This window comes from Ahaetulla prasina, chromosome 17, assembly GCF_028640845.1.
Source record: "Ahaetulla prasina isolate Xishuangbanna chromosome 17, ASM2864084v1, whole genome shotgun sequence".
NCBI lineage: Eukaryota > Metazoa > Chordata > Lepidosauria > Squamata > Colubridae > Ahaetulla > Ahaetulla prasina.
In genome coordinates this window covers 1,890,889-2,985,000 of record NC_080555.1, presented here as the reverse complement: position 1 = coordinate 2,985,000, position 1,094,112 = coordinate 1,890,889, and the positions used below count along the sequence as shown (strand labels likewise).

The 1,094,112-nt window shown below is 46.2% G+C and overlaps 47 protein-coding genes, 8 long non-coding RNA genes and 1 other non-coding gene across 110 annotated transcripts; 27 read left to right on the top strand and 29 right to left on the bottom strand.

Annotated features, from left to right (window-relative positions):
• The first annotated feature begins 5,226 nt into the window (after positions 1-5,226).
• Positions 5,227-36,569, top strand: ADAR (adenosine deaminase RNA specific). Of its 4 annotated transcripts, none has more exons than XM_058160434.1 (15): positions 5,227-5,364; positions 18,108-19,578; positions 21,830-22,022; positions 22,769-22,926; positions 24,241-24,376; positions 24,478-24,689; positions 25,157-25,316; positions 26,859-27,030; positions 28,290-28,383; positions 28,650-28,769; positions 29,836-29,969; positions 30,634-30,816; positions 31,771-31,883; positions 32,974-33,101; positions 34,121-36,569. In XM_058160434.1, the coding sequence occupies exons 2-15, from the start codon at positions 18,167-18,169 to the stop codon at positions 34,380-34,382; spliced, it is 3,477 nt and encodes a 1,158-aa protein (XP_058016417.1). In that variant the 5' UTR covers positions 5,227-5,364; positions 18,108-18,166; the 3' UTR covers positions 34,383-36,569. The 4 variants fall into 4 exon arrangements, with proteins under 4 accessions (XP_058016417.1, XP_058016416.1, XP_058016419.1 ...); XM_058160433.1 differs by lacking the exon at positions 5,227-5,364 and adding an exon at positions 5,691-5,800; XM_058160436.1 differs by lacking the exon at positions 5,227-5,364 and adding an exon at positions 8,633-8,750.
• A 1,222-nt stretch (positions 36,570-37,791) lies between these two features.
• Positions 37,792-56,590, bottom strand: CHRNB2 (cholinergic receptor nicotinic beta 2 subunit). The gene is made up of 7 exons (XM_058160732.1): positions 56,484-56,590; positions 55,090-55,163; positions 44,176-44,339; positions 43,357-43,401; positions 42,658-42,767; positions 40,205-41,210; positions 37,792-39,254 (listed from the first exon to the last, which is right to left on the bottom strand). Exons 1-7 carry the CDS (start codon positions 56,588-56,590, stop codon positions 39,099-39,101), a joined length of 1,662 nt encoding a protein of 553 aa, XP_058016715.1. The 3' UTR covers positions 37,792-39,098.
• Positions 56,591-56,918: 328 nt separating this feature from the next.
• UBE2Q1 (ubiquitin conjugating enzyme E2 Q1) lies at positions 56,919-66,775 on the top strand. Its single transcript, XM_058160715.1, has 13 exons — positions 56,919-57,059; positions 58,537-58,641; positions 58,765-58,869; positions 59,268-59,318; positions 60,481-60,621; positions 61,044-61,128; positions 61,233-61,293; positions 61,923-62,013; positions 62,114-62,172; positions 63,177-63,225; positions 63,382-63,477; positions 64,571-64,637; positions 66,055-66,775. The coding sequence occupies exons 3-13, from the start codon at positions 58,840-58,842 to the stop codon at positions 66,084-66,086; spliced, it is 762 nt and encodes a 253-aa protein (XP_058016698.1). The 5' UTR covers positions 56,919-57,059; positions 58,537-58,641; positions 58,765-58,839; the 3' UTR covers positions 66,087-66,775.
• A 1,761-nt stretch (positions 66,776-68,536) lies between these two features.
• Positions 68,537-78,721, bottom strand: TDRD10 (tudor domain containing 10). The gene is made up of 13 exons (XM_058160731.1): positions 78,698-78,721; positions 78,536-78,594; positions 76,849-76,925; positions 75,734-75,789; positions 74,885-74,955; positions 74,033-74,183; positions 73,354-73,396; positions 73,068-73,128; positions 72,574-72,721; positions 71,577-71,722; positions 70,846-71,000; positions 70,389-70,459; positions 68,537-69,339 (listed from the first exon to the last, which is right to left on the bottom strand). The coding sequence occupies exons 1-13, from the start codon at positions 78,719-78,721 to the stop codon at positions 69,256-69,258; spliced, it is 1,146 nt and encodes a 381-aa protein (XP_058016714.1). The 3' UTR covers positions 68,537-69,255.
• A 2,687-nt stretch (positions 78,722-81,408) lies between these two features.
• SHE (Src homology 2 domain containing E) lies at positions 81,409-88,570 on the top strand. 4 transcript variants are annotated; one of them, XM_058160799.1, is made up of 6 exons: positions 81,409-82,052; positions 83,143-83,269; positions 84,769-85,023; positions 85,437-85,611; positions 86,434-86,553; positions 88,206-88,570. In XM_058160799.1, exons 1-6 carry the CDS (start codon positions 81,567-81,569, stop codon positions 88,396-88,398), a joined length of 1,356 nt encoding a protein of 451 aa, XP_058016782.1. In that variant the 5' UTR covers positions 81,409-81,566; the 3' UTR covers positions 88,399-88,570. The 4 variants fall into 4 exon arrangements, with proteins under 4 accessions (XP_058016782.1, XP_058016780.1, XP_058016781.1 ...); XM_058160797.1 differs by having other exon boundaries at positions 83,143-83,278; XM_058160798.1 differs by having other exon boundaries at positions 81,409-82,058.
• A 6,974-nt stretch (positions 88,571-95,544) lies between these two features.
• IL6R (interleukin 6 receptor) lies at positions 95,545-116,942 on the bottom strand. The gene is made up of 10 exons (XM_058160664.1): positions 116,758-116,942; positions 107,880-108,131; positions 106,348-106,468; positions 105,465-105,643; positions 104,205-104,365; positions 103,223-103,370; positions 102,709-102,752; positions 101,230-101,308; positions 100,118-100,214; positions 95,545-98,521 (listed from the first exon to the last, which is right to left on the bottom strand). Exons 1-10 carry the CDS (start codon positions 116,843-116,845, stop codon positions 98,296-98,298), a joined length of 1,395 nt encoding a protein of 464 aa, XP_058016647.1. The 5' UTR covers positions 116,846-116,942; the 3' UTR covers positions 95,545-98,295.
• A 2,274-nt stretch (positions 116,943-119,216) lies between these two features.
• Positions 119,217-159,645, bottom strand: ATP8B2 (ATPase phospholipid transporting 8B2). Of its 2 annotated transcripts, none has more exons than XM_058160479.1 (28): positions 159,457-159,645; positions 152,089-152,156; positions 149,183-149,241; positions 146,375-146,488; positions 144,923-145,021; positions 143,186-143,247; positions 142,361-142,433; positions 141,314-141,384; positions 140,089-140,168; positions 138,959-139,117; positions 137,320-137,408; positions 135,921-136,117; positions 134,066-134,274; positions 133,869-133,912; positions 132,673-132,838; positions 131,684-131,872; positions 130,666-130,781; positions 130,388-130,552; positions 129,707-129,818; positions 128,328-128,433; positions 126,804-126,948; positions 125,401-125,584; positions 124,303-124,526; positions 124,100-124,183; positions 122,734-122,964; positions 122,300-122,438; positions 121,788-121,918; positions 119,217-121,224 (listed from the first exon to the last, which is right to left on the bottom strand). In XM_058160479.1, the coding sequence occupies exons 2-28, from the start codon at positions 152,117-152,119 to the stop codon at positions 120,949-120,951; spliced, it is 3,555 nt and encodes a 1,184-aa protein (XP_058016462.1). In that variant the 5' UTR covers positions 152,120-152,156; positions 159,457-159,645; the 3' UTR covers positions 119,217-120,948. The 2 variants fall into 2 exon arrangements, with proteins under 2 accessions (XP_058016462.1, XP_058016463.1); XM_058160480.1 differs by lacking the exon at positions 159,457-159,645 and adding an exon at positions 155,339-155,474.
• Positions 159,646-164,904: 5,259 nt separating this feature from the next.
• AQP10 (aquaporin 10) lies at positions 164,905-174,443 on the bottom strand. The gene is made up of 6 exons (XM_058160630.1): positions 174,189-174,443; positions 170,944-171,070; positions 169,088-169,225; positions 168,624-168,742; positions 167,385-167,602; positions 164,905-165,759 (listed from the first exon to the last, which is right to left on the bottom strand). The coding sequence occupies exons 1-6, from the start codon at positions 174,291-174,293 to the stop codon at positions 165,504-165,506; spliced, it is 963 nt and encodes a 320-aa protein (XP_058016613.1). The 5' UTR covers positions 174,294-174,443; the 3' UTR covers positions 164,905-165,503.
• A 1,108-nt stretch (positions 174,444-175,551) lies between these two features.
• Positions 175,552-182,780, bottom strand: HAX1 (HCLS1 associated protein X-1). Of its 2 annotated transcripts, none has more exons than XM_058160631.1 (8): positions 182,629-182,780; positions 180,256-180,491; positions 179,562-179,728; positions 179,160-179,217; positions 177,097-177,206; positions 176,759-176,858; positions 176,432-176,549; positions 175,552-175,637 (listed from the first exon to the last, which is right to left on the bottom strand). In XM_058160631.1, exons 1-7 carry the CDS (start codon positions 182,670-182,672, stop codon positions 176,452-176,454), a joined length of 813 nt encoding a protein of 270 aa, XP_058016614.1. In that variant the 5' UTR covers positions 182,673-182,780; the 3' UTR covers positions 175,552-175,637; positions 176,432-176,451. The 2 variants fall into 2 exon arrangements, with proteins under 2 accessions (XP_058016614.1, XP_058016615.1); XM_058160632.1 differs by having other exon boundaries at positions 176,436-176,549.
• A 2,101-nt stretch (positions 182,781-184,881) lies between these two features.
• Positions 184,882-222,949, bottom strand: UBAP2L (ubiquitin associated protein 2 like). 7 transcript variants are annotated; one of them, XM_058160384.1, is made up of 28 exons: positions 222,798-222,949; positions 215,598-215,727; positions 214,320-214,397; positions 211,902-212,012; positions 210,689-210,860; positions 208,563-208,658; positions 207,584-207,629; positions 206,504-206,613; positions 204,952-205,011; positions 202,393-202,445; positions 202,197-202,282; positions 201,357-201,528; positions 199,678-199,900; positions 199,140-199,405; positions 196,978-197,150; positions 195,913-196,102; positions 194,819-194,873; positions 194,186-194,363; positions 193,223-193,295; positions 192,316-192,511; positions 191,385-191,473; positions 190,328-190,381; positions 189,510-189,591; positions 188,533-188,786; positions 188,304-188,409; positions 187,063-187,130; positions 185,994-186,191; positions 184,882-185,125 (listed from the first exon to the last, which is right to left on the bottom strand). In XM_058160384.1, the coding sequence occupies exons 2-28, from the start codon at positions 215,685-215,687 to the stop codon at positions 185,030-185,032; spliced, it is 3,375 nt and encodes a 1,124-aa protein (XP_058016367.1). In that variant the 5' UTR covers positions 215,688-215,727; positions 222,798-222,949; the 3' UTR covers positions 184,882-185,029. The 7 variants fall into 7 exon arrangements, with proteins under 7 accessions (XP_058016367.1, XP_058016371.1, XP_058016369.1 ...); XM_058160388.1 differs by having other exon boundaries at positions 188,533-188,750; positions 222,798-222,948; XM_058160386.1 differs by lacking the exon at positions 222,798-222,949 and adding an exon at positions 222,636-222,765.
• Positions 222,950-223,611: 662 nt separating this feature from the next.
• Positions 223,612-228,015, top strand: C17H1orf43 (chromosome 17 C1orf43 homolog). Its single transcript, XM_058160767.1, has 7 exons — positions 223,612-223,859; positions 224,656-224,757; positions 225,617-225,734; positions 225,829-225,882; positions 226,591-226,757; positions 227,469-227,527; positions 227,706-228,015. The coding sequence occupies exons 1-7, from the start codon at positions 223,698-223,700 to the stop codon at positions 227,899-227,901; spliced, it is 858 nt and encodes a 285-aa protein (XP_058016750.1). The 5' UTR covers positions 223,612-223,697; the 3' UTR covers positions 227,902-228,015.
• Positions 228,016-238,301: 10,286 nt separating this feature from the next.
• Positions 238,302-287,018, top strand: TPM3 (tropomyosin 3). 9 transcript variants are annotated; one of them, XM_058159803.1, is made up of 10 exons: positions 238,303-238,503; positions 243,222-243,347; positions 265,997-266,130; positions 266,718-266,835; positions 267,580-267,650; positions 269,318-269,393; positions 272,887-272,949; positions 274,419-274,488; positions 277,219-277,297; positions 278,650-279,179. In XM_058159803.1, the coding sequence occupies exons 1-10, from the start codon at positions 238,390-238,392 to the stop codon at positions 278,651-278,653; spliced, it is 855 nt and encodes a 284-aa protein (XP_058015786.1). In that variant the 5' UTR covers positions 238,303-238,389; the 3' UTR covers positions 278,654-279,179. The 9 variants fall into 9 exon arrangements, with proteins under 9 accessions (XP_058015787.1, XP_058015786.1, XP_058015788.1 ...); XM_058159805.1 differs by lacking the exons at positions 269,318-269,393; positions 278,650-279,179 and adding exons at positions 271,554-271,629; positions 285,444-287,018 and having other exon boundaries at positions 238,304-238,503; XM_058159801.1 differs by lacking the exon at positions 269,318-269,393 and adding an exon at positions 271,554-271,629 and having other exon boundaries at positions 238,305-238,503.
• Positions 287,019-292,451: 5,433 nt separating this feature from the next.
• NUP210L (nucleoporin 210 like) lies at positions 292,452-325,828 on the top strand. Its single transcript, XM_058159793.1, has 36 exons — positions 292,452-292,541; positions 293,078-293,228; positions 293,460-293,592; positions 294,838-294,996; positions 295,310-295,378; positions 295,730-295,836; positions 297,015-297,155; positions 297,649-297,786; positions 297,865-298,020; positions 298,475-298,673; positions 299,371-299,516; positions 300,504-300,725; positions 301,587-301,760; positions 302,472-302,664; positions 302,842-302,930; positions 303,850-303,954; positions 304,059-304,160; positions 304,804-304,932; positions 305,611-305,738; positions 306,816-306,948; positions 307,561-307,623; positions 307,816-307,995; positions 309,041-309,121; positions 310,314-310,445; positions 311,088-311,246; positions 312,862-312,953; positions 313,762-313,936; positions 314,495-314,670; positions 315,115-315,335; positions 316,758-316,894; positions 317,073-317,196; positions 317,937-318,086; positions 323,046-323,293; positions 324,476-324,683; positions 324,785-324,889; positions 325,497-325,828. Exons 1-36 carry the CDS (start codon positions 292,510-292,512, stop codon positions 325,640-325,642), a joined length of 5,103 nt encoding a protein of 1,700 aa, XP_058015776.1. The 5' UTR covers positions 292,452-292,509; the 3' UTR covers positions 325,643-325,828.
• On the bottom strand, positions 323,509-324,697 carry LOC131186363 (uncharacterized). Its single transcript, XR_009152366.1, has 2 exons — positions 324,574-324,697; positions 323,509-324,279 (listed from the first exon to the last, which is right to left on the bottom strand). It is a non-coding gene; the product is annotated as an uncharacterized LOC131186363 (long non-coding RNA).
• A 329-nt stretch (positions 325,829-326,157) lies between the features above and the next one.
• RPS27 (ribosomal protein S27) lies at positions 326,158-329,312 on the bottom strand. The gene is made up of 4 exons (XM_058159831.1): positions 329,188-329,312; positions 328,809-328,917; positions 327,430-327,540; positions 326,158-326,453 (listed from the first exon to the last, which is right to left on the bottom strand). Exons 1-4 carry the CDS (start codon positions 329,191-329,193, stop codon positions 326,425-326,427), a joined length of 255 nt encoding a protein of 84 aa, XP_058015814.1. The 5' UTR covers positions 329,194-329,312; the 3' UTR covers positions 326,158-326,424.
• Positions 329,313-333,243: 3,931 nt separating this feature from the next.
• Positions 333,244-339,812, top strand: RAB13 (RAB13, member RAS oncogene family). Its single transcript, XM_058159800.1, has 8 exons — positions 333,244-333,526; positions 334,370-334,430; positions 335,242-335,302; positions 336,177-336,254; positions 337,482-337,571; positions 337,698-337,763; positions 338,032-338,082; positions 339,033-339,812. The coding sequence occupies exons 1-8, from the start codon at positions 333,403-333,405 to the stop codon at positions 339,102-339,104; spliced, it is 603 nt and encodes a 200-aa protein (XP_058015783.1). The 5' UTR covers positions 333,244-333,402; the 3' UTR covers positions 339,105-339,812.
• Positions 339,813-341,139: 1,327 nt separating this feature from the next.
• On the top strand, positions 341,140-345,200 carry JTB (jumping translocation breakpoint). Its single transcript, XM_058159812.1, has 5 exons — positions 341,140-341,256; positions 342,340-342,380; positions 342,510-342,595; positions 343,593-343,672; positions 344,607-345,200. Exons 1-5 carry the CDS (start codon positions 341,195-341,197, stop codon positions 344,761-344,763), a joined length of 426 nt encoding a protein of 141 aa, XP_058015795.1. The 5' UTR covers positions 341,140-341,194; the 3' UTR covers positions 344,764-345,200.
• A 967-nt stretch (positions 345,201-346,167) lies between these two features.
• On the bottom strand, positions 346,168-348,363 carry CARTPT (CART prepropeptide). Its single transcript, XM_058159817.1, has 3 exons — positions 348,109-348,363; positions 347,186-347,269; positions 346,168-346,811 (listed from the first exon to the last, which is right to left on the bottom strand). The coding sequence occupies exons 1-3, from the start codon at positions 348,235-348,237 to the stop codon at positions 346,704-346,706; spliced, it is 321 nt and encodes a 106-aa protein (XP_058015800.1). The 5' UTR covers positions 348,238-348,363; the 3' UTR covers positions 346,168-346,703.
• A 699-nt stretch (positions 348,364-349,062) lies between these two features.
• CREB3L4 (cAMP responsive element binding protein 3 like 4) lies at positions 349,063-357,626 on the bottom strand. Its single transcript, XM_058159797.1, has 9 exons — positions 357,349-357,626; positions 357,010-357,220; positions 355,372-355,469; positions 354,775-354,882; positions 354,137-354,243; positions 353,685-353,753; positions 353,031-353,115; positions 352,857-352,953; positions 349,063-352,041 (listed from the first exon to the last, which is right to left on the bottom strand). The coding sequence occupies exons 1-9, from the start codon at positions 357,520-357,522 to the stop codon at positions 351,791-351,793; spliced, it is 1,200 nt and encodes a 399-aa protein (XP_058015780.1). The 5' UTR covers positions 357,523-357,626; the 3' UTR covers positions 349,063-351,790.
• Positions 357,627-359,984: 2,358 nt separating this feature from the next.
• On the top strand, positions 359,985-371,560 carry SLC39A1 (solute carrier family 39 member 1). Of its 2 annotated transcripts, none has more exons than XM_058159798.1 (4): positions 359,985-360,124; positions 365,411-365,775; positions 367,636-367,766; positions 369,003-371,560. In XM_058159798.1, the coding sequence occupies exons 2-4, from the start codon at positions 365,565-365,567 to the stop codon at positions 369,705-369,707; spliced, it is 1,047 nt and encodes a 348-aa protein (XP_058015781.1). In that variant the 5' UTR covers positions 359,985-360,124; positions 365,411-365,564; the 3' UTR covers positions 369,708-371,560. The 2 variants fall into 2 exon arrangements, with proteins under 2 accessions (XP_058015781.1, XP_058015782.1); XM_058159799.1 differs by lacking the exon at positions 359,985-360,124 and adding an exon at positions 361,748-361,859.
• A 2,929-nt stretch (positions 371,561-374,489) lies between these two features.
• On the top strand, positions 374,490-393,851 carry CRTC2 (CREB regulated transcription coactivator 2). 2 transcript variants are annotated; one of them, XM_058159794.1, is made up of 14 exons: positions 374,490-374,796; positions 380,742-380,843; positions 381,603-381,721; positions 381,974-382,033; positions 382,804-382,872; positions 384,842-384,945; positions 385,806-385,835; positions 386,872-386,954; positions 387,133-387,182; positions 388,173-388,417; positions 390,417-390,871; positions 391,793-392,038; positions 392,192-392,426; positions 392,633-393,851. In XM_058159794.1, the coding sequence occupies exons 1-14, from the start codon at positions 374,521-374,523 to the stop codon at positions 392,839-392,841; spliced, it is 2,283 nt and encodes a 760-aa protein (XP_058015777.1). In that variant the 5' UTR covers positions 374,490-374,520; the 3' UTR covers positions 392,842-393,851. The 2 variants fall into 2 exon arrangements, with proteins under 2 accessions (XP_058015777.1, XP_058015778.1); XM_058159795.1 differs by lacking the exon at positions 382,804-382,872.
• Positions 393,852-396,095: 2,244 nt separating this feature from the next.
• LOC131186358 (protein S100-A6-like) lies at positions 396,096-400,315 on the bottom strand. Its single transcript, XM_058159830.1, has 3 exons — positions 400,180-400,315; positions 396,757-396,922; positions 396,096-396,330 (listed from the first exon to the last, which is right to left on the bottom strand). The coding sequence occupies exons 2-3, from the start codon at positions 396,892-396,894 to the stop codon at positions 396,196-396,198; spliced, it is 273 nt and encodes a 90-aa protein (XP_058015813.1). The 5' UTR covers positions 396,895-396,922; positions 400,180-400,315; the 3' UTR covers positions 396,096-396,195.
• Positions 396,929-415,346, top strand: LOC131186361 (uncharacterized). Its single transcript, XR_009152365.1, has 4 exons — positions 396,929-398,478; positions 399,028-399,167; positions 404,353-404,516; positions 415,212-415,346. It is a non-coding gene; the product is annotated as an uncharacterized LOC131186361 (long non-coding RNA).
• On the bottom strand, positions 401,353-404,038 carry S100A5 (S100 calcium binding protein A5). The gene is made up of 2 exons (XM_058159816.1): positions 403,130-404,038; positions 401,353-402,398 (listed from the first exon to the last, which is right to left on the bottom strand). The coding sequence occupies exons 1-2, from the start codon at positions 403,322-403,324 to the stop codon at positions 402,255-402,257; spliced, it is 339 nt and encodes a 112-aa protein (XP_058015799.1). The 5' UTR covers positions 403,325-404,038; the 3' UTR covers positions 401,353-402,254.
• Positions 409,017-413,435, bottom strand: LOC131186352 (protein S100-A4-like). 2 transcript variants are annotated; one of them, XM_058159823.1, is made up of 3 exons: positions 413,279-413,435; positions 410,300-410,449; positions 409,017-409,417 (listed from the first exon to the last, which is right to left on the bottom strand). In XM_058159823.1, exons 2-3 carry the CDS (start codon positions 410,438-410,440, stop codon positions 409,253-409,255), a joined length of 306 nt encoding a protein of 101 aa, XP_058015806.1. In that variant the 5' UTR covers positions 410,441-410,449; positions 413,279-413,435; the 3' UTR covers positions 409,017-409,252. The 2 variants fall into 2 exon arrangements, with proteins under 2 accessions (XP_058015806.1, XP_058015807.1); XM_058159824.1 differs by having other exon boundaries at positions 409,017-409,414.
• Positions 415,169-422,967, bottom strand: LOC131186350 (protein S100-A2-like). 3 transcript variants are annotated; one of them, XM_058159820.1, is made up of 4 exons: positions 422,646-422,967; positions 421,428-421,576; positions 418,758-420,269; positions 416,757-416,920 (listed from the first exon to the last, which is right to left on the bottom strand). In XM_058159820.1, the coding sequence occupies exons 2-3, from the start codon at positions 421,566-421,568 to the stop codon at positions 420,105-420,107; spliced, it is 306 nt and encodes a 101-aa protein (XP_058015803.1). In that variant the 5' UTR covers positions 421,569-421,576; positions 422,646-422,967; the 3' UTR covers positions 416,757-416,920; positions 418,758-420,104. The 3 variants fall into 3 exon arrangements, with proteins under 3 accessions (XP_058015801.1, XP_058015802.1, XP_058015803.1); XM_058159818.1 differs by lacking the exons at positions 421,428-421,576; positions 422,646-422,967 and adding an exon at positions 415,169-415,505 and having other exon boundaries at positions 418,758-418,907; XM_058159819.1 differs by lacking the exons at positions 418,758-420,269; positions 421,428-421,576; positions 422,646-422,967 and adding exons at positions 415,169-415,505; positions 417,829-418,088.
• LOC131186354 (protein S100-A16-like) lies at positions 418,803-473,367 on the top strand. 7 transcript variants are annotated; one of them, XR_009152358.1, is made up of 5 exons: positions 418,803-418,942; positions 425,884-426,008; positions 430,775-430,869; positions 470,861-471,060; positions 473,106-473,367. XR_009152358.1 is itself a non-coding variant. In XM_058159827.1 (3 exons), the coding sequence occupies exons 1-3, from the start codon at positions 448,009-448,011 to the stop codon at positions 452,652-452,654; spliced, it is 297 nt and encodes a 98-aa protein (XP_058015810.1). In that variant the 5' UTR covers positions 446,989-448,008; the 3' UTR covers positions 452,655-453,186. The 7 variants fall into 7 exon arrangements, 2 of the variants coding, with proteins under 2 accessions (XP_058015810.1, XP_058015809.1); XR_009152357.1 differs by lacking the exon at positions 473,106-473,367 and adding an exon at positions 472,157-473,032; XR_009152356.1 differs by lacking the exons at positions 470,861-471,060; positions 473,106-473,367 and adding an exon at positions 449,749-449,887.
• On the bottom strand, positions 423,163-425,977 carry LOC131186360 (uncharacterized). 3 transcript variants are annotated; one of them, XR_009152362.1, is made up of 3 exons: positions 425,832-425,977; positions 424,439-424,723; positions 423,163-423,372 (listed from the first exon to the last, which is right to left on the bottom strand). It is a non-coding gene; the product is annotated as an uncharacterized LOC131186360 (long non-coding RNA). The 3 variants fall into 3 exon arrangements; XR_009152363.1 differs by having other exon boundaries at positions 423,164-423,372; positions 424,439-424,691; positions 425,832-425,966; XR_009152364.1 differs by having other exon boundaries at positions 423,169-423,372; positions 424,439-424,656; positions 425,832-425,966.
• Positions 432,357-435,888, bottom strand: LOC131186346 (protein S100-A16-like). Of its 2 annotated transcripts, none has more exons than XM_058159814.1 (3): positions 435,610-435,888; positions 433,813-433,988; positions 432,357-432,849 (listed from the first exon to the last, which is right to left on the bottom strand). In XM_058159814.1, the coding sequence occupies exons 1-3, from the start codon at positions 435,650-435,652 to the stop codon at positions 432,715-432,717; spliced, it is 354 nt and encodes a 117-aa protein (XP_058015797.1). In that variant the 5' UTR covers positions 435,653-435,888; the 3' UTR covers positions 432,357-432,714. The 2 variants fall into 2 exon arrangements, with proteins under 2 accessions (XP_058015797.1, XP_058015796.1); XM_058159813.1 differs by having other exon boundaries at positions 432,371-432,849; positions 433,813-433,991; positions 435,610-435,879.
• Positions 436,889-439,333, bottom strand: LOC131186353 (protein S100-A16-like). The gene is made up of 3 exons (XM_058159825.1): positions 439,135-439,333; positions 438,221-438,372; positions 436,889-437,442 (listed from the first exon to the last, which is right to left on the bottom strand). Exons 1-3 carry the CDS (start codon positions 439,139-439,141, stop codon positions 437,305-437,307), a joined length of 297 nt encoding a protein of 98 aa, XP_058015808.1. The 5' UTR covers positions 439,142-439,333; the 3' UTR covers positions 436,889-437,304.
• On the bottom strand, positions 458,752-468,396 carry LOC131186347 (protein S100-A16-like). The gene is made up of 3 exons (XM_058159815.1): positions 468,238-468,396; positions 460,218-460,396; positions 458,752-459,139 (listed from the first exon to the last, which is right to left on the bottom strand). Exons 1-3 carry the CDS (start codon positions 468,242-468,244, stop codon positions 458,975-458,977), a joined length of 351 nt encoding a protein of 116 aa, XP_058015798.1. The 5' UTR covers positions 468,245-468,396; the 3' UTR covers positions 458,752-458,974.
• Positions 473,368-475,391: 2,024 nt separating the features above from the next.
• LOC131186351 (protein S100-A14-like) lies at positions 475,392-483,494 on the bottom strand. Of its 2 annotated transcripts, XM_058159822.1 has the most exons (4): positions 483,374-483,494; positions 482,908-483,065; positions 477,417-477,563; positions 475,392-476,174 (listed from the first exon to the last, which is right to left on the bottom strand). In XM_058159822.1, exons 2-4 carry the CDS (start codon positions 482,935-482,937, stop codon positions 476,043-476,045), a joined length of 309 nt encoding a protein of 102 aa, XP_058015805.1. In that variant the 5' UTR covers positions 482,938-483,065; positions 483,374-483,494; the 3' UTR covers positions 475,392-476,042. The 2 variants fall into 2 exon arrangements, with proteins under 2 accessions (XP_058015805.1, XP_058015804.1); XM_058159821.1 differs by lacking the exon at positions 483,374-483,494 and having other exon boundaries at positions 482,908-483,274.
• A 3,468-nt stretch (positions 483,495-486,962) lies between these two features.
• S100A13 (S100 calcium binding protein A13) lies at positions 486,963-490,063 on the bottom strand. The gene is made up of 3 exons (XM_058159828.1): positions 489,888-490,063; positions 488,292-488,515; positions 486,963-487,255 (listed from the first exon to the last, which is right to left on the bottom strand). The coding sequence occupies exons 2-3, from the start codon at positions 488,442-488,444 to the stop codon at positions 487,118-487,120; spliced, it is 291 nt and encodes a 96-aa protein (XP_058015811.1). The 5' UTR covers positions 488,445-488,515; positions 489,888-490,063; the 3' UTR covers positions 486,963-487,117.
• Positions 490,064-496,831: 6,768 nt separating this feature from the next.
• On the top strand, positions 496,832-506,868 carry S100A1 (S100 calcium binding protein A1). The gene is made up of 3 exons (XM_058159829.1): positions 496,832-496,975; positions 504,757-504,905; positions 506,521-506,868. The coding sequence occupies exons 2-3, from the start codon at positions 504,765-504,767 to the stop codon at positions 506,662-506,664; spliced, it is 285 nt and encodes a 94-aa protein (XP_058015812.1). The 5' UTR covers positions 496,832-496,975; positions 504,757-504,764; the 3' UTR covers positions 506,665-506,868.
• A 1,106-nt stretch (positions 506,869-507,974) lies between these two features.
• CHTOP (chromatin target of PRMT1) lies at positions 507,975-516,564 on the top strand. Of its 2 annotated transcripts, none has more exons than XM_058159811.1 (6): positions 507,975-508,266; positions 509,806-509,886; positions 511,989-512,139; positions 514,663-514,846; positions 515,268-515,402; positions 515,523-516,564. In XM_058159811.1, exons 2-6 carry the CDS (start codon positions 509,822-509,824, stop codon positions 515,723-515,725), a joined length of 738 nt encoding a protein of 245 aa, XP_058015794.1. In that variant the 5' UTR covers positions 507,975-508,266; positions 509,806-509,821; the 3' UTR covers positions 515,726-516,564. The 2 variants fall into 2 exon arrangements, with proteins under 2 accessions (XP_058015794.1, XP_058015793.1); XM_058159810.1 differs by having other exon boundaries at positions 514,660-514,846.
• Positions 516,565-518,048: 1,484 nt separating this feature from the next.
• On the top strand, positions 518,049-521,759 carry SNAPIN (SNAP associated protein). The gene is made up of 4 exons (XM_058160484.1): positions 518,049-518,207; positions 519,657-519,703; positions 519,795-519,913; positions 521,301-521,759. Exons 1-4 carry the CDS (start codon positions 518,083-518,085, stop codon positions 521,403-521,405), a joined length of 396 nt encoding a protein of 131 aa, XP_058016467.1. The 5' UTR covers positions 518,049-518,082; the 3' UTR covers positions 521,406-521,759.
• A 266-nt stretch (positions 521,760-522,025) lies between these two features.
• On the bottom strand, positions 522,026-532,143 carry ILF2 (interleukin enhancer binding factor 2). Of its 2 annotated transcripts, XM_058160481.1 has the most exons (16): positions 531,958-532,143; positions 530,029-530,144; positions 529,603-529,662; positions 528,338-528,380; positions 528,088-528,192; positions 527,806-527,883; positions 526,934-527,036; positions 526,780-526,845; positions 526,544-526,660; positions 526,260-526,338; positions 525,056-525,143; positions 524,073-524,134; positions 523,688-523,802; positions 523,057-523,147; positions 522,746-522,920; positions 522,026-522,179 (listed from the first exon to the last, which is right to left on the bottom strand). In XM_058160481.1, exons 2-15 carry the CDS (start codon positions 530,052-530,054, stop codon positions 522,760-522,762), a joined length of 1,194 nt encoding a protein of 397 aa, XP_058016464.1. In that variant the 5' UTR covers positions 530,055-530,144; positions 531,958-532,143; the 3' UTR covers positions 522,026-522,179; positions 522,746-522,759. The 2 variants fall into 2 exon arrangements, with proteins under 2 accessions (XP_058016464.1, XP_058016466.1); XM_058160483.1 differs by lacking the exon at positions 530,029-530,144.
• Positions 532,144-532,522: 379 nt separating this feature from the next.
• TRNAM-CAU (transfer RNA methionine (anticodon CAU)) lies at positions 532,523-532,594 on the top strand. Its single transcript has one exon. It is a non-coding gene; the product is annotated as a tRNA-Met (tRNA).
• A 4,161-nt stretch (positions 532,595-536,755) lies between these two features.
• On the top strand, positions 536,756-567,109 carry NPR1 (natriuretic peptide receptor 1). The gene is made up of 22 exons (XM_058160532.1): positions 536,756-537,932; positions 544,757-544,956; positions 547,480-547,593; positions 548,201-548,336; positions 549,034-549,125; positions 549,634-549,769; positions 550,059-550,143; positions 551,312-551,432; positions 551,813-551,887; positions 552,032-552,109; positions 554,320-554,424; positions 558,601-558,672; positions 559,306-559,465; positions 559,702-559,857; positions 561,284-561,452; positions 561,694-561,840; positions 563,076-563,199; positions 563,415-563,483; positions 564,584-564,758; positions 565,830-565,928; positions 566,331-566,422; positions 566,543-567,109. Exons 1-22 carry the CDS (start codon positions 537,248-537,250, stop codon positions 566,603-566,605), a joined length of 3,153 nt encoding a protein of 1,050 aa, XP_058016515.1. The 5' UTR covers positions 536,756-537,247; the 3' UTR covers positions 566,606-567,109.
• A 6,224-nt stretch (positions 567,110-573,333) lies between these two features.
• Positions 573,334-603,558, top strand: INTS3 (integrator complex subunit 3). The gene is made up of 30 exons (XM_058160570.1): positions 573,334-573,627; positions 574,826-574,909; positions 575,080-575,163; positions 577,592-577,705; positions 578,805-578,889; positions 579,377-579,443; positions 581,751-581,895; positions 583,843-583,972; positions 584,840-584,937; positions 586,194-586,385; positions 586,707-586,794; positions 587,396-587,475; positions 587,580-587,671; positions 588,535-588,641; positions 589,354-589,473; positions 590,466-590,583; positions 592,164-592,218; positions 592,455-592,558; positions 592,989-593,033; positions 593,993-594,112; positions 594,242-594,395; positions 595,402-595,470; positions 595,804-595,879; positions 596,139-596,252; positions 597,049-597,097; positions 597,722-597,889; positions 599,756-599,856; positions 600,674-600,746; positions 600,886-601,045; positions 603,037-603,558. The coding sequence occupies exons 1-30, from the start codon at positions 573,502-573,504 to the stop codon at positions 603,112-603,114; spliced, it is 3,096 nt and encodes a 1,031-aa protein (XP_058016553.1). The 5' UTR covers positions 573,334-573,501; the 3' UTR covers positions 603,115-603,558.
• LOC131186707 (uncharacterized) lies at positions 579,450-581,732 on the bottom strand. The gene is made up of 2 exons (XM_058160571.1): positions 581,188-581,732; positions 579,450-580,999 (listed from the first exon to the last, which is right to left on the bottom strand). Exons 1-2 carry the CDS (start codon positions 581,548-581,550, stop codon positions 580,178-580,180), a joined length of 1,185 nt encoding a protein of 394 aa, XP_058016554.1. The 5' UTR covers positions 581,551-581,732; the 3' UTR covers positions 579,450-580,177.
• Positions 603,559-605,925: 2,367 nt separating the features above from the next.
• Positions 605,926-617,854, top strand: SLC27A3 (solute carrier family 27 member 3). The gene is made up of 10 exons (XM_058160567.1): positions 605,926-607,362; positions 608,337-608,546; positions 609,251-609,409; positions 609,729-609,853; positions 610,902-611,096; positions 612,073-612,166; positions 612,783-612,981; positions 614,649-614,746; positions 615,811-615,941; positions 616,053-617,854. Exons 1-10 carry the CDS (start codon positions 606,900-606,902, stop codon positions 616,227-616,229), a joined length of 1,851 nt encoding a protein of 616 aa, XP_058016550.1. The 5' UTR covers positions 605,926-606,899; the 3' UTR covers positions 616,230-617,854.
• Positions 617,855-628,038: 10,184 nt separating this feature from the next.
• Positions 628,039-639,536, top strand: LOC131186804 (immunoglobulin superfamily DCC subclass member 3-like). Its single transcript, XM_058160730.1, has 11 exons — positions 628,039-628,414; positions 629,947-630,091; positions 630,736-630,866; positions 631,115-631,252; positions 631,425-631,583; positions 634,392-634,557; positions 635,623-635,873; positions 637,280-637,444; positions 637,957-638,145; positions 639,116-639,226; positions 639,403-639,536. Exons 1-11 carry the CDS (start codon positions 628,039-628,041, stop codon positions 639,534-639,536), a joined length of 1,965 nt encoding a protein of 654 aa, XP_058016713.1.
• Positions 639,537-647,647: 8,111 nt separating this feature from the next.
• On the bottom strand, positions 647,648-679,458 carry GATAD2B (GATA zinc finger domain containing 2B). 4 transcript variants are annotated; one of them, XM_058160423.1, is made up of 11 exons: positions 679,316-679,458; positions 660,024-660,353; positions 654,959-655,091; positions 654,612-654,743; positions 654,127-654,258; positions 653,008-653,178; positions 652,220-652,535; positions 651,515-651,717; positions 651,270-651,383; positions 650,621-650,738; positions 647,648-649,746 (listed from the first exon to the last, which is right to left on the bottom strand). In XM_058160423.1, exons 2-11 carry the CDS (start codon positions 660,350-660,352, stop codon positions 649,613-649,615), a joined length of 1,782 nt encoding a protein of 593 aa, XP_058016406.1. In that variant the 5' UTR covers position 660,353; positions 679,316-679,458; the 3' UTR covers positions 647,648-649,612. The 4 variants fall into 4 exon arrangements, with proteins under 4 accessions (XP_058016406.1, XP_058016410.1, XP_058016407.1 ...); XM_058160427.1 differs by having other exon boundaries at positions 654,959-655,088; XM_058160424.1 differs by lacking the exon at positions 679,316-679,458 and adding an exon at positions 668,031-668,278.
• LOC131186636 (uncharacterized) lies at positions 668,427-670,567 on the top strand. Its single transcript, XR_009152399.1, has 3 exons — positions 668,427-668,666; positions 668,980-669,133; positions 670,104-670,567. It is a non-coding gene; the product is annotated as an uncharacterized LOC131186636 (long non-coding RNA).
• A 1,522-nt stretch (positions 679,459-680,980) lies between the features above and the next one.
• On the bottom strand, positions 680,981-710,906 carry DENND4B (DENN domain containing 4B). Of its 2 annotated transcripts, none has more exons than XM_058160455.1 (28): positions 710,787-710,906; positions 704,142-704,461; positions 703,553-703,805; positions 703,152-703,221; positions 700,838-701,007; positions 699,648-699,889; positions 698,983-699,049; positions 698,074-698,132; positions 697,846-697,990; positions 696,521-696,696; positions 695,318-695,418; positions 693,784-693,999; positions 693,132-693,277; positions 692,894-693,033; positions 691,287-691,410; positions 690,086-690,292; positions 688,549-688,677; positions 688,237-688,396; positions 687,740-687,904; positions 687,216-687,652; positions 687,027-687,131; positions 686,762-686,940; positions 685,666-685,855; positions 684,699-684,944; positions 684,155-684,260; positions 683,715-683,880; positions 682,880-682,944; positions 680,981-682,155 (listed from the first exon to the last, which is right to left on the bottom strand). In XM_058160455.1, exons 2-28 carry the CDS (start codon positions 704,438-704,440, stop codon positions 682,010-682,012), a joined length of 4,509 nt encoding a protein of 1,502 aa, XP_058016438.1. In that variant the 5' UTR covers positions 704,441-704,461; positions 710,787-710,906; the 3' UTR covers positions 680,981-682,009. The 2 variants fall into 2 exon arrangements, with proteins under 2 accessions (XP_058016438.1, XP_058016437.1); XM_058160454.1 differs by lacking the exon at positions 710,787-710,906 and adding an exon at positions 705,498-705,518.
• A 10,028-nt stretch (positions 710,907-720,934) lies between these two features.
• Positions 720,935-726,074, top strand: LOC131186888 (protein S100-A9-like). Its single transcript, XM_058160860.1, has 3 exons — positions 720,935-721,089; positions 722,443-722,609; positions 725,814-726,074. The coding sequence occupies exons 2-3, from the start codon at positions 722,466-722,468 to the stop codon at positions 725,952-725,954; spliced, it is 285 nt and encodes a 94-aa protein (XP_058016843.1). The 5' UTR covers positions 720,935-721,089; positions 722,443-722,465; the 3' UTR covers positions 725,955-726,074.
• A 2,240-nt stretch (positions 726,075-728,314) lies between these two features.
• On the top strand, positions 728,315-735,002 carry LOC131186694 (peptidoglycan recognition protein 3-like). 3 transcript variants are annotated; one of them, XM_058160538.1, is made up of 5 exons: positions 728,315-728,653; positions 730,181-730,258; positions 732,043-732,253; positions 733,021-733,139; positions 734,647-735,002. In XM_058160538.1, exons 2-5 carry the CDS (start codon positions 730,210-730,212, stop codon positions 734,853-734,855), a joined length of 588 nt encoding a protein of 195 aa, XP_058016521.1. In that variant the 5' UTR covers positions 728,315-728,653; positions 730,181-730,209; the 3' UTR covers positions 734,856-735,002. The 3 variants fall into 3 exon arrangements, with proteins under 3 accessions (XP_058016521.1, XP_058016520.1, XP_058016522.1); XM_058160537.1 differs by having other exon boundaries at positions 730,178-730,258; XM_058160539.1 differs by having other exon boundaries at positions 730,147-730,258.
• Positions 735,003-761,195: 26,193 nt separating this feature from the next.
• LOC131186667 (uncharacterized) lies at positions 761,196-764,118 on the top strand. Its single transcript, XR_009152403.1, has 2 exons — positions 761,196-761,252; positions 763,320-764,118. It is a non-coding gene; the product is annotated as an uncharacterized LOC131186667 (long non-coding RNA).
• A 9,733-nt stretch (positions 764,119-773,851) lies between these two features.
• LOC131186666 (uncharacterized) lies at positions 773,852-775,370 on the bottom strand. Its single transcript, XR_009152402.1, has 2 exons — positions 775,251-775,370; positions 773,852-774,330 (listed from the first exon to the last, which is right to left on the bottom strand). It is a non-coding gene; the product is annotated as an uncharacterized LOC131186666 (long non-coding RNA).
• On the top strand, positions 774,382-787,441 carry LOC131186668 (uncharacterized). Its single transcript, XR_009152404.1, has 4 exons — positions 774,382-774,694; positions 775,366-775,426; positions 782,143-782,264; positions 786,927-787,441. It is a non-coding gene; the product is annotated as an uncharacterized LOC131186668 (long non-coding RNA).
• Positions 787,442-801,752: 14,311 nt separating this feature from the next.
• On the bottom strand, positions 801,753-805,898 carry LOC131186664 (keratin-associated protein 5-1-like). The gene is made up of 2 exons (XM_058160491.1): positions 805,853-805,898; positions 801,753-803,589 (listed from the first exon to the last, which is right to left on the bottom strand). The coding sequence occupies exon 2, from the start codon at positions 803,576-803,578 to the stop codon at positions 802,958-802,960; it is 621 nt and encodes a 206-aa protein (XP_058016474.1). The 5' UTR covers positions 803,579-803,589; positions 805,853-805,898; the 3' UTR covers positions 801,753-802,957.
• Positions 805,899-840,996: 35,098 nt separating this feature from the next.
• On the top strand, positions 840,997-842,402 carry LOC131186596 (uncharacterized). The gene is made up of 2 exons (XR_009152393.1): positions 840,997-841,133; positions 841,582-842,402. It is a non-coding gene; the product is annotated as an uncharacterized LOC131186596 (long non-coding RNA).
• Positions 842,403-905,680: 63,278 nt separating this feature from the next.
• LOC131186523 (uncharacterized) lies at positions 905,681-908,409 on the bottom strand. Of its 3 annotated transcripts, none has more exons than XM_058160192.1 (2): positions 908,310-908,409; positions 905,681-907,265 (listed from the first exon to the last, which is right to left on the bottom strand). In XM_058160192.1, the coding sequence occupies exon 2, from the start codon at positions 907,223-907,225 to the stop codon at positions 905,954-905,956; it is 1,272 nt and encodes a 423-aa protein (XP_058016175.1). In that variant the 5' UTR covers positions 907,226-907,265; positions 908,310-908,409; the 3' UTR covers positions 905,681-905,953. The 3 variants fall into 3 exon arrangements, with proteins under 3 accessions (XP_058016175.1, XP_058016176.1, XP_058016177.1); XM_058160193.1 differs by lacking the exon at positions 908,310-908,409 and adding an exon at positions 907,439-907,895; XM_058160194.1 differs by lacking the exon at positions 908,310-908,409 and adding an exon at positions 907,478-907,895.
• A 22,769-nt stretch (positions 908,410-931,178) lies between these two features.
• On the bottom strand, positions 931,179-939,772 carry LOC131186752 (uncharacterized). Of its 7 annotated transcripts, none has more exons than XM_058160656.1 (2): positions 939,706-939,772; positions 931,179-934,536 (listed from the first exon to the last, which is right to left on the bottom strand). In XM_058160656.1, the coding sequence occupies exon 2, from the start codon at positions 934,516-934,518 to the stop codon at positions 933,391-933,393; it is 1,128 nt and encodes a 375-aa protein (XP_058016639.1). In that variant the 5' UTR covers positions 934,519-934,536; positions 939,706-939,772; the 3' UTR covers positions 931,179-933,390. The 7 variants fall into 7 exon arrangements, with proteins under 7 accessions (XP_058016639.1, XP_058016634.1, XP_058016636.1 ...); XM_058160651.1 differs by lacking the exon at positions 939,706-939,772 and adding an exon at positions 939,387-939,699; XM_058160653.1 differs by lacking the exon at positions 939,706-939,772 and adding an exon at positions 937,425-938,534.
• A 20,825-nt stretch (positions 939,773-960,597) lies between these two features.
• On the top strand, positions 960,598-963,373 carry LOC131186526 (uncharacterized). 2 transcript variants are annotated; one of them, XM_058160198.1, is made up of 3 exons: positions 960,598-960,685; positions 960,937-960,996; positions 961,560-963,373. In XM_058160198.1, the coding sequence occupies exon 3, from the start codon at positions 961,578-961,580 to the stop codon at positions 962,880-962,882; it is 1,305 nt and encodes a 434-aa protein (XP_058016181.1). In that variant the 5' UTR covers positions 960,598-960,685; positions 960,937-960,996; positions 961,560-961,577; the 3' UTR covers positions 962,883-963,373. The 2 variants fall into 2 exon arrangements, with proteins under 2 accessions (XP_058016181.1, XP_058016182.1); XM_058160199.1 differs by having other exon boundaries at positions 960,652-960,685; positions 960,940-960,996.
• Positions 963,374-1,094,112: the final 130,739 nt, after the last annotated feature.

Below are 1,094,112 nucleotides of genomic sequence, written 5' to 3'. Positions count from 1 at the left end.
TCCATGGTTTATTCTGTACGCAATAGAGGTAGGCCTCGGCTTACGACCATAACTGAGCCCAAAAATTTGTGACTCACTTAAAGACCGCCTTGATCAGCAATGGAAAATTCTGGCCCCAATTATAAGGGCTACCTGTATACGAAGTTCTACTGAAGGAGCAACGCGTCTCTACTGAGATGCTGTCCGTGGTCCTGAAACGTATTTCTTTGTAACCCAATTGAGCCACTGGTTTTCACGACGGCTTTCTTTCGATTCATTCAATTTCTCTTCCAGGCTGGTCCGGTTTCAAACCTGCCTTTAATTTGGGGGCTCCCTCTGGCTGAAAACAGGGTCCGTTCCAGCCACCCGAGATCTCTTCTGGAACATCCGCAACTTCCATGCAAGAGGCTTCGTTTGTTTGTTTCCTTCCTTCTCTTGAAACCCCAGCCGAGCGAGAGAACTGTTTCTTCTCTCTTCCTTGCGGTGGCTGAAAAGAGCAAGTGATGAATGGTGGCGGGATTTCCAGAGGGGGGGAAAGGGCAGGAACTCAAAGCAGGTGTTAGATCTATTCTTGACTAATATGTCACCAACAATTACTTGTCTCTGGGTGGAGAGACTGCAATGAAAAATGCGATGACTGCTCTCTCTTTTTCCCTCTTTTTTGGCTAGATTAGGATGTTTTCCCATGGATGGATGGATGGATGGATAGATAGATAGAGATAGATAGATAGATTAGATAGATAGATAGATAGATAGATAGATAGATAGATAGATAGATAGATAGATAGATAGATAGATAGATAGACAGACAGACAGACATAGATATAGAGAAATGTAGATGATTTAGATGATAGATTGAGATAAAGATATAGATGAGATATAGATATAGATTATATACGTTGATAGTTGATAAATGATAGATAGATAAATAGATGATATATTGAGATAGATATATAATATAAATAGAGGTGATAGAGAGAGAAAGATAAATGATAGATTGAGATAAAGATATAGGTGATATAGATGATATAGATGAGAAAGAGAGAGAGATGATAGATATATAAATAGATATAAAGATAGATGATAGATTGAGATAGAGATAGAAATGATAGAGATAGAGATGATAGATACAAAGATAGATGATAGATTGAGATAAAAATAGAGATTAGATATAGATAGATATAGATATACATAGATAGATAGTTAATATTATAGTATATATATAAAGATAGATGATAGATTGAGAAAGATAGAGATGAGAGAGAGAGATATAGATGAAAGAGATATATAGATGATAAAGACAGATGATAGATAGAGATAAAGATAGAGATGATATATAGATAATAGAGGTAGATATAGATGATAGATAGATACAAAGATAGATGATAGATTGAGATAAAGATATATATGATATAGAGATGAGATAGATAGAGATGATAGATAAATGATAGATATAAAGATAGATGATATATTGAGATATAGAGATGATATAGAGATGATAGAGGTAGATAGATACAAAGATAGATGATAGAGATAAAAAGATGATATAGATATGATATACATTGATAGATGATAGATTGATGATATATGGAGATAGATATATATGATATAGAGATTATAGAGAAAGATAGATGATAGATTGAGATAAAGATATATATGATAGAGATGAGAGATATAGATGAAAGATATATAGATAGATTGAGATAAAGATAGAGATGATAGAGATAGAGATGATAGAGATAGAGATAGATAGATACAAAGCTAGATGATAGATTCAAATAAAGATATATATGATATAGAGATGATAGATTGATAGATGATAGATATAAAGATAGATGATACTGAGATAAGAGATGATGGATAGATAGAAAGATATGCGATAGAAAGAGAGAGATATTTCAATGAATGTCTTGGAGTTTAGGAGGGTGCCGTGTTCAAAATGAACCACAGATTTGGGAAGTTCACTCGTTTTCATTGGATCCTTGTTGTGACCTTGAAGCCACAAAGATCCACCTTGAATCAGGCACCCCTCTAGCATCCATAACTCAGTGGCCCGGTGCAGGGTTCCCCCCCACCCCCAGTTATTCGTTTCTCTTCCCTCTTATACGTTCCTTTCTTGACGAAGGCCTCTGTTGCCCAGTTATCCTGACAGCCTTAAGAGCTCAATCTGCTGGAACGTAATGGCCCAGCTTGATGGCCTCTTAGCGTCTCAGGGCTCCGGTCCAAGCAGTTGCCGTTTAGCATCTTAGGAATTTGGCTATTGACCCGTCTAAATGGGTCCAAAGGAACAGTTTGTGTTTCAGAGCAGAATTTGAATTTCTGTCTGCCAAACGGCTACCATCCAGCGGACATAATTTAGAAGCAATGGGGGTGTGTGTGTGTGAAATTGCCTGGTGAAGGTTATTGCCAAGAGCAAGCTTTAATCATCAAGGCGAGCTTGATAACTCTCGATCCAAGAAACAAAACTGAAACAAAATAAAATTTATTTTGCTCCAAGCCGCTCGGTTTTCTGAAAGTCAGCGGACCGAGCAAGAAATCCGGCCCCGAGAATCGGAGGCTTCCCTCCAGAGGCAGCTTGGTTTTGAAAAAAGGCAGCACAGCTTCATAGCTGTTTTGCTGGCGGGAGGCAACATTCTAGTCCTCATGAAGGAGACGTGGAATACATAGCGGGGGGTGGTGGTGGAACGAGGGGCATGGAATGATACCCAAGTGGCTCGTCTCATTCAGAAATTCAAAAAGATTTGAGGTGGGAGGGGAAAAAAACCCAGCACGACGCAGAAATAAATATTGGGGACTAAAAAAAGTAAAATATTATTATTATTTTTAAATGCAAGATCTAATTTTAAAGACCTGAAAGGCGAAGCAAAGGGTCATTTCAACTCCTTTTTCCTCTAGGTCAGCAAATCAAAGGCAACCTCTTCAGGGAGAAATTTGAATACTGATGGGTTTAAAGTGGACGAAAGTAGGCCCTTTAGAGGGCATCTAGACTATTCAGTGAAATAGCTGCGATTTGAGGGAATCCTTCCTCCCGACCGTCCACTTTGTCGCCTTCCCTTAAACCAGGCTGGCTGGGGGATTCTGGGAGTTGAAGTCCGCCAGGGTTAAAGTTGACAGGGTTGGAGACCCCTGCCTTAAACCGTGATTATTGGGTGTCCTGTATGGCCATAAACCCCAGGATCAGGTATCAATTGTGGCTGTGCGAGAGTGCGATGTGTGTTTAAGGCATTTGTGTGGAATTGCACAAAAACCCTGCTAGGCATTTATATCAGCTGCGGGTATAAATTTAATAAAATAAAGAAACACACGATATATAGGCCCTCTTCTCCTGGCCTGAAGGCACAGTTGATGGGGGTTGGCCAATGCTGCCACCTGGTGGCCAAAAGAAGAAACGTACAGCCATCTAACAGATGGATGATCTTAAAATCGTGGAGACCCCCTCTTCCCCCCCCCACCTGTGCCCCCCTAAACCCCACTCAATTTTGCAGTGGTTGTACCATCCATTGGAGAGGGGGGGAAGACACCCAGCTAACCAGTGTTTTAACACCCCCGTTTACAATAATACAGTCCTCAATTTAAAACCATTTGTTTAGTGACCGTTTGAAGTTACAACTGCACTGAAAAAAAGCCTCTTACGACCGAGCCTCACACTTACGACCGTCACACAGCGTCGACACAGTGGGCTGCAGGCTAGAAACGGGCTAGAAAGGATCCAAGGGAACAGGGTCTACTAGGATACCCCACCCCCACCCCGCAAGCCATGATTGTAGGCTTGTGAGATCCAGGAGAGGCTTTTTAGCCTTAGAAGAGGAGCAACAAGCCACAATCAGCCTTCGGATTTTATGCACCAGATGGCAAATTACACGGTTATTTACCGGGGGAAAATGAGCCAACACGCCCCCATCTGTTTGTCGCCAGGCGTTTTCATGCTAATCGGATTAAGTTACTGTCAAGGTTTAGGAAGAAATCGAGTGCAAATGAATTGGGAGGGGACGAATTAAGCCCTTGGGGGTCGTTCTCTTCCCCCCCTCCCCTTCTTCTCATGTTTTAGATCAAAGGAAAAAGAGGAATTTAAATGAAGCATGGGTGGGATTAAACCCAGTGGGTTTGCAAAGGGAAAATGCCTTAAAACAAAGGATGCCTACCAAAGGATTAGATTTGGGAAGGCTGCTTTTAAGCTCCTGGGAAAATAACTTTTTTTTTGTTGTTGTTTCTGGGTAAAGGGAAAAGCGGGATGATGGGGAGGGAGGGGGATCCTCCCCCCAAATTTTGGGTGATGCCAAAAGGGAAGCTCTGATTAGTCCAAACAAGCCAGGTTGAGTCTCAAGAGTAGATTTGAATCAGGGTTTCTCAGATTTGGCTCCTTGAAGCTAGACGGACTTCAACTCCCAGAATCCCCCAGCCAGCATCCTTAAAAGTCTATACTTAAAGCATGCTGGCTGGGGAATTTTCGATTCAGAATAACAGAGTTGGAAGGGACCTTGTAGGTCATCTAGTCCAACCCCTCAACCAAGCAGCGGCTCAATTCTGGGAGTTGAAGTCCACTCATCTTAAAAAGGGGAACACTGGAAAAAAAAATGGAAGCAAAAAGGATGTTTTTAAGGAGCTGCTGATTTGGGCGGCTGGGTATGGACTACAGCTCCCATCATCCCTAGCTGATCTGCGAATTCAAGATCCGTCCTCGGTCCCTCTATGGTTTTTATATGCTTTTAATGTATTTTTTATAGTGCATTCTCTTTTTATATTATTATGAGCCACCCCGAGTTACGTCCGGGAGATGGTGGCCATATCATCCACCGATCAACGAAGATGTGACAGCTGTGGGATTGCAACTCCCATCATCCTCTGCCAGCCTAACCAGTAAAGTCTATTTATTCCTTTATTCTGCAAAGCGACTCTGGTCAACTTATAATTACACTTGTTACCCCTCTCAACCCCATCCAAGCCATTGGGTCCCTTCTCTCTTTTGGACCACAACACCCAGCATGCCCCAGGCTGAAGAGTGGAGGATGGATCTTGTAGTCCACGTTATCTAGACCACAGACGTATCAGTGGACCATCCCCGGGTTTAAAAATCCTCTTTTCCCGCCGGTTTCCAAGGTCTGAGGTAGACTTCTCCTAACCCTGGAGGCTCCATTTCTTCGGAGGAGCCCGCCAAGAGCGCTCTGCGGTTGCCATGGCGAGAGCGCCACGCCCCTTCTCTGACGTCAGAGTGGAGGGAGGAGGAGGAGGGAAGAACGAGGGGCATCGCGTGTGCCGCGCGCTCCGCGTGACGCAATCACTCTGCGCCGCCCCCCAGGCACGGCGGGGCTGAGGAAATAAAGAAGAAAGCGGGGCGGCCTCCTTTTCGATTGCCGCCACCACCGGGATTGGCTCCGGGCGGGAGAGGTGAGTCGGATCGCTGGCTGGTGCCGGGAGGGCTGCGGGGAAAGCGAGGCGGCGACGGTCGCGGGGTGGGGGGAAAAGGGGGGGGGAAAAAGGCGGACGGGGAGAAAAGCGGCGCGGATTGAGCGGGAACGCGTCGGCGCGAGGTACGCATGCGCGGGGGCCGGGAGAGCGGGCCGCGTCGCGCGTGCGCAGTAGCCCGCGAGGAAGATGGTTGGAATTTTTTTTTTTCCCGCTCTGGTGGACTCGGCGCTACCTGCGCCGCCCGCGCATGCGCGTTGCCGCCTCCCGCCGTTCTGCGTCCCGCAAGCCTCCAGGCGCGCGGTGGGCGAAGGGGCGGGGATGCGCCCGCCCCCCTCCGGCTGCCTTTCCCCAACCTGGCGCCCTCAAGAGGCGGGCGCCCCTGCTCCCATCCTCCGCAGCCTGCCTGCTGGCTGGGGTGAGGGTTGCAACCCAGCTCTTGGAGAGGGGAGGGGGCTGAGGCTGGGGGAGGAGGGGAGGCACTGCAAAGGATGGGGGGGTTATTTATATATATATATATATATATATATATATATATATATATATATATATATATATATATATATTGCATGCATATTGGAGGGAGGGGAAGATGGGAGTTGCAGACACACATTGTGGCATTGCAGGAACCGACCCTGGTTTTTTTTCCTGCAAATAAATACATATAAACAATAAGCAGACCCCCCCCCCAAAAAAATAAAGAGGGTGATGCAATTCCCCAAGTTAAAGGGGCTGCACCTGTCTGGCTTGATATTGTGCCGATGGCACAGAAAGAGGTCGGAAAAAGGCGATCAAAACGGCAGAGGAATAGTAAGTAAGTTCCTGGTAAAATAAAAAAAAACAAGTTCCTAGTCCTCGTGGAGGCAGTTATGGCAGAGGGATAGAAAACCGGGGCTTTCTCGTTGGATAAACTCGATGCATCGCTTCCTTTTCCTACCCACCCACCCACCCTCCCTCCTGGGGAAAAATCAACCCAACTCGGCCCTCCTTGCGATATTCCTTATGTTTGGGGCTCAACGGAGCTTTTGCAAGTTCAGGATGGTTTTGAAACCGATGGATAGTGTAGTACCATCGCTTTGTGCAAAATAAATGTTTAAGCGGTTTGCGTGAAGCGGAAATTCAATGTGGATTGCAGCTTTTATATACATATATACATAAATATATATAACAGGTCATCCTCGACTTAACAGCAGTTCACTCAAAGTTACGACTGAAAAAAAAGGGACTTTTTTTAAGGACCATTTTTCACTCTTACGGCGGCCGCTTGGCAACTGACTCATTTATGACGACCACGGCATCCCCTCTGGAGTCCCGTGATCCCCTTCGGTGACCTTCTGCTGGGGATTCACTTAACAACGGTGGCAAGAAAGGATGGTGAAATCGGGCGAAGGTCACTTAACAAACCTCTCGTTTAGCAACATCAATTCTTGGCTCAATTGTGGTCGTAAAGTCGAGGACTACCTGTATATATAACGGAGTCTGCTAATACCAGTACAGAGTGGCGAGAAGGATAAAATTTTAATTTGCCACCTTATTGTGTAAATGTTCAGTAGCATTTGCCACTGAAATACAATTACTCGGAGTTTCTGTTTCAAAGGAGGCTGCTAGGAAGGGGGTGTGTGTGCGTGTGTGTATCATGGTGTTCCTTGGAGTCAGTGTTGAGATTCCTGACAAATGGCTGGATAAATTCCTGTAGTTTCCCTGGCACAATTGCAGAAGTCGCTTGGCATGGATTTAGAAAGGATTTAATAATAGAAAGAAACCAAGGACCACCAGATTACCTACCCACCCATCCACCTTTGCTGCAGACAAGTTTACAAATCATTTAATTTTTATATATAATTTCCCCTCCTCTTTTTAAAAAAAAAATATATATAACCCTTTTGTTGTTGTTAGTTGTGAAGTCGTGTACAACCCCATTGTAACCACGTTCCTCCAGGCCTTCCTGTCCTCTACCATCCTCTGGAGTCCATTGAAGCTTATGCCGACTGCTTCAGTGACTCCATCCAGCCACCTCGTTCTCTGCCGTCCCCTTCTTCTTTTGCCCTCAATCTTTCCCAGCAATAGGTCTCTTCTCCAGGGAGTCCTTCTTTCTCCTTAGGTGGCCAAAGTATTTGAGTTTCCTCTTCAGGATCTGGCCTTCTAAAGAGCAGTCAGGGTTGATCTCCTCTAGGACCGACCGGTTGGATGGCCTTGCAGTCCAAGGGACTCGCAGGAGTCTTCTCCAGCACCAGAGTTCAAAGGCCTCCATTCTTTGGCACTCAGCCTTCCTTATAGTCCAACTTTCACAGCCTTATCTTGGATGATGTGTACAACAAATGGAAATCTGGAGAATTTCAGAAGAGATTATTTGCAGCTCAACGTTAGAATGAGGGGTCCTTGGTGGTCTCTGAGCTTGGTGGGGTTTTCTTGCAGACATTTCACGACCCAACTAGGTCACATCAGTGCTAGAAGGGAGTGTGGGGTTTGCTCTCTATTTAGTTATAGCAATCCCCTTTCTCTTCTAGCACTGATGATGTGACCTAGTTGGGTCGTGAAACGTCTGCAAACCCCACTTTTCTCTATGCTTACTCCCTATATCTGCCCCCATTCTGCTTGCAGCAAAATTTTACAAAATCAGGATGTGGTGGTGGTTGTTTTGTTTTTTTTTAAATAAAAAATGAGGGGAACCGAATTTATTCAACCCATCAAAATCCAAAGATCTTTTCTCAGGCGGATCTCCTTTCATTCAGGAACTTCTGGCGGGATTTGTAATGCCCCTTCTTGCTTTCCTCAACAACAGCCCTGCGAGGTTGGTTGGTCTTTAGAGATCTACCCCTTGCTTCTTTGCAACTTTTGAAGGATAATTAATAGTGTAGGATCCCCGGGCAGCACCAGCCCCCACAGAAGGAGAAGGGCGGGATATAAATGCAAAAAAAAAAAAAAAAAACAGGACATTTACGCAAATAGGTGTCAAATTCAAATTTAATCACGCATGGCAGGGAAGAAGAGAAAATGGGATTAGTGGATCTTTTTTTTAAAAAAAAAACAACCCAGGGGAGACTACCATCCCCATCATCCTCATCCAGCAGGGGATGGTGGAAAGTGTAGTCCAGCAGCGACAAAAGGCGCAAAATTGGAGGGCGGGGGAGGAGAAAGAGAACCCGATGCATTTGTTGCAAATCCAGCTTTAAAATATCGTCGCGTCTCTTTGGGAACGAGGAAGAGGTCAAGAGTTGCCCTTTTCAAAGATGGCGGCGCCGGCGCGGCCGGGAAGGCCGCGGGTCGCGCTCTCATAGGCGTCATCGCTGCTCGCCCGCGCTGGTCCCCGCACAATAGAGGCGGCTTCCTTCGGCGGCGCCAGGCGGACCGCCGAAAGGGGAGGGGAGGTAAGGCTGGGGCCGGGCCGGGGGCCGAACGAGGCAGGGGTGGGGGGCGGCGGGTGGAGAAGGCCCGCCTGGGAGGGACGGGAAGCCGCAGCAGGCCCTGGAGACCCCTGCCCGGCTGCCCCAGGCCTAAGTCCATTCAATGCAAGTCTAATGCGGGGCGATGCAATCAGTTCACAGATTTCATGTGCTTGGTTTTGATGGAATCATGTGGCTGGAAGGGACCCTGGAGATCTTCGAGTCTGACCCCCCCTTGCTCAGTGCAACACCATGCAGTTCATAGATTTTATGTGCTTGGTTTTGATAGGATCATGGGGCTGGAAGGGATCCTGGAGGTCTGCTAGTCTGACCCCCCTTGCTCAGTGCAACACCATGCAGTTCATAGATTTTATGTGCTTGGTTTTGATAGGATCATGGGGCTGGAAGGGATCCTGGAGGTCTGCTAGTCTGACCCCCTTGCTCAGTGCAACACCATGCAGTTCATAGATTTTATGTGCTTGGTTTTGATAGGATCATGGGGCTGGAAGGGATCCTGGAGGTCTGCTAGTCTGACCCCCTTGCTCAGTGCAACACCATGCAGTTCATAGATTTCGTGTGCTTGGTTTTGATAGAATCATGGGGCTGGAAGGGACCCTGGAGGTCTGCTAGTCTGACCCCCCCCCTTGCTCAGTGCAACACCATGCAGTCCATAGATTTCGTGTGCTTGGTTTTTATAGGATCATGGGGCTGGAAGGGACCCTGGAGGTCTTCTAGTCTGACCCCCTTGCTCAGTGCAACACCATGCAGTCCATAGATTTCATGTGCTTGGTTTTGATAGAATCATGGGGCTGGAAGGGACCTTGGAGGTCTTCAAGGCTGACCTGTTGCTTAATGCAACTCCATGCCGTACAATGCAGTGCAACATAGCATGGACCATCACGTAGCGAAGGAAAGGACATAGATTTTTTCCACCCCCCCAGGTCTATCAGCCCCTTTTCCCACCCATGCTTGCTTGGAAGTAAAGCCCACGTGTGGATTTTCCCCCTGATGGAACCTCCAGCTCTGGCAGCAGTCTATCTCAGGGATGTCCAAACTTGGCCCTTTGAAGAGTGGAGGACTTCAACTCCCAGAATTCCCTAGCCAGTGACTTGCTCATATTTATAGCTCATGCTGGCTGGGGAATTCTGGCAGTTGAAGTCCCCCACTCTTCAAGGGGCCAAGTTTGGACACCCCTGGTCTATCTGATTCTCCCGGAAGGTTGTCTATCGCAAAAGGGATGCATTGAACGTGGTAGACTTTTGTTGCTGTCTTCGGCTCTTTATCTTAGTTTACAGGCTGTATTTTCTGCAGATTGGATCCCAAATAGTTAACCCATTTTAAAGGTGGTTTTTTTTTAAAATTCCTTCCTAACCTATCTTCTTCCTAACCATTCCTGCTTATCTCTGCATCATCAGGATTTCTTGTAGATCCACTTTTGGTCTTGCTCAGACTCAATACTCCAGCCTTCTGTTTCTTGTAGCAACCAACTAATGACTTGTGGGAAGTGGCCTCTCTTTTAGAGGAGCTCCTAGTTTTTCAAGGTAGAGCACCTCTACAGCTGGAGGTTCCATTGAGCTAGTATGAATTGGATACACGCTTTGAGGATGGTGTAAAGTTGGAGTTGGTTATACTGTTGGACACTCTTTATATTATTTCGTTCTTATAGTTGTTACACTTGGGTAAATAAATAAGGCAGGGTGATTTATAGAGAGAAGGAGTGGTGTGGTGGCCTAGAAGTGGAGCTCTGGCTTCACAGTCAGGTGGCTGTGAGTTCAATCCTAGGTAGAGGCAAATATTTCTCTCTCAGGGCAAGTTGAGAATATATCTGCCGAACAAAACTCCGCATTGGCGACAGGAAGGGCATCCGGCCAGTAAAACACTCCGCTCCATTCAGTTGCCCAGACTACACCCCGCAAGGGATTATGGGATCGTTAACTGAGGATGATGATGATTTGTAGAGAGAGGAGTTCAACGTATTTCTCGCATTGGCACATTTATTCTAAAACAGATCCCAACATCCAGAAATGTTTACAAGAAACAAATTGGTGATTCGGATAAGTTAAAAATAAACCCTCAGAAAAATCGCTGTTGCCTTTTAAAGTCATATAATAGAAAAGAAATGGATGTATTAATTCAGTAGCAAGCTTACTCAAGGCTTTCTCTATGGACATCCGCACAGAATGTCTATATTTGCCTTACTAAAAAGCAGAGACATCACCCTGCCAACAAAAGCGCGTATAGTCAAGGCTCTGGTTTTCCCAGTTGCAATGGATGGCTGTGAAAGTTGGACCATAAGGAAGGCTGAGCGCCAAAGAATGGAGGCCTTTGAACTCTGGTGCTGGAGAAGACTCCTGCGAGTCCCTTGGACTGCAAGGCGAACAAACAAGTCAGTCCTAGAGGAGATCAACCCTGACTGCTCTTTAGAAGGCCAGATCCTGAAGAGGAAACTCAAATCCTTTGGCCACCTAATGAGAAGGAAGGACTCCCTGGAGAAGAGCCGAATGCTGGGAACGATGGAGGGCAAAAGAAGAAAGGAACGAGAGAGAACGAGGTGGATGGATGGAGTCACTGAAGCAGATTAAAAGGACTCCAGAGGATGGTAGAGGACAGGAAGGCCTGGAGGAACGTTGTCCATGGGGTCACGATGGGTCGGAAACTACTTCACAACTAACAACAACTATCAAAAAGCCTTACTAGACATACTGAATGGAAAAAAAAATCTCCTGATAATTATTGTGCTAAAATGTACTGGCCGGTCCTCTTTATATACAAAATAGGCTGAATGGACGTGTGGCCACGCTTGTGTCCTTTTAAATCTCATTTTATTCCTGATTTAGCCATGGCAAAGTGCCATTTAAGGCCTGCGAGTGGAAATCAGGTAGCCTTAACACCCCTTTAGAAGGTTTTTAAAAGGAATTGTAGAATTCCTCTTCAAGATAATGGAAGATCCTTTTCTTCTGACAAGAAAATGACGTGTTTGGTCTTGCCGATGACCCCCCCAACTCCTAAAAGTGTTTGGAAGTGCCAGTGAATAACTTCCCTCCCAGTTAGTTTCTCTCCCCCTCACATATCAAACAAGGAAGTGCGCTAAGAGTACCTGTCATGAAATTTCATCTGCCTGACTCAAATAACCGGCCAATTTAGACCAAGCGCAGAAGGTGTTCTCAGTTGGCCGAGTTAGACGGGTGCAGTGAACTGTAGCGGGGAGGTTTTCTGAGTGTGTTTGTGGGTGTGTTTGTGCACGCATGTGTGCGAGGCTTGAGAACGAGAGAGATGCATCTTGCCAATGGACTCATGAAAGTCGCGTTTGCCAAAAGAGGTAGTCCTCGACTTAAAAGAACCGCCATTGAGCCGTTGCTAAGTGAGACGGTTGTTAAGTGAGTTTTGCTCCCTTTTGCGACCTTTCACGGGGAAATCGCTGCCGGCGTTAAGTTAGGAACTTGGGTGGTTAAGCGAATCCGGTTTCCCCTCCTCGCTTGTCAGAAGGTCACAAAAGGGGAACCATGACCCTGGGGTCGCTGCGACCATCATAACTACAAGCCAAGCATCTAAATTTGGTCACATGATCATGAGGAATACTCCGGTGGTCGTAGGTGTGGAGAAACCGTCATAAGTCACTTTTGTCAGTGCCGCTGTTAACTTCAAGCCAATCCCGGTATATAACTTAAGGCAGGATTAGAACTCAACAGTCGCCTAGTTTTTAGCCTGACATCTTAGAATAGAATAGAATAGAATAGAATTTTATTGGCCAAGTGTGATTGGACACACAAGGAATTTGTCTTGGTGCAGATGCTCTCAGTGTACATAAAAGAAAAGATACGTTCATCAAGGTACAACTTAACCTTGTCAATCTCCCTCCCTCTCTCTTTTTGAGTTGCCTAGCGCTGTCTTCCTGCAACAACAACCCTGCAAGGTAGCTTGGGCTGGGCATGTTTCACCCAAAGTCCCCTCTGGGAATCTTCCCATTAAAAATATCGTAGGGAAAAGAATTGTGTTAATTTACACTAGGGGAAGATTGCCAGCCTATTGGAAGCCTCCCCCTCGAACCCGGAGGGAGGTGGGGTGAGGGTTGGACTAGAAGACCTCCAAGGGTCCCTCCCACCCTCCGTGAATCTTTTCCGAGAACAGATTTCACAAAGCTGTTACCTCTTTAATAAAATTTGTGAGACAAGAAAGTAGCTAGTATAAATTCTGGCAGTTTTCCATGGCTGAAGTTGGACTTATTAACCCTTGGGTTTTCTGTACAGGTGAGTATATAAAACCCAACACCTTGACACTCACCTGTACAGGTAGGAAGGCTGGCGGATGCCCTTAACTGAGGTTGTCCGGTTTGGTTGTGGCTTACGCAAGTCCCTGGCCATCAGCGAGGTCTTCATTTATCTTCCACATCTCTCGGTTTGCACCTGGACAGGTGAGCCTGTTATTTGAACTGGTTAACCAATACCGAGAAAGAAAGTTTATGCTCTCCTGTTTACAGCTGTCCGTCATGCGTTGTGATAATATCTCCGGATCAATTCAGGCTCCTTGGAGGCTGCGATCTTGAGATCACGGTCTGTGCTAAGAGAGTATTGTGAGGATGGGGGTTATATAAGGACCCTGAATGTCGGTTAGGGTTTTCTGAATTTCAGGACGGCCGAGAATCCAAGGAAGGGATTCCATTTTTACTTTTTAAACCTCAATCCCAGAATGTCATTTCATTTTCTTTTAATCCTAAATTCAAGGATTTAATTTTTTATCCAAAATCCAAGAATATGGTTTAAGTTTTTAAATCCTAAATCCAAGAATGTGACTTAATTTTTTTTAATCCTCAATCCTAAATTCAAGAATTTAATTTTTTATCCTAAATCCAAGAATATAATTTTAAGTTTTTAAATCCTATATCCAAGAATGTGATTTATTTTTTTTTTAAAAAATCCTAGACGCAGGTAGTCCTCAATTTACGGGCACAATTGAGCCCCAAATTTCTTTTGATAGGTGAAGCATTTGTTAAGTTAACATTGCCCCGTGTTATGGCAACCAACTCATATTTATGACGGATTACCGGTCACAGTGTCCCGCAGTTACGTGATCTCCCCCTTTTGCGACCGTCTGGCAAGCGAATCAGTGGAGAAACCAGATTCACTTAACAACTGTAGTGTAGTGAACAACTGCTGCAAGAAACTTCGTAAAATGGGGAAGATTCACTTACCTGTCTCGCTCAGCAACGAAAACCTTGCCCTCGATGATTGGTCATAAGTTGAAGACCATCGGTGCAAAGATAAGGGGTTTTCCCAGGCTGAAAGGAGTGTGTTATGTACGTGTTTGTGTGTCTTTTTGTCTTTTCTTGCACTTGCACCTCCACAAATCCTGTATCTAGTGTCGTTTTTTCAGTGCCCGCAAACAGCAGCCGTTAATTCGGACAGCCGTTAAATGGGGGGGGTCATCAAAAGGAGGACTGCCTCCCCGTTTCCCTGATCCCTAATTTATTTTTATTTTTATTTTTTTTTGCAAAACCAAGCAATCTGCTCTTCTTCCTTCCAATCTTTCCCAATTTCCCAACCTGTGGCCAGATTGGCAGGCTTAAAAAAATAAAAATAAAGACCTTTAAAAAAAAAAAAAAAGACAGCAGGCTGAGATGATGAAAGGGAACTGAAATTACAATTTTTTTTAAAAAAGGATGTGTTTTCTTTTTTTTTTTTCTGGCCACAAACCACACCCCTCTTGGAGGGGAAAAAGCCAGGAGGAGGAGAATAGAAAGTGAAACTTAATTATTTTTTCTTTTTGGCCTTTCTGAGCTATGTTAAATAGGGGAGGCAGGTTCTTTGATCCTTGGATTCTCGTTTGCCAAGGCTCCCGCCTTGCTGGGAGACCCCCTCCTCCCCTTGGGCCTGGCTTTGGTCTGAGTGCGAGTGCGTGTGTCGGTGTTCATGCACTCACAAATGTACATGTCAGTCCCTCCTTCCATGCTGCTGTGGGGACAGGAAGTTTCTCTTCCAGCCTCGGGCCTGAGCGATGCCAGGCACATACCTCATCACGGGAAAAAGCGAAGCGGTAAGCTTTTATTCAACTTCTATCGGGCCAGTAACTCTACCCCTTTTTCGTCTTCTCCCCACCTCCTCTGGGGAGGTGGGGGGGGGGAAGACATTCAGCTGTCTTGGGTTTTTTTACCCTCTTATCGAGGTACAAGCAAGACCCGGCTCGCTGGAAAAACCCACTCTGCCGTAAATCGCGGTAAATATTCACAACTTGGGGTGGGTGGCTTTTGCTTTGGGGGTTTGCAAGGGTGGGAAAACTCAGGTTACGTCCTCAGGACGATGGCAACCCCCCCATGTCCGTTGACTCAGGAGTAAACCTGTCAGTTTAGCATTTCAGCCTGATAAGCCAAGCAAAATTTGTTCCTGGGCTTATAAAGAAGATTTTTTTTTTTTCTTAATGGATACTTTTGAACCTAAAGGAATGTAGGTGTGAACGCTATTTCCGAGCAGTTTGCTGAGTCGGAAAGATTCAGGAAGGGGTCTGGTTAGAGATTGAGAACCAACTGGATCTTTCGTGCGTCGTCGGAAAATGTCGGTTTCGGAGTCCTAATAATTGAAGCACGGAGAGAAATCTTTAGGTGGGTTTGCTGGGATTTAATCCTGGTGTCTAGCATTTGAAATCCCCCACGCGAGGGGGTCCATTTATATATATATATAGAGAGAGATGATAGATGAGATAGAGGGGGGATAATAGAGATAGATAAAAGATGATAGAGAGATTAGATGGATAATAGAGAGATACGGATGGATGGATGGATGGATGGATGGATGGATGGATGGATGGATAGATAGATAGATAGATAGATAGATAGATAGATAGATAGATAGATAGATAGATAGATAGATAGATAGATAGATGGATAATAGAGAGATACAGATGGATGGATGGATGGATGGATGGAGAGAGAGAGAGAGATTAGATGGATAATAGAGAGATACAGATGGATGGATGGATGGATGGATGGATAGATAGATAGATAGACAGATAGATAGATAGGTATGATAGAGAGATTAGATGGATAATAGAGAGATACAGATGGATGGATGGATAGATAGTTAGATAGGTATGATAGAGAGATTAGATGGATAATAGAGAGATAAAAGATAGATATAGATATGATAGAGAGAGATGATTAGGTAGGTAGGTAGGTAGATGATAGATATAGATGAAAAGAGAGAGACAGAGATGATAGACAGACAGACAGACAGATAAAAGATTTTCCAAGTCTGCAGCTTTGTGTAAAACATCTGTTTTTGATTTCCGGAATTTTACATTGCGATTCGATTTTTTACGCTGCTGTTCATTTGGGCATGGGTTTGTATGCATGCATGCACTTGTGCGTGTGCACACATACACGCACACACACACACACACACACACACTCTTACCTTTAAGGGACCTCTGATGGTTTCGATTAAAGTAGGGAGAGGTACGGTTGTGGGTGAGAGAGGGGATTAACAATGATTTGGTCCCCTTGAATGAATAGGCATTTAGAAGCTGTTAGTATCGTTCCATGAAAATAACCCTCCTCGAGGCATTTGTAAAATAGGGGGTTTTTTTGGCGGCCAGGGGGGGGGGAGATTCTTTTGGCAACTATATCTAATTTTACAGGAGTTGAGGAAGAAAAGACGGCTATGATCGTAGGGTGAGGGTTTTTTTGATGATGATGATGCCGCCGACCGAGTGTTTTCTATTTGGTTTAAAATGGTGTCCCATCCTGCTTGTACAGATGAGTATTCTCGCCAAACAAAACAATTTTGTGGCAAAGTCCGCAAACGGTGGTGTAATTAGCAAGGCATAGGACGGCTAAGACATTGAGCTTGTCGGTCGGCAGTTCGGCGGTTCGAATCCCTAGCGCCACCTAACGGGGTGAGCTCCCGTTCCTTGTCCCGGCTTCTGCCAACCTAGCAGTTCGAAAGCCCGTAAAAAAATGCAAGTATAAAAAATAGGGGGACCACCTTTGGTGGGAAGGGAACAGCGTTCCGTGCACCTTTGGCGTTGAGTCATGCCAGCCACATGTCCACGGAGAGGTCTTCGGACAGCGCTGGCTCTTCGGCTTTGAAACGGAGATGAGCACCGCCCCCTAGAGTCGGGAACGACTAGCACATGTGTGCAAGGGGAACCTTTACCTTTAGGGCAATCTACCAGAGACCTATTAAAAGTTCTTAGATCCGGTTAGACCGGATCAACCTTCACTTCGGTCTGGCACAGCCTGCAAGCTGGAATGCCAGTTTGAGCCATAAGCTCAATTTCCCCCAAAAAATTTGCTTCCAGGTGAGCAAACATCAGCTCATTCCATTTGGGAGCAAAACTATTCTTTCTCTGTTCATCCCTAATTATTGCCCCCCAAAAAAGGGCACCTGATGCTAAAAACACAGCTAGAAAACAATTCTCAGGTCCTTAAAAAAATCTTTTTTTTTTTAAGCACAAATATTTGCAAGGGACGATTTGGGAAGCCCAAATCCAGCGAAACTTAATTCTTTTAAATTAGGGAGCAAAGCCGGCTGTGTTTGGGGCTGGTTTACCAATCCCTGATTCTGGTAGACGTTCATAAAATAGCTTCCCTTTGGTCCTGGAAAGCGGGCACCGACCCAGCTTGGCACTAAACCTCGGTTGCTTGAGGTCTGGAAGATTGAGAAGCCGATGGGAGCGGTGGCTGGGAGGATTATGCGCCATCAAGTCATCGTCGAATCCTCGAGAGGGCTTTTCTCCACAAAGCCAATGTGTTCTGACCCAGCTCCCCAAACACGACAAACCCTTTGCGTGAACTCAAAAGATTCCTTTATTAGGAACGCCCGCAGCCCCGACAAAATGTTTCTCTCGCAGGCTAACAAGCCTGTCCGTCCGGAAGATGAATAGTTGTCTGACGCATCTATTCCTCTCCACCCGCTGCCTTTTATCCCCAGAGCTAAGGTGGGGCCTCACTAGCAGCGGTGACTCTTCCGTCCCAAGGACCGGCCCATAGATTTCCACTGCTCTCCTCTCCTCTGCCTTCTGCGCATCCGTGCGTCAGGCACCGGACCCAGTTGTTCCTCCTCTTCCTCATCAGCCACCTCCAGACCTGGGGGTTGTTGACCCTCCATCTGAGGGCTGACGGATGGCCCAGGCTCTGCCTCCCTCTCTCTCTCTCTCTCTCTCTCTCTCTCTCTCTCTCTCTCTTGCCTTGATGCTGGCACGCCTGACTCCCACGCCACCTCCTCCTCCTCTGATTCGGCTGCCGGAGGGGCTGGCGGCCCGACAGGCCACAACCCAACGGGGGCGACCACAGGGGAGCCAGGAAGGTCTTCCCTACCTGGTTTGAAAGGTGCCTCCTTGTGTCTTTGCCAGGTTCTTCGACGTCGGCTGAGAATGTCTTCGCCCCTGCGTTTCTTCCCCACCAGCGTGCTATGAGCAGATGCCCAGCTGCTTCAGACCAGACCTTGCCCAGATCCGACGGACTCGAAGGTTTTCGTCAGAAGCAGGTACTTTTCCTCCGAGGAGAACGTTCCGAAGCTTCGCTGTGGAAGCCCGGTGTGCCGAGGTCCCAAGAGCCACGGACGTCCTTCCCGCTGCCTCGTTCGAATTTGTGGTACAGCTACAGAGAGACCCCGCAAAGACCTCCTCGTAAGGGAAGCTGGCAGGCCCCGAAGCAGCCGTTTCCTCCTCGACCGAGTTACTTCGCGGCTTGTCCGAAGGACAGCGCTGACCAGCTCATCTACAACTTTCAGGGCCTGACTCTGAGCAAGCAGGACGTTGAAGGGGATCTCCTGGAGATCCTGAGGGATCTGAAATCGGGGCAGACCGTCTCCGCTGGCCGCCTGGCCCACCAGCTGCGCATCGAGAAGAAAGTGGTCAACCATCATCTCTATAAGCTTCACCGCCGAGGGCAGCTGAGTCGGTCGGAGACAACCCCGCCATTGTGGAGGTTAGCCGACAGCCGCGACTTTGCCGAAGCAAGCCGAGTGGGGTGTCCGGCCGGCCGGGACAAAGACCGTGGTCCCCTCTTCGACTTGGGGATCGAAGAAGAAGAAGGAAATTCCGCTTCTGACTGGGAGGACTTGGTCGGTTCTCCTGACATGGCCGAAGTCAAGGAGAAGATCTGCAGCTTCCTATTCGGGGTGGTGGACTCCACCGCTCACAACCTGGCCAAGAACATCGGCCTGAGCAAAGCCCGAGATGTCAACGCCACCCTCCTGGCCTTAGAGAAGCTGGGCGAGGTCCACAAGGAGAACGTCAGCCCTCCCAAGTGGTCCCTGACGGACAACAAGCGGAAGCGGATGCAAGTCAAGGCGAAAGCCGAAGAAGTCCGGCAGGCGGTCCCGCCGGACCCCGAGCCCCCAGCCCCGTGCCTCGAACCGGAGGCCCCTGCCGACGTGCCCTCCCCTCGCCCTTCTCCCCCGCCGCCTCTCCCTCCGCCGGAGAACGAGGAGAAGAAAATCGAAAACGGGCAGCGGGCCGCCGAGCCGATGGAGCCGAGCGGCGGCTGCCCTCCCTGGGCGAGCCCGTCGTGCAAGCGTCCCCGCTACCGCCGCTTCTCGCCTTACGCCCCCTTCGAGGCCAGTAGCTGGGCCACCGACGACATCCCCGAGGACATGAACGCCATCAGCAACCAGGACGAGTCGCGGTACATCATGGAGTCCCCTCTGTACCCCAGCTACTCGGCCCAGCTGGACACCGCTTTCCAGTGCACCCCCTTGGAGAAGCTCATGGACTGCCAGAAGAAGAATCCCGTCAGCGGCTTGATCGAGTACACCCAGTACATGTACCAGCATTGCGAGTTCGTCTTGCTGAAGCAGAGCGGGCCTTCGCACGAGCCACGGTAAGGGATCTCCTGGCGGAGGGGAGAGGACGGGACACGGGACAATTGGAAGGGAGGGGGAGAAGAGGGTCCTGCAGGATGGGTGCGTGCGCGTGTGGAGATTCTCAGTCATTCCAGGTCAAGGTGGCCTTCGAAAGGTGCTTTTTTTTCTCCCCCAAAAAAGGCAATTGGGCTTTGCTTTCTTTGAAAACGGAATAACAGAGCAGGAAGGGGCCTTGGAGGTCTTCTAGTCCAACCAGACCCCTCCCCCACCCCGCCCTGCTCAAGCAGGAGACTCCGTAGCATTTCAGACGGGGGGGGGGGGGCTGTCCAGTTTCTTCTTAAAACCTTCCGGTGTTGCTGTACCCACAACTTCCGGAAGCAAAAGATTACAGAATAACAGAGCTGGAAGGGGCCTTGGAGGTCTTCTAGTCCAACCCCCTGCTCAGGCAGGAGACCCTAGACAAATGGTTGTCCAATCTCTTCTTAAAAACCAGGAAGGAAGGAAGGAAGGAAGGAAGGGGAAAGGGAAGGGAGGAAGGAGGGAAAGAAGGAAGGAAGGAAGGAAGGAAGGAAATAACAGAGTTAGAAGGGACCCTAGAGGTCTTCTAGTCCAACCCCCTGCTCAGGCAGGAGACCCTAGACTATTTCAGACAAATGGTTGTCCAATCTCTTCTTAAAAACCAGGAAGGAAGGAGGGAGGGAGGGAAGGAAGGAAAGAAGGAAGGAAATAAATAAAGAGTTGGAAAGGACCCTAGAGGTCTTCTAGTCCAACCCCCTGCTAAAGCAGGAGACCCTAGACTATTTCAGACAAATGGTTGTCCAATCTCTTCTTAAAAACCTTCAAGGAAGGAGGGAGGGAGGGAAGGAAGGAAAGAAGGAAATAAATAAGAGTTGGAAAGGACCCTAGAGGTCTTCTAGTCCAACCCCCTGCTAAAGCAGGAGACCTCTCCAATCCAATGCTACCTTAAACTTAACACAACTCTTTTCCTACAATATTTCTAATAGGAAAGTTCTCCGGTGAGTCTTGGAATGAATCGCTCTCAGCCCATTCTACCTTGTAGGGTGGTTGTTGTGGAGAAAACAGGAGGACAGTCCTCTGCAATTGGCATTTGGAGGAGGTTGTAATTCCAAAAAAGCCAGCTTGGGGTTAGTTAAGGCACCGGGGCTAGAAATTAGGTGATGGTGAGTTCTAGTTTCTCATCCAAGAAGCCTCTTCAGTTCCGAACTGAAGAGGCTTCTCGGATGAGAAGCAAAATATTTTCAAAGAAAACAACCAAGAAAGTCTGGAAAAAAAGCATTTTTGGGTTCTCCGGGGGGTGGGTGGGTGGATTTTTTTTGGGGGGGGGCTTAAGAATGACCATGTGAACTCAAGCAGGAGTTTTCTACAAGTTGGGGGCTGAAAGACCTCCGTGATGATGTGGTCTCCAGCCTCCAGCAGGTGGTTTTTCTTCTCCGCTAGCAAAAAGCTTGTGTGTAATTTCCTCCAAAATCTGGGAGTCTAATCGAAGCTTCCCCCACCCACCCCATCCCAATAAGTGTGGGTCACAACGGGTGGGGCGCTTGTTCCTTAACCACATTGGGAAATTTGTGCTGGAAATAAAAGGAGGAGGGGTCCCCCCAGTCAATCCCCGCCCCCCAGGTTCACGTTAAATGTGTGTGAAATGTGGTAGCCTATCTCTAAAAACAGAATTCTCCTCAATTTTTCTTATTTCTCGCATTCTGTCTCTTTTTGCTGTTGTTCTCTTTCGTGTTTTTTTCGCTCCCTTTTTCATTCTCTTTATCTTGTTCCTTTTTCCTCTCATTCTCTTTCATTCTTGCTCTTTGTCTTTCTCTTAATGTCTCTCATTTTCTTTCTCATTCTCTTTGTCTCTTATTTTCCCCCTTTCCCTTTCCCTCTCTCTTTCTCATTCTTTCTTTCTCTTAATTCTTTTTTCTCCCATTCTCTTTCATTCTTGTCTTTCTCTTAATATCTCTCATTTTCTTTCTCATTCTCTGTCTCTTATTTTCCCTCTTTCATTCTCTCTTTCTCATTCTCTTTATCTCATTCTTTTTCTTTCTCTCATTCTTTCATTCTTGCTCTCTGTGTCTCTTCCTATCTCTCATTTTCTTACTACCTCATTATTTCTCATTCTCATTTTCTCCCTCTTTCTCTCTTTTATTCCGTTTCTTATTCTTTTTCATTCTCATTCTCTTTCGCTTTCTATCTCTCATTCTCTTCCTTTCTCTTCTCTTTCTCTCTCTCTCTCTCTCTCTCTCTTCTCCCATCAAGGTTTAAATTCCAAGCCAAGATTGACACCCGCCACTTCCCTCCGGCCGAAGCAGGCAGCAAAAAACTAGCCAAGCAGGAAGCAGCCGCCATTGCCATGAAAATCCTTCTCCACGAAGCCCAGCACGAGGGGGAAGACAGCTTGGAGCCCGAGACCTTCCTGTACGAAGACACCTCGCTCAAGGAGGAGGAGACGGTGAGGAAGAGGAGGAGGATAGGCTGATGTTTTTAATCGAATGATATTAAAAAAAATATCGCTGAGAAATGTCAGCTGCTCCAAGACCAGCTGCCTTTCGCAATTGACCGATGGGGATTTTGTCAATGCCGATGGTGTTCGGTTGCTGTGATTGTGGTTTGTGGCGCAATCATCCAGAGGTTTCAACTGGATTGAGCACGTTTCTCCAGCACTTCCCAAGGACCTGGGATAGGCAGTTGTTTAATAATATTAAAGATAAATTTTGTGGGATTTAAGCTGCCCCAAGCCCAAGCTGCCTTTCACAATTGACCGATGGGGATTTTGTCAATGCTGACAGCCTTCAAGGGATGCTTCAGATGTTTTAGGGTTGCATTTAAGGCACCCATCACCCCCTGGTCCTACTTCTGCTTTCTTTTGTCACAATCCTTCTATTTTTATTTCCAGATCTTTGTTTTTTGGGATTATCTCCTCTTCTTTCTCTTCTGCACATCCACCGTCCATATTTTTTTTAATTTTATTATTATTATTATTATGTCTCTCTTATTCATTAAACATGAAACTCAGTCAACTGAGCATTTAAAATGTGTCACAAATAGGATTGACTGGTGCTAATGGTTGATATGGATTGCTGCCAGCTTCCTAGGTATCATAACCAAGTATCTCCTTAAAATATACGATGTTCCGAGTAGCACAGTTTTATGATTATTACTATTTATTTTAATTTTTTCTCCGTCCTTACTCTCCAGCCTGAGCAGGCAGAGCCAGAGGCCTCGTCCACCGCCCCACAGCTCAACCTCCTCTGTGGGAAGAACCCCATCAGCGCCTTGATGGAATACGCCCAGAAGCTGGGGAGCGTGTGCGAATTCAAGCTGCTCTCTCAGGAAGGACCGCCTCACGACCCAAAGTAAGCACAGAAGGAGGGGTTTGCTTTTACACCCAGTCCTCGACATACGACCACAGCTGAGCCCCAAATTTCTGTGACTGAAGCGGGACAGTTGGTTAAGGGAATTTTGCCCCATTGTGCGACCGTTCTTGCCACCGATGTTAAGTGAATCCCTGCAGTTAAGTTAGCAACTTATAGTTTGTTTAGTGACTGTGATCATGTGTTCAAAATTCAGAGATGCTTGGCAACTGACTCACATTTATGACGGTTGCAGTGTCCCGCGGCCACATGGTCAAAATTCAGAGATGCCTGCAAATTGACTCGTATATATGACGGTTGCAGTGTCCCCACCTGGGGTCACGTGAACCCATTTTGCGACCTTCTGACAACCAAAGTCAGTAGGGGAAGCCAGATTCGCTTAGTGACCGTGTAACTTAACATAACAACTGCACTGATTTAACTTAACAACTGGGTAAGGAAGGTGGTAAAACTTCACAAAAGTCTCACTTGGCAACAGAAATTTTGGGCTCAATTATCGTTAGTCGAGGACTACCTGTATGTATTTTTGGGTTTTTCTGTCCTTTCTAATTCATCCTTTTACAACCCTGACTCATTCTCTCACAGAGTCCTTTATGCTGATTTGTCTGAAGTTGAATCCAAATTAAAACACCGATCATTCCCAATGCAGTTCTAGGCTACATAAACAGAGGGATAGAAGCAAGATCATATGAAGTGTTAATACCACTTTATAAGGCCTTGGTAAGGCCACACTTGGAATATTGCATTCAGTTTTGGTCGCCACAATGTAAAGAAGAATGTGGAGACTCTAGAAAGAGTGCAGAGAAGAGCAACAAAGATGATTAGGGGACTGGAGGCTAGAACATATGAAGAACGGTTGCAGGAACTGGGTATGTCTAGTTTAATGAAAAGAAGGACTAGGGGAGACATGATAGCAGTCTTCCAATATCTCAGGGGTTGCCCCAAAGAAGAGGGAGTCAAACTATTCTCCAAAGCACCTGAAGGCAGGACAAGAAGCAACGGGTGGAAACTAATCAAGGAGAGAAGCAACTTAGAACTAAGGAGAAATTTCCTGACAGTTAGGACAATTCATCAGTGGAACTACCTGCCCCCAGAAGTTGTGGGTGCTCCATCACTGGAGGTTTTTAAGAAGAGATTGGATAGCCATTGGTCTGAAGTGGTATAGAGTTTCCTGGCTAAGCAGGGGGTTGGACTAGAAGACCTCCAAGGTCCCTCCAACTCGGCTATTCTATTCCATTCCATTCCTCCGGCGTCTGCTCCAATTTAGTTGCAAACCCAAATGCAATCTCCGTCCAGGTTTCAATACTGCGTCAAGGTGGGCGAACGCGTTTTCCCCGCCGTGGTCTCGAACAGCAAGAAGGGAGCGAAGCAAATGGCTGCCGAGGTCGCCATGAAAGGGTTGACGGGCGAGACCACCGGCTCACCTGCGCAGGTAAGACCTTCCCCTGTTTTTTTTTTTTCCTCCTTGCCATGGCAAGCTTCCTCAGCCTGGCTTCATTCACGGCCCAGTTTTCTGCGTTTCCCGGACCTCAGGTGGAAGCGCCGTCCGAGCCCGTGCTGGACGTACAAGGTAGCCAGCCGGCCAATCCCGAGGAATCCAAGACGGTCAGCGCCAAAGGCGTCGGCGAGTTGATCAAGTACCTGAATTCGAATCCGGTCAGCGGACTTCTGGAGTACGCCCGGGCCAACGGCTTCGCGGCCGAATTCAAACTCATCAATCAGACCGGTCCTCCCCACGACCCCAAGTAAGTCAGGGGTCTGCGGTTTATCCAGCTCACCCCACAAGTTTGCATCACTCTCTCTCGCGAAATCTGTTCCAGTCTGCGCCATCCCCGGGCTAAATGCAGGTAGTCCTCGAGTTACGACTACAGGTGAGGCCAAAATTTCCATTGTTAAATGAGGCAATTTGTTCAGCGATTCCCTCCCCCGCCCATTCCCCTCCCCCGGGATGCTGCGACAATTATAAATAGGAGTCTTGTCGCCAAGCATCTGAATTTTGATCGTGCCACCACAAAGGATGTCGCGACGGCCATGTGAGAAAAGCGGTCCTAGGTCCCTTTTTCCCTCCCCCCCCCGTGTCGTCGTAACTGCGAACGGTCGCTAAACAAATGTTTGTAAGTCGAGGACTACCTGTCATTTTCCAGAGCAGGGGGGCCGGTATGTCAGCACCCTAGCAATCCGAGGTGACTCCCGCCTGATTCTGTCCCCGCAGGTTCGTCTTCCAGGCGAAAGTGGGCGGCCGCTGGTTCCCGTCCGTCACGGCGCACAGCAAAAAGCAAGGGAAACAGGAAGCGGCTGACGCGGCGCTCCGTGTTCTCATCGGGGAGAACGAGAAGGCCGAGCACGCGGCCGAAGGGCTGGGCGTCACAGAGGTCAGGCCTTCTCTCGCCTCCGTAGCGGCTTCCTGGCCGACCCAATTCCCTACCCTGGACACCCTGTGGCTGGTTGGCTTGACCGATCGCATGGTTGGGCCGTACAGGGGATCCTTGACTTATGGGCAGGGTTTCCATCATAAATCATGACGGTCAGATATCCAGGCATCCCCATGACCGGCTATTTTGTTTTATTGCATTGTACTTTATTTTATTTTATTATTTTGTTGTATTGTATTTTATTATTTTTTTATTTTATTGTATTGTATTTTTTATTTTTTATTTTATTGTATTTATTTTATTTCAGTTTTTTATTTTATTATTTTATTGTATTTTATTTTGTATTTTGTTTCATTATATTGTTTTTTATTTTGTATTTTATTGTATTTATTTTACTTTATTATTTTATTGTATTTATTTTACTTTATTATTTTATTGTATTTTATTTTGTATTTTGTTTTATTATATTCTATTTTATTGTATTTTTTTTTCATTTTGTATTTTATTGTTTTTATTTTATTCTTTCAGTTTTTTCATTGTATTTTTTATTTTTTTATTTTGTTTGTATACTTTTTTTTATTTTTTATTTTTAATTTTTTTTTTTTTTTTGCATTTATATCCCGCCCTTCTCCAAAGACTCAGGGCGGCTTACACTATGTCAAGCAATAGTCTTCATCCATTTGTATATTTATATGCAAAGTCAACTTTTATTGCCCCCAACAATCTGGGTCCTCCTTTTACCTACCTTATAAAGGATGGAAGGCTGAGTCAACCTTGGGCCTAGTGGGGCTTGAACCTGCAGTAATTGCAAGCAGCTGCTGTTAATAACAGACTGTCTTACCAGTCTGAGCCACCAAAGGCCCTTTCTTTTATTGTACGTTTTATATTTTATTCTTCTATTTTATTCTTCTATTTTTATTTTGCTTTATATTTTATTTTTATCATTTTATTATTTTGTGGTGGCCATCAAGCAAATCCTGTGGACAAAACCTTCATCCCAGCTTGCTATAGTAGACCTCCGCTTACAATCCTAAGCGAACCCCAGATTTCTGCCGCTAGGCAAAACATTCATCAAGTGAGCTTCGCCCCCATGTTACGACCTTCCTCGCCACAGTCACTAAGCGAATCGCTGCAGTTTGATAATAAATTAGTGCCCGGGGGGGGGGGAATTAAGCGAATCTTGTCTTCCCCATGGACTCGGTTTGCCAGAAGGTCACAAAAAAGGAACGCTGCAGCCGTCATAAATACGAATCCATTGCCAAGCGTCCGAATTTTGATCACATAACCATGGGGATGTTGCAACTGACGTAAGAGTGAGAAAATGGCCTTAAGTCCCCCTTTTTTTTTTCAGTGCCGTGGTCACCGAACGGTCACTAAACAAATAGTCGTTAGTCGAGAACTACCTTTATTGAGGTTCCCCCTTGTTAACACCCCTCGCTTCTGGACTGTATTCTCCCCTGCCCCCAAGGAGATTTCATACACACACACACACACACCGAAGGCTGGAAGTCCATTGCTGACCTCTCCTCCGTCCCGTTGCAGCTACCGGTCAGCGGAAGCACCCTGCACGACCAGATCGCCATGTTAAGCCACCAGCGGTTCAACGCCCTGACCGCCCGCATCCAGCACAGCCTGCTGGGACGCAAGATCCTGGCCGCCATCATCATGAGGAAGGGGCAGGAGGGGTTGGGGGTCGTGGTCAGCATTGGGACAGGTAAGGGGTGTCGATTTTGGCTTGAAAAGGGCGAGCGGGGGGAAAGAGCCCGAAATTTGTGCTTCTGGGAGGTGACGCAGAATGGACACTGGATGGAAAAGGGTGTGGGTTTTGGTTTTTTTTGTAATCGCAGGGTAAGGGGGTCATATAACTGAACTTAGCAAATTTGTGAAGGAGACCAGCAGTTGGTTCTCTTACCTTTCTCTCCTGGTTTTCTGCTGTTTTTCTTTCTTTTCTTTTTCTTTCTTTTTTTCTTTGCTTTTAGCTTTGTCTTCCGTTTCCCCCAAAATAAGACATCCCCTGATAATAAGCCCAATCGGGCTTTTGAGCACATGGCAATTAAGGCCAAGCGCTTATTTCAGGGTTCAAAAAAAAAATATAAGACAGGGTCTTATTTTTGGGAAAACACAGCAGATGGATGGAAGGAGGGAAAAGAAGAAAGGAGGGAAGAGGAGGGAGGGAAGAGAGAGAGAAGGAAGGAAGGAATAAAGATAGATGGGTAGATAAATAAATGATGGAAGGAAGGAGGGAATGGGAAGGAAGATTGATAGATGATAGAGATAGACAGACAGACATGATGGATAGAAGAAAAGGAAGGAAGAGAAAAGGAGAAGGAGGGAAGAGAGAAGGAAAGGAAGGAAGAGTGAAGGAGAGGGAAGGAAGAAAGGGATTGAGATAGATGCGTAGATAAATAAAGGATGGAAGGAAAGGAAGGAGAGAAGGAGAGGAAGGGAAAGAAGGAAGGCATGGGTAGATAAAGGGAAGGAAGGAAAGAAGATGGATGGATGATAGAAGGAAAGGAAGGAAGGAGGGAATGGGAAGGAAGATTGATAGATGATAGAGATACATAGACAGACAGACATGATGGATAGAAGAAAAGGAAGGAAGAGAAAAAGAGAGGGAGGGAGAGAAGGAGGGAAGAGAGAGAAGGAAAGGAAGGAAGAGTGAAGGAGAGGGAAGGAAGGAAGGGATTGAGATAGATGCGTAGATAAATAAAGGATGGAAGGAAAGGAAGGAGAGAATGGGAAGGAAGATAGATAGATAGATGATGGATAGAAGGGAAGGAAGGAGGAGAAGGAGAGGGAGGGAAAGAAGAAAGGCATGGGTAGATAAAAGGAAGGAAGGAAGGAAGGAAGATGGATGGATGATAGCTAGAAGGAAAGGAAGGAAGAGACAATAGATAGGTAAAAAATGGAAGGGGAGGGAAGGAAGGAAGGAAGGAAAGAAGGGCTAACTAAGGTCTCCTCTTCCCCCGCCAGGGAACCGCTGCGTGAAAGGGGAGGAGCTGAGCTTGAAAGGGGAAACCGTGAATGACTGCCACGCGGAGATCATTTCCCGAAGGGGTTTCATCAGGTGAAGAGAGGCAGGCGGTTGGGTCCCTCAGCCCCGTTTGCTGGCGGGAAGGGGAAATCACTACGCCCCCTCCTTTTTTTGGGGGGGAGACACACACACATTCAATAAGTAGAGCTAGTTCCCGAATTAACAGCTACCCGTTTAGCGACCCTCAGTGGCAATGCGTCGCTTTAACTCCCCCCCCCACGTGGTCGTAAGTTGGGAACTTCCGGCATTCACGTCCTGGCAGCGTTGTCCTTCCTGCATCTTCTCCTCCTCGTTTCCAGGTTCTTGTACAACGAACTGATGACCTTTGACCCCTTGGCGCCGGAAGAGAGCATCTTCCAGCTGTCGGAAGATGGCAGGTTGAAGATCAAAGATGACATCAGTTTTCACCTGTACATCAGGTGAGTTGTAAGGACGCCACCTTTCCCCTGTACACCAGGTGAGCTCGAACGGCGTCACCTGTAACACCAGGTGAGTTGTGGGTTGTTTCGCCTTTCACCTGTACACCAGGTGAGCTGTAACGATGTCACATTTCACCTGTGCATCAGGTGAATGGCAATAATGTCAGCTTTCACCTGATGAGTTCCAATGATGTCACCTTTTTACCTGTACGCCAGGTGAGCATAAATGAAGCTCGGCTCGGAGCAGCCGGGGAAAATAGTAAGAGAGGCAAGATTTGACGTCGCTTAGGTGACCAGAATACAGGCAGTCCTCGATTTAACGACCGCAAGGGAGCCCCCAATAAATGTTGCTCAGTGAGAAATTCGTTAAGCGAGCTTTTGCCCCATTGTACGACTTTTCTCGCCGCGTTTGTTAAGTGAATCTGGCTTCCCACTGGACGTGGCTTGTCAGAAGGTTACAAAATGGGATCACGTGCCACCCACCCAAGACGCTACGACCGCCATAAATATGAGTCAGCGGCCAAGGGTCTGAATTTTGATCACGTGACGTAGGGATGCTGCAACGGTTATAAGTGTGAAAAACCTTTGTTTCAGCGCCGTTGTAACTTGGAACGGTCACAAAATGGAACCGTCGTAAGTCGAAGACCGGTGCTGATAAGTCCTTGACTTGCGACCAGTTCCTTACCATCCCTTTGAGTTTATGACCGACTTTAAAAAAGGGGGGGGGGCTTGCGACCGGTCACGTGACCAAACTTCAGACCCTCGGTAACCCAGCCAACCTTCTACGGCCATTCGCAATCTCCCCACGGAGACATGACTTGGTTTGCTTAATGACCGCGGCAGACCAAGTCATAAAACCATGAGCCATTTTTACGACCGTAGTGGGTAGGTTCCCTTAACCGTCATATGTCGAGGACTACCTGTTGGGAGCTGGGAGACATAGGTTGTGGGGGCAGGGGTCTCTTCTAACTTGGTTTGCTGGAGTTGGTCTCCAAACCAAGTTTGGATTCGGCTTCATTGGTTGCTCTGTGTGTGTATGTGGGTTTTGTGTGTTTGTGTTCTTTAGCACGGCGCCTTGTGGGGACGGCGCCCTCTTTGACAAGTCCTGCAGTGATCAGGCCAACACAGCCGGGGAAGACCAACACCAGCCCCTCTTCGAAAACCCCAAACAGGGGAAGCTACGCACCAAGGTGGAAAACGGTAATTTGCCCCATCTGGTGGTCGAAATCGCTCTTCTCGAAAATCACTCCGGTGTGGCTGGAGCTCAAAAGGTTCTAGTCCTTGTGACTTCCAGAAATGACAGGGTCGTCAATTGATTTGGCGAACAGGGGACGACAACTTTGAATAAAAGGGTCGAAGAGGATGAGCTGCCCAGAGAATTGAAGGACTGAGTGTTTTTTTTTTAATTGATTTACATCCTGCCTTTAATTATTATTTTTACAAATAACTCAAGACTCCTTCTTCCTCCTATTTTCCCACAACAACAACCCTGTGAGGTGGGTTGGGCTGAGAGAGAGGGACTGGCCCAAAGTCACCCATCCGGGTTTCATTGCTAAGGAGGGACTAGAACTCCCAGTCTCCCGGTGATTGCCCCAGTCACCCAGCCGGCTTTCATGCCATAGGCGGGACTAGAACTCACCGTCTCCTGGTGATTGGCCCAAAGTCACCCAGTTGGCTTTCATGCCTTAGGCGGGACTAGAACTCCCAGTTTCCCGGTGATTGCCCCAGTCACCCAGCCGGCTTTCATGCCTAAGGTGGGACTAGAACTCACTGTCTCCTGGTGATTGGCCCAAAGTCACCCAGCTGCCTTTCGTGTGCCTCCAAGCCAGCTTTTGAAATGTGCCTCCTTGGGACTCATCCACAGGAGAGGGCACCATCCCGGTAGAGTCGAGCGACATCGTGCCAACCTGGGACGGCATCCAGCACGGCGAACGGCTCCGCACCATGTCCTGCAGTGACAAAATCCTGCGCTGGAATGTGCTCGGCTTGCAAGGCGCCTTGTTGTCACACTTCATACATCCGGTCTACCTTCGCTCAGTCACGCTTGGTAAGTCATGCCTAAGACGGGACTAGATCACCAGGTGACCAATCGCCGTCACCTGGCGATTGGGCCAAAATCACCCAGCTGGTTTTCATGCCTAAGGCGGGACTAGAACTCCCAGTCTCCTGGCAATTGGCCCAGAATCACCCAGCTGGTTTTCATGCCTAAAGCGGGACTAGGACTCCCAGTCTCCTGGCGATTGGCTCAAAATCACCCAGCCGGCTTTCACCCCTAAGGCGGGACTAGAACTCCCAGTCTCCTGGCGATTGGCCCAAAATCACCCAGCTGGTTTTCATGCCTAAGGCGGGACTAGAACTCCCAGTCTCCTGGCGATTGGCCCAAAATCACCCAGCTGGTGTTCATGCCTAAGGCGGGACTAGAACTCCCAGTCTCCTGGCGATTGGCCCAGAATCACCCAGCTGGTTTTCATGCCTAAGGCGGGACTAGAACTCCCAGTCTCCTGGCGATTGGCTCAAAATCACCCAGCCGGCTTTCACCCCTAAGGCGGGACTAGAACTCCCAGTCTCCTGGCGATTGGCCCAAAATCACCCAGCTGGCTTTCACCCCTAAGGCGGGACTAGAACTCCCAGTCTCCTGGCGATTGGCCCAAAATCACCCAGCTGGCTTTCATACCAAAGGTGGAACTAGAACTCACCCCCATGGTCAAATGATTGAATTTTGGGCTTTTGGCAACCGATGTATATTTTACCACTGTTGCCTGTCCTCGGAGTCAAGACTTACCGCCGCTATTTTCTTTTACTTGTGGTCAAGTTTTATTATTATTATTATTATTATTATTTGTTCGAGTGATACTTTATTTATCCTGCTTCTAAGCCTCTCGGATGGGTTGCTATACAAACTGTATAAACCAGCAAACCAAGATGGATGTAAGGACTCTACTGGCAATCTTTTTTTTAAAAAAAACACCACCACCAACTCTGTCTTTTCTCGCTGTTGCAGGCTACTTGTACAGCCAAGGTCATTTGACCCGCGCCATTTGCTGCCGGATGTCCAGAGACGGCAACGCCTTCGGGTCGAGGCTTCCCGCGCCCTATTTGGTCAATCACCCCGAGGTATCCCTTGCGTTCCCCTCTCTGATTAAATTGATCGAAAAAGAGCGCTTAAGAGAGCAAAATACGCCTCGTGTCTTTCTCTTAAGAAATAATATAGGTCTCTTCCCCCGTTTTCTTCCCAACAACACAGTCAGAGCGCTAAGCTATACAGATTGTCCTCGTTTAGTGACCACAGCTGGAACTGTCAGTGGTTTAAAGCAGGGGTCTCCAACCTTGGCAACTTTAAGACTTGTGGACTTCTGGGAGTTGAAATCCACAAGTTGCCAAGGTTGGAGATTCCTGGCTTAAAGAGAGAACGATGCTTGGCTCCCAATTGCCAAGAACGGTATAGTTTATTAGAAGTTGCGTAATATTGCGTAGCCAGAACTGAGAATCGCAGGCCAAAAATCCCTCAGTTCTCCTTTCCCCTCCCTTAACTGTCCCTCGCTGCCCACCCTGAGATAACCTATCAAGTCCAAGCAAGACGGCTTCGTAACAAAGCACAGGTTAGCATGCGCCCCGCCCCTCCCTCCTTCCAGCTGAGTGACCTTGAGGCAGCTTCTCAGGGAGTGTCGGCAGCTAATTTCGGTTTCCCAAGCCTTCCTCCCTCTACACAGTTCATGGCAGTCTGCCATTTGCACACGCAGCAAATATAGCACACGCAACCATAAGGTGGCAGCTGACGGGGACCTGCAACACGGTCACTGAGTGAAACTTATTTCGGCTTACTTGGCTTGCGAAGGTCGGAAAGTTACATTTTTGTCGTCGCGGCGTGTCGTCGCGGTACAAAATTGTCACTAAATCAGGACGATCCATAGATGGTTTTTCATCCTTGTGGGTAGCAGCCCCCTGCTTTTTAGCTCCTTGCTGGCCAAGTTGAGTCAACCGAAACTGAGCAAGCCGTACCCGCACCGTGGAAACGCTAAACCATTTGCGATTACTAAGCATTTTTGAGAGAACGGGATCATCGCTCGGTTCTGTACGGGTGGGATAGGTATTTTTAGGTAATCGAGACGCTCCGGGCTTGAACCAGGACTGTTCGCGACTCGGGGTCCGGCAAAGAAATCCAGTCTCTCTCCCCGCGCCCCCCCCCTCCCCTTTGGCCCCGCAGGTCGGTCGGGTCAGCGTCTACGACTCCGCGAGGCAGACGGGGAAAACCAAGGAATCGAGCATCAATTGGTGTCTCCCGGATGGCACCAACGTCGAAGTCCTGGACGGGACAAAAGGCAAAGTGGACGGGTAAGACCGACGTGGGCCCGTTCTGAGATGGGAATGTTTTGGGATTTGTGTGGGGCGGGGGTTGGTGCAGAGATCCTGGAGCACTTTTTGTCGGGTGGGTTAGTCTACAGTGGGTCGCGGCTGATCCCAAATGGGAACAGCGTTGACGTCAGAATGAGAGTCTTCGTTGTCAGCAGAGCATGATTTTTGTCCGAAACGGAATACGATTTCCTGCCTGAGCAGTGGGGTTGGACTAGAAGGCCTCCAAGGTCCCGTCGAGCTCCGTTGGCGTTTTTTATCCACTTATGAAGTCCTTCCCAAGGACCTGGGGATGGGCAGAGGTTGGCCTTTGGTGGGATTAAAGGTCTCGTCGCAGGATTTAAGCTGCTCCCAAGTCCTGCTGCCTTTCGCAATTGACCGATGGTGATTTTGCACCAAAGAGAAATTCCTTGTGTGTCCAATCACACTTTTGTCCATTTCTATTTCTATTCTATTCCTTATTCTATTCTATTCTATTCTATTCTATTCTATCCTATTCTACTCTACTCTACTACTATTCTATTCCTATTCTATTCCTTCATTCTGTTATTCTATCCTATCCTATCCTATCCTGGCCTGTCCTATCCTATCCTATCCTATCCTACTCTACTCTACTCCTAATCTATTCCTTCATTCTGTTATTCTATTCTATTCTATTCCATTCCATTCTATTCTATTCTATTCTATTCTATTCTATCTTATTCTATTCAACTCAATTCTACTCCTATTCCTTCATTCTGTTATTCTATCCTATCCTATTCTATTCTATCCTATTCTACTCTATTCTACTATTCTATTCCTATTCTATTCCTTCATTCTGTTATTCTATTCTATTCTATTCTATTCAACTCAACTCAACTCAACTCAACTCAACTCTACTCCTATTCCTTCATTCCATTATTCTATTCTAATCTATTCCATTCCATTGTTATTATTGCCTTTCTTGAATGGTTTGGATTAAGAAAAGCCGCCTCCTTCTTCCTCCTCCTCCTCCTCCTCAGGCCCAAACTGGATATTTCGCGCGTCTCCAAGCAGAGCCTCTTCCAACTTTTCCGGCTGCTTTGCACCAAGATGGTTCGGGAAGACCTCAAGAAGTTCACCGTCTACTCGGAGGCCAAAGAGTCGGCCGTCGACTACCAGAGTGCCAAGCAGCAGTTCTTTTGGGGCCTGCAAGAAATGGGCTACGGGAGCTGGATCTGCAAACCCCAGGAAGAGAAGACCTTCGTCCTGCCGGAACCCGCTGCCCCTCCTCCGTCCCTGTGAGATATATATAGATAGATATATATATATATTTCCCACCCCACCCCCACCTCGTTTTTCAATTTTTATTTTCTGCAGAAGCTGAGGGAGGAAAAAAGAAAAGGAGGACTTAATTTTTTTAGATTTGGAGCTGGCCATTTGGGGTCGTTTTTAACGGAACAAAGGAATGTGTTTTCAGGCAGCGGTTTCAGAGCCGGACGTCCTGACCAATTTCGAGTGGCAAGGTGTTTTAATTTGGTTGGGCCAAGGGCCTTTCCTTCCTCTCCCTCCCTCCTCCTCCCCCTCCTCCTCTCTTTTAAATCCCTCCTCCCTTCGTTCAGCATGGATTTGCAGAGGCGTGATCCAAAAAGTTGGGCTCGAGGGAACAAGAAATCCACCAGCATTCCTCTTTTCCTCCTTCCTTCCCTTTTTCTCCTTCCTGCCTTCTCTATCTTCCTTCCTTCCTTATCTGTCTTCTTCCATCCATTCATTTTTCTCCGCCTTACTTCCTTTCCCTTTCTTTGTCTTCCTTCTTTCACGTCCCTTCCTTATCTTTCTCTGTCTTCCTTACTTCTTCCTTTCTTCCTTCCTTCCTTCTTTCCTCCCTTCCCTATCTCTTTCTCTGTCTTCCTTTTTGTGTTCCTTCCATCCTTCCTTCCTTATCTCTTTCTCTCTTCCTTCTTTCCTTCCTTCCTTCCTACCTACTTTTTTTTGGGGGGGTGGGGGGGTGGCGACCAAAAAAAATAAATAAAACACCCCCAAATCATTATTATCGGAACCTTTCTTTTCAAACTGTGAAGTTGGCACACTGGTAGCTTCTTTGCATTCATACATTTTTCGTTTCGTTCTTTTCCGTCCCGGGGTTTTTAGTTTTTTTTTTTCCCCCGAGTTTCTTTACCTTGGGAAATTGAAACTTTGAGGGAAATTTCCACTTAACCCTCCCACGTCCGAGTTTTTTGACCGAGGACTCGAACCTGTGGCCCAAGGGATGGTGTCAAGATCTGCCTGTCCTGGTGGATTTTTTTTTTTTTTTTAACCAACCACAGAGTCAGTGGTTGTGCGGTTGCCCTCTTTCCCCGTAGTTTCTCCTTTCTTTAGCCAGCAAATCCAAATTTTACAGAAATTTGGGGAGATTTCAAAACGGAGAAGCTGAAAACTCCAAACTTGAAATCTTCCTCGTAGATATCAACCCCCGGAGAGTAGTGTGTCTCCAGAGCGGGCAAAACCCAGCCCCACCCCCACCCCACTCCCCAGCTAATTTTTTTAAAAAAAATATTTTCCCCCCTTGTCCCCATCCTGCGGATATTGTCTTCGTGCGCAAAAGTCGGACAAAATTTTAGAGATTTCCTTCTCTTTTAATTCGTGGAACCAGGAGCGTTTTCAGAGCCTTGACATCCGGTGGGGCCGCTTGAAATGAGGGTCTGGGGTCTGTGATGGGACCAAATTGCATTTCCCCCCCCCCTTTTCAAATTCCCTGCAGGTAGCCACCGTGGGCCTCTCAAAATCCCCCCCGGATAATTGATAATTTACGTGTCCCTTTTAAATGTATTTATGCAAGTTTCCACTTTCTCCTTGGGTGCATCTACTTAAACTGTTGTTTCCTTAACACGGAGGAGGGGGGGGGTGTTTTCCGACGCACGGCCCCTTTAAGACTGGGGGAGAACTTCAACTCCCAATTGAATTCTGGGAGTTGAAGTCCCCCCCCCCAGTCTTAAAGGGGCCGCATCGGGAGACACCCACACACACCCCACTTTAAACGAAGAGAAAAATGGTTCTCTACCTTAATCCGTTTTTCTCTACCTTAAACGAAAACGAAGAGATATTTTCATAATCCTCCATCCCTTTTAACCACGATTGGGGTTCCCGTCGCCCCTACCTAGCGCTAAGCCAGCATTGCTGTAAATCTACTTTTCTTTTTTTTTAAAAAAAAAAATCAAAAACTGGAGCCTTCTCTTCCCAATGTTTCCCTTACCCCCATCGTCCCCCCCCCTTCTGTTGCGATACCGCCCCACCAGCAAGGAAACCTACTTCAGATTCTACCCTCCTCGTGTAATAATGGTTCGTTCCTCCCTTCCCTCATTCTTCCCCCACCCACTTTTTTTTTTTTTAATTGAACGAGTCCGTGTTGCGTTCCTTTTCCAGATCCTTTCATTTGGATGGACTGAAGTCATTGCATTCTGCCTGAAATAAAAGAGAATTTTTTTTTCTGTAGCGACTGTTTTTCCCCCATGTGTATGTGTGTGTTTTTTTTTTCAGACGAACGCAAGGAGGCTTAATCGTGGTTTATCGTTGAGAAAAGATCTCTGATTGGTAGCCGCAAAAGAGAGTTTTTACCAAATTTAAGCCAAGGGGCCAATTTTGTCCATGTTATGCCTCACTGGTTTTCTTGGGAGCACAATGTAAGGGAGTCCTCGACTTATAACCCGTTCATTTAACGACCGGCGTTACATGGGCGCTGAAAAAAACGGGACTTGGGCTTGTCTTTTCACACTTAACGACCGTTGTAGCATTTCCCCACAATCACGTGAACCAAATTCAGGACATCCCCTTTTGCGACCCGATTCACTCAAACAAACTTTTAACAATGGCAGTGAATCGAACATAAACTTTGGTCTTTAAGAGCAAAGTTCTCAACGTACTTTGTAAGATGTCCGGATTTCAACTCCCAGAATTCCCCAGCCAGCCATTGGCATTCTGGGAGTTGAAGTCCCACAAATGCGTGTGGGTTTTCTGGGAATTGGGAGTACACGTTTTAAATTGATATGGGAAAGCCTGGGAAAAAAAACTGAAAAAATTGGGGGGTGGGGAGGCTTAAGTTTTTTCCCCAAAACCTTTTGGGGGGGAAAAAAAACTTTCTTTTTCCCCAGGCCTTCCCATCTCTACTCATGCTGGCTGGGGAGTCTGGAAGTTGAAGTCCAAGCAATTTCAAAAGATCCCAAAGTTGAGAAACTCTGGTTTATCCTGAGCATCGCCACCCGGTTCTTTGCACTTTTTAACGGGGCCAAAATGACCCGATCGTTTGCAAAAAAAATAACCATTTCTGTGACTTCATTGCAAGCCAGATGATCAATTTCCCCCTCACCATCATCCTCTTTTAACGACCCGATAATCCCTTGCGGGGTGGAGTCTGGCCAACTGAATGGAACTAGCGGAGTGTTTTACTGGCCGGATGCTTTTCCTGTTGCCAGGGCGGAGTTTTGTTCAGCAGATAATATTCTTATTGTGCCCAGAGAGAAAAACATCTGCCTCTACCTAGGATTGAACTCACAGCCTCCTGATTGTGAGGAGAGAACTCCACTTCTAGGCCACCCCACCACTCAGTTTCCCTCTCTCCATGTGGCCCCCCTCCCCAAATACCCACCCCATAGCAGCCTCATCAAAAGACACACCTCCTGTCAGGTGATCTATTTTTATTGTTATTTCAACGCTAACATTGGTCGGAGAGGGTACGAGAACGGGAAGACAAGTCAAAAACTTTCACTTCTGCCCAAACCTATTTTTTTTTTCTCGCTCCGTCTCGGACATCCGTCCTCGCCGGCAGGTCACGAAATCTCACCCGCCAGTTCATCCTGCCCACCAGGATTTTAAAAATGGCAAACACAGGTAGTCCTCAACTTAACGACTGACCGTTCAAAGTTACGCCGCTGGAAAAAGGATTTTGAATGACCAATCCTCGCACTTAATGACTTAATGCGTGTATTTACGACAATCGACGTGTTCCCAGAGTCACGCGATCTCCCGTTTGCGACAGTCCTGACCAACGAAGTTAAAAGCGAAACCCGGATTTGCTTAACAATGGTGATTCAAAAATTGATTCCGATCGTAGTCGTATGTTTGAGGACTACCTGTCGATTGTTCGGCAGCAAAACCTTCCATGTGGTTGGAAACTCATCCCCCGCCTTCCCCCACCCCCGTCTTAAAGAGTTTTGCAGACCTAGTGGTCAACGCCTTTCATGGTTTGTCTTCCCTTCAACAAACAAGGATTGTCCAAGCTAACCAAACCTGTTGACCATTATTTGGCCGCTGCAAAGCCTGTTCTTCTTCTGCAGCTTCATGGAGAAATCCAGGAAAGATGGATATAAACATAAATATCTATATATATATATATATTTTTCCTGAGTTGGGAGCTAATACTCCAGAACTGGTCTAAGCCATGGGTTTGTTCAGGAGAGGAGAACTAATCTAAAATGCCCGACGGCAGTGAAACTGCAGAAGGTATCTCTACCATCTTTGGTCCATTGTCACCTTCTGCTCTGAAAGGGGAGGACTTCCCATCCTTGTTGGGGTCAAGTTTCTTCCTTAAAAGATTTGGGCTATCCTCCCAAGGGCCACCTCTTGGAAGGACCTCATGGCCGCAAGGAACATGGTTTGACCATCTCTTGGGTAGGAGAACTTCCTTTCTCAGCTGTTCCTTGCTACTGAAGATGGTCCCCGTCGGGCAGATGAACACTTGGTGCCAAGAAAGTCCACCAACCTGGTTGACCGGGTCATCCCATTGGTCCCTAGGGCTTCCCAAAGCAACGAACCCCTTCCAGAACTCGTTGAGGTTCTCCTCAAGTCGTCTTGTCTTCCTGGCCTTCAACCCAGGGCCAAGAGATGGATGGCTGAAAGGTCTTTGGTTACCTCTTGGTAGCCCCAGGAGATGGGTTGTCCCCTTCCTAGGAGACACGGTGGGTGTCCTTTTCTCTCTCCCTCCTGAGGGCAGGAGAAGTCCACCCTCGGCCACCATCCGAGGTGGGGCTAGTTATGGTTGATTTGCAAGAGGGAATTGGTGGTATAGTTCTGGAAGAGAGGCTGCAGGAACATGCCGATGGTACCAAAGACGCAGACAAAAATGAAGATCCACAGGAAGAGGCGGTCGATCACCATCGCCACGTATTTCCAGTCCTCGCTGACCTACAAAGGAGACAACAAATGGGGATTAGCGCCCTCTAGTGGATCTGGCTTGTAAACTGCCTCCTACCGCCCTCTAGTGGTGGCGACGGGTATTGTCTTGGCTTATTGGAGCCAAAAGTAAGACTAAAACTAATGCAATTTTTTTCCCCCACTACCGCACATCAAACATTTCTGCTTAGGGTGCTATTTTTCACGAATGTATTTTTTTTTAAAAAAGAAAGACAAGAAAATGATTTAAGGGTGACTGGATAAATTCCTGCAGGTTTCTTGGCAATATTTTCCGAAAGATTTGGCCACTGTTTTATGCCTAGGACAGGAAGAGAGAAATATCCAAGGTCACCCGGTTGGATTCACGCCTAAAGCAGAACTATAACTCTACCATCGCCCGGTTTCCAAGCCAGCACCTTCACCACGAGACAAACTGGCTCTATAGCTTTTATGCCGCTTACTGGAAACCTTGAATCTCCTAGAATACTGTTTTTCAACCATTGCAACTTTTAAGAGCTGTGAACTTCAGTTCCCAGAATTCCCCAGCCAGCATGCTTTATAATATTTGGACTTCAACTCCCAGAATTCCTCAGCCAGCATGATTTATAATATTTGGTCTCCCAGAATTCCCCAGCCAGCATGTTTTATAATATTTGGACTTCAACTCCCAGAATTCCTCATCCAGCATGCTTTATAATATTTGGACTCCCAGAATTCCCCAGCCAGCATGCTTTATAATCTGTGGACTTCAACTCCCAGAATTCCCCAGCCAGCAAATTTTATAATGTATGGACTTCAACTCCCAGAGTTCCATGCATGAATTGCATGTGGCCGAAGAACTCTGGGAGTTGAAGTCCATCACTCTTGGTAGAGAAACACAGTTCTAGCAGCCTCCGACAAACCCTCAAACGTTTCTCAGAGCAAATGTCCTCATTTTCTGACCTCTCCCTCGGCCGACTTACACTCTGGTCATTGTCTTCGCTCTTCATGTGGTCCGCGATGAAGCGCACCCCGTCGATTGCCTCCTCCAACCCGCAGCAGCAGGCTTCGTGCTCGGGCACCCCTTGGCCCATCCTCTCCCGAAAACCGTTGACCCCCCCATCTGAGCTTTCGGTGAAGGTCCGTCCGCTGCTGCTCCCTGTCCCGAACTTCTTGACGGTGGACGGATTGACGTAGCAGGTGCAGGAGTGGGTCCCTCCTTTCAGGAAGAAGCTGCCCAACGCCCGTTCCTGGCTCTGCCGTTTCTGCCGCAGCTGTTGACGGGCGCAGCTCTGGCGGGGCTGTTTGAGGAAGAGCAAGGTGGGCAGCTTCTCCAGGAAGACCACCTTGACCCAGGGAGGCATGGTGTGGGTGGTGGGAGAACGGTGGTGAACGTTGAGAACGCAGACGCTGGTGACGATGGAGAAGGTGACCAGCACCATGGTGAACATGAGATACTTGCCGACCAAGGGCACATCCAACGAGGTCGGGGGCACGATTTTGGAGATGAGGAGCAGGAAGACGGTGAGGGCCAGAAGAACCGAGATGCAGAGGGTCATCTTCTCGCCGCAGTCGGAGGGCAAGTAGAAGACCAAGATGGCCAAGGAAGTGATCAGAATGCAAGGAATGATGAGGTTGATGGTGTAGAACAGCGGCTTCCGGCGGATGATGAAGTCGTAGGTGATGTCCACGTAGGTCGAGTCGTTGGGGTTCTCGTTGCGGCGTCCCGGCAGAGCGATGATGTCCCACTCGCCGCTGGGAGTGAAGTCATCCAAGCTGGCCACTTCGCTCTTCAGCACCAGGTCGATCTCCGTCCGGTCGTACGTCCACGAGCGGAACTTCATGGTGCAGTTTTGCTGGTCGAAGGGGAAGTGTTTGACTTCGATCTTACAAGCGCTCTTGTAGATGGCCGGCGGGAGCCAGAAGATGCTTCCGTCGTAGGAGACCACCGCGTTGGAGTAGAAGGACACCTCGTACATTCCATCCGCGCTGGAGACGGGAAAGACCAGAAGACGTCAAATTGAGATCAAAGCTGAATTTTTCCACGCGCGCGGTCCTTGACTTAACGACCGTCACGGAGCCCAAAATTTCAACGGCTAAGCGAGATATTTGTTAATTTGAACATCGTCCCATTTTCACCACCGTTCCTGATGCGGTTGTTAAGTTAACCTGGCTTCCCCTTGACCTTTGCTAGAAGGTCGCCAAAGGGGATCACGTGACTCTGGGACACTGCGACCGTCATAAATATGAGTCGGTTGCCAAGCGTCCGGATTTTGATTGTGTGACCACGGGGACCCTACAACGGTCGTATGTGTGAAAAACAGTCACAAATCTTTTTCTTTTTTTTTCAGTGCTGTTACAACTTCGGCCAGTCACTGAATGAATGGTTATAAGTCAAGGACTAGCTGTAATCCAAACTGGAGGAGAAATGAATCCAGGGATCTTTCCTATTGATGCTGTGAAATTGACTAGAAGGCATTCTGAAATTGACTAAGATGGGCTGTAGAATTGACCAGAGGCTCAGGGAAGAATTGCCCCGAAACTCGGGGAAGAATTGCCCCAATCTCTGACAATCAGGGTTTTTTTCTTTAATTAGCACTATGAAATTGACTAGAAGGCATTCTGAAATTGACTCAATTGGGCTGTGGAATTGACCAGAGACTGAGGGAAGAATTGCCTCAATCTCTGACAATCAGAATTTTTTTTCTTTAATTAGCACTATGAAATTGACTAGAAGGCATTCTGAAATTGACTCAATTGGGCTGTGGAATTGACCAGAGACTGAGGGAAGAATTGCCCCAATCTCTGACAATCAGAATTTTTTTTCTTTAATTAGCACTATGAAATTAACTAGAAGGCATTCTGAAATTGACTCAATTGGGCTGTGGAATTGACCAGAGACTGAGGGAAGAATTGCCTCAATCTCTGACAATCAGTATTTTTTTTCTTTAATTAGCACTATGAAATTGACTAGAAGGCATTCTGAAATTGACTCAATTGGGCTGTGGAATTGACCAGAGACTGAGGGAAGAATTGCCTCAATCTCTGACAATCAGAATTTTTTTTCTTTAATTAGCACTATGAAATTAACTAGAAGGCATTCTGAAATTGACTCAATTGGGCTGTGGAATTGACCAGAGACTGAGGGAAGAATTGCCCCAATCTCTGACAATCAGTATTTTTTTTCTTTAATTAGCACTATGAAATTGACTAGGAGAGATTTGGAAATTGATTCATTTGGCCGTGGAATTGAAAATCCATTTTTTTCTCCTTCAAATAAGCGAGGATGATAGAGAGAGACACACCTCCCTCTTCTCACTGACTTGGCACACAACCCTTGTTGACCCAACACCGCCCCAGTTAGAAGGCTACTCCCGTGGGAAATCTGAGTTCCGAGCAACTCCCGGTTTAGGCGCGACCGTTCTGGGTTACCTACTTGTTGTAAAGCACCACATCCGGTAGCCAGATGTGTTTGGAAGGCAGCCGCACCTTCTTCATGTCATCAAACTCTTCGGGGTTCCACGTCAGGCGGTAATCTTCCCATTCCTGTTAGGGAGGGAGACCGGGAGAACCATATTCCGAGGACAATCACTCAAGTTAGCTATGGATCCCACCTACCAAAACCCATCTCGTTTTTCTTGGGTTTGGGGATCCCTTCCTTAAAATTGGCTCGGACGGCTTAGATGACCTAGAACAGGGGTCTCCAACCTTGGTCCCTTTTAAGACTTGTGGACTTCAACTCCCAGAGTCCCTCAGCCAGCAAAGCTGACTGAGCTGAGGAACTCTGGGAGTTGAAGTCCAACAAGTCTTCAAGGGACCAAGGTTGGAGACCCCTGACCTAGAAGACCTTCTGAACGTCCATGGAGGTTCAACAATGGAAGACGTGTCCTCTGGAGAGCCTCTCCTTCCTGGAGAAGAAGCTCCAACCGGAAAAGATCCCTCATTGGAATTCTGCCGCGTGGATCCCGCCATTAACCGAGGGGTTAGTCTAGATGGCCTCCAGATTCCTCCCTCCCCCCCCCTTCATGCCTCTCTGGCCCTTCAGCATCCTTGATCGTTCGGTGCAATCTGTTCACCCAACCCTTAGAGGTACGTCTGTCTGCACGAACCCGGAATAGGAGGAAACGCGGCTTACCTGGGTTAGCCATACATTCGTAGTCATGATCTGTTCTCGTTCGTGCTACAAGTAGAAATGGGAGGGAGGAGAGCAAAGAACCCCCCCCCCCAAAAAGAAAGCAAGAGTGAATAGACATGGTCTAGGCAGAATCCAAACCCCTGGTCAGTTTCCCCCCTCCCCAAACCCAGCAGGTATGAAAGGCAGCTGGGTGACTTTGGGCCAATCACTAGGAGACGGTGAGTTCTAGTCCCGCCTTAGGCATGAAAATCAGCTGGGTGACTTTGGACCAATCACTAGGAGACGGTGAGTTCTAGTCCCGCCTTAGGCATGAAAATCAGCTGGGTGACTTTGGACCAATCACTATGAGACGTTGAGTTCTAGTCCCGCCTTAGGCATGAAAGTCAACGATGACTTCGAGCCAATCACCAGGAGACAATGAGTTCTAGTCCCTCCTTAGGCGTGAAAGCCGGCTGGGTGGCTTTGCGCCAATCACTAGGAGACGTTGAGTTTTAGTCCCGTCTTAGGTGTGAAAGCCGGCTGGGTGACTTTGGGCCAATCACCAGGAGACAGCGAGTTCTAGTCCTGCCTTAGGCATGAAAGTCAACTTTGGGCCAATCACCAGGAGACGGCGAGTTCTAGTCCCGCCTTAGGCTTGAAACCCAGCTGGGTGACTTTGAGCCAGTTTCTCTCTCTCTCAGCCTAACCCACCTCACAGGGTTGTTGTCGTGAGGAAAATAGGGGGAGGAAGAACTCTTAGGCATGGTCGCAGCCTTGACTTCTTTATTAAAGATTAAAAAAAAAACCTGGGGTATTGAAGAAATAAACCAAATACAATACCACGCTGATCAGCTGAGCCAGCGAGACCATCAACTGCACCGTGACCAACTCGGAGCCGTTGGTGGCTGGACGGATGAGTTTGTTGTACCGCGACGGATCCAGGAGGTGTTCCACCAACCGTTCCTCCGTGTCAGTCCCCAGACCCCCTGGAAGAAAACGGGGGTCTTGTTAGAAGCCCGTTGAAATCTGCCGCCTTCTCGCGGATTGCGGCTCTCCAAAACCGGAGCACGCGGGCAGGATTAGAACTCGGCTTTTCGTATCAAATCTCTCCGGTTTTTTTTAATTTTTATTATATTTTTTTTGGCTTGGGGCCTCCTTGTTCCTTCTCTGCCCACTGTTGTGACACTCCCGGCCCAAGTAGGTAGTAGGAAACTCAGTCAGTGTAAAAACAAACAAACTTTATTAGCGCAGCTGAGAATTAACTCATTCTCAGTGTAGTCCAAACTAAATGAAAGCAAATTCCTCCCAACACAAATTCCTCAGTCCTATCACCAAACTTGCTCCAATTAGGCAAACTGCCAAAGGCCTTTCTTGGCAAACGTTCAAAAGACACCGAGACAAAACAAAGGCAACAAGATGAAACGATCAACGTTGTTTTCCAGCAAAGAGCCCAAATGCCATTGCTGGTCTTTTAAGCCTTATGGGAGGAGCCAATCATCTCTTGGTCTTACTCCCGAGTTGTCCTCTTTGCTTGAGCTGCTCTTGCCTTCTGGCAGCTCTTCTCATGCGGGCATTAGGAACAGGCTCCTCCTGTTCCTCTGCCTCACTACTGTCACAAAAATATGTACTCAGATGACACGCTGTCTAACGAAAGGTGAAAACGTTTGTATTAAAAGAAAATAAAAACTTTATAAACAAACAAACAAAAGAAAATGGTTGTCCGGTCCGTTTTTAAAAACCTCCCGGTTTTCCTCCCAGCACTAAACTTTGTGAACCGTGAATAAAGAAGAACAGAGCTGGAAGGGGCCTTAGAGGTCATCTAGTCCAACCCCCCCCCGGCCAACCATTTCAGACAATCTCATCCTGAAAACCTCCGGTATTTGGAGGACCTACGATTTCTGGTGGCAAGCTGTTCCACTGGTTTAATTGTCCTCACTGTCAGGAAATTTCTCCTTCATTCCAGGTTGCTTCTCTCCTTGATTGGTTTCCATCCGTCGCTTCTCGTCCTGCCTTCTGGTGCTTTGGCGAAGAGGTTGACCTCTGTTTTCTTTGGGGCAGCAGCCCCCTCAAATATTGGAAGACTGCCATCTTATACCCCCCCCCAGCCCTTCTCTTAGTTAGACGTGACATTTCAGAACAAATGACTGTCCAATCGCTTCTTAAAAAGCTCCAGTGATGCTACACCCTCAATTCTGGACCAAAAAAAATAGCATCCTGAATCTTTTAACGGTACAGAAGGTCCCCAAGAACACCTTTGTTCCTCCTTTCATTTCCAGCCTGGGAACTCTTTTTTTAATCCTTGATTTATTACCCATTAAATGTATAGGCGCTGCGGCTGCCCCGCCTCTGGCTGCCGGAGTGATCCTGGGCAGCTGTTGGAAGGTAGACTGCCTCGGAGGCTGGAGGCTTCATTAACCTTGTCAGTGAAGAGTCTTGACAGAATCAGGCCAGAGCCGAAATTCCCTTCCCCAAAAATAGCTGCCTGAAATACTACTGGGAAGCAAGAGGACGGTTCATTTAGATTCTCCGGCAATCCGATTGTGATCTCTTTGGTATTCCCCAATGGCCAGTGTGAGTAATCTCTCCGTCTCTCTCTCTCTTCCCCCCCCCCCGCCTTCCTCTCCTTCTCTTTTTCTTTCTTTCTGTCTCTCTCTCTTTCTGTCCCTCTCTTTTTCTCTGTCTTTGTCTTTCTCTTTCATTCTCTCTCTCCCTCTCTCCCTCCCTCCCTCTCTTTCTCTGTCTTTCTGTCTCTCTCCCTCTCCCTCTCCCTCTCTCTTTTTCTGTCCCTCTCTCTCTTTCTTTCTCTCTCTCTCTTCCTCTCTCTGTCTCTCTCTTTCTTTCTCTCTCTCCCTGTCTCCCTCCCACTCGCTCTCTTTTTCTGTCTTTCTTTCTGTCTTTCTCTTTCTCTTCCTCTCTTTCTGTTTCTTTCTCTTTCTCTCCCCTTCCTCTCCCTCTCTTTTCTGTCTTTCTTTCTGTCTCTGTCTCTCTCTCTCTTTCTGTCTTTCTCTTTCTGTCCCTCTCCTCTTTCTCTCTCTCTTTCTGCCTTTCTCTTCCTCTCTCTCTTTCTGCCTTTCTCTTTCTGTCTCTCTTTCTCTCTCCCTCTCTCTCTTTCTGTCTTTCTTTCTGTCTCTCTCTCTCTTTCTCTTCCTCTCTTTTTCTCTTTCTATTTCAGTTTCTTTCTCTCTTTCTCCCCGCTCCCTTCCCCCCTTCTTCCTTCTCCCTCCCTCCCTCTCTCTCTCTCTCTCTTTCTTTCTCTCGTGTTTGCCAAAAGAAAGTGGTCGGCTGGCGTCATTCGAATTTCAGGAAAGAATGCCGAGAAATCCATCCAAAATCTCCATTTTTGCCTATAGCCCTGAGGAGCCTCTTGGCCTGAAGAAATCTGCCTGCATAACAGCCGCAAAAACCAACAACTGAGTTTTTTGGTCTTTTCCAAGACAGGAAACATTAAAAAAAATCCACTGAAATGAAAACCTTGGGAGTGAATTTCTGGGTTGTGTGAAACCCACTGGAACCAAACCTGAGCATCTCTTTGGTCCTGTTTGGGTTGTATCAACGCAAAGGAGGAAACTGAGGAAAAGGGATGAGAAGGACAAGGAGAGAGAGAGAGAGAGTGAGGGGCTTGTGGGGGGCTTAGGAGGAAGAGTCTAAAAAAACTGGGCCTGTTTAGCTAAATGGAAGAAGAGGAACCAGTTTGAAGCAAGCGAGAAATAAGATTTTTTGTTACTGGGAGGGCTGGGAAGCCGCTGGACAACAAACTGGTTGCTGGGATTGTGCGACTCTATCCCTGAAGGGTTTTCAGCAACGGTTAGACAGCCGTTTGCCTGTGGATTGTCATTTGCGGGCTGGACTAGAAGACCTCCAGGGTCCCTTAAGGTTGTCGTGTCCGACTGTAAGGATTCTCCACGATTCTACGAAACATCAAAGAAAGGGGAATTCCTGTCTGAACTGGTTCAAATGATGCGGTTCTCTCTCTCTCTCTCTCTCTTTTTTAATCTTCTACATCATATATTTCTTTCCCCCCCCCAAAAAAAAATATTGTTTCCTGTCCTAGCCGAAGCTGTTTTCTTTTCTAACTCCACCGATTTGAAACAAGAAGAGAGATTACCTTTCCAGAAAGGGTGGTGCTACAAAGCCCATCGTTCACATCATGGACATCGGAGTCCAAGCTGCTCCCCCACCCACCCACCCCGTTGGATGAACTCTCGCCTGGGGCAGAAAGACGGCAGGGAGACCCCCCTCCCCAGGAACGAGGAGAAGACCTCAAGGGTCCCTTAAGGACTAGCAGTGTGATGGGATGGATGGCCAGAAAGCCAGAACGATCTCCGGGCAGCTAAAAAGATGCGATCTGTTTAAGGAAGATCCACGGGAGGGATTCCTACATTGCTGGGATCTGTTTTGGGGGAAGCTGACGACCAGAAGATGTTTTTCCTTGGATCCTTCTAGTTATTTTCCCTCTCAAAGAGACCGGTTTTCCCCCCCTCGTGCTGTCAATCTGCGGAACGCCTAATTCTGACCGTGCTGTCTAAGTCTATCTATCTATCTATCTATTTATTTATTTGTTTGTTTGTTTGTTTATTTATTTATTTATTTATTATTTTGTCACAATATTATATATAAACACATATAATGAAAGAAAACAATAGGACAGGAACGGTAAGCACTTTTGTGCACTTATGCACGCCCCTTATAGTCTTATTTACCCATGTAGTACGGCTGTAGTAATTCTATTCTATTCTATTCTATTCTATTCTATTCTATTCTATTCTATTCTATTCTATTCTCTATTCTATTCTCATAAATTGTAAATTCTACTCTATTACATTCCATTTTCTCTTCTCTTCCCTTCCCTTCCCCTCCTCTATTGTCTATTATTCTATTCTATTCCATTCAATTCTTTTCTATTTTCTATTTTATTCTATTCTCGTATTATCAATTCTACTTTATTCCATTCCATTTTCTCTTCTCTTCCCCTCTTCTATTGTCTACTACTCTACTCTATTCTATTATTCTATTCTATTCTATTCTATTCTATTCTATTCTATTCTATTCTATTCTATTCTATTCCTTCATTCCATTATTCTATTCTATTCTATTCTATTCTATTCTATTCCTTCATTCCATTATTCTATTCTATTTTATTCTATTCTATGATGAACGTATCTTTTCTTTTATGTAAGAGCATATGCACCAAGACAAATTCCTTGTGTGTCCAATCACACTTGGCCAATAAAATTCTATTCTATTCTATTCTATTCTATTCTATTCTATTCTATTCTATTCTATTCTATTCCTTCATTCTATTCTATTCTATTCTATTCTATTCTATGCTATTCCTTCATTCCATTATTCTATTCTATTCTATTCTATTCTAAAAAAAAAATTAGGAGTCCTGATATGGCCTTCCCATCTCAAACCCCAGGGAGAAGGGCCTAGTGGCCAGAATCCTATGCAACCTTGAGTTAATAGAGTCACTGGGAGCCCACTAACAATAGCCATTCTTTTCTCCACTGCTCGGAGGCGAGAACGACCAGGCCCTCATCCCATTTCAAACAAAGCCTTGGATTTACAGGGACGAAAGGTGTGGGGGTGGGTGGGTACCGAAAACCCGTGCACTTACTTCTCAGCATCCCCAGGAGGCAGAGGCAGGCGAGGAGAGACATGGACGCTGGGTTCATCGTCTACTTTCGGGAAGGAGCATTCCTTCCGCCCCGCTCCCACCAAACTTCCCTTTTTCACCCCTTGTGGGGCAGGGGGGAGCTCCTTCAGCAGCCAGGCTCCAGTAAAGCTGGGGGGGGGGGAGGTGGGTGGAAGGCAGGGAAAGGGGGCGTCTCCAAGTTGGGTGGCTGGGGGCGTCGCCCTTTGCAGTCTTTGCCCCCCTACCCGCTTCAAAAGATGGGCTCTTCCGGCCGCGCCGCTGTCCGTGGTGCTGAAATACAAGCGGCTCGCCTACTGCGCTCTCCGTGGTGCTGAAATAGCTCTGGGCCAGCTGCTCTTCCTCGTCCACCCCCTTCTCCTTTTCTTTTTCCTCCTCCTCCTCCTCCTCCTCTTCTTCTTCCTCCTTTTCTTCTTCCTCCTTTTCTTCTTCTTCCTCTTCTTCTTCCTCCTCCTCCTCCTTTTCTTCTTCTTCCTCCTTCTCCTTTTCTTCTTCCTCCTCCTCCTCCTCCTCCTTCTCCTCCTCCTTCACCCCAATGCACAGAAAAAAAAACGGGAGGCCGAGCCGCTGTTCCTTGGACCCGCCGGTGCTTCTGGCTCTCTACATTAAGTATCCTCCCCAAGGCCTTGGCATCACCGCCTCCGTTTGACGCAGCAAGGAAGATGCCATCCCATTGGCGCCGGAAAGGGGTGGGTGGGGGTGGGTAGGGTGGGGGAACAGCTCCTTCTGCTGGCTTGCGGCAGGCCCAGTTGGCTTCTCCCAAAGAGCTGGCTGTCCTCTCCTGCCATCGGGGTGGGGGGGTGGGGGGAGAGGGAATGCATCAGGGATCTGGGGGGGTGGGGGCTCCCTTGTGGATCCGGGATTGTGGGAGTGGAGTGTAATCTCAGGGGAGGAATGGGTGTCTTGAATCAGTCGGATAATTACATCCCATTTGTTCGAAGGCCGAAGGGCAAATCAGAAAGAAGACATCGGCGGTTCCGCCGTGATGCTTTATGTAGAAGTTTTGCTCTCTCTTTCTTGATGAGCGGCGGTCCTGGGTTCGAGAGAAGACAAAAGGAGCCAAACGAGGCTCTCAGAGGGAGGGAGGGAGGGAGGGAGGGAGGGAGGGAGGGAGGGAAGGGGAGGCACATCAGGCGCCCTCCATTTTAGTGTTTGGGACTACAGCTCTCACGATCCCTCATCGGCTGTGCTGTATAGGGTTGGAGGCACATCCTAAGCCTTTGGGGTGGGGGGACCCTAGGTAACTTTGAATGAATTGGGGTGTGTGTGTGTGAAAGGAAAGAGTCACACTGCCCACCTTTGGAGCTCTTTTGCTGATTATTTGGAGAGCTGATTTTTCATGCGCTGTTCGCCAATACCTAGAAATCTCAATGCAGACTTTTCTAGATATGTGCTAGTCGTTCCCGACTCTAGGGGGCGGTGCTCATCTCCGTTTCAAAGCCGAAGAGCCAGCGCTGTCCGAAGACCTCTCCGTGGACATGTGGCCGGCATGACTCAATGCCAAAGGCGCACGGAACGCTCTTCCCTTCCCACCAAAGGTGGTCCCTATTTTTCTACTTGCATTTTTTTACCTGCTTTCGAACTGCTAGGTTGGCAGAAGCTGGGACAAGTCATGGGAGCTCACCCCGTTACGCGGCACTTGGGATTCAAACTGCCGACCTTTCCATCGACAAGCTCAGCGCCTTAAGCCGCTGAGCCATTGCATCCCTTTCTAGATATAAGAAGCATCAAATAGATTTAAATGTCGGCACTGATGTGTAACTGTTTGTGTGCAGAGGAGCATGCCACGGGAAGGAAGGCAGCTGGCATTTTTGCTCTTCCTTTTTACACGGAAACCCCCAAAGGGTTGTGTTGTGTAACACACGGATCCTGTGGACATTCCTTCTTCTTGACTGTCCTATTTTAATTTTTGATCCATCAACGTTGGACGACCTTCAGAGATACCACCCTGCCAACAAAAGTGCGTCTAGTCAAGGCTATGGTTTTCCCAGTTGCAATGGATGGCTGTGAAAGTTGGACCATAAGGAAGGCTGAGTGCCAAAGAATGGAGGCCTTTGAACTCTGGTGCTGGAGAAGACTCCTGCGAGTCCCTTGGACTGCGAGGCCATCCAACCGGTCAGTCCTAGAGGAGATCAACCCTGACTGCTCTTTAGAAGGCCAGATCCTGAAGAGGAAACTCAAATCCTTTGGCCACCTAAGGAGAAGGAAGGACTCCCTGGAGAAGAGACCTATTGCTGGGAACGATGGAAGGCAAAAGAAGAAAGGAACGACAGAGAACGAGGTGGATGGATGGAGTCACTGAAGCAGTTGGTGTGAGATTAAAAGGACTCCACAGGATGGTAGAGGACAGGAAGGCCTGGAGGAATGTTGTCCAGGGGGTCACAATGGGTCGAACATGACTTTGCAACTAACAACAACAAACTCTTCCCACTTATGGCTATATCCATGTTGCCTGTATCTTTACAACTTATATTGTTTTTATTGTTTCCTGGTATGGTTTGATTGCTTATTAGTATCCTTGACTATCACTAAGTGTTGTATCTTATGATTCTCGATGAATATATTTTATTTTTTTATGTACACTGAAGAGCGTATGCACCAAAGACAAACTCCTTGTGTATCCAATCACACTTGGCCAATAAACTATACTATTCTATTCTATTCTATTCTATTCTATTCTATTCTATTCTATTCTATTCCATTCCATTCTATTCCATTCCATTCCATTCTATTTATTATATTCCACATTTTCCTTTCTGTTCTGTTCTGTTCTATTCATTCTTAATTCAATTCAATTCAATTCTATTCTATTCATTCTTAATTCTATTCTATTCTGTTCTATTCTGTTCTGTTCTGTTGTTCTATTCCATTCATTCATTCTCTATTCTATTCTATTCTATTCTATTCTATTCTATTCTATTCTATTCATTCTTAATGCTGTTCTGTTCTATTCTATTAATTTTTAATTCTGTTCTGTTCTATTCTATTCTTTTCTATTCTATTCTATTCATTCTTAATTCTATTCTATTCTATTCTATTAATTTTTAATTCTATTCTGTTCTGTTCTATTCTATTCTATTCTATACTATTCTATTCATTCTTAATTCTGTTCTGTTCTATTCTATTAATTTTTAATTCTATTCTGTTCTATTCTATTCTATTCATTCTTAATTCTATTCTATTCTATTAATTTTTAATTCTATTCTGTTCTGCTCTTTTCTATTCTATTCTATACTATTCTATTCATTCTTAATTCTATTCTGTTTTATTCTATGCTATTCCATTCTATTCATTCTTAATTCTGTTCTGTTCTGTTCTAAAAATTAAAATATGGCTGTTCCTTCTCATCGCTGCCTTTCATTTTCCTGGCAGAGAGTGTTCCGGGTCATCCCAGCAAGCCTTCGTCTTCCTGGGCAGATGGGTGAGGTTTTATTTTATTTTATTTTTCTAAATAAAACTTGGAGGCTGCCTCATAAAATGACTCCTGCTTTTCAAGAGCATCCCTGCGGTTGTGTGTCGGCGGAGCGAAGATATTCAATATAGGAAACGTGACTTGCTATGGCTTGTGCGAGGAGGATGCTCTTCAATCGCCCTTTGCCAGAAAGGTCTGGCCGATCGTGCGCAGATCTGGAGAGCATTGAAAATCCCCCCCCTCTCTTTTTTAAAAAAAATTTTCTCTTTTCCCCTGGAACCACATCGCCGGCAGACAAAACAGTTCAACTTAAAAGCATTTTTAGTCTCTCTAGTGAGAGGCAAAGCTGCTGAAGGGGAAAAGCCATTTACAGAGTGTCCTTAAAATGGTTCAAAAGAGAAGATTTTTTGCTGAATGCCCCTTTGTCTGAAGGGGTGTAGGGTTTCCTGCCTAAGCAGGGGGTTGGACTAGAAGACCTCCAAGGTCCCTTCCAACATTCTATTCTCTATTCTATTCTCTGTTCTATTTTCTGTTCTATTCTGTTCTATTCTATTCTATTCTATTCTATTCTCGTCAATTGTCAATCCTACTCTATTCCTATTCCATTTACTCTTCTCTTCTCTTCTCTTCTCTTCTCTTCCCCTCCCCTTCCCTCCCTCCTCTATCATTCTACTCTACTCTACTCTCTATTCTATTCTATTCTATTCTATTCTATTCTATTCTATTCTATTCTATTCCATTCCATTCCATTCCCTACCCTACCCTACCCTATCCTATCCTAACCTATTCTCTCTTCTCTTCTTGTAAATTGTCAATTCTACTCCATTCCATTCCATTTTCTCATCTCTTCCCCTCCGCTTCCCCTCCCCTCCTCTCCTCTATTGTCTATTATTCTACTCTACTCTACTCTTTATTCTATTCTGTTCTATTTTATTCTAATCTTTTTTTTTTTAAGCAGATGTGGTAGAATTAACCTTGAGGTTCAGGCCTCAGAGTTTTATTTTTGTTTTTCAAGATTTGTTTGTTTGTTTAGTCAAGCCTTCTCAAATCCAGGGGTGATTTGATTTGGGTGACCAAAGTGGTACAATCAATTACAATTAAACAATGACAGCTGGCCTTCAGAAATCGTGGGCACTCCATCACTGGAGATCGGGATCATATTATCCTATATGGTGGACATGTCCAGAAGGGAGAAATTATTGGGTAAAAATTCAAAGATGGCTAGAGAAAATGATACAACAACATATTGATTTAAAACCTGAACTTAAAACCTGTTCCTGTTGGGTATCTTACCGGAGAAATATAGTAAAGAAAACGTATCTTTGATTATACACGTAATAACTGCAGCGAGGATTGTATTTGCACAAAATCGGAAAGCAGAAAAAATCCCTACAGAAGGGAGAGGTTATTAAGAAAATATTGCAATGTGCAGAAATGAATAGATTTGACATTGGCAATGAAAGGAAAGGAAGAATCGGAGCACTGCAGGCTAGGGGGGCAATTTTATCAATGGACAGAGATCAGATACAAATAAAAAATCAATATAAATGTAAGAAAATTGGGGGAAATGTTGTAATAAATTAAATTAAAATGTGAAAGCAAGGTAGAAATGTAGCAAGAAAATGATGGTTAAATGAGGAATATGAGGGCAGAAAAATGTGTACTCCGATGACACACCGAAAAATGAATGGTGTATCGTTTGTTGAAAAAATATAAATAAAAAACTTTTTTAAAAAAATATATCTGTAAATATTAATATAACCAGGATAATCATGATCCTATCTACGTCTACGAGCATCATGGATTCCTCCATGTACTAAAAAAGCTGTCCATTTTAGATCTTACTTATCGCAAGATCTAAAATGGACAGCTAACATCAAAAGCATCATTAAAAAAGGACAACAAAGAATGTTCTTTCTGCGCCAACTCAGGAAGCTCAAACTGCCCAAGGAGCTGCTGATTCAGTTCTACAGAGGAATTATTGAGTCTGTCATTTGCACCTCTATAACTGTCTGGTTCGGTTCTGCAACCCAACAAGAAAAACACAGACTTCAGAGGATCATTAGAACTGCAGAAAAAACAATTGCTACCAACCTGCCTTCCACTGAGGACCTGTATACTGCACGAATCAAGAAGAGGGCCGTGAAAATATTTGCAGATCCCTCGCATCCTGGACATAAACTGTTTCAACTCCTACCCTCAAAACGACGCTATAGAGCACTGCACACCAGAACAACTAGACACAAGAACAGTTTTTCCCCGAAGGCCATCACTCTGCTAAACAAATAATTCCATCAACACTGCCAAACTATTTACTGAATCTGCACTACTATTAATCTTCTCATAGTTTCCATCACCAATCTCTTTCCACTTATGACTCTATGACTGTAACTTTGTTGCTGGCAATCCTTATGATTTATATTGATATATTGACCATCAATTGTGTTGTAAATGTTGTACCTTGATGAAGGTATCTTTTCCTTTATGTACACTGAGAGCATATGCAGCAAAGACAAATTCCTTGTGTGTCCAATCACACTTGGCCAATAAAAATTCTATTCTATTCTATTCTATTCTATTCTATTCTATTCTATTCTATTCTATTCTATTCTATTCTATTCTATTCTAAAAAGGAAGCCATTTATATTCAATTCAGACTTTAAGCTTTTCACACTTTTTCTTCTTTTACAGGCTTGCATCTGACAAGCTGGCTCAGAAAGGGCATTGCCCAGGAGAGTCGCTAAGAACTCGTCAAGATTAATACTTACAAAAAGCCCAAAGGGGGGATTGTTTGATGAGGTTTGGAGGTTTTTAAAAAAAGGTCCCCGGGGTGGGGTGAGGGGGGCTGAAGGGTTAGCCCCACCCCTCAAAAAAAAGGTGTCGCCCCCAGCTGTTGCAACACATTGTGTCCACCTGAAAAAGCCAAAGGTTGTAGTTTTCTCCGCACCCCCTCCCCTTTTTTTAAAAAAAGTAAGCTTTTTTTAATTTTTAAGTATGTGTAAATATTAAATACATGAACTGTGTGGCATCTGGGCGTCATTCGTTTTGGTCCCAAATAATAGTAATGTGATTAACAAATTTGATAGCTATAATTACATTAATTAGTTAGAACAATTAACCAGTGGAACTACTTGCCTCCAGAAGTTGTGAATGCTCCAACACTGGAAGTTTTAAAGAAGATGCTAGATAACCATTTGTCTGAAGTGGTGTAGGGTATCCTGCCTAAGCAGGGGGTTGGACTAGAAGACCTCCAAGGTCCCTTCCAACATTCTATTCTATTCTATTCTATTCTTTTTTATTTTATTTTCCATTCTGTATTCTATTTTATTTTTATATCTATTCTATTCTGTATTCTATTTTATTTTTATATATATTCTATCCTCTCCTATTATTCTATTTCATTCTATGTTCTATTCTGTATTCTATTTTATTTTTTATATATATTTTGTTGCATTTGGTATTCTATTTTATTTCTATATATATTCTATTCTATTCTGTATTCTATTTTATTTTTTATATATTTTGTTCCATTCTGTTTTCTTTTCTTTTCTTTTCTTTTCTTTTCTATTCTATTCTATTCTATTCTATTCTCCTTGCCACGCACAATTTGTCACGTTTATGCAACTGCCTGTCTGGGGCTCTGGAGCAGTGTCCCATAAAGCTAAAATACAGTTCGCTGCCACGTTGTGATCTTATGCGTTGTGTTATGTTTTGCATACTTGAATTTTAAAGAATGGGATTCCCTGGTTGCAGCCTACAATCCGTCCAACATCCGCTGCAAATTATTGGGCTCCTCCACCATCCATCCCCATCCCCACCAGTCTTAAATCTATAGGATGTAGAAAAATCCTGTTCCCAGTCAACACAATGTCTAATCTCAGCCCAATTATGCATTTTTTTAAAAAAATCTACAAATATTTCAGCAGTTCATGAGATAATAGAGCCACAGTTCCTCCTCCAAGCTGAACAAAATCCAGCTTTTTCCTCTCTCATCCGGCAGGGGCCGCTGAAATAAAACGAGCGAGGCCCTTCTTTCCTCGAGGAGAGCCAACTCTCTCTATGCGTCGGGCAACGCCGCTCTACCTTTCCGACGTTCCTAGACTTTTAAGGGGGAAAAGGGAGGTGGCCTCTATGGTCGACAAGATGGCGCCCGCTCTTCCGGAACCAGGACCGGAAGCGACGGTTTCCATGCCGACGGAGTCCGCGTTTGAGGCCTAGTCGGGGCTTTTCACTCCCACCGTCTTAATCCGGGGCTCCGCCTCTTCCTCCTCCTTCCTCGGGTCCGGGGCTGCGCGCGCCGCCCGGCTGTGGGCGCGGCGTGCGGCGTGGCGTCATTTCCGGCTGCGGGCCCTTCCCGGCCGCCATCTTGCGGTGTGGGGGGACGCGGGGGGCCCCGGCGGCGGCGGCGGCGGGCGGCCGCTCGATGGGACGATGCAGCGCGCGGGGCCGGGCGGGGCGGGGCCTGGCGGGGCGGGGCCGGGCGGGGCGGGGCGGGGCCGGGGCGCGCGCTGCTGAGGCGGGAGCTGCGGCTCCTCGAGTCCATCTTCCACCGCGGCCACGAGCGCTTCCGCATCGCCCGCGCCTGCCCGGACGAGCTGGGCTGCGAGTTCCTGCCCGGGCCGGCCGGGGAGGCCGGTCCGTATCCATGGCAACATCACGGTGAGGGGAGGGGAAGGAGCGGGGGCGACGGGGGCGGGGCGGGGCGGGGCGGACTCCTGGGGCGGGGCTTCGGGGGTGGGGGGGCGGGGCTTCGGGGAGGGACTCCAGGTCCCATCGTCCCCGGCCGAAGGAGGAGCCCTGCCAGGGAGTCCAGGAATTCAGCCAGGAGGAAAGTTTGGGTTTTTGGATGGGGGGGGGTGTCGTTTTGCTCCGCTCCTGCCTTGGAATGGACTACAGGTCCCATGCCTGCTTCCCCCCCCCTCCCCTCCCCCTTTCTCTCTCTCTCGGACTGCACCTCCCATCTCCAGTATCCTCTGCCCTTCCTCCTGGCACCCCCCCATCCCTCTCCTCTTGGACTACAGGTCCCATCCCTCCCTCTCTTGGAACTACACTTCCTGTCCCATCATCCCCTCCCTCTCCTCTCTTGGACTACAGGTCCCACCCCATCATCTTCCTCTCTTGGAACTATACTTCCCATCTTCAAATCCCCTCCCTCTTGTCCCTTAGACTACACTGCCCAAACCTGCCTCCCTCCCTCCCCATCCCTTCCCACTACCCTTCCCCTCCCTCATCTTCCCTTCGATTACATCCCAATATCCCCTCCCTCTCCTCTCTTGGACTATAGGTCCCATGCCGGTATCCCTCCTCTTCTCTCTTCGGCTATACCTCCCATCTTGAGACCTCCTCCCTTGGAGTACAGATCCCATCATCTCTTCTCTTCCTCGCTTGGACTACACTTCCCATCCCAGTATCTCCTCCTCCTCCTCCTCTCCTCTCTTGGACTACCCCTCCCATCTGGAAACCCCCTCCCTCTTGTCCCTTAGACTACACTTCCCATACCTGCATCCCTCTACCTCCCTACTACCTCTCCCATCCTGGCATCCTCATCTTCCTCTTCCTCCCTTGGAACTACACTTCCCATACCTGCGTCCCTTCCTCTCCCCTCGTACCACACCTCCCATCTTCAAATCCCCTCCCTCTTGTCCCTTAGACTACACTGCCCATACCTGCCTCCCTCCCTCCACCTCCCCTCCCTCTTCCTCCCTTCAATTACATCCCCAGTATCCTCCTCTCTTGGACTACCCCTCCCATCTGGAAACCCCCTCCCTCTTGTCCCTTAGACTACACTTCCCATACCTGCATCCCTCTACCTCCCTACTACCTCTCCCATCCTGGCATCCTCATCTTCCTCTTCCTCCCTTGGAACTACACTTCCCATACCTGCGTCCCTTCCTCTCCCCTCGTACCACACCTCCCATCTTCAAATCCCCTCCCTCTTGTCCCTTAGACTACACTGCCCATACCTGCCTCCCTCCCTCCACCTCCCCTCCCTCTTCCTCCCTTCAATTACATCCCCAGTATCCCCTCCCTCTCCCATCCCCCTGTAGCCCCCACCTCCCCATCCCTCACAACGGCCCCTCCCCACCCCCCCTCTTGGCCTGGGACCTGATCTCCCCCCCCTCTCTGCTCCCCCCAGGAGGCTTATCCGGCGGTCCCCCCCATCTGGTCGGTGGAATCGGACGACCCCAACTTGGCCGCGGTCTTGGAAAGGCTGGCCGACGTAAAGAAGGGCAACACGTTGGTGAGCGAGCGGGCAGCGGGGGGGGGGGGAAGGCATTTGGGGGAGGGGGCTAGTTGCAAATCCTGCAGGGAGCGGGGGGGGGTCTGGTCTGCCCTGACCCCCATCTCCCCTTCTGTCCGGCAGCTCCTGCAGCACCTAAAACGCATCATTTCCGACCTCTGCAAACTCTACAACCTTCCTCAGCATCCAGATGTGGAGATGTTGGACCAGCCGTTACCTGCTGAACAAGTGAGCTGGACTCGTATTTATGACAGTCGCAGTGTCGTAAATGGGTCACGTGATCCTCTTTTGCGACCTTCTGACAAGCAAAGTCAAGTCAGCCGGATTCGCTTAATGGCCGTGTCTCTAATAATTTAACTGCAGGGGTTCCCTTAACAACCGTGGCGAGAATGGTCGCAAAATGAAACCCCACGCAAAAATCCCTTTTAACGGTCTCGATTAGCGGTGGAAATGTTGGGCTCGATTGGGGCCGTAAGTCGGAGGACGGCCTGGCCAAGCTTCCCTTGGGGCCTTGAACTGGCTGGAAGATCCTGGCGGCTGAGCTTGGGAGACCAACTTCAAGAGATCTGATTGAAGGGGGATCCCCTCCTCCAGCTGCATCTCTTAAACTTTCTGTTTTTCCACAGAATACGCAGGAAGAAGTCTCCTCGGAAGAGGAAGATGAGGAAATGCCCGAGGTACCCTCTCCCTTTATGACCCCCCCCCCCCAAGATTCAAGGGTTGCCCCCAAATTTATTTGTATTTTATTGATTTGTTTGTTAAATTTATTAGCTGCCCTGTGTGTGTGTGTGTGTGTGTTTGTATAGCACATGTAGGGGTGTGGCATGTATATTTATGGCTATATATTTATTGTCTTTTGAGAGTAGTCCTAAGCATTTCATTTTTTTAATGTGTGCCAGAGTGTTTAGAGAAAAAAGTGATAATAAAGGTTAACCTATCATCCATCCATCCATCCATCCATCTACCTATCTACCTATCAATCAATCAATCATCTATCTATCGTCTATCTTCTCTGTCATATCTATCTATCATCTATCTATCATCTCTATTTTTCTATCATTCTTTCCTAATCTATAGCTATCTGTCTTTCTGTCTATCTACCTACCTGCCTATCAATCTGCCTATATCTGTCTGTCTACCATCTATGTATCTCTATCTTCTCTATCATTCTTTCCTAATCTATACTATCTAGTCTGTCTATCTAACGAATCAATCTATCTCTGTCTGTCTAGCATCTGTCTTTCCTAATCTATATCTATCTAGTCTGTCTGTGTGCCTATCTATCTAATCAATCTAATCAATCAATCAATCTGTATTTCTCTTTGTATCTATATCTATATTCTCTATTATTCTTTCCTAATCTATATCTAATCTGTCTATCTAATCCAATCAATCTATATCTCTCTGTGTGTCTATCATCTATATTTCTTAATCTATATCTATCTAATCTGTCTGTCTATCTATCTATCTATCTAATCAATCTATATCTCTCTTTGCCTCTTATCATCTATCTTCTCTATCATTCTTTCCTAATCTATATCTAATTGTCTATCTAATCAATCTATATCTCTCTATGTGCCTATCATCTATATCAGTCTGTCTATCATCTGTCTACCTATCAATCAGTCTTGCGCCAGGATGACTCTGTGGAGGCTTGCAGTATGTGTGTGTATATTTATAATATATATCTCTCTGTGTGTGTGTATAATGTATATATATGTATGTATGTATATATATATAAAGTCCTGCCTACTTTCAGCCAGTCTACCCACCGGAAGGGCTGACTCCCACCCTCTTCTTTTCTCTCTTTCTCTCCCCCCCTCCCGTCCTCGCACCCAGGACACGGAGGAGCTGGACCACTACGAAATGAAGGAGGAAGAGCCGGTGGAAGGGAAGAAGGCGGAGGATGACGGGATCGGCAAGGAGAACTTGGCTATTCTTGAGAAAATCAAAAAGAATCAGAGGCAAGATTACTTAAATGTACGTGTCGCCTGGGGGAGGCTGGGGGAACAGTGGGGGAGGAGGGAGTAGGCAGGACTCGGTCTTGGGCATTCCGCCTCTTCCCTATTGCCCCGTGGTGCGACTTAATGTCTACTTAATGTCCGTTCCAACAGAACTGAAATTGACTTAAAATTGGCCCACTTAACAACTAACCCTCGGATGCCACTAAATGACCTCTGGGGGCCCCGAACCGACCCATAAGTCTCCCTCCCTGCTCCTTCCTTGAACTGCCCTTGGGAGCCCCCTAAATGACCTCTGGGAGCTCCCTCCCCCAAATTCTCCCCACTCCTTCCTTGAGCTGCCCCTGGGAGGCCACTAAATGACCTCTGGGAGCCCCCCCAACCGACCCCATGGGGACAAACCACAGCCCCCTCTTCTTTCTCACCCCCACCCCCCCTCAGGGAGCAGTGTCGGGCTCTGTGCAGGCCACCGACCGGCTCATGAAGGAACTCAGGGATATTTACCGATCGGCAAGTTTCAAAGGCGGTGAGTATCGGGAGGGGATGGGGACCTCCTCGCTTTGGACTTTTTTTGGGGGGAGGGCATCTTCGGCTGCCCCTTGAGCTCTCTCTTCTTGGCCCCCTCCCCAGGAAACTATGCAGTTGAACTCATGAACGACAGCCTCTACGACTGGAATGTGAAACTCCTGAAGTAAGTTCTTATGTCCCTTCATTTATTCGCTTCATGTGCCCATCCGTCGCTCCGTGGAAGCGACTCCTGCCGAGCCATCAAACCGTGGCCGAAACCTCTGAAAATTTAAGTCCTCAACTGTAACAACGGTTCGTTTAGTGAGCGTTCGGAAAAAATTCAGAGTAAAGAAAGGTCACCGGTGGTTCTTGACTTGCAGCGGTTCACTTAGCGACCGTTTGTGAAAATTGAGAGAGTAAAATACCGCAGGTAGGTCTTCGACTTTGCAAGAGTTCATTTAGTTGGCTGGTCGAATTGACAACGGCCCTGAAAAAAAGGGACTTCGGCAAAACTGACTCAGATTTATGACGGCCACAGTGTCCCGGAGTCACGTGATCCCCTTTCGCGACCTTCTGGCGAGCCAAATATCAACGGGAAAGCTGGATTCATTTAACAACCGTGTTACCAATTTAATAACCGCCGCGATTCCCTTATCAACAAACGGGACAAACTCTCACTCCACAAACGTCTCTTGTAGCAACCGGAATGTGGGGCTTAATTCTGGTCGTAAGTCAAGGACGACCTGTAGATGACTTCAGTTGCTTCCCAGACCCCAGAATGAGTTTTTGTGTCTCTTCCCGCCCCCTCCGCAGGGTGGACGAGGACAGCGCCTTGCACAGCGACCTGCAGATCCTGAAAGAGAAAGAAGGGGTGGATTTTATTCTTCTCAACTTCACGTTTAAGGTCAGTCTGGACGGAGGGGAGGGGAGGGACGGCCCTGGGGCGCAGAGAGAAGCGGCAGCCCTTCTTGCTAAGTTCACCCCTCTCGCCTTTCTCTTTGCAGGATAACTTCCCCTTCGACCCCCCCTTCGTAAGAGTGGTGTCACCCGTGCTCTCCGGCGGGTGAGTCTCTCCTGTTGACTTTGAGCCAATTGCAAAGGAGCTGGGAGTTCTAGTCCTGTCTTAGGTAGGAAAGCCAACTGGGTGACTTTGGGCAAAGTCACCAGGAGACACAGGGAGTTCTAGGCCCACCTTAAAAGCAGGAAAGCCAACTTGGGGGACTTTGGGCCAATCACCAGGAGACGGGGAGTTCTAGTCCCACCTTAGGCATGAAAGCCAGCTGGGTAAGCTTGGGCCAGTTCCTCTCTCAGAGGTGGTTGTTTAGAAAATAGGCAGAGGTACGTTCTCCACCTTGAGTTACTTATAAACAAATACAAATAAATAAAAAATTCATAGGACTAGTGTTGTGCCTCGTCCTCCCTCCTCTCCTCAGCCGGGCCCCTCCCGTCTCCTCCCGGGCCTGCTATCAGATTCGGAGTCTGATAATGAAGGTGAACGGCCTGTCATGCCTCCAGCCCCCAGCCCTGGCCCCATGGCCGGACAGGAGGTCAGGAATGAACAAACAAACCTCACTCCTACAGCGTGTGAGCAGGGAGCCAGCCACGTGCTGGAATTACCGGCAGCAGATCCAGCGGAAGAGAATTCACAGTGGGAGGATCCCCGCTTCCGGAGATCTGAGAGGCGACGTCAGCAGAAGGAAGGGAGGGGCAGGCCTGGATAAGTGCTGAGTCATGGAGCCACACCCCACGGCCTATATATAAAGGACCAGCTTGAGTCAAGCAACTTTGAGTCAAGCAAAAGTCTCCTTTAGTTTGCTGAAGTCACAACTTGAGATTCCTGCCTGCCCTGCGAAATCTGAAAGGAATTTGGCAAAGCTGCAGAGGCTTCGTGGCCACGCTTGATACGGACTTCCTAGACCCGGTCGTCGGAGGGGGAGGGGGACACGACAACTAGTCTCTAATCTCATGTTTCTAAAACCAGTGTAGGAATAATAATAATAATAATTTCCCCGTAATATTTAAATCTCTCTTCCAAACTCTTCTCGCTCACTCACTCTCGTTCTCCAGGTACGTCTTGGGTGGAGGCGCCATCTGCATGGAGCTTCTGACCAAGCAGGTGAGCGGGTGGAGAGGGAGTCAGCTGTTGTGGGATGGGGGGACACACGACATCCACCCTTCTGGTTGAGGTCCTGGAGGGATCGGGGAGGGTGGGTGGGTGGGGAAGCGACCTGCTCCTGACCAAAATGACCCTCTTTGTCTTTCTCCTGGGCAGGGCTGGAGCAGCGCCTACTCGGTGGAATCGGTCATTATGCAGATCAGCGCCACTCTGGTCAAAGGCAAAGCCAGAGTCCAGTTTGGCGCAAACAAAGTGAGTGACAGGCAGGGAGGCCTTCCTTCCTTCCTCCCTTTCCTTCCCTTCTTCCTGCCTGCCTTCTCAATTTTCTTCCTTCCTTCCCAATTTCCTTCCTTCCTTAATTTCCTCCCTCCCTCTCCTTTCTTTCCTTCCTTCCTGTCTTTTCTCAATTTTCTTCCTTCCCCACTTCCTTTCCTCCCTCCCTTTCCTTCTTCCTGCCTGCCTTCTCAATTTTCTTCCTTCCCCTCTCCTTCCTTCCTGTCTTTTCTCAATTTTCTTCCTTCCTTCCCCCCTTCCTTTCCTCCCTCCCTTCCTTTCCTTCTTCCTGCCTGCCTTCTCAATTTTCTTCCTTCCCTTCCCCCCCTCTTCCCTTCCTTCCCAATTTCCTCCCTCCCTCCTGCCTTTTCTCAATTTTTTCCTTCCTTCTCCTTTCTTCCTTCCTTCCTGTCTTTTCTCAATTTTCTTCCTTCCTCTCCTTCCTTCCTGTCTTTTCTCAATTTTCTTCCTTCCTTCCTTCCTTTCCTCCCTCCCTTCCTTTCCTTCTTCCTGCCTGCCTTCTCAATTTTCTTCCTTCCCTTCCCCCCCTCTTCCCTTCCTTCCCAATTTCCTCCCTCCCTCCTGCCTTTTCTCAATTTTTTTCCTTCCTTCTCCTTTCTTTCCTTCCTTCCTTCTTTCCTTCCTCCCACCCTCCCTCGGTCCCTCTCTCCTTCCTTCCTGTCTTTTCTCAATTTTCTTCCTTTCCCCCCTTTCTTTCCGCCCTCCCTCCCCTTCCGCTGTCGAGTGGGAAAACCCCGAGGAAAAAAGCAAACACTTAAGCCACCATCCTGGATCTCAGCCAACCTGGCTTGTTTTCAGAATATAGGCATTAAACCTAGACACCCACACAATCAAATCCAGACCTGCTGGAATCATGCTCTTTGCTTTCGAAATTCTCTCGGCCTTAATTTTTTCCTTTTTACGAATAACTCAAGGCCTCGAACATCTTCCACTCGGCTTCCTCCTCCTCCTCCTCCTCCTCCTCCTCTTTTCCCCATCACAACAACCCTGCAAGGTGGGCTCTGTTGCCTGCCCCTCGGACTCATCCTCTTTGCCGTCTCTTTCCCCGCAGAATCAGTACAGCTTGACAAGAGCCCAGCAGTCCTACAAATCCCTGGTCCAGATCCACGAGAAGAACGGTAAGGCCTGCCTTTACAACTGTTCACGGGGGCGGTCGTACGTCGAGGACCTGCCTGCCTCCAAACTCCCCCTGCCCCCCCATTAGCGTCGTTGAATCTTCAAATTTGAATCAGAAATTTCCTGACAGAACAATAAATCTGCGGAACAATTTGCCTCCAGAATTTGTAAATGCACCAACTTCTGGAAGTTTTTAAGAAGGGATTTGTTTGAACTAGTGTAGGGTATCCTGCCTAAGCAGGGGGTTGGGCTAGAAGACCTCCAAGGTCCTCCTTTTGAACTCTGTTATTCTGCTTTCCTTCCTTCCTTCCTTCCTTCCTTCCTTCCTTCCTTCCTTCCTTCCTTCCTTCCTTCCTTCCTTCCTTCCTTCCTTCCTTCCTTCCCTCCTTCCTCTCTTCTCCGTCACTGGAGGTTTTTCAGGAAGAGCCTGAATAACCATTTGTCTGAAACGGTAGTTTCTTGCCTAAACCCTTCCAGCTGTTATTCTGCTATCCTTCCTTCCTTCCTTCCCCTCCCTCCTTCCTTCCTTCCTCCAAACCTATCCCTTCCTTCCTTCTCCCTCCCTCCCTCCTTCCTTCCTTAACTTCCTTCTTCCAACCTATCCCTTCCTTTCTTCCTTCCTCTCTTCTCCATCACAAAGAGATTGGACAACCATTTGTCTGAAACGGTATAGGTATAGGGGCTGCGATGGCGAACCTATGGCATGCATCCCGCAGGTGGCACGCGGATCCGTATCTGTGGACACGCGACCGTTGCCCTAGCTCAGCTCCAACATGCATGTGTGTGTGCCGGCCAGCTGATTTTCGGGCCTTCTGGGCCCACCAGAAGTCGAGAAACGGGCCGTTTCCTGCCTGCAGGGGATTGGGAGGCCATTATTGTTGTGGGGTTTAAAATTTTTAAATTTTAAATTTAAATTTTTAAATATCGGCCTTTTTGTAATATGCTTTATTTTAAATTTTGGTTTTAATTGTATATATATTGTGTTTTATTTTGGCTGTACACCGCCCTGAGTCCTTTGGGAGAAGGGCGGTATAAAAATTTAATAAATAAAAAAATAAAATAAATAAAATTTTCGCCCTCCCCGGGCTCCAAGAAAGGCTCCGGAGCCCAGGGACAGCGAAAAACAGGCCTACTGGGTCCAGCTGTAACCTTTTTGCCGTCACTTACCAAAAGCAGGGGGTGGGAGGCATTGAATTATGGGTGTGGGCACATGCGCGACACACACACACCCCATGCTCCCCCCCTCCCCTTTCAGCACACGACGGCAAAAAGGTTAGCCCTCACCAGTATAGGGTTTCCTGCCTGAGCAGCGGGTTGGACTAGAAGACCTCCGAGGTCCCTTCCCACTCTCGTTCTTCTGCTCTTCTATCTCTCGTTCTTTCCTGAAACCCTCTTTTTGTTTGCTCCCTCCCTCCCCAGGCTGGTACACGCCCCCCAAGGAAGACGGCTAGCCGCGGCGCCGACGGAACGGGACCCCTCCTCCCGACCCTCACCCCATCCCAACCCGGACTCCACCCCCTCCTCGCTGGACGCTGCGGAAGGACATGTTTTTTCCCCCCTTGGGACTCCTTCGCCAGCTCTTTGGAAGAGCCGCTCCGATCGCCCTCGGGTGGGCTTCTTATAAACACTCATCGTGAGCAGCCCCCCCTCTCGGACCCTCGCTGGCCGGCGATCGGCTCCCCTCCCCCTGCTCGCTCTTATTAAACGGGGAGGGGAGGGAAAGAATGAAAAAAAACACACACACACACTCACCTAAAATGAAAATTTCTCCTCTTCTTCTGGCCGGAAAATGTCTTCTGCTGCAGTTCTAAGAAACGCCCCCCCCCCCCGCCCCCCCACGAAAAAATACGGCCTCCTCTTTCAGCGCTGGATTTAATTTATTTTCTTATTTTCATGTACACGGCTTTCTCTCTCTCTCTCTCTCTCTCTCCCCCCGTCCTTCCTCCTCCTCTTCTTCCTCTTCTCCCCTTCCCCAACCCTCCTCCCCTTCCTTCCTTCCTTTCCTCCTTCCTTTTTTTTCTTTTTTTCCATTTCTTTTTTGGGGTTTTTTTTTTTTTTTTTTGGTTACAGTGTATGATGGATGTCTATGGGGGAAAAAAAATATGTATCTTTGGAGAACAATTACATTTGTTAATTTCAAGGGGGGGTCTGGCGGTACCTCTGTCCGGGGGGAAAGGGGTGGGTGGGTGAGGACGGCGGTCGGGCAGCGGGGTGTCGCACAAAAATAACCCGAGCGATAAATATCCTTCCGGCTCCCCAACCTACCAGTTTCTTAGCCCCCCCCCCCCCCCAAAAAAAGGAGAGAAAAAAATACAGCCCCCCCAAAATGTTAAGCTTCAAATCTCAGCAAAGAACTCTTGCATAACTCTTGCCAAAGGGTGGAATTGTTTCCCACCCACCCCTCTTCCCTGGGATGTTTTTCAAGAGTTCCTCGCTTAATGACTCCCAAGGGAGCCTTGGGCATTTTGGAGGGTGAGCCGTTGCGGTCCTTAAGTGGGACATCCGGTGGCCTGACTTCTATTTTGGGACTGTTTTTCCCCAGGGTCATAAAGTGAATCTTTGTAGTCACATATCGTGGTGGCCTAGTGCTGGAGTCATCTCTCAGTCGGGAGGCTGTGAGTTCGATCCTAGGTAGAGGCAGATCTTTCTCTCTGGATACAATGAGTATATATATATATATATCTTTGGTTATTCGGGTTTTCTCCCACGTAAAATTGGAAGTGTCTTGGCGACGTTTCGACGAAGCCTCATTCGTCATCTTCAGGCTTCAGCTTCGTGCTTCTGGGAGCAAATTGCAAATTGCTCCCAGAAGCACGAAGCTGAAGCCTGAAGATGACGAATGAGACTTCGTCGAAACGTCGCCAAGACACTTCCAATTTTACGCGGGAGAAAACCCGAATAACCAAAGATCTACATACAAACACCCGCGAAAACCTCAGAAAACATATATATATATATATCTGCTGAATGTAACTCCGCACTGGTGACATCAGGACAGTAAAACATTGCCTGCAAGGGATTATGGGGGTCGTTAAAAGAGGATGATAAAGTGAGCCTTTGCAGTTGTTAAGCAAACCACCGAGTTGTGAAGCCGATCGATTGTGACGGATAAGTGTTAAAAGTTGGCGAAAATAACGGTCGCTTGCCTGGAACGGCGAAAAATGGTGACGACTGGTGAAAAATGCAATTGTGACCAGCGAGGGAACAGATGTAACTTCAAGGACCGGGTTATAAGTAACTTTAGGGAAGGTTTTTGTTGTAATGTGGAACTGTCGTGAAACAGCCGGTCATTAAGTGAGGAATACGTGCACGCCCTTCTCAAGATAACGAAGAAATTAAAATTCCCAGCAATAAAAATTGGGAAGCAAAACCAAGCCAAAATTAACTCTGGGGTGCTTACGATTCCTTGCTTCCAATCCCCAGTCCGGCAATCTGAAAAGTAGGTGCAGATAAGAGACTAAGGAGAATCTCGTGGGTGCTCAAAAAAATCTTGTTTTCCAAAAAAAAAAAAAACAGACAGGGGAACCGGTCTGTTTCAACCATTCGCACAGAAGGTGTAACCGCATTTTCTCAGCCAAGAGTTTTGCGACTTTTTTGTGACATCCTAGCCTGCAGAAATGCTAGCGAAGACCTCGAGCCCTCAAAAAAAGGCAGATTAAATGCTGCCCAAAAAAACAAATAAATAGAGCCACATTAATCTGCAACAGCCCCCAAACAGGAAGGATCTGGGGGGAATCTCTCCAGATTTAATCCATTTTCTTAAAAAGGATCCGGTTTTGTTGAACCTTTCATCTTAGTTATGAAAGGTGTTGCTGCTCAGAGCATAATTTGAGATGGATAATAAGCCCCTTAACTACTTTCCTTGAGTCAAGGTTGACCTTGCACTCTTGAGGACTAGAAACTTAACCAACCCCCCCCCCCCAAATCTAGCTATTTCCAAAGACAGCAAAATAAGATTGATTGATTCTTCTCTAGCATTCTGCATTTCGCACCTATTCCAGATCTGAAGTTAGCCTAGTCTGCTCAGATGAGTGCAATTTTCTTTTTTAATAAGATTCAAAATACTCTTGATAGCATATATATCAGAATTAAAAATTAATCGGGCCTCGGAGCAGAGTAAAAAATGCGTTCAGTGTTTTTTTCCAAGTAAGAACTGAGCCTCCTAAAATAACCCCCATTTGCCGTAGGAGAAAACAGCAAAATGTTTTTTAAAAAACAGTTTTATTTTGCTTTTAATTTAGTCTGATTGCGTCTGCCGGAGTTAAGAGCTGAAAAGCATATTTTTATAATGCAAGGAAAAGGAAGAGCCAATTTCTGGGTCCAGTTAGCATTTTAATCCATTAAGTGCAATAAGGTTGCAACCGAACGACTCAGCCAAAATAAAGATTTGTGTAATTCCACCCCCACCCCCTCTGCTTATACATCCTGCACAATTCCAAGACATAAAATGCATTAGGAAAAACAACATTTTTTCTTCCTTTTCAAACACAAAGTTAGAAGGCCCCAGCGAAGCTACCAAATATCCCCCTCCCAAAAAAAATTTAAAGCAACTTTTAAACATCCTCAACAAAAACTCTTAATTTTTCGCAACTTTTTCCCCACAAGAAAATTTGATGTACTTCAAGCTTGCGGGGGGAGAGGAGGGGGCTTCACAACTCCACAACTTCGTAGTCTGTTTTGATGACAAAACTTTAAAATGTGTGGCTGTAAAACAAGGTTTAAAAAAAAAATCCTGTTAAACTGTTTACACGTTATGTGTTACATCACAGCATTGTGTGGCTGGTTTGCATCTAGCCGAGCGTCGTGCCCACCCAGCTAATATTTCATGAATAGAATATTTAACTCGGGGAGGAAAATTCAGCCGAATGTGGATTGTTACAGTACAGCTGTGCGTCTTGGGCAGTGACTTTCGACTTTTTAAAGTTTCTGGTCCTCATTGAGATTGGGGAAAAAATTTTTTAAGTTGATTGCACAACTGTATTATTTTTGCATAGGGCAATTTTTAAAGTTTTGCAGCTTTCTTTGCAGGTTGACCGTGAGAACAGCCCAACCTTTTGACACAGATAGACACACACACACACACAAAACAATCCACAATCGGCAAATTGTGTTTGCAGGCCCAAGAAACTATGGTTCGTACTTCTGAATTGCTGCAAAAATCTGCAAAACTGATTCAGCAAAATTCCCAACGAGGCTTGTCTGTAAAATTGCACAGGTTTTGATTTTGGATTTTTGGACCCAACAGAACTCCGATGGTGGGAGCGATAAACCAGGATTCCTGAAGGAAGCTGATCTGAGATTAAATTTTGGCTTCTTTGATACTGGCTGGCTGGGAGCAGAAATGTATTCCCCCCCCCCCCACTTCAACGCCGTTCTGGTTTGCTTCTTTAAAACAAGCCTGGATTTGTAATCTGAATATATATATATATATATACACACATATACACATATACACACATATATATATATATTTGTTTTTGTTTTCACCCTGAGATGAAAGCTAAACCTTGTTTAGAAGTTCTGATTTTGATGATCCAAGAAGTCATTTCTGGATTAAAAGAAATGGATGTACCTTTAAATAAATTGCTTCATTGTGTGTGACCTGAACCAAGCCAACTCTAGACTTGTTACGGCTCCATAAACCAGGATTGCAAATTTTCGGTTTGCAGATTACAAATCCTGGCTTGTTTTAAAGAAGCAAACCAGAACGGCGAAATATATATATATATATATATATTTCTTCCCCTGTTTACCTCCCATTGAGAAGGTCCTTTCACTGTTCCTTCTAGGATTTGCCTTCGGATGACTTGCGGGGGGAAAACTCCTGCAAAACCCAGGGGAAAAAACCAAAAACCTCTTTAAATTGATTCCCCAAAAAGGAACATTTTATCCCATTTCTCAAAGCTGCTAATAAGCACAATTAAAACATCCAAAGCAGAATTTCTCAAATCGTAGCGAATTGAAGATGGGTGGACTTCGACTCCCAGGATCTCCCAGGTAGCCTGCTTTAAGATGGGTGGACCTCAACTCCCAGAATCCTCCACTCTGCATGCTTTAAGATGGCTGGACCTCAACTCCCAGAATCCCCCACTCTGCATGCTTTAAGATGGCTGGACCTCAACTCCCAGAATCCCCCACTCTGCATGCTTTAAGATGGCTGGACCTCGACTCCCAGAATCCCCCAGGCAGCCAGGCATCTGCCAGCCTTACCTTCCTCCAGCATGAAGGGCTGAGCCAAAGGGCGAACTTCCCAGAACTGCTCCGCGTCCAGCTTCCGTAGCGAGTTCAAGGGGAGGCTGGCGCAGCGGCCGAAGTCCACAAAGAAGACCACGGCCAGGTCGCCCAGGGGGTCCAGCACCCAGCCCCTGGGGAGGGGGAGGGGGTAGAGAAAGAGAGCCAAACAAATGTCTCAGTTCCTTTCTTTCTTTCCTTCCTTCCTTCTTTTTTTCCTTTGCTTCCTTCCTCTTCTATTTTTTTCTTTCCTTGCTTGCTTGCTCCCTTCTTCCCTCTCCCTGCCTTCCCCTCCTTTTCCTTCCTTCCTCCTTTCCTTTTTTATTTTTCCTTCCTCCCTCTATTTTTTCCTTCGCTCCCTTCTTTCTTCTCCCTGCCTTTTTCTTCCTTCCTTCCCTCCTTTTCCTTCCTTCCTCCTTTCTTTTTCTATTTTTCCTCCCTTCCTCTATTTTTTCCTTCCATCCTCGCTCCTTTCTTTCCTCTCCCTGTCTCTTTTTCTTCCCTCCTTCCCTCCTTTTTCTTCCTTCCCCCTTTCCTTTTCTATCTTTCCTTCCTTCCTCTTTTTTCCTTCGCTCCCTTCTTTCTTCTCCCTGCCTTTTTTTCCTTCCTTCCCTCCTTTTCCTTCCTTCCCCCTTGCCTTTTCTACTTTTCCTTCCTTCCCTCCCTCCCTCCCTCCGGCTGATCCCCAAATAGGGCAGGGAGACCCTCACCTGTTCCAGGCGCTCCCCTCGTTCCCGATGTCGCACTGGGCCAGGCACCGGGTGCCCCTCCGCACCTCCTGTTTGGCCAGAAAGGGCAAGGTCGACTCGGCCTCAGCCAAAGCCTTGAAGAGCTTCTCCATGGATTTGTAGCATTCCTGCATGATCAAAAGACCCCCCCCACGCCCCACAAAGAATCATTGCAGCCTCTAAATCAGCAAACTGCTCCCCAGCGGCACGAATCAAGTTTCTAGCCCTCATGAGGCTTAGAAATACTGCCAGTGCTCCCCAGCAGCATGAATCAAGTTTCTAGCCCTCATGAGGCTTAGAAATACTGCCAGTGCTCCCCAGCGGCACGAATCAAGTTTCTAGCCCTCATGAGACTTAGAAATACTGCCAGTGCTCCCCAGCGGCACGAATCAAGTTTCTAGCCCTCATGAGGCTTAGAAATACTGCCAGTGCTCCCCAGTGGCACGAATCGAGTTTCTAGCCCCCATGAGGCTTAGAAATGGCGCCCCGGCGCCCCTGCTCCCCAGCGGCACGAATCGAGTTTCTAGCCCCCATGAGGCTTAGAAATGGCGCCCCTGCCCCCCAGCAGCATGAATCAAGTTTCTAGCCCTCATGAGGCTTAGAAATACTGCCAGTGCTCCCCAGCGGCACGAATCAAGTTTCTAGCCCTCATGAGACTTAGAAATACTGCCAGTGCTCCCCAGCAGCATGAATCAAGTTTCTAGCCCTCATGAGGCTTAGAAATACTGCCAGTGCTCCCCAGCGGCACGAATCGAGTTTCTAGCCCTCATGAGGCTTAGAAATGGCACCCCTGCTCCCCAGCAGCACGAATCAAGTTTCTAGCTCTCATGAGGCTTAGAAATACTGCCAGTGCTCCCCAGCGGCACGAATCAAGTTCCTAGCCCTCATGAGGCTTAGAAACAATGCCACTGTCACAATCTACAGAGGGGGAAGCCTTTAGCCTGGGAATTCGGGGGTCAAATCCCAGTTCACGGCAAACCTCGTTAAGGACGATGGCCCAGAAGTAGGGCATCAGCGGAAACGTGTCGGTCACCAGAAGTCCCACGTCCCCCGTCAAGCTGACCACGGAACGGAGCCACTTGGCGTCTCCAAAGCAGCCATTCAGCACGTGGAACAGAAACGAACTTCTAAAAGGAAATAAAACGAGAAGCCGAGGGAGAAGGAAAGAGACGGGTACCCCTCCAGGTCATCTAGAAGAACCCCACCCCACCCCACCCCGCCCCGCCCCGCCCGTGACTTGGGATGGCATAGAAGCTTTCGAAGGAGTCCGGAGCGAAAGGGATTTTATGAGAACCAGGAAAACGAGTCAGGGATGTGGCAAACAGGCTACTCAGTTGAATTCACGCAACAAATCCATCGGGCCGAAAAACCTGTCGCCAAATTCATCATTATCACTCCAACAACTAGTAGCATCCGAGGAGGAAACCCCCCCCCCACACACACACATTTTCTCCTCCTCGCATTTGCACATACCTCATTTCCATGGGGACAGCATAGCAGGGTCTCTGGTTTACAGGGGAGATGTGGGTGGCACCTTTAGGGGAGGTTAAAAAAGGAAAAAGGAAAAGAAAAAATAAGCAAATTTGAGCCTTGATGCCAGCAAGGCTAAACATCCACGTAAATCGCAATCAAGAAAATCAAGCTCCTTAAAACGGCAGAAAAATAAATTAATTAATTAAAAAAATGGGTACGAGGCTTCCTTCCTTTTACCAGGATCAAAATAATAAAAAAATAATAATAATAGAACAAGATTTTGTACCGTTAGTAACTCCACATTGTCTGGCAGGGATCACCTCCAAATCCTACAAAAGAAAAAGGGAAAAAAAAGACATTTGTAAAGGAATAAATCCAGATCTACAATCATCAATTGCACTAAAAGCTTAAACAGAATTATTGTTTAACACAGCAGGCCCCTCCATCATGATTGGTTCAGCAAACCACAATTAAACAAACCAACATTCCGTGCAAACAACTGAAACAAGCTGAATTAGCATCCGCTCCCCCAGAACTACAGCAGGGAACTGAGCCCAAAATTGCAAAGGAATTGTGCTGGGTTTATAAAGCAATTTAAATTTAAATACTTGAACCAAAACCTATAAAAAAAATATAACGGATCTATTATGGATTTCCCGCCCCCCCCTCTGTTAATATTAAAATTTAACGCTTCACTGTTTAAATTGTGGTCAACTTACAACCACAACGGAGCCCACAGTAAGTGTGAAAAACGACCCTAAGTTTCTCTTTTCAGGAAATTTGGTCACTAAATGAACTGTTGTAAGTCAAGGACTTTCTTTAAATCTGTTTTAAAAAGCCTCCGAGAATCAGCTGGGGGGGGAAGTGAGCTCTAAGGGTTTTTGTGAGTTTTGGGGGCGGGAGGGGGACATGCACTTCCCACGTAGCATGCGTGGGATATGGATAAACCATGAATCGTGGTTTACCGGCATCTGAGTGCTGGTTTTCAAAACTTCGTGATCTTTCCTGTTTTCCATAAACGCGACGGACATCTGTCGGCCTTTTATGAGGTATCCATTCAAAAGCTGGACTGCTAATTTTGCGGCTTCCGGGGACATCAACTCCAAAAATGCAAAACTACGAAGGAATAAAAAAAAAAAATGCAGAAATTTAAACAAAGACCCTTCCCCAACTGGGCGCCCCAGATAATAGCCATCATCCCCAATGCCCATCGTCCCCAGCCCTTCTTGAGCTACCAAAGGACATCTGAGAGAGATGGGCATGTTTCCTTGGAAAGCCATCTCGTTCTTTAGCTCCCTGGCCTACCTCCCAGGGCTGTTGTGACAAGAAGGGAAGGAAGATAAACTAAGACAGACCGTCCTCGATTTTATGACAGCAATAGGAATGGAATTTATGTTGCTAAGCAAGGGGGTTGTTAAAAAGAGCCGGGTCCAAATTTCGCCGCGATTGTTCAGCGAATGGCTGTGGTCTTTAAGCGAATCATGCGGTCGTGAAGCGAATCTAGCTTCTCCTCTTGTTCGAAGCCAGTTGGGAAGGTCATAAACTGGATCACGTCATTCCGGGACGCCGCAACCGTTATAAATACATGCCCAGTGTATGGATTTTGATCACGTGACCGTCGGAACGCCACAACGGTCGTAAGTGTGAGGATGGAATCTAAGTCACTTTTTTCTGGGCCCTTGTCGCTTCGAATGGTTGTCCAATCAGGCCCGATTCGCTCAACAACACATCTTGTTTAGCGACGGAAATTCTGGCCTCCCTCAAAAATTCAAATTTTGAGGTTTGTTTTTTTTTTTTAAATAGAAACGCCGGCCTACCTTTTAAAAGAATTACTGTTTTTCCTCAAAGATTTGATCCCAAAATCCTTGAATAAGAAGGCAATTTCTTCCTAATGAAGAAATAATAAAATAAACAAGAAATTCAGGAAACATAGATTTTTTTTAAAAATCCAATTGTTTGGGTCTGGGAAAAAATTAAAATTAAAGATTCCTCAATTGGAATTATTGGGCCGAAATGTTTCCAGGCGATCTGGGTTTTATAAAGAAGATTTTTTTGAGACAAAAATAGATGACAATCGTCCCAAACTGATCGTGTCGTATTTTATTTATCTATCTATTAAATTACTGTATTTGATTCCAATTTTATTTTAAACCGTATCTGATTCCAACTTCATTTGAAATCGTGTTTTATTCCAACTTCATTTCAAATCATGTTTTATTCCAATTCCATTTTAAATTGTTTTTATTAGATTCATAATTTGTGTCTGGAACTCTGCACTTTGATAAGGGCCAATAAACCCAAACCGATCCATTTTCAATGGGCTGCGCCGTTTTTATTGCACAGCTGCTACGGATATTTGATATGCAGCGAAATTTTATTTCTTTAGGTGCATATTTCATGTTACTAGTCCACATGAACCCTCTCAAGGAACGGCTCTGGATGGTGATTAAATTATTTGAGAGTTTGGGCTAAAAAAAACCCCAATAAAGCCCGGTCTCATTGTAATATCAAAAGTATTTTTATAAAGACTTTTTAATTTCACTTACAATTCTCTCTTGCTTAGCAACGGAGTTTCTGGCCTCTGTTGTGGCCATAAGTCAAGGACTAACTGTATCTATTGCGTTTGTGGTGTCTGGGCGTAAAATAAACAAATGGAGAAAACCCACCTCTTTGATATCCAGCGGGAGATTCCCAACGAATATTTCCTTCTGTTTTAAAAGCCCTGAAAAAGCAAATTTGGGTTAGGAACCAGTAAAATATGAAAAAAAGACAACAGAGCAGAAAAAGACCCTCCCTCCCTTTCTCTCCCTTCTCCTTCCTTCCTTCCTTCCCTCCCTTCTCCTTCCTTCCTCCCTCCTCCCTTTCACTTCTTCCTTTCTCCTCCATTCCTCCCTTCCTTTTCCCTCCCTTCTCTTTCCGTCCTTCCTCCTCCCTTCTTCCCACTTCCTTTCTCCTCCTTTCCATTCCTCCCTCCTCCTTCCTTCCTTTGCCCCTTCTTCCCACTTCCTCCTCCCTCCTTTCCACCCTTCTTTCTTCCTCTTCCCTTCTTTCCACTCCTTTCTTCCTTCCTTCTTCCCTTCTGCCCCCTCCCTCTCTTCCATTCCCTCCTACCTTCCTTCCTCTTCCCTCCTTTCCACCTCCTTTCCTCCTTCCTTCCACTTCTTCTTTCCTCCTCCCTTCCTCCCTCCTGCCTCCCTCTCTTCCATTCCCTCCTCCCCCCCTTCCCTCTCCTCTTCCTCCCTTCCTCCTCCCTTCTTTACTCCTCCCTCCCTCTCTCTTCCTTCCTCTTCTCTCCCTCCCTTCCCTCCCATTCCCTTCCTTCTTTCCTCCTCCCTCCCTTCCTTCTACCTCCTTCCCTCTCTTCCATTCCCTTCCTTCTCCCTCCCTCTCCTTCCTTCCTCGCCTCCCACTTCAGCCAATTTGTCTGGCTTTTCCATGCCTTTAAACAATTCTAAAATCAGCACCCGTAAAGTTAGGTGGTGGCTGTGAGTTCCTTAGGTCATCCTGCCAGGATAAGCAAGGACCACCACCACCCCTTGCATTTGGGACCACGGGAAGCATTCGGAGGAGGGGGGGTTTGCATCATAACAGGGGCCCCATCCTTTTCCTCGCCTGCTGTGACTTTCTGGCCGGAAAAGCCAATAAAAACATCCATAGGTCTTAATTTTTTTGGGGGGGGGGCATTGCTTGAAACCCATAAATGATAAAATTCTGGGCCGCCCCTTAATTCTCACGCCTTGTATCTCTTAATTGCACACCTTCGATCGACTCTTAAACTCACCTGAATGTTTCAAGGGATTCGCCTTAACCAGTTTCTTAGCGCCTGGCGAACAGGGATGTTCGTAGCCGAGTCTTAACCTACAAACCAGGTTAGGACAAACTAGGATTTAATAATTGCCACCTCTTGCAAATCTCGTTTTGCGTTTGCGTAAACCCTCAGCCTTGGCTAACTTGAGAAATTTCAACCTTAAAACCCGGTTAAAATCTGTCATTCGAAATCTAGCTCCAGGAGACTCCGCCTTCTTTCAGGCCCCACCCACCACCTGCTTAGCCCCGCCCACCGTAAGAAAAAAAAAACACAGAGGAAACGCAACTCCCGAACACAGAACCTTACACATTACACAATTCTTGCTTTGCGGCTCACAAGCCAGGAATCTGGGGGGGAAACGGTAAGAAACCCCTCAAAAAAATAAAATAAAATAGCGTATTAAGCACCCATGCGAGGTATTGCAGGGTTGTTGTTTTTAAGTAAAACTCCCAAGTGTGCAAGGAGAGCGTGCAAAACAGGTTAACTTGCAACTGAATCCTTAGCAAGGATTATTATTTAGAATATTTTGTCCTCCCTACTCACATCTTGCTCCGGTCACTGTGCAAGACTCAGCACGACACCCTAAAATAATAATATTAATATGATTAATATTTTTTTTTTAAAAAAACTGTTGACATCTCTTGACCATGACCTTAAAATATTCTTATAAAAATACCAAAAACTTCTGCTAAACTTCTGGGTGTCACCAACCACAATATTATTACTCATTCATCATAAATATAGCCTAAATTACTCATTCATCATAAACATATGGATATAAATAAATCATAAACATTCACGATTATTAGATGCTGCTGGAGTCCCTGTCGTTCCGTTTACATATACGCGAGGCCTGCGACTCGAAACAAAAAAGCAAACCATTTTAAAAATATTTACAAATACTTTGTAAATACAAAAAGTTTGAATACACAAAACACAGCAAACTTAAAGATACAAATCTAAGATACACCACAGAAATATTTACATTTAGGTTATTTATTTCTTTAGCTTATGGCACATCAGACGTGGACTAGCCATATCTATATCTATCTATCTATCTATCTATCTATCTATCTATCTATCTATCTATCTATCTATCTATCTATCTATGAGATAATTTTGTATTAATGGAATGACAAGAGTTGGAAGGGACCTTGGAGGTCAGTTAGTCCAACCCCCCCCCCTACTCAAGGATTAAAGACCTTAGTACGGTAATACTGCTTAATACACACCGAGGTGGAAATAAAAATGAGAAAGGGTCAAATCAGAGCAACTAAGATTGTATCACGATTCCCTGCAGGAAAGGCTAGCAGGAGGATGGGTATTGTAGTCTCCCGGCTTAGGGGAAGTGTGGTTAAGAATGAAGGGGGTAATAGCATTATTTCCATGGAGAATTTAACCACGCTGCAACAGCAAAATTGGGGCTATTTTTTTTTAACGTCTGGACGAGGACGTGTTTTTCTTCCCCCAAAACGCCTCTGCTATTATTATTAATATTATTATTTTGCATTTATTTTTAAAGGCAAAAAGTTTTTGTGGGTGGGTGGGTGGGTGGGTGGGAGAGAGGCATTTGGGGACGTTGGAAAAAGCAGAGAGGAAAACTCCGCGGTTGCAAAGGGGCGTCTGCAAAGAGGAAAGGGACTCACTTCGGATTGCTCACCTGGGGAGAAGACGAGAGGCGCGAATTCGGAGCAAACACAGGCGAAAACTCGCACGAGGCTATCCAGGCGCAGCGGCAGCGCGGGTTTTGCGCCGGCGCGCCTTCCTCTCCCCCGCCCCCACTCTGGCTCTCAATGGGGGGGGGAGGGAGAGGCATTATTACGGAGTGGATCCGGATTGGATGCATGGGCGAACGTCTTTATGCATTAGATAGGTAAGAAGGTGAAGTATACGTTTGTGTGTGTGTGCATTTTTAACAAGGTAGGTAGGTAGGTAGGTAGGTAGATAGATAGATAGATAGATAGATAGATGATAGATAGATAAATAAATAGATAGAGATAGATAGATAGATAGATAGATAGATAGATAGATAGATAGATAGATAGATAGATAGATAGATAGATAGATAGATAGATAGATAGATAGATAGATAGATAGATAGATAGATAGATAGATAGATAGATAGATAGATAGATAGATAGATAGATAGATAGATAGATAGATAGATAGATAGATAGATAGATAGATAGAGATAGATAGATAGATAGATAGATAGATAGATAGATAGATAGATAGATAGATAGATAGATAGATAGATGATTGATAGATAGGTAGATAGATATGACAGAGCAGATAGATAAAGAGAGAGAGAGAGAGAGATGGAGAGAGGTAGATAGATAGATATATGATAGATAGATAGATAGAGATATGGAGATAGATAGATAGATAGATAGATAGATAGATAGATAGATAGATAGATAGATAGATAGATAGATAGATAGATAGATAGATAGATAGATAGATAGATAGATAGATAGATAGATAGATAATAGATAGATAGATGATGGATGATTGATTGATGATAGTTAGATATGACAAAGAAGATAGATGATAGATAGATGATTGATTGATAGATATGACAGAGAAGATAAATTATGATTGATATAAATAGATAGATATAGATATATAATTGATATCATAGATAGATATAATTAGCAATAGATAGAAGCTAAATTATGATTGATATGATTGATATGAATAGATATAGATATATAATTGATATAGATAGATATAATTAGCAATAGATAGAAGATAATGATTGATATGAAGAGATAGATATATGATTGATATCATAGATATATATAGCAATAGATAGATGATAGATAGCAATAGATAGTAGATAGTTATAGTTAGCGATAGATTATGATTGATATGAATAGATAGATATAGATATATGATTATTATAGATAGATAGATATAATTAGCAATAGATAGAAGATAGATAATGATATGATTGATAGGAATAATTATAGAGAGAGACAGATATAGTTAGCAATATAGAAGATAGATAGATAGATAGATAGATAGATAGATAGATAGATAGATAGATAGATAGATAGATAGATAGATAGAGTTAGCAATAGATAGATAATGATTGGTATAATTGATATGAATAGCTAGAGATAGATATATGATTGATATGATAGGTAGGTAGGTTGGTAGATAGATTAGATCGATATAGTTAGCAAGAGAGAGAGAGAAGATACCCAGGAGCTGCCAGGGGGCAAAAAAAAAAAGCAACGCTTTACCGCCGCCTGGCGGCCGCCCGAAGCATCACAACCGAATTCTGCTTTCAACTCAAGCCGCGACCCACGAAAAGTCTTCAGCGAATAAATAAGAGTGCATAAAAACGCGTCCCGTGACCGGGGAAGTGGGGGGAAGCTTCCCCTTCCCACTCCTCTAATTTTCTCCCCTGCCCCTTTCACCATGTAGCTTCCAGCGCCCCCCTGCCGCGTTCCAAATAAAATGGCTTTTTTTTTTTAAAGAACGGGGGGGGGGAGTCAAAAATACCATTGAAATACTTGCATCCAATTTGATATCCTGGGAAGAAAAAAATGATAATTAATTTAGCTTTTCCCCCCCCTTATATTAGTTTGCAAAGTTTCTTATTTCAGCAGGCTGCGCGGGTCTGGCGCAGCCCCTGCGCGCGCCCGCGCTTCCCATCTGCGCGCCCCCGCCTCATCCAAGCCCCCCCCTCCTCTCCGGATCTGGGCGGGGGAGGCCGCCCCCTCCCTCCTTCCCTCCCTCCCTCCCTGCGCGAGCCAGAGCAAAGCTCGCAAAGTTGCGCGAAGCTCAAGCCAACTCTTCGCACAGGATTGCGCGCGTGGGGGGTAGGGGGCGGGGAATTGCAACTGGAGAAGAGGGAGGGGGGTCTTCCCCCACCCCTGGGCTGGGGAAAGAGGCTTTGGGGAGGGGGAGGATCTGGGAGGGACAGCCCCCCCATTTAGAGCCCTTCTCCCATCTCCTCCGCTTTGGAGACCCCCTGAGATTCGGGTGGGTGGGTGGGTGGGTTGTCCTGATGCATTTCTATTTTGGGTAGGTGGGGGGAAGCAACCCCCCCCCTTTGTTTGCCCTCTACACCCGGGGAGAAAAAAAGCCCACTCTCCAGCATTTAAAATCAGGGGCGCTCAGCCACCGAAACTGGCTCAGAAAAACGGGGTTCGATTTAGCTAGCCCCCTACTTCCCTCCCCTCCAGATCCTTCCATCTCTTCTTCCTATTTTTAAATGACAAAACCCCCCTCCCCTTGCTGGTTTATCCCACCCCCCCTCCCCTTTATTGCAGTTTCCAACTTCCCAAAACTCCGGAAAAAGTCCAGCCAAATGGATCTTCGTTTCGGCTGAACCGAGAGTGATGCTGAGATTTGGGGTACGCAAATAGTCTTGGGGTTATGAAGCATCGGAAAAGGGGTTTTTCCTCGCTCTTGATGCCGTTGTAGGGGGGGTCTGTAGGGGGGGGTCCATCGGAGGCAGGAGGTGCTGGGGGGGGAGGCAGAGAGCCCCGTTATTGGGGGGGTTCTTCCTGGGGTCCCAAATCCGGGGTATGCCTTGGGGACCTTCCTTCTGCTGGACTTGGCTTTCTCAGTTTGCAAGCGGGGTGCAGCTTCCCAGTTGGGGTGCTAGAGGGTGGACTGGGGACCCCAGGAAAAAAAATTGGGGTGGGGGGGCGCCTTCTTGACTTCGTCCGGGCACCATGGCTGCCAAGTGGTTCAAAGAATTCCCCGCCAACCTCAAAACCGTCTCGGATCGTCCAAAACCCAACAGCGGGCATCATGTGAGCAAATCCAGCGCCGGTGCCCGAAAAAACGTCGGATCGGCCGAAGCCGGACTGGCATCGCTGCCCGGGAAGAACCGGAAGAACTCGGCTACCGAGCTGGTTGGCACCAAGACTCCGTTGGCACCCGGGAAAGATGGAACAAGTAGCCGGTTATCCCGAGACAATCTCCAGGGACTTTTGCAAGCCGCCGCGGGGAAGATGCGCAAGAATTCGCGGGTGGAAGGGCCCCCCCCGGAGGATCCCGGCTGGGGGGCCCCCAAAGGAACCCCCAGTTGTGGGGGGTACATCAATCGTCTCATCAAAGTCAACGCCCAGGAGAAAAACGCGAAGAACTTTTCAGGAGCAGCCCCCAATCCCAATCCGGTCCCGCCGGCCGAACCGGAGAAGCCCAAGCAAGAAACGGTAAAGGTACCATTACGGTTTGCCACTTTCTGGGGGGTTTTGGAAGATGAAGGGGGTTTGGGTGTGTGTGTTGCCTTTGCCATCCGTTGGAGGTGTTTTTTTTTTTTAAATGGGGGTCCGGTTTGGAAGGAAGACGAGCAAATGGTAGGAATTTTTTTTTTTTTTTTAACCAAAAAAGTTTTGCCGTCAGTTGATTTTGTGGGCTTTGGTTTAAAAATTGGGATCCTCTGCTTCCCATTTGGGAAGACGGTGAAGAGATCTTACAAAATCCAGTTTTGGAGAAAAAGGATCCAACAATGTTTATGGCTGGTCTGAAGCCTCTTTCTAATTTTCTTCAGCCAGACTGCAAGCGAAGAAGTAGGGAAGGAAGGAAGGAAGGAAGGAAGAAAAAGAAGGAAGGAAGGAAGGAAGGAAGAAAAAGAAAAAAGGAAGGAAGGAAGAAGGGAGGGAAGGAAGAAAGAGAAAGAAAAGGGAGGTTGGTAGGGAAGGAAAGAAAGAGGGAAGAAAGAGAGGGAGTGGGAGGGAAGGAAGAAGGGAAGAAGGGAGGGAAGGAAAGAAAGAGAAAGAAAGAAAGAAAGAGCAAGAGGGAAGGAAGGAGGGAAAAAGGGAGGGAAGGAAGAAAAAAAGGAAAGAAAGAAAGAAAGAAAGAGAAGGGTGGTGGGTAGGGAAGGAAGGAAAGAGGGGAGAGAGAGAAGGGAGGGAGAGGGAAGGAAGGAAGGAAAAAGGAAAGAAGAAAAAGAAGGAAAGAAGAGAAATAAATAGATAGATAGATTGATAGATTGATGAGAAATGTAGTATTTCAAACAGGATTCTCAGCCCATGTTAACAGTTTGCACACTGAAAGAACCTGGATTGAAAGAATCTGAAAAGGGTTCAAAATTTATATTTTAAGGATTTAGGGGAGTTTAAATCTAGTAGATGCCCAAAGAGAAATTTCTTATGGGTCTTTATCAATGTTTTATATATATATATATATATATAAACTATTTTAAGCCTTCCAGAGTCGCTTGGATGGACAGTTGCGCGGCACGGAAGTTTAATCAATAAGCTATAAAATGATGGTTTTATTTTTAAATCCATTTTTGGGCAGGTTATCATTTTGGAAGATTACGCCGATCCTTACGATGCCAAACAGACTAAGGGCCAACGAGATGCTGAAAGACTGGAAGAGAATGACGGCTACATGGAGCCGTACGACGCGCAACAGATGATAACCGGTAATCATGGTTTGTTTCAGAAGAGATCAAGGTTGCTTTCGAACTCTGCTCCTTAACCTTCCCCCCACCCCACCCCTCACTGGATCAAATATTCGGGCAAAACGGCAGAAAAAAGTTACCGTCGTAACTTCGGTCACTAAATGGACGGTTGTAAGTCCAGGACAGCCCCTCCATGCTTAGTAGCCTCTTTGACACCCCCACCCCAAATTTTAACCTGGTTTTAAATCCCCCACCCAACCGCCTTCTGACGCTGAAGAGCGGGAGACGTAATTTTTCCAGATCATCGGACATTTGCAACGCGCGGCGGCGGCGAAAAGCGGCAACAATGCCAAATTCACACAAAATGAGCTGGAGTTTTGCCCGGTGTAACTAGAACTCCCCACCCAGAGCCGAGACAGCCTGTAGTGGAAAAACAGGAAATTTTAGCACCGGAAGTTGGAATAAAAACAGGCCATTATATCGGCAGGAGACACGGATGAGACGAGAAGCAATTGGGGGGAATTGATGTCCCCCCCGCCGGTCTTAAAATTTTCAGCCCATTTGTGCTCCTTTGGTTGAGCCTCCGGGTTTGGTTCGGTTTTTGAGTCCTCCTTGCAAACCGGGCTTGGTGGTGTGTGTAACCGGGGTTTCTGAGCCTATGCAGAGTGTCCCTTGTTTTGGTTGTTGAAAAGAGTCCTTCTTGTTTTTCACGAAAGGAAACGCCTTGCAAAGTAAACGGGGTGAGAAGGGATAAAGAAAGGGGCCCCGGCTTTGATCAGAGGAAAGGCGTGAGCTAAGGTTCATGAGGACTAGGAACGCTGTAGTGGGTTTGTTTCGCTCCTTTAAAAAAGGAGTTATTGTTTATGGTTTGGGTGAGCGGAGAACAAAAATGGGATTAGAGCAGAAAAGGAAAGACGTTAATTTATACATTTGGTTATACAACTGCGATAAAAACATCAGAATTTCTTTTTCTTTCTTTCCTTCCTTCCTTCCTTCCTTCCCTCCTTCCCTCACACTCACTCACTCCCTAAAAGTATATCATTTATCTATCGTTTTTTCTTTTTCTTTCTTTCTCTCTTCCTTTCTTTTTTTCTTTCCTTTTTGCTTGTTTTTTCCTTCCTTCCATCCTCTTTCTTTCTTTCTTTCTTTTTCTTTTTCTTTTCTTTTTCTTTTTCTCTCTCTCTCCCTCTTTCTTTCTTATTTCTTCTTCTTCCTTCTGTCAGGCCTGGAAGCTATATTTTAACCTAGTTTGATTTCATTGGGGGTGTTACTTGGAAACCTGACAACTTCCTTCCTTCCTTCCTTCCTTCCTCCCTTCCTTCCTCCTTCCTTCCTTCCTTCCTTCCTTCCTTCCTTCCTTCCTTCCTTCCTTCCTTCCTTCCTTCCTTCCTTCCTTCCTTTCTTTCTTTCTCTCTCTCTCTCTCTTCAACTTATATTAAATGAAAAAACCACACCCTCTTAGCACCCGATAAACATATTTCCACCCATGTCTTCACCCACCCCTCTGTCCTTCCTTGTAGAAATCCGACGACGGGGCTCGAAAGACCCCTTTGTGGGGAAAGCTGTCCAGCTTCTGGGTGAGCCAGGAGCTAAGGGAGACCCGGGGGTCAAAGCCCCAGCCTCCAAACCCCTGCAGCTTTACGACACCCCGTACGAACTGGCCGAGACGGGCTCCAAGTTCGAGATACGCCTCCCTTCGAGTGATGAACGGCCACCGGCCGAGTACGAGCAGCCCTGGGAATGGAAGAAAGACCAGATTGTAAAAGTTTTCTCCGGTAAGGAAAAGAGGGGTGCCAAAATTGGGCAGATCGTGTCTCACAAAAATATAGATTTTGGTCCAGTGGAGATTTTCCTGCAGGGGATCAGTTCGAACAGAGAGAAGTAAGAAAGATAAATTTGGAAGCACTTGGGCAATTCGTTTAAATTCTGGTTTACTTATCGTTTAAATTTGGCTAACGATTTTGCCCGAGTTTTCATTGGTCGGCAATGTGTTTGGGATCGAAACCACTTTCGCGTTTTTGCATCATTGGTGTCTAACCGGGGAATCTCGGCTTGTTCATATCCTGAGCCATCAACAAACCCGAACGTGGCTTCGCATCCTGGTTTGTTTGCAGAGGAGGTCAGCCGAGTCTGGCCGAGCCTGAAAAGGGGAGCCCTCTTTCACAATCTTTGCATCTCTCTCTTCCAGTGCAGTTTGAGGGTTCGGAGAAAGTCGTGACGGCCGCTGAGATGGTGGTCTCGCCACCCCAGCCTCAACCCTGCCCGAAAAACTGGCCCTCCAAGAAGGGGAAGCCTCCCACGGGAATCGAACCGGGGATGGATGGAGAACCGGTGGATTCTGCCCTCGTCTTGGAGAAACAGCCGTAAGACACCCGGGATCTGGTCTAGCGTCCTTCTTAAATCTTATCTATTTGTGTCCTCAAACTGTGTCTTAGTCTTGGCAACTTTAAGAGGGGTGGACTCTGACTCCCAGAATCCCCCAGATTGCATGCTTTAAAATGGGTGGACTCCAACTCCCAGAATACCCCAGTTTGCATGTTTTAAGAGGGGTGGACTTCAACTCCAAGAATTCCCCAGTTTGCATGCTTTAAGATGGATGGAATCCCAACTCCTAGAATTCCCAGCTTGCATGCTTTGATGGGTGGACTTCCACTCCCAGAATTCCCCAGCCAGCATGCTTTAAGAGGGGTGGACTTCAACTCCCAGAATCCCCCAGCTTGCATGCTTTGATGGGTGGACTTCAACTCCCAGAATTCCCCAGCCAGCCTGCTTTAAGATAGGTGGACTTCAACTCCCAGAATTCCCCAGCCAGCATGCTTTAAGAGGGGAGGACTTCCACTCCCAGAATTCCCCAGCCAGCCTGCTTTAAGATAGGTGGACTTCAACTCCCAGAATTCCCCAGCCAGCATGCTTTAAGAGGGGAGGACTTCCACTCCCAGAATTCCCCAGCCAGCCTGCTTTAAGATAGGTGGACTTCAACTCCCAGAATTCCCCAGCCAGCATGCTTTAAGAGGGGAGGACTTCCACTCCCAGAATTCCCCAGCCAGCATGCTTTAAGAGGGGTGGACTTCAACTCCCAGAATTCCCCAGTCAGCTGAGGATTGTGGGAATTACCTGCTCTGCATGACCTCCGCAAAAAAGAGCGTGGACCGGATGGGAAAATCCCATTTTCGCCTTCCTTGCAGATGGTTCCATGGCTCCATCACCCGAGCTGAGGCCGAGAGCCGGCTGCAGCCGTGTCCGGAGGCCGGCTACCTGGTCCGCACCAGCGAAATGGGCCCCACCAAATACTCCATCGCCCTCAAGTGAGTGACCGAAACCCTGCTCGGCTCAGGAACCGAGTCCAGACCCCTGCCAATATGTGCCTACAGGTAGTCCTCGACTTACGACGCTTCATTTAGTGACCGAAGTCACAACAGCCCTGAAAAAAAGTGACTTAGGACCATTTTTTAAAAACCCTTGCAATCATTGTAGCAGGGGAGGTTTCGAAATTCAGACGCTTGGCAACCGACTCGTATTTACGGCGGTCGCGTCCCGGGGTCCTCGGTTTTGCGACCGTCCGACCAGCCGAGTCGAGGGGGAAACACCGGATGCGTCGAACGACGAACTGCTCCTAACGTCACATCTGTGCTGATTCCCTTAACGACGATGGCCAGCCATGCAGCAAAATTCACTTAATTGTCTCACTTAGCAACGGATAGCTGGGGCTCGGTTGTAGTCGTAAGTCGAGGGTTCTCTGGGTTGGCCCTTCCATCCCTTTGGTGGTTTTTTTTAAAAAAATTATTATTATTATTATTATTTGTTTTAAATTCTGACTCCTCTCTCCCTGCGCCTGGCTCGAAACCGGGGCTGGGCGTGACCGAGTTTCCTTCCTCAGGACGCTGGACTTTGAAACAAATCAAGGAAAACAAGAGAGGGGACTTGTGTGTGTGCGATTGTGTGCGATTGTGTGTGAGAGTTGAGAACCCGGGAGCTCAGCTAAGTGGGAAGGAAGGCTGGGCAGCCCACTCAAAACAGATTCTCCCTTTCTGAGTCTCCCTCTTCCCTTTTCGGATATTTGTGGAGGTGGAGGGTGGGGTGGGGGCTTCTGGATCCATCCCCTCCCCCTTGGAGAATAAAAATTAAAAACATCCCATTTAAACATGCTTTTAACAAGAAAGGATCTCTTTTCCAAAAGAAAGGATTCCTTTAAAGAAAAGAAAGGAAGCGTTAAAGAGTAAGCATTTCTTTTCCAAAGAAAGGACGCTTTAAAAAGACGCAGAATTCTTAAACGGGGGTGGGTGGGGGTTGGACCCCCTCTTTCAAAAGCAGCCCCCCCCCAAAAAAAATATATAACCTGGACGGCTCGGTAACAGAAATACAACAGAATAAGGGAACAATAGAATAACAGAGTTGGAAGGGACCTCAGAGATCTTCTAGTCCAACCCCCTGCCCAAGCAGCAAACCGTCTCCCGTTTTGTCCAATCTCTTCTTAAAAACTTTCAACGATGGGGCACCCAAAACTTCAGGAGGGAGCTACTGATTAATTTGCCTGGGATTACAGAATAACATTAATAATATTAATATTATTATTAATAATAATAATAATTTGGCAATAGAATAAGTTTTTTAATCGTTGTTTTTTAATCTGTATTTATATGTATTTTAATTGCCTGTGAACCGCCCTGAGTCCTTAGGGAGATAGGGCGGTATATAAATATGAAAAATAAAAATAAATAAATAAATAATAAATAAATAAACAGAGTTGGAAGGGACCTTGGAGGTCTTCTAGTCTGACCCCCTTCCTCAAGCAAGAAACCCTATCCAGTTTCAGCCAAATGTTGTCCAATCTCTTTTTTAAAAAAAACCTCCAGTGTTTTTCACAAAGAAACCAGGGTCGTGTTAACTAATATTCTTTTTTTTTTTTGCGGGGGGTGTGTGCTCTCTCTCTCTCTCTCTCTCCATCTCCATCTCCCAGGACCAGCCAGGGTTGCGTCCACATCATCGTGGCCCAAACGAAGGACCATAAATATACTCTGGACCAAGCCGGCGGCCTCTTCGACACCGTCTCCGAAGTAGTTGGCTACTATTCAACCGAAAAGCTCCCCTTCAAAGGAGCCGAACACATGACTCTCCGTTATCCGGTCTCGATTCCAAGCAAGGTCCCTTAAATCTCCCATTTTAGACCAGTTTGGGAACGGCGGTACCGACTGGGGAAATGCAGTGGACAACCGGACAGTCGCTCCAGTCGACGGCGGCCTCGGCGAGCCTTCGCTTCGGCCGGAAATGTCGGTCCATCTTTTTCTTCCTTCTCCAGCAAATTTTATTCCCGATGCAGTAGGATTGGACTTTTGGGGAGGGGGATAGAGCAGAGGGGGCTGGGTTCCCCCCCCCACCGCCCTTTTGCTGGCCGCTGAATTGATAGCCGTGGAATTGGAACACCGTCGGTCCGTAGCTGCGTCAGACCTACCCGGTGTCTTTTTCGAGCCAAATTCTCGGAGTTTTCTTTAACGAGATTTATTGAGAAGAAAAGAAAAATCCCAGCAATTCCAGTCAATTGCTGTGAAAAGCAAAGTGGTTTTGCTTGGGCTAAACTGGGAGGTTTTGATTTATTATTATTATTATTTTTCTTAAAGGGTTTTCTTAGGGATCTGGTGTTCCTCCAGAAATCAAATTAAAAAAGCTCAAAATTTGAGTTTCGATTTCTTTTTGTAGCATCTTAGCTCCGCTCTACGATAAGCATCACGGACGGTTTTCCATTGACAATCGCTTGTTTAGTGACCATCCGGAGTTACAACGGTGCTGAAAAAAAAAGATTTGTATGACCCTTATTCGCACTTACGACCGTTGAAGCATTCTCGTAACAGAATCAAAAATTGGGACGCTTGTTAATCGGCAAATATTTATGATGGTTGCAGCAACTCGGGTGTGTGTGTGTGTGTGTGTGTCACCTGATCCCCGTTTGCGGCCTACGCACCCAGTTTTCCAACAAACAAAACGAATGGATTTGCTTAACGACCGTGTGATTCGCTTAGCAACTGCGGCAAAAGCGGAGTGGATTCCTAGGGACTTCGCAGCCCCGTTTGCGAGCAGCAATTCAGAAGTGCTTCGCCAGACGTTTTTCCGTGAGATCTCTTGGTGGTGTCCCATCCCCATTAAAAGCAGGCGTTTCAAGGGCTGGGCGGGGGGGGGGGAAGAAGGGGTTCAAGAGAGACGCAAAAAATAGAAGTAAAGTTTTCCAGCCAGACCTCCGCTTGATTTCAGGGACCCTTGAGAGCGACTTGGGTTTCCCCAAGAAACACTGATCTATCCTGGTTCCATCATGGTTTAAAAAAACGCAGGAGAAAAATCAGCTGCTTTCCGACAAAACCCCCTTTTTAAAAAAATAATAATAATAATTAGTTTGCTGGCTGCTTGGTGGCTTTGGCTAAAACTGGATTTGAGTCAATCTGAAAAACGGATCAGCCCTTTGCTCTGGGCACCCGCCCACCCGGTTTCCTCTCCTGGCAGGATCAAATCCCAGCATTGTTTCAACTTCCTTCCCTCCCAATCTAAAAGAGACGGGTTCGGTTTCTGGACAAAGCCCGTGGCGCCCGTCTGGCTTTCTGTGCAGGCTGACACTGATGGAGATCTTTATTTAGTTGTTTTGCGTGTTTTTTTTTCAGGGGCAAACTCTAAATCGTGGCTTAGCTGCTGCAGCGGTTGCCCACGGTGCTTCTGCTGGGGTTCCTGGGGCATTGTGGGAAAGTACCTCTGGGCATACGCGGGGTTTCTGGGTTGTGCAACATTGTCTTTGTTGGAGCAGGGGGTGGGGAGGATACTGGTTTCTGAAGTCAGAGAACAGGCGAAACGGATAATTCAGACTTTGGTGTCAAATGGATGAAAGGGGAGGGATTTGGGGCAGGAAAGAAAGAGAGGGAGAGAGAGAAAGGAAGAAGGAAGGGGAGGAAGAGAGGGATGAAAAAAGAAAGAAGGAAGGAAAGAGGAGAGGGAAGAAAATGAAAGGAAGAAGGAAGGGGAGGAAGAGAGGGAAGGAAGGATGAAAAAGAAAGAAGGAAGGAAAGAGGAGAGGGAAGAAAATGAAAGGAAGAAGGAAGGGGAGGAAGAGATGGAAGGAGGGATGAAAAAAGAAAGAGAAAGGGAAGGGAAGGAAGGAGGGAGGAAAGAAGGAAGGGGAGGAGGCGAGGGAAGGAAGAAAAAAAGGGAAGGAAAGGGAAGGAAAGGAAAGGAAAGGAAAGGAAAAATAAGAATAAATCAGATACAATGGAAAAATAATTCCATCCAGTCAGGTTTAAAAGACTAAATTTCTACATCTCCAAAGTGCCCTTTGTCTGGAATCTTTTTTTTTTCTTCTTTTTTTTAAAAGCTAAACATCTCACAAGCTAACTTTTCAGCACAAAACAGGAGTAATGGATCAAAAAGGAAAAAAAAACCTCTGTAAATTGAAGATTATAAAAACAAAGCGTTCTACTCTCAGATTTTTTCCCCCCCCAAGATCAAAATTGATCAAAAAAAAAAAGGAGGGGGAATGAAAATCTCTTTAAAATAGAGTGATGCTGCTGTCGTGTGGCCAAAAGGTAGACTACAGCTAGCATTTTTAAAAAAATCATTTTTGCATCTTTAAATGCGCTGCAAAAAAAAATTTTCTGATTAAAACAAAGTTAGATATAGATATAGATAAGATAGAAAGTATTTTGACTTTACATCCTTGTCCCGATCTTTGCCAAGCAGGATGGCAGTTTTATAAAATAAAAACAAATAAGTTTTCTTTTTGAAATTCAGTTAAGGGGTGGGTGGGAATTTGTAAAAAAAAAAAATCTTCGCATGTTCTTTTTTTTTTTCCTTTTAAATTAAATTAAATCTCCACACCAAACATCACACTTGGAAAACTTCAGCACCGATGGAATCGTTGTCTTTGCCTAGGCTGTAAAAAAAACCTCCCAACCATTTAAAAATAAAATAAAATTTTCGCAACCAATTTCCTTCCTCTTCTTTTTTCTCTTTCGTTTTCTCTCTTCTTTTTTTTCCTCCCCCTTCTCGTTTGCATTTTCTGCTCTTGAGTCTGACACCGTCAACTCTCTGGCTCTGGTGTTTGTGTGTGTGTGTGTGTGTGTGTTTGTGTGTCTTTTGTCAGAAATGTCACAAACGGGAACTTGGGGGAAGTTGAGAATTGTGACACGAGAGGGGAAGTTGCCATGTGTCTGCCTCCAGAGAGGAAGCAAGGAGTGAACGAACTCCGAAACCCGGTTTAGACAGGAAACCAACTGCAAAACAAACGAATAAACCCCAAAAAGAGTCAAATTGCAAAATTTTGAGCGTTTGGGGGACCCCTGAGGCCATCCAGACGGACCCTTTCTCTTTTCTCAGGGGGCGTCCCATTCCAAAGCGACTTCCACTCTGCCAAGTTTTGCTCTGGGGATCACCGAGAGATTCCGCTTTTTCTCTAAAATGTAGATTTTTCTGAAATGTACATTTTTCAGCTTCGAATGAAAATCGATCAGAAAAAAATTCTGCCTTCTAGGTTTCGTTTCCTTTTTCCCCCACCCCACAAAAAAAAAAAAAGGCTCAGCTTAAAAACCCAAAATTTTAACACCATCTTGGCGATGGTTTTCCGGTGGCGAGATAAACCCACGGCTCAAAATCTTGACTGAGAGCCAGGAGGGGAAAAAAAAGATTTTTTTCTTTAAAAAAAATTAATTAATTAATCGGGCCATTCTCTCTCCCCGGTTGGCCTCCAAACTGCTGCAAATTGTTTTGAAAATGTAGAGAAAAATCTGGGGGCCATCGACATTTAGGGGGAGAGGTCCAAACACCCAGAATTCTAGAGATTTGATTTTGAATTATTTGACGGCCTGGGGTAAAAAGGACCATTTTTAACTTAACAGCTTTGAATGCTAAACTCAACTTTTTTTTTTTTTTTTTTTACCAGGAGAGAAAAACAGAAAACAGAATAACAAGAGTTGGAAGGGACCTTGGAGGTCTTCTAGTCCAACCCCCACTTCAGACAAATGGTTGTCCAACATCTTCTTAAAAACTTCCAGTGTGGGAGCATTTACAACTTCTGGTGGCAAGTTGTTCCACTGGTTAATTGATCTAACTGTCAGGAAATTTCTTCTCAGTTCTAAGTTGCTTCTCTCCTTGATGAGTTTACACCCATTGCTTCATGTTCTACCCTCAGGTGCTTCGGAGAATAGTTTGACTCCCTCTTCTTTGGGGCAGCCCCTGAAAAAGAAGAGGGAGTCAAGCTATCCTTATTAGAAATAAGATTTCTAATTCTTATTTATAAGAAATTCTTATTTTTATTAGAAATAAGAGAAAGCTAAGGAATCCAGCTCTCTCTTGAGGTGGGAAAGAGGTAACTTATTTCAGCTACTGCTCAAAAGGATAAATTTTGCCACTGCTTTAATGTCCCTAGCCTAGAGAAGCTCCGAGCATTGTGGCGTTGTATTTTGTTCCTTTATAGGATTTGGCAAGGATTTTCAACTTGTGCTGATTGTTGGTAGATGACATCAGCTTGGAAGATTGGATTAGGATTTGAAAACCAAAACAAGCCCAACACAAACCCAACCCAACCCAAGAGAACACAACCCAAACACAACACAACCCAATACAAACCCAACACAACCCAACCCAAGAGAACACAACCCAAACACAACACAACCCAATACAAACCCAACCCAACCCAACCCAACCCAACCCAACCCAGCCCAACCCATCCCAACCCAACCCAACCAAAACCAACCACAACTACAACTCAATCCAATCCAATCCCAATCCCAATCCCAATCCCAACCACACCCCAACCCCAGCCCAATCCAACTCAACCCAACGCAACCCAACTCAATCCGACCCATCCCATCCCATCCCAACCCAACCCAACCAAAACCAACCACAACTACAACTCAATCCAATCCAATCCCAATCCCAATCCCAACCACACCCCAATCCCAGCCCAATCCAACTCAACCCAATGGAACCCAAGTCAATCCAACCCATCCCATCCCAACCCAACCCAACCAAAACCAACCACAACCACAACCACAACCACAATCCAATCCAATCCTAATCCCAACCACACCCCAACCCCAGCCCAATCCAACTCAATCCAATGCAGTGGGGAGGGAATGGAGATTTTGCAGTATCCTTCCCACACCCACCAAGCCACATCCACAGAATGGGTAGTAAAAAAAATTGGATTTCACCACTGTTTAAGACCCCCACCAAAAAAAAAAACCCCATGTTAGGCAAGGAAGAAGGTTTGCTCCACACGACCCCCCTACACACACACACACACACCCCACACCCTGCTTCCGTTCTCGCCAGGCATCACCCCAAATTCAAAACAAAACAAGAAAACAAAAACCCAGAGGACAACGGATGGCAGATTTCGCCACCTGCTGAGTTTTTTCATTCCGGTTGGTTGCTCCCGTTGCTCAACTGTTGGTCTTCCTCTTGAGATCCTTTTCTCACGCTTCAGGGGCAGCCCCTCCTCCCTCCCTCCCTCCCCCCCCCATAGGCCTTAAACCCCCAGAAGAAAACACCTCCTGTCAGGTGGGCCTGGAGGACCAGAACTTGTGCATTTTTGATTCCACCTTAATCTTGTCCCGTATCCAAGACTTAAACAAAACATTTGGCTCGTCCCTTGCTCAAAACTCTGCAAATAATTTCGCTTGTGTGTGTGTGTGTTTTAAATCTACAGGAGCCCCGAAAGGGTATAAACCCACTTTTTTGGGGCAGGGGGGGGCATCATTACAAAGAGCCCCCCCCCTCGATTCCCCTCCCCTCCGTTTGGCTCTCTTCACTCGCAAAGCAGTCGGGCTTAGTGGTGACAAGGCAACCTGTCCGGATTTTTGAGGATTTGGATGGATGCTGGGCGACAAAATTCCTCCTTGGAAGTGAGACACACACACACACATATTGGAGGGCTGGAATAAACAGAGTTTGTCCCCCCCCCCTTTTAAAAGCATCGGATGAACCGTGGTTGTTTTTGCTAGGATGCAGTGGGTCTTCGACTTGCAACCGTTCATTTAGGGACCGAAAGCACGGGGGGGGGGAAATAAGGACTTTTTCACACCAAGCCACAGTCGCAGCATCCATCCTCCGCATCAAAATTGGGACCCTTGGCAATGGACTCGTATTTATGACAGTCGCCACATGCCGGGGTCCCCTTTTTGCGCCCTTCAAGTCAAGAGGGAAAGCCGGATTCGTTTAGCAACCGTGTAGGATCGAAACTTTGGCCAACTCTTGTTTTCAAGCCCCCCCAGAGAGATGTGTGGTTTGTCTCCGGGAGGAGTTCGTCAGCCCTAGATTGCAAAACCTGATGATTTAGTCACTGTCTCGGGTGGAGGGAAGAGGGAAGCAAGAGCCCCAAGTCAGCCACGAGTTTAGACCCATTGCAGGGAGGTGGCCTCAGTTTCCAGCTTTGATTTGAAAACCACGTTTTAGAGCAGGGTTTCCCAACCTTAATAATTTTAAGTTGGTTGGGCTTCAAATCCCAGAACCCCCCCAGCAGCATGCTTTAAAAGCGGTGGACTTCAACTCCCAGAATTCTCCACTTAAGGGGGATGGGCTTCCACTCCCAGAATTCCCCAACCAGCATGATTTAAGATGGGTGGACTTCAACTCCCAGAATCCCCCAGCCAGCCTGCTTTAAGAGAAATGGACTTCAGCTCCCAGAATCCCCCATTTAAGATGGGTGGACTTCAACTCCCAGAATCCCCCAGCCAGCCTGCTTTAAGAGAAATGGACTTCAGCTCCCAGAATTCCCCATTTAAGAGGGGTGGACTTCAACTCTCAGAATCCCCCATTTAAGAGGGGTGGACTTCAACTCCCAGAATCCCCCAGCCAGCCTGCTTTAAGAGAAATGGACTTCAACTCCCAGAATCCCCCATTTAAGAGGGGTGGACTTCAACTCCCAGAATCCCCCAGCTAGCCTGCTTTAAGAGAAATGGACTTCAACTCCCAGAATCCCCCATTTAAGAGGGGTGGACTTCAACTCCCAGAATCCCCCAGCCAGCTTGCTTTAAGAGAAATGGACTTCAACTCCCAGAATTCCCCATTTAAGAGGGGTGGACTTCAACTCCCAGAATCCACCATTTAAGAGGGGTGGACTTCAACTCCCAGAATCCACCATTTAAGAGGGGTGGACTTCAACTCCCAGAATCCCCCAGCCAGCCTGCTTTAAGAGGGGTGGACTAACTCCCAGAATTCCATGCATGCTGGCTGGGGAATTCTGGGAGTTGAAGTCCACCCCTCTTAAAGTTCTGAGAAACACCCATTTTAGCCATTTTTATCAACAAAAGCACAAAAGTCCAAAGTAGCACCATATGCATTTATTCACTTGGGGAAAAAAATGCAGCTGAACGTTTAACTTGTAATTCCAAACTTAACATTTTTCGGTTGACTTTGCAATAAAAACACCAGCAAATTTTTGCAAATTCAGCCGTTTCAAACCAATCCTTTGTCAACTTGCTTCTCTTTTTCCCCACCAAGGAAAAAACTGATTGGATTGAATTTTCTCCGTTTCTGGATCCTCCCGTTCATCTCCTGTATAAGTAGTCCTCGACTTACAACGGTTCACTTAGTGACCGTTCAAATTTACCACGGGGCTGAAAAAAGGGGACTTGGGACTGTTTCTCACACTGAACGACCTCAGAAAAGTGATTTGTGACCATTTTTCACACTTAACGACCGTTAGAGCATTCCCCAGGGTCACCTAAACCCAATCCAGGCAAGCGGCAACTGACTCATATTTATGACGAGTGTCCCGGAGGGTCACGTGATCCCCTTTGCGACCTTCAGACGAACCAAGTCAAGTGGGGGAAGCTAGAGTCACATTTAACGACCGCTTTCCTAACTTAACCGACTGTAGTGATTCGCTTAACAGCTGTGTCTGGAAAGATAAACGTCAAAGGGGGCAGCACTCCCTTAACCAACGTCTCGCTTAGTGGCAGACACCTGAAGCTCCGTTGGGGGTCGCAAGTCGAGGACTAGCCTGCATTTCTGGGAGGTTTTCGTCCCCTGGGATACCCGAAGTCCCGAATTTATAACTGGCCCTCAAAACAAAAGAAAGAAAGAAAAAAAGCAGAATTGCCAAATAATGCCCACGCTTTGACCTCTGAAAAAAAACAACACAAAGGAAAAAACATCACACACACACACACAAAAAAACACAGCTGTTTTGCAGAACCAACAGCAGCAGCAAAAAAAACAAGCCCACAACTCCCCCCACCCCCCAAAAAATTAAAAAAATAAAAAGTGTTGTAATAAGGAAACCGGGATAGTTCTCTTGAGAATAGCTCGGCCTTGTGACCCAAAGTTTTTTGAAGGGGTCAATTCACCCCCACCCGCCCCCAAGTCTCTTGCTTGCAATAAAAAGTGGGAGGGGGGGACAGTTCACACACACACCCCCAAAATCCATGCACCGCAATGTTTCCTCGCCACGCACAAAAATGCACCCCGAATTCAAAACTCTCCGTTGGCACCAATAACAGAATAATAATAACAGAGAATCACAGAGTTGGGAGGGACCTTGTAGGTCATCTAGTCCAGCCCCACCCAAGCAGGAGGCATCTACACCATTTCTGACAGATGTCAATCCAGTCTCTTCTTGAAAGCTTCCCAGGGATGAAGCTCCCACAACTTCCGAAGGCAACTTCTGTCCCACTGAATATAGAATAGGCAGAGTTGGAAGGGACCTCGGAGGTCATCTAATCCAACCCCCGACCCAAGCAGGAGACCCTGCACCATATCTGACAGAGGGCAGTCCGGTCTCTTCTTGAAAGTCTCCAGTGGTGAAGCTCCCACAACTTCCAAAGGCAACTTGGGTTGATTGTTCCCAAATTATCGAATATTTTTAGGCGAACGTCCTGCCAATCAGACTCGAAAAATTGTACTCTTCCAAACCCCAAAGTTTAAGTTAAAGGGGGAAAAAGAATAAAATTTCTCCTTGGGTTAGATGGAAGACCAGTAAAGTCAACTAGAAGATTGGCCACTTTTGCTCATTCACATCGGGAAGCAACCCCAGATGGCTTTGGGTTGAATTTGAAGGCCGCTCGGGAACGGTTTCTTCCCAAAACTTCACATCTTGCAAAAGTGGGGTTTTTTTCCTTTCTTTTTCTTCCTTTCCCCGCTGAAAAAGGTATTAAAAAAACAGGCCGTTTTTGGAATTAGAGGATAAACTGAACGGCGTCTCCATCTCCCTGAAATGAGGGGAAAAATATCAGTCCAAAATGTGTATTTTAAGGCGAAAAGGAAAACTTAAAACTCCTGTTTTCGTGGTAGAAAAGCTATAAAGTTCCCAGACTGAGGTAGATGAGGGAATGTGTCCAGTTGGATAACTGCTTTTTAAAAAATGATTTTAGAGAATATATATATATTCTCATATATATATATATGTTTTCTGAGGTTTTCGCAGGTGTTTGTATGTAGGTCTTTGGTTATTCGGGTTTTCTCCCGCGTAAAATTGGAAGTGTCTTGGCGACGTTTCGACGAAGTCTCATTCGTCATCTTCAGGCTTCAGCTTCATGCTTCCCACATATATACATATCAGGTATTTTGATGCAGATTGATGCAAAAATGGAAGTTTTTGGGGAACAGCAAGTGGAAATTGACAAGATAAGTGAAGAGGGGAAAAAAAAACCTGACCAGGTAGGATAAAAAAGTGGTGAAACTGACCGGATCCGATGATCAGATTGAAAAAGATTTCCCACTCTAGCAAAAAAAACTTTCTTTAGATGTCCTGTTCTTTATTGCAAGCCATTGTGGGAGGCCTCCCGGGGCCTGCAAACCATCGTCCACGGCATCTTTCCCATCGTTGGCAGCCGGGAGGAAATCCGTCGTGGCTGGACCGACGTCTGACGTTGAACCACGTTCTCCATTTTCAAAGGCAGCCATCCGTGGTCCAGTTCTTGGGGAGGGAGGGGCAGGAAATCCTTGGCAAATGACTGCAAGGCTGCCCCAAAAGGCAGGTTTTGGGGTGCTGTGGGCCACCCCTGTCTTGAGGTCAACCACGGGGTATGTGGTGGGCCTCTCCCCAAGGAACTTCTCGCCATAGGGGGCCCCCCACTTCACTTGGGCAGCAAGAAGTAGTCCGCGTTGGAGACGTCGTAGGGACCCTGGTCAGGGGTCCTTGGGCTGTCGATGGAGCTCTCGCTGAAGGGCGAGGTGGGAGGGGAGAGGAGGGGAGAGGTACTCATGGGGGGCTCCGGAGATATTGGGGTCAACGCGTAGGAGGTGGGCACAGATTTGGGTTTCATCTCGCCGAAGGGCAGGAGGCCCCATTTCTTGCGGTACCTAGTGGAAGGCCAAGCGCACCTGTTAGATGGAAGGGCCGGGAGGGTGGGGCTGGGGCTGAGAGCCCCTCCCCAGTCTGGGTCCCAAGGGGGGAGAAGAAGGGAGGTCTGGAAGGGGAACCCCAAAGGTGTTTAGGGTCTGTGGGAAGTGGGGGGGGCAGCCCTCTAGGAAAGAATCTGCCTTTGGATGGGGAGGGGGAGGGAGGGACCGTGAAAAGAGGAGGGAGGGAGAGAAGAAAGAAGGGGAAGGAAGGAAGGAAGGAAGGAAGGAAGGAAGGAAGGAAGGAAGGAAGGAAGGAAGGAAGGAAGGAAGGAAGGAGTGGGAGAGAGGGAGAGAGAGAGAAAGAAGAAAGGAAGAAAAAGAAAGAAAGAAAGAAGAAAAATGAAGGAAGGAAGGAAAGAAAGAAAGAAGAAAAATGAAGGAAGGAAGGAAGGAAGGAAGGAAGGAAGGAAGGAAGGAAAGAAAAAAGAAAGAGGAAAAATGAAGGAAGGAAGGAGGGAAGGAAAGAAAGAAAGAAAGAAAGAGGAAAAATGAAGGAAGGAAGGATGGAAAGAAGGAAGGAAGGAAGGAAGGAAGGAAGGAAGGAAGGAAGGAAGGAAGGAAGAAGAAGGAAAGAAAGAGAAGAAAGAAAGAAAGAAAGAAAGAGAAGAAGGAAGGAAAGAAAAGGAAGGAAGAAAGAAGGAAGGAAGGAAGGAAGGAAGGAAGGAAGGAAGGAAGGAAAGAAGGAAGGAAGAAAGTAAGAGGAAAGAAGGAAGGAAGGAAGGAAAGAAAGAAGGAAGAAAGGAAGGAAGGAAGGAAAGAAAGAAAGAAAGAAGGAAGGAAGGAAGGAAGGAAGGAAGGAAGGAAGGAAGAAAGAAAGAAAGAAGAAAGAAAGAAAGAAAGAAAGAAAGAAAGAAAGAAAGAAAGAAAGAAGGGAAGGGAAGGGAAGGGAAAAGGGAAGGAAAGAAAGAAGGTGAGCGAGGAAGGAAGGAAGGAAAGTGGGAGGAAGGGAGAGAAGGGAGGGAGGAAAGAAAAAAGGAAGGAAGGAAGGAAAAAAGGAGGGAGTGATGAAGGGAGGGAAGGAGGGATGAAAAGAAGGAAAAAGGGAGGATTGGAGGGAGGGAAGAGGAGAAAAGGAGGAGGGGAGGAAGGAAGGAGGGAGGGAGGAAAGAAGCAAGAAAGGAAAGAAAGAAGGAAGGAAGGTGGGAGACAGAGAGGAAGGAAGGAAGGAAGGAAGGAAGGAAGGAAGGAAGGAAGGAAAATGAGAAGGAAGGTGGGAGAAGGAAGTAGAGGGGAAGGGAAAAAGAGAAAGATGGGAACGAGGGAGAGAGGGAAGGAAGGAAGGAAGGAAGGAAGGAAGGAAGGAAGGAAGGAAGGAAGGAAGGAAGGAAGGACGTGCTCAGATCCACTTGGCCTCCCCCCCCCCAGTGAATTCCCGACCCCTAAAACAAACCACGTTTCCTCCCCTCAGCCCACTTTAAACCCAGTTTGTTTGCCCTTCCCTCTCTGCTTCTCCAACCATGGTTTTTTTCCGCTCTTGAAACCCCCAAAAAGGACCCTCCCATCCCCCCTCCCTGCCCCCAAACCCCCCAAAAAGAGAGTGGCCCCCCTTCTCACCGGGTGAGGACGCCGACCGCCAAGGCCAGGCCCAGTGTGATGCTGACCGCCATGATGAGGAAGACGTGCAGCGGCACCCCGACAGCCTCTTCCACCACTGGAAGCAAAACAGCAGCCCCCCCAAAAGAAGACACACCTGGTTAGGGCCTGTTGGATGAGCCCTCCCCTCCCCTCCCCTCCCCTCCCCTCTGGTCCAGAGACCCCATCAGGGCTAGAACCAGATCTCCCATAATGCTTTGCGGCTTAGCCTGCCCGGTGGGGGGAATTCTGGGAAAAGAATCTAGGAAGATTTCGCAAATAGATCTGCTGCTGGCTCGCTCCAAAATATTTCTTTTGGTTTAGAACAGCAGAGTTGGAAGGACCCTCAGAGGTCTTCTAGTCCCACCCCCTGCTCAGAATACAGGATAACAGAGAGTTGGAAGGGACCTCGGAGGTCTTCTAGTCTGACCCCCTGCTCAGAATACAGAATAATGGGAGCTGGAAGGGACCTCGGAGGTCTTCTAGTCCACCCCCTGCTCAGAATACAGGATAACAGAGTTGAAAGGGACCTCGGAGGTCTTCTAGTCTGACCCCCTGCTCAGAATACAGGATAACAGAGAGTTGGAAGGGACCTCGGAGGTCTTCTAGTCTGACCCCCTGCTCAGAATACAGAATAATGGGAGCTGGAAGGGACCTCGGAGGTCTTCTAGTCCACCCCCTGCTCAGAATACAGGATAACAGAGTTGGAAGGGTCCTCAGAGGTCTTCTAGTCCACCCCCTGCTCAGAATACAGGATAAAAGAGTTGGAAGGGCCCTCGGAGGTCTTCTAGTCCACCCCCTGCTCAGAATACAGGATAACAGAGTTGGAAGGGACCTCAGAGGTCTTCTAGTCTGACCCCCTGCTCAGAATACAGGATAACAGAGAGTTGGAAGGGCCCTCTTAACCTTCTTAAAAACTTCCAGTGTTGGAGGATTCATGACTTCTGGTGGCAAGTTGTTCCACTGGTTAATTGTCCTCACTGTCAGGAAATGTCTCCTTTTGTGCCGGGCTTGCAAAATTGGGGGGGGGGGTTCCCGTCAGGGGGACCCCCCCTCCTCCCCCCAAGAAAGCCCCACCCCCTCCTCCCACTCACCGAGGGGCTTCTCGGTGTGGCTGGAGAAGGCGGAGATGGTGGAGGTGAAAGGGCCGGATAAATTCGGATCGGATGGGTCCTGCAAGAGAGAAAAGAAGAAATCGAATCGTGTTGGAAGACAGGCGGTCCTCGAGTTACGACGAGCGGTGGTGGTGGTGGTGGGGCCAACCTGAAGGTTTGCTTCACTTAGGCTGGTGGGGAAAAATAAAATCTAATTTTTCAGGCCGCTGCTTGCTTTCGCAAAGGGGGGGAAAAAAAGAAGAAGAAAGAAATTCAAATGAGTTTGAAAACGGAAGAAGTCCAAGGACGCGTCAACTGTTTTTTCTCTTTTAGGGAGAACCCCGAACATCTGCTCAGGCCCCAAAGAAATCCTCCTTCCGCTTTTGAGAAAAATAAAACACAGAACGATAAAAGAAAAGAAAAAAACCCATGAGGAGAGGGAAAGCTGGCAGCAGATTTGACGTTTTCCTTTTTTTTTTTTCTTTCTTTCTTTCTTTCTTTCTTTCTTTCCTGCCTGACTTCCTTTTCTTTCCAATTTCCTTCCTTCTCTTTCTCCTTTTTTCTTTCCTTCCTTACAGATTTTATGCCTCCTTTTTTCATTCTAGATATTTTTTTCTTCCTTCCTTCCTTCCTCCCTTCTTTCTCTTTCTAAATTTTTTTCTTCCTTCTTTCCTTCCTTCCATCCATCATTCATCCCTCCCTTCTTTCTCTTTCTAGTTTTTCCTTCCTTCCTTCCAACATTCATCCCTCCATTCTTTTTCTTTCTAGTTTTCCTTCCTTCCTTCCTTCCATCATTCATCCCTCCATTCTTTCTAGTTTTTCCTTCCTGCCTCCCTCCCTTCCTTCCTCCCTTCTTTCTCTTTCTAGTTTTTCCTTCCTTCCTTCCATCATTCATCCCTCCATTCTTTCTCTTTCTAGTTTTTCCTTCCTTCCTTCCAACGTTCATCCTTCTCTTCTTTCTCTTTCTAGTTTTCCTTCCTTCCTTCCTTCCATCCTTCCATCCATCAATCATTCATCCCTCCATTCTTTCTCTTTCTAGTTTTTCCTTCCTGCCTCCCTCCATTCCTTCCTTTCTTTTTTCTTTCTAGTTTTTCCTTCCTTCCTTCCATTATTCATCCTTCTCTTTTCTCTTTCTAGTTTTTCCTTCCTTCCTTCCAACATTTATCCTTCTCTTCTTTCTCTTTCTAGTTTTTCTTCCTTCCTTCCTTCCTTCCTTCCTTCCTTCCATCCATCCTTCCATCCATCAATCATTCATCCCTCCATTCTTTCTCTTTCTAGTTTTTCCTTCCTGCCTCCCTCCATTCCTTCCTTCCTTTTCTCTTTCTAGTTTTTCCTTCCTTCCTTCCATCATTCATCCTTCTCTTCTTTCTTTTTCTAGTTTTTCCTTCCTTCCTTCCTTCCTTCTTTTTTCTGGTCATTTTCCTCATGTTTAAAAAAAAACAAAAAAAAATTTTTTTTCTTTCCTTAGGACTGACTTACCTCTGAAGCGTAATGGGTTGTTTCCGGCTTGAAATCTTGAGACTCTGGAAAGCGAAGGAGTGAGAAAGGAAAGTGAACGGATGGATTGCCAATGGGGGAACCCGAAGGAAAATCTGAACGGGCATTCGAAAAGGGGGTCAGAAGACCCCCCCTCATTCTGGGGTTGCTGCCAATCCCTCCTGCAAAGACCTCAGCTCCTTTCCCTTCATACATTTTTTCCCCCAATTTTTAAGTGCAAAATTATTATTTTTTTTAAAAAAATGACTTCCTAAGAAAGTTAAGAAGTGATTCTCTTCCTTCTCTGATTTTTTCTGATTTTGCTAAAACCCATCCGGCATTTTGCAGAGGGGAGAAAAGACACAAAGAGGCTATTATTATTATTATTATTATTATTATTATTATTATTATTATTATTATTATTATTATTATTATTATTATTATTTCCATTTGCTTAATTTTTCCCATTATTTTCTGCATTGCTTGGAAGGGGTCCATGCTTTGCGAGGCCACTGACCTGACCATGGGATGGCCACGTTTTCCCGGCTCCACTCGCTCCAGTTTCCGTGGTCAAATTCTTCCCGTCCTCGGACCTGAACGATATGGGGTGAATTTTGAACGGCGTCTACAATGGTGTAGGAGGTGGCCCCGTAGTTGAGATGGACCTGGAGGGAGAGAAGCCACCTTGGAATGACGGAGGAGTTTCCTGACGGTCAGAGCAATGAACCAGTGGAACGGCTTGCCACCAGAGGTTCTGGGTGCTCCGTCAATGGAGGTTTTTAAGAAGAGATTGGACAGCCAGTAGGGTCTCCTGCATGAGCAGAGGGTTGGACTAGAAGACCTCCAAGGTCCCTTCCAACTCTATTCTGTTGTTCCTTCCTTTCTTTCTTCCTTCCTTCCTTCCTTCCTTCCTTCCTCCCTCCCTCCTTCCTTTTCTTCCTTACTTCCTCCTTCTCTCCTTTCCTTCCTTCCTTCCTTCCTTCCTCCTTTCCTTCCTTCCTTCCTTCCTTTTCTCCTCCTCCTTCCTCCTTCCTTTTCTCACTTCCTTCCTCCTCCCTCCTCCTCCTTCCTTCCTTCCTCCTCTCTCCTTCCTTCCTTCCTTCCTTCCTCCTCCATCCCTCCTTCCTTCCTCCCACCCACCTCCTTCCTCCCTCCCTCCCTCCCTTCCTCCTTCCTTCCTTCCTTTCCTTCCTTCCTCCCTCCTTCCTTCCTTCCTTTCCTTCCTTCCTCCCTCCTTCCTTCCTTCCTTTCCTTCCTCCCTCCCTTCTCCACCACTGGAGGTTTCCAAGAAGAGACTGGGCAGCCATTTCTCTTAGATGGTTTAGGAGCTTCTCCTTCTCCAGCAGGGGTTGGACTAGAAGACCTCCAAGGCCCCTTCCCACTCTCTTATTCTGCAGCCGCTTTTTCCCACCCCTGAGCCCCAAACAAGATGGATTTCCCCCCCCCACCTCCCACCCTCTTCCCATCTACGGGAAAAACAGAAAGAAAAGAAAACCTACCTCGGAGAAAGTTTTGGAGTTCTTCATCCGGTAGCGCAGCTGGAACTGGAGGTGATAATACTTGGAGCCCCAGGAATTGGGGTTCCTCCAGGTGACGTGCAGTTTGTGGGGTTCTTTCTCCACGGGGTGGACCTGCACGTTGGCCGGGGGATCTGGTTTGACTGCAAAGAGAGACGGGTGGGAAATCGGTTGGGAGGGGTCTCCTGGGTGGAGAGCAAGTGGGGCGGGGGGGGGGGCATCTGAACCTGCCTAGGTTGGGGGGCTGGATAGGAACGGAGCTTGGCTCGGCCTTCCATGACCCACCCGATCCTGGGGGATTCTTAAAGAAAGAGGCCCGGGTGGACGGATGGATTGGACTGGGTTGACAGATAGAAGATAGAGGAAGATGAAACAGACGGAGATAAATGGATAGATAGATTATAGACAGAGATGAAGATGAAAGACAGATAGATAGATGGGGAAGACACGAAGAGAGAGAGAGAGAGAGAGAGAGATAGAAAGATAGATAGATAGATAGATAGATAGATAGATAGATAGATAGATAGATAGATAGGAGGTAGATGAGAGATAGATGAGAGATTAGATAAAGAGAGAAAGATGATAAATAGATTAGATATATATATAAATAGATGATAGATAGATGATAGATAGATGATAGATAGATGATAGACATAGAGATAGATAGATAGATAGTTAGATAGATAGATAGACAGAGATAGATAGATAGATAGATAGATAGATAGATAGATAGATAGATAGATAGATAGATAGATAGATAGATAGATGGATGGATGGATGACAGAAAGAGAGAGAGAGATTAGCTAGATAGAGAGATGATAAATAGATATAGATAGATAGATTAGAGATATAGACAGATAGATGATAGATAGATGATAGACATAGAGATAAATAGATAGATAGATATAGATAGATGATAGAGAGATAGAGAGGGAGATGATAGAGAGAGAGAGATTAGATATATATAGAGATAGATAGATGAGAGATAGATAGATAGATAGATAGATAGATAGATAGATAGATAGATAGATAGATAGATAGATAGATAGATAGATAGATAGATAGATGAGAGAGAGTGAGATGGCAGAAAGAGAGAAGGAAGAAAGGAAGGAGGGAGGGAGGGAGACAATAGATACGACAGATAGATACAGAGATTGCAATTCTCCATTGGCCGAGGTAATCTTGTGGGGCCTTTGTCTTCTTTTCATGGCACATGCGTTGGGTGGAGACAAGCACACTCACGCAAAACATCGGTGTGGAAGGATTTCTGGCTCTGCGCCGTCCCTGCGAGGTTGGCCACGCAGACAGACACCAGCAGGAACCCGTCTTCCTCGTGGTTCAGCCCTTGAACGCGGCAGGTGAATTTCCGGGATCGGCTGTAATAGCGGCATGGCTGCTCCATGGGGTTCTCTCCCGTGAACCTGTCCAGGGAAGCATGGAAGCATGCGGTTGGCTGGGGGATGCTGGGAGTTGGAGTCCCACCAACCGCAACTCGGGTTTCCTGCGCCTGGCACGGGGGGGGGGCTGGGCTGGATGACCTCAAGGGGACCCACCACTTCTAGATTCCAGGCAGTGCAGAGAGGCTCACAATCAAAGGAAGAAATTGCGTCTGATCCTGAATCTTTAGCCTTCTGCGATCCCAGCTTGGGAGAGATTATTTTCGCACGACGGTCAAGTCCCTGTCGTACGACCACAACGGAGCCCCCGAATTTCCGTCGCCTAAGCGAGTTAAGTGAAGTTTGGCCCCGTCTTTACAAACCCTTCTTGCCATCTTTCTTCAGGGAAATCCCTGCGATCCTTAAACGGGTCACGCCGGTTGTTAAATAAATCCGGCGTCCGCATTGCCAGACGGTCGCAAAAGGAGGAATCGCCTGACCCTGGGTGGGTGGGGTGCGAAGGGGACACACTGCGACCGTCGTAACTACGAGTCGGCGGCCAAGCGCCTGGATTTTGATCAGGTGGCCATGGGGGATGCCTCAACGGTCGTTAAGTGCGAAAAACGAAATCACGAATTTTTTTTTAGGGCCGTCGTAACTTCGAACGGACACTCAAGTGAACGGTCGTAAGTCGGGGACTCCCGGTTTTTTTTAGCCAATCGACATCGCCCCCCTCCTCACAAACAGACCTTTGCATCCAGAGGGTGGCTTTGGTGCGCAGGGAGACCGGAGAAAAAGTTCTCCACTCGCAGAGAATATCCTTGACTAAACTCTTGCGGAAACAGGTTACGTCTGGGCTCTTGGGGGGCTCTGGAAAAAAGAGAGAGAGAGAGAGAGAGAGAGAGTGTTGCGATATTATGCCATATGAACCCCTTTATGAAACTGTTTATAAAATTACTTATGTGCAAATATAAGCATGAGCAAGAAATTGCTTATGTGCAAAAATATCAGCATAGGTAAGTCTGGCTAATTGTTATCATGTAAGCAGAAATCTGTTTGATGCCAAGGTTACAAAGATGTTTGCCAGTAAATGTAACAACACCTATGAGATAGCCACAGAACATTCCTTCTCTGATAAGGTCAACTTCACAGAGCTTCAAAAGAAGTTTGCTCCTACACACAATTATATGAGATTTATTAGTATGTAGTCAGGATGTTTCAAGATGTATTTCTGTTTGCTGTACCACGTAGGCAAAAAGCAGAGAACAAAGAATCACCTCATGGTAAAACTCCTCCCAAGAATTACGAGCTTTCTCCCAAAATCATAGGCTTGTGGATGTGCTTGTAGTCACGTGTTCACGTGTTGAATATATGCTAATATGTAACCACCCCTGCTTACCTTCTGTAACCCACCCCTAACCCCTAATCTTAATAAAAGGGTTGTTTCGAGCTAGCTCGGGGCTCGCTCACCCCGAGGAGAATTGGACTCTGCTTATTCATTTCTCACTCCGTCTGGCGCGGGGATTGCCCAGACCCTTTCGTGGCGAGCCCGCTGGCCGCGAGAAAAGCCACAAGAGAGAAGACATCAGGGTCTCGGGAAGCACTCTGCACATGCTCAGGAACCCCGGAGCAGTGAGTGTTGTGGTCCGCCAGCAGCCTACAGAGCTGGCAACAGAGTCAGACAGCGATGAGGCTGAGGAAGAATATGGGCCAGTCCTGGAGGCTGGGGAGGGCCCAGATGAGGGCTCTGCGTCAGAGGCAAAGGTGGGGCCAGGGCCATCGGAGAGTGAGGTGCGGACTCCAGAGCCTCCAGAGCCTGATAGTAGTGAGGCGGAGGAACAGGAGGAGCCTGTTCCTAATGCACGCATGAGAAGAGCTGCCAGAAGGCAAGAGCAGCTCAAGCAGAGAGGACAACTCAGGAGTAAGGCCAGGAGATGATTGGCCCCTCCCATAAGGCTTAAAACAGACCAGCAACAGTGTTTGAGCTTTGCCGGAAAACAACGTTGATAGCTTCGTCTTCTTGCATTTATTTTTGTATCGGTGTCTTCTGGATGTTTGCCTAATTGGGCCAAGGTTTGCGAGATAACTGAGGAATTTGTGTTGGGAGGAATTTGCTTTAATTTGAGTTGAACGAGACGCTGGGAATGAAGTAATTCCCAGCTGTTCGAATAAAGTTTGTTTGTTTGTTCACGGACTGAGTTTATTACTACCTACTTGGGCCTGGGTCACAACAGTAAGAGGGCAGAAAGAACCAAGGACGAATTTAAAAAAAACCGCCCACCTTCCACAATCAATCGGTGGGTACAAAGGATCCGGCTTTCTTCGGAGCAGCTGTAAGACCCCGAATGGTTGGGATGGACGAAGGGAAGGAAAAGATTGGCCCCCGAGGTGTCCCACACTACAGGGGGGGCGGAAGAGATAGGTTGCTTCTCAAACTTCCAATGCACCAGAGTCTGGTTGGCTTCCTCCGCCTCCGGGCAAAGCAGGGTTACGTTGGAACCTGGCAGGGCGACGATGGCACCAGCGGGTGGAGCTGCCAAATAAAAGGGAATTTAAAAAAAACATAGTGAAAAGGAAGATCAGGGAAGAGGGGAGGAGGAGATGGAGAAAACGGAGGGAGGGGGAGGGAGGGAGGGAGGGAGGAAGGAAGGAAGGAAGGAAGGAAGGAAGGAAGGAAGGAAGGAAGGAAGGAAGGAAGGAAGGAAGGAAGGAAGGAAGGAAGGAAGGGTATTTGAGAAAGAGGGAGGGGAAGGGGGAAGAAAGGAAGGAGTGGAGGAGGGAGGGTGGAAGGAAGAAAATGCAGGAAGGAAGGAAGGAATTTGTGTGAGAAAGAGGAAAAGAGGGAGAGGAAGGAAGGAAGGAAGGAAGGAAGGTAGGAAGGAAGGAAGGAAGGAAGGAAGGAAGGAAGGAAGGAAATTGCACAAAAGAAGGAAGGGAATTTGTGTGAGAAAGAGGAAGGAAGGAAGGAAGGAAGGAAGGAAGGAAGGAAGGAAGGAAGGAAGGAAGGAAGGAAGGAAGGAAGGAGTGGAGGAGGGAGGGTGGAAGGAAGGGAGGAAGGAAGAAAGGAAGAAGTAAAAGTGGAGGTGGGAGGGAGAGAAGGAAGGAAGGAAGGAGGAAATGAAGCAGGGAGGAGATGGAAATAAAAATAAAAATGGAAGCAAAGAAAAAAGAAAGGAAAGGAAAGAAGAAAAAGTGAAGGAAGAGGAGGAGAAGGAGAAGGAGAAGGAAAGCAAGAGGAAAAGGAGAAGGAAAAGGTTCACCAGGAGTTGGAGAAAGAAAAAGCAAAGAATGCCATGAAAGAGAAAAAGGGAAAATAACCTCGAACGCTTTTATAGGTGACGTGCAACATGATCGCGGACTCTCCATTATTATCTCTCCAGGGATAATATTCTAATATTCAGATATTAGAATATCATCTCTGAATAACAGATCGATGAGAAGGCCTAAAGCCAGGCGGAGGCGCACCAAGTTCAAACCATCGTAAAAAAAAACCCTCCCCAACCAGCTCTCAGCCCGAGGAGCAAAAGTGCAGAGATACCAGCCGAGAACTTTCCAAAGTCCTGACCTTGGGAATGCTGCACGAGAGAAGATAACCCTTTCGCTGATGTGGGAAAACTTCTCTGGGCGATCAATAGTTTTATCGGAGCTCGGTCAAAAGGCAAAGTTGGGAGGGGGGGAGGCCTTGGCCCTTTGATTTGAACCCGTCATCTGCTTCTCTTCAAGAGTCAACATTGCCGAGATGAAGAGAACATTAAGAAAATACTAGAATATTTTTGGCACCGGGTGCTGAAACGGCTCGCATTGAAAGAGCAGCCACCCAGTGCTCACGCGCACGCCGGGAAGATGATCTTCCGGTTTCCGACACACGCATGTGCCCCGGCCACCTGGTCTTCCAGTTTCTGGCGCATATGCACGCATGAAAACCAGTTGTTCCAGTATCCATGTGCCCACAGGAAACTGGAAGATTATCTTCCCGGCACACACATGCTTTTCCGGTTTACAGCGCTCCCGCAAGCGTGAAGACCAGCTAGCCAGTGCGCCGGAATCCGGGCAACAACTCGTGTGCCCGGAGGCATGTCTCCGCGTACCACTTCCAGCAGGCGTGCGTGCCATAGGTTCGCCATCATGGTATTAGACTGCGCAGAAATGGATAGCCTGGCATTGTGAAAATGGAGCAGAAATGAGCAATAAGAATGGGAATTTTGACTAACTGAAATCTAAGAGTATTGAATGTTGGTAAGGATAAAACACTGACTCTGTCAATATATAGGATGTTAAGTATAGATAACGAAATTGTATACAAGAATGCTCGATATGGTTATACAAGAATAAGGGATTATTTAGAAAGACCGGATTTAATAGCAAGGAAACTCAGTGCAGAAAGTTGTAATATATTAAATAATGTTGTATAATGATGAAGAAGAAGAAGAAGAAGAAGAAGAAGAAGAAGAAGAAGAAGAAGAAGAAGAAGAAGAAGAAGAAGAAGAAGAAGAGGAGGAGGAGGAGGAGGAGGAGGAGGAGGAGGAGGAGGAGGAGGAGGAGGAGGAGGAGGAGGAGGAGGAGGAGGAGAAGAAGAAGAAGAAGAAGAAGAAGAAGAAGAAGAAGAAGAAGAAGAAGAAGAAGAGGAAGAAGAAGAAGTGGAGAAGGAGAAGGAGAAGGAGAAGGAGAAGAGGAGGAGGAGGAGGAGGAGGAGGAGGAGGAGGAAGAAGAGGAAGAGGAGAAGAAGAAGAAGAAGAAGAAGAAGAAGAGGAAGAGGAAGAGGAAGAAGGAGAAGGAGAAGGAGAAGAGGAGGAGGAGGAGGAAGAAGAGGAAGAGGAGAGGAGAGAAGGAGGAGGAGAAGGAGAAGGAGGAGAAGAGGAGGAGGAAGAGGAAGAGGAGAGGAGAGGAGGAGGAGAAGAAGAAGAAGTAGTCAATGATATTTGTGACACATTTTTAATTGTTCGGTTGACTGAGTTTCACGTTTAATGAATAAAAGAGATAATAATAAGATAAAAAAACACCAGCTTAAAGCAGTTCTATCCACCACAGAATCGAAGCAAACAAAACAGAGCTTAGGCACCAAAAGGACAAAAAAAATATTTTAAAATAAATTTAAAAAAAAAGGAAGGAAGGGTATTTGGGAGACACGGAATGGAGCCGGTCCAAATGGGCACTGCCCACTGGCTGGCTCGAAGCCAAAAAGCTGGCCCTTTTCTCTCCAAAATTTTCCAACCAGAAGGCAGCGAAGGATTTAATAGATTGAATTAACGTTGGCCGGTTCATAACCTTCCTGTTTTCTGGTGTTTCAGCTTCGAAAAACAAATATTGACAAATTGTTGTGCGTGTGTTTTGTTTTTTTTTTAAAGTGTGTCTCCGTAGCAACGGGGGTGGGCTAAAGAGCTGGGTTCGAGGAGGCCGCCGGTGTAGAAAGACGTTCAAGGTCACGTTAAATAAGCAGTGCAAGCAATTCCTAGAATCGCCAGGAAATGAACACCGGTAAATGGTCATTTGTTAATGCGGTTATTGCTTCCTTTTAAAAAAAAACAGCAACACGTTGTTTAAACAGGGGGAGATTGCGGCCTGCGGAACTCCCTGCCACTTGCTCGACGAGGCATCCGAGCCGTGATTTGATTTTGGCACGCAAGGTGGCAAATGACTGCATCATTTGGTGCAATTTATATATTGACTTAACTTAAATTGACAGCGGCCACCTGTCTCGCTCTAAAAAGCGACACTCAATTTCACTGACGCTAAAAAAGAGACGCTTCAAGTGAATTTTTTAAAAAAGGCACATTTTTTTTTTGAGAATTCAGACCCGGATTGGCCCAGCCGAAATGACACGAAACCAGAATCTACTTTCTTATGCTTGCTTAAAATAATAAAAAAAAAAAGATTGCAAAGGGTTTTATGCAAAGATTTATAGCCGCGAGTCCTCGACGTACGGCCGCAATGGCGCTCAAGTTACGTTTCCCGTCACTAAGCGAGACAGCTGTGAAGTGAGCTATTGCCCTATTTTACAAACTTTTCTTGCTACGGTTGCAAAGTAAATCTGGTTTCTTTTGACTTTTGCTTGGCGGAAGGTCTCTAAAGGGGAGGGGTGGAAATTGCGTGACTCCGGGACACGGTCGTAAATACGAGTCTGTTGCGTCTGAATTTTGACCATGTGACGTTTGGCAAACTGACTCGTATTTATGACGGTCGGAGGATCCCGGAGTCACGCCATGCGGTTTCGCGAAGCAAAGATTCCCTGAACAACTTAAGTCTTCCTAACTGAACAATTGCAGGGATTCGCTTAGTGACGAGAAAGGTGACAAAACGAGGCGCAACGCATCTAAGGATCTGCCTCTCGGTCCACGGAGAGGCTACGACGGTCGTTAAGTGTGGAAAAAAGGGGCCCTAAGTCCCTTTCTCCCACTCTTCTCGTAACTTCGGATGGTCCCTAAACAAATGTTTGTAAGTCTGAGTCTGAGGGTGGAAACTGGCCTTTCGAGTGCTTTGCTATCACTATTTTTTCGCAAAGCCGGGCAGAATCCGAACTCGAACCAGATCAACTTTCAGGAAAAGCAATTAGCCCATCCTGATTGTATTAGATTCCCGGCAGCGGGGTATTAATCAATTTAGAAAAGAAAAAAAAAAAGATCAGCGGCGGAAGAGCAAGCAGTCGCGGCAGGAAAATAAGTGATTTTATTTTTATTTTTTTGCAAAAGCTGGCATTTGATTAAAGGTTAACAGGGCCCCCTCAGCCAGCCGTGCCAAGAATTAACTATCAGGAGAAGTTCACAGGCAGCTGCTAATCCCCTTGCTTGGGGGGGCGGCGTGGGGAGGGAGGGGGAATACTAGGGCTGGAAGGAACCTTGGAGGACTTCTAGTCCTTCCCTCTGGCCTGGGCAGGGGTCTTCTTCTCTTAAGGGAGCCTGCCTGAAGCTGGGCTGAAGCGTGGCTGGATTAAGGGGGTTTTTTTTGGGAGAGAATACCTGTAAGAGGAGGAGGAGGAGGAGGGAGAAGGAAAAGAAGGAAAAAGAGGAGGAGGAGAGGGAGAAGGAGAAAAAGAAGAGGGAGACAGAGGAGGAAGAGGAGAAGGGAGAAAGGAGGATGAAGGAGAAAGAAAAGAAGGAAAAAGAGGAGATGGAGGAGAGGAAGAAGATGGGGACAGAGGGGGAAGAGGGAGAAAGGAGGAGGGAGAAGGAGGAAAAAGAGGAGAAGGAGGAGAGAAGGAGAAAAGAAGGAAAAGAGGAGATGGAGGAGAGGAAGAAGATGGGGACAGAGGAGGAAGAGGGAGAAAGAGGAGGGAGAAGGAGGAAAAGAGGAGGAGGAGGAGGAGGGAGAAGGAAAAGAAGGAAAAGAGGAGGAGAGGAGAAGGAGAAAAGAAGAGGGAGACAGAGGAGGAAGAGGGAGACAGAGGAGGAGGAAGGAGGATGAAGGAGAAAGAAAAGAAGGAAAAGAGGAGATGGAGGAGAGGAAGAAGATGGGGACAGAGGAGGAAGAGGGAGAAAGGAGGAGGGAGAAGGAGGAAAAAGAGGAGAAGGAGGAGAGAGAGAAGGAGAAAGAAAAGAAGGAAAAAGAGGAGATGGAGGAGAGGAAGAAGATGGGGACAGAGGGGGAAGAGGGAGAAAGGAGGAGGGAGAAGGAGGAAAAAGAGGAGAAGGAGGAGAGAGAGAAGGAGAAAGAAAGGAGGAGAAGAGGAGAAGGAGGAGAGGAAGAAGATGGGGACAGAGGGGGAAGAGGGAGAAAGGAGGAGGGAGAAGGAGGAAAAAGAGGAGAAGGAGGAGAGAAGGAGAAAGAAAAGAAGGAAAAAGAGGAGATGGAGGAGAGGAAGAAGATGGGGACAGAGGAGGAAGAGGGAGAAGGAGGAGGAGAAGAGGAGAAGGAGGAGAGAGAGAAGGAGAAAGAAAAGAAGGAAAAAGAGGAGATGGAGGAGAGGAAGAAGATGGGGACAGAGGGGGAAGAGGGAGAAAAGAGGAGGGAGAGGGAGGAAAAAGAGAAGGAGGAGAGAGAGAAGGAGAAAGAAAAGGAAAAGAGGAAGAGGAGAAGGGAGAAAGGAGGATGAAGGAGAAAGAAAAGAAGGAAAAAGAGGAGTAGGAGAAGGGAGAAAGGAGGATGAAGGAGAAGGAGAAAGAGGAGGAGGAGAAGGGAGAAAGGAGGATGAAGGAGAAGGGGAAAAAGAGGAGAAGGAGGAGAGAGAAGAGAAGATGGAGACAGAGGAGGAAGAGGAGGAGGAGAAGAGAGAAAGGAGGATGAAGGAGAAAGAAAAGAAGGAAAAAGAGGAGGAGGAGAAGGGAGAAAGGAGGATGAAGGAGAAAGAAAAGAAGGAAAAAGAGGAGAAGGGAGAAAGGAGGATGAAGGAGAAGGGGAAAAAGAGGAGAAGGAGGAGAGAGAAGAGAAGATGGAGACAGAGGAGGAAGAGGAGGAGGAGAAGAGAGAAAGGAGGATGGAGAAAGAAAAGAAGGAGAAAGAGGAGGAGAAGATACGATAATTAAGACAACTTAGACCAAGCAGCACAATCATTAATGCCTGCCCCGCTCCCAGCTTGTCACCAAGGGGGGGAAAAAATAATATATTTCTCTCCAGAGATATTCCCAGAATCCCCTAAGAGTTGAGCTGGGAAGATTAGGTCATCTATAAAACTCTGCTCTTAATTCTCTCTCTCTTCCCCCCCCCACAAATCCTTGTTAATATTCACCAGAAGAAGAAAAACAAAATGTGAAAGAAAGAAAAAGAACATTTAACCTCTCTAAACGGGATTTTTTTCCCTCCCCCTCTCTTCCTTCTTCTGCTTCTCGGCTTCTCCTTCCTGTTGTTGTTTTTTTAAGTGGTGGGTTTTAAATCTGAAAAATCCAGACAGAGGAAGAGATTCTGGGGTGATTTTTATTTTTATTTCTTTTGGAGGAAATAAACCTTCCTCGGGAACTTTGGCCCCAAGCTACGAGTTAACCATGATTTTGGACGCAAGACGAGAACTCAAAATTTCAGGGACTTTTTCAATTTGAGGCCCAGGAAGAAGGTAGACTTGAAAGACGACTGGAGGCTTAGCTTGTACAGCTCCCTTTGTCGGGTCTTTAAGCTTCCCTCCTTATTGTGCACAATCCCCCCAACACAAACAAACACAATCACACACCACAAATCACACTTCAAAGGCTCACTTCCCAAAACACCAACTGCAAAATCTTTCTTTTTTTTTTTTGCAAAGTTCATTTTGCATTTGATCTTTTTTCAGGATATTAATTCTCTTTTTCCCCCTTCCCAATTCTCCCACGTTCCTTTCTTCCAAAAGACAAGCCCCCCCCCCCCACAACCTCCCCCCACAGTTGAAAAAAAAATGGGGGTCAGCCCCCCCCCATGAGGGGGAATGATAAAACCCCCCTCCCCGCTCCCGACAAATCTTGGATTAATGACCGCGTGATAAAGTCTTGTGCAACCCAGATGGATTGTTTGGAAAATTAAGATTTTTATTTAGCAGCTATGGGTCAACGGAACTGCTTTGATCAGAGGAAAAACACACAAACACACACACACACAAAATTACTTTTGTGTTACTGGATTTTGTGCTGCGGAAAAACAACGAAACTTTTGATTTTGGGGTTTTACCCATGAGATAGGGTTGTTGTTACGGAAACTGCGACTTTATACTATCGTTGTAAAAGTAAAAAAAATAAAATGAAATTGGAAGTTATTATCGTATTCCATTCTGCTGGAGAGATGCTTCGGTTCTCTCTTTCTTTTCGACGCTTCCACCTTCCTTTCTTCTTCCCGTCTCTCTCCTATTATTATTTGCTTTTGCGTTTTATATTATCCGCAAATTAAAAAGGAGACGGTATCAGGGGACGGGGAGGTGGAGGGAAAGAAAGAATGAAAATTATTTTTCCTCCGTGGGCCACAAAATATTTTCTTGTCCAGGGGGGGGCTCTGCTGAGACCCCTTTGGCACCCCCAAATGGGGGTCTTAGGAAGGAGCAGAGATGAGGGGAAGGAAAAAGGATGGTGAAATTATGGTGGCGCCGACATTTACAGTAGAAAAAAAAAGAGAGAGAAAAAGAAAACAGAAGTTCTCAATTATTCTCTTTTTTTTTTTTCCCTTCTTCCTCTGCTTCAACAGCTTTTCTCTGAAAACTCTTCCTGCCTCTCGGGTTCCTATCCCTTCTTTTCTACCTGCACAAAATAAACCAGGTTTTATTCTAGAGAAAGGGAGAAAACAGGGTTTGTTTGTTTGTCCCTTCCCGTCCCCACTTTTTGTATCTGGATTTCTTCTTTTCGAAACTTTCCCGCAAGCTAAAAAGGCGCCTTCGTTGGACCAGAAGTTACGGCTGGTACAAGATGGTGTTTCGTCTTGTTTTGATCGTTCACGACGGCCCTGCGGTGCGGGGCAGGTTAGCGATGACCCACCGTTTACGAATTTCTGTCTTTCCGTCTCTCTTTCTTTCCTTCCTTCCTTTTTCCTCCTTCATGGTTCTTTCCTTCCCTTCTCCTCTATTTACTTCCATGCCTTTCCTTCATTTACTTCCTTTCCTTTCTCATCCCTTCCTTTCCTTTTCTTCCCTTCTATTTACTTCCTTTCCCTTCCTCCTTTCCCTTTCCCGTCGCTTCCTTTCTTCTTTCCTCTTCTTTCTCCCCTCCCCTCCCCTTCTTTTCCTTTCTCCTCCTCCTTTCCTCCTTTCTCCCCCTTCCCTCCCATCCCATCCCATTCTTTCTTTCCCTTTCTCCTTCTTTTTCCCTTTTCTCTCTCCTTCCTTCCATACAGTTTTTCTTCTTCTCTCCTTCCCAACATTCTTTCCCTCCTTCCTTCGCATCTCTCTTTCCTTTCTTCCCTCTTTTCTTCCTTTCTCTCGCTCTTCCAGTCGTCCCACCATCACCCTTTTCTCAAAGACACCCGCAAACACACAAACCAGTTTTAAAAGGCTAACCTGCAGCAGAAGCGCCAAGAAACTCGAAAAATTGTGCTAGGCTGGCAGCTGAGGATGCCTTGAGTCCTTCGGGAGAAGGGCGGTATAAAAATCGAATAAATAATAAAAATAAAAACGGACCCACCTCCACCTCTCACCTTAACGACACAGCCCTAAACTCGGTGGAAAAACACACACCCAGGAAAAACACACACACACAAACTTAGACTTTGTTTTGGAAGCACTGCCACCCCCAGCATTCGTCCGTAGCCACCTGCCAGAGCGAAATTCCGAACCGTCTCACCTGGCTGCTCGCAGGGCAACGTGGAGGCCTTGAACCCGGCCGCGGCCGCCAGGATGTGGGCGATCAGGGTGGCACCAGCCAGCCACATGATGCCAAGGCGATGCCAGCGCACGGCCCCAGGGCTCCTGCCAGCTGCCTGGGTTGCAGAGAGACATTTGAGGAACTTCCAAGCCTCGGCTGTTGAAGTTAGCGACTGTCCCCTCTCTGGAGTTATGAAAGCAGGTGGGGAGGTTGAGCAATGGGGTGGAGCTGGAACTGGGGGGGGGGCACATGGGGCAGGAGAGGGGGGGGCGTGGGTGGGGGAAAATACACCAACATTATGCAGAAAGAAAATATGAGGCACCCTGGGTTTCCCCCCCCCAAATCTCCCAGCTCTTTCTCTTTCAAAATAAGGTTGTTTTCACGTGCACGCTCACCAAGAATTTGCAAAAAATAAATAAAACTAAAATCCATCTTGTCAGGAAGGCTCTCGATTTACGACCACAGCTGAGCCCCCGTCGCTAAGCAGGATGCTTGGAGAGTTTTGCCCAGTTTTCCTTGCCACTTTTAAGGGAGTCCCTGCCATTAAAGTGAAGCTGGCTATCCTGTTGACTTGGCTCGTTGGAAGGACGCAAAAGGGATCATGGGACCCGCCTCTCCCTCCCCCCCCGGGAGAACTACGACCGTCGTAAATCCGAGTTGGTTGCCCGGCGTCTGAAATTTGAGCATGTGACCAACGGGGAGGCTGCAAAGGTCGTAAGTAGGCGGAAACGGACTTTTTTTTCAGGGCCGTTGGTCACTAAACGGATGGTCGTTAAGTTGAGGACCGCGATAAATGGCTCGGAAAAAGGAGCTGGGATGATATTGACAAACAGCTCCACACCATCAAGGAAGAGGTTGCAGGTGCGTTTGGGGGGTGGGAGGCAAGCTTTTTGCGCCGCTCGAGTGAGCCAAGCCAGGCGGGGCGGAGCTTTCCCATGGCTTGGCCACGCCCACATGCCCATATTCGCGGTTTTCCAAAGTAAGTCAGATGCGTTTGTGGGTTTTCAAAAAACATACCCCAGATCTGACTTTCGACAAATATCTGAGGTTATCCCCTCCCAATTCTACTCTGATAGCGTCTTATAAAGGGGAACTCAAGTTTCTAGACCTCATGGTGATATGAAGACAAAAAATTGTATTAGAAGCTTTTTACTCTCCGTTCTTCAAATTCCTTCTTTAAAAATTAACAACGGCAGTAGGAATTGAAGGGAAAACACTCACTGCCAGCCCCCACACCCCAAGAATATACTGCACAAGTAGTCCTCGATTTACGACCACAACTGGGATTGGATTGTCTATCGTTAAGTTGGCAAGCTTGGACGCTGAGAAAATCATGTGCCCGGATGTGATTTTTTACGACCATTTTTACCACCGCCGTTAAGCGAGTCACAGGGTCATTGAATGAATCATGTGCTAATTGGCAAAACCCGCCTTCCGTTATTGATTTCACTTGTCAGAAGCCAGGTAAGGTAAAGGTTCCCCTCGCACTTATGTGCTAGTCGTTCCCGACTCTAGGGGGCGGTGCTCATCTCCGTTTCAAAGCCGAAGAGCCAGCGCTGTCCGAAGACGTCGCCGTGGTCATGTGGCCGGCACGACTCAACGCCAAAGTCGCACGGAACGGCTGTTCCCTTCCCACCAAAGGTGGTCCCTGTTTTTCTACTTGCATTTTTTTACCTGCTTTCGAACTGCTAGGTTGGCAGAAGCTGGGACAAGTCACGGGAGCTCACCCCCTTAAGCGACGCTAGGGATTCGAACCGCCGACCTTTCTGATCCACAAGCTCAGCGTCTTAGCCACTGAACCAATGTGTCAGGTAGGAAAGTCGCAAATTGCGATCTTGTGACCCCAGTGTGTGTGTGTGTGTGTGCGTTTGACAGTCATAATTGCAACAACAGGTCATGAATAACTTTTTCCATCACTTTGAACCATCGTTAAATGAACGGCCATCCACCATAGCCCATCCAACAAGATCGCTTAGATCAGTGGTCACCAACCACTGGTGGTCCGTGAGAAAATTTTGGTGGTCCGCAGAAGAATTATTTGCATTTTTTTATATTGCACTAAATACTATTTATCTTTTTAAAAAATTCATATCAGTGGTCCGCGGGATTTAAAATTGGGAATATAGTGGTCCCTGAAGTCCGAAAGCTTGGTGACCCCTGGCTGAGATCTTCAATAAAGGCACGAGGAAAAAAAAACACCCCACATTATTTTTTTTTAAAGAAAAGGCAATTTCTCTTTATAGTCATAAAACGATAACAATTCTGCCCAGTATAGAAATGTAAAATAAATTATACTGAATGTTCCTTAATCCCTGCTTGGCACAGCTGCGGTTTCGCCCCCCCCTCCCTCTTCTGCCCAAAATTGGAGAGGCTGTGCCCAAACTGGATTTATCCCGCGCCTCTCCCTCGTGGACAAAATATGTCCTCTTTGGTATCGAAGTCGAGAGAACCGGGCACCGTCCCCTTGCCCTTGGCGTTGTCCGTCCCAGATTGGTTCAATCTCTTCGGTGGTGTAAATTTGCAAGTGGAGTAACGGAACGATCCCAAACTTGCCAGCTTCCTCCTCCTTCCAAGGATCTCTTGGGACAGTCTATTTCTAACCAGGTTAGCTACTGTTCAAGGCATACCAGTTAAAACCGTTGATGCGGGTTGAAATTCTATGTTGGTACCGGTTGGTTGACGCGCTCAAACTACCCCTCTGTTTTTGGGGCTGCCCAGAAATTTGTCCCACGATATTTGACTACGGAGAAGACATCTTACTTCAAGGCAACAGGGTAGATTTGTAAAAGGGGTCCCCCCCCCTCAAAATAGTTAGATCTCAGTGCCCCCCTCCCCAATTCTGCGTTTGGACGAAGGAAAATAACTTTGGAGATTCAACAGAATCGGTTATCCTTTTGTCTCTAACGGTCGTGCCCATTTCTGGACAAATCGTCTACCCTGACAGGATAGCATGGCTTAAGGGATCTGGCGGGAATCTGTTCCATCGATCTGCAGTCGAGGATCTAGCAGGACATCTTTTCAGGTCTCTGCAGACCGAGAGGGATCCCAAGAAGTTGAATTGTTTCTTTGAAAGGAAGTGGAAGCTGTATGGATCTCAACGAGTTTGGCCGCGGGAAGAAACGAGGAATTTTTGCAACCGGGACTCTTCCCAACGTTACTCTTAGTTTACTCTGCCCTGATTCGGTGGTCCCTGTTTTCCACAAACTCCTGGGATACGGGAAATGAGTTGCAGGACCCTCAGAGTACGGGGCCCAGAAAGACAAGGAAGGAACTCTTTGCAATTGAAAAGTCCGACATGATAAAAAAATAAAATCTCTTTACTTTCTCCCCGGGAGAAAGCGAGATCCAAAGCCTCCGAGGGTCGCCCAGAAAGACGTGGTGCAAATCCTGAATTCTTCTTGGAAGATTTGGGGTGGGGCACCCCTCTTGTAAGTCCGAAAGCACTCGGTCCTCTTGTCTTTAAACCGAAAAGAGCCGTGTTTCCACGCGGTGCCGAGATTTGGCCGCCGCCGTGGAGCGAGTCTTTTCTTCAACCTGAGTATCAGACGCCAAATGCTTTCGTGGTAAGGCGGGCCTCGTGGCCGCTTCGGGGAGTTGGCAACCCTCAACGTTTGACCCCAGTTCCTTTTAAATGCCAAGCTGGAGTAGGAAAAATCCTCCCTCATTTGTAAACGAGATGCGTTTGCGAGATTATTTTTCCCCCCTCTCTCTTTATCCCAAGGCTAAAAAAATGGGTTGTAGTAGTAGGGGGTCCTACGTTTCCCCCCAGTCCCAGCCCCCATCTTACACCCCCAATTCTCTTGATTCATACATACTTTGGAGAAAACGTTACTCGAATGAGAAGCTATCCCTGGGTTCAAAAACAGAGCGTAAACGCTCAAAAGGTTTCCTGTCCAAGGAGAGGAACACTTAAACGTCCCACGTTCGCCGACCAGCTAGAGCGAGCTACCTCAAATACACGGGCAGCTTGAATTGGTGGTGGGGGTGCGGGCGGGCTATGTGGTTTGGTTACATGGCAATAGCTTTAGACTTCACGCCACGGTTTTGAGTTCTCGGCGACAGCCGATCTGCTCCCATTTGGTGAGCTCCCCTTCTCACATCCTCATGGCCGGAACGAGATCTTTAGCACATGGGTCCATCCACCGTCTACAATCCTGCCCTCGCGTTGTGTCATACTTTCAACATCTTTTCCGGCACGCTGGGCTCGCCCCCGCCGCTGTTTTTCTTCTTCCGCAGCGTCTCGATCCAGCTGGTGCTGGGGCGGCTGCTGAAACTGGAAAGGGCCAGCGAGCTGAGCCGCATGTTTTTGCCGGAAGTGATGAGTTCACCGAAACCTTCCTGGTGGGAGAAAGCGTAGCCAGAGCGTCGGGAACCCGTACGCCCCACGCGGCCCATGCAACGGTGTTGGGTTTTTTGTTTCTTGCGAACCAACTGGGTGTAACGGACCTGGGGAAGAAAGCAGAGCGAACGGACGTCAAAGCAAGAGGCGGATTGGCTCCTCGCCAAAACCTTCCCGCTTCTGCGCCTTCTTAATCGTGCCAGCATCCCTAACCCCCAACCCCAACCCCAGCTCTAACCCCAACCACAACCCAGTGGTGAAATTCTGCCGGTTCTCTACGGCTCGCGCGAGCCAGTAGCGCCGGTGGCGTGTGGTTCTGCGAACTTGTAGTGGCAGCACGTCCACCCGTACGTCGTTACTTCCTGGTTTTGACATTACACCCCCGCACCAAGCCACGCCCACAGAACCGGTAGTAACCAATTTTACCATTTCACCCCCGATCGCGCCATTCACACAATGATATGTATAAATTTAAAAAAAAAGAATAAGAATAAAAAGTTGATTCTAAAAAAAAAAAAAAACAACAGACACAGGGCAGTGAAAAAACAGACCACCGTAAGCTAAAACCGGTCAGCCCCGTCTGTCCACAGGGGGGGAATTTTTCCCGCAAGGAAGGAAGGGGGAAGGGAGAGAGGGAAGGGCTGGGTTCCGCAGGCCGGCCTTCACTCACCGTGTCCGAGAGTTCTGGCCGGAGATCCAACTTGAGGAACCGGAAGGCAATGACTGGCACGATGCAGACCACAGTGGTCAGGGCGATAGTGAGCCACACTGCAGGTTGGGCCAGCGTGTTCTGGGCATTGCCTGTGGCACAAAGTAGAAGAGCGGTTCATGGGAAGGAGCCAACAGGTGGGAATTAAGATGCCTTATTTGAAGAAAAAAAAAAAAAAACACCCAAGGAGGACTCCCAGAATGTATTGTTCCAGGCCAAGTACATACAGCCCTTGACTTACAACGGTTCGTTTAGTGACCGAAGCTATCTTGGCACGGGGAAAAAAGGGACTTAGGATCGTATGTTTTTCACACGATCTCCCCCCCCCTCAAAAAGGGAATTGCTAAATAAATATGATTTAACAGTGATTATTTAGGACTGTTTTTCACATTTAATGGCCGTCCCAGCATCTCCACGGTTCGTGTGATCAAACTCGAGACGCTTTTGGCCCCCGGCTCGTATTTATGACTCACCGACAAAACGGAACTGGTTGGGGAAGAGCTGGAAAAGGCCGTTGCTATGCATGACGAAGAGGATGGCAAAATAAACCGCCAGGCTGCCCCAGATGAAAAAATGGTTGATGGCCGTCCAGAATCCCGTATCCAAACCAATCTGTGGAAGGGAGAGGACGAGTGACCACCAGGAGATCTCCGGAATCGACCGTAGCGCTCAATTCCAAGGAGCCTTGGCTTTCTGCCGATCCTTAGTAAAAACCCGCGTCGCGTCTGCTCGGTGCCCCCAACTGCAAACTGAGTGGGGCGTTTGCCCCCCTCCCGCAAGAGCTTTGACCACCAATGGGTAAGGAGAAGACATCAACGAGGTTTCAGGCGCGCTTATTTTGGGAAAGCGGGGGGGGGAATCCCTCTCCCGCACCCTGCCAGGGATCGGAGAAGGGGGTACCACATACTTGGACGCTAACCACGATGACGAGAGACGTGGCCACCGTGACGGCAAAGGACTGGTAGTCGACCAGGTGGGCGTTGTCGCTGAAGACCCCGTAAGGGATGAAGAACATGAAGATGGAGGCGTAGATGCCCTGAGCGATGCAGATGAAGAACTCGCGCTTGTTGAAAAGGAGGTTCAGCTGCCCCGGTTCGTAGAGTTTGGGGTACTCCAGGCTGCGGTGTTCGGGCACATCCTGGGAGAGAGAGAGAGAGAGAGAGAGAGACGGAGGGGAAGGGTCAGCGGCTGCCCCGAGTTGGAGGCCTAGAGTAGCAGTTTGGTTGGGCAGATAGATCATTTCCTTCCTTCCTTCTTTCCTTCCTTCCTTCCTGCTGTCCGTCCTTCCTTCCTTGTCCATTCCCCTCTAATCCTCCCTTCCCTTCCCACTTCTTCCTTCCTTCCATACTCCCTCCCCTTCCTTCTTCTTTCCTCCTTTCTTCTGCCCCTCCCTTACCTCTCCTCTCCATTCCCCTCCCTCCCTTCCTCTCTTCCTTCCTTTCCTCCCTCCCTTTTCTTTCTCTTATCCTTCCTTCCATCTTTCCTTTCTTTCCTCCCACCCTTTCTTTCTCTTATCTTCCCTTCCTTCCTTCTCCTTTCTCTTATCCTTCCTTCCTCCCTCCCTTTCTTTCACTCTTATTCCTTCCTTCCTTCCTCCCTCCCTCCCTCCCGTATCTACCTACCAACCCATCTTCCTTCTCCTTTCTCTAATCCTTCCTTCCTTCCTTTCCTCTCTTTCTCTTATCTTTCCTCCCTCACTCCCTTTCTTTCACTCTTATTTCCTTCCTTTCTTCCTCTCTCCCTTTCTTTCACTATTATTCCTTCCTTCCTTCCTTCGTATCTACCTACCAACCCATCTTCCTTCTCCTTTCTCTTACCCTTCCTTCCTTCCTTTCCTCCCTTTCTCTTATCTTTCCTCCCTCACTCCTTTTCTTTCACTCTTATTCCTTCCTTCTTTCCTTCCTTCCTTCCTTCCTTCCTTCCTTCCTTCCTTCCTTCCTTCCATCTTTCCTTCTTTCTCTTCCTTCTCTTCCTTCTTCTTCCTTCTCCTTTCTTTCTCTTATCTTCCTCCTCCTCCTCCTTTCTTTCACTCTTATTCTTTCCTTCCTTCCTTCCTTCCTTCCTTCCTTCCTTCCTTCCTTCCTTCCTTCGTATCTACCTACCAATTTTGCAGTAACGTTCCCCTGCCATGCCCACCAACCCACACCCACCATGCCACGCCCACCAACCCACACCCACAGAAGCAGCAATAAAAAATTTTTTGAAACCCACCACTGCCTTACTCCCCCCCAGCTCACTGACGTGAAGCCCACCAGGAGAGGACACGGACTGACCTGATCAAAGACCCCCATTGCGAGGACGGGCAATGAGGTGTAAACAATGTTGTAGAGAGTGATGAAGTACTGATCGTACACGGTCTTTGTGGGGGGGGCGGGGTGGGGGGGGAGAAAGAAAAGATGAATTACTACGGGGCTGTTTGGATTGCCCGCATCCACAGGACCCCCACCCCACCCCACCCGCCAACTGGCGCCAGTACCTGGGCGGAGAAGCCGCAGAAGAAGCCGAACCAAAAATGCACCATGGTAAAGGCAAAGTTCTTGTAGAAGAAGTAACAGAGGAATTTACACATTCGGAGATACGACCAGCGGCCGTGAACGAGGAGCAGGCGCTGCAGGAACTTGAACTGGGAGAAGGAGTAGTCGGACGCCAACACGGCTTGGATGCCCTCCTGGCCGCTGATGCCCACGCCGATGTGGGCGGCTGCCAGAAATCCGGGAGGAAAGGCATGGAAGAGGTCAAGGCCGTCGTCTTCCGAACGCGGAAAACTACAATTCCCACCCACCCTGGTGGATGAGGCTGAGGAGTCTGGGATACCGTGTCCTGATCTGGAGACTTCAACACCCAGAATTCCCCAGTCCTTGTTCTTGCACAAAGCCGAGGATTCTGGGATGTCCCCTTCCCCACCTGAGGACTTCGATCCCCAGAATCCTCCACTCCTTGTGGACAAGACTGAAAATCCTAGCAAGCCATGGACTGATTGGAGGGTTTCCTTTCCCAGAATTCCCCAGCATTTGCGGACAAGGCTGAGAATTTTAGCGTGGCCCCTCCCAATCTGGGGACTTGTGTTTCCCAGAATTCTTGTGGACAAGGCTGATAATTCTGGAAACAGACCCTTCCAAGCTGAGGACTCCGATTCCCAGAATGCCACAGTCCTCCCAGGATACTCCCTCCCAACTTTCCCAGAATTCCCCAGTCCTTGTGGAAAAGTCTCAAAGTTCTGGGAACGGCCTCTCCCAACCGGAGGACTTAGATTCCCAGAATTCTCCAGAATTTGCAGACAAGGCTGAGGATTCTGGGACGCCTCCTTCCGACCTGGGGACTCCAATTCCCAGAATTCCACAGCCCTCCCGGGACACTCCCTCCCAACTTTCCCAGAATTCCCCAGTCCAAGCCTGAAAATTCTGGGGACGGCCTCTCCCGACCGGAGGACTTCGAGTCCCAGAATCCCCCAGTATTTTCAGACAAGGCTGAGAATGGCAAGGACTTCGTTTCCCAGAATTCCCCCGCTCCGAGAGACCGTTTCTCCGAGGCTTTGTGTGTTTCCGGATTTCACGCAACGCCCCGAAAGGCTCACCCTTGATCATGCTGACGTCGTTCGCCCCGTCTCCGATGGCTAACGTCACAGCCTTCTTGTACTTCTTGACCAGTTCTACCACTTGGGCCTTCTGCAGCGGAGTGACGCGGCAACAGATGACCGCCTTACAAGCGCAGGCCGTCTCCAGAAACTCCCTCTCCATGTCGGCCTCCAGCGCGTGGGCCTGGGAAGGAAACCAGGGGGAGATTCTGAGGGTGGCCGGGAAGCATTTGGGGGGTTTGGTTTTGTGGCTGGAAGTGTGTTTTTGTGTTTTAAATGGCACCTCCATGGCCGGCAGCAGTCTATCTTACATTAAGTTGCTCCTTCTACCTGTTGCTGCCTGGACTGACTACTCTCATTCCAAAAGGAAGGGAAGGAAGGAAGGAAGGGAGGGAGGGAGGGAGGGAGGAAGGGAGGGAAGGAAAAAGGATGGATGGAAGGAAGGAAGGAGATCAGAATGAGAGGAAGGAAGAAAGGAATGGAGGAGGAGGGTGGATTGAGGAAGGAAGGAAGGAAGGAAGGAAGGAAGGAAGGAAGGAAGGAAGGAAGGAAGGAAGGAAGGGAAGGGAGGGAGGGAGGAAGGGAGGGAAGGAAAAAGGATGGATGGAAGGAAGGAAGGAAGGAAGGAGATCAGAATGAGAGGAAGGAAGAAAGGAATGGAGGAGGAGGGTGGATTGAGGAAGGAAGGAAGGAAGGAGGAAGGAAGGAAGGAGAGAGAAGAAGAAAGGGGAGGGAGGGAGGTGAGGAGGAGGAAGGGAAGGGAAGAAGAAGAATGGACGGAAGGAAGGAAGGAGATAAGAATGAGAGGAAGGAAGCAAGGAAGGAAGGAAGGAGAGAGGAGAAAATGGAAAAAGGAAGGGAGGGAGTTGAGGAGGAAGGAAAGGAAGGAAAGAAGGAAAGAAGGAAAGGAAGGAAGAAGGATGGATGGATGGAAAGAAGGAAGGAGATCAGAATGAGAGGAAGGAAGAAAGGAATGGAGGAGGAGGGAGGAAGGAAGGAAGGAGAGAGAAGAAGATGGAGAAAAGGAAGGGAGGGAGGTGAGGAGGAAGGAAAGGGAGGAAGGAAAGAAGCAAGAAGGATGGATGGATGGATGGAAGGAAGGAAGGAGATAAGAATGAGAGGAAGGAAGGAAGGAAGGAAGGAAGGAAGGAAGGAGAGAGGAGAAGATGGAGAAAAGGAAGGGAGCGAGGTGAGGAGGAGGAAGGAAAGGGAAGAAGAAGGATGGAAGGAAGGAAGGAGATCAGAAGGAGAGGAAGGAAGGAGAGAGGGGAAGGTGGAGAACAGGAAGGGAGAGAGGGGAGGAGGAGGCTCTTGATGATCTCTAAAGACCCCCTTTGGAAATTCTAGAGGAGCGGGTCCCAGATCTGCGCTTCCTTTGGAAAGCAGCCGGCGTCCCTCCGTACCAGGCTGTGTCCGTTGATGACCAAGGCGTATTCTCCGGCCACGGCCTCCAGGACGGATGTGAGCTTGGAGGCGGAGAGCTTCTCCTGGAAGGCGAACCCGTTGCCCATCGACCGCGAGGCCTCCATCAACTTCTCTCGAGCCTTCCTGCCAGAGGAGGGGGAGGCCCAAAGGAACGGAGGGAGACCACCATTATCAAGGCTCAAGGGTTAAAAACCATATAGGGGGAGGGAGAAGGGATTTCCCCCACCACCAGCGGGGGGGGGGAAAAAACACCTTAACAACTTTTAACGTTTGAAAAAACCACTTAACATATATACGTTCATCTATCTATCTATCTATCTATCTATCTATCTATCTATCTATCTATCTATCTATCTATCTATCTATCTATCTATCTATCCTCTATATCTATCTATCTATCTATCTATCTATCTATCTATCTATCTATCTATCTATCTATCTATCTATCTATCTATCTATACATTCTCTCTCCATCTACTCGTTATATCTATCTATATCTACTCATTCTCCGTCTCTCTCAGCTTTCTATCTATCTCTATCTCTATCTATCTTCTCTATCTTTTTTCTCTCTCTCATATCATCTATCTACCTACCTACTCATTCTGTCTATCTACCTATCAATCATCTATCTATATCTACTCATTCTCTCTCTCTCTCAGCTTTCTATCTATCTCTATCTATCCATCTTCTCTATCTATCTTTTCTATCTATCTATCTATCTATCATCTCATCTATCTACTCATTCCCTCTCTCATCTTTCTGTCTGTCTGTCTATCTATCTATCTATCATCTATCGATCTACTGTCTTATCTACTCATTTTCTCTCTCTCTCATCTATATTCATTTTCTCTCTCTCTCTCATCTATCTATTCTATATGTGTGTGTGTGTATAACCTCATCTATCTATCTCTTTCTCATCTATCTATCTACTCATTCTTTCGTCTTTCTGTGTCTATCTCTATCTATCTATCTATCTATCTATCTATCTATCTATCTATCTATCTATCTATCTATCTATCATCTACTTGTTCTCTCTCTTTCTCTCTCTTCCTCCCTCTCATCTATCCATCATACCGCAGAATAACTGGCCGGCTTACAATCATATTCATAGATATATTCAAAGGGCCTCTGGTGGCTCAACAGGCTAATGCAGCCTGTTATTAACAGCAACTGCTTGCAATATTGCAGGTTCAAGTCCCACCAGGCCCAAGGTTGACTCAGCCTTCCATCCTTTATAAGGTAGGTAAAAGGAGGACCCAGATTGTTGGGGGGGCAATAAGTTGACTTTGTATATAGTATACAAAATGGATGAAGACTATTGCCTGACATAGTGTAAGCCGCCCTGAGTCTTCGGAGAAGGGCGGGATATAAATGCAAATAAAATAAATTTTAAAAAAATAGACAAACACACATCTATACATATAAACACACACCTATATGTGTATGTTTGTTAATGTGTGTGTGATAGAGCGATGGGGGGCCTTTGGGAAAAGCCCACTTACCGCAGCTCTTGCCGAACCTCGAAGACGGTGTGTCCAGAGATGAGAAAGACCTCCGTCATTTCATCCGTCAGCATCTTGCAGGAGTAGCCGATGTTGACGGCCGTCTCTGGGGAAAGGGAGGGAGAGGAGGGTCCCGAGTCAGGAGCCATCGAGCCCAACTCTCCTTCGGCTCCATTGGACTACAGGTCCCATGTTTATCTGTGCAACTGGGGACGGTGGAGGGTGCCCCCTTCCCTTCTTAGAAGGGTTATCAGCATCCTGGGAGGCGCCCGGGATTCGGAAGTGGGGGGGGGGAAAAACAAACCATGTTTCCCCGTCCCCACCACACAAAAAAAAGCCCACAAGCCTACAAAAAGTGAAATTGCAAAGCAAAGATTTGAAGAAAGAAGTCACAAAAACCAGAAAGACAAGACAAGACCAAAAAAAAAACCCGCAAAAAGAGAAAGGAACTACACAAAGAAAACCTAAAAGAAAATACACACACACACACACACACAAAGGAAAACATGAACAGGAGAAAAGAAACCCCGTTTAAAAATATGCATAAAAAGAATCAACAGAGGAAGGAAGGAAGAAAGGAAGGAAGGAAGGCAGGAAGGAAGAGGGAGGGAGGGAGGGGGAAAGAAAATTGGGAGTGAGGGAAGGAAGAAATGAAGAAAAGAAAGAGAGAAGAAAGAAAGAAAGAAAGAAAGAAAGAAAGAAAGAAAGAAAGAAAGAAAGAAAGAAAGAAAGAAAGAGAGGGAGGGAGGGAGGAGGGAGAGGAGGAGGAGGAGGAGAAAGAAAATTGGGGAAGGAAGGAAGAAATGAAGAAAGAAAGAGAGAAGAAAGAAAGAAAGAAAGAGAGGAGGGAGGGAGGGGAAAGAAAATTGGGGGAGGGAAGGAAGAAATGAAGAAAAGAAAGAGAGAAGAAAGAAAGAAAGAGAAAGAAAGAAATAAAGAAAGAAAGGGAGGGAGGGAGGGAGAGAGGGAGGGAGAAAGAAAATTGGGGGGAAGGGAAGGAAGGAAGAAATGAAGAAAAGAAAGAGAGAGAAGAAAGAAAGAAAGAGAGAGCGATGGAGGGAGGGGGAAAGAAAATTGGGGGAGGGAAGGAAGAAATGAAGGAAAGACAGAGAGAAAAGAAAGAAAAAAAGAATTTAAAAAAGCAGAAAGAGAAAAAGGAAACATGCGAAGAAAACTTTGAGAAAAACAACAAAACAAACAGAAAACGCAGAAGGAAACATGAAGAATGAAGAGAAACCACATTAAAAACAAACAAACAGGCCAACACAGGAAACACGAAGACATGAAGAAGAAGAAGAGAAACGAAACAAGGAAAACCTGAACAGAAAAAGAGAAAATAAAACCGAGCAAGCAAACAACCCAGAAACGAAAAATCTCACCTTGTTTGTCCCCCGTCAAGACCCAAATCTTAATGTTGGCCAAGCTGAGAAGAGCGAGGGTCTCTGGAACTCCCTGCTGCAGTTTATCCTCGATGGCCGTGGCTCCCAGCAGCTGCAGAGAGAGAGAGAAAAGGGGAAAAAAAATATTCTGTGTTATAGGTAGTCCTTGATTTGTGATGCTTCATTTAGTGACCCTTCCAAGTTGCAACTTAGGACCGTTTTTCACACTTTACGGCCTCCCCGGGGCCACGTGATCCAAATTCAGTCGCTCTCGGCCACGGACCCGTACTTACGACGGTTGCGGCCTTTCCCTTTTGCGACCTTCTGACCAGACGAGGCCAGATATCACTAACTTAACAACAGCAGAGCTTCCCTTAGTGACCGTGGCAGGCCAGCCCGTAAAAAACAGGACCGGGCAACACTTCGCAACCGTCTCCTCTTAGCGACGGAAATCTGGGGCTGGGTTGTGGCCGTACGTCGAGGAAAAGCTGCACCGGATTCCCACCGTTTGGGAAAAATCTCTTCGTTTAAAGGAATTCGATTAAAAGAAATTCAAAAGAGCGACAGGGCGAGATGGGGAAAAAACGGGTTGAAGGACCGGGAGAGAAAAAGGGGGAAATGCCTGAAATTTAAAAAAAAAAAAAAAAAAGGGGGGGGGGGAGAAAGGGTCTCAGCACCCACCACCAGGTCGTTTTCCACCTCCTCGTACAGCCGAGCGATACGCTCTTCGCGACCCTCGCCGTTAAGCGAGGCTTCCTCCAGCCGCTCGGCCCAGCCGGCGTAATATTTCTCTTCCAGGTCCCGATAGGCCAACACCAATGTCCGGAGACCCTCGCCCGCGTATTCCTAGGATCAGGAAGAAATGGGAGGATGGGAAGACACACACACACACCCCTCGGCTAGTTTTTTTTTTAGCCTGATTGGCACCCACGCAAATAAGAGGGTTGTGGGTCACCTACGTTGAGATGGTCGGTGGTGACGTTGTAAAGTTCTTGGTTGCCGGGAAAAAGCCGATCCAGAAGAATAATGTCGGCCCCTTTGGAGTATAGGCGGATCTGCCCCTCGGGATTCCTCACTGGGGAGGGTGGGAGGAGGGAGGGAAGGAGGGAGGAAGGAAGGAAGGAAAAAATTTAAGAAGGAAAGCAGGAGGGAGGGAGAAAGGAAGGAAGGAAAGAAGGAAGGAAGAGGCAATGAGAAGGACGGAGGAAGGGAAGGAAAAAGGATAGAAGAAAGGAAAAGGGAGGGAGGGAGGAAGGAGAGGAGAAGGAGGGGAGGGGAAAAGTAGAGGGGGAGGGAAAGGAAAGGAAAGGAAGGAAGGAAGGAAGGAAGGAAGAGGCAATGAGAAGGAGAGAGGAAGGAAGGAAGGAAGAAGGAAGGAAAGGAAGGAGGGAGGGAGGAGGAAGGAGGAGGAAAGAAGGAAGGAAGGAAAGAAAAGGAAAGGAAAGGAAGAAGGAAGGAAGGAAGGAAGGAAGGAAGGAAGGAAGGAAGGAAGGAAGAGGCAATGAGAAGGAAGGGAAGGAAAAAGGATAGGAGAAAGAAAAAGGGAGGGAGAGAGGAAGGAGGGGAGAAGGAGGGGAGGGGCAAAGTAGAGGGGGAGGGAAAAGAAAGGAAAGGAAGGAAGGAAGGAAGGAAGGAAGGAAGGAAGGAAGGAAGGAAGGAAGAGGCAATGAGAAGGAGGGAGGAAGGGAAGGTAAAAGGACAGAAGATAGAAAAAAGGGAGCGAGGGAGGAAGGAAGAAGGGAAGGGAGAAGGAGGGGAAGGGGAGGAGCAAAGTAGAGGGGGAGAGAAAGGAAGGGAAAAGAAAAGAAAAGGAAGGAAGGAAGGAAGGAAGGAGGAAGGAAGGAGAAGGGAGATATAAAATTTATTTACTCATAATCAGGTTCTACCCCACCAGTTCTCTCCCACAACAGCCCTGCAAGGCAGTCAAGTTTCCCAGGGCCACCGTGACCTCCCTGGCTGTCGCCTCCCCTTCCTCACCAATGACCGACATTCGTTTGCGCACGTTGTTGAAGTCCAAAATGGCCAGAAGTTGGTAAGTGACGGGCCGTCCCAGCTCCTGCACCGTGATCGTTTTCGGGGTGCGTCCACGGAAAACAAAGCCAAAATTGCGAGCGGCGGTCACCAAGGCTCCCTCATCAGGGGACTGGGCTTTGTAGTACAATTCTCCTGTTAAAGGGGAGGGAGGGAGGGAGGGAAGAGAGAGAGAGAAGGAGAATTGATGGAAGGGAGGGAGGGAGGGAGGGAGGGAGGGAGGAAGGAAGGAAGAAAGGAAGGAAAAAAGGGAGGTATTGGGAGGGAGGGAGGAAAGAAAGAAGAAATGGAAGGAAGGAAAGAAAGAAAAAAGAAAGGAGAAGAGATGGAAGGAAGGTAGGAAGGAAGGAAGAAGGAAGGGAGGGAGGGAGGAACAAAAGAAGAAGAGATAGAGGGAAGGAAGGAAGGAAGAAAAAAGAAAGGAAGGAAGGAAGGAAGGAAATTGGGAGGGAGGAAAGAAAGAAAAAATGGAAGGAAGGAAGGAAAGAAAAAAGAAAGGAGATGGATGGAAGGAAGGAAGGAAAGAAGGAAGGAAGGAGGATATTTTCAGGAGGGAGGAGGAAAGAAGGAGTAGAGAAGAGAGGAGGGAGGGAGGAAGGAAGAAGGAAGGAAAAAAGGGAAGGAGGGAGGATATTGGGAGGGAGGAAAGAAAGAAGAAATGGAAGGAAGGAAGGAAAGAAAAAAGAAAGAAAGGAGAAGAGATGGAAGGAAGGAAGAAAGGAAGGAGGGAGGGAGGATATTTGAAGGGAGGGAGGGAGGAAGGAAAGGAGTAAAGAAGAGATGGAGGGAAGGAAGAAAGGAAGGAAGGAAAAAGAAAGAAAGAAAGAATATATGACTCCTTCCAGGCAGATTCCCCGACACAATCCCTCATTTCTCAAAGGTCTTTTGTTTCTCAGTCTAAATTCAGAAGTTCAGTCTCTATTTCCCTTCCCAACCTGGGAGCTTTTCTTCAGACATGACGGTGTGGCAGAGGGAGAGGAGCCGGAAAAACTCATGGACGTGGAGGTCCCCCAGCTTGACCGCTTCCAAAAGTCCCGTGTCCCAGAAGGTGAACGAGGGATCGGCCAGCGAGTTGAAGGAAAAATCCACTGGATCCGTTTTCTTGGGGGGGGAGGGGGGCGAAAGGGGGGGGAGGAGGAAGAGGTGATTAGAACCAGGTTGGAATCCGCAAAAAATTATCAACAGATGAAAATGCACCAGCTATAACCTGGGGAGGGGCGAAGGGAGGAGGAAGAGGTGATTAGAACCAGGTTGGAATCTGCAAAAAAATTATCAACAGATGAAAATGCACCAGCTATAACCTGGGGGAGGGGGTAGATAAGGCAAAAAACCCCGAGGGCAGGTTAGGGGACCCCCCCCAAAAAAATGTCAATTCAGTTGAAATTTGTCATGTGACAGCAGGAATAAAGCAACTCTCTTAGCCGGGTTGAAGATGATGAGAACAAACAACAACCCTGTGAGGTGGGCTTGGGTGCGAGAGAGAGGGACTGGCCCAAAGTCACCCAGCTGGTTTTCATGCCTAAAGTGGGACTAGAACTCATTGTCTCCTAGTCATTGGTCCAAAATCACTAAGCCGTTTTTTGCGCCTAAAGCAGGACTAGAATTCCCAGTCTCCTGGTGACCAGCTCAAAGTCACCCAGTCAGCATTTCTGCCTAAGGTAAAACTAGAACTCTCAGTCTCCTGGTGATTGGTCCAAAGTCGTTCAACTGACTTTCATGCCTAAGGCCAAACTAGAACTCCCAGTGTCTGGGTGATTGGCCCAAAGTCACACAGCCGGCTTTGGTGCCTAAGACAGGACTAGAACTCCCCGTCTCCTGGTGATTGGCCCAAAGTCACCCAATGGCTTTCATGTCTAAGGTGGGACTAGAACTCACCGTCTCCTGGTGATTGGCCCAAAGTCACCCAATGGCTTTCATGTCTAAGGTGGGACTAGAACTCACCATCTCCTGGTGATTGGCCTAGTCACCCAATCAGCTTTGGTGCCTAAGGAGGGACTAGAACTCCCAGTCTCCTGGTGATTGGCCCAAAGTCACCCAGCCGGCTTTGGTGCCTAAGACAGGACTAGAACTCCCCGTCTCCTGTTTTCTAGCCAGGTGCCGTAACCGCTAGACCAAACTCCTGGCGTATTACCTTTCCGAGCTCAGCCTTGTATCCCAGATCATCCAGTGCATCTCCTACGAAAAAAAAAAAAAAACCAAGACTCAGAATTGGGCGAGAGCAGGAAGCAAACCGTCAGTCCTTCCAAATCGAGGCAGCAGTCCTCAAACTTATGACTGTAATTCGGCCAGAATTATGGAACAGAGACGCCGGAGGGACGGAAGGCTCACCGTAGCTGCGTCCATTGATGGAGCACTTGCTGAAGACCATGATGTTTTGGGTGAGGGTCCCCGTTTTGTCCGAAAATATATATTCCACCTGGCCTAACTCCTCGTTTAGCGTCGTGGTCCGGGCCTCGGCTGGCGTGCACCGTTTAGCGCAATACATTTTCTTGTCCCAGTTGATGAAGTAGCTGTGGCCCAAACGGATCACCTCCACGCTGCCAAAAAGAGAGCAGGGACGGTTGGGAACCCCAAAGCCCATGGGCCTTCGCCCACCGAAAGGCGGCCCAAAGTCCCGAAGGCAATTTTCTTTCTTTTTTCCCTTTATTAAATTTGTTTTTTATCTGTTTATTGACTTTCTATGCCGGCCCGCTCGCAGCTTACGGTCGTTGGATAAAAATACACCCTATCCAACATTAAAACGATAAAGAAAGACCACAGGTTTAAAATTCAGCTTTAAAAACTTCATGCTTTTGGATTACAGCTCCCATAAGCCCTTGCTGGGCAAGCCTCATGGGAGTTGAAATCCGATGGATGGATGGATGGATGGACATATACAGATGATAGGGACAGACAGACGAACAGATAGATATAGATAATAAATGGATCGATGGATGATGGATGGATGGATAGAAGGAAGGATGGATGGAGAGATGGACAGATATACAAATGATAGATGGATATATATATATATATATATATATATATGGACGGGTGATGGATGAATAGAAGGAAGAATGGATGGATAGACGAACATATACAGATGAGAGAGATGGATGGATGGATGGATGGACAGATATACAGTTGATAAGGACAGACAGACAATCAGACAGACAGACGGGTGGGTGGGTGGGTGGGTGGACAGATACACAGATGATAGATAGATAGATAGATAGATAGATAGATAGATAGATAGATAGATAGGTAGATAGACAGACAGACAGATGACAGATGGATGGGTGGGTGGATGGACAGATACACAGATGATAGATAGATAGATAGATAGATAGATAGATAGATAGATAGATAGATAGATTGATAGATAGATAGACAGACAGATGACAGATGGAGGGATGGATGGATGGACAGATATACAGATGATAGAGAGATGGATGGATGGATAGACAGACAGACAGAGAGAGGAACAGAGAGAAATAATGGATGATAGATAGATAAGAGAGAGGAAGAGGTGCACTCGGCTTCTAAGAAGGACTGCTCCAACCTATGAATGTTCCCTTCCTTTGGCTGATAGGCTTCAGGGGTCTCCTTATTTCTTTGTCCAGGGGGAGGGTCTGCTTCAGTGAATCCAGAGGAAATGAGCAATCCATAAAAGAAAATAGCCCAGGGGAGGAACAAAGGGAGCCGGAGGAATTGGAGGGAGGGGGGGCGTCACCGGGGCTCTGGTTCTGCTAGGGCCTTGGAAGGGGAGGGGGGTTGGGGGAGGGAGGCAGGAAATGCCACAACCCAACATCAAAGGGAGATTCGGTGCCCACCCAGAGCTTGGAAAAACACGGGAAGAAGGAGACCTCTTACCTGGGGGCTACGGAGCGAGAAAGAAACAGTCATGCAGGAAAAACCAAAAGAAAAAGAGATTTTAAAAAAGAAAGAAAGAAAGGAAAGGAGGGAGGGAGGGAAGGAGGAAAGAAAAGAGGAGAGAAATGAGGAGAGGAGGCAAGAAGAGGGAAGGGGAAGGATAGAAAGGGAAGGGAAGGGAAGGGAAGGGAAGGAAAGGAAAGAAGGAAAGGAAAGAAGGGAAGGGAAGGGAAGGAAAGGAAAGGAAAGGGAAGGGAAGGGAAGGGAAGGGGAAGGAAAGGAAAGGAAAGGAAAACTTTATCTCAAAAGGAGAAAAAAAAAGGAGACTCACCTGACGTAGAGAGAGATGGGAACGACGGTGTTGAGGATGATGATGTAAGACCAGAAGGCCAGGAACCCGGACAAGAAGGCATTGTCCACCACTTTGTCCCACGGCAAGTAAATCTGGAAGCAGACTCCCACTTCGTATTCCCAAATGGAGTTGCCGATGGCCAGGATCACCCCCATGCAGACCAGGAACCCGAAAATCTGCCGATGGAAAGACCACGGTTCGGTTTGGACAAAAGGAGGAGAAGGGGAGAAGCGGGACGGGGTCCCTCTTTGTCCTCTCTATCTCCTATGCCTTTTTTTATTGAGATGTGGTCAATTCCACATTTGAGGATGTCAATTTCAACAGCTCAGTTTGGGACAAAGGAGCAGAAAGGAAGAAGCCGCAAGACGGCGTCCCTCTTTTGTCCCTTCTTACGTGAACTCCCCTATTTTCTCTCCGTTTTCATCCAGCTGTGGTCAATTCCACATTTCAGGATGTCAATTTCAAGAGCCCCCGTTTGGATCAAAGCTCCAGAAAAGGAGAAGCAGGATGGCGTCCCTCTTTCTCCCCAACCACATGAGATCTTCTCTTATCTCCTGGCCTTTTTCATCCACATGTGGTCAATTCCCCATTTCAAGAGGTCAATTTCAATATTTCCCTTTGGACAAAGGAGCAGAAAGAGAGAAGCCTTTGTGCCCGCCTACGTGAGGTCCTCTTTTTTTCTCCTGGCCCTTTTCATTCACCTGTGGTCAATTCCCCACTTAAGGATGTCAATTTCCACAGCTCCATTTTGACAAAGCGGCAGAATGGGGAAAGCCGGATGCGTCTCTCTTTGTCCCCACTACCTGAGGTTCCTCTCTACCTCCCGGCCCTTTTCATCCACATGTGGTCAATTCCCCATTGCAGGATATCAATTTCAATACTTCCCTTTGGACAAAAGAGCAGAAAGGGAGAAGCTGCATGACATCCCTCTTTGTCCCCACAGACCCAAAGTCCCTTTTATCTGCTGTCCCTTTTCATCCACAGGTGGTCAATTCCACATTTCAAGCGGTCAATTTCAAGAGAGCCCGGATTAGAGCTCAGGTGTACTGCCATCGGGCAGCTTTGAGTAATCCAGAACGGTGGTGAAGAACAGAACTAATTTCCCCCGGGGTTGAGATGGAAGGAAGTGAATGAAGTCCAGCAAAAATCCGCTTTCCTACATTCTCCGGGAAGACCACCCTGCAGAGCGGGACAAGGGCTTGACTGCCCCGTGGTGGTACGTTCCCAGAAAATTCTCTGGCTCTGTTTCTCACCCCTGGAAACTAAAAGAGCATCCGGTGTCCACCCCACGCCCCAGAGCTGAGAAAAGGTCCCCCCAAAAGAGAGCGGAGAGCACTGGATTCGAAACACGGGCACGGAGCAGGAGGGGCTCACCTACCCAAAGCACCAAAGTGTTCATCAAACGGTCAATGCTGGTCCTCTTGAATTTCGTTCGGCCGCTGTTTTGCATTAATTTGGTGTCCGGCCCTGCCGAAGGAAAAGAACCGGAAAATCCTTTGGCAAAGTAAACTTTTGCCTCTCCCGATCCTGAATTAATTTTTTTATTTCATTATTTCTTGTATTGATCGGACGGTCAACTGGTTAACGCAACGATTCTGGGCGGAAGGGTCAAATTAGCGCTCAAAGTTTTTTCAAAGAAACAGCACCACGAACAAGTCATAGATAGATTGACAGAATTGGAAGGGACCTTGTAGGTCATCTAGTCCAACCCCCTTTCCCCCACGCCCAATCAGGAGACCCTATGCCATCCCCGACAAATGACTGAAGGCCAAGGAAAACATTTACAGGTAATCCTCAATTTACGGCCACAATTAAGCACGCCTAATTTTATGATGTTTTTTTTTTTGGGAGGGGGGGGTGTTATTTAGCGATCACTGCAGTTGTTAAACAAATCAGGTGGGTTGTTAAGCGAACCCCCCTTCCTCCGTTGACTTTGCTCGTTGGAAGCCGGCTGGGAAAGTCGCAATCACGTGACTCCAAGGCCGTCGTACATACACGCAAAAGGCCAAGTGCCATTAAGTGAGGAACACCGTCGTTAAGCGAATCCAGCTTCCTCCATTGACGCTGCCGGTCAGAAGGTCGCAGAAGGGGAGCACGTGAGCCCCACCCCCACCCCGGGATGCTGCCACCGTCATAAATACGAGTCAGTCACCAAAAGTCTGAATTTTGATCACGTGACCTCGGGGGGGGGGGAGAGAAACGCTGCAACGGTCGTAAGTGCGAGGCCTCGTTGTAAGTCGCCTTTTTCGTGGTCGTTTCAAACGGTCCCTGGACAAATGGCCGTCAGCCGAGAACTAACCGTACTTGGATTTGGTTAAAGACGATTCAGAATTTCTCCATAATTTCCCCAATAATTTTATCCCTCTTTTTTTCCCTCAAATTCAGTCCCTGATATTCAGATTATCTGCCGCAAACGGCTTTCAGTTTTTTGCCTCGTCTCACGTCCCAGCTTGGAAGACACACACACGGGGGCTCTCTGTGTTGTGTCTCGCCCAATCTCACCACAGCCGGGGCCTTCTTATCTGCTTCCGAACGCTGAGGAATGTCCTAGTATGCCTCCCGGCCCCAGCCCTGGCTCCATGCCCAGACAGGCTGAGGAGGAAGAAGTACCTCCAGCCCCCAGCTCTGGCTCTATGCCCAGGCAAACGGAGCAACTAGACCCCTCCCCCTCCTCCACAGCATGTGAGCCTGAGGGAGGTCAATTGCCAACAGCTGCAGACTGGAGTGACCCTCGCTTCAGGAGAATTGATAGGCGGAGGCAACAGAAGGAAGGGAGGGGCAGGCCTGGATAAGTGCTGAGTCATGGAGCCACACCCCATGGCCTATATAAAGGACCTGCTTTCTGGCAGTCTCTGAGTCAGGCAAAGTCTAAACATATCTTGCTGAAGTCACTTTCTGGTCTCCTGCCTGCCCTGAGGACTTTGCTAGGACTTTGGGCAGAGCTGCAGAGGCACGTCTGATTCGGATTTCCCTGACCCGGCCGTCAGCGGAGGAGTGGGACACGACACTCTGCATACCTGCGAAGATGACCAGGCCGAAGCACCACTCCGTATTACGAAGGACGCAACCTCGCAACAACATGTTTTGATTGCTGAGGGAATATTTGTTGTCTTTCCAGTACAGGGTCCCGCCGAATTTGTCGAGTTTATTATTAGGGGGTTCGCAAACAACCTCTCCTGAAATTTTAAAAAAATAAATAAAAAATTGCCGAGATCAGTTATGGGTAGTCCTCGTTTTCCGTCGCGAAGGGGTGCGGTTGTGACACACGACATCGCGCGGCTGCCCCTTTTAATGACAGCAGTTGTGGCATCGTTCAGGGAGGACCGCACAGGTCGTTAAGGGAGGATCTCGTGTGGCCACGACCAGAGTTGGTATTCAGACAGTTCAGGCGAACTGGTAGCGGCGACCCTGGTGTAATGCCGTCGTATTTAGCCACGTTTTTGAGGCTGGGCGCAATTACGGAAGGCACGCGCGCGAGCAAAACACCTGTGTGGAAGGCCAGGTGCATGGACGAAAGGTGCGTGTGTGCGCGAAGTGAGGGTGTGTGCGGTGACAAACCAGTGGTAAGAATATGTGAGACTTTCGACTTCCCGCAAGCTTCCCCAATGAAATTAACTCAGCAGGGAGAGTCACAAATTACAATCACAGCACTGGGACGGACAGAACTTTGAAGAGTGGTCATTAAGAGGCACTTTAGCAGAGTCACAAGTTTGAACAGACGCTGATTGAGCGGACGTGAGGACTGCCTCAGGGCTAAGCTCTTGTTGGAGATATATATATATATATATATTTGTTTTCTGAGGTTTTCGCGGGTGTTTGTATGTAGGTCTTTGGTTCGGGCTCCCACAATTGGAGTGTCTTGGCGGCGACGAAATCTCATTCGTCATCTTCAGGCTTCAGCCGTGCTTCATTGCTCCCAGAAGCACGAAGCTGAAGCCTGAAGATGACGAATGAGACTTTGTCAAACGCCGCCAAGACACTTCCAATTTTACGCGGAGAAAACCCAAATAACTAAAGACCTATATATATATATATATATATATATATATATATATATATATATATATATATATATATATATAGAAAGAACACGCAATCTTAGGAAGCTAAGAGGGCCACTAAATAGCATCATGATAATGAATTTTACCATCGAAGTGCGCGAGGTTGTTGGTGTTAATCAGCTCGGACGTGACCGGGATCGCCTGTCGGACTTTCATATTGCTCTCCCTGCGGAGAAAAGTAGTTTAATCATGGCCAGGAAGAGAGAAGAGGGTCTCCAAGGGGTTTCTTTAAAGTATGATTTCTCTTAACTTGGAAACTTTAAGAACTGTGGACTTCAACTCCCAGAATTCCCCAGGGGTTGAGAATGTCGAAGCCCACAGGTCTTAAAGCGACAGGTTTCAACAAGAGAGGGATTCTGGGAATTGAAGTCCACATGTGTTTCAGAAACTGGGGGATTCTGGGAGTTAAAGTTCACAGAACTCAAAGCTGCCAATTTTTAGAAACTGGGGGATTCTGGGAGTTGAAGTTCACAGAACTCAAAGCTGCCAATTTTTAGAAACTGGGAAATTCTGGGAGTTGAAATTCACAAGACTTAAAGTTGCCAATTTTCAGAAACTGGAGAATTCTGGGGGTTGAAGTCCATAGGTCTTAACATCCCCAAGTCTCAGAAACTGGAGAATTTTGGGAGTTGAAGTTCACAGAACTTAAAGCTGCCAATTTTTAGAAACTGGGGAAATCTGGAAGTTGAAGTTCACAGAAGCTGCCAATTTTTAGAAACTAGGGGATTCTGGGAGTTGAAGTTCACAAGACTTAAAGTTGCCAATTTTCAGAAACTGGAGAATTCTGGGAGTTGAAGTCCATAGGTCTTAACATCCCCAAGTCCCTGGGGAATTCTGGGAGTTGAAGTTCACAGAACTTAAAGTTGCCAATTTTCAGAAACTGGAGAATTCTGGGAGTTGAAGTCCATAGGTCTTAACATCCCCAAGTCCCTGGGGAATTCTGGGAGTTGAAGTTCACAGAACTTAAAGCTGCCAATTTTTAGAAACTGGGGAAATCTGGAAGTTGAAGTTCACAGAAGCTGCCAATTTTTAGAAACTAGGGGATTCTGGGAGTTGAAGTTCACAAGACTTAAAGTTGCCAATTTTTAGAAACTGGAGAATTCTGGGAGTTGAAATCCATAGGTCTTAACATCCCCAAGTCCTTGGGGAATTCTGGGAGTTGAAGTTCACAGAACTTAAAAGTTGCCAATTTTCAGAAACTGGGGGATTCTGGGAGTTGAAGTTCACAGAACCTAAAGCCGCCAATCTGAAAGTCACCAAGTTTCAGAGATATTGCTTTAAAAGAGCGAGTGTAGCTGGCATAACACTCACCCGTCCAACTCGGCTGTTTCGATGTAGCAAAGTCCGTGTGGTTCGCTGCTGGACAACAGAAGCAGATCAGCCTGGATTTGGGCAGGGAGAAGTGATCAAAATTTAAAAAAAATAACAAACAAACCACCGAATCTTGATTTTGGTCATTGGCTAGCAGAACAATAAACTCGCAACCCAATCTTAGATCGAAGCGTAGCCAGCAACGCCGGGCTCGAACACGCGTTTGAAACGGGCAAGAGAACATCATTTATTTTCACTTAAGATAATCCTAAAAACTAGAATTGTTGAGGTTCCTGTTAAGGCTCTCCCTATGCTGACCTAGGCTTCCCCAAACCACGAAGTACACTCCTGGTCCCGACAATTATTACGTGACTGTGAATTCTTCTCATTCACATCCGGCAAAGTCTTCCAAGGGAAGATTTACAGTCGCAGACCTTATCTGGCTTGGGGAGCTGCCAGGCCCGATATCTTCAAAACTTGGCAAGGAGTCACGAACCAATTAAGGGAACTAATTGTCTCCTGCAAACTCCAGTCCCCTTTCGCTCCTCTTTTATTCCCTCTGGGAGGGGCCCTTCATCGTCCACCTGTGGCTTTACTCCTGAGTTGACCCTTGTTCTTTAGCTGTTCCCTTCGTCTGGCAACTCAGTGCATGTGTGCACACACTGGGAACAGGCTCCAGCTGTTCTTCTGCCTCACTGATGTCCGACTCCGAAGGCAGCTGACGACTGTCAGACGGCCCTGGCCCCCACTCTGCCTCCGACGCAGAGCCATCGTCTGAGCCTTCCCCAGACTCCAGGACTGTCCCATGTTCTTCCCCAGATCCGCTGGCCACTGGCGGACCACAACACTCCCTCTCCTTCCGATTAAATCTAGATTTCTGAATCGATCAGGGCGAGACCGAAGATGTCTTAATTGAAATGTAATTGAATTGAAATGAAATGCAATTGAATTGAAATGAAATTTAAACGACAGCCTCTCTCCCCGTATTCTTCCCGCTTTCTGGCAGCTTCCGTACTTTCGCCCACCGTCCACGACACACGGACTTACCGCAACAAACTGGTTGTTTTCTAATTTTATGATGTCACCAACGCAAACATTCATCCATTGCTCCTTCTGGAGGCTGGCGGGTGAGAACGGGAGACCGAAAGGAGAAGAAAAGACGGGAAGGACTAATAAATAAATAAATAAAAACATTTAGGAGGATAAAAATCAGCCTGATTTTTTCGCTTCGGGGTTTTCAAATCTCCCCTGCCTGCGCCTGCGGAGCCTCCATGCTTCAGCGCAGTCTACCTTCGAACGCCAAGGAGCCACGAGGAACAGTTTTATACATAAGACAAGAGGTTTGGGCCAGAGAACGGCGAATTTAGCCTTTGGTGGAGAATATTTGAAACTTTTTTCCCAACGGTTTATTAAAAAAAAAAAAAGGTAGTCCTCAACTTACGACCTCAATCGAGCCCCAAATAATTTCTGTTGCTAAGCGAGGCTTAGTTTTGGCTTGTTTTACGAACCTTTCTTGCCCCGGTTTGTTAAGGGAAGAACCGGTTAAGTGAACAACCACTGCCGCGGTTAAAGTTTAATAACGCGGTCGTTAAATGAATCAGCCTTCCTCTCTTGACTTGGATTGTCGTAAAGGTCGCAAAAGGGAGAATCACGTGAGCCCCCCACCCCCACCGGGACGCTGCGACCGTCGTAAATGCGAGTCGGTCGCTGAGCGTCTGAATTTTGCAGCGGTCGTAAGAGTGGGAAACGGTCCTAGGTTTTTTTCAGTGCCGTCGAAGCTTCAAACGGTCACTAAACGAACGGTTGGAAGTCGAGGACTTCCTGCATCCCCACCACCACTCCAAAATATCTACACACACATCGCGTACTCACATCCCGTCGATGAGTACTTGGGAATGCCGGCTGTTCACCTGTTTATCACTCTTGTGGCGAAACTGTGGGCAGAAAGTCCCGTGTCAAAGCCAGGATTCGAACCCGAGACACTCCCCCCCAACTCCTCGCCCGAGATTTCAGGCTCAATTCACACACAGCCCTGCCCCCCCCCAAAGTGCGCCCCCTGAAGGTTTAAAACCGAACAAGCTTTGGTGCTTGGCAAGGATTGCAAATTTCCTAATCCTGGGTGAGCCCCGTTGTTAAGTGGAACCGCGGGATTTTGCTGGTTTGCAAGGCTCTGAGGGTCCCAGATGACACCCCCCCCTCCCCAAATAGAAGACTCACAAGGGGGCTTCGAGATCATTTATCCTTGACTTACGACGACTGCAATGCAATTTTGGTCGTTAAGTCATTGCGGTCGTACGTCGAGCGATCATGGGGCCAGACTCAATGTTGCAATCATTTTAGGACCATTTGGAAGCAAATTCCCCCGGTTGTAAAACAAATCACATTGTCATTAAGCGAATCGTGTGGCCGTTCAGGGAATCTACCCTTCCGAAGGGGCGTGTGGTTTGCCAGAAACTGGCCAAAAAAAAAAAAGGTCACAAATTGTGCAATTTAAAGGCTGCAACTGCTTTTTCGGCAACTCTGATATTCTGCTATTCTTTTTCCTTCCTTCCTTCCTTCCTTCCTTCCTTCCTTCCTTCCTTCCTTCCTTCTCCATCACTGGAGACGTTTAAGAAGAGACTGGACAACCATTTATCTGAAATGGTCAAAGACTCTAAAATTCTCCTGCCTGAACACAGGATTGGACTAGATGACCTCCAAGGTCCCTTCCAACACCTCTTCTGTTATTCTACTATCCTTCCTTCCTTTCTCTTCCTTCCTTCTTCTTTGTTTCCTTTATTCCCTTCCTTCCTTCCTCTTCTTTCCTTCCTTCCTTCCTTTTCCTTCCTTTTTCTTTGTTTCCTTTGCTTCCTTCCTTCCTTCTTTCCTTCCTTCGTTTCTTCCTTCCTTCCTTCCTCTTCCTTCCTTCTTCTGTTTCCTTTACTTCCTTCCTTCCTTCCTCTTCTTTCCTTCCTTCTTTCTTTCCTTCCTTCCTTCCTTTTCCTTCCTTCCTCTTCCTTCCTTCTTCGCTTCCTTTGCTTCCTTTGCTTCCTTCCGTCCTTCCTCTTCTTTCTTTCTTTCCTTCCTTCCTTCTTCCTTCCTTCCTTCCTTCCTTCCTTCCTTCTTTCCTTCCTTCCTCTTCCTTCCTTGCTCTTCTTTGCTTCCTTTACTCCTTCCTTCCTTTCTCTTGCTCTCTCTTTCTTTCTTCCTTTCCTTCCTTCCTTCCTTCTTCTTTCTTTCTTTCTCTCTCTCTTTCTTCCATTTTCCTTCCTTCCTTTCTCTCTCTTTCTTCTTCCTTCCTTCCTTCCTTCCTTCCTTCCTTCCTTCCTTCTTTCCTTCCTTCCTCTTCCTTCCTTGCTCTTCTTTGCTTCCTTTACTTCCTTCCTTCCTCTTCTTTCCTTCCTCTTCTTTCGTTCCTTCCTTCCTTCTCCATCACTAGGGTTTTTTAAGAAGAGACTGGGCAGCCATTTGTCTGGAATGGGATAGGGTTTCCTGCTTGAGCAGGGGGCTGGACTAGAAGATCTCCAAGGTCCCTTCCACCTCTGCTGTTCTGTTAACTCTCCCTTCAGCCCAGGTGCTAGAAGGGCTCCACGTCAGAAACCCACATCCCTTCCTCTTTCCGATACTCACGTAGTCGTCGGTAGCATCCTTGACCGCCGTGATGGTCAACACGAGGACTAAAGGCACGATGGTGGTGAACCAAGAGAGCGAGGAGATCTGGGGGATCAGCTGAGGGGAGGGAAAGCCGAGAGGGGGCAGTTTATTCATTTGGACCCCTGGCCGGGGGTGGGGGGGGGCGCCTTAAGAGCAGGGCTCAAGGACCAGGGCGGGGATAAGATCCTGGCAAGGATGCGATTAGGAACTGAACCCACGGACGGGAGAGGAAGTGACAGACAGAGGGAGGGAGGGAGGAAAGAAGGAAGGAACCAATGAAGGAAAGAAGGAAGGAAAAAGAAAGGAGAGGAGGAAGGAAGGAAGGAAGGAAGGAAGGAAGGAAGGAAGGAAGGAAGGAAGGAAGGAAAGAAAGGGGGAGGAAAGAAGAAAGGGGGAGGAAAGAAAGAAGAAAGGGAGGGAGGAGGAGGAGAAAGAAGGATGGACAGGATGTTGGGAGGAAAGAAAGAAGAAAAGGAGGGAGGGAGGAAGGAAGAAAGGAGGGAAAGAAGGAAGGGGAGGAGGAAAGAAAGAAAAAATGGATGTAGGGAGAGAGGGAGGGAGGGAGGAAGGAGAAAAGAAGGGTGGGCGGGATGTAAGGAGGAAAGAAAGAAGAAAGGGAGGGAGGAGGGGAGGAAGGAGAGAGGAGGGAGGGAGGGAGAAAAGAAGGAAGGAAGGAGGGAAAGAAGGAAGGGAAGAAGGAAGAAGGAAGGGGAGGAGGAAAGAAAAAAGAGAGGGAAGGAGAGAGGGAAGGAAGAAGGAAGAAAAGGAAAGAAAAAGAGAGAAAAGAAAGAAGAGAGATAAAAGGAAAGAGAGAAGTTAGAAAGAGAAAGAAGCAAAGAGAAAGAGAAGGAAGGAAGGCAGGAAGGAAGGAAGAAAAATATGAGAAAAAGGAAGGAAAGAGAGAACCTCAGAGCAAAAACCTTGGAGGGAGAGAGAGAAAAATAACAACAGCGAAACACAGAAGGAAAAACAAAAAAACGAGAAAGCAAGAAATGGAATATCCGTAAATGAAAGCAGGATACTTTCAGGATTTTTAAAAAATTTTCATTGGTGGCGGAGTGAACTGTGCCAAACTCTGGTTTCCCGTGACCCCCCCCCCTTGGCATCTGTACCAAAGCGGGAAGCTTAGAGGTTGGCACCCCATGCGAGAAAAAGGGCGAACCGGAGGCTTCCCTGAAGCCACCTGGGAGTGAAAAAGGGTCGCGGGGAGCCCCCCACAACCCATTTTGGGCCTAGGGGACCTTCCTGCACTTACCTGGGAGACAAAATTAGGTGCGTGGGAACTCCTGGAAGGGGCGGGGCTGGAAGGGGCGGGGCCAGCAGCAATTTAACTACCGGTTCATTTGAACCGGCCCAAACCAGGCTGAATCGCACCCCACCGAACCCCCAGATTTCCACACTCCCCCACAGGAAGAAAAAAAATCTCACCTGGAGAATGAGGAGGAAGAAAAAATAAGTATTTGCAACTTCCTGGAACTGTTCAAACAGGTTGATGGGCAAGAAAGTGAGCACGTTGTATTTTGACGTCTTGATGCAGTTACTCTGGGGAGAAGCAGGAGGGGGGGGGAAATTTTAAACCCCAAAAAGGAAAAAAAAAAAATAATGTATTTTTATGATGACTACGATCATGATTGATCACGTATAGCTTTGATGGACAATGAGAGCTAAGGCACCGAAGGCAAATTCCTTGGGGTGTCCAATCGCACTTTCTTCCAATAAAAATGAAAGAATTCTATAAGAGTCGGGGGGGGGGATATTAAGGGTTTTTTCCCAAGTGCCGTTATAACGCTGAACGGTCGCTAAATGAATGATTGGGTATGTCGAGGACTTCCTACATTAGCGTTCCGCAGTTTTCGGCTGAGTCCTGAATTTCTCTACCCTTGAACCTTTCCTCCTCCTGTTTCCAATTGTGGCCAGGGTGAGGGTGTGCAAGACTTCGATAAATAATATAAATAGAAATAGAATAAATAGAAATAGAAATAGAAATAGAAATATACTCTGTTTCCCCGAAAATAAGACCCAACCGAAAAAAGTCCTAGCATGGTTTTTTTTCAGGATGCTCCTAATATAAGTCGTACCCCCAAAATAAGCCCCAGTTAAGACTGTTAGCCAGAGGGGTGCATTTAGTACCGTATTTCCCCAAAACTAAGACCAAATACGTCTTTTAGAGCAAAAATTAATATAAGACCCGGTCTTATTTTGGGGAAAACATGGTAAATAGAATAGAATAGAATAGAATAGAATAGAATAGAATAGAATAGAATAGAATAGAATAGAATAGAATAGAATAGAATAGAATTTTTTTTATTGGCCAAGTGTGATTGGACACACAAGGAATTTGTCCTTGGTGCATAGGCTCTCGGTGTAAATAAAAGAAAAGATACCTTCATCAAATATAGAAATGAAATATATAAATAATATAGGAGAAATATAGAAATAGAATAGAATAGGATAATAGAATAGAATAGAATAATTGAATAGAATAGAATAGAATTTATTTTTATTGGCCAGGTGTGATTTAGACACACAAGGAATTTGTCTTTGGTGCATATGCTCTCAGTGTACATAAAAGAAAAGATACGTTCATCAAATATAGAAATAAAGAAATGAAATATAGAAATAATATAGGAGAAATATAGAAATAGAATTGAATAGAATAGAGTAATAGAATAGAATAATTGAATTGAGTTGAATAGTAGAATAGAATAGAATAGAATAGAATAGAATAGAATAGAATAGAATAGAATAGAATAGAATAGAATTCTTTATTGGCCAAGTGTGATTGGACACACAAGGAATTTGTCTTTGGTGCAGATGCTCTCAGTGTACATAAAAGAAAAGATATGTTCCTCTAATATAGAAATGAAATAAAGAAATAATATAGAAGAAATATAGAAATAGAAATAAAATAGACTAGACTAGACTAGACTAGACTAGACTAGACTAGACTAGACTAGACTAGACTAGACTAGAATAGAATAGAATAGAATAGAATAGAATAGAATAGAATTTTATTGGCCAAGTGTGATTGGACACACAAGGAATTTGTCTTGGTGCATATGCTCTCAGTGTACATAAAAGAAAAGATACCTTCATCAAGGTACAACATTTACAACACAATTGATGGTAAGTATATCAATATAAATCAATATATAAATCAATATAAATAATATAAATATAAAAAATATAAATATAAATCCGAAGCAAAATTTAAAGGACACAAAAAAATTGCAGAATTTGGAAAGCAGACAGATCAAAGAAAAGCGATCTGGAGGTTATGCCTGTGTTTTTCCGTGCTTTTGAGTCAATGGATGGAGAATTGCAGAAAAAGAGAGAATACAGTTACTCCTCGGACTTACAACCGTTCGTTTAGTGACTGTTGGAAGTTAGAACTGCCCTGAAAAAAAAAGCGACTTAGGGCCGTTTTTCACACTTACGACCAGTTTTTCACACACTCATGACCGTTGTATCAGACCCCTTGGTCACATGATTAAAATTTGGATGCTTGGCAACGGACTCATATTTACGACGGTCGAAGCGTCCCCCTGCGTTCACGCAATCCCCTTTTAATGACCTTCCGACAAGCCAAGTTCGCGGGGGAAGCCGGATTCGTTTAATGACCGTGTGACTAACTTATCGACTGCAGTGATTCCCTTAACAACCGTGGCAAGAAAGGTCCCTTTAGCCACGGAAATCTGGGGCTCCGTTGTGGTCGTGGGTTCGAGGACTAGTTACAAAACGGATCGTCTTAACTGGGTTTAACGCGGGTGAAGTCGCTTTTGCTGGCTCAGCCGGGATCGTGTGAGTCACTCGTTCGAGGACGGGGTTGGGTTCGCGCAACACGACAACGAGGACTTCGGGAAATTGGACAAAAGGACCCAAATGCAAGAGATCTTTTTTGGGGGAGGGGGGGGGGACTTCTCTCCAGCCCCCTCCCCCACCCCCCGAAATTTGGATTTTTTTTCTTTGTCTAAATGGAAAAATCTTGGCTCCATCCGCTGCAAAGTTTGCAGGAGTTTCTGGTTTAGGGGAATCCGGAAGGCTGCTCCCATTATCCCTTGCCGGGCTGGATGGATGGTGGAACTCCCCAGGCCTAAAATGCCAGATCGGGGACCCCCAGTTCGAAGAGAATCCCCCCCTCCCCGTTTCAGCCATGCAGAGAACGGCATAGGTGCCAAAGGTATTTTTTTTCCTTTTTTTTTTTTTTTTTGCACGGGATTTTCGGGCGCCACTCACCGCGTACTGAAATTTTTCGTTGTAGTCTCGAGAGTTGGCCTTCACTCGCCGTTCTTCCTCTGGAAGAGAAATCGATCCGGGTTAGCCCGGCTGAACTCGGACAACCGACAAAAAACAAGGTTACTTTTCTCCCCCCCCCCACCCCACCCTTTCATTTGATATTTCAATCGGTGTGTGTTCAAGTCGGAGACACACGGGAGCAGATTCGAGAGTTCCCGATGGAGCTGGGCTGGGTGAGGAGGTGGGCAGCCGTGCCCCATCCTTGGCTTCAGGTTTGCTGGCTGGTCCCTGGCTTTGCAAAGCCCACCCCCTCTCCATACACCCCAAAGAATGAATGAATGAATGAATGAAGAGGAGGAGGAGGAGGAAGAAGGAGGAGGAGGAGGAGGTGGAAGAAGAGAAAAAACTGGAGGAGGAAGGAAAGAAGAAGGAAGGAGGAGGAAAGGAAGAAAAAAGGAGAAGGAAAATAAGAGAAGGAAAAAAGAGAAGCAAGATAAAAAGAAAGGAAGGAAGGAAGGAAAATGGAAGAAAGAGAGAGAGAGAAAGAAAGAAAGAAGAAGGAAGGAGGAGGAGGAAAGGAAGAAAGAGAGAGAGAAAGAAAGAAAGAAGAAGGAAGGAAGGAAGGAAGGAAGGAAGGAAGGAAAAGGGAAGAAAGAAAGAGAGAGCAAGAGAAAGGAAGGAAGGAAGGAAGGAAGGAAGAAAGGAAGGGAAGAAAGAGAGAGAGAAAGAAAGAAAGAAAGAAAGAAAGAAAGAAAGAAAGAAAGAAAGAAAGAAAGAAAGACATTCCGAATTCTTTTAACGGAGAGAATGCCTCTCGGCAGCTGGACACAAGGTCACTTTTAGGAAAGGTGGAAAGAATTTGCTTTTCTTTCAGGAGGGAGGGTCGGGGAAACCAAGGCTCATCCCTCCCACCTCTCCTAATGCAAGGGAAGTGGGGAGGGAGGGAGGGAGGAGGGGGAAGCCGGGGAAGATGAGGTAATGGGTAAGAGTGCCGCAGCAAGTCCACCCTCCTGGAGAGACCCTTGCAGGACAAAAGCTGGGACAGCTGGCTTGACACGAGATCGCCCCCACCCCACCCCCATTTTTTCAAGGAGACCCCCCAACTCTGCTTTGCCCCCTTACCTCTCCCCCAAAGCTGCTGGCTGCGGGCATCCGTGGTCGCCACGGCGACCCAGGGCCATTTCTCGGGCATCTCTTTGGGGATCGTCATGGTTAGGGCTAAGAGGGGTGGTGGTGGTCTCCCTCTTCCCCCTGGCCCAGATAGATGGTCTCGGGGAGTCCCTTTTCTCTCCCCCCCCCCCGCCTCGACCGGCTGGCTGCAGAAGAGAAAGTCTACCCTGACATTGAGGGAGAAGGGGAGGGGGGGGCACCTCCCACTGCCGCACAGCAGCCAATCAGAGGCAGGGATGGCGTCACCAAGACAACCGCTTTATGGGGAAGGGGGGGGAGAGAGAGAGAAAGGGTCTTTTGTGGGTTGCTTCCCCTTTGCAGACCCTTCCTCAGAAAAGGAGGGGCGGATGGATCAGCAAAAAAAACACACACACACACCAAAAAAAAACCACAATTCAAATTAAAATTCTCCCTCCTTCTTAAGGATTTTTGCATTCTGTTCTTCCCTCGCATGGAATCGGGCAAATGGAACATCGGATCCTAGGGCTGGAAGGGACCCCCCGGAGGCCTTGTAGTCCAACCCCGTGCTCAACTTCATAGAATCATAGGCTGGAAGGGACCTCGGAGGCTTTCTAGCCCACCCCATCCCAGTCAAACCTCAGTTTGTGAGGTGGGCTGGGTTGAGAGAGAGGGACTGCTAGCCCAAAGTCACCCAGCTGGCTTTCCTGCCTAAGGAGGGACTAGAACTCCCAGTCTCCTGGTGATTAGCCCAAAGACACCCAGCTGGCTTTCCTGCCTAAGGTGGGACTAGAACTCCCAGATTCCTGGTGATTGGCCCAAAGTCACCCAGCTGGCTTTCCTGCCTAAAGAGGGACTAGAACTCCCAGTCTCCTGGCGATTGGCCCAAAATCACCCAGCTGGCTTTCCTGCCTAAAGAGGGACTAGAACTCCCTGTCTCCTAGTGATTGGCCCAAAATCACCCAGCTGGCTTTCCTGCCTAAGGTGAGACTAGAACTCCCAGTCTCCTAGTGATTAGCCCAAAGAAACCCAGCTGGCTTTCCTGCCTAAGGCGGGACTAGAACTCACCGTCTCCTAGTGATTGGCCCAAAGTCACCCAGCTGGCTTTCCTGCCTAAGGCAGGACTAGAATTCCCAGTCTCCTAGTGATTAGCCCAAAAACACCCAGCTGGCTTTCGTGCCTAAGGCAGGACTAGAACTCCCTGTCTCCTAGTGATTGGCCCAAAAACACCCAGCTGGCTTTCCTGCCTAAGGTGAGACTAGAACTCCCAGTCTCCTAGTGATTAGCCCAAAGAAACCCAGCTGGCTTTCCTGCCTAAGGCGGGACTAGAACTCCCAGATTCCTGGTGATTGGCCCAAAGTTACCCAGCTGGCTTTCCTGCCTAAGGCAGGACTAGAACTCCCAGTCTCCTGGCGATTGGCCCAAAATCACCCAGCTGGCTTTCCTGCCTAAGGCAGGACTAGAACTCCCAAACTCCTGGTGATTGGGTCAAAGTCACCCAGCTGGCTTTCGTGCCTAAGGTGGGACTAGAACTCCCAGTCTCCTGGCGATTGGTCCAAAGTCATCCAATCCATTTTCTAAAGCAGGACTAGAATTCTCCCACTTTCTAACCTAGTAACTTAACCACTAGACAAAACTTCCTCTTGGTTTTACACTTTTCCACCGAGCTTGCGTGCTAGGGCCTCGGATTCTCCCTCCCGCCAAGCTTCTCGACTAAGCACAGTCTACCTTAATCTAGTTTTCTCTCAGATAAAAGGTGCGGGGCGGGGTTGTCTTACCTGTGGGGTTTTTCTTAGCACAAAATTCCATGGCATTTGCTGGTCAGCGGTCAGGCCCATAAGAGACGCTGAAATGGGGAAAGGAGGAAGAAAAAAAAAATAACCAACCAGCATGCTAAACCTGGTTATCAAACTTAGCTTAGTTCTCGAATTCCCACAATCCCGTCCATTCAGAAACTAACCAGGCTGGAGGAATTCCCAAAACACACATGAATATTAACAATAATATTCAGATTCATAATTTATTCCATTTACAGGCTACCCAACTTGCAGCAATTCTGAGCCATTTACAAATGGGGGAAAAAAAAACATTTAAACACAAGGAAACGAAAGAAGAGCAAACAAACCCAAATGCGGACAAAGAAAAGGAAAAACGCGGCGCCTTCTCCCATTAACCCAAGTTAAGGCCAACTCGGTTTATATTCAACCTGGTTCATCAGAGGTCTGTTTAGTACACAACCTGGTGATGAAAACAAAAAATCCAGCGCTGAGGACTTCTAACTATCAGAATAATTTTAATTCCCCTGTTATTTTAAAACATTTCAAAAGCAAGTCAGGCTTGGCTCAGAAGTATAAATTATTTATTATTAGATTTTTTTTATTTAAATGAGGTCTAGTAGGGATTTGAGGAGGAAAAATGTGTCCCTCTCTCTCCAGATATTGCACCCAAGTGAAATTGAGGCGTTCTGGGCGAGATAAAAGCAAAGATACCTTCAAACGAAATTGAGCTGAGCTGCGGAACTCCCTGCCACAAGGAATAATAACGCGACCAATTTTAACGGAGATTTGTGAAGAACTGGCGACGGTGTTGGATGGTTGTTGCTCCCCAGTAACCCCTGCCTGGTTGGTTATAAAAAGCAGTGACATAGTTACGCCGCTAAACCACGATCAAACTAGGGCTTGACGCGCTGCCGTGAACGAGGCCAACGGCAGTGCGTCAAGCCAGCGTTTCGATCCTCGGCATCAAGGAGCCTAACGGCTTCCAAGAAACGACGTTTTTTTACCCGAATGGATGGAGAAAAAGCTGTTTTGTTCTGTTTTTAAAAAAAGGAGAGACTGACGCCCACACAGAAACACACAAACTGCACCTACACGGTTTCTTCCTCTTTCTGAAACGAAACACACAACTGCGGGCACACAAATAAGCAAAAGGCACGGAAACCGTCATTCCCTTTGGCCCGTCAAGACGCGGGTTCGAGGAGGTACCAGACAAGCCAACCTGTGCAGAATTGTGGTGATGGTGGCTAACGACAACGCCAGGAGAGATCAAACTGGGCCCTGCCAGTTCTTCTTTGGTGCCCCCGCCCCATCATCTCCCTTGCCACAACCGCACAACGCTTCCTTTTGCTGCGACACCCCGTGATACAAAAATTGTGGTTACTTTCCCCCACCCCCCACCCCCAATCCGGCTGGATGTGCGACGTGACACACACACACGGCAAACACAACGATCAAAAGATTTAAGATTGCAGCCGGGGATCGAAAAAAGCCCAGGTTCGTTTTTGTGACACAACAAACCATGGTTTGGTTTATCCCTAAGCTGTTGAGCGAGCCCAGCTGGCTCAGAGACTCGGTTTGAGAAAACCAGGATGGCAGGAGAGGAGAAAGAAGGGGTGGGTGGAGGGTGATGGGAGGTGTAGTACCCCTAGTGTGCTGCATGACAGAACGGAGAGGCGACCTGGCCCTCCTCCCAAAGGACGGGAATTGGCAGGAGTTCTTCAGAAGGCCCTGGATTCCAATGCCCATCAGCCACGGGTAGCTGGAAAGGCTGGGTTGTGGAGTCCAAGGAGGAACTGCCTTATGGGTCATTTCTGGGGAGAGGGGTGGCTATGTAAATTAGATTGATAGATTGGTAGATTGATAGAGGGAGGGAGGGAGGGAGGGAGGAAGGAAGGAAGGAAGGAAGGAAGAAAGAAAGAAGAAAGCAGGGAAGGAGTGGGTAGGGAAAGAAGGAAGGAAAATAGAGAGGATAGAGGGAAAGAAAGAAAGAAAGAAAGAAAGAAAGAAAGAAAGAAAGAAAGAAAGAAAGAAAGAAAGAAAGAAAGAAAGAAAGAAGAAAGCAGGGAAGGAGTGGGTAGGGAAAGAAAGAAAGAAAATAGAGAGGATAGAGGGAAAGAAAGAAAGAAAGAAAGAAAGAAAGAAAGAAAGAAAGAAAGAAGGAAGGAAGGAAGGAAAGAAAGAAAGGAAAGAAGGAAGGAAGGAAAAGAGAGAGAGAAAGGAAGAACCAAACTCATCCTCAACCATCTTTGAGCTGATCCCACCATTCAGCAGCAGGCAAAACTAAAACAATAAAACAAAACAGAAAAAGACTGGCAATTAAAAAAAAAAACAACCCAGGCCAGGAAGGAGTTCCTAGTCCTCAACGTTTCCTCCGGTGGCCTGGTTCGCACTCGTTGCAGGAGATCCGGCGGCGGGGGGGGGGGGATGGAAACATCCGCCATGTGGCCGAGAGACTCCAAGCCAAAGCTTCCCTCCTCTTTGTAAACCATCCCCAAAGCTATTTTAAAAAAACAACAACATAAAAAAGGGAGTTTTTTCTCAGCTCAACACTGGGGTGCTTTTTTGGGGGGGGGGATTGAAGCCCCCCACCACCCTCCCCTTTTTCTCTTCACACAAACCCCCAACTTTGTTTCTTAAGCAAATATTTAATTCCCCAAACCTCAAAAACGTGGAGCAGCAAAGGAAACGGACTCCGGGCTCGGACACGTTGGCTTCCCAAACTTTTGCAAACTCAACCTCCCTCCTTCCTTCCTTCCCTTCCCCTGGATTTTTTTTTTTGGGGGGGGGGAGAGAGTGGAAGCAGAGAGGGGTGGGCAGAGCTCCAGAAAAGCTCTTTTTTTGTGAGGTGGGGAGTTTAGGGGGTGCAAAATGAGGTTTGCACGGCTTCTGTTCGGGGACCAGTTCAAGTTTTAAAGGCCAGCAGCATCCAAGGTTTAAGGGTGTGCCGAGAAATAAAAACAACAACAACAACCCACTGAAGGCAGAGAAAATAAAACTATTGGTTTTAGGGGGGGGGAGAGGAAAAAAAGGGGGGGAAATTGAAGCCAAAAATAGCTTGGAAAATAAAAGTTTTCCAAACCCAACCAACCAGGGGAAAAAAACCAAAACCTTTAAAATAGCCCTTGGGTATCCATCCGAGGGTGCACAAATTTCGCTCGTTTTCAACTTCCAATTTTCCGAAAAATTTTGCGGCGATGCTGCAAAACCCAGCTTTAACTCTGGTTTGTTCAGCCCTCCCGTCTCCCCTCACCTGACATCCTGAAAACAAGCCGGGATTCGGGGTCCCAAACGGACAGCCCCGCGATTGGGGAATCCACCGAGCGGGGCCTGCTCGTTCTGTGAAGATGACACGAAAGCAAACAGCTCCAGGGTTTTGGTTTTTTGTGTTTCTTTTTTTTTCCCCTTCCAGGTTGGGAAAGAGGCCAAAATAAAACATCATTATTTTTTTTTAGGGGAAGAAAGAAAGAAAAAAAAAGAAAAAAGAAAAAAAAAACCCAGGCCAGCAGAGAATTCAGGGAAGGGATAACCGGGCAAGAGCCATGTAGAAGGTGGGGGTTTTCTTTGAATTTATTTTATTTATTCACCCTTGGGAAGGGCAACCTCAGCCAAGGTTGGTACGAGGTTTGCCAGCTTAGAGGGGGGAAAAAAAAAAAGGAGGCAGGAGATCTAGAGCGGGGATTTCTGCCAGCCGGGAGTTTGGGCCGAGCGCAGGAGCCCCAGGCGCCAAGAAAAATGCAAAATGGCTTGGCTAAATCCTGTTGGCTTTTTGCGTCAATCGATGAGAGGCGGCGACCAGGGACGGAGGGTCTCGGCCAAAAAGGTCGAGCGGGCGGGTGCGGGGGGGGGGGAGGGAGAGAACAACCTGCCTAAAAAAGCTGGCATTAGAGGGCAGGGGTGATCATTTATTGGGAATATTTGGCTACTTATTTTTCTTTGTATTTCTTTGCTGACTGGTGCTGTATTGGTCTTAGATAGATAGAAAGAGCTAGATAGAGAAGATAGATAGAGATAGAGATAGAGATAGACAGACAGAAAGCTGAGAGAGAGAGAGAGAATGAGTAGATAGATAGATTTAATGAGTAGATGGAGAGAGAATGGATGGATGGATGGATGGATGGATGGATGGATGGATAGATAGATAGATAGTAGATAAATAGATAGATAGATGGTAGATAAATAGATAGATAGATAGATAGATAGATAGATAGATAGATAGATAGATAGATAGATAGATAGATAGATTTATATGGTGTATTCTGTTCTGTCTTATTCTATTATTCTGTATTCTATTCTATTTTTTCTAATCTATTCTATTCTATTCTATTCTATTCTATTCTATTCTATTGTAGTCTCATCTGGTATATTTTCTATATTCGTTTTATTCTATCATCACTGGAGGTTTTTAAGAAGAGTCTGGAACAGCCATTTGTTTGGAATAGTATAAGGTCTCCTGCCGGAGCAAGGGATTGGACTAGATGACCTCCAAGGTCCCTTCCAACTCTATTATTCCATTACCGTCTCTGTCTTAATCCACACTAGACTATATTCTATTTTGTATTCTTTTATTTTATATTCTATCCTATTTTCTATTCTGCATATAGACACAGGCAGATCCTATCCTATCCTATCTCTATATTATTCTACATTCTATATTTTTCTATATTCTATATTATTCTATATTCTATATTACTCTATGTTCTATATTACTCTATGTTCTATATTCTATGTTCTATATTTTACATTCTATATTCTGTGGTCCATGGTCTGTTCCGCACTCTGCAACCTGTCTTGTTTTTAATTTAATTTCGTTTTCATTTTCTGTTAAGAAAATTTATTACGACCGCTCAACTCAACTTTTAGTGACTCTGGGTGCCTTACAAAAAATAAAAAAAAACCCAATATAAGAATAATTTTTTAAAAAGCAGCAACCCCTACATTCTCTCTTCTCCATTCTAGCCTATCCTAGCCAGGACACAAGATAAGTTTTTACAGGGAATTTTCAAACGCCAGAACTAACATGTACGGACTTCAATTCCCAGGCTCCCCCAGTTAGAGGGAGGGTCTGAGAACCTTCCTAGTTTATTTATTTATTTTCCTTTTAAAGGAAACCGCTTCCCTAACTTGAAAAGTTGAAAACTTCTCAGGCAGAGAAGCAAAAAGGAAGGAAGGTGACACCAGAGTGTATGTATGGGGGGGGGGGGGAGAGAGATAATCTCAGCATCTCAGGCAGATCCAGAAAAGAAGATAAGTGGGGAGGGGAGAGAAGAGGCTGGAAGAAAAATTAGGAAGCTTCAGCAGGAAAACACCAGGCCAGCCAAGGAACGGAATTTAAAAACATTAAAGATAGTTTGCAAGGAGGAATTGACTCTTAAGAACCGTAAAGATGGTTTGCAAGGAGGGTTTGACTCTTAAAAAATTAAAGATGGTTTGCAAGGAGAGTTTGACTCTTAAAAAAACATTAAAGATAGTTTGCAAGGAGGAATTGACTCTTAAGAACCATAAAGATGGTTTGCAAGGGGAGTTTGACTCTTAAAAAAACATTAAAGATAGTTTGCAAGGAGGGTTTGACTCTTAAAAAATTAAAGACGGTTTGCAAGGAGAGTTTGACTCTTAAGAAAACATTAAAGATGGTTTGCAAGGAGAATTTGACTCTTCGCAAATACGAGGGATTCAGGCCACTCCATTAAAGGCGGGGTACAAATACACAAAGAAATAAAAATCAAGACAGCCAATATTGGATATTTCCCTTTTTTTGGGAGTTTTTCTCTAGTTGCCTCTAAACCCTGGTGGTGCTAAGTTTGATAAACGGCTCCCCAAAATGTGGATCGAAGAGAATTGAAGTTACAAGGTTGCTTTTACTTGGGTTTTTAAGGTTTACAATGTAAATAGTATCTATTTTAAGTCATGGATGAGCACCAGCAATAAGAGGGAGGTGCGGGGAATCTAACCAGGCTCAAGACAAACAATCGTCGCTACTCAAAGTTTGTATAAATCAGAACAAACCTGTTTTTGGAGCAGAGTTAAAGGGAGGGAAGGAGTCAAAACAGCGATGCCAGAAGGGGGTTTGCGCCCCGCTATTTGGGGGCAAGGGGTCTCCCTCCCTCCCTCACACAGACACACACAGACAAACACAGAAGAAAATATGACAAGGACTCTGCTCTCTTCCTTGTCTGTCCCACCTGGGCTGGACTGCACCTCCCATCACTCTGGGCCCCTCTTCCCCAGTTCCCAGGAGTCCGATGCCCATGGGGCTGGGGATGATGGGAGCTGAGGAGGAGGAGGAGAAAAGCAGACATTTTTGTCAGGGGACAGGCCAATCGGATCCCCTCTGGAGTGCTGGGAGTGGGGGGAGAGCACCCCCTAACCTATAATCAATTAGCTAATCCATCTTTCTATCAATGCAAGGGGAAGGGGTGGGCGAGCTTAGCTGGGGGGGCAGCCGGGGGGGGGGCAGCCCCTGGGGGGCTGGAGGGGGGAGCATCCCCTAATAACCCCCATCTCCTAACCCCTTAACCCATCTGCCCATCAATCTCCTAATCAAACTCCCCAAGCGGCCCCTGACAATCCCCAAGCCAATTCTCTAGTCCATCTCCTAATCGATCACTAATCAGTCTCCTAACAAGCAATGCCCTTAATCGATCTCCTAATTAAGCCCCTTAATCGATCTCCTAATTAAATCCCTTAGCCGATCTCCTAATCAAAACCTTTAGTGGGTCTCCAATTCAGATCCCTTAATCGCTCTCCCAATCGACCCTTAATCGATCTCCTAATCAAACCCCTCCGTCGATCTCCTGATCAAAACCTTTAGTCGCTCTCCCAATCAGATCCCTTAATCGCTCTCCCAAACGATCCTTAACCGATCTCTTAATCAGATCCCTTAACCGATCTTCTAATCAAAACCCTTAGCCGATCCCCTAATCAAAACCCTTAATCGATCTCCTAATCGAAACCTTTCGTCGATCTCCCAATCAGATCCCTTAATCGCTCTCCCAATCGACCCTTCATCGATCTCCTACTCAAACCCCTTGGTCGATCCCCTAATCAAACCCCTTAGCTGATCTCCCAATCAGATCCCTTAATCGCTCTCCCAAACGATCCTTAATCGATCTCTTAATCAGATCCCTTAACCGATCTCCTAATCAAAACCCTTAGCCGATCTAATCAAACCCCTTGGTCGATCCCCTGATCAAAACCCTCAGCCGATCTCCCAATCAGATCCCTCGATCGATCTCCCAATCAAAGCCCCGAATCGCTCTCCCAAGCAATTCCGCGACCCCCCCAACCCCTCTCGGGGGCTCGAAGCCATCCCCGGGCGGCCGGGCGGCCGGAGGGAGGGAAGGAGGGCTGGCCAAGCCGGCGGCCGCCTACCTGAGCGCGGAGCCCCGGCGGGGAGGAGGCTCGCCCGCCGCCGCCTTCTTCCCGGCCGCCTCCGCTGGGCTCCATCCCGGCTGGTGGGTGGCGGGCGGTCCCCGCGGCCCCTCGGCCCGGCCAGCCCAGCCCAGCCCAGCCCAGCGCCGCCCAGCCCCGCTGCCCGGCTGGCTCGGCTGGAGGCGAGCAGGGAGGGGCGGAAGTGATGAAAGGGGCGGCCTTCCTCCTTCCCTCCTTCCCCCCTCCCGCAATCCGGCCCCCCGAGGGTCCCTCCGAGGTCATCCAGTCGGACCCCCGGCGGCCCCAGTCGCCGTCAGTCCCCCCCCACTCCGCCCCCGCAATCCAGCCTGGGAGGGTTCCTCCGCGGTCATGCAGTCGGACCCCCGGCTGCTCATTTCCCTCCCCTCCCCAAGTCTCCCTCCCTCAATCCGGCCCCGGAGGGTCCCTCCGAGGTCATCTAGTAGGACCCCTGGCTGCCCCAGTCGTCGTCAGTCTCTTCCCCCACGCAATCCAGGCCGGAAGGTCCCCTCTGAGGTCATCCAGTCGGACCCCCGCCTGCCCCATTTTCTCCCCTCCCCAAGTCTCCCTCCCGCAATCCAGCCGGGGAGGGTCCCTCCGAGGTCATGCAGTCGGACCTCTGGCTGCCCCACCCGTCGTTCCTCCCCCCCCCCCCCCAAGTCTCCCTCCCGCAATCCAGCCTGGAAGGGTTTCCCCCGAGGTCATCCAGTCGGGCCTTGGCTGCCCCGCCCTGCCTCGACCCACTCCCTTTGGCTTGCCCCATTTTCCCAGCCTTTTCATTTCATTCGTCTCCCGTGGGTGATCCTGGGCAGGATGGCCTGAAACTGGCAATTAAAACGACAGCCCTTCATCAAGCGAAGAGGAAGAGGTTCTATATATATATATGTCATGCAATAAATGACATATAACTGCAGGGCCTGCACCACCTCCCTTCCCTTCATCCGCTCCGCTGCCCCCCTCGCCTTAAATCTCTTCTCTGTTTGTAATGAGGGTCCTCGGCCTTCCCACGCCCCACCCAAGAGAGTTCTCCCCCCTTGCAAAGGGCCGTTTCAAGATAGACTGCTCCTTCTCCTGGAGGTTCTGCGGCTTCTTATCCGTATTTTATTGCAAAAGGAGGGGAGGGGATAAAGCAAATTTTCTCTTTTTTTTTTCCATTTTCCTTTTTCTCCCCCCTCCAAAAGGAGAAAAGATGGGCGTTTGTGATCCGAAAGGGCCATGCAGCTTGGATTCGCACTTACGACCGCGTGACTCGCACCGACGACCCCGTGACTCGACGTCGGGCGCGTGATTCAGCTTAGCAACCGTATTCAAAATGGTTTTCAAGTTGAGTCCTGGCTCAACATACGACGGCAGCGACCTTCCGCTCTCAAACATGGTCGTAATATGAGGACTTATGTTTTCTTTCCCCCTGGATTGCAACTCCTGCAAGCGTCAGCTTTTATATAGATTTAGTTCCTTTTTCTCTGCCAGTATTATTTTTATTCCCCCCTCCCCCCAACAAATAATCTGTTTTTATCCTGAGCTTTTTTTGTGTCTAATAGCTTGCCATAAACATTAAACTTTGCAAACAGCTCCCTCCCGACCGGATAAAGGACTAAAACACCCATCATCCCCAACTAATCTGGGTTGTTGGTTTTTTTTGCCCCACCTTTTTTAAAACATCCCAGGTTTTTTTTCCCAACTTTCCAAATCAACGTTTCATAAGCCGCTCAGAATCACTTAAAAAAAAGCAAGACGGGCGGTGAAGATGAGGTGATGAATGAATTAAATCGGTAAAATAAACGTATTTTTTTTAAAGGCGCTGCCGCCGTGCCTTCTTTTTTTAAAATAAAGTTTCCTTAACAAACATTCCAGAAAAACCACCTTGAGTTTAAATAGAGCATTTGAAAAGGTTCTTTGAAAAAAGGGTGAACCTTTCAAAAAAGAAGAAGAAGAAGAAGAAAATCCATGACACAGGAATGTTTCTTGCTTGGGAAGTGTAAAATAATTCCTTGCCGCTGGTCGAAAGTCCTGGAGTCCTTGGAGGCAAAACTTTTCCCTTTAAAATGCCCTTTTTTTTCCCCCCCCTGGAAAAATGAACCTTTGCCAATTTCTTTTTTTTTTTAATGTTTGGTTTTCGCTCCAAAACTCCTAAGAGGTGAAGATGTTTCCTTAACAGCTACTTCGGACGACAGTGGAGCCCAAAATTTAAGCCGCTAAGCCAGACATTTGCAAAGGGAGCTTGGCCCCATTTTACGAACCTTTCTGGTTGTTAAGTGAGTAACCCGGTTGTTAAGGGAATCAGACTTCCCCCTTGACTTCGCTCGTCGGAAGGTTGCCAAACAGGATCGTGTGACCCCAGGATGCTGCCACCGTCGTAAGTGTGAGTCATCCTGCCAGCTGTCTGGCTGTTGGTTATGTGACCATGGGGTTGCCGCCACCGTCGTAAGTGTGAAAAAACGATCCTCTTGTCACTTTTTATCCGGGATGCCGAAAAGTTTGAAAGTTCAGTAAATGAACTGTTGTTAAGGGATATCTGGAATACATAAAATCTGGGGGAAATGTCTATAAAGGGAAGGAGGAAGAAAAGAGAGTGAGAGAAAGAAAAAGAAAGAAAGAAAGAAAGAAAGAAAGAAAGAAAGAAAGAAAGAAAGAAGGAAGGAAGGAAGGAAGGAAGGAAGGAAGGAAGGAAGGAAGGAAGGAAAGAGGCAGGCAGGGAAGGAGGGAGGGAGGAAAGAAAGAAACAAAAAAAAAAGAAAGGAAAAGGAGGGAAGGAGGGTGGAAAATAGAAGGGAGGGAGGGAAGGAATTATATGCGCAGGACTGGACTAGATTTTAAAATTTAAATTGGTTTTAAATGGGTTTTATTATGTATATTGTTATTTTTAATTATTCGGCCATTTGTAATAAGTTTTTTAACTGATGTTTTATTTTGTATTTATATGTATATTTTTATTTGGCTGTGAACCGCCCTGAGTCCCTAGGGAGATAGGGCGGTATAAAAATATGAAAAATAAATAAATAAATAAAATAAGGAAGAAAAAAGGAAGGAAGGAAAGGAAGGAAGGAAGGAAGAAAGGAAGAAAATCAGGCAGGGAAGGAGGGAGGGAGAAAGAAAGGAAGGAAAGAAGGAAAATAGAGGGGAGGGAGGAAAGAAAAGGAAAGAGAAAAAAAAGAAAGGAAAGGAAAGAAAGAAAGAAAGAGAAAGAAAGAAAAAGAAAGAAGCAGGCAGGCAGGAAAAGAGGGAGGAAAAGAAAGGAAAACGAAAGAAAACGCAGCAAAGGAGGGAGAAAGGGAGGAAGGAAAATAAAGGGAAGGAAGGAAGGAAAATGAGAAGGGAGTAGAGGGGAAGGGAAACAGAGAAAGATGGGAGGGAGACAGAGAGAGGGAGGGAGGGAAGGAAGGAAGGAAGGAAAACTAGAGAGGCGAAGGAGCTTGTAAGCTTTGGAGAAGGACACATTTTTTGCAATTTTGCGGCTGTTGTGTATGCTGTTGCGGGAAGACACACCACCCCACAGACCAACAACCAACCAACCAACCAACCAACCAAAACTGGAAAATTAGCTTTTCAACGGGGAGATCTTCTTGGCCGTTTTTTTTGGGAATCTTTTCGATGCTGAGCACTGCAGGTCTCGATCTCGGCACCCAGACATGCCGGGCCTTGCCCGGGAGTCACTAGTCCACATTCCAAGGGCCTGTCTTGTGCTCACAAGCCCTCCCAAAAAAAAACAACACACACACACACCAAACCCCACAATTTAGGAGCCTCTAGTGGCAGGAATGGGGCACGGATCAATTTTTGGAGGTGGGCACGATGCCACGCTGCGTTTCGGGAACGTGGCAATGTGTGCCAGCTACTTTAAAAACAAAAATAAAAGCTTACCGCTCTGGATAATGTCCAACACTGAAAGGTTGTTGTTGTTGTTGTTGTTTTGGTTTTTTGGGCACTTTGGTGCATCTCTCTCTCTCTCACACACACACACACACACAATACAACCACACAAACACAGGGACACAAACACACAAACACTTTTCCTCCAGTGTAGAGTTTCCTGCCTAAGCAGGGGGTTGGACTAGATGACCTCCAAGGTCCCTTCCAACTCTGTTATTCTATTCTGTTCTTCTGTTTTAGGGCTTGGCTGATTTCCCAAAAAAAGCTGGCCCTTTTTCTTACGATGGCTCTTGAACTTACGACGGCCTTGGGGGTGAAAAAAAACCGTGTTTCACACTTACGACCGTGACAGCCTCCCCGCTTTATGTGATCCAAATACAGATGCTTGGCCAAACGGACTCGTATTTATGACGGTCACAGCGTCCCCCGGGATTGTCCGATCCCCCTTTTGCGACCTGAGCAAAATTCAACAGGGAAATCGGACTCACTGAACGACCGCATCACGAACGTAGCCAGGGCAGGGATCCGCTTAACGACGGTGGTGGCGGCGACGATGACAACAGCAACAAAAAACGTACGCAAACCTCACTTAAACAAAGGCCTCGCTCAGCCACATCAATCTGGGCCTCCGTTGTGGTTGTAAGTCGAGGACTTACCTGTATCCAATTTTTTTTTTTTTTAAAGATGGTTCGTTTCAGCCAATCGTCAGCCTGGATCCTCGGGAAGCCAATCAGAAACATCCTGAAAGCTCAGGAAATTTAAAAAGAAAAAAAAAACAGCTGGAGGGACTTATCCCACATATGTGATAGACTGCTCCTGGCTGAGGAGGCTTCCCTTAGGATTCCTGGCTCCTGAATATTGCTTTACCCAACCTAACCGGTTTGAGATTTATCTAACCCTGCATTCGTCTGCCAGCAATCGCCAACCAGGATGTTGACAATCAGGGTTAAAAGCTTTACCCTACATTTTATGTCCCTGTTACCCCGTATTTCTCTTCCTTAATTCCTTCCCGGAGGCTGTCGGATGCGACTTTTGTGCCTTGTGCGTTGCACAATCGTTGCGTAGCAGCCGCAGTTTAATTTCCAACTTTTGAGTTCCGAAATGTGTTGATTCAGCCCGGGAGTGAACGTTGCTTCCTCAGTTTCCCCGTTGGACTTCCCTTCTCAGATAAGTCTGCATCTTAAGGGCCAATACAGAGAGTTCTCGACTTATGACCACACTTGAGTTCAAAATTTCTGTCATTAAGTGGGACATAGGTGAGTTTTACGACCTTTCTTGCCACCGTCGTTAAGCGAATCACCGCCACTGATAAATGAATAACTCGGTTGTTAAGCGAATCGGGCTTCCCCATTGACTGGGCTGGTCGGAAGGTTGCAAAAGGGGATCACACAACCCCGGGGACACTACAACCGTCATAAATACGAGTCAATGGCCGAGCATCTAAATTTTGACCGCAACGGTCATAAGTGCGAGAAACGGTCCTTGGTCACTTTTTTTTCCCCGTGCCACTGTAAACTTCAAACGGTCACTAAAAGAGGACTACTTGTCGCCATGCCGAGGTGAAAATAAATAATTTATTTCTGACACACGCACGCTTTCGGAGACACACCCCCCCCCACCAAAGATCCTTAGCTCAGATCTCCGGCGTTCCTCTTAACGACGTGAAAAAGATGGTCTTAACCATCCCTGCAACCCGAGTGCGGAAGAGTTTGAAAACAGGCTGTCCAATTGTGGCCGTCTCGGCGCCGTTTTTCCCGGGAAGTGACCGCCGACGTAGTCGTTGGCCGGCGGAGTCTGGAGATGCTTGTTGGAGACTTGAAATAGACTTGGAGGGGGCTCAAATGCCCCTTTTTCCACACCAAAAACGGGACCAGAGAAATAATTCTTGCTGGTTTGTACACAGTGAAGGGGCCACTGCCGAAAAGGCCCCGCTTGTGCCAAACTCCAGCCTTGGCACGCAACGGAAGCACGATCTTCATTCGTAGGTCCTTCCTCGGATACCCAGCGCTCGTTTCCTCCACCGTCACAAACAACAGAATCTCCCTTTCCAGGTCTCGTTCAATACAAAATCCCAAATTTAGGAAGACGCCCCCCCCCTCAATACATCCAAAAGGGAACGAAGGAGGAAGCCGCCTCTCTTAGCGTCCTGCTCACAGGCCTCATTTTGGGGGTTCGCCGGACGAGCGGGACTCCGGACCGGCACCCGTCCACGATTCGGCGTAGGCGTTCACGACGTAAACAGGTAAATCCATCTCTTTCTCGCGTCCCAGCTCCAGTTTTTCCGGAATCGAGTTTTCCGGCTCTTTCGGATCCGCTGGGTGGTGAAACCCGACTCCGAATTGATAGACCACCGTCCCAACCACGGCCCCCAACATGGGGGCGGCGATGGGAACCCACCACCAACAGTGTCCGGCACTGGAAGCGCAAAAACGAGAGAGGAAGGGTAAAGTTAGACAGAGTTGAGAGACAAATAACCTTGAACAGAGCTGGAAGGGACCTTGTAGGTCATCTAGTCCAACCCCCACCCACCCAAGCAGGAGACTCTCGCTTTACGACCAGAACGGAGCACGACATTTCCGCTGCTAAGCGAGCCAGCGGTTAAGTGAGCTTTGGGCCGTTTTTACGACCTTTCTTGCCACATTCGTTAAGCGAATCGCCGCAGTTTTTTGTTTTTTTTAATTGGTTTTCGATGAAATACGTTTCTTAATGAACATCGTGTCGTCTGGGTAATTATTGCTGAATTTTACAAATTTACGTTCTTAATCGCCACCTCTTTTTTTCCAGCCACTGTTAAAAATCGATTCCACGTTTGATAATAATCTGGTGCCTTTTTTCCTGTTTACTTTTCAATGTCAATCTGTCCATTCCTGCTCAATCTAATATCTTCTTGACTTATCTCTTCATCTCGCGGGGTATATTCGTTTTTCCAGTAATGTGCGAAGATAATCTTTGCTACTATTAAAGCGTGTCATATAAAATACAGACTTTTTATCAATTTTTTTTCCTGATATTATACTTAATCAAAAAAGAGTTGAGGTTTAAAGTCTACATGCTTCCCTGTCATCTTTTTCTATCCACCTGTGTATCATCGTATTCTTTTAATGACCCCGTAATCCCTTGCGAGGTGGAGTCTGGGCAACCGAATGGAGCTAGCGGAGTGTTTTACTGGCCGGATGCCTTTCCTGTTGCAAGTGCGGAGTTTTGTTCAGCAGATAATATTCTCATTGTGGCCAGAAAGAGAAATATCTGCCTCTACCTAGGATCGAACTCACAGCCTCTTGACTGAGAGGCGAGAGGCTCCATCTCTAAGCCACCTGTGTATCTTTGCCCAATTTTTTATTTTTTTTTGCTTTGTCACAAGTCACCACATATGATAAAACATTTTTTTACGACCTTTCTTGCCATGGTTGTTAAGCGAATCGCCGCAATTCTTAAATTCGTAGCAGGGTTGTTCAGCGAACCCGCCTTCCCCGTGGATGTCGCAAAAGGAGATCACGTGACACCCCCCCCCCCGCCAGGATACTCTGATCAAAATTGAGACGCTCAGCGACCGACTCATATTTACGACGGTCGTAGCATTCCCCAGGGGTCACGTGATCCCATTTTTTTTTTTGCGACTTTCTGACCAGTCAAGTCTGCGGGGGGATCCGGATTGGCTTGAACCACCGTGGTACTAAGTTAACGCCGGGAATCCGCTTCGCGACTGTGGCAAGGAAGGTCGTAAAACGGGACAGAGCTCACTTCCCAGCGGTCTCGCTGAGCCACAGAAATCGGGGGCTCCATTTGCGGTCGTAAGTCCAGGACTACCTGTATAGAATATAGAGAAGTTAAAAAGAGAGAGAGAGAGAGAGGGTGTATAATGACTGAATTTTGAGCTTCGGGCGTCTTTGGCGAGAAAGGGGTTGATTTTCCGCAGCACGAAGATTTCGAATGGAATTGTAAAATTTAGCAGCCGCTAGTTATCATTTTCTGCGTTTGGGGATTAGCACACCTCACTTGGCTTCCTGAGTGGAAATTCGGGGAGGGGGGGAAACACCCACCTGAATACCTGGGGACCCCATCCGGCAACATAGGTGAACAGCCGTGGCCCCAAATCCCGAGCCGGGTTGATGGCGCAGCTGCAGTTGGCACCCATGGCTACGCTGAGGCTGAAGACCAGGAGACCCACGGCCAACGGATCCAATCCAGGCGGAATGCGTTTGTTCCTGGCATCGATAATGGCCAAGATGCCCACCACCAGAACTCCTGTGCCCAACACCTGGGAAATCAAAAACAGCCAGGAAGGAGACGCAGCAGGGGAAAACGAGGAAGGAGGGAAGAAGAAAAAAAGAAAGAGAAAAAAAAGGAGAAAGGAGGGAGGGAGGGAGGGAGATGGAAATGACAGAGGGAGGAAGGAATAGAGGGAAGGAAGGAAAGAAGGGAGAGGAGAAGGAAGGAATAGATGGAAGGAAGGAAGGAAGGAAGGAAGGGAGGGAGAAGAGAGGGTGGAAGGAAGGAATAGATGGAAGGAAGGAAAGAAGGGAGAGAGGAAGGAAGGAATAGAGGGAAAGAAGGAAGGAAGGGAGAGAGGAGGGAAGAAATAGATGGAAGGAAGGAAGGAAGGGAGAGAGGAGGGAAGGAATAGAGGGAAGGAAGGGAAGAAGGGAGAGGTGAAGGAAGGAATTGAGGGAAGGAAGGAAGGGAGAAGAGAGTGGAAGGAAGGAATAGATGGAAGGGAGGAAAGAGAGAGAGGAAGGAAAGGAGGAGGGAGGAGGAAGAAAAAATGAAGAGAAAAAGAGAGGAAAGGAGGGAGGGAGGCTATGGAACTGACAGAGGAAGGAAGGAAAGAAGGGAGAAGGGAGAGTGGAAGGGAGGGAGGAAAAAGGGATGGGAAGGGAGGGAGAGACAAAGAAAAAAGAGGAAGGAAAGTAGAGAGGGAGGGAGGAGATGGAAATGACAGAGGAAGGAATAGAGGGAGGGAAGGAAAGGAAGAAGAAGGGAGAAAGGTTGGGAAGGAAAGGAGGGAGGGAGGGAGCAAAGAAGGAAAAGAGGAAGGAAAAGAAAGGAATGGGAAAGGAAAGGAGGATGTTGGGAAGGATAGGGAAGGAAGGAAGGAAGGGAACGAGAGAAAGAGGGATAGGAAAGGGAGGGAAAGAGAGAGAGAGGGAAGAAGAAGGAAGGAAGGAAGGAAGGAAGGAAGGAAGGAAGGAAGGAAGGAAGGAAGGAAGGAAGGATCAGGGTGAGCACGCAAAGGAGAACCGATATCCCAGCAGCCTGCAGGAGGGGGCTGCTCATCTCACCTGGTCAAAAAATCCATTGGGTATGGACAGGTAAGGGGCCGGGTAGGTGGCAAAGATGGAGGCGGTTTCCCGGGGTCCCGTCACCCTCAGGGTCCCATTGCTGTAGCTGTGGATGGCGTCTGCAAGGAGAAGAGAGAGAGCGAGAGAGAAAAAACCACAACAAAAGAGCAGCATTAATCGTAGGTCCCCTTCCCAGTTGACCCTGGGGGGTGGGCTCCGAGGTCACGTGACCCAAGAGGGTCCCCTGATCCAAATGAAACAGGAAGGGCTGTATTGATCTTCAGAACAGCTTACTTAAGCGACTAGTCCTCAGCGTTCCTTCTGCCCCCAAGATCACCCAAGCCTTCTTGGCTTTGGCCTCTGCAGGATCAAGGGCGTCCGGCCGTCGTGACCCAGAAGTGGGAAGCTGGCCAAGACGAGATACCCTCCCACCCCCAACATCCTCACCGAGGCGATCTGGTTACCGTAATAAAGGACGTAGACTGTGCCAGCCCCCATGAAGGCCCCCAGGAGTTGGATGAGAAAATAAATGGGCAGCTTCCACCAGGGAAACTGAGCCAGGAGGCACAGGGTGAGTGAGAAGGCTGGGTTCAGGTGTCCTCCTAGGAGACAAACAGGCAGACAAAGAGAGAGAGACAGAGAGAGAGAGAGAGAGAGACAGAGAAAGAGAGAGACACACACAGAGAAAGACAGATAAAGAGAGAGAGAGAGAAAGAAAGAGAGAGAGACACACACAGAGAGAGAAAGAGAGAAAGAATGACAGAGAGAGAGAAAGACAGAGAGACAGAGACAGAGAGAGACACAGAGAGAGAGAGACACGGAGAAAGAGAGAGACACACAGAGAGAAAGACAGAGAAAGAGAGACACAGAGAGAGAAAAGGACAAAGAGAGAGAGAGAAAGAAAGAGAGAGAGACACACACAGAGAGAAAGAGAGAGAGAGACAGAGAGAGAGAGAAAGAAAGAGACACACACAGAGAAAGACAGAGAAAGAGAGAGACACACAGAAAGAGAGAGAGAAAAAGAGAGAGACAGAGAAAGAGAGAAAGAAAGAGAGAGAGACACACACACAGAGAGAGAAAGAGAGAGAGACAAAGAGAGAGAGAGAAAGAAAGAGAGAGAGAGACAGAGAGAAAGAGAGAAAGAGAAGAGAGACACACACAGAGAGAGAGAGAGAAACAGAGAGAAAGACAGAGAGACAGAGAGACAGAGAAAGAGAGAGACAGAGAGAGACAGAGAGACAGAGAAACAGAGAGAAACAGAGAGAAAGAGAGAGACAGAGAGACAGAGAAAGAGAGAGACAGAGACAGAGAAAGAGAGAGAAACAGAGAGAAAGAGAGAGAGACAGAGAGACAGAGAAAGAGAGAGACAGAGACAGAGAAAGAGAGAGAAACAGAGAGAAAGAGAAAAAGAGAGACACACAGAAAGAGAGAAAGAAAGAGAGAGACACACACACAGAGAGAGAGAAAGAGAGAGAGAAAAAGAGAGAGAGACAGAGAAAGAGAGAGACAGAGAGAGAGAGAAAGAAAGAGAGAGAGACACACACACAGAGAGAGAAAGAGAGAGAGAAAAAGAGAGAGAGACAGAGAAAGAGAGAGACAGAGAGAGAGAAAGAAAGACACACACACACACACACACACACAAAGAGAGGGAAAGAGAGACACACACAGAGAGAAAGAAAGACAGAGAGAGAGAGAGAGAGAGAGAGAAAGACAGAAAGAGACAAAGAGAAAGACAGAGAGAAAGAGAGAGACAGAAAGAGAGAGAAAGAAAGGCAGAGAGACAGAGAGAGAGAGACAGAGAGAGAGAAAGACACACACACACACACAAAGAGAGGGAAAGAGAGACACACACACAGAGAAAGAAAGACAGAGAGAAAGAGAGAGACAGAAAGAGAGAGAAAGAAAGAAAGACAGAGAGACAGAGGGAGAGATTCCTGTCAATCAACACCAACATCATTATTAACTATTATAATATTTCTCCACTTTGGTGACTTTAAGAGGGCTGGGCTTTGACTCCCAGAATCCCCCCCCCGCCCAGCCAGCCTGCTTTTAACAGGACTGGGATCGACAATCGTTTCCCACCGTTTTCTGATAGACAATAGCCCAAACCGCTCATTGGATAGGCTGGTTTTGCTTAAGGACCAGCCGGCGATTCACTTAACGGCGGGAAGAACCAAGCCCACTTCTCCTTCCAGCTACCATACATCGCCTGTTTTATTCGCTTTAAATGCATTGGCTTTAAATTACATATCTGGTGGCCTTGCAATGGGGTGGGTCGGGGTGGGGGGAGGGGACAGGGGTATGCAGGAGGGGGCCCCACCTGAGACGCCCCCCGAGACGTGGACGGCCACCATGACGGCAACCCCGCTGGCCAAGGAGGAACTTAAAAAATTGCCTTTGGTCCCTTCGCTGGTGACGTTTTGGGCCGAGGCGCTGAGGGTGATGACCTAGGAAAAGAAGGAAAATTGAAATTAATTTTCTGGCCTTTCTCCTCTCCTGACCCCTCCCCACCCTCATCAGACCTCCCTCCTTCCCTCCTTTCCTCCTCCTCCTCCTCTCTCCCTTCCTTCCTTCCTTCCCCTTATTCCTCCCTTCTTGTTCCCTCCCTCCCTACTTCCCTTCCTCTCTCCCTTCTTTCTATTCCTTCCTTCGTCATTTCCATCTCTTTCCTCCCTTTGTTTCTTTTCCTTTTTTTCTCTTCCTTTTCTCTTCCTTATCGCTCTCTCCTTTCCTTCCTCCCTTCCTCCCTTACCCTCCCTTCTTCTTCCTTCCCTCCCTTTCCTTTCTTTTTCCCTCCCTTCCCTCTTTCTATTCCTCCCTTTCGTCATTTCCACCTCCTTCCTCTCTCCTTTCCTTCCTTTTTCTCTTCTCTTTTTCTTCCTTCCTCCTTCCTTTTCTTCCCATCTTCTCTCCCTTCTTCTTTTCCTTCCTTCCCTTTTTCTATTCTTCCTCGGTCATCTCCAACTCCTCCCTCTCTCTTCCTTTTTCTTCCTCCCCTCCTTCCTTTCCTTCCCATCCTTCCTCCCTTCTTCCTCTTTTCCTCCCTTCCCTTGATCTATTCTTTCCTCTGTCATCTCCAACTCTTCCCTCCCTCTCTCCTTTCCTCCCTCTCTTTCTCTTCCTTTTCTCTTCCTCCCTCTCCCCCTCCCTTCTTTAGCTCTTTCTTCCTCCCTCCCTTCCCTTCTTTTGTCATTTCCACCTCCTCCCTCCCTCTCTCCCTTCCTCTCTTCTTCCTTTTTCTCCTCTTTTTCTTCCTCCCCTCCTTTTTTACCCATCCTCCCTCCCTCCCTTCCCTTTTTCTATTCCTCCCTTTGTCATCTCCACTTTCTTTCTCTTACTTTTTTCTTCCTCCCCTCCTTCCTTTCCTTTCCTTCCCTTCCTCTCTCCCTTCTCCTTTTTCCTTCCTTCCCTCTTTCTATTCCTTCCTTCCTCTGTCATCTCCGTCGCCTTCCTTCCTCCCTTTCTCCTTTCCTTCCTCTCTTTTTCTCTTCCTTTTTCCTTCCTCGTTCCCCCCACCCCCGCCCGCTTCTTCTTCTACTTCCTGCCTCTTTTTGGAATCTCTTCCCAGATTCCAAGGAGAACATTGTCGGCCAACCACGATGGTGCCAACTTGAAGGGAAAAGCCAAATATCCTTTGGTTTGCCAAATTGGCAGCGAAGAGGCAGAACCTGCTAGGCTGGCTTCGCCATTCTCGGTCGCGAGTGAGAGAGACGCGCGTTACCATTTTCGCTTCGCCCACTCCAGGGCTGGGGTGCAAATAAGCAGGAGAAACACTTTCCAAATTCAAAGATAATTTTTGTCCCGGGGTGACTGACAGCCGCAAAGAGGCTCCAGGCTCGGAAGAATGTGGATAGATACCGACAACTCCCCGCAGCGAGAAATCTAGGCCGTTAAGGACGATGATGCTTATAACCTACTTTTCCTTTAGCTGCGCGGATGGGCTTGCTGTTTGATCTCACTCCCTTGCAGGCAGAAATGACAGGTATTGCAACGATGCAGGGGCCCATTTAGGAGCACGACGGAGCCGCAGAATTTCTCTTGCTAAGCGGGACGGTCGTTAAGTGAGTTTTGCCCCCCCCATTTTACGACCTTTGTGAAGCGAATCCCTTGCAGTTCTTAAATTAGGAACACGGTTGCGCTAAGTGAATCAGAAGGTCACAAAAGGGGATCGCGTGACCCCGGGACACTGCGGCTGTCATAAAGTATGAGTTGCCAAGCGTCTGGATTTTAATCACGTGACGAGGGTCGCAAGTGTGAAAAACGGTCCTAAGTGCGGTTGTAACTTTGAACGGTCGCTAAATGAGGACTACCGGTAGTTGGGGATTTCCTGCATGGGCCATTCCTGCAGCCGTTTAAAAGACAACTGAATATTTGCACTTTTAGTTAAAAATGTACCAGGGAGAGCAAAATATCCCGGCCAAGCAAATAAATAACTTGACAGGTCACGATAGTCTGTCAGCGGTCGGTCCGCTGCGTGAAACTCCAGTTGTGTAAAAAAGAGGTTTACACATAAAAAAGCACCCAGGTTTGAACCCACAAGCCCTGGGTTTTGATAATTTTATGTTTTAGAGAAGAGATAGGAGGGAGGAGAGGAGGCTGCCGACAGAAGCTACTCAAAAGCGGAAGGAAGGAAGGAAGGAAGGAAGGAAGGAAGGAAGGAAGGAAGGAAGGAAGGAAGGAAGGAAGGAAGGAGAGTAGAGAAAGGGAAGGGAAGGGAGGAAAAAAACAAAGGAAAGGCAGAAAAGGGAGGGGAGGGGAGGGGAGGGAGAGAGGGGAGAGGAGAGGAGAGGAAAGAAGGAGAGGAGAGCTGGAAGAGGGAAGGAGAAGAAGGAAGGAAGGAAGGAAGGAAGGGAGGAAAAAGAAAAAGGAAGGAAGGAGAAGAAGGGAAGGGAAGAAAAAAGGAAGGGAAGGAAGAAAGGAAGGGAACAAGGGAGAGGAGGGAGGGAGAGGGAAGGATGAGAGAGGGTGGGAAGAGGAAGGGAAGGATGAGGAAAAGGAAGGGAGGAAAGAAAGGGAAGGGAAGGGAAGGGGAGAGGGAGGGTGGGAAAGAGGGATAGGGACGGAAGAAAGGAAGGGAACGAGGGAGAGAGAAAAGGAAGAAGGGAGGAAGGAAGGGAAAGGAAGGAAGGGAAAGAAATATTTCTCCATTGCCGTAACTTATATTATTTATTTTATGGATTTATTTCAGCAAGCGTGTATTTTATGACAGATACGAGTGTAAACGTAATTATAAATCCATGTCAAGGAGAGGAATAAAAGAAAGCATTAGGAGAGGGACAAACTCCTTTCGTGGGCAGGTTTGAAGACCCTCATCGAAGACCCTCCTTCAACCTTCAATTTTGTTTCCCCCCTCCCCAAAAATTAAGACACCCCACCCGCCCCCGACTCCCCCCACCGCCTCTCCCCAAACCTCTCCCAACCCACCTCCGAATTCTCCTTTCGCCTGCAGGGCAACCTCTCTTAAGCACTGCAGGTGGTGAAGCCCACCTGGACAAATTCTATGCATCCCCACCCACCAGCTGGAAAAAAAAAACCCTCCCGAAACCCACAACTGGGAAAACTCACAATTAAAACAAAGACGCCAAGGAATTCGGCTAGGCATTGCCGCAGGAGGTGGCTGCGAAGCCGGCAACGGGTTCGAAGTGTGTCCAGCCAGCGGGCGTAAGACATGGCAGGGCTGGCGCGAGGAGGGAAGAGAACGGAGCTGGCCCGCAAGGCGATATATGCCTCCTCCTCCTCCTTCTCCGGATGATAATAGGTAATTATTCAGGATTGATTAATTACCTGGCCATGCGGTTACGTAAGGGCAAAGGGCAGGAGAGGGGAAGGACCGGTCATGGGCCAGCAGGTGTGGGGGGGGGACACGGTGGGTGGGTGGCGAGGGAGGAGGAGGAGGAGGAGGAGGAGGAGGAGGAGGAGAGAAAGATAGACTTGCTCAAGTGGGGAAGCTCGTTCCGCCAGGGTTGGGGTATTCTGCACCCCGGTTGGCTCCGGAGGTTGGGCGTGAACGTTTTGGCATCTTGGCATTCTCCGCCGGCCTTGCCCTTTGGGATGTCAGAACGGTACAAACACACACACATAGACCGTGTGTATTGTGCACACACGGGCCTCTCTCGCACACAGGACGCGCCCAAGGATAGCCCTGCCAGGTCGGACGGGGGCCAAGGTTGAGGCCCCGAAGTCAAGTGGGGGGGGGAGAGGGTGGGCAAAGGAGCTGAGGTTGGTCCCAAGTGGTTTTGGGTTTGAATCTAGCGGGGGGGGGAAGTTCTAATATACGCAGGTTGTCCTCGACTTACAACCGTTTGCTTAGTGACCGAAGTGGCAACGGCTTATGGCCGTTGCAGCATTTCCGGGGGTGAGGGGTTGTCACGTGATCGAAATTTGGACGCTTAAGACAACTGACTCATATTTATGACGGTTGTGGGAGACACGGGATCGAAATTCAGACACTTAGGCAGCTGACTCGTACTTATGACGGTCGTGGGGGACAGGGGATCGAAATTCAAATGCTTAAGACAACCGACTCGTACTTATGACGGTCGCGGAGGTCACGCAATCCCCTTTTGGGACCTTCCGACGAGCGAAGTCAAGGGGGGCGTCGGATTTGCTTAACAACCGCGGAGGTTCACTGAGCGGCGGTGGCAAGGGGAGGTCGTAATGTGGGGCAAGGCTCGCGTTAGCAGCTGTCTGGCTGCTTAGCGACGGGCTCCACTGTGGTCGTGAGTCGTGGGTTACCTGCGATGCCTCTCCGTCGTCACTGGAGAACCTCCAGCTTCAGGAGCAATCTACCTCTCATATTCCCAGACTCGGGAACCAGAAAGGGTGGTTTCAACAGGGTCTTTTCTTAAGATTCTGCCTGGGCGATTTCTTTGCCCCCTCCCCAAATCTTCAAAAGGAGAAAAAAAAAAATAGCACGCAGACCAACCTCAAGCATAAATATATATTTTTTTTATTTGTCCTATTTTCAGGCTACGAAGAAGACGACCGAGCAGGAGGCAGGAAATGCATAGAAACCTGGGGGGAAATGACAATATATAGTACATATATACTTAAACATACATCATACATACATATACACATACACACATACATGTTTTTAACTGATATGTATTTTTTTTAAAATTTGCATTTATATCCCGCCCTTCTCCGAAGTCTCAGGGCGGCTTACATTGTGTTAAGCAAAAGTCTTCATCCTATTTGTATATTATATACAAAGTCAACTTTTATTTCCCCCAACAATCTGGGTCCTCAGATGTATGTATGTATGTATTTCTTCCTCCTCCTATTTTCCCAACAACAACCCTGTGAGGTGGGGTGAGAGGGAGGGACTCCGCTGCCCTCCATGCCTAAAGCAGGACTAGAACTCACTGTCACCTGGTGATTGGCACAATGGCACCCAGTCAACTTTCATGCCTAAGGCGGGACTAGAACTTACTGTCTCCTGGTGATTGGCCCAAAGACACCAAGTCGGCTTTCATGCCTAAATTGAAACTAGAACTCCCAATTTCCTGGTGATTCGGCCCAAAGTCACCCAGTCGACTTTCAGGCCTAAAGGGGGCTAGAACTCCCAATTTCCTGGTGATTGGCCCAAAGGTACCCAGTTGGCTTTCATGCCTAAAGCGGGACTAGAACTCACCATCCCCTGGTGATTGGTCCAAAGACATCGTGTCGGCTTTCACGCCCAAGGCGAAACTAGAACTCGCCGTCTCCTGGTTTATAACCTTCACTACTAGACCGAATTGAACCACATGCAGGGCAAGGCTCAAGACGGAGAAAAGGCCACCTGGGCACGGCTCTGTTCCCCCTACCTGCCTCTCTGCCAGCAGAATTATTGGCTCGGGAACCAGCGGCGGAAAAAGGTGTTGAGAATAGAACTTGTGTCACTCAGGTCTCCATCCAGCCCGGAGGTGAAAGAGGACGGATCTCCTGCAAAACACCGGGAAAAATTTTTCACCCCCCCTACTGACGTTTTATTCTCATTTCTCTAAAGCGATCCACGTTCCCGATTCTTTTCCTTGCCCAGTTTAAATCTACCGGTTGCCCTACGCAGCCATATGGACTAGAAACATGTGTTGGCGGCCTTTGGCCAAAAAAAAAAAAAGGGATGCCCTCCCCCAACACCCGGGAAAGCTTACGTGGGCCTCTCGGCAGGCCGTCGTCGGGCCCCAGGCTCCGAGTAACGACGGTCTCCTCGTGGCCCTGGCTGTCGCGCACCGTCCGGCGCTCTTCGACCGTCTAAAACCAGGAGACAAAAAAAAATAAAAAATGGCCAGAAATTCAGAGAAACGGTTTTTGGCTTTGAAAAGGGGGGGGGGAGGGAGTTTTCGAGGGAAACCTTGAGAGCTAGAAACTTGGTGGTTTTTTTTTTCTTTTTTCTGAAGCAGAAACCTTGAGGGCTAGAAACTTGGTGGGTTTTTTGAGCACCTGCAAACCCTGCTCCCCCTGGCCAAATAAGATCTTCCTTGGTACTCACCCCATCCGGTGCCATCACTTTTGTGACCGAGACGCTTTTGAAATACGACCGGGGCTGGGCCGGAGGCAGAATGGCTTGCAAACCTTTGGAAGTCACTTGAGAGTCGAGATCTGTCAGGAAAAACATAACGAGATTCAGACAAAGAGAGAGAGAGAAAAAATAACAAAAACAAAACCGATGGGACGTTATGGGTTTCGGAGTCCGAGCGGTGCGAGCCTCAGTCCCGCCAGCTTTCCGGGTCTTTCCAAGACCGTTAAGTCAAACGTAGCTAGTCCTCGAGTTACGGTGATAAGCAAGCCCGCCCCTTTAAATCGGGACGCTCACCAAGCATAACCGATCACATAACCGATTTTATGACCTGTTTTCCCTTGGTGGTCGTTAAAGTGAATCACCACAGTCGCTAAGTGAATTTGCAGGCGTTAAGCAAAACCCCAGGTGGGAAGGCCAGTCCTCTGGACTGTCAGAAAACCAGGTCGTTAAAGTATCTTTCCGAGGGGTTTCAAGGTACCTTTGTATGGTCACTAAAGGGAGCAATCCATCGTAAGTCGAGGACTCTCTCTTTAGTGCAAACGCACATTTGAATGCTTTCAAGTTATAATGCCGCTTGGCCAGGGGACAAAAATAAATAAATAAATAAAACAGCTTCTGTGTTTGTTCTGCAACAATGAGGACTAGAAACTTGGAGCGGAGCCGCCCGAAAACTCTTTGAAAAAGTCATAAATAAGAGTGTTTGCGTTGGAAGCGGTTCTAACTTTGGAGTTTATAATTTAGTTTTTAAAGCGTTATCTATCCCTCCGCGTGAGGTTAGGTGACAAAGGCCGGCTAATGATTAATCCGAAGTCATAAATGGGATTATTTAAAAGGTTTGGCTGCAGAAGATAAGGCTACGGCTGCCATCATTCCTTCCCTAGGTATTTCTCGGAGCTCCCGTGTAACTCGGTGGCCGCCAACGTATCTGGTGGCAGGTTGTTCCAGAGTCCAAAAAGTGTTTCCTTCGCGTAAGATGTACTGCAGCTTGGTAGGCCTGGCCAACGTTTTACCAATTTTGGTTGAGAAAGTTTTGAATTACGATCGGTTTCATCCTTCCTGAATTAGCTTTCTTTTTTTAAAAGAAAAAATACTATCATCCCTTGTGATGGGTTTTGTTTTTAGATTTTTGTTTTTAATCAATATATATTAAGATTTTTCCAATGTTTCTACCTTTATGTATTTATATGCATTGTATATCTATCTATTTATCTTTACCTCTCTCTCTCCCTCTTTCTATTTCTCCCTTTCTATCTTTCTCTCTCCCTCTCCCTTTCTAACTCCCTCTCCATTCTCTCTCTCTCTCTCACTAGATCTATCTCTACCTCTAACCCCCCTCTATCTCTATCTATCTATCTATCTATCTCTATCGCTAGATCTATCTCTATCTCTATCTACCTACCTACCTACCTATCATCTGTCTATCTATCTCTATCGCTAGATCTATCTATCTATCTATCTATCTATCTATCTATCTATCTATCTATCTATCTTTCTATCATCTGTCCATCTCTATCGCTAGATCTCTCTATCTACCTACCTATCATGTCTATCTCTCTATCGCTAGATCTATCTATATCTCTATCTCTATCTCTATCTCCCTACCTACCTACCTATCTACCTATCATCTGTCTATCTATCTATATCGCTAGATCTCTCTCTCTCTCCCTACCTACCTATCATCTATCTATCTCTATCGCTAGATCTAGCTCTATCTATCTATCTATCTATCTATCTATCTATCTATCTATCTAACTAACTGTCTGTCTGTCTGTCTATCAAAAGTTTTTTTTAATATTTTTACTTTGGGGATTTTTTTTTAGCTTTTAAAAGTTTGCATCTCTGTCTTCCGCCTTCTTATGCTGATCTGTGAGCAGAAATAAAGGACTTGATTGATTGGCTATCAAGATCTTTAAAAATAAAGGCCGCAAATATTTGGGACAAGCTCTCCATCTGAATCCTACGATGGTTGAAATGCTCCAAATTATTTGCCCCGGATTAGCGTGATATCTTTTCTCCAAAATTCAGCCTCTGACCTCCATCCTCTTTGCGGGAATCTTTCAAATCAGGAGCGTCCGGCTGGCTCTCTTGAAACTGCAAAGAAAAAAAGAAAAAAAGAAAAGAAAAAAAGAGAGAGGAAAAAAGATCATCGGATCGCTAAGGAAAAAAAAAAAAGAAATACCTTACAGCAGGGGTCTCCAACCTTGGTCCCTTTAAGACTTGTGGACTTCAACTCCCAGAGTCCCTCAACCAGCAGGCTGAGGGACTCTGGGAGTTGAAGTCCACAAGTCTTAAAGGGACCAAGTTTGGAGACCCCCGCCTTACAGTGTTTAGACAATTCAAGGAAAGTCGAATGGGGAATGTCAGTGGGGGTTACAGGAGCCAATTTCTCCCTCCCACCCACCCACCCATCCCCAGCCCATGACACCTTCACGCACCCCTCGGAAAGGGGCCCAGAGTCTCCCCCCCGGAATTGGGTGATTGGGACCCTCGTCTGCTCCGGGGCTTTGGCTGTCTGGGAATTTCAGCATCGAATCGCGGAGGGTCTGTCCCTTGTCAGCAGGAGGGCTGGCGGCCGGCGGGTGGCATTCCAAGCGAGGGAATTCTGGGGGGGAAAAAAAAGGAAAGTGGAACTTAGATTCAGGAGCAAATATGGGGGCGGGGGAGGAAGTGGGGGGTTGGACTGTAAAAAGAATGGAAGGGTGGGAGGGAGGAAGGAATAGAGGGAAAGAAGGAAAGAGAGAGGGAGGAAGGAATAAAGAGAAGAAGGGAGGGAGGGAGGGAGGAAGGAAAGAAAGAAAGAGGAAAGGAAGGGAGGAATAGACAAGAAGGAAGGAACAGAGGGAAGGAGGAAGGAAAGCAGGAAGGAAGGAAGGGAGAAGAAAGAAGGAAGCAAGGAGGAAGAGAGGAAGGAGGGAGGGAGGGAGGTAGGAAGGAAGGAAAGAGGAAAGGGAGGGAGGAATAGAGGGGAGGAAGGAAGGAGGGAGGGAAGAATAAAGAGAGGAAGGAAATGGAAGGAGGAAGGAAGAGACGGAAGGAAAGAAAGAAAGGAAGGAGGGAGAGAAGGAAAGGCTTCAAACCCACTGGATCAAAGCCCAGCTGACACCCCATTCCTCCAGGAAGGGCACCCACCAAAGGACGGGGGAGGAAGACTCCGGGTTCCAATGTCGTTGAAGAAGTTGTTAAAATCCCGGAAGAGCTCCTGGAAGCCAAACTGATCATGGAAGTGAATCCCGCCCGGCTCAAAGGTGAAGCCGAAAGTGAAGCCATCGGGGAAAAAGTGATTTTCCTGGAAGTCCAAATCGTCCTCATCGTCTTCATCGTCCTCGTCATCCCGGGTGAAAGCCCCCCAAAAGGGGTCAGGGGGCCTGAGAGAGAGAGAGGGAGAGAGAGAGAGAGAGAGAGGAGAGACGTAGATAGATATTTATATCTATCTATTATTCATGTGTATTTATATCCATTAATCTGTATAGTTATCTCTTTTTTACATTTTGTCTATCATTTATCTATTCATCTAATATATATTTGATATTCATCTTTCTGTTTGTCCATTTCTCTTATCCATCTCTTTCCTTCCCTTTATCTATTATCTTTCTTCCTTTTTTAGCATTATCTCTTCTGTATCTCTATCTTTCTGTCCATTCATCCATCCATCTCTTATCCATCTACTTCTTTCCTTCCTGCCTGCCTTCCTTCTCTCTTTATCTATTATCTTCCTTCCTTTCTTATTATCTATCTATCTGTCTGTCTGTCTATCTATCTATCCATCCACCTCTTCCTTCCTTCCTGCCTTCTGTATCTCTCTCTCTCTCCTTCTTTCCTTCCTGCCTGCCTTCCTTGTCTATTATCTTCCTTCCTTTACTTTTTTTATTATCTATCAGTGTCTGTCTGTCTATCCATCTATTTCTTACTTCTTTCCTGCCTTCTGTATCTATCTATCTATCTATCTATCTATCTATCTATCTATCTATCTATCTATCTATCTATCTATCTATCTATCTAATATCCAGTCTGTCTGTCTAGCTAATCTATCTATGAACTTCCCCACTGTATTATTTACAGTATTTAAACAAAAAACAAAAAACCAAGAAGAGGCCAAATGGATTCTTATTCCGAGTGGGTCTGTGTGTGCCAACTGAGAAAGGACCCAGGTTCAAAACCTGAAGCTCAGAAGTGTGTGTGTGTGTGTGTGTGTGTGTGTGTGATTAGTGTTGGCCCAATCTACCTCATAAAGTTGTTGTGAAGGTTAAAGGGAGGAATGACATTCATATTTTTATATACATACATACATAATATTCTCTCTCTCTCTGTGTATTATCATATATACATATAGATACACATACATACATACATGATATTCTGTCTGTGTGTGTGTGTATATTATCATATATATAGATAGATACATACATACATACATGATATTCTCTCTGTGTGTGTATTATCATATATATAGATAGATAGATATACATACATACCTGATATTCTGTGTGTGTGTATTATTATATATATAGATAGATATACATACATACATACATGATATTCTCTCTCTGTGTATTATCATATATAGATATACATACATACATACATGATATTCTCTCTGTGTGTGTATTATTATATATATAGATAGATAGACATACATACATACATGATATTCTCTCTGTGTGTGTGTATTATCATATATAGATAGATAGATAGATAGATAGATAGTTGTTTTCTGAGGTTTTCGCGGGTGTTTGTATGTAGGTCTTTGGTTATTCGGGTTTTCTCCCGCGTAAAATTGGAAGTGTCTTGGCGACGTTTCGACGAAGTCTCATGCGTCATCTTCAGGCTTCAGCTTCGTGCTTCTGGGAGCTCCCAGAAGCACGAAGCTGAAGCCTGAAGATGACGCATGAGCTCCCAGAAGCACGAAGCTGAAGCCTGAAGATGACGCATGAGACTTCGTCGAAACGTCGCCAAGACACTTCCAATTTTACGCGGGAGAAAACCCGAATAACCAAAGACCTACATAGATAGATAGATACATACATATATATTGTCTCTATACGTGTCTGTGTGTGTATTATCATAGCTATATAGATATATAGACACACACACACACACATATATATATGATATTCTCTATGTGTGTGTGCGTGTACATTATCATATATACACACAAATATATACACATATATACATACACACAAACATATATAATATATATGTGTGTGTTGGGGGGAATCCAAGAGGTACAGAAGGCTCTTTCCCAGGCAGGCAGGCAGGCAGGAGTCCAACCAGGGCTGCTTCCAGGTAGGGCCCCGTTTATGGATTGGGCCACAGCTCCCGCAGCCCTCCTGGGGCAGGGGATGATGGGGTCGGTGGTCCAACCCCCGCCCCCCCCCAACTACGGAAAGCGAGAGGCCAGCCACGGCGAGACTTCTGCCCTCTGCAGGCGCTCGGGAGGCTCCTGGGGCGGGGAAGGGGGAGCGGAGGGCCCGGCCTACCGAGGGGACCCCCGTATCTCACCTCCGGAAGCCGAAAAAGCCTCGGAAAAGGTCGAAGACGCTCATTCCGCCGAGCGGCCGTAAAGCGAGCGTCGCTCTCCCAGGCGCAGCAGCGCTCGCTTCCGCCACCCCGTCGCCTCTTGCCGTAAAGCAGGCCGCCGTTTTTTTCACGACGTCGCTCCCCCCAACACGTCACTCCCGAAGCGACGTTTCTCCATCCGGGAGACTTCAACTCCCAGAAATCCTTCAGCCGGAGAAGCTAAAGGAAAGCCGGCGGAGGAATTCTGGGAGTTGAAGTCCGAGCGCCTGTATTAAAGCGCAAATCCCTCTTTTCTGTATTTGCCTTTGATGAACTATAGTGTCAGAAAAAATAAAAACTTAAAAATAAAACTTTTTATTTTTTTAAAAAAAACCTTTTTTGGGCATTTCCTGGCTAGTCTCCAAGGGAGGGCCTCTGTTAAGCCTTGATTTCAGTTGTCAAGTCAGTGCAATATTCTGAATTTGGCTGCAGATCTATATATTTAAGATCCATCTATCGAAGTATTTTCTCCTTTTTTTGAGTTATTGCCAAAATAAAAGTACTGGGAATAAGCTTCTGCACAGCACCCACTCCCATTTGCTAAAGGCATCTCTTTAAAAAAAAAATACTATTATGAGAACCTCTATTAAAAAAGTGTTATTTGTTCAATACTTTTAGTTCCAACTTGAATTAGATATTCTTGTCTATTGCAAAAGTATTATTTGCTATCGGAACCTTTTTTTTTAAAAAAACTTATTTTATTGCAGAACTTCTGCAAAAACCAGTTATTGTTTGCAACCGGAGGGAGCCCTTTTAAAAAAAGAGGAATAAATAAATGACTTATTCTCGGCCCAGTTAAATTCACGTTAAAAAGTGCCGATTTTCTTTTGCTTTCCCCTTTTAATGGTCTTGTATTGTTAAAACCATTCAGAAAAAAAAAATCAGTAAAAAAATTATGTTCTATTCTACATGTGCCTCATCCACACAAGGTTGCCATAAAGTTCTGCCACGGATTGTGTTTAAAATTTAATTTAATTTCAAAGGTCTGTTTGGTTTTTAATTTTCTGTCCCGGGGGGGTGGGGGGGTGTCGTCGTTTCAATATTACAGCCCCAATTCCCATCTTGATCTCTTTTTTGTTGTTAAACACAATTTCTCACCAACCCTGGACAGGAAGTCCCCGACATACGACCAAACGGGAGCCAATCTTGTATATCGTGATGGTTGTAAAATCATGTGACTTAACTCGCTTTAGCCTGGCTAGGTGGCTCAGTGGCTAAGACACTGAGCTTGTTGATCAGAAAGGTCGGCAGTTCGAATCCCTACTGCAGATCTCCTGCGTGAGCAGCGGGGGTTGGACTCGATGACCTCCAAGGTCCCTTCCAACTCTGTTTCTGCTTTTACATTTCTTGCAGTGGTCTTTAAGTGCGAATTTGGGGGGACACAACCATTAGAGGACTTTCATCCAGGGATTTAAACACACACACACACCCCCCCCCCGGTTTTTCAAGTATGTGGCAAATTCAAACGGTCACTAATTCGAGGAAGACCTGAACGGATGTTTGTTTCAAGATCCAGAAGCTGGAACGTCTCGAGAAGGAAAGGGGGGGAAAGAAAGAAAAAAAACCACTACGCGTCCAGAAAAACAGAATGGGGTTTTCATTTTTATATACAAGACACATTTATCCATTAAATTTAGAACACAGTACAAAAAAAACCACTTCAACTAATTAATCTTACAACGCGGTTCAGATCAGTTACTGCTCTTATTCCTAATAATAAAGGAGGGGAGGGCATTGGGGAGGGAAGGGGAAGGAGGAGGGAGGGAGGGAGGGAGGGTAGGTGGGGGGGAATTCCAGGTGTTGCCTCCTTTAGATTCGCTGGGCAGTAATTTATTTTTTTTTGGGGGGTGGGCAAGACTCGGGAGGGGGCGAGAGGGAGAGTCAAGGAGTAGAAAACAAACAGAAGGGGAAAAAAAACAAAAAAACGAAAAAGGCCCCTAACGGCTGAACGGCTCTCTGAATGAACGCAGGAAGAGAGGGAAGAGAAAAAAAAAAGAGAGAGAAAGAGAGGAGGAGAAAAGAAGGAAAAAAAAAAGAAGAAAAGATGCAAATTCTATATTACATACGATAAAAGGAGATGATGGGGGAATGAAAGGAAGAGGAAGAGGGAAGGAGGAAGGTCCGTCCGGTCCGAGACTGACCGGCCGGGCGCCTCCCAAGGCTTTTGTTGGGCCGTGCCGGGGAAGGGCAGGGGAGGGGTGTCTCTCGTTCCTTTTTTTTTTTTTTTGGGATGGGTCTCTTGTCGTTCTTCTGCCGGGTCTCTTGGTTGAAGTGTCGCGCTGCTGCTGCTGCCGCCATGGGAAGGAGGAGAAGAAGAGAGTGTGTGTGTGTGTGTTGGGGGGGGTCAGTTGGCACCCCAGTTGTAGCTGTTGTAGGCCGACTTGTTAGCCTGCGATTTCTGCGGGATGGAACTGCCTTGGCTGCGCTGGCCGGTGCTGCTCTGCAGGGGGAGGGGGGGGGAGAAAAGAGGGGGAAAGAAATGGAGGGAAAAGGGTTGAGGGTCGGCCAAACGGCGCACCTCCGCCGCCACCCCCCCACACACACCGCCACCATCTCGGTTTAAGAGACGGGGCAGACTCGTCCCAAGCAGTTTGTGAATATCTCCCTCGACACGCTGCCAAAGACCTAATTTGCCAAATAGCTTTGCAAGGCCAAACGGAGCACAGAGTCCAAACGGAGCTTCAGAGTTTAAACCGACCAGACCGAACAATGTTGCTTCCTGCAAAGGCTCATCTCCCTTCGCCCCACCTTTATATCTTATGTCAAGAGTTGGCCCCTTTTGTCTGAACTGTTTTTGCCTCCTGGCAGCTCTGCGCATGCGCACACTGGGAACAGGCTTCCCCTGTTCCTTTGCCTCGCTGATGTCCGACTCTGGAGGCAGAGCGTAACTCCCAGATGGCCTTGGCCCCCCTCTCTGCCTCCGATGCAGAGCATTCCCCGGACTCCAGGACTGGCCCAGGTTCCTCCCCAGCCACCTCTACTGTCTGACTCTGCTGCCAGGTCTGCAGGCTGCCAGCGGACCACAATAGACAGACAGACAGACAGACAGAGAGAGACACACACACACACAGAAAGAGAGAGAGAGAGAGAGAGACAAGACAGATATAGATAGATAGATAGATAGATAGATAGATAGATAGATAGATAGATAGATAGATAGATAGATAGATGGATAATAGATAAGATACATAGATAATAGGTACGTAGGCAGGCAGGCAGACACATAGACAGATTATGGAGAGTTCTGGGTTCAGGGATGGGAGCCGGTGACGAGTCCGAGTCCATCTCAGGTGCAATTTCCTACTTACCTGCCCGTCTTGCTGCAAATGGTGATGCAAGATTTGGGAGTGAGGTTGTTGGTGGGGGGTCAGGATGTGCATGAAGGGAGCCGGGGGGTAGGCCGCGGCCGTGGCAGGGTTGATGGGGCCCCCGCTGCCCAACGCCGACGGCAAATTGAAGGAGGCCGCTGGCGTCCCAGTGTGAAATGCCTGCTTCTCAAAGGACTGCTGGGGAGGGAAGGAAAGGAAGGTCGGTTGACCCGCTCTCTGTGGTTCCAAACTTGGCAACTTTAAAGACTCGCGGACTTCAACTCCCAGAATGCCCCAGCCCAGAGTCACCCAGACGGCTTTCCTATAGCTAAGGAGGAATTAGAACTCACTGTCAGCTGGTGATTGGCCCAAAATCATCCAACTGACTTTCACGTCTAAGGCAGGACTAGAACTCTCCATCTCCTGGTGATTGGCCCAAAGTCACCCAGCTGTCTTTCACGTCTAAGGCGGGACTAGCACTCTTGGTCTCCTAGTGATTGGCCCAAAGTCACCCACCTAAATTCCATAGTTAAGGCGGGACTAGAACTCTCCGTCTCCTGGTGATTGGCCCAAAGTCACCCAGCTGTCTTTCACGTCTAAGGCGGGACTAGCACTCTTGGTCTCCTAGTGATTGGCCCAAAGTCACCCACCTAAATTCCATAGTTAAGGCGGGACTAGAACTCTCCATCTCCTGGTGATTGGCCCAAAGTCACCCAGCTGTCTTTCACGTCTAAGGCGGGACTAGCACTCTTGGTCTCCTAGTGATTGGCCCAAAGTCACCCACCTAAATTCCATAGTTAAGGCGGGACTAGAACTCTCCGTCTCCTGGTGATTGGCTCAGTCACCCAGCCGGCTTTCATGTCTAAGATAGGACTAGAACTCTTGGTCTCCTAGTGATTGGCTCAAAGTCACCCAGCCAAATCCATGCTTAAGGTAGAACTATAACTCAGAGTCTCCAGGTTGCTAGGCCAGAATCTTAAACTACTAGGCCAGACTGGCTCTTATCCCTATAAATCTTTTTATCCCTCGTCTCCCAGCGATAAATACACATTTTTCACGAACTACCAACCTGCGTTTTAGAATAAACAGACCCAGAGATATCAGGCACTCCTGTGTTACTGGATGTTACGGAAACTCCTGGAGGAAAGAAAAAAAAAGGGAGCGGGGAGAAGCAGAATTAGCAATCTTAATTAATCCATCAGTTAGAATTAGCATCTAAAACAGGTTTTGGGATTTGAATCTTGTGTAGCCAATACGAAATGTCTGTAAATCTCGAATTCTTAAGACTGTCTGGGAAACGTTGGTGGTCTTTTGGCGAGGTTTGTCCCCTGGTTTCAAAGGGTAGGCTGCCCCTGCAGCTGGAAGCTCCTTTGGGATTCAAGTTACTTACGAGACCGCCTGCTGTTACCTTATGCCTCCCACCGACCCGTACGCTCTCACAGAGAGGGCCTCCTCAGGGTGCCGTCTGCCAAACAGTGTCGGCTGGCGGCCCCCAGGAGCAGGGCCTTCTCTGTGGGGGCACCGACGCTCTGGAACGAACTTCCCCCTGGCTTACGTCAAGTGCCTGATCTTCGGACCTTCCGTCGTGAGCTCAAAACACACCTATTTATTCAAGCGGGACTGGCATAATAGTGTCAAATTTTAATTTGGGGTTTTATTAATATTTTTAAAATTTTAAAACTAAATTTTAATATTCAGCCTTTTTGTAATTTGCTAGGTTTTAAATATTTTAATTTGTATATATTTCGTGTTTTATCTCAGCTGTACACCGCCCTGAGTCCTTCGGGAGAAGGGCGGTATAAAAATTTAATAAATAATAATAAATAATAATAAAAATAAAGTCAGAGATCCTGACACCTCCGTTCGTTCGGTGACTGACGTTGCCACGGCACCGAAAAAATGGGGACTCGCGACTGTTTTTCACACTTATGACCACTGCAGCATCCGTCGGGGGATCCAAAAGATGGCTCGGCAACTGACTCGCGTTTACGACGGTTGCAGTGTCCCCAGGTCACGTGATCCCCTTTCTGGGACCTTCTGACGTGCCGAGTCAGATTCGCTTCACAGCCCCGTGACTAAATTGACGGCTCAAGCGATTCACTTAACAAACGGCGGCCAGGAAGGTCGTAAAACGGGGCCAAACCGCCCCTCGCTTTTCGCAAAGAGAAATTCTGGCCTTAAAAGTCACGACCGCCTCAGGGTACGAACTGAGGAAGCGGCCACCTGAACTCGGTTCTGCCCCTCCCCACTCCTTACAGATCGAAGCCCCCCACCCGCCCCTCCCACGCCGCCCGTTTACAATCCCCTTACCTGTGCTGTATCCGTGGGACCCATAACCACTGGCTTGCTGAAATGGGGCGGCCGAGGCATTCACGCTGACGTTGACGCTGTGCTGTTTGGAAGAAGTAGGGGCGACCTGGGGAAAGCGGAGAAGAGGGAGAATGAGCTGGGGAAGGGGGAGAGGGAAGGAGGAGAGGCAGGAAGGGGGTTCAACACCACCACCACCACCTTAATCCCACAGCAGGCTGGCAACGCTTACAGGAAAGACAGCGGGCCCGTACTGAAAGGTGCTGGGCAGCCCAGGAACCCCGGTGTAGTAGGGCAGGCTGGTATAGCTGTAGCCGGGCGGTAAGGCCGGGTTGAGGAACGTCTGTTGGGTGGTATGATGCGTTTGGGTCTGGTTCTGTTGAGGCTGGGCCAGCGTGGTCGCCGGCGCGGGCGAAGAGGCGTCGCCTCGGCCAAATTTCGTGAGATCACCTGGAAGAAATGGGGGGACGTGGGTAAAGCCGGGCCCTGTCCCCGCGTAGCGGTGTGATGACCCGGGTTGCAGCACGGTGATAACACAAACATCTGGCACTTCAAACCACCTCCAGCCCCAGAGCAAAGTGATGTCAACCTCCCACACACACCTCAAGCAGCCTCTGGCTTGCAAATAATCCAGCCCGGCGCTGCGTACGCTAAAGCTGCACAGCAATAAACCCAGGAGGGCAAATGAAGGAGTTCAGGAAGCAAAGGATCCAAAGTCATTAATCCGGAACGCCAGAAGGAATGCAAGGGCTCTTGGGAAGTCCAAACATCGGCACTCAACACTTCAGGAACTCAGCGTTCGTTCCCGACAAATTGCCCCTCCCCACAGCGTCTCCTTAAGCCTCATTCCCCAGGTGTGCCTTGTGAAAGAGGGCGGGGCGCTCTCCTCCCAAGCAATTGAGTCGGTCTGCGCTGTTCTCGGCTTCTCTCCACTCTCCATGCTCTCAGATCAAGAGGGTGCTTGCTCCTCGCCTGAGAACTGTCTCTCGTTCTGACCCTGTTCCTCCCTGTCTACAAACTGTCCTAATCCTGAAAGGGCCCCAGTCTGACTGGCTCCTCCCTCCCCCATTTTCCTCCAAAGCCAACGAAGCCGTCCCCTCAAATCTCTGCGGCGGGGAGGGGGGGAGGACAGGACATGAGCAGAATTGGGCGAAAGGTTTGATTTGCCATCTGTTCTCCCCAAAGGAATCTCTCCGCTTCTCCTCTTACCAGAATATGGGTTGCTGTTCAGGCTTGCATCTCTTCCGGTTAGAGGGGTGGTTGGTGTGGGAAATGGGATACTGTAGTAGTCCTGGAAGGAAGGGAGGAAGAGGAGAGAGGTGAGGAAGGTGACGCCCCAGGAATGGGAAATTACGTTTGCAGACTTTACAATAAGAAGTCGGGGAGGAGGGGAGGGGGAAAGATACCACAGCATCAAATTTAGTTTTTTTTTCTTTTTCTTTTTTTTAAAAAACAAGGTCGTTACAAGAGAAACCTGACAGTACAGGTAGTTCTTGACTTCCAACGGTTCATTTAGTGTCCGACCAAAGTGACGAAGAAGAAAGTGACTCAGGATCGGGGGGGTTTTTTCCACACGTATGACCACTGTAGCATCCCCACGGCCACGTGATCAAAAATTCAGACGCTCGGCATCTCGTATTTATGACGGTCGCAGCGTTTCCGAGGGGTGTGTGTGTCACGTGGTCCCTTTTTGCAACTTTCTGACCAGGGAAGTCGAGGGTGAATCCCTTCACAACCAAGCAACTAAAGTGCAGGGGTTCACTTAAACAATTGCCTGATTGGGGTAGATTGCAGGGGGTGATACAGAAATGTAATTTTATGTATTAAATTATTGTATCTTATCCTATAACTATTGCACTTTACCCTCTACTCCTCATTTTAAATTGTTTGTTTGGAAATTTCAACGGCGGCAAGAAAAGTTCGTAAAATGGGGGCAAAGCTCACGTAACCAATGTCTCCCTTAGCAACAGAAATTGTGGCCGTTAAGTCGAGGACTGCCTGTTGGGGAAGGCTGGGTTTTAACTCACCAATGGGAACCTTGTCTGGAGCATCTGTAAGTCATCGTAGCCGTAAACTTGCGGCTGCAACAGAAGCCAAGCGAGTTGCAAAGAAGTTGAGAGAGAGAGAGAGAAGAGAGACAGAAATTAGGAATTTTCCAAAATGTTTCAAAGATGATGATTATTATTATTGGATGCCCTTACTGGGATTTCAAAGAGACAGCTTTAGGGATCTGGGTGGCTTTAATTTACACCGAGATATTTGTACATTGGCCCATATGCGGTGAAGAAATGCCTGCCTTAAAAATAAAACTACAAGCCAAATGTGTTCTGCTAGACTGGCATAGTAAAGCTTAAATGTTATCGAGGAAAAACTTTTTCAAAATGTGTAAATTCCACAGGAAAATGCACAAGTGGAAAAAAAAAATTCATTTTACATCTTTTCCCACTCATTCCATTTGTCGACAACCGTGGAAGCCTCAAAGCGAGGGGCTGTGCATATGTGACAATTTTTATGGCTCGCTCTCCGACACACGCTCCGAATGTTTAATTTTATTGAATTGCAGAATAACACCGCTTTAAATAAAATAACATTCTTGGTGTTGTGTTGTTTACAGGTTAAGCAGAGGGATTCTGTAATCAGACCAGGAACCACCTCCAGTTTATCCAAGTGGAAAGAGGGGGGGGGGGGAAAGCAAGATATTTCGGGATGTTTACCCAGGATGTGCACGCCTTCCTCAAATCCCAGGGAGAACAGCTACTCTAACTGGTGCCCTGTGTTAACAAGGACAGGATTATCTGATTTACAGAGGGGTTGAGGAACAAACTAGCTTTTCTCTCCCCGATGAGGGAGAAGATCCTGCCCTCAACATTTGCAAATATTTTCTCCTTCTTGCCAACGGGTGTCCGAGACAGTTGTTGTGAGTTCAGGCAGTGTTTTGAGAGGGCTGCGTCAACCACATCCGGTACTGCTCGGGGTTGTTCTCCCATGCGCTGTCCCTCCTGCTCCTCTACTGGTTAAGAGTGGAGTAGGATCTACTGGCATGGGTTTGCCGAAGTGGAGGATGGCCCGGCGGGCCTGACTCACCGGGTAGGCGTGCAGCAGCCCTGGCGCCATGATGTACGGGTTCGGCAACAACGGTGGCACGCCGGGAGGCAGGTTGGGGGGAGCCTTTCCTATAAGGAGAAGATGATGGAGGAGGAGGGGGACAAGGAAAAGGAGGAGGAAGAAAAGGAGGAGGAGGAGAAGAAAGAGGAGGAAAAGGAAGAAGAGGAAGAAGAAAGAAGAAGAGGAGGAGGAGGAGGAAAAGAAAAGAAAAAGGAGGAGGAAAAGGAAGAACAAGGAGAGGGAGGAAGAAGAAGGGAGAAGAAGAGGAGGAGGAAGAATAAGAATGAGGAGAAAGAAAGAAGGAAGAAGGAGGTGGAGGAGAAGGAGGAGGAAGAAAAGAAGGAGAAGGAGAGGAAGAAAGAAGGGAAGAGAGAAGAAGAGGAGGAGGAGGAAAAGGAAGAGGAGGGGAAGAAAAGAAGAAAGAGAAGGAGGGAGGAGGAAGAAGGAAGAAGAAGAGGAGGGAGGAGGAAGAAGAAAGAAGGGAGGAGGAGGAGGAGGAGGAAGAAAGTTAAAGAGGAAATGGAAATTATGAAGTTGGAGGAGAAAAAAAAGGAGAAGGAAAGAGATGAGGAGGAGGAGGAGATGATGAAGATGAGATGGAGAAGGAAAAGGAGGAGAAGAAAAGAAGGTTATAATTCGATCCCGGGGAAGTGCAAAGGGTGAGAAAGAGACTCAAGACAGCCCCGACTTGATTCAGTGCGCTTGCAAGACGGAGCAGAGAGAAATTTCTCCCAGGCTTCACTGGTTCTGCTATAATACTCCACAATCCTAGAACCCCATATGGTCCCCCCTTTCTTTTTCGACCTGCCCTCTCTCCCGTCCATCTTGAAATCCTCTCCCAACCCAACGGTCATCACCAAGACTGACCCGACCCGACCCAACCCAACCTGGACCTTGAGGAGGCAGGCACCTGACGTCGTGGCTATGGAGTTGCGTGTGGTGGCCGTCACGGTGGAGTTATTACTGAGGCTCAGGCCCAGGCTGCTGACGCTGCTCAGGCTCGAGGGGGCGCTGACCACCGGCGGTGCAACCGAGACAGTACTGGAGGCGGTGGAGAAAGTGCTTGTCGAAGAGTGGAGCACGGCTTCGCTCTCCATGCTGGTGTGCTACAGGGGGAGGGGTGGGGGGGAAGGAGAAGGGAGAGAAAGCAAACGGGAGACGTGGTGGGCGTTGAGGCGGTCAGGAGGACCCTCAGAAATGGGCACCCAGAAGTGCAGTCCGCTGCGAGGTCCCGGGTGCTGTCTGAACTTGTTTTCTGGCCGACGTTCCACGACCCAACGAGGTTAAGGCCTCTCTGGCAAGACCCAGAGAAGCAGGGATTGACACCAGAGAAACCATCGAGCAGAAAATAATACTCCAGTCAGGGAGAAACCCACCCGGCCCCAACGCTGGCAGGGCAAGCTTGCCGTATATAAACCAAGAGCAAAACCGCATGTCATTACTGATGACGTTACCCAGCTGGGTCATGAAACGTCTGCAAGAGAACCACCCGGCTCAGAGAGCATCAAGGACCCCAGAGCCATCGTCCTCCTTTTCTTCCACCTCTTCCTCCCTCCTCTTTCTTCTCCTCATTCCCTTCCATTCCACAAACCCCCTCTCCCTTCTAGCGCTGATGACGTTAACCAAGCTGGGTCATGAAACGTCTTCAAGTTCGATCTCCAGCAACCAATATTTTTATTAGTTCAAATCCACCTTGGGCCGATCCTGAAGATCTACGGGGCTTCAGTTTTGGGATTTGATGGGCTTGGTGGCCCTGCCACTCCTGACTAGCTTCCTCAGGTGTTTCTCCCTGATCCCTCGTCCGGATCCCCACTCACCAAGAGAGTCGAAGTTGACGTGCGACCAGAGGAAGTTGAGGAAGAGAGGCTGCTCTGTTGGGCAGGTAAGGTACTGTGGAAAGAAACGGCAAGGCTGGTAAAGCAACCTTTAAGAATTCTCTTCCTTCCAATCAAAAGTCAACTCGGTTTTTTTCTCCCCCCCTACACGGATTCTCTGCTGAAATCAAATTAAAAGACTCTTCCCTTTTTCCCCCTTGTCGTTGCTGTGCTACAATTTGGAACTGTCTTTATGTCTTCGGAAATGCAGGCGTAAGTCCTCGGTTTAGGACGACAACTGAGCCCAAATTTTCTGTTGTTAAGGGAGGCACCTAAGGGAATTTCGCCTCGTTTGGGGACCATTTCCGGCCACCGTTGTTAAAACGGATCAATGGCCGGCTGTTATAGTCCCACAGCTGTGAACTTGAATCTGGCGTTTCCCCTACGGACTTTTGCCGGTCACAAAAGGGGACTGCACGACCGTCCCAAATACAGGTAGTCCTCAACTTACGACCGCAATTTATGTTGCTAAGCGAGACGTTTGTGAAGGGCTTAAGACTTTTCTTGCCTGCGTTTGTTAAGCGAATCGCGGCAGCGGCTAAATGAAGTGACCCGTTTTGTGAAATGAATCGGGCTTCCCCCCGGGGATGTTGCTGGTCAGGAGGTCACGAAAGGGGAATCATGTGATCCCGGGACCGTCGTAAATATGAATCAGTTGCCAAGTGTCTGAATTTTGATCCCGGGACCACGGGGGGGTGGGAGGTGGGTTGTGTCTGTCTTAAAGTTTACTCTTTCCAAGCGGACTTAATAGGTTTTTTTTTTTTGGCCTCCGTTTTGGGCTTCGATAGCTGGAGGATTTTGGGGGGCCTGAAGCCACGAAGACACAAAGTAAGAGAAGGGCTCAAGGCACGGAAGGTGAAGTGGGGGGGGAGGCTCTCTGGCTGCGCCCCCCAATCTCGACGGTACCTGCTGTGTTGCGTGGCGGCTGTATTCGAGAGCTCCTCCGCGTGATTCAGGCTGCTGAGCACCGAGGAATGCTGGGTGGCTGTGGTCAGTAGGGAGGCTGCCGACACGGCGTCGCTCAGAGGGGCTGTGATGCTGGGGGCCGAAGGGGAGTCGGATTTTACAGCAGATCCGGCGGAACCTGGTGGTGGGGTGGGGGTAGCGGGTGGAAGAGGCAGAGAGAGCCAGGAGAGAAAGGAGGGGAGGGGAGGGGGTGGAAGAGGGAAGATGGCTTAAGCAGCTGAACGGAACAAGAGCGGTCGAAGCAACACGGGAATAATTTTTTTTGGATTTGCTAAATGGCAAGAAATGGGAAGTTGACTTTTGGTTCCCCTGGATGCTGATGGGATTTTTGTTGGCGATGGGCTCTTCAGGGTGACCGTGTTAGTAGGCCACCGTTCCTCAGCCACCGCGGCTTTTAAGATGCGAGGACTTCAACTCCCAGAATTCCGCAAAGTCCACCCATCTTAAAATGGCCGAGGTTGAGAAACACCTAGGTAGATGCTTTCACAAACACCTGGGGTCCAACCTTGTTCAAGGGCGGGGGTGTACCATGCCGCCCGCCCACCCCTCACATGCCCAAGCAAGGGGGTTTACCTTCAGTTGCCTGAGTGGTTTGCAACTGTGTCGGTGGCACCGAGCTGAAGCCATTCTAGAGAAAAGGACAATATATATGTGTATGTGTGTGTGTGTATATATATATATATATATACACACACACACACACACACACACACACACACACACACACACACATATATATACATATATATATATACACACATATATGTTTTCTGAGGTTTTCACGGGTGTTTGTATATAGATCTTTGGTTGTTCGGGTTTTCTCCCGTGAGAAAACCCGAACAACCAAAGATCTATACACACATATATATATATACATATATATATATATATGTATATAGTTTTATCCCACTTTTAAAATTTTAAAGGTAACCTAAGGTGGTGAACATTATCTTTCTTTATTATCTAACATTATCTAATAGATGTAATAGATAATAGAAAATGTAATCGATAATGGAGCATTAACTAAAGAACTCTTTCTTCCTATTTTCCCCACAACCACCTTGCAAGGTGGGTTGGGCCGAGAAACAGGAACTGGTTGGAAAGCTCCCAATTGGCTTTCATGTCTAAGGCAGGACTAGAACTCACTGTCTCCTAGTGATTGGCCCAAAGTCACCCAACCAGCTTTCATGCCTAAGGTGGGACTAGAACTCCCATTCTCCTGGTGATTGGCCCAAAGTCACTCAACAGGCTTTCATGCCTAAGATGGGACTAGAACTCCCATTTTCCTAGTGATTGGCCCAAAATCACCCAACCAGCTTTCATGCCTAAGGTGGGACTAGAACTCCCATTCTCCTGGTGATTGGCCCAAAGTCACTCAACAGGCTTTCATGCCTAAGGCAGGACTAGAACTCTCCGTCTCCTGGTGATTGGCCCAAAGTCACCCAGCCAGCTTTCATGCCTAAGGTGGGACTAGAATTCTCCATCTCCTGGTGATTGGCCCAAACTCACTCATCCGGCTTTCATGCCTAAAAGCAGAACTAAAACTCACCGTCTCCTGGTTTCTAGACCAACTCCTTAACCACTACACCACTTGCCTTGCTCTGGAATTCTCCCTCCTTAGGATAAGCTTTTTGTGAGTCTGATGCCGCCCAAGAGCTCCAGCCTACCTTGGCTTGGCTTAAGTCTTTTTGGGGCGAGGACGAAATGGAGTTGGGGTACCGCCGGGTCTGAGTGGATCTCTGCTCGTACAGTGGTCCCTGAGCACTGTTCTGGGAGGTATACGTTGCTGTAGGCATGGTGCCACTCGGGAAGGCCGAATCCTGGCTCTTGTTGGAGGAAACCGCGGGCAGAGACTCGCTAGAAAGGGAGAACGAAAAAGAAGAAAGCCGATGAGATCAGGAGGAATCCCAGAAGGGGAGAGAACCAGGTCTGGCTAGATCACTAACCCAGAAAGATAAAGAGGACTTGGAGCGATCAACGCTATGGTGCTGATGGTGAATTTCACATCCGCTGAACCAGATGTTTCAGTGTTGGTTCTATTTTTTTCTCTAATTGTTTTGAGGTTTACCGTATTTTTCGGAATATGAAACACACTTTTCTCCCTCCTAAAAGAGGCTGAAAATTTGGGCGTGTCTTATACTCCAAATGTAGCTTTTTCGAAGCTTTTTTTCCAGCCCTAAGGAGGCGCTAGCGAGTGAAGCGACCTCCGTGCTTTGCCTGCTCTCTCCGTCTCCCAGCTGTGAAGCTTTTTTTCAGCCCTGAGGCGGCGCTAGCGAGTGAAGCGACTTCCCTCGCTTTGCCTGCTTTTCTCACTCCCTCTCTCTCCAAAGATCAGCTGGCCATTAGAAGCTGCTTTTTTATCCCCAAGCAGGGGATAAAAACCAGCAAACTAATGTGCTGAAGCTGACCAGACTAAGGACGCTAGCCAGATGAATACCTGGTAGGCAGATTTTTTCCCCCCCTATTTTCCTCACCAAAAACTAAGCTGCGTTTTATACTCCAAAAAAATACGGTATTTTCATTTTTCTTTCTTTTGGATTCTTTCTTTTTTTGGAGGGGTGGGGTAGTTCTGCCTTTTATACTTCAATCTCGTTTCAAATAAAATAAAAATATATTTAAAGAAAACAAAAAGGGGGAGGGGGAGGGCCATCTTCACCTGGACCTCGATCCTACCTAACCGATACCTACAGCGCCGCCGAGCCCCTCGCTGTGAGCGGTTTTGGGGGTTTCACCTGGCCGTGCTCGTGTAGAGGCTGTTGGGAGGCTGGCTGGCTGCGGTGCTCGTAGCAGGGGGAGCTTCGTACTCGGAGAGGACGGGCTCTGAACCAAATTGCAAGGCCCCGAATTGCAAGTTGAGTCCCGAAATGTCCGCCGAACCGGGCATCTCCACCGCCAGAGCTGGAATCTGAAGGACGAGACGGTTTGGTTTGAGACGGAAGGCTTGGTTTTCGGGCTTTTGGCTGATGAGGTCGGTTTGTGGTTCTAGAACTGGCTAGTAGATATTATTGTGCACAACTAAAAAAAGTCGAGGTTGTTATCTTATTACCTTATTCTACTGAGCCAAAGAGGAGGAAGTCAACCCTTTCATTTTTACTTTAAACTTTCTCCTCTTTCCCTTCAACTGTTTTCCTGTTATTCTGACTTGTCTTTGTATCTCTGTTATTTTATATTTGGATCAACTAATTAAAAAAAACCAAAAACCTTGTCATTGAAATGGAAGGCCTGAAGAGAACTGATATGGGTGGGAGGAGCATCCGTAAAACTTTCTTTACATGTAGAAATTTAGAGGAATATATTGGAGCTCCATGGGCTGCCGACTTACTTCCCGGGTTCAATTCAAGACACTGGTTGGCACCTTCAAGGCCTTCCCTGGCTTAAAAGGTAAGGTAAAGGTAAACATATGTGCTAGTCGTTCCTGACTCTAGGGGGCAGTACTCATCTCCGTTTCCAAGACGAAAAGCCAGCGCTGTCCGAAGACGTCTCCGTGGTCATGTGGCTGGCATGACTCAACGCCAAAGGCGCACAGAACGCTGTTCCCACCAAAGGTGGTCCCTATTTTTCTACTTTCATTTTTTTTTAACGTGCTTTCGAACTGCTAGGTTGGCAGAAGCTGGGGCAAGTAACGGGAGTTCACTCCATTACGCGGCACTCGGGATTCGAACCGCTGAAATGCCGACCTTTCGATCGACAAGCTTGGCGTCTTAAGCCACTGAGCCACCACGTTTCTTTCCCTGACTTCAGGTCAGGTTGTTTGAAGGTCGCTCTGTTCCCAGTCACCCGCCAGAGCGGGGAGGCAAGATGCCCGCTTGTTCAGGCATCATGGGGCAGCAGGGCAGCTGTGTAGCTGCAACAGCGAATTCGCCCATGACCCTGGCGATTGCTATGGCATGCGCCGTCCCCCCTTTAAGGCTATGTCCGAGCCCAAAAGGGTCTACTGGCATGCGGCCGGCCTAAGGCCGGATCGATCCAAACCACGCTTGCTGGGAGACATTCCTAAATCAAGCGTTTTCACCTTTGCAAAGACAAGAACTCCATTGGTTTCCCTTTAAAAGTGACTAAATTCACCTGCACTGTTCCCCCCCCCTCCCATTGTGTCTCGTCCGATCTCACCACAGCCGGGGCCTTCTTATCTGCTTCCGAACACGGAGGAATGTCCTAGTATGCCTCCCGGCCCCAGCCCTGGCTCCATGCCCAGACAGGCTGAGGAGGAGGGAGCACTCCCCGGCCCCAGCCCTGGCTCCATGCCCAGGCAAACGGAGCAACTAGACCCCTCCCCCTCCCCCACAGCATGTGAGCCTGAGGGAGGTCAATTGCCAACAGCTGCAGACTGGAGTGACCCTCGCGTCAGAAGACTTGATAGGCGGAGGCAACAGAAGGAAGGGAGGGGCAGGCCTGGATAAGTGCTGAGTCATGGAGCCACACCCCATGGCCTATATAAAGGATCTGCTTTCTGGCATTCTCTGAGTCAGGCAAAGTCTAAACATATCTTGCTGAAGTCACTTTCTGGTCTCCTGCCTGCCCTGAGGACTTTGCTAGGACTTTGGCAGAGCTGCAGAGGCAAGCCTGATTCGGATTTCCCTGACCCGGCCGTCAGCGGAGGAGTGGGACACGACACCCCCATTCAGCCGGGTAAAAGTTGTCACCTGTTAAAGGGCCGCAGGAGCCAAGCAGAGCTGTGGCCCTTGGATTTCAAGTAGCAGCCCCTTAGCCTAGAGAAGCATCTCTCAACCGCCTTAATTTAATTTAAATACTTTAATTTAGGATGTGTGTCCTAGTTAGCCAGCTTGAGACCAGGATTTCAGGGCCTGTGTCATCCCCGCACCCCCCCTCAAAAAAGGGGGACAACAGATGCAATGTGAAAGAGGTCGCCCCCACCCCTCTTCTGCTCTCTCACCTTTGATGTCAAGGAGGCCTTCTTCTTCTGTTGTTTTAATTTTTGCTGGGCCGGCTGAGGGCTGGAGGAATCCGGCGACATCTGGGAGACCGGGTTGGTTTTGGTGGCGAGGGGGGAGGACGGAGGCGGCGGAGCCGAAACGGAGGAGGCCGTGGCCACCGGCTGCTTTTCCTGGAGGAACACTTCCATCATGGCGGAGGTGGGGGCGAAGGCCTGCCGTTTGGTGAAGGGGCTGTGCACCGCCGGTTCCGAGGGGTTCTTTAGGTCTGCGGGCCCACCGGGAGAGCGGGAGAGGGAGAGGGAGAGAGAGTTGGCATGGGGGGGTGTCTCCCTTTGCAGAGAAGGCGAACAGGTTCCTTGGGCAAAACATCTAGATATTATGGGTGTGTGTGTGTGTGATACCCACAGAGGGCTCTGTGTGCCACCTCTGGCATGCATGCCATAGGTTTGCCATCACGGCCCTAGGCAGGGTCTCCTCGTCCCCTCCCACGTCTCATTATAGCTCCTCTCTTACGCCCCCCCAGCTGGAACTTCTTACCATACTGCACAAGGGAGGAGGATTGGCTCGTGCTGCCGATATCCCATGAGGAGGCCGCGTTGCTGCTTCCGGATGGCTGGGGATGTTGGGCCGCCAGCTGGGCCAGGGCCTGGGCGGTCTTGAACTGCTCCAGGAACTGAGAGCCGGTCGTGGTGGTGGTGGCGGTACTGCTGCTGCTCTTCCCCTCCCCCACTTCGCTGAAGCCCTTTCCAAGCACGCCAGCCTGAAGCGGGGGAAAAGGACGCACAGCCACAATCAACCCGGATTCTCAAAACAACAGGGGGAGGGGGGGGGGAAGAGTTCCCCATGAAGCCGGTGCTGTCCGAAGATATTTATGGTCACGTGGCCATCATGATGTCATGGAGTGCCGTTCGCTTCCCATCGAAATGGTACCTATTTATCTACTCGCCTCTGCATGCTTTTGAACTGCTAGGTTGGCAGAAGCTGAGGGGAGGACAGGAGCTCACCCTGTCGTCTGGCACCCGGGTCTCGAACCTGGGCTGCTGGCTTTCCAGCCAACAAGCCCAGCTGTATCTTTAAAAATATATTTATTTATTTAGAAGGTTTATATTGCCGCCTACTCGCAACATGGTGACTCAAGGCAGCTTAAAAGGTAAAGGTTCCCCTCGCACATATGTGCTAGTCGTTCCCGACTCTAGGGGGCGGTGTTCATCTCCGTTTCAAAGCCGAAGAGCCAGCGCTGTCCGAAGACGTCTCCGTGGTCATGTGGCCGGCATGACTTAAACGCCAAAGGCACACGGAATGCTGTTCCCTTCCCATCAAAGGTGGTCCCTATTTTTCTACTTGCATTTTTTATGTGCTTTCGAACTGCTAGGTTGGCAGAAGCTGGGAAAAAGAACAGGAGCTCACCCCATTACGCGGCGCTAGGGATTCGAACCGCTGAACTGCCGACCTTGCGATCGACAAGCTCAGCGTCTTAGCCACCACGTCCCTTCAAAGCGGCTTACAAGGATATAAAAACAGCATATAAAAGGAATAACAATAAGAAAAAAGAAAAATAATAAAATAACACCCACCCATCCCTGCAACAAGACACATCCATACTAGCCATTTATATACCAATGCAATTATATCTGCACCCCAGGGGCCAGCTCTAACCCAGGCTTAATGGACCAAATGCAAAAACAGGCACAGAGAATAAAATTTCTCAACTCAATTCAAATTCAGTTCAAACCTTTATTGTCAAGAGTCCAACATGTGTACAGCGAGACTGGCTGAGCCTCCCTTCCTGTACCCTCCTCCCCACAACCCAATACAACTCATGGTGAAAGACTGTAAAAGAAAAAAAAATATATCCCTAACCCAGTGAACAACTACTAACAAACTCAAGACACCATTCTTTCCTGGAAATCAAATTAAAAACACCCAACCAAGATCCTCTTGAGCGGGGCCGGGGTGTGTGTGTGTCTCCAATCTCAGCAACTTTTAAGACTTGTGGACTTCAGCTCCCAGAATTCCTCAGCCAGCAAAGCTGGGAGTCGAAGCCCACAAGTCTTAAAAGTTGCCGAGATTGGAGACCCCCACTGCTCTTGAGTTCCAGAGGTTGGGAATCCTCCCTAAACTATGGAGAAGGAGTTTGAAGTTCTGGAAGATTTTTTTTTTTTAAACTTTTAGCTTTATTGGGAAGGCTGGTTTCCTTACACGGGCCGTTTCCTTACCATGCCATGGTGGGAGAAGGTGTTGGCCGAACTCGACTGTGAGACGGTGCTTTGCTTCGAATTGCTGAACACCAGGGGCTGGTTGAGAGCCGGCGCTTGGGAGGAATCCAAGTTGGACGATTCGTTCTCCAGCGAGGAAGGTGTCTTTCCTAAGAGCACTGCAAGGTCGATTCTAGATGGGAGAAACACCAGGAGTCAAAACACCTTGAGATTGGGAGGCAGGGTGGGTGTTAATAAAAACCGACCAAATAAATAAATAAATGCCCAAATGTTAAGGGCAGAAGAGAGTATATTCGTAGCTCAGGGTTGAAATGTGGGGGTCTTGATTGCTCTCTCGAGCTGGAATGTTTTCTTGCAGACGTTTTGTGACCAAACTAGGGAACGTCATCAGTGCTTAGAGAGGGAATGGGGTTTGCACTCTTAACAGAGCGAAATTTAAAAAGAGAGTCATGAAAGGGCTGGAAGAAAACCATCAAGCTCAGAAAGTATCAAGGACATTATGGTCTCCTCCTCCTCCTCCTCCTCCTTTCCACAAGCCATACTTCACTCTGATGCTGATGATGTTACCTAGTTCGGTCATGAAAAGTCTGCAAGGAAACTACTCAGCTCAGAGAAGGATCCCGCAATCCTCCTCCTCCTCCTCCTCTCCACAAACCCCACTCCTTTCCAGCATGGATGGTATTACCTAATTGGGTCATGAAAGGTCTGGCAAGAAAGCAGCCAAGCTCAGAGAGCATCAAGGACTGCAGATAGATAGAGAGATAGAGAGATAGATAGAGAGATAGATTAGACAGACAGACAGACACACATAGAGAGAGAGAGTGAGACAAAAGGAACCACCTCTGTCCAGCTGTGATGGTCACATTTTCCACAGGCAGCGGCACCGAGGAGACATTGGAGGCAGTGAAGATCTTCGTTTCTGAAAGCTGGAGCAGAGAGAGAGAGAGAGAAAAGAAAAGAAAAGAATGCAATGAAAGCTGCCCAAGTTCATGAAGCATAAAATTAGAAGAAGGAATTGGGGAGGGGGTTTACCTACATCTTCATTCCAGTCCTCGGTCCCCCACTCCTCCGTTGCTGTCCTCCAGGCACCTGCAGAGGAAGAGCCAGAGATCAAAGGTGAGGGGGGGGAAGGGGGAGTCAGTTTAAGCACCGGTTACAAAACAAAGGAAGAGGAGGAGGAGGAGGAGGAGGAGGAGGAGGGAGTTTTCAAAGAGCAATGCAAAGAGCTAAGCAGGCTGGCAATCCTTGCCCAGACAGACAGAAGCTTTTTTGGGGGGGGGCAGGGGCACAGCAGCTCAACGTACAATCCCCCCCCTCACCCCACCCCGGCCACCACCAAAGCAAAGAGGCTGGAGCCTGGAACCCCCTCGGGAGAGAGGGACTTGGGGAGGGGGGGGATTTTATCCTGCCATGTAACTCACGCCCCTCTGGAGAGACTGAACCACCCCCAAGTTTAAGCTAGATCTAATCATCAAGATCTGATCGCCAGGATCTAACTATTCCCGAGTTTAAGCTAGATCTAATCAAGATCTAATCAAGATCTAACCATCCCCAAATCTTTGCTAGATCTAATCAAGATCTAACCATCCCCAATCTAAGTTAGATCCAGTCATCAAGTTCTAACCATTCCCAAATCTTTGCTAGATCTAATCAAGATCTAACCATCCCCAATCTTTGCTAGATCTAATCAAGATCTAACCATCCCCAATCTATACTAGATCTAATCAAGATCTAACCATTCCCAAATCTTTGCTAGATCTAATCAAGATCTAACCACCCCCAATCTAAGTTAGATCTAGTCATCAAGATCTAACCCAGAGGTCTTCAAACTGGGCAGCTTTAAGACTTGTGGACTTCAACTCCCAGAATTCTCCAGCCACCATAGCATAGCTGGCTGGAGAATTCTGGGAGTTGAAGTCCACAAATCTTAAAGCTGCCCAGTTTGAAGATCTCTGATCTAACCATTCCCAAATCTATGCTAGATCTAATCATCTAGATCTAATCAAGATCTAACCATCCCCCAATCTAAGCTAGGTCTAGTCATCAAAAATTAACCATTCCCAAATCTAAGCTAGATCTAACCATCAAGATCTAACCACCCGCAATTCTAAGGTCGATCCAACCACCTAGATCTTAATCATCACGATCAAACCATCCCCCAAGTCTAAGCTAGCTTCCAACTCTGATGGCTTCCCAGCCTTCCGAAATTATCTTTCTTTCGAATTTCGCCTGTGACCGGATGATTGGGGCGGCAGGCCACCGACCTCTGTCTTTGGACACAGATTTTAAGCTTAAGGACAAAAAATTGGTCGGTGTTTAACTTTAAGCATTTTGGACTGAAAACAGCACGGAGACCGCCCACCTCACCGGAATATCCCTAGATCCTTCCCACGGCTGACAGACTAACCCCTTTTTCCAGTAGATAAACTTTCAGAAGTTCATTTCAAGGTCTAGGAAAAGGCAGCAGGAAGGGAAATCAAACCACAGGGCTCTCGGTGGTTATAAAATATATATATCTATCTACCGTAGTTTCTGCCAGCTTCCTCCCCCCCCCAACACTGCCTAACCCCCCCAGATCAATTAACAGGGTCAGGCAGAAGAAGAGAATGTCTAAAGAGAGGCAGATTAACTTTTGGAAGGTTTTTTAATCGAGGAATTGATACCCAGAAGGTCTGTTGTTATCCTGACCCCTTTACTAAAATGCCAGTTTATTTGTTATTTTTTAATTGAGCGTTGATGTACTTGCAGGAAAGCTACGCGGCAGGCAGGAGCTCTCTGTAGCTCAGGCCCATGCTAAGTTTTCCAACTGGGCATTAACTGTAGGCAACACGAAGGCTTGCTTTAGAAAATTCAGACGTTTTCATGGTGGGAAAAAAACCCTATAGTCAGGTAGACTAGGAGAACACCAGAAAACAACTTAGTTGGTAAAAAAAGAATCCCTAACCATCGCAGCAGAAAACCCAACAGCCAAATTCCTTCAGACTGGTAGATAGCCAAGGTACTTAGCACAATGTGAATACAGTTTCAACCCAATGGAACACATCGGGATCCACTGGTGGAAATCTGGATCACCCCAATAGATCCAGAAAGAGTTCTTGACCGCACCCTGTCTAAACAAACCAATTTTTACAACTGTTTTTCCAACCCCAAACGGGAACTAATTGACATTTGAAAGCCGATGAGGTTGAGGAATGCTTGTCTTGTGTTCATCATTTTAAACCACACTATTTCCAAGCCATAACCATCATTAAATCGCCAATCCATCAATCAAGCTGGGAAATCAAAGCTAATTTTCACTTCAAAAAAATGGTAAAATTCCCCCACCCACCCTAAAAAAAACCCACGAACTTGGGGATGCAAGGAGTAAAAAGCATTAGTGGTAAAAAGCAACAGGCAAGTACGTTAAAAATATTAAAGTGAACAAAACAGAGCAAAAAAGATGGAGGAGGAAAGGGGGAGGGAAGACAAGACAATTAACATATCCACAGATAAATTCCAGCTTATTTTAAAAGATTGGTTTTTTTAAAAAAAGAAAAAAAAAGATAAAAAAAAAAGAGATCCGGAGGGCATTTAAGTGCCCCTGGATTTCTCGTACCAGGAGCAGTGTCAAATTTTCGGGGATAATTTGACCCCTCGCCCCTAATGTAATCAACTCCTGAAACAAAACAGAACAGGGAAAGAAAAAGAACAAAAAACAGGAAAAATGGTCAAAATACTTCGAAAGGCGAGACGAGGCGCCCCATTTTCTCCCGCCGCCACCCCAGCCCATACCTGTGGATATTGGTCAAATTAAAGAGGAAAGGGGGGGGGTTTACAAGCTTAAATGGTGCTAACTAATCAGGAGGGCGGGGGATGATGGGGTCTAAATCTTATGGAGAAAGAGTGGAGGAGGGAAGTGGGGGTTCTGCGGGGGGTGGGGGTGGGGGGAATAGACAGAGGGATATATGACCCCTTTCCTTAAATGTTGTTTTTCGTTTTGCTCTACTCTGATCCAAGCATTGGGTGGGTGGTTACAGAGTCTTTCTGCAAAGCACCCTAAAGCATCATCATCATCATCATTTAACGATCCCATAATCCCTTGCGGGGTGGAGTCAGGGCAACTGAATGGAGCTAGCAGAGTGTTTTACTGGCCGGATGCCCTTCCCTGTTGCCAGTGCGGAGTTTTGTTCAGCATACTGTATATATCGTCAGTGTGCCGAGAGAGAGAAATATCTGCCTCTACCTAGCATCGAACTGGTCAACCCACCAGGCAAGTGTTTTCTCACCACTTCGGTAAGTCCTCAACTTACAACCGCCCGTTGAGTGACCGTTTGAAGTTCCCACTGCCTTTTTTTTTTTTTTTTAAATTTTAAATGTGACTTAGGACCAGGTTTTTTTCTTCACCCTTTACGACCTTAGCGACATCCCCATCGGCCACACGATCAAAACTCCCGATGCTTGTCAACTGACTCATATTTATGACGGTGGGGGTGTCCCGGCAGTCAGGGGATGCGACCTGACGGGGAAGCCGGATTCTCTTAAACAACCACCCGACGGACTTAACCCGACTGCAGCGACTGACTTAAAAACGGTGGCAAGAGAAGTACAACCGGGAGGTGGGGGTTCGCTGAACCAATGTCTCGCTTAGCAACGTAATTCCGGGGCTCTGCTGTGGTTGTAAGTTGAGGACTACCTCTATTTAAAGAGTTCCCTCCCACATCCTTGTCCTAATCCCAGCAGATTCCACAGAAGGGGGGGGGAAGGGAGACTGGAAAAGCGTTTTGGACCATTCTACAAAATTAGCAGCTCCTTCCTGCTTCCAGACGTGACAAATTAAGATTATCCAGCAATTCCACTAACCTAAAAGCAGGCTTACAAGAATTAACCAGGTTCTTCTATCACATACATATATTTTTCAGGGGTATCTTGGAGATGTTAAATGCTTCTAAGTCCCAAGATTCTGGGACCCCATCCCCATCCCCTGGGATTTGAGAGGAAGGCTGTTGGAAGACCCCCATCAATTCTTAAAAACTGGAACTGCACATCGAAAGCAGCTGATGGGGCCCTCCAGGCCAAGGAGATTCTCCCCCCCCCCCGTTCGGTTTGGGAAGAGATCTAGCTGCCCCACCCCCACCTCACCAAGGCAGTACCAAACCCCGGTCACTCACTCGTCCCATCGTCCGGCTCGAAACTTCCCGTGCTGTTCCACGTGTTGCTGTTATTGCCATAACTTTCGTCCGTGCTGCTGGGTTCTGCATAGTCCGCGGGGTTGAAAGTCCTGGGGGGGTGGGGGAGGGAGGAAGCAAGGAAACGTCAGCGGGAGGCCGTTCCCTGAGATAAGTAGTTGAGCTAAGATGGGGTTACTAGTCCCTGGTGAGGAGACTTCAGGTGGATTCGTGAATCAGCCCTTCGTGAAGCCATCTGGAATCAAGCCTCCTCACCAGGAACCGGTAACCCCATCTTGTGCGCGGGACTGATCTTGCAACTCGCCTGGCGGGACCAGGAAGAAGGGCCTTCCGTGTGGCGGCCCCCTCTTTGCTATTGCCTTTGTCCCAATGACATCTATCCGGCCCACCTAGAATGGGGGAGGCAGGGTGTGTGTTATGGGACCCTCTCGTATATACCGAGGGTCCCGTAACACACACCCTGAAGGTGGGACCAGGAAGAAGGGCCACCTCCGTGGTGGCTTTCTCCTGGTGGAACATCATCCCTGCTCATTTGCAAAGCCCTGAAGATCTGGTTTGGGGCTTGGGGACCCCCCCGGGGTAATACAGAGCCCATCAAGTGGTTGGTGTGATTGTTGGGGAAGGGGAGGGGGAGTATTGTTACTTTTGTCTTGTTCTTGTAGCCCAGAGTCACTGAGTCAGGCTGGCATATCTTCTGAAATATACTAAACCAGCCTTCCACAGAACTAGGAGGAGTCCAGCGCAAACGGTTTGGAAGGGCATCATAATGGCTTTACTCTACTCAACCAACCAACCACTTCCTTTCTCAACCAACCACCCATTCCTTGGTGCTCGCCGAGCTTGGCTGCTAGTCACTAGCACGGATGCTGTTCCCTAGTTTGGGTCATGAAACGTCTGCAAGAAAACCACCAAGCTCGGAGAGCATCAAGGGCCCCTTATGTCAACCCCGAGCTGCAAATATCCTCCTTTATTGCAACCTCCGGCTGCCTGGAACACGGCTGGGGTTTTACAGCTACCGCAATCGGACACAGAACCAACTCACAAACCCGGAGGGAAGCTTACCCCATGCCTTGGGCAGAAAATCTTCCTCCCCGTCGTCCAGAGCCGCCTGAAGATAAAGAGTTACGGGTCTGTTAGAATGCCCTTCAACATTCATGGGTTACCCAGGATCTGCTTTTAAACAGGTTGTCAACGGATTATTGTCAATTATCAATGGATAGTTAGAACTGCAGAAAAAAACCATGGCTACCAACCTGCCTTCCCTTGAGGACTTGTATACTGCACGAGTCAAAAAGAGGGCTGTGAAAATATCTACAGACCCCTCACATCCTGGGCATAAACTGTTTCAACTTCTACCCTCAAAACGACTCTATAGAGCACTGCACACCAGAACAACTAGACACAAGAACAGTTTTTCCCCCTGAACACCATCACTCTGCTAAACAACTAATTCCCACAACACTGTCAAATAATTTACTGTATTACTATTCTTCTTCTGTTCCTTACTAGTATCTATCTCTTCCCACTTATTACTATAACCATGTTGCTTGTATGTTGTTTCAATTATATTATTTGATTCCTAGTACGATAGCTTATTAGTAACCTTGACTATCACTAAGTGTTGCATCTTTTTATTCTTGATGAATGTATTTTATTGTTCTTATGTACACTGAGAGCATATGCACCTAAGACAAGTTCCTTGTGTGTCCAATCACACTTGGCCAATAAAGAATTCTATTCTATTCTATTCTATTCTATTCCTATTCTATTCTATTCTATTCTTAATTCTATTCTATTCTATTCTCTATCCTATTCTAATAATTTTCTATTCCATTCCATTCCATTAAATTGTGCAACAAGAGATGGGATTTTTTTCCCTGTGGTCTTAGTAGCAAACTCAGGCAAACAAAAGGTGAAAAAGCTCCTGTTACAATTTCCTTCCTGGCAATTCCTTAAGGAGCCATTTTACGAGATCTGTTATGCTTAAATTTCTCAATAAATGATGATTTGTTGCAGGGCCAACCTGGGCTTCCTGGCTCACCTCTGCCTCGCCCACGTCCCCGCCGCCCTCTCTCCGTGCCTCTGCCGGAAGAGCCACTGGTCTTGCTGCCATCCAGTCCGTTCTCTTGACCCCGAACTGCAAAACACAACAAGGCGCTGGGAGATTTGCAAGCGAGGAATCCAGGACGGAGAGAGGGAAATATGGAAGGAAAAAACCAAAGGGGCTCGACGTGCGGATCGATATTGTTGCCTCTTGTAAACAGACTCGGTTGTGCCTCAAACGTGGCAACCACCAGAAAAACAAACAAACAGCCACACGGTTGTACGGTGTGGTATCCCCAAAACCGGAGAGAAGCCACAGTCCAGCGTGCAATTGTACCCGTTCACTGTATCCCGTTCTTTAAGCTGAACCTCAGAAGCACGAAGTTAAAACAATCTTCCTAGAGAATAAACTTGATAGGCAGGCCCTGACTTACGACAGCTCATTTAGTGGCCAGTCAAAGTTACAACTGCAATGGGGGGAAAAAAAAGGAATGAATGACCCGTTGTTTCTCACTTATGACCGTTGCAGCCCCCCCAGGGTCACGCGATTAAAAATCCAGACGCTTGGCAACTTTCACTCGTATTTATGACGGTTGACGGGTCACGCGATCCCCTTTTGTGGCCTCCTGACAAGCAAAATCCACAGGGAGGGCAGATTCACTTTAACAACCGTGGTCCTCACTTAACGACTGCAGTGTTTTGCTGAGCAACGGGGCCGAGGCAAGTCGTAAAAAACGGGGGCAAAACTCACTCCACAACCATCTCGCTTGGTGATATAAATTTGGGGGCTCAATTGGTGGTCGTACGTCAAGGACTACCTGCTGTGGAAGGCTGGGTTTACAATGGCTCAAGGGACTAATTATATCCAGGCATCTCCCCCACCCAACAAAAAACCCCATGACTTTCTCAGCCAGGATGCTGTATTTTTCGGACTATAAGATGCACTTTTTTGTCTCGCAAAAGACGCAGGCGTCTTTTGGACTGAATACTGCTGAAGCCCCGCCCACCCCCAAGCCTTTTTTTTTTGGCCTCCGCATGCCTTGTTTTCGGCCCATTTTTGAGGCTTTTTCTCTCTTTTTTTGGTCTTTTTCAGGCTTTTTTTCAGCCCATTTTCAAGGCTTTTTTTCGGCCCATTTGTCCCCCTGAAAAAAAAAATGGGCTGAAAAAAGCCTTGAAAACGGGCCAAAAAATGCCTGAAAAACGGCCCCTCAAAAATAGGCCTGAAAAAGCCTCGAAAATGGGCTGAAAAGCCCCCAAAACAGACCGAAAAAAGCCTCGAAAATGGGCTTAAAAAAGCCTCAGAAACAGGCCAAAAAAAAAAAAAAAAAAAAGGAAAAAGGCCCCAAAAAGGGAGGCCAAAAACATTTGTTGTTGTTGTTTTCCTCTTCTAAATTTAGGTGCGTCTTATAATCCGAAAAATACGGTAATTCCCCAGAGATTTACTTTCGGGTTCTTAAAAAAACAAAAGCCAACAAAAAAGAAAAGAAAAGAGGAAGAAACAAGTATCCAGAAATACAAAACCTCCCCTCTTTGATTTTCCATATCCAGCAATCCTTTCTCTCTGAACGGGGACACCAGGAACAGATTGACAGAGTCTGAAAGGGACCTTGCAGGTCATCTAGTCCAGCCCCCCCCCTGCCCAAGGCGTGGAAGCCTTCAACGGGACTGCTAGAAGGTTCTCCCAACTGCTGACTTCACTCTTATCAATCCCCCCTCCCCACCCACCACCACCCCCGGTGGGAGAGAGGAGAGCAACAGAGTCGGAAGGGACCTCGGAGGTCATCCAGTCCAACCCCCGACCCCCGCTCGCGCAGACGACCTCTACTAGGGATTCGAACCGCCGAACTTTCTGATCGTCGAAAGACGCTGAGCTTTTGACGATCAGAAGCGCCCCCCAGCCAGGGAACGGACCGACTTTCCTGCCAGGGGTGGATGGAAGCAAGCAGCCTGCCTGAAGGTCAAAGAGACCTCTGGGGAAGGGGCGGGGGGGGGGGTGTAGGGGGTGTGATGGAAGGGGACGGAGGAGAACGGGCCCTGATTTGGGAGTCACAAATGCCGCAAAGGAACCTTTAGCACCTCTCCTCTGGAGGGTCTTATTGCTTTGTATGCAGAATCAGGGCCTACATTCTCTCCCACGGCTGGCTCCGCGCCCTCTCCGAGGCAAGGCGCTCCCTCGTCGCCGGCTGAAGTCCCGCTCTTTTTCCCGGTTCTCTTTGCCTTCTTCGCTGGGTTCCGTCTGTCCGCCGTCTTTCTGTCCCGACACGCCTTTCTTCTTCCCCACCATTTCCCAGGAGTGCTAAAAGATGGAAGCAGGAACAGAAAAAAAAAGGAGATTCAGACCGTTATTATTGATGCACGGGACGAGGCAGGGAAGCCCTCCGTTCGTTTTAATGACCGTTTTCAACACTGAAAGGCGGGGGGGGGGGAAGACTCTAAAGAGCGTTTTTCAAACTTACGGCCGCGTCCCCCATGCTGGCGTGATCAAAATTTGGACGCTCGGCCGCTGGCTCGTATTTATGACGGCTGCAGGGCCACAAGATTCCCCCTTTGGGCGAGCGGAAGTCGACGGGGAAGCCAGATTCACTTAATGCAGACTTAACTGCGTTGCTTCACTTAACCACTGGGGCACGAAAGGTCGTAAAAGGGAGCAAAACTCACTGAGTTGGTGGCGAGGGGTCTGGATTTTGAGCACATGGACCATGCTGCAAGTCTCGTAAGGGTGAAAAACAGCCCCAAGCCATTTTTTGGGGGGGCAGTGCTGTTGTAACTCTGAACAATCATTAAATGAATTGTTGTCAGTGGAGAGCTAAAAGGTTCCCCTCGCATTTATGTGCCAGTCGTTCCCGACTCTACGGGGCGGTGCTCATCTCCGTTTCAAAGCCGAAGAGCCAGCGCTGTCCAAAGACGTCTCCGTGGTCATGTGGCCGGCGTGACTCAACGCCAAAGGCGCACGGAACGCTGTGACCTTCCCACCAAAGGTGGTCCCTATTTTTCCACTTGCATTTTATTTTTTAACGTGCTTTCGAACTGCTAGGTTGGCAGAAGCTGGGACAAGGAACGGGAGCTCACCCCGTTACGCGGCACTAGGGATTCGAACCACTGAACTGCCGACCTTTCAGTCGACGAGCTCAGCCTCTTAGCAACTAAGCCACCGCATCCCTAGCTACCTGTATATTAAAACCAACAATGAAAAGAGCCAAGGTATTTTCTGCAACAGCGCTGCTTCAATTGGGTTTGCACATCGCACGGAGTGGAACAGAATGTCTCTCTCCCCCCACCCTGCCCCGCCGGACTACCCAACCAATCAGCCTCAGCCCAGCTGAGCCCCACATCTAACCGTGTCTGGGTTCCCCTCCAACAGCACGTTGATGGCTCTGTTGACATCTCCGTTGCAGTCGTGCAGGGCGATCACACACTCGTCCTGATTCTTGCCTGTGATGTCGATCAGCTGCCGTGTAGAAGAAATAAATTATGAGAACGGGACTCCGGCAATAAAACAAATAGCCATAAAAGAGAATTATTTGCAGGTGAGGGTTGAATCCAAGCAGCTTCGCTTCCCTCTCGATCACGAACCACAAATATTCCTTTTTTTGAATGCCTTTAGAATAGGGCTCTCCAACCTTGGCAACTTTAAGCCTGGCGGACTTCAACTCCCAGAATTCCCTAGCCAGCTTTGCTGGAGGCTGGAGGATTCTGGGAATTGAAGTCCGCCAAGCTTAAAGTTGCCAAGGTTGGAGACCCCTGCCTTAGAAGGCACAAAAAGTTGTTCCCAGCTTGTTACTCCATTTTTATCTCAAATATCCTTCATCTTTTTCAGAAAGTGACTTTTGGTTTTCTGGTTTAATGTTTTTGTTGGTTGATAAAATAAAATACCGTTTCCCCCCAAAATAACACACCCCCAGGCGCTTATTTCAGGGTTCAAAAAAATATAAGACAGGGTCTTATTTTCGGGGAAACACAGATGGATGGATGGATGGATGGATGGATAGATAGATAGATAGATAGATAGATAGATAGATAGATAGATAGATAGATAGATAGATAGATACCCTGTTTCCCCCAAAATAAGGCAATAAGGCCAAGCGCTTATTTCAGGATTCAAAAAAATATAAGACAGGGACTTATTTTTGGAGAAACACGGGTAAGATACAAAATAGGAAAATAAATAGGAAAAAGGGGAGGATAAGAAAAAAAGAAAAAGGAACAATGACTTCCGACTCTCTCTGTTGCAGTAAAAGAAGCCATTAACATCAAATCACAGCTTTTTTTTTTTTTCCATAATAATATGAACAAGTCATTTCTATAAAGACTTATCAAGCGAATTGGTAAAACCCAAAATCAGAATTTCATTCTTTTCCACTTCAAGCACGAAGCTCAGAAGCCGTTTCCATGTGGAAATAAAAAGTACTTCTATTCTTTTCTTTAATCAAAATAAGTCAACGTTGCCATTTGAGCCAAACTCCATCAACTTCTGCAACCACTCATCCATGTTAGGAATAGAAGTATCCTTTCATTTTCGTGCCTACAATAATTTTGCCGCTGTCAAAGAGAACGATTTTGGCTTTTCACATCATAAATTATTTTAATGAGGAACGTATCATAAATTATTTTAATGAGGCAGCCGTTTTTCGCTCTGCTTTGAAAATGTTGAAAAAAGCTCCTTATTTTTCCTAACCTCCTCCCTTCGCTTAACCTAATAAAACTTGCGACAGCCAAAAAAAAACCAGTCCTAAATTTAAACCTGTTTTCCCCAGGAAACAAACAAGCCAAAAAAAAAAAAAAATGACTGGCAGGCAGAAGAGAGACTGGATGACCCAGCCAAAAATTCACCACTGTGACTTTATTAGCTGGAATTAGGGCAAAGAAACATTTCAAAGCTGCTCCTATTCTGGAACCAATTCGCTGGAGAGCTTACAAAGCAGAACCAAAAGTCAGGACGGTCATACAATTTGTTTGGAAGTGATAAAATACCTAAAAGGGAGCCGTTTTGGGTTATATTCCTGGAGGCCCCGACTCCAGAGAATAAGGCATGAATAAAAAGACAAGACTTTTAAGACATGAATGAAACAGAAAGCTCAGAAGGTAGTCCTGGATTTACGACCACAAGTCGAGTCCAAAAGTTATTTTGCCTCATTTCAGGACCTTTCGTGCCTCAGTTCTTAAGTGAAGCAATGCAGTTAAGCTAGGAACACGGTTAAGTCAATCTGTCTTCCCCCGTTGACTTGGCTCATCAAAAGGTCACAAAAGGGGATCACACGCTTCGGCCGTCATAAATATGAACCAACTGCCAAGCAGCTGAATTTTGATGGCATGGCCACGGGGATTTTGCAACGGTTGTTAAGTATGGAAAATTGTCCTTTCAACTTCGGTCACTAAATGGATGGTTGTAAGCTGAGGACCACACTTGTAGAAAGAAAACTATGCAATTGGTTTGAGGCCATGGTTGGGCCTCTCCCTCTCTTCCTCCAAAGCACCTGAAGGCAGGAGAAGCAGCAACGGATGGAAACTAATCAAGGAGAGAAGCAACTTAGAACTAAGGAGAAATTTCTTGACAGTGAGAACAACTAATCCGTGGAACAACTTGCCTCCAGAAGTTGTGAATGCTCCAACACTGGAGATTTTTAAGAAGAGATTGGCTAACCGTCTGTCTGAAATGGTATACGGGGTTTCCTGCCTGAGCAGCGGGTTGGACTAGAAGACCTCTAAGGTCCCGCTTCCAACTCCTATTCTAGTCTTCCGATGCCGAAGGACTCACTTGTTTCACTTTCTCCTCGAAGTCAGCATCGTTGTGGTCCGAGATCATCTGCGCAAGCCGAATTTGCTCTGCAGTGGCCTGGGAGGAAAGAGACCCAGAAAGAGAAAAATGAGAAGCTGTGCCCAAAACAGGAAGAAAAAAAAAAAAAGATGGCGAGACAGGTAAGTAAATTGTAACTGTTCTGGTGAGGTGTCCTGAATAATTGGGGGAGAGACAGAGGATTTGAGCTCCAATTAAAGCCAGCTCCCAACTCAGGATGTGGCCCGAAGGGGAGATGCGAAATCTGAAAAATTGTTCACCAATCGCATCCTCCCAGGAGGGAAGTCCTTGACTTATGACCATCGCTGAGAGCGGAATCTCCATCACCAGCTGCCGCAGTCAATCAAATGTGAATTTCATGAACAATTTTCACAGGGATTAAGTGACTCACCATGATCGTTAAGCAAGTCACACAGTCGTTAAAGTGAATCACGTGGATATTAAATCCATTAAGCTTAAATTTAACAGGCGAAGCCAAGCGGTTGCGGCTTCAAAGCAGTGTTGATTAAAAAAGGCATGAAATCTGGCTAGGTGACTTTGGGACAATCACCAGGAAACCATGAGTTCTGGTTCCTTCTTAAGCATGAAAGCCAGCTGGGTGACTTTGAGCCAATCACCGGGAGTTCTAGTTCCACCTTAGGCATGAAAGCCGGCTGGCTAACTTTGAGATAACCCTTCTCTCTCATGGCAACCCACCTCACAGGATTGTCATTACGGGCAAAAGAGGAGGAGGAAAGGAGCATTAGGTACGTTCATTGCTTTATTTCTAAAAAAAAAAGAAAGGTGGAGTAAAAATGTAGAATAATAATAATTCCCTCGAATGAACCTCGACAAGCCTAAGAACAGTTGGGAAGGCGGAAGACAAAAGACCTCACGATTCATGGGTGTGAACTGCAAGTAGTCAAACACCAGAGTTTTTACCCACCAGGCTGGAATCTGATTGCCCAGGTAACCGGATGCTTGAGTACAATTGGCTAAAAAAAGTGGAGGGGAGGAAGTGGGACTCTTCCTGGCCCCCCTCCCTGGCAGCTACCTATCCTTTACAAAAGCCAAACTCTGCCTTCCCTCCCCAGTTCAGCTTCCTGGCTGAGAACAAACAAAGGTGGAGAAAGTGCCCCTTTGTCTCCCAGGAAGACGTTAGGGCCAGGTGCCACCAAGGGTCACAACCGAAAGAGCTTCAAGGAAAGGCCGGGCGGCACACCTCCCGGTTTCCAAGGACGCCGCTAGCTCCACCCTCACCTGTGGCCTCTGCTTGTGCTGTGCCTGGGTCTGTGTTTGTGTCTGCTCCCAGCTTCCCCGGGCTCGGTTGGTGCCTACCGATGTCATCATTTACAGTATATACAAATAACAGTATTTACAAGGCAGAAATCTGTAAATAACAAAAAAAAAAGAGAGAGAGAGAGAGAGGTGTTAAATGTTAGTAGTTTTCTTCTGCTAGGCAAGGTAGCTGTTGGGGGTGGGGGGATTCTGCCCGTTTTACGACCTTTCTTGCCCTGGTTGTTAAGGGAATCAATGCAGTCGTTAAGTTGGGGAACAATGTTTGTTAAGTGAATCTGGCTTCCCCGTTGCCTCAGCTTGCCAGAAGGTCGCAAAAGGGGATCGGGTGAACCCCCTCCCCAAATATGAGTCGACCGCGATGGTCGTAAAGTATGGGAAAATGGGTCAGGAGTCACTTTTGCCGTGCCGTTGAAAGTTCAAACAGTTGCTGAACCAACGGTGGTTAAGTCAAGGACTATCTATATTTCGTTTTTATTTTCGGCTAATATCCGGCACTTGCTTCAGAACAATTGCCATTGTATCTGTTAAAGCAGGGGTGTCCAAACTTGGTCCCTTTAAGACTTGTGGATTTCAATTCCCAGAGTTCCTCAGCCAGCTTTGCTGGCTGAGGGACTCTGGGAGTTGAAGTCCACAAGTCTTAAAGGACCAAGTTTGACACCCCTGTGTTAAAGAATCACAAGGTTTCCCTCTCCCCCCCCCCAGTCCTATAGATCAGGGGTCTCCAACCTTGGCAACTTTAAGCCTGGCGGACTTTAACTCCCAGAATTCCCTAGCCAGCTTTGCTGGAGGCTGGAGGATTCTGGGAGTTGAAGTCCGCCAGGCTTAAAGTTGCCAAGGTTGGAGACCCCTGCTATAGATTGTGTAGCCTTCACTGCAGCAACCCTACAAACACATCCTGCTTCACTGGCTACGATTTCGACAAGATTTGAGGATGATCTGGCTTTTAATTTTTCCTTCATCCTCTCTGGCTTCACCCCAGCTCTGCATCATTGACTTCAATTCCTAGCAGTTGTTAAAACAAAACAAAACAAAACCTGATAAACTCTTTTCCTAAGCGAAGTTTCCATGACTAATGGAAAGTTATAGAGGTGTGTTGCAACACACCATCCAAAAAAAAAGATGGATCGCTTTCTATTTGAAAAGGAACAACTACTGTTCTCCACCGTAGCCGGACTTAAATTTCTCATTTTTAGCATCTCTTTGGAGCATCAGGTCCTGCATCGAAATCCATCCTTGGCTTCGGAGAACCGAAGGCGGCTTTATAAAAATCACAAATCAGGAAAGGGCGAAGTACTTCGAAAAGACCCCAAAATAGGTAGCTGGGGAACTAAGTGGAATGTTATGAGTTCGGATGGGGGAAATTTTGCAGAATTGTTCCAAATTTCCGAGCCTTGCATATGCATTTATTAACCCAGGACAGAGAGAGTGGTGGGCCAAGATACGGCAGCCGCCTTAGGAAACCAGTAAATCTGCCATCCAGGCTGCCAATGCGGGAGTTTGCTCACAAGATGGAAATAAGAAACCAAAATTTAGGGACGCCTTCAGGGTTTTATTAAGGACTGGACAATTATCCCTGGAGTTAGTGACCGAGTTTTACATCTCCCTTCCTGAGTAGAGAACGGAACATCCTCCTTTCCTTCCCTCTGAGAAATCACTCCACACATAAGCCCACTTAACAGCAAAATGATTCAACCCAACCTCGGTTTTCCAGGAATCCAGTCTGCCTTTTTTTTCTTCTTTTTAAAGAAACCCCCTGGCTGAAGCCTCATCAAAAACAAAAACAAAAACACCCAGGCAGCAAATGGCTCGTGAACGAAACATTTTCAGTTCACAGAACCAAGCAGCCTGTTGCTAAACAAATGTACTTACTTACTGGGCAGTTAAGCACACACATAACGCACGGGTGGAAGAAAAGGGATGCAAGAAGAATTGTGTGTTTTTGTCTCCTGGTTCAGAAATTGAGCCCTCATCTCTGGAGACAGGGGGAAAGAAAAGAGAACTGGGTTTTATTAAGCTAAAGGCACGTTTTTGTTTTTGAAGGGAACTGAGAGAAATGTATGCTTGGGAAGGAAAATCTTTCTCTGGTGTCCTTTATGGCGCACCTAGCATTCTTATAATTATAATATAGAGCAACGATTTCCAAAAGAGCCGCTTTTGAGCCCTTCGGAGAAGCCCTCCAGACCAGTGACAGCAGAGTGTATGCAACGGGAGCACAAAAAGGGACCCGAAGGGTGTTAAGGCAGAGGCACGAAACTGGGAAGAAGTAAACAAAGTCTTTTCCCAGGCCACGAAAACAGAGCAACCTTATTATATTAATATCTTCTGGATATTCCCAAAAGGAGCCATTTCTGGCTATAGCCAGCCAACAGGTGTTCGTGGATTCTGGATTCTTGACTTTTTTTTTTCTTTTTCACCTCTTCTTGACAAGCACGTGAAAATGGGGTGGTGGGCGTGGCTGTGATGGATGGACACACCTCCCTGGCTTACTCAGCAGGCTCCCCTTAAAAAGGAAGAGAGAGCAGGTGGGCTCTGATGGGGAAAAGACCCTAGAGCGAGCGGCTGGCAGCAGAGCCAGTACAGTTGGGCAGAAGGAACATCAACCTGACTTGGCATCCGGAGCGATTTGTGCTTGTGGGGATTTGTCCACGTCTCACAACTTCATCCTTAAAGAAGAGCGGCCGCTTCTCAGGAGCTGGTGACACCTTCCCGTTTGGACCCTGCCCTGGTAATGGCCTTGCCAGCGAAGTGAAACCTGGCTCCAAAGATGCTGGGGTCAAACAGCTGGAAGCGAACGATTGGGAAAGATATGTTGGAAAAGACAAGAATTATTTTTTTTTACTTCCAGATTTCAAAGCTCTCTTTGAAGTTTTCTTGTTTTTAAAAAAAGAAAGAAAATGAAGACAAGGGAAGATTCAATGTTTCCTGGAGAAGGGGCTTGTTAAATCTTTAATTTAATTTTCAAGGGCTAAGAAAACAAAGTGCCTGGTTGGAAACTTTTGGTCAGGGGAGATCCTGACAAATGGTGCTTCTTTACAAGAGTGAAAATCCACAATTGTGAGTTTGCAGAAGATGGAAGTCTAGGGAGCACTGGTGTTTCCCATTAACCCACGATCTACTCCGCTATTATTTCGCCAAATGTGTTTGGGTAGCGGGATTAAAGTAGTTTCTGGCTCTCTGTCTCACTCTCTGAGTGGCCTTCTGCTCCTGAACCCATCCGGCTGAAGATTGATAGACTTCTGTTTATCATCCCCATCCCTTTTATAAACCCAAACAAATGGCAATACATTCACTACCAGATAGCAGATGTTTCAAGAACTGGTGATAAAGATGGAAGTGGTTTAAAAAACAAAACAAAACAAAAAAGCAGCAATGATGATCAGGGATTTGGAGAAAAGATAGTTGATAAGTAAAAGTTCATGCTCTCAGATGAAGAAGGCCAAAAGGGTATATAAGAGTCATATATAAAAATGGGATGCACACTAGTCCAGGGGTTTCCAACCTTGGCAACTTTAAGACTTGTGGACTTCAACTCCCAGAAGTCCAGAACTCTGGAAGTCCACAAGTCTTAAAGTTGCCAAGGTTGGAGACCCCTGGACTAGTCTTTTCCAATCTAATTTCTAGAATAGTTTACTCCGTGTTCCAACCTATGTGATGGCAATATTACTCTTTCCCGTGTTATTCCAAAGAGAGGGTAATTCTTGGATCACAGCTTCCATCCAGGGACAGCAAGCTTCTAATCATCCATAGGCCGTTTTTCTGTCCAGAGATAATTGCTGATTTCTGAACTGAGGCCAAATTGCTAACTACTATCTTCAAACAGCAACGTGAAAGCAGGAACTTTCTCTGTTAACAAGTTTAGAAGGAAAAAACAAAAACCACCATGGCCAAGAAAGGCTGGGTTAACAGGACCTTTTCTTTTTTAAAAAAAATAAATAAATAAAGAGATAGCATTGTTTTCAACTTAAAGATTGTAGTTCCCTGCACGTCCATCTGGAAGTAAGACTGACTTACCTCAAAATAAACACAAAAGAAGAGCAGTCCCACTGAAAAACTAAGAACACAAAATGCAGATTACTGAAATAGGCAAGGAGGATTCAAGATTATTTTGTTAGGAAAAGTATACTGCTTACCACAAAAAAAAACAAAAAACAAAAAAAAACCAATCACCTCAAAAACCCCCACCCCTCCCAAATTCTTTTCATTTCTTTTGGGACATAAAGAAGCACCTAGAAGCTCCTAATAATTGAGAAGATTGGAGCGCCATTCCTGAGGGAGGGAAAAAATATGGTGCGATTTTGCTTGAAAGAATGTCCTTGAGGAAAGAATGATGCCAGGAAAAGTTAAGGAGCAAGAATGTCAACATTGGTTTTACGTCTTTTTTTTTTTTAAAGTGGGGGAGGAAAAGAAGAAAATGGCAGAGCTCATGGGATGAGTAGGAACAGGAGGAGCAGGGAACATTTCAGAAGGGTGAAAAGATGTCTCTACTATGGCTTTTTTTTTTTTTGTCCATCCACCAAGAAACGGTGCTGACTTGCAGCCATTGTGAAATTTCCACAATTGTGGCCTTCCTGGTTGGGAAGTGACCCAAGCTGTTTATTTGGAGGAGAAGCTATTTAAGAATATCACAAATAGTTTAGACTTAAAGAGAAGGAAACACAGCAGGCCTGTAAGTTTCTTACAGTTACAAAGTCCCAGGTGAAGTCACTCCCAGGTGACACAGAACCCAAGCACAAAAAAATGGTTTTGTTCATTTAAGGGAAACTGAAAGGAGAAGAAATCCAGGATACCGCAGAAGGAAGAAGAAAGGAGTATCGGGGTAAATTCCCAGGGCCTCAGGAATTACGGTGATCTGGGAAAGTGATGCCTTACACAGAATCCTAAGAAGAATGGCCGTTGCTAGCTTTGTTAGAAAAGAAATCAAATTATCTAAAACTTTGTCCTTCGAATCACTTTTTCTCTGCAAAAGCAGGCATTTAGAAACTCCCAAGCCTCCTGCGAGATTCAACAAAACTTCTGGCCCAGCTTCAGAATCCAAGGAGATAACTGGTGAACACATGGGCTTCCCTTAACTCAGCAGCCAGCCTGGCTTGGAGTCAAGCTGGATTTGAACCCCGCTCAGCTGCAAACAACATTGCCAGGGCACCAATCCTTCCTTTTTTTATGGTACGAGGATAACAAAGGAACACCCTCTTCCTGCCTGCTGAAAAAGGAGCTGGCATGCTTAGAAGGAGGAACCACACTCCCAAGATTTAAGAAGCCTTCCAAAAAAAATTTTTTTTAAAAAAAAAGAGGATTAAAAAGCAAAAATAAAGAGATGGTGATGATATGATGGAAGGGGAGGGAAGTGTAAGGGAAATGGAGACCCTGATCTTATGCAGAAGATCCCCCTGCACAGAAGAGAGAGGGAGAATGGATCATTTGAGAGCAATTTTAGGAAATCTCTGACTTTTTTGAGGGAAGTAAATGGAGACCACCATCTTATGCTGTGTACAAAGAGAGAGAAAGGATCACTTTTGATTTTAGGAGATTTTTTTTGGGGGGGGTGTCACTTTTTGAGGAGGCAAATCAAGACCCCCGTTTTATGCAACAGACCCCAGGTAGGGAAGGCGGGAGAAGGGATCGCTTTAGATTAGAATTTGAGGAGGTTTCTACCACTTTTTTGAAGGGGCAGATGGAAACTCTTGATCTCATGCAAAGGATCCCTGAACGGAAGAGGGAGAAGAGGGATCACTTTGGATCAGATTGTGGGAGGCTTCTGCCACTTTTTGAGGGGGCAAGTAAGAGACTGCGATGCTGTGCAAAGGATCCCGCCCCCCCCCAAAACGGAAAGTGGGAGAAGGGATCAGGTTTTAGGAGACTTCTGCCACTTTTTGGACGGGGCAAATAGAAACTCTGATCTTATGCAAAGGATCCTCCAAAGGGAAGGAGGAGAAGGGATCAGCTTTTAAGAGATTTCCGCCTCTTTTTGAAGAGACACAAACAAAACAAAACAATGATCTTAAGCAAAGGATTCCCCCCCCTCCCAAATGGAAGAGGGAGAAAGGGATCATTTGGGATCAGATTGTGGGAGGCTTCTGCCACTTTTGGACGGGGCAAATAGAAACTCTGATCTTATGCAAAGGATCCCCCGCTCCTCCGCATGCCAGAGGGAGGAGGAGGAGGAGGAGGAAGAGATCACGGTGGATCCTAGGAGATCCCTGCCACTTTTCCAGGACGGGATAAAAATGCCTCCCTCTCTCCAAGGCAGGAAAGGTGGTTTGAGGAGCCAAGAACCCAAGTTTATTCAAGCTCCCCCCCCCGCCCGCGCCCATCTTTAGCAATGCCCCTTCCCGAAAAAGGGAGGGGGGCGCCCCATTGCGGGGGGGGCAGGAAACTCGGTCAGGAGGGGGGGCGGAGGAGGAGGAGGAGGATGGGGGGGCTCCGTCCAGGGAGGCCTGATTGAGCCCCGCCTGGGGACAGCTCCACCCCTGGATATTGGGGTCCGGGGTCGCCCCTCCACGTGTGGGGAGACGAGGGGAGAAGGGGCTTCCAGCCCCGCGGCTCCTTTGGCCCCCGAGGGCCGAGGCGAGGCCGGCGGGCCCGGGAGGAAACAATGAAGCGGCGCAAGCGGCCTCACCCGGGCAGGAAGGCTGTTCGCGGAGGGGGTGGGGGGAAGGGAGGGGCCTGCCGGGGCTTCCCGCGCCTCGGGGTGGGTTGCTGGGAAAGGCCCGAGGAGCGACGATGGGACCCGGTTAAGGTTGGGGGAAAAAAAAAAATTTTTCCCCTCCTTTCCGGGGTCTTTCCGGGGGTCGAGGCCGACTTTGGCCTCGCCCGGCCCGGCTTGCCGCGCTACGCGAGTCCCCGGCTTCACCCCGGCCGACTAGGCCTCGGCGGAGGCGCTCCCGACCGGAACTTGCCCGCCTCCTCACGCCCCCTTCTTCCCCCTTCAGGCCGGCAGGAAAAAAGACCCTCCGGAGCCTCCCCACCCGCCCACGCCGCTCCGAAGCGCCAGATACCCGCCTTCCGCCGCTGCCGCCGCCGCCGCCGGTTCCCGGGAATCGCCTCATAAAACTAAAGCGGGGATTATCGGAGGGGGAGGGGGAAGGAGGAGGCGGGGCCGGCTCTTAAAGGGGCCGCGCGCCATTTTTTTTTCTCTCGCTCTCTCTTTTTTTTTTTTTTTACCTCAGCCGCCGCTGCCGCCGCCGCCGCCGCCACACACGCACACTGACAACTGAAGCCAGCGCGGGCGAGGCGCCGCCCCCTCGGCCACGTGACGCGCGGGAGGCGGGGCCGCGCGCGCGGAAAGGGGGTGTGTGGACGCCCCTGCGTCGGGTGGCCGCGGCACGCCCCCCTTCGCCCGCGGGACAGCGGCAGTGCGCCTGCGCGCGGGGAGGAGGAGGAAGGGGGGGCAGAGCAGAGGAGGAGGTGCGTTTCCCCCTCTCTCCCTCCCTGCCGTCCTGTGTTTGTTTTCCTCCCCCTTGGCTCCGCCTCCGAACACGTGACTCTGTTTGGCTCCCTTTTTTTTTTTTTCTCTCGTCTCCAGCATCCTAACCCAACCTTTCTCCTTTTTAATGTTAAGCCTTGGTGAAAGAGAAGATTTATAGATAGTTCCGGTTCCTGTTGCGACAAGGCCTTCCAAACAACAATGCGGGGTTTTGGCCACGCAGAAGTCTCTAACCGATTCTTGCTCCTGTTTCGTCTCCGCCCGGGTTCATTTTGGAACTTTTGGGGGTATTTTTTTTCCTTTAAAAAAAATATTTAATTTGGATGGAGCGTTTGGCTAACCCCGCCAACTCTACACCTTCCCTTGAGAACCGGAAGTGTCTAATGTACAGACCCTTTTCTCTTTGGGCTTTCCAATATGGCCGTCCTAGCGAGCCGCCTTTCTCTTCGTTGTTTTCCCCCCCCACACACAAACACCTCTGCTTCCGGTCAGCTGACCTCCCCAACTTCCTTAGCGTTTTGCCCATCTCGTAGGGCCTGGAGGCGTGGCCATGGCCACGTGATCGGCGCGCGGGTGGCTCCGGCGGCGGCCATGTTGTGCTGCCCTGAGGGCGGCCGGGCCAGGAGCCTCGCCCGGCCATGGCCGGCTCCGCTTCCTCCGCTGCCGCCGCCGCCGCCGTCTCGTCGTCGTCTTCCTCCTCCTCCTCTTCCTCCTCTTCTCCCTCCGCTTCTTCGCCGGTCCCGTCTAGCAACTGGCTCTCCGGGGTGAACGTGGTGCTGGTGATGGCCTACGGGAGCCTGGTGAGGCCAATCCGCACCCCTCGGACGCCTTCGCCCTTCCCTTATGTGTGTGTGTGGGGGTGGGGGGGAAGCTGGGACTACAGAGCCCATGGTCCCCAGCCGCTGCTGCTTTCGGGGATGGAGACTTAGCAGGGCAGGGAGGGGAAGAAACTGGGGAGGGAAGGGGGGGGGAGGTGCCCTGGACGATGGGCTTTGTAGTCCATGGGGAGGGGAGGTTTTTTGGCTTGGATGATGGGAGTTGGAGTCTGCAGCTTTCGAAAGCAGAGAGACGTCAGATCGTCCATTTGATTTATTATTACTAATATTATTACGAATATTGTGCATAATATATGCCTTACGTGTTTTATATATTCATTTTATATGTATATTATATATATATATTATATAATATAATATATACAGTATATATACATACACACACATACGTGTATATATGTATAATACGAAAACAAATATATATAATATATTATATACATATAAAACAACCATGTAGGCCCATTTTTCTCTCTCATATGGCTCCAGAGCCTTTCTAGGAGTCTGGGGAGGGCGAAAACGACCTCCCCCCCCACCGCATCCCCGAGGCCCTCCCCTCCGGAGGCAGGAAACAACCTGTTTCCCTACTTCTGGTGGGCCCAGAAGGCCTGAATATCAGCTGAACTTGCATGCCCAGTGATATGGCTATGCATGCCACCGATTCGCCGTCACGGGTGTAGGGTCTCCGGCTTGGGTGGGGTGGGGGTGGGTTGGACTAGATGACCTACAAGGTCCCTTCCAACTCTTTTCTGTATCTGTACAGGTCTTCGTCCTGCTCTTCATCTTCGTCAAGAGGCAGATCATGCGTTTCGCCATGAAGTCTCGCCGGGGGCCCCACGTGCCGGTGGGGCAGCACGCCCCCAAGGTTAGTGAACAAGCCGGGGTCTTGAGGGGGGACGGACGGACGGACGGACACGACTTCGTGAATTCCCCTAGAGCCGTCTGATTTCAGCCTTAAAAAACAAACAAACAAACAACCTTAAAAAACAAACAAACAACCTTACAAAACAAACAAACAATAAATAAATAAATAATAAATAAATAAATAAAATAAAACCAATGAAAAGCTTGGTGCACCTTTTACAGACAATTTAAATATTATCTAAGAAAACAAGACCGTAAGGATCAAAAATAACTCCAGAGGGGAAGGGTCCTGGCTGCTCTCTGAGCTTGGTGGTTTTCTTGCAGACGTTTCATGACCCAGCTAGGTATCATCATCAGTGCTAGAAGGGAAGGCGGTTTGCTCTTTATTTACAGTAGTTCTAGCAACCCACCTTCCCTTAAAGCACTGATGCTGTTCTCTAGTTGGGCCATGAAACCTCTGCAAGAAACCAACCCACCCACCCCCTCATTCCATCCCTGAGCTACAAATATTCTCCTTTATCGGCGATCCCAGAGCGAGCGCGTGTTCTAATCTGATCGGCCTGCAACCTCCGAAGCATCTTCCTAATTATAATTTTGCAAAATCTTGACCGCTTTGTAACAGAGGCCTGTAATGTTCGCGGTTCTCAAAGAGAGCCCAAATCCATGAGAAATTGCTCCCGCAGCCAGGAGTAATCTATCTTTAAGCACCAGGTGGCAGGAGTTCGAATTGGAGATTTGCCACGCACGAAGCTAATCTTATCTCCTCTCTCTTTCTCTCCTCTCTTCTATCTTCCCCTCTCTTTCTCTCTCTCTCTCTCTCTCTCTCTCTCTCTCTCCTTTCAATTTCTCACTCCGTTCAGGGACTCAAGGAGGAGATTGACATCAGACTGTCCCGGGTTCAGGACATCAGATACGAGCCTCGGCTGTTGCTGTACAGTGACACTCGGTTGCTACAACTCGAGTCGCCTAGAAACCCATGTACTGGACTCCGGGATCTGCGGGTGGGTAGGGACGAGGGTAGAAGCTCTGTGAGATCTGGCTCCCAACTCACCTTCCCCTGTTTCCCTTTCAGTCCCTTACGACTACGTGTATCGGATGAAGGCTTTGGACGCTATCAGAGACACAGGTAAAAGCGAAGAGGCCTTCGACGTCCTTCTGTTTCCAGGAACTCTTGATTTTAAAGATGTTTTTTAAGATGACTTCCTTAGATGTTGTCTTAGAGCCAGTTTGGTGTCAGTTAAAGGTATCAAGTTGGAAACCAGGAGATTGTGACTTCTAGTCCCGCCATAGGCAGGAAAGCCAGCTGGGTGACTTTGAGCCAATCACCAGGAGATTGTGAGTTCTAGTCCCGCCTTAGGCATGAAAGCCAGCTAGGTGACTTTGAGCCAATCATCAGGAGGTTTTGAGTTCTAGTCCCGCCTTGGCATGAAAGCCAACTGGGTGACTGAGCCAATCACCAGGAGACAGTGAGTTCTAATCCCGCCTCAGGCACGAAAGCCAGCTGGGTGATTGGGTGTTTGATCAATTTGGGGGAGGGGGAACCTTCTTTATCATAATTTTCATAAGTTCTTCATATCCAGACAACTTCTGAGAAATCGGACACCGTTGAACAGAAGAAGAAAACAAATTATGACGTTATTGATAAAAATATACATAATAATATATATATTAACCCGGAAGGGAAAATGACGTATTTGAACCGTCGCAGGATTCCACGAAGCGGGCCAATCTGGGGGCCCCGTGCAATCGTTGCAAAAAAAAACCCCAAAACCCCACAGCAAACCTTGCCATGCGGGCCGCGTGACCGTGTCCCTTTTTGCCCTTCCCTCCTCAGAGATCCCCTACTCCATGGAAGGCCGTTACCCCAAGTTGCTGATGGAGAAGAACTTCCAGGCTTACCTCTTGGATCTCCGCAACTCCAGCAGCCCTTTGAAAGGGCTCCGCAAGACACTGATCGATACCCTCCTGGACGGGTACGAGAACGCCCGCTACGGGACAGGGGTGAGTATCCCCCCCCCACTTTGCCTCCCAGGGCTAAAACGTGGTTGGGGGGACAGGGGAGCGGTGCCCGTCCCGCTTAAGGCAGCTTTAAAGATAGGGGTGGTTTCAGGAAATTGTTATTTGCCTAACTAGTTGGCCAGGCAATATATAAACTATGTATGTTTGTAAGAAAGGCATGATATTGTTTTAAGGCTGTGCTGCATCATTGCAAGCATCCTGATTGGTTGAGCTCTGTAGCCAATGTATAAAATGACTACTAAATTATGGCTTGTGGGGAATCTACAAGGATGCTACAGCATTGTCACCTGATGACATGCTGCAAAAACTGTATATTTGAGCTTTATGATGGTTGCTTGATCATGGCTAGTTACCGATTCCTCAAGATATTGACTGTTGCGAATTGAACTATGTCTTGCCGAACTGAAAGAAAACCTTGTTTGTTGTGCAAGTCTAACTTTGGTAAGAAGACTTTCGTAACATCCCTGACTGACTGACTTTATATGTGTATGACCTGGGATTGTTTTTGGACTGTGACCCTAAAAGTAAAGGAATATCAAACCCCAGTTTGTCTGCAAGTGACTGTTATTGTATACAACCGGTCTCAGTCGTTTTCATGCGTAGGGTGCTCTGCTCCACAGTCCACAACCTTGGTTGTGAACCCAGATTACCCTTAACAGGTGGGTTTGTTTTTCCTTCTCTTTCTGCCCACAGACCTTCGGCAAAGTGGAATTCCTCAGGTTCCAAGAGGCCTTGAACGAGCTGGCAACACTGTAAGTTGGCACAGGGACTGCGGAGGGGAGGGCGAGGGAAAAAAATAATTTTGAGTAGGCAGAGAGTCATGGGAACGCACAGACCCTCCCCATACTGGCTGCCGGGGTTTCTCCCCAAAATTTAATCTGCTTTTCATACCTGCGCGTTGACCTAAATGTCGCCCCCTTCTTCCCACAGCATCAAAGCCCGGGGCGAGAGCAGCCAGCGGCAACATCAGTCCGCGGCCAAGGACTTGACCCTCTCCTCCGATCCTTCCAGCCCCACCATCCAGGTCACCTACCTCCCTTCCAGCCAGAAAAGCAAGCGAGCCAAGCACTTCCTGGAACTCAAGAGTTTCAAAGACAACTACAACACTCTGGAAAGCACTCTGTGACATTCCCTTCTCTCTCTCTCTCTCTCTCTCTCTCTCTCTCTCTCTCTCTCTCTCTCTCTTCCCCCCCCCCCACCTGCTCAGGAGGGGCACCTATTCCCTCCCACCCCCTCCCCAAATCTGGACCGAAAGAACTGGGCTTGTCTCTATGACCCCTCGTGGCTGTGTTTTTGAACTTCCTGGGTGGAAGTTGGGTGGAGAAGTCCTCCCTCCCTTCCTTCCTTCCTTCCTTCCCGCCTCGGAGCCTGGATGGTTTTGTAAATAAGCCTCTTTTTCTTCCCACCCACCCCTTTATTCTTATTTTTTTTCTTATTTTTTTTCCCCTCCCACTTATTTATTGACAAAAGACTCGTTCTCCCAGCATGCCGAACAAATTCAAGATGAGGCCAAGTTTTACAAGACTTTTTGGCCCGCTCCGGGAAAACCTTTCTATCGGACTTTTCCTCTTCCGACGCCAACCCCGCTGACATTGGCCGGAAAGCGGCTTGGCTTTCCGTGGGGCGGCCAGCGGACGTCGTAATCTCCACTTAAAACACGAGAGAGGGAGGTTCCACGTAGCGTGGGACGTATCCAGCGAGGCCTTTCCACATTCCAGAGCAGGAGATCGAGCGAAAGGAATTTTTGTGTCCTCTTTTTTTTTTTTTTTTAACACTTCAGGGCAGGAAGCACTTACAAGAGCCACCCGCCGAGGCCGAGTGGCACCGTGCCACGTGTCCTTCAGGGGACGTGGCACCCTTCAGACCTCGCCCCTAAAACGGGCTCGCTCAACGTCCTCTCCGGAGTTGCGCTGTTTGAAATAAAACAGGGCACTTTGCCTCAACAAACACACCCTTCGTTTGTGGGGTTTCTGTTGTTTTGTTTTTGTTCAAAGATGGTTTAGTAAAGTCCCCTCCGGAATAAGGTTTGGGTGGGTAGGAAGGGGGTTAAAGAAAATAACCAGGTTGTGTCAGCAAGGAGTTTTATTTTTTCCATCTGTAATGATGGACAAAGGTGGTTTATTTGGGTGCCTCCGGGGAGCTGAATCCATCCTGGCCAGGAGGTGGCATTTCTCTCCAAGCGATGGGTGGATTTGGGGCTCAATTTTTAAGAGGGCAAAACTTGGATTTCACGAGGGGCGAGAAACGTTTTTTTGAAGCAAAGAATGCTGGGTTTTTGTTTTGTTTTTTAGTGTGTTTGATTTTTGGTAACGGTTTCTTGCCGATGGGGCAAAATTGCAACCCTCCTCCCGTTTGAAAATGGACCCTCGTTTATTGAAAAGTCGGCAGCGACCGAACAGTTTTTCCATCCCGAAATGCAGCCTTTTGAGTTGACGGCAAATAACTTTAAAGAGTCAAAAAGTTTGCAGTCCGCCTCCCGTTTTAAAATTAACCCCCGTTGCTTAAAAAAAAAAAAAAAGTTGAGAATTTTTCCAAGCACTGGAAATTCAGCACTTTTTGACTACAAATCCTCTATTTATTTATTTTTCCCTCACTGTTTAACGAAAGCAATGCCACGTAAAATGCTTGTATTGTATTTTTCTTTTTTTTTAAATGTTGCTGTTAAAATCTTCGGAGGCCTTTGAAACAGCTGTTGCTTAACCAACCAACTCAGCCACAATTTTTTAGCAACTCTTGAAAATCTTGTTTACTGGGGTCCCTCAAGGAGAAAAAGACCAGTATAAAAGCATCGTGGGCTGTCACCCAGCCGGTTTTCATGTCTAAGGTGGGACTAGAACTCCCCGTCTCCTGGTGATTGGCCCAAAGTCACCCAGCCGGTTTTCATGCCTTAGGCAGGACTAGAACTCCCCGTCTCCTGGTGATTGGCCCAAAGTCACCCAATGGCTTTCATGTCTAAGGCGGGACTAGAACTCCCCGTCTCCTGGTGATTGGCCCAAAGTCACCCAATGGCTTTCATGTCTAAGGTGGGACTAGAACTCCCCGTCTCCTGGTGATTGGCCCAAAGTCACCCAATGGCTTTCATGTCTAAGGTGGGACTAGAACTCCCCGTCTCCTGGTGATTGGCCCAAAGTCACCCAATGGCTTTCATGTCTAAGGCGGGACTAGAACTCCCCGTCTCCTGGTGATTGGCCCAAAGTCACCCAATGGCTTTCATGTCTGAGGTGGGACTAGAACTCCCCGTCTCCTGGTGATTGGCCCAAAGTCACCCAATGGCTTTCATGTCTAAGGCGGGACTAGAACTCCCCGTCTCCTGGTGATTGGCCCAAAGTCACCCAATGGCTTTCATGTCTAAGGTGGGACTAGAACTCCCCGTCTCCTGGTGATTGGCCCAAAGTCACCCAGCCGGCTTTCATACCCGAGTATGGACTAGAACTCCCAAATTTCTTTCTTTTTTTAAGCCTGGTGCCTCGAACCACTAGACCAAAATCGACTCTCAATTTACCATTTTATTCTTTTCTTCCCTTCGCCGATCCTTCAGTTCGCTTCCTTCATTTCATTTACGTAAATTTACGTAGCGCACCCATCCCGCCTTCGTTTAACTGACAGCAGAATTTGGAAGGGATGCAAGGCTCTTTGGAAGCTGGATGCACCGATCTTTTTTTTTTCCCCCTTAGTTAAAATTGTCTCGTTTTTATTCTCTTGTGTAGAAATCTCGGCTTTTCCCCCCGTTTTAAAAAAAACAAAAAACCAACAAATCGTTATCTCCAAATTAATCAGCTTACCAATTGGACCTCACACCGACTCTGTTAGATGGTTGTATGGAAGCCAGCTGAGACTCAGCTTGAGGGCTCATCAAACAAGAATACGGGGGTTGTTCCATTTTGTCGCTATCTTGTCACTAAGTGGAATCAGCCCTCCGTGTGATGTGTCGGGGGGGGGCGATATCCAAGCGCCAAGGTCAACAGCGAAGCTGGGAGGACCAGCTAAAAGCTTCACGGGAATAGTTGGGGACCTCTTGAGATCAACCAACCAAGAGGGATGGTCCTCTTGGTGTCTCCCCTTGAAAAGGGGAGACACCCCCGCAAAACAACGAATCCGGAGAAGAACTTTGAGAAGACCACCTTCTGCGAAAGAACCTCAAAATGGCCTCCTTCCAAACTCAGGCTGATCCATCTGTTCCATCGCTCAGAATGACAAGAAGGGACCCCTGGAGGTCTTCTAGTCCAACCCCCTGCTCAAGCAGGAGAGACCGTATCCCGTTTCTGACAAGTTTCTCCTTCATTCCAGGTTGCTTCTCCCCTGGATTAGTTTCCATCCGTTGCTTTATGTCTTTCCTTCTTAATGCTTTGGGAAATAAGCTGACGCCACCCCATTCCCTTCTTTGGGGCAACCCTTCAAATATTGGAAGATCCCTCAGTCTTTCTTTTCATTAAAGTAGACGTACCCAATTCCTGCAACCGTTCCTTCGCATATTTGATCTTCTAACCATCTTGGTTGCTCTTCTCTGCACTCTTTTGAACGTCTCAACTCGGGTTCTCCGCGGTGCCTTCCTGAATTTGGAAAATTGACCCCCCCACCACCCAAACCGGGGCCTGGGGTGGGAGGGGAACTTGATATGGTTCTTCCTGGCCAGAGCTGTCCTTTCCTTTGCCCAAGGTCAATGGGGCGTGCCCAACCAACCGTGTGCCCTCAAAACCGCCTTGGGGCGATCATGACCATCATCGGATGAAGGGAGAGATCAATAAACTAGCATTCTAGCTACATCTGGGATGGAACAAGGCCGGTGTGTGTGTGGGGAGATTGAGGAGAATTGGAGTCGCACTAATGTCTGAAGACACGTGACCATCATTAGCCGAGAGGAATCGAAGTTTGCGCGGAAATATACCCACCAAATTGGAAAATTTGATTTAGAAAGATGGGTGGCCATTGCTCCATCCTGGTTTATACTCGAAATAAACAGGTTTATTTCTCTCTCTCTGCAATGATTTCCGCATCCCTCTCTCCAAAGCTACATTTTTTTCCCCTCACAAATGCTTCTCAGTCATGGTTTTCCCGCAAGCCACGAATGTTAGTCCGGGCTAAACAAGATCAAACATCTTATGGTAGACGTGTGTAGAGGCAAAAATACCGGGCAAGATTTCGTAGGTGGTTGGAGAAGATGACGCAGCAACCTATTGACTTAAAACCTGAGATATCCTTGTTGGGGATTTTCCCAGGGAATTTATAGCAAAGAAATTTTATACTTGATTATTCAGGTAATAACTGCGGCTAGAATTGTATTTGCACAGAATTGAGAAGGCGAAGAGATTCCTGCGGATGAAAACGCGATTAAGAAAATATTGGCACGTGCAGAAATGAATAGATGAACACTTGCAATTAAGGGAAAGGAAGAATCTGATCGCTATAATATCTGGGATTTATTTTATCAATGGTTAGAGAATAAATACGAAAGTAATGTATAGTACAGTTAAAAAAGAAGAGAAATGTTACGATAATAGATAAGTATTAATATTAAACGAAGAGTAGATATAAATAATGAATATGGTGGTAAGCTTTCATTGTTATGACACGAAAAAAATGTGCCTAGGCAAGACACGCTGTTTAATGAATGATGGAATGTTTTGTATTAAAAGAAAATAAAGAATTTGGGGGGGGGGAGATCAAACATTTAGACAAGATTGCAGGAGGAGAACTCAAGTCTATAAGAGAAACTTTCCCTTCATGTTTGCTTCAGCAAGGAGGAACCGAACCCCCCTTTTTTTCCCCCCCAAAAAAAGGGAAAAAATAAAATGGCCAGGCATCTGAATTTAAACCTCCATCTATCTCTCGTGTTTTTGAGTTCAAGTATGGTCGCCATTCCAGGGCCCGGAAAGAGAGGGATGTTGATGGGCTATTGACGAAACTCTGAGATGGGAAAACCAACCCCCCCACCCCCCCCAAAAAAATCAATAGGGATATTGATCTCCGGGGCGTAAGGGGTGGGCAGCGAAAAAGGGGCGCCGCCATTTGCGCCTCTCGGGCGCCCGAGGGCAACCAGACATGGTTATAAAGGGGAGAGCCTGGCATAGCAGCGGAGGGATGCCAGGAAGGGATTACGGAAGGAATTACGGCTGGTAAGATGGAAAATTTAGCACAGGTGTGGGCCAAGGGCTGCTTTTGCAGGTGGGAAAGCCGGCAGGGAAAGGCAGAAGGGATGAAGAAAATCCAGTTTCTCCAAGTTTGGGTCGAATTTAAACTGGGGGGTGAGTTTGGGTCTGTACGGTACCCACCAGCGCAGCAATTTTGGGCTGAGCGACAGCATCTATTGCTCGCTTTATTGGTAGGGCGTTTTGTCAGGGGATTTTTTTTTCCCCCGTTTCCTTGGCTTGATCCAAAAATTAATTTAGGAGCCTGCAGAGGCTGGGAGAGGCTTATAAAATCTGCAGGTATATAGAGAGAGAGGTGCCCACCTTCCCACGATTGGTCTGGGTTGGATGTTTAAAATAGACTGTGCTGGCACGCAGAGGCTCTGTTTTGAGGGTGCGATTAATAAGTTTTCACCCCTGAGTGTTGCAGCCACTTTCTTAAGGCTGTCTAAGCTAACATATAAATCAAGTCGAGATCCTTCCTTCCTTATCCTTTTCTCCCTTTTTCCCTTCCTTCCTTCTTTCTTTCCTTCCTTATCCATCCATCTCTCCTTCCTTCCTTCCCTATCTATCCATCCATCTCACCCTTCCCTTTCTTCCTCTTCCCTTCCTTCCTTCTCTGTTTATCCATCCATTTCCTTCTTTCCCTAACTCCTGTCTCCTTCCTTCCCTCCCTCCTTCTTTACCTATCTATCCATCCATCCATCTCCTTTCCTTCCTTCCCTATCTATCCATCCGTCTCCTTCCTTCCTTCCTTCCCTACCTTCCTCTTCCCTTCCTTCCTTCCCTATCTATACATTCATTTCCTTTCTTCCCTAACTCCTGTCTCCTTCTTTTCTTGCTTCCTTCCTTCCCTACCTTCCTCTTCCCTTCCTTCCTTCCCTATCTATACATCCATTTCCTTCCTTCCCTAATTCATGTCTCCTTATTTCCCTCCCTCCCTCCCTTCTTCCTTCCTTCCTTCCTTCCCAATCTTATCATCCATCTTCCTTCCTTCCTTCCTTCCTTCCTTCCTTCCTTCCTTCCTTCCTTCCTTCCTTCCTTCCTTCCTTCCTCTGCCGAACCCTACCTTACATGCATGAAACCGATTCCGGTTATCTGATTTCCCCTAAAAATTGTGGCACAACAGGTTTATCTAAATCTCCAGGTTAAGTAATAGTGTGAAGTTTCTTCCAACAGGTGCAAAGTTTTCAAAAGGAAAGCAGCAAAGTTTTGTTCAAGGGCTTATAGGGACTCACAACCTTGTTCCTAACTGAACAGTGGTTGCCTTAACAACTGCGCCACGCAAGGTCATAAAACGAGGCAAAAACCCGCTAGACAACTGTCTCGCTTTAGCCACGGAATCGTTGGGTTCCATTGTGGTCATCCGTCATATGGAATTACCTGTAGAAGGACTCAAAACCTGATCGGTCATAAATCAGAGGAATTTAATCTGGAGGCTAAAACATACAAAGAACGGTTGCAGGAACTGGGTGTGTCTCGTTTAATGAAAAGAAGGACTAGAGGAGACATGATAGCTGTGTTCCAATATCTCAGGGGCTGCCACAAAGAAGAGGGAGTCAAGCTATTCTCCAAAGCATCTGAGGGTAGAACAAGAAGCAATGGGTGGAAACTGATCAAGGAGAGAAGCAACTTAGAACTAAGGAGAAATTTCCTGACATTTAGAACAATTAATCGGTGGAACAACTTGCCTCCAGAAGTTGTGAATGCTCCAACACTGGAAGTTTTTAAGAAGATGTTGGATAACCATTTGTCTGAAGTGGTATAGGATTTCCTGCCTAAGCAGGGGGTTGGACTAGAAGACCTCCAAGGTCCCTTCCAACTCTGTTATTCTATCATCCACGCAGACAACGTTTGTGGGTGCATCTACCCCAAATTGCTGTCATCTTTCTCTCTCTCTCTCTCTCTCTTTCTCTTTTTTTTTTTTTTTTACAGGTCCATCTTGGTCTGGAAAAGCCTCTGCGGTTTTGGGCGCCCGACTTCCCGCTTCCCAGCCGCTGTCTGATATGTTTGATATTAGGTTGTTCTACTACAAAATCCAACTAAATATCAAACATATTCTGATAGCGGCCGGGATCGTTCCACCGTCTTCCAGAGCAGCGGTCACCAACTGGTGGTCCATGAGAAAATTTGGGGAAAATTATTTGCATTTTTTGATATTGCACTAAATCAGGGGCCCTCAAACTACGGCCCCTGGGACGGATACGTGCAATGAATGTTTCTGTTGCTGCAGAGAATCTCCCCCTTCAGGGTCTTTTTGTGCGGGTCGGAGGGGGGCAGAAATTCTGACTTGGGGGGGGGTCTGCTTCAGCCTCCTGGTGTGGGGTTTTGGGCAAAGGCTGGACGGAAATGCCGCTGGTGGCGAAGAGCCGGAGGGCCTCGTTCCAGTGGGACTGCCTCATGGCCTGGAACCGGCTGATCGTCTCAGCCCGCTGAGCCTCCAGGCGCCGGTCCCTGGCCTTGCACTCCCGCAGGTCTTCCCTCTGCTTGGGAAGCCTATGCTCCTAGTCCTCAGTGAGGTGCTTCTGCTGAGCCTCCTTCTCAGTCAGATTTGAACTGAGCAGCTGTTTTGCCAACTCTTTCTCCTGGTGGCTGCTCAGCTCCAACAACTGCTTCTTGTTGGGGCCCTAAGGAGCCCGGTCGAGCAGGCGAGGAGGGGCTGGGAGGGGAGGGGCGAGTAGAGATTGGACAACCATTTGTCTGGAATGGGGTAGGGTTGGACTAGAAGACCTCTAAGGTCCCTTCCGACTCTGTTATTCTGTTAAAGGGGCCGGGATGATTTGGGAGGGCTTTTAACATTTTTATTTTATTTTATTTTATTTTATTTATTATTTTATTTTATTTATTTTATTTTATTTTTGTTTTTTATTTTACTTATTTTATTTTATTATTTATTTTATTTTATTTTATTTTATTTTTTGTTTATTTTATCTTCCGCCCATCTCGTTTCAAAACGACTCTGGTCGGCTTTACAACATTTTTACTTTTGTTTTATTTGGTTCCTCAAATGCCATCATTAAAAAAAACAACAGCTTTCCTGGCACCTCCTGCAGGGTTGGTTTTTTCTAACCGAGCCTACCTCGAAGGGCTGCTGGCAGGCACCAGCTCGAGATCCCAGCTCTGATTGCAGACTAAAAAAAAAAAAAAGCAAATTTCTGCAGCGGAACCGTCGCTAAACGAATTGAAGACGACCTACAGACCGCCGAAAATATATGCAATTTCTTTCCTTTGGCTGCCATTCCCGAAATGGCCACAAGAGGGCAGGCCATTGTTCCCATACAGTTTCTCTCAAGCTTGGAAAGCCACAATTTCTGTTCGATTTTAGGGGGTCTGCACCCACTTTTTGCCTCTAGAAGGAGGGGGGGCTCAGGGTACTCCCCGGTGTGAGATGCAACTGGATGTAGCCCCTAATTATTTTTATTTAGGCTCATTTTTGCAATTCCTTGTCTCCACTTGCCCTATTCAAAGTGGCCACTAGAGGACAGACTATTATTATCCTATATAATTGCAATTCCGCTTTTTTCTTAAAGAGCTGCTAGATTCCAAATTCGCCTTTCCTGGGGGAAAAAATTAAAACAGCTTTCTGATTCTTCGATGAAAGAAATATCTCGCTTGGTTTAAAACAACCATGGCATTGTTTCCCACACACACACACACGAAGGAAAAATTGACAATTGGAACAGTCGGTGATGAAATATGGTGTATGATTTGCTAATTTTAGAGGCATCTTTGAATCTGTTCCAAAGAGAGACTCGGAAGTTATTCCTTTTCAACCCTTTCCATTGTCATTTTTTGTTTGTTCATGTATCTCTCCTCCTAATCTTGATCCTTCCCGTTCTTCCTTTTCCCGTCTCTTTCTTTCGCTGTATTCTTAGGTTTAATTTTATCTTGCGGTTGAAACTTAAATAAAAGTTGCAAACAAAACCAAACAAAACAAACAATCCCCTTTCTCGCTAGATCCTACGAGAGGTGGGGTTTCAGCAGGTTCTGGCCAGTTCTGGAGAACCGGTAGCGGAAATTTTGAGTAGTTTGGAGAACTGGTAGTAAAAATTCTGACAGGCCCCTCCCCTATCTATTCTCTGCCTCCCAAGTCCCAGCTGATTGGGAGGAAATGGGGATTTTTTAAAAAAAATTTACATTTATATCCCGCCCTTCTCCGAAGACTCAGGGCGGCTTACGGTGTATAAGGCAATAGTCTCATTCTATTTGTATATTTACAAAGTCAACTTATTGCCCCCCCAACAATCTGGGTTTATTTTACCTACCTTATAAAGGATGGAAGGCTGAGTCAACCTTGGGCCTGGTGGGACTAGAACCTGCAGTAATTGCAGGCAGCTGTGTTTTAATAACAGGCTTCTTACAGCCTGAGCCACACCGTGGCCCTATATTTTGCAGTATCCTTCCCCTGGAGTGGGGCAGGAATGGGGATTTTGCAGTATCCTTCCCCCTGCAGCGGGGCAAGAATGGGGATTTTGCAGTATCCTTCCCCCTAGAGCGGGGCGGGAATGGAGATTTTGCAGTATCCTTCCCCCTGGAGCGGGGCGGGAATGGGGATTTTGCAGTATCCTTCCCCCTGGAGCGAGCCGGGAATGGGGATTTTGCAGTATCCTTCCCCCTGGAGCGGGTCGGGAATGGGGATTTTGCAGTATCCTTCCCCCTGGAGCGGGGCGGGAATGGGGATTTTGCAGTATCCTCCCCCTGCCATGCCCACCAAAGCCACACCCACCAAGCCATGGCACGCCCACAGAACGGGTAGTAGAAAATTTTTGAAACCCACCACTGGATCCTAGGGAACTGGACCGAATCTAAGATGCTAAGCCGTGGTTTGTGTTTCATCGCGGTTTAGGAAATCGACCCCAACCGGTTGGGTTGGAACCACGAGCGAGCTAAGCATCGCTGCCATTGTCCCTCCAAACGGGTCCTTCGACCAACAGTTGCCAAGCCGAGAGCCCTCTCTCTTGCAGCCGGAGGCATCCGGGAAGCTGCAGAACGGCGGGGCCCGGGAAGGACCCCCAAAGGTCATCTAGTCTACCCTGCTCCGAAATCCACCAGGGCTTGGCTTGAGGGAGACCATCTGCCCTGCCCTCTCTCTCTGGGAACAAAGTTTTCACCCCATATCCTTGGCCCACCCACCCCCTCGCCTATTTTTCCCACTTAGGGAAGTCTATTATTAGCAGCCAGCTGTCCCCCCATTGGGGGGGCCAAATATGGCCATTGTCCTCACCCTCCAAGCATCTCCCTGGGCCTCAGAGGACAATGGAGGAGGGCAGGAGGGAGATTTCGGGGTGGGTGGGTCACTGGAGAAAGATCTCACCCCTCCAGGGGTGGTCAGATCCCAGAAAGGGAAGGCTGGCGAGTCAGCTGGCAGGAGGGGCCCGCTATAAAAAGAGTCGAGGGTCAGTCGCCGGATTGCAATCGCCTCCCTCTGTGCCCGCTTGCCCCGTCGATCCCGTCTTCTCCGCCCGCCTGCCCACTGCCCCTCCGGCACCATGGAAGCCATCAAGAAAAAGATGCAGATGCTAAAACTGGACAAGGAAAACGCCTTGGACCGGGCGGAACAAGCCGAGACGGAACAGAAACACACAGAGGAGAGGAGCAAACAGGTGGGGGGGCCAGGATTAAACCCCGGTTTAGGGGCCCCAAAAAAAAGGCGGTTGGAGGCTTCTAGCGGCTGCCGGCTCCCCAAATCTAGAAAACCTCGGCTCGCCTGGATGAAAGCAATTCCCGCTTGGCTTGGATCTGTCCTACCTCGAAGGGCTGTTGGGTGGGTAGATGGACAGACGGGAGGAATGGTTCGGGTGGCAGTTTTGAGAGTTAGGCCACCTGTAGGTTTTTCTTCTTCTTTTCTGGCTTGGGACAAAGAGGTCAAAAATTCTCGCTTTGGGGTTCAGCCCACCAAATCCGGCTAAAATCCGTTGTTGTTATTGGTTTTTTTTTTCCTGAAGTCCTGATAAAAAAGCCCCCTCTAAAAGATTGGCTTAGGTTTCTAGGAATCTCTGGGATTTAGAATACAATAATTTCATGGTTCTCAATGCCAGAAATGTCCAATTTTTGAATAATTGCATTAATAGGGACCCTTAAAAGTCTTAAAAAATGACAGCAGGAATATCGGTTAAAATTCTTCCGGCGATTTGAAGCTGCACTGAGCTTCTTGGGAAAGGAAAAGCCACAAAGTTTTATTTTTCGACTTCAGAGGGCGGGAGAGAATATTGAAAAAGGACAAAGAAACTTTATTTTTCCACCTGTCCTTCCTAAAGCGATTGACAACAGGGTTAAATATAAACCGGATGGATAGAACCGTCTGTAAAATTGGCCAAGAAAAATGCCCACCACTGAATTACTGGTCAAACTGGGCAGAAGGGTAAACTTGAAAAGTTCAGTCTTCTTAATTTTCCAATTTTTTTTTCTTATTCATACGTTGAAGGGGGGAAAAAAGAGGAGAGCACGCCGATCGGATTGGAAGTCCCCCTCAATTTAGCCAGGCGAATGAAAAACTCTTGAAAAGTTTGATCGGCAAAATAAATTGAAAAGCCGGGCAAATTTATTTCACCGAAAACCTTCATATTTTTTTTTATAAAACAGAAACGAAAGGTTTAATTTCTTGGATGAGGGGCTTGGCTTGCTCTGGTGGAAAAGTGCACTACCGTTTGTCAGATGTGACTTCAGGAAATAATTTTTTTAAAAAGGCAATTTTTAAATGACGTATAAATAGAGGAGGCGACAAATCTATTTTCTCTTCGAGCCGCATCAACGAAAGGGTTAACCGAGGGAGGCAACGGATCTATTTGCTTTTACTTTGGGGTGCACCGAACCTTTTAAGGTTCGGACTTCCAGGCGGTTTAAAAAAAAAAATGAGGAAAAAAATTGGCATGCAGTCAGAGAAAGGAAAGGAAAGGCTGAACAGGAGATTAAGAATTAAGCTCTGAGCTGGAAAGGATGGAAAACGCTGGCAACTTTTAGCCTCGGGCAAAGACAATTAAGGGTAGATGCGATGGCATTTGCTGCTTAAATTTTTATTTCTGCATTAAAGAAATATTTCCGTGTTGCCCATGTCGCCACAAGGTCTTTGCAAAAAACAGCAGAAGGAAGATCAAGGCAAAGATTTCTTCTAATTCCTTCCAGAGGGCAGGAGAGAAAATTAGGGAGTTGAGTTAAGTTAAGTTAAGTTAAGTTAGTAAACTAATCTAAAATTTAAGTTGAATTAAATTAAGTTAGTAAACAAACCTAAAATTTAAGTTAAGTTAGTAAACTAACGTAAAATTAAAGTTGAGTTAAATTAGTAAACTAACCTAAAATTTAAATTGAGTTAAGTTGGTACACTAAACTAAAATTTAAGTTAAGTTAGTAAAGTAAAAAAAAACTAAGTTAGTAAAATAAGATTTAAGTTGAGTTAAGTTAGTAAAAATAAGTTAAATTAGTAAACTAAAGTAAAATTTAAGTTGAGTTAGTAAAGTAAAATACAATTAAGTTGCATTACCTTAAGTTGGTAAAGTAAAATTTAAGTTGAGTTGAGCTGAATTAAGTCACTAAAAGTAACATTAAGTCAGTGAACTAAGATAAACTAAAATGTAAGTTGAGTTGAGTTAGTAAGGTAAAATACAATTAAGTTGCACCGAGTTAAGTTAGTAAAGTAAAATCTAAGTTGAGTTGAGCTGAATTAAGTTAGTAAAAGTAAAATTAAGTTAAATCAGTAAACTAAGCTAAACTAAAATTTGAGTTAAGTTAGTAAAGTAAAATTCAAGTGCAGTTAAATTAGTAAAGTAAAATTAGTTAAGGTAGTGAAGTAAAATTAAATTAAGAAGTTAAGGCAATTTTTATGTTACAATTTTTTCCCCCTAAGACTAAAGAATGGCTGGGAGTGACAGGAATATCCCAGTAAGGCGATGGCCTCTGTCTTTGAATGTGGAGCCGGGCAGTCACTTGGCATGGATGCTGGAATTTGAAGACCAGCCTGAGCAAGGGTTAGACTAGGTGGCCTCAGGTAACCTGGCCAACTATGGGACATTAAATTAATTGATTGGGCTTAGCCACCAGACTAGGATGGGAGAAGAGAGGAAGAAGCTATGAGAGATAGGGAGGGAGCGAGGAACGGAGAGAGAGAATGAAAGAAAGAGAAAGAAAGAGAGAGAGAGAGAAAGAAAAGAAAAGAGAGAAAAAGGAAGAAAGAGAAAGAAGGGAGGGAAGCAGAGAGAGAGGAAGGGAGGGAGGGAGGGAGGAAAGGAGAGAGTGAAAGAAAGAAAAAGAGAAAGAAAGAGAAAGAGGAAGGAAGGAAGGAGGGAGGGAGGAAGGAAGGAGAGAGTGAAAGAAAGAAGGAAAGAAGTGAGGGAGGGAGAGAGAGAGAAAGGAAGGAAGGAAGGAAGGAAGGAAAAAATAGAGTGAAAAAAAAAGAAAGAGAGAACGACAGAGTTCCTGATCTACTGCAGAGTGCACTCAGCAAATCCGTTCCTTTAACTTAAGGGGCTGATTTATTCCTCCTCCTTCTCCCCTCCTTGGCACCTTCTGCACATGTTCAGAGGCTATCCCTGCTGTTCCTCCTTGGCAACGCCAGGGAGGGGCAGGAGTTTTCTCCTCTGAGGCGTGTTTAAGAAACACAGAAGCATTTTAATAATTTCAGCCACAGCTCTCAGGTGCCCTGAACCTGGGTGGCACTCAGCGTACGCTCAGAGGCTGTCCTGCCTCTCTGATCTTTGCTAGCGCATTCTGGGATTCGGTGGCATTGGGTGGGTTAACTTGGCATAAGCGTGGCGTGGCACCCAGTGGGCAGCGAGGAAGACTTTGCAAAGCTCGTATCCGGTTGCTTATTCAGTCTGGCTGAGCAACATTTGGCAGGGAAGAGACCCTGGAGGGGAGGAGGGGTTCATACTCTGCAAAGTTTTGGGGTGAGCACGCAGCTGACAATAGGCTGGTGGGGGGGGAGGGCAGGACTCTCCCCTCCCCGCCTGCTTTTTTATTTCCAGGAGAAGCTCAGGTTACACAATGACACAAAGACACACTCACACACAGAGAGAGGGACAGAGGAAGGCGATTAGCTGGCACAGATTGGATGGGGATGAAGGGCCCTCTGAGCTGGGCGTGCAAAGCTCGCCCAAAGGCTCTTGTTTCCCCCTCCTGGGACGGACGGTCTTAAGAACGAAGCACCTCCGGGGACTGCGATGTTTTAAGGAATAGTCGTTTTTAAATATTATTCATTGGTTTTCTGCTTCTGTTCTCGTGATCTGTAGGCTGCCCAGAGCCTCTTTAGAGGGGTGATGGGTGGCAGAGGATTTTAATGAATAGAATAGGATAGAATATAGAAAATAATAGAATAATAGAGAAGAGAATATAGAAGAGAAAAATAGAAGAGAAGAGGTGTAGAGTAGAGTAGAGTAGAATAGAATAGAATAGAATAGAATAATATAAATAGAATAGAATAGAAAAAATAGAAGAGAATAATATAAATAGAAGAGAATAATATAAATAGAAGAGAAGAGAAGAGAAGAGAGGAGAGGAGAGGAGAGGAGAAATAAAATAGAATAGAACAGAAAAATAGAATAGAATAGAATAGAAAAATAGAATAAATAGAATAAATAGAATAGAACAGAAAAAATAGAATAGAATAGAAAAAAATAGAATAGAATAGAATATAGAGAAACACAGAAATAGACAATAGAATAGAACAAAACAGAAAATGGAACAGAATGAATACAATACAATACAATACAATGATTTAGACAAACGCATGAAGAGATAAATTGTGCCAAAAGAAGAGAACCATGGTAGCTCAAGATTGAAATGAGGGATCCTTGGAGGTCTGTGAACTTGCTAGTTTCCCTCCCCCCCCAAATGTTTCCTGACAAAACTGGGTAAAAATCATCAGCAAACCCCACTGCTCCTAGCACGGATAATGCTATCTAGTTCGGTCAGGAAACGTCTGCAAGAAAACCACCAAGCTGAGAAGGAAGGAAGGAAGGAAGGAAGGAAGGAAGGAAGGAAGGAAGGAAGGAAGGAAGGAAGGAAGATGGGAGGGAGGAAGAATGGAAGGAGGGAGGGAGGAAGGCAGGGAAGGAAAGAAGGAAGGAAGGAAGGAAGAAAGAAAGAAAGAAAGGGAGGGAGGGAGAAAGGAAGGAAGGAAGCAAGGAAGGAAGAAAGAAAGGGAGGGAGGGAGGGAGAAAGGAAGGAAGGAAGGAAGGAAGGAAGGAAGGAAGGAAGAAAGAAAGGGAGGGAGGGAGAAAGGAAGGAAGGAAGGAAGAAAGAAAGGGAGGGAGGGAGAAAGGAAGGAAGGAAGGAAGGAAGGCAGGCTCATCTATAACTCCTTTCTCCTCTTCTTCCTCTCCTCCTGCAGCTGGAGGATGAACTGGCGGCCATGCAGAAGAAGCTGAAAGGGACGGAAGATGAGCTGGACAAATACTCTGAAGCCTTGAAAGATGCTCAGGAGAAGCTGGAAGTGGCTGAGAAGAAGGCGGCCGACGTACGTAGCCCAAAACGGGGGACGGGAGGGGTGTGCGCGCTCCCTAGTCGAAGCCTAAGGACCCGTCTGTGCAAGGCTGGGCTGGACTACACAACCCAAATGCCCCAGCCGAGTCCGGAGAGAGCGCGGTCCTCTTGATAGGTAGCCCAACAATTGGGGGGCAACTTCCCTCGCTAAACACGCACTTGTGAAGCGTCTCGTCGTAACGACCGCACCCAAATTTTATCCCTTTTACTTTTGTGTGCTTCGGTTGTTAAGTGAATCACATGGTCGTTAAGCAAATCTTTCTCCACCCCACCCCGTCGACTTTGCTTGTCGGAATCCGGCTGGGAAGGTCACAGAAGGGGGATTTTACGTGACCCCCGGGATGAGATGCTGCCCCGTCGTATAATGGGGGAAGAAGTCACTGAACCAATGTCTCACTTAGCGACATAAATCCCGGGCTCTGTTACGGTCATAAGTCGAGGACCGGCCGTATTCCTCAAGGATCTTGAAGTCCCCAGCAAGAAGGAGTAAAAATAACAATGTTCTTGGTGTTATTTTATATTAACAATAACGGTGTTCTCCGACATGTGGAAAGCGAAAATATATATATCTATATCTATATCTAAATACCTACAGTTAGGAAATTAACTGTCAAGAAACGGGCACCCTCGGCGCCTGAAAATAACCTTATCTGCCCCAAACACACGTTGTGGTAAAACCTACATGGGGTTGAGGAAGGCCTGCCCAGCAATGCTGCCCACGGTGCCATCTGTGGGGATCTCACTGGCACCCGCAGCTCCTCGCTCGGACCGGCAGACACATGGTGGCTGCCCATCAGGCCCTCCAGCTTCCTTCTCCATCTCCTGCTTGGAAAATGGTCCTTAATATTTGGACGCTGGGGAGGGGGCAGCCTGAAACCGGCAAACCCTTTAACACCAATAGGATCTATGGAATGTAGGATGTAGGGAATAAAATACAGAATACAGAATACAGAATAGAATAGAATAGAATAGAATAGAATAGAATAGAATGGAATAGGAAATAATAGGAAATAACAGGAATAGAATAGAATAGAATAGAATACAATACAATACAATACAATAGCAATAAGAGTAGAATAGAATAGAACAGAATAGAATACGAAATAATAGGAAATAACAGGAATAGAATAGAATAGAATAGAATAGAATAGGAAATAACAGGAATAGAATAGAATAGAATAGAATAGGAAATAACAGGAATAGAATAGAATAGGAAATAACAGGAATAGAATAGAATAGAATAGGAAATAACAGGAATAGAATAGAATAGAATAGAATAGGAAATAATAGGAAATAACAGGAATAGAATAGAATAAAATAGAATAGAATAGAATAGGAAATAATAGGAAATAACAGGAATAGAATAGAATAGAATAGAATAGAATAGAATAGAATAGAATAGAATAGAATAGGAAATAACAGGAATAGAATAGAATAGAATAGAATAGTAAATAATAGGAAATAACAGGAATAGAATAGAATAGAATAGAATAGGAAATAACAGGAATAGAATAGAATAGAATAGGAAATAATAGGAAATAACAGGAATAGAATAGAATAGAAGGATAGGATAGGATAAAAATTAGAATAGAATAAAGTTTGAATATAATAGAATAAGAATTAGAATACTATATAATCAGAATAGACTATAGAATAGAATAGAAAATAGTATATAGAGTAGAACATGGAATTGAATAGAATAGAGAACAGAGAACAGATCTGAATAGAATCACAGAGTTGGAAGGGACCTCGGGAGGTCATCTAATCCAACCCCCCCTCGCTCCAGCGAGAGACCCTTGTCCATTTCGGACCCAGTGGCTGCCCGGTCTCTTCTCTCAAGAGCCCCCAACCGTGCCCTCTTCCTCCTCCTCCTCCTCCTCCTTCCTTCGATTCTGGCCTTCAGGGAGCTTCTGCGCTTCTTCTCTATAAATAGAAGCCGGACGGAGGGAGGAGGTCACTCCGAGCGATGAGCAGGGAAGATACGATACGATATGCTGTCATACTCCCTGGGGGTGGGGTGGGGGGAACGAGGGGTGGGGGGCCCCCGAGCTCCTAGTTGTAAAAAGTTAGCGGGCATTTTTTTGGGCAAATGGCCAGCCTCGGTTTTTTTTAGTCCCAGAGGGGCAGCCAAGCCATCGGTCACGCACCGAAGGGCTGTCAGCGCCCCGGGGATGCAGCTGTTGTGTGACATTCAGAGGGGATCAGTTGTGGACAGATTTATCACCCCCAAACTATTCGGATGACCCCATAGGCTGTCATCGCCTCTAAGGTGGGGGGGATTCCTTCCCGCTTCCAGATTCTAGACCAGCTAGCTGCCGCACACGTGTGCGCCGGAAACCAGCGGGCAACAGCTCGCGTGCCCACACAGAGGGTTCTGCGTGCCACCTCTGGCACGCGTGTCGTAAGGTTCGCCCTCATGGCTCTCGATGAATGTTTCTCAACTTTCGGATGGTGGGGGGGGACTTCAACTCCCAGAATTCCCGGGCCTGGGGAATTCTGGGACTTGAAGTTTCTCTCCCCCCTCCCCATCTGGAAGTTGCCAGAAATTTGAGAAAAGATTGACCGAGAGACGTTGTTAGCTGGCGAAGAAAGAAGGAAGGCGAGGGCTTAGCGTGGGTTTCTCAGGCATCCCAGCCATGCAAGGAGGAGATACTTGAAGAGGGTGAGAAACGTCTCAAGAGATCAGCCTGGGAGGGCGAGAAATATTTGGCGCTTCTCGGACGCTAAGTGTAAAGCCGGGCTAAGGAGGGCTGTCAGGAATAGTGACGGCTGGGGGGGGGGGAGGTAGCGACAGGTCCAGAAAATGGTGCAGGGAAGACACGGGGAAGTCATTTTCCTGTGAAGCTCCCCTGCGGCTGACCCACCTCGTCAATTTTGCGGCGCGTCGAATTAGAAAAACGCAGCCGTTTAGAAAAAGTTGTATCTCTGTTTGTCTGTTTAATCTCTCCGTCCTCCTTTACTCCTTCCTTTCTCTCTCTCTTACCCATCCATCTATCCTTCCTTCCTTCCTTTTCTTCCTACCTTCCTTATTTTTCTTCCTTTTCTTCCTTCCTTCCTTCTTCCCTCCCTCTCTCCCATTTTTCCTTCCTCCTTCCCTCCTTCCCTCCCATTTTTCCTTCCTTCTTTCCTCCCATTCTTCCTTCCTTCCTCCCTGCCATCATTTTTCCTTCCTTCTTTCCTTTCCTTCCTTTCTTCCTCAGTCCGTTCCTTCCTTCCTTCTTTCCTCCCTCCCACCCATCATTTTTCCTTCCTTCCTTCCTTCCTTCCCATTTTTCCTTCCTTCTTTCCTCCCATTCTCCCTTCCTTCCTCCCTGCCATCATTTTTCCTTCCTTCCTTCCTCAATCCTTTCTTTCCTTTCTTCCTCTGTCCATTCTTTCCTTCCTTCTTTCCTCCCTCCCACCCATCATTTTTCCTTCCTTCCTTCCTTCCTTCCTTCCTTCCTTCCTTCCTTCCTTCCTTCCTTCCTTCCCTCCCTCCTTCCTTCCTTCCTTCCTTCCTTCCTTCCTTCCTTCCTTCCTCCCTCCCTCCCTCCCTCCCTCTCTCCCTTCTTCCCATTTTTCCTTCCTTCCTCCCTCTCTGTTTCCTCCCTCCCTTCCTCCCATTTTTCCTCCCTCCCTCCCTCCCTCCTTCTATCTGTCTATATCTCTCTATCATCTGTCTATTATCTATTTATCCCTCCCTCCCTGCTCTCTCATCTACTATTCTCTATTTATCTCTCTCTCTCTCTCTGTCTGTCTGTCTCTCTCTTTTACAGAGTGAGTTGTTATAATGGGTTATGGGCATCCTTCCCAAATTCTACTTTTGCAGTTTAGGGTGTCGTCCGAGCACAGCAATAGAACTCAGGCTAACCCCAGCCTTATTCAGGAGTAGTTTCACAACTGTCCATCCAGCAAGAGGATCATGGTCACCTATTTCTCATCGAGAGGGGGGGAAAAATCCTGCAATTTTTTCCTTTTTGCAAACCGTGATGTCACCCACACAGCAATGTTTCCACAGGGCACAACGTAGACACGAAAACATCCCTGACGCTTACCCAAAAAATAAATAAATGATTACAGCTAAGCTTTAATAGACCGCAAACCTGCTCGCCCTGGCTGCTGTTTTTTAAAACCTCCCACACACCCCACGTATAAATCATGCAGCGAAAAATAAACCAGTAGTAGGAAAGAGATTTTTGAGACCTTCCACCTCTCTTGTAAGGGGGAAAGAATTTGTGTGGTTGTGTCTGTGTGTTTCCTACAGCAGAAAAAAGCGCACACACACGCACACACACACACACACACACACACACAAAGCGCCAGGATCTCACCAGGAAGGAATGTTTCCCAACCCCATGGAAAAAAACCCCTCAGATGCTTAGATAATTCCACTTTCCATATATGCCCATATATGTCTAATCTGCCCATCTTGCAGTCTTCAAACCTCGCTTAGCCGGTTCTTTTCTTTTCGCCCTAGCTAGTTCCACTCGCTGACCAACCGTGTTGGAAAGAATTCAGCCGCTGATCAGAGCAATACTTCCCCCAAAGGGAGGGAGAGAGGGGTCAATTCAGGCGACACAGCCATATTGGCAAAGGGGTAGAGCAGATGTTGGGGGGGGGGGAAACGTGGATCTGGGGGCGAGGGGCATCCTAGGGAAGAATTGGTAAAGATCATGGCATTCCTTCCTGGGGTATTAAATGCAATGTTTCTCAACTTCAGCAGTTTGAAGATGGGTGGGCTTCAACTCCCAGAATTCCCCAGCCAGCATAGCTGGGAGTTGAAGTCCACACACCTTAAATTATGCCGCCTGGGGGATTCTGGGAGTGGAAGTCCACCCATCTCAAAGCATGCTAGCTGGGAAATTCTGGGAGTTGAAGTCCTCTTAAAGCATGCTGGCTGGGGGATTCTGGGAGTGGAAGTCCACCCATCTTATAGAATGGGGACACCGAAGAAAGTTTAGCCTATTATTATGGTCTGTAGCAGAGTCAGACAGATGTTTAGACTGGATTTGACTTTTTTGTTCAGCTCTCAAGGATCCAGGAGAGGCGGATATGGCTGTTTAATAATATTAAAATATTATTGAAGGATGTCAGCTCTTCCAAGTCGAACTGCCATTCGTAATTGACCGATGGGGATTTTGCCAAGTGCCGAAGGCGTCCAATTATTATGGTTTGTCGCCCAGATGTGTAGACCGGATTTAGCGTTTTTTATCCACTGATCAGGAATAGGCAGATGTCATTACGGCTTAATAATATCGAGGGTAACGGTTGCAAGGGTGTAAGGAGTTCCAAGCAAAGCTGCCTTTTGCGATTGACTAAACAGGGAGGTTGTCAACGCCGAGAGTGTTCAAGGGATGCTCCAGATGTTGCTGCATCAGGTTGGCATTGCAGGCAGGACTCCATTTAAATTCTGGGATGTCCAGTAGGGCTTTGCCATGCAAATGCCCTGGCACTTGATCTTGAGAGTCGTCACCACCCCTTAACTCCGGTTCATAAGTGGGGTGCGACCAGATCTTACAGAATCCAGAATTGGAAGGTAACCTCAGAGGTCATGTAGTCCAACCCGCTCCTGCTCAAGGCAGGAGTCCTTATATATACCAATGACGATCAACCTATGGAACAGAAGTTTCCTTGTAGAAATCGTGGGAGTTTCATCCCTGGTAGCTTTCAAGAAGAGATTCGGACTGCCACCTGTCAGAAACGGTGTAGGGTCTCCTGCTTGGGCAGGGAGGGGGTTGGACTAGATGATCTCCAAGGTCCCTTCCAGCTCCGTTAAATCTTGTTAAATCCGGGCTAAAGCTTTCAAGACGAGAGACTGGATTGACCTCTGTCAGAAATAGGGTAGGCAGGGTCTCCTGCCCCGGGCCGGGGGTTGGACTAGATGACCTCCAAGGTCCCTTCCAGCTCTGTCAAATCTGTTACTATATGGGGGCACGGCAGGAATGGCGTTTCTCCCCCTTCCAAGGGGGAGCCAGGCTGGCTTTTTTCAGGGGACTCCAAGGACTCCCTCTCCCATCCTTCCCAGCCTTTCCTACAGGCCCCACTCCCTCCCCAAAAAGGCGACTGGACTACAACTCCCAGGATGCTTAAGGGAAGGGAACCATAGAGTTGTGGATGGGTGGGTGGGTGGGTGGGGTTTAAGCACGCGTCTCCGTGGCAACGACGTCGCGGCGGCGGCGGCATCCTGGGCGCGTGGCGTCAGGATGGGGGCGGCGCCCCGTCTCCGAGGCAACGGCAGGGCAGGGGCGTCGCCGCCGCCGTCGTCGTCATCCGGGTCCCGCGGGGGGCGCGTGACGTCACGGGGCGGGGCGCGGCCCGGTATTTGAGGGCGGGGCGGGGCGGAGGCGGCAGCAGCATCGGCGCCGGGGCGGCCATGGCGGGCGCGACCACCATCGAGGCGGTGAAGCGCAAGATCCAGGTGCTGCAGCAGCACGCCGACGAGGCCGACGAGCGCGCCGAGCGGCTGCAGAGGGAGGCCGAGGCCGAGCGCCGCGCCCGAGAGCAGGTGGGTGGGGGGGGACCCAGAATCCCCCGCGCGGGGTCCTTGTGGGGGGGGAAGGAGGGCGCGAGGGAGAGGCTTGGCTGCCCCCCCCGTAAGAATCCCTTGGGAAGGGCTCTTTTCCCAGAATCCCCCGCTCCTCCAGGGTGGGAGGGGGCTTCCCAGAAGGCTTTGGGCTTCCCAAGCTGGGGAGGGGGGCTTTAAATGGGGAGGGGGCTTCCCAGAAGGCTTTGGGGCTCTAGAGGGGAGGGCTTCCCAGAAGGCTTTGGAGCTAGGAGAGGGCTTTAAATGGGGAGGGCTTCCCAGAAGGCTTGGTGGCTGGTGGGAGGGGCTTTAGAAGGAGGAGGGGCTTCCCAGAAGGCTTTGGGTTTTAGAGGGGAGGGCTTCCAGAAGCCTTTGGGGCTGGGGAGAGGGCTTTAGAAGTGAAGAGGGGCTTCCCAGAAGGCTTGGCGGCTGGTGGGGCTTTAGAAGGAGGAGGAGCTTCCCAGAGGCTTTGGGGCTCTAGAGGGGAGGGCTTCCCAGAAGGCTTTGGGTTTCTAGAGGGGAGGGCTTCCCAGAGGCTTTGGGGCTGGGGAGAGGCTTTAGAAGTGAAGAGGGGCTTCCCAGAAGGCTTGGCGGCTGGTGGGGCTTTAGAAGGAGGAGGAGCTTCCCAGAAGGCTTTGGGGCTCTAGAGGGGAGGGCTTCCCAGAAGGCTTTGGGGCTGGTGGGGGCTTTAGAAGGAGGAGGCTTCCCAGAAGGCTTTGGGGCTCTAGAGGGGAGGGCTTCCAGAAGGCTTTGGGGCTGGTGGGGGCTTTAGAAGGAGGAGGGGCTTCCCAGAAGGCTTTGGGGCAGGTGGAGGGCTTTAAATGGGAGAGGGCTTCCCAGAAGGCTTGGTGGCTGGTGGGGACTTTAGAAGGAGGAGGGGCCCGGTGGGGGCTTTAGAAGGAGGAGGGGCTTCCCAGAAGGCCTTGGGGCTGGTGGAGGGGAACTTTAGAAGGGAGGAATGCATTGAGGCCGGTGGGGGGGGCTTTAAATGGGGAGGGGCTTCCCAGAAGGTTTTGAAGCTGGTGGTGGGGCTTTAGAAGGAGGAGGGGCTTCCCAGAATGCATTGAGGCCGCCAAGCTGGTGATGGTGGGGTTTTAGAGGCAATGAAAGGGCTTCAATGAAAGGCTGTGGGGCTGGCCAAGCTGATGGGGTGACCTTTAAAAGGAGGGAGGGTTTCCTAGAAGGTTTTAAGGCTGGACTGAATTGATGGGGTGATCAATTAAGGGAGGGGACTTTCATCCAGAATCCCACGGTGGTGGAGAGTCTCAAAAGGTGATGGTGGGTGTTTCCCAGAATGCTTTGCAGCTGGCCAAGCTGAAAGGGAAGGCGGGATGGGTGAGATGTTACCCAGAATTCCCTGTTGGTGGAGAGGACGTTTCCCAGAATGCTTTTGGGGTTGGCCAAGCTGATAGGTGCAGCTCTGGAAAGGTGGGTGGGTGGGTGAGGCCGCTTCCCAGAATCCCCCGCTCCTCCAGGGTGGGAGGGGGCTTCCCAGAAGGCTTTGGGCTTCCCAAGCTGGGGAGGGGGGCTTTAAATGGGGAGGGGGCTTCCCAGAAGGCTTTGGGGCTCTAGAGGGGGGGAGGGGGCTTCCCAGAAGGCTTTGGAGCTAGGGAGAGGGCTTTAAATGGGGAGGGGGCTTCCCAGAAGGCTTGGTGGCTGGTGGGAGGGCTTTAGAAGGAGGAGGCTTCCCAGAAGGCTTTGGGTTTTAGAGGGGAGGGCTTCCAGAAGCCTTTGGGGCTGGGGAGAGGGCTTTAGAAGTGAAGAGGGCTTCCCAGAGGCTTGGCGGCTGGTGGGGCTTTAGAAGGAGGAGGAGCTTCCCAGAAGGCTTTGGGGCTCTAGAGGGGAGGGCTTCCCAGAAGGCTTTGGGTTTTTAGAGGGGGGAGGGGGCTTCCCAGAAGCCTTTGGGGCTGGGGAGAGGGCTTTAGAAGTGAAGAGGGGGCTTCCCAGAAGGCTTGGCGGCTGGTGGGGGCTTTAGAAGGGAGGAGCTTCCCAGAGGCTTTGGGGCTCTAGAGGGGAGGGGCTTCCCAGAAGGCTTTGGGTTTTTAGAGGGGGGGGGGGGCTCCCCAGAAGCCTTTGGGGCTGGGGAGAGGGCTTTAGAAGTGAAGAGGGGGCTTCCCAGAAGGCTTGGCGGCTGGTGGGGGCTTTAGAAGGGAGGAGGGAGCTTCCCAGAAGGCTTTGGGGCTCTAGAGGGGAGGGGCTTCCCAGAAGGCTTTGGGGCTGGTGGGGGCTTTAGAAGGAGGAGGGGCTTCCCAGAAGGCTTTGGGGCTCTAGAGGGGAGGGCTTCCAGAAGGCTTTGGGGCTGGTGGGGGCTTTAGAAGGAGGAGGGGCTTCCCAGAAGGCTTTGGGGCAGGTGGAGGGCTTTAAATGGGAGAGGGCTTCCAGAAGGCTTGGTGGCTGGTGGGGACTTTAGAAGGAGGAGGGGCCCGGTGGGGGCTTTAGAAGGAGGAGGGGCTTCCCAGAAGGCCTTGGGGCTGGTGGAGGAACTTTAGAAGGAGGAATGCATTGAGGCCGGTGGGGGCTTTAAATGGGGAGGGCTTCCCAGAAGGTTTTGAAGCTGGTGGTGGGCTTTAGAAGGGAGGAGGGGGCTTCCCAGAATGCATTGAGGCCGCCAAGCTGGTGATGGTGGGGTTTTAGAGGCAATGAAAGGGGCTTCAATGAAAGGCTGTGGGGCTGGCCAAGCTGATGGGGGTGACCTTTAAAAGGAGGGGAGGGGGTTTCCTAGAAGGTTTTAAGGCTGGACTGAATTGATGGGGTGATCAATTAAGGGAGGGGGGGACTTTCATCCAGAATCCCACGGTGGTGGAGAGTCTCGAAAAGGTGATGGTGGGGTGTTTCCCAGAATGCTTTGCAGCTGGCCAAGCTGAAAGGGGAAGGCGGGATGGGTGGGAGATGTTACCCAGAATTCCCTGTTGGTGGAGAGGACGTTTCCCAGAATGCTTTTGGGGTTGGCCAAGCTGATAGGTGCAGCTCTGGAAAGGTGGGTGGGTGGGTGAGGCCGCTTCCCAGAATCCCCTGCAGGTGGACTGGATTTGGAAAGAAGGAAGGAAGCCCAGAAGGCTTTGCGGCTGGCCCTGCAAAAGGGGACAGGGCCCATAATCCCCTGCCCGTGGCTGTTCTCCTGCCGAAGCGGTATGGAGACATCTCAAATGGATGGAGACCCAGATGGTGCGAGCTGTGAGTGAAGGGAACCTGTGTGTGTGTGTGTTTGCTACCCAGAATCCCCCACGGCTGACCTTGTGTTTAGAACCCGATGTGGCTGGCTGTGTGTTTGTGGGGGGGATTCTGGGAGTTGAAGTCCACCCCCCTCTGAAAGTGACCCGGCTTTTCATCCTGGAAGGTTTTCCTCTTAAATCGTAAGATTTTGTGGCTTCCCTTCAGGGCTCCCGGCCCTCTGCTAATGAAATGCTGTCGAGCAAGGTTGCCTCTGAGCATGGGAAGAGTGCCCAGCTCCTGAGATCATGGTGTGTGCAGGATGCAGTTCGAACAAGTGGAAAGGTTCGCTTGACCCGTCTACAGGGCTCTTTTCTCTAGACTTTCTGATGAATCTTTCTGTTGGAGATAGACCCTTCCTGTCCCTGGAGGTTCTCTTCCATCCATCTTTACCATTAGCAGAATCTAATCTGGGTCGAAATTTAACCCAGCGTTGCATTCCCACCCACCCCGCCCCAGGTAGCTGCCCGCCTTCAAATTACCACCTTGTCTTCTTCCTTGGCATCTGGTATACTGCTGCTGCACCTGGAGGCTCCATCAACCTCCCCAACCCACGCATGACTCAATATTGCTGGTTCGTCGGGAATAATTGACCCCTCCCTTGTGTTGTGGTCCCTGGCTGGTTGTAAAACTGGTTGCAATTGCTGGGTGAAGGAAGGGTTTTGGGCTGGGAAGATCTGAAGTCGTGCGTGGACGGATCCGTCCCGATCGAAATAAAAAAAAATTTTTTTAATATAAATTTAGGAAACCAATGGTTCCTTTGAAACAGCTGTCTTTTTCCACTGCTGCCCCACCCCAGCCCGTCCTCAGACCTCCAAAATATACATAACTTGAGTTTAATCATTATTAAACATTCCTATCCTTCACCTGCCTTTGGAAATCCCAGGGGTTGAGTACCGTAGATCCCTTCGTTTTAAACCTGAAAATCAGGTCTCTGCTTAAAATAATTTGATTTTACAGGATCCCCAGGGCCTGGATAAGCAGAGGAAAATAGGTCCCTTGCAGAAAAGAGAGAGAGCAGGAAGATTTCTCTCCAAAGGATCAGAATTCAGGTGGAGAAAACTTGAAGGAAAGGGTGGATGATGGGTACTCTTGCTTGTTCAAAAGGGATCAAGTAGACAGCGAGGCTGGGCTGCGGCAGGACGAGACGGGAGAGATTAAAGGTGTCCCACTGGTTAAGCCATCTCAACCCTGGCAGTAAAATAGAATCGGATTAAAGAAGAAGGAGGGGAAGAAAAAAGGGGGAATATTTTATCAGCAGTGCGCGGAAGGGAAGTTGACATTTTTATACCAAAAGAGATTTTACAATATGATGATCCTCTGTTTGTGCAAAATCGGAGTGTGTGCGTCCCCCCCCCTTCTTCCTTGGGCGTGCAAAGCCGGGGAGGAGTGTGTGCGTGCGAAGCCGAGATGGCCACCCTGCTGTAAAAAGCATCTTTAAAAAAAAACCAAAAAAAAAAAACCAGAATAAATTCAGAGAGGCGTTGGCTTTACCGATGGGAAGTGGGTCAGGTTCTTTTTCCCTATTTAGGAAATGGGGCAGCCCTCCAGGCCGTGCCCAGGGAAGTGGGGGGGGCGGGTTTTAAGAGGGGAGGAGTGACAGCATCTATGTGTGTGTGTGTGTGTGACTTCAATCTCTCCATTCTTTCTTTTGTCCACCCCAGATGGGGGTGGAGTTGTGTGTGTGTGTGTGTGTGTAAGACAAGCCTGCTGGCTCTTTGTAATTTGTGTGTGTGTGTGTGTTTTTGTGTTGTTTGCCCTTTTTCCCCCATCCTTCCAGCAGCCACTGTGGAGACGGGGGAAAAAAAAACACAACGCCACGCCTTTTGTATTAACTGCCAACTCAAAACCAAACTCTCTTTCTTTGGGCCCCCTCGATAAAGCCTTCGGGTGCACCCCAATTTTTTATTTTTATTTTTTTCTCTCTCTTTTTTTTTTTAATTAGGGAAGGGATTCTCCCCCCCCCCTTTTTTTTTTTTTAAAAATATTTTTTTGGTAGAATGGCAGATTTGGCCCAAGGGCAGGGGTGAAATGCTACCGGTTGGCACCGGTTCGGGCAAACTGGTAGCAGCCGCGGCAGGTGGTTCCGAGAACCAGTAGTGGCGGCAGCATGAGGCTCCGCCCACCCGCCCAGACGTCATTACTTCCTGGTTTTAACCAGGAAGTAACCGGTTTTTTACCCTCTGCGCATGCGCAGTAGGCTTTGTGCATGCGCAGAGCGTCCAAAACACGCACATACTTCCAAATCGGTAGGGAAGGCAAGTAGATTTCTCCCCTGATTCACGACCGATTGGAGAAAAGAAATTATAAACTTAAAAAACACTCTTTTTTTAATACTTTCCTAAAAAAAATAAGTGGATAGTGGGTTTGCTGGAGCAGAAGAGGGCTTTGGGTGCAGTTGATATCTATAGCTAGTCCTCGACGTACGTCCATTCGTTCAGCCGCTGTTCGAAATGACGACGGCCGTGAAAAAGAGGGACTCGCGACCAGTCCTCGTGCTTATGACCATTTGCAGCATTCCCAGCGGTCACGTGATCCAAATTGGAGCGTCACGTATTTATAAAAGTTTGCAACCCTGCCGGGGGTCAAACTATGCAACCGTCCCTGGGGGGCTTCTGACAAGTAAACTCGGGGGGAGCCAGATTCGCCTAACAACCACGTGAGTCGCTTAAGGACCGTTTGATTCACTTAACTGCAGCAATTTGCTGAACGCCCTAGCAGAAGAAGAAGAAGAAGAAAAGTGGTGAAATCGAGCGTTGGTTCGCTTAACAACCTCGCTCGGCCATGGAAATTCTGACAATGGTCATAAGTTGAGGACTACCTGGGATCGGTTTGTGAAGAACGTCGGAGAAAAATGCAGAGTTTTTCATTGCTTAGGTGTGAATGTGGGACAGCTGCCAGTTCTTGTTTTTTTTAAACCTTTGACTTCCTCGTCTGCAAGTTTTTATCATATTATTTATGCCCGAGTTTGTCCCTTGCCTGCTTTCTTATCGGCACATATATATATATATATATATATATAAAGGCAAATATTATAAATACTTGGCTTGAATTCAGGTTTCGGCTGATATGGGTTTTGTGGGAAAGGCACATGGGAAACAGGGACTTCCTCGTTAAGAAGCAAAAATAAAATAAAAAATTAACCAGGTTAAAATTCCTCGATCGTGGTTAAATGGGGACCCAGCACAAACCTTAGATACTGAGCTCCGTTCGTTTAGTGACCGTTCAAAGTTACGACATCACTGAAAAAAAAGTGTCTTAGAACTGCTTTTCACACTTCATGGCATCCCCCTTGGTCACGTGATCCAAATTCAGACGCTGACCGACTCACGTTTATGACAGTCGCTGTTGTCCTGGGAGTTCGCACTTTTGCGACCTTCTGACGAGCAACGGGGAACCCAGATTCGCTTAACGACCGTGTGGTTAAGCGATATTAAGCGATTCACTTAACAGCGAGCAGAAAGGTCGTAAAACGAGGCAAAGCTCCCTTAAAGGTCTCGCTGAACCACCGACATGTTTTGGGCTCAATTCTGGTCGTACATCGAGGAATACCTGCCTTGTAATAGAATAGAATAAGCATTGCATTGATTTGATTTGATTTGATTTGATTTGATTTGATTTGATTTGATTTGATTTGATTTTCTTATTGGCCAAGTGTGATTGGACACACAAGGAATTTGTCTTTGGTGCATAAGCTCTCAGTGTACATAAAAGAAAAGATAACGTTCATCAAGAATCATAAGGTACAACACTTAATGATAGTCATAGGGGACAAATAAGCAATCAGGAAACAATATCAATATAAATTTCCGATAACGTTTTTCGGATTTTGAGGGCGGGAAGGCAGGATTTGGGGCGTGGGGGACGGGAGAGCCGTTGTCAGGTCCTGCTGCAGTTGCGTTGCCTTAAAAGGAAGGAGGATGGAAGGAGGTGCATGGTTTTTAACCATGGTTTGTTTGCAAGCCAGGATTTGAGGGGCTGCCAGATGTGCCTGGCCCTTTGCAAAACATCTGGCTGCACAATCTGATTTCGACACTGCCTCTGTTTGCACGTTCGTTTGGGGGTGAGGTGGGTCTGGAAACAGACCTCCAGCTGCCCTTTGGCAGCTCCTGAGCTTGTGCGGACTTGCATTGACAATCAGTGCTGCAAAATTAGCCGAGATGCGATAAACCCCTGTGGAAGGTTATCAGGCCTGGCTGATCAAACTCGGCTTAAAGAGGCCGAAAGACAAAACAGATCCCTGTTCGGAATTTGAGGGCCGGGTCTTTTTGGGAGGGAGCTTGGCCGGATAAGAGGAAGAACCTCCTGGGGGTTCTGTCCCGCTGAGTTTTGGCTTCTGCTTGAGCAGGCTTCTAGTCCTCATGAGCGGCATTTGCATTTGCCGGCTTGGGGAATTTTGGGAGTTGTGGTCTAGACATCTGATAGGAGTGTTCCAATATTTGGGGGGGAGGGTCTGGAAAACGGCCCGTAAATGGGCAAAAAGCAGGCATGCGCGCGCCAGTCTTCAGATCTCTGGTGCGCGCAAAAGCATGCGTGTTCCAGTTTGGGCACTTGGTGGCCAAAAGGTTTCGGCGTCACTGGTCTAGGGTCTCCTGCTTGATCGGGGGTGGGGGGGGGCTGGACTAGAAGACCTCCAAGGTCCCTTCCGACTCCCGTTTATTCTATAAACCCTGACCAATTAATCTCATGGAACAGCTTGCCTCCAGAAATTGTTGAGTTGGGAGGGTTTTTAAAGAATTTGTCTGGAATGGCCTAGGCCTGGGGTCTCCTGCTTGAGCAGGGGGTTGGACTAGAGGATCTTCCGAGGTCCCTTCCGGCTCGTGTCCTGAATCGATGGGGTTTCCACTCCTCTCATTTAGCGGCCTCCTCCCTTTGCAGAGATGGGAAATTCAGGCAGGAGAAGGCTGGGGGATTAGCCTGTAAGGATGAATCAGTCAGTTCTGCCTTTTCTCCCTTCTCCTTTTGTCCGGCCCTTGCTTGCTTGGACAGAGGCCCTTCTGTTCTCTCCCCTTTTGCGGGTCCTTTAAACCTCCCCCCCTCCCTCCCTCCCTCCCCCCCCGAAAAAAAAGCCTTGTGGGGGGGGGGCCTTCCGTGCAAAGCTTTCCCAGCCAGCCGACAGATAGTCTGTTCTATTTTTTTTCCCCCCTTTCTTCCTCTGTCTCTCCTAAATTCCACTCCCCTTTTATTGTGATGGGGATGGGAAGCCCTTGCTGGTTGGCCTTTTTGGGAAAAGTGGGGAGGGGAGCGTTGTCAGCAGGCCTTTGGGGAGTGAGGTGGGGGGGGGAGAAAGAGGAAGATTTATAGCCAGGCTGGTCATCCACTGAAAAAATGGGGAGTCTGGGCTTGGAAGCGATCGGTCAATCTCTTTCCACCATCACTCTCTCCCCCACTTCCCAGCCTCCCCTCCCCAAATCCGTCCTTTCAGACTTGATGGGAGCCAAGTCTGATGCCTGGAAAGTGCTTCCTTTTACTTTGGGGTGGGGTGGGGCTCTGATTTGTTTGGGGAAACCAATCGCATCAGGACGCTGTCCAAGATCTGCTGGGCAACGCTGAGTCAGGGTCCCTTTTGTTCCGGGTTCAAATTCTGGGAGTGGAAGTCCGAATATCGTTAAAGCCTGCTGGCTGGGGAATTCTGGGAGTGGAAGCTTAAATATCTTAAAGCATGTTAGCTGGGGAATTCTGGGAATGGAAGTTCACCCAACTTAAAGCCTGCTGGCTGGGGAATTCTGGGAGTGGAAGTCCGCCTATTTAAAACATGCTGGCTGGGGAGTTCTGGGAGTGGAAGTCCAAATATCTTAAAGTCTGTTGGCTGGGGGATTCTGGGAGTGGAAGTCCAAATAACTTAGAGCTTGGTGGCTGGGGAATTCTGGGAGTGGCAGTTCACAAGTCTTAAAGTGGCCTAGTTTGGAGGCCCCTTCATCTGGCTGGTGGGTTTGGGCAAAGTTGTTTGACGGGACCTGGTTTGACGGAACCTGGACCTGGCCGGCCATCGAAATCTGCCTTTGGGGGCAGAAGATATCGCTGAGGAGACCCCGTCTCGTCTCGTAGCCTGTCTCTCGGCTCGAAGATCACCCACGTAGAGAGCCTGCAGATGTGGCTGGACCTTTGAAAAAACATCTGCTTGCCTCTCCCGGGGCAGCCTTTGATTTCGACACAAATCAAAACGTATCTTTTCTTTGATGTACACTGAGAGCCTATGCACCAAGACAAATTCCTTGTGTGTCCAATCACACTTGGCCAATAAAAAAAAAATTCTATTCTCTGTTGCAGAATAGAATTCTCTGGGGGTGATGTGGGTCTGGAAACAGACCCTCCAGCTGGCAGCTCCTGAGCTCGTACGGACTTGCACTATTAGTGCTGCAAAATTAGCCGAGATGCGATAAACCCCTATGGAAGGTTAATCAGGCCCGGCTGATCAAACTTGGCTTAAAGAGACCAAAATCTCTTTAAGATCCCTGTTCGGAATTTGAGGGCCGGGTCTTTTTGGGAAGGAGCTTGGCCGGATAAGAGGAAGAACTCCTGGGGGTTCTGTCCCGCTGAGTTTTGGCTTCTGCCTGAGCAGGCTTCTAGTCCTCAGGAGTGGCATTTGAATTTGCCGGCTTGGGGAATTCTGGGAGTTGTGGTCGAGACATCTGAGAGTGGCTAAAGTGACCGTGGCTTGGAACACTCTGTCCAGTTTTTCAGTCCACCACATTATACAAAAAAGAGGTTGGGACTTTGGGGAAAAAGTGCAGAGAAGAGCTAACTAGGAGGATTAAAGGCCTGGAGGCGAAAACATAGGAAGAACGGTGGCAGGAATTGGATATGACAGGTCTAGAGAAAAAAAGAAGGATTAGGGGGACATGATAGGCGTGTTCCAATATTTGGGGGGGCTGCCCCAAAGAAAACGGGTCAACTTCTTCTCCAAAGCACCAGAAGGCAGGACAAGAAACAACAGATGGAAATTAACCAAGGAGAGAAGCAACCTGGGATGAAGGAGGAGTTTCCTGACCGTGAGAATAATTAACCAGTGGAACAGCTTGCCACCAGAAGTTGTGAGTTGCTCCATCACTGGAGGTTTTTAAGAAGAGAACAGACAATCACATGTCTGAAATGGTCTAGACCAGGGTCTCCTGCCTGAGCCAGGGGGGTTGGACTAGAAGACCTCCAAGGTCCCTTCCAAGTCTGTCCTTCCTTCCTTCCTTCCTTCCTTCCTTCCTTCCTTCCTTCCTTTCCCCTTTCTTCCTTCCTTCACAAGGGGTTGGATAAGAAGACCTCTAAGGTTCCTTCCAACTCTTGTTATCCTTCCTTCCTTCCTTCCTTCCTTCCTTCCTTCCTTCCTTCCTTCCTTCCTTCCTTCCTTCCTTCCTTCCTTCCTTCCTTCCTTCCTCATCACTGGAGGTTTTTAAGAAGAGACTGGACAGCCACTTTTCTGAAATGATCCTGGGGTCTCCTTCTTGAGCAGGGGGCTGGTCTAGAAGATCTTCCTTCCAACTCCATTCTGATGGAAATTCTGTCCACAATCAACGGAATGACAGAGCGGGAAGGGACCTCGGAGGTCTTCTAGTCCAGCCCCCTGCTCAAGCGGGAGACCACCCCCCAGGACCATTTCAGACTCGATGTGGCTGATGTGATTTTGATCAGGAATAATAAATAGGATGAAACTGACACACAAACACACCCACCGGGGTGTAGAGCGGGCCTCTCGGCCCCAGTGGAGGCTCGCTGGATGGCGCCTGACGTTGGCACAGCTGCCTGTCGCCCGCTAACAGCCTGGCACAGAAGCCTTGCAGCGAGTGACCTGGTCAGAGCATCTGCAGATTTCCAAGCCAAGCTGCTTGTCAAAGCCCAGCCCGTCAGCTGCGACCTCGGCCCTGCGTATCGCATCTTTCCTGTCGCTTTGCTGGAGGGTTGGCGAAGACAAATGGTTGGGCCATCGGAAGGAGGGTTAGAAATCTCGTGTGGACATGCCTTTGGGTCACACCCCAGACGCCGTCCTAGCTTAGGGAGGTCCTTCCTTCCATCCATGTTCGTTTTTTTTTTAAGTTTGCATTTATATCCCGCCCTTCTCCGAAGACTCAGGGCGGCTTACACTATGTCAAGCAATAGTCTTCATCCATTTGTATATTGTATACAAAGTCAACTTTATTGCCCCCAACAATCTGGGTCCTCATTTTACCTACCTTATAAAGGGTGGAAGGCTGAGTCAACCTTGGGCCTGGTGGGACTAGAACCTGCAGTAATTGCAAGCAGCTGTGTTAATAACAGACAGACTTAGTCTGCTGAGCCACCATCTTCTCCTTTCCTTTCCTTTCTTTTTCTTTCCTTTCCTTTCCTTTCTTTTTCTTTTTTTCTTTTTTCCTTTCTTCCTTTTCTCTTTTCTTTTTAATTTGAATTTATATCCCGCCCTTCTCCGAAGACTCAGGGCGGCTTACACTATGTCAAGCAATAGTCTTCATCCATTTGTATATTTATATACAAAGTCAACTTTTATTGCCCCCAACAATCTGGGTCCTCATTTTACCTACCTTATAAAGGATGGAAGGCTGAGTCAACCTTGGGCCTGGTGGGGCTTGAACCTGCAGTAATTGCAAGCAGCTGTGTTTAATAACAGACTGTCTTAGCAGTCTGAGCCACCAGAGGCCCCGGTTAACGTCTTTTATTTCACCTTCAGTGAAACCGGGGCTGTCCTGGTTTTAAATGTTCCAAAATAGGAAAATTCTCCAGGGGGGGTTTGTGGTGGGACGGCCAATTAAAATCTTCTGAAACAAGATTTTCTAATTTTAACCGAAGGGACGTCGATGGTGGCTTTGGCCGCCTTTGCTGGACTCGGCGTTCCTCGGAATAAGTAGAGTTGGGAGGGACCTTGGAGGTCTTCTAGTCCAACCCCCAAAAACGGGACCAGGTCAAATGGTTGTCCAGTAACCTCCATTGATGGAGCACCCAACTCTTCTGCACTTTGTTAGGGTCGTAAGTCGAGGATTTTCAATACTAACCTGCCCCAAAATCGGGAAGCTGTTGATTTATCCCATGCTGAATCTGCCTCAGGGCCAGACATCCCAAGCCAAGCTAGCTCTCAATCAGTCCTCGACTTAACAGTTCATTTAGTGACCGTTCAGCGGCACTGAAAATAAAAAAAAACGACCTATGGCCGTTGTTCACACTTTATGACCGTCGTTGCAGCGTGTCCTCCCCACCTCCCCCACCCCTGTGGCCAGGTGATCAAAATCCAGATTCTTGGCAACCGACTCATCCTTAACGACGGTCGCAGCCTTCCCCCGGGCTCCTGCGATCTCCTTTTGCGACCTTCCCAAAAAAAGCGAACTCGGGAGGGGTGGGGGGAAGCCCAGTTCAGGAACGGTCGTAAAATGAGGCCAGAGCCCGCCCCCCCCAACGTAACAACTGTCTCGCTTAGCCATGGGAATTTTGAGCACGACGGCGGTTCGTAAGTCGAGGACCAGCGGTGCCGGGACAGCGCAGATCTCTAAACGGGGTCCGCTGTTTTTATGGGCCAGGGAGTTCCTCCTCAGTTCTAAAAGTTGCTTCTCTCCTCGGTTAGCGTCCATCCGTTGCTTCTCGTCCTGCCTTCAGGTGCTTTGGAGCAGGGGTCTCCAACCGTGGCCACTTTAAGCCTGGTGGACTTCAACTCCCAGAAAGCCCCAGCCAGCAAAGCTGGCTGGTGCATTCTGGGAGTTGAAGTCCACCAGGCTTAAAGTGGCCAAGGTTGGAGACCCCTGTTTTGGAGGATAGATGAACCCCCCTCTTCTTTGGGGCAGCAGCCCCTCAAATATTGAAAGACTGCTATTATATCACCCCCTAAGTCCTCCTTTTCATTAAACTAGACATCCCCAGTTCCTGAAAAACCGTTCTTGACATGTTTTATCCCTCGGGTCCTCAAACTCGGGGTGCCCCCCCCCACTTCCTTCTGGAGTTCTTCCCTGCAGACTTGGCTCTCTGGGGCAGAGCTGGCTCTGTTTCTGCGCCCCCCCCCCCACTTCCCGGCTGGCTCCCTCTCCCTCTCTCTCTCTCTCTTGCATTCCTCTGCCCCCCCCTCCCGTCCTGGTGGCTGCCTTCCTTTGTCTGCTTCTAAGGAGGCTCCTTGGGGATGGCGGCAGTGGGGGGGAGGCGGGGGTGGGGTGTGGGAGAGTCTTCTACCAAGCCTGGTGCACGAAGCAATTTTGCAAAGTGGGTGGGTGGGTGGGTGGGGGGAATGGAGTGGAGTTTCCCAAGTTTTCTTTGCTGGGTTCCCATAAGGAGGAGGGGGTAGGCTCTGGGTGCCAGGAGCTGCTTTCTTTCTTTCTTTCTTTCTTTCTTTCTTTCTTTCTTTCTTTCTTTCTTTTCTTCTTTCTTTCTTTCTCTTCCTTCCTTCTCTTTCTTTCCTTCCTTTCTTTCTTTCTTTCTTTCTTTCCTCCTCCTTTTTCCTTCCTTCCTTCCTTCCTTCTTTCCTAGGGATTAGAAGGCCTCCAAGGTTCCTTCCAATCTATTATTTGTTCCTTCCTTCCTTCCTTCTTTTCTTTTCTTTTCTTTTCTTTCTTTCTTTATCTTTCTTTTTTCTTTCTTGTCCTTTCCTTCCTTCCTTCTTTCTTTCTTCCTCCCTCTCTTTCTTTCTTTTCCTTCCTTCCTTCCTTATTTTTCTTTCTTTCTTTCTTTTCCTTCCTTCTCTTTCTTTCTTTCCTTTCCTTTCTTTCTTTTTCTTTCTTTCCTCCCTCCCTCCCTTCCTTCCTTCCTTCCTTCCTTCCTTCCTTCCTTCCTTCTTTCCTTGGGATTTGAAGGCCTCCAAGGTTCCTTCCAATCTATTATTTGTTCCTTCCTTCCTTCCTTCTTTTCTTTTCTTTTCTTTTCTTTCTTTTTTTTCTTGTCCTTTCCTTCCTTCCTTCTTTCTTTCTTCCTCCATCCCTCTCTTTCTTTCTTTTCCTTTCTTTCTTTCTTTCTTTCTTTCTTTCTCTCTCTTCCTTCCTTCCTTCCTCCCTCTCCTTCCTTCCTTCTTTCCGTTCCTTCCTTTCTTTCCCTCTCTCTCTCTCTCTCTCTCTGTCACACACACACACACACACACACACAGACACAAACACACACACACGACTTGCCCTCTTGAGGGGCAACATTCCCGGTGAGGGTGAAGTTCAGCAGGTTTTTCCTCCCTCCTCTCCAAAAAAGTTGTGAAGAGCTAGGGAAATCTTTCTATGGGGAAAAAAAACGATATATATATATATATATATATTTACCCCTGGGTGAACTTGCAAATGTCTTTTCCCTGTCTCGGTTTAGGATGGATGGACTTCCAACTCTCAGAATTCTCCAGCCAGCCTGCTTTAAGAGGGGTGGGCTGCCCAGAATCCTGCATGCTTTCGATCTTTGGACTTCAACTCCCATAATCCCCCAGTTTGCATTCTTTTAAGAGAGGTGGACTTCCAACTCCCAGACCTGGCTGGGGAATTCTGGGAGTTGAAGTCCACCGATCTTAAAATGATCTTTTAAAAGCTTAAGGAATCTCTGGATTTAGCTGCCAAAGCCAGCCCTGGGGTGGGGGTGGGGGGCAGGTATGGTTCTGAAGCAACGCCAGCCTTGCGAGGGAGACCCTTTCCCTCTCTTCTCCTGTCCACCAGCTGGCTAAGGTGGCGTTTCCTTCAAATCTGTCCCCGGGGTGAAGGGTGACGCAGATCAGAGGCTGAGACCTCTCCAGGACGCCCAGGACGCTCAGTCCAGGACACTCCGGCCAGGAAAAGTGCATGTGCTAAAACCCTACGAAGATTGATGGGGATTAAGCTTGGCAGCAGATGGTGGCCCTGATGGTGCCCGCAGCTCTGGGGAGGGGAGGAGGAGGAGGAGGAGGGGGGAAGAAGAGAGGGAAGGAAGGGGGAGGGGGAAGGAAGGAAAATTGGAGAGGGAAGGATAAGAGAAAGGAGGGAGGGAGGGAGGGAGGAGGAGATGGATGGATGGAAGGAAGAAGGAAGGAAGGAAAATTGGAGAGGGAAGGATAAGAGAAAGAAGGGAGGGAGGGAGGAGGAGATGGATGGATGGAAGGAAGAAGGAAGGAAGGAAGGAAAATTGGAGGAAGGATAAGAGAAAGGAGGAGGAGGAGGAGGAGGAGATGGATGGATGGAAGGAAGAAGGAAGGAAGGAAAATTGGACAGGGAAGGATAAGAGAAAGGAGGGAGGGAGGGAGGGAGGAGGAGATGGATGGATGGAAGGAAGGAAGAAGAAGGAAGGGGGAAGGAAGAAAGGAAGATTGGAGTGGAAGAGGATAAGAGAAAAAGGGAGGAGGAGATGAATGGATGGATGGAAGGAAGGAAGGGGAGGAGAAGGAAGGAAAAATGGGAGGAGAGAAGGAAGGAAGATTGGAGAGGGAAGGAAGGATAAGAGAAAGAATATAGGGAGGGAGGAGGAGGAGGAGATGGATGGAAGGAAGAAAGGAAGGGGGGATGGAAGGAAGGAAGATTGGAGGGGAAGAAAGGATAAGAAAAGAATGGAGGAGGAGATGAATGGATGGAAGGAAGGAAGGAAGGGGAGGAGAAGGAAGGGAAAACGGGAGGGGAGAGAAGGAAGGAAGATTGGAGGGGAAGGAAGGAAGGATAAGAGACAAAGAAGGAAGGGAGGGAGGGAGGAGATGGATGGATGAATGGAAGGAAGGGGGAGTGGAAGGAAAGAAGGAGAAATAGGAGATGGAGGGAAGGGAGGGAAGGAGGGAGGAGGCAAGGAAAGTTGGGGCAAAACTCACTTAACCGTCTCACTTAGCAACAGAGATTTTGGGCTCAGCGGTGGACGTAAGTCGAGGACTCCCTGGAAAAGCAATACCAAGAGGCCGGGGGGGGGGGGAGAGGGACCCCTGCCCTGCCCTGCTCTGATGGCCCCTGGAAGAGGGAATTTGCTCTGGTTGGGGGGGTTAATGTATGGTCTCTCTCTTTTCCTCTCCCCCCCCCCGGCCCCCCTCCCAGGCTGAAGCTGAGGTTGCGTCCTTGAACCGCCGCATCCAGCTGGTTGAGGAGGAGCTGGACCGGGCTCAGGAGCGCCTGGCCACGGCCTTGCAGAAGCTGGAGGAGGCCGAGAAGGCCGCCGATGAGAGCGAGAGGTGGGTGAGGGCGGCTGGGGGGGGGCCTGGGGCTTCTGAGTGGCTTTGACTTACGACCGTTATAGAGGTGGGTCGTAAGTCGGGACTGTCGTAAAGCAAGTATATCACCTGACTGTCCCGTCTCTTCCTTCCCTCCCTTCCTCTCTATTCCTTTCTTCCTTCTTTCCTCCCCACCCTCCCTTCATCTGTCTATTCCTTCCTTCCTTCCTTTCCTCCCTCCCTCCTTTATTCCTTCCCCTGTCCCTCCCTTCTTTCCTTCCATTCTTCCTTCCTTCTCTTCCCATCTATTCTTTCTTTCCCTTCCTTTCTCCCTTCGCCTGTCTATTCCTTCCTTCCTTTCCTCCTTTATTCTTTCCCCTGTCCCTCCCTCCATTCTTTCTTTCCATCTTTCCTTTCTCCCTTCCCTTCCTTTCCCTCCTTCCTTCCTTTTCTTCCCCTCTATTCTTTCTTCCCTTTCTCCCTTCGCCTGTCTATTCCTTCCTTCCTTTTTTCCTATTCCTTCCCCTGTCCCTCCCTCCTTCCTTCCTTCCTTCCTTATTCATTCATTCATTCATTCATTCATTCATTCATTCATTCATTCCCGACAGGGGCATGAAGGTCATTGAAAACAGAGCCCTGAAGGACGAGGAGAAGATGGAGCTACAGGAGATCCAACTGAAGGAGGCCAAGCACATTGCGGAGGAGGCCGACCGGAAGTACGAGGAGGTGGGTGGCCCTCCGCTCTGGCAGCAGGAGTCGCCCTGGATCACCTGGAATTTTGAGGAAGGGGGCAGACAGCCAAGGCACATGACTGACTCATTGTTCGGGCAGAGAGAATTTTGCCCCCCCAAGTCTGCAAAGCTTTAGTTTCTCAGTGTATAAGCAGATCCTCTTCCATGCAGCCTTTCTTTCGGCATCATGAGGACTAGAGCCGTTCATTTTAAGGGATGGGCTGCGGCTCCTCTGGTATTGGGTGAGAGAGACTTCCCCGAGGCCCCCCAGCCAGTTTTCATGCCTAAGGCGAGACTAAAACTCACTGTCGCCTGGTGATTGAGCCAAGGTCACCCAGTCACCTTTCATGGTTAAGTCAGGACTAGAACTCCCCGTCTCCTGGTGATTGGCCCAAAGTCACCTTGCTGGCTTTCATGGCTAAGGCAAGACTAGAATTCCCAGTCTCCTGGTGATCCACGGTCACCCAGCCAGCTTTCATGCCTAAAGTGGAACTAGAATTCACCGTTACCTGGTGATTGGCCCAAAGTCACCCAGTTGGCTTCCTTACTTAAGGCGGAACTAGAATTCTCCGTCTCCTGGCGATTGGCCCAAAGTCACATAGCCATCTTTCCGGCCTAAAACTGAACTAGAACTCCCGGTCTCCCGGTTTCTAGCCTTGGCGCCTTGACCCCTCAAACCCGCCTCCCCCCCCCTTTTCCCCTTCTAACCCTCTCTGCCACCCCCTCCTCTTCCTCCTAGGTTGCTCGTAAGCTGGTGATCATCGAAGGAGACCTGGAACGGACCGAGGAAAGAGCCGAGCTGGCCGAATCGTGAGTGTTCGTCCTCTGGCCAGCTCCTGTCGCATGTACACCCAACACCCCTTTCTGCCCTGCTCCGCATGTGTTGCTAACACCAGTCTTTGCCCCCCCACACCCGCCACACCCCACTTCCCGGTTAGACGAGGCCTGAAGCTGTGGGGCTGATAGTGGAAGGGGGAGAGCGTTGGACGTCGCTCCTTCCTGTCCCGTCTCGGCCTTTTCTCGGAAGGACAACCTGGGGGCTGACTGCTGGACGTCCCTCTTCAAAGGCTACAACTCCGGTGCCTTTGTCAGCCCAACATGGCAGGCCTCTCATTCCCCCCCACCCCACCCTTCACCACCACCACCACCCCGGGCACTTTGTCCCCAGCTCTTAAAGCAGGGGTCTCCCACCGTGGCAGCGTTAAGACTTGTGGACTTCAAGTCCCATTATATCTCAGCCAGCAAAGCGGGGAAGATGGCTGCACCAGCAATGGGTGGGTAGGAAGTGGTAGGAGGGAGGGAAGGAAGGAAGGAAAGAAGGAAGGAAGGAAGGAAGGAAGGAAGGAAGGAAGGAAGGAAGGAAGGAAGGGGGAAAGAAGGGAGAGGCAGGAGGAAGAGATGGATGGAAGGGAGGAGGAAGGAAGGACGAGATGGAAGGAAGGAGTAGGAGGAAGAGATGGATGGAAGGAGGAGGAAGGAAGGAAGGGGCAGGAGGAAGAGATGGATGGAAGGGAGGGAGGGACGGAAGGACGAGATGGAAGGAAGGAAGGGACAGGAGGAAGAGATGGATGGAAGGGAGGGAGGGAAGGAAGGAAGGACGAGATGGAAGGAAGGAAGGGGCAGGAGGAAGAGATGGATGGGAGGGAGGGAAGGAAGGAAGGACGGACGAGATGGAAGGAAGGAAGGGGCAGGAGGAAGAGATGGATGGAAGGAAGGAAGGAGTAGGAGGAAGAGATGGATGGGAGGGAGGGAGGAAGGAAGGTAGGAAGCAAGGGGTAGGAGGAAGAGATGGATGGAAGGAAGGAAGGGAGGGAAGGAAGGAAGGAGGGGGGAGGAGGAAGAGATGGATGGAAGGAAGGAAGGAGTAGGAGGAAGAGATGGATGGGAGGGAGGGAGGAAGGAAGGTAGGAAGCAAGGGGTAGGAGGAAGAGATGGATGGAAGGAAGGAAGGGAGGGAAGGAAGGACGGACGAGATGGAAGGAAGGAAGGGGCAGGAGGAATGGAGATGGAAGGAAGGAAGGAAGTTTGGAGACCTCCCATTCCTGCCCCAGACCACCGGTTGCATGTCTGAGTCGGCCTGGACGATAGTTGCGCCAATATGGGCTGCGTTGAATCACCTTCCACAAAAAGCAAACCTGGAGTTGCGGCTTTCGTTTTTCACCCCGTCGAGCTTCCTGGCCTCGTGTAATGCACCCTACCTCCACCCCCCTACCCAGCCCACCCCTGTGGCACGCCCACCCCCATACAGCCCCCCCCAAATCCTCTCCCTCCCGCCATGCATGTGTTGTGACCAATTTTTATTTTTCCCTTTTTTTCCCCCCCCGCCCTCCGCCTTTCCTTTCTCCCTCGTCCGTCCGTCCCTTTTACGGCTGCTTTGCCTCTCTTTCTGCTGTTGTTGTCGTTGCTGCCGCCATCGCCGCCGCGCCTCTCCGGCCCCCCTTCTTCCCCCCTCGAACCCGTGGCCGTCCTTAAACCAGCCGTTTACGAGAAACGAATGAGCAGAACCGCCTGATGGACCAAAACTTGAAATTCCTTTCTCAGGCTGAAGAAAAGGTACTAATCCTCTCTTTCTCTCGCTCGCCTCCCTTGGGCGCCGAGGCTCCGAAATTCTCATTTTTTCCTCCCTCTGTCTGCTCTTCCCGTGCACGTCGCTCTTTTTCTCCTCTCCTCGCTGCTTTCGATGATGCTTGATGGGCTCTGCTTTCCCTGACCTGGCCTTCTCCAATACCCCCCCTTTTTTCCCCCCTCTTCCCTTTTTTTTTAAAAAAAAAAACATTTTTGCTTTCTTTCAAACTGACAGCCGCTGTGGCTGCTGGTTTTAGCTAGGCAAGCTCCCACCCGATTCTGGCACGGACGGGTTGCTTGGTGGCCATCCTCGCACCTTGTAACCTATGCACCTTGGCCTTCTGGTGCCCCCGCCCCCCCATATACGATAGAGTAGGATAGAGGGAAGAGAAGAGAAGAGAGAATAGGATAGGAAATAATAGGAAATAACAGGAATAGAATAGAACAGAACAGAACAGAATGAATTAGGAATAGAATAGAATGAATTAGGAATAGAAATAGGATAGGATAGAATAGAATAGAATAGGAATAATAGGAAATAACAGGACTAGAATAGAATAGGAAATAACAGGAATAGAATAGAATAGAACAGAATAGAATGAATTAGGAATAGAAATAGGATAGGATAGAATAGAATAGAATAGGAATAATAGGAAATAACAGGACTAGAATAGAATAGGAAATAACAGGAATAGAATAGAATAGAACAGAACAGAACAGAATAGAATGAATTAGGAATAGAATAGAATGAATTAGGAATAGAAATAGGATAGAATAGAATAGAATAGAATAGAATAGAATAGAATAGAATAGAATAGAATGAATTAGGAATAGAATAGAATGAATTAGGAATAGAAATAGGATAGGATAGGATAGGATAAAAATTAGAATAGAATAAAGTTTGACTATAATAGAATAAGAATTAGAATACTATATAATCAGAATAGAATATAGAATAGAATAGAAAATAGTATATAGAGTAGAATATGGAATTGAATAGAATAGAGAACAGAGAACAGATTTGAATAGAATCGCAGAGTTGGAAGGGACCTTGGGAGGTCATCTAGTCCAACCCCCCTCTCGCTCCAGCGAGAGACCCTCGTCCATTTCGGACCCAGTGGCTGCCCGGATAGGATAGAATGAATTAGGAATAGAATAGAATGAATTAGGGATAGGATAGGATAGGATAGGATAGAGAATAGAATAGAATAGAATAGAATAGAATAGAATAGAAATAGATTAGAGTAGGGTAGAGTAGAGTAGAATTGAATTGAATTGAATTGAATTACTGTGTTTCCTCAAAAATAAGACCGGGTCTTATATTAATTTTTGCTCCAAAAGACGCATTAGGGCTTATTTTCTGGTTAGGTCTTATTTTTGGGGGAATACGGCTGATTATCTTAACTGGGGCTTATATTACTAGCATCCTGAAAAATCACGCTAGGACTTATTTTCCAATTGGGTCTTATTTTCAGGGAAACAGGGTAGAAAAGAGAATAGAATAGAATATAGAGAACAGAGAATAGAGAATGGAATGGAATAGAATAGAATAGAATAGAATATAGAAAATAGACGGAATGAAATAGAAAATAGGAATAAAATAGGAAATAATAGGAAATAGGAATAGAATAGAATAGTTTTATTGTCACTTTGAATGTACACTAATTGGCATACATTAAAAATGAAATTTCGTTGCATACAGCTCTTAAAGGGTCACCCCCTCCAATTTTACACCACATAGACATGACAAGATCAATAAATACAAAATTTTGTAGATACCCACATATGTTATAGGACACAGAGAAACCACACAGTCTCGTTCGGATATATACATGTTTATATATTTAGCTACTGTTTGGACCTTTGGCTACCCTAAAGCTGGCATCTCTAGAAGCTGCTGGAAAGTGATAGCAAATTTTTTTTTTTTTTGCGGCTCCAAGCAGGAAGTCCTAATTTTAGCATTAAAAGAACCGCCAAAGAGGGTTGTCCTCACATTTCATCACACCCGACCCCCTTCCCAGCTCAAAGATTCACTTCTCTTTCTTTCTGTCTCTTCTCTCCATCCCTCCCTCCGTGTCCTTTTCTTTCTTTCTTTTTTTCTTCTCCTCCCCCCATCCTTTCTTTTTCCGCCTTCCCCAACACGCGCAGTAAATGTTCAGAATTGGAAGAGGAGCTGAAGAACGTTACCAACAACCTCAAATCGCTTGAGGCTCAGGCGGAGAAGGTAGGGCGGTCCTCTCCACTCCCCTGCTTAGAAATGGAAAAAAATCCACCCCTTTATGATGATGATGGTTAGAAATGGAATCACAAAATCCCTCTGTGGTCTTTGGAGGTTGGGGTGTTGGTTTCTTGAGTCTGCTGAGAAAACAACCGTGAGGTCAGTTGGTTAGTTGTGTTAGTTGTGTAACCTGTATTTTGGCTGTCATAATTTTAACTCTCCATAGCTATTTTATATTTTATTTATTTTACTATTTATCTATCTGTCTCGTCTATCCTATCTATCTATCATCTATATCTCTGCCTCTAACTATATCTGTCTATCTATCTTTATATATCTATCTGTATCCTCTATATCATCTCTATCTATCTATCTATCTATCTATCTATCTATCTATCTATCTATCTATCTATCTATCTATCTATCTATCTATCTATCTATCTATCTATCTTATCTATCTATCTATCTATCTATCTATCTATCTATCTATCTATCTATCTATCTATCTATCTATCTATCTACTATATGTCTATCATCTCTCTCTCCCATCCCTCTGCCCCTCTCCCTCCCTATCATCCAAAGGTGTACCGTTCCATCCATCCAATCTATCATAACTATATCTATCTATCTATCTATCTATCTATCTATCTATCTATCTATCTATCTATCTATCTATCTATCTATCATCTCTCTCTCCCCATCCCTCTCTCTCCCTCCCTCCCTCCCTATCTTTTATTCTTTCTTTCTTTCTTTCTTTCTTTCTTTCTTTCTTTCTTTCTTTCTTTCTTTCTTTCTTTCTTTCTTTCTTTTTCTTACTTCCTTCTTTCCATGGGGTAACTGGACATTCTTACAATATTAAGAAGATAAAACTATATAAATAAAATTCCTAAGCATCTGTCTTTTTTTCCCTCCTTTTGAAGTACTTTTGACGGACAATGTTTAGAGGAGTTACAGGTAGTCCTGTAGTTATGACCCCAATGGATGTGGCTAAAGTTGCACCCAATTTTACGACCCTTTTTGCAGCGGTTGTTAAGTGAAACACGTGGTCATTAAGGGGGTCCTGCTTCCCTCATTGGGGGCTGAAAGAGAGCAGCTGAAATTTCCATATTTCTGTCTGGGAGGCCTAGAATAAAACCCCCAGATTAGCTGAGTGAGAGTCTCTACCCCGATCAGGGACCTGATTTTGGGGGATGAAGCTGTGCTTAATGTCCTCGCACACTCGGTTGCGGCTGGATTCTTGAGCGTGTCTTTTTTCTCCTCCAGTACTCTCAAAAAGAGGACAAATATGAAGAGGAGATCAAGATTTTGACTGACAAACTCAAAGAGGTGAGTGGCGCATGAGGCTGGGTGAGAACCAACCTAGATCTAAGGAGAAACTTCCTGACAGTTAAGAACCATTAACCAGTGGAACGGCTTGCCACTAGAAGTGGTGGCTGCTCCCTCCCTGGAGGTTTTTCAAGAAGAGATTGGACAGCCATTTGTCTGGAATGGGATAGATAATGAGATGCGATGACTTTTACTGTCAGTTTTGAATGAAATTATACACACACACACATATGGGTTGGAAACATGCAGAAGAGGCCTTCAACCTGCAGTGGATAAACAATGGCTAAAATGATGATGATATACATATATACATATATTAACTATACACCATTTAGGATACACAGCGGGGAAAAAGAATCTTGAGAGTTGAGAAGGTTGATACTATACACTGAGCAGGGGGTTGGGCTAGAGGACCTCCAAGGTCCCTTCCAAGTCTTGTTATTCTGTGTCGGAGACAGGATCTTAGTCTTGAATGGGAGAAGCACAGATGTGAGTTTGGAGGCAAACGCAACCAGCCTATTAATACCCTGTTTCCCCCCAAAATAAGACGTCCCCCGATAATGAGCCCAATTGGGCTTATTTCAGGGTTCAAAATAAATATAAGACAAGGTCTTATTTTCGGGAAAACATGGTAGATAGATAAAAAGAAAAAGAAAGAAAAAAAGATAGATAGATAGATAGATAGATAGATAGATAGATAGATAGATAGATAGATAGATAGATAGATAGATATGGATGGATAGATGATAGAGATATAGAAAGATAGTAGATAGATATAGAGATATAGATGATAGATAGAAGATAGATGGAAGAGATAAATAGGGATGTATGGATGGATAGATGAGATATAGAAAGATAGAAAGATAGTAGATTTAGATAGATAGATAGATAGATAGATAGATAGATAGATAGATAGATGGATGGATGGATGGATGGATGGATGGATAGATAGATAGATAGATAGATAGATAGATAGATAGATAGATAGATAGATAGATAGATAGATAGATGGAAGATAGATAGATAATGATAGATAGAAAGATAGATTATAGATAAATATACCCTGTTTCCCCCAAATTAAGACATTCCCCTGATAATAAGCCCAATCGGGCTTTTGAGCACATGGCAATAAGGCCAAGTGCTTATTTCAGGGTTCAAAAAAAATATATAAGACAGGGTCTTATTTTCGGGAAAACACGGTAAGCTAAATCCAAAATTAAAAAGCCCATGTTAGGTTTAGCGTGTTTGGTTATACGCTTCCGTACGATTCCAATTTTTCTTCAGCCTCTGATTTCACAGCCGTGTATTTTTTTTTGGGGTGTGTGTGTGTGTGTGTGGGGGGGGGGATTGGTCGACCTTCGAACTGTTTGGATCCCTTAAAACTTCTTTTCCACCTGCCCTGCTTTGAAACCGTCCCCATAATTCAGCCGGGAACGCCGACCGATTCATGTTTCTCCTCCTTTCCGCAGGCAGAGACCCGAGCCGAGTTTGCCGAGAGATCGGTAGCCAAATTGGAGAAGACCATCGATGACTTGGAAGGTAGGTTCCAGCGGAGAAGCAACTCTTGTGGAGATTTCTCAAGTCATCCGGGTCGCGGTTGTCCCCCCCCCAAGGTGCTTTTTCCAAAGCCGACGGGAGTTCGTTTTTCCTCGAAGAGGTTTCGCTTCTCATCCAAGAAGCTTCCTTCAGTTCTGAATGAAGAGTCCAGTGATGGGGATCCTCTTCGGCACCGATTGCCCGAACCGGAATGTGTGCGTGCCGGAAACCCGAAGACCAATTGGGCGGTGTGCACATGCCTGTTTTCAAGCTATTTTCAGGTCTGGTTTTTTTTTGGCCATTATCAGGCTATTTTTGGCTCAAAAAACATCCTGTTTTTTGCCGTTTTTTGCCGTTTTACAGAACAGCTGGCGACAGCGCACGTGTCCAGAGAGAGGCTCTGCGTGCCACAGGTTCGCCATCATCATGGGAATAGAGGCAGGATGGAAGGATCTGTGCTTCTTTGCAGTCATCTGGTCATTGGAACTCCCTCCCTCCCTTTGAGGCCATTTAGAGACCACAGATAAAACCTCCCAGCGGCTCAGCAAGAGCGCTAAGGACCGAATCACTGCAAGGCATATCCATCCTCCACCGTTCAGTCAGAACCGAAGAAGCTCCTTGGATGAGAAGCGAAACCTCTTCAAGGAAAAGTTGGCCTTTTGAAAGAAAAACAAGTTCGGGGCACGGGGCTTCGTGAAAAGCATATTGACAGCACGGAAGCTTCCGGCCTAATATGGCTAATATGGGAGTTCGGTTTTTTTCTGGAACGCTGACGCGTATATCGCCACTAGAATTTAGAACAAAGATGAGGAATGGATGGTTCTCCAGATATTTTCGAGCCTCAGGTCTTTAATATCTATCACCGGAGGTGCCTTTAAGCTGCCGGGAACGGTTAATATCCCAACATCTGGAGAACAGCAGCCTTCCCACGTCTGATCCAGACCAATGTGCACGGCACCACAGGCGAAAGGATAGATGAGCTCTCTGGGTTGGACCCAGATGTTAAGATGGGGAGGAGCCTCGAACCTTCGGCCAGCTGTTTACAGCCAAGCAAGATTCTCGCCGTTTTCCTTAAACCAGATTTATTGGGAAAGGACGCCGAGATTAGATTTCTGCAGTTCCTGGATATGTTTGAGTTTATTACGCATCTGATCTCTCTGTTTCTCTCTTGAGACTTCGTGCCAATCCCATCTCGGTGCGTTAGGGATTATATAGCTAATTGTTTTTCTCATGAAGGAAGAATATGCAAATCTATTACCCCACCCACTCACCCACCCACCCGGTCATATTTTTTGCAAATTGCAGACTCTGGAACATGATGGGTTCCTGATCTGATAGGCACGTTTTTATATGTAAAAGTCCTTTCCCTTTTTAGTATTAAACTGACAACGGGCCACACATTTTAATGGATTGTAATTTTAGGATCGTTAGACCGTGCATAATTGACAAAGACTGGATTTTATCCTAGATTTTAGTTGTTATTTATTATTTTATCCCAGAATGTTTAATTGTACATTTATCCTGAGCGTTATTATTCGTTCTGGTCTTCTGGTCTATGACTGTAATAAACTCAATGGAATATATGTAAAAGTTGTAAACAGCCCATCCCTGAGCCCAAAATTGTTTTCTCCAGCCATTCTGGGCCCACACAAAGCACCATTGTCTTCCCCCTACGGAATTCAAATTGAAGTGGGGCAGGGCGAAATCTTGAAAAGAAAGAAAATTCTATCTGCTGTGTGTTTTCCAGCACAAAATAACCGAGCTAGGCCACAGCTGGGTTTCAGTTTGTTCTGGACCCAGGACCCGATTTCCTTTTTAATTTTCATGGAGATAAAATAGATGTTTTTAAAACTTTAGTTTACTTTATTTTACTTTACTTTTACTTTACTACTTTACTTTTACTTTACTTTACTTTATTGTCTTTGCACCTCATACAACAAAATTAAATGCCACCTTCGGTGTACATTATAATTATAAAAATAAAACAAACACATCCTTCACATTCTATACAATTGAATTGAAAACCCCTGATATTGCATTAATATTGCACTATGCAATATTTGCACCGCAGCTTTTGAACAAATCTACGAAGTTTTTCCTTCCTTCTTTCTTTCTTTCTTTCTTTCTTTCTTTCTCTTTCTTTCTTTCGTTCTTTCTTTCTTTCTTTCCTTCTTCCTTCCTTCCTTCCTTTCTTTCTTTCTTTCTTCCTTCCTTCCTTCCTTTCCTTCTTCCTTCCTTCCTTCCTTCCTTCTTTCTTCCTTCCTTCCTTTTTTCTTTCTTTTTCTTTCCTTCCTTCCTTCCTTCCTTCTTTCTTTCCTTCTTCCTTCCTTCCTTCCTTCCCGTCTTTCTTTCTTTCTTTCTTTCTTTCTTTCCTTCTTTCCTTCCTTCCTTCCTTCCTTTCTTTCCTTCTTCCTTCCTTTCTTCCTTCCTTCCTTCCTTCCTTTCTTTCCTTCTTCCTTCCTTCCTTCCTTTCTTTCTTTCTTTCTTTCTTTCTCTCTCTCTCTTTCTCTCTCTCTCTCTCATCTCAAATCCTAGAAAACCGCAGTAAGGTTTCTTGCTGTTCCTTGCAAGGTTTGGTTTGCGGGTTCCCCTTCTAGCCTGTCTCTCTCTCTCTCTCTCTCTCTCTCTCTCTCTCTCTCTCTCTCGGAAAATCAACCTGGTTTGACTCTGACCCCACCCACTCTGTTCTCCCTTTTGATGATCTCCCCCCCCCCTTCCTCCAATCTGTTTTAGATGAACTCTATTCTCAGAAATTGAAATACAAAGCCATAAGCGAGGAACTGGACCATGCCCTCAATGATATGACTTCCATGTAAATATCGACGTTTGCAGTGTGCTGGAGGGTGGGTGGGTGGGCGGGCTTGTGTGTTGGCCTTGTGTTGGGCATGCTGTGTGTGTGTCGGGGTATGGGAAGGTGGAGAGGGGGGGGCGCAGGGTTTTGGGGTTAAGCGATGCTCGCAATACCTTGAGTGACCCTCTGCTATCTTAACTTGCTGTCCCGTGCACGATTCCCAGGCCGGTTGAAAGGATTACCCCGTTTCTTTGAAGGGGGGTTGCATGTCTGTCCTTTGACCCTCAGCTTTGGGGGAGATATTAACCCCTTACGCTAAAAGCCATACGCCTGCGGGTGTCTCACCGACACTGTTTGAAGCTTGGATGCTGCCCACCGGCCACCACGGAGGGTGCACCGAACGAATTGGGACTCCCCCACCCCACCCCTGTCCGATCCGATTAGGAAGTCGTTCTACAATGATCTTGAGTTGTGCCTGTCAAAGGCGACACGCAACATTTTACGGGGAAGGGGACACGCCAGCCTTCAGCAACACCAGGGGTGGGATTCAGCCGGTTCGAGCAAACCGGATGTTAATTTTAATTCGGTTCCACGTGGAGGCTCTGGGAGGGTGAAAACCGGGCCTACCGGAAGTACCAGAAGTCTGAAAAGGGGCCCATTTCTGGCCTCCAGAGCCCGGGGGAGGCTGTTTTCGTCCTCCCGGAGGCTTGAGAAAAGCCTCCGGAGCCTGGGGAGGGCGAACTCCCCCCCCCACGCTGTGGTGCAGGAAGCCGACCAGGCCATGGCCACGCCCACCCAGCAACTAGGCAGAGAACCGGTGGCTAAAATTTTTCAGTCCCACCCTTGAGTAACACCCAACAACTATGGGGTCAACCGCGGGAAGGAAAGGCCGTAAAATGGGGCCAATCTTGGCTTTAACAAATGTCTCGCTGAGCGACAGACATTTGGGGGGTCCTGTGCAGTCATACGTCGAGGACTGCCTGTAAAATGTGCGAGGGTGTATCGCCAGGTAGAGAAATCTTCTCCGGACAGCCCCTTGATCCGGTGGGGTGGTTGTCGCTTTGTCGAAATTGTGGTGCCGGTTGGTTGTGGCTCGCTCAAAACTTCTTTGGCGTCGGGCCAGAAACCTTACAGCAAAAAAATCTTTGACATTTCCACTGAGTTGTGGTTGGCATGGTTGTGTGATTTCGGGCTCCTTCTTGGACCCTCGGCTTCTCTTAACTGCACCCGTCCGTTTGTTGCTGCACGAGGGTTGCGTCCTTTTTCCTGCTCGCCTTGTCCCTTGCTTGCTGCCCCAACACGCACACACACACACACCAGTCCCCAAAAGCTAAAATCTTCGTTCTCTCTCTCTCTCTCTCTTTTGCAAACAGATAAAACTGGTGATTCCAAAGCTCCACTTAGTGGCTCAGCCTGCAGCTTTCGAAGTCTGCCTTTTATTAAAAAAACACCCTTCATCCGGCTCCTCGTCTTCTTTCCTTCCTTCCTTCCTTCCTTCCTTCCTCTTTCGCTCCCCTTTTAACTTCCTTCTTCCCTCTGCCCCTTTCTTTTTTCCTTCCTTCCTTCCTTCCTTCCTTCCTTCCTTCCTTCCTCCTTCTTTCCCTCCTTTAATTTTCTTCCTCCCTGTCCCTTCCTTCCTTCCTTCCTTCCTTTCCTTCCTTCCTTCCTTTCCACCTATTTATCTTATCTAACCTCCTTCCTTCCTTCCTTCCTTTCCACCTATTTATCTTATCTAACCTCCTTCCTTCCTTCCTTCCTTCCTTCCTTCCTTTCCACCTATTTATCTATCTAGCCATCTTCCCCTCTCCCTCCCTCCTTCCCTCCCTCCTATCCATTTATCTAGCCATCTATCTTCCTCCCTAATCCTACCTCTTCCCCCCCCCCCGCGCCCCCACTCCCCAAATCTCACATTTACCCCATTCCGGAGGGTGAGGCTCCTCATTCTTTGCACCAGTGTCCTCGGTCCGGCGGGGGGTGGACGGCTGTCCGGTCTTGCACGCCTCTCCGAAACAAAACCACCTTTGTGATCTGTGGCCTTAGTGGACTTTCCTTGGGTGACTTTACTCGGGGGTGGGTGGGTGGGGGCTGTTTCTTCTCTGCAGGGAGCCGCCCCCCTCCCTCTGCTCACTCGCTTGCAGCAGAAGGAGGCGAGCGACGCCGGATTGGGGCAGGGCTCGGAAGCGTTGCGGCTGTGTAGCTCCTGTTGTATCGCTGTCACTGGAAAAATAAGAAAAATGCACTCATGTTGGCTTGTGTATCGTTTGTTTCTTCGGGAACCCCTCCAACCACAATTTCCTGGTTAGATGGGGACGGCTGCTGTGGATTTACAGAAAGTCCTCAATTCACGACTGTTCAAAGTTACGACAGAGCCACTTAATGACCTGTTGTTGGTGCCCTTTCCTGTTGTCACATGATCGCAGTTTGGGAGTTTTCTCCCCTTGTTTCCGGCATTTATTTCCGGGTTTTGGTATCCAAACACCTGTTACAGAAAATGATCTTCACTTATCGAGCACACCATTCGCTTATACAAGTGAAACAAAAACGGCCGTAACTTTGAATCCGATCCCGTAATGCCTTCAGTTGCTTACGACCGTAGCTACGGGCTCGATTCCCGTCATAAATGAAGGACTATCTGTACCATTTTGAGTTTTGTGACACAAACACACACACACACCCCTTCCCCAAACTCTCCAAAATTTCAAAAGCTTTTCCATTTGACGCCCTAAATTTTTAAAAGATAAGAGGGGCGGAATCGTTTCAAAGGATTTGACGAAACAGAGAGTCTCAATTCCCTCTCAACGCTCCGAAGCTGCCCCGGTTTGCTCGCGGGTTGCATATTTTCTACGGACGCTAACCATGAATAAAATCCATCAAAACCCAAAGGTAAAACCTTCACACCCCTTGGGTAACGCTTATAAACACTCGCCATGTTTGAACAGGGAACCCAACCTATAAAAGGCCCACTTTTGGGGGTCCCATTCAAAGATACAGGTAGTCCTCGACTTACGACCCACAACGGAGCCCCCAAATTTCCGTTGCTAAGCCAGAACGCTTGTGAAATGAATTGTGCTCCGTTTTAAGACCTTTCTGGCCACGGTCGTTAAAACGAATCACTCTATAGTTGTGCACGGTTATTAAGTGAGCCTGGCAAAAGGGGGAAATCGCGTGACCGCCAGGCTATACGGCCACCGTCATAAATACGAGTCGGTCGCCAAGCGAGTCTGAGTTTCGAGCCAACGTGAATGCAGAGATGTCGCAACGGTGCGAAAGATGAAAAAACAAACAAACCCTGATCCTAAATCGCTTAAAAAAAAAAAAAGTGCTGTCGTAACTTGGGACGGTCACTAAAAAGAACAGCTGTAAGTCGAGAACTGCCTGGATATGCCAGTTATCAGGACACCCGACTTTGGATCAGGTGACTGGATGGCCAGATGGTCGTAAGTGCAAGGACCGGTCGGCCGGAAGTTCCTTTTTCCACGACTGCTGTGGCTTTTGTGATCGGCCCACTTAAAGGAAACTGAGGAAAGGGGGGAAAACGAGAAAAAAACCACGTTCAGAAATGGAAACTTTGGGCCACCAAACGTGGCACGCCTTGAGTGATGGCTGGGCTTCACGTAAGCACTTCCTCTTCTCCGTTTCCCCCTGCCCAACCCACTCCCATCCGTGGGGCGGTGGGGGAGTGAAATTTAGAGGGTGCCGAATAGGAGAAGCTCGGTGCCCCTTCTCGGCGGGGTGGGACGTTCATTCAGACAAAACGATGCAATTGTAGAGGGTGTGTGTGTGTGTGTCTTTGAACCCACTTTCTTGTGGGTATGCCCCCCCCCCCCACGGCATTTTGGGAAAAATTCCCACGCTCTAGACTGGCCGCTTCCAGGAAAACCTTAAACCGGAGTTTCCCAAACTTTCCTTGGTTAAAAGCTCTTTTCCATTCTATTTATTTGCATCCCGCTTATTATTTTTTTACAAATAACTCAAGGCAACGAACCTACCAAATACACCTCCTCTCTCTTTTTTCCCACCCACAATGACAACCCCTTGAGGTGGGTTGGGGTGAGAGGGAGGGACCGGCCCAAAGTCACCCAGTTGGCTTTTGTGTCTAAGGCAGGACTAGAACTCACTGTCTCCTGGTGATTGGCCCAAAGTCATTCAGCCAGCTTTCGTGCCTAAGGCGGGACTAGAACTCACCGTCTCCTAGTGATTGGCCTAAAGTCACCCAGCTGGCTTTTGTGTCTAGAACTCACCGTCTCCTGCTAATTGGCGCAAAGCCACCCAGTCTGCTTTCGTGTCTAAGGCGGGACTAGAACTCACTGTCTCCTGGTGATTGGCCCAAAGTCATTCAGCCAGCTTTCGTGCCTAAGGTGGGACTAGAACTCACCGTCTCCTGGTGATTGGCCTAAAGTCACCCAGCTAGAACTCCCATTTTCTTGCTTGGTGTTTTAACCATTAGAGGAAACTGGCTGTTACCAGAAATTATTACCAAACTTCAAGGACCGGTCACAGTAGCCTTCCTACAGCATCAGCTTCCAGCGGTCATAGCTTCCAGCGGTCACTGAATGAATGCTCGTAACTCAAGGACTTGCCTGTATTATAAAAAGGACATCGCTGGATGTGAGCTTGATGTCGCTTCCACAAACGGTCATGGGTCATTTCACTGGTTTTTCAAGATCCTAGGAAGACTTCGAGAAATTCAGAACTATATTTTGGTACAGGTGGCCATCTTGAAGTCCGTTTAAGCCTCCCTGTTGGTCATGGGCTTGTGTATTTTGTGAGCCCCCCAAAATTCATTTGACTCTTAAGTGGGTTGGACATGCCAGTAGGTGACGGCTGAAACCTGAATGGATATTGGGGTATGTCAGCTGTCGTTCCTGTCTCGCCATAAACCTGTTTCTTTGTGGATCCATTCATAAACGGAGGCAAGCTCCGTAATGGCTTGAAGCTCCACATTGGCTTGAAGCTCTGAATTATTGGCTTGAAGCTCCACACTGGCTTGCAAGCTCCGAATTGGCTTGAAGCTCCACATTGGTTGCAAGCTCCAAATTGGCTTGCAAACTCCGAATTGGCTTGAAGCTCCGAATTGGCTTGCAAACGGCAAATCCTGATTTATTTGGCAATTGTAGCATGCCTCGGTGGAGGAGGTGGGCTTCTTTCTGGGGCTACTAACCTTCCCTTTTCTTTCTTTTTTTCCTCCCCTCTTTCTCTCTTCTCATTCTCTTCCCCCGCCCCGCCCCACCCCGTTTTCTCCCCTAATCTCTTCCTTTCTGCGGGGCCACCTCCAGACCGCCTCTCCAGCCAACTTGAAAAAAACCAACTGCTGGCTAAGGAACTGAAGTCAACTCTGCATGATCTGTGCGATTGACCAAAAAAAACCCCCAAAAAACCAACAACCGTCCACCAATTTATTTTTTTTTATTTTTTGGGGGGGGAGACCCAGTTCCTGGGGTGGCTGCAGGCTAAACGGGGGCAGGGGAAGGGAACCCGCCTCTATGAAGGCAAAGCACCCCGTTTTTCTGTCAGGTTAAGGCCACTGAATGCTTTTCAGCCGTTGACGCTTCGGCTCTTAAATCGCCACGTTTTCTAAGCTTAAAACTGCGCCAATCGCACACAGTCCGTTGCCTTCTTGTAAACCGAATGCCAGGAAGCTTTAAAAAGCGTTTGCGCGTTTGAGAAATATTTTATTTTTGTTGCCTGGGGTGCTAGAGAGAGAGAGAGGCTAATTCAGGCCTTTTCGTGTGTCGTCCCCCCCCGCCCCCCGTCCCTTTATATTGCTGCCTTCAAATTCCCCACTTCTCCCCACTTTATAAAATCTCTTCCGCGTTTTTTCCCCCCCCGGTTTGTCCATCCGCTCGGTTTGCACGGGTCATCTCGCCCGCCGTTTTCCTAACACGTTTCCTGTGTTGCCAATAAAAAAAATTACTTGGCCCGCTTGTGATAACGCCTGAGGTCTCCTTATTTCTTCGACCGCCAATCATTTTTAAACCCGATGTCCGCGAAACCACACATACACACACACACAAAACCCCTTTTGGGTAGGTATCTCCAGCCCCTGGCATCGCTTCAGCTGACGGGCAAGGATGATCCGTGGCTACGGGAGCTCTATCCGGCCGGTGATAACGGAAGCTGGAAACGGCCAGAGGCATCTTTAAGTTTGTGTAGGAAGCATGTTTTATTTTTTTTAATTTGTATTTTTTTGCACTGGAAAATATCTATATCTATATCTATATATTGCTTTCATAAAAGGCTGTTTTCCCAGTTCTGGCTGTTCGTTGTTTGGCCTGGAACGGACTCTGAATCGCGTTTTCCCTTTTTCCTTGCCGCTACGGAGTTGGAAATACTGGGGAATATTTCCAATCTACCCACACCCCCCCGAAAAAATCCTAGCCATTTCTGCTTTGCACACAAGGCGGCAAGCTTTTCGGCTTTGGTCACCGGGGGGTGGGGGTGGGGACTTTGACCCAGAAATGGAAGATCTGAGTTCTAATCTTTTGTCGGCCGTTCACGCTTCCTCAAGCTCAGCTACTTTTGCAAGATCGACGTCCCTGCACCCCCCCCCCCCAAAATAAGCATTTAAATGAACAAGCCGCGATCTGGCCAGGCGTGACAAAGTGCCCTGCCTGATGTGGGCCTTCTTGCGGGGTGAGGTGGGGGGGTGTATGAACCTCGGTTTGCTTCCCCAGGGAAGGCCCTTGATGGTTTTGATTTGAGGGTCAGCTTTTAAAATGGATCCTTCGCCCTGCACGTTATCTTGAACTCCGAACTCTGCTGCATTTTTTTTTCATATTATTATTATTTTGCAAAGCTCACAATTCCCTTTGCCCCCAGACCTTCAAAAAAAAAACACCAACCCCCCCCCCTCCGTGCCTCTCTTCCACGCAAGGCAGGAAAACGCAAGCTGAAACCTCACAAGCTAAAATGTTGTTTTGTCGTCGGAGCTACGTGCGTGCTTGTGTGTCCTCCCAGCCCAGAAATGTGGTTTCAGTTGTGGTTCCAGATTTGGAACCGGGGTTCTGGAGTAATCTGTCCTTGAAACCAAGAACTGAAAATTTCAACATTGGCAAGCAAAACTGAAACGAGAGGGGGTCCTTGGAATTCTTCGAGCTTGGTGCTTTCCTTGCAGATGTTTCATGACCGGACTAGGTAACCTCATCAGTGCTGGTAGTGTTGACGTTACCTAGTCTGGGTGTTGTGTCTGCGCCGCCCGAGCCGGGCCTCCTGCCAGAAAGTGACTCGGAAAGTGAGGGGGAAGGGCCATCAGGACTTATCTCGGGAGCACCGGCTTCCCTAGCTCAGCTCCAGGAGCCAGAGGTAGGCCAGGTGGAGGAGATAACGAGGCCTCCATCCCTTGACTCTTTCCCCCCCCCAGGCCACCCCTCCAGACCCGGCTGATGGCAATCAGGCCTGGCTAGACCCTAGGTTTCGTAGGCAGGAGAGGCGGGAACAACAGAAGCAGGGATGGGGCAGGCCTAGGAAGTGCTGCGTCATGGAGCCACACCCCACAGGATATAAAGGCAGCAAGAGCTGCTGTGCCTCTTCGTAGCAGGCAAATTAACTGCTTAACTAAGAGCTGAAGTACTGTTTGTTCCTGGGTGACTCATCGGCGTCGAGGGAGATAACGGAGACACTTGGCAGACGCTCGCTAGTTTGCTGCCAGAGCTGATAGTGCCGGCTAATTAAGAACATCGGGTCATGAAATGCTTGCAAGAAAACAACCAAGCTCAGAGAGCACCAAAGACTCCTCATTTCTACCCGAGCTACAAATATTCTCCTTTACGGGTAAAAGATTGGAGTGACGAGCGCATTTTCTTAAACCTTGGTTCAGCCCGCTGCACAAAATTGGTGAAGGAAGGTTACGCGAGTTGCGTTTTGTGTGGGGGTTTTTTTTCCCCCCAAGCGCACAAAGTTCTGCTTATCTTTGGGCAAAACGGATGGCCAAGCGGGCACAACGGCCAACCCACAACCGCACGGGGTTATAGATGAACGAGAGAACCATTCCCGGTGGGAGCTGGCTGGGTGGGTGGAAACGCAGAAGCACAACCCGCGCCGATCGAAGCTTTGCGTGGCAGCATGGCAACGCCAGGGGTACACCTGTTTTTTGGGGGGTGGGGGGTGGGAGAAACAAAACGCAGCAAATCTCGGAGCCCCGTTTAACATTTTCTGTCCTTCCTTCCAGATAAGCTGAAATGCACCAAAGAGGAACATCTCTGCACGCAACGGATGCTGGACCAGACCTTGCTCGATCTGAACGACATGTAAAAAAGGGGGGAGGGCCCCGACAGCAGCCCCCTCCCACCCCTTCTCTCCACCCCGCGGCCCCTCCCGAGCAGCGATTCTCTGCCGAGTTCAGCTCTCTCTCTCTCTTTTTTTCAAGATGAAAAAAAATAATATACCAGAAAATTAACAAGTCAAAAAAATAATACCAGAAAGAAAGAAAAAAACAAGTCATATATAAATTACATTCCTGATGCTCGGGGCCAACTCAGTTCAAAAGCCTCTGCCCTGTTTTTATTTATTTTTTCTTCCTCGTCCGCCAGACATGCCCAAATTTTCCGCCAGAAGGAAGGAAGGAAGGAAGAAAAAAATAGGCAAACCCCCCCCCCCCCACTCTCCCTTCAAAGAATTTGAAGGGAGCGAACGACTGAAATGCACCCTTTTTTTAGGCATGAAATTATATGTGGCTGGTGCGTGTTTCGGGGTTAATGGCCCTCCCTTTCCGAACACGCATCGCGAAGGCTCTCCCCCCGCCCCCCCCGTGCACAATGTCGAAAGCACGCAGCTTTTTAATGGATGTGCTGTTTTGTTCGCCTCCCGAATTCGAATGGATGGATCGAATAATTTTAAATCCCATCGTTTGTCCGAACAACCAGCAAAGCTTTTGCGGCATCCGCTAACCCAGAAAAACATTCTGCAAGGAAAAGCCAGCCTTTCCCTCTTGTTTCTCTCCCCTTTCTCCCGTTTTTTTTGGAATATTTAATTTGGTTGTTTTTTTAGGATATAAATTGGGCTGAGGTGTGCTTTGTCCGTTGCTATTTTAATCCGTGTTTTTATAACCTTTTTTTCCCAGCTGGGGGAGAAAAAGAACTGTGTTTATAACAAAACAAAACAAAAACATAATCGGGGTTCGTGTGTGTGTGTGTGTGTGTGTGTTTTTTTCATTTAAAGTTTCCTTTTCTTTAAACCCACGTAAATCGTTCTTAAGCTCCTTCTACGCTCTTATTTTTTTCTGCACTATTTCTGACCGGGGAAAACACTATATCCGAGTAACCCGTTTTCTTCTCCACTTAGGTTTAAGTTTCTGGGTGCTTGGGTGTTCTGTGCGTTAGGGGTTTTTGTGAGGAAGAGGGGCTTGTAACTTTTGGGGTGCTCCTGAATACGAGGGGGAGTTTTTTTCTCCCCCCCTTCTCCTGTCCTGTTTCTAGCCGGTAGCTGATCGTTCTGTCTTGAAAAGAAACTTGGATGTATGGGGACACACCTCTTGTACTCTCAAAATTTGATCCCCTAAAAGTTGTGTTAATTATCCTTATTTTTTAAACGCATCTATCTCTGTATAGGCCTTTGGGGTGGCTTAGGAAGAATACTGTATACGCTGCCGTGGCTTTTCAGAGCCAGTGTGTGTATTTGGGGTGGGGAGGGGGGCGGAAGGGAGGAATAAGGAAATTATATCAAGCCTTTTGATACTAAAAAAAATAAAGCTTCGGTCTTTTATTGTCTTTTTTTTTTTGAATAATAAACAGAAACATTCCCTCTGCTCCTTTGTGATTTCTTTTACTAGGATTTTAGTGTCAGTTTCGTTTACTTAATTGTCATGGCACCTCGTACGACGAAATTAAACGCCATCTTCAGTGTACATTATAAAGAATGTAACAAAAACACACATCCTTCACATTCCGTACAATTCTTTTTCACTGGGGGTTGGCGGTGTTTACTATAATTAGTCCTTGGCTTACGACCACAGCTGAGCCCAAAATGTCTTTTGCGGAGACACTGAAGTGAGCTTTTCCCCCGTTTTGCGACCTTTCTTGAGACGGTTGATAAGTGGATCACCGCAGTTGTTAAAATAGTAAGACGGCTGCGAAGCGAAACTGGCTTTTCCCCATTGGGTTTGCTTGTCAGAAGGTCACAAAAGGGGATCACGTGACCTCGGGACACCCCAACGGTCATAAATATGAGTCGGTTGCCAAGCGTCTGAATTTTTTTTTTATCAGCTGCAATCATCATTTAACAACCCCATAATCCTTTGCGGGGTGGAGTCTGGGTACCCGAATGGAGCTAGCAGAGTGTTTTACTGGCCGGATGCCTTTCCCTGTTGCCAATGCGGAGTTTTGTTCAGCAGATATATTCAAGTTGCGCCAAGGGAGAGAAATATCTGCCTCTACCTAGGATTGAACTCACAGCCCTCTTGATCGTGAGGCCCACCTGTAAGTCACCGCATCACTCCGTCACGTGAGCTGCAATGGTTGTGTTTAAAATAGTCGGGTTTTTTTATATATATAATTCCAGTGATGTTAACTTTGAACAGTCACTAAATGCACTGTTAAGTCAAGGGCTACCAGGATTTGTGTTTAGCTGCATCTTCTGGCACAGGAGATCAAGGTAGCGGTGGCTGTTGTTGAATTAAGATTGAACTGGCTGCGTGGTGGGGTTTCCTTGAGGTGGTCCCACCTGTCCTGCCCTTTGTGTAGCATTCATAGAGTTTTGGGGTTCTGACGACCCAACTGTATGGGGTAAACTTGGTTTAGTTGTGGTTTGCTCATCCAATCAACGTTTAGGGTGAAGGCAGCTTGCGACAGCCCCCATCTGTTTATGAGAAATCTGGTGGGAAGGTCTCAAAATGATTGGGACGAAGCAGGTAATGAAATTGATTTTATTTGCCAATTTTCATTTTTTCTTTTCAGTCAACAACCAGACTGTCTTGTTAAATTCACACAACCATGCAGAAGCTCCCATCAAGTTAGGTCATTGGTGGTTCGGCAAACTTTTTATCAACCTAAAGTTTGGGTTTCGATGTGTTGAGGCAACCCAGCTAATTCAGGGACTACCAACGCTGCTGTTATGCCATTGGTTAGTTGCGAAGTCGTGTCCGGCCCATTGTGACCCCATGGACCACGTTCCTCCAGACCTTCCTGTCCTCTGCCATCATCTGGAGTCCATTCAAGCTCACACCGACTGCTTCAGTGACTCCATCCAGCCACCTCGTTCTCTGCTGTCCCCTCCTCCTTTTGCCTTCCATCGTTCCCAGCATTCGGCTCTTCTCCATGGAGTTCTTCCTTCTCATTAGGTGGTCATAATATTTGAGTTTCCTCTTCAGGATCCGGTCTTCTAAAGAGCAGTCAGGGTTTGATCTCCTCTAGGACCGACCGGTTGGATTGCCTTGCAGTCCAAGGGACTCGCATTACTCCATAACGGTAGGAATTAACCAACCCCCCCAAATTTGGGTTTCACCATCAAGACCACAATTTCTAGAATGGCCACATATTGCATTGAACTGGGGTTTTTTTTTTGTATTGCAAGTCTAGGCACCACCACCGGAGGGCAGCCAAGGCCAGGGTTTAGGATGTCCCCCAACTGCCCTCTCTTGGTCGTCTGCAGTATTGCAGCTCAGAGATAGCCGGTTTCTCTTTGCTGTTTCAATGTATAAAATCCCTGGAGTCCGCGCAGGCGCAAACGCGAGGAAGCGTGCGTCTTCTCCCACGTTTTAGAACAGCACGAGGCGGAGAAGGGCGACCGCGCACGCGCAAGGCAGAGGACAGAGAGCGCGAGGCTAAGAACGCGGTCGGGCGGCGCATGCGCACAAGGGCAACACGCGCTGTCGGGGAGCAACGCTTTAGGGCCGCCATTTTTGGAGCCGGCGCCGCCGCCGGCCTCCTTTCGAAGATGAGGGCGGTTTCCCGGCCGGGTCGGGCTCCGCCACCACCGCTTTTCCTCCTCGCCGTGGCCCTTCTGACGGGGCCCGCGGAGGCCTACAAGCTGAATGTGCCAAAAGTGCTGCTGCCCTTCAGCCGGGATAAACGGGTGCCCTTCATGCTGGGCGCTGAGGGCGGTTGTTATACTTGGTGAGGGGGCGGGGCCTCGCGGGGCGGGGCCGAAACGGGAGGAGTGGTGTGACGTCACGAAATGGGGCGGGGCGACAACCCGGAAGTAAGAGGACTGTTAAGCTATTGATAATAGAGCCGGAACTGGAGAAAAAAAGATTTTTTTTGCTAATTAATCCAAAATTGAACAAAAAAAATAATTCAAGAATTAAAAAAAAAATCTGCTATTATTAATGTATTCAGAATTGGAAAAATATCCAAGATTGAAAAAGTATTAATAATTCATCCAGAATTGGGGGGGGGGAGAGGGGGAAATTACTGCTAGGACTAATTCATCCAGAATTGGAAAAATAACTAAGATTGAAAAAAGTATTAATACTTCATCCATAATTTTTTTAAAAAATCAATGCATTCAAGATTGGAACAAGTTATTAATCCTAGATTGAAAAAATATTAATAATTCATCCAGAATTATTGGGGGTAGGGAGGGAAATTACTGCTATGCCAAATTCATCCAGAATTGGAAAAATATTGTTATTAATTATTCATCCAGAAAAGGGGGGGGGGAGAAATCCAGCCCTATTGCTGATTCATCCAGGATTGAAGAGACATTGTTATGAATAAGTCAGAGGTGGGTTTCAGCAGGTTCTGACTAGTTCTGGAGAACCCGTAGCGGAAATTTTGAGTAGTTCACAGAACTGGAAGTAAAAATTCTGATTGGCCCTGCCCCCCATCTATTCTCTGCCTCCCAAATCCCAGCTAATCAGGAGGAAATGGGGAGTTTATAGTATCCTTCCCCTGCCACAGAACCGATAGTAAGAAATTTTGAAACCCACCACTGGAATAAGTCATCCATAATTGGAAAAAAAATCCCAATCTACTGCTAGTGCTAAACCACTGAAGATGAGGGAAGATGCCTTCTAAAAAAGCACCTTTGGGAAATTGAAAAGGTGTGTGTGTGTGTAATCCATTGTTGTTACTAATTTATCCAAAATTGAAAGGAAAAAAAAAAACCTCTATTGCTAATTCATCCAAGATTTGAGGGGTGGGATTTCTATTGCCAAAATTTAGCAAGCCTAATAGCATTAGAATTAGTTGAGGTCGGTGGGTTTATTGCTAACCACGGAACATTATCTGGCCACGGAAGTGTCTTGGTTCCTTAAAATACTGTTTGAAGGAGCCTGATTTTATTTCATCCATAAATTTATCCTCTTTTATATAAGGGAGTAGTAGTAGAGAGGAGACATCGACTGGGTTTTGACTTTCATAGAGAAAAGTTTGCTGATGACGGGAATCAGCTCCCAGTCTCAGATACTGCTGTGTTCTGTCCCCCCACCTCACATAAGAAGACACATGAGCAAACGACGTCTACTAATAATTTATTTTTACAAGCCGACCTGAGTCCCTTTAGCAGATAAAAGTTCTGGCAGCTACTTTCCGAATGCCTACCAAGTTTCTTATCACCTCTAGAAACAGGAGTCAGTATATCTGTAGTCCGTTGCTGGGGCAACCAAGAGTTCAAAGAGTAGTCAGAAGTCATTCACAAAGTCCAAGCCTTAATTCCGAAAAATACCCCATCCGAAGCTCACGATATGCAGTTTTTGTCCGTCACAGAGCCTGCAGAACAACCCCACCCACTTTTATCCCCTGTGGGGCGTGGCTCATTGACTCAGTAATCTCTGGCCCTTCCACACCTCTTCCTTTGCTGCGCACGCCTCTCCCTCCGACGCTGCCTGGGATCAATCCAAGATTGATCGTCATCACTCTCTATTAGTGGGTGCTCCGACATGCCTTCCTCCTGGCCTTCAGCTGGAACCTGAGGCATTGCTAGAAAGGAGGGTCCTGGAGAGGGAGGCCTTGTCAGTTCCTCCCCATCACTTTCAGAGTCATCTTCCTCCGTGAGGAAGACGGAGTCACAACATGCTGCCTGAAGTCCAGTCGAGACCAGCAACTGCTGAGAAGAGAGGGAGGATGAGGAGTTACTGGTCGTAGCCAAGCTGGGTGTGGAAAGAGAAAAGTCTTAAGCATCTCCTGTTCTCCTCTGTAGGTATTCCACCCGCCATGACATGGTCACCATTGATCCAATCTACGAGAACGGGACTCTATGCTCGCAGAAAGCGCTGCTCACCACCCGCTCTCTGCAGGCCACAAAGCTAGCCAGTGTGATCATAGCAGAGGAGACAGGTAGGTGGACACAGGAAGCTGAAAGGGGAACGCTGCGGATCCCATTAGTTAAAAAATTCCGATTGGTGGGATTGTCCCTGCCCTTTGGAACGTTCTCCTCCAGAGGCAGGGCAGAGAAGAGAAATAGAAATAGATAGAAATAGAATCAAATCAAATAGAAATAGAATAGAATTCTTTATTGTCCAAATGTGATTGGACACACAAGGAATTTGTTTTTGGTCCATGTGCTCTCAGTGTACACAAAGAAAAATAAAATACATTCATCAAGAATCATAAGGTACAACACTTTGTGAGAGTTAAGGCATTTCAGACAAGGGACTGTCCAGCTCTGTCACAGACCGTTGGGGGCCTATCCACTTTCTCTCTAAATCCAAGATGAGATTTGAGGTGATTAAAGGCATGGTTTATCGGGTTGGCTGTTTCACCCTGTTTTTGCCGGCTGGCAGCCGAAAAAAAGGAGACGCAACCTTGTGGTTGGTTTTTTTCCCCAGTGACGGGCCACTTGCTCCGTTGTGACATCATCGTGGATCTGATCGAGCAGGTTGAAATCGTCTCCCGGACTCGAGAGATCTACGTGGAAGATTCTCCCTTGGAGCTGAGCGTCAGAGCTTTGGATGCCGAAGGTGCTTGATCGAGATCCTGCCCGGCCCAGAGAGGATCACCCAAACCCTTTTCCGTAATCCGCTTTCCCAGGCGTCTGAATCGGGCAAAGCTAGAGAAATAGGCCTTTTCAGCTGTGTCTTTTTTTCTCTTGGCTTTCAGGTCTCCCTGAAAGGCCATTTTACCTGCCTGGTCCCTTCATTGTGGTGCTTTGGGTACCAGGGGAAAAAAATCTACTCCACCTCTGGGAAGGGACATAAAGGTGTTTCTTAAACATTCAGCCACTCGGAATGAAGAATACCTGATGGTCATCACATCTATGATGGCCACAAGCCCTTAACTCGTCTTTGTCTCTCTGCAGGGAACACCTTCAGCAGCCTGGAAGGGCTGGAATTTGAGTGGAGCGTCGCCAAGGACGACGAAATGGAAAACTTGGAGCTCTCGAAGAAAATAAGGTCAGGCTTGAGGGCAAATCGACTCTGTGAGACTAGGTGGTGGTGGGATCCCCAGAAGCAGAATCGAGTTTAGAAAGTCTTGGTAATAATCTACGTAATAGATAGCAAAAATTAATTTTTTTTAAAAAAATAGATACACCTTTTGTTATGAGATGCCTGCGATCCTGGAAACAAAATGCCTGTTAAACCAGGTTAAGTTGTGGTCCCATTTGTGAGCAAACCATGTTGGAGGTACAGCAGATGAGCAGATGGGTGGGTGGGAAGGTAGGTAGGTAGGTAGATAGATACATAGATAGATGACGGATAGATTAGATAGATGTAGGTAGGTAGATATAGGTAGGTAGGTGGATGGATTCTAGATAAATAAATAGTAAATAGATGATAGATAGATAGATAGATAGATAGATAGATAGATAGATAGATAGATAGATAGATAGATATGATGGACAGATAGATGGACAAATGTTCAACTGATTGCAGGAACTGTGCCTTTTGTCCCCTCTGAAACCTGGGGTTTTTTTTTGGTTCTTCTCCAGGATTTTAAAATACTCAGAGGCGGAGTATTCCCCACCCGACTACATTGTCCAGATGGAAACGGAGGAGAAACAAGGCGACAGGATTTTGGTCTCGGGAATCAAAACCGGGGCAGCCGTCATCAAGGTCCGAATCCAGGAGCCTGTTTACAAGGTGGGTAAGACAGACGAGGGCTCCGGGGGTGGGGTGGGGGGGTCAGTGGCAAGGCAGGGTCAGCCAGGGACCGACCCCCTTGGTTAAACCGAGAGTGCCCTCAACAACTCTGCCCATTTTATTTATTTATTTTATTTATTTATTTATGCCCATTTCCCCCAAACCGGTGGGGGGGCAGGGCGGGAAGCCCCATCTCAAGTCTCTGCTTTGTTCCTCCCTCCTCTCGCCCAGAAAGTTGCCGCGGCTTTGGTGCGCCTCTTGGTTTTGGAGAATATTTTCCTTATGCCTTCCTACGATGTCTTCCTGCTAGTGGGAGCTTATATCAAATACAGAGTTGGCAAAATAGTTCAGGGAAAGTTCACAGGTAGGCCGTTGCGACTGCCCCATTCTCTTCGAACGTTGCTCAGGGCAGCAAAGCAGATGGGGTGGGGGGCTGGGGGTGTCTCCCACCCACCCACCCACCCACCCTGTCTGTTGCTTAGAATGTTTGGTGAACCGTGAAGCTCGTTCAGGGTGAGTGAGGAACATCTGGAATCCCCGGACTGCTTTCCTGGGGATTTGGAGGAGATTCTCCTCCAAAGCTGGTGTGGTCTTAACTCTGCTAGCCTTAGGCAGCTTCTAGCCAGGTGTGCTTTTTTGGTTAAGCCATGGTTAAATCCATCCTGGAAACCCAGAGTGCCTTTTGACGGGAGTACGTTGAACAGGAGTGTTTGACAGAGACTTTGAAGATCTCTGGACTTCAACTCCCAGAATTCCTTGGCCAGCAGAGCTCTGGGGAATACTGGGAGTTGAAATCCACAGATCTGGAAGCAACTCAAGTGAAGAACAATTGCCCTAGAGTAAAGTGACCAGATTTCAGCGATGGCAAAGCGGGACTTTTTGGAATTGCCGCGGGACGCGGGACAAATTATTAAAAAGCGGGACTGTCCCGCCAAAAGCGGGACGTCTGGTCACTATACCCTAGAGCAGTGATGGCTAAACCTTTTGGCCATCATGTGCCAGGAGCGGTGGCATGCGCGTGCCCACACCCATAATTCTATGCGCCCTGTCCCCGCACATGCGCGTACAACCCCCACCACCACGCTCCCAGCACGTGATGGCACGGTAGGCCCGTTTTTTGTTTTCCCCAGCCTCCAGAGCCTTTCTAGGAATCAGGGGAGGGCGAAAACAGCCTTCCCACACACACCCCCGCCAGAGGCTGGAAATGGACTGACCCGAAGTTGGCAAATGGGCCTCTGTGGGAGAGGAAAGCTGTTTTCACCCTCCCCAGACTCCTAGAAAGGCTCTGGAGGCTGGGGAGAGAGGAAAAACGGGGCCTTCCCCACCACCTCCCGAGGTCCCCCGGAGGCAGCGAACAGCCTGTTTCCCTAATTCTGGTGGGCCCAGAAGGCCTGAAAATCAGCTGAGCTCCGTGCCCACTGATATGGCTATGCGTGCCACCTGTGGCACGTGTGCCATAGGTTCACCATCACGGCCCTCAAGAATGTCTCTTGCAGCTGGAGGCTTGTTCGAGGCTGGGAATGGGTCAGATTTCTAACAAAACTGGCTTCGGGGAACAGCTCGTCTGTCAATGTTGCTAGAATGTTCTCCAACCCCTTTTTTCCTGCAGAGGTTGAGCTGCCTCTGGAGCACTACGAGCTGGAGCTGCAGGATGAAGTGAAGGCACCCAACGGGTTTCTTTTTCTCCCGGTGGCCCAACTGGACACGAGTACAGCCACCGTCACTGCCCTCCAGCTGGGCCAGGTGAATCTGGCCTTTGTCCATAAGAGTATCCTTTCTTAGTGGTCGCTGGAGGTAATTCTCGTGATCTCTGACCCTCCCTCCCTCCCTCCCTCCCTTCTCTCCCTCCCTCGTTCTCTTTCTTTCTTTCTTTCCTTTCTTTCTTTCTTTCCCTCCCTCCCTTCCTTCTTTCTCCATTGTGTCCCTTCATCCAAATCCCCCCTTCCTTTGCATTGAGCCTACCCTTCCACGGGGATCTGGAGATGCGTGGCTTAGCTGTGAAACTCCTCTGCCCTTCTGTTTCACCCCCTTTCATTTGGGGGCGGGGGGGAAAAAGCTGAGTTCCTTATGTGCACATTCAGACATCCACATGCGGGGATCGCTAGGCCTTCCGAATTGCACCATATATGTGGTAGAACCAGGATTTCTAGGTAAGAAGACTCAGCCTGATGTCTCAACAGCTCCATCAAGAATTGTGTTGCTCAACTGTGGCCATTTTAAGTGGACTTCCAACTCCCAGAATCCTCTAAGCCATCCTGCTTTGAGACCGGTGGACTTCAACTCCCAGAATTCCCCAGTCATCCTGCTTTAAGATGGGTAAACTTCAGCTCCCAGAATCCCCAAGCCAGACATGCTAATTCTGGGAATTAAAGCCCACCCATCTTAAAATGAGAAACCTTGGTCCTTGAAGGCACTTAATTAATTGTCGATTCTCTGCCCTGAATGGAGACTTTTGGATAGAAATGTGTCGTCTTCAGCTTCCCCTCGTACCATCCTTGCAGGCTTCACGGTCCAGCCAGGGAACCGATGGGTCTTAGAAGTGAGGCGGACATACACCATCACCGTCGAAGTTTTCGACAAGTCGAGCACCAAGGTCTATCCCTCCGATGTGAGTAGGTGTCGGCAGAAAACTCGCGTACAGCTAGACCTCAAATTTACCAAGCCAATTTTATGACCTTTGTGCAGCAGTCGTTAAGCAAATGCCGTGATCATTAAACAAACACTGTGGTCCTTAAGTGAACTCAGGCTGGAAGTCATAACTAGTATTCAGCAAAACAGTTGGAAAACAAAGTCATGTGATCACAGGATGCTGCAAAGGGTCATAACTGTGGCCTGGTTGCCAAGCCCCCAAAGTCCAGTCATGTCACCACGGGAGGGGACCCCACCGTCAAAATGTCAAATCCAGCTCCCCAGGTAGGCCCGTTGGAACGTCTCATGGTTGCTAAGTAACCAGTCGTAAGTCAAGGACTACCCGTAATCTTGCACTATGACTCTGTTTAAATGGACGGCCATTTAAATAGGAGCCAGCCATGTGCAGCAGCTGCCAATAAAGCCAACACAGTTCTGGGCTGCATCAACAGAGGGATAGTGTTAATACCAGTTTATAATGCCTTGGTAAGGCCACACTTGGAATATGGCATCCCGTTTTGGTCGCCACGATGTAAAAAAGATGTTGAGACTCTAGAAGGAGTGCAGAGAAGAGCAACAAAGATGATTAGGGGACTGGAGGGTAAAACATATGAAGAACGGTTGCGTGAATTGGGGATGTCTAGTTTAATGAAAAGGAGAACCAGGGGAGACATGATAGCAGTCTTCCAGTATTTGAGGGGCTGCCCCAAAGAAGAGGGAGTCAAGCTATTCTCCAAAGCACCTGAAGGCAGGATAAGAAGCAATGCGTGGAAACTAATCAAAGAGAGAAGCAACTTAGAACTAAGGAGAAAATTCCTGACAGTGAGAACAATGAATCAGTGGAACTACTTGCCTCCAGAAGTTGTAAATGCTCCAGCACTGGAAGTTTTTAAAGAAGAGATTCGACAACCACTTGTCTGAAGTGGTGTAGGGTTTCCTGCCTAAGGTCCCTTCCAACTCCGTTATTCTAACTCATTCTAAGGAACGCCATACAGATCTGCATATCCTCCACCCCGGCTTGCTAATAAGTTTTCCCTTTTCCTGCTAAGGTCTTTTTCAATTGTTGTTGTTGTTGTTGTTGTTGTTGTTGTTATTATTATTATTATTATTATTATTATTATTATTATTATTATTATTATTATTCTTTTGCCTTTCCAGAATCTCCGAATAACTCACCAGTTTCCCCAGGAATATTTCGAGGAGTTCACGTCTTCCGCGAACGGCTCCTATCACATCGTTCAGGTCCTGAAGGAAGGTGTGACGGTGATTAAAGCCATGTTGCTGTCTGTTCTTCTCCAGGTAGGAACCCCAAAAGGCTCTTCCCCACCTGAGGAATTTCCCCTCACCTGGTTTCTTGAGTTTGAAAGCCATCATTGTAATAACTTTAAAGAGGGACAACTCGGCACGTTTGATCTCCTACTGGTCCTAGGATTTAAAAAACAACAACAATGGGCAGGGCACAGGGTGATTTGGGAAGGGCTCAGCCCTGATATATTTAGCACAGTTAATTAAAATATTGAACCGAGTAAAAGAACTTGGGGCTGTTTAAATGATTTTGCCCAATTCAAAGATTATTTTGTGGGGTCCTTGGTGGTCTCTGAGCTTGGTGGTTTTCTTGCAGACGTTTCATGACCCAGATAGTTACCAATCTGAGTGCTAGAAGGGAATGAGGTTTGTGGAGGAGAAGGGGAGGAGAAAAAAAAGAAAAGGAAGGAAGGAGAGAGAGAAAGGAAGGAAAGGAAGGAAGGAAGAAATATATCTCACCCCACCTTTTAAAAAATTCTGCCTGCAGAGCGGCTTGGAAGATTATTTTGTCTCCCCCATCAGCCACGAGCAAGAAATGAAGATCTACCTTCCCATCACGCTGACCCCTTCCTTCTTAGCCTTCCCCTACCATTCTCTGGACCTCTTGTACCGCCATAAAGTCCAGGTCAGCTGCGGCATTTGACTCCATTTTGCGGGGAGGGCGTCCATTATTTCCTCTGAATCCTCGCCCGCCTTTCTGCAGGTGGACGGGGGCAGCGGCAACTTCACCTGGACCTCCTCCAACCAGTCGGTGGCCACCGTCACCGTCAAAGGCGTCGTGGCCGCGGGACTCACCGAGGGGCAAAGCGCGGTGCAGGCCAGAGACGTGCAGAATCCCTTCCACTTTGGAGAAATCCAGGCAAGCGAGCCAGGAAAGGTCACCACTCAGCGATGCACCCAGTAACTTAGAAGTTAGGCCTAATCGACAGGATTAGGGGAGGGCCATCTCAGATAAGCTGAACAAAATTTGGGCTTGGTGGGGGGGGAAAAAAGGGAACACTTGTAAGTCGCTGCCGCCCAATAAATGAGCTTGCCTAACAACCGTCTCGCTGGCTTAACAGCCACGGCGTCCGCTTAATGACCCGCTGCAAAAAAGACCAGAAAACTACTTTCCAGTCACATGAGTGTCTGGCCTTCCGACCATAACTCTGGGCTCAATTCCGGTCGTGAGTCGAGGACTACCTGTACGACCCAAATTCCATCCCCAAGGCGAGAGGACGAACTGTATAGTAGCAGCCCCCCCCTCCCCCCTCCCCCGTGGGAGGATGATGGGCCTTCCAGGTGCTTTCAACGTCTGCACTCCCCCCACCCAGGTGTATGTGCTGAAGCTGTCCAAGATGGAGCTCCTGCCCTTCCACGCCGACGCCGAGATCGGCCAGACCTTGGAGGTGCAACTCGCCATGTACCACGTGGAGAAGAAGACGGGGACGGCCACCGCTTTCACCGACTGCTCGCTTCTGGCTTTGGATGTCAGCATGGACAAGCAAGGGGTGTTCGCCTTGAGCGAAGAAGGTAATTAACCCCAGATTTACATTAGACCAGCTTTCCTGGTTTAATCGTGGCCGCCTTTGGGGGCAGGTTAGGCCAGAATTTGGCCCGGAGGCAGTTCTACGCAGGGAGGCACCTGCCTCCCATCAAACTCTTGTGCACATCAAATATTGGGCAGATTTCTGATTTGATGAAAGAAATAACAACAGAGCTGCTGATTTGTTTAATTTTGATCCTGCCTTTTATTTTATTTTTTTAACAAATAACTCAAGCTGGCGAACATGCCTAATATGTCAGAAACGCTGTAGGGTCGCTTGCTTGGGTGGGGAGGTCGGACTAGATGACCTACAAGGTCCCTTCCAACTCTGCGAATCTGTATCAGTAACTCCGTCCTCCCTTCTGTTCTTTTTTCCTATTACAACAACAACAACCCTGTGAGGGAGGTTGGGTTGAGAGGGAGGAAATGACCCAAAGTCACCCAGCCAGCTTTCGTGCCTAAGGCAGGACTGGAACTCCCAGTCTCCTGGTGATTGCGTCAAAGTCACCCAGCCGGCTTTCGTGCCTAAGGCAAGACTAGGATTCACGGTCTCCCACTTTCTAGCCTGGGGGATCGATACCTAAGGGCTTAGGAGATTGGAAAGGGTTGGATTATGGTCCTCGTAGTCCTCGGCCTCCCCCCATCGAAGCTCAAACCTGAATCAGCCACGATCTGGTTTTGCAGGGAAGCAGAAAATCGGCGCCACCTTCTGCTCCACCATCCAGCTCACGGCGAAGTCCCTGGGGCACACACTAGTGACGGCCAGCGTCACCGTCTTTGAGGAGTATTTCGAAACCAGCGCCACTTTCGCAGCTTACGAACCCCTCAAGGTGAGGAGGGAATCTCAGCCTGGCCTTGGGTTCAAGGTGGGAAGCTTGTGTGTGTGTATGTGTGTTTCCTCATTTCTGCAGTCATTAATTAATTGAGAGTTTCAGAGCCATCAAGGATGTTGGTTCTGGCTGCAGAAAACTTGAGCCCTCCATTTGAAAAACTGTCGGTCATTCTGGAAACCGAGTCTTTGTGGGCACCGTAAGCAATGATTCTGCCAGGGTTCCTCCACATTTTTAGGGGGGAGATTAGTTTTGGACTCTTGGTCAAGTCCCTGCAGTTTTCTTGGCGAGGTTTTTCCATTGCCTGCTTTCCAGGGCCAGGAGAGAGTGACTGGCCCCAAATCACCCAACCCGGCTTGTATATATATTGGGTGATCTATACATATGGATTGATTAAACTTATCTGCCACCCATCTCACTCTCACAAGGGACTTTTCAGCCTTGCGGGGTTGGCCAAGGGTGAAATCAGTGGTGGGATTCAGCCAGTTCGCACCCCTTCGGGAGAACCGGTTGTTAACTTTCTGAGCAGTTTGGTGAACTGGTTGTTGGAAGAAATCATTAGGGCAGAGAACCGGCTGTTAAATCATTCGAATCCCACCACTGGGTGAAATGCTCTGAAGTCTGCTACCGGTTTGCTTCGCTACTGGTTTGCTTCGCATGTGCGGTGCACGCCAAGCGCACGGTTCACGCGCATGCGCACCACATGTACTACGGCGCAGTGCTGAGCCTGAGCCTGCAAAGGTAAGAAGAACAGTAGGGGGGGTGGAACAGTTGTGCTGCGCGATTTCTGCTGGATTTCCTCCTTTCTAGCGAATATAAATCGCGCTGCGCAGCTGATAGTTGGAAATAACGGAACCAGTAGCATTTTTTTTCCTACCGGTTCGGGTGAACCAGTAGCATTTCACCCCTGAGGTTGATCTAACAGGCGTCTCTGCTCTAAACTGGAAAGTCCCGTTTTCCCACAATTTCTTTCCCCTTTTTCTCCAGGCTGTGAACCCCGTGCAGTTGGCCTTGATCACCTGGCATTCCCTAAAGGAGATGGTCTTTGAGGGGGGGCCCGGGCCCTGGGTGTTAGAGCCATCCCGTTTCTTCCTGGAGCTGAAAATGGACGATAAGAAGAAATTCCAGGTGGCGGAACTTCGGCTGCCGGCTCGGAGGAAGCAGAACCAGTACATTTACCGAGTCACCTGTCTGGAATTGGGGGAGCAGGTAAAAAGGAAGGGGGTGGATGATTTCTACCCGAAGGTGGACTTGATAGCCGAGGTTTTAGAGCAGCGTTTCTCGAAGTGGGAAACTTCCACTCCCAGAATTCTGCAGCTGGCAGGCTTTAAGGTATGTGGACTTCAACTCCCAGAATTCCACAGCCCGCCCTGCAGAAAGATTAGACCCCGGTTCCCAGAAGCCCTATTCAAATCCTGGCTCAAGTCAGTCTTGCTTGACCGATCAGCATGGACGGTTGGGACTTGAACATACGAAGAACAGGGCAACAAAAGAAGACCCAGCCAATCAGCTGAGACTCGGGAGGCAGAGAATAGATGAGGGGCAGGGCCAGCCAGAGGTGGTATTTGCCGGTTTTCCGAACTTCTCAAAATTTCTGCTACCAGTTCTCCGGAACTGGTCAGTACCTGCTGAATCCCAGCTCTGGTCCAAAGCCCCTGAAGGCAGGACAGGAAGCAATGGGTGGAAACTAACCAAGGAGAGAAGCAACCTGGAATTAAGGAGAAATTTATTGAAAGTGAGGCCAATTAACAGTGGAACGGCTTGCCACCCGAATTTGTGAATGCTCCAGCACTGGAGGCTTTTAAGAAGAGACTGGACAGCCACTTTTCTGATATAGTATAGGGTCTCCTGCTTGAGCAAGGGGTAGGACTAGAAGACCTCCAGGGTCCCTTCCAATCCTGTGATTCCCTCTTCATGTTTCCTGGGCTGAGAAACACCAACGTAGACTGTGTGTAGTGCTAGAACGCTTTGAGAGCTACTTCTGCTTCCTTCTCCTTTCGGTAGCGGGTACCTCAACTCTTGGCAAAGCTCAGACCAACGATCCCCCCACCTTTGCTTTGTTCCCCAAAGGTCTTCACCTTCCAGGTGGGCAACCACCCCGGAGTGCTGAACCCCAGCCCCGCCGTGGAGATGGTGCAAGTCAACTTCATATGTGCCCATCCAGCCAGCATGGCCGTTACGCCCGTGTACAAGCTGGCCACCGGCGCGCCGCCGTGTCCCTTGCCTCAACACCACAAGCAATTGGTACGTGTGGGTGGGGAAGCCTTCCGCTTGGAGGCGGCCTCTCGTCTGGGGGGGGGGGGAAATAGGGCCTTCAAAGGAACAGCTGCTCACCTTTTGAAGTTTGCTTTTCAAGTTTGTTTTATTGGCCGAGAAAAATTATAACCACTTAATGCAGCGAAACGTTAGCGATTTGGCTAGAAGGTCAGTTAGTGGCTGAGTGGAACGTCGGTGGCTAAATTCTTCAGCCCCACCAAAAATCAAAATGCCCAGATCCACCAATCTGAAATGCAGACCTCGGCCTGGCTAAATATCGCTGATCAACGTTTGCGTTCCTTCGTAGCAGCTTTTCAGTTGATGGAGTTAGGTTTCTTTTTAAAAAAAAAAATCGGTTATCTATCTTGATGAATCGCTTCTGAATCTTTTCCTTCTAATCCTCTAGTTAAGACATTTCAAGATGCCTTTCCTTTCCTTTGCAAAATTAACAATTAGCGTGGGACTCGTAGCTTTAAAAGAGAATATCTGTAGCTTTGTAGGGTTGAACTGTGTGTGTGGGGTCCTTGGTGCTCTCTGAGCTGGGTGGTTTTCTTGCAGACGTTTCATGACCCAACTAGGGAACAATATCAGTGCTGGTTTGGTAAGCAGAGAGCACCAAAAGGACCCCACAACTCATACCCTTCTCCAGGTGCCTCTAAAATGAAACGTTTTTTTAAAAATATTTTTTTATGCTTTCAGGTCCCTGTTTCCAGTCTTAGAAACACCATTCTGGAGCTAGCTCTGTTTGACCAACACCGGAGAAAGTTTGACAACTTTTCTTCCCTGATCCTGGAGTGGACCTCGGCCAATGAAAGCCTCGCTCGCTTCACTCACCCAAGATCCATGCAAATGGTGGACAAGGACGACGGGACCGGACAGACAAGGCTCCACGGTGTGCTTCACCATTCTCTCTTCCAGCAAAGCAACACGTCCCTCAGCCATTTTCTCTTAAGAGGACCCGCGTCTTCTCCAGATAGCATTCGCGAAGTTTTCTTCTGACGTCTCTCTCTTTTTCTTTTTTTTTTTGTCCCCCCCCTTTCTCCTGTCTTGTCCGTTGGGCTCCTCCCAGGACACCAGCTGTTAGAGGTCCATCAGATCAAAGGGACAGTTCTGATTGCGGTCAACTTTGTGAAATATTCCGAGAGAGGCAGCCCAAAAGTGAGTGCGAGGGGAAGGTCGGGTAGAAGATGGGGACGGGTGGGTGAGGATATTTTTAAGTTTGGAGAAGGGAAGACCCAACCGGGGTGCGATAGACCTCTCTGAAATATCTAAAGAGCTTTTACACAGAAGAAGATCAGGACCTGTTGTGTGTTGTCATCCCAGAAGGCAAGATGGAAAAAAATGGGCCGTTAGGCGACGCCACAAGGTTGCTGGGTGTTCTGACCTAGGCTCCCTTGAGAAGCAGGAATTGGTCCCAGCAAAACCTCTTTCATTTACACGACTGTGAATTCCTTTCATTCACAGTCAGCAAGGCTTGTCCAAACGGTTTTTCAAAGGAATATTTATCAACACAAACCTTATCTCGCTTGGCAAGCTGCCGCGTAACTTGTTTCCCAAACGCAGAGTAAGGCAAAACTTGGCACAGAGTCTCTTAGAGTCATGAACAGAACTTCGTTTCCACTCTTGAAACGACCAACCGACCGACCGAATTGTTTTTTGCAAAAGCCCCCTCCTCACTCGCTCCTCTTTTGTTTCTTATGGGAAGGGCCAATCATCTCCAAGGTGTGGCTTTACTCCTGAGTCGACCCTGCTTTCTGAGTTCTTGTCTTCCGGCAGCTCTGCACATGCGCACACTCTTAGAGCAGCATCCTTTTTCCTCTGCTGACCAGAAGTCCGCTTCCCCCACCATAGAGATGACTCCTAGCGTAGCATCCTTTTTCTTCTACCTCTCCTAACTGAAAGTCCTATCAATTGTGGAGCCGACCAGCAACAAGGAGCCGCAGCAGAGGGATGAAAGAGCCACATGCGGCTCCAGAGCCCCCAGGTTGCCAACCCCTGGTGTAGAAGGAACAATAAGCCTCCATACGGGCAGAACCTCCTGCCTAGACACTCGCTGTTGATTTTGTTGTGCATTTAGGAGGTCTCTAACTCTCCTGCTTCTGCAGCTGTGGAACTCTTGTTGGTTGAGGATGTGACGGTGGTCCCCGATAACGTCACCTTGTACAACCATCCCGATGTCAAGGTAGGACCAAGGATGGCTTCGGTCAGCTCTGGGATGCCGAAACAATGCTTCTCTTTGAGATTCAGAAGCCTTGACAACATTTCTGGTGCTTGTGTCCCACCTAGGAGGTCTTTGCTCTGGTGGAAGGCTCTGGGTACTTCCTCATCAACAGCAGCACACAGGACATGGCAAACATCACCTACCTGGAGACAGAGAGCGCCATCCAAGTGAGTGCCTAGGTGGCAGGTGATGCTTGGAGATCCTTCTGCGGGGAAGAGAGAGACCAGCATGTTAGATAGTCCTGTCTCCTTAATTTCATACGACCCTCACAACCATCTTGAAGCTCAGGAAGCTTAAGTTGGTTGTCATTTCAGTTGGTTGTTACAAGTTCAAAAGATGTTCTCTAGGAGACGTTGGAAATTCAGATGTTCTGTAAGACATGCTGGAACTTCAGAAGTTCTGTAGGACATGTTAGAGTTCACATGTTCTCTAGGACTCGTTGGAAGTTCACATGTTCTGTAGGACACGTTGGAAGTTCAGATGTTCTGTAGGACACGTTGGAAGTTCAGATATTCTGTAGGACACGTGGGAAGTTCACATGTTCTGTAGGACACGTTGGAAGTTCAGATGTTCCGTAACACGTGGGAAGTTCAGCTGTTGTTCTGCAGAAGATCTTCTGATCCACGAAATCAATATTTCCTTTTTTGGTTGTTAGCATCGTATTCATGCTAATCCTAGAAACCACAATGTTCCTAAAGTGAACTATTAGATTTGCCAGGGAATTATAACTGGATTAAAACACAACTACGAACACACAGCACAGCTCCGACTCTACCCTCCCAGTTTGGGTTCCTTGTGTCCTTTTTCCAGGTGGTTCCTGTCCTGCCTGGTTCTTTGGCCCTGGAGGTCTACGATCTCTGCCTCGCATTCTTAGGACCGGCTACAGCTTACCTGCGAGTATCAAACATGTACGAATTGGAGGTGGATCTCATTGACAAGGTGAGGAGGACGCCAGATAACCATGTCTGACCATCGTTTAGCCATGATCCGTTCTCCCTAAAGACCTTTCCTCCCTAAAGAAACAGCCGATCCAGGCTTGTCTCTCCCATGACCCCCACTGGCCTCAGAGCCTTCTTAGTTTCCCTGACCTTTGGCATGTAGTCCTCGACTTATGACGGATCCCTTCGTGGTTTATATCCATCGCCTTCTGTTTGCAGGTAGCCCTCAACAACGACCACAACTAAGCCGACGTTTATGTCATTAAGTGAAAAAAAATATTTCAGTGGATTTTATCCCCTTTTTCGTGAATCCCCGCCATTGTTAGAATTAGTCACATGGCTGTTAAGCGAATCTGGCTTGAACTTGGCTCATCAGACGGTCGCGAAAGGGCTCCTGAAGACTGCGACCGTCATAAATACGAGTCAGTTGCCAAGCGTCGGAATGTAAATCACGCAATTTGTGGGGATGCTGTGTGAAAAACGTGCCTCGGTCACTATTTCCGGCGCCGTTGTAACTTCGAACGGTCACTAAATGAACTGGAGCGACCCCCACCAAAAAAAAAAAAACCACCATCGAACCCGTTCATGACTGTAAGGGAAGGGCTCCGTTGACGGTCGTAACTCAAGGACTCTCTTTACAGTAAGGCAAAGAATAAAAATTTTTGTTCCTTCCTGCCAGGTTGAGATTGGCAAATCTCTGTTGGTCTCGGTGCGAGTGTTGGGGTCTCACCGTTCTGCTTTCCGCAGCAAATATTTCACCTACATGCACCTCCAGCTGAAAGCCGCCTCCCCAATTGTGAGCCTGACGTAAGTCTTCCCCTCCTGCAGAACCTTCGGCCTGGTCCCCCTTGCCTCCAGCTGCCCCCCGGGGGCAAGTGGGGAAGAATCCCTCCAGACTGGGGCATTGCTTGCGGCTGAGAAAGGGTTAATCAGGGGAACAGGTTGCCTCCAGAAATTGTGGGTGCTCCATCGCTGGAGGTTTTCAACTACTGGAACAGTATAAAGTAGGGGTATCAAACTCAAAAAAAAAGAAAAAGAAAAAGAAGAAAAGGGATGTGGTGGCTCAGTGGCTAAGACACCGAGCTTGTCGATCGAAGGTCGGCAGTTCACCGGTTCGAATCCCAAGTGCCGCTTAACGGGGTGAGCTCCCGTGACTTGTCCCAGCTTCTGCCAACCTAGCAGTTCGAAAGCAGATAAAAAATGCGAGTAGAAAAAATAGGGGCCACCTTTGGTGGGAAGGGAAGAGCGTTCCGTGCGCCTTTGGCGTTGAGTCGTGCCGGCCACATGACCGCGGAGACGTCTTCAGACAGCGCTGGCTCTTCGGCTTTGAAACGGAGATGAGCACCGCCCCCTAGAGTCGGGAACGATTAGCACGTATATGCGAGGGGAACCTTTACCTTATCAAACTCAAGGCCCGCAGACGGGATCCTGAAAATATCAAAGGACTGGCCCTTGATACCTGTGCCAGCTAAAATGTTTTCAGCCTGCATGGCCTGTTTTTGCCAGCAGAGTGCACAGGCGGTTTTTGGCCTGTTTTCAGCCCGTTTTGATCAGTAACATGCTGCAGGAGGCTGTTCAGGCCAAAAAACGGAGCAGAGGGGGCAGTGCGCAGTCCCCCCACACCCCATTTTAGCCGTCAGGGTGCTGTAGAAGGCATCTGTCTCATCTCCCCAGCCCCCGCCACCCCACTCCACCCCCCCCCACCCGACAGAGGAGAACTATAATGAAGAAGTCCAGTTTGACACCCCTGGTATAAAGTCTCAACAGTTTGACACCCCTGGTATAAAGTCTCCTGCTTGAGCAGAGGAGCGTAGGACTACAAGACCTCCAAGGTCCCTCCCAATTCTCTTTGTTATGTAAGTCTTTCGCCTCCGGTTCTCGCAGGCCAATGGAGGAACTCGGCGATTATTCCGAAGTCTACATGCTCCGAGCCGTGGCAGTTGGCCAGACGACGTTAGTGGCCACAGCTTGGGACAAAATGGGAGTCAAATTCATGTCCCCGCCACGGAAAGTGGAGGTAATGACGCGCAAGCCTAACCCTCAAAGCCCTGTTAGAAATCGCTTGGAAGAGACTTTGCCAACGTCTATAAAATCAGTGACAAACTTTCTATTGATTGATCAGTTGATTTTTCAGTTTTGAACCACTCTTCTTCCCCGGTGATCGATCCCTTAAAAGCGTTGTAAATTAAAAGATGTGCAAATTAAAAGACTTGCAAACGGAAATCATTATCAGTTTAAAGATTTGCAAATTAAAACGGGTGAAAATCGTTATGACTTTAAAGGTTTGCAAATTAAGGCAAATGAAAATTGCTATAAATTTAAGGAAATGAAAATCTTTATAAATTCAAAAGGTTTTCCAGCTAATTTTTTTTGGTCAGTTTAAAGATTTGCGAATCAAAAAAAGATTTGCAAGTGAAGACCTTCATACATTTGAAGACTTGCAAATTAAAACAGGTTTGCAAGTTAAAATCTTCCTCAGTTAAGAGATTTGTAAAATTAAAAGATTTGTCAATTTTTTTTTTACCACGTATTATTGTAGCTTGTTCCTCGGCAGATGTTGCCACATGCTTATCTTTTTATTTCTTTCCCTCTCCCAAGACTAACTTGATGCTGTTGGGTGTCTTGCCAGGTCTTCCCCCCCTTCAGGCTGTTCCCCGAAAAAACGAGCCTCATCCCCCACAACATGATGCAGGTGAGTCCAGGATCCCAAGCAGACAATGCCGGTTTATGGGTCGCGGCCTCTCTTCGAAGGTGGGTTGTCACCCCCAGATGAAGTCAGCTCACCGGAGTGGAGAATAGGGTCGAGTTTTGGGTTTTTTTTAAAGCAGACTCCCCGTGCAACAGTCTTCCTGACCCCCCCAATTTGTTTTGCCTCCAACCGCAGGTGATGTCGGAAGGGGGACCCCAGCCTCAATCCCTGATCCACTTTTCGATCAGCAACCAAACCGTGGCCGAGGTCAACGGGCTGGGACAGATCACTGCCAAGGCCGTGGGCACAGCCTTTATCCTGGGCACCATTCGGGCTGTCAACGAAGACACGGGAAAAGTCATTGTCTTCTCCCAAGTAGGTTTCTTGGCGGGGGGAGGGGATGGGAGGGGCTGGCAAATGGTGTTCTTTTACCTGGGACCCCTTGATTGTATCCCTTCCATGCCTCTCCCTCCCGGCCATTCAGTTTTGGTCACCACGATGTAAAAAAGATGTGGAGACTCTAGAAAAAATGCAGAGAAGAGCAACAAAGATGATTAGGGGCTGGAGGCTAAAACATATGAAGAACTGGTTGCAGGAATGTCTAGGTATGGACTAGGGGAGACATGATAGCAGTCTTCCAATATCTCAAGGGCTGCCCCAAAGAAGAGGGAGTCAGGCTATTCTCCAAAGCACCTGAGGGCAGGACAAGAAGCAATGGGTGGAATCTAATCAAGGAGAGATGCAGCTTAGAAATACGGAGAAATTTCCTGACAGTGAGAACAATCAATCAGTGGAAGAACTTGCCTCCAGAAGTTGTAAATGCTCCAACACTGGAAGTTTTTTAAGAAGAGGTTGGATAACCATGAAGTGGGGTAGGGTTTCCTGCCTAAGCAGGGGGTTGGACTAGAAGACCTCCAAGGTCCCTTCCAACTCTGTTATTCTATTCTATTCTTAAGAATAGAAATTAAACCTATTCTATTTCCGACGGTCACCAACTCCCAAACCCATCGCTTTCTGCTGCTTGTGGGGCCTTCCCCCTTCCTGGCAGCCGTGCAGGAAAATGGCCGTCCTTATCCACGTGGTCTCCCCCTGGTCTTCCTCGCCAGGAGTGGGGAGGGATGATGATGGGTTGAACCCAACCGATCTGGCGTGGCTCTGAGTTGGCAGGGGCAGATGCACGAATTAGGATTGTGAATCCGGAGGGCTGGGAATTGTTCTGTGTCACCTGAAAAGCAGGTACTCCTCGACTTATGGCCATTTACCGGCCTTTTAGAACTCACTGAAAACAAAGATGGGTGTGGCCCACCAACTGCCTTTCTTAGTCACAGAAATTCGGGCACCTCCTGTGGTCGTAAGTCAAGGGCTACCTACGCACGGAGGCTGGAGGAGGAAGGGGCTCCAAACCATCTTCCTTCCGCAGGATCAGGTCGAGCTGGAAGTGGTTGAGCTGCGGATGATTCGAATCCACGCCCCGGCCACCCGACTCGTCACCGGCACTCAGGTGGGTCCAGCGAGTGACCCTGTTGTGTCTCACACCCCATCCGTGAAAATCTGTGGGTCACTAAGGGAGGGTGTCATCCCCCGCCCCCATAATACTTTGAAACTTGGACGATCCATAGATTACACTCTCAGATTATATATATATTACACACACACACGTACATACCATTCACAGACCATTTAGAATAAATAGCACAAAAAAAGAGTGTGGAGAGTTAACAGGGTTAACTGAGCATATATATTGAGCAAGGGGTTGGACTAGAAGACCTCCAAAGCCCCTTCCAATGCTGTTATACTGTTATCCATCCTTCCTTCCTTCCTTCCTTCCTTCCTTCCTTCCTTCCTTCCTTCCTTCCTTCCTTCCTTCCTTCCTTCCCTCCCTTCACTTCCCTTCCCTTCCATCTACCTATTTATCTATCTACCCATCGATCTCTATTCCTCCTTTTATTTTATTTTTTATTTATTTTATTTTATTTGTCACAACAGTATATATAATCAGAAGCATGACATAACTGTATGATATATAGGCATAAATACAATCATAAGTATGTTAATAACTATATAAAATTGGATTCAATCAAAGGGAACATTAGGACAGGAACGGTAGGCACTTCAGTCCTTCCCTCCCTTTTCCATCACTGGAGGTTTTCAAGAAGAGACTGGACAGCCACTGGTTTGGAATGGCACTTGAGTGCCCAAACTGGAACACCCGTGCATGCCATGTGGCATGTGTTCACATCGCAGGGCCAGAGACCCGAAGACCGGCTGGCTGGTGCGCGCATGCCTGGTTTTTGGCTGTTTTTGGGGTTGTTTTCAGGCCATTTTGGGCTGTTTCCAGAGCCATTTCCCCCCCCCCCCGAAAAATGGCTTGAAACCGTTTGGAAAATGGTCTGTTTTTTAGCTGTTTTCAGGGCTGTTTTTTTGGCCAAAATCTCCCCAAAAAAACACCCTGAAAATGCCCCCCAAAAAGGCCCGAAAAATGGCATGCTTTTTTGGCCGTTTTTCCAGTACTCCAGTGCCCGCGAAGAGCAACCGGCGGGCACACATGCCTACAGGTAGGGCTTTGCGTGCCACCTCTGGCACACGTGCAACAGGTTCGCCATCACGGGCATGGGGGGGGATGTGATTGGTTGGACTAGAAGACCCCCCCCCCCAAGGTCCCTCCCAATTCGATTATTCTGTTCTCTTTCCAGATGCCTGTGTACGTTGTGGGGCTGAGCAGCACCCTGACTCCCTTCTCCTTCGGGAACTCTCGCCCACCCCTGACCTTCCACTGGGCAGTGAGCAAACGAGACATCCTGGATCTTCTCCCCAGGCACTCGGAGGTGTGAAAGACCCCCCCCCTCCCCTTCCTTTCAAACTCTCTGACCCCGTTTTAGCCCTCCCCCCCCCCAAAAAAAAATCTTCCGTGCAGCGTTTCTCAAGCAGGACATCTTTAAGTTGAGTGGACTTCAACTAGCTGGGGAATTCTGGGGGTCAGAATATAAACGCAAAGATATTGATATTTATTGATGTTTCAATAGACTTATTCTATGCATAAGGACACTGCCAGTCCCTTGACTTGATGTTATTATTCATTTAGTGACGGTTCTAAGTTACAACCGCAGTGGGGGGGAAAAAAGTGAGACGCGACCGTTTTTCACACTTGTGACCATTGCGGCATTTCCCCCCCCCCCCGTGGCCACGTGATCCAAATTCAGATGCTTGGCAACGGACTCGTATTTACGACGCTCGCAATCCCCTTTTGCGACCTTCTGACCTCTGCAAGTGCAAAAGTTAAGATTCACTTAACAGCCACGCGACATAACTTTGCCACTGCGGCGAATCTTTCAGCACTGTTGTAAGACAGGGCAAAACTTGCTGAGGAAATGTCTCCCGTAGCAACAGAAATTGCGGTCGTAAATCGAGGACTTGCCACCTGCAATCTGCGGCCCACCTCCTCACCCTCCAGGGGCTTTTCCCACCAGATTTCCCTGGCCCTTCCTCCGGAGAGCAATTTTGCCATGGTGGTCCAGACCAGAGCCGCAGGCAGGACCAGCATCAGGGTGGCGGTGCAGACTTCGGACGCCAAAGCCGGACAGTTCGAAGGAAACGTCACCGAACTCCTGGATGAGGTCCAGATCCTGGTAAGGAATGGTGAGAAGAGCTGATCGGCACGTCTTCCCTTCAGCTTGGTCTGCCTTCCTCAGCCTCGGCTGCTTCCAAGGAATCCCAAGGCTGGGAGGGATCTTGGATGTCACCTAGTCGAACCCCCGTTTTCCGAGGCTGGAGCTTGGTCTGCCTTCCTCAGCCTTGGCTGTTCCCAAGAAAGGAACTGAACATCGCTCAGTGGCTAAGACACTGAGCGATCAGAAAGGTTGGCAGTTCGGTGGTTCGAATCCCAAGACTGGAAGGGACCTTGGAGATTGTCTAGTCCAGGGGTCTCCAACCTTGGCAACTTTAAGACTTGTGGACTTCAACTCTCAGGGTTCCTCAGCCAGCTTTTCTGGCTGAGGGACTCTGGGGGTTGGAGTCCACAAGTCTTAAAGGGGCCAGCTTTGCTGGCTGAGGGACTCTGGGAGTTGAAGTCCACAAGTCTTAAAGGGACCAGCTTTGCTGGCTGAGGACTCTGGGAGTTGAACTCCACAAGTCTTAAAGGGACCAGCTTTGCTGGCTGAGGGACTCTGGGAGTTGAAGTCCACAAGTCTTAAAGGGACCAGCTTTGCTGGCTGAGGGACTCTGGGAGTTGAAGTCCACAAGTCTTAAAGGGACCAGCTTTGCTGGCTGAGGGACTCTGGGAGTTGAAGTCCACAAGTCTTAAAGGGACCAGCTTTGCTGGCTGAGGGACTCTGGGAGTTGAAGTCCACAAGTCTTAAAGGGACCAGCTTTTCTGGCTGAGGACTCTGGGAGTTGAAGTCCACAAGTCTTAAAGGGACCAGCTTTGCTGGCTGAGGACTCTGGGAGTTGAAGTCCACAAGTCTTAAAGGGACCAGCTTTGCTGGCTGAGGACTCTGGGAGTTGAAGTCCACAAGTCTTAAAGGGACCAGCTTTGCTGACTGAGGGACTCTGGGGGTTGAAGTCCACAAGTCTTAAAGGGACCAGCTTTGCTGGCTGAGGGACTCTGGGAGTTGAAGTCCACAAGTCTTAAAGGGACCAGCTTTGCTGACTGAGGGACTCTGGGGGTTGAAGTCCACAAGTCTTAAAGGGACCAGCTTTGCTGGCTGAGGGACTCTGGGAGTTGAAGTCCACAAGTCTTAAAGGGACCAGCTTTGCTGGCTGAGGGACTCTGGGAGTTGAAGTCCACAAGTCTTAAAAGGACCAGCTTTGCTGGCTGAGGGACTCTGGGAGTTGAAGTCCACAAGTCTTAAAGGGACCAGCTTTGCTGGCTGAGGGACTCTGGGAGTTGAAGTCCACAAGTCTTAAAAGAACCAGCTTTGCTGGCTGAGGGACTCTGGGAGTTGAAGTCCACAAGTCTTAAAGTTGCCAAGGTTGGAGACCCCTGGTCTAGTCCAACCCTCTGCTTAAGGCTGGAGCTTGGTCTTCCTCAGCCTTGGCTGTTCTCAAGGAATCCCAAGGCCGGAAGGGATCTTGGAAAACATCTAGTAGTCCAACCCTCTGCCCATCATGGTAGGAGTCCTGATACTATCCCGAGCAAACCTTTCCTGAAAACCTGCAGCCTTGAATGTTGAAATTGGAGGCACGGTCCTCTCCAGGGTGGAAGTCCCTTCAGCTCTCTCTCTCTCTCTCTCTCTCCCCTTACAGGTCTTTGACAAACTTCAGCTCTTTTCTCCGGAGTGTCCCATGGAGCAGATCCTGATGTCCATGAATTCGCAGCTCAAGTTACTTACAAACAGGTACCAGGGACGATTCTCTCAGACAGGTTCAATACTGTATTTCTCTGCAGAGGTGATCGGAAATCAGGTGCTCTACGTACACAGTTCTGCCTTCAGAGATGTCTCAGCTCCTGGTTGTTCCCAAAGGTGCTTTTTTGCAGGAGTCAACCAGACTTTCTGCTTTATCTTTGAAGACGTTTCTCTTCTCATCCAAGAAGCTTCTTCAGCTCTGACCGGACGGTGGAGAAATGGAAGGATTGATACACCTTGTAGACAGCTGGTCATGCATCCTGTTAGAGGGCCGTTGAGGCCACTTGGAGGTTTATCTGTGTCCTCAGGGCCACCTGAGTAGTGCAAAGGGGTGTGGAGCCTTCTTGGAACTGTTGAAAGGATTGTGTTGTAGACTGGAGACAGATGAGGTCGCATCCCTCCTTCTCCCTTGAGGGAAGGCCGTTCAATTTGGACATAGAATATGTCAGAGGCACATACCAGGCAAGCAGTCTTCAACTCTACGCAGAGAACTACAATGCAGATAGAACACAACGAGGAGAGTGATACACGAGGAGCGAGAGATACGCCCTCTAGTGGCCTCCCTTATATAGACAGCTTCTTAAAGCGGCAATAACCCTGCTGACTCATCCTGGTCCACAGCCTTACAGTGGCTGGTCAGCTTTAAATCATCATTACCCCGACACCCTACCTTACAGTATTTCAGCCAAATGGTTGTCCAGCCTTGTGTTGAAAAGCTCCAGCGATGGAGCCCCCATAATTTCCTCCCTTTCTTACCCAAAGTGGGGGCTTTGTTTTCTCTCTCCCTTCCTCTCTTTAGGGACGGAGCCGCCTTTGTCAGCACCCAGATCCTGCAGTGCTTCCCGAATTCCTCGGTCATCGAAGAGGACGGGCACGGCCTCTTGAAGGCTGGGGCCGTCACGGGGACAGCGGTCCTGGAGGTGACCTCTCTGGAGCTCTTCGGCGCCAACCAGACGGTCATCACCGGTGTGCGGGTAAGTGGGGGAGGAGGGGGCAGTGGTGAAACTCAAAAAAAGTTCCCCTACAGGTTCTGTGGGGGGGTGGCTTGGTGGTCATGTGACCAGGGAAACCAACTATCACAACTTTACACGAAAATAACACAAAAGCTACACAACTTGACTCACACACAATGCAAAAGCAGCTGGACGTCACACAGAACGGCCCCTGCAACAAGCAGGAACCTCACAGAGTCACAGAGAGCTCAAAAGCAAACTTACCACACTTTACGCAAAAATTCAGGCAATAGGTAGTAAAAAAAGGCTAAAAAAAAAAAAGTTAAAAAAAAAGTTCTGAAGATCAGCTTTGACAATCAGCTGTGCCTCTTGATTGTGGGAACTTTTTATTTTTATTTTTATTTTTTAAAGCCTTTTCTTACTACCAGTTCAGGGGAATCGGTAGCATTTTCACTACCAGTTCCGACAAACCATCCCAAACCGGTCGCATTTCACCCCTACGGAAGAGTCCTGCCTCGTCCCATGGGGCAGCCTCTTTAAACCCCAGTTGGAGTTGAGACTGCCCCGTTTTCTACCCAGGTGGCCCCAGTCTCTTACCTGCAGTTCAGCAGCACCCCAAAACTCTACACAGCCACTCGGGCTCCTCTGCTGGCGTTTCCCTTGGGCATGGCTCTGACTCTCACCGTTCGGTTCTTCGACAGCGCTGGGGTCAGGTTTCACGCACAGAACAACCACCTGCACCTGGCCTTGAACAGGTATGTGTCGTCTGCCCCCCACCCTCCGTGGGAGAGGCGGGTTCAAGGGGACGCTGCTCTGGAAAGCAGCTGGGGGTGGGTGGGAGGTTGGTTTAGTGACTGAAGTAAAACGGCACAAAAAAGAAATGGGCTTAGAACCGTTTTTCACACTTCCGACCGCCGCTCCATCCCCCCATGGTCATGTGAGCAAAATTCAGATGCTGGATGACTGGCTCATAGTTATGACGGTCGCAGCTGTTCCAGGGTCTTGTCATCCCCTTTTGTGACCTTTTGACGATGGGGAAGGCCAGATTCACTGGACCCCTGGGGAAAGAAAGGTGGTTCAGACGGGTCAGAACTCACTTCAGGCACGTGACAGAAATGTTGGGCTCCATTGGTCGTAATCCTCGGTCGTAAGCCAAGGATTCCCTGTTGTTCATTTCTCTCCACCGGCTTCATTTTTAGAGATGACCTCTTGCTGATCCGGCCCAGCAACCAGAATTACACCTACAGCGCTCAAGCCGTGAACCGAGGCGTGACCCTAGTGGGAGTTTGGGACGAGAGACACCCAGGCATGGCCGATTACATTTCTGTCCCTGTGGAGCACGCCATCGGGCCCCATCTCTCCGCCCCGCTGGCCGTGGGAGACGTGGTCTGCTTCAGCACACCCCTGGTTAACCAGGAAGGTCAGTGGAATAGCCTCTCCTGGGGGGCGGAGGGGGGTGGTGTTGTTCTCACCCTCCAAGGACAGGCCCCCTGCCTCCCTACTCCCAGTTACACTACAGAGGCTTCCTTTGAGTGGTGCGGTGGCCTAGAGGTGGAGCTCTCGCCTCATAATCGGGAGGCTGTGAGTTCGATCCTAGGTAGAGGCAGATATTTCTCTCTCTGAGCACACTGAGAATATTATCTGCTGAACAAAACTCCGCATTGGTGACATGAAAGGCATCCGGCCAGTAAAACACTCTGCTAGCTCCATTCAGTTGCCCTGACTCCACTCCGCAAGGGATTATGGGGTCGTTAAACGATGAACTACAGAGGCAGTCCTTGACTTATGACCACAAGTGAGCCAGTCGTCTCTGTTGCTAAGCAAGACAAGGATTAAGTGAGTTCTGCCCCGTTTTACCCCATGACTTGCCGCTGTTGTTCAGCGAACCCTTCGGTTGCTAAGTGTTGCAATCCTTATGATTTATATTGATATATTGATCATCAATTGTGTTGTAAATGTTGTACCTTGATGAACGTATCTTTTCTTTTATGTACACTGAGAGCATATGCACCAAGACAAATTCCTTGTGTGTCCAATCACACTTGGCCAATAAAAAATTCTATTCTATTCTATTCTATTCTATTCTATTCTATTCTATTCTATTCTATTCTATTCTATTCTATTCTAAGCGAGACATTGCTGTAAGTGGGTTTCGCCTCATTGTGTGACCTTTCTTGCCACGGTTGTTAAGCGAACCAGTGTCGTGAAGAGAATCTGGCTTTCCCCCCTGACTTTGCTGTGACCTCCGGGGCGGCGCTACATCATCATAAATATGAGCCGGGCGTCTGAATCTTGCTCGCGGGGAAAGCTGCAACGGACGTCCGTATGAAAAACGGCTCCATGTCACTTTTTTCCTGTGCCGACATAACTCCAAACGGTCGCTAAATGAACTAGTTGTAAGTTGGGGGCTACCCGTATGAGCTAATAAACCCTGAGAGATTCAGATGACCTTTTCAGGTTGCAAGTTAGAGGAAGAGCTTCCAAAGGCCGTCTCTGCTTTCTCCCAACTTTCCGGGAGATAAGCAAGCTCACTCGGAGCAGTGAGTTCATATCTCTCGCTGCTCCTCCAGTGGCTAGAAGACCTAAACCATGTTGCTCAGCCACCATCTGTTCTAGTCTGATGCCAGTCAGAGGCCTTATTTAGGCCCTTCTTCAAGTTTCGCTTTTCTTTTCCTCAAATGGTTCTAAATGCCCAGTATTTTGCGAACGACCCTCCAGGCCGTAATCTAGCCAAATGCATAATCCAGGAGTGTTTTTGCACTAAATGCTTTTAAAAGCCTGGAATCCCATCCTCGTCTCCCTTTCGCCCATCAAGAAAAGAACCTTCTCTTCTCTTTTATAGGAGAGCCTGGCACCTGGCAGATCAGCCCCGGCCACGTGCTGCAGATGGACGTAGTGAGCGGAGCGACGTTCGCAAAACACCCGGGAAAAGCCACCGTCTTCCACGAAATCCCAGGAATAGTCAAAACATACCGAGAGGTAGAAGCGTCTCGTGTGTGTGTGTGTGTGTGTGTTTTTGCGACGGGTATGAATAAACCCCTCATTTTAACGCGATACCATTTTGTTTCCGAGTTCGGAAACAGCTTCCGGAGACAAGTTTATTTATTTATTTATTTTTAACGTTTCTTCACAGTCTTCTCTCATCTGCCTTTCCCAGGTCGTCGTTCATAGCCCGTTGAGACTTAGCCTTCAACTCGGGCCCAAAAACTTCCTCACCAACGCCGCCAACGCCTCCGAATTCCGGGTTTTCATCTCTACGAGCGGCCCGACCACTCTTCAAGGTAGAAGACGCCCCTGTTCAAACCAAAATATGATGGTGGAGGACATGGGGTGGCCAGGGGGGACCCCTCAGAAGGGAAAAACAAACAAACCACGAGCCCAGTCTTGACTGTGTTTTTAAAACAGCCATCCTGTTTCTCTTTAGAGAGATTAGAAAATATACTTAGAGGAGTTAGAGGGGCACACAGAAATATTTCTTTCACGAGCAAAGAAGCCCCCCCCCCACTTTTGTCCCCCACAAAGACACACTCCTGGGAAAGACACAAACCAAATATGAAGAAATTGGGGGTTCCTCTTGTGTCTGCGTTTCTAATTTTATAAATTCTTTGGGCCAAAGGAAAATACTGTAAGGAGACGTTTCCTGACACAGTGAGAACAATGGATCAGTGGAACAACTTGCCACCAGAAGTTGTGGATGCTTCATCACTGGGGGGGTTTTAAGAAGACACTGGGCAGCCATTTGTCTAAAATGATATAGATCGGGTCTCCTACTTGAGCCCCCAGGGAGTTAGGCTAGAAAACCTCCAAGTCCCTTCTAGCTCCATTCCGATTGATTGATTGCAGTGATGATGAGTTGGCAGAGAGAGAGAGAGAGATGATAGATAGATAGATTTGATTTATTGATTCATGGATAGATCGATAGGTAGATTGATTCATGGATGATAGATAGATGGATGGATGGATGGATGGATGGATAGATCCTAAATTGCACAGCTTGAATATATCCTGTGTCTTGTTTTAGGTCCTTGTAGTTCTGAGCAAATTCGGGCCATTACCGACCTGCTTTCTCCAGAATCCCAGCTGATCTGCCAACTGAATTTCAACCCCAGCATCCTGGATATTCCAGCCAGCAAAATATTTCACATCCAGCCGGCATTTTACCCAGATAAAGGTGGGCCGAAAGACAACCCGTGGCATCTTTGCTTCCCAGTTGGGGAATTGGGAGGCCGCCTTCCACGCGTGGCTGCCTTCAACTCCTGTGACCAGGGAGTGGGGGGGGGTGTCTCCCATCTTTTTCGGAGAATATTTAAATGTGGTCTTGGAAACCATGAGAACCATTTCTCCTATATTGTAGGGGAACTTCCTTTCCTTTCTTGAGCTTAAAAGTAAAGGTAAAGATTCCCTTCGCACATATTGGCTAGTCGTTCCTGACTCTAGGGGGCGGTGCTCATCTCCATTTCCAAGCCGAAGAGCCAGCCCTCTCCGAAGACGTCTCTGTGGTCATGTGGCCGGCATGACTCAACGCCAAAGGCGCACAGAACGCTGTTCCCTTCCCACCAAAGGCGGTCCCTATTTTTCTATTTGCATTTTTACCTGCAGTTCAGCAGCACCCCAAAACTCTACACAGCCACTCGGGCTCCTCTGCTGGCGTTTCCCTTGGGCATGGCTCTGACTCTCACCGTTCGGTTCTTCGACAGCGCTGGGGTCAGGTTTCACGCACAGAACAACCACCTGCACCTGGCCTTGAACAGGTATGTGTCATCTGCTCCCCACCCTCCGTGGGAGAGGCGGGTTCAAGGGGATGCTGCTCTGGAAAGCAGCTGGGGGTGGGTGGGAGGTTGGTTTAGTGACTGAAGTTAAACGGCACAAAAAAGAAATGGGCTTAGAACCGTTTTTCCGCCGCTCCATCCCCCATGGTCATGTGAGCAAAATTCAGATGCTGGACGACTGGCTCATAGTTATGACGGTCGCAGCTGTTCCAGGGTCTTGTCATCCCCTTTTGTGACCTTTTGACGATGGGGAAGGCCAGATTCACTGAACCCCTGGGGAAAGAAAGGTGGTTCAGACGGGTCAGAACTCACTTCAGGCACGTGACAGAAATGTTGGGCTCCGTTGGTCGTAATCCTCGGTCGTAAGCCAAGGATTACCTGTCGTTCATTTCTCTCCACCGGCTTCATTTTTAGAGATGACCTCTTGCTGATCCGGCCCAGCAACCAGAATTACACCTACAGCGCTCAAGCCGTGAACCGAGGCGTGACCCTAGTGGGAGTTTGGGACGAGAGACACCCAGGCATGGCCGATTACATTTCTGTCCCTGTGGAGCACGCCATCGGGCCCCATCTCTCCGCCCCGCTGGCTGTGGGAGACGTGGTCTGCTTCAGCACACCCCTGGTTAACCAGGAAGGTCAGTGGAATAGCCTCTCCTGGGGGGCGGAGGGGGGTTGTGTTGTTCTCACCCTCCAAGGACAGGCCCCCTGCCTCCCTACTCCCAGTTACACTACAGAGGCTTCCTTTGAGTGGTGCGGTGGCCTAGAGGTGGAGCCTCTCGCCTCATAATCGGGAGGCTGTGAGTTCGATCCTAGGTAGAGGCAGATATTTCTCTCTCTGAGCACACTGAGAATATTATCTGCTGAACAAAACTCCGCATTGGTGACATGAAAGGCATCCGGCCAGTAAAACACTCTGCTAGCTCCATTCAGTTGCCCTGACTCCACTCCGCAAGGGATTATGGGGTCGTTAAACGATGAACTACAGAGGCAGTCCTTGACTTATGACCACAAGTGAGCCAGTCGTCTCTGTTGCTAAGCAAGACAAGGATTAAGGGAGTTCTGCCCCGTTTTACCCCATGACTTGCCGCTGTTGTTCAGCGAACCCTTCGGTTGCTAAGTGTTGCAATCCTTATGATTTATATTGATATATTGATCATCAATTGTGTTGTAAATGTTGTACCTTGATGAACGTATCTTTTCTTTTATGTACACTGAGAGCATATGCACCAAGACAAATTCCTTGTGTGTCCAATCACACTTGGCCAATAAAAATTCTATTCTATTCTATTCTATTCTATTCTATTCTATTCTATTCTATTCTATTCTATTCTATTCTAAGTGAGACATTGCTCTAAGTGGGTTTCGCCTCATTGTGTGACCTTTCTTGCCACGGTTGTTAAGCGAACCAGTGTCTTGAAGAGAATCTGGCTTTCCCCCCTGACTTTGCTGTGACCTCCGGGGGGGGGGGGCGGCGCTGCGACCGTCATAAATATGAGCCGGGCGTCTGAATCTTGCGGGGAAAGCTGCAACGGACGTCCGTATGAAAAACGGCTCCATGTCACTTTTTTCCTGTGCCGACATAACTCCAAACGGTCACTAAATGAATAGTTGTAAGTTGGGGGCTACCCGTATGAGCTAATAAACCCTGAGAGATTCAGATGACCTTTTCAGGTTGCAAGTTAGAGGAAGAGCTTCCAAAGGCCGTCTCTGCTTTCTCCCAACTTTCCGGGAGATAAGCAAGCTCACTCGGAGCAGTGAATTCGTATCTCTCGCTGCTCCTCCAGTGGCTAGAAGACCTAAACCATGTTGCTCAGCCACCATCTGTTCTAGTCTGATGCCAGTCAGAGGCCTTATTTAGGCCCTTCTTCAAGTTTCGCTTTTCTTTTCCTCAAATGGTTCTAAATGCCCAGTATTTTGCGAACGACCCTCCAGGCCGTAATCTAGCCAAATGCATAATCCAGGAGTGTTTTTGCACTAAATGCTTTTAAAAGCCTGGAATCCCATCCTCGTCTCCCTTTTGCCCATCAAGAAAAGAACCTTCTCTTCTCTTTTATAGGAGAGCCTGGCACCTGGCAGATCAGCCCCAGCGACGTGCTGGAGATGGACGTAGTGAGCGGAGCGACGTTCGCAAAACACCCGGGAAAAGCCACCGTCTTCCACGAAATCCCAGGAATAGTCAAAACATACCGAGAGGTAGAAGCGTCTCGTGTGTGTGTGTGTGTATGTGTTTTTGCGACGGGTATGAATAAACCCCTCATTTTAACGCGATACCATTTTGTTTCTGAGTTCGGAAACAGCTTCCGGAGACAAGTTTATTTATTTATTTATTTTTAACGTTTCTTCACAGTCTTCTCTCATCTGCCTTTCCCAGGTCGTCGTTCATAGCCCGTTGAGACTTAGCCTTCAACTCGGGCCCAAAAACTTCCTCACCAACGCCGCCAACGCCTCCGAATTCCGGGTTTTCATCTCTACGAGCGGCCCGACCACTCTTCAAGGTAGAAGACGCCCCTGTTCAAACCAAAATATGATAGTGGAGGACATGGGGTGGCCAGGGGGGACCCCTCAGAAGGGAAAAACAAACAAAATTGTCTTTATATCCAAAGTTTATTGAATGAAATGGGTAAGGCTACAAGGACAGTGTCAGAGCCACGAGGGAAGTGGGGTGTCCTCCCTTATCCAATAGCCACCGTTGGTGGCAAGTAACTCAACCCCTCAAAAAAATAACTCTCACATGTTCCCCCCAACTCCACTGCATAATATACTTCCATCGGTGCCCCAAAGAAAGCCAGGGTCGCAACCGGCAACTGTTCCCATAGTTCCCAAACCCATCCCGTGCCAAGTGTCCACTGTTTTAATGTTGCTTTCGCCGGAAAGAGCACCCTGCAAAGGAGGAAAAAAAATGCAAAAAAGTGAGCTATTATTATTGATCAGAAAGCTGGCTGCACTTAACCAGGATTATCCTGTTTGGTTTTCTCTTGGGGTGGGGTGTGTCTGGGAGACCCAGCCATTTTGATCTATCCCTTATGACCTCATCCATAAAAACTGAGTCAGATTCACAGTGAGAACAATGGATCAGTGGAACAACTTGCCACCAGAAGTTGTGGATGCTTCATCACTGGGGGGGTTTTAAGAAGACACTGGGCAGCCATTTGTCTAAAATGATATAGATCGGGTCTCCTACTTGAGCCCCCAGGGAGTTAGGCTAGAAAACCTCCAAGTCCCTTCTAGCTCCATTCCGATTGATTGATTGCAGTGATGATGAGTTGGCAGAGAGAGAGAGAGAGATGATAGATAGATAGATTTGATTTATTGATTCATGGATAGATCGATAGGTAGATTGATTCATGGATGATAGATGGATGGATGGATGGATGGATGGATGGATAGATCCTAAATTGCACAGCTTGAATATATCCTGTGTCTTGTTTTAGGTCCTTGTAGTTTTGAGCAAATTCGGGCCATTACCGACCTGCTTTCTCCAGAATCCCAGCTGATCTGCCAACTGAATTTCAACCCCAGCATCCTGGATATTCCAGCCAGCAAAATATTTCACATCCAGCCGGCATTTTACCCAGATAAAGGTGGGCCGAAAGAGAACCAGTGGCATCTTTGCTTCCCAGTTGGGGAATTGGGAGGCCGCCTTCCACGCGTGGCTGCCTTCAACTCCTGTGACCAGGGAGTGGGGGGGGGGGTCTCCCATCTTTTTCAGAGAATATTTAAATGTGGTCTTGGAAACCATGAGAACAATTTCTCCTATATTGTAGGGGAACTTCCTTTCCTTTCTTGAGCTTAAAGGTAAAGGTAAAGATTCCCTTCGCACATATTGGCTAGTCGTTCCTGACTCTAGGGGGCGGTGCTCATCTCCATTTCCAAGCCGAAGAGCCAGCCCTCTCCGAAGACGTCTCTGTGGTCATGTGGCCGGCATGACTCAACGCCAAAGGCGCACAGAACGCTGTTCCCTTCCCACCAAAGGCGGTCCCTATTTTTCTATTTGCATTTTTTTACGTGCTTTCGAATTGCTAGGTTGGCAGAAGCTGGGACAAGTCACGGGAGCTCACCCCATTAGGCGGCACTAGGGATTCCAACCGCTGAACTGCCGACCTTTCAATCAACAAAGCGTCTTAGCCACTGAGCCACCACGTTCTCAAGCTTAAGAAAGTCTTAATTTTCTTTTTGGAGCTTAGGAAAGTTTACATTTTAGCCCACCAGCTTTTCCACTTCCTAATTCAGAGGCACACACCTGTGAAACTCCCATTCCGGTGTCTCGTCCCGAGTGGCTTTTTTCCCCTGAATAGCACCTGGAATCCAGGCATTCCGAAGGCAGCTCCTAAAGAGTCTCTTTCTTCCTGGCTCCCCTCAAGGGCTCTACGCTTGCCTGGTAACGGTGAAAGACCACCCCGAGGAGGACCTGCTGGCCCTCAGCACGACTGAGGGCTTCGTGGACGTGTCCGCCGCTCTCCGCAGCGAGCAAACTCGGGAAACCCAACGGGTCACGGTTCCCTTTTTACCCGCCTTCTTCCTCAACCAGAGCGAAATTGTCCTGAGCAGTTCACAAATGACCAGTGAGATCTTGGTGTTGGGGGCCAGGAGAGTGACGGAAGCCATCGAGGTAGGTTGAAAAAGTGACACCCCCCCCCAACCCCCCAAACAACTTTGGATGTCTCTCCGGAGGGTGGGCCTGGGTCTCAGCAGAAGGGCCTCTGATTGTCCTTCAGGAGGGTTCCAGATGGATCTGCACCTCCAGGATCCAGGTAGATCCTAGAGGTGCAGGTGACCGGGTATAGGGGAGGTCCCTACACAAACTGAGACGCGGGAATCTCAGAATAGAATAGAATTTTTTTATTGGCCAAGTGTGATGGGACACACAAGGAATTTGTCCTCGGTGCATAAGCTCTCAGTGTACATAAAAGAAAAGATACGTTCCTCAAGAATCATAAGGTGCAACACTTAATGATAGTCATAGGGAACAAATAAGCAATCGAATCATACTAGGAAACAATCAATATAAATCATAAGGATACAGTCATACAGTCATAAGTGGGAGGAGACGGGTGATGGGAACGATGAGAAGATTAATAGTAGTGCAGATTCACTAAATAGTTTGACAGCGTTGAGGGAATTATTTGTTTAGCAGAGTGATGGCCTTTGGGAAAAAACTGTTCTTGTGTCTAGTTCTGGTGTGCAGTGCTCTATAGCATCATTTTGAGGGTAGGAGTTGAAACAGTTTATGTCCAGGATGCGAGGGGTCTGTAAGTCTTCAAGGAAAACGGCAGGGACTGGGAAGGACCGGAGGTGCCATCACCTGGGCCATGCGGAGAAAGTCAGTGGTTCACACCCGTGGCATTCTGGGAGCCGAAGTCCAGAGTGTTGACCTCTTGACGTAACGACCGAGTTATAATTCCCAGCATCATGGCTCAGGGCACCGATAAAAAGACTTGAAATCCAACATCTGGAGATGTTTCTTCACCCATCCCTGCTTCAATCTAACTCAACCTCGGGTGTCTTCTTAAGTTCTCAAAATGGATGGACTTCAGGCTCCCAGAATTCTCCAGCCAGATTTGCTGCCCTGGGGGATTCTGGGAACTGAAGCCCACTCTTTAAAAAAAAGTAGATGAGGTTGAGGAAGCCCTAAGCTAAATTTGTCCCCTTCTGAGGTCCACGAATCAGAAGACCTGAAGGTTTAGAACTTCGCTCCTGGTGGGCACCCAGTTTTGGGGGACTTCTCCTTTTTAAAGGCTGTTATTTTCTGGATCTTTTCCTCCCCCCAAACCCTTGTTTTTCTCCCGCCAAGGCCCATCCCAGTTCTCCGGTGGTACAAGTGGATCCCCCCCTCCTTCTCCCGGACATGCCTGGACTTGTCCTCTTCCCCATCCGCGTGGTCAACCTCACCTCCCTCCACCGGAGGGCAGCACCGGTCTTCGTCAACGTCTCTTGCGGACTCACCGGCCAGAGGGCGGCCGTCCTGGTGCGGCCCGAGCAGGAGCAACATCTCAGCTTTGGTGAGCTGGAAGGAAAACCACGGTTTACAATGTCTGGCAGAAGCTGGCTTGATTCTTGGGGGCCTAGAATGCCACCCAACCGTCTTTGTCCACATGCCTAGATCTATGCGCTGAAGCCAGCCTCGTCCGGCAGCTGGTGGGGTCCTACCAGGTCCTCCTCTTCACCATCTTTGCCGTCCTGGCGTCTACCATGGTCATCTTTCTCAGTAAGTCCCAGCACATTTGAGCCTAAAGAACGGCACAAACTCAAGCTCCCCCTAAGCCACCGGATGGGGCCCTCGATTCAAAGTCTACCCCAGTTTTGTAGAATTGCAGAGCCAGAAGAAGAGACCTCGGGAGGCCTTCTAGTCCAACCCGCTGCTCAAGCAGAGAACCCTAGACCAGGGTTTCAGACAAACCGTTTCTCCAATCTCTTCTTTTAAAACCTGCAGTGTTGGCATTACAGGCAATTCTCAAACCCAGAATTTATGTCGCCCAAGTGAGACACTTGTTAAAGTTGAGTTTTGTTCTTTTGCGACCTTCCTTGGCCGCGGTTGTTAAAAGTGAATCCCTGCAAGTTGTTCTCTTAGTCACAGACGGTTGTTAAGTGAATCCTCTGCTTTCCCTTTAACTTTTGCTTGTTGGAAGGTCGCAAAAGGAGATCATGTGACCCCCCAGACATTGCAACCGGGATATGTTCCAGTCGGTTGCCAAACGTTTTATGGATTTTGCTCAATGCTCACGTTGACCCTGGGGACTGCTGTTAACGGTTGTAAGTCAAGGCCTACCTGTATTCCCCCACCCAAAAAAGCCGCATTTTCCTCCTCTCCCCAGTTTACAATGCCTTCCTGAACAGAGTTCAGACAGTCCCAGTTGTCTACATCCCGTCGGCCTCAACCCAGGACGGTGAGTTTCCACAACCAGTCTGGGTCAAGAATAATATAATCCCAATTCACCTTTTGCGAATTTTTGAAAGCTAGACTGGTTGGTGGTGGGGATCCTGTCCTGAAAATTCCGTTTTCAGCCTTTCTAAAACTTTTATGAAGTTTTAAATGGGGGGAGGAGGGGGGGTTAGGGTTAGGGCTAGCCCCAGGAAGCAGTTTTCGCAGAAGAGGAGTTGGGGTTTTTTGGGGAGGGGTCGTTTCTCAAACCCTCCCCCCCCCACTCTTTCTATCTAGGCTACCTCTATCCTCCGCCGAGTGCCCAGCACCATCCTTCCAGCCTAAGGAACAGGACTCAGGCCTGGCTCTGGAGCGTGCGAAGATGACTTCTAGAAGGACGGGGGAAGAGTAAAAAAAAACTCATGGACTTTTTTTTATGTGACCCAGTGTCATCTTTAAAGGGGAAGTCCATGTAACAGCGAGCTGTTAAAACCTCCCTTTTACACCCGATTCCCAAAGGGCCAAATCGAATCCCGCGGAAAAGAGAGCGCCGAATTCAGAACCACCCCGTGGGCACAGCCGCAAAACACTCAACCCACAAAAACAAACAAAAATTGTCTTTATATCCAAAGTTTATTGAATGAAATGGGTAAGGCTACAAGGACAGTGTCAGAGCCACGAGGGGAAGTGGGGTGTCCTCCCTTATCCAATAGCCACCGTTGGTGGCAAGTAACTCAACCCCTCAAAAAAATAACTCTCACATGTTCCCCCCAACTCCACTGCATAATATACTTCCATCGGTGCCCCAAAGAAAGCCAGGGTCGCAACCGGCAACTGTTCCCATAGTTCCCAAACCCATCCCGTGCCAAGTGTCCACTGTTTTAATGTTGCTTTCGCCGGAAAGAGCACCCTGCAAAGGAGGAAAAAAAATGCAAAAAAGTGAGCTATTATTATTGATCAGAAAGCTGGCTGCACTTAACCAGGATTATCCTGTTTGGTTTTTCTCTTGGGGTGGGGTGTGTGTCTGGGAGACCCAGCCATTTTTGATCTATCCCTTATGACCTCATCCATAAAAACTGAGTCAGATTCACAGTGAGAAGAAATAAGCTTTTAAGCATCACTCTGCATTTAATGTTGTTAAAACACACAGCCATTCCTCCCTCCCTTCCTCCCGCTCAAGATCTATATAGCAGGGGTCTCCAACCTTGGCAACTTTAAGCCTGGAGGACTTCAACTCCCAGAATGCCCCAGCCAGCTTTGCTGGCTGGGGAATTCTGGGAGTTGAAGTCCGCCAGGCTTAAAGTTGCCAAGGTTGGAGACCCCTGCTATATACCACTTTACAGAATCAGCCTCTTGCCCCCAACAATCTGGGTCCTCATTTCACCCGCCTCGGAAGGACAGAAGGCTGAGTCAACCCTTGAGCCTGGTGGGATTCGAACTGCCAAATTGCAGGCAGCCGGCAATCAGCAAAAGTAGCCTGTAGTACTGGCACTCTAACCGCTGCGCCTCCAAGATTGAAAGAGGATCCTCTTTTAATGACCCCATCATCCCTTGCGGGGTGGAGTCTGGGCAACTGAACAGAGCTAGCAGAGCGTTTTACTGGCCAGATGCCCTTCCTGTTGCCAGTGCGGAGTTTTGTGCAGCAGATATATTCTCAACGTGCCCGGAGAGAGAAATATCAGCGTCTTCTACCTAGGATTGAACTCATAACCTCCTGATTGTGAGGCCACCGCCCCACTCGCCTAAAGATTGAAAGGCGACACTCCTAAAAAATCTTAACAAGGCCCCACAACAAACCCATCTCGGAGTCTGGCTACAATTGTGTGTCTGTGCGTTTCCTGTGATGTCCGATACCGAAGGACACACACGGGGGATTCCCGGCTTACCTTCTGTCAACCTCGCCTTTCCGCCAGTGGGCTGGCACAGCACAGTCGAGCAGCCGACGCACAACACAACTGTCTGGGCGTGACTGAAAACCGTGGTGATTTTGTAGCAACCTGGAGCAGGGAAGGCAAAGCAAATATTTGGTTGTGTTAAAAACATGGGTTGGTTTGTTGGTGGTTGTTCTTTTGCTGTTGCAGCCACAAATCCCCTCTAGCAACACCCCTTCCTTACTACACCAACTTGAAACACAAGATAGGTCTGAACTATTCTGCCATGTCAAGAACAGTAGGAACAATTTAGGTTCTTCTACCTCTCCAGATAGCGTGTGGTTCCCACGTGCAGCCCCAGGAAGCAGGGAGACGGGCTCAGTCTGGATGCATCCCTTGCATTGCATGCCTCGTTGATGCCACGGCTGTTGCAGAGAGCCCGCTTCTCCAGCAACAGGAACAGCAGCAGCCCATCACCTCTTTAAGGTGGTTCTGCCCAGTCCTTGGACCGACCCCCCCACCCTCCACAAACACCCCCTCCCCGAATCCCAGCCACCAGATTTATTGTGGATTTTGCTCCATTGCTGGAGACAAGATTGGAGAAGCAGCTGGCCGGGATGGTATGTGTATATATATATATATATATAGGGACTCCTGTTTTGGGCAGGTGGGGGGGGGCTGATGACAGGCAAGCCTGTTATTCTGTCCTTTTTTGAGCAGAGAGATTGACTGGGTGGCCTCAAGGGGGGGGTGTCCCTTCCCACCCTGTTATTCTAAAGCTGAGGGCGGACTAGATAAAATCTCCAAAGCCTCTTCCAAACTCTCTAATGGGGGCTCAGCTGGATGACCTCGACCCCTTGAGAGACACTTGGTATTCTGTCTTCTGAGCGGGTGGGACAGACTAGATGACCCTCAAGGTCCCTTCCAACTTATTTTCTCTCCGGAGGGGGTGGGGCTAGCTGGATGACCTCCCGAAGCCCCTTCCAACTCTTGCGATCCCATCTTTTGAAAGGGGGGGTTGGCTGGATGACCTCCGAGGACCCCTCCATCTCTATTATTGTCTTCTGAGGAAGGGAGGGGGGACTCGGCTGGATGACCTCCGAGGCCCCTTCCCACTCTACAGCTATTCCCTCTTCTGAGCAGGGGGTTCGACTAGATGACCTCCAAGACCCCTCGCAACTCTTCTGAGCTGTGGTGGGGGTGGAGTGGGGTGCAAGGCAAGACTAGACGACCACTCTTAGGTCCCTCCAAACTCTCTTATTGTCCTCTGGGGCGGGGGGGAAGGGGGTCAGACTAGACGACCTCCGAGAGGCCCCTTCCAACTCTCTCTGTTATTCCGGCCGTGTGCGCAGAGCGTGGGGCCCGGCTGGATGACCTCGGGAGGGGTCCCTCACCCGGGCACTTGACGTCCATGAAGTAGGAGTTGGGGCTCTGCACCAGGCGCTTCTTCTTGTGCTTCCGCTTCTCCTCCTCGGGGGAGGGGTGCAGGAGGTCCTTCGCGAGCTACGGGGGGGGAAGAGGCCCAAAATAATAATAAAAAAATATTTACACGTAAGAGGGTTCGGTTCGATTCCCGCTCTCTCTCTCTCCTCCCCCCCCCACCAACCACTTTCCCAGCCGCCATCTTGAGCCTGGACGGCGTGGCCAGCCCAGCGTGGCCCTTCGTGGAAGGCCGGGAAAAGCCCTCCAGGCGCCCCCGGAGGGCTTCCCCCGGGCGAGGAGAAAAGGCAGGCGGGCCCGCCAGGGGAAGGCCGCGGCCGGAGAGAGACGCACCGGCATGTTCGCGTGGAGGCAGCTGCGGACGAAAAGGAGGCCGGCCGGAAGGAGAGAACGCTATATCCGCTGCGGGGTTTCCCGCACGGGCGGAAGTCCTCGGACGGAGGGTGGGCGGGGTCAAACGGGAGCCATCGTGAGGAGGTCGAAGAAGAAGGGGGCGAGGGGGAGAGTGAGGGCGCCATCTTGGGAAGGGCAACCATTTTTTTTCTTCCTTTGGGCGCCATTTTGAGACGGAGGACAAAGGCTGCCCCGCCCCCCCTTCTTGTCCTCCTCACAGCCCTGCAGGGTAGGCTGGGCTGAGGAAGAGGTTTATTTATTCCGGTGCTCCCCCAACAGACACACACACACACACAATCACAATGTCCCATTGTGTTACTCAGCTCTTCCATTGTTCTGAAGGCTTACTAAGACTCTAATCCTCATGGAAGAGGGCTATTATTTTGGTGTTCCCCCAACAAACACACACACACACACACCCAAACACACACACCCCCAAACACACACACACACACATACATGCACACAATGTCCCATTGTCTTACTCAGCTCTTCCCTTGCTCTGAAGGCTTACTAAGGCTCTAGTCCTCATGGAAGAGGTTTATTCTTCTTGTGTTCCTCCAACATACACACACACACACACACACACAAACAAACGCTGTCCAACTGTCAAGAAATGTATGACTTATTTTTATAACCACCACCATTATGTACATAAAATTTAACCAGGACGCCAAATATTTCCATATTTTGCAAAAACATTTTTTAAAAAAATTAATTTACCCAGACTATAAAATAGGAAAGAGAATGAAAACAATGGGAAACTGTCCGGTATAATCCTTTATTGTCCAAAATAAATCTCGGCGTTTGGTCGTGGTGATTGGTTCCGCCAAAGCAGAAGAATCCTCGGATCTGGAGCTCTTCGGGTTACTGGAGGGAACTTAACCCTTCAAACCCCTTTTTTCTCAGGGGCTTTAGGGAAATTCAACCTCTGCCCTCAGCTCACCCCTTCTCCTTCTCCCGAAGAGGGGGTTTTCCGAACCGCTGGGCAGCAGATTTAAGCTGTCCTAGCGATTCCACATAATCCAGAGGTTGGTGATCGTAAAGATCACCGCCATCACCTACGGTACCAAACCGGAAGTCAACATAATTCAAAATTAGAAAATAAAATGGATGAATTTCAAAGTAAAATGGAAAAGACAGAGGATGAAATAGTTTTGATACAATACAGAAATATGGAATTTGCTCTTAGAATCCGAGGTTTGAAAGAAAATAAGGAAGAGAATTTAAGGGAAATTTTTTCTGAAGTATTTGCTGAGATATTAGCAGCTCGTCCAGCAGATGTGGCTTATCAAATTGAAAAAATATATCGTGTGAATTCTTGGATAGCAAGGCAAAAAAAGTTGCCAAGGGATGTTGTTATTTATTTTACAAACAGAATAGTGAGAAATCAGATTTTGCAAGCTTCATATAAGGGGGAGAAGATTCAGATTGCTGGTCAAGATATCTTGATATTAAAGGAAATTCCACCAAAAATGTTAAGGGCTAGGAAGGAATTTGCCTTCCTGGTGAATGAACTTAAAAAACATCAGATTGAATATAGATGGGATATTCCAACTGGTATAATAGTATATTATGCAGGGAAAGTACATCGTTTCAATACGGTTGGAAAAGCAAGAGAATTTTATGTTGAGGTATTAAAAGTTGGAAGTCTTCCCCCATTGGAAGCTAGAAGAAGGGAGGCTGAAGTGAAGGAAAGAGAAGTGAAGCAGGTACAAGAACAGATTGTGATGGAAGAAGATTTATTACAAGTGTTGGAAATACCTACGACGGGTTTAGATTCAAAAGAACAAAGGCTGACTAGAGCTGCTGCTAAACGCAAGGAACAAGAGATGAAGGCACAACAACAACTGGCAACTACTACAATGGAAACAGTGGGAGGAGCAAGGCCTAAAGTAAAATGTGATCTGCGGCTGGTGTTCCAAAAGTTTCCTTTGGCCGATAATGGCAATTAAACTATTATCTTGGAATGTTAATGGCCTGAATTCACCATGAAGAGAAGGAAAGTATTTCATTATTTGAAATAATTTAAAATGACATTATCTGTTTACAAGAATCACATATTAGATCTTGCTAAATGTTGGAGATGCGATTGTGAAGATGCTACTTATTACCATATATGGTGGACTTGTAAAAAAGTTAAAGTATTTTGGATTAAAGGCTGGTGGATCATGCAGAATATTTTGAAAAGAAGATTAAGTTTACTCCGCAGTTCTTTCTACTAGGAATAATTATGGACTATACAGCTATAGAGACTAAATTGATTTTGAACTTAATAACAGTCGCAAGACTTTTGATTGCTCAGTATTGGAAGAAAGAAGAATTACCTACAATCGAAGAATGGACAAAACAAAACAACAAAAGGAGACTCAAAGTATCAAATCTGGCAGAGATGACAAAATCTCCGCTTACTTGAAAGACTATATACTAGAAAAATATATTTTAGAATGGAAAATGTGGATTGATTATATTTAAAATAAGTATCAGATAAATATAAATATCGAATAGCATATGAGTAAATTTAGGAAATATTTTGTATTAGATATATTTTTGAAGGAGAGGGGAATTGAGAGTGTGACTAAGTGTGGTGTGACCAAAGATTATAATTTAGGAATTATTTTGGATTATGATTGTTAGTTTTGATACCCTGCATTTTGTTCTGGGAAGTCGGGGTGGGGGTGGGGGTAAGGGGAGGGAATTGGGGGTTTGGTAGAGATGGAGTGATGGTTAATGTACAGGGATTATTGAAGAAATATAATTAATGTAGGGTCGGGTCTGCATAGTTACCATTTTAGAACGGTGGGGAGGGAGAAAAGAGAGAGTAGGAGGTAGGAAAGAGGAGAAGAGGAAGGAAGAGGGATAGTAGAGGGAGAAGGAAGGTGTAGGGTGGAGGGAGGAGTGGATGTAGATAAGAGAAGGAGAGGAAGGTTTGGAAAGTAAAAGAAGGTAGAAGAGGGAAGAGTGTTAAAAAGGGTGGTGGTGACGGGGCAAGCCCGACTAATTGTATATAACTGTACATTGGATGAATTACTTGATATGATTGTAAAAATAAAACTTTTTTATAAAAAAAAAAAAAAAAAAAAGAAAACAATGGGAAACTAAAGGAAGAAAAATGGAAAAAGAGAAGAGTGTAAGGGAAAACAAAACAAAACAAAACAAAAAATTGCCTTCTAACTCTTTTCAGCCAGGTGGAAAATAATAAACATTACAGCTTAAAAAATAACTTTTGCATCATCATAATAATAATATTCGCCAGCAATTTCTATAACAACAACTCTAATCTAATCGGCAAAATCCAACGTCCAACTTTCATTTGATTCCTTATCTCAAGCACAACATCCAGACGCCAAGCGGAAACAGAATCAGAAGCCCTCCAAATAAAATAACCGTCATTTAAATAAAACAATAGTAATAAATAATATTTCAACCATTCCAGTTCCATCCTTTTTAAAAAAAAAAAAAATATCCTGCAATTTTGCATTTTTTGGTCCTCCAGGTTGCAAAGCAAGTGAAGCTGGCAAGGATGGGGAAAAAAAAAAACGGATGCTTTTGCGCAAGGCCGCTTCTTCCCTCCCTCCCTCCGCCAGAGGAAGGCACTCTGCCCATGCTCAGGGGCGCTCTTTTGCTCCTGCTCCTGGAGCTCTTCAACTCCTCTGCGAAAGGAAGGCCCCCCACGGGCCTTCGGAAGTTGTGGGAGCTTCATCCCTGGAAGCTTTCAAAAAAAGACTGTGTGGGTCTGCTTGGGCGAGTGGGTTGGACTAGATGACCTGCAAGGTCCCTTCCAACTCTTGTTAATCTGGATCTGGATCTATATGGAATGAATGAATTCCCAGCAGCTGGAGCAGGATGCTTCCTCCTCCTCCTCCTCCTCCCCCTGTGAGTCAGGGGTCAGCCCCTCCTGCCTTGAAATGGGGGAGGGCTGCTTCCCTGCCCATTTTGGGGAGGGGTCTGCGCCTCCTTCTTAGAGGAGGAGGAAGAGGAGGGGAGAGGACAACCCACAGCCCCTCCTTCGCCAAAGTTTCTTCCCGGCTGGATTCTCAGTTTTCTTTCTTTCTTTCTTCTTCTTCTTCTTTCTTTCTTTCCAGGGTGGGCCCACAGATTCCCCCTCCCAGGGAGGAGAGGGGGGACCCCCCCAGCCAGCTCCCCCTCCCCAAAATGGCCAAATCTTACGACCACCTTTTCAAACTGCTCCTGATCGGGGACAGCGGGGTGGGCAAGACCTGCCTCATCATCCGCTTCTCCGAGGACAGCTTCAGCGGCACCTACATCAGCACCATCGGTGAGGAGGGGGGGCTTCCTGCAGAGACCCCCCACCAAACCCCTTCCCCCCTTCCCCTCCCCTCCCCATCGCCCCCTAACCCAAATTGAGCAGGATGGCAGGGAGCAGGAGCCCCTGTTTGCATTTGGGTAGCTCTTCTCCGCTCAGTCTTGTGGGGGGTCTTCCTACCCCCAGATCGGACCCCCTGGACGTCCCCCATCCCGTGCTTGGGGCTGTGGATGATGGGAATCGGGAAAAGGAGGAGGAAATCTGCTGGAAAGGGAGTTGGGGGTTGATCCACAGTGTGTTCCTCCCCCCCCATCTCTTTGTAAGGATAGGGATGATGAGAAGTTGCTGCTTTTTTGGGGGGGTTGGGTCTTTTGGGGTACAGCTCCTCCATTCTCGGGGTTCCAGTTAGGGTCAGGAGAGGCTGGGAAGGGGTGCGAAACGCTACAGAGCCGACCCCCCCAAGAGAGTGGAATTAAGAACAGGAGTGCTTGGGAAAAGGTCAAAAGGAATTTCCCATTTGATTCCAATGGGCGCCCTCTCCTTTTTTGGGGGGGGGGTGGAGGAAAAAAAAATAAAGAAATCCAAACTCCATGAGGACTAGAATCTTGGCCAAGTTTGGCGAAGCTTTGATGAGGGAGCTCTGGGCACCCCCAACCCCCACCCCCAAAGTCGTGAGTTCAATCCATAGGCTGGGAAATGAAGCAACCCTCCCCAAAAAGGATTGGAGTCCCCAAATTTAACGTGGGGAGCGGGGGGGGGATAGGAATTAGAAGATCGCAGGCGAAGTAAACCTGGTGGAAACCGTGAGTAAGGACAAATTCTGGTTTTCTTCCCGACACCCCCCCACCCCCGCAGGCATCGATTTCAAAATCCGGACAGTGGAAGTGGAGGGTAAACGGATAAAATTGCAGGTTTGGTGAGTCCTTCTGAGAACTGCAAATTTTGTGTCTGTGTTTGTGTGTGTGTGTGTGTGGGGGGGGAATTGTGGAGAAGGAAGGTGGATTATGGAGTAGGGAGTCAAAAAAAAAAGGGGGGGGTTTACACTTCAGGGAGAAGGGAAGCAGGACTCTTGGTGACATTTGGAAAAATCCGTAAAAATGTTTATAAAAGAGAGGTAGGAGAAAAAGAAGAAGGAAAAAATATTATTATTTTGGAGAAGATCTGCAGCTGGATGAAAACGGGGGGGGGGGGAGAGGGAGCTGGTTTTAATTGCAGCAGCCCCCTCCGAGCAGAAGGGGTTGGGGGAGGCACATGGGTTAGGGAGTTAGCTGTGCATGACAGGGGTTGGAGTCCAACGTATCGGCAAAGCTCCAATGCGGGAAGATCCTGCAGTCTGCCAAATTTGTACTCAACTACTCCTCGGCGTACGACGGGAATCGGGAGCAGGATTTCCGTCGGTGAGCAAGGCGGCCGCTAAGCGAGTCGCGTCCGATTTGATGACGGCGTTTAAGCCTCTCGCTGACCGTTCTTCAGGGAACCCTCTGGCCGTTGAGCGAATCGGGCTTCTTCTCTCCGTTGATTTTGCTCGTTTGGGTAGTTTGCCGCGAAGGGCGATCGCATGATCCCGCCGTCGTAAATGCGTGTCGGTTGCCAAGCACCCCAATTTTGTCTGCGCGGGTGCTGCGACCGTCGTAAGTGCGAGGATCCGTGGGAAGACACTGTTTTAGTGATGAGGGAAACGGATTTCTTTCTTTCTTTTTTTTTTTAAAGAAAATAATTCTTTGCAGGGACACGGCTGGCCAGGAGAGGTTCAAGACCATTACAACCGCCTATTACCGAGGAGCCATGGTAAGGGGGCTGCCACCCCTTGGGGACTTTCCCCCCACCCCCCTTGGAAGAGTGAGGGGTACCACCCCAAAGGAGCCGCACCCGAGACATTTGGGGGCCCCAAGAAAGAAAGAAAAACTCAGAATTAGATGTCTTTCCCTACAATGAAAATAAAAGAATTCAGACAATTGTCTGAAACAGTATAGGGTTCCCTGTCTAAGCAGGGGGTTGGACTAGAAGACCTCCAAGGTCCCTTCCAACTCTGTTATTCTGCTATCCTCCCTCCTTCCTTCCTTCCTTCCTTCCTTCCTTTCTTCCTTCCTTCCTTCCATCCTGACAGGGGGTTGGACTAGAAGACCTCCAAGGTCCCTTCCAACTCTGTTATTCTGCTATCCTCCCTCCTTCCTTCCTTCCTTCCTTCCTTCCTTCCTTCCTTCCTTCCTTCCTTCCTTCACAGGGGGTTGGACTAGAAGACCTCCAAGGTCCCCTCCAACTATCTTATTTTATCCTAAACTGGATTCCTTGCATTGCCACGTTTTTTGCCAGATGCATAACGAGCACAGATCTGGGATTTTTCCCCCCCAAATATAGAATTTGCTCTCATTAAAAGGATTAATAATATATATATATATATATTTGCTCCCTACCACTCTTATCGTCCAAAATATCCTCCCGTGAAATAAGGACAGGATCTAAGACGATGATGGACACGAGAGGAAGAAGGGAGGAGAAGGGAGGAGGAAAAAATAGCAGACAAGATATTCATGTGCCATTTTTCAGTTCGGTCCCATGGGAGGGGGAGCAGGAAGGGGGGCGGAAACGCCCAAAGAACAGGGGTAGGTGGTCCCTCTGGAAGAGTGGCCCCCTCCCCACGGATCCCCCAATTCTGCCCTAGGGAATTATTCTCGTCTACGACATCACGGATGAGAAATCCTTCGAGAACATTCAAAATTGGATGAAGAGCATCAAAGAGGTGGGTTCGAAATGGGGCTGGGGGGGGCGGGGGTGAGGATTTGAGAAGGGGACAAGCTTGGGGGGAGACTGCCTGTAGCAAGTGGGGACACACACACACAAACAAACACACAAAAACTTTCATTCATCCCCATAGAATTGCACCCCCCCCCTCCACCTTCATCCTGTTTTCCATCCGTCCTTGATTCAAATCCGGGATGACAAGAAAGGGCAAACGATGGCCAACACTGCCATCTCGTGGCCAACATCTGGAACAGGCTCTGAACAGAGGAGGAAATTAAGCGGCCGTTCCCAAAGACTGGGACGTCTGCCCTCTAGTGGCTATATGAGGACATTGACACGCGCACAAACACACCCCAGTTTACAATTTTTGTAGTTTGTTATTAGGGAGTTTAATTTTTTTTTTTTTTTTAAAAATGATTTTGGGTGTTCTGTTCTTGATGGTTGGCTTCATTTGGGGCGAGTCTTTTAACTTCACGCCTTTAGTCCCATACGCAAGATGGGAATTGGATCAGTGAGTAAATATTTACCAGAGTAAGTTGATTGATTTAAGGGTGGTGGTGAAAATATCACTTCCCCAAAAGAGAGAAGGATGTCCATTTCTCAGATCCAGGCTAAATTCCTCCCTCCCTCCCTCTTTTCTTTCTTTCCTTCTTTCTCTCTTTCCCTTCCTTCCTTCCTTCCATCCATCCATCATTCCCTCCCTCCATCTTTTCTTTCCTTCCTTCTTTCTCTTTTCTTTCCTTCCATCCATCTATCTATCTTTCCCTCTCTCCATCTTTCCTTCCTTCTTTCTCTTTTCCTTCCTTCCTTCCATCCATCATTCCCTCCCCCTCCATCTTTTCTTTCCTTCTTTCTCTCTTTCCCTTCCATCCATCCATCCATCCATCCATCTATCATTCCCTCCCCCTCCATCTTTTCTTTCCTTCTTTCTCTTTCCTTCCTTCCTTCCATCCATCATTCCCTCCCCCTCCATCTTTTCTTTCCTTCTTTCTCTTTCCTTCCTTCCTTCCTTCCCTCCATCCATTATTCCCTCCTACCTGCCATCTTTTCTTTCTTTCCTTCCTTCTTTCTTTTCCTTCCTTCCATCCATCCATCATTCCCTCCCCCTCCATCTTTTCTTTCCTTCTTTCTCTTTTCCTTCCTTCCATCCATCCATCCATCCATCATTCCTTCCTTCTTTCTCTCTTTTCCTTCCTTCCTTCCCTCCTTCCTTCCTTTTTCCCAGAATGCCTCAGCTGGAGTGGAGCGCCTCCTGCTGGGGAACAAGTGTGACATGGAGACGAAGCGAAAAGTGTCCCGGGACCAAGCCGAAAAGGTATCGGGTGCAGGAATTGCGGGGGTGGAGGGGGCGGGCTGTGTGCATGTGCAGAGTGCAAGTGGTTGACTTTTGGGAATGGCCGTTGGCTTTGACTCTCCAACTTCGTGACTTCTTTCTCGGCAGCTGTGCAGGGAGCACGGGATCAAGTTCTTTGAGACCAGCGCCAAGTCCAGCTTGAACGTGGAGGAGGTGAGGGGGTCTGCTTGGCTTGTCCCCCCCCCGAAGAAAAACCACCCAGAGACACACAAGCCCACCCTTTGGGCTTCCAGACCCCCTCGGACATTGTCTCTTGGCTGCAGGGTTGGAGGACCCTGGGGAGACCCTCCTGGTTCCTGCCTTTTGGGGAAGGGTCAGCACGATCGGGGGGGGGGGGCTTCTCCAAGTAGCACAAGGGTCCAAAACAAAATTATGGACCTCCCGGTTTGTTTATTATTATTATTTTTCTCCTTCACTTCAGGCATTCAATACTTTGGCACGTGACATTCTGCTCAAATCGGTCAAGAAATCAGTAAGTGCCTTGTGGGGAGGAACGACGGGGGAGGGAACGGTGGGTAAAATGTGACCAAATCCCTCCACCTCCTCCTCCTTCCACTCCTCTTTCTTTCTTTCTTTCTTTCTTTCTTTCTTTCTTTCTTTCTTTCTTTCTTTTCTTTTTCGCCTCTTCCTCCTCCTCCTCTTTTTCCCTCTTCTTCTTTCTCCTTCCCCCTCTATTCTTTCTTCTCCCCATAACCTTCATCATTTTCTTCTTCCTCTTCCTTTTTCTCCTCCCCTTTTCCACTCTTTCTCTTCCTCCATAATCATTGTCTCTCTTCCTTCCTCTTTATCTCCTCTTTCTCTCTCTTCTTCTTCTCCTCCTCCTTTCCCCTCTCTTCTCCTTCTTTCTCGTTCCTTCTCCTTTCTTCTCCCCATAAACTTCATCATTTTTTTTCTTCCTCCTCTTCCTTTTTCTCCTCCTCTTCCCACTCCTTCTCTTCCTCCATAATCGTCATCTCTCCTCCTCCTTCCTCTTTATCTCCTCCTTCCTTCCTTTCTTCCCTCCTCCTCCTTCTTTCCCTCCCTCTCTCTCCTCCTCCTCTTCCTCCTCTTTTTCTTCCTTCGTAATCATCATTCCTCCTTCCTCTTTATCTCCTTCCTTCCTTCCCTCATCTCCTCTTCTTCCTCCTCTTTCTCTTCCTCCATCATCTCTCCTCCTCCTTCCTTCCTTCCCTCCCTGTCTCTTCTCTTCCTCCTCTTCCTCCATAATCGTCGTCTCTCCTCCTCCTTCCTCTTTATCTCCTCCTTCCTTCCTTCCCTCTCTTCTCCTCCTCTTCCTCCTCTTTCTCTTCCTCCATAATCATCATCTCTCTTCCTCATTCCTTCCTTCCTTCCTTTCCTCCCTCCCTCTTCTCCTCCTCTTCCTCCTCTTTCTTGCGCCACCCATGGTCAACCAGCTCCTGACTCTCCATCTCCTCTTTCCAGGCTCAGCTCCCCAAGAGACCTGTGGAATTGAAAGCCACGCCAAAAACCAGCTCAAAGTGCTCCTTGCTGTAACCGCCGGCCAGCCATTCCGGAAAGGCCCCGTGGCTCCTCTCCTATGCCGGCCATTCGGCTTGGGTGGGGCTGCTTCTCCTCCCTCGAGACCCCCAAGTTGTTTCAGGCTGGACCCTGGAAGGACTTGGGGACAGTTTCCCCCAATTTTCTTCTTTTTTGTCATTTGGGGGGGACTCTGCCTTTTAACTTTTGGACTTGCAGAAAGGGAAGGAGAGTTTGGGGAGGGAGGGGGTCCCAGAGCTGAGGCAGAGGTTGAAAAATTGGGGAGGGGGTGTTAATAACTGGGGATGCCACCCCCCCCCAAATCTCTGCATTCGCCAGACATTTTGGGACGACGTTTGTCGAAGTTTGCAACTTTTAAAGATAGGTGAACTTCAACTCGCAGCCTTGCTAGCTGGGGAACTCTGGGAATCGAAGTCCCACCCATCTTAAAAAGTTGTGACAATAGAAAAATGCCAAGCCCTGTAGCTCCGCAGTGCCTTTAAATGACCTAGGAAAGAATCAGATTAGAAATCTCTCAGCAGGAGGAGGAAAAAAAAATCTTAAAAAGTATATATATATATTTCTGCCTGCTGGGAACTGTCTGCACTTTGGATGGGTGGAAACCCAGAATCCAGCACCCAGGAGGAACCAGTCACAACGTTGGGGGACCAACTGCCTTTTGTAAATCTGTGAAGACAATTAAAATATTTGCAGTTTTTCCGAACATCCGATGTGTGTTGAAACGTCATTTTCTGGATTGGGGGGGGGCGGGAAAGGGAGGGAGAAACAGCCAGGGAGGGGTCTTCAGTCCTTCAAAATAGGAGCTCCTGTCCTGTCCTCTTGCACAGAAAGGGAGAGGCCACTCATATTCCAACTCACCTCACAGGGTTGTTGTTACGGGAAAATAGGAAGAGGGAGGAGTATTATGTATGTTTGATGACTTACTTACAAAAGTAATAGAGGCAGGAGAATAATAAAAAAATATCCATAGTCATCTCTCTCTACATGAGTTTTTAGTACATGCTTCTAGATAGATAGATAGATATAGATTGATAGACAGATATAGAGATAGATAGATAGAGAGGATAGATAGATAGAGAATAGATAGATAATGATAAAGAGATAGATAGATGAATAGATAGACAGAATGATAGAGATAAGAGATAGATATTGATAGATAAATGTAGAGAATGATAAAGATAGAAATAGATGATAGATATAGACAAATGATATAGATGATAGATATGAATGAAGTACATGCTTCTAAATAGAGATAGATAGATAGATAGATAGATAGATGGATAGATAGATATAGATTGATAGACGGATATAGAGATAGATAGATAGATATAGAGGATAGATAGAGAATAGATAGATAATGATAGATAGATAGATAGATAGATAGATAGATAGATAGATAGATAGATATAGAGATAGATATTGATAGATATAGATAGATAGATAGATAGATAGATAGATAGATAGATAGATAGATAGATAGATAGATGGATAGATAGATAGATAGATATGGAGAGATAGATATAGACGATAGAGATTGATGAATGGATAGATAAAAGATGTATCAGATAGAAAATAGTGCATAGATGATATAGATAATAGGGAGACATGATAGAAGTATCAGATAAAATAGATGGTTGATAGAAATTTGATGAACAGACAGAGGGATAGATGGATGGAGGAATAGATAGTATCATAGAATTATAGTGGATGAATGGATAGATAAGTAGATAGATGATAGAAATATCAGAGATGGACAGAGAGAGATAGAAATATAGATTTGGCAGCTGATAGATGCACATATTTATTTATGGCACACAACCAAGGAGGTTGCATAATGTGTACTGTATAATATATATTATATATATATATATATATATATATATATATCTCGTCCGTCCTCTTTCTCCCGGCTGCAACCGAAGACCAGAAGTGCCGCGTCGCAACCCAAACGGACTGAGCCCTTTGCAAGATTCTCCTCTTCTTCCCCCCCCCACCTCCTTCCTTTCCGCGCGTGCGCAGAGCGCCTCGGTTTCCCCCTTCTTCCCAGAAGGCAGCGCGCGAGTGAGGCGGAAGCAGCCCGGGCGAGGATGGGGCCAAGATGGCGGCTGGCGCTGGGGGCGCTTTTGGGGTCGCTGGTCGCCCCTTCGCGGTAAGGGGGCTCCTCGTGCCGTTGGGGGGGGGCAGGGGGTCGTTTTAGGAATGGGGAGCCTCTTTCTTGAGGGCCGATGCTCCCCAGCCAGCTGCTCCTGGGTTGGACTACAACTCCCATGGGGCTCAACCTCAGGGCCACGGGAAGTGGGTGGGGGAGGATGGGAGGTGTAGTACAACCCTTGGGGGTGGGGGGGGGAGGAAAAAAAAAGGGGGGATTGAACCCCTTTTCTAGGCCCTCTTTGCGTCTTTCCTTAGTGGCTGGGGATGATGGGTGGTGTAGTCCAGTCTACAACCCCCCCCCGGCCTGCCATGAAATTTAAATTGCATTTAATGCTGCTCAATTAAGGGGACACCCCCCCCAAAAAAGAAAAAAAAAGTCGTGGGGGGGGCCAAATTATGGGGGTGATAAGATTTTTTAAATTATTTTATTTTTAAATCATCCGCCAAGCGTGTAAAATCCACAGGGATGGGTGGTCCTCGACTTAACGACAGCAACGGAGGCCAAAATTGCTAAGGGGAGCCTTGAAGGAAGTGAGTTTTGGGCTCCTTTCGCCGTCTTTCTGGCCACCGTCGCTGAGTGAATCCCTCCCGTGGATAAGTTAGCAAACCCCCTCTCCCTCCCGGTCATTAAGCGAATTGGAGTCGTCCCCCCCATTGACTTTGCGGGTCAGAAGGTCGCAAAATGGGACCCCGGGGACACCTGCGACCGTCATAAATACCAAGTTGCCAAGTGTCTGAATTCTGATCATGTGACCGCGGGGTCGTAAGTGTGAAAAACGGTCGTTAAGTCCCTTTTTTCAGTGCTGTCGTAAGTTTGGACCGTCACTAAACGAGCTGCTGTAAGACGAGGACTCCCTCCTTTTATATTTATATTTGCATTTGCCTGCTTTGGAACTTCACTGGAGGCTTTCAAGAAGAGATTGGACTGCTATCTGTCAGAAATGGTGCAGGATCTCCTGCTTGGGCGGGAGGGTTGTTCTAGATGACCTCCAAGGTCCCTTCCAACTCTGTTCATCTGTAAATCTGCAAACTTCTTCCTTGCAAATGCAGCTGAGCGCTCTGTCTCTTCGCCCTCTCGCAGGTCAGCCGAGGGAATCGCCATGAACGATGCCAAAGCACCCGGTAAGCATTTCGCACTCGGTACCGCCCGGCCAGGAGGCGCGGAGTTCAGGGGGATGTCTCGGGGTACCTCCCCCCAAAAAAGGAGGGCAGCTGATTTCACCGTATTGTCCCGTTCGGCTTTTCCCGCAGTGAGTCTGACGGGCACAACGCCGTGTTGGCGGAGGGAGGATTTCGTGGTCACGACGGAATGCTCTCCCTGTACGAGTTTCCAGATTGTAAGTGGGGTTTGGGGAGGTGGGTGGGGGGGGGATGCCTTGGCAGGGGTTGTGGGGGGTGGCAGAGCGGGAAAAGAAAGAGAGAGCGAGAAGGCTGGACACGAAAGTGTGCGAGCTCTCGGGTGTGTCTGAATCGTGTTGCTTCCATTTGTCGCCGTTTCTGGGTGGCGGCAATCCGTGCATCACGAAAATTCATCCCATACAGAGAAGCAACAGGCTCCCCCTCCTGGGAATAACAATAGTCCTCGCCTTATGACCACAACCGAGCCCCAAAGTGAGTGAATTTTGCCCCAACGTTATGACCTTCCTTGCCACAGTTGTTAAGTGAAACACTGCCAGTGTTAAGTGAGCAACACGGGCATTAAGCGAATCCGGCTCCCCACCCCGTTGAATTTGCTTGGAAGGTTGCAAAAGGAGATCGCGTGACACCCCCCCGTCCCCGTCCCCGGGACGCTGTGACCGTCATAACTACATCCGAATTCTGATCACGGGGCCCTGGGCCATGCCGCAACGGTCGTAAGTATGGAAAAACCGTCGCTTTTTTTCACTGCCGTTGTAACTTCGGTCACAAAACAAAAACGCTTGTAAAATGAAGAGTATTTGGTTTTTTACAACGTGGGACGTAGTTAACCCGCCAAAAATCTAACAAAATCAAAAATGATTCTCTAAGATAGTCAAGAGGACAGGAAATCGATTGAGCAGCTTCCTCTGAGTGGAATACGTTGCTTTTCCGACCCTTTTAAACGCTGAAATCGCTTTCCTTTTTATTCTATTTTATTTTACAATAATAACTTAATTGATCGTGGCGTTTTCATCCGCCACTCTGTCAATTCTGAGTCGCTTCCTTGGCTCGCTTAAACTTAAAAAGACCCTTCCCCATCTCGGTTCGAAAGACGCCGGGAATGGGAAACTCCGCTAGATTAAAACGCTCAATGCAAAAGATGGCTGCTCAGCGGCCGTTCTCGGCCTTTAAACAGCCGTGTCTTCTTGCTCGTAGAAAACCATGTCGGAATGCGGCGTCACCGGGTTTGTCGAGCAGATCAACTGCGGGGTGTCCAAGAAGGGCGAATTCAAGAGGTGGGTGATCCGTTTAGGAAAAAATGGCAATTTTCTTTAAGAGGGGCAGACTTCCACTCCCAGAATTCCCCAGCCATCGGTCCATGTTTTGAAACGTGTTTAGCTGGGGGATTCTGGGAGTTGAAGTCCATCTCTCTTAAAACATGCTGGCTGGGGGATTCTGGCAGTTGAAGTCCACCCCTCTTAAAACATGTTAGCTGGGGGATTCTGGAAGTCCATCCCTCTTAAAACATGCTGGCTGGGAGATTCTGGGAGTTGAAGTCCACCCCGCTTAAAACATGCTGGCTGGGGGATTCTGGGAGTTGACGTCCACCCCTCTTAAAGCTGGCTGGCTGGGGGATTCTGGGAGTTGAAGTCCTCCCCTCTTAAAACATGCTGGCTGGGGGATTCTGGGAGTTGAAGTCCTCCCCTCTTAAAACATGCTGGCTGGGGGATTCTGGGAGTTGAAGTCCTCCCATCTTAAAACATGCTGGCTGGGGGAGTCTGGGAATTGAAGTCCTCCCATCTTAAAACATGGTGGCTGGGGGATTCTGGGAGTTGAAGTCCATCTCTCTTAAAACATGCTGGCTGGAGGATTCTGGGAGTTGAAGTCCACCCCTCTTAAAACTGGTTGGCTGAAGGATTCTGGGACTTGACATTCACCCCTCTTAAATGGGGGATTCTTGAAGTCCAGCCCACTTAAGCCTTCTGTCTGGCAATTCATTCCCCAGTAGGTGGATTTTGGGGGGGGGTGTCATCCCCTCCAATACACAAGATTGGATCGTCCCCCATGGCTGTGATGCAGATCTCACCAGCAACCTACAGCTGGGATCCCCCTTATGGTGGCGTCCTCGGCAGGGTCCTTCAAGGTCCTCTAGTCCAGCCCCCTGCTCTGGCTTTCCTTCCTCCCTGCCCTGGCGGAGCCGCTGTCACCATGGGCATTTTCTCCCCGCAGTTGCCGCTCTTTGGAAATGGAGACCCGGATCTTCTGGAAGTTTGAAGGCGCCATGCTGGGGGCCGCCGCCGTCTTCGCCCTTCTCGTGGTGTGTCGCCAGCGGGTGCTGGACGGAAAAGCCTTGGAGAAAGTGCGCAAGCAGATCGAATCGATTTAGCGTCCGTTAAAATTGGGACGGATCCAGACTTTGCCGCGGGGGAAGAGCAGCCCAGCATCGCCTCCCCCTCGTTCGAAATCCCCCTCCCGCTTTCAACTGCAAGGGAGAGGGGGGGTTGCACCCCCCACGGATCGGTGTCGCTTCCCTCTTCAGGGCTGGGGGTGGCAAAAGAAAACCCACGATGTCCCCCCCCCCCCACGATTCTTCATCTCTGGCAGCTTGAAATCACGCAATTCGAACTCTCTTCCCGGCTGGGAACTTCCGCCTGTCGCCGTCGTTTTGAGCCTCACGGCTGGAAGTGCGCCGTACGAATGGGGCACGAGCCTCTGATTTCACCCCTTGTACAAACCCTGAACCCCTTTTCTCCTCCTTGTGATTAAAGGTGCTCCCCTCGAGCGTCGCTCTGCGCCCCAGGGTTGGCAGTTGCGTTGAAGTTGCGGGTTGTGAAATTTTGTGTGTGTGTGTGGGGCGAAGCTTGTGGAGGGTTTCTTGTGGGTTGAGAATTGAGCGACGTTTAAAGCCATCTTGTGAGTTCGATCCTAGGTAGAGGCAGGTATTTCTCTTTCTGGGCACAATGAGAATATATCTGCTGAATATAATTCTGTACTGGCAACAGGAAAAGCATCCGGCCAGTAAAACACTCAGCTCCATTCAGTTGCCCAGACTCCACCCTGCAAGGGATTATGGGGTCATTCAAATATGATGATGATGATCTACAGGTAGTCCTTGACTTACAGTGGCTCATTTAGTGACCGTTTGGAGGAGTGTTTCGGTAGCCTATAGGTGAAGCTCTGGCCTCGCAATTGAAAGGCTGTGAGTTTGATCCTAGGTAGAGGCAGATATTTCTCTCTCTGGGCACAATGAGAATATTATCTGCTGGACAAAACTCCGCACTGGCAACAGGAAAGGCATCTGGCCAGTAAAACACTCTGTTAGCTCCATTCAGTTGTCCAGATTCCATCCCACAAGGGATTTATGGGGTCGTTAAAAGAGGATGATGATGATGAAAGTAATATTTCTCAGGGGAAGTTAGGTGGACTTCAACTCCCAGAATTCCTCAGCCTGCATAGCGCAGAATTCTGGGAGTTGAAATTCCACTTATTGTAAAGTTGCCACAGTTGAGAAACACGGATTTAAAAGCTCACTAAGGTTGGAATAAAGGAAGAAATCGAACTGCAAGGAAATGCGAGGCGTCAGAACCAACTACAGATCCTTCCATTATAAACCGAGTCTCTGCATTCTCACAGGGGGGGCTAACTGTGGTTAGTTTTATCCTGGGTTTTATCTTCTGCAGCTCGGAAGGTGCCAACTTGGTTGCGTTGATAGGTCGACGGCTTGGGGCCGACTCAGAAAATGTGTTTCTTCCTCAACCCAGATCAACGTTGGGGGGGGGGGTGTCTGTATGGATCCAGGTTATAATTTCTCTTTTATTTCAAACGTCGCTGGGTTCTTCGGAGCTGAACAGGCCTGGATTCGGACGACAAGCCAAGTTAGAATAGTTTTGGTTTGTGGGCGGCCTCATGGTTTAGGGGAGCCACAGAGCCCCAAGAGGGACAACTTAGTGGGCTGCGCGGTTTTAGTCAAAATTAAAAGCGTCCAGATTGAAACTCGTACCCAAAAAAAATCAAGATTTTAGGCTCGGGCCTCAGACAGGAACAAACTCAAAAAATAATAATAATCCAAATTTTACCACCTTCGGTTCCAAAAAGCCCCTCCCGGCAGAAGGAAAAAAAAACACTCTAGACATGCTCAGGTAGTCTCCTTTATTCCTCCCCAAAGCCCGGCTTCAGGATTCCAGCAAAGGGGGGGGGGCAAGGAGTGACTCAAGCTCTCCTCGTACCCCCCCACCCCACCCCAAAATCCCCCCACCCCAGAGCTAACCGATTGCAGAAAAGCAAAACACGAAAGTGCGCGGCGGGAGGCTGCCTATCGGGCGCATCTCACAAGCATTTGAGAAGGAAAGCGTTACAATTGGCTCTCCGGGGGCAGTCGCAGAGTTTCCCGATGCGAGGGCCTTTCCGGATGGCGCAGGGGTCTCCGAAGGAGCACTGGAAGAGAGGGGGAGAGGGTCATTCCTCCTTTCCCTTCCCCGGTCTGTGAAACCCACCCACCCCCTTTATTGAACCGGCAAGCCCTTTTTGCTCTTCACATGACCAGGAAGCTCCGTTCTCTTCCTTAAGCTCAAGCGGAACCGTTCGGGATAACGGCTAGGACCCGGGGCCGAACGGGGTCAGCCTAGATGACCTCTGGCGTCGGCCTGAGAGAATGAAGATTCTGGGATCCGGTTCAGCGGTGCTCAGACTTACCTCCCGGGATCGTGGGCACGGATAGCCTTCCCCGGAAAAGGGAAAAGTCACGTGGATGCCTTCCCCCACTGCCTCTTAAATTATGGGGTGCCCCCCCACCCCTTCCCCAAATATACCTTGGGCACTTGGTTGAATTTCTTCTCCCAAACCGAGACTTTCTTATGCTGCAGTTTTTCCAGCACCTCCTGCAGTTCGTCCAGCTGGAAGAAATCAAAACAGTTGCAAACATTTATTTTTTTAAAATGTCTTTTGTTTCCATCCTTCCCTCCCAATTCTTCGCCGCCTGAAAAGGGAGACCAGATACACTGCCTCTGAATCTGGAGGCTCCGCTCAGTCCCCCCCCCCCCGCCCGGCTGTGGAAAGGGCAACGAAATCCTTAAAACTGCAGCGCTCCTGAAACCAAACCAGGTTGGCAAACATGAATCACTTCCTTGCTGCGTACGGTGCTCGACTGGGATTAATGGGCTTTGGTGCCCCCCCACCCTTTCCCCCCCCTCCCGGGTCTTATTTTCTGAGTTTGGGGAGGGGGCTTCGCTGCCAAAAATCTCTCCGGGCATTTTGATTCAGAGTGTCTTGAAGTTTATCCCGGCTCAATTACTAACAAGAAAATGAAAATATTTTTCCATTGGGAAAAAAAAAACACACACACACCCTAATTGCTAAAACGGATTGGAATAATCAATCAACGCTACTCTGGGAATACTGGATTACAGCACCCATCATCCCCTACTTAGCCGCTACCCAGAGAGCAGAAGGCTTGACCTATCCCCTCTGGGTGAAATGTACAGCCCTGCCCTTTGACGCATGCTGGCTTAATGGCAGTCTGTTCCCTCTTTATCTTGTTTTTGGGGACTTTTTGGCATGTGAGAATGGGCACCTCTCGTTGGTGCTCATTTTCTTGGTCACCTCCCTGCTCTGTTTTCTTGCCCTTCATGGACTGATCCATGCCGTCACCAACCACCCTGTCGTTCTTTTTTGGGGCTCTTCCCCCGTAGCTCCCCCCGTGCTCCCGTCCCGCTACCGATCCTTGGTTACTCACCAGCTCCTTCTCGTGCGCCGGGTACGTGTGCTTGAGTGGCAATTCCGATGTTCCTTGGTCAGCCGGCTCTCCCCGGACCAGGAAAAAGAGGCAGAGAAGGGCCACGGTGCCCAAACGGACCCCAATCATGGTTGGCGGCTCCTCGGGGCAAATCCACAGGGAGAGAAAGAGAGAGCAACGTCTCAGCACCACCGGGAGCTGTCCACGGTGCTGAAACCAAGAATCTTCTTCGCCAGCTTCACGCGAGAAAGTGCCTACAGCACAGTTTCTCCGGCAGCCCACGCCAGCCTCCCTAGGGATGGAGAAAGAGGGAAGCGGGTGGGGGGGAAGGTTGTTTAAGTGTGGAAGACAAAGCACCCCTTAAACCTGGTTTCCTGGGGAATGGGCCCCTGGCAAGGACGGGAAGGAGCCGAACTAAGCCAAGGATCCTTGGGCGAGCAAGTGGCACAGCCGCGCCCTGGATTTCGAAGCTGGTGTGTCTGTGTGTGGGGGTTGTGGGGGGGTTGTTCCAGGCAGGGGCTGCCAATCAAGAAGTCCCTCTGGAGGGTTTTTAATGCATTTGCAATTTGGCAGCGTTGAAAAAAAAATTAAACCGTTGACTTTGATTCATCCATCTCTCTGGACGAGGCCCAGCGAGCAACATCCTGGCTAACTCATCCAATAAAGCTTCGGTTTTGATGGGCACCGCTAATATATCCCAAAACTATTTAGGGGGTTTATTATTAGCATTCATCAAAGCTGCGGAATTAATTGGCCGAACGAAGCCAACTCTGGGGTGGTTTTTTTCTTTCTTCTTCTTTTTTTTCTCGTTCTCGTCTTTCGCTTTTTTCCCCCCCTTTCATCTCTCGCCGTGAAAATTGCGTTCCCCAGGGAGGAGGAGGAGGAGGTGGGGGAAGGAAAGGCTGATCCCCAGATTAATAAAAACAAAAAAAAAAAGCCAAGCGGAGTGGAAAGGCAAGAGCGGTGTTTCGAGAGCGGTAGACTGCTCCTGGATAAGGAGGCTTGATTTGAACGCCGGTTAGGACGCGTTTTAAGATTAACGCTGGTCGACAAATCTGATAAAAGATTCGATTTGATCAGCTGGGATCTTGCCCTTCTGACCGTCGTAGCGTCCGTCCCCCCGCAGTCACGCGATCAAAAATTCGGATGCTCGGCAGGCAAACCGGCTCCTGTTTATACGACGGTTGCAGCCATCTTCTGACAGGCCAAGTCAACGGGAGAAAATCTGGCTTCGCTTCACGGCCGTGTTGACTCGCTGACCGGCCGCGGCGATTCACTGAACAACCGTAGTGAGAAAGGTAAAACGAGGCAAAAAAAACCCCCTCAATGTCTCGCTTAGGGACACTGAAAACGTGGAGGCTCCGTCGCAGTTGTACGTCGAGGACTATGGTTTTAGTTTATTCCAGAAAGCAAGCGGGGCGTTTGAAGCTGGCTTGATTTACGATTCCGCCTCCTGAACGGCGCCTGCTTGATTTTTTTTTGCCGTTGGCAAGAACTGCATCTGTTGAATGCATTTTGTCTTAACGCAGAGTAGGAAAAATACGCCGTGTTTATAATTCTAGACGTTGGTTGCAACAAGACTGGGGGAACAGAGAAGATGCCTCTTAACAGGAATTAATTTTTTTAAAAGCTTCGGAGTGGGAGAAGCATTGCCAGCCTTAAGGAAGACTTGATCTCGAATTCGAAGCCCTACCAGCCATCCTTGTCAATCTTAAAATTTTAATATTTCTCGTCTGGGCAGGCTTGAGATATAGAAACTTTCCTTCTGTGCCTCTTTCTTTTGAAATAAAAAATAAAAATTCAGACGGATACCAGCAGCGTCGAAATGTGGACTGGAGCAGGGGTGTTCCTTCTTTCCTTAAAAAAAAACAACCCACCAGAATATTATCAACTATGAACCAAATGGTATGAGTGATTGGAGAAGAGGAAAACTAAACAGAAATGAAGGATGGAGAAGAGAACGAATGTGTAAAATATTGTAAATATTTGAAACTAGATGTAAAAGGGACGATAAAGTCAAAGATAGTGAAGAAGAAGGGAAAAAGGGAATGTGTTAAGTGGAAGGGACGGAACCGTCATGTAAAAAGAAAACACAGATTATAATAATATTTTAATAATAATATTTTAATTTTTATACCGCCCTTCTCCCGAAGGACTCAGGGCGGTGAACAGCCAAGTAAAACAATAGAATATATTACAATAAAAACTATTTAAAAAACTTATTCCATATGGCCTAAATTTAAATATGATTATGTGTTTATGTTATGTATGTTTGTGTTGTGTCATAATAAAATCAATTAAAAAAAATTTAAAAGAACTTTTAATTTTAATTCCTCCCCATCCTCACAACTTTGGTTTTGCTCTAATTCCTCACTTTTGGGTTTTTTTTTTCCTCCAGTTCATTTAGGGACTGTTGGAAGTTACAGCGCCAATGAAAAAACCCTTGCTTCACACTTGCGACCGTTGCGGCCTGCCCGCGGTCACGTGACCAAAACCCAGACGCTTGGCAACGGATTCATATTTACGACGGTCGAGGTGTGATCTCCCTTTGGCGACCCTCGGCGACGTGGGAAGCCGGATTAAACTTAAACTACCGTGCGACTGACTGAAACAAGGTTGGCGAGGGAAGCAAAATTCACTTAACGGACGTCTGGCTTAGCAGCGGAAATTTTGGGGGCTCCGTTTATTATGGTCGTACGGCGAGGACTTCTTGTCCTCCGAAGCGCACTAAAAAGATCATTTGAAGCGGAAGGCACAAGGAAGGAAGGAAGGAAGGAAGGAAGGAAGGAAGGAAGGAAGGAGGCAGAAATTTTCAAGGCCTGTCTCTCAAAATCTTGTTGAACGAATCCACCAAGCGGTCCCGAAGGCAACGGGTTATAAAACTGAATTTTCCGAGGATGGAAAGTTTCTTGGCATGAAATTTCCCGGCAGGAGATCGGATGGAAGAGTCTCCTGCGAATTGCAGTTCTGCATAATGAGGGTTTTCATGGGGGAGGGAAAAAAAAAAAAAGACAACCTACACAGGCTCGAGAAAGGTTTGAAGCAGACGGAAGAAGCCTCCAGCGTCGCTCGGCTTATGTTAATTAAACTCCTTCGTTTCCAAGCAGGATAATTTGATTTCTGCTGGAGGGTGGTGGTGGTTGGAGGCGGGGGGGTGGGTGGGGGGACGACGACTGGAGAGAGAATCGGGGTGGGGGGGGCAGGCGAGAAGACAAAAGCCAGCGAAGAATGGAACGGAATTCATGAAAGAAAAATCGAAAACCCGTGAATTACATTAAAGCCAGGGACTACAAGTCCCAGCGTCCTTTACCCTGACCCTGCTGGGTATTATGGTCCGGCATGTTTTAACCGCTGAGCTCTACCCCTTGAGCCCCATGTCCGATGTCTGAGACGGTTTGGAGAAGGATAAAAGATTTGGAGAAGGGGGAATTCTTGCAAAGTCGTCATCTTTTTTTTTTCCCCCGGCTCAACAAATCTTGTTAAAGAAAACTCTGGCTTGGAATCGCTTTGGGTTTGAGGCAGCCGGCAAGGATCTGTCCCTTGGATTAGTTGCTGCTTGTTGACAAGGGGAAGGGGGGAAAGGCCCTTTGCACATGCTCTGGAGTACCCTTGGCAGTTTGTTTCAGAACGTAAAGCTTCCCAGTCCGCAAAAACTTTTGCAGTTAATATTTGCCGGGATGTCTCATATCTCATCGAGGTCAGGCCTCGTGGCCTTCCCTCGCCGACGATTCTTCGGTTGGGTCTGGGGTTCAGATGCTGCCTCCTGGGCCGCCTCTCCCACCACGGGGAACTTTTTCTCGTCCTCGGCGATGCGGGTGGCGGGGAGCCGCGGGGGCAATTCCGCTCCAGCGTGGGGCTCTTCTGGGTGACGGGCGGCGGATGGTGTCCCTGGCTCAGAGGATGCGTTTTGGGTCAAGATATTTCGGGAAAGGACTGGCGGAGGGAAAAGACGCAGAGTGTTAAAATGGGGAACCTTTCTCAATTCTCCTCAGTTCAATTCTGTATTCTTTCATGTTTTCTATTCTATATTCTACTCTGTTTTCAATTCTATAGAATAGTTTGTACTTTATATTCTACCCTATTCTATAATATTTTCTATTCTGCATACTATTGTATTTCTATCCTATCCTGTCCTGTCCTGTTTTCTATTCTATTGTACTTGTGTTGTATTGTTATTCTATTCTATTCTATTCTATTCTATTCTATTCTATTCTATTCTATTCTATTCTATTCTATTCTATTCTATTCTATTCTATTCTATTTCTATTCTATTTTGATTTCTATTCTATTCGATTTCGATTTGATTCGATTCTATTTCTATTCTATTTCTATTCTATTCTATTTCAATTTCTATTCTATTTCTATTCTATTCTATTCTATTTCAATTTCTATTCTATTCTTATTCTTATTCTATTCTATTCTATTCTATTCCAATTCCTATTCCTATTCCTATTCCTATTTCTATTCCACTCCTATTCCATTCCCATTTCCATTCCCATTCCCTATTCTATTCCATTCTGTTATATAGTATTAAATATATTCTACTCCGTATTCCATAGCATAATAGTCTATTCTACTCTAGCCACCTTGGGACAGGTGTGTGTGAACAGGAAAGGTCAATTTAAGACCAGCAAACTGGGCTTTCAGATGAGAACGAAGGGCTGTGGGCTCAGTGGAGCCTCCAATTCCAGAGGCACTCTATCTTTGAAAGGCAGGCGCCGGAAAGCAGTGGCGGTGATGGTACTCACCTCCTGACGGTTCGGGGTTCTCTCCGCCGACCTGAGACGCGCCGTAAAACGAGGCACGGGTGGGCCAGATGAAAAGGCCGAAGGAGACGAGGAGGATCTGGAGAGGGGAAGAGACGGGGATGATGGGAGAGGGAAGCCCGGAGACCCAGCGCTCGAAGAGTAAAGCCCACCTACCACAAGGCAGGTGCTGGTCTGGGTGGTCTTGCTGGATGTCTGGGTCAGGAGCCCCTGGAGTTTCCGTAGCTGCTCCAGAAGGGACCTGTAAGAAAAGTTGAAGGTTGGAGGGTCACCCTCCACAGGAGCCCAGCCAGGGAGTCCTGGACACTGACCGGGAGACAGCCACAGGCCAGGTCAGGAGAACGTGGGGTCTGGAGTTGGGGGTGCATCCTGAAATCCCAGCCTTCCTCTTCTGTCTTCTGGTCTCACTCAAAGGTTTCTGGAAGGGAGGAAGGAAGGAAGATCATAGAAGAAAGGAAAAAAGGAAGGAAGATGGAAAGGAAGGAAGGAAGGAAGGAAAATGATGGAAGGAAGGCAAGATAGATGATAGAGCGAACGAAGAAAGAACATGGAAGTTAAGAAAGAAGATGATGGAAGGAAGGAAGGAAGAACATAGAAAGAAGGAAAGAAGATGATGGAAGGAAGGAAAGAAGGAAGATAGATAATGGAAAGAAGGAAGGAAGATAGATGATGGAAGGAAAATAGATGATGGAAGGAAGGAAGGAAGATAGGAAGGAAGGAAAGAAGGAAGATGATAAAAGGAAAGGAGAAACACACTGCCACAAACCAAAAAGCGGGGGGGGGGGGGAAACCAGCCCCCCCCCAACTCACTCTTTATGCTTCTCCAACTGCTGGACTTTCTTCTTGAGATCTTGGTTCTGCGCCGAGCAGGCAGCCACCCTGTCGAGAAAACAGACAAGCCAACATCGCTTCTCCTTCCCAGCTTCCGAAATTTCCCGGACTACAGTTCCCATCACAACACCCTCGCTGCTGTGGCGGATGGGGAAAACGGGAGTTGTGTCCTCCCCCCCCCCTCGCTCCTCCGATTTCCGTGAGGTCTTTCGTTTCTTTCCTGAAGCTCCGACAACGACTCCCAAGAATGCCTGGCTAAGGGCCGTGGCTGATGGGAGTTGGAGTGGCACCGTCTCCCTGCGGCTGAGGGAATGGGGGATCCGGGATACTGAAGAGATCCTATTTCGGAGAGCCACAGATCCTCTCCTAACTACGATTGGGAAAGAAACAACAACAAACTAGCAAGCCTCCAAGCTTCCATCCCTTCTCACCGGCTCTCCAGATGGTCCAAATATTCCTTCTTGCGTCGACGGCTGTCCTGGGCAGAGTGCTTGTTTCGAATCTTCCTCCGTATTTTCTTGAGGATCCTCTCTTCCACCTGCGGGGAAGGGGCAGAGAGCGGGGCTGAAGGTCTCGTCTGACCCTCATGATTCACGCTCCGCAACCCACCCTCCCTCCCTCGACGAGCCCACGAGGGCCAGTTTCCACTCAACTGGACCCACCCGGCTAATTTCCAACGTCCAGAGGTCTGTGCCCAGCTTTCTCTCAAGGAGAAGGAGTCCCCACACAACCCCTTTTGGATGCAGGGCAGGCACAGAGGTTCGGAGAGGGCGAAAAATGGGCCTATTGGAAGTTCGAGAAGGCCGGGCCCATTTCCGATCTTCGGAGGGCCTCCAGAGCCTGGGAGAGACCATTTTCACCCTCCCGGAGGCTCAAAAAAAGCCTCTGGAGCCCGGGGAGGGCAAAAACGGCCATGGTGCAGGAGGCCAACTAGGCCACGCCTACCATGGCCACGCCCACCCAGCAACCAGGCAGAATACCCCTTGCTACAATTTTTGAAGCCCACCCCTGATCCGGGCAATGGGGAAGCTGTTGGGGGGTCTCCCCGTCTCTTCGCCCAGCTACCCACCTGGGAAAGGTGTACGACCTCGTGCAGCGAGACGCCCTCCTGGCTTAGCAGGTGTCTCTCCTCCTCCGTCAAGAACAGGGCAGGGGGCTGGAGGTGTGCATCGACACACTGCACAGTGAAAGAAGGAAGGATGGAATTTCGATATAAATATAGGCCTATTTCTGGACTTCCGGTAGGCCCGTTTTTCACTTTCCCTAGGCTCCAGAGGCTATCCTGGAGCCTCCAGGAGGGCGAAAACGGTCTCTCCCAGGCACTGGAGGCTCTCAGGAGGCCGGAAACAGGCCCTGTGCGTGCCCGGCACTTACCTGGCCTAGGACCCGCCCCCCACGTACACGGATTGGCTGCTGCGGGTTTTTTTTTTTTCTTCAGCTGAGGCATTCTGGGAGTTGAAGTCCACCTGCCTTAAAGTTGCCGAGTTGGACAGATGCTAAACTTTGGCAGGCGTTTTCCAGATGCAGACTTGTGTGTGTTATGTGTGTATCTCAAATAGCATCTGTTAACCCACTGGTGTGCCTTTTATAACGACTGGACTGGATCCGTGCTTTGAAATATCCCAGAATATTTTGAATTTACCCCATTTTTTTTTATCTATCTTACCTGCTCCGCGGGAACCTGGGCCGCCCCCTCCAAGCAACCGAGCGATGCTTGGCTCGCAATGCAGATGGGTGCGTGAGTTCCAGGGGGGCTCCAATTTCCTGGAAAAGAGCCCCCCCCCAAAAAATATCATCCACGTTGGTGAAGTGATAAAATCGAGACGAAAAAGATGGTTTGGCTGTAAAAATCCTGATTAAATTGGCTGCAATTTAACCTTAGTTCTAACGGCTGCTTCTACGACGCCCCTCCCCCTTCTGTTAATAATAATAATAATAATAATAATAATAATAATAATAATAATAATAATAATAATAGTAATTATTTTACAGGTAGTCCTCGACTTACAATGGTCCGTTTAGTGACCGTTCAAAGGGACAGCGCCACTGAAGAAAAGGGACTTATGAACGTGTTTCACACTTACGACCAAGGCGGCATCTCCCAAGGGATGGTCACCTGATCAAAATCCAGACACTTGGCAACTGGCTCATATTTATGATGGTCGCAGCGTCCCTGTGGCTGTGGGTGTGTGCCCTGCGATCCCCTTTCGCGACCTTCCGACATGCAAAGCCGGCCGGGTTCACTTAACAACCGTCGCTCCTCCCTGAACAACTGCCGCCGTTCGCTTAACGGCGGCGGCAAGCGAAGTCGTGAACGGGGAAGCGTTCACCAAACCGCTGCCTCGCTGAGCGGCGGAAATTTGGGGCTCGTGTAGCGGTCGTGAAGTCGAGGACTACCTGTCCCATGCTAGAAATCTTCTGAGCCCGGGACTTATCGATTGGAGGTCAATTCCAGAGGGAGGGGGGTCCCGACTTTTGGAGGAATTGCTTTAACTTTTCAGAAACGTGATTTAGATCCTGGCTCGATTCTTCTGGTCTAAATCGGATTAAACTTTCCAAATTGCAGTTTAGGGAAACCGAGGCAGGGTGTTGTGTTTTTTTCCCCCCCCTACGATCAGGGGTGGGATTGAAAAATGTCAGCAACCGGTTCGCTGCCTGGTTTTTTTTATTTATTTACATTTATATCCCGCCCTTCTCCGAAGACTCAGGGCGGCTTACAGTGTATAAGGCAATAGTCTCATTCTATTTGTATATTTACAAAGTCAACTTATTGCCCCACCAACAATCTGGGTCCTCATTTTACCTACCTTATAACGGATGGAAGGCTGAGTCAACCTCAGGCCGGGCTTGAACCTGCAGTAATTGCAGGCTGCTGTGTTCTAATAACAGGCTTCTAACAGCCTGAGCTATCACGGTTGCTGGGTGGGTGTGGCCATGGGGGCGTGGCCTACTCAGCCTCCTGCACCATGCTGGTGGGGCGTTTTCACCTTCCCCATGCTCTGGAGGTTTTCCTCCTGGAGGGTGAAAACGCCTCCCCTGGGCACTGGAGGCCCTCCGGAGGCTGAAAATGGGCCTAGTTCCGGATTTCCGGTAGGACTGTTATTCGCCCTCCCAGAGCCTCTGTGTACGCCCAGCACTTACCTGGCATCCAAAACGGGCTGTGTGGAAACTCCTGGGAAGGGTGGGTGGGATCAGCAAGTCTTTGGAACAACCGGTTCGGTGAACCGGATTAAAATTAAAATCTGGTTCGCCCAAATCGGTCCGAACCGGCTGAATCCAACCCCTGCCTACGATGGATGCTTACCAAGAGGGTTGGGTTCTTCCAAGGTTCCCGGCTCGCAGAGGACCTCCAGGACGATGGTGGGCGATGGGTCGTGAGGCAGGGGGTCTCGGCCGAGACTCGGGGACACGTCGCCGCTCTTCTCCGGAGACGCCGTTGAGCTCCTGGGACGGTAGACCTCGTTGGGGTTGATCCGAAGTTGTAAAAGTTCTTCTGGATCATCCTCAGGAAGACGCTGAAGGAGGGACACAAAACGGGCAAAGCAACAGATGAGTGTTTTTCGTTGCGTCGTAAGCGCGAGGACTTTGAACTCTGAACCGTTGCTAAACGAATGTTGTAAATCAAGTGGCTTCTGGGTCTTACCTGGAGCTGGCCAGCTGGGCAGTTCCCGGGTTTATTCGGAAGACAGCCGTACGGGTGGTCTTGAAGGAGGATATGGATGCCGGAGTTTCCGAAAGCGAGGCTGTGTCCGGCATCCAAACCCTCCTGCTGTCCATCGAAGAGAATTTCGAAAAGATTCGTGCTGTCAAAATCCATATTATAAAAAGAGTTGAACCTCTCCAAATTTCAGAATTAGAATCAGAATAGAGCCGGAAGGGACCTCGGAGGTCTTCTAGTCCAGCCCCCTGCTCGGGCAGGAGAACTTACACCATTTCAGATACACGACTGTCCAGTCTCTTCTTAAAAGCTTCTAGTGATGGAGAAGGGAAGGAGGGAGGAAAGGAAGGAAGGAAGGAAGGAAGGAAGGAAGGAAGGAAGGAAGGAAGGAAGGAAGGAAGGAAGATGGTTAGATAGATGAATAGGTGGATAGGAAGGAAGGAAGGAAGGAAGGAAGGAAGATGGTTAGATAGATGAATAGGTGGATGGGAAGGAAGGAAGGAAGGAAGATGGTTAGATGAATAGGTGGATGGGAAGGAAGGAAGGAAGGAAGGAAGGAAGGAAGGAAGGAAGGAAGGAAGGAAGGAAGGAAGATGGTTAGATAGATGAATAGGTGGATGGGAAGGAAGGAAGGAAGGAAGGAAGGAAGGAAGGAAGATGGTTAGATAGATGAATAGGTGGATGGGAAGGAAGGAAGGAAGGAAGGAAGGAAGGAAGGAAGGAAGGAAGGAAGGAAGGAAGGAAGGAAGGAAGGAAGGAGGTTAGATAGATGAATAGGTGGATGGGAAGGAAGGAAGGAAGGAAGGAAGGAAGGAAGGAAGGAAGGAAGGAAGATGGTTAGATAGATGAATAGGTGGATGGGAAGGAAGGAAGGAAGGAAGGAAGGAAGGAAGGAAGATGGTTAGATAGATGAATAGGTGGATGGGAAGGAAGGAAGGAAGGAAGGAAGAAAGGAAGGAAGGAAGGAAGGAAGGAAGGAAGGAAGGAAGGAAGGAAGGAAGGAGGTTAGATAGATGAATAGGTGGATGGGAAGGAAGGAAGGAAGGAAGGAAGATGGTTAGATAGATGAATAGGTGGATGGGAAGGAAGGAAGGAAGGAAGGAAGGAAGGAAGGAAGGAAGGAAGGAAGGAAGGAAGGAAGGAGGTTAGATAGATGAATAGGTGGATGGGAAGGAAGGAAGGAAGGAAGGAAGATGGTTAGATAGATGAATAGGTGGATGGGAAGGAAGGAAGGAAGGAAGGAAGGAAGGAAGGAAGGAAGGAAGATGGTTAGATAGATGAATAGGTGGATGGGAAGGAAGGAAGGAAGGAAGGAAGGAAGGAAGGAAGGAAGGAAGGAAGGAAGATGGTTAGATAGATGAATAGGTGGATGGGAAGGAAGGAAGGAAGGAAGGAAGATGGTTAGATAGATGAATAGGTGGATGGGAAGGAAGGAAGGAAGGAAGGAAGATGGTTAGATAGATGAATAGGTGGATGGGAAGGAAGGAAGGAAGGAAGGAAGGAAGGAAGGAAGGAAGGAAAGAAGGAAGGAAGGAAAAAGAATAGCAGAATAACAATAACAGCGCTGGAAGGGACCTTGGAGGTCTTCTAGTCCAGCCCCCTGCTCAAGCAGGAGACCCTGCCTAGACCATTTCAGACAATGTCTGGTCTCTTCTTAAAAACCTCCAACGATGGAGCACCCACAACTTCTGAAAGTTAAAAAAAAGAGTTTTTAGGTTAATCTTCACCTTGCCTCCAGCATTCAATCCGGCCAGCCGATTAGACCAGATACCGGCGTCTGGAATAACGTCAGATTAAACGATGCGACAACCTGAATCAAAGCCCTTATTCAGAATCCCCAAATTGCTCCCTTTTTCCAGGATGCCGGGCAGCCAAAAATTAAAAAAAAAATCAAAATCAATTTACAGGCCGTCACCGGAATGCAATATGCAAAAACTTTTTAAACTCTGCAAATATTTGCCAAGCAGAGAGATTTGTCTTCTGAGGAATCTCCCCCCCACCCCCCCAAAAAAATACATTTTCCTTTTTGGGGTGCAATCTGCAGCCCTGCAGGGGGAGGGAAAAAGTAAAAATAAAATTAACCCTTCATTCCCGGATCTTTGTCCTCCTCGTTTTGCAAAGCTGGGGAGGCGAAGGAGAACAATGTCCCCATTTGTCCTCCGACAAGGAAGTTTTGTCTCTTTTTTTAAAAATTTTAAAACCCGTTTCTCCACACAGGATCTTCAATATCCTGAAACTTGCCTTTCCGAGGACCAACCCACGAGACTTTGGCCAATGGAAAGGGCTAAAAAATAAAGGCCAGGCACCAATAAACTTTGCCCCGAGGCTCAGAATGGCTGTAAAAATTAAAAAAAAAAATCTTGCAAAGGAAGTGTGTTTGCACACTTATTCCACCCCCCGCCCCCACTTCCCACCCCCCAGGACACAATGGGCTGGAAGCAAATCCTGTTCGTTTGGCAATATAGTAAATTTCCAGAAAAAAATAAATAAATCAAATTCTCTCATGCGTCTTTGCTTTTTTTTTGTTTTGTTTGGGGGGGGGCTCTCTTATAATTTTGTGTATAAATATTCTGTATTGTTTAATATCATGAATTCCATTTCTATGTTACAGTAACTAACGGAGTCGGAAGGGACCTTGGAGCTCATCTAGTCCAACCCCCTCTTCACCCAAGAGACCTGGTACTAGGGATTCGAACCGTGCCAACGGCCGACCTTTTTGATTGACGAGCTCAGTGTCTTAGCCACTGAGCCATCTAGTCAGGTGAGTGTTTTCTAGGTGTCCAAAGTGTTAATGTATAATCATTATAATTTATTTTATTTATTAATTTATTAATTTAATTTATATACCGCCCTTCTCCTGAAGGACTCAGGGCGGTTTACAGCCAAATAAAACAGATTACACAAAAATTAAAAGCATTTTAAAAATCGAATTCAATTTAGCTGAAAAATTTAAAACTATAGTAAAACCATAATAAAACCCATGTTAAAATTACATCAAGGTAGCCCTGCGTGATAAAAATTAGATAATTAGATACATATAAACGTATGCACGATAATACCAATCGTTATTGAAAAGCACACTTATCTTTTCCATTATAGTATCGATTATATAACCATCAAAATATTTATTCATCAGTTTTACTTTCACTCTGCAGTCCGTATTTCACATAAATCCACTCCGCTAATCTCCGTATCAGTCAATTAACCATTTGTAGAATAGTTCCCATGTTATAAAAATATTCCGGATCTTCTTTTCCTTTGATTTTTTTAGAGTTAAATCTATCCATTTCTGCACATCCCAGAATTTTTTGGGATTATATTATCATCTGTAGGGTTTTTTTTTACATTCGCCTGACTCGGTGGCCCAGTGGCTAAGACGCTGAGCTAGTCGATCAGAAAAGTCGGCAGTTCCTCAGTTCAAATCCCTAGTACAGGTTTCCCAGGGGGTTGGACTAGATGACCTCGAAGGTCCCTTCCAACTCTTGTTACTGTTAATCTTGCAGGTGAATAATGTAATTTTAAATATAGCATTTCAACAAACGCACCCCTCCTAAGAAACTGAGAGGGGTGTTTAGGGTGAATTTGGGAGAAGGTGGGCATTTATTGACCGCCGACTCACATTTATGACGGGCACAGCGTCACGCGATCCCCTTTTACGACCGTCTTGACAAGCGAGCCAAGTCAACGGGGGTGGGGGTGAAGTAGATTCACTTAACGACCGGGTGACGACTAACTTCACACCTGGCACAGCGAGTCACTTTTAACAACGAAGGCAGAAAAGGTCGTAAAACGGGGCAAAAAAAAAAAGCAAACCGTCTCACTTAGCAACGTATGCATTGGGGGGGGGCATTCCAGTTGATTGCAGCCGGAGGGAAGAATCAGGGAATAAAGGGGTCAACACGGGTTGTCTGAATGCAGCCTTTGCACTTGTTAACCTGGGTTGTGTGTCTGTTGCATTTTAACTCCTGCAACTCCAGCTGATTGGTAAATGAGGGGGCAGGAATGGAGTTTTCTGGAAGGAAGGGGGGGGCTCTGATTTATCTTTCCCCCCCCCGCTGCATGCTGCAACACGCTTTGATCTCCCTGTTAGTTCCTTTCGCACGTGACGACCAGCCCAGCTGAGCCTCGCAGCTCAAAGCCCTTTTTTCCCGCATTGCGCCTTCCTCATTGGCTACGCCTGCTTTCCGTCTGGGCGTCCGCCAATCGGGACTGCGAAGGGGGACACCCGCCTCTTTCGAACCTGGCTTTTTTTTTTTTTTTCCCTCGCCGCTCCTCCCCTTTCGAACGCCCGAGCTTGAAAAAAGGACGCCTTCCCATTGGCCGAGCGAGAAACTTTTTTTTTTCTTTCCCGGCCGACACGCCCTTTCGAACGCCAGGCCCGAGAAGCCCATTGGCCGGTGCAACACTTGGGTTTTCCCTTCCTCTCCTTTGGGCCCGGCCACGCCCCTTTGGAACGTCCAGACACTTTTCGGTACTGCGCGGAGTTGGAGCCGGCGGTGAGTCGGGGGTCTCCCGCAGAGCGGCGGCGGGACGGGACGGGACGGGACAGGGTCTCTGACCCCCTTCCCCAAAAGTAGAGTCGGAAGGGAGCCTTAAATTCTTAATTACACCCCCCACCCCAAGCTGGGTTTGGACCCCAAGTCCCATGCTTCCCAGCCACAAAGGAGGATGGTCACGGTAGTCCTGGTTCAGTAAGTCCAAGGAGTTGGCTTGGGGGTCTCTCAACGCACCAATTGAACCCCTTTGAAGCAAGACCCGGGGGGGGGGAAGCCCTTCCTTCCCAAGGGTGTATCTGCTTGGTGTGCTGGACTACAGGGCCCATCATCCCCAGAAGGGAGGAAGAAGAGGGAGGTAGCCAGACTATCTCCACCAAGTGACATACCCTCCCCCCCACGCCCTGTTTGTCTTTGGAGAAAGAGCCTAGGGACCCTCTGTTTCAAGAGAGTGTCTCCTGGTGTGCTGGACTACAGGGCCCATCATCCCCAGAGGGGAGGAAGAGAGGGGTACCTAGAGTATCTCCATCAACTGACCCCCCCCCCCATCTCTGTTCGTCTTTGGAGAAAGACCCTAGGGACTCTCCATTTGTGTGTCTCCTGGTGTGCTGGACTACAGAGCCCATCATCCCCAGAGGGGAGGAGGTGGAGAGTTGTAGCCAAACTAAGTAACTTGGAGTAACTTCACTCTAGCAGGGATGAGGAGCTGAAGCAGTTTTGCTCCCTAGGTGTGTTTAAGGTTTGTTTTGCTGCTGAGGGTTGGTGGAACTCACGGCCACTGGATTTATTTTGGGTGGAGGGGGGCTCTAAACTTGAGCCTTGGGGATGGTTTCCTGAGGAGGGGTGGGGTGTTATGGAGACAACTTGCATAATTTGGAAAGCTGCTTTTTTTTTTTTTGCATCTCTGGTTCACGTACTTTGAGCCTCACTGAGTTTTTAATTCAAATTTAATACAGATGTGAATAAGCCAGGATTAATTTTAATTAGTTTCTTTCTCTTTGTAGAAATGGAAGACTTATCTTTTCTTTTTTCCCTCTCTCTCTCTCTCTCTTTGTCATGACTTAAGCTAGGAAAAAACAAAATGAGAGATTATAACCTTTCTTTTCCAACAGAACAGAATGTTATTTAGATTATCCCTGGGGTTTTTAATTCCACAGTCAGTTTGGGTGAAATGTGCAGCCTAGAAATGGAACTACAATTCTCATATCCCTTCCTGGATGTAAGTTAAAAGTCTACCTGCAGAACTCAGGTGACTTGGATGTTGCTGGTAGTTTTAACAGCCCCATGATTAATTCAGGTTTGGCTTGTCTTTGAATTGAAGGTCATCATTGTTTGTTTCGTAAGAGGAAAGGATGTGTGTGTGTAATTGATAATTAAATTAATTTTCCACTTATCAGAAAATTCTGCCCTTTTCGATTTCTCCTGAAGGTTTGCCAAGGTGTGTCTGAATAAATCCAAATTTAATAAATTTTCAAGATCGGGCTTCTCAAAAGACTGCGAGTTATTTACAAAAAAAACAACAACAAGCACCCCACGTTGATTTTATTTTTATTTATTTATAAAAATATATTGACCTCCCATATTTACCATACGGTAGCTGAATGGCTGACATCTAAGCTAAAACATAGAAAAGTTAAAAACCAACATTAAAATCAAATGATTGGCAGTATTTTAATCAGGGCTGGCCTTTGATTTTTACCTAACAAATTTATATAAGTGTAATTATATAATTTATATAAACTATATGCATCTGAATATGTATTTATAAATTATAATTATATATCATAAAAGCTCTGGAAATGAACTGCCTTTCAACACATTTGTTTCTAGCTTGGCGGGCTAGATTTTGGGTGAACATTTCAGTATTCCGGCTCCTGAAAAGGCCATTGGAATCGCGTTAAAATAAAATTTTTAAAAAATCAAAAATTGAATAGAGGAAGAAAAATTTCTCTTCGCAGCCAAATCCAAAGATAAACAGACAAACGTCCAGATGTTGAATTACGAATTTCAACCCGTTAGCCTCGATACTCAGGGATTGATGGAAAGTGGAATTTAAGCTGGAAAAGGATTCTTGAAGATACACTGCCTTGACCCAGGGGAGCTCTCTTAAAACCGGCCTGCTTTTTAAGCAAGCAAAGCCGGCCCGTTTATGAGCCTCTTTTTCCCAAAATATCTGCCCAATTCCGACCATTTTACGACTTGTTCTTTCTGCAAAACAAAAACAAACCTCGGTTTTTGTTTTTTTTAAAAAATATGCAACCTAAGCGGAAGTGACTGAAAACCTCAATTAAATTTAGTTCCCGCAACTTGGCAAAATTCCGCTGAGTTGTTGTTGTTTTTCCCCCCCCTCCTCTTGGAGGTCGAACTTGGCAGGAAATTAAATAACAAGAATTGAAATGTACCTTTTTTTTTATTTTAAAAATAAATAAATTAAAAGACTAGTTCTCGGATCCCAGACTCAGCTGGCTGGTTTCCCAGAATCTCTGCAGACTGTCCTAAAATCTTGTGTTGTTTTTTCCCCCCTTCCTCTGTTTGACCTTGGGTATAAATTAGGAGGGGTGAAATATGGGTTGGGGGGGATTTTAACAGCTGCTTGGAAATGGTAAATTACTGGAATCGGTCAATTGACGGTTTCCTTTCCCGGTTGCTGGCTTACATTTAAATATATATATATATATATATATATATATATATATATATATATATATATATATATATATATATATATATATATATATATATATATATATATGTATGTTTTCTGAGGTTTTCACGGGTGTTTGTATGTAGGTCTTTGGTTATTCGGGTTTTCTCCCGCGTAAAATTGGAAGTGTCTTGGCGACGAATGAGACTTCGTCATCTTCAGGCTTCGGCTTCCTGCTTCGAGGAGAAATGTGTGATTGCAGCTGTTTCTTCCTTTTAACTGCTAGTGGGAGTTTGAACTGATTGGGTGGGAGCTTGGCTGTGCTCTGATTGGATGGGGGTTTTTTGTGTGCTCTGATTGGCTAGGTGTGTGTCCTGTTTGGGTGGAGGCTTGGTTGTGCTCAGATTAGTCTGAGTTGCAGGGGACTGAATTGCAGGGGGATTGCAGGGGGATTGAGCAGCTCACCAGCTCAAATCCCCCTGCAACTCAGACTAATCTGAGCACAACCAAGCCCCAAATATTTGGTTATTCCCCAAATGTTTTAATAAATATTTTAATACATTAATAGCGTGCAGAGGCACCAATTTGTAGGACTGCTTGCCAGGTTGAGCTGGTTGCTGAGTGTCCAACAATAGTAACAGTCACAGAGTGGGAAGGGACCTTGGAGGTCATCTAGTCCGACCCCCTGCTCAGGCAGGAGACCCTATACTAGGGATTCGAACCGCCGACTTTTCTGATCGACAAGCTCAGCGTCTTAGCCGCTGAGCCACCTAGGGAGCCTTTGACTGAGGGTGTGTGTGTGTGTGACCATTGGAGCTTCAAAACGGTTGACTTTTTGAAAAGTTGGCCGTAACTTGGAACGGCCGCTAAGCGAGGACTGTCGTACAGTGCTCCCTGTTTCTTCCTCTAGGTTGTGACGGTCGGCGCGCGTCGAAACCAGCCGGGCATGGACAGAGCACCACGGATTTAAAACTAGGTGCGACGTTTGCGTGTGGGATCCGCTCGGCAAATTTTTGGAGACACCCCCCCCCCCCCACCAAATTGAAAAGTCTGTCGATTGGAGCATGTTCGGGATGGCTGGATCGTGGGACTCGGATACGAAACTGGACACCAAGCTGGTCTGGAACCCGTACGAGAGCACAGCGCGCTCTGTGCAAGCCCTGGAGCTAAAGCTGGGGTCCCTGGTACTGCTCCTGTTGGTGACTTTGCTTTGTGCATTTATCCCCCTCTGGCTGTTCCGGAGACCGGGGTCTGCCCTCAACACTGGAAGTTTTGGTATGTAGGTTGGGGGGGTGGGGGGGTTGCTGGGTCTAGGGGTCCAATCCGCAACCGGTTGAATCAGGATTGAATCAGAATCGGAATCGAAACAATCGGAACTGAATAAGAATCAGAACTGAATCAGGATCGGAGCTGAATCTGAATTGAATCAGAACTGAATCTGAATTGGAATTGAAACAAAAAGAATTGGATCAGAATCGGAGCTGAATTGAATCAGAACTGAATCTGAATTGAATCTGAATCGGAATTGAAACAATCGGAATTGAATCAGAATCAGAATCAGAGCTGAATCTGAATTGAATTGGAACTGAATCTGAATTGAATCCGAATCAGAACTAAATCAGAACTAAATCTGAGTTGAAACAGAATTGGAATTGAATCAAAATCAGAATCAGAATCGGAACTGAAACGATCAGAATTGAATCAGAACTAAATTGGAACTGAATCTAAATTGAAACAGAATTGGAATTGAATCAAAATCAGAACTGAACCTGAACTGAAACAGAATCTGAATTGAATCTGAACTGAATCAGAACTTATTTTAAAAAAAGAAAACTTTCTTGGTTTGAGTCCATTCCAAGAGAGGGAGTTAGAGGCTGTTTATCCCCCAGGCTGCATCCGAAGGGGCTAGTGGTGAGTTTACTTATCTGCTTTTATTTCAAAATCCTGCCTAAGTTTACCGTTTGAACATTTAATCTTTCCTGTGGCCTTGAGGGGGGAAAACCAGCAATGGATAAAAGGGGGGTGTTATTTGCAAGTTTTCAGGAACGCTTGTTTTTAAGAAGAGCATTTTTTAAAATGACGCAACGCAAGTGTGGGCTCTCTTGCTAAAATTTGGGGGCAGATACCGACGGATCGAAACTGCCTGGTTTAGCTTTCAGCCAGTTTTCTCTCTGTCTGCCCAAATAATAATAATAATAATAAAAAAAAAAACCCAGGAAGTTAAATAGTTATTGGAAATTCCTGATCTTGAGAAAAGGGCCCAGCAAAAACATGGTTTTGGGGTTCAGGGTGGAGAGGAGGGCGGTCGTCAGGATGTGTGCTTTCCGATTTAAATAATTTTTCCTTTTTTCTTGGGGTAGCCGGGGGGGGGGGGAGGGGAAACAAAGGAACTTGTGTTTGGGGAAAAAGAGGCAAAGAAGGGGAAAAAACGTAGCCGATAAGACTTTTTTTTTTTTAAAAAAATTCTTTTTAAAGGAGATGCGAAAGAATGGCTGAAAACAAACCGGATGCGGTTGAGAACGGTTTTTTTTTCCTTCTTTAAATGTTGTGTATTTGGCCTCGGATAGAATCCAATTTATATTATGGATATCTTTCTAGATCGGTCCCCCCCCCACCATCTCTCCCGGCCTTTTGCCACAAAAAATAAAAATCCCCTTGCAAAAAGGAAAAAAAAAAAAGTTATTTCGCAGCCGAATCAGGATTGTGCCGCTCCGATAGAGCCACACCTTAACAGTAACAAGAGTTAGAAGGGGACCTTGGAGGCCATCTAATCCAACCCCCTGCTCAAGCAGGATAAAAGAAGAATAGAAGAATAACCGGGAGGGAAGGGTACCTTGGAGGTCTTCTAGTCCAACCCCCTGCTCAAGCGGAATAAAAAAAAAATAACAGCAGAATAACAGAGAGGGAAGGGACCTTGGGAGGTCATCTAGTCCAGCCCCCTGCTCACGCAGGAGACCCTATACTAGGGATTTGAACCGCCGAGCTGCAATCGGCAAGCTCAGCATCTTAGCCACTGAGCCACGTAGCCAGGCCAAATACCAAAGTGCCGTTCCCCAGTAATTGCTGGCCAATTTTAATTTAATTTTTAAATTCCCCCTCCCCCCCCCCCGTCCTCCCGTTTTCTTCCGAACACAGGCCCTCAAAGGAAAACCCTGAGCCTGGTGAGCTGTTTTGCCGGCGGCATATTCTTGGGGACGTGCCTTCTCGATTTGCTTCCTAGTTATCTAGCCAGCATTAACGAAGCCCTGGATGACTTGCAGGTTACGGTGAGTTGAGTCTGGGGAATGGGCCACGATTGCGAAATCCCACGTTCTGTCTAGGTTTTAATTCCCTCTCAAAAGGAAAGAGAGAGAGCAAGAGAGAGAGAGAGAGAGTTTGGGTTTAGGAGAGTATCGGCATCCCGTTTTGGGCTTGCGTGATTGCACGAGGGGAGGGAGGGGAGAAGAGAAGCCGCTTGGCATCCCGTGTTTTCTTTGATGTGAACGTGTGCTAATTAATCCCTCTGCAATTAGAAGGCAGATTTCTGCAGGGGAGGCTTTAATAGAGACGGAGCAGAAATCCTGCATTTCTCCTGTATAAGGAGAAAGTATTCTCCTCGTGCCTTCGGTGGCTTAACCAAACGTTGTAAAATCTGCAAATTGGTACGTAGCTTCTGTGGTAGACTGCCTCTCCACATGCAGGTTCTCTTTTTAGAAGTCCTGAGTGCTCAAGGGAGGGCCTGCTTTGGCTCAGCCTCTGGCTTCCCTCCGATCGTTGCATTTTTTTTTATTTTTATTGTTGTCTTCCTTTTCTTTTTCCCCCCCTGTGTGAGATTAGTCATTCGCCGAATTAAGAACGGCAGTGCTTCAAGATATTCGGGGGTCCTGTTGTTGTGGCCAGTCAACAGAGTTGGCACCAGATTCAAACAGCGAGGCGATTGGGGAGGAACCTGGGCCAGTCCTGGAATCTGGGGAAGGCTCTGATGAGGGCTCTGCATTGGAGGCAGAGAGGGGGCCAGGGCCGTCTGACAGTCGTCAGCTGCCTTCGGAGTCAGACATCAGTGAGGCAGAAGAACAGCTGGAGCCTGTTCCCAGAGCTGCCAGGAGAAGGGAACAGCTAAAGAACAAGGGTCAACTCAGGAGTAAAGCCACAGGTGGACGATGAATGGCCCCTCCCAGAGGGAATAAAGAGGAACGAAAGGGGAGGGGAGTTTGCAGGAGACAATTAGTTCGCTTAATTGGTTCGTGACTCCTTGCCAAGTTTTGAAGATATCGGGCCTGGCAGCTCCCCAAGCCCGATAAGGTCTGCGACTGTAAATTCTCCCTTGAAAGACTTTGCTGGGTGTGAATGAGAGGAATTCACAGTAACTTAAGAAAAAGGGTTTTCTGTCGGGACAAGGAGTCTGCTTCATGCTCTTGGGAATGCCTAGGTCAGAACACCTGGCTAGCTGAAAGGGGAAGTCAGAATCTGGAACAAGGGGGCTCGAACTGATGTCGTCTTTTCTCTCTCTCTTCCCGGGACAGCTCCGTTTCCCTTTGCAGGAATTCATCCTGGCCATGGGCTTTTTCGTAGTCCTGGTATTGGAACAGATTGTGCTGGCTTACAAGGACCCGTCGGGATCCCTGGAAGAAACCGAGGCGCTCTTGAGCTCCGCTTCCCATCAGCATTCCTCCCTGCAGCAAGAACAGAGTTGGCCGGAAGGATCCCAGAGGCCCCTGGCTCGGGACCGCCTGGCCGGCGAGCGCACTCACGTCCACGTGGACTTCAACGCCCACTCGGCCATCCGCTTGGCGGTGCTTTTCCTGGCGCTCTCCCTCCACTCCATCTTCGAAGGGCTGGCCGTGGGCCTGCAGGAAGACGGCACCCAAGCCTTGGAGATCTGCTTGGCGCTTCTCATCCACAAAGGCGCCATCGCCTTCAGCCTGAGCCTCAAGCTGTTGCAAGGGAGGCTGCGTCCCCGAGTCGTGGCGATCTGCCTGGTTATCTTCTCCGCCATGTCCCCGTTCGGCATCGGGCTGGGGGTGGCTCTGACCGAGGTCCCCATGGCGGCTCTGTCCCGCCTCTCCCGCAGCGTCCTGGAAGGCTTAGCTACGGGAACCTTCGTCTACATCACATTTTTGGAGATCCTGCCCCACGAACTCGGCTCTTCCGAGCAACGTATCCTGAAGGTCATTGTTCTGCTGCTCGGATTCGCCCTGGTCACCAGCGTTTTGTTCGTGAAGATCTGAGCGGCGGCGCAAGGGCAGGGGGGGGAAAAAACAGCCCACTCCCGGACACAATATGCGGGAAACGTTCTCCGCCACGCCAGCAATTTCTCCTTACGGTAGTTTGCCAAAATATTTTTCCTCGGTGCCCCGTTGCCAAAAAAGCTTACTCCTTTTGTTCTTGCTTATCTCTGTCTTTAACGCGGCTGCCAGGCCTCGCCTCGAGATATTGAACTCCGCTGATATCGAAAGACATCCTTCGAAGCTGCAAATCCATCCCGGAAAGGACGAGAGGAAGATTCCCCCTCCCCCCCCGCGCGACGGAACTTCGGCTCCGTTGAAACTCGAAATATTTTCCACCGGGTCATTTCGGAGCTCTGCAGTGTTGGGGGTTAGGAGTTCAAATTTAGTGGAAAACAGGAGTGTTTAATAAATCGGATTGGGATGGGAGGGGGTGGGAAAAAGATATATTTTTGGTGCCGTTCAGCTTCGGAGTGGGAAAACCACAGTGCCTTCAATTTTTTTCCTCTAGTGCCTTAAATGTTTGACCGACGTGGGAAAGCAAATTAACCCAGATTTCAAGGTTGGTTGTAGTGTTGTTTTTTTCCCCATTTTTTGAGTTTAGGATTCTTTCCACATCTTTGACAAGAGTTTGAGGTTCTCCCATCCCTGGGCAATCCAAATTTGTTTCCATCCCAGCTCCTCGACTCGGCCGTCGTAGTTAAAAACTGGCTTGCTCCGATGCCTTAAGTTTAATTGTTTCCAAAAACAACAACGCCGGCTAAATATTGGGCCGATTCGAGCGCCGGATGGTGGCTTACAGAGAACCCGGTTAGGCAAAAGCTGCGGTAAGAACCGACACGATGAAGAAGTCACCGAGGGCAGCTCTAAGCCGAGTCAGAGGGCGCTGCCAAATCGTTGCCATTTATGGATTTGGTTGCTTGGGTCGGGAGGGCTGGAGAAACGAGGAAGCTAATCAGGTTGCTAGGAAAAGAACTAAATCTGGGTTAGTCTTAACCGGTTCGCACGGTGTATTAACAAAGCGTTTTAGGAAGTTGGGAATCTCGGTTAGCAGACGGTGGCCCTTTCCCCAAAATTGCAAAAAAAAAATGCAAAGGACGGTTACAAAAACGCCTGGAAGCTTTTCCGTTTTAAAAGACGGCCTCGGACGAACGGAGGCTGGCCTCATTATTATTTTTGTGTGTGTGTGGAAAGTTTCAAGAAAGCATCTTTTGTTCTTGCTTTTCGTGCGTCGTGAACGGGGTGGGGGTGGTGGGGCAAAGGCGCATGGGACGGTCACGTTTTTCTGCATTTTATTGAGTGGTGGGGAGGGGGAAAAATATTTAGGAGCGAAGGCCGCAAAGAAGTTCCCCTCCCTCCTTTTTACATTTTTAAAGTTTTGAAAAGTTTTTGGTTTTTTTGTTTTCGTAGTAGCAAAGACACCTTTTTTACTTTGCCCTCTGCCCAGGGGTGCCATTCAAAGAAGACCTTTCCAAATTAGGTTGGTTTTTTTCCCTAGAGGTCCCGGCATCACGACTTCCATTGTTCCCAGCCCGTTGGGGAAGATGGGAGATAGAATCCGATGCATCTAGGGAAAAAAAAAAGACCTGGGGGCTGTTTTCTTTTTTTTATAGAGAGAGATTTGCAAATTTTGTAGCGTTCCCAGTTTTGTAATTGGTGGTGGTGGGGAAACAGCTGTGTGCGCATGTCAGCGTGTTTGGGCGGGTTGCGAGGAGAGACGACAACTCTGTTTGCCAAAAAAGGGAATAAGGGTGTTGTGTGTTTGGGCGGGAATTGAACTGACAAACTGGGACTCGGCTTAGGTTAGAGCAATCAAATAAAAGCATTTTTTTAAATTGTTATTTTAACTACACGCAGTTTGGTTCCTGTGCTGTTTTTATTCCTGTCGTGATTTTGGGTGGGTGGGAATAGATCTCTGGTTGGGTTGTGGGTTCCCCCCCCCCCCCAGCGCTTTCCTTAACTTGGAGATCTGGGTTCAAATGGGAATCGTAAGCAATCTCTTTATCGTAGATCCGTGATGGCCAGCTGGTCTTCGCAAGCGCCAGAAAACGGCCTGAAAATGGCCAAAAACCAGGCTTTTTGGAGGCAGTTTCTGGGCCATTTTCCCAGCTGTTTTCAGGCCTTTTGGGGGCCGTTTTCCCAGCTGTTTTCAGGCCTTTTTGGGGCTGTTTTCCCAGCTGTTTTCAGGCCTTTTGGGGGCCGTTTCCCCAGCTGTTTTCAGGCTTTTTTTGGGCCGTTTCCCCAGCTGTTTTCAGGCCTTTTTGGGGCCGTTTCCCAGCTGTTTTCAGGCCTTTTGGGGGCCGTTTTCCCAGCTGTTTTCTGGCCTTTTGGGGGCCGTTTCCCAGCTGTTTTCAGGCCTTTTGGGGGCTGTTTTCCCAGCTGTTTTCAGGCCTTTTGGGGGCTGTTTTCCCAGCTGTTTTCAGGCCTTTTGGGGGCTGTTTTCCCAGCTGTTTTCAGGCCTTTTTTGGGCCATTTTCCCAGCTGTTTTCAGGCCTTTTTCGGGCTGTTTTCAGTCCATTTTGTGGGCTTTTTCGGGCCTGAAAAACGGCCAAAAAAACCAGGCATGCATATACCAGCCAGCTAGTCTTCAGGTTTCCAGTGCTCCGGTATATACCGGTATGTTTCCCCCTGTAAGTAACACAATAGCAGCAGTTATTGCCTAGCATCAAATCCCTGAAGGCTTTTATCGGCTAAATTAAAAATTGAGAATTGAGCCGGCTTGATCGCCCTCGTCTGCTCTAAATCTTAATTAACGCACAATGGCGGATGTGGGGTTCAATTTAGTGCGCTCTAATTGGCATTTTGTCTCTGTGTTTGTGTTTTGCCTAGCTCCGGCTTTGAAAGGTGCTGAATTTTATCCCGCAAAAGGCCCTTAATTTTTCTGGGGGGTTTTTTTTTCCCCCTTAAAAAAAAACAAACCATGCACACCGCACAAAACACACCCTCAATGCTGCTTTTAGTGCTGCAGAATTTAATTGCGCTTCTGTTAAGACTGCTGAGTTTTTTTTAATTTTATTTTAATGATTGCCTGCCTTCATTTGCAAAAATCTGCCCTGCAGTAGCTTCGGGCTACAAAAAAAAAAAAAAGAGTTCGTACGTCAATTAATTAAAGTATATTAGATTTATATAGAGCACTTCCTTTGAAGGAAGAACTAAACACTGTGAGGGTGTAAGATTTTAGTTTCCTTTGTGCAACGGGCAATCCTCGACTTATGACCGCAATTGGGGGGGGAAGCAGAATTTCCGTTGCTAAGCAAGGCGGTCCCTAAGCGAGTCACCTCCTGATTTTGCTGCTCCTTTTGCAGAGGCAGTTAAACAAATCATGCCGTTAAGTGAAGCGCACATGGCCCTTAAGCAAATCAGGCTTACCCCATTACTTTTGCTTGTGGGAACGTCGCAAACGGTGATCACACGACACTGGGAACCACCGTGAACACACAACTTGGTTGTCTAATGCCCAAATTTTGATCATGTGACCGTGGGAAATGTGGCAATAGTTGTAAATGCGAGGAGCTATTGTAAATCACTTCCCCCCCCCAGACTGGTCACTAAATGAATGGTTGTAAGTTGAGGACTATCTCTAATGCAAACTGTTGGTGTTTTGCATCCATTGAAAAAGTGACAGGTTGGTGAGGTTTTTAAGAACTCAATTGCTGCCCAAATATTGTTAAAAATGCAGAGAAGTGCAAGGCACGTTCGCTGCCAGATTTTTTTTAAAAAAATATTTTTAATGCATGTTTTAAGTGCAATACCTTGAAAGGCGGGGCCAAGATAAACAGAAAGTTAGTAAATAATACAATAGCAACTCGGTAAATAGCAGATTATTTTCATTTGCACAATATGTATTGTATTATGAGGACCTGGCTGGGGAGATTTTCTTTTAGGGAAGATTGAAAGAAATATATAAAAGAGGGAATAAAAAGCAAAAAGGAAAGGAGAATTAAGAAGGAGGAGAAACGGCACGGAGGTTGTAAGTCTCCAGTATAAGGTAGGTAACTAGGTAGGTAAAGGGATGGATGGATGGATGGATAGATGAGATTAGGTGTTGGAAGGGACCTTGTAGGTCATCTAGTCCAACCCCCGTCCAAGCAGGAAACCATACAGCATTTCAGATGGATGGATAGATATTAGATTAGATTAGATGTTAGAAGAGACCTTGTAGGTCATCTAGTCCAACCCCCAGGTGGACTAGATGGATCTAGTCCATCCAACAGATGGATGGATGGATGGATATAGATAGAAAGAAAGAAATGGAAGAACGAAATCGCTTTTTAACAGAAGAAAAAAAATATTAGATTGAACTGTAAACGGGGAACCAAAATGCTCAGCCCAGTATAAATAGCACCATTATCAATTTAATAATATTTATAGGTTGCCTGTCAAGTGTGCAGGAGAAAGCACTCTGTGCATGCCCAGAGACACAGCGGCCGGCCTTCTTAAAATAGCAGCTCAGAATTGGAAAGGGAGCGCCTCCTCTCCCCCGCCCCGCCCCTCGGGGGAAATTCCCCCCACCCCGAAAGCCGAGCGCGCGGTGCCCGCCGGGAACGGGAGTCCCCGCGGGCCCTGAGGGAAGGGCGTCTGCCTCGAGGGGGAACTCCATCTCCCGGCCTGCCCCGCGCGCGCGGGCCTCCGCCTCGGCCCGCGTCCGCGCGAGGCATGCCGGGAGCGGGAGTCCCGGCGCGGGGTTCCTCCCGGAGAGTTCGATAGGGCGGCGCACTCGTTTTCCCGGCGTGCCCCGCGCGGCGTTGCGCGCGAGGGGCGGGGAGGGAGCGGGGGGAGGAGGAGGAGGAGGCCGCTGAGGCGGCGGCGGAGCAAGATGGCGGCGGCAGCGGCGGCGGGGGGTTCCGGGGCCGCCGCGCCGGGCTCTTCGTCCTCAGGAGGCGGCGGCGGGGCCCCCCCGCCCTCACCCACCGCCTGCTCGTCCTCGTCTTCCCCGGCGGCCGCTTCTTCTTCTTCTGCGGCGGCGGCGGCGGCGGCGGCGGCGGCGTCCAACCCGCGCAAGTTCAGCGAGAAGATCGCCCTGCAGAAGCAGCGCCAGGCCGAGGAGACGGCGGCCTTCGAGGAGGTCATGATGGAGCTGGGCACCACCCGGGTGAGAGAGGGAGGGGAGGGGGGAGGGGGCGCTTCCGGTCGGGGCGCCACTTCCGGTTGGGGAGGGGGCTGCCTCTGAGTGGGGGGGGAGTTGGGGACCCATCTTCCTGCGCCAAGTCTGAGCTCAGGGCTCTGGGGAGAGGGATGGACTGTCCCACCCATCATCCTCTGCCTAGCCTTGGTTGGGGGATTCTGGGGAGATATGGACTATCCCACCCATCATCCTTTGCTTAGTCTTGGTTGGGGGGGTCTCTGGAGAGGGATGGACTGTCCCACCCATCATCCTCTGCCTAGTCTGAGTTGGGGGGTCTCTGGAGAGGGATGGACTATCCCACCCATCATCCTCTGCCTAGCCTGAGTTGGGGGTTTCTGGAAATGGATGGACTATCCCACCCATCATCCTCTGCCTAGCCTGAGTTGGGGGTTTCTGGAGAGGGATGGACTATCCCACCCATCATCCTCTGCCTGAGTTGGGGGTCTCTGGAGAGGGATGGACTGTCCCACCCATCATCCTCTGCCTGACTTGGGGGTCTCTGGGGAGATATGGACTATCCCACTCATCATCCTTTGCTTAGCCTTGGTTGGGGGGGCTCTCTGGAGAGGGATGGACTATCCCACCCATCATCCTCTGTTTAGCCTGAGTTGGGGGTCTCCGGAGGGGGCTGGACTACCCCACCTATCATCCTTTGCCTGCTCCCCCTCCCCATGGCTCATATCCCCTTTAGAGCCGATGGGGTTCCGCTCCCATCATCCTCGCCTTCTTCCCCCACTCCAGTTCCCATGCTTCCACTTCTGGCCCAGCTCTCCTCCCGGGGTTCTCCTGCCCATCCTCCCCTGCCCAAGGGGACCTGTGGGCCTTTACACCCACCCACTCATGGGGCTGTCCAGGTTGGAAGGCTGGACCGCTGGGGGGGGAAAGGGGGGGGTCAGTGCCCTTTGACCCCTTTGATGGGGGGGGGCCTTGGTGGGCTGCAAATGTCCTTCTTTGTGGGGAGTTCTTATGACTGTTCTTTGTACTTACGACCGTCGCAAGCCTCCCTGCGATCACGTGATCTAAATTCAGGCGCTTGGCAACCGACTTGTACTTACGCCGGTCTCAGCGTCCCCTTTTGCGACCTTTCCGACAAGCAAAAAGTCAGCGGGGGAAGCCAGACCCCCTACACAACCGTGTTACTAATTTATCGAGGACCGTGATTCAGCTTAACGACGGTGGCAAGAAACCCCCTACGACGGGGCAAAACGTAGCCCATCTTCTCACTTAGAAATTTGGGGGTTGGGGGGGCAGAGGTTGTGGCCGTAAGTTGAGGACTGGCCGTAAATTGTGGAGGGGGGAGCCATCTTTGGAAGTGCAAGGGGGGGGGTCAGACTTTCCCATCTCTCTCTCATTGCACCCCATTTACTGCTCTCTTCCCCCCCCCTCCCAATTTTACCATTTTTACAACTGGACCCTCAGGAATATTTTGGAGGATTTTTAGAAACTTGCAACTTGGAATTGTGTCGTAACAAAAGTTGTGATTGTGTGGCTTTGCCGATCCGGCCTCTCCTGGGAAAGCTGCTTCCCCGGAGACGGTTTAAAATTAGCCTGGACGGACGGACGGAGGACGAGAACTAAACACAACACGCAGACGGGACGCTGCCATCTTGGGGCATTGCGTAAGCGTTGGCATCGTCCCGCGACGGCCCCGGGGTTGCGTGTCGGCCGCCGTGGGGTTGCAGAGGAGGTGCCGATAGATGGGATGGCTGGGGGTGGGGGGTCATCAAGGGGTCTTCTGGGGGCTGACACGTCCTGGTCCAGGGGGGTTGTGGGTTGGAGGGAATTCCCGGGTTCTGACCACGGTTCCCTTGACCTGACGACTCTAACCAACATGGTTAGACATTGAACAGGGTTAATATTGCCTCTGGAGCCAGCAGGGTTATTTGTTTATTTTTTTTCCTTCCTCCTTTCCTCCCTCCCTTTATTTTTTCCCTCCCTCCATCCTTTCCTTTCTTCTTTCTTTTTCTTTCTATCCTTCCCTTCTTCCCTCTCTCCCTTTTTCTTTTCCCTTTCCTTCCTTCCATCTTTTCCTCTCTTCCCTTTCCTCCTTGCTTCCTTTATTTTTTTATTTCTATCTTTCCCTTTTTCCTCTCTCCCTTTCTCTCTTTTTCCTTCCTTACCTCCCTCCTTCCTTCCTTCCCTTTACTTTTCCTTCTATCCTTTCCTTGCTTCTCTTCCCTCCCTTTGCATCCTTCCTTTACTTTTTCTTTCTAGCCTTCCCTTCTCCCTCTCTTTCTTTCTCCTTCTTCCTTCCTCCCTCCCTCCCTTCCTTCCTTCCCTCCTTCCTTCCTGCTTTTCTTCTCTTCCCTTTGCTTCCTTCCTTTACATTTTATTTCTATTTCTCCCTTTCTCTTTTTCCTTCCCTCCTTCCTTCCTTCCTTTACTTTTTACTTCTCTTTCCCATTTCCCTCCCTTTCTCACTCTTTTTCCTTCCTTCCTTCTTTCCTTCCTTCCCTTTACTTTTTCCTTCCATCTTTTCTTCTCTTCCCTTTCCTCCTTTTGCTTCCTTCCTTTATTTTTTCTTTCTGTCCTTCCCTTCTCCCTTCCTCCTTCCTTTCCTTTCTCTCTCTCTCTCTCTCTCTCTCTCCCTTCCTTCCCTCCCTCCTCCTTTTCCTCTTTCCCTTCCTCCTTTCCTCCTTGATGGCTGCCCTATTTGTAAGAAACAAAAACTTACCACTGGCTTCTTTGCATCTTCCCAAAGAGCCCCCCCCCCCCATGAAAAACATCAAAGAAGGATCCTTATCTTGTTTCCCCAAATTTCAGATTTTGGGCCCCCGCGGAGTTTCTCCCCTTCCGAGCAGCAGTCTTGAGGCCCCGGGCAGGAATTGGCGGGATGGCCTCCGACATCCGTGGGGGGCATCGGGGTTGGTACCAGCAGCTGCGGTCCTTCGGGGTTTTCCTTCCTCCAAACCCCGGCAGACACTCAACTTTGAAAACCCAACAAAATTTTCCCGGCATCGGCGCTGGTTCCATGGCTCCCCTCTAATATTTGCGTGCACAACACCTGCGCAAAAGGGGAGAAAAAAAAATTCTGCATTCGATGCTCCAAAACGGAAATTTAAGTGTTTGGAACCCACGTCAAAACCTCCCTCTTGGTTTTGCTCTCTTTGCAACCCTTAAAATATTTCTTTTTTCCCCCCACCCTTTACGGAAAGAAAAAACAAAATAATCTTTCGGCTGGAAACCTGGATTTTAAAAAAATTGCGCAAACCACTCTTTGCAAGGACCGAACAGGAGATTCTTTGCAAACTTGGTTTGGTGTCCTTTTGTGTGTGTGCTTTTTTTGCAATGATAGTCGAGAAAGGAAGGAAGGAAGCAATGAATAATCTGAAATATTTATCATCTCGACATTAAGTGGCCCCAGAAAGTGGCAGATCCTAATCCATCATCCCGTTGGACACGTGACACTTTCTTTTTCCCCCCTTTTTTCTTTTTCAAATATTCAGTGTGTGAGGTTTCAGCTTTATGGGGAGGGGGGGGGGGTCCTGCTTGGGTGTGTGTGTGTGGGGTTGGACTAGATGACCTCCAAGGTCCCTCCCAACTCTCTTATTCTATATTCAGTGGGACGGAAGTTGCCTTCAAATAAATTGTGGGAGCTTCATCCCTGGAAGCTTTCAAGAGAGATTGGACTGCTGTCTGTCGGAAATGGTGCAGGGTCTCCTGTTTGGGCAGGGGGTGGGTTGGGCTAGATGACCTCAAAGGCACCTTCCAAGTCTGTTAATCTGTAAATCTGTAAATTTTCATAGACACGGCAGGCAGGTTCCGTAGCTGGAGGGGACAATGGTGAATATTTCCCCAACCAGTCCTTCCAGATAGATAAACAAGCAGAGATCCCAGTCCTCGGGGCGTCTTCCAGCGCTATCTCCAGGTAGTCCTCGACTTACGACCGTAGTTGAGCCCCAGAATTTCCATTGCAAAGCGAGGCAGTCGCGAGGCGAGCGTCGCCCCATTTTACGACCTTTCGTTTGAAGGGAATTGCCGCGTTGGTAGTACCACGGTTGTTAAGCGAATCTGGCGCCCTCACGGATGGTGCTGGTCAGAAGGGGATCGCCTGACACCCCCCCCCCCACCCTCCCTAGGGGGGGGGGACAACACACTGTGGCCGTCGTAAATGCGAACCACTCGCCAAGCGTCTGAATTTTGATCGCGTGACTCTGGGGATGCTGCCGCGGTCGTTAAGTGTGAAAAATGGACGTCAAGTCGCTTTTTTTCAGTGCCGTTGACACTTCGGTCACTAAGCGAGCTGTCGTAAGTTGAGGATAGCCTGTATTTTTTTTTTTTTACCTTCGTTCTGTCATGGTGAGGGGCAGTGAGACAGCTTAGCCCCCCCCCCCCCCAAAAAAAACTAGCAGTCTCATTTTCGAAGCTGGGATCTGTTTAGGATCCCTGGGAGGAGGGAGGCAGGGAGATTTATGGCCGTGTGGCCTTTTCAACAGGGCTCTTAAAATGGAGCATCTTTGGCGCTTATTTGGAAGGGACCTCCGAGGTCTTCTAGTCCAACCCCCTGGCTCGAGCAGGAGACTCTAATCTGTTGTGTCTTGCCCGCTCTCACAGCAGCCGGGGCCTTCTTATCTGCTCCCGAACACGGAGGAATGTATGCCTCCCGGCCCCAGTCCTGGCTCCATGCCCAGACAAGCTGAAGAGGAGGGGGCATCTCCCAGCCCTGGCTCCATGCCCAAGCAGGCTGCAGAGGAGGGAGCACCCCCCCCCCGGCCCCAGCCCTGGCTCCATGCCCAGACAAGCTGAAGAGGAGGGGGCATCTCCCAGCCCTGGCTCCATGCCCAAGCAGGCTGCAGAGGAGGGAGCACCCCCGGCCCCAGCCCTGGCTCCATGCCCAGACAAGCTGAGGAGGAGGGGCCACCCCCCACCCCTGGCCCCATGCCCAAGCAGGCTGCAGAGGAGGGAGCACCCCCCCCCGGCCCCAGCCCTGGCTCCATGCCCAGACAAGCTGAAGAGGAGGGGGCATCTCCCAGCCCTGGCTCCATGCCCAAGCAGGCTGCAGAGGAGGGAGCACCCCCGGCCCCAGCCCTGGCTCCATGCCCAGACAAGCTGAAGAGGAGGGGGCATCTCCCAGCCCTGGCTCCATGCCCAAGCAGGCTGCAGAGGAGGGAGCACCCCCCCCCCGGCCCCAGCCCCGACTCCATGCCCAGGCAAACAGAGCAGCTAGACCCCTCCCCCTCCTCCACAGCATGTGAGCCTGAGGAAGGTTTATTTCCAACAGCTGCTGATTGGAGTGACCCTCACATCAGAAGACTGGATAGGCGGAGGCAACAGAAGGAAGGGAGGGGCAGGCCTTAATGAGTGCTGAGTCATGGAGCCACACCCCATGGCCTATATAAAGGATCTGCTTTCTGGCAGTCTCCGAGTCAGGCAAAGTCGAACTTATCTTGCTGAAGTCACTTTCTGGTCTCCTGCCTGCTCTGAGGACTTTGCTAGGACTTTGGGCAGAGCTGCAGAGGCAAGCCTGATTCGGATTTCCCTGACCCGGCCGTCAGCGGAGGAGTGGGACACGACACTAATCCATTCTAGGCAGATGGTGGTCCCAGCCTCCTCTTAAAAAGCTCGCTTAGCAACAGTGACAAAACAAGGTTGTAAAACGGAGCACGACGGACCCAAAAGCTTCCCTGCTTAGCCCCGGAAAAATTTGGTCATCGTCGTAAGTCTGAGGCTACTTCGATGGGTCAGGGTGCCAGGAGAGACCTAGGTAGCCGCCTTTCAGCTCTCCCCTCGCTCCGTTAGCTTGAGCTTCTGTTGCAGGACTGTACGTTAAACACACACACACACTGAGATTATGGGATCTTGGAAAGAATGCTGTCCATCAGCTTCGCGAAACGACTGCCCGCCCAGGGCAGTGAAGTATCTGCGCGGGCTGCACAGATTAACCACCATTCTGCTTCTCTTCCCGCCTTCAGTTGCAGGCGCAGAAGTTACGACTGGCGCACAGCCGAGGACCCTACTATGGCGGATCGCTGCCCAACGTCAACCAGATCGGAAGCGGCGCAGCAGAGTTTCAGGTAACCCGTCATTGGAACAAGCCAACATCCCGGCATCTTCCTTGCCGTTTCTTCCATGATGGTTTTGCTCTTCTGCTCTGATTGGCAGGAAGGGGTTTAGCCCAGGCTGCCACCAAGCCCAGCTACAATCTTTCATTGGCGCTCAATTTATGGAAATGGACATACAAAGTACTGAAATTGACACGTAATTGTTGAAATGGACTGCACAATGTGTTGAAATTGACCGTGCATTGGAATTGATACGCAAATTATTGAGGTTGACAGAAAATGACTGAAATTGACACCGTGTATTGGAACTGACACACAATTTATTGAAATTGACACATAGTTGATACTGAAATTGATACGCAAATTATTGAGGTTGACAGAAAATGACTGGAATTGACACCGTGTATTGGAACTGACACACAGTTTATTGAAATTGACACATAGTTGATATTGAAATTGATGCATGATGTCTTGAATTTAGCAGAATAATTCAAAATTCACACACGAATTATTGAAATTGGCATGCAAATTATTAAAATGGACACATGAATTATTGAAATGGACACGTTGAAAGTGACACAAATTATTGAAATTGACATAAATTGTTGAAATTGATACACAGATTATTGGAATTGACACACAAGTTATTGAAATTGACACACAGGAACTGGAAATTCCTGTTCTCCCAATTTTGCAGCCCCTGCCTGATTTTCACACTTCCACAGACCCCCTCCTGTCCCAACCGCACTGCCTCTCTCTTTGCCCCTCCAGGGTCCCCTCCATTCTCCGCTGGACTCAGCCCGGGGCACGCGGCATCACGGCCTGGTGGAACGGGTGCAACGGGATCCCCGCCGGATGATCTCACCGCTGCGGCGTTACGTACGACAAATATCCTTTCGCCTGGAGATGGGTTGTTCTTTCCCTTTGCTTGCTACGCAACACAACTCCAGCCGCCGAGAGACCCCCATGGGGAGATGCGGGGGACGGGGACATATAAATTTGATACATAAACGCACACCGGCATTGGGCTGGAGGTTTTGCAGGGATTGGAGAGCAAAAGAATTCCACTTTGGGGTTCGGCCTACAACGAGGACTTGCCGCTGACACACAACGTTGTGTCTTCCTTAATTCCCCCATCACATCGACAGTTCTCCTTACAGTCCGGCGTACTTATCCCCTCCTGCTGAACCTAGCTGGAGAAGGTGAGTCTTTGTCGCACTTTACATACAGAGCAAGCCACTGCTATATAAAACGAGAGCGTACCTCATTCCCTACCAGCGCTGATGCTGTTATCTAGTTCGGTAATGAGACGTCTACACAAAAATCAAGTTTAGAGAGCACCAACCACCCCACAGTCTTCCTCCTGCTCCTCCTCCCCCTCCTCCTCTTTTTTCACCCTTTTTCCTCCTTCATTTCACAACACTCCCCCACTTCCACCTAGCGCTGATGACGTTACCTAGCTGGGTCACGAAACGTCTGCAAGGAAACTACGAAGCTCAGAGAGCACCAAGGACCCCACAGCTACCATCCATTGCCCTTTGCTTTTTCACCCCGCTGGTTTCATCCCACTCTCCTCCTTCCCATCCGTCATTTGTATCGTTGTCCTCGATTTATGACCATCCTCGAGCCTTGCAGCGACGGTCGTAAAGTCACAACAGTCGCAAAAAAGCACGTTGCCACCCCCACCCCCCATTTTACGGCCTCGCTGTTTTCTCCCGACGGGCCGTCCCATTTGCTTTTCCCAAGTTTGGCCAATTTCTCAAATCTCGCGGGACTATATTCGGGTTGTGGAAACGGAGACGGCCACTAGAGGGCGAGAAAGGGATTCGGGGGAAACCTCTTTGTCTGTGTTTGCTGCCCACTAATGGTAGCCTGTGGAACCGCAGCCCAGATTTGCAAAGTCAAGCTAACCATCGGAAGGCCCTTTTCCCACAACCTTGGAGTAACTCTGAGTGTTTTTTCCATTGCAAAGGATGATGCCTTGGGGCAACTTACCTGTGGAGAAAGAACGCTTGTTTAGACTGCCTGCTTCACTCAACAGGTGAGCCTTTCCCCCCATCTGGCGTTTACCCCCCTCTTTAAATCAACGGTTTGCCCCCACAAATTATGTCTGAGAGGGATGTGAATCTGACAAAAAGAGAAAAGTATTTCCTTTTCAATATCTCTCGGCGCATTCTTCCCCAACAGCTTATCTCTTTATATTTTCCCCTACTTTGCCCAGATTGGGTCTTAACTTTATATATATATATATTTTTCTTTTCTAAAATGCATTGCCGTTCTTCCCCCTAACACTTTTAAATTAAGTGTTTTATTTCCTTACCTGGTTTGTCTGTCTTTTAACGTACCGTATTTTCTGGACTATAAGAGCACTTTTTTGTCTCCCAAAAGGGAGTGGAAATGTCTGTGCATCTTATAGACTGAATGTTGCTGAAGTCCCGGCCACGTCCCATTTTCGAGGCCTTTTTTGGACCGTTTGGGGGGCTTTTTTCAGCCCATTTTCGAGGCTTTTCTGGCCCGTTTTTGAGTTTTTTTTAACATGTTTTTTTCAGGATTTTTTTTGGCCCATTTTTTCAGGCTTTTTGGTCTGTTTTCAAGTGTTTTTTTTCCCCGGCCAATTTTTTTTTGGAAAAAAGTGGCCTGAAAAAAGCCTTAAAAACAGCCAAAAAAAAAAGCCTCAAATATAGGCTGAGAAAAGCCTCGAAAATAGGCCGAAATAAGTCTTGAAAAAGGACGCCAAAAAAGCCTCGAAAACGGCCCAGGAAAAGCCTACGAGCTGCTTGTGTAAGGTTTGCTCCAGGTTGCAAGCCTCGAAAACTCTGGGTGTGTTTTTTTTTTAACAATCCGATTCAACGGCCCTTCTGCAATCTTAGAAAATTGGGGAAAACAAAGCTGTCCCCAGGCTCATTCTCCGTTCATCTGGTTTGCCTTCCCTTCTCTCTCATGTGGGCCTGCCTCTACACACACACCCCCACACACAAACACGGCTGCTTTCTTCAATGGACAAGGCCATGGAGGAGGAGGAGGAGGAGGAGACCAATGTGCTCGCAACCCAACAATGACCCCCATTATATTCCTTTGGAAGAACTGTAGCGGCCTAGCCCCCACCTCTCCCTCCTTTCCCCTCCGTTTTGCCCCCCCCCCCTCCAGACATTGTTAAAAAGATTAGGAAGGAAAGGGAGCGAAGAAAGAAAGAGAGAGAGAGAGACAGAAAAAGAAAAAGAAAGAAAAAAGAGAAAAAGGAGAGAGAAAAAGAAAGAAAGAGAAAGGGAGAGAGAAAGAGAAAATAAAAAGGAAAGAGAAAATGAAAAAGAAAGAAAAAGGAAAGAAAAAGAGAAAAAGGAAAGGGAGAGAGAAAGAAAGTAAAGAAAAGAGAGGAAAAAAAGAAAGAAAAAAAGAAAGAAAGAGAAAGGGAGAGAGAGAAAGAGAAAGAAAGAAGGAAGGAAAAAAATCGGCCATTGGCAGCTTCGTTAACACGCAGCCTCTCCTCCTCCCTCTTGGCTGCTTCTTGCTGCCGGGTTTCGAACTCGGCACCAGCTGGCGAGGCCGACGGGAGGAGGTACGTGCTGTGTGCATCCAAAGTTAACTTTGTCCGGCGACCCCTGCCGGGCCCAAACTCTCTGTCGCTAAAGGAGCCATTTCTTAGATGAACTGTTTTAGTTTCGCCCTCTTTTACGACCTCCCCCACCACCGCGGTTAAGCAAATCGTTGTCGTTAGTAACCTGGCCGTTAAGCGAATCTGGCTCCTTGACTTTGGGCTGGTCAGAAGGTCGCGAAAGGGGATGGTGTGACCCCCCTCCCGCCCCCCCGATGCTGCCACCGTCATAAGTCCCCTTTTTTTCAGTGCTGCCTCAAACTCCGAACAGTCACTAAGCGGGCTATTGTAAGCCAAGGACTAGCTGTATCAGGGTTTTTTTTTAACCTGTCCGCTAAGATGAAGCAAGAGTTTGGAATCTCTTAAACCTGTCCGCTTTTCCGTTTTTTAATTCCGCTTTCTCCTCTTCCGTAAGCAGAACAAATTCGGACTCCGCCCTACACACCAGCGTCATGAACCCCAACCCGCAAAACGCCTATCTGGGACCCTCCCAGGCGGCCCCCCCTCCCAATCGCAAGAGCGGTGAGTGGCTTACGGGGGTGGGATGGGGGGCTCTCACTCATCCCGGCATGGCGTGAGTCTCGCGAGAGGACGAGGTGGGTGGTGGGGGAACGGCCACACTCCGGCTAGGATTTGAGCTTTCTTTGCCGCGTGCATCTTTCTCCCCGTCGATTCGAAATGATGGTTTAATGATGGTTTAATGGTCCTGTCGGAAGGCGAAGCGGCTGCTTTCAGTAGCTTTGAAGAAGTTGAGCCGTTTGCCGACTCGTTCAACTCCAAGGCTTCAAGCTTTGCAGGGGCGATACAAGAAATATAATTCTAGGTCATTTTATTCTATTTCACATATTTATGTATTAAGTCACGGTGTTTTATCCTATAACTATTGTATTTTACCCTACTCTCATTTTAAGTTCTGTTATAATTTTATTGGTAATATATATTTGAACCTGTATGTTGAGAGAAAGAGAGAGAGAGAGAGAGAGAAAATAAAATAATAAAAATCAATAAAATAAGTCATAAACTAGTGGTGCAGTAGCCTAGAGGGGGAGCTTTGCCCTCACAATCAGGAGACTGTGAGTTCGATCCTAGGTAGAGGCAGATATTTCTCTCTCTGGACACAATGAGTATATATATATCTGCCGAATGTAACTCCGCACTGGTGACAGGAAAAGGCATCCGGCCAGTAAAACGCTCTGCTAGCTCCATTCAGTTGCCCAGACTCCACCCCCCAACCAAAGTTAGCTTTAAATTTATCCCTGGCAAAGGGGTCGCAACCTGAGCCAGGCCAAGGAGACGGGGAATGTCTGGAAGTTTGTAGTCATGCTGTCTTTTACATTTTCTTCCTTTTTTTCTCTCCCCCCCCCCCTTTTTTTTTTTTAAAGGTTACCTAGATACTGATATGGATAGCAAAGGTAAGGAAGACCCTTCCCTTGGCCCAGCCTACAACCTTTGCCTCGCTTGTTCGCATCTGCAATTTTAGGAGCTGAGCATTTGCTTCTGAAAGTTGGCATTGTTTTCTTAGCTTGACGAGTGGGAAAGAGCGAGAGGAGGCTGGTTATCACTCCTCTGGTCTCTTCTCTCTTCTCTTCTTTTTTTCTCTTCTCTCTTCTGATCTTTTCTATTTCACTTCTCTCTTCTGGTTTCTTCTCTTTTCTCTTCCCTTTTTTCTCTTCTTTTCTCTTTTCTCTTCTGTCTTCTTTCCTCCTCTCCTCTCTTCTTTCTTTTCCTTTCCTTTCCTTTCCTTTCCTTTCATTCTCTTCTCTTCTCTTTTCTTTTCTCTCCTTTCCTTTTCCTTCCCTTTCCTCCTTTCCTTTCCTTTCCTTTCCTTTCCTTCCCTTCCCTTCCCTTCCCTTCCCTTCCCTTCTTCTCTATCTCTATCTCTTTTCCTTTCCTTTCCTTTTTCTCTATTTTCTTTCTTTCTTCTCCCTTTCCATTCCCTTCTTTTTCCTTTCCATTCCCTTCTTTTTCCTTTCCTTTCCTTCCTTCCTTCCTTCCCTTCTTTTCCTTTCCATCTTTCCTTTACTCCTTCCCTTTCCTCCTTTCCTTTCCTTTCCTTTCCTCTTCCTTCCTTCCTTCCCTCCCTCCTTTGTTTTTCCTTCTTCTCTATCTCTATCTCTTTTCCTTTCCTTTCCTTTTTCTCTATTTTCTTTCTTTCTTCTCCTTTCCATTCCTTCTTTTCCTTTCCATTCCCTTCTTTTTCCTTTCCTTTCCTTCCCTTCCCTTCCCTTCCCTTCTTTCCTTTCCATCTTTCCTTTACTCCTTCCCTTCCCTTCCCTTCCCTTCCCTTTCCTTCTTCTCTATCTCTTTTCCTTTCCTTTCCTTCTTCTCTATTTTCTTTCTTTCTTCTCCCTTTCCCTTCCCTTCCCTTCCCTTCCCCTCCCCTCCTCTAAAACTCCCTTGTGGGAAGTGAGGCAGCATCCTGACCCTTCCACCTCTTCCTCCTTCCAGTCTTTCTTTTCCAAGTGCCTTCCATCGAAGAGAGCCTCTTGGACGACGGGAAGCAGTCGCTGAAACCTTGGGATACCAAGAAGGTGGGTGGCAGGGCGTCTCCGTGGCTTTTCTGGCGCTGCCCCATCGGTGCCAGAAGCCAGGCCTCGCCAGCTCCCTTGTGGCATCTCCCCAGCGTGCCAAACCCCCTTCCCCTTCTCCAGTCCCTCCTTTCCCCCCTATCCAGTAACGGGCTGTTGTTGTTGTTTTTTCCCCCCTCAGCTCTCCTCATCTTCCGCCCGTCCCCGTTCCTGCGAGGTGCCTGGAATCCAGTGAGTAGAAGCGGCGTCCTCCTCGTTTTCTCTGAGCACGTTAAATATCAAAACCCATCCAAGAGATACCCAGCCCAGCCCCGACTCAACTCTGCTTCTCCTCTTGAGCCAATGAGGGGAAGGGCTCGGAGACCGTCAGGGCGCAGCTGGTGAAAACAAGGCCCGTCTTTCGATCTTCCACCTTTGGTTAAAAAAAAAAAAAAATCAATCTCCCCGTCGGTAGAAAGGTAGCTATTCAGGCAAAGACGGGACGGATGGGTGAGATTTCTACCTGCGGGGAACAGAAGAAAAAGGTTTCGGAGATGGCTGTTGCAAAGTTCGCACCGATGAGCGTGCGGGCTGACACGTCTCCAGTTTTGGTCACCACACTATTAAAAAAGGAGGTTGAGACTCCAGAAAGAATGCAGAGAAGAGCAACTAGGATGATGAGGGGACTGGAGGCTAGAACGTATAAAGAACGGTTGCAGGAACTGGGCCTGGCTAGTCTAGTGAAGAGAAGGACCAGGGGAGACAGGAGAGCATCTTCCAATATTTGAGGGGCTGCCACAGAGAGGAGGAAGGGGGTCAAGCTATTTTCCAAAGTCCCCCGAAGGCCAGACAAGGAATAATGGATGGAAACTGATCAAGGAGAGATTCAACTTAGAAATAAGGAGGAATTTCCTGACAGTGAGAACAATCAACCCGTGGAACCAAAGTTGCCTTCGGAAGTTGTGGGAGCTTCATCACTGGCGGCTTTCAAGAAGAGACTGGACTGCTGTCTGTCAGAAATGGTGTAGGGTCTCCTGCTTGGGCGTGGGGGTTGGACTAGATCGGGGGTCTCCAACCTTGGCAACTTTAAGACTTGTGGACTTCAGCTGTGCTGGCTGAGGAACTCTGGGAGTTGAAGTCCACAAGTCTTAAAAGTTGGAGATGACCTACAAGGTCCCTTCCAACTCTGTTAATCTAATTCATCCTTTTTTTTCCCTCTTCTTCTTCCCCTCCTTCCTCCAGCATCTTCCCATCCCCCGACCAGCCTGCCAACTTGCCTCTCATCCCGTCTACCCTCAACACAGGAGGGTCCCTGCCGGATCTGACTAACCTGCACTTCCCTTCCCCGTTGCCTACGCCCCTCGACCCGGAAGAGTCGCCCTATCCCAGCCTGAGCGGCGGAAGCAGCACCAGCAACCTGGCCAACACCATGACGCATCTGGGTATCAGCGGCGGGATGGGCCTCGGCCACAGTTACGAACCTCCAGGTACCGGTCTGAGCGGGGGGGGGGCGCCTTATCCGACAATGTGTCGCCAGGCAGGGAAGGTGTGCTTGGAGATTTATTATAGATGAGCCTCGGTGGCGCAGTGGTCAGAGTGCGGTACTGCAGGCTCCTGCTGCTGCCTGCCGGCTGCCTGCCATTTGGCAGTTCGAATCTCACCAGGCTCCAGGTTGACTCGGCCTCCCGTCCTTCCGAGGTCGGTAAAAGGAGGACTCAAGATTGTTGTGGTGGGGGGGAGGGCAAGAGGCTGACTCTGTAAACCGCCGAGAGGGGGCTGTCAAGCACTGCAGAGCGGGATATAAGTCTTAAGTGCTGTTGCTATTGCTATGTAATATTATATATTTATTTATCTATCAGCCTATCGGCCCTATCGCCATACCGGTTCAAACGCATACTGCCAATAAAATTCTAAACGAACAATTTAAAATGGGATTAGGGTAAAATACAATAAGTTATAGGGTAAAATGCGATCATTTGATCCATAAACATGTAAAATAGAATAAAACGACATACAGTTACATTTCTGTGTCACCCCTGCAATCTACCCCACCCCCGAGGTATGTTGTTTTAATATGAGCCTCCCACTCGGCCAAACGTTTAATATGTGAACCGAGGTACTTAACTCTCGCCCCCTTATATAAACAGCAATTTATATATATCTTTTAAGCCTTATGGGAGGGGCCAATCATCTCCTGGCCTTACTCCTGAGTCGTCCTCTCTGCTTGAGCTGCTCTTCCCTTCTGGCAGCTCTTCTAACACGTGCATTAGAAACAGGCTCCTCCTGTTCCTCCGCCTCACTACTATCAGCCTCGGGAGGCTCCAGAGTCCGACCTCACTCCCTGATGGCCCTGGCCCCACCTCTGCCTCCAACGCAGAGCCCTCATCCGGGCCTTCCCCAGCCTCCAGGACTGGCCCATGTTCTTCCTCAGCCTCATCGCTGTCCGACTCCGTTGCCAGCTCCGCAGTCTGCTGGCGGACCACAACAATCCCACCACTGGCCTCTGGCGTTGTTTCGCGCAGGGAACCAGAGAACTCACGCTGTGGACCATCTTGTGCAATATAGCCAATCGTTTGCCTATCGATAGAAGAGAATATTTGTGGCTCAGGGAGGGTCCCTGGTGCTCTCTGAGCTTGGTGGTTTTTTCCTTGCGGACGTCTCACGACCCAACTAGGGAGCATCATCAGTGCTAGAAGGGAGTGGGGTTTGTGGAGAGGAGGAGGAGAGCTGCGGGGTCCTTGGCGTTCTCTGAACGTGGTTGGTAACATTATCGGGGCTAGAAGGGAGTGGGGTTTGCAGAACGGAAGAGGGGGAGAAGAGGAGGAAGGTGAAAAAGACGGGGCAGAGGAAGAGGACCATGCGGTGCTCTTGGAGCTTGGTTTTTTTCTTGCAGACGTTTCGCGACCCAACTAGGTCACATCATCAGTGCTAGCAGGGAGTGATGAACACTGATGATGTGACCTAGTTTGGTAAGGTCTGTGCCCCGATTTCAGTATCAGCTGAAGTCTGACCCTGTAGTTTTTTCAAATATTATTTCCCCTCCTCCCCCACGAAAAAAATACGCAAAATTTAATCAAGCAGGGCAGATTGTCGTCCCAACTGGTCTCGTTCGTCCGGACGACTTGTAGTTTGCTTGCACCTGGGGAGGCCGACCGGCAGGTGCCCCCTCCATCTTCTCATACGTCCTGGCAGATGTTTGGCATTTTATTCCATTTTGTGTGCGTGTGTGTGTTTGTGTGTTGTATACGTGTGTCAGATCGAACCGTTTCTCCATCCCGGAGGTAGCGAGGGTTTGCCGTTTCTGGGCGAGGAGAGCCTGCCGTTCTCTCGCTGCTCAGCCATCACCGCCGGAAGTCCCTGGAAGTTGCCATGCACCACAGTTGGCCATCTCGTGTGTGTGTGTGTGTGTGTGTGTGTGTGTCTTTTGGTTGTCTCATGGATTTCTGGTTCTTTTTGTTCTCATTTTTTTTTTTTGTGTCCACGCAGGGCTGTGTTCATCTATGCAGAGCTCCCTCAGTAACCCCTGCCTCCAGTCCTCGCTTAACGCCCCCGCCCTGCGCCCTACGCCCTCCCCCCTCGGCGGCCAATCCATGCCTTCCTCCCTCAGCAGCCCCTCGCTCTCCACCTCGCTCAGCAACCCCTCCCTCCCCACCTCGCTCAGTGCCCACGCGATGCCGCCGGTCCCGGCTAACCCCCGGCTGCCCCCGCCGCCTCATCCACACCACCAGCCTCCCCCCGGCTTTGGGGGCCCGTCCTCCTCTTCCTCCTCTTCCTCCTCCAACGCTTCGTCCCCGGCCGCCTCCTACACCCCTCTGAATGCTTCCCCCCGGCGGAGGGTCCCCCTCAGCCCCTTGACTCTCCCCATGGCCGGAGATGCGAGACGACAACACCCCAAACAGTTTTCGCCAACTATGTCACCCACATTGTCTTCCATCACCCAGGTACGACCCGGGAGTGGGGGGGGAGGGGGCTTGTGACGGGAGCATGTGTGACCCCCCCCTCCTCTTTGTGCTCCTCACCCCTCTTTTTCCTCCTTCCCTCCCTCCATTCTGTGTGCTTCACTTTTCTTTTCCCATCTCATTTCAACTTCAGCAAAAAAAAATAATAATAATTCTGTCCCTTCTAAGGATCGCTTCCAATTATTTCGTCCCCTTCTGGTCCTGATACTTCAAGGTGGGTAGTCCTCGACTTGCGGCCACGATGGAGTCCAATGCTTCTGTCGCTAAGGGAGACAGTGACGTGAGGTTTACGACCTTCCCGGCCACAGTTGTTGCGGGAACAGAAACTTGGAGCTCCGTTCTGCTCGTAAATTGAGGATTACCTGCGATGCCTTGGCGATTCGGGCAGGGGTTGAGGTGGTGCGGTCCAGCCACATCCATCTAAGACAGGGGTCGGCAACCTTAAATACTCAAAGAGCCATTTGGACCCGTTTTCCACAGAAAAGAAAACACCGGGAGCCCCAGAATTCTTCCCGTGCCTGACTATTTCCTGAGCGGGCCACAAAACTAGTATATATAGTTAAATTAAAGATTCTGTTTTCTTCTGAAACTTTTCTTTTCTTGGATTTATCCTAGATAACCGGGGGTGGGGGTGGGAGGTCGAAAAGCTTAATGAATTGTGCGTCGGTGGGTGTCGCACATTGGCAGTTGCGACGCCTATTTTGAGCGGCAGGGAGCCGCAGCAGAGGGGATCAAAGAGTCACATGCGGCTCCAGAGCTGCAGGTTGCTGACCCCTGATCTAAGAGCTACGATTCCCTACCCTGAGCACAGCAGGTGTGAAAAAACGCCTCCCGCCGCAAAGGGGCGTGTCGTACCCACCGGTGGGGCGTCGCCCCTTTCTGACTCTTCCCTCCCGCTTCCAGGGGGTTCCGTTGGACACCAGCAAGCTCCCTGCAGACCAGCGGCTTCCGCCCTACCCTTACAACCAGCCAGGTGTGCTCCTTCAGCACAGCCAGAAGTCCCAGCACCCGGTACCCGCAGGTGTCCCTACCTCTCCTCAAACCCGCCAGCCGTCTCAGCCGCCCTGTCCTTACCCGACGCATTACCAGCCTAATTCCATGCTCCAGCACCAGCTCAACCAGCCGTTGAGTGACTTTGGCTTCGGCAACGTGAGTTTCATCCCAATTGTTGATTTCCCAGGCTTGTAGCGGCAAACTGGGAGGGCGGGGGGTGTCAGGAGGCCACGTAGTCTCCCCCCGCCCCGCTCAATGCTGAAGACAGCCCTCCGATGATGGGACATGCGCACCTTCTCTTCCCCGCAGTTCGACCAGTACGGCTTTGTCGACAACATGGGAGGTTTTGCCTTCAACAGCAATGCTTTTGCGGAAGACATGGGTGCCTTAAATTACTCGCCGAGCGACAACATGGGACCGCCGGTGGGCGGAGGGGGCGGCCACAGTAGCAACAGCACCGCCATGAATGATCCCCACTTACTCGGTCGTCAGAACCTGAGTAATTGCAGCCGTCACGGTCCCATTCCTAACATCATTCTCACAGGTAACGGTCGCCGGCTGTTTTGCGGTGGGTGGGTTGAAAATTGGCAGCCTCGCGTTTTGAGACCTGGTTGCTTCCGCGAGATGGGATGAGTTCCTGTTCCTCACTCCAGCTCCTGCTAATCTTTCTGCCACCAAAATTGGCCCAATTTGGCCTTTTGTCCCACGTCCCGTTGTGTAGCTGTGAGTGTCTTGATTTTTCCTTCGTAGGGGATTCCCCGCCTGGCATCTCCAAAGAAATCGCCAGTGTCCTGGCGGGCATGCCGGGCTTCGAAATGGACGCAGCTTCCCTGGGTCTGGACGAGGATCTGAAGATTGAGCCGCTGAGCTTGGATGGACTCAATATGCTGAGCGACCCTTACGTCCTGCTGACCGATCCATCTGTCGAAGACTCCTTCCGCACCGACCGGCTCCAGTGAACAGAACGGGTGCCCAGAGCCCCCCGCACCACCACCCCGATCCCGGCAGGGATAGCGGGACCCTCGCGAGCCGTGGAGAATCAAACGGAGCTGGGCCGTGCTGCCAATCCTCGGGGACCCGATCGAGACAGAGCGGACAATTCGCGCTTTGTTTCATCCCCGTTTCCCAAACGCCGCGTTCCCCCCTCACACACACACACCTGGGGAGACCCCCGTAGCTTCAATAGCTTGAACCCTCTCCCACACTTGGCCAAGAGGCAGGGCCGGCCCCGGGTTCAAAGGACTCGAGGAGGGGCAACGAGACAGCGGGATAGCTCCTCCTTTTCAAAGCCACCCAGTGTCGGATGGACCGTGCGAGCGGAAGAAGCGAGGAGGGGAATCCCTTCCCAGACGTATCAGAGTTGGGTGAAATCAGTGGGGGGGGGTCGTCTTCTGAACCCCTCGAATCAAGGAACGGGGTGAAGTGAAAGCATCTCGGCCGTCTTTAGCCCCGTGTCTCCACCTGTGTATCGTTCCCGTACAAGGTGGCTCCCAGAGGGAGGAGAGAAAGAGAAAATGTCAAATCATTTTGTTAGCGTTTCCCCACCTCCTTAATTTTTCTCGCCGAAACGATTTCTTGCTCTCTTTTTTTTATTTTTAAAGAATTCTGTACATAACCCTTTCTCCGTTTCCTTTTCCTCCTTCTTCTCCTCCTCCTCTTCCTCCTCTTTCTCTCTCTGTCTCAAAACTGCCGTGTTTTTTTTCACCCTGGAGAGATGAAGGAGAATAGGTTCTAGTTAAGGCACTTCTAACTTTTGCATTCTTAAATCCGTCGAGATGTCGAAGACCAGCAGCCGAGGGCTGGGGAGCGAGGGGAGTGGGGGAGGCTGGTGGGAAGACCCTCCCCACCCCCAAGCCGGGTCAGCCACGGACCCAGCTTGTCGCCTCCCTCCACTTCCCTCCCCCTTCGAGGAGGAGATGAACCAGAATGATTTTATTATTATTTTTTAAATACATGTGAATTATCATGACATCCTGCTCTCGTGTGTGTGGTTCTCTCTCTCGCACCCTGATCTAAATCAAATCGATTGACAAGTTAAGGCCGTTGTTAACAGGCAACAACCTCTGGGGGCACAACCCGTCGTCTTCCGATTCGCAGTGATGTGTGTGTGTGTGTGTACAGAGCCAAGCTACCAAGGAGAGCGAGCGCTGTGGCGTTTTTGTGCCGGCCAGTCCACCTCGGGCCCCTTTGGAGGGCGACTCCGTTCCGTCCATCTCGTCTTCCCAGCCAGCTTTGAGGCAGGTCAGTGCTCACTTTTGAGGTGCGGTGGTGGCCGCTTCCCCCCTCCCCCCCCTCCCAAATGCCCCCCACGATGGTGACTCGGAAAATCTGGATTTGGCTCCGTCCCAAGACTGCCACGACGCGACGTGCAGAGAGCTCGGCCACGTAGCAGCGGCAAAAACATAGGATCTGCAGGCTTTCCTCTATTTACTCCGGAGGGCCGGAGGGATCGATTTCACTTATCATTCACTTCCCGATAAATCCAAAACGGGATTTCCAGCCATTTGGAATACTATCTACCCTACTCCGTTTTGTTTTGGTTTTTTTTTCCGCTTACGGGAAGAGGGGTGGATTCCTTCCCGGAGCGCTTCCCGAACTCACAACCGGTTGGTCATACCAGCCAGCTCTGGTGTGCTAAAGGAGGCGTAGCCTTGCACGAAACTGGTTTGTTCGATCGGAGTTTATTGAGAGCGCCCCACCTCCTCCCAGGCTCCAAAACGGGGATTTCCAGCAACTTTGGGGGGGGAAAAAAATACATCCCTAATTCTGGTTTTTCGTTCAGTGTTTCCTTTTCTCACGACAAAATTTGTCGTCCCAGGGGAAGAGGTTCCATGAAACTATGGTTTGTTGGATCAGAGTTTCATTGAGTCAACTTCCGTTGGATTCACACCACGGAGGGACTGAACCGCCTGATAAACCCCCAGCCTGGCCCATTTTAACCCCGATAAGTCTGGCCGGGGGTTTTGGGGGGGGAGTGATGGGTTCCAGAAGGCGTGATACAATGGAACAAACAGGACTTCAATGGGAGTTTTTCGGGAAAAACACAGCATCCTGCCAACATGCAGGCAACTGTTCATTTAGCGACCGTTCAAAGTTACAACGCGGTTGAAAAAAGGGACTTAGGGACTTAAAACCTTTGCAGCATTCCCCTGATCCTGCGGTCAAAATTCAGACCGATTCATACTTATGACCGCGGCTGTGTCCCGCGGAACCATCTCTTGCGACGTTCCGACCAGCAAATTCAAGGGGGGGTGTGTGTGTGTGGGGAGCCGGATTCACTTAACAACCGGATCGCTGACTCAAATCCGCTGCAGCGATCTGCTGAACGGCGGCGGCAAAGAAGGTCGTAAAATGGGGCGAAACTCGCTCAGCCCAGTCAGTAGCGTTGGGCTCCATTGCGGTCGTTAAGTCGAGGGCTACCTGCGTTCAGGTGAGTTTCGGCACTGGGGTCGCTGTCGAGTTTGATCGACGGGGCATCTCGTTTCGAAAGTCGGCGACATCGTTTTCATAACGATTTAATTTATATTAAATAATTGGGGACTGAGCCGTGGGAATTGAGAAAGGGAGGGGGGTGGCCAGCCCCAGAGGAGGCCCACAGCAGTTTTTCCCTGCCAGAAGCCATTTTTGCAGCTTGTCGAAGCACTGGTCCGAATCCTAAGGCCGGGAGGAACCCTAGAGGTCTTTTAGTCCAACCCCCTGGCTGAGCAGGAGATCCTATGCCTCCCCTAGCAAACCTCCACCCACCCACCGACATGGTTTGAAGCCCGATGTCCTCCTCCTCTTTCACTCCCTGATCTACTCGAATGGCTCCTCTCGGGCATATAGGTTGTCCTCGACTTAGCGACCGTTCCGCATCGGCGACGCTTACTGAAAAACGGTGTTCCCACAACCAAGGCAGTCGGAGTGGGATTCTCTTGACTGACTGAAACCCACCCACCCCCGCGATCTGAAGTCAACGCCCGTCGTGAACGGGGTGTGAGTCACTTAACGACAGAAGCTGCAGTCGTAAGTCGAGGACCTTCCCAAATCTAGATGGAAAACCGGGTTTTTTCCCCCCCATTTTTTTTTGAATACTTCACACCCAGGAGTAGGGATGGGAAGAGGGAGAATACAACTTCCTGGAACCATTTAATTCTTATTTTGGGGGGGTGGGGGAGCGACAAATCATCAATTTTCCGAACGAAGACGACAAAAAAGACAAAAGACCAGCCAGAAAGTTTGGAAAAAACTTTTCTTTCTTTTTTTTTATCTTCTTAAATTCTGACGAGGGCCTGGTTTTCTTTCAGTCCCCGTTTCCCGTCCGTCCGTCCAGGCTAGCTGGCCAAAGCTTCATTGTAAATCATGGCCAAAGCACCTATGAAGGTAACGTATTCCTGGAAATTGACCTCTTGATCCTTGTTGCGGTCCAAATCTTCCATCAGCCCTTGGATTTCGCTTTCGTGCAATTTCTGGAGCGAAAACAGAAGGAATAATAAGAAGAAGAGGAAGAAGGAGAAGGAGAGAAATGAGAAGGAGGAGGAGAAGGAGGAGAAGAGAAAGGAGAAGAAGAGAAATAAGAAAGGAGAAGAAGAAGGGAAAGGAGAAGAAAGAGAAGAGAAATAAAGGAGAAGAAGAGAAAGGAGAAGGGAAAGGAGGAGGAGGAGGAGGAGGAGAAGAAAAGGAGAAGAAGAGAAATGAGAAGGAGGAGAAGTAGAAGAGAAATAAGAAGAAGAAGAGAAAGGAGGAGAAGAAGGAGAAGAAAAATGAAGAGGAAAAGGAGAAGAAGACAGCTTTGCAGGTGGGGAAGGGGCTGGGAAGAGCCGGTGTTGTCCGAATCAAGAGGCTAGTCCTCATGGTTAGAAGAAACACCCCTTATTTTGCTTCTGTGGACTTACCGGGCCGATGGTCATCTCTTTCTGGATCAGTTCTTTCAGCTCGCTTTTGCTCAGGCTGTTCTTTTTGCCGTCCTTGCCGGCATATTTGTGGAAAACGGCAATCAAGGTGCAGAGGGCTGTGTCCACAGGGCAGGACATGATTCGAACTCGGAACCGGGAGAGGGATCTAGCCGGGAGGGAGAAAGACAGACAAAATCAAAGCTTTGCTTGTCTTCTTTTTCTCCGTCTGGGGTTTTTATTTTATTTTTTATTTTTGTTTTTTATCGTCCTCAAAGTTGTCCTCGCTTCGCATTCGTTACCCATCCCGAGAAACGGGCAGGAAAAGTTCTTCAATTTTTTTGCAACTTGGCTCATCCCTAAAGCAGCTTTTTAAAAAGTTTTTTTCTTCTTTCCCACCCAGGGGATGGGAGTTGACCAAAAAGGGATCTCTGGAGAGCAGGAATCTGAATAAGTGGATCGTCTTAAATATCTTCCTTTTTAAAATAATAATAATAATAATAATAATCCCTCGTCTTTGGGAGGGGCCCCGGCTCCAAAGAGGCTGTCATTTCAGCTAGGATTTCAATTTAATGACCACGTTCAAAGGATATCAAAAGTAATTCCTTCGGGCTGGGCTGGGCTCTCCATTCCTCACCCCAAAAAATTTGCTCCTCTTTTGTCTGGAGTTTCCTCCACTGCTTCTCCCTCTCTCTCTCTTTCCCCTGCGGAGCCTCTTCGGCTAGGAAGAGTCTACCTTCAAAAGTCCCCACCCGTCCTTTTCTATTCCACCGACAGTTAACCCTCACCCCACCCCGCCTCTTCCTAACCACAATTGAATCCTTGGATACTTCCTTCTTTCCTTCCTTCCTTCCTTCCCTGGGTCGAATATTCAGGCCAGCCATTTGAAGGGACACCAGGAGGTCATCTAGCCTGACCCCCCCCCGCTCCCTGGCACCGCTTCCTCGTCAGAGCGAAACCAGAAAACAACTCCTGCTTCTCTGGTATGCTCAATCCACTCTTGGTGTTTAAAAGTTTCCTTTTTAGCAGCTGGAACAGGCCACAGCATGGATTTATTTTTTTAAAATATTTTTTGATTGGCAGGCTAAGGGGTGGGGTGTGTGGGGCGGGGGGGGGGAGTGAGGGGAAACGATGGGGCCTTGAGGCTGCCCTGCCAAATCCTTGCAAGGTTTTTAAAAGGTTTCGAACCCTCTCCCCAAATGGCTCGAAAGAAAATTCCTTTTGCAGAAAAAGTTCATTAACCGTCGTTTTCCTTCCTTTCTTCCTTCGCTTTCATGCCTTTTCCTTTCTCCTGTCTTCCTCTTCTCCCCTCCCCTCTCCTCCTTTTCTCCATCCTTCCTTTTTCTCCTCCCCTTCCTTCCTCTCTCCTCCCGTCTCCTCTCCTTCCCTTCCTTCCCTCCTTCCTCTCCTCCCTTTCTCCATCCTTCCATTTTGTCTTCCTCTCCCTTCCGTCTCCTCCCCTTTTCTCCTGCCTTCTTTCTCCTTTCCCTTCCTTCCTTTCTTCCTCTCCTCTCCTCCCCTTTCCCTCCGTCTTTCCTCCCTTCTTTCTCCTTTATCTTTTTTTCTCCCTCCCTCCTTCCCTCTTCTTTCTCCTTTCTCCCTGTCCCGTCTTCCCTTCCCTTCCCTACCCTCCTCTCCTATTTCTCCTTTAACTTTAATTTAAGCCACGAGATTTCCTGGCAACGCCTCGGATGGCATTCAGGCTTCCTTGCCAGCTGTGACGTTGTGAGTTCACAACACATCTTGGGCCACAAAGCAAGGCCAGCGCTTCTAAATCTCCCAGGCAGCGCTGGAAAAAAAATGAATAGAAAATCCAATTTTCTTTCTCTGCTCGGCTATCACAACCACCCCTCCCCACCCTGGCTTTGGAAATGCCCAAAGGGGTCATTTTTCAACTTGGGGGGGGGGGAATTGAATTTTTTTGGCTTCCTTTCCTTTGGAGCTAACTCCTCGTCTTTTTCATCTTGCAAAAAATGACGCCAACAACCTGCAATTTTTTCCCTAATTCGGTGCTTTTCCTGCAAACAGACACACACACACACAAAAAATACCCCTTTCATCCCGGACAACTTGCGAGCCGTAAACAATATCATTTCCAAAAGTCTTAAAAACAGCCGGCCAAATCTCAGCCGCTGCTCCCTCATTTTTGTTTTTATTTTATTTTTTTAAAGGCAGAAGGGCCTTTCCCCCCCCCCCCAAAAAGGAAATAATATTTTTAAAAGGACCCCATTTGAGAGGGTTTTTTTTCTCTCTTCCCATCTCCATGTTGCAAAGATGGCCGAAAGAAACGAAAACTTCGGAGCAAAGCGGCGAAAGTTGGAAGAGCTGCGTTCGAATGGGGCACCCCGGCGGAAGAGCTGCGTTCGAATCGTGCGCCTGGATTTTTTTTCCCCACCCCCCGCTTTTCCAGACCGGTGAGTGGGTGGGGGGCCAAAGAGAAAAAGTTTCCAGGGTTTTTTAAGCACCCTCACCCCTAAAAAAAAAAAACAAAACCCTGCACCCCTTCCCCAAATTTTCCCAGCCATTTGCACGTTCCCAAATTTTTCCACCAGGGGGCATCAAAAATTGCGGAAACAAAAAAAAAGAAAAATTTGGGAAGTTAACTTGGCCAGATTGCCAGTTGTGCGGGGCGTGTCAGGGTGGCATCGGCCCTGCCCCGTTGCGTGTCTTTTATTCCTGCCGCCCCCGGGCCAAATTTTGGGTGGCACCCTGGCAAGATGGGGGGGGGGGGAGACAGAGAAAGTTTTTGGTGGGATTTGGGTTCAGTGGGGGTGGAGACGGCCGTCTGCTTGTCCCTCCCTCCAATGACCCACCCAAGATGGAAAAACCCCATGCTGGGCATGGCTGGCAGCCTTGAGAAGTTTTGCTTCCTTTTCCAGTTATTTCAAGAGAATCCCAGAGTTGGGAAGGGACCCTTGGAGGTCTTCTAGCCCAACCCCCCTGCTCCGGCAGGAAGCCCAGGGGTCTCCAACCTTGGCCACTTTTTAAGAGTCTTAAAAAGTGGCCAAGGTTGGAGACCCCTGCCCTATAGTATAACTCGATTATTCTTTACAAAGCTGCATTTATTGAAGAGTCTGGTGCCAGGGTGGTAGTTCGGTCCTCTGCACATGCTCCAGGGCACAAGGAGGCAGCAGCTGTGTGGGAAGGGCAATGGCCTCATTTCCCCCCCCCAAAAAAAAATTCCCCAAAATTACTTATTTTTCTTTCCTATTTTCCCAGAGTGGCTCAGATTTCTTTTGCAATTTTTTTACTTTTGCACCCGCCCCCCAAAAAAACTTTTCCTTTGGAGTAGATGAGTTTTGAGGGGGGGAGGAAGATCAGCTCCCCCCTCCTCCTCCTCCCCCCCGAGGTTCCCCAAAGTTTTCAGAAGGAGAACAGAGGGAAAAAACGGGAAGGAGAAAACGGGAAGAAAGGAGGAATACTTACGGCACGGAAAAAAGGAGGGTGTCACCGGACGGCTGGAGAAGAGAAAGTGGTAGACTCACCCAGGGGGGAGCCCAAATTTATCAGGAGGGGAGGGGCCTGGCCTGGCCAAGCCTGGCCCCCAAGAGACCTCTGGTTGGATGGGAGGGAAGAAGCCCCGCCCCATTACTTTGCATATCTGACACCCCACCTTAATTCGCGGCTATTAAATCCCCCGATGCAAGTTGAAACAGATCCCTCCTCTTTTTTCTTTCTTCTTCTTTTTTTTTTTTAAAGCAGGGGGAGGGGGAGGGGGAGAGATTTTGTTTCATCCTGAGGGCTAGAAACTTGATTCTGTTCCTTTGCTTCCATTTTCCCTGCCTCTCCTTTCTTTCTTTCTTCCTCCCTCCCTCTCCCTCTCTCTTTCTCTTTTTCATTCTTTCTTCTTTCACTCTCTCTCCCCCTTTCTTTTTTTCCTTTCTCCTTCCTTTCTCTTTCTCTCTCTCTCTCCCTCCCTTCCCTTTCTTTCTTTCTTTCTTTCTTTCTTTCTTTCTTTCTTTCTTTCTTTCTTTCCCTCTCTTCCTTTTCTTTCCTTCCTTCTTTCTTTCTTTCTCCTTCCTTCCTTCCTCTCTTTCTGGCATTCTCTCATCCACCTTTCCTTCCATCCTCACCCTCCCTCCCTTCTTCCTCTTTCTTTCTTTCTTTCTTTCTTTCTTTCTCTTTCCCTTTCTTTCCTCTTTCCTTTTCCTCCTTCCTTCCTTCCTTCCTTCCTCCTTCCTTCCTTCCTTCCTTCTTTCCTTCCTTCCTTCCTTCCTTCCTCTCTTTCTGTTTTTCTCTCTCCCGCCTTTCCTTCCACCCCTCCACCCTCTTTCTTTCTTTCTTTCTTTCTTTCTTTCTTTCTTTCTTTCTTTCTTTCTTTCTTTCTTCCTTCCTTCCTCCCTCTCTCCCTCCCTCCCTCCCTCCCTTTCTTTCTTTCTTTCTTTCTTTCTCCCACCCCCTTCCTTGCTTGCTTCCTTTTCTCCCTCTCCCTCCCTCCCTTCCTCTTTCTTTCCTTCTTCCTTCCTTCCTTCCTTCCTTCCTTCCTTCCTTCCTTCCTTCCTTCCTTCCTTCCTTTCTTTCTTTCTTTCTTTCTTTCTTTCTTTCTTTCTTTCTTTCTTTCTTTCTTTCTTTCTCAGTTCTCTTTCTGTCTTTCCAAATCGTAATTCCTCTGCCGACAACTGAGAAAATGAGGTTTTCCACACCAGACTGTTATATTTTAAATGGACACATAGGCACAGAATAAATCAATGTTCCTATTTCTTTGGCTTGGCCGACTTCAGGGCAAAGTCTTCCTGTAATTATCTGGAGAAAAGGGGAGAGTTTGTGGCTTCTCTCGCCTTGTTGTCTGTGCACATTTTTTCCCCCCTCCTGACCTCGAAGTGCGACCTTGGGGCAAGACTCTCTCACACACACACACACACAAAGTGTGAAGCCGAAACCTTTCTCATCTCACTTTTGGGAGTCGGTGAAAAGTTGTATACGAACCTGAACGGCTTGATTTTTTTCACACCTGCTTCCTTCTGTGGGTGGCTGGGAGGGATTTAGGCTGCAAAAAAACTACACAACCCAACCCAACCCAACGGTGCATGGTTGCGTTGTCGGCTTAAGCCCTTTTGGGAGATGCAAAAGGGTTGGTTTTTTAAAAAAATTTGGATTTCCTCGGCTGGGGGAGAAACTGAACTGAACCTGGGTTTCTCTTCTTGCAAATTCGCAAGCCCCGGTTTGTAAATTGACGTTTCTTGGATTGCCACGATTGCGGTGGGAGAAATATTTTTCTGCCCGGAAATTGAATCGAATCGAATTTATTGAATTTAACCCTTGCCTAAAAAGTCACCAACCAGTGGACACGACTTAACAGTCAAAAACGATCCCAGTTTTTTGCCACGCGTCCCCCCTTGTATTCCGCATTTCGTTTTTCTTCAAACTCGGGAAGACCTGCATTTTATTAATTTAGATATCGAGATACATTATGGGGAGATGCTTAAAGGAGGACTTGAGAGGAAGAGTGGGGGGGCTGTCTTTCCTTCTCTGCCAGCCCCTCCCTCTTCGATGGCCGCTTCTCATTTTGCACCTTGTTCGAAGAATTCGTTGTAGGACATGCAGAGGGCTGTGAGGAAGCCCGTATATTCCTTAAAATCGATCTCGTCGTTGCGATCCTTGTCCAGGGTCTCCATCAGCTTGTCGATCCCACGGTCCTTCATTTTCTGCAACATGGGAAGGGAAAGCTCTGGGTTCGAGGTCCGCCGTAATATTGACCCATCGGGCTATGGTTGGTGGGATGAGTTCCGGAGTCTTGTCATCCGGCTTTATTTGCTTCGGGGCACCAGGGGTGGGGGGGGGTGGATTCCCAGGGCTTAGCGCAAGTCCCAAACTCAACCTGGGGTTCTAGTCCTCAGGATTCCGAGACCCAGAAGGGTTTGGACGGTGCAACGCTCCTCGACGTACGACCGGCCGCTTAGCAAGCCCCCAAAACAGGACCACTTGTCCCAACATTTCCCACCCTCCTGCGAGCTCGTACGGCCACGTTTTTCATGGCTCGGCAACCGATCCGCCTTTACGACCGTTGGCACGCGACTGCGTTTTATGACGCGCTCTCTGCATGCCGGCGTTTTACCTCCAGTTTCCAGTGAAAACCCGAACCGTGGCTTCCCCTTAGTGACCGCCGCATCCGCTTAACGACCGCAGAAAAGAGCGCACAATCGTGGTGGTCAACCCCCTCCCTTTACAACCGAAATTGCGGGCTGGACGATGGTCGTAAGCCAAGGACAGAGGCAAAATCGACCTTTTTAGCCCTCGGAATCAAGAGGACTAGAAACCCAGGCTGAGTTTTTTGCGTTTTTTTTTTCCATGCATTTTTTTTTTTTTTAAAAATGTGCCCAGTTTAGCTTCGTCCGTTAAGCGAGGGGTGGGTTTGCCCCCTCCCCAGCCCGCTTACCTCTCCCAAGGCCAGCTCCTGTTTTACCAGCTCTTTCAATTCTTGTTTGCTCAAAGTCAATTTGTCGCCTTCTCTGCCCGAATATTTGTGGAAGGTACACACCAGGGTAGCTAAGGCTTTCTCCAGAGGGGTCTCCATGGGGTCAGGGGGCACTGAGGATGGTCTGGAAGAGGAGAAAAGTGGGGGGTTTCCCATCAATTACACGCGGAGATAGGGGACGGGGAGGGGGTGACGATCTGATTTTTGCATTCGCCGAGTATTATTTCCGCTCCTGCATTTAATTTCCGGCCTCTGTAATAACTCGGTTTTTTATCTTCGGCTTCTTCTACTTTTGTCATTTCTCCATTTGAGCAACTTTTTAAGATCTGTGGACTTCCAACTCCCAGGATTCCCCTGGCTGGGAAATGTCTTTCCCTAGCTGGGGAATTCTGGGAGTTGAAGTCCACGTATCTTAAAGAAGTTTCCGACCCGGTTTGTATATTCAGCTTTCTCCGCTTCGTCATTTCATCCCGTTTTAGCGACTTTTAAGATACGTGGACTATAACTCCCAGAATTCCCCTGGCTGGGAAATGTTTTCTCCTAGCTGGGGAATTCTGGGAGTTGAAGTCCACGTATCATAAGTTTCCATTTGAGAAACACTAGCTTTTTTTTTAAAAAATGCCAGTTTTTCTATTGGTTTGTAATTGTTGCCCGATATAAGCTGTATTTTTTTAACGTGCTTCAACGCCCCAGCCCCCAATGTAAGTTGTTTTATTTGGAATTTGTCCGATAAAATCTAAACTTTTGGGGTTTTTTCAATCTTCAATCTTAACTCTAAAATTTTGGTTTTAGGGAGAAGGGGTGTGTATTCTTTCCTTAAGAGGCATTTCATTTTTTTTCTATTCTATATTCTATTCTATTCTATTCTATTCTATTCTATTCTATTCTATTCTATTCTATTCTATTCTATTCTATTATTTCATTTTTTCACCCAATATGTGCTGATCCATCGATTAAATTTATAGCAATTTATCCGTTGATTCAATTGAGAGATATCACTCTATCGAGCGACTCGGCTTTAAGATGAAATTCTCTGTTTAAATATTTGATTAATGATTGATTAAATATTTCTTTAAATGTTTCTTCGTAGATGTATATATGTATCGGTCTATGCTTATGTATGTGTGTGTGTGTGTTTATATATGTATGTATTTATGTATATATGTATTTTTTTAAATCCCCAGAATCTCCCTGGAGAGCAGACTGCCTTAAAAGGCTAAAAAAAGACTCAAGAGCTTAAAATGGAGAACTTGCGCAAGTGAGCCAAGTTGCTTTTTTCTTCTTTTTCTTTTTTCTTTTTCTTTTTTGCAAAATCGCACTGGATTTGGACTGCCATCTCTCTTCTCAGGTGGGTAAGCGTTTCGCTTAACGTTCTGACGTGCAGAGGGGGAGAGTTTACTCGGCCGGCTGTGGCCGCTGGGAGTTGGAATCCAGCCCTCCTGCAGAAGGGCCTAGATTCCCGGAGCGAAGTTTGAAGTGGGTGTTTTGAAAAGCCAAGGAGGCCTTGCAAAGGAACGTGAGAAATGAAGATAACGTTTGTGCAACGTTAAGAAGAAAGCGAGTGTCAGCAGATACGTGCAATGCCCCACCACCCTCAACACACACACACAAACACACACACCGCCCACCCTAGAGTGGGAAAGCAAGCAGGGAGCGAAATTCAGAATATAGAAAAAGAGCGTTAATTCATCACACAGACACACCCTCTCGCCTATCGTCCATCCATCCATCTATCTATCTATCATCTATCTACATTTTTCTTCTAATTTTTCTGTCTTTCTAGCTTTTCTATCTGTGTCTGTCTGTCTTGCCTGTCTATCTGAAACTGTTATATTATCTATGTTTTCCTCCTTTCTCTTTCTATTTTTCTCCCCTCCCTCTCTCTTTTCTTCTTCTCATCTCCACAATTTCCTTCCTTCCTTCTCCCTTCCAGTCCTTCCTTCCTTCCTTCCTCCCTCTCTCCCTGCCCTCCTCTGCCTGCCTATCTTCTCGCTTTCTCTCTCTCCTTCTCCCACTTTCTCTCCCTCTCCTTCTTATCCCTCCATCCGTCTGTCCGTCCATCGGTCTCCTGAATCTACTTGTTATAAAACTCAGCCATCACCCTGATCTGTTGCCAGGGCTTCCGTGAACGCAGTAGACAAATCTTTGCAAGAGGGAGAGTTTGCAAAAATACAGTTTTTGCAGTTTCGATAAGAGGCCAGAAGGAAGTGGTGTAGGAAAAAAAAAATCTGCAAGGGCCCTGTATCTTTTAAATTCTCCTTCTTCTTCTTTTTTTTTTTATAAAGGGATGCGCTTAAAAACTTCACGCTTGGAAAAGAGTGACTCATATTAAGCTGAGCAAATAGGTACAAATTTGAAAAAAGCCAACGCCTTGTCCAAACATTAAGCAAGCTCAGACCACTGGAAAATTAAATAATGCCTCCTTATAATTCCAGCTAACTTGGTGGTTGGCTTATAAGCCTCTTGCTTAGCAACGGGTGTGGCTTTTTAGAGATGAAAAGATTTGCAAATTTAGAATATATTAGCGTAACGATCCACTAAATATTTATTGTGTATTATGTTCACAGCACTGGCTTTTTATCTCTAAAAGCCGGCTGAACAGGAAAACTTTAGTAGTTTACAGGCTCTGCCAGAAGTCCTGATTGCGATAAAATTTGAATTTAAAAAAAAAAAAAATCCCATCGTTTTTATTTCCAAGAATTTATTCAGATGCTTTTCATCCTGGAATCACTGAGACTCGGGCAGCTAAAATTTAATATTATTATTATTATTCATTATTATTAATTTTATTCATGAAGTATTAACTTTATTCATAAACATGAAACTCAGTCAACTGAACATTCAAAAAAGCATCACAAATACCGTTGACTGGTGCTATTGGTTGATACGGGTTGCTGCCAGCGTCCTAGGTATCAACTTCATGATGATGATGATGAAGATGATGATGGCTAACCTGGCATTACTGGGAAACCTACAAGCAAAATGCCAAGGGCAAAAACCCTTCCTTTACAGTCCAGTCTCCAGAAACTTGAATTCTGAGGTAGACTGCGCCTAAATCTGGAGGCTCGGCTGCCTTCTCCCAACCAAAAAGGAAAAGAAAAAAAAAAAGCGGGCAGATTTTCCCCTACACTTCTTAACCAAAGACCAACGCGTGGGAAATACAGCTAGGAAAGATAACTTCATTTAGAGCATCCAAGCACCCAATTTGAATCGTTTTAAAAACCAATACCAGATTAAAAAGCAACTCACCAAAGAAGGTGGACGATGGGCTTGAAGAGGCAAAGCAGGGAATTGGGTGTGGCGGCTTAAGTATCTTCTTATATGCGGTGTGGGGTCTCTAGGGAGTGTGATGCTAGCAGAAAGGAACATGGCAAAAGCCCCCAGAGACTCATTCTGTTCGTCCCTCTGGGCTAAACCTTGGTTTGATCTGAGATCAAAACACCCCAGTTCTGATGTGCCTTAAAACGCCCATTTAGAAGTTCAGACCTCCCTGGCAGGATTTTTTTTCCCAAAACCAGCCCACCCTCTGAGTCCCTTCTGCCTCCTTCCACTTTAACATGCATTTTCCTCTCCTGGTTTTTGTTCCTTTTTTAAAAAATATATATATAATAAATTTTATTAAAAGTTGGTGAGCAATCACGAGAACACACACCAACCGAAATAGGTCAGGGAAGGAAGGAAGGAAGGAAACAGGAAGACCAAAGGTGCGATCAGAAAAGAAAATAGAAGGAAGTAGAAGCGATACGAGGAAAGATATATAAGATAGAATTTGTATGTATAATTCCTAACTGGAAGCTTGAAGAGCGATAAGGAGAAGGAACACGAAGTAAAACGGAGCAGAGAAAGGACGAAAAGATAAGCGGACAAGGAGGAAGTAGAAAAGAGAGATAATGTTTTTTTGACATATAATTCTTATTGATAATTTTAAGAGCCAATAGTAATATAAAATAAAATGGAACAGGAAAGAGAAAGAAGGGAAAAGAAAGAAAGAGAGAAAGAAAGAAAGAAAAGGGAGAAAGAAAGAAGGAAGGCAGAAAGAGAAAGAAAAGGAAAGGGAAAGGAAGGAATAAAAAGGAAGCTGAAAAAGGATATAAAGATATAATGTTTTTTAATGTATAATTCTTATTGATATTTTTAAGAGCAACTAAACTAAAATGGAACAGGAAAGAAAAAGAAAAGGGAGGAAGGAAGGAAAGAAAAAGGAAGGAAGAGAAAAGAAAAGAAAAGAAGGAAAGGGAAAGGAAGGAATAAAAAGAAGGAAATAGAAAAAGGCTATCAAGATATGTGTTTTCTATGTATAATTCTTAGCAACTGTTTTAAGAGCAACTATAAGAACAAATGGAAATTAAAACTGAAAGAAGTAAACAAAAGGAAGAACCAAAAGATAAAAAGCAGAAAAAATGGTATAAAGAAAGATAAAATTCTTATTGACAGTTTTAAGGGCAAGCCCTAAAGAACTAATATAAATTAGAACCAAAGAAAGCAAAGAAATAAACAAAAAGAAAGAACTGAAAAATAAGGGGGAAAAAACTAGAAGGATGTAGGAGGCCAAATATACAAGAAAGGTTTATAAAGTTATAACTTAAAACAAAAACAGAACTTTCAAAGATTACATCGGTTTCGTAGCCCGGAGAAATGTAGCCGATCCTGTTTTCTTTCTTTCTTGTGTATTTTGTAAAGTCAGAGGAGGAGGGGCGGGGGGGGAGAAATCAAAATATAAAATCTGATCTTAGTCAAAAAGGCTGGCATTTAAAAAAAAACGAGAGAGAGAGAGAAAAAGAGGGCGGAAAAGGTACCATTCTCAGGACTTTAACTGCATCCGAAGCTTTAATCCCTCTGGACAGGACCAAAGGGATGCAGGAGGCAAGCCGTTGCCTAGCAACGGAGGAAGCCAGGGACCAGGCAGAGATGCTCCCTGCCAGCAGTTTTGAGTTTGCAAGAAATTAAAGTTCTCGGTGTATTTTTGTTTTTGTTTTGAAGAGTTGACCGGTCAGCTTCTTTGCTTTTGAGGCTTTTCTTTTTCTTTCTCCTTCCATTTTCCTTTAACCCTTTTCTTTTTCTTCCCCTTTCATTTCACTCCTTCCTTCCTCCGTTCCCTTGTTCTTTCATTCCTTCCCTCTATTCATTCCTTCCTTCCTTCCCTCCTGACTTCTCTCCATTCCCTTTGTCCCTCCTTCCTTCCCTCCTTCCTTCGCTCTTTCTATTCTTTCCTTCGTTCTTTCCTTCCCTTCCCTCCATCTCTCTATTCCTTCCTGCCTTCTTTCTTTTCTTCTCCCTCCTTCCCTCCCTTCTTGATTGTTTCCTTCCTCCCTTCTTTATTCCTTCCTTCCTTCCTTCCTTCTTTCTTTCTTTCCCTCCATTCTTACTTCCCTCCCTCTCTCCCTTCCTTCTTGTTTCCTTCCTTCCTTCCTTCCCTCCCTCCTTCCCTCCCCTCCTTGTTGCTTCTTTCCTTCTTTCCTTCTCTTTATTCCTTCCTGCCTTCTTTCTTTTCTTCTCACTCCCTCCTTCCCTCCCTTCTTGATTGTTTCCTTCCTTCCTTCTTTCTTTCCTTCCCTCCATCCCTCCTTTCCTTCTTGCTCCTTTCCTTCTTTCCCTCTCTATTCCTTCCTTCTTTCCTCCCCTCCCCTCCATTCCTCCTCCCCTTGCTTCTTTCCTTCCTTCCTTCTCTCTATTCCTTCCTGCCTTCTTTCTTTCCTTTGCTCCCTCCGTCCCTCCCTTCAACCCATTCACTTCAAACCCGTGGACAGTTGTCTGAGCCAGGCCTCCTCCCCATTCCAAACTCCGATGCCCATCGTCCCCAGCCCCTCAGGAGACAAGCAAAAGCACCAAAAGGCTTTTTTTGGAGTACTTTTTTTTTTTGAAAGCAAACTTTATTTTGTTGTCGGTGTGTGTGCGTGTTGTGTGTGTGTGAGAGAGAGAGAGACTGGCTATTCTCGCCAGACAGGCTCCCCCGTTCGAAGCTGTTGCACCAACCAAAGGCTACAAGGGGGGAAAAGCCACCTTACACACACCTGTGGACTCTGCCCGCCCGTCTTGCACGCCGGCCCGCTCCTGTTTTGCACGCCGCCGCCCCCCTCCCCGGCTTTATTTCTGCCGCGGCATCTTGTCCGGGAAGCTGTGGAAAAAATCGTTGCACGCCATGGCGATACAAGCCAGGAACGTGGCGTATTCTTGAAAATCCACCTGGTTGTCTTTGTTGGAGTCGAGGTTGCTCATGATTTTTTGAAACGTGGACTCGTCCTTTTTCTTCTGGGGAGAAAAAAAAAAAACACGGAGCGTTTAATTTTTTGGGGGCTGAAAACGGCCTTGAAAACAGCCCGAACAGCAGCCTGTTTTTTGGCATTTTTTGAGCCGTTTTTCAGGCTGTTTATTTGGCTGTTCTCAGGCCGTTTTTGGGCCGTGTTTTGCCTGAAAACCGCCCGAAAAGCAGCCTGTTTTTTGGTGTTTTTTTGAGCCGTTTTTCAGGCTGTTTATTTGGCTGTTCTCAGGCCGTTTTTGAGCCGTTTTTGTCCTAAAAACTACCTGAAAAGGAGCCTGTTTTTTGGCCGTTGGTGGGGGGCATATTTTGGGCCATTTTTCAGGGCAAAAAAAAGGCCTGAAAACAGCCCAAAAATGGCCTGGAAAAAGGCCCCCAAATCGCCTGTTTTTCGGCTGTTTTCAGGCCGTTTTTCCGGCGCTGAAGGTTCACCGTCATGGGCATAGGTGATCCCCCACTTACAACAGTTCATTTAGTGACCCTGTGAAGTTACAACGACACCACACACAAAAAAATGACCTTATGACCGTTTTTCACACTTTTCGACCGTTGCAGTAGGTAGCCATATCAAAATTCAGGCGCCTGGCGAGTGACTCGTATTTACGACGGCCTCAGCGTCCCCCTGGGAGGTCGTATAAATCCCCTTTTCTGCGACCTTCCGACAAGGTCAAGTCAAGGGGGGGGGGTTTAAGCCGGATTCGCTTAATGACCGTGCGACTGGCTTAACGGCGGCAGGGGTTCCCTTCACATCCGTGGCTGGAGAAAGTCGTAAGGCAGGACTAAAGCTCGCCTAGCGAAGGTTAGCGACGGACATTTCGGGGGCCTTAACTTTGGTCGTAAGTCGAGGACTACCCTTAACGGAGCGAGGCACTTACGCTAATGAATCCGGGCAGCTCCTGTTTCAGCAACTCCTTCAGTTCCATGTTGTTGAGTTTGAACTGGTCTCCTTCTTTTTGGGAATATTTGTGGAAGGTGACCACCATGGTGTCGAGGGCTTTTTCCAAGGGGGTGGCCATTTTTGGAATCTGTTGAAAGAGGATGGAGTTGCGGAATCGGACGGGAGGGTCGGTAGCATCTTGCACCAACGAAGCATTAAAACGGGGTGTGTTTTTTTTGTTGTTGTTTTTTTAAACCATGGCCACTTTAAAGGGGTGGACTTCAACTCCCAGAATGCCCCAGCCAGCACCGGTGGACTTCAACGCCCAGGATCCCTCAGCCAACAGGGAACTCTGGGAGTTGAAGTCCACCCATCTACTGGGGCCCAAGGTTGGGACACACTGCTCTGGCCAGGGAAAGGGTTTGTTTGTGGGTAGGTAGGTGGACAGCCAAGCCCCCCACCCACCCCCCAGCCTCGATTCGAGTGGAAAATTGAAAGGGACGCCAACTTGGGTGGATTTGTAAAATGGAATAAAGGAAATTTGCCCTCCGCCAAGGGAAGGGAAAAGGAAGGAACACGGAAGGAAGGAAGGAAAGGAAGAAAAGGCACGGAGAAGGAAGGGAGAGACAGAAAAGGAAGGAGGAGGTACAAGAGGAAGGAAGGAAGGAAGGGAGGGAGGGAGGGAGGGAGGGAGGGAGGGAGGGAGGAAGGAAGACGGGGAAGGAAGGGATGCAGAAGGTAACAAAGAGAAGGAGGAAAGGAATGGATCGAAGGAGGGAAGGGAAGGGAAGGAAGGAGAGGGAGGAAGGGAAAAGGAGAGAGGAAAGGAAGAAAGGGAAGAGAAGGGAAGGAAGGAAGGAGAGGAAGGAGAGGGATGAAAGGAAGGGTGGGAGGGATGAAGGGAAAAGGAAAAGCAGGAAAGGAAGGAAGGAGGGATGAAGGGAAGGGAGGAGAGGGATGAAGGGAAGGGAGGAAAGGAAGGAAGGAGGGATGAAGGGAAAAGGAGAGGGAGGAAAGGAAAGGAAGGAAGAAGGGAAGAGAAGGGAAGGAAGGAGAGGGAGGAAAGGAAGGAAAGGAAGGGATGGAAGGAAGGAAGGCGAGAATGAAGGGAAGGAAAGAGGTTGAAGAGAAAAGAGGGACGAAGGGAAGGAAGGAAGGAGGGATGAAGAAGGAAGGAGGGATGAAGGAAAGGAGAGAGGAAAGGAAGAAAGGGAAGAGAAGGGAAGGAAGGAAGGAGAGGAAGGAGAGGGAAGAAAGGAAGGGGGGGAGGGATGAAGGGAAAAGGAAAAGCAGGAAAGGAAGGAAGGAGGGATGAAGGGAAGGGAGGAGAGGGATGAAGGGAAGGGAGGAAAGGAAGGAAGGAGGGATGAAGGGAAAAGGAGAGGGAGGAAAGGAAAGGAAGGAAGAAGGGAAGAGAAGGGAAGGAAGGAGAGGGAGGAAAGGAAGGAAAGGAAGGGATGGAAGGAAGGAAGGAGAGAATGAAGGGAAGGAAAGAGGGTTGAAGAGAAAAGAGGGACGAAGGGAAGGAAGGAAGGAGGGATGAAGAAGGAAGGAGAGGGATGAAGGAAAGGGAGGGATGGAGAGAAGGAAAGGAAAGCAGGCATCTACACAATTGTGTGCCTGTGGTTTTTGTGGCTACGATGCACCCTAGCAGAGGGGGCCATAAACCGCCTCCTTTCCAAGCCCCTAACCTAGTTGTTGTTTTTTTCTCTCTTCCTCCCTGGCTCTGGGTCGCCCAAGCCAGCCCTCCCTGGTGTGTGTGTGTGGGGGAAGAATGGGTGGATCCAATCCCATTGGCAGAAGAGAGGAAAGGGTGACTCATTCGGGATGCCAGCCTGGCACCTTTGGGACGGCATCCGGGGCCAAAGGGAGCCAAAGCAGCGCTTTAAAAAGTCGGGAAAATTCAACCCACAGGGTGTGTGCAGATAGCCGTGCAAAAAAGCTAAGCAGGACGGAGCCCAGAGGATTAATTTGGAGGTGCTGATGTTTGTTTTAGGGTTCGGATCCGGTTCTCCTCCCATCACCCACCCTCCCCTTCCCCGCAGGTATTTTGAATGCCAAATGTTTTGGGAGGTTTGTAGTCTGCCCGGTCCCCAGGATGGCAGGAGAGCACTCTGCACACGCCCAGAGGCTGGTTTCACAGAGCGACCTGCCAGCCGCTGCAATTGAAAGGCGGGGTGTGGGGGGGGCGGTGTACACTTATTAGATTTTTGCCTCGCGCTATTCCTGGTTTTTCTGTTTTGGGGTGCCCCCCCCCCCATGGCTGAAGAAGAGGGGAATAAAATTGGGCTGTTTGGAAGAGGAGGCCGAGGGGCTAAACGGGGAGAGCAATTTTGGCAGCAGGATTTATCCACCGCAGGTAGAAAGGGAAGGGTTCTTTGTGAAGTCCTTCCTTCCTTCCTTCCTTCCTTCCTTCCTCCCTCCCTCCCTCCCTCCCTCCCTCCCTCCTCTCTATGACTCTCTTCGCTTCTCTTCTTCCTTCTTTCCATCATTCCTTCATTTGTTTTCTCCTTTTTTCCCATTTTTCTCATCTTCCCGTTCCCTTTCTGCCACTGCCTCTCCCCTCCTCTTGTCTTTCTTTGTCTTTCCTCTTCCTTTCCTTTCTCTCTCCTTTCTCTCTCTCTCTCTCTTTCCTTTCCTTTCCTTTCCATTCCATTCCTTTCCTTTCTCTCTCCTTTCTTTTCCTTTCTCTCTCCTTTCTCTCTCTTCCTTTCCTTTCCTTTCCTTCCCTTCCCTTCCCTTCCCTTCCCTTCCCTTCCCTTCCTTTCCTTTCCTTTCCTTTCCTTTCTTTTCCTTCTGTCAATCAATCCATCCTTCCAGATTTCATCTGAACACGAAGCCAACCAACCGGGCACTGATCCTGACTCTCAATCTCCTCTTTAAAGTGGAGGAGTCCTTTTGGGATCGGGGCAGATATTTTCTCTGCCCAAAGCCGAGACCTCTTTTTCCCCTGGCCCAGAGAAACTCCCCCACTTACCAGAGCGAGCCGGACCGGAAACTGAGGCTGGAGTTGAGCGGGCACAATGCAGAGCCCCTGTCCATCCGACCATTATTTGTAACCTTGGCTAATCTGGGCTTTTATTTGGGGCGTCCAGGGGTCCTCCCCCAGCTCTCGGAGAGGCCAATGGGAGCTGAGGTGGGATTTTCTGTTTCCCCTTCTCTAAGCCCTAAATTCCTCTACCCATTTTTTCCCCCAGTGGTTTGGCACCAAAAAGGCTGTGGCAGCCAAATGGCTCGGAAACTACAAAAGCAGCAGGAGAGAGAGAAAGGGAGAGAGAGAGAGAGAGAGAGGGAGAAAGAATGAGAGAGAGAGAAAGAATGAGAGACAGAGAGAATGAGAGAGAGAGAAAAAGAAAGAATGAGAGGGGGAGAGAGAGAGAGGGAGAAAATGAGAGAAAGAATGGAGAAAAAGTGGAAGGAAGAGAGAGAGAATGAGAGACAGAGAGGGAATGAGAGAGAAAGAAAAAAGTGAGTAAGAGAAAGAAACGGAAAGGGAGAAAGAGAAAATAGAATGAGAGGAAGAATAGAAAGAGGAAGGAAGGAAGAGAGAACGAGACAGAAAGAGAGAGAATGAGAAAGAAAAAGTGAGAAACAGAAAGAATGAGACTGAGAAAATAGAATGAGAGGAAGAATAGAAAGAGGAAGGAGGAAGAGAACGAGAGATAGAAAGAATGAGAAAAAGTGAGTGAGAGAAAGGGAGAAGAGAATGAGAAAATAGAATGAGAGGAAGAATAGAAAGAGGAAGGAGGAAGAGAGAACGAGAGACAGAATGAGAGAAAAAGAAAGAGAAAGGGAGAAAGAATGAGACAAAATAGAGAATGAGAGGAAGAAAATAGAATGAGAGAAATACTAGAAAGAGGAAGGGAGGGAAGAAAGAAGGAGACAGAATGAGAGAAAGAGAAAGAAGGAGAAAGAGAATAGAGAGAATGAGAGGAAGAGAGGGAGAAAATGAGAGAAAGAATGGAGAAAAAGTGGAAGGAAGAGAGAGAATGAGAGACAGAGAGGAATGAGAGAGAAAGAAAAAGTGAGTAAGAGAAAGAAACGGAAAGGGAGAAGAGAAAATAGAATGAGAGGAAGAATAGAAAGAGGAAGGAAGGAAGAGAGAACGAGACAGAAGAGAGAGAATGAGAAAGAAAAAAGTGAGAAACAGAAAGAATGAGACTGAGAAAATAGAATGAGAGGAAGAATAGAAAGAGGAAGGGAGGGAAGAGAGAACGAGAGATAGAAAGAATGAGAAAAAAGTGAGTGAGAGAGAAAGGGAGAAAGAGAATGAGAAAATAGAATGAGAGGAAGAATAGAAAGAGGAAGGGAGGGAAGAGAGAACGAGAGACAGAATGAGAGAAAAAGAAAGAGAAAGGGAGAAAGAATGAGACAAAATAGAGAATGAGAGGAAGAAAATAGAATGAGAGAAATACTAGAAAGAGGAAGGGAGGGAAGAAAGAAGGAGACAGAATGAGAGAGAAAGAGAAAGAAAGGGAGAAAGAGAATAGAGAGAATGAGAGGAAGAGAGGGGAGAGAAAATATGAGAGAGAGAGAGAGAGTCGGCCAAAAGTCTATGATTTGGGAGTGGATAAAAATCTAATAAAGCTACAGAAAAGAGAAATAAGCCATGAAAAGCCAGCTGGGTGACTTTGGGCCAATCCTTAAGTGATGGTGAGTTCTAGTCCTGCCTTAGCCATCAAAGCCAGCCGGGTGATTTTGGGGCCGGTCCCTCCTTTCTCATCCCAGAGTTGTTGCCGTGAGGAAAAATAGGAGTGGGATGAAGCACGAGGTACCTTCAGTATTACCACCTTTGTAAAAAAAAATTAATAATAATAATACAAAATTCAGGAAACAAACCAACGAAAACGAAGCGACGATCCAGGTGTTTTGTTTTTTTTATGAGATTTTTATTTTTGCTTCTTTGCTAGAACCTCCAGCGGTCTCTCGCGAGCCAGGACCCCCTGCCCTGAAATGCCCATCTGTCGGTCGGTCGGTCCGTCCGTCCAGGGCGCCGACCGCTCCGCAGCGACGCCATCCGCAATCACATCCCCACCCCCTCCTTAGACGCGGGGCTGGACCACGGGAGCATCGCGGAACTGCAGGTGGAAGAAGGTGAAGGCGGCCGCCACGAACCGGATGTATTCTTCGAAGGTGACCTCTCCATCGCGGTCGGTATCCAACAGGGTGAGCATCTCTTCCAAAGCCTGGCCTTTGATTTGCAGCTTTTGTTTTTAACAGACAAAACAAAACAAAACACGGAGATTTGCAATATGATGGGGCAGGAAAAGGGATGCCTTTTCCTCTCCTCCTTTCTCCTTAGAATGGAATAGAAGCTGGAAGGGACCTTGAAGGTCTTCTAGTCCAGCCCCATGCTTAAGCAGAATAAAAGAATAATAACTGAGAGGGAAGGGACCTTGGAGGTCATCTAGTCCAGCCCCCTGCTCAAGCAGAATAAAAGAATAATAGCAGAATAACCGAGAGGGAGGGGACCTTGAAGGTCTTCTAGTCCAGCCCCATGCTTAAGCAGAATAAAAGAATAATAACTGAGAGGGAAGGGACCTTGGAGGTCATCTAGTCCAGCCCCCTGCTGCAGCAGAATAAAAGAATAATAGCAGAATAACCGAGAGGGAGGGGACCTTGAAGGTCTTCTAGTCCAGCCCCATGCTTAAGCAGAATAAAAGAATAATAACTGAGAGGGAAGGGACCTTGGAGGTCATCTAGTCCAGCCCCCTGCTCAAGCAGAATAAAAGAATAATAGCAGAATAACCGAGAGGGAGGGGACCTTGAAGGTCTTCTAGTCCAGCCCCCTGCTCAAGCAGAATAAAAGAATAATAACTGAGAGGGAAGGGACCTTGGAGGTCATCTAGTCCAGCCCCCTGCTCAAGCAGAATAAAAGAATAACAACAGAATAACAGAGTTGGAAGCGACGCCAGGACGCTGCAACCGTCATAAATACGAGTCCGTTGGCGAGCGTCTGATTTTTGATCACATGACCAATGGGGGGGGGGCTGCCACGGTCGTTAAGCGTGAACGATGGTCCCAAGTCATTTTTTTTTCTTTAGTGTCGTTGGAACTTCGGTCACTAAATGACATGTTGTAAATTGAGGACTACCTGTATTTATTTAAGTGAAAAACTTTAAAACTTTTAAGACTTACTTAAGACTTACTTGAGACTTACTTAAGACTTACTAAAAACTTACTTAAAACTTTACAACTTTAAAACTTACCGGTAGTTAAAACTTCAAAACTTACCAGTAGTTAAAACTTTAAAACTACTTACTAAAAAACTTACTTAAAACTTACTTAAAACTACTTTAAAACTACTTTAAAACTTATCGATTAGAGATTATTCCCCAATGATTAGCACGGTTTGAAGCATTCCCCTCCCCTCCCGGCGCTCTGCCTCAAAGGACATTGGGAATTAATGTATCAATGTATTAAATCGATTTAATTCATATGGACGGGAGACCTACCGTTTGCAAGCTGGGGAGTTCGGTCTGCAGGAGGTTCCGTAGCTCATCTTTACTCAGGGTGTTGCGGTCTCCTTCTTTCCGGCAATAGCGTTGAAAAGTACACACCACCTCCCCGAGGGCCTGCTCCAACGTCTGGAATTGCGTCATCGCTGCGGCACGGGGTCCTGCAGGAACAAGGAAACAGTCCTCGATTTACGACCATTTTGTCTAGGGACCATCTGAAGTTACGACGGCGCTAAAAGCTGTGGCTTGGGTTCGGTTCTCGCACTTCTCGCACCATCCCTCCTCTCGTGTGATCAAAATTCAGATGCTGGGCATGTATTTATAATGGCTGCAGCGTCCCGGGGTCACATGATCGCCGTTTGCGGCCTTCCCTGGCAGCTTCCGACCAGCAAAGTCAGTGAGGGAAGCTGGATTTGTTTAACGACCGTATGATTCACTTAACAGCGGCAGTTCTTTGCTTAACAACCGTGGGGGAAAAAGGTCTTAAAATCAGGGGTGACTCACTTAACATCCACCTACAGCCAAAATTCTGCTCCCAATTGTCATAAGTCGAGGACTACCCCAAACTGTAAACAAACTATAAACTGCAGGCTGTAAACTTAAAATTTAAAACTTAAAACTACAAACTTAAAACTTACTTAAAATTTAAAACTATAAACCTAAAACTGCAAACTGTAAACTTAAAATCCAAAACTTAAAACCACAAGCTTAAAACTACAAACTTAAACTTAAAACTATAAACTGAAAACTACAAACTTAAAACTTAAAACCTAAAATTGCAAACTGTAAACTTAAAATCTAAAACTTAAAACTACGATCTTAAACTTAAACTTAGAACAACTTAAAACTTACTTAAAACTTAAAACCATAAACTTTAAAACTGTAAATGTAAAACTTAAAACCATAAACTTAAAACTGCAAACTTAAAACCTAAAACTTAAAGACTTACTTAAAACTATAAACTTCAAACTACAAGCTTACATGTTACAGCTTACTTAAAACTACGACTTAAACCATGCATCACACTTGATAAGCTAAATATCTGATAGCCAACCATAAGTTAACCAACCTGCTTAGCAACGGAAATTCTCATCCCAATTATGGTCATAAATTGAGGATTACTTATACTGGTTGTTGTCTTAGATTTGTTTCATTTTCTGCAGCAACTTGGCTTCGGTGAACACAATATTTTTTGTCCCTTGTTGTATTGTTCCAGTAAATAAATAAGGACAGCCAGTTCCTCGGTTTTGCCAGGAGGTTTAAAATCCACAAAAACTCTTGTGGTTTATTTATTTACTACGTTTTTATATCGTTCCTTCCTCCAAGGAATTGCCATCAAATCAAACAAGTCCAAACAGATCAGAAAACCCAACCCTGGGGGGGAAAAATCTTACTTTTAAAGATTGCAACGTTCCCCTTTTAAGGCGCATCGTGAATTTTCCTTTTGATTCCTGCCAATCCGCCCTTAGTCATTCGAAATAAAAATCAAATTTCTGCTTTTTTTTCTGCCAATCTTTAAGAGCTGTCCTTCGTGGAAAAAAAAGGATGTTGCTGAATCGACAACATGGATTTTTAAAGATCCTTTGCATTCTGGATCATCCCTTCCAGAACGGCGTCACCAAGAAAGACGTTTAAATTTATTTTATTTTGCAGTTTTCCTTTGAGTGCCACCCGACCGAATTTCAGGAAGAATCAAAACGTTTTGGACATTTCAAACATGAATACACAGGCGCTTTCCCGGTTGTACCGACGGCCAGATTGTGATTTCTGGAAAAGGACACAACGTTAAGGTTTTTCTGATTGTTTGTTTTTGGGCTTTCAAGGTGGCCTTGTTTATTTTGGATTCTTTTTTTTTCTTCTTTCCTCTCTGCGAAAAAATTAAAAATAAAAACTATAAATTTAGGGAATGAAAAATAACAAGGAGGTGACCTCGATTGGTTGAAACAAACAAGGCAGAGGGATCTTTTAAAATAACGAAATAAATTTATAGGCACGTACCAGCTGGGCTTGTCCGGTGTTTACTGCGGTGAATTCATCAGGAAAGACGGAACGAAAACAGGCAGAATTTCAACCGGCGGTGTTCCTCCAAGGAGGCTACCTGTTTCGTGGAGTGTGCAAGCAGGTTTGGCAAATATGCACAACGAGCTACTTATCGTTTTTGACACACCCTGTCTCGGAGACAGGTATTTATCTCGCACTCTGAAAATGCTAGAGTGGGCTGCACGGCGAGTCCTCGACTTAATGACGGGATTCGGGAACGGGATTTTGGTTGCTAAGCGAAGGGGTGGTTAAGGGATGGAGCCAATAGGGTGCCGGGCTGATTTTGTTAAGTGAATCATTGTGGTCATTAAGTGAATCACATGGTCATTAAATGAATCGGGCTTCCTTTCCCCTCATCCATCCCCTGTCAGAAACAGCCAATCAGTTGATGCTGCGGTGCTACAACTGTTGTCAGTTCGTGCAGTCGTTAAGCCAACCATGCAGTTGTTAAACGAATCTGGATTACCATTGATTTTGCTTGTCGGAAGCCGGTTCAGAAGGTTGCAAAATGGGGACCACGTGACCCTGAGATGCTGGAACCGTCATAAATACATGCTGGTTGTGAAGCACCCGAAATTTTAACCCTGCGAAGGCTGTAAGTGTGAGGAACGGGCGTAAATACCATTTTATCCTGGCGTTGTTTGCTCGTTTTGTTTTTAGAGGCCCAATTTTATCCATCATCACTTCATTTTCGTCCATCATCAATTTTTATCCATCATCAATTTATATCCATCATCAATTTTTACCCATGATCACTTTAATCCATGATCAATTTTTACCCATGATCACTTTAATCCATCAATTTTTATCCATCAATTTTATCCTTCATAAATTTTTTACCCATCATCAATTTTATCCGTCATCAATTTTTACCCATGATCACTTTAATCCATGATCAGTTTTTATCCATCATCAATTTTTACCCATGATCACTTTAATCCATGATCAGTTTTTATCCATCATCAATTTTTACCCATGATCACTTTAATCCATGATCAGTTTTTATCCATCGTCAATTTTTATCCATCATCAATTTTTATCCATCATCTTTACCCATCAATTTTATCCATCATCATTTTTATCCATGATCAGTTTTTACCCATCCTCAATTTTTATCCACAATCGCTACATTTTGCAAACCAGTCGTTCACCAAAAATGGGTTGCAATCGACAAGGGTTGTGTGTTTAAAAAAAACAATCTTTATTTGCTAGCAGAGTGAGACCCTCCCCTGGGGGTGGGGTCTTCACACAAGAAACATAACACCCCAAATTCCCTTCCACCCCCACATCCCCAAAGCCTGGACTTCATAGCTTCCGATTGCTCTCGTCTGCGCATTCCTGGAAGAATTCGTAGCAGAGAGACGCCGTCAGCGCCAGAAATACGGCGTATTCTTGGAAATCCAGTTCTTCATCTTCGTTGTCGTCCAATTTCTCCATCAAGAATTCAAAACCGCGTTCGTTGATCTTCCCCTGCAGAGAAAAGGAAAGAAAAGAAAAGAAGGGAAGCGACGTCGAAATCAAACTTGGAATATAACTTAAAATCAGAGACTCTCTGGATGCTGAATAACGGAATGGCAGAAGAACCGAATTGGAAGGGGCCTTGGAGGTCTTCTAGTCTAACCCCCTGCTCGGGTCGGAGACCCTAGACTATTTCAGATAAATGGCTGTCCAGTTTCTTCTTAAAAACCTCCAGTGATGGGGAAGGAAGGAAGGAAGGAAGGAAGAAGGAAGAAAGGTAGAATAACAAAATAAAAGTGTTGGAAGGGACCTTGGAGGTCTTCTAGTCTGACCCCCTGCTCAGGCAGGAGACCCTAGACCATTTCAGATAAATGGCTGCCAGTTTCTTCTTAAGAACCCCCAGCGATGGGGAAGGAAGGAAGATTAGAGGGGAAAGGAAGGAAGGAAGGGGAAAGGAAGGAAAGAAGATTGGAGGGGGAAGGAAGGAAGGAAGGAAGGAAGATTAGAGGGAATGAAGGAGGGACGGAGGGAAGGAAGGAATATTAGAGGTGGAAGGAAGGAAAGAAGGAAGGACGGAAGGAAGGAAGGAAGATTAGAGGGGAAAGGAAGGAAGGAAGGGGAAAGGAAGGAAAGAAGATTGGAGGGGGAATGAAGGAAGGAAGGAAGATTAGAGGGAATGAAGGAGGGACGGAGGGAAGGAAGGAAGATTAGAGGTAGAAGGAAGGAAAGAAGGAAGGATGGAAGGAAGGAAGGAAGATTAGAGGGGAAAGGAAGGAAGGAAGGAAGGGGAAAGGAAGGAAAGAAGATTGGAGGGGGAAGGAAGGAAGGAAGGAAGATTAGAGGGAATGAAGGAGGGACGGAGGGAAGGAAGGAAGATTAGAGGTGGAAGGAAGGAAAGAAGGAAGGACGGAAGGAAGATTAGAGAGGAAAGGAAGGAAGGAAGGGGAAAGGAAGGAAAGAAGATTGGAGGGGGAATGAAGGAAGGAAGGAAGATTAGAGGGAATGAAGGAGGGACGGAGGGAAGGAAGGAATATTAGAGGGGGAAGGGAGGAAGGAAGGAGGGAGGGAAAGGAAGGAAGGAAGGACATGGCATAAAACCCTTCCTGGTCTTGGATGCTTTGCCAGGCGGGCATCAAGACCAACCCAATAAATGCATAAAAGGAGCCTCACCTTGACAAAATTGGGCATTTCCGCCAGAAGCAGCTCCCTCATCTCTTTTCTGCTGAGTTTGTACCTGTCTCCTTCCTTGGCCGAATATTTGTAAAAGGTTTCCACCATCACGCCTAAAGCTTCTTCAAGCGGGGTCTCCATCTTGGATTCTGGGGGTGGGAGAAGCACAAGACTGAGCGACCCGCTTTCCGGCCAAGCGGAAGTCGGCGTCCCCGAAGAACGTCGCGCCTTTCGTAAACGGGCTTCCGTGGCGCGAATTCTGCCATCCTTTGACCTCTTCATACGAAACTTGCATCCCAATTGTCACAATTATCTCTTGTTAATGGGACTGGCGGTCCTCGACCTGCAATTGTTCGTTTAACGACCGTTGGAAGTTACTGAAAGCACTGAAAGAAAGCAACCTGGGGCCTGTCCTCACACTTACAACCGTCGTAGCCGCTGCAGCGTGATCAAAATTAGGGCCGGTTTGGTAACCGGTCTGTATTTTTGACAGTTGTGGCCTCGGGGGTCCCTTGATCACTGTTTGCGACCTACCGACGAGCAAAGTCCATGGAGCGAGCCGGATTAACGACCGCTGTGATTCGCTTAACAACCGTGGCAGAAAAACATCCGCCTTGCTTAGCAATGCAAATTCTTAACTCTGGTCGTAAGTCAGGAACGACCTATAGAGTTCACGGTTTAATTTTTTTAAAGAAAAATTAAAAAATCCGCCTTAAAGAGGAACATTTGCCAAAATTCCTGAATTACAGGAGGGAAAAAAATTAGGGAGAAAAAAAAAACAGATATATATATATATATATATTTTTAGAAGCAGTTGTCTTGGGCCAAGAATTTAGAAAAAGGGTGTTTCTTTATTGGGGAAAAATGAGAAACAGCAAAACGCAACTGGAACAAAACACTTTGATTAGGTACAGGTTTGTATTTTGAATTTCAAGGGTTTTGAAGGAGGGAGCTGAGCAGGGAAGAGCAGCCAGGATCCAGTTTTCTTTGCAGAGAAATTCTGCAAGGGAAATTATTCTGAATTTTTTTTTCTTTTAAAGAGTCCGGTGGCTTTGGGGACCCCGAGTGGGCGAAACGAACCTGGGTTTCAAATAACTTCACAAAGTATTTTGGGGTGAAGGAGGCTGGGCGCCTGCGCTTCCTTTTTGCAAAGAGATTTCGGGAAGGAATAATTTGCAGTGAGGAGGAAGAGGAGGAGGAAGATGGAAAATCACTTACCCGGTTGAGATGAAGAGGAGAAGGAGGGGGGTGGGAAAGAGCAGCAATGGAGATACGGATTCAGCCAGTCTTGGCTTATACTTTGATTCCCGAAATCAGATCCTTTGGATCCTTCCTCTCGCCTTTCCGGTCCTTCTTCCCTCCCAGCCGGTTCTGCGTTTCAAGCCTCACCTAGATTTTGTTCCTTTTGTCAAACCAGTTTGACGGGAGATCTTGGGAAACTGGAGAAGAATGGGTTCAGTGGATCTCCCAACAGCTGGCGGAGAGGAAGCGTTTGAGCTTTGAGTTCTGATTATGATGGAGACGGGGGGGGGGGATGAGGAAGGATAAAGGGGAAGGAAGGAAGGAAGAAAGGAAGGAAGGAAGGAAGGAAGAAAGGAGGAGATACGATAGAGGAGGAGAGATGATGAAGGATAAAGGAGAAGAAAGGGAGTGAGGGAAGGAAGGAAGGAGATGATGGATGGATTGATGGGAGGGAGGAAGGAAGGAAGGACATGGCATAAAACCCTTCCTGGTCTTGGATGCTTTGCCAGGCGGGCATCAAGACCAACCCAATAAATGCATAAAAGGAGCCTCACCTTGACAAAATTGGGCATTTCCGCCAGAAGCAGCTCCCTCATCTCTTTTCTGCTGAGTTTGTACCTGTCTCCTTCCTTGGCCGAATATTTGTAAAAGGTTTCCACCATCACGCCTAAAGCTTCTTCAAGCGGGGTCTCCATCTTGGATTCTGGGGGTGGGAGAAGCACAAGACTGAGCGACCCGCTTTCCGGCCAAGCGGAAGTCGGCGTCCCCGAAGAACGTCGCGCCTTTCAGAACGGGCTTCCGTGGCGCGAATTCTGCCATCCTTTGACCTCTTCATACGAAACTTGCATCCCAATTGTCACAATTATCTCTTGTTAATGGGACTGGCGGTCCTCGACCTGCAATTGTTCGTTTAACGACCGTTGGAAGTTACTGAAAGCACTGAAAGAAAGCAACCTGGGGCCTGTCCTCACACTTACAACCGTCGTAGCCGCTGCAGCGTGATCAAAATTAGGGCCGGTTTGGTAACCGGTCTGTATTTTTGACAGTTGTGGCCTCGGGGGTCCCTTGATCACTGTTTGCGACCTACCGACGAGCAAAGTCCATGGAGCGAGCCGGATTAACGACCGCTGTGATTCGCTTAACAACCGTGGCAGAAAAACATCCGCCTTGCTTAGCAATGCAAATTCTTAACTCTGGTCGTAAGTCAGGAACGACCTATAGAGTTCACGGTTTAATTTTTTTAAAGAAAAATTAAAAAATCCGCCTTAAAGAGGAACATTTGCCAAAATTCCTGAATTACAGGAGGGAAAAAAATTAGGGAGAAAAAAAAAACAGATATATATATATATATATTTTTAGAAGCAGTTGTCTTGGGCCAAGAATTTAGAAAAAGGGTGTTTCTTTATTGGGGAAAAATGAGAAACAGCAAAACGCAACTGGAACAAAACACTTTGATTAGGTACAGGTTTGTATTTTGAATTTCAAGGGTTTTGAAGGAGGGAGCTGAGCAGGGAAGAGCAGCCAGGATCCAGTTTTCTTTGCAGAGAAATTCTGCAAGGGAAATTATTCTGAATTTTTTTTTCTTTTAAAGAGTCCGGTGGCTTTGGGGACCCCGAGTGGGCGAAACGAACCTGGGTTTCAAATAACTTCACAAAGTATTTTGGGGTGAAGGAGGCTGGGCGCCTGCGCTTCCTTTTTGCAAAGAGATTTCGGGAAGGAATAATTTGCAGTGAGGAGGAAGAGGAGGAGGAAGATGGAAAATCACTTACCCGGTTGAGATGAAGAGGAGAAGGAGGGGGGTGGGAAAGAGCAGCAATGGAGATACGGATTCAGCCAGTCTTGGCTTATACTTTGATTCCAATCAGATCCTTTGGATCCTTCCTCTCGCCTTTCCGGTCCTTCTTCCCTCCCAGCCGGTTCTGCGTTTCAAGCCTCACCTAGATTTTGTTCCTTTTGTCAAACCAGTTTGACGGGAGATCTTGGGAAACTGGAGAAGAATGGGTTCAGTGGATCTCCCAACAGCTGGCGGAGAGGAAGCGTTTGAGCTTTGAGTTCTGATTATGATGGAGACGGGGGGGGGGGTGAGGAAGGATAAAGGGGAAGGAAGGAAGGAAGAAAGGAAGGAAGGAAGGAAGGAAGAAAGGAGGAGATACGATAGAGGAGGAGAGATGATGAAGGATAAAGGAGAAGAAAGGGAGTGAGGGAAGGAAGGAAGGAGATGATGGATGGATTGATGGGAGGGAGGGAGGAAAGAAGGAGAGAAAGATGGAGATACGATAGAGGAAGAAGATAAGGAGGAGATGGAGGAGGAGAGATGATGAAGGATAAAGGAGAAGAAAGGGAGGGAGGGAAGGAAGGAAGGAAGAAGGAAGGAGATGGATGGATTGATGGGAGGGAGGGAGGAAGGAAGGAGAGAAAGATGGAGAGATGATAGAGGAAAAAGATAAAGAGAAGATGCAGGAGGAGGAGAGATGATGAAGGAGAAGAAAGGGAGGGAAGGAAGGAAGGAGGGATGGATTGATGGGAGTGAGGGAGGAAGGAAGGAGAGAAAGATGGAGGAGATATGATAGAGGAAGAAGAGGAGGAGGAGGAGGAGAAGAGATGATGGATAAAGGAGAAGAAAGGGAGAGAAGGAAGGAAGGAAGGAAGGAGATAAAGGAGGAGGAGAGATGATGAAGGAGAAAGGAGAAAGGGAGGGAGGGAAGGAAGGAGATGGATGGATTGATGGGAGGGAGGGAAGAGAGAAAGATGGAGGAGAGATGATACAGGAAAAAGATAAAGAAAGGAGAGATGAAGGATAAAGGAGAAGGAAGGAGGGAAGAAAGAAAGCAAAGAAGGAGAGGAGGAAGGAAGGATAAGAAGGAGATACAATGAAAGAGAAGGAGAAGGTGGATGGATGGGAAGGAAGGAAGGTCAGAGGTGATGGGAGAAGATGGAAGGGAGGAATGAAGGAGAAAGATGAAGGAAATGGAGAAGGAGAGATGATAGGAAGAAGAGAAGGGAGGAGGAGGAGAAGAAGAGAAGGAAGAAGAAGAAAGAAAGAAAGATTATTAATCCTCGATTTTCAATTGCGTTCAGAACAGAAGGGCAGGTTTTTGGATATCCTATTTCTCCTCCCAGCATCCCTCACACCCCACCCTCTTAATTCTATTTTGGTCTCACATTCTGCTTCGGGATTAAAATTTGTTTTAATCTCCTCAACTCCTCCATCCAGTTCCTCTGGCTTTGGGCGCGCCGTTCCCGCAGCCTCTGATCGCGGCAGCCACCTTTGTCTCGCGCAAGCCCAGACCAGAACAGGAGCCAAGGCCTCGAGCCCATCTGTCGAGACCTGTCGGACAGGTAAGGCGAGGAAGCCCCACCCAGGGCCTTTGAAATTAAACACCCGGGATAACAAAAGGCTGCAAAATCCAGCCGGGTTCAAATTAATCACCGCCTCGTTTAGCAGCAGAAATTCTGGTTCCAACAAGTCGTAAGTCAAGGACTAACACTAAACTGTATAAACGATGAAAAGTGAATAAAAAGCCATCAGTTCACAAGCACCTTGCTTAGCAGATTCACAAGAGTTGGAAGGGACCTTGTAGGTCATCTAGCCCAACCCCCCTGACCCAAGAAGGAGATCCGACACCATTTTTGACAGATGGCAGCCCAGTCTCTTCTTGAACAGAAATTCTGGTCGTAAGTTCGAGGCCTGCCTGTAAATTGAATCCATTTGTAAACTAATCCTTCAATTCATATTATTGTTCTTTCTTCCTTCCTTCCTTTCTTCCTTCCTTCCTTCCTTCCTTTCTTCCTTCCTTCCTTCCTTCCTTCCTTCCTTCCTTCCTTCCTTCCTTCCTTTCTTTCTTTCTTTCTTTCTTTCTTTCTTTCTTTCTTCCTTCCTTCCTTCCTTCCTTCCTTCCTTTCTTTCTTTATTCTTTATTTTGATGGTGTCATTTCTTAGCCATACGTTTACATTTCTTTTTAAATAATTTTTTTTTGTTTTACTCTTGCAAGCGGCCCAGAGTAACCCCACAGCAAGAACGTTTAACCAATAAATAATAACTAAACTAAATTAAGCTAAGCTTGGCTAAACTTAAACCCTTAATTAAATTAAACTAAACATCAAACCTTCCTCAACTTAAATCTTAGACCTTAGACCTTAAACTTAAACTCACGCTTACATTTAAAGGTAAACCTGAACTCACACTTCAACTTCAACTCAGATTTTAGGTTTAAATGTGAGTTCAAGGAGTGTGTGAGTTAAAGTTATATTAGTAAACTCACACTTATATGAGTGAATTCACACTTACACTTAAACCTGAATCTGAATTAAACTAAACTGAACTAAACTGAAACTGATCTGAAACTTAAACTTAAACTTAAACTCACGGTTAAACTTGGACAAAGTTGAACACACACTTTTAAGTTAAACTCACACTTACACTTAAACCCTAAATTAAACTAAACTAGACCTTAGATCTTAAACTTAAACTCACACTTAAATTTAAAAACTTAAACTCACACTTATACATCTGACACTTACACACTTATACATCACACTTAAACATCTGGCGCACACAGCCACCTGATGTCTGCTGGAAACATTCCAGAAAAAGAGGACTTCTCACTTCAAGTGTCAACCTGTTCCGCTGTCTCCCCGCTGATATAATCAGGAATTCTTGGGAATGTTTAGCCTGACTCACACCCTTTGTCATCTCCAGCCTCCCAAGAGCTGGAAACGGGCCCTTCCTTCCCCTCGGGGGCCCCCCCCCCAAAGCCCCCCCCCCTTTTGCATGGAGCCAGACACCTTTTACGACACAATACGCCAAACTGCAAGAGAAGCCAAGGTTTCAACTTGACGCGGTTGTTTCACAGCCGGCATCAAAGATCAGAAAACTCGATCCAGTTGTTGGAGGCAACAACTTCACTTACAAATACACTTTTCCTCCCTCCCTTTAATGGATCGATCGATCGATGGATTCCTGTCCATCGGGGGTGGGGGTGTGTGTGTGGCAATTTTTTGACGGGACGAAAAAAAAAATGCGCTCGTTTTATTCATCCGTCCATTGATTCAATCGACATTTTGTTCCCCTGCCTTGCTGACGGAGGGATACATTTAATTTAATTTAGTAAATAAAGACACGAGTGGAGTTAAACCTAAATTCCTCAGCCGGTTTGGGTGAAACCTGTATCTCCGGAGCGGGAGGTGGGGGGGGGGGAAACAAAAGAAGATGGGCTTCACCGTTTGAACTCCGGCCTGCTCGTTGCGAGGCTCATCGTTGTGTGTCGTTTCCCCCCCTCCCCTGTTTTTGGAGCTTCAATCCCACAGATCAGCAGACTCTTTTGGGGGAGTGCGTGTGTGTGTGTGGGGGGCGCAGAGAGAGACATTTTGCAGCCCGGCTGGATTCGAACAATCCCCTTTTGAAGCGAGAATGCTGATGGAAGGTTTTGGATGGCTGCCTGCGTTCTCGTTTTCCCGGCTTGCAGAATGCATTCTCTGATTGTGCTGCTTTTGTGCGGGGTGTGTGTGCGTGTGTGTAGCCAGGCGTGGCCCGCTTTGTCCTCCCTTGCCGTGTGCCACGTCCTGAACCCTCCGTGGCTAAATGCACACCAATGCCCGGCATTGTTCCCAGGCACCGTCTCGGCACGGAGCGGAAATCCACTTAAGGGCACGCCGTCTCCCCTCCGGTAGGGCGGAAGCCCTGCTTGGACTGGATCCCAGCCGATCCACAGGGATCGTCTTCTTTCCTGGCTTCTGGGATCGGGAGGTAGACTGCTCTCCAGTGTGGAAGCTCCATGGGTCTGCTCCCTTTCTCTGCCCTTCCCCGCTCCCACTTTTCCGGCAGTGCCAGGTTGCGCCTGGCGGAATGGGGAAGGGGCGGGGTGGGCGAGCAATATTCTATGGATCTGTTATGTTGGTTATTATTTTTGCAAAGTACTCAAGGCGGCCAGCGTATCCAACGCACCTTCCTCTTCCTGTTTTCCATTGCAACAACGACCCTGCGAGGTAGACTGGACTGAGAGAAACTGTTTGGCACAGGCATCTAGCCAGCTTTTATATCTAAGGTGGAACTAGAACTCTCTGTCACCTGGTGATTGGCCCAAAGTCACCTGGCCAGCTTTCATGGCTAAGGCAGGACTAGAACTCCCAGTCTCTTAGCAATTGGCGCAAAATCACCCAGCTAGCTTTCATGGCTAAGGCGGGACTAGAACTCCCCAACTCCTGGTGATTGGCCCAGAATCACCCAATTGGCTTTCATGGCTAAGGTGGGGCTAGAACTCACCATCTCCTGGTGACTGGCCCAAAGTCACCTGGCCAGCTTTCATGGCTAAGGCAGGACTAGAACTCACGTCTCCTGGTGACTGGCCCAAAGTCACCCAGCTGGCTTTCATGGCTAAGGCGGGACTAGAACTCCCCTTCTCCTAGTGATTGGCCCAGAGTCACCCAATTGGCTTTCGTGCCTAAGGTGGGACTAGAACTCACAGTCACCTGGTTTCTAGGCCAGTATCAGGGACACCAAGCTGGCTTTTAAAAACTCAATTCTTTTTTTTCTTTTCTTTTCTTTTCTTTTCTTTTCTTTTTTTTTTGCATTAAGTCTGATTTAGAGCATAGCAACTAGAACTCCTGCCCCCAAAAGTCACCCAGCCAGCTTTCCCGCCTGAAGGCGGGACTAGAACTTTTTTTAAAATTAGTTTCTTATCTTGTATTATATTTGTATTTTTATCGGGCTGTAAACCACCCTGAGTCCTTCGGGAGATAGGGCGGTATAAAAATTTGATTAAATAAATAAATAAATAAATAGAACTCCCAGTCTCCCAATTTCCTGACAGTTAGAACAATTAATCAGTGGAACAACTTGCCTGCAGAAGTTGTGAATGCTCCAACATTGGAAATTTTTAAGAAAATGTTGGATAGCCATTTGTCTGAAATGGTGTAGGGTTTCCTGCCTGGGCAGGGGGTTGGACTAGAAGGCCTCCAAGGTCCCTTCCCACTCTGATATTATTATTATTATTATTACTTTCTATCCTGGTACCTTCCCCACTCGACCACACTGGCTCTTTTTTAAAAAATAAAAAAAACAGCCGAACTGTCTTTTAAACCCCATGGCTGCAAAAAAAAGAGAAGAGGGGAGGGAAAAATATAAATTGGCCCTTCCCCTCCCCCCCCCCCCCGCATCCCCCAAGTTGGGTTGTTCAGTTGCGCCATTCGGCCAACCAACACACACAAATATCCCATTTTCCCAGAAAAAGCCTGGAGCCGAGATGACTCCGCTGGATATTAATGGAATGAGTCATCCAACAGGCGTAGCTTTGAGGGAGTTGTTAGGATGAGCTCAGAAAAACGGCTTTCGCTCCGTCTGGCCGGCCTAAAATTCCCCTCTTGAGATATCAACCAGGCTTTGATTTAAACCTTTAAATTTAATTTAATGTCTGTGAATCGGTATAAATCGTGCCTATTTAAAATTAGAGATAGTCCTCCGCTTACGACCATTTGCTTAGCGGCCGCTCGAAGCTACGACGCCACTGGGGTGGGGGGGGGAGGAAAAAAGAGGAAGTTCTCCCCCAAATGCCCAGCTCCTGAGCATGCGCAGAGGGCATAGCATCCCCTCCCTCTCGACTAACCATCAGAGAGTGTGCAGTGTTCTTTTCATTGACAAAAAAGGCGTGGGAGGCGGAAGAATGAGTCTCGTTTCCCGTAATATTGCTCAACTGCTGTGTGCTGCCCTCTGCTGGCCGGCATGGCTCACTGCAGGGAAAGGGCGGGTCCCGCTGGTGTCTCCAAAGCTCTCGGTCGCCCTCTGGTGGTCAGAATGCGGAACTTGGCTTCCGTCCCACTCAAGTTTTTTTTTTTTTGGTTTTTTTTTTGCAAAACTTTTTAGCATAAAAAAAAGAAAAGGTGGCTGGGGAATTCTGGGAGTTGAAGTCCACCCATCGAGGTCGAGAAAGGCTGATAATTGACAGAGGCCTGTTTTTTTTTATTTATTATTATTATTATTTTGACATCATTTAGAGTCGCTTTAGCTGGACTTCAATTAGATTTCCTGATTATTTATTTATTTTGTGCCTCGCGTAAAGAAAACAACTGTGTAAGTTTTGTCTCCCCCCCCTTTTTTCCCCCCCTTCAGGAGAATCTCGGCCGGTGGGATTCGAAGCAGAGCAGAAACGCATTTGTTAACCTGTGGAACTCCCTGCCACAAGATGTAGCAGGGGACGGCGCAAGGTAAGTTTTTGTTTTTTAAAAAAAATCTGTTTTACTTAAAAATCCTCGAACGTAGAATTGGGGGTTAGAGTTAGGGTCCAACCCGTCCTCAATGAGGACTGGAAGCTTGTTTGAGGAGAAAGATTTTACGAAGAAGTTAAGGCATGTAAGGGGTCATGACGGTGGATTATTTCCCTTCGATTCAGCAGCCGTCTTTTCCTCGTGAAAATTTTCCTCACGTCTTTTCCTCCATTGCTATCATGCAGGAGACGGGCAAGGCGAGGAAAGAGAGACAGATAGATGATAGGGATGGAATGATAGATTAGATAGATAGATAGATAGATAGATAGATAGATAGATAGATAGATAGATAGATAGATAGATAGATAGATATGGAGAGAGATAGATAGGGAGGAAGGGAGGGAGGGCTAGATCGATAGATAGATTAGATAGATAGATAGATAGATAGATAGATAGATAGATAGATAGATAGATAGATAGATGATAAATAAATGATAGATAGATAGACAGATAGATAGATAGATAGACAGATAGATAGATAGATGATAAATAAATGATAGATAGATAGATAGATAGATAGTTATGGAGAGAGAGAGAGATAGGGAGGGAGGGAGGGAGGGAGGGCTAGATCGATAGATAGATTAGATAGATAGATAGATAGATAGATAGATAGATAGATAGATAGATAGATAGATAGATGATAAATAAATGATAGATAGATAGACAGATAGATAGATAGACAGATAGATAGATAGATGATAAATAAATGATAGATAGATAGATAGATAGATAGATAGATAGATAGATAGATGATAAATAAATGATAGATAGATAGACAGATAGATAGATAGATAGATAGATAGATAGATAGATAGATGATAAATAAATGATAGACAGATAGATAGATAGATGTGAATGGAGAGAGAGAGATAGGAAGGGATGGATGGATGGAAGATAGATAGAGAGAGAGTTATATATGGCAATGTTTCTCAATCTCAGCCCCTTTTAAGATGGGTCGACTTCAACTCCCAGAATTCCCCAGCCAGCCAGCTTTGCTTATAGCTTCGATGGCCGAGGAATTCTGGGAGTTGAAGTCCACCCATCTTAAAAGGGGCTGAGATTGAGAGCTATCGAAGATAAGTTCACGTTTGTGGGTTACGATCCCAGGATGATCTTGGTAGTCCCCTCTGAAATTCCCACCTGTTGGGAGCCCCAAATTCGAATGGGACCCGAGTTCAGGAGCCGCCCCGCTCACCGTCAAGATGTGGTTCAAATCCCTTTCGTGCATCTTTTTGAAGTTGGACTTTCTAACCCCCGCTTTTTCCGAACAGGAGGAATTCTTTGCTGGAGTTTTTCTTGTAATCCTCCACCGTGGTTCGGATAGCCGACTCAAGTCCCGCCTGGAACTTGGCTACTTGGTGGGGGAGAAAACTAGCTTTGATCACCTGTTGGTCCTCTTTCCTCTTCTGCATTGAACTTAAGTGCGGGACGTTGTATGTCGGGGGACGAGATGCGTTTTGTTGCAGAGAGACAACAGTTGGCCTCGTCCGTCCTCGATGAGGACCGGAAGCTTGTTGGAGGAGAAAGAGTTCACAAAGAAAGTAGAAGCAATTCTGGGTTTTGAGGCACCAAGCTTTATTGCAGTATAAATCACAGTTTGACAGCTCCCTTAATTTCTGAGGCTCCCCTGCCCCGAATTTCCCCTGCTCCACGTGGGGTATTCTTAAGACTAGCGGCTCCAAAATGCACGGAATTTAGGGGGATAGAAATGACGCCCGAGGGCTTTGGGGTCATTACAGTGGATTATTTTCCTTGGGTTCAGCGGCCGCCTTTAATTTCCACCTATTATTGTTTATCGCGGGCGATGGGCTTTGCAATGTTCCCGATCAGATCCCAATATTTGTCGAAATCGATCACCCCGTCCCCATCGCGATCCAGGTCCTTGAACAGTTTTTCCACCTCCTCCTTGTTGTCGGTGTTCTAGAGGGAGGGAGGAAGCAGAGGAAAACCGATCATGCAGAGGAGGAAAACGGAGTCCTACCCAATTCAGAGGCACCGTGGGGTATAACTCTTGTCTTTCATTCTTCAGTGGGACCCTTAGCCCCCCCCCTCTGCCTGGATTGCAGCCCCCATCGTCCTGAACAGATCACCGTCTCCCTGATGGGAGTCGGAGTCCCTAGAAATGGGGAGGGCATCAGGGTTTTGCCTTTCTTATTCCTGGACCCTCGGGACGCCAGCCCTTTGAGGTAGACCGGGTCAGAAACAAGTGGGAGTCTAAGAATGTATAGCTGGGTGGGGAGACAGAGAGAGAAATGAGAGAGAGAGAGAGAGAGAGAGAGAGAGAGAGAGAGATGATATGGATGGAGAGAAGGAAGGAAGGAAGGATGGATGGACAGACAGATAATATGGATGGAGAGATAGAGATAGAGAGATGGATGATTGATAGATAGATAGATGATAGATGGTTGGATATGGATGGAGAGATAGAGATAGAGAGATGGATGATTGATAGATAGATAGATAGATGATAGATAGATGGATATGGATGGAGAGATAGAGATAGAGAGATGGATGATAGAGAGAGAGAGAGACATGGATGGATGGATGGAGAGAGAGACACTGATCGATATAGATAGATGGCTAGAGATAGAGATAGTGATATATATCGCAGTGTTTCTCAATCTCGGCCCCTTTTAAGATGGATGGACTTCAACTCCCAGAATTCCCCAGCCAGCCAGCTTTGCTTATACCTTCAATGGCCGAGGAATTCTGGGAGTTGAAGTCCACCCATCTTCCAAGGGGCTAAGCTTGAGAGGTATCAAAGATAAGTTCATGTCTGTGGGTTACGATCCCAGGATTATCTTGGTAGTCCCCTCTGAAATTCCCGCCCGTTGAGAGCCCCAAATTCGAACGGGACCTGAGTTCAGGAGCCGCCCCGCTCACCGTCAAGATGTGGCTCAAATCCCTTTCGAGCATCTTTTTGAAGTTCGACTTTCTGATCCCCACTTTTCCGAACAGGAGGAATTCTTTGCTGGAGTATATGTTGTAATAGTCCACCACAGTTTGGATAGCTGACTCGAGTTTCGGAGTCTCACCCGTCTCCATCCCGCTGCCCTTGGCTTCTAAGTGGTGGGGGGGGAGAGAAATAGTTTTGATCACCTGTTGGTCCCCTTTCCTCTTCTGCATGAAAAGAACAAGTCAAGAGCTTTCTCAATGCAAGGGAGGGAGGCCTCCGTCCCTAACTAAGGCATTCAAATCAGGGTTTGAAACACAGAAAGTGAAATCAAAAGAAAAGCGTAGATGCAGAAAGGGAAAAACGGAAGGAAGGAATGAAAAAGGAAATGCGGGAAGAAAAACGGAACTAAAAAAGAAAATAAAATTAGGGAAAGCAGGAAGAACAAACTAGACCTCCAAGAGAGAGAAAGAGAGAGAGAGAGAGAGAGAGAGAGATGGAAAATATATTAAAAAAAAATGAAAACATCGTTTGAGAAAACAGGATGGGCGTCTAGACGTTTGATAAATCAGTACATAGAAATCAATATACATCAACACATCTAATCAGTGAAATCAAGTTAAATTCACACCTCTGCATAATAATCTCCCGAGTCTGAATTCAGAAACGTGATCTTTTCGAAACAGCTCCCCTGAGGCGCTTTAGCTACTGCATCTAGAACAGCCCCTTCTGCTTTCCTTCCTGAGGACTAGCAGCTCTGGGATTAAACTCAACCAGCCTGGCGAAGATTTTTATCGATTTCTTTTTGGGTCATTATAATAACTCGCCGAGCTTTGCGGCCCCCATCGCATGTTTTCCCAGAAGTGTATTTTAAAGCTTTGTTTATATACAAAAAAAGTGGGTTTTCAAAGTTTGTTTGCTGACCGCATGAAGTCACGGCGTCCCTGGGGGAAAAAAAAAATTGCCAATTTGATCAGGTTTCAAAGTTGTTTTTCTTATTTGATTGCCGTTCGGGTCTGTCCAGAGTTTTTGTGTCTTTGTGTTCTTCGTTGTCGGGGAGAACGAAGGGTTGTGGGTTTCCGTGCGGTTGCATTTTTTGCAAAATCTTACAAAAGTTGGTCTGGTTAGCTTTCAACGTTTGGTTCTTCGGCCGACCATGTTCCGGTTAAAATACGATCTGTCTATTACAGAAAGTCCTCGAATTACGGCCGCAACTGAAACACACACATCCCCGCCCCCAAATTCCTGTTGCCGAGCGAAACATTCGCTAAGCCAGCTTTCTCCCATTTTACGGCCTGCCTCACCCCCGTTGTTAAGTGAACCCCTGCGGTGGTTACGTTAGAAAGACGGCTCTTAGACGATCCCTCGACTTTGCTTCTTGAAGGTCACCAAAAAGGGACTCGCGTGACCTTGGGACACAGCGACGACGGTCATAAGTCTGAGTCAGTTTGCCATGCGCCTGAATTTTGACGGTGCCGCGGTTGTAAGTCTGAAAAAAATGCTCCCGATGTCCCTTCGGTTGCTAAACGGGCAGTTGCAAGTCGAGGACTGCCTGAATTGGGCTCGATCGCCCAGCGAGCCAGCCGTTCAAGAAGGATTTGGGCTTTTTGCCCAGTCCTTCCCGAAGATTTGGGGAATGGCAGAAGTGGTTGTGTGTTAAAAGGCCTGGTCGGAGACGCCAGCTGTGCCCCGTCAAGCTGCCTGTTTGCAATTCGGGGATTTTGTCACTGGTCTCTGGCTTGCTTTTAGGGTGGGCGTTTTAAGGGTCCCCTTGCCCACCCCCTTACCTTCCAAAGCCCCCCATGGTTCCTGACATTCCTTATCCTCCATGGTGGTTGTCTGGCTGGACTCCGGCGGCTTTCCTATCCTGGCCCCTCTGCCTGCCCGTCCGACTGGCCTCTCTTTAACCAAGCCGATTTCTTTTAAAGTCAGTTAGTCCTAAGAGAAGTTACGCCCGGCCCCTGAGTGACGAGACCAGGACGGGCTTCTGTTTAAAGAGAAAATGCCCTCCCCGTCTCCCTCTTTCTTCCATCGCACTCACCCCTCGCCCTCTTTGGGGTTTTGCTTTTAAATAACACACACAAACACACACACACACACACGATCCCACGTGGCACCATTGCCAAATCGCCAACTGGCTTGGCATCGCCTGTGCCAGCCTCTCCGATGGGACAAGGCAGGGCAGAGTGGGTTCCCCCTGGGCTCCAGGAGGGGAGGGACAAGGCCGAGGCTGGAAAAAAATTGTCCTTGCCCACCTGGGGAGGGTCTCCGAGGGAGGGCCAGGGTGGCATTCTCCCAGCCGTGCCCTCGGCGGCTGCTCTGAGCCACCTCCAAGCACGACAGCCTCCTCCTTAATCCCCAACTAGCAAGCGGTTAAATGCGGTTGGTTAATCAGTTATCAATGGGTCTCAATCGGAAGAGAGCTGGAAGGGACCCTGGAGGTCTTCTACTCTAATCTCCTGCTCAAATAAGAGACCCTGGACGATTCCAACCAGTCTTTCGCTTCAGTCTTTTCTTAACAACCTCCAGGGGATGGAGCACCCACAACTTCTGGTGGCAGGCTGTTCCCCTGGTTCATTGTTCTCACCGTGAGGAAGTTTCTCCTTAATTCCAGGTTCCTTCTCTCCTTGATTCGTTTCCAGCCGTTGTTTCTTCTCCTGCCTTTCTAGTGCTTTGGAGAATAATTGGACCCCCTCCTCTTTGGGGCAGCCCCCCAAATATTGGAACACTCCTATCATGTCCCCCCCCCCAGTCCTTCTTCTCTCTAAACTGGACAAACCCAATTCCTGCCACCGTTCTTCCTATGTTTGAGCCTCCAGTCCCCTAATCATCTTAGTTGCTCTTCTCTGCACCCTTTTTTTCCCAAAGTCTCAACCTCTTTTTTCTAATCTGGGGACCAAAACTGGACCAAGGCTTTATAGAGCGGCAGCAATACTTCCCACGACTTTGATTCTATCTATGCCTCTTGATTCTATCACCAAGGAGTCTATTGGCTTTTTTGGGGAAGGAAATGCAGTAGTTAGGCTCCGGAACTCCCTGCCACGAGATGTGGGCTGGGGGAGGCCACAAAAGTAAATGTTTAATCTATTTTATTTTAAAAAAATCTTCTGCTTAACTTAAGTGAGGGATGTTGTAAGTTGAGGGACGACGTGCGTTTTGTTGCAGAGAGACAACAGTTGGCCTCGTCCGTCCTCGATGAGGACCGGAAGCTTGTTGGAGGAGAAAGAGTTCACGAAGAAAGTAGAAGCAATTCTGGGTTTTGAGGCGCCAAGCTTTATTGCAGTATAAATCACAGTTTGACAGCTCCCTTAATTTCTGAGGCTCCCCTGCCCCGAATTTCCCCTGCCCCACGTGGGGTATTCTTAAGACTAGCGGCTCCAAAATGCAGGGAATTTAGGGGGATAGAAATGGCGGCCGAAGGGCTTTGGGGTCATTACAGTGGATTGTTTCCCTTGGGTTCAGCGGCCGCCTTTAATTTCCACCTATTCTTTCATATAGCGGGCGATGGGCTTCACAATGCTCCCGATCAGATCCCAATATTCGTCGAAATCGATCACCCCGTCCCCATCGCGATCCAGGTCCTTGAACACTTTTTCCACCTCCTTCTTGTTGTGGGTGTTCTAGAGGGAAGGAAGCAGAGGAAAACCGATCGTGCAGAGGAGGAAAACGGAGTCCTACCCAATTCAGAGGCGCCGTGGGGTATAACTCTTGTCTTTCATTCTTCAGTGGGACCCTTAGCCTCACCCTCTCTCTGCCTGGATTGCGGCCCCCATCGTCCTGAACGGATCACCGTCTCCCTGATGGGAGTCGGAGTCCCTAGAAATGTTGGAGGGACGTTGGCTTTTCTTATTCCTGGACCCTCGGTATGCCAGCCCTTTGAGGTAGACCAGGTCAGAAACAAGAGGGAGTCTAAGAATGCTATTTATATAGCATGAGAGAGAGAGAGAGGGAGGGAGGGAGGGAGGAAAGAGAGACAGATAGATGATATGGATGGAATGATAGATTAGATAGATAGATAGATAGATAGATAGATAGATAGATAGATAGATAGATAGATAGATAGAGAGCTATGGAGAGAGAGAGATAGGGAGGGATGGATGGATGGAAGATAGATAGAGAGAGAGTTATATATGGCAATGTTTCTCAATCTCAGCCCCTTTTAAGATGGGTGGACTTCAACTCCCAGAATTCCCCAGCCAGTCAGCTTTGCTTATAGCTTCGATGGCCGAGGAATTCTGGGAGTTGAAGTCCACCCATCTTAAAAGGGACTGAGATTGAGAGATATCGAAGATAAGTTCACGTTTGTGGGTTACGATCCCAGGATGATCTTGGCAATCCTCTCTGAAATTCCCGCCCCAAATTTGAACGGGACCCGAGTTCAGGAGCCACCCCACTCACCGTCAAGATGTGGTTCAGCTCATTTTGGAGCATCTTTTTGAACTCGGACTTTTTGATCCCCACTTTTCCGGCCACGATGTATTTTTTGCTGGAGTATTTGTTGTAACACTTCACTATGGTTTCGATAGCCTCCTCGAGTGCGCTGTTGGTGCCTGGGGGGGGGGGGGCAAATTGCTTTGATCATCTGTTGGTCTGGTCTGTCCAGAGTTTTTGTGTCTTTGTGGTTTTGTGTTCCTCGTTCTCAGGGAGAAGTGTGGGTTGTTCTGGTTAAAATACAATCTCTCTGTCTATTACAGAAAGTCCTCGACTTACGGCCGCAATTGACCCCCAAAGTTCTGTTGCCGAGCGAAACATTCGCTAAGCCAGCTTTGTCCCATTTTACGGCCTGCCTTACCGCCGTTGTTAAGTGAACCCCTGTGGTGGTTCCGTTAGAAAGACGGCTCTTAAACGAACCCTCGACTTTGCTTCTTGAAGGTCATAAATGGGGCTTCGGACACAGTGACGACGGTCATAAGTCCGAGTCAACTGCCAAGCGTCCGAAGTTGGATGACCCCCCCCCCGGGGAAGGTGTCACGGTCGTAAGTCTGAAAAAAAACACTCCGGAGTCTCTTCGGATGGTCGCTAAATGGATGGCTGCAAGTCGGGGACGGCTTGATTGCCCAGCCAGTTCAAGAAAGATTCGGACTTTTTGCCCAGTCCTTCCCGAAAATCTGGGGATGGGCAAATGTGATTGTGCAGTTGTGTTAAAACCATCGTTGGGGCCTGTGCCCCATCAAGCTGCCTGTTTGCAATTGGGGTTTTTGTCACTAATCTCTCGCTTGCTTTTGGGGTGTGGTGGGCGTCTTAAGGGTCCCCCTGCCCACCCCGTTACCCTCCAAAGCCCCCCCCCCCCCGTTGTGCCTGGCATTCCTTACCCTCCATGATGCTTGTCTGGCTTCAACTTCGGTGGCTTTCTTATCCTGGCTTGTCTGCCTGCCCGTCCGACTGGCCTCTCTTTACCAAGCTGGCTTCTTTCAAAGTCAGTTAGTCGAATCAGACGTTACGCCCGGTCTCTGGATTTTGAGAGCGGGACGGGCTCCTTTTTAAAGAGAAAATACCCTCCCCGTCTCCCTCTTCCCCCCCCCCACATCCCTCCTGTCCTCTTTGGACTTTTACACTGACTAACACCCCCACCCACCCACACCTGACTCCCACATGCCACCTTTGCCAAATCACTGGCCTTGGCATCATGCCAGCTTCTCCGAAGGGACAAGGCAGGGCAGAGAGGGTGCCCCTGGTCTCCAGGACGGGACAGTCAAGGCCCAGGCTAAAGAAGCCCAAAGACACAATAGAACCGTCCTTGTCCATTTGGGGAGGGTCTCCGAGGGAGGGGTCGGGGTGGCATTTTGGGGTGAGGACCTGGACGGTGGCACCTCCGTAGCGTTCTCCCAGCCGTGCCCTCGGCGGCTGCTCTTGAGCCACCTCCAAGCATGATAATGCTCCTGTTAATTCAAAACTGACCAGCGGCCGCACCTTAAAAGATTATCAATCGATCTCAGTCAGAATAGAGCTGGAAGGGACCTCGGAGGTCTTCTAGTCCAACCTCCTGCTTGAGCAAGAGACCCTAGGCCAGTGGTGGGATTCAAATAATTTAACAACCGGTTCTCTGCCCTAATGATTTCTTCCAACAACCGGTTCACCCAACTGCTCAGAAAGTCAACAACCATTTCCCCCAAAGTGGTGCGAACTGGCTGAATCCAGTCTCTCCTTTCAAAACCTCCAGGTATGGAGCATCTACAACTTCTGGAGGTGTCCCATGGACTCCTTGTTCTCATGACCATGAAATTTCTCCTTAAGTCTAGTAAACTTTTAACGAGTTGAGTTTTCTCTGGAAACCACTTATATCAAAACATCGTAAACGGCAGTCATTAAAAAATGGCCATAAATTCAAGGCTGGTTGCCAAGCCAAATATAATGCACTGATTCATCGTTTTTTCCCCATCAGGGAATTTCTCCTTCGTTCCAAATTGCTTCTCTCCTTGGTGAGTTTCCGCCCGTTGCTTCTCGTCCTGCCTTCAGGGGCTTTGGAGAACAAGTTGCGCCCTTCCTCTTCTTTGGGGCAGCCCCTCAAATGCTGGAAGATGCTATCCTGTCCCCCCTGGTCCTTCTTTTCATTAAACCAGACATCCCCAGTTCCTGCAACCGTTCTTCGTATGTCTCATCCTCCAGCCCCCTAATCCTCTTTTGTTGCTCTTCTCTGCACTCTTTCTAGAGTCTCAATGTCTTTTTTACATCGTGGCGACCAAAACTGGACGCCGTATTCCAAGTCTGGTCTCACCAAGGCATTATAATACCACTCGATAAAGCCTTAGTAAGGCCACATCTAGAATCCTGCATCCAGTTTTGGTCACCACATTCCAAATAGACCTTAAGATTTTAAGGACCTCTGTGGCTCAGACTGGTAAGACAGTCTGTTATTAACACAGCTGCTTGCAATTACTGCAGGTTCAAGCCCCACCAGGCCTAAGGTTGACTCAGCCTTCCATCCTTTATAAGGTAGGTAAAATGAGGACCCAGATTGTTGGGGGCAATAAAGTTGACTTTGTATATAAATATACAAATAGGATGAAGGCTATTGCTTGACATAGTGTAAGCCGCCCTGAGTCTTCAAAGAAGGGCGGGATATAAATGCAAATTTCTAAGTTCTATCATATTGCAAGATCTAAAATGGACAGTTAACATCAAAAACATCATGAAAAAAGGACAACAAAGAATGTTCTTTCTGCGCCAACTCAGTAAGCTCAAACTGCCCAAGGAGCTACTGATCCAATTCTACAGAGGAATTATTGAGTCTGTCATTTGCACCTCTATAACTGTCTGGTTCGGTTCTGCAACCCAACAAGAAAAACACAGACTTCAGAGGATCATTAGAACTGCAGAAAAAATAATTGCTACCAACTTGCCTTCCATTGAGGACCTGTATACTGCACGAATCAAGAAGAGGGCCGTGAAAATATTTACAGATCCCTCGCATCCTGGACATAAACTGTTTCCACTCCTACCCTCAAAACGACGCTATAGAGCACTGCACACCAGAACAACTAGATCCAAGAACCATTTTTTGCTGAAGGCCATCACTCTGCTAAACAAATAATTCCTTCAACAATGTCAAACTATTTACTAAATCTACACTACTATTAATCTTCTCATCGTTTTATCACCAATCTCTTTCCACTTATGACTGTATGACTGTAACTTTTTGTTGCTATCATTAAGAGTTAAATTGCAACCTATGACCATCATTTGTGTTGTAAATGTTGTACCTTTGACGTATTTTTTTCTTTTATGTACACTGAGAGCATATGCACCAAAACAGATTCCTTGTGTGTCCAATCACACTTGGCCAATAAAAATTCTATTCTATTCTATTCAAAGCACCAGAAGGCAGAACAAGAAGCAACGGATAGAACCTAATTAAGGAGAGAAGCAACCTGGAATTAAGGAGAAACTTCCTAACAGTGAGAACAATTAACTAGTGGAACAGCTTGCCACCAGAAGTTGTGGGCGCTTCAACACTGGAGGTTTTCAAGAAGAGACTGGACAGATGCTTGTCTGAAATGATCTAGGATAGTGGTGGGATTCAGCCAGTTCGCGCCACTTCGGGGGAAACGGTTGTTGACTTTCTGAGCAGTTCGGTGAACTGGTTGTTGGAAGAAATCATTAGGGCAGAGAACCGGTTGTTTAATTATTTGAGTCCCATCACTGGCCTAGGATCTCCTGCTCAAGCAGGGGGTTGGACTAAAAGACCTCCGAGGTCCCTTCCAGCTCTATTCTGACTGAGATCGATTGATAATCGTTTAAGGTGCGGCCGCTGGCTAGTTCTGAATTAACAGGAGCATTATCATGCTTGGAGGTAGCTCGAGGGCGCGGCTGGGAGAACGCTACGGAGGAGCCACCGTCCAGGTCCTCACCCCAAAATGCCACCCCGACCCCTCCCTCGGAGACCCTCCCCAAGTGGACAAGGACGGTTCTATTGTGTCTTTGGGCTTCTTTAGCCTGGGCCTTGACTGTCCCATCCTGGAGACCAGGGGCACCCTCTCTGCACTGGCTTGTCTCTTCGGAGAGGCTGGCATGATGCCAGGGCCAGCGATTTGGCAAAGGTGGCACATGGGAGTCAGGTGTGGGTGGGTGGGGGTGTTAGACAGTGTAAAAGTCCAAAGAGGACAGGAGGGATTGGGGATGCGGAAAGAGGAAGATGGGGAGGGCATTTTCTCTTTAAAAAGGAGCTCTCAAAATCCAGAGACCGGGCGTAACGTCTGATTCGACTAACTGACTTTGAAAGAAGCCAGCTTGGTAAAGAGAGGCCAATCGGACGGGCAGGCAGACAAGCCAGGATAAGAAAGCCGCCGAAGTTGAAGCCAGACAAGCATCATGGAGGGTAAGGAATGCCTGGAACATAACATAACATAACATAACATAACATAACATAACATAACATAACATAACATAACATAACATAACATAATAACAGAGTTGGAAGGGACCTTGGAGGTCTTCTAGTCCAACCCCCTGCCCAGGCAGGAAACCCTACACCACTTCAGGCAAATGGCTATCCAACATCTTCTTAAAAACTTCCAGTGTTGGAGCATTTACAACTTCTGCAGGAAAGTTGTTCCACTTATCGATTGTTCTAACTTTCAAGAAATTTCTCATTAGTTCGAAGTTGCTTCTCTCCTTGATTAGTTTCCACCCGTTGCTTCTTGTTCTACCCTCAGGTGCTTTGGAGAATAGCTTGACTCCCTCTTCTTTGTGGCAACCCTGAGATATTGGAACACTGCCGTCATGTCTCTCCTAGTCCTTCTTTTTATTAAACTAGACATACCCAGTTCCTGCAACCGTTCTTCATATGTTTTAGCCTCCAGTCCCCTAATCATCTTTGTTGCTCTTCTCTGCACTCTTTCTAGAGTCTCAGCATCTTTTTTACATCGTGGCGACCAAAACTGAATGCAATATTCCAAGTGTGGCCTTACCAAGGCATTATAAAGTGGTGTTAACACTTCATGTGATCTTGAGTCTCTCCCTCTGTTTATGTAGCCTAGAACTGTGTTGGCTTTTTTGGCAGCTGCTGCACACTGCTGGCTCATATCTAAATGGTTGTCCACTAGGACTCCAAGATCCCTCTCACAGGTACTACTATTGAGCAAGGTACCACATATACGGTACCTGTGCATTTTGGTTTTTTTGCCTAAATGTAGATTTGCACCAGTGAGGCTAAAACCAATTTCGTTGTATACATGATCTACAATGACAATAAAGGCTATACTATTGGATGTATTTTTTCTTAATGTGGGGACCAAAACTGGATGCAGGATTCCAAGTGTGGCCTTACTAAGGCTTTCTAAGGCGGTACTAATCCTTCACATAGTTTTGATTCTATGCCTCTGTTTATACAACCGAGTTCGAGTCGGTCAAGGTCTTTTTGGATCCTGAGCTTGTCTTCTGGGTTGTTGGCTCTTCCTGACAGCTTAAAGGTCATCTGGAAATTTTACAGACTGACTACAGATTAACAAGAGTTGGAAGGGACCTTGGAGGTCTTCTAGTCCAACAAGCAGGAGACCCTAGACCATGTCAGACAAATGGCTGTCCAGTATCTTCATAAACACCTCCAGTGATAAAGGAAGGAAGGAAGGAAGGAAGGAAGGAAGGAAGGAAGGAAGGAAGGAAGGAAGGAAGGGAGAAAAGAGAATAATAGAGTTGGAAGGAGCCTTGGAGATCTTCTAGTCCAACCCACATCTTTTTTTACAGTGTGGTGACCAAAACTGGATGCAGGATTCTAGATGTGGCCTTACTAAGGCTTTATCGAGTGGTATTATAATGCCTTGGTGAGACCAGACTTGGAATACGGCGTCCAGTTTTGGTCGCCACGATGTAAAAAAGATGTGGAGACTCTAGAAAGAGTGCAGAGAAGAGCAACAAAAGAGGATTAGGGGGCTGGAGGATGAGACATACAAAGAACGGTTGCAGGAACTGGGGATGTCTGGTTTAATGAAAAGAAGGACCAGAGGGGACAGGATAGCATCTTCCAGCATTTGAGGGGCTGCCCCAAAGAAGAGGAAGGGCGCAACTTGTTCTCCAAAGCCCCTGAAGGCAGGACGAGAAGCAACGGGTGGAAACTCACCAAGGAGAGAAGCAATTTGGAACGAAGGAGAAATTCCCTGATGGGGAAAAAAACGATGAATCAGTGCATTATATTTGGCTTGGCAACCAGCCTTGAATTTATGGCCATTTTTTAATGACTGCCGTTTACGATGTTTTGTTTTGTTTTTATTGAAAAAGTTTTACAAATAAATTTTTTTTTAACAATTATTCCTCACCTCCCACCTCCCCCACCCCGGAGACTTCCCAGAACAAAATACAGGGTATAAAATCTAACAATCATAAACTAAAATACAAAATTAATGGACCCTTAACTCCCCTTTCCCATTTAAACTAATACATTAATATAATACACCCACACATAAACACACCCAGACACACCCACACACGGTTTCCAGAGAAAACCTGACTCATAGTAAAGTACATAGTAAATTTCTTAAGGAGAAAGTCCCTGGGAATGAGAACACTAAATCAATGCAATGGCTCCCCTAACAGACATTGTTGGTGCTCTATCACTGAAGGTTTTTCTTTTTACAAGTTTTTTTTTAATTTTTTGACAAACATATCAATGCGTGAACCGAATGACAGTTTGGTGTCACACCCTCCAATACAAATAAAACTAGTAGAATTCATTATAGTTATTACATTCGATCAACCCAGCCAACCATTACCCTCCACCTAGAAACAAACAACCTACTCTCCAATAAACAATTTGGTTTCAGAAAAAAATTATCATGCAACTTACAACTTCTCCACTGCAAAAACACATGGACTACTAATCTTGATCAAGGCAAAGCAATAGATGCAATCTACACAGACTTCTGCAAAGCTTTTGACTCAGTAGTACACGATAAACTTCTCCTAAAACTAAAATCCTATGGCATTTCAGGACCCCTTCACAATTGGATAACTGCTTTCCTGTCAAACAGACAACAAGTGGTCAAAATTGGCAATGCTCTATCAAATCCTGTTCCTGTCAAGAGTGGCGTTCCTCAAGGCAGCGTCCTTGGACCAACACTCTTCATACTATACATAAATGATCTCTATGACCATATCTCAAGTTATTGTGTTCTCTTTGCTGATGATGTCAAACTATTTAACACCACCAACGATACTACTGCCCTTCAAAAAGACCTTGACTTTGTATCCGATTGGTCTAAAACTTGGCAACTCCAAGTCTCAACCAGCAAATGCTCAGTCTTACATATTGGAAAAAAGAACCCAAACACTAAGTACAAGCTTAATGGACATTACCTTACAGACGACCCCCATCCCGTTAAAGACCTTGGAGTTTTCATGTCAAATGATCTAAGTGCCAAAGCCCACTGCAACTACATAGCAAAAAAGGCTCTAAGAGTCGTAAACCTAATTCTGCGTAGCTTCTTTTCCAAAAACTCCACACTACTAACCAGAGCATTCAAAACTTTTGCCAGACCCATTCTTGAATACAGCTCATCTGTCTGGAACCCTCACCACATCTCAACATTAATACAATTGAACGAGTCCAGAAATATTTTACAAGAAGAGTTCTCCGCTCCTCTGTAAACAACAAAATACCTTATTCCACCAGACTTGAAATCCTAGGATTAGAAAATTTAGAACTCCGCCGACTCCGACAAGACCTATGTTTAACACACACAATCATCTATTGCAATGTCCTTCCTGTTAAAGACTACTTCAGCTTCAATTGCAATAATACAAAATCAAACAATAGATTCAAACTTAATGTTAACCGCTTCAATCTTGATTGCAGAAAATATGACTTTTGTAACAGAGTTGTTAATGCTTGGAATACACTACCTGACTCTGTGGTCTCCTCTCAAACTCCCAAAAGCTTTAACCAAAAACTGTCTACCATTGACCTCACCCCATTCCTAAGAGACTATAAGGGGTGTGCATAAGTGCACAAAAGTGCCTACCGTTCCTGTCCTATTGTTTCCTTTCAATATATGTGCTTGTATATAATGTTGTGACCTACACAATGTAAGCCGCTCTGAGTCTTCAGAGAAGGGCAGGATATAAATTCAAATATAAATAAATAAATAAATAAATAAATAAACCCGCTTACAACAACAAAACCAGCAGTCCCCACCTCCCCACCAGTATTTATAGAGAGACTGCAGCTCTGATCACACTTTGCTCGCACAAGCACGAAGCTGTAAGCACCAGCCTGAAGATGATGAGTGGGACCTTGTCGAAACGTCGCCTAGATACTCTCAACCTTATACGGGACAAGACCTGAAGACACCAAGACTTGCATATAGTAGGTCTTTGATTGTTCGGGTTTTCTCCCGTGTAAAATTGGAAGTGTCTTGGCGACGTTTCGACGAAGTCTCATTCATCATCTTCAGGCTGGTGTTTACTGCTTCGTGCTTCTAGGAGCATTGCTAGACTTGCATATATATAATGTGACATTATAAACATATAATGTCCCCACATTCCAAACAGAGGTTGAGATTTTGGAAAAAGTGCAGAGAAGAGCAACTAAGATGATTAAAGGAGACTAAAAACATACGAAAAAAGGGTTGCAGGATTTGGGTTTGGCCAGTCTAGCGGAAAGAAGGACTGGGGGGGAGGGCATGATAGCAGGGTTCTAATATTTGGGGGGCTGCCAGAGGAGAAGAGGGGGTCATCTTATTTTCCAAAGCACCGGAACGCAGAATAAGAAGCAACGGATAGAACCTAATTAAGGAGAGAAGCAACCTGGAATTAAGGAGAAACTTCCTAACAGTGAGAACAATTAACCAGTGGAACGGCTTGCCACCAGAAGTTGTGGGCGCTTCAACACTGGAGGTTTTCAAGAAGAGACTGGACAGACGCTTGTCTGAAATGATCTAGGATAGTGGTGGGATTCAGCCAGTTCGCGCCACTTCGGGGGAAACGGTTGTTGACTTTCTGAGCAGTTGGGTGAACTGGTTGTTGGAAGAAATCATTAGGGCAGAAAACCGGTTGTTTAATTATTTGAATCCCACCACTGGCCTAGGGTCTCCTGCTCAAGCAGGGGGTTGGACTAGAAGACCTCCGAGGTCCCTTCCAGCTCTATTCTGACTGAGATCGATTGATAACCGTTTAAGGTGCGGCCGCTGGTCAGTTCTGAATTTACAGGAGCATTATCTTGCTTGGAGGTGGCTCAAGGGCGCGGCCAGGAGAACGCTACGGAGGTGCCACCATCCAGGTCCTCACCCCAAAATGCCACCCCGACCCCTCCCTCGGAGACCCTCCCCAAGTGGAGAAGGACGGTTCTATTGTGTCTTTGGGCTTCTTTAGCCTGGGCCTTGACTGTCCCGTCCTGGAGACCAGGGGCACCCTCTCTGCGCTGGCTTGTCCCTTCGGAGAGGCTGGCATGATGCCAGGGCCAGTGATTTGGCAAAGGTGGCACGTGGTATCCAGGTACGTGTGTGGGGGGGGTGTTCGTCAGTGGAAAAGTACAGAGAGGACAGGAGGGATTGGGGGTGCGGAAAGAGGGAGACGGGGAGGGCATTTTCTCTTTAAAAAGGAGCCCGTCCCGCTCTCAAAATCCAGAGACCGGGCGTAACGTCTGATTCGACTAACTGACTTTGAAAGAAGCCAGCTTGGTAAAGAGAGGCCAGTCGGACGGGCAGGCAGACAAGCCAGGATAAGAAAGCCACCGAAGTTGAAGCCAGACAAGCATCATGGAAGGTAACGAATGCCAGGCACAACGGGGGGGGGGGCTTTGGAGGGTAACGGGGTGGGCAGGAGGACCCTTAAGTCGCCCACCACACCCCAAAAGCAAGCGAGAGATTAGTGACAAAACCCCCAATTGCAAACAGGCAGCTTGAGGGGGCACAGGCCCCAACGGCGGTTTTAACACAACTGCACAACCACATCTGCCCATCCCCAGATTTTCGGGAAGGACTGGGCAAAAAGTCCGAATCTTTCTTGAACAGCTGGCTGGCTGGGCAATCAAGCCAAATTCAAGCCGTCCCCGACTTGCAGCCATCCATTTAGTGATCATCGGAAGGGACTCCAGAGCGTTTTTTTCAGACTTACGACCGTGACACCATCCCCGGGGGTCATGAAACTGTGCATGCTTGGCTGTTGACTCGGACTTATGACTGTCGTCGCTGTGTCCCAAGCCCCATTTGTGACCTTCAAGAAGCAAAGTCGAGGGTTCGTTTAAGAGCCGTCTTTCTAACGGAACCACCGCAGGGGTTCACTTAACAACGGCGGTAAGGCAGGCCGTAAAATGCGACAAAGCTGGCTTAGCGAATGTTTCGCTCGGCAACAGAACTTTGGGGGTCAATTGCGGCCGTAAGTCGAGGACTTTCTGTAATAGACAGAGAGATTGTATTTTAACCAGAACAACCCACACTTCTCCCTGAGGACGAGGAACACAAAACCACAAAGACACAAAAACTCTGGACAGACCAGACCAACAGATGATCAAAGCAATTCCCCCCCCCCTCCCCAGGCACCAACAGCGCACTCGAGGAGGCTATCGAAACCATAGTGAAGTGTTACAACAAATACTCCAGCAAAAAACTCATCGTGGCCGGAAAAGTGGGGATCAAAAAGTCCGAGTTCAAAAAGATGCTCCAAAATGAGCTGAACCACATCTTGACGGTGAGTGGGGCGGCTCCTGAACTCGGGTCCCATTCAAATTTGGGGCTCCCAACGGGCGGGAATTTCAGAGAGGATTGCCAAGATCATCCTGGGATCGTAACCCACAAACGTGAACTTATCTTCGATATCTCTCAATCTCAGTCCCTTTTAAGATGGGTGGACTTCAACTCCCAGAATTCCTCGGCCATCGAAGCTATAAGCAAAGCTGACTGGCTGGGGAATTCTGGGAGTTGAAGTCCACCCATCTTAAAAGGGGCTGAGATTGAGAAACATTGCCATATATAACTCTCTCTCTATCTATCTTCCATCCATCCATCCCTCCCTATCTCTCTCTCTCCATAGCTCTCTATCTATCTATCTATCTATCTATCTATCTATCTATCTATCTATCTATCTATCTATCTATCTATCTATCTATCTATCTAATCTATCATTCCATCCATATCATCTATCTGTCTCTCTTTCCTCCCTCCCTCCCTCTCTCTCTCTCTCTCTCATGCTATATAAATAGCATTCTTAGACTCCCTCTTGTTTCTGACCTGGTCTACCTCAAAGGGCTGGCATACCGAGGGTCCAGGAATAAGAAAAGCCAACGTCCCTCCAACATTTCTAGGGACTCCGACTCCCATCAGGGAGACGGTGATCCGTTCAGGACGATGGGGGCCGCAATCCAGGCAGAGAGAGGGTGAGGCTAAGGGTCCCACTGAAGAATGAAAGACAAGAGTTATACCCCACGGCGCCTCTGAATTGGGTAGGACTCCGTTTTCCTCCTCTGCACGATCGGTTTTCCTCTGCTTCCTTCCCTCTAGAACACCCACAACAAGAAGGAGGTGGAAAAAGTGTTCAAGGACCTGGATCGCGATGGGGACGGGGTGATCGATTTCAACGAATATTGGGATCTGATCGGGAGCATTGTGAAGCCCATCGCCTGCTATATGAAAGAATAGGTGGAAATTAAAGGCGGCCGCTGAACCCAAGGAAAATAATCCACTGTAATGACCCCAAAGCCCTTCGGCTGCCATTTCTATCCCCCTAAATTCCCTGCATTTTGGAGCCGCTAGTCTTAAGAATGCCCCACGTGGGGCAGGGGAAATTCGGGGCAGGGGAGCCTCAGAAATTAAGGGAGCTGTCAAACTGTGATTTATACTGCAATAAAGCTTGGCGCCTCAAAACCCAGAATTGCTTCTACTTTCTTTGTGAACTCTTTCTCCTCCAACAAGCTTCCGGTCCTCATCGAGGACGGACGAGGCCAACTGTTGTCTCTCTGCAACAAAATATACGTCGTCCCCCGACTTACAACGTCCCCCACTGAAGTTAAGCAGAAGAGTTTTTTAAAATAAAATAGATTAAACATTTACTTTTGTGGCCTCCCCCAGCCCACATCTCGTGGCAGGGAGTTCCGGAGCCTAACTACTGCATTTCCTTCCCCAAAAAAGCCAATAGACTCCTTGGTGATAGAATCAAGAGGCATAGATAGAATCAAAGTCGTGGGAAGTATTGCTGCCGCTCTATAAAGCCTTGGCCCAGTTTTGGTCCCCAGATTAGAAAAAAGAGGTTGAGACTTTGGAAAAAAAAGTGCAGAGAAGAGCAACTAAGATGATTAGGGGACTGGAGGCTCAAACACAGGAAGAACATTGGCAGGAATTGGGTTTGTCCAGTTTAGAGAGAAGAAGGACTGGGGGGGGGGACATGATAGGAGTGTTCCAATATTTGGGGGGCTGCCCCAAAGAGGAGGGGGTCCAATTATTTTCCAAAGCACTAGAAAGGCAGGAGAAGAAACAACGGCTGGAAACTAATCAAGGAGAGAAGCAAACTGGAATTAAGGAGAAACTTCCTCACGGTGAGAACAATGAACCAGGGGAACCGCCTGCCACCAGAAGTTGTGGGTGCTCCATCCCCTGGAGGTTGTTAAGAAAAGACTGAAGCGAAAGACTGGTTGGAATCGTCCAGGGTCCCTTATTTGAGCAGGAGGTTAGAGTAGAAGACCTCCAGGGTCCCTTCCAGCTCTCTTCCAATTGAGACCCATTGATAACTGATTAACCAACCGCATTTAACCGCTTGCTGGTTCGGGATTAAGGAGGAGGCTGTCGTGCTTGGAGGTGGCTCAGAGCAGCCGCCGAGGGCACGGCTGGGAGAATGCCACCCTGGCCCTCCCTCGGAGACCCTCCCCAGGTGGGCAAGGACAATTTTTTTCCAGCCTCGCCCTTGTCCCTCCCTTCCTGGAGCCCAGGGGGAACCCACTCTGCCCTGCCTTGTCCCATCGGAGAGGCTGGCACAAGCGGTGCCAAGCCAGTTGGCGATTTGGCAATGGTGCCACGTGGGATCGTGTGTGTGTGTGTGTGTGTGTTATTTAAAAGGAAAACCCCAAAGAGGGCAGGGGGGCTGAGGGCGATGGAAGAAAGAAGGAGACGGGAGGCATTTTCTCTTTAAACAGAAGCCCGTCCTGGTCTCGTCACTCAGGGGCCGGGCGTAACCTTTGATAGGACTAACTGACTTTAAAAGAAATCGGCTTGGTTAAAGAGAGGCCATTCGGACGGGCAGGCAGAGGGGCCAGGATAGGAAAGCCGCCAGAGTCCAGCCAGACAACCATCATAGAGGGTAAGGAATGCCAGGCAAAACAGGGGGGGAGGGCTTTGGAAGGTAAGGGGGTGGGCAGGGGGACCCTTAAGGCGCCCACCCTAAAAGCAAGCCAGAGATCAGTGACAAAATCCCCAATTGCAAACAGGCAGCTTGACGGGGCATAGCTGGCGTCTCCGATCAGGCCTTTTAACACACAACCACATCGGCCATTCCCAAATCTTCAGGAAGGACTGGGCAAAAAGCCCAAATCCTTCTTGAACGGCTGGCTCGCTGGGCGATCGAGCCCAATTCAGGCAGTCCTCGACTTACAACTGCCCGTTTAGCAACCGAAGGGACATCGGGAGCATTTTTTTCAGACTTACAACCGTGGCACCGTCAAAATTCAGATGCATGGCAACTGACTTGAACTTATGACCGTCGTCGCTGTGTCCCAAGGTCACGCGAGTCCCTTTTTTGTGACCTTCAAGAAGCAAAGTCAAAGATTCATTTAACAGCTGTCTTTCTTTATCTATCTATGTCTCTATGTCTTTCTGTCTGTCTGTCTGTCTGTCTGTCTGTCTGTCTGTCTATCTATCTATCTATCTATCTATCTATCTATCTATCTATCTATCTAATCTATCATTCCATCCATATCATCTATCTGTCTCTCTTTCCTCCCTCCCTCCCTCTCTCTCTCTCTCTCTCATGCTATATAAATAGCATTCTTAGACTCCCTCTTGTTTCTGACCTGGTCTACCTCAAAGGGCTGGCATACCGAGGGTCCAGGAATAAGAAAAGCCAACGTCCCTCCAACATTTCTAGGGACTCCGACTCCCATCAGGGAGACGGTGATCCGTTCAGGACGATGGGGGCCGCAATCCAGGCAGAGAGAGGGTGAGGCTAAGGGTCCCACTGAAGAATGAAAGACAAGAGTTATACCCCACGGCGCCTCTGAATTGGGTAGGACTCCGTTTTCCTCCTCTGCACGATCGGTTTTCCTCTGCTTCCTTCCCTCTAGAACACCCACAACAAGAAGGAGGTGGAAAAAGTGTTCAAGGACCTGGATCGCGATGGGGACGGGGTGATCGATTTCGACGAATATTGGGATCTGATCGGGAGCATTGTGAAGCCCATCGCCTGCTATATGAAAGAATAGGTGGAAATTAAAGGCGGCCGCTGAACCCAAGGAAAATAATCCACTGTAATGACCCCAAAGCCCTTCGGCCGCCATTTCTATCCCCCTAAATTCCCTGCATTTTGGAGCCGCTAGTCTTAAGAATACCCCACGTGGGGCAGGGGAAATTCGGGGCAGGGGAGCCTCAGAAATTAAGGGAGCTGTCAAACTGTGATTTATACTGCAATAAAGCTTGGCGCCTCAAAACCCAGAATTGCTTCTACTTTCTTTGTGAACTCTTTCTCCTCCAACAAGCTTCCGGTCCTCATCGAGGACGGACGAGGCCAACTGTTGTCTCTCTGCAACAAAACGCACGTCGTCCCCCGACTTACAACGTCCCCCACTGAAGTTAAGCAGAAGAGTTTTTTAAAATAAAATAGATTAAACATTTACTTTTGTGGCCTCCCCCACCCCGCATCTGGTGGCAGGGAGTTCCGGAGCCTAACTACTGCATTTCCTTCCCCAAAAAAGCCAATAGACTCCTTGGTGATAGAATCAAGAGGCATAGATAGAATCAAAGTCGTGGGAAGTATTGCTGCCGCTCTATAAAGCCTTGGTCCAGTTTTGGTCCCCAGATTAGAAAAAAGAGGTTGAGACTTTGGAAAAAAAAGTGCAGAGAAGAGCAACTAAGATGATTAGGGGACTGGAGGCTCAAACACAGGAAGAACATTGGCAGGAATTGGGTTTGTCCAGTTTAGAGAGAAGAAGGACTGGGGGGGGGGACATGATAGGAGTGTTCCAATATTTGGGGGCTGCCCCAAAGAGGAGGGTCCAATTATTTTCCAAAGCACTAGAAAGGCAGGAGAAGAAACAACGGCTGGAAACTAATCAAGGAGAGAAGCAAACTGGAATTAAGGAGAAACTTCCTCACGGTGAGAACAATGAACCAGGGAACCGCCTGCCACCAGAAGTTGTGGGTGCTCCATCCCTGGAGGTTGTTAAGAAAAGACTGAAGCGAAGACTGGTTGGAATCGTCCAGGGTCCCTTATTTGAGCAGGAGGTTAGAGTAGAAGACCTCCAGGGTCCCTTCCAGCTCTCTTCCAATTGAGACCCATTGATAACTGATTAACCAACCGCATTTAACCGCTTGCTGGTTCGGGATTAAGGAGGAGGCTGTCGTGCTTGGAGGTGGCTCAGAGCAGCCGCCGAGGGCACGGCTGGGAGAATGCCACCCTGGCCCTCCCTCGGAGACCCTCCCCAGGTGGGCAAGGACAATTTTTTTCCAGCCTCGCCCTTGTCCCTCCCTTCCTGGAGCCCAGGGGGAACCCACTCTGCCCTGCCTTGTCCCATCGGAGAGGCTGGCACAAGCGGTGCCAAGCCAGTTGGCGATTTGGCAATGGTGCCACGTGGGATCGTGTGTGTGTGTGTGTGTGTGTTATTTAAAAGGAAAACCCCAAAGAGGGCAGGGGGGCTGAGGGCGATGGAAGAAAGAAGGAGACGGGGAGGGCATTTTCTCTTTAAACAGAAGCCCGTCCTGGTCTCGTCACTCAGGGGCCGGGCGTAACCTTTGATAGGACTAACTGACTTTAAAAGAAATCGGCTTGGTTAAAGAGAGGCCATTCGGACGGGCAGGCAGAGGGGCCAGGATAGGAAAGCCGCCAGAGTCCAGCCAGACAACCATCATAGAGGGTAAGGAATGCCAGGCAAAACAGGGGGGGAGGGCTTTGGAAGGTAAGGGGGTGGGCAGGGGGACCCTTAAGGCGCCCACCCTAAAAGCAAGCCAGAGATCAGTGACAAAATCCCCAATTGCAAACAGGCAGCTTGACGGGGCATAGCTGGCGTCTCCGATCAGGCCTTTTAACACACAACCACATCGGCCATTCCCCAAATCTTCAGGAAGGACTGGGCAAAAAGCCCAAATCCTTCTTGAACGGCTGGCTCGCTGGGCGATCGAGCCCAATTCAGGCAGTCCTCGACTTACAACTGCCCGTTTAGCAACCGAAGGGACATCGGGAGCATTTTTTTCAGACTTACAACCGTGGCACCGTCAAAATTCAGATGCATGGCAACTGACTTGAACTTATGACCGTCGTCGCTGTGTCCCAAGGTCACGCGAGTCCCTTTTTTGTGACCTTCAAGAAGCAAAGTCAAAGATTCATTTAACAGCTGTCTTTCTTTATCTATCTATGTCTCTATGTCTTTCTGTCTGTCTGTCTGTCTGTCTGTCTGTCTGTCTGTCTATCTATCTATCTATCTATCTATCTATCTATCTATCTATCTATCTAATCTGTCTATGACACAGTATCTATCTGTCTGTCTGTCTCCTCTCTCTCTCTCTGTATCTATCTATGTCTCTATCTATCTACCTATCTCTCTATCTATCTATCTGTTCCCTCTCTCTCTCTTTCTCACATTCTGCTTTTATAATTGATTTACAACTAAAATAACGACTGACTAGTGGCAATACTGAAATTTAAGTTGAGAGTCTCACCTGCTGACGAAAGGCAAAATTAGAATAGAATTGAATAGAATAGAAGTGCGATTAGACACACAAGGAATTTGTTTTGGTGCATATGCTCTCAGTGTACATAAAAGAAAAAGAAAAAAAAGAAAAAAGAAAAAAAATACGTCAAAGGTACAACATTTACAACACAAATGATAATTAGGTTGCAATTTAACCCTTAAGGATAGCAACAAAATGTTACAGTCATACAGTCATAAGTGGAAAGAGATTGGTGATGAAAACGATGAGAAGATTAATAGTAGTGTAGATTTAGTAAATAGTTTGACATTGTTGAGGGAATTATTTGTTTAGCAGAGTGATGGCCTTCAGGAAAAAACTGTTCTTGTGTCTAGTTGTTCTGGTGTGCAGTGCTCTGTAGCGTCGTTTTGAGGGTAGGAGTTGAAACAGTTTATGTCCAGGATGCGAGGGATCTGCAAATATTTTCACAGCCCTCTTCTGAATTCGTGCTGTATTTAGGTCCTCAATGGAAGGCAGGTTGGTAGCAATTATTTTTTCTGCAGTTCTAATTATCCTCTGAAGTCTGTGTCTGTCTTGTTGGGTTGCAGAACCGAACCAGACAGTTATAGAGGTGCAAATGACAGACTCAATAATTCCTCTGTAGACCTGAATCAGCAGCTCCTTGGGCAGTTTGAGCTTTCTGAGTTGGTGCACAAAGAACTGTGTCTGTGTTGTCCTTTTTTGATGATTTTTTTGATGTTAACTGTCCTTTTTAGATCTCGCGATATGATAGAACCTAGAAATTTGAAGGTTTCTACTGTTGATACTGTGTTGTCAAGTATTGTGAGAGGTGGAAGTATGGAAGGGTTTCTCCTAAAGTCTACCACCATTTCTACAGTTTTGAGTGTGTTCAGTTCCAGATTGTTACGGTCGCACCACAAGGCTAGTCGTTCAACCTCACGTCTATATGCGGATTCGTCATTGTCTAGAATGAGACCAATCACTGTTGTGTCATCTGCAAACTTCAGTAGTTTAACAGATGGATCGTTGGAGATGCAGTCATTGGTATACAGAGAGAAGAGAAGTGGGGAGAGCACACAGCCTTGGGGGGCCCCTGTGCTAATTGTACAGGTATTTGATGTGATCTTGCTTAGCTTCACCTGCTGCTTCCTGTTTGTTAGGAAGCTTGTGATCCACTTACAAGTCTGTTCAGGTACCTGTAGCTGGTTTAGCTTAGTTAGAAGAGTGTCTGGAATGATGGTATTGAATGCTGAACTAAAGTCTACAAAGAGGACCCTTACATAGGTCTTTGGAGATTCAAGATGTTGTAAGATGTAGTGCAGAGCCATATTAACAGCATCATCTGTTGATCTATTTGCTCGGTATGCAAATTGCAAGGGGTCTAACAGCGGATCCGTGATGGTTTTCTAGTAGAAAAGCACTAGCCTTTCAAAGGCTTTCATGGCTACAGATGTTAAAGCAACTGGTCTGTAGTCATTCAGTTCCTTGATGGTGGGCTTCTTCGGCACTGGGATGATGGTAGAGCGTTTGAAGCAAGAAGGAACATAGCACATCTCTAGTGATTTATTGAAGATATAGGTGAAGATGGGGGCCAATTGGTCAGCACAGACTTTTAAGCAAGAAGGAGTTATCTTGCCTGGGCCTGGAGCTTTTCCTGGCTTTTGTCTGTGAAATAGATCCTGCACTGCCTTTTCTGTGATCACTAGAGGTTGTGAACCCAATGGGATGAGGTCAGTTGTAGGAGGCTTGGCTGTTGTTGGTGTGTCTGAGATGGGGGTTGTGGAGATAGGTGGCTGTAGTTTCCTTTCACCTGCAGTAAAACACGTTCAGGTCATCCGCCAGTTGTTGATTTCCTTCAGCCTGGGAAGGAGGTTTGCCATAGCAGTGATATTTTTAAGAGTTTTCCACATGTTTGCTGGTTCATTTGCTGAAAACTGATTCTTTAGCTTTTCAGAGTAGCTTCTTTTTGCTGCTCTTATCTCCCTTGTTAGTACATTTCTGGCCTGATTGTACAGCATTTTATCACCTTTCCTGTAGGCTTCCTCTTTGGAATGACGTAGCTGCTTAAGTTTAGGTGTGAACCAAGGTTTGTTGTTACTGTATATTCGCAAGTTCTTTGTCGGTATACATAGGTCTTCACAGAAGCTGATATATGATGTTACAGTATCTGTGAGTTCATCCAGGTCTGCAGAGGTATCTTCAAAAATGTTCCAATCAGTGTAGTCAAAGCAGGCCTGCAGCTTTAATTTTGACTCCTCCATCCAGATCTTCACTGATTTAATTGTTGGTTTTGTGGTTTTAAGTCTTTGCCTGTAAGCAGGTACAAGGTGAATCATGCAATGATTAGAGTGTTAGGGAACACCTATATAAAGGACTGTGAAAATAATTACTGGATTAATCCTAATGACCCCACAACTACTGGAGACTCAAATATGAAAATAAGGAAGCTATTTAATTTAAGGGGCCCCTGAATGTTATGCTAGAAGATTGAACCTGTAAAGGGGACGCAAAGAGGCTTTTGATAACCTCGGGGACTATTTAAATGGAACTGATTGTTCATTTAGGGCAGGGATGGCTAACCTTTTCCGGATCAAGTGCCCAAAACACAAGATGTATACATGAATGTGTACGCCCGAACCCCGAAAATGCAATGCGTTCATGATCCCTGTGCATGTGCCCTGCTCCTTCCGCAATTCTAATGAATACTCCTGTCCCCAAGATCCTTTTAGCATTAAGAAGGATGTTCACCTACTTCGCTCCAGCAAACACTCCCCCACCCACCCCCGGATCAAACAGCTGCGACTCTCCGTAACCTCACAGGGCATCCTTCTTTACTTCACCACCCCTACAGGGCAGCTGTGGCTCCTCTCGGAGCCCACAAACAGGGAGAAGTCGGCACAGGGAATGTGGAGACCCGTTCCCTGTGTCTGATATAACCGCGACGTCAACTGGAAGTCCATCACTGGCGGTTTTGAAGAAGAGACTGGACAATCGTTTGTCTGGAATGGGATAGGGTCTCCTGCCTGAGCCAGGGGGTGGACTAGAAGACCTCTGAGGTCCCTTCCATGATTCTAATGAATACTCCCAACGCCGAGATCCTTTTAGCGTTCAGAAGGGCGGATTTTGAGAGCAGTTTCCTCTACAAAATAATCACAAGTTGGGTGGCTGGAACCGGGTTCAACAGCCCCCGTATTCCACACTCGCCCCTCTCCATAGGGAGCGGTGCCCAATTTGTGCCCGTTGTTGGCATGGTGCCCCGTCCCATGAGACAGGCCCGGCCTTAAAGCTCTTTAAAGAGCAAATTAATCAACCAGAGCATGACTTGATTAACCTAATCCAGAATTAATTTAAAGCCGTGATTATTCCATTTTATTATGACCGACGGGCTGGGTTTCAATCTGCGGAAAAGGACATTTTTATCTATGGTCATCCAAATCTGATTTAATAATCGAACAGGAGTTTGGGCGGGGGCCACAAGTTAAAAATGTTACCTATTTTACTAAAAAAAATCCTCTGATTAACATAGAAACGGGGGAGATTGTAAGTTGGGAACAACGTGTGCTTTGTTGCAGAGAGAGAACAGTTGGCCTCATCCCGCCTCAATGAGGACCGGAAGCCTGTTTGAGAAGAAAGATTTGACAAAGAAATTAGAAGCAGTTCTGGGTTTTGAGGCTCCAACTTTTATTGCAGTGTTATTCACAGTTTGACGGCTCCCTTAATTTCTGAGTACACCCCCCCTACCCTACCCCGAATTTCCCCTGCCCCGGATGGGATATTCTTAAGATTAGCCGGTCCAAAATGCAGGGAACTTGAAGGGTTAAAAACGGAGACGAAAGGGGTCATTACAGTAGATTATATCCCTTGGATTCAGCGGCCATCTTTATTTTTTGAATTTCTCGCTTTCTTCCTGCTGTCGGATCAGGCAGGAGATGGGGCTGGCGATGCCCCCAATCAAATTCCAATATTCGTCGAAGTTGATCTCCCCGTCTTGATTCTCATCCAGGTCGCAGATCAGTTTGTCGGCCGCCTGCCTGTTCTTGGTGTCCTGGAGGGTAAGGAAGCAAGAGGAAAACCAATCAGGTGGATGAAGAAAACTGATTACCTTCCATTATATATACATATGCTAGGTGTGTCTTACTCCCACCATATTTGTTTCCATATAGTAAGTCATCTGTGTACCAAGTTTGGTTGAAATTGCTTGAGGCGTTCCAGAGTTATGCTGGAACACACACACACCACACACCAGGGAATCATTGAGAGGGGCCTTTCTTGTTTCTTCCCGCTACTCCCATGCCCATCATCTCTGCCCTCTCCCTTCCCCCTCCCATGCGCTCCTCTCTCCTGCCCTGTCTAAGATCCTGGCACTTTGCTCCAAATCCACCAGGGGGTGCCTTCATCCAAGATAAGGGAACATAAAGCGCTTCCCCATTGGTCCGCTGGAGGGCGAATTTCACAGCTGGCTTTCCAGAGGAAACGGCGAAGGAACTGAAATCACCAACAATTGCCGCTCTAGGACACCGCACTCGCTCTCCTTAATGGTAGATACATTCCAGAATGATGCTGGAACACACACACACCACAGACACACACACCCCAGGGGTGTCTTACCCTCCCCCCCACCCAGTATTTATTTCCAGAGGGTAAATCATCTGTGTACCAAGTTTGGTTGAAATTACTTGAGGCATTCCAGAGTTATGCTGGAACATACATACATACATACAGCCTTTTATATATGTGTGTGTTTTTCAAGCTTAGCAACTTTTAAGATGGGTGGACTTCAACTCCCACAATTCCCTAGCCAGCTTTGCTTATAGCTTTGATACGATTCCTCCCAGTAATGCTAATTTGATGAGATAGGGCAGTGTTTGTTATCGTTGGCAACTTGAAGACGGGCGGACTTCAACTCCCAGAATTCCTCAGCCTGAGCAAAGCTGGATGGGGAATTCTGGGAGTTGAAGTCCGCCCATCTTAAAGTTGTCAAGGTTATAAGAAACATTCACTGAGACATGATAATTTTCATGCTGTGGGTTAGGATGCCAAAATCCTGAAATACCCATCTCAGAACCCTCTCTGTTGGAGCCCAAATTTGGCTGGGACCTGAGTTCAGGAGACGCCCCACTCACCGTCAACATGTGGTTCAGTTCGTGGCTGAGCATTTTTCTGAAATCGCATTTACTGATCCCTCGGCGTCTACGGCAACAACATCCTTTGCCGGAATATTTGTCGTAATTCTTCACCAGGGTCTGGATTGCCCACTCGAGCTCCGAAGAATCTCCTGTCACCCTCATGCTGCCCTTGGTTCCTGAGTTGGGGGGGAAGGAAATAGCTTTGATCACCTGTTGGTCCCCTTCCCACTTCGTGAAATGAATAAAATTAAGAGCTTGCTCAATGCACAGGGAGCTCCTGCCTGTAATTATTCAGAGAAATACAGCCTTACAGTTTGCAGCAAAGAGGAAGAAAGAATACCGAAAGGAAAAATAAAATAAGAACCTAAAAAGGAAAACGCATGAAGGAAACGAATGAATGAAAAAAAAAATAAAAGGAGGAAAGCAGGAAGAACAAAATAGGCATGAGAAAGAGAGAAAGGAGAGATACAACGAAAACGCCTCCTGAGAATATATGACAGGCACTCTAGACATTTGATAAATCAGTTTATATAAATAAACGAAATTAACTTTACACGTCTGGCTAGACACCTCCAATTCCGAATTCAGAAAACGGCTCATCCCAAATCGACGCATTGAATTTGAGCTACCGGCTCCCTCTGCTTTCCTTCCTGAGGACTAGCAGCTTGGATTAAACCCAACCAGCCCGCCAAAGACTTCCCCTGGCTGAACAACTGTGGCGAGGAAGCTCGTCCAACGAGGCTCAAAGTGCAGTTAACCAATATCTCGTTTAGCGGTGGAAATGCCGGGCTCAATGACGGTCGTAAATCGAGAACCCTACGACACAAATTGCGAACTAAAAAGTTGTTCACATGCCAGGCGTCCCTTCGGGGCAATATCTAATACCAAGCGGCTTTTTGCAAATTTTGCAAAAAAATAATAATAATTTTGGTATGGCTTCCATCTCAGGGCAGGGAAAAATTGCCAAGGGGAATATCTGAAAAAAAATAATAAAATAATTGTTGTCAAATCAAGTCCTGACTGGGTAAAAAAAAAATAAAAATTAAACCTCTGCATGTTAAAAAAAAAAAAAAAAACCACTAACCACAATTTCTTTTGCCTGTTTTGATGTGGATTTGATTCGGGCTTCTGATTGAGCCTGCAATTCTGGTCTGTCCGGAGTTTTTTGCGCTATTTGTCATTCGGGAGAGGTGTGGGTTTCCGCGGGGTTGCGTTTTTTGCAAAAACTTAAGAAAGCTTGGCGTTGCTTCTCTGGTGTGCTCGGTTTTGTTTTTTGCTAGCAACAGTGGGATTTATTTTTTTTTAAATTGAAAATGAATACAACAGCTAAAGGAACCTAGCTTTGAATGTTTGGGTATTCAGCCAACTTTGTGCTGGTTAAATATGATTGTGCGAGAATTAGAATTAGAATGAGTAGAATGGAAGAGAAGAGAAGAGACAAAATAATAGAATAATAGGGAATAGAATAGAATAATAGAGAAAATAATAGAGAATAGAATAGAATATTGAATGAAAGAATAGAATAAAAATAAAATAGAATATAATTAAGAATGATAGAATAGAATAGAATAGAATAGAATAGAATAGAATAGAATAGAATAGAATAGAATAGAATAGAATGGGACCTTGGAGGTCTTCTAGTCCAGCCCCCTGCTTCACAACTCTTCCTGCAGTTGTGAAGGTCAGTAACGCCGTTGTTAAGCCAGACTGTCTTCCCCCTTGACTTTGCTTGTCAGATCCCCACACAACCCCAGGACGCTTCGACCGTCATAAATATGAGTCGGTTGACCAACGTCTCCATTTTGATCACGTGGCCACGGGGAATCCCGCAACGGTCGTGCGTGTGAAAAAAAAACGGTCCTAAGTCCCCTTTTTTCCTCCTCAGTGCCGCTGTAACTTCAGCCACTTTAACAAAAAGTTGTATGCCAAGGACCAGCTGTGTTATTTACGGTTCTTTGCAAAGGCATCCAGATGTTCGGACTGGATTTGGCATTTTTATCCACTGAATTTGACTTCTTCACCACTGAATCGCTAGGCAGATGCGGTTCAGTGGTGGGCTGCTACAGGTTCGTCCCAGTTGGGGCGAACCGGTAGCAGCGGTGGGAGGCTCCGTCCACCTGCCCGGACTTCACCAGAAACGCTCTGCGCATGAGCAGAAGCGCCGCGCGCTCGCCAAGCACGCACCGCCGCGCTCCCAATAGCGAACCGGTAGCACCGGGGATTTGAAACCCACTACTGATGTGGTCGTGTGACGTTGTTCAAGGCCTCAGCGCAGGACATCAATTGTGCAACATGAAACAGAGCGACGAGGGATTTTGTCGTTGAAAATTTCGGGTGCTCCTTTCCACCCCCCCAAAAAAAATTCAGAGCCTGGGAAAGTGGGGGAGGGGGTTTGGATGCACCCCAAAGAATCCATCCCCCAAGGAGGAGGAGGAGGAACCGGATAATGTAGGAGGTGGGCCACCCCTACCCACCCTGTTGCGATAAAGGAGTTGCCGCCTTTTTTTTTTTTGCGTAACTCCGGTCAATCCCGTTTGTCTCGCTTCCTCCCAAGACGGCATATTTCGAGTTACAGCCTGCAATCCAAAACAGGGTGGTTGGATTCCCGACGGATTTCCCCAGAGTGGGGAGCTCCCTCGGTTTTCCCCATCTGTGAAATGGGTACATCCGTTCGCCGCTACTCAGGGCTCTGAAACAAAAAATGGTCTTTTCGCCTGATCTCTGGTTGGCGTTGAAAAAACACAAGGAACTACAGTAATTATTTAGCCCTGCGGATGTAAAACCTTGGCCCCTTTAAGATGGGGGGACTTCAACTCCCAGAATCCCCAGCCAGCATATTTTAAGATAGGTGGACTTCAACTCCCAGAATCCCCCAGCCAGCCTGCTTTAAGAGGGGTGGACTTCCACTCCCAGAATCCCCCAGCCAGCATGCTTTGAGATAGATGGACTTCAACTCCCAGAATCCCCCAGCCAACATGTTTTAAGATAGGTGGACTTCAACTCCCAGAATCCCCCAGCCAGCCTGCTTTAAGATAGATGGACTTTAACTCCCAGAATCCCCCAGCCAACATGTTTTAAGATAGGTGGACTTCAACTCCCAGAATCCCCAGCCAGCATGCTTTAAGATAGATGGACTTCAACTCCCAGAATCCCCAGCCAGCATCCTTTAAGATGGGTGGACTTCAACTCCCAGCATTCACCAGCCAGCGCCTCTTAAAGGGGCCAAGTTTGAGAAGGCTGATTCAACCCAACCGAATCATTATTTCATTATCATTTACCATCAAATTATGATCGCTGCCAAAAACAGGGCAAGTTAAGTGAGTCGATTTTACGGCCATTTTTGCCCCAGTCGTTAAGCGAACCACTGCAGTCGTTAAGTGAATCAGGCAGCCGTTAAGCAGATCCAAACTTCCTTCTTTAGCTTGCGGGAAGCCGGCCGGGAGGGCTGCAAGTGGGGATCCCATAACGGTCGTAGCTGCGAGGACCAACCAGTGTTTGCTAGGGATGACGTAATTTTTGAGCGGTTGCTAAACCAAATGGCCGTAACGCCGATTTGATATCTGCAGAATCGTCCCTGCTGTTGATCCAGATATTTAAATTTTATCCTTTAAATAAAAAATTTTTTTTAATCCTATGCCATTTAGTTGTATGGAACAACAAAATCCTATTTTTTCCCCATATAACTAAATGGCATAGGATCGTTTTCCTATTTTTTCAGGAAATCAATTTCTTATTTTTTCCTAATCCTATTTTTTCCCCCCCTTTCTTTCTTCCATTTTTTATTTATTTTATTTATTTATTTTATTTTGTCACAACAATATATGTAGGTATCATACAAAAGATTATATAGTATATAAACACATATATGAGTAAATATAAGGAGGTATAAGCATATATATAGGAAGAAGAAAAGAAAAAAAACAATAGGACAGGAACGGTAGGCACGTTTGTGCGCTTATACATGCCCCTTATGGTCCTCTTAGGAATGGGGTGAGGTCAATAGTAGAAAGTTTTTGGGTAAAACTTTTAGGATTATGGGAAGAGACCACAGAGTCAGGGAAAATATTCAAAGCACTGATGATTCTGTTACAGAAGTCATATTTTCTGCAATCTAGATTAAAGCGGTGGACATTAAGTTTAAATCTATTGGTTGCTCTTGTATTATTGCAATTAAAGCTGGAGTAGTCTTTGACAGGAAGGACATTACAATAGATGATTCTATGAGTTAAACTTAGGTCTTGTCGAAGGCGACGGAGTTCCAAGTTTTCTAAGCCTAGGATTTCAAGTCTGGTGGGATAAGGTATTTTGTTGTTTTCAGAGGAATGGAGAACTCTCCTTGTAAAATATTTCTGGACACGTTCAATTGTATTGATGTCAGAGATGTGGTGAGGGTTCCAAACAGGCGAGCTGTATTCTAGAATTGGTCTAGCAAATGTTTTATATGCTCTGGTTAGGCAGACAGTTCCCGTTGTCTTCTGTTGCCATGGACAGTTTTTGGGTGAGTGACTCATAAAAGCAACTCTTGAGAAAAAAAAATCAACGTTTTTGTTTGCAAGGTTGAAAAAAAACGTCGTTTCCTGCGTGAACTTTTTCAGAAGTGGAGCGTTTCTTTTCATTTGGCTGACTGATTTTGGTTCTTTTCCGAAAGGCTGGGATACTTTGTATTCCGCATTTGTTGCAAAAACAAACAAAATGCCAAATCGTTTCCTGCAGCAAAAACTTCACTTTTTAATTTAAATTAAAACCCTTCTCTGTGAAGATCTGATCGCTTCCTCCGTAAAAGACAAATATTCCAATTTTTGCATCTATTTCAGGAGGGGAAGGCCCGGCATTAAAATTTAGGTAGTCCTCGACATACGACCAATCCCGAGCCCAAAATTTTTGTGTTGCGAAGTGAAACGTGGAAATCAATTTTGTCCCGTTTTATGACCTTGAGCGCCACACGGTTGTTAAGTGAATCGTTGCAGTTTGTGAAGTGAGCCTCATGGCCGTTAAGCGAATCTAGCTTCCATGTGGACCTCGAAGGTCGCAAAAGGGGATCGCGTGACCTCCCCCCCCCCACCGTCATAAGGACGAGTCCGTTGCCAAGCGTCCGAATTCTGATTACGTGATCGCTGGGATGCTTCAGTGGTCGTAAGTGTGATAAATGGTCATTAAGTTGCTTTTTTTCAGTGCTGTTGTAACTTTGAATGTCATAAGTCGAGGACTACCTGTATAAATTCCAGCCATTTCTATAAAACGAATCCTCTTCGTTTCCTCCTGATGTCAACTGTAGCATTTCCCAACTCCAGACAGGCGGAATGAGCAATCCGGGCGTCTCCCCATTTTTAATTCCCCCCCCCCCAGTCTTTTAATTTTTAGGGTGTGATTGTTTTACTGCTGTTTTATTTGTCTTTAATATCCCTCTGTGGGGAGGGTCCATTTGCTGGTTGTTGTTTTTTTATTATTATTTCTCCGACTCTTTCTTGCTTTCCTTTCTTTCTTTCTTGTTTTTTTTTGACAAAGTTGATTTTCAGCCCGTTTATTTTAAGCAGAAAAGGGAATTTTCGTTCCCCGTTTTTAAAGAGAGATAATAGAGAGGTGGGATAGACAGACAGACAGACAGACAGAGATAAATATATAGACAGAGACAGACAGACAGACAAACAGACAGATAGATAGATAATAGGTGTGTGAGAGAGAGACAGACAGACAGATAAATGGACACAGACAAAGATAAGATGGATGGATGGATGGATGGATGGATGGATGGATGGATGGATGGATGGAGAGATAGAGAGACAGAAAGACAGACAGACAGACAGACAGACAGACAGACAGACAGACAGACAGACAGACAGACAGACAGATAGATAGATAGATAGATAATAGAGGTGGGATAGATAGAGACAGATAGACGGATGGACAGACACAGACATAAGTTGGATGGATGGACGGAGAGAGAGAGAGAGAGAGAGACGGACACAGACAAACAAAGATAAGATGGATGGATGGATGGATGGATGGATGGAGAGATAGAGAGACAGAAAGACAGATAGATAGATAGATAATAGAGGTGGGATAGATAAATAGAGGGGGACGGACACAGACAGAGATAAGATGGATGGATGGACAGATGGACAGAGAGAGGCAGATAGATAGATAGATAGATAGATAGATAGATAGATAGATAGATAGATAGATAGATAGCAATAGAATTGCTCATGGTTGCCCTGGTTCCTGTCAACAGGAAACCCTTCCTTTTGATAGAGCTTAATCTCACCTGCGGAACTCATGGCCACAAGGTGGGGAAAGGCACAGCCTGTCTTTAGCTTTGCCTTGTGGGCCCAACATGAGGATTCCTGCTCTAAGACTACAGTTACCATCATCCTTGCCTTGGGAGTAGCCCCGCCATAACTCTTGAATGGGGTGGGGGAACAGCGTCACATTAAGGCGAGGAAAGCAAGTTTATGCGGGAGAGGTTTATCGGGAGGCTCGGGCCCAAAAAAACCCGATGGAGCTTCCCTACTCAGGGGAAGTCTACCCCTGAGTGCCATTTGCTGGAACAACACTAGGAAAAGCCCTGGGGCCGTGTCTCCTTTCCCTTGCCATTTTCAAGAAAGCTTTGGATTAAATGACTTGAGGAGGGGTGGGTGGGGTCCTCCAGTTACGACCAGAATTTCCGTTGCTAAGCAAGTCGGTCGTTAAAGCGAGTCACGCCCGGCTTTTTATGGCCTCGTTTGCCCGATTACGAATCGAATCACTGCAGCGGAAAATGCACAACCATGCGGTCGTTAAACCCCTTCGAACGGTCGCTAAACAGAGAGTCGAGGATTCCCCGTCATCGTTGAATGGAGATCGATTTTTGGACTATCGATAAAATTTGGCTCGATCCGATGACATCGTCGTTCTCGCTGGGCCGTTTCGCTGAGTCTCCAATTCTTCCCTGCCTGGTTTTCTTAAAAACGGGCATAAAACGGGCAACCTTCGGAGGATGTCAGAAGGCTGTCAAATTAATAATCCCTCTTCCCTTAGTATTATGATGATTATTTTAAGAGAAGATTACACCCAGGACGTGACATTTTCGTATAATTGCTCCTGGAGGCAGCTTCCGCAATTTAAAAAAAAACCCCAAACCAACAGCCTGGGAAGCCACTTTGCAAATCAAACACCACATTAATTCAATATCTCCCCATCCTGGGAAAAGTCCGTCTGCGTCTGCAGGACTACAAACCCCAGCAGCCCCAAATCCAGGGAGTCTTTACAATAGGTAGCTTTTATCTGGCTGGAGAAAGTTTGCCCGAACAAGTCAAAAACTGTGGTGTTTTTTTTCCTCCCCTACCTCTCTTTCTTTCTCTTTTAAACTCCAGCCTGGGTGTTAAGCAAAACTTTGGACAAGTTTCAACTTGATTGGCCCTATTTCAACAGCCTCCGAAGTTTGGTAGGAGTCGGAGGGAAGAGGCCCTGAGGGGGCTGGGGAAATGAGAAAGGGGGTGCCAATTTTCCTCTGTTTTGTGAAAAACAAAACCAAGGTTCACAAGACCACCCCGAAACCCAGGTCAAACCAACGCTTCGCTTCCCAAACCGCCTTCAAATCCCAAAAGGAAAAAAATATATATCTAAATTCTGTTTTCTGCCCGTCGAGGAAAAAAAACACCTCATCTCGGTGCCCGACTGCCCAACCTGGGTCTTGAAGGGTTGTGAGAATCTATCCAAAGTTTTGACAAAACACAGCCTGCCCGCCTTCTGGGTTTCTCTAAATCACAGCCGAGAACCCCTTAAAAAACCCCTTTCCCCCAATTCTTCTTTTTCGACTTTGTGCGTCTTAAATCTGGTTTGGCTGTGGGAATTCATCCACGGGTCGATTTGATCGATCGATGCGCTGACAGGCAGACCCGACCCAACCACAAAAGATACCAAAAGTTGCTGTTTGCAAACCCGAAACTTCTCTGGCTTTTAGGGTGGTGGCTTAGAGACCTCTGCCCTCCCACCCACAATGCCACCATTGTGTGTGCCACAACCGCCTTGCGTTTCTTACCCTGCATGATGGTTATGTGACTGAGCTCCGGCCGCTTTCTTGTACCGGCTTGTCTGCCTGGCCCCCCCTGGTCCGACTCGCCTCTGTTTACCAAGCTGGTCTATTTGAGAGAGAGTCTGTAACTCCCATCTGAAGTTACGCCCGGCCCCTGAATCACGAGACCAGGATGGGGCTAGCTTTTAAAGAAATAATTCCTTTCTCATCTCCCTTTTTTTTTCTTCTTTCACAGCCACTCCTCCTGCCATTTTTGGGGTGTTCCTCTGACTAACTCCCCTGGATCCCACGTGGTGGCATCGTTGCCAAATCGCCTCCTGGCTTGGCCGGGGTTTGGCAACGCAGTGCCAGGCCCTCCGACGGGACAAGGCAGGGCAAAGAGAGAGAGAGGACACCCCTGGTCTCCAGGAGGGGACGGTCAAGGGCCAGGCAGAAGAAGTAACAAAACAAAAAAAAAGATAAAAAAATTAAAAATTATGCACATTTGGGAGAGATTTTCCGAGGGAGGGACGTGGGATATTTCGATGAAGATCTGGAGGGTTGGCACCGTCCCGCGCATTCTCCAAGCCGCACCCTCGGCTGCAGCTGCTGTGGAGACATCGCAAGCACAACGTTGTTCTTGTTAATCCAGAAATAGCAAGAGGCTGCACCTTAAAAGCTGTTGGTTAATCGGTTCAAGATGGAGAGGCCTCTTAATTTAAAACTTCAGTTTTCCTTCCTTCGTTCCTGTTTTAATTAGGATACATTGGATCTGTATATATCGCTCTCCTCTCTCTCTCTCATATCTATCTGTCTGTCTCTCTGTCTGTCCGTCTCTGTCTGTCTGTCTATCCATCCATCTAGCTATCATCTAGCTATCCATACATACAAACATACATCATCTAGCTATCATTCATCTATCTATCTATCCATCCATATCTATCTATCTATCTATCTATCTATCTATCTATCTATCTATCTATCTATCTATCTAATCTATCCATTCATATCTATCTATCTATCTATCTATCTATCTATCTATCTATCTATCTATCTATCTCTAGCATCTCTCTCTCTCTCTCTCTCTATCCATCCATCTATCATCTATCTATCATCTATCTCTCTATCTATTCATCCATCTATCATCTATCTATCTATCATCTGTCTCTCTATCTATTCATCCATCTATCATCTATCTATCTATCTATCTATCTATCTATCTATCTATCTATCTCTATCCATCCATCCATCCATCTATCATCTATCTATCATCTCCATCCATCCATCCATCCATCCATCCATCCATCCATCCATCCATCCATCTATCTATCTATCTATCTATCTATCTATCTATCCATCCATCTATCATCTATCATCTATCATCTATCCATCATCTATCTATCTATCTATCTATCTATCTATCTATCTATCTATCTATCTATCTATCTATCTATCTATCTATCTATGTCAGATTGCTCCAAATTGCACCTCCCCAAAAAATGCAGAGATGCACGCACAAAAATGCAAGGGATGTTAAAGAGTTTATTTACATGCAAATAGTGCTCGATTTATTGGCACCAAGCTAAGGAATTCCCTTTCAGTTTGTTTTTACAGCTGTTTCCCCCTTTTAAACGGGAGGGCTCTGGAGATTCAAAGCAGCCAAGCCAACTGGCTGAATTTGCAGCTGGTTGTAAGTGAAAAGAAAGCAGTTTCTATCTCGGCTGCAGTTAATGGGGACATCCACCAGGGGGCAGGAACGAGGCTAAACACCCCACCCCTTTGCTGCCCTCTAGAGCTCAGCTGGATTTTCACAGCCTGCAAATATTTTGAACGCATCTGGCCGTCCAAAAAAAAGGGGGAACCGTGAATTTAAAACCGATTACATTTTTATTTTTTATTTTGAAAAAATAAACTCTTTATTTAGGGCTCCATTTCTCGGCGCAGGGAGAGGAGTAGCTTTAATCGAAAATGTGGTTTTTGATTGATTCATTTCGCCTATCGACCCACCTTCGTAAACAATTCACACCTTGATGGGACAGGTGTCTCATTCGTTCTGGGTGGCTGGCAGGCAAGTTTTCGGTGTTTTAATCCGAGGGATTTTCGGTGGATTATGCGGGAGGTACGTTTTACTGGCAGAGCGAGGCGCAGCCCCCGGCCACCTGTGCAGCCGTCATGGGGTGTGTTTCTCACACCAAGTTTGACTTCTGATCTCTTTCTGAGCAGACAAGGGAGGTCTCACTTAGCAACGTAAGTTTTGGGCTCTTTTATGGCCATAACTTGAGCACTAACTATAGTGGATCCTTCCTTAATAAATGTCTCACTTAGTGATGTACATTTTGGGCTCCATTGTGGCCGATACTTGAACACAACCTGTAGTGAATCCTCCCTTAACCAATGTCTCACTTAGCAACGTACATTTTGGGCTCCTTTATGGCCATAACTTGAGCATTACCTATAGTGGAACCCTTCCTTAATCAATGTCTCACTTAGCGACGTACATTTTGGGCTCCTTTGTGGCTGTAACTTGAGCACTATCTATAGTGGATCCTTCCTTAATAAATGTCTCACTTAGCGATGTACATTTTGGCCATAACTTGAGCACTACTTCTAGTTCCCCTGAGAAATAAGCCCCCCCACCCTCCTCTCTCAGATCCCTTCCCAGATAACGTCCGAAGAGGCCGAATGTCATAAAACTGAGCAAGGATATCAACCTCCAACAAAACTCATTCTGTTGGATTCAGAAAAATCCAACCGTCGACCGGAAGCCTGAGGTGTGGGGGCGATCTGGCATGCCAGCCAGATCCTCTTGAAGGAAGCCGTGTGAGCCATCCCAAAGGTTTGCGCGATGAGGTAAGGTAAGGGTACGATTGCAATCTGCAAAACCGGTTGCCGAGCGGATGACGCCGAAAGAATGCTAAGCAGTTTATTGATTGAGATCTGGGGAGCCGGTTCCTTGGCATTCCAGCCTCCCGAAATCATTTGTTATCGTTCTTTTGGGAGGTCTGACCCGTCCCCGGCTGGCACGCTTCCCACTCGTTCTCATCCTGGGTTCTCGGCCTCGGCCCGAACATCCTGTGGCGAGGAGTTCCCCAGGTTAATTGCCGGGCCCTCATTTGAAAAGCATTTCCTTTCCGTCAGCCAGGAATGAGCCGCCGAGGTGACGTCAGTCTGGCTGGGGGTGGTGGGAGAGGTGAATTGTATTTTATTTTTATTTTTTTTAAAAAAAAGCAAAAGGAACAGAAAAGCAGGAGGATTGTAAAAGGTGGGAAAATTAGAATAGAATAATAGAATAATAAAATTAGGGGCTTGCAATGGTTCATTTATAAATTTATAAATTTATAAACCATTTATAAATGGCTCATTTATTGATATATTGATATATTGACCATCATTTGTGTTATAAATGTTATACCTTGATGAAGTTATCTTTTCCTTTATGTACACTGAGACCATAGGCACCAAAGACAAATTCCTTGTGTGTCCAATCACACTTGGCCAATAAAAACTATTCTATTCTATTCTATTCTATTCTATTATTTATTTATTTATTTATTTATTTATTGTTTAAATTTATATACCGCCCTATCTCCCAAAGGACTCAGGGCGGTTTACAGGCATTTAAAAAACAGGTAAATACAATCTAAAAACAGTTAAAAAACTTATTCTAAAAGCCTAAATTAAAATATGAAGATAAAACCCAATTTAAAAACCGTAAATTAAAATCTAGCTCAATCCTGCGCAATTAAATAAGTATGTTTTAAGCTCGCGGCGGAAGGTCCGAAGGTCCGGAAGCTGACGAAGTCCTGGGGGTAGTTCGTTCCAGAGGGTGGGAGCCCCCACAGAGAAGGCCCTTCCCCTGGGCGCCGCCAGACGACATTCTATTCTATTCTATTCTATTCTATTCTATTCTATTCTATTCTATTCTATTCTATTCTATTCTATTTAGTGATGGTTCGGAGTTACGACAGCCCTGAGAAAAAGGGGACTTTGGATCATTTTTCACACCGACAACTGGTGCGGTGACGGGATCAAAATTCAGGCCCTTGGCCACTGATTCACATTTACGACGATCCCCTTTTGTGACCTCCGGACAAGCAAAATCAACGGGGAAGCCGGGTTCACGGTGTCATTCCCAACAGCTGCAGGGGTCCACTTAACAGACTGTCGCAAGAACGGTCGTCAAACCTGAACGCTTAACGCGATGTATCCCTTAGCGACATAAACAGTGGGCTCCGTGGTGGTCGTCGTAACTCCGATTGGCCCGTTATGCAACGGTTGTAAGTGCGAGGACCCAGTCGCGCGAGACTCGTACGATCGAGCCCGACTCGCTCAACGGCCATTCCACGTCGTCCCAATCGTGGTTCTAAGTCGAGGAGGAACAGCAAACGCCCGTCACCGGCAACCTTAAGGAAAGCTAGCTTTGCTTAACGACCCTCTCATTCACCGCGGTTCATTTAACAGCCGCGGGAAAAAGTAAAATCATAACATCGACCGCCACTCACTCCTTAAAGCCGCCGCCTCGCTTCCAATGGAAATTCCGACGGTCGTAACTTGAGGATCTCCAGAGATTTAAGTGACTCAGCCTGGAGATCATCTCCCAGCGGATTATCTAATCTCCCCGAGGCGTTTTTCCAGGATCTCAGCACTGAGGTCACCCCGATAAAGCAGATTAGCACTGGGCAGCCCCCCAAAAAACCTCGTGCCTGAATCAGGCTGCCTGACTCACACGGATTGGATTTTGTCAAACCTCGAAACAACACACACACACACACACACAAAGAGGCACCCCACTTTCCAAGTTCGGAATGTGCGATTTTGCAATCCGTCCGTCATTCCTCATTCCGCTCCGAGTTTCTGCCGGCATCTCTGAGTCATCTTTTTTTTTTTTTTTTTAGATCCGAAAGCAAAACCTGGGCAACAGCACCAGGGCATGACAGACAGGTGACAGAAGCTTGTCAAGAGATTTTTTTGGGAGAGAAGAAGTTTCCTGTTTCTGATAGAGGGTTAATTACGGGCTTGGCGGATTCCAAGCATGGCGAGAAAAAACAACAACACCAACCCAGCTGTAATTTTTCTGGTTTTATCTGGAGAGGAAGTTGGGTTGATTTGGGCCAGGGAAGTAGTTCCGAAAATAAGATTGCAATTTCTTAAAATTGGATGCAATTGCTTAAAATTGAATGGAATTTCTTAAAATCAGATTTTATTTATTTTATTTATTTAATCAAATTTTTATACCGCCTCAGGGTGTATTTATTTACAGGACTCAGGGTGGTTTACAGCCCGATAAAAATACAAATATAATACAAGATAAAACACAAATTAAAAAACTTATTTAAATAGGCCAAAATTTAAAATTACAATTAAAATGATAAAAACCCATTAAAATTAAATTTAAAATTAAAATTCTAGTCCAGTCCTGCACAAATAAATAGATGTGTTTTAAGCTCGTGGCGGAAGGTTCGAAGGTCAGGAAGTTGGCAGAGTCCTGGGGGAAGTTCATTCCAGAGGGTGGGAGCCCCCACAGAGAAGGCCCTTCCCCTGGGTGTCGCCGATGCAGTTTCTTAAAATCAGATACATTAAAATTGGATGCAATTTCTTAAAATCAGATACATTAAAATTGGATGCAATTTTTTTTAAAATCAGGTGTATATCTTAAAAATCAGATGCAATTTCTTAAAACCGGATGCAATTTCTTAAAATCGGATACATTAAAATGGGATGCAATTTCTTAAAATCGAACACATTAAAATTGGATGCAATTTCTTAAAATCAGGTGTATATCAGATGCAATTTCTTAACACCGGATGCAATTTCTTAACATCGGATGCGTTTTTAAAAATCAGGTGCATTTCTTAAAATCAGATGCACTTTCTAAAATTGGATACACTTCCTAAGTATGCCAAAGGTTGTGTTATTGTCTATTTGTAATATAAATTCACAGGGGGAAATGTGGTTTTTTTTTTCATTGGGAGGGAGCAATAGCCCAAAACAGCTGTATTTGGAGAAAGGAAACTACTGGCTATTGCTATCCTGTGAATGATTAAATTCGCATATCGGAGCCCTTCGTTCATTCAAATAGCCTTATGTCCTATTCCATAGCTGGACTTCAACTCCCAGAATTCCCCAGCCAGCATGGGTGAATTTCAGCTCCCAGGATCCCCATGTCAATATGAGTGGATTCAAAGGTGCTTTTTCAAGAGGAAACTGGTCTCCATAGATGTTCAACAACATGAGTGGACTTCAACTCCCAGAATTCCCCTGTCAATATGAGTAGGTGCTTTTTCAAGAGGCAACTGGACTCCATGTAGAGACATTCAACAACACGAGTGGACTTCAGCTCCCAGAATCCCCCTGTCAACATAGCTGGACTTCAACTCCCAGAACTCCCCAGCCAGCATGGGTGAATTTCAGCTCCCAGAATTCCCATGTCAACATGAGTCGATCCAATGGCGCTTTTTCAAAAGGCAATAGGACCCCATGGATGTTCAACATGAGTGGACTTCAACTCCCAGAATTCCCCTGCCAACACACATGGGTGAACTTTAACATCTGGAGTTCTGCCAACTTAGGTGGACGTTCGGTTCCCAGAAGTTACCATCAACCCTGGGCTAGAAGAGACGTGCTATTCTGATTTCTCTCTCTGAGCCCTGAGGATATTTCAAAATATTCTCCACCCGGGACTGAAGGAAAGAGATTTTACCTGTCTGGCCATCCCCTCTTAATAGGATGAGAGAATTGGAAGGGACCTTGGAGGTCTTCTAGTCCAACCCACTGCTGAAGCAGGAAACCAAAAGAGAATCTAGAAATAACTAGATTGAAACTGGGGATTTGGTTTGTGTGTGTGTGTTGGGGACAAGCTTGCCTGGGCTTCAGGGACTCAGGGAGAGGCACTTGCATCAGGGGAGTGGAGTAGATGATCTTTGTGGGACCCTCCGACTTTCCAATTCTGCAGTTCTGAATTTTTCCCAACTGTAAAGTTACCCCACTTTCTAAGGGGACACCTAAACCAGGATTTCTATTTTTAAGGCGCTTCTATTGATGTGGTGTTTTGTTTTGTTTTAACTCTTTTTCGTGTCAAAATTCTGGGGTTTTAAATCTGCGATGACTTTACTTTCACGTGAAGGGGCGAAAACAGATTTTTCAAAAAGGCGCAACGAACAAAGGAATCAACCGACGAAATCTTGAGTTGTAAATTCAATTTATCACATTCCGGTTTTGGCAGCGATATATAAAATTCTATGTGCAACTTTTTATATAATATATATATATATATATATATATACTTTATATATATTTAACAGAACGTTTAAGGCATTTTTGAGGTACACATTTGAAAATGAGAGGTTTCGGGTTTTTTCAAAGCGAAATTCTCAGCCGCTATTTTTTTTTTTTTTTTAAATGTGCAGAATTGGAGCTTTAAACAGTCCCAGGATAAAACACTGCCAACATCAGAGCTGAAAACTAAAAAATATTCTGGATCTGGAGAAACTTTGGTGATTTTTTTCAGAGCTCGGCTTTAAAAAAAAACAAGCATCAAACTATAGGAAGATTTCTAAAGTTTGGCGTCGGGAGCTCTGAAAATTAAAATTTGAGAAGACTTTAATTTTTTATTTTTTTTTAAACCCTGAAATTTCTGTCTTCTGGTTCCAGGATTGCAAAATGTCTTGATCTCAAGACAAAGAAGAACATTGAATGGATCAAATGGAAAATCGAGTGGATCAAATGAGTCAACCCCCCCCCCCAAATAATTAACACTGCATGAAAATTGAGATATGCCCAGTTGCTTCTGCGCAATGGGTCCACGGTCGTCTTTCGAACTCGGCTCAGCCTCTTCACTTCTTCCCTTTCGGCACGCGGCAGCCCTTGGCGGCGTCTCCCATTATGTCCCAGTATTCTCCAAACTGGAGTTTCGCTTCTTCATTATCTCCCAGGCATTCGATCTTCTCATCCAAAGGTTCAACTCCCTGTTAGGGAGCGGGGAGAAAAACGAAAGACGGAAAACAAAAATGAAGTTTTTTTTTAAAAAAAGCTCCCCAGTTTTGAGGGTTTTTTGTTAAACGATCCGATTGGGTCTTTTTTTATTCAGATGCAAACCTTTTATGGATTTAATCCCTTGCTTACATTTTATTTTACGGTCCATTTGATGCATTGGGAATTAATGATAGAGTCATAAGAGCATCTATTTTCGGTAGGTGGTTTACAGTCAGTTATTAATTTCGTGCACGTTTCTGCAAGCAGTATATTTTTTGGGGATGTGCAGTTTTGGTCATTTTTATTATTTTTTTGCACACTTGTTTTTTAATGGATATTTTCTTGTGCATATTTTGACCGGTAAAATCTGTAAATATACTGCTTGCAGCCTCTTGTCAAACTGAGATTCAGTCTGTCCTTATTTTAAAGTCCTGAAATAAAACCTATCTATAATAATTACTACGAGTTGACATTAACTTGACATAATCCAAAATGTGGTTTAAACTCAACTCAACTCTAAATGCTAAATGCTAAACGTTAAGTTCTAAACACTAAACTCTAAACTCAAACTAAACTGAACTGAACTGAACTGAACTGAACTAAACTAAACTAAACTGAACTGAACTGAACTGAACTGAACTGAACTGAACTGAACTAAACTAAACTAAACTAAACTAAACTAAACTAAACTAAACTAAACTAAACTAAACTAAACTAAACTAAACCTAAACCTAAACCTAAACCTAAACCTAAACCTAAAACTAAAACTAAAACTAAAACTAAAACTAAAACTAAAACTAAAACTAAAAGTAAACTAGACCATTCCAGAATATAAAGAAATTTCGAAACGGAATACCTATCTTAATGCAGAAACTGTGTATTTACATTAAAATGCAGATTACTAGCCTTTATTCTCTTGAAATGCAACCTGGATTTTTGCATTGAAACACATTCTGGGGGTTTGCCCCAGCAGGAAAAAAAATAGAAAAAAACCAATTTCTTTTCATTTAAAAAAAAGGAAATCTTTGCAACCTGAAGAGAACACACGACGGGGCCTTTTCAGCGGTGGCCCCGAACATGGGAATTTCTGCCAAACGGAATTTAGAAACTCCGGAAGACTTTTCGAACAGGATTTCAACCAGCCAAAAAGGCTTCTAGGAGGGGTGTGTGTGTGGATTTATCGGTGCCCCCATCCCCATCTTCGAAACCGGGCATCCCGCCGATGGCGGTCTCACCTTGGCTAAGTGTGGTAGCCTCTGTCCAACCAGGTCTTTCAATTCATTGGGCGTCAGACATTCCTTGTGTCCTTTGACGGCGTAGCAGTGGAAGTTGTTGATGACAATTTCGATGGCCCGTTCCACATCGGTAAGTTCTTGGCTATCCTGCAAGCCGGCCAAGGAGCCAAGGTGGGAAGAGACGACAGACAGGTGAGATTCATCCCGGCTTTGCAATCTCTCCCAAAGTTGTCCAACCTGCCGAGCTCCTTCCTACACACAACTGCACCCTCCCCGAAACACATGGCTCATTAAGGCGTCCAAACTTTTTTTTTCACGCCAAAGTCTGGGACAAAGTTTCGCACTTGGCCTCTCCCCTCAGTCATTCATTAGCCTAAGAAAGCCCAGCAGGATCCCATAAATTTCAACGAACTAGGGTTTCCAAAAAAAGAAATCCAGAAAAAGAACAAAACGAACAGTGCAAAACAGGAGGTGTGGGATGGAAGAAAAGTGGAGCAGAACAATAGAGGGGAAAAAATTCCAATTTTCTTTAGTGGAGACACAGATCTAAAGCGCATTGGCTTCTTCCGCTCAAATCCCACAATAATGTGAAATGTTTTTGTTGCGATGTAGGGTTGTTGACCTGAGACCCAACACACCAAGTAAAAAAGCACATCAACCTGACAGGATGCTACCTGGGCAGGTAACTCATTCTGACGTTCGCTTGTCTCCTTTGAAGTTTTTGCCAGGAACCTGTGAAGCATCAAACAGGGAGGGAATTCGGGGCCAAAAATAAAACTAATAATTCCTAAATATTTTGAAAGTCTTTCAAAGCTTAGGAGCATCGATGGATTTTTTTGTGTGTGTGTGCCAAACGAGAGATATTTCATCTGAATCCCTCACCTGAAACCTTTTTTTAAAAAAATTACTTTAGCTTAATACCAGCCAGGACGCCTTTCAATGTTATGCTTAGGGGTTCTGCTATATTAGTGGAAAGTTTTTTTAAGAAGTTGGCACATAGTCCATCGGGTCCAATAGATAGCGATGGTTTTATGTTATGAAGAGCTTTTCCAACATTTTCTTCTGTGAAGTCTATATGAGTTAAGTCATCATGTTCATTGCTGGTATGTTTGTGGAATGTCGGATATGGTTGTCAAAGGAGTTTAGCCCAAACTAAAATCAAGGCTGAGTCTTTTATATCTCCTGATCCTCCTTATACCACCTGTTTCTGGTAGCATTTGAGGCACACCTGGTGTACAAATTTCATTAAAAAAACCAAAAACAAAACCGAGACGCATTGTGGAGATCTCAGCTAGGAGAAAAATTTTGCCCGTAGCCACAATATTTGCAAAATTAGCAGCCATTTTAATTTTCCCAGAATGCCCCGGTTGCAGCATCCATCGTAAAGGATTCTTGGGGAAAGATACATCCGCTGGACCAAAATGATGAAGAAGATGCATAGAAGAAAAAAAAATATCTGCAAAATAGATTTATTTTTTTCTGGGGGCAAAGAAGAGGAAGAAGGAAGAGAAAATCTGTGCTTCGAAGCATCTTCCACCCAAATTTTGATGGTTTTTTTTCCCCCACTTTTTTTTTCTTAGTTATCCCAAATAAAAATGCTTGCATTACTCATTTCTTTCAGGCCTCTCCAAAGCAACATAAATATTGCAGATTTCCCAGCCGAGGTGTGGTTTGTTTATCGCCATTTAATTGCAAAATCTGCCAAAATCGGATGATGGATTGAAACGATGAATTTGAGGCTGACAGATGAGAATTTCTTTTTTAAAAGGATGGGTTTCTTTTGAATGAATCTGACAGCAAACGTTTGTAACACAGGTTACAATCTTTTCTAGGATAGTTTGTAACACAGGTTGACGAATCTTTTCTAGGATTCAAAGCAAAGAATATAATAGACTTTCCGACAGAAATCAACCCTGATCAGCAATGACCGTGATTAGAAATTTCTCCTTCCCAATATTTGGAGCGCCAAGACATTTTTCTGATATTTAAGCAGAACGTTTTCATAGATTGCTTTGCTTGGGGGAAAAGAAAGAAATTTAAAAACTAAATGAATTAAAGTCAGAAGAAAGACAACATCTGGAGTTTCCCACCAGAAAGACACGGATTTTAGCAATCTGCAAGTTGACCCTTATTCTCACAAGCTGAAAATGTTAAATTTTGGGGCCATCTTTCATATGTCTTCACGCAAGGAAGAGTTTTTTAAAACAAGTCAGGTGGAAGAACCTGCTCGGATGCTAAAATGATGCAGAGGCAACGGGCGTTTCCTGGGATTCAATCTCACTTTGAGCCGTTTTATCTCGATAGATTGCAAAATTAAATTTACAGGCAGCAATTGGAACCGGAAGGGCAAAACCAAGAGAGAGTGGCTGGGATTATTGGTTAAGTCTTTCAAACCCAGAACGCCATCCAAATCGAATTCCAAAATATTCCTAATCCGGTGTCTTCAAAAGTTTCCAAAACCTGGTTTCCTTTTTTCTTAGTTATCCCAAATAAAAATGCTTGCATTACTCATTTCTTTCAGGCCTCTCCAAAGCAACATAAATATTGCAGATTTCCCAGCCAAGGTGTGGTTTGTTTATCGCCATTTAATTGCAAAATCTGCCAAAATCGGATGATGGATTGAAACGATGAATTTGAGGCTGACAGATGAGAATTTCTTTTTTAAAAGGATGGGTTTCTTTTGAATGAATCTGACAGCAAACGTTTGTAACACAGGTTACAATCTTTTCTAGGATTCAAAGCAAAGAATATAATAGACTTTCCGACAGAAATCAACCCTGATCAGCAATGACCGTGATTAGAAATTTCTCCTTCCCAATATTTGGAGCGCCAAGACATTTTTCTGATATTTAAGCAGAACGTTTTCATAGATTGCTTTGCTTGGGGGAAAAGAAAGAAATTTAAAAACTAAATGAATTAAAGTCAGAAGAAAGACAACATCTGGAGTTTCCCACCAGAAAGACACGGATTTTAGCAATCTGCAAGTTGACCCTTATTCTCACAAGCTGAAAATGTTAAATTTTGGGGCCATCTTTCATATGTCTTCACGCAAGGAAGAGTTTTTTAAAACAAGTCAGGTGGAAGAACCTGCTCGGATGCTAAAATGATGCAGAGGCAACGGGGCGTTTCCTGGGATTCAATCTCACTTTGAGCCGTTTTATCTCGATAGATTGCAAATTAAATTTACAGGCAGCAATTGGAACCGGAAGGGCAAAACCGAAGAGAGAGTGGCTGGGATTATTGGTTAAGTCTTTCAAACCCAGAACGCCAACCAAATCGAATTCCAAAATATTCCTAATCCGGTGTCTTCAAAAGTTTCCAAAACCTGGTTTCCTTTTTTTTCTTAGTTATCCCAAATAAAAATGCTTGCATTACTCATTTCTTTCAGGCCTCTCCAAAGCAACATAAATATTGCAGATTTCCCAGCCGAGGTGTGGTTTGTTTATCGCCATTTAATTGCAAAATCTGCCAAAATCGGATGATGGATTGAAACGATGGATTTGAGGCTGACAGATGAGAATTTCTTTTTTTAAAGGATGGGTTTCTTTTGAATGAATCTGACAGCAAACGTTTGTAACACAGGTCTGACGAATCTTTTCTAGGATTCAAAGCAAAGAATATAATAGACTTTCCGACAGAAATCAACCCTGATCAGCAATGACCGTGATTAGAAATTTCTCCTTCCCAATATTTGGAGCGCCAAGACATTTTTCTGATATTTAAGCAGAACGTTTTCATAGATTGCTTTGCTTGGGGGAAAAGAAAGAAATTTAAAAACTAAATGAATTAAAGTCAGAAGAAAGACAACATCTGGAGTTTCCCACCAGAAAGACACAGATTTTAGCAATCTGCAAGTTGACCCTTATTCTCACAAGCTGAAAATGTTAAATTTCGGGGCCATCTTTCATATGTCTTCACGCAAAGAAGAGTTTTTTAAAACAAGTCAGGTGGAAGAACCTGCTTGGATGCTAAAAAGATGCAGAGGCAACGGGGCGTTTCCTGGGATTCAATCTCACTTTGAGCCGTTTTATCTCGATAGATTGCAAATTAAATTTACAGGCAGCAATTGGAACCGGAAGGGCAAAACCGAAGAGAGAGTGGCTGGGATTATTGGTTAAGTCTTTCAAACCCAGAACGCCATCCGAATCGAATTCCAAAATATTCCTAATCCGGTGTCTTCAAAAGTTTCCAAAACCTGGTTTCCTTTTTTTTCTTTTTTCCCCAGTTGTGACTAAGTTGTGACTAGACTTGGCATTATTTTTAATTCCTGTGGGAAAAATTGAAATGGAAAAGTTGACCCTCTTGGCACGAAGTTGTGTTTTTTTTTCCTAGCGTGGTTTTTTGGAGACCAAAAATATGGTGGCATTTGATGGAGAAGATGGCTGAATTTGGCATAGGCCTCCCCTGTCAATATTCTGATTGATTGATTGATAGTTTGTTTATGTGCCACCATTTTTCAATTTCTAGCGGTCGCATAGATGTATTTTCTTCAGGCGCCCCTTATCCTACCAGAATATATTGGCTTGCTCCAATATATTCAATTATTGTAAAATGACAGCTAACCCAAAAGAGGTAGATTGCCTTGAATCCAATCCAATTTGCTGAAGTTTCCAAGAGAGATAAAATGCAAGATAGGGGGAAAAGAAGGAGAAGGAGAAGAAGAGAAAGGAGGAGGAGGAGGAAGAAGAGGAGGAGGAGGAGGAGGAGGAGGAGGAGGAGGAGGAGAAAGAGAAGAAGAAAATCTAAAGGAAAGAGGATCCAAAAAGAGGAAAAATTAAAAACAAACCAAGAAAAAAAATGAAATAAAGCAGATGGATTCCCAACTCTCTTCAGCACTGAATACAGATATATAGTAGTAGAATAACGTCTTGGTCTAAATTAAAACAGTGGAGTTTGAACGAGAATCGGAGTCAATTAAATGTGAACATCCCTACCAAAATTTCTGGTTGTTTTTTTTTGGGGGGCAAAGAAGGACCAAACCTCCAGGATCAAACCATCTTAAATCTATGGGTGATTTTTCTTAATTTTCACCCCTGGCATCGGTCTTCCTGCCGCCTTGAGTTTTTACAACCCTGCTCTGACTTAGGAACCACCGAGGTGGGGGGGGGAAATAGTGTTTTTTCTTTCGAAGCAATTCTCCACCAGTGTTTGGAAAGGTGTCACCACCTCTTTCCATCTTCCTCTTTAATTTTGAAAATTAAATTTCTTTTGAAAGGCTGTGAGTCCCCGGTCTGGAATTTGGGATCTAACTTGGGGGCAGGGGGGGCAACAGCCTCTTCAAATCTACCGTGGAGATCTTCTCCAAATTTCACCCCTCGCCGTCTTCCCACCCACCCCACACCTCCCCGTTGTCATCTCAAGGACCCCCAAATTAGGCCCATCTTCTTCCGTCTGTCTTTTGTTTCTCGACCCCCCCCCCTCAAAAAAACACCACCACAACAACGCAACCCACACCCACCCACCCACACACACCATCCCCCCCCCTTTTCACCTTTCGCTTCTTGCCACAATGACAACCCATCGCTCACTTCCCGACAGATCGGCTCCTCGCTGTCTTGTGCAAAATCCCCCGCTTTCGGAAGACAACGATAAGTCGGTTGGTTTTTCCGGCGCTTTGAGATAGCCTCTCCCAGGTTCAGGTGGGGTCTCCTATCAGAAGGGCAGGGGGGGAAAAGAAGAGCAGGATTTGTGTGTGTGTGTAGTGTGTTGAGTGTGTGAAATGCTCCTTTGGGTGTCTGCGTTGAAAACTGCACAATCGGTGCCGGGCTGCCGTAAGCAAGTTTGGAGAAGTGATGTGCCCCAACTTGTCCAACCGAGAAGATTCAGAGAAGAAGGGAAGAGAAGGAGGGAAGTTGCCAAGAAGATGGGGAAGGGGAGGGAAGGGGAGACCCTCCCTCGAATTGTCGTCTCTCGATTTTGGGGAAGGGGAGAGACCTCAAGACAGAAGGCCGACTTACCTGCTCCCTGGGGTTGGATGTGCTGCTCTCGGTTGTCTCCTTGCCACGGTTTTATACCTGGGGAAGGTGTGTCCGGGAGACACCTTATGGAGGGAGCTGCGAGTTGCAAGTGTGGTGCAACCTTCGCCTTGTGCTTACTGGCCCCTGGCCAGAAGACAAGGCTCAGACGCCACCCATTGCTCTGTCCTTACTCACAGCTCAAGGATGAGGCTTCTTCCTCCCTTCCCCCATTGCCCCAAGTTGGTCATCTCCTGGGTTGACTTCTAGCACTGTTGAGATGTTTAGGAGGACTCACCTCACACTGGCGTGGGGGAGCAGCAACCATGTTTGCTCCATGAAAAGTCCTGGGTGAAGATTTGGGGATGCTGTGCGGCTTTGGACTCTCTCCTCACTCTTGTGGGACTTATCTAGGAGAACTTGGTGGGCTCCTTGAGCGCTTGAGGTTGAAATGGACTCCAACTAGAGATATCTCCAGCTTTGAAGGTGGCAAAAGAGATCCCTCGGGAGAACAGACGGACAAGGAAGTGAGACCTAATTCCCGGGGAAAGAAGTCTCTGTCCAACCAACCAGCAGCCCTTTTGGGAAGTTCTCAAGAAGGTCCTACTTATAGAAGGACCATCTCCAGGTTCTTAGCAGTTGAGCCGAGAGCAAAATTTGGAGAGCCCAGCGTTGACAGCTCTCCACTCCTCCTTCCTTGAAGACCTCAATAATGTTTGTTTATCGGGTCTTGTTTGTCCAGCAGTCTTTATCAGGGTTGGAATTGGACTTTCGGACTCTGTCGTGACCCAACCAGACAATGCATCGTCTACTCTGGATAGTTGGTGTGTCTCCAATGTCCAAGGTGACCTCGTCTCTGGACCGTTTAGGGGTTGGGTCTGCTAAATTTCTGGAGTGGGACATTTCATCCCAAGATCTGAGCAGAGCCCTCTTATGAAGGCAGTAGAGGTCGTGCGCATTCTCATGATGACAAATTGTCCTGGATTTAACAACGCTCCATTTAGTGACCGTTCGGAATGACAACGGCGCTGAAGAAACGGACTTATGATCGTTTTTCGCACTTAAGGGCCATTGCAGCCTCCCTCGCGTGGTCACGTAAACAAAATTCAGATGCGTGTCAATGGACTCCCATTTATGACCATTGCAGAGTCCCCATTTGTGACCCTCTGATGGGGGGGGGCAGCCAGGTTCGTTTAATGACCATGTGACAAACTGAACGATGGCCGTGACTCACTTAAGCAGTGTGGCGAGAGAGGCCGTGGAACGGGGCGGAAGTCACTTAGCGACGGTCTCATTTAGCAATGGGAAATTGGGGCTCAACGGCGGTCGTATGTCGAGGACTATATGGTGGAAGTTCTGGGTTGGCGAACTTAGCAAACTCACCTCCCCCAGGTGCACAGAGCTTAAGCGTGTAAAAATATTGGCCACGTTGTGTGAAGTTTGTACGCAAATGTTTGCGCTATAGTGGCAGATTCCTGCAATGGGCAGGGGTTGGACTAGATGTCCTCCAGGGTGCCTCCCAACCCTGTTAACCCTCGGTTCTATCAGCCATAGAGTCTGAATTCAGAACAACAAGAGTTGGAAAGGGGCCTTGGAGGTCTTCTAGTCCAACCCCCTGTAAACCATTTCAGAGTCTCTATGCTAGGTCAGGGGTCTCCAACCTTGGCGACTTGGCGACTTGTGGACTTCAACTCCCAGAGTCCCTCAGCCAGCAAAGCTGGTCCTTTTAAGACTTGTGGACTTCAACTCCCAGAGTCCCTCAGCCAGCAAAGCTGGTCCTTTTAAGACTTGTGGACTTCAACTCCCAGAGTCCCTCAGCCAGCAAAGCTGGTCCCTTTAAGACTTGTGGACTTCAACTCCCAGAGTCCCTCAGCCAGCAAAGCTGGCTGAGGAACTCTGGGAGTTGAAGTCCACAAGTCTTAAAGTTGCCAAGGTTGGAGACCCCTGTGCTAGATCACCGTCAAAAACACTGACAAACTCCTTAAAAATCAATCTTCACCCTTGCGGGTCCTTTTTCCCACAGCTTTGTCTGACCTGTGAGGTCACCGCCCGAAGCGTTAAACCGTGGCTTGTGGTTTAGCATTGTTGCCTAACCCTGGTCTATCTGACACGCCATCATTCAAGACCACACAAATGAGGGACTTTGCAAGTTTTTTGCTCCAGGATTTGCGGCTTCGCTTTGTCTCTGGTCTCTCCCTCTCTTTCCCACACCTGGCGTTTGGGATCAGCTGCCCTGTCAACTGAGCAGCTAATCCCGTCTCCATGGTCACCGGCGGTGACAGATCAACGCCCCGCAGACTCAAATTCTTCGGCACCTACTTCACTCTGCCACAATCCGCTCCCCGTATCCGACGCGTGCTTGCAGGAACTCAAGATGCTTCATATCCGGTTTGAGTTGCGAAGACGGCTCTTAATTCCTCACGACTCGTCAAGCTGGTCTTGGTTCTCCGCCAAGGGTTGGTGGAGGCATCTCGGCAGCTTCCAGGAGTTGGTGGATGGGGAGTGTGTGGCCCTGCCTACTTGGCCTGGGTGGGTGGGCGGGGTTGCTATGTGTTGCCCAACTAGCATTGAGGAGAGACAATGCGGAGGACCAAGGAAGACTTGGGATGAAGTGAAGCTGAGGAGATATTTTCTCCTGGGGCATCTGGTTGGTCCTTCCCACCTTGTTCTACTAATAGTGGTTGGGATTATATCTTATGGGTCTCATCTAAGGATCTTCAAGATGGGGGGGGCTTCCCAGGAGAGGTCAGAGATCACTTTGAGGAGGTTGTGTTTCTAAAAATATGGAAGCAATCTTCAAATATCATGAGTTGTCTTGAAGGAAGATCTTGAAGAGCGACCTTATCTCACAACCATTCCTGGTGCCATCTGCCTGGGGTTGACCTACCTTGCTTGGCTCGTGGCCCAGGGATAGTTGTTTCAGGACCAGGGAGAGCTCCCAGAGAAGAAAATGACCATCTTAGTTCTTGGCTAAGTACAGTAGACCTTCTGGATGAACCAAGATCTGGAGGAAGACTTAGTAGGGTGATCACCAGGCCCAAAAGTCAAGACAGAAGAGTCTGGTGGAGATGGGACTCAACCTTCTAGACACTGGATGAGCCCATGGTGAAGAAGGTTGGTTAAGACAAGAAGGAGAGATGGATTGGGACCAAGGAGACCCTCAAAAGATGTTCCTGACTTGGCTTGAGCCCTAAATGGAACTAGCCGTGCCCAGTTCCTGCAACCGTTCTCCGTATGTTTGAGCCTCCAGCCCCCTCAATCCTCTTGGTTGCTCTTCTCTACCACCCTTTCCAGAATTCAACCTGGACATTGGCGTCTCTTCTGCGTGTTCACCCCAGATTTCTCTTCCTTCCTAATAAACTCTCGTTGGGCTGCTCCATCTTGTCTTATCTACTCAACGTTTAGTAAATTGCTGTTGTTCACCTAGCAACTATGTGTTATGGGACCTTGGAACAGGAGGCATGACATGTTCCCGGATCTGTTCTCCTCCTTCACCCCCCCCTCCCGTTTCTTTCAAACACACATACGTGTGAACATGTCAACCCGGACATATCTTTCTGGTCTGAAACATCCAACGCTGAAAAACCACCGGTTTGGAATTTATTTGATTTATTTGAATTTTAAAAAGCTGCGAAAGAGACTTGATGACTTTTGATGTCTTGTTGTCCTCCCGCCGACACGCAACTGGATGGTTTCCTGGTCCCGGTTGTTTCTCCTCTACGCACAAATCCACACTCCACAACTCCATCATTTCTTCTTCCCCACTTTTTCTTTCTTGATCTCCTTGGCCAGTTCGCCAATCAGCCGCCAGTATTCTCCGAATTTCAGCTCCTGGTCGCGGTTGACGTCCAAGGTTTTCATCTTCTCGTCCAGGTCCCCGACGTTCTTCAAAAGAAGAGAAATAAAATAAGAGGGGGAAAAAAATAGCTGACAATATATTGAATGGTTTAAATCAAGGCTCTCCAACCTTGGCAACTTTAAGACTTGTGGACTTCAACTCCCAGAACTCTGGGAGTTGAAGTCCACAAGTCTTAAAGTTGCCAAGGTTGGAGACCCCTGGTTTAAATATTAAGAATGGAATTTGAAAATATAAAATATAAATATTTTTATATAAATATTTATATAAAAAATATAAAAAGTCTTTTATAAAAAAAATTTTCTGTAAAACTTTTTGAATAAAAATATATATATATATAAAAAGTCTTTAATTGTAAGTATGGAATTCACTTAAAGCATTAGAAATGATATTATGTTATGAAGATCAACTAAGTTTCTTTTTTTTCTTTTTTGATTGTGGTTTATTATAAAGAGTTATAAATTTATAAACAGTTGAATGTTATATGAACGTTTGATAAGTAGTATATATAAAATTTTACAAATATCAATTTTGATAACGATTGATTTGGAAATAAACGGTTTAATTTTAGAAGGAATAATGAGAAAGGGAGAAAAAAAATGGGAAGTTGATAAATGGTTAGAACTCAGGGCGAATGCTTAAGATTAGATATACAACATAAATAAAGGAAAGAAAACAAAAATGAGAGAGAAAAGGAAAAAAAAATATTAATGTAAACATACAAAATGCGTTGGAAGAGAACTAAAAGTTGTATAAATCTGAAACCTGGCCAATATTCTGTTCAGAAAAAAATGTATGTTTGGGGTGTGTGTGTTAAAAAAAAATAAAAAACTTCTTACAAAAAAAAAAGAAGAAGAGAAATTCATTCAAATATATATTTATATCTAGTGAAGGTAAAAGGTTCCCCTCGCACGTATGAAGGAAAAAATAAGGACACAAAAAATTTATTTTTAAAAAAAGGGGGGGGGAAATGCCCCCTCCACCCCACCCACCCCCCCGCTTCTACTAAACCAGGTGCCCCCCCCTCCCCATTTCCCCCCCCTCCCTTCCCCTGGATGTGCCCACCTTCATAAGGTTGGGCAATTGGATGTTGACCAATTCTTTAAACTCGCCGGTGGTGAGCGTGGCTTGGTTGCCTTCACGGACGGAGTACGTGAAAAAGATGTCGACAATTTTGTCGATGGCCTTCTCCAGCTCGGTCAGTTCGCTGCTGGTCATGGCGAGCGGGTGTGCGGGTGTGTGTTTTTGCGTGTCCGTCTTCTGTCAGATGTGCGGGTGAGGCAGGCCGGCTGAGGAAGAGGAAGGTGGGGGGGGGAGAGAAACGGCGGGGGTGATGAAGAAGAAAGCTATGAGGATGCATTTCATGGAGACGGCGTTGAAAAGGGAGCGATCCCAGGAGGTGCAGGTACTACTCCTCGGCTTAACGACGGTGGTTGGAATCGGCCCCTACAGTCGCTAAGCAAGGAGGGTTGTTAAGAGATCCTAAATACATTTAATCTGAACTTCATCTTAAAATTTGTTTTGTAGTTTCCTTCCTTCCTGTTTGTTTGTTTCTTTTTCTTTCATCTTTAATCTATAATCCATCCATCCATTTACTAATCTTTTTAAACTCTTCCTTCCTTCCTCTCCTCTCTCCTCTCTCTTTCTTTCTTACTTTCTTTTTCTTTCTCTTCTCTCTCTTTTTCTTTTTCTTTCATCTTTAATCTATCTGCTAATCCATCCAACAATCCATTTATGAATCTTTTCTTCCTTCTCTTTCTTTCTTTCTTTTTCTCTTTCTCTTTCTCTCTCTCTCTCTTTCTTTCATCTTTAATCTAATCTACTAATCCATCCATCTATTTATGAATCTTCTCTTCCTTCTCTTTCTTTCTTTCTTTCTTTCTTTCTTTCTTTCTTTCTTTCTTTCTTTCTTTCTCTTTTGTCTCTCTTCTTTCTCTTCTTTCATCTTTAATCTAATCTACTAATCCATCCATCTATTTATGAATCTTCTCTTCTCTTTCTTTCTTTCTTTCTTTCTTTCTTTCTTTCTTTCTTTCTTTCTTTCTTTCTTTCTCTTTTGTCTCTTCTTCTCTTCTCTTTCTTTCTTTCTTTCTTTCTTTCTTTCTTTCTTTCTTTCTTTCTTTCTTTCTCTTTTGTCTCTCTTCTCTTTCTTTCATCTTTACTCTAATCTAATCTAATCTACTAATCCATCCATCCATCCATTTACGAATATTTTCTAACTGTTCCTTCCTCCCTCCCTCCCTCCCTCTGTATCTGTATATTCCTTCCATTTCTTCCTCTCCATCTGTTTATTCCTCCCTCCCTCTATATCTTCCTTCCTTCCTTCCTTCTTTTTTTCTTTTCCTTCCTTCCTTCCTTCCTTCTTTCTTTTTTCCTTCCTTCCTTCCTTCCTTCCTTCCTTCCTTCCTTCCTTCCTTCCTTCCTTCCTTCCTTCCTTCCTATCACACCTAGCTCCTGGCTCTGTCTGTCTGCCTTTCCAAAGATTAACTGACCCCCAAACATTCATTCATAGATTGGACAAAGCCAAACCCACCTCCTCCAGGCCCCACGCGCCCTCCAAGTGAAGGGAAATCCCAGCCTCTCCCCCTCCCTCCCCATCCGTTGTGTCCCATCCCCCCACCCCACCCCATGGCCGCTTCCCGCAGCCGCAGGACCCCTTACCTCAACCTTGGTCCCTTGCAATGAAAGCCTCCAAGTGGGAGGGTGGATGGGGAGCGTTTTATAGGGCCGGGGATCGGGAGGTGGGGAAGGGAAGATTACTTTGGAGTATTTGGTTTCTCTTTCCACAGCCAGTTGACTCTCCTCCCCTCTTGGCAAACCTTCTGCAAAGCTTTTTCACCCGTAAACAGAGTTTTCTTTGGAAACTCTGATTCCAAACCCGAGTGGCCGGGGTTTTAAAATAAACCACCCACCCCTGCACATCCCGCAGAACAAAACTGGACCTTGTGGGGCATCAAGAGGGCATTTGTGTGAGAGGTTTGCAAGGCTGGAACGAAGCGTCCCGTAGACTGGAAAACCCTGTTTTTTCCTCCCCAAAACAGATCGGAATTCTCCCTTGGTTTGGCACAGGAACCAGGAAAAGAGAGATGGGCGCTTGTTTAGCCTGATGGAGGAACAGGATGTGTCCCTGGTTGGTTGGGTTGGGTCGGGAAGGCCCTGTCCCCAAATTGTTTTGTTTCCCGAGGGGGTAAAAAGTTTCCCCAACTTTTCCTTGAGCAAAATTTAAGGATGCTTCTAGCCAGGGTTAAATGGGGCTTGAGAAGGGAAGGGAAGGGAAGGGAAGGACAAAGGGCAGGGAAGGAGGGAAGGAAAAAGGAGGAAAAATGGGAAGGAGAAAGAAGGAAGAAAGGAAGGGAAGGAGAAAGAAGGAAGAAGAGAAGGAGAAAGGGAAGGAAAAAGGAAGAAGGAAAGGGAAGGAGAAAGAAGAAAGAAGGGAAGGAGAAGGAGAAGGGGAAGGGGAAGGAAAAGAGGAAGGAGGGAAGGAGGAAGAAGGGAAGGGAATGAATGGAAAAGAAAGGAAAAAAGAGGAAAGAAGGAAAGGAGAAAGGAAAGGCAAAAAGGGAGAGGGGAGGGAAAGGACTCGAGGTGAAAAGAGAAGAAAGGAAATGAAAGGGGAACTATTGCGCCGGGCAACTCCAAATACGATACAAAAACACAGTCCATTTTTAGTATAAAATTCTTCCGATATAAACCTTTTCTGATATAAAACCTGGCTTGGAGGGTTCCCGGGGACCAGATCTGACTTAAGTTTGCCCTCTGCAGAAACTCAACTGAATTTAAACTTTTTCCGTTGCTCTCCAGCCAATTTGGGAAATCAGAAGATAGGGGTGGGAAAAAACCGGAAACCCATATCTTCTCAGATATAATGGAGGAGAAGAAAGAAAAGAAAAGAAAAAAGAAAGAAAGAAAGGAAGGAAGGAAGGAAGGAAGGAAGGAAGGAAGGAAGGAAGGAAGGAAGGAGTAGAAAGAGTAGAAAGAAAGAAAAAGATAAGGAAGGGAGAGAGAAAAAAAGGGAGAGAAAGAAAGAAAGGTAGAAAGAAAGAAAGAGGAGTAGAAAGAGTAGAAAGAAAAAAGATAAGGGAGAGAGGGGAAAAAGAAAGGGAGAGAAAGAAATAAAGAGAAAGAAAGTAGAAAGAAAGAAAGAAAGAAAGAAGAAAGAAAAGGAAGGAAGGGAGAGAGAGAGAGAGAAAGAAAGAAAGTAGAAAAAGAAAAAAGAGAAAGGGAGAGAGAAAGAAAGAAAAAAGAAAGGGAGGCAGGGAGGCAGGGAGGCAGGGAGGAGAAAGAAGAAACAGATAGATAGATAGATAGATAGACAGACAGACAGACAGACAGATAGATAGAGCGATCCTGGGTGAGTTATTCTCCCAAAAGAGGGAAGGGTCCTTCTGCCCACCATCAGATTAAAAAACAACAACTGCACAATTTCCCCTTTAAGAGTTGCGGTTTGAAGAGGTGAGTCACAGAAGCTGCTTTCTAAAAACAACAACACACAATTAGCATAAATTTCTTTTTTCTTTTTATTTTTAGTTGAAGGCTGAGAGTTGAAGAGCACCCGCCCCCCTTCGGGTGGAATCATTCCCCCAGAAAAAGCTGCCTGCTGTATATCTCAGGTTAGTGGCAGATCCGAGGAACCTCCAGCCTCAGTTGCAGTCTACCTCTGAATCCAGAATCTGGAACAATGAGGCTGTTTGCCTTGCGAGGGAGATTTTCTTTAAGAGTTCCCAGGCTATTCTGATGGGGGAATAAGAATCTGGTTGGCTCCGAATTAGTCTTGGGGATTCTGGGAGATGAAGTCCACTCATTTTAAAGCATGCTGACTAGGGAATTCTGGGAGTTGAAGTCCAGCCCTTTTAAAACAGGCTGGCTGGGGAATTCTGGGAGTTGAAGTCCAGCCCTCTTAAAACAGGCTGGCTGGGGAATTCTGGGAATTGAAGTCCACCCATCTTAAAGCAGGCTGACTGGGGGATTCTGGGAGTTGAAGTCCAAACATCTTAAAGCATGCTGGCTGGGGAATTCTGGGAGTTGAAGTCCACCCTTTTCTAAACTTTGCCAAGATTGAGAAAGACAGAGGTTTGGTTTTATTCGGCCCATTCAAGACACGCCTCCAAGAGGTAGAGAAGGGACATGCCTTCTGCCCATGCTCAGAGACACTCTTCTCCTCTTCTCCACTTCCTGGTGTGTAGCAATGCATTCGTTCCTTCCTGGACTTGCAAGAACGGCAGTGGGGCGATTGTGCAAATTGTCGTATCCTTGCCCAGCCGGGCCCCGACACGTTTCGGATGACGTGGAATTGTGGGTGCTGGTGAAGTAGCCCCACCAGCCGGGCCTGTTCTGTCTCTGCCTCCCCCCCACCCCCCACTCCCCACGCAAATATTTCTACCTAAATCACGCGCTCTTTAATTTTTCATTTCATTTTTCCCCCCCTCTTCTCTTCCACGGTGATGTCGGTTGAGTTGAGTCTCATTTTTTTCCCTGTCTCTCTCCAGTCCTTCCTCCTCCTCATTATGGCTGATGGAAGAGTGGGGTGCCCCCTCCACCGAACCCCCTTTTAACCCCCCTGCCTCAAATACGGGTAGGGGAGAAGAGAAGAGAAGAGAAGAGAAGATGGAATGGAATGGAATGGAATAGAATAGAAAGTAGAGTAGAGTAGAGTAGAGTAGAATAGAATAGAATAGAATAGAATAGAAAGTAGAGTAGAGTAGAATAGAATAGAATGATAGACAATAGGGGAGGGGAAGGGAAGAGGAAGAGAAAGAGAATAGAGTAGAGTAGATTAGAATAGAATAGAATAGAATAGAATAGAATAGAATAGAATAGAATAGAATAGAATAGAATAGAATAGAATAGAATAGAATAGAATAGAATAGAATAGAATAGAATAGAACAGAATAGAATAGAATAGGAATAGAATAGAATAGAGAATAGAATGGAATGGAATGGAATGGAATGGAATGGAATGGAATGGAATGGAATGGAATAGAAAGTAGAGTAGAGAGTAGAATGATGGACAATAGGGAGGGAAGGGAAGAGAAGAGAAGAGAGAAGAGAATAGAGTAGAATAGAATAGAATAGAGAATAGAATAGAATAGAATAGAATAGAATAGAATAGAATAGAATAGAATAGAATAGAATAGAATAGAAGTAGAGTAGAGTAGAGTAGAGAGTAGAATAATGGACAATAGGGAGGGAAGAGAGTAGAGTAGAATAGAATAGAGTAGATTAGAATAGAATAGAATAGAATAGAATAGAATAGAATAGAATAGAATAGAATAGAATAGAATAGAATAGAATAGAATAGAAAGTAGAGTAGAGTAGAGTAGAATGATGGACAATAGGGAGGGAAGGAAGAGAAGAGAAGAGAAGAAGAGAAGAGAAGAGAAGAGAAGAGAAGAGAAGAGAAGATGGAATAGAATAGAATAGAATAGAATAGAATAGAATAGAATAGAATAGAAAGTAGAGTAGAGTAGAGTAGAATGATGGACAATAGGGGAGGGGAAGGGAAGGGGAAGGGGAAGAGAATAGAGTAGAGTAGAATAGAATAGAATAGAATAGAATAGAATAGAATAGAATAGAATAGAACAGAATAGAATAGAGAATAGAATAGAGTAGAGTAGAATAGAATGGAATGGAATGAATGGAATGGAATGGAATAGAATGAATAGAATAGATAGAATAGAGTAGAATAGAATAGAATGATGGACAATAGGGAGGGAAGGAAGGGAAGAGAAGAGAATAGAGTAGAGTAGATTAGAATAGAATAGAGAATAGAATAGAATAGAATAGAACAGAATAGAATAGAATAGAATAGAATAGAATAGAATAGAATAGAAGTAGAGTAGAGTAGAGTAGAGAGTAGAATAATGGACAATAGGGAGGGAAGAGAGTAGATTAGAATAGAATAGAATAGAATAGAATAGAATAGAATAGAATAGAATAGAATAGAATAGAATAGAATAGAATAGAATAGAATAGAATAGAATAGAATAGAAAGTAGAGTAGAGTAGAGTAGAATGATGGACAATAGGGAGGGAAGGAAGAGAAGAGAAGAGAAGAAGAGAAGATGGAATGGAATGGAATGGAATGGAATGGAATAGAATAGAAAGTAGAGTAGAGTAGAGTAGAGTAGAATAGAATAGAATGATAGACAATAGGGGAGGGGAAGGGAAGGGGAAGGGAAGGGGAAGAGAAAGAGAATAGAGTAGAGTAGAATAGAATAGAATAGAATAGAATAGAATAGAATAGAATAGAATAGAATAGAATAGAATAGAATAGAATAGAATAGAATAGAATGGAATGGAATGGAATGGAATGGAATGGAATGGAATGGAATGGAATGGAATGGAATAGAAAGTAGAGTAGAGTAGAATAGAATAGAATGATAGACAATAGGGGAGGGGAAGGGAAGGGGAAGAGAAAGAGAATAGAGTAGAGTAGATTAGAATAGAATAGAATAGAATAGAATAGAATAGAATAGAATAGAATAGAATAGAATAGAATAGAAAGTAGAGTAGAGTAGAGTAGAGTAGAATAATGGACAATAGGGGAGGGGAAAGAGAGTAGAGTAGAGTAGAATAGAATAGAATAGAATTTTTTATTGGCCAAGTGTGATTGGACACACAAGGAATTTGTCTTGGTGCATATGCTCTCAGTGTACATAAAGGAAAAGATACCTTCATCAAGGTACAACACTTAGTTAGAATAGATAGATAGATACTGTAGATTGATAGATGTAATTGATAATATAAACTAGACAGAAGATAGATAGATGTAATTGATAATATAAATTAGAAAATATAATAGATAGATAGATAGATAGATAGATAGACAGACAGATAGATTATCTCACCAGATCCTACCAACTCCAATCACTCCCAAGCCCACCTTCTCTCCTCCCCAACTCTTCTCCCTCCCCTCATCAAAGCCCCCATCCCCCCCCCCCAAATCTCGCATTCTGCACCCAGTGAGCCCGGCCTCCCCATTTGCTCAGCGGCAGAGACCCAAGAGAGAGCGCCAGGCCAGCTTCTGCCCCACCCAACTCAGACTGGCGGGACCGACTGGTTTATCCTGGGCCGCAGCCAGCTGCTGCGAGGGGTGTGTGTCAGAGGGAGCCTCTCTCTGGGCTTCCAGATGTTGGGGCTTGGAGTCCCCTCCCAGAGGCGCCTGGTGCTCGCCCGGGCACGCCCGCTTGCCCTTGACACACCTGGGCTGCCCGCTGCTTGTTTTTCCCAGGCTGCCCGCCCGCCAGACAGAGGCTGCGAGCCGGGGCAGGTTTTCAGGAGGAAAGGCAGCCCGGATGACTTAAGAGGCAGCGCCGTGTAGTGCTTAGAGTCACGTCTATCTAGGAACGCCAGCTGATGGCCGGAGGATCCCAGCGGGGCATGGCAGAATAACAGGGTTGGAAGGGGCCTTGGAGGTCTTCTAGTCCAACCCCCCTGCTCAAGCAGGAGAATTTGGACCGTTTCAGACGAATGGTAGTGCAGTCTCTTCTTGAAAACCTCCAGTGAGAAGGAAGGAAGGAAGGAAGGAAGGAAGGAAGGAGATGAGAAAGGGAAGGAAGGAAGGAAGGAGATGAGAAAGGGAAGGAAGGAGATGATAGAAGGAAGGAAGGAAGGAAGGAAGGAAGGAAGGAAGGAAGGAAGGAGATGATAGAGGGAAGGAAGAAAAGGAAGAAAGGAAGAAAGGAAGGAAGGAAGGAAGGAGATGAGAAAGGGAAGGAAGGAAGGAGATGATAGAAAGAAGGAAGGAAGGAAGGAAGGAAGGAAGGAAGGAAGGAAGGAAGGAAGGAAGGAGATGATAGAGGGAAGGAAGAAAAGGAAGAAAGGAAGGAAGGAAGGAAGGAAGGAAGGAAGGAAGGAAGGAAGGAAGGAAGGAAGGAGATGAGAAAGGGAAGGAAGGAAGGAGATGATAGAGGGAAGGAAGGAAGATGATAGAGGGAAGGAAGGAAGGAAGAAAGGAGATGATAGAGGGAAGGAAGGAAGGAAGGAAGGAAGGAAGGAAGGAAGGAAGGACGGAAGGAAGGATAGTAGAATAACAGAATAAAAGCATTGGAAGAAACCTTGGAGGTCTTCTAGTCCACTCAGGCAGGAGACCCTAAACCATTTCAGACAAACAGCTGTCCAATCTCTTCTTAAAAACCTCCCGTTTTGGAGGCCCCGCCACTTCTGGAAGGCAAGCCAGGGGGCTCCCCAGAGGGCATCTGTCTGACCCCACGACGCTCTTCCTAGATTGTTTCCGGCTGCAACCGTCATAAACGCAAACCCAGTTGCCTAACGTCCGAATTTCTATCCCGGGACCACGGGGAATGCTTGCAACGGGGCGAGAAACGGGGTGGGGGGTGCCCTTCCCTGGTCCCTTCCCTTCTCCCCCCCCGCCCTGTGCCGTCATAACTTGGAACGGTCACTAAACGAAGCTTTTGCAAGTCAGCTCTGTGCCGGGCCAAAAGCAGCCCCCTCCCTCAGGGTTATATTTTAGGAAACAGGGTGGCCAGCTCCCTGCAGGGAGACTGCAACACAATCGGTCTTTGTTGACTGCAGGCGGCAAACAAGCCAGCATCTGTCTCCGGTGCCGGCTTGCCAGGCCTTCCCTATTGGTCGTCCCCGGTGGGGAGGGTCAGGGAGGGGTGGTCCGTGGCTTGGATTTTAGGGCAAAACTCACTCCCCACCCCCCCACCGTTCTTTCTTTCTTTCCTTCCTTCCTTCCTTCCATCCATCCAGCCATCCGTCCAGCCAATCCATCCACCCTCCTGTGCAGTAAGTCTTTCTCATTTCTGCAACCCTTGACGTGTTTCTATCTCCCCACCATCCCACCCCACCTCAAATCTCCCCACCACCCCTACCCCAGATTTCCCAGCTGCAAAAAAAAATTAAAAATTAAAAATATAAAATCTGCATTCGTGATGCTATTCACCAATGCAAAAACTTCACCGAAGATATTCAGAGGTGGGGAGGGTCTCCAGAGGTGGTGCGAGGTGGATCTTTGCGTCCCCCTCCCTTTCCCGAAAATGACACTTTTACTCTGAATTCATGAATTGCATTTTCAGTGGATTTTATTTTTCCCCCTTTCCCAAGATGAGTGGCAAAGGGAGGGAAGCGGGGAGGAGAAGGTGCGTTCGCAAAACCTTCGGGAAACCTGCTAGTTGAAGTACTAACCCAGTTTGGGGAGCCTAACGTCCCTCGATTAACCAACTAAGCCAATGTTAACTAAGTTTAGCATCCCACGCTCCCGAAGCAGAAACTGAAGCCTAATCTAGGTTTAAACTAACCAGGATTAGGGGGACCCAGTGCCTTGGTTTTTCACGGTAAACCTGGAAAAGCAAATGACATTTTTCTCCTATGCATGCAAACTTGACTTTGTGGGTTATTATTATTATTATTATTGTTGTTGTTGTTGTTAAAATCGTATTTTTCTCCCGTTCAGCTAGGTTGGGTGGTTTTAGGAGAGTGCCATGATGAGGAATAATGGGAATATTTTGATCATCCACTTGGCTGTAAATGGGAATTTCTTTCCTTATGTGAGGGGGGGAAGATTTCCTGCTTTGGCCGAAGAAAACGGGTGGGGAATATTTTTGCAAAAATTCACGGCTGGAGGAGATGAAGTTTAAAAATCTAAACCCGGTGAGAAATTTTTCCTAGGTCCCCAAATATTCACGATTTGGAGCTGGCCCAAGGAGTAAAATTTGCAAAAAAATAAATAAATAAATTATTGCAAAGGTTTCTGAGAGTCAGCGTAATAAAGGGGAAAAATATTAGAGAAATCGTTAAAAAAAACCTGTAAAATAATTCAAATATATGGTTGAAAAAGGAAGGGGATGGGGTAGGCTTGTGAAAATGTCATTTTCCCTAGAAAATGAGCGAAGCCCTCTGCGCATGGGCAGGAGCTGCCCTATGGAACTCAAAAGCTGAGAAATTCATCTCAATCGGTCCAGTTCGAAGCTTCTGCGAATAATTTGGGCGTTTGGGGTAGAAAAACTGGGGATTTCGAAGCTGAATGGATCTCTTATTGTCCCCTCCGCCAATCGTCATCACTGGCAGTAGACAAACTCCGAATTTCTTCGGCTGTTCGCAGGTAGTCCTCGACTTACGACAGTTGGTTCGTTTAGTGACCGGCACTGAAAAAAAGGGACTGAGGTCCCTTTTTGCAAACTTACGACCGTCCCAGCAGCCCTGCAGTCACGTGACCAAAATTCGGGTCGTGATATCCTGGGCTCACGTGACCTTTAGAAAAAAAAAAATCAAGGGGGAGGAGCCGGATTCGCTTAATGACCTTGCTAGTAACTACGGCCGTGATTCACTTAACCACCGTGGCAAGAAACGGTTGTTAAACGGAGCAAAATGTCACAGGAATTTGAGCCTCGCTTGTGTTAGCTGTAACACGATGAACAGCTTACCTATAGGAGTTGCCTGTATTTGCTGAACCGTTTCTTTTCTTTTTGGTTGTTATTGTTGTTTAAATGAGGGTTGCAAAAGCCCATTTCCCCATCCTCAAACACACGTGTGGCATGCGTGATTTATTTATCATGTATTTATCAGCTGATACGGGCAGGGATTTGAAGCTCTCTGCCGGCGTACGTGTCTTTCCTAGGAGCAATTAATAATAATAATAATAACACAGCCCCGTGTCTCCCCGACGCGCTTACAAAAACACGACAAGTATTTGGGCCAACACCCCAAAAGTATGTTACATATTCATTCCTTTCAGATTGGATGAAATGGAAATTCGAAATGAAAAGCGATAAGAATCAGAATTGCCAGTCCGCAGAATTGCCTGTGTCGTTTTTAGATCGACTCGCTGGGTTTTTAAAAATTTTATCTTATATCTAGGCTCGGCGAGCCTTAAAGAATAAAACTGCTAAAAATCTGGTCGGCGATGAAAAATAAATAAATAAAAAAATTAGAAATTCGGGCGAGGGGTTGGACTAGATGACCTGCAAGGTCCCTTCCGACTCGGTTAATCTGAATCTGTGACAACCACAGTTGAGCCCCCAAAGTTCCGTTGCTAAGCGAGACAGTTGTTAAGTGAATTTTGTGTTTATTTTTACGACCTTTCCTGTCCCGGTTGTTAAGTGAACCACTGCCGTCGTTGAGTTAGGAACACGGTTGTTAAGTGAATTTGGCTTCCCCATTGACTTTGCTCGTCAGGTCGCAAAAGGGGACCACATGACACCCCCCCCCACTACGACCGTCGTAAATAGGAGTCGATTGCCAAGCGTCTGAATTTAGATGATGTGACCACGGGGAGGCGGGGAGGGTCGTAAGTGTGAAAAATGGTCGTAACTCGCTTGTAATTTCAAACTGTCACTAAGTGAACTATTGTTAATTGTCGAGAACTACCTGTGTCAGGAAACTCTGGAGAGATACTTATTTTGGTCCGAAGGGAAGAGAGGAGGAACAGAAAAATAAAAAATAAATTAGGAATCAAATTAAAATCACCCAGACTCAGCCAGCCCGAGGGAACATGAATATACCAGGCAGAAAATGAAGAAGAAGAAGAAGAAGAAGAAGAGGAAGAGGAGGAGGAGGAGGAGGGGAAGGGGGAGGAGGAGGAGGAGGAGGAGAGGGGGAGGAAGGGGAAGAGGAAGAGGAAGAGGAAGAAGAGGAGGAGAGGAAGGAGAGGATGAGGAGGAAGGAAGAGGAAGAAGAAGGGGAGAGGAGGAGGAGAAGAGGAAGAGAAGAAGAGAAGGAAGAGGAAGGGAGGAGGAGAGGAAGAGGAAGGAGAAGAAGAGGAAGAAGAAGGGGAGAGGAGATGGAGATGGAGGAGGGGAAGAGAAGGAGGAAGAGGAAGAAGAAGAGGAAGGAGAAGGGGGAGAGGGAGAGGGAGAGGGAGGAGGAGGGAGGAGGAAGAGGAAGAGAAGAAGAAAAGGAGGAGGAGGAGGAGGAGGAGGAGGAGGAGGAGGAGGAGGAGGAGGAGGAGGAGAAGAAGAAGAAGAAGAAGAAGAAGAAGAAGAAGAAGAAGAAGAAGAAGAAGAAGAAGAAGAAGAAGAAGAAGAAGAAGAAGAAACCATGAAACTGAGGCCACCAAATGGCTGTTTTCAGGTGGCTTGTTAATGCCAGTTTGGGTGGGTTTCAATTTCTTTTTTGATTTGCAAAGTTGTGGAAAAGTTTGAAAATCCCCATCCTTTGCAATTTTGCCCGCTCCGCCCTCCAGCGAGAGAGCCTTTTTCTGATTTGGGGGATTTTAAATCCGTTTCTTGGGGGTTTTTTTGCCCTTCATTTGGTCCTCCCGGTCCCCCATATCCTCCCTGTTCGAAAGGGGCATTTTGTAGTCCAAAGACGGGGAAGGGCGAAGGCTGGCAGATCTGAATGGCTGCTTTGTTCGGGCAGAGAGCAAAACGTTGTAAACAGCTTTTGCGTGTATAGCTGTGTGTGTATATGTGTGTTGGTGTCTGTCTCGCCCTCCCTTTCTCCGCGTTGGGGCCCGGCGTGCCCAAAACAAAATGAAAGAACGAAAAAAAGGAAAGAATAAGTCGCTCGAGTCCGATATAAACGGCCGTTCCAGAAAGAAGAGAGAATAAAAAGAGTCGGACGGGACCTCGAGAGGTCTTCTAGCCCAACCCCCCTGTTCAAGCAGGAGATCCTGTACAAGCTTGACTTAACGACCCCATTCGTTTCCTGACGGTTCGAAGTTAACAACGGCATCGAAAGGCGTGACCGTTTTTCACACTTGCGACCGACGCAGCAACCCCAGGGGTCGCGTGATCAAAATCTAGACCCTTGGCAACTGACTTGTGTTTATGGCGGTCGCAACTGGAGGTCACGGGATCCCCTTTGGTGACCTTCCCCTGAGCAAAATCAGGGGGAAACCGGGTTCATTGAATGGCGGTCTTATTATATATATATGTTTTCTGAGGTTTCCGCGGGTGTTTGTATGTAGGTCTTTGGTTATTCGGGTTTTCTCCCACGTAAAATTGGAAGTGTCTTGGCGACGTTTCGTCGCCAGAGCCGAAGCACGAAACTGAAGCCTGAAGATGACGAATGAGACTTCATCGAAACGTCGCCAAGACACTTCCAATTTTACGCGGGAGAAAACCCGAATAACCAAAGACCTACATACAAACACCCGTGAAAACCTCAGAAAACAAATATATATATAATACTGCATATTGTGGCAACAGCAAGAATTGTATTTGCACAGCACTGGGAAAAAAATGAGGAAATACCACCACCCCGAAGAAAGTGTGATGAAAAAATAATACTAGATTGCGCAGAAATGAATATGTTGACGTTAAAGATAAAGGATAAAGAAGATAGAGAATATTTTTCCATATGGGATTTGTTTTTAGCAACGGCTAGACAATAGAGGTAGAAATTAGAAACTGGATATATATATTTTTTTACTATATATAAGCAAATAAACCCAAACAATACACTGTTCACGAAGCACTTGTGTATGTTAAAGAAAAATGTACAAATAAAATAGATACGAAAAGAATAATAATAATAAAAAAAATACAAGAATGATTAAAAATACCGGAAAATACCGGTCAAATTCAACCCCCCCAAAAAAGGGTATTATTTTGTAGGTCTGGAACCTCCCTTGCCTGTTTTGGGTTTGGGAAATAAATCAAAACTTTTGTGGCTTGGGTGGCTACGGGAACATTCCAGATGGAAATTGCAGCTGTCCTGGAACAAAAAACAACAAAAAACAGGACCGGAGCTGTTCCACAAGAACTCGGCCAGAGTTGCTCAACTCTTTTCGGGGACAGGAAATGAAAGAAATAGAAGAATGAAAAGCCAGCAGAATTCAGAGGGCTGGAATGAGGGCCCAACCCCGGCAAATAGCTGGGATTTGTCACTCTTCAACTCTTGCAAAATCAGATTTTTAACCTTTGCTGAGAAAGGAGAGGTTGGAAAGGCCGGGCGCCCTCTGGTGAGGGATGGCTGGCATTGCACGCGGGGGGTTCGTCCTCGGCTTACGACCGGAAGGGATCCCTCCTTTTTTTCTGTGGCTGAGCGGGACGCTGGTTAAAAGTGAGCTTCGCCCCATTTTTACGAACCTTTCCTGCCGCCAGTTGGGAAGTGAATCGCGGCAGTTGTCGAGCTAATTCCCACGGTCGTTAAACGAATTGGGCTTCCCCGTTGACGTATCAGAAGGTCCCAAAAGGCGATTGCCATAACCTCGGGACACTGTGACCCGTCGTAAATGTGAGTCGGTTGCCAAGCGTCTGAATTTCGTTAAGTGTGAAAAAAGTTAAGTGTCACTCTTTTGAGTGCCGTTGAAAGTTTGAGCGGTCACTAAATGAACGGTTGTAAGCCGAGGACTTGCCTGTCCGACAAAACGAACTTCTTTTACGAGCACGATTGCTTCACAAACACACTTTTGCCCAAACACAACCAAGGGGACAGATTTGTGCCGTGTTTGCGGAAGGTTCTCCGCCTTAATTTTCTTCATCTAGCGACGTTCGCGACTTGCAAAGGCTGCGCCCCCAACAGGGGGTCGTAAACCGAGGACGATCTGTACCTCTTCCCCCAAGAAGTCTTCCCGTTCATTGGCTCCGCCTCCTGAGCGGCCCGTTTGCTCCTGGCTCCGCCCCCCCATCCTGAGTTGGCGTTTCCTTTTGGCTCCGCCTCTTATCCCTTTCGGAATCTCCAAGCAACCAATCCGCAGATTGGCTTTATCCATCAGGGACTCGTATTCGAGATCCCGCGCCGGTAGTTGGACGTTGCTATCCAGCCTGGCCGCTGTTTAACCCGGGACAAAGTCAAGAGCCCAATTCAATAATTCATGCCATCTTCTTGCATGATTTATGCCGAAATAATTTAGACATCCTTCTGGTTCCCGGCCCGTAACACGAACTCGGATCCTTTGCTCGTCTCGGTATCTGGTTTCGCGGCTCCTCTGTTCTCATCTGATTTTGGTTCCACAAAAACCCTTTTCATGCCGGTCATCCGAGCGGCCTCTGGGGACGGTCCCCATTGTCCGAGCGGAGCTGGCCGGGGACACTCAATCCCTCGTCTCTTGTATCGGTTACTCCTTGGATGAGGGAGGCCGCGGCGGCAACCAAAGCCTCCCTGGACGTATAGGTAATCCTCGACTTACGACTAGAACGGCGTCCCGGATTTCCGTGGCTCGTGACGTTCGTGAAGCGAGTTTTGCCCTGTTTTGCGACCTTCCTTGCCGGAGTTGTTAAGTGAATCACTGCCGTTCATAAGTTAGTCACGCGGTGGGGAAATGAATCCGGCTTCGGACGGTCGCAAAAGGGGATCCCGGCGTCGCCATGACCGTCATAAATTGGAGACGGTTGCCAGCTATTCGATTTAGGGATGGTTGGAGAACAGATGGTGGATGTCAGTGATATTTCCCTGATATTTGGAAAATACGGATCTGCCCAACTGTGCAACACAGAGTGTCTACAGGGAAGGAAGGAAGGAAGGAAGGAAGGAAGGAAGGAAGGAAGGAAGGAAGGAAGGAAGGAAGATGGGAGGGAGAGAGGGAGGAAGGAATATAGATAGAAGGACAGATAAATAGGTAAATGGAAGGGAACGAAGGAAGGAAGGAGAGGGAGGGAGGGAGGAAAACAGGTGGGAGGGAGGAAGGAATATAGAAGGACAGATAAATAGGTAGATGGAAGGGAAAGAAGGAAGGAAGGAGAGGGAGGGAGGGAGGAAAACAGGTGGGAGGGAGGAAGGAATATAGAAGGACAGATAAATAGGTAGATGGAAGGAAAGAAGGAAGGAAGGAGAGGAGGAGGGAGGAAAACAGGTGGGAGGGAGGAAGGAATATAGATAGAAGGACAGATAAATAGGGAGATGGAAGGGAAAGAAGGAAGGAAGGAGAAGGAGGGAGGGAGGAAAACAGGTGGGAGGGAGGAAGGCATATAGAAGGACAGATAAATAGGTAGATGGAAGGGAAGGAAGGAAGGAAGGAGAGGGAGGGAGGGAGGAAAACAGGTGGGAGGGAGGAAGGAATAGAGAAGGACAGATAAATAGGTAGATGGAAGGGAAGGAAGGAAGGAAGGAGAGGAGGAGGGAGGAAAACAGGTGGGAGGGAGGAAGGAATAGAGAAGGACAGATAAATAGGTAGATGGAAGGGAAGGAAGGAAGGAAGGAGAGGGAGGGAGGAAAACAGGTGGGTGGAAGGGAGATAGATGGATATAGATAGATAAATAGATAAGATAGAAGGGAAGGAAGGTATGAAGGAAGGAAGGTAGATGGGTAGATAAATGGATGGAAGGGAATGGAGGAAGGAAGGGGAGGGAGGGAGGGAGGAAAACAGGTGGGAGGGAGGGAGGATTATAGATGGATAGATGAATAGGTGGATGGAAGGGAAGGAAGGAAGACAGGAAGGAAAAAGATGGGAGGGAGGGAGGAATATAGATGGATAGATAAATAGGTGAAGGGAAGGGAAGGGAAAGGAAAGGAAGTGGGAGAAAGGAATGGAAAGGAAAGGAAAGGAAAGGAAAGGGTTTTTTTTCCTCTCTCCCTCCCTCCCTCCTAGATGGTCTTTAGACAGACCATGCCAGGAGGTTTGCAATACAGGTGTCTGCCTTCAGCATCCTCCGTCTCTCTCTCTCTCCCCCCCCTCCCCCCCGTAGGCCCCAGGATGGCGTCGCAATTGGAGACCGCCGTGGAGACCCTCATCTCCGTCTTCCACAACTACTCCGGCAGAGAAGGCGACAAGTATAAGCTGAGCAAGAAGGAGCTGAAGGAGCTGCTGCAGAACGAGCTGGGCTGCCTCTTGGAGGTACCTCCGCGGTCCTTCTGTTTAAATTGGGTTTTTTCTGCCCACCCCCCACCCCGAAGGGACCTTGGAGGTCTTCTAGTCCAGGGGTCTCCAACCTTGGACCCCTTTAAGACTTGTGGACTTCAACTCCCAGAGTCCCTCAGCCAGCAAAGCTGGGAGTTGAAGTCCACAGGTCTTAAAGGGGTCCAAGGTTGGAGACCCTTGTTCTAGTCTAGAGGAGAGAAGGACCACGTGTGTGTGTGTGTGTGTGTGTGTGTGTGTGTGTGTGTGACAAGATAGCAGTAGTCTAGTATTTGAGGGGCTACCTCAAAGAAGAGGGGTTTTTTTTTCCTAGTCTCCAAAGCACCAGAAGGCAACGGATGGAAACTAACCAAGCAGAGAAACAATCTAGAACTAAGGAGGAATTTCCTAGCGGTGAAGACAATGAATCAGTGGGACCACTCGCCACCAGAAGTTGTGGGTACTCCCAACACTGGAGGTTTTTAAGAAGAGACTAGACAGCCATTTGTCTGGAATGGGTCTAGGCCTAGGGTCTCCTGCTTGAGCAGGGGGCTGGACTAGAAGACCTCCGGGGTCCCTTCCGGCTCTGTTCTGATTAGTGACCAACCACTGCTCAACTTCTAAGGTGGGACTAGAACTCCCAGTCTCCTGGCGATTGGCCCACAGTCACCCAGCTGGGCTTTCGTGCCTATGCGGGACTAGAACTCACAAGCCACCTGGTTTCTCGGCCAGCCCCTTAACAGGACAGCAAGCTGACTTTTAAAAACTCAAATTACTTTTCTTGTGCATTGGCTTTAATTTAGATAACAGGGGTTTTGGTGGACTGTTGACCATTCTCCAACTGGGTGGTCAGGGCTCAACTTCTAAGGTGGGACTAGAACTCACAGCCACCTGGTTTCTCGGCCAGCCCCTTAACAGGATACCAAGCTGACTTTTAAAAACTCAATTAAATTTATTTTATTTATTTCCTCTTGCATTGGCTTTAATTTAGATAACAAAGTTTTTGCTGGACCATTCTCCGACTGGGTGGACAGGGGAAAAAAAAAGAGATTTTTTTGCAGGGTCAGTTAAACACAAAAAGCCCAGCTTTTGTACAAGGGGAGCCTTCGGTGCGGTCACCTAGCGCCGTTGTTGGCTTCAAGCTTTAACCGAAGCCCTCACTGCAGGCCAAAGAAATTCTGGGAAATCCAGCTGGGGTCTCCCACGTGTCCCGTTCTTGCATTTTGTGAAAAGGAAAAAAATATTTTTTTAAAAAATTTGCATTTATATCCCGCCCTTCTCCGAAGACTCAGGGCGGCTTACACTATGTTAGCAATAGTCTTCATCCTATTTGTATATTTATATACAAAGTCAACTTATTGCCCCCCCAACAATCTGGGTCCTCATTTTACCTACCTTATAAAGGATGGAAGGCTGAGTCAACCTTGGGCCTGGTGGGACTTGAACCGGCAGTAATTGCAGGCAGCTGCTGTTAATAACAGACTGCATTAGCAGCCTGAGCCACACGTCTGGTTCTGGGAAAACGGAGGCGGACGAGGGACGGATGGACGGCCGACGGCCGGTATCCTTCGACTCGGGGATTGAACGGCACCCCAAATCCTTTCTTTTTTTCCAGACTCAGAGAGATCCGGAGATGGTGGACAAGATCATGCACGATCTGGATGAGAACGGCGATGGGGAAGTTGATTTCCAGGAGTATATGGTCCTGGTGGCCGCCTTAACCGTGGCCTGCAACCCTTTCTTTTCGGAGGAAACCTGAGCTCGCCGGAGGCCCTTCTGGCGGGAGTTTTTTTTTTTTTTTGGAGGGGGGGTTCAAGCCCAGCGGCCGTTTGCTATCCCCCTTCGCAATGGCTTCCCTCCCCCCTCTTTCTTGCGGCTTCTCTGCCCGGCTGGGAGCACCCCGAGGTGCCTTGTAAACCGCCTGCTGAGATAGCACTGCTGCTGATTAAAGTTGTTTAGTGTGCACTGCGTGTGGTCTGGTCTCTTGGGGGGACGGACGGACAGGGAGAGCAGGGGTGGGGGGCTTGGGGGTGTTGGGGAAGAGGTGTTATGGTTTGTCAGCTACCTACGGAGCTGGCAACTGAGTCGGACAGCGATGAGGCAGAGGTGGGGCCAGGGCCATAGGGGAGTGAGGTGCGGACTCCGGAGCCTCCAGAGACTGATAGTAGTGAGGCAGAGAAACAGGAGGAGCCTGTTCCTAATACACGCATGAGAAGAGCTGCCAGAAGGTAATAGCAGCTCAAGCAGAGAGGACGACTCAGGAGTAACGCCAAGAGATGATTGGCCCCTCCCATAAGGCTTAAAAGACCAGCAACAGCGTTTGAGCTTTGCCGGAAAACAATGTTGGTAGCTGTGTCTTCTGCTTCGTCTACGTCTTTGTTTTTGTGGCTTCTGGACATTTGCCAGGAAGGGCCTTCGGCAGTTTGTCTAGTTGGGCCAAGGTTTGCGAGATAACTGAGGAATTTGTGTTGGGAGGCATTTGGGAATGAAGTAATTTCCAGCTGTTCGAATAAAGTTTGTTTCTTTTTCCACGGACTGAGTTTATTACTACCTACTTGGGCCTGGGTTACAACAAGAGGGGTGGAAGGCAGTCTGGGAGCCTGGGGGAAACAGGGAGATGGACCCAGGGACACAGGGGGAGGCTGGAGTGTGGTTTTGCGGGCGCGCTCACAAAATGGCCCTGGGGTGGGTGGGTTTGGCCAGCTGAAATGCAAAAACTTTTTCCCCATACTGAGACAACTAGCCATGCTGGAAACAGACTCTTTGGGAAATCAACTCTAGGATTTAAAAGAAGGGGAAACAAATAAAAACTCTTTAAAAAGTTTTTTTTTTTTTTGAGGGAGGGGGAAAAAAAAGCTCCCATTCATAAAAACGTGGCGCCCCGCCCACAAGCCGCCAAGCCCCGCCCCCTCGAGGCCTGCCAGCCTCGTGATGGTGAATGGGAAGTCCGCGGAAGAAGTTGAAGCCCCGCCCCTTTCTCGCGCTGGCTCGGTCGCTCTTTTGCGCCTGCGCGCCTAGGGAGGTGGGTGGGAGGAGCCGTTTTTTTTTTGGTCCCTCGCCGGCGCATGCGCGAGCTGTGAAGAAAGAAAAGACTTGGGCGGCGCCATTTTGCCGGGGCTTTCTCTGAGGGGAGATTTCTAGAGACGCGGAGAAGCCGCGGCGGAGCAGCAGGAAGCAGCGGCGGCGGCGAGCGGGTCCCGCTGCTCCCGAGGGTCGGATAAGTGAAGGGGAGAACCACCACCGCCACCATCTTGGCGTTCAGGGCATCCGACGGGGCCGGCCGGGCGAGGCCTGAACGGAGCCTCCCGTCGCAGCCGCCGGCAGAGTCGCCAAACAAGCCGGGCGAACCTCGACCCCGACGGTGAGGAGACCCGCGGCGGTGGCCGGGTGGGATTTTGGAGGTGTGTGGGGGTGGGAAAAAGCTCGCCGGGACCGTTGGCCCACGTGACCGGCTCGAAACGCGGGCTACCGGAAGTGAGGGCGGGCACTTCCGGTGTAGAGGGGCGGGGCGGCCCCTTGCGCTCATTTCCCCCACCCCTCGAAGGTGTGAGGGGGGGGTCTTCTGGACTGCATGTCCCATCTGGGGCGACTGTGTGTTATGGGGTTTCTTGTCCTGGCGGATGATGGGAGTTGTAGTCCAGCTTTGCTAAGAGATGGGCTTATGGGGGTTGGGACCCCAGGCTGGGAGAGGCCTTCCTTGAGTGTTTGGCCTTTGCCCCCTCCCCAAGCCGTTGGGACACCGCCCCCCCCTTAAAAACCCATATTGGATTCTGCATCGAGGCTTCCTGAAGTTTTCCCTTACTATCACAACCACCCTGCAGGGTAGGCTGGCGGAGAGAGTGGTGGGGCCACAGGGGACAAAGGCCTGAGGAGCTTCTATGGCTGCTGGCTCCACAGCTGGGGATTCATATAATCTATGCCAGGGGTCCCCAACCTTGGCAGTTTTAAGACTCGTGACCTTCAACTCCCAGAATTCCTCTGGGAAGAAAGCTGGTTGAGGAATTCTGGGAGTTGAAGTCCACAAGTCTTAAAGTTGCTAAGAATAGAACAGAATAGAATTTTTTACTGGCCAAGTGTGATTGGACACACAAGGAATTTGTCTTTGGTGCATAAGCTCTCAGTATACATAAAAGAAAAGATACCTTCTCCAGGTTGGGGACCCCTGATCTAAGCGGTTATATACATAATTTTGTATTTGCTTGCTTGTTTGTTTATCTTGCCATGTTTTATGTAGTGTTATGTTGGAGGTGGCTGTACCCCACCTTTGAGAGCTGTACACAACGAAATTTCATTTTTAACGTGTTGCCAATTAGTGTGCATTCAAAGTCTATTCTGTTCCATTCTTCTGGTGGGCAGCTGGTCAGTTTCCGGTGGTCCCTAGGAGTCAATAATCAAGAATATTAAAAATAAAAATAAAAAATGGAGCCAGTTTGAGGTAGTCATTAAGACACTAGGCTAAGAAAGCACCCAATCACCAGCAGACTGTGAATTATAGTCCCGCCTTAGGTCAGAAAGCCATTTAGGTGACTTTGGGCCTATCACCAGGAGACTGGGAGTTCTAGTATCACCTTAGCCATGAAAGCCGTCTGGGTGACTTTGGGCCTATCTCCAGGAGCTGGTGAGTTCTAGTCCTGCCTTAGACATGAAAGCCATTACGTGACTTTGGGTCAATCACCAGGGGATGGGGAATTCTAGTCCTGCCTTAGGCATGAAACGTCTAGATGACTCCCTCTTGGCTGAACCTATCTCACAGAGTTGTTGCTGTGAGGAAAATAGAAGAAAGTGTCTTGGATATGTCTGTTGCCTGGAGTTATTTGAAATAATAATAATAATAATAATAAAGACAGGATATAAATAAATAAATCAGGCTCTTTTAGTAACGTCTTCCTTTTATGCGCAGGTTCTGGGCACCGGAGATGGCCGCGCAGTCAGCGCCGAAAGTCGTGCTTAAGAGCACCAGCAAGATGTCTCTTAACGAGCGGTGAGGAACTCAACGGCCACCTTCAGCTCATAAGATCTTTTTATTTTTTACGTTCTTTTTTTTTTTTTTTAGTTTTGTACACTCTGTTTGGTATCCAGAGCAAGAGCGGTCTTTGCGATGCTTGTAAATCTATCCAGAGGCACCCAAGAGCCGCGCGGGCAGCTCCCCGCTGCCCTTCGATCCCGCAGCCCGCCGTGGTACACCAGGTTGAAAAGGGCAAACGTGTCGGTCTTAACCGGCAAAAAAAAACCCGGTCGCATGGTGGGATGTGTCCTGAGGAAACGCCCTCCTCCTTTTTTTCTTCCACATGTGTTCATATTCTAGAGATGTGTGGTATGACACCTGCAGTGTGGTAGCATGTCACCGCAGCTGTGGGAGGCTTCCTGCTGTGCCCGAGGCAGACGCGCGCGAGCTCGTGTGGTCTGCGCTGTAAGAGGCAGGCAGCTGGCCGCTCTGACCAGCCCGAAGGCTCCTTGGGGGTCTTGTAAGAGGCAAGTGCTTGGCTCCATCACCTGCTGCTTCCTCTCCTCTGCACTCCTCCCTCCTCTTCCTCGTCCGTGTCTCTCTGAGTTCAAATGTCCGACTGTTGCCCGAAGCCTTTGCTTTTCATTCCCCTTCTGTGTTAAATTCTATAGTCCTAGATTAATCGGCCTCAATGTCCAGCAGGAGAGTATCGTAACTTCATCTGTAGTTTTAAAAAATCTACAGGTAGTAGATTTTTAGTAGTTTTAAAAATCTACAGGTGATATTTACCTGTATGAAGGCTGGGATGTTTTAACAGCATCCTTCCTTTCCTGGAAAAAATCATTACAGGTAGTCCTCGACTTGTGGCCGTTTGTTTAGTGACCATTCGAAGTTAGCAACAGCACTGAAAAAGTAGCTTAGGTCCATTTTTCACAGTTAACGACTGTTGCAGCATCCATCGAAATTCAGACACTTAGCAACCGACACGTATTCATGACGGTTGCAAGCAAAGTCCGTGGGGGGGGGCAGATTCACTTATCAGCTGTGTTCCCTGTTTAACAGCTGCGGTGTTTCACTTAACCATCGCAAGAAAGATCACAAAATGAGGCAAAAATGACTCGATGAATGTCTCACTTAACAACAGAAGTGCTGGGCTCAATTGTGGTCGTAAGCCGAGGACTATCGGTACTCTTTTTCTGGATGTAAATCGGCAACTTGATTGGCCCAAAAGCCCATCAGATTTAGTTGCCAAAGCTCATGGAACTCTTGTCCCATGTCGGCCAAGACTTAATTAATTTAGAGTTTTAAAATTTTATTATTCCTATCCTGAAGGGGAATAATAAATATTCGCTAATAAGTCTTGTGGGCCCTCCTGATTTCGGTTACTGTTCGAAAAACCCTCCGATTGGATCGCTGCTCCTAGAGGTTAGGTTGCAAGGTATACAAAATGTATACAAAATGTTTCTTGTCGAGTGTTATCCGATACACATTATGTTTATAAATCTTGTGGCATAGACAGCAATGGTGTCCATCCAATTCGGAGGGGGGAAAAGGGGGGTAAACTAGGTTTATGGTTTTGGGATACTTCTCTCAATGCCGGTTTCAGGATGCCAAGATGGTAGGTTTTGAGTGTTGCCGTGTTCACCATTCTTTCATTTTGATCTCTCTTATTTGTCCTAGTCTAGAGGGTTGTAGCTTTGGGAGTAACCTAGCAGTTCTATCTTTAACATCCTCGAAACCTCCCTCCCTCCCTTTGTCTACTTAGACCCCCCCCCTTCTCGTCTTTTCACCACCATTTCTGCTTCGCTCTGTCCGTTTCCCACCTTTGCTTGATTTTATTTGGACATCATCCGTCTCTGGTTTTCCATCCACGCCTTTCGAATGTTTGTGTGTGTGTCTCCCCCCTGCACGCTTTGTGGAAAAATGAGGAAAACCAAAAAAAAAAAAAAGTTCCCATTACGCTTTAAACGGGATCTTGAATGTGTGTAAACCACCTTATTACGTTTATAAAAAAAAAATAAATCGTGGGATGCCGCTGTGCACCCCCCTTCTGCTCTGAGAGGGCTGTGAAATGCCGCTTGAAATGGGTTTGTAATGAAACGTTTGCTTAAACACACCCGTTTTGTTCGACCTTGAAGCTTTACTAATATGCTGAAGAACAAACAGCCGATCCCGGTGAATATACGCGCCACAATGCAGCAGCAGCAATTAGCCAGTGCCCGAAACCGGAGGCTGGCCCAGCAGATGGAAAACAGGCCTTCCGTCCAGGCTGCCTTGAAACTCAAGCAGGTGAGGCCGGTGGTAGAGGAGACGCTCAGCGGCTGGAGGGGTGGGAAGGACCTGGAGGGTGAAGGTGAGGATGGGCTCCGGCACCCCAAGTCCGAAAGCTCGGAAGACAAAACCTCTGGTCCCCGTGACCCACCCCGATTGGATCCCGCGGGGCTTAACTTCGGGCCATGCTCCCACTCCTCTTTCAAATATAAGCGGGTGAATTATTAGCAATTTTTCTGTGTCGGAAATGTCAGCCAGGTGCAAATTCATGGCCAGAACGGTGCGGAGCAATTAGGGTTGTTTTTCTTAGGTTTTCACGGGTATATGTATGCAGGTTTTGGTATGTTCGGGTCTTTTCCCGTGTAAGATTGGAAGTATTTAGGCAACGTTTCGATGAGATCTCACTCATCATCTTCAGGCTTTGGCTTTGTTCTTATGTGAGCAAAAGAACAAAACCAAAGCCTGAAGATGATGAGTGAGATCTCATCGAAACATTGCCTCAGTACTTCCAATTTTACATGGGAAAAGATCCAAACATACCAAAACCTGGAAGTATCTTGGCGACGTTTCGACAAAGTCGCATTTGTCATCTTCAGGCTGGTGTTTACTGCTTCTAGAAGCATGAAGCAGTAAACACCAGCCTGAAGATGACGAATGAGTCTTTGTCGAAACGTCGCCAAGACACTTCCAGTTTTACACAGGAGAACTTCTCTGGCTGAGCTCTTTTGATTTAATTTTTGTTCCAACAATTCCTGCGACCCAGCAGAGCTGACCCCCCCCCTCTCTTGTTAAATTTAGTGACAAAGGGAGACTTGAATAGATCAATTTCAAGGTATTTAGCTCTCATCAGCTAGCCATACCCTTCTGGTCTTGGACTAGCCATACCCTTCTGGAACCTGGCCTTGCTTGCCTATCAGGCAGATGTATTAACCACTAAGCCACAGGTTCTCCTCTGTCAGCTGTACTGGGGGGAAGATTTAAGTGGGTTTTTTTCCCCTACCCAAATACAAAAATAGTTTGTCTTGTAAGCGACTGCCTGGAGGGCTCCTGGAATGGGGCTGAAAGGCGAAAAGGAGGCAGTATGCGCCCTCCTTTATTTGGGTAGACCAGGTTGCTTCGATAGGAAAAAAACAATATATGTAGAGAGAGAGGAGGGAGGGAGAAGGAAAGGAAAGGCCACTGTTCTAAGCTCTGCTGGGTCACTGGAATTGTTGGGACAAAAATCAAAAGAGCCCAGCCAGAGGGGTGGAATCCTGTCCCCAAAGAACGCTGGGTTTTATTCCCTTGGCATTTGAGACAGTTCTGTTTAAGTGGCACCTCCCTTGCTTGATAATCGTTGGGGGGAAAAAAAAGAATCCTGTACTGTTTTCATCTCTCTGGGCTTATAACATGGCAGTGACAAAATTCCATTACAGGGACACTCGAAGTCCGAGCACCCAAATGGTCGGGGAACAATAAGCTGACTCTGAAACAGCTTAGAGCGGGTTATAAAACCCTGTGAAGCGGGATAGAGGTGCTCTTGTTATTCTGGCCAAGAGACATTTGAAATGTGATTCTGATGGCTGAGGTTTCCCTCTTTCCCGCTCTCCTATCCTTTTTGGGGATGGGATCCTCTGTCCCAAAAATGCTGCCCCCCCCCCAAAAAAAAGGCATTTGGACTTCCTTGTTTTATTTTTCCCTTGGAAAACGTTTCGCTTCTCATCCAAGAAGCTGCTTCAGTTCTAACTGACCGGTGGGGAATGGAAGGATTTATTGGATTCAGAAGGAAAAAAACAACAGCCCACCAATGATGTCCAGTTACCTTTTGAAAAAAAGAAAAGGAAAAAAAAAACACCTTTGGGACAACTGTGACCTGGATGATTGACAGACGGGATGCTCTGAAGCTCAAGCCAGAAATTCCTGCCTGAGAAGCTCGTATCTTAAGGAGGAGGGGTGTTTGCTCTTCCCTTTGGCTTGCCCTCAAATTTAGATTAGATTAACAGAGTTGGAAGGGACCTTGTGGGTCATCTAGTCCAACCCCCGGCCCAAGCAAGAGACCCTACACCATTTCTGATCGATGGCAGCCCAGTCTCTTCTTGAAAGCCTCCAGGGATGGAGCTCCCACGACCTCCGAAGGCAACTTCTGTTCCATGGGTTTGATTGTTCTCACTGTCAGGAAATTCCTCCTTATTTCTAGGTTGAATCTCTCCTTGGTCAGTTTCCATCCATTGTTCCTTGTCTGGCCTTCGGGTGCTTTGGAGAATAGCCTGACCCCCTTCCTCCTCTCTGGGGCAGCCCCTCACACTGAATTAATTGACTCAAAACTGAATTAAGAGGTTGCCATTCAGCCACTGAGCTAAGGTTTCCAGAGCTGATGTCTTCCTGCGACAAAAACCCAGGAGTGTCGTTTTGTTTTTTCCCCCCCCACCCAGTGATGCCGCTAATTATGCAAATTTCTGCCTTATAGGTTATGTAAGGTAGCTCACACCTGGGGGTGCCCTTGCACACCCTGCTTGTCCCTGCTGCCTTTTCCCTTCTTCTAACCTTCCCTTCTTCCAGAAGAGCCTGAAACAACGTCTGGGCAAAAGTAACATCCAGGCACGCTTAGGCCGGCCGGCGGGAGCCCTGGCTCGTGGGGCCTTAGGAGGACGGGGGCTGCCGATGGGGCAGAGAGGACTGCCCCGGGGCGCCATGCGCGGGGGACGCGGAGCGCGGGGGCTGCTGCGCGGAGGAATCCCCCTGCGAGGTGAGTGCGCTGTGGGGGGGGGACTTGTTGCCCTTTGGCAACAAGATGAAAAATTCTGTTGTTGTGGTTTTTCTGCGCTTCTAATACATTGTTTGTGTGCGTGTTAAGAATTCAGGTAGTCCTTAACGATCACAGTTGTGACCAGAATTTCTGTTATTAAGCAAGGTGGTTAATATGTTTAATCCAGCAGCCTTTTTTGGTTTTTAAGCGAAACCCGGCAGTCGTTAAGCGATCTCCCATTGAATTTGCTTGTCGGGAGCCCACCGGAAAAGTCTCGAGTGGCGATCACATGATTCCTCCTCCCCCCCCCCCCAGGATGCTACACCTTTGATAAGCACACATCAGTTGTCAAGTGTGTGGATTTTGATCCTGTGACCGAGGGGCTTTAATCTCAAAAGAGAATTCCCTCCTTCTCTTACAGGACATAGTTTGCTTCGGGGAGGCCGGGGGCTCGGCCCCCGAATGGGACTGAGGAGAGGAGGCATGAGAGGCCGGGCAGGGCCCGGCAGGGGCGGCCTCGGCCGAGGAGCCATGGGACGGGGCGGCCTTGGCCGAGGTGAGTGAAATGAACCCGAAGGACAGATTGGGGATGGGGGGAATTATTGGGGTTGGGTATCTAATGTTTTTGGGGCCTTCTAACCGTTTCCTTCCCGGCTTCTTTTTTCCCCCTCCCAAGGTCGCGGCATGGCCGGGCGGGCCAGGGGCGGCTTCGGGGGCCGCGGAAGAGGCCGGGGCCGCGGAAGAGGCGCCACTCGCCCGGCGCTAACCAAGGAGCAGTTGGACAACCAACTGGACGCTTACATGTCAAAAACAAAAGGACACCTGGACGCTGAGCTGGATGCTTACATGGCTCAGACAGACCCGGAAACCAACGATTGAGACTGGGGAAGAAGTGGGGGGAGGGATGCTTGTTGGGGGTGGGTGGGCCCAGGGAGGGGGGCATCGATTGGTCTTCCCCCCCCCCCCCCACGACGACCACAAATGCCACCAGCTCATCCTGCCAGGGAGGGGCCTGTGAGGCAGAAACGTAGAGAGCCAGGAGCTTTTCCTTTTGAAATGTTTTTCTTCCCTTTTTATGTTTCGACGCTCCTGGTTGTGTGAACGCGTCTTGGGGAGGGGGGGGACCCCTTTTCTATCGGCCTCTAAAAGGGGGTGTCCGAGCAGCTCCTTCTGCTCCCCGTTTCTATTAGCAAAGCAGCATCCTCCCAAGACCCCCCCTCTTTGCCTTGTAGTGGAGCAACATCGCATGTCTCTCCCGCCCCCTTTCAGTCTTGCCCTTGCGGGAGGGGGAGGAAGGGGGCCATATCCCAGACCTTCCCCACACTTTCCTGTGTCCCAACAGGCCATGCTGTGACTCGGTGGCTGGGATCTCCAGGTGTCGGGACCTTCCTTCCCACCCTGAGCCCCCCAGGAGAAAAATAACTAAAATTAGGCCCCAAATTTGATTTTTTAAAAACCCAAATGCCCCCAGAAGAAGCCGAGAGGGGTTTTATTTTATTTTATTTTGGTTGTTTCTAATGATGACGAAACAAATGTGGGGTTTTTTTTGGGGGGGGGCGTATGTTGGTGGGTTTGGGTTGCCAAGGAGACGGTTGCTCTTCCTCTCTCTTCTCTCTCCCCTCCCCTCGCTATCTGCAGTTTTGTGAACTCCGTTCCGAACCAACATCCTGATTTTCTGTACGGAAACAATTGCAGGGAAAATGAAAACGTGGACTGTGGCTGTTTGTGGTTTTGTGTGTCTTTTTTTCTTCAAAGAGAAGTTGCCAGTTCCAAATGATGAATCCACGGTGGAGTTGGGGGGGGGGGGGGGCTGGCCACCATCTGCCGAGACATCCCCCTCCCAGTTTTTCCTTTACATTTCCTACATAGCTCCCTAAACTTCCCATATATCTCAACTTCCATAGGCAGCTAAAGAAACAAGTCTATAATTAAAATAAAATGAAAATTAAACCTAGCTCTCTAGTTTTCCTTGTCGCAGAGCAAAGTTTGGCTCCTCTGCTTTCTTGAGGTCTCCCCCTTTTCTGAAATGGTGCTCCAAGTTTGATTGACTTGCATTTCTTGTGGGGGGGGGAGTCTTGAGGGGGGGCTGACAAACTTGGGGGACCAACTAAGGAATGTCCTTCGTGCCCTATCATATAGCTTGTTGCCTTTGGGCGCCCTGCCAGCGCCTTCCGTTTTAAAATTTGGAAATAACAACACAAATATTCTTCTTGTGTCACTAAGCCCAAATCAGGGTTTGTGTACCTCACTAGCCGGGTAGTCGTTTTGTGCAAAATCAACAAATCCAAGATCTGGGGAAAACCGTAGATTTTCACAGGTATGGGTATGTAGGTCTTGGCATTTTCGGATCTTTTCCTGTGTAAGGTTGAGAGTATCTTGGTGACGTTTTGACAAGGTCTCACTCGTCATCTTCAGGCTGGTGTCTTCGGCTTCTGTGAGCAAAGCGTGGTCGGACCTGCCATCTCTATAAATACTGGTGGGGAGTGTTGCTGTGAGCACTGTAACAACACTCACAGCAACACTGTGAAGCACGAAGCCGAAAACACCAGCCTGAAGATGATGAGTGAGACCTCTCCAGACACAGATGGCGGCATGTTAAGGGTTGGTCGGAGGGAGGTGGGATCGGTTCCTAATAGATGATGGTTTGGTCTCCAGGTTTTCTAAGAGCTAGAAAGGAAAGTTTTGTTGGCTTGGTTGGAAGCTTCCTGGCTTAACGGGAGGAGGAATTGAATGCTGGTTTTGCTTTATGCACTTTCAAAATAAAAATTTTATAAGCGATAATCTGGATATGCGCAAGTGGACGCTCGATTCGAGGTTTATTATAAAATAAAACCCGGGGAGCCTTTCAAATTGAAGTTTTATTGGGGAGTTTCCCAACTCAATGCAGCTCATTCACAAGTGAGAAGAGCTTTCACAAGAAGAGACTGGATTGCCATCGGTTGGAAACGGGGGGTAGGGTCTCCTGCTTGGGCAGGGCGGGTTGGGCTAGATGATCTCCAAGGTGCCTCCGAGCTCTGTCATTCTATATTCAGCGGGGCAGAGCTTCAACGGAAGAGAAACTGGACCGCCGCCTGTTAGAAATAGCTTAGGGTCTCCTGTAGGACTCCATTTCCCAGCGGGCCTTTCGCCAAGCGGGGCCCTCGCGCGCCGGCGCGCTCCACCCACCCCGTCGAGCTGCGCGCAGGCGCAGATCTGTGTATTTTTTGTTTTTACTCCCGGCAGGCTTTGCGGCAGCAATGGCGGCCACGGCGGGCCTTTCCAGCCCGGCGGGACCGGCCGCCCGGGACGTCTTCGCCGAGGGGCTGCTGGAGTTCCTGCGGCCGGCCGTGGGGCAGCTGGACACCCACGTCCACGCCGTCCGGTAGGTGGGCGTCGGTCCGGTGCGCCTTGACAGCTCAGGTGGGGGTGTGGGGGGGGGCGGGGGTGTTAATCCGTCAGGTGCAGCTTCTTCTACCTGGACACGCCCCCAGGAGGGAGGGGCTTAGAGGCAAGCAGGTGGCCGTCCGTCAGGTGCAGCCGCCCGTTTCTAAGGGCGAGGCCAGGCAGGTGGGGGCGGAAAGGTTGGGGAGGGAGAGACGTTGAAGAGGAGGTGGGGGGATAGATGGGGAGATGTGGTGGGGAGAGAGGTTGGGGAGAGAGGTTGAGGAAGTTGGGGACTTGGGGAGAGGGGATAAATGGAGAGGTGGGCAGAGATTGGGGAGAGTACTGGGGGAGAGAGGTTGGGGAGAGGTGGAATAGATTGGGGAAAGGTGGGGGCGGAGAGGTGGGGTGGAGTTGGGGAGAGAGGTTGAAGAGGAGAGGTGGGGGGATAGATGGGGAGATGTGGTGGGGAGAGGTTGGGGAAGTTGGGGAGAGGTTGGGGAGAGGGGATAAATGGAGAGGTGGGGGCAGAGATTGGGGAGAGTACTGGGGGAGAGAGGTTGGGGAGAGAGGTGGGGTGGAGTTGGGGAGAGATGGGGAGAGAGGTTGAAGAGGAGAGGTGGGGGGATAGATGGGGAGAGGTTGGGGACTTGGGGAGAGAGGGGGATAGATGGAGAGGTGGGGGCAGAGAGATTGGGGAGAGTAGTGGGGGAGAGGTGGGAGAATAGATTGGGGAGGTGGGGGCGGAGAGGTTGGGGGGAGTTGGGGGAGAGAGATGGGGGAGGTGGGGGGGGAGAGGTGGGGGGTTTGAAATCCATCAGGTTTTCGATTCCAATTAAAGGTTTTAATTGAATTTGACACCACCTCATGGGAGGGAGGGAGGGAGGGAGGGGCTCAGAGACAGGCTGGTGTCCATCTGGTGTAGCTGCCCCCCCCCCTTTTGAAGGCCAGGGTGGGCTTCTGAGTTCAAAACCAGGCAGGTGGGGGTTGAAATCCGTCAGGTGCAGCTTCCTTTTCCTGGACACAGCCAGAGATAGGTGTGTGTGTGTGTGTAGACCGGTAGCTCAGAGATAGGCAGGTGGGTGTCTGTTCCTCATTTCGAAGGCTGGCTTCTGAGTTCAAAGCCAGGCAGGTGTGTGTGTGTGTTGGGTGTGTGAAATCCATCGGGTGCAGCTTCTTTTACCTGGAGGTGACATCAGGTAGGAGGGAGGCGCTCAGAGGAAGGCAGGCAGGTGGGTGTCCGTCCGGTGCAGCTTCCTCATTTCTTGAGGACAGGCAGGTGGGCTTTTGCATTCAAACCCAGGTGGACTGGACACCCCCACCCCCCAGGTGGAGGTGTGTGTGAAATCCGTCAGGTGCAGCTTCCTTTCAGCCTCTTTCTAGATTAAAAGGCCACTAAAAATGCCCCCAGACCCAATTCAGGCCGTCTCTCGTCTCTTCTCTCCAACAGGGAGAGCCAGGTGGAGCTGCGGGAGCACATCGACAGCCTGGCTGCAGGTAAGTCCGGACATTAACTCTGGGTCTCCCCTTGATCCCACCCCCTCCCCAGAAGCCCCACCACCACCATTTTCCCCTCTTTCCCTCCCAGAGCTCTGCCGGATCAATGAGGACCAGAAAGTTGCCCTGGATTTGGACCCCTATGTCAAGAAGCTGCTCAACGCCCGGCGTAGGGTCGTCTTGGTCAACAACATCCTGCAGAACGCCCAGGTGCCTTGAATGGGGCCAGCGTGCTGGTGGGGGACGATGGGGCTTGGAGTCCGGCAGAGGCCTAAAAACGCCTGGTTTATAGAGGCTGCAGGGAGGGAGGGCAGTTCCTGTAGTGCTTTGTGGGTATTTTTTTTTTTTCCAGCTCCCAAAATGATGGGAGTAAGAAGTCGAGTGACCCCCATTTTGGACCTTTTTCCCCTTGTAAAGGACTAGCAACTTAGTTGAGGGCTTTAAAATGTAAAAAGGTACTAAGTTCCTAGTCCTCTGTGAGATGAAGGAATTAAGTTCCGCCAGCCACAAGTAGCCCTTGAATTATGACCACTTAAGTCATCAATGGCATCTTTTTTTAAAAAAAAACAACCACCAGTCCATAGCAACCATTGTTTTGCTCAACGCAAAACTGTGAACATTGCAGTGTTCGCTTAACAACCAACACAAAATGTGTTATACAGGGTCTCCTGCTTGAGCAGGGGGCTGGACTAGGCGGCCTCCAAGGTCCCTTCCAACTGTTATTTTGTGGATCAGTGACATATAGGGTCCCTCGTGACTCACAATTACAATGAGCAAGCCTCGTTACGGTCGTTAAGTGGTTTTAAGCCTCCCAGAGTTACCTCTGAGGTTATGATGGGGGGGAGGCTACACATTTTATAAATAAATGAATAAAATGCAGGTAGTCCTCGACTTACGGCCACAATTGAGCCCAAAATTTGTCCCTAAGCGAGACAGTCATTAAGTGAATCACTGTTAATCAGTTAAGTGAATCTAGCTTCCCTGTTGACTCTTGTCAGGCTGCAAAAGGGGGAATCACATGACCCCCTGGGACACTGCAACGGTCATAAATATGAGTCAGTTGCCAAGCCCCTTGAGTTTTGTTCACATGATCATGCTGCAACCGTTATTAAGTGTGGAAAAACAAGTCGCCCTTTTCAGTTTCAACTGGTCACTAAATGAAGTGGTGTAAGTCGAGGACTACTGTTCTCAGCTAGGCTTCCCAAGAGCATGAAGCAGACTCCTTGTCCCGACAAAAAACCCTTTTTTACTCCTGAGTCGACCCTTGTTCCTTAGCTGTTCCCTTCTCCTGGCAGCTCTGCGCAGGCGCACGCTGGGAACAGGCTCCAGCTGTTCGTCTGCCTCACTGATGTCCGACTCCGAAGGCAGCTGATAACTGTCGGACGACCCTGGCCCTCTCTTTGCCTCCGACGCAGAGCCATCATCAGAGCCTTCCCCAGACTCCAGGACTGGCCCATGTTCCTCCCCAATTTCCTCACTGTCTGAGTCTGCCGCCAGATCCGCTGGCCAGCCACAACTACTACGTGCAAATGACATTTTACAAACAAAATTTATAAAATAAATAAATAAAAATGCCGCTTCACTGTTTTCCCCACAGGAACGCCTGAGAAGGCTGAACCACAGCGTGGGTAAAGAGACCGCCCGGAGAAAGGCCTTCCTGGATGCTAGCAGCAACTACCCCCATAGCTCTCCCAACAAGTGAGGAGGGGTCCAAAGGCAAAAAAAAAAAAAAGTAAAAAAAATCCAACCCACAAACTCCTGAACGAATCTGGAAAGTGACCGAAATGGGGGCTTTTGGGGTGCAGCCCAGAGAAAGGAATTCTGCTAGGCTTAAATTTTGCAACTCGCAACTTGAAGCGGAGAGGAAAAATGGAAGTATTTTGAGTCGCAGAAGCGTTTAAAATTATACTCCTAGAGCAGAAGGACGACTCCCTTAAATAGAAGCGGAATAATAATAAATAAACAATAACCTAAAAGTTGGGCTGTGATTTTCTCCCCCCACCCTAACCCCAACTTTCTGGGGGGGGAAAAATTAAAAAGTTTCAGTGAAAATGAACTCTTTGTCTTGCAGGCTGACTTTGAAAAGGAAAAAAAACCAGGGAGGGGAAAGGAAAGGAAAATATCCAGGAAGGGAGTGGCTGAATTTTACTTGTAAACCAAGGAGTTTAAAACATTAAGAACATTTTCTCCGTGGGCCAAACCAGGATTTAGCGTTCTTTCCAACTTTGCTAGTTAAATTTGCAGCTGGTTATTATTATTATTATTTGGTCAATGATAATGTGGAGGCTTCTTGGGTTCGACAGCAATGAAGAATGACAAAGGTTTTCTACGAAAGCCCACCTTTTATAAGGAACATCCCATTTTAATGGTAAAGAGTTATAAAAACGAAGACATTGAAGAAGTGAACAGAAACGAGGGCCGACCCGATCCCGTCACTGGCTCATCCAATCACGTTTCAAGACACGGCAGAAATCCCCTGGAAAGACAGAAACACGATTTGATTTCAAGTCTTCCGAAAGACAGAAACATCGTTTTTGTAAAAAAAAAAAAAAAAATCCCTTTATTTTTGCTTGGGACGATGCCAAGTTACAGTCAAGGCTGCGAAATATTTCACGAAGCCGCCCCAAGCCAGGCCCTTTTGAGGTCCTGGCTAGGAAGGGCCGCGAGCCTTTGGTGGATCTCTGATTTTTGGCAACATCTTGGGAAGACCAAGAACAGGCGGCGGTTCGGAAGGCCTAACCTGGCTGATCTCCCACCTGAGGCCGTTGGGAAGACCATTTTCCCCGCCTTCGGAACAGGGGAAGTATTCGCTTACTTTCCCTACTGGTTCGCAAATCCGATGGCACGCGCTTCGTCCACACATGTGCCTGGCCTTCCGCGCATTTGCCTGGACTCAAAAACATGTCTTAAATAGGATGGCATAGAGCCGGAGGGGGAGGGGGCAGGCCCACCCACAATTTCCGCTACCAGTTCGGACAAACCGGCTACCACCTCTGCTCCTGAGGGAGAACGGAGCAGCAGCAACGGGGTCCCAAAAAATACCTGAGGGCCCCAAATCACTCTTGAGTTTCCATGTTTTCCTCCTCTTCCCCAGCGGCTGGCTCTTCCTGGTTCTCTTCCTCCTCTTCCCCTTCCTTCTTTTCCGGCGGCTTCTCGTAAGCCTTCTCCGACGGGGTCACGATCACGCCTTCCCAGGTAGACATTTCCGTAGCGAGGTCTGCAAAGCGAGAGACTTCCGTGGTCCGGGAAGAGGGGCGCGCCAGCCCACCCCTTCACCCGCGTTTCTCTGCGGTGTTTCTTAACGGATTGGCAGCCCCTCCCTCCCTCGGGTCTCCAAATGCTTCCACACTTACAGTTGGCGTCTCCTTCCTGCCCGAGGATCTTCCGGTAGCCTCCGTGAGAGAGAATGCGGACGAGGGTTTGAGCTGTGTAGCAGACCATGTCCTAAGAAGGGGGGGAAAGGTGGAGGCTGTTGTGAGTAGGGGGCTTCAGACCTGGGAATTTTAAGCCCACTTTTCACGGCGCTCTCCACTCAACGCTGCCTCTCTTCCGCTTAAATCGAACCGCCTGGACAGTGAAGCTGGGCTTACTTACAAGGGAGCTGCTAACTCCAGCAAGCGACACAACTTTTACAAATCTGCACCAAAACTCTAGCAAGCGACGCAACTTAAAAATCTGCAACTGTGAATCACACAGCGAGGCTGTATTTAAGGGGGCGTCCAGGCTGAGCTAAGTGAGAGAACAATGCCTTGTGTTTCTAACCACACTTGGCCAAATCAATATAAAGAATTTCTAACACAGCTGCAAACGACACACCCAAACAAGCATACATTTAAAAATTTGCGACTATATCATCGCGTGATGAGGCTGTATCTTAAGTGGGACATCCAGGTGGGACAAGTGACTGGGATGGGTGAGTGGGTGGGCTCAGACTGACTTTTAGGGCGACCAAATGTAAGGCAGAAGACCGCAGAGGAGGCTAACCTGCTGCTCCAGGGTCATAACAGTGTGGACTCTGAAATTTCCGCTCTCGCATGGATCGGTGATGCCGACCGAGCCGGGAAGGAACAGCCCCGCAGCCAGGATCTGAAGACAGCGCCTGGGGAGGGGGGAGAGGAGGGAAAAAAACAGAAAGGGAAGTTTATCTAGGGCTTTTCTTGATTGGGAATTTGAACTGTTGCTGTTTGGATGCCCCCCCCCCAAAAAAAGTTAGCAGAAAGCCGGCAGCGTGGGGTTTATCTCCCCAATTCTCCGAAAACTGAAGCTTTAGGGCTTTAAGGATGACCAGAAGCAAGGAAACTGTTCCACCCTTTAAAAAATAAATAAATAAAGATATCCCAACTCTTGGGAGCGTGGCTTGCAGCCGTACCTGTAAGCTACGTTGAGGGCCAGTGGCTGTCGAGTCGGGTTGTTCATAACTGCGTAATGTCCCTGGAATTACAGAAAAAAAGATCTTGAATTCAGCAAGAGGAGAATTTTGACTTTCACTTCTCTCTGCCTGGGAGTGGAAATCTATCAAGTGTTAACTCAGAAATAGAAATCTCCCGGGCGATCAATGGGATTTAGAATAGAATAGAATAACGGAGTTGGAAGGGACCTTGGAGGTCTTCTAGTCCAACCCCCTGCTTAGGCAGAAAACCTTCCACCACCTCAGACAAATGGTTATGTAGCCTCTTCTTAAAAACTTCCAGTGTTGGAGGATTCACAACTTCTGGAGGCAGGTAGTTCCACTGATTCATAGTTCTAACTGTCAGGAAATTCCTCTTTAGTTCTAAGTTGCTTCTCTCCTTGATTAGTTTCCATCCATTGCTTCTTGTCCTGCCTTCAGGGGCTTTGGAGAATAGGTGGACCCCCTCTTTGGGGCAGCCCGAGACATTGGAAGATTGTTATCATGTCACCCCTAGTCCTTCTTTTCATTAAACTAGACATAATGAAAAGAAGGACCAAGGAGACCTCACAGCCCACGTTTCGCCTGATAGGACGGTGGCCAATTCTCTTTAGGGACAAATATTGACAGCTAAAACTAGGATCAATGACAAACGGCTGGCATTTTTTGCAACGAGTTCAAATCCAGGAGTGCCTGTCTGGGGGAAAAAAAGGGGCCTAAAATTAAATTATTAGGGCTGGGTTTTTGGACACCCAAGAATTTTGCTTCTCTGAACTTAACTCGGCTCTCAGATCTCAAGTGAGGCGCGAATTCAGATTTATATTCTACGCGGCGCAAAGGAGGCGAGGGAAGGCTTTGCGTGTGGAAGCCAGGTACCAAGAAAACTAGCAGTTGAAAGCGATTGGCTAATCTAAACTGGGAATTTAAAGTTCTCTTTAAACCTCCCCACTTGTTCCGAAACCTACGAGCAAATCAAGGATCCACGGCGTCAGAGGTTCGAAGCCTGGAAAACGCATCCTGAGGTCCTTTAAGAGCCGGATCAAAACTTTCACCCTGAAAGGAGAATCACAATCAGTTGTGTCCTCTCTGATGCAAGACTTTTGGGGCCAGGAAGTCGAGGGTTGGTCAGCCCACAAACGCCGCCTTCAAATAATGCACAAGAACGACAACGAACGCCAAGTTTGCAATGGGAGCGGAACAACGATCTTCTGTGAAAATATTGTGCTAACTTGGAGACTGAGAAACAGCTGGCTTATAGACAAAAATGAAAGCTGCCCTATTGAAACGACTTAACAAAAGGCAGCCCAAAACTAGGTTAAACAGAAGTTGAAAACAGCAGCTAAAATACAAAAAAAAAAATGCTGCTTTTTAGAAGTTCTGACCTAGGCTTCCTTAGAAAGCAAACAGCACAGACTTAGTCCTGGCAAACCTCTTTAATTCATACGGCTGTAAATTACTTTCATTCACAGTTCACAAGGCTTGATAAACTGTCTTTCAGAGCAGGGGTCTCCAACCTTGGCAACTTTTAAGACTTGTGGACTTCAACTCCCAGAAGTCCCAGAATTCTGGGAGTTCAGGTCCACAAGTCTTAAAGGTGCCAAGGTTGGAGACCCTTGTTTCAGAGGAAAGTTATCAACACCCACCGATCTCACGTGGGACGCTGCCAGAGAGCTAATTTCCAGGCGCAGGGCAAGGCCGAACTTGGCACAGAGTCACAAACAGAATTTCCAAATCTTGAATCCGCTGGATGAACTGATTGCTTCCAGCAAAAGCTCACGCCCCGTTCGCTTCTCTTTTATGTCTTATGGGAGGGGCCAAACATCTCCAAGCCTTACTCCCGAGTTGACCCTGTTTCCTTAATTGTTCCTGTCTCCTGGCAGCTCTGCACATGCGCACACTGGGAACAGGTTCACGCTGTTCTTCTGCCTCGCTGATGTCAGGCTCCGGAGGCAGCAAAGAACTACCAGACGGCCTTGGCCCCCTCTCTCCCTCTGACTCGGAGCCCTCGTCCGAGCCTTCCCCAGATTCCAGGACTGTCCCTTGTTCCTCCCCAACCTCCCCGCTGTCCGAATCTGCTGCCAGCTCCGCTGGCAGGCCACACAAACAGACAGAAGAAAGCAGCTCCCTGATCCAAAAAAGAAACCAAAAGGGAAAAAAATAAAAACTTACGTGGACTGCGAGGCGTTTTCTTCAAACCAGCGGGCGTGCCTGATGGCGGCCAAGGCGCTCTGCAGCACTTTGATATCCACTGGGGGAAGAAATATTCGATTATTCGCTTATTCTTCTTCGCTTTTAAACCACTGTTTTAAAAGATTCCCCAAAGCAGGCTGAAAATTTTGATTTGCCAAGCTTTGCCAACTGTGTGGGCCATCTCCTTTTTCCCCCCCGTACTCCATCCTAAGCCTAACCCACCCCTTCCTCTCCCAAGGGAGGAAGCGGCCCGCCATCCTTACGGTGAAGCTCAGGATCCAGTTTGCGAAGGTTGGGCGGCACGGTGGTGATGAGAATTTTCACTGTGGCGTCAGCCGAGCTGATTTCGAAGCCCGTCTCGTTAGTCAGCATGGTCAGCACTGAGAAGTGAAGGAGAAAGAAGCTAATTCGTGATCTTACGGATCCCATATTGGGGGTGGTGGTAAAGGAGAGATCTCCCAGCCAGATGGCGCGAAACTCGGCGGGATCTGCCGCTTACCTTCTGCGGGATCCTGGGTCCGGAGGCTCTCCACAACCTTGTTTCCCAAAGCAGCAACGGCTTCCACTGCGAGTTCAACACAATGAGTTCAACACATTAATACTGTGACCTTCCCGAAATCCCACCTCCCTACCTGCCCACCCCGAATACCTACACGTGGGCAAGATTTTGAGGATCACAACCAGATCCGCCACGTTGTGGCCAGTCATCATGGTGCCTTTTTTGTACGAGCCCACCTGGCGGACTTCTTCGATTTGCTGGGGAGGAGGGAAAAGAAAAAAGAGGGGAGGAAAAAATGTATAGGATTTTCAGGCAGGCAAGGGGTGACATTTTGGGGGTTTGGTTTTTGAGACCACAAGCCCCTTGCACTAATTGCTGGTCGGGAAATGCACGCTGTCAATCAAGGACCAAGGATCAAGGAAGCCGACTTTCGTATATGAAACAAGTTATTGAGTTTATTATTATTATTCTGGGTTTTGCAGCAACCACGCTGCACTTAAGCGGCAAAGATGAATCAAAACATAGGGTTTCCTGCCTGAGCAAGGGGCTGGACTAGAAGACCTCCAAGGTCCCCTCCAACTCTGTTCTTCTCTATTCTGACCAGGAGGTCCGACTAGAAGACCTCTGAAGTCCCTTCCAACTCTGTTCTTCTCTATTCTGACCAGGAGGTTGGACTAGAAGACCTCCAAGGTCCCTTCCAACTCTGTTATTCTGTACCCTAAGCAGGGGGCTGGACTAGAAGACCTCTGAAGTTCCTTCCAACTCTGCTATTCTATATTCTGAGCAGCGGGCTGGACTAGAAGACCTCCGAGGTCCCTTCCAACTCCGTTATTCTGTTAAACATGGCTACAATGTAACTGTAACTACAGCTGAAGTTATATCCTGGGACGCAAAGCAAGAAAACTCACTTCCAGCCCCATAAATGTATAATTACTTTAACGGAACCCTTGAGCCGGCTTGGTAACCGCACACGTATTCCCACCACCCATTCTCCACACCCTTCTTTAGGAAAAAAAATAACCTCACCACTTCGAATGTTCCCGGGGCCACAATCAAGTTGTCGATCACATTGTTGATCTTGGTGACCAGTGAAAGAATGGAGGCCTAATTTAAAAGAAGACGGAGGAGGAGGAGGAAGAATTATTAAAAGGCTTAATTCTTCATCCCTCTCAGCGTGTTCAAAACAGAGAAATTAGAGAGTTACGCTCCAGATTTTAAGCTCCTGTAGCCAAAATGTTTAACCAACATTTAAATAAAAATAATAATCTTGTGCTGGGAGGACGTGCGAGGGGGGAGGGAGACACACACCTGTTCAGCGGACGATGGCGCCAGATCCTGGTTTCTCTTCAACAAAGCTTCACTAAAGGCGGTTTCATCAGGAGCCGGCTTCACCCGGGGGAAAGCCATCTCGCACTGAAGGCAAGAAAGATCCTGTTTGAGGAAGGGGGGAGGGTTGGGATCACCCCCACCCCCACCCACATCTCCTGCTTTTTTTAGAAGGTCCCGTTTGATCATTTTTTCCCCCAAATCCCCCTGGAGGCAGCCAAGCCCATCTTACCACGTAGAAGTCGAAGGGGATGTGAGGGACAAAAGGTCGGAACCTGGAACAGAGGATAATAAAAGTACAATGGATGGAAGCTAACCAAGGAGAGAAGCAAGCTAGAACTAAGGAGAAATGTCCCGACAGTGAGAACGATTAACCCGTGGAACAGCTGGCCACTAGAAGTTGTGGGTGCTCCAACACACTGGGAAGTTTTTAAGAAAGAGATCAGATCGTCACTTGTCTGAAATGAGTCTCCTGCTTGAACAGGGGGTTGGACTAGAAGACCTCCAAGGTCCCTTCTGGCTCTAGTCTGATTTTGGATTTTTAAAAAAAGTTTGGCGCAGAAGGGTGGCATTCAAGTAAATTTGGTTCGAACTGGGCTATATATGACAAGCGGATAACTCCATCTATCAAGGTGCCACCAAATTGAAACTCTCGGTAAATATTATCGTGAATCAAAATGGGTCTACAATGCCAGAATAAAATCCAGCAGGTTATCTGTTCTTTTTTTTTTTTTGCATGCAACCACTGTTCACAACAGCCAACTTGTGAGCCTGGATGACCGATTCAGACGGCCCTTGAGAGAGAGAGAGAGAGAGAGAGAGAGAGAGAGAGAGAAATCTAACCATCCGAGGGGTTTACAGTACAATCTTAACGCTTCTCCAGGGTTGTTCGGTTTTGAAACCTCGCATAATTACGAAGCTGGGGTGCCTGATCGCTTTCACAATTGGCGAGGTGCAAACTAGATATTTTTTTTTGTGGGGAGGGGGGGAACCCCCCCTTTTTTTGGAACACATTAAAAAGCCACAGGAGTTTTCTTCCTGGCACCCAACAGGTTTCAACTTTGCTGGCAGAAGAGAAAGGATTTCTTAACTAGAAACCCCAGGCTAGGTTAAGACTTGCCAGGAATGGAGCATTAGGAGAATCGGGCCTTGAGCCCAGGTGAATGCACTCTGGGGGGCTGAGCAACACAGGTGAAAAATATTTAGTTCTATCTAAGAGTCTCTTTCCTTGCAAAACTTCACTGGGCATCAAGAAGCAAGAAAGTCATGGGGCCTCTGTCTCCCCCAAGGCCTACAACAGCCCCCCCTCCCCAGGAAACAGCAGAAAGGCAGGGCCAATTTTTACAGCCCGACAGGGTTAAATTTCCATAGCTGCAAAGCGTACCAATGTTTTTTTCTATTTTAAGTGTGAAAAAGCACCACAAAAGTTCTCAAGGCTTGCTGCTCTGGGTGTAGGCACCCCTTTGTTAAAAATACTCCCCCCCCAATAGGATTTACCCGCTGCCAGGGCCTCCCCGAGACCCAAAGCGTCCGCCGCGTCCACGGCCTCGGTCGCCCCTGAAAGAAACGAGGGGAAGAGAAAAAAAATTAGTGAAGATAGGTTGTGTTTTCTGCATGTCGTTCATTCACGTCAAGGGGAAGCATTGCTGGATGCGGGAGAGCTTGAAACTTAAAAAAATTGTGTAGCCCACTGAACGGGTCTTTTGATGGCACAGCTCAAAATAAATGTCTTTATTTTTGTTTTATTTTTTTTTCCTAATGGTTAACTCTCCCATCTGCTCAACCCCTTTTCGGGCTCCCACCTACCCACCTAAGCTTCCTGAGGCCTGGAAGTCAGCCAGAGCCATCCTTTCCCTCCTCTGGGCTCGTGAGACCCCTCCCCGGACCCGCCTCCCCCACACGCCTTTGCTTTTCGGACAGAACCTTGCAAAATCAGGCGGAGGATCCATTGCATTCAGCTAATCCAACACCTCTTCCAAGCATAAAACAGGGCAAGGAGACGAAGGTCGGCTTCTCTGGATGTATCAGGGTCCCAGCATCTGGCATTTTTAGAGGGGAGGGGGGGTCCGTCTTGTCTGCAGGGCTTCCATCCCCTGCCTGCTCCACACCAATAGACAGTCCCCCACTAGCCTCCCCTCCCCTCCCCTCCCCAGTTTGGAGGGGGAGACAGAGCCTCTGCAAGGACCCCAAAAGACCAAGTTTCCCTCCGTTTCCTCCCAAACGCCCCTGCCAGGCTGTGGAAGGAAAACAAGTAAAAGAAAGCCCCTCTTTGAAGGCTGGGTAGCCTACCTGTCAGGGGGGTTGTTGGGGGGAGGGGAGGAAGAGAGAGAATTCCCAGAGCCAAGGAAGAGAAAATTAGAGGAATTCAACAGGAAAGTTTTGGAAATTCAGAATTATGATCATAAGTATTATCATTATCAATATTAATGATATATTATCATTTTAGGAATCCAGAATTATAATCAATCATAATCATAACTATTATCATTGTCATTATCACTATTAATGATAATCATTTTGGGAATCCAGAATTATAATCATTAGTATTATCATTATTGTCATTATCAGTATTAATGATAGATTATCATTTTGGGAATCCAGAATCATATTCATAAGTAATCATTACCATTATTTATCACTATTAATGAGATAATCATTTTGGGAATCCAGAATTAAAATCATAATCATTAGTATTATTATCATTATTGTCATTATCGGTATTAATGGTAGATTATCATTATTATTATTATTTTTACATTTATACCCCGCCCTTCTCCGAAGACTCAGGGCGGCTTACAATGTATAAGGCAATAGTCTCATTCTATTTGTATATTTTTTGGGAATCCCGAATTACTTTAAGTATCATCATTATTATCATTTTGTTATTACTATTACCGCTGATAGATTATTGTTATAGTAATATAGTAACGTTACTATATTTAATATTAACACACACACACACATATATATATATTCGTGTGTGTGTGTGTGTGTCTGTCTCTCTATATATGTAGGTCTTTGGTTATTCGGGTTTTCTCCCCCGTAAAATTGGAAGTGTCTTGGCGATGTTTCGACAAAGTCCCATTCGTCATCTTCAGGCTGGTGTTTACTGCTTCGTGCTTCTATAACACTAGCCTGAAGATGACGAATGGGACTTTGTCGAAACATCGCCAAGACACTTCCAATTTTACGGGGGAGAAAACCCGAATAACCAAAGACCTACATACATACACATACATACATACATATGTATAATATATATACATACATACATACATACATACACATACATACATACATACATACATACATATATATACATACATACATACATACATACATATGTATAATATATAAATACACACACACACATGTACACATATATATGCATGTATACGAAAACATATGTGTTATGTATATGTATGTATACGAAAACGTGTTATGAAAACATGTATGTTACATACGTGTGCGTATGTATACACACATATACATATTAATATCATTATTACTATTATTACCATCATTATTATTCACTTGTTATGACGAACACGAAGAGGAAACCACCCTCAGAGCCTCAAAAACGCCTCTCCTGCGCCCCCTCCCCCTCCCCAGATAGACTGCTGCTATTTTTGGAGGCTCCACTTCCCCCCCCCCACAGGGACTACAACTCCCATCAAGAGTCTCTCGGGGGGCGATGGGAGTTGTAGTCCAAGGCGCCGAGGCCCGAGCAAGCCTTCCCCAGGCGAAAGCTACGGGGGTGAGGTGGGGACGATGGGAGTTGTAGTCCTTTCACGTGCTTTTGTGGAAGGAAGGCCTCGATTTTTTCCCCTCCCCCTCCTCCTCCGGCCTCACCTCATGTCTCTCCCGTAAGAGGAAGAACCGTCTCCGCTCCGGGCTGAGGCGGGGAAAACGATTCCCGGCGAGCCGAGCTCTGAAGAAGGGGAAGAAAAAGCGAGCGAGGAATCTGAAAGAAAAGCCACCCGACCCCCGCTCCGGCACTCGCCGCTTCGCCCACTTCGCAACAAGCCGCGCCGCGATTGGACGCGCGGCTGAGTAAGCGGGCTCGCTACGGGTTGTTCTGCCCCTTGGCCCGTTTTAGCCAATCGAGGCAGCGGACCTGGGGTTGTTTTTTTTCCCCGCCCTTCTCTTGAAAGCTATTGGTTTTTCTGTCTGTCTGTCCTCGATGAACGCCGCTTGTCCCAACAAGAGGAAAATGTAGCCAATGGGAAGGCGGCGAGCGGGAAGGCGGTTAACCAATCCCAAAGAGAGTAGTGGGCGGGAGAGTCCGACTGTTGACGCATGCGCGGAGCGGGAAACCTGTCCTTTCTATAAGACTCCATTCAAGGTTTATAAGATGTTTAGTGCGCATGTGCTTCGATTCTTCATAATAGGTCGAAAGAAGCCAAATTCTTCAAGAAGCAGAGTGGCGCAGCGGAAGCGTGCTGGGCCCATAACCCAGAGGTCGATGGATCGAAACCATCCTCTGCTAACCTTAATTTTTTTTTCTTCCCACTTCGTCCTAAATTGTCCAAAATAATTTTAAATTCTGAAAACCCGATGCACATTTTTTTTTAGTCCTTCAGTTTGGCGCTTGGCTTATTATTCGTGCGTTTAAGACTTTAACTTTTGCATTCTGGGTATCCCTAGGGATGAATGACTGGGAAAATTGTATCTCAGAAATTTTCTTTTTTTAAAAACAAAAACAACGGGGATCCCTTTCCTTTCCCCACTTCTGCATTTGGGTTTTGTTTTCCTGGGTCTTTCCGACAGCTCTGCCTTTTCCCACCCCTATCTGGGATTCATTCTTTTTAATTTTAAATTTGAATGACCTCTTCAGTTTTTCCTCTATATTGCATTATATGGTATGCAATTTCATGGGTAAAGTTAATTTATTGATTTATTTTTTGGGTGCTATCTGAGAATTTAGTTGTGTAGAATCCGGGTTTATTTTATTGATTTTTAAAAAAAAGAAAATTCTGCTTTCCATAATAGCTGGAGGTAGAAACCCAGAAGCTGGCTCAATTGATCCATTCAGATGGGCTGCTTCTCTTTGCAGGATCTCCTGTTGGTGCCTTGATCCCTAATCTGTTTTTTTTCTTCCTTTTTATATTTAATATTTTTTTCACCTTCTGGGTTAAAATTAGTGCAGAGCCAAACGACGTCCGGTAGAGGGCGCGCTTGTCCTTCCCAATCGTTTCTTAACCCGTTTCTGATTTGCTCTCACTTTTTGCAGGAGAAAATACGGTAAATAAATTTAGCCGCAACTGGGCCAAATAAATGCAAAACAAATCCTCGCAAAACAAAGTTTTCCCAGGGTTTTGACAGGGCAAATATAGGTGATATATGTGCCCTGTCAAAACCCTGGGAAAACTTGTTTGAGGAGGGATTTATTTTACATTTTTGCAGAAACTAAAGACGCCCAGTTGAAGAATTGTCTTTGCTAGCTAAACCTGCAGCCCATTCCTCGCTATCTCTTTTATCTGTCAGTCCTATCTACCGATCTACCCATCTATATTTCCATATTCCTACCTATCCATCCCTCCATCTATATCTATCTATCCATTCATCCATTCATCCATCCATCCATCTATATCCATCCATTCATCCATATATCTGTCCACCCACCCATCGATCTATGTTTCTCTCTCTTTCTCATCTATCTGCCTACCTACCTACCCATTTATATTTCTATATTCCTATCTATCCACCTATCTATATTTCTGTCTGTCTGTCTGTCCGTCCATCCATCCCTATCTATCTGTCTATCTATCTATCCATCCATCCATCTATATTTCTCTCTCATCTATGACTATCATTAAGTGTTGTACCTTATGATTCTTGATGAACGTATCTTTTCTTTTATGTACACTGAGAGCCTATGCACCAGAGACAAATTCCTTGTGTGTCCAATCACACTTGGCCAATAAAAAAATTCTATTCTATTCTATTCTATTCTATTCTATTCTATTCTATTCTATTCTATTCTATTCTATTCTATTCTATTCTATTCTATTCATCCATCCATCCATCTATCCATATTTCTATATTCCTATCTATATTCCTATCATCTATCCATCTATTTCTGTCCATCTTTTTATCTATCTATCTACCCACCCATCTATCTTCTATCTTTATATCTATCTGTATCTATCTCTATAATCAATCTACCTAATTTTTCTTCTAATCTGTCTCTCCATCCTATTTATCTATCTATCCATCTATCTTTATTTATTTATTTATTTATTAAATTTTTATACCGCCCTTCTCCCGAAGGACTCAGGGCAGTGTACAGCCAAAGATAAAACACAATACATATACAATTAAAACCAACAATTAAAACCTAGCAAATTACAAAAGGCTGATAATTAAAAATTTAAATTTAAAATTATAAAAAATTTAAAAAACCCAATAAAAAACCCAAATTTAAGATTAAAACTATTAAAACCATTATGCCATGGATCTCATCCATCCATCCTTATCTGTCTGTCATATCTATCTCTCATCTACCCACCTACCAACTTATTTATTTATTAGATTTATTTACCCCTCATCTCGTGTACAACGAGGGTGGATGATGGCTTCTTATAGCATAAAATCCGTGTTTTTCGGTCTCGGCAACGTGAGGGAACTTCACTCCCAGAATTCCCCAGCCAGGACGGATGGACTTCAACTCCCAAAATTCTGGCTAGGAAATTCCGAAAGTTTCCAACGCATCTTCCAGGCATCAAGGTTAAGAAACGGCAGTTTAAATGTGATGTACCTGATAGGATTAATCAATCCCTCTGCAAAACACCAACGGAGAATTCCTAAATTCTTTTATTTCAACTTGGTCCTTGAAGGAGTTTGTGGCATTTAAGAAAAGCAAAATGTGTACACGTTTGCTAGGAACGAGCGGCAACTCTTAGGAAATGTGCTTGCTACCCATCTGAGTCCATGGAAGTGCGCTGGAGGCTGCTGTGTATATTTACTCAGAAGTAAATTATTCATCACCTTCATTTCCGACTAGGGGTGCTTAGAATCCCATTTGAACTACAGCTAAAACTTGAAGATTTATAGCAAAATAAGGTGGGGAAAACCTGCTTTCGAATGGATTTATGGTCTGCAGGGGATGCTCAACTTAACCGCCACAACTGAGCCCAGAAGTTCTGTTGCTAAGTGAGACTATTGTTAAAGTTAAGTTAAACTGAATTTCGCTCCGTTTTACAACCTTCCTTGCCGCAGTTGTTAAGCGAATCGCTGCAGGGGTTAAGTCAGTAGCGCCGTTGTTGAGTGAATCTGACCTCCCCCCCCCGGGAGAAGGTGACCGTCATAAATATGGGTCCGAATTTGGGATGCAACGGTCGTAAGTGGTAATTCTGAACAGTCGCTAAATGAACTGTGCTTGTAAGCAGCCTCATCTTCTTTTAACGACCCCCATAATCCCTTGCGGGGTGAAGTCGGGGCCACTGAATGGAGCTGAGTGTTTTACTGGCCAGATGCCTTTCCTGTCGCCAATGCGGAGTTTTGTTCAGCAGATACATTCTCATTGTGCCCAGAGAGAGAGAAATAGGAGCCTCTACTTAGGATCGAACTCACAGCCTCATATCTCTCTCTAGCTGTCTGTCTGTCTATCTATCTATCATTATTTATCTACCATCTATCTTTTACCAACTATGATGGGGGGTTGGACTAGATGACCTGCAAGGTCCCTTCCAACTCTGTTCTTTTATTCTGTTCAATCTCTGTTCGTTCTATCTATCTATCTATCTATCTATCTATCTATCTATCTATCTATCTATCTATCTCTATCTATCTATCTATCTATCTATCTATCTATCTATCTATCTATCTATCTATCTACCTACCTACCTATCTATCTATCTATCTATCCATTCATTATCTATCTATCTATCTATCTATCTATCTATCTATCTATCTATCTATCTATCTATCTATCTACATATCTATCTATCTATCTATCTATCTATCTATCTATCTATCTATCTATCTATCTATCTGTCATTATTTCTTTCTCCCTCCCTCCCTCCCTCCATCTCTCTCTCTCTGTCTCTCATCTATCCATCTATCTATTTTTTGCAACCGATAGCTTTGGAAATGGGGGACAGTCGCAGAATCAATCAATTCATTGCCTCCGTAACCTTAACATTGCTTTTTTTTTTCCGCCCAAAAGAGCCAAATTGCTTGCAAACGAAACAAACTGGTGAGGGGGGGAGGGAGGGAAGGAAGGAGGGGGCGAGGAAGGAATTGACATTGTTTCCACCCTCCCACCCCCCCAAAAAAGTTAGAACCCTCTTGGTGCCTGGGAAACCCTCTTTCCGCCTGGCGCCCTGCCGCGCCTCTTCCCAAAATCAGCAAAGAACAGCAAAATTGAGTTTTTAATCTGTGCCTGAGATTGCAAAGGAAAGGAATTGGGCTTAATTTAGGGTCCCAAGGGTTTTTTTTTTTGTTTTTTTTAAAGGGGGGGGACAGGAAGATGTTATCTGGGGATAAGCCTTGCCCATCAAATTCCCCCCTTGTTTTTCTGCCAGGGTGGGGAGGAGGAGGAGGAGGAGGACAGGCTGCCTGGGCAGGAAGGGGTTAAGATGCTTGACTGGTGATAGCAAAGCCCTTTGCTCGGTTCAACCAGGAGGAGGGGAGAAAAAAAAACACAACACCACCAAGACTCCAACAATCTGGAGGTTTCACTCATTCCTGCCCCGTCTGAGCTTCGGGAAGGAAGGAGAGGCGGGCACCGCAGGACTTGCTGGGCTGGGGACCTCAGGAGACGGCCAGGCGTGCCCGCCACAGAGCTGGCAGGCTGGGGAAAGCAACTTGGGCTTGATGCCTGCCTGTGCCAGAGAGGCAGATTTCCAGGAGGGGAGTGAGTAGGGGGGGGAGTCTCCCCCACCCCCAAGGCAGGGGAGTGGGCAACTTTTGGCAGATGAGCGCAGGCTGCCTTGCTTGTGTTTGAACCCCGCCGACTGCATGCCACCGCTCTCGGTGGGCTGTTGTCGAGGAAGAAATTTGGGGCAGGGGAGGAATTAAGAGTCGGGGGGGTGGTCTCTCTCTGTGGCCAGCTTGGAGCAAGAACTAGAAATCCAGGGGGGGTGGTCTCTAGAGTCAGAGAAAGGAAGGAGGGTGGGGGGCGCAGGGGCACTGCCCCATGGAGGTTGTGATGCTGGCGTGGGCACTGCTGGCCGTCTTGAGGCAGTGGGATCGGGCAGACGGCGCCAACCTCACCCTGGCCGTCGTCCTGCCACGCCACAACACCACGTACCCGTGGGCCTGGCCACGGGTCGGCCCGGCTGTCGAGCTGGCCATCCAGAAGCTAAACGCCCAGCCTGACCTCTTGCCGGGCTACACGGTGCAGCTGGTATTTGCCAGCAGCGAGAACAGTCAAGGGGTCTGTTCGGACATCACGGCCCCGCTGGCCGCCGTGGACCTGAAGATGGCTGACAACCCCCACGCCTTCGTGGGACCGGGCTGCGTCTACACTACGGCGCCCGTGGCCCGCTACACTAGACATTGGGGCCTGCCCCTGGTGACAGCGGCGGCCGAGGCCGTGGGCTTCGGCCTGAAAGGAGACGAGTTCGCCTTGGTGACCCGCACGGGGGCCAGCCACAGCAAGCTGGGCGAGTTCGGGGTCAGCCTCAGCCGGCATTTCAACTGGAGCAGCCGGGCCATGTTGCTCTACTGGGAGAACAAGACCGACGACCGGCCGTGTTTCTTCGCCGTCGAGGGTCTCTACGTCCAACTGCCCTCCGTGCACAACATGACGATCGAAGACGTCCCCTTCATGTCCACCAATTATACCGACCTGATCCGGGACATCAAGCAGAAAGCTCGGAGTAAGTTCTCCGCCGACTTTGAGGCATCCTTCCGCGCTTGACCTCTGGGAAGGAGAAGGAGCAACACGGACCCCTTTCTCTTCTCTTTTAAGGGGGTGGGGGGTGGGGAGCAGGGAAAACACTCGGCGGGTTCTCAGAGGCACTCTTGCCCAAGGTTGGTTGAGCATCTAGAGAAGGAACTCCTTGTCCTGCGGAAGGTCAGCTTGGTCGGGTGGCACCTCAAGGGTCCTGCCTTCGGGGTCTTCCTTGGACCCACGAGCCTGTTTTCCAAGCTTGAGAGGAAAGGGAGGGTGCAAAGAGTTGCCTCTGAGCATGGGCAGAAAGCTTCTGTCCACCGGGGCGTCGATGGAGAGAAAGTCGATTCCCGTATCGTAACGGTCGTAAAGTGGTCAGGTGTGATTCCCTTAACAACTTCCTTGCTTAGGAACGGAAATTCTGCGCGACTTGCTTAATAACCTCCTCGCTTAGCAACGCAAATGCTGCGCGACTTGCTTAACAACCTCCTCACTTAGCAACGCAAATTCTGTGCGACTTGCTTACCAATCTCCTCGCTTAGTGACACAAATTCTGTGCGACTTGCTTACCAATCTCCTTGCTTAGCAATGCAAGTTCTGCGCGACTTGCTTAACAACCCCCTCGCTTAGCAATGAAAATTCTGGTCTCTATTATGGACATAAGTCGAGGACTTACCCATATCAGGGGGGGATTGAGCTAAAAAAAACCCTGTGGGCCAGCTAAATTTTCTGTGGCACTCATCACCCCAAGTCCTCCTCAAACTTCCTCTCTTTCGCCTGTGTGTGTGAGTTTTGTTGTCATCTGCAAAGATGTTATTTCAGGATCTGGCTTCTTTTCTTAGGAATGTTCCCAGACGCTCCAAGCCCCCTCCCCAAAAAGGGGCTTGCAAAACCCGTAAATCTTAACTTGCAGCCCGAACAGCTGGCCGGTTGATCCTCCTGGCACGAGAAGTCAGGAAATAAATATAAATCAATTTATTAGCCCGGCCAGCCCTTGACAGAATTGGACCCCGAGGCGTAGATGGTCTCTCTCTCTCTGCATGGGTCGATCCGAAGCCTCCGTGAAGACCTTGGGATGGAGAATCATCCCAGTGGAAGAACTGATAAAGAAATATCGGTCGCTTTGTTTGGCAGAAAAATCGACTTACCCAAAAAAAAAAAAAAGAAAAAAAAAGAAAAAATGAGAATTGGATTTTTGCAGCTGGAGCTGTCCGTTTGGACTTTTGCACGGGGCAGCTTGCTTGCAAATGAGGCTCCCAAGCCAGAATTCCACAATTGTGTGTGTGTGTGTGTGTGTGTGTGTGAATTGTGTTTCTGTGCACTTGCAGGCATGTTCCTGCGTAGCCAAAGGTCCCCTCCCATTCTCCAACTCCTGCCCTTCGCTTTCGCCTGTTTCCTGCTGATTTTGAAAACTGCCCCGATAAACCGGATTGTTTGCTAAGCAGGATCTTAAGGAAGGGCGGGTCCTTTGAGGTCATCTGTCCCATCCCTGTGCGATTCAAGGCGAGAAAGTCCGGGACGAGGACTTCTTGCCTCCGTTTCCTGACCGAATTACCCAGCCTCCGTTTCCTGATTTCCAAGGATGGATAAATAACACAATAATAGTGCTATAATAATAACAGAACTCCAACAACGTGAAATTTAATAGAAAAGCAAGATTTTACACCTGGGCAGGAAAAACCAAAGGTACAAGGACAGATTAGGTGAAACCTGGCTCAGAAATAGTTACTGTGAGAAGGACCTTGGAGTCCCAGTGGACGATCCCTTAAACACAAGCCAGAAGTGTGCGGCAGCCGCCAAAAAAAAAAAGCTAATACGATCCTTGGTGGTATAAACAGAGGCATAAAATCAAAGCTACGTGAAGGATTAGCACCGCTTTGTAAAGCCTTAGTAAGGCCACACCTGGGATCCTGGATCCAGTTTTGGTTTGAGTTTGAGACTTTGGGAAAAGTGCAGAGAAGAGCAACCAAGATGATTAAAGGCCTGGAAACTTAAAACCTACAAAGAACGGGTTGCAGGATTCGGGTGTGGCCAGTCTAGAGAAAAGAAGGATTTGGGGGGGGGGACATGATAGCAGTATTTGGGGGGCTGCCACAAACAAGAGGGGTGTGTGTGTCAAATTATTCTCCAAAGCACCAGAAGGCAGGACAAGAAGCAACGGGTGGAAACGAATGCAGGAGAGAAGCAACTTGGAATTAAGGAGAAACTTAATTTCAGAGAGGAGAATTAATCAGTGGAACAGCTTGCCACTAGAAGTTGTGGGTGTGCTCCATCACTGGAAGTTTTTTAAGAAGAGACTGGACAAGTCATTGGTCTGAAGGGGTTTAGGGTTTCCTGCTTGAGCAGGGGGTTGGACTAGAAGATCTCCAAGGTCCCTTCCCACTCTATTCTGATTAAGGATGTGGGATGGATGTGGGTCCCCTTGGCATTAAACGTCACCCTGACTGTGTGGCAGCTGACGTCTCTTGCAATATTCAGCCAAAATCCTATTAAACTAAACTCAGTTTAATTAAAACTAAATTAACTAAATTAAAGTTTAAAACTTTAATTTAAACTAAACTAGTTTAATTTAAATTAAATTAAACTCAGTCAACTACTTCTTCCTTCTCCTCCTCCTCCTCCTCCTCCTCCTCCTCCTCCTCCTCATTATTATTATTATTATTATTATTATTATTATTATTATTATTATTATTATTATTATTATTATTTTGCAACGTTCTCTCCTCGGTCCGAGCAAATTTGTTGTCTCGCTTCGCCTAATGGGAGGACGCGGACGGCCACACCTTCCTGGAAACGGTTTTAATCAATTGTTCCCCGTACAATTTAAGGTTTCTGGCAAGTTGTCCCTGGTTTATTTGCTGAGGAGATTTATAGACGGCCTGGATCTGCGATGATCCGGGTCAGCTGACAGTCATAAAGGCACTGGCTCTATTTGGGGGAAATTGCGGGGGAGGCGGGGCCGAATCAATGAAAGGCAAAATATTACATACGAATCTGGAGGTTTTGGGTGTGCGTGCACATGTGCCAGGAACAGTGCAAATCCATCCATATCTCCCTCTCCCTCCCTCCCCCCCTCTCTCTCTATATATAAAATCCGTCTGTCTTCATCTCTCTCTCATATCTATTTATCATCTCTCTCCATATCTATGTATCTATGTATGTATTTCTCTCTCTCTCTCTCTTTATTCTATCTATCTTTCTGTCTGTCTTCATCTCTCTCTGTCTGTCTGTTTTCATCCCTTTCTCTCTCTCTTCTATCTCTCTCCATATCTACCTACCTACCTACCTACCTACCTACCTACCTACCTACCTACCTACCTATCTATCTATCTATCTATCTATCTATCTATCTATCTATCTATCTCCATCTCTCTCTCTCTCTCTCTCTCTATCTATCTATCTATCTGCCTGCCTGCCTACCTACCTACCTATCTATCTATCTTCTATCTCTCTCCATATCTATCTATCTATCTATCTATCTATCTATCTATCTATCTATCTATCTATCTTCTATCTCTCTCCATATCTATCTATCTATCTATCTATCTATCTATCTATCTGCCTGCCTGCCTGCCTACCTACCTATCTATCTATCTTCTATCTCTCTCCATATCTATCTATCTATCTATCTATCTATCTATCTATCTATCTATCTATCTATCTATCTATCTATCTATCTAATCTATCATTCTCTCTCTCTCTCTCTTTCTATCTATCTCCATCTCTCTCTCTCTCTCTCTCTCTCTCTCTCTCATCTATCTCTCTCCATATCTCTATCTATCTATCTATCTATCTATCTATCTATCTATCTATCTATCTATCTATCTATCTATCTATCTATCTCCATCTCTCTCTCTCTCTCTCTCTCTCTCAAAAGACTGTAGCGTGCCAAATTTTGGAATTGGCAGCCCTGCTTGGAAATAGCCGAGCCCCGCTACCCAGATTGGGAGAAGGAGTGAAAATTGCTTTCCCCCTCTCTTGCAAGTCAGCAAAACAGGAAAAAGCTGGCTCGGGGCAGGGGGCTGCTGGCGTGTGCTGGGACCCCCCCCGGGGGACAGAACTTGTCCCTTGACCTTGGTTGCCGGTGGCGGGAAGGATGCCCGGCAGGAAAATAACAGGATGTGTCTCGGCCCGAGGCCCAGCGAGTGACTGCAAAGAGGGAACGAGAGCGAAAGTCCGGCCCACCTCGCTTTGCCAGGTGTGCAGTGGGTATAAAGGGGTGCCCACCTGCCCTGGCACCTCTCTTTGGGAACGGTGGTAATGCCAGCAGCGGTTGGGAGCAGTCCTGGGCTTGCAAGGATGCATCAAACCAACATGGTCCCTAAATCATGGTTAGTTGGTTACGTCTGGGGTGCCATGTTCATTGGTGGTTTTTCCTGCTTTTTCTGCCATGGAAGTTGCAGCGAGGTTCTGGATTCGAGACAGAGAGTGGAGATTCTTACTCCTAAGGGATCTTGTGGCAGGAGTTCCGGAGGAAAATTGGACATTGTCCAAAGAAGCTTTGAGGCCTCTCCCTCCCCCCCCGGTTATTTCTTGGGGTCCGTTTCATTAAACTCCAGTAGCTTCAGAGACGTCACATTGATTCAAACTCTGAATCGTGGTTATTTTTGTAATTTGGAAAAAGCTACTTTCCCGCTGGCATAAACAAGGAGTAAGCAGTGGACGACAAACCCTTAATGGTGGTTTCTTATCCCGAGTCTCCAGGGTGAAAGCTACCCCTGGGGAAAGCTGAGGGTCTCCTTCTACAGGGAAAAAAAGTGAATTTAATTTCATTTTGGGGTGTTTTTTTTTTTTGTGACTCGCAGCAGTAACCTTGCTCGGTGAAGCAAAACGGAGTTCGTTTGAATGTTCTTTTTGGCACCGTTTTTTCCTCCTCCGCCCCAGCTGGATTTTTTTTCTCCTTGCTGCCCAGGGTTTTGCCAAGCGGGGGGTCAGGCTCTGCCCGGGCGAGGAGGGCACGTTGCTAGGTTTTTATCGTGCCTGGCAGCTCGGCTGGCCGTCCCTCCCAACGGGGGAGTCAGGGGCTGCTTCCTTGGAAAGAGTCATCCAGAAATATTTGTCAAAGTTGACAAGCCCAGAGAAAGGAGAAAGGAGAAAAGAGGAAGGAGGAAAGGAGGAAAGGGGAAGGAGGAAGGAGGAAGGAGAAAGGAGGAAAGGAGAAAGGAGAAAAGAGAAAAGAGGAAGGAGGAAAGGAGGAAAGGGGAAAGGAAAAAGAAGGAGAAAGGAAAGGAAGTGAAAAAAGAGGCCTGGAAACTGACTCATACTTATGACGGTCACAGCTACCCAGGGTCACGTGATCTCCTTTTGCCACCTTCTGCCAAACAATCGTGTGACTCACTTAAGCAGGAATCCACTGAACATATATTATATATATATATATAATCTATCTAGCGCTCTCTCTCTCTCGCTCTCTCCATCTATCACCTATGTCTATTATTTGTATCTATCTATCTATCCTTCCATCTATCAAACTCTTATTATCTATTTAACATCTACATATCTATTATTATCTTCCCCCTTCTCTTTTTTATCACCTCTATCTTTCTATCCCTCCATCTCTGTCAAATTCTATCATCTGTGCATTTATCTGTCTTTGTCTATGTGTCTGTCTGTCTCCATCCATCCATCCATCCATCCATCCATCCATCCATCCATCCATCCATCCATCCATGTCTGTCTGTCTGTCTGTCTGTCTGTCTGTCTGTCTGTCTGTCTATCTATCTATCTATCTATCTATCTATCTATCTATCTATCTATCTATCTATCTATCTATCTACCGCCTATGTCTATTATTTATCATCTGTATCTATCTATCCTTCCATCTCTCTATCAAACTCTATCATCTATTTATCATCTATGTATCTATTATTCTTCCCCCTTTTCTTATTTATCACCTCTATCTAGCTGTCTGTCTATCTTTCTATCCCTACATCTCTATCAAACTCTATCATCTGTGCATTTATCTCTCTTTGTCTATGTGTCTGTCTCCATCCATCCATCCATCCATCCATCCATCCATCCATCCATCCATCCATCCATCCATCCATCCATCCATGTCTGTCTGTCTGTCTGTCTGTCTGTCTGTCTGTCTGTCTGTCTGTCTGTCTGTCTGTCTGTCTATCTATCTATCTATCTATTTATCATCTATGTATCTATTATTCTTCCCCTTCTCTTATTTATCACTTCTATCCAGCTGTCTGTCTATCTTTCTATCCCTCCATCTCTATCAAACTCTATCATCTATGCATTTATCTGTCTTTGTCTATGTATCTGTCTGTCTCCATCCATTCTCTCTCTCTCTCTGCCTGTCTGCCTACCTACCTTTCTATCTATCTATCTATCTATCTATCTATCTATCTATCTATCTATCTATCTATCTATCTATCTAACTATCAATCATCTATCCATCCATCCATCCATCCATCCATCCATCCATCCATCCATCCATCTATCTATCTATCTATCTATCTATCTATCTATCTATCTATCTATCTATCTATCTATCTATCTTTTCTTTTACGGCTGACAGAGCAGGGACCAAAGATTGCGAACTGGGCAGGGAGTCCCGAAACCGGATCAGATCCAAACCTCCCAACTCTTTAACGACATACCGGAAGGGCCGGGGACGATGGGCTTTGTCGTCCGATCTCTGACACCCTCGGGAGTGATGGTGGGGAGAGCATCCTCCTATGAACCGAACGCAAAGGATTTTAAAGACACCCCCCCTCGTCCCTCCAGCCCCTCGGCTCTTCCACCCCAGGGTCTCCCCTTGTGCCGATGTGTGAGTTCGTTGTGCTACTTCCTCCGCAGTTGTGTACGTCTGTTGCGCGCCGGACATCTTCCGCGCACTGATGCTCCAGGCGCACCGCGAAGGGCTGACCACGGGCGAATATGCCTTCTTCTACATCGATCTCTTCGGTACCAGCCTCCGGAGCTCCCAATTTCCCGACCGGACGCTTCCTTGGAGACGCGGCGATGGGAATGACGGGGCAGCCCGTGAGGCCTACAAGGTGAGTGCGGGGCAGCCACGCTTCTTCGGCCCATCCTGGTTCAGAACCGCATGTCCGAATGCGGCCGGGAGACGGAGAGTTTAGTTTCCAGGTGTAATTTTGGTGCCAGCCAGGGGGTTGAGTTTTGAACAGCCACAACGTTGGCTTAGATTCGGGGGTTGTTGCTAAGCAGGTTAGGGCATCGTTTCGGCTCCTTTGGTGGTGGTCCATGGTGCAGTAGCAAGGGTAGAGGGTCTCCTGCTTGAGCAGGGGGCTGGACTAGAAGACCTCCAAGGTCCCTTCCATCACTTTTATTCTGTTATTCTCCTTTCCTTTCCTTTCCTTTCCTTTCCTTTCCTTTCCTTTCCCTTTTTCTTTTCTTTTCCTTTCCTTTTTTCCTTTTTTCCTTTTTTCCTTTTTTCCTTTCTTCCTTTCTTCCTCTCCTTTCTTTTCTTTTCCTTTCCTTTCCTTTCCTTTCCTTTCCTTTCCTTTCCTTTCCTTTTTTCCTTTTTTCTTCTCCTTTCCTTTTTTCCTTTCTTCCTTTCTTCCTTTTTTCCTCTCCTTTCCTTTCCTTTCCTTTCCTTTCCTTTCCTTTTTCCCTTTCTTCCTTTCTTCCTTTCTTCCTTTTTTCCTCTCCTTTCCTTTCCTTTCCTTTCCTTTCCTTTCCTTTCCTTTCCTTTCCTTTCCTTTCCTTTCCATCCATCATCTCCTTCCTTCCTTCCTTCCTTCCTTCCTTCCTTCCTTCCTTCCTTCCTTCCTTCCTTCCACTATTTATTTATTTATTAGATTTTTATACCGCCCTTCTCCCGAAGGACTCAGGGCGGTGTACAGCCAAATAAAACCCACAATATACACATTAAAACAAGATTTAAACCGAACATATTACAGAGACAGCCAGAATTTAAAACAATTTAAAACCCTAAAATATAAATAGCCCCAATTAAAAATTTAATAAAACTTTTAAGCCAGTCCCGCTTGAATAAATAGATGCGTTTTCAGCTCACGGCGAAAGGTCCGAAGATCGGGCACTTGACGTAAACCAGGGGGAAGTTCGTTCCAAAGCGTAGGAGCTCCAACAGAGAAGGCCCTTCCCCTGGGGGCCGCCAGCCGACATTGCTTGGCGGACGGCACCCTGAGAAGGCCCTAGAGGTTTTCAAGAACAGACTGGACAACCATTTGTCTGGAATAGTTTAGGGCCTACTGCTTGAATGGGGCTGGACTAGAAGACCTCCAAGGTCCCTTCCAATACTTTTATTCTCTTATTCTGCTATACTTGTTTCTTTCTTTCTTTCTTCCTCCCTCCCTCCCTCCTTTCTTTCCTCCTTTCTTCCTTCCCCTGTCCCTCCCTCCCTCCCTTCTCCCTGGAGGATTTCAAGAAGGGACTGGACAGTTGTTTGTCTGATATGATCTAAAGTTCTCCTGCTTGACCAGGGGGCTGGATTAGAAGACCTTCAAGGTCCCTTCCAGCTCAATTCTATTCTAAAGATTCTGGAGCTTTCCCCCCCCCCTCCAACCCCCCCAAAAAAAACCCTGCAAGAAAACTTTGATGCAATTGAGCAGGGGTTTTGAATTCCGATTCTTGCTTTGGAGAGGAGGTCCCCAGGCCGGGGACGAGGGGTTGTGGAGTGACCGGAAGGGGCTTGCCCACCGCCAGCCTGGCCTGCTTTTCTCTCCTCTGGCCTTGTTTGAAAGAAAGGAAGGAAGTGAGATAAATTGCCCGGATGTTGAAGCCCGGCAGGTTTTGCAGCTATTAATAAACCCCCGTTGAGCTAAAAGTTGCTCTTTTAAACTTAAAAAGGAGATGATTTTGGAGTAGGGGGAGGCAGTTTGAGAAGCTGAAAAGAGTTTTAAAAGGTGACCAGACCGTTTCTGGAAAGGCTGATCCGTGGCCGTTTTTCCGTCCCTCGTTCCGTAGAACCTCCAGCCTCAGGGGCAGTATATCAGGCTGAGTTTTGCAAGCGATAAACGGAAGCCCAGAAACCCCACCTCCAAAGAAAACTAGTTCATCATCCCACCAAGGGGCAAAAGTCTTAATTTTGGATGATTTTTCCCCGGGCCATCTCGAAGTGACCATCCTGTGTTTTGTCTCCTGGTCGCTAAACAAACGGTTATAAAGTTGAGGACTACTACCCACAGCGAGGGGTTTCCCGGCCCAGACACGGGGTTGGATTGGACGACGTCTCTTAATTTCCATGCTTTCTGCGATTCTACGGAGGATCTCGCCTGCAAAACGGCTCCGTGGAGCCTCCATGGGTGGGGAAAGTCTACCTGACCCCATGGGATGGTGGGGCAATAGTGGGGAAACTTGGGGAAGTCACCGAGTGACATAAATCCAAAATCGGGGATGGGTGGGTTTGTGCCAAAGTTTTTGGGGGGTTCAAAACTCCCGCTGGTTCGGCTGTCGGGGAGGGATGATGGGAGTTGTAGTCTTGAAACAGGTTGGTGGGCTCGAGTTAATGATGCTAGATAATCTCTCCCCCCCAACACACAATATTGGGGTGAAGTCATTTTGTCCTGCCTCCCTCTTGACCCCCCCCCAACCAGGCTGTCATGCTCATCACCTACGCCGAACCCCAAAATCCTGAATACCGCCAGTTTCTCCAGCACGTCAAACGTACCTCCCAGGAGCAGTTTAACTTCACCGTGGAAGACGGACTGGTAAGGAGGAGACGAGGCAAAACGTAGAATAGTAGACTTGGAAGGGACCTTAGAGGTCTTCTAGTCCAGCCTCCTGCTGTAAGAGCAGGGGGGGGGAAAAAAACCAACCCCACATATTTTTCTTTCTTTCAATATTGGGGGCTGAAAAGTGGCGATCCTCGAACTCGGAACCTAACGCCGGGCTCGATTTCCAGCCTGGGTTTCTCCCACTCGGTCTTGAACCTCCAGGCAGGTTTTTAACCACCGTCGGTGGAGGAAACGATGCTGGCTTGTTCCCCTTGGCTCGGCCACGCATCCCAGGTGGAAATGAGGCCACCCAGCGATCCATCTCTTTTCGAGAGGAGCGCGAAGAAGGAACCCAAGTAGGCGAGGTTGGGCGTCGTGACTTCCTGCCACAATCTTGGGGCCGGTGCAAAGCCGTCATTTCTCCTTTTTTGTGCCCTTGGGAGTGGATTTTGGGGCGCACCGGGGTCTTGGAATCAAATCCCTCACACGCCTGACTTGGTGTTCCCCTTCCCTGCCCGGCTCTCGAAGCAGTGAGTTCGATCCCCCTCTTTCCCAGCTTTTTCCATCCCTGGATCCTGAAAAAAATCTCTACGTTTTCCAGGAAAATTTCATCGCGGGAGCGTTTCACGACGGAGTAATGCTTTACGCCCAGGCGGTAAACGAGACGTTGGCGCAGGGCGGCTCTCTCGCCAACGGCACGGCCATCACACTCCAGATGCGTAACCGGACTTTCTATGGTCAGTATCCCTGGATATTTTTTTAAAGGTGGGTGGGTGAGGAAGGGGACATTTTTTGGGGGGGGGGGGGAGGAGATTATAGAGACCCTTCAGAGGGGTCCAGGTTGGGTCTCCATCCTTAAGACGGGTGGAGGGGGGGAAATATTTTGGGGTGGCACCAATCCGCTGTCGGAGTCTATAATTTAGGGGTCGAAACATCCCTGCGTGTTGGGTGTATGTGTGTATGTGTGTCTCCAATGGCAAACAGGCTTAGAATCCGTCAGGAGGGGACCTCGAGAGGTCATCCAGCCTGACCCTCCGCTGATGGGTGCGACCCCCCCACCCCCAGTCCCCAGAATGGTGATTCTCATTTTGTCCTCTTGGCGTTCTTAAATCGATCAGTGTTTTACCTCATAAAATAAAAATGGAGACATTTTAAAAGGTTTATTGGAGGTTGAAGACCCTTTGGGGCGGGGGGGGTGTCTGTCTCTTTGCAGGTGGAAATTTCTGACATTTGAAGGTTTGGGGTTGTTGTTGTTATTATTATTATTATTATTATTACACAAAATGACAGTATACACAGCAAACGAGATAACTATGCTGGATTTCGTATCACAGCGCTAGTCGAACACTTTATTATTATTATTATTATTATTATTATTATTATTATTATTATTATTATTATTATTATTATTATTATTAAAAATCTGCTTTGCAGGGATCACGGGGCCCATGCGGATCGATCAGAATGGGGACCGGGAAATGGATCACTCCCTCTGGGATCTGGATCCAGCCAAGGGAGAGTTTGAGGTTAGTGGAATGGCGGGGAAAAAAAAAACTTGGCTTGGAGTTGCAGAGACCCACCCGGGATTTGGATCCAATCAAAGAAATGCCTACGCTGTTCTAGAAAAATCTTTCAACTCCCAGAATCCCCCAGCCAGCATGCTTTAAGAGGAATGGACTTTAATTCCCAGAATCCCCCAGCCAGCCTGCTTTATGATGGGTGGACTTCAACTCCCAGAATCCCCCAGCCAGCATGCTTTAAGATGGGTGGACTTCAACTCCCAGAATCCCCCCAGCCAGCATGCTTTAAGAAGGGTGGACTTCCACTCCCAGAATCCCCCAACCTGCCTGCTTTAGAGTGGACTTCCACTCCCAGAATCCCCCAGTCAAAGGACTGGCTGGGGAATTCTGGGAGTTGATGTCCACCCCTCTTAATACCATTGAGTTAAGGTTACCAAGTCCCAAATACTAATAATTAATAATAATAATAACCTCTTTTCCCTTCTGTTTTTTTTCTCTCTCTCTCTCTCTGCAGATCGTGGCCAATTACAACGGGACCACCAAAAAAATCGAAATGATCCCTGGGAAAAGGATCCACTGGCCAGGCAACGCCATACCGAGAGACGTGCCCTTCTGCGGTTTTGAGAATAACAACCCACTTTGTCAGAAAGGTGTGCAGCTTTGGAGATGCCCTGGAAAGAAACATGCACGAAATGGGTTTGAGCCGCTAGACTGCGGAACTCCCTTCCACTTGAATTGTGGAATGGGGCCAGGGACCAAGATATATCAAATATAGATGTAATATGTTTGGGTGGGGGGGATTTAAATCGTCTTGGTTGAGCCGTCTTGGAAGATTTGGGGTTTGTTTTTCATTGGTTTAAATTTTGATCACGGACGCCACCAAATTGGGATCGGCTTCCTCTGTTTTTGTTTTTATTTATTTTTCCTTCTCCCTCCCAGCTTCTTTTTCCTTGCTGGAGATCTTGTCGCTTGTGATGACGTTGTTTCTGTTCGGCATCATCGTCACGGCTTTCTTTGCCTACCGGTGAGTTTGCGGAGTTGATCCCACCCGGTGGAAAATGGATTATTATGCTTCGGGTCTGGGATCCACTTGATTTTCAGGCAGGATATTCATGACTGGTTGATCCCAGACAGGTCTTCTTCAGTTCCCCCAATGTTTGTTCATGCAAAGCTAATTCTAAGCGATGCATTTAAAATGAAGCCAATTCTGAGAAATGCAGTTTTAAAGCAAAGCCAATTTTGAATGAAGCCTTTAAAACAAAGCCAGTTCCGAGCGATGCATATTAAAGCAAAATCAATTCGGATCAATGCAGTTTTAAAGCAAAGTCAATTCTGAATGAAGCCTTTAAAATGAAGCCAATTCCGAGCAATGCAGATTAAAGCAAAATCAATTTGAATCAATGCAGTTTTAAAGCAAAGCCAATTCTGAATGAAGCCTTTAATAATAATAATAATAATAATAATAATAATAATAATAATAATAATAATAATAATAATAATAATAATAATATTTTAATTTGTATACCGCCCTTCTCCCGAAGGACTCAGGGCGGTGAACAGCCATATAAAAACAACAATCAAAACACACAATACAAATAAAACAATAGTTAAAAAACTTATTAAATTTGGCTATTATTGAATTTTTAAATTTCATTTAAAATGAAGCCAATTCTGAGCGATGCAGATTAAAGCAGAATCAATTCAGATCAATGCAGTTTAAAGCAAAGCCAATTCTGAATGAAGCCTTTAAAATGAAGCCAATTCTGATTAATGCAGGTTAAATCAAAGTCAATTCTGAGCGATGCATTGAAAACGAAGCCAATTCTAATTAATTCAGTTTAAAGTAAAGTCAATTCCGAGTGAAGCATTGAAAATGAAGCCAATTCTGAACAATGCAGTTTTAAGGAAAGTCCATTCCGAGGGAAGCATTTAAAACAAAGCCATTTCTGATTAATGCAGTTTAAAGCAAAGCCAGTTCTGAATGATGCATTTAAAACAAAGCCAGTCCCGAGCTGTTAATTAACGGGAAGATTTTATGAAATGGGTTGGGTAGCGATGGGGGGAAATCTGAAGTCACTGTCTGAACTGGTTGTGGCAGGATCACCTGTTTGCAAAATAAAAAAAAGGAAGAAAATTGAGGGACAGGCCAACCATACCTTCTGCCTTGGCGTGTTTCCCCGACGCCGTTATAGGAAAATGAAGTTGGAAAAGGAGCTGGCTTCCGAATTTTGGCGTGTCAGCTGGGAGGACGTGCAGTCGAGCAACCTGGAGAAAAATTTACGCAGCATGGGTAGCAAAGTCACACTCTCGCTGGTGCGTACCCCGCCTTTGTCGGTCTCCGACAGATTCTTTGCGGATTTCGAATTTCTTTTAAGATGTGATTTTTGGCTCCAGACTGGGCCTCCCCTGCCTGGCTGGATAGCTCTTTCCACATGTATTTCCTTGGTGCAATGCATACAACCACCCCTTTGAGGTAGGCCATCACATCCCTTGTCGGTTGCAAAACAGGTCTGGTTTGTGGCCAAACCCCCCCTCCCCCCCCAGATCAAACCCCCCAAAATTCAGAGGCTGGAATTTCTTCTCAAAAGCTCAGAAAGATGCAAAAGCTTGATAATTTTTGGGGTGGGGGGTTTATCTCCTGCAAAAAGGGGCTTGTCCTCATCGCTTCCCCCCCCCGCTCCTCTTTTCTTTAGAGAGGTTCAAATTATGGATCTTTGCTGACCACCGAAGGACAATTCCAGGTTTACGCCAAGACCGCTTATTACAAAGTAAGCTTCGTCTCCGATGGTTGTTGTCGGAAAATGGGGAAGGCCCTGGGTTTGAGGGCTACTCCTACATGGGGGGGGTCTTTGTGGGGGGGATCTCTTCTTTTTCCCCCAACACTGGGTCACCCACCTCTTTTTTTTCCCCAGGGGAACCTCGTGGCCGTGAAGCACATGAACCGGAAGCGCATCGATCTAACACGAGACGTTTTGTTTGAGCTGAAACACGTAATTATATTTTATTCTTCCTTCTCTCTCTTTTTTTCTCTATCCACCTGCCACTCTATCTCTCTCTGTCTCTCTCTGTCTCTCCTTCCTTCCTTCCTTCCTTCCTTCCTGTCTCTATTGTTATATCTTCTATCTATCTATCTATCTATCTATCTATCTATCTATCTATCTATCTATCTATCTATCTATCTATCCCTTCCTTCCTTCCTTCTTTCCGTCCTGTCTCTATTGTTATATATTCTTTCTTTCTTTCTTTCTTTCTTTCTTTCTTTCTATCTATCCATCCATCCATCCATCCATCCATCCCTTCCTTCCTTCCTTCTTTCTCTCTTTATTTATCTTTCTATCATCTACCTTTTCCTTCCTTCCTTCCTTCCTTCCTTCCTTCCTGCCTGCCTGCCTGCCTCTATTGTTATATCTTCTCTATCTCTATCTATCTATCTATCTATCTATCTATCTATCTATCTATCTATCTATCTATTTCTATCTATCTATCCCTTCCTTCCTTCTTTCCTTCCTGTCTCTATTGTTATATATTCTTTCTTTCTTTCTTTCTTTCTTTCTTTCTTTCTTTCTTTCTTTCTTTCTTTCTATCTATCCATCCATCCATCCCTTCCTTCCTTCCTTCTTTCTCTCTTTATTTATCTTTCTATCATCTACCTTTTCCTTCCTTCCTTCCTGCCTGCCTCTATTGTTATATCTTATCTATCTATCTATCTATCTATCTATCTATCTATCTATCTATCTATCTATCTATCTATCTCTTCCTTCCTTCCTGTCTGTATTGCTCTCTCTCTTCCACCCCTTCCTTCTTTTCCCCTCCCTTTTTCTTTCCTTCTTTTTCTTTCTTCATTCTACTTTTCCTCCCTCCTTCCCCCCACTTCCTCTTTCCCTCCCTCCTTTCCCCCCCTCTCCTTTTTTCCTCTCCTCCTTTCCTCCTCTCCCTTCCCAAGGATCATCCAGGAGGCAGCTGGGCAGCCTCAACCGGCTCCTTAGCAGGAAGGAAAGAGCAGTGGGGGAGGGGGCTAAAGGAGGTGGGGGGGCGCCTGGCACCCCCCCCTTGCACCAGGGCGCCTGACTCATTAGCGAGGAAGCAGGAGGCCGATAGCCATCTGCTCCCCCCTTAATGAACTGTGGGGTGTCTACGCTGGAGAAGGCGAGTCGCTCAGCCAGCGGTCCATCCGTCCGCAAGGAAGGAGATAAGCCAGGATGAGACCTGGACAGACACAATGGCTGGGGATTAGCAGCCGGGCGGAAGGGGAAGCGGAGTCTTGCACTAGTTGGTTTTGGGGGTGACCCGGAGCCCACCGGTGACGTGAGGGAGAAGGAGTCCAGCCCTTCCCCGGTCAGACGGTTGGCCTTCGCTTGGAGGGCATCCAAAACCCGTCTGTGCATTGGTGGCGAAGGTGCCCATTCTTCCAACCCTGCCACGGAAAACACCTCTGGATCCAACATCGATGATTTCATGCCACCAACAAGCCAACATGCCACAGCTTAAGTTTAAACACCAAGGGAAGGGCTCAGTTTCCCCCAGGGAACGCCGGGTTTGTAAACTGGGTTCCCTCCAGGCAAACCTGCAAACCTGAGTTTGAAAACTAGGTTTCCCCCAGGTGACGTGTAAAACTGGGTCTATAAACTAGGCTTCCTCCAGGCGACGTGCAAAACTGGGTTTGAAAACTAGGTTTCCTCCAGGCGACATGCAAACCTGGGTTTGAAAACTAAATTTCGTCCAGGCGACGTGGAAAGCTGGGTTTGAAAATTAGGTTTCCTCCAGGCGACGTGCAAAGCTGGGTTTGAAAACTAGGTTTCCCCCAGGTGACGTGTAAAATTGGGTTTATAAACTAGGTTTCCCCTAAGGTCCCTTCCAAGTTTATGATTCTCCTAACTATCCGATGGGGAGGAAGGGAAAGACGATCTTGGATTCAGTAACATCCCCTTTCGATAGAGCTATCCAATCCATTCTCTTCCTCCCCTGGCTTCTCACTTGTTGGGCTGAGGAGAAGTCCTCTGCCCATGTACCGAGTGCAAACCCACATTTCTTAGCGGGGCTTAAGTTCGTTAAGTTATTCTAAGTTTTCTAAGCGGACTCGCAATGTTCCAGAGAGGGATTTGCAAACGTGGCAAAGGTGGGTGTGTGTACACTACCAAAACCAAATTATTATTTTTTTCCCCTCTTCCCTCCTCTTCCTCCTCCTCCTCTTCCTCTCCAGATGAGGGATGTCCAGAACAAACATTTGACTCGTTTCATCGGCGTCTGCATCGACCCCCCGAATATCTGCGTCTTGACGGAGTATTGCACCCGGGGGAGCCTGCAGGTACCCTGGGGGTGGGAGGGCGAAAAAGGGGGATCAGGAAAAGAGGAAGGGTGAAGGAGGAGAGGAAAAAGGAGGGAAGGGGGGAGGAGCGTGCATGTTATGTCGGAGAAGGGGCCCCGAGGCGAAGCCTTCTGGCATTTTTCTCTTCCTCCTCTCCCTTATCCGCCCTTTTTAAAAATTATTTTCATTCCGAAGAAGAGGTAAACGAAGGGTCAAGAGGGATTCATTAAAAAAAAAAAACAACCCTAGACTCTAGCAATTTTTATTTTTTTATTTTTTTATTGGGGGAAGGACGGTTTATCTCTCTGGCTTGGAAGAATAACAGAATCACAGAGTCGGGAGGGAGGGAAGGAGCTCAGAGGTCTTCTAGTCTGACCCCCCCGCTCAGAATATAGAATAATAAGAGTTGGAAGGGACCTCGGAGGTCTTCTAGTCTGACCCATTGCTCACAATATAGAATAATACAGTTGGGAAGGGACCTTGGAGGTCTTCTAGTCTGACCCTCTGCCCAGAATACAGGATAACGGAGTTGGAAGGGACCTCGGAGGTCTTCTAGTCTGACCCGTTGCTCACAATATAGAATAATACAGTTGGGAAGGGACCTCGGAGGTCTTCTAGTCTGACCCTCTGCCCAGAATACAGGATAACGGAGTTGGAAGGGACCTTGGAGGTCTTCTAGTCTGACCCGTTGCTCATAATATAGAATAATGCAGTTGGGAAGGGACCTCGGAGGTCTTCTAGTCTGACCCCCTGCTCAGAATATAGAATAACAGAGTTGGGAAGGGACCTTGGAGGTCTTCTAGTCTGACCCGTTGCTCACAATATAGAATAATACAGTTGGGAAGGGACCTCGGAGGTCTTCTAGTCTGACCCGTTGCTCACAATATCCCACCCGTCCTATTTTCTCTCTGCTTTTAGTCTCTGGATTTAGGGACCAGCCTCCAGTGGCGTCTTTCCTCGGCTGAGGAATGGGCCATGCCATCTCGAGTCCTGCTGGGCACGGGGCCAAGGCGGGGGTGGGCGGGCAGGCAGGCGGGCGGGCGGAGGGGTGGGCAGGCGAGAATTTTTAATTAAAAAAGGACAGGGTGGGGGGGGGAAGCTTTAAAAAAAACAACCCACAAATTCTCCCCTGGCTGGTAGAGAGGAGCCAATTCTAGAGAAGTGATTTATGGCACGTGGGACGACTTGCATTTGTGTGTCAAAGGACAGCGATTTCTACATGCGGGAGGTTTCCGGCTGGCTGCTGCAGATAAATTGGGCAAAAGAAAGGCAGAGAAGAAATAAAACAAAACAAAAGGAGAAAAGGACACACAACTAACTGGGGGGGGGGGAACGAGGGAGAGGTTGTCAGAGAAAAGAGAATATTGGATTTTTAAAAAATTATTAGTGTTATTTTTTCCAGGCCCAAACGCAGAAGCTGGAAGGTTCATAATAACCCCCCAAGGCTCTTTGGAAATCCAGTTTGGAAGAGACAGTTTGGTTTTAACTCTTTACTGGAGTTTCTTGCGTGTAGAATGATAGATAGATAGATAGATAGATAGATAGATAGATAGATAGATAGATAGATAGATAGATAGATAGATAGATCTTTAGCATTTTACATTGCTATTTTCTCCGTTTATCTCCTTTTTTTTTTTTTAGGAGATAGGGGAAAAAGCAATGTAAAGTGCTTTTATCTATAAGTGCAATGTATCTGAATATATATCTTATCATCTATCTGTGTGTATATGTGTGTGTGTATCTATCTATCATCTATCTTCTATTTATCATCCATCTATCTACCTAGCAACCTACCTGCCTACCTACCTACGTATCTCTGTCAGTCTGTCTGTCTATCTATCTATCTTTCTATCTACCTACCTATCATCCATCCCTCCATCCCTCTGTCCATCTATCTATCTATCTATCTATCTATCTATCTATCTATCTATCTATCTATCTATCTATCTATCTATCTATCTATCTATCATCCATCTCTCTATCTCTATCTCTCCATCCATTGTCTGTCTGTCTGTCTGTCTATTTATCTACCTATCTATCTATCTATCTATCTATCTATCTATCTATCTATCATCCATCTCTATTTCTATTTCTCCATCCATATCTATCTGTCTCTATCTATCTATCTATCTATCTATCTATCTATCTATCTATCTATCTATCTATCTATCTATCTATCTATCTATCTATCATCCATCTCTCTCTCTATCTCTCCATCCATATCTATCTATCTATCTATCTATCTATCTATCTATCTGTCTGTCTGTCTGTCTGTCTGTCTGTCTGTCTGTCTGTCTGTCTGTCTATCTATCTATCTATCTATCTATCTATCTATCTATCTATCTATCATCCATCTCTCTATCTCTATCTCTACATCCATATCTATCTATCTATCTATCTATCATCCATCTCTCTATCTCTATCTCTACATCCATATCTATCTATCTATCTATCTATCTATCTATCTATCTATCTATCTATCTATCTATCTATCTATCTATCTATCCATCTTCCATCCATCCATCCATCTATCTGTCTTTCTATCTCTATCTATCTATCTATCTATCTATCTATCTATCTATCTATCTATCTATCTATCTATCTATCATCCATCTCTCTCTCTCTATCTCTCCATCCATATCTATCTATCTATCTATCTATCTATCTATCTATCTATCTATCTATCTATCTATCTATCTATCTATCTATCTTCCATCCATCTATCTGTCTGTCTGTCTGTCTGTCTATCTATCTATCTATCTATCTATCTATCTATCTATCTATCTATCTATCTATCTATCATCCATTTCTCTATCTCTATCTCTCCATCCATATCTATCTGTCTGTCTGTCTTTCTGTCTGTCTATCTATATCTATCTATCTATCTATCTATCTGTCTGTCTGTCTGTCTATCTATCATCCATCTCTATCTCTATCTCTCCATCCATATCTATCTATCTATCTAATCTATCTATCTATCTATCTATCTATCATCCATCTCTCTCTCTCTATCTCTCCATCCATATCTATCTATCTATCTATCTATCTATCTATCTATCTATCTATCTATCTATCTATCTATCTATCTATCTATCTATCTTCCATCCATCCATCCATCCATCTATCTGTCTTTCTATATCTATCTATCTATCTATCTATCTATCTATCTATCTATCTATCTATCTATCTATCTATCTATCTATCTATCATCCATCTCTCTATCTCTATCTCTACATCCATATCTATCTATCTGTCTATCTATCTATCTATCTATCTATCTATCTATCTATCTATCTATCTATCTATCTATCTATCTATCTATCTATCTATCTATCTATCCAAGCATCTTCAGTAATATATATACACACACACATATATATATATACACACATATGCAATGGGGATAAATGCATATATTTAGGGAATAACTGCACCATACCAAAAGGAGATAGAGACTAAAATCGGAGATAAAGGAAAAGAAAGCAATGTCAGATGCTAAAGACGAAAGAGAGGAATAGGGGGAAAAAAAGAATATTTAAATAGAATATTTTCTGTTTCTAATAGGAATAGAGGCAGTCCTTGACTTATGACCGCCATTGAGCCCAACTTTTCTGTGGCTAAGCGAAACATTGGTTACGTGGGTTTTGCTCCATTTTAAGACCTTTCTTGCCACAGCTGTTAAGTGAATCACTGCAGTGGTTAATTTAGTAATTTAAGTTGTTCAGCGAATCCGGGTTCCCCACTGTCGGGAAGTCCTAAATTGGGATCACGTGAACTCAGGGGATATGGCAACCGTCATAACTATGAGTCAGTTCCCAAGCGCCTAAATCTGACCACAGGGATGTTGAGCACAGGAATGCTGCAATGGTCAAAAGTGTGAAAAACGGTCATAAGTCCCCTTTTTTCGGCGCCGTCATAACTCTGAACAGTCACTAAACGAACTGTTGTAAGTCGAGGACTACCTGGAGAAGAAAGGATATTTAAAGAAGGCCCTTTTAATTTTCCTGCCACAGATACAAGCAAAGTAATATTTTCCCCACCCACAAGTAACTTCAAATGGTCATTTTAGAAAAGGGTCGTAAGTTGAGGACTGCCTCAAAATGGGTCGAAAAGAAGGGGAGAACTGCTTTGAAATGACTTGTAAACCCATGTTGCTCTCCCCCCCCATCCATTTAGGACATCCTGGAGAATGACAGCATCACCTTGGACTGGATGTTCCGCTATTCGCTCACCAACGATATCATCAAGGTAACCGAAGGATGAAAAAAGAGATTTTTAGACTTAAGACGGAAAGTCTCGCCATCCGTCCAACTCTTCTTCTGTCCTCTGATCATCATCATCATCATTGAACGATCCCATAATCCCTTGCGGGGTGGAATCTGGGCAACTGAATGGAGCTAGCAGAGTGTTTTACTGGCCGGATGCCTTTCCTGTCCCCAGGGCGGAGTTTTGTTCAGCAGATAATATTCTCAGTGTGCCGAGAGAGAGAGAGAGAGAAATAGCTGCCTCTACCTAGGATCGAACTCCTAGGTCTTTGGCGCTCTCTGAGTTTGGTGGTTTTCTTGAAGATGTTTCGTGACCTAGCTAAGAAATATCATCAGTTCTAGTAAGGAGCATTTGCAGCAAACCCCACTAGCGCTGATGCGGTTACCTAGTTGGGTCACGAAACATCTGCAAGAAAACCACCCAGCTCAGAACGCACCAAGGAGATCCCTCAAACCGTGCTTTGCCCTCAAGGACACAACTGCAGGAGTCGTGGTTGTCTAGGATTCATGAATTAACCCGGGAATTTGGCTCAGGATGATGGAGCGGGGAGTCTCGCCCTCCCTGATGGTCTCTCCTCTCCTCTCTTGCTCCTCTCCGTCTTCTCTCGGCTTCAAGGGGATGCTTTTCCTGCACAACAGTGTGATCGCCTACCACGGCAACCTGAAGTCGTCCAACTGTGTGGTCGACAGCCGTTTTGTGCTGAAGATCACCGATTATGGGCTGGAGAGCTTCCGCCAAGCACCTGAGACGGACGACTCCCACGCCCTCTTTGCCAGTGAGTTGCCCTTGGAGGGCGCAAGGCTTGTCAAAGGCCCAAATTTTGACCCCCTGGGGATGCTGCGACGGTCATATGTGGACCGACCGGCTGTAAGTCACTTTTTGTTGTGACTTCGGACGCTCACTAAGCAAGTGCTCGTAAATCGAGGACTTCCTGTGGATGATCTTCCTTCTTGCCTGCTAGATCGTAGGGTTTTTAGCCCCATCTGATTCCCAGTTCTCCGTTTGTTTTAGAGAAACTCTGGACGGCTCCCGAGCTCTTGAGATTGGGCGCAAACACCTGTCCAGGTACTCAGAAAGGGGACGTCTACAGCTTTGGCATCATTTTGCAAGAAATTGCCCTACGCAACAGCGTCTTCTATGTGGAAGGGGTGGATCTGAGCCCCAAAGGTGAGAAGGAAAAAAGGAAAATAGCACATTTCCTTGGATGAAATTTGATGATTTCGATCTCATCAATGTAATCTGTCCGCGTTTCTCGCAAGAAATCTAAAATCTGTCCGTATAATTTATCCTTCTTTCTATCCTCGTTTCTCGCGGGAAACCTAAAATCTGTCTGTATAATTTATCCTTGTTTCTATCATTTCTCGCAAGAAATCTAAAATCTGTCCATATAATTTATACTTGTTTCTATCATTTCTCGCAAGAAATCTAAAATCTGTCCGTATAATTTATCCTTCTTTCTATCCTCGTTTCTCGCAAGAAATCTAAAATCTGTCCATATAATTTATACTTGCTTCTATCATTTCTCGCAAGAAATCTAAAATCTGTCCGTATAATTTATCCTTCTTTCTATCCTCGTTTCTCGCGGGAAACCTAAAATCTGTCTGTATAATTTATCCTTGTTTCTATCATTTCTCGCAAGAAATCTAAAATCTGTCCGTATAATTTATCCTTGTTTCTATCCTCGTTTCTCGCAAGAAATCTAAAATCTGTCCATATAATTTATACTTGTTTCTATCATTTCTCGCAAGAAATCTAAAATCTGTCCGTATAATTTATACTTGTTTCTATCATTTCTCGCAAGAAATCTAAAATCTGTCTGTATAATTTATCCTTGTTTCTATCCTCGTTTCTCGCAAGAAATCTAAAATCTGTCCGTATAATTTATACTTGTTTCTATCATTTCTCGCAAGAAATCTAAAATCTGTCCATATAATTTATCCTTGTTTCTAGCCTCGTTTCTCGCAAGAAATCTAAAATCTGTCCGTATAATTTATCCTCGTTTCTAGCCTTGTTTCTCGCAGGAAATCTAAAATCTGTCCGTATAATTTATCCTTGTTTCTAGCCTTGTTTCTCGCGGGAAACCTAAAATCTGTCTGTATAATTTATCCTTGTTTCTATCATTTCTCGCAAGAAATCTAAAATCTGTCCGTATAATTTATCCTTGTTTCTAGCCTCGTTTCTCGCAGGAAATCTAAAATCTGTCTGTATAATTTATCCTTGTTTCTATCATTTCTCGCAAGAAATCTAAAACCTGTCTGTATAATTTATTTTTGTTTCTATCATTTCTCGCAAGAAATCTAAAATCTGTCCGTATAATTCATCCTTGTTCCTAGCCTCGTTTCTCGCAAGAAATCTAAAATCTGTCCACATAATCTATCTTCATTTTTATTCTCTTTTCTAAACTCTGTCCACGTAATCTGTCATCGTTTTTTAACAGGAAGCAACATCTGCTTTGGAATTCATGGCGGTGGACAAAACCCGTGCAATTTTCCCCCCCAAAAAATGTGGGGCAATGCCCCTGCATCCTTTTTCTCCTCCCCGTGGCCCCTCCCAGGCACCTCCTAACACCCCCCATTTTTTCGGCCCTTTCCAGAGATTATCAAGCGCGTCGCGAGCGGGGAACAGCCTCCCTTCCGCCCCTCGACCAATCTGCCCTCCAACCTGGAGGAGGTGGTCCATCTCATGCAGAGGTGCTGGGCTGAGGACCCACAGGAGCGGCCGGATTTTCAACACATCAAAGGCATGCTGCGGAAGTTCAACAGGTAGAGCACGGTTTAGGGGTGGGTGGGGACAGGATGGGCTGGGGTGGATTCTGTGGCAGGTTTTGAAGATCGTGAAGTCATCCGGGGAGATCTGGTGAGGCGAGAGGTGGAGTTGGCCCCAAACTTCCAGATTCTGGAACAGAGAGGACTAGAAACTTGAGTTTGGTTTTCAAACGAGAGCTGGAAAGGGCCAGCCCGGGAAGCAGATTGGATGCCTTCAACCTCTGAATGTCGATGGCAGGGAAAACAGCTGCAACCTCTTGGATACGCTGCTGTCGCGGATGGAGCAGTACGCCAACAACTTGGAGGAACTGGTGGAGGAACGGACACAGGCCTACCTGGAGGAGAAGCGCAAAGCTGAGGCCCTCCTGTACCAGATTTTACCTCAGTAAGTCCGCTTTTCCCCCTGCGATCTTCGCTGCCACCGCACGGTAGAGCCTTCCTGGACAGGAGCAGTCTATCTTTGCGCACCGGAGGTTGGGGCTATCGCCCCGGGGAAGGGAAGGGGCTTTGATTCCCACTTCGTGACCGAGCTCTGGAACGAGACAGATTTTTAGCTTTGACAAATGAAAATTTTTTAGGTAGGTGGGATGAGACCTCCGTTCCTTTGAGGGTTTTTTTTTTGGAAAAGAGAGATAAAGGAAAGACGTTCTTAAATTGGATAAGCGTCTTTTCTTCTCAGTCTGCCAGCTTGGATTCGCCCAACGAAGCCTAAAAGATTTAGAATAGAATAGATTAGAATTAGAATTAGAATGTAACATATACATCTAGCTGACAATCTTAACTGGGGCTTATTTTGGGGGTAGGGCTTATATTACGGGCATCCTGAAAAATCACGCTAGGACTTATTTTCTGGTTGGGTCTTATTTTCGGGGAAACAGGGTAGAAAAGAGAATAGAATAGAACAGAACAGAACAGAATAGAAAATATACAGAATGAAATGGAATGGAATGGAAAATAGGAATAAAATAGGAAATAATAGGAAATAGGAATAGAATAGAACAGAACAGAACAGAACAGAACAGAAAATATACGGAATGAAATGGAATGGAATGGAAAATAGGAATATAATAGGAAATAATAGGAAATAATAGAATAGAATAGAATAGAATAGAATAGAATAGAATAACAGAGTTGGAAGGGACCTTGGAGGTCTTCTAGTCCAACCCCCCCTGCTTAGACAGGAAACCCTACACCACTTCACACAAGTGGTTGTCCAATCTTTTCTTTTAAAACATTACAGCTTCTGGAGCCAAGCTGTTCCGCTGATTAAAATCTATTTGTTTGTTTTGTGAAAATGTATGTGCCGTCCATCTCGCGAGGAAGGTACCCTCTCTCTCCGCGCTTCTTTTATTTTTCACACTCAGCCGTGGAAAAACTCCCAACGTTCGGAATGGGAGGGGAGGAATAAAGAGGGGGAATGCCCAGAGAAGCCAAGACGGGTGGGGGGGGACGACAGGACCGAGTGGCTTGGCAGGGGGCAACGATTAGTCCACGCCGCCCCTTACGCCCCCAAGCCCTGTCCGCAGAGGCCAGAGCCAGGATGTTATGCCCTTCGGGTTTCATACTGGCCCCGGTCCGAATTAACTCGTGGCTGTGATATTGTACCTTTTCCCCTTCCAGCTCGGTGGCCGAGCAGCTGAAACGGGGGGAGACGGTGCAAGCGGAGGCCTTCGACAGCGTCACCATCTATTTCAGTGACATTGTGGGGTTCACCGCCTTGTCGGCAGAGAGCACCCCCATGCAGGTAAGCACGGGGGGGGGGTGTTGATGGTGGTGGTAGGGAGGACCGATGGGAGCCCGTCAAGTGTCCGTCCGGCCTCAAGTCGGTTTGAAACCATCCCGCAAATCTTGGGTCTTCCTTCGGGAAGGTGACAACGTCGTCCCGTTAAAGAGCCCTCTGGTCTGTTCCAGTACTTGGTCACTCCCTGGTGTCTTTTTTTCCCTGTTTTATTTTCCCAGGTGGTGGCTTTGCTGAATGACTTATACACCTGTTTTGATGCAATCATTGATAACTTTGATGTCTACAAGGTGAGGGCTGTCTCGGTACATTTCTCCTCTCTCTCTCTCTCTCCCTCCTATCAATTATAATCTCCATCCATCCTGCCTGTCTATCTTATTGATCACCTATGTTTTTCTTCCTTCCTTCCTTCCTTCCTTTTCTTTCCTTCCTTCCCTGTCTATCTCTGTCTATCATCTACCCATCCATCCATTTTTCTCCTTATCTATCAGTCACAATCTCCATCCATCCATCCATCCATCCATCCATCCATCCATCCATCCATCCATCCATCCATCCATCCATCCAGTCTCTTATCTCTTATCTATGTTTCCTCTCTCTCCCTCCCTCCCTCCTTTCCTTCCTTCCTTCCTTCTTTTTCTTTCCTTCCTTCCCTGTCTATCTCTGTCTATCATCTACCCATCCATCCATTTTTCTCCTTATCTATCAGTCACAATCTCCATCCATCCATCCATCCAGTCTCTTATCTCTTATCTATGTTTCCTCTCTCTCCCTCCCTCCCTCCTTTCCTTCCTTCCTTCCTACCTTCCTTCCTTCCTTCCTTTTCTTTCCTTCCTTCCCTGTCTATCTCTGCCTATCATCTACCCATCCATCCATTTTTCTCCTTATCTATCAGTCACAATCTCCATCCATCCATCCATCCATCCTCTCTTATCTCTTATCTATGTTTCCTCTCCCTCCCTCCCTCCCTCCTTCCTTCCTTCCTTCTATCCTTTCTCCCCCCCCTCTCTCTATCTCTATCTCATCTCTATCTCTATCATGTTTATCATCTCTATCTCTATCTCTCTATCTAATCTACCGATATCTATCTACCTATCTCCATCCATCCATCATGCCTGCCTTCTCTGTTAAACTTCCTGTCTTTTCTATTGATGGTTGAACCTCATCCTATCTTCTGGTTGATAAATATAAGAACTTTTTTTAAAAAAAAAATATTCATTTTGGCCGTGTTATGAACATCTTTAAGAAGCGTGGACTTCAACTCCCAGAATTCCCCAGCCCCAAAGTGTGGCGTTCAGTGCCCACAACTCTGGAATTCTGGGAGTTGAAGTCCACAAACCCTTAAAAGCCACCAAGGCCGAGAAGAACCATCGCTCTCTTCTTTGTCTAGGTGGAGACAATCGGGGACGCCTACATGGTGGTGTCCGGGTTACCAGTCCGCAACGGCCGATTGCACGCCCGCGAGATTTCCCGCATGTCTTTGGCGCTCCTGGAAGCCGTTCGCAACTTCAAAATTCACCACCGTCCTGAACAGCAACTCAAGCTGCGGATTGGCATCCATAGCGGTGAGGACCTTCTTTGTGTGCGTGTCGCAAACGCAGGGGTGGGTGTGCAAAGGAGTGTGTAAGAGACAGGAAGCCGAATCATGTAATTATGGTGCTTCAGAAGTCGGTAGATCTGACGTACACGGTCAACATGTTAACCTAGTTTCTTGTAGTGTCCAAATGTTGATGAGCTTTTGACCGACCATGGAGGTTGAACCATGAAATGACTGTGAACCACGGTTTCCGTGTTGTGATTTCTCTTGCGTTGACAAAGGAGACCTTGGGGATGTGACTTTGAACGGCGGTTCTCCAAAACACGTTCTAGGATTCTCAGGGAAGGGAGGAGAAAAGAAGAACTAGCCACCAATCAGGGTTTGATGGCTCCCCGGAGATCTAAATCATGGTCTAGAACAGGGGTCGGCAACCTCAAACACTCAGAGCCACAAAGGTCCTAACTGGAAGCCCCCATTCAATTCTGGAGCCAACCAGAAGTCCAGTTCCCCCACCATAGGGGGGAACCTTCATACCTTGATGAACGTATCTTTTCTTTTATGTACACTGAGAGCATATGCACCAAGACAAATTCCTTGTGTGTCCAATCACACTTGGCCAATAAAAATTCTATTCTATTCTATTCTATTCTATTCTATTCATAGTCTCCTCCTAGCACAGTGTCCTTTTTCCTCTGCCGACTGAAAGTTGGTTGCCCCACCATAGAGTCTCCTCCTAGCACGACATCCTTTTACCTGTCCTAACCAAAAGCCCTATCAATTGTGGAGCCGACCAGCAACAGGGAGCTGCAGCAGAGGGATGAAAGAGCCACATGCGGCTCCAGAGCTGCAGGTTGCCGACCCCTGGTTTAGAAGAATCAGCACTTGAATTCTCTCAAGCTCTCATTCGGTTCACCTGTGAAACCGACTTTTAGAACCAGATCCTTCACAAGCCAGGATAGGAAGAAAAAAAAATATTCCCTTATTATTCCTCGTTAGATCTGAATATTGTGGTTTCAAGATCGGTCCTTATAATCAGGTCAAGGAATAGTGGTTAGAAGCCATCTCGTTGACCTTGCTGATGATATTTTTCTCCCTCAAGGTCCAGTCTGCGCAGGAGTTGTAGGCTTGAAGATGCCTCGGTACTGTCTCTTTGGAGACACGGTCAACACAGCTTCGCGCATGGAATCCAACGGTGAAGGTAAGTGATTTGGGAGAAGAAGGAAGAAGGGGAGGCACGGAATAGATGGTTGGAGTGTCCCACACCAGCTGGATGCTTGTAGGTAGTTAAGGAGATGGCGGAATAACTGACCTAGGAGAAGACTTTGAGGCTACTTGGTTGAGGACAATTTCTATTGAGCCTATTGAAGCAAAGTGCTTCTACGACGACCATGTGAAGCGAGAACATCTTGAGAAGACCCAATTGAGGCCATCTCCTTCATGGTTGCATCCACGGAGCACAAGAGTGATCCTTCAGGACTTCTTTGACTTCCCAGTCTTGCTGGATGGCGTCCTAGACTCCATCTCTGCTCCCTTTCTCCAGTCCTTCTAAATCCAGATGTTCTGTACAGATGTTCTAATGTACCTCCTCTGGTCATTCCAGCGTTGAAGATCCACTTATCGGCGGCCACCAAAACCATCCTTGAGGAGTTTGGGTGCTTCGAACTGGACCTCCGAGGAGACATAGAGATGAAGGTGAGGGGGACGTGTGTTGGGTTGAAGGTTCTCCCTGCATCTGAGTTCTTGAGTCGCTCTGGAGGCACCTTCTTCCTGAACTCTTAGACCTTCTGTCCTCCATCTCTTTCCTACTCACAGGGCAAGGGGAAACTCCGGACGTACTGGTTGACGGGCGAAAGGGTCAGCAGTACCCGAGGGTGATGAGAAGATGGAGAAGACGTTTACTCCTGCTTCCTTCAAGGAGATCTTAGCTGAGGCATCTAACCGTCTTCAAAGAACCTATCGGCTTGGAGTTGAGGGCACCATGGATGGATCTCAGAGGACTATCCTTGCTCCCCTGCCCGATTTCCTTTCGCTTCTTCATCACCCCTCAAAACTGGTCCCCAGGTCCTGAGGTTGGGTAGATCAGGAGATGGTGATCAGGAAGAAACCTTCTCCTCTCCCTGCATGATAGGAAGTTCTGGAGAAGTTGGCTTAAGCTCCATCACTTTTACGGGCCACCTCCTCATCTTTTCTGGGGATGTTGGACAATTGGAACTTCTGTGGTTGAGTTGGCGTCGCAATTAAGGGAGGCCCGGACCCTACACAACTCTTGTGACAGTCGAGCCGTGTACACACACACACACACACACACACAAACAAACACAACCCCTGCGGGTTCCCGGAAGCTGCAGATTTTACAATAAACGGAATGTATCAAGTCAACTCCCTCTTTTATTTTTGGTTGGATGTGAGGCTCCAAGAAGAGGGTCACAGAGGGTCTTTTTCTTGTGTTGAGCTTTGAGAGCCCACTCCTCGTTTAGCTATTGTGGCAGTGGGCGGCGCTCTGCACATGCTCCAAAGCCCCGGTTGATGCTTTGCAAAACGATGAACGTTGAATCGGAGGAGCTAAAATGGAGGATGGTAGATTTCAAAGAACGGGGGAGGGGGAGGATGGGGAAACATGTATACTGGTAGTCCTTGACGTACAACAGCTTATTTAGTCGCTGTTCGAAGTTACCGTGGCGTTGAAAAAAGGGACTTATGACCGTTTTTTCACACTTAATGACCTTAATGACCAATCACGTGATCCTATTCGTATTTATGATGGTTGCATTGTCATCTCCCGGGGTCACACGATTCCTTTTTGCGACCTTCTGACGAGCCAAGTCCACGGGGAATCTCGATTCACTTAATGACTGCGTGACTAGCTGAACAGTTGTAGTGATTCCCTTAACAACAGTAGCAAGGCAGGTCATAAAATGTCTTAACAAAAATGCGTTAACAAAATGTCTCACTCGGCCACAGAAATTTGGAGCTTAACTGTGGTCGTAAGTCGAGAACGATTTGTATCGGCTGTTCTTTTCCTTTTTTTTTTTTTTTAAAAAAATATTCTTTTTATTATTTTTTAATACAAACCAACATAAAAACATCCTCCATTCAAATACGGTGTGCCGGTAGGTTGATTACAAATCTTTTGTGCAATTTCAACATATGCATAACATTAATTAGTTTGTCTAATCTTACATTTTATCGATCTAATATATCTCCAGAGGTTTTAATCAGTCGATCCTTTAATTAACTGTAGTATTTTATTCTCTCATTTCAGGTAAATTATTCTAAATTAATATTTTATCTTATTACATCGTTTATTCCATCATCTTAAATCAATCGCATCATTCAAACAATTCTTCCCTTGTAGAAATTACTCTCAAATCTTTTTTAACGTATTTTCCCTTCTAGCCGTTGGTAAAATAAACCCCATATCTTATAATATTGTTTATCTTCCTGTTCTCTAATTTCCATTATATCCTTAATGATTTCATCTTGCAATGGTCATTTCTCACTTTTCCAGTTCTTAGCAAATACAATCCTAGCTGCTGTTATTACATTCACAATCAAATATCTCAATTCTCTGTTATACGTTTCGGGTAAAATCCCCAATAGAAAAACTTTAAACCAGAAGTTTTTCTATTGGCTGTTCTTTGCCAATGTTCACAGCTTTGCGTGTTCATCTTTCCGTCCATCCGTCCGTCTGTCTGTCCTTCCTTCCCTCCCTCCCATTTCTCCGCGATACCTTCCTTAAAATTCCTCCCCTGTTGAGACACATCTAATTCAGCCGATTTTAAACCTGGGTTCATTCTTCCTCTTCTTTAAACCAACATATCACAAATCTGGAAGGGAAGTCCCAAATCCAACCGTCTCTCACTTAATTTGGCCGTGAGCGCCAAGTGTGCAAATCATGTTCGGATCTGAGCCAGCGGTGGGTTTCAGAAATGCTTACCACCGGTTCGCCACACATGCACGCTTGCTTCGTGTGTGTGCCCGGCCTTCTGCACACGCACTTTGCTCGCACGCCGGGTCTTCCGCGCATGCGCCCGGCCTCGAAAACATGGCTAAATAAGACGGCATTACATCCGGGCGAGCTACCGGTTTGCCGAAACCGGTAGGAACCGGCAAAATACCGCCTCTGATCTGAACGCTTGAAAAAGCGAGGTTATTAACCCTAATTCAGCTTGAATAAAGGCGGAAAGAAAATGTCATGTGTTTTTTTTAAATGTATTTCCAGTGCTCTGTGTTAAAAAAAAGAAGGATGGCTGTTTTGCATCCGAGAAAAAAGGATAATTAAATGATCTTTTCTTTTTTTTAATTTCATTTCCTCCGGACTGTTTGCAATTGCATTACTTTAGCCACTTCGAGATTTATTTCCCTGGTGTATGCAAACCTTCCGCAGTATTTTTGAACGGCTACAAATCACGCTTAAAAGAAGAAGAAGACGGAGAAAAAGAGCCAGGATAGAGATTTGTGGCTGCATTTTTAAGCGACAAAGGTTAATTATTGTCTTCTGACATATTCTCTGAAGGCACCATAATTTTACGAGCCTTCAAATCCTCATGTGATACTTTGGTTTGGCTGGAATTAAAAGGGCATAGTAACCCTCGTTTTGAACTTATTTCTTTTTCAGGAATTTAATATATTTTTCAGCCCAAAAACAGCCTGTTTTGAATTGGTTTCGTTCCTCGGTGGGAATAATTACTTTCAAGTTTCCTTTTTCTTTTTCGTCTTTTGGTTTTTCTTCAAGCATTTCCTAAAACACGTTTGTTCATTTGAAACATAAATCTAAATGTTCTTTTCAAGAAAATAAATGTTCTTTTTTTTAAAAAAAAAAAACTGACATCCAAGGCTATCGGAGATAAAAAAAGGCAGCGGGAAAGGAAAAAAAAGAAGATTAAAAGCTAAGAAAATAGCAAGAGTAATAATACAGCTGGCTTGAATTTTTAAAATTTTTAATTGATTTTATGGGTTTTAAATTTTACTAGTTTTACAGGGTTGATATTGTATTTTAAATCGGGCCAATTGAATAAGTTTTTTAACGTTTGTTTTTAGCATTGTATGTGTTGTTTTTGTATTTTACCGTGGCTGTAAACCACCCTGAGTCCTTCGGGAGAAGGGTGGTATACAAATTAAAATATTATTATTATTATTATTATTATTATTATTATTATTATTATTATTATTATTATTATTATTATTATTATTATTATTATTATTATTATTACAGCTGGTCCTGGACTTACGACCACAAGTGAGTGAACCAAAATTTCGGTTGCTAAGCAACACCGTTCAGTGAGTTTCGCCCCATTTAATGATCTTGTTTGCCACAGTTGTGAGGCAAGCCACTGCCGTTGTTAAGTTAGTCACACGGTCGTTAAACAAATCCAGCTTCCCCATTGACTTGGCTTGTCGGAACATTGCAAAAGAGGAACCACGTGACCTGGGGGGGGCGGGGGGGAGGAACTGCGTCCGTCGTAAATACAAGTCCATTGCCAAGGGTCCGAATTTTGATCCGGTGACCACGGGGATGTCGCAGTGGTCGTTAAGTGTGAAAAACGGTCATAAGTCGCTTTTTTCAGTGCCGTTGTAACCTCAGGCATTAAATGAAGTCCAGCTGATGGCCATAAATGTGGACATTTTTCTCCACTTCGTTTAAATATATGTGTTTGTGTATGTATATATGTACTACGTGTGTGTGTGTGTACGTACGTGTGTGTGTGTGTGTATAGCAGTGTTCCAATATCTCAGGGGTTGCCACAAAGAAGAGGGAATCAAGCTATTCTCCAAAGCACCTGAAGGCAGGACAAGAAGCAATGGGTGGAAACTAATCAAGGAAAGAAGCAACTTAGAACTAAGGAGAAATTTCCTGACAGTGAGAACAATTAATAAGTGGAACGACTTGCCTTCAGAAGTTGTGAATGCTCCAACACTGGAAATTTTTAAGAAAATGTTGGATAACCATAGGACTGAGATGGTGTAGGGTTTCCTGCCTGGGCAGGGGGTTGGACTAGAAGGCCTCCAAGGTCCCTTCCAACTCTGTTGTTATGTTATGTTATGTTATGTTATGTATATGTGATGTATACACACCCACACAAACACCCACACATATACACACATATACACACCCACATAGATTTGCATATATACATATAGAATACACACACACACACACACATATATATATCTCCATATAGACACACATTTGCATGTATACAAATTTCCTGATTGCTTATTTGTACCCCATGACTATCATTAAGTGTTGTACTTTATGATTCTTGATGAACGTATCTTTTCTTTTATGTACACTGAGAGCGTATGCACCGAGGACAAATTCCTTGTGTGTCTAATCACATTTGGCCAATAAAAATTCTATTCTATTCTGTTCTATTCTGTTCTATTCTATTTATCCATCCAATCATCTCTCCATATTTCTATATTCCTATCTATATCCCTATCATCTATCCATCTATTTCTATCCATTTTTATCTACCCAGCCAGCTATCTTCTATCTTTATATCTATCATCTATCTGTGTCTTATCTATAATCAATCTACCTATTTTTTCTTCTAATCTGTCTCTCCATCCTATTTATTTATCTATCCATCTATCTCATCCATCATCTTCTATCTTATCTGTCTCTTTGTATCTGGGCAATACAAAATTCTTTATATATATATTATATATATATAAAGAAACCTATTCTATTCCTGTATATATATATATATTCCTATTCTATTCTATTCTATTCTATTCTATTCTATTCTATTCTATTCTATTCTATTCTATTCTAATCTAATCTAATCTAATCTAATCTAATCTAATCTAATTCTATTCTACATATAGAATAGAATAGAATAGAATAGAATCAGGAATAGAAAAGAATAGAATAGAATAGAATAAGAGGATAGAGTAGAGTAGAATAGAATAGAATAGAATAGAATTCTTTATTGGCAAAGTGTGATTGGACACACAAGGAATTTGTCTTTGGTGCATACGCTCTCAGTGTACATAAAAGAAATGTTCATCACAAATGGTATAGAGAATAGAATAGAATAGGAATATATATACAGGAATAGAATAGTTTTATTGGCCAAGTGTGATTGGGCGCACAAGTTATTGGTCTTGGGTGCATAAACATTTACACACACACACATCCAAATTAATACCTATAAATTTTATTGCAAACCCCTCAGGGTCATTTATGCAGTGAGCTGAGCTGAGCTGAGCTGAGCGTGAATTGGATGAATAATTAATATGGGGAATTATTATTAAATATTGTCCCCCCCCCCCTTTGCATGAATTGCATGCACACGTGTTCTACTCGACCCTCATGAATTGTACAGCTTTAATGGTGGTTGTGAGAACATGCACATTTGGGGCCATGAGGGCAGGGTTTTTATTGCAACCCAACCCTGAAAAGGGGTGCAGGGGTGCTGCCTGCACCCCTTAGGCGGGCCAATTCAGAAGCGGGGTTCTTATTGCGGAATAACTGCGCCCCAAAGGAGGGGAACTTCTGAGGACGGAACGGCGCATGCGCGGTTAGGTGAGCTCTGGCTTGGAGGCGGCGGTCGAGGCGATCGCAAAAAAAACAACATAGTGCCTAAGGCGCATGCGCGACGGGGAGAAGTGGCGGAGTTCCACAGAGCTACGAAAAGTGAAGACAAACTCCACGTTCGTTCGTAGGCCAGCTAGGGGATGGGTTGCACTATCGTTGTTGTTACTGTATTGTTGTCCGCTGCGGATACCGCATATCAACCTGCAAGGCAGTGTGAGCTATGCCTCTATAAAGTGCATTTTTAGAATGAAATCTGAATTCTAAAGGCATGGGAAGAATAATGAACCCGGAAACGAGTTCACGGCAAGGAGGGTTGCTCCATTCCACATTTCCTAAGTCTAACCTCCTCCTCCGAGTGGAATTTTAGCTCCCTTCCCTTTTTTCCCCGCCCCGCTTCTTCCTCATTGGCCCGCCGGGAGGCCGCCTGTCACTCACCGCCACCCTCGAGCGGCGATAGGCCGGAGGAGGGCGAGGAGGCGGGCGCGTTGGGGGAAAGGCGGCCACTTCCGGCCGGGTTGTTTCCTTCGCCCGCTCCCTCACACACTCGCTCGTCTCCCAGCTCCGACTTCCGGTCTTGTGCCGCTGGGTGGGGGGCGAGGCGGCGCACGCTCCCCCCTCCCTTCTGGCCCCCCCACAGGCGTAGATCCCCCCCACTTTCCTGCAGACCCCTCGATCCCCTGGAAAAAGGAGCAGCGCCTCCCAGAGGCTCCCCGCGAGCCTCGCTGCTCAAGCCTGCCCCTGGGGCGGAAGCCCTGCCCTTAGGAGCCCCCAGCCCTTAAGCCCCGCCCCTTAGGAGCAGGACAGCCCCTCCCTTTGCCCCATCATCAGACCCTGGAAAGACCCCCAAAAAACTCAGTGGTTAAAACACAACCTAATATAGAGACCCCTCCCTATAATAGCTGGAGCCCTCCCAAATAGGAGCCTCTGTTGCCCCTCCCAGGCTGAAGAGGGCCTGCAGCCCCTCCCAATAGGAGGGTCCATATGGGAGGGGGATTAGACCAGCCCCTCTTCTCTGCAGCCCCCCACTGACTCCTCCCTCCAGGGGTGCTTTTATCCCCACCCCACCCAAGAGCCTGGGGGGGTGAGTGGGGGGCTCCCCTGTTTCTTGGGCCCCCCTCCTCTTCCTAGCCCCCCCCTCCTTCTTGGGGGGGGAGAGGGCAGAGGCAGGCTTGCTGAGGGGCAGGAAGGGGGGGTCGCCCACCCTCTAAGCCCCCTCCCCCCCCCAAAAATGGAGAAGGGCAAAGGGGTCCCTGCGGCTGCAGCTGGGGGGGCTGCAGGAGGAGGAGGAGGAGGAGGAGGAGGAGGGAAGCTGCTGATCTACACCAGCTTGGATGCCAAGGATGAGTTGGAAGAGGTGGGTGTTTTATTTTGGGGGGGGGGCTGGGGGGGGCGATGAGGAAGGGGCGAGCCTGTAGGGGCTTTGCTTTGCTATGGGGGTGCTGATTCCTTCTCCCTCCTACTCCTCCTCTTCTCCTCCTCCTCTTCTCTTATTCTTCTCTTCTTCTCCTCCTCTTTTTCTTCTCCTCTTTCTTCTCCTCCTCTTCTCCTCCTCCTCTACTTCTTTCTTCTCCTCCTCTTCTTCTTCTCTTCTTTTTCTTCTCCTCTTTCTTCTCCTCCTCCTCTTCTCCTCCTCCTCTTCTTCTCTTCTTCTTCTCTTCTCCTCCTCCTCTTTTTCTTCTCCTCTACTTCTCTTCTTTCTTCTCCTCCTCTTCTCTTCTTCTTCTCTTCTTTTTCTTCTCCTCTTTCTTCTCCTCCTCCTCTTCTTCTCTTCTTCTTCTCTTCTCCTCCTCCTCTTCTTCTTGTAGGCTGCTCCATCCCTGGAGGCTTTTCTGAAGAGGCTGGACTGCCCCTGGCTTGGCGATGGGATGGATATAGATATAGATAGATAGATTGATCAGCGATAGATAGATAGAGATAGATAGATAGATAATTAGATAGATAGATAGATAGATAGAGATAGATAGGTAGATAGAAAGATGATAGATAGAGAGATATTGGGATGGGATGGGAAGTGAGATAGAACGAAAGAAAAAAAAGGGCGGGAGGGAGAGAGTGGGAGGGAGAAAGAAAGAAAGAATGAAATAAAGAAAAAAAGGAGGATGGGAAGCGAGAAAGCTAGAGAAAGGAAGGAAAGAAAGAAAAAGAAAACCAAGAAAGGGGTGAGGCAGAAAGGAAGAAAAAACAACCAACCCTAAAGGTTCTATTTTGCTGCCCCTGAAATTCTTCTCGATGTCGACTAGGCCTTGGAGCCTGCCGGAGATGGAGGTTTCCCTTGGCCTCCAGCTCGTCTTTCTTTCTCGAGGCTGTTGGAGCTTCTGAAGGGTGGAAGCCTTGAGATGTCACCAGGACCTTCTCGACAGCCCCGAGGTTGCTCTCAGCATCTCCTCTTCGGCCGCCTGGCGAGCCCTCCTGGACTGACCCTCCCACCCACACCACTGAATTCCTCATCTCCCCCTTCCCCCAGAGGAGCTTTTGGGAGCTTTGACTTCTTGGTCCGTGAGTTGAACATCTCCAGGAGCTTTGACCCCACGTTGTCCTTCTTTCCCTTTCAGAAGCTGGAAAGATGCATGGGGACAGTGACCTCTCTGACCGGCGGGCTCTCGGAGAGGGAATCCAACGATGCCTTGAACGCCCACGTGAGTTTCTTCAGCGCCTTCGCTTCGGATCTCCTTCCTCCGACCTCTGGAGGTCCAGGATTTCACCCCGATGTAGAAATGAAACCGGTGGGAACGGAGCTTCCGTGCCTTTTTCCTCCTTCCCTCTCACCCTTACCAACTGGTGATACCTTCCTTTCTTGCGCCGCCAGGTGTGCAAAGGAGCCCCCCAGCACGAGGAAGTCTGCCTGGGTCTTTTCACCATGATCCTGACGGAGCCCGCTCAAGCCCAGAAGGTAACAAGAACTTTCGTTCTGGTTTGTCTAGGAGTAACACCCGTTTCTCCATTCCTCCTTTGGAAGGATTGCAAATTTGTCTAGAATTAACACACATTTCTCCATTCCTCCTTTGGAAGGATTGCAAATTTGTCTAGAATTAACACACATTTCTCCATTCCTCCTTTGGAAGGATTGCAAATTTGTCTAGAATTAACACACGTTTCTCCATTTCTCTTTTGGGAGAATTGCAAATTTTGTCTAGGAGTAATACCCGTTTCTCCTTTCCTCCTTTGGAACCATTGCAAATTTGTCTAGGAGTAACACATGTTTCTCCGTTTCTCCTTTGGAAGCATTGCATGTTTGTCTAGGAGTAACACACGTTTCTCCGTTTCTCCTTTGGAAGCATTGCAAATTTGTCTAGGAGTAATACCCATTTCTCCACTCCTCCTTTGGGGGAATTGCATATTTGTCTAGAATTAACACACGTTTCTCCATTTTTCTTTTGGGAGAATTGCAAATTTTGTCTAGGAGTAACACCCGTTTCTCCACTCCTCCTTTGGAAGCATTGCAAGTTTCCCATCACCGTTATATCTCAGACCAACAAGTCTGGGATGGGACATAGGGCTTCTCCCCCCACCTCCCCTTCTCTCTATCTGTCTATCCTCTGCCCCCCCCTCTTTTCCCGCCTTCTTTCAGCGGTTAAAGAAGCCGCTTGAACCTTTGGCGGTTCAAAGGGACGAGCGCTTTGCTCTGCAGGACCTGTTTAGAATTCGAAGCTGGGCTTTTAACATTTCCGCAGGCTGAGGCTCGGCTCTTTCCTGGTGGCCACCTGGGCTCCGCAGGGCAGGAATTTAATCAAAGGCTTCTTCCGGAAGCTCGTTAACCTCTTGAAAGGGAAGGTGGGTGGCTCAACCTGGCATTTTTTTTCCGGCGTGGAGTGACATTTAGTGACACAAATTAGCATTTATGGAGACGCAGGCCGGCCAGCCAGCCGGATTTTATATATACATTATTGTTTTTTTCTTTCTTTCCTGCATGCTGATATTTTCACTGGCATCAGAGCCAAAGCAAGGGCTGTCAATCACTTCTACGCCCTCTGGCCCCAAAATTTTCAGGCTCTGTCTTCCTGCTTATTGACGGCTGTCAATCTGTCAGTTTATATACCAATATAAAAAAGCTTAAATATTCTCTCCATCTCTCTAGCCATCCCTTCTTCTCTCCATCCCTCTTTCCCAACCAACACGTAATCCTGGATTTATAAACATTTATTTAGTGACTGTTTAAAGTTTGTTTAAAGACTGTTTAAAGGGCCGGATAGCTCAAGCTGGTAATAGCCTGTTATTAAGAACACCGAAGCCTGCAATTATTGCAGGTTCGAGCCCGGCCCAAGGTTGACTCAGCCTTCCATCCTTTATAAGGTAGGTAAAATGAGGACCCAGATTGTTGGGGGGGCAATAAGTTGACTTTGTAAAAATATACAAATAGAATGAGACTATTGCCTTATACACTGTAAGCCGCCCTGAGTCTTCGGAGAAGGGCGGGGTATAAATGTAAACAAAAAAAAAAAAAAAAGTTATGACACCTCCTCATCCTCCTCTTCCTCTTCCTCTTCCTCTTCCTCCTCTCCCTCTCTTCCCCCTCCCTCTCCTCCTCTTTCTCCTCTCCCTTTCTCCCTCCTCTTCCTCTTCCTCCTCTTCCTCTTTCTCCCTTCTCCTCCTCCACTTCTTTTCCTCCTCCTCTTCTCTTCCTTAGTCCCTCCTCCTCCTCCTCCTCCTCCTCCTCCTCTCTCCCTCTTCCTCCTCCTCCTCTTCCTCTTCCTTAGTCCCTCCTCCTCCTCCACTCCTCCACTCCTCCACCTCCTCTTCCTCCTCTTCTTCTCCCCCTCTTCCTCCTCCTCCTCCACTCCTCTTCTTTTCCCTTTCTGCTTCCTCCTCCACTCCTCTTCCTCCTCCCCCTCTCTCTTCCTGTCCTCCTCCTCCTCCACTCTTCCTCCTTCCTCCTCCTCTCTCCTCTTCCTCCTCCTCCTCTTCCTCTTCAGTCCCTCCTCCTCCTCCACTCCTCTTCCTCCTGCACCTCCTCTTCCTCCTCTTCTTCTCCCTCTTCCTCCTCCACTCCACCTCTTCCTTTCCTTTCTCCTTCCTCCTCCACTCCTCTTCCTCTCTCCTCTCTCCTCCTCCTCCTCTTCCTCTCCCTTCTCCCTCCTCATCTTCCTCTTCCTCCTCTTCCTCTCCCTTTCTCCCTCCTCCTCCTCCACTCCTCTCCCTCCTCCTCCTCCTCCTCCACTCCTCTTCTCCCTCTCTGCCTCCTCCTCTCCATCTCCCTTCCCTCTCATCTTCACCACTTGGGAGTCCTCTCAAAAGACCCCACTCGTTCCTTTGCATTCGGCTGCTAAAACAACGTTTCTCTCCCCACCACCCCCGTTTGTTTCCCCTCCCCCGTGCCGCAGAGTTACCGAGACCTGGCCTTGGTGAGCCGAGACGGGTTGACCAGCATATTGAGCAAGATGAACCAGATCCTCATGGAGAAATACCTGAAACTGCAAGACACTTGTCGCACTCAGGTGGGAAGCGGGGTTGTGCGTTTCTCTGAGCCCTTAAAAGTGTGTGCGTGTGTGGGTGAGAAAGGGTGGAGGGCAAATTAAGCCCAGAAGTGATTTTTGGACCCCAGGAACAGCTCGGGGGCCCTTGTGGGTATCTGAACCCAGGTGCTAACGAAAGAAAAGCCTTTGGTGGATGTGTTCCGACCTAGGCTTCCCCAGTAGCACGAAGCCGAGTCCTCGTCCCGATAAACTCCTTTTATTTAATTGACAGTGAATTTCTCTCCAGCAAAGTCTTTCCTCTCCCACAGTCTTTCGAGACAGTTCACCATTACCGACCTTTATCAGGCTTGGAGAGTGGCCAGGCCGATATCTTTCAGACGCCGCAATACTTGGCAAGAATGCGGGAACGAACTAAATTGCCTCCTGCAAACTCCACTCCCCTTTCGCTCCTCTTTTATTGCCTCTGGGAGGGGCCATTCACCGTCCACCTGTGGCCTTACTCCTGAGTTGACCCTTGTTCTTTAGCCGTTCCCTTCGTCTGGCAACTCTGCGCATGTACACACTGGGAACAGGCTCCAGCTGTTCGTCTGCCTCACTGATGTCTGACTCGAAAAGCAGCTGATAACTGTCAGACGGCCCTGGCCCCCTCTCTGCCTCCGACGCAGAGCCCTCGTCAGAGCCTTCCCCAGACTCCAGGACTGGCCCATGTTCCTCCCCAACCTCTTCGCAGTCCGAATCTGCTGCCAGCTCGGCTGGCCGCTGGCGAACCACAACAGGATGTCCCTTTTTTGTGATATCTCTCACTTTCCACCAACAACTGGCATTAAATCGTGGGAGAGACGAGCTCAGATTTAAGGAAGGAGATTGCAAACAGGCCTGGCAAAATTGGGAAAGGAGAACCAGGCGTTTGGGATCTCTAGCGCGGTCCCGAGAGACCTTTTGTGACCCAAAACCCAACTTTAAAAAAAAAAAAAACTTTTTCACACTGCGGTTTTAGTTTCAGAACGTGGTCTAGTTTTGGCCGAGGCCTCTGGAGCTGCGACCGGGCATCGACACGGCGCTCTGTAACTAGGCGCGCGTCCAGAGACCCCCATGGCAGAGTGATTTCTCTTCCTTTTAGCTGGTTTGGCTGCTGCGCGAGATGGTGAGGAATGGGGTTATCGGCATCGACGGGAATTGCATGACGTTCATGAAACAGATCGCAGGTGGGTGTCCTGAGGGGGAGAGGATGCTGAGTTCGTTCCGAAATTCCGCTACAGGGAGGTGAAGCTGACTTGATCCTCGCCTGTTCGCCTTGCTTCTTCTCAAAGCTGGTCTCCCTTTGGTAGCGGTGGGGAAATTATTTCTCTTAACTAAACTAAAGAGAAATAATGAACTGGGCACACAGGAGGGATTTTCAAACACGGCCAAAGCCAGAGAAAATAATAATATTTTATTCAGTTTATATGCTGCCCTGTTTCCAGAAAGTTTTAATCAAACAAGCAATGATTGCCCAGCTGTCGGATTCACTCAGCAAAGAGGTGAAACTGACTTGATCCTCACCTGTTCGCTTTTCTTCTTCTCAAACATCCCCACCTGGCGGGGGAGGAGGCTTCGAAATCCGATTTTCCTGCAAGTCCTCGACTTAACAAACGTTCGTTCAGCGACCAAAGTTTTCTCACTTTGTTTTTTCCCCCCCTCCTCTGCTGGCAGGGGGAGACGTCACCTCCAAGAACATCTGGTTGGCCGAAAACATCCTCGACATACTGACGGAACAGAGGTGGGGCTCAAGTCGCCTGGTCAGAATAACCAGCCTGACAAAAAAATCCACCGAGAGCCAAAGACTTGGAACCGGCCAAATCTTGCTTTCGTGGCGTGATTTTTTTTCTCCTTCCGCCTGGTTTTAACCGGCCCAAATCCTTCGTTTCCTGACGTGTGTTTTTTATTTTTCTGCTTCTCTGACCTCTCCTTATCCTGCCTGGATCTCCTCATTAGCACAGATCCTTTTTTTTTTCTCTCCAAATTAACAACTTGCGCGTAAAACCTGCGGCTGGGATCGGTTCCAGCCCAGGGTGCGTAATTTGAATTCTCTGCCCATAGCGGAGAGAAAGATCGAACGTTTAAACAATGGTCTGTTCTTGAAACCTTTTTTCCTTTTGGAAACTGCTCGGAAAACGGGCGCTCTAAACGCTAAATGTTTTTTTTTTTTAAACCCCTAGAAGCCATTTCTGTTTGGGAAATGGCTCGTTGCCGCGGCAATGCAATCCCATGGTTTAAGCAGCGAGGGGGGGGGCTGTTAAGAGCCCTCCGCTGTTTCTTCCCCCCCCCCTTGCAGAGGTTAAGCCGGGTTCCCCAACTATAAGCCCATAATGCCATCTAGTGCCAGCTGGCAGAAGGAGGGCATTTCGACTGACGAGCAGATGCAAAAAATATATATATTTTTTTTTAATCAGTAGGATGGCTGTTTCCAGTGGCTAATTTCAGTGCGGGACGTAAAATGTACCCTGGAAATTTTCATCTTAGGAAAGCAAAAGGAACACTTTGGTAAAAGTGGTAGATGAAGGAAAGGAAAGGGAAAAGGAAAGAAAAAGAAAGGAAAGAAAAGGGAAAGAAGGAAAGGAAGGGAAAGGGAAAGAAGGAAAGGAAGGGAAAGGGAAAGAAGGAAAGGAAAGAAAAGGGAAAGAAGGAAAGGAAAGGAAGTAAATGGAGAAAGGAAAGGAAGGATGTAAAGAAAACATAGATGAAGATAGAGAGGGATGGATAGATGGTAGGTAGATGGATGTATAGAGAGATGGATGGATGAATGGAAGGGAGGTGCATGGAAGGAAGAAAGGAAGGGAAGTATGTAAGTAAGGAAAAGATAGGATAGATAGATAGAGACAGACAGATAGACATAATACATGAAAGATACAGATTGGAAAAGAAAGGAAGGAATGAAGGGAAGGAAGGAAATAGATATGAAGGGAGGTAGGGTGGTACAGAGAAAAGGGAAGGAAAGAAGGAAGGAAGGAAATAGAGATAGCTATGAAGGGAGGTAGGGAGGTACAGGGAAAGCAAAGGAAAGGAAGGAAGGAAGGAAAGTATGTAAGTAAGGAAAAGATAGGATAGATAGATAGATAGATAGACAGACAGACAGACAGACATAATACCTGATAGATACAGATTGGGAAGAAAAGAGAAGGAAGGAAGGAAATAGAGATAGCTATGAAGGGAGGTAGGGAGGTACAGGGAAAGCAAAGGAAAGGAAGGAAGGAAGAAAAGTATGTAAGTAAGGAAAAGATAGATAGATAGATAGATAGACAGATAGACAGACAGACAGACAGACAGACATAATACCTGATAGATACAGATTGGGAAGAAAAGGGAAGGAAGGAAGGAAGGAAATAGAGATAGCTATGAAGGGAGGTAGGGAGGTACAGGGAAAGCAAAGGAAAGGAAAGGAAGGAAGGAAGGAAAGTATGTAAGTAAGGAAAAGATAGATAGATAGATAGATAGACAGATAGACAGACAGACAGACATAATACCTGATAGATACAGATTGGGAAGAAAAGAGAAGGAAGGAAGGAAATAGAGATAGCTATGAAGGAGGTAGGAGGTACAGGGAAAGCAAAGGAAAGGAAGGAAGGAAGAAAAGTATGTAAGTAAGGAAAAGATAGATAGATAGATAGATAGACAGATAGACAGACAGACAGACAGACAGACATAATACCTGATAGATACAGATTGGGAAGAAAAGAGAAGGAAGGAAGGAAATAGAGATAGCTATGAAGGGAGGTAGGGAGGTACAGGGAAAGCAAAGGAAAGGAAGGAAGGAAGAAAAGTATGTAAGTAAGGAAAAGATAGATAGATAGATAGATAGACAGATAGACAGACAGACAGACAGACATAATACCTGATAGATACAGATTGGGAAGAAAAGGGCAGGAAGGAAGGAAGGAAATAGAGATAGATATGGAGGGAGGGAGGTACAGGGAAAACGGAAGGGAGGGAGGGAGTTACTAGGGATGAAGTCCCAGCCTTGTCCAGCAAGGACGTTTGGGGTCCCGTGTGGGCATCGGGGCAACCCCCTCTTGGTCCTTCCCTCTAGGGAGTGGGTGCTCAAAAACGCCTTGCTGATCGCCATGTCGGTGTACACCTACCTCCGCCTCATCGTGGACCACCATGGCTCGCCTTCCCTGCAGGCCCTCCGTCAGAAAGAGGTGGACTTCTGCGTTTCGTTGCTCCGAGACCGGGTGAGGAGGCCCACGACGTCTGCAGGCCATCTTGGGTTAAAAGGGGGAGCGGGGTCTCGGGCTGGTCTGGTTGAGAAGCCGAATCCGGCGCCTTTCCCCCCCCCCATTCTTCCCAAATCCCCTTCCTGTTCGCGAGGGCTGGGTGGCTTTCATCTTTCAGTTGGAACTTTTGGCCTTCTGCTCCAGACAGAAATTGGGTGAGAAGAGGCAAAGGGCCGATTCTCAAGATCAGAAATGAAGGGAAGGGAAGAAGGAAGGAAGGGAGGAATAGAGAAGGGAGGGAGGGAAGGAAGGAAGGAGTAGAGAAAGAAGGGAAGGAAGGAATAGAGAAGGAAGGGAAGGAAAGGAAGGAAGGAATAGAGAAGGAAGGGAAGGAAGGAAGGAAAGAATAGAAAAGGAAGGGAAGGAAAGGAAGGAAGGAAGGAAGGAATAGAGAGGGAAGGGAAGGAAGGAAGGAATAGAGAAGGAAGGGAAGGAAAGGAAGGAAGGAATAGAGAAAGAAGGGAAGGAAGGAATAGAGAAGGAAGGGAAGGAGACGAAGGAAGGAATAGAGAAGGAAGGGAAGGGAAGGAAGGAAGGAAGGAAGGAAGGAAGAAAAGAATAGAAAGGAAGGAAGGAAGAAAAGGAAGGAAGGAAGGAATACAGAAGGAAGGGAAGGAAAGGAAGGAAGGAATAGAGAAAGAAGGGAAGGAAGGAATAGAGAAGGAAGGGAAGGAGACGAAGGAAGGAATAGAGAAGGAAGGGAAGGGAAGGAAGGAAGGAATAGAAAAGGAAGGGAAGGAAAGGAAGGAAGGAATAGAGAAGGAAGGGAGGGAAGGAATAGAGAAGGAATAGAGAAGGAAGGAAGGAATAGAGAAAGAAGGGAAGGAAGGGGAAAGGGTATTTTTATGATCTTGGGGTAGTCTATCTATATAGCTTTATTTTTTAATTTAGTAAGCTACCCAGCGTTACTCTGCAGTAGAATGGGCAGCCAATAAATTTGATTGATTGATTGATTGAGATAGAATAGATGATGGATGGTAGGTTGGTAGGTAGGTAGAGAGAGAGAGAAATAAAGTTGACTTTGTATATAATATACAAATGGATGAAGACTATTGCTTAACACACTGTAAGCCGCCCTGAATCTTCGGAGAAGGGCGGGATAGAAATTCAAATAAATAAATAAATAAATAAAAAGATAGATAGATAGATAGATAGATAGATAGATAGATAGATAGATAGATAGATAGATAGATAGATAGATAGATGGATGATGGTTGGATGATAGGCAGATAGACAAACAGACAAAATGAAGGGAAAGGAATGGAAGAAAAGGAATGGAGCAGAGGGAAGGGAAAGGGGGAAGAGAGGGAGGAAGGAAAGGAGGGAGGGAGGGAAGGAAGAAAGGGAAGGGAGAGGGGAGGAAGGGAAGGGAGAGAGGCGTAGAAGGGAAGAAAGGAAGGGAGGGCATGGCTGGTGGGGGAATTGTGGGGGTCCCCCCCCCACCCCGCATCCTCTCTCGCAGTTGCCCAGCCTGGGAGATTCTCTCCTTTACTGTCTCTCATTTGGGGGGGCATCCAATGACTTGGGGGGAGGGGGCAGACGGAGGGATTAAATTCGGCCGAAACCAAGTCCAGAGCCTTGAACTTCTGTCCCCCCCACTCCTCCTCCTCCTCCCCCCTCCCTCTCATGGCATCTCAGAATTGATGTCTTGTTTATGGATGGAGCCGGGCGTCCCGCCGGCCTCGGGCAGGGGGGGGCTTTTGATCTTCAGAGGGAAGCTTGGCATGCCAATGGGGGTGGGATTTGGGAGTGGGGAGAAAGCCAGGCTGGACACGGGGGCAGGGGCAGGCAAGGCATTGATCTTTTGACGGGCCAAAAGAAAAAAAAAAAGGGATTTGATTTTTATTTTGGTTCTCTTTTTTTTCTCTCCCCCCCCCTTTCCCCTCCCGTCCGTCCCCCCCCCAGTTTATGGATTGCTTCATGGTGGGCCGAGATTTGGTGCGGCTCTTGCAAAGCGTGGCTCGGATTCCGGAGTTCGAGCAACTTTGGAAGGACATCATCCATAATCCCCAGGCCTTAAGTCCTCAGTTCACAGGTGGGTGAAGGCACCGACCAACCGGGAGGGGGGTGAATGGGGTGGGCTTCCGAGCTCGGTGACTTGCTTAGGGACCGTTCCAAGTTACGACGGAGCTAGTGACGACCCCGGTTGTTTCCCGGGGGTCGGGGGGTCTCGCAGCCCCAGCACCCCCCCTCCCCTCATTTCTCAAAGCTTATCTCGGACCACTTTTGGGGTCCCAAAAGGAATCGAATAAAACGATAACGAGAGTCGGAAGGGGCCTCGGAGGCCATCTAGTCCAGCCCCCCCCTCCCCCCCGCTCGGGCAGGAGACCCAAAACTAAGGGGGGGGAGGGGCGTAACCTCTCTGTTCCGGCGGGATGGAACTACAACTCCCAGAATCCTGAGTTCAGTCTCGGCCTCTTCTGGTTCGTTTAGCGGCCGCCCCAAGTTGCGACGGCACTGAATAAAGGGGATTTGTGACCGTTTTTGCACCCTTGTGACCGTTGCAGCATCCCCCCCTCCCCCAGATTCGAACCGACTCACGTTTATGACGGTCGCAGTGTTCCCAGGGTCACGTGACACCCCCCCCCTTTTTGTGACCTTTTGAGCGGGCAAAATAAACCAGATTCGCTTAACGACCACCTGATTTAAGAACTGTAGCGGTTCGCTTAACAACCCCGGCGAGAAAGGTTGTAAAATGTCTCTTGCTGAAATGCCTCGCTTAACAACAGAAATCTTGGGCTGCGTTGCGGTCGTAAACCGAGGACCCGCCCGCGTTCAATTTTTGAAATTGGAGAGGGAAGCCGAGCCATTCCGCATAGTGGTTGTCTTAAGGTTTGTGGGTCCTTGTCGAATTTTCAGCTCTCTTTGTCGTGTGTGTGTTTTTTTTAAACCCCCCCAACAGGGATGTTGCAGCTTCTGCAGTCAAGGACGTCCCGGAAATTTCTGGCTTGTCGCCTCACCCCGGATATGGAGACCAAGTTGCTTTTCATGACCTCCCGGGTATCATATCTGGTTTTTATTTTATTTTTTCCTGGGATTATTTGCAGGGATTCACTTAAGAATCGGGGTGGGGGTGGGGGAGAAAAGCTTGTAAAATCTATCATCTCTCTCTCTCTCTAATCTATCTGTCTGTCAGTGTCTATAAATATATATCATCTCTATTTATTTATCGTCTCTCTCTCTCTCTACTGTATCTATCTGTAGCTATGTCTGTCTGTCTATCTATCTATCATCTCTCTCTCCTCTCTCTCTCTCTCTATATATATATCTACCTCTCTCTCTCTCTCTCTTTCCCTATCTATCTATCTATCTATCTATCTATCTATCTATCTATCTATCTATCATCTCTCTCTCCTCTCTCTCTCTCTATATATATATATCTACCTCTTTCTCTCTCTCTCTCTCTTTATCTATCTATCTATCTATCTATCTATCTATCTATCTATCTATCTATCTATCTATCTATCTATCTATCATCTCTCTCTCCTATCTCTCTCTCTATATATATATCTACCTCTTTCTCTCTCTCTCTCTTTCCCTATCTATCTATCTATCTATCTATCTATCTATCTATCTATCTATCATCTCTCTCTCCTATCTCTCTCTCTATATATATATCTACCTCTTTCTCTCTCTCTCTCTCTTTCCCTATCTATCTATCTATCTATCTATCTATCTATCTATCTATCTATCTATCTATCTATCTATCTATCTATCTCTATATGTATATCTATCATCTATATATAACCTCTTTTTATCTATCTTTATCATCTCTCTCTTCTATCAATCTCTCTCTGTATCTATCATCTGTATATAACCTATATTTATCTATTTATCATCTCTCTCTCTCTCTGTATGTATATATGTATATATGTACTGTATATATATATCATCTATCTATCTGTCTGTCTGTCTGTCTGTCTATCTACCTTATCTCTCTCTCTCTCTCTCTCTCTCTCTCTCTCTCTCTCTCTCTCTCTCTATCTATCTATCTATCTATATATATATATATATATATATATACCTCTCTCTTTCACTCTCTCTCTCTATATATAATCTATCATCTATATATAATCTCTATTTAGCTATCTATTTATCATCTCGCTCTCATCTATCGGATCTACTTATTTTTCATCTAAATATCATCTCGCTGTATCTATCTATCATCTCTCTATATCTGTCTGTCTGTCTGTCATCTCTCTCTCCTATCTATCTATCTGGTCATAAGTGGAGGACTACCTCTCTTCCCACCCCAGGTGCGTTTGGGTCAGCAGAAGCGGTACCAGGACTGGTTCCAGCGCCAGTATCTCTCTACCCCGGACAGCCAGTCCTTGCGTTGCGACCTCATCCGTTACATCTGCGGGGTGGTCCACCCGTCCAATGAGGTGCTCAGTTCCGACATCCTCCCGCGCTGGGCCATCATCGGCTGGCTGCTCACCACCTGCACGGTAAAGACCGCCCCCCCCTCAACTTCCGGTGGCGGGCAGCTCCGCTGGTTAAATGTCCTCACCGTCAGGACATTCCTTCCTCCTCAGTTTCCAGTTGCTCCTCTCCTTGGATTTTTATCCACCCTGGGAGGTTCTGTATGAGTCTGGGTTCTGTGGAGGGGAGGCTGTTTGACAATTTGGGGCGCAGTCCGGCCCGACCCCAAAAGGGGGAAGAACAGGGATGGGCTTAGCCAGAACAAGGACTCACACAGAGGCACATCAGGGAACCTCCCCTGCATTGGGGAACAGCTTCAAATCCGTCTTCCTTTTCCTCTCTTCCAGTCCAACGTGGCTGCTTCCAACGCCAAACTCGCCCTGTTTTACGACTGGCTGTTCTTCAACCCCGATAAGGACAGCATCATGAATATCGGTAGGGAGGTCTTCCCTTCTCCTAAATTGGGGATTCGTCCAAGATTTTTGACAAAGAAACTCCTGGAATGTCGCCCAGCCTTAACATCCGTTATTCCGGTCTCCTGTTCCTCAGCATAGTTTACAAGCTAGTCCTTGATTTACGACTGTCTGTTTAGTGACCGTTCGAAGTTACAATGGCACTAAGGGGGGGGGAGCGATTAAAACTTCACACTTAACGACTGTTGCGGTCCCCTGATCAAAATTCGGGATATGCTTGGCGGCTGACTCCCAGTTACGACAGTCCTGGGCTTCCCCGTTTGCGACCATTCCGACGAGCCAAGCCAACGGAGGGAAGCCGGATCCGCTTAATGGCCGTGTTCCTGACTTAACCGCCGCAGGGATTGACTCGGCCACGGTGGCCGAGAAACGTCGTAAAACAGGACAGAACTCCCTGACTCTTTGTCTCGCTTAGCCGGCAGAAATTTGGGGGCTCCGCGGAGGTCGCAACTGGAGGACTAAGCTGCAGTTGGGTGGGCCTGAGGGGATTCGAACAGGCGAAGTTGTGGTTTCTTGCTCAATTCCCCACAGTTTATTTATTTTTTTGCTTGACGTCTTAACAGAGCCCGCCATCTTCGTCATGTACCATTCCATGAAGCCTCACCCGGCCATCACAGCTACCTTACTGGACTTCATGTGTCGGGTAAGACCTCATTCCACCCCCCTCCAAGATGGCTCCATGTGTTGGGGCAGCCGGCGGCCCTCTTCCTCACCCGTAGCCCCCCTCCCCATTTATTCTTTATCCAGATCATTCCGAATTTTTATCCTGCTTTGGAGGCTCACGTCCGTCAAGGCGTCTTCAACTCCCTCACCCACATCGTGGAGAAGCGAGTCTTGGCGTAAGACCTTTGGTTTTGGGGCCAGGGGGTGGGGTGGGCAGGGGTGAAAGGCTTCACCGGTTCGCACCAGTTTGGGTGAACTGGTAGTAATAAAAGCTACCGGTTCCGACGATCAGCTGTGCCGCATGATTTATATTCGCTAAAAAGCAGGAAATCCTGGTTTCTGGCGAATCTAAATCATGAGGCACAGCCGTTCCCCCCCACCCTTGCTGTTCTACTTACCTTCAGACGGCTCCTTTTTCCACACAAAGCGTGCGTTTGGTGCACACCGCACAGGGGCAAGCGTGCAGCGTGCGCTTGGTGTGCATTATGCATGTTCACACACTCTGCAATTGGCGCGCATTGCATGCCCGCATGCAGGGCGCATTTGGCGCATGCCGCGCATGTGTGGACAGCGAACCGATGGCAAACTGCGGAGGATTTCACCACTGGGTGAAGCGGGGCTTCCCATCCTCAGGGAGTTGGGGCTGCAGATTTTCCCCCTCGGGAGTTGAAAGACCCACAGTCGTGGCCGGAGACCCTTCTCGGCCTCCCCAAATAAACAGACAACCTCCCCCTCCCCCCCAAATAAAGAGAAAATGGACTGAAACACACAGTTTTGAGACCAGTTTCGCCCCGCGGTGCCCTCTAAAGGTGCCCCATACCCCTCCTCCCCATCCCTGGCTGGGGACGATGGGAAGCGGAGTCCCAGAGGAGACCCCCCCCCGATGGGTTATATCGAGATCTCCTGGCCCTAAGACCTGCCACAAACACGGACCGTTGAGTGTCAAACATTTGGTGAGGCTTTGAAAATATATGTATTTTTTTTGTTCTTCGAGATGTCAATGTGTCCCCCCCACCCTGCCCCACTTCCTCCCCCACAGACACCTGGCTCCTCTTTTCGATAATCCGAAGCTGGACCGGGAACTCCGAGCTATGCTTAGGGAGAAGTTTCCAGAATTTTGCACTTCTCCTTCCCCGCCGGTCGAAGGTAAGATGGACAGAGCGGTGGGTAGGGGTGTCCATTGCCGTCCAGATACTTCCAGCGGGAGATCTTTTGGGGGGCTCAGCCCTAGGCCTCTGGCTTTCATCTTTCTTATTTAAAAGAGGCATCAGATCAGTCGGAATAAAGCTGGAAGGGACTTTGAAGGTCTTCTAGTCCAACCCCCTGCTGAGGCAGGAGACCCTATACCAGTGATGGCTAACCTTCACGGGGGGAGTGCGGGGAGGTCTTCTTTGTGGCAGCCCCTCAAATATTGGAATACTGCTAGCATGCCCCCCGCCCCCCGTCCTTCTTTCCTCTAAATTACCCCATCCCAAAACCTGCAGCTGTTCTTCATATGATTTAATGTCCAGGCCTTTGATCCTCTTAAGTTGTTCCTCTCTGCACTTTTTCCAAAGTCTCAACATCTTTTTTTTTGTAATGTGGGGACCAAAACTGGATGCAGCATTCCAGGTGTGGCCTTACTAAGGCTTTATGGTTCCCGTGTGGCTCCTGCTGGCAGCGGGTGAGGTGGGGTGGGGTCTCTGCTGGAGAAATTCGGCTGGGCTTTGCTCCCTTCCAGACTCTCCTCTCCGAGACCAGACTGGGCTGCCCATCATAGCTTTAGGGGGATCATGGGAAATTGAAGTTCCCTGCCGGAAATGACTGTTTCCCTTCCGCCTGTCTGCCTCTGTCTTGTGCTCCCCCCACCCCCCGCCAGTCAAAGTCGAGGAACCGACGGCCGCAGAGATGGACAACCACATGTCCGACCGAGACGACGGCTGCTACGACCACGCCGAAGCCGCCTTCAGCGACGATGAGGAAGATGTCAACAGCAAAGGTGGGGTAGATGTGGGGAGGGGGCCACTTGTTTTCTCCAGCTGCCCAACAGATCAGGGTTGCATGTGTGTATGAGTGAGTGAGTGAGAGAGAGAAGATAGAGAAATGACAGATAGATGATAGAGAGAAATGATAGAGGAGAGAGAGGTAAGATAGATAGGCAACAGATAGATGGGTAGATAGATAGATAGATAGATAGATAGATAGATAGATAGATAGATAGATAAATAGATAGATAAGAGAGTAGCTAGATAGATATAGATCAGGGGTAGTCAACCTTTTTATACCTACCGCCCACTTTTGTATCTCTGTTAGTATTAAAATTTTCAAACCGCCCACTGGTTCCATAGTAATGGTGATTTATAAAGTAGGGAAGTAACTTTACTTTATAAAATTTATAATTTGACAATTTGACAAAACCTGGAAGGTGGTAGGGACCAGGTTGGCTACCACTGATATAGATAGATAGCTAGAAGAGAGAAAATAGATAGCTAGATGAGAGAGAAGATAGATAATCGATAGATAATCTATAGAGAGAGAGATATGAGAGAGAGAAGATAGATGAGAGAGAAGATAGATAATCGATAATCTATAGAGAGAGGGAGATGAGAGATAGAGAAGATAGGTAGATGCAGAGAGAAGATAGACGAGAGAAGATAGATAGATAGATAGATAGATAGATAGATAGATAGATAGATAGATAGATAGATAGATAGATAATGGATAATAGATAGAGATAGATGAGAGAGAGAGGATAGAGAGAGATAGAGATGGATGATGGAAGGAAGGAAGGAAGAAAACAAGAAAGAAGGAAGGAAAGAAAGAAAAAGGGAAGGAAGGAAGAAAGAAAAAGAAAGAAAGAAAGAAAGAAAATCAGTCAGGGAGGATCCTGGGGGATCCTGGCAGGGCAGGAAGAAGGATCTTTTGCAAATAAAGCAGGTTTGCACGGGTGTTGAGTGCCGCTGACCGTTTCGCCCTTCCCTCCCTTGGCAGGAAAGAAGAGGGAATTCCGTTTTCACCCCATCAAAGAAGCCGCAGTGGACATCACTCCGTTCCTGGAGCAGCTGGACGAGTCCCTCAAAGATAAAATCCTGCTCTTACAGAAGGGGAGGTGGGTATCCCTCCCCCACCCCAATTCGTCCATTTGTCTGAAACGGGTACAGGACCCCCCCCAACACGTTTGAGCAGGGGGTTGGACTAGAGGACCTCCTGGGACCCTTCCCACTCTTGCCCTTCGGTTATTCCGGGAGTTCTTCTCCGGATGCTTTTCTTGACCGACCTTTAGCTCAGCCGACCCCGGGGGGGAGGGAGACGCTCCGTGGTTTGTGTGGGTGTGTTGCAGAACATTTTGCAAGAGGGTCTATAAACCACACTCCCAACAGCTAGAGCTGAGCCAAGCCAGCACGAGGCGGGAGTCTTATTCCAAGCCCCCTTGGGAGAAACGCACAACTTGTGTCTTGCTTTTTTTTAAACAACTGGATTTACAAGCCAGCCAGCCACGGGCCAAGGCCGAGATTCCTTTTACACACCCTTTTGTGGGTCCCTCTGGATTTCGCCACCGCCCTGGAAGGGCTGCAATGGAGGGAGGCGTTGCAAGGGGTCTGTGACCTCCCCCCCCACTCCCACAGGCTGGCCTCTGGTCTCATCCTACGCACAGTTCTTTGCAAACCTCTCTCTCTCTCTCTCTCTCTCTCTCTGGAATCCAGCCGTGCACAACTGGAGTTTTGCAACTTTCCCTGTTTTTGGGGAAGGGTGGGATGTGTGTGTGTGTGTGTATGGGCCTTTTGACCCAGTGCCTCCATTAATTCAGCCTGTCATGACTAAGAAATGGTTTAATAGGCTTGTTTTGCAAAGGCTCTGCAGAACGAGAATTTGGAGAAGGATGGGGGGGCGGGGAGATAGGAAACGCTTGATTCAATCAGGATTCTTGCGGTGAAACCTGGATTCCTGCCGTGAAGCCAGGATTCCTGCCGTGGAAACTAAGATTCCTGCAGTGAAACCAGGATTCCTGCAGTGGAAACCAGGATTCCTGCAATGAAACCAGGATCCCTGCAGTGAAACCAGGATTCCTGCAGTGGAAACCAGGATTCCTGCAATGAAACCAGGATTCCTGCTGTGAAACCAGGATACCTCTGTGGAAACCAGGATCCCTGCAGTGAAACCAGGATTCCTGCCGTGGAAACCAGGATTCCTGCCGTGGAAACCAGGATTCCTGCAATGAAACCAGGATTCCTGCAGTGGAAACCAGGATCCCTGCAATGAAACCAGGATCCCTGCAGTGTAACCAGGATTCCTGCAGTGAAACCAGGATTCCTGCAGTGGAAACTAAGATTCCTGCAGTGGAAACCAGGATTCCTGCAATGAAACCAGGATACCTCTGTGGAAACCAGGATCCCTGCAATGAAACCAGGATCCCTGCAGTGAAACCAGGATTCCTGCAGTGGAAACCAGGATACCTCTGTGGAAACCAGGATTCCTGCTGTGACTGGTTCTTGGCTAACCAAGCTGCTGGGTGTAACTTTCCCTAGTTAAAACACTTATAATAACTGCTTTTTTTCTACTTTATATATAATACTCACTCTCTCTCTCACACACACACGCACACAAACACACAACCTATTTCTTTTCTTCTCTTTAACTTGAATTTCCTTCTTTTTTTTCACCCCCCTCCCCCCCCCGGTCGGGCTGCAGCGATACCGAAGCGCAGTGTGAAGCCATGCAGGAAATTGTGGATCAAGTCTTGGAGGTAAACAGCTGGTTTCTGGATTTGCGTGGATTTTGTGTGTGGGTGTGTGAATTTGAGGCCGGAGGCCCCTGCATCAGCCCCGTCCTTAGAGAGCGCAAGCCGACCTCGAAGCAAACCTCCCTGCCTTGTGGCCTAGGATGTTCCTTTTGTGGTGTGTTTGCCAACCACGCGACACTGTCCTTCCCTCCCGTCCCGGATTCTCCAATCTCGTTGCACGCTCACATTCTCTTTTCCAGGAGGACTTTGATCAGGAGCAGCTCTCGGTCCTGGCGTCCTGCTTACAGGAGCTGTTCAAAGCTCATTTCCGCGGGGAGGTTTTGCCCGAAGAAATCACGGAAGAGTAAGCGCACGGGGAACCGGATAGTCGATCCTCCGTCTAACTGTTTGTATGGGATAATCGATCCTCTGTCTTCTCGTACGGGACAGTCGATCCTCCGTCTAACTGTTTGTATGGGATAGTCGATCCTCTGTCTTCTCGTACGGGACAGTCGATCCTCCGTCTAACTGTTTGTATGGGATAGTCGATCCTCTGTCTTCTCGTACGGGACAGTCGATCTTCCGTCTAACTGTTTGTATGGGATAGTCGATCCTCTGTCTTCTCGTACGGGACAGTCGATCCTCTGTCTCGCCACTCATGCTGTTGATTTTTGTGAGAATTAGCCAAGAGGAAACCTGGCTTGTATTAGTCCAAAAAACCCACACAGCTTGAAAGATGGTTCCGTGGCATGTGCGAATTTAGCGTTTCTCTTCTTTTTTATATTTTTGCACAGGTCTCTGGAAGAATCTGTAGGAAAGCCGCTTTACTTAATATTTAGGTAGGTCTCCTCCTGTTCCTTCCTTCATTAGATTGTTATCCTGTACTTCATAAGTAACTCAAGGCGGTGAACGGATCCAAACGCACCTCCCTCCTCCTATTTTCCCCACAACAACAACCCTGTGAGGTGGGCTGGGCTGGGCTGTGGGAGAAGGACTGGCCCAAAGTCACCCAGCTGGCTTTCGTGCCTAACGCAGGACTAGAACTCCCCGTCTCCTAGTGATTGGTTCAGAGTCACTGCTGGCTTTCGTGCCTAATATGGGACTAGACCTCCCCATCTCCTGGTAATTGGCCCAAAGTCACCCAGCTGGCTTTCATGCCTAAGGCAGGACTAGAACTCCCAGTCTCCTGGTGATTGACTCAAAGTCAAACAGCTGGCTTTCATGCCTAACTCGGGACTAGAACTCACCGTCTCCTGGTGATCGACCCAGAGTCCCCCAGCCAGCTTTTCGTTCCCAAGGCAGAACTAGAACACCCAGTCTCCTAGTGATTGGTTCAGAGTCACTGCTGGCTTTACGTGCCTAATATGGGACTAGAACTCTCCTTCTCCTGGTAATTGGCCCAAGGTCACCCAGCTGGCTTTCATGCCTAACGCAGGACTAGAACTCCCAGTCTCCTGGCGATCGACTCAAAGTCACCCACCTGGGTTTCACGCCTAACTCGGGACTAGAACTCACCGTCCCCTGGTGATCAACCCAGAGTCCCCCCAGCCAGCTTTTTTGTGCCTAAGGCAGAACTAGAACTCCCAGTCTCCTGGTTTCTCGGCCAGCACCTTAAACCACTACCCCAAAGCGGCTCTCCCTGTTCCTGAACCTTCTCTGCGTTCCTCCCATCCTCCTTCCTTCCTTCCTTCCTTCCGTGTCTGAACCTTGCGGGATGACATCCGTGCGGCCCCGGGGTTTCCACGCGTGTGCGACCCGGCGCCTGGTGCTTAACTCTCTCCCGTCCCCCCATTTTCAGGAACCTCTGCCAGATGCAGGAAGACAACAGCAGCTTCTCGGTCCTGCTGGATCTCCTCTCGGAGCTCTACCAGAAGCAGCCCAAGATCGGGTACCACCTGCTCTACTACTTAAAAGCCAGGTGAGGGGGCTGCGGGGCGGGTGGGTGAGGGGACCCTTAACCCTCCGAAGCGAGGGAGAGCGAGGGTCCAAGAGAGAGAGAGAGAGAGAGAGCGCCCCTCGAATGTCCACACTCACACACCCCCTTTAGCAAAGCGGCCGCCGGGAAGATGAACCTGTATGAGTCCTTCGCTCAGGCCACCCAGCTGGGCGACCTCCACACCTGCCTGATGATGGACATGAAGGCCTGCCAGGAGGACGACATCCGGCTCCTCTGCTACCTCACGCCTTCCATCTACACGGAGGTGAGGACGACACAGCCACTCACCTACTCCAAGGAGGGCAGAAGGGACCCCACTCCCCACCCCCCCGCTTTGGAAGGGAGGCAGGGGAAGGCTGTTTGGTGGGGTCTTTTTTATTCTTCCTTCCTTGCTTCCTTGCTTCCTCCTTCCTTTCTTCTTCCTTCCTTCCTTTCTCCTGCTCCTCCTCTTCTTTTCTTCTCTTCCTCCTCCCTTCTTCAATCTCCTTTTCGTTCTTCCTCTTCTTCCTCCTCCTTTCTTTTCTTCTTCCTTCCCTCTTCCTTCCTTCCTTTCTCCTGCTCCTCTTCTTCTTTTCTTCTCTTCCTCCTCCCTTCTTCAATCTCCTTTTCGTTCTTCCTCTTCTTCCTCCTCCTTTCTTTTCTTCTTCCTTCCCTCTTCCTTCCCTTCCTTCCTTTCTCCTCCTCCTCCTCTTCTTTTCTTCTCTTCCTCCTCCCTTCTTCAATCTCCTTTTCGTTCTTCCTCTTCTTCCTCCTCCTCCTTTCTTTTCTTCTTCCTTCCCTCTTCCATCCCTTCCTTCCTTCCTTTCTCCTCCTCCTCCTCCTCCTCCTCTTCTTTTCTCCTCCTCCTCCCTTCTTCCTTCTTCTGTCTCCTTTTCCCTCCTCTTCCTCCTCTTCCTTTCTTCTTCTCCTAGTCCTCGTCCTCCTCCTGCCCCTTCCTTCCTTCCTTCCTTCCTTCCTACCTTCCTTCCCTCCCTCTTTCCTCCTCTTACTTTCCCTGGCCATCTTCTTTCCCCAGCCGCCTCAGTTTTTGCCTTCCTCCTCCTCTTCTTTCATCTCCTCCTTCCTCCTCCTCCTTTTAAGAAAACAAACACCCTTTTGTCTCCAAAACCAGACAACAGCCGCCCTGTGTACCCTCCCCCCACACTTCCTTCTCTTCCTGCCCTCCCCCCCAAAAATACAGAATTTTCTACAATGGGAGGTTTATTTCTGGCCAGTCCTTCTCAGCTGCTGAGAACTGTCTCCGTTCTCATTCTCCCTTCCTTCCCTCCCAGTTCCCCGACGAGACCCTCCGAAGCGGGGAGCTGTTAAACATGATTGTCGCTGTCATCGACTCAGCGCAGGTAAGACCCACACAGACCCACAACCGGAAGAGAAGAGAGTGACGGCCCCCCCACCCCCCCCCAAGAGGAGACCTTCATCCCAAACTAGGCAGGGACAATGAAGCCCAGGGGTTGGAAAAAGCGGGCTGTTGATTTAAAAACTACAAAACCCATCCTTCCTTGTCACCCCTGCCTATTTTCTTTCTTTCTTTCTTTCTTTCTTTCTTTCTTTCTTTCTTTCTTTCTTTCTTTCTTTCTTTTTCTTTCCTTCCTTCCTTCCTTCCTTCCTTCCTTCCTTCCTTCCTTCCTTCCTTCCTTCCTTCTTCTCTTCTCTTCTCTTCTCTTTTCTTACAGCTCCAGGAACTGGTGTGTCACGTGATGATGGGGAATTTGGTGATGTTCCGGAAAGATTCGGTCCTTAATATTCTGAGTGAGTTGGCATCGCGGCCATCCGGAACGGCATTGCCTTTTTTTTTTGGCCGGGTGGCCGGCGGGAGCGTTGAGATTGAGGTCGCCCGTTTGGGCTTCCAATCCCCAGAATCCTCTGCGGTCCCTCCTCGGCCCATGGCAGCGTGGGCCAAGATCCCCCAGGGCGCCTGGGTCAGCGGATGGTGGTGTTCTGTGTTGAAGTATGTCTTTATCCTTTCTGGGTTTTGTGTTGTTGTGTGTTTTTTTTTTCTTCCCTCCAGTTCAGAGCTTGGAGTGGGAAACCTTTGAGCAATATTGCACCTGGCAGCTTTTTCTGGCTCACAACATTCCCCTGGAAACCATCATCCCCATCCTTCAGCACCTCAAGTACAAAGGTGAGCCTCCCTTAAGGATGCCCGACGGCCGCTAATCTCGGGCCCAGCAAAAGGGGGAGAAAAGAAAAAAAGAAAAATAGCAGCGAGATCCTTTAATACACAAAGTTGTCACTTTGACTTTTTTCAAAAAAACAACAACCCACTCCCTGTGAAGAAATGCAAGGCGGGTCTCGACCTACGACGGGGTCGCTTAAGGACCGTTGAAAGTTGCAACGAACCTCTCTAGGACTACCCTGTAATTAAAACCCAACAGGAAAATAAGTCCTAGGGTGATTTTTCAGGACACTCGTAATATAATATAAAGCGACGTTGCAAAATCCGGTCATTTGATGCCTTCCTCGACTTGCGACCGTCATCCGAAGCTCGGTTCCGGTCGTAAGGCGAGGATTGCCTCTTAATGCGTGTAGATAAACGAATCTCTCAAGGATTTAAATTCGGTCCCTCTTTCCTGACCTGGTGTTTTTCTGTACGCACGTTTATTTATATTGATTTATATTGATATATTGACCATCATTTGTGTTGTAAATGTTGTACCTTGATGAACGTATCTTTTCTTTTATGTACACTGAGAGCATCTGCACCAAGACAAATTCCTTGTGTGTCCAATCACACTTGGCCAATAAAAATTAAAATAAAATAATTTATTTATTTTTATTCATTCCCTTTCAAGCCAGGAAAAAAAAAAGGAAATATTTTCACAGCTTTGACTTGGCTGTGCTTGGATTAAAAATTAAGGGGGGGAAAAATTTGCTTTTTGCTAAATAAAAAAAATATATGCTATTTTTCCCCTTCACAGAACATCCCGAGGCTCTGTCCTGCCTACTTTTGCAACTGAGAAGGGAAAAGTACGTATTTAAAATGATTTACCTGTTAAAATTATTTACCTATATTATTTACCTTCCTGCAGCTGGAGAGAAACAGCAGCAAATGATCCGTTGTTGTTTTTTTCCTAGCGGAATTGAGACTTTTTTCTTGTCTAACTAGTGCTCGATTTACAATAGTTCACTTAGTGACCACTGGAAATGACAGCGTTACTGAAAAAGGGGATTTAGGGCCGCCTTTGATAGTTAACGGCCGTTGTAGCATCCCCAAGTGATCAAAATTCAGCCGCTTGGCAAACTGACTCGTATTTGTGACGGGAAATTCGGGGTCCGGTTGCGGTTAAGGACCACCTGCATGGTGGGCAGAGAGCGGGAAGACGCAGCTCAAGAGGGGAAGACAGGAGATTTAAAAACCGAGATTATTGTATCAAACTAACCGTGGTTAGTTTAAAACGTTTGGACTTCAACTCCCAGAATTCTCCAGGCGGCAGTAGTTGGCTGGGGGGGGGAATCCTGGGAGTTGAAGTCCAAATTGCCAAAGTCATTTTTTTTCTCTTTTCGCCCCAATTCGTCCCCCTTTTCTTGTCTCCTTTGGAGGGGGGGGTGCTGTCTGGAAACTGTCATTAAAAGCTGTGATTTTTGCCCCAGGCCGACGGAAGAAATGGTGAAGATGGTGCTGAGCCGGCCTTGTCATCCGGACGACCAGTTCACCACCAGTATCCTCCGCCACTGGTGCATCAAACATGAGAACCACCTAATCGAGCACATCAAATCCCTCCTGATCAAGAATAACAGCCTCCCCCGGAAACGGCAGAGGTGAGAAGGGGGCAGCCGAGGCGGAAGCTGGCATTTTTAAAAAAATGTATTTGTATATCTCTACCTCTGTTATAATATCTATCCATCGATCCCCTCTCTCTCTCTATCAGTAACATTTTAGAATCTGGCATTTTTAAATTTATATATCTTTATAGATCAATATCACTCTCTAGGTATCTACTATCATCTATCTATCTCATCTCTCGCTATATGTATGTATGTATATCATCTATCTATCTATCTATCTATCTATCTATCTATCTATCTATCTATCTATCTATCTATCTATCTATCTATCTATTTTCTACTCTCTCTCTCCTCTCCTCTACTTTCTTTCTCTCTCTCCTCTACTATATCTATCCTCTCCTCTCTCTCTCTCCTCTCTCTCTCTCTCTTCTCATCTATCTATCTATCTATCTATCTATCTATCTATCTATCTATCTATCTATCATCTATCTATCTATCTATCCTACTCTCTCTCTACTCTCCTCTACTTTCTTTCTCTCTCTCCTCTACTATATCTATCCTCTCCTCTCTCTCTCTCTCCTCTCCTCTCTCTCTTCTCATCTATCTATCTATCTATCTATCTATCTATCTATCTATCTATCTATCTATCTATCTATCTATCTATCTATCTATCTATCTATCTATCTATCTATCTATTCTCTACTCTCTCTCTCTCTCTCCTCTACTATCTATCTATCTATCTATCTATCTATCTATCTATCTATCTATCTATCTATCTATCTATCTATCTATCTATCTATCCTCTCTATCATCTATAAAATTTAAGAGTGGCATTTTTTTAATTTTTAAAGATTTAAAATTTTTAAAGAGCAGCAGGGACATCTAGTGGAAAGCGTTTATTTTCCAGTGGGAGGAGAAATTGCCTTTTTTTTCCTTCTCTGTTTCTTTCTAGTATTGTCACTTACTATTAGAAGCAATTTTATAACTTCCTCCCTTTTTGTTTTCCTCCTCTTCCCCTTCTTTCCTTCCTTCCTTCCTTCCTTCCTTCCTTCCTTCCTTCTTACCTACCTACCTTCTCTCCCTCCCTCCCTCTTTTTCTTTCTTTCTTTTTCTTCTCTTTTTTCTTCCTTCCTTCCTTCCTTCCTTCCTTCCTTCCTTCCTTCCTTTTGTTTTCCTCCTCTTTTTCTTCTTCCTCCTCCTTTCTTCTTTTTTTTCTTTCTTTCTTTCTTTCTTTCTTTCTTTCTTTCTTTCTTTCTTTCTTTCTTTCTTTCTATCTATCTATCTATCTGTCTATCTGTTATCGATCATCGATCATCTTATCTGTCTATCCTGCCCCTCATCATCTTATCTATATTTCATCTTTCTTTCTTTTTTTGTCCCTTTTTTCCTTACTTTTCTTTTCTTTTTCTTCCTTCCTTCCTTCCTTCCTTCCTTCCTTCCTTCCTTCCTTCCTTCCTTCCGCCTCTTTTTCTCTCTTTCTTTCTTTTTCTTCTTTCTTCTTTTTTCTTTCTTTTTCTTCTTTCTTTCTTTTCTTCTTTCTTCTTCTTTCTTTCTTTTCTTCTTCTTTCTTTCTATCTGTTATCGACCATCGATCATCTTATCTGTCTATCCTGCCCCTCATCATCTTATCTATATTTCATCTTTCTTTCTTTTTTTGTCCCTTTTTTCCTTACTTTTCTTTTCTTTTTTCTTCCCCAACTTCTCCTGCTTTTTAATTCCTTTCCAATTTTCTTCTTTCTTTCCTAAAATCACACCTCTCTCTAAACAAGAATCAAAAAGCCAGGAAGCAGGGAGGAGGGATGCAAAGGAGGGGATCAGTTTGAAAAGAGGGTGGGGAGGGGGGGGCGCTTCCCTGATCCCCCCCCCTTAACGCCCCCCCCTTTCTCCCTCTGCTCTCAGCCTCCGCAGCTCCAGCAGCAAACTGGCCCAGCTGACTTTGGAACAGATCTTGGAACATCTGGATAACCTCCGCCTGAATCTGACCAACACCAAGCAGAGCTGTAGGTCGAGGCCACGGGGAAGGGGGTGGGGGCTACAGACTTGTGGTTTTGGGGGGGCAGAGGGGGGAGTCTGCAATCCTATCCTTTCCCCTCCCCCCCGGGAGGAGGGAAGGAGGGAGGGAAGGAAGGAAGAGAGAAGCAAAGAAGGAATAGAGAAGAGATGGACAGAAAGAAGGAGGGAGAGAAGGAGGGAAGAAGGAAGGAGGGAGGGAAGGAAGGCAAGAAAAGGAATAGCAGAATAACAGAATAGCAATAATAACAAAATTAACAAAAAAGCAGAGTTGGAAGGGACCTCGGAGGTCTTCTAGTCCAACCTTCTACTCAAGCAGGAGACGACCCTCTACCGTTTCAGACAAATGGCTTGTCCAAATCTCCACTGATGGAGAGCCCACCACCTCTGGTGGCAGGCAGTTCCGCTGGTGAACCGTCCTCCCTGTCAGGCAATTCCTCCTCATTTCTAAGATGTTTCTCTCCTTGATTCGTTTCCATCCGTTGCTGCTGCTGCTGCTTCTTCTTCTGGCTTCAGTACCAGAAGACAAGAGAATCATAGATTGACCCCCTTCTTCTGTGGAGGTTGAACCCCCCCAATATTGGAACCCTGCCATCATCCCCCGGCCCCCCCCAAATTCCTTCTCTTGACTGGCCAAACCCAAATCCTGCAACCGTTGTTATGTTTTCGTCTCCAGGCCCTTCGTCATCCTAGTTGCTCTTCCAATGACCCCCCACCCCACTTTTTCTAATGACTCCCCCGCACTTTCCCCAAGGACCACATTCTAAGCCCCCTCACTTCTCACGACCCCCTCTTTTTTCCTTCCAGTTTTCAGCCAGCCCCCAATCCTCCAATCTTTGCAGCACGTCCAATGCAGCTGCGATGAAGCACACAAGATGAAGTGAGTAAGATCCGGGGGGGGGGGGGTTGGGAGGTGGGGGGGGCAGATTCCTAGCTGGACCCAGCCAGAAAGTCTGGGGAAGACCTGACCCCCCCCCCACGACCTTTTTTTCTCTCCCCTCCCACCTTCACCCCGAAAGGTTCAGTGACCTCTTTTCCCTGGCCGAAGAGTACGAAGACTCGTCCAGCAAACTGCCCAAGAGTCGAAGGAAGGCCGCCCTCTCCAGCCCCCGCAGCCGGAAGAACGCGGCCCAGCAGCCCCCCAACAACGAGGAGGAGTCGGCCTCCAGCAGCGCCTCGGTGAGTGGGGGGGGGATGAGTGGGGGGCAGCAGGGGCACACCCCCTGCCGGAAGAGCGCAGGGAGGAGGGGCGGGGGGTGGTGGAAGGGAAGGGGAAGCCTTTGGTGCTGGGAACTCAAAGGATTCTGGGGAAAAGAAGGGGAGGGGGACAGACAGCGGGGAGGGCAGGGGGGAGGTCGGTCTGGCCTCTTTGGGGTCTGGGAGATTGTGAGGGGTGGGCGGTTTCTTAAAAAGAGAGAGAGAGAGAGTACTGGAAGGAAGGAATAGAAGGATAGGAAGGGAGGGAGGGAAGGAAGGAAGGAAGGAAGGAGCAAAGAAGGAATAGAGAAAAGATGGACAGAAGGTAGGAAGGAAGGAAGAGAGAAGGAAGGAAAGAAGGAGAGAAGAGAGAGAAGGAAGGAAGAGAGAAGGAAGGAAGGGAGGGAGGGAGGGAGGAGCAAAGAAGGAATAGAGAAGAGATGGACAGAAGGAAGGAAGTAAGGGAGGAAAGAAGGGAGAGAAGAGAGAGAAGGAAGGAAGAGAGAAGGGAGGGAGGGAGGGAGGAGCAAAGAAGGAATAGAGGAGATGGACAGAAGGAAGGAAGGAAGGAAGAGAGAAGGAAGGAAGGAAAGAAGAGAGAAGGAAGGAGAGAAGGAAGGAAGGAAGGAGGAGGAGGAGGGCAAAGAAGGAATAGAGAAGAGATGGACAGAAGGAAGGAAGGAAGTAAGGGAGGAAAGAAGGGAGAGAAGAGAGAGAAGGAAGGAAGAGAAGGAGGAGGAGGAGGAGCAAGAAGGAATGAGGAGATGGACAGAAGGAAGAAAGAAGGAAGAGAAGAGAAGGAAGGAAGAGAGAAGGAAGGAGGAGGAGGACAAAGAAGGAATAGAGAAGAGATGGACAGAAGGAAGGAAGAGAAGGAAGGAAGGAAAGAAGGAGAGATGCGAGAGAAGGAAGGAAGAGAGAAGGAAGGAAGGAGGAGGAGGAGGGCAAAGAAGGAAGAGAAGGAAGAAGGAAGAAAGGAAGGAAAGAAGGAGAGAAGAGAGAAGGAAGGAAGAGAGAAGGAAGGAGGAGGAGGAGCAAGAAGGAATGAAGAGATGGACAGAAGGAAGGAGAGAAGGAAGGAAGGAAGGAAGAAGGAGAGAGAAGGAAGGAAGAGAAGAGAAGGAAGGAGGAGGAGGAGGAGGACAAAGAAGGAATGAGAGATGGACAGAAGGAAGGAAGGAAGAGGAAGGAAGAGGAGAGAGAGAGAAGGAAGGAAGAGAGAAGGGAGGGAGGGAGGGAGGAGCAAAGAAGGAATAGAGGAGATGGACAGAAGGAAGGAAGGAAGGAAGAGAGAAGGAAGGAAGGAAAGAAGGGAGAGAAGAGAGAAGGAAGGAAGAGAGAAGGAAGGAAGAGAGAAGGGAGAGAAGGAAGGAAGGAAGAGAGAAAGAAGGGAAGAGAGAAGGAAGGAAGGAAAGAAGGGAGAGAAGGAAGGAAGAGGGAGGGAAGGAAGGAAGGAAGGAAGCTGAAAACAGGGTTGATAATGAAAGTGAAAGAGGCAAGGAAGTAATGGAGGAGAAAGGAAGGAAGAAACAGAGAAGAGATGGAGGGAAGGAAGGAGGGAAGGTAGGTAGGTAGAAAAGGAAGAAAAGAAAGAAGGATTAGAGACGGAAGGAAGGGAGAGGGAAGAAAGGAAAGGAAGGAAGGAAGGAGAAAACAGGGTTGATAATGAAAGTGCAGGAGACAAGGAAGTAATGGAGGGGAAAGGAAAGAAGGAAGGAAGGAACAGAGAAGAGATGGAGGCACAGAAGGAAGGAGGGAAGGGAGGCAGATAGGAAAGGAAGAAAGGAAAGGAGGATTAGAGAAGGGAAGGAAGCAGGATAGGGGATTATTCCCTGCCTGTACAATTTGCCCTGTCATTCTTCTCGTTCTGAAGCTCAGATTTTGGGGAGGGGGGGTGCTACACCCACAGAGACCCCCCCCTTCCATCCAGGTTTATTTCCCCCTCCCTCCTTCTCTTCCCCCCCCCTCCCCAGGAAGAGGAAGACGCCAAACCGAAACCCACCAAGCGGAAGCGGAAAGGATCCTCGGCCGTTGGCTCAGACAGCGACTGAGCGGTGGGGGGGGGGCGCGTGGGGGTCCCGACGGCGGGGCCCACCTCTGCGCCATCTCCCCACACCCCCCTCAAAGCCGCCCTTTGGGGCAAGGGACTGCTCAGCCGCGCCCCCCCCCTCCCCAGATCGAATCAGATCCGGCCAGGCGGACACAACCGCCGGAGGACGGACGGACGAGGCCGCGGAAGGATGTTCTCCCCCCCCCCCCGGTGGTGGGTCCTCGGGCCGGGGGGGTGTTGCTCCGTCCCGTCCCCCCAGGAAAGTGGGTGTCACACCCTCGCTGTGCCCCCCTCCCTCCAGCTGTGGGGCAGCAGCAGCGGCGACGAAGGGAGGAGGCCAAAATCCAGAAACCAGATCAAGAAAGGAAGCTCCAATTTTCGGGATGTAAATAAACCTGTGAACTGCCGTGATCGCCAATTGGTGCTTCTCCCGAGGAAAACTTGGTGGGGGCCCTTCCTTCGGGAGGTGGGGGAAAGGAATACTGGGAGCTCTTCCCCCCAGGCCTAAGCCAGGCCCGACTTTATCTTGTGTTCGCTTCAAATAAAAGGCATTTTATTCTTGCGCTCGCTTGGTCCAGCAGCCGAATGGTCCCCCCCCAGGGGATTTCGCGCCCCCCCTCCCTATCGCAGCCTTGCAGGTACCAGTCGAGACCCCCTCCCCTCTCACAGCCTTCCTCCTCCTCCTCCTCGTTTCTCAGCCCCCCCATTTTTCCAAAATCCGTTGGGAGTTGGTGGGGGGATGCCGAGCGGAAGGACCAAATACTCCAGGAACAGATTTAAGAGTCACAGAGTTGGGAGGGGACCTTGGAGGTCATCTAATCCAACCCCCTGCTCGCGCAGGAGATCTCTCCTAGGGATTCGAACCAACGAACCCACCGAAATTTCTGATCGACAAGCTCCGCGTCTTAGCCACCAGAGATAAAACTCCTGTTTTGAAACCGTTTTCACCTCCTCCAGCAAAAAAAAACCCAACAACGATCCTTTTTAAGTGTTTTTTTTTGGGGGGGGAGAAGAGAATAAAAATGGCAATTTGGGGGTGTTGTTTTTTTTTGTGTGTGTGTAAAAGTCGCTGTTTTGTCTCGTTTTTTGGGGGGGGCGGGCTGGGCTCCATCAGGGGTTGCGATGTACTTTGTGTTTGTGGGTGGGGTCCCCCCCCCCAAATATCCGTTTGATTTTTGCTTGGTGGTATCAGAATTATTTTGTCATCTGCCTGTTTCTCTCTGTTTCTCTTTCCCTCTCTTTTTTCTTTCTTTCTCTCCTTTCACTCTTCTTTGTCTCTTTTTCTCTCCCTCTCATGCTTTCGCTTTCTCATTCTTTCACTCTTCTTCCCTTTCTCTTTCTCTCTCTGTCTTTTTCTCCCCCTTTCTCTTTCGCTCCCTTTCTCTTTCCCTCTTCTTTCTTTCTCTTTCCCTCTTTCATTCTTTCACTTTCTACCCTTTCTCTTGCTTTTTTCACTCTTCTCCTTCCCTTTCTTTCTCTGTCTTTTCTCCCTCTTTCTCTTTCAGTCCGTTTCTTTCTCTCTCTTCACTCTTCTCCTTTCCTCCTTCGTCTGTCTCTTTTTCTCCTTTTTTCTTCCCCTTCTGTCTCTCTCTTTCTCTTTCACTCTCTTTTTCTCTCTTCTTTCACTCTTCTACCCTCTTTTTTCTCCCTTTCTCTTTCCCTCTTTCTCTGTCTTTCCCCCCTTTCTCTTTCACTCTCCTTTCTCTTTTGCTTTCTCTTTTACTTTCTCCTTTCCTTTCTTTTTTTTCTCCCTCTTTCACTTTCTCTCCTCTTTCTCTTTCACTCTTCTTTCTGTCTGTCCCTCTCTTTCTTTTTTTCATTCTTTCTTTTTCTCTCCCTGTTTCTCTTTCACTCTTTCTCTCTCTTTCTCTTTCACTCTTCTTCCCTTTTTTCTTCTTCTCTGTATCTTACTAGCCGAGTTCACAACAGAGCCTCTTGCACCAGAAGCAGTCTACCCTTAAATTATCCACCCCTTCCAAATATTTCCCTCGCCAGATTTCTCTCCGGGGATCAATTTAGCTAACTTTTATAGAACATTTAGTCCTGTTGGAAGGCGGAACATTTCCTGGAAAGGAAGATTTATGAAATCCCAACTCCGGTCCAAAGCGCCTCTCCCTGCTCTGCCCCCACGAGTTAGGGAAGGATGCTGCTACGGTTGTAAGTGCGAGGACCAGTCGTAAGCCCCTTTCCTGGGGGTGGGAACCAATTTAGCTAACCAACCACCCCTTTCAAGCCTGTTCTTTAACCCAGATGCTGCCGCTGGCCTGTTTTTTTCCCCATCCAAATCTGAATTTCAAAACAAAACAAAACAAAACTTTGTGGAGTATTTTTCCCACCCACCCCAAACTTCGAAGGAAAAGTTGCCGTTCTTGTTTTCCAGGATTTCTGGCTCTTCCTCGTCTTGTAGCCGGAGGGCAAAAAAAAAAACACCAAGGGTGCTTTGTTGCCAACTCTCCTCCGTGTTTTATGTGTTTGTGTGCGTGTTTGCACATCTGCAACAACAACAACAACAATTCATAGGGGATTATTGGGGACCCTGCCAGGCTCTGCTTGGGGGAAGATCCGGGAAATTGGAATTTCAGCAGCGGCTGCTTGCTTGGCCCCTTTGCGAAATTAGGGGAAAGTTTAGGCCCGGAAACCACAGATTAATTCCTGACCTCTGGTTTTTTTTTTTGTTTTTTTGGCACGGCTTAAACAGGGATTAATGGGTTAATCGGGGGTTAATCGCGGTCAAATCTGAAATCATGTGTGCCTACCAATAGGGAACTGGCAAGTCCTTCGCTTTGTCTTTTTTTGGGGACTGGGGGGGCATCTCCTTGAGGATGGGGTGCAACTGAATCATTCCTTCCCTCCCTCTTTCTCCTCTTTCTCCTTTTCTCTCTCCCTCCTTCTCATTCTCCTTTCGTTCTTTATTCTCTCTCTCTCTCTTTCATTCATTCTTTCTTTTTGTCCCCTGTTTCTCTCATTCTCTCTTTCATTCTCTTCTTTCTCCTAGCCCTCTTTCCCATTCTTTCATTCTCTCTCTTTCCCCTTCATTCTTTCTCCCCTCCCTTTCTCATTCTTTCATTCCCTCTCCTTTCTTTCCCTTTCTCCTTTCCTCTTCCTCTCATTCTTTCCTTTTCTCCCTCATTCTTCCTTTTCCCTCCTGCCTTTTTCTCTCGTTCGCTGATTCTTTCCTTCTTCCTCCCTTCCTCTCTTTCATTCTTTCTCTCCTCCCTCCCTCTCCCTTTCATTCTTTCTCTTCTCTCGCCCTCATTCTCTCTCTCTTTCTCCCCTCTTCCTCTCATTCTCTTTCTCCTTTCCCCTCTTCTTCTTCCTTCCCTCCCTCTTCCTCTCATTCTTTCCTTTTCCCTCCGGCCTTTTTCTCTCATTCTCTCATTCTTTCCCTCTTCCTCCCTCTTTCTCATTCTCTTTCATCCTTTCATTTCTCCCCCTCCTTCCTCTTTCGTTCTTTCTCCTCTCTCTCTCTCTTGTTCCTGGCTTAGGGAAATTCTCCTCTCTGGAAAGGATGTGAAAAGTTTGCGTGCCAAGCTTCGAAAGAGGGGGTTGTGCGTGGGACAACCGACCCTCGCTCTTTACACACCCTCCCCTTTTACACACGCACACACACACACAGAGCCGGCCCCTTTGCGTGCTGGCTTGCGCACCCCCTCCTTCTCCCTCCCGCAGGCGGGCGTTCCTCGCAAGCGGCTCCTGCGGGCTTTGGGCTGAGCCCACGGAGGGGGCGTCCGCGGCTTCTCCCCCACCCACCCATTTGGGGGTCCCTCCTGCAGCCCCCGGGCAGCCATGGCGGTGGGGCTGGCTCTGCTGGGGCTGCTGCTGGGGCTCCTGGGGCTCCTGGGGCTGCTGCTGGGCGCCCACGGGCGGGCCGACCTGGCTTTCGTGGGCCGGGCGCTGGCGCTGGGCGGGCGGCTGGCACTGCTGAGCCGGGGCAGCGTGGCCCAGCGCTGGGGGCGGCTGGCAGCGGCGGCGGGGTCCGGCCGGCCCTTCCTGCGCTTCGAGGGCCGCAGCTTCAGCTACGGGCAGGCGGAGCGCGAGAGCAACCGGCTGGGCCAGGCGCTGCGGGCGGCGGGGCTGGGCGGGCGGACGGCGGCGCTGCTGGCGGGCAACGAGCCTTTCTTCATCTGGGCTTGGATCGGGCTGGCCAAGCTGGGCGCCCGGCCCGCCTTCCTGGGCACCGCGCTGCGCCCCGCCGCCCTCCTCCACTGCCTGCGCGCCTGCGGGGCCCGGGCTCTCCTGGCCACCCACGGTGAGAGAGCCAGAGCCTCGGGAGGCAGGGGAGGATGGGCTGGGGAGTCCCTCCCACGCGTGGCCCTGAGCGGAGGGTGCAGGGGAGGATGGGGCTGGGGATGAGAGGCCAGGGCCACGCGTGGAGGGAGGCAAGCAAGCAGGGGCCGCGGAGGATGGGCTGGGGCATCCCTCCCACGCGTGGCCCTCAGAGGGGAGGATGGGCTGGGGAGTCCCTCGCACGCGTGACCCTGAGCAGAGGAGGCCGGGGACGATGGGGCTGGGGATGAGAGGCCAGGGCCACGCCTGGGAGGGAGGCAAGCAAGCAGGGGAGGAGGGGGCTGCGGAGGAGGGGCTGCAGATTATAGCCCCGGGCGCCTGGAGGGAGGGAAGCGGGGAAGGATGGGCTTGGGAGTCGCTCCCACACGTGACCCTGAGCAGAGGAGGCAGGGGACGATGGGGCTGGGGATGAGAGGCCAGAGGCATTCCTCCCACGGCTCTGGAGGGAGGGAGGATGGGCTTGGGAGTCCCTCCCATGCGTGACCCCCTGAGCAGGGGAGGATGGGGCTGGGGAAGATGGGCTGGGGCATCCCTCCCATGCGGCTGGAAGAACGAAGCTGGGCAGGATGGGCCGGAGCGTTCCTTCCACGTGTGGCCTTCAGCAGAGTAGGCAGGGGATGATGGGGCTGGGGATGAGAGGCCTGGGCCACTCCTCCCACTTGATGGGGCTGGGGTCCCCAGGTTGGCATACGGGAGGGGAGAGAGAGAGAAAGAGGATGAGAGGCAGGGGGTGATGGGGCTGACCGAGCCATCCCGACCTTGGTGTCAGGAGGCACTTTTGTCTTCTCCTTCCTGCTCTTTCTTCTTCCCCTCTCATCACAACAACCCTGCAAAGTAGACCAGGCTCAGGAGAGAGAGAGAGAGAGAGAGAGAGAGAGGCCCCAAATCCCAGCTGGAGCTTAACCCCCCCCTCTCAATCTCCCTCCCTTTTTGCAGAACTCTTCGGAGCCGTGGAGCCCATCCTCCCCAGCCTGAAAGAGATGGGCATTGGGGTCTGGGTGATGGGGAAGGGGCCCTATCCACCGGGCGTGATCAGCCTGCAGGATCTCCTGGAGGAAGCCTCCGAAGAGCCCCTGCCTTACGAGCTCTCCACTCCCCGCCACCTGATGGACACCTGCCTCTACATCTTCACTTCCGGCACGACAGGTGGGGGGGGTGCAGAGGGGACGTGGGGGGGGCGTCGGGAGGGGGGAGGCGGAGGTTTTTGGGGGGAAGGGAGTCGGGGTGTGTGTGTGTGTCTGGAAGGCAGCAGGAAGTCTAAAGTAACATCTTTACGCAACAATTGTGACACCTTGTTTCCTTGCTTTGGTTTGCTACTGTAAGACAAAGTTGTGAATTCATAACACAAATAAAATGTAGCAATCGATGTTTTTAAAAATGTGACACTCTTTTGTTCCTTGTCTTCCTTTTTCTTCCCTTCCCTTTCCTCCCTCCCTCCATTCTTCTTTCCTTTCTTTCCCTCCTTTCCTCCTTTCCTTTCCTTTCTTTTCCTTTCCTTTTCATTTTTCCTTCCCCTCCCCTCCCATCCTATATCATCCCATCCCTTCCTCTCCTTATTTTTCCCTTCTTCCCTTCCCTTCTTTCGTTTCCTCTTTTCCTTTCCTTTTCCTTTCCTTTTCCTTTCTTTTTTCCTTCCTTCCTTCCTTCCTTCCATCCCTTTCCTTTCCTTTTCTTTTCCTTCCCTTTCCCTCCCATCCTATTTCATCCCATCCCTTCCTCTCCTCCTTTCCCTTCTTTTCTTTCCTTCTTCTCTTTCCTCTTTTCCTTTCCTTTCCTTTCCTTTCCTTTCCTTTCCTTTCCTTTCCTTTCCTTTCCTTTCCTTTCCTCCCTGTTTTCTTCCTTCTCTCCAGGCCTCCCCAAGGCCGCCCGTGTCAGCCACTTGAAGACCATCCTCTGCCTGGGATTTTACAAGCTGGTGGGGGCCTGCAGCTCCGATGTCATCTACCTGACCCTGCCCTTGTATCACATGTCTGGCAGCCTTTTGGGGATCCTGGGCACATTTGGGCTGGGTAGGTTCTATTTGAACCATCAGGCAAGGCAGAGAATCCTCTTCCCTCCCTTGCTCTTTCTCCCCTGGAGAATTCGGGGTAGATTGCTCTTGGCTTTGGAGGCTCCACGTTGCGTTCCCAGCTGGGGGATTCCCTTTCCGTCGCAAAGATCCGCACTCAATCCCGCTTAGAGTTGAAGCAGCCAAACCTCCCTGGCGGCTGAGGGCTGAGGGGGGGGGGGAAGAATGAAAAGAGGACTTTCTAAGCCATGAGGACTAGAAACTTTGCTTAGCTTTTTTGAGAAAAGGAAAAAAACAAAAGGCTTGCCGTTTCTTGCCAGGGGCCACCTGCGTACTGAAGAAAAAATTCTCAGCCAGCCAGTTTTGGCCGGACTGTCGGACTCATGGGGTGACCATCTTCCAATATATTGGAGAGCTTTGCCGCTACCTGGTCAACCAGCCACAGGTAAGTGCGGGGAAAAAGGTGGGCCTGTATATGTCTCCCTCTGGTGGCCACCCCTGGTATTACTGCTGGGAATTTCTGCCTTCTTCCTGCCTTTATTATTTGACTAAAAGTGAATTCGTTTGAATAAAAGTGAATGCTATTTATTATTCATTCATTCATTGTCATTCAGATTCACTTTTCCCTCTCTCCCTAAGCCACCAGTCAGATTTCTGCCTTAGTAACTTCCTGAATTAAACAAACCCCCCCGCCCCTCAAATTCCTGTCTCAATTTCTGAATAAAGTTGACAAGCTGAAAGGGGGTTCTTTCATATTGTGGAGTGCCAGGTTGCTGAGCAAAATGGTTCATTTTTATTTATTTTTTCATCTTTTAAAGATTTTATTGTAAGCCACTCCGGAGCCGCTTTATATTTATTTATTTTATTTATTTACATTTATATCCCGCCCTTCTCCGAAGACTCAGGGCGGCTTACAGTGTGTAAGGCAATGGTCTCATTCTATTTGTATATTTACAAAGTCAACTTATTGCCCCCCCAACAATCTGGCTCCTCATTTTACCTACCTTATAAAGGATGGAAGGCTGAGTCAACCTTGGGCCTGGTGGGACTCGAGCCTGCAGTAATTGCAGGCTGCTGTGTTTTAATAACAGGCTATCTTACAGCCTGAGCCACCACGGCCCTACGGCCCACGGCTTTGGATCGGGAGGCAGACGATTATTTAATAAATAAGTAAAAAAAGGCCGCTGTTGCAAACAACTTTTCTTCTGCATTGTGCTGAGCAGGGAGAGACGCTCCCTCCTCAGCATTGTCCCCCTCCCTTTTAAAAAAACCCTTCCAGATCCACCGGCAACCAAATTTGGAACAATTCCTGCCAACATTTGGCGACCACAAAGGGCCCCGTCGGATTTTCCAAAACGGGATAATTTCCCAGCGAAGCGAAGGTCTCCCTCTTCGCTGGCCAGTTGCAGCCCATTGTCGGTCATCCCCATTTCAAACTTGCAAAGAAGCCGGGCTCTGTTTTGTGCCACTGTGTTCCTTCTCCTTTCCCGCAGAGCCCGGCCGATCGGGAGCATTCCTTGCGCATGGCCATGGGCAGCGGGATGCGCCCGGATGTTTGGCGCGAATTCCTCCACCGATTCGGAAACATCAAAGTGGTAGAGACCTACGGCATGACCGAAGGGAACGTCACCCTCTTCAACTACACCAGCACTGTGGGAGCCGTGGGGCGCGGCTCCTGGATTTATAAGGTGGGCATCACAACATGCTGGAAAAGTGGGGGGGGCACGTTGGCAGGTTCGGGCTATCCCTCAGAGTTGCCTTACCACCATCTGATTTATATTTTCATCTCCTTTTAACGACCCCATGATCCCTTGCATTGGGGTGGAATCTGAACAACTGAATGGAGCTGAGTGTTTTACTGGCCGGATGCCTTTTCTGTCACCAGTACGGAGTTATATTCAGCAGATATATTCTCAACGTGCCCAGAGAGAGAAATATCTGCCTCTACCTAGGATCGAACTCACAGCCTCCTGATTGCGAGGCGAGAGCTCCGCCTCTAGGCCACCGCACCACTCACACTATCCGAATTATATGTACTGTATTTGCTAAACAAATAATTTAATACATTCCTAGTTATTAATTCACCCAGCCAGAGTCTCTTGACGGGGACATAGGCGGCATATAAGTTTAATAAGTAAATAAATAAATATCTAAATAATAATAGAAGGGAAAGGAAAAGCGAAGTGAAGCAAATTAAAGTGAAGCCAAGCGAAGTAAAGTAATTTATGTGGCCACTCGGTTCATACCCAGGTGAAGAAAAATATTGAGAAGAAACCTGGCGAATGTGCAAACTTTTATTTCTTTGTCGGTAAATATAAATTCAAGCCCGAAAGAAGTTGATCAAGGTTTGTTTGTTTTTTTAAATTATTGTTTAGGTTCCTATCTTTGCTTTCCCAGGTAGATTCAAGAGTCAAAGGGAAGCAATGAAATACATGAAGTGGAAACACGGCTGTCTGAAATAAACGACAGTCCTTCGTTATGAAGGACCCCTGGTTTTATTGGCCAAGTAAAAATGATTATAAAAGAGGGGTACTGGATAAAAATAAAATAAAAAGAAGCAGAAGAGCTAAAATATTTGTGCATGGCGCCAAATGTAGAATGAAAGACTGGACAGAGAAATCGTCCTTTTAAAATTGCACCATCCCGAATTCTTTCGCCCTTCAGTGCTTCAGTCCCTTCGAATTGGTTCGTTTCGACGCTGTCCAAGGCGGTCCACTAAGAGACGAAGCTGCCGGCCGGTGCCAGCGCGTGGACATAGGTGACCGAGGGAGCCTTTTTAGTGGGGGAGGGCATCTTCCGTCTCCCTTCCTCTCTGTCCCATTTCGCCTCGTTTTCCAGCGAGTTACAAGCAGTCCTCGGCTTAACGACCCGCAATTGGGAGCAGAATTCCCATGGCTAAGCCGCCTTGCTCCCGATTGCGGTCGTTGGGCATGAGTCACGTCCAATTTCACGATCCTCTTTTGCTGCGCTTGCTTAAACCAATCACTGCAGCGTTTAAGCCAACCGTGCGGACGTTAAACAAATCCGGCTTCCCCCATCAGTTTGGCTCGTCAAGAATCCGGTTGGAAGGGCGAAAATTTGTGATCACACAACGCCCCCTACCCCCCCCCCCGGGATGCCGCAACCTTCCCAAAATACACACCGGTTGTTAGGGTTTCTGAATTTGGATTGCCTGATACGGGGATGGTCATAATCACTTTTTCAGTGACATCGTAACGTCCGATGCTCGCTAAACCGTTTCATATCGTAAAGCCACCGGGAGTTACCTTGTGGGAAAATGGGCTTCCCAATAAATTTAACAATAAATATTTTTTTGAAAAAAGGAACGGTTGTAAGTCGGGGACTAAACTTTGCGGTTGTTTTTCTTCCTGCAGGGGAACCGGGACTCCTGATTTCTCCGGTGACGTTTCGTAACCCCTTCCTCGGATACGCAGGCGGACGCGAGCTGACCGAGGCGAAGATGCTCCGCGACGTCTTCTCCAAAGGGGACGTTTATTTTAACTCTGGGGACTTGATGGTGCAAGACGCCGAAGGGTTTATCAGCTTTTGGGACCGTACGGGAGACACCTACCGGTAGGCTGGTTTTCCGCTCGAGCCGGGTGCGAATCCTTGTCTCTGGCTCCCCCATTGCAAGGCTGGGCAACTGCTCACTGCAGGCGAAGGCGTAGCAACACCTCGGAGCGATTACAATTAGGGCAGGCGTGCGAATTTCCACCGCAGTCAGTCCTGCAGAGGTGGACCGTGACCCTACGACCAGAGTTGGTAGTCCTTGACTTACGACCACAGCCGAGCCCAATGTTGATGCTGTTTAAGCGAGGCATGGGTTGTGAGTTTTGCCCCGTTTTGTGACCTGTCTTGCTAAGTGAATTGCCACAGCTGTTAGGTGAATTCGACTTCCCCGTCAGCTTCGCTCGTCAGAAGGTCACAAAAGGGAATCACCTGATCGCCGCAAACCGTCAATTGAAAAAGCGTCTGAATTTTGATCATGTGACCTGTACTAGAATTGAGCTACTGAATTGGAAATTGGATGATTCAGACTCTATGGAAGACGGCGCAGGTTTCCCATGCTGGGCAGGGATGATGGGCTTTGCGATCTAGGGCCTACGGAGGGCACAAGATAGATAGGTAGATAGAGATACAGATAGATAGATATACAGATAGAGAGAGAGAGAGATACAGATAGACAGATATAGATAGATAGATAGATATTTATTATTTATTTATTTATTTATTCAATTTTTATACCGCCCTTCTCCCGAAGGACTCAGGGCGGTGTACAGCCAAGATAAAAACAAACAGTATAAAATATACAATTTAAAATACTAATTAAAAAACTTATTATAAAAATGGCCATATATAACTAAAAACCCCATTAAAATTAATAATAAATTTAAAACCAATAAAAATAAAATTTAGATAAAATTTAGGCCAGTCCCTCGCGAATAAATAGATGAGTTTTCAATTCGCGGCAGAAGGTCCGTAGGTCAGGTATTTGGCGTAAACCCTGGGGAAGTTCGTTGATAGATAGAGATACAGATAGATAGATATACAGATATACAGATAGAGAGAGAGAGAGAGAGTCAGATAGACAGAGATAGATAAATAGATGATAGATAGTTGATAGAGTGATAGAGATAGAGAGATAGATGATAGAGTGATGATAGAGTGATAGAGATAGAGAGTTAGATGATAGAGATAGATGAGAGATTGATAGATGATAGAGATAGATGATAAAGAGAGAGAGATAGATGATAGAGAAATAGATGATAGATAGATTGATTGATAGATGATAGAGAGATAGGTGATAGAGAGGTGATAAAGAGATATATAAAAATAATGCTGAAATATCCTTTTGATTCCTGCCTTGTGTCATATTCCCCATTGGCCACACGAGGGCGCCCTTCCTTAAAGAAAACTTTCCCAGGGATTTAATGCGATTCAATTTTTTTTTTAAATAGCCCCCAAAAAGACTTTATGCTTAAAAAAAAAAAAAAAAGGACCCATTTTTTTGAAAAAAATTGAAATCGATCGGGCCACACAACACCAGCTGGCTTTGGTCAGCCAATGCAATGCGAGGAGAACCTCAAAATCGCTCCTCGAACTCTGAGCCGAGACCTGCTGTTGTTTCGCTTTGTTTTAATTTTGCAAATTCTTCCCTCCTGGCTTTGCGAAATAATCTTCTCTGATGTCCCACCGTTTTGCTTTCTTCCTCACCCCCCCCACCCCCCCCACCCCCGTAGTTGGAAAGGCGAAAATGTGGCCACCACAGAAGTCGGGGAGACGCTGAGCACGTTGGCGAGTTTGCGGGAAGTCACGGTTTACGGTGTGACCGTCCCAGGTAAAAGTTCGGGGGGGGAAAAAAAATTATCTCCCAACTTTCGGGCCCGTTCTTTGCCTGAAGCTTCCGGTTCTGCAAACTCAAAATTTCTTGCATTCTTCTGATGGGAAATGCTTGAACGGGGCAGCAAGTGGCTAACTATTATTATCAGGGGTGGGATTGAAAAATTTCAGCAACCGGTTCGGTGGCCCGGTTGCTGTGTGGGCGTGGCCATGGGGGCGTGGCCTACTCTGCCTCCTGCACCACAGGGGTGGGGCGTTTTCGCCCTTCCCAGACTCTGGAGGCTTTCCTGGAGTCTCCAGAAGGACGAAAATTGCTTCCCCCGGGCACTGGAGGCCTAAAACTGGGCCGCGTGAAGACTCCTGGGAAGGGAGGGGTCAGCCATTCCTTGGAACAACCGGTTCGGCGAACCGGATTAAAATTAACATCCGGTTTTCCCAAACCGGCTGATTCGCACCGCTGATTATTATCCCAGTTGCCTTATCGTTGAACTTGGCGGCATATAAATGGAATAAACAAAATAAAGTTAACATTGCTCGTGAACGGTGATCAGTTATTAGTACGATGAATATAGGACCTTTGTGTGCAATACGGAGGGTCTGTACCGTGGCTGTTGTATAGGCACTATATGGGGTCTTCTGCTTAGGCAGGGGGCTGGACTAAGGACCTTAGTCTCTTCTCCCGGGCAATGGAGGCCCTTTGGAGGCCAGAAATGGGCCTGTTTCCGGACTTCTGGTATTTCCAGTAAGCCTGTTTTTCGCCCTCCCCAGGCCGCAATTGTTAAGGGAATTTTTGCCGTTGTTCACTAACACGGTTGTTAAGTGGATCCGGCTTCTCTTGCCAGAAGGTCACAAAAGGGGATCACGTGACCCCGGGACGCTGCCACCCTCATAAATACGAGTCAGTGGCCAAGCGTGCATATTTAGACCGTGTGACTGCAGGGATACGACGCGGTCGTAAGCGTGAAAACCAATCCTAAATCCCTTTTTTCAGTGCCGTTGTAACTTCGAACGGTCGCTAAACGAATGGTCATAAGTTAAGGACTTACCCGTGTTCTCTTCTAGGACATGACGGCCGGGCAGGGATGGCCACCTTGGTGCTACAGCCGGATGCAAACTTTGACGGCCCTCAAATCTACCATCACGTGGCCGAGCTCCTTCCTCCGTACGCCTGGCCTCGCTTCCTGCGTCTCCAGGTAAGTCTTGGGTTCGAGTCCCCTCTCTGGTTTCACAACGGCCCTGCGAGGGAGGCCGGGGCGACAACCCAGATCTGGTTGCGACGGTTCACGACGGGCTGACTTTCTCAGGAGCAGTTGGAGATGACGGAAACCTTCAAGCAGAAACGGTTCCGCCTCGTGGAGGAAGGATTTGACCCCGGCCGGATCTCAGATCCCCTTTTTGTACTGGACGTTACCGCGAGGACCTATGTCCCTCTCACTCCGGACGTCTGGACGAAGATCGCCGCGGGAGAGCTACGTCTCTGACCGACGCTGTCCAAGCACCGGGAAAAAACTGACTCGAGGAGTGGGCTTAGCCGTGCCCAAACCACCCCCTTCTCCTCGGCCTGGTGCGTTACAGGTAGTCCTCGACATACGACCGCAACGGAGGCAGGAATTGAGGCTGTTTGCTGAGACGGGCCACTGCGCACATCAAATGTATTCAATTACGACGCCTGTCAAGTTGAAGACTCTCGTCCCTTCCTTAACGGAACTGATTTTATGACATTTTTCATGGCTGTCATTAAAACGAACTCTGCGGTCATTAAGTGAGACCTTGTCCACAAGGGGTGTTTGGGGAGTGGGGGCAGAAACCGGAATTTAAACCTCGGTTTCTGGTTAAAAAGGCAAATCGGGAGGCTGCTAATGGTTTTTAAGTGCGGTCGCTGGCGCAGAGGGCGGGGTGGGGCGGTTATAACTTTGAAATTGAATCTTAAACTTAGGTCGTAAATTGGGATACTAAGCCTCGTAATTCGAGGTCTGCCCGTATTCCTTCCTGAACCTTCTACCTCCACTGTCACACAAACCAGACTAAGCGTCGTTCTTGTCATGCGACTGATTTTTACAATTTGGGGCTGGATTCTCCACTTTTTCTAATTTCTTTTTCTACGAGGTCTTTAAAAATTGACGCGTCTTCCTTTACGTCTGACCTCCCCCCCATTGCCCCCCCCTGCAAAACAAACACCCTCTGGGCTGGTTGGATTTTCTCTCCGGAGGCTGGGAAACCCCCCCCCCATTTTAGGGGAGGGGGTATCCCCAAAGCTGGGGGAGAACCTTTGCAACCCTAATTTCCTCTGTTTTTATTTTATTATATTAAATTCCTAATTGGGAGGTTCGGATCCAGCTTTGGGGGACCGGACAGATTTTAGATTTTTTTATATATATATATGTGTTGTATAGTCAGATTTGTTGGCGCTGAGATTAGACCCGTTTTAAAGACTGGGAAAACTGAGGCCCAGATAGGAGTCGTAATAAGTTAAAGAGGGTAAAGAGGGGGGGCTGTTTTTTTTGTTTTTTTATTTAGGGATGTGTGTCATGATTTTGTATTTAATCCACTTGTCTAATTCGGGGGTGTAGATTTCTTAACCGTGGTCTATTGACCCTTAGTAGCTATGCAAAAGTCAGGAAGGACTGACGTAACCAGCATTTTTTTTGGCACCTTGGATACTAAAGCAACCCCCATTATCTCCCTCCGCCCCAAACCAAGCCATCGGTGGCCTACCTCGCAAGGCCAGTTCCCCTCACCCCCCCCTCCTCCTGCCTTACAATCTTGCTGGTCAGGCTGGATAAATTTATCCAGAGTTGCTCACCATGATGGCTCGGAGGGGGTGAATCGTTTTTTTTATTCCACGCGGGGGAATTCCGACCTTTTAAACCAGCCATCGTGTCTGTTTCAAAGTTGGAGTTTTTTTAAAAAAAATATTTTATTTTGGGGTGTTTTGATGGGATAAGAAAACTTTCCACAGTTTGGCTCTTGTTCTTGAGGGCGAGAAGGCGCTGGCTGGGGGATTCTGGGAGTTGAAGTCTCTTAAAGTTGTCCAGTTTAAGTTAACACTGTTCTAGATGTTCACCTATTCACCTAAGTGCATTTTACTATTAAATGGTCAAATTAACCTGCTTCTGTTTATTCTGTTTATTCCATTCTTTCGCCTTGCTTATTTTGTGTGTATGTGTGTGTATGTATGTATGGAGATATATATATATATATATATATAGAGAGAGAGAAGATAGGTAGGTAGGTAGGTAGGTAGGTAGGTAGATAGATAGATAGATAGATAGATAGATAGATAGATAGATAGATAGATAGATAGATAGATAGATAGATAGATAGATAGATAGATGATAGATAGATAGATATAGATAGATAGATAGATAGAGAGAGAGAGATGATAGATAGATAGATGATATATATAGAGAGAGAGATAGATAGATAGAGATAGAGAGATAGAGAGATAGATATAGATAGATAGATATAGATAGATAGATAGAGATAGATAGATAGAGATAGAGAGATAGAGAGATAGATAGATTAGATAGATAGATAGATAGATAGATAGATAGAAATAGATAGATAGATAGATAGATAGATAGATAGATAGATAGATAGATAGATAGATAGAGCCATTTTTCTCTCCTCGGGTTGGTGGCCTACCTCGGAGGGTGGTTGTGGCTGAAAGTGGGGGGGGGAAAGAGAGAGGATTTTTGAAGGAAGCAGCATCCCAGAGCACGGGTTCAAATTTTGACGCTTCTCAGGGCTGCCACTTTCAAACCTGATTAGTCAACAGCTGCCTGTTCGCCGGCTTAAAATCAGGAGTTGGCTTGCTCGCATTTCAGTTTTCTCTCTCTCTCTCTCTCTTTCCTTCCCCCCCCATTGCAATTTTGGGGTGCAAGTAAAAAAAAGGGGGGGGTCTCCTTCTCCCTCCCCCTTTGGGTATTGTCTTCCTCACTGCCTCCCCTCTTTCCCTGGGTACCAAGAAAGGGCAGAAGAGGGAGGGGGTGTTCGTGCCCCATTGTGCCCAGAGAATAGGGCCATCGGCTTGTGTCAGTGACACCATGAATGGACCCAGGAAGGCGGAAGAAAGAAGGGGGCGGCCTCGCCCACCCACTCACCCCCCCTCCCCAAATCCAGGACTTTTAAGTGCAGTTAACTGGATCAGAAGAGCTGGGGGGGAAAGGGGGGGGGTTAGGAATGGGAGGGAAGGTGGAAGGACCTCCCTCTCTCTCTCTCTCTCTCTCTCTCTCTCTCCCCTTTTAGATTATCTGCCTGCTGCTAAATTGGGGAGGGGTCTCTCCCTCCCTCTCTCTTTCCCTCCCTCTTTCCTTCTTTCCCTCCCTCTCTTTCCCTCCCTCTTTCCATCTCTTTCCTTCCTTCTCCCTCCTCTCTCTCCCTCTTTCCTTCCCTCCCTGTCTCCCTCTTTCTCCCCCTCTCTTCCCCTCTCTTTTCCTCCCTCCCTCCCTCTCCCTCCCTCTCTCTTTCCCTCCCCCTCTCTTTCCTTCTCTCCCTCCCTCTCTCTTTCCCTCCCTCTTTCCTTCTTTCCCTCCCTCTTTCCATCTCTTTCCTTCCTTCTCCTCCTCTCTCCTCTTTCCTTCCCTCCCTCTCCCCTCTTCCTCCCTCTTTCCCTCTCTTTCCTCCCTCTCTCTTTCCTCCCTCTCTCCCTTTCCTTCCCTCTTTCCATCTCTTTCCTTCCTTTTCCCTCCCTCTCTCTCCCCCTCTCTTTCCTTCCCTCCCTCCCTCTCCCTTTCTCCCCCTCTCTTTCCCTCCCTCCCTCTCCCTCTCTTTCCCTCCCTCTCTTTCTCTCTCCTTCCGTCCCTCTCCCCACCCCTCTGTGAATCCACTGAGCTCATCTCCAGTTGTTCCAAAGCTGCAATTCATGGCATTCTACTGCATTCTCATGCCACACTAAAACCCAGATGGCCAAAGAACCTGCAAGCTGAAGTTGGCCAGGTTTTGGCGAGATGTCGAAACCGTTGCATTTATTTGCAAGGTGTGCCATGGTTTTTTGAGGGTTTTTTCTTTTTTTTTTGGCAATGTTTGCATTGATTGCAAGGCCTGTTTGCTCAACTTTCGCATTTCTTGCAAGGTGTGCCGTTTTGGAAACGGTCGCATTTAGCGCATGGCGTTTTTGTAAAAAAAAAATAATCCCTTTTTTGCCCTAAGCTGCGACTTTTGCACGATTCGCGATGTTTTGCAACTTCTGCCGTTTTGCAAAAGCTTGGTCAGGGTGAACCTCAGTTAGTGCTTCGTGGCAACAATGGCCCAGTTTGGACCCTGGAACTGACTGGGAATATCAAAAAGACCGGTTCTTCATGCACATTTTTTTAAAAAAAGGGGATCGTCAGTGCAAATCCGGGAAAGCGAAGACAGTTGTGTGGTTTAAACAATCCCCAACTTTGTGACTCTGAGGACTTTGGTGAAAATGGAAGCGTTGGCTTATTTATTTATTACACTTTGCTAACAGAAAAAAAAACAGAGTCGGAAGGGGACCTTGGAGGTCATCTAGTCCAACCCCCTGCTCACGCAGGAGAGACCTGCCCTAGGGATTTGAACCGCCGAACTGCCGACCTTTCTGATTGACAAGCGCAGCGTCTTAGCCGCCTTCGTTGTTCCATCCGGGGTTCGCTTCTCAGCCGCTCACCAGCCTCGTCAAGCAGAGACATTGAAAGGAAACAGAATGACAAAAGAGTTTGAAGGCACCTTGGAGGTCATTTAGTCCAACCCCCTGCTCACCCTACACCGTTCCAGACAAATGGCTGGTCCAATCGATCACGATTTTTTTTTAATTATTTGCATTTATATCCCGCCCTTCTCCGAAGACTCAGAGCGGCTTACACTATGTCAAGCAATAGTCTTCATCCTATTTGTATATTTATATACAAAGTCAACTTTTATTGCCCCCAACAATCTGGGTCCTCATTTTACCCACCTTAGAAAGGATGGAAGGCTGAGTCAACCTTGGGCCTGGTGGGACTTGAACCTGCAGTAATTGCAAGCAGCTGTGTTAATAATAGACTGCCTTAGCAGCCTGAGCCACCAGAGGCCCCAATTGGCTAAAAACTATGGCCTGTAAAGACAAACGATTCCCAATGAACCATAGTCTCAACTTGGGTGGAATTCCCCAAATCTGGATGTTTGTGGCTTCAGAAAATTGCCCGGTTTTTTGAAAATTTTTTAAAATTCGAGGCTCTCCATAAAAAGTCATAAAACGTTTAAATCCATCTCAAGCATCAAACCCCCCAAAGAATCCTCATGGGTTTTTTTCCAGCCTCGGGCAGGCATTTTCAGTACCTGGGACAGCATTCCAATAAATGCACATTTCTTTTCATTTCGATTTTGAGGATGGCGAGAAAAATTCCGGCTGGACTACCCCAGCAGCCTTGTCGTAGGGCCGGCCTTGAAGAGGGTGCTGCTAAGACCCCAGACTGCCAATATAAAATTCTATTCTAGAATTCAATTCAATTCTATTCTATTCTAGTCTAGTCTAGTCTAGTCTAGTCTAGTCTATTTTATTCTATTCTATTCTATTTTATTTCTATTTCTATATTTCTTCTATATTATTTCTTTATTTCATTTCTATATTAGATGAACATATCTTTTCTTTTATGTACACTGAGGGTATCTGCACCAAGACAAATTCCTTGTGTGTCCAATCACACTTGGCCAATAAAAATAAATTCTATTCTATTCTATTCTATTCTATTCTATTCTATTCTATTCTATTCTATTCTATTCTATTCTATTCTATTCTATTCCTATTCCTATTTCTATTTCTATTTCTATTTCTATGTCTATTCTATTCATTTCCTTTATGCTATTCCTATATTCTATTCTTATTTTCTTTTCTATTCTATTCTATTCTATTCTACTCCTATTCCTAATTCTATTCTATTCTGTTCTAATTCTATCCTATATTCCTATTCTAGTCTATATTTCTATTCTATTCTCCAAAATTCTATTCTATTCTGTTCTGTTCTGTTCTATTTCTATTCTCCAAAATTATTCTATTCTATTCTATTCTATTCTATTCTATTCTATTCTATTCTATTCTATTCTATTCTATTCTATTCTATTCTATTCTAAATACAAGAAAGAGGAGAATGAGAAGGAAACCCCCCCTTCCAAATTTCATCCAATCATACCAGTTTCCAACTGGTCTCCCCGTTTTACTTTTCCCTTTAGCAGCTTCCAGTGGGCGAGTCCACCAGCTGGTTACCCTTTGAGGATTGGTTTGTGCTCCCCCAAAAAATAAAATAAAAATACCTCCGTCTCTTCTGCATGCAAATGACACCCAGGTAAGAAGCCAGGGGAGTTCTCTCCTTGGCCTGGCCACAGCGGGGCAGGTGGCGGGTGCGAAGGAAGCCACTGAATTATCTAGCCTTGAGAAGTTGGGAAGGAGAATCCCTTGGACACATGGAAGGAGGGCTGGGAGAGGAGGGAGGGGCTCTGAAGACCAATGCAATTGGGTAGCTTCCTCCATCTCTCCCCCCCATACACACATACACAGAGCCAATCCTCCCCCCCCCCTTCCTCCTCCTTGCACCCTGCTCCGATTATCTCAATGACTCCGGCTGGTCCGCAAAGGGCAAACAATGGGACTGCTCAGCTGGCTAATTTAGTTTGAGAAAGGTCTCAAAATTTGGGGCAAGGGTCTGCAAAAGAAAGGGGGACCCACCGTTGCAGCTGAGCGGGGTGGGGGGAGGAATTAGCAGAGCAAGTAGGGTGGGTTGGTGGGGGGTGCCTTGTTCTGGCTGTTTTAAGGGATTATTTGCCAGGGAGAATCGGGGTTTGGGTTGCTTTTGGGGAACACGATCGCCAGCGGGGGTTTTGGGGGTGCTTCGAGCCGGCCGTTGGCGGGTGATGCTTCCGTGGAGGTGCTGCCTGGTCCTAGGGCTGTTTCTGCAAAACTGGAGTAAGTATAAATCCTTATTACGATGATGATGATGATGATGATCCTTGTCAGCTAGCAGGGAATTTTGGGCACATGCAGAAAAAGTCGGATGCAGAAAAGTTCAAAAAGTTTAATTCAAAGTTATTATTGTGCCTGAATAGCAAAGGATTTGCAAAAACAAATTCCTTGTGTGTCCAATCACACTTGGCCAATAAAAAATTCTATTCTATTCTATTCTATTCTATTCTATTCTATTCTATTCTATTCTATTCTATTCTATTCTATTCAAAAGGATGCGGAGTGCTAACTGAAGTTTTCGACGAGGCACTCAAGTACAAGAAATCAAATCGAGCAGAACGAGAGGGGAAAAACAAAAGTTTTGAGACTTACTTTCCCTTTGGAGATGGGATTTCGGGTGGAAAAATCTCCCTTTTTTAAAATTGTTTTTTGAGAACCGATGGGTCGGCTTCGAACAAATCCAGTGAGAGAGCATCTGAGAGCCAAATGGAAGAAAATGTCTTTTGATTTAGTTCAAAGTTTTGCGGATCGTTTTTCAGCCAGAATATTCGGAATAATTTTACTTGCAGGCCCTAAGAAGCTAAAAAACAAACAACAACCATGCACACCACAACATATGCGGTGTGTGTTTCAATGGACAGCTAGACAACACAATTTGTGCATTTTTGTCGGCGTGCAATCGCTCACAAATTTGAGTTTTTAGCATGGTTAGTTGGCCAAAATGACAGTATTAAGGTAGCTGGTTGTACATGGCAGTTGTGCGTTTACAATCCTGTTTTGAAAATGATTCCAAGGATTAAGGTTATCATTGTTTCTGAAGTAATCAAGGTTTGCGGTTTAGTGTCCTGGGTAAGCAGGAAAGTCCTATGGATGTTTTAAAAAACAATTTTCAGACATCGATGGAGAAAAAATTCTAAATTCCCCTGCTTTTCTTGCCTGCGTGTTATTTAACAGAATAATAACAGAAGAAAACAGAAGATGGAAAGGAACTTGCAGCCTTCTAGTCCAATTTCAGTTCCTAAAAATGAAGAAACTTTCTCAATAGGCAGAAACATTTAAATTGGAAAAAAAACCACTAAAATAAAATAAAGGGGATGATAAAATCTGAGAGGATTAAAATCCCGAGCTACGATTCTCACACTTCCTTTGAAATGAGAATTCGATAGATTCACACAACCAAGGAGAGGCCCCCAAGCCATCTTTTTCAATCCCGATACTTTTTAAAAACAAACAAACTGGCTTAAATAATTTCACGTCGAAGCGAGAAAATATAAAATTTCTCCTGAATTTTCTCTTCTGTAATGTCTGTCTGTGTGCAATGCTGGTTTGTTAAAAGAGAAACCCAGTTTGATAGGAGGAGGAGAACTCTGCTTGTCAAAACTTATTCAAACTTGGACGATTTCGGAGATCAGAGGCCTCGTCGACTCAATGAAGCGTAAAATGTTTCACGCAAGAATTAATTCGGGCAAGGACGGACACAAGCCGTTACACGGAGTTTGCACACTGTTTTACCTCCACGTTTAGCTAAATACAGTTTGTAGAGCAAGCCACAACTCCCTGAGTTTACTCTGCACACGTGAAGCCAAAATCCAGGAAAAGCTACGATTTGTCATATATTGTAGTATGTTTTAATGAGTGTGCTCAAATAACCCAATATTATTTAGTTATTAGACTTATAGGCCTTCCACCTCATAGTAGGATATCTAGGGTATTTAGCAGGGGTGAAATGCTACCGGTTTGGTCTGGTTCACCCAAACCGGTAGTAAAAAAGGCTACTGGTTTGCTGAACCGGTAGTAAAAAATGTAAAAAAAAATATATGTTCCTACGATTAGCTGAGCAACGCGCGATCATCGAAATTTTTTTTTTTAAACAACATTTAGGTATTTTTTTTACTACCGGTTCTCCAGAACCAGTAGTAAAAAATGCTTTAAATATTTTTTTTTATTTTTAAAGCATTTTTTACTACTGGTTCCGGAGAACCGGTAGTAAAAAAAATGCCTAAATGTTGTTTAAAAAAAAAAAAAAGTTCCGATGATCGCGCATTGCTCAGCTAATCGTAGGAACATTATTATTTTTTTACATTTTTTACTACCGGTTCAGCAAAAATATCGAATAGCATATGAGTAAATTTAGGAAATATTTTGTATTAGATATATTTCTGAAGGAGAGGGGAATTGAGAGTGTGATTTAAGTGTGGAGTGACTAGAGATTATAATTTAGGAATTATTTTGGATTATGATTGTTAGTTTTGATACTCTGCATTTTGTTCTGGGAAGTCGGGGTGGGGGGTGGGGGGTAAGGGGGAGGGGAATTGGGGGGGGGGTTTGGTAGAGATGGAGTGATGGTGAATGTACAGGGATTATTGAAGATGTATAAATATAATTAATGTAGGGTCGGGTCTGCCCAGTTACCATTTTAGAACGGTGGGGAGGGAGAAAAGAGGAGAGCGTAGGAGGTAGGAAAGAGGAGAAGAGGAAGGAAGAGGGGTAGAAGAGGGAGAAGGAAGGTGTAGGGTGGAGGGAGGAGAGGATGTAGATAAGAGAAGGAGACGAAGGTCTGGAAAGTAGAAGAAGGTAGAAGAGGGAAGAGTGTTAAAAACAGGGGGTGGTGACTGGGCAAGCCCGACTAATTGTATATAACTGTACATTGGATGAGCTGTTTGATATGATTGTAAAAATAAAACTTTTTTATGAAAAAAAAAAAGCTTTAAAAAAGTAAAAAAATAAAAGGCTCCGATGATCACAGCTGTGGCGCACGGTCGTCAGAACCTTTTTTAAAAAAACTTTTTTAAAGCACATTTTTATTACCTATTCACCCATTTGCTTTAAAATGCTTTAAAAAAAGTTTTTAAAAAAGGCTCCAACGATCGCGCGCCACAGCTGATCACTCCCCCCCCCCCGGCCCACCGTGCATGCTGTTCTACTTACCTTCCTTCCCAGGCCTCCTTTTGCCGTGCAATGCATGTGCGCGCACACCTTACATTTGGTGCGTGGCACACACTGTGCATGCATGTGTTTGGCATGCAGCTCGCATGCGCAGCCACCGAACCGGTAGTTAAACCAGTTCAGATTTCGCCACAGTGTATCTAGTCAACTATTGTTTGCGGTATGTCATAAAAACAAACAAACCAGAAGTGAGTGACAGGCTCCCACTGCGTGGTTGACCAGATGGTATGGACCATGCACGATGGAGGACCTCCTCCAGATCTTTGTGGGTGGAGAACGTCTTGCTTCCAACTGCTTTTTGGGGAGCCTGTCAAGTTTGGGGATCATGACTGAAGGAATCCATGGGGGGTGGGGCGAGAATCTCTGCAACCCCGTTTCCCTCCAGGCCAAATTCTTGTGTCTCCGTCAGGTTGAGGAGCACGGGTTCCTTTCACGAAGTGGCTGAACCTCGGGGCAAAACCAGTGGTGGGATTCAGCCGGTTCGCACCTATTCGGCAGAACCGGTTGTTAACTTTCTAAGCAGTTCGGAGAACCGGTTGTTGGAAGAAATCTTATTTTGTTTTTTCCCCCCACTTTCCAGGGCTAATCCTGTAAGGAAGGCAGGAAGGAAACATTCTGGTGGTATTTCTAGCCTAATCTTTATTGCCCTGCTTACAGAAACAGCCTCTCTGGCTAACCCTTGTTACATTGTTAACAGCTAAGGCGAAGCGCCCATCGACGTGAGTGACGTTGAGTTGGCCACGCCCGCATGGTCACATGACCACCAAGCCACGCCTACTCAGCTGGTCATTAGGGCAGAGAACCGGTTGTTAAATTATTTGAATCCCACCCACTGCCGGGGCCAATGGACGGGGAGGATGGAGGGGAAGAGGGGTGTGGGGGTCACGGCACCCCTTGGCTGATCCGGGGAAGGGTGGGGTGGAGGTGCGCAGAATGAAGCCGTGATGGATGGATGGCTGGAGGTGAAGGTCTTGGGTGGGGCGAGGCGGGCTTGAGTGATGGGCCAAGGCATGGGAACCTCACCCCCGGGGGCCTGTGTCACGTGGCTCAGCAGATGGGATAAGGGAGGTGGGCTCCATTGTGCCCCCTTTGCATCTCCTGACCCTGGCATTGTCCAGCCTCTCTGCCCCTGCCCTCCCCCCCCCCCATGAGCCTGATCAATAGCCCTGCCACGGGGCCTCCTTTGCCCGCCTCCCAGTTGCTAAGCCCGGGCTTGAAATGGAGCATCCATCAAGACGTGCCGTCGTTGAGGGGGACATTCCCTGCTTCCCCCCTCCCTCCCCCCATCTCCATTGTCACTGGCAGACGGGGTGGCCCCTGGCTGTGGGGGCTGCAGGCCAGCCAAGTCCTAAGGGGATTAAAAGGGTCTTTTGTCCCACCGCCTCCCACCCACCCCCCAGGCCCAATCCGAGCGCTTCCCATCTGTTTGAGGAAGTGAGGAGTTGCGCACATCGGTTGGACGAGACCAGGTTTCCGGGGGTCCTGATTCCTCGGCACTTGGTGGCCGAGAAGGGAGGGTCCCTGCTTGGGGTCTTCTTCCTCCCCTTTTAGCCCTAGGCCTCAGAGAACCCAGCCATGATGTTCTTCAAGTCTTCTCCTTCTTGGCTGAGTTGTTACCCACTTCTGATGCTTCAAAGACCCTGAGATGAATCTTCAGCTTCCACAGAAGCATCGGAGAAGTTGATGGGTCTTCAACGCAGGGTTGAGGTTGCTGGAGGGGTGGGCTTTAATGCAAAGGTTCCCATTTTGCAGAGAAGGTGGGTTCTGGACACCAGTTGTCCTCCTTGTGGTCCTCCCTTTGACCTGCGTGTGGGAATGCCATGGTTGAGGAACATCTAGGAAGCTTCACGTTGCCTTCAGCTGGTTTGGCTATAGGGCCGTGGAGAATGAATTAATCTAGCTATAGCCCGGTCTTCTTCCATTGTGGACCTCAAGGTGTTGAGGGAGGGGTTTTCTAGACCAGGGGTCTCCAACCTTGGCAACTTTAAGATTTGTGGGCTTCAACTCCCAGAATTCTGAAAGTTGAAGTCCACAAGTCTTAAAGCTGCTAAGGTTGGAGACCCTTGGGCTAGACCACCTCTTATTCAACCCCATAGTTGGGTTTGCCTTGAGATTCTTCTTATTCTATTTATTTTAGGTTGCTTTTAACCACCCAATAATGGAAGGAAGGAAGGAAGGAAGGATTAGGAAAGGAGCGAAGGAAGGAAGGAAGGAAGGAAGGAAGGAAGGAAGGAAGGCAAGAAAGAAGGCAGGAAAGGAAGAAGGAAAGGAAGGAATAGACAGGGGAAGGAAGAGAGGGAGGGAGGGAAGGAGGAAGGGATGAAGGAAGGAAGGAAGGAAGGAAGGAAGGAAGGAAGGAAGGAAGGAGACATATTTATTAGGGTCTTCAGAGAACTAAACTTGAGTTAATTATCCATGACTCTGTTCTGACCTTCCCTTTTAACTTGATGGACACTGGAGTATCAAACCGCCTTCTCCCACCCCCTCCTTCCACAGACCTGGCCTACCCATCAGAGCTGGCGTTTGTCTCGGAGCCGAGTGACGTGATTGCCATCCGGGATCGGCCATTGATTCTCCACTGCCAGGTGGAAGGCGAGGCGCCCATCGGCATCACCTGGTACCGCAATGGGCTGCCCCTCTCGAACGACAGCCACTCCACCCTCTTGGCCAATGGGTCCTTGCGCCTGGACAGCGTCCACCGGAGGCCCCGAGGAGGCTCCACCAAAGAGGACGCCACGAATTCCAGCGCCGGGGAATATAGCTGCACCGCCCAGAACTGTTACGGTCTGCTGGTCAGCCGCAAGGCCCGGATCCAGATTGCCAGTCAGTCTCCAGAGTTTCACTCTCTGCATGTTAGCAACCTTCCCAGTGGAAAGTTCGATGGAGGAAGGATGGAAAGAAGGAAGGAAGGAAGAAAGGATGGAGGGAGGGAGGGAGGGAGGGAAGGAAGGAAAGAAAGAAAGGGAGAGAGGGGGAGAGAGGAGGAAGGTAGAAAGGAAGGAAGGGAAAAAAGGAAAGAAAGAAAGAAAGAGAAAGAAGGAAGGAAGGAAGGAAGGAAGGAAGGAAGGAAGGAAAATGAGTAGATAAATGGATTGAAGGGAAGGAAGGAAGGAAGGATGGATGGAAGATGAGTAGATAAATAGATGGATTGAAGGGAAGGAAGGAAGGAAGGAAGGAGGAAAATGACTAGATAAATAGATGGATTGAAGGGAAGGAAGATGAGAAGGCAGGCGGGCAGGCAGGAAGTAGAGGGGAAGAGAAACAGAGAAAGGTGGAAGGGAGGAAGGGAAGAAAGGAAGAGGGAAGGGAAGGAAGAGGGGAAGGGAAAGAGAGAGAAAGGGAAGGATAGAAGAGTGGGAGGGAGAGAAGGAGGAGACATAAAAGGGAGGGAGGGATGAAGAGGGAAGGGGAAAAGGAAACAGGGAAGGAAGGAGGATAAGAAAGGGAGAAAGAGAAGGAAGGCCTGAAAGGGATAAAAAGAAGGAAGGAAGGAAGGAAGGAAGGAAGGAAGGAAGGAAAATGAGTAGATAAATGGATTGAAGGGAAGGAAGGAAGGAAGGATGGATGGAAGATGAGTAGATAAATAGATGGATTGAAGGGAAGGAAGGAAGGAAGGAAGGAAAGAAGGAAGGAAGGAAGGAAGGAAGGAAGGAAGGAAGGAAGGATGGAAAGAAGGAAGGAAGATGAGAAAGCAGGCGGGCAGGAAGTAGAGGGAAGAGAAATGGAGAAAGGTGGGAGGAAGGGAGGGAGGGAAGAAAGGAAGAAGGAAGGGAAGGAAGAGGGAAAGGGGAAGGGAAAGAGAGAGAAAGGGAAGGATAGAAGAGTGGGAGGGAGAGAAGGGAGGGAGACATAAAAAAGGGAGGGAGGGATGAAGAGGGAAAGGGGAAAGGAGACAGGGAAGGAAGGAGGATAAGAAAGGGAGAAAGAGAAGGAAGGCCTGAAAGGGATAAAAAAGAAGGAAGGAAGGAAGGAAAATGAAAAAGGAAGGAAGTTAAGAAAGGGAAGAAAAGGAAAGGAAAAGAAATGTAAGGAAAAAGGAGAGGAAAGGAGGAAGGAAGGAAGGAAAGAAGGAAGAAAGGAAGGAAGGAAGGAAGGAAAGAACCAAACATAAAGCTTAGAAAACAAACATCTTGAAATGTGGCTCTTTAACCAACTTAAACTCCTCTCCGGTTTCTCCAAAGCTCACCCAGAAAACCGTTCTAGGCAGCCTTGGCTACAATTTCAGAACATACCTCAAGGACAGGCCCCATCTGGGCCGCTTTGTAGTAGACAAGCTGTAGACGAGCTGCTAAAATAATATCGCGAAGCTCTGCTCCCAGGGCTGACCGTCGCCGCCTGTCGTTTTCTCCCCGAAGCGTTATCCAAATTCCACATGCACCCGGAATCCATGTCGGTCGAAGAGGGCGGCGTCGCCCGGTTCCAGTGCCTCATCAAGGGGGTCCCGGAAGCCACCATAACGTGGGAACACAATCGGACAGCACTCCTGACGGACGACTATCGGTGAGCTTCGGAGGGGGCCAGTGGTGGTGTTGATGGTGCGCCGGGAGAAAAGGGTAGATTTTGTTGGGAGAGACACGTTGTGAGTCGAGGAATACCTGTATCTGTTCGACACTAGCAGGGACACCGACGTTTTAATTCTGTTTCTTATTTTAAAACAACTTGGATATTTGGGGGGGGTGGGGAGGCATAAAATTGCTGTCTCTAGCAGGGCAGCAATTTTATCATCATCATCGCCATTTAACGACCCCCATAATCCCTTGTGGGGTGGAGTCTGAGCAACTGAATGGACCTAGCAGAGTGTTTTAATGGCCGGATGCTTTTCCTGTTGCAAATGCGGAGTTTTGTTCAGCAGATAATATTCTCATTGTGCCCTGAGAGAGAAATAGCTGCCTCTACCTAGGATCGAACTCACAGCCTCCTGATTGTGAGGCCAGAGCTCCACTCTAGGCCACCGCACCACTCCCAGGACAGCAATTTTATGCTCGGATTGATATCATGATACGGACAGCTACATGCTACAAACGCCTGAAAATGTACACAAATACAGACCCAAACACACAAAATGAAACACACACACACCCCGAAGATTGGGTTAACGAGAGCCAGCTTGCTCGTTTTCCTTTCTGTCTTCTCGTTTCATTCAGATTTACCCTTCTCCCCACCGGCATTCTCCAGATCACCGGAGTGAGACGGTCCGACGTGGGAACCTATCGCTGCGTGGCGAGAAACATCGCCAACACTCGCTGCAGCCAGGAGGCTGCCTTGAGCATCAGCGGTGAGCATCGGGAGAGGTGGGGGGGGGGACTCATGCCAGGCGGGTGAACGGGTGGCTGTTTTGGAAAGGGACACAGAGTGAGGAAGCACTGGTCGTATTTACGGGGGAATACGAATCAAGTGAGAAGGATTGTCCTGTTGGACGTGAAGATTCCTCTCGTTTTCTCGTCGACGGGGAGAGTCTTTGTATCCCTCACCCCAAAAGAAGGTGGACGGATCTCAACTTTCTTATCTTGTTCTTTTTTCCAGTGTCCGTACCGAAGGTCTTCAAAGAGCCGGTCATCTTGTCAGGACCCCAGAATCTGACCATTACGGTGCACCAGACGGCGATCCTTGAGTGTATCGCTACGGGGAATCCTCGTCCTATCGTGTCCTGGAGTCGTCTGGGTGAGCGGGGATGCTGACGAAGACCACCATGGTGGGGGAGGGGGAAAGAGGATGATGGGGGGTGGGGAAGGATTTCCTGAGAAGGTCCGAAGAGTACCGAAAGAAAGCGGTCGAGGAGAAGAGGTTGAGGAGACACCTGGCAACACTCATCGGATTGTCTCCTTCCCCGTAGACGGACGTTCCATCGGCGTGGAAGGGATCCAAGTCCTTGGAACCGGCAACCTCATGATCTCGGATGTGTCGGTGAAGCACGCTGGGGTGTATGTTTGTGCTGCCAACCGTCCTGGCACTCGTGTGCGCCGCACGGCACAAGGTATCCTGATGGTGCAAGGTAAGATGTCTTCTACATTGGCCCACCGGGGAGATCTGTGTAGATACATCTTTAGATACTAGACAAAGACCAGAACTTGGAGTGGCCTTCAGATCTTTGGAACTGGGACGTAAGTAACAGTCATAATGGAGATGAAAGGGACCTTGTTCAGATCTTGATACTATCCCTCTGTGGATGCGGTACCTTACATGGACTCTGTTGTAACTTTGAATGGTTGCTAAGCAACCGGTTGTAAATTGAGGATTACCTGTACAGTTAGTCCTTGACTTACAGCCATTCGTTTAGTGACTGTGCTGAAAAAAGCGACTTATGACCGTTTTCCCACACTTAATGACCGTTGCATCGCCCCTGTAGTCACGTGATCAAAATTCAAACATTTGGCAACCATATTTATGATGGTCACAGCATCCCCAGAGCCGTCAACTGGGGTGGGGGAGGGGAAGGGAGGAGCTGAATTCACTTAACAACCGGGTGATTCATTTAGCAACTGCAGGGATTCCCTTCAACTCCTGCGGCGAGCAAGGAGTAAAACCGGGCCCAAACCCACTTCACAATTGTCTCGCTTAGCGATGGAAATGTCGGGGCTCCCTTGTTGGTCGTTAAGTCGAGGACTTCGTAGTGGAATGAAAAAGTCTTTGCGTCGTAGGTGCGATTCGGTTCCAAGGTCGGTGAAGTTTGAACAGACGTCCCCGCAGAAGCCTTTCACACACACACCCCAAATCTGGAGATGTGGGGTTCCCCGGGACTCCGATGAATTTCGTCCCCTCCATCGCTCCGCCCTTCCTGCTCACCGTTCTCATGCAAGCATTAATGACAAGCAATCGGCCCTCCGGCAGCCATCGATTTTTGGGGGTGGTTGCTCCGATAAAGAGATTGGAGGGTTGGGGGACGACACGATCGATGCAGTGACCTATGGGCCTGGGGAGGGGGGGGTCAAAGGGAAGTGGACGATGGATGGAATTCTGAGAAAAATTCTTCTCGGGCAGGAGAGGGGCAGGTGTTCTCCCACGGATTTGGGGAGGGTGTGTGTGTTCTGAATCGGGGAGTAGAGGGCTGAATTTGGAAGTGGATCCCCTCTGAGAGGGTGGAATTCGGGGAGGGGGATCCCATCTGCTCCTGCAGGGAAGATCTACCTCCCTCTGGAGGTCGGCTGCTCTCCGGAGCCCCCCAGACGTGTCAAAATTTGCATTCCGGTGGCTTTCGCAAAGGGTCGGAGGTCAGCTCTCTCCCACCCTCGCAGCCCAGACACCCCCCCCCCAAATAGTTTGGAAGACAATTGCAGAGCTTCTGAAGTTGGGGGGGGGGTGAGGCGAGGGAAACAAGCCCACCGTCCCGAAACTCAGAAGTCTGGATTCATTTTCCCAGAAGTCTGGATTTCAATTTGGAAAAACCTTATAGAAGAGTCTAAAATCCACCGAGATAAGAGAAGGAATTTAGGCAAGGCGATTTAATGGGGGGGGGGGGGAGAGAGACCTCTTTTCCTCCCTCTAAGTGACCCAGATGATCCCTTACCCCCAATTTGTGGGGTGTTTCTTTTTTTTGAGGGGGGGTGTTAGATTCCTGAAAAGCCCCCCCTCCCCTTTTCCCCTGTTTTTCCTTTGGGGGTCCTGACGGGGTGATGGAGTCACAAAGGAGGCCGGTGGTTGGGTGGGTGGGAACCCTGGGGGGGGGCGAACTCTAGGGAGAAGAGGAAGGGGGAGAGGTTAGAGTTCACGCCCCCCTCTCCTCATTTCCACGCTTGCATTCCCCAGTGTCCTCTGGCCAACAAAAGCTATTTTCCGTCTATCTGATTTTCTCTCTCTCTCTTTCTTTCCAACTAGGGAGGATGCAAAATAAAGGGGAGGGTTTTTTTTCTTTGTTTGGGGCGGGGGTCAAGGCCGAGGTTGGGGCTTTAAAAAAGGGGAGGGAGAAACCCCACTGCTCTTTTCCCAGGCTTTTGGAGAACTAATGAGATGCAGGAGGTGAGGACCGGATCGGTAAAGCTGCTTTTATTTTATTCGCCCCCAGAAGGCCAGGCGTGTCCAAGGAACATCTGCCCCTCCGCTCTCCCACGCTGACTCCCCCACCAGCTATGGGGTGCAAGCCCAAATTAGAGGATGCTGCTGCCCTGCTGGCACTGAGAGGAGAAGCAAACACCCCCTCTTCCCCAAGATCAGGTAGTCCTCGTAGTACGAGTACAAACAGAGTACAAACAAGACCCCAAAAGTCCCATCGCCACGCGAGAAAGGTATTGAGTCCCCCCCCACCACCACAACATTCATTTTACCAGCTTTTGTTTCGCCACGGCTGTTAGGCGAAAGCGTGGCCGTCGTTAAGTTAGGAACGCGGTCTTTAAGTGAATCTGGCTTTCTCCCCATCCACCCCGCCTCCGCCGCCCTGTTGACTTTGTTCCCGGGAACGCGGCGACCGTTGTAAACAGGAGTTGCCAAGCGTCCAAAATGTTGCTCACGTATTCGTGAGGGTGCCGCGACGGTCATTAAGTGTGAAAAACGGTCTTAAGTCCTTTCGTCCTCCCCCCCTCTCCCACTGCTGTTGAACGGTGCGGTTTCTTGGTCTCGGTGGAGAGGTAGAACCTCCTCCTGGAGGAGCAGGCTAACTTGGAGCAGCGGTTTAGGCCTCCAGCTTGCCTTGACAGGGATAGCTATGAAAGGGGCGATGAGGGACGATCCCCCTCGGCTTGTTTCGAGTTGTCCCGTGCACAGGACTAGAAACTTGAAGGTGAAAACCGGACCGATGAAGCTTTACTCGTTCTTTGCCCAAAGTCTTTTTTGCTCATTATTATTATTCTTATTATTTTGTCTCTCTCAGCACCGCCGGAGTTTGTGCAGTGGCCTCAGTCCCTCTCCAAAACGCCGGGCACCAGTGCCATCTTCACCTGCGTGGCACAAGGGGTGCCCGAGCCTCACCTGATCTGGCTGAAGAACGGGAAAATCCTGGCGCCCGGTGACAACATCAAGCTGACTCACAACAACAGGTCAGACCTCCCTCCGCCGGGGGGCGGGGGGCAAAGCGTTGAACCGTGTGGGTTTGCGGAGTCCCTGCAAAACGTCCGCGTTTCCACCGATGCTAAACGAGACCGAGTTAGCGAGGGGATTGGAGAGGCCCAGGAAGAAAACGAAGAAAAAGTTCAAAACTCAACACGTAACCCCAGAAACGCACATCCAGATTGCCAGTCAGTCTCCAGATTTTCACTATCTGCGTGTTGGCAACCTTCCCAGGGGCAGAGTTTGATGGAGGGAGGGAGGGAGGGAAGGAAGAAGAAAAGAAGGAAGGAAGAAGGAAAGAAAGAAAAAGAAAGAGGTAGGGAGGGAGAGAAGGAAGGAAGGAAGATGAGTAGATAAATAGATGGAGTGAAGGGAAGGAAGGAAGGGAGGAAGGAAAGAGAAAGAAAGGGAGGGAGGGAGAGAAGGAAGGTAGGAAGGAAGGAAGGAAAGGAAAAAAGAGGAGGAAAGAAAAAAGAAAGAGAAAGAAAGAAAAAGAAAGAGGGAGGGAGGGAGAGAAGGAAGGAAGGAAGGAAGGAAAGGAAAAAAGAGGAAAGAAAAAAGAAAGAGAAAGAAAGAAAAAGAAAGAGGGAGGGAGGGAGAGAAGGAAGGAAGGAAGGAAGGAAAGGAAAAAAGAGGAAAGAAAAAAGAAAGAGAAAGAAAGAAAAAGAAAGAGGGAGGGAGAGAAGGAAGGAAGGAAGATGAGTAGATAAATAGACGGATTGAAGGGAAGGAAGGAAGGGAGGAAGGAAAGAGAAAGAGGGAGGGAGGGAGAGAAGGAAGGAAGGAAGGAAGGAAAGGAAAAAAGAGGAAAGAAAAAAGAAAGAGAAAGAAAGAAAAAGAAAGAGGGAGGGAGGGAGAGAAGGAAGGAAGGAAGATGAGTAGATAAATAGATGGAGTGAAGGGAAGGAAGGAAGGGAGGAAGGGAGGGAGGAAGATCCGAAGTCCCTTCCATCTCTTTTATTCCGTTAGTCTTCTGCTTGAGGAGGGGGTTGGACTACAGGACCTCCAAGGTCCCTTCCATCCCTGTTACTCTCTTCTTTTCTGTCCTCCCGCAGCACCCTGATGATCCAGGGCGTCACCTCCGCCGACGAGGCCATCTACCAGTGCATCGCGGAGAACAGCGCCGGTACCAACCAGGCCAGTGCCCGGCTGGCGGTGACCCTCTCCAAGGAGCTGCCCAGTTCCCCAGAAGGGGTGCGAGCCACGGCCGTCTCCACCACCTCCATCCGGGTCTCCTGGCAGGAACCTTCCCGGGAGGTCACCGAATCCATTATCGGCTACGTTCTGCACATCCGCAAGGCGGGAGGTGAGAGCCCCGGTTTGGAGCCCTTCTAGCCCCCTTCCTGCCCCTGGTCCCTAAATCTCTGGGGTTCCCCATCCCATCGACAGCTTCTCCAAGTTTCCCCAAAATGATGAGGGGACTGGAGGATAAAACACACAATGAACGGTTGCAGGAATTGAGCCTGGCTAGTTTAGGGAAGAGAAGGACCAGGGGAGACAGGAGAGCATCTTCCAATATTTGAGGGGCTGCCACAGAGAGGAGGAAGGGGGTCAAGCTATGTTCCAAAGCGGAAGGAAGGAAGGAAGGAAGGAAGGAAGGAAGGAAGGAAGGAAGGAAGGAAGGAAGGAAGGAAGGAAGGAAGGAAGGAAGGAAGGAAGGAAGGAAGGAAGGAAGGAAGAAATCTGCGTGAAGCATGGATGGACAGAAGACATGGCTAGTCTAGTGAAGAGAAGGACCAGGGGAGACATGATAGCATCTTCCAATATTTGAGGGGCTGCCACAGAGAAGAGGGGTGTGTGTGTCAGGCTATTTTCCAAAGCCCCTGAAGGCCAGACAAGGAATAATGGATGGAAACTGATCAAGGAGAGATTCAACCTGGAAATAAGGAGGAATTTCCTGACAGTGAGAACAATCAACCTATGGAACAGAAGCTGCCTTCGGAAGTTGTGGGAGCCTCATCACTAGAAGCTTTCAAGAAGAGACCCCAACTGCCCTCTGTCAAAAATGGTGTAGGGTCTCCTGCTTGGGCACGGGGGTTGGACTAGATGACCTACAAGGTCCCTTTCAACTCTTTTAATCTGAATCTATCTAAGATGATCAAAGGCCTGGAGGCTGATGAACGGTTGCAGGAATTGAGCCTGGCTAGTCTAGTGAAGAGAAGGACCGGGGAGACAGGAGAGCATCTTCCAATATTTGAGGGGCTGCCCCAGAGAGGAGGAAGGGGGTCAAGCTATTTTCCAAAGCACCTGAAGGCCAGACAAGGAATAATGGATGGAAACTGAACAAGGAGCGATTCAACCTGGAAATAAGGAGGAATTTCCTGACCGTGAGAACAATCAACCGATGGAACAGAAGTTGCCTTTGGAAGTTGTGGGAGCTTCATCCCTGGACACTTTCAAGAAGAGACCCCGACTGCCCTTTGTCAGAAATGGTGTAGGGTCTCCTGCTTGGGCGGGGGGGGGGGGGGGTGGGCTAGATGACCTCCAAGGTCCCTTCCAACTCTGTGGATTCTATATTCAATGGGACAGAAGCTGCCTTCGGAAGTTGTGGGAGCTTCATCCCTGGAGGCTTTCGAGAAGAGACCCCGACTGCCCTTTGTCAGAAATGGTTTAGTCTCCTGCTTGGGCGGGGGGGGGGGTTGGACTAGATGACTTCCAAGGTCCCTTCCGGCTCTGCTGATCTTTAAGTCTCCTCTGGGTTTCCCTCCACAGAGTCCGACAGCCGCGAGCTGCAGGAGGCGGTCAGCAAAAATACTTTCCGCCACGTCTTCGCCAACCTTGAACCCTCGACCACGTACTCCATTTACCTGAAGGCTTATTCCCCCCTGGGGTCCAGCCAAGACTCCCAGCCCATCCTGGCCACCACGCTGGGCAGCGGTAAGTCTTCCCGACTTAGAGATTCGGAACGGTTGGTGGGTCGGGCTTGAATGGTGGGATCCTTGGCGCTCTTTTGCTTGCAGACTTTTCACGACCCAGCTAGGTCACGTCGTCGGGGTTAGGAGGGGAGTTGGGTTTGGGGAGAGGAGGGGGAGGAGGAAAAGGATTATGGGTTCCTTGGTGCTCCCTGAGCTTGGTGGTTTGCTTGCAGATGTTTCGTGACCCAGCTAGGTGACATCATCGGTGCTAGAAGGGAATGGGTTTTCAGGGAAGAAGAGGAAGATAAGTAGGAGGAGGAAGAGGAGGAGGAAGAGGAGAAGTAGAAGGAGGAGGAAGGAGAAGGATAATTATGGGGTCCTTTGATGCTCTGTGAACTGGTTGCTTGCTGGCAGACGTTTTCATGACCCAGCTAGGTAACATCATCAAGGCTAGAAAGGAGTGGGGTCTGTGGCGAGGAGGAGGAGGAGGAGGAAGAGGAGGAGGCGGCTGACTGCTTGTCCTCTTCCCCCTAGTCCCAGCTGCCTTGACCTTCTTCACCAAGATCCTGAACATCAGCTCCGTCCAGGTGTTTTGGGAGCTGCCCTCCACGCCCGGCGGGATCGAAGGATTCAAGCTGTACTTGCGGAAGCTGCCCAGCGCCCACTACGAGGGTCCCCACATCTTGCCTGGCACGGCCAACTCCTTCGTCTATGGCAACCTGGGTGAGTCCTCCGCTCTACCGGGAGGACGGAGCAGGTCTTGCGAAGGTGGCACCGAGTTCGAGGCGGGAGCGTCTCTTTCCAAGATTCTGGAAACTCCGATCTTTGCCAGGTCAGATGCCCCCCCCCAAAGGGGCAACCCTGGTGGAGGAAGAGAGGGAAGTGGAGTGGTGCTTGCTTTGCGCTCAGCTGGAGACACCACACAACCCATGTGCCTGCTCCTGTGCATCTGAATTTCTGTGCCACTGTCCCTGTGCTGATTGGCCCTGCTTTGCAAAGAGAAGATATCCCTCCCTCCCTCTTCTCTCCTCTCTCCTTCCTTCCTTCCTTCCTCTCCTCCCCTTTCTCCCTACCTCCCTTCCTTCTCCTTCCCTTCCTTCCTTTTCTCCTTCTCTTCCTTCCTTCCTCCTCCTCCTCCTCCATATCTATCATCTCTCTCTCTCATATCTGTCTGTCATATATCATCTCTTTATCCATCCATCCATCCATCCATCCATCCCTCTCTCATCTCTGTCTGTCTATCTATCTATCATCTATCTATCTATCTATCTATCTATCTATCTATCTATCTATCTATCTATCTATCTATCTATCTATCTATCTATCATATATCTATCATCTATTTATATATCTCTCTCTATCATCTATTTATCTCTCTATCTCTCTATCTATCATATATCTATCATCTATTTATATATCTCTCTATCATCTATTTATCTCTCTATCATCTATATCCATGTATCTCTCTCTCCCTCTCTCTCTCATATATCTATCTCTACCATCTATTTCTCTCTCTCTCTACCTTCCTACCTACCTATCCCCTAATCTATTTATCTTCTACCTACCTGTCATCTCTATGTCATCTTCTCTCTCTCTCTCTCTCTTTCCATTGTCCAGCTGTGGGCCCCCCACAGGCCTCCCCCTTGAGTTTCTCGCTGGGGCTGCCCCCATGCTGTCTCTCTTCTCCCCACAGAACCGACGGCCAGCTATGAGATCAAACTTGTGGCCTTCAACAGTGACGGGGACGGGAACAGCAGCCGGCGCTTCGTCTCCCTCCAGGACGGTCCGGAGACTCTGGGTAAGAGCCGGCACCAAGAGCTGCCCTCCGACTGAGTTAGGGGAACCGTGTCTGGGCACCCCGTAACGACAGCCTCGGCTGGAGGGTTTGCAAAGGGGCCGGAGGCAAGATCTCGAACCAGACATAGAACCTCCTTATGCTGAGGCAGTCTATCCCAACCACCCGTCCTCTTTTCTCTGCAGATGCCAACTCGGTTTGCCAATGTAGACAAGATGGGGAGGCCTCCCTGGCTGGCATCGTGGTGGGCGTTCACATTGGCATGGCGTGCATCATTTTTTGCATCGTCTTCCTGATGTTTGGCTACCGCAAGAGGTGAAGGTTTGGGAGGAGCCCCAAAATGGTTCCACTTCCGTAGGCCTCCTTTCCTTCACTTCCTACTATCTGCCCTTCCTTCCTTCCTTCCTTCCTTCCTTCCTTCCTTCCTTCCTTCCTTCCTTCCTTCCTTCCTTCCTTCCTTCCTTCCTTCCTTCCTTCCTGTCCCTCCCTCTCTTCCTTTCGTCCATCCTTTCCCTCCCTCCCTCCCTAGATCTGTCTGGATGCAGCGCAGGTAGACTCCATCTTCATCCCTTAAACGACCGTGTTCTGCTTTGCCCTTGATGGAGCCTCCACACCCTGCAGCAGTCTACCTCAAAAAGGCAGAAACCCTAACCCTAACCTTTCCCCCCCTCCCACCTTCTTTGCTTGAGGACATTTAGCTGAGACCCCTCAAGAACCTCTCCAGGGCTCAGCGGGCCTTTCTTCTCTAGCTCTTCCTTTGGGGTTTTCTCTCCAGACTTTTCTGCAGGAAAAGAGCCCAGGAAAATTGGACTGTTCCACCAGGATCCGAATTGGTATCCCTCAGCTCTCAGGACCCACATCTTAACCCGCGCAAGCCGGACAGCAGAGCCAAACCTCCAGAAATGATGGAGTTGGTTGCTCGGGTGAGGACAATTTGGTGGTTGCACCGGTCTGTGTTCTGGAGAAGGTCTTGAGCAGAGGTCTTCAGCTTTAAGATTTATGGACTTCAACTCCCAGAATTCTCCGGCTGGTAGGAAAGAAATTTAGATTTCACCACTGAAAACAGGTTTGGGTGGTGGAGATGGTAGGAGGTTCTCCTTCCTTGGACAATCTTCTGAGATGGTGGTGGCCAGAAGATCAGATGGATTGCAACTCCTACGGTCTTTCTGATGGTTTTCTGGTAGAAAAGGAGATCAAGGATGGCCATTGAAATTCCATCGTGTTTTGAGGGACACCACCGTGTAGTTGAGAAAAAAACCAGCTTTGGTCTAAACGACCTCTCTTCAGATTGATTGATCGGGTGACATCAAGTCATTTTTGACCATGTTGAGGTTCCCCATAAATATACGAGTTGTGGGACTAGACAAAGGCAACGTTGAAAGCAAACAACTTCGCCGGTCCTAGATGTTGATGGTTTCTTCTCGATCCTTAAATTGAGAAGCTCTCAACTTGCTACACTGGTGAGCAGGAGGACACAGATTCAGATACTGAACCTCATTGGTGGTTTTGGTAGCTTTTCTTGCCGTAAAATGGGCTCTTCCAGACACCTCTCCTTGAAGACCTTCCAAGGAGATTTCTGGTTGTTGGAGAAGCTTGACCATCAGTGGTTCCCGTTTAGGGACAACCAAGCAAAGGCGGTTGGACAATTTCATGGAGGTTTTGTAGAGGTTCACCTCGTCTTGAAGGAAGCTCAACTTCGGAGGAGAAGCAAAATCCTTCAAGACGAGGCGAACCTCTATGGGACCTCCATGAAATTGTCCAACCGCGTTTGCTTGGTTGTCCATAATGGGAAACAGTGAAGAGCCACTCCCGCAGGTGTGGGACAGGGAGAAGAGGATGGGACAACCTCGAAGAGGTGCTCCAATCTGGTTGTGGTTTTGTTTTCTCTTTGCAGAACAGCTCCTCCTGTGAAGGACGCCCCGCCAGAAACGGCCCTCATTTTGAAGTCACCGTTGAGCGCTGTCCTTCATCCCAGACCAGCGGTTAGACCAGCCCCCGGGACTGTGGCGTTGTTGTGGGGAGAGGTCTTCTAAGGAGCAGGATGGTGCTCCGGAGAGGTTGGGCCTCCCCTTATTACCCCACCTGCAGCTCTCCAAAGAAACTACCTCACCTCTGTTGGAGACCCCCCCCAAAAAGTCTCAACCTGTTGTCCATCCCCTCACCCCGCTGTCCCGGAGGGTCTATTTTTGCTACAAAAATACCAAAACTACCTCAATTGCCAGCCACTTCTGGCCACCAAATAAGACTTCCCCGCCACCGCAACCGGCTCTTTCCTCACCAAAGTGGGGAGGAAACACGGGGACCCATTTTCTCGACAGGACCCCCCCCCCAAAGTTTCCAGACCCTGCGGCAAGCCTTCCAAGGGAGAAAGATAGAAATCGGGAGGGAAGAATTCTCTTTTGTCGTTCCCCCCCCCCTCCCCCGTCTGGCTGACTTGGAATGGAGATGAAAGTTGATCCCCTCCTGTTGTGCCAATGTGGGGGAAGGGGAGTGGACCAAACCCCTCCAGGGGTGGGGGCTTCAAAAATTTTAGCCAGGGGCTCTCTGCCCAGGTGCTCGGTGGGTGTGGCCATGGTGGGCGTGGCATAGTCAGCCTCCTGCACCAAGTTGGGTGGGGTGGGATGCATTTTTGCCCTCCCTGGGCTCCGGAGGCTTGTCTCGAGCCTCTGGGAGGGCAAAGACGGCCTCCCCAGGCCCTGGAGCTTCCCAAACTTCCAGTAGGCCCGTTTTTTGCCCTCCCCGAGCCTCTGCACGAGCCCTGCACTTACCTGCATCCAAAATGGGCTGTGTGGGGACTCCTGGGAGGGGAGGGGCGGGGCGGAGCCAGCCAGGACTCAAATTTGGGGGTTCTCCCAAACCCCTGCGAACCCCCAACAACCCCCCTGTCCTCCCAAAATATTCCCCAATAATATGGGATGGAGGAAGACTGCCTGGTTCTGCTATTTCCCACCCAGGGTGCCTGGGAATTCGGCACTGGCGTACCAAATATCCTGAAACCCCAAAGTTGGAACAGCAACAGGGATCTCCCCGACTTTCTACCATGTTCCCCCATCCCTCCTTCCTCCAATTCCGGAGGCGGGGGAGGGGGGGAGACACGACACCATTGTTCCCCCTTTCTCCAAAACCTTGCTTCCCTTCTTCTCGTTCATCCTTCTCCTTGCTGCTCCCTTCAGGATCTTTTGTGGAGTGTTTTTTTTATTTTGCATTTTGCTGGATATATCTACATATCTATAGATTGCATTTATATATATATATATATTACAAACTTATTCTAAAAAGAGAGAGAGACAGAGAAAGAGAGACAGAGAAAAAGAAAGAGAGAAAGAGTGAATGAGAGAGACAGAGAGAAAGAGAGAGAGAAAGAGAGAGAGAGAAAGAGAGAAAGAGAGAGAGTGAATGAGAGACAGAGAGAAAGAGAGACAGAGAAAGAGAGAGAGACAGAGAGAAAGAGAGAGAGAGAGAGAAAGAGACAGACAGAGAGTGAATGAGAGTGAGAGACAGAGAGAAAGAGACTAGGACTGAAAGATTCAGTTTGGCCATTTCCAAAGTTTTGTGTTGAAAAAAAGAAAAGAATATTAGATAGAAGTTTTAATTCCTACCTCCTTTTCATTCTAAGTTCTTCTTTTAAAAATTACAACCAAAATGTCTCCCACCCCCTTCCCTTCCCTACCTCAAAGTTGCATTTTCTTTCCCAATTTTTTTCCTTTCAGATTATTCTAGTGCCTTAGGCAAAATTATGGGGGTTCCCCCCCCTCTCACCCTAGCTGAAAATGATTTGAGTCTTTTGTTTTCTTCAAATAAAAGGTGTTTCCTGACGTAGGGAAGCCCAGACAGTGGTTCAGGGGCTGGGGTCAACCCCAAAGGACCACGGTTTTGGAGTTTTTAAGACCCTTCGTTTTCTACCCGTTGACCAAAAGGTACTTTGTAAGGGAATTATGGTAGCTCACAGTTTTGTGCGTTATCACTAGGACTTATTATCCCCCCTCCCCCCGGCCCCCACAATGATGGTGCAGAAGTGTTGACTGCAAAGCTTTAAGAAAATAACCAAATCTTATTTTTTAAATCTCGGTTCATCATCATCATCTCTTTAAATCAGGGGTCTCCAACCTTGGCAACTTTAAGCCTGGCGGACTTCAACTCCCAGAAAGCCCCAGCCAGATTTAAATATTTTAACTAGGGGTTGAAAAATGGGTGGGGGACTTGGGAACCACTCTGGATAAAGAGAATAAAATGGCTAGTACCAATGAGATAAGCAAAGGCTTTTGAACCTAAAAATAGCTTTTTAAAAAATAAAATAAAATAAAATAAAACGTGGGTTTGCGGAACAAGGATGCAAGCTTTAAAAGGACCCTGCCAGAGTCTTCTCGGGAGATTTTAAATAAATAAATAAATAATGGGAGAAAATTTTGGAAAAGCAAAGGGCCTGTGCAAGAGAGGAAATTCCAGGCAAAAAATAAAAATAAAAGGATGAAGAAGAGAAGAAGAGCTATCGAACCAGCAAGAAAATTGTTCCAATTCCAGCTGGAGAGAAATTGGACATCTGTCCAAATTGGGTCCATTACCTGACGAGATGGCTCAGTGGCTAAGACATTGAGCTCGTCGATCCGAAAGGTCGGCAGTTCGAATCCCTAGCACGGGTCTCCTGCGTGAGCAGGGGGATGGACTAGATGACCTCCGAGGTCCCTTCCGACTCTTTGTTACTGTTACATGCTATTATCACCCTCCTTCTCCGGTTGAAAGCAAATATATGTATTTGTACCAACCTCAAATTATTTTTAAGGGTTTGGAAATCCACAGTGGCCGTTTCATGGCCGAACAAAGCGGCCCAAATTAGGGTTAAAAACAACAACAAACTTTTAAAAAAGTATTTGGAAAGAAGATAAGACAGGAAAGTAAAAATTTCGGAAGATGGTTAGTCTTGGGGCAAGTTGGACTTCTTCAAATATTTTTCTTCGAATATTAACACCAGCTCCTAATTTTAGATGCCGAAGGTCCTTCCTTCTTTTTTAAATGAATTTTTTTGGGGGGGCGGGTCTCGCGGGAAAAAATTGCCCCTCTTAGCTACTGAAGATGACCAAACTCTTAAAGTTTCAGTGATGGCAAAACTTTCTTTACTGTGGTGATAATTAAAAAAAAAAAAAAGAGGAAAAAGTTTCTTGGCTGCTTTTTTTGGGGTGGGAGGGGAAAAAAAAAAGGGGGGTTAAAATATTTTTTTCTCTAGTGGCCCAAACTGATATTAAACTCAACTTTGGGGAGGGATCTGGAAGAAAATCTGTGTTTCTATCAATTCCGTGTTTCTTAAAATGCACATTTTGGAGGTTCCCTCGTTTTCCCGAAATCTTCCATACTCTTTCCAGTGTTCAAATATAGAAAGTCCTCGACTTACCTCAAATGGAGCCTGAATTTTAAGCCGCTAAGCAAGACAGTTCGGTGAGTTTAGATCCATTGGACGACCTTTCTTGCCAGTTGGTAAGCAAGTCAGTGAGGTTGTTAAGGTAAGGCGGCCGTTACGTGAATTCGGCCTCCCCCAAATGACTTGGCCTGGCAGAAGGCCGCAAAAGAGGGACCGCGTGAACTTGTAGACTGTCGTAAATATGAGTCAGTTGGCCAAACGTCCGAATTTTGCTCATGGGACCGAAAGTCACGTGGCGGTTAAGTGTGAAAAACGATGACGGGTCACTTTTTTCAGCGCCGTCGTAAACGAATTTTTAAGTCTTGTAGATTTACAGTGGCTGTGAGATTCAAGAAAGACCTGTAAGGATAGAAAAATTTATTCCCGCCGCCGAAACTGCCAAGCCACCAGCGCAGCCACATCAAGATGTATAAACCATTCCTTTCTTTATTAAACATAGCTTGCAAGTGATAAATATTACAAAGTTTTTTTTTAATCCTTTCTCCAAAAATTAGCTTATTATTATTATTATTTTTTAATCAGGTCACTGCATAATCAATTGGCAATATTTAAAACAACTTTTCTTTCTTTTTTGTTGAATCCTCTTTTCATCGCCTTTTTTTTTTTTTTTTTTAAACCGGATCTAAAAAACACAAGGCCCAAAAAAAATTAAAAAATTAAAATGAAAGAATGAAATTAAAAACCCCTCTTAAAATGGTGCAAAAGGACTGGTTTCCTGTTCTCTCCCCCCCTCCCCCCTTTAGACCCCCACCTCAACATTGTCACCGTACGATTTGGATCCCTTCTGCCAAGTGGCTCTGACGTTAAACTGGAAATATGAGGTTGGGGGGGGGGGTTTCCGCCTCAAAGGTCCTTCCCCCCCCCCCCCAGCCCCCAAAACCGGTCCAACTTCTGCAACAGAAAGAGGCCAGTGGTCGAAACCAAAAGACGACGAAGATAGGGGCTGCCAGCCGTGGGGCAGAGTTCCATGCATGGTCAGACGTATCTCTAAGTTGGTAGCTTCCTTAGGACCTTCAAAGTTGGATGCTAATGTAGTGTTTCTTATCCTTGGCAGCTTTTAAGATGGGTGGACTTCAACTCCCAGAATCCCTCAATTTCTTTTAAGATGGGTAGACTTCAACTCCCAGAATTCCCCAACCATTTTAAGATGGGTGGACCTCAGCTCCCAGAATTCCTCAACCTCTTGATGGGTGGATCTCAACTCCCAGAATTCCTCAACCTCTTTGAAGATGGGTGGACCTCAGCTCCCAGAATTCCCTAACCTCTTTTAAGATGGGTGGACCTGAACTTCCAGAATTCCTCAACCTCTTGATGGGTGGATCTCAGCTCCCAGAATTCCCCAACCTTTTTTAAGATGGGTGGACTTGAACTTCCAGAATTCCTCAACCTCTTGATGGGTGGATCTCAGCTCCCAGAATTCCCCAACCTCTTTTAAGATGGGTGGACCTGAACTTCCAGAATTCCTCAACCTCTTGATGGGTGGATCTCAACTCCCAGAATTCCCTAACCTCTTTGAAGATGGGTGGACCCGAACTTCCAGAATTCCTTAACCTCTTGATGGGTGGACCTCAACTCCCAGGATTCCCCAACCTCTTTCACGATGGGTGGACTCCAGCTTCCAGAATTCTGGGAGGTTGAAGTCCGCCCATCTTACACGTGGCCAAGATCGAGAAATGCCGTCCTAGACAAAACTGACGGACAGAAGAGGTACAAACATCTCAAGCGCCTGGAGGATTGTTGGGCTAAGATGGAGATGAAAAGGGATGATGGGTTGGTTGGCCAACGTCAAAGCCCAGCAGTTGTGTCCCGAAGTGACATCAGTGCAAATTTGCAGGGCAATTGTTCAGATCCAGGATCCTACTTGTAGGTTGTGCTCACAGCTGCCCCAAGGACCACCCCGTGGTGGTGGTGGGGAAAGAGAAATCTAGGGTGGGCTTAAGAGGAGCAGAGCCCAGGCTGGCTTTCGGTTGGTGGTGGTGGGGGATGTCCAAGGGTACAAGACGATGAAAAGGCACCATTGTGGGAACTAAGAGCCACCGAGTCCATTTCAATATTTTTTGGGGAAGGAGGGAGATGAAAAGGGGGGTGCAATGGGTGGAGGGGAGCTGCCCAGCCCCCTCCTGCACCCCGTTTCCCCAGGAAACCACGTTTTGACCATTTTAATGTCATACACAAAAGAGTTTTCACACTACAAAAGGACATCGACAAACGTCACAATATCCATGGCTAAGCTGTTTTGTGGTTTTTGATTTTTTCTCTATACAATGTACAACTTGCTTTGTTTTGCTTTCTCCCTCCCCTCTTCCCCCCCCCTTTTTCTTTCTTTCTTCCTTTTTTCCCCCCCCATTTCTTTTCTCTGTTTTTTTTTTCTTCTTTCCTTTTCTTTAATGTGTCAAGAAATAGCTTATATACAACAAAGAAGTCCTTGTTATAACGGGGTATTTTTTCTTTTTCCCGGGCAGGAAGGTTACTGTTAAGCAAAGAGAAATTTTTCGTGGGGGGGGGGGTTGCGAAGGATGTGGGGAGGGGGAAGGAGGAAAATTAAGGGGGGGGGCAGGATAGCCTTTTCCCCCCGACGGAACCGTTAACATACAAAATAAAATAAAATATAAACAAGGGAAACAAAACGAAAGCTCAGCATGATTCACAAAACCAGCTACAACTAAACAGTAAACTCCCCCCACCCCACCCCACCCTCCAAAAAAAAGAAACGGAAGCCAGCATATTAATCTTTGAAATTAAAAAAAGGTATTTTTCTATATTACATTCCCCCAAAAATAGAAAGAGAAAGAAAAAGGAAGAAAGAAAGAAAGAAACGGAGGAAGAGAGAAAGGGGGGAGGGAGGGAGAGAGAGAGAGAGAGAGAGAGAGAGAGAGAAAGGGAATAGGAAAGAGCTGAGGTTTATGGGGAAAAAAAATTAAAAGGAAGATAAATGGGTGGGCAGGTCGATTTAAGATCCTGCCAGAAAATCGGTTTTCCTGATAGCAGAGAAAAAAAAACAAAAAACTCCCCATCTATTTTGGCTAATTTCTCGGCAGAAATTCAAACGGGTGCTTTTTTTTTTTTTGGAATTTTTTTTTTTGATACTTGAGCAAAAATTATTGCACGTTTCCTACATCACCGAAAGAAAGAAAGAAAAAAAAAGATTAAAAGAGAGGAAGGAATAGAGAAGGAAGGAAGGGAGGGATGGAAAGTAGGAAGGAACAGGGAAGGAAGGAAGGAAGGAAGGAAGGAAGGTCAGCACAATATCCAAACCAAACCGAAACCCAAAATCTTAAGTCTACGTGACTCACGTAAGTTTGAGCCACAACAGGGAGAGCCAAGGGAAGGAATATTAAAAATGGGGGCGCCTAGGGCGAGCCAGGGGTAGGGTGGAGGGCTTAAAATCCCATGTTCGAAAGAGCAAGAGAATAAAATAAAACAAAACCGAAACCATCACCGAGGCCTCTAAGGCTGCTGCGTCGCAAAAGCTGGCTTTGCAGAGAATTGCACATTTTGGGAGAGGGGGGTAAGGAGGAAAGGGGCAGGCGCGTCGGGCTGTCTTAGGTTCAGATGGCGGGACGTGCCTGCTTTCCCGACTTGTCCCGAGAATTTCTTTAAGGAGCGCCGGGAGGGGACGCGGGACGGGCGAAATCCAGGTCTCGGCGTCTCTCCGGTGCATCCGCGCCAAGGGTCCTGCCGCCTCCCCGTGGATTCGTTAAGTGCTCGGAGGTTTGGAGGGGCGAAAAGGAAGCAGGCAGAGACTATCCCGGGAGCTTGCGGTTCTTTTGAGAGAGGGACTGTTGATCGCCAAGGTGACCCGAAGAACCCAGGGCTAATACTTTGGAGCAAGGAGGGGAAAGGTTGGGCCCCCGAGAGCGGGAGGGGTGCTCCCACGGTTCTGATCTCCGCGTGGAAAACAGCAACTTCCAGGCCGGGCGACGTCGAGAAGGGGAAAAAAAAAATAAACAAGCGGAATCGCAAATACAACGGGGCAGAGGAATCGGCTAGCGGGAAGGGACTCCCTGCCTCCCGGCATCTAATGGTCGAAAGGATGACGGTAACGGAACAGAGGCAGGGATTCAGGGTCCCTGCCTGGCCAGGAGCTTATTCTGCTGGCCAGCAGCTTGCAGGATCAGCAGAAGGGATGCTAGATCTCTTTTATTGCCCAGAGTGATGTCGCCAGCACTCAAGGGGTGAGTCCAACAAATCTCCGACACGCCGAAGTTTCATTTTCCTAGCATGGACGATTCCAAAAAAAACAACAACAAAAACCTCTTGGTGGTCTTCCCAACTCCAAAAACAGCCTTCTCGTGGACGTTTGGACCCCCAAACCAGGGTTTGGCTTCAGCTCCGAAGAGGGGTGACCATTATAATCCCCCTCTTCACTGATCCCTCCTTTTTAAGCCAGAATGGGAAAAAAAAAAAGCCATTTTGAGACTCGTGAGGAGCCCCGTTCTCTCCAGGTGATCTCCTTTTCTCCCTCCCGCGGAAGCGAAAAAAAAAGAAAAGAAAAGCAAAAGGCGTAAAAAAAAAAAGAGAGAGAAAAAGCAAGCCGTTAAAAATTCTACAGGTTTGCAATTACAGACGTTAAAAGCTGAACAAAAGGGGGAAAAGATAAGCGCGTAAAAACAAGCGTGTGAAAACACGCAGGTACGGTGCGAGGGTTGTCCGAGCTGATGCGTTCTGACTTTGAGTGGGAAGTGGGAGGGGGAGCAGGAAGGGCTTTTGAGGGCTCCCACCGCCCAAAACAAAATCCAGAGCGGGCGGCGTGGGTACAGGGGTGCCAGCGAGACGGTTGCGAAGAGGGCAGGTTGCGCGAAAGTTTCTCGTCTTCATTTTTGTCTTTCTTCCTTTTTTCCCCAATGTTTTCTGGCGGGGGTGGGGGGGGTTTCCTGTCCCTCCGTGGTAGGCACCAGTACAGGCACTGCATGCGACGGACGAGGGGGGGCGCAGATGGGGAGTCACGGGGAGGAGGAGGAGGAGGGGGGGCGGGGCTGGTGTTATTTTTGCCCACTGATGGATTGCGATATCGAGCGCGGAGGGATCATATCGAGAAGATATTCCCGCTGCCGGTCCGCCAAGCTGGAACCTTTGTGGCCGCCCATCCCGGCGTTCAGGTAGGCGATATTGACTCCTGGAGAGAGGGAGGGGGAGGGGAAAGATAAGTCCATTTTGTTTGGTTTTGGAAAATTTCATAACTGAAAAGATACCTAACCGTCTCAAGAATTTGTCTATCTCAGAAATGGGAGAAAAACCAAGGAAGACTTGGAAAAATTGCAGTTAAGGCAAGACAATCGGTCTATTAATTGAGCAGAGGCTTTAAAGTGTTCCAGGAGGGCGGAAGCATCAAGAATTGGGGGGGGGGGGCTAGCCTGCCCCTGCAGCTGGAGGTTCGAGTGCAGACGTCACCCACGCAGAAGGACCGGCTGGGTTTTCCCTTCCTTGCCCTCAAATATTTAGGGGCAAATGTTAATCAGAGCTTCCAGAACCAGACATGAAAGTGGTAACTGAGAGACAAGGAGGTCAGCTCCCTGGAAGGAGTCGGGCAGCAACCAACAACCAACCCACCAACTTTGGATTTATAATTTCCAGAAGACTTTAGAGGAGGAATCTTTTTTTTTTAAGTGCCCTCTAGAGATAGAAAATTAGCATTGTATGAGCAAAATTTCATTGTTTACAAAAATTTGAGAAACCCTGATTTGTGGGGAAGTGCGAGTTAGCTTCTCATGGACACAAAAGGAGCAAGGCTCCCTCCAGGCCTTCCTGAGTTTTGACGTTCCGCATCTGGTGTTTGAAATAACCATGGAACAAAGGCTGGGAAACAGTCTGGAGCGCAGACTGTTCTGTGTCTTTTGTACGATGGGGGTGTGGGGTGGGGGAAATCTAGCTTCAGGCTAGGTATGTGTCCATCTAGCCTGAAGCAGCTCCTCCAGGCTGTCGCAGTAGAGAGGGGGCTCTGTGGCTGAGTTCCCACTCCCCTCCTTTCACCCCCAATTCGGCCCGGTTACCTGGCATCCCGAGGAGACCGCTGGCGACGGGTAGCTGTGGCGCCTGTGCGAAGTTGGAGAGCATGGAGCGAGCGGAGGTGGGTAAACTACGTTGTAGGGAGCTTTGAGGCTGGGGGGGCTGGAGGGAGGGAAGAAAAGGTAAGAGTTACGTTGGATGTCTTTATTGTGCTTAAAATGCTTTTTGTTGTGTTAAAAGAGTTTTGGAATATTTAAATGCCCAGAGTTCTTGATTGAGATGGGGAAAGAAAGAAAGAAAGAAAGAAAGAAAGAAAGAAAGAAAGAAAGAAAGAAAGAAAGAAAGAAAAAGAAAGAAAGAAAGAAAGAAAGAAAGAAAGAGGAAGGAAGGGTATTTAGAAGGAAGGGAGGAAGGAAGGAAAAGAAAGAAGAAGGGAGGAGGGAGGGGAGGGAGGAAAGAAAGGAAAAGGAGGGAAGGAAAAGGAAGAGAAGGAAGGAAGGGAAGAGGGCAGGGAGAAGGGAGGAAGGAAGGAAAAGAGGGAAACCAAGAGTATTTCTGGGACAGCCCTTAACCCAAATGTCATTTTGACTGAAGGAGCATCTGGGCCAAAGGAACTGGCGCAGACAGAGGGTGGCAGAGCCCAGCTGGGCCCTTCTCCAGGTGGGCAAAGGGGCCGGGCGGGCAGGGCCTCACCTGTCGGAGTGTGTGATGCCTCATGATGCTCTCCTGCTTGCTGACGCTGGCCACGCTGGTCGGAGCCGTGGTGGGCGAGAGGGTGGCCTGCTGCTGAAGCCGCTGTTCGATCTCCTGGAGGGAGACCATTGAAACCCCTGCAGTGAATCCCATGCCGGCCCCCGGCCCGGAGGACCCCAGTTTCCTCCCCACTCCAGTAGCCGCCCACCCACCCCCCGCCACCTCACCCCGCTCCCTCGACCTGCCTGTTCCTGCTGCAAGGCTTTGACGAAGGCATTCTTCAGCCGGTTGGTGTGCTCGGCTTTGAGCGCCTTCTTCTGGTTGGAGGTCATGCACTGCTCGCACAAGATCTTCCCGTTCTTCTCCTGCTTCCAGTGCGGGGTGAAGTCCGTGCGGCACTGGGCGCAGACGAAGGGCTCCACTCGGAGGAGGGAGGCGCAGCCTTTGCCTGGGGGGTGGATGGGTGGGTTGGAAGGCAGAGGAGGGGAGGAGGAGGAGGAGGAAGGGAGTAGTAATATTAGCCCCAATTATCCAAGGAAAGCAATTAAACCAGGAATATCGTTATCCTGCCTCCGTTATTTTTTTAATCACTCAAGGGGGTGAACTTCTCCTATCACTTCTCTCATCTCCTCCGATTTTCCCTACAAAAACAACCCTTGCGAGGTGGACTGGGCTGAGAGGGAGGGACTGGCCTGAAGTCACCCAGCCGGCTTTCCCGCCTAAGGCAGGACTAGAACTCAGTTCTCCTGCTTTCGAGCTTGGGGCGTTCACCACTAGACCAATCCAGCTTTAGTGAAATGCTAGCAGGGAATCAACCTAGGGAAGAACTGGGAGGATTGCTAGACTCGCCCCCCCCCCTACAATGACCCACAAATGACCCCCGCTGGGGAACCAAAACCTAAAATCTGGGACTTTTCCAATCTGAGTTTGGTTCATTGGGATCCCTTTACCTTGACTGTCGATGACGCTCTGGACCACTTCTTCCAGTCCCACCATGTAGATAAACTCGCTGTTGGCCGCACTGGGCAGGAAGTGGAGCAAGGGGGCGGGAGGTTTGGGGGGCGGGATCTCCAACAGAGTCTTTTCCAGCTGCTTGCGCAGGGCGAGCTTGGCGGCGGCCTGGGAGTTGGCGGCGTCATTCATGGCGCTGGGACTGGGCAGGGGGGAGGCCACCCTGTTCACCGTCCCGGGCTGGATGTGGGAGGCAAGGTTCATATAGATGGCGGAGGAGCTGGTTCGCTGGCAGGGCACTGCCGAAGAGGATGGCTGGGTGAGGGGAGAGAGAGAGAGAGACAAGACAAGAGTTTCAAAGTCTGTTGGGGGTGCCAGCCTTGCTTCTCCTGTGCGTTCCCATCCCTTTCTCTATTCTCCTTTGTGCTTCCATCCCTTTCTCTATTCTCCTTTGTGCTTCCATCCCTTTCTCTATTCTCCTTTGTGCTTCCATCCCTTTCTCTCTCCTTTGTGTTTCCATCCCTTTCTCTCCTTTGTGCTTCCATCCCTTTCTCTATTCTCCTTTGTGTTTCTATCCCTTTCTCTCTTCTTTGTGCTTCCATCCCTTTCTTTCTTCTCCTTTGTGCTTCCATCCCTTTCTCTATTCTCCGTTGTGCTTCCATCCCTTTCTCTATTCTCCTTTGTGCTTCCATCCCTTTCTCTATTCTCCTTTGTGTTCCCATCCCTTTCTCTCTCCTTTGTGTTCCCATCCCTTTCTCTCCAAACGAGAAGGTTTCCCGTTACTCACCGGCTGGTAATTGATAGCAGGGCTCATGTTCGGCGTGCTGCTGCGGATCAGGCCTGGTTTGGAAGGGATGCGCTGTCCTTGAAGCTGGGTGGGGTTGGGGGCAATTACACGCTGGGATATAAGCATGTGGGGAAGTGCGGTGTTGGTGGCCGATCGGATGACACTGTGACCCTATCCCAGGAAGCAAGAGGAAGGTTAACTCTTTAAAGAGCTGGGTGGTTATCGATAGGATAGTTTTCCAACCTCCCGCTCCAAGTCAGTGATACCAGGAGTTGCCCATCCCAAGCCTGCTCAGGCTGGATCCTGCTTAGTCATCAACCTGGCTTTTCTGCCTAAGGCGGGACTAAAATTCACCGTCTTCTGCTTCCTAGACTGATGCCCTCACCACTAGACCAAACTGCCTCTCCTAGAATTTCCTAAAATGTACAGGAGCGGGAACTCAACTTTTCCTTAGGCCACTGATCAGAAAAGGCAGTCCTTGACGTACGGCCGCAACTGAGCCCAAAATTTCTGCAGCTAAGCGAGACAGTTGCAAAATAAGTTCTGCCCCCGTTTTGCAATCTTCCTTGCCACATTGCAGTTGTTAAATTAGTAACGTGGTTATTACAATGAACCTGGCTTCCTTATTTGCTTGTTGCGACTGTTGTTAAGTGTGAAAAATGGCCGTAAGTCGCTTTTTTTCCAATGCTATTCTAACTTCAGTCGCTAAACAAACTAGCGTAAGCTAAGGACGGCCTGTAGTTATTCCCTTCACTCCTACTTCTGGTTTTTTTGCGTGCGCACCCATTTCTGATCCGCAATGCCTGCGTGACCTTCAACCGGTGAGGTCCTACAGGGAGTTACGCAGCTCCAGCGACTCAACCAAACAAGGATAATCCCAGGGAATTGCTCTGCGCTGATTCGGACCGATTTCACAGGGGTGGAAGATTAAGGGAAGGCGTGTAAAATACATGCAATCAGACACCACTGGGTAAGATAACCCAAACAGTGGTTTCCGTCGCTCGTTTCACACCGCGGTGAAACGAGCCACATGGCACATTCTCGACAACCTGGGATAAAGGAAGCTGGCAGATTCACGTCGGGGTGGGGGGTGGGGGCGAGGGGGAGGCGGTCCCTTACCTGTAATGTTCTAAGGTTTTGGGGCTCAACCCCTTGAACTCCAGGTCGGGAAGGGAGTTTGGACAGAGCCTGCTGTCCGACGTGGGCAGGAGATGGCTGGACTATAGACGCTGCGTTCTGGACAACCGGGGTCTGGCCGAGGGCGGAAAGAAAAGAGGATGGTGAGAAAAAAAATATATATATGAGAAAGTCTATGGGTTAAAAAGAAAGGGAAATGCTTCTTGGAGAATCTTCAAGAAAATGTAATTTTTTCTTGATCAGTTGGCAGGGGAGATGGGTGATCCTACCCACCTGGCCAGGGAGAATTTTCCTGGCAAGAGGGGAGAAAGTAAGAGGTGTCCATGCGGTTTTCGGCTAAACCGGGCCTCTCCAAATTTTGAAGACTGGTGGAATTCAACTCCCAGAATGGGGAAATACTGGGAGTGGAAGTCCCATCGGGTGTCGATGGGAGGGGAGGCCTGGCCGACCGGCACTGCCCGCCTCACCTTCTGTACCACGTTCTCCTTCTGCAGCTGGCTTTGCCGTAGTTTCTTCAACAGCACCAGCCGGGCTTCCTCTAACCGCAACTCGTCCCGCAGCTGTTTGATGAGCTGTTGCCTTTCCTCGACCCCTTTCCCCTGCGGAAAGGAGACCAAGAGGTGAGGATGGAGGGCGACCTTCCTGCAGGGCTCGCGGCCCTCGGCGGAGAGGGATCGCCGGTCAGGGCACCCAGCCCTGGGACACCCCCCGCCTCCCCTTTTAAAGAGGCTGATGCGGCCTGGGAACCCGATCCGACCCGGGGAAGCGTCTCTTGAGAAATCCACTCGTGGTGTTTCTCGCTTCCTTCCTGTACCTTGAACATTTCCAGATTGGCTGCCTTCAAACGCTCTTCCATGCGGGAACTGGAGCGAGGGCTGGAGGCTTCGTTGTCGGACAGGACAATGACGTCCGGAGAAGGGGTGAGCCGCCCCCTGTCTTGATCGCTGCTGATTTCAGGAAGGGGGAAGAAAAGCCAGATTGAGAGAGGGGCTGTTTTTTTTTTTTTTTTGGGGGGGTGGGGGGGAACTGGGGGACAAGAAGCCACCAGGGCCTCTGGTGGCTCAACAGACTAATGCAGTCTGTTATTAACAGCAGCTGCTTGCAATTACTGCAGGTTCAAGTCCCACCAGGCCCAAGGTTGACTCAGCCTTCCATCCTTTATAAGGTAGGTAAAATGAGGACCCAGATTGTTGGGGGCAATAAAGTTGACTTTGTATATAATATACAAATGGATGAAGACTATTGCTTGACATAGTGTAAGCCGCCCTGAGTCTTTGGAGAAGGGCGGGATATAAATGCAAATAATAATAATAAAAAAAAGCTAGCTGAAGGAAGTTGTCTGTTACACAGCTGGACCACCCACTGAAGGAGAAAGGTTATCGGGGCAGGTAAAGGGGTGGATTCTGTTATGTCAAGTGACCACATAGATTTGCGGTCGTTTCATGACCCAATTAGGTAACAGCATCAGTGCTAGAAGGGAGGTGGAGTTGCAGAGAGGAGGAGAACTGGGCTCCTTGGCGCTGAGTTTGGTACTTTCCTTGCAGATGTTTCATGACCCAACTAGGTAACAGCATCAGTTCTTAAAAGGGAGGTGGAGTTTGCAGAGAGGAGGAGGAGGAGGGGGAGGACTGTGGGCTCCTTGATGCTCTCTGAGCTGGGTGGTTTCCCTGTAGATGTTTCATGACCCAACTAGGTAACAGCATCAGTGTTAGACATTCTCCAAGGTCTGGGCCCATTTAAACCACTCCACCTCCCACTCAGCCTAGGGTGGCATTTTCACCCACACCGGTGGGCGTTGTATGGATGTACGTGGAAGAAGCAGAAAACTGCCTTCAGAGAAAATAAAATCAAGTCTTGGAAAAGCCTCCCAGCCTTTCGCCAGCCATCAAATGCCGGTTGTCGGCTTTTTAGAGCGTTTCCCGAGCTCCTATTTTCCACCTCATCTCTGCTCGGATGCTGGCAGGGATACTCAATTACAAAAAGCCCACATGAACAAACAAACTAAGTGCCTGCCCACCCACCCACCCACCCGACGACTAGTCACCGAAGGGGTTTCCTCCCCCTCTTTCTGGAGTTTATTTTGCAAAATCATCCCCAGGGCTGGGATGTAAGCAGCTCTTGGTCTGCTCTAGCCAAGTCCTGGAACTCAGTCTGGCTCCTTCCAAGTTCAAGTACAAAAAACAAAAAGAGTTGAGACTTTGGAAAAAGTGCAGAGAAGAGCAACTAAGAGGATCAAAGGCCTGGAGATTAAAATATAGGAAGAACGGTTGCAGGATTTGGGTTTGGCCAGCCTAGAGAAAAGAAGAATTGGGGGGGGGGACACAATAGCAGTCTTCCAGTGTTTGAGGGGTTGCCCCAAAGAAGAGGGGATCAAATTATTCTCCAAGGTCCCTGAAGGCAAGACAAGAAGCAATGGATGGAAATTAACCAAGGAGAGAAGCAATCTGGAATTAAGGAGAAACTTCCTAACAGTGAAAACAATTAGCCCGTGGAACGGCTTGCCACCAGAAGCTGTGGGTGCTCCATCCCTGGAGGTTTTTAAGAAGAGACTGGACAGTCCCTTTTAGAATGGTGTAGGTTCTCCTGCTTGAGCAGGGGGCTGGACTGGAAGACCTCCGAGGTCCCTTCCAGCTCTGTTCTGGTGCGACAGCAGACAAGGATAAGAGGAAAATACGTTTCTTGCGAAGGGGCTGGTGGATAAGGGGAGAATTCTCGGCCGAATGTCCACGAGAGTGTCAGAATGCCGGCCGATACCTGAACTCCATGGTCATTTCGGCCAGGCGCGCTCCTCCGGGGGAAGCGTCCGCAGAGACTAAGCCAAATTGAGACCTGGAAGGAAATCAATGGACACCAGAGGCGGACGGCCCCTTCCTGTCGCCTGGAGACGGAGGATGCAACCCGGTGGTAACCAAGCACTGCTGGTTGCATTGTGACATCACACAGAGGGGAGGGTCACAGTCCACCCAGGCAAGGGGGTTTTGTGGGCCAAAGGGGACTCCCCCCCCCCGCCCCGATCCACAAAGACTGGAGCCGAGGGGGCTGGAAGGGGCCCTCTTCTCACAACTCCCTCCACCTTAAGAGCATTCTATTCCCTAGAGGGAAGAGGGGGGATGAGACGGTCATCGGGGATGGTCAGTAAACGGGCTGGCCTATCTCAGGAAGAGTTGGGAGGAAGGGGGTGGCAATATTGAACTTCACAGGAAGTTCAGGAAGGAATTCTAGCTGCCCGGGATGCTTGGTTGAAGCCACAGATCTTAGCTTCTTCTCCCAATAGCCAGGATCTACTGTCCTTCATGGTATGTGAGAAAGACCTTGAGAGACACAGGGCAAAGAAATGCTGGCTAGGAACGATCAGATAAGGGACGGCAGAGCCCAGAGATGTACAAGGGGCGGAGAAAAAAAAAAAAGACTCAGAAGGGACCCTCCCAAGCTTCTGAAGCTGTAAAGGAGAGGGCGGGAGAATTGTACTATCAAGACTTGCAAGGTTCTGTTGGTGTAGCCCTACAATGAAGTAGAATTAGATCATTTCCCGTCCGGTCTACGCGGAAGGAAGGGTGGCGTAGGTGGCTCAGAGGCGAAGACACTGGGCTTGGCTGGAAATGTGGCAGCCCAGGTTTGAGACCCGAGCGCCGTACGATGGGGTGAGCTCCCGTCCTCGCCCCGGCTCCTGCCAACATAGCCGTTTGAAAGCATGAAGAGGCGAGTAGATAAATAGGTACCCACTTCGGCGGGAAGCGAACAGCGGTGCGTGAAGTTGGGCTGGCCACACAACTGCGGAAGTATCTTTGGATGGTGCTGGCTCGATGGTGATTAAGCTGCCCCCCCTCTCCCCCCGAATTGGCAATGACTACTGGAGTGGTGGCTCAGTGGCAAAGACGCTGGGCTTGTCAATTGAAAGGTCAGCAGTTCAGCGGTTCGAATCCCTAGTGCCGCGTAACTGGGTGAGTTCCCGTGACTTGTCCCACCTTCTGCCAACCTAGAAGTTTGAAAGCAGGTAAAAAATGCAGGTAGGAAAATAGGGACCACCTTTGGTGGGAAGGGAACAGCGTTCCGTGCGCCTTTGGCATTGAGTCATGCCAGCCACATGACCACGAAGTCGTCTTCGGACAGCACTGGCTCTTCGGCTTTGAAACGGAGACGAACTAGAGTCAGGAATGACTAGCACATATGTGCGAGGGGAATCTTTATCTTTTACTACCTGGGAAGGCTGAGAATGCAAGGTGGAAAAATCTACACATCCCCCCCACACCTTCATGAAGTCCAATTTGATTCCTAGTTTTGGCCAAGTCTCGTCCCATAACGCTCAACCCCTTCCTCTCAACTCTTGCTCCCGCCTCACCCAAAAGGACCCCGTCTGCCGATTTGATAAAGAGCTTATAGGTTTCACGGACGTGCAGCTGAGCCGAAAGCACCTTCTGTTCAAGGTCAAGGAAAGAGAGAGGTTGACCAACCAGCAGAGGCGGTGGAGCAGATGGCGTACAGACGAGCCTGGATCGTCACCAGCAAACCGAGCAAGATCCGAGGTGGTTCTGCCTTGGAGACACTCCTCGCCCGCCTACGGCTGACAACTTGTCCCTTTGCCACCCAAATGCGCGAGTGAGTCAGGAATTCGCAGCTGACGACCGGGACCCTGCTAAACCTTGGTCTGATGGACGCCTATGCCACCCCCTGCATCGTGGTCTCCTAGCACGGGTTCTCTAGACTCCCCCACCCCGAGACTGAAAGTAGTACGTGTTATGGACCCCTGAACCTTTTCTCCTCCTCCTCCTCCTCCTCCCTGTTGGGACCAGCGTTCGGGAGAAGATTAGAAGCCGGAAGAGTTGGAATCCTTCCAAAATAACAACGATAATATGAGTTTGGGAACAGATGCTTTCAAAAGCAAGTTATCTAAGGGAGAATTAAGGCGTGATATCGTGGCATAAAATAATCTTTGCAAACTACAGATAATTTTGTCATTTTTAAGGGGCAAAACGTTGGCTACCGTTCGCGGTATTTTCTGGAAGGAGGCGAAATTTGCAGGAAACGGGGATCAGGAAGGACAATTTTGTTTCTTTCTCCCCCCCCCCGTCTCCCCACTTTTAATGAGGGGGGAGGCATTTCGGCTCTTCTCCGCTTCCACTCGCCTCGCTTATTAAAGCCGATTTAATTAATTTTAACACATTAACATAATTCTATTAAAGGAGGTCAGGAAAGGCCTTCGTCTGAGGCGGTTTCACGTGTTCCATCATTTTGTGGGAGACAGCCATGATTAAGAAGTGTGGGAAGGAGGGACTTTTTAGGATGGCACAACGCTTTCGAACCATAAGCTGGCTGCACGCTAAGCCTGGTTGAAGAGAATTAAAACTATGGGCAACTCATAAGGTTTCTATTCCCCAGTTTTACTTCCCCGTGAAATACTGCTAAGATCTAATAAATGAGATTTCCGGCCCCTCCTCAGATCAGTGTTTCCCAACCGTAACAACTTGTAGATATGTGGAATTCTGGGAGTTGAAGTCCACATATCTTCCAAGTCACTAAAGTTGAGAAACGTTACTCAGACTTTCTAGGCTTCGGGTTTTGCACTGGCCAAGACGGCACTGTTTGTCGGACTTGTCCTGAATCCTGAGGCATTCTGGGAGACGAGTCCTTCTTAAACGGGACTCCCAAACCAGCAACCGATTCCTGGTTTCCAATCTCACAATTCAGAAGAATGTTTTGACCTATCAGGTAATACCTATCGAAATAAAAATGACGGGAAAAGCCATGGTGGCCCAAACTGAACTTCTCATGAACTTGGGACGCTCAACGTTCACCATCAAAACTCTTCCGATTGATGTAAATTAATATGCACCACACCTCCAGGTCAGTGTGGGGAGAAAGAGAAGCGAGAGGATCCCTACCTTCTTCTCGCGCTCATGTCCACTGGTTCGTCGTTGATGTTCTCCTTGCCGGATCTCCCGGAAGACCGTCCATCGGCGTGGGGTCTCAGGTTTCCGTTCAGCTTTTCCTCGTAGACTTTCAGTCCATCCTGCTTGACGGGCAGCTCATGGGGCACCTCGATGCCCGCCAGGTCTTTCCTTTTGAGCAGCGCCAACATCTTGAGGCGCTCCATGGCCTCGTGGCCCTCCATCTTCAGCCTCTTGGCCAAGACATCGTCCCGCTCTTCGGCTTGGTCCAGGGTCCGCTTCAAGCGGTTGAGACGCAGAGTATCCTCGCTCATGCGCTCCATCCTGCCAGGGGGGAAAGGAGAAGGCAAAGAATGAGAAACCACCATCTAATGAAGTGACCGAGTCGGGCAATCGAACATCTCAAGAAGAAGAGCCAGCTAAGAAAACATCAAGAACCACTACGTTCAACCCCGAATTTTTATCGTCCATCGTTCAAAGCCATCCATCACTCAGTGGTTGACCGTAGTGACCAATATCCTAGCATCCAAGCTAGCTTGGCCTTGGAAACAGTCCACCGATTGGACAAACGCTCCATCATTTCTTCCTACAGTACATTTTGGTATTGTTCTGACCTAGGCGTTGCCAAGAGCATGAAGCAGACTCCTTGCCCCGAAAAAAAACCCTTTTATTAAGTTACTGTGAATTCCTCTCATTCACATTCAGCAAAGTCTTCCAAGGGAGAATTTACAGTCACAGACCTTATCGGGCTTGGAGAGCTGCCAGGCCCGATATCTTCAAAACTTGGCAAGGAGTCACGAACCAATTAAGCGAACTAATTGTCTCCTGCAAACTCCCCTCCCCTTTTATTCCCCTCCTCTTTATTCCCTCTGGGAGGGGCCATTCATCGTCCACCTGTGGCTTTACTCCTGAGTCGACCCTTGTTCCTTAGCTGTTCCCTTCTCCTGGCAGCTCTGGGAACAGGCTCCAGCTGTTCTTCTGCCTCACTGATGTCTGACTCCGAAGGCAGCTGACGACTGTCAGACGGCCCTGGCCCCCTCTCTGCCTCCGATGCAGAGCCCTCGTCAGAGCCTTCCCCAGACTCCAGGACTGGCCCAGGTTCCTCCCCAATCTCCCCACTGTCTGAGTCTGTCACCAGCTCTGCTGGCCACTGGTGGGCCACAACAGGTATGACCAATCAACAGTATCTATAACCATTCACTCAGTGGCTGTTCAAACTTACGACGGAATCAAAAAAAGTCTGTTTTTCACACTTTAGGACTGGACCCCGCACATATGACCATTATACCACGCCCTGACTAGCTGGGGAATTCTGGGAGTTGAAGTCCATCAGTCTTAAAAGTTGCCAAGGTTGGATACCCCTTATCTACAGGAGTAGCAATACATGTAGTCCTCGACTTATGACTTAAACACCAATAGCCTTTCCTCCTTTTTGCGTCAACTCAATTTTGAAAAGTAACCATGATGTGTTTTTTTAAAGAACGGGTCAAAGGAGTGAGAATTGGCCCAAAGTGATGGGGAAAAAAAAAATCCTCAGGGATCCATTTGGATCCCTCTCCGCCTATCCCGGGAATCGACCCGATGAGACCCAGCGACGACCACAAACGTAGACGACAAAAACCCACCAAAGCGTGGGTCTGAAGCGATTTAAATCTGCTTTTCCGGAGCCACGCCATGTTTTGAATCCAAGGATAAAAACTTCCTCTTTGGCTTGCTTTTTTTAAAAAGAACAATGGGGTGTGTGTCGTCCCCCCCCCCAATGTGGCAAGGAGCGAATTGCACGTTCTTGGGGCGGGTGGGGGCGGCGGCAAAGCGGCAGGCTGGTTGGGGATCAGAGCTGAAGAAGCTCCTTAGATGAGAAGCGAAACGTCTTCAAAGAAGAAAAGAAAAAAGCAGAAAGTCCAGTCTTGGAAAAACAAAACAAAAAAAAAAGCACTTTGAATGATGGAGAATCTCCGGAGACATTTAATTATCGGATGGTTTTCCTCCCATCACCCTTCCTTCCAGCTCGTCCTGCAGACCCTCCCTTTGGGAGTTTTGGGGAGGGGCAGCCTCTTTCTCTCTCTCTCTCTGACTCCCCTCCTCTCTCTCTAGCCCTCTGCCAGCCTGCCTCTCTCTCTCCCTTTCTCTCTCTCTCTTTTTTCTGTGTCCTCTCCTCTTTCTTTAGTCCCTGCCCGCCTGCATCTCTCTCTCTCTCTCTCTCTTTCTCTTTCCCTCTCCGTTTCTCTCTTTCTCTCCCTTTTACTCTCTCCTACTCTCTCCCCTTTCTCTTTCGCTATCCCTCTCTTTTTCTTTTTCTCTATCCCTTTCTCTCTCTCTCTCTCCCTCCCTTTCTCTATCTTTCTCTCTCCTTTTCTCTTTCCCTGTCTCCCCTCCTCTCTCTTTAGCCCCTGCTCACCTGCATCTCTTTCTCTTTTTCTCCCTTTCTCTTTCTGTCTCCCTTTCTCTCTTTCCTTCTCTCTCTTTCTCTATCCCTCTCTCTCTCTTTCTGTCTCCTCCTCTCTCTTTAGCCCCTGCTCACCTGCATCTCTTTCTCTTTCTCTCCCTTTCTCTTTCTGTCTCCCTTTCTCTCTTTCCTTCTCTCTCTTTCTCTATCCCTTTCTTTTCTCTCTTTCTGTCTCCCCTCCTCTCTCTTTAGCCCCTGCTCGCCTGCATCTCTCTCTCCTTCTCTTTCTCTCTCCTTCTCTCCCTCTCTATCCCTCTCTCTCTCTCTCTTTCCGTCTCTCCTCCACTCTTTAGCCCCTGCTCGCCTGCATCTCTCTCTCCTTCTTTCTCTCTCCTTCTCTCCCTCTCTATCCCTTTCTCTCCCTTTCTCTCTCTCTCTCTCTCCCTTTCCGTCTCTCCTCTCTTTAGCTCCCTGCCAGCCTGCATCTCTCTCTCCCTTTATCTCTCTCTTTCCCTCTCCATTTTTCTCTCTCTCTCTCTCCCTTTCTCTCTCTCTCCCTCTGTCTCCCCTCCTCTCTCTTTAGCCCCCTGCTCGGCTGCATCTCTCCCTCTCCCTCCCTCTCTCTCTCCCCAACTTCTCGGCGCGTGGCTAAAAGCGGAAAAGCCGCGTGTGTGCCGGGAAAAAGATGCATTTCGAGACACAACGCACAAAATGGCTGTCTCCCAAGGCGCACAGCCGTTTCCATACAATGCTATAAAAAGGACAATTTCCTAAAAAGGAAAACCGGGAACTGACAGCCAGCAGGTTACGGAGGGCGGGCAGGGGGTCTAGAGAGAGAGAGAGAGAGAGAGGAGGGAAATGCCAGCAGATTAAATCAATCAGACCCCTGGATCCAGTCCAGAACCCTGGTTTGTCCTTCTGGACCGACTCTCTCCCTCGTCGCGACCCAGAGTCGCCACCCTCGTGCCATTCGCACACAATGCTGGCGAAGGCTCCTTAAGGCTGGGGGCGGGGGGGGGGAAAGCAAAGGTGGAGAGAGAGAGGGGGGGGGAGAGGGGGGAAAGGCAGGGAGAACCTGCCTGTTCCGCAGCCAAAGACGAACCCCCCTCCCCAAAATGCGGCTGGCTTGCTTTTGAGGGGGGTCCGTGATCCCCCCCCCCACCATCCGTCCCCAGGGAGAAAAAAAAAAAGCATTGCATTTCAGATCGGGGATCCCCCTGGAGGGTCGGGTTTTCCAAAAGCCTGACAGAGGAGGGGGAGGGGGACGCCCCCTCCCCAAGTAGAGCTCGGCTTGCAAAGAAATGGAAACTTGTTGAGCGCAAGAATCAGCTTGCCTTCCTTCTCCTCCTCCTCTTCCTCGCCCGCGGTTTGGTTTTGAAAAGGGGAGGATTTGGGGTTTTAAGGGAAGGTCCCGAAGGACGTGGCCGGGATGGGGATCTACCCCAAAAGGAAAAAGGATCACGGAGGCCCGAGGGAAGAGATCCTGGATGCTCCCAGGAAAAGAACCCAAACAAGCTTCTAAAGAGCCCGAAATTATCACTTCTGGTCAAAATTTCCAGCAGAATCTGGAAGCCCAAAATGTAAAGGGAAAGGCCTGTTTGCTTCTATAGGTGGTCCTCGACTTACAACAGTACGTTCAGTGACCGTTCAGAGTTACGATAGCACTGGGGGGGGGGAAAAGCGAACTTACGACCGTTCCCCCCCCGCTACACTTATGAGCTTTCCAGCATCTCCCCCCCCCCATTCGAAATTCAAGACACTTGACAATGGCTCGTATTTATGACGGCTGCATAACCTGGGGGGGGGGGACGGACAAGTGATCCCCTTTCGCGACCTTCGGATGAGCCAAGGCCGACATAGTCAGGCTTACTTCTTTGAGCGACGCACGGTAAGATTTTTAGCCCCGTTTAGCACAGGGGCATGCTTTGATGGGGTGTTGAGTGGCTTCGTTTCAAACAACAGGAGAGCCCATTTCGGGGCATGCCAGCCACCCATAACTTGTTGTGGGGGGGGAAGGATGAGAATCTCTGCCTATGCTCAGAGGCACTGAAGGAAGGAAGGAACAGGCCTAAGGAGTAACAGAGACAAAGAAGTGCGTTCCAGAAGTGGTTATCATCTAGTCCAACCCTCTGCCCAAGCAGGAGAAGAGACCCCCTAGGCCATTCCAGACAAATGGCCGTCCAATCTCTTCTTAGAAAGTTCCCGTGTTGGAGCATTCACAATTTCTGGAGGCAAGTAGTTCCACTGGTTAACTGGATATTAAATGGCTTTCATAACCAACACTTTTAGGGTGTCTGTGTGTCACACACACACACACACACCTGGGGGAAGGGAGAAGTGGGGAGGCCGCCAGTCTGATACAAAAGAGTGAAAGATTAGAAGAGTATTTTCAACCTCTGGAACTTTTAAGATGGGTGGACTCCAACTCCCAGAATTCCCCAGCCAGCATGGCTGGCTGGGGAATTCTGGGAGTTGGAGTCCACCCATCTTAAAAGTTCCAGAGGTTGAAAATCAGTGGACTAGAAGCTCATCTGCTTTCCCAAATTCCTTGTGTGTCCAATCACACTTGGCCAATAAAAATTCTATTCTATTCTATTCTATTCTATTCTATTCTATTCTATTCTATTCTATTCTATTCTATTCTATTCTATTCTATTCTATTCTTGATTTCCAGTTACGCAGAGCTAAAAAATCTACTTTTATTTGAAAGTGGGTATTTTGATTTCCTTTTCTCTAATTTTGTACGCGCGGGGAATTTAAAAAACAACAACACACACACACGCAACCAAATTTCTCTACTGCCTAACGGGGATGAAAACTAAAGACCAGCTCCCTTAAAGCATTAAAAAAAATATCATGCAATTCAGGAGCACGAACCCCCAAACCACTCCACTTTTATCATGTTCGAGAAACATCGCAAAGCGAGGCTGCCAAAACAACAACAACAACAACAACAACAACCAAACTTCAAACCGTAAAGAAGAAAACCCCGCCAGCGGAGCGAATAAAAACTCCAGCATTCCTCGCGCGACTTTGATAAAAGTTTCTGTGACTCCAATCTCCAAATCCAAGAGGAAAAAACAAAACAAAAAAGTTTTTTTTGGGTGGGACGTGTGTGCAAATTCTGCTCAATTTCTCTAAGCGGAATTTCTCTAAAACGAAAAAAATATATTCCACGAACGCGCAGGACGTTTTTTTTAGGGAGCGTTTTGCAAGGCCGCCGTTGGAAGTTTACATATTATGACGCGAAGGGTTAAGGCAACGAAAGGAGGGCAAGTTTTGGAGCTTGAATTATTTCCAGCGGCAATAGAGGGAAGTCCTCGACATACGACCACAGTGGAGCCACAAAATTTGAGAGACGTTTGCGGAGTGAGCCTCGTCCCGTTTTACGGCCTTGGCTTGCCAACATTTGTGTTAATAAGTGAATCTTTGCGGCTGTGAAATTAGTAACACGGCCGTTAAATGAATCCAGGTTCCCTCATTGACTTTGGTTGTCGGAAGTCTGCAAAAGGAGCCCCCCCCACTGGGAGGCTGCGACCGTCATAAATCTGAGTCAGTCGGCAAGCGTCCCATGAAACAACGGTCGCGTGAAAAAGGCTTGTCTCTTTTTTCACCGCCGTCATAACTTTGAACGGTCACTAAGCGAACTGTTGTGAGTCGAGAACAACCTGCATTATCAATTCTGGGAGTTCGGAGTCCAAACATTTTAACGCTGCTGAAGTTGAGAAAGACAAGATCAGAATCCCGCCAGCGTTGTCCGTTCTGATGTTCACCAAACATGCGACGCCCGTCTTAAATCTAGCCCCGCCGACAACTTTCACGCAGGAGCAGATGGACACTGTGCATGTGCAGAGTGCCACTCGAGGCTCCTGGTCGCGGGGAGGGGGGAGGAGGGATATAGAAAGTCCATGGGTTAAAGTGAGCACAGGGCTGCCATTGTGGCCCGGCTCTTCCAAAGCCTTCTAAAACCCCAACTTCTCCATTAAGTAGTCCTTGACTTACGACCGCAAACCGAGCCCCAAATTTCCGCTAAGCGAGACAGCTGTTAAGTGAGCTTTGCCCTGTTTCTGGCCACCCTGGTTAAGGGAATCCCTGCGGCTGTTAAGTGAGCACGGCCGTTCAGCGAATCCGGCTTCCCCCATTGGCTTTGTTCGTCAAGACGGTCACTAAAGGGGACTGCGGGACAGCTCCCCCCCCTTGGGGACTCCGCAACCATCATAAATACGAGCCAGTGGCCAAGCATCCGAGTTTTGATCCCCTGACCGTGGGGATGCTTACGACGGTCGTAAGCGTGGAAAGCGGCCGTAAGTCACTTTTTCCCAGTGCCGTTTTCACTTTGGTCACTAAACGAACCCGTTGTAAGTTGGAAGACTCCCTATATTCAAATCCAAAATCAGGAAACAAAAAAACAAACAAACAAAAAAAAAACCCACTAAAACCCGGGAAAAAATGCCCAGGAATTTTTGCAATGATCAAACCGCAATCTTTTTGATTCCTGAGCCAAGTGCGAAGAGGGGAGAAGTGGGAAAGGGGTTTTACGTTGGGGGGGGGGCTCGACACCCCCCTCCCCATGAAAAGTGAGGGGGGGGGAGAAAAAGGAAAAATAAAAACCCAGCTTGGGACCGGCTCCCCCCTTTCCAGACGGAAATGCAAAGCTTCACGGATAGATGGATAGAAGGATGGACGGACGGATGGATGGATGGAGGGAGGGAGGGAGGGGTGGGTGGGTTTCCAGCCCTCTCCCCTCCCTCCTTCCCCTCCTGTGACGCAGCCCGCCTTATATAAGAGGGCTGCGATTTCCTCCTCGGGCCCCGCAAGGGAAGGCCCTCCGTTACTCGCCTCGCTCTCTTTGCACACACACACACCACACACGCGCGTTGCTTTTGTGTGTGTTCGCCCCCTCTGCGCGGGCTTCACACACGCGCACACGGCCAGATTTCCAGCCCCTGGCAGCCGTCCAGGGCCGCCCCCCCCCACGAGGAGCGCGCACTGCCTCCCTCGCCAGCCTTGCGCCTTCCATTCAGAGGGCTTGGGTTGTAGCTGACATGAAGGAGAGAGGAAGGGGAGGGGGGGAAGAGGAGGAGGAGGAGGAGGAAGAGGAGGAGGAAGAGAGGGGGGGCGCAAGGGAGGGATAAGAGAAGGCTGGGGCATTCGATCCAACTATCAGCACGCCAGACAATAGAAGACGTTCGACCACACTGGGGAGGGTTTTAACCCACCCCTTCCCTACCTTTCTCATCTTGGGGTGGGTGGGTGGGTGGGTGGGTGTGGGACACCCCCCCTGCCTCCAGGACCGGGGAGCAGAGGGATGCGCAAATATACGACGCCTCGAATTCAGGAATGGAAAGACGGGGGGGGGTGGGGTTTGGTGGAGAAAAAAAAAAGATAAAGAATTCACTGTTAAAGAGAAGGAAGAAAGAAGGAAGATGGAGAATAATTGGGGAGGGGGAAGTCTCAGCTGATTTCCTTCCCGTCCCCCCCCATTCCCCGTCCCCTCCTTTTTTTTTTTTGAGGGGTGCACTGTTTTGGTTTGGAAGAAAGAAAGAGGGGGAGGAAGGGATAGAGATGGGGAGCAAGCAAGCCGAAAAAAAGGGACTCCCCCAAAGGGTACTTACAGGTAGCGTATGCTATAACCCTCCTTGACTTGTCTAGAGGGGGGGCCAGGCAGACAGATGGAGGGGAAGCCGGAGCACGCCAAGAGGGCAGAGGAGGGGTGAGCCGGGGGGCCTTCTCACCACCAGAAGCCCCCTCGGTGCAAGAGGGGTGGCCGCGGCGTGCCATCCCCCTCCAGGGACCAGCCCGAGCCCAGCCGCCGCCAAACGGGCACGTCGCTGCCAATCATCTGTGGTGCCGTTATATTAAACAAAAGAAAGGGGGGGGGAGGTGGGTGAGAGAGTGAGTGAGTGAGAGAGAGTGAGAGAGAGAGAGAGAGAGAGAGAAAAAAGAGAGAGAAGGGCTTTACTTTTACCCATGATGCCTAGCGGAGGCAGGGGAGAGGAAGGGGGAAAAAAAATAAAATAAAATAAAACCAGTTGCAGCCGGTTTTTAACCTCAGGACATGGAATTATTGCTTCTAAAAAAAATAATAAAGAAATAAGTTGGTCGGTGGCATCAGAGGCAGCGCCCGGTTTTGACGCCCACCCCTGGCACCAGCAGGGAAGGGGGGGGCACTGGCTCGGCCTGCCCACCCCCCCAGCCCCCCAAGTGGAAAGGAGATGCTGGCACCCTGCCAAATTTGGCCTCCCATTCGTGTAAGTGTGAACTTTTCCCGCCAGGGTCTTAGGAGAAGCGGAGGGAAGGGAAAAGGGGGAGGAAGAGGAAGAGGGGTTGAAGGAGCAGACACCCCAAAGGAGGGGCCCATGGAAAGGCAAAGGGTTTCTGCCCGGCTTAGCCACTGGCAAGGCAACGGTGCCTAATGGCTGAATTGGTCCACAGGGCCTTTTACCCAGTTGCAGGCCATTCCGGTTTTTTTAAAAAAATTAAATTTAAAAAGTTGCCGTGGGACAGGAAGCCGAGCCTAGAGCGGGCCTTGCCAGGGGATGAAATCTCTCTCTTCCGTTCCAGATGTGCTGAGGTGCCAGGTGCCATGGTAGTAATAATCGGCGCCGACAAAAATCTCCAGGGATCACTTGCGAAAGGCAGCGTTGGGCGTGGAACAGCTGACACCCGTCAAGAGTTTCTTTAATATTACGAAACCGCCACATCTGCCTCTCGAGAGGTGGGCAGCGAGGCCAAACCTACCCTGAACATCTGGATGAGTGTGCCACCCATCATCATCCATGAGATACGCCGCCTGGCGTATCCAGCCACTGCCACCCGGAGTGGAGTTTCTCCAACGTGGCGACTTTTAAGGGCCCGCAAACTTCCGATGCCCCGAATTAAAAGGGATTTCGTTGAAGTCCGTGGGTCTTAAAAGTTGCCAAGGTTAAGTAAAACCGGAGTAAAACTTCCCAAGCTGGCTGGACAGACCTGACGGACTCCGATCAGAAATTGTCCTACAGCTTGGAGATGCAGAACCAATCTGGAATAACAGGTGGTTGGCAGAACCAAGGCTGCCACATGGGTTCACCTGGTGGAATGAATGAATGAATGAATGAGTGAGTGAATCAATGAATGAAGGCCAGCTTTGGAATGAGGAAGGCAGCCTCTGGGAATGGAAACTAATTTGGAGCTGGAGAATCTAGTGAATCCCAGGGGTTGCCCCAAAGAAGAGGGTGGGGGTGGGGGGGTTTCCCCCTATTCTCCAAAGCCCCTGAAGGCAGGACAAGAAGCAACGGATGGAAACTAAACAAGGAGAGAAGCAACTTAGAATTAAGGAGAAATTCCCTGACAATGAACCAATTGCCTCCAGAAGTTGCGGATGCTCCAACGCTGGAAGTTTTTAAGAAGAGATTAGACAGCCGGGTTTGTCTGAAATGGTCTTAGGTTTCCTGCCTGGGCAGGGGGTTGGACTAGAAGACCTCCAAGGTCCCTTCCAACTCTTATTATTCGGTTAATAAACCCCAATAGACGGAGCAGGTCCTTCAAACAAATCAAGGAACAGGAGTTAAGAACCTAAATTTAAGATAAGATAAACTTATGATTGATTTGCAAGCAGCTCTTTAAACGAGTTTTTTTTTTTGGGGGGGGGGGACGTCTGAAAAGCAGGACAGCCTTGCTATGAAATAACCGCTCTGCTCAATTCCCAGGAAGAGAACCTTCTTCCCTGCAAGAAGAAAGCTAGCCAAACAGTTTTAATAATCGGCCGCACAGTAATAGTTCTTTTTAAATTCTTTTAATTGTATATATTCTGTGTTTTATTTTGGCTGTACACCGCCCTGAGTCCTTCGGGAGAAGGGCGGTATAGAAATTTAATAAAATAAATAAAATAAATAAATAAACAACGGTGGAGCCGAACTTCCCCGACGGGGAGACCAACAAGTCAAGCCGAAAATAGAGGAGATGCTTAAAGCTTCCTATATCCTTCTTTTCAAGAAATCGCAAACCCACGGAAGCGTCCACATTTTAGCAGGCCAAGGAGACAAAATTGGCTAATTTGGGAGCGGAAATTCATCCATTTCAAGGTTCCTTTAAAAAAAAAAAAAAAGAGCACCAGAAAAAAGAGGCATCTAATAGACAACAGGTTAAAAAAAATAAAATAAAGCTATTTTGACACAGATAAGAAATGATGTTACCATTTTTTAAAAAAAACGGTTTAGGAAGTGGAAGGAAAAATAACCTGATTTTTTGCTAAACTGTTTCGACTTTCTGTCTACGTGAAAGTAGCTAAAAAGGGACGCAAATACACACCCTGTGGTTGCTTTAATTAGGGGTAGGTTGTTGGTTTTTTTTTAGCTGATCACAAGTTTGTTTTTAATCGATTTAACTTTAGCCGTCTAAACCTTCCTGCTTATTCCCCAAAGGGGGAAAATAATCTGCAAATAACCCTTCTGCCCCCCAAAGCGGTTAATTTCCTACTACGGTAACTTTTAACGTTGTTGTTTTATTCTTTTCATGTTTTGTGCTGTCGCTTTAGCGGCCCAGGGTCATGTGAGTGATAGCGAGATGGGCGGCCTATAAATTCAGTATATGCATAAATAAATATTGTGGGTTCATATATAGAATCTGTTTGGCTTAATCTGGCCCGGAATGGGAAGTGAGAAAAGTAATTTAATAATTACGGCTGCAGCAACCGTATTTTCTCTCTGCTACCAAACAGGGATAGAATCGTCCAAATTCTGCACTCACAATTATGCAAATTCACATCTGGAAGATCATGGGTTGCTTGGTTCCAGCTGATAATAATAATAGCACTGTATTAATAAGTGGGAAATCACCCATCGTTTCGCTACTTTGAAGAAGGACCAGAGATGACACGACAGCAGTGTTCCAATATTTGAGGGGCTGCCCCAGAAAAGGGGGGGGGGAGAGGGTGTCAACCTATCCTCCAAAGCCCCTGAAGGCAGGAGAAGAAGCAACAGATGGAAACTCACTGAGGAGAGAAGCAACTTGGAATGAAGGAGAAACTTCCTAACAGTGAGGACAATTAGCCAGTGGAACTACTTGCCACCAGAACTTGTGGGTGCTCCATCATTGGAGGTTTTTAAGAAGGGACTGGACAGTCACTTGTCTGAAATGGCTCCTGCTGGAGCAAGGGGCTGGACTAGAAGACCTCCAAGGTCCCTTCCATCTCTGTTATTCTGCTATTCTTCTCAGTGGAACATCTTGTCTCCAGAAATTGTGGGCGCTCCATCACTAGAGGTTTTTTAAGAAGGGACTGGACAGCCACTTGTCTGAAATTATACAGGGTCTCCTGCTTGAGCAGGGGGGGTTGACCTAGAAGACCTCTAAGGTCCCTTCCCACTTTGTAATTCTACTTTTTTTAAGGAATCTCTCAGGAACAGCCTTCCGTTGGAGAAATTATACTGCATCAGCTGTATTCTTGGCAGAATAGCCGGGGTCACGCAACGCGTTCAATGAATCAAAGGAAAAGTTCTGCGTAACTTTAAAAAGCAAACAAACCAGGCTTAAAACAGGGCAATCAGTAGGTTGTCTGAACACAACGCAGCGCGTTCCGTGCAAAGCTCAGGATACCGCAGCATTCAACGAAACAACTGCGCAAAGAAACCGCGCAACTGCGAATCAAATCGGACGCGCCAGCGAAGCGAGATCCTAACGCAAGGCAATCCGAATTCTGAATCAATTTAACCCATCGGGCCCATTCAATGCCATTTTTTTTGCAAGGAGCACAATTCCACCTAGAACCGCTTTAGAAGATTCTTTGTTGGTTTTTTTCTTTCTTTCCCAGAAGTAGTGAGAAAGAGGAATCTCCAAAACAGGGCAAAAAAAGAAAAAAAGCCAAGCTTAAGTTAACTTCTTTCCCCAGTTCAGTAAAATAGCGTCACCCGAGTGGTTCTACTTAGCAGGTCGAGAATGAAATATACATATATCTAGTTTAATGAAGGGAAGGACTAGGGGAGACATGATAGCAGTCTTCCAATATCTCAGGGGCTGCCCCAAAGAAGAGGGAGTCAAGCTGTTCTCCAAAGCGCTTGAAGGCAGGACAAGAAACAATGGGTGGAAACTGATCAAGGAAAGAAGCAACTTACAACTAAGGAGAAATTGCTGACAGTTAAAATAATGAATCAGTGGAACAATTTGCCTCCAGAAGTTGTAAATGCTCCAACACTGGAAGTTTTTATGAAAGATGTTGGATAACCATTTGTCTAGAGTGGTGTAGAGTTTCCTGCTGAAGCAGGGGGTTCAACTAGATGACCTCCAAGGTCCCTTCCAATTCTGTTATTCTATTCTATTCTATTCTATTCTATTCTATTCTATTCTATTCTATTCTGTTCTATTCTATTCTATTCTATTCTATTCCTTCATTCCATTATTCTCTTCTCTCCTCTCCTTGCTACCAAATCGGTTTATGTCAATAGCAAAGAGAGGGAATTCCCATGTACCGTAAAGAGTTTTGAATGGATGAATCTAGCAGGTGGGTTTTCTTTTCCAGAGCAAGGGGGGGAAAAAAAGAAGAAGATACAAAAAAGAAAAAAAAAATCCTTGTTTGACTCTGGCAGAATTTGGTTGCATTAAAAATATTTCTCGCTTTTATTTAGCGCGGGGGGGCGGGGGGGCGGGGCGGGGGGCACCGTTGCCACCTTTATGCGATCGAAGGAAATTCAGAGTTGGCTGAAAAGTGCCAGCGTCTCCATGCTGGCTCAAGTGACAGGCGACAAATAATAGAAGATTTAAGATTTTTTGGGGGGGAAGTCCTGGGGGGTGTATGTCACTTGCCTACAGCCCCCCCCGGCAAACATAAAGGTCTGGGTCTGCCCCATGGAGTTCACACACGACTTCAGGTTCATTTTTCCCCCTCCGTCTCTCGCTTGAATTGGCTCAAACCACCTGCAGGAAATTGGAGGCGACAGGCTGTTAAGCAAACCAGGCCTGGCACGGGTGGTGCCCCCTGCCCACCTCTGGGTCTCTTGAGTGGGGTGTGCCTTGTTTTAGCCTGGTATCCAACATCAGCCAGTTAGAGCTGAGGGGGGGGGGTCCACTCTCTAAAAAGCAGGGACCAGTTCTGGCAAGACATTTCGGTGCCCGGGGGAGAGGGGGGAGTGGGGAGTGAGCTCTAGCAAAACCTTGTTCTTTAATTTAGGTGGAAGAAAAGGAATTGCAGGAACTGGGTATGTCTAGTCTGGTGAAAAGAAGGACTGGGGGTGATTTCCAAAATTTGAGGGGCTGCCCCAAAGAAGATGGGGGGGGGTGTCAAGCTATACTCCAAAGCAGGGCGAAGAGAACCGGATGGAAGCTAACTCGCCAAGGAGAGAAGCAACTTGGAAGGAAGGAGAAACTTCCTAACAGTGAGGACAATGAACCAGTGGAACTGCCTGCCACCAGAAGTTGTGGGTGCTCCAACACTGGAGGTTTTTAAGAAGAGACCAGACTGTCCCTTGCCTGGTGGAATGGTGTAGGTTCTCCTGCTGGAGCAGGGGGCTGGACTAGAAGACCTCCAAGGTCCCTTTCAACTCTGTTATTCTGTAATCCCAGATCAATTAATCAAAGGAACAGCTTGCCTCCAGAAGTCACAGAGGCTCCATCGCTGGAGGTTTTGAAGAAGAAGATTTGTCTCGGATGGGATGGGGGTCTCCTGCTTGCCAAAATCAAGAGTTGTTGGGGGGGGGGAGGGGAGGTTTTGAAATCTTTCCGCTTCCAGATGTGTCTAAGTGTCCCTCCTCTCTCGTGGCTGGCCGGGAACATCTGGAAGCACTAGTTCCTTTGGCCTTGTTGGATGGGAAGCGGACAGGAAGCTTGGCAGACAATGGGGGGGGCGGGGGGTCAGCCTGTCCCGTGGCCTGATCTTCAGGGATGCTTTGGGTTGCACAGAAGCCCCTGCCCCATTGCTACAGGGGAAAAAAAATTGCTCGTTTAGGATAGGTAAAGGTAAAGGTTCCCCTTGCGTGTATGTGCTAGTCGTTCCTGACTCTAGGGGGCGGTGCTCATCTCTGTTTCAAAGCCGAAGAGCTGGCGCTCTCCGTGGTCATGTGGCCGGCATGACTCAACGCCAAAGGCGCACGGAATGCTGTTCCCTTCCCACCAAAAGTGGCCCCTATTTTTCTACTTGCATTTTTTACATCCTTTCGAACTGCTAGGTTGGCAGAAGCTGGGACAAGTCATGGGAACTCACGCGGTACTAGGGATTCGAACCACTGAACTGCCGACCTTCTGATCGACAAGTTCAGCGTCTTAGCCACTGAGCCACCATGTCCCTATAAAACCTTTCCATAGTCCATCTCTAAAATTACCATTACCCATCACCCATTTTTTACCTGCTTTCGAACCGCTAGGTTGGCAAAAGCTGGGACAAGGAACCGGAGCTCACCCCTGTGACGCGGCGCCTGGGATTCGAACCGCTGAACTGCCGACCTTTCTCGATCGACAAGCTCAGCATCTTAGCCACTGAGCCACCACCGCGTCCGTTTTGTCGTTTAAGGATAACGGCAGTCTAACCTCGTTTGCCGCGAAGCACGAGAAATCCAGGTATGTCAAACAAGCGCTAAAGACAAGAGTCAGGAAACCTGCGACCAATCGCTCTACTGCAGGCAAAGGAGCTTCAGGAGATTACAGGTAGGGCTCAACTTACGGCAGCTCGTTTAGCGGCCGTCCAAAGTTACAACGGAACTGGGAAAAAGAGACTTGAGGCCGTTTTTCAGACTTATGACCGTGGCGGCATCCCATGGCTGCCAGATGCTTGGCAGCTGCTTTGTATTTATGAGGGTTGCAGTAGCTCAGGACCCTCCATGGGGGTCCTGAGACCTTCTGACTGATTCGTTTAACATCCGTGCTCCTAGCTTAACAATGGCAGTGATTCACTTAACAACCGGGGCAAGGAAGGTGGAAGGAAAACGGAGCAAAGCTCAGTTAACAAAATGTCTCGCTTAGCAACGTCCATTTTGGGCTCCATTGTGGTCATAAATCGAGGACCACTTCATAGGCTATGTTTTTTCTGTTAAATTAGGGAAGCACTTAAATCCCCATTTAATTTTAGGGGGCCACTGAACCCCGGCAGCTTCAGTATCCTAGTCTGGCCTAAATGGGCAAGGAGACAGTCACTTATACCGGCAGAGTTTGGGGTTTGTTTTTTTTTTATACAGGAGCTGGTGAAACTTTGGAAAAAGTTGAGCTGAGTTTTCTGAAGAAAGCCAAGATTGCCTTTAAAACCCTCCTTGTTTTATGACGCCTCTCAGTCCCGGAGCAAGTGAGACGGGGGAGATCAGTCAGTGCTGACCGACTGCTAATCTGGGGTCAACCTCCCCTGCCCCCACAAATCCGGCTTGAAAGATGCCAATTAGATAACAGGGAGGAAATTTGGCAACTCAACATCGGCCAGTCAGGTGGGTGGCCCTCTTTTTACGACTGTAATGGGCACCCGGCAAGGAAGGTCTTAAAAGGGGACAAAGCTCACTTCACACACGTCTCGCACTTAAGTCCACAGAAATGTTGCGGGCGTTAAGCCGAGGCCTGCCAGTACCAGTAAATTTAGCAAAAGAAGAAGAGGCCCACAACAGCCAGGGGGGTGGGGGCGTAGGCAGCCTTCCCCCCCGCCCCCATGGAAAATAAATCAAAATAATACTTTTCTTGGCTCCCCACCCCATTTCTACAAGCTGGCCGCCCGCCGCCATGGGATTTGCATGGAACCTCTGGAAACAGCTGGAGGCCAAGGAGCGTCCTGGCCAGAAACACTTCTAGCTTGGTACCCACCCTCTGGGGGTGACAAACCTGCAATTTGCTATGTGTGCAAACACTCACATGCACACATCTCTAACACGTTCGGCCCACGGGCTAGGGCGGGGCCCAGACATTCCAGTAATAATAATAATAATAATAATGATGATGATGGGTGATGATAATGTCAATCTCTCTGTCTACCTGCTGGAGGGTCCTAATCGGAATTATTTGGATAATTCCAGGGGTGGAAGTGGGGTAGGGGGAGAGAGATAGGGGGTTGCCCCCACTCCCCAATATCCGGGGACCCTTTCAGAAAATAGATTCTTGTCCTTCCAGTGGATGGAGATGCTGAAGAAGCAGGGGGTCTCCGTTAAGGGTTTGTTTGTAATTTGGGGGTGGGGGTCTTTTAGCTCATGGGGCTGGGGGGGGGCTGGGTGAACCCTCTGCCCGCAGTCCCCAAGGGGGAGGGAGGGAGGGACAGAGAAGGGCTGCCAAGCAAGTGGGGACGATCCCCAATCCCCTGTCTTCCTCCCTTCCTTCTTTCCTTCCTGCCAATTCCACCATCTCCCGGTCAAAGAAGAAATATTAACCCTTCAACTTCGGGGAGCAAGAATGCCCGCCCCTGTTTTCCCTCCCCGAATTAAAATGTCCTCTTCAAAAGAGGAGGGGGACAAGGAGACCCTTCGCGCCTGCCCTCTGCTTTTTTCCAAGACACACGGACAGCTTTTGGGAGCCCGGGAGGGGGGGGGAGTCCTGGGGGGGGGGCAGATGGGCCTGGGGCGAGGAAACACACTCACTCACACACACACAAATCCCCCCCTCCTTCCTCCATTTTTTTTTCCTTTTCTTTTCCCAAATCTGATGTGAAGGGAAGCAAACAGCTTTTTACATCTCGCCACCCACGAGAGAGAGAGAGAGGCGGCTTCTTGGGGGGACGAGTGGGTTGAGACATCGCGGCGGGCTGGGTGTAAAAGAGGCGCGGGGGTGGGTGGGTGGGTGGGTGGGTGCCAAGACTCCCCCCCCCATCTCTCACTCTCTCTCCCTCCCCCATGGAGGAAATGCTAAAAATCAACAAGAGCCGATTTTGATCGGGCGGAAAGGGCTCAGGAAACAAACACACACGCAGCTTTCAACCAGAGACTCTCTTAAACTCAAAAATATTCAGAGTTTTCCGTGGGGGTCAGTTTGGCAGCGGGAAGATTCTTTGGGGGCAGAGAGGCCCCACGGCCCCCTTGAGTGTCCGGCTTGGCAAAGCAAAAGGGAGACGGACACCCCCTTCCTTCCCCAATTTAGGGGTTCTGTCACCCCCAAGTAAGAGGGGAGGGGGGAGTAGGGATAAAGGCAACACTTCATGTTGAGATGATGGGAATCCTTGAGACAGTGGGGTATCTCCCCCCCTGCTGTTCTTCTCTGGGCTTCACTTCTGGGGGGACCTCCCCGAACCCCCATATCTCTTCTGACGTCTGACACCCCCAAATAAGAGGGCGCAGGGATAAATGCAACGAGATGATGGGCATCCCTGAGACAGCGGGGTCTCAACCCCCACCCCACCCCGATTCCACTCTAGGCTCTTCACTTCTGTGGGGACCTCCCCGAACCCCCATATCTCTTCTGACGTCTGACACCCCCAAATAAGAGGGGTTAGGGATACATGCAACATGAGATGATGGGCATCCCTGAGACAACGGGGTCTCTGCCCCCCCTCCTGCTACTCTCTAGGCTCTTTACTCTTGGGGGGACCTCCCCGAACCCCCATATCTCTTCTGACATCCAGCATGGCTGTTGAGAGGTTGTTCCTCTCTCTGCCAAGGCGGCCTCTTTGGTCCAGGCTGGCACTGTGACCTATCTAGGGGAAGGACTTTCTGCTCTAGGAGGCCTAGTTTTCTTCTCCATCTCAGACAGGTCTCTCCTCCCCCCCCCATCGCTTTGATCTGAGAGACCCCCGCCCCCCCCCCATATAATCCACTGCCTCTCAGCTCCGCAGAATTGATTTTGGACCCCTTTGGTACTCACGGCTTCTTTCCAAACTGAGCCTCTCAACCTGGGGCGGAAAAAAAAATAATCTCGCCCCCTCCCCTTTTCTAAAGAACATCAAGGAAAAAAAATATATCAAGCCTTTTGATAACCTGCCCCTCAATATTTGCTTGCTCACTAATAGAACCAGCAACTGGAAGGGGGGGGTGTCTGGTAAATATATTACCGGGCGGAAGGGTCCCAAGGGCGGAGACGCCCCCTCCCCCCCAAATTTCCCTGCCTAAAAAAATGACCACCCCCCCCGCATGATTTTAGAGGCCCTGACAAGGATGCCGCCTCCACCCAGGGCAAGGCGCCCAAGAAAAGACAATCCCCAACAATCCTTTTAATTTAAGAGATAGCAATCACAGCTTCGTCTCCGAGAGTCCCTTGGCGCCCTGAAGAAGCTTCCCGTGGGCACCCCCCCAAACTCCAGCCGGCCAGTGGCTCTCCCGAGGACCCCCCCCCTCACCCAACCCAGGTTGCATTGGCCCCTTGTGTGTGTGTGTATGTGTGAGATACCCCCGCCAATGCAAAGATTTTTGCAAGCAGGAAGGCAGAAATGGCAGGAATGAACCAAGGGAGGAATGAATGAATGAATGGATGGATGGATGCATCTCTTAAAAAAAAACCAAAAAAAAACCCAGACAAAACAACACGACCCCAGACCCATATGCCTGATCCATAGACGCCCCCCAACCCCAAATCCAGAGGCTGCCCCCATTTTTCCCTCCTCCTGAAACCCCCAACCCAAGATCAACAGCCCCCAAAGCTTCCTTCCCCCACATCTGGCAACAAAGACCCCCATAAAAGCAGGGGAGGAAAGATCCCCACTTATTTCTCCCCGCCCCAAAAGCCAAAGGGCCTTTCTTAAAAGTGGGAGGGGCGCAGACAAACGAGGGGGGAAAGGATGTCGAATGGAACCCCTGTCAATCTCTATGGGAGGCTGCTTCTCTTCCACCTCCACAAGGGACCCCCGCCCCAAAAGCAGAGGGGTCTCCTGGAGAGGGAGGGGCAGGATGGAAATGCAGTGCACCCTTAATTTGGCCCCCACCCCAAGTTTTGATTGACAGCCCCCACTCCAAGGTTTGAGGCGCCCCCGGGGCCAGCGGGGATCCCCATAGGCCACCGAGCTGTCAATCAAGCGCCGGCCCCGCCCCCTCCGGGTTCTACTCACCTGGCGGCGTCGGCGGCCCCTCAGGCCGAGCGGGAGGGCGGCGGCGGCGGCGGCGGCGGAGGGCGCAGGGAGGGGGCCGGGCGGCGGACAGCAGACGCGGCGCCACCAGCAGCGACACCGACACCTCCGCCGCCGCCGCCGGAGCCGGCACCCACCACAAACAATGCGTTTGATTGGGCGGCGGGCCCCGCCGGCCGAGGCCCGCCTTCCGGGACGCCAGCGACGACGGCGGTTGGGTATCGCGCGGGAGCGACGTGCCCAGCGACCAATGGAGCGGCGAGGGAGGCGCACGGGGGGCCGGGGGAGGGCTGCCATTGGCTCCAGCCAGCGGGTGAGTGGCGTCGGGCGAGGCCAACCAGCAGCGCCGGAGCGTCCCTCCGCGGAGCGCAACCCCCTCCTTTTTTTTTTTTTTTTTAATATTAAGCCGCCACATCCGGGTACTCGGCCTCATGGAAGATGTGTCGGCGGGAGGGGGAAGAGGCGTCTGGAGGCGCCCCTGGGCGTTTTTTTTTTTACTTATTCCGGCCCTCGGCGGCCACCGTAGGCTTGTCTTGCTTTGCTTTGAATAGGGAGGGGAAAAAAATAATCCCTCTTAATAAAAATGTGCAATAATTGAGCCCCCAAAATACATCGTGGTTTGTGTTGCCTCCTGGCTTGCACAAGTCCTAAGATGCCTTTGCATGGTTCGGATTAGCAACAGACAGACCATGGCTTGCTTAAAGAGAGGGCCAAACGTGGCTTGCATCTATGATTGGTTTCATCCATCATGGTTAATTGAGTAAGCCACCATTTGGCTGGGTTTGTGCAAATCTGGAACCCTCCCATTGGCTAGGAACCATGTCGGCTTGCGCAAACCGTGGTTTGTGCGGGAAAATTGCCAAAGGAGCTGCCATTGACGGGTTTCCTTCCCGGCACTGAATGGTACCCAAACAAGCGACATGTGGCCGCTCCTCACACTTACGACGCTTGTGGCATCCCTGTAGTCACGGGATCAAAAATTGGTCGCTTGGAAACCGGCACGCATTCATGACAGTGGCAGCATCGTCACGTTGCTGTCGGTGACTTCGGCTGGCTTCCCACAGAAAAGCCAGATTCATTTAATGTCTGCAGTGATTCGCTTAACAACCTCGGGGGGGGGGGGAAGGAAGACGTAACTAACTTAAAAACTGCCTTGCTTAGTGATGGAAATGCTGTGGAAAAATTTGGACGTCGGAAGCCCGATTCCCCTCTTGCACCAAGCCGCAAAGGTTGGGGACCGTTGAGACTAGATGACCTCCAAGGCCCTCTCGGATTCTTCCAGCATTGTCCTCTTTATCGCCCAAATCTGGTGCGAATCCACTTTAGAGGTAGAGCTCTCGCCTCACAATCAGGAGGCTGTGAGTTCGATCCTAGGTAGAGGCAGATATTTCTCTCTTGGGGGAACACTGAGAATATTATCTGCTGAACAAAACTCCGCCCTGGGGATAGGAAAAGCATCCGGCCAGTCAACACTCAGCTCCATTCAGTTGCCCAGACTCCACCTTGCAAGGGATTATAGGGTCGTTAAAAGAGGATGATTATAAAAGCTGGGAACTGAACCATAGCCTCAGCCCAGACGAGGAAGCCCTTCTGCACGTTCTCAGAAACCCTCTTTCCATCATGAAACAGGAGACAAGACGCCGGAAGGAAAATACAGAGGCCTTATTTTTATTTACAGGATGAAGGGAACGTTGGGAACAAAAAAAAACAACAACAGAAAAAAACCCCATTCAAACAGTTAAACAGAAACACGGCAACAAGGGGCTGGGGTCCATATTGCTCGGACTGAGCCCCGAGGTGGGATGGGGGGGGTGTGAGAAAACCCCTCACCCGGGGGGGGGGGTTCCCAACACCCTTGGAATGAACAGAAAGATGGCGCCCCCCCCCCGGACTTTCCGCGACGGGGCGCCCTTACAGTTACGTGCCACAAAAGGGGGAGGGGGGAGGACGAGGGAGCAACAGAGGGAGGGGCTCTGTAATAAATAAATTTACAAAATAGCTTCTTTTCCGTTTTATGTTTCTCCCCCCCCCCCCTTTTTCTTGTCTTGTAACACTGACGGTAAAAATAATACTAAAAACAAAAAACACAAAAGCGAGACCACTTCCGGCGGGAGGGGCGGGGCAGCGCCCGTCCCAATTAAACCCCTCCCCCTAATGAATTGGGAGAGGTGGGAGAGAGAGGAGTGGGCGGGGCGACTCAAGGGGCGGTGTCCTTTCACCGGGTGGGCGGGGCATAACTGTGCCCCGCCCGCCCCCAATTCGGACACTGCACAAAAAATAGACATTTACGGGGGGGGGGGGCGAAGAACCAGATTTGAGGAGGGGGCGGGAGAAAGAGATTTGGGGTGTCTATGTGTGTGGGAGCCTGAGCTCCTAGGCATGTGCAAAGTGCAGAGCTGGGCCAGGAATCCCTCTCCTCTCAATTTCTTGCAACACGGGTGGAAAGGAAGGGTCCCCTGTCTCCGTCTTGGGACCCCCTGTGCCCCTCGCCCACCCTAAAGGGCCCAGGGGTGCTGGAAACAGCCTAGGGAGCTCGGCTGTGCGCCCCCTCCCCAAATTTGGTATCAGCTCCAGTTTCATCCTTGGGTTTTGTTTTTTTTGTCCCAGGCAGCAGCAACAGCAGCAAAAGGAGAGATGAATGGGTTGTGGGGGGGGGAACTGGACCCCCCCCTCCCGCTAGCATTCCAGGTTGGCCCCGAAACTCTTCCGGCAATCGATGGCCTTGGTGGTGAGGGGCTGGGCCCTCTGCTGCCTGAGGGGCTCTTTCCCCATGCTGTTGGCCAGCTTCGAAAAGGCCGATTTGTACTTCTTGTCAAATTCGGCTGTGGAGAGAGAAATGGGGGTGGGTGGGGGAAAGGGGGATACGTTTCATTTAGCGACCGCTCAAAGCAGGGGTGAAATGCTCTGAAGTCTGTTACCGGTTCACTTCGCGCGTGCAGACGCAGGATTTCCTGCTTTCTAGCGAATATAAATTGTGCGGCACAGCTGATCGTTGGAAATACCGGGTCGCCCGAACCGGTAGCATTTTTATTTTTTTTTACTACTACCGGTTCACCTGAAACGGTAGCTTTTTTTTTTAAACTACAGGTTCGGGTGAACCGGTCTGACCCGGTAGCATTTCACGCCTGATTCAAAGTTACAACAGCCCTGAAAAAAGCGATTGACGGCCGTTTTTTCGGACGCTTGGCAAACAAACTCATATTTTTCGCGGTCCCTGGGGCTTACACGATTACCCACTTTTTCGCGACCTCCTGACCAGTGAAGTCAATGGGGTAAAGAACACACAACTCACTTAAATGGCGATGATCCACTTAGCGACTGTGGCCAGAAAGGTTGAAAAATGGTTGCCTCCCCCCCATTTTATGAATCACACTGGGCACAACCAAGGTGCTAATCCTCAAGGAGGCAGCCCAACCAAAAGCCCCAAAGAGACAGATCCCCAAAATGCTACAATGCGGCCATCCTCCTCCCATCCCTCCAACTATAAGGATGTGTCTGCCCCCCCCCACCTTCAACCCCGTTGTCCATCTCCCTCCAACTTCTTACCGATGTCCACACGGTCCCTGCCCAGCGCGGCTATTTTCAGGAACAAAAATTCACGATAAACACTCCTGAAACGAAGAGAAAAGACGGAACCATTGTCCACATTGGCGTAGATGCTCTTGAGAAAGCTGTTTTCCCCCTCAAAAGCCAAAATTTGGGAAATTATGGACCAGTGAAGAGTACTACGTCCCACTCCCACGTATAATAATCCAACATTAAATGTCCATTTTAGGATTCCCCCCCACCCCGCGATGTTTCATTGATGTCATTCTATAATTTTGAAACGTTTAACCCTAACTTAATTTTACCGTTAAATTTTTATGCATTGTTTTTTTTAGTTATATTGTATAGTACCTGGAGCCCCGCTGGGAGGGAAAGGGATGGTTTAAAAGATACGACATGTAAATAAATGTAAATAAATGAATTCGTTAAAAGAGGCTGAAAATTTCTGCCTTCAATTTCATGCCTCCTCTCTCCCCCCCCCCCCGCATCCTGCTATCGACTCTGTTTTTGGGGAAGAGGCTGGACCAGAGGTGGGGTTTCAGCAGGTTCTGACCAGTTCTGGAGAACCGGTAGCGGAAATTTTGAGTAGTTTGGAGAACCGGTAATAAAAATTCTGATTGGCCCCTGCCCCCATCTATTCTCCGCCTCCAGAGTCCCAGCTGATCAAGAGGAAATGGGGATTTGGCAGTATCCTTCCCCTGGAGTGGGGAGGGAATGGGGATTTTACAGTATCCTTCCCCTGCCACGCCCACCAAGCCACACCCACAGAACCGGTAGTAAAAAAATTTGAAACCCACCACTGGGCTGAACCCCGGGACGAGAGAAGAAAGCCTACCTCTGCAGCAGCCCGGAGTTGGCATAGCCTGCCACCTTTTCTACGAAGAGGACAATGGCTTTGTGGACCTCGCCCAGGCCAAGATAATTAATGACCGCTTCCAGGAAGGAGAGCGAGAACGGGTGGTTATGCTTGCGCCAATTTTGCAACCGTGTGGGAATCTGGCCTGGGAAAAGGAGAAGACTGGCATAAAAACCCGGAATGTCCCCTCCATTCACACACGTGGCTGTCCAAGGACCGGACGGCACCGATGCCCATCTCTGCCTATTACAGTCAGCCAAACACATCAAGATCTCCGCAAATCGTTCACGCCATTTTGGCGACCACCGAGGGACGTTTTTCGTCCCGGGAGGGTCCATGGAGGTTGACCAGAGAAGAGTCCAATAAATCCCTATCCAAAAGGACTGTGCGCCAAAAATCCTGACTTTTCTGGCACATACCGTGCAGCCTCCAGAGAATGTAGAGAGGGGGAAAGCTGTCAGGATCGGAACTCAGCACGTCCCAGAGCAAGCGTACGTTGACGAAAGGGCCCTCCGGAGTCGGTGCCTGGGAAAAGAAAAGAAAGCAGAACGGCTGAGTTTCCCAATTTTGGGAGCTTTTAAGGCAGGTAAACTTCAATTCCCAGAATTCCCTGGCCTACCGGGGAATTCTGGGAGTTAAAAGTCCGCCTGCCTTAAAAGTTCCCAAGATGGATAAACATTGATGGAAGGTTTGAAATCCACTGGATTCCGGTTAAGGATTTCACCTCGGGATGCTGGTTCTGTTTTGAGGAGAAGTGTGTGGGAAAGGACCCCTCAAGGTCATCCAGTCCAGCCCCTTGCCTCCCGCAAAAAAGCCATACTCAAAAAAGAGTTGGCTTTTCTTCAAAATCCCCCCGAGATGGACCTACACCCCAATTCTCTTTTCTTCTGGGATGTTCTGGAGGTTTCCTCCTATACCCTCGCCTTCCTCGCAGGGTCGTTGTGCGTAGGAGGGATGTGTTACCTGGGAGGCTGCCTGGACATGCTTGGAAGCCAGGAGCAGCTGAGGCAGGCCGCTGCAGAGGCCCAACCGTTGGAAATACCACACCAAGTTCCAGTAAATGATGGGATGGTTGTCCACCAGCTCAGGTTGAGATAAGAAGACGGCTCCCTCATTTTCCAGGAGGGTCTCCAGCTCCTTACGCAGGACCAGGGGGCTGAGGTAGGCAAACGCCAGCTGTTCCACGTGGGCGGCAGGACCCTGAGGCAGCTGGGAGAAAAAGGAAGGGTTCTAATTCCCCATCAGCCCCAGACAATCCCCAGGAATATAGGAGTTGTAGTCTCAGACTCTGGAAAGAAGGATCCAGTTACGCTGCGTTCCAATTCTAATTCTTTTTCATAATCCTCATTTAATGACGCTACTCGTGGGGCCAGAAGCTCCTGTTGTTAGGCCCACATGCTGTTTAGCAATGGCAGTTCCAGAAGTCCCGGTTGTCTTTAAACGGTGGAGGGTCATATAAGTGAGGACCTCCTGCAGCTGCAACCTTCGACTTCCTACAGGCTTCCCCAATGATTTGGCTTGTGGGAAGCTGGCAGGGAAGTCTGCAAAGAGTCACGTGACTGTACGATGTCACAATGGCTGTTAAGTTCAAAGTCGGGCTGTAGCTACCATTCATTCAGCCCCGTCGTAAGCTCGAACCGTCGCTGAATGAGTTAAATAGTTTCTATTCCTCTTCTATTCTGCATCCTCTGCTTTTCTCATCTCCCCTGAGGCTCCCCTGAGGCTCCAATCTCGCTGCATGCACTCCCCCTCCACGAGGACTAGAAACTTAATGCTCAAAAGGACGGCCAGGATAGGCACCTACTTGTTAGAAACTGCTTGTTTGCTACCCTTCCTTCAGAAATGAAGCCCATGAACCAGAAACACCATTTGTATTTGCCTATCCTAACTCTTGTCGGTTCCGAGCGAGGAAAGACGTAGAAATCCGTACCGGGGATTCGCTGAAGCCGTTGCATAGGGACCCGTTCCTGGATTTCCGCCGCGGATCCGGTTCTGCCTCATCCAGCAGGAGGCACTGGGACCGATCACTGAGCACCGGGCCCTGGCCGCCTGGCACGGGGGCTTCGCTGTCCCGCGGCCAATCCGAAGACACTGAACTCGTGTCAGAAACGTCAGCGTTGCTAAAAGAGAATGAACATCTTTGAACAGGGTGCAGATGGCTCAAGCAAGTGAGCCAAGTTACAGAGACGGTGTTGTCTCTTCCCTCGCCTCCGTCCGAGTGATGGCTTAATTAGCCGGCACTATCAGCTCTGGCAGCAGAATAGCCAGCATCTGCCAAGAGCCTCCGTTATCTTCCACGACGCTGGTGAGTCACTCAGAAACAAACTTCAGCTCTTAATCAGTGGATTTGCCAGCTACGAAGAGACACAGCAGTGCTCACTGCCTTTTATATCTTGTGGGGTGTGGCTCCATGACTCAGCACTTCCTAGGCCTGCCCCACCCTTGCTTCTGTTGTTCCCTCTTCTCCTGCCTACGAAACCTAGGGTCCAGCCAGGCCTGATTGCCATCAGCTGGGTCTGGAGGCGTGGCCTGGGGGGGAAGAGTCAGGGGAAGGAGGCCTCATTATCTCTTCCACCTGGCCTGCTTCTGGCTTCTGGAGCTGAACCAGGGGAGCCGGTGCTCCTGAGGTAAGTCCCGATGGCCCTTCCCCCTCACTTTCCAAGTCACTTTCTGGCAGGAGGCCTGGCTCGGGGGACGCAGACACAACAGACGGTAAAAAAACATTTCCCATGCACTTAAGCCTTCCTTCTCATGACACGTTTAACTTGGTCAATGCATAACCCGTTTTCTAATTCTTGGTTAATGCATTAACCCGTTGTCCAATTCTTCATACCTAATTCTTCATAACATACGCTTGTACGTTAGCCACACACACACAGATATACAAAACCTAACAACCCGTGACAGCTCTAAGCGAGATGATGAGATCATGGATGGTCCACTGGCGCTCGGGCAGTCGGGGAACAGTCAGGAGTAAGATCAAGATGCCAGAGGTTAAGCAAAGAAGGCATAATCGGTGCTCGGACCTGAGGGAAACCATCTGGAAATCTTGGATCTCGATACTGAGGAAGGGCACGAAGAGACGTCCACAAAAGGGGCAAGTGGTGTTCAGGTTGGAGTCGTCCGAACTCCACCCAGCCATCACCTCTTCGTCGTACACCAGCGAGTTGCAAGCCTGGCATCGCGAACAACTGGAAAGAAACACCTGAAAGGACAGGATAATCGTTCTGTGAGGGAAAATGAGACAAGGACTCCCGGATGGGCACACGGCGGATCGAGCAGGAAAGATACCTCAACTGCCGGAGGCTCCGACAACCGATCGCTGGATTTCCGGAGGTTGGAACTACACACGGACGTATCTGAGAGATCGTACTCGCTACCCAGAGAGGCTGAACTCTGTGGTAGGAAAGAGCGGGTTAGGTCGAGAAAAAGGATCGCGAGAAAGAATTGGGAAGATTCGTTCCGCACAGGAATACTGACCTCCGAGGCTGTGGATCTTGGACGCTCCGGGGGGAGCAGCAAATGTCCCTCCAGCGGACTCTGGCGAGAGGAGTGTTCTCGGTGCTCAGATCCGCTGCGCCCATGGGAGACCTCCCCACTGGAACCGTGCTTCAGAGACGGTCGTTTGATGGGGGATAGAAACTGCTGAAGTTTGGCGGTCAGACTCCGGCGAGGGGTGCTTCCCAGGCGACGGTTTTCAGCAGTCTGGCCTGACCCAGGAGTAGCTCCCTCTTGTTGTCCAGTCTCCACGCTGCTCAACGTTAACCGGTCACTCTCGTCCGTCAAGAAACTGCTGATGTCTGAAAGACTGCTGCCCTCTGAGCTCCCGGGCCCGTCCCGTGCACCGCGCAGCCAGGGAGGAAGCGTCGATAGCGTATTATTGCTTTCAGTTTTGGGGCTGCCCAATATTTTCCCTGCTGCAAGCAAGATTTTAAAATTGAAACCTGATTTTCCACACCTGTTGGGAGAACGAAATCCCTTCCTCCTCTTGAATTCGGACTCACCCAGGATTGTGCTCGGCGGCATGTCCTGCTTGGAAAAATTCAGGCTGCCACTCTTCGTGAGCGAAGTGGGTTGTAGATTCTCTCGTAAGCTGCTCCCGGACCAGGTTGTCTGCCGCTGAAGGCCAGTGCGGGGCTGATATTTGGGGGGTTTGGCCTCTTTGCTGTCTGCCGGTAACAAACAAACAGAGGAAGCCCCACTTCCCTTTGAGAGATGCATCGTGTTTATCTGTGCTGCTGTTAATTATTATAATTAGATAAGAGACAGCATAGCCCCCAGCTGCATAACGGGTGGAAAAGGAGTTTTTCAGGCTGTAGAAGTCCAACCACCTTAAAGCATGCTGGCTGGGGAATTCTGGGAATTATAACCCACCCATTTTAAAGCATGCTGGTTGGGGAATTCTGGGAGTTGTAGTCCGCCCATCTTAAAACCTTTCGGCTAGGGAGGTTATGTGCTGGATGGGGTATAAATTGAGCCTTGCCTGTTTTCAGAACTATACCTGCTGGAGCGCCGAGACTCTGCGATTCTGCCTCCTGCTGGCGCTGGCGCTGGCGCAGGGGTTGCCGGAACTGGGCGGCCCCTAGGACGACGTTCCGAAGTTTGGCCCAGCGAAGACGGCCACCTTGGCTACTGGACGGCCACTTGCACTCCAAAATGGCCTACGGCGAAAGAGGAAGGTGGGACGGGAAACCCAGGTTTAACTCGCAGCATGGCAGCTGGGGCAGGGAACTCACATCTGCTTACAAAAATCACGCTAAACACAGGAGAAGGTGACAATAATGGAGAAACGAGGAGGTGGGAGCGGAAGTACCTTGTTGTAATAACCGTAGGTAATGGTGTTGGGGACTATCCCGGCCCGTTTCATTTCCAGCATGACCTGGACGGAGAGTATCGGTTCCCCATATTGGCCGCAGAGCTGCATCAGGATACGGTAGCACACCTTTGAACGAGAAAGGGAGGGTGGGGTGGGTGCCCATTTATCCCTGTTTAAGTTAAGCCCAGAGGGAATTCCTAAGTAAGGCCCAGGTGTGAGGTCACCTGGGGTCACCACACACGTTGTGTGTATCCCAGTGCTTTCTTTCTTCACGCAGAACCACTTATGAGAAAGTGAAAGTGAAACCGAAAGTGAAACTTCAAGAACTGTTTATAGTGGTGGTGTCCAGTTCAAGGCCTGGGGCCCGGATCTGGCCCATGTGGTGCTTAGATCTGGCCCACAGGGCCACCCTGAAAACAGCAAAAGGACCAGCCCTTGTTGCCTCTGCCAGCGAAAATGGAGCTCGGGAGGATTGTGGGTGGTCCTCTTGAGCTCCGTTTTCGGTGTGAGAGGCTGTCGCAGCCAAAAACGGAGCTCGGGAGCCTGTTTTCGCTGGCAGAGCACTCGACACGAGTGACATTAACTGGCCACGCCCCCGCCCCAGGTCAAACACAACCTGATGTGGCCCTCGATAAAATCAAGTTTGACACCCTGGTTTATAGGGCCCTGTCTTCAGCCACGCCGTTAAGTTGGAATGGTAGCTGAACGAACGGTCATCGATTTTCGGGATGCCACAGGAATATTTTGGGGAGGTTTTCGAATGTTGTACCGGTCAAGCCAGTTTAAATGTCCCAATTGGGAAATGGGTCTGCATGTGGTTACACGAAGAAAAACCACTTCGGCCCAACTTCGGGTAATTTATCGAGAGTTGGGAAGCGTTAGGCTAACAGGATGAGCAGTGGACCCCATAGATGGTGGGGAAGACGCCTAATTGGAAAACGTAGGCTGCTGGGAACTGCAAAATCTGGAGGGCTACAGATCCTCATCCCACACTCCAAAATTATGGACTGGAGTCTGTCTGTCCTGACATCAGAAGATCAACGATTGATCATCATCGTCGTCATTTAATGACCCCCATAATCCCTTGTGGTGTGGATTCTGGGCAACTGAATGGAGTTGAGTGTTTACTGGCCGGATGCCTCCCTGTCGCCAGAGCTGAGTTTTGTTGAGCAAAAGTATTCTCATCATGCCGAGAGAAATATCTGCCTCTACCTAGGATCGAACTCACAGCCTCCTGATCGTGAGGCGAGAGATCCACCTCTAGGCCACCTCACCACTCCAAGATCAACGACTGATCCCCGTGAGATAATTTACTAGAAACAAACCCCAGCTGTATAAATCCATATACTCAAACTCTCTCTGTGTTGGACCAATCCCGGTTTACCAAGTGAGGGGGATTTAAGAACCCCTCAGGTTACTAGTCCTCAAGATTGCGAAAAAGCTTGGAAACGCAGAAATCGAAGCCCGTCCTGCTCACACCCAGCTCACTGTCGGTTCTATTTGGAACCATTCCGAGGAAAAACGGGCCTCTTACCTCATCCGGCAAGACAACCTCTTTGGTCTCCATCTGTTTCAGCACCTCGTAGGCCACATGCAGGGCCTGTACCTTGGAGGTCGCCATTCGGACGTAGGCAGGCAGCGTAATAAACCACAGAGCGTAGCAGTGACCGAGCAGGCATTTAGCCCACATATCCGGCACGGAAGAATATTTCTGCGCAACTTTCTGCGCCACCTTAATTTCCTACAAGGGAAGGTGGTTTAATGTCAGTTTGTTGTTGTTGTTTTAAATAAAAAAATCACTGTTTAAAAAACGGTGATTAAAAATAGACGGTGATAAAAATCGACCTTGGCTTCAATATATAGACGTAAAGCTGGAAATATTCTTGTTAGGCACAATGCCAGAAAGATACAATAAAGGGTATATATATGTATATCTATATATATTTGTTTTTGTAGGTTTTCACGGGTATAGGTGAAATTCGGGTCTTTTCCCGTGTAAGGTTGAGAATATCTTGGCGACGTTTCGACGAGGTCTCACTCGTCATCTTCAGGCTGGTGCCTCCGGTTTCGTGCTTCTCAGGCAAAAGCTTGAGAAGCAAACTTCTCGAGAAGCACGAAATCGAAGGCACCAGCCTGAAGATGACGAGTGAGACCTCGTCGAAACATCGCCAAGATACTCTCAACCTTACACAGGAAAAGACCCAAATATGCCAAGACCTATATCTCTATCTATCTATCTCTCTATCTCTCTATTCGTAGATTTTCACGGGTATAGGTATGTAGGTCTTGGCATATTCGGATCTTTTCCCGTGTAAGGTTGAGAATATCTTGGCGACGTTTCGACGAGGTCTCACTCGTCATCTTCAGGCACCAGCCTGAAGCCTCAGTTGACTGAGTTTCATGTTTAATGAATAAAAGAGATAATAATAATAATAATAATAATAATAATAATAATAATAATAATAATAATAATAATAATAATAATAATAATAATAATAATAATAATAATAATAATAATAATAATAATAATAACGTAAATTGACCCACACAATACACTGTTAAATTAATAACTATATAAATGTATAAATAAAGTTTTTTTAAAAATACGATCTTGGCTGGGACCGGAGGAGCTCAGGAGGGCTAGGACTGAGTTTGTCTGTGGACGGGAGGCCACCAAGAAATCCCAAGACGGGAAATTGGATCGCAAAATTTAAGAGAGGCCTGGCCGTATGTACCTGCTGGGTCCGGCGAGGGGCAGGGCTGCTGGGGGCGCTGGTTCGGGCCTGGCACAGGGAGGGCATGAGTTGGTCCTGAGGCCGTTGAAACAGCTTGGTCTGGAGCATCGGGAAGCCATCGTATCTAAAAAAATAAACCCCAAAAAGCGGAGACCCCCCCCCGCAAACTGAATGTGTCGTTCTGGGTGGCAGGAACAATGCAGGGAGAGCTGTTTTAAGACTAAGGGCATTTAAGAGTAGTGGAGATTTTTCCATTTTGGGAGATATTTAATTTAAAAAAAAAATAAGGATTTACACGGGCATCCAACTTGCAAGTCGGGGAAGAAGGGGGAAAAAAAAAAGCAGAACGAGAACCCCCAAATTTTTACTCAAAACATTCACAGAGGTTCATGGGGTCTTTGTTTGGGATGCGTTCAGTGGCTGGAATTCTGTTTCCTGTCCTCGACTTACAACAATGGAGCCCAAACCTGAGTAGGGGGTTAGACTAGAATTCTATTCCATTCCATTCCATTCTGTTCTGTTCTGTTCTATTCTGCTCCTATTCCTATTCCTATTCCTATTCCTATTCCTAATTCTGTTGTGTTCTGTTCTGTTCTGTTGTGTTCTGTTGTGTTGTGTTCTATTCTATTCTATTCTATTCTATTCTATTCTATTCTATTCTATTCTATTCTATTCTTTCTATTCTTTTCTTCTATTCTATTCTACTCCTATTCCTAATTCTGTTCTGTTCTGTTCTATTCTATTCTATTCTATTCTTCTATTCTATTCTACTCCTATTCCTAATTCTATTCTATTCTGTTCTAGTTCTATCCTATATTCCTATTCTATTCTATATTTCTCTTCTCTTCTCCAAAATTCTATTCTATTCTGTTCTGTTCTATTCTATTCTATTTCTATTCTCCAAAATTATTCTATTCTATTCTATTCTATTCTATTCTATTCTATTCTCTACTCTACCCTACTCTATTCTATTCTATACTCTACTCTATTGTCCATTCCATTCCATTCCATCCTTTCAACGCTGTTGTTAATGTTCCGACCCAGCTCCCCAAACACGACAAATCCTCTGACATGAACTCAAAAGATTCCTTTAATTAGGAGCGCCGGCAGCCCCAGCAAAAAGTTTCTCTCGCAGGCTAACAAGTCCGTCTGTCCGGAAGACGAATAGTTGTCTGCCACATTTATTCATCTCCACCCCCCACTGCCTTTTATTCCTCAGAGCTAGGGGTGGGGCCTTGCTAGCAGCAGTGGCTCTTCCGTCCCAAGGACCGGCTCATAGATTTCCACTGCTCTCCTCTCCTCTGCCTTCTGTACATCCGTGCCTCAAGCACTGGACCCAGCTGTTCCTCCTCTTCCTCATCAGTCACCTCCAGACCTCCAGACCTGGGGGCTGTCGACTCTCCATCTGAGGGCTGATGGACGGCCCAGGCTCCGCCTCTGTGTCTCTCTCGCTCTCTCTGCCAGCTCCATTCCCTCTCCCCACTTGGTTGTGCGGATGCTGACCCTGACTCCCACAGACCACAACATTTAACTTCAAATGGTCATTAAACAAACTGTTGGTCTATCTGTTTCTTCCTCGCTGACGGCCACCAGGCTGGGACACTCACTTGTAACACGGGGGTAGCTCCAAGCCGTTGGGCCCAGTGGGTTCTTCGGGGGGCATAATGAAAACCGTGTGTTCACTGCCTTGGGTGTCATCCAGTTCAATCAACGGAGCTTCCTCCGGTTTCTCTAAATCCACCTGTACCTGAAATCAACAAAAAAGAAGAAGGACAAAAAAAGAAATTTAAGCAAACCATCCCGCGAAGGAAACATTTAAGCAAACCCTCCCCCTTTCGCAGCTACCTTGTCGACGCAGGAATCGAAAAACTCCAGGCAAGCATGGCGGTCGCTGACGAAAGAGCATTCCTCGATGAACTGCGTGAAGAGCTGCGTGCGTAAAAGCTGTCCGTAAAATTTGTGGTAGGCTCGATCGCGGGACTTCAGGAAGCCTGTAAGGGATGGAGCGAGCAAGCGAGCGGGTTTAACTTCACGACGGTTCTCGTAGTAATTCTCGCCTTGAGTTTCCAACGGAGCAACGGCAGCAGAGGAAAAGGAGCGGGGCGGAATGAGGAAAACGAGCGCAAAAACTCCATCTCAGACCGATCGGAGAGGGTGTGTGTGTGTCAAACTGGATTTTTTCGCGGGCCAGATCAGCGTTGTAGTTCTCCTCTGCGGGCTGGCTGACGGGGACATGCGAGGGGGACATAGGACGGACGCCTTCTGCAGCACTTTGCCGGCCAAAACGGGACGTGAGGCGGCTGTGTGTATCCCCCCTCCATGTCCCATTTTGGCACCGCAGGCCGGTCGTTTGCTATTTCCAGGTCGGCCCTGTGGGCCAACTTTAAGCAACCCGCGGGCCAGCTTTAAGCAACCCGTGGGCCGAATCCTGCCCACAGGCCTGGAGTTTGACACCCCTGCTCTACAACGTGTAAATCACTCCAAAAATGAGCCTCACCCTGCAGGAAAAACAAACTGCTGGAATCTCGGGTTTTCTCCGAGGGAGCCTGAGTGATGGGCCGGAGGTAGCCGCGATAGCCTTTGAGCAGACAAGCCATGAATCGTAGAAACGCCCCTCGGATGTCCAGTTCCAGCTGCTTCCGGCGTCCGTAGATGACGTCGTAGTCGGTCAGCAGGAATTCCAAGGAGGCCTCCTCTACCGGACGGTTGTACACTACAAAGGAAGGACCAAACCGTTTGTGCACGCCAAAACCTGCCAAATTTGCACGCTCGGATCCAGAGGTGGCCACTTTTAATCCTGGCTTAATATTTTGCACAGAGAATGGCGCTGGGGCTCGGAGAACCTCTGGCAGATACTACCAGGTGGAACGTGAGTTATTTCGAAGCCCCAAACTAGGAATCATGGACCTCGGGCATTCCTGAAACATCGCAAAATTTGGGTGTGTCGCAACTGAGTGTTTCCTTCTACTACCTTTTATCTTATCACACCTGGAATCCTGCGTCCAGGTTTGATCACCGTATGACAAAAAAAAAGAGAGGTTGAGACTTTGGCAAAAGTGCAGAGAAGAGCTAACTAGGAGGATTAAAGGCCTGGAGACGAAAACATAGGAAGAACGGTGGCAGGAATTGGATATGGCCAACCAGTCCAGAGAAAATAAGGACTGGGGGGGGGGACATGAGAGCATTCTTCCAGTATTTGAGGGGCTGCCCCAAAGAGGAGGGGGGTCAACTTATTTTTCAAAGCACCTGAAGGCAGGAGAAGAAATAGCAAAGGATAGAATAGAATAGAATAGAATTTTTTATTGGCCAAGTGTGATTGGACACACAAGGAATTTGTCTTGGTGCAGATGCTCTCAGTGTACATAAAAGAAAAGATACCTTCATCAAGGTACAACATTTACGACACAATTGATGGTTAATATATCAATATATCAATATATATATATAAATAAATATAGAAAAATCAAGGCCTCTGGTGGCTCAGACTGGTAAGACAGTCTGTTATTAACAGCAGCTGCTTGCAATGACTGCAGGTTCAAGCCCCACCAGGCCCAAGGTTGACTCAGCCTTCCATCCTTTATAAGGTAGGTAAAATGAGGACCCAGATTGTTGGGGGGCGGCAATAAAAGTTGACTTTGTATATAATATATACAAAAGGATTAAGACTATTGCTTGACACAGTGTAAGCCGCCCTGAGTCTTCGGAGATGGGCGGGATATAAATGCAAATAAAATAAAAAAATAAAAAAATAAATATAGAGGATGGAAAAACTTCCTAACAGTCAGGACAATTAACCAGTGGAACTGCCTGCCACCGGAAACCGTAGGTCCTACATCTCTGGAAGTTCGTTAAGAAGAGATTGGATTAGCCACCCGTCCGAAACGATATCGGATCTCCTGCATACGAGCAAGGGGGTTGGACTAGAAGACCACCAAGGTCCCTTTCCAGCTCTATTCTGATCGGTTTGATACCCACGCCCACCTTTCGCGCCAAGAACTCGCCCCCCCAACCCCGCCCACCCCGTGACTTACTTTCATCCAGTTGTTGGTACTGGGAGTTTAAGGAGGCCAGGAGCACTTTGCACGGCTTCCGCGGCAGAGCGCGCGACGACAACAGCTTCCGTTCTTCGCACCTGCGCGCACAACAAAGCTGCCCCTACGATTAGTGCCTCCTGCTGGGATCCCCCGGAACGCTAGTATCTCCCGCCCCCGCCCCCCCAACCCCCCCCGCTGCACCCCCTTGCTTATCCGGGGACTCCTCCTTGCCCACTTGTTAGCGATTCAAAGCAATTTTGTCTGTCGTTAAGCTGATGTCGGTTCGGCGAGTTTTTTGCCCCATTGTACGACTCTCCTGGCCCCGGTTGTTCAGTGAATCACTGCAGTCGTTAAATGAAAACTGGCTTCCCCGGTGACTTTGCTTGTTAGAAGGTCGTAAAGACGGTAACATGACCTCCCCCCCCCCCCGGACGCTGTAACCGTCATAACTATGAACCAGTGGCCAAGTGTCAGTTCTGACCACATGACCTCAGGGAAGTTATAACAATAACAATAATAATAATAATAATATAAAAGGGGCCTCTGGTGGCTCAATGGACTAAGTCTGTCTGTTATTAACAGCAGCTGCTTGCAATTACTGCAGGTTCAAGCCCCACCAGGCCCAGGGTTGACTCAGCCTTCCATCCTTTATAAGGTAGGTAAAATGAGGACCCAGATTGTTGGGGGAAATAAAAAGTTGACTTTGTATATAAATATACAAATAGAATGAAGACTATTGCTTGACATAGTGTAAGCCGCCCTGAGTCTTCGGAGAAGGGCGGGATATAAATGCAAAAAATAAAATATAATAATAATAATAATAATCCTATTTGTCAACCTGCCTCAAACAGCTGACAATGCAAGCATATTCCACCGATATCGGTACTCCTCGGCTTACGACCATTTGTTTTGAAGTTACAACGGCGCTGAAAAAGTGTGACGGACAGACCGGTCCTCGCAGTTACGACGGTCGCAGCGCTTGGCCCATTGCTTCGGCGCGTGATCGATCCCCTTTTGCGTCCCTCCCAGCCGGCTTCCCACAAGCAAAGTCAAGGGGTGGGGGGGAAGATAGATTCGCTTAAGGACCATGATTTGCTTAACGGCCGTGGTCGAAACAGTTGTAAAAGCGGACGTGCCTCGCTGAACCACCTGGGGGGGGGGGGGCTCTCCACCCCGAGATTGCAGGATGCGGACACTCACTGGAAGATGGTGTTGGTGTCGAGGTCCACACACATAACGTCATGCGGAGGGTCATAGAGGTCGAAGTAGCTGGAGTGGACCCCCACGATGAAGGGCACAGGGGCACACAGCACGTCGGCCAGGGTGAGTGGGCAGAGGGGGATGTACGGGCACTGCCAGCGCAAGGGGAAGATCATCTGGAGGAAGAAACACAACTGGTTTGCGTGTGTTGTGCGGTGTCGAAGTTCTATCATGAACACCCAGCCAGCCACGTTGGCAACTTTTGAGTTCGCTGAATATTTTTTTTTTTAAAAAAGGCATCACGAAAATGTAACGACAATGCGTATGTAAGTATATCGTATTTTACAGCAGGGGTACCGAAGAAAGTTTTAAGACTTGTGGACTTCAATTCCCAGGATTCCTTAGGAAGTATGCTTTAAGAGGGGTGGACTTCCACTCCCAGAATTCCCCATTTAAGAGGGGTGGACTTCCACTCCCAGAATTCCCCAGCCAGCATGCTTTAAGATAGGTGGACTACCACTCCCAGAATTCCCCATTTAAGATGGGTGGACTTCCACTCCCAGAATTCCCCATTTAAGAGGGGTGGACTTCCACTCCCAGAATTCCCCAGCCAGCATGCTTTAAGATGGGTGGACTTCCACTCCTAGAATTCCCCATTTAAGAGGGGTGGACTTCATTTAAGAGGGCCGGTTTAGCTCACGCTGGTAAAAGCCTGTTATTAAGGCTTATTAAGAACACAGTAGCCTGCAATTACTGCAGGTTCGAGCCCGGCCCAAGGTTGACTCAGCCTTCCATCCTTTATAAGGTAGGTAAAATGAGGACCCAGATTGTTGGGGGGGCAATAAGTTGACTTTGTAAAAATATACAAATAGAATGAGACTATTGCCTTATACACTGTAAGCCGCCCTGAGTCTTCGGAGAAGGGCGGGGTATAAATGTAAACAAAAAAAAAAAAAAAACTCCCAGAATCCCCCAGCCAGCCTCCTTTAAGAGGGGTGGACTTCCACTCCCAGAATCCCCCAGCCAGCATGCTTTAAGATGGGTGGACTTCCACTCCCAGAATTCCCTAGCCAGCCTCCTTTAAGAGGGGTGGACTTCCACTCCCAGAATCCCCCAGCCAGCATGCTTTAAGAGAGGTGGACTTCCACTCCCAGAATCCCCCAGCTAGCATGATCTTTACAATTTGGGGAGACTCATCCCATAGCCAAGGAACAGTGTACAGGGAACCTCCCCAATTTTTCTCTCCATTCTTGAGGTTCCCAGCTCCCCTCCCTCTATTTCTTCCCCTTCCCCTGCCTTCCGGCTTCAAGGCAACGGACACTAACCGAGACCAAAGCTTCTCCGATGCTGGTCAAGACATCCGGCCGCAGCGAATGGATGAGGAGCTTCTGTTCAGTCAGCACAGCCACCATTAGAGCTACGGCGTGTTCAGGGCCCAGGGTCTGCAGGAGGGTGAGAAAGCTGGCCCCGCTGCAAGCAGAAGGGGGAAATAATTATAATTTCCCACTGGCAGAATTTTGGACGCGATTCCGGTCGTCTCGCGTCGTCCTTACCTGAGGGGTAACGGGGACGATACAGGTTGGCACAGGAGCAGGTTGTCGTAGGGCGACATCTAAGAAGCGAAAGACGTATTACCGCATGGGGTGGTCGTGCCCCAAAGTAAAACAATAGTGGAATAGAATAAGACTATATTTACAAAAATGTTTTACAGTGGCACTTCCCACCCACAAGATTGGCAAGAATTAGTAAAAAAAAAAACATTCTCCGATTTGTTGGAAATGTGCAATCGAGTTAGGTTCATACCATCACATGTGGCGGGAGTGCCGAAAAGCTAAAAAAATTCTGGCAGCAAATAAGAAGCTGGTTAGAAGAGATGCTAATGGTCAAAAATAGAGGTTCAAACCAGAATTTTTTCTTATTGGGCATGATGGATGGCAAATAACGATAAAAACGTAACCTACTTAACAGTGCATATATTAACCGCGGCAAGATTAGCATTTGCTCAAAAACGGAAGCGTAAAGAAATAGCCTCAGAAGAAGAAGGAATAAGCAAAATTTACAATTGTGCTTTTTTTTTTTTTTTTTGGCTGACTGTGCAAAGGAACCAGAGTAATATTATTGGCATTGACAAAAAAAAATCAACACCCGTCAATTGCGAATGGCAGCTGGGAATGGCTGACATCCTGCGCCGCGAGAACTTTATAATGTTATTATTTCTTTAACGCTATTAAATAAGAACGTTGGATAAAAAAACAATCTGTCCGTCCTTAGGAAGGACTGGAGAGGTGGCTTAAAATGCCAAATTCAGGCTAAATATCTGGTTGACAATGCAAATGATTACAATAATAATAATTTGGACTCCACAAACGGTACAGCAAAAAAACCCCAAAAACCCCCAAGCAAGTTTCTTTCTTCTTTCCCCAAATTCAACTCCCGTATGCCACTTACGGGCTTCCACTCACCTGAACCAAGATCCGAGGCCTCTGCGGAGATGGGAAAGGGACGTTGTGCATAAAGTGAGAAATATGCCTAAGAAAATAACAGAAAGAGAAAGGAGGAAGACAAGGGTTCAAAATATACAAGCCTATTTTGTAAACGCCAACGATCTCAGCTTGTGAACGGTTGTGATAAGACCAGGGTTGGCGAACCTTTTCGCCACCGAGTCCCCAAACTGGATTGCGTATGCTGGAGCGCTGGAAACCCCAAGACCAGCTGGCTGGAATGCGCATGCCTGGCTGTTTTTTTGGCCGTTTTCCGCTGCTACAGCGCCCGCAAAAGACCAACTGGCCAGCGTGCCAGAAACCAGAAGGGTAGTTAGTGACAGCACTGTGACACAGCGACATGGGGGGGGGGCGAGAATGTCTCAGGGGCGGCGTTTGGGCTGGTGGGAGTGGAGGGAGGGTCTGTCCTGGAGAATGTCAGTTTTCTGGTGAATGGCTTTGGAATGGAGCCTCCACAGCCAGGAGCAGTCTACCGGAGAACATCAGCAGGCCGCGGCACGAATGGGAAAAGCAAGGCCGGTTGTTCCTTCTTACTTTTCTCTTCCCTCCCTCCACCCCATCCCGCCCTGCCTGTGGGCTTCCTTGGGACCCCCTTCTCTGGGCTCCCTCCCCTCCTCCCCACTTACGCCTCGAGGGGCAAGACGTGGGGTCCCGAGATGCTATAACGGTAAAGGAAGGTGAGGAATTTGCGGAAGACGTCGAAGAACGGCCAGTGAGACAAGACGCAGATGCTCTTCCGGGTCTGGATGGACTTGTTGGTGATGGGGCGCCGGTCGACCACTGTGAGGAGGTTGAGGCACACGGACTGCCGGTCGGTGAGGCGGTCTCGGGGAAAGGCCTCGTAAAACTGCATGGCGGCCCCGTAAACCTGGAGTACGGGGAGAGAACGGAGAAGGGTCCTGGGTTATTCCAGACCAGAGGCCTGCAACCTTAAACATTCAAAGAGCCATTTGGACCCGTTTCCCACAAAAAATAAAACACCGGGAGCCACAAAAACCCTTTCCCGTGCCTATTTTTTGAGTGGTCGCAAAAGTAGCCTAGATAGTTGAATTAAACGTTCCGTTTTCTTCCGAAACTTTTCTTTTCTTGGATTTATCCATGACCGGCATACTGGGGGGTTGAAAAACTCAATAAATTGCGTGCCGGCAAGTGTCACACATTGGCGGTTGTGACGCATATTTTGAGGAACAGGGAGCCGCAGCAGAGGTGTGAAAGAGCCACATGCGGCTCTGGAGCCGCAGGTTGCTGACTCCTGTTCCAGACATAGCTCCCTTCGAGTGAGTGCCAGGAAGATCTAGGTAGATTTTTTTGGGTAGTTTTCCGTTTTAAAACAGCCGAAAATATTCAGATACAGGTAGTCCTTGACTTACAAGGATTCATTTAGTGACCGCTTACAAAAGGCCTGAAAAAAAACGGCTGTTTTTTCACACTTTATGACCGCTGCAGCCTCCCTACGGTCACGTGATCCAAACTCAAGACCCTGGGCAACCGGTTCGTATTTATGCCGGTCGCCAGCGTCGGGTGATCCCCCTTTTGCGACCTTCTGCAAGGGTGGGGGGAAGGGCAAGCCAGATTCACTTCACAACCATATTCCTCACTTAATGACGGCGGGGATTCTCTTAAGAAAGGTGGCAAGGAAAGGTTGTGAAAGCCGATGTTTTGCACAGCAACGGAAACGTCGGGCCCGACTGCGGTCGTAAGTCAAGGCAGACCCATACTGAGGTCCAGGGGGTGGATATCTGATGCTTTCTGTGTTTCGGGGGGCCCCACCTGGAACCAGTCCAGGAGAAGTCCCTGTCTTCTGCACCCGCATTACCTTGTCCCCCGAAGCGCCGGTCAACACGAAGGTGGAGAAAATGGGGAGCTGATATTTGGTGTCAGCCGGCCAGCTTTCGATGGTGGCCCCCATGGGCAGGCAGAAGACGGGCACCGATTCGGGGAGCGGGAAAACCTCGTTGTCTTCCTCTGGGAAACGGCTAAGGAGACCTAGAGAGCGAGGGAAACCATCTTGGCTTAATTTTATTAAATAAATAATAATAATAAATAAAAAAACAAGCCATGTTTCACAGGATGGTGAGTTCAGAAATCGGTGTTTTGTTTTTGTTTTTCAAAAAAGATGGTGACTTTTAAGATGGAGGGATGGACTTCAACTCCCAGAATTCCCCAGCCAGCATCCTTTAAGATAGACTTCAACTCCCAGAATTCCCCAGCCAGCATCCTTTAAGATGGACTTCAACTCCCAGAATTCCCCAGCCAGCATCCTTTAAGATGGACTTCAACTCCCAGAATTCCCCAGCCAGCATCCTTTAAGATGGACTTCAACTCCCAGAATTCCCTAGCCAGCATCCTTTAAGATAGACTTCAACTCCCAGAATTCCCCAGCCAGCATCCTTTAAGATAGACTTCAAGTCCCAGAATTCCCCAGCCAGCATCCTTTAAGATGGACTTCAACTCCCAGAATTCCCCAGCCAGCATCCTTTAAGATGGACTTCAACTCCCAGAATTTCCCAGCCAGCATCCTTTAAGATGGACTTCAACTCCCAGAATTCCCCAGCCAGCATCCTTTAAGATGGACTTCAACTCCCAGAATTCCCCAGCCAGCATCCTTTTTGATGGACTTCAACTCCCAGAATTCCCCAGCCAGCATCCTTTAAGATGGACTTCAACTCCCAGAATTCCCCAGCCAGCATCTTTTAAGATGGACTTCAACTCCCAGAATTCCCCAGCCAGCATCCTTTAAGATGGACTTCAACTCCCAGAATTCCCCAGCCAGCATCCTTTAAGATGGACTTCAACTCCCAGAATTCCCCAGCCAGCATCCTTTAAGATGGACTTCAACTCCCAGAATTCCCCAGCCAGCATCCTTTAAGATGGACTTCAACTCCCAGAATTCCCCAGCCAGCATCCTTTAAGATAGACTTCAACTCCCAGAATTCCCCAGCCAGCATCCTTTAAGATGGACTTCAACTCCCAGAATTCCCCAGCCAGCATCCTTTAAGATGGACTTCAACTCCCAGAATTCCCCAGCCAGCATCCTTTAAGATAGACTTCAACTCCCAGAATTCCCCAGCCAGCATCCTTTAAGATGGACTTCAACTCCCAGAATTCCCCACCCAGCATCCTTTAAGATGGACTTCAACTCCCAGAATTCCCCAGCCAGCATCCTTTTTGATGGACTTCAACTCCCAGAATTCCCCAGCCAGCATCCTTTAAGATGGACTTCAACTCCAGAATTCCCCAGCCAGCATCCTTTAAGATGGACTTCAACTCCCAGAATTCCCCAGCCAGCATCCTTTAAGATGGACTTCAACTCCCAGAATTCAGCCAGCATCCTTTAAGATGGACTTCAACTCCCAGAATTCCCCAGCCAGCATCCTTTAAGATGGACTTCAACTCCCAGAATTCCCCAGCCAGCATCCTTTAAGATGGACTTCAACTCCCAGAATTCCCCAGCCAGCATCCTTTAAGATAGACTTCAACTCCCAGAATTCCCCAGCCAGCATCCTTTAAGATGGACTTCAACTCCCAGAATTCCCCAGCCAGCATCCTTTAAGATGGACTTCAACTCCCAGAATTCCCCAGCCAGCATCCTTTAAGATAGACTTCAACTCCCAGAATTCCCCAGCCAGCATCCTTTAAGATGGACTTCAACTCCCAGAATTCCCCAGCCAGCATCCTTTAAGATGGACTTCAACTCCCAGAATTCCCCAGCCAGCATGCCGAGCATGGTTCTTCTTATTTATGTTTATTTTGAAGTTTAATAGTGATTTCCTGTCTCTTAAACCAACAGGATATATTCAGTTATTGATAAGAAAGTAGTAATTCCTGGAAAATTATAATGCGTGGGATGTTTTTAAATCTTTATTCTGATGTCATTTTGATGCTGCTTGAACGATTTCTTTCAAATAATTAAAGGAAAAACAAGAAATAACATATGGTGAAGAGGTGAAAGCATAAACTTCTTCTTCTCTCGACTGGCCCTGCTCTCTGTGCTATGGCAAACTATGGGATGGGCTACTGCATCCCGAGCTTCAGTGGGCCCGCCCTTGAAGACTGTGCCCATCAAATAAACCTCCAAAATCAAAGATTCGTGTAATGAAACTTCTCCATTTTTTGGCACAAACCCTTACCTGCTTCGTAGACCAGGGTGTTCCCTTTAGCGAGCGCCATCTTGTAACAGATGTAAAGGGCTGGACCCCACTTTGGGGAGAGAAGAGAGTAAGACGGGGTGTCAGTCCAACGGAAAAACAGGTGAGACACGACAAACAGGTTGTCTGTCCATCTGCCTTGTCCAACAAGAGACAAAAGCAGGAACACATTTCCCCCTCTCCATAAAAAAATCATGGGGTTGTCTGTCCCCCCACCTCCTCCTGCCAGGGGGGTCAGGAGTTTTCAACACTGGTGCCTCTTTGAGCGTTCAGACAACCCCTTCTAGCATCCACAACGCCGTGGGCCGGGCTGCGAGGGAGTCTCGGGAACGGCCTTCCGAAAGCGCCTGGACGAATAGTTTCTCACCCGGTCTCCGACTCACCATCCCGGCGTTGAGGTTCCTGTCCACCCGGCAGAAAGTGTGGGGCGTGCTCTCCCCTTTGCTGGGCATGATGAGGCAGATGTCCGTGATCCCCAAAGTGCTGTACGCCTGCCCTTCGCTGGCCCGCCGGTACGACAAGAACGTGTGCTGGTGTCCGGGCGCGCCCGAGGCCAGGTTCGCCGAGTGGCTGTAGGGCGTCGTGTCGACGATTTTGTAGCCCGCTTTGGGCTGGTCCTTCCCCCCATAATGCACCCTAAAAAAATAAAATAAAAAAGGTAGGCATGGTCACCCTCCTAGGGAATGGGATAGGGTGAGTGTCGGCAACCTGAGGCTCTGGAGCCGCGTGCAGCTCTTTTATCCCTCTGCTGTGGTTCCCTGTTGGATAAACCCCCCACTGGCTGGCCCCGCCCCTCGTCCTTCCCTCCAGTCCACTGGGTCCAAGTGTCCCTTTTAGTGTTTAAGGTTGCAGGCACCTGGGATACAGTGTCCCTCTCAGGCGGGAAATCCCGGGAGTTATAGTACGGAATCGTCTCCGAAAAAGGGCAGGATAGCTTGTTCTCGGCTCCCTCCCGAACCTTCCGCGACTCACCCCAATTCCACGATGGGGGGTTTATCCCGCCCCCGCCGGTAGCAGATGAACATCTGGGGGTTGTTCAACAGGCTGGTGTTGAGCTCCACGGGCTGCCCGGTGGTGGTCCGATCGATGCAGGTGAAGCCGTGGGGCACCTCTTCGCCTTGCGAGCGGACGATAACAGCCACGTCCACGATGGGCTCGCTCGGGCGGGCCGGACGAGACGCCTGGGTCTCATCCTCCAGCGGTTTGGAGGTGTCCACTAAGCCGGCCACCACGAAGTAGTCTACCAGCTGGGGGGCCCACTCCTCCGCCATGACGGGGGGGGTTCACGGCATCTGCGGCGAAGGGAGAGAAACGAGAGGGTGATGCCAGGAATCAAAGGGCACCCACCATAGGCCAGCTGAGTGTCCGGGCAACGGCGGAAGGTCCGAGCGGAACGTTGAGGGTTGGGTTGCCAGCGGCGAGACCCTTCCCCTCCTCCTCCTCCTCCTCACTTCCTGCCTATCGTTTCTACTTGGATCCAGTTTGAGTCGAAAGCCGGCCGCGAAAACAGGGGGTACGTTTTCTAATCGTAAACACATTCAAAAGAGTTTGAAAAGACAGTTTCAAGAGCATTTGGCTTTAAAAAAAAACAAAAACGAAGAAAGGAAAAGGAAACAGCGAGCGGAAAAAAGAGGTTTTCGAGAGAAGTCTTTTTAAAGAAAACCAAAAAAGGTGAGAAGGCGGTTTTAACCGATTAGCAGAGTTGGATGGGACCTTGTAGGTCATCTAGTCCAACCCACCCCCACCGCCACCCCAGCCCAAGCGGACATATTAAAAAGAGTTTTAAAAGAAGTTGATAACGTGTTTTTTTAAAAAAAAAAAAATTAAGAGGGAGGGGGAAAAAAAAGGAAACGGTGAAAAAAAAAAGTTTTAGAGTCGCTTTGGAAAAAAGAAGTTGAAGAAAGAAATGATAAGAGAGTATTCTTTTAAACCATAAAAATAAAAAAAAGAGAAACGCAGAAATATTTTCTATCGAAACACGTTGAAAAAGAGTGAAAAAGGAAGTTTAAAGAGTATTTTTTTAAAAAAAAAAAAGAGAGAGAAAAGAATTAAAACAAACAAACCATTCTCTCTTTGAATAATAAGTTTGCCAGCCTTGCTTTGGATTGGCACCGTCCCTGCACTAACTGGGAGTCCAGCTCCCATCGCTCCAACAGCCGCCTCAAGAACCATGGGATCTGGAGTCCCCCCTTCCTCCTCCCCCCCAATGCCTTTTCTTCTCAGCTGTCACCCTGTGCCAACCAACTGGCGCTAGGTGCCACCTGCGCCCAGCTACCCACCGCCCAGCTTCCCAAACTGCCGATGCCAAAGGAAGGGAGGGCGCAATACCCGGCTTCCCAGGACCCCCCCCTCAAACGCCTCTGGAACCCTCTGCCCCAAACCGATGGGTCTTCGGTGCAGAAAGGAGAAGCGTCGTGACGTGGGGCGCCAACGGCTCAGATTGTGTGTGTTTGTGTGTGTGGTTTTTTTTTTTTTTGCAGTGAACGCACAACGCCAGGGAAGGGCTGGGCGAGTCGAAAGAGGAAATTGCCCGTTTCTCATTTCTTGAGTTTGCTAAAAAAAATGAAAATTTTCCCTCCCCTGAGATTTATTCAGAGTAAAAGTCACGTTCTCCAACCAGGCGCAAAACCGACAGCCGGCATAGACTCTGTGCATGCTCAGAGGCACGGAAAGACACACACACACACATACCCGCTTGGGTGAAAACGAAGAGCTGGGGAAAAAAAAAAAGGGAAAAATATATATATATGAAAAAAAAAACGAAGCAAGGAAAATATAAAGGGGTCGTTTAAGGAGACGGGGAGGATTAACGTTCCCGGTTTGTGGAAAATTTGTCCTCGGCAAACAGGGAGGGGCACTTTTCTCCTTGAAGGGCTGCTACTTTTCTGCTTGCGGGGAGCTTTATTTTATTTTATTTTATTTTAATGTGGACCCTCCTTCCCTGAATTAAAGGGGCTCAACTTGCTGGAGAACAATATTAAGGAGACGGGGAGAGCAAAAAAATTCCCTGCTCATTGAAAGTTAGGCACTTTTCCTCCTTGAAGGGTTATATTTCTGCTTGCAGGGGGCTGGTTTACCGAGGTGGACCCCCCCCCTTTTCTGAATTAATGGGGGTCTCAACTACAAAAGAACAATCGTAATGAGACAAGAGACCAAAGATTCTCTGCTCGTCAAAAACTTGGTACTTTTCTCCTTCAAATGCTACATTTCTGCTTGCGGGGGGCTGGTTTTTTCAAGATGGGCCCTCCTTCTGTGAATGAATGGAGGTCTCCATGGCTGGAGAACCATAATAAGGTGACAGGGAGGGCAAATATTCCCGGCTCATTGAAAGTTTTCTCCTTGAAGGGCTATTTTTCTGCTTGCGAGGATGCACAGAAAATGCTGTTTTTCCCCTTCTTTCAAGGGCAGCCGCCGTTCTCTGCCTGCCCCTCTGCCAGTGCCAATGTGTCACAATGCTATTTTTGGGCCTGGCACAACGACAATTCACACCTCCACCACCCATCACCTGGCTGGGGAAAAACGGGAACACACCAGCGCGTGTTTCGCAAGCGTCACCCGAGCTGACCGCCTCGCTCGGGGCCTGCAGCAAAAACTACAGGTACTCCTCGACTTACGACCCAACAGGGAACCCTGAGATTCCTCTCATTGCTAAGCGAGACGTTTCTTAAATGTGAGTTTTTTAATGACCTTTCTGGCCACCCTTGTTAAAAGTTCATTAAGTTACTAATCCGGTCGTTAAGTGAATTTGGCTTTCCCCCCCATCAGAAAGGGGGGGAAAAGGGGATCAGGTGACACCGAGGAGGACTGTCGTAAGTATGAAACCATCAGCCAAGCCTCTGAATTTTGATCGGCTGATGGTGTTCCCAAGGGCTCCAAAACGCCTTTTACAGTCATAAATCTATTTTTTTTTTGGTTAACTTTGAACGGTCATTAAACAAGCTGCTACTGTAAGTCGAGGACTATCCCGTCATCCGTTCTCTATTTATTATTTTGTGTTTATTTCTTGATTTTGCAAAAAAAAGACACACACTGGAGACCCCCGTAGGCCAGATCAGCAGCCAGAAAAGGGGGTAGGTGGGCTTCGGCGACCGGCTCTACCCTTTGAAATTCCTGCCTGTAAATTGCACCAGGAATCTCGTGCAACTAAAAACGACAATCACAACGCTCAATGCTATTGTGGATTTCTCGGGATTCTCCGAAGTCAGAGCACAAAAAAATTCGGGGTCACAATGGGGTTGTTTTTACTTTTTTTTTTTAAGCAAAGTCTGCATTTTTATAGGGTCGCCTGGGTGGAAATTCCCCGCAGGTAGACAACTAGCAAGTCCAGGAAAATGGCTCATTTTTTAAATTGCATCGACATCCGCTTCCGGCGGTAACACAGGGCAAACCACAGATCTGAGGTGGGTTTTCCGGCAGGCAGCCGAGACAGAACCTACATTAAACCACGATGCTCAAACTTTTGGGGTGTCTAAGGTACTCCTTAAGTCCTTCCCCTCGAACCCTGAACCCTGTTTGCAGTCGGTACCCATTTCTCTCCGAACACATCCTGGTTTTACGCTCCTTTGGCCACCGTCCTGGCTGTGCACGCAAGCCTCAATTTTACTCCGATCCCGGCTTCCGACCGATCTGCACGCTCCCCCTGCGAGGGAGGCCAGCCTGCAACAGGTTTCATTCTTTTTAAAAAAACACACGCTAACCCGGAGGGTCTTCAGCTAAATGCTTCAGATAAAAACGCTTTTTAAATTCAATTGTTTTTATTTCTCCAAAAAAAAAACCCACGAAACTGACATTCGCACGCAGAACCCTCTTTGGGTTGTTGGTTTGTTGTTTTTTTTGCACGCGCCAGGAGTGGATTCAGCCAAAACGACACTCGGACGCAATGCAGATCTTGCAAAAAGGGTTTTTTTTTTGCTAGCAAAAATAGATTTTTTAAAAAAAAGCCATTTATGGTCCAGGTTGGGCCGTCCGGAAACTGGACGAAAAAAGACAGGAAGTTTTACCCAGTAAAAGTGAAAGTAAGGAAAAACGACGTATCACTTATGACGGATTAGTGTGTAAGAGAGAGAGTGGGAGTGCAAGACGTAGAGGCTGACCCTTCCACACCTCTCCTGCGTGTGCAAACTGTGATTACAGACAGTTCTTGACTTAACGCCCGTAACTGAGGCCAAAAATTTCTGTCGGTAAGCGAAACATTGAAGGGAGTTGCGATCTTTCCTGCCACCGTTGTTAAGTGAATCTAGACTCGAGGACGATGTAAAACGGCACAGCACCAAAGGAAATAGGCACGGGGAAGGAAGAGGGAATAAAACAACCACAACAACCCCAAGATCAATTCTTAACCCATGCTGCACAACCGGCGGAGTGGTGGGGTGGCCTAGAGGTGGAGCCTCTCGCCTCACAAATCGGGAGGCTGTGAGTTCGATCCTAGGTAAAGGCAGATATTTCTCTCTCTCTGGGCACAATGAGAACATTATCTGCCGAATATAATTCCGTACTGGTGACAGGAAAGGCGTCTGGCCAGTAAAACACTCGGCTCTATTTGGGTGTCCTGACTCCACCCGGCAAGGGATTATTAAATGACCAACAAAAAACAACATTATACAACCAGCTCAACACCAGGAAATTGGAAAACAGAGAAAATACTCAGCTCCATTCGGGTGCCCTGACTCCACCCCGCAAGGGATTATTAAACAACCAACAACAACAACATTATACAACTAGCTCAACACAACGAAAGTGGAAAGAAGGGACCCAAAATGCTTCTATATTTATACAATTTGCTGGCTGGGAGTTGAAGTCCCCCAGGTCTTAAAGGGGCCAAGATTGGGAAAACTTACCCTGAAACTTTTGAGCAAATTCTTGTTTTTTTTAATCTACCCTCTGCTGAAGTATGCTCAGTGTTTAAACTCTGCACATGCCCAGAGAGCCAGTCTGACATGATGCGCACGGCCTAGGATTGAATTTGGAAATTAAATCCCGTTTTGGGTGGTTTTTTTTTTTCCAGTGGGAAGGAGCGACAGAGGGCCAAGAATCCTTAGAAACAGGTTGTCCTTGACTTACGACCAGAACCGAACCCCCAAACGCCCGTTGCTAAGCGAGACTGTCAAGTTTCACCCGCTCGGACCTTTCTCGCCCCAGCCGTTCCACGGATCGCTGCGGTTCTTAAGTGAGTCGCAGGGTTGTTCAGCGAACCCCGGCTCCCCCCCATCCGAAGGTCGCCAAAGGGGATCGCATTTTGCGACCGCCGTAAATGCGAGTCAGTTGCCAAGCATCCGAATTTCGATCAGGTGAACGCGGGGCGGGGGCAGGAGGGGAAAATGCTGCGACGGCCGTTCAGCATGAAAAACGGTCCTTTTTCTCCCCCCTCCCCCAGCCGCATCGTAACTTCGAACGGTCACTAAGCGAAACTTTGGAAGGACCACCCGTCCTGGCTTAAGGGAAGTTGGAAAATTATTTTTTAGGAGACAAATCGGGGGGGAAATGAATGGATGAATGCAGAGTTAGTTGGAGGAGAGGGGGGTCTCTCAATGGGGTACTAGGGGAGGGGGAGGAAAGGGGGGGGCAAAAGGGGCGGGGCTTAGCTCCTTGGCATCCAGCGCAGGTGCCCGTCTCAAAGCAGGAAGTCAAATTTTGGCTTCGAGTTTTATTCTTTGGGGTGTGTGTGTGTGTGTGTGGAAAGAAGATCAAAAATGGAACCGAAAAACCCACAACCACACCTGTTCGCCCACCGCGAAACCACCTGCCCAACACGTTGGCGCTGTTGCCGCTCCCCCCTTGTTTTTTTGTTTTTTTGTTTCACCCCCAAAAACAACCCATTATGAAACCCAGCCAGCGGGTAACCCCCTCTTAAAAAAAGGGGGGTCGCCGCGCTACTCTTTGGCCCATCATCCCCAGCAAGGTCTAGGAAAGCCTCCTCCCCACCACCTCCCTTTCTCCTTCCCCAAGGCTGAGCTCAGATAGACTGCCCTGGCACCCAGAGGCTCCACCCTGGCAGGGCAAGGCGAGGGATGGAAAGAGGTGGTGGGGGTTGTTGTTGTGGGGGTTGTGTAAGGAAGGAAGGGGAGGAAAAAAAATAAATATATTGAAGAGCTGGGCAGAGAATGAATCTGGAGGGGGGAGGGCAGGATCCCATCCTCCCCGGCCGGTTACTCCCCCCCATGTCCCCTCCCCGCCGTGCACGATGGGCCCCCTGATCCAAGGCAACCCCCAAAGCGCAATGCAACAGCTCTCCAAACAGGAAAAACAACAACCCCAAATTGAAGGAAGGAAGGAAGGAGGGCTGGGGGAGAAATTGCAAGGAGGGGGGGGGTTCCTCCCTGCAAGCAGAAGACACCCCCCCACCGGTTTTCCCAGGCCAGAGTCAGCTGAGTAGGGAGGGAGGGGCACAAGGGAAGGGGGGGAGGGTCTCCCCTCCTCGCCCCGGGTTGCAAAAAAAAAAAAAAATTTGCAAACATTTTTGCACCGTTGCAATTCCAGCTGGCTCATCATTGCAATGGGGGAGGGGGAAAAAAAAAGGGGGGGGGAGACCCCCTCTCCCCCAGATTGCAAAAGAGGGAGGGGGGGGACCGCGGGAGCCCCGGCGTGGCGCCTTGCACACGTTGCACGCCTGCCACCTACCTGTGCAAAAAAACTTCAGCCCTGCCTCTCCTGCCTTTTGCAAAGCTCCAGACTCGCCATTTGCCCGCTCTGGCCCTGGCCCGGGCTCGGCTCGCTGGCTGGCTGGCTTGCGTGTGTGTGTGTGGGGGGGGGGAATAAAATAAATAAATAAATAAATAGAAGGGGGCCGGGGCGCCCTCCAGCGGCCAGGAGGACCTCCTGCCCTCCCTGCTATTTTTAACCCGTGCCCAGCCCACTTCGGGTGGGTGGATTGCACGTGTGAAGGAGGGGTTGCGCGTGGGAATCGACGCGGGTGGAGAGAAAATAAAACACCTTCTTCTCCTTCTCCTCCTCCTCCTCCTCCTCCTCCTTCCTCTTCTTTTCCTCCTCCTCCTTCTCCTCCTCCTCTTCTCCTTCTCCTTCTTCTTCTTCCTCTTCTTTTCCTCCTCTTCCTCCTTCTCCTCCTCCTCCTCCTCTTCTCCTTCTCCTTCTTCTTCTTCTTCTTCCTCCTCCTCCTCCTCCTCCTCCTCCTCTTCTTTTCTCGTTCTTCTCCTTCTCCTTCTCCTTCTCCTTCTCCTTCTCCTTCTTCTTCCTCTCTTCCTCCTCCTCCTCCTCTTCCTCCTCCTCCTCCTCCTCTTCTTTCTCCTTCTTCTCCTTCTACTCTTCCTCCTCCTCCTCCTCTTCTTTTCCTCTTCTTTTCCTCCTCCTCCTCCTCCTCTCCTCTTCTTCTCCTCCTCCTCCTGCTCTTTTCTCCTTCTCCTCCTTCTCCTCCTTCCTCTCCTTCTCCTCCTCCTCCTCCTCCTCCTCTTCTTCTGCTCCTCCTCCTCCTCCTCTCCTCTTCTCCTCCTCCTCCTGCTCTTTTCTCCTTCTCCTCCTTCTCCTCCTTCCTCTCCTTCTCCTCCTCCTCCTCCTCCTCCTCTTCTTCTCCTCCTCCTCCTGCTCTTTTCTCCTTCTCCTCCTTCTCCTCCTTCCTCTCCTCCTCCTCCTCCTCCTCCTCTCCTCTTCTTCAACAAATTCTAGGTTCTTGGGTTGGACCTGGAGAAATTAAGCCCTCCCCCCCCCGAGGGATGGGGGACCACTAGGAGATCCCAAAAGAAGGTCTCTTGATTATTTTTTGCAATGGGATTGGGCCCCCGGGGGAAGTGAAAACCCGGGAGCAAACATTTGTAAAGTTGTGGGGGAGGGAATAGAATGAAAGCAAAAGGATGCAAGGGCTGGAGCCTGATTTTTATCTGCAATGAAAGCACTCTGTATATGCTCTATTGTGGTGTGTCCAATTTTGAACCAAATCATAGGTGCCTGGCAGGATTTTTTTTTGTCTCAGTGGGTTTTCTGTTTCCTGGGCCAAAAGACCCTTCTATTCTTCGGATGGAGACCCTCATTTTTGCTTATTTTGTATTTTTAAATCCAAATTTCTTTTCTATAAATAATTGTATGGAAGGTGGCTTGTGTACGGGCGCCCTCTAGTGGAATGTTGAAGGAACAAGCACTTCTGCAACGTTTGGGGTTCTTAAAACGGTGTGTGGGACTACGGCTCCATTATCCACTGCCAGTGTGACCAGTTTGGGAGGCCCAGGACGACTTGACCTCTGAGAGGAGCTGTGGGCCACCCTAGCTGGGGATTTGGGGACCTGAAGCCCGGCCCATTGACTCAGTGGTTGAAGTAGCAGAGGGAATCAAATTTGTAAGCTTTAGTCATCCATTAATTCATTGGTTTATTTTAATCTTAATTTTTATTTTCGGCCGATAAAGTTTAGGCACAAAAAGGCATTTCCAGTTTTCACCTGCATTTCTTAACTTATTTCTTTCATCTTAATTTTTTTTTTAAACTACAGTATTTGGATGCAAAGATGCAACTTGAGTTTTCTCCTCCTTCCTTCCTTTCCTTTCTTCTTTCTTTCCTTGTCTCTTTCTCTCTTTCTTTCTTCTTTCCTTCTCTCTTTCTCTTCCTTCCTTCCTTCCTTTCATTCATTCCTCTTCTTTCCTTCTCTCTCTTCCTCCTCCTCCTTCTCCTCCTCCTCCTCCTGCTCTTTCTCCTTCTCCTCCTTCTCCTCCTCCTCCTTCTCCTCCTCCTCCTCCTCCTCCTCTTCTTCTCCCCCTCCTGCTCTTTCTCCTTCTCCTCCTTCTCCTCCTTCCTCTCCTCCTCCTCCTCCTCTCCTCCTCCTCCTCTTCTTCAACAAATTCTAGGTTCTTGGGTTGGACCTGGAGAAATTAAGCCCTCCCCCCCCCGAGGGATGGGGGACCACTAGGAGATCCCAAAAGAAGGTCTCTTGATTATTTTTTGCAATGGGATTGGGCCCCCGGGGGAAGTGAAAACCCGGGAGCAAACATTTGTAAAGTTGTGGGGGAGGGAATAGAATGAAAGCAAAAGGATGCAAGGGCTGGAGCCTGATTTTTATCTGCAATGAAAGCACTCTGTATATGCTCTATTGTGGTGTGTCCAATTTTGAACCAAATCATAGGTGCCTGGCAGGATTTTTTTTTGTCTCAGTGGGTTTTCTGTTTCCTGGGCCAAAAGACCCTTCTATTCTTCGGATGGAGACCCTCATTTTTGCTTATTTTGTATTTTTAAATCCAAATTTCTTTTCTATAAATAATTGTATGGAAGGTGGCTTGTGTACGGGCGCCCTCTAGTGGAATGTTGAAGGAACAAGCACTTCTGCAACGTTTGGGGTTCTTAAAACGGTGTGTGGGACTACGGCTCCATTATCCACAGCCAGTGTGACCAGTTTGGGAGGCCCAGGACGACTTGACCCTCTGAGAGGAGCTGTGGGCCACCCTAGCTGGGGATTTGGGGACCTGAAGCCCGGCCCATTGACTCAGTGGTTGAAGTAGCAGAGGGAATCAAATTTGTAAGCTTTAGTCATCCATTAATTCATTGGTTTATTTTAATCTTAATTTTTATTTTCGGCCGATAAAGTTTAGGCACAAAAAGGCATTTCCAGTTTTCACCTGCATTTCTTAACTTATTTCTTTCATCTTAATTTTTTTTTTAAACTACAGTATTTGGATGCAAAGATGCAACTTGAGTTTTCTCCTCCTTCCTTCCTTTCCTTTCTTCTTTCTTTCCTTGTCTCTTTCTCTCTTTCTTTCTTCTTTCCTTCTCTCTTTCTCTTCCTTCCTTCCTTCCTTTCATTCATTCCCTCTTTCTTTCCTTCTTCCTTTCTCTCTCTCTCGCTTTCTTTCCTTCTCTTTCTCTTTCTCTCTCTTTCTTCTTTCCTTCTATTTCTCTCTCTTTCTTCCCTTCCTCCTTTCTTTCTTTCTTTCTTTTCTTTCTTTCTCTCTCTCTCTCTCTCTCTCTCCCTTCCCCTTCCTTCCTTCCTTCTCTTTCTCTCTCCCTTCCTTCCTTCCTTCCTTCCTTCCTTCCTTCCTTCCTTCCTTCCTTCCTTTTCCTTTCTCTCTCTCTCTCTCTCCCTCCTTCCCTTCCCTTCTTTCTTTTCTTTCGTCCTTTCCTTCCCATTTCCTCCCTCTCCTTCCTTCCTATCTTCTTTCCGTCCTTCCTTCCTTTCTCTTTCTTTCTCCCTCTCTCCTCCTTCCCTTCCTCCCTCCCTTTCTTTTCCTTTCTCCCTCCCTCCCTCTGTTCTAACTTCCTATTAGTTGACATCAAGTCTTTTTATTGCTGCACAAAGTTTTTAATAATAATCACATGCAAACAAGCAAACACGGCATTATTGTATGTTGACACTGACAGGTGCTGGATTGTCCGTTCTGCTGCAGCCCACAAAGCAAACTACTCCTAAAATGGGTTTTATAAACTTTATAAACCGATTCCCAGGTTCGCTGAGTTTTTCTTTCCTCACTACGGCCTCCTGCTCTGCTTGTGTGCCGTGTCCTTCTCTAAACCATAAACTTGCTTGTTTAGCATCCTTCTGATGAAAATTGTCTTTTGGCCGGCCTTTCTCAAAAAAGACAGAAAATTGAAAATGTGAATTATAATAATAATAATTATTTGAGTTGTGCCAGTGAGCTGGGAGAATTTTTAAAAAAAATCCAACTAGCAAGTTTGGTCGTGCCTTTCTCTTGCCTACAAAGGCCAAGGGGGTTTGGGGGGGGGGGGAGAGAGAGAAGAATTTCTCAAGTATCCAAACAAGAATTTTTTAAGGAAGTGGATTTTAGTTCCCATCAACTTACGTCTCTCCTTCTCATTGCAAGAGGGCTCGGTTGCTCCAGAACTTCCCCGTTTGGCCATTTCTCCATTTAAAGTAAAAAAAACCTAGGCGCTCCCGCCTCCCTTAAAAAAATAAAACAAAACTATATTTCTTGGGGGAGAAAAAAAATGGAAGAAAGAAAAAAAAACATTTTTGGCTACACTGAATGGACTTTGGTGTAACTGACATTCTTTTGAAATGAAATGAAATCTATTTCCCCCCACCTTCTGGCTGCTGTCATTTCTGTGCCATTAACTCTCTGGAGCAGCGTATAAATTTAATAATAAAAAAAATAAATTGTGTTGAAAAATAAAGGGAGAGGGAGGGAGGGAGGAAAGGGAGATAGGAAGAAAAGGAAGGAAGGAGAAAGGAAAGGAAAGGAAGGGAGGAAGGAAGGAGGAAGGAAAGAAGGGAGATAGAAAGGAAGGCAGGAGAAAGGAAACAAAAGTGAAAGAAGGAAGTGAAAGAAGGAAGAAAGGAGAAAGAAAAGAGAGAGGGAGGAAGAAAAGGAAGGAAGGAGAAAGGAAAGAAGGGAGATAGAAAGGAAAGAAGGAAGGAAGGAGAAAGGGAAGGAAGGAGAGAGGGAGGAAGAAAAGGAAGGAAGGAAAGGAAGATAAAAAGGAAAGAAGGAGGGAAGGAAGGAAGGAAAAAGGAAAGGAAAGAAAAGGAGGGAAGGAGGTAGGGAGGAAGGAAGGAGAAAGGAAAGGGAGATGGGAAGGAAGGAAGGAAGGAAAAAGGAAAGGAAAGGCTAAAATTGCAATAACAAAAAAAAAAAACACACACAGAAGAAAGTAGAAAAATAAAGCGTAAGATATAAAAAAGTTAGCTTTTGAATATTCTTCACCGATTACATCACCTTAAAGATCCTTTAAACTCTTTCTCCAAAAATTACATCCCCCCAGATTCTTTCTACAATCTCTTCACCAAAGCCATAAATCACAAATTCGTCCCCCTCTCCCTCTTTTACACAAAAAAAGTCCTTAAGGGATTTTTCTGGGCAACCAATAAATTCTTGACTCCAAGAAGTCGGTTCCTCCGTCTCAACAAAGTTCGGTCAATTTCAGAGACGTGTGTTTGCATGCTTGTGTGTGTGTGTAGAGGCCTGATCCGTTGGCAGCCGATCAAAACCACAAATTTGATCTGTGTGAAGTAGCCACTTCAGCACCACGGAGAGCTCAGAGGAGCATTTGTTTAATTCAGACAACACCTTAATCCGGAGATTAAAAAAAAAAAAAAATTAATTGTGTCATGGAAATATGAGCCTAATTCCAGGATGGAGGGTTCCCCCAGACCAACCGTTCTTGGCTGAGCTTTGTTTCCAGACCTTCCAAAGCCCAAGCCGAATTTGTCCGAACTTAAACACGCTGAGCAAAGGTCGGACCGGATGATTGACCGGGAAAGGAGACCACCTGGAGATCTTGCAAGACCAGACCACAAAGCAGTCCGTAGCAAAAACTCTCCAGCCTTGACTCTAATTCCAAGGAAACGTTCCAAGCCAAGACAGTGGACATAAGACCCCCCCCTCCCCAAGACTCCCTTAAATACATAAATACTTTTTTTAAAAAAAAATATTGTGTTTTTTGTCTTTTGTCCTTAATGAATTCACATTTCTTTTCAAGGTTTTGGTCTCGTTTTGTTTGGGTTTCTTTGTTCTCTCCCCCCTCCCATCCCCTCTCCCATTTTGATTTTGTATTTTCGTCTCGTGAATAAAATTAAAATTGGAGTTTAAAAATAAAAAATAAAAGCAGGGGAGAAGAATGGGCTTGCGGCTAGCTTATCCGGTTTTATGCTTCGGATAAGATCTTAAGATGTCGAGGCGTGGGTTTTTGTTTTGTTTTGTTTGTTTTTTTCCCTTCTGGAGCTGCGACTGACCTCTGGGTAGTAAAGACAGAGAAACAAGGATTGCATTACTCATTACTTAAACTCACGGTTTCAGAAATCCACGTTTCGCCATAAAGATTGCGCAAAGATTGGTGGAAACAGCTGCTGGTAAATGTGGAAAGGGGAGCGAATTGTTTTTTTGCAAACAGAGCCAAAGAAACCATCCTAGTTTACGATGTGTGTGACTTAAAACTTGGCTTGAGACCCTTTGGAGAAATGTTAAGCTTGGCTTTGAAGGGGCCACTTCTGAGCTGTAAAACCTGAATTAAAATTTTGGGCTCTATTTTGACCAAAAAGTGCCAATGGTTTTTTTTTATTATTTGCATTTATATCCCGCCCTTCTCCGAAGACTCAGGGCGGCTTACACTATGTCAAGCAATAGTCTTCATCCATTTGTATATTATATACAAAGTCAACTTATTGCCCCCAACAATCTGGGTCCTCATTTTACCTACCTTATAAAGGATGGAAGGCTGAGTCAACCTTGGGCCTGGTGGGGCTTGAACCTGCAGTAATTGCAAGCAGCTGTGTTTAATAACAGACTGTCTTAGCAGTCTGAGCCACCAGAGGCCCTAAATTGGACATTTGTTCCTGGTTGTCACTGTTTTTAAATCATAGCACTGTTTCCGCAGCAATGCAAAGTTGTTAAGGGAGGCGGGCTTGATTTTACGACCTTTTTTGGGGCCACGGTTGTTAAGTGAATCGTGCGGTCCTTAAGCGAACCCAGCTTCCGCCGTTGACTTGGCTTGTCGGAAGCCAGCTGGGGAGGTTGCAGGTACTGTATGGCTCTGCCACCGTCATAAGTACATGCCAGTGTTTCGATTATGTGACCATCGGGGGGGCGGGAACGCTGCAGTTGTCGTAAGTGTGAGGACCGGTCATGAGAAATTTTTTTCTGGTGCTGCTGTCACTTGGAACTTGGTCACTGAATGAATGGTTATAAGTCAAGGACCCCCTGTGGTCACAAGGCCCGGAAAGATTTCGCACCCACAAAAGGAGGACGTATCCACAAACGTCTTAGAGGCGAGATTGCGTCCTTGTGATTTATTTCTTATTTATTTAGATTTTATCAGGTCGTCCTCGACTTACAGCAGTCTTGTTTAATGACCGCTCAAAGTTACAACCGGCACCGAATAAAGTGACATGATCGTTTTTCAGACTTATGACCGTTGCAGCATTCCTGCCCCTCTCCCTCCATGGTTACCTACCTGATCAAAATTCGGAACGTCTGGCAATTGACTCATACTTACGACGGTCGCAAAGTCCCGGGCTCACGTGATCCACTTTTGCGACCTTCAAACGAGCAAAATCACCCCATAACCCTTCTTATTAATTTAACTTATATAAATGTGAAAAATAAATAAATAAATAAATAAATAAACTTCAGCAATTCCCTTTAATGACTGTGGCCAGCAAGGTCATAAAATGGGGGGGGGAAACTCTCTTTAACAACTGCCTCGCTTAGCGCCGATAGAAAGGTTGGGCTCGATTGCGGTCGTAAGCCGAGGAGTACCTTTATTTCTTTTCCTTCCCTTCTCTTTTAATCTGAGTTTTTGTTTTTTTTTTTGGGTTGGGAGATCACCTTAATCAGATGCTGAGATCTTAAATTTCGGTGTGTGGTTTTTTTTTATGATCCTCTTTCTTGTCCTAATAAATTTCTGGGCGAAACCGGAGTTTTGAAAGACATATGGGTCAAGGGGTCGGAACTATTTCGAACATGTAGCCACAAAGGTATGGGTCAGCTATAGCCGTAGATCACGAAAAACAGAACGTATAAATTCTGGGGCATTTTCTATTTGATAAAAGAATTTTTAAAAAAAAACATCTTAAAAATGAGATAGCACAAAAGGAAAGAGACACGAAGAGGGAAGAGGAAAATATATATATATATATAATTTCCCCAACCTCCATTCTTAACCCAAACTGATCCTTTTATCCAAAGAAAAGAATATATATATATAAATATATATGTAGGTCTTTGGTTATTCGGGTTTTCTTCCGCGTAAAATTGGAAGTGTCTTGGTGACGTTTCGACGAAGTCTCATTCGTCATCTTCAGGCTTCAGCTTCGTGCTTCTGAAGCCTGAAGATGACGAATGAGACTTCGTCGAAACGTCACCAAGACACTTCCAATTTTACGCGGGAGAAAACCCGAATAACCAAAGACCTACATACAAACACCCACGAAAACCTCAGAAAACAAATAAATATATATATATATATATATATTTCATTTTGTCTCTGTTTTGAAATCACTTTCTGGATTTTGTACTTACAACAGAGGGGGAAAAATACACATTTCTGTTTTTGTAAACTTGTGGTTGCAATGTATCTTGCGCTAAAAGAGAGAGTCGGAAATCGGTGACTTTTTCATTCTGTTTTTTTCCCTTCCCGTTATACTGTATTCCTCTCTTCTTACTTTTTCAGGCTCCCCCCCCCACTTTGTATTTTATACTTGAATAAATTAATAAAAATGTTAAATGGGAGGGAAAAATACTTCTCAACCCAAACTGCCCGACCAGCTCAAAGCAAAAGGCCAGGAACCTGGAAAATTTAGACCGAAATGCTTTCGTATTTATATATTTGCTTACAAAACGAGGAAGGGCGTAGTGGCTTAAAAGAATTAAAAATAGCTGCGTTCCTATTTTGAGCTGAGGGGCCTGCATTTTATTTTATTTTATTTTATTTTATTTTATTTTATTTTATTTTATTTTAGTTTAGTTTATTTTATTTTATTTTAGTTTAGTTTAGTTTAGTTTAGTTTAGTTTAGTTTATATTTTATTTTATTTTATTTTATTATTTCGCCAAGCATGTATTAGGTAACAGATATAAGTATAAACATAATTATGAATACCTGAGATGGATACGTATAAAAGAAAACAGCAGGGCAGGGACGGAAGGCGCATTGGTGCGCTTATGCACGCCCCTTAGAGACCTCTTAGGAATGGGGTGAGGTCGACAGCAGACAGTCTAAGGTTAAAGTTTTGGGGCTTTGGGGAAGAAACCACAGAGCCAGGTAGTGCGTTCCAGGCATTAATAACTCTGCTACTCACCCCATTCCTAAGAGGTCTCTAACGGGCGTGCATAAGCGCACCCATTTCATGTATCCATAATTATGTTTATACTTGTATCTGTTACCTAATACATGCTTAAGGAAATAAATAAATTAAAAGACAAATAATAATAATAATAATAATAAACATAATAAAAATGCTTCTTTCCAGCCAAGATTTCCCAGATGCTCGGAATGCCGACTCGCTGGGTGACCCTCAAACTCGCAGCCGGCTTGCATTTCCAGCTTGGCTGCATTCTCTTGTTTTTTTTTGCACCCAGAGTCTCTCTCTGGTTTTCGCCGAACTGGTTACGAGAGGGGAAGACAACAGCCAGGGAACGGCCCTTGGCCCGATTGGAGAAAGGGTGAACCCCAAAACGAAGCTTTCCTCCCAAAATATTCTTGGGGTTTTTTTTAAAAAGAAAATTGCACTATGCAGATCCATCCATCCTTCCATCCCTTCCTTCCTTCCTTCCTTCCTTCCTTCCTTCCTTCCTTCTCTAATAATGGGAAAAAGGAAAGGTGCAAAGAAAGAGAAGGAGAGGGGAAGGGAAGGTGAAGGAGAAGGAGGAGGAGAAGGAGAACGAGAAAGAAGGGAAGAAGGAGAAAAATAATGGGAAAAAGGAAAGGAGCAAAGAAAGAGAAAGGGAAGGAGAAGGGGGAGGAGAAGGAGAAGGAGGAGAAGGAGAAATATAATGGGAAAAGGAAAGGACAAAGAAAGAAGGGGAAGGAGAAGGAAAAGGAGGAGAAGGAGAAGGAGAAGGAAGAGAAGGCAAAAGAGGAGAGGAAGGAGGAGTGAGGAGAAGGAGAAAGAGAAAGAGGAGAAGAAGGGGAAAAATAATGGGAAAAAGGAAAGGAGCAAAGAAAGAGAAGGAGAAGGAGAAGAAGAAAGAAAAGCTGACCAAGTCCTGATGTTCACAAGGATTGAGCAAAAGAATCGGTGTGTTGACTTTTACGCACAATCTCCAGACAACGAAGTGACAAGGCAGAATCGGTTGTTGTCCGGGAAATTTACCTGCGAGGAAGTCCAACGATTGAGGAAGCCCTGAGAAACCTTGAGCAAGAGGAGAAAGTTGCGAGGGCCAAGTGTGTGTGTGTGTGTGTGTTGGGGGGGGGGAGAGGACGATTTCGCAAGGGAAGGTGGGGTCATAGCTCTGGACGGACCTATAAAAGGGGACACCGGTCCCAAGGCTCCTCCACCCATCCAAGACCAACTTTGCTCTCTTACCGATCGGCGTCGGAGGTAAGTGGGGAGATCTTTGTGGGGCTCTTGGCCAGGGGTTCGAAACCTCTCTAGATCCAGAATCTGGGAGATTTTAAGGAGGGGGGGGGAGGGTCACGCCCTGTCCAGGCAGGAGAAACTCATGGGGACTCACTCTGTGAGAGCCCCAGATGGACCCTGCTTTGGGTCTGACCACTCCAGATGGAAGATCTGGAGAACTTCAGCTCGGCAGCTTCAAGGCTGGATCTCGGGGCCAAGCAGTTAAGGGAGAACCGTGAGGACTAGTGGCTTGAGCTCCAGGGGATCTGAAAGACTTCTGAAGGTCCAACAAGGAGTGAAGCTTCATCTTGTTGGGTCTTCATTGCAAGCCCACCAACTTTCCAGACCTAGGGACTTTCTCTTAGTTTGTTGTTGTTGTTGTTAAGGTCTCTTCTACTACTTCAACAAACCCAGTTGCTAGCTGGTCACACTGGGATGGGTGCTTTCGACCGGCCACGTGCCAATAAAGGGGAAAGGGACCCAAGAGGATGTGGAGCTGACGGTCAGAATCAACTCTGGTGGTTCTCCTCCTCCTCCTCCTCTTCCTCCTCCTCTCATCTTAGAGATCAGCTGATCTCTTTTCTGAATGGCCCAACTGGACCACCATTGGAACACCGTCCCAAGTGTTGAATCGTAGAATCGTAATATCGTGGAGTCCTGGGGCTGGAAGAGACTTTGGAGGTCATCTAGTGGTGAAATGTAAAATAGGGGGTGGGGTAATGTGACTGGGTGGGTGTGGCCAACTTTTTTTTTTTAACTTTTAAAAGCATTTTTTTCTGCAACCTCTTCGGCCGAAGAGGTTGTAGAAAAAAATGCTTTTAAAAGGCTCCTCTGACGATCCCAGCTGAGTTGCCTGATCTTCAGTGGCTTTTCTCTTCTTTTAAAAGCATTTTTTTTTGCCACCTCCATTCCCACCCCACTGCTGGGGGAAAGATATTGCAAAATCTCCATTCCCACCCCACTCCAGGCGAAGGATACTGCAAAATCCTCATTTCCACCCCACTCCTGGGGGAAAGATATTGCAAAATCTCCATTCACACCCTACTCCTGGGGGAAAGATATTGCAAAATCCCCATTCCCACCCCACTCCTGGGGGAAGGATACTGCAAAATCCCCATTCCCACCCCACTCTGGGGCCAGCCAGAGGTGGTATTTGCCACTTCTCCGAACTACTCAAAATTTCCGCTGTCGATCCTCCAAACTGCTTAAAATTTCCACTCCCGGTTGCCCGGAACTACTCAAAATTTCCGCTGCCGGTTCTCCAGAACCCGTCAGAACCTGCGGAATAGCACCCCTGCCTTGCGATTAAGCGGCCGATAATTCTTCTATTCCCAGAATCAGAAGCAGCGAAATTCGAGATGTCTCAAACTCAGATGGAGAAATGTTGCGAATGCATCATCGACGTCTTTCACAAATACTCCATCCAAAAGGACCACCACGACAGGCTCTCCAAGGCCGAGTTCGCCAGGATGTTGAAGGAACAGCTCCCAAACTTCATTCAGGTGAGGAAAAAAATCTTATTTTTCTTTGAATTTTTTTTAAAAAAATTTAGGCAAGAAAGTCAGGGCAGGGGAAGGGAAGGGAAGGGAAAGGAAGGGAAGGGAAGGTAGAAGGTAGAAATGGAGGTCCACCACGTAAGAAGCTTGGAAGTCAAGACTTTTGATTGCTCAATATTGGGAGAAAGAAGAATTACCTACAATTGAAAAATGGATACTCAAAGTATCAAATCTGGCAGAAATGGCAAAAATCTCTGCTTACTTGAAAGACTATACACAAGAAAAATATATTTTAGAATGGAAAATGTGGATTGATTATATTCAAAATAAGTATCAGATAAAAAAAATATCGAATAGCATATGAGTAAATTTAGGAAATATTTTGTATTAGATATATTTCTGAAGGAGGGGGGAATTGAGAGTGTGACTAAGTGTGGAGTGACTAGAGATTATAATTTAGGAATTATTTTAGATTATGATTGTTAGTTTTGATACCCTGCATTTTGTTCTGGGAAGTCGGGGTGGGGGTGGGGGTAAGGGGAGGGAATTGGGGGTTGAGGGTAGAGGATGGAGTGATGGTTAATGTACAGGGATTATTGAAGATGTATAAATATAATTAATGTAGGGTCGGGTCTGCCCAGTTGCCATTTTAGAACGGTGGGGAGGGAGAAAAGAGGAGAGAGTAGGAGGTAGGAAAGAGGAGAAGAGGAAGGAAGAGGGGTAGAAGAGGGAGAAGGAAGGTGGAGGGTGGAGGGAGGAGAGGATGTAGATAAGAGAAGGAGAGGAAGGTTAGGAAAGTAGAAGAAGGTAGAAGAGGGAAGAGTGTTAAAAAGGGGGTGGTGGTGACTGGGCAAGCCCAACTAATTGTATATAACTGTACATTGGATGAGTTGTTTGACATGATTGTAAAAATAAAACTTTTTTATGAAAAAAAGAAAAAAAGAAGAAGCTTGAAGTCAAGGAGAAGGTAGCAAGAACTTTTCTATGGAGATTCTCCGTCATCCAGGTCACTGTTAGCCTCAAAGGTGCTGTGTTTTTTTTTAAAGAGGCAACTGAACTTTCTGGTTTTTTCTTTTGAAGACTTTTTGCTTCTCATCCGAGAAGCTTCTTCAGCTCTGACCGGAACGTCAGGAAGAACAGAAGAAGCTTGTTGGATGAGAAGCGAAATGTCTTAAAAAAAAACAAAAAACTCCAGAAACTTTTCCAGTCGCGTCTTGGAAAAAAATAAATAAATCACTTTTGATAATAACTTTTGAAAACATAGACAGGAGTTTCAAGGAACGATGTGGTGGCGTCCTCTGGTGGCCACAGAGAGTACTGCAGCCGCTCACCTCTTGTTGGCTGTTCCTTTCCTGGCATCCAAAATTGGGGCGAAAACAGAGCAAAATGGATTAAAACAAACAAACAAACAAACCCTAAGATACAAGCAGTCCTCGACTTACGGCCAGAATGGAGCCCCAAATTTCCGTCGTTATGGGAGTTTCACGATTTTTCTTGTTGTTAAGTGAATTAAGTTAAGTTAGTTCAGCGAATCTGGCTTGCCATTGACTTTGCTCGACCGACCGTCGTAACAATGAGTCGGTGGCTAAGCATCCAGATTTTGGATCTGGTGATCACCATGGGGATCCTGCAACGGTCATTAATTGTGAAAAATGGGCCTCAGTCCCTTTTTTCCGGCGCTATTGTAACTTGGAATGGTCACTAAACGAACCGTCTAAAAGGCTTCCCTTGGATTCCCGGAGGACCTCAATTTCCTCCCCCCCTCCCCCCCTAAAGAGCTCGCTTCCGAGCTAGTCCTCGTTTTACGACCAAAATGGCAACCTGGATTTTCACAGTTTAAACCAGGCGGGTTCTTAAATATGAGTCTGGTTTGATTTTACGGCCGTTTTTAGCCAGGATTGTTAAGCGAATCGCTGCAGGTTGTTAAGCGAACCACGTGGTCCTTAAGCGAAACAGGATTCCCTCACAGGCTGCCTGTCCGAAGCCGGCTGGGAAAGTCACAATGCAGATTATGTCACACACACAGACACGCTGGTTGCCAAGTGCCCGAATTTTGATCGTATGCTGCGAGGTCGCAAGTTAGAGGACTGGTCATTAAGTCTTGTTTTTCTCCAGCACTGGTTATTAAACAAATTACTCCCTGGGTTTTCCTTCCAATGATGGGTTTTCCCTCCCGAAAAACAGAAAAAAAAATATGCTAGAGTGAAAAAAGGCAGGAAAAAAAAAGGGAAAAAAAGTGTTTTTCGGCCCTTCAGGAAGATCCAAAGAATTTGGAAAGAATACCAGACATTTTTGTAAATAAAAATGGTGACAGTTCACAAAAATTACTGGGTGCAAATAGAAAAATACACGTTTATTTCCGTAGCACGGAAGATAAAGCAGGAATGGTTAAATTAAATACGTTATTCAAAGAGGGGGAAAAAAATGTTCTTATTTGGGTACCACTTTGGGAATTTGGACTTGTGATGAAATCAAATGAAACTTTGATTTTGGTTTTGTGGATTAAAAAGATTTGGTGTTTTAGAAATGGCTAGTTATATATTAATGTGTAAAAGCCAAAAATTGAGGTCGGAGTGTGTTTATTTTGTACTGTGCTAGGAAGAATTGGATGTCAATGCCCCCTTTTATAATATAACAACAGAGTTGGAAGGGACCTTGGAGGCCTTCTAGTCCAACCCCCTGCCCAGGCAGGAAACCCTACACCATCTCAGTCAGATGGTTATCCAGCATTTTCTTAAAAATTTCCAGTGTTGGAGCGTTCACAACTTCTTTCTTTTTCTCTTCCCCCCTTTTATTCCACACCTCCTTTTTCCCGTTCTCTTTCCTTCCCTTAATTTCCTATTTCCTTTTCCTCTTCTGGGGGTATTTTATACCAGTGGTCACCAACCGATGGTCTGTGGACCGCTGGTGGTCCACGAGAAAATTTTGGTGGTCCGCAGAAAAATTATTTGCATTTTTTTATATTGCACGAAATACTATTTATTTTTTTTTAAAAAAAATTCGTATTAGTGGTCCGCAGGATTTAAAATGATGAATTTAGTGGTCCCTGAGGCCCGAAAGTTTGGTGACCCCTGTTTTATACAATAAAAATAAAAAGAAACTAAATGTAAAAAGGAAAAGGAAAAACAGCAAGTTTTCCAGGTCTAACATCGTAGGGCCCAGATGGTTAAAAAAAATTTTTTTTTCCCTCCTCTTCTTTGGGATTTGCAGGGCAGTAAGAAACCTGAGGCCATCGACAGCCTTTTCAAGGAGCTAGACAAGAATAAGGATGGGGAGCTGTCCTTTGAAGAAACCATGGCTTTCATCGGCAAGGTCTTGATCGAGTGCCATCATAAGTTCCACCATCACTGAGGCAGCGACGGGAAGCCCTAACCTAACCATGGTTTACCGCCCCCCCACCCTTCGAGGCTTCTGGGCTCAGTCCTAGGCGGTGGGGCCACAATAAAGAATTTAATCTTCTCCAAAAAAAAATGGTTTTGTTGTTGTTTTTCTTCAAGGTTTAATTTTTTGGGGAGGATCACATATAGATTAGCCGTGTTTCTCAAACTTGGCTAATGAAGGCATCTAAAGGTAATAAATAAATAAACAAACTATAAAGTTGGGTTTTCCCCCCCCCTCTATCTGGAGCTTTTTTTAAAAAAAAGAGGCCAGCCCTCTTGAGGTTGGTTAACAGCTTGTCCTGCATATCACCGAGGACTGGACTAGATTAACTGTTCTCCACTCCTCTGTAAACAATAAAATACCTTATTCCACCAGACTTGAAATCCTGGGATTAGAAAATTTAGAACTCCGCCGACTCCAACAAGACCTGTGTTTAACACACAGAATCATCTATTGCAATGTCCTTCCTGTTAAAGACTTGTAGGAATTTAGCACCCACCCCCCTCCTAGAAGAATGAAATATTTTAGAAAATATTTAAAAAGGCAGAATATATTTCCCTGGATGAGAAATATGTTTTAAAGACAAAGCAGCTCCCTGCAACTTCCTGCCACCCCCCACCTTTGTCAATGGGCCATTAAAGCTTCAGCCAAGCTCACTCAATCTCCCCACCTTTGTCAATGACCATCATTTGCAACACAATAGAACAGAAACTCACCACATGGCAAGGCTCAGGCAAGCTTGAGGGACAACCTACATGGTTAGCTAAGACCCCTAGACCACCTGGGAGTTTGACAACCAATCAGGATACTCTTCCCGTGCCCCAGAAAGTTCAAAGCTCAGAAAAAGCATAAAGCCAGGGAGCGCACAGGATCTCAGCCCCTTTTCTGTTCAGGAACTCAAGCCATGTGATCCTGACCACCATTAAACCATCTTTCCAAGCAGCCTCCATGTTTCCAGTGTCTTTGTCCCCACTTGGAACTGAACCCAGATGGATATTTCTTCCAATAGACTTCTTCAGCTTCAATAGCAATAATACAAGAGCAAACAATAGATTCAAACTTAATGTTAACCGCTTCAATCTGGATTGCAGAAAATATGACTTCTGTTAACAGAGTTGTTAACACTTGGAACACATTACCTGACTCTGTGGTCTCTTCTCAAAATCCCAAAAGCTTCAACCAAAAACTGTCTACCACTGACCTCACCCCATTCCTAAGAGGACTATAAGGGGCGTGCATAAGAGCACAAAAGTGCCTACCGTTCCTGTCCTATTGTTTCCTTTCATTGTATGTGCTTGTATACAATGTTGTGACAAAATAAAATAAAAAAATCAAAAACAAAACTCCACTGATGGCCCCAACCCGCAGCCAACTGGCAAGATCTGAAAGGAAAAGCTAGTTAACCAGGTTAAAACGAATCCAAAGGAAGAACTAGTAGTGTTTGTAATTGGTTTGGTTGAGGGGGGGCAGAGAGAAACTTCCTTTTAGAGGGGAATTTGGGAAAGGAAAAAGAAATTAAAATAAATAGCCCTAAATTGTAATTTTCATGGTTTCGGCTGCCCTCTTGTGGCTGAATGGAAAGGCACGAGCTAATTTGCAAAGAAAGGAAGGGAAGGGAAGGGAGGGAGGAAGGAAGGAAGGGATGAAGGGGAGGTGAAGGGAGGAAGGAAAGAAGGGACGGAGGGATGGAGGAAGGGATGAAGGAATGAATGGAGGGAGGGGTGAAGGAATGAATGAAGGGAGGGCGGAAAGTAGGAAGGAAAGAAGGAAGGAAGGGTTGAAGGGGAGGTGAAGGGAGGGAGGTAAGAAGGAAGGAAGGGGTGGAGGGAGAGAGGGAGGAAAGAAGGAAGAAGAGATGAAGGGGAGGTGGAGGAAGGGAGGGAGGAAGGAAGGGAATGAGGTAAGAAGGAAGGAAGGGACAGAGGATTAAAGGAAGGATGGAGGGAGGGAGGGAGGGAGGGTGGAAAGAAGGAAGGAAGGAAGGAGAGGAGAGGGGAAGGAAAGGGAAGGAAACTTCCCTTGAGGAGAGAAATAAAACTATTTGTATATTAAATTTAAATAAACATATGAAGTCTGAATATTTTACCGGATCTCCAATTTTAACACCGCACCCTGCATTTAAAAAAATAAAATAAAACCACTTTATCCACCCAGCCTCTTTCAGGATTCGTTGGGGCTCCCTGGGGGATTTCTGCCCTTGTCTACCGATGGGTTTTTCTTCCTCTTGGCACACCAGCCTCTTGCGTGAACTCAACCGCCGTGCTTGGCTCTCCTGCCTTTTCGGGGTGTAGCGTCTTTCGGGCCTCCGTGGGCGTGCAAAAGTTTCTGTTGTGCGCGCAACAATTCAGCTGCGTCAACGCCTCCAAGCCCTTGCACAACAACACCCATAAGTCATGTCTGAATTGCCACAATGGGGACGCAGGGGGTGTTACTCAAAGGGGTCTCTTGTATAATCCAGGTTGAAAAGAGAGAACGGCCCTAATTTGAGTCAGGATCATCATCTCTACGTCGTCGTTGTAGATTTCGACACGTCCTCCTGGCTGAGCTCACAACTTGGGTTGTCACCTTCCTTCTCCTTCGTTTGGACAGCATTCTTCACCGTCGGCCTCAGGGAAGCCAGAGTGATAGAAGAACGCCACGTCGCTCACCTGGAGGACACCTGCACACAGGTAGGTGAAGAAAACAACAACAACTTTGCTCCCTTGCTTGTCCTCCTCTTAGGAGCTCAGGGGGAGGAGGAGGAGGTGGCGGCGGTGGAATTGTGGTGTTCTCGCCACTCCAGACAATTGCTTGCGGCTTGCGTGATTAAAACAATCTCCTGGCTGCCTTGAGGCACGCAAGTCGTGGGTGAAAACAAACAACAACATAGATACTGACTGGAGATACAAGGGGGGAGCAACCAGGATCTTCTCAACCTGGTTTCGTTGCATGTTTACTAAGATTTGAAGGTAGATAGGTAGGTAGGTAGATAGATAGAGATAGAGATAGAGATAGAGATAGAGAGATAGAGATAGATAGATAGAGATAGATAGCGATAGCTAGAGATAGCTAGAGGTAGCTAGATAGAGATAGATAGAGAGAGAGACTGAGAGAAATAGATAGAATATAGATTAGATAGCTAGATAGAGATAGAGATAGAGATAGATGCAGTGGTGGGATTCAGCCAGTTTGCACCACTTCGGGAGAACCGGTTGTTAACTTTCTGAGCAGTTTGGCAAACTGGTTGTTGGAAGAAATCATTAGGGCAGAGAACCGGTTGTTAAATTACTTGAATCCCACCCCTGGATAGATAGGTAAATAAAGAGAAATATAGATTAGAGATAGATAGATAGATAGATAGATAGATAGATAGATAGATAGATAGATAGAAGATAGATTAGATAGATAGATAGATAGATAGATAGATAGATAGATAGATAGATAGATAGAAGATAGATTAGATAGATAGATAGATAGATAGATAGATAGATAGATAGATATAGATAGATAGATAGATAGATAGATAGATAGATAGATAGATAGATAGAGATAGAGATAGAAATAGATAGATTAGATAGCTAGATAGAGATAGAGATAGGTAAATAAAGAGAAATATAGATTAGAGAGATAGATAGATAGAGAAATAGATAGAAGATAGATTAGATAGATAGATAGAGAGAGAGAGATAGAAGATAGATTAGATAGATAGATAGATAGATAGATAGATAGATAGATAGATAGATAGATAGATAGATAGATACAGAGTGAGAGTGAGAGAGCAAGAGGGATGTCCCAATTTAATAACACCATAACTACTAATTTAAGGTACAAGGATGAGTAACTGGGATCACATCTGGGTAGTTCCATCCCCTGAGACATCTGATTAAAATTTGAAGGTCTCCAAAGAGACCTTTTACTTACAACATAAATAAAAAATGAGCAGGCCAGCCCTACCATTAGTCCAAATGAGTTGTAGACTCGGGCAGAAGTCTTCAGGCGGTCGCGAGAAAGCTGGTTGGAGAACTGCTCCTCCTAAATCTTTTTTTTTCCTTCCCTGACCCACATTTAGACTTAAAAAATAAATATTTAGCAAAAGATGGTGGTGTATATATGGAAGATAAACGAAGGGATGTCGTTTTTCTGGTCAGGCAGTCCAAAAACCTGGCGCTCGACTTGAGACCAGGTTTGATCTCAAAACATCTTGTTCTTTTTAGAAGACCTCAAGGGCTACCAGCATCGGGAGAAAATGGTCCTATTGAAGACCTCTTTTTTGATCTTATGCTCTCTGTCTCAAGGTAAGCCCCCAAGCTTGTCCAGATATGGATAGGGGTATTTGGTACAGCCCTCCATATAATGTGTGTTCGCCAACCACATTGGAGAGAGGAAGTTCTATGGCATCATCTACCTACCATGAGCAATGGTCATCGGGTGTGGGACTCACATTCGTGGTCAACGGTCTTGCAATCCTCCAAGACGAAGATCTAAATTTGGTCAAAAAATCTGCCCACTGCCCAAGTCAGTTTCCAAGCCATCTCGGATCCTAAATTGATTAGGAACTGGTTTTCTAGCTATGAAAGGGAGAAAAAATTAGGTTGAATTTCAGAGGAAAATGAGGCAAACCAAACCAAGGGAATGGAGTTGTGGAAAGAGCTAACCAACTGAAAACTCAAGGATCAACGTTAGTACCACTTTATGTGGCCTTGGTAAGGCCACACTTGGAATATTGCATCCAGTTTTGATCGCCACGATGTAAAAAAGATGTTAAGACTCTAGAAAGAGCAACAAAGATGATTAGGGGACTGGAGGCTAAAACATACGAAAAACAATTGCAGGAACTGGGTATGCCTAGTTTAATGAAAAAGAAGGACTAGGGGAGACATGATAGCAGTGTTCCGATATCTCAGGGGCTGCCCCAAAGAAGAGGGAGTCAAGCTATTCTCCAAAGCACCTGAAGGCAGGACAAGAAACAACGGGTGGAAACTAATCAAGGAGAGAAGCAATCTAGAACTAAGGAGAAATTTCTGGATAGTTAGAACAATTAATCAGTGGAACAACTTGCCTCCAGAAGTTGTGAACCATTTATCTGGGATGGTATAGACTCTCCTGCTTGAGCAGTGGGTTGGACTAGAAGACCTCCAAGGACCCGTCCCACACTTTTATTCTGTTATCCTTCCTTCCTTCCTTCCTTCCTTCCTTCCTTCCTTCCTTCCTTCCTTCCTTCCTTCCTTCCTTCCTTCCTTCCTTCCTTCCTTCCTTCTAGAGGTTTTCAAGAAGAGACTGGACAACCATCTGTCTGAAAAGGTATAAGGTCTCCTGCTTGACCAGGGGGTTGGACTAGAAGACCTCAAAGGTCCCTTCCAACTCTGACAATGTCCTCTGTATGTTCTGTGTACAAATTCTTGGGGCGAGTGAACATGGCTATGACCCTTGAGACTTGGCTTGGCCCAAACAAGTCAACGGATAGAAAGGTCAAGATTGCACGATAGGGCGGTCCAGGATCCGCCCTTGAAGATGGACTTGGGCCACCTGAAAAGACCTCTGTGTCGTGTCCCACTCCTCCTCTGACGGCCGGGTCGGGGAAGTCTGTATCAAGCGTGGCCACAAAGCCTCTGCAGTTTTGCCAAAGTTCTGTCAGAGTTCTCAGGGCAGGCAGGAGTCCAAGATGTGACTTCAGCAATCCAGTTTAGACTTTGCCTGACTCAAGGAATGCCAGAAAGCAGATCCTTTATATAGGCCATGGGGTGTGGCTCCATGACTCAGCACGTATCCAGGCCTGCCCCTCCCTTCCTTTTGCTGACGTCGCCTCTCCATTCTCCGGAAGCGTGGATCTGTCCACCCTCCAGCAGCCGGCAATTCCAGCTCGTAACTGGCTTCATGCTCCTCAGGCTCACATGCTGTAGGGGAGGGGTTTATTTGCTCAGTCTGTCTGGGCATGGTGCCAGGACTGGGGGCTGGAGGCATGCCAGGCCGTTTGTCTGCACTATCAGTCCCTGGCTGAGATAACAGGAGATGAGAGGGGCCTGGCTGCGGAGAGGGGGGCGGACGAGGCACAACACTCTGCTCCTTCCGTTTTCTCCAGCCACAGGTTGTTTCCGACTCATCACCCCTTCGAAATGGGGAGCCAAGGTGGCCAACTGCTCCCAGCCGTTGAGGGACATCCCGCCCGAGTATGTGGTCATCATCCACACGGCCGGCAACCCTTGTCGGACTCACGCCGACTGCCGCAACGAAGTCAAGATGATCCAGAACTACCACATGAACCTCAAAGGATGGTGTGACATCGCGTACAGGTGAAATGTTTCAAAGTCTGGATTAAGGGCTCTTCCGGATTAAGAATTTCAGGCTATCTGGAGCTGAGGGAAATTCCGGAGGATTTCATGAATGTATTCATCAACTATGCTATTATCCTTGTAATTATTATTATTATTTTAAACAATGAGGCAGGTTCTTCCTGGAATGTTTGCTTCACTTTCCAGTCTGAGGGACAATCCTGATGTTTTCTGGTCTTAAGTCTTGCTTAATGTTTTGAGATCAGCCATGTAGCTGGATGGAAAAGACACATCTAGTCCTAAATGGCTTGTAAAATATGATTGAACCTTTCCTTTCCTTTCCTTTCCTTTCCTTTCCTTTCCTTTCCTTTCCTTTCCTTTCCTTTCCTTTCCTTTCCTTTCCTTTCCTTTCCTTTCCCCTCCCCTCCTCCTCACTATTCTTCCTCCCTCCTCTCTCCTCCCTCCCTATTCCCTCCTTCCCTTCCATCTTCCCTTTCTCCCTTCCTTATTTCTCTTTCTCCTCTATTCCTATTCCCTTCCTTTCTTCCTTCCTTTCTTCTTCGTTTCCCTCCTTCTTTTTCTCTTCCATCCCCCTTCCTTCCTTCCTTCCTTCCTTCCTTCTCTTCTAACCCTATTTCCTTCCTTCTTCCCTTTCTCCCTTCCTTATTTCTCTTTATCCTCTCTTCCTATTCCCTTCCTTCTTTCCTTCCTTATTCCTTTCTCCTTCCTTTCCTTCCTTCTCTTTCTCTTCCATCCCCCTCCCTCCCTCCCTCCCTCCCTCCCTCCAGTTTCCTGATTGGTGAGGATGGATACGTGTACGAAGGACGGGGTTGGCGCAATGAAGGATCCCACACCTACGGCTACAACGACCTCTCCTTGGGGATTGCCTTCATCGGCACTTTTGTGGGTACGTTTGTCCACAACTTCAGAAAAAAAAAATCCTTCGTTAGTCATTGCAGGGAATATACAGAGCCTCCAGGCTTAGGGGCAGGCTACCATTAAAACTCAACGCGGAGCATCAAATAACCCGAGAGGGAAAGCCAGGGTCAGAGGACATGGGAGCAGGGCTGGGCTGCTGGGGGTTCGGGAGAACCTCTAGCTAAGATTCTGTGCAGTTCGGAGAACCCCCAAATCCCACTCCTGGCTAGCCCCTCCCACCCCACCCTGCCCCTCCGCGCACGGAGGCTCAAGGAGGGTGAAAAATGGGCCTACTGGAAGTTTGGGAAGGCTGGAAAGGGGCCTGTTTCTGGCCTCCGGAGGGCCTCCGGAGCCTGGGGAGGCTGTTTTTGCCCTTCCGGAGGCTGGTGGTGCAAGCCACAGTTTGTTTGTGGCGAGCTGAGTTTCGGCTATTATACTGGTTGGATTGAGCGTCACGTCGGGTCCTGCTAGCATCTCCACCCTCCCCTCCTTGAAGGACCAGGAAGTTTGGGAGAAGTTGAGCAACCTGGAAACCTCACCGGGCCCTGGCACCCGTGAGGTTAAAGCAGGAAGCCAGCGAGCCACAACCTTAGCGGGGCTTCCTCAGGACCCCACCCTCGTGCTCTGCGTGGGATGCCTCATGAAAAGTGTGGATGGGCTCCTGCATTCGAGGACTTAAAATATCCCTCATGAAAACACTCCAAGGGCCGGCCTGAAGCTCATTGCAATCCCTAGTTAGAAAACACTTCCACAGTACAGCCCTTCCTTCCTTCCTCTTTCCCTCCCTTCCTCCCTCCCCTTCCTTTTTCCTTTCCTTTCCTTTCCTTTCCTTTCCTTTCCTTTCCTTTCTCCTTCCCTTCCTCTTCTCTCCCCTCCCCTCTCCTCCCCTCCCTTTCTCCTCTCCTCTCCTCTCCTCCCTTCCTTCTCTCCTCCCTTTCCTTTCCTTTCCTTTCCTTTCCTTCTCTTTCTCCTTTTCTTTCTCCTTCCCTTCCTCTTCTCTCCCCTCCCCTCCCCTCCCTTCCCTTCCCTTCCCTTCCCTAACCTTCCTTTCCTTTCCTTTCCTTTCCTTTCCTTTCCTTTCCTTTCCTTTCCTTTCCTTTCCTTTCCTTTCCTTTCCTTTCCTTTCCTTTCCTCCCCCTTTCCTTTTGCCTTCCCTTCATCTCCTCTCCTCTCCTCCTCTTTCCTCCCTTTCCTTTCTCCTCCCCCTCCTCTTCTCTCCTTTCTCCCTCCTCCTCCTCCTCCTCCCTTCCAGCCCTGATGACGTTCCCTAATTGGGTCATGAAATGCCTGCAAAGAAAACCACTCAGCCCCTCAGTTTCAACCCAGAGATTGTCAGATTTCTATGGAGAGCTGGCTAAACGCAACCATGTTTCAGCTCCACTCACTTCTAGTCCGTTTATACTAAACCAACATTCTCAGTCAGATCTCTCCTTAGACCGGGATGAAATTTTCTCTGGCTCCCTGAGAAAAGTCGGACTGTTCTGTTTCTTTTCTAGAACGATCCCCGGAAGACAAGGCTTGGAAAGCTCTTAGGTGCTTCCTCGATTTCTCGGTGAAAATCGGCTACCTGTCGCCCGAATACATATTGTTGGCTCACAGCGATGTCAGTGACATGGTATCTCCTGGAGAATTTATCCGGGCCGAGATTGCCAAGTGGCCAAATTACAAGCATTCCCTTTACATTTTGAATCATGGTGGACAATAAACCTCACCGATCAAGAAAATAATCTGATTTTCTTTCAAAATGAAGACAATGAACGAATTTTCCTTCTTGATCACGAAAACGAACAAATTTTCCTTCTCGATCAAGAAAATGAACGAATTTTCCTTCTCAATAAAGAAAATGAATGAATTTTCCTTCCTTTTTAAAAAAAGTTTTTTATTTTTTAACAAACATACACAAACAAACAATACATTTTTTTTGAACAGCCGAGTCATAAACTTGTACAGCTTTTAGTTATCTCCTAACATAATTTATATATTTCACTTTTTGCCCTAATATGCTTTCTCTCTAATTTTAATTTTCTTTTCCTTATTTCTGTTATATAACTAATCTTTCCATTTCTTTTTTTCATTATTACTCCCCCACATAATCATTTGATTTTTCAAAATCAATATCTTTTTCTTTATCTGCAATATCACTCTCTTGCTTCTCATTCATAGTTTCTATATCCTCTTGGGTGTGTTCCAACAGTTTCTAGTTCATCAGGTTTAAGTTGTCCATGCGGCATTGTAATTATTTCATTTCCCCCCCCTTTTTAATGATATATGCATCCTTTTAATCATTTCAGTTAATTTCTGCGCCATTTTGTATTTTTGGGGTTGCCGTTATTCCAATTTTAAGTTTTATTATATTCTACCTTCTTTGCTTGTCAAAATCAAACAGCACACAAATCCTCCTCAAAAGTTCCCACCGCTCTTACAACTTTAAAAAACTTTCCCCCCCCCAAAATACAAGTTAAGTCTTGTATTTTTTTTCTCCGCCTGAAGGTGTCTCTCTCCAATCCACAATTCCAATCAACAAACTAAGCAAATATCCATTTTATTTATTAAATCCACGTTAGCAATATTTGCCAATTTATCTTTGTCTTCTTAATTTTCCTTCTTGATCAAGAAAATAAATTGATTTTCCTTCTTGATCAAGAAAATGAACTAATTTTTCCTTCTTGGAGCCCTAATGAAACTTGATGACTCAACTTGTGGGTTCGGCCATCGTCGTCAGCCAAGGACCCTCCATAGCCTCCTTTTTAAATCTGACCCCTTCCCCCAAATTAATCCAGCTGTGTGGCACCAAATCAGTTCTGATTTTTGACAGACGTTTTAGGAATTCTTAACCCACGTTCTTCTCTCGTGCCAAGAGGCATGATGCTTTTTGTACCTTGTCTTGGCTGTGTTTTGTTATTGTTCCTCTGTTTTCCATTGTGTTTTTGTTATCGTTCCTCTAAAATTAAGCTTAATGTAATCTTTTCTCAGTTGTGTTTTTGTTATTGTTCCTCTGTTTTCCATTGTGTTTTTGTTATCGTTCCTCTTAAATTAAGCTTAATGTAATCTTTTCTCGGTTGTGTTTTGTTATTGTTCCTCTTAAATTAGGTCTCACCCTTTCTGGCTGAGCCGAGCCAGAGGGGTGGAAAGAGACGTGTATTTCATTACAAAGGTAACCCAGGAACATCCGAATTGTAAAATAAAAATAATTGGAGGTCTGCAAAGATTTGAGAGATATTTCTTTTAAAGGGGGATTTATGGGATAAAGACTTTTTAAGGTTGCGCTGGATGGAAAGAGACAAGATCTAAGTGGGGGGGAAAAAACACACCACTTTGTAAATTCCATAACTCCCTAAGGAAAACCTCGTGTTCAAAATGAGTTTATTCTTTGCTGAAATCTGGTTTATCTTGCTGAGATTAAGAAGAGGGTGTGTTAGTTACCAAACTGCCCTATTTAAATCACATTTTCACCCCCGCAGTCGGTGAATATTCAGACGGTGTCAACAAAATTGGAAAACTGGAAAACCTTCCTTGCAAGAACCGTCAATGGGGAAGAATTTTGTGGGGTTTGGGAGTGGGCAGGTTGGTCGGACTGATCGAGTGTGGTCGGTCACCCCAAAAGAGGCTGAGAAAACCAGGAATAAATCAGGATCTGGAGGACACCATCCACAAAACTTCCTTTGTCTTTAGATCTGGCTTGACTTCTGTGTCCGTTCACACGTTGGTTTAAAAAACCTCCGAAAATCCACCTCTAATTTTGTGTGTTATGCTAATATTAGCTTTGCTAACACCCGAGACCCTAATACCCACAACCGTTCGTTTAGTGACCATTCAAAGTTACCACAGCACAGACTTAAAACCGTTAGTCACATTTACGACGGCATTCCCGTGGTCACGCGATCAAAATTCAGACACTCGGCAAGTGACTCATACTTACGACGGTCGCAGTGTCCCCCTGGGGGTCACATGATCCCCTTTGAAGCCCTTCCGACAAGCCGAGTCCAGAGGGAAGCCAAATTCGCTTAACAACCTTGTCGTAAAACGAGGCAAACCCCCACTCAACAGATGATTCGCTAAGAGATGGAGATTTGATTGTGGTCCTAAATCGAGGACTACCTGTATATTCTTGCCCCTGACGTTCGAGGGTCATGTTTTATTTCCCTTTCTAAGAGGAGTTCTGTGTTATTCTTTGAAGCGTCGCCTGCTTAGACCGACGTGTGCTTTGCAATTCCTCCTGGCACGATGCCGTCAGCAGGCGCCATAAACAGAGCCGGGGCAGCGTTGGAAAAGCAGGTTAGGTCACCACGATCTGCCACCCACTTCGTGCAGTTCAAGGAAGTGCCTCTTAATGCCTTTTGGGGTTTGCAAAATTTCATTCCGCCCAGCCAGGTTTGAAGCCTCGGCACCCTGCATCTCGGTAAGTCACGGGCCGTGTGTGTGTGTGTCGGGCTTGGATTTAGGGTTGAAACGGTGGATTTTGGAGTAGAGAAATGATTTTACAGAGAGGAGGAGGAGGAGGAGGAGGAGGTGAAGGAGGAGAATTTATCTAGTTTGGGAGAATGCAGTCACGAACTCACGGCAACCCCTGTTTGGAAACGATCAGCCCAAAGGATTATTTTTTTTATTGTTCCCGGTGCTGCGGGCCACCATCCAGGTAGTCCTCGACCTGCAATCAGAATTGAGCTGCAAATCCGTGTTGCCAAACAAGACAGGGGTTAAGGGTGTTTGCCCCGTTCTACGAGCTTTCTGGCCACCGTTGTTAAGTGAATCACTGCGGTTAGTTAAATGAGAAAACCACGGTGGTTAAGGGAATCTGACTTCGCCATTGAGTTGGGCTTGTCGGAGAGTCACAAAAGGGGAATCACATAACTCCGGCACGCTGCGACCGTCATAAATTTTGAGTCAGTTGCCAAGCGTCTGAATTTCGATCGCGTGAACATGGGGAGGCAGCGATGGTCATTAAGCGTGACATACGGTCGTAAAGTCACTTTTTTACCGGGCTGTTATTACTTTGAACGGTCACGAAACGGACGGTTGTAAGTCGAGAACTACCTGTAGTGCCCTCACGGCATCCCCTGATGGAAAATAATCAGCCCAAAGCATTATTTTTTTTAAATTTTTGGTGGTTCCTGGAGCTGCAAGCTACCATACGAGATACACCGAAGAGCAAGATCTCTTCACAGAGGTGTGAGAATTAATATTGGGATATTAATATGTGCCATAATTACATTAATTACATTCATGCCTCTATCCCTCTTAATAGCACCTTTCAAAGATGCAGGACAAGATTTTATTGTTTGAAACTCAATATGCAGCTGAGAAGAATTAAGAAAAGGAAGCTAAGCAAACATCCGAAGTACTTTTCCTTCTAAAAACCAACTTTCGATAATTAGCGTTTTCTGGTCTAAAGGTTCAGAGCCGTAAAACTCGAATAACCTGTATTTAAGGTTTTCTCCAGATCTTTCTCTTCCTTTTTTTTTTTTCCAATCCCATCCTTTTGGCCACCCCACTCGTAAATTTGTTGCTCAGATTCGGATAACTAGATCGATGCTTTAAAATTGGTCCGCCCGGCAGGTCTGGACGCGTACCGTCTTTGAAAACAACCCCATCTCTTCAAGTAGGTCACCAGTGCCCATGCCCAGAATTTAGATTAGAAGGAAGACAGGCTGGGCCAGCTCGACTCACCTTAAACCCAGATGTTGAGTTCCAAGGCCATGGCGTTGAGTTTGGAGAAGACCGGTTGAGCTTCTTAGAAAGCTGGTACCTCCAGAGATGAGAAGGGGCTGCATTGCTCCTTGACATTGATCCTCAAAGCTTGGGAACCACCCAAGGATGTATATAGGAGTTGATCAAACTAGGCCATGAGTCAACCTTGGCTGCATCTTCTTGTTCTCCACCTCTCTCTCTCTCTCTTTCCTCTTGCAGGACGCAGCTCTGAAGGTGTGACACCTTGTTGTCCAGGCGGGGTGAGGAATTAAAAGATCAGAAGACCTCTGCTTCGCCTCGACTCCCAATTCTTCTCCTTAGCCTTCACCCATCCTTTCTTCTCCACCACCCGATTCTCCAAGATGTCCAGGCTATTCAGAGCCTTCACCGAGATGATGGAGGGCAACTCCAAGGTGGCCCCACGCAAGTCCACGGATGCTGAGCCGTTGAAGAAGAGTGAGTTCAAAACTCTAATCCAGAAGGAGTTGACCCCTAGCAAGGTAATCTGAGTTTTTTTGGGGGGAAGAGATGGTTTCGATGGAAGGTTGAAGAGGAGGTGGGTGGGAAGGGACCAGAAGAAAGACCTCACGCGATTTCAAGAAACAGAAGTTTTGTAGAAACCCATAAATCTTGCCCAAAAGGGGAATTTCACTTGGGTAGGTCAACGAGTTGTGGGAATACATCACGAGAAGAACCAGGAGATGCCAACGGAGGCAGGAACCCCACCCCAAACCTGCCCCAGATAATCCTATGGCTGATAACCTATTTACCTTGAGTGTTGATTGAGCGATTATAGGCTATTCAGTTATGAATATTAATTTTTTTTTAAAACAAATGTTACAACTGATGTCACTGTGGGGGTCTGCCCTGGAGACTGGGCCTGGAAAAGAGGGGGATTTTTAATTTTCAAATTCATTTTCAGCTTTGATTGAATTCATTTTCAGCCATAGGGTAGCGGGAGATTCGACAGTGGAGAATATTTGTAGATCAGGGTTGAACTGGCGCTCTCCGAGCCGGGTGGTTTTCCTGCAGACATTTTCATGACCCAACTAGGTAACATCTTCAGTGTGATAAGGGAGCGGGGTTTTTTGGGGAGGTGGAAGAGGAGGAGGAAAAGGACTGCAGGGCGCTTGGTGCTCTCTGAGCTTGGTGGCTTTCTTGCAGACGTTAGATGACCAAACTAGGTAACATCATCAATGCTAGAGGGAATGGGGTTTGTGGGGAGGAGGAGGAGGAGGAGGAGGAGGAGGAGGAGGAGGAGGGGGGGGAGGACTGTGGGGTCCTTGGGGGTTTCCTTGCAAACATTTCATAACCAAACTAAGTGACATCAGCACTAGAAGGCAATAGCGTTCTACACTGATGATGTAACCTAGTTGGGTCACGAAACTGCAAGAAAACCTCCAAGCTCAGAGACCACCACGGACCCCCCCTCCAGAAGGATGTTTATTGGCCTGAGCCCCCATTAGACACCCTGCAGGCCAGTCCATCTTCTCCAGCCGCCTTTCCAAGCCGGGCTCCTTGACAAACACATCCTTACGCCATCCTGCGGTGCAAAGCAATTCTTTTGCAAAGAAAACCAGTTTGCAAAGGATTGCGAACGAAGACGCACTCCGGTTCATTGCATCGTTGTCGTTCTTTTTTTTTTGTTGTTGTTGTGCTTTTTCCAGAGGACGCGCAAACACAAGAACGCCAAGCTTCTCCACGACTGTGACGCGGAACTGTTGAACGAGAAGGAGCTGACGGGCCAATGGCATTGAAGGAAATCAATTTTGAACCCTGTTCCCCCCCCCCCCGCCACCCTCGAGTCTTCGGTCGGCCCCTCTTAAAAGGAAGGTGGAGGATAAATTTGGCCAGTATTGTAATTGCATTTCTTTCTTTCCCACTTTTTGAAAGTGCTTTTCTAATGCTTCCGAAGGAAATGCGCTCTGCTTAGGCTCAGGAGCTGCCGCCCTGCCTGTTTGCAACGTTGACAAAATTGCGTCATTCTGGAGGCGTCGCTTAGAGCATTGCTTAAATCTATTTGGAGCAATGAAGGTTGTTTTCATGAGTCCCGACAACAGGGCGGTGCTTGGCACCCATTTCCCCCATAATATAGCCGTTCCCAAAGCAGCTAGTCCACATGGAGGCAAAGGAGCTTCCACTTCAACTTAGCTGGAAGTTTGCGAAAGGAAGGAGAGTGAATGAAAACTGTGACTTTCTAAAGCTATTTCCCCACCCCAAATATTAATCGAAGGTGTAAAAATCCTGATTTGACTTTTCAGTTTATCTGGCTTCTACTTTTATTCCTTTGGTTTAATTTGCAAAGAGTGGAAAGTTTGCACTAACAAGTACAATTATGTCACATGATATGCAGCAGAAATACATTATATTTATATTGAAAGAAATTGTTCCAAATCTGGTTTTTTTTCTCCCCCTCCAAACACTATTTTATCTTGTCTTGTTTTCTACCAAAACTGTTTCTACTAAAACTATGTAGACTCTTGGCCAGGAGAATTCAGCTTGAACGAACAAACCAATTGCAATTATACACAGAGTGGACACACCAACACACTCATCCTTCCTGTTGCTGGATATTGAAGGCTATTGAAACACACCTGGATGAAGGACACAACAAGTTGGAGCTTTCTTTGGAAATTTAGTGACGATGGACCACAACTCACCATACCAGAAGGTTCATCACAAACCAGAGGAAAATTGTATTGTGTGCAGTTTTTAATCTTCCAAGTCAGGGGTCTCCAAACATGGTTACTTTAATTCTGGTGGATTTTTTAACTCCCAGAATTCCTTGGCTGACTGAGGAACTCTGGGAGTTGAAGTCCACCTGTCTTAAAGTGGCCACGTTTGGAGTTGGCTGAGGAATTCTGGGAGTTGAAGTCCATCCATCTTAAAGGGACCAAGTTTGGTGCTGGCTGAGGAATTCTGGGAGTTGAAGTCCATCCACCTTAAAGGGACCAAGTTTGGTGCTGGCTGAGGAATTCTGGGAGTTGAAGTCCACCTGTCTTAAAGTGGCCACTTTTGGAGTTGGCTGAGGAATTCTGGGAGTTGAAGTCCATCCATCTTAAAGGAACCAAGTTTGGTGCTAGCTGAGGAATTCTGGGAGTTGAAGTCCACCTGTCTTAAAGTGACCATGTTTTGAGATCCATGTCCTGAACCATCCATGGATGCTCTTAAGATCCCATCTGGAAGTTGTGAAGTTTGAGCCCCCTAGATACTGGTTTAAGTGAGTTTTGCCCCGTTTCCCGACCTTCCCTGCCACCGTTCTTAAGCGAAACCCTTCAGTTGTTAAATGAGGAACACGGCGGTTAAGGGAACCGGGCTTCCTCATTGACTTGCCTGGTCAGAAGGTCGCAAAAGAGGATCCCATGACAGTCATCAAGATGAACCAATTGCCAGGCGCTTTAATTTTGATCATGTTGATCGTGGGAATGGTGCAAGGGTCATAAGTGTGAGGAGTGGTCATAATTGCGGTTGTAAGTCGACCTGTGTTTTGTAATCAAGCCCGACCCTATCTCTAGTGACCTTGAGAAAGTTTTGGTGAAACTTGGTTGGATGTTGCTGCCTCAGATCTGGCCAGTAGTCTACTCTACAGAACCATTGTGGTGCAATAGAATAGAATAGAATAAGGAGTAGAATAGAATAGAATAGAATAGAATAGAATAGAATAGAATAGAATAGAATAGAATAGAATAGAATGGGACCTTGGAGGTCTTCTAGTCCAACCCCTGCTCAGATAGGAGACCATATCCCATTACAGACAAATGGTTTTCCAATCTCTTCTTGAAAACCTTCAGTGGAGAAAAAAGGAAGGAAAGGAAGGAAGGAAGGAAGGAAAGGAAAGGAAAGGAAAGGAAGGAAGGAAGGAAGGGAAAGGAAAGGAAAGGAAAGGAAAGGAAAGGAGGAAGGAAGGAAGGAAGGAAGGGAAAGGAAAGGAAAGGAGGAAGGAAGGAAGGAAGGAAAGAAAGGAAAGGAAAGGAAAGGAAAGGAAAGGAAAGGAAAGGAGGAAGGAAGGAAGGAAGGGAAAGGAAAGGAAAGGAAAGGAAGGAAGGAAGGAAAGAAAGGAAAGGAAAGGAAAGGAAAGGAAAGGAAAGGAAAGGAAAGGAAAGGAAGGAAGGAAGGAAAAAAATAGTAGAATAGACTTGAAAGGGACCTTGGAGGTCTTCTAGTCCAGCCTCCTGCTCAAGCAGGAGAACCTCTCCCATTCCAGACAAGTGACAGTCTAGTCTCTTCTTCAAAACCTCCAGTGATGGAGCACCCACAACTTCTAGTGGCAAGCCGTTCCACTAGTTCATTGTCCCCACCGTTAGAGAGTTTCTCCTTCATTCCAGTTTGCTTCTCTCCTTGGTTCGTTTCCAACCACGGCTTCTTGTGTTCCCCTCCGCACTCACACCCAGCGGCCCCAATAGAAATTCAACTTCCCAAGGTCAGCTGATGCATGCATTTTAATAAGATTTTGCCAGGGGACAAGCAGAGCGCAGGGCAAGGCACCGGAAGGGGGAAAGGTAGGAGAAGGCGATGACATGATCAAGGAGCAAGAGACCAGGTTTTCTTGGAAGTTCTCCGGATAGTTTTGGCTGCCGAGTTCTCCAACCACGCGGTCCTTCGGTGGTTGGGTTGGCCTTCGAGAAGCCAACTAAATAAGCCACCCCAGAGTTGCGTGGACGCTCAAGGCATCAATTCCCAGGGTCTCGTTTTCTTGGTGGGCTTCCGTGTTGGTTGAGGTTGGAAGATCTCAAGAGGTGGTCCTTCTCTTTCTCTGTCCCCCTTCCGGATGTTGCTTCAACAGCTTCTTAACAGTATTTTGGGTTTTGATCCTGCTACCTGGGGTAGCATTGCCAGGAACTGGGGTAGCATTGCCAGGAACTGGGGTAGCATTGCTGGGGAGGGTACCAGTACCGCTGGGGAGGATACCAGCACAGCTGGAGAGGGTAATAGCACTGCTGAGGTCGGGGCAGGCACTGCTGAGGAGGGTAATAACACTGCTGGGGAACGTACCAGCGCTGCTGAGGTATGGGCTGGCACTGCAGACTTGAGGGCCAGCACTGGAAGGACATCCTGGTGGAGTTCAAGGAACCTGGGAAAGAGATGAAAAGAAGAATCAATTGAAGTTGTTTCAATCCTCAGAAAGCTTATTTAGGTATTTGCTCCCTTTCAGCCTGCTTTCCCGCTTCCCTTGGTGGTAGATTGCTCCTGAACCTGGAGGTTCCGCTCCAGCTCCACCTCACTGGTGGAGATGACAGTTATCAAAATCAGACAAGAGAGCTTGCCGTGCCCCCCCCAAAACCAAGTTTCCATCCTAATAATAATAATAATAATAATAATAATAATAATAATAATAATAATAATAATAATAATAATAATAATAATAATACGCAATCCTAAATGCTTGGGAAGTGTTCGACTAGTGATCTGTGATACGAAATCCAGCATAGTTATCTTGTTTGCTGTGTATACTGTCATTTTGTGTAAAGAACAACAACAACAACAACAACAACAACAACAACAACAACAACAACAACAACAACATAAATGCAAGGATAAGAAATATGGCTACCTTCTCCTGGCAGGGAAATTCTGGGAATCGAAGTCCACACATCTTAAAGCAACTTATTTGAATGCCTGGCTGGAAAGGATTGTAGGCCTGCTGGCATTGCAAATATTAAAATTTGTTCTGATCGGTTTCATTTCATTGGAGGATTTTTAATCTCCTCCCTGTATTGGTCACTCCATTGCTGGATTCCTTTGGGGGGAAGAAACCCAATGATTACACAGCTGGAATTGCAACCTTCCAGAATAGCAAGCAGCTAAACTGGATTTGAAACGATCTCAGCCAGGAAGCTAAAGTGGGTTTATTTGGTTTTTGTTGGTTTTTCTGCAAATCGATGAGGCTCAATCAATCTGAGGCAAAATATAAAATGCCAGTGTGTTCCCTAACCAAGTTAAGCCAAGTTATTTATTCTTATTACTATAATTTAGGCGAGGCCAATCACCAGCTCCTAAATTCATAAACCTGGATTAAACAATCTATTCCCAAGCAGGATGATCTTTGCAAATTCTTTGTGGTTTCTCCCAATGTGTAAATCTATATATATCTAAAAGTGAAAACCATTCACGCCGCAATCATGAGATCTCCAGAACTCTAAAGCTTACAAACTTGAAATTTGGCATGTATGCTTCTCTTGGCTTCTAGATGCTCACTAAGAAAGGATTTTTCAAAATGACCATCAGATCATTAGTATTTCTTAAATTATTATTAGCACGCGCTGATGCTAATTAGTTAGACATTCGACTCCCCCTCCCTACCTGAAAATAACTCTGGAGAGAAGGGGACAGGATAGGAGAGGCCTCTGTGGGGCAAGCCAGAGGGACAGAAGGGGAGACGAGAGGCCGGTGGTAACTAATCATTAATTTTCAAGCTGTAAGTGTCAATTTATCAAGCCCAATCACATAGTTTCATAGGTATTCAGCTAGTCTAGAAATAATCACCAAAGACTATTGTTTTGGGACACAACGGGAAAACACCCGTTCAATTCAAAGCACCTGCCAATAGCCCAATTCTTTTTAAAACCGACTTTCCTTCTTTGAAGATTGCTCGAAATAAATCAGAATTTAAGCTTAGGCTCAACTTAAAATCTTCAGTTTTTAAGGTCCATTGAAGCACCCGCTAAAAATTAAAATAGCGGCCTTAAATTCAAGCACGCTTGAATAACTCAGTTTGTTCTTTAAAAACTGGGTTTCCATCTTCTTCCATGATTGCCGCTTCCATCCGAATTCAAACTGAAATAAATCTGAATTTTCAATTTAGGCGTCAAGTTAAAACCTTCAGTTTTTTAAGATGCACTGAAACAGCCACTAATGATTAAAACAGCTGCCTTCCATTCAAGCACCCTTTGATAACTCGGGATTGTTGGTTTTTTTCCCCCTTCCTTCCACCAAGATTGTAAACTTCATCTGAATTCAAGCTGATATAAATCTGAATTTCAGCTTTGCTGTCCTTTCGATGCTCAGCCAGGCTGGCGGAAGCAACCCGAACTTACTCACCGTCTCGGAGATACGATCTGAGTCTTCAGTAGCTGGGAGAGTGAAGTGAACTGAGGAAGCAGAAAAGTCCTGGAGAATTTATAAAGCAGCCGCTGAATATTCTGTTGGCATCGAGTTCTTCCTTATTCGATGTTTATTTGGCCGTTTATGGCATTACTCAGGGCCACTTGGCTGCACCATCATTGGGTTAATTATTTGCTATTCATCTAGAGATCATGGCCATGTTTCCTTATCAGAGCTGGGTTTTTTAATTTTTTTTTAAATTTTCTTTTAATACAAACATTCTATCATTCCTTAATGATGTATCGTCTGGGTACAATTTTTTTTTTTGGTCATAACAATTAAAGCTTACCACCATCTTCCTTATTTATATCTACTCTTATTTTAATACTAATACTTAATACTTAACATATCTATTCTTATAACATTTCTCTTCTTAACTTATTTAACTTTACTATACATTACTTTCATATTTATTCTCTAACCATGGATAAAATAAATCCTATAATAATCAGATTCTTCCCTTCCTTTAATTTCAAGTGTTAATCTATTCATTTCTGCACATTCCAATATTTTCTTAATCACGTTTTCATCTGCAGGAATCTTTTCGCCTTTCCAATTTCGTGCAAATACAATTCTAGCCACAGTTATTACATGAATAATCGAATATACATTTTCTTTACTATAATTTCCTAGTAAAATCCCCAACAAGGATATCTCAGGTTTAAAATCAATAGGCTGCTGCGTCATCTTCTCCAACCACATACAAATTCTTGCCCGGTATTTTTTTGCTTCTACACATATCCACCACATATTACTATTATTATTATTTATTATATTTGTATACCGCCCATCTCCCGAAGGACTCAGGGTGGTTCACAGCCAATAAAACAACAGAAAACATATAATACATATAAAACAGCAAAAAAGAATAGAAAATTAATTCAACTGATGGCCTAAAACTTTTAAATACAAATTTAAAACCCTGTTTAAAACCCCTGATTTAAAACCCCAATTTAAAACTACATTCAAGCTAGTCCTGCTCTTCGAAACAGCAACGTTTTCAGCTCGCGGTGGAAGGACCTGAGATCGGGGAGTTGACGAAGGCCCAGAGGGAGCTTGTTCCAGAGGGTAGGAGCCCCCACAGAGAAGGCCCTCCCCCTGGAGGTCGCCAGCCGACATTGTTTAGCTGACGGTATCCGGAGGAGGCCCTCTCTGTGAGAGCGCACTGGTCGGTGAGAGGCTAATGGTGGCAGTAGGCGGTCCTGTAAATATCCCGGCCCTAGGCCATGGAGCGTTTTAAAGGTGATAACAAGTACCTTGAAGTGAACCCGGAAGACCACCGGGAGCCAGTGCAGACTATGCAGGAGGGGTGTTACACGGGAGCCACAAGGTGCTCCTTCTATCACCCGCGCAGCCGCATTTTGGACCAGTTGGAGTCTCCGGGTACCCTTCAAGGGGAGCCCCATGTAGAGAGCATTACAGTAGTCCAGGCGGGATGTAACAAGGGCATGAGCGACCGTGCATAAGGAAGCCCGATCCAGAAAGGGGCGTAACTGGCGTATCAGGCGAACCTGATGAAAAGCTCCCCTGGCGACGGCCGTCATATGATCTTCTAAAGACAGCCGCGCATCCAGGAGGACGCCCAGATTGCGAGCCCTTTCCGTGGGGGCCAATAGCTCGCCCCCAATGGTCAGTGATGGAATTAGCTGACTGTACCGGGCCGCCGGCATCCACAGCCACTCGGTCTTGGTTGGATTGAGTCTGAGTCTGTTCCTCCCCATCCAGACCCGTACGGCCTCCAGGCACTGGGACATCACTTCAATATGGTAATAAAAATCCCAGTTTCTGATGGCATTTCCAATATTCAATTGGTTTATCTTTAAACATTTTTGCCAGTCTTCCAAGTGACAGATGCCATCTATAAAACCTCTTATACAGATTCTCCTTGTATGCAGTTGACATCGTCAATTTATAATTTCTATCCCATAATTGCTGCCATTTATCTAACTCTGTCGTCTATCCAATTCCCCCCCCACACTATCATTCTTTCTTTAACTTGTTCTTCTAGTTTAATACTCAATAAATAACTATACAATTTTCTTATCACTCCCTTATCTGTTCCTGTTAATATCTAATTCTGTCAATTCCATATAAAAACCATATAATTTTGCAACTTTTTCATATCTAGATTGTATTTGCAGTTGTATATCTTTATCATGTTGGAGGAGGTATGGCATTTCTGGAGTCCGTCTGCTCAGAAAGAGGAAAAGAAAATGGAAATAATAAGAATGTGGGGAGTCCTTCACTTATGACAGGTCACTTAGTGAGGGTTTGACGTTAGCATCAGCTGCTGGGCTCCCCATTTAAATTTTGGTTTACTGGGAGGTTTTTCTAGGGGTCAGGCCAAGCTTCTGTTATTGTTGACTCTGCTTATCGGAATCTGGTTACAAGGGATGCAAATGGGAATCACAGAACTTCAGGATGCTGCGGTGGTCATACATACGAGGACCGGCCATAAAGCGGCATCTGTCAGGTGCAAAGAATCAGGATCATAAATTGCAGTTTAACATGTATTGCTTAAGCCTATGCACAAGAATCTAAATTGGCACCATATAAGGGACAAGGGAATTCCAAAGACTTGGGCCATTTGTGACAACGTAACGATTCTATACTGATAACCTGCTTAACTCCACCTGCATCCAGCTCTGCTTGCATTTACCACATCGTAACTTTGAACAGCCACTAAACAGGGGTTGTTCAGCAAAGTCCATCTGTACATATATGTAAATATAAAGATAATCCTCCTAGATAATGTTTGCTTACAGCTCAAACTGTAAACTCAATCTATGAATTCTTATCAACGGTCATCAATAAGGTGGACTGCCTGAAAGAATCTTTTGCAAAGTTTATTAAGAACCACCCAAATACTGCAGAAGGACTTGGGAGGACAACCACGGATTGATTATGGGATGGCTAATTCAGAAAATGAAACTGGAGAAGACCTTTGTCTTCCTTCCAAAAAGAAAACAACCAGGCTCCGGATGGCATGAGAAAAACAGGAATAAGATTGATATGGAATCGGATTGATGCCAGGAACGTATGTTTGACAAATACCAGATACTTTACAGAGGCCTAATAGCATATGTGTGTTACAGGAAGTTAGTTACAGGTGTCATAAACATATCCCAATAAAAAAATCAAAGATGAAACCACAGGTAAGAAATCTTACTTTAAGATTCAGAGGTTTGTTTCAGAGGAAGTTTGGAACATTGGTAAACTTTTGCTCTGCATTTTTTCTTCTCTTCAACTGCATTGTACGTGTACCATGTCCTATTATCCTCTGATTAAAATGTACAACATTCTCATGTAACAGAAGCACTGATATATATCAGGACACTGATATTATTTGAGTTAGGTTCTCCATAACGTTACTTATAATGGTGTTAATCATTTCTGCCCACATCCTCCAAACCAAGGGTGTAATATATTCAATACACTCAGTGGAAAGGCAGTGGTAAGTTTTTGAAAGGAAAAGAAAGGAGCAAGGTTTTTTTTAAAGCCTAGGTTCCTTCAGTCTTATTTTACACAAGTTGGATTTGCGGCTGCTGTTTATTTTTCCCTCTAACTTTACCCAAATACCACCCTCCACAAACACACAGACAATACTTCCTGGTTGAATGAGTCATATTCATAACGAAGTCTAGTTGTACAGTTCACAATGGAATAGGTTTCCTGAGAAAGATTGTGGGCTCGCAGTTTGCAAATAAACTTGAAAGCAGTTAAATCTTCGGTCTCTACAGATTTTACACTGAGAGTTCCAGAAGTCTGGCAAAAGTTTGCATGCTGGCAACTAGAAAGTCTTTCCCATCGACATAACCATTCTAGCCCCCAAGAGTAAGCGAGCAGAGGAAGGGAGATGAGAAAGAGGCAACCCACATTAACTATGTGAATAATGAATGTAATTCTAGATCACAGGCCAACGAAACAAGGCCTTCCTTGTAGTCAGGCTCAGGCACTCGTGGTCTCATTGATGCTGTTGTGACCCAGGCCCAAGCAGGTAGAAGGAAACTCAGTCAGGGTAAAAACAAACAAACTTTATTAGAACAGCTGAGAATTAATTCATTCTCAGCGCAGTCCAACTAAATTAAAGCAAATTCCTCCCAACACAATTCCTCAGTCTTATCACCAACCTTGGTCTAATTAGGCAAACTGCCAAAGGCCTTTCTGGGCAAAAGTTCAAAAGACAACGATACAAAATAAATGCAACAAGACAAAGCTATCAATGTTGTTTTCCAGCAAAGAGCCCAAATGCCGTTGCTGGTCTTTTAAGCCTTATAGGAGGGGCCAATCATCTCCTGGCCTTACTCCTGAGTTGTCCTCTCTGCTTGAGCTGCTCTTGCCTTCTGGCAGCTCTTCTCATGCGTGTATTAGGAACAGGCTCCTCCTGTTCCTCTGCCTCACTACTGTCAGCCTCTGGAGGCTCCGGGGTCTGCACTTCACTTCCGGGTGGCTCTGTCCCCACCTCTGCCTCCGAGGAGCCCTCATCCAGGTCTTCCCCAGCTTCCAGGACTGGCCCACGTTCTTCCTCAGCTTCATCATTGTCTGACTCTGTCGCCAGCTCCACAGGCTGCTGGCGGACCACAACAAATGCTCAGCATCTCATTCATACACCCATCAGACCTCACTTGCACTCTAACGGCAACACATTCACGCAAACCAAACTGGGTCTGAGTGTATCGTTATTAGTATTTGCTTCCGATCTAAGGGCAGGAACTGCACATGGGGTTTCCGTGCTTCTTCTTCTTCTTTTTCCCCCCCCCCATCTCGGTTTCTTTTCCTCCACTAAGGCAGCCCAGGGAAACAGAAGGGAATTAAAGCCCGCCAACACAGGAGTCCTTATGTATGGAAAAGATCCATTCCTTCCCGAAGAAAAATTAAGGAGAAAGATGGGCCGCCTTGGCAAGAGAGCCAACCCTTATCTACGGGAAAGGTAGCGGGCGCAGGAAGTAAAACAACGCACCCTTCCAGCAAACGAGCTGACCCTTATCTATAGGAAAAAGGGGCGGCGTGGCAGGAAGTAATTAAGTTGGGATATAGACTTGCCAGGTCAGAAGGACGCAAAAGGGGATCCCATGACAGTCATCAAGATGAACCAACTGCCAGGCACCTGAATTTTGATCATGTGATCGTAGGAATGGTGCAACGGTCATAAGTGTGAGATTTGGTCATAATTGCGGTCGTAAGTTGACCTGTGCTTTGTAATCAAGCCCGACCCTATCTCTAGTGACCTTGAGAAAGTCTTGGTGAAACTTGGTTGGATGTTGCTGTCTCAGATCTGGCCAGTAGTCTACTCTGCAGGCTCATTGTGGTGAAATAGAACAGAACAGAACAGAACAGAACAGAACAGAATAGAATAGAATAGAATAGAATAGAATAGAATAGAATAGAATAAGGAATAGAGTAGAGTCAAATAGAATGGGACCTCGGAGGTCTTCTAATCTAGCCCCCTGGTCAGATAGGAGACCATATTCCATTACAGAAAAATGGTTTTCCAATCTCTTCTTGAAAACTTCCAGTGATGAAGAAGAAAGGAAGGAAGGAAGGAAGGAAGGAAGGAAGGAAGGAAGGAAGGAAAGGAAAGGAAAGGAAAGGAGGAAGGAAGGAAGGAAAGAAAGGAAAGGAAAGGAAGGAAGGAAGGAAGGAAGGAAGGAAGGAAGGAAGGAAAGGAAAGGAAAGGAGGAAGGAAGGAAGGAAAGAAAGGAAAGGAAAGGAAGGAAGGAAGGAAGGAAGGAAGGAAGGAAGGAAGGAAGGAAGGAAGGAAGGAAGGAAGGAAGGTGTAGAATAGACCTTGAAGGGGACCTTGGAGGTCTTCTAGTCCAACCCCCTGCTCAAGCAGGAGAACCTCTCCCATTCCAGACAAGTGACAGTCTAGTCTCTTCTTCAAAACCTCTAGTGATGGAGCACCCACAACTTCTAGTGGCAAGCCGTTCCACTGGTTCATTGTCCCCACTGTTAGAGAGTTTCTCCTTCATTCCAGTTTGCTTCTCTCCTTGGTTCGTTTCCAACCACGGCTTCTTGTGTTCCCCTCCGCACTCACACCCAGCGGCCCCAATAGAAATTCAACTTCCCAAGGTCAGCTGATGCATGCATTTTAATGAGATTTTGCCAGGGGACAAGCAGAGCGCAGGGCAAGGCACCAGAAGGGGGAAAGGTAGGAGAAGGCGATGACATGATCAAGGAGCAAGAGACCAGGTTTTCTTGGAAGTTCTCAGGATGGTTCTGGCTGCCGAGTTCTCCAACCACGCGGTCCTTCGGTGGTTGGGTTGGCCTTCGAGAAGCCAACTAAATAAGCCACCCCAGAGTTGCGTGGACGCTCAAGGCATCAATTCCCAGGGGTCTCATTTTCTTGGTGGGCTTCCGTGTTGGTTGAGGTTGGAAGATCTCAAGAGGTGGTCCTTCTCTTTCTCCGTCCCCCTTCCGGATGTTGCTTCAACAGCTTCTTAACAGCATTTTGGATTTTGATCTTGCTGCTTGGGGCAGCACTTCTGGGGCGGGGGGCACTTTTGTTGGGGCGGGGGGCAGCACTTCTGGGGTGGGGGGCAGCACTTCTGGGGCGGGGGGCAGCACTGCTGAGGCGGGGGGCAGCACTGCTGAGGTGGGGGGGTGGTCTTCTTGCACTGGGGAGGGATGGGGCAGGGTTGCTTGCACTGCTGACTCTGGTAGGACATCCTGGAGGGACTTCAAGGAACCTGGGAAAGAGACGAAAAGAAGAATCAACTGAAGGTGTTTCAATCCTCAGAAAGCTTATTTAGATATTTGCTCCCTTTCAGCCTGCTTTCCTGCTTCCCTTGGTGGTAGACTGCTCCTGAACCTGGAGGTTCCGCTCCACCTCCACCACCTCACTGGTGAAGATGACAGTTATCAAAATCGGACAAGAGAGCTTGCTGTGCCCCCCAAAACCAAGTTTCCATCCTTTTATTATAATAATAGTAATAATAGAATAGAATAGAATTTTATTGGCCAAGTGTGATTGGACACACAAGGAATTTGTCTTGGTGCATATGCTCTCAGCGTACATAAAAGAAAAGATACGTTCATCAAGGTACAACATTTACAACAAATATTACAAATAGTAATAACAACAGCAACAACAGCAGCAGCAGCAACAACAACAACATAAATTCAAGGATAAGAAATACGGCCACCTTCTCCTGGCAGGGAAATTCTGGGAATCGAAATCCACACATCTTAAAGTGATTTTACTCGAATGCCTGGCTGGAAAGGATGGCAGGCCAGCCGGCATTGCAAATATTAAAATTTGTTCCAATCGGTATCATTTCATCGTAGAACTTTTAATTTCAATCCCTGGATTGGTCAATCCGCCGCTGGAATCCAACCGTTGCGCAGCCAGAATTGCAAACTTCCAGAATGGCAAGCAGCTAAACTGGATTTGAAACGATCTCAGTCAGGAAGCTAAAGTGGGTTTATTTGGTTTTCGTGTGGTTTTCGTTGCAAATCGATGGGGCTCAATCAATCCGAGGCAAAATGTAACATGCCAGTGTGTTTCCCTAACCAAGTTAAGCCAAGTTATTTATTCTTATTACTATAACTCAGGTGAGGCCAATCACCAGCTGCTAAAATTCATAAACCCGAATTAAACAATCTGTTCCCAGGCAGGATGATTTTTTGCCTAATCAACCCGAACCATCATTGTTAATCGAATTAACCCAAATCACCCTCATTAATTAATTCTAGTCATCCACACACCCTCAGTAAATCAAACCAATTCTGCATTGCAGTTTGTAGAAATAATCGCCAAAGACTTAAAAAAGAGCTTTGAAAGATGTTTGCGTCAGAGTTTTTACTTGGAGTTGGGTTTTGTTTTTTTCCTGGAATGCTGACACATCCATTCCCTTCGAGCACCTGTCAATAACCCAATTCTTTTTAAAATTGAGTTTCCTTCTTTGAAGATCACAACCTTCATTTGGGCTCGAAATAAATCTGAATTTAAGGTTAGGCTTAAGTTAAAATCTTCGCTTTTTAAGGTGCATGGAAGCACCCGCTAAATATTAAAACAGCCGCATTCAATTCAAGCACCCTTCAATAACTCAGTTTGTGTTTAAAAAAACTGCATTTCCTACTTCGTCTAAGATTGCAACTGAGTTCAAACTGAAATAAATCTGAATTTAAATTTAGGCGTAAGTCAAAGTCTTCAGTTTTAAAGCAACCGCTAAAAATTAAAATAGCGGCATTCAATTCAAGCCGGTTTAAACTCGGTTTGTGTTTTTTTAAAAAACAACAACAACAAACTGGGTTTCCTTTTTTGTCCAAGATTGCAACTGAGTTCAAACCTGAAATAAACCTGAATTTAAGCTTAGACTTAAGTTCCGATTTTAAGGTGCATCAAAACAGCCGCTAACGATTAAAACAGCTGCATTCAATTCAAGCACCCTGAGATAACTCAAGTTTTTTTTTTTAAAAAAAAACTGGCTTTCTTCCTTCCTCCATGATTGCAGCCTTCATCCAAGTTCAGTCTGAAATAAATCTGAATTTAAGTTTAGGCGTTAAGTTAAAACCTTCCGTTTTTAAGGTGCATCACAGCAGCGATGAAAACAGACGCCTTCCATTCAGTAACTCAGAGTTTTGTTGTAGTTGTTGTTTTTTGCTTCCTTCCAACAAGATTGCACACTTCATCCGAATTCAAGCCGAAAGAAATCTGAATTTCAGCTTTGCCGTCCTTTCGATGCTCAGCCAGACTGGCGGAAGCAACCCGAACTTACTCACCGTCTCGGAGATACGATCTGAGTCTTCAGTAGCTGGGAAAGCGAAGTGAACTGAGGAAGCAGAAAAGTCCTGGAGAATTTATAAAGCGGCCGCTGAATACTCCGTTGGCATTGAGTTCCTCCTTATTAGATGCCAGGGGGAAGGAAAGAAACACCCTTTACGAATGCGAAACTACCCCTTTTGCAATGCTAAACCTGTTTATGTGGCCGTGCTGGCATTACTCAGAGCCGCCTGGCTGCACCATCATTGGGAAGGGGGTTAATTATTTGCTATTCACCCCGAGATAATGGCCTCGTTTCCTTATCAGATCTGGGTTGATTTCCTCCTTCCGGAGGAGGTATGGCATTTGTGGAGTCCGTCTGCTCGGAAAGAGGAAATGAAAATGGAAATAATAAGCCTGCGGGGAGTCCTTGACTTACGACAGGTTGCTTAGTGAGGGTTTGACGTTAGCATCCGCCCCTCTGTGGCTCCTAATGAAATTGGTTTAATGAGAGGTTTTTCTAAAGGTCAGGCCAAGTTTCTGCTACTGCTGATTCTGCTTATCGGAATCTGGTTGCAAAGGATGTAAATGGGAGTCACAGGACGGCAGGATGCTGCGGCGGTCGTACGTGTGAGGACCGGCCATAAAGCGGCATCTGTCGGATGCAGAGAAAAAGGATCATATGTTAAGCTGCAGTTTAACATGTATTGCTTAAGCCTATGCACAAGAATCTAAATTGGCACCAGATAAGGGTCACGCGAATTCCAAAGAGTTGACTTGGGCCATTTGTGGCAATGTAATGATTCTAAATTGATAACCTGCTTAACTCCACCCGCACCCAGCTCTGCCTGCACTTATCCTACAGCATCGTAACTTCCAACAGCCACTAAACAGGGGTTGTTTGTTCAGCAAAGTCTATCTGTATGTACATACATACATACATACATACATACATACATACATACATACATACATACACACACACACACACAGAGATAAATAAAGATAATCCTCCTTTTGGGACCGGCAGGTTGGTAGTTCAGCAAAGCAGTTGCTAAGTTGGATCTTTGGATCCATAGCAGAATTGGCTTATAATGTCCACCATCCCTCCCTCCCTCCCTCCCTCCCTCCCTCCCTCCCTCCCTCCATCCTTCTCTCCCTCCCTCTCTCTCTCTCTCTCTCTCATTTTCTACCTCTCTTTTTATCATTCTATCTTTATCTACTATGTTTTCTCCAAAATAAGACCCTGTCTTATATTTTTTTTGAACCCCAAAATAAGCACTTGGCCTTATTTTCAGGGAGGTCTTATTTTTGGGGAAACATGGTATCTCTCCCTCCCTCCCTCTCTCATTATCTCTGTCTCTCTATCTGTCATCTCTCTATAGCCTCTCTCTATCTATATGTATCTCTCTCTCTCTCTCTCTCTCTCTCTTCTATCTATCATTATCTATCTGTCATCTCTCTATAGCCTCTCTCTCTATGTATACATCTATCTATCTATCTATCTATCTATCTATCTATCTATCTATCTATCTATCTATCTATCTATCTATCTCCCTATTTACAGTCTCTCTCTCTCTTTGTCTTCATCTCTGTCTTTCTCTCTTTCCGTTAATAATGAAAATAGCTACCATTTTAAGCCTTTCTCGCCCTCTTCGCAGAGCCAGGCCTTCCCACGGGGCTCCTAAGGGGATTGTGTGGGTTGTTTCAAAACAAAGATCGAGGCCCAGGCAGAAAACCAGGAGGCAGATGGGATCCTCAGATTATCTTTTTAAACGATAAGTAGATCACGGTAAGGAAACGCGATGTAAATATGGAAATTGTCAGCCAGACAGATTCCTGCTGTTTTCAATATCGGCGGTCAGGTGAGGATGAGCCAACCTCGTTCAACGTCTCCTAAGACGGTTAAATCGCTTGCCACATCTGAATGGCGATGACAACATCCTATGATTAAGATTAGGAGCTGTGGCTCATCGTTTTTGACAACTGTTCCAGCGTTGTATTTTGGTCTACACCAAAAGAGGAACTCAAAAGTCACTTAAAGAAAAATGGGAATTAAATGGTTCCTGATGTTTTCTTTATTATTAAATTCATTATTTATTTATTATTAAAATTACTATTTATTTAGTGTTATACATTTATTATTATTTATTATTTTCTTTATTAATGTTTTCTTTTGAGGGACGAGGTAGCTCAGTGGCTAAGACACTGAGCTTGTCAATCGAAAGGTCACCAGTTCAGCGGTTCGAATCCTTAGTGCCGCGTAACGGGGTGAGCTCCCGTGACTTGTCCCAGCTTCTGCCAACCTAGCAGTTTGAAAGCAGGTAAAAAATGCAAGTAGAAAAATAGGGACTACCTTTGGTGGGAAGGGAAGAGCATTCCGTGCGCCTTTGGCGTTGAGTCATGCCAGCCACATGACCACGGAGACGTCTTCGGACAGCGCTGGCTCTTCAGCTTTGAACCGGAGATGAGCACGCCCCCTTGAGTTGGGAATGACTAGCACAGATGTGCGAAGGGAAGTTTTACTTTTTATCTTTAATGTTTTCTTTGTCAGAGGTAAGTAGTCCTTACTTAAGGGCAGCCAACTCCACAAAATAGTTTCAAATGCCTTGTTCATTAGAGGCAGGTCATCCTCACTTAGTGACAGGCAGCTCCATTGCTAAGCGCTGGGGTTGCTAAGTGAAACACCAAGTGGGACTTGATAGACCGACATCCTCAGTCCTTCTTTGGTTGCTAAGCGAAGCCTGCGGTCGCTAAACAAAGCATCCCGTGACCTCGATGGGCTTACGACCTCACTTTGCCCTTGGTTGCTAAACGAAGCGCTGCGGTCATTAAGCAAGACATCCCGTGATCGCAAGGGATGATTTTATTCCTACCTCCTCAGTTAATCCTTGTTGTAACAAGCTGGTTGTGAAACACACGTAGGGCGATCACATTAACCGTGGGACAACTGTGTTGGTTGTGAATGCACACCGATTGCCAAGCTGGTGACTTGTCGGTGGTGTGATTGCAGGTCATTGTGATGGCACACCCCCGTTGTGAAATTCTCAAAGGGTGATTACTATGAGGTCATAAACACAAGGATTGATTTGATAGTCACTTTTTCCCACGAACCGTTGTAACTTCCAACAGTCATTCAACGAGGCCGTCGGTCAACGAGGACCTATTTCCTGCTCGTCCACTATGCCTTGTGCATCAACGCTTTTTTGCTTTGAAGTTCGTTCGGGGTGAGGTGGGGGCACCAACCCAGAACACAAAGGGGTTGCCAAATGGTTGATTTCTTCCTTCAGGAGATTCAACAAACCGTGGTTTGTTGGTGAGGCTAGCATCAGGAACCAGCACTTTGGGCCACGTCGCATTGCAAAGATGCGTTCCTTTTTTTTTTTTTCCCTTTCTCATCGCCAGGGTGAAAAAGTCATGTGTCATGGGAGATTAATAGCCCGGGATGTGATGAGGCAGAATTTGTCTGTCGCAGCCCGCTGTGATTTGTGACTGTTTTATTAATGGATTAATTGCTTTAAGCGGGCCTATCCAGGGCCGGGCCCGACTGCGAGGGCAGGAAATCAGAAAAAAAGGATGTGTTGTCTCCTTCATCATCCGTCTTTTCTGAAACGCCTGGGGCGTCCTCCTCTCCTTCCACGCCCGTTTCGTTCCACCCTTTCGGCTGAAGCAGCTCCACAATTTGCACTCGTTAAAATGTAGGAGGAGGAGGAGGAGGGGGAGGAGGAGGAGGAGGAGGAGGAGGAGGAGGAGGGTGACCTCATGGCCTGGCAGGTCTGGTTGGAGCGCCTGGGATAGGAGGGATTCCTCTGAGCAATCTGTCGTTAAGCAGGACGGAGTGTGGTGAGGAACAGCAGATACACTGGCAGGTTTCCTTCCTTCCTTCCTTCCTTCCTTCCTTCCTTCCTTCCTTCCTTCCTTCCTTCCTTCCTTCCTTCTTTCCTTCTTTCCTTCTTTCCTTCCTTCCTCCCATCTTCCTCGCTTCCTTCTTTTCATCCTTATCCTGCTCGTTTTTTCCTTTCCCCCCTCTTTCCTTCCTTTCTCATCTTCTTCCTCTCATCCTCTCTTCCTCCCATCCATCCTTACCCTATTTGTTCTTTCCTTCTTTCCCTCTTTCCTTTTTTTCTTCCTTCCTCATCTTCTCCTCTTCCTTCTTTGCTTCCATCCTCATCCTCCCTTCCACCCTTATCCCATCCCTTCTTTCCTTCTTCATCTACTTTCCCTCTTCCTTCCTTCTGTTTTCATCCTATTCCTTCTTTCCTTCTCTCCTTCTTTCCCTCTTTCCTTTTTTTCTTCCTTCCTCATCTTCTCCTCTTCCTTCTTTGCTTCCGTCCTCATCCTCCCTTCCACCCTTATCCCATTCCTTCTTTCCTTCTTCATCCACTTTCCCTCTTCCTTCCTTCTGTTCTTCCTATTCATTCTTTCCTTTCTTTCTTTTCTTCTTTCTTTCCTGCCTCAATCACCGTAAAGCAATCTCCTTAATTCAGCGTCTCGCTCTATGGCATCCAACCCTCTCTCTTACCCAGCCATGGCTGCTGTAGAACCCATAATGCACAGCCCCTGGCTAGGCTTAATTCCATATATCGAAGCACTTGCCCCATCCTCTCCCTTTTAAGCCAAAGACTTGAAATGAATCAGGATCGCTGGCGACATTCCCTTTGAAACCTGGTCTGTCACAATCCAGACGAGGCCCATTTTCTCCCTGTAAAATTCCAGCCGCCTTCCTTAATTTCAAGTTCTCCAGACTGCCCTGGAGCCCCCCCCAAAAAAAAGGCTACGAGAATAACTTCTAACCTCCACACAGCCTCCTAAATTAGAAAATAATTCCTTTCCATTTGAGCCTCCCCAGCCACCGTTTCAGAGACGAGCTTCAAAGCAATTTTTACCAGGAGCCAAAATAACCATCTCAGCCAATCTTTTCCCAAGATTGGTTGCCGTCGGACCAAAATTCTCATCACCTCCAGCCGAGACATTCTTAAAAAAATCCTGTTTTTTTTCTACCCCTCCCCCCCCGCCCCATATTCTTCTGGGCTAGTCATCTAATTTCACAACCTTTCTTTGCTGCAGTCGTTAAGCGAACCACGTGGGCATTAAACAAATCTGACTTCCTCCTCTTTGACTTTGCTTATTAGAAGCCAGCTGGGAAGGTTGCAAGCGGTAATTCCCACGTTGGTTCATTTAACAACGGAGCGTAAACCTGAATGTTCGCTAAATGAACGGCCGCAAGTAGAGGACTTCCCGTAGAGATCGGAGGCTTAAAATTCACGCTCCTGGGTTTGAATCTGGGCTGTTCTTAGCTATTTATCCCCATGACTCTCTTTCTGTACTCATCAGACAGATGGAGAGATCGATGTACACATTGGTTCATTTACAACTGAGTGTAAAACTGAACTCTCACAAGTTGAGGATTCCCTGTAGAGATCGGAGGCTTAAAATTCCCGGTCACGGGTTCAAATCCTGGCCGTTCTTCGCTTCTTTTCTTCCACAACTCTCCTTCTGTTCTTATTGGACAGGTGGACGAAGGGGGTTCCGATTTACATACTGGTTACAACTTTGCGTAAACCTGAACTTTGACACCTCCATCCTCATTTTAACTCCTCCCTTTTTGCTTACACACTGGTTCGTCTTGACACCCCCATCCTTGCTTAAAACACCTGGTTCATTTACACCTGAGCGTAAACCTGAACGCTCGCTTAAAGAACGGCCATAACTCAAGGACTCCCTGTAGAGATCAGAGGCCTTAAAATTCATGCCCATGGCTTCAAATCCGGGCCGTTCTTTGCTATTTATCCCCACGACTTTCCTTCTGTACTCATTGGACAGGTCGAGGTTCATTTACACCTGACCGTAAACCTGAACGCTCCCTTAAAGAACGGCCGTAACTCAAGGACTTCCTGTAGAGATCGGAGGCTTAAAATTCACGCTCAAGGGTTCGAATCCGCGGTTCTCCTTCCGTACTCATTGGACGGATGGACAAAAGGGGGCTCCGATGTACACATTTTGGTTTGCTTACAACTGAGAGTAAATCTGACCCAACCCCCCCATCCTCATTTCTCACTCCCACCTGGTGCTCTTCTTCGAGGAACACACCAGGAAACGACCCAACCCTTGGGGCAACTCCAGGAAATTGTGGGGTGGATTTTGCCTGGCGAAGGGCCCAAGTTGGTGATTTAACTGCTTCCTCGTGAGTAAGTTGGCCAACTCAGAATTAAAAGTAACTCAGTAGGTGATTGATTTGCAACCTCCACTGTGAAGTCACGTGGAGGGTTAAGTAACAGGTGAACCTGAATCCTAAATCCAAACTCTTTCGCCACCAAGAGATAATAGGGCTTGAATCGTGTGGCTTTTCCAGAATGATGCCATAAATAGATTGGGATTGGGGAAAAAAAAAAACCCGGCGAAAATTAAAACACGCACACACGTACACACACACAAAAAATATCTATTACTCAGACCAATTTTATTTTCCTCTCCCACCCGCTCAGTGAGTGACGCTCCCTTGGTGAGAAAGAGTTTTAGAGTATAAATAGCAGGGCAAAACTTGAGGTTTGCATTCGACTCTTGAGTTGCCTTCCGTCCTTCAGTGAGAGTTATCCTTTCCCTGAGCGGGTAAGTAGAGGCTGCGGAAGGATGGATGGTGTGGCGTTTGTTGGAAAAGAAAAAAGGAGACTTTGGAGGGCAGGTTATCGGCTTGGGAAAAGGGAAAAGGAGAGAGAGACAGAGAGAGAAAGAGGGAGAGAGAAAGAAAGAAAGAGAGAGAGAGACAGAGAAAGAGAGAAAGACAGAGAGGAGAGAGAGAGAGACAGACACACAGGAGAGACAGAGAGAGACCGAGAGAGAGAGAGAGGAAGAGAGAGAGACAGAGACACACAGAGAGAAAGGGAGACAGAAAGAGAGACAGAAAGAGAAAGAGAGAGAGAGAGAGAAAGAGGAGAAGGCATCAAAAGAGGGATAGAATCAAGATGGCATGAAGTGTTAATACCAATTTTGAGGCCTTGGCAAGACCAGACTTGGAATATTGCATTCAGTTTTGGTCGCCACGATGTAAAGAAAAGATGTGGAGACTCTAGAAAGAGTGCAGAGAAGAGCAACAAAGAGGATTAGGGGACTGGAGGCTCAAACATACGAAGAACGGTTGCAGGAACTGGATATTTATTTATTTTATTTATTCGAATTGTTATACCACCCTACCTCCCGAAGGACTCAGGGCAGTGTACAGCCAAATAAAAACATGAGAATAATACAGATAAAAACAACAATTAAAAAACTTATTAATTAGGCCGGAATTAAAATATCACTAAAATAGTATAAAACCCCATTAAAACTAAATTTAAAACTAAAAACCCTAGGCTAGCCCTGCGCAAATGTCTAGTTTAATGAAAAGAAGGACTAGGGGAGACATGATAGCAGTCTTCCAATATCTCAGGGGCTGCTCCAAAGAAGAGGGAGTCAAACTATTCTCCAAAGCACCTGAAGGCAGGACAAGAAGCAACGGATGGAAACTAATCAAGGAGAGAAGCAACTTAGAAATAAGTAGAAATTTCCTGATAGTTAGAACCAGTGGAACTGCTTGCCTCCAGAAGTTGTTAAGTGCTTTGTCACTGGAGGATTTTTAAGGAGAGTCTGGACAACCATTTGTCTAGAGAGGTATAAGGTCTCCTGCTCAAGCAGTGGGATGGACTAGAAGACCTCCAAAGTCCCTTCTGATTCTCCTGTCATCCTGTCGAGGCAGAAATACGCAAAGTGCAAAGCAGGTACAAATTCAGGCTGGTTTTGGACGGGCGTTAGCTGAAATGGAAACGGACGGTCCACAGATTGTTAACGAGGCAACTTTCAGACCAGGAATTAATAATCCTCGCGGCTCCATCTGAATGCAAATGGCGCATGAAGACAGCATGCGTCCTGCATTATTTATTAAAAATTGGCACGGATTTTGCCTCACCTCTTAATAATAACCGGATGAATATTTAAAGCTCCTAAGGGAAATTGGGCCCTTTCCCTAGACAGCTTTATAATTAAGGAAGTTTTGATTTCTGTTTCCCTATTACATTTTTAGTACTCCTAAATATATACAAAAATGTAGATATCTATGTGTGCATATATTATATCTTACGGCCAATAAGGGTTTGTGAATTTGTAAGGGGTGTTATCAACACACACACACACACACAAATAAATATAGTTTTTTTTTAAAAAAAAATGATAGGCCAACTGTGAGAAACATTTGGGACGGACTGAATGTAAAGTTTTTCGATTTAAATTTCAAACATTTGGCAAATGTTTTGCTTTAAAAAGAAAAGAAACTTAGCAAATTTCTGAAAGGTCAGTTTTAACTTCTGGCCATAATAATCCCGAGGTTAGAGGTGTTTTTTTTTTGATGGCTTGAGCGATTATTTCTACCGGGTAACAGTAACGGTAGAAGAGTTGGAAGGGACCTTGGAGGTCATCTAGTCCAACTCTCTGCTCTCGCAGGAGACCTGATTCGAACCGCCAAACTGCCGACCTTTCTTGATCGACGGGCTCAGGTACATCTAGCCATGATTGCTGAATTGAAGGAATGAAAAGGTGGACTGGGGCTTTGGGTCTCTAAGATCTTTTGCGAGTTGAAGTGGAAGAATTTGGGAATGATGGAAAGCTGACTTTGGTTTTCTTCTTCTTCTTTTTTTAAATCTCCAGTTTATCCAACCCACCAAGATGTCTTACCAACATCAACAGTGTAAACAGCCCTGCCAACCTCCTCCTCAATGCCAGAAGACCGGCCCCACACCGGTCTGCCCCCCACAAGTGTGCCCACCCAAACCTTGCCCCCCTCAAGATTGTCTTCCTGACCCTTGTCCTCCCAGACCCTGCTCGCCTCAAAGTTGTCTTCCCAAGCCTTGCCCACCACAAGATTGTCGTCCGGACCCTTGTCCTCCCAGACCCTGCTCTCCTCAAAGTTGTCATCCCAAACCTTGCCCACCACAAGACCAGCAAAGCTGCCAACAACCAAAACGTTGTTGAGATGCCTTCAACCGGAGGATGGGCGAAAGAAGGAAGACGCAGTTGGGGCTTTTGTGGACCTTTAATGCTTGGATGACCATCTTTCTAACCAACTTGGTGAACTCAACGCTGGGATGCGTCTTCTCGGGAACCCCTTGACTCTGTCTTCTCCTCATGCCATCTGCTCCTGCCCGCCTGTGGTCCAAACACTGCAAATGTTTTGGGTCTCTGGGACTGATGGACAACCTGGTTGGCGCCGAACGCTTGCATGTCCTCTCCTGACGTCGCTGAGAACTCGAGACGGTAAATCTGGACGGGCAGCTGGAAGTTCTGGAGAAGTTCTGACTGTGATGGTTTCCCAACCTACATTCCAGGAGGCGTTCCGGGCTGTTGCACCCAGTTATTTTGCTAAATAGTATACCTTTGTGTTCTTGATCTATCTGTTCCCTTTCAGTGGCTGAGAGCTATAATTAAAGCATGCATGACTTAGATGAAATCTGCCTTTGAATTTCTGGATTACTTCTTGCTAAATATCAATTGCATGTTGGTCCGGAGGAAGTTAGAATGGAATGGAATGGAATAGAAACACGATTAGGATTAGAAAACAACAGAAAAGAACAGAATATACAGTAAAGTAGAATATAGAAAAGAATAGAAGAAAAATGGATAGAAGAGAATAGGATGGGATAGGATAGAATAGAATTAGAAATTAGAATTATAAAAAAATAGAATAGACTAATGAAGAAAATAATTAGAGATAGAAATTAGAACATAGAATAGAATAGAAATTAAAATAGAAACTATGCTGGATTAAACGAAATCAGACTAGAATACTTTATTGGCCAAATGTGATTAGACGCATAAGGATTTTGTGTCTCTGGTGCCAGCTTGGGAAATCTTCAGTCACTTTTTGGAGACAGTAGTTGGGAGGGCAATAATTCTTAGGAATGTTTATAATTCGGAGGAAAAACACATCCACACGAACACAAAGATGTCCCCGAAAATCCTTAACTCGTCCTACTTAAGACTTTCTACTTTGACTTTGAGATCTGCCAGAGAAAAGTTTCAAAGTTCTCCAACGCTTGGAGAGAGCAAGCTCTTCTCAGGGTTGGTGGACCCCTGAGTTGTGGAAAAGGGACAGGAGGGACCTTGGAGGTCTTCTAGTCCAACCCCCTGCTCAGGCAGAAAACCCTATACCAGTGATGGCTAACCTTGGGCCTGGTATGCCTGTTTTTTTGCCCTCCCAGGCTCCAGAGACTTTTTAGGAGCCCGGGGAGGGCGAAAACGGTCTTCCCCACCCCCTGGAGGCCCTCCGGAGGCCAGAAATGACCCGTTTCTCAACTTCCGGTGAGACTGGAAGGTCCGAAAATCAACTGGCCAGCTGAGCTAGGGCAGCGCTCATATGCCCATAGATATGGCTCCATAGGTTCGCCATCAGGGCCCAAAACATGTCAGACAAATGGTTATGCAACATCTTCTTAAAAACTTCCAGTGTTGGAGCATTCACAATTTGAGGCAAGTTGTTCCACTGGTTAATTGTCCTCAGTGTCACAGGAAATTTCTCCTTAGTTCTAGGTTGCTTCTCTCCTTGATGAGTTTCCACCCGTTGCTTCTTGTCCTACCGTCAGGTGCTTTGGAGAATAGGTGGACCCCCTCTTCTTTGGGGCAACCCCTGAGAGATTGGAACACTGGGTAAGATAGGCACTAGGAGTAGCCGGTCTTCAGCCCCATTCTTTCCTGAATGGGATCTTTGAAGAAGAGTGACCTTAAATGGATGTTGTGAGAACAAACCGTATGACGACTCTTGGAGGAAGCCAACATACGTCTCCAAACATTGCAAACTTGGCATTTCCAGTTGGAGAAATGTCATTCTTTGTCTGAATGGGTGTTCAGGCATGTTTATCTGGAACATCTAAGAAGCTTCCTTGGAAAAGCCCAGACACTTAGTAGAAATGCTTGGAGGAGAACTTATGAACCCAGCTAAGTCATGACAAGTGACTTTTGAGAATTGAATCATGAGCTTAAGAGTTGAGAAGATGTTGGCCACATCTCAGGAGCTGATTCTCCAGTATTTTTTCATGGGGATCTGGCTGAGGTTTGTTCCCTTGCTTTGGAGAACATCCAAGACAACTTCTAGATGTCTTCTAGGAAATTTGACTCACCTTGGATCATTTGCAAATCCTTTTGTGTTTTTAAGAGTTAACTCGTTGACTTATGCAAAGAGAGTTTACACCCTCGGGTTATTCTATCTTTCAACTACAGTAAGGGAGAAGAAAAAGAGACGCTTTGGCCTCCTTCCCATAAGTTTTCCCTCTTGGTGGTCCAGAGAAGAACCTCCATTTCCCAAAGCAGCCTACCTCAGTGGTGGAGAGAAATTACGTATGGAGTCTCGAAGGCCCATTGAGAATCGGAAAGGATGGAAAAAAAAAAATCTCTTGGGAGGGGGCAGAAATTTGGGGAAACCATGGTTGAAATCTGTGGACGTAAAATGGGATCCTGGTTTATCCACCTGGTCTCCAAGGTATGAACGCGAGTGAAAAGCCATTTTGTTTTCACCAATGTATTCCTTCCCTGGAGCTCACTAGCTTGAGAAATTGACTAGAAATTAATCAGAAATTGACCAGAAATTAATTAGGAATTGATTAGAAATTGACCTGAAATTGACTAGAAATTGATCAGAAATTGACCAGAAATTAATTAGGAACTGATTAGAAATTGACCTGAAATTGACTAGAAATTGATCTGAAATTGACTAGAAATTGACCAGAAATTAATTAGGAATTGATTAGAAATTGACCTGAAATTGACTAGAAAGTGACCTGAAATTGACCTGAAATTGACCTGAAATTGACTAGAAATTGACTAGAAATTGAACAGAAATTAATTAGGAATTGATTAGAAATTGACCTAAAATTGACTAGAAATTGACCAGAAATTGACTAGAAATTGACCAGAAATTGACTAGAAATTGAGTAGAAATTGACCAGAAATTGACCAGAAATTGACCAGAAATTGACTAGAAATTGAGTAGAAATTGACCAGAAATGATCATTTGCCCTGTGACTTTTAGACTGGGTGCCCAAAAAGTTTTTCTGATAGTTAGACATGACGCTGTCCTCTCTGGATGAGTATTGTCACCTCTGGATGAATACTGTCAATCACAAGTTGGGTGATCACTTCTTCCCAATCCTGGGTTTGTGGACATGTGTGTGTTGGGTCTATCCAGAAAGGCAATGAGCTTTAAAAAAGAAAAAAAAATCAGTGTTGGATCCCAAGTTGCAACCCAGGATGTTCTGTGTTAATTTCTCGAACAGGACAATCCCTGTAAAACCACAACTGCCACTAAAGGCATTGGGGACATTGTTTTCCAGTATGACGAGCTTGTCAAGCTAATTGGGAGCAAATCTTTGTGATCTGAGATAAGACACACATTCCCAACACCGCCTGGTACCGGGATGTCAACATTGGCATGTCAACCATGTCAGCGTTGGCAGAGCCAGGGCACGTCCTTTAAAAAGAAATCAAGTAACTAGTCCTTGTCATGTCTATCTTAGGCTGGGTCTCAACTTCGTTCAGCGTTGCTCACAGCCATGTTTCTCCGGCATTACCTATATTGTGCTCTCTCCCTGGAGTATTTAACCATGATCCAGATGCTTATTGGGGAGAAATCTGAATTTTCGTGGCCATAAACCAATAATCAAACCAACCAACAATCAAACCAACCAACCATCAAACCAACCAACCATCAAACCAATCAACCATCAAACAGACCAACCATCAAACAAACTAACCATCAAACAAACCAACCATCAAATAAACCAACCATCCAACCATCCAACCATTAAACCAACCAACCATCAAACCAACCAACCATCAAACAAATCAACCATCAAACCAACCAACCATCAAATCAATCAACAATAAAAGCAACCAGCCATCAAAGAAACCAACAATCAAACAAACCAACAATCAAATAAACAGAGATTAATTTAGACATTGGGCAAAGCTATAAAGGAATGTACTTAAAGATGAAAAACTTGGGCCATTGTGTCATGAAATCGGGACTCCAGACATTCCTCATTTTTCAACCGGAATGGGAACTGAAGCTTCTGTCCCTAAGTGAGGCGATCATTCAATGAGCCACGTACAATGTTATGACCTTTTTGCCGTGGTTGTTAGACGAATCCGGCTCTTCCCACTGACTTTGCTCGGTGGATGGTAGCAGATCATGTGACCCAGTGATATGGCAACCGTCATAAATACATGCCAGTTGAGTGGTGCGGTGGCCTAGAGGTTCGATCCTAGGTAGAGGCAGATATTTATCTCTCTGATGAGAATATATCTACTGAAAAAAACAACAACTTCGCACTGGCAACTGGAAGGGCATCTTGCCAGTAAACACAGCTCCATTCAGTTGCCCAGACTCTCCCTCGATGCAAGGGATTATGGGGTCATTAAATGATAAAGAAGAAGATAAATACAGGCCAGCTGCCCGAATTGAGTTCACTGGCAGTGACCGTCATAAGTGCAAGGAACGGTTGTAAATCTTTTTTGTTTCCAGCACCCTTGTGCCTTCTAATCATAGTCGCTAAAAAGTGGAACACTGCCTGTTAATTTGCCTTTTGTGTCTATTCATCCTTTTTGTTAATTTATTTCCGGACACCTCAGCTTGATTTTTTTGATCGCTCAAGCACTGTCTGTCTGACTTCAGGGGCCGAGGATGTCTCCCCAGGCTGGGCCACCTTCACTGGGGTTTGTTTGAAGTGTTAATTTGGGGCACAACCTCATCCCCAGCGTCTCCCCACTTTGCAATTCTCCCAATCCGGATTTAATTGGGCAGGTTAATGTGGCAATTAAACAGCACCTGTTGGCAAAAAAACGTAAGTCTCGCCTCGCCTCGCCTCCCCACCAAGACCGGCCCAGTGGCGGGTGACATAATTCTGAAATTTTTCCACCCGAGTCTGTCTATTCCCAGATTATATTATATCCCGGTGTCCTAGGGCTGTCTCCGAAATAAATCCTCTGCCGTTGCAAATTTATCCTCGCCGTTTGACAGAGCTGTAAGGATGATAGATCTCCAAAGTTTAATTAAGCTTTCTGTAGGTATTAAACCCGGATAATTGTTTTAATTTTAGATTTAGGAGGAGGATGGAGAATTGCACCTGGCAGTATTATTTAGATCAAACCTGTCTTTATTGACAAAACCAAGAGCAGGAACGAAATGTTACTGCTTCAAAAGGGGGAAAAAAAATTGCTTGACTTTTGCTTTTTAATTTTTTCTCCTTGGTATCCTGCCAAATTTTGAATGCTTGGTTGCTGTGGTTTTAATATTCTGCCCCCCTGTTATAAATCAATTTTTTTGGGGGGGAATATTCTCCCCACCCACCCTTTATAAATTCTTTTCTTTTAGCAGCGGTTCATCCATGCACCTAAGGAAATTTTGCAATATAAATAGAAATTAAGAAATTAAAAAAAATGTGCACCACCAGGCCAATTTGCCAAAAGTAAGTTTGGAATTTTTTTGGGGGGGAGTGAATCAGGCGAGGTGGAGAAAGGATAAATGAAGATAAATTGAAGATAAGCAGGAAATTAAGCAGATCCTGAATTCCATGGTTAAAAAAAGTAATCTGCAAATGTTTATATAGGAATTCCACAACTTGGTGCCTGCTGCCCCCTCGTGGCGGCTTTGAGAAATAGCATTTTACAATCACAAAGGGTGGAGTAGTACAACTGCTTTACTTAACAACCACCCCAAAATAAATAAATAAATAAATAAATAAAAAGGGTCATAAAATCAGTCCAGTCACATGGCTGACCCGCTTTACGGCGGTTTTGATTGTAATGGGCTGGCTTGTCTTAAGCCGAGGACTAAATCAGTAATCTTCTTCCCTAAATTTGTGCTCTTGAAAGAGCAGAAGCTTTAGGTGCCACCAGAGGGCGCTGCTGCTTTGCAGATCGATAAGGATTTGAGCCTCAAAACAGAACCTCCATAGACTGGGGCAGTCTACTTCAGAGAATCCCAGGATGGGGGTGGGGGGTGGGGCGTGGGGAGAAGATTTTTACACCTTGGTCCCTTTTCCTTTTAAACCCTGTAAATTTAAATAAGGTGTGATGGAGTTTGAGACGCAACCGTGCGAATAGAAATCAACTTTGAACAAAGTTCAAAAAAAAAAAGTTACGGTAGTTAAAACACTGCAGTTTAGCTAAGTGAATAGTGAAGGGTGAGGTCTGGGGATGTTGTGACCCAGGCCCAAATAGGTAGTAGGAAACTCAGTCAGTGTAAAAACAAACAAACTTTATTAGAACAGCTGAGAATTAACTCATTCTCAGCGTAGTCCAACTAAATTAAAGCAAATTCCTCCCAACACAAATTCCTCAGTCTTATCACCAACCTTGGTCTAATTAGGCAAACTGCCAAAGGCCTTTCTTGGCAAAAGTTCAGAAGACGCCGATATGAAACAAATGCAGCAAGACAAATGTTGTTTTCCTGCAAAGAGCCCAAATGCCGTTGCTGGTCTGTTTTAAGCCTTATGGGAGGGGCCAATCATCTCTTGGCCTTACTCCTGAGTCGTCCTCTTTGCTTGAGCTGCTCTTGCCTTCTGGCAGCTCTTCTCATGCGTGCATTGGGAACAGGCTCCTCCTGTTCCTCTGCCTCACTACTGTCAGCCTCTGGAGGCTCCGGAGTCCGCACCTCACTCCCCGATGGCCCTTGCCCCACCTCTGCCTCCCATGCAGAGCCCTCATTTGGGCCTTCCCCAGCCTCCAGGACTGGCCCATGTTCTTCCTCAGCCTCATGGCTGTCTAACTCTGTTGCCAGCTCAGCCGGCTGCTGGCGGACCACAACAGGGGAGTGCAAAAGAAAGGAAAAGGGAAATATATAATATTCAGTTATTTAGCTACTTGATTCAAAAGGATTTAGTAAAGTGGAAATCAATACTGAGTAGTATCTAAGGAGATAATTTTTCAGAAATATCTGAATGTCTTTGGCTTTACAAAAGAGATCCTAAACCCAGCCAAGATCTCAGAGTTGGGGGCCTGTTGCATAAGTTAACCTGGAAAAAGAAAAAGAATGATTTTTTCCTCCCGAAAAATTACAGGGCATTGTCACAACATGAAAAACGACACAGCCTTAGCTAAAACAATGAATCAATCCAATGGAATCCTGGCTATTTTTATAGACTAACTTTATAGACTATTTTATTTTCCTGGGCTCCAAGATCACCGCAGATCGGGACTGCAGCCAAGAAATTAAAAGACGTTTGCTCCTGGGGACGAAAGCTATGGCAAATCTAGACAGCGTACTAAAAAGCAGAGACATCACCCTGCCAACAAAAGTGCGTCTAGTCAAGGCTCTGGTTTTCCCAGTTGCAATGGATGGCTGTAAAAGTTGGACCATAAGGAAGGCTGAGCGCCAAAGAATGGAGGCCTTTGAACTCTGGTGCTGGAGAAGACTCCTGCGAGTCCCTTGGACTGCAAGGCCATCCAATCGGTCGGTCCTAGAGGAGATCAACCCTGACTGCTCTTTAGAAGGCCAGATCCTGAAGAGGAAACTCAAATATTTTGGTCACCTAAGGAGAAGGAAGGACTCCCTGGAGAAGAGCCTAATGCTGGGAAAGACTGAGGGCAAAAGAAGAAGGGGATGGCAGAGAACGAGGTGGATGGATGGAGTCACTGAAGCAGTCGGCGTGAGCTTAAATGGACTCCAGAGGATGGTAGAGGACAGGAAGGCCTGGAGGAACGTGGTCCATGGGGTTGCGATGGTTCAGGCATGACTTCGCAACTAACAACAACAGTAGACTAACATTAAAGAATATCTTCATGCCAATATGCTATGGCTTGGCTGAGGCAAAGAAGCATTTGATTACCTCAATACATCAGGTCCAAGAATAACAAATATAACAACAGGAAGTATAACTCCAGTATTCAGATACGAGATCCTGATAAATGTATTATCCTGTTATTAGGATTGTGACACATAGAAGGTTGTCAACTCCACCCCGTACAGTTAATTGCATGTTTAGGAATCAAGCCAGTGAATGTACACACCTGCTGGTCCTGTTTCCATCGCAGACTTAAGTGGGTCAACAACCCGACAATGGGGTTGTGGGGATGCAAAAAATAAAAATAAATAAATGGGGAGGAGGGATGATAGATGACCCAGTCATGGAACCTCCTGGGAGGTTTCATTGAACCCAGAACAGAACTAATTGCATGAAGTTTAGTTCACCCACCATCTTCGATCAGATGGGTTATAGGAAGGTCTAAACCAAATTGATCAATGCTTTTGGTCTATTTGGTCCTCCAAGGAAAAGAGTTGGGGGCCTAGAGTGGCTGGGGAAAAAAAAACTCCTTGCCCCAAAGAGTGTGGTGGCCTTGCCAAGTCAACTCTTCATGAGTTGACCAAGAAGACGAGACCATGTCAAGACAAGTACTTCTTGATTTATGTTTAGTAGCTTAATGACTGTTCAAAGTTATGACAGGTATTTATGACCCGGATCTGAAGTTCAGACAGTCGGCCCCTCCTCCTCCATAGTCACATGACCAAACCTTGGACACGCAGCAACATGGCCGGATTTGTGGTCACGTGACCACATTTTTTACAACGGTTTTGCCGAAAACTGGAGCTTACTTCCGCAAAACTGCACCCCTAGCAAAGCTCGGGTTCCCTTAATGACAATGGTATTCACTTAAGGACCACCATAACAAAAGGTCGTAAAATCAGGTTGGTCACATGACCAAGCTATTTGTCAACCACCTGCCTTGATTTTCCAACAGGGATTGGAGTGTGTGGTTGTAGCTTGGCGAGTGAGTGTGAGTCACATGGACCGGATTTGGTTGGCTATTTTGCAGTTGTATCCGGCTGTGATAGGTGTGGCTTAGTGGTTGTCCTCAAGAGTTGGGAGAAAGTATCTCCTACACACACTTCATGGGAAGTGATGTTTTGCTTCTAATAATTTTTAAACTGTTGCTGTTTCATTCGGTTCTTTTAATCAGGATTAAATAGTCTCAAGATTGGGTTAGTTAATGCTTACAGAAGACCAGGTCAACCGAACCATTCTTTTTTGACTCAGCGAAGGAAGTTGCGGAAAAAATTCATGGAACGAGGGATGGGAAAGGTAAGTGAAAAATTTAACAGAGTAACAGAGTTGGAAGGGACCTGGCAGGTCTTCTAGTCCAGGGGTCTCCAACCTTGGTCCCTTTAAGACTGGTGGACTTCAACTCTCAGAGTCCCTCAGCCAGCAAAGCTTGGAGGTCCTCTAGTCCAGGGGTCTCCAACCTTGGTCCCTTTAAGACTTGTGGACTTCAACTCCTAGAGTCCCTCAGCCAGCAAAGCTGGGAGTTGGTCCACAAGTCTTAAAGGGACCAAGGTTGGAGACCCCTGTTCTAGTCCAACGCCTCGCTCAAACTCTATCGCATTTCAGACAAATGGTTGTCCAACCTCTTCTTAAAAGCCTCCTGCGTTGGAGCACTCACAGCTTCTGGAGGCAAGCCATTAAATTTGGACCTTTAATGGTTCTAAAGTGGGAGGGGGTTGTACTACAATTCCCACAATCCCTTCCCTACAAGGCTGGAATACAAAAGGGAATTAAATGTCTGCCCATCTTCAAAAACTTGGTTTTCTCTACCTGGTACCTCACCCATTGTCCATCCCCCCGCCATCCCTACCCTCTTTCTCTGGTCTACTATGACTTTATTTTTATATTTATTTGATTGATTTTCTCTTCTTCAACCAGAAGAGGTGATGATCTAACCCTTCACTTCCCACAGCTTGCGGCCCCTCTTCGTCATGTCGTGTAAACACATCCCCTGGTGTGATGCAGTGTACCAAATCGGGAAAATAAAGGACCCCCTTTGGTAATTCTTAAAAATTAAAAGGGGTCTTGGAAGGTTGGAGAGCTTCCCCGAATCACTCCGTTCTCTCCCCCCCCAATGCAGGGGTGCTATTCAGGAGGTTCTGACAGGTTCTGGAGAACCGATAGCGGAAATTTTGAGTAGTTCAGAGAACCGGCAAATGCCACCTCTGGCTGGCTCCAGAGTGGGCTGGGAATGGGGATTTTGCAATATCCTTCCCCCAGGAGTGGGACGGGAATGGAGATTTTGCAGTATCCTTCCCCTGCCATGCCCACCAAGCCACGCCCACCAAGCCACACCCACAGAACCGGTAGTAAAAAAAAAAATTGAATTCCACCACTGCCCCAACGCTCACAAAGGACGCCAAATCCACTTCGTTGCAGGCAAGGGGTTGTTTTAATAGCTTCACCGGGATAACAGAGCAGGAAAATTCAGAGGGTGAAACATTTCCAGGTCTACCTTTTGGGTTTCTGGGAAAGAGGAGAACGTGCTAAAGGTAGAGGTCGGTTGGTTGCATTCTTTGAAGGCATCTACTTCTGCTTCATTTGGGTAGATCCCCCACCACAACAGCCACCACCGCAACGCCGGCCACAGCACCGACCACAACAGGGCCCCGAACGGTTGATGCAACAGCATCTGCTGGTCTGCTGGGTCTGTTGAACGCCCATACCACGACTGCAGCATCCGCCGCTACTTCCTCGGCGGCCACAGCAACCTCCTCCTCCGGTTGTCCCACGGCTGCAGCATCCACCGCTACTTCCTCGTCGGCAGCACCCTCCACCGAGGCCGCTGCTACCTCCGCCACAGCAGCTCCCTTGTTGTTGCTGTTGTTGTTGGCTCATGTTGACCGCAAAGTCTGGAGGGCGAAACACAGAGGGACGGGTGTTACTTTGAGGTCCTGGAGAAGAATGTGTGTTGAAGAGCTGCGTTTCAACATGCAAAGAGTTCTAGTTTATCTATCCTCCTATCCTGATTTATCTATCCTCCTATCATCCCCTCTGTTTCTCGTAGTTGACTCATGTTTCCTGTGGTTTTGGTAAGCTTTGAGAAGTGGTGATGGAGCAACCAGTGTTCTGTTGTGGCTTCCAAGGATGGGCAACTCTGTCATTAAATATAAGGATGCTGCACCATCTGGATGAAGCTCTCGTTCTATCTGATTTAGTTTCCTTGGATATCGACTTGGAAACAGCAATCTCGGAGAAGGAACTCCTAGGCTTCTGGTACGGAATTTCTGGTATCAAATTTCAAGGTTTGCCGAAGCGATTCATTGGTTGGGAATTATAGGAGTAGAAAGCCAAGACTTTGGAAGGTGCCCCAAGTTAATCTAAGGATTTCCAGAATCCCTCGGTCTATCTTAAAAAAGGACAACTCTTCTTATCTAGTGTTGGAACCACTAATGGTGCACGAAGACACCGCTGAGCCTCAACATCAAAGACAGCTTCAATGGAAGCAAATTCATGTTGCTGTCGATCAGAGTTAAGGTCCCTGCTTGAATAACCTTCAGCAGAACCAGACGAAGGATTAATTCTAATCTATCTGCTCAAACATCTAAGCGAATTCAAGACAAAACATTACCATCTCTGCTGTTTGCTATTGTGGTTCCACCAAGCTAGAAAGTCATTCATGGGTCAACAGAGAAAGACCATCTGCAGACCAGAAGACAACCTGTTTGCCCAGAGAAAAATCCTATCTTCCATTCTGGGCATCTCCAAGAATGGACTTGATGCCCATCATCACCCTATGTTAGATGATTAAAGAAAGCTTTCTCATACTCACCTGTTGGTTATCAAGTAGAGGAAGTCTGGAGTTGGTTGAGTCTACTCTCTCAAGCGAATGAAGAACCTCTGGTCATAGTCCTCTTTTTATACGATCTCTCCCTGTCCCATTTCAGAAACCAAATCACGTTCTAAGAAAACCATTGGCTGTGGAGGCGTCCAATACCTGACCCTACGGTATGTACTGATTTACATATCTCAGGTGACTCATTGTTACTTGTGATCCTAATCTACAGGTAGATCTGAGATTATTATTTTTTTGGACGATTCTACTACTATGACTTGTGTGTGACATCCTTATGAACTCAGAAATGATGTAACTGGTTAGGAAGTGGAGATTTTCTCATCAACTTTTTGACATTCGGTCTTTCAAGTTTGTATGTTCTAAGACTTTCAAGTTTGTATAGACTAGAATAACAGAGTTGGAAGGGACCTTGGAGGTCTTCTAGTCCAACCCACTGCTTAGGCAGGAAACCCTACACCACTTTAGACAAATGGTTATCCAACATCTTAAAAGCTTCCAGTGTTGGAGCATTCACAACTTCTGGAGGCAAGTTGTTCCACTGATCAATTGTTCTGACTGTCAGGAAATTTCTCCTTAGTTCTAGGACTTTCAAGTTTGTATGTTCTAGGACTTTCGAGTTTGTATGTTCTAGGACTTTCGAGTTTGTATGTTCTAGGACTTTCGAGTTTGCATGTTCTAGGACTTTCAAGTTTGCATGTTCTAGGACTTTCAAGTTTGCATGTTCTAGGACTTTCAAGTTTGCATGTTCTAGGACTTAGGGGAAAAAAGAAAGAAAAAACTGTGGTCCATGCTTCCACTTAGCTGTTCTCTTAGAACCCATAAAAATCAACGTGATTCTTGAGGAAGAAGGTCCCACTAGGTTTCCCAAGGTAAATATGGACCCCATATCATCTGGAGAATTTTTGCTAGATCCCCTTGGGACACAAAAGTTGTCTGATTTGGAGCTGTGTGTTAACCAAGCCAACTATCATGGTTTGTAGAGCTGTACAAGATCCAAAAGTAGCCAGTTGTAGGTAATTCAGCGAACTGTCATTGATATATCATAGTTTAGTGCCATATGAATTGGGTCTGTCACCAATTTGTAGATGGGGCTAAGGGACCATCAATGTTGCTAAAATACAAGGTGTAGCATCCTTTATCCTTGGACACTGTTGCACCTTGTTGCCTACAGAGGATTGCCACTTAGCTAGCCCACTACACTAAACCACATACAAATTGCATACTTCCACAACACACTAATGAACGGCAATAACTTGTACAATTGTGGCTTTTTCTAAAGGTAGGTGGGACCTCGTGTGTGGATATCTTTCAGCCAAGTATTGCCACACTTAATTTGAGGACAGAATTACGGCATTGGAAGGGATCTTGGAGGTCTTCTAACCCAACCGCCAGCTTGAGCAGGAGATTCCATACCATTCGGGACAAGTGGCTGACCCACAACTTTAGGGTTGTGGCTTGCAATTTGAATTGCAGTTGTGAAGTCCTCACGTTTGATGGGACAGAAAAGTGTAGACGATGTCTCCTCCATCTTTCCATCTCCTTCCCCAATCCCCTAGTTCCTCCTGAAAACATCTAGAAATGTTACATCTCAGTCGTAAGGTTCTCCTCGTTAGCCCCAATGATTCGCTTAGAAATCTGATAACGGAACTGGCAACCAATCTAATCCCGCCAACTTTCCTTAGAAAACAGCTCCAGGGAGTAGCCAGAACTTCAGAGTTAATTTACAAGCATTAGCTATTCATTTTCCTCCTAGCATCGCTAAGACAGCATAATTGTAGGTGGAAAATATGCCCAACTCCTAGGTTTTACAATTTTTTTCTTCTTTGGCTATGTGTATACTTAAAATTAGGCTCCAGATAATTTTGATCCTTCAGGTAGGAAAACACAATGGTAGGAGATGACATTCTTGCCTTGTTCTCGGAGTTTTAACCTCTGTCTGGAGACCTTAATTTACAAGGATTTGTACCTATTTGGTGTCAAGAAATTGGAAGGTGTATATCTTTAAACATGATGTTGAACGCCTCTTAATGTTTGGCTCTCAAGGACCTATAGTAGAACGTAGAATATCAGAGTTGGAAGGGACCTTGGAGGTCTTCTAGTCCAACCCCCTGTTCAAGCAGGAGATCCTATACTATTTCAGACAAATGGTTGTCCAATCTCTTCTTGAAAGCCTCCAGTGATGGAGCACCCACAACTTCCAGCGGCAAGCGGTTCCACGGGTTCATTGTTCTGTCAGGAAATTCCTCCTTAGTTCTAGGTTGCTTCTCTCCTGGATTAGTTTCCATCCATTGCTTCTTGTCCTGCCTTTGGGTGCCTTGGAGAACCGCTCTTCTTTGGGGCAGCCCCTCAAATATGGGAAGACTGCTATCATATCATCCCTGGTCCTTCTTTTCATTAAACTAGCTATACCCAATTCCTGCAACCGTTCTTCGTTTGTTTTAACCTCTAGTCCTCTAATCTTTGTTGCTCTTCTCTGCCCTTTTTCAAAGTCTCAACATCTTTTTTTATAACGTGGGGACCAAAACTGGATGCAAAACTTTGCGAAATCCATCCACACGCTGATATATATATATATATTGTCCAGAGAAGTTCATTTTGGGAAACAGGAATCTCGATGCATAATAACTTAACTGGCAGAGCCACAAAACTTGTAAGATAGGTTAGCTTAAGATCACAGCAGGTGGTCTGGTGAATTTCTTCACTAGGAGGTCCTTCAGATCTCCCTGGGCTTAGCTGAAGACGTGTTTTGTGAAAGCACAATAAAATAAACCAGCCAACTTGTAGCGTGCGAACGTGCCTCTGAGCTGTTCCACTCATCAGGGGCAATGATCTGTATGGTTGTTGTGCGCCGTGATACAACGAAGATGGAAGTCAAGGAATTTCAGAACGGGCCTGCTGAGATGCGGTTGAGCATTCTGGATTCCACAAGAGGTGAGTGTATGTATGTCAAAGAAATTGCTCATCGTGTCACTTCCTATGCAATTAGATGCCCACATGTTTCTGCGGGTAAGACGATCAGTGTTGCAGAGCTATCAGTGGAAAAAAATCCTGAAGGTTGACGTGGTGCCACTCAAGATAATCCTTGGATGGTCCCAGGCGGTTGAGAACCTCCATCGGTTGAGTAATGAAGAGAGTGGGCCATAACATCAGTCAAAGGATCCAGCTCATTGAACGAGGTGTAACAAGTTTATGTGGTTTGTAGCTCAAGGTGAGATCTCCAAGCTCTGCCCACAAGAAGTTTTGGGTTTAATCTTCACATCTACAGGGGAGGAGTCCGGTTTCACAGACAATAGGTCTGAAGGATTATTATTTGAAGGTATCAGGGATACCTCCCAAGAATGTTATGAAACTTTCAACTGGAGATTTGGCAACAGGCCAGTTGTATCAATTCAATTGAATGCTAAGTAGCATATCCTGAAACGACACGGCAATGCAACATATCGGTTGGTTGACACATGTGTCAGGTCCTCCTAGCCTCTGAGTAGGTCATGCTAACCCAACCTGTCTCGGTATAAAAATGAAGTGAGAATGAATAATGACAGAAGAGCCCCATAACTACATGGAGAAGGACTTCTGATGAGATCATTGCCCAATCCTAGTGCAAAATATGTATGTGTCCGACTCAAAGAGGAGGAGGTCTTTTTCTATTTCTGCTTCTCTCTTGGGAATTATCCCCACACCATTTCAAGACTGGGCTTCCCTGGTGGATCAAACGAGCTTTGAGCTGGAGATTTCATGATCAGGGTTGGCTTGCTGGGGGTTCGCAGGGGTTCGGGAGAACCTCTAGCTAAGGTTCTGTGCAGTTTGGAGAACCCCTCCCCCCAATCCCACCCCTGTGGTAGATTTATTTATTTATTTATTTTATTTATAATTTAATTTCTATACTGCCCTTCTCCCGAAGGACTCAGGGCGCTTTTACAGCCATATTAGAAACACAGAATATACAAAGTATAAATAACAGATTTAAAACGAATTTAAAACGAAATATTTAAGAGACCTAATTAGCTAAAATGGTCATAGACCGATAGAAAACCCTTTAAAATTTAAAATTATAATTAAGTTAATTAAAACTCACTTAGGCTAGTCCCGCACGATTAAATAGTAGAGTCTTCAATTCCCGCTTGAAGGTTTGGTGGTTGGGGAGTTGGCATAACCCCGGAGGTAACTCGTTCCAAAGAGTTGAATTGAAAACAAGGACTAGGGGTATAAGAGGGCAGTGTTCCAGTATTCAAGGGGCTGCCCCAAAGACGAGGAGGGGGGGGGGTCAAACTATTATCCAAAGCAGGGGTCTCCAACCTTGGTCCCTTTAAGACTTGTGGACTTCAACTCCCAGAGTTCCTCAGCCAGCTTTGCTGGCTGAGGGACTCTGGAAGTTGAAGTCCACAAGTCTTAAAGGGACCAAGGTTGGAGACCCCTGATCCAAAGCACCAGAAGACAAGACAAGAAACAACGGATGGAAACTAATCAAGGGCAGAAGCAACAGTGAGGACAAATGAAACAGTGGAACGGCTTGCCACCAGAAGTTGTGGGTGCTTCATGTTGTGGGAGGTTTTTTTAAAAAAAAAGAAGATCTGGTTGATGTTTCTGGTTTGTAGACATGGAATCTGCTTTTGGCCTCCTAATGTAATCTAGATTCCATCCAGGTTAGACACCATAAGTTGCTGAGATATTAAAGGTATTCTAAAGATCACCCTGATTGTCAGTGACCTCGAAAAATACATTTGATCCAATTTCATTTTAATTGTTTTCCAATCCCTGATAGCTTTTTTTTTTTTTAAAAAAAATTAGTGGTAATGAATGTTGGAACATGATGTGCCAATGGGTGACACCAAATAACCCTAGCTGGACAAGAGAAAAAACAAAAAAAAAAGAAGTATACACAATTACCACCAAAGGTGCTTTTTCTGGAGGCAACTGGACTTCCTTGTTTTTTTCTTTTGAAGACCTTTTGCTTCTCATCCAAGAAGCTTCTTCAGCTCTGAGAAGGATAGTGGGGAATGGAAGGGTTTATATTCCTTGCGGACAGCTTATTTATTTATTTATTTAATCAAATTTTTATACCGCCTTTCTCCCGAAGGACTCAGGGCGGTTCACAGCCAACTAAAACCACAATAATAAATATAATAAAACAATAATTAAAAAAAACCTATCAAATATGGCCCAATTTAAAATATATATAAAACAATAAAACCCAGTTAAAATTTAAAACCCCAATAGTAACATATAAAATTCTAAAAATCCTATGCCAGTCCTGCTCGAAGAAATAGGTACGTCTTCAGCTCGCGGCGAAAGGTCCGAAGGTCGGGAAGTTGACGAAGTCCCGGGGGAAGTTCGTTCCAGAGGGTAGGAGCCCCCACAGAGAAGGCCCTTATCCTGGGGGCCACCAGCCGGCATTGCTTGGCCGACGGCACCCTGAGGAGTCCCTCTCTGTGAGAGCGCACGGGTCGGTGGGAGGCAAACGGTGGCAGAAGGCGGTCCCGTAAATAACCTGGTCCTAAGCCATGGAGCGCTTTAAAGGTGGTAACCAATATCTTGAAGTGCACCTGAAAGACCACAGGCAGCCAATGCAGCTTGTGCAGTGGTCATTGCAGCTGGTCATTTGCATCCTTTTAAAGGGTCACTTGGAGGTTCACCTGTGTCCTCAGGGTCACCTGAGTGCTGCAAATGGTTCCCGTTTGCAGTCTGCAATTTTTCTTCTGGAAATCCGTTCCTACTCCCACACCATTCCAGGGGTGTTCATCCCAAATTGTGTCGCTAAAAAATCCGTAGAGATTCTCAAGTCATCCAAGTCATGGTTTGTCCCAAAGGCACTTTTTTTTCCGGAGGCAACTGGGCTTTCTTGTTTTTTGTTTTGAAGATGTTCAACAGGATAGATGATAGAAAAAAGAATTATGATGTAACTATAGACAAAGGAGGTAAAAATAAAATTGTACCAGAGGTGGGATTCACATAATTTACCTACTGGTTCACCTAGAATCAAAAATGTGAGCATGCATTTCGCTCGTGCACACGTCTTCCGCGCGTGTGCCCGGCCTTAAAAACATGCCTAAATAGGACAGCCTAGAGCTGGGGTGGGTGAGGCAGGCCCACCTTTTGATTTCTGCTACCGGTTTGCCCGAACCCTTTGAATATCACACCTGAATTGTACTTATGGCTGCCCTGTATCTTTTTTCTTTCTAATCTTTGAGAGAAATCCTTCCCTTCCCCACCATCCTGTCAAGAGCTGAAGAAGCTTCTTGGATGAGAAGCGAAATGTCTTCAAAAGGGAAAAAACAACAACAACCAGAAAGACCAGTTGCCTCCTAAAAAAGCACCTTTGGGACCAACCGTGACCATGGATGACTGAGAATCTCTGCGGACAATTGCCACCGATTCTCAGTTTTTCTTTTTTTCTTTTATTTCATAAAGCTATTCTAAGTCTAAAAGGGCTCAGTGGCTAAGGTGCTGAGCTTGTCAATTGAAAGGTTGGCAGTTCGGCGGTTCGAATCCCTAGTGCTGCCACGTAACGGGGTGAGCTCCCATGACTTATCCCAGCTTCTGCCAACCTAGCAGTTCGAAAGCAAGTAAAAAAAAATGCAAGTAGATAAACAGGAACCACCTTCGGTGGGAAGGGAACAGCGTTTCATGCGCCTTTGGTGTTGAGTCATGCCGGCCACATGACCACGGAGACGTCTTCGGATAGCGCTGGCTCTTCGGCTTTGAAACGGAGATGAGCACCGCCCCCTAGAGTCGGGACCTTTACTTATTCAAGTCTTCCTGCTTATGAAGGTCAGAAGGGAAATTCAAGACAAGTCAGAACTTTGAACAAATACGCAATTGACAACCAGTTGTTATTCTTTTCAACACATGCATTGGTTTATTGCCACAGGAATAGGAAAGGGGCAAGCTGAAAAAGTTCACGAGATGTCACGTCTGAGCAGAGCCTCCATCTGGGTATCCACTGTTGAACTCCATTTGTGGATTCCATAATACAACTCCAGAACTTTGTGGGTGAGTTAGGGCAGCGCTCAAGAAGTCAAGGATGTTGTTTCTCTACAGAAGAAAGGCAAGTAGGCTTCCAGATCGGCGGTTGCGATGTGGGAGCCGAAGGTTTTTCACCCTGAGTTGGGGTCTCCTTCTGGGATCTTGCTGGTGGCTCCTGCTTGGGAGAAGACGGATTCTCCTTCGGTGGCAGACTTGATCCGATGTCCTTCTTCTGAGTAGACATCTTAGCTGAAGCTGGAAAGGAAGAGGTGAAATCAGGGGTGAGGCTGCTGGGGATTCGCAGGGGTTCGGGAGAACCTCTAGCTAAGATTCTGTGCAGTTCGGAGAAACCCCCAAATCCCACTCCTGGCTGGCTTCGCCCACCCCTCCCCCCCTCTCCCAGGAGTCCCCACGTGGCCTGTTTTGGATGCAGCTAAGTGCAGGGCGCGCACAGAGGCTCGGGGAGGGTGAAAAACAGGACTACTGGAAGTTTGGGAAGACCTGAAACGGGCCCATTTCTGTCCTCCAGAGCCTGGGGAGGCTGTTTTCGCCCTCCCGGAGGCTCAAGGAAAGCCTGCAGAGGCCGGGGAGGGCAAAAATGCCCCCCCTCTGTGATGCAGGAGACTGACTAGGCCAGGGGTCTCCAACCTTGGTCCCTTTAAGACTTGTGGACTTCAACTCCCAGAGTCCCTCAGCCAGCAAAGCTGGCTGAGGAACTCTGGGAGTTGAAGTCCACAAGTCTTAAAGGGACCAGCTTTGCTGGCTGAGGGACTCTGGGAGTTGAAGTCCACAAGTCTTAAAGGGACCAGCTTTGCTGGCTGAGGGACTCTGGGAGTTGAAGTCCACAAGTCTTAAAGGGACCAAGGTTGGAGACCCCTGGACTAGGCCACACTTACCGTGACAACGCTCAACCGGGCAGAGAACCCCTTGCTACAATTTTTGAAGCCCACCCCTGGATGAAATCTTACGAGTTTGAGGATGGAGGAACACCAGATCTGGAGACCAAGACCCAATTGATCCACCCGTGATCAAATCCTTCTTTTGAATTCCGTGGATTTGAAACCGTGTGTGTTTGTGTGTGTGTGTGTTAGGGGGGAAGAGATCTTCTCTATGCTTCCGAGCACTTTTTTTTGCAGATAAAAATGTGCGTTGCGAATCACAGAATTTTTTAAAAAGTCCTTTTTGAAAAAAAAATAAAAAATACTGTGGGCGAGAGTGGTAATTCTCGTTGCCCCAGCTTTTTTTTTTTTACATGGAGAACAGTCGTAATTAGGATAATGAATATACACGAATGACTCAAACGAAGGCAGGGGAGAAAAAAAAGAGAGAGAAAAAGAGGAATTATCCGAGCGGATTTTGTTTTTTTTTTTAAATAATGACTGTTTACACATTTATTGTATTAATTGCTTTTGTGCGCCACCCAGAGTCATTTTGGGTGAGATTGGCAGCCGTATACTTTGGAGAAATAAATTTTAAAAAAATTAAAAATCAGTTTCTTTTAAATCTGATTCAGATTAACAGAGTTGGAAGGGACCTCATAGGTCATCTAGTCCAAACCCCCCCCCCAAAATAATGTTCACCGTTCTAAAGACGGAGGAATTAATGGCTCGGGAAGAATCCTGTCGTCCCGAGAAAGTGACAATTTCGGCTTTTAAATTTTTTCAGACGTTTGAAAAAATAAACTGCAATTTGGCAGTTCGAATCTCACCAGCCTCAAGGCTGACTCAGCCTTCCATTTTTCCGAGGTGGGTAAAATAAGGACCCAGATTGCTGTGGGGGGAGGGGTGGAGGGCAATATTTGCAGGAATATTGCAAATCACCCTCAAATTTTCAAATATTGAAAATTTGGAAAAATCTGGAACAATCAAACCGTATGGGAGAGCCGTACTCACTTTTCCGTGGAGCCGGACGATCTAATGAGGAACAAGGGATGGTCAGAAGAATTGAGAATTTAAAAAAACAAGAAATGGGCTTTTATAGACCCGTATTGCAAAGAAACGCCCGATGACGTTTCTCTGTTGCGCATTTTGGACTCTTCATTGCTCAACGAACCAAACGTTACTATGTACCCCGCCTGACTTGCAAGGGTACCTTTTGAGAACAGGTTAGAATCTATTTTTAGAAAACTATTTTGCTTCTCACCAAATCTACTACGTCTCATACGGATGTCCCTCTTTAGAATTTCCCCCCCAAAAAGGTGTTTCTAGAGCAGCGTCCCTTGTTTATTTATAGTTTCTTTCTACCTTCTGTTTCCTCCGAGTCATTCGTTCCTGTTTTAGGATCAGGCAATTCTTGAAATTTAAGTTTCTTCTAGGATTAGGGACAGGGGTGGGATTCAGAAATTTTAGCAATCGGATCTTTGCCCTGTTGCTGGGTGGGCGTGGCCACGGTGGGCATGGCCTACTCAGCCTCCTGCACCATGGGGGGTGTTTTCGCCCTCCCCAGATTCCGTAGGCTTTCTTTGAGGCTCTGGGAGGGCGAAAAGAGCCTCCCTGGGCTCTGGAGGCCCTCCGGAGGCCGGAAACGGGCCCGTTTTTGGACTTCTGGTACTTCCAGTAGTCCTGTTTTTTGCACTCCCAGAGTTTCTGCGCAGGCGCTGCACTTACCTGGAATCCAAAATGGGCTGTGTAGAGACTCCTGGGAGAGAAGGGGTGGGGTGGAGGGGATCAGCCAGTCCTTGCAACTACCGCTTCGGCAAACCAGATTAAAATTAACATCCGGTCCGCCCGAATCGATCTGAACCGGCTGAATCCCACCCCTGATTAGGGAGAAATTCTGCTGGTCAATGAACAAACTGAATTGACTAATCACTGGAGGTCTTCAAGAAGAGACCGGGCAGCCATTTGTCTGGAATGAGACAGGGTCTCCTGTTTGAGCAGGAGGCTGGACTAGAAGACCTCCAAGGTCCCTTCCAAGCCTGTGATTCTGTGTTTCCTGTTCTATGCAATTCAGGGATTCAATGGTTGTTGAACTTGCAAAAGTTGTTTTTTCATCTTTTTGAAAGATAGGGCAAGAATGTGGGGAGCAACAACATGAATTTTCATCGGTCTTGCAACACCATCTCCGACTCCTACAAAATGATCAGTTTAACATAATTTTGGGGTGGCAGTTGAGCCCACATACCCAGGGAAGGCCTGGCACAGAATAGTTAAGTATTTAGGGCAAGAATGAGTCAAAATAAACAAATACCAAAGATAGTGGGCAGGTGAGGTTCTACGTGTCTCTGCAGATGATTTGCCATCTCGGTTGGTGGGAATGTTGTATAAAAGGGCCCATCGTCCCCAGGGAAGCTCATCAGCTCCTGGACGCTTGTCGAGATAACTTGGTGATCAATTGGGTGAGTACCAGAAGTTCTTTGTCTTCTGAGGGATCCATCAAGGCCCTTCCTCAACATCTCGTCGAGAAAGATTGGTAGCTTCCCAGATTTCCTACTGACAAGTTTCTGAAATGTTACCATGAGGTCTGTCTCAAAATGATGCCTGGTCTACCTTCTATAAGGGCTGATCATTGAACCACCTAATGCAGAAGGACCTCTTCTCGCTGGTAGTTCGTTAGCTGAAACTATGCTGGTTTTTCTTTCAATCTCTGGTTGAACCTAACGGCATACAGAGTAGAAGCCTAAAATATTGTATCTTCTCCATCATGGGGAAAATATTTTTTGAGGAAACTTGATGGCTAACTGGAGGGCTGCAGAAGTAGACTTTGACGGAAACTTAGAAGCATGTATGAATGTGTGTGTGTCAGAGGTGGTAATTCTGGCAGTTCGTACCGGTTTGTGCGAACTGGTGGTGGCGACTGCGGGAGAGGCCTGCCCACCTACCTGGATGTAATGCCGTCCTATTTAGCTATGTTTTTGAGGCCGGGCGCATGCGCAGAAAACGTGTGCACACACAAAGCCAGCATGCACATGTGTGGCGAACCGGTGGAAAGCATTTCTGAAACCCACCACTGGTTTGTGTGTGTGTGTATGTGTTTAATATTTTTTCACAAGATTTTGTGTTTCTAATTAGGTAACAGTCTATGGTTAGCAGTGAGCTTTGGGGTGGTTGAGAGTTACATTTTTCTTCCTTGACTGATGGATGGATCCTAAACTCAAGGAGCGATGAGAAATCTGTATAAAGAAATAGGTGGTTTCAAGACCAAAACTTTCCATCTAACGTAAACGTAAAATTTCATGAAATTAATTAACAAGAGGAGAATTGTTCTCTGCGTAATTTAAAGTCTCCCTCATAACTCACGCTGAACATTAGAATCGGGTGGAAGGGATAGGAAGTGGTGTCATCTAAGTTGGAAAGGGTCATGATGAAGAATCTGGTTGTACAATTTTGGGTTTCAAGAGATTTATGGAATACTTACAGGAAAAAGTAGGACTCGCCCAGAATGGAAACAAAGCTTTTCAGTGTTGTATCTCAGATGCTCATCCTCAGATGAGAACGACCAACAAAGCAAGTTTCCCCTCAGACTAAGTCTCTTGGGTTCTTGGGTTTTTTCATGGTCCAGTCCAGATCTAGAAACCTTCCTAAGTTACATTGGGAGTTTAAAAAGGAAAGGGGTTCTCCAGAAAACCAACCAAACAAAAACGAGAGACTGGGATGCGGAGAGTTCTTCTGTATGGATCTGGAACTTTTAGACCGTCTCAACTTCATCCCAAGGCTAACATTGTTGTCTTTCTTCTTGCTTTGTTCCCAGAGACTCAGAAAACATGAGCCAACAACAGCAGAGAGGAGGATGTTGCTGCTGTAGATGCTGTGGAGGAGGTGGTGGTGGCGGCGGCGGGAGCAGATGCCACGGAGGTGGTGGTAGTTCTCAAGTCAGCCGCAGCGGTGGTGGTGGCGGTGGCGGCGGCGGCTGTTGTGGGAGAAGCGGCGGAGGATCTTCTCAACAAACCCAGAGCAGTGGCGGTGGCTGTTGTGGTGGAAGTTCTGGAGGGTCTTCTCAACAAACCCAGAGCAGCGGCGGTGGCTGTTGTGGTGGAAGTTCTGGAGGGTCTTCTCAACAAACCCAGAGCAGCAGTGGTAGCTGCTGCGGTGGACCTTCTCAGCAGAAGATGAAGTAGACGTGTCCAGGAACTCCCGTACAAATTCACTACTCTCAACAATATGTATTTCTCCTCTGCTTGTAAACCAACTATGCTTTGACCTCTCCAGGTGGCCTTGGGTGGTACCTTCTTGTCTTTGGAGATCCCTGTGAAGGTATTAAAAACCCCTTTCATGCAAGACACTGAGCATTGTGGTATTCTTTTCATGCCTCCACTGAACCGTGCATATATAGTATGCACATGGAAGATGCGTCTTTCCAACTCAGATTAATGCAACTCAGATTAATGGCAAAACCAATGGTGGGATTCTACTGGTTCAGACAGGTTCGGGAGAACCGTTAGCTCCAACTTTCAGCTGTGAGCAAACCGGTTTGCTCAGATTTTGAAATGGGCCCGCCCCCCCACCCCTGTGTTATACTCACCTATAGTTCCGTTTCCAAAGCTCAGCTGGTCGGCATGGCAGACTGTATTGCTATGCCTCAGAGGTGGGTTTCAGCAGGTTCTGACCAGTTCTGGAGAACCGGTAGCGGAAATTTTGAGTAGTTCGGAGAATTGGTAGTAAAAATTCTGACTGGCCATCTATTCTCTGCCTCCCAAGTTCCAGCTGATCGGGAGGAAATGGGGATTTTGCAGTATCCTTCCCCTGCCATGCCCACCAAGCAATGCCCACCAAGCCATGCCATGCCCACTAAGTCACACCCACAGAACCGGTAGTAAAAAAATTTGAAACCCACCCCTGGCGGAAGGTGAGTTTTCTCCAAACTGTCCACATGTGCGCTTAGCGAACAGGTTGTTAAACAGTAGGATCCCGCTCCTGGACGCAACCCAGGCCTACATTATATAACCCACCTAGTCATGAGTTCTCCTGAATTCCAGATAAAGACCATTCCTAGCTCTGATCTTCCGGAAACAAAGCATGTGTTTTATGGCACACCGCCCCTAAAATCCATACACACACAAAAAAAAATCTAGGTTCTACGATTCTACATTTTGGAGGGAGGAAATTCCAGTCCATCCGTTTGCTTGGTCCATCCAACTGGCTGAAGGAACTTCAAAGATTTCTTTATTGAACCAAGAGATTTTTACTCTGGGTTTCAAAACACACAACCCTTCACACATGTCTTCACACGTTCTCTGAAGTCTGAATTAAGTCAAGTTTGCCCTGAGCAGTAGAACTTGTCACTCTTGTTCGGTGATGTATATTAATAATATTTTATATATTTCCCGGTTACTGCCCAAGCTTAATTCATGTTTAAAGAATCTAGCAAACATCTCTCTTTTTTTTTTTCCAAAACTGCACCGACATTTTTCATGCACCCGAAAAACAGGAGGGAGGAAAGCTCATTGCAGTTACATTCTCAAAAGAAAGACTCGAAAATACATCTTTTGCGCCGTCTTGTTTAAATATTCTAAAGACAACAGGATTAAGGTCACATTTGGGGTGGGGGGAGTTGAAAGACATAAAAGGGGCTTACTTTTTCCTACTGGACGGGTGAAACATTTTCAGAGAAAGGGGGACATTTCATGTACATTCCCCCAAAATGTATACATTTCATTTATTCATCAAATTCCTAAGTTGCGTGACTTTGAACGGAGTCCAATGGTATATACGGAAGCCATTCATTCCAGAGGTGGCATTCATTTATGTTCCCTACAGGTTTGCAGATGTGAGCATGCATGGTCCACACATACGCACAGCTTCAAAATATGCCTAAATAGGATGGCATAATGTCAGGATGGGTGGGCGGGCGGGCCCACCCACAAAGCTGAATACCACCTCTGATTCATTATCCTCCTTTTTCTCAATTTGAGCTAGTTTAGTTTCAATTTCAGTTTTATTAAGAAGGGCAGCTTATCGATGCCTGTGTCATTTTCCAGAATGGAGCCAGGAACACTTGAGAGGCTAGGAGCAAAGCATTCTGGGGAAAAAAATTGGCAGTCAATGGCCATAAATTTATTCCTCCCCACTCCTAACTATGCAGCTTCCCAGGGTGGGGAGGGGGAGAGCGAAGTCTTCTTCTACGTGTTGCAGTCCAGGAAAGGAAAGGAAAGGAAATTAGCAGGTTTTATTTTTTTCATTTACCAAATGTACGTGGTTGCCCATCTCACAGCAAGAGGCTCTGGGTGGCAGGCAACAGCGCTAAAAATAATTAATATATAATTAATCAATAGTAAGAGCAACAAGCTGGAGATAGCACAAGAGAAAGAACTGGAGAAAAATCACCAAATAATAAAGACCTGTCAGTAGAAGTGGAACGACTGTGACAAAAGAAGCAAAGGTAGTTCCAATAAGTGATAGACAACTTGGGTGTAATCTCGCACCTCTTGAACATCATTGGCATTGACAAAAATCCTCAATTGCAAGAGGCAGCTTAGCTCCGAACAGCTGACATCCTGCGGGGAGACCCTCAACACCATCAGTATCTGTCTTATTTCAGGTTCTTGGGAAGAACTTAACAGGTGGAAATAAAGACAAAATCCGGTCTGAACATCTGGTTGACTGTGGAACTGACCATAATAATAATAATACATTGACATTGATGGCATTGACAAAAATCCCCATTGGTCAATTGCGAAAGGCAGCTTGACTTGGGACAGCTGACATCCTGCGAGGAGACCTTCAACATCATCGATGATCAACATCTGTCTATCAAAAAATGCCAAACCCAGACTGAACATCTGGCGGATTGTATGACGAACAGAATAAATAAATAAAGAAGAAAACTATTAAAAAATTGCAAAGCTAAAAGAGAAAAATATGCATTAGGCCGAGAGAAGATGTTAATTATAGTGGAGCCACCCCAACGCTCAGCTGCATTCTAGGCCCAGATTTGGATGTCTTACAGGACATCATACAGAACAGAGAATTCTAGATTTTCTGGATTTTTGTTCTCAGCTATTTCGCCCCACTGGATCCAACCTCGTTTCAGTCGATCTGAAAGTCCCCAGCATCACTTCCTCTGCTCTAGTTGATGAACCAAAACACACACCCAGTGAGTCATCTTTTGACATTCCTTCATTCCATCCCAGGAGATAAGTTAATTGAACAATCTGATAAAGAGGAAGTGAACACCCAAAGTGTTCCTTTGGGTTGGTTCGCCCTTTCTGCATTTTTTCCCCGAATCGGCTCCTTGAATGACTCCTAAAAGGATTTTTTCTTTAAAAAAAATCTGATTTTGTGGTTACTCCTTTGAAGACCGCAAAGTCCACATTCTGGACAGAAAGAACCACCGGTTTGAAAGAGTTTGATTTTACTCCATTGCAGATTTTACTCCACGAATCATTGTCAACTCTAGCGAGGTGGTACACATCTCTGTTTTGAGGCCGTTAATTGGTGCTGTCCGAAGACATTTCTGCGGTCATGTGGCCAGAATGATGTCATAGAGTGCTGTTACTTTCCCACCGAAGTGGTACCTATTTATCTACTCGCATTTGCATGTTTTCGAACTGCTAGGTTGGCAGGAGCTGAGGTGAGAATGGGAGCTCATCCCATCATGTAGTGCTCGGGTCTCAAACATGGGCTGCCAGCTTTCCACCCAACAAGCCCAGCGTCATAACCAATGAGCCACCATGCCACCTGGTGAAAGAGGTCAAATGAGTTAAAACTGACAGTCCCCCCCACACCTTAACAGAGGGGGGGGGGGAGAATACAACACCACCTATCTCCTGTTTACAACACAGTCCTTTTAGCAGTTCCAAGAAGGCTCCACACGCATTTGCACTCTGATCCAGGTGAACCTGAGGGTTCAGATAAACTCCCTAGTGGCCTCAGTGATTCTCAGAAAGAGCACTAATGACCAGATGACTACACAGAATATAAATCCTTCCATTCCCCATCCATCATTCAGAACTGAAGAAGCTTCTTGGATGAGAAGCGACACATTTTCAAGGAAAGTTTTTTTTATTATTTACATTTATATCCCGCCCTTCTCCGAAGACTCAGGGTGGCTTACAGTGTGTAAGGCAATAGTCTCATTCTATTTGTATATTTACAAAGTCAACTTATTGCCCCCCCAACAATCTGGGTCCTCATTTTACCTACTTTATAAAGGATGGAAGGCTGAGTCAACCTTGGGCCTGGTGGGATTCGAGCTTGCAGTAATTGCAGGCTGCTGTGTTTTAATAACAGGCTATCTTACAGCCTGAGCCACCACGGCCCTCAGTGGCTTTTTGAAAAGCACCTTTTGGATAAAAACAGGAGTTTGGAGAGATCTTTGGTGTTTAATTTCTGTGTTGAATTGGGCATGAGGATCTGAAAAGCAAGACCTGTCAATGAGTTATTAACCCCGTTGTCAAAATCATAGGATTCCCTCAACACTGTCAAACTATTCACGAAGGCTGCCTTACTAGTGCTATTCTCATCGTTCCCATCGCCCATCTCCTCCCACTTATGACTGCATGACTTTGTTGCTGCTATCCTTACGATTGACATTGATTGTTTCCCGATTGCTTATTTGTACCCTGTGACTATCATTAAATGTTGTTCCTTATGATTCTTTTTTTTTTAAATTGAGTTTTATTCAATTTTAACAATTAAACAATTCTTATTCAACCCTTGTGCATGACTGTGACCATTTACATATCATCACACTAGTGTTCTCCTATACGCTATATAATTTTACTAATTACTGGATGATACTGGAAGATACATTCATCAAGATTCTTGATGAAGGTATCTTTTCTTTTATGTACACTGAGAGCGTATGCACCAAGACAAATTCCTTGTGTGTCCAATCACACTTGGCCAATAAAGAATTCTATTCTATTCTATTCTATTCTATTCTATTCTATTCTATTCTATTCTATTCTATTCTATTCTATTCCTCTTCCTCTTCCCGTTCCCTTCCCCTCCCCTATTGTCCATCATTCTACTCTACTCTACTCTACTCTACTCTACTCTACTCTACTCTACTCTACTCTACTCTACTCTACTCTACTCTACTCTACTCTACTTTCTATTCTATTCTATTCTATTCTATTCTATTCTATTCCATTCCATTCCATTCCATTCTGTATTATTCTATTCTGTTCTGTTCCGTTCTGTTCTGTTATATTCCGTTCCGTTCCATTCTGTTCTATTCTATTTCTATTTCTATATTTCTCCTATATTATTTCTATATTTTATTTCTATATTTGATGAACATGTCTTTTCTTTTATGTACACTGAGAGCGTATGCACCAAAGACAAATTCCAATCATACTTGGCCAATAAAGAATTCTATTCTACTCTACTCTACTCTACTCTACTCTACTCTACTCTACTCTACTCTACCCTATCTCTTCTATTCTATTCTATTCTATTCTATTCTATTCTATTCTATTCTATTCTATTCTATTCTATTCTATTCTATTCTATTCTATTCTATTCATTCACCCAATTGGAAAGAGGTCCCTGATCATTAATCAGTGCCATGGAATTGAGAAGCCTCTGCTCTGTATCCCTTTAAATTTTATCCTTTGTTCCTTCTTCAGAGTTTACGATCTTCAACTCGGTGAAGTGACCCATTGAGTGGCACTAATGATACATTGGCTTGGTGTAGGAAACCCAGCCCTTGTCCTTACATGAACTGAACATCTTGATGAGCTGATTAAGGATTAATTGTCCGAACTTCACATGGACTTGCAACATGACCATCTGCATTCATCTTATCGAGCAAACTCAACTGAAGGTAGTTTGTTTATCTGAGATACGAAGGAAATCATATACTTTGGGAACAAGCTTATTATTATTATTATTATTATTATTATTATTATTATTATTATTATTATTATTATTATTATTATTATTATTATTATTATTATTTTAAAAAGAGAGAGAGAATGGAATACGCTTAATTCAAGGATTAATATTTTTTTATTGAAGCTTAGTTCATTCACACATGCATCTGGACCTTAGGAAGGAAGGAAGGAGAAATAAATAAGGGAGAGGGAGGGAGGAAGGAAGGAAAAAGAGATAAGGGAGACGGAGGAAGGGAGGGAGGGAGGGAGGGAGGGAGGAAGGAAGGAAGGAAGGAAGGAAGGAAGGAAGAGCTAGAGGTTACAATATTTTCTCGTGATTTTGCAGGGTGAAGATACAGTTAGCCAATTCTTCTCAAGTTCCTCGCAAGCTAAAACCAAGAGTTTCGGGGAATGCCGATGGATGGGCAGAAGACAGGAAGTGGGGATGACCACTTCCTGCGGAAGAGTCCCCCTTCTAGGAATTCTTCTGGCTTTTCCTTCTAGGGAGGCCCCTGGCAATTTTTCTTCTTCAGCTGCTGTTGTTTTGGGTGCTGGGGGAGCTCCTGTTCGGATTTCCCTTGGTAACCGCAAGGATCTGTGGCATAACTCGGCTGGTCGTCACATGCTTGCTTAGGGGTGTTGTTTCCACACTGGGCACCACAGTTGCAGCAGGGTGGATACTGATCACCCTGTTGGTGATGTTTGTCTTGCTGGCCACCCATGTTTCTTGGTTCTTGAAGAAGAAGAAGAAGCAACGCTGAAAGGAAAGGGAGGAAACCACAAATGTCAAAACAAACCAAGAAAGATGCATTCAGTTTCCTTTACCGTTCCTCATTTGTGGATGGAAAACTTGTCAAACCAAAGCACATTCCTCGCACCCTTTTACCGGTGGTGGGTTGTTACTGGTTCACCCCGGTTTGGGCGAACTGGTAGCGGCGGCGGCAGGACATTCTCCAACTGTTGAGTTTAAGGCGTGCCACCTTTGATTCTGGAGCTACTCTGAAGCCAACAACTGGCAACCGGAGAGAGGTCCTCCGTCCATTTATCTTCTGACCCCTTTCAGAATTCACCTCTGCAATTCAGAGGTGGGTTTCAGCAGGTTATGACCAGTTCTGGCGAACCGGTAGCGGAAATTTTGAGTAGTTCCGAGAACCGGTAGTAAAAATTCTGACTGGCCCTGCCCCCATCTATTCTCTGCCTCCCAAGTCCCAGCTGATTGGGAGGAAATGGGGATTTTGCCGTGTCCTTCCCCTGCCACGCCCACCAAGCCACGCCCACAGAACCGGTAGTAAAAAAATTTGAAACCCACCACTGCTGCAATTGGTATAAGGGAGACACACAACCCCAGGAGAACTGTGCACAAAGGCTTCCTTTTGATCCATCCAAAATCTCTGCGATGGGTTTACTTACTAGAAATGACCACCCACCATCCATGTTCTTCTAAAGCAGGAGTCTCCAACCTTGGCAACTTTAAGACTTGTGGACTTCAACTCCCAGAATTCCTCAGCCAACTTTGCTGGGAGTTAAAGTCCACAAGTCTTAAAGTTGCCAAGGTTGGATTCTAAAGTATCCAGGAGTCCATATCTCTATGATGTCCCCTTCCATCTCTTGGTCTCTTCCCTCGTCTCTTAGCCTCCTCAACCTTTCTGCTTGCCCTTGTCTGTTTTTCTCCCTTCCCCTAGAAGCTGAAGGAGATAATAAAAAAAAATTTGAGCTTGGTGAGAGAGATGGAAGAGAAGGAACATACCTGGTTCTCGAGGAGATCTCTGAAGGATGTCAAGATGTAGTATGGACACCCCTTCCAATGGGACCTTTTTATACGTTGTTTCTTAGGCTGTGAGGGAGTGAGACATCACCCAGCTATGCCTGTGTTTATTTTCCTTTTGTCTCTTGAATAAAAGGCCATTCTAATGAGCTCGCGCTCTGCAACCTTCCTTTTGACTCAGGATATTAAAATCATGCTAAAGAGCAAATCGGATGCATTTTTAATCGCCCATGTTAGCCTTGATTTCATGGACGGATATGCCAGGCACGCCTAGGAAGAAACATTTTTTTGGGGATGCTGGTGGAAATCTTTAGGAGATTTTTTTCCCTCTCCATCAATGGAGGGTTTCAAAGTAGGTTGGACAACCATTTGACCGGGATAGTGTAAGGTCTTCTGCTCAAGCAAGGGGTTGGACTAGAAGACCTCCAAGGTCCCTTCCAACTCCTTTATCCTGTATTCTGAGCAACGGGTCAGACTAGAAGACCTCCAAGGTCCCTTCCAACTCCATTATTCTGTATTCTGAGCAAGGGGTCAGACTAGAAGACCTCCGAGGTCCCTTCCAGCCCTACGATTCTATGTTCTATGTTCTAAACTGTTGATTTTTTTAAAAAAAAATTAAGAAAATGCTTGCTTCAAACTTGTTATGTTTTAATCCTATATGACAGACAGCTGGGATTAAACTCAACACAAATATTCATTTACACACCAATAAAGGAGAATATTTGCAGCTCAGGGTTGACGTGAGGGATCCTTGGTGCTCTCTGAGCTGGGTGGTTTTCTTGCAGACGTTTCATGACCCAACTAGGTAACATCATCAGTGCTAGGGAGGAGAGGAGGAGGAGGAAGAGGAGGAGGAGGAGAAGAAGGAAAAGGTGGTGGAGGAGGAAGACTAGGAGGGTCCTTGGGGCTCTCTGAGCTTGGTGGTTTTCTTGCAGATGTTTCATGACCAAACTAGGTAACATCATCAGTAATAATAAAACGTCTACAAGGAAACAAGCAAGCTCAGAGAGCACCAAGGGCCCCTCATTCCTTTGTATGTTTTTTTACTCCCTGGGGTAGCCCACAACATCTTATAATTTAATTAAGGAGAAGGTGAGAATTTAATCTGAACGTTTGCCGAATGTAGCTAATTTATTCATTTAGCTAAGAACAGAGATAGGGTTCTTCCTTCTTTTGTCTCTGTTGTCTTTGCTAAAAATATATATATATATGCATCCATGGGTTTTTGGAATCCGGGCCAGCTGCGGTGAATAGATAAAGTATTCCTTGAAGATGATAAACGGCAAGATTCAGTCCGTGGGCTTAGAGCCAGTTGCAACTGGGCGTGAGGCCCAGCTCACGGGATATCTGGTGGTGTAGGAGGTTGGTGAGCAAACTGGAGGTTAGAAAACTTGGACGTGTTTCCATTCTTGCATCAGAATAATAATCAAAGGAATTCAGGAAGTCACACTGGAAGGAATCAATCTTATGGTTGTAAGTGGAAAAACTTACAATTTATTTATTTTATTTTATTTATTTATTTGTCAATCATATATAAGATAACAGGTAAAAGTATAAACATAATTTGGATACATGAAAAGAGTAAGTAAAAAAGGAATATTAGGACAGGGACGGTAGGCACGCTGGTGCTCTTATGCACGCCCCCTTACAGACCTCTTAGGAATGGGATGAGGTCAACAGTAGATAGTCTTTGGTTAAAGCTTTGGGGATTTTGGGAAGAGACCACAGAGTCAGGTAGTTTGGAGTTGTAACTCCAAACGGTCACTAAACGAAGAGTTGTGTAAGCCCAGGACTATCGGCAGCCCCAGCCTGTTTAGAGAGAAGCAGGTGAGCCGTAATTACATCGCAATCTAATGAATAAAGAAAAAAGCTGACATTTGAATGCAGATTTTTAATCTCATGAAATTCTGATTGGTTATAGCAAGTTTCACATGCCAGGATGATTAGATGACGATGATGATGTGAGCGTTAATTATAACCTAGTTAACTAAAGGGATGACAGGTAAATGTGTCACTTCTCCAAACATGTGGATAATCAAAGAATAATCGGGGAGAAATGCATGAATTATAATCATCATTGTGATAGCCATTGTCTATCCAGGATGAAGGCCTCTTCCATGTGTTTCCAACTGAGATAGTACAGATCACAGATCTACAAATTTGGCAGCTTTAAGACTTGTGGACTTTAACTCCCAGAATTTTAGGTCTCTTTCATGGATGCTTTCGATCAAGTGGGATCCATTCTACGACCGCCTTGGTCCACCTGCCCTCAGTTCTTCTTGCTGTGTGACCAACCTGTTTCCATTTCAATTCTTCTACTGTTTTCTACCTGCCTTCCATGGAGGACCCGTCTACTGCCCGAGTCAAAAAGAGGGCTGTGAAAGTATCTATGGACCCCTCGCATCCTGGACTTAAATTGTTCCAACTTCTATCCTCAAAATGACACTATAGAGCACTGCACACCAGAACAACTAGACACAAGGACAGTTTTTCCCCGCATGCCATCACTCTGCTAAACATTGAATTCCCACAACACTGTCATATAATTTACTCTGACTGTATTACTATTCTTCTTCTCTTCCTTCCTATTATCTATCTCCTTTTCTACTTATGACTATAACTTTGTTGCTTGTATCTTCAGTCCATCAGAATAGAGCTGGAAGGGACCTTGAAGGTCTTCTAGTCCAACCCTCCTGCTCAAGCAGGAGACCCTATATCGTTTCAGCAAGTGGCTGTCCAGACTCTTCTTAAAAACCTCCAGCGATGAAGCACCCCCAACTTCTGGAGGCAAGCTGTTCCGCTGGTTAATTTTTCTCACTGTTAGGAAGTTTCTCCTTAATTCCCAGTTGGTTTTCTCCTCGATTAGTTTCCATCCATCAAGATATCCATTTTGGAAACAGTAAAAAAATGATGTATGGTTGCATAAACTTAGCAAGCCATAGTTTAACATGGAGTTAAACCTGTCTGTTATGAAGATGAATATGCAGCCCATAAGGTAAAGGTAAAGGTTCCCCTCGCACATATGTGCTAGTCGTTCCCGACTCTAGGGGGCGGTGTTCATCTCCGTTTCAAAGCCAAAGAGCCAGCGCTGTCCGAAGACGTCTCCGTGGTCATGTGGACGGCATGACTCAATGCCAAAGGTGCACGGAACGCTGTTCCCTTCCCACCAAAGGTGGTCCCTATTTTTCTACTCGCATTTTTTATGAGCTTTTGAACTGCTAGGTTGGCAGAAGCTGGGACAAGTCATGGGAGCTCACCCGGTTATGTGGCACTCGGGATTCGAACCGCTGAACTGCCGACCTTTCGATCGACAAGCTCAAAGTCTTAACCATTGAGCCAACGCATCCCTATGCAGTCTATAAAAGTCACCAATTTGTTTTTTTCAAGATAATTCCATCCTGCCATCTTTATGATTGATATCGTCATACTTAATTACCCAGTATGATTTTTGTTGATTGCTTATTTAGTATCCTATGACTATCACCAAGTGTTGTATCTAATGAGTCACAATGGATGTGTTTTTGTGATGACTATGATTTATCACTTACGTCCTTGATGTACACTGAGAGCTTATGCACCGAAGACAAATTCCTTGTGTGTCCAATCGCACTTGGCCAATAAAGAATCCTATTCTATTCTCTTGATGGCATTCATATATTTTTGTGTGTTCTCTAATCCATAAGAGGGTCTATCTAGCTTGTATCTTTCCATGGCAGATTCCTTGTCCCGACAAAAAACCCTTTTTCTTAAGTTACTGTGAATTCTTCTCATTCACATCTGGCAAAGTCTTTCAAGGGAGAATTTACAGTTTCAGACCTTATCTGGCTTGGGGAGCTGCAAGACTGATATCTTCAAAACTTGGCAAGGAATCACGGAGAATCACGAACTGAACTAATTAAGCAAACTAACTCCTGCGAACTCCACTCCCCTGTCGCTCCTCTTTTATTCCCTCTGGAAGGGGCCATTCATTGTCCACCTGTGGCCTTACTCCCAAGTTGACCCTTGTTCTTTAGCTGTTCCCTTCTCCTGGCAACTCTGTGCATGCATGTAGACACTGGGAACAGCCTCCAGCTGTTCGTCTGCCTCACTGATATCCGACTCCGAAGGCAGCTGATCACTGTCAGACGGCCCTGGCCCCCTCTCTGCCTCTGACGCAGAGCACTCATCAGAGCCTTCCCCAGACTCCAGGACTGGCCCAGGTTCCTCCCCAACCTCCTCACTGTCCGAATCTGCTGCCAGCTCCGCTGGTCGTTGGCAGGCCACAACACTCTCAACTTTTGTATAGATTGTGAGGTCAGTGTATAAATATTTTGAATTCATTGTGAAAAATAGAACTACGGCTACTGGATTCTCCAGGACAAACATTTTATTATTCATAGTCATTAAATCAGGGTGCAAGTATTTCCAAGGCTGCAATTATTTAGGTGTGTACACATTGATTGCTTCGTGGAAGAAAAAAAAACTGCAGCTGAAAAAAAAATCAAAACGTTTGATTGCATTAAAACAAAACCTAAGAGCATATCTAAAGAAGATAAAGTGATTTTTGGTGATGGGAAATTAAGAGATTTTAATTAAATTAAGGGCTAATTTAGCATCCCACAACCTCCAAACAAGACCAGCCTGAGAAGTTGCAGAGAGTTGTAAGACGAACTAAGAATTGAAAAACCTCACCTAAGTTACTCTTTGAGTAGGTTTACTGCTACAGTCTTTAACAAAACATAATGGATGATCTTGAGCTATGGGAAATTTAGTAATAGTATATTTAGGCAACGTATGCAAAACTGCACAGTAGCCTACAATTATAGAGGTAGGAATTTGAACCCTAAATAGTTATGCAAAGTGTTGCACACTGTGTAAGTTACGCATCAGAAGTTCGATCCCTTTATGCATAGTTTGAGACGGATCACAGTTTAGAAGGGTGCCTAGTTGTTAACCTTAAACATTTGAAGCTTCGGTCTGAGAAAACTGTAGCGTGAATCATTTAATGAGAAGGATCAGATATAATTGCATTGTTTGGGGTGAGAAACTGTGACTATTTCTTTCCTTACACAGAAAGGTCTCTCAAAACCTTGCAAGACCATTTGGAGAGAGGAAGGAAGATCTTTCTTACCCCTCCAGAGATTGTGACAAAGTTCCTAGTCCTCAAGGAACTACCCTGTTTCCCTGAAAAATAAGACCCAACCGGAAAATAAGCCCTAGCTTGATTTTTTCAGGATATTGTAATATAAGCCTTATCCCAAAATAAGCCCCTGTTAAGATTGTCAGCCAGACGGATACATTTAGTACCGTATTTCCCCCCAAAATAAGACTTAACTAGAAAATAAGCCCTAATGCATCTTTTGGAGCAAAAATTAAAATATAAGGCCCAGACTTATTTTCAGGAAACCTGGTAGCATCCAAGGAAAATAATAGGGGGGATAATTCTCCACCACATAGAAATAGAGTGGTTTTCATTGCATTTAAACCAAGGTATAAATTTTTTTAAAAAAAGAATCAAACTGCAGAGTTTTATTGATATATTTTTATTTTTAGTGACTGTTCTGGGCTATGCCGAGACAGGAAATATCAGTTACTAGAAGTTATATTCTGAATAATAGACAATATTTGGGGCCATGTTATAATTTTTGCAGCCAGGAGAGGGCAGCCATATCCTATGAATAAACAGGGCACCTTATAATTTTTTAATTAGATTTTTGGTTTACCGTCCGTGTTCTTTCTATTGTTATTATTGATGATATACCTTTATGGTTAAAAATAAGGACCTTGGGTGTTTTCACAAAGCCCAAGTAGGACTTTATCTTCTCCCAGTTTTTGATGGTGTGAAGTATTGTTTATATGTCATTTTTTTTTAGTGCTGTTGTAACTTGGAAACAGTCGCTAAACAAATGTACTGTACTGTCCAAGTTGTGGAAAGTATGAGATAAAGGTAAAGGTTCCCCTCGCACATATGTGCTAGTCGTTCCCGACTCTAGGGGGCGGTACTCATCCCCATTTCAAAACCGAAGAGCTAGTGCTGTCCAAAGACGTCTCCGTGGTCATGTGGCTGGCATGACTCAACGCCAAAGGGTCCTTGAGTGGCTCAGACTGCTAAGACAGTCTGTTATTAACAACAGCTGCTTGCAATTACTGCAGGTTCAAGTCCCACCAGGCCCAAGGTTGACTCAGCCTTCCATCCTTTATAAGGTAGATAAAATGAGGACCCAGATTGTTGGGGGCAATAAGTTGACTTTGTATATAATATACAAATGGATGAAGACTATTGCTTGACATAGTGTAAACCGCCCTGAGTCTTCGGAGAAGGGCGGGATATAAATGCAAATAAAAAAAAAAAAGGCGCATGGAATGCTGTTCCCTTCCCACCAAAGGTGGTCCCTATTTTTTCTACTTGCATTTTTTACCTGCTTTCGAACTGCTAGGTTGGCAGAAGCTGGGACAAGTCACGGGAGCTCACCCCGTTACGCTGCCCTAGGGATTCGAACCGCTGAACTGCCGACCTTTCGATCAACAAGTTCAGCATCTTAGCCACTGAGCCAACCATCTTAAGTATGAAGGACCGAGCAATTAAGATACTAGACAAAATTGTGATGAACTCCCTCAAAGAAAAACAGAATGCAATGGTTCCCCTGCTTTTGCTGAATATTCTAGATTTGAAGAAATTAACCAAACAGGCTGGATGATGTTACAAACGGAACCCCCAAATGCACAAACTGAGGTTAGTCATAACTGACCAAATTCCTTAAGTAGCTTGAATGCAATAGATAGATACTATTTTGTGGATGTCTACCCACATGCGGCTAGTTCTAGTGTCCCCTGGTGGACAAACGGTGCATGACAGTAGACGTAGTTACAGCATGGAAATGTGTGGGTCTTTTTTTTTAAAAAAAAAATTGCTGGATCGTATCAGTTACTGAGAGTGAGTGGGCGGACACATGCATTCTCTTAAATAAATAAAAATAAATAAATAATCAAGCAAGCAAACAAATAAATTTCTCCTGGGAACAGTCCAGACTTCAGTTTTTTTAATGCATACATTTTATTAACTGTTTTATAAAGAGCATAAAAACTAACACAAACTCTCCAAACCATAAGAATGGGAATAGATTTTGGAGTTTGGTAGGTTTGGAAAGATGTATATTACACCCGGTAAGAAGAAAAATAAGTTTTCTTTTTACAAAAAAAAGAAGAAGAAGAAGAAAAAGAAGAAGAAGAAGGAGGAGGAGGAGGAGGAGGAGGAGGAGAAGGAGGAGGAGAAGGAGAAGGAGGAGGAGGAGGAGAAGGAGAAGGAGAAGGAGGAAGAGGAGGAGGAGGAAGAGGAGGAGGAGGAGGTGGAGAAGGAGAAGGAGGAGAAGGAAAAGGAGGAGAAGAAGGAGAAGAAGAAGAAGAAGAAGAAGAAATAAGGAACATCCAATTTTAGTTATGGCTTTGGATCCATTGGGTGGGTGGGTGGGCGGGCAGGTGAACAGCCTTGCAGGAATGTTGTTGGGTTCTAGGAACGGACTTGGGGTTGGAGTAAGCTCAATTCTGGAAAGGTTGGTAGCGAGAAGTGGGAGTGGGCTTATTCGTCTGTTGTCCCAGGGAGCAGAACCAGAACTAGTGAACCAAAACTACAAGGAGGAAAGTTCAGGCTAGATTTCAGAAAAAGTTTGTTGTCAACTCGCAATGCATCCTTGGCCTGCTCTTGAGTTGCCATAGGCTAGGGGGATGGGAAACCGACGAAGCACCACGGCAGCCAAAAACAGGAGCACATTCCAGACATCTCTCTCTCAAGGCTGTCTCCCAGGGTTACCCACAGTGGCTGGAGGGGAGTGATCTCTGCAACCCGCAAAATTGCTCTGTTGGAGAATGTGATTGATGACACACCCTGGGGGGGGGAGGGGGGGAAACAGGGTCATGATTGGTTCAGAGTTGGCTTCATCTGGAACATGACGACATGACGCTTCTAATAAATAACTGGATATTTTTTTTGAAGCGTGGCTCGAGGCTCATGATTTAATTAGGGCATCGGGTCGGAACCCTGACAGCTGTGACTTATGAGTTGTCAACCAGTACAACAGATTGCCACATGGTGAGATGTGATGAGATGCCCCTCATTGGAGGTCTTCAAACAGGGAATGGGGAATGGTGGTCCATCAAATAGGTTTTTATAGCTCCTGCCCTGAACAGAGAGTTGGACCGTGGTTCCTTCTCCAATTCTGCCATTCAACATCCACTCGATGTTCCTGCACATGGCTCAAAGCACACCCCTCTCCTCCTCCTCCCATATCCTGAAGGTAAACATGCTGGTTCAGCACATACTCCTGTTCCGCATCCTCCAGAAGATGTTATGCAAGGTTCTGCGCACACCCCTCTCCCGGAAGGTCTGCAACCTGGTTCGGCACACACTCCTCCAGATGTAGCACGTGGTTGAGCACAAGCCACGGTCCCTCCTCCTGTTCCACATCCCCCCAAAGAGCCACAACATGAGCCACAATCTGACCCCGCATGAGAATAGTGTCCCCCGGAACACCCATCGCAGGCATCACCGATTGGACGCCCCCAATAATCACGGGGTCCTCCCGAAGGGTTGTGTACACAGCTTCTAACCCTTGGGTTTCCTCCCGTCGTACAAGTGGATTGGCGGTAGCAGTAGCACCGGTAATTATGGCCACCTCTTCGGGGTACGTTGCTCCTGGGGTTGCAACACGTCACGCAGGCGGTGTTATCGACGTAGCGGAAGGGTTTACGGCGAGTATCTAACCAGGATCCTGCTGGGTCGTACCATGTAGAGTTCAGGTTGAAGTAGGCTTCTCGTCCAGAAGAATAGATTCTTTCTTCTGGCATGGTGGGTGGAACTGAAATATAGGACCAAAATACATTGAAATCAGAATGACCTCCCAAAATAGGATGGGTTGCACCTCAACCAGTGGTGGTATTCAGCCAGTTTTATCCAACTCGGACTAACCGGTAGTGGCTGCTGCGGGAGGCTGCACCCACCCGCCTGGACGTCATCACATCCCATTTTTGATGATCTGCGCATGCGTGGAAGTCCCTGTGCATGCACAGAGGTGGCCACAAAGCGCGCACACACACTCACATTTGCAAACCAGTAGCAAACCAGTACCACTCCTGGCCTCAACGATGCTTGTCCTGAAACTTGTGAATGTGATTTTCGAATGGAAAATTACCACAAACAAATTTCGATCATAAAAGCCTAGGTGCGTCCAGCCGATAGAGGAGAAAATAATTGATATAATAAGTCCCCAGGTCCAGATATTTATTAAATACGCCAAATTCCAGAATAATACTGAAACATTTGGAGAACTATTTGAGCATGCATATGTGTGTGTGTGTGTGTGTGTGTACACATTTTTTACTCATGCATTCACATAAACCTTCAGCTGAATTTTAATACAATTGTGTAATCTTTAAACCCTTTTAAAATGTTGTGGGCAGTAGACACTTAACGCCACATTTGGTATGCAAACCTAGCTTGCTTGCTGTTCCATCTCTGACTTTCAACCTGTCTAGGAATGGTCTTTCTTATAAGTTATGTCATCCTTCTTCTATAGCTGAACTCAATGGGTTGGATGTTACTATTCTCTAAAGCAGGAGTCACCAATCTTTCGGACCTCAGGGATCACTAATTTCATAATTTTAAATCCCGCGGACCACTAATATGATCTGCCTAATGACCGGCTGGGTGGGTGTGGTTAGGTGGTCATGTGACTGGGTGGGTGTGGCCAACTCAATGTCACTCAGGTCGAAGGGCACCTTTCCAGCCTCTACTCACCCGTCCCCTCCCAGCCACTCCTTGCCTCCCTGCTTGGGCTCCTTAGGGCCCCAACAGAAAGCCGTTGTTGGAGCTAAGCAGCCACCATGAGAAAGAGTTGGCAAAACAGTTGGTTCAGTTCAAATTGGAACTGACCAAGAAGGAAGCTCAGTAGAAGCATCTCACTGAGGACTAGGAGCATAGACTTTCCAAGCAGAAGGAAGACCTGAGGGAGTGCAAGGCCAGGTGTCAGCGCCTGGAGGCTCAGCGGGGTGAGATGGTCAGCCAGTTTCAGGCCATGATGCAGTCCCATTGGAACAGGGCCCTCCGGCTCTTCGCCACCAGCGGCCCTTCCCTCCAGTCTTCACCAGGAGGCCGAAGCAGACCCCGAGTTGGAATTTCTTCCCCCCTCCGACCCCCACAAAAAGACACCAAAGGGGGAGACTCTCTGCAGCAACACAAATGTTCATTGCACGTATCCATTCCAGGGGCTGTAGTTTGAGGACCCCTGATTTAGTGCAATATAAAAAAATGCAAATAATTTTTCTGTGGACCACCAACATTTTCTCATGGACCACCAGTTGGTGACTGCTGCTCTAAAGCAAGACAATACAAATTTTTTCTCTCATCTGTCATCACCTTCAGAGGGTTGAAAAGGGGATTCCATATTTAATAATAATAATAATAATAATAATAATAATAATAATAATAATAATAATAATAATAATAATAATAATATCAGAGTTGGAAGGGACCTTGGAGGTCTTCTAGTCCAACCCCCTGCCCAGGCAGGAAACCCTACGCCATTTCAGACAAATGGCTATCCAACATTTTCTTAAAAAATTTCCAGTGTTGGAGCATTCACAACTTCTGCAGGCAAGTTGTTCCTTTCTTGTCTTGTTCCATGGTCTTTCTCCCCGACGCTGTTTGTGGTCATCTATCGATTATAAGAAGACATTTTGGTGCCCTCCAAATATTTTGGACTACATGTCTATGGAGATTTTCAGTCATCCAGGTCCTGGTTGTCCCAAAGGTGCTTTTTCAAGCGGCAACTGGACTTTCTGGGTTTTCTTGGAAGACGTGTTGCTTCTCATCCCCGATGCTTCCTCAGCTCCGAAGACGCTTCTTGTATGAGAAGCGAGACGTCTTCCAAGAAAAACCTAGAAGGTCCAGTTGCCTCTTGAAAACGCACCTTTGGAGTTTTGGATTACAGTTCTCTCTACGTTCCACCGGGTGTGGGCAATTATAAGGAATCATGTGTATTGCTCCCAAAACATCTAGAGAACATCTAACCCGCTAGACAATCTACTCTGAAAACCAGATACAGGATGTAGAGACAGACTTACCTTATCAGTTGAAGGAGACCCGTGAGCTAAGCAAACATCAATGAATGAAGTACCTTAAGAAACAGAAGTTCTTTATATATGGTTTCAATATTCATGTATAGATGATACAACATCTTGGGAATGGTAGGTAAGTTCAAAGCCATGGAGCTGAGAGACGGCAGGCTTAAACACCTGATCCATTGCATAACTATGGTTCAATGGATTGAGATTCATGCAATTAGTTGTCACACCTGGATGGGTGAGGTAGATGACAAGGCATTTTCCCTCTCTCAGAAGATACATGACAGACTTCCAATGGGTCCATAAAAGGAAGATGATTGGACGACAGCTCAGAGGAATCAAGGAAGAAGCCAAGATCCATCAGCGCCCGCATTAGGATCAGTTGCGTGCCAGGTTCTTCTGCAAAATAATTTATGGTACCCCATGCATGGTGACAAGAGGGTTATTAATTGCAATTGTACAGAATGCAGATGATCATCTAAAAATGAGAGTCTGCTCTTGTGTGGGTTGCTAAAAAACACTCTACAACATTAGTTAACCTGCAAAAAATGAACTGTGCCAGTGTAACCCAGCGAAGGAACTTCAGTGGTGATATTTAGAATAGAATAACAGAGTTGGAAGGGACCTTGGAGGTCTTCTAGTCCAACCCCCTGCTCAGGCAGGAGACCCTAGACCATTTCAGAAAAATGGTTGTCCAATCTCTTCTTGAAAACTTCCAGTGTTGGAGCATTCACAAACTCTGGAGGCAAGTTGTTCCACTGATTAATTGTTCTAACTGTAAGAAAATTCCTCCTTAGTTCTAAGTTGCTTCTCTCCTTGATTAGTTGCCTCCCATTGCTTCTTGTCCTGCCTTCAGGCGCTTTGGAGAAGAGCTGGACTCCCTCTTCTTTGTGGCAGCTCCTGAGATATTGGAACACTGCCATCATGTCTCCCCTATTCCTTCTTTTCGTTAAACTAGACATACCCAGTTCCTGCAACCGTTCTTCATATGTTTTAGCCTCCAGTCCCCTCATCCTCTTTGTTGCTCTTCTCTGCACTCTTTCTAGAGTCTCCACATCTTTTTTACATCATGGTGACTAAAACTGGACTCCGTATTCCAAGTGTGGCCTTAGCAAGGCCTTGCAAAGTGGTATTAACACTTCACATGATCTTCACATATCCCTCTGTTTAGAATAGAATAGAATAGAATAGAATTTTTTATTGGCCAAGTGTGATTGGACACACAAGGAATTTGTCTTGGTGCATACACTCTCAGTGTACATAAAAGAAAAGATACGTTCATCAAGGTACAACATTTACAACACAATTGATGGTCAATATATCAATATAAATCATAAGGATTGCCAGCAACAAAGTTACAGTCATACAGTCATAAGTGGAAAGAGATTGGTGATGGGAATGATGAGAAGATTAATAGTAGTGCAGATTTAGTAAATAGTTTGACAGTGTTGAGGGAATTATTTGTTTAGCAAATAATTGGCCTTTGGGAGAAAACTGTTCTTGTGTCTAGTTTTTCTGGAGTGCAGTGCTCTGTAGCATCGTTTTGAGGGTAGGAGTTGAAACAGTTTATGTTCTGGGTGTGAGGGATCTGTAAATATTTTCCTAGCCCTCTTCTTGATTCGTGCAGTATACAGGTCCTCAATGGAAGGCATGCAGCCTACAACCGTGTTGGCTTTTTTGGCAGCTGCAGCACACAGCTGGCTCCTATTTAAATGGTTGTCCACTAGGGCTCCAAGTGGACAATCATTTAAATATGAGCCAGCCGTGTGCTGCAGCTGCCAAAAAAGCCAACACGGTTCTAGACTGCATTTGGCTATCAAAGGTACGACTTAGGGACTGAACAACAATCTTGCAAGATGTAATCATGGGCAGAACTTCAAAGTAGAATTTCGCAATCATGCAAATGATACTCCTCCCAAGCTACCTGGAACTAAACTCAAGATTGGTCTCATTTGGCACAAGCTAAACCTCTGGTGGAGTACCACACGTAGTTCCTAAATTGACTCCTGGACAACGTAAGATGATGATTTGTCTTCTGCTGGCTGGTGAGTCACTTGAAGGAGGACATACCAAGCATGTGGAAGAGCTGAGCCTTCAAGAAATTATCAGCTGGATAAGATGTAACCGTCATACGCTACTGACTGGGTAATGAATGGCTAGGAAGTTCTCAAGAACATGAGGGCATCAAAGCCATCTTCTATAAATGAAGTGTGCACTCTATCGCACGCCTGTGACCAGCTAGACTTAAAAGACAGAGACTGTTCATGCTTTAGTGTGTTGTCACCATGATATCAGGGTCATCCATATGAAAGTCCCTTGAGCATCTCTCGTTTCCCCTTAGAAATGAGACCATTCTCCTCTGCTTCTAAGGTTTTCGACTGAAGCCGGAATGATGCCATCAACACATAGGAAGGAGGAGATGGAAGGATTTGGAGGAATCTCAAGGTGACCAAGTTGGAGAAAGAAAAAAAAAAAAAATTTTAGGAAGTCACCAGAGAAATGCAAAAGAAGGATTTATGTAGTGTGAAATACCGTATTTTTCGGAGTATAAGACGCATTGGAGTATAAGACGCACCGGAGTATAAGGTCTTAGTTTTTGGGGAGGAAAATAGGGGGAAAAAAATTTCTGCCTACCAGGTATTCATCTGGCTAGTCCTTAGCCTGGTCAGCTTCAGCACATTAGTTCGCTCGCTGGTTTTGAGGTTGGGGCTGATTGGGGCTAAAAAAAACCCCAGCTTCTAAAGCACAGCTGATCGTCGGAGGGAGTTCCAGTGACTAAAGCAGGTGAAGCATGGAAGGGCTAAGAGAAGACAGAAGCTTTTCTGGGTAGTCGTTTTGGGCACCGCGCACCGCCTTTTCAGCCTCCAAATGTGCTGTGTTTTTGGGTGGCGATTGGTGGCGATGTGCTTTGGTGATCCCCGCAGCCTTGAAGAGCTCTCGAATGGAGTGTTTGAAGGCTGAAAACGCGACGCACGGAGCCCAAAAACTCAAGCTGTTGTCGCTGGCAATTCTGCAGCCGGGAAGAGGACGCGCGGAGGCCGAAGGGTAAGGGACGGCGGGTGAGCGGGGTTACATTCGGAATATAAAACACACCCACATTTTCAGCCTCTTTTAGGGGGTGGGGAAGTGCATCTTATACTCCGAAAAATACGGTCCACGGTCCACTGGTTTTGGTTCTGGGTCTGCTTTCCTAGTGGCGACTGAGACCGGATGTTGGTGGATGTGAATTGATTGCAGAACGTGTGTGTGTGTGTGTGTGTGTGTGTGTGTTTCTTCAGTTGGTTTGTGAGCTGAGTGGTTGAGGGATTTATTTTTTTCCATCAGGTGGATTGCCCATAATGTAGCCTTGATGGACATAGTGTCCGCTAAGCCTTATTTCTTAAATCAGTTTTGCATGTCACTAATTCACAAATAACGAGGAGCTATTAACAACCTTCGGAGTGAAGGAGGCAGTATCCTTCATTCTTTAGTAAAAGAACTTTTAAATGCAATTTTAAAGATTTAGTTTTTTAAATCATAAAAGCAAAAGACTAATTAGCAGGTGGAGTTTGGAAAGTTAAAAGTAGATGAAGGGTCCAAATGGGTTTGACATAAGATTTTGAAATTCAGTGTAAGAATCCTTCCCTATGGGAAAATGTTCTTGTTTTGAATTCTTTGAAAAACAACAACACCATAGGATGAAGCTTTTGAGGTTGGACACTAGAGGGAGCCAGAGGAAGCTAAAAAATTATAATTAAAGGAGAAGAACATTTAAATTTGTCTGACTAACACAGAATGAACCTCTTCTTATTTCATATAGACAGGCATGCCATGACACACATGAAAAAGGAATGATAGCGCATGGCACAATGGGCAAGTTTTGTCACTTGTGTTACCATGTGTCTTTCGCCCTCATCCTGCAAATTAATCTGGATTAATCACACTTGTCTTTGTTCTATCTTCTGTCCAAATCTCATGAGGACAGTCCTAGAAAACTTCACCCCATTGATAGGTCAGGAAACATAGATGTCTTTTGCGGAGAAGAAGAAGAAGAAGAAGAAGGAGGAGGAGGAGGAGGAGGAGGAGGAGGAGGAGGAGGAAGAGGAAGAGGAGGAGGGGAGGAGGAGAAGGAGGAGGAAGAAGAAGAAGAAGAAGAGGAAGAAAGGGAAAAGGAGGAGGAGGAAGAAGAATGGGAGGAAGAGGAGGAGGATGAGAAGAAAAAGAAGAAGGGGAGGAGGAGGAGGAGGGAGAAGAAGAAGAAGAAAAGAAAGAATTCTAGAAGTGATGAACGCTTTAATAAGTTTTATTGTGTTACATACATATTTTTAACGTACACATTTGATAAATAGTCAAAATGTCCAGGATAAATAATTACAAGCGTATCAGCTAGTAAATAAATAACAAGACAACCTTTGGAGCTAGATTGTGATGTTCATATTAGAATAGAATAGAATAGAATAGAATTTTTATTGGCCAAGTGTGATTGGACACACAAGGAATTTGTCTTGGTGCAGATGCTCTCAGTGTACATAAAAGAAAAGATACGTTCATCAAGGTACAACATTTACAACACAATTGATGGTCAATATATCAATATAAATCATAAGGATTGCCAGCAACAAAGTTACAGTCATACAGTCATAAGTGGAAAGAGATTGGAGATGGGAACGATGAGAAGATTAATAGTAGTGCAGATTTAGATATTCAGCACAAGTCATCGGCTACTTCTTCAGAAGATGGGGGGGCGCTTTGCAAACCTGTTTGATCTGATAGATCTCAGGCTGTGGTGTCTGCACTGGTGAACAATATTTTTGTTGAGGTGAATAGCACAGCTGGGGTGATAGACAACATTCACGTTGATGTGGATAGCGTGGTCGGGGTGATGGACAATATTTCTGTTGAGGTGAATAGCATGGCTGGGGCGGTGGGCAGTAGGACTGGAGTGGTGGACAATATTTTTGTTGAGGTGGATAGCCCGGTTGGGGTGGTGGACAATATTTTTGCTGAGGTAGATAGCACCGCTGAACAGGCTGAGAGTACTTCTGTACTGGAGGACGACAACAGGATTGGGCAGGTAGACGGCACTTCTGCACCGGAGGAGAAGACCACGGGGCAGGCGGATGACTCTTCCGTCCAGGAGGAGAACAGTATTTGACAGATGGACGGTACTTCTGTACTGGCGGGCAATACCGTTGAACAGGGGGACAGTAGTCTTGAACCGGAGAATAATAGTTCTGTTGAGCTGGGCAGCCCTTTGTAGCTGGAGGAAAATATTTTGGCCTTGGGGGATAACATCTGTGGACAGGAGGGCAGCGTGAAGGTGGAGATCTCATATAACTACTGTAGGAATCTTTGCCGTTTCCATATCCGGTGGTGTACATCTTTGGAGATCTTGGATTAGACCTGTGAAAAATATGTATGCCAGGAACACAAGGATGGAAGTATTTTAGATTTTTAAAAAAACCACAATTGATGAATGAAATTAGCGATGGACTAGAACATTTTTTTTGGGTCGCTCTTTTCCAGAGCATTTTCTGTGAAGAACACGTCTCAACTATACTTGAGAGTTAGTTAAAGAGGCGCTGAAATCATGACTTGGTGATGCAACGCATTTTTTTTAAAATTTACTTTTATATCCCGCCCTTCTCCGAAGACTCAGGGCGGCTTACAATTTATAAGGCAATAGTCTCATTCTATTTGTATATTTTTACAAAGTCAACTTATTGCCCCCCCAACAATCTGGGTCCTCATTTTACCTACCTTATAAAGGATGGAAGGCTGAGTCAATCTTGGACCTGGTGGGACTAGAACCTGCAGTAATTGCAGGCTGCTGTGTTTTAATAACAGGCTTCTTACCAGCCTGAGCTACCACGGCCCCTACCATGGCACAGTAAGGCATTAAGCCTTACTGTGCTAAGAACGAAAGGACAAAAGGATGAAAGAATGAGAGAACGAGAGAACGAGAGAACAAGAGAACAAGAGAACAAAAGAATGAAGGGAGGGAGAGAGGGAAGGAAAAAAGGAAGGAAGGAAAAAGAAAGGAAGGAAGAAGGCAGGGGAGGGAGGGAAGTAAGCAAGCAGGAGGGAGAGAGGGAAGGAAGGAAGGAAAAAGAAAGAAAGGAATGAAGGCAGGAAAGGGAGGGAGGGAGGAAAAAAGAAAGAATGTAGGGAGTAAGATGAGGAAAGGAAGGGAGGAAAAAGATGGAAGGGAGGGAGGGAGGAAGGAAAAGAGAGATAGACAAGGAGAGAGGAAAGGAAGGAAGGAAGGAAAAAGAAAGAAAGAAAGGAATGAAGCAGAGAAGGGAGGGAGGAAGGAAAAAAGAAAGAATGTAGGGAGTGAGATGAGGAAAGGAAGGGAGGAAAAAGAGATGGAAGGAAGGGAGGGAGGGAGGAAGGGAGCAAGGAAGGAAAAGAGAGATAGACAAGGAAGGAGGGAAGGAAGGTAGGAAGGACATAGCTACATCCAAAACTCCGGATCCAACATATTTCCACCTGCGTGTTCTCCTTAACGTGTTTTAGCCGTCTGTAGAGGTGTTCTCAACTTACCTGCCATTTTCACTGCTCACAAAATCTGGGCAGTGATCAAAGACGACCTCAGGAGATTTAATTGCTTCTCATCCCTAGGTTGTCCCCCTAAGAACCGTGAGATAGTTTGACAAATCAAGGGTTGTCCCAAAGCAAGGGTCTCCAACCTTGGCAACTTTAAGCTGGCTGGGGCTTTCTGGGAGTTGAAGTCCGCCAGGCTTATAGTTGCCAAGGTTGGAGATCCCTGGTCCCAAAGGGATTGGATTTTGCTATCAATCCCTTCACGAGAAGTCCTATCTTCTAGCCATCGGGATATCTGCTTTACGTGCAAGTTGTAAATGTGCTTTACAACTTGCGCGTTTCAACGAAGAGATGGAGACTTAATCATCGGCAATACATTTTTTAAAAAAAAATAATAATAATCCCCTGGGTTGTCCAAAATATCAGGTTGAAATATTACTTACCAGGTACTCCCACTCTTCAAATTCTTCAGTAGTTAAAGACAGCAAGGAGCGATGACCGGTTGGCTTTATAATATTTGGCAGGATCCCTTGTGACTCGCTGGCTCCGTTCTCGGAAAGAGAAGGAAAGAATACCCCAGTGCCCAATTGTTAGTTATTGTCCGGATTTGTCATTTGAAGTATTTTCTCGTGCCTTGGCCGACCGTGCGCTTCGCATAGCCAAAGAAGTGACTAAGTTTACCAACCATCTGCTGTCTGGTTTCCAATGGCAAAAAAAGCCAAATAAATGATGTAAGAGAATAGCCCGAGGCTACGGAGAGCTGCCTGCAGCTGAGTTGCAATTAGGCGTACAACCAGACACCTTTTGATTATCTACCTTGTGCTTTGATCATCTGACAGTGACAGTGGCTGGGTCATCTTAGGAAGCATCAAAGGTAAGTAAATTGGCCAACCCCACTGGGGGCAGGACAGATCATAAATTTGGAGAGGGTGCGTTTAATTGTCCAAATGATATTTCCCCGGTAATCTAAATAGATGTTGTTTTTTTTCAATAGCTAGCTATACTCTGTATTCCAGAAAGATATCTACATACTACCTGGGTTTTTCATTCATGAAACTCCTTAAACTAGAATGGGTATGATGATTAAATGACGGCTTAAGGCCGAGAGAGCCAAATTTAAGTTCTACTCAGCGATGGATTAATAGCTATTTCTTAGCTTCACCTAATAAAGTGAAGAGACATAATTCTAATTCTACCTGTTCTATTATAATAATAATGGAACAGGTAGAATTGGTGGGACATAACAGTAGAGTCGGTGGGAATGGGTTTGACTTGCCGTTTTGCTGCTGTAAGAATTGCTTTGCTAAGAACGGGGGAGTTACCTCTGCCATTTGCTTCTACAAGTGATCTCACCTCTGTGTTATCCTGTTTTTCTGTACCACTCCGTGCCTGGTGGATATCTCAAGAAGCGGAGTTGCTAAGCACCCACCTGCTCCCCTTCCTTTCTGCACTGCCAAAGGAAATGAAGGGCCGGGGGGCCAGAATGCCAAAAAAGAATTGTCAATCTTATTTTATGAAATGTTCTCTCTGGTAACGCTATACTCCAAACTAGGGCATATAAAACCTTTGCCAGACCTATCCTTGAATACTGCTCACCTGCCTGGAACCCTCACTGTATTTTGGACATGGATTCATTAGAGAGGTGTCCAGAGATATTTTACTAGAAGAGTACTCAAATCTTCTGCTCGAAATAAAATTCACTATCCCACCAGGCTTGGAATTTTAGGTTTGGATCAGAAGTGGGTTTCAGCAGGTTCTGACCAGTTCTGACGAACTGGTAGCGGAAATTTTGAGTAGTTCGGAGAACCGGTAGTAAAAATTCTGACTGGCCCCGCCCCAATCTTGTTAAGTTCGGGCAATGAAGAGGCAAGAGACGATACAAGTGACAACAGCTCTTTGGTTTATTGTGATCCCAGCAAAAGCCAACAGGCAAAAACCCCTCTTTAAATAGTATTTTGGCTGAGGCATCAGCCAATCAGCAACGTGCATTTCCCTGCCCAAATTTCCCTCCTGAAATTCAAATACATTGCAAATCTATTTCTCCTCCCGAGTCCCAGCTGAGCCAGAGCTGAGCTCACGTGCCCATTGATACAGCTCCGTGTGCCACCCGTGGCATGCTTGGCCATAGGTTCACCATCACAGTCCTAGATATTATTCCAATTTGTAAAAATGTCAACAGAAGGGGAAAAAAAAAGGTTCTCCAGGAAAACTATGTGTACATTCTGCTGATTGCAGATCAGGATATCAAAAAATAATAGGAAGAAACCAACGGAATGCTGGATACCTTATATAGATGTGGTTTGAGAGTCTCCGGAAATGAGGTGGATTTTAAAAGAATGTTGATGGACCAACTGGACCTCATATTTGCCTCCTGGGCTACTCTAGGTAGGTACCACGTGGTGCCCTGTAAGCAGCCATTTGCAAATGAGAAGTAAGGAACCAGCTACCACTGCTGACAGAACAACCCCAGGGAGTGAGGGAGCTGGTTGAATCATAATAATTACGCTGGATAATTAATTGCAAGAATTAATGTGAAAAAGATCCCCACACTTACCCCTGCAACCCCTATGCCAATTGCTTGAAATGGAAACATTGTGGAGGTGCCAATATTTTTTTTTTTCCTGGGACATCTGAGCTCGGGCCACTTTCCCCAAATGTGTGCTCAGAACAATGGGCTCACAGTTCATGGAGTGGACTGTGAGGATGGCCTTGGGAGACAGGAGGAAGAGTTGCATCCAGACCAATGGTGTATCAGAAATACCTCAGCCCACAGAAGGAAAGAAGGGAGTGGGGAATGTGTCTCAGGAGGGACCCCTCTATAATTCTTCGGAAAATAAAGGCAAGGGAGGGGAGAAATGCTTTTGGACTTGCAAGATTTGGTTACTCGTGGTTTTGGTTTCCTGGCTGGATTATAAGGGAGGGAGGGAGGAAAAGGAAGGGAAGGGAAGGGAAAAGAGAAAGGAAGGATGGAAGGATCGAGAGAAGGAAAGAAAGAAGGAAGGAAGGGAAAGGAAAGGAAGGGAAGGGAAAAGAGATAGGAAGGATGGAAGGATAGCAAGAAGGAAGGAAAGAAGGAAGGAAGGAAGGGGAAAGGGAATGGAAGGGAAAGGAAGAGAAAGGGAGGGAGGGAGGAAGGGAGGGATGAAGGAAAAGGAAGGGAAGGGAGAAAGGAAGGATGGAAGAATAGCAAGAAGGAAGGAAGGAAGGAAGGAAGGGGAAAGGGAAGGGAAGGGAAGAGAAAGGGAGGGAGGGAGTGAGGAAGGAAAAGAAAGAGAAGGGAAAAGAGAAAAGAAGGATGGAAGATAGAGAGAAGGAAGGAAAGAGAAGGAAGGAAGGAAAGAAGGAAGGAAGGAAGGAAGGGGAAAGGGAAGAGAAGGGAAGGGAAGGGAAGAGAAAGGGAGTGAGTGAGTGAGTGAGGAAGGAAAAGGAAGAGAAGGGAAATGAGAAAGGAAGGATGGAAGATAGAAGGAAGGAAAGAAAGAAGGAAGGAAGGGGAAAAGGAATGGGAGGGAAGGGAGGAAGGAAGGAACTTTTTCTTTGCAACTGCCATTTATTATTGTATATTTAATTGTGGAAAGCGATGAGATTTGTAAATCATAGCAGTATCTCTTGACAGCCCAATTGGATCAATCTAGGTGCCAAAAATGATAACTGTCAGCTGTAACCAAGAATCACTTGGTTCAGTTGGGCAGCTATAGCAATCGAAGAAATCCAGAAATAAAGAAACGATGGCTCCCTTGGTTGTATTGTGTCATAAAGCAAATTCCTGGAATATTGTGGTCCTGATGTTTGCATTCCAAGATCCTCCAAAAAATGTTCTTCTAAGTTCTTGTCTTCCAGCACTAAGACTGGATTTTCTGGATTTTTATCTGCAGAGTAGCCGTCATCACTCCAGCTTTGGTTGCTGCAGAAGTGTAAAAATAATAATAAAAATAAAAAAATGAGGATCTCAAAATCACATCCATGATTTCCAGCCTGAAGACAATAAACAGGCCAAACGTTTTTTGATTGGCAAAGAAGGAATTTTCCATTCTCTATTAATGTCTCATTTCCTGGACTAGAATTACCCAGAACCGTATAAAACAGCCGTCCTTAGCCCTGAGTTCTCCATCCAACCGATTTGACTTGTCTTCATTTGCTCTTCGGTTTGTGATCAGGGTAAGTTGGAGTCTTGAGGTCTTCAGGTTGGCGTTTAGAAGCAACGGAGTTGATATTTGAAGATGAGGGCAGTTCAAATAATTAACTGTAATAATTTGATCAGAGAAGCTCCATGCTGCTTCTAAACTACTAGTGAACCTGCTAAGATTTATTAGATCCTTCCAGAGGCCCCAAGCTTTGGAATGGATCTAATACGATCCTTGCCTTTAAAATCGTCTAATGGAGGGGTCTCCAACCTTAGCTTTGCTGGCTAAGGTATTCTGGGAGTTGAAGTCCGCAAGTCTTAAAGTTGCCAAGGTTGGAGACCCCTGGTCCAGTGGAATATTGACAGATCTGAGTTGGACACTTGGGAAAAAAATTGTAAGTCGCAGAGATCAAATCTGCTAATTTTTTTTCTCTTGTGAGGTATATAGTCCTATTTTGGCTATTAAAAAAGAAATGGTGTTCCCATGTCTTACATCTCACGATATCGTCACTGCCAGGAATTATGGTTATATATTTGCAAGGATACTCCGATGCAAAACTTACTGCTTTGTGTTTAGCCACGTGACTTCCTTTCTTTCTTTTTTTTGGGTGACAAAAATTGGAAAATATTTTGATTATTCTTAGTAGCGTCTATGTGGATTTGTCTCCCGTGGATGAAAGATTATGTTAATTGAAGATTCATCTAATTTTAACGACCCCATAATCCCTTGCGGGGTGGAGTCTGGGCAACTGAATGGAGCTAGCGGAATGTTTTAATGGCCTGATGCCTTTCCTGTCACCAGTGCGGAGTTTTGTTCAGCAGATAATATTCTCAGTGTGCCGAGAGAGAGAGATATCTGCCTCTACCTAGGATCGAACTCACAGCCTCCTGATTGTGAGGCGAGAGCGCCACCCCTAGGCCACCGCACCACTCATGTTAATTGAAGATTCATCCTGCCATATTGATTTTGGTGGGTTCTTCCAGCTTCTCGCTATCCTTTACCAAAGCAGATCCTTCTTCTCTACGCTTGTGTATTTGTGTGTGTGTGTGCGTACTTCATCCTTCTGTCTGCATTTCAGAAAGAATCACGATGCCTTGCAATTGTTGCAATTGTTGCTCTTCATGCTGCGGAACCAGCCCCAACATGATTGTTTGTGCTCCTGGAAAATCCTACCACGTTTCTCCATCGTGTTGTATGTATGGGGGCAGCAGCTGCTGTTGTCCCCCCAAAATGGCCTGCCCCAGCCCCATGCCATACTGCTGCCCTCCGGCAATGAAATGCCAGCCACCTGTACAGTATACACAGCGTTGCTATCTTCCTAAGAAATGCTGTTAGAAAGACTCTGGAGAACCGAAGCTCAACTTTCGGAGATCCTGTTGACTCCATCTTGCTGAGATACGATGCTCAAAGCTAAGCCTGGTCCACCATCTTCCCATCTTCTTCTTCTTTCTGGTGCAGAGATCCTGCTTGCTTAACATCTGATCACCCGTTTGTGAAGGTGGTGTGGCTTTCTCCCAGGAGAAGGGTCACCATTCTCGGGATGTAGAGAGATACTCAGTGTTTTGCCTTTCAACTGCTTGGGCTCTGTAGCCTACTGTCTAATCCTACTTTCCCTCAAGGGAGTAATAAACCTTGCGAGCATGAATGTTCTGTGGTTGTGTTCATTTGGTGGTTGTGGGATGAAGAAATTAGAGGGCATCTGGTGGAGAAAGGCAACACCCAACAATTTCGTGTGTCAAGGCGTAGTTGGGCTCCTGGTTTTACAGGGTTCTTCAACAAGACATCCTCGAGAGATAAATGCATCAACAGAGGGATAGAATCAAGATCACACAAAGTGTTAATGCCACCTTATAATGCCACACTTGGAATACTGCATCCTCTTGGGTTAGTCGAAAGGCTTAGGGCTAAGAAACCAGCCGTTGAGGTCTTACATCCCTCAAATGACAGCTGCAGTTTTAGTTCAAGCAGAGACTTCAGTGTTTTCCATCAAAATGGGACCAGCTTTCTACCTGGATCTACAGGTTTTGATAATGAGGATGAAGAAATTCAAGAGTCCTGCAGACATAGAAGCCTCCAGGGCGGCTTCAAAAACTGGGAAGCCCGGATCTTTTCCCCTAATCACCCTCCTTAGATGTTCCATCTGAACCTCTTCAATTCTCCCCTCTTTAAAATAGGTCAAAAACAACACTTAAGTCATTGACATTGTGCTATTATGCAGTGTAGAATTAACAGGTGTATATGTTTATGGTTCAAGTCACTGGTGAAATCTGTACCGGTTTACTACCGGTTCGCTGGTTGAGCATGCGCAGTGCACACCACGCACCAAATGCGAGGTGCGTACGCATGTGCAATGCATGCCAAAAGGAGGCATGGGGTAAGTAGAACAGTGTGTGCACGGTGTGTGTGTGTGTGTGTGTTTGTGTGTGATCAGCTGTGGTACGCGATCTTTTTTCCTACTTTTAAAAGCATTTTTTTTACAACCTCTTCGGCCGATAAATAATAAATAAATGCAGTGATATATTTGTTTAATTATTTATTACATGGATATTCGGACATCATTCAAAACAATCCCTGGGATTAGAGACAGAGCATTTTCAAATGAAAGGTCAGTTTGCAGTGTGGGGTGACCCAACTGGAATTCAGAAACCCAATTGTCCAAATGTTGTAGCTTCTTTTGCAAATACACGGAACAGCTGGATTTGATCTCAGTCGATGCCCCTATCACAGCTTGGTTACAGGCCAATGGCTGAACTCTTTTGGATTAAGCCTTCAGACCTGCCACGTTTACTGCTGTGGGAAACTGGGAGTGGGGGATTATATGGAGCAGGGGTGATGTGTAGTCATAATAACATTCCTTTCTCAGAGAGTCAAGGACATCTTGCCCTGCACCTGGATGGCTGGAATTGGGAGGCATCTCCAGCTGGGATGGGGCTTTGATTGGACCATGAGATGGAATTGCGGGTGTTGGGCAGGGACTTGGACTTTTCTTTGGGTGGGGAAAACCCGGAAACTTTCAGATTCGGGTTTTCCCAGATGTGCCAATATGACATCTCTAGCAAAATGGAACTTTGAGGAAACTTATTTTGTTGGGGGTGTTTCTTGGAACACTGACACCCTGTTTGATTGAAACAGTGATGTTAGTGATTCTCTCTGACAAGCAGTTGGGTTTCAGGAAAAAAAAATTGTCCTGTAATCTACAACTCCTACACTGCAGAAACATTTGGACTACGCAACTCGACCAGGGTAAAGCAATAGACGCAATTTACATAGACTTCTGCAAAGCCTTTGATTCAGTGGCACACAACAAACTACTGTTAAAACTACGCTCTTACGGCATTTCTGGATCACCGCACAAATGGATAGCTGCATTCCTATCAAACAGGCAACAAGTAGTCAAAATAAGGAGTGTCCTCTATACAGTGGTGGGTTGCTACTGGTTCGCCCTGGTTCGGGTGAACCAGTAATGGTGTTGGTCGGAGGCTCCGCCCATCCAACCGGATGCTTCTGCACATGCCCACAAGCAAACGGGTAACAACGGGTTTTTAAAGCCACCCCTGCCTCTATACTTATACCTGTTTATACTTATATGTTTATATGCTATGTTTATACTTATACTTGTTTTCTCATACATGCTTGACAAACAAAATAAATAAATAAAATAAAAGTTCACCTGTTGGCCAAAAAGGGCACATTCTAATTGGCCAAAGCTTCTCTGCAAAAGGTAGTGATAGAACACCCATCCATGATATTCAAGCTCTATTCCATTTCAGCTAGAGCTTTGGTTCCATTCAAGTAGAATATCGGGGCTACAAACCACCTAATTGATTGAACACGTCCAACATTTCTGATCAAGAAGCGCAACAAATATTTATTGATTAGGAATGGCCTTGTGCTTTAAGAAAAGTTACACTTCTCCTCTACCATGTTGAGAAATGGAATCTCCTTCCCGACATCAGGGATGGGTGGACTTCAACTCCCAGGGTTCTCCAGACAACATGGCCATGGCTACGGATTCTGGGAATTGAGGCCCACCCATCGGGATGTTGGTGAAGTTGGGAAACGTGGTTCTGAGATGGATCCTAGGGACACGTGTCGTAGTCATGCAAGGACTGAAGTAGGTGATTTCGCCGAAGCTCTTGCTTTGATCTTACACCAATTGTACGGGCTTGTAGCCCAACTCTTCCATGGTGCAATATTTCAGCATGGGGGACCACTGATATTCCACCGTGTAGGTGTACCTCATCCCAGCCACGTCATCTGGATCCTTAGAAGGACTTAAATTATTGGCGTCACCGTTTTCGCCGCCGTCACCATTCGCTGTTTCAAGCTTCTCTTCGCTTTTCAGCTCAGAGGAAAATGGAGAGGTGGCCTTCTCGGGATCTTCTTGAGAAGGCTCACTTCCAGGATGTATGTGTTTGTGTAACGGACAATTGGATTCCTTGGAATCCGGAGAAAACGGCAGCTCGATCATTTCAATGATATGCGTTCTCCTGTAGTATTCTCCGCGAGGATGGGCGTCGTCAAAGTGAATACAGCTCATGATATTCGGGTCCTCAAAGAAGGTTTCTGGGTCTGGTAGAGTAGGGAGACTCAGCATTTCATGGAGGTTAGGATGGAGGCAATCGCCGAAGCTGACCTCGTCTAGAGGTTGGATACTCACAACATGCACCGATGTGATTTCTTCGGTGCTTTTATTCGGACTAGTGCTAGACATTGTACTCAAAGGCTGAGATTACAGCTGTAAGTAAACGGAGTGTTCCTGAAAATAAGAGATAAACAAGGGTCCAAGTTAGAAGAATCATCTCAAGTGCGAGTCTATGAGTCTTTGCTATTCCCCAGGTTTGAGATGAGTCATCATCTTTATTTAGAGAGCTGAGGATAGAGAGCCGAGGTGGCGCAGTGGTTAGAGTGCAGTACTGCAGGCTACTTCAGCTGACTGCGAGCTGCAGTTCAGCAGATCAAATCTCACCAGGCTCAAGGTTGACTCAGCCTTCCATCCTTCCGAGGTGGGTACAAACGAGGACCCAGATTGTTGGGGTTTGCAAGAGGCTGACTCTGTAAACCGCTTAGAGAAGGCTGTAAAAGCACTATGAAGTCTAAGCTCAGCTGGGATCGCCAGAGGAACCTTTTAAAAGCTTTTTTTCTACAACCTCTTCAGCCAAAGAGATTGTAAAAAATGCTTTTAAAAGGTTCCTCTGGCGATCCCAGCTGAATTGCCTGATCATCAGAGCTTTTAAAAACATTTTTTTACAACCCCTTAGACTGAAGAGGTTGTAGAAAAAATGCTTTTAAATATAAAAAAAAAGAGTTGGCCACGCCCACCCAGTCACATTAGCCCCCACAAGCCACGCCCACAGAAATGGTAGTAATAAATTTTACATTTCACCCCTGGTTTACCACCTTGAATTATTTGTAAAAATAATACAGGCAGGATACAAATCAAATAAGTAGTGGCAATAATAGTCAATGAAGGCGCCCGGTGGGTTCATCTAGGGAGGGAATTCCATTTTACCGAAAGAATCAATCTCTTTTATTGCTGCCCACCTCATCTCTGAAAAGACTCGGGAATTAATTCTAGGATCTAGAGAAGCTTACAGTGGGAGACTAAGCAATTGACCTTCAAACCATTTGTATTAGATTTTTATACAAGATCTAGTGCAGATTGCCATGTTCTAGAGCAGTGATAGTGAACCTTTTCAGCACCGAACGCCGAAAAGGGGAGCGCGCTTACACGTCTGGGCCACAACTCAGAAGAGGAGCTGGCCAGGGTGCATGTACGCCCCCCCCCCCGAAATTGAACTTCCGGTTTCAGCTACTGAACCTCCGGTTTCAGCCAGCTACTCTTTTGGGTTTCTGGCATGCATGTCCACCCAACGATCAGCTGGCCGGCGCACATGGTCACACAGGAAAATAGAAGAGCAGCTAGAAGATCTACTTTCCGGCGCTGCTGCATGCAAAAAAGGCCACCTGATCATCGTGCGCGCATGCACGTGGGAAACCCAGAAGAGAAACGGGCGCGTGCCCAGCCACATGGCTCCATGTGTCACTTTGGGCATACATGCTATAGGTTCTCCATCACAGTTCTAGAACAATCTTGTGAATGTTAAGATGGGCACTGTAAGCATAGGGCATTCTGGGAGCTGAAGTCCACCCATCTTTAAGTTTATTTATTTTTATTTATTTATTTTTATACTTTTATACCGCACCATCTCCCGTAGGACTCAGGGTGGTTCACAGGCATATTAAAATACAACAATAATAAATAAGCAATTTAAAACCCAATTAAAACAAAATATTTCAATCGCCAAATAACTAAAACGGTAAAAACTGGTTAAAACCCATTAAAATTAACTAAAATATTTTATTCTTAGGCTAGTCCAGCTCGTTGAAATAATAAAGTCTTCAGTTCACGTCTGAAGGTCCGGAGGTCTGGGAGTTGCCGTAACCCTGGAGGAAGCTCGTTCCACAGGGCCGGTGCTGCCACAGAGAAGGCCCTCCCCCTGGGGCTCGCCAACCTGCATTGCTTGGTCGACGGCACCTGGAGGAGGCCCGCTCTGTGGGAGCGCACCGGTCGTTGGGAGGCTATCGGCGGTAATAAGTTCTCAAGATCCAGAAATCTAGGAGATTGCCTACCTCGATCAGTTCCTATTCACATTCTTTTTGGAACTGTTGGAGGTTTTGGGACCATGGGGTGGTACCCAATTTCCGAGGAGTCGAGGCAAGTTCCTAATTTTATGGGAGGATTTTGGGGAGAAACCAAAGGAAGTTCTTAAAAAACCACCCAGACCCATTAAAAAGTATATCAACTCACCTTTTAGTGTGTGCCGCTCAACACTGGGGTGGTGTTATCAAGTCAAATGCAAGGAGCAAATGCTATTTAACAGGAGAAGATGCTTAGAAATAATCCCTTCGACCTTCCTGGGATGTGACACATTTGGGGGAAAATAGCCCTTTGACTTAATTTCCTGACAAAACATGTTTTTGATCTCCCAGCTGACCTATGGTGCCCTGTCATTGTCCTTGCTGACTCAGTTTGTGGCATCCCCTGTTTCATTAAAGAACGGACATTCTCGTCAATTACAGCCTGCGTATAATCTCGACAGAGTCATAGAGTACACAGCATAGTCTGGAAATTTGTCCAGGAGGTATTTTTCAGCCCTAATTTACAGGTGAGGCTGAGGCACGAGAACCAACAGGTTCACTCAAATGAATGTTTCCAGCCCATTGTTGTCTGGTTCAATGTCACATGTTCTACGGCCATGCATTGTCATGGGTCCCATCCCATGACCAGTGGATATGAGGTCATGTAATAATAGAATTATGTTGAGAAGCACATTTTTTCCATAGAATCATAAGATAGGAAGAGAGAGTTAAACGAGTCATCGGTTTAGAGTTGTTACGTTTCCATAAACGATCCAAGTCCATCCCATCTTTAATTCCATTGACCCTTATCCGGCATCAATTTAGTATTGAACTTCAGTTGACTAGATTCTTGAGTACAGGTTCCGAATGGCACCTTACGGTCCTGATTCTTTGTACCTGGCAGACTATCCAATACAAATGGATGTCCAACCTTTGCATAAAAGGCGGCGCCCAGGGGGAGGGCCTTCTCTGTGGGGGCACCAACCCTCTGGAACAAGTTACCACCAGGTATCCGTCAACTCCCTGATCTTCGGACCTTTAGACGCGAGCTGAAAGCATTTTTGTTTCACCGTGCAGGACTGGCCTAGTGGGGTTTTAATAAGGGGTTTTATTGGTTTTAAGTTCTTCAACCAACTCTAAATTTTCCTTTTAAACTGGTTTTAAAAATTGTACTAATTGTTTTTACTTTGGTTGTAAACCGCCCTGAGTCCTTTGGGAGAAGGGCGGTATAGAAATTGAAACAATAAATAAATAAATAAATAAAGACCTTGAGTGATGGATCACCCACAACTTCAAGAGGAAGACAGTCCTATTATTATAATGGCTTGGGAAGTCGGGAATATTGACTCTTGTTTTGAGTTGGGTTTGTCTCCTTCCATCAAGTCTCATCCAAGCATTGGTGTGTGGAGAATGAATCTATATTTCAGTTCCTTTCACCATTCTTCATAGATTGGATCTTCAACCCTACACCTTTGTCATTGCTCTTCTTTGCACCCTTTTCAGTTCGTGGTAACAAAAGCTGGATACTATTCCATGTTTTCTAACCACTGCAAGGTAGAAGTAGGATTTCTTGTAAACTCGATACTTTGCTACTGTTGATGCAGCCCAAGACTGTACTAGCTTTCTTGGCAATTGCAAAATAGAATACTTAGTTGTAGTCTACCAGCTGGAGTTTTGTATAGGTATATTAGCTTTTTTGCTAAAGGCAGAATCCTACATTTCTACTCCAGCCTTAGGCACAAAAACTAAGTGGCTGACTTTTGAGAAGTCATTTCCTTAGTTCTTAGGAAGAATGGCAAACAGCACCCAAGGATGTTGCTAAGAAAAGTTCACGAACGTCTTAAGAAGTCAAGATTGACTTGAGCGTAGTTGTGTATACACACCCCGAAACATCATGGGCCACTCAAAACTTGCCTTGATTTGAAGTGCAAATCAAACACTGGTGTTGAATCCATCTGCGGTTGCCTTGTTAAAGGTAGTCCTTGACTTACAAGGTAGCCCTTGTTTGAAGTTACAACAAATGTTGAAAAAAGTGACTTACAACCCATTTCTTGCACTTATGGCTGTCATAGTGTTCCCAGGGTCACATGATCAAAAATTTGGCGTGTGGCCTTTCCAGCTGACTTCCCACAAGCAAAGTCAGTTGCAAATTTGTTTAACAACTGTGGTATATAAATCAGTTAGAAAACATTTAATAGCTGCATTGCTTAGTAGCAGAAGTTCCGGTCATGACTGTGATCATAGCTAGAGAATGATCAGATATGTGTGGATGAAATCTTCCAAGCCCTGTTGAAATTACTATAAGCAACCTGGAAATTTTGCTTTTTATCTTATTTTATCAAAACCTCTTAGTTCCACAGATGACGATAAGAAACATCTCAGAAATATTTTCAAAATAAAAATGGATGCAGTTGTATAGAAACCACACTTGCCTTAAGTGAGAAAATCAAGACAATGTGGATATTTTACGGTCAAGGTGGGATTTCATAGATTTCGGTAGGCCAATCTGAGGATATGTATGCTCTAAGTTTTAATTTTCTCTATGTACGTTGGCTATTTCTGAGAAATTATGCTTAACAATTTCATTTCTTCCTGGGTACTGTGACTTCCATCAAAATCCACAGACCAATAAACCTTTCATGGGCTTGGTGTGACTGCATGTTTTATGGGAGACAACTTATTTTGTTTAAAAAAGAACACCAGTATTAACTTTTGGGGACCAACGTCTACTTAGAATTTAAGCCCTGTGACCAAAAGTCTGAATTACATCCTTTGCAATGGTAGGAAACCATCTGGGAAGAGGAGATTAAACAAAGTTACGATTGTGGTCTTCTAATCTCTGAAAGCCCTTGTAGAAATGGTCTTCTACTCTCCATTACAAAGCTAGAACCAACAGACCTATTTTGGATTTGTGGGAAGGTAGAGGAATCTAGGGGTTAAGGCACCAAGCTAGAAGCAGGAGACCAAGCCGGCAGGGTGACTTTGGGTCAATCAGTAGGAGACTGTGAGTTCTAGTCCTGCCTTAGGCATGAAAGCCAGCTGGGTGAGTGTGGGCCAATCTCCAGGCAATGGTGAGTCCTAGTACCGACTTGGGCATGAAATCTGGCTGGGTGACTTTGAGCCAATCGCCAGGGGACTGGGAGTTCTAGTCCTGCCATAGACAGGAAAGCGAGTTGGGTGAGCTTGAGTTTGAATCACCAGGTAATGTTGAGTTCTAGTCCCACCTTGGTCCCAAAAGCTGGCTGGGTGACTTTGGGCCAATGACCAGGCGACGGGGAGTTCTAGCCCCACCTCTGCCACGGAAGCCGGTGGGATAAAATAATAAAGGCAGGATGATAAAAATTATACAAAAGGTAAGTAAATAAGTAAATCAATACACTAAAACCAGAGCAAATGAACTGAGGACATTATTTTATTTTGGATAGTGCATTAAAGAGGAATTAGGAAGATGAGGCGGATGAGCAGCAGCAGGAGGAACAATTGGACAGGTCAGGAGGAACATCAATATACACTGGTAGTCAAAAGCAACGGCACAAAAGGCCTTGAAAGACTTTTTAAAGAAGGGAGAAGAACGTTTATATCTTCAAAAGCATCGGTGAGACTGAGGAAGGGCTGTACTGCCAGGATTTCAGTGACCGCCGCAGCAACCACCACAGCAACCGCTACGGCTGCCTCTTCTGGAGGAAGGGATGCGGTACGCCATTATCCCGCCGCAGCCGCCTGAGTAACCACAGGGTGAGCAAGGCATGCAATAGCATGGGCTGCAGCAGCCGTGCATGGAACCGCAATAGGGCATGCAACAGGAGGAGGAATTTCCACAGGGAACACAAATGATGGTGGTTCCTTCTGAGCCACCATTACCGCCGCCGCAGCAATGACTGAGCATGGTTGGAGGTGGAAACACTGAAAAAAAAAATGAACATCATATTATCTCTTTTCCACCAGTATCGGCAAGTTCCTTCGTGCCCCCACTAATCCAATGGAATTGGGGGCATTCATTGTTGCAGACTTTATTCAACTAATAATGAATCCCGTTTCCCTTTTCTTTGTGGCTTGACTACAGTTATACAAGCAACAATCTTGTACTGTTGGATCTTCGGTCAAGCGAAATCTGGCCGATAGCCATTCTCCAAGGTTTGAGGTCGGTATTTTTCCAGGTATACACAAAACCTCAACTCTCCACATCTTTCTGTAAAGCGGGTACTTAAACCACAGTGCCCTACTGTCCATATGGACAAGTCACCATCTGGATGGACCAGACACAGCTATTCTGCTTCCCGAAGCTACCAGATGGATGTTTCTAAGATCTCATGAACTCAGTAGAACCCAAGTGGGCCATCTCTCACAATTAGCTTTCAGCTTGTGGTACTCAATAGCTTCAGCTTGTTGTCATCATCAAGTCCACCATGAACTGGCATCATTCCTTAGACAGATCCATCTAGTCCAGCATCTTAGGTCTGATGGTGACCAAGTGGACACCCAAGAGAATTTCAGAAGTAGAAGCTTCTAACTATACCCCCTATAACCGTTTACGGCTATTACAGAAAAAGCTCAGGTGAGCTTCCGTAACATACCTGGTTGATCTCTCGGAGCTGAAAAGTTCACAACCAATGCAGATAGGCAGATAAGGACTTGCAGTGAAGGTGGACTTTTTATACTGTCTTTCTTTTGCACACAAACATCCGCTGGAGCCCAAACCTTAAATTAACCACAGGAAAAGACACTTCCTAAAATGCGATAATATTTGGTGTTGATTCTCCAGCTTCATTTACCTCTTTCATTAAAGACCTTTGGAGAGATAGATTGTGCGATTAAAACAATCTTCTGGTAGGAATGCTGCAATTATCTTCTATGACCAGAAAACCCTGAGGAAATTGAGCTATGTTGAGGAATAGAGATGTTTAAGGCTATGAGATGGTTTCCTCGTTAGGATGAGGAGAGTTAACCTCATGTACGATCAGATATGTGTGGATCAAGTCTCCCAAAACCAGTTGAAATTACTATAAGCAACCTGGAAATTTTGCTTTTTATTTTATTTTATCAAAACCTCTTAGTTCCACAGATGACGATAAGAAACATCTCAGAAATATTTTCAAATGGAAGCAGTTGTATAGAAACTGCACTTGCCTTAAGTGAGAAAATCAAGGCAATGTGGATATTTTACGGTCAAGGTGGAAGTTCAAAGATTTTGGTAGGCCAATCTGAGGATATGTATGCTCTTATTTTTAATTTTCTCTATGTATGTTGGCTATTTCTGAGAAATTATGCTTAACAATCTCATTTCTTCCTGGATACTGTGATTTCCATCAAAATCCATAAACCTTTCATGGGCTTGGTGTGGCTGCATGTTTTATGGGGGACAACTTATGTTGTTTAAAAAAGAATACCTATATTAACTTTTGGGGACCAACGTCTATTTAGATTTTAAGCTCTATGACCAAAAGTCTGAATTACATCCTTTGCGATGGTAGGAAACCATCTGGGAAGAAGAGATTAAACAAAGTTACGATCGTGGTCTTCTAATCTCTGAAAGCCCTTGTAGAAATGGTCTTCTACTCTCCATTACAAAGCTAGAACCAACAGACCTATTTTGGATTTGTGGGAAGGTGGAGGAATCTAGGGGTTAAGGCACCAAGCTAGAAGCAGGAGACCAAGCCGGCAGGGTGACTTTGGGTCAATCAGTAGGAGACTGTGAGTTCTAGTCCTGCCTTAGGCATGAAAGCCAACTGGGTGATTTTGGGCCAATCACCAGGCAATGGTGAGTTCTAGTACTGCCTTGGGCATGAAAGCCGGCTGGGTAACTTTGGACCAATCACCAGGAGACTGGGAGTTCTAGTACAACCTTTGCCATGAAAGCCGGTGGGATAAAATAATAAAGGCAGGATGATACATTGGCAACAAAAATCGTAACACCAAATACAAGCTGGGCGGATATGAACTTGTAGTCAACCTCCACTCTGTCAAGGACCTAGGAGTACTCATCTCAAATGATCTAAGCCCCAGAGCTCACTGTACCAGCATTGTCAAAAAGGCATTGAGTATTGTTAACCTGATTTTGTGAAGCTTCTTCTCCGGTAATATTGAACTGCAAACTAAGGCATGCAACAGCCGCAGGAATTTCCACAGGAACGCAAATGATGGTGGTTCCATCTGAGCCGCCGCCACCGCAGCAACTACTGCTGCCTCTTCTGGAGGAAGGGATGCGGTATGCCATTATTCCACCACAACCACAATTGCAGGGTGAGCAAGGCATGCAAAACCTTTGCCATGAAAGCCGGCTGGGTAACTTTGGACCAATCACCAGGAGACTGGGAGTTCTAGTACAACCTTTGCCATGAAAGCCGGCTGGGTAACTTTGGACCAATCACCAGGCAATGGTGAGTTCTAGTACTGCCTTGGGCATGAAAGCCGGCTGGGTAACTTTGGACCAATCACCAGGAGACTGGGAGTTCTAGTACTGCCTTGGGCATGAAAGCCAACTGGGTGATTTTGGGCCAATCACCAGGAGACTGGGAGTTCTAGTACAACCTTTGCCATGAAAGCCGGCTGGGTAACTTTGGACCAATCACCAGGAGACTGGGAGTTCTAGTACAACCTTTGCCATGAAAGCCGGCTGGGTAACTTTGGACCAATCACCAGGCAATGGTGAGTTCTAGTCCTGCCTTAGGCATGAAAGCCGGCTGGGTAACTTTGGACCAATCACCAGGCAATGGTGAGTTCTAGTACTGCCTTGGGCATGAAAGCCGGCTGGGTAACTTTGGACCAATCACCAGGAGACTGGGAGTTCTAGTACAACCTTTGCCATGAAAGCCGGCTGGGTAACTTTGGACCAATCACCAGGCAATGGTGAGTTCTAGTCCTGCCTTAGGCATGAAAGCCAACTGGGTGATTTTGGGCCAATCACCAGGCAATGGTGAGTTCTAGTACTGCCTTGGGCATGAAAGCCGGTGGGATAAAATAATAAAGGCAGGATAATACATTGGCAACAAAAATCGTAACACCAAATACAAGCTGGGCGGATATGAACTTGTAGTCGACCTCCACTCTGTCAAGGACCTAGGAGTACTCATCTCAAATGATCTAAGCCCCAGAGCTCACTGTACCAGCATTGTCAAAAAGGCATTGAGTATTGTTAACCTGATTTTGTGAAGCTTCTTCTCCGGTAATATTGAACTGCAAACTAAGGCATGCAAAACCTTTGCCAGACCAATTCTCGAATACAGCTCATCTGCCTGGAATCCACACTGATTATCAGACATTAATACAATTGAGTAGGTCCAGAAGTATTTCACAAGAGCAGTACTCAACTTCTCTGCTCACAATAGAATACCTTACGCCACCAGGCGTGAAATTTTGGGCCAATCACCAGGAGACTGGGAGTTCTAGTACTGCCTTGGGCATGAAAGCCAACTGGGTGATTTTGGGCCAATCACCAGGAGACTGGGAGTTCTAGTACAACCTTTGCCATGAAAGCCGGCTGGGTAACTTTGGACCAATCACCAGGCAATGGTGAGTTCTAGTACAACCTTTGCCATGAAAGCCGGCTGGGTGACTTTGGACCAATCACCAGGAACTGGTGAGTTCTAGTCCTACCTTAGGCATGAAAGCCAACCAGGTGACTTTTGCCCAATCACCAGGAACTGGTGAGTTCTAGTCCTACCTTAGGCATAAAAGACAACTGGGTAATTTTCAGCCAATCACCAGGAGACAGTGAGTTCTAGTTTTGCCTTAGGCATGAAAGACAACTGGGTGATTTTCGGCCAATCACCAGGAGACAGTGAGTTCTAGTTTTGCCTTAGGCATGAAAACCAACTGGGTGACTTTGGCCCAATCACCAGGAACTGGTGAGTTCTAGTCCTACCTTAGGCATGAAAGTCAACTGGGTGACTTTGGGCCAATCACCAGGAGACAGTGAGTTCTAGTTTTGCCTTAGGCATGAAAGCCAACTGGGTGACTTTGGACCAATCACCAGGAGACAGTGAGTTCTAGTTTTGCCTTAGGCATGAAAGCCAACTGGGTGACTTTGGGCCAATCACCAGGAGACTGTGAGTTCTAGTACAACCTTTGCCATGAAAGCCGGCTGGGTGACTTTGGGTCAATCAGTAGGAGACTGTGAGTTCTAGTACAACCTTTGCCATGAAAGCCGGCTGGGTGACTTTGGGCCAATCACCAGGCAATGGTGAGTTCTAGTCCTGCCTTAGGCATGAAAGCCGGCTGGGTAACTTTGGACCAATCACCAGGCAATGGTGAGTTCTAGTACAACCTTTGCCATGAAAGCCAGCTGGGTGACTTCGAGCCAATCACTAGGTAATGGTGAGTTCTAGTCCTGCCTTAGGCTTGAAAGCCGTCTGGGTGACTTCAAGCCAATCACTAGGAGATGGTGAGTTCTAGTACTGCCTTGGGCATGAAAGCCAACTGGGTGATTTTGGGCCAATCACCAGGAGACTGGGAGTTCTAGTCCTGCCTTAGGCATGAAAGCCGGCTGGGTGACTTTGGGCCAATCACCAGGCAATGGTGAGTTCTAGTCCTGCCATAGACAGGAAAGCGAGTTGGGTGAGCTTGAGTTTGAATCACCAGGTAATGTTGAGTTCTAGTCCCACCTTGGTCCCAAAAGCTGGCTGGGTGACTTTGGGTCAATCAGTAGGAGACTGTGAGTTCTAGTACAACCTTTGCCATGAAAGCCGGTGGGATAAAATAATAAAGGCAGGATGATAAAAATTATACAAAAGGTAAGTAAATAAGTAAATCAATACACTAAAACCAGAGCAAATGAACTGAGGACATTATTTTATTTTGGATAGTGCATTAAAGAGGAATTAGGAAGATGAGGCGGATGAGCAGCAGTAGGAGGAACAATTGGACAGGTCAGGAAGAACATCAATATACACTGGTAGTCAAAAGCAACGGCACAAAAGGCCTTGAAAGACTTTTTAAAGAAGGGAGAAGAACGTTTATATCTTCAAAAGCATCGGTGAGACTGAGGAAGGGCTGTACTGCCAGGATTTCAGTGACCGCCGCAGCAACCACCACAGCAACCGCTACGGCTGCCTCTTCTGGAGGAAGGGATGCGGTACGCCATTATCCCACCGCAGCCGCCTGAGTAACCACAGGGTGAGCAAGGCATGCAATAGCATGGGCTGCAGCAGCCGTGCATGGAACCGCAATAGGGCATGCAACAGGAGGAGGAATTTCCACAGGGAACGCAAATGATGGTGGTTCCTTCTGAGCCACCATTACCGCCGCCGCAGCAATGACTGAGCATGGTTGGAGGTGGAAACACTGAAAAAAAAAAATGAACATCATATTATCTCTTTTCCACCGGTATCGGCAAGTTCCTTCGTGCCCCCACTAATCCAATGGAATTGGGGGCATTCATTGTTGCAGACTTTATTCAACTAATAATGAATCCCGTTTCCCTTTTCTTTGTGGCTTGACTACAGTTATACAAGCAACAATCTTGTACTGTTGGATCTTCGGTCAAGCGAAATCTGGCCGATAGCCATTCTCCAAGGTTTGAGGTCGGTATTTTTCCAGGTATACACAAAACCTCAACTCTCCACATCTTTCTGTAAAGCGGGTACTTAAACCACAGTGCCCTACTGTCCATATGGACAAGTCACCATCTGGATGGACCAGACACAGCTATTCTGCTTCCCGAAGCTACCAGATGGATGTTTCTAAGATCTCATGAACTCAGTAGAACCCAAGTGGGCCATCTCTCGCAGTTAGCTTTCAGCTTGTGGTGCTCAATAGCTTCAGCTTGTTGTCATCATCAAGTCCACCATGAACTGGCATCATTCCTTAGACAGATCCATCTAGTTGAGCTTCTTAGGTCTGATGGTGACCAAGTGGACACACAAGAGAATTTCAGAAGTGGAAGCTTCTAACTATACCCCCTATAACTGTTTACGGCTATCACAGAAAAAGCTCAGGTGAGCGTCTGTAACATACCTGGTCGATCTCTAGGAGCTGAAAAGTTCACAACCAATGCAGATAGGCAGATAAGGACTTGCAGTGGTGGTGGACTTTTTATACTGTCTTTCTTTTGCACACAAACATCCGCTGGAGCCCAAACCTTAAATTAACCACAGGAAAAGACACTTCCTAAAATGCGATAATATTTGGTGTTGATTCTCCAGCTTCATTTACCTCTTTCATTAAAGACCTTTGGAGAAATAGATTGTGCGATTAAAACAATCTTCTGGTAGGAATGCTGCAATTATCTTCTATGACCAGAAAACCCTGAGGAAATTGAGCTATGTTGAGGAATAGAGATGTTTAAGGCTATGAGATGGTTTCCTCGTTAGGATGAGGAGAGTTAACCTCATGTACAAAGATCAGATATGTGTGGATCAAGTCTCCCAAAACCAGTTGAAATTACTATAAGCAACCTGGAAATTTTGCTTTTTATTTTATTTTATCAAAACCTCTTAGTTCCACAGATGACGATAAGAAACATCTCAGAAATATTTTCAAAATAGAAATGGAAGCAGTTGTATAGAAACCGCACTTGCCTTAAGTGAGAAAATCAAAGCAATGTGGATATTTTACAGTCAAGGTGGAAGTTCAAAGATTTCGGTAGGCCAATCTGAGGATATGTATGCTCTTATTTTTAATTTTCTCTATGTATGTTGGCTATTTCTGAGAAATTATGCTTAACAATCTCATTTCTTCCTGGATACGTGATTTCCATCAAAATCCATAAATCTTTCATGAGCTTGGTGCAGCTGCATGTTTTATGGGGGACAACTTATTTTGTTTAAAAAAGAATACCTATATTAACTTTTGGGGACCAACGTCTATTTAGATTTTAAGCTCTATGACCAAAAGTCTGAATTACATCCTTTGCGATGGTAGGAAACCATCTGGGAAGAGGAGATTAAACAAAGTTATGATCGTGGTCTTCTAATCTCTGAAAGCCCTTGTAGAAATGGTCTTCTACTCTCCATTACAAAGCTAGAACCAACAGACCTATTTTGGATTTGTGAGAAGGTGGAGGAATCTAGGGGTTAAGGCATCAAGCTAGAAGCAGAGACCAAGCCGGCAGGGTGACTTTGGGTCAATCAGTAGGAGACTGTGAGTTCTAGTACAACCTTTGCCAGACCAATTCTCGAATACAGCTCATCTGCCTGGAATCCACACTGATTATCAGACATTAATACAATTGAGTAGGTCCAGAAGTATTTCACAAGAGCAGTACTCAACTTCTCTGCTCACAATAGAATACCTTACGCCACCAGGCATGAAATTTTGGGCTTCAACAACGCCTACTGTCTGGCCTAAGTATAGTACACAAAATTGTCTGCTACAACCTTCTACCTTTCAAAAACTACTTCAGCTTCAACCACAATTGCAGGGTGAGCAAGGCATGCAAAACCTTTGCCATGAAAGCCGGCTGGGTAACTTTGGACCAATCACCAGGAGACTGGGAGTTCTAGTACAACCTTTGCCATGAAAGCCGGCTGGGTAACTTTGGACCAATCACCAGGAGACTGGGAGTTCTAGTCCTGCCTTAGGCATGAAAGCCAACTGGGTGATTTTGGGCCAATCACCAGGCAATGGTGAGTTCTAGTACTGCCTTGGGCATGAAAGCCGGCTGGGTAACTTTGGACCAATCACCAGGAGACTGGGAGTTCTAGTACAACCTTTGCCATGAAAGCCGGTGGGATAAAATAATAAAGGCAGGATAATACATTGGCAACAAAAATCGTAACACCAAATACAAGCTGGGCGGATATGAACTTGTAGTCAACCTCCACTCTGTCAAGGACCTAGGAGTACTCATCTCAAATGATCTAAGCCCCAGAGCTCACTGTACCAGCATTGTCAAAAAGGCATTGAGTATTGTTAACCTGATTTTGTGAAGCTTCTTCTCCGGTAATATTGAACTGCAAACTAAGGCATGCAAAACCTTTGCCAGACCAATTCTCGAATACAGCTCATCTGCCTGGAATCCACACTGATTATCAGACATTAATACAATTGAGTAGGTCCAGAAGTATTTCACAAGAGCAGTACTCAACTTCTCTGCTCACAATAGAATACCTTACGCCACCAGGCGTGAAATTTTGGGCTTCGACAACGCCTAATGTCTGGCCTAAGTATAGTACACAAAATTGTCTGCTACAACCTTCTACCTTTCAAAAACTACTTCAGCTTCAACCACAATAATACACGGGCAAATAATAGATACAAACTCAAGGTAAACCTCTCCAAACTCGATTGCAGGAAATACGACTTCAGCGACAGAGGGATCAACGCCTGGAAGGCTCTACCTGACTCCATTGTTACATCCTCAAAGCCCCATAGCTGCAACCTTAAACTGCCTATCGTGGACCTCACCCCATTCCTAAGAGGTCCATAAAGGGGGCATGCATAAGCACACCACCACTATCAACTTTTATTTGTACTCATTACCTGCGCTCAAGTCCATGTTTATACTTATACCTGTTATTTCGTACAAGTCTGACAAATAAATAAATAAATAAATTTTATTTATTTATTTATTTATTTATTTTATTTGATTTTGGATAGTGAACTAAAGAGGAATTAGGAAGATGAGGAGGATGAGCAGCAGCAGGAGAAACAATTGGACAGGTCAGGAAGAACATCAATATACAAATTTAAAATACGATTTAAAAAACTTATTTAAATTAGCCCAATGATTAAAATTTACCATACTAAAAACCCCGTTTAAAATTACTAAATTTAAGATTAAAATCCCAATTTAAGCCAGCCCCGCGCGGATAAAAAGGTGAGTCTTGAGTTCGCGACGAAATGATACAAAGTATATAAAAGGTAAGTAAGTAAGTAAATGAATATACTAAAAACCAGAGCAAATGCACTGAAGACACTATTTTATTTTGGATAGTGAACTAAAGAGGAATTAGGAAGATGAGGAGGATGAGCAGCAGCAGGAGAAACAATTGGACAGGTCAGGAAGAACATCAATATACACTGGTAGTCAAAAGCAACGGCACAAAAGGCCTTGAAAGACTTTTTAAAGAAGGGAGAAGGAGGTTTACATCTTCAAAAGCATCGGTGAGACTGAGGAAGGGATGCGGTATGCCATTATTCCACCACAACCACAATTGCAGGGTGAGCAAGGCATGCAACAGCCGCAGGAATTCCCACAGGGAACGCAAATGATGGTGGTCCCATCTGAGCCGCCGCCACCGCCGCAGTTACAGTTACATCCGCCGTACATGGTTGGAGCTGGAAAGTCTGAAAAAAAAAAATAGAACATCATGTTGTCTCTTTTCCACCACAACCACAATTGCAGGGTGAGCAGGGCATGCAACAGCCGCAGGAATTTCCACAGGGAACGCAAATGATGGTGGTTCCTTCTGAGCCGCCGCCACCGCCGCAGTTACAGTTACATCCGCCGTACATGGTTGGAGCTGGACAGTCTGAAAAAAAAATAGATCACAAATGAACATCATGTTGTCTCTTTTCCACCACAACCACAATTGCAGGGTGAGCAAGGCATGCAACAGCCGCAGGAATTTCCACAGGGACCGCAAATGATGGTGGTCCCTTCTGAGCCGCCGCCACCGCCGCAGTTACAGTTACATCCGCCGTACATGGTTGGAGCTGGACAGTCTGAAAAAAAATAGAACATCATGTTGTCTCTTTTCCACCACAACCACAATTGCAGGGTGAGCAAGGCATGCAACAGCACGGGCTGCAGCAGCCGCAGCACTGCATGCTACCGCAGCATGGCATGCAACAGCCGCAGGAATTTCCACAGGGAACGCAAATGATGGTGGTTCCTTCTGAGCCGCCGCCACCGCCGCAGTTACAGTTACATCCGCCGTACATGGTTGGAGCTGGACAGTCTGAAAAAAAAATAGATCACAAATGAACATCATGTTGTCTCTTTTCCACCACAAGGTCCTTCGTGTCCCGTCCCCCCGATTCAATGGAATTGGGGGCATTCATTGTTGCAGACTTTATTCAACTAATAATGAATCCCTTTTCCCTTTTCTTTGTGGCTTGACTACAGTTATACAAGCAACAATCTTGTACTGTTGGATCTTCGGTCAAGCGAAATCTGGCCGATAGCCATTGTCCAAGGTTTGAGGTCGGTATTTTTCCTGGTATACACAAAACCTCAACTCTCCACATCTTTCTGTAAAGCTGGTACTTAAACCACAGTGCCCTACTGTCCATATGGACAAGTCACCATCTGGATGGACCAGACACAGCTATTCTGCTTCCCGAAGCTACCAGATGGATGTTTCTCAGATCTCATGAACTCAGTAGAACCCAAGTGGGCCATCTCTCACAGTTAGCTTTCAGCTTGTGATACTCAATAGCTTCAGCTTGTTGTCATCATCAAGTCCACAATGAACTGGCATCATTCCTTAGATAGATCCATCTAGTTGAGCATCTTAGGTCTGATGGTGACCAAGTGGACACCCAAGAGAATTTCAGAAGCAGAAGCTTCTAACTATACCCCCTATAACCATTTATGGCTATTACAGAAAAAGCTCAGGTGAGCTTCCGTAACATACCTGGTCGATCTCTCGGAGCTGAAAAGTTCACAACCAATGCAGATAGGTAAATAAGGATTTGCAGTGGAGGTGGACTTTTTATATTGTTTCTCTGTGCACCTCTTGCTCACGAACATGTCATGTTCACTGGAGCCCAACCTTAAATTAACCACGTAAAAAGGCATTTTCTAAAATGTGATAATATTTATTATTGATTCTCCACCTTCATTTACCTCTTTCATTAAAGACCTTTGGAGAAATACATTGTGTGATTAAAATGATCTTCTGGTAGGAATGCTGCAATTATTTTCTTTGACCAGAAAGCCCTGAGGAAATTAAGCCATGGTGAGGAATATAGATGTTTAAAGACCATGAGATGGCTTACTCACTAGGATGAGGGGAGTTAACGTCACGTACTCATAAGCAAGGGAGCACCCCAGCTTCGCTACTGCGTGATCTGAGCTATTGTTTTGCTTTATTATGAATGGAATGATGTGAACGATTTGTTTGGATCAACTTTTATACAAAAACTGCCTTTGATTTTTTTAAAATGGACTTGTTTTTAGAACATAGAATCATAGGACTGGAAGGGATCTCAGAGGTCTTCTAGTCCACCCTTTGCAAGAACATTGTTGTCATCCTCAGGGGTGAATAGGTTGGTTAATCCTATCAGCCATTTGGATGATGAGACTTTTTTAACAACTGACGAGACTGACGCGAGGTTACGTTGCTGGGTTTTGAAGTTGCTCATCATGCTAACCTGTTCTCTCGTGATGCTGTGATGATGGTTGTCCAAACTGGGTCAGCAACAGAAGCTTTGGACTGTTTAATTAAGGCAGAAATTGGGTGGCTTTGTTCTAAGTCATTCAGAAGGAGAGGAAGTGGAATTTTCTGAAACAACTTTCCGATTAAATGATTGGGAAACTTAGAAGTAATTCTGCTGATCGTTCAAGTTTTCCCTCAATATTTCCCGGATCCCGCGCTTAATACCTAAAAATGAAAAGGAACATAGAAGTAGGCCAGTCCAGCAGAACCTGACACAGCATTCAAATATTTTAATTAAAAGATATAACATAGATGATTACAGCTTTGTCTCCAATTGCCAAGAGCAGCATTAGCAGGCACTATTTGCTGGAGAAGGGTATGGTTTAAGCTTAGTCACATCCTAGTTAGAGCACTCTAACATCCTCTACAAGGAGCTATCTACCTTGGATAAAGAGAGCAGGGGAAAAAAATCATTTCCTTCCAAACATCAGGTCATCTGAGGCAACTGACTAGAAGGCGATTCAGAAGAGACAAAAACAATGTCTTTCATACAGCATGTAATCAACCTGTAGAATTTGGTCACAGAATCATAGGGTTGAAAGGGACCTTGGAGGTCTTCTTGTCAAACCCCAGTTCAATCAGGAGAACCCTACATTATTTAGAAGAAACAGCTTGCCTCTTGAATGGCCTTAAAAGAAAAGGTTGATCTGGCAGTTGGGGCAGTTGCCTTTTAAATAATACCTGCACAGAAAAATATTGGAAGGTGGTATACTCATATGAAATGGTACTTTGTCTGACACAATATTAAAAACGAGCCAATTGTTCTTTTGAAGAAATATAGGATGCCAAAGCATCACCTGTTTTGACCCCGTGGGTTAATTATAAAATTATCCGGATTCATCAGCAGTTGGAATATTTGTTTTTTGTTTTTTTGTTTACATTTATATCCCGCCCTTCTCCGAAGACTCAGGGCGGCTTACAATGTGTAAGGCAATAGTCTCATTCTATTTGTATATTTACAAAGTCAACTTATTGCCCCCCCAACAATCTGGGTCCTCATTTTACCTACCTTATAAAGGATGGAAGGCTGAGTCAACCTTGGACCTGGTGGGACTAGAACCTGCAGTAATTGCAGGCAGCTGTGTTTTAATAACAGGCTTCTTACACATTGCGGCCCGGTTTTCGGCAAAAATTGGCCTGGAGATGGATATTTTGATAGTGAATGATAATTCTTCACAGCTGCCTCACTTCCTAAGCAAAAATTGAGGGAGGTGCATGTAAAGGGCCAGATTTGCCTAGTTTTTAGTTTTTCTCCGGCTTTCCGTTTTTCTGCCTAACTTGATGAACAAAGCGAGGTTAATTTGGCTAACCATTCTTAAGTAAAAAAAGAAGTTATTTTGGACAGGAATGATTTTCTTCCAAATTTTAAATTCTTTGGGCTGTGCTAGCAGCATGGCAAGAAAGATACTTGTGGTATTTGTTGTTTAGGGGTCTTTTGGTATCTAACATCATTCCTAATATCCAGATAATCATGGCTTCTGCCTGTTTATTTATTCACACTGCAACTTTTTAAGTGTCTGCAAAAGTTCAGCCTGCGGTCCTTTTGTCATTCAATAGTTTGACTAATTTTTACTGTTTAGACATTTCAGAATGTTCTTCAAAACTATTAAGATGTGATTATATTTAATGTAGTCTTTTCTGAACACAAGAGAATAGAGATATCGTACATCATTCAAAAAAAACAACAACCCTACATGATATCTAAAATTTGAATAGATCATTCGTTGTTTGAAAAGAGACATTGTCTAATCCACCAATTCCCTTGTTTTATGAGGCCACATGGTTAATTTTCATTGATTTTTACTCAAATCTCACACCATTTCATTAAGACATGGCCCAGTCGCAAAGTTTTCAGTTAGCAGAAAAACCACGAGATAAAGTTGAATCTAACAATCTCACAGAGCTCCAGAGTATACTCATAGACTGAGAGCAGATGGACAGCTTTCCAAACAAAGCCTTGGCTCTTGCATCTTTTCATTTTCTAAAAATGCCTGCTCAAAGAAAAAAATGCCCCTTGTCTTTGCAATGTCTAAACTAAAATTTTATTTATAATTAAAACTGAAAAGAGTATGTTTTTGAAAAAAATAAAAACCAAGATTGGGCAAAATAACCTTGGTTGGCATCAAAGAAATGATCTCCAGGGACTACGTAGAGATATAGTTCTTTTTTCAGGAAACACTGGAGATTTAATCTTGAGGTTGAAATTACAAAATCACCGTAATTTCTTAGGTGCAGTGAACATCAAGAGTAAAAATCAGTGATTGGTGGGAAGGCTTAAATCCAAAGAAAGACATATATTTTATTGAGTTGATTGCGTGAGATATCCTATTGAGCAATGCAGTAGATGTCACAATATAATTCCTCCTTAAACACTTTTTTAACCTCAACTATGGCGTCTGAATAACCCATGCATTAACTGGAGATAGCATTAAACACCCACATACTATAAATGACTTATGTAATGGGACATGCGGATTGGGCCAAGCAACAAACTGGAATGGAGAAATTCAGAACAGGATTCATCCTTAATAGGGATCAGCTGCTGTTCCAGGATGTCTCACTTCCCTCGAGAACACGTGTCCGTTTGTGTATAAAAAGTCTCCGATTACAACGGTTATCACCCATTCATCGGAGCGTCCTTGCTTTGAAAGCTTCCTCTATTGAGCCAAGGTAAGATATATTTTGTTCTTCATTCTTACAATAAGAAGACCAAAGGTAGATAGGCACCTTCGATCCTTATGTTAGAATTAAGATAATTCTGGGTGGCGGGGGGGGGGGTAGATAAAATTGCAAATTCCCATATTTAGCACCTTCTAAGGAAAATAATGGCAGTAAACAGCTTATCTCAAGCTGGCTAAATGTTTAAAGTGAAGATAGCAATGACTAGAGTAGGATCTGCTTGTAAGTGAAAAATGATTGGTAGGCCAGGTTTATGGCTTACTGTTGAGTGAGGCTAGCTAATTATTTCACAAACTATTATTGGATATCTTCACTTAGCTTAAGTTAAAGTTATTCATGTGATCTGTTGTGTTTACATTTAAGAAAACTGGAATGAGAAGAAAATGGAGCGTGGTAGGTTGTCGGAATTGGTCTTTCACAATCTATTTTTGCTTTATAGATTTGCATTTAGGTCTGCAACCATGAGCTGCTGTCGCTGTTGTGGAGGTCGTGGCTGCTGCTGCTGCAACAGATACAGGCCAAGAACGGTTTATTATGTAGGAAGGCCTGCAACTGCTGGCTGCTGTTGTGGGTCTCGTGGACGTTGCTGCGGCCGTTCACGGTGCTGCTGTACTCCAACTTACCCATATTATCGAATTCCAGTCCAGACCTATGGCACACAAGTGAAGAAATGCTAAAGGAACATTGACAGCGTTCGCAAGGCCTGCAAGTTAGAGCTACCAGATTCAGACTGCTGAAGCTGCAATGACCATTAGAGGGCAGTGAAGAGCAGATGCTTTCTGCATCACCCCTCTGCCCTCTCATGATCATTTGAAATATTGCAACCCATATACTACAACTAAATGCAGTGTTCCCTTTTGACAGCTAGAGGGATATGAGAACGTTACTTGCTCCTCTTGCAAGACTTGCTGGATTATCTCTGACTCATCTTGCCAAGTTGATGAACAGAAGCCTTGACACAAATGTATTACGCAATGCTCTTTGATCTTGACTTTATTCCTGAAGAGATTAGAATTGTTTCCTTGTAACCGAAAGGCAAATGGCACAGTTTTTCTTTTCTTTTTTCTTATGACTATCGGGTGATTTTTGTTCAGGGTCTGGATCTTCCCTCCAAACTGGTTCTACAGCCATTTAGCCTTTCCAAAAACAATAGTTTTGGGTGACGAGTTGCATTTCCTTTGGCAAAGCCCTGTCAGCATTTTCCAGTCCTTGTAATCCTTGCATAAGCTTATTGTTTCAATAAAATTCTGAATTCTAGAAGTTTTCCTTTCCTTTTTTTTGTATTTATTCCTCAGGAAATGTTCAGCGACATTTCTAATTCTTACTCCCCCAGCGATGGTAAAGTAGATGGGAACTGGTTATTTTAATTCAGATATTGACTTCATGTAGCTGTTTACTTTTGAATTTGGACAGCCATGTTGTGTTCAGACACTGTGTGTGTGTGTGTGTGTGTGTGTGTGTGTATTTAAACCAAATCAAAAGCAGATCTCCAGGATGCCCTTTAGGCTGCATTAGCATTAACCATGGCTAGCCTTTGATGTGGAAAAAGCTGGTTTAAAGGCTGTTGTTCCTATTCCTAACTTTCATCTTGAAAGGCTGAATCCCTTGATGGCTTATTTATCTCCACTTTGCTTCTCTGCCCCCATTTCTCAATAACCAGGATTATTTCACCACTCCTTCATTTTGACAGGAAAAAAGAGGCTTTTTGGGGGCTTAATGGTGGACAGAAAAGGCTCCAAGTCTTCACTGAGGTAAAAAATCCACCATTTTGCCTTCTCCTCAGACCAACTCTAAGCAAAAGGCCCGCCCACCACCAACATCCACCAATCCCAGCACACAGTGGGCTGACTTGGCAGTTCCACGGGCCAATCGGATGCCTGGATTCCTTTCCCGCCTTTCCCCTCCAAAGTCCTTCCAGAAGCTGCTTGACAGTCTGAGGAGAAAAGACTGTTATTTCCCTCTCAGAAATGTATATAGGGGGAAAACCTTTATTTATTAATAAAAAATGTGCGGTTTTTATTTTATTTATCTGTTATAACGCTTTTACTCCTCCTCCTCCCCATTTCTTTGAATCTATCTGAGGGTTTTTTAGGCTGTTTTCAGAGATTTTTATATACCACAAATGTTGTGGAAAAGCGTTCTGACTGAGGTAAGATCCAGATAGATTTAATAATAAATATTAATGCCAGGGTAAAGTTTTGATTTCTTGGCAGATAAAAGAATCAAATAGTAATTGTTTAGTCTTCCTAATGGATTGTGATGCCAAATATTTGCAAAGTTTGATTAGTGGGGGCCATTACTTCCTTTATTATATGCTTATATACTCTTATATGCCTTTGTTTTAATTATTCCAGTAAAGAAAGTTACTGTAACTTCTAATAAAGGAAGTTAGTACTTCTCATATAGCTGTTGTTTCTGCCCAGATGGTCCATTATAGTAGAGAAATAGTATAATCCAGCCAGCATAAGTACGGTTTATTTATTTTTTTCTCTAGTTGTGCAAAGCGTAGGAAAGCAAATGTATAGTTTTCTTTATAGAAATCCAGCTTTGACATTAGAATAGAATAGAATAGAATTTTATTGGCCAAGTGTGATTGGACACAAGGAATTTGTCTTGGTGCATATGCTCTCAGTGTACAAAGGATAGAGTCAAACAAGTTCAAGCAGGACAGCTTTGATGATTCATCATTTTATTTTTGTCTGCATAGCTATCTTCAGACTAAGGAAAGGTTCCAAACACCCAGGAGGAAATGAGAATTACCTTAACATACGGAATAGGCTTATTCCTTGGCTCAGGAGAATTTAGCTCAGAGCACAGCGGGGAAAAAGGAAGAAGAAAAGAAAACGTCACCATGGTACAGAGGAATTCAGGTGAGGGACATTGGCAGCCTTAGAGCTGTAGTTGGTGGGGTTATTCTTCTCGGTGTCGTGTTGGCAGTGTTTAGGTCTTCTCCAATGGAGGTTGGCTTCTTAGTTCTTGCAACATGGAAGGCAGGTAGTGGGGCAGCAGGTCTGGACGCAAGGAAGAGCACAGCTGCAAGGGGAGCAGGACTGGCCACAGCTGGATTGGCAAGGAGAGCAAGAGCCACAGCTGGATTGGCCACCACAAGAGGACTGACCACAGCTGGATTGGCCACCACAAGAGGACTGACCACAGCTGGATTGGCTACCACAAGAGGACTGACCACAGCTGGATTGGCCTCCACAGCAGGACTGACCACAGCTGGATTGGCCCCCACAAGAGGACTGACCACAGCTGGATTGGCCCCCACAAGAGGACTGACCACAGCTGGATTGGCCACCACAAGAGGACTGACCACAGCTGGATTGGCTTCTGCAGCAGGACCCACCACAGCCGGATTGGCCTCCGCAGCAGGACCCACCACAGCCGGATTGGCCTCCGCAGCAGGACCCACCACAGCTGGATTGGCCTCCGCAGCAGGAACAGCAGGAGGACTGGCCACAGCTGGAATTGCTACCACCGCAGGAACAGCAGGAGGACTGGCCACAGCAGGGAGCACAGCATTGTTGACATCCACAGCAGGGCACACACAAAAGCACGGCCCCACAAGTTCCACTGGTGCCCCCACAACAGCCACAGCAATCCCCACAGCAGGACATCTTTGTAGGCAAGCTGTAAAACAAATAAAACACATCTATGTAACCAGGACACACAATTACCTTTTGGGTGAACATGTTCAGTGCCAGAAGAGATTTTGGATTTGTGAATCCTTATGAAAGAACTAGAAATCAAATTGCCTCCATAAGTTGGATGTCAGGGTTGCAAGTAACAGTCCCAACGAAATCAAAACTCTGAGGCCTGGAGATTTCCTCAATGTAAGAATTTATTAGGAATGCCATATTGGCACAGCTGGTGAAAACCCAACGCTAAAGTACTTGAGGTTTTCCCGACCCAGATCAAAACCCACAGTTCATGCCCCTCAGGTCACACATCCATCACATGGTCCAATCAGGTCACAGTCCACCTTCAGCTGCCTTTGGCTCATGCCTTCCAAGCACCTGGTAAGGACGTCCTTGGCTCCCATGGAAAAGAATGTTATTTTGGCTACAATTCCCCCCCAGCTATCTCCATCTCCCCGCTTGCGTTCTCACAGTAGCAACCGGCCTTGCTGTAGCAGCCCTGAAGATTTCCAAAATGGTTCCAGAGATGACAATAGGTAACATACAAATAAAGTCCTTGATGCTGTCTGAGCTTGGTTGTTTTCTTACAGACATTTCACTACCCAAACTAGCAACATTATCAATAGCAGTAAGGGCTGGCCTTAGTATTAGCAAACCCAATTCCTTATTAGCACTGATGATGTTACCTAGTTTGGACAAATGAAACATCTGCAAGAAAACAACCAAGCTCAGAGAGCATCAAGGACCCCTCATTTCAACCCTGAGCTACAAATATTCTCCTTTAAAGATACAAATACTGGTAGTGATGTAAAGACTTTTAAAGGATCTTCCAGTCACTCTAGACTTCTGGCAACTTCCTGGAACTAGTCTGTACAGTTTTCCTGGCAAGATTTTTGCAGCTGGGTTTCTGCGGTCGACTTCTTTCTATGGCTGAAGGCAACTGGTTCAAAGCCATCAGCTAGCTTCATACCTAAAGCACCACTACACCAAACTGGTGCTCAAAGACAACCATACATATATAACGTACTATCGGGAGTGAAAAATCAGGATCACACATTAAGTTGCAGTTCAGAAGATTTATTGTTCAAGCCTCTACACAAGTATCTAGTCAAGTAAAATTGACTAGCACTTAATTGGCACAAGATAAGGATCAACGGAAATCAAGAGGGGTTGGACTTAGACTGTTTTTGGGAATGTAAAGATAATCGCTAAAAACAAAACCACGCTGATCTTAATCGTTGAACTATTTCAACATTTTAAGGAAAATCTGTACATTGTCCCCCTTCAAACAGTTTCTTTAGGTCAGCAACGGTTGGATGGGCACAAACCCTGCTTTTAAATGGATTGTATGGAGATGTTTTGGTGAAATTTGTATTTACAGTAATTGCCATCGTTTGTGAGAATTCTGTCTTTTACTATGTCGTCTTCTCCGGCTACCTGGTTCCCCTGACTTCAGTTAATTTCAGATAGAAGATATTATGGAAGATTTTCCATTGAGCTTTCTCCGATCAATAAATGTTGTAGTTACTGGGGCTGCAGAGCAAAAGCGAGTATATTCCAGCCCATCCTGTAGTACATGACCACAAAAAAAGAAGCTCATAAAGCCACTGAAGAAATGATAAAGTACTCTAAGAATTATGTAAACAAACTGCAGCATCTTTCATTGGAAGATACTGCAAGATATATTTCAGTACAATATTATGTTCTTACCTTGGGTAGTATCAGTTGACAGACAAGGAGAAGTGTGCGAATATTGTGGCATGAGAATCTTTTTATGTGGCTCCCTGTAGCAGTCCCCAAGGAAATGAAACATCACTTAAGCATGGTCAGTCCTGCTTTGACCTCAGTTGCACATTTCTGGTCATTTTGCCATCATCCGGTCCATTGCCCATTTTGAATTTTTTTTATATTTATGATTAACTTGTGATTGGTCTGTTATTAAAACTCCTTTCATCTGAGAACGTTATAATTTGCTCATGAATCTCAAAGGCATTCGGGATTGCTGTAATAGGATGAATGTTTAGGGCATGCATATTTTACAGACTGGTGCTCTGTGCCCTTAAGGCCAGTAAGAGAAGTCCATTGAATTATGAGTGAAAAGAAGTCACGGCTGAAGGTGCCACTTTATATGCCCAATCTATGTAGGGGAAGCTACAGGTCCTGCTCCCAATGCTGTGGCAGCTAACCACGTTCTTTTATTGCACAAAGCAATCAAGGTGTCATTTACCACTGATTAAATTTGAAATATACTACAAAGCAGGGTTTAAATTAAGGAAGCATTGCACTCATGGGAACTAAATGACAACAATTAGACAAAAATCCCGGGCATTCATTTGAGTGAAGAATTGCGGGGATTAGATACAAATGCTTCTAATGCAAATAATTTTGGGGATTCCTCTTAGCAAACTGCAGTAAGTCAAAGTTGGATCATTTGCTTGGTAAATTTGCAGTTGTCTACTGTTGCTCTTCTTTACACCATTCTGGGTTCCTCGTAGGTTGAGAATAGAATAGAATATAACTTTATTACGGTCATCGACCAGCAATAGACATACAGTATATTAAAACAATAATACTGACATTAATAGTGGATAATAAAATCCCCATTAAGAAAATACATGATCTCAAACCTAATTTTTTTTATTTGAATTTATATCCCGCCCTTCTCCGAAGACTCAGGGCGGCTTACATTGTGTTAAGCAATAGTCTCATCCATTTGTATATTATATACAAAGTCAACTTTTATTGCCCCCAATAATCTGGGTCCTCATTTTACCTACCTTATAAAGGATGGAAGGCTGAGTCAACCTTGGGCCTGATGGGGCTTGAACTTGCATAATTGCAAGCAGCTGTGTTAATAACAGACTGCATTAGTCTGTAGAGCCACCAGAGGCCCTAATTTACCTGAGTGGAGAGCCGATAAATATGTGAATAAATATATTTTTCCAAAAATTGTTATAGATATCTCCAAAAATTGGCACAAGTTGACAGCTATAATTCTGTAACCCATTTTTTTTCTTGTGGACATTGCAGCAACATAGAATTTTGCCACTGCATGCGTGGTAGCTGGGTTTGAGTCTTGGAGGAGAAAGCCTACATAAAAGTCATCTGTCCTCCCTGGCAATCTCTCTAGTAAGGGGAGAATATACAGTATACTGACCTGTAAACTCTATATAACGCACAATACAATAAAATGTGAGAGATCACATAATGAAGATTACATGCTGGATCCCTTATTCTGATAAAGTTGACCCTAAACCCTGAGTCACAAGCAAGAGCTGCCATAGATTTATCTAACAGACAGAATTGAAGTTCATGAATTGATGCCACATTGACAAAACATTGCGTTGGGATATCGTAATAGAGATGCCACTTTTTCAAATTCGTATCCTGAAGTTACACACAAGAATGTGCAGTAAAAGGCAGTGTTTGCCGCAACATCACTTTGTTGTGAAACGGTTTATCCCTTGCTCCTGTGCCTAAGTTGAGGCTGGCCCTCTCATTATCATTTAGAAAAGGAGTTCAAGTGTATCTTATTCAGCTTTTAAAGGAAGGTTCTAATAATTTAAACTGTTACACTGAATATTAACAGGTGTAAGACGCCTAGTGTAATAAAATGGACGTGAGTGGTGTGGACATTATAAAATAAAAATTAAAGTCCTCATTTATTTTAGCACTGTAGTGAAAAGGCTGGCAAATTTAGATTAATCCTTGGTACAACATTTTAATCCTTTCATTTAAAATCCAATTCAGAACGATGAGATGGGTTTATTGATAACCAACCAAAAAAGAAACAAGTAAAATGAACCCAGAAGCTTCCAGAAATAATGGAATAATTACAATAATATTTCTCGGTGTCCTAGTTTGTAATGAGTAAGCATCTTAATATTAGTGTATTCAGTAGTCTATTATAAAATTGTCACAGGAGTAACTATTAATCAGAGATGGTTTTAATAATATATTGCAAATTAAGTACTTTAATGAGAGGCGCAACTACAGACAAGGATAAAACAGAAAGACAGCTGCTTTACTGGGTAATCATGAATTTGATTTTTTTCAAAGATGTTTCATTTCCTAAGGAAAGGTAAAATAAGTTGCGTAAACAGTAGGGCTTTGTCCACTTCAAAAATGATTCAAAAGGATTGCTTAGGATCGCGGGAGAACCTGACACCTTTCGGCTTTTCATTAATGCAGCTACGTCTTCTTTCAGGCTTGAAAACTTCAGAAAAAGTGCTGCTATTTTAGAGTCTTTCTTTTTTTTGTTTACATTTATATCCTGCCCTTCTCCGAAGACTCAGGGCGGCTTACAGTGTGTAAGGCAATAGTCTCATTCTATTTGTATATTTACAAAGTCAACTTATTGCCCCCCCAACAATCTGTGTCCTCATTTTACCTACCTTATAAAGGATGGAAGGCTGAGTCAACCTTGGACCTGGTGGGACTAGAACCTGCAGTAATTGCAGGCAGCTGTATTTTAATAACAGGCTTCTTACAGCCTGAGCCACACCGCGGCCCTTTTTAATGAGTCAGATCCATAAAACAGCTGAATGCAGATGATGTGATCCTTTCAAGAAGAGCGGACACCATGAGCTCACCCAAGCATGGGGTCCAAAGGAAGATTCCCCTCCACCGAATCACAATAAAAAGATCTAAATTAGCATGAAGGCAGTCAAGCATCCATGTGATGGTTCTCATTCTTAAAAGCCAAAAAATTAAAAGCCATATATATTTATCATCCAAGGGATGAGCCTAAGTTGGCTATTTGGTGGTGTTATGGAGACAAGAATTTCAGTCATGTTCTGCATTAATACTTGGAAAGATCGAAAAGAATGACCTCTGGATACTGATTTGGTTGGAAATTGGACATTTTTAGGATCTCTTCCTCAGTTTTTATCTGATGTTTCACGAACAAAAACTTGTAGCTGTTTATCTCAACATAAATGCTGCTTCTACAGTTGCGTACCATGATAGTGTACGGACATTGCTTTAATAAAATACGGTTGTTTACAATGAAGGTGTAGGAGATGACAGGGCTGAGCTTGAAGGAGGGGTCAAGCACATAATCAGACTCAAGTCCCTTGGTGCCCACAAGAGATCTAAATCCAGCCCATCTTGAATTCTGTTGATTCTTATATACCGCTAATTTGCGGTTTATTAATAAATAAAGATAAATAAAATAAAATGTTTGCATTCTGCCAGATGCCAAGACAGATTTGTGGCATTTGATTGGCATGAATTGCTCGCCGTTTGCTAAAGTGCTTTGGAATTATCTCGCTGGTGTCTCTTTTTCTTGTCTTGCTTTGTGACAATTTGAATGCTTGTTTAAATGATCAGGAACCATTTGATGAAGAATGGAGGCAAGGATGAGCTGGAGGTTTTCAAGAAAAGATTGGACAGCCATTTGGCTGAGATTATATAAGGATTCCTGACCTGAGCAGTGGCATGGTCTAGAAGACATCTAAGGTCCCTTCCAGCTCTACAATTCTAAGACAATCAGGACTTACACATCTAGACTTATAAGTGTGAAAGCTTTTGACTCTCAAGTTCTTCGGCGGTTTTGTAGAAAGGATAGGAAATACAACGAACAAAGACAAAAACAAGAATGTGCGAGGTTAAATTTTTTTAATTATTCTTATATACTGAGTTTGTGGATGAAGAGAATAATTGTTTCAAGAGTTGGCACAGAAGAAAGAAGAAAGACAACAAGCAGGTGTTTTGGATGGGCGTGAGAAAAGCAGCAGCAGCAGCAGCCTTGAGCAGCCCTTAGGGAGGAGGATCGGAGAGGGATACGAGGGAGATCTAGTATCTCTTCCCTTCCCTTCTCACCTTCGGTGCTTCCTTTAATGCTCTTCAGGACTTGCACTGTTTGGGGAAGCAGCACTTAGTATCACCGCCCTTAGTCCCACAGCAGGATTGTCCACCAGAGCTTTGGCAGGAGCAGGGAGAGCAGCACTGCTTGAGGCAGCAGCAGGGGGAGCAACAGCAGCAGCTGGGGCAACAGCCGCACTTCGGGCAGCAGCAGCAGGTGCTACAGCCGCACTTCTTACAGCAGCAGCAGGGGCAACAGCAGCAGCAACGGGGGCAACAGCCGCACTTCGGGCAGCAGCAGCAGTTGCAACAGCCGCACTTCTTGCAGCAGCAGCAGGGGCAACAGCAGCAGCAAGGGCAACAGCCGCACTTCGGGCAGCAGCAGCAGGTGCTACAGCCGCACTTCTTGCAGCAGCAGCAGGGGCAACAGCAGCAGCAGGGGCAACAGCAGCAGCAACGGGGGCAACAGCAGCATTTCGGGCAGCAGCAGCAACAGCAGCACTTCGGGCAACAGCAGCAGCAACGGGGGCAACAGCCACATTTTGGGCAGCAGCAGCAACAGCCGCACTTCTTGCAGCAGCAGCAACAGCCGCACTTCTTGCAGCAGGACTTGCAACATTGGTTACAACCACAGTTGCAGCAGCAGGGGGAGCAGCCACATTTGGAGCACTTAGTCATGCTTGCGAGGGAGAGCAGAGCGAAGAAAGACCTGAAAGGGAATCAAAGGATGCTGTATCAATAAACTGGAGTGATTTCAGACATACCGTTTCTTGTCCCCTTGGTTGGCTATTGACAAAGGCATGAAACCCCGGCTGGTGTGCAAATTAATAACAACAAAACAGTAAAAATAAGGGGGAAACAACAACAACAACAACAACCCGGTCCTTCAAATTGAGAAATAAAGATATGGTGGCACACCTGATGTTTACTATCTTGCAGGAGGATTCTTTGGGCCAGGAATTTTCCAACTAGCTTCTCTGGAATTGAACTCAGTGACTTTTCTATCACTTAGAGCACTGCCTCTTATGGTTAATAAGGATTTTGAGGGATGCTCCTTTTAAAAAAAAAAAAAAGTAACAGGATCTTCAGTCTAAAAAAGCTCTAAACCTCTCCTGGTGCAGGCTACCTTATTGTTGCCCTGACTTGAGGTCTCACTTGGAAAGATTCTACAAGTGAACTGTAGGACAGCCTGCACAATTATTCTGGAAGTCCGTGGTTCAAATGAAATGAAAGATGTTCCACCTGTTTATCTACTTGAGAATAAACCATAGCAAAAAAGGCAGATAAGACATCCAGAGACTTAAGTTTTTCCCCTGCTATCTTGAAGAAAAGTAAAAGAGCTTACCTTATTTACAAGGAAGAGAAGGTGTGGATATGAAGTCCAGGTGTGAATGAAGAAGTGTTGGATGGGCCCCTTTATATAGGTGTGCTGACCTTTCGGTAAGCAATGAGCACATCAAAAAATATTGGGATTTTTATGATGGCTGAGTGTCACCTTCCTTGACATTGTCATATTATTTTTGACTATGATCATTTCCTTGACTTATGAAAAAAGCGTATGATTAATGCAGATCCAAGTGTTACTTAAATAACTGCTTTTAAGACACACTACTTGGAAATAGCTAATGTGTGGTTGTATTAACATGAAGCACTTAAGTATTTTAACACGTGAAGACCTCTTGATTTCCCATTTGGCAGTGCACCACTAATATTTATTTTCAAATGGAAGGATTTTTTTTGACATGACTTTAACTTTTTAAAAAAGAAAAAAAACCCAGATATGTAGAAATGCTGAACATAGAAAAATGAAAGCAAATTCACCCAGTTCCGTACCCCATTATGCTCCATCTGTTATCCCAAGATTCCACTTATCAATCTCATGTCACCAGTATTGTTCAAAACAGAAGAAGGGAAGAATATTTCTAGTATCTAGTTCCTGACCTGTTTCTTTGTCAGCCTAATTATGACATAGGAAGTTTGAGGAACTTGTCATATTTTCCTGTAATCAACTGCAGAAAGGTGTGAATTTTGGGAAGAAGGAAATGGGTTATATGTCAGGTGCAAAGAACTGGCACCACACATTAAGTGCCATGACTTATTCATGCCTACACACAAGAATTTAGACAACTGATGGTCAACAGTAAATTGACATTAGATTAAAAAAATTCAAGAATTAGACTTAAACCATTTGTAAGTACGTAACAACTCTGATTACTCACTTGACTCTACCCTCCAGGCTTTGCCTGCTCTTCTCTTACATTGTCAGCTGTTTGGGGATTGCATCGGGGAAGTTAAGCTGAAAGTTTTTGTCTGTTCCTTTTTGAAATTCTTAGCTCCATTATTGTTTATTTATTAAATTTATAAATGCCCATCTCACTTTGAGAAAGGACTTTGGGCAGCTTATCATTAAAAACATCAACATAAAAAGTATTAAATACAGAGGCAAGAAGCGAAAAATGCCAGATATGTACAGGGCCAGATTATCCTCATTTAATCTGCCAAGCACCTCCAAGGTTGTGTGCCCCAGGGGTGAAATGCTACCAGTTCGCTCCAGTTTGGGCAAACCGGTAGTGATAAAAACTACCGGTTCAGGTGAACCTGCAGTTTAAAAAGCTACCGGTTCGGGCGAACTGGTAGTTAAAAAAAGCTGCTGGTTCCTCCAGACTGGTATTTCCGATGATCAGCTGTGCTGTGGGGTTTAGCTTTGCTAGAAAGGAGGAAATCCTGCTTTCTAGCAAAGATAAATTGCGTTGCACAGCTAATTCCCCCCTTGCTGTTCTACATTTAGTGTGTACTGTGCATCAACATGCACTAAAAGGAGGCTTGGGAAGGAAAGTACAACAGTTGGGGGCAGATCAGGTGTGCCACGGGGTTTAGCTTTGCTAGAAAGCAGCTTCGCTAAAAAGCAGGAAAACCTGCTCTATCCTGTTCTAGAACAGAAATCCTCTTCTGTGTTCTATGTTCCATATGTTATGGGTATAGGCATGAAAGCAGATCATCAACTGAGAACAAGCCAACATTGTGATTGGAAAAGACCCCTGCAATATAGGTCTGCAGAAAATTAAGGACTGTATTTAAATTACAAAATAAAAAAAATCATTTGGAATCTAAGTTTCTACTCCTGTGTTTGGAGAACCGTGTCAAATTTTGGCAGCTCAATCTGAAAGAGAAATTCCTTCAGAAAACTATCAGCAGGATGCTAAGAGATCTTGGAAGGAAACCCTTTGACCAGCAGTTCAAGGAAATGGGCACATTAAGCTTGTCATAGAAAACTTTTCCATGCTGTGAACTAGGATTATTTCTGCTTCATTTCCATCTGTGTTTCATTTAAGAAATTCAGCTTCCATGTACAAAGAAGCACGTGCCGTGGTGCCACAGTGGTTAGAATGTAATACTGCAGAGCTAAATCTGCCGACTGGTAGCAGTTCAGTCCTGATCGGCTCAAGGTTGACTCAGCCTTCCATCCTTCCGAGGTGTGTAAAATGAGGATCCAGATTGTTGGGGGCAATAGGCCGACTCTGTAACCCACTTAGAGAGGACTGTAAAACACGGTGAAGCGGTATATAACTCTACGTGCTATTGCTACATATAATTTGCACCACAACAGTGTAGTGCCTATCACTGGGTGGGATAAAACAAATCCTATCCAAGTAGTCCTTGACTTATGACCACAATTAGGACCAGAATTTCAGTTGCTAAGTCGGCCGATTGTTGAGAGAGTTGTACCCAATATCATACCCTAAGTGAATTGCTGCACTTATTAAGCAAATCACTGAGTGGTTAAACAAATCCGGCTTCCCCCTTTGGCTTTGCTCATCAGAAACACGCTGGGAAGGTCACAAATGGTGACTACATGAATCTGCAACCGTTGCAAATGCATGCCAGTTGCCAAGAGTCTGAATTATGACCACGTGACCATGGGAATGCTACGCCATTAAGTGTGTGTAGTGTGAAGTGTGAAGAGTGGTTGTACGACATTTTTTTCAGTGCCCTTGTAACTTTGAAGAGTCACTAAACAAATGGTTGTTGATATTTTCTTCTAGTCTTACAAGAAGCTTGCTGGCATTTGATTCGGCCAGTACTGTATGGAATTGAGCTGCTATATGGGAAGGACTTTTACTACTGTCTGAAAGACTTCTTTAGTTGCTCAGATGACCCAAATGATCAGTACAATGCATTAGGAGAAGTCTCAAGGAATGGATTGAATTATCCACATAATTCATTTTAAAAGAGATCATTTTAGAGACCCTTTAGATCTTTCTTAATCATAGACCTTTTTCCTTAATAAAGGAAATGAATAGTCAAGGAATAGAACGCCATGTGCTAATTTCATGGAAGCTTATGTTGAGCCATCATAACATTCCCATCATTCTTCAGTCTGTGAATTGCTCATGAAAGGTCGCGCAGACTATATAAAAAGACACACTGAACACTTGGCCATTCACACTGGGATTCACATCCACATCGTTCCTTCCTCTTAAACAAGGTAAGCTCCTTCAATATTCTTAAAGATGGGTTAATGGGTTAAAGATGGGATAACTATCAAGCTCTGGAGATCTTCTCTGCAGAGAGAACAGCTTCCATGGTCCATACTGATTTAAATGAAATCTTATCCAAGTTATAATAGTGGTGTTCTTTGTGTTCCATAAAAAAGAACCAAATAGTTTAGCAGGCAAAAAAGTTCCAGAGGTGCAAAGTAGCCAAGCCTTGATTTGCAGAATCATTCCAGGTGAATGTGGATTTTCCTCGGATCTGAATTGTATCGGGTTGTATTCTGGACAATGTCTAAAGGACATTCCTGGATATGTCCACTGTAAACTGACCGCAACGTTGACTCAGCCTTCCGTCCTTCCGAGGTCGGTAAAATGAGGACCCAGATGGTTGGGGAAAATATGCCGACTCTGTAAACTGCTTAGAGAGGGCTGTAAAGCTCTGTGAAGCAGTATATAAGTCTAAGTGCTATTGCTAATGTTCAGCAAAATAATAGAGAGGAGTTGCACAATCTTAGATTTGTAGCTCAGGATTGAAATGAGGGGTCCTTGATGCGTTGATGTGCACTGATGAGGTTACCTAGTTTGGGTGATGAAATGGCTGCAAGAAGACGACCAAGATGGGAGAGCGCCAAGGACCCCTGAATCATAGATTTGTTTAAATAATTGCAGGCAGAACTGTTGGGACCCCACCGAGAGGCATTCCATATTTCTCAGTTGGCTCCGGTTTGTTAATGTACTATCCCCTTGATTCCTTCCAGGTCTTCCTCTTCTTCACTCTCCACCGCCAACATGACTTGCTGCTCCAAATGCGGTTGCTCCCCCTGCTGCTGCTGCCAGCAGAAGTGCTGTTCCCCCTGCTGCTGTTCCCCCTGCTGCTGCTGCAAAAAGTGCTGCTGCCAAAAATGCTGTGGCTGCGGCTGTGATTGCTGCAAAGGTTGTTGTTGTGGTGGCTGCGGATGCTGTTGCAAGGGTGGCTGCGACTGTTGCTGTTGCAAGCAGTGCAAGTGCTGAAGAGCATTAAGGAGAGCGCTCAAAGCGAGAAAGGCAGGGATGTAATGTCCATTGCCCCTCTCGACCCCTTTTGATTGTCCTCTTCAAGGCTCCAGCTTGCTTCTGTTTCTGAAAATCCTGCCTGATATTCTGTCGTCGTCCAAGCCATTCCTGGATCAAGTCCTGGACAACCGTTTGTCTGAAATGATAGAGGGTCTCCTGCTTGAGCAGAGGGTTTGACTCGAAGACCTCCATGTTTCCTTTATGCTCTGTTATTCTTCTTTTCTGTTTGCTTTCTTTTCCCCTTATGGAGCTATTCACAATGCAATAAAAAAAACGTACTTATACACATTCTTGTTCTCATGTCTCTGTTGGTGCGCAATTTGATTCGTACCCCAACTTCCTTCCAATTATCCAGAAAAGACGAGCAGCAAAACATCAGTTCCTTAAAAGACCTGTGAAATTTATAATCCGAAATGCCTTCAATCCATTCCTTGAGACTTCTCCTAATGCTTCATACTGATCATTTGGGTCATCTGAGCAACTAAAGAAGTCTTTCAGACAGTAGTAAAAGTCCTTCCCATATAGCAGCTCAATTCCATACAGTACTGGCCAAATCAAATGCCAGCAAGCTTCCTGTAAGACTAGAAGAAAATGTCAACAATCATTTGTTTAGTGACTCTTCAAAGTTACAATGGCACGGAAAAAAATGTCGTACAACCACTCTTCACACTTCACAAGACCTCTTTGTAGACTTTAGTTCAGCATTTAATACCATCATTCCAGACACTCTTCTAACTAAGCTAAACCAGCTACAGGTACATGAACACACTTGTAAGTGGGTCGTAAGCTTCCTAACAAACAGGAAGCAGCAGGTAAAGCTAAGCAGAATCACATCCGATACCTGTACAATTAGCACAGCCCCAACTTCCCCAAAGCTGTGTGCTCTTCCCACCTCTCTTCTCTCTGTATACCAATGACTGTATCTCTAACGATCCATCTTTTAAACTATTGAAGTTCGCAGATGACACAACAGTTATCGGTCTCATTTGAGACAATGATGAATCCGCACACAGATGGGTGGTTGAACAACTAGCCTTGTGGTGCGACCGGAACAATCTGGAACTGAACACACTCAAAACCGTAAAAATGGTGGTATATTTTAGGAGAAACCCTTCCATACTTCCACCTCTTACAATACTAGACAACACAGTATCCGCAGTAGAAACCTTCAAATTTCTAGGTTCTATCATATCGCAAGATCTAACATGGACAGCTAACATCAAAAACGTCATCAAAAAAGCACAACAAAGAATGTTCTTTCTGTGCCAGCTCAGAATGCTCAAACTGCCCAAGGAGCTGCTGATCCAGTTCTACCGAGGAATGGTTGAGTCTGTCATCTGCACCTCTATAACTGTCTGGTTTGGTTCTGCAACCCAACAAGACAGACACAGACTTCAGAGGAGAATTAGAACTGCAGAAAAAACAATGGCTACCAACCTGCCTTCCATTGAGGACCTGTATACTGCCTGAGTAAAAAAGAGGGCTCTGAAAATATTTACAGACTCCTCATATCCTGGACATAAACTGTTTCAACTCCTACCCTCAAAACGATGATATAGAGCACTGCACACCGGAACAACTAGACACAAGAAGAGATTTTTCCTGAACGCCATCACTCTGCTAAACAAATAATTCCCTCAACACTGTCAAACTATTTACTAAGTCTGCACTACTATTAGTCTTCTCATTGTTCACACCACCCATCTCCTTCCACTTATGACTGTATGATTGTAATTTTGCTGCTTGTATACTTACGATTTTTACTGATATTGTTTCCTGATTGCTTATTTGTTCCCTATGACTATCATTAAGTGTTGTACCTTATGATTCTTGATGAACATATCTTTTTTTTTATGTACGCTGAGAGCATGTGCACCAAGACAAATTCCTTGTGTGTCCAATCACACTTCACCAATAAAAAAATCTATTCTATTCTATTCTATTCTATTCTATTCTATTCTATGCTATGCTATGCTATGCTATGCTATGCTATGCTATGCTATGCTATGCTATGCTATGCTATGCTATGCTATGCTATGCTATGCTATGCTATGCTGTTCTATGTTCTATGTTCCATATGTTATGGGTATACACATGCAAGCAGATCCTCAGCTGAGAACAAGCCAATATTGTGATTGGAAAAGACCACTGCAATATAGGTCTGCAGAAAATTAAGGACTGTATTTAAATTACAAAATAAAAAAATCATTTGGAATCTAAGTTTCTACTCCTGTGTTTGGAGAACCATGTCAAATTTTGGCAGCTCAATCTGAAAGAGAAATTCCTTCAGAAAACTATCAGCAGGATGCTAAGAGATCTTGGAAGAAACCCTTTGACCAGCAGTTCAAGGAACTGGGCACATTAAGCTTGTCATAGAAAACTTTTCCATGCTGTGAACTAGGATTACTTCTGCTTCATTTCCATCTGTGTTTCGTTTAAGAAATTCAGCTTCCATGTACAAAGAAGCACGTGCCGTGGTGCCACAGTAGTTAGAATGCAATACTGCAGGGCTAAATCTGCCGACTGGCAGCAGTTCAGTCCTGATCGGCTCAAGGTTGACTCAGCCTTCCATCCTTCCGAGGTGTGTAAAATGAGGATCCAGATTGTTGGGGGCAATAGGCCGACTCTGTAACCCAATTAGAGAGGACTGTAAAACACGGTGAAGCGGCATATAACTCTACGTGCTATTGCTATATATAATTTGCACCACAACAGTGTAGTGCCTATCACTGGGTGGGATAAAAGAAATCCTATCCAAGTAGTCCTTGACTTATGACCACAATTAGGACCAGAATTTCAGTTGCTATGGTGGCCGATTGTTAAGAGAGTTGTACCCAATATCATGCCCTAAGTGAATTGCTGCAATTATTAAGCGAATCACTGAGTGTTATTATAAATTTCAGAGGTCTCTTAAGAAACCGATGTTTTGCTGCTCGTCTTTTCTGGATAATTGGAAGGAAGTTGGGGTACGAATCAAATTGCGCACCAACAGAGACATGAGAACAAGAATGTGTATAAGTACTTTTTTTTTATTGCATTGTGAATAGCTCCATAAGGGGAAAAGAAAGCAAACAGAAAAGAAGAATAACAGAGCATGAAGGAAACATGGAGGTCTTCGAGTCAAACCCTCTGCTCAAGCAGGAGACCCTCTATCATTTCAGACAAACGGTTGTCCAGGACTTGATCCAGGAATGGCTTGGACGACGACAGAATATCAGGCAGGATTTTCAGAAACAGAAGCAAGCTGGAGCCTTGAAGAGGACAATCAAAAGGGGTCGAGAGGGGCAATGGACATTACATCCCTGCCTTTCTCGCTTTGAGCGCTCTCCTTAATGCTCTTCAGCACTTGCACTGCTTGCAACAGCAACAGTCGCAGCCACCCTTGCAACAGCATCCGCAGCCACCACCACAACAACAACCTTTGCAGCAACCACAGCCGCAGCCACAGCATTTTTGGCAGCAGCACTTTTTGCAGCAGCAGCAGGGGGAACAGCAGCAGGGGGAACAGCACTTCTGCTGGCAGCAGCAGCAGGGGGAGCAACCGCATTTGGAGCAGCAAGTCATGTTGGCGGTGGAGAGTGAAGAAGAGGAAGACCTGGAAGGAATCAAGGGGATAGTACATTAACAAACCGGAGCCAACTGAGAATATTGAATGCCTCTCGGTGGGGTTCCAGCAGTTCTGTTTGCATATCTTTAAACAAATCTAAGATTCAGGGGTCCTTGGCGCTCTCCCATCTTGGTGGTCTTTTTGCAGCCATTTCATCACCCAAACTAGGTAACCTCATCAGTGCACATCAATGCATCAAGGACCCCTCATTTCAATCCTGAGCTACAAATCTAAGATTGTGCAACTCCTCTCTATTATTTTGCTGAACATTAGCAATAGCACTTAGACTTATATACTGCTTCACAGAGCTTTACAGCCCTCTCTAAGCACTTTACAGAGTTGGCATATTTTCCCCAACCATCTGGCTCCTCATTTTACCGACCTCGGAAGGACGGAAGGCTGAGTCAACCTCGCGGTCAGTTTACAGTAGGCATATCCAGGAATGTCCTTTAGACATTGTCCAGAATACAACCCGATACAATTCAGATGTGAGGAAAATCCACATTCACCTGGAACGATTCTGCAAATCAAGGCTTGGCTACTTTGCACCTCTGGAACTTTTTTGCCTGCTAAACTATTCGGTTCTTTTTTATGGAACACAAAGAACACCACTATTATAATTTGGATAAGTTTTCATTTAAATCAATATGGACCATGGAAGCTGTTCTCTCTGCAGACAAGATCTCCAGAGCTTGATAGTTTTCCCATCTTTAACCCATTAACCCATCTTTAAGAATACTGAAGGAGCTTACCTTGTTTAAGAGGAAGGAACGATATGGATGTGAATCCCAGTGTGAATGGCCAAGTGTTCAGTGTGTCTTTTTATATAGTCTGCGCGACCTTTCATGAGCAATACGGAGACTGAAGAATGGTGGGAATGTTATGATGGCTCAACATCAGCTTCCATGAAATTAGTACATGGCGTTCTATTCCTTGACTATTCATTTCCTTTATTAAGGAAAAAGGTCTATGATTAAGAAAGATCTAAAGGATCTCTTAAATGATCTCTTTTAAAATGAATTATGTGGATGAATGTTGGGAACTACATGATTTTAATCACTTTCAGCCTAATTGTTAATTAGTAACAGTAACAGAATTGGAAGGGACCTTGGAGGTCATCAAATCAACTTGCTGCTCATGCAGGAGACCTATATTAGGGATTTGAACCACCAAACTGCCGACCTATCTGATCGACAAGCTCAGTGTCTTAGCCACTGAGCCACCTAGTCACGGTTGTCAGAATAGTCACCTGAAAGAAGTTTAAGTGATCCCCGTGACATTGTATTATGTTTAATTGCAACACAGTTCCTTCTCGTTTCAGGTACTTTGCAGGTCATGTTGATAATTAAAGGAGTTCAAAGCGAATGCACAAATAAAAGTATACCTAAATCTAATTCCCCCCAACACTCAATAATGAGACTAAAGAATAAAGATCATTTTTATAAAGAAAGTCTCTTTATCAACTGTATATGGCATGAAGCAGAAACGATTAACTAAATAGATTAGCCATTCATCCACATAATTCATTTTAAAAGAGATCATTTAAGAGATCCTTTAGATCTTTCTTAATCATAGACCTTTTTCCTTAATAAAGGAAATGAATAGTCAAGGAATAGAATGCCATGTGCTAATTTCATGGAAGCTGATGTTGAGCCATCATAGCATTCCCACCATTCTTCAGTCTGCGCATTGCTCATGAAAGGTCGCACAGACTATATAAAAAGACACACTGAACACTTGGCCATTCACACTGGGATTCACATCCATATCGTTCCTTCCTCTTAAACAAGGTAAGCTCCTTCAGTATTCTTAAAGATGGATTAATGGGTTAAAGATGGGGAAACTATCAAGCTCTGGAGATCTTGTCTGCAGAGAGAACAGCTTCCATGGTCCATACTGATTTAAATGAGATCTTATCCAAGTTATAATAGTGGTGTTCTTTGTGTTCCATAAAAAAGAACCGAATAGTTCAGCAGGCAAAAGAGTTCCAGATGTGCAAAGTAGCCAAGCCTTGATTTGCAGAATCATTCCAGGTGAATGTGGATTTTCCTCACATCTGAATTGTATCGGGTTCCATGCTGGACAATGTCTAAAGGACATTCTTGGCTTTGCCTACTGTAACTGACCTCGAGGTTGACTCAGCCTTCCGTCCTTCCGAGGTCGGTAAAATGAGGACCCAGATGGTTGAGGGCAATACGCGAACTCTGTAAAGTGCTTAGAGAGGGCTGTAAAGCTCTGTGAAGCAGTATATAAATCTAAGTGCTATTGCTATTGTTCAGCAAAATAATAGAGAGGAGTTGAACCATCTTAGATTTGTAGCTCAGGATTGAAATGAGGGGTCCTTGATGCGTTGATGTGTATTGATGAGGTTACCTAGTTTGGGTGATGAAATGTCTGCAAGAAGACCACCAAGATGGGAGAGCGCCAAGGACCCCTGAATCTTAGATTTGTTTAAAGTACAAATCACGTTCCACCGAGAGGCATTCCATATTTCTCAGTTGGCTCTAGTTTGTTAATGTACTATCCCCTTGATTCCTTCCAGGTCTTCCTCTTCTTCACTCTCCACCACCAACATGACTTGCTGCTCCAAATGCGGTTGCTCCCCCTGCTGCTGCTGCCAACAGAAGTGCTGTTCCCCCTGCTGCTGTTCCCCCTGCTGCTGCTGCAAAAAGTGCTGCTGCCAAAAATGCTGTGGCTGCGGCTGTGATTGCTGCAAAGGTTGTTGTTGTGGTGGCTGCGGATGCTGTTGCAAGGGTGGCTGCGACTGTTGCTGTTGCAAGCAGTGCAAGTGCTGAAGAGCATTAAGGACAGCGCGCAAAGCAAGAAAGGCAGGGATGTAATGTCCATTGCCCCTCTCGACCCCTTTTGATTGTCCTCTTCAAGGCTCCAGCTTGCTTCTGTTTCTGAAAATCCTGCCTGATATTCTGTCGTCGTCCAAGCCATTCCTGGATCAAGTCCTGGACAACCGTTTGTCTGAAATGATAGAGGGTCTCCTGCTTGAGCAGAGGGTTTGACTCGAAGACCTCCATGTTTCCTTCATGCTCTGTTATTCTTCTTTTCTGTTTGCTTTCTTTTGCCCTTATGGAGATATTCACAATGCAATAAAAAAAAACGTACTTATACACATTCTTGTTCTCACGTCTCTGTTAGTGCGCAATTTGATTCGTACCCCAACTTCCTTCCAATTATCCAGAAAAGGCGAGCAGCAAAACATCAGTTCCTTAAAAGACCTGTGAAATTTATAATCCAAAATGCTTTCAATCCATTCCTTGAGACTTCTCCTAATGCTTCGTACTGATCATTTGGGTCATCTGAGCAACTAAAGAAGTCTTTCAGACAGTAGTAAAAGTCCTTCCCATATAGCAGCTCAATTCCATACAGTACTGGCCGAATCAAATGCCAGCAACCTTCCTGTAAGACTAGAAGAAAATATCAACAACCATTTGTTTAGTGACTCTTCAAAGTTACAATGGCACTGAAAAAAATGTCATACAACCACTCTTCACACTCACAATGGCGTAGCATTCCCATGGTCATGTGATCAAAATTCGGACTCTTGGCAACTGGCATGCATTTGCAACGGTTGCAGGTTCATGTGACCATTTGTGACCTTCCCAGCGGGTTTCTGATGAGCAAAGCCAACGGGGGAAGCCGGATTTGTTTAACCACTCAGTGATTCGTTTAACAAGTGCAGCAATTCACTTAGGGCATGATATTCGGTACAACTCTCTCAACAATCGGCTGACTTAGCAACTGAAATTCTGGTCCTAATTGTAATCATAAGTCAAGGACTACTTGTATAGGATTTCTTTTATCCCACCCAATGATAGGCACTACACTGTTGTGGTGCAAATTATATGTAGCAATAGCACGTAGAGTTATATACCGCTTCACCGTGTTTTACAGTCCTCTCTAAGTGGGTTACAGAGTTGGCCTATTGCCCCCAACAATCTGGATCCTCATTTTACACACCTCGGAAGGATGGAAGGCTGAGTCAACCTTGAGCCGATCAGGATCGAACTGCTGCCAGTCGGCAGATTTAGCCCTGCAGTATTGCATTCTAACCACTGTGGCACCACGGCACGTGCTTCTTTGTACATGGAAGCTGAATTTCTTAAACGAAACACAGATGGAAATGAAGCAGAAGTAATCCTAGTTCACAGCATCAAAAAGTTTTCTATGACAAGCTTAATGTGCCCAGTTCTTTGAACTGCTGGTCAAGGGGTTTCCTTCCAAGATCTCTTAGCATCCTGCTGATAGTTTTCTGAAGGAATTTCTCTTTCAGATTGAGCTGCCAAAATTTGACACGGTTCTCCAAACACAGGACTAGAAACTTAATTTCCAAATGAATTTTTTATTTTGTAATTTAAATACAGTCCTTAATTTTCTGCAGACCTATATTGTAGGGGTCTTTTCCAATCACAATGTTGGTGCCTATCACTGGGTGGGATAAAAGAAATCCTATCTAAGTAGTCCTTGACTTATGACCACAATTAGGACCAGAATTTCAGTTGCTAAGTCGGCCGATTGTTAAGAGAGTTATACTGAGTGAATTGCTGCACTTGCTAAGCGAATCACTGAGTGGTTAAACAAATCCGGCTTCCCCCGTTACCTTTGCTCATCAGAAACACGCTGGGAAGGTCACAAATGGTCACCACATGAACCTGCAACCGTTGCAAATGTATGCCAGTTGCCAAGAGTCCGAATTTTGATCACGTGACCATGGGAATGCTACCCCATTGTGAGTGTGAAGAGTGGTTGTATGACATTTTTTTCAGTGCCATTGTAACTTTGAAGAGTCACTAAACAAATAGTTGTTGATATTTTCTTCTAGTCTTACAGGAAGGTTGCTGGCATTTGATTCAGCCAGTACTGTCTGGAATTGAGCTGCTATATGGGAAGGACTTTTGCTACTGTCTGAAAGACTTCTTTAGTTGCTCAGATGACCCAAATGATCAGTACGAAGCATTAGGAGAAGTCTCAAGGAATGGATTGAAAGCATTTTGGATTATAAATTTCACAGGTCTTTTAAGGAACTGATGTTTTGCTGCTCGCCTTTTCTGGATAATTGGAAGGAAGTTGGGGTACGAATCAAATTGCGCACTAACAGAGACGTGAGAACAAGAATGTGTATAAGTACGTTTTTTTTTATTGCATTGTGAATATCTCCATAAGGGCAAAAGAAAGCAAACAGAAAAGAAGAATAACAGAGCATGAAGGAAACATGGAGGTCTTCGAGTCAAACCCTCTGCTCAAGCAGGAGACCCTCTATCATTTCAGACAAACGGTTGTCCAGGACTTGATCCAGGAATGGCTTGGACGACGACAGAATATCAGGCAGGATTTTCAGAAACAGAAGCAAGCTGGAGCCTTGAAGACGACAATCAAAAGGGGTCGAGAGGGGCAATGGACATTACATCCCTGCCTTTCTTGCTTTGAGCGCTCTCCTTAATGCTCTTCAACACTTGCACTGCTTGCAACAGCAACAGTCGCAGCCACCCTTGCAACAGCATCCGCAGCCACCACCACAACAACCTTTGCAGCAATCACAGCCGCAGCCACAGCATTTTTGGCAACAGCACTTTTTGCAGCAGCAGGGGGAACAGCAGCAGGGGGAACAGCACTTCTGCTGGCAGCAGCAGCAAGGGCAGCAACCGCATTTGGAGCAGCAAGTCATGTTGGTGGTGGAGGGTGAAAAAGAGGAAGACCTGGAAGGAATCAAGGGGATATCACATTAACAAACTGGAGCCAACTGAGAATATTGAATGCCTCTCGGTGGGCTTCCAGCAGTTCTGTTTGCATATCTTTAAACAAATCTAAGATTCAGGGGTCCTTGGCGCTCTCCCATCTTGGTGGTCTTCTTGTAGCCATTTCATCACCCAAACTAGGTAACCTCATCAGTGCACATCAACGCATCAAGGACCCCTCATTTCAATCCCGAGCTACAAATCTAAGATAGTTCAACTCCTCTCTATTATTTTGCTGAACATTAGCAATGGCACTTAGATTTATATACTGCTTCACAGAGCTTTATTGCCCTCTCTTAGCAGTTTACAGAGTCGGCATATTGCCCCTAATCATCTGGCTCCTCATTTTACCGACCTCGGAAGGACGGAAGGCTGAGTCAACCTCGCGGTCAGTTACAGTAGGCAAAGCCAAGAATGTCCTTTAGACATTGTCCAGCATGGAACCCGATACAATTCAGATGTGAGGAAAATCCACATTCACCTGGAATGATTCTGCAAATCAAGGCTTGGCTACTTTGCACATCTGGAACTCTTTTGCCTGCTAAACTATAAGGTTCTTTTTTATGGAACATGTCATATGCAAAGGATATGCACCACTATTATAACTTGGATAAGATTTCATTTAAATTAGTATGGACCATGGAAGCTGTTCTCTCTGCAGACAAGATCTCCAGAGCTTGATAGTTATCCCATCTTTAACCCATTAACCCATCTTTAAGAATATTGAAGGAGCTTACCTTGTTTAAGAGGAAGGAACGATGTGGATGTGAATCCCAGTGTGAATGGCCAGGTGTTCAGTGTGTCTTTTTATATAGTCTGTGCGACCTTTCATGACCAATGCGCAGACTGAAGAATGGTGGGAATGCTATGATGGCTCAACATCAGCTTCCATGAAATTAGCACATGGCGTTCTATTCCTTGACTATTCATTTCCTTTATTAAGGAAAAAGGTCTATGATTAAGGAAGATCTAAAGGATCTCTTAAATGATCTCTTTTAAAATGAATTATGTGGATGAATGGCTAATGAGTGTGTTTCTTACTACCATGACATAGTTTAGCACTTGTTATTCCCCATTTGACTTAGCACCACTGGTATTTGTTTTCAAGTGAGAATTTTTTCCTTGTGATTGAAGTTTTCAGCTTACAATAAAGAAGAAAGAAAGATGTATCAAAAAATAAAATAAAAAATAGAACATTGAAAAATTAAAATTAGAACAAATGCACCCAGCTCTGCAGTATACTATATTCTTTAGAAGAAGAGCAGACAGAGCTGGGGGTGGTGGAGTTAAACTTGTCCTCAGTTTGGAGTCATTACATTCCAGAAATAGTCTAAGCCCAACCCCTCATATTCCGTTGAGCTTTACTTGGTGCCGAATCAGATTTGAACTTTAGTTGACTAGGTTCTTGTATATGTCAGTGTTCCTGAAAACCCCCCAACTCCAAGTAAAAACTCTGAAGCAATCATTTTTCAAAGTTCTGTTTACTAGGAAAGGAAACTGGCACATCTGGGAAAACCCGAATCTGACAGGTCTGGGTTTTCCCTCAGTAAATCAACCCCCCCCACAAACCATCCCCTCACTCCTCAGTCGATCACATGCTCCAATCACTATCCGTCCCATCTCAAAACCTCATTCCGACCACTCCTTCTCCAGGATCGGCCTGTCCTTGACCGACAGGAAGAATGCTATTCTGTCTAAAGACAACACGTCTACTAAATCCCCCTCTCCTACTTTCTCACACGTGAGAAAATGGCATCACGGAAGCTTCCGGCCTCAAGTGATGTCCAAAGCTGACAGTATACACGTTTGAGCAATAAATCTTTCTGAATTACAACTTAATGTATGGTCCTGATCCTTTGCATATGACATATTCCGTGCATCTATCTGCAATTGTTGAGCCCCAAACTCTCATCCGTCACCAGGATTGCTCAAGTAGTAAATCAGAGAGCGGGTCTGGTCTTTTCTCTTCTTTAACATTTAGTTCCCAACTTGTTTCCGTAACTAAGTATGTAACACAAAAGAGGAATGTTTGAGAGACTTCTTGTCACTGGGGTGCACTGTGGACGCAGTAAGAAATTGGTGGAATGGGGAACAGAGTTGTACTTTTCTTGGGGCTGAAATTGGAGGACGGTAAGCACAAATACAGTCTCCATTCTGGCCTTCGGAATCCCAAGAATGCGTTATTCTATTTGTATTGCTGGTGTCTGAAGAAGGAAAAAACCCCACTGAGTTATTTTGTGAGGCAGAATTTTAAGGTTCTCTATAATGCCAAACAAAACCATTAAAAAGCGAAAGTTATACAGATATGTGATGCGACACCCGGAAAAATATGGCATACTTTACTTAATCCTCCAAAGAAAGATTGAAGGCAAACAAGGTCCAGGCAGAAGAAGAACATCATGGCTTCAAAATCTAAGGGACTGGTTTAGACAAAACTCAGCAGCACTTTTTCATGCGGCTGTTGATAAAAATAAGATTGCCAACATGATCGCCGACATCCGATGATGGATATGGCACAAGAAGAAGAAGAATGCCAAAAGGTCACCTTGAGTTTAAAGTGAAGAAATCCCAGGAACCATTTTAATAGAATAGAATAGAATTTTATTGGCCAAGTGTGATTGGACACACAAGGAATTTGTCTTGGTGCAGATGCCCTCAGTGTACATAAAAGAAAAGATACGTTCATCAAGGTACAACATTTACAACACAATTGATGATCAATATATCAATATAAATCATAAGGATTGCCAGCAACAAGTTATAGTCATACAGTCATAAGTGGAAAGAGATTGGTGATGGGAACTATGAAACGATTGATAGTAGTGCAGATTCAGTAAATAGTCTGACAGTGTTGAGGGAATTATTTGTTTAGCAGAGTGATGGCCTAATGGACGACTAATATATGGATTTTTTTTATTCCATGAAAAACTGAAATATTTTAGGATCAGAAAATGTAGCTGAGTTCAATTTGTTTCTCAATGACCCAACCATTTTTAGTTAGATTTTTTAAAAAATATTTTAATAAATAAACACTGGCTGAGATTTAAAGATAATTGCATTTTTTAAAAAAAATGTATAGTGTAGCTGATCTGTTATTTCTGTCTTGATTACAAGCCAGAATCATTTTTTAAATACCTTTTAGTCACCACTTCTTTCTTACTTAGACAACTCATCGGTAAGGTGTCATGTGCTTCCTTGAGAAGTTTGACAAACAATAATGTAATTTGATTACGTTTGGGAGAAAGTGGATAAAACAAAGTCATGTGGAAAAAAAGTGTGACCATTTTCTGGTCATAAGCTATGGTGCTTAACTATGACAGATGAAACAGTATGTTAAATCAATGTTCAGCAACTTATGTACTATTTAAATAATCTTTTGCTTGCTTCTTCGACCGATAAGCAAATTGCAGTGCTGTTAGTTAAGCTAGATTTAATAACAGTGAAATTCATGCTGTTTATTAACAAACCAGATTCAAGAGGATGATGGCTCAGAAGGTAGAAATGTACTTTATGGTTGATGGAGAATTGGTCGTTCTTCTTTGTTGCCTCACTTGCTTGGGTAAGAGACATCTTAGCTAGGAATTAGTGAGCATTTGATACAATAGGGCTTAGGTTGCAAAATCCTTAATAAAATGAAACAGGATGAATCTGAATTTTAGAAGATTCAACCATGGAAGAGAGAACTTCTAGCAGACTTGTCCGTGCAGGAGAAGGCTTTCGAATGCTTATCACTTAAAAAGTGTCAGGCCTGAAGAATCTGAACCATACCTGAAGATCCTCTTAAGCTGATTTATTGCCTATACACAAGAATCTCATCAACTAACAGCACTGGCATTAGATAAGGATTAAAGGAATTCAAGAGGGGTTGGACATTGACCATTTATGAGAACATGACTTCAAGCTAATTCCTCTCTTGATGCCATCCCCAAATTCTGTCTGTCCTCCAACAAAACGTGGGCTTTCCTTTATGTTCAAGTAAAAGTTGTTGATAGATTTTTTAAATTTCTAGTAGTTCTGTGGCAAGAAGACACAACACGGTCCTCTTCATGTGTTCCGAGTTGGTTGGATTTGGCTACCATGTCTGCCAGGGGAAGCAGATATCAAATCAACAAGACAATGGATCAAGTCCTCTTGTTGGAAGAGGTCCCTCCAAGGTCCCTTCACACTCTGTTATTATGATAAGTGTTGTGGTACAAACCCTGACCAAATCGTATGTGTGTTGTTGCGTTACCAGTTCCTATGGTTTGAAATTTGATTTTTTTAAAAAAAAATTATCTCTTCTCCCTCTGCTCTCCTTGTACCGTTAGCGGGACAACCAACGGACCATAGAGAATGCCTTAAATAAACTAACTTTTGTGACAATGCAAGCAAAGTATAAATCATTGGTGATGATGAAAAGGCACCCCCATGATTTTCTTGCCACTTACTCAATTACAGCTTTGGATGACCTATAGTTAGTTATACATCGTGATTCAAATTAATTATACTTTAATTCTCTCGTGCCCTATATTGTAGATCTTGCCTGTCTATATGGCTGTTTACGAATTGTGAAACAGGCCAGGAGTAATATATGAAAGAATGGCAGTTCCTTCTGACGTGGGCTGGAGGTAGATTGATCATCATCTGTCTCTTAACTGCAGTTCAGTTGCTCTGACTTTGCCATTTCTCTCTAGCTAGAAAATGCTCGTATAGTATTTGGAATGTCGAATCCTAGAAACCTTTGAGAACACTAAAATATGAGCTTAGAAGGCCCATTAAGTTGCAGTGGGAAAGAGAAATCTGAGGAACAAATCAGAAGATGGGAACTCAATTTCAGAATTTTATTTTAAAGCGGTAGGCTGAAATATTGAGTATATTTATAATATATAACCGATACAAAAAGTTGTACCTTGGTAGGAGTAGCCAGTTAGAGAAAGCTAGGCCGATGTTTTGCTGCTCATCTTTTCTGGATAATTAAAAGGAAGTTGGATACAAATCAAAGCCCCAACGAAGCTGTCGAAGTGCTGTCCCGGTGTTTGGAAGCCGTACAGGTCTGGATGGGGAGAAACAGGCTCAAGCTCAATCCCTCCAAGATGGAGTGGCTGTGGATGCTGGCACCCTGGTACAGTCAGCTGCAACCGCGGCTGACTGTTGGGGGCGAGTTATTGGCCCAGATGGAAAGGGTGCGCAACTTGGGCGTTCTCCTGGATGGACGGCTGTCTTTTGAAGACCATTTGACGGCCGTCTCCAGGAGAGCTTTTTACCAGGTCCGCCTGGTCCGCCAGTTGCGCCCCTTCCTAGACCGGGATGCCTTATGCACGGTCACTCATGCGCTCGTGACATCTCGCTTGGATTACTGCAACGCTCTCTACATGGGGCTCCCCTTGAAGGGCATCCGGAGGCAGCAGTTGGTTCAGAATGCAGCTGCGCGGGTGATAGAGGGAGCCCCTCGTGGCTCCCATGTTACACCTATCCTGCGCAGACTGCACTGGCTACCTGTGGCCTTTTGGGTGCGCTTCAAGGTTTTGGTCACTATCTTTAAAGCGCTCCATGGCATAGGGCCGGGTTACTTATGGGACCGCCTATGCCACCGATTGCCTCCCACCGACCCGTACGCTCTCATAGAGGGGGACTCCTTAGGGTGCCGTCCGCCAGGCAGTGCCGACTGGCGACACCCAGAGGAAGGGCTTTCTCTGTGGGGGCTCCCACCCTCTGGAACGAGCTTCCCCTAGGGCTGCGCCAACTTCCCGACCTCCGAACCTTCCGCCGCGAGCTTAAGACACATCTATTTATTTGCGCAGGGCTAGCCTAGGGTTTTTAGTTTTAAATTTAGTTTTAATGGGGTTTTATACTATTTTAGTGATATTTTAATTTCGGCCTAATTAATAAGTTTTTTAATTGTTGTTTTTATTTGTATTATTCTTATGTTTTTATTTGGCTGTACACCACCCTGAGTCCTTCGGGAGATCGGGTGGTATAAAAATTTGAATAAATAAATAAATAAATAGAGAACCAACAAAGACATGAGAACAAGAATGTGTTTGAGTACTTTTTTTGTATTGCATTGTGAATATCTCTATAAGGGGCAAAGAAAGCAAATAGAAAAGAAGAATAACAGAGCTGGAAGGGACCTTGGAGGACTTCTAGTCCAACCCTCTGCTCAAGCAGAAGACCCTCTTATCATTTCAGACAAATGGTTGTCCAGGACTTGATCCAGGAATGGCTTAGACGAACCCCGGAACTATAATTCCCTGGGAAAAGGAATCACAAAATCAGTGTTGTAAAGTAAAAGACTAACAAAATGCAACCAAAACTTGACCTAAAGAAGATAAAGTCAGCTCGTCTGTCTTTGAGTGACTAAAATCATTTCTCGACTCCGTACAGAGGGAAGATGAGTGAGACGTGTAATTAACAAGGGAAGGCAAAGAAAGTGACAACCCTTTAATTGGACATGATGAGTTCAGGTGTTAAATCCAGAAGGCTTTGAAAACCAAATGGTTTAAATCACTCGTCTGTTAAGAGCTGTCACACTGGCATTCTCCAGAGCTTTCTCATAGCTTTGTGCTAGCCTTGCTTCGTTTGAAGACAACACTGTTGGAAAGGCACCCAGCCATGGAGAGTAGAAGCAGCTTTGTGGAGGAGCATAAGGCGTGGAAAAAATACCCTGGGACTCCAGCATTTATGGGTCGTCTCCTTGTCCGAAGAGGAATTACAAAGAGCCAGCCTGTTCTCCAGCTCTTGATGATTCTACGGGTCAGATATCTCCATAGTTTCCAATCTTGCACTGCTTCTTTGAGTTGTTCTGTGTTCTAGCTGGTGTCAGCTTTGATGATGTCCACCACCCACCGTGTCAGCATTCCAGAAAGCCCCCTCCTGCAGAAAAGATTCCGAAGCAAACATCTTTCAAAATTCTTTTACTAGCATAGGTCAACTGGCACAACTGGATAAACTCCGAATCTGGGGATCCGGGTTTTTCCTCAGTAAGACAAACTCCAAAAGCACCACCCCCATTCACCCCTCTGCTGATCACACACTCCAATCATCAACTGTCCCATCTCGAGGCATCACTTCGGCCACTCCTTCTCCAGATGCAGTCTTGGCCTGACCTTGACCGGCAGGAAGAATGTTATTATGTCTAGTGGTCCCTTCTATCAAATCCCCCCTCCTATTTTCCCACACATGGGAAAGTGGCAGCGCAGAAGCCTCCGGCCTAGTATGGCTTCCAAAGCTAACACAGCGTATTCTTGGCAGCCTGGTTTTCTTTTACCGCTGTGATGTTTTGCCGACATAAATACCTACCAGAAAATAGCTAGGGAGTATTACGTGGTTGTTCCGCAACTGTTCATATTAAAAAAAAAACCAGGATCCAGGTGTAATTTAATTTAAAAAAATATCACCATCAAACGATCAATAATTAGGCTTTGGTTTTGGTTAAGTTTATATTTACAGATACTTCATTTTATGTAACTAAATGATTAAAGCTTTAATTGAGTATAATATTCAGAAAGAATTCATTATCTAGGTGTTGCATAGTTAAGACAATTCATTTCTCCAGTTTTAAAGAGCCAGATGAAAAAGTAGGACTCTGGATGAACACTGCTAGAGACATGGATTCAATGAATGGATACTAAATCTTGCAAGGAGAGAGTGGCTTATTTGGTTTTATAAGTTCCAGTAGTAGAATAGAATAGAATTTTTTATTGGCCAAGTGTGATTGGTCACACAAGGAATTTGTCTTGGTGCATATGCTCTCAGTGTACATTAAAGAAAAGATACCTTCATCAAGGTACAACATGTACTTACAACACTTAATGATAGTCATAGGGTACAAATAAGCAATCAGGAAACAATATCAGTATAAATCGTAAGGATACAAGCAACAAAGTTACAGTTATAAGTGGAAGTAGAGGGGTGATGGGAACGATGAAAAGACTAATAATAGTGCAGACTTAGTAAATAGTTTGACAGTGTTTAGGGAATTAATTGTTTAGCAGAGTGATGGCGTCGGGGAAAAACTGTCTAGTTGTTCTGGTGTGCAGTGCTCTATAGCGTTGTTTTGAGGGTAGGAGTTGAAACAGTTTATGTCCAGGATGTGAGGGGTCTGTAAATATTTTCACAGCCCTCTTTTTGACTCAGGCAGTATACAGGTCCTCAATGGAAGGCAGGTTGGTAGCCATTGTTTTTTCTGCAGTTCTAATTCTCCTCTGAAGGTTGTGTCTGTCTTGTTGGGTTGCAGAACCAAACCAGACAGTTGTAGAGGTGCAGATGACAGACTCAATCATTCCTCTGTAGAACTGGATCAGCAGCTCCTTGGGCAGTTTGAGCTTCCTGAGTTGGCGCAGAAAGAACATTCTTTGTTGCACTTTTTTGATGACGTTTTTGATGTTAGCTGTCCATCTTAGATCTTGCGATATGGTAGAACCTAGAAATTTGAAGGTCTATACTGTTGATACTGTGTTGTCTAATATTGTAAGAGGTGGAAGTATGGAAGGGTTTCTCCTAAAATCTACCGTCATTTTTACGGATTTGAGTGTGTTCATTTCCAGATTGTTCCGGTCGCACCACAAGGTTTGATTGTTTTCTTGCAAATGTTTAATACTCAAACTAGGTAACATCATCAGTACTAGTTTAGTGTAGTTGAAGTATCAATCCATTGTGGCTTGTCCAGGAAACTATGGTGAAAGCAACTGATATTTGAGATGTGGGAATGCAGCTTGTGTTTTAAATAGATTATTGAAAAATCACACCCAACATTTTCATGAATACAAAGAAGACTGGGAAAATTTATTCTACAAAATATCCCCCCACCTTTTCTCTCCAATGGAAATAAACCAACCACACTTATCACTTGCATGATTTTAGAATTTAATTATAGTTGCTACAGTAAAGTTTGAAGATACAACAGAATCCACATACCAAGAAGAAGAAGAAAAAATGAAAAGCCTCTTTTTCTACAGAATAGGCTAAAACTGATTTCGTTACTTAGTTTCAAACTGTTTACATTAAAGACTCCTCCATTATACATAGGAAGTAGGTACAACACTTAGGCATTTCACTAGGCAGGTGGGCCCAGGGTTATAATCAGTAAGTTTTCTTTAAAATTGTTGATAATGAGATTGGTATTTCCAGGTGCTGAGATGATAGATGACAATTAGGTTTATCTTCTAGTGGTTAGACTGGCAGTTCTTGGAGAATTTATTATCAGATTTGCAGCTCTCCATTACATTATTTGGATGAGCAGGGGGAACTACAGCTGCAACGGGGACAGCGGCAGCGGCGGCAGGGAGAGCAGCAAGGTTGGATCTGTTGACAGCAGGGACAGCCACATCTGGGACAGCAAGCCTGGGGGCAGCAACAGGGACAGCAGCCACACCTGCAACACCGGGACCGGGAACAGCGGCACGGGAAGCATCCACATTTGGAACAGCGGCGAGATTGAGAACAACAACGGCATGGGGAGCATCCACACCTAGAGCAGCGGGACTGAGGGCAACAGCAGGGGCTACACCCACACCTGGAGCAGCGGGATTGAGGACAGCAACATGGGATACAGCCACATTTAGCACAGGGGGACTGTGAGCAGGTGCAGGGGATACATCCACACTTGGGGCAGCGGGATTGAGGACGGCAGCAGGGGATACATCCACACTTGGGGCAGCGAGATTGAGGACAGCAACATGGGATACAGCCACATTTAGCGCAGGGTGACTGGGAACAGGTGCAGGGGATACATCCACACTTGGGGCAGCGGGATTGAGGGCAGCAGCAGGGGATACATCCACACTTGGGGCAGCGGGATTGAGGACAGCAGCAGGGGACACAGCCACATTTAGCGCAGGGTGACTGGGAACAGGTGCAAGGGTTACATCCACACTTGGGGCAGGGGGATTGAGGACAGCAGCAGGGGATACATCCACACTTGGGGCAGCGGGATTGAGGGCAGCAGCAGGGGATACATCCACACTTGGGACAGCGGGATTGAGGGCAGCAGCAGGGGATACAGCCACATTTAGCGCAGGGTGACTGGGAACAGGTGCAGGGGATACATCCACACTTGGGGCAGCGGGATTGAGGGCAGCAGCAGGGGATACATCCACACTTGGGACAGCGGGATTGAGGGCAGCAGCAGGGGATACAGCCACATTTAGCACAGGGTGACTGGGAACAGGTGCAGGGGATACATCCACACTTGGGGCAGCGGGATTGAGGGCAGCAGCAGGGGATACAGCCACATTTAGCACAGGGTGACTGGGAACAGGTGCAGGGGATACATCCACACTTGGGGCAGCGGGATTGAGGACAGCAGCAGGGGATACATCCACACTTGGGGCAGCGGGATTGAGGACAGCAGCAGGGGATACAGCCACATTTAGCACAGGGTGACTGGGAACAGGTGCAGGGGATACATCCACACTTGGGGCAGCGGGATTGAGGACAGCAGCAGGGGATGCAGCCACATTTAGCGCAGGGTGACTGGGAACAGGTGCAGGGGTTACATCCACACTTGGGGCAGCGGGATTGAGGACAGCAACACGGGTTACATCCACATTTAGCGCAGGGTGACTGGGAACAAGTGCAGGGGGAACATCCACACTTGGGGCAGCAGGATACAGCCACATTTAGCACAGGGTGACTGGGAACAGGTGCAGGGGATACATCCACACTTGGGGCAGCGGGATTGAGGACAGCAGCAGGGGATACATCCACACTTGGGGCAGCGGGATTGAGGACAGCAGCAGGGGATACAGCCACATTTAGCACAGGGTGACTGGGAACAGGTGCAGGGGATACATCCACACTTGGGGCAGCGGGATTGAGGACAGCAGCAGGGGATGCAGCCACATTTAGCGCAGGGTGACTGGGAACAGGTGCAGGGGTTACATCCACACTTGGGGCAGCGGGATTGAGGACAGCAACACGGGTTACATCCACATTTAGCGCAGGGTGACTGGGAACAAGTGCAGGGGGAACATCCACACTTGGGGCAGCAGGATTGAGGACAGCAACACGGGTTACATCCACACTTGGAGCAGAGAGTCTCTGAGCAACAGCAGGGAGAACACCCACACTTGGAACACTTAGACGTAGAGGAAGAAGTAGCTTTAGTGCAGCGACAGGGGGAGGAGCCACACTTGGCACATTTCGTGGTAGGAGAAACTTTAGAGCAGCAGCAAGGGGAGGATCCACACTTGGCACATTTAGTACTTTTGGTTCCAGAAGACATTTTGTTGTAATGAACTGAAAAAATAATAAGGTTCTTGTTAACAAAGATAGTATTTATATACCTGCATTACTATACAAAGGCTTCCGTCTTAATTTCTCAGACTAATTATTTGATCTTTTGTTCATTATGTTTTAGTCCTCCAAAATGAGCACTTTTCTTTTTTTATTAGTGGCTACACTCTCCAGGTAAAAATACAAACTTTGACCAAAGTGTTCAGCACGCTATGGCAAATTTTAGCGTACAGTTTTAAATCTTTGAACATGAGCATTTGAATATGAAAACTTATGTCCAGATCTGAAATCTGCATATTTGATATTTTACTATCCTCAAATCTTTTGGGTAGAAATAAAATGTTGAAAATGTTATGATTACCCATGTTTTCCCAAAAACAAGACCGAGTCTCATATTATTTTTTGCTCCAAAAGTTGCATCAGGGATTATTTTCTGGTCTTATTTTGGGGGAAATACAATACTAATTGTTTCTGTCTGGCTGACAATCTTAACTGGGGCTTATTTTGGGGGGTAGGGCTTATATTACGAGCATCCTGAAAAATAGGGCTTATTTTCCGGTTGGGTCTTATTTTCAGGGAAACAGGGTATAACATGAAACATACAATTATGATTATAACATGAAAAGTTATGTGGTTAATGCCATACCTCTTTGTTGCTGAAACTACAGTAGACATTGCAAGTAAAGGACAGTTATAACATATAACTTGGGGTATACTGTTGAATATAGTAACCCAAAGTCACTTTAATATAAGAAACCAAGTGTCAGGGTTCCAAGTAACACCCCCATCGAAATAAAGCTCTGAGGCTTGAGATTCCTCAAAGTTCCAATTTATTAGAGATGTCATGTTGGCACAACTGGGAAAACCCGAAACTGAAAGCTTCCAGGTTTTCCACACCCAGTTGACAGTTCACAGCCCTGTCCTACACCCACAAGTTCATCACATTGTACAATCAACTCTTCAACTCAATTGGATACAATCTTCAGGCAGTCTACATCAGATGCAGGCAAAAGTCCTTGAATATGGAATGTTGTTATGACTAACTTTCTACCGCTCCAACAACAACCCCCACCAACTTCCCCAGCTAAAACATGTGGCAGTTAAGAAGCCAAAAGAAAATTGCCTTCCAAAACTGACACCAAGAGCATCAAAATCCTAGAATGCTAAATAGCCAATACTCAAGTATTCACAAAACAGTAAACATTTAACCTTAGAGTAACATTTTAGTAACAAATATAACTTCTGAAAGTCTCAAAACATGGTAGCTAAGAAGAGAAGTCGATGGATCTCATTCTGCAAGACAAGACGTTCCAGATGAGTCAGCTGTTAATGCTGACTTTCATGAAGCAGCTTACATCTATCTGAATCCTTGTTAAATAAGGCATTGAATTCAACTTACCTTGTTCAGCACTGAACTTGTAAGCACACTGGAGATGAAAGTGAACGAATGAAGTATCCAGAGAGAGGAGGTGTTTTTATATAGCTCCACAGAACCTGCCTCTAAGAGGTGATGCATTACAGAAGAACGGGAACATTCTTCATCCACCGAACCACATGTCAGCGCTATGCCATCTACCAATCTCATGTCCTTTTGGATATTCTGGTTCTTCATTAGAAGAGAATTTTCCTACAATATATAATTAGAGGGATCTGAGGTTCATCATATTATAATTCTTACATCGCAGACACGCCAGAGGGCACTTGAAATAGAGTCTTTCCTAAATAAGAACACGAGAAGGGAGAGAATGAGAATGGCTCCTCGCTGGGATCCATGTGGGTCAAATGTCACGGTCATTATTGCTCAATAACACATAATGGCTTGCCCCTTGGCAACTCCATATGACTTTGCTTGCTAGAGTTCTTTCCCCCCCTTCCCTTAATCGTTGCAATTAGTAATGTATGTATATATTTATCTTCTGTCTGTCCATTTCTTTTTGGGTGATGTCAGTATTCATGTGACTCTACTAGATATGGGTATGTGATTTGATCCACATTTTCGGCAGATCACCCGAGACTTTGTTCTAGATTCTGCTTCTGTTGGAAATTAAGGAGGGTCTTTTCATTGTTTGCCTCCTAAAAAGGATAATTAGTTTCATTGGACCTGGTTTTTTTTTGGAGAAGGTACTTTGGAAGAAGTAATAATATTGATATATTAGACCTTTCTCTTCCCTCATTAAACTAGTTCTGAATTTGCTTAAAACATGTTCCATGGTGCTTTTGAAATACATAAAGATAAAGGTTTCCTTGGCCAGTCACATCTGACTCTAAGGGCTGCTGCTCATCTCTGTTTCTTAGGCAAAGGAGCCAGCGTTGTCCAAAGACATTTCTATGGCCATGACACTATATGCCGAGTACACAGAATGCTGTTACTTTCCCACCAAAATGGTGCCTATTTATCTACTCGCATTTGCATTGTTTCGAACTGCTAGGTGGACAGGAGCTGAGGCAAATAATGGGAGCTATCCCCGTCGCGCGGCCCTTGGGTCTTGAACCCCGGCTCTCAGCTATCCAGCTAATAAGCTGAGCATCTTGAAAAGCTGAGCACCCCTTTACATATTTGGTCCATTTTAGGTTGAAAATATTAATCAGAAACTCAACGGAAGAATAGACTGGATTGTGTTCTGTACTGGCCTCAGGGATGTAGAGGGAATATCTACCTTGTTTGCAAAAAAAGTTTTGACTTTGTTGCCTGGCCGTATTCCAATTAGGGTGGAAAAAATGCCTTGAAAGCAGCTGCTGATAGTCAGAGTCAGCAACACTGGACTAAGTGACTCAGAAGAACGAAAATTGTGTCCCTATGACATGTCATCTGATGGGAGCATCATGGGGACAAATTAGGAAAAAAGAAAAAGTATGCCTCCACCCATGAGAACAGAAGACAAATTATAACTATGACGTGGGGAAAAGGATGACCTTTAATGGTGCAACGGGGAATCAACCGAGAGGACTTGTCAGCTAGTGTTTCTCATGGAAGAATTCCTTGAACAGAAATGGATGCTTAATCATCTCAGGAGGTGTGAAATTTGTGATGATCTGAAGGTAGCTTTGCTCACCTGTTTGAATCCGAGAACATCAGGCCCAAGGTGGCACGATGGAAAGTTGTGTGTTTTGATGACAAATGGGAAAGATGTCGCTCCTTTTGAAAGTCTGCATCTTCAGAATTTCTAGGCACCCCCCACCCCCAAACTAAGCAACTCTTCCAATGATAAGCTTCCATTCTCCAGATTTGCTTTACAGCAAATCCAGAATAAACTCAAATGTTTGGGAGATGTTGGGCTTTTCAACCAAATTCTTCATGCAATTATTAGGACTTTGCCCCAGGGAAGTTCAGCAGGGTTCAGTGCAGTGGTAAAATGTAAAATTTGTTACTACCGATTCTGTAGGTGTGGCTTGGTGGGCTGGGGGGGGGTAATGTGACTGGCTGGGCATGGCCAACTTTTTTTTTTTAACTTTTAAAAGCATTTTGTCTCTGACCCTCTGACAATCAGGCAACTCAGCTGGGATCGCCAGAGGAGCCTTTTAAAAGCATTTTTTCTACAACTCTTCCAAATCATTTGAACTGATACCGAGGAATTCCAATTTGTTCTCGTCTGACGATCTGATTCAGGAAGGCGATTTGATCTGGGGAATGTCCACTCTGAAGTTTTTCGGAGACTTAGCATGCAATCCTCACATGAACCCTGCAGCCGAGGCCAGCAAGGTTGGCTCAGGACAGACACACACAGGTGTCAGCATCATGTGTTCTGATGACAATATTTGCCTAGGGGACTCTACGGCTGGGACAGGAGTCAGCGCTTTAGCCTTGCCTCCGAGGAGTGGAAAGTTTTATTGGATTACGAGGTGGTAATTCCAGCAAATTGGCCTCCAGATAGGTTAAACATGGGACCTTGTTTTGTGACTGAGGCCACATCAACAACGCCTAGTTGGCAGTCCAATCCTCACCTATATAAATGAGTAAATTCATTCAGAGATTGATTTGCTTAACGACCAAGTTGCCGGTCCCAATTTTGGTCATGAAATGAGGACTGCCTGAATGAGGCGTCACCATCACTGTTCAGAGGTTTAGTCAAGAAGAAACCATTCTAAATCCTAAAATACGCAACCAGTTCACACGTGAAAGACATGGCAGAGATCCGGGCCTTCTTTCTGACATAGACTGTTCTATTATTCATCGTAATAATATTACCAGCCATAGAGATTACTATGAAACAGGAACTTGTATCAATTGTATGGAATCATGGTCTAAGAAGTAACCTAGATGTCTGGAAGCGGTCATCTTTGCATCATCTTCCACTTTTAGCTGATTCACCAAAAAATCAGTGGAAAAAGATGTTATTGTCTTGTAGATAATTAAAGACTATCTTGGAATAACCGCAGTTTAATTCTAATGCTAACCTGGAAGGAATTCTGCAGCCCTGTTGTTTTTAGATAATAGACTTGCTGGACAAAAACATATGATTGGCTGTCCCGATTCAGTGTGACAGATGACTCCAGATTTCCCACAACCCGTCCATTCATCTTGCCTTCTTGAATTTCTCAGCTATCCTCTAAATAATTATCGCCCAGGATTGACCTACCCTGTTGTGTGCCACATCAAAGCGAGAGAGTCTGTTTGCACAACAAGGGCACCAATTTTCTCAAAGTAGGCTGACAATAGTAACACAGGAACTTAAGTCTGGGTAACACAAATGATCCCACTAATCCTGCTCCCTCATCTAAACTTGGTACACAATAATTCAGCACAAATTGGTTGTGGTTTGGGTGTTGCTACTCCTGTTTACAGTCCTCCCAACCTACGGGAGGACAAGTTAGAAGGTTGCTGCTTCCTAACCACTTATGGGTGCAGTGAGGACACATTATAGATTTGTGCCAGTTTTCCATTCCTCACACGTTACTGTAGGCATACTGGATCTCACTCTTTGTGTGTATATAACCATTGAATGATTACAGCTACATTTTGCCCAGAAATATTAATTTCCACGAGTGTCTAGGTCATCATCTTTACAGACGACAGCCGGGACATCTTAACTGCTTAGCTTTGTGCTGAAAAAGTGTCATGATAATGTTGATTATAACAAACTATTCTTATTCAACATCAGGGAAAAAATGTATTTTTGAGTGCTTTTTTTAGATGACAAGAGATTAGGTGAAACACTCATGGGTTTGTTTGGTTAACATAGTCTACTAAGACAGCTTCTGGACAACCACAGAGTGCTGAACCCTTTTAGCCTAATATGTTAGGCGAACTTAGTGATTTCTCAAGGTCCATGGGTATGTGAAATTTTTCCACTGAAACTTATTGCCACGGAGGGAAAAAAAACCCACAGACACTCAACTGAATATGGCCTTTCATGCCTCCAGAGTTTTATTGGATGGATAGAACATCTGGGAAAATCTCAAACCTTGAACTAATATGGAAACATCATCACCTATCGTACCCTGTCGGGCCCATCTTAACTTGCTCATTTAGAAAAGAAGAGCCTCCGACTGCATTATTAGTCGGAGTAAAGGAGTAAAGGAACACCTTTACTAAAGACAAGCCAGGTGTAGCCAGATCAGTGCAAAATCTGCCCATTTTCCCTTTTTCAGATCCCCTCCCCTCATTATCTGTTTAGTGTCCAATGGGATTCAAATTGTTTTTGTTAAGTCCGGACATAAACAGAGAGGCAGGACGATTAAAGTGAAGTAAAACAACTGTTTATTCCAGGCAACAGGAACAACAACAAAAATAACTACGAACTGAGAGCTGCCTGAGGCTGCAGCTCCTTTTACCAGGAGCTGTCCAGTCTGTCAGCCACTGAAGCTTGTTTATTTTCCCACCAGGGAAAATGAACCAATGAGTGAAGGCTGATGTAAGATCCATTCCTACTTGCATCTTCAACAGTTTTGGTAACAGTCCTGTTTCTTGTCGGGCTCGATGAAGCTCCGCATTCCATTCCCACGCTTGTGGCCTTGGGGTCAGCCGGCCGATGTCTCTGCCAGGCATTCAGTGTAGTTTCGATTTCTGACTTTTCTCCCTCTCTGTGTTAGCTCCCCCTCCCTCCCCCCCTGAGGGCTTATGGTAGTCTGGCATCGCGAAGCAGAGATGAGGCAGAGCAGAGTGGCAGCAATGTTGACCCGGTTTTTAGAAGATAAGAAGACTTATCACCTAGACGGACTCATTAGGAATACAACTCTATCGTATTGGTTCCAAGTTGTAAATCAAATAACGGAAGCAACCGTGAAGTTGGAGGAAGTGATGGCGCTGACCCTCTGCTTTGTAGAACAACATGATCTTCTAGTTTGCTTCAGCAACATTTGGTCTTGGCACACATCAGGGGATGCAGTAAGACTTGGTAGAGCGTTTAGACTGGCAGCAGCAAGGGGCACAACAGGACTGGCAACCACCAGAAGGAGGGCAAAGCACAGTTGATCCAACAGATGAAGAACCACAGTAATCACCACCCTCCATCCTTGTGAAGAGAAAGAAGAAACTGAAAGAGGTTTTGAAGGCGAGAAGAAACTTCCGGCGGTCCTTTCTAACTTGGGGATGATACTACTTCCACAACATGCTTGGCTCACTTAATGCTAGAGAAAACAGAAAGAAAACGGAAAGGAAAGGAAAAAAAAAAAAGGACAAAGCTCCTTAAAATAACTCATAAAAGGAGGTAACTAGCTTCTGTTCCCAAGCTCAGCTTCTGAAAGAAAAAAACAGCACGCAAAGAAAGTCGATCAAGAGAAGAAAATACACTCTGGTTTTAATTGCATTCGGGTTTCCATAGCTTCTATTCACCGCTTGTTCTTATCTTTCCCTTTCCCTACTTCTCTCTTCTCTCTTTTTGTTTTTGAAGTCAAACCGGTCCCGATTTCTAAGTTGTCCCCCTGATTGTACTACATGCCCTCTTCATTTAAAATCATTAGCTTATCTCTAGAGCTTTGACGGGGATGGGTTTCCCCCCCCACCCACATAAACTACGTAATACAATTGGAAGGAGAATTAACACGCCCCGAATTAACCCAGGAAAATTCAGGGGAATTCTCCTTACCTTCTTAAACAGGAGTGAAACAACCAGCTCTGGCAATAGACCCAGATGAATGAGCAACAGCCTAATTCTAATTTTTTTTTTTTAAAAAAATAGAGCTTCTTGCGTTGTTTCCCTAGAAGGTGAGTCAACACTGAAGAATCTCAATTAATTCTCACCACTTAAGAAATGCCCCCTGGTCCTCTCAGATTTCTTTTGATTTACACATTCAACCCTTGTGGCAAGTATCTGATAAAGGCTATGATTAAATATAAGAATGGTATTCCAGCAGTTCAGATCTAGTGTGCTGTACCGAAGATTTCTTTTAAAATATAACTTAAAAGAGTTTTCCAGGCAATAAGCATGCTCATCAAAATGACCCATTAGCCTCATGGCTAATAAATATAATAATAATACCCAAACAGCTTTGGCGGTTTTTTTTTTTTTGTTATCTAAAGCATCTTATTTCTGGACTGGAGAAACATACAGTACATGGGGCACAGCCTCCCTTGTGCACAGATTACAATTTTCTCGGTGGGAGTCATTTTTTTAAAAAAAAATCTAGTATTGCAGGGAGTTTTAACGTGAAATAGCCTTTAGACTCACAACAGAGAAATTTATTTATTTGCACGAAACAAACTTGAAAAATAGCACTCCCATGGGCTTGCATTTGGACGGTCAAATTTCAATTATGCAATCTGGGATCAACAGGGGTTTTGTATCATGCATCTTTTGCTAGCCTAAAGGCATTCGTTGGGTGCACTGATCGATCGATCGTAAATATGTGTGTCTTCAGATAGCCCTTAAATTTTAATTAACGAAGGAGGGAGTCCTAAATGATGGATTAGCCAAGACGTTGTAAATTGCTTTGCCCAAATTATGACTTCATACGAGTTTCAAACTCTAATCTTTCGCATGCCTTCTGGTTCAGTCTGATTGAATTACTGTGGGATAATTTTGGTGTGCCTTTTAATCTTCTAGAATTGGGAGACTTTTTAAAAGCAGATCCAGTTGAAACCAAACTCATGAGCCAAGAGATGATGTGGATGATCACGAACGTTGATTGTTTAATGACAGCCTCACCATTTCATGTATATCTAGCTTTAATTATCTGAGACACTTTTTAAAAATTAGAGATGGTTTAAGGCCAGGGACAGGAGCAGGAGGTAAACGCAGTTGTCAAATACTGCACTGAGAGTTAGCGAATACTTTGCCTAACCATGATAATGCCTCATTTCCTAAAGAAAGGGTGTATGAGGTGATATATATATATATAAGCCCTACCCATTTCAAGAGGGCCCCATTCACAAATTTAATATACTTGGCAGATGCTTGTCAATGCAGGATGTGGGCTTACTCAAAAATAAACCCTACCATGCCTAGTGGGCCATCTCAAGCATATCTCAAAGACTGCAAAGACAGTGCTAGATGGGCATTGGTGAGGCTGCAATGTAGCTTCTCAAACCAAATGTATTCCATATGTAGAATATTTTGAATGTGGGCCAGAGAGAAATCTCACGATTTTCTTGCAGATCCATCTTTGTTCACCATCACAAAAATGCTCCCCCCCCACCGCAATAGAACTTAGCAATAGCACTTGGACTTATATCCTGCTTTGTGGTGCTTTACAGCTACTCTCTAAGAAGTTTACAGAGTTGGCATATTGCCCCCAGCAATCTGGGTCCTCATTTTACCGACCTCAGAAAGATGGAAGGCTGAGTCAACCTTGAGCCAGTCAAGATCGAACTCCTGGCAGTGAGGAGTGAGTTAGCCTGCAATACTGCATTTTAACCACTGTGCCACCATAGCTCAGTAGCCTACAGTGTGGCTGTGACCAATCTGGTTGTTGTTGCAATGCATGTTGTTGCAATTGATTTGATCGCGGAAGCTAAGCAGAATCTGAAGGGTTAATATTTAGGATGGGATCTGCCTGGAAACCGTAGGGCAAGTTGGTTGATGAAGAAGAAACATCTGAGGATAAGGCAAGCTTATGTAATGTAATGTAATGTAATGTAATGTAAGCCGCCCTGAGTCTTCGGAGAAGGGCGGGATATAAATGTAAATAAAAAAAAAAGCTTCTTCTGTAACATTGCTGGGAAAATTTGCATGAAAGCAATCACCAAGGCTCAAACTTGACCTGAGATCACCTTTATGTTTAATTGCCATATCAAGAATATCTCATGAGAATGGAGATTAGGTTTGACCTGTATATCTATGGTTAAAATAGCATGTATTACACTACAACTAAAATTACGTTGGTTCCAGAATCAGTTCAAAGTTTTGGTTTAATGCAGAGGTGGTATTCAGCAAGTTCCAACCAGTTCTGGAGAACCAGTAGTGGTAAGTTTGAGTAGTTCGGAGAACCAGGAAATCCTTCCCCTGCCATGCCAACTAAGCCATGCCCACAGAACTGCTAGTAAAATTTTTTGAATCCCACCATCAGTTTAATGTGAGCTTAAGATTGTTTCCCCCAACTGGAGTTTTCATTTTGAACTACGTTTCCATATATCCTGGTTTATATGTGGTAGCAGGGTTACTAGATATATGAAGGGGAGATCAAAGTTTAACTACTCTGTGATACAATAAAGAGTTGCCATCTCCCTTGAAAAATTAACGTGGATCTCTTCAGTGAAATGAAAATGTCAACAAGAGGACAAGTGAGAAAATTACATCAAGGTAGTTAAGGATCAACTTGAACTGTTCCCCTTTTTTGGTACAGCTTTTAGTTCTCAAGAAATCAGAGTTACACAAATAGATATTGCAATAATATGCACTTTATTTGCAAAAGGGAAAAAAGATTCTAGCTTAAGGAGAAGAGAATGAAAATGATGCCCTTCTCTATTCTACGCAGCAGGGTCATCCGCTCTTGACGACTAGAGCTTCTTCCCCCCCCCCAAAAAATGAAAAAGAAGAATTTGAAGAGTTTTAGAAGAAGAGTTGCAAAGCTTCATCATCAGCAGACAGGAAAAGAAGAGGTCGACCAACGAATCTTCAAACGGGTGCTGGTGTTGTTGTGTTGATTTCATTGCAGCCATAGAGTTGAATGCTGATTTTTCAACAGCCACAGCCACAGCCGCAATTACAGCCACAACATGAATTTCTACGTGCGCTCGTGGAGTAAATGGGCACGCAACACATAGGCGGCATGCAACCCATAGACGGCATGCAACCTGGGTAGCATGACTGATAGCCCCTGGAGGGCATGCATAATATGATGGTGGATGATCTACCACCGCCATTATGCCCACAGCAGCTGCAGCAATTCGACATGACCACGGTAAGAGGTGGAAGGCTGGAATAGAGGAAGAAAACCAGGAAAGCGTTCACAAGGAGGATACTTTTTCTGCAATTCAGTTCTAGAGAAGCAACCAACTTTTTCTCATCCATTGGAGTGATTCCAAGGAACTCCAGCTATTCTAATCTAGCTACCATTTTAGTGTTCCAGAAGAGATGGTGGGGTTAGCTAACAAGCAAAGACTACCTAACAAGCAACCCCCCATCTTATCTTCATGCACTGAACCCAATTATAGTGACATTCTTCAGCACTTGGGGATATTAAAATGGAGTACAAGAAAAAAAAATGTTGGAGAAATATATTTATCAAACTTACTAGGATAATTGAAGGCTATTGGCAACATACGTTAAAAAAAACCCCATAAAACCAGTGTTAAAAATCGAATCAGTTATAAACATAAAATCAGAGATTATATTAAAAGTGATTTACAGCAACTCTAGGGGGCGGTGCTCATCTCCGTTTCAAAGCCAAAGAGCCAGCGCTGTCCGAAGACGTCTCCGTGGTCATGTGGCTGGCATGACTCAATGCCAAAGGCAAACGGAACGCTGTTACCTTCCCACCAAAGGTGGTCCCTATTTTTTCTACTTGCATTTTTACGTGCTTTTGAAATTGCTAGGTTGGCAAAAGCTGGGACAAGTCACGGGAGCTCACCCCGTTACACGGCAGCACTAGGGATTCCAACCGCTGAGCTGCTGACCTTTCGATCGACAAGCTCAACATCCTAGCCCCTGAGCCACCTGAGTTGCCCTGAGTTGTCCCTTTAAAAAAAAAGCTAAAGAGTGCTAAAACAAAGGTGAAGCCTATCTCACTTCAGAACTTGAAAGTGGCTTTAAGAAAGCCTGGATAGAGAACTGGCGTGCAATCCTCAATTTTCGGAAGTTAACGTTATAAATACCGCAATTCCATTCCTTGAACAATTTCCGTTAAATTCAGTGAGACACACTCCCTGGAAGTTACCTCATCGTAACCCCCTTGCCATAAGAGAAGAAGGATTAGAGCAGAGATAAACCTACATCGAACAATAAAAATCATGCCAAATTTGTTACAACTTACGTTGTGTAGTAGTAGATGAGAGGTGTGTAGGTTTATGGAACTCGGTTCTGGGATATGGGCCTTTTATACAAGTCCATGTACTTTTTCCAGAGGAAATGAGACGTCATGACAAAAATGGGGAACTACATTATTTTCCGCCAATATAGCTGTCTCTGATGAGGCACCTCTTTCATTTTTACGATTAACTTAATAAAATGAATTATTAAGGTTAATAACAGTGGTTTTTTTTTACCTACATAGCACCAGAAGGCAATAGGAAATTGCAGTGAAGAATGTTGATCTCCACAATCTTACAAACTCATTCTCCTATCTCCTCATGGGATTGTTACTTGGATTTCATTGGATTAAAAGTTTTCCATTTTTATCACACACCCTAAAAAATAAAATTCCACGAAGGCCATTTAGGCCAATTATACTAATTAAGGAAGACAAACTACCTTTTGGCAAGAAAGATCCAGGTGACAACATGGAATAAGCATCTGTTTGCAAGTTGTACGACTCTCCGTTTTCAAACCGGAAGAGTGTTTTGTCCAATGAGAGGGAGGAACTAAAAATCTCCCCAGATCTTAGATGGTCTGATTTTCGGTTTAGTTTCCGAAACAAAATTGATTCTTTTAGAATCCTCCATTGATTTTTTTTTTAAAAAAAACGAGCATTTGAATTTTTACAGGATATTTCACCAATCACAGCTTTTTCTTTTAATGTACTCTATATTGTTCTTTGTGCTAATATTCGGTTTAAAAACACAGTATATGGATGAGGAAGAAATGTCTCATGGTCTGTGCCAATATTCTCTTAATAGGGTTAGAAATATATCAATAATATTTTACAAATTCAGGAGAATTTCGGAATTCATTTCTACATGCCTGGGCGGACAGCTTAATTAATAATAACAATAAAAAAGGAATTAAATGTAGAAAAATACCTACTCTACATTGCTTTGATGTTGTTGTTGATGATGACAATAAAGATCTAAGCCACTTAAACCAAAATGTACTTTAGTTTCTGTTGTCTTTACATGTGTAAACCCAAACTACAATGAACACTAGTGAAATAAACTATAGTTTAATGTCATGGACAAAATCGGCCTACACTTTGTCGTGGAAAAAAGCAGTATTCATAAAGGGAGTTGGGGAATGGAAGTTACATAAAATCTAAATTAAAGATCAATATACCATTAAGCCAAACTCAGCTCTTGGTAATTCAACGGATTTACCCAGGTAGTTTTCTTGACAAGAGTATGGAAGCCGTTTATCATTCCTTTCAGGTAGTAGGATTAGTACTAGTACTAACCAGCTTTTTCAAGTAGCGGTAGTTAGCCAGCTACAGAGTCTGAATTGCAAATAGCTAAGTTCACACATCATGTTTCGTGACTGTTATCTTCATCGACACTGCAGTGGATTAGAAGAAGTGGGAAAGATCATACAATAATTTCCTAATCATGGAAAATTCTTATGTATCCTATTTGATAGTGTGCTCAATGTTGTACTGTTATGTTCCATGTGATTTGTTCCACAAGAAACTTAGCATAACAATGCATCCTCCGAATGCAACCTGGGGTGTGTTGATTCAATGGGGGACATCAGAAAATGAAATAGACGCAGAGCTGTTTGGAATGTTTATTATCTATTATCTATCACGCAACCAAGAAAAAAAAGAACACCAACAGAGTGGGAGAGATAGTCATGAGAGTAATATTTCAAAAACTGAATAGAGCTTCTTTGTGGGGCTCTAGAAGAGGAAGGGAAGGAAGAGAGGTGAGAAGGACCTAGGGAGAATGAAGGGAAGGGCAGAGTTATAAAAACTGATTGCATTTAGTTAAGGAGTACAAGGAGATCAACCGCCATGGAATGACGATGGCATTTTCTTGAATAGTTGGGTTGTGTAGTTCGGCTGTCCTACTGCAGTGTCATTTGGAGTTCTTTAGCAGAAACCCTGTTTGGGGAAGCAGGAACCACAAGACCCACAACAGCTGCTGCAGGACCCACCACAGGACCCGCCACAGGACCCACCACAGGACCCACCACAGGACCCGCCGCAGGAGCCACCGCAGGAACCACCACAGGACCCACCGCAGGAGCCACCACAGGACCCACATCCACAGCAAGGGGAGCAGCCGCAGCCACAGCCACAGCCACAACCACAACCACAACCACACCCAGACGACTGTCTACTGCAACAGGGTCCACAACCACAACAGGAGGAGCACTGGGGACATGAGCAAGATGACCCACAACCCCCGCAACCACAACAAGGAGAACAAGAACAGCAAGGGGCACAACAGGAGGGTGCCGCACAGGAGCAACAGCAGGGATCACAACCGCAAGAGCAGCTGGGGACGCAACAGCAGGGGCAGCAGCCACAGATGGGACAGCAGGCCATCTTTTTGATGAGTTGTGAAGTTCTGGTGGAAAAGAAACAAGGGAACGTTAGAGGCAATCTCTTCAGGAGAGCGATGGGCCACAATTCCAGAGCCACAATTTCCATGCATTAAAATATCTACTTGTAAACGAGGAATGTAGGAGGAAAATGATGGAACTCACTAGCTCCAAAGGGCATCCCCCACCAATCTGGATGACTTTTTTATTTATTTATTTATTTTATTTATTGTTTGAATTTATATACCGCCCTATCTCCCAAAGGACTCAGGGCGGTTCACAGGCATATAAAAACATCAATATACAAATTAAAACAATCATTAAAAAACTTATTCTACTGCCCAATTAATTAAAAGTAAAAATATAGATATTAAAATCAATTTAAAAACCCCTCTAAATTTAAAATCTAAAAAACTAAGCCAGTCCTGCACAGATGAATAAATGTGTCTTGAGCTCGCGACGGAAGGTTCGAAGGTCCGGAAGTTGACGGAGTCCTGGGGGGAGTTCGTTCCAGAGGGCGGGAGCCCCCACAGAGAAGGCCCTTCCTCTGGGCGTCGCCAGACGACACTGCCTAGCTGACGGCACCCTGAGGAGTCCCTCTCTGTGAGAGCGCACGGGTCGGTGAGAGGTATCTGGTCGCAGTAGGCGGTCCCGTAGATAACCCGGCCCTATGCCATGGAGCGCTTTAAAGGTGGTCACCAAAACCTTGAAGCGCACCCGGAAAGCCACAGGTAGCCAGTGCAGACCGCGCAGGATAGGTGTTATACGGGAGCCACGAGGGGCTCCAACTATCACCCGCGCAGCCGCGTTCTGGACTAACTGTAGCCTCCGGATGCCCTTCAAGGGGAGCCCCATGTAGAGAGCGTTACAGTAATCCAGGCGAGACGTCACGAGGGCGTGAGTGACCGTGCATAGGGCATGGAAAGTAGGTCATGGAAAGTAGGTCAATTTTGTCTATAACTATTTCAAAACTGAAAGCAGCCTACTAAGGAAAGACCCATGGATGAATGAGATGGTGGTCCTGCCATTTGGTTGAGTTTCTCCAACGCAGCTTTGTTTGCTGCTGAGTGATCCAGATGCTTGATGAAACAGATTTTTTGGCGTCTTCTGAAGGCTGTCTGCTTTTCATATCTTGTACCTCTTCGACCTCGACAGTTGCTTCATTTTTAATTGGAGAGGCAACAAACTCAGTTCACCAGCTTATGCCTCAAGAATGAATTGTAGCCTCTCCCTTGGAAGTCAGTTTATGATATCCAACAAGACTTACTTTTAATAAGTATACATAGAAATGGATTCTATATATTCTTGTTTTTCATCCCAACCTTAGATTAAACCATCAGCTACGGGGGGGAAATGAAACGGGAGAGAAAGCTATAAAATGTCATAGCTTTTTTAAAAAAGAAAATCCAGGAATAGTCTGTCTTATATCAACAAAGGACCACTTACCTTGTAGGTGGTGGAAATGGCTAGGAGAGTTAACCCAGTTGAGTGAATGAAGATTTGGGGAACAGGGGGACCTCTTATATAGCTCCGTGCACCCTACACTTGGGAAATGAGGCACTAACAAGGAATGGTGATTTCTTTATTAACCATCAAGCCAAATGGTCATCCAACACGTCATTTTTCCGGCTCATTGTCCTTAGTCAACGTATGTCCGTGCTTTATGGAGTATTCAACTCTATAATTCTCACCTAACATCAAAGTGATTTAAAGGATTAGGAGAAGGAGACAACGGGGGGGGGGAGACAGAACAATGGAAGGGAAGCAAAGGACAAGAAGGAGAAAGGGTGAACATTGAGTAATTTTTCCATTGTGACCATGTCACAATCACCCCTGGATGATTTAAAAAACAACAGCCAGAAGTATTTTGAGCACCAGGTTGAAGTTAGTGGGAAGTTTCATGAGAACTAGTGCACGGAAATCACTTCTAATTATAGTGTTACCTTTAAACCCCTGAGGAAGGGCCCTACACACTGAAAGAAGAATGCCAATTCTGTGTTTGCTTGGCATCTGTAATCAGGAGGTCACACTAGGAAATGCAGTGGCTGAATCAAATACAGTGGCTGAATCATCAAATCACACCTCAGATGGACAAGTTGCTCCGTGTTGCTTTGTCTCGGTTCTTCAAGTTTTTTTCTTCTTTTGTTAAAAAACAACAACATTTAACACTTAAACACATTCCGAGCTCACAACTCTTCTAACAGGTTCCCCCTACAATGTTTTCCCACTAGCTTGAATTTTGGAGTGGACTGTCCCCTTGTAGCCATCGTGCTCCCAATGCTTTTTGGTTGATAAAATCACATCGTTCAATCCAGGAACATGCAACCCTGAGATAGTACGAAGGAGATGATAGCACTGTGTAATGTTGGTTTGACATCACCATAGTAATGCGCTTTGGACTATGAAGTCCCAAAGGTGCTTTTCCAAAAGGCATCTGGACTTTCTTGGGTTTTTTTTCCCCTTGAAAACATTTCACTTCTCATCCAAGTTCTGAAGAAGCTTCTCGGATGGGAAGCGAAATGTTTTCAAAGAAGAAGAAAAAACCCCAAGAAAGTCCAGTTGCCTTTTGGAAACCATGGGACAACCATGACCTGGATGATTAAGAATCTCCAGAAACATTTGGACCACGAAATTTCTCGTTGAGGTGAAGGATGTGTTTCTCCTTGAGAAGGAGTTTATGTCATCTTGAAGCTTCCAATGGCAGGAAAAACATCCTGGCCAAGAATCTCTTCTGGCTATTGGAACTGATGGAGGAGACAAACTGAAGTGGAGTAGTCCATGGGCTTCTCTTTTTTTTTTTAAGAAGTAAGAAGGTCATGTTGCTTCACAAAACAGCTTCAGATGGAAACCCCAATCAGAACTTTATAGAAATGAACCAAATTTTCAAAGCATTACACAACTCTTGATCCTTCCTTGGACCATACCCAGAAATCAAATTAGCTCCTCCAGATTTCTAATCAAAATGAAAAATTGGAGTGTGAATAGCATTCTGGGCAACCTGACCTACGTATTTCTTGGATATTGTGTTTTATCAATGCATTCTATGACCATGGATTATGGACATTTGGATTGTTGAGGGGTTTTTTTTCTTAAGAATTTTTCCCACTTCAGTGAATTTTGCTCTTGAGTCCACCAGTTCATTTCTCAGGAGCTTCATTAACAGTTCATAGTCCCTACGGCAGAATTCCTCGATCTGTTTTGCTTAATTTTGATGATGCTAATGAAGGGTTAAGACAACGCAGAGTCAAGTCAATTATGGGTCAAGTCAATGGAGAGGCATGAGGTCCATAATGAGGCCTTCAACTACGGGGTCCTCATGATGTATGGAAATTTGTCTTGAGTTCAGGGCTCACATTTTAAAAGCAAACTTCCTCGTGCCTCTGGACTTGGAATTATAGCATTGCTAAGTGAAGATGGTGTTAATCATACACTTCTGGAAAAATGTCCTTTAATGAGAAATGGAATTGAGTCAAGGAACCAGGTAGAAGGAAACATGCTTTTTGGGTGAGTGAAAAACCTGCCGTTCCATGACATTGTCTCACTTCCTGGGGGAAGGCTGAGGAGGCAGTATAAAAGGTGCCCCCCTGTCCCCAAGAGAACATCATAACCTTCCTTCTTGTACCTTGTTAGCAAGCAACATCTCCAGCAGGTAAGTTGACTTTGATTGGTCATCCTGAAGATGATGAAATCTTTAGCTTCCGATAGGAAGCTTGCTGCAATAGAACAGGGACTCTTTGTCAGGGACTCTTACCATTTGCTGAACAGAGTAACATAGAGTTTGGCGTTTTCTAAACAGTTAGTTGGAGACAGATGAAGTCATCTGGAATTCAGAACCACTGGCTCAAATAGATGTATCTTAGCATCGCCAGAAATATCAAGCTTACATCTTATCATTTTGATTAGACAAGATGACAAAACCTACCATTTGATGGGAGGGTATCTTAAGATTCTGATGTTGAAAGAAAAAAACAACACCTGGAACATTCCTGCTTCTGAGAAGTGTCTCACAGGCTTCTTCTGGAAATAGGATTATCGTGGCCGAATCACCTGGAGAAGTAGCAGCTGTCCTTCAATGGATAAAATCAAGCAGAAGCTGGACAACTCTCTAAGTTTTAGGTTATTTTTAATTTGGGACCTGATATACAGCAAGAATTTTTTTAAATTTTTTTTAAATTTGAATTTATATCCCGCCCTTCTCCGAAGACTCAGGGCGGCTAACATTGTGTTAAGCAATAGTCTTCATCCATTTGTATATTATATACAAAGTCAACTTTATTGCCCCCAACGATCTGGGTCCTCATTTTACCTACCTTATAAAGGATGGAAGGCTGAGTCAACCTTGGGCCTGGTGGGACTTGAACCTGCATTAATTTCAAGCAGCTGTGTTAATAACAGACTGCTTAATCTTTTGAGCCACCAGAGGCACCATTGGTCTCAGTGGTCTCAGTGGCCAGTTCCAATCCTTGGAAACTATGGTTCTCTGATTTTCATGGCCCAAGTTTGGTCTCATGACAAGAGTGAGTTCCTTTTTCTTGTAAAAATGAAGCATTTGATTTTAGTGTGCTAACTTAATAAGAGACGGAGGGTGCCAATTGGAGAAGAGAAATGTCGATACGGGGTACGTAGGCAATAGATTGACTTAGCAGTCACCATGGATGTCAAAGAAGAATTGTCTCAAGATTTCAGAGCCATTGCAGATCCCAGTTCCTCTCTTGTTCCGCTAGATCGTTCCTTCTTGTTTTGCAGAAATGGGCAACATGGAATCTAGCGACAGCGGCGGTGGCAACGGCGGCCACGGCAGCTGCTGCAACTGCTGCGGTGGTGACTATGGCGGATCCGACACACACGTCGTCTGCATGCCCACTGGAGGCTGTGGTCATAGTTGCTGTCCTCCTTGCTGCTGCGGTCCGTGCTGCTGCTGTGGTCCATGCTGCTCGCCGTGCTGTTGCTCTCCCTGCTGCTGCAGTCAATCCTGCTGTTGCCAGTGCTGTAAACAGTGCAAGTGAAGTCGACCGCACCTTCCAGGACTTTTGAATTGCTGTGCCTCGGATCTGAGAAGAATGGCTGGTCCAGAGCAGTCATGTTTTCTGCGCTGGGTTTAGCCGCTACCTCCTTTGCGCATCACTGTCTAACTTTGGCCTCTTTCTTGCTCTTGAAATCTTCATTTTCTGCTCTCTACTTCTATCATAATCCCATATAATCTAGTGTTACTTCCCTCCATTATTGCTAGCCCTGTGCTAGGGAAGGTCGACTCCATCAAACAACAACGCGTTTGTATTTGACCCTCCTTAATTGAAGAAGTTCCCAGGCAGATTTATCTTTTTTTTTTATTTCTCCAAACAGAAATCATTGTATGTATGTATGTATGTATGTATGTATGTATGTATGTATGTGTGTATATATATATATATATATATATATATATATATATATATATATGTGTGTGTGTGTGTGTGTGTGTGTGTGTGTGTGTGTGTGTGTGTGTAGGTCTTTGGTTGTTCGGGTTTTCTCCCGTGTAAAATTGGAAGTGTCTTGGCGACGTTTTGACGAAGTCTCATTCGTCATCTTCAGGCTTCAGCTTCGTGCTTCTGGGAGCAATATATATATATAATATTCAATTGAGCATTTGAAGTGAGGGAGCTTCACTCAAAGATGTTAAGCCAAACATACTTCTGTATGCATTTGAACCCCTTGCTGTTATTTCCTGGATCTTCCCTCCCCTAATACTGCGTTATTTCTCAATGAATAAACCAATTGGAATAAAGGGAAAATCTGGAATGTAATTGCACATCTGCCCTCTTTCAGGCTTAACTCCTGGGAGGAAAACAATCATTTCCCATCTTGATTCACTTTAGGGTATCTGCCTTGCCAAACAACATACCTAAAACTTTGCACCTGTCTCTGTTATCTTCCACTAATTGCAGGAAAAGTTCCCGAAGGGAGACTTTGGACAGGAATTCCCCTTCCCCCCCCCAATTATCCAAACCATTTCTCTCTCTTGTCCATTAATTTCTGATTTCAATTGAATAGATCTGGCGGATGGCCCAAAACTGTCCCATAATCAGAACAAACGCAGATTTTTAATTGGAACGGGTGAACCTGCCTCTAATATTCCAATTTAAGACTTCAGGTCTTGAGATTGCCTGACATCTCACCTTTCCTCCTCTTCCTTTCCAATCTGTTTTGTAACCTGATCTTGCTTGTATATATATTGTTTGGGTGAATAAAGGCCTCGCCTTCTGGAATGTGGAAGGCAATCAGCAACTTTGACTCTGTGTTTTTTGTAGACTGCAATGGCTGATGGTCGGGAGGGGAACTGAGTTTTTGGCTGCACTGTCCAGTTACAAGAGAGGTTACGACGGCAGAGCAGCTGGGAAATCCAAAATTCTTATTGGCTCAGCTCTTGGGAAGCAGGAGCTGTCATTGGCTGGCTTCGTAGGACCAAGCATTGATGGACGGTTCAGGAGGCCACAGCCCAGCCTCCCCAACTTCGAGAGAATCTTAAAAGATCATATAGTGATGATACGGTGTTACTGGGAGGGGGACTGCTTTACGATATTATGCTAATAATAAATCTAGGCGTTGGTGTGGCTATCTATCTTGACGTCTTCCTTTATTTTTCTTTGGAAAGAAGATGCTATTGCCATCTCTCAAGTTCTGTATTCTTTATTTTCTGGGATAGACCAAGTGCCAAATTTTAAAGCAGGGGTGTCAAATGCAAGGCCTGGGGCCCAGATCTGGCCCTCTGGGTGCTTAGATCCAGCCCACGGGGCCACCCTGGAAACAGCGCAGGACTGGCCCGAGCGCTCTGCCAGTGAAAACAGGTTCCTGAGTTCTGTTTTCAGCTGCAACGGCACTCCTGAACTCCGTTTTCACTGGCAGAGCACTCAGGCCACTCACAGGCCTCAACATGAGTGACGTCGAAGTGGCCACACCCACCCTGGCCATGCCCACCCTGTCCCCCCCAAGGTCAAACACAACTCTGATGTGGCCCTCAATGAAATCAAGTTTGACACCCCTATTTTAAAGGAATCAGGACTGATCTGAAATTGCCAACTATCTTGGCTCATCCTTCTGTTGGTTTACCTACCAACCTACGGAAACCTTCTAAGTAGTCAAATCTATTTATTAGAAGAATTGAGGAAACAATACATTGTATTTAGAATATCATCATAGGCTTGGCCCTACAAAACTGGACCCTATCCAGAATACATTTCTTCCTGTCTGTTTTTCTACCCATGGATTTATAATTAAGACGGCTTGAGACCTCTTCTGATATTCTTCAGCTCTTTAGAAACCTTTAGTTAGATTCTTAAAGTTTATGTCCTCCAAAGATATTGGGATTATGGGTCTCAAAATTATCAGAAATTACATATTCCACTCTGACCTGGAATTCTGAGAGTTCTAATGGTAATATATTTGGAAGGTCACCAAGATGATCTGGAACGCATTTATGTGCTAATTCACCTCTTCCGTTGATCACAAACTAACCTGTCTGATCATCTAGTGGAGATCTGGGCTACCTGGAATAAGGTCTATTAATTTCTTTCTGCTATTATGAGTAGTAATCAAAGAGCAACCTAACCAAATCAGGAAATAGAGACTTATTAGAAGGACTTGGTGAAAATTAAGGTGGAGATGATTAGTCTGTGGTTTGTTGCTGAATAACAGCTACTGGTATTTCTTACCATGTCATCCTGGCCCTGTCATTTTTGTTTCAAATAAGAATACACAAAGAGAAAGTTGTTAAAGTCTGAAAAATGGCGAATCAATGAAAAGCAGAGCAGTGAATTTTCTCATCCGTTGAAGCCTGAGAATGTATTGTATCTGCTGGTGGTTGATTAATTAGAATCAGCTCCAAGATTTAATCAGAAATGAATTGAATGATTCTGAAGAACATCAGATTTCCAGGTCGAAATCTATTAAAATCGGAGGACTGTAAACCAGAATGTGTTTTTCTCTCTCTGTGTGTATGTGTGAGAGGCAAATAGCCTCTAGGCATAGTCTAATTTTAACAATAGGTGTCAGTTTGCCATTTGATGTACCTTTTAGGATTTAATCATTGTGGGGTTTTGTTGTTGTTGTTGTTGTTTTCCAAACTACTGGCTCAGAATTGGAAAGTTTTCTTTCTGAAGTGGGAAATCCAGAGACCTTACATGGACTCACGCTGCTAAAATTGGATGGAAAAATGATTGTACTGGACATTTAAAACACTGATTAATTCCTAAAAGAGATGTTTTAAGTGGTTCAACCATACTCATTCCAGGGGTGAACTCCAGGAGGTTCTGGAGAACCGGCAGCGGAAATTTTGAGTAGTTCGGAGAACCAGCAAATATCACCTCTGGCTGGCCCCAGAGTGGGGTGGGAATGGAGATTTTACAATATTCTTCCCCCAGGAGTGGGGAGGGAATGGGGATTTTGCAGCATCCTTCCCCCGCGACACCCACCAAGCCACGCCCCAGAACCGGTAGTAAAAATTTTTTTTAGATTTCACCACTGACTCATTCCCCCATTCCTACCAACAAACCTCCTCCCCACTCCAAGTCACTCACGTACAAAAGGACTCAAAACCAAATATAGGTCTTTGCATTTTAATGCTTGCTGCTGACCGTGGCTAAGCCAAAGCGTCAAAGAAGCTAACATTTACAAATCCTGTACCCAAACAGGATAAGAAGCAGTGGAATTTGCTGGCTTTCCGGTGCATTGCGTTGCAGGGTTTCCTCTGTGTTTTGCGCCGCTACTTCTTCAATGGTGGTGGCTGCTTCAGCTGTTGCTGGGGTGGATATGGCATGGGCTGCTTCAGCTGTTGAGTTTGTTGGAGTTGGGGAGTAGAGTAAACCACGGGGCACTGCTTCTGGGTCTGGGTGAGAAGGTTTTTATCCTGCCCCACCGGTATGGCCATGACTGTGAAAGATGGATTGCTTCTATCACCGCAATGACCTCGATCCTCATGGCAGGAACTCCTCCCACTGTGACATGTATCGTCATGCGAACACCTTTCGTTGTGGCGGGAGCACATCCTGATGTTTGTCTGTTGGCAATTCTGCGGCAAAGCAAGAAATTATAAATACAATTGCTATGAAGGTCCAGCCCAGCATTCCCAAACTAACAATCCGCAGACATGGGTAAATGTTGCTTCTTGGATTCCCACCTGAATTTTCAACTGAGTTCAATGAGTTTTTAATTCTCAAGTCTTCCAATCTGGACGCACTTGGGAATGTAATTTTTTTTACAAAGGACCTTGGGAAGTACTGTTGTCTTGGAAGAGAGTGAGAACTTTTTACAAGTTTCCATACTCATGCTGTCTATAATTCTTGCAAGTTCGTTATTATATGATTGCTCATCAACATATCTCAAAGACAGGAAAAAGATGGTATACCAATAAAGGAGAATATTTGTAGCTCAGGGTTGACATGAGGGGTCCTTGGCATTCTCTGAGCTTGGTTGATTTCTTGCAGACATTTCATGACCCAACTGGGTAACATCACCAACGCTAACGATGGTGTCGGCTATTAGCTATATGCTATTGCCCTTTGATACATGCAGTAAACTGCTCAAAGTCATGAGTTTGGGGCAGGAGGCAAACATTTTTAATACAATAAATACAGTTTATGCTATCTAATTCTCTACTCCGTTCTTCCCAGTCATTTCAGGTATCTAGAGGAAGATCTGGGGAAGAAAAGATGGTATCTCAAACCATAACGTGAAGTTACCGGCAGAGTAGCCGTGACAATAAATAATTCATTGCAAATGTTGGCACCTACTAACCTGTTCAAATTCTATATCTTTATATCAAATGTAAACTAGAATAATTTCTCTTGTCAATAGTGCACATCTACTTCTCTACTGCCGATGTTGCCAGTTCATAAGATGGTTAATAAATCTTGCTCGTCGGAATCTGCTGTCCAATATTCTTACTTTTCGAAAGCACGACGATTCTACCCCTAAACGAGCTCATCAATCCCGGCCATAAGAAGACAAAGCTTTGGCAGACTTACCCAAACTTCAGCAGGGAAGCTTGCGATGGTGGAATACTGCAAAATGTGTGCTTAGGTCCTTGCGGTGAGGCGTTTTATACAGTTCCTCTGCCTGCCTTCCAGGGAAATGCCCAATTCATGACCCAATAAGCGGAAGGAATGGGCTGTGTGTTGCAACTGGAGTCTTCATCCATCACAACGTCCTGCGCAACGTAATTGCCTTATGTCAAGGATTCCATATATCAAGGCTCAGAAATGTTGGCCAACATCAGGAAGAATGAAAGATGGGCACCCAAGACAGGTAGTTTTCATGGGATGGTGTGACTAGATTCCTTAAAGACACCTCAAGACACCGGAAGAGTGTGGCAATTCCCACATACCCTCTTTTCTCAAAGCAGTGTCTAATTAATCTATGAAGCTACAAACGTTTGGAAATTAGCACAAGTTTTCAATATACATAGTATGAAAGAAAGGGAGAGAGCATTTTGGACGACTCCTTTTGGAGGAAGGTCCTCAAGGAGAAAGCAAAATTCTGGAGACGGTTTGGGTAAAGGAAGAGGAGATCAAAAGGATGGAAATGAAATGCAAGCGTACGAAATAGATTCTTTAAAGAAAGAAGAGGAACAAGGAAGGGATTGAAACATACTGGCTGTTTTGCTCTTTCTGGTAAAACCCGCAAATCTTAACATTTATGGAAACCCACCATGGATTCATTTGATCGTCCTGCATGTGAGCGCTCGGAAAAACACGCCCTGCAATTTTTTCTTGGTTGTTGAGGAATGGCCAACGTCAACTTTTAGTTAGAAAGTTTGGGTAATGAGAGTGGGGACTTCATTTTGAAGGGTGGGTTTTGATGTGGATCCTGAATCATCTTGGGTTCATTTAGAAAGAGTAGTAGGGTTTGCTCAGGTTTAACTAGATCACTTTAGATCCCCTGTACGGGATTCACATGACAGTCCAACCTGACCGTAGTCATAACAGCACACTCCACTATGTTCCCGTGATGGGCAATATCTAAACAAACACAGGGCTGGACAACACAGGACTAATCACAAGCCACAGTGATTCCACATAAGTTGTGACGGCATCTCACAAACCATGTGGACAGTGTAATTGACACCACAAAGTACTCGACCTCACTCTAGTAGAGCTGGGCCCAGTGAGTGAAAGGATGTGGAGAAGATGCCACATGGAAGCAAAAGCTGATTTATTCTCCAAGATCTATAGCACATTGCATTTGATGGGCCTGATCCTCCAGGTTGGATGTCCCGTTCTTCTTTATCTTAAGTCATGTTGGTGTGTAGTATCCTCAGGAAGAAGACTGTGTCACTTTCAACAAATCTGGGCCAAAGTTTCTGATTACCAGCAGGCCACTGGTTCTGCTACCTCACAGCTGGCTTAATGTTTCTGCTAGTGTTGAATATCATGGCAAAAGTGTGCTGGGCCAGAAGAAGGATTGGGGTAGAGAGTTGGGTAACATATGGGCTTCAGAAGACTCTCTTTATGGTACTTTAACCTCCTCAGAGAGTGGAGGAATTTGTTAGCCAAATCAGAACATTGTAGGCTGAGCTGTCAACCTCTTGGAATAATGGCAAATTGCATACCAGTGTGGGCATGCCAGCTTTAAACTATGGATCTTGCACAATCGTATGTATTACAGTTAATTGTGCTAACAATCTGGGTCTGTTCCAATCGTGTCAGATGCCAAGAATGTTGCTTCAGTAGCATTTTTATTTTTTTATTTATTTTGTCAAGCACATATAAGATTACAGTAGGCATGTTGTTGCGCCTATGCACGCCCCTTACAGACCTCTTAGGAATGGGGTGAGGTCAACAGTAGACAGTCTAAGGTTAAAGTTTTGAGGGTTTGGGGAAGAGACCACAGGGTCAGGTAGTGCATTCCAGGCATTGACCACTCTGTTGCTGAAGTCATATTTTCTTCAATCGAGTTTGGAGCAGTTTACCTTGAGTTTGTATCTATTGTGTGCTTGTGTGTTGTTGTGGTTGAAGCTGAAGTAGTCATTGACAGGTAGGACATTGGGGCAGATAATTTTATGTACTACCCTTCGGTCAGACCGAGGTCGGCATAGTTCTAAGTTGTCTAAGCCCAAAATTTCAAGTCTGGTGGCATAAGGTATTTTGTTGCGAGCAGAGGAGTGGAGTACTTTTCTTGTGAAATATCTCTGGACTCGCTCAATTGTATTAATGTCTGATATGCAGTGCGGGTTCCAGACAGATGAGCTGTATTCAAGAATTAGTCTAGCAAATGTTTTGTATGCTCTAGTTAGTAGTACAATATCACTAGAGAAGAAGCTATACAACATTAGGTTAACGACTCTTAATGCCTTCTTGGCAATGTACTTACAGTGTTATTATATACAGTGTTATAGTTATTGAGGAGGCACGTGATCTTGTTTGATGCCAGGTTTACGTTTTAAGCTGGCTGGTCTAAAAACAACTGCCTATTGACATCTTCCAACAGTTTAGGACCCCCATTTTATCAGCAGTGAGGTCTCTCCTCTTATTGTCAGCCTCTTTTGAGAGGGAAATCAGAATACAGTTTAATTCGGACACAAAGGTTGTAGCTTCTCCCACTTCAAAATGTTAATGGCAGATGGCACCTTTTAGATCTTTCAATGGATAAAAGACAAAAGATGATGTACCCACAGAAGACCCATCAGCTGGGTATCCAGGCTTTGTAAGACGTGGTTTGCTTAACTATGGTTTATTGATTAACTTGGTTGCCATATTCAAGAAGGTTAGGTTCTCACAAAATCGGATTAACTAGGTTTATTGCAGGGGAAAATAGGGTAGGTATTCTTTGAGACTTCTCATCCCTTTCTGGATTTCTCTCGATTCAAAGAAGGACTGGGAAAATATTCATAAAATACAAATGGAATGTTACTTCTGGCTGCCTCAGCAAATCTTCAAGTTTGGTGGATGAGTAGGATCTGGACTGGTTGTCAGAATGTATATGAATACATTCATACTTCCTAGATAGGCTAAATATGACAGATGTTTGGTGAACATTTGTCAGTTCCTCCCACTTCTGGTCCTTCCAGTTTGCTCTTCAGCAAGGTGATACCATACCTTGTTTTCCCGGGGATGAAGTTCAGAGGTGCATCACTAGAGGGAGCAGAAGACCAAGAAGAACCATCAGATAAACTGGAGATTTCTAGTTGTGTTTTAAGTGGGTAATTTCCTCACAACAAAATCCAATTAGTTTGGGATTCAGCAATTGTGCAAATCCAGAAAATGGTTTTATTTAACCAACAGATTAAACATATTGCGAGAATGTTGATTATGGGTCTTCTGGAGAGAAAGAACACAAAGGTTAGGTTTACTTGGAGCATGAAACCATCAATGGGCCCCCAAAAATAAATCGTATTTGTCTACTATTCAAAGAGACAGCAAGAAGCTAAGAAGGAAACAAAAAAAGAGGAAATCCTCTCTAGCAGATAAAGATAAGATAAAGGTAAAGGTAAAGGTTCCCCTTGCACATATGTGCTAGTCATTCCCAACTCTAGAGGGCAGTGCTCATCTCCGTTTCAAAGCCGAAGAGCCAGCATTGTCCGAAGACGTATCTGTGGTCATGTGGCTGGCATGACTAAACACCAAAGACACACGGAGCGCTGTTGCCTTCCCACCAAAGGTGGTCCTATTTTTCTACTTGCATTTTTTATGTGCTTTCGAACTACTAGTATGGCAGAAGCTGGGACAAGTAATGGGAGCTCACCCCATTACGCGGCACTAGGGATTTGAACCGCTGAACTGCTGACCTTTCGATCGACAAACTCAGTGTCTTAGCCACTGAGCCACCACATCCCGAACATTCAGATAAGCAGGGACTAATACCAGACAAATGAACAGAAAACAATCATCTAATCAGGCAACTTCCAAAGAGAAAACCATACCTCCAACAACAATGGCAGGGAGAACTACTGTATATAAACATTGAGCGAATCCCACATTCACTGACAATGTTACCTAGTTGGGTAGTGAAACCTCTGCAAGCAAACAACCAAATTTGCCACAATCTAAATTTAGTTAATCTGAAGCTTGGTTAGTTGAAATACTAATTTATTGGTTGTCCTTAAAGAAAAACTCCACATGGGAAAAGTAGATGAATAATCCTGCAAACTTTTGCTGCCAGGTCATCGGTGAAACTTACCCATGAGTAATAGGCAGCAACACCATCCATTGTTAAACCCTAAATGATGGCATAAACATAATTACTGCCTTTGGATGTGACTGTGGTAGTCATTCATGGCCTCGGTGGGGGGGGGCACCTTCAATGAGGTCACAATCCCAAACAAGGCTTCCTAGTTTGTCTAATTCAGCATTTGATTTGGATGGGGGTGGAGAGCTGATCACTGGTAGAACTGGTATTCCAAGCATAAACTCTGGAATTGTATCTTGAAAGATTTTAGCTGTCTTCTTATAGGACGAAGGTTTTAGGAGACAATGGCAATTAATGATGCTCATCTCGTGCACAGCTCTCAGTCTGCCTGTCTAATTGCCAGAGCCTTGCATTCTTTCATACCAGTCTTTCTCTATTCTAATGCTTCCAGTTGACTAGGGATTGAGAACCATTGCCCGGGCATTGTGTGACAATTCTGGACAAAATGCTCCCCGGGAGAAAGCTAAGCTACAAGGTTCTTCATGAGCAGTAGGTGTTCACCAAAACTATATTTAATATATATATATATCTAATGGTAGTTTTCACTTTTCCCACCAACTTTTGTCTTACTTCAGACTCCACCCACCCACCCACCCACCCACCCATCCATTCATCCATCCATCCATTTATTCATCCATCCATCCCTCCCTTTAGGTTTCTGAGAAGAGATATCAATGTTATCATCGAAGGCCATATTATATGTTTCTGGGACTGTGAAGTCCTGAATCTCTTCAAGGCAACTGAAATCTAAAATTGTTCTCTATAGAGAGCAAAATTGTGAACAAAAATGTTTAGAGCAGGGAAACTGCCCCCCCCCAAATCACATTTTCCCGCCGATTTTTAAAAACCCTCAAAGTGACGTCGAAACTCACTTAAAGCTGGAAACAATGAAAAGGCAGGCATCCTTATTAGTACATTTTATCATTTTGGGAATTCAGGCATATGGCGCTGACAGCTGCATTACTGAGCGATGCACGTTTGGAGGTGGAATGAGAGGAACTCAGAAAAAAATGTTTGCAAACTTGTGTTGGAAAAAGGTAGACGTGTGAGGCAATTGTCAGCACTGGTGGCATGAGATAAGAAGACAACAACAATGTGCTCATTCTGGAACAAGCTTTATTTTCTCCGATGCCTAAAAATGGAGATGCAAGCAAAGTATTCAGCAGATGTTGCCATTAATTCCCGTCCACCAAAGGGCCGCGCAAACCCTCATGTTTTAAAATGCTCTGATATACATAAGGCGAAAATGAAACGGCGATGAAGAACACGAAATACAGCACCCCATAAGTGCGTTGGCTGAGCAAGACATCGTAGGAACAAGAGATACCCTCACCAAGGTTCCTTCCTGCCAAAAAGAGCATTTTATTTTACTTTATGTGGGGTGGCAGTGGGCAAACCTGTTTTGTTTGCCCGATGCAGGGTGGAACAACAATGGGACATTTTGTCTGGGAGGAACCACCACCACCCGCAATGACAACGGATGCCCCTCCAGATCCTCCTCCACTGCAACAATCAGATCCACCACTTCCTCCTGATACAACAATGGTTTTCCCACCAGAAGCTCCACTACCACCAGTCCCTACAACTGCAACCGTGCCTGAGCTTCCCCCAGTGCTGCAGCAAGCAGACGCCCCGCTGCTTCCTCCAGTAACTACAACAGCTTTTGCACCTGATCCTCCTCCTGTTCCACATGCTCCACCAGACCCTCCACCGATGACTTTAACATCCCCAAAGCTTCCACCACCTCCAGAGGATCCTCCGCCTATAACCTTCACACCCCCTGATCCACCATCACCACACCCACTGCCACTTCCACCACCAATGACCTTCACTCCTCCTGATCCTCCACAACATCCACTATCACCTCCGGCTACAACAGTGGTCTGACCCCCTGATCCACCACCAGTTCCACACCAGCCGGACCCACTGCCACTTCCGCCACCAATCACCTTCACTCCTCCTGATCCCCCGCAGCATCCACCGCCACTTCCAGTTACAACAGTGGTCTGCCCCCCTGATCCACCACCAGTTCCACACCAGCCAGACCCACTGCCACTTCCACCACCAATGACCTTCACTCCTCCTGATTCCCCGCAGCATCCACCGCCACTTCCAGTTACAACAGTGGTCTGCCCCCCTGATCCACCACCAGTTCCACACCAGCCGGACCCACTGCCGCTTCCACCGCCAATGACCTTCACTCCTCCTGATCCTCCACAACATCCACCGCCACTACCACCTCCGGTTACAATAGTGGTCTGACCCCCTGATCCACCACCACTGCCTCCTCCACAACAAATTCCTCCACCACTGCCACCTCCAATCATTGGAATCTTCTGCTGGCAAATCCCACCCCCAAGTCCTCCTCCAGTGCAACATCCAGAAGATTGGCCGGCTGGTATTACGACGACACCAGAAGAACTTCCACCACAGCAGCCGGAGCTCGGGATCTGTTGGATGCCACCGCAACAGGATGATCCTTGGCTTCCAGATACCACCATCACATGTCTTGATCCACCTCTACAGCAGCAACATGCACAGCAGCATCCGGAGCCTCCACTGCCTCTTCGTCTATGGCAGCGACCGCTGGATCCACCACCGGTACCACAACAACCACTAGATTGAATTTGTTGGCTCATCTTTTCTGGGAGTGAGTGGTGTTGGTTGATAAATGTTCACCTAAATGAAAACAACTTAGGTTATCATACAGCTCCTGCGTCTCGGTGGCTCTGTGGTTATGAATAAATGCCAGGCTGTATGAAAAAGAAGTCCCTTCAAATAAAAAAAATGGGGCCTCTTAAGGAGGTCTGATTTATAAATTGTTCTCCATTAAGTTTGTTTAAATTGCTCACCTTTTCTATCTGCAAGGCGAGCTATCTGCAATTGCTCACCTTGTCTATCTTATTTCACTTTTTTCCAAGGAAGGAAATTGTGTCGTGCAAAGTTGAAATAGGCTTCCATTCAGTTTCGAAGATTTGGTTCACATCGACCGTCCTCTAAAGTTACATTGCTAGTTACAGCATGGCAGCATCAAAATACCCAGATCGTCTTCCGAAAGGCGCTTCACAGGGCTACTACTGCTAGTGCTGAACTGTCTGCGTCCCCATGGAGATATGAGGCTTTGGTGGGAACAACTTGGAAGACGATTTCATCATTTGCTAATTTGAAGTCTCTGGGGATAAATTTGAGGGAGTGGCAAAATAGTTTGCCTAACTATAGCCATCCAGATGTCAGAGAATTGAAAGAAATCCCTCTGCTAACACACAATCAGACAATGTTAATCTCGTACTCCTGAAATCAGGATGTACACCCAGTAATCTGGCTACATCCCAAACCCAGCCCTTACTATGAGTTATCAAGATTAGCAAAGAGATGGAAGCAATGTCAACAAAATCATCCTTGGAGTTTTGTCTCATACTAGGATGATGAACCATCCTCCAGAAGTTTTGGAACTCCAAATCCCACTATCCTCGATTCTCGGCTACATTGCTTGGTCTAATGGAAGATGGAGTCCAACAGTGTTTGAAGAAACCCAATTTCCTTCTCCAATCTAGAAGAAATTCTTCGCTGTTCAGAGAGTCTCACACTGAGACACCATTCAATTTTCCAAAACCAACCATTTCAAGAACTAGCATCTATCCCAGATGTTCCTCCAGTCATCCGTGCAAAGACGGCCGAGCACCAAGGAAGAACAGAATTGGATATCTCTAAGCTTGATCTTACCTTCTTGGACAAATGAACAGGATGAAGAAATCCCAAGGAAGTGTTTTATGACCGAAGGGACTGAGGACCTTTTTATATCATCTTCTTAGCCTCTCCTACGGGAAATGAGACACCCCCAATCACGGTGAGTGACTTAGTTAGCATGTCTAACAGCTGGCCTCATGAAAGCTTAGCAAGTCATCTGAGATCAATATCTCTCTTTTCCATCACTACTCAGTTTAGGAAACACAAACAATTTAATGACCTGTTCCATCTAATAGATTAATTCCGGAAGTGCTGGATTGTTGTGGGGCCTCTCCCATCAAGGGGGATTCTGATGAATTCAGGATTCAACCTTTTTTTGGAGAGGGGTTTTAAATAAGTATGGATGGTTTTTCCCCCCCCCAAATGGATTTTTCAAGTGCTTCTTTATCTACTCAATCGCTTTTTATTTTCATACTAAGCTGTTGCAAAAGTTGGAAAGGAAAGATATGTCAAACTGCTGCTCAAAACAGAATACATTCTAATTGCATGCAATCCAAAAAGGGATGTTTGGAACAATTTTTTTTTTGAGTTGAGATGAAGGAATGTGAAATTTAACTTGTTTAATTCCACTCAGCTTTTTCTTTTACGAGTTTTTCATTCCACACTGTCCCATTTCTATATCAATATATAAAGAATGCTTTTGTACAAGTTCATGAGTTCAACAAATGGATTGGCATTTTTGTCTGCATTTTTCCAGATAAATAAATGTTATCTATATATTTAATATGCATGCTTTCTGGACTATTTATATTTCTATATGAGCATTTTTTAATATACACTGGTTTGTGGGGTATTTTTTAGACACACATTTTCTCTACATTAATGCATTTTATATGCTTTTCCCCCCCTAAAAAAATAGATTTTTATAGAATTTTTCCTCCAATAGTTGTGAACTGGATCAAATTTCCTTTTATGTTCAGTTTTACATTTACATTTTTTCCCAAATCAAGGTGAGAATGATCTCAAGATTAAATAAACACATAAAATAAAACGCTCAGAGAAAGGAAAGCGAACAGATTTGGTACCTGATACCTGATTTTATGGTTTTAAATGGATTTTAATCTGGCCTTATATCTAATAAGTTTTTTAATTATTGTTTTATTGTGTATTCGCTACTGTTTTTTATTTGGCTGTGAACCGCCCTGAGTCCTTCGGGAGAAGGGCAGTATAAAAATCTAATAAATAAATAAAAATAAATAAATACTTTGATACTTCAATCGATAGGGGAGTAGGTGGGTTAAAAAAATGCAGTGAGGGCAAAAAGGCAGATGATCAACCATATTTATTTTGGATTTGTATGCTACTTTTTTACTTATTGGACCATCAGGATGATGGTCCAATAAGATACAGAATTTTACTTCTGGGGAAGACATGGCGAACTGAAGATGGTTCTGATGAAAGAGGCGCTGACAATTGATGGTGGAATGAAGAACTGGAAAATGAACCAATTTCTCTCTGGTCAAGGACATGAGATTGCCCACAAGTGCTCCAGACAGTTGCTCCTTGTAAGGAGACTGCAAGACAGCAATCTCTGGTGGGTTTAAATACGGTCTGGAATAAACTCTCAGGGACAGATGTGGAAAAGCAGCATGGGACAAAAATCCACTGATCTAGTCTTTCTCATAAATATGTGTCTATGTGTGTGGGGCTTGTAAATCTATTTTTATTTTAATCATGGCTTCCATGACCTTTCTTCTTTGCCAAAGTGTTATAAAATATTTTTAGAATTCAAGAATCACACTTTGGCATGCTTATCAGTCAGACTCTGATTATGGGATGACTTGTCTCGTGGCCTAAGATGCACCGTATTCATGAGAAAGGATCTTGCGTCACTTGTCAGGTAGTTCCAGAGATTAAAAGACAACGAACTAGTGTATCGTAAGCGGAACAATCAAGAAAGAGCAAAGAGAATGGCCCAAATGCAGAGTATAATATTTTTTTTTGCTTGATATCTTGGAGAAGCCCTGATGAATCGTCCTGAGATGTGCTCAATTGTCCTCCAATCCATTATGACACCTGCTAAAATTTGTGCTTGATTGTTTGTCTGTGTTTTTGTGTTGTTTTGCAATTGTAATCGCTCTTGATCTGTCTTCTCTTAAACCTATTCCCGGTTGATTTTCTGGATTTGATCCTATTTGACTAAGCAAAGGATAACACAACTCTGGGCTGCTAAAATCTTGCTCATTCCTGTTTGACGACATCAAAGTCCAAACAACATGATCCTCAAATAAGCTTTATTATCTGCCAGGCATGAGCAGAGACAGAAATATGAAATGGCTAGAGAACATTATGAAATCCTCCCCATCAGGGAGGCATTCATGATCACAGTATTTTGCACAGTTGTACACCAAGAGCGCTACTGACCAGACAATATACAGAGAAGAGAGAGCGTGCAGTAGGGACACAAAATAAGAATCGCGACATGCAGACCATCCTCACCTGGCTTGATTTTTGCGTGTCTGTGTGACACTATCTGGTGGGGAATGGAACATACCAAGAGACTGGAGCTACTGCTTCTGGAAAGGGGGACGTTGGGGGACTTGTTTGGTTTGACCTATAGAAGGTGGCACAATAATGGATTGCTTGGTTTGCATGGAAGCTGCACCCATCCCTACTGTAATGCCACCCCCAGAAATCTGGACACTGCTGCCGCCACCGCCACCACCACTGCCAATAGTGGTTTTCCCACCAACCATGCTACCACCACCGGAAGCTCCTGTTACGGGACTCCTTGGTCTTAAACCTCCAGCAGAAATTCCTTTTGTGGGACTCCCTGGTCTTGAACCACTGCCACTACCTTTTCTAGGACGTGGGACAATAATGGTTTGACCTCCAGCAGAAACTCCTTTTGTGGGACTCCCTGGTCTTAAACCTCCAGCAGAAACTCCTTTTGTGGGACTCCCTGGTCTTAAACCTCCAGCAGAAACTCCTTTTGTGGGACTCCCTGGTCTTGAACCACTGCCACTACCTTTTCTAGGACGTGGGACAATAATGGTTTGACCTCCACCACTGCTACGTCCTATGGGACTCCCTGATCTTGAACCACCACTGGAACCTCTTCTTATGGGACTCCCTGATCTTTGGCCAACACCAATGCCCTTGCAACCACATGGGACAATAATGGTTTGACCTCCACCACTGCTACCTCCTATGGGGCTCCCTGATCTTGAACGACTACCACTACCCTTCCTGCCACCACTGGAACCTCTTCTAGGACGTGGGATAATAATAGTTTGACCTCCACCACTGCTACGTCCTACGGGACTCCCTGATCTTGAACGACTACCACTACCCTTCCTGCCACCACTGGAACCCCTTCTAGGACGTGGGATAATAATAGTTTGACCTCCACCACTGCTACGTCCTACGGGACTCCCTGATCTTGAACGACTACCACTGCCCTTCCTGCCACCACTGGAACCTCTTCTAGGACGTGGGATAATAATAGTTTGACCTCCACCACTGCTACGTCCTACGGGACTCCCTGATCTTGAACGACTACCACTACCCTTCCTGCCACCACTGGAACCTCTTCTAGGACGTGGGACAATAATGGTTTGACCTCCACCACTGCTACGTCGTACGGGACTCCCTGATCTTGAACGACTACCACTACCCTTCCTGCCACCACTGGAACCTCTTCTAGGACGTGGGATAATAATAGTTTGACCTCCACCACTGCTACGTCCTACGGGACTCCCTGATCTTGAACGACTACCACTACCCTTCCTGCCACCACTGGAACCTCTTCTAGGACGTGGGACAATAATGGTTTGACCTCCACCACTGCTACGTCGTACGGGACTCCCTGATCTTGAACGACTACCACTGCCCTTCCTGCCACCACTGGAACCTCTTCTAGGACGTGGGATAATAATAGTTTGACCTCCACCACTGCTACGTCCTACGGGACTCCCTGATCTTGAACGACTACCACTACCCCTCCTGCCACCACTGGAACCTCTTCTTATGGGACTCCCTGATCTTTGGCCACCACCGATACCCTTGCAACCACATGGGACAATAATGGTTTGACCTCCACCACTGCTACGTCCTACGGGGCTCCCTGACCTTGAACGACTGCCACTACCCCTTCTGCCACCACTGGAACCTTTTCTAGGACGTGGGACAATAATGCTTTGACCTCCACCACTGCTACGTCCTACGGGGCTCCCTGATCTTGAGCGACTACCGCTACCCCTTCTCCCACATGGAATAATAATGGTTTGACCACCACTGCCAGAACCTCTTCTTATGGGGCTCCCTGATCTTTGACCGCTACCGCTACCCCTTCTACCACATGGGATAATAATGGTTTGACCACCACTGCCAGAACCTCTTCTTATGGGGCTTCCTGATCTTTGACCGCTACCGCTACTCCTTCTACCGCCACTGGATCCCCCAGAAATAACCTTAACGCCACATGACCCTCCTGCACTTCCACTCCCCTGCCTCCCCCCTCCAGAACATATGATTCCTCCACCGCATTTCTGCTGACCCATCCCAATTCCAGATGCCCCCCGGACCCCTCCTCCAATGCAGCATGCAGAAGACTGTCCACCTCCACTTCCTCCTCCGGGTGATATAATGATCTGGCCAGATCCTCCACCACTGGAGCCTCTTCTTCCTCTGCAACAACATCCATCTCCACCACCACTGCCTGGGAGAATGACGATGGTTTGGCCAGAGCTTCCTCGACGGCCACCACCGCAGCAGACGGATGTCTGAGTTTGCTGGATGGGAGACACACAGCGAACACAACCTTGTCCTCTTCCTTTACTGCAGCACAATGACCCTCCTTGACCTGGACGGATACACACACAGCCGCCTCCACTGCTACAACAACAGATCTTACTTTGTTGACCAGAAGCCATGTTTCTGGGTCCGATGGATGATGTTTCCCACTTTCTTTGTTGTTGTGATGGCTTTGGGGAAAAAAAAAGAATATTATGTTATTCAGAAACTGATAAAACTCCAATTCAAGAATGATTGGATCCAAAGCTATGAAATATTTTTTCTTTTTATTGCTTAAAGGTAAAGATTCCCCTCGCACATAGGTGCAAGTTGTTCCCGACTCTAGGGGGCGGTGCTCATCTCCGTTTCAAAGCCGAAGAGCCAGCACTGTCCAAAGACGTCTCCGTGGTCACGTGGCCGGCATGACTAAACATCAAATGCCTACGGAATGCTGTGACCTTCCCACCAAAGGTGGTCCCTATTTTTCTACTTGCATTTTTATGTGCTTTCGAACTGCTAGGTTGGCAGAAGCTGGGACAAGTCACAGGAGTTCACCCCATTACGCAGCGCTAGGAATATGAACTGCTGAATTGCTGACCTTTTGTTCGACAAGCTCAGAGTCTTAGCCACTGAGCCACCACATCCTCTTTTATTGCTTAGGAAAAAAGAAAAAAAACAGGTGGATCAACCTTGCCCTTGTGGTTATTCCCTGTTGTTGTGTGAACCCAGGAAGGAAAACAGCTTTTTAAAGAATGCATCAATAAGTGCAACAAGTGTACCATGGCTCCTTCTACACACTTTCTCTGCTTTGTATCTAAAATAATGGCAAATCCCAAAATTGTGAACCTTGCAGGCCAGACAGAATTCTGATAGGCAGAGAAGGTTTTACGAGGTACTAAAGCCCATCATTTGGCTCCTGATAGAATCCTAGAATAACAGTTGAAAGGGACCTTGGAGGTCTTCCAATCTAACCCCCTGCTTGAGCAGGAGCCGCTCTATCCTTCTGGACAAATGGACGTCCAATCTCTTCTTGGAAATCTCTGGTGACGGAGCACCCACAACTTCTGGAGACAAGCTGATTAATTGTTCTCACTGCCAGGAGTTCTCTCTCTAATTCTAATTTGGAGCTCTCTTTAATAATCTTCTGTCTGTTACTTCTTGTCCTGCCCTCAGGTGCTCAGAGAATAGGCTGACCCACCCCTCTTCTCTGTGACTGTCTCTCAAGGATTGAAAGACAGCGGTCCAGGTGGAAGAGTCCAGTGCACTACTCAGCTGTTCTTGCACCATTTGTGATATAGGGGAAGAAAGTTGCAGGATTGTATCATCTCCATAACAACCCCAGAAGCTGCAGAAAAGAGAGTCAATCTGCAAAGCCCTCCACAACCACCTAGCTTCTTTGAGTCAACGGAATCTTGATTGGTACGACTGATCCCATATTTTATATCTCTCATGCAGCATTTTTGTGGAGACAGTACTAAAATCTTCTCAATAATTTCTTGCAATCTGCTATCCTGGAGATCCCAAGGACCAAGCTGGAGGCCTACGGTACTATTTTAGCCGCAATCTCTGATTTCTAACCACGATGCTTTAAAGCCAGTGAAATTGCACACAATGGCTGTTGCTTAGAATACTCCTCGAAGCAGCAGTAACAACAACAGCATCATTTTTTTGGGACCGTTGCATTGACTCAGAATTTACCATCTCATCTGAATTTCCTTCTCATTTGCATCTCTCTCCTCATTTTGGCTGCCCTCAAGCAAATCTCAGTTGCATCAAACGCCATTATCCAAATGACCCCTTGAGTAACCCTTAGCCAGAGGTTACAATGAGCCGTACTTTCATTGTCTAACTGATTGCCTTCTTTTAACCAAAATCCCTTACATAGATTTGAGTATTGCTGGATAGATACAACAGTCGACTTACCTTCTTCTGCAGCAGTGATGCCGTTGAGTGATTGGAGCTTTGGGGTCTGGAGATCCTTTTTATATTGTCTCTTCAAGCCTGTCCTACAGGAAATGAGACACCCCCAGGAATGAGAAATTGCTTGTTTTGTACTTTGTCTAGCAAGCACCCTGGATAATCCACATGTAAAGATTGACATCTCTTGTTTCAAGCATTCATTAATTGGCGATCATCTTTTCATCAAGAGCCTGACCACAGTCATGTTAATCTAGTACAAAATGTTTGTGGTCATGGAAGTGTGATGTTCCAGGTAGAACTAGTTTTGGAGTCCACCAGAACGGAGCTGAAGTTTAAAGAGGACAATTTCTGGAGAATGGCCATGGAGATAGTTCTGTATCTTCTCGTGTGAAGTTCTGTAATATAGCACTACCCATCTCCGAAGGTGTCCGCAACTAAAAAAAATAGCTTTATCCCGCTCACTACCTGGAGAGCTAGAACACTGATGACAACATGTTGCTCTCCAGATATTATACTCCAGCTCCCATTGACCGTAGCCAGCATGGATCATTGTTTAGGATTTGGGGAGCTGCAATCCATGAAGAACATTCAAGCTACACTTGGTTGTTCCTCCATCAGCATCATCCAGGAAGCTCTACCTTAACATGGAAGAGACATTTTTTATCCTCTACTACAGGGGTAGTCAACCTTTTTATACCTTCTGCCCACTTTTGTATCTCTGTTAGTGGTAAAATTTTCTAACCGTCCACTGGTTCCACAGTAATGCTCTGTGTATCGTCGTCTGCGCATGCCTCTCGCGCATCGTGGATTGGGTTTGTGTGGGGGGGAACCCGGCTACCAGCTCTGCTTGTCTGTTACAGCTGGCTGGTGTGGGGGGAGATGCGCGAGCTATTCTGGGACGAGGCTCTTTTATTTGCGGTCGCACTATAGCGCCATTTAGTTTCACTTATGTAACATGAACTAAGCTTATGCACAGGCGATACAAATAGTATATTTTCAGAAATGTAAATTGTCACAGGGAATTTTATGGAAACCTAATGAAAATGTTTTTAAATAATGCTATGAAAATTTTTTAAAAAGTCAATTAAATTTAAAAAAAAAGGAAAATGCTTCAGTATCGGACAAAACCCCAACTGCCCACCATGAAAGCTGGAAAGCCCACTAGTGGACGGTAGGGACCAGGTTGACTATCACTGCTCTACTACAACATGTTGGGTTCTCCAGCGTTATAAAATCATGAGGGTCACCCATAGTCTTTGGAATTACTCTAAGAAGATGAATGAATTGCTAAGTGATAGAAAGACATCAGTAGTGGGTTTCAATTTCGGCTGTTACCGGTTCGCCTGTGGGCACTAATGCGCTCGCGCGCATGCGCAATGCTTCTGCACATGTACAGAGATGTCTGGACAGGTGGATGGAGCTTCCCGCCGCTGCTACCGGTTTTTTATTTATTTATTTATTTTTCAGATTTATATACCGCCCTATCTGGATCCGAGGCAAACCGGTAGCGACCCACCACTGAAAGACATGCTTCTTACTCAAGTGGATAGGAAGCTAAGAAGAGGACGAGGAATTCTTTGAAAGAAGAGGCCATAGATACATCTTGTAATCCATCAGTAGATATCTTCAGGACTGTTGGAATTCAGAGAGTGATACCTGCCAGGTCTATGCATTCAGTACCGAATAAGTATCCCTAGAGAAATCATAACATAACATACCATAACAACAGAGTTGGAAGGGACCTTGGAGGCCTTCTAGTCCAACCCCCTGCCCAGGCAGGAAACCCTACACCATCTTAGTCAGATGGGTATCCAACATTTTCTTAAAAATTTCCAGTGTTGGAGCATTCACAACTTCTGAAGGCAAGTCGTTCCACTTATTAATTATTCTAACTGTCAGGAAATTTCTCCTTAGTTCTAAGTTGCTTCTCTCCTTGATCAGTTTCCACCCATTGCTTCTTGTCCTGCCTTCAGGTGCTTTGGAGAACAGCCCGACTCCCTCTTCTTTGTGGCAACCCCTGAGATATTGGAACACAGCTATCATGTCTCCCCTAGTCCTTCTTTTTATTAAACTAGACATACCCAGTTCCTGCAACCGTTCTTCATATGTTTTAGCCTCCAGTCCCCTAATCATCTTTGTTGCTCTTCTCTGCACTCTTTCTAGAGTCTGGAAATCCCTGGAGAAAGTTGCATTATTACTTGTTAGGTTGACCTACACCACTCACTCCATTGTCCTACTCTTCTAATATCAATAACTTGATCCTTTCTCTAGATATTTGGGACCAAAACTTCTGGATGGCTCTAGATCTGCATCAAAACAAAATATCACCCCATCCCGTGCATAGACAAACCAAGCCAGAAGACCTCTTTGATGGAACATGTCCCAGTTAGCTTGTTGCTAACCCAAATGATAGAGAATTAAGAAATCCTTTTGAGCCATAATGTTATTATGTTACTCTCGTATGTATGTTGGGAATGTTTGCGGCAGTGCCGTTTCTTTAAACAAAATATTTACCATCAACTAATTTGGGTAATTGAACATTTCAAAAGTCCAAAATATGTTCTTATAGAAAAAAAAAATCAAAACGACACCAATGGAAAGAGGTGAAGATCTGAATTGGGCACAAGGAGAGGAGATGGAGTATTTTCCCTTTTGGAAAAATTGCCCTGATTCTCCCAATTTTTTACCTGGCAATGCTATTTTGGGGCTCTCTAACATAACGGAGGGATCTGCTTCTGTAGATCTTGTGTTGGCACACATGATTTTGCCGCACATGTCTTGCTCGCTTGTCCTTACATTATTGTGGTTTCTCCTCACATAACGGTGGATTATGTGGATATACAATTACCGGGAAGACATTTCTCAACAGTTTGATAAGACGGAATCATTAATCAGTGGGGTTGAGGACCACATAAGTCGATGGTCCGATGGCTTTCCAAGGGAAATGGCTAAATTCATGAAGGACACGTCTGCTGAAGGAGATCACTCTTGAAGACTGGATGTTCTCATATGTTCAAATCTCACTTGAATGGAATTGATAGCAGGACCTGTTTATGTGACCACTTCCTGATTGCAAAAATCTTTCAAGGCACCCGGCTGGTTATTATGATCACAGATCAGAACAAAAAAATTAATTTTTCATTTTGTGGGTTCAGAGATTCCGTTTCAAGGCATTATTTAAGATATTTCTCCTTCTTGTAGTATGAACGGATTTGGGGGAATGTTGTTAAGAATTTCCCCATTATCAATCGAAGTATTTATCCTGGCCAAGGGCTTGTCTCTTAGAAGATAAGCTGAGCCTCCCACATCCTTACCTTATTTAATCACAAATTTCTTTATCAATAGCTATTTTTGCTATCAGTAGCATTGACCCAGATCCAATGTTTCAACTCATTCTCCAATTGTTCAGGCAACTGATTGCTTCATCATATGTGGACAATCCTGTCTCAGTTGGTTTATTTGTCTGCTTAGACTGCTGGTGTTGGTGAGGAACAGTAATAGTTCACTCAACAACATGGAAAACCTGAGCAGGTTGATTATGGTCGAAGAGGAAATAAAGAGACCAGGTGTGGAAATATATTAAAGGGTTAACAATCTGTGTCCGATGGTCTAAGAAGCCTATAAAAATGTTTCAAAAGATGTTGATAGGCAGTAGATGGTAATTGATCACAATGGAATTTCTACGTCTAGAGGTTATCGAATCAAATCAAGTTTATTATTAGAGTCAGATGTTGGATAAGAAGGACTTAACCAACATCTTTGCTTAGTTAGCACCAAGACAAATTCCTTGTGTGTCCAATCACACTTGGCCAATAAAAATTCTATTCTATTCTATTCTATTCTAGTTCTATGAGTGACAGCTTTGGCAACATGGGCAGAAGCATAAAATACAGTTGGTTGGTTGGTTGGTTGGTTGGTTGATGGATTATCCCACCCCTATTTTGGTCAATCCAAAGAAGCTAAATTGGAGCTAAAGATAACAAAGTTGAAAGGAACCTTGGAGTTCTTCTAGTCCAACCAACTGCTCAAGCAGGTTGAACTGATGAAGACCCGTCCTTCATCAGTTTCATTAGTTGGTGAGCGTCAGAGTTCTAATTCATAGCAGAATCTGCATTATATTGAATCGCAGTGTCGATTGTGTGACTTGGGTCACTTTGGAAGAGCCTAATTCTCTGGTGGATCTCAAACTTTCCCGTTGCATTCATTCAGAGAAGCAGATGGGCCATTTCTTCTCAACACAATCCACAGACAGAAGATGTCGTGTCCCACTCCTCCACTGATGGCCGGGTCGGGGAAGTCCGTATCAAGCGTGCCTCTGCAGCTCTGCTAAAGTCCTATCAGAGTTCTCAAGGCAGGCAGGACACCAGGAAGTGACTTCAGCAATCCAAGTTAGACTTTGCCTGACTCAGAGAATGCCAGAAAGCAGATCCTTTATATAGACCATGGGGTGTGGCTCCATGACTCAGCACTTATCCAGGCCTGCCCCTCCCTTCCTTTTGCTGACGTTGCCTCTCAACTCTCCGGAAGCGAGGATCTCTCCAGCCTCCAGCTGTTGGCAATCCTAGCTCATGACTGGCCTCACATTCTTCAGGCTCACATGCTGTGGGGGAGGGGTTTAGTTGCTCCGTTTGCCTGGGCATGGTGCCAGGACTGGGGGCTGAAGGCACGTCAGGCCCTTCGTCTTGCTCGGCCTGTCCGGGCATGGTGCCAGGGCTGGGGCCTGGAAGCATGCCAGGACATTCTTCCAAACTATCAGCATCCGGCAGGAGATAAGAGGGGCCTGGCTGCGGCAGGGGAAGCGAGCGAGACACAACAGAAGACTATCTTTGTTAAGCCCCAATCTCCTTGCGTTTTCCCTTGGAGGACTGGGTCACTAGCAATCCAAGATGTAAAACAGAATCCAAGAATTTCTTCTGTCACCCTTATTCCCCAGGGCAAGTGTGACAAGTTCACAAAACCTCAGCTACCTGTCATCTTTTGAGAAACGGAGGGTGGCAATGGAGACATGGTGTCTACTGGCCCTTCCCTGGAGCCCTGAAGTAGCCCAAATAATGAAAATCTGCCTGCTCCATTCGGCTTTCTGCCCAGCATCAGTACACCCTACAATTTATGGGGATTAACTGGAGCTCAGATTAGAAAAGGTTGGTTTGCAACTACTTTGGTGGACCTTTGGGCCATTAGCTTCATACTTATGTTTTCTCTGCCACAAGTCAGCACATTGGTATACGATCCTGACCCACAAACACACTTTGTACCCTTTCACCGTCTTTTGGCAGGGCCCGGGAATCAACCCAGTTGTCTGAAAAACATAGCAAAAGTTGGAAGAAAGAAGCGAACAGACTTTTAATTGCAAAGCTCCAAGATTAGATTGGCAACAAGCATTGTCTGGAACGTGAAAGGCAACAGCAATACTTTGATTGATTGCTGTTCTAAGATGTTTACATAGCTTCTGAATGTCTTCTCTTTTCTCTGGCCCTAGAACCCCAACCTCAGGACATGGTGTCTCTCTTTCTCTTTCTCTCCCATGCCAAGAAAAGCCAAGTGGAAGAGTTATTTTGGGTATACCAAGTTCCTACATGTCCTTTCAAGGCCTCTTTCCATGATCACAAGGTCTGGTGAACCTTCATTTGTCTCAGTCGATTCAGATGGATGAAGACCCTCAAATCCATTGGACCAAGTGAATGCATCTGTCAGGTCCACCATTGTACTGTCGTGTCCTGACATCATGCTGAGGGGAGAGGGGTTTGGCATACTTGGGATATTTTTTTTTTCCCCGCTTCTGCTGTTCGCTTGGGAATTAGGAATGGAGACTGTTTTCGAAGACAGGATGGACTCCTTCCCAGCCGGTTTTTGTCAGGATCCAAGGCCGTCGTGCCCTGAGTGTGCACTGTTATCTGCCTAGCACCTCAGAGTTCTCAAAACATCTTCTCAGCATCGCATTGGCTGGTGGTGGACCGGTCAGGAGGGTTGGGATTGGGAAGCCGAAAGAATTGTTTTGTGCTTGCTTGGGACCTTCAGATTCTCTCAGTAAAAATTCTTTTGATTCAACTCAATGGGTTCAAGAATCTTGATTTTCCCAGGAGGCCAACCGGGCCAGATACTGTATGACAGCATCTAGAATTAACTTGGAGCAATTCCGAGATCTTCTGAAGCTTCAGAGATGTCTCCAGCTCTGGATTGGACTGAACAAATTCAAGTTGGGTTTGGAGATCTGTTCCAGATCAGTTGGGGGCTTGAGGTGAGTTGGATATATTTTTGAAACTAATTGGAATCTCCCAAGTTGACTTAAGTCTCTGTCATTTTTACATGGCAATTTGTTTGCAAGGAGCTAAAAGAATTTCTTGCTTGGTATTCTGCGAATTTGTCCGTTCATACTTTTCAGCCTTAGCATCAATCCAGAGCGGAAGAATTGAGTCACTTGGGCCCCAAAATCCAGCATAACTGGCTAACTTCTTCTCCAGGTGACTCATTACCACCTGTTTCCTAACCATGTTATCATGGGTTATTGGATTCTCCCAGGATAGATATCCTATGGGAAGGATTCAATTACTCAACAGCAATTGAGTAACATCTCAATTAACACCTGTTCTCCTTTAGCCTAATTTTTTTAAAATAACAGTTGTCTTCAGTATGTTAACTTTTTTACTATCTTGTACGTTGCCCAGAGTCATTATTTTTGTGTGTGTGAGAATAGGCAGCCGTATAAAGCTGATGAAATAAATAAATACACGTTCAAAACTTTAAAGTTCTCCCCTTGGGTTTGTTTATTTATGGGCCTCATAAGCACCTTAGTCGCAAACAACTCTGGGAAGCCTATAGCCCAATAAACAGAAATCTGGTTAAAATATAACAGTGCAAGAATAAAAATAAAACAGGGGCGAAACTTACTTACCTTCCTTACTGGTTTGCATGCACAGAGGCTTAAAATGTTTCAAAAAAGTTACATCATGATGTCCGCGTGGGTAGGTGGGCGGAGCCTCCCACAGCGGGGCTACCGATTCACCCGAGCCGGATAGAAGCGGCTGAATTTCACCCCGATACAAAATGACAGAACAGTGGTTTCCTTCCTTCCTTCCTTCCTTCCCTCCTTCCTTCCTTCCTTCCTTCCTTCCTTCCTTCCTTCCTTCCTTCCTTCCTTCCTCCCTCCCTCCCTCCCTCCCTCCCTCCCTCCCTCCCTTCTCTGTTCCTTCCTTCCTCCCTCCCTTCCTCTCTCGCTCCCTCCATTCCCGCTCCCTCCCTCCGTTCTTCTCTCATTTCCCCAATTTCTCCCATTTCAATGTTTACATACCGGAAACATTCTGAGCCAAAGCCAAAAGATTTTTATAGCCAAAGGAAATGATGGGCCTTTGAAAGTCATTTCCCTAACATTTTAATGAACTCATACAATGTTGTCATCCCTGCATCCTCTCCTCTCCTCCCTCCTTCTCTTTTCTTCTTTTTATATCCTGAGGGAATACGAGCAAACATCTGAATCAGAAATCAGGCTGGAGGCAAATTGTATCAACCCAAGCCTGATTGTACTGTAGAAAGGATGAACTATGTTTTCCCTCTCTTGAACGGCAATTTTCATATGGTGCTCAGTTGGAGGAGGAGGGGGAGGAAGAAGAAGAAGAAGAAGAAGAAGAAATGTTAAATTTGCACCCTATGACTATCATTAACTGTTGTAAGTATTGTACCTTAATGAAGGTATCTTTTATGTACACTGAGATCATATGCACCAAGATAAATTCCTTGTGTGTCCAATCACACTTGGCTAATAAAAATTCTACAAGAAGAAGAAGAAGAAGAGGAGGAGGAGGAGGAGAAGGAGGAGGAGGAGGAGGAGGAGGAAGAAAAAGGAGGAGGAGGAGGAGGAGGAGGAGGAGGAGGAGGAGGAGGAGGAGGAGGAGAAGAAGAAGAAGAAGAAGAAGAAGAAGAAGAAGAAGAAGAAGAAGAAGAAGAAGAAGAAGTAGTAGTAGTAATAGTTTGCCCTTCTTTTTCCCCCATCCCATTTTTGCTATACCCCCATCTAGAAGAGAAAAATAATGACTTTTTAAATCTTGTTAAATCACAGGGGCCAATTACAGGAACACCAAGGGAAAATCACCCACGGTGCTCTTAATAATATAATGTCACTCTTCCTCTCTTCTCTAACTTCATAGTTTGCAAATGTTTTCCAGGTTCCTCCTTAGAAGTTGTGATTTCCTCATCTCTGTGGCATGTCACAATCTGAAGTTTTTTCTTTTTGCTTCATCATCTCACACCCGCATTCCTTCTCCAGCTGCTCCCTGCCCAAATGAAGCCCCAAATGAACTGAGTTTCACCCCTAAAATTAAGCAAAAAATTATCCCGTGAAATTAGAGCACATATAGGAAGATGTGTATTTGTGTGTCCTGAATCTGTCTGGTAAAGGTAGGGTTCACCATTGGGAGTTCCATAGTGGGCAACATGTGAGATTTCATTACACCTCCTGAAAGATGCTGGTTTAGGGAAGGACCGAAGAACAATATTTTCCACTTCGTTTGATTAGCCCTCTTTGTAGATTAAAAATTGGCAGGTTTTCCCAGCCAGCCATGAAATGAAGAAAGAGGGTTTTGAAGAAGTTCTCCACCACCGATGAGACACAAAACCCAGAAGTTGAATTAGCCACTAAAGGTACCACTGAATTCTACTGCAAAATTCTTCTTGATCTACAGAAGAGACATCTTCAATGTTATGTGCGTCCTATGCAATTTTGAGGTGGCTGAATCGAGAAGTAGTACATTAACAAAGATCTCCAGAAGGTCTAGGGGAAGTTCTTTCTGCTCATCCGCATTGTCTTAACCTTTGGATATTTCTTGAAAACATTTTTTTGGGAGGGACGTTCACTCCTAAACTATTGGAAAAGAGAAGAGCAGCCTTAGGAGCTAGTTTTCTAAGTGAAATCCTATCTACTTCGTAGTCATGCTGCTAAAAGTGGACCTCATTCAACAGACGTTGATGAGCGACTTCTTCCATTCCTGGATTCGAACCCTAACCCGACACAGTTGGCTGGGTTAGCACACCACCCTCACCCTGAAGAACTAACCCAAACAAAAACCATCCAGTCCCGAAAAACCCCATCCAACCTTCCTCATCTGGATATCTATGTACTCCATCAGTGATAGCAAGCGAGAATCTGGATCAACAGGGTGTGTGAAATCTATAACTGGCTTTGGAATGTGATAGTCTTCATCGTTAGCATACTTTGATAATAACCCTATTGACAGAATTGTCACAGCTGTTAATATTGTCATGTGATGGAGATGTCCATGAAGACTAAGCGTGCCAAATGAGGTTGACCTCAATACTAGGTGGGCCACAGCTCTCCTGTAGCTTTCTGAAGACATCACAGAGCAAGTTGATCCTGTTGTTAGTCTCTCTAATCCCCATACCTTTCACCATAAACTGTCTACCGTGGACCTTCTATGTTTCTTAAGAGGTCCCTAAGGGGACGTGCCTACCGTCCCTGTCCTACTGTCCCCAATTATATGTAAGTTGCCTTGGTTCCCTTTGAACTTTTGCGATTTGTCAACACCTATTGACAATGCAAGGATCCAATGCAAGGATGTGCGATCAGCACATTGATGCTCAATTTCTGTCACTTCAGTGGTGAGTTGCCCCCGGTTCGGACCGGTTCTATAGAACCGGTAGTAAAACTGGTAGGAGGCTCCACCCACTGGCCCAGACATCATCAAAAGTGATCTGTGCATGTGCAGAAGAGTGTGCGGGCATGATGCAAACCGGTAGGACAGGTAAGTAAAACCCACCCCTGTGTTACTTGCTCCTCTACCAGGGTGGGGATTGGTGCTGAAAGACCTCTCTGGATGGAGGCACATTGGGTTCATCAAACATGAGAAGATTTATCTTTGTTGCAGCCAACTGACATGGCTATTCTTTGGTGAAAGATGTCCTGGTAATTGCATTCACATAAGATACTTGCATCCAATACTTACTAATAAGATGATAGTAACAGATTAACAGAGTTGGAAGGGACCTTTAGGTCATCTAGTCCAACCTCTCACCCATAGCAGGGGACCCTACACCATTTCTGACAGATGGCAGTCCAGTCTCTTCTTGAAAGCTTCCAACGATGAAGCTCCCACAGCTTCTGAAGGCAACTTCTGTTCCACTGGTTGATGAAAACTTCTCCTTATTTCCAGGTTGAATCTCTCCTTGTTTCCATCCATTATTCCTTGTCTGGCCTTCAGGTGCTTTGGAAAACATCTAACCCTTTCCTCTCTGTGGCAACCCTTCAAATATTGGAACAGTGCTATCAGGTCTCCCCTGGTCCTTCTCTTCACTACATTAGCCATGCCCAGTTCCCGCATCCTTACAATGACATCTATTAATTGGATACATTGAAGGCAAAAAAGGACAACAGAGGATGAGATGGTTAGATAGCGTCATTGGCACAATGGAGATGAATTTAGGCAAACTCTGAGAGACAGTGGAGTACATGGGACTTGGTGTGCTATGGTCCATGAGATCACGAGTTGGACACGACTTAGCAACTCAACAACAACAACAACAAAACTTCAGGAGTGATGAGTTAGGAACTGAAGAGTTGGAGGGAAGGAAAGAGGGGTTTGGCTGGAATCCTTCTTGCTCTTGAGATTTTCCAAAACCCTCACACCTTTTGTTCAGGAGACGTTCTTTGTAGAAGGACAAGTCCTGGAACGTTGGTAAACAAATTTGAAAGGAAACAAAAAAGCCAAGAGGAGGTGGTTGATTATAGTATTTGACTGGCAAGAGGAGGCTCACCCAAGAGGTGTGGCCCAACACCCACTTGCGTGGAAGAAGAAGAAGAGTTCACTCAAGCAGGTGTTGGAATGTTCATTCACAAGGTTAATTACTAGCCTTGCAGAGATTTGCTCCGTTCTGTGCCATCTGGATCCTGAGAACTGGCTTTTCAAAGGCGCCTACACAAATCCCAGCCTACACAAATCGTAGGCGGCGTTCATCCAGAGAGGTTTAGTCTGGTCTACAGGCCTGTTGTCTACTCTAACCCAGACTTGATGTTGCTTAGTTACATGGTCCAGGCAAGGTTAGTCAGATTCTGCTACAGGTTGAGAACCCTGAAATCTACAATTGAGTAATTCATCTTCTGGCTGAGTTTGTTTGGCAAGAAGCATGTACATGGGAATGACCTTGAAGCTGTGGTGAAATCCAATTTTTTTTGACTACCGGTTCTGTGGGTGTGGCTTGGTGGGCATGGCAGGGGAAGGATACTGCAAAATCTCCATTCCCTCCCCACTCTGGAGCCAACCTTGGGGATGCCATAATCTCTTCTGTTTCTCCATTTTGAAGATCTTCAACAACTTGTTCTTAAGCGTCTCAAGAGCTAGATTTCCAGAACAGGGGAGTAGGCTCAAAGGGATTGGTTAAGTTGTAACTCAGGGTTGTGTGAATCCCCAAAAGGATGTAGAATTCATTTCCCCCGTTTATAGTCATCTGTCACTTTTGATTGTCTAGTGTTTGCTGAATAACAAACCATAGAGGGCAGTATTTGCAAGAATTTGAAAAATGCTTCGCTTATGGTAAGCTTGGCCATTAGAGGGAAGACTTTTTATTCCTTTGCCATAACCGACATAACTCCAGCACTGTTTTCTTCCCCTAGGTGCAGTTGCAAATTGTGGCCACCAGAAGGCAGATTCTTCATTCCTTGCTATTTGATTTTTTTTTTCCAAGTGCAATAGAAAAATAGGTCCACTAGAGGGCAAAATCTTTCAGAGAATAGTCCCTCTTTTCTTCCTCTGAGAACAGTTGCAAATTGTGGCCACCAGATGGCAGATCCTTCATTCCTTGCTATTGTTTCATTTCTCCAAGTGCAATAGCAAAGAAGGTCCACCAGATGGCAACATACTTCAATCTTTAGGAATACAATAGTATTCCCCCCCCCCTTCTGCTGGATGTAGTTTCAAAGTTTGGCTTCCAGAAGGAAGAATATTTTCGTAATATAATTCCCTGCATGTTTTCTTTCTCCAGGTGGTATGGCAGTATGTGGCCACTAGGGGACAGGCTCTTAATTCTTTTGAATAATTCTAAATTGTGCTCCTTCTGGGAGCACTGGCAAAATATGGCCACTGGGGGGCAGAAATTTCAGTTCTCTTTTTATGTGGATGCAACTATACTGGGCCCGAAGAAAGAGAGAATATTGCTTTAATGTTACTTAATCTGTTTTTTTTTTTGTCCCCTTGCAGAACTTTTTCTAAAATATTTAATCCCCCCTCCCCCGATAAAAAATGTAGTTCTAAAAATGTGACTTTGTTATTTTAGTTGTTCCAATGATTTTATTTATAGTCACTGTTTTTATATGGTTTTCCGAAAACAAACACGTGGTTGGATGGAGGAATTCCTTCCAAGTTTTTCACAATCTCCTAATCTGGCATCAGCTGCAGATTTGGTCTGTAATGCGAGTCGTTTGACTGCCCCCAAGTGGAGAAATTAGTTCACTACTTAATTTCTCAATTTGGTTTGCCAGTTCCTCAGTTTCGCCACATGGGGGCAGTCAAAGCTAATCCCCCCCAAACTCCAGGTAACCATGACAAAACAGATTATTTATTTATTTATTTATTTAGTCAAACGTGTATTTTATGACACATACAAGTGTAAACATAATTATAAATACGTTTAAAGGATATGAATAAAAGAAAACATTAGGACACGGACGGAAGGCACGCTGGTGCGCTTATGTTCCGGACAAGATGAACTGTATTCAAGAATTGGTCTGGCAAAAGTTTTGTATGCCCTTGTTTGCAGGTCAATATTACCGGAGAAGAAGCTATGCAAGATTAGGTTAACAACTCTTAATGCTTTTTTAGCAATGCTGTTACAGTGAGCGCTGGCGTTTAGATCATTTGAGATGAGTACTTTTATTTTAGCCTGCCTCATTTCTATAGCATGCTATTAAAATAACTAGCGTAGTATGGGAAGTGTGTAAAGTCAAACAAAACCATCTTTGCTCATCAATTTAAATTACTGAGCAAGCCAAAATGGTAAATTTTGTGGAATTTTCTGCTCCCGTGTATTTTAGGCAGTTTATGTGAGTCACTAATTTGCTCTGTTGGTATCAGTAAGGCAAAGAAACAGGAAGTATAGTGTGCTATCTATCTCTTGTTTGTAGTTCTGAGATCTCCCACACCCTGAAGATCATACTGCCTAAATTTGGTGACAATTTATTTTTCAAATGGTGAAATGGTGCCCCGCCAGTTTCTTTCTTTAGCTCTATCCACCTTGAACTCTGGAGCTGGAGAAGACTCCTACAAGTCCCTTGGACTGCAAGGCGATCCAACCGGTCAGTCCTTGAGGAGATCAACCCTGACTGCTCTTTAGAAGGCCAGATCCTGAAGATGAAACTGAAATACTTTGGCCACCTAATGAGAAGGAAGGACTCACTGGAGAAGAGCTGAATGCTGGGAATAATGGAGGGCAAAAGAAGAAGGGGACGGCAGAGAACGAGGTGGATGGATGGGGTTACTGAAGCAGTAGGCATGAGCTTAAATGGACTCCAGAGGATGGTAGACGACAGGAAGGCCTGGAGGACAGTTGTCCATGGGGTTGCGATGGGTTGGACACGACTTCACAACTAACAACAATCCACCTTATTGACTCGGAATCTGAGAAGGGACAGAAGAGGACATATTGGGTGGTAACACAAAATGAGCATAGACATGCATGGATAAATGAGGCAGTGTGTATTTGGACAGTTCTTATAGCACAGGGGTCTTGACAACTTTAAGACTTGTGGACTTCAACTCCCAGAATTCCACAGCCAGCGCGGGATGCTTTGAGTTGACATGCTGTAGCAGGGGTTTTCAAACTTGGCAACTTTAAGGCTTGTGGACTTCAACCCCCAGAATTCCTCAACCAGCATGGCTGGCTGTGGAATTCAGAGAGTTGAAGTCCACAAGTCTTAAAAGTTGCCAACTTTGGAGACTCTTGCTATAGCACGTCAACTCAAAGCATCCCAACGTGTCCAAAACAATTGTTGTGGATGGAATGAATCAGCCGATACTGATCATTGTTCTTATTTTTATAGTGATCTCCAAATAAGAAAAAAAGGAGTCAAAGAGGATATTTCTGAAGGCTGAATTCACTTCCATTTATCGGGATTCCTTTCAAACTGTTGGTGGAGTTGAACTAGGAACGGTGCTCATAATTCTATGGACATGAGAAGAACTGGATCAGCGTGAATTCTGATAAGACGCTGATGGTTACACATGGAACCTGTTGGACAGGAATTTGCTTCTCCCTCTTTTGCAATTTTTTGTGAATTGGCCCCTCAGGCATTTGTCTTGAAAAACAAAAATGTGTGTTTGAAGTGGTTCTTCTTTTAAATTTTTCAGATCCCTGCTGAAGCAGGATGGCGCTTGCGGATGGAACAAACTCAAGAGAAGTTGACCTTACCTAGAAGAAGATAAATGTCCACAACAGGAGAGAACAGTGTGTTTAATTAGACTGATAAAATAAATTGATTAGACTTATGCAAGAAGGAATTACCACTGACAATGAGCAAGAATATAACCCATACATTCTCATGATAAGAAGAAGTTGGAGAAAGTATCTGAGATGAACAATGGCCTGCCCTTTTGCATTTTCAGAAGAATCTATCTTCTCATATTTTAAAAAGAGTTTGCTGCACCTTTAGTATGACTTTCACATTTTCTGGAAAAGGCCCAGAGCCTAGAAAACTTTCCCAGTGTCTCTGAGTCAACTCAAAGAACATAGGAACCTGTTCTTCTCTTCCAAGTCATTTCAAGAACTTTAGGCGAAAGACGGAAGATTCGACGTGAGAGGGAACTGTGAAGCAACTGATAGTAGAAGCTGGTTTTTCTTTAAGAAAACAGGATTGTGTTTCTTCTTGAATGTTCTTTTGATGCAGCTTCCATTCCTGCTACTTGAACTGTTTGTAAGGTCAGATGAAGGCCCACCAGGAATGATGACAAATGAAGCCTTGGAGACTATAGGATTTCTAGGCGGGCAACAGCTTTGTTGGATCAGCAGTTATCAACTCCCAAGCAGCTAGTCAGTGTGGAATGTAGTTGTTACTATTCATATCACGGGCACCAGGTGTATGGAAATGCCACCTGCTCGAGCAGAACATTTAGGACCAAAATTGGAGTAAAGATATGCAGCTTTAATGAAACATGGTTGGTAAGGAGGCGTGATGGAAACATGTTGTTAGAACAGATCATTAGAAGATACAGTGCATATATTTTTTGAAGAGAGGAAATTCCATCCTCTGAAGGCTACCATTAAATGCTCTTTATAACTTATTACTTACCATGCTGATGGCCTTAAATGGTAGTTCCACGGAGTCTCCTGTGTATGAACATGCAACAATGATAACAGGGTTGAGATGTTACCGACTTCACTGCATTTTTTTGAAGCAAGACAATTAGACGTTCAGATGATCTTCTGAACATTGGTGGTGATGTAAGGATTGAACATGTCCCTCTCCCCCCGCCCCCCAGGGACGTATAAGGATGTAGTGGCTCAGTGGCTAAGACTCTGAGCTTGTCGATCGAAAGATCAGCAGTTCAGCGGTTCGAATCCCTAGTGCTGCCTAATGGGGTGAGCTCCTGTGACTTGTCCCAGCTTCTGCCAACCTAGCAGTTCGAAAGCACTTAAAAAATTGCAAGTAGAAAAATAGGGACCACCTTTGGTGGGAAGGGAACGGCGTTCCGTGTGCCTTTAGCGTTTAGTCATGCCGGTCACATGACCACTAAGACGTCTTCGGACAGCGCTGGCTCTTCAGCTTTGAAACGGAGATGAGCACCGCCCCCTAGAGTTGGGAATGAGTAGCCCATATGTGCAAGGGGAATCTTTACCTCACCACCACCCCCATTAAAATGTTCAACAGCTTTGATTCCCTCTTGTGCCTTGAAGTGATTCTGGAGCGAGTTGTGCCTGGCCAAACCTTCAAACTCACTTTATAGAGATGCCTATGATGTATTGTTGGTACACCTCTACCTGGGTGAGAAAAAGCAGAGTGAGCAAGGACTGGGTGTGAGCAGTGCAAACACAAGGAGGGGTCTACGTTGTTTTGAGTCAAGTTGGGAGACGTGTGGTTGAATTTGCTCCAAAAATACCTGGTTGGAATGAAAACGGATATATCGTAGATTATTAGAATATTAGTTCTCCCCCCCCGCCCCCAAGCAATTAAATAAAAGGATAAAAGAAGTGTGGAACTTTTTAGAAGTTTTAATTCAGTTTATTACTGGAAGATTTGGCATGTTGAGAATGAGAATTGTTTTAAAAAACATTTTGCATAAAATAAACATGCCAGCTTTATTTCAAAGACTACAAATATTAGTTACAGCCCCTATTTTTTTTTATTTTTTTTACAAACTGAGGGTCATTTAGGAGATTAATTCATTTCCTCCAACTTAACACATCCTTCTCAAAAAAATGCTAACCCTGTTTGGTGTAATCTTATCCAGGTTTGTTTACCTTGGAGTAAGTCTTCTATGGAGCTGAATGGGAGGATCCTTAGTACCATGAGTTTACTCAGAAGCTACGTTGGGACAATGGGATAGTAGCAATGGATTTGAAGAACCAACTTTCGGATCCTCCAAGTATCAAATTTTCAGTTCTCAATTAGCCACAGATGTCATGGCAAATTGATTATCGCCACTTCTTCTGAAGATTGTGAGGTTCTCCAGACACAATGAATTCAGAGGTCTTCTAGGACTTGATGCTTGCAATATTTTCTCATCAGTAAGAAGTCCTCAATATAGACCCACCTCATTGTTTATACACACACACACACACACACACACACACACACACACACACACACACATACATACATACATATATGTAGGTATTTGGTTTTGCTCCTAGAAGCACAAAGCTGTAAACACCAGCCTGAAGATGACGAATGAGACTTTGTTGAAACGTTGCCAAGACACTTCCAATTTTACGTGGGAGAAAACCCCAATAACCAAAAACCTACATACAAAAGCCGCGAAAACCTATAGATAGATAGATAGATAGATAGATAGATAGATAGATAGATAGATAGATAGATAGAAAGAGAGAGAGAGAGAGAGAGAGGGACTCTACACTGGCCCTCACAACCTGATAACATCCTCTGGAGAAGTTTTTGAGGACATCATCAAAACACGGAGAGTGAGAAGCTGTCCTAGCTCTGCTAATGAAAACTTCTCCATCAAACATTCTACACGGTCCCCTTCTACCACCATTTTTATTCCCTGAAAATAATTGTGAATGTATGATAGATCTCACTCCCACCGACATGGAAGAAGACATCATGGTGGGATCACATGAGAGTAACCCCCGAGCTGTGGTAGTGATGCAAGAATCAAGCATTCCTGCCCATAGGAGATTCTGCACGGATTCAACACAGTGGTGAAATCTGAACCGGTTTGCTACTGGTTTGTTGGTTACGCATGCGTGCTGTGCGCCAAGCATGTGTTGCGTGCACAAATGCACAGTTCACAGCAAGTGTGCGCTACGTGCGCATGCACAATACACACCAAAAGGAGGTTTCAGAAGGTAAGTAGAACAGCGAGGGAGGAATCAGCTGGCGTGCGATCTTGGGAACCTTTTAAAAAAAAAATTTTTAAGCATTTTTTAACTACCTATTCGCCCGAGCCAGTTGTAAAAAAATGCTTAAAAAGTAAAAAAAAAAAAAAAGTTCTGACGATCGCACATCACTCAGCTGATCATCAAAATATTTTTTTTACTACCGGTTCGGGCAAACCGGCCCAAGCTGGTAGCATTTCACCCCGGTTTCAACATATTAGATTGCCTCAGGCCTCGGGCTTATACAGAAGTTATTTTGAAGTGCTACCAAGTGCTATCTTTGAGGCAAGATGTGCAGATGGCTTTTATTTGGACAAATTCGTGGGCTAGAAAACATCTCGGCAAACGGTAGGAACAGGATCCTGGAACAATCCATTGATCCAGAGATAAGTGGCCACCAAAAGCTGCCAAACTACCATAGCCAGCATTCCTCATTGACCATTAATCTGGAAGTTTTCTATCTGTCATCACGCTAGGAAAACTTCTGAGAGAAGTTATGATATTACAAACAAAATGGCAGTGAGTCAGAAGTCATTTTAAGTCACTTCTCCATGGCTTTCCTGGTACACCATGTTCCCAATGGAACCACCAGTTACTAAAAGGACAATCAATGTTACTTTGGAATCTATGGAGTCAAAAATCTTGATCGCCTGGGCTTTAATAAGGGACCCAAAAACAGAAGAAAAACAGTCTACGACAGTCTAAACCACTGGAAGAGCAGCTTCGATACGTGTCCCGTCTGATCCATAGGTATGGTGGATGGTGGGCACATGACACAGCACCATCACTTTTTATATATACAAATATTTATAAAAATACCAGCTGTCTTTACAATTTCACGTCCACTGAAAATTTAATAAGATGATTGGGAATGCCTGGAGTATAAGGCATTGCGGTATTTTGCCAGTCGGGATTGTTGCGCTAATAAAACGCTTCTGGGTGTCATTGACCGGCTGTACATCTCAGCCCAGGGTCGAGGAGGACGTCGGACGTCCGGGACGGGGCGTTTCGTACTGGTAGTAGCTGCAAGGGCACTTGAGGGTGTCTTGCCATCACACAGGGCCTTGGTCTCACTACCAGTGATGGCTTCAGGTCCTGGAGGACATGGACTCACAGTTTCTACCTTACACGCTTCTGGAGAAACTTCCAGGATAGGTCCTGGAAGCTCTACTTCAATAGGAGGAGGCTGGATAATAATTTTCATCTCCGGTCCCTGGGAAATGCAGTTTGAAGTGTCCATCAGCCCACATACTGTGGTACAACTCTTGGCTCGTGGAATTAGAGCTTTGATTTCATCCTCATCACCGCTGGTGATGGCCTTTCGGTCACTGTCGGTGAGGGCGTTGTTATCAGTGCAGGAGTTGTAGACTTCCACAGTACACTCTTCGGCAGCTATCTCCAGGACAGGACCAGGAATGGTGACCTCGATTGGCGGAGGGTATATCACCACTTTGTTTGAAGGCCCTTGTGTCAGGCATCGGGCTGAGCTGTCGAGTCCTGATGGGACGGACGCGGAGCGAGTTAGACGCTGTGGAGTGAGGGAACAATCGGAGACCGATGTTGAACGGGACAACGCAGGGCGTTGGACTCCGCTGGTGATACGGTTGGTTGAGCTTGAGATGATGCACTCGCTGGGGTAGCTGGTGAGGACTGCACCCGGGATGGTGATGCAGACCGGGGGAGGCTGAATCACCACTTGTGAATCAGGACAGGTGGTCGTACAACAAGGAGTATCTCCACCAGAAAGAGCAACCAAGCCTGAGGTTTTGGTGACGATGGCCTTGGAGGCCGCCCCACAGCTCACCTCGCAGCCGTTAGTGAGGCATGAAGTCTGGCTTTCCACAAGGCACTGATTCGGAGAGGTCTTGAGGCTCAATCCAGGTAAGGTCAGGACCAGTGGGGGTGGATGGATCACCACTTTGGCATCTGGGCAGGAGGTGACACAAGGGTTGGTGACGCACTTCACGCCTGAGCCAGACATTCTGCTGGGCGGATGAATCTGGAGAGGAGACCGAAGGGAGGAAAGCAAAATGATCTGGGCGTCCAGCAGCTGCACATGGGGACAGATGGACAGGTCGACCTCGCCTTCCTCTCTTTGAAAACACTCACTTCGTAAAAGGTCAACCACTGTTACTCCCTAGTTAATCTAGTAGAACTGGTTGAAAATATCATTTGTACTTACTTAGGAAAGAGATTCTTTTCCCATCTGCCTTTCCTTTCCTTTCTTTTCCTTTCCTTTCCTTTCCTTTCCTTTCCTTTCCTTTCCTTTCCTTTCCTTTCCTTTCCTTTCCTTTCCTTTCCTTTCCTTCCCTTCCCTTCCCTTCCCTTCCCTTCCCTTCCCTTCCCTTCCCTCCTTCCTTTCCTCCTTCCTTCCTCCCTCCCTCCCTCTCTTCCTTCCTTCCTTCCTTCCTTCCTCTCCTTTCCCCCTCTCTTCCTATACAACTCAGGTCACGAACGTTCTCAAAACCTCCAGACTTCTGATGGATGCCCCATGTCCAGCTTCCCTCCTTGTTTCATCACCTATTTTCCTGCCCACACCTTCAATCCACTCTCGTTCTGCTCCCTTTACCTGTCTGAGAATCCAGCTTGACAGGGGCCACAATTGTAGCCAAGCAGTTAAAAAGGCTCTTACTTCTCACTTTAAGAAAACTCACCTTAGACAGGTGTTGTGTGCACAGCTATTTCCCAAGCTTTATAGCTGGCAAGAGAATGTGGACACGCCCAGTTTTTTTCCTCCTTTCCCTCCCCCAGTCTTACCACTTTGCCGATCCAGTTTCAAGAAGCTGAAGAAGCTCCAGATTTGCTCAGAGATAAGAGATCAGCAGAAAACTAAACTGGTTAGGAAGAAAAATTCAGTGTATGGCAGGATGAGTGATCTCAGAATGAGGAAATCAGTCCTCTCGGGGATGAGATGAGCAACAGGTCTTTCCAAATTCAAGTTTCTTTGCGGAGCGTGCTACAGTCAAATAAATAATTTTTCCCAATGTTGCTCATAACTGGAATGGAAGCACCGTTTCCTTCCTCCCAAATTGGGCAATATATTCTGAATTGTTGAACCAAGGAGAGTGTTGAAGACACTTGCAGATATAAATGCCTAGTGCTACGGAGGAAGTTAAAGGGGGGGGGGGCGGGGTCTCTTTGAGAGGAGAGAAATTTGTCGGATCTGGCAATGTTCCCAATCTTAGATGGGAGAATGCCTCTTCCGAAATGGCCTCAAGAAGAGGCGTGTTCTGTTGTATGCTAGAGAAGTTGGCATGGATCTTCTAAGAAAGCTGTTCCTGGACCCAGTTCTTCAAACAAGAGATTTAAAGTTCTTCTGTTAAAATAATTCCATCCATCCATCCATTCCTCCCTCCATCCATCCAATTTCTGGACAACTTCATTTGAGTTTGCTTTTACCGTGTTTCTCTGAAAATAAGACATTCGCTGATAATAAGCCCAATCGGGCTTTTGAGCGCGTGCGCTAAAGTAAGCGCTCCCCAAAAATATTTAAATGCATGCACAGCCGGTCGCTGCCATTTCCTCTGGTTGGGATTAGGGAGACAGAGCTGGAAATCAGGTAACACGGCAAGAGGAGCCCCGTCTTGCTCCACGCGCCCCAAAATAATAACACCTCCCCGAAAATAAGGCCAAGCGCTTATTTCGGGGTTCAAAAAAAATAGAAGACAGGGTCTTGTTTTTGGGGAAACGCGGTATTCTTAGGGGTTCCAACATACCTCCCCCTTCGTTTTTCTCCTTTCTCAAGTTCCAACATTTGTATTTTGGCAAATATCTTATAAGCTTCTAAGTTTTTAGCGCTTAATATGGCCAATAAAGTTCAGAAAGACAAAAAAGAAAGAGAGAGAGAGAGAGAGAAGACTCTGTGATTGAATGTCAATTTTGGTTGGGATCTGTCTGAAGGACTTTTCTATCTAAGGGGTCATGAGAAAGAATCCAAGTCAAAATCTCACTCATGGCTCGAGAAACCTGATAGATTTAGAGATGCATCAAACAGTGGTTATAGCCTTACAGCCCATTCATAAAATAGCTCTACTTTCTCTATCAGGTGACCGTGCTGAGATGGGGCTGAAGAAGGTGAAGTTTGGAACAAGAGACTCTCCTATTTGGAACTTCTAGAAGTTTAAATAACCAAGGAAGAACAACTATGAGAAGACACCAGAGAGGTTGAACTTCCCAAGATGAGGCTGATGGTCTCTGTGTGATGGATTGATGGGCCCATAGATACGTTCTCATGGAGTTCATATCTTAAGAACAATGAACAATCAGGGATAAATCGGAGGGGAAGAAGAGTTTGGTCATCAAAGATGGAGAAGAAAGCTAGCATGAGGAAGAATGAGGAAGAATGTCACCAAAGATGGAGAAGAAAGCTAGCATGAGGAGGAATGCTGAGAACTCCTGTGCTCTCCCTTCTTAGTCAGGCCTCCTCAGCTACCTGCTGTGTCACCTATGAGTGCCAACAACAGGTATGTCAAGGGGATTCTGCTAACAGGTTTCTCTGAATCATCTGTAATGGAGGAGAAGGTGGCAATTCCAAACAAAGATGTCCATCTATAAGCCAGAAAGAGTTTGCACAGATACAATCTTTGTGTAAAGAGTCTACTCTGGGGGAAATGAATACAACAAAGGACAATTTCTAGTAAATTTGAAACCAACCCTTGCTCCCTAATATTTTGTGTGGAATAAGATAAAGGTTCCCCTGGCCTATATGTGCTAGTCGTTCCCGACTCTAGGGGGCGGTGCTCATCTCCGTTTCAAAGCCGAAGAGCCAGCGCTGTACGAAGACGTCTCCATGGTCATGTGGCCGGCATGACTCAACGCCAAAGGCGCACGGAACGCTGATCCCTTCCCACCAAAGGGGGTCTTTATTTTTCTGCTTGCATTTTTTACCTGCTTTCGAACTGTTAGGTTGGCAGAAGCTGGGACAAGTCACGGGAGCTCACCCCGTTACGCAGCACTCGGGATTCGAACTGCCGACCTTTCTCTCAACAAGCTCAGCCTCTTTGCCGCTGAGCCACCATGTCTCTATGTATGTGGAATAGATACATCTAAAAAAGTTCTATGCAAAAGTTCAAACACGTTAGGGAAAGTTAGGAATCAAAATGATTGCAGATGTGTTCCCCCCCCCCCAATTATTAGCTGTTTAGAAAAATCGACTGTTTAGCTCGGCTTACTTAGGACGCCTCCCAACTAATGTGAGGGGGAAAAAATGTTTGAAATTCTTGGGATTTACCCTAAATTAAGCATTTTTTTTTTTAAAAAAAAAAGCTGTTTGGAAAATAGAAATTATGAAAGACATGGGTCTCTTTTTCCTCTTAAAGATACCCGCTGGCTAATTCTGAGATTATTATTCTACCGAGAGAGAGAGTTTGCTGGTTGACCGAGAGGTGCAGTGAAATTAAATTAAAAAGGGGTGTGGAGGCTGTTGCCAAATTGCTTTGGTTGCTAAATGTCAGCATTTAAGAAACTGGTTTTGACAGGTCTCAGAAAGCTTCTCTTTCATGTCTGAAAATAAAGAGCTTGTGAGTTGAAGGATGGGGCAGATGAAAGGAAGACAGAATCTAGGGCAGATATTTTTTTTTTCTGTTGCCAACTCTGCATTTGAAAGAAAGAGAATGCAGGAAAATTGGAATCCTGGAACCTTGACGGAAACCCGACGATTTGCTTTCTTTTTTAATTTTTCAATTTTTCGAACTAATTAACCCACTATACCGCTGGTCACTAAGAACTTTAGCGGTTTGTTTAGAGGTCTTCGTTTGAAGTAGATCAAGATTTCATGGAACACAAAATAACAAGATCGGAAGGGTCCTTAGAGGTCTTCTAGTCCAGCCCTCTGCTCAAGCAGGAAACCCTATACCATCCCAGACAAATGGCTGCCCAATTTCTTCTTAAAAACCTCCCAGTTATGGAGCACCCACAATTTCTGGCTCCCCAGGTGTTTAATTTATTTTAAAGAGTTTTTTTTTTAAAAAAATGAAAATTTCTAGGGTAGGGAGGCAGAGCATGGGGTTTAGAGTTCTCGATTCCTAAACTGCTAGGAATCAAGATAAGTCTAGAAATAATTGGGGGGGGGGGAAGTAGAGGATTATCTCAAAGAACGGATAGGAAAATGAAGTTTAAAAAATGGACAAAGTGAAAAAAAAAAGGGGCCTTTAAAGATGTGTAGAATGACTCCCGTTTTACTGCTGCGAAATGGATGAGAAAGCAAAGGAGGAAGAAACGAAGAACATGAGAAATTCCAACAACAGAAAACCGACATATTTTTTTCCCCGCTGCGTGAAAATAAATAAACAAAATCAGGAGGAATGTGGGGAGCATGAATTTGAAAATCTGAGGCGTTTAAAACAACGAAAGAAAATGGAAGATCGTAAGGAAAAAGAAGCGAAGAAAACAGGAATGTAAGGAGCATAAACCCGTCTCCCTTACAATACGGGAAAGGGGAATATTAAAATAAAAACAAAATAAAAGCGAGCAAACTGACAAATAAATAAAATTTCGCAAGCTGTAAACCGTAGCGGCCAATAAGAACAAACATCCTTCCTTACGGTAAAATAATCTCTTAAAGAAGTCGAAAATCTGCATGAAAGAACATAAAAAACTCCAGTACAATATGGGAGAGGGGGAATATTAAAATAGAAATAAAATAAAAACGAATAAATGGACAAATAAAAAAAATTTAACAACTGTAGCAGGCCAATAGAAACAAGCACCCTTCCTTAAGGTTAAAAAAAGAAATCTCTAAGGAAGTCCCAGTTAAAACCAAGCGGTCTTCTCCCAGCCAAGTAGTTGAGAAGGTGGATGAAATAGGTGGGCCTTGAACCCTCTCCTCTCAGTAAGCCCAAGAAGACTTACCTGGTTCCCTCCACACCTGGATCCCAAGAATCTGTTTGAAAGAGGCGCTGAGCTTTTTATAACAATTCCTAGACAGCCCTGGAGGAGAATGAGGCGGCTTTCTCAACGCAAAGATCTTAATTAGATCCCAACCAAACTGTCTTTCAGGTATAGCATTTAGCCTAATTGTTGGCACAGTGGCTACAACTCATCCTCCTGGCTTGGACATATGACCTGAAGTTGGCACTGTCCACCTGGCTCTTTATATAGACAGGTAAAAGGACATCCCATCCCATCCCATTCCATGGGGTTTCTTATTAGCCTAAGCTCAACGCCAAACCTTTGGCTTGTAGCACGTTATGGGCTGTTGCTTTGGGAAAACTGTGGCATGCTGAAACGTACTTCAACACCTTGGGTAGGTTTCTCGTTTGCTCCTTTCAGAGTATTCCCCTGAGTCAAAAAAAGGTTTCCCAGCACCTCCCTGGTCCAACCCAACATTTCCATAACCGCATCTGAGAGCCGGTCGAGGTGATGTAATAATAATATCCCGGTAAATCCGACTTGAAATCTTGGCGCTGCGTATACAAGCCTACATGAGTCAACGCTGCCTTAATGAGGTCACCTCTTCATACATCCAAATCCCCATTTCTCCTCTTTTAAGAAAATAAAAATAAAAATAGAGAAGGTGGCAAAGGAAGGTGATCAGATTCTAGAAGTTATGTCTCTGGTGGACACCTTAATCTTAATCAGAATAGAGCTGGATGGGGCCTTGGAGGTCTTCTAGTCCAACCCCCTGGCTCAAGCAGAAGACCTTCTACTATTTTAGACACGTAGCTGTCCAGTCTTTTCTTAAAAACCTCCAGTGATGGAAGCGACCCACAACTTCTGGTGACAAGCTGTTCCACTGATTAATTGTTGTCGCCGTTTGGAAATTTCTCCTTAATTCCTGGTTGATTCTCTCCTTGATTGGTTTCCCTCCATTGTTTCTTGTCTTGCCTTCTAGTGCTTTGGAAAATAAATTAGAATCAGACTCAGAATAGAGCTGAAAGGGACCTTGGAGATCTTCTAGTCCAGCCCCTGCTGAAGCAGGAGATCCTATACCACCTCTTCTTTGTGGCGGCCCCCCAAATATTGGAATATGCTATTATGTCACCCCTAGTCTTTGTTTCCTCTTTTCTCTAAACTAGCCATACCCAATTCTTGCAACTGTTCTTATGTTTTAGTCTCCAGTCCTTTAATCATCTTAGTTGCTTGTTTTTGTACTTTCTCCAAAAAATCTTATGATTCAGGGACAAAATTCTGCTCCAGGAGACCCTTTGTAGCCAAAAGCATTTCTTCACTCTATTCTTCATGGTTCCTTTGATTCACTATTCTCAGGGCTACCACCACTCCATTTTTTCCTAAGATAATTCCCCCACCCCTCAAATTCAAGCTACCATTGGACTATATACAGTGCATGGCGGGCTGACTTGCTAACTGAACGTTGTAAAACTGAGTCCACTTCACAAAAAAGTCCCAGTGACATCGGATGGTAGGTTAGCATCAAGCAATTCCTCTTCTAATATGGTAGGCAAGTCAAAAAAAAAGCATAGCGATTAAAGTATTGAAGCGGGCAAGAGACGATGGATAGACCATCGCTCTTTTTTGTTGTTGTTCTGATTTGCTTTTCCTTTTCTCTCTCTTCTTTTTTTTAAGTAGGTGACAGGACTAGAAGGTAGGTAGGATAGAAAGAAAAAGTTTATTAATAAAGGGTGACATAATTAAAAGTTAGAATAAGAGATAGAAATAAGAGAAGGAATATTAGTGTATACACTTTTATATAATAAAATAAAAGCAATAACAAGAGAAAACATGGAATAATTGAATAATGACAGACTGCAGTTTAATATAAATGTGTATCATTATTAGAAATATATAAGTTGATTGAATGTAATAACTATGATTAATTCTACTAGTTTTATTTTTATTAGACTGTATGGCATCCTGGTGCTGCATTGTTCAAGCACTGATATGTTTGTAAAAAAAAATGAAAAACTTGGGGGAAAAAAAAGAGGAATTTCTCTTCTAAGTCTCACCGTAGGCCATCTCCAATAGAAAGGTCCAGATGATGGGTTTTGAGGAGAAGGAAGGAATGTCAAAGATTCAGGCTCCACATGTAGCCCAAACCCATTAAATTCTCATACTGCGTCCTTGAGACGCCCATGGGTGTTTGATTTAATTTAGATACTCGAAGGGTGGAGCGTAGCTGAGAGGTGAGTATAGCAGGAGGATTTACAGAGCTGAGTGAGTGATAATTCCATAATATGTTCTGGTATAATTATGTCCTGCTTGATGTTCAGTCAGCTGAATGGACTCTTAAGGACCATCTACCATACCTTTGGTGTAACACATAGCTAGGACAAACACTTTGAACTGGACACAAAATTTCTCCCAGCCTTTGGAAAGTTTAGCGATGGATCAAGGATCTGTGCAAATCAAAACCCACATATAGTTGGGTCTGTATGACACGCAAAGCCCTAAACTAGGGTTTCCAATTTTGGAATTTGGATTATTTATTTATTTATTTATTTTTATTTATTTTTCATATTTTTATACCGCCCTATCTCCCTAGGGACTCAGGGCGGTTCACAACCAGATAAAATACATATAAATACAAATAAAACATCCATTAAAAAACTTATTATAATTGGCCGAATAATTAAAATGATAATAAAAATAATAAAATCCCCATTAAAACCAATTCGAATTTAAAATCTAGTCCAGTCCTGCGCAAATAAATAGATGTGTCTTAAGCTCGTGGCGAAAGGTTCGGAGGTCAGGAAGTTGGCGAAGTCCTGGGGGAAGCTCATTCCAGAGGGTGGGGGCCCCCACAGAGAAGGCCCTTCCCCTGGGTGTCGCCAGCCGGCACTGTCTGGCCGACAGCACCCTAAGGAGTCCCTCTCTGTGAGAGTGCACGGGTCGGTGAGAGGTATTCGGTAGCAGCAGACGGTCCCGTAAGTATCCCGGCCCTATGCTATGGAGCGCTTTGAAGATAGTCACCAAAACCTTGAAGCGCACCCGGAAGACCACAGGTAGCCAGTGCAGTCTGCGCAGGAGAGGTGGATGACAGGAGGAGAGGAGGATTAACGGATAAAGGTAAAGTCCCTTGCTGGCTGAGGGACTCTGGGAGTTGAAGTCCACAAGTCTTAAAGGGACCAAGGTTGGAGACCCCTGCTTTAAAAAAAAATCACAGGGGACTATTCCAATCTAGGTTGGCCAAATTCCACTTTGAGAAATGAATTTGGGGGCCACATGCGAAGAGAAACCTGAACAGAAGAATAGTGCAGAAGACCAGAAATCTAGAAACTAGACCTGGAAAGAGAGACAAAAATAGATGGCCATCTTTATCTTAAGAAAATGAGACAGTGGGGTGGGGGGGAGACAGGATGATGGTCTTGGAGGGGGGAATGGACCCAAATAAAAGAGGGAAATGTTCTCTACCATTCAAGGGGGACAGCTATGGAATAATGGATTTATGAGGGGACCTTGGTGCTCTCTGAGCTTGGCTGTTTTCTTGCAGGCATCTGATGACCCAGCTAGGTAACATCATCAGTGCTAGAAGGGAGTGGGGTTTGTGGAGAGGAAGAGGGGGACTTTGGGGTACTTGGTGCTCTCTGAGCTTTGTGGTTTTCTTGCAGACATCTTATGACCCAGCTAGATAACATCATCAGTGCTAGAAGGGAGTGGGGTTTGCTGATGAGGTGACCTAGTTTGGGTAATGAAATGTCTACAAGAAAACAACCAAACTCAAAGAGCACGAAGGACCGTTCATTTCAATCCTGTTCCAGTTTTTCTCCTTTATTGGTAAGGAATTTCTGCTGTTGCCTTTCTAACAGGAAAATGGTATTCCAGAATGGAATTTGCACTGAAAAGAGAACAGAATAACACAATTGGGAGGCAACTGGGAGATTTTCTAATCCAACCCCCCCCCACCCCCGTTCAAGCAGGAGACCCTATTTCAGACAAATGGTTGTCCAATCTCTTCTTAAGAATCTCCAGTGTTGGAGCATTCACAACTTCTGGAGGCAAGTTGTTCCACCGATAAATTCTTGTTCTCACCGTCAGTTCTTGTTGACCTCACATGCTGTTGGAGACAGCAGTCTGGTGTACAATGAATGATAATGATATATTTCACGGCACCCCTCCCTCTTTTCTTTCAACTTGGATACGTTGCAGATTTCTGTCAAATCATCTTCTTTTTCAGAGAAAGCAAGGGAGGGTTTCGCTAATTATCATCCCATCGAGGAAAAGTGAGTGGAGACAAATTATTTAGGAGGGGCCCTTTCCAAAGCCACGTATCAATCAGACAAGGGATAACCATCTGTCTGAGATGGCGTAGGGTTTCCTGCCTGGGCAGGGGGTTGGACTAGAAGACCTCCAAGGCCCCTTCCAACTCTGTTGTTGTTGTTGTTGTTGTTATTATTATTATAAGGGATGAGAGATGAGAGTGGTACGGCTAGGAGAAAGGAAGAATTAGTTGAGAAGAAAGTAGGGCTTCCTAATTAGGAGGCCCATCCGAGTTCACGGATGGCTTGGTGGCCTTCCGTTAAAACGTCTAAGGTTGGCAATTAAGACTTAACTCTGTTGATTTTTCATTTTGGTCTCGTGTGCTGTGCAAACTCAACCATCATGGCCTCTCAACTGTGAACCGGGAATTTAGCCTCTTTCTCGAACCCGTTTCAGAAAACGCTTCTTGGAAACAAACCATGGTTGGGCTGAACTGATGCACTCCAAGATTAGTTGAGGAGATACAAGCAGGCGACTGGTCCTTCTTGTGAAAGGAGCCCCCAGTTGGACATCCCCGGACAGCAGTGATGTCACCATTCAATTCTTTCAGCACCGTTCAATTCAATTTACCCAGAAGCACTTTGGTGTTCTCTACAGAACTGTAGTAGTAACTGGTTCTTCTGCAGGTTGATGAATTTGCATTCCCATGCATGATTTCTTGGGCCAAGGCCGAAGAAGAAGAGAGATTTAGATGGCTTCTTTTATGGTGAATCTAGTTATTGCCATTTGTAAGCTGTGGTCTGTAGCTTAAGGTGTTATGTAACCTCTACCTCCGGTGGCTTTCTCAAGAAAGAGTGGTTAAACCAGGATTGTTTATGCAATGTGGACTCAACCCAATTTTCCTTTGGTCATATCTCTTTTTCCGAATAAGTTTGCTTTCCTTGCTACAACTTTGTTCCCTTCCCACAAAAGCTCTTTGTGATGCTCTTAGCAAGTTTAGCTCTGCCGTAATTACTTCTCATCTCATCCTTTGAAAAGGCAGCAGATCCTATCGGAGATACTTCAAGAAGAAGTACAGGTTGGGCTTACTCAACTTCTCCCTGAGATTGATGGGTGAATGACGCCCTCTAAAGGAAGGAGGGCAGAAGACATGGCACAGGAGCTCAAGGGTGGCAGCAGCTGGCACAGATCTGGGAAGGTTTCACCCATGAGATGTTATATCCACCCAAGAAGGTTTTGAGGAGTAGATGGTTTTTCTGCAGGAGGAGTTTCTCACGCAGTGGGTCCAACTCCAGAATTGTCCATTGAATTTTGTGATCAGAGCTTAGGTGGTTGGTTTTACTTTCCAGTCCCTTAGTTCGTTTGCATATCCCTTCCACTCCATTTGCATATTGCCCTTTTAGCCTCACTGATTGATAATGAAAAGCTAAAACTCTTCTTCTCAATGGCGGTGGGCAGATAACTTAGTGAGATGGGACCATATTTCTAATTAAAATCCGATTAAGTAGATGCCTGCTCGTTTTTGTCTTGAAAATTATGGAGTCTCTTATACTCAACCACTCTTCTATATCTTAAATAAAGATATAGATATATCTTTTATATCTCTACAACTTCTCTTTGGGTTATTGCACTATTTTGTTCTACAAGCTTATCCATTCCCTAGTTTGAAAGAGCACGTAGTTCCAAGAACCCTCAAGAACATATCTCAAAGTACTTTCCAAAATTATTTTTCTGGCTCAAACATTATTTCTAGGATGTTGGTGACTCACAAACACCATACAACGTTCTTGTTCTGGAATACATTTTACAGTTCAGTTCTAGAGTTGTAGTGTGGAAATATTGGTATTTGAAGGTTCCTGTCATGCCCCTGTTGGAGTCTGAATATGAGATAGAAGACGAACAGCTGAGAGAGAACGGGAGAGTGGCTCCGTTGGCTATGGAGGGAACTGGGGAAGGGCAAAGTCAGGCTGGGAAGAACAGGGGAGAGGTAGAACAAGGGAAAGGGGGTTCAGATGAAGACCAAGGCTCACCCCCTCTGCACCCTAGGGAAGAATGCAGAAGAGAGCAATGTGGGTTGCGTAGCTTACGAGGAAGGAAAGGGCCCTGATTCCTTTCACAAGGCACACCTGGGGATGGAGTTTAAAGGAGAGGCAGTTGGGAGGGGTGTTTGTCGGGAACAAACACTGAATTCATCTAGTGTTGAGAGTGGGGCCTGCATTCCTGGCAATCCTCCTGACTGTTTGAATTATAATCGTGCTTCTATGTGCTTATCTTGTCTTACTGGAATTATTACCGCTGCTGTCCCACAAACCTGCAGAAGCTGCTGCAGGTTTGTGGGACAGCTTCTCTCCAGGCCGGAGAGTAAACGGGACATTGGGGGCAAAGTTGGTGCCAATAAAGGGACTCATACTGGTTCTCTAGCTGTGTTGCCTTTGTGCCACACGCCGGGTCATCACAGGAAACGTGAATGACTCTTCAAGCTTGTATTTCTGAATCAATCTGAAGCCACTTTGAGGGTTAAATCAAAGTGTATCACTTGAGATGGTTTTTAGGATTAAGTTTCTATCGATAATAAACTTGGAGGAGAGGAATATTTCCAGAATACAGATCACAAAATGGACAAAATAATGGGCCCTCTGTAGTTTGATAGGCTTAAAAGGGGCTACACTTATATTCCTGTGATCTCTCATGGCGTTGAATTGATGTTAATTGTCCAACCTTCAATAATAGTTCAGTTAATTGAGTCCTTCATTTAATCTTAGCTTTTTTTTTTATTTGCATTTATATCCCGCCCTTCTCCATAGTGTAAGACTCAGGGCGGCTTACACTATGTCAAGCAATAGTCTTCATCCTATTTGTATATTTATATACAAAGTCAACATTGCCCCCCCAACAATCTGGGTCCTCATTTTACCTACCTTATAAAGGATGGAAGGCTGAGTCAACCTTGGGCCTGGTGGGACTAGAACCTGCAGTAATTGCAGGCAGCTGCTGTTAATAACAGACTGCATTAGCAGTCTGAGCCACAGAGGCCCAGCACAGAGCTGAGCAACATGAATGATATTATCTCTGCTTCTTAGACAAAAGCATCATTTTGATGTTCCTCCTGGCCGTCTTCTCAATGTTCCGGTTTAATGTTCTCCTGACTCAGAGTTCTAAAAAAAAAGGGGGGGAAATTCTTCTCCAGATGAAGCTTATTCATGGAAACTCCACCCAAAGCAGCTAAGATTAAAGCAGCTAGTCCTCAGATTTAATCTCATTGAAGATTAATCCAAGCCAGAAAGGATGAGAAACCTTTTTTTCCTGAAATTGTGCCATGGTAAGCAAAATTAGGGTACCATTTAAACCAGTGTCTCCCATCCTGACCCACTTGAAGATGTGTAGACTTCAACTCCCAGAATTCCCCAGCCAATTCCTCATTGTGTTAAGAGTTGCTGAGGTGGAGGAGATAGAAGGCAGGGCATTATGTACCTTCACCAACTTGAGTTCTTTCAGAGGTGGGCTTCGCATTCTGTCACCACCGGTTCGCCCAGCACCCAAAATGTGTGCGTGCGCGCCATCTGTTCATACATGCAACATCAAACAATACAGGAATTCATTCTTGCGTGCCGTCGGCACATGCATGCGACGTCAAAACCACAGTGATATAGGGACGACTTCCGGTGTCCAGCGGCAACGGACGTCTGGAGGCTTCTCCTGCCTCCAGTGCCCGAATCCGGCCGCCGCCGAGGCCCTCAGGGGCCAGGTGTTCCGAAAAGGACACCTGCCGCACGGATGGCTCGCCAGGGGTCTCCCAGCCGACATACAGGACTGTGGGGACCGATGCTGGCGCGTCCTAGGCTCGGCGGGGTTTGGAGGCCACGGGCCACGGCCATTACTTTGGTCGTCGCCTGGGCCGCTGTGCCCGGTGACACCGGGGCTTTGGATTTATAACTGCAGCAGCCTGGTGGTGAACAGGGAACGGAGAAGAATTGAGGAATGGAGAAGGGAAGGGGATATCGGTAAACGCGAGTGGAGTGCCCCGGAGTGCGGGGGGGTTTTTCTCCCCTGCGGTTGGAAGGAGCACGAGTCATTCTGGAGAGAGGAGAACTTAAAATAAGAAGATTACCGGTTTTGTGGAGCTCTGGAGAGAAGAGGTGATGGAGAAATTTAGGAGGGAGGGTTTGAGGCCCCTCCTCTGGGGAACAGTGGTGGCGTCCAGCTTCCGCCTTCACTATGAGAATCTTGATGACATCACTTCCTTCGGCTTCCTGGTTGACTAACTGTACTCTGGACTCGTTGCTCCTGTGAGTGCCCCTGGTGGATCCGGAGGAAATTACAAGGATACTGTGCTTGCCTGAGGATTTTGTATTTTTTTTTCAAATGGCAAAGGTCAGAGACCAACTGCTGGAGAGATGGAGAGAATTTTGGAAAAGTTATCTAATATGGACAAGAAACTGGATGATTTGCAAAGAGGCCAAACGGAAATAAGAGTAGAAATTGTGACTATCCAAAAGGATTTAAAGGATACTCAACAAGTCTCAGCAGAAAACAAGCAGAAAGTGGAAGGTCTGAGGGTGAGATGCGGGCAGTGCAGAAAAGAGAGGAGACGACAGGCAATGCTGTGCTTGGACTACAGATGGATAAAATGTCTTATTTCCTTAGGTTTCAAAATTTGGAAGAAGTGGACCAAGAAGACTTGAGAGATGTTGTGACTAAATTGTTGGGAGAATTTCTTGGGAGAGGTGTTGATTTCATGAATTGGGATGTGGGTCGAGTTTATAGAGTTAATTCACAATATGCACGCACGCATGCAGTTCCCAGAGAGGTTCATGTCAAATTTGTGAGAAGAGGCGAGATGAAATTCTTAGAAAACATAGGAGTGGGGCACTGATTTACAGGGGCAGGGAGATAGCCATTCTGAGGCAGATTCCCAGACAGGTACGTGAAATGAGAAAGAAATATTACTTTTTGTCAAGCAAATTGTACCAGAAGGGAGTGGGCTTCAGATGGCTGATGCCAGAGGGATTGATGATTTTCCGGGAGGGCATTACGAAAAAAATTAGTACAATTGCGGAGGCTACGGCCTACGTGGAGGAACACAAAGCCCTCCTGGAATCAGATGACCCAGGAATTGAAGAAGGGGAGGTTATAGACCATGGGGCGGAGGCGGCTGCCGCTGTTGCAGCCCTGGAGTTGGGTCAGGCTGAACCCAGAGTTCTGAGATCCAAAACTAGGAAGTGATAAAGATATTTGGGATTGTGTTGGTTTTCCTTATTCTCTTTTGTACGATATTCTGTTTATTCTTGACCCTTCTTTATTACGTATTTAAGATTTGTAAACTTAGCTACTTCGTGTCACCTGCTTGCCATATGGCTGTTGTATGTGTTAAAAAATTTGAGTAAAATTCTTATCTTGCATAAGAAAAATGAAAATTTACCATACCTGATATGTATTTGTATAAACCTTTTTTGACCAATAAAAACTTTTTGAATAAAAAAAAAAAAAAAACAAAAAAAAACCACAGTGATATAGGATGGAATTGTGCCCGGGCGGGTGGGCAGGCCCACCTGCAGGTCGTAGGTGGTTACTATCGGTTCTTCCGAACTGGTCTGAACCGTCTGAATACCATCTCTGAGTTCTTTATACAGGTGGTATAAAGAAAATCTAATGATAGTAAAGAAAACTCTTTCTAAGAAATCTGGAAGAAGACACATGGAACCCCGGATTTCAAAAATATTAACCACCAGGCGTTTTAGATGAATTTATTTGGGATTTGGGTTGCTTTAGGTTGTGAAAGGAATCCACATATTTTTTTTGTAGCATGCCTTGAATTTTCACCAATTACAGCCAGGCCTCAGATGGAAAGGCCATTCTGGACCGATAAAGAGTCGCAAGAGCTGAGCCAAATCTAGAGCTCGGCTCCAATTCTAGGTTGGGCAGATCTTCATCGATGAAGTCAGAAAGCATCATTCCTCCTCCTACCCCCATCCCTCCATGTGCGCAGGGGTTGTGTTGTGTAATTTGCAAAAGTTGGTTGGGGCAGAAGAGGGCAGGACCCGGGATGGTCAAGGTGAAGGTTGGTGGCCGTATTACCACTGTGGAAGGTGGACACGATGCGTAGCAGGGGGATCGCCTGTCCATTTCAGCAGAACGAGGTGATTCTACAAGGAAAGAAGACCAGGGAGAAGAAAACGACCATCAGAATGGGCAGAAACTCTCGATGTTGTACAATTTGCGGCAACCTTGTTGAATTAAAACAGGAGACGGAATCCAGGATGCCTACAAATTCCAAATCTGCAGAATTCTTCACTGACTAGTCCTTCAGTCAATGAGCAGATGGGAATTTAGAGGGATGGGTCATAGCTAATTGGACTTCTCTGAAGAAGGCTAAGAGCAGCTATTGGTGACTATGGTCTCTCAGCCTAATCTACCCTTAAAGCAGGGTGAAATTTGTTACTACCAGTTCTGTGGGCATGGCTTGGTGGTGGTGGGGGTAATGTGACTGTGGGCGTGGCCAACTCTTTTTTTTAACTTTTCAAAGCATTTTTTCTACAACCTCTTTGGCTGAAGAGATTGTAAAAAAATGCTTTTAAATGGCTCTTCCGACGATCCCAGCCTGATCGTCAGAAGTTTTGCCTTTAAAAGAAAAAAAAAAGCCTCTGACGATCAGTCAACTTAGCTGGGATCATCAGAGGAGCCTTTTAAAAGCATTTTTTCTACAACTTCTTTGGCCAAAGAGGTTTTAAAAGCCTCTGACAATCCCAGCTGAGCCACGCAATCATCAGAGGCTTTTTTTTTACTTTTAAAAGCATTTTTTCAGCCGAAGAAAAAATGCTTTTAAAAGTAAAAAAAAACCCACCTCTGATGATCACACAGCTCAGCTGGGCATGGAGGGGGCAGGGATGTTTGCTACAGGTTCTCCGAACCAACCGCCGCCATCGTTACCGGATCGGGCGATCTGGTCTGAACCGGGAGCATTTCACTCCTGCCCTAAAGGATAACATTACATGCAAAATTCTAGAAAGATACTCCTCCATATTAAGAATGATACTAATTTTAAGAGCACCACTCCTTCTGTAATTTAGTGGTTGACAAATTAAATTAGCTTAATATTATCTTAAGAAATAAACAACAACAAAAAAACCAACAACACCCCACCACCCACATTCTTCTACAAGAACGCAGGTGAGATGGATCAAATGAAATCACTCTGCACTCTTACACTTCTATTGTGTTACTTGAAATTAGATAAGATCCATCCTTATCATGTGCACGAGATCATTTGGTTGCTTTCTTGGGACGGATGGTGAGGGAGGTACCCAGGCATCCCTGCAAGATGATGATATTATCCATGGCTAGGCTCAGGGGAATGAAGAGGAGGAAAGTGAGAAGAAAAAGAAGAAGCAATGGAGAAAAAGGAGAAGAAGAAGCAGATGAAGGAGTGGTGGGGAATCAGGAGGAGAAGGAGTGATGGAGAAGGAAGAGAAATAATGGAGAAGGAGGAGAGAAAGACAAGGAGAAAGAGTAAGGGAGAAGGACACGGAAGAGGAGCGGTAGCAAAGAAGGAGAAGGAACGGTAAAGAAGAAGTGATGATGATAATTTACATCTTATGGGAACATAGCACAAGTAATGTCTTTTAAACTTGGGTTTTTGAGTTCTTCCTGATCCTTCAGTATGGAGAGCAGAGATGGCTAGAGAGATGTCCCTTCTTCAGGGCAGGATGAGTAGAAGAAGGAGAAGAAGATCCTTTCAGAAGAGAAGGTGAATGGGTCGAGAGACAGGCATAACTTAGAAAGATCTTTCAATGGCTCTCTAAATCTACAAATTTAAAAGTGAAATTCAAAGGACAAACCAAGAGTGGCCCTCTTTCTGTCTACAAAAATCATGACGGCTGGCAGTTGACTTCTTCTTTAACAGTGGTGATGGGAACATAGTGTAAGCCGCCCTGAGTCTTCGGAGAAGGGCGGGATATAAATGCAAATAAATAAATAAATAAATAAATAAACCATTATCTTTCACTACTTAAAAGAAAGCAGATAATGTGACCTAATTGGTCCCCCTTGATTCTTGCTCCCAGCACCTTTCTCACTTTACCAATTGGTAGAACCAGTTCCTCAGAATGAAGGCTATTTTGATTGACAGTCGGTATCTAGCTGGTAAAACGTTGGTGTTACCCAAAATTATGAACCCATCAGATCCAACCCTTGAGGACTGGTTGCAATTCCAGATCTGAATTCAGCTCCCGGCTTCACAGGAAATAAAATCAGCCCCGAATTACATTTTTGGAAGCTCTCATTTGAGTCTTACCTGGTTGTCTAGGCGAGGAGGTATCTCAAGAAGAAGCTTCAAGCTGCAGTCGTGTGCTGTGTGCATTTTTATAGCACTTTGAGGGCAGGAATTGAGAATATTTTCCCCCTCCCAAAGACGACGGTGTGAGTTGACGCCTCGCTGTGCTCCACCAAATTACTTTTAATTGTTTGCTTCCCTGGGTTGTGAAGGCGGGATTGTCACAATTGTTGATAAGAGCAACAATTCGGATTTTGTTTAATTCTTTTTGATGGGGAGGAAGGGTGTTCTCTGCAGTCATTTTGTTATATTGGGTGGGATGTATCCTAACAATGTCCTGTTATTGAGAGATGGAAGGGGAAAAGCATTTCCTTCGATGATGTAACAAACAATGCCTCTTCTTCTTCTTCTTCTTCTTCTTCTTCTTCTTCTTCTTCTTCTTCTTCTTCTTCTTCTTCTTCTTCTTCTTCTTCTTCTTCTTCTTCTTCTTCTTCTTCTTCTTCTTCTCCTTCTCCTTCTCCTTCTCCTTCTCCTTTTCCTTCTTCTTCTTCTTCTTCTTTCTCCCTCTCCCTCTCCCTCTCCCCCCTCCTCCTCCTCCTCCTCCTCCTCCTCCTCCTCCTCCTCCTCCTCCTCCTCCTCCTTTTCTCCCAGCTGTCCCCCTTTGGATGGCCAACTGCCTTCTCAGAAGATTGAATAGGGAGTCACCCTGACACGTGCCCATTGATGGCAGTGGCATAGATTCTCTGCTTCATTGAAGATGCCTTGGGCAAGGGATTAAGACTTATAAAATGACACTTGAAGGACACTAAACGTCTTAATGAGGGCTTCCGGTGTATCTCCCCTAGATATCTTCTCCTGGGAGATTCTCTAACCACAAATTGGCATAACTCATCCTTTCTTCCTTGATTGAGAAATATTGAAGCTGGTTTGAAATAGCTACTGTGGGCATATCTAAGCAGAAACGGAAGGCGTTCATTTCTCTGGGTTTGGCCTCTTAAAACCCACCAGAGTTGGAGTCATGGAGCTCTCAGGCCGAATGCTATTTCAGAGAAAGGGGAATATACTAAAATTATAGTTGTGTGGCCAAAAGCATAACCTTCTTTGATCTGGAGAACATCACACAGGATAAAATCTGTGTGGCATAGTGGAAGAGATGAAGGAATTAGACATGGGTCACAGTGAAAGTTCCCTGGATGATTCTAGTTCTTGAGCCTACCTACCTTACAGGGTTATTCCTACAGAGAAAAATTGGAGAGTAATAAGTAGCTGGGAAAACTGGGAAAGTTGCAGTGTATGGTTGTGGAAGTTGGACCATAAGGAAGGCTGAGCATCAAAGAACTGAGGCCTTTGAACTCTGGTGCTGGAGAAGACTCCTGCGCGTCCCTTGGATTGCAAGGTGATCCAACCAGTCAGTCCTTGAGGAGATCAACCCTGACTGCTCTTTAGAAGGCCAGATCCTGAAGAGGAAACTCAAATAGTTTGGCTATCTAATGAGAAGGAAGGACTCCCTGGAGAAGCGCCTAATGCTGCTCTTTAGAAGGCCAGATCCTGAAGATGAAACTGAAATACTTTCGCCACCTAATGAGAAGGAAGGACTCTCTGGAGAAAAGCCGAATGCTGGGAACAATTGAGGGCAAAAGAAGAACGGGACGACAGAGAACGAGGTGGCTGGATGGAGTCACTGAAGCAGTAGGCATGAGTTTAAATGGACTCCAGAGGATGGTAGAGGACAGGAAGGCCTGAAGGAAAGTTATCCATGGGATCGCGATGGGTTTGACATGACTTCGCAACTAACAACAATGAATAAGTAGTTCTAGAAGAGAGATGGCACACAAGACTAAGACAGAAAGGAATACAGACATTCTTAAACATTGTAAGTACTGGACATCACTTCCACCAACTCCAGAAGAGAGGTAGATAGAATTAGGGTCTAATGAAAGGAACTGGCAGGGATCATAAGAGGACCCTGGTGGATGGACACGAACCACCAAGACCACCCTATTGAGACTGGAGAAGGTCTCTTTGGGACAGCTCTTTTGTGGTAGGATCTACAAGAGGTTCTCCAAAGCCCAAAAGTGCCCACGTGGGTTCTAAAAATTTAGAGGGCCTTTCTCTTCAGGTTTGGGAAGAGTGTGTTGGTTCTCCATCTCATGAACGTAGGCTTTCAAAATGCAAGACAAATAACCAGTCTTCTCCATGTGTTAGGACAGCAAGGGAGGAAAGGTGGAGTCTTCTTCTGAAGCAGGAGGCTTTGGGGTGGCTGAAGGTGGCATAACAGGGAGATGTGGACCTAGATACTCAAGCTGGTTTCTTAGATAAGGGGGTAATTCCACCCAACTATCAATCTTAGCAGGGTGATCCAGAAATCTGTCAGGCTGCTAAACCTGGTCTATCTCTTAAGGCCCTCACTGATAGGAAGTATCAATCTGACACATCTGCTGAACTCCTCGAAGTTGGGTGTAGCCCAGGCGTTGCTCATTTGAGATTCAACTGGGTCATTACTCTCCCCGCCCTGAGCCTCTTTGTTCAAACCCAACTGTAATCAGAGTCTGATTCATCCAGAGTGGTGCCCCAGCTGACAAAGGTGTGGAGATAGCCATCGTATTTGACAGGCGAGGGAGATAATTTGAGATGGCTTTAATAGGTTGGGACCGATTGTGGTTGCACAAAGCCACACAGAGCAGGTTGTTTCTGCAGAGAAAAAGGTTGTGAGACAGGAGATCCATGTTCAACGGTTGACCACGCTTTCTGTCATGGTTGCCTTCCAGAAAATAGGACAGTGTTAATAGCAAATAGCACGTAGACTTATATACCGCTTTGAATAGAATAGAAATTTTTATTGGCCAAGTGTGATTGGACACACAAGGAATTTGTCTTGGTGCATAAGCTCTCAGTGTACATAAAAGAAAAGATACGTACATCAAGAATTCTAAGGTACAACACTTAATGATAGTCATAGGGTACAAATAAGCAATTAGGAAACAATCAATATTGATATAAATCGTAAGGATACAAGCAACGAAGTTACAGTCATACAGTCATAAGTGGAAGGAGATGGGTGATGGGAACAATGAGAAGATTAATAGTAGTACAGACTTAATAAATAATTTGACAGTGTTGAGGGAATTATATGTTTAGCAGAGTGATGGCATTTGGGAAAAAACTGTCCTTGTGTCTAGTTGTTCTGGTGCGCAGGGCCCTATAGCGTTGATTTGAGGGTAGGAGTTGAAATAGTTTATTTCCATGATGTGAAGGGTCTGTAAATATTTTCCCAGCCCTCTTTTTGACTCGTGTATTATACAGGTCCTCAAAGCTCTGCGCATGCGCGAGAATGGTAGCTGCCTAGAGGAGCCCGAATCGGCGGTGGCGGCTTTCCTGGAAATGGAGACTTCAGCCTGACTTACCAGGCTTCTCTGGTCCCTCGGCGGGTGGTTCGATCTGTCTGGCTGCCGCTGGAGAGGTTTGTGGCCTCTCGGACATGCGACAGCCGAGAACGGGCCGAGGGACGGAGAGGCGATCCGGAAGGGGGCGGCCATTTTGGAGGAAGCAGGATGCGATGGGCGAGGCGAGGAGGCCTGCTGCTTGTTGCGGGCTTGGCCTCGGCTCTGGCCCAGCCTTGCCCAGCGGAGCGGAGTGGAGCGGGCGGAGCCCTGCCCAGCCCTGCTTTGGTCTGCCTTGTTCGGCGGAGCCCTGCCCAGCGGAGCGGAGCCCTGCCCAGCGGAGCGGAGCTCTGCCCAGCGGCCCAGCAGCAAGCCCTGCCCAGCGGAACCCTGCTTAGCGGAGCCTTGCCTAGCGGAGCCCTGCCCAGCGGCCTAGCGGTGAGCCCTGTCCAGTGGCGACCCCGGCGATCGTGGCCGAATTCCAGCGGCTTGAGATCGTCGGTGATCCCGGCCTGGCTCCGACGGCTTCGGGGTGTGGATTCGGCCTGGTTTCAGCTGGTGCGAATTCCCGGCCCGTTTTTGCCTGTCGGCGGGCCTGCCGGCTCCTTTGGCGCCAGTGCCATCGGCGCCAGGTCCATCGGCGCTGGTTGTGCCCAGCGGGGCTGTGTGGTCCGCGTGGCGCCCGTCCAACGGCGCCCTAGAGGTGGCAGCCCCACCGAGGATGGGTGTGGTAAGGCCTCGGTGGGAGAAGAGGCCGGAACCGTGGCTGAGGTTTGTCCCCTCTTTTGGCCTGTTTTATCGCATTATTTCATCGTGTGTCATCGACTGGCCCTTGGTGGCCTGGCTTGCTCCATCGTATTTTCCTTTGTGGCCTTATGGCCTGGCTTGCTCCATCCTATTTCCGCCCCCCCTTATTCCGGACCATGGGTCATCTAAACTGGGCGGTCATGCATGTCCATCTGCGGGATGGAGTGGATTGGACTGGATTGGACTAGCTTGGACTGGTCTCGGGACTTGGACAGACCGCTAGCCACATCTACCTAATTAAGATCTCTTGTAGAACTGTTCCCCATTGGCATGCCATGGAGACTGTCGGCCTGTCTGTTCCTGTTTTGTCATCGCTATCCAGTTCCTGCTCCATTTGTCCTTTGACCATCTGGACTCCCGCTGGAAGATCTACCATTTCTGTTACTTTGGGAGTTTACCATCTTAGCATCCCTCGCCGATTCGCACTTTCCTATGCGCTACACTGCACGTGAACTCTTGCGCCTGCAGTGCCCCGCCTCGCAGGAATGGCCCATACCGCTACCAAGGGCCGGCCTCAATGACGGGTCTTGGGACCCACAGAGGTGGCATGCGAGAAGAAGGAGCCTTTGGGGGTTTTTAGACAGGGTATTTTAAGGGGTGGGAGGGTAAGGCGGGTGAGGGGTAGCCCGTCGGGAGGAAACCAGTTCCAACGCATGCTCGTGGCGATTATCAAAGGGTTCGGAGGTTATGGGGGAGGTGTTCCTTTGTGTGAGGTGAGTCTATTGGCACGGTAAGTGGGAGGGGCAGATATGGCGGAAGGGGATCGTGTCGACACAGGGGTCACGCGTTCGATGTATGCAGGCGATCGCGTGCCCCGATCCCCTTAACTTTACCCGTTCCCCGGGTGGTCAGGACCCTCAGAGCCTGGGCCTTCGTCTGATGCTATACAGCGCACGGTCCATGACCAATAAAGCCCCTAATACATGATCTAATTCAGGGGGGTGCCGCGGATATTATAGGCGTTACGGAGACCTGGCTGGGCATTGAAGGGGGTGTGCCCCTGGTTGAGATGTGCCCACCGGGTTTCCGTGCATTCCATCAGCCGAGGGCCCAGGGTAGGGGTGGAGGGGTGGCGGATGGGATTAAAGAGAGTCTTGAGCCGAGGAGACCACTGTACCTCAGATAGCCGGGTGTGAATCCTCTGTGTGAGGTGGGGTCATAGATGTCAGATGGGCTTACTGGTGGCGTACCTGGCTCCTTGCTGCGTGACAGCTGCCCTGCCCGAGCTCCTAGAGGTGCTTGCCGGGGTGGCGGTGGAGACCCCCAGACTTTTAGTCATGGGGGACTTTAACCTGCCATCTGCCGGCTTGTCATCGACGGTAGCTCGGGAGTTCTTGGCCTCCATGACGGCCTTGGACCTGACTCAAGTAGTGGATGGCCCCACTCACATCGGGGGTGGCACACTGGACCTGATTTTTGTCTCTGGTCAGTGGTTGAGAGATCTGGACTTAAAGGAAATAGTCATTGAACCTTTGTCATGGTCAGATCACTCTCTCCTTCGCCTGGACTTTCTGACCGCTACCCAACACCGCAGGGAGACGGAACCATTACGTTGGTACCGTCCCAGGCGCCTGATGGACCCTGAGAGGTTCGGACGGAGCTTGGGCCATTTCCTGAGGGTCTGGCTCACGGCACGGCGGAGGAACTAGCTGCAGCCTGGGACCGGGCGGCGGCGGGGGCTTTAGACCGTGTCGTGCCTTTGCGGCCTCTGACCCGGCGTAGATCCCAACCGGCTCCTTGGTTCTCCGAGGAGCTGAGGGGGATGAAACGCGGAGAAGGCGCCTAGAGAGCTCCTGGAGGTCCAGCCGTTCAGAGGCTGATCGGACACTAGTTAGATCCTATACTAGGACCTACCTAGTGGCACTGAGGGAAGCGAGGCGTTCCTACGCCTCCTCCCTCATTGCATCGGCAGATAACCGCCCAGCTGCCCTGTTTCGGGTGACCCGCTCCCTCCTTCACCAAGGGGGGGGGGATGGCCCGTTGCAGGGGCGGGCTGGGGGGGTTAAAGGGTATCTATACGATAAAATCGTTCAGCTGAAGGACGGCTTGGACCAAGATTGTAGTGATTCGGACGGGATGTCTGAGGGCGGTCTTGGTGATGTTGTGTGGGATGAGTTTGACCCTGTGACTCCCGAGGACATGGACAGGTTGCTGGGTAGACTGAATGCCACCACATGTTTACTGGACCCGTGCCCCTCCTGGCTGGTGCTGGCCACTCAGGAGGTGACACGAGGCTGGCTCCAGGGGATTACGAGTGCTTCCTTGTTGGAGGGAGTCTTTCCGGCCGCCTTGAAAGAGGCGGTGGTGAGGCCCTCCTCAAGAAGCCTTCCTGGACCCGGCTGTTTTAGGTAATTATCGTCAGTCTCCAACCTTCGCCCGGCGAAGGTTGTAGAGAGTATGGTGGCATATCAGTTCCCCTGCACTTGGAGGAAACTGTCTATCTGGACCCGTTCAGTCCGGCTTCGGCCGGTTACAGCACTGAGACGGCTTTGGTCGCGTTGGTGGATGATCTCTGGAGGGCCAGGGATAGGGGTTGTTCTTCTGCCCTGGTCCTATTAGACCTCTCAGCGGCTTTCGATACCATCGACCATGGTATCCTGCTGCGCCGGCTGGGGGGATTGGGAGTGGGAGGCACCGTTTATCGGTGGTTCTCCTCCTATCTCTCCGACCGGTCGCAGACGGTGTTGACGGGGGGGCAGAGGTCGACCCCGCGGCGCCTCACTTGTGGGGTACCGCAGGGGTCGATTCTCTCGCCCCTTCTGTTCAACATCTATATGAAGCCGCTGGGTGAGATCATCAGTGGCTTCGGTGTGAGGTACCAGCTGTACGCTGATGACACCCAGCTGTACTTTTCCACACCGGGCCACCCCAATGAAGCTATCGAAGTGCTGTCCCGGTGTTTGGAAGCCGTACGGGTCTGGATGGGGAGAAACAGGCTCAAGCTCAATCCCTCCAAGACGGAGTGGCTGTGGATGCCGGCATCCCGGTACAGTCAGCTGAGTCCGCGGCTGACTGTCGGGAGCGAGTCACTGGCCCCGATGGAGAGGGTGCGCAATTTGGGCGTTCTCCTGGATGAGCGGCTGTCTTTTGAAGACCACCTGACGGCCGTCTCCAGGAGAGCTTTCCACCAGGTTCGCCTGGTGCGCCAGTTGCGCCCCTTTCTAGACCGGGATGCCCTGTGCACAGTCACTCACGCCCTTGTGACGTCTCGTCTGGATTACTGCAATGCTCTCTACATGGGGCTCCCCTTGAGGGGCATCCGGAGGCTACAGTTAGTCCAGAATGCAGCTGCGCGGGTGATTGAGGGAGCCCCTCGTGGCTCCCGAGTGACACCTATCCTGCGCAGGCTGCACTGGCTACCTGTGGCCTTCCGGGTGCGCTTCAAGGTGCTGGTGAACGTCTTTAAAGCGCTCCATGGCATAGGGCCGGGTTACTTACGGGACCGCCTGCTGCTACCGAATACCTCTCACCGACCCGTGCGCTCTCACAGAGAGGGACTCCTCAGGGTGCCGTCGGCGCGACAGTGTCGTCTGGCGACACCCAGGGAAGGGGCCTTCTCTGTGGGGCTCCCGCCTCTGGAACGAACTCCCCAGGACTTCGTCAACTTCCGGACCTCCGAACCTTTCGCATGAGCTTAAAACTCATCTATTCATCTGCGCTGGACTGGGTTAGTTTTTAGTTTATGGGTTTTTTATGGGTTTTAGTTCTAAATTTTAATTCTGGCCAATTTAATAAGGTTTTTAAATTGTATTTTAATTGTATTTATTGTGTATTTTTTACTTGGCTGTGAACCGCCCTGAGTCCTACGGGAGAAGGGCGGTATACAAATTTAATAAATAAATAAATAAATAAATAAAGGAAGAATCTTGCATACTTGTCCTTCAATGCCATTCCCAATGCCCTATACAATCTACTTTTAATTCCAGAATTGACCATTTCTAGTTATTCCCAACCACAAATAACTTCTCCATAAACCTGGCCTACCTGCTTTGAAGGTTGATGGCCAGAGCTTTGCGGTGCATTCGTCAATTATTTCATTTAACGAACTGCAAAGCAGATGGGGAGCTTGGGAACCCAAATCATCTGCTGTTCGATTTTGTTGACCTTGCAGACGCGGTTGGGCGTCTTCAAGAAATGGAACCAAGAGATCTCCCGTGAATTCAGATGCACCCGATGATTAAGAACAATCGGAGTAGGCATGACAAGTTTGGGACAGTACCCAAGGTGTTTACGCAGCTGTGCATAAGTGAGATACCCCAGCATTTAAAGTATTAAAGCTAAAAATTCATTACTCTTCTTGGGCAACCTTGTTGGGTGGAGACCTCATTATCCTCAACCTGGAAGAGAAGAAAAGGTGAGCAAACACACAACCCAGCAAGTTGTTTGTTACTGTTGCATTGATAATCAATCCTTGGGGGAGTCCACCACAGATGATTTCTTCATCCTAATTTCTTTTCAGGTGTCAATGGTTGGCACCGAGCCCGGTGGTGAGTCACACTCAGCTGATGGTGGACCAAGAGGTATAAGAAGTTTGACATTCAGCACCTTCCTTCAGCATCTCTCGGGAGCCTTTGGATCCTTCCACCGAGAAGAACCAGGTAAGTCAGAACAGGTGTCTTCTACCCTAAGATCGAGGGTGATCGGAATGAAGAGCAGGGGATGCTCTTGGTGTTATGGGTTCCCATAACTTCACTTCTCTTGTGCTGGCTTCGTGTCTTTGGGTTCGGAGGATCTGGCAATGTTCCCAGTTAGGAGATGTTTGGAAGGAGATTTAACCCTTTCGTTGAAACGATTGGATGGATGCTTCAGTTCGTCTCTCTCTCTCTCTCTCTCTCTCTTTTCACTGCAGCAGCAAAAGAAGTCTTTTGTCTTCACGTTTCTAGAGTTTTAAGACCCCTGAAGAACCAAGGTAAGATAGATGCTCAAGTTGGAACATTCACCATCAGAATAAACACAGTAGGGCTTTTGAAGAACCTCAAGTATTGGTCCAACTGGGATCCTCCAGATCTTGTTGGAAGGAACTCCCTTCATCCCTGGCCAAATTGAGGGGCGATGCCCTCCAATCCCTGGACCAGATGGTGGGTAACAGTAACGGTAACAATAACAGAGTTGGAAGGGACCTTGGAGGTCATCTAGTCCAGCCCCTGCTCACGCAGGAGACCTATACTAGGGATTCGAACTGCCGAACTGCCGACCTTTCTGATTGACAAGCTCTTAGCCACTGAGCCACCTAGCCAGGAGGACGATTCTCCTCTTCCTTTAAAGACATTATGTCCTGTATTGGTTCTATTCCTGAATAGCATGTGAATTAATTCTGAAATTGAGCAAAGCATATTCTACAGTACTTGTGACTTTCCCTGGCTTCATTAGCATTCTTTTTACCAACTGCATCAGCATGGAAACTCTCCTCCATTGGTCTTCATCTGAGAGAAACTTCTTCTTAAGCCCTTGCCTCTTGCTTTTCTCTTTCAGAGCAACAGTCCTCCCACAATGATGTCTGAATGCTACGCCAGCTGTCCTGCCTCGACCGTCACAATCCAGCCGCCCCCTTTTGTCCTAAATATCCCAGGACCAGCATTGTACTGCCCTGACCAAGCCTTTGGCATTGAACAACACAATCCATGTGCAGGCTTTGGTGGCGTGGTGGCGAGAGGTGGTGGTGGCATTGGCATTGAGGGTACTGTTGGAGGGAGCATGGGTGCTTTGGGACCTGGAAGAGGAGGTTGGGGCGGTAGCTGGAGCGGTGGAAGTGGAATAGGCAGTAGGATGGGTGGTGGTTTGGGTGTTGGTGGAGTAGGAGGTGTAGGTGGTTTAGGTGGTTTAGGAGGTGGTGGTCTGGCCCCTGGAGGACCCACAGGTCTGGGCATTGGAGGGCTTGGAGGACCCAGAAGTGGTGGTCTGGGCATCGGAGGAGTAGTTGGACCCAGAGGTAGTCTGGGCATTGGCGGACCAAGGGGTACCACAGCAGGTTGGAGTGGAGGTAGCAGAGTAGGGGGCACTATTGGTGGTCGGAGAGGCAGTGTTGGGATGGGCAGCATGACTGGTGGTGATTTGGGCAGTGGTGAAGATGGAGTTATGAGTGGTCGAAGAGGCAGTATTGGAGCTGGGGGCCCTACCATTGGTTGGAGTGGAGGGAGTGGAGTAGGGGACACGATGGGTGTTCGGAGAGGCAGCGTTGGGACAGGCAGCATCACCGAGGGTGATCTAGGCACTGGTGGAGTTGGGGGCACAAGACATGGTGGCTTGAGCTCTGGTGGAACAAGGATCACCACGGGAGGTTGGGGTGGAGGTAGCGGAACAGGAGTTAGTGTGGGGGGACGGAGAGGTAGTATTGGAACTGGAGGCACTATAGGTGGTGGCGTAGGGAGCAGCATGAGTGGTCGCAGAGGCAGCGTTGGAACAGTGAGTGTCACTGGTGGGGATTATGGCCTTAGTGGAACAAGGGGCAGTACAGTAGGTGGTTGGAGTAGTGGCCGCCGAATGAGTGGAAGCCACCGATATGGCGGTAGCATTGGGTACGGCAGTGGTGGATATGGTGGTGGTTACAGCAGTGGCGGATATGGTTCCTCTGGATATGGAGGTGGATTTGGCCACACAGGCTATGGTTCTGGATATGGAAGTGGATATGGCCACACTGGATATGGTTCTGGTGGATACAGACGGATCCGATACTCTGTTGGTGGAGTGGGGGATGGATACAGAAGTGGTGGCTTCAGCAGCCGATCTTACGGAGGTTCCTATGGTGGGACCCTGGCCGTGATGCCAGGCCCTTCAGACATCTACTCCTATTACTGAATGTGGAAGAAATAACTCAGAAGTCCCCGAATAACTGGAGAAGAAAAACATGAAACCGAGAAGAAAAATGTTTACAGTGATGGACTTGAGACAGAACCATTGTCTTCTCACAATGCAAACTCAGGTCTGAAATCTTAGACTAGGTTTCAGTTGACTCTTCTATCTTCTTTTTACTCTCTTCTGGCGGCACCCCAAAAGAGAGATAATTTCCTTTCCGAGTTCTGCTGGTACTTTCTGGACTGGAAGAAGTGGTAGAGAACACGGACCTAACCTGCTGGGGAAACGGAGACCTATCACTCCTACGGACTCCAAAATTGTGTTTGAACAGAATCCAGAAAGACTCAAAAGCATATTTATAAGCAACAGGCATCTGCTACAGCAAATTAAGATTCATGTTTCTGCTTAGCTACCCTGAACCTAACTCGCAGCTAGAATTGAACCAATGCTCTGTTATTTCTTTGGTTCTTTTGATTAAATTTCCTTTCGCATCATGATGTTCTCCTCTTTGTTGTCCTCCTCTGTTCTCCCAGGGCCCCCAAACTGTTATAAATCATGAAGTTGTTCAGAATTGGGGGATGTGATGTGTATGAGAAAACATGATTTTCACAAAATGAGAACCACGGTTGTGACCGAGGCCCAAGTAGTGATTACTAAACACAATTCAGTCCTCAACAAACTTATTTTATTAAAACAGCTGAGAATTCATTCATTCTCAGTTTTGTCCAAAACAAAACTCTTAATAACCAGTCCGTCGGCCTTATCACCAACCTTTGATGTCTTTGACAACCTGCCAAAGGCTTTTCTTGGCAAAACCCCCCAAAGTTCAAGAGACGCTGACAAGAAGCACGGAAATCAATGTTGCTTTTCTGCAAAGAACCCAATGGCTTGTTGCTGCTCTTTTAAGCCTTATGGGAGTGACCAATCATCTTCTGGCCTTACTCCTGAGTTGTCCTTTTTTCTTCAGCTGCTCTTGCCTTCTGGCAGCTCTTCACATGCGTGCACTAGGAACAGGATCCTCCTGTTCCTCTGCCTCTCTGCTGCCCACCTCTGGAGGCTCCAGAGTCCATGCATCACTCCCAAATGGCCCTGGCCCCATAGCTGCCTCCGATGCAGAGCCCTCGTCAGGGTCTTCCCCTGATTCCAGGACTGGCCCATTGTCTTCCCCAGCCTCCTCACTGTCCAGAGGTGGGTTTCAGCAGGTTCTGACCAGTTCTGGAGAACCGGTAGCAGAAATTTGGAGTAGTTTAGAGAACCGGTAGTAAAAATTCTGACTGGTCCCGCCCCCATTATTCTCTGCCTCCCAAGTCCCAGCTGATCAGGAGGAAATAGGGATTTTGCAGCATCCTTCCCCTGGAGTGGGTTGGGAATGGAGATTTTACAGTATCCTTTGCCTGCCACGCCCACCAAGCCACACCCACAGAACCGGTAGTGAAACATTTTGAAACCCACCTCTGTCACTGTCTGACTCCATTGCCAGGTCCGCGGGCTGCTGGCAGACCACAACAACCACATCAAGTAGTGTCCAAACCAATCTGGGCTGCAAAGCTCTAATTGACCACTAGAAGGCTGTAAGAAAGAGAGATGAAAAATGTTTTGCTTCCTTCTAGTGGTCATTGTGTGGAATTTTTCAGCCCAGATGTAGAAGCTCGACAAAGAAATTCAAAGCTGCATCTTTTATCTCTAAATGAAGAAATCAAACTCAAGACATTGGCTAGAAGGAAGTCCTGAGGAGGAAATATTAGATCTTGCTGGAAAGAAAACTCTGGATCTGTAACTGCAAGATGAGAGGAATTGGACTCTTGATATGAATGGCTTTCTACATTCCACCGGTCCAGATTGTCTCAATTTTGCAAATACCAGCTGACACCACATGAGGGCGCACTCTCACAAATGTACCAGGTTGCATAGAAATTTGCAGCCGAGAATGTATGCTGGAATTAAGACCCAGGAAAATGCATTTGATTTATTTAGATAATTCTTCTGTTTCCTTCTTGGATAATTGTAAGATGTTCCCCTAGGATCATCCGAAGAGATTATGGATCATGTGTCCAGAGAATTCAAAGTAGTGTGTTTGCTTGTTTCATTCTCGAATTGAGCATTGGGTGGTTTGGCATCAGTTTAGCAGGTCGTCATAAACTCATTTTTGTAATTCGATGTTCGAAAACATTATGGTGCATGCCGTAAACGAAAGTTAAAAATTAACTGTGGTTTTGTGCAGTGGGTGGATCACATTTTTCATGTGAGTGTGGAACAGTGCAATTTAAGCATGTGCAAGTGAAAAATGTCCTTGTATTTCTCCATGAGGGTCTAGTCAAGTTTAAGATCTACATGACACAATACTTTCCAGAAATCTCTGAAGGCATAGCCAAGTGAAAACCAAGTTAGTTTTTGGCTTGAGCCATGGGTGAGCTGAGTTAATAGGATGTCAGCTCAACCCCAAATCTAGATTGTAGAAAATTGGGCCCCCGATATCCCAGACTTCCTGTCCATAAACAACACGCCTAACTGGGACATCCCATGTGAGAAGGTTGGGTGGTGGAATTCCATCGCCACGTTGGCTGGAAAAGATTTGTTCTACAAGTCAGATTTGCCTAGTGAAGGGTGTGTGCTTACTAGTATTACACAATATACATACTCATTTGCATTAGCAGTTTAAGTGCCTTGGGAGTGAGGGAGCATTGATGTTACAACCTCAAGTATTTAACTAACTGGAAAAAAAAGCCAGACGTCAAGATGCCGGACCTCACACAAGGTTCCTCAGAGTTGACACAACAAGAACGACTCTGTTCAATCACCCCCGTTTATTTTTAGCAGTTCCAAGAAACAAAGAAAGGTCCCCAAAGCAGGGGATAAATATAAAGTGAGCATTTTACGGCAAGAAAAAGCTTCCAAATAAACAAAATCAGATCAGGGCACAGTAGGTCTTCGGCTTCCTGAAAGATCGCGAAACAAATCAAGATCGTCGCAATTCTTCCTCGGGTCTAGAACCGGTAAATGCTAGAGCTGTAGGGAGTGCTCGGCAGCGCTCGGGAGTAGAAGCTGGTAGCCCGACTTATTTGCGCTGGACTGCGCTGGATGTTGATGGCACATGGATTGTGTTGCTCGATGTTCAAAGGCTGGTCAGGGCAGCAGATGGAAGGCCCTGGGATGGTGAGGATGAAAGGAGGTGGCTGGATTGTCACCATCGATGGAGGACACGAGAAGGTACAGTGTTCCGACATGTTGGAGCCAGCAGACATTCTGGACTTCAGCGATGGATCTGCGAACAAAGAGAGACATCTTCATGTGTAATGGGCAATGCCCAGTGAGGCTCAGATCTTTTTAGATGCATGCTGTACATTCCAGATATGTGTAATTAAGGGATAATTTACTTTGTTTTCAGAGTTTGGGAAATGCCCAATAGGGTGCACTTCCAAATGGGCTGGTTTCCATTTAATGTATTTCTTGATGTTGGAACTCTTAATTGCTTCCACCTTTAAGAGGACTTTAGAAAGAATAGCACAAACGACGCTAAAGCAAACAATAGGAACAATAACATCTAAGCGTTGTGTAGATTATGAATCATCCCCAAAGCCAAGTTTATACAAGCTCAAGACTGGGAAACACCCTTACCTCCACAGAAACATCTCCGCAAGACGTTTCTTCTCTCACCACCTTCTCCTACCACCTTTCTCAGTAGGTGACAACCTTCAAGAGGCACTTGGGTTCTTCAGGCGTGGTAGATAGAACCCACCTGAGATAGCCCATCTTGTAGATACCCAAGCCCTGAGCCAGATTGGACTTTATAGGTGAAGAACCTAAGTCTCCCACATCCATCACCAAAACCTAACCAAGTTTAATCCTAATTATGTATCGATGCAGCTTCTCAACCAGTCTTGAACAGAGCCTAGAAGGACTTAGCTGGACCTGATAGGTTTCTCAACACCATGAGCAGAGATTGAAATGGTGGCCCAGGAATTATTTCATGTTTTTGAAGGTGGTGGAAACATGTGGATAGTTTTGTTCTAGAGATGTATGGTGGGCCTTGGAATTTTAGATTTGTCCAGTCTTGAGACAGTCTAGGGCAGAAGTCTGCAACCTTAAACACTCCAAGAGCCATTTGGACCCGTTTCCCACAGAAAAGAAAACACCGGGAACCACAAAACCTTTCCCATGCCGGACTATTTCTTGAGCAGCCGCAAAACTAGCATAGGTAGTTGAATCAAACGTTCTGTTTTCTTCTGAAACTTTGCATATTTTGAGTGACAGGGAGCCACAACAGAGGGTTGAAAGAGCCACATGCGGCTCCAGAGCCGTAGGTTGCTGACTTCTGGTCTAGGGGATAATGGAATGGATCCTGATGTTCTGCACTCATCTAATCCTTGAATCCCTTATTCTAAGGTTTAACTCTTTCTGGTGGAGAAGAAACCCCAGATCAATAAACCTCTTGTGCTGATGTCCCTACTTTTAAAACCAAAATCAAATTCATGAAGTTCTTGGAAGCTACGGTAGAATCACAATTTGTTCCCGAATAAAGGACAGCAGAATCACTAAAACAGGAGAAGAACCCAATCCTAAGAGACATCACCAAACATCTTCGTGCACCTGAACATAGAAACGCACCAAGATGCCCCAGATCCTGAAAGCACTTACCTGAACCCTCGAAGTAGATGTGGAGATGGATGGAATTCTGGGGGAACAAACTCTTTATAGCGTTCATCGGACAGCCTGGGGGCACATTTGAGAATTCTGTTTGGGATGGTGGGGTGGTTGTCTCGCTGAGTCAATAAATTTCCATGAGGAACTTCACAAGATTTGTTAAAGCAACGGCTTCCTGTCTTTGATGACAGAAACATTTATGAACGATTAACCTCAGCTGAGTAGCATGGTTTAATCAGATGGTTGGCCAACCTCATTTCCAATGGAATTATTCTTAGAAGCAACATTACTTCATCGCCTGAAGTTGCTTTTTAAGCAGCAATACCCACCAACTAGCTTTTCCTGAACAGATGTGGTGCCAATAATCCTCCACCTTATATGTTTTTGCTGACATCCTGGAATGAAGATGTTGGCCTTAATGTTAAGAGGAGAAGATCCTCTTGTACGTCAAGGGATCCGTGGGATATACAGAATAACAGAGTTGGAAGGGACCTTGGAATGGGAGACCCTGATTAGATTAGATTAGATTAGATTAGATTAGATTAGATTAACAGAGTTGGAAGGACCTTGTAGGTCATCTAGTCCAACCCCCTGTTCAAGCAGGAGACCCTACGCCATTTCTGACAGATGACAGTCCAGTCTCTTCTTGAAAGCCTCCAGTGATGAAGCTCCCACAACTTCTGAAGGCAAGCCATTTCTTGGGTCTGTTTAGACCAGTCTCATTACACTGATTCCACTTAAGAGATCCACTGACTCAAAGTGGATCCCTTAAGTTTTCAGAAAGGAATGTTTATAGACCCCAAGAAGTTCTGGTTGAAATCTAGATGTTCTTCAGTTAATGAACAGTCATCACCAGTTTTGTCCTTTTTTTGAAATGGAAGGCAAAATGAGAGGCAGAGTCTTATAACTAGGTACAATGAGCTACATATCAAATGAAGCAATGACCATGTTTCTCATCCATGGTGGCAAAACCAGGTCCATCCATGAAGGTTTAAGTAAAATACCATCTTCTTGATTTCATAATTCATCAGTGACATTCAAGGCAACACACCTTTGGATACTGGCCAAAGCAGGACTGCTGTTAACTTGATCTTCTATGAATCTATTAGACCCTTCTTTTAATATCATGAAAGTAATAATTTTCATCAATCTGTGGGAACAATTTCTATCATCTATCTAACTAGCTGCTGGAAGAATCGATCCATACTTATTTATTCAATCCAATACTTCTATATCTTCTTCAACAATGATGATAAATGACATAAAACTGTAAAGGACCCCAATATGACAGCTGATGGTTAAAGTCCACCAATTCAACGAAATTTAAATTGAAGGAAGATCAGCATGTTGTACCACAGAAGATCTAAATATCTATGGAAATTCTCAGTCATCCAGATCATGGTTGTCCCAAAGGTGCTTTTTCAAGAAGCAACTGGACTTTCTGATGTTTCACTTCTCACCCAAGAAGCTTCTTCAGTTCTGACTGGATTCTCATCCAAGAAGCTTCTCATCCAAGAAGCTTCTTGGATGAGAAGCGAAAAGTTTTCCAAGAAAAACCAGAAAGTCCACTTGCCTCTTGAAAAAGCACCTTTAGAGCAACAGAAGATAGTGTCTTTAACACTCAAAGGCTTACAGAAAGAGTTGGGTCTTTACTACTTCTGAAATCCAGAAGAGGATCACCTGGATTTTATGAGAACATTTGTCCCATGGCCTCGGGACTATCACCAATGGCACAATCTCTGGGCTCCAGTCCTCTCCGACCTCATAACCCACAGTATTCCACACTATCTCCTCTATCTGGTAGACAGCTTGTCCCATACCCTGAACCATCTCCAGATGTTCTCCTCTCATCTTAAAACACCCTTCCTGAATTTAGGAAGTTTTTTAAAATAAGAGCATCGAATGCAGAAGAAAATAAAATATTCCCATTTGTTTACTATTCCTCCTTGTGGAGGGAACTGTATGACAAATCAAGATTAAAACAAGCCTAGAACCGTCCCTCAAGTTTTTATCTTGTTCTATACCTCCCAGGAGATAATTTCCTTGTGGGAGAAACCTCAAATTATAGCAATGAATTGCCCGTCCTATTTATGAACCCAGGAGTCTTGCAAATCTCATGATAATGATATGTGGGTGTGTTACACCTTCCTGTTATTTCCTTCCAACTGACTCAAACTATGCTCATATATTCCATCAGGATTCACCTGTGGTTTGTCCAATGACAAGAATCAAGATGAAGAGACAAATATCTGGCCCTTCCCTGAGTTCTGGACTTAGGACTCTTCTCCCTTCAAAACACCATCAGTTGGACACAAAACCCCATTAGTTCAGTGGTGGGTTTCTACCAGTTCGGGTAAACTGGTAGCAGCAGCAGTAGGAGGCTCCACCACCCACCCGGATGTCATCAAATAAGCTCTGCGCAAACTAGTAGTAACTAGTTTGACAGTGTTTAGGGAATTAATTGTTTAGCAGAGTGATGGCGTTTGGGAAAACACTGTCCTTGTGTGTAGTTGTTCTGGTGTGCAGTGCTCTGTAGCGTCATTTTGAAGGTAGGAGTTGAAACAGTTTATGTCCAGGATGTGAGGGATCTGTAAATATTTTCACGGTTCTCTTCTTGTTTCATGCATTATACAGGTCCTCAATGGAAGGCAGGCTGGTAGCCATTGTTTTTTCTGCAGTTCTAATGATCCTCTGAAGTCTGTGTCTGTCTTGTTGGGTTGCAGAACTGAACCAGACAGTTATGGAGGTGCAGATGACAGACTCAATCATTCCGCTGTAGAACTGGATCAGCAGCTCCTTGGGCAGTCTGAGCTTTCTGAGTTGGCGCAGAAAGAACATTCTTTGTTGTGCTTTTTTGATGATGTCTTTGATGTTAGCTGTCCATATACAAGCAACAGTCAAATAGGATGTGAGCCAGGTCTTCTACCTCTGCCGCTCCGCAAATGCAGAGACACTCATTGTGGGGTATAGAATGGAATCTCCCATATTTGACCATTGTGTCAAGCTTTTTTTTTAAAATTTCTTTTTGTCACAACAGCATACACAAACATTGTCATAAATAAAACAACGTATCTTGAAGAATATATATATATATATATATAAGTAAAAAAAATATGCATCAACTATATTAATTTGATATAATGAAGGGAACAATAGGACAGGAACAATAGGCACTTTTGTGCTCGCCCCTTCTAGTCCTCGTAAATATCTCCCTAAGATGTTTTGGCAGTTGAAAATTCAAATCGTTGCCTACTTGAAAAGTACATTTGTGTTTGCTCAGCCATTTCAAGTTACCCACCTTACTAAGGATAGCTGTGTCATTTTGTGGCACAGTTTTATTTTTTGTTGACGATGGTCATTCTACCAGAATGAAGTATTTCCATTTCTCTTCTCCCCTTGCTTCCATCCGTTTGTAAAGGTGTTGGGGGGTTGACAAACCGGGAGAGAAATTGTTAAAATGCACAAACAGGGCAAGAGTGACAACTCTGCAACAGTGAATTCATCTACTCAACAAGATTTTATTCAAGCGAGCTCTTTCCTCAAGATAAGCCATATCCATATCTAACAAGCAACCGCCGTAAACCTCATTGAGAGCCTTCCAACTGCCATAATTACTTAGGCTGGCTTCCTTAAACATGAAATATTAATTCAGTGCTACCTGTTGTGTAGAACCTTTTCGTGGCAGCCCGCAGATTTTTATCATTTAAACGCTGAATCATTAAAAAAGAAAAAAAAGCACACTTAAGCGCTCTCGTTGTATGGTGCGGGAAAGATTAGATTTCAAGAAAACAACAGGCAAACAGATAAAAAAGAAAAAAGAACAGGTTTCTAGACCGCAGGACCGTCGGGAGGAAAAATGTGGTTTAAGAAATACAAGATATAAATATTGTATGGCTGTAGGCCTAACAGCAGACGAGCCGTGTCAAATGAAAGGTAATTTTAATGTAATGCTTCTGAGGTCGAATGGATTCGTTTCGGGGTTTTAAAATATTATACGCCACTGAGATGTCATGCATTGAGAATGTAGTTGATTTATCACTTGTATCTTTGATGTGCACTGAGAGTTTATGTACCGAAGACAAATTCCTTATGTGTCCAATCACACTTGGCCAATAAAGAATTCTGTTCTGTTCTCTTCTGTTCCATTCTCTCCTGTTCCATTCCATTCCATTCCATTCAATTCCATTCTATTATATATTCTATTCTTTTCTTTTCTATTTTCTATATTATCCTATTCTACATTTTCTATTATTTTCTATTTTCTATTATTTTCTATTCTATTCTTTCATTCTCTACTCTACTTTATTCTATTTTCTATACTATTCTATTCTACATTTTCTATTCTGTTCTGTTCTGTTCTATTCTATTCTATTCTATTCTATTCTATTCTATTCTATTCTATTCTATTCTCTATTTTCTATTATTTTCTATTTTCTATTTTCTATTCTATTCTTTCATTCTCTATTCTATTCTATTCTATTCTATTCTATTCTATTCTATTCTATTCTATTCTATTCTATTCTATTCTATTCTATTCTATTCTATTCTATTCTATTCTATTCCATATTTTCTATTCTATTCTATTCTATTCTATTCTATTCTATTCTATTCTATTCTATTCTATTCCATTCCATATTTTCTATTCTATTCTATTCTATTCTATTCTATTTGGGCAACTGAAACTATCTGGATGGAAATGGAGATGATCAGATTTGTCCATTTTTTACATAAAGCTTGAAGTTTCTTAGCTCTTAAGTTTGGGATCTAAAAATGACCTCAAATGCACCTTTTTTAAAAAAAAATAACCAGGAATGAGATGGAAAAGTTTCAAATATGGGAAGAGGTTAAAATGGTGGAAAACGGGACTTCCCAAGTACTAATTATGCCCAGAACTTATGGAAACTTTAGAAGTCTCCATCAGCTGCTTAAATAAAAGAAACAGACCAAGTTTTGGAATGCAACCTTAGAGATCTTTTTAATATGAACAAAGACACATGAGAACATGTTCTACAAGATGAACATTGACTGAAAAGGTGGACTTCCATCCCCAGAACTGGGTTTTCCTCTTGTCAACCTTCCATAGGTCCCATTTCGACCACTTATGGAATCATATCCTGTCGGCACAGCAGGATCTTTCTCTGCTTAGGGAATTCGACGGAAGTATAACAAGAGTCCGATAGCTTGTCAAAAGTACAGTGAAAAGAAGTAAAATATGGCTAGGACGTGAACGCGGAAAGAGACAGGTGTGTGTCGTGGTAAATGGTAAAGCTGAAGGGCTTTCAAAAAGTCCACTGATGGAGGAGGACTTCATCTTCATGCTCAGGGAGGTTAATACGATGACCGGTAAGTGGTGGAGCTGAAGTTAGAGCTTGGCAGAGCTCGGGAGTAGAAGCTGGTGAGGTTGCCCCTTGGCATGGGCAAAGGAACTGCGGCACAAGGGTTGTATTGTTCAATGCCCAGAGGCTGGTCAGGACAGTAAAGAGCAGGTCCTGGGATGGTGAGAACGAAGGGTGGTGGCTGGATGGTCACGGTTGAAGCTGGGCATTGAGCGTAGCATTCGTTCCACATTGAGCGGTTGGCGGCCATCTTAGGATGTCGGAGAGAGGCTGAAACGAGAAGAATCGGGACCAAGGGGAGAAGTTATGAGGTGTGAGGGCCACAACCAGAACTGATGGAGGTTGTGCCCTCAACGTTCTACTGAAAAGAGATATATGGGTCGAAGGTTTTCGTTATTATAACGAAAACTGCCAGAGGTCATTAAAAAAAAGATTTAGAAGTGGATGATTATACAGGAGGGAGAATGCATTAATAATACATTTTGCTCTCCAGTGTATACAATAATTTATATAATAATTTAATAATCATACAGGATAGGGCATTATAAAGTACTGGGCAAGCTAGTGCCCATCTCTTTTTGAAATATATATTTATGTATAATATTAACACCATTATTAAAAGTTATTTTATATCTTGCATAAATAATACACGTCTCTCTAGACTGTGTACTGACTCCAAAAACATCGAGTATAAAATATGTATTGCATAAAATACTGCATAAAGTTGCATTAATGTACTGCATACATTAGCAGTTAAGTAATTTTGTAAAATATATTGCCTTAGAAAATAAAGGTTGTTTTATGCACGGCATTTATTTATGCAATGTGCAGAGAATACACATTTCCCTAGAGTATCTACTGAGAACAATTTGTAATATAAAATATGCATTACAGGAATAAAAATATTTCATAAAATGTTCCATTGATGTGCTGCATATTATATTTACGCAATGTGAAAATAATTCATATTGCTCTACAGTAGCTATTTGCTAGGTTGCGATATATATATTGGCAGTTAAGAAGCATGGGAAATTATTAGAGAAGAAAAGATTATAGATGATTTTTTTTGTTGCTGTCTTTAAGAAACAGTAACTGATATTTGGGTTTAAATGCAAATTCTTATTTTGGTAGAATGGTGGAATACCAAATCACATCGGTTAAGAACAAGCGCATGAAGTTAGTGATACAGGTCTTGGGAAAAAAATGGTGCAAGACAAGACATGCAGATCTTCACAGACTTATGAGAGAAAGAAGGATGAAAAGCAAGCCAGAGAGAGCAAAAGAAAGAAAGGAGAGAGACAGAAAGAAAGAAAGAAAGAAGAAAGAAAGAAAAAAGGAGAGGGAGAAAAGGAGAGAGAGAGAGCGAAAGAAAGAATGAAAGGAGAGAGACAGACAGAAAGAAATGAAGAAAGAAAGAAAAAAGAGAGGGATAAAGGCAGAGAGAGAGAGAGAGAGAGAGAGAGAGAGAGAAAGAAAGAAAAACAAGGAAGCGGGGGGGTGGGTTTGGACTAGAAGACCTCCCAGTCCCTTCCAACTCTGTTATTCTGAAGAAAGAAAGACAGAAAGAAAGAAAGGAAGGAAGGAAGGAAGGAAGGAAGGAAGGAAGGAAGGAAGGAAGGAGGGAGACAGACAGAAAGAAATAAAAAAAGAAATAAAAAAGGAGAGGGAGAAAAGGAGAGAGAGAAAAAGAAAGATAGGAGAGAGACAGAGAGAAAGAAATGAAGAAAGAAAGAAAGAGAGAGAAAGAAAGGAAGGAAGAAAGAAAGAGAGAGAGAGAGAGAGAGAGAGAGAGAGAGAGAAAGAAAGAAAAACAAGGAAGCAGGAGGGGGGGGTTTGGACTAGAAGACCTCCTAGTCCCTTCCAACTCTGTTATTCTGAAGACAGAAAGACAGAAAGAAAGGAAGGAAGGAAGGAAGGAAGGAAGGAAGGAAGGAAGGAAGGAAGGAAGGAAGGAAGAAGGGAGACAGACAGAAAGAAATAAAAAAAGAAATAAAAAAGGAGAGGGAGAAAAGGAGAGAGAGAAAAAGAAAGATAGGAGAGAGACAGAGAGAAAGAAATGAAGAAAGAAAGAAAAAGGAGAGGGATAAAGGCAGAGAGAGAGAGAGAGTTAGAAAGAAAGAAAGAAAAAAGAAAAGAAAAGAAAGAGAGAGAAAGAAAGGAAGGAAGGAAGGAAGGAAGGAAGGAAGGAAGGAAGGAAGGAAGGAAGGAAGGAAGGAAGAAAGGAAGGCAGGAGAAGACAAAATTATAGCCTTAACCTCCAATTCTGGCATGGGAGAATTGCTATGTCTGTTCCTGAAAAATATTAAGATCCTGGGGAAGAGGAAGAAGAACTGAAGGAAAGAAGACTAGATTGAAGACTCCAGAGGTTAATGGATCTCCTTCATTGAGGAGAAGATCCATGTCACAACTCAGAGACAACAGCAGTTGGGTTCAACTCGCCTTTCTCCCAATCCTAACTCATCCTCCCTCTGCGAATAGTCGCTGGCTTGGTCCCTCCCATCTGCAATTTTCAGAAGCTTGCTTTCCATATCTCCTAAGTTAACCCTCAGCTTGCCAGCCCAAGTTCCATCTCAGCCTCCACTGAAGAACCAGGACATGAAGGCAACCCTCTCTCTTAAGCATGCCTTCTCAAGTCAACCTCTGCTAAGAGGTTCCTCTTAATCCATGGAGCTGAGGTCCTCTTCGGAATCTCTAGTCTATGCCCTTGTAAAGGAACCTCCTAAGAAGAACTTACCGGTTTCTCGAAGGGTTGAGACGTTAGAAGGCAAAGGATGGTTCTGAGATGTTTCCTCAAGGATCCAGCTTTTTATATCCTCAGCTGCATAGCCTCCAGGGTTGAGACACCCAGAATGGATTTCCCAATTTCGGTGTCACAAGAGAGACACCCTGGTGTGCTGTAAATAATTCCCCACCCAGATGGCGATTACTAAGCGGTGCATAAGAAAAACAATTGATCCACCCAATTCAGTGACAATAAGGGTTGACCAACTCAATTAAATGTACGGTTACGCCCTAGGGATGGATTTTAAAAAATGGACAGCTTTATCAAGTGAACACAATGAGCTAACATTCCACAAAATGCTTTCGGGTTGGTCACCTGTGAGTAAAGAATGCAGGGCCTCTTGGAGTGAAGGAGAAACAACATTTGGTTACGTTGGATCATGTTCGCAAGAGAAGCTCTCTTGGAATTAGACGTACATTTGGAATTGGGGATATCTAGTTTAATTCAGTTTTAGTTTAGTTTAGCTTATTGTCATTGCACCTCGCGCAATGAAATTAAAGGCCGCCTTCAGTGTACATTATAACTATGCAACAAAAAATCCACAAACACATATCCTTCACTTTCTGTACAATTGAACTGAACACTCGATACAGCATTAATGTTGCACTTATACAGAATTCAGTATAGTTACTGCCCTGGGATAGAAGCTGTTTCTCAGCCTATTTGTCCTTGTTTTTATTGCCCTGTACTATCTGCCAGATGGTAATAGTTCAAAAAAAGGGTGCCCAGGATGAGATGGATCTTTAAGGATGTTTTGAACTTTCTTAAGGTAGTGGGAGCAGTAGTGGGTTGCTCCTGGTTCGCCCCTGTTCGGGAGAACTGGTAGCGGCGGGGGCAGGAAACTCCCCCCACCCGCCTAGACATCATCAAAAACGCTCTGCGCATGTGCAGAAGCACCAAACTACTGATAGCAAACCGGTAGCACCAGGATTTGAAACCCACTACTGAGTGGGAGCTATAAAGCTCTTCCAAAGAGGGGAGAGGGCAACCAATGATGCTCTGGGCAATGACATATATAATATTAAGAGGGACTAGGGGTGACATGATAGCAGTGTTCCAATATTTGAGGGGCTACCACAAAGAAAAAAAGTGGGGGGGGGTCAAGCTATTCTCCAAAGCACCTGAAGGCAGGACAAGAAGCAACGGGTGGAAACTAACCAAGGAGAGAAGCAACTTAGAATTAAGGAGAACTTTCCTGACAGTGAGAACGATTAATCAGTGGAGCAACTTCTACCCGAAAATTACAGGATGGCAAATAAGGGAGTCAAGCAGAATAAATATTAATTTGAAACACGGGTGGTGGGAATCTGTGTTATCCTTGAAGCTTTTGGGGTCTAGTTTCCAGGTCTAGTTTAAAGGCAGAACTGAGAAGCCCTCAGCCTTTATGGGATTGGTTCCAAATTAAGCTACAACAGCTGGATTCAGACATTACGTTGAGTTGTAATGTGATTCACACACTGCCAATAATGTCTTCTTCAACAAACCATCGCTTAGAGCCATGTGGGTACCCAATTTCCTTGCTTCGAAGAACGACAGTCTTTCAGTGCTGCATCTTCCTTCTTTTTCCAATGTTCAGGGACAGCTTTGGTAGTCTTCTCAACTTCCTGAAGGTTCAAGGAAAACTGTCTTAGATTTGCCAGAAATTTCAGGAATACTGACTAGTAAGCAGGACCTTGTGACTGGATTCCTGAGAGCGGTCGCTGGTGTTGAGAAAAGTTTGTTCTTCTCTAGTTTGCGTCTAATGGGAATTTAAATAAAAATAGACAATTGATTCTGAATATTATCCATTCAGTCATGTCTGATCCATGGGCCCGGTCTCTCTGCATCTTGGTTCTTTTAGAAACCTGGTTAAGGTGGGGTTTGTTAGAAAAACAATCTGATTCTGTCAAAAAAAATTCAAGGGAAGTTTATTGTTCCTGTTGGAGTTCCTACAATCTGATGTTGAGCTTTCTTACTCCAGAAAGGTCCATTGTCAGAGTTCCAATGGATGCCCTAATTAAATCATGAGCCTCCAGCCGATCTTCAAAAGAAATCCAGTTATTTATTAGGAGCGTCATGTCGGCACATTCCAAGTGAAGCCAACTCTGACCCCACGTAATTTACGGCCCAGTTCTGACCCTGTTTCTCCCCTTTCCCTCGAGGAGTGTCATCAGTCACATTCTCCAACAAAGCAATTTCGCGGGTTGTAGAAGTCACTCCCTCCGGCCACTGTGGGTAACCCCAAGAGATGGCCTTGACAGAGATATGGCTGGAATGTGCTTTTGTTTTTGACGGACTTGCTGCCTCACAAGTTCGCTTTCCCTAACCCTATGGCAACTCAAGAGCAGGTCAGGGATGGTTTGTGAGTTGAAAATTTGGAGAGGCTTACCTCAAAGACAGGGACTTGTTGTGTCTCATCCGATCTCACCACAGCCGGGGCCTTCTTATCTGCTTCCGAACATGGAGGAATGTCCTAGTATGCCTCCCGGCCCCAGCCCTGGCTCCATGCCCAGACAGGCTGAAGAGGAGGAAGTATCTCCAGCCCCCAGCTCTGGCTCCATGCCCAGGCAAACGGAGCAACTAGACCCCTCCCCCTCCTCCACAGCATGTGAGCCTGAGGGAGGTCAATTGCCAACAGCTGCAGACTGGAGTGACCCTCGCGTCAGAAGACTTGATAGATGGAGGCAACAGAAGGAAGGGAGGGGCAGGCCTGGATAAGTGCTGAGTCATGGAGCCACACCCCATGGCCTATATAAAGGACCTGCTTTCTGGCATTCTCTGAGTCAGGCAAAGTCTAAACATATCTTGCTGAAGTCACTTTCTGGTCTCCTGCCTGCCCTGAGGACTTTGCTAGGACTTTGGCAGAGCTGCAGAGGCACGCCTGATTTGGATTTCCCTGACCCGGCCGTCAGCGGAGGAGTGGGACACGACAGGACTACCGTGTTTTCCCCAAAATAAGACCGGGTTTTGTATTACTTTTTGCTTCAAGAGACGCACTATGGCTTATTTTCCGGTTAGGTCTTATTTTGGGGAAAATATAGTACTAAACCCCTCCGTCTGCTGATGATCTTAACTGGGTCTTATTTTTGGGGTAGGGCTTATATTACGAGCATCCTGAAAAATCATGCTAGGGCTTATTTTCCAGTTGGGTCTTATTTTCGGGGAAACAGGGTATATGCCTAGATATGACCTTTAACTTCAGGTGACATGCCACAAATATCATGTCTTTCCCGAGAAGGGACTTGTCTTCTCTTACCATGACATTTATGGCGCTACAGATTCCATACAGTTTCATGATTGTATCATGAACAACAGGTATCATGAACAACACAGCGATGTTGCGATTTGACAGGAGCTTATTGTTCCTGTTTGAAGTTCCAACAAAAGACCTCACAAGGTGAGGATTAGTTAATAGGTCGATCCTGGAGCAGATACAACTCGTTGAGTTGGAGGCAGGGCACCCTGTTGACATCGAATATTGATTCTAATCTTGAAGGATTATCCAGGTGGAAGGAAAATTCGAGGGTGATTAAGAACCTGGTTCAGTGGCTCGAAAGGGGGACTTCCATGTGGGAAGAATGTTGCCTCTGGTGGGAAGTTCTATATTTTTCCTCCCATTTTTGAGTTCTCCCTCTATCTTGTAATTCAATAAATTATACAGTTGTAAATCTGAGGGAAACTTTGGCTGAGATCCTGAAGAATTGTAGGACAGACAGTTCTAGACAAGGTTGGGCCACTCATCAGTTCCTGGAAGACAACTGGCTTTTTGTAGTCCATGTTGATTTAGGAACATAGACTGAAATCCAAATATGATATCACTATTATGGAAGAAATGGAATATTAGGTGAGACCATAAATCAGAGAGATTCAGAATGAATGAATGAATGAATGAATGAATGAATGAATGAATGAATGAATAATGAATGAACCAGAAAGGTCCAGAATGAATGAATGAATGAATGAAAAAATCAAACCAAGATATCACCGTATCCAAGAGTTATGGTTTTGACCTAAACAATGATGCAGACTCTGAAAGGACAAGAATTTATAAAATATTCACTAGCTGTTTTTAACTAGAGGCTAACTCATAGCTACAGCACTGGATTTAAACCAAGAATTCGGTCAGTGGTGAAATGTAAAATTTGTTACTACCGGTTCTGTGTGCGTGGCTTGGTGGGGGATATGTGATTGGGTGGGCCTGGCCAACTTTTTCTTTTTTACTTTTAAAAGCATTTTTTCTACAACCTCTTCAGCCAAAGAGGTTGTAAAAAATGCTTTTAAAAGGCTCCTCTGATGATCCCAGCTGAGTTGCCTGATCGTCAGAGGCTTTTCTTTTCTTTTAAAAACATTTTTTTGGGGGGGCCAAAGAGAAAATGCTTTTAAAAGTAAAAAAAACCAAACCTCCGATGATTGCGCGGCTCAGCTGGGCGTGGCGGGTGGGGCAGGGATTTTTGCTACCGGTTCTCCGAACCACCCGCCGCCATCGCTCCTGGATTGGGAGATCTGGTCTGAACCTGGAGCATTTCACCCCTGAATTCGATTCAACTCTATTTCTCTTTTTCATTAATGGAAGGCTAAAGGTCTGGTGAGATCATAGTGATAATCTCTCTGATGATGACTTCCAAAGGTAGTTTCAGTAGCAAGGTTGGCCTTAGGTCCCTCCTAATTCTGTGGTTCAAACTCAGATAAAATCATACAGATATTGTGTCTAGAAGAGCCAGATGTTTGGTATCTACCAACCCTACTTTTTAAGAAACCCAGCCCAAAGCATCAAGAGTTGTCATCACGTTGCTTCAATTATCTGACTCCGCAAAGTTGTGACTCATTGGCTTATTGATCAACAGTGAAGTCTAAACTTAAGGCATTGAAGGAAAGGCTTAGCAACTTCAAAGAGTGAGAAAGAGCATTCTCAAGTAGAACTTCCTTCAACTTCTGGAGAATGAGATTTCCTGTTTAAAGAAGACCTTTCTTGGTCTTCCTAAGGATTTCTTGAAACAGATTATGGTTGGGTCCTCACTCAATACAATTTACCTTAATTGAATCCTAAATTAATTCAGCTCACTTCTATTGAGTCCTAACTCAATTAAACTCAACTCAATTGAGTCCCTTCCTCAATTAAACTCAACTCAACCGAGTCCTAATTCCACTCAACTCAGTTGAGATCTAATTCAATCCAACTCAACCGAGTCCTAACTCAATTCACAATTCATGGGTCTCAATCCGTACATCAGGGATTACGGTACGCTGAATCGACCATAAGTATCTCCACTTCACCATATATAGTCCTTATTAAGATATAAGCTAGAATTTAAATTTATATCAGAATTAGGTATAGAGAATAAAGATGACCTTAATGGAGATATGGAGGCTAGGTAAAAGGGGCAGAAACATTTCTTCTATCCTCCACATTCCTGGAACATGGGTAATCAGGAATACAGTTCAGAAAACAATTCAAAACATACTTTTGAAATGATTGTTAGGAATTCCAGTTAATTCAAAGGAGACTGGAATATACAGCTAACAAAAATTGCACGGGTAAGACATGGAAGGGATCTTCTAAGTCCCATCTTGGACTTCAAGACCTTGTTATACAATAGTTGCTATCTCTTCGATGGATGGTGACGTTAGCATTGAAATTCCATGCCATTTGAAGAATCCCTCATCGGGAAGGCAAAACTGAAAATGCTTGGTTATGTAATAATAGAATAACAGAGTTGGAAGGGACCTTGGAGGTCTTCTAGTCCAACCCCCTTGCTAAGGCAGGAAACCCTACACCATTTCAGACAAATGGTTGTCCAATCTCTTCTTAAAAACCTCCAATGATGGAGCATCCAAAACTTCTGAAGGCAAGTTGTTCCACTGATTAATTGTTCTCGCTGTGAGGAAGTTTTCTCCTTAATTTTAGGTTGCTTCTTTCCTTGATTCATTTCCATGTGTTGCTTCTTCTCCTGCCTTCTGGTGTTTTGGCGAATAGGTCTCCTCTTCTTTGTGGCAGCCCCTCAAATATTGGAAGTGTCGTCCAATGTTTCTCCATAATGCTTCAACACAACTCCACACCTTTCCCCCCCATCCCCCCGTAGGATTCTGCTTCCGATACCCATCTTAGCTGTCAAAATGGCATTGAGGGTTTGACACCACTCATCATTTTGGATTACTGGATCATTGGGTGTAACCTAGTTTCACGTTTTCCACCTTCCGATCTCAGAGTGTTCTATCTTCAAACCCATTTGGCTGCGGTAAGAACTACAGATCGTGTTGAAGACTGATGACTATACAGGAAATTGGCCAAGGCTGAAGTTAAGAAGAAGCCGAGAGAAGAACCAGCACAGCAAAGGAATTTTTTTTCCCCAGAAGTACATTTTCCCGTGTTGTATTTCCTGCTGGTGGTTCATCCTGTGCTTCCACAAGCCAGTTCATGAAGTTGTCCTGATGAGGGCTCTTGAGGACTTCCAACTTAATCAGAAACTTCTAGGTTAACATAGTTCCTTTGACTGGAGCCATTTCCCCCCCACACCAATCTGCTTGCCTCTAGAACAGGGGTCTCCAACCTTGGTCCCTTTAAGACTTGTGGACTTCAACTCCCAGAGTTCCTCAGCCAGCTTTGCTGGCTGAGGGACTCTGGGAGTTGAAGTCCACCAGTCTTAAAGGGACCAAGGTTGGAGACCCTTGCTCTAGAACGCAATGTACTTCCATTTGCCTAATCTATCACCACAGGGGAACAAACAATTATTATGGGATGACATGATATGGGATGACCAGGGGATGACATGATAGCAGAGTTCCAATATCTCAGGGGCTGCCCCAAAGAAGAGGGAGTCAAGCTAGTCTCCAAAGCACCTGAAGGCAGGACAAGAAGCAACGGATGGAAATTAATCAAGGAGAGAAGCAACTGAGAACTAAGGAGAAATTTCCCAACAGTTAGAACAATTAACCAGTGGAACAACTTGCCTCCAGAAGCTGTGAATGCTCCAACACTGTAAGTTTTTAAGAAGATGTTGGATAACCATTTGTCTGAAGTTGTGTAGGGTTTCCTGCCTAAGCAGAGGGTTGGATTAGAAGACCTCCAAAGAAAGAAAGAAAGAAAGAAGGAGGAAGGAGGGAGGGAGGAGGAGGGAGGGAGGAGGAGGGAGGGAGGAAGGAAGGAAGGAAGGAAGGAAGATAAGAAAGGGGGAAGGATGGATGGAAGGAAGGAAGGAAGGAAGGAAGGAAGATGAGAAAGGAAGGAAGGAAGGAAGGAAGGAAGATGAGAAAGGGGGAAGAATGGATGGAAGGATGGAAGGAAGATGAGAAAGGGGGAATGAATGAATGAATGAATGAATGAAGGAAGGAAGGAAGGAAGGAAGGAAGGAAGGAAGGTTCCATTCCCCATTCAGTAAATTTTGCACAGCCGTGCTAAATCCTATTTCTCCTCTAGTTGCAGAGAAGACCCAAATGCCTCTGTTGATAGGAAGACGGATTCTGATTGCAAGTTGGAATATCCTTCTAACTGTAGAAGTCAGAAAATAAAACCAGGGACCCAGAGAGATTATGGTCTCCCTTTCATTGGATGTAACTACGATCTGTCTGGGTTGCTTGAATCTGGATTCTTCTCTTCAACAAAGGTGGGCTCCTAAGGCTTCTTCCAAATTAGCTCCACCCCAACCCGAGAAGCATCCCAACTCCCAGGAGGTGCATTTCTCTGGAAAGTTGGGAGAACCTGGCATTGGATCTGCTGACTTGGCGACTTCCTTCAGGCTCCACCCCTGGTTTTCTCAGAGGATAATTTTGTGGTTTCTCTAGCCGCCCACATCGCCTTTCCTTACCACATCCTTCTGAATCAAGGGAGATAAAAAACAAACAAACCAACAAACCAAGCAACACAAAACCACAACTGATTGATATATGAACCCAGAGAAGGCAACCACGCCAGCTTCTACAATCAGATTGCTTATCTTTTTGCCAATGTTGGTTGCCATAACGGCACAACACTGATGGAATGACACAACAGGATTGTGTCAGACTATATGGGCATTCCCCTGGAAAATTGGAGTATCTGTAGAATGTGGAGGGGGGGGGGAACACCTGTCTTGATGAAATCATGAGGAAAATGCTGGGCCTTACCTACTTGCATCAGACCCAAGATTTTGCATAATGGTGGTGTTCCTCTCACGACGTTATGGTGTGCAGGTATCTCTGTTGTGTAATCACATTCTGCTGACATTGGGGAGGGGAGTGGGGAGCACGCTACACCTCGTGGACGCCATCAACTATGGTTTTCTTCCTTCCCAGGTAAGTAGGACAATCAACTATGGAGGATGTTTTGCACAAACTCCTTTGGAAGCTAGAAAGATGTCACATTGGTGGGGTGTTTTGTGACAATGTTTAGAGGGACGCTGTGGCTCAGTGGCTAAGGCGCTGAGCTTGTCGATCGAAAGGTCGGCAGTTCAGCGGTTCGAATCCCTAGTGCCGCGTAACGGGGTGAGCTCCCATGACTTGTCCCAGCTTCTGCCAACCTAGCAGTTCGAAAGCAGGTTAAAAAATGCAAGTAGAAAAATAGGGACCACCTTTGATGGGAAGGGAACAGCGTTCCGTGCGCCTTTGGCGTTGAGTCATGCCAGCCACATGACCACAGAGACTTCTTCGGACAGCGCTGAAACGGAGATGAGCACCGTCCTCTAAAACATGTGCGAGAAAACAGATATAAGTATAAACTATTCATAAGATTATGAATACAGGAAATAGATACAAATAAATGGGGACAGTAGCAGTGGTGAAATCCAAATTTTTATACTACTGGTTCTGTGGCCGTGGTTTGGTGGGCATGGCTTGGTGGGCTTGGCAGGGAAAGGATACTGCAAAATCTCCATTCCCTCCCCACTCCTGGGGGAAGGATATTGGAAAATCTCCATTCCCTCCCCACTCTGGGGCCAGCCAGAGCTGGTATTTGCCGGTTCTCCGAACTACTCAAAATTTCTGCTGCCAGTTCTCCAGAACCTGCTGGATTTCACCCCTGTCCCAGTAGGACAGGGACGGAAGGCACATTGGTGCCCTTACTGACCTCTTAGGAATGGGGTGAGGTCAACAGCAGACAGTCTAAGGTTAAAGTTATGGGGGTTTGAGGATGCAACAACAGAGTCAGGTAGTGCATTCCAAGCATTAACAACTCTGTTTGCTGAAGTTGTATTTTTTGCAATTGAGTTTGGAGTGGTTTACCTTGAGTTTGTATCTATTATTTGCTTGTGTATTGTTTTGGTTGAAGCTGAATTAGTTATTGACAGGTATATAATTTTATGTACTATGCTTAGGTCAAACCGTAGGCGGCGTAGTTCTAAGTTGTCTAAGCCCAAAATTTCAAGCTTGGCGGCCTAAGGCATTCTGTTGTGAGCTGAGGAGTGGAGGACTCTTCTCGTGAAATATCTCTGGACTCGCTCAGTTGTATTAATTCTTGATTTATGTGTAGTATGAAACATAGACCTGGGTTAAGAAAATCAGTGGAGTTGCCAACTTCCGACCCCCAGAAAAAGATGTGAAATTCTGAACTGTGTTTTAAGCAATGAAATGCGTGTTTGCCTTTGACACGCCTTAAATCTGTCCATCATTTCTTTGCAAGCCGTCATTTGAACAGCATTTCGGAAGAATAACCAAGGTTTATTTTTGTGCAGCTGTTCTTACAGAGCAGGAAGAAGCGACAACGGTTCTCTGTAAACCAGGATTCCCCGATCTTGAATCCCGTTTTTAATTTTACAGTCCTGGCCGCCTGCTGCCCCCTTGTGGTCCTTTTAGAGCATTGTTTGAGACTTTCTCAGCTGATGAGGATTGCCTTCTCAAAGACAGTTGGTCTTGGTAGAACCTCCTCATTCAGAGACAGCTAGCCCTAATTTTCATACCACACTTGGCCTCAAAAATGTGCCTAAATAGGATGGCATAGAGCCGGAGGTATGGTGGGCAGGGGTGGGGGTGGGGCGGGGGTGGGGATGGGGATGGGGATGGGGCGGGCCCACCCATTTCTGCTACCAGGCCGGGTGGACTGGCCCGAATGGGCTAAATACCACTTCTGGTTCATCCTCCTCTTGTTTGATTCCACCTTTATCTGGGGAAAGGCCATGTTGAATGTCAATTTTCAGGAGAGAACATTTCAATGCCAGGAAACCAAAGTTTGATGCAATAAATACGTTTATTTAGATGAAGAAGCAATGTGAATTCATTTTTTTGGGGGGGAGAACTTAGGTAATGCTAGCTTGAAAAACCCCACACCAAAATTATGTACATAAATGTTTGAGTCAGAACGTAAAATTTCCCAGCAGCACATACCATGATAAGGAGAATCAATTCCATTAGAGGCCATCTAAGGTTGAACTTAACCATCTTCTTGAAGTGTACAAGCGCTTTTAGGAAGGAGAAGATTGGGTGTGAAGATCTGGTCCCCATTAATATGGACTGACCACCCATTTTCTTCTGAAACCCCTCGAATTGGGGTTGTAGAAGAAGACCGTTGTTTCAGAACATTAATGGAAGACAAAAGCAATCTCAGGAAGCAGTTGGAAGGAGATGGCGCGTGGAGCTCCATCTCTGGTTGGTTCCACGATAAAGGGAGAAGACCTGGACCTCAATGAGTGACGAAAGCGCGGAAACAAAGGTTGGGTATATATTTCTAGAAATCACAGTCAAATCTTGGAGGGCTTTGAAGACCACTTTAGGTCATCCTTGAAGATATAAAGGCATTCTTGAGTTTAAAAGTAGTAGGCACTTTCCAGGGAATTTGGAACTGAGCAATTGAAATCTGATGCTGCATTGGCAGGCGGCAAACCAGGGTTGACAATCCCGCTGGATGGAACAGCAGCACAAGGGTTGCATTGCTCGACGCAAACTGATTGGTCAGCGCAGTAGAGAGTGGGCCCCGGGATGCTCAAGGTGTAGAGCGGTGGTTGTATGGTCACCATCATGGGTGGACAGCTGGCGTAGCAGTTCCATCCGGAAGCCATCTTTGCTGGACCGAGAGATGAGGAGCTAAAGCAACCTATTAGGAAGGAGAGGACACACATTAGAGGCCATCGATGGAATCTAAATCTCTGCATGGTGGGATGCCATAGTCCTGTAGTAACTTAGGAAATGGTGAGGACCACCAAACATGTAAGTAAATACATCACAGGGTGAAGCCAGAGGGGCTAAACTTATTCTCCAAAGCATCTGAAGGTAGAATAAGAAGCAACGGATGGAAACTAATCAAGGAGAGAAGCAACTTAGAACTGAGGAGAAATTACCTGACAGTGAGAACAATGAATCAGTGGAACAGCTTGCCACAGGAGGTTGCCAATGCTCCAACACTGGAGGTTTTTAAGAAGAGATTGGACAACCATTTGTACAGAATGGTATAGGGTCTTCTGCTTGAGCAAGGAGTTGGATTAGAAGACCTCCAAGATCCCTGGAGATGACCCCCCTCTTATTTGTGGCAGCTCCTTAGATATTGGAACAGGGCTATCATGTCACCCCCCAGTCCTTCTCTTCCTTAAACTAGACATACCCAATTCCTGCCACCATTTTTCATGTGTTTTAGACTCCAGTTGACATTGGTAGAAACCAAAACCACATTCCTTCCTCTTTCTAAAGCACTTGGGCAGTTGCCTGATTTAGAGAAACAACAACAAGGGGAATCAGATTAACAGATTAATAGAGTTGGAAGGGACCTTGTAGGTCATCTAGTCCAACCCCTCACCCAAGCAGGAGACCCTACACCATTTCTGACAGATGGCAGTCCAGTCTCCTCTTGAAAGCTTCCAGTGATGAAGCTCCCACAACTTCTGAAGGCAACTTCTGTTCCATGGCTTGATTGTTCTCACTGTCAGAAAACTTCTCCTTATTTCCAGGTTGAATATCTCCTTGTTCAGTTTCCATCCATTATTCCTTGTCTGGCCTTCAGGGGCTTTGGAAAATATCTTGACCCCCTTCCTCCTCTCTGTGGCAGCCCCTCAAATATTGGAAGACCACTATCATGTCTCCCTGGTCCTTCTCTTCACTAGACTAGCCATGCCCACTTCCTGCAACCGTTCTTCATATGTTTTAGCCTCCAGTCCCCTCATGATCCTGGTTGCTCTTCTCTGCATTCTTTCCAGAGTCTCAACATCTTTTTATTCTAGTTTCTTCATAAATGCAAAACCTTAAACGATTTAATGTAGGAAAAAAAAAGGTTAGGAGAAAATGAAGATAACTGCAAGAGTTTTCAAAGCTTGAAACATCTTACAGTAACTTACCGGCAGTGGAAAGTTCTTAACTTGAGCTTGTCAAGGCAATCTGATTTTTTTCTCTGCAAACTCTGGGTTTTTATACCAAACCATCCCAGACAGTTTTGATAAACAGTTAATACGATGTTTCTCTAGGTCCCTCCTCTGTTTTGTGAAGGAGTGATTTCACTGTGGCTTGAAGGGCACCTCATCGCCTTCTTTGTGATTCCACGGTGTCTCCTTCCCGAGGTGGGAACAGCCTTAAAATTACTACAAGGTCCCAAAAATTCCACAATATTCTTACTGTTGTTGTTGTGAGGATGAGTCAAAAGAGCTTCTAGAACTTTGGGAAAAAAAGAGAGGTCACCTTTGGGAGCTTTTGGGAGACTGCATTGTTGACTTGAGCTTGGCCCCACGGATGAAGGTCTTCTCTGTTGTTTTTTTTCCTTTTCTTCGTTTGGTTGCGTTGAGCTTCCTTAGTTGATTCCCCCCTTCCTCCTGGCTTGGAAAAGCCCTTCATAGGCTCAGATCAAAGATCTCGTCAATCCAGCATGTATTTGGTGTAACACATACGAATCCATCTTCCAACCTTGCTGGCAGCCGACCATTCCGTCTTCCAGAAGTGAATTGTATCTCAGCTCAGATATAATCTGAGGGTTCTAGAGTTAAAAGACCATTCATATAGCTCCTTTTCGGCACAGGTTCAGACATTCCAGAGAGTTGGAAGCCTCCCTGAAGCCTCCGAGGCCCAAAATGGGGTGTGGGCCCCCCCACTTCCTCCCTGTGCCCTTCTTTTGGGCCTAGGAGGCCTCCCTGCACTTACCAAAATGAGGTGCATGGGGACTCCTGGAAGGAGTGTGGCAGAGAGGGGCAGAGCCAGCCAGAAATTTAGCTACCGGTTCGCCCGAACTGTCTGAATCCCACCGCTACCTCCAAAGCCCTTTTTAACTCTATTCTGATCGATTGAAGCCTAGCTTGAAGATACTGGAAGGACGTTGAAATTGATTTCTTTTGCAGGCCAAAGTAGATGCTGACTCATTAAACGATTGCTCGGTCTCCTCTTTTGATTCCTGTAAAATTCCAGGACGTGCGTCTCTCAAGAATGTGACACCGTTCTTCCTTGTGTCCTATCAACGGCGGATCTTTGCCAGACATCTCCCTGAAAACACCGACTATCTGGAATGGCTCTGTTTGGCAAAGGGGCAGAATTGCAGTTCTGATTCACTTCCATGTGGAGAAGAGCTAAAATTATAACAGGTTCCAGTTGACTGACCCCACCTACGAGGTGGATGGATAAATGAGCAAATTGGAATGGATGGTTTCAAAGAGTGAAGTCAGCCTTAAAACAACTCGGGTGTTACATGGAGAGAGATGATATGTAAGTAACTAATTAGAGACCTGGGGAATCAAAAACAAAACAAAACACCAACAATAGCATCACCTTCATGAAAGCTATAAAAGGACAGGAGAAGATTTCATGGACTTTTTCTCCTACATCACGGCACACCAGTTGGGTTTTTGCTTGAGGCAGGAGTTGGTAAGTTTTGCACATAAAATTAAATTCTGCAAAGGTTCCTCCTAGGACCAGAACTTACTTGCGAGGAACCCTAAGGAAGATAGAAATAGGATATATATATATGTAAATCTGTATCTATATCTTGATTTTTGCCTTGATGGTCTTGCTTTTAAGGTCTTGGTGAATCAGATTTAATCGATTTATAAAAATACGTTCCATCAGAGTTCAGGGCTGGACCCCAAATTGTTTTTTCCAAAAGACAATTGAACTTTCTTGGAATTTCCCCCCCGCCCCTCTTTGAAACATTTTGCTTCTCATCCGAGCAGTTTCTTCTGGATGAGAAGCGAAATGTTTTCAAAGAAAAACCCAAGAAATTCCAGTTGGAAAACCACCTTTGAGACAACCATGACTTGGACGATGGAGAATCTTCGTAGATGTTCAGGGGTCTAATGTTTCAAGACAGATCACTCAACAGTTGGATTATGACGTGGAATGGGCAACTAGGTAGAAGAAAGTTTCATGTTGATCAACAGAGCGTTTGGACAGGTATACCGTAGTTAAAGCAGCCACTTGGATATTCAGAATAGAATAGAATAGAATAGAATAGAATAGAATAGAATAGAATAGAATAGAATAGAATAGAATAGAATAGAATATAGGAGAGGAGAGGAGAGGAGAGGAGAGGAGAGGAGAGGAGAGGAGAGGAGACTAGACTAGACTAGACTAGACTAGACTAGACTAGACTAGACTAGAATAAAATAGAATAGAATAGAATAGAATAGAATAACAGAGTTGGAAGGGACCTTTGAGGTCTTCTAGTCCAACCCCCTACTTAGGCAGGAAACCCTACACCACTTTAGACAAAATGGTTGTCCAATCTCTTCTTAAAAACTTCCAGCGTTGGAACATTCACAGCTTCTTGTGGCAAGTTGTTCCACCGGTTAATTGTTCTGTCAGGAATTTTCTCCTTAGTTCTAAGTTGCTTCTCTCCTTGATTAGTTTCCACCCGTTGCTTCTTGTCCTGCCCTGAAGGTGCTTTGGAGAATAGCTTGACTCCCTCTTCTTTGGGGCATTTATTTAGCGACCGTTTAGTTAATGTTTTAAAACATGGAGATATGTGCCTTATCTGCTATTGTCTCTTTTCTTGATCTCTCTGGCTGCCGTTTAGCTTCACCCAAATCCAAGATGACCTCTGGATGGAGCCACTGTTACACCAACTGCCCTTCCATGATTGTGACCGTCCAGCCATTACCATTCCCCATGAACCTAACCGGCCCAGCTCTTCATTGCCCTCAGCAGTCCTTGCGCACTGAGCAACACAACCCTTGTGTCCCCATATCACACTGCGAGGACTCCCTTTGTAGCAGTGCAGCCTCTAATTTCAGTACTTCCAGTTCGGCTTCTCAAAAGTCCATATCCAGGAGTCAGAGGAGTGGCTGTTTCCCTTGTCGACGGCGTTGAGGCCCAAGATCCGGGTCTTGGAGAAGATGCAGAAGAAGAAGGATGGGAAGAGGATTCAAGATGATGGACTCATTTGTTGTGTAGATGTAACGCTGAGTACGCTTAGTAACTCTAATCCACCAGGGTTAAGGTGGCATTTTCTACGTGTTAAAAGAGGCCTTCATGATTTTATGTATGTGTGTTTCATTGAGGACATCATAACGTGTTTTCTTGTTTTATAATTCATTCATTTTGGTTTCATTCCAAAATAAAATCTTCGTTGCAATAATCCCTTGGTTGCTTCTGTGTCCTCTTCTGAATACAAACACTATAAGACCACACCTAGAGTACTGAATCCCGTTTTGGTCACCACATTATTAAAAAAAAAAGATGTTGAGGCTCTAGAAAAGGTGCAGAGAAGAGCCACCGAGATGATCAGGCGACTGGAGGCTAAAACATATGATGAGGGGGTTGCAGAACCGAAGTTGCCTTCGGAAGTTGTGGGAGCTTCATCACTGGAGGCTTTCGAGAAGAGACGGGACTGCCGTCTGTCAGAAATGGTGTCGGGCAAAGGGTCCTCAAACTTTCTAAACAGGGGGCCAAATCATGGTCCCTCAGACTGTTGGGGAATGGGGGCTGGACAGGCTGGGTGAGCATAGCCAGGTGCTCATGTGACTGGGTGGGCATGGCCAATTTAGCAGTCCATTAAATAATACACACAAATTAAACAATAAACACAAATTGATTTGTTATGCTCCTGGGGATGGAAAGCAGGTTAGTGGAGGGATATGGCTGCCTTGGTGTGTGTGTGTGAGGGACTTCTGTTTGTGTGTGTATGTGTCTCTCCCTCCCTTCCTCCCTCCCTCCCTCTCTCTTTCTCTCTCCCTCTCCCTCTCCCTCTGTCTCTCTCTCCCTCTCTGTGTGTCTCTTTGTTGAGGCTGGGGAAGCCAAAATTGGGCCTGTTTCTGGCCTCCTGAGGCCTCCACACGTCCTATTTTTGGCCTTGTCAGCCTCCAGAAGTTTCCTGCCCAGGCAGGAAACCCTCCACCACTTCAGACAAATGATTGTCCAACATCTTCTTAAAAACTTCCAGTGTTGGAGCATTCACAACTTCTGGAGGCAAGCTGTTCCACTGATTCATTGTTCTAACTGTCAGGAAATTTCTCCTTAGTTCTGAGTTGCTTCTCTCCTTGATTAGTTTCCACCCATTGCTTCTTGTTCTACCCTCAGGTGCTCTGGAGAAGAGCTGGACTCCCTCTTCTTTGTGGCAACCCCTGAGATATTGGAAGCCTGCAATCATGTCTCCCCTAGTCCTTCTCTTCATTAAACTAGACATACCCTGTTCCTGCAACCGTTCTTCATATGTTTTAGCCTCCAGGTCCCTAATCCTCTTTGTTGCTCTTCTCTGCACTCTTTCTAGAGTCTCAGCATCTTTTTTACATGACCATCCTTCTCACATGCAACCTTCTCACATGCAACCACAGCATGTGACCCCAATGTTCAATGAACAAGCAACTCACAAAGAAGCACATCAAAAGCAGCAGAGTTCACCCAAATTCTTAAGAGGAACGTCTTCAAGACCTTGTGGAACATCTTCAAGACCTTGTGGAAGGCTAAGAGAGTCAGGCCCATCTGTGTGTGTGTGTGTGTGTGTGTGTGTGTGTGTGTGTGTGTGTGTGTGTTGCTATTTACTAGGGCACTGAGAAGACACTCCAGACCAGACAGGGCCAACTAGAGCAGGGGTCTCCAATCTTGGCAACTTTAAGACTTGTGGACTTCAACTGGTTGAGGAAATCTGGGGGTTGAAGTCCACAAGTCTTAAAGTTACCAAGGTTGGAGACCCCTGAACTAGAGGACATTGTTTGATGGAAGAGACCTGGAGGATTCTTTCTGTGCTAGCTCTGATGGGCTGAGGAGAAACAATGGAAACCAAGTTGAGACTCTAGAAAAAGTGCAGAGAAGAGCAACCAAGATGATGAGGGGACTGGAGGCTACAACATATAAAGAACGGTTACAGGAGCCGGACATGGCTAGTCTAGTGAAGAGAAGGACAAGGGGAAATATGATAGCAGTCTTCCAATATTGCCACAGAGTGGAGGGGGGGGTCAATCAGAGGAGGGTTTCAGTAGGTTCTGACCAGTTCTGGAGAACTGGTAGTGGAAATTTTGAGTTGTTCGGAAAACCGGCAGTAAAAATTCTGACTGGCCCCGCCCCCATCTTTTCTCTGCCTCCTGAGTCCCAGCTGATTGGGAGGAAATGGGGATTTTGCAGTAACCTTCCCCTGGAGTGGGGTGGGAATGGAGATTTTACAGTATCTTTCCCCTGCCATGCCCACCAAGCCACGCCCACCAAGCCATGCCCACCGAACCAGTAGTAAAAAAATTTGAAACCCACCATTGGGGTCAATCTATTTTCCAAGGCACCCGAAGGCCAGACAAGGAATAACGGATGGAAACTGATCAAGGAGAGATTCAACCTGGAAATAAGGAGGAATTTTCTGACAGTGAGAGCAATCAACTGATGGAACAGAAGTTGCCTTTGGAAGTTGTGGGAGCTTCATCCCTGGAAGCTTTCAAGGGGAGATTGGACTGCCATTTGTCAAGGATGGTGTACGGTCTCCTGCTTGGATGTGTGTGTGTGTGGGGGGGTTGGACTAGATGACCTACAAGGTCCCTTCCAACTCTGTTAATCTACGTTAATCTAGGTCAAGACTCAATCCTTGTTGACTTTTGAAGAAGTAATTGTACATAGCTAGAACAGGGAAATTATGGAACCTTAGAGGTCCCTGAAGGTTCGATCCTTCTTTAGCAAGAGCTTATTTCTATTCTCTAGAATTGTGACTTCTTCACCGACCAAGTAGCCAAAGATCATCACAATACAATCACAGCAAAAGGAAACTGTTGGTTTGCTTGCAATAGATGGTTTATTTTAAAAGAAGAAGCAAAGAAACAGGATGTTTCAACTTCACAGAAAGAGATAACATTGAGGAAGGATGAAAGGAACACCTGGAACAACTGAAAGCGCTAAGTATGCAACTTCGACGAGAAACAAGTGAGATTGTGCAGCTACCGAGGCTCTTGATTCATCAACACCAATAGAGATTCCACACTCTGCTACTTAGAATACATCCACAAATCTTGGGTGTTGGAAAAGATTGGTCGATCAAGCAACGCTTCCTGGGCATTTCAGGATATTTCCAGAGTCCATGTCTACCAATGGGATCCTTCGGAAAATCTTGACTTCTCCCGTTTCTTCATCTCCATTGCCTGAAAGGGTGACCTGTTGATCTTAGAACCTCTGGCTAGCAGAGCTCCATTCACCCTGGCTCCTGGGCAGAGACTTCTGAGGAAGGCCGGGAGAAGAAATGACGGAGCTGGCGTAGCTTCTACGGGGCATGGGAGGACACAGTGGTGGAGGGACGCAAGGGTTGCATTGGTCAATGCAAAGAGGTTGGTCGGGGCAGTAGAGGGACGGGCCTGGGATGCTGACGGTGAAAGGTGGTGGCTGGACAGTCACAGTCACTGGAGGGCAGCTGGAATAGCATGACATCCTTTCGCAAGACATGATAGATGAGTTGGTGTGGATCTAAAGGAAGGAAAATAAATGTTAGAATAGAATAACCGAGTTGGAAGGGACCTTGGAGGTCTTCTAGTCCAACCCCCTGCCCAGGCAGGAAACTCTACACCACTTCAAACAAATGATTGTCCAACATCTTCTTAAAAACTTCCAGTGTTGGAGCATTCACAACTTCTGGAGGCAGGTTGTTCCACTGATTCATTGTTCTAACTGTCAGGAAATTTCTCCTTAGTTCTAAGTTGCTTCTCTCCTTGCTTAGTTTCCACCCATTGCTTCTTGTCCTGCCCTCAGGTGCTTTGGAGACTAGCTTGACTCCCTCTTCTTTGGGGCAGCCCCTGAGATATCGGAACACTGCTATCATGTCTCCCCTGGTCCTTAAACTAGACATATCTAGACTTTCCTGCAACCATTCTTCCTATGTTGTAGCGTCCAGTCCCCTAGTCATCTTTGTTGCTCTTCTAGAGTCTCAACATCTTTTTTACATCGTGGTGACCAAAACTGGAGGCCTTATTCCAAGTGTGGCCTTACCAAGGCATTATAAAATTGTATGAACACTTCACGTGATCTTGATTCTATCCCTCTGTTGATGCAGCCTAGAACTGTGTTGGATTTTTTTTGGCAGCTGCTGCACACAGCTGGCTCATATTTAAATGGTTGCCCACTAGGGCTCCAAGATCCCTCTCACAGTTACTACTATTGAGCTGTTGAATGGAAGGGTTGACCAACTCAAAATCTCTTAGTCTTCCATTTCTAATTCCCAGCCCCCTTTGAACCTTTGACATAAGAAGACATGCTGGAAAGGACCTTGGAGGTCTTCCATTTCAACCTCCTGCTCAAGGCAGGAGTATCTGAATTCCTGAGACATACATGTTCAGCCTACATGGTCATGGATGGAGAACCATATTTGAAAGACCAACTTTTACTCAACCCAACAGCTCTTTTCCTCATTGAAGTCTGTAGGGTTCTCACAATTCCCCACCAGCAGGTTAAGCTGTCCCTCATTGGTCTTCTAAAAGTTGTAATTGAGCCTTCTTCTTCAACCCAAGCTGCTCAAATATTTACGGAGGTTCAGTAGATGCTTAAAGAGGAGCTGAAGCTAAGCGATTAGAAACGTGGACCAAAACAAGGGAGAAAAAGAACCTTTCTCATCTTTTCCAACAACTCACAAATATAAAAAAGAGAAGTCGGGGAAGAATTTCTAAAGGTCAGTAGAAGCATCTCAGCTCAACTTACCTGGTTCTGCACCGAGAAGGAAGATTCAGCTGAAGGATCTCAAATCAAGTGATAGAACTCTGAGATTTTCCTGGGTATTTATACAATTTCTCCCACAGAAATAGGATGATTAATTTGATATTTTTTTAAAAAAAAAAGTTCTAATTAACTGAGTAAGCTTTGTGGAACACCCTGGTTGGTTCTGCAAGTGATGCGTTCGGCCTTTGTTTTTCTTTGGTCTTTAGGTGAGGTTCTCTCTCCCTGGCAGCTGCTAAAGATTTTTGGGTCACGTTGGGCCGATCCCCAATTTTCCGGCTCCACTTGATCACCGGTTTCTTGCTGATTCCATAGAAAAAGAACACGAGTTGCGAAGAAGGGTGTGCATTTTGCTCAAAAAAACAGGAATCACTTTTCACCAAGCCTGCCAATGAATAATGCATATAACTATACCCTTGGCTGATCTCAAAAAAACTAAGCAAGATTGGTTACAAATAGTTTAATACACTGGAATTTAATACAATAGAATTTTAATACAATGCAAGTTCATTCAATACAGGGTAGTACAATACAACTTAATACAATACAGTGCAATAGAAATTAATACGCTGCAGGTTAATTCAGTAGAATTTAATACAATACAACTTAATACATTTTGATTCAATTTAACGCAATGGAATTCGATATCGTCCAACTTTATTCAATGCCATGGGATACAATTCAATTTAATACATTTCAACTTAACACGATAGAATTTAATATATTACGTGTTAATGCAGTACAATTTAATATAATATACTTTAATGCAATACAGCTTAATACAATACAATGTAATAAAATACAACTTAATTGAACACAGTTGAATGCAATGCAATCTCACTTAATCCAATGCAATTTAATACAATCAAAAATGTTACTCAAGGATAAGACATTAAGACAACAGGATGGGTTTATCTTGTCTCCCAAGTAATCATTATAAATCATTTAATAATCATTTATTTTGCCGATTCTACCCAGGTTTAAGAGAAATCAATGCCCTTTGAAAGGAAGGCTTAGAAAAAGATTGTTTCCATCAAGGGCCTCTGGTGGCTCAACGGACTAAGTCTGTCTGTTATTAACACAGCTGCTTGCAATTACTGCAAGTTCAAGTCCCACCAGGCCCAAGGTTGACTCAGCCTTCCAGGCAGGTAAAATGAGGACCCATATTGTTGGGGGCAATTAAGTTGACTTTGTATATAATATACAAATGGATGAAAACTATTGCTTAACACATTGTAAGCCGCCCTGAGTCTTCGGAGAAGGGTGGGAAATAAATTCAATTTTAAAAAAATTAATCTTTATCATCAAGATCAGTGATGGGTTTCAAATTGTTTTACTACCAGTTCTGTGGATGTGGCTTGGTGGGCATGGCAGAGGAAGGATACTGCAAAATCCCCATTTCCCCCCGATCAGCTGGGACTTGGGAGGCAGAGAATAGATGGGGGCAGGGCCAGTCAGAATTTTTACTATTGAACTACCCAAAATTTCCGCTACTGGTTCTCCAGAACTGGACAGAACCTGCTGAAACCCACCTCTGATCGCTGATCAGTAAGCAATGATTTTTGGTAACTGATGTATAATTTTTATTCAATTATAAGAGAAAAAAGAATAAGGAAAGATGATAAGAAAAGAGAATAAGGCAAAATAAGTAGATTTATTATGTGGGATCAATGAATAAATGAAAATACGTGGAATTGTGAGTCACCCAAAGCCATTGATTGAGATGGGTGGCTATGGAGATTGAATGAATGAATGAATAAATAAATATATGCCTTTTCCTTTTAAATGAATGGTTTTTCTATCCCACTGAAGCATTAATAGGATGACAAAGAAATGTCAGCTAATTTGTCAGCCAATCTGGAGCCAATCCTGGTGTTTTGACTCAGCTTTAGGAAAAGAAAAAATGACTTGGGATCACTTGCCCCATAATAATTCCGAGACAGAGAGTCTCCATCTGTGGGGAGAATAAAACAGAACCGGATGAGCAAGTGAGGAAGGGCCGTTACAAAGTGTGAACTCATTCTTGAAACAACTTGGGTGACACACAAATTACAACCCTGTTGACAGCTCATTGGAGGAGGACAAATAAACCATTTGGTCAGGATACTTAAGAAATTGTCATGTGCCTGATAAATCAGGAGATTTGGGCAGTTCAAATGACTCATGACACATTTGAATCCTCCCTCCCTCGGGCTCAGCCCGGGTCATCTCCACCGTCAATTGTGTAAACATTCAGAGGAGGAACTGGAGTGAAAACATCTGATTTGGGGAGTGGGGGAGTGTCAACTCGCAAAGCATTCCTGGGGTGCTCTCGAGTTTCCATAGGCAAGGGGGATGGGAAACCAATGAAGCAGCGTGGCAGCCACAAACAGGAGCACATTCCAAACATATCTCTCTCAAGGCTGTCTCCCAGGGTTACCCACAGCGGCCAGAGGGGAGTGATTTCTACAACCTGCGAAATTGCTCCGTTGGCGAATGTGATTGATGACACACCCTGGCTTGAGAGGGGAAACAGGGTCATGATTGGGGCGTAAATTACGTGGGGTCACTTGGAACATGCTGGCATGAAGCTCCTAATAAATAACCGGATTTCTTTTAAAGCTTGGCTCAAGGCTTATGATTTAATTAGGGCATCCATTGGAACCCTGACAGGGGACACCAGTTCACTTCCCTTCAATTTTATTCATTGCTGGAACAAATAAGTTGGTGTCAGGTGGCAAAAACCCAGTCCAGAGGTGAAGGTTTAATTAAACTAATTAAATTAAATTAAAGTGATCTATTGTTAAAAGCCTATGCACAGAATCTTCTCAACTAATGATTGGCACTTGCTTAGAGTTAGATAAGGCTCAATAGCACTCAAGAGGGATTGGACTTTGTTCCTTGTGGCTATGTAATCATTCTAGGCTAAGTCCCCTTTTCAGCCCACCCCGAGTTCTGCCATCCCTTCTCCTACCATTGGGGAGAATTCCATGTTGACTTCCTTCCCTCTTTCCCTTCCACTGTCCATTCTTCCATCCCTCCATCCTTCCCTTCCAACCTCCATCCTTCCATCCTCTGTCCATGCTTCCTTCCCTCCAGCCTTCCCTTCCTGATGCCATCCTTCCATCCTTCCACCCGTTCACACCTTCTACAGTCCTTTCCTCCCTACATTCCTCCATCTCTTCCTTTCTGCCTCCATCCTTCCTTCCATCCCTCCATCCTTCCACCCGTTCACCCAAAACTTCCTTCTCTCCCTCCATCCCTCTATTCCTGCCTCCATCCTTCCATCCCTCCATCCTCCCCCCACCTCTTCATCTCTTCCACCATCCTTTCCTCCCTGCATTCCTCCTTCTCTCCCTCACTCAGTCCACCTTGGACTGCAAGCAAGCAACCAAGCTCAGAGAGGATCAAGGTCTCTCTCTCTCTCTCTCTCTCTATGTTAAACTTCCTCACAACAAACATCCTTGCCATCTACAACTTTATTAAGAGCTCCAGCTGCTTTCAATCTTTGCTCCCTGTGAACCGTCAGTCTGTGGAAGGCATCACGCTTTCAAAAGTAATTCTTTGGAAAAGAATTCTCCAAAGAGAATTTGGAGAAGACTTGGATTGCTTCCCTACATTCTTTAATCTCTGCATAAAGTTATCACCCTCTCCTTGACCCTTGACCCCATCAACTTTTAAGGAAGGGGGAAAACAATTTTATCAATATTCCAAGATTGTTGTTGTTATTGTTGTTGTTGTTGTTGTTAATGGGGAATGACATGAAGACACCAGGAATCCAAGAACTTCAATGCAGAAAAGAGTTTTATTAAGAGAGACAAGCGATAGATAGCTGGGGATTTTACAGGAGTTGGATTGGGATTGCAAGATCAAACATGGCCGAGATTGGAAGATTCCCACAGTTGAAGATGGGACTCAAACAGAAAGGATGAAGTGTCTTCTTATACCAGATGAGTGAAATGATGAAGCTTCTGGTCTGGTCTCTGATGTATTGTTGATTTCTGTAAGTTCTTCCCTGTTGGAGAGCCCTAACAGAGACTCCAGAAAGGTGTCCATGGAAAAGGTTGACTTGAAAAGGGCAAGGGTAGAGTTCAAACATTACATAAATAGATTTTTGGGGGGAGCTATAAGATCTGGATGTCTCAAGTCCTCGGTTCTTTGTCATCTTCATCCCATGGAGTATAATTTCAAGGTTGTAGAACATCGTGCAAGTTCTACAGCCCTTCTAGAATTTGGACACCGTTTTCTGAGAAGAAGTGTTGGCCAAAATGAGCGGGCGGGGTCTGCTGTTGCTCGAGCCCCCGCATTGTGGAACGCAAGGGTTGAATTGGTCAATGCAGAGCGGTTGGTCGGGGCAGAAGAGAGACGGTCCTGGAACGGTGATAGTGAAGGGTGGTGGTTGGATGGTCACGGAGGTGGGAGGGCAGCTGAAAGAGCAGAGGTCACATCTGGATGCCATCTTGGTTGGATTGGGTTGGTGGATCTACAAAAAATATATATATATAGAAGAGTTAATTGAAGTCAGTTCCTTATTTTTTCCTTACTTATTCACGCAATCCAAAGCATAGAGAAGGACCTTGGCAATGGAGTTGGAGGCCAAAGAACCTCATTTTTTTTTTTTTTTGTTTTAAAAAGTTTTATTTTGACATTCTTATCCAATAACATATCCAATAACATATTTAATGTACCCTCATATACAATTAATCGGATCTGCCTGGTCACCACCCCCTTCCTTTTCCTTTTACTCTCCTTCTTTACCTTCTTCTACTTTCCATAACCATCCTCCCCCTCTCTTATCTACATCCTCTCCTCTTTCCTCCCTATTCCTTTCTTCTCCCTCTTCCCCTCTTCCTTCCTTCCTTTCCTCCTCCTCCTCTTCTCTTTCCTCCTTCTCTCTTCTACTCCTTCTTTCCCTTCATTCTAAAGTAGTAACCAGGCAGGTCCGATCTTACATTAATTATACATCTTCAATCATCTTTGTACATTAACTATCAATCCATTTTCTACCCCTCCCTCCCTTCCCTTCCTCCCCACCCCCAGGACTTCCGAGAACCGAGTACAGGGTATAAAACTAACAACAAAAATTAAAATCTAGCACAAATCATAATCCATAGTCGTTCCTTAAAACCTCCACTCCTTCCAAAGACAAAGAAGATACTTTTCTTCCACTCCATTATATATCAGACCATTCCACTCCTAGAGTTCTCCAAAGTTTCCAAATGAGTTAGTGTTTATTCTTGAATAAAGTACGTAGTTTTAATATCCAACCTTCATCAATCAATATCAAAACAACGTTCCATCTTCCAATATTCACCAAGGTTTCTTCTAAAATGTCTTTCTTCCTTAGCAATCTCTCAAAAATAGTTCATATTTCCGACTTAGTTTCTTTAATTTTTCTGTCCAACCTTCAGGGTAAGCAATAGTCCATCTTTTCACATCTTTAACATTTATATATACAACAAATAATATTACAAATATCCAAAGTGTCAATTGTAATAATTAAAATCTTCACTTTACCTTACTTATGTCAAATAACATTGTTAAAATTACACCTATATCATCCACAATATATCTATTATAACAATTACATTCTAATTAACATTACATCCATCTCTTAAATATAATATTTAATCCAAGTTCCTAAATTTTACTATCTATCCTCCAAAATTAAACAATATTCCATCTTCCTATTCCTTTATACCTTTAATATATCATATAGTACCCCTAAAATTACACATTTATATCCACAATAAGTCATTTACAAAAATTAACCATAATCATATTTAATAAAGTTAAACATTCTCCTCCTTCTTCTATCTTACACATTTTCAACCATCTATTCACCATTCAACTTAACATCTGTTAACAAAGAATTCCCAATCTTTAATACATTAGTATAAAAATCTCGTGCTTTACAAATTGTATTGAGAAAATACTTTTTCCTTTATAATTCAGTGTTAAACCTGCTGGAACCTCCCATCTAAAATATATCTGATGTTTCTTAAGCTCATCCACCAGAAAGGCAAATTCTTTTCTCTTTCTTAACATTTTAGGAGGAATTTCCTTCATCATTATTATATCTTGTCCTAATATTTGAAATTTATTTTTATAAAATGCTTGCAAAATTCCATACCTAATCCTCTTATTTGTAAAATAAATAACCACATCTCTCGGTAAACACTTCTGCCTTGCCCACCAGGAATTAACACGATAAATTTTTTCAATATTAACTTCAAAATCTTCTGGTTCCATTCCTCTATCTGGGCAAAGGCCTGAATAAAAATCTCTTTCAAATTTTCCTCTTTAAATTCTCTTAAACCCTTACCCTTATAGCATATTCCATTAATTTATATTGTAATATAACCCTTTCTTCCTCTGCCTTATCAGCCTTAACCTGAATATCATCTATTTTATTTTCTAAATTCAAATTAATTTGAACTTCATCTATTTTCCTTTGCAAATCTAAATTAATTTGGTTAAATTCATTCAGTCTTTCTTCTGTCTGTGTACTAGATAACAATAATGGAGTAATTGATTCCTTTAATTTTTCATCTCCTTACTCTGCTCTTCCACCAAATCTTTAAAATCCAGTATTTCTCTCTCCATTTCATTAAATTTTGATCTATTTCTGAAAGATGAGCCTCCATAAGCTCCTGTAAAAATTCCTTAGACTGTCTTTAATATCTTCTTTCAATTTCCGTACCTGAAGTGAAGATATTTCCAATAATTTAGAAGTGGTTAAATCTCTTTGCTTAAAAGCCATTTTAAACTAAGTAATATCAAGAAGAAGAAGAAGAAAAAAAAGGGGAGGAAATAAAGAAAAAAAAACCCAATAAATTTTTCTTCTTAAACACTGTAAAAAAAGATAATAAAAGAAATAGATTTTTTTAAAAAGAATTCCATTTAGAAAAAAAATCTTGTTATTTTCTTCTTAGAGGTTCCACACCAGCAATTGTAATCAGCATTTCCTTAGCTTTCACTTTCAAAAAACAAAACGCCATCTTTCTTCATCTCCACTCTTCAAATAACTTCTCTGTCAGGGAGTTAAAATCATCTTACAAACAAATGCCAGCCTTCCTGCTTTTGATTCTTCCGTGTTGAAAATTTATCATTAATCCTCTTCAGTCACGGAGATGGACGCTGCGTTTTGCTCTGCTTTTGCAGAGGCGTTCTGGACTCTGGAGCTTTTTTTGAACTATCGAAGGAGCGTTTCCCATCAAACCACCAGAAATCATTCTGGGGCTTTTCTTGGGGGCTCAAACTTCAGTTCAAATGCTCATCTCCCCCTCTTTGCCCGAGGCAGAGATTTACGAGCTGTTGACAGAAGATTAGCACTGTCTAAACAGCTCTCACAGAATCACAAAGAACGGGCGGACTGAAATTGCCGCCATTAACACAGCGGAGCCAAACCGGAAGTCCAAAGAACCTCATTTTTAACACCATCATTTTTTGAAAATGATACATTGACGAAGACCCGTCATCCAGAATTTGGAGAATTTCTCTAATAATGAAAAACCTGGACACGGTATCCACCTTTCCAGGTGGTTCAGTATAGCCACAACCAGCCAACAGGATTTGCAACAGGTAACTCTCTCTGGTCCATATGACCGAGTGTCAGACTGTCTCTGATTATATTTAGGAAAGACGTCATTTGGAAATAAAGAAAAGTACTTTTACTAAATACATCTGGACTACAGCAATGTAAAGTTGAATCTGAGACAAAATATGGCTAACATTCCATATCCCCTCGTTAGTCCCTCCTCCCCACAAAAGGTCAGGCAGGGCTGGTCCAATGCCAGTTCCTTCTTGCCCCCCCGTGGTAATCTTCTTCCACAGGTCTCTGGCTGTTTATCATCTCAGGAATGCAGACTTCGCGTCTAATATTCATGCTGATTTCAAACCGTTACTCCCCCTTCCCTTTGTCCTTTATGTCAGACGACACTCTTAAAGGGCCCTCTTCTCTTAACCTGAATAGGATAGTAATACATCTTAAGTCCATGAGCTATTTTACATTAAACATAAAAACCATTGCAATCTAACTACTGAATATAAATTATACAAAAGGAAGTGAGGATTGGAGTGGAGGCTGACACTGAGTTTTTCAAAGGATCCCCAGCAGAAAAGGTAGAACTTACAAGGTTCAGTGGTCAATGCAGCTCAAGTTGAGTTCTTCTCTGCTGAATGAATCTGATGTTGGACTTTGAGATCCGCTGGACTTTTTATATGGTGGCATAATGGGTGATGCCTTCAGTTTCCAGGATTCTAATTAATTGCTCATTGCCCTTTTCCTGTTTGCATCACTCACTTTCAAAACATGACACCTCGTTGTGCATTCTTGGTGCTTCATCCAGAGGTGGAGCCCTTTGAGTATGAAAACCATGACGGACCATGTCTTTCAAACCTTGGTTTTAGTTCATTCATAACCAAGATTGCTGAGGAAACTTTAGGGACAGCGGAATTGGAGACGAATCCTGTTGAGGTTCCTCACACCAAGAGTGGAAAGAGTTTCCTTCAGTCAACACAGTTCTGGGCTGCATGAACAGAGGGATAGAATCAAGATTACGTGAAGTGTTAATACCACTTTATAAGGCCTTGGTAAGGCCATGCTTGGAATACTCCATTCAGTTTTGGTCGCCATGATGTAAAAATGATGTTGAGACTCTAGAAAGAGTGCAGAGAAGAGCAACGAGAGAGAATTAGGGGCCTGGAGGCTAAAACATACAATAAACGGTTGCAGGAACTGGGTATGTCTAATTTAATGAAAAGAAGAACTAGGGGAGACGTGATAGCAGTCTTCCAATATTTGAGGGCTACCACAAAGAAAAAGGGGGTGGGGTCAAGCTATTCTCCAAAGCACCTGAGTAGAGTAGAGCAGAGTAGAATAGAATAGAATAGTAGAATAGAAGATTCTCCAAAGCATCTGAGGTTGAAGTAACGAGTGGAAACTAATCAAGGAAAGAAGCAACTTAGAACTAAGGAGGAATTTCCTGACAGTTAGAACAATGAATCAGTGGAACAACTTGCCTCCAGAAGTTGTGAATGCTCCAACACTGGAAGTTTTAAAGAAGATGTTGGATAACCATTTGTCTGAAGTGGTGTAGGGTTTCCTGCCTTAGCAGGGGGTTGGACTAGAAGACCTCCAAGGTCCCTTCCAACTCTGCTATGCTATTCTATTCTATTCTATTCTATTCTATTCTATTCTATTCGATTCTACTCTTCTCTACTCTTCTCTACTCTTCCCTACTCTACTCTACTCTACTCTACTCTACTCTACTCTATTCTATTCTATTCTATTTACCAAATAATGGAGAAATAAGATGGGAGTTAGGCTGGGTCAGGCCAACAATCAATTTGGGAGAACCACCACGCCCAGTGGATAAAGTGAGAATGTCTGGAAAGATCTCATACAGGGAAATTCAATATTGTCTTCTTACTTGAATTCTACTCAATATTACCATAGATGACAATGTGAGTAATAAAATGAGCAAATTAACCAATTTGGGTTGACCACAAGCTCGGAAGATCTCGACTTTGACCCAGCATTTCTAGCCATAGTTAGAAAAAATTAGACTGGTTGGTGGTCAGTGCTGATGGTCAGAGTAGAAGGAACAGGAAATCTATTTTGGAAGATAGATTTCTGGGATCTAACTAGGAGGAAGAGGAAGGAGACGTGGAGAAGAAGGAGGTACAAAGCCAGATTGGTGTAATCTTGAAGGAAAAATCTATGGTTTCCAAGAACGTAATTGTATTGGTTATTTTATTCACCCCCCCGCCACAAAAAACTTCAATTACAACAACAACAACAACAACAACAACAACAACAACAATAATAATATTTTAATTTGTATACCGCCCTTCTCCAGAAGGACTCAGGGTGGTTAACAGCCAAGTAACACAACAATCAAATACATACAGTACAAATAAAAACAGTAGCTAAAAAACTTATTCAAATTTGGCCCAAATTTTAAAATACATTTAAAAACCCTAAAAAATCAATTAAAAATTAAAAACCCATAAAACATCTAAAAATTCTATGCCAGCCCTGCGCGGAAGAATAGGTATGTCTTAAGTTCGCGGCGAAAGATCGGAAGGTCAGGAAGCTGTCAAAGTCCAGAGGGAAGTTCGTTCCATAGGGTGGGAGCCACCACAGAGAAGGCCCTCCCCCGGGGGCCACCAGCTGACATTGCTTGGCTGACGGCACCCTAAGGAGTCTGTGAGGGCGCATGGGTCGGTGGGAGGCAAACGGTGGCAGTAGGCGGTCCCGTAAGTACCCCGGTCCTAAGCCATGGAGCGCTTTAAAGATGGTAACCAACATCTTGAAGTGCACCCGGATAGCAATGTGGTGTTATGGAATTAGGGTGAGAATACCTAAATGTGTCCGGGTGGATAATCCAGGCTACTGAAATAACTATGAATCAACCAAATATTCATGAAGACGTTCATGATGTACAGCTAGATAATTGGTCCAGTCAAGACCAGAAAGCATGTCTGAAACTGCTCTCAGAATCCCAGCCGGTCATTATAAATGAAAATCCCCCTAAATAATTTGCGGGCCTTCCATCTTCCTGAACTAATAATGCCAATTCTAACACCCATGTGTTTTCCATGTATGCCCTGTATGTCTAAGCTGGACTGTTATCACCACGACGACTGATTTCCCGGGCAGGAAACGGAGTCTTGAGGGATAACATTGTTTTTTCTACTCAATAAACATCTCCTTGCAGAAAATGTGTCAGGATAATTACAGTAATTCCACAACATGTGTAAATGCGTTGTTACCTGTTAAAAGTAGGATGAGACAGCCAGAGATTAAGCACTATGGCTTGAAGGCAAAAGGCGGGGAAAGAAGAGCTGAAGAGAAGCCAAGATAAGATGTCGCCTTTTGTGTTTCCTTGTCCCCAAATCTCTGTTACGCCGAGCCCCATCACAGATGGGTCTCCAGGTGGTCTCAATTCCACACCTTTCTTTCCTCAACAGAAGAGGTAGAGCTGATTGCAGAATTGAAGGCCCTCAATGGAGAACTTCTGGCTTGGACAATCAACCAACGTGCTCAAACTCAGTTACAACAAAAAGCCACCCTCAACAGCCTGCCCCAAATCTTCACAAATGACCAATCCTGGTCACAATTTTGGAAGTTGGTCCCAGAAATAATCTAGAACGGGAATAAAATGAGCAAATTCACCATTTTGGGTTGACTCAAAGCTCAGAAGATCTCAACTTTGACCGCAGCCTTTCCAGACATAATTCGAAAAAAAGTTAGGCTGATTGATGGTCAGTGCTGATGGTCAGAATAGAAGGAACAGGACATTGATTTGGGAAGATAGATTTCTGGGACCTAACTAGGAGGAAGAGGAAGAAGACATGGAGAAGAAGGAGGTACAAAGCCAGATTGGTGTAATCTTGAAGGAAAAATCTATGGTTTCCAAGAATGTAATTTTTTTTAATCCATGGGACCTATTGAAATGAATGCACACCTGGCACAAACTCTTTGGAAACCAAGAAGAATTTAAATCAGTCTGGAGCAGGAGTCTCCAACCTTGGCAACTTTAAGACTTGTGGACTTTAACTCCCAGAATTCTTCAGCCAGTTTTGCTGGCTGAGGAACTCTGGGAGTTGAAGTCCACAAGTCTGAAAGTTGCCAAGGTTGGAGACCCCTGGTCTGGTGCACCCTTTTCTTCATTCTGTATTCTTTCTCCTTTTAATTGGTGGTCTTTTCTGAAGTAATGTAGAACTGAAGCTTCCATTTATTTTGAAAGGAAAGGTTTTTAACTATTGGACTTCTTCTTGGCTTGCGGTCAGAAGATGGTTCTAAGTTGTGACAGTTACTTTTTAAAGTTTATTGTTGTTTGATTTGACTGCTGCGCTGAGTCATGTATCAGACGGGTGTCTATATAAATTGACTAAATAAATAAGATAAATATGTAAACTGTTTTGACTGCCGCGATACAAAAAAGACGTTGAGACTTTGGAAAGAGTGCAGAGAAGAGCAACAAAAATGATTAGGGGGCTGGAGGACAAAACATACGAAGAACAATTGCAGGAATTGGCTATCTCTAGTGAAAAGGATTGGCGTGGCATGACAGCACAGGTCCGATATTTGAGAGGCTGCCACAGAAAAGAGGGGGTCCACCTATTCTCCAAAGCACCAGAAGGCAGGAGAAGAAGCGAAGAATGGAAACCTATCAAGGAGAGGAATTAAGGAGAACTTTCCTGATAGAACAATTAATCAGTGGAATGACTTGCCTCCAGAACACTGGAGGTTTTTAAGAAGAGATTGGACAACCATTTGTCTGAAATGATACAGGGTCTCTTGCCTGAGGAGGCGGGGTGGATTAGAAGACCTTCAGGATCCCTTCCAATTCTGATATTCTGTTATATGTTGCAGAGTTGTGTTTCTGGATGTGGACATTTGTATATATAAAACTAAACAAGGATAGAGACATACGACGTAAAGGTATGTTTTCCTTTAATGAAGAAACTGGGATCACCCAGTGCCTTAAAATTGGTGGATACACAAAAATGGTACAAGACCTTGGGGTCTTACGAGTTTTGTCCCAGGTGTAAATATGAGTTCTGAGCTAGCCTTCCTGAGAAAGCATAAATCACAATCTTAGTTCCAGAAAACCTCTTTTATTGAGACGGCTGTGAATTATGGTCATTCACAGCCCGTAAGGATTCACAAACGGTCTGTGAAGATTCCGACAGATGTCTGTTCAAGTTGATTCAGCCTTCCAGGGTAATGTTGATAAGCACCCACCGTTATCTCTCTTGAAACTGCCAGAGACCTAATTGTCAATTAGTTTTGCAAGGCCATACAGAGCACAGAGTCAAACGGAGCTTCTATTTGCTCCTCTTTTATGTCTTATGGGAGGGGCCAATCATCTCCAAGCCTTACTCCCGAGTGGTCCCTTTTGTCTTAACTGTTCTTGCCTTCTGGCAGCTCTGCACCTGCGCACACTGGGAACAGGCTCACATTGTTCTTCTCCCTCGCTGATGTCAGATTCCAGAGGCTCCCAAGGCAGCACATAACTACCAGATGGCCCTGGCCCCCTCTCTGCCTCCGATGCAGAGCTTTTGTCCGAGCCTTTCCCAGACTCCAGGACTGGCCCACGTTCCTCTCTAACCTTCTCACTATCCAAATCTGCTGCCAACTCTACTGCCACAACAATATGAGGGATATTTTTCAGTATTCAGTTGTCCATTTCCAAAACCCATTTGTGTTTTCCTTTTGCTAATAGGAAGACTCTATGGAGTTAAGTGGAGAACCATTGAACAGGAAAAGTTCTTGGATGTCTTGATGTCCTGCTCAGGGCCAAGAATCCTCAGGTCATCCCAGGTGGTTCTTCAACCTTTGCTTGAAAGCCTCCAGTGATTACCCTCATCATCCTTCTTGTATTGTGGCTACCATATTTGGACATAAATCAGATTGACCAGTTCAGCATAGAAGAAGAACATAATTCATATGTATCAACTACTTGATTAGTGAAATTTTAGTGATTACTTATTGATATTTAGTCTCTCTCTATCCCTCCCTCCCTCCTTCTTCTCTCCCTCCCTCTTTCTCTCCCCCTGTTCTTCCCTCTTCCCTCCCTTCCTCTCTTTCTCTCTCTCTCTCTCCCTCCCTCCCTCTTTTCTGTGTGCCCCTCTACCCATTTCACCATTGTCCAATTCAGTTCAGAGGAAAGGTAATACCATGAAACCATCAGAACAAGAAACCATAATTTTTTTTCAATGCCATCTAGGTTTTATTTGGAATGAGAAGAAAAGCATATATAATGTTTTCTGCAGTCAAAAGCCACGAAGAGTTAAACCACCAACCAAGAAACAAAGCACAAGCTTGCAAAAAAGATGAAGACGTTGACTTGACAGACGAAGACGTTGAGAATTCAAATCCGTAAGGGTAGTTGACCTGAAGAGCAGGCTCCTCATTGTACCCCATTCAGTCCCATCTTAGTATCTGGTGCAAGGATCACAGATGGCCTGGACTCTGGGAAGGCATTTCCGAGAAGGAAGGCTGCAGGAACTGTAACAGGAGTTGTATTTGCTGTGGCTGAGCCCAGGACCGCACACCACTGGAGCACATGATACAGGACCACATGATACGGGACCACATGATACGGGACCACATGATAGGGGACCACATGATACAGGATCACACAGGGTGGGACCACAGGGTGCAGGACTACAGACCCTAGGAGCACACACAGAAGGAGCGCACACTTTGGTGGAGCAGACCACAGGAGAACACACAGTGGGAGAGCAGGGGCTGCAGGGATCAACACAGGCATACTGGTCGGGGCAGCAGAATGAAGTGCTGGGGATGTTCATGCTGAATGGAGGTGGCTGCAGAGTGACAGTCACAGGGGTGCAGTTGGGGTAGCAGTGGTTCCATCCGTAAGACATGGTTGGTGAGAAGAGGTGTGGATCTACGGGAAGACAACAGTGGGGAGAGCAGAGAGATAACGTCATACATACATGCATTCATAGATACATATATTAAAACATACATGCATACATTCATGGAATACTAAATTTCCATCTACAGGGCATCTGGGATTGCTGAACAACAATGAGATGATAAGAAGCAGTTGGGAATTAAAACACAAGGATGTGATTGAGTAGGGATAGCATCCAATATATTTGCATGGAATTCCTAAGAAAGTAGCTAAACCTGAACCACACCCCAAACCACATCTAAGGTCCACTCAACCAATATGGATCTTGAAGGACATCTCAGGAGCTTCCAAAATGAGGATCAAACCAGAAAGCTTTTGACCTTGGGGAAGTAATTCTCCACCAGGGTTGCCTTGATGGTAAATACAGGGGGAGAGGACATCATGCATTTGCAAAATGGGTGATTTTTCTTCAAGTCAAGTAGGCCTTCAATGTCTGAGGAGGAACCTGGTCGTTTTGGGGAGAAAAGGACCACAATGAAGCAATGGTCCATTTCTCCATTTCAAGCAAATCAGTTTCAAATGGTTACCCTTGTCATTTTTTTATTTTTTTTTTTGAGATCTCAGGGTCTGGCACCCAAGAACCAGGTTAGTGTTGAAGCTGACAACCGATTAACCAAGGATAGATCTCTAGAACAAGGATCAAGATGACATTTCGGGGAAAAGTTGGTTGAAGGACTTCAGCCCAAGTAAAAAATCTCTCTGTAAAACTTACCAGCTCCTGTAGAGAAGTGGATTCAGTTGGAGTGTCTGGATGCTGGATGCTATTTCTCCCAAATCCCAAGGTTTTTATACAATTCTTTCAGTGATTCTAAGAGCTGTTGTGCTTTTAATTAATTGCAACTGTTTTTCCTGGTGTCACACCTATGTTTTATTTATTTTTATTTGTCGAGTACATATTAGATAATATATATAAGTATAAGCATGAACTGAATACAAAAAATGAATACAATTAAAGGGAACATTAGGACAAGGATGGTAGGCACGCTAGTGCTCTTATTCCAAAGTTGGCTGAAATGTTCCCAAAATAATTTTCGGGGGTCAAAAAAGGCAAAGAACTGACTCAAAAATGGCTAAACTAACATTGCTTTCCGGTTGTGGATGGATTTTTCAGACGTGGAGTATAATTTGATGGTATTTACTTGGAATAACAACCCCTGTGGGGTGCAATTTAATTGTGATGTTTGACGGAAAGGAGTTAACAAAATTCGCGTGTTCCTGAGACAATCTTCAGACTTCCTAAATTTTTCATTGTGGAGCCGTAAAAATTGGGTCAGCACTCATTTGAATCTCTTGATGGGATACCTGGCTACGTAAAATTCCTGCCCTGTTCAAATTGAAACCCTTTACTTTCCAAGTTTAAATGCTTATAATTCTGTATTTCTATTGTTAAATGTAGAGGGATGCAGTAGCTTAGTGGGTAAGACGCTGAGCTTGTCGATTGAAAGGTCGGCAGTTCAGCAGTTTGAATCCCTGGTGCTGCCGCGTAATGGTGTGAGCTCCCGTTACTTGTCCCAGCTTCTGCCAACCTAGCAGTTCGAAAGCACGTAAAAAAATGCAAGTAGAAAAACAGAGACCAGCTTTGGTGGGAAGATAACAACATTCCGTATGTCTTTGGCGTTGAGTCATGCCGGCCACATGACCCCGGAGACTTCTTCAGACAGCGCTGACTCTTCGGCTTTGAAACGGAGATGAGCACTGCCCCCTAGAGTCGCGAACGACTAGCACATATGTGCGAGGGGAGCCTTCACCTTTTTATTATTAAATGATCATTACAAAAAAGCACTTAACTTCACGAATCTACATCATTTTCCTTTACAGTGGGCGGGTTGCTTCCGGTTCGGTCCGGTTCTTCCGAACTGGTAGTAAAAGAGGCGGGAGGCTCCGCCCACCCCACCCAGATGTTATCATGAACAATCTGCGCATGCGCAGAAGCTCCCATTGTGAACCGGTAGTAAAGGTAAGAAAAAACCCACCCCGTTCCTTTAACTTTAACCTCCAAACGAATGATCAATATTGTTGCTCAATTCTGACGTAGCATGTGGTACTGTGGCGGGCAGACATTCTTTACACTTATGTTCCTAGCTTGTTGCGATATGCTCAACCAACCACAGGTAACCAAATGGCGGTTTAACGACCTGAGTTAATCAAGTCACAGAATTTCAGGCCTACCCCAAAGTACACAGGTAGTCCTCGACTTACGACCACAGCTGAGCCCAAAACCTGGAAAGAAAAGCGTTTCAATTTGAACAGGGCAGGAATTTTATTTATTTATTTATTTTATTATTCAAACTTTTATACCGTCCTATCTCCCGAAGGACTCAGGGCGGTTTACAGCCTTATAAAACATAAAATATAATATAAATACATGTTAAAACAACATTTAAAAAACTTAATCCATTAGGCCAAATTTAAAACTATAGTTAAAATACAAAACCCCATTAAAATTAAATTTATAAAAAATCAAACCCTAGGCCAGCCCTGCACGGATAAATAGATGTGTCTTAAGCTCGCGGCGGAAGGTTCGGAGGTTGGGAAGTTGACGTAATCCTGGGGGGAGCTCGTTCCAGAGGGTGGGAGCCCCCACAGAGAAGGCCCTTCCCCTGGGTGTCGCCAGTCGGCACTGCCTGGCGGACGGCACCCTGAGGAGTCCCTCCCTGTGAGAGCGTACGGGTCGGTGGGAGGTAGTCGGTGGCAGCAGGCGGTCCCGTAAGGAACCCGGCCCTATGCCATGGAGCGCTTTGAAGATGGTCACCAAAACCTTGAAGCGCACCCGAGAGGCCACAGGTAGCCAGTGCAGTCTGCGCAGGGGAGGTGTCACGTGGGAGCCACGAGGGGCTCCCTCTATTACCCGCGCAGCTGCGTTCTGAACCAACTGAAGCCTCCGGATGCTCTTCAAGGGGAGCCCCATGTAGAGAGCATTGCAGTAATCCAAGCGAGATGTAACGAGCGCGTGAGTGACCGTGCATAGGGCAATAGGGCAATTTTACTTAGCTAAGTATCCCATCAAGAGATTCAAATCAGTGCTGACCCAATTTTTACGGCTCCACGATGAAAAATTTAGGAAATCTGAAGATTGTCTCAGGAACACGTGAATTTTGTAATTGCTTTCCAACAAATATCACAATTAAATTGCACCCCACAGGGGTTGTTATTCCAAGTAAATGCCATCAAATTATACTCCACGTCTGAAAAATCCATCGACAACCGGATAGCAATATTATTTTAGCCATTTTTGAGTCAGTTCTTTGCCTTTTTTTTTTTTAACCTCAAAAACTATTTTGGGAACATTTCAGACAACTTTGGAAAAAAGAAAACATAAGGATAGACAGTTGAAAGGAGCAAAAAATCATTCCTTGAGAAAACAGGTGTGACACTGGGAAAAAACAGTTGCAATTAATTAAAAGCATAACAGCTCTTAGAATCACTGAAAGAATTGTATAAAAACCTCGGGATTTGGGAGAAATAGCATCCAGCATCCAGACACTCCAACTGAAACCACTTCTCTACAGGAGCTGGTAAGTTTTACAGAGAGATTTTTTACTTGGGCTGAAGTCCTTCAGCCAACTTTTCCCTGAAATGTCATCTTGATCCCTATTCTAGAGGTCTATCCTTGGTTAATCGGTTGTCAGCTTCAACACTAACCTGGTTCTTGGGTGCCAGACCCTGAGATCTCAAAAAAAAAAAAATGACAAGGGTAACCATTTGAAACCGATTTGCTTGAAATGGAGAAATGGACCATTGCTTCGTTGTGGTCCTTTTCTCCCCAAAACGACCAGGTTCCTCCTCAGACATTCAAGGCCTACTTGACTTGAAGAAACATCACCCATTTTGCAAATGCATGATGTCCTCTCCCCCAATATTTAGCGTCAAGGCAACCCTGGTGGAGAATTACTTCCCCAAGGTCAAAAGCTTTGGTGTTTGATCCCTGTTGTGGAAGCTACTGAGATGTCCTTCTTGAGCCATGTTAGTTGAATGGTGCCTAAATGTGCTTCAGGTTCAAGAGGAAAAGTGACATATGATGGAGAGGAGGACGACACAGGTGCATCAAAAAGAGCTCTGGTGGATTTCCAGAAATTAACTTATCGTTCCATTGACATCTTCCCAATGCTACTTTCTTAGGATTTGCATGCAAATATATCCGGTCATATCCATAGGCAAGGCCCTGCTCAATCACGTCCTTGTGTTTTAATTCCCAACTGCTTCTTAACATCTCACTGTTGTTCAGCAATCCCAGACGCCCTGCAAGTAGAAATTCAGTATTCCATGAATGTATGCATGTATGTATTAATATATGTATCTATGAATGCATATATGTATGATGTTATCTCTCAGCTCCCCCCACTGTTGTCTTCCCATAGATCCACACCTCTTCTCACCAACCATGTCTTATGGATGGAACCACTGCTACCCCAACTGCACCCCTGTGACCGTCACCCTGCAGACACCTTCGTTCAGCATGAACATCCCCAGCACTTCGCTCTGCCGCCCCGACCAATATGCCTGCCTTGATCCCTGCAGCTCCTGCTCTCACATCATCTGTCCTCCTGTGGTCTGCTCGCCCACTGTGTGTGCTCCTTCCATGTGTGCTCCTAGGGTCTGTGGTCCTGCACCCAGTGGTCCCGCACCGTGTGGTCCTGTATCATGTGCTCCTGTATCATGTAGCCCTGTATCACGTGGACCTGTATCATGTGGTCCTGTATCATGTGGTCCCGTATCATGTAGTCCTGTATCATGTAGGCCTGTATCACGTGGTCCTGTATCATGTGGTCCTGTATCATGTGGTCCTGTATCATGTGGTCCCGTATCATGTGGTCCTGTATCATATGGTCCCGTATCATGTGGTCCTGAATCATGTAGGCCTGTATCACGTGGTTCTGTATCATGTGCTCCTGTATCATGTGGTCCCGTATCATGTGCTCCTGTATCATGTAGGCCTGTATCACGTGGACCTGTATCATGTGGTCCTGTATCATGTGGTCCCGTATCATGTAGTCCTGTATCATGTAGGCCTGTATCACGTGGTCCTGTATCATGTGGTCCCGTATCATGTGGTCCTGTATCATGTGGTCCCGTATCATGTGGTCCTGTATCATGTGGTCCCGTATCATGTGGTTCTGTATCATGTAGGCCTGTACCACGTGGTCCTGTATCATGTAGTCCTGTATCATGTGGTCCCGTATCATGTAGTCCTGTATCATGTAGGCCCGTATCATGTGGTCCCGTATCATGTGGTCCTGTATCGTGTGCTCCGGTGGTGTGCGGTCCTGGGCTCAGCCGCAGCAAATACAACTTCTGTTACAGTTCCTGCAGCCTTCCTTCTCGGAAATGCCTTCCCAGAGTCCAAGCCATCTGTGATCCTTGCACCAGATACTAAGATGGGACCGAATGGGGTACAATGAGGAGCCTGCTCTTCAGGTCAACTACCCTTACAGATGTCAGTTCTCGGCATCTTCATCTCTCAAGTCAACCTCTTCATCTCTTTTGCAAGCTTGTGCTTTGTTTCTTGGTTGGTGGTTTAACTCTTTGTGGCCTTTGAGCCCTTCTGTATTTGCTGAAATCAAACTGCAGAAAACAAATATAAATGCTTTGCTTCTCCTTCCAAATAAAACCTAGATGGTATTTTGTAAAAAAAATCATGGCTCCTTGTATTGATGGTTTCGTGGTATCAACTTTCCTCTGAATTGAATTGGACAATTGTGAAATGGATAGAAGGGCACATAGAAAAGTGAGGGGGAAAGAAAGGAGGGAGGGAAGGAGGGAGGAAGAGATGAAGGGAGGGAGAGAAGGAGAGGTGCAGGAAGAAACAGAGGGAGGGAGAGAGGGAGAGAAAAAGAGGGAGAGAGAAAGGGAGGGAGGGAGAAAGGAAGGGAGGGAGAGGTGGAGAAAGACTAATCCAAAATCTTATTTTAGAAAAAAATCACTCTGTGTGCGACAACTAGATATCAGTAACTAATCACTAAAATTTCATTAATCAAGTAGTTGGGACATGTAGTTGGGACATCTTGTAAATATTTTACAAGAAGAGTTCTCCATTCCTCTGAAAACAAGACTCGAAATCCTAGGCTTAGAAAACTTGGAACTCCGTCGCCTTCGACAAGACCTAAGCTTAACTCACAGAATCATCTAATGTCCTTCATGTTAAAGACTACTTCAGCTTTAATTGCAATAATACTAGAGCAACTAATAGATTTAAACTTAATGTCAACCGCTTTAATCTAGATTGCAGAAAATATGACTCTGTAACAGAATCATCAGTGCTTGGAATACTTTACCTGACTCTGTTGTCTCTTCCCACAATCCTAAAAATTTTATCCAAAAACTTCCTACTATTGACCTCACCCCATTCCTAAGAGGACCATAAGGGGCGTGCATAAGCGCACAAACGTGCCTACTGTTCCTGTCCTATTGTTTTTCTTTTCTTCTTTCTATATATATGCTTATACCTCCTTATATTTACTCATATATGTTTATATACTATATAATCTTTTGTATGATTCCTACATATATTGTTGTGACAAAATAAAATAAATAAAATTTTATTTATTCACAATAAAAAATGTGAATCATGTTCCTCTTCTACACTGACTGGATTACATCCAGATCTGGTTGCCACAATGCAAACAGGGTGGCCAGGAACATCCCTGGGGGCTTTCAAGCAAAGGTTGAAGAACCATTGGTCTGGGATGACCTGAGGATTCTTCAGCAAGGCGTTTGACAAACTAGACCACAATCTCCTTCTTCGTAAGTAGAAAAAAAGTGGGAAAGATAGCATCACCATTAGATGGATTTGTAACTGGCGGAAAAACCATACTCAAAGAGTAGTCCTTAACGGTATTATGTCTACATGGAGGGAAGTAAGCAGTGGGCTACCACAAGGTTCCCTCTTAGACCCAGTACTCTTCAATATCTTCATAAATGACTTGCATGAGGGAATAGAAGGGGAACTTACCAAATTTGTGGGTGATACTAAGCTGGCAGGAATAGCCAACACCCTGGAAGATGGACTCAAGATCCAGATGGACCTTGACAGACTTGAACACTGGGCCCTATCTAACACAGTGGAATTCAATGTAGAGAAAAGTAAACTCTTTCACTTAGACAAGAAAAACTAAAAGTAGACATACAGACTGGCTGAAACAAGGCTTAATAGCAGTGACTGTGAGAGGGATCTTGGAGTCTTAGTGGAAAACCAGTAAATATGAGCCAATAGTTGCAGCGGCAGCCCAAAAAGCCAACACGTTCCTAAGTTGCATTAACAGAGGGATACAATCATGATCCAGTGAGGTACTAATACCTCTCTATAAAGCCTTAGTAAGATCACACCTAGAATACGGCATCCAGTTTTGGCAGCCCCTCAAATACTGGAAGACTACTCTCATGTCTCCACTGGTCCTTCTCTTCACTAGACTAGCCGTGCCCAGAGGATAATTAGAACTGCAGAAAAAACTATTACTACCAACCTGCCTTCCATTGAGGACCTGCAAAGTGCACGAGTCAAAAAGAGGACTGTGAAAATATTTACAGACCCCTCACATCCTGGACATAAACTGTTTCAACTCCTACCCTCAAAATAGAGGGTAGAGCACTTCACACCAGAACAACTAGACACAAGAACAATTTTTTTCCCAAACGCCATCACTCTGCTAAATAAATAATTCCCTCAACACTCTCAAACTATTCACTAACTTTGCACTACTATTACTATTAGTCTTCTCATCATTCTATCACCCATCTTCTCCCACTTGTGATTCCGTGACTGTAACTTTGTTGCTTGTATCCTTACAATTTATATTGTTTCCTAGTATGATTTGATTGTTTATTTGTACCCTATGAGTATCATTGAGTGTTGTACCTTATGATTCTTGAGGAATGTATATTTTTTTTTATGTACACTGAGAGCATATGCACCAAGGACAAATTCCTTATGTGTCCAGTCACATTTGGCCAATAAAGAATTCTATTCTATTCTATTCTATTCTATTCTATTCTATTCTATTCTATTCTATTCTATTCTTGTAACCGTTCATTGCATATTTGAACCTCCAGGCCCCTAATCATCTTGGTTTCTCTTCTCTGCACACTTTCTAGAGTCTCAACATCTTTTTTTATAGTGTGGTGACCAAAACTGGATGCAGTACCAAGGTCCCTCACAACTCTGTTATCCTGACCATTGTTTTTCACTGACCCAACCTGAATTAAAAGGGGGCATTTTATTTTGGAGAACCATCAAGAAACGGGGAGATTCGGACAACCACGAGCAAGAGACAAGAAGTTGGAATGCAAGAAAGATTTTATTGGAAGGGGATGAAAAAAAAGAGAAGCTAATATTCCAGACGTCAATGTTAAAGCAGACAAAGCAGTAACAAACAGACAAAGGACAAATGCAACAGAAACCACCCAAGCATGAAACTCAATTCCCTCCAGGGTGAGTGGAGAATCTCCGGAAAGCCCAAATGCAGACACATCCCAGCTCTAAAGGGTTGGCATTCCCCAATTATGGTACAACTTGAAGTCCCTCAGAAAATTTAACAAATTCCATGGTGTGGGGCAGAGCAATTTTGCAAGGTAGCATTTGGGGTTCTGATCTTCCTGTGAATGTTTTCAGCCCTCCAGAAGATCTGGGTTGGTTTGGTGATCTGGTTTTTCTCGTAAGATGGTCCATCCTTCATCTTTGTCCTGGGGTGCAGAACTGTCAACGCTTAGAAACGTTGCTGAAATTGCTGTTGCTGTTGTCGCTGTTGTTGGGACTTCTGGGAATAAATGCTGGCTGCACTGCTTGATGGGAGGGCTAAAGGTCCACGATAAGGAAGAGGAACACAGGGGTTGCATTGCTCAATGCAGAGAGGCTGGTCTGGGCAATGGAGAGAAGGTCCTGGAATGCTGAGGGAGAAGGCAGGTGGCTGGATGGTCACGGTGGTGGGTGGGCAGTTGAAGGAGCAGAGATCCCATCTGGAGGCCATCGTTGTTCAAAGGAGCAGGTGGATCTACAGGCAAGAATCAAGAGAAGAAGGAGGGTGCAAAGCTTAGTAAAATGTGAGCTACCCCAAGTCCTTACGGTCTATTTTCTAACAATTGTTTTAAGAATCTCTGAGGCAGAGAACATTTTGAGTAAAGGATGAAACACAGACTGTACAGACCTTAGTAAAGTTATGGTAGGAATCCAAAAAAAGACATAGCTGGAGGGAAACTTGAAGGTCTTCTGTTTCAATTCCCTGCCCAGATAGGGTTCCTCAGACTTTGTTTGACTATTCAGAAGTCCAAGAAGAAGACTGCTCTACTCCTGAATAGCTCTAGGACAGGAGTTGGCAACTTTAGGACTAGTGGACTTCAGTCCCCAGAATTCTTCAGCCAGTAGTGCTGAATTCATGAAGTTGAGTCCATAAGTCTTCAAGTTGCCAAAGTTGGAGAACCTTGTTCTAGCAAATCCTTGTGTTTGGATCTCCACTTGTTGGAAGGGATTTTTAAGGAAAGGTTTGAACCCACCCAGTCACCTCCAGTTTGGTACAAAAAGTTGGGACGAACTCCTTTTCGTTTGTTGGGCTTTAACTCATCAGCAAGAAAAAAATCAAGGCTTGATGCTAAGAAATTCTAACTCCTTCCTTAAGGATCCTTTGTCAAAGAAGTAGTAAACCGCTTGGACGTCTGTGCCAAGAAAGATCAAAGCAAGATCGCCCAGCAGCTTCGCACACAAGTTAAAACATCTCACTGCCTTACTTACCAGGTTATGCGGTGGAAACTGCTCGGAGTAAGTTCTCTCAGCGCTGAAGGAATCTGATGCTTGACCGTGAATCTCCTGTGTCTTTTATACAGTTGTAGAAGGGGTGATGCATTTGACTTTTTTAAGGTCCTAATTAATTGCTCACCAGGTTCTTTTACTCCTGGTCGTAACACCCAAGCCGTTTCAGCGGTGATTTCACTCTTCTTAAGCCTCCTTCCTCCTTGTTGATGCTTCAACCCATAGGTGGGGTCCCTCCAGACAGACACTAAGGTGCGGTGAGGTTTTCCAGAGAACTATTAGACATTTCTGATTGAGATTGCTCGTAGATGTCACCAGAAACAAGTCTGGAGAACATAGTTAGTGGAAGAAGATCACAGAAGAAACATAGAAAAAAAGATTTGGAAGGGACCTTGGACGTCTTCTAGTCAAACCCCCTGCTTAAGCAGAAGACCCGCTACCATTTCAGACAAATGGGTCTCCAATCTGCTTTGAAAAGTTTCCAATGATGCAGCCCCCACAACTCTCTGTCTTCTTTTGATCTCCATCCTTTGTATCAATGAATTAAATTCCCACGAGGACATGGATCCTTGTCTTCAAAGCCATGTCTGCCTTCAGACAATCCAAAGAACTTCAGAAGAGCTGAGATGAACCAAGTCAAGGCTCTTCTTAATCCAACAGTTGGTTTCTGCCAGAGGTCAACCTTTATGGTCCTTGAAATGGATTTCATAGAACACAGAAGGTAGAATAATAGAGTTGGAAGGGACTTTAGAGGTCTTCTAGTCCAACCCCCTGCTCAAGCAGGAAACCCTATTCCATTACAGATAAATGGATGTCCAACCTCTTAAAAATCTCCAGTGATGGAGCCCCCTCTACTTCTGAAGGAAACCTATTCCATTTGGTTGATTGCTCTCACCAGTAGCAAATTTCTCCTTAGTTCTAGGTTGCTTCTCTCCTTGGTGAGTTTCCATCCATTTCCTCCATTTTGTGAACACAGCAGAATTCACTTCACATTTATAGTTTTTTTCCTCTAAGTGTGAAGTATAAAAATATATTTTCTGATGGATATTGCCAAATATACAAGAACATAGATGCCTATATTTCTTTTAAAGTAATTGGACGCACAGTTGGCCTTCCAAACCAATGTGACTTAAACAAAGCAGTCATTATTTAAATAGTAAGAAATGTGTTAAATACTCCCAGTAAATTAAGAATCAAACTGATTCGATAAATGAATTGATTCAATTAATTAAGTTACTTTAACAAAACTGTCAACTGGATTTTTTTTAAGAAAAGGAACATTTTAAAAAGCTGATCATGAAAAAAAAATGTAATAAGACCACTTTGAAAATTTTCTCTTCTGGTTTCTGGAAATTTCATCCAGGAATATTAGGAAACAAACTTTCTAACTTTAAATGCTTTTTTGTAACGATCATTTAACAATAGAAATACAGAATTATAAGCATTTAAACTCGGAAAGAAAAGCGTTTCAATTTGATCGGGGCAGGAATTTTACTTAGCCAGGTATCCCATCAAGAGATTCAAATCAGTGCTGACCCAATTTTTACGGCTCCAGGATGAAAAATTTAGGAAGTCTGAAGATTGTCTCAGGAACACGTGAATTTTGTAACTCCTTTCCGACAAACATCACAATTAAATTGCACCCCACAGGGGTTGTTATTCCAAATAAATGCCATCAAATTATACTCCACGTCTGAAAAATCCATCCACAACCGGAAAGCAATATTATTTTAACCATTTCTGAGTCTGCCTTTTTTTTAAACATCCCAAATTATTTTGGGAACATTTCAGACAAGTTTGGAAAAAAGGAGACCTAAGGATTAGACAATTACAAGGAGCAAAAAATCATTCCTTGAGAAAACAGGTGTGACACCGGGGAAAAACAGTTGCAATTAATTAAAAGCACAACAGCTCTTAGAATCACTGAAAGAATTGTATAAAAACCTCGGGATTTGGGAGAAATAGCATCCAGCATCCAGACACTCCAACTGAATCCACTTCTCTACAGGACCTGGTAAGTTTTACAGAGAGATTTTTTACTTGGGCTGAAGTCCTTCAGCCAACTTTTCCCTGAAATGTCATCTTGATCCTTGTTCTATCCTTGGTTAATCGGTTGTCAGCTTCAACACTAACCTGGTTCTTGAGTGCCAGACCCTGAGATCTCAAAAAAAAAAAAAAAAGACATTTGAAACCGATTTGCTTGAAATGGAGAAATGGACCATTGCTTCATTGTGGTCCTTTTCTCCCCAAAATGACCAGGTTCCTTCTCAGACATTCAAGGCCTACTTGACTTGAAGAAATTTTGCAAATGCATGATGTCCTCTCCCCCAATATTTAGCGTCAAGGCAACCCTGGTGGAAAATTACTTCCCCAAGGTCAAAAGCTTTGTGGTTTGATCCTCATTTTGGAAACTCCTGAGATGTCCTTCTTGATCCATGTTGGTTGAGTGGACCTTAGATGTGGTTCGGGGTGAGGTTCAGGGTTAGCTACTTACTTGGGAATTCCATGCAAATATATTGGATGCTATCCCTACTCAATCACGTCCTTGTGTTTTAATTCTCAACTGCTTCTTATCATCTCATTGTTGTTCAGCAATCCCAGAAACCCTGCAGGTGGAAATTTAGTATTCCATGAATGTATGCATGTATGTTTTAATATATGTATCTATGAATGCTTGTATGTATGACGTTATCTCTCTGCTCTCTCCACTGTTGTCTTCCTGTAGATCCACACCTCTTCTCACCAACCATGTCTTACGGATGGAACCACTGCTACCCCAACTGCACCCCTGTGACTGTCACCCTGCAGCCACCTCCATTCAGCATGAACATCCCCAGCACTTCGCTCTGCTGCCCCGATCAGTATGCCTGTGTTGATCCCTGCAGCCCCTGCTCTCCCACTGTGTGTTCTCCTGTGGTCTGCTCCACCAAAGTGTGCGCTCCTTCTGTGTGTGCTCCTAGGGCCTGTAGTCCTGCACCCTGTGGTCCCACACTGTGTGGTCCCGTATCATGTGGTCCCGTATCGTGTGGTCCTGTATCATGTGGTCCCATATCATATGGTCCCGTATCATGTGGTCCCGTATCGTGTGGTCCTGTATCATGTGGTCCCATATCATATGGTCCCGTATCATGTGGTCCCGTATCGTGTGGTCCTGTATCGTGTGCTCCGGTGGTGTGCGGTCCTGGGCTCAGCCGCAGCAAATACAACTCCTGTTACAGTTCCTGCAGCCTTCCTTCTCGGAAATGCCTTCCCAGAGTCCAGGCCTTCTGTGATCCTTGCACCAGATACTAAGATGGGACCCAATGGGGTACAATGAGGAGCCTGCTCTTCAGGTCAACTACCCTTACGGATGTCAGTTCTCGGTGTCTTTGTCTCTCAAGTCAACGTCTTCATCTTTTTTGCAAGCTTGTGCTTTGTTTCTTGGTTGATGGTTTAACTCTTCGTGGCCTTTGACTGCAGAAAAAAAAATGCTTTGCTTCTCATTCCAAATAAAACCTAGATGGCATTGAAAAAAAATTATGGTTTCTTGTTCTGATGGTTTCATGATATTAACTTTCCTCTGAATTGAATTGGACAATTGTGAAATGGGTAGAAGGGCACATAGAAAAGGGATGGGAAAAGAAAAGAGGGGGGAGGGAGGAAGGAAGAGATGAAGGGAGGGAGAGAAGGAGGGGTGCAGGAAGAAACAGAGGGAGGGAGGGAGAGAAAAATAGGGAGGGAGAAAGGGAGGGAGGGAGAAAGGAAGGGAGAGAGGGAGAGAGACAAATCCAAAATCTTATTTTAGAAAAAAAATCACACTGTGTGCAATAACTAGCTATCAATAAGTAATCACTAAAATTTCATTAATCAAGTAGTTGGGACATGTGAATCATGTTCCTCTTCTACGCTGACTGGATTACATCCAGATTTGGTTGCCACAATGCAAAAAGGATGGTGAGGAACATCAATGGTGGCTTTCAAGCAAAGGTTGAAGAACCATTGGTCTGGAATTCCCTCCCTTCCATCTTTCCCTTCCATCTCTTCCCTTCTTTTCCCTTCCCTTCATCCATTTACTACCTTCCATCTTTCCTTTCCTTCATTTCCCTTCCCTTCTTCGTCCATTGACTCCGTTCCCTTCCTTTTCTTTCCCTTCATTCCTTCCCTTCTTCATCCATTTACTTCCCTCCCTCCCTTCCATCTTTCCTTTCCATTTCTCCCCTTCTTTTCCCTTCCCTTCATCCATTTATTCCCTTCCATCTTTTCTTTCCTTCTTTTCCTACATGTGGATTCTTCAGCAAGGCATTTGACAAAGTAGACCACAACCTTCCCTTTGTGGAATATTCCTTTTCTTTAAAAAGAAGCCCAGTTGACAGTTTTGTTAAAGTAACTTAATTAATTCAATCAATTCATTCATTGTGAGAGCTGCATCACTGGAGGCTTTCCAAAGCAGACTGGAGAACCATTTTTCTGAAATGGTAGAGGGTCTCCTCCTCAAAAAGGGGGTTGGACTAGGAGGCCTCCAAGGTCCCTTCCAACTCTATTACTCTATGTTTCTTCTGTGACCTTCTTCCACCAACTATGTTCTCCAGACTTGTTTCTGGTGACATCTACGAGCAATCTCAATCACAAATGTCTAATAGTTCTCTGGAAAACCTCACCGCACCTCAGTGTCTGTCTGGAGGGACCCCACCTATGGGTTGAAGCATCAACAATGAGGAAGGAGGCTTAAGAAGAGTGAAATCACCGCTGAAACGGCTTGGGTGTTACAACCAGGAGTAAAAGAACCTGGTGAGCAATTAATTAGGACCTTGAAAAAGTCAAATGCATCACCCCTTCTACAACTGTATAAAAGACACAGGAGATTCACGGTCAAGCAGCGCTGAGAGAACTTACTCCGAGCTGTTTCCACCGCATAACTCGGTAAGTAAGGCAGTGAGATGTTTTAACTTTTTAAAATATTTTTTAATGTTTTAACTTGTGTGCGAAGCTGCTGGGCGATCTTGCTTTGATCTTTCTTGGCACAGACGTCTGAGCAGTTCACTACTTCTTTCAAAAGGGATCCTTAAGGAAGGAGTTAGAATTTCTTAGCTTCAAGCCTTGATTTTTCTTGCTGATAGGTTAAAGCCCAACAAACGAAAAGAAATCTCCCCAACATTTCGTACCAAACTGGAGATGACTGGGTGGGTTCAAAGCATTCTCAAGTGAGGTCCCTCTTAGCTTTAGCACCCAACCTTCCAATATCTGCCAGTGGAGGTTTTATGAAGTCTAGGAAGTCTTGTATTATTGCACGAACTGTTTGCATCCGAGGGAGCATAAGGGGATGAAGAAGTGATTTATCCAAGATCTTCACTGCCATGAATATTTATATATTTTAATGAATTAAACAAGTATTGTTTAATTAAACATATGTGAAGCTTTCACAGGGAAGAGGGTGTGGACCTTTCCTTAAAAATCCCTTCCAACAAGTGGAGATCCAAACACAAGGATTTGCTAGAACAAGGTTCTCCAACTTTGGCAACTTGAAGACTTATGGACTCAACTTCATGAATTCAGCACTACTGGCTGAAGAATTCTGGGAACTGAAGTCCACTAGTCCTAAAGTTGCCAACTCCTGTCCTAGAGCTATTCAGGAGTAGAGCAGTCTTCTTCTTGGACTTCTGAATAGTCAAACAGAGTCTGAGGAACCCTATCTGGGCAAGGAATTGAAACAGAAGACCTTCAAGTTTCCCTCCAGCTATGTTTTTTTTTGGATTCCTACCATAACTTTACTAAGGTCTGTACAGTCTGTGTTTCATCCTTTGCTCAAAATGTTCTCTGCCTCAGAGATTCTTAAAACAATTTTTGGAAAATAGACCGTAAGGACTTGGGGTAGCTCACATTTTATTAAGTTTTGCACCCTCCTTCTTCTCTTGATTCTTGCCTGTAGATCCACCCGCTCCTTTGAACAACGATGGCCTCCAGATGGGATCTCTGCTCCTTCAACTGCCCACCCACCACCGTGACCATCCAGCCACCTGCCTTCTCACTCAGCATTCCAGGACCTTCTCTCCATTGCCCAGACCAGCCTCTCTGCATTGAGCAATGCAACCCCTGTGTTCCTCTTCCTTATCATGGACCTTTAGCCCTCCCATCAAGCAGTGCAGCCAGCATTTATTCCCAGAAGTCCCAACAACAGCGACAACAGCAACAGCAATTTCAGCAGCATTTCTAAGCGTTGACAGTTCTGCACCCCAGGACGAAGATGAAGGATGGAGCACCTTACGAGAAAAACCAGATCACCAAACCAACCCAGATCTTCTGGAGGGCTGAAAATATTCACAGGAAGATCAGAACCCCAAATGCTACCCTGCAAAATTGCTCTGCCCCACACCACGGAATTTGCTAAATTTTCCAAGGGACTTCAAATTATACCATAATTGGGGAATGCCAACCCTTTAGAGCTGGGATGTATCTGCATTTGGGTTTTCTGGAGATTCTTCACTCATCCTGGAGAAAATTGAGTTTCATGCTTGGGTGGTTTCTGTTGAATTTGTCCTTTCTCTGTTTTTTACTGCTTTGTCCACTTTAACATTGACGTCTGGAATATTAGCTTCTCTTTTTTTTCATCCCCTTCCAATAAAATCTTTCTTGCATTCCAACTTCCTGTCTCTTGCTCGTGGTTGTCCGAATCTCCCCGTTTCTTGATGGTTCTCCAACATAAAATGACCCCTTTCAATTCAGGTTGGGTCAGTGAAAAACAATGGTCAGAATAACAGAGTTGTGAGGGACCTTGGTACTGCATCCAGTTTTGGTCACCACACTATAAAAAAAGATGTTGAGACTCTAGAAAGTGTGCAGAGAAGAGAAACCAAGATGATTAGGGGCCTGGAGGTTCAAATATGCAATGAACGGTTACAAGAATAGAATAGAATAGAATAGAATAGAATAGAATAGAATAGAATAGAATAGAATAGAATTCTTTATTGGCCAAATGTGACTGGACACATAAGGAATTTGTCCTTGGTGCATATGCTCTCAGTGTACATAAAAAGACAATATACATTCATCAAGAATCATAAGGTACAACACTCAATGATACTCATAGGGTACAAATAAACAATCAAATTATACTAGGAAACAATATAAATTGTAAGGATACAAGCAACAAAGTTACAGTCACGGAATCACAAGTGGGAGAAGATGGGTGATAGAATGATGAGAAGAGTAATAGTAATAGTAGTGCAAAGTTAGTGAATAGTTTGAGAGTGTTGAGGGAATTATTTATTTAGCAGAGTGATGGCGTTTGGGGAAAAAATTGTTCTTGTGTCTAGTTCTGGTGTGAAGTGCTCTACCCTCTATTTTGAGGGTAGGAGTTGAAACAGTTTATGTCCAGGATGTGAGGGGTCTGTAAATATTTTCACAGCCATCTTTTTGATTCGTGCACTTTGCAGGTCCTCGATGGAAGGCAGGTTGGTAGTAATAGTTTTTTCTGCCGTTCTAATTATCTTCTGGGCATGGCTAGTCTAGTGAAGAGAAGGACCAGTGGAGACATGATAGCAGTCTTCCAATATTTGAGAGGCTGCCGAAACTGAATGCAGTATTCTAGGTGTGATCTTACTAAGGCTTTATAGAGAGGTATTAGTACTTCACTGGATCATGATTGTATCCCTCCGTTAATGCAACTTAGGAACATGTTGGCTTTTTGGGCTGCCGCTGCAACTATTAGCTCATATTTACTGGTTTTCCACTAAGACTCCAAGATCCCTCTCACAGTCACTGCTATTAAGCCTTGTTTCAGCCAGTCTGTATGTCTACTTTTAGTTTTTCTTGTCTAAGTGAAAGAGTTTACTTTTCTCTACATTGAATTCCACTGTGTTAGATAGGGCCCAGTGTTCAAGTCTGTCAAGGTCCATCTGGATCTTGAGCCCATCTTCCAGGGTGTTGGCTATTCCTGCCAGCTTAGTATCACCCACAAATTTGGTAAGTTCCCCTTCTATTCCCTCATGTAAGTCATTTATGAAGATATTGAAGAGTCCTGGGCCTATGTCAGAACCTTGTGGTAGCCCACTGCTTACTTCCCTCCATGTAGACATAATACCGTTAAGGACTACTCTTTGAGTATGGTTTTTCCGCCAGTTACAAATCCATCTAATGGTGATGCTATCTTTCCCACTTTTTTTTTAGCTTACGAAGAAGGAGGTTGTGGTCTAGTTTGTCAAATGTCTTGCTGAAGAATCCTCAGGTCATCCCAGACCAATGGTTCTTCAACCTTTGCTTGAAAGCCCCCAGGGATGTTCCTGGCCACCCTGTTTGCATTGTGGCAACCAGATCTGGATGTAATCCAGTCAGTATAGAAGAGGAACATGATCCACATGTCCCAACTACTTGATTAATGAAATTTTAGTGATTAGTTACTGATATCTAGTTGTCGCACACAGAGTGATTTTTTTCTAAAATAAGATTTTGGATTAGTCTCTCTCCATCTCTCTCTCCCTCCCTTCATCTCTTCCTACCTCCCTCTCCCCTTCCTTTCTTTTCCCCTCCCTTTTCTATGTGCCCCTCTACCAATTTCACCATTGTCTAATTCAGTTCAGAGGAAAGTTAATACCATGAAACAAGAGACCATAATTTTTTTCAATGCCATCTAGGTTTTATTTGGAAGGAGAAGCAAAGCATTTATATTTGTTTTTTGCTGTTTGATTTCAGCAGATACAGAAGGTCTCAAAGGCCACAAAGAATTAAACCACCAACCAAGAAACAAAGCACAAGCTTGCAAAAAAGATGAAGACGTTGACTTGAGAGACGAAGACGCCGAGAACTGACATCCGTAAGGGTAGTTGACCTGAAGAGCAGGCTCCTCATTGTACCCCATTGGGTCCCATCTTAGTATCTGGTGCAAGGATCACAGAAGGCCTGGACTCTGGGGAGGCATTTCCGAGAAGGAAGGCTGCAGGAACTGTAACAGGAGTTGTATTTGCTGTGGCTGAGCCCAGGACCGCACACCACCGGAGCACACGATACAGGACCACATGATACGGGACCACATGATACGGGACCACATGATACGGGACCACATGATACAGGACTACATGATACGGGACCACATGATACGGGACCACATGATACGGGACTACATGATATGGGACCACATGATACGGGACCACACAGGGTGGGACCACAGGGTGCAGGACTACAGACCCTAGGAGCACACACAGAAGGAGCGCACACTTTGGTGGAGCAGGCCACAGGAGAACACACAGTGGGAGAGCAGGGGCTGCAGGGATCAACACAGGCATACTGGTCGGGGCAGCAGAGCGAAGTGCTGGGGATGTTCATGCTGAATGGTGGTGGCTGCAGGGTGACAGTCACAGGGGTGCAGTTGGGGTAGCAGTGGTTCCATCCGTAAGACATGGTTGGTGAGAAGAGGTGTGGATCTACGGGAAGACAACAGTGGGGAGAGCAGAGAGATAACGTCATACATACATGCATTCATAGATACATATATTAAAACATACATGCATACATTCATGGAATACTAAATTTCCACCTACAGGGCATCTGGGATTGCTGAACAACAATGAGATGATAAGAAGCAGTTGAGAATTAAAACACAAGGACGTGATTGAGTAGGGATAGCATCCAATATATTTGCATGGAATTCACAAGTAAGTAGCTAAACCTGAACCTTGAACCACATCTAAGGTCCACTCAACCAACATGGATCTTGAAGGACATCTCAGGAGCTTCCAAAATGAGGATCAAACCAGAAAGCTTTTGACCTTGGGGAAGTAATTCTCCACCAGGGTTGCCTTGATGGTAAATACAGGGGGAGAGGACATCATGCATTTGCAAAATGGGTGATGTTTCTTCAAGTCAAGTAGGCCTTCAATGTCTGAGGTGGAACCTGGTCGTTTTGGGGAGAAAAGGACCACAACGAAGCAATGGTCCATTTCTCCATTTCAAGCAAATTGGTTTCAAATGTCTTTTTTTTTTCTTTTGGAGATCTCAGGGTCTGGCACTCAAGAACCAGGTTAGTGTTGAAGCTGACAACCGATTAACCAAGGATAGACCTCTAGAACAAGGATCAAGATGACATTTCGGGGAAAAGTTGGCTGAAGGACTTCAGCGCAAGTAAAATATCTCTCTGTAAAACTTACCAGCTCCTGTAGAGAAGTGGATTCAGTTGGAGTGTCTGGATGCTGGATGCTATTTCTCCCAAATCCCGAGGTTTTTATACAATTCTTTCAGTGATTCTAAGAGCTGTTGTGCTTTTAATTAATTGCAACAGTTTTTTCCCGGTGTCACACCTGTTTTCTCAAGGAATGATTTTTTGCCCCTTGTAATTGTCTATCTTCATACCTCCTTTATTCCAAAGTTGGCTGAAATGTTCCCAAAATAATTTTTGGGGGTCAAAAAAAGCAAAGAACTGATTCAGAAATGGTTAAAATAATATTGCTTTCCGGTTGTGGATGGATTTTTCAGACGTGGAGTATAATTTGACAGTATTTACTTGGAATAACAACCCCTGTGGGGTGCAATTTAATTGTGATGTTTGTCGGAAAGGAGTTACAAAATTCACGTGTTCCTGAGACAATCTTCAGACTTCCTAAATTTTTCATTGTGGAGCCGTAAAAATTGGGTCAGCACTGATTTGAATCTCTTGATGGGATACCTGGCTAAGTAAAATTCCTGCCCCGATCAAATTGAAACTCTTTTCTTTCCAAGTTTAAATGCTTATAATTCTGTATTTCTATTGTTAAATGATCGTTACAAAAAAGCATTTAAAGTTTGAAAGTTTGTTTCCTAATATTGCTGGATGAAATTTCCAGAAACAAGAAGAGAAAAGTTCCAAAGTGGTCCTATTACATTTTTTTTTTCATGATCAGCATTTTAAAATGTTCCTTTTCTTTAAAAAAAAATATCCAGTTGTCAGTTTTGTTAAAGTAACTTAATTAATTGAATCAATTCATTCATTGAATCAGTTTGATTCTTAATTTACTGGGAGTATTTAACACATTTCTTACTATTTAAATAATGACTGCTTTGTTTAAGTCACATTGGTTTGGAAGGCCAACTGTGCGTCCAATTACTTTAAAAGAAATATAGGCATCTATGTTCTTGTATATTTGGCAATATCCATCAGAAAATATATTTTTATACTTCACACTTAGAGGAAAAAAACTATAAGTGTGAAGTGAATTCTGCTGTGTTCACAAAATGGAGGAAATGGATGGAAACTCACCAAGGAGAGAAGCAATCTAGAACTAAGGAGAAATTTGCTACTGGTGAGAGCAATCAACCAAATGGAATAGGTTTCCTTCAGAAGTAGAGGGGGCTCCATCACTGGAGATTTTTAAGAGGTTGGACATCCATTTATCTGTAATGGAATAGGGCTTCCTGCTTGAGCAGGGGGTTGGACTAGAAGACCTCTAAAGTCCCTTCCAACTCTATTATTCTACCTTCTGTGTTCTATGAAATCCATTTCAAGGACCATAAAGGTTGACCTCTGGCAGAAACCAACTGTTGGATTAAGAAGAGCCTTGACTTGGTTCATCTCAGCTCTTCTGAAGTTCTTTGGATTGTCTGAAGGCAGACATGGCTTTGAGGACAAGGATCCATGTCCTCGTGGGAATTTAATTCATTGATACAAAGGATGGAGATCAAAAGAAGACAGAGAATTGTGGGGGCTGCATCATTGGAAACTTTTCAAAGCAGATTGGAGACCCATTTGTCTGAAATGGTAGCGGGTCTTCTGCTTAAGCAGGGGGTTGGACTAGAAGACCTCCAAGGTCCCTTCCAAATCTTTTTTTTTTATGTTTCTTTTGTGACCTTCTTCCACCAACTATGTTCTCCAGAGTTGTTTCTGGTGACATTTACGAGCAATCTCAATCACAAATGTCTAATAGTTCTCTGGAAAACCTCACCGCACCTTAGTGTCTGTCTGGAGGGACCCCACCTATGGGTTGAAGCATCAACAAGGAGGAAGGAGGCTTAAGAAGAGTGAAATCACCGCTGAAACTGCTTGGGTGTTACGACCAGGAGTAAAAGAACCTGGTGAGCAATTAATTAGGACCTTGAAAAAGTCAAATGCATCACCCCTTCTACAACTGTATAAAAGACACAGGAGATTCACGGTCAAGCATTAGATTCCTTCAGCGCTGAGAGAACTTACTCCGAGCAGTTTCCACCGCATAACCTGGTAAGTAAGGCAGTGAGATGTTTTAACTTGTGTGCGAAGCTGCTGGGCGATCTTGCTTTGATCTTTCTTGGCACAGACATACAAGCGGTTTACTACTTCTTTGACAAAGGATCCTTAAGAACGGAGTTAGAATTTCTTAGCTTCAAGCCTTGATTTTTTTCTTGTTGATGAGTTAAAGCCCAACAAACGAAAAGGAGTTCACCCCAACTTTTCGTACCAAACTGGAGATCACTGGGTGGGTTCAAAGGATTCTCAACAGAGTTCCCTCTTAGCTTTAGCACCCAACCATCCAATATCTGCCAGTGGAGGTTTTATGAAGTCTAGGAAGTTTTGTATTATTGCATGAACTGTTTCCATGATAGAGAGCATAAGGGGAGAAGAGGTCAATTATCCAAGATCTTCACTGCCATGAATATTTATATATTTTAATGAATTAAATAAGTATTGTTTAATTAAACAAATGTTGAGCTTTCACAGGGAAGAGGGTGAAAGAGTTTTCCTTAAAAACTCTTCCAATAAGTGGAAGCTTCTCAGATGGAGATTCAAACTCAAGGATTTGCTAGAGTAGGGTTCTCCAACTTTGGAAGACTTATGGACTTCAACTTCCCGAATTCAGCACTGCTGGCTGAAGAATTCTGGGAATTGAAGTCCACTGGTCCTAAAGTTGCCAAGGTTGGAGACTCTTATCCTAGAGCGGTCTTCTTCTTGGACTTCTGAATATTCAAGTAAAATCTGAGATTCTTAAAACAATTGTTGGAAAATAGACCGTAAAGACTTGAGGTTGCTAAAAGTTTACTAAGCTTTGCACCCTCCTTCTTCTCTTGATTCTTGCCTGTAGATCCACCTGCTCCTTGGAACAACGATGGCCTCCAGATGGGATCTCTGCTCCTTCAACTGCCCTCCCACCACCGTGACCATCCAGCCACCTGCCTTCTCCCTCAGCATTCCAGGACCTTCTCTCCATTGCCCAGACCAGCCTCTCTGCATTGAGCAATGCAACCCCTGTGTTCCTCTTCCTTATCGTGGACCTTTAGCCCTCCCATCAAGCAGTGCAGCCAGCATTTATTCCCAGAAGTCCCACCAACAGCAACAGCAATTTCAGCAGCGTTTCTAAGCGTTGACGTTCTGCACCCCAGGATGAAGATGAAGGATGGATCACCTTACGAGAAGAACCAGATCACCAAACCAACCCAGATCTTCTGGAGGGCTGAAAATATTCACAGGAAGATCAGAACCCCAAATGCTACCCTGCAAAATTGCTCTGCCCCACACCATGGGATTTGTTAAATTTTCCAAGGGACTTCAGGTTGTACCATAACTGGGGAATGCCAACCCTTTAGAGCTGGGATGTGTCTGCATTTGGGCTTTCCGGAGATTCTTCACTCACCCTGGAGGGAATTGAGTTTCATGCTTGGGTGGTTTCTGTTGAATTTGTCCTTTTTTTGTTTGTTACTGTTTTGTCTGCTTTAACATTGACATCTGGAATATTAACTTCTCTTTTCCCCCCCCTTCCAATAAAATCTTTCTTGCATTCCAACTTCCTGTCTCTTGCTCGTGGTTGTCTGAATCTCCCCGTTTCTTGATGGTTCTCCAAAATAAAATGCCCCCTTTCAATTCACGTTGTGTCAGTGAAAAACAATGGTCAGAAGTTGGGAGGGACCTTGGAGGACTTCTAGTCCAACCCTCTGCTCAAGCAGGAAACCCTATAGCATTTCAGACAAATGGAGGTCCAGTTTCTTCTTGAAAACCTCTAATGATGAAAAAGGAGGGAAGGAAGGAAGGAAGGGAGGGAGGGAGGGAGGGAGGGAGGGAGGAAGGAAGAACAAGAATGGAGGAAGGAAGGAAGGAAGGGAGGGAGGGAGGGAGGAAGGAAGAACAAGAATGGAGGAAGGAAGGAAGGAAGGAAGGATAGCAGAAGAACAGAAAAACAGAATTGGAAAGGACCTTGGAGGTCTTCTAGTCCAAACTCATACGATTTTAGTTTTTTTGGGGGTGTGTTTCAAGATAATCCTATTGAAAATCTATGGAGCCAAATAAAGAAACTGGTTAGTCAGAAGTGACCCAGCAATAAAAGAATAAGAATAAGAATAATTTAATTTCTATACCGCCCTTCTCCCGAAGGATTCAGGGCGGTTTCCAGCCAGGTAAAAACACAATAAAACATACAATATACAGTTAAAAACCCATTAAAAAACCTATTCAATTTGGCCCATTAGTTAAAATACACACTAAAACCATACAAAACCTAATTAAAATTACTAATAGTTTTATGCCAGTCCTGGAAATTGTCGAAGCCATCCTTCAATCTTGGTTTCACATTAGAACAGCTGCAGAACTCAGAGACTTGGTTCACTCCGTGGGAAGACATTTTAAGTCCGTAATTCACGCTAAAGGTTACCCAACGAAGTAGTAACTGACGTGATGATAATTTTTGTATATCTCGTTTTTTTCTATGGTGATCATTTTTGTATATCTCGTTTTTTTCTACGTGTTTCACTTCTCTTCTTCATACTGTAACTGCTATTCTAATAGCAAATCCTTCATAAAAGTTATTGCATTACATTCTTGATTAAATTATCTTTCCATTGATATATAATTTTATGGTACTACTAAAAAAAAAGTGCTGTTATTAGCTAGTTTTAGAAAACACACTTTTCCCAAAAGGTTCCCACAATTTTGGCCTCTCCTGCATCTGTAACCCAATTTGACCTGCCATACATTGTATATATGAAGAAAAAAAAATTGTTAACATGTTAAACAATAGCAAACGTAAAATTCAAGGCCCTCTTGTTTACAATCTGTTATTGTAATTTCCTTTTAGAAAGTCTTATCTATCACAAATTACTCCAATCGTTATTTCTCTTCTGTCCATCATTGAATGCCCTCATTTGGCTCATAATAGTAAAACCTTTCCTTGGGATTTTAATTGGGAACTTTCTAAACAATTGCCTCTCAATTTCCAAAGTTCGTTAAGTGTCTCTTGTAAATATCTCTGCACTGTCCATTGTTGAATAATTCCCCTTAAATATTCAACTGTGAGATAGTCTTCAAGGGAAGACCCATGTGATGTCTCCTGTAGCTCTTTAGCCTAGAAGTTCAAAATCTCCTGGTTTTCTGATGCAACCATGAGGTAGTCTTCAAGGAAAGACCTATGCCTGTAGCCCTTTCATCTAGAATGGCATAAGATATCCTGCCATGGGTAAGGGGCTGGTCCAGGTGTGGGTGTGTTTGAGTCTTAGGTGTGCTCAATAAACCATTTTTAGGTGGGACAAGTTAATTCTTTGAATGGTATCTCCACACATTTGTCCTACCACCAGATCAAAGCTAGCTTCAGACATGGTTCTTCAGATCTATCTGACCTTTCCCTCCCAACATTCATTGATGGATGGGGACTGAGCTTCCATAACATCTGACGGACCCAAGTCAACCAACCCTACTCTAGTTCATCCTCCAAAACTCGTTGTCAACTCGCAAAGCGACCCTGATCTGCTCTTGAGTTGCCATAGGAAAGGGGGAGGGATGGGAAACTGATGGAACCGCAAGGCAGCCAGACGGATGAACATTCCAGACTTATCTCTCTCAAGGCCGTATCCCAGGGTTACTTACAGCGATCAAAGGGAGTGATCTCTACAACCTGCGAAACTGCTCCGTTGGCGAATGTGATTGATGACACATCATGGGGGGAGGGGGGAAAACAGGGTCATGATTGGGGCCGTAAATTATGTGGGGTCAGAGTTGGCTTCACTTGGGAACGTGCCAACATGAAACTCCAAATAAATAACTGGATTTCTTTTGAAACTTGGCTCAAGGCTCATGATTTAATTAGGGCATCCATTGGAATCTTGACACTCCTAACTATTGTCGTAATATGAAGATCCAGCCTTCCTGGAGTGTTGACCTGAGGATGCATGAAACTGTTATGCTTCATCATAGAATTATGAAAATGGTAAATATATTGGAACTTAAAAGTAATGAAGGAAAAACATACAGGTCTGATGCAGGAGATGATTTTATTAAGGAGCTCAAGTTTATAGGCAGGACAGAGGACACAAAATGGCAGGGCTGTTTGGTCAAATGCAGAAAAGATGGACCCACAAGCGGCTGAAGCAGGATCATCCATGGTGCCTGAAGGTTGCTTTGAAAGATCTTTCAATAATGTAAGTCTAGGCTCGGCTGCATTCCCACCAAATGCTTAATCTGGTTATTGTTGTGATCCGCCAGCAACCTGCAGAGCTGGCAATGGAGTAAGACAGCAATGAGGCTGAGGAAGAACATGGGCCAGTCCTGGAGGCTGGGGAAGGCCCAGATGCATCAGAGGCAGAGGTGGGGCCAGGGCCATCGGGGAGTGATGTGCGGACTCCAGAGCCTCCAGAGGCTGACAGTAGTGAGGCAGAGGAACGGGAGGAGCCTGTTCCTAATGCACGCATGAGAAGAGCTGCCAGAAGGCAAGAGCAGCTCAAGCAAAGAGGACGACTCAGGAGTAGGGCCAAGAGATGATTGGCCCCTCCCATAAGGCTTAAAAGACCAGCAACGGCATTTGGGCTCTTTGCCAGAAAACAATGTTGATAGCTTTGCCTTGTTGCATTTGTTTCGTATCGGCGTCTTCTGAACTTTTGCCAAGAAAGGCCTTTGGCAGTTTGCCTAATTGGACCAAGGTTGGTGACAAGTCTGAGGAATTGTGTTGGGAGGAATTTGCTTTGATTTAGTTTGGACTACGCTGAGCATGAGTTAATTCTCAGCTGTTCGAATGAAGTTTGTCTGTTTTTTCACTGACTGAGTTCCCTACTACCTACTTGGGCCTGCGTCACAACACACCTGGCCTCCATCACCATGGACCAAACCATCTGGGAATTGAGCTTCAGCCATCTCTCGGAGAACCATGGACTCCTCACTTGGGTGGCCTAAGACATGCATTTGAGGATGGATACCCAACAGACAAGGACAAGCTGAAGAACTTCTCCTCCTTGACCGTGCATGGTTAGATCACAGCTCCGTCGCCTCATTGGTTTCAAACGTTCCTTGATGTTATGGAAGTTGTGGGTCCTTCTCAGTCTGCCGTCGATGCTTCTTGGGCTCAGTAGATACGACAAGGGGCGCTCTTGCATCTAGACAAACCCTTTTGAGAAGTGGAGGTAAAGCAGGGAGCCGCACCGTGGGCCAGGCCATGGTCGTGGCCGTGGTGGCTTTTTCCATCCAGACAGTGACCTGGAGCACAAGGGTTGTGTGGCTTGATACAGGCGGGGTGGCCTGTAGAGTAATGAGCCGGTGACATGATGCTGAGGGTCAGAGGAGGTGGGTGGACCGTCATGGTCATTGGAGTACAGTTGGGATAGCAGTGGTCGCATCCAAGGCACATATGTCCTCCGTGCATTGTGTCGAGCTAAGAGAAAAAGACAAGGGGGAGAAAAATACAGAAAATAGCAGAAAAAGGCAATCTTCTTTCAACATTATTTAGAAGGGCCTTCTTCTGAAAACATTGCAGCAGAGATTTGGAGCATCTACTTTGGATTCTACGGGATCACTTAATCCTCCTTCCACCTGGGAGGTCATTTTTTTTCTTCAAGGAAGAAGACGGTGGTCCTTTCATCTCCAGGGTCATGGAAAGACAACCCAACGCAACCACAGCTCTGACTTTGAAAAAGAGCTGTTAGAAATGAAACGGTTCTTCAGCCCTGGGAAACTAGAAATGGTGAAGTTCAGAACAGCTTTGGACTAACTAGGGTCAACTCTGCTTAGGTTTCTAGATTAGCTAAGGACCAATAGCAGATATTGTCTGGATAGATCTTTCTTGGTATGGTCCACTGGCTAGAATAGAATAGAACAGAATAGAATAGAGTAGAGTAGAGTAGAGTAGAGTAGAGTAGAGTAGAGGAGAACAGAACAGAACAGAACAGAACAGAACAGAACAGAACAGAATAGAATAGAATAACAGAGTCAGAAGGGACCTTGGAAGTCATCTAGTCCAACCCCCTGTTTAGGTAGGAAACCCTACACCACTTCAGACAGATGGTTATCTAGCCTCTTCTTAAAAACCTTCAGTGTTGGAACATTCACAACTTCTGGAGGCAAGTTGTTCCACTGATTAATTGTTCTAACTGTCAGGAAATTCCTCCTTAGTTCTAAGTTGCTTCTCTCCTTGTTTAGTTTCCACCCATTGTTTCTTGTCCTGCCCTCAGGTGCTTTGGAGAATAGCTTGACTGCCTCTTCTTTGGGGCAGCCCCTGAGATATCGGAAGACTGCTATCATGTCTCCCCTAGTCCTTCTTTTCATTAAACCAGACAGACCTAGTTCCTGCAACCATTCTTCATACATTTCAGCCTCCAGTTCCCTAATCATATAATTAAATATATTAATATTTAATCTCTGACATTTTTTCTACTGTGTTTTGATCCAACTGCCCGACTCTTTTTCCTCTTCACTTCATAAATCAGTTAAACATATTCTACTTTTCAATTTTTTTTAGCTTTTATGTATCCAGACATCTAACGTATTCTACTCAACCCTTTTCCTAAGGTTCAACGATCCAAGAGTTAAACTTTCCTCCACTTTTTAAGATTTTACTGACTATCCCATCGCAGAGGGTCTTCACGTGCTGCGGTCTGGCAATCCAACTGAGACAGAATTTGGAAGGCCAAACCAACGTCAAAACATATGCAGATTACTTTTGAAGCCACTATTTTTATGGCTTTTCAACAAGAAATCAAGCTAATTGCAGCCGAAACCTGAACTTGGTACATCAGAAGCCATGTTGCAAGTAGCAACAAGAATTTTAACTAATGATGGAAAGGAAGAATATCATACAATATTCTTGGCTGCCTGATAGCTTGAAGCAGGATGGATCCACACAAGGACATCCAAAATGTCCTTAGAATCCTATGTAATCGCTAAGACGGTTGGCCCAAGTTCTCAAGAACTTCTGGTAAACTTACCAAGTTCTGCAGTTAATCACAGCAGTGGGATCTGATCTTCAAGGTCCTTTGCTCCAAGACTTCTTAGCTTTTTATACCTCCTTTCCATGGCTCAGTGGGTGATACATTTGTTTTTCGCAAACTCCTAATTTAATCGCTAAGAACAACATTTTTTTTCTTGGTGTCACACCCAAGTTTTCTCAAGGAATGACTTTCTAGCGCTTTGTTCTTCTTGGACCTTCCTTGTATTTCACCGCCCAAGGAGAGACCCTCCTTTGAAAATTGCTGGGCTTCTGTGTTCCTCTCCCAAAAATCATCTTGGGAACGGCCCATTTGAAACAACTTTGGGAGTTTCGCAAAGCAAACAGATGTATGGAAACATTGCTTAGAGATGCCATGACAGAGAAAACCTAAGGACAGGAAGCAATGGGTGGAAACTAATCAAGGAGAGAAGCAACCTAGAACTAAGGAGACAGTTAGATCAGTTAATCAAAATGGGACAGATTGCCTCCAGAGGTTAGTTAGTTAGTTAGTTAATTAGTTAGTTAGTTAATCAGGGTGCCGTCAGCTAGGCAGTGTCGTTTGGTGACGCCCAGGGGAAGGGCCTTCTCTGTGGGGGCTCCCACCCTCTGGAACGAACTCCCCCCAGGACTCCGTCAACTTCCTGACCTTTGAACCTTCCGTCGCGAGCTTAAGACACATTTATTCATCTGTGCAGGACTGGCTTAGATTTTAAATTTAGAGGGGTTTTAAATTGATTTTAATATTTATATTTTATATTTATATTTCTATTTTTAATAACCTGGGCGTTAGAATAAGTTTTTTAAGGATTATTTTAATTTGTATATTGATGTTTTATATGCCTGTGAACCGCCCTGAGTCCTTTGGGAGATAGGGCGGTATATAAATTCGAATAATAAATAAAATAAAATAAATAAATAAATAATTAGTTAGTTAGTTAGTTAGTTAGTTAGTTAGTTTATTCATTTATCAACAAGAACAAGGAAATAAGTAACAGTATAGACATAGACAAGCCTCCAGTGATGAAGCTCCCACAACTTCTGTTCAATGGGTTCACGGTTCTCACTGTCAGAAAATTTCTCCTTATTTCCAGGTTGAATCTCTCCTTGGTCAGTTTCCATCCATTACTCATTGTCTGGCTTTTGGGTGCCCTATAGAATAGCTTGGCCCCCCCTTCCTCTGTGGAAGCCCCTCAAATATTGAAACACTGCTATGAGGACTAGAACCTTATCTAATAGTCATAGGAAGGGCCAGAGATCAACAGCTCAGCAGATGCCTTCTAGGTGGAAAGTTCCTGCATAACAAGAAAACAGAATAACAGAGTTGGAAGGGACCTTGGAGGTCTTCTAGTCCAACCCCCTGCTTAGGCAGGAAACCCTACACCACTTCAGACAAATGGTTATCCAACATCTTCTTAAAAACTTCCAGTGTTGGAGCATTCACAACTTTTGGAGGCAAGTCGTTCCACTGGTTAATTGTTCTAACTGTCAGGAAATTTCTCCTTAGTTCTAAGTTGCTTCTCTCCTTGATGAGTTTCCACCCATTGCTTCTTGTCCTCCCTTCAGGAGCTTTGGAGAATAGCTTGATTCCCTCTTCTTTGGGGCAGCCCCTGAGATATTGGAACACTGCTATCATGTCATGACAAACCATTTCTTGTTTGTCTCTTCCTCGATCCAAAACATCTTGGCACACCCCTCTTCTTCACCTCTTCCCAAAAATCAGGAATGTTGCCTCGTCATCAGCGGAACGAATTGCAAGGAGGCATTTGCATGTATGTAAATGGAGTTGGGCTTCTGAACTATGCTGGCTGGCATTTCAGAAGAAGAGGGACCCGCCCTGGTGAAACGCCTACATGGTTTAAGTCCGATCCCTGCCCCAAAGATTTTCACACGATTAAAAACCCATCTGTTGTTTGTTTGCGCCGCTGAATCTTGAAAACTACCGTTCCGATAAGACTTCCAAAGAATCTTAGCAAGGGGGCGGGTAGAAAAATCTTTCCTTTCATCATTGCTTTAAAAAAAAAATGCTAAAAAAGTGCAAAGAACCTGGGTTTTAAAAGAATGGCCTCTCTGATGTCTTGTGTCTTTGGTCTTTGCAACCTGACTCGGTGAGTTGTTGCGACAAAAATGGGTCGGTTAATTTCGCCAACGAGTTCTAAGTGACCTACTTTAAGCTCTAAATGGATCCAGTGCTACTTGGAGTTAGACTAACTTCACCCGGGCTGCAGTGGTGGATTTCAAATTTTTTTTACTACTGGTTCTGTGGGCGTGGCTTGGTGGGCGTGGCAGGGGAAGGATACTGTAAAATCCCCATTCCCTCCCCACTCTAGGGGAAGGATACTGCAAAATCTCCATTTCCTCCCCATCAGCTGGGACTCGGGAGGCAGAGAATAGATGGGGGCGGGGTCAGTTAAAGGTGGTATTTACCAATTCTCCGAACTACTCAAAATTTCCACTACCGGTTCTGCAGAATTGGTCAGAACCTGCTGAAACCCACCTCTGCCGGGCTGCCATCTTGTAGGAAATGAGCAGGGGTAGGATTGAAAAAAATTTAGCAACCAATTCTCTGCCCGGTTGTTGGGTGGGCGTGGCCATGGGGACGTGACTTACTTGGCTCCAGGGCAGGGAGGGGGTGTTTTCACCCTCCACAGGCCCCAGAGGCTTTTGTAGAGCCTCCGGGAGGGCGAAAATGGCCTTTCCCAGGCTCCAGGCTCCCTCCAGAGGCAGGAAATGGGCCCGTTTCTGGACTTCTGGTACTTCTGGTTGGCCTGTTTTTCACCCTCCCCAGACTCTGGAGCTTTTCTCGGGCCTCCGGGAGGGCAAAAATGGCCTCGTCTGGATTCCGGAGGCGCTCTGGATGCCAGAAGCAGACCTGTTTCTGGACTTCGGGAACTTCAGGGAGGCCTGTTTTTCGCCTTCTCAGAGCCTCCACGCGGGCCCTGCACTTACTGGCATCCAAAATGGGCTGTGTGGAAACTCCTGGGAGGGGTGAGGTAGGGTGAGTGGGGCGGGGCCAGCCAGTCCTTGCAACTACCAGTTCGGCGAACCAGATGTAAAATTAGTATCCAGTTCGCCCGAACCGGTCTGAACTGGCTGAATCCTATCCCTCAAATGGAGACTATGAAGACAACTTGCTTGCCCAAGATTGATCCAAAGTCCTAGAGAGGCCCACAAAAATAACACCTCTCTAGTTCTTCTGTCTTTATGACCATCCTTATTTTTAAGCTCTGCCAAAAAAGAGGAGAAATGTAATGGAAAGTTAGGGAAGGACCCTCTCAATGTGGTCACATCAGCACCAGTGTAGATTTTGTACTTATTTCTGTTTGATTCTGAGTTGGTGGAAAAGAAATAGGAAAAGGAAGTGGAGCAGGAGACAGCTGGGGGAACTAAAGTTGCTCCTTTCTTCTCGGAGCCCAACAGCTTGAGAAGAATTGGTTGAGTTGTTCAAGCAGAATAAAGAGGACTATATTTATGGGGTTGCAAAGCTGCCGTGAAGGTCAACTCAGATTTGATTGTGGTTGGCACCCCATGCCGCTCATCACTGTCTAAATTCAATGGTGTGGACTTGTTGTAGAAGTTGCAAAAGTGTAACCGGAATTCAACAATGCCTGCGGTCGACTATCCTTGGGAATCTCAGCTTTTTGAGTCCACCAACCATCCAGAGTCCAGAACTGGATCTTAAAGCAGATCACATATCAAAGAAGTATGGCGATCCCAACATTTTGAGATGGGGAAATAGGGTGGTGAGGCTTTGATCCATCTTATGATAAAATGTGTTGCATAAATGGCTCCTTGTCAAAAAGAAAGAAAGAAAGAAAGAAATATATCCAGCTTCTGTTGATCAATCTGTGAAGAGTTGCATCATTCCAACGACCGATCTTCTTCTTCTTCTTCTTCTTCTTCTTCTTCTTCTTCTTCTTCTTCTTCTTCTTCTTCTTCTTCTTCTTCTTCTTCTTCTTCTTCTTCTTCTTCTTCTTCTTCTTCTTCTCCCTCTCCTTCTCCCTCATCTTCTCCTTCTCCTTCTCCTTCTCCTTCTCCTCCTCCTCCTCCTCCTCCTCCCTTTTCCCTTTTCCCTCCTCCCTCTTCCCTCTTCCACCTACTCAAAATTAAGAAACATATAGATGACTTTCAACCTTCTTTTCCACATATAATTACATTCTTATTGTTCTTCCTTCCCCTTTGAAAATTCTTTCACCCTTCAACCATTTCTTGAAAACTACCAAACCCTCTACTCTCTGAGTCAGTGTTTCTCAATCTTGGCCATTTGAAGATGTATGAGGGCTTCAAGCCCCTCAATAATCCCAGTGACCATAAGCCTGATCGTCTGTCCTAGTTTCCCAAGGACTCAAAAGTTCTTTAAAAACCCCCCAGAAGAATCCAGCTTCATTTAGCAGAGCAGGGCAGAGCAACCATGCCTCACTTGGAGTTGTCAAACCTTTAATGATTTTTATTTTAAGAAAGTTGCCCGCTGGAGCAACGCCTGGGAAATGTTTACGGAAGATGGGTGAGCCAAGAGGTTTGTCATAAAGAAGAGATAAACAATCAGGATAATTTGGGGACACGGCCAAGCTTAGTTAGTAAGCACTTCCGTGGAAATGCTAGTAGATGACTGTGGTGTTTTGGTGAAGGGATTACAAACTGGGCTTGTAAATTGCATGACAACCCTTTGTCTGAAATGGTCTCTCCTGCTTGAGCAGGGGGTTGGACTAGAAGACCTCCGAGGTCCCTTCCAACTCAGTTATTCTGCAATTTAATTCACACATTTGGATCACAAATAAATAATTGTTATGTTGTTTAATTCAAGATGTTAAGAGTTCTCATCGACAACTTCCAAACTCAACTTCCTAAACTCAAGCAATCTTAATCTGTTAAGTCTATCTATCTCAACTTTTCTAACTGGAACGAACTTCCCCCTGGACTTCGTCAACTGCCTGACCTTCGGACCTTCCGCCGCGAGCTGAAGACGTATCTGTTTATTCGCGCAGGACTGGCCTAGGAATTTTAAATATTTTAAATATTTTAAATATTTTAATATTTGATACAAATTTTATGGAGTTTTTAAGGTTTTAAATGTTTTAATTTGGCCATACATCTAATAAGTTTTTTAATTATTGTTTTATCTGTACATTATCATTGTTTTTATCTTGGCTGTGAACCGCCCTGAGTCCTTCGGGAGAAGGGCGGTATAAAAATTCAATAAATACTAAATACTAAATACTAAATTACAGTCCTTCAGGCAACAGAAGGCAATTTCTAAAGAGCCTGGTCTCTTTTCTTCTAGAAAAATCCTTGACACGGTCAATCAGGTATGGTATCTTCTGAAGAGAAACTACAGAGAAGAGGTTGGAGCAGAGTCCTTGTTTAGCATTATTCCCTTCCAGAAATATCAAGAAAGGAGGAGATCAAAGCAACAAAACCCAACATCCCTGAACATTGTCTCCAAAACTGCAGGAAGGCGTAGGAGATTGTATATTTGGGTGTTCATATCGTCTGGAAAAGTATCACACTTCCTTGTTGAAAAAAAGACCCGTAGGCAAGTCCATAACTTTATAATTTCAGCTTCACCTGTTGGTCTTGGGAAGACCTGTAATCTGTCAGCTGCTTGTCAACAAATGCAGGATTATATCTCTTGCAAACAGCCCCAAGAGAGGTGGGGAAAGCAACAGTGTAAATATCAATTTCGGTAGGACACAAATGACATGCTGAGTCACACCTGGCCTTCAGATGAATTCTCTTGAGGTTAGGGTTTATCTGAAGAGAAGACATCGTCATTTGTTGTAGAATTAGACCAGTGTGAAAGACTGGCTGGAGAATTTTGGGAGTTGAAGTCCACATATCTTAAAGTACAGAGGAATTATTGAGTCTGTCATTTGCACCTCTATAACTGTCTGGTTCGGTTCTGCAACCCAACAAGAAAGACACAGACTTCAGAGGATAATTAGAACGGCAGAAAAAATAATTGCTATCGACCTGCCTTCCATTGAGGACCTGTATACTGCACGAATCAAGAAGAGGGCCGTGAAAATATTTACAGATCCCTCACCTCCTGGACATACACTGTTTCAACTCCTACCCTCAAAACGACGCTATAGAGCACTGCACACCAGAACAACTAGACACAAGGACAGTTTTTTCCCAAAGGCCATCACTCTGCTAAACAAATAATTCCCTCAACACTGTCAAACTATTTACTGAATCTGCACTACTATTAATCTTCTCATAGTTCCCATCACCAATCTCTTTCCACTTATGACTGTATGACTGTAACTTTGTTGCTGGCAATCCTTATGATTTATATTGATATATCGACCATCAATTGTGTTGTAAATGTTGTACCTTGATGAACGTATCTTTTCTTTTATGTACACTGAGAGCATATGCACCAAGACAAATTCCTTGTGTGTCCAATCACACTTGGCCAATAAAAATTCTATTCTATTCTATTCTATTCTATTCTAAAGTAGCCACGGTTGAGGAACACTGAATTAGACACTAGATTGTGTATTTCTTCTCCTGGGGTCAAAGTCAAAAAGCTCCAGATCATGATGGTTGTCTCCAAAAGTTATGGATGCTCCATCATTAGAGGTTTTCAAGAAAAGATTGGACAGAATGGCATAGGCTCTTCTGCCTGAGCGGGGGGTTGGACTAGAAGACCTCCAAGGTCCCTTCCAACTCTATTATTCTGTTGTCCTATCTTCTGATCTTGCACTACTTCTTTGAAAACACCGGAAATTCACATTGCATGAATCCGTTCTTGGGTTCTGTTCCACAGACTGGACTCAATACGTGCGAACCGGCTGCATACGAGGTCTACAATTGTGTTGGATCTCCCCTTGTTCCTTCCAAATTTAGAAAGCAGAGGACCTCCTTATACAAGGATGAACTTGATAACCTGGCCACTGTTTTGGAAACAAAGCCGGCTAATTACGGTTCTAAAATCTGGAGGAAACTTATTAAAACCATCTGCCTGTTCTCCTTCACATATTTGAGATTTAGCTCTGGGTCATACATAGTTCGCATTTCAAGTTAGATGATGTCTTGGTGCCGAGGGGTGAAGAGATTGGGGTGGAGAACAGGGCTTCACTATGATTAAGCAGAGGAAAACAGTAATTTTGAGCAATTTGGAGGTTCTGCACAGGTCAGAGTTCTAGTTATTCAAAAGACCTTGGAGCAAGTATATAAATATACCGCCAATTCCTCGGCTAAGTTTTTTGGTCGAAATTCCTACACTGTTCTCCCATCAGTAGGTAAGATGTGATTCTTTCTATATTTTTTAAAAAAACCCAGACCAGCTAAACAAAGTAAGTAAATAGAATAGAGTAGAATAGAATTCTTTATTGGCCAAGTGTGATTGGACACACAAGGAATTTGACTTGGTGCCTACGCCCTCAGTGTACATAAAAGAAAATATACGTTCGTCAAGAATCGTAAGGTTCTTAATGATGGTCATAGGGTACAAATAAGCAATCAGGAAACAATATCAATATAAATCGTAAGGATACAAGCAACAAGGTTACAGTCATACAGTCATAAGTGGACGTTAGATGGGTGGTGGGAACGATGAGAAGATTAATAGTAGTGCAGACGTGGTGAATAGTTTGACAGTGTTGAGGGAAGCATTTGTTTAGCAGAGTGATGGTAAAAAACTGTTCTTGTGTCTAATTGTTCTGGTGTGCAGTGCTCTGTAGCGTCATTTTGAGGGTAGCGTTTGCATTTTGAAATAAACAAGGCTTCTGACTTATACCAGGTCAACCTATGCTAATTTTTCCTCCGAGATGTTTATAGGGCACCTTCTTTCTCGTTCGTTGTGATGACATCCTACAACTTCTGCACTTGCGTGTCCTGTTCTTCTACACGTCCATACTTCCATGCCAAACCGTTGTGTCTCTGCACGTTTGTTTCACAAATTAACCTACCTAATCCGCGCCAAAACCTGGTTTATGCTCCAAGCGAAACTCTTTCCACGGCTCAAAGGATCCAAGGATATCCCAGGCAGAAGACAAGAGAATGTGGTTGCTTGCCAATTTCTCAACCGTTGAAACATCTGAAGGGTCCCACTTCTGGAACCTCATACAGTCTCCAAAGGAAGCCACCGCTGCGGTCCTATAGGTACATCAAATGTTAAATCCACGTCAACGAAGGGAGAAACCAGGAAGAAAAGACTGTTTTTCATTGTTCAATTCAATTTATTGGTGAAGATGGGAGGTGGGGACTTCTAAAAAAAAATGCCAACAATGGAATGGGTGTGGGAATTCAACAGAACTCATTGGGTATGAGCCACAATTTGGAATTTGTATCCCCAAAGGTACATCTGTGTTTGTGAAATTGCCCTTCAAATATTGGGATCAAGGCAGGGGCACCAATGCAACGCATCAAACTCATCTAAGAATTCAAGATTCAGTTGATCGAAGGAACGATAGCATTCAAATTGCTAAGAAATGAAAGCCTTGTTCAGTTGTCAGCAAATACAGATCATAAATTGTGGTTTATTTGTCACTGTTTTCGAGTTTCCTTTCCTTTCCCTTCCCTTCCCTTCCCTTCCCTTCCCTTCCCTTCCTTCCTTTCTTCCTTCCTTCCTTCCTTCCTTCCTTCCTTCCTTCCTTCCTTCCTTCCTTCCTTCCTCTCTCTCCCTCTCCTTCCTACCTCCATCCGTCACTTAGAGTGACTTGGGTGGCTATATAAATGTTCTCAATCAAGCAATGCAGTATTGCAGGCTAATTCTACCAACTGCCAGGAGTTCGATCCTGAGTGGCTCAAGGCTGACTCAGCCTTTCATCCTTCTGAAGTTGGTAAAATGAGGATCCAGATCATTGGGGGGCCAGAGGCTGACTCTGTAAGCCACTTAGAGAGGGGCTACATGAAACAGTATATAAGTCTAAGTCCTTCCTTCCTTCCTTCCTTCCTTCCTTCCTTCCTTCCTTCCTTCCTTCCTTCCTTCCTTCCTTCCTTCCTTCCTTCCTTCCACAGTTCTGGTTATGCTTTTCTCCTCTTTGTCACCCCAACATTTAATCCCTGCTTTAAATTACAGTTACAAAATGACCTAATATGCTAATTCCTCATGCTCAAGATTTAAAATGACTTGCAAATCTGTTTGAGGGGCTTGCAATACTCTGCTCTCCCACTAGAGGGCCACGCTCTCCTGCTTGATATTACCTGGTTCATATTATATGTTGAAGATATTGTGTGTGGTTATTTGAAACTTGTTTTCCTTGATTGTTATTTTTGTAGCACCAAAGTTTTGGAAACTTCAGGCATGGTCTGAAGAGTCCATGCTTGGGATCCTAGTGGGAGGAAAGTTCACTCTGGGTGAATTGGGATAGGCAAACTAAGGTGTGTAACTGAAGCTCAATGCAGATGTCCAGAATATTGAATATTTGCAACTGATCCAGAAAAAAAATATATATTGGATGAGACTGTAACTATTATTTTTTCTTTTAAAAAGGAGAAGAAGAATGCCTTTTTGGTTCAAATCCATATAGACCTAAATCTTTGAATCTGATTCTCTTAAAATTCCTCGAGACCATGAGCAAACATTTAAAATTTTATAAACATGCAGGGGTGACTATGAGACGCTCTGTACAAATTGTGGAATCTTACGCTTTGAATATTTTCCCAAAGTCTCCAACAGATGGCAGAAATGGCTACTATTTCATGCAGTACTATTGTTCTCCACAAGAAGGCAGTAGTTCATCATTTATTTTAAAAGCCAGTGTTGCAAATCCATCCTTCCTTCCTTGTGTAAATTTGGGCCCCAAGAAGCTTTTTCCACCGGTATTTTAATTTTCTGTTCTTGTGGTAGGGTGAGATCACTGTAAATTCAAAATAGTAGAATAACCGAATAATAGAGTTGGAAGGGACCTTGGAGGTCTTCTAGTCCAACCCCTGCTCAGGCAGGAAACCCTATGACATTTCAGACAAATGGTTGCCCAATCTCTTCTTGAAAAACTCCAGTCATTCCAAGAAAATGTTGCTGTTTTTTTTAAAAAACTATTCCTGTAGAACTTTAAAGGGATGCGGAACAACCTAACGTTTTAGAATGAATCCAGATTATTTCATATTCAACCTTGGCTAATCTCAGAAAGCTAAATCTGGTTAAAATTTGTTTGTTAAGAACCTGGTCTCAGGAGATCAAAAGGAAAAGCCAGATCTTTTAGGTGAGTCTGGAATTTAAAAAGAAGAAAAAAAGAACGAAAAAGGCACGATCAAAGCACTTCTCTAGAGCCGCAAAATGAAAGGAGGGGACCTGACCATCGATGGTCACCACTGCCCCCGCGCACTCATCCTGGCTCTTTGTTGTTAGTTGCAAAGTCATGTCCGACCCGTTGCAACCCCATGGACCACGTTCCTCCAGGCCTTCCTATCCTCTACCATCCTCTGGAGTCCACTTAAGCTCACGCCGACTGCTTCAGTGACTCCATCCAGCCACCTCGTTCTCTGTCGTCCCCTTCTTCTTTTGCCCTCAGTCTTTCCCAGCATTAGGCTCTTCTCCAGTGAGTCTTTCCTTCTCATTAGGTGGCCAAAGTATTTCAGTTTCCTCTTCAGGATCTGGCCTTCTAAAGAGCAGTCAGGGTTGATCTCCTCTAGGACTGACCGGTTGGATGGCCTTGCAGTCCAAGGGACTCGCAGGAGTCTTCTCCAGCACCAGAGTTCAAAGGCCTCCATTCTTTGGCGCTCAGCCTTCCTTATGGTCCAACTTTCACAGCCATAGTCCTGGTTCTATGACATCCTATTTAGATACATTTTCGAGGCTGGGCTCATGCGCGGAAGGCAGGCGAGTGAACAAAGCGCAAGAGCAGAAGGCGTGGAAGGCGCACACACGCGTGGGGCAAACCGGTGGTAAGAATAACGTAAACCCATTTCTGATGGTGACCAAAAGCCAAGTTCAATTTTTTTTTTTTTAAATTGACTTCACAAGGTGTCACAGGGAGAATCAGCAAATACAGGACTCTTTTTGTAATGTTTGTGCTTTCATCGGTGTGAAAATCAGGAAGATTGCATCTTGTGGTTACAGGGAGAGAAAGACAGGTGAGGGGAAAAAACAAACAAACCCGAGGACATTTTTTTGAAGTGTTTTTGCAAGCTTGCCATTGAGGTGTTAAAAGCTGTCAACAATGTTTAACCGACTACTCAGTACACCAGGCTGTGTCAGCAGCTATTAAAAAAAAAAAAAAAGGCATGATTCAGTTTTAACGCTTTGCGGTTGTGCACAAAACTCACAACGCCCCAAAGCATATGAAATGATATTGCTTCTGTTACTGCAAGTAGATGGATCACCTTCCCGTGATGATATGCTTTGCTCGACAAAAATGTGTGTGGAAATTTTGGGTGCCTCTTCTCGAACCGACGAGGCTTCGTCCTGAACTCTTTACATGCCCAGAAGCTCCACACACACACACACCAGAATAGTGCCTTGTGAAGTAGAATAGAATAGAATTCTTTTATTGACCAAGGGTGATTGGACACAAGGAATTTGTCTTGGTGCATACGCTCTCGGTGTACATAAAAGAAAAGATACAATCGTCAAATATAGAAATATAGAAATGAAATATAGAAATAATATAGGAGAAATATAGATATAGAATAGAATAGAATAGAATAGAAAAATGGAATGAAGGAATAGAATAGAATAGAATAGAATAGAAAAATGGAATGAAGGAATAGAATAGAATAGAATAGAATAGAATAGAATAGAATAGAATAGAATAGAATAGAATAGAATAGAAAAATGGAATGAAGGAATAGAATAGAATAGAATAGAATAGAATAGAATAGAATAGAATTTTTTCATTGGCCACGTGTGATTGGACAAACAAGGAAGTTGTCTTGGGTGCCTATGCTCTCAGTGTACATAAAATGACAAGATACATTTGTCAAGAATCATGAGGTACAACACTTAATGATTTATTTATTTATTTATTTTGTCACAACAATATATGTAAGTATCATACAAAAAGATTATATAGTATATAAACATATAGGATGGTCATAGAGTACAGATAAGCCATCAAATCCTACTAGGAAACAATCAATATCAATATAAATCGTAAGGATACAAGCCACAAAGTTACCGTCATGCAGTCATAAGTGGGAGGAGGTGGGTGAGAGACATGATATGGGCGTCCTGTGTAATAAGCTCCTTTGCATTAATAAAACTTTAATGGATATTTTTGGGAGATCTTTGTTCTACGGAAGAACCTTCTCCGTGGCTCCCTGCCCCCTCTGTCATTACTATCTTGAGGTTGAAATTGGACAAGAAGCCGGAAATTGGGGGTGGGGAGAGAACAGACAAAGGGAGAAGGGAATTTCTGGATCAGAAAACAGTACAAACCCAAATCCAGCTTCCTGTTTCTTCAGAAGCCAAGCAGAGGCTGCAAAAGAAAGAAAGAAAGAAAGAAAGAAAGAAAGAAAGAAAGAAAGAAAGAAAGAAAGAAAGAAAGAAAGAAAGAAAAAAAGAAAAAAAAGAGAGATATCTAGTTTCTATCTCTCTAGTCTAATGAAAAGAAGGACTAGGGGAGAGCTGATAGGAGGGTTCCAATATCTGAGGGGCTCCTAGAAAGACGAGGGTGTGTGTGTTCAAACTATTTTCCAAAGCACCCGAAGGCAAGGCGAGAAACAATGGATGGAGACTAACCGAGGAGAAAACCAACCTAGAACTAAGGAGAAATTTCCTTAAAAATTAAACCAGTGGAACAACTTGACTCCAGACTTGGGTGCTTCATCACTGGAGGTTTTTAAGAAGAGACTGGACAGACATTTGTCTGAAATTATACAGGGTCTCCTGCTTGAGCAGGGGGTTGGACTAGAAGACCTTCAAGGTCCCTTCCAATCCTGTTATTCTGTTCTTCTGCTATCCTTCCTTCCTTCCTCCCTCCCTCCCTCCCTCCCTCTTCCTTTCCTTTCCTTTCCTTTCCTTCCTTCCTTCCCTCCCTCCTTCTTTCCTTCCTTCCTTCCTTCCTTCCTTCCTTCCTTCCTTCCTTCCTTCCTTCCTTCCTTCCTCCCTCCCTCCCTCCCTCCCTCCCTCCTTTCCTTTCCTTTCCTTTCCTTTCCTTTCCTTTCCTTTCCTTTCCTTTCCTTCCTTCCTTCCTTCCTTCCTTCCTTCCTTCCCTTCCTTCCTTCCTTCCTTCCTTCCCTCCCTCCCTCCATATCCTATGATAACAGTGACAAGTATTCAGAGGTATGTTTCAGCTGCTTCCAGGCTCATTTGTGGCTTTGTGTAAGTACAAAATCGAGCCGTGGTGGCTCTAATCCGCGAAGTGGCCTGATTCACACCCGGTGACTCTTTGTCACTGGGTTTACACGGGGTCTACAGTTGTAGCTTGGAGCTGAGCCAACCACAACGTGATGTGATGGGAGGGACCCAGATGTTCCAAAGGCGCTTTTCAAAAGGCAGCTGAACTTTTGGAACCAGGTTTCAAAGGGTGTGTGTGTGTCAAAGAGGCCATCTGTCCTGAGATTGAAGAGCCCTGCGTCGACGGAGAGGGAGGGATGTCACACTAGCTATCCCCTATCTACCGCACAGTCCTTTGAGCAGTTCCAAGTCGGTTCTGCAACCATTGGCACTATTGGACACAGATAACTCCCCCCGCCCCCAATGATTCTCAGAGGGAGTACTAACGACCCGATGACTACCAAGAATATAAATCCTTCCGTTCCTCCCCTTTCAGCCAGAAGCGAAGAAGCTTCTTGGATGAGAAGTGAAACGTCTTCGAGGACGAAAAAGGAAACCAAGGAAGCCCAGTTGCCTTTTTGAAAAGCGTCTTTGAGACAGCCGTGACTTGGATGATGGAGAAGCTCCCTGGGGTCTTAAGAGACTCTTCCAAGCCTGGCCATGTTGGAGCATTGGAACCAGGCATGTTATGTGATCGTTTTGTTCATTTGCAGAACAACAAGAGTTGGAAGGGACCTTGGAGGTCTCCTAGCCCAACTCCCTACTCATGCAGGAGACCCTATAGCAGTGATGCCAGGACCTTTTCGGCATTGACTGCCCGAACCGTAATGCTCGTCCATGCGCAGGCGCCAGAGCACCGGAAACTGGAAGACTAGCTGGCTGCCCCGTTCATGCCTGTTTTTTTGGCTGTTTTGGGGGCTGTTTTCAGTCTGTTTTTCAGGCCAACTTTGGGCCATTTTCAGGCTGTTTTCAGTCTGTTTTGGGGCCATTTTCAGTCTGCTTTTCTGGCCAAGTTTTGGCCATTTGGAGGGCGTTTCTTGGGCCCAAAATGGCCTGAAAAATGGCCCCAAAAGGGCCTGGAAATGGCCAGGAAAACAGCCTAAAAACAGGCTGGGTTTTGGTCATTTTTGGAGGGCCATTTACTGGTGCTCCAGTGCCACCTGGCCAGTGCGCATGTGAGCACTGGAAACCAGAAGACCTCTGTCACGCAGGCCTTAGGCTCGCCATCATGGCCCTATAGCATCTCAGACAAATGGCTGTCCAGTCTCTTCTCTAAAAGTGTTGGGAACATCCACAACTTCTGGAGGCAAGTTGTTCCTCTGGTTAATTGTTCCCAAACGTCAAGAAACTTCTCCTTAATTCTAACAGAATTGGAAGGGACCCTTGGAGGCCTCCTAGTTCCACCCTCCGCTGAAGCAAGGAGACCCCATCGCATTTCAGTTCTCCGGTTTTGGTGGGAAGGGGCTAAACCCGAACAAACCACGACCGGTTGCTCCCCCGATGTTATTTCTGACACGGAGCCGGTTCTCCAGGTCGGCCATAATGCTTGAGAACTGCTACTCCGTGCAGCTTAAGTTGGAAGAAGATGACAGGAACCATGGAAGAAACAGGAATTATGCTTAATGAGGATAATTGCCGCACTTAAGGGGAAAATAGGAGAAGCTCCAGAGAGAAGGGCGGGTGTGAATTCAGGCCGGGATGTTTCTGCTGAAGGGGTGTCCTGGAAACACCCAATTTTGGGGACAGGCAATGTTCTGCTGGATCCACCAAGGCCTTTCAAAAGGAAACATCAAGGCCTGGGGTTTCCACTTTTAATTAGATGAATGCATTTGGCTTATTGAGAGCCAGAGGCCAACCACATAGCTTGGGTTTCTAAAATGAAGCAATCGGTTGGACTCTGAAACCTCTGAGTCACATCCTCACCGGGAAGAGGAAACCCCATCGCGCCTAATGATGTTTACACCAAGGAAGTGAGATTAGCTTCTTTTTGGACCCTTAATTCCTTTTCACGATCGTGGTACTTGTTCCACAAGTCATTCCAAAGAGCTCGTTTACTTCAAAACATCCCTACGACGCCCGAGAGAGAGACAAATCCACTTCAGATTGGCCTCGCTCTGAGGCTGCCATTTCCAAAGGGTGGTGGGACGTGAGGAGAAGGCATGAGGAGGGCAAAGAAAAAATGACACATCTGCACCAGTGGTGGGATTCAATTTTTTTATTACCTGTTCTGAGGGCGTGGCTTGGTGGGCGTGGCAGGGAAAGGATACTGTAAAAACTCCATTCCCATCCCACTCCTGGGGAAGGAATTCTGGGAGTTGAAGTCCACAAGTCTTAAAGTTGCCAAGGTTGGAGACCCCTGCCATATGTTATTCATTCATGTGGGACTAGATGGGACCATTGCTGGTCCAAGATGTAGCTGTTCTTACGTTCTTTTGGTCTTTTGAGAAGAAGACTTCTCAAGAAGACCAAAGCTAGACTTTTGTGATCCACTGGTACCAGCGCTACAAGGGAGTCCAGACCGAGTGGACAAATCCACAAGAAGAACTATATTCTTTGGAGATGGGGCCTTCAAAAGAAAGTTTAAAAGGAGGAATATTTGACCGTCATTAGAAATGTATGCATTATCACAGCAATATTGGATGAGATTAGTGTGTTTGACCACCACAGTCTCTGAATTCACACACCATCCTCGATCATAAACTAACTCAAAAAGGCTGGCGTGCATGCACAGAAACTTCCTGATGATATCTGGGTCACTGGATGGAGCCTCCCGCTGGTTTTACTACCGGTTCTTGTGAACCGGTCCGAACCGGGCGCAACCCACCACTGGTGCAGAGACACAAAATAGACCAGGATTCAAACCAGTCTTTACCTGACATGGTTCAACATGTATGAAGCAAGGCAAGTACACCATTTGTGGATGGAACAAATAGACGTTGACCAAAGCTATTAGGTTGAGTTTACCTTTGATCAACATCTATCCACAAATGGTGTACTGGCTGAGTTGATGCATTCACACAATATGAGTTTAAATCTTGGTCTTTTTTGTGCCTGTCAGTACACCATGTGTCAATGGAACAAATAGATGTTGTTGACCAACGTTAAACTCAGCCTAAAGTCAAAGGTGTTTGGAGAGCACTGCTGAGGTGGCCACACCGATATCCAACCACATCATTCAGAAGCAGAGGGTGTCCCACTTAGAGACACCTGGAAGTTTTGCTGCGTGGAGAGCAAGTCCAGGAGGAACTCATTCCATTCCACTCCTAGTCTACTCCAAAACATGTCAGATTAAAGGCAGGGTGTAACCCTGCACCTCCTTGTAAGACAAGATTGTGATTCCAACTAATTGGTCCAAAGATGAGAAAATAGGTTGAGGTTAATTATCATCTTGTGGTTGGGATTGGGTTTCGTAGTTCAAAGCTTATCCTGATAGAAAGCCACGGGGGACATGAGAGTAAGGGAAGAGGAGCAGGGGTGGGGCTGCTGGGGGTTTGCAGGGGTTTGGGAGAACCTCTAGCTAAGATTCTGTGCTGTTCGAAGAACCCACAAATCTCACTCCTGGCTGGCCCCGCCCCACCCTTCGCTTCCCCTCCCCTCCCAGGAGTCCCCATGCGGCCCATTTTGGTTGCAGGTAAGTGCAGGGCATGTGCGGAGGGGAGGGAAGGCCAGAAACGGGCCCACTTCTGGCCTCCAGAGGGCCTCCAGAGCCTGGGGAGGCTATTTTCACCCTCCCAAGGGCTCAAAGAAAGCCTCCGGAGCCCAGGGAGGGCAAAAACGTCCACCAACGTGGTGCAGGAGGCAGACTAGGCCACGCCACCATGGCCACGCCCACCCAGCAACTGGGCAAAGAACCCCTTGCTAAAATTTTTGAAGCCCACCCCTGAACAGGGGGAAGAGTTGAGGTCGGGTTAGATAGACTAAAGGTCTCTCTGGTTCTCTTTCATTCCTTGGTGGACCAAAGTTCTCACAAGGAAGGTATGAAGGACCTCAAAACCTCTCGCCTTGCCAAGACAGAAGGACCGGCCCCCAAGTCATCCAAGGAATATCCATGGTTGGCGCTCTGGATCTCTGTAAACTTCACTCATCACCTTAACCGCTCCACCACACCGGTTTTCGTAATTCATATATTATTGTTAAATTATTATTTCAATCAGATAATAATGTTACTACGTTCTAATAAACTACACCCTCATATCTCGCTCTGAACCATGATGTTTATTTATTTGGTTGGACAAGTTTGCTTTAGGAGTCAGTACTTAGTTTGAAGGCTATGGTGGTTTATTTAAGGCTTAGCAAGGTTTGGTTCATTAGATTCTTTCCCCAGCAAAACAAATCTGATTTGATCTTTCTATGTGTATGAACTCACGGGAACAGATTTCCAGCATTGGATCAATTTGATTCCAATTATAAATTTAATTAATTAATCTGAATCGATCTGATTTGGAGATCTCACTCTAATCAACCTGATTTGCTGAGTTGGGGGTGAATATTTAGATCTTCCAACGCAACTCAAGTATTCAGACTGAGTCATATCCCCTTCCCACACTTGTATGAGAGGGCTCCAAGTTTTATTCATTTGTAATCTGTAAATAAATATTTCTCCCGCCACCGGTCAACTTGAAAGGATCTAAGAGAGCACGTAAACAACTATCAGCAATTTAGAACAAGCTTTATTTGGCGTGAAAATAAAGAATGTGACAACACCCAACACAAAGGGCAGATTTCTCTAGGCGAGATGAGCTACGGATGAAGTAAACAATGAGGACAATGGCATGTAGAACGGAGCTAGCAAAAGCTGGTAAAAGTTTGTGAAAACCGGTCCTTCGTGGTCTCCAAAAATCTCTTGGATAACCCACCCATATCAATTCAATTGCACTGAAGAGTGGAGAGTTTTCATGAGCATGTTTGAGAAGGTGGACCTTGGATATTCCGGATGTTTCTTCTACAGTGTGATAGAATGCGGTCTGGATTCCCGGAAAGGAGGGGGGTCATTCCAGAGGACCAAGAGACAGCGACAGTTTAGTTGGAAGGAAGAGTGTTAAGGTGGCTCCTCCCTAGAGAATTTCAGCGTATATTTCTATTGATGCCTGCAGTTACTTCAATTTGGCAAGATTCTGTCTACAGACAGTAAAGGAAGCTGCATAGTAGTAACTCTGCATGTTTTTTGCTTAGCTTGGAGGGGCCTGACAAGAGCGAATTAATAAGGGCCACAATCGTGGCAACATTCAGAGCTGCGACTCCGACATCCTGAAGAGTAGGGAGATTCGGAAGAATGTCTGTAAGGGTTACAAGAAACGGATCGACAGCTGTAGCGTCGGCGGTCTGCGTAGCGTGGCTGATAGGAACCAGGAGCAGAGCTGTAGCCGCATGGATCATTGCTGAACCCGCAGCGATAGGTATAGCCACGGGAGGGGTAATAGCTTCTGCCATAATTGGAGGGGTAGTTATAAACACAGGGCTCATAGCATATTCTGCCATAGCTTGGAGAATAGCTATAATCACATGGATCACAGTATCTTCTACGATAGCTGTAGAGGTAGTCCAATCCATATGGATCAGGGCTTCTTTGGACCCCCCTAGAGAGGTACCCATAATTGCATGGATTATGGTATCCTTGATTACTGTTGTAGAGGTACCCATAACTACATGGTTGATAGCCAGTTCTCCAATAACTGGGTGAGGAACTATAGGCGCGGGCCATGGACGAGTCAGAAAGGTAGCAACTGGGGCTAAGGCTATACAGCTGGCGGTATCTACGTGGTATGTAGCACCTGGCCGCGGTGGCAACTAAGGAGCTGTAGGGTGAGCAGAGGCTGGGATTGGAGCCAGTTGGCCTGTAGATGGTTGGTGGGCAATAGATGGCTCTGATGCAACCAGAAGGATCATTGTTCAGGATGGTAATGCCGATCATATTTGGACGGAAGGACATCTGGAATTCAAAACACAAAGTAAGATGAAGATGAGAGAAGGTCCTTTTCAGCCCACAAGTGACTTATTTATTTATTTATTTATTTATTTATTTAAAAACTCCATCTGGCCGCCCACCTTAAACAACTCTGGGCAGCTCACTGTTGTGACCCAGGCCCAAGTAGCTAGTAGCAAACTCAATCAGTGTAAAAACTTTATTCGAACAGCTGAGAATTACTTCATTCTCAGCGTAGTTCAACTAAACTAAAGCAAATTCCTCCCAACACAATTCCTCAATCCTATCACCAACCTTGGTCCAATTAGGCAAACTGCCAAAGGCCTTTCTTGACAGAAGTTCAGAAGACACGGATACAAAATAAATGCAACAAGACCAAGCTATCAATGTTGTTTTCCGGGGAAAAGCTCAAATGCCGTTGCTGGTCTTTTAAGCCTTATGGGAGGGGCCAATCATCTCTTGGCCCTACTCTCGAGTCGTCCTCTTTGCTTGAGCTGGTCTTGCCTTCTGGCAGCTCTTCTCATGTGTGGATTAGGAACAGGCTCCTCCTGTTTCTCTGCCTCACTACTGTCAGTCTCTGGAAGCTCTGGAGTCCACCCTCACTCCCTGATGGCTCTGGTCCCACCTCAGCCTCTGACGCAGAGACCTCATCTGAGCCTTCCCCAGCCTCCAGGACTGGCCCACGCTCTTCCTCAGCCTCATCGCTGTCTGACTCATTGCCAGCTCTGCAGGCTGCTGGAGGACCACAACACTCACAACCACAGTCAAACCAGTAAAACTCTAAAACAACCACAAAACGGTGCCCAAGTTCAGGACCACTGATCCTCACATCTAGTGGTCTCTAGAACAGGGTCCCTGGAGGCCACCAGAGACTCACAAGTAACAACCGCGGCACCCCTTACCCCTGCCCTGGAATCATGACTGGTGCCACTGTCAGTACCCAGGAGGACCCATCTCAGGAACCAACCCTCCACTCCAAGTCTTGGTAATACAAGCCAGGTTGGTTCTCCTAACCACCCTCAGGTCATCGATGAGGCGAGCTTTATTGTAGGTCCACTTATAGAAACCAGGTTTTGAGGCCAAGCACTGAGATCCAGGAGGGGATGCGGGGGCTCCATGGCTAAGACACTGAGCTTGTCAATCAGAAAGGTCGGCGGTTTGATCCCTAGTGCTGCCGCGTAACGGGGTGAGCTCCCATTCCTTGTCCCAGCTTCTGCCAACTTAGCAGTTCGAAAACAGGTAAAAAATGCGAGTAGAAAAATAGGGACCACTTTTGGTGGGAAGGGAAGAGCGTTCCGTGCACCTTTGGCGTTGAGTTATGCCGGCCACATGACCACAGAGATGTCTTTGGACAGTGGTGGCTCTTTGGCTTTGAAACAGAGATGAGCACCGCCCCCTAGAGTCAGGAACGACTAGCACATATGTGCCAGGGGAACCTTTACCTTACCGAGGGCCAAAATGCATGTTGTGATGGACCCTTCCTCGGTTTTCCTTCCTGCATCTCTTTCCCCCCCCTCAAATACCACCTTCCCTCTCTTCTTCTTGTGGGCAACTCAAATCCCACTGATGTTTCTAACGATAGCCGTAACTGTCTTATTAAGGGGGGATTTTGGCAATCTCCTGGCTTAATACTGTCCCTCCTGGACCACGACACACTCTCTGTTGTGTTCCCAACCATCAACAGCATGGTGAATGCTGAGCCTCAGTTCTGATATTAGAAGGAAGTTGACTGGATTCCAATTGCCTTGGGGACACTCTAGGATTTCTTCCGAGTTTTACAATCTGATGCGGAAGCCTTTGTTGTTGTTTTCTGAGACGCTTTTTTTAAAAAAAAATTGAAGTGCTATTTAGTCGCAAGGATGAACCAAGTAAGCAAGTTCTGGAAATTCCTTTTCAGATCCCGCGAGATTGTCTCTTATCTACCCATCTGTGCATCACGAGCTCTGTCTACCTCAATCTCTAAAGGGCTGCCTCATTATAGCCGTGTTATATTGTTATTTTGAAAGGATGTGGATTTTTAAACATTTATATTGTTGAGAAAGCAAATTATAGTCAATAGATTTCATTTGCAACAAAAAAGCCTTCCTTCCTTCCTTCCCTCTCCCCCAATCCTTCCTTCCTTCCTTCCTTCCTTCCTTCCTTCCTTCCTTCCTTCTTTCCTTCCTTCCTACTTCCCTCCATCCCTCTTCTTCCTCCCTCCCTTCCTCTTCTTTCCTTTCCTTTCCTTCCTTCTTCCCTCCGTCCCTCTTCTTCCTCCCTCCTTCTTCTTCCTTCCTTTCCTTTCCTTTCCTTTCCTTTCCTTTCTTCTTCCTTCCTTCCTTCTTTCCTTCCTTCCTTCTTCCCTCCATCCCTCTTCTTCCTCCCTCCCTTCTTCTTCCTTCTTTTCCTTTCCTTCCTTTCTCCTTCCTTCCTTCCTTTCTTCTTTCTTTCTTTATTTTTTCTTTTTCTTTCTTTCTTTCTATCTACCTGTCTGTCTGTCTATCATCCATCCATATCTATCTATCTATCTATCTATCTATCTATCTATCTATCTATCTATCTATCTATCTATCTATCTATCTATCTATCTATCTATCTCACCAGCTCTCTCACAGGACTTAAAGTTAAATAGAAATTAGCTGTTCTACTACTGAACACTTTCCTGCAAACACAAGGCTAAAATTCACAGATTCTCCCACCCCCCTTTTAAGGTGAGTTGCGCCCCCACCATCAGCTCAAAGTCTCCCCCATTTTGCCAAACCAAACGAGACGTGTTGCACCTACCTTGAGATCTGGATAAAGAGGCAAAATTTGAAAGAGGGTTCAAGGGAGACTTGCCTTTTTCTATATATACACCCTCACACATAGCCAGAAGACTTCCAACTTTAAAGGGGAGAACCTAATTATATGCCAACTCCAGATGTTGCGCTCCTGCTACGAGCGAGTTTAATTACTTTGATAGCGGGTTGCTAATCGGCAGTGTGTACCTCGTTCCCCTCTTCCGTGTAATTTTCAACTTTTAGCCCAGGTATATTGGGCTCTTCTACAACCTTCTAATTTTAAAGTCAGGGGAGAAAAAATGATGTGCAAGCACCTTTTTATTATATTAATTGCTCCCCTGGATCTCCATAGTTTAGAGACGGCAGCCATGATATGATCCTGGGAGCACACCATGTTTTCTTCACAGGGTGAACATGGAAGAGATTCTCTTTCTTCTCCTTCTCCTTCTCCTTCTCCTTCTCCTTCTCCTTCTCCTTCTCCTTCTCCTTCTCCTTCTCCTCCCTCCCTCCTTCCCTCTTTCCCTCCCTTTCCTTCCTTCCTTCCCTTTCCCTTCCTTCCTTCCTTCCCTCCCTTTTCCTCCCTCCCTCCCTTCCCTTTCCCTCCCTTCCCTCCCTCCCCTCCCGTTTCCTTCCTTCCTTCCTTCCTTCCTTCCTTCCTTCCTTCCTTCCTTCCTTCCTTCCTTCCTTCCTTCCTTCCCTTTTCCTTCCTTCCCTTTCCCTCCCTCCTTCCTTTCCTTCCTTCCTTCCTTCCATCCGTCTTCAAAAATTTGATTCCAAGAATACTGATTTCAAACTCAACCTCAAATCCGTTTTTCACATGGCATTCAATCTTCAGCCTGCACTATTCTATCCGAGCTGACGTATTTTGGGATCCCATCAGACACATCTTGAGCAAATGAGAAAATTGAGGCAGAAGTTGGGACCGAAGACCGAACAGCCCTTGGGTTGCATACGATATTCTACCATCTATCGTGAAATGAAAAGTGGGAATTGAGAACTATTTGATATCGCGGACTTAGTCCAACTTTCAGTGTAATGTGTAGCCTTGCCCAACATGGAAGAACCCTGTGGGATCCCGGTGTATTTCTTCTTCAACTTTCCTCCTGATTGCAAGTCTTCTTCAGAAAACCATCAACTAGGCCTGATGCTCTTCTAAACCTGATCCATGCATGGTTTGGACAAGACTTTGGTAGAGACGTACTTGTCTACAGCGTAATCTGACAGGAATGTTCCAAAGTAACAACCCAATGATTAAAGAAATAATACGGTCTTTGGGGCCAGAGATGTGATCACTTACAGAGCATGATTAAGTCAAACGGGCATGCCTTTGAGAGGTGGCTATTAGTCAACACCCTGCCTGGATAAAAATAAATTGAGAATCAAACCCTGGATGTCCTTCAAAGAAGAAGCCAACAACTTGGCCCTGTTTTTGTAAGAAACAGATGTCACCTGTCTTTTTCCAATAAAGCAGAAGGCACTACAAACTGTAATTAAATCTGGGTTTATCACAGCATTGTCTTTTATGCCTGGAAAAAAAACCCCAGGTGTTGGTTAATTAAAGATTGGCTTATTCTTTGCATATATATATATTTATGGCATTTTTTCCTAAACAAATAAAAACAGATACAGGCAGAAGGAACAGAAGGTCTTGTTTTTCCAAACAGGAACAGCTTGAGATGTTTTTGGGTGATCCAAATAAGTCAACGGAAACCAAAAAGCAGGGATGAAATGCTACCAGTTCGCTCTGGTTCGGGTGAGCCAGTAGAGATAAAAACTACCGGTTCGGGCGAAACGGTAGTAAAAAAAAAAAGCTAGCAGTTCAGTCGAACCGGTAGTTAAAAAAGCTTTAGTTTGTTCTATTGATTTATATATTTTATTACTGTTAATTGTTAATTTTTTTTGGGAAGGATTTTGGTTATATTAGGAGGAAGTCAGAGCTAGAGAGGGAAAATTGGTATAATAGTTTTGGGGAAAAATTTTCTTAGCATATGTTTGTTTTATTTTTCACTATACCTTGTGCTTGTTCCGGGAAGTCAGTGGGGAGGGGGGAGGGTATTAGTGAAGGGAGGGGGGTTGGGGGGAAAGGGGGGGGATTTTTTTTTTTGTAAAACTTTTTGAATAAAAAAAGAGTTCAAGCCCCCCCCCCAAAAAAAGCTACCGATTCCTCTGAACTGGTATTTCCAATGATCAGCTGTGCTGCGCGGTTTAACTTTCTCCTGCTTTCTAGCGAAGTTAAATCATGCGGCACAGCTGATCCATCCCCTCGCTGTTCTACTTACCTTCCCAAGCGTCCTTTCAGTGCGCACTGCGAATGCCCGCATAGCGCGCATTTGGTGCACACTGTCCTTGGCACGCAGTGCACACGCGCGGCCGGCGAACTGGTAACAAACCAATCCTGATTTCGCCATTGCCAAAAAAGGGACTTTGCATAGTGGAAGAAAAGTCAGGAAATGGATACCCAGTTTTGGGTTTTGAAAAACTGCAAAATCCACCCTGAGCAGGATACGTGGCCGACATATTTTCTGAAGATGGGAGATGGGTGATATTTAGGAGAGAATGTGACTTTTCGCCACCCCACAAAAATTGTAATGGAAAGAGTTAGGTTTTGGGACTATAAGTAGCTGTTTGTATTGTTATAATCATAAGGTTAGGATAAACTATAAACTTTCATTGGCAGGCAAGTCAAAGGCTTTTGTCTAACAAATTAGAAAGTAAAGATATAATAAAGATAAATAAAAATTAAACAGAAGGGGCCCTCCACCCAAGTTCGGAGATTTGGGAAGGAATCAGGCTGGTTCAGTTTTAATGAGTAGACTAATTGCTTAATTAAATGCAACTAAGCTACAATATTTCTGCTTTTTCAAAAGCGGCAAAGGCAGGGATCCAGTTGCAAAATGTCATCGGGGGAGGAAAGTGAATGGAGAAAGAAAAACGATCGTCTGTATTATAATAATAATTAAAAAAAATCCTTGATTGGGTCAGGAATTGCAAGGGATGTACAGGTTGGGAAAACAGACAATTTTTGCGATGCATTTTGCAAAATTCTTCCCTTGGTGCCACCTTCGTTTTGCTCTACACTGATGTAGAAATGAGATGCATTAGAAAAAGAGGAAGCCCAAAGCCAAGGAAAACAAGATTTCTACAGGGTGGTCACAATCCAACTTTGTGAGGACCACAAGCTTAGGTGACATCGCTCTGAATGTGCCCAGAAAATGTCAGAAGGTCAAATATTCAGCTGTTATTAACAGGGATCCATGTACAGAGAATAACAGAGATGGAAGGGTCCTTAGAGGTCTACTAGTCCAAACCCCTGCTCAAGAAGGAGAACCTATGCCATTCCAGATAAATGATTGCACATTCTTTTCTTTAAAATCTCCAGTGTTGGAGCATCCACGACTTCTGGAGGCAAGTTGTTCCATTGATTCATTGTTCTCACTGTCAGGGGATTTCTCCTTAGTTCTAGGTTGCTTCTCTCCTTGATTGGTTTCCATCCGTTTCTTCTTCTTCTGCAATGCACCTCAACATGCCTCTCGGGAGAGGAGATGTTTGGGGACTGAGCCAAGAGTCATCTGATCAAACTGGTGGACTTTCCATGAGGTCCACTTAGATGTTGTATGGATGCTTGAGTTGAAGAAGAGTCTCATCCAACATTATTTCTATTACGTTATTCATGTTTCAATTGTGGTCCAAACATTGTGTTTATAAAAGGATTCTAGGAAGGGATGGAGATGATCTGTTGTCCTTGAGGGAGCTCTGAAGGTAATGGGGAGAATTCTGAGACAGGTGGACTCAAGGCAAAGCCTAACCTGGTATAAAACGTCTTTGGACGTTATATAGATTATTATTCCTTTATATTTACATCCCATCTCTATCTTGGAAGATGTTATGGAGACCTCTTCTACCCTGTGGAGCAGGAATTGGCTCACTCTGTCCCAAATCTCTCCAGAGTCTTCTTAGGAGACCATCGCAAACATCTGGGTGAACACATACATAATATACATAATAACAGAGTTGGAAGGGACTTTGGAGGTCTTCTAGTCCAACCCCCTGCCGAGGCAGGAAACCCTACACTATTTCAGACAAATGGTTATCCAACATTTTCTTAAAAATTTCCAGTGTTGGTGCATTCACAACTTCTGCAGGCAAGTTGTTCCACTGCAATCCAACACAGGTGGATTGTAGTGGTATCTCTGGGTATGCATTTCCTACCATCAACAGCATCTAGTCATTCCCATAGATCACCCTATGGCTTTGAGTCAACCCATCATTCTCCTCATCCACCACCACATAAGGCTCACATGAGAACCCTCAGACCAGCTGCCACTCTTAATTCCTGACAATTAAACAAGCGCGAGGGTGTGGTGTGTTCAGACGAGCCCAAAATTACTTTTTGAAGGTACCAAGGGGATTAAAGCTGCTAGAAGTAAATCCGTGGTAATGTTGGTCTTCCGATTTATGAGTTGTCCAGGCTCCCTTCCAGCATCAAGGAATTCTATAAAAGGTAAGTGATATCCGGAGAGGTTCCAGAAAACCCTTCATACTGTCTCTTGTCTATGGTCTAGGTAAGTCTTCTCTGATTTCTCTGGAGAGCTGTGATGATTTTCTGACTCTCGGCTTCCCCTCATTCAATGTCCTTCTTTTCAGACCTCCCTTGATCCTCTTGAGATGAATTTCTACACACCTCAGCAATACTTGGACCTAAGCAGCTGGGACCATGCTGATAATGCCACCAGCTTCGTTTTGGATCATAAGCCCGGACATGATTCTTCTTCCTACAGCCGTAACACTGACCGCTGTGGTCGTTGCATAAGTGCCAGCAGTGGGTCACGACAAAGCCACTGTTGGGCTCCTTCCTGGCCAGATCCCAGCTGTTGTCCGCCCTGGTCCAGATGTGGCTCTTGTAATCCCTGCTACAGCCCCCTCTGTAGGCCTGGTCGGTCAAGATCTTGTCCTCCCTCCATATGCAACTGGGGACCTCAGCGTTCTAGCTCCAGCTATTGTCCTCCTTGGTCCAGATGTGGCCCTTGTGATCCCTGCTGCCGTTGGGGTTCTCCTTCCATGTCCAGACGAGGATCTCAAGATTCCAGCTCCTCCTGCAGATATTTTCCTCCTTCATCCAGATATGACCCTTGTAATCCCTGCTCTCCTTGCTATCCTCCCTGGTGCAGACGTAGTTCTTGTAGTCCCTGCATTCCTTACTGCCGTCGGACTTCTCCATCCATGTCCAGACGGGGATCTCAAGACCGCAGCTCCTGCAGATATTTTCCTCCTTCATCCAGATATGGCCCTTGTGATCCCTGCTCTCCTTGCTATCCTCCCTCGTGCAGACGTAGTTCTTGTAGTCCCTGTGCTCCTTACTGCCATTGGACTTCTCCATCCATGTCCAGACGGGGATCTCAAGACCACAACTCCCGCTATCCTTCTTCGGCCACATGTGGTTCCTGTAACCCCTGTTATAGCCCCATCTGTAGGCCTCGATGTAGCCATCAAAGATCTTATTCTCCCTCCATGTCTAGCTGGGGATCTCGCTGCTGCTGTCCTCCATCGTGCAGATGCTCTCCTCCCTGGTCCAGATGTGGCTCTCTAAGTCCCTGCTCCCCTTGCTGTTCTCCCTGGTGCAGACGTAGTTCTTGTAATCCCTGTGCTCCTTACTGCCATTGGACTTCTCCATCCATGTCCAGACAGGGATCCCAAGATGCCAGCTCCTACCCTCTTTCCTCCAGATGCGGTTCTTGCAATCCCTGCTACAGCCCTATCTGTAGACCCCGATGCAGAAGTATGAGATATCCTTCTTCCTCCAGCTGGGGAATCTAGTTGCTGGTATCCTCCTTGCTGCTAGTCTCCTCCCTTCATGAACAAGTGGGGACCTCCAGATTCTAGCTCCAGATACTGCCCTCTCATATATTGTGATCCTTGCTACAACCCCATATATTGATCTCCCGGCTCCAGCTGTGGTCTCCTTTCCAGGATTCCTGCCATGTCTCTTCTTGCTATACAACTCCAAGACTGACGATTGGTCTCCTGGCTTTGTTTTTTCTATGGTCGCCCTTCATGAAGAGAACCTTAAGATACAGCGGCAGCTTCTGAGATGGTGCTTTGGAATCTCAACAGGATGCAACAAGAAAGCAAAGCCAAACAAGAAGACCCGGACACAACGCAACTTTCAAGACAAATAACAAATGCTACCATCACTTATGTTGATTGGACCTGACTTTCAAAGATCTTGGATTACCAACAAAACACTCCATCTGATGCTAAGTACCTCTGAAATCCAGGCCCTACTCCTTGCATCTCTGACCAAGGGTCACTTTTTAGTCCTGTCTCCTTAGCTTCCTTTATCTTGTTGATGGGGAACCTATTCCTCTCCAAGTGTTTTTGCTGCAGAAATTCCACCAGGAAGCTCCCATGATAGATGAAGAACATCTGGAGGGCTACAGGTTCCCCACCCCTGTTGATTTTCTTTTAAGATGAGAGATCGTGTCAATTTTTGGTTTTGATCATAAACTGAGGAAAACAAACCAAAAAGAAAGGTACCGAAACGTTTTGTACTGTGGTTTTCAGACTGTATTGTGAAGGATCCCAGGGTCTCTGGAAGCTTATCATGAGTCCTTCAAGGAAAGTGATCGGGCTTCTAAGTAAGTCAGCACCTTTGAAAATTACCCTAAAGCAAGGAACAGAAATTTTACGGGATCAAAAGTCTCACCTGACTTTAGAGTAACAAGCTGGGACCAGTTTTGGGGCCAGATCAAAGAAAGTAGATGGGTTTGGAGATATCAAGTTTTGCTTCAAAGGGAGAGGAGCAGACCTAGGACAGATTCAGTGGCTGTCTAATGTCCTAAAATATATGTCCAGCTTCATCCCTATGCAAAAACAAGAAGAACCCATCTTCTCTTTCGTTTGCCCAGCCACCAAAAGAAATGTTGAAAACCACTGCTTTCCAAACTCAGAAAGATGTCACAATTTCCAAGAAGGTCCACTAACTGGAAACTAGTTGACATGTAATTATGGATACCGTGCTAAGAACTCTACCTCTATGTCAATAGCAGGATGTCTTGCTTTGATCAATAGAAGTTCCTGGAGAACTAACTAAGGGGAGGTATGTATCTTAACCCACTTCCTGTATGTTCCTCCAGAAGGGATATAGCTGGACCTTATAGGAAACAGAGTGCTGGAAGATTCTCTGAGATTCTCTTCCAGCATGGCAAGCTATATCCTTGCTTAAATATCTACAACTATCTTGTATACATCAACTTAAGCCTAAACTGTTTTTTTTTTCTGTATCTCTATTTCTCTGTCTTTCATTAAAGTTTCTTCTGCATTGAATTCCGTGCTGTGTGGTTGCTTGTTTTTTTAAGCTGTGGGTTGGCATACATATCTAGAGTTGGAGAACATCTCCTCCATCTTGAGAAACTGCTGGTGACCTTCTACTGCTGCACCATAGATTTATTTATTTATTTATTTACTATTTAGATTTTTATACCGCCCTTCTCCCGAAGGACTCAGGGCGGTGTACAGCCGGATTTAAAACAATACGATATACAGAATTAAAACAACAATTAAAATAACATATTATATTAGTGGCCGAGAAATTTAAAACCGTCAAATTTGACCCATAATTAAAATACCCCAATTAAAATTATTAAAATTCAAAGAATTTAAAAATTTAAAAATTAAGCAGTCCCGCTTGGATAAACAAATGCGTTTTCAATTCACGGCGAAAGGTCCGAAGGTCAGTTAATTGACGCAAACCAGGGGGAAGTTCGTTCCAGAGGGTAGGTGCTCCAACAGAGAAGGCCTTTCCCCTGGGGGCTGCCAGCCGACATTGCTTGGCGGACGGCACCCTGAGAAGACCCTCTCTGTGTGAGCGTACGGGTCGGTGGGAGGCATAAGGTAACAGCAGGCGGTCCCATAAGTACCCGGGCCCTAAGCCATGAAGCGCTTTAAAGGTGGTAACCAACACCTTGAAGCGCACCCGAAAGACCACAGGTAGCCAGTGCAGACTGCGCAGGAGCGGTGTTACACGGGAGCCACGTGTAGAGGGTATTAGAGAGTATTTTAATTTACTGCACCTGTGTCTGGTTTGCCAATTGCACAGGGGCAAATAGGACAGCACTCCAGAGGGTCAACATCATTGCCCAGAGGGTCACTGGTTGCCCAATCCCCTCTTTGGAAGAGCTTTATAGCTCCTGCTGCCTTAAGAAAGTTCAAAATATTCTTAAAGATCCATCTCATCCTGGGCACCTTCTTTTTTTTTTTTTTTTTTGAACTATTACCATCTGGCAGACGGTACAGGATAATAAAAACAAGGGCAGCAACTATACTGAATTCTACTGTGTAGTGCAGCATTAATGCAATACCAGGGGTTTTCAATTCAATTGTGTAGATAGAATGTGAAGGATGTGTGTTTGTGTTTTATTTTTATAGTTATAATCTACACTGAAGATGGCATTTAATTTTGTTGTACGTGTTGCAATGACAATAAAGTAAACTAAAAACTAGACTAAACGTATTTCTCCAATGCTAAACAGGAATGTAGGCAAGGGAAAATTTTTATAAGATGTTTTATAGATGGCACTTAGATCCCAAAAAATTATCATGTATGTATCCTAATATCCAAGTGAAATGTTGGAGGTGTGATTGTGATGACGCTACATATTTTCATATTTGGTGGACTTGCAAGAAAATTAAGGTCTTTTGGATAAGAATTTGGTGGATTATTCAAAATGTACTGAAGAAGAAGATAAAGTTCCTGCCACAATTTTTCCTTTTGGGAATTATAACGGATTGTACAGGGATTGATACTAAATTGATTCTGAATTTAATAACAGCAGCAAGACTGTTGATTGGACAATACTGGAAGAAAGAAGAGGTACCTACAATAGAAGAATGGATACTGAAAGTCATTAATTTGGCTGAGATGGCTAAAATCTCAGCTTTTTTGAAAGACAATACGCAGGAAAGATATTTAATTGAATGGAAAAAATGGATTGATTATCTACAAAACAGATATCAGATGAAGAAATATCAGATTGCCTTTGAATAATTAGAAAGTTATTTTATTTAATGGGGAGGGGGTTGGGAGATGAAAAGATTTGGATGTGGTTATTTGGATTAGAAGGGAAAAATTTTACTCCATGTTTGGTTTATGTATAACAATACCTTGTGATTGACCCGGGAAGCCGGGGGAGGAGGGGAAGGGGTTTTGGGAGGAGGGCAAAAAGGGGGAAAATGTTTTTGTTTTTTAAAACTCTTTCAATAAAAAAAAAAAAAAAAAGGAATGTAGGCAAGGAAGAAAAAAAAACTCGGTATAGACCAACAACTAAACTTCACCAGCCACCTAAAATAGCACCAGGTTTCTTATCATGGCCAGTTTCGGAGTCAAGAGTTCAACACATTGCATGAAACCAACATTTTTTTTCTTGATCTCGGTTTATAAGTGGCTGACTTTGCAGGACACATGAAGCTCGATCCAAACACACACGAAAGCTTAGCGCATTGCATGAAACCAGCATGAAAACTCTTCCTCTCCAATGGTTTCAACGTCTGTAGTTCAAGAAGGCATTTTCCTTGTACCACGTCCTATTTTCCCCTCTGGTGTGCATTCTTACATCTTCCATTGGCATAATTTGAACCATCTTTTTTTTTTTTCATTTGCATTTATATCCCGCCCTTCTCCGAAGACTCAGGGTGGCTTATACTAGGTCAAGCAATAGTCTTCATCCATTTGTATATTATATACAAAGTCAACTTATTGCCCCCAACAAGCTGGGTCCTCATTTTACCTACCTTATAAAAGATGGAAGGCTGAGTCAACCTTGGGCCTGGTGGGACTTGAACTTGCAGTAATTGCAGGCAGCTGCTGTTAATAACAGACTGTCTTACCAGTCTGAGACACAGAGGCCCTGTTCTCCACAAACAATGCTCTTCATTGTTTGCAGAGTGTCTACTCTGAGTCAAAAAAACATATTTCAGAAGGCAATGAACATCACACTGTGGCTCAAATCAAGGACGGGTTCTGGGCGCAACAGGATACAACATTCCTATCTTCACCACCCTTCCGGTGGACACTTTGGGATCAAACGAGGACCATAAATCACCAAGCTGCACCGTTGTCTAGATCTCGGGGGTTGGGGGTTGGGATGTGAGTTATGGGGTTGATGAATCAGAGCCAGGAGAATTCGAGGTCATCCATCCACTCCTTTGGAGGTAGGCAGAAGTTATTATATGACCTTCAGCTTCTTTTTGGGTCCTCCTTACCTTCATTTAAAATAAGAAGAGGCTCATGACCAGCCTTGCGCTACTTATCTCCTACACAATATGCAGATTCTTGTCGATCCTGTTACATCAAAGTAAATAGGTCTGTGATGTTAATTATCCGAATGACACATCAGCCGTCTCTCTTCTTCTTTTTTGATCTGGTTGCAGTTTCACAGTTCAGCTGCAGAAATTTTTCATGATGTATAGAAGGCTTGAGGTTCAGATCACCAATGGAAAATGGGAGATGCCTTTTGCTGACTCTTGAGATAGAACCAGATTAGACCAGATCAAAAAGCAGGCATTAACTGAGGGATCCTATCTCACGGCTCTTCTGCCACTCAACAAGCCCACACGGTCATTAGTTTTGGGATTGTCACGAGTTTGTCTCATGGGTAGCTGACTACTGTACGTTTCCACCTGACACGTTGGCTTTCTATCACTATTGATATGAGTCAGAATAAAGCAGGTTGTGTAATTACACATCGAGGGTTCCGTACAGGTGGTTCTTTACAGATATCAGGTGTGTTTTGCAGGTTACAAGGAAAGGAACCTGCAGAATGCAGTCAACTGGGACTGGATAACTTCTCTCTTCTTTTCTTGAAAACCTCCAACGTTCAACATGATCTTGATAATACAGTTGTAGAAGGATTGGAATTAGAATTTCTTTTTATTGGAATTAAGGGTAGGGGTCTGGGTGAAATCTACCTTCCTTAACAGTTTGGAAGTACACGCGCCATGCGCACACGAGAGCTTTGCTCGTGTGCGTGTGTTACAAGCACGCGGACACCCTCTGCGCATGCACAGAGGGTACAAAACACATTACTTACTGGTTAAAACCAGGAAGTAACAACAGCTGGGTGGATGGGCGGAACCTCGCACCGTGATTGCTATCGGGCGATCCGATCTGAACCGGGAACATTTCACCCCTGGTAGGGATGATCCATTCAATTCAAACTATGGCTGTGATTCGCAATTACGCCCATTAGTATTTTGGGAGTGCCTTTTCCACATGGTTAATTAATTATTGATTCAGCCTTAGTGGGACAATATTGTACAAAACGAAGATGAGCACCGCCCCCTAGAGTCGGGAATGGCTAGCACGTATGTGCAAGGGGAGCCTTTACCTTTACGTTTTTATAGATGATAACCTAATTTTCAAAGTCATACACTGAAAGTTAATCGTGGGTTGTTGTTTTTTTATTGCCTGTAATAGATACCTCACTCACCAAATGAGGATTGTTTGTTAGGCAAAACAATATAATTCATTTAACAACCGGTTCTCTGCCCTAATGATTTCTTCCAACAACCAGTTTGCCAAACTGCTCAGAAAGTTAACAACCGGTTCTCCCGAAGTGGTGCGAACCGGCTGAATCCCACCACTGAATATACGTGATGAAGAAGATAGACATTCCTGCATAAATAATTTTGGGGTACACAATATAATATCCAGAGAGGAAAGTTTACAGGACTGGACTATAAAAAAGTAAAGCAAAAACGTAAGACACTCATTGCTGTGAAAATTGTGACTAATGATTAAGTGTGGGAAGGATGGACCAGTTGCCTGACTGGCACAGAAATGTTCTACAAAGCCACATTGTACCCCAAAACCTTTTTGTCACACACTCCCTCCCTCCCTTCCTCCCTCCCTCCCTCCCTCCATCTCTCTCTCTCTCTCTCTCTCTCTCTCTCTGTATGTTTGTGTACTGTGTATGTATTTATCCATACATATACATATACATACAGAAAGATCTTGACAGACTTGAACATTGGGCGCTATCTAACAAAATGAAATTCAACAGTGAAAAAAGTAAGGTTCTACATTTAGGCCAAAAAAACAAAATGCACCAGTACCGTATATGTGGTACCTTGCTCAATAGTGGTACCTGTGAGAGGGATCTTGGAGTCCTAGTGGACAACCATTTAGATATGAGCCAGCCGTGTGCAGCAGCTGTTAAAAAAGCCAACACAGTTCTGGGCTGCATAAACAGAGGGATAGAATCAAGATCACGTGAAGTGCTAGTACCACTTTATAATGCCTTGGTAAGGCCACACTTGGAATATTGCATCCAGTTTTGGTCGCCACGATGTAAAAAAGATGTTGAGACTCTAGTAAGAGTGCAGAGAAGAGCAACAAAGATGATTAGGGGACTGGAGGATAAAACATATGAAGAACGGTTGCAGGAACTGGGTATGTCTAGTTTAACAAAAAGAAGGACCAGGGGAGACATGATAGCAGTGTTCCAATATCTCAGGGGCTGCCACAGAGAAGTGGGAGTTGGGCTGTTCTCCAGAGCACCTGAGGGTAGAACAAGAAGCAATGGGTGGAAACTGATCAAGGAAAGAAGCAACTTAGAACTAAGGAGAAATTTCCTGACAGTTAGAACAATTAATAAGTGGAACGACTTGCCTTCAGAAGTTGTGAATGCTCCAACACTGGAAATTTTTAAGAAAATGTTGGATAATCATCTGACTGAGATGGTGTAGGGTTTCCTGCCTGGGCAGGGGGTTGGACTAGAAGGCCTCCAAGGTCCCTTCCAACTCTGATGTTATGTTATGTTATGTTATGTTATGTTATGTTATATACATGGGTCATACCGTCCATTCTCCCTAGAGGGCGCTAAGTTGAAGAAACATCCAGAGTTGTTCTGCGAGAGATTGGCAAGTCTCTAAATTTGACAAATTAATAAAAACAAAGTAAAATATATGTCGATTTAAGGCAGTCTGGACAAAGATCCATACTAGCCCGACACTGGAAGTTTTTAAGAAGTTGGGCAACTATTTGCCTGAAGTGATGTAAGGGTTTCTGTCTAAGGAGCGGGTTGGACTAGAAGACCTCCAAGGTCCCTTCCAACTCTATTCTATAAGCCCCTTCAAAGTCATTTCCCTCCCTCCCTCCCTTTATTTATTTATTTGTTAAAGTCATACGGCCGCCCCACTTAAACCCTTTGCTTACAATAAGCCGAAAAAACAAGACAAGAGAAATAGATCCCAGTAAGATGGGATAGGAAAACATTTAAGAGGCTTCTGCAGTTTGTCATTTGTCTTCTTTTCCAGGTGAAACTCCAGACCCTAGAGGAGCCAAAGTAGAAACCAGGTTTTTTTACACCTTTCTAAAGGATAATAAGGGGACGCGGTGGCTCAGGGGCTAAGACAGCTGAGCTTGTCGATCGAAAGGTTGGCAGTTTGGCGGTTCGAATCCCTAGTGCTGCCGTGTAACGGGGTGAGCTCCCGTTACTTGTCCCAGCTTCTGCCAACCTAGCAGTTTCGAAAGCAGGTAAAAGTAGAAAAAATAGGGACCACCTTTGGTGGGAAGGTAACAGCATTCCGTGCACCTTTGGCGTTGAGTCATGCCGGCCACATGACCACGGAGACGTCTTTGGACAACGCTGGCTCTTTGGCTTTGAAACAGAGATGAGGACTGCCCCGTAGAGTTGGGAACGACTAGCACGTATGTGCGAGGGGAACCTTTACCTTTAAAGTATAATAAGATCATAGGTTGGTGGGAGGGATCGTCCCAGAGCTCGGACAAATGTTTTACCCTCCACCGCACATCCCTGCCAGAGTGTTGCGAGGAAAACAATGCGCAATAAATAGGATAACGGAGGAGATGGTTTGATATTGAGGGAGAGTTTTATTGCAGGAGAAGATTACAGCAAGAATGTCTGGTTCCTCACTAAGCTGGTTGGACATGGCTGAGAAGGTGGTGAGAAATGTGATGCCTTCCTCCAAGCTACGTTCTTCTCTTGAAAAGATACGGTCTTGAAAACAGGTGATGGCCATAGAGATGGATGAAAATGAGATATGGATTGGGTCAGTTTTCATCCTGGGAAAGACCTGGCAATCAGAAGGACTAAGCGTCTCCAAGTTTGATGCCTTCTAGATCAGGGGTCTCCAACCTTGGCAACTTTAAGACTTGTGAACTTCAACTCCCAGCAAAGCTGGCTGAGGAACTCTGGGAGTTGAAGTCCACAAGTCTTAAAGTTGCCAAGGTTGGAGACCCCTGTTCTAGATATAACCAAACTACAATTCTCATCATGGTTGAGACCCGTTCCCACCAAGTTGGAAAAGCCACATTTCAACATCTAAAGAGGGACAATCTTCAGCTTTTCAGCTGATCTTCAGCTTTTCAGGAACACTAAGTCCTCTGTGGCCACCTGTGATGGTTGCTGTATCTTTGATCTTCTGGAAGGTCCACCTGGAGTTTACCAGAGGTTGGGGCTATGGTATCTCCTGGATGGGAAGTTGCGCCTGGATCCGTAGCCAATCCTGTAGTTCCAAGGTTCGTAGCAGCTTCCTCTGCGGGTGTATCGGTAACCATAACTACAAGGTGACGTGGAACATGTGTTAAAACCCCTGGAACCATAGCTGTACGGTTGATAGCCAGGGTTGTAACCATAGCCTGGGTAACAGTAGCTGGTCCCACTGCCATAATCATACTGGGGATAGCAAGGAGCATAACACGGCGGATAACACGAGAGATAGTATGGTAGATAAGAGTCAATGGATTCTGGTTGAGTGTAGAAGTTCATGATCCTGGAAGCAGAGGTAGATCTGAAAAGACAGGATTTCATATCAAGTGAGCTTCATATTTTTCACCAATATCCTTCCCTTTCTGGACACCACCCACAAACCCTTTGGATCGAAGAGATGGAAGGACGGGAACAGACCGTGGTCAAAATCCTGACAGAGAAAAACCAACTGGAGACCATGGCAGATGAGAACCGTAGACCAACCTCATCTCCAAGAGGTATCTCCCATGACTTAGAGCAGGGGTCTACAACCTTAAACACTCAAAGAGTCATCTGGACCCGTTTCCCACAGAAAAGAAAACACCCTTCCCGTGCCTGACTATTTCTTGAGCGGCCACAAAACTAGCACATGTAACTGAATTAAATGTTCTGTTTTCTTCTGAAACTTTTCTTTTCTTGGGTTTATCCATGATTGGCCTATCGGGGGGTTGAAAAGCTCAATAAATCGCGTGCCGGCGGGTGTCACACATTGGCGGTTGTGACGCCTATTTTGAGGGACAGGGAGCCGCAGCAGAGGGGTGAAAGAGCCACATGTGGCTCCAGAGCTGCAGGTTGCTGACCCCTGACTTAAAGGTTCTCAACCTGTGTTCCATGGACATTTAGGGGGTCATGTTGTCATCCCAAGGGGTTCTCAAAGGTGTGACTAAATGTTATGATCTAAATCTTATGACTTGCGTGTGTGTGGGGGGGTGTCCGTGGCCATGATCCGTGGTCACAAAATGTATTTCAAGGGGGTGTTGGTGATGAAAAGTTGAGAGCCACTGACTGAACCTCTCCCATGACTTAGCATAAGGAAACAGAGGCCACCTCTCTGCTCAGGAATGTGTTTTGTGGGCGACCCAGAGCTTTCCAGAGCATGAGTGCATGGTTGTGTCAAGTCAGCCCAGGTGCAGTTCATTCAATAAATAGATTACTTATATGCAAATATAGCTGATGGAGCTCATCATCAGCAACCTTAATTTGACTTGGTCCCATCTCCTTACTGCATGCTCCCAAACACACCTACGAGATAATAGAATAGAATAGAATAGAATAGAATAGAATAGAATAGGAGTAGAATAGAGTAGAGTAGAATAGAGTAGAATAGAATAAGAGTACAGTAAAGTAGAATAGAATAGAATAGAAAATAGAATAGAATAGAATAGAATAGAATAGAACAGAACAGAACAGAATAGAATAGAATAGAAAGTAGAATAGAATAGAATAGAATAGGAGTAAAGTAGAATAGAATAGAATAGAGAATAGAATAGAATTTTAGAATAGAATAGAATAGAATAGAGTAGACTAGACTAGACGACTAGACTAGACTAGACTAGAATAGAATAGGAGTAGAATAAAGTAGAATAGGAATAGAATAGAATAGAATAGAATAGGAGTAAAGTTGAATAGAATAGAATAGAATTTTAGAATAGAATAGAATAGAATAGAATAGAATAGAATAGAATAGAATAGACGACTAGACTAGACTAGACTAGAATAGAATAGAATAGAATAGGAGTAGAATAAAGTAGAATAGAATAGAATAGAATAGGATAGGATAGAACAGAATAGAATAGAATAGAATAGAATAGAATAGAATTTTGGAATAGAATAGAATAACAGAGTTGGAAGGGACCTTGGAGGTCTTCTAGTCCAACCCCCTGCTTAGTCGGAAACCCTACACCACTTCAGACAAATGGTTGTCCAATCTCTTCTTCAAAACAGTGTTGGAATATTCACAAGTTCTGGAGGTCAGTTGTTCCACTGATTCATTGTTCTCACTGTCAGGAATTTTACTTTATTTTTTTTAAAGTTCTCTCTTCTCCTTCTTGACTAGAGAGGCAGCCATATCCCTGGCTTGGTTATCGCGGTCAATCGCTTTGAGGCGTTTTGTTATCCTAGAGATCTTGGTTCTGCCGGCCGCTCTTCCTTTCCAACTTTTTTGTCTTGGGAGGGCCAACTAGGCAAAACAAGGACTTGGAATTTGGTGCTCCTAAATTGACTAGACGAGGCAAATGTTTCATTTTGTTCAATTAAAATGTTTAACGTTTCATTTCCTATTTCTGCAGCAGCCCACGAATTCATAGACTGAGCCAGCTGAACATGTTCTCGGCAACAATTCCAAAAAGGCATATGACTTTTTGGAAACCACGAAATCCTTGAAGGAAGGGAGGGATAATTCTAATTGAGAAACACTTTTTTTTTTTTAATGTTGCCAACTAACAAGATGTTGGAAAACAAGCCAAGCCAGTTTCCAAACACCAGTGAAATTGGAAAAGCCTTCAAAGGCTGTTTTACGAAAGCACGTAAAAAAATGCAAGTAGAAAAAACAGGGACCACCTTTGGTGGGAAGGGAACAGTGTTCCGTGGACCTTTGGTGTTGAGTCATGCCGGCCACATGACCACGGAGACGTCTTCAGACAGCGCTGGCTCTTTGTCTTTGAAATGGAGATGAGCATCACCCCCTAGAGTCGGGAATGACTAGCATGTATGTGTGAGGGGAACCTTTACACATACATACATACATATATATATCTCGTATATATACATATATGTCTTTGGTTATTCGGGTTTTCTCCCACGTAAAATTGGAAGTGTCTTGGCGACGTTTCGACGAAGTCTCATTCGTCATCTTCAGGCTGGTGTACACCAGTCTGAAGATTACATGAGACTTCGTCACTCAAGACACTTCCAATTTTACATGGGAGAAAACCCAATAACCAAAGACCTACATACAAACACCGCGAAAACCTTAGAAAACAAATATATATATATATATATATATATATATATATATATATATATATATATATATATATATATATATATATATATATATATATATATATATATATATATATAAATATATATATACACACATACATATATATGTGATGACATGAAGCTACTTCTTGACAAATCAGGCTAATAGTTGTATATTTACTCTCTGAATATTGAACATCGATTTTTTTTTAAAAAGTTAGTCTTTACATCAATTGTTCAAACACAGTTTACCGATTTATTTTCGCTACAGCCATTATTTACCAGGCTGTTTTCCAGCTATTGTCCGTGTCCTTCAAACCACCCTCTCCCACCATTCAAAAGTTTCCACTTGGATTAATGTTCAAAGGTAATAGTTCAAAGGGACATAACAATCCTACAGTAATCTAAAGTATCCTAAGGAAATCATACATAGCTGTGTTTGATTTCTCATCGCAGGGTCACAACTATCCATTTTACTTGGCAGAAGGTGCCCTTTTGTCTCCTTCTTGTTTTCCTTTTAACTTACAGTTAAAATTGGAATTAATTCCCAATTTGGATCTCCTGGTGGTCTCCAGATCGGATGCTCCTCCGAGGTCCCTTCCATTCCTATGGTTCCATGTTCTATTTGAGAATTGTTCGGTGCTGCCCTCTACAGGGCTGGATTTGCCCATGCAGCTTTATTTATTTACTGAATTACTTTCCTCTTAAAAATCAAAGCATTTTACTTCTCGTGGGGTGGATTTATTTTGGAGCTACAATCCTAACCGTACCTACCTTGAAGGGCAGCTTCGGTGAATTAAAGGATCTGGCTTCTGAAAAAGAAATATTTAAAACAAGTTGCAGTGTTTGCATCTGTCCTACGATGAAGGGAAGCAAAAAAATCTCCGGACATTTTTATTTGACAAAGATGCAGAAAAGTAGTGCCCCAAATTGTATTATACAACTGGAAATTCCTGGGGAGGGGGAAAGTCATGAAATAGAGAAGGGAGGAAGGCAATCAAGACTTGCTTAATAAATGTGCTTTGCCCCCCCCCACCTCCCAAAAAAATTGAACACATTTCTGGGGAAAAACTTGTAAAGAAAAAGTTGTCTGAACGGATACACGGGAAAAAGACGAAGAGTAGAAGCCCAGTAAAGAAGATTTTTTTTAAGCTAAAGAAATGAATCAAACAGACTTACCAGCTTCAGCTCAGGGAGAAGGAAAACTACTTTTTAGGGAAATATGTTTAGCGTCCTTATATGTCTTCCTTGGGAGCCTTGGGGGGGAGATATGAAACACCCTTTGTTATTTAATTAGCTGGCAACCATTAAAGGTTCTGTGTAACTTGGCAAACTGTTGCAATTATTTTCCTCTGGAGTCAAAACGAACAGCTGATCTGCAAACTTCTCCATCACCCCCAGGAAAATTTGATGGCCCAAAAAAAAAGGCAAACGATTAAGTAGAAAGGGGAAAAAAAAAGAAAATGAAACTTCTTTAGCAGTAAGTAGCAATAAAAAAAAGCGTATTGTTATTCCTATAATTTTTGGAGGGTTTTCAGAAGACACCTCATTAAGATGTCTTAGCGTAGATAATAAGGTAAGGATTAAACAAATGAATAAAGGAAGTTGAGCGTCAAATACAAATGTCTGAATTGCAAGAACTTGTTTTGTACTCCAGAGGGGGGAAAGAGTACGTGCAGAAAAGTCGTTATGTGATTTAATTAGATAATGGTTGATAATTTTAACTGCTGATGTTTTTAAAAACCCTGCTCGTGTTGCTGATCTTACATTCTTCTTTGAAGGTAAAAGACAGAACGAAGGAAGGAAAATATTTGAACTTTAAAAGATATGGAAGGATAATTTTGGAACAATGGACCCAGAAGTTAATTTTAACAGTATCTGCTACTGTAAATAGATTGTGTTTAAAAGAGGTTATGGAACAAGAACAAGGGTCTCTTACTTGAGCAGCGGGTTGGACTAGACGACCTCCAAGGTCTCTTCCAAATCTGTTATTGTGTTAAACATTATATGGCAAAACTGAGACCGAATTTTAAAAAAAATGAGACATTACAAAACGACATGGAAAAATATATAACGCTGGACATACAAAAAAGTATTTTTTTTAAAAAAAAAATTCTTTACTACATCCTTATCTTCCTAATTTTTTTTTCTTTTTGTCACTTTCTATTTTTCTTTTCGCTTGTATTATCTTTTTTTAACCATCTGTTTGCAGAACAACAACAACAGAGAAGCAATACGTTGAGAGTTAATTCTCCATCCCACTCGAAATGACAAAAATACTGGAGTTTCCCGGAATTCTGTGAACCTCATTAGCTGAGGAAGCTACTAAACCTGACTTACAAGCTGATGTGTTTTGTTATTTTTGGAGGAGCTGAAGCAAGTTCTCTGAACGAAATTTGAAAAGGTGTGGGAGATGAAAGTATAGACCTTCCAAATATTCCGAGGGAAAGAACTTGCAAAGAAGGCGGCAACGTCCATCTTTGATTGCTATCATGTCAACAAAAAGGAGGAATGGTCTCTTCCCATAATCCTAAAAGCTTTATCCAAAAACTCTCTACTATTGACCTCACCCCATTCCTAAGAGGATCATAAGGGGAGTGCATAAGCGCACAAACGTGCCTACCGTTCCTGTCCTATTGTTTTTTCTTTTCTTCTTTCTATATATATGCTTATACCTCCTTATATTTACTCAGATATGTTTATATACTATATAATCTTTTGTATGATTCCTACATATATTGTTGTGACAAAATAAAATAAATAAAAATAAATAAATAAATACTTTTACAGATCTGTGAGAAGTATTTTCACAACTCCAAGTAAGATTAAGAAGGAATCCTCGTCTTTTTATTTCCCGTATTTTCCCTAAGCAGCTCAGAAGAAGGAGTAGAAGAAACAGAAGTAGAAGAGGAGGAGGACAAAAGGAAGGAGGAGGAGGAGAGGAAGGCCTGGAAGAAAAAGGAAATATGGAAGCCTCTGTATTTGAGGTCACCTACTCTGCATCCCTCCGCCTTGTTACCATAAATGGATTGTCTGGTTGGAGTGGAGATGGTGTATCCCTCAAGAGATAGCGTCTGGGAGATAACCCTGGGCATACACCCAGCTAGATATCAGATTTCTCTTGACATTGAAAGGAAGTCGCTCACAAGCCAGGCATCTTTCCACATTCAAATGTCAACAAGTCACAGAACATGCCCATCAAGAATTCTTTTCATCTTTTGACTCAGCGGCCTTATCTGTCACCACTGTCATTTGCAAAGAATGACGTTACCTGATTGTTTTCAACGGTAGCTACTTTTAACTCCCCAATCTTAGGAAAGTATTGTTCAATTCCATCTTGATTTGAGGAACCGAAGCTCTCAGAGACTTGGGTAGACGATCTTTCATCCTAGACCAAACTAAATCCCAAAAGAGAAGAGAATTCTTCTTCATTCGGAAAAACCAGCCATCAGTAGACACATAGAGATAAATGACGTTTACATACCTCTCAAAAGAGAGAATTAAACTAAGAAGAAAACAAAAGAACCAGAACATATCCTCTCCAGTAGGCGACACCTTGATAAGCAGGGATTGATACCAGTCAAACAAGCAGAAAACAATACCCTGATCAAGGAACTACCAAGAAAAAACACCACACTTCCATCAACACTAGCAGAACAAGCTACTGCAAATAAACAGAGAGTAAACTCCATACTCCCTTCCACTGATGATTTTACCTAGTAGGTTAATGAGATATCTGCAAGCGAACAACCAAGCTCGGACAGCACTTCAAGTTCAACCCTGAGTTACTGATATTATCTCCTACTGTATTTTTCCTTCCTTCCTTCCTTCCTTCCTTCCTTCCTTCCTTCCTTCCTTCCTTCCTTCCTTCCTTCCTTCCCTCCTTTCTCCCTCCCTCTTTTCATTCATCCACCCATCCACTGTCTGCCAAACTTCCTCCTTAGCAGCAAGGAAAAAACAAACAAACTCAATGCAAGAAATTTTTTTTTGGAGTAGAGGATATCTGTATTGTTTATCCTAACGGATAAAGGATGATGTTCTTTCATTATTAGGTTTTATTCACTCCTTCCTGAGCAAAGGTTGACCAAAGCTATGATGTCCTTTCTTTGGTTGGATTGATGTGCTTAACCAACATCCTTTGTTATCCTTTCCTTGGGTACAACCTCTCAGTTGCTTTGATTTCACCTCCCAGCATGTTAGAAGATGTTTCTAAGCATCTGCCTTTGAAAAGAAATCCATACTGGATACTGAAATTCATTGGAAGGAAGCTACACAGATTGCAAACGTGAGAGAAGCGAAAAGAAAAACCCCTTCTGAACCAGGCAAGGATGAAATTTAGCAGGCTCTGACAGGTTCTGGAGAACCGGTAGCGGAAATTTTGAGCAGTTCGGAGAACCGGTAGTGGAAATTTTAAGTAGTTCAGAGAACTGGCAAATACCACCTCTGGCTGGCCCCAGAGTGGGAAGGGAATGGAGATTTTGCAGAATCCTTCCCTTGCTGCATGCCCACCAAGCCACGCCCACAGAACCGGTAGTAAAAAAAATGGATTTCACCACTGGAACCAGGCCTATCAAAATTCAAATACCTGGTCAGGTTCACACCATGGATTAAAGCATGGTTAGCCAAACCGCTGTTTCTTGAACAAACCTCAACTGGCCAAGTTTGCTGGCCAAAAAGCTAAGCCATCATCTCCGCTTTATCTAATTTCTACTCTATCAAATGGTTTTTTTCCCCCCTTCTTAGCGCAGATTTTTTGGTGGTATAGACGTTAATTGTTGGTAAGTCTCCAAGCTGATGGAATTTAATGTCGGGTTAATTCTGGTTAATGTCAGGGTTCCAAGTAACACCCCTGACGAAAGAAGACTCCAAGACTAGAAGTTCCTCAAAGTTCCATTTTATTAGAGATGTCATCTGGGAAAACCTGAATCTGAAAGCTTCCAGGTCCAAGTCCTGGAAGTCCAAGTCCCTTCCCCTGCACCCGCATGTCTATCACATGGTCCAATCAATGCACCGTCCCAGCTGGAGATGCCTGCCAGTCACACTACTCCAGGTGCAGGGCAGGATGTCCTTGACTCTCAGAGAAAAGAATGTTATTATGGCTAGATTTTCAACTCTCTCCAACTCCATACAATCCCCCCTCTCAGTTTCCCACAGCACTAAATGTGGCAGCCCGGAAGATCCAAAGTAAAAGATGGCTTCCAGGACTGACTGGAGGAGAGCATCTTGGAACGACCTACCTGATTAAAAGAAAAAACAAAACACCCTGCAGATTTGGTCCCAAATATATTGGGACAAACTGGTTTTATTGCAAAGGCAGTATTTTGTCTGCAGTGGAAACAGACCAAGCTAATTATATTTATAATGGTCTCAGAAGGGAGAGGCAAGTCTAGAGAAGGCACATGAATGTGAATCACAATATAACAAAGTGGGGAAAACAGACGCAACAAACTGAACGAGAACAGCAGAATATAATGTTAATTGGTCTCCGGGCCGATTTATGATGTTGTCGTCTTTAGAACAGGGAGGTAGATTTTGGGCACATCTGCAAAATGTAGGAGATTTGGAGAAAGACTACCTGGGATAGGAGCCATCCAACTGCTTCTTGAAGACTTCTACAGAGGGAGAACTTGCAACCTTTCCAAATGTAGTCAGATATGGTTTAGGGTCATGGGTCAACCCAGTAATTATGACTATGGATGCACCTATTTAGCAGATTAACAGAGTTGGAAGGGACCTTATAGGTCATCTAGTCCAACCCCACCTGCCCCACCTAAGCAAGAAACCCTACACCATTTCTGATAGATGGTAGTCCAATCTTTTCTTGAAAGCTTCCAGCGATGAAGCTCCCACAACTTCCTCATTTCCAGGTTGAATCTCACCTTGATCAGTCTCCATCCATTATTCCTTGTCTGGCCTTCAGGTGCATTGGAAAAAAACTTGACCCCATCCGCTCTGTGGCAGCCCCTCAAATACAGGAATACATGTCGGTAGTGTCCTTCCAAAAATTCCACACTAGTGCACCATTGGCGCCGTTGGTGTTGCAGACGATCCTTCGGATCGCCAGCTCCGCAATCACGTTAAAAACCGCTTGGACAGCGCAAATCGGCTGTCTGATGGTTTGGAAACCTTTCCCTCGGGAGAAGAGGGAAAGGAGAGCAGTCGGGTGAGGGTAGAGCTCCCCAAAAGCCCCTAGAATAAAGCCAGGGGCTTGAAAGGTGTGAGCTCCCTAGAAGCCTGACGGAGCTCCGGATCCGGGGCGCTTCAGCTTAAGCAGAACAAGACGCCGCGACCACTTCTGTGCCTAACATCTCAAATGTTTTCAAAAGCCCATCTGACACACTAACACCTTAAGTCCGAAAGATTAAGGGCAGGATGGTTGTGACAATATTTGTTCTCAAGGAGTGAAAATATTTGGGATTGAGGGCTAAGGGTGGTGGTTTGAAATGTTTCTTCTTCCTGGCACAAGGTAGTACCACCTCTGAAGCTCTCGGCATCCAAGAATGTTGCGAGAAGTTATTGGCGTACATATTTGCAAGATATTTGGGGGAGAATATTGATCCCATTCACCTCTGTGAATGTGTCTAAAGGTTGAATCACGGCAACTGGACCAAACTTTGTTAAACTGAGATGTTTTGTTGCTCGTGTTCTGTTGGTACATTCCAACAACTCTCTGCGCCTCTGCCTAGCTAATTTTGTTCTGACAACTGATTTTCCAAAGCAACCTAGAATTAAGGAGAAATTTCCTGACAGTGAGAACAATTAACTAATGGAACTGTGGATGCTCCAACACTGGAGGTTTTCAAGAAGCGATTGGACAACCGTTTGTCTGAAGTGATATAAGGTCTCCTGCTTGAGCAGGGGGCTGGACTAGAAGACCTCCAAGGTCCCTTCCAGCTCTGTTCTATTGTGATGAAATTGCTTGGATGAGCAACGAAATGTCTCAGGTTCACAAAATGTCAACTCACAAAGCAGTTGCCATAGGCAAAAAGGGATGGGAAAACAAACTTGCAGTTACGGTGAAGCAGCACGGCAGCCGAAAACAAAAGCACATTCCAGACATATCTCTGTCAAGGCTGTCTCCCAGGGTTACCCACAATGGCCGGAGGGGAGTGATCTCTACAGCCTATGAAACTGCTTCATTGGTGACTGATGACACGCCCTGGGGGGGATGGGAGAAACAGGGTCAAGCCTGGGTTGTAAATTACGTGGGGTCAGAGTCATCCACTTGGAACGTGCCTACATGAAGCTCCTAATAAATAACTGGGTTTCTTTTGAAGCTTGGCTCGAGGCTCGTGGTTTAATTAGGACATCGATCGGAACCCAAAGTTTGATCCAGTTGCCATAATCCAACCTTTAGATAGCTTTGGCCTGGATGATTGACATACATACCTCTATGAACAATTACCTACATTGAATTGAGTTAGTTGTCCCTCTCCTGGATTAGCTAAATTAGTTTTTAGACCTGAATTAAACAGGGGGACGATTAAAAATTGGGCGAAAACCAAAGACTGGTAGGAATAACTTGATGCCCTAAAGGGAACTAGACCAACCCACCACCCTAAATGGGGAATAACACATTGGCTTCATCATTCTGACTTTACATTGTGACTTCATCGGATTTTGTGATTCATTTTAAATTCAGTTGCAGGTGAAGCAACGTTAGTGTGTAAATTCTCGTTAAAACCGAGCAAACTGCCATCCTGTCCCGATGCCAAATTATTACCAGATTAAGTAATTATTTTTTTTTAATGAGTCAAAGGGACACTATTACAGGCAGGCTAAGGGCAGGATCTAGCTGAAATTAACATTAATGAGAAATGAGTTAAAAATAAATTATAGGTATCCTATCCATTCATTGCTGCTAATAGGTTTGCGAAATGATTTCCCTAATTCTTCATACCTTGGAGTGAGCTCACAAAGTTGTGTGTTGGATCTCGAGATGACTTTCTTGTCCAATCAGATGAAGCTGAATGAGTTGGTCACGTAATTTATGGGGATCCCCCTTAGCAATCCCAACTGAATTTGATGGTTTGGGTAAAATTAGGTTAGCTCATTCCCTTCTAATAATCTAACTTAATCATTATAACAATTTATTGACCAAAGCACAATGAAGTATTTTTCTACAAACTATGGCTTATGGTTGATGAAGGTATCTTTTCTTTTTATATACACTGAGAGCGTATGCGTCCAAGACAAATTCCTTGCGTGTCCAATCACACTTGGCCAATAAAAAAAATTCTATTCTATTCTATTCTATTCTATTCTATTCTATTCTGTTCTGTTCTGTTCTGTTCTGTTCTGTTCTGTTCTGTTCTGTTCTGTTCTGTTCTGTTCTATTCTATTCTATTCTATTCTATTATGAGCCACAGGTCATGTATTCCAAATTCAAACAAAGCATGTTATGCCAAGAAGGCCACCATATCAGCTAAAGTAAAATTCACCCTGGTTCGAACGAACCGGTAGCGACGGGTTGTGAAACCCACTCCTGATGGAGAACCACCAGAGGCATTGTATTCAACCACACTGTGATGGCCTCTTGGTGTCTGCCATAAGAAATGTTGAAGTAGATGGACCTTCAATAATACTTTGGACTTCAGTTGGTTTTCAACTCGTGGAACAGAAGTTGCCTCCAGACGTTGTGGGTGCTCCATTACTGGAGGAGATGGAGAAGAGACTGGACAGCCATTTGTCTGGAATGGTGTAGGGTCTCCTGCTTGAGGGAGGATTGGACTAGAAGACCTCTGAGATCCCTTCCAAGTCTATTATCCCATATTCTCTTCCGGTGTTAGATCTACCGAGTTTGGTGTGGGATGAACGCTTTGGTGGAACTTCCAAACAGCTGTGAAATTAAGTCCAGTCATAAACTCAGTCATGTGAAAGGCAGCTGAAGGTGTTAGTTAGCATCATGCTGACTTTACAGCAAGATGCCTTTGATAAACTAATGGCTTCAAAGAAGGAGAAAACAAACAAACAATTAAAGCAATTAGGACGTTGCCTGCTTAACTTATCAAGATTTGTAATTAATTGAGATTAGAAAAATCTAGCACGGTAGCGGTGCCTCATGGTCAGAGAAGTATAAAAGGAGAAGACACTCAGGAGAGCTTCAACAGCTTTCCTTGGGCTTTCTAACCTTCCGACATCCAAGTAAGTTCTTGTAAGGAGTCTTCTTTACTAAGACTTCACCTGTCATCTCATGCTCTTCTTGTCTTAGAGAATCGCCTCAATTCTCAACTGTCTTTCTTTAAAATGTCTCCTCTTGGGCCTGTTGGCGGAACGTCTCTAAATGAACAACCCAGGGTTGACCCTCTTGAGAAATTGGGTTGCCTTCTGGAGAGGGAAGGCATGAATTTCCACCAGGGTATTGGATCGGACCCCTTCTGTATCATCAGATGGTGGCTGAGGAGTTTGGGGAATTGGAGTCCACTCTTTCGGGAAAGTGGGAATGTTATCTTGGAGGAATGAATGAGGACATATTTCTTTCTTCTGAGATCCTTCCTCAAGTCAACAAAAGGTTCTTCTGAGCTGAACGTGATCTCCTTTCATTGCTTTGTGTCTCCTTTCAGATCTACCCATCTGTTAAGCAAGATGTCCTGCTATCCAAACCAGTCCTGTTATGATCCATGCCGTCCCAGGCGCTACTCATCTGGAAGCAGCCACAGCGGATCCAGGCAAAGAACTCGCTGTAGCAGTGGAAGCTGCTATGGTGGCTACGGCCAGGGTGTCCGTTACTACCCCAGTTGTGGTTATGGTTATGGTGGTTATCGAAGGCCATCCTACGGAGGTATCTGCTACCAGCCCATAAGTTACAACCAGGGTTGTGGTTATGGTTACGGCAGCAGATACTGCCCATCTGTGTGCTACGGTTCCGGAGGCTATGGCTACGGATGTAGATATGGTGGTGGTCTCTACGGCCGTCGCCAATCCATCTGCTACGACCCCTGTTATGGCTCTAGGTATCACTATGGGTCCAGGCGTGGCAGCTATTGTGGGCCCTGTTAAGCCCTGATGGCTCCATGAAGATTTGCTGAGCGGCATGAGAAGTTCTCCATAGGTGGCTTCCCAAAAGGCCAAGTCTTCAAAATTTCCTGAAGGAACCTTTCGGTGGCTTGGCGCTTCTCGAAAGCCACCTCGTCGTCTGCCCTTCTTTTTCGTTTTTCCTATTTCCAATGATGTTCTTCTCCCGATGTCCATCCTTCAAGGACTTGCTGACCCAACTCTAAGGGTGCGTGTGAAAAATGTTCCATCTCTCCTTTGATTGCACAACCCGATCCGCAAAACCCCTTCTTGATGCTTATTTGTCGTTTCTGCTCCCGAATGAATCAAGACGGAGCATAAATAAATAAAGCTTGCTTTGCATGACAGTTTTGGTCTTCTTCTCGTTTTGTGACGTGATCCAAGTTTGCTCTCAGGTGAAAGCACTCCAGAGTGAAAGTAACAGAATAACAGAGTTGGAAGGGACTCCAGGGGCCTTCTAGCTTAATCCCTGCGGAAGCAGAAAGCTCTATCACTTTTCAGACAAATGGCTGTCCAGTCTCTTCTTAAAAACATCCAATCTTGTAGTACGTACAACTTCTGGAAGGAAGCCGCTCCACTAGTTAGTTGCTCTCACTGTCAAGAAATTTCTCCTTAGTTCTAGGTTGGTTTTCTCCAGGGGTGAAATCCAGCAGGTTCTGACAGGTTCTGGAGAACCGGTAGTGGAAATGTTGAGCGGTTCGGAGAACTGGCAAATTCCACCTCTGGCTAGCCCCAGAGTGGGGAGGAAATGGGGATTTTGCAGTACCCTTCCCCTGGAGAGGGGTGGGAATGGGGATTTTACAGTATCCTTCCCCTGGAGGGGGGTGGGAATGGAGATTTTGCAGTATCCTTCCACGCTCACCAAGTCACACCACTCCCACCAAGCCACGACCACAGAACCGGTAGTAAAAAAAAAATCTGGAGTTCTCCACTGGTTTTCTCCTTAGTGTTCTGACCTAAAGGTAAAGGTAAAGGTTCCCCTCGCACATATGTGCTAGTCGTTGCCGACTCTAGGGGGTGGTGCTCATCTCCGTTTCAAAGCCGAAGAGCCAGCGCTGTCCGAAGACGTCTCCATGGTCATGTGGCCGGCATGACTCAGTGCCAAAGGCGCACGGAACACTGTTACCTTCCCACCAAAGGTGGTCCCTATTTTTTCTACTTGCATTTTTACGTGCTTTCAAAACTGCTAGGTTGGCAGAAGCTGGGACAAGTCACAGGAGTTCACCCTGTTACACGGCAGCACTAGGGATTCGAACCGCTGAGCTGCCGACCTTTCGATCGACAAGCTCAACGTCCTAGCCCCTGAGCCACCGCATCCCTTAATGCTCTTAGCTATTACCTATTAGCTCTTAGCTCTTACCTATTTTCTCTTTTTTTTTACACCTATCCATCCAAATCATCATTTAAGTATAACATCTGGGATATTATAGCGAAGTATCAGCCTGACCTCTGGTGGATGCTCTTGGTATTTCAAGATTTATTTCTGATTGTTTTAAAGGTGTGTCGCAGATGTGCGATACTTGGCAAACACCACTAGTGGGCAGCAGCAGACAAGGAGATACTTTTAAATTAAAGTTCCTAGACCTTAGGATATTTAAGGTTTTGGAGAAATTGCTAGCCCTGAGCATTTGAGATACGGGTGAAAAGAATTAGGGTTCACTGAACGAATTGAGAATAATTTTTTTTTTCCTGGAGTTATACTTCTGGGGATCTGCACTTTTATGCTTGCTGCGTGTGTGTGTATGTGTGTGTGTGTTTTGTATGTGCCTTCCCTTTAATTACACTACCATTTCCCACATTTTGCAATAAACACTGGGCTAAAAATACCGAATAATAACAAGAATGATACATATACTATGGAAATAACACCAACTTGGATGAAAAACTGCTGCTTTATTTTGAAATGGGTTTCTAGTCCTCATGGTGTAGAATCCCAGTTTGGTTCAAAGCAGGGTTGGGCTGCTGGGGGTTCGCAGGGGTTCAGGAGAACCTCTAGCTAAGATTCTATGCAGTTCGAAGAACCCCCAAATTCCACTCCTGGCTGGCCCCTCCCCTCCCTCCCGTCCCCTCCCCTCCCCTCCCAGGAGTCCCCATGCGACCCGTTTTAAATGCAGGTAAGTGCGCTCAGAGGCTTGGGGAGGGTGAAAAACGGGCCTAAGTTGGATGCAAAACTGCTGCTTTATTATGAAATGGGTTTCTAGCCCTCATGGTGTACAATCCCAGTTCGGCCCGAAAGCACATTTCTCACTTGCTGTCCTGCGGCCTAAAACTTCTCATCTTTAGGGACTTTCGGGAGATTCAACTGGAATCTTTGTCATTTTTCCTCTGCAAAAATGACTTTCTGGATTTTCTTTTGTGATTTTTTTGGTCTTGCAAGTGCTGAAAATCTCAGCACTCAAAAAATGCAAAAGAAATAAGGAGACTGGCTGGCTCTCAAATCCACCGTGTGCCTCTCGAGGTCTTGAGCTTTCATTCCCGCTTAAGTTGGCAATCCCAAATTCCAGTGCTAGCCTTCAAATTGGCAATCTCCTTTAATTCTGGTTTCTGCAATATTAATTGGGCAGTGAAGTAGGTTTCTCGTAGGCAACCTCAGGCAAGATACTTCTTGTCCCAAAGCATTGGGCAACGGATGCTCAGCTGATCCGGGCCTAGCTAAACCAGCCCTCGGGTTCATAATGTCCTCACACATCAAAAAGGAGATACCTTTGATCTCTTTTTCTCCAGCTGTTGACATTTAAACAGAGAGCTAACATCAAAAACGTCATCAAAAAAGCACAACAAAGATTGTTCTTTCTGTGCCAACTCAGTAAGCTCAAACTGCCCAAGGAGCTGCTGATCCAGTTCTACAGAGGAATGATTGAGTCTGTCATCTGCACCTCTATAACTGTCTGGTTCGGTTCTGCAACCCAACAAGAAAGACACAGACTTCAGAGGATAATTAGAACTGCAGAAAAAACAATGGCTACCAACCTGCCTTCCATTGAGGACCTGTATACTGCACGAGTCAAAAAGAGGGCTGGGAAAATATTTACAGATCCCTCACATCCTGGATATAAACTGTTTCAACTCCTACCCTCAAAACGACGCTATAGAGCACTGCACACCAGAACAACTAGACACAAGAACAGTTTTTTCCTGAATGCCATCACTCTGCTAAACAAATAATTCCCTCAACACTGTCAAACTATTTACTGAATCTGCACTACTATTAATCTTCTCATCACCCATCTCCTCCCTCTTATGACTGTATCACTGTAACTTAGTTGCTTGTATCCTTACGATTTATACTGATATTGATTGTTTCCTGATTGCTTATTTATACCTTATGACTATCATTAAGTGTTGTACCTTATGATTCTTGATGAAGGTATCTTTTCTCTTTTATGTACACTGAGAGCATATGCACCAAGACAAATTCCTGGTGTGTCCAATCACACTTGGTCAATAAAAAATTCTATTCTATTCTATTCTATTCTATTCTGTTCTGTTCTGTTCTGTTCTGTTCTGTTCTGTTCTGTTCTGTTCTGTTCTATTCTATTCTATTCTATTCTATTCTATTCTATTCTATTCTATTCTAAACAAATGTATCTTGTCCTTTTATGTACACTGAAAGCATATGCATCAAGACAAATTCCTTGTGTGTCCAATCACACTTGGCCAATCAAGAATTCTATTCTATTCTGTTCTGTTCTGTTCTGTTCTGTTCTGTTCTGTTCTGTTCTGTTCTGTTCTGTTCTGTTCTGTTCTGTTCTGTTCTATTCTATTCTATTCTATTCTATTTATTGATGGATTGATTGATGAAAATTTTTTAACCGCAATACTCACTCTCAGTGACTCTGGGCACCTTACAAGAATAATTGTATATTTCCTAGGTACTCTATTCCAATTCAGTTTGAGGACTGACAGAGAAAGAATTAATCAACTTTTTCTAGCTTGGGTTTCAAACTGATATATATTTGAATATTGGTAGCTCAGGTTGGTCGTTCAGCCGTTGGGTTGAGCTATTGGCAACTTGATTGCAAACGTGTTGTCGCTGTTAGAGAAGACATCGTCCGTGTGCTTTGAATTGTGCTCGTCGAGCACAATTCAAAGAGCACGGACAATGTCTCCTCAAACGGCAACGCCACACTTGCAACCAGTGGTGGGATTCAGCCAGTTCGCACCACTTCAGGAGAACGAGTTGTTAACTTTCTGAGCAGTTTGGCAAATTGATTGTTGGAAGAAATCATTAGGGCAGAGAACCGGTTGTTAAATTACTTGAATCTCACCACTGCTTGCAACCAAATTGCCAAGCTTGGAGATCAAACCAACAGCCCAGGTTTCAAACTCTCCCTGTTTGCAACTGTTTTATGCCCCAAACTTAATGTCGGATGAGATTTGCTCCCGTGGGGCAATCTTCAAAATCATTTCTGTGGTTTCCAACTGAGCCAGGTTGGGTCTACAAGCGGTCCTTCACTTACAATCGTTTGTTTAGTGATGACTGGCTTTAAGTCGATATTTTGAGTGTCCTTCGTAACTTTCAACAAACACTTGCAATCTGGCTGGCTGGAGAAGGAAGCAGGAATGGGGTAATCCGGGTGTAACTGCTCGATCAGCGAGTAGCAATTACAGGCTATTTTCCCCTTGGGCTAATCACAACCGCCGCCTCTTGCCTTTGATATTGTTCTGTCCTGAATGCCTATTCCCTTTCTTCAGAAATCTTATCTGTGTTTTACATGCTCCTTGACTTAATGATGACATGATAGGATCCTGGGCTCAGGCCATGCTGTGTAAGCGAGAGAACCAACAACAGGAAAGGCCCGGAGCTCCATGCTGCAATAAACAAAGCTTTGAATCAGAAAGAGAGCTGGAAGGGACCTTGGAGGTCTTCTAGTCCAACCCGCTGCTCAAACAGGAGACCCTATAGCTTTTCAGACAAGTGGCTGTCCAGACTTTTCTTAAAAGCCTCCAGTGATGGAGCACCTACACCTTCTAAATGGCAAATTCAGCAGTGGCTCAGACAGTCTGTTATTAACAGCAGCTGCTTGCAATTATTGCAGGTTCTAGTCCCACCTGGTCCAAGGTTGTCTCAGCCTTCCATCCTTTATAAGGTAGGTAAAATGAGGACCCAGATTGTTGGGGCAATAAAAGTTGACTTTGTATACAATATACAAATGGATGAAGACTATTGCTTGACATAGTGTAAGCCGCCCTGAGTCTTCGGAGAAGGACGGGATATAAATGCAAATTAAAAAAAATTGTTCTCACTATTATTCTCCTTCATTCCAGGTTGCTTCTCTGCTTGATTAGTTTCCGTCCGTTGTTTCTTGTCCTGCCTTCAGGTACTTTGGAGAATAGGTGGACCCACTCTTCTTTGGGGCAGACCCTCAAATACTGGAAGACTGCTATCATGTCCCCCCACCCACCTCATAGTCCTTCTTTTCTCTAGACTGGCTACCATTCTTCATATGTCTCCAAGACTTTAACCATCTTAGTTGCTCTTCTCTGCATCTCTTCCAAAGTCTCGACATCTTTTTTTGTAACATGGTGACCAAAACTGGACAAAGTAAGTATTCCAGTCATGTCTTTAAGAAGATATTGGATAACCATTTGTCTGAAGTGGTGTAGGGTTTCCCGCCTAGGCAGGGGGTTGGACTAGAAGGCCTCCAAAGTCCCTTCCAACTCTGTTGTTCTGTATTCTGTCTCCTAATTCTTCACTCACCAAGGCTGCATCATCATGTTCTTGTAGGTAGAGAAAGTCTACACAGACATTAGTTAAGCCCTGCTTAGGAGAAGCATCCACTCTAAGGTCCGATGGAAGGAAATGTAGGATCTTGACCACTTTTCAAACGAAGTTCACACTTGCTTAGATTTCTGAGGTCCCTCAAAGT

Coding starts and splice junctions, on each gene's coding strand:
- LOC131186694 (XM_058160538.1), top strand. CDS start 730,210: ATGGTCCTATTGAAGACCTCTTTTTTGATCTTATGCTCTCTGTCTCAA. Junction 730,259..732,042: donor CTTATGCTCTCTGTCTCAAG/GTAAGCCCCCAA, acceptor CGTTTTCTCCAG/CCACAGGTTGTTTCCGACTC. Junction 733,140..734,646: donor CTTCATCGGCACTTTTGTGG/GTACGTTTGTCC, acceptor TTTCTTTTCTAG/AACGATCCCCGGAAGACAAG.
- NPR1 (XM_058160532.1), top strand. CDS start 537,248: ATGGAGGTTGTGATGCTGGCGTGGGCACTGCTGGCCGTCTTGAGGCAG. Junction 550,144..551,311: donor ACGGCTTTCTTTGCCTACCG/GTGAGTTTGCGG, acceptor ACGCCGTTATAG/GAAAATGAAGTTGGAAAAGG. Junction 561,453..561,693: donor ATGCTGCGGAAGTTCAACAG/GTAGAGCACGGT, acceptor TGTCGATGGCAG/GGAAAACAGCTGCAACCTCT.
- CARTPT (XM_058159817.1), bottom strand. CDS start 348,237: ATGATTGGGGTCCGTTTGGGCACCGTGGCCCTTCTCTGCCTCTTTTTC. Junction 347,270..348,108: donor CGGCGCACGAGAAGGAGCTG/GTGAGTAACCAA, acceptor GATTTCTTCCAG/CTGGACGAACTGCAGGAGGT. Junction 346,812..347,185: donor AATTCAACCAAGTGCCCAAG/GTATATTTGGGG, acceptor CCTCTCTTCCAG/TGCTCCTTCGGAGACCCCTG.
- CHRNB2 (XM_058160732.1), bottom strand. CDS start 56,590: ATGGAAACCGTCGCTTCCGGTCCTGGTTCCGGAAGAGCGGGCGCCATC. Junction 41,211..42,657: donor GATGTGGTGCTTTACAACAA/GTAGGTAACCCA, acceptor TCCCGTCTCCAG/CGCGGATGGAATGTACGAGG. Junction 39,255..40,204: donor GCGAAGACAATGACCAGAGT/GTAAGTCGGCCG, acceptor TCTCCTTTGTAG/GTCAGCGAGGACTGGAAATA.
- ILF2 (XM_058160481.1), bottom strand. CDS start 530,054: ATGGATCCTCCGCCTGATTTTGCAAG. Junction 527,037..527,805: donor CCCCGGGAACATTCGAAGTG/GTGAGGTTATTT, acceptor CCTCCTCCCCAG/CAAATCGAAGAAGTCCGCCA. Junction 526,846..526,933: donor CCTCAAAATCTTGCCCACGT/GTAGGTATTCGG, acceptor TTGAACTCGCAG/TGGAAGCCGTTGCTGCTTTG.
- S100A13 (XM_058159828.1), bottom strand. CDS start 488,444: ATGACCAGCAGCGAACTGACCGAGCTGGAGAAGGCCATCGACAAAATT. Junction 487,256..488,291: donor AATTGCCCAACCTTATGAAG/GTGGGCACATCC, acceptor CTTCTTTTGAAG/AACGTCGGGGACCTGGACGA.
- JTB (XM_058159812.1), top strand. CDS start 341,195: ATGGGGCCAAGATGGCGGCTGGCGCTGGGGGCGCTTTTGGGGTCGCTG. Junction 341,257..342,339: donor TCGCTGGTCGCCCCTTCGCG/GTAAGGGGGCTC, acceptor GCCCTCTCGCAG/GTCAGCCGAGGGAATCGCCA. Junction 343,673..344,606: donor AAGAAGGGCGAATTCAAGAG/GTGGGTGATCCG, acceptor TTCTCCCCGCAG/TTGCCGCTCTTTGGAAATGG.
- SNAPIN (XM_058160484.1), top strand. CDS start 518,083: ATGGCGGCCACGGCGGGCCTTTCCAGCCCGGCGGGACCGGCCGCCCGG. Junction 518,208..519,656: donor ACCCACGTCCACGCCGTCCG/GTAGGTGGGCGT, acceptor TCTCTCCAACAG/GGAGAGCCAGGTGGAGCTGC. Junction 519,914..521,300: donor ACATCCTGCAGAACGCCCAG/GTGCCTTGAATG, acceptor TTTTCCCCACAG/GAACGCCTGAGAAGGCTGAA.
- CHTOP (XM_058159810.1), top strand. CDS start 509,822: ATGGCCGCGCAGTCAGCGCCGAAAGTCGTGCTTAAGAGCACCAGCAAG. Junction 509,887..511,988: donor AAGATGTCTCTTAACGAGCG/GTGAGGAACTCA, acceptor TCGACCTTGAAG/CTTTACTAATATGCTGAAGA. Junction 515,403..515,522: donor ACGGGGCGGCCTTGGCCGAG/GTGAGTGAAATG, acceptor CCCCCTCCCAAG/GTCGCGGCATGGCCGGGCGG.
- LOC131186347 (XM_058159815.1), bottom strand. Junction 459,140..460,217: donor AACTGAACCACATGTTGACG/GTGAGTGGGGCG, acceptor CTTACCCTCCAG/GACACCAAGAACAGGCAGGC.
- UBE2Q1 (XM_058160715.1), top strand. CDS start 58,840: ATGTTGGACCAGCCGTTACCTGCTGAACAA. Junction 62,014..62,113: donor TTCTCAACTTCACGTTTAAG/GTCAGTCTGGAC, acceptor TTCTCTTTGCAG/GATAACTTCCCCTTCGACCC. Junction 64,638..66,054: donor CCAGATCCACGAGAAGAACG/GTAAGGCCTGCC, acceptor CTCCCTCCCCAG/GCTGGTACACGCCCCCCAAG.
- TPM3 (XM_058159804.1), top strand. CDS start 238,390: ATGGAAGCCATCAAGAAAAAGATGCAGATGCTAAAACTGGACAAGGAA. Junction 243,348..265,996: donor CTGAGAAGAAGGCGGCCGAC/GTACGTAGCCCA, acceptor CCCCCCTCCCAG/GCTGAAGCTGAGGTTGCGTC. Junction 272,950..274,418: donor TGACTGACAAACTCAAAGAG/GTGAGTGGCGCA, acceptor TCCTTTCCGCAG/GCAGAGACCCGAGCCGAGTT.
- SLC39A1 (XM_058159798.1), top strand. CDS start 365,565: ATGTTCGGGATGGCTGGATCGTGGGACTCGGATACGAAACTGGACACC. Junction 365,776..367,635: donor CCTCAACACTGGAAGTTTTG/GTATGTAGGTTG, acceptor TTCCGAACACAG/GCCCTCAAAGGAAAACCCTG. Junction 367,767..369,002: donor TGGATGACTTGCAGGTTACG/GTGAGTTGAGTC, acceptor TTCCCGGGACAG/CTCCGTTTCCCTTTGCAGGA.
- C17H1orf43 (XM_058160767.1), top strand. CDS start 223,698: ATGGCCGGCTCCGCTTCCTCCGCTGCCGCCGCCGCCGCCGTCTCGTCG. Junction 224,758..225,616: donor TGGGGCAGCACGCCCCCAAG/GTTAGTGAACAA, acceptor CACTCCGTTCAG/GGACTCAAGGAGGAGATTGA. Junction 226,758..227,468: donor ACGCCCGCTACGGGACAGGG/GTGAGTATCCCC, acceptor TTCTGCCCACAG/ACCTTCGGCAAAGTGGAATT.
- LOC131186523 (XM_058160192.1), bottom strand. CDS start 907,225: ATGAGCCAACAAATTCAATCTAGTGGTTGTTGTGGTACCGGTGGTGGA.
- RPS27 (XM_058159831.1), bottom strand. Junction 327,541..328,808: donor CATGGACGTCAAGTGCCCGG/GTGAGGGACCCC, acceptor TCCCTGCTCCAG/GTTGCTACAAAATCACCACG. Junction 326,454..327,429: donor AAAGGCGAGGTTGACAGAAG/GTAAGCCGGGAA, acceptor CCTCCTTTGCAG/GGTGCTCTTTCCGGCGAAAG.
- LOC131186351 (XM_058159822.1), bottom strand. CDS start 482,937: ATGGGTTGTCATTGTGGCAAGAAGCGAAAG. Junction 477,564..482,907: donor ATTGTGGCAAGAAGCGAAAG/GTGAAAAGGGGG, acceptor GCCGGCTTGCAG/GATAGCCAAGAACTTACCGA. Junction 476,175..477,416: donor GGCTACCACACTTAGCCAAG/GTGAGACCGCCA, acceptor GCTCCCTAACAG/GGAGTTGAACCTTTGGATGA.
- LOC131186752 (XM_058160656.1), bottom strand. CDS start 934,518: ATGTCTGGCTCAGGCGTGAAGTGCGTCACCAACCCTTGTGTCACCTCC.
- LOC131186350 (XM_058159818.1), bottom strand. CDS start 416,903: ATGACGCAATTCCAGACGTTGGAGCAGGCCCTCGGGGAGGTGGTGTGT. Junction 415,506..416,756: donor AACTCCCCAGCTTGCAAACG/GTAGGTCTCCCG, acceptor TAAAAACAAAAG/CTGCAAATCAAAGGCCAGGC.
- CRTC2 (XM_058159794.1), top strand. CDS start 374,521: ATGGCGGCGGCAGCGGCGGCGGGGGGTTCCGGGGCCGCCGCGCCGGGC. Junction 374,797..380,741: donor TGGAGCTGGGCACCACCCGG/GTGAGAGAGGGA, acceptor TCCCGCCTTCAG/TTGCAGGCGCAGAAGTTACG. Junction 392,427..392,632: donor TCCTAACATCATTCTCACAG/GTAACGGTCGCC, acceptor TTTCCTTCGTAG/GGGATTCCCCGCCTGGCATC.
- TDRD10 (XM_058160731.1), bottom strand. CDS start 78,721: ATGCATCCAATCCGGATCCACTCC. Junction 75,790..76,848: donor GAATCCCTTGAAACATTCAG/GTGAGTTTAAGA, acceptor TTGCTTTTTCAG/GGCTTTTAAAACAGAAGGAA. Junction 69,340..70,388: donor AAGGACCTTCTCAATGGGAG/GTAAACAGGGGA, acceptor CTTGTTTTACAG/CCACACATTTTAAAGTTTTG.
- LOC131186664 (XM_058160491.1), bottom strand. CDS start 803,578: ATGCCAGAAGAAAGAATCTATTCTTCTGGACGAGAAGCCTACTTCAAC.
- LOC131186358 (XM_058159830.1), bottom strand. CDS start 396,894: ATGTCCTGCCCTGTGGACACAGCCCTCTGCACCTTGATTGCCGTTTTC. Junction 396,331..396,756: donor AAGAGATGACCATCGGCCCG/GTAAGTCCACAG, acceptor TTTTCGCTCCAG/AAATTGCACGAAAGCGAAAT.
- AQP10 (XM_058160630.1), bottom strand. CDS start 174,293: ATGTCTTACGCCCGCTGGCTGGACACACTTCGAACCCGTTGCCGGCTT. Junction 171,071..174,188: donor TTGGCGTCTTTGTTTTAATT/GTGAGTTTTCCC, acceptor TTCTTTTCCTAG/GTCATCACCCTCAGCGCCTC. Junction 168,743..169,087: donor AGTCTACGTCCTTTATTACG/GTAACCAGATCG, acceptor TTCTCCTTGCAG/ACGCCATCCACAGCTACAGC.
- S100A1 (XM_058159829.1), top strand. CDS start 504,765: ATGGCGTCGCAATTGGAGACCGCCGTGGAGACCCTCATCTCCGTCTTC. Junction 504,906..506,520: donor AGCTGGGCTGCCTCTTGGAG/GTACCTCCGCGG, acceptor CTTTTTTTCCAG/ACTCAGAGAGATCCGGAGAT.
- RAB13 (XM_058159800.1), top strand. CDS start 333,403: ATGGCCAAATCTTACGACCACCTTTTCAAACTGCTCCTGATCGGGGAC. Junction 335,303..336,176: donor CCTATTACCGAGGAGCCATG/GTAAGGGGGCTG, acceptor ATTCTGCCCTAG/GGAATTATTCTCGTCTACGA. Junction 337,572..337,697: donor CCCGGGACCAAGCCGAAAAG/GTATCGGGTGCA, acceptor CTTTCTCGGCAG/CTGTGCAGGGAGCACGGGAT.
- HAX1 (XM_058160631.1), bottom strand. CDS start 182,672: ATGAGCGTCTTCGACCTTTTCCGAGGCTTTTTCGGCTTCCGGAG. Junction 179,218..179,561: donor TCTGGGCCCCTTTCCGAGGG/GTGCGTGAAGGT, acceptor TTTTCTTTGCAG/TTTCAAGAGAGCCAGCCGGA. Junction 176,550..176,758: donor CGGCCTGCCGAGAGGCCCAC/GTAAGCTTTCCC, acceptor GGTGTTTTGCAG/GAGATCCGTCCTCTTTCACC.
- S100A5 (XM_058159816.1), bottom strand. CDS start 403,324: ATGGGAAACCCCCCACTTTTCTCCTCTTCCAGACCATCCTCAGTGCCC. Junction 402,399..403,129: donor AGGAGCTGGCCTTGGGAGAG/GTAAGCGGGCTG, acceptor CCCATGTTGCAG/AAAATGAAGGACCGTGGGAT.
- LOC131186526 (XM_058160198.1), top strand. CDS start 961,578: ATGATGTCTGAATGCTACGCCAGCTGTCCTGCCTCGACCGTCACAATC.
- IL6R (XM_058160664.1), bottom strand. CDS start 116,845: ATGTGGCTGGCTGGTGCCACCCTGATCGCCCACATCCTGGCGGCCGCG. Junction 103,371..104,204: donor ACTCCAAAACTTTCTCCGAG/GTAGGTTTTCTT, acceptor CTCTCCCTCCAG/GTCCATCTCAACTACGGGGC. Junction 100,215..101,229: donor CCACACCGAGAAGCCCCTCG/GTGAGTGGGAGG, acceptor TTTTGCTTCCAG/TGGTGGAAGAGGCTGTCGGG.
- LOC131186352 (XM_058159823.1), bottom strand. CDS start 410,440: ATGGCCACCCCCTTGGAAAAAGCCCTCGACACCATGGTGGTCACCTTC. Junction 409,418..410,299: donor AGCTGCCCGGATTCATTAGC/GTAAGTGCCTCG, acceptor TTTTCTCCCCAG/AAGAAAAAGGACGAGTCCAC.
- INTS3 (XM_058160570.1), top strand. CDS start 573,502: ATGGAGAAGGGCAAAGGGGTCCCTGCGGCTGCAGCTGGGGGGGCTGCA. Junction 584,938..586,193: donor TGCTTTTCATGACCTCCCGG/GTATCATATCTG, acceptor TTCCCACCCCAG/GTGCGTTTGGGTCAGCAGAA. Junction 595,880..596,138: donor TTCGGTCCTTAATATTCTGA/GTGAGTTGGCAT, acceptor TCTTCCCTCCAG/TTCAGAGCTTGGAGTGGGAA.
- ADAR (XM_058160432.1), top strand. CDS start 14,672: ATGCACTCACAAATGTACATGTCAGTCCCTCCTTCCATGCTGCTGTGG. Junction 25,317..26,858: donor AAGGGCTGGGCGTCACAGAG/GTCAGGCCTTCT, acceptor GTCCCGTTGCAG/CTACCGGTCAGCGGAAGCAC. Junction 27,031..28,289: donor CGTGGTCAGCATTGGGACAG/GTAAGGGGTGTC, acceptor TTCCCCCGCCAG/GGAACCGCTGCGTGAAAGGG.
- GATAD2B (XM_058160423.1), bottom strand. CDS start 660,352: ATGGAGCGCATGAGCGAGGATACTCTGCGTCTCAACCGCTTGAAGCGG. Junction 654,259..654,611: donor AGGAGAACGTGGTACAGAAG/GTGAGGCGGGCA, acceptor GCCCTCGGCCAG/ACCCCGGTTGTCCAGAACGC. Junction 651,384..651,514: donor AAGCCTTGCAGCAGGAACAG/GCAGGTCGAGGG, acceptor GTCTCCCTCCAG/GAGATCGAACAGCGGCTTCA.
- DENND4B (XM_058160455.1), bottom strand. CDS start 704,440: ATGGCGGAGGAGTGGGCCCCCCAGCTGGTAGACTACTTCGTGGTGGCC. Junction 686,941..687,026: donor CGGAGCCTCCGGCAGTTGAG/GTATCTTTCCTG, acceptor CTGTCCTTTCAG/GTGTTTCTTTCCAGTTGTTC. Junction 684,261..684,698: donor ATGTCCAGGCAGCCTCCCAG/GTAACACATCCC, acceptor TTCTTTTCCCAG/GCACCGACTCCGGAGGGCCC.
- UBAP2L (XM_058160384.1), bottom strand. CDS start 215,687: ATGATGACATCGGTAGGCACCAACCGAGCCCGGGGAAGCTGGGAGCAG. Junction 210,861..211,901: donor TGGAGGGGAACCCAGACACG/GTTAGATGTGGG, acceptor TCCATCTTTTAG/CACTCCTGGGAAATGGTGGG. Junction 207,630..208,562: donor GGGACGTGGGCGAGGCAGAG/GTGAGCCAGGAA, acceptor CTTTATCTTCAG/GCGGCTCTGGACGACGGGGA.
- LOC131186354 (XM_058159827.1), top strand. Junction 448,940..452,516: donor AGCTGAACCACATCTTGACG/GTGAGTGGGGCG, acceptor CCTTCCCTCTAG/AACACCCACAACAAGAAGGA.
- LOC131186353 (XM_058159825.1), bottom strand. Junction 437,443..438,220: donor AGCTGAACCACATCTTGACG/GTGAGTGGGGTG, acceptor CCTTCCCTCTAG/AACACCCACAACAAGAAGGA.
- NUP210L (XM_058159793.1), top strand. CDS start 292,510: ATGGAAAACTTGGAGCTCTCGAAGAAAATAAG. Junction 306,949..307,560: donor CCCCGCCACGGAAAGTGGAG/GTAATGACGCGC, acceptor GTGTCTTGCCAG/GTCTTCCCCCCCTTCAGGCT. Junction 311,247..312,861: donor TGGATGAGGTCCAGATCCTG/GTAAGGAATGGT, acceptor CTCCCCTTACAG/GTCTTTGACAAACTTCAGCT.
- ATP8B2 (XM_058160479.1), bottom strand. CDS start 152,119: ATGGAATTTTGTGCTAAGAAAAACCCCACAG. Junction 143,248..144,922: donor AGGATGCTACCGACGACTAC/GTGAGTATCGGA, acceptor TTCTGCCCACAG/TTTCGCCACAAGAGTGATAA. Junction 130,782..131,683: donor CAAACGAATGTCGGTCATTG/GTGAGGAAGGGG, acceptor CACCCTCCCCAG/TGAGGAATCCCGAGGGGCAG.
- SHE (XM_058160796.1), top strand. CDS start 81,567: ATGGCTGCCAAGTGGTTCAAAGAATTCCCCGCCAACCTCAAAACCGTC. Junction 83,279..84,768: donor GATGATAACCGGTAATCATG/GTTTGTTTCAGA, acceptor CCTTCCTTGTAG/AAATCCGACGACGGGGCTCG. Junction 86,554..88,205: donor AAATACTCCATCGCCCTCAA/GTGAGTGACCGA, acceptor TCCATCTCCCAG/GACCAGCCAGGGTTGCGTCC.
- CREB3L4 (XM_058159797.1), bottom strand. CDS start 357,522: ATGGATTTTGACAGCACGAATCTTTTCGAAATTCTCTTCGATGGACAG. Junction 353,754..354,136: donor TTGGACCATCTGGAGAGCCG/GTGAGAAGGGAT, acceptor TTTTCTCGACAG/GGTGGCTGCCTGCTCGGCGC. Junction 352,954..353,030: donor AGACCAGCACCTGCCTTGTG/GTAGGTGGGCTT, acceptor TCCCCTCTCCAG/ATCCTCCTCGTCTCCTTCGG.
- LOC131186707 (XM_058160571.1), bottom strand. CDS start 581,550: ATGTCTGTCTGTCTGTCTGTCTATCTGTCTATCTATCTATCTATCTAT. Junction 581,000..581,187: donor TCCCAATCTGTATCTATCAG/GTATTATGTCTG, acceptor TGTATCTATCAG/GTATTATGTCTGTCTGTCTG.
- LOC131186346 (XM_058159813.1), bottom strand. CDS start 435,652: ATGGAGGATAAGGAATGTCAGGAACCATGGGGGGCTTTGGAAG. Junction 433,992..435,609: donor ACCATGGGGGGCTTTGGAAG/GTAAGGGGGTGG, acceptor CCCACCACTTAG/AAGCCAAGGGCAGCGGGATG. Junction 432,850..433,812: donor ATTTGAGCCACATCTTGACG/GTGAGCGGGGCG, acceptor CCCTCCCTCTAG/AACACCGACAACAAGGAGGA.
- LOC131186804 (XM_058160730.1), top strand. CDS start 628,039: ATGGACACTGGAGTATCAAACCGCCTTCTCCCACCCCCTCCTTCCACA. Junction 628,415..629,946: donor GGCCCGGATCCAGATTGCCA/GTCAGTCTCCAG, acceptor TTCTCCCCGAAG/CGTTATCCAAATTCCACATG. Junction 631,584..634,391: donor AGGTATCCTGATGGTGCAAG/GTAAGATGTCTT, acceptor TGTCTCTCTCAG/CACCGCCGGAGTTTGTGCAG.
- LOC131186888 (XM_058160860.1), top strand. CDS start 722,466: ATGTCTCAAACTCAGATGGAGAAATGTTGCGAATGCATCATCGACGTC. Junction 722,610..725,813: donor AGCTCCCAAACTTCATTCAG/GTGAGGAAAAAA, acceptor TGGGATTTGCAG/GGCAGTAAGAAACCTGAGGC.
- SLC27A3 (XM_058160567.1), top strand. CDS start 606,900: ATGGCGGTGGGGCTGGCTCTGCTGGGGCTGCTGCTGGGGCTCCTGGGG. Junction 611,097..612,072: donor GCGGCTCCTGGATTTATAAG/GTGGGCATCACA, acceptor TTCGCCCTTCAG/TGCTTCAGTCCCTTCGAATT. Junction 612,982..614,648: donor CGTACGGGAGACACCTACCG/GTAGGCTGGTTT, acceptor CCACCCCCGTAG/TTGGAAAGGCGAAAATGTGG.